This window comes from Ursus arctos, unplaced genomic scaffold, assembly GCF_023065955.2.
Source record: "Ursus arctos isolate Adak ecotype North America unplaced genomic scaffold, UrsArc2.0 scaffold_8, whole genome shotgun sequence".
Lineage (NCBI taxonomy): Eukaryota > Metazoa > Chordata > Mammalia > Carnivora > Ursidae > Ursus > Ursus arctos.
In genome coordinates, this window is record NW_026623100.1 from 63723923 (window position 1) to 64695588 (window position 971666).

Consider the following 971666-nt stretch of genomic DNA (forward strand, 5'->3'; position numbering starts at 1 on the left):
TCTCTCCCTCTTCCTCTGCCCCTCCTCCTGCTCTTTCTCTTACAATCTCTCAAATAAATAAATAAATAAATAAATCTTTAAAAAGAATAAAAAGACTGAAAATCTGTCCAGATGTTGTTAAGGCATTTACAGCTGCCCAAAGAGGCCTACGACCACCTCTTAAGTGCCTGGCAATCATCGAACTCTCTAATTGCCATGTGGACGAAGAGGTGGAAATTTAAACGAAGTAGATTTCGAAGTGTTAGTGGAAGATGAAAGGCGTTCTAGAAGTGCCTAGGCATGACAGGCATGCGGAGACACGTGAGCACAGGCTTGTCTCCAGGCAGCATAGTCCCCGAAGCCGACAGAAGCCCACGTGAACATTCCCAGAGATCTTTGACACTTACACAGCAACGGGACACACCCGCCCGCCAGGAAATCAGACATCTCTTTCTGTGGTGTCTGTTCAGGCAGAAAAGATTCCTAGGAGGCCCAGCGTGGAGATTTCTGAGTGCCCCATCCCCTAATGCCCCAGACCTTCTCAAAAGGGAAAGGAGGAGCTTCCCTAATCCTCCTGGTGTGGGCGCTCTCATTGTACCATCGTTACCCTCCCCTTTTCCAGAAGAGGAGAAAAGGAAGGCTCAGAGCAGTTAAATGGCTTTCTCCCGAGCTAAACAGCCACTAAGTAGTGGAGGCAGGCTGGGGATTTAGGGCCCTTCTGATTCACAGTCCAGTGCTCTTGGGTCCTCCAGAGAATGAGGCCTGCACACCGAGCTGGTAGGAAGCAGATTTGCAGCAACCAGTGCAATTTCAGGGGGTAATTCTCAGCCAGCTGCCAAGCATGAGAAGCAGGCACTCAGGATAGCTGTGCCCCCTACCATTTACGCTGCACGGGAAGAGCAGCCCAGAACAGATGTGCCCCCTTTACCCAGGGCAATGGGGTCTGGGCTGACACCTCCCAGTTCCACACCTAACAACCCGTGTCTTTTCAGAAAGAAAATGTGAAGATGTGATCGTCCACTTAGGTGCACGCCTTGGTTTTTTTGTTGGTCTTTCCTGCCCGTGATCTCATTTGCTCACCTGGACAATCTTAGTGATACACTTAATTGGTTCTTTGAAGATTCTTGGGTTTCCAGAGCCAACCTGTTCAAACAAAATAACCCCAGGGAGGGACAGGACCTTGAAATTTGATTGGCTCACACCTTGGCAGTAGTTGGCAGCTAGTCAGGCCCTGAGAAGAGGGAACAGGACTGGGAGGAGTTGAGAGAGGGTCAGGAGGACAAGCAGGAGAAAGGAGGGTCAGGAGGTGGGGCAGATTGACGCACCAGCGGCCCACCTCACCGTTTTGCAGAAAGAGGCTCCCACAGAGCCATTCCCCGCTTCACCCACCCACCAGAGAGACCAACTCCACCCCCAAGGCCAAAGGTAGAAAAGTCTAGAAGAAAAAGAGAAGCGACAGGAGAGATGGGAAAGAAAAGGATGGAATAAACCAACCATCAGAGCCTCTTCAATCTTAATTCATTTTATTCTACAAAAACTACTCAATTGAAAGTGGAAAAGCTAACCAAAAAAAAAAAAAAAAAGTTTTAATATGTTCTTTCTTCCATAGCAGCAAGCTTTTTCTAACAAGCTTTCTTTAGTGCAAATACTGTAGGCTTATATTACAGTAAAATAACAAAACAACAACAGAAAACACCACCAGAAATGCTTCAGGGCAGGGCTACTCCTCAATTTTCAAAGCTATACAAAGATTTTTGAGCTCGTGGTCCTGCCTGGAGAGGCCTATTTAGAAGCCTTTCCAATGGGACCATTTCACCAATACTTAAAAAAAGTGAGAGACAGATAGAGAGAGAGAAGAAGAAGATGCTCAGAAAGGTCATTCAATCCCCCTGTAGAGCTATAGGAGTCTTGTACAACTTCTTTGCCTCTAGGATCTGATAGCAGACTTTACGCCACATCATTGACATATCTCAAATACAGATGCACAAAGCTTATGCTTTTCCACGATATACCAAAATACCATATATACATCTCTCACTGCAGAAAAGACACCCTGATACCTATTCTTTATACAGAGGCGAATAGTTTCTTCCTTGACATCAAGTAACCACAAACTAAAATAAATGGAATAAACTTTTAATCATACAGAGAAAATTATTTTTGAGGAACAGGGCAGGATCTTTCGTTGTATTTTCTTACAATGTAAGAATTTCTTGGTGACCACTGTTCCCAGAGGAATGACAATCCATCTTTAAAAACAGAACCTTTTTTATACAGTTTATACAACACATGTCACAAATCATTTTAAAAACAAAAGAGCATCATTAGCCTAAATTTTTTTAAAAATGAGAAAAGAGAGGGAGAGAGGAACCGAGTATTTTAATGCTGTTTCTCATCAGGCTTGGTACAACACAAAGATGTAAACATTTTAAATAAATAATAAAATAAATGTCAATTTCTTCTCCCCCTCCCCTTCCCATCCCCTGCTCAAAATTTAACCCAGCCTTTCCTGAACACATCAGCATTGGAAAATGAAAGCCCTCTGTTGGTGTATGGCCAGAACACTTAGAAGCATGAGAAGATATCAAATTAGTAGTGGGACGACTGAGTTTTCTTTTTAAAAGCTGCAGGAGGCACACTTGGAAATGTACACACAGACACACGCACATACACACACACACACGCACATACACACACGCACACACACACACACACACACACACCCAACCTGTCAATAAATAGTGAGATGCTGGCTTTTAAGATGAATGCCAAGAAGACTCACAAGCAGAAAGTAGCAAGACCCCTTTACTTTAGTTTTAAAAAGAAAGTTACACACATCACATACCCTATTGGTCCACAAATTCTATAAGGACTCAGGTTACCCCTCCAACCATCTGAGGAGTGCAAAGGAGCACATCACGAGGGAGAGGGAAAAAAAGTTTGGAGGTGGGAAGATACTGTTGGGGATGGGTCTTTGAGAGCAAACCTCGGACTGAAGGCAATTTTGTCTCAGATCTTTGAAGAAAGACCTTCTCATCTCACCTCCAAGTGTTCTTGTTTACGCATTACGTGGGGGCCTTGAGTAAGGGATACCCTCATCCCTCCATCTCATCCGAAAGAGGGTATATTTATAAAAGTGCCTAACACAGTGCCTGGAGCACAGTAGGTGCTTATGCCTTTCCTGCTTCAAGGGGCCATGTGATATCTGATCAGGAAGGAGACCAACCGGAAAGGTAAATGGTAGGATTACAGAAGCACTGTTGGTCCATCAAGGGAAGGGGAGAAAGGTTTCAATGCTTATAGCATTGAGCCCTCCCTTAGACTCAGAGCCAAGCGGGAGCAGAGAAGAGACTCTTTTCCCCAAAGCCGGAGAAAAGGAAGCAGTAGCCTCGGATGGCTCTTGGCTGAGATGCTTGCGTGACTGGCCATAGTGGACACACCTGGCCTTTCTCACAGGGAGAACAATGATTTCTTTCTGAAAACTTCCCCCGTGAGTTTTCTGCTTACAGCTGGCTCCGGCAATGGCCTAAGCTTCACCTGGGATCTCCTCTCTTTTCCTGTGTCAGCAGCTGTCCCCGTCCACTCAGCCAGGAAGAGGACTGATCCCAGAGAGGCCAGCCAGGTGGCCAAGAGGACCGTGTGGTTCACACTAGCCTGTCAAGGAGTGCCTGCCCCGTGCCGTCCCAGAGCTGCCTGCAGCCCAACTGGAGTCCGCACCAGCTGCCTCACGGCTGGGGACACAGGGGAGGCACAGCAGTTCCCAGCCCAAGCACAAAGGCACCCCCACCGCAGCTGTTCCTGTAGCTGGAGCCATGGAGGAGAAAGCAGCAGGCCTGATGTCTGGTGATTCTGGAACAGTGGTGTGTGTGCCTGAACTCAGAGAACAAGCCAGAAGTAAAGCAGGACATGCTCACGAGTTAGGGGGTGAATATTCAGCCTTCCCCAAATAACCTCTGGCTTTGGGGAAACCAAACCTCCTCCTAGAACAAAGCCAGAGGGTCCTGAATGGGACAGCTTAGAGGGCTCTGAAGTCCTACGGGGAGGTGGGGTTTTTGCCTTCTGCTGATCCCAAAGCCAGCACAGCCTGCGATCTGAACGAAAGCCAAACTCTGTCTCAGGAATGTCCAGCCTGGCCCCAAGTCACGGACTGTGGCCTGCCTCGGGATCAGTGCTTGCAAAGTGGGGCACAGAGGGACTTTTAGAAATAAAACACCAAAGCAGCTTCATTTAAGAAATATATATATATATATATGCAAAAAGAAGCAAATAGCTCCCAATTGGCCACAAATACCACTTGAGATGATTAAGCCTTTCAGAGCTGAGCACACCACAGTTTTCTTTGCCCACCTCCTGCTGTTCCTGGCTGACTTCTATTTCTTCGATTAATCTGAAGCCAGAAACTCAATTGCCCAGTCTAATAAGGAGTGCCCCTCCCAGAACCTCTGGGAAACCGGGAGGGCAGCCTCATAGCCAAGGAATGTGGGAAATAACATTTTAAAAGTATTTTTGGACAAAATCCTTTTTCTTTTAATCTCCTCTCTCCGCATGGCCTAGCCGTTCACACGTCACTTCCAGTCAGAGCAGGCTGGGTATTTTAAGCATCTGGCTGCTCCATTCTGAACGCTCCCTTCTAGTGCACGGAGGGGGGATGGGCAGTAAATAAGGACCAGAGCTCAAGGCCTGGGTGTATGTGTGTGTGTGTTGGGGGGCAAGTGAGCTAACACATTACAGCTCACTCTCTCGCTCTCTCTCCCAAGTCTAACTTTAAAATTTAACCCCCACTGGGTTTGATTTAAATAATATCTATATAATTTTAAATTATCATACAATGATCTCTAGAGCTGAATCACAACAGCAGGGTCCCCGCCACAGCGCCAGCCCAGCAGAGGCCAATCCCAGAAGATGAGCCAGAGCAATGGCTTCGGGAGAAAAAGGCTCAGAGGGGTGGGCAGCAGGGAGCACGCTGAGCTGTGCTCTTGCAGGAGGCCAGGAGGACCCCCCCACCCCACTCCCCGCCCCATAGGAGGGGGCACCTCTCCTGCAGTGGGAAGCAACACATCTATTTCTGATTTCAGCAGCCTCCCAGGAATGGCAGGTAAGCCCCAAGCCTTAGCAACAGCTCCGGGCCAGAGGTTCACAGCTGGCGGGCTGGACCCTAGGAGCACTCTGGGGGAAGGAGTAAGAGAAAGCACTCCGTCAGGTAGCAGGTGACCAGAGAAGGTAGAAAAGGCCCAGCAGCTCACTCACTGAGAGGCAAATCCCACTCTGCCTCCCTCTTTCCTCCCTTACCTTTCCATCCACAGCAAAAGTGCCTTTGAGGCTTGGGGAGGGGCCACCTGGCAGTCATCTGGGGAGGGGCCAGGCCCACGCTCATTAAACCTCTGTGGGTGGCGTCACCCTGAGAGCCAGGCTGGGGGAGGGCAGAGCCAGTAGGGAGTTGGAGTGATGTGTGGTTCCTAGGGAGGGACGCCTCCCTGGTCTAGAGAGAAGGGTCCAAGGGCAGGATGGCGAGGCAGTAATTACAGATGTCCTGCTCAAGACACCAGCTAAAAGGAAGCTGGCTAGGACACCTGTGTGGCTCGTTGGCACTATTCCTGGCCTGATCATTAGGCATTTGGCAAACCCAACCTGTGCCCCGGCTGTCTCACTCACACCCTGTCTTCTGGCCAAGCCGCTCCTCCAAAGAGTTGTCTCCGAGGATGGGGAGGAAGTGTCCTCCGAGCCGCCCAGTGATGGCAGCATCTCCTTGAGAGCTCAGGGAGCCCTGCTGGTGGTCCTGGAGATGGCGGTGGACCGGGGAGTGTCAAGGGAGGGATTGTATTGCACATTGACTGTCCCCTTCCGGACAAGTCAGCCCCAGCAGAAGTCAGTCACCTGCTGCCCATCTCCAGAAATGAAGAGCTTTAATATTCAGACCACCCAGATGAAATGTCATGGCAAATTTGATAAAAACCAAGAGGAAGTGAAATTGACACTGGGGGGAGGAAGGGGCGAATAGAGGGAAGGTGAAACCAAAAGGCACTGAGCATGCTGGGTGGGGCGGGGAAGGACACCATCACTCCAGAGACGTAGCGTAACAAAGGGACAGGAACGGTCCACACCAGCTGCAGGGCTCTTCAGAAGCCAGAGAGATGCCCGAGTCCACCAAACCAAGTTCTCCAAGGCGTTTCAAGAAACAGGATTTGCTTTGCAAGATGAACGAGGAAGGAGGTCCCATGACTTCTATGAGATCGCTGAAGTCCTCCAGCGCCTCATGGCCAAATCCCACCTGGGTCTCCCCAGAGCCGGGAAGCTCTCTGGCAGGGTCCCCCTCTTGCCCTCACGGCCCTGGAGCACTTGAAGGTGCTGGTCCCTGGGAAGGAGGCAGTGACGAGGACCCCCCTGGGAGCTGGGTTACAGGGCCAGCAGAGTGGGGGAGTTCAAGGAGTCTGATGACTGGTCCCCACTGCTACTGCTTCTGCGATGAGCCTTGGAGCAGGACTCGGAGGGTGACGCAGGCGACTCCTGCTCCAGGACGCTGGGGTAGGTGAAGACGAGGTTCGACGTGCCCGGAGTGATGGCCGGCGTGGAGGTCACCACAATGGGGGTGTGCAGGGGCTCCTCCCCGTAGAAGCCCCCAGCAATGCTGATGGGCTTGATGACAGAGCGCTGGGCCTTGTCTAGCCCGGCCGATGAGGATGAGGGGCTGTCCTCTTCCAGAGGCTCCTGTTTCACCACCACAGCGCCCACTGCACCGCCCCCACCACGCAGGGGCTGCAGCCCAGAGGCAGGGGGCGATCGGCGCTCCTCGGGGCTGATCTTGCACACAGGCCCGTGGGCCACCAGCATGAACTCCAGCTTCTCCTTCTCCTTCTGCAGCTCGGCGATCTCTTTCTGCAGGCCTGACTTCTCCTCCTCCAGCTCCTCTGTCTCCTGCAGAGGGAAGAGAGGTGTGTGAGGAGCTGCTGGGGGCGGCAGGTTCCAATCCAGGTGAGAAAGGGAAACCCAGAGCTGTGAAAGCAGCCAGCTCATGCCCCTGGCCACAGACCCCACCACTTCTGAAACACCTGCGGGCTCAGATGCCTTTTATGTCCAAAGCTCCAGATTGAGAAAGGAGGAAAGTCGGCTTGGAGGAAGGATGAAACCAAAATTAGCCGGCATGGTGGAGGGCTTCCTTGGCGCCTGACAAGGCGAGCAATCCTCCAGAAGATTTCTAAAGCAGGTGTTCTCCATCAACTCATTTTGCAGATAAGGAAACGGAGGTTCAGAGAGGTTTAGTAATTTGCCCAATGTCACAGAGCAAGCAGGTAGGGTAGACCAGACTTGACCCCAATGTATCCAATTCCAGGGTCCCTATGCTACCATGCCCTGCGGCCTTAGTGCCAGGACTGCCCCCAGCTACCCCTGGGGGGGTTACAGTGAGGTCTGGAGGGGACGGGAGCACAGCGTGCAGTCCCCCCCTCCCCCCACCGCTTCAGCTCCATCCAGCCTGCCTGCGGCTGCACCAACACCAGCCTCGCAGCTGCACACACAAGCCGAGGACGGCGCTGGGCTGGCAGGAAGTCCTCCGGCAGTCCCGGCTACATCGGCACTGCCCCACTTCCCTTTTTTGCTCTAATTTCTGCAGCATGTGATTCAGGACTCACAGAACCCTTGGAGAACAGTCCATTCAGTCCCCGCGCTTTAACAGATGAGGAACCCGACAGCCCGAGCAGGCTGAGGACGGCAGGGTCCCCCGGCAGGGAGCTCGGGCCCCCTCCTCTGACACAAAGCCAGAGAGAAGCAGCAAAAGCATGCAGAGGGAGCTGGTGTGAAAGACGAGAAGGTGTGGGTCACGGGCCTCCTCCCCACTTTTCCCCTAACAGAGTCCTGTTTGAAAATGAGATGATACGGGCCAGAGCTTCGCGAAGCAGAGAACAGCATATTCCACAGTGAAAAAAAGTTTCCATCTGTCTCAAGGGTCTGACAAACGTCATGAGCTTATGAGAGGTTTCCTGTGGAGGATGTGGCTCAGGGGCCTGGGCGGTGGGGGCGGGGGCGCTGGGGGAGTAGGGTGTGAGGCTTCTGGGGGAGGGAGGGGAGGAAAGCAGGGGGCCAGAGAGGAGGGGCTCTTCTGGGGCTAGTGGTGGGGAGCACCCAGGGTAGACCCAGAGGACCTGGCCCCTTAGAAGGTTAGTGGTGGGGAGGACTCCACTGGGGGAGGCTACCCAGGGAGCACTGATCACTACGGGATCTCTTCACCTAGTGACGGCGAGCTCCCGCTTGTCCTCCCCATGCACACGCACACCTGCACCGGACGTTCCTGCAGCCTACAGGGAATTCACACGTACGCGTTCAGTCCCCAGGAGTGAGAGCTCCAGGACAGACAAAGGGAAGTTGGAGCAGGTGGGTGGTACCGGGAGCACTAAATAAAGTCATGGGATGAGCAAGGTACTTTGTGATTTCCAAAGCCGCCCCCTGGCCAGTCACGGTAAGGACCGCCGACAGTGTCCCTCGTCCGCTCACTTTGAAAACATTCCACCTGGGGGAGTCAGTCCTGGCTTTAGGCTTCCTCCACGAACCCTTCAGCCCATCCCGTGGGGCTAGGCTCTGGAGGGAGTTACGTGATGTTGGTCAGGTCAGGCTTTTGAGAGGAAGGGCAGGGCCACGGCCCCCAGGTGTGGGCAATTAGGCAGCAGGGGAGAGTGACTCACAAGGGCAGAGTGAGCTACCAAGGGGACAGCTTCAGGCTCACAGCAGAGGTGGGGAATCCTGCCCGTGAAGGATATGAGAAAACCCCAAGATAGTACAACTCAGCTGGCATGTGACCATCTCCACGCGACCCAGAGAGCTTCAAAACCCCTGCAGAGGGGAAAGAGCCCAGCCGGCAGGTCACCCCCTGCCCAAACTAGCTCACTTCAGCTAGCCCGGGCCACTCCTGCTGGGGGTAGGCACGGGGGCGGCCAGAACCTTGGGCAACAGCCCTGGAGGGGGCAGGTCCGGGCCTGGGCTGGCTCCCTCTGCCATCCCTCACTCAAGGGCCCCAGAAGGTTCAAGAGCAGGGATCGCTCAGGTGCGGAATGAGAAAGGGGGCTAGGCCCCAGCAGGCTGTTCGGGTTCCTCTCTGGGCCCAGGCTGGTGACAAAGGCCAGCTCCCTCCCTCCCTCTCTCTTCTTCAGTCAGGGTGATGCTAACCCTACGTGCTCAAAGGAAGGACTGATTTTTCTGTCTGCACTGACTCATCTATAGGCCACTAGCGGACAAGAAGAGGGTGGGAGGCCAGGAGCCCCGGGGCTCTTGCTCTTGCCCACCCGGAAGTGCTCCCACCCCACGCAGAGCTCCTCACCGCCTGCAGCTTCTCCGTCAGCTCCCGGCGGCGGTTTCGGCACTTGGCTGCGGCCAGCTTGTTCCTCTCCCTCCGGATTCGACGTTTCTCCTCCTCTTCAGGGGATAGCTAGAGACCAAGGTCAAGGATCATGATTAGGTCTGGGTACATGATTCACCAGCTTTGTTTCCTCACTGTATTTTAAGAAACGCTTCTGTGTGCCACGATGCTTCAGTGTCCAACTCTTGGTTTTGGCTCAGGTCATGATCTCGGGGTCATGAGACCGAGCCCCATATCAGGCTCCATGCTCAGCATGGAGTCCACTTGGGATTCTCTCTCCCTCTAGAGCCCTCTGCCCCTCCCACTCATGTTTGCTCGCTCGCTCTCTTTCTCTCTCTTAAATAAATCTTTAAAAAAAGAAAAGAAGGAAAGAAGAAAGGAAGGAAGGAAGGAAGGAAGGAAGGAAGGAAGGAAAGAAGGAAAGCAAGCCTTCTGGGACTGGGTGTGCAAGGAGGGAGAAAGGCGAGAGGAGCGTGGCTGGGCTTGGCAGTCCCAGAATCTGTGGCTCATTGCTGCGGCCACGAGGGAGGGCACGGAGAGCTGAACCCACCCTGGAAGGTGACATCCCATGTGTGAGGGGAGACCAGGGCAGCAATGTGTCAGGGACTCATCAGCCTAGGCAAGATGGTAGCATTTGTCATGTCAGCCCTGATTCCGTGCCAAGGCCAGAGAGAAGAGGCTGGGCCCACTTCCCCAGAGTCCCCTCATACCAGCCAGGCCTGGCCCCACCCACTTAAACAGCTTCTTCTGAACCCTGGCTAATTACTCCTCCCCACCACTCTGCCAGCTCTGCAAGCCTCATTATCCCCATTTGGTTAAGCAGCTCGGCCCAGAGTAAGAACCACCCTGGGGGGAATGTACTATTGCCAGGGGATAGGCCGAGGATGCCACCCCACTCCCAACTCCCTCTCCCAGCCCCAGAGGGTCAGCTGCTCACCATTCAATCTGGAGGACTCACTAGCATGCCTGGCACGATGCTAGGCCGGACAGGACAGGCAAAAGGAGAAGGAACCTTCAGGCACACTAAATCCTGCTGCCCACCACATCCATTCATTCAACTGAGAAACTTCTTCTAGGTGCCAGACATGGCTTGAGGAGTTCGAGATTTATCAGAGAACTGAATGAACAAAAATCCCCCCTCAGAGCTTACAATCTAGCTCCTTTCAATGAGGCTGGTTAGGGGCCCGTGACTCATGCGCCAGGGCAAGAACTCTACTCCGGGACACAGGGCTGACGCTCTGTGTACATGTAGCCCTTCCTGTGACCCCAGTGCCCCCTAGCAGCCAGAGGTGACACGAGGAGATGGCCATGGGCCAAGGCAGAAAGTAATTCCAAACGAAAGGCCATCCCATGCTGTTCTCAGACGATGGCATCCCTACTACCAAGCACAGTCCTGGGGGCTTAGAAGATTCTATGGGGAATAAGATCTGGATCCCACCTTTAAGGGACAACACGGGAAAAAAGCCAAAGCCACTTTTGGAGGAGGTGAGAAAAGCTGCCCCACTGCGAGATTCGGCCTCCACTGCCAGCCACCCCACGAGGGAGGGAGTCACATCCCCTGCTGGGCCCGGGTCAGAATCCCCGGGGCTCCCCACAGCCCTGCAGGTCTGTTGCTGTGACGTCCAAAACAGCAAAGCAGGGCACAGCCATCGGAGAGGACAATCCCATCCCTGTCTACACTGAGGAAACCCCGTGGCCCCAACCAAGGTGCCAGAGTCCCACCATCAAATTCTCCAAACGTTGGCATGGAAACATGCCCATCAACCGCTCAGATGTAAAGTCTCTTGGAGGCCTCAGGCCCCCTGAGCACAGAGAAGCTCATCACGCCTTTTCAACTTTCAAATCCACCCTGCACCCCTCAGTAGTCAAGGTGTGTGGCCCACAGGGAGGCAGGAAGCCTGGCAGGCTATAGGGAGACCTACCGGCCTCCTGGTACCTCCGGTCCCTGTCTCCCAGGGCTTCGGCGGAGCTGTGTTCCCACCGAGGCAGACGCAGGCCTCCTTCCCTCCCGGGACTTCCTCCCCATGCTCCTTCACTGCCTCTGAGACCCCACCTCACTGGGACTAAGAACCAGGCCCAGCTCCCCTCTCCCACCAGCTCCACCCTCACTGTGTCTCGTGCCCCCTGCAGCAGCCTCCAGGTGGGGCACACAGAGCCCGTCCAGCTGGTGACACCCCGGTCAGCCCCCACGCCCCCTGCCAAAGGCCTGCTCTTACACTTTGTCCTGGCTCCACCTCTGTCCTCCAGCCCCGTCTTCAGTCCCAGCCTCTGGAATCCTCCGCCTCCCCTGGAGAACTCCCCCTCCTGAGCGGTCTAAGGCAGACTGGGAGCAGCGCACAGATATGGCAACTGTGTGTGGCCTTGGACAAATCACTGAACCTTCTGAGCCTCGGATTTCCCATTTAGAGTATGGGATTATTAGGACCTCCCCTGCCTTCCAAAAAGTTTCTGTGATGATCAGATGAGATGCAGTGTGAGAGCGCTTTCTAACCTACAAAGTGCCAGAAGGAAGAAGATGTCGTTCAGAGGTCTCCTCGCTGATGCTTTTCCGGAGCCCTGCAAGCGTCCAGATGAACTGGAGGTCCAGAGTCCACAAACTTGGGCACCTTGCTCTGTGGGGATTGGCTGCCCAGCTGAGGTCACAAGGCCACTTGGCGGAGGCCCTGAATACGTGCTGCTCCTGAACCTGTCTCGACCTGAGCCCGACAGTTACCAAGAGAGCCTGCGGAGCCCGCTGCATTCAGGGTCCACTCGTCAAAGGGCTACCAGGGCTCCCTTTGAGGCCCAGACAAGCCCCTCATTCCTCATGGACGAGAGGCAGAAAAGACGCAGAGCCGGTGGCAGCCCATTTCAGCCTTCCCTCCCCTTTGGGGGCTTCCGGACAACGTCTGGCCTCCCGATTAGCCTAGAAGTCTCTCTCCCCTCTCTGTAAGACATGGGGCAGCTTGTGGGAGCTGTCGGCATCGGAAGTGTTCAGGGGTGGTGACACCAACACGGTTACAACTTGAGTGTGTCAGCACCACCGCGGACCCACCCACAAGCCACACACCCTCGGCTCCCCGCCTCCTCAGTCGCCACCACTGGCCTCAGAGGGAGCCTCTGGGCGGGCTCTGAGGAGGGCCGTGGGGCAGCATGCTGGCTCTGGGGAACAGGCTCCGCTCCCTGGGGGAGGTCTGGAAGGCGGAAGTAAGCTTCAGAGGAAGACCCTTGGGCTAGGAACGTGAAGAGCCAAGGTTCGAGGATGCTACTGCCCAGGCTTCCTCCAAGCTGCTGGATGATTGTCTGAATTCCTAACTGACGTGGGATAAAATGCTCCTGGCTCTCTCCCTCCCTCTCAGAAAAGGAAGGAAATTCTCCAGACAGATTGTCTTCAGGCACGCCTAGGTGGTGTGGTGGGAAAACCACAGGGCTGAAGGTCAGACGAGGTAGATTCCAGTCCCAGCTCTGCCACTAACTCACGGTGTCACCCGAGATGGGGCCCTTCTCCTTTCTGGACCTCTGTTTCCTCATCTGTGAAATGGGTACAGAGGGGAAACTGGAAAAGCTGGTGTCCAAAGTCCCTTTCAGATACAAGCTTCTAAATCTGGTGTGAACTGGGCCCAGAAAAGAACGGAGAGCGTTCAGCACGTCTTGCTTTTTGTCCTGCTAGCGCAAGAGTCCCTCACTTAGAGGTCACTTACATAAGGGCGGGGGGGAGCCAGCTCATCAGTGACTATAAAGCTTGACCCGTTGGGCTCCTGAAGGAAGCATATTTAATAAAGGACAGTATGGTCACTGTTACTGCAATGTTTACAACTACAGTTTTGGAAAGCAACAGCGAGGGGGTATCGGCCACTTGCCCCAGCAACAAAAGCCCAACAACTGCCAGCAGCAACTATTATGGTGTTCATTACTCTCCACGTCGCCCTGCGCTGAGTTCTGCCATTAATGGAACAAACCAGCGTGTAGGGGATACAAGGCCCAGCTGTATCCTCAGAGGAACAGAGATCTATGCATGCTCCCAGGTCCTCAGAGGAGGGACCCTTGTAATTCTGAGTATCCCGGGGACTGTCGGCACTGGATCCATGATTATCCACAGGGGACCCTGTGTGCCAGGTCCTTGTATCGGAACACTGTGGCCCAGGATCCCAGAGCACGAGTGGACGGTGCTGGAAATGGGAAGGAGTGACTTCCCAGGCTAATATTTCATTTGAAAAAGGGACCCCGCCGCTGAAGTATGACCCCTTCCTTGGACCCATGGTGGCATGCTTTGTAGAAAGAGTACTACACAGAGTCCAGGGAACTGGGTTCTAGTCCAGACTTCCCCACTCTCTTGCCAAGTGGCCCCAGATGGGTTTGTCTAGCCTTGGTTGTACCATCTGCAAAGGCGGACATATGGGGCTCTTTGAAGGCTCATCCCCTCTTTCTATGCGTGATTCCGATTTCTCTTTTGGGAATCAGGGGGCCCATGACTATCCTGGCTCACTACTGATAGAGAGGACACGCCTTTGAGTACTGGTAGAGGGTGTCTAGAGAGCAGCGGCCCACACTTGCTCGTGTCCCTCCCTGCCAGGCAGACTCCTTCTCAAAGCTGAGCCTGTGGAGGGCAAATAAAGCCGATGTCTGACCTGTCGCCCACCACACGCAGTCAGCAAAGGCAGCTGAGCAGACTCCAAAGACCCCAGAGTCACTATGCTTCTAGAACAGGCATTCCAGGTACTTGAAATGGGCTCCTGCTTCCAGCCGGAGGCCTGGGACACCGAGGACGAAAGGCAAGTACTGTGGGCCTGGAGGGTGACCCTTCAGGCCTGCTGAGCGTTTCCCCTGCACCAGATACCAGAAGACAATGAAGGGCTAATCCCAAAGAGCTCCGGCCAGGGTTTCGCTGGCTGCTTATCCGGCGGCCCCTCTGCCATGGATCAGGGAAGGACACCGCTGCAGGCGGGTCCTAACAGTCCTTCCCATCTGCTGACACCGAACCACACACAGTGTTTCCCACACGTGGTCTCATCTGCGCAGTAATAAGTCCTGTCTGGCAGGTACCATTATCCCCATTTTGCACAGAGGAAGCCGGGACTCAGGGATCCTGAGGGACATGAGCAAGATGACTGAGGCAGGCCCGACTCTCAGGCCTCCTGCTCTGCTTCCCATGAGGGGGGGGTCAGGTGCCCCTGGTCCCGAGCTCCCTCTTCTCCTCCATGCTCCCAGAACACCGACCCAGCTCCCCAGCAGACCACGGAAAAACGCTCGGTGTGACAAGGCCCTGAAAGGTAGCCACATGGCTCCTTTCCGCTGATCTGGGCCATACCTGCTCATCTCTCCTCCTGCGGCCCACGGTGGTACCAATGGTCTTGATCACGCCGGGTCTTGGGAGCGCCATGTGCCCAGGGACAGAGGCCAGGCCCGGCAGGGGGCTGTAGGGGTGCGAACGGGGGTAGGGATTGGACATGGAGGTGATCACCGTGGGCTGCACCATCCACTGTAGGTCCTGGCTGGTCGTGATGGCGTTGATGGTAGGGATGAAGGCGCTGCCTGAGCCAGGCATATCTACCCGAAATTTCTGAAATGAGGAGAAAAATCGTATTGAGCCAATAAGTAAGAGGACGAGCAGAGCCAGGAGGGAAAGCAGAGTCAGTGCTTGGCGCGGTGGTGGGCAAGGTCAGAGCACTGGGTGGGCTTCCCTGGACATCCAAGATCAGGGGATCTTAACTCTTCCTGAGGCCCCATGTCAGATCTATTCCCCTGAGGCTCGTGAGGATGTGCTCATACTGCAAGTGACTTTGAAGACAGATGTGGTCCCTAGGTGCTCACACTCAGCAGGCCCTCCCTGCGGTCTTCGGGGCTATGCCCACATCTGCAGGGCAGCCCTCCCCCCAGTCTCACGAGGCTCTGGGTCACCTGCCAATTAGAGCCCAGGGTATTGGGGCTCGGGGCCCCTTGAGGAGATTTGCAACATCTCTGGGGCAACAAAGACCACCAGGAAGCTTATCGTGCCTGCTTTGTTACTTTCCAAATAGGTCGCAGGATGGGGCTGTGACGCGATCCAGGGCGAGGCCAGGTCCATGAAAAGGTGCCCTCCAACTCATGAGACTGGAAAGTGGTAGCCAGACTTCCCTTGTCCTCCTCCTGGCCCTCAGCCGCCATCTTGCTTGGAGCAGACACACTGTATCTCTCTCTACCTACCTACATATCTATCTGTGTTCATAGATGTGTCTGTGGGACACTTTAGTACTGCTAGCTCAGAGTTTTCTCCCTGTCTCTTAATTATGCCCAGACCGTGTTGCAGAACTCTCCGGAACATACTGCAGGAAGCATTCTATTTAAAATATAAGATGATGACAGAGTACAAACACTAAAATGGGTCATGCTCCTCAGCAGTTGCTCTTGGCCTTTCTTCAGGGCCAGCTACTAGAAAGTGAGAGGAGAGAGAAGGCAGGGACCTCCCTGCCCCCACGCCCCCCTGGCTTCCAGCTTTTCAGGGGGAAATCTCATCCTCAGGTGATTCCTGTTTCCACACAAAGGTTCTGCAAATCCTTTCTTCCCTAACCTGGTGGGTGACATGATGAAAATAATAATGTCACTTGCTGAGCACTTACTAAATGACAGTCACCGTGGTAGCGTCTGACCTCAATTATCTGATTAATTCTTCCTCTGAGGTAAGAACTACCATTATCTCCATTTTAGAGGCAGAAATTTAGGTGTAGAGAGATTGAGTAACTAATCCAAGGCCACCCTGCTCCTAAGCAGGGGGCGGGAGGCTGGGGGCGGGTGGCTGGGGCCGGGGAGGCAGGAAGGGGGGGTGGTGTCAGGATTCAAATGCAGTTCGGCCTGACAAAGAGGACAGGGCTTTCAGACATGGTGCTACGCGAGCTTCTGTGTGTTGCTTTTTCCTTCCTGGAAATCCAGACCCAGATGCTGGTGCCCACCCCTACTGCCCTCAGAGCATCAGCTCATCCCTGCCAAGAGTCCCTACAGACCGTCCCTCTCCCCCAGGAGGCCCCATAGTTCTGACCCCAGATGAAATCCTGCTATCATTGGCATGGGGACTATAGCATCGCCCCTCTTTTGGCCTGGTCAGACCAACCAGGAGTAGAAGTATTAGCCGCAAACCAGCTGTCACCACCCTTGTCTCTGTTCCTGGTGAGGGACAACACCTGGGTTCCTGTTGTGTAAATAAAGTGGAGCTTAGAGCACCTAACTGTAACTGAGGGAGCTGGGGCCCCTTCCTTGCTCAATCCCCTGCCAGCTGCCTGACCCCAGCCTAGGTGGAGGGATGTCCCTGCCTCACTTCCCAGACTGCCCTGGGGCCCCAGGTCAAGGGCGTCCAGTGAAGAAAGCACAACCCAGCACAAGGGATTCTGGGATTCCACGAGGAGAGCTGCCAGTGTGAGGAATCCTGGGATTCTGTGAAGTTACCCGTGCAATGGATTCTGAAATTCTACGAGAAGAGCTGCCCAGTACAAAGGATTCTGAGTCATCTTGGAAGGCAAAGACAACTCGGTGTTTTATCAGGAGCTGACTGAGCTGGGTGTGTGTGTGTGTGTGTGTGTGTGTGTGTGTGTGTGTGTAGGAAGGATGCAGTGAACAAGGAAGAATCCAAGTGGGAAACGATCTTCAAAGAGGAAACGTGAACAACTGAGCTAGACCTTGAAGGGGCAGAGTACTGAAAGCACAGGAGTGTGGTTGAGTGTGCAGAAGCATGAAGGCCCAGACAGCCACGTTTCTCTTGGGCTGCTGGATGGGAGCGGGGGAGGAGCAGGAGGCCTGGATTTGAGGCCTTTGCAGAACCACGGAGGACTGTTTCCCATCTGTGAGGGAGAATCTGAACACCAAACTCATCGCACTGTCATGAGGATTAAAAAAGTAGCTACTTCTTTTTTTTTTTTTTTTTTTTTTTTTTTTAATTAATAATGATTTTTTATTATATTATGTTAGTCACCATACAGTACATCCCCGGTTTTCGATGTAAGAAAAGTAGCTACTTCTAATCACTGGCTATAAAAACACACCGGTGGTTCTCAACCGTGGCTGCCCATTAGAATATTCCGAGGAGCCTTTTCAAAACACCAACATTGGAGCCAGCCTCCATTAGAGTTCTAAAATAACATGTCTGGGGTGGGGTTCTGATAAGGTATTTAAAAAAAAAAAAAATGCCCGAGGAGATTCTAAGTGCAGCCAGGGTTGAGAAACACTGCGCCCAACAAATGGACGGCGGCACCGTCCTCACACCACCAACTGCCACAGCCGCCATGATGGTGCCTCCTCACTGCGTTTATGCACTCTGCTTGGGGCGGCTCCAGGAAACACCGCCAGCTTCCCACTCCTGGGAAGCACCCAACATTTTTATTCCATTTCTCTCCCCACGTCAGGTTCTGGGTCTGAAGAACAGCTGAGGCATCCAGCGTGAGGGCTGAACGTGACCCTTCACCTCTGTGAGGGAACTGTCAGCTTTTCTTTCAGGAAAGCCTCCAAGAAATTCACTCCTCATTTCAACAAACACAAGAGCTCTGAGCCTAGGGGAAGCAAGCAGGAAACCTGAAAGCACCGCTGGGAGGCTAAGATCCCTTGGGAATAAAGTAGCTGACTCACAGCCCCCCTGGGGGCCCTTGGGGCCCTCGCTCTGGGTCTCCAGGACGTGCTCCCCGGCCTTCGGCCAGATTCCTTGCAGCAATGGCTTGGTCTAGACAAAACAAGACAGCAGTAAAAACAAGGCACTAGGTAATGACTGCCTCTAAGTGCAAGTACAACTTGCTTCGGAAGGAGGTAAAGCCATCTGGATAACATGCTGACTCTAAATGGCATGGAAAACAATGTCCCATCCCCAGAGGGGACTGGGGCTGCTATCAAGAAGGCTTTTGTCTCCCCCAGGAGCCTGAGACGCTCACACAAGTGTCAAGGAGATCTGGCAGATGTGACTCCCCTCCAAAGGTATTCTTCAGAAAGCTACCCCGGAGTAGGAGAGAAGAGGTGAGGTGAGCATTTTGTGGTCCCAGGAGTCAGCCGGGCACTCTTCTGCGCCAACAGACCCAGGAGTCAGTCAAATATCATGCTGGGAGTAGTCATGGTTCTCTAGGGGAGGGTTAATACTAAACAGAAACCAAGATAGGGTTTCTGGGCTGCGGGCATGAGGGCCATGTGAGCCCTGCCACAGCACCGGGTGTGTGCTGAGAGGGGGGATAGAGGAGGCAAGCCTGGACCTCACTTGAGTCCCTGGGGCTCTCCAGTCCCTTTGGAAGCTCCTCCTCCGGGGACAGGATGGAAGATGCCCGATGACTGGGTGGCATGCCAGCCTGGCCAAGCCTCCAAATGCTTTATTTGACTGTGTCATCCTGTTGACTTCTGGGTGGGCAAGAATGCCTATAAAAGGACAAACTGGCCCCCACCGACCTCCTAGAGCACAGTGTGACAAACTTTGGCTGTAAAAGGCCAGATAGTAAATATTTTAGGCTTTGTGGGTCACGCGGTCTCTGTCGCAACGATTCAACTCGGCCGCGGACGGTGCGTAAACAAACAGGTGCGCCTCTGCTCCGTGAACCTTATTTACACAAATACCTGGGCTGTGCTTTGGTGACCCCCCCTTCTAGAGAACCATTCTCTCTCCTAATGCTCAGGGTGGGGAGAAAGAATAAAGAGAGGAAACATGAAAGAAAAAAAAAAGAGAGAGAGAACTCTTCCTGTAACTCAGGGAGTCTCACTCACCAGCTTGAATCTCCAGACCAAGAAGCTGAAGTTCAAGCCCTTACGAGCTTTGCTGTGGGTTTGTGGGCATCATAAAGACCCCTCTTTATCCTGAAGCACCCTTATTTAAGGGGCCGTGGGGCTGCTCAGTCCTGCTCCCATAGTCAATAAGGAAGACAGCTCAGAACACAGCTGCAAGTCACCCAGCTTCATCAGGTCAGAGGTCCCTTCAGTCTAGCATTTTATGATTTGGAAAAATGACCTTCCTGAACTTGACAGCTGGGCCTTGGATTCAGAAATGAGGGTCACAACCATAGTCTTTGCAGAAGGGTCTAGGAAGTAGGGTTTGTGTTCTCATTTTCTACAGACATGGATGGGGCAGGGCTTGGCCCAGAAATTCCTAAGCTGGGCAGAAATAGCATTTGAGCTGCACTGAGGGTCAGTGTTCTCGGCCCATCCACTCAGCCAGGCATTCCTGTATCACACTGATTGTCGACTGGGTCCCCAAGCACTCAAGCCATGAACCCCATGAATACCTGTGACCTGTCTCGCCAGGCAGGCAGGTATGACTATGCATGTCTGGAAAGGGACTGGCTTCTTTCTCTTAAGAACCCCCCCTTTAAATTAAAAAAAAAAAAAAAGATTTTATTTATTTAATTTGAGAGCAAGAGCAGACAAGCAGGGGGAGTGGTAGGCAGAGGGGGAGGGAGAAGCAGGCTCCCCAGTAAACAGAGAGCCTGATGTAGGGCTCAATCCCAGGACTCTGAGATCATGACCTGAGCTGAAGGCAGATGCTTAACTGACTGAGCCACCCAGGCACCCCAAGAACCCCTTTTTAAAAAAATCACAGCATGGGAAAAGAAAAGTTCCAAAATCTCTAGAGACTGACTCAGGGAAAGAGGCGAAAGGACAATTGCTGCTTCCAACACCCCAGAACACCCTGAATGATTGATTCCAATGTTCTCATTTCTATTAAACTGGGGATGTTCTCCAAAGCCTTCCATATGGAATTCAACCAGTCTTCACAGAGTCTGCACTGGATTATCACTTTGACCTTTCCTATCTGAAGAACGCCACTTGTGTCACAATGGAAATGGTTGCTAATAACTCATGATTCCGCCAGATTTTACAGTACATGAACACTCTCTCAGGTGACCGGCCTCCTGCCAGCTTCCTCTCTTTCCCAGTTTCGCTTGAAAGAACCACACTCTCCTCTTCGTCCTCACTGCCAAGGTGAAGCAAAGCAAGGAAGAAAAAAAGAACAAGGGACAGGAGAAAGTGGCCAGTATGGAGTTACCACCCAGCTTCCCCAGTCTCTTTCTTCCCAGGGCCCCTCCAGCCAGAAACCCCACTCCAAAGCATGGCGGGGGCAGGGGTGGAATTCCCACTATGCTGTGTACCCCTTTTGCACTCAGTGGAACGGCATGGCATCTGATCCTCCCTTTAACCACAGCATGGTGAGCACGGCCAAGTCACCGCCAGTGAGAGACGGTGCTGGGCAAGAGAACGCCTAGCTTCCCTCTCTGGCCCAGTGAGTTGGAGAGGGATAGAGTTACCAAGCGGGCTTTGGAACAGATCTATTCGCCTCAATCAAGGCAGCTGCCGTCATGTTGAAATGTTGTGGCCGTCAAAAGAGACCGCATGCAACATGCATGAGACATGTCCATAAAGTAATGATGCTATTTTTTTCTCCCTCTCTCAACAAATAGAGAACAAAGCTAGCTTCCTGAATTCTCAAAACCAGTACCTTGCTTTCTGTTTAAGAGAGGAAAAGAGAGGAAAAGAAAAATCTAAAGTATGGATGGTAACAGGGCCTACTTTGGGGTAGGTGCCTGGTCTTGGTGACTGCTCTCCTGGGCAGACTCTGGAGATGGGGACCAAGACGACTCGGGGGTCACACTGTACTTTGGACCCAGCTGTATCACCCATACCTTCTATGTCAGACTTGATTCCTTCTATGGCACATCCTTCGACAGCTTCCAAATATCAAAATCCAGCCTCAAAGGACACAGATGTGTGAGCAGGGAGGGTTTTTTGAAAGATTTTGCTGAAGGTGATTCCAAAAGAGGGGTGTTGCCAAACGTGTCTGACTAAGAGCAACGGCAGTCAAAGTAGTTGGTCTCCTCCGGGAATAATTAGGAAGGGCACCACAGCGACTTGGATGTGGAAGTTCGGGTGTGTTTGCATTAGGATAGAAACGAAGAGGGGCGCCTGGGGGGCTCAGTCGGTTAAGGGCTTAAGCGACTGCCTTCTGCACAGGTCAGGATCCCAGGGTCCTGGGATCCAGCCCCACAGGGCTCCGTGCCCAGTGGGGAGCCTGCTTCTCCCTGTCCCTCAGCCCTTCCCCCCACCGATCGTGTTCTCTCAAATAAATTTAAAAAAAAAAGAAACAAAATAAACAAAAAAGAGGCTCCTGACACTCACCTTGAACGATAAGGCAGGCAGAAATAAAGCAATGGAAATGCACTCGGGTTTCGAGAGGAAAATTCAGCCTCCGCTCAGACAATACATGACTGCTACTTCACCCTGTTCACTTTGATGCAAAAGTGACACTGACTTCCACCATCGAGAGTCAGGAGAACAGACAAATTCCTGGGATAACATGTCCTTTGATCCTAACCTACAACATCTACGAGATCAAAGACAAAAACCCGGGGGGGGGGGCACCAAACCCTTAATATACACCTCCCACCTTCCCACCAGTTCAGAAGCCCCCCTCCCCAAACAATCCTCAGTGTCCTAATACAAGCACAGCAAGAAAACAAGCCTTGGGAATTTGAAATCCTAGCACCGCAAGAACAGACAAACATCAAAATAGGGAAAGAAAAAAAGCACTCCTTTTTCAACCAGGTTTTATTTAGAACAAATTTTTTTTTTCCAAAACTGCATTTCAAAGTCAGGCAGTTCCTAGCGAACTGCTGTTACATATACGGCATTTATTTGTCCCGAATTAAAAAGAAAAAAATCCTAAGAATTCCGAAAACTCACCAAGTTAACACTGTCTGGGGCTGGAAAAATACCTTCCCCAGACAGTTCTTCTAAGAATGCCCCGTAGGGGGCACTAGAGAGGTGTGATTGGGACTGACTTGGGAATCACAGTCATTTCTGGTAAAAAGTTCTTTGATGTGAGGAATGTCCCAGCCTGGTACAGTTGGCAAAAGTTCACTCCGGGGAATTTTGTGTGTGTGTGTGTGTGTGTGTGTGTGTGTGTGTGCGCGCGCGCGCACGCGCGTGTGCGTGTCTGTCTGTCTGTCTCTTGGGAAAGGGCGGTTGCCGAAGAAGAGAGCTAGTCTGGTATTCCTTGATTCCAGAAAGGAACTGTCCCTCAGTTTATTTTCACAAGTTATCTGAGGAATAGACAAATGGCAGCCTTGGAAAAGTTCTGGGTCTTGTTTTTGTTTTGTTTTTTCATTAAAAGGGGGCCCAGCTGATGAAAACAAGTTATGAAATGACCTGTGTTTGTGTAACTGGCTGATTGCGTAAGGCTCAGGCCCTGAAACCGTAATAGTTGGGCAGCCAGGCAGGGCATATATCTGGGAGGTGTTTTCCTAGGAAAGTTAGAAGAGAGAGAAAACAACAACAATAAACAGAAAAGGCCAGGAGGGGGAGGTGTGTGCAAGGATTACTGACAAAACAAAATCACCAATGACCAACCTTTGAGATTATAACTATAACTGGAACAGGAAATATTTTTCATGCTTGGAGCTCCTGCCATATACGAGAAGAGTGGTTTTAACAAAGAGTTATCTGCCCCCCACCCCTCCAAAGCCCCTGGAACTCGTGGCCGTGTGTTAAAATCAAGCTTTATTAAGCTAGAGAGAATAAAGTTCTGGGTTGAGTGAACAGCAACAAGCTTATCAGGCATATCAGACCCCACAAACAAACAGATGGGGGGAGGGAATAATATTTACTGGCCCAAGGGAAAACCAGAGAACCTTCTTTTCTTATACCGACCGGTCCATGGAGACGCCACAAAGCTGGACAACCCAGCACTAAATGCCAGGAAAGCCTCCCCGTAAAGGAAGCTGAGAGAAATAAAGTGATTACAAGTTGTATCTGGTATGTAATAAAGTTACCTTGAGCCCAAGATCGGGTGGGGTCCTAGCGCAGACTTGTGAAATAACAAAAGCCTCTCAAGTCGGTCCCAAGGACCACAGAACAGCTTTGCTCCAAGCTGGATAGATGATGGAAAAATCCCCCCCTCCCCCCTCCCCCAGGAGTGGACAGTCTGAGAAACTTGTCCAAAGCCGCATTACATTGCCAATCCCTCTGGTTTGAAAGGCACCTCACTCAAGCTGCCGGGCCAAACAGGCGAATACGCGAGAAGCCCGAGCAGTAGTTCTTATTAATTGCAAAATCCTCATGTGTTACAGCATGCTAGGAATTAGCCCACAGCTGCTTTTTGCTTCGGTAATGAGGCCCCATTACACCCTGCTGGACTGAGTTCTCTTCCTTCTTCCTCGCACTGGTTTCCTGTCTGATTTTCTTCCAAAACAGGGAATTGCCTCCGCTCACATCCTGGGCTCAAAGCCCTAGTGACACAGATTATTCAATCGGGGCACTGATGTCCGGTCTGACTTCCCATTCAGGCCCCAGGGTCTGAGCAAAGCCAGGCGGCAAGATTGTCATATTACTGTGATCACTGCCATGAAAAAACGGCAGCAAAAGGGACAGACGAAATCTCAAAAGATCCCTTTTGGATTCAGGGAGGAGGAGGGGGACGTTTTGGCAGCTTGTTGAATTGGAGGGTAAGGGAATGGGTATAAATGACTCCGACCGGTTGCCTCATGATATTTGGATTCAATTAAATCCACCAACAGGACTGGAAAGCAAAAAAAAAATCACTTTTTGAACCAGATTTAAAACTCATCACCTTGGTGCTCATTATTAAGGGTACACTGAATGCACCCTTAATGCACCCATGAGGTTCTCTACAGTGGGTGCTTATGGGGGCACCAGGAGAGACACAGAAAAGCCATTTTGGGGACTCATCAAGGATGGGGAATCCCTTGAAACAAGGTATCCCTCTTCAGATCCCAAAGAGAGCCGTTTTTCCATTTTCTTTTCTGGCAGGATCCACCCCTCCTGGGGAAGCCCACCCCAGCCTCTCCTGGCTGGCTGGCTTCTAGAGGCCAAGGCCACTGCCTTACCGGGGCAACTCTTGCTGCAGCCAACTTGGCCAGAGACTCCGCAGATCCTGACCGAGATGGGCTTCAGGTTGTAATGGCCTTGTTTGTTAAGCCAGCTCCCTCTGAAGTCTGGGGGTTGGGGGGTGGCTGCTGCACAGGACAGACACCCCACCAGTACCTTTCTGGTATTTATAGACACAGATCGCATGCACAATCCTTCCAGTGCAAACCAGTCCGGCTGCTTTAGAAACAAGTTGTTTTTCCACTTCCAGAACCACCCAGGAACCTAAGCAAGGTCCCTTCCCCCCCAGCCCCCCACTTCTCTCTGCAGCCGTCCTTGCCCCAGGTACCCCTCCCCAGACCCTCAAGGGCCCCTTCTGGTGGCAGTACAAGCTCCTTCTCTAACAGGAGATGGATGGGCACAGGGCACAAAGGCGCAGGCCCCGAGCCCATCAAGGCTGACCTCCTCCTTCCTGACCTTCGCACCCTATTCCCAAAGCGACAACCCTCGCCCTCACTCTGGATTACTTGAAGGAGCCCAACCATGTTTCCGAATCCCTAACCTCTTTCAGAAATTACGACTGATGGAGAGCAGGGGAAGAGAGAGGGCTCTCTCACAGGAACAGAGTCCTTGGATGTCGGGAGGGGCCGGTGGGTGCAAAGATTTTTTTGCCCACCACGGAGAAGTGAGGGGGGGGAGGAGGGAGGGATTTCTGGGAGAGGAGTTAACAGGCTCCTGAGAAGGGAGGCTGCAATTCCAGGAGCTTGTCTGGGTAAGATGTAGTGTGAGGAAAAGGGTTTGACGGCTCTTCAAGCCCACTCCCCGCTCCAAGTTAAAAAAAAAAAAAAAGTGGTGGTGGTGGGGGAAAGAAGGATGGGCAGGACAACACGAAAATCCGAAACTTGCAGTGGTGACCCCGAAGGAATTTTCTCGCCAAGCCAAAAATGGGAAAAGAAAGCAAAAGAGGCAGTGGCGACGAGAGGAGGGCAGGGGTCCGCCCGCGCCGCCAGGTGCACCCGGGACCCGCACCTACCTGCTGGCCGCCGCCGCTGGTGTAGGACTCGGCGTGCGCAGGAGAGCCGCTGCTGCCCCGGGACGAGGTGTCAAAGTTCCCGGGATAATCCTGGTACATGATCCGCGGTGGGGGCCCGAGAGGAAACAGGGTGTTTTTCTTCCCCCGCCCTCGCCGCGGCCGCGCACCGGCTGCTGCGCGCTCGCTCCCTGCCGGCCGCGCCTCGGGCTCTAGTCTTCGCTCCCGGGCTTCTCCCCGACGGTGGCGGGTTCGGACGGGAGGCGGCGACAGCCCGGGAACCGTGCCTCCCGAGCGCCTCGCGCTGCACTTCTTCCCTGCTCTCCGAGCGCCGCGGGACCCGCGGGCCACCCAGTCCCTCCCTCTAAAAGTCCGCGCGTCCCTGGGTCCCTCCCCTGCGCGCGCCCTCCCGCTCCCGCGCGCAGCCGGAGCCCAGCCGGGACAGCCGGCCCGATCAAAAACTGTAAATTAAAAAAAGAACAAGAGCCTGGCGGATCACGCCTGCCAGGTCCGGGGGGGGCCCCCGATTTCAGACAGGGCAAAAAAAAAAAAAAAAAAAGCAAAGCGAAAAGAAAGGCTGCCCGCCGGGAGAAACTTCTATTTCCTCCTTTTAGAAAAGGAGCTGAGAATAAACTTCCTGTGGCCGACTCGCCGCCGGAGTTTCGGAGCGGCTCGGACACTTGCGGGGAGAAGGCAGCCTGCGCCCGGCCCGCGGGCTTCCAGCTGAGCCGGTGCTGGGAGGGACGCGGCCCCGCTGCCCGTGCCGCCGCTGCGGCGCCCGACTGCACCCCTTCCCCGGCGCCCGCTCCCGGACGGGCCGCCTCGCCCGGCCGCGCCTCTCTCCCTCTCTCCCCGGCCCGCCGAGCGCCGCTCACTTGCTCGTCGCTTCGCTCGGAGCCCCTGCGCTCTGCCCGAGATGAGTCACTACAATGGCACGAGTTCAACTCCACACTCTTTATTCTCCAGCCCCTGTACCATGTGGATTCACTCACGTCAACCCCAGACTCCACCTTGCAAGGGAGGAGCGCGCGGGGAGGCGGGGGGAGGAGGAGGAGGAGGAGGAAGAGGCGCCGGAGGAGGCGGGCGCAACGCTCCCCTCGGTGCCCCGGCTCCCGGCCTCGCTGACGCCAGCCGCACACCCCGCGCGGGGAAGAAAGGCGGTGGCTGGGCAGGAGCGGACGGCCGGTGCGGCTCGGGGGCGCCGAGGCGGCCCTGGCCCTGGCCCTTCCCCACCCCCGCGCACCCCCGAGCCCAGCGCCCTTGGTCTGTTCCATTGGCGCACGTTGCCAAAGATGGTCATTTGCGTTAGAGGACGCGAGTGCGGGTTCCCTCGCTTTCGGGTGACGTGGAGGGAGAGGGATTCCCTCGCCGGCTCCCGAGCGCGCCGCGGCCTCCCCCCTCCACCGCCCTGGGAAGGGGCGCGGGGCGGGGCCCCCGAGTGCGGCCGCGCGGGTCTCGGCGCCGGGTTTTACAAAATAATCACAGCCTGAAGAGCGAGACGGGCGGTTCAGTGCGGCGCCACCGCGAGGCCGGGAGCCGGGCGCGCAAAGCAGCTCTCAGGGAGGGTGCGGCCAAGCGCGGTCGTCGGCGCCCTCCGCGGCGCCGCACGGTGCAGCGGGCGCCCTGGGCGCGTAGGGTACCCGCGCCGCCCTGCGGCCGGCCCTTGGCGGGGCGCGGCGCCGCCGGGCGGGGCCGACCTGCCTATTTTTCCCTGCGTGGCTGGCTGCCCACTGCTCCCCCCCCCCCCCACACACACACCCCGAACACACACACACTTTTTTCCCGGCCCTACAATTAATTTGTTAGGAGTAGCCCTGAAGAAGAAATTAACCAGTCAAGACAGTCCGGCCTCCCTCTGTACGGGACAATTCGGACGCATCTAATAGTAACCGGGCGTTAGAAGCTAGCTCGACTGTTAAGAATTAAAAAAAAATAAAAGAGCGAGGGAGGGAGGGAGGCCCGAGGAGAGGGTGTGCCCCAACGTTGTCTTCAGCTGTTTTGGAGGGAAGTTCAGCGAGCAAAGAGTCTGGACTCCTGGGTCTTCCCGCCTCGCCTGGTGGGGCGGGGCGAGGTGCGGGTTAAAGAGCACAGACCTCGGAGTACGAACGCCAGGCTGTGCTATTTATGAGCTGTGAGATTTTGGGCGAGTCCCTTAACCATTCTGGGCTTCGGTTTCTTCCTATAAAATGAAGGGGTTGGGAAAGATGACCCTCTAGGGCCCTTGCCAGCTCTGGAACTTCAGTTCTTCTGCAGAGACAATCCGGAGGAGCACTGTACTAGGAGTCAAGGAACTTGGGTTCTGGTCCAGACATTGTTTTAGTCTCGGTTTACCCAGCCCTTAAGTGGCGCCGTCTGTACCCCCACAGGGTTCTTGTGAAGACTGTGAACACTGTGAAGCGCTGTGCTTTCTAACACGTCACAGATCCGGTCCTCAGTTTCCTTATCTGTAAAGTGGGGGAGTTGCTAGGAAAGAAAAATAGAGCCGGGAACTCAAAGCTTTCCCGGGGCTCTATATAAAGCGCTGGCGTTTCCGGGACGGCTGGCGGCATCTGGCCGCCCCAATGGCCCCAAGATACGGTAATCCCAAACAATACTCGGGGTCATTGTTTACAGCTATAAAACACATTCTGTCCCGAGCTCCATCCCCAAGGACGCGCGCAGCGAGGCGAGGCTGGCCAGACTCCTCGCACCTCCGCCCGCCGCCCTCCGGGCAGAGTCCCCAACTCCGCTGGCCCGGGAGAGGTATGCGGCCGGCGGATGTGCACACCGGTCGCGGGCACTGGGGGGGGGGGTTTGTTTTGTTTGTTGTTATTGTCGTTTCATCCCTGAGTCCTGCCTGCCTGCGTGTTTACGCGCCTCTGCCAGCAGGACTGAGTAAATGCAGTTCTTTGACGCAAAACCGATCAACCCTTTCCCCAGCGGCAGTGGCAAAACCAGAAAACTGGGGGTGGGGACGGTGTCGGGGAGAGCGCAGGAAAAGAAATCGTGACACTTTCTCACTCGCCTCTCTGTCCTCTTCTGCGCCACACGCCACCACCCCCCCCCCAAGTGCCTTAGCGAGATCTTGGGGGGGCTGCAAAGCGAGGAGCGGCCAGGACCCTCCCGGGGGCAGCCGCGTGCTGAAGCGGCGCGAACAGATGCACTTTTGGTTTTCCTTTGAGCACCAGCGGCTGCCCGGCCCTCCCCCACCTCGCGCTCAAAAATCCGGGTGCTTCTGGGTCTCTCCCACACAGTCCTTCCAGTAATGCGGGGGGAAAAGAGGAGGGGGAAAGGGAGCGGGAGCTTCCTCCGCGGCCTCCGCCGTCCCGGGCGCGCCCAGGCCCCGGCCGGCGCCGCCGGGAGCGCGCGGGCGGGCGAGCGCACCCTCGCGCCCTCGCCCGCCCCCGCCCTGCGTGCTCCCCGGCCCTTTCCTTTCTTGTGGGTTCCCGTAAAGCCCAGCAGCACCGAGACGTCTGCAGAGCATCACGGAATCTGTGCTGATGCAAGTCGCTAGCCTCCCTTTGGTGAGCCCGGCCTGCCTCGGAGCGCTTTGATCCCGGTCTTCCCCAGCTCCAGAACTTGGGCTGGCTCCCTCTGGCCGCCCGGAGGCCTGCGTTCTACGGCCTGCCCTCACCTTTCAGTCCCCGAAGCGCGAGACACCAGAGCTACGCCCCGGTGCTGCGGAGACGGGCCCTATGGTCCCGTTAGTGCCTCAGCCAAACTGTGGATGCCAAACCGAGAATTCAACCTCCAAGCCCAGTTTATTGCCTCCTTCCTGAGGAATCATTTCTGATCACCCGGTTAGAAAGGGTCCTCTGGCTCCCTGGAATAACACACTAAGAATAGAGGCCATCATCCTTCACGGAGCCCTTACCAAGAGTCAGGCACCAGGCCGATTACTTTAAGGGATTGTCTCATGCAGTGCTCCCAACAAATGTTTGGCGTGGGTATGATTCTTTGGTTGCAGATCAAGAAAGTGAGATTAAGTAACTTGTCCAGGAGATTTGGTTAGTGGGTTAGTGATCTGGTTGGAAATGCAGCTGGGCCTCTGCAACACCCGGTTCTTCCTCTTACCCAGGACACGGCATGACCTGCCTCCTACTGGCATGTCCGTTTCTCTCTTCCTGGTCTCCAGAAAGCATAGACTTCACTTGGTGCATGACTTTGTCCTACACTTAGCCATGCTCCTTAGTTCTTAGCTGAATAAATAAACAGCCTAGCATCATGGTTCAGCTTAGTGAAAGGTCATGTCGGGTGTGAGAAGCAGAGGAGAGAGAAAAGGGATAGGGAGAAGAGGATTGCTGGGGGCTCTCTTCTCACTGTCTCTCTGGGACCTCCCTGCTGGGTGGTGACCTTTCCATCTCCTCCTTTATCCCTCCAGCCCAACGTTTGGTCCCTGACTTGAATCCCAGAATGGCTGCCTTCTCTGGGCTGCACTGGCCCACACATTTGAGCACTGGACAGTTCATGAAACCTTTCACATACATGGCCTCACTTGTCCTCACACAACATCGCTGCCAGGGACGTGACAGCAATGGGGTTGACTCTGGATTGCCAAAGAGGAGGCCAAGGAACAGAATGGCAAGGCAGCCTACTCAAGATGTCCCAGGCTGTGGGTGTCAGAGCCTGAGCTCCGAGCCATCCCACCTGACTTTACACCCAGTGCTCTGCCCGTCACCTACGCTCCCAGCCTCGACGGGCCAGAAGCAAACTCCATGTCTTAATGATAAATGGTCCTCTATGCATCGTGCCTAAGCAAATCTGCCATCATTTCTCTGTAGTAAGCCATACATTTTGATGATCTTTGAACATTTCTGAAAGCTGGTGCGTCTTATATTCAATGACTATTTAATATGGAAGCATTTGAGTTCGTCCAAAGATCTCTGGATCAGTGAGGAGTCTATCAGGAAACAGACTTGGGCCCAGCTGGCTCAAAGGTAGAGGCTTTTATGGAGAATCTCCTCCGAATAGAGATGAGGGCAGGGCTAAGAGAACAAGGGACCTTGGCACCCAGAGCCTGGTAACAGCTGGAAACTGTGACCACCCCTAAGATTGAGAAGCGGAGGAAACAATGTTATTAGAGGCTGGTGTGCCCTGGTGCTGAGGAAGAGGGCCACCAAGGAGGACAGAGAGAAGCAGCCACCGCCAGAGAGTCCTGCAGGGGGTGGGGTTAGGGAGGGAGGCCAGACCCCTCTCTCTCATTCCCTTACCCCATCTCTAGCCAAAGGCAGTCCACTGAGGTCAGCCCCCCAGGACATACAGAAGGGCAAAGAAGGGTGAACAGTGGGTCGGGTGGGGGTGGGGAAGGGGGAGGCACACTCAGCAAAGTGGGGAGTAACCATATGAAGATGCTGTTAAGCCCAGGTGTATCTTCTCATGGGTGGCATTTCAGGATGGGGGCGGGACGCAAGGCCATCAATGGGTCCCACGCCTCCCCCTGAGTGGGGTTGAGCTTCAGAATAGGCTGCACAGTCTTTTCACACTGCACCTCCCCTCCCTTTAAACCTTACAGATACACTGAGCCACGAATCCTAGAATCCTAAGGGAATGTGTCCTCTCCCTCAGGTGTGGGGGCAGAAGACAAGTGGGGAACTACGGATTGAAAAGCGATCAGCATCTGGGGGAAAGAGCCGAGTGAAGAAGCGATGCTGGCTCCCTCCCCTGTGGCCTCTTTTAAATTCCAAGGAGGACCCTCCCAGCCTGAGTGTTCTGAGAGGTGGTGGCCGTACCTGTGCCCACCACGGTTCCCATCTCGTGTGCAAGGCATGCGCTAATGAGAAGAAATGAAAGGACGTCCAGACACCCTCAGTCTAGAGGCCGGCATAAATAGTAATATCGAAACTGCAGTGTGCTGCATCGGGCTGACCGTCCCACGTTAAAAATTCAAGCCCTACCCTAAGAGGAGGGCGCTGTATTCACTGTATTTTTACCGCAATAACACATAAAAGCAAACAGCAAAAGCTTTTTGTTGCTTTAGCCCACCTGTGGAGTTATACTGTAGTTTGTGCAAGACTTTTCAGAAAGCGTATGGAAAGGAGGCCTTTCTGGCCACCTGCTTATGGCCCCGGAAAACTCTGAGTAGTCAACGCCCCAGAAAGACTGCAGCAGGAGGAGGGTACCCCCCAGTTCGTATTTTGTTAAGCCGGGTCCATTCCAGAGGTAAAGCATGCGGTGCTATTATTCAGAAATTATCTTCAGGAGTTAGAACAGAAGCTACTGTTTGTGGGGTCCGCAGAGGAGGAACAGGAGAACTTCCCTCGCTGCTCGTTCTAGGTCTCAGAGCTGCGCAAGGAGAGGCAGCTTAGGGTTGGGATCCCAGCTGGGCAATGAGGCCCAAGCATGATGATGCTGTGGCCACCTGTGTGACCTGGAGTAAGTCTCTTGACATCCCCAGACTTCTGCTTCCTCATCTGCTACCCAGAAACTGGACGGAGCATAGGGTCTGTCTTAGGGCAAAGGGGAGGTAGAGAAGTCCTAAAGGGGGAACCTCTTTGCCTGCCACTCCTCTGTCCAGAATGAGTCTCCTGCCAGGCTGCTTCGAGGTCTGCTCGGGAACATATCTTTCCACCCTCCTGTTCTAAGGACCCAGAAGTCCAGGAGAAAGGGGCTATTTGGCGCCAGCGTGAGCTCTCCTCCATCCCCTGCACTGTGCCATTCCCAGGACAGAGAGGCTCCAGGGAAGTTCCACCCACTTCTAATCTGATCTGATCGGAGCCTAGGACCCTGCCAGGCTGTCGCAGCCATCCACTGGCATGCTGGGAAAAGGAGAGCATAAGACAAGCCTGAAGCCTGGATGGGCTCTGCCCTCAGGTGGCTCCCAATCTAGCGAGAAGAAACAGGAGACACACACACAGTAGTGGGGGCCTCAAGCAGTCACAATGGGGACAGCTATAAAAACCTTTTATAGGGCTTACCTTGCACCAGACAATGTTTTAATTGAGTCATGTATATTAACTCAGTTAATATTCACAGGTACTCTATGAGGTGGTTATAATTATTATTCCCAGTTGACAAACGAAGAAAATAGAAGTCAAGAGAGGTAAACTCACCCAAATTTCCAGAGCAACACAGAAACAGAGCTGGGATTTGAACGTGTGTATCCAGGCCCCAGACTCTTGGTACAGAAGATGTTAATGAATCTTCCTGATCGCATGGCACTGGGCCATTACAAACCATCTCTACACACACGGACACGTCACCCACTAGGGTTTTATCTGATCTTCTCAGCGGTCTATGCAGCAGACAGGGCCCCCATTACCGGTCCTCTCTTCCAGATAAAGAAACTGAGGTTGAGGTAAGGTAAGTCATGGGCTCAAGGTCACACCAAGCTTGCATGTGGAGCAGGGGGTACCCAGGTCTCCTGACTCCCATGGGTCAGGCTTCCTGCTTTACTCCTCCACGTACTGGGCCCACAGGGGATATAAGTGGAGCCCAGAGAAAAGCCAGAACCAGGAGACCTAGTTACTTGTTCCAGAGCACCTGAGTTGGCGATCTGTAACTTGTAACTGAGAGAGTTACCTCACCTACCTGTGAGCACAGAGAGCACCTACTGTGTGCACTTACTCTTTGCCAGACATTTCAAGAAAAAGAAAGACAGACAAGGAAGTGGCCGTCCTCCAGGAATTTGGAAAATGATGAGGGATGAGAAAGACTCTCAAACAGCTTTACTACAAGTCATAACGCAATAGGCCCCCAAGGGAGCTCCCGGGGTTCTCTAGTTAATGCAGAGGCTGAGACTGTTATCAGATGGAACACATCCAAAAAGGCCTCATGAAGGTGGTGGCCGAGACCCTGCCCACAGGTGTCTGATGGGATGCCGCCAAGGTGAAGGTCGGGGAGGGAGCAGAGCAGGAGCGTTAGAAGGGTCCGGGTTCAGGAAAGTATGTGTAGGCTGGAGCAAGAAAAAGTTGAGACCAGGGGAATGGCCTGGACTGTAGTCCGGGGGGGTGCTCCAATATCGGCAGGAATTCCCTGTGGAAAAAGAGCTGGGCTTACGGCTCTGCCCTATGGCCCCAAAGAGGAGGCTAGGGCTAAGGGCTGGTGTTGGGGGGGCAGCGTTGCCCCCAGCCTCAGGGGCAGCACTGCCTGTGATTACCACGGGAAGTCTGGGGGGATGTTCAGAAAGAGGCCGGGACCCAGTGGGTGTTGCAAAAGGGATTCAGAAACCAGATGGGAGTCTGAGTCAGCTGACCCTGATGATTCTGTGAGCTCCACGAGGACTTGGAAATGTCCCGAGGCTGGCCTTGGAGGGGTTTGGATTTCGTTCCAGAGGCAATGCTGATACACACCAGCCTGCAGAGTGAGGAAAGGAGGCAGGAGCAGGGCTGGGGTCAGAGCTTCACCTGCACCTGTGAATTTCTTTTATAAACACACAATTTAGTGTAGGAGATGGGTCGTAGAGGAGGCCTAGGATTCTTGTACAATTTTTTTAGGTTGGATAATGGCATGCATTGTGCTTCTCTAAGATAATATCCATATTTTTAAAAATCCCTATTAAAGAACATAGGGATGAATGACAATGTTTGGGTTTTGAATTAAAATATTTCAGCAAGACACTAGTGGTGAGTATATTGTAATGTATGGAGTTGTCGAATCACTCACTATGGTGTGTACCTGCAACTGGTGTAAGCTTGCACGTCACCTGTACTTCAGCTCAAAAGAATGTTCTCGGGGCACCTGGGTGGCTCAGTTGGTTGAGCGTCTGCCTCTGTCTCAGGCCATGATCTCAGGGTCTGGGATCGAGCCCCACATTATGCTCTCTGCTCGGGGGGGAGCCTGCTTCTCCATTTGCCTGTCACTCCTCCTGCTTGTGCTCTCTCCCTCTCTCTGTGTCAAATAAATAAATAAAATCATTTTAAAAAATGTTCTTAAATATTTCAGCAAGAAAAGGGGAATTATATATTTTTCACACACACGTATATATGTACACACACACACACACACAGAGTCAACAAGTATCATGTTGATCAAAAGAAACCAGAGACAAAATGATACCTACTGTATGGTCCCATTATATAAATCTTTTTAAGGCAGAATGAGTCTCTGATGTGAGAAGTGAAGACAGTGGTTGCCCTCACGGGGTCAGGCAGACGGGACGGGCATGAGTGCCCTGGCGCTGGCCGGCTCCGTCTATGGGCTGGAGCCCACTGACGAAGGTGTGCTCACTTTGCAAACACTCGGTGAGCTGTGTATACCGTGTGTGCGCTTGAATGGATGTAAGTTTTCTATTTCAATAAATTTACCCCAAAATACCACTCCCCCCCCACACGTATGAGAGGAAAAGAGATTGAATTGTGATATATACGAGACAGAGAACAATCGGGAGTGCGCATGAGTCCTGCGTGGGCAGTTCTTGGGAAGAGCGAAGATGTCCTCTAAGGTATGCCTTAAGCATGAGATTTCAAACAATTTTGAATGCTCCCCTCGGGGTAGCACTTTTCTCCCCCCACGAATCAAGGGAAACACACCATGGGCTGCAGCCCTGTGTTTGAAAAATCTAACGTAGCTCATCACCCCGGTGGCAGGGGAGAGGATGGAAGGGAGCAGGAAGGACCCAGGGTGGAGACACGGGGAGAGAGCTAGGGAGGGACCACACAGGCCAGGGGATGGGAAGATAGAGTCCAAGTTCAAGGCTTCCGGCTGAGGGGTGCCCACCACTCACTCCCGCTGTCCAGGGTGTGTTCCGACGCAGAGGGCAGACCTGCGGACTCAGCCGGACACCCCAAGGACAATACTCACAGAAGCCCTATTGAGCACTGGCCTGGGTGTCAGCACGCATGTGTCACCCGGCACCCCACGGATCAGCTGCTGTGGGTCACTGGGCACACAGGCTGCCTTGATGGACCGCGCCTCTAAAGACACACAGAGCCTGTGGAGTGGAGGCTCTGTTATCGGCACAAGTGAGCACATCATGCCATTTCCTGGGTGGGGGGGCATGAAAGCCCTTGAGAGGGCAGGGGATGTTCCTGGAAAGAAGGCTGCGAGGGAGTGGGGGGGGAGGAAGAGAGGGAGGGAGGAAGGGAGGGAGGAAGAAAGGGAAGGAAGGGAGAGAGGGAAGGAGGGTGGGACTCCAGTTTTTTGTTTTGAGGTTTTTGTTTCAAGGCAGCTGTGATGTTTCCAGAAACAGCCCTGGGTCTGTAGACAAAAGACAAGGTTTGATGCCGGGCTCTGCTACTCAGAGCTGCCAAACCTCGACAAAGTCACTTCATCTCCAGACACTGAGTTCATTCACCTGCAAAGTGGGGTGAAGGCGGCTGATTTGTGCATAGCTCAAGGTGACGGAAAGGGCCATGGGCTTAGATCAAAGAAACCTGGGTTCGAATCCTGCTTCTTCTGAGAGCCAAGGGACCCTGGCAGTTACTAAATCCCTCTTCCCTTGTGATGTGGTGACAGTAATAACCCCAGGGCCGTGGGGAGGGTTCTGCGTGTATGCCTTTATATAAATATCCATCCACCATCTATTTATTTACACTCTGCCTTACTCCCAAAAGGGTTTCTGAGGCTCTGGGGAAGATTCAGCAAACAACACGGGAAGGGCCCAGCACGTGGTTAATGCTGGAAGCATAGCATTCCTTTCTTCGCCAGTCTCACAGGGCTGCGGTGAAGCGCAAATGGGATAATATTTCTGAAAAGGTCTCACAAACTGGGAATTTCCATACGGGTGGGAGCTAGAGAACGTGGGAAAGAAGGGAAGGGTTTGGGGAAACTGAGGCAGGAATGGCCATCTAGCCACCACACAGAGGAAGAGCTTGAGCTCTTGGAGCCCAGAGGTCTTGTGCCCACCAGCTAGGGGCCCATACGCTTAACGCATAAAGCAATTCCATGGCTACGGGGTCCTGTACTGTCAGAGCTGGAAAGAACACGAGAGATCGGGTGTGCCCCCCACCCCTCCCCACCAGCCATTATACAGATGTAGACACTGAGGCTCAGAGAGGGAAACAGGCTTGCTTCAGGTCACCCAGGGCGGCGGCGGCAGAGCTGGGACCAGACTTGTTTTCTGATGCCAAGGGCAAGGCATCGTGCCCACTGCCCCATGAACTCTGGAGCCTGGTGCATTTCCCTCACTCTGGTCTGCTCCCCCCCCCCCCCAAAGGCCAGTCTGCAGGAGCCTCCCTTCCCAGGGTGAATTCTAGGAGCTTCAGACAGGAAGGCTTGCTCCCCTCCTCTGCTAAGTATGCCCGGGGCCCCGCCCAGGATGACGTGCCGGGGGCTCCTGAGAAGTGGCTCTAGCCAATGAATATGACCCACAGCCGAGAGCAAACACAGAGCCTTATTGTTAGGGACACTGATTACTGCACTGGGTTGGGCATTTATTTATTATCACATCTATTTCTTTTCATTAACAGAAGGCAAACATTCCCCACCCCAGTACCTGGAAGACTACTACCTGTACCAGAGGACGGATGATGTCTCTGCAGGCTAGGCTGGGAGCAGGTCCAACTCATTTCCGTGGTCCTTCCGTCAGATGAAACTCAGGCAAGGGTAGGAGAGACTCAGGTCAGACTAAAGGAAGAACTGCCCACACCATCAGGATCCAGAGGCTCTGTTACTAAATAACCACAAACGCTGTGGGGTGGGACTGGGAGCCAGACAGAGCTGGTCCTGGTCTTCACTTTGCCTCTTGACTTTCGGCAGCATACGAAACCTCCCTGGGCCTCAGTATTTACACCTGTAGACTTTTAGGGGCTGTGAGGACTAAGTGATAGACGTGTGAGAGCAGCTAGCATCGTGGCTAATTCACGGGCACTTAATAAATAGTCCCAAAGCCGTGTCTGAGAGCACAGTCCCCCTGTCAGCTGACGGGCTCTGTACAAGCTGGATCCCAGCCGGGTTGCTCCTTCTGGGGTTTTAAAAACAGGAGAGGATAGAGGCCCAGGTGTATCTCACCTGGAGGCAGGGGAATAAACCTGGTGGCCTTTCAGTCCACCCTATTCCCCTTCTTTACCTTTCTTTTTTTTTTTTTTTTTTTTTTTTTTTTAGGATTTTATTTATTTATTTGACAGAGAGAGACAGCCAGCGAGAGAGGGAACACAAGCAGGGGGAGTGGGAGAGGGAGAAGCAGGCTCCCAGCAGAGGAGCCTGACGTGGGGCTCGATCCCAGGACTCCAGGATCACGCCCTGAGCCAAAGGCAGACGCCCAACGACTGAGCCACCCAGGCGCCCCCCCTTCTTTACCTTTCATTTCAACGTTTCTGTCTTTCTCTTGGGCCTGGAGTTGGAGCTCCCCGCCCCCACCCCTCCCCTCCTCAGGCTCTCTCCTTGCCCTTGGGACGCCTCCTTCAGGCTCTTCTCTTCCCTGACCAGGAGCACCCTTCCCTGGGGAGGCCCAGATTGACTTTTTGCTCCCATTTCATAAGATCCAACCTCTTTGAGATTTTCACACCAACACCCTGCCCCCCCACCCCCCGCCCCCGCACCAAGCAAAGTTAGGAGGGATACAGTTGGGACCGTCAGCAGAAGCTGCCGTGGAAAAGTTAGGTTCAGAGGTAGCGTTACCTAAACAGGGAGGGAGGGCTGAGCAGGTGGGGTCTGAGGTCGAGGTGAGGTCTGGATCCTGGGGGTGAGCAGGTCCCACGGGGCAGAGCAACAGAGATGCTCCTTCCTCCCCTGGCTTCCTCCCGCAGGCCCGGGTCTTGGTGGTGCTAGGCAGGGACCAGAGAGGCCTGGAGCCCCTGGGAGGAAGCCATGACCCACAGCCTTGGCCAGCTGTCTGCGGCTTGAGGGAGGGGCCTCTCATGTTCCAGATTCTTGCCTCTCATCCTGTAATGGATCGTTCGTTACCTCCCACAAAGTTCTTAGCAACAATTCTGGGGATGGGAACCAAAGACCATGAACTTGAACTCAACGGTTTGGTTTACCTTCCTTTGTGAAAGCTGGAAAAGACCCCCAGGCATCACAGAGACCGCAAAGCAGCCTGGAAGTTCTGCAGGGTGATAAAAGATGGTAGTCGATAAAGGGACTCTATTTTCAAATTAGTTTGGAAAACACTGGCTTGAATGGGTACCTCTACTCAAGGCTTCTTAGAGCCTTTAATATGCCAGGGCAAGTTCTGAATAGCCAGGATGCTTTTCCCAAAGGTGTCCCATGGAAAGAGTGATACAGCCAGCTCTCTGGCGTTGTGGAGAGGAAACTGAGGCACAAGGTCCTAGGGACGGAGCCCCCAGTGAGTCCAGGTCTCCTGACCCCAGAGTCTGTACACTGTCCCTGACATCAGGACTAAGCTAGCTCATACTTTGTCTGTGTTTTTATATTGCGATCAGGGGCAGGGGGTGGTAGGAATAGCAAATTTAGTTGTTTTTTATGTGCTCAAAGGCCAGAACTAGGACCAATGAGTAGAGATTCCTGCTGAGTAGAATTTCAGCTCCACCCAGTAAGAACTTTAAAATAATTAGACCTGTCTGGACGTGAATTGAGCCAACTCATGAGGTAGTGAGCTTCCCACCACTGGAGGTATCCAAGCCCTCCCCCGCTGACTGAGCACTGCAGAGGGTTGAATGGTGCCCCCCAACCCCCGCGCCCAAAAGAAATGTCCACCGCTGAATCCCTGTAACCTGTGAATGTGGTCTTATTTGGAAAAAGTGTCTTTGCAGGAATAATGAAGCTTAGGACCGCAAGATAGGGAGGTCATCCTAGGGTATCGGGGGAACAAGTATCCTCATGAGAGCGAGGCAGGGGGCGATGATACACACAGGCGGAGAAGGCGATGACGTGAAGTCACCAAAGCTAAGGAATGCCAAGCCACCTGAAGCTGGAAATGTCCATGCTGACATTTTGATTTCGGACTTCAGATCTGTACAACTATGAGACAATAAATTGCTGTTGTTTAAGACCAGCACATGTGCCGTAATTCGGGACGGCAGCCACAAGAGAAGGGTGGAGACGAGGATGCTGTCAAGGGGAGATGAGCACAGGTGGCTAAGGGTCGCTGTGTGGAATGATCCTCAGGTTCTGTCCTGACCCTCTGCCCACCGGTCATCACCCCTCGGGACACCTGCGATTCCGTACTGGGAAGCCCGTGCCAGGCTTTCCCATCTGTCCCGGGCAGGGGGAGCCACTGGGGTGGAAGACCCAGATTAGGAACAGCACATGGAGGCGGCTTAGTGGCCACCTGTGGCTGGTTCTTCCCGTGGCCACCAGTGAAAACACCCGTGTTGGCCTCCAAAGCAGAGTGTCCCTTAATGTCAGGGAACCTGTGAGCTGCGTCCACGCCCTGGTGGGTCAGACCATCTCCACTGAGTGAGCAGATGGCCTCACAAGCAGGGCCATGTGTCCACCAAGCTGGGTGTGCCGTCCGTCCTCAGGGCCCCTGCCTCAGTGACAGATTCAGTCTATTGCGACCCCCACACACACATGCAGCCCCACGTACAGCCTGCCCCCTCGCTGGCTACACGCGTGCACTTCTCCATGCACGCAGGGCCTCTGTCGCAACGGCCGGTGCCCAGGGACAAGCGAGAACACGCCCGTCTGCCCGTCTCATCTTGCCTCGGTCCCTGGCAGAGCGAGGTCAAGCCCGAGTTGCAGGGCAGGGGAGGGGGCTGCGTTCGACGGTCTCAGCAGCAAGCTGGGGAGGCCTGAGGACAGGAGAGAGAGGGGCTGAGCCAGTGCCCCCCGCAAAGCTGCCGACTGCCCAAATGCCTGTGGTCCTTCATAAAGCCAGTCTCAGCTGCTTTGTCCTGAAAGCCAAGCCCCCAGCCAGTTGGGTGCATCGGAGCGGCTACCTTCCTCCAAAGCACAGTGAGCTTTGCCCACCCGGGCGAGCCAGGCCGGGTGCTGGGCCGGAGCCCCAACCCTGGCACACCTGTGTGTGTGGTCTGACTGGCTCACCCAGAGCCCAGCTGGCCCTCAGGGGCGGGAAGGGCTCCCAGCTGCCCAGCTCTGGTCACAGCAGAAGCCCTGCCAGCCCCCAACCCCCTGACGCCCCCACACACCCCAGCCCCGAGACCCTGGACAGTCTCGGCGGTGGCCCTACTTTACTTCCTGGTTCCTGTTCTCCACTCTCCAAATTCTCCAGACCCCCATATCCAAGTTCAGGGCGAAGGGAACATGGCGTTCTCCCCTTTCTAGGTCAGAAATGTTTTGTAACCAAGCCCTCAGGCTCTGTAAATGTTTGCTCGCAGGGTTGTTTTGCTCAGCTGGGGCAGGGTTGGGCTGAAGCCCCCCTGTCCTCGATTGCCTTTGCCCCCCCCTTCACCACCCTAATTTCAGGCTCAACTGTGCACATTTAGGGCTTAATTAAACTCTTGTCTTGCTTTCAGAAGAGACATTTTCTGCCCCAGGGAGTTGCTACCGTGCTTTGCGAGGAGGGCAGGTCTGAGCAGGCTCTTGGGTAAAGATCTGCCGGGAGGGAGAAAGAACATCGCCTCCTGGAAGCGGCAGAGCAGTGGCCAAAGGGGAACCAGCAGGGCAGGAGGCACGGAGGCCCCCAGCCTCGGTGAGGCCACCTGCAGGCACAGAGGGGCCTCCCTGCCGCCACCGCCACCGCCACCGCCACTGCCACGGCTTGCCGCTCAATTATCACAGGTCACACTGTCCAGGTCATGCTGTTCCCGGTGCCCGCCCTGCCCTGCCCAGCCAGCAGCAGCCTCCAGCACCTTCCGCCCACTGCTGGCCGCACCCTGGACTCGCCATCTGAGATTCCTCCCAGGAGGCCAGGCCCCCACCTCGAGGAGCCTCGGCGGGAGGAGGAGGTCCAACAAGTGGGCTCTGTGATCTGGGCCCTCAACCCCAAGGATGGGCCTGCCTTGCACTGATTCGAGGAGGGGCTCTGTGGTGCAGAACTTTCTAGAGAAGCATGTCTCAGAGAGATACATGGGTTGGAGGCCTGGGTCTGCCACTTCCTACCCAGCAGATGATTTCATCTTCCCTCGCCTCCGTCTCCTCATCTGTACCTTGGGAGTGCTGTATCCTCCCACAGGTGTGGAGGGGTTGAAAGAGGCCACGTGGGAGCGAAAGCTTTTCGCTACCTCAGGTAAAAGGTTACACACATCTTAGTGTTTCTGTCAAGGCTAAGCAGGCTGTGAGCAAAACCACTAATGGAGCTTTTGGCATTTTCCCCCAAAGATCGCTCCCCCCTCCTCTCCCCAAGCCCTGCACCCCAGCTGTTCTAGTCCATGAGTGTATCTCTCTGCATGCTCACCCCCTCACCGTGACAGAAGCTGAGCTTGCCGGTCCCTGCACCCCTTTCCTCAGGCTCCAAAAGCCCCCTCAGGTGTTACTCCATTGGCGTTTTTACCAACAGGGGAACTGAGGCCATTGCTCAGACCATCCAGCATGTTTGGGAGGGTCAGGGGCCAGAGCCAGGTCTCTCGACACCCTGCTGTTGTCCCAAAGGTCCTGCCACTGTCACTGGAATGAAACTGCTTTCTAACGAATTCTCCGAGCTCATGCAGGGGCAATCATTAAAAACAGAAAAGATTCTGGGGAGTGTGGTGCTGAGTCAGGGGGTTGGGGACTGTCGGAACTGGAAGGGACCTCAGAAGTCTTCAAGGTAATTCCCTCGGAGAACTGGGCCCAGGAGAGAAACAGTAGCTGCCCGGTCCCATGACCTGGCCTCAAACTCCCCCTCAGCTTCATGGGCGGGGAGGTTCACTGCTCAGCCTTCTGTCCCAGGAAGCATGGTTCTTTCCAGAGAGGCCCCCAGGCAGGACATGGGAGGCTGCCCCAGAGCGCAGAGGGAAGTCCATGGGGCCACTGTCCCCAGATGATACCCAGTCATCCCAGGTGACCCTGCTGTTGCCATGCTTCTGAGAACTTCCCTATGGGATGACATGGAGCCCAGGACAGGAGGCTTTTCATCTTCCCCTGGGCTGCTGCCTCGGGCACTTCAAAGCCCTTCCTGACATGATCTCATTCAACCTCGGCCTGCCCATGGGGGGTTGGGAGGGAGTCAGGGCTGCTGGATGACCTGGACTTGGGGGTGGGGGAAGGGAGAAGTTGCTGAAGAACGTGACTTGTCCAAGGTCACACCCCAAGGTCACACCCTTGAGCAAGTCAGTTTTCCTCTGTGTACCTCAGCTTCCTCGGCTCTGAAACCGTGGCCAATGATACCTAATGCTACCTGGATGGCTCGTGGCATAATTACGGGCAAAGAAGGCAAAAGCACGTCATTTGGTCCACGGTAGGTGAGAAGAAATGGTGGCTTTCTCAACCAGCCAGTTTGCTCACCTGTGAAATGGGAACAAGATGTCCTACGTCACAGGTAGGATGAGACTAAATGACAAAACTGCCTTGTACAGGGTCTCGGCCTACGCTGGGTGCCCTAGAAATGTTGCCTCTCTTCCCCCATCTCTAGGCCAAGCCAGCAAAAGTACGCCTATGGGCCTCCTTGTATTTTCCCAAGTCTCTGCAGAGCTCAGTGGCCCAGACTCCCCTCAGCAGACAGGCAGGCTCTGCCGCTGCCCCACCAGCTTCCCCGCCAGGCGGGGTGGAAGCCCGTGCTGTCTGAGCTGCTCCCAGGGGCCGGGGGCTGTGAGTTCCAGCCCTCGTGGGGCTGCCAACTTATTGTGTGGCCTCAAGCCAATCTCCCAGCTTCTCTCAGTTTCCCCACCAGTAAAATAGGGCTAATGACCATCAGCCTCCTGCACTGGGGTGTTGTGAGAATTAATTAAGGTTTGTAAAAGGCTTTGAGATCCAGGGATGAAAGGCACTGGAGAGGGACAGAGTGTTATTATCCATTATTAGTACTGTTATATTCCATCCAAAGATCTCAAAGTCTCTTACAGACAGTAATTAGTACCTTGCAGGGGTGTTTTGAGGGTGATTAGTCCCATTTCATATATGGGAAAACCAAGACACAGAAGTTAAGTCAGAGCAGGGCAGAAGGGGTAAGAATGACCTCACTATTCCTAGAATCTGTTGCCACCATGGCCCTTGTACCCCAGCCGTCTGGGGTACACTCGGGCATCTTCCTTGAAACCAGTCAGCCAGGGGCCACGGGGGTTGGGGGGCGTCAGAGCTGGTACCCCATCACCCGTTTCTCTGATCCTTCCCTCCCCATTGCGCTGTCCCCGGGGAGCATGCTGGGGCAGCCTGTCACCAGAAGCTGGCACTGGGGTTGGGGAGGGCTGGAAGGAGGGCAGCAGGAGGCAATGAAAGCAGAGGGCATGAAGGGACGGGGAAAGTCAAGAGCAGAGAGCAGCTCACTGCGGCAGGTCGCTAGGCACAGACTCTCCCTTCACTTCCCAAACTCCTCTTGTCACCTTGGGGGCAGGATCACATTCAGGCTTGGGTAACCGAGGCCAGCCCAGCCTTCCAAGCTATCCCTACAGGGACAGTTGAGAGGGGGAAGAAGCACAAGGCTCCAAGACTGACGAGGTGGCTGGTGCCAGATTGTCAGACCCACTGAGGGCTCCACGGACGAGAGAGCCCACAGTCCGCCTTTTCTAGAGGAGATCCATTATGCTCTCTGGGGACAATCAGGAGCCCCTGGTATGGTGGTTGGCTCCCTCCCGGGTGCTCTGCTATGTGGATACTGTGCTTATTCTTATTATTTTTTTAAAGTGCCCCAGAGCTAGTAATCTGAAGAGAGGTTGCAATTGTTTGCATCATAAGCCCTAGTTCCCAGTAAAATCAATTCATGAATGTGACGACCGCAGAGGTGTTCGATCGCAAACCCGGTCCCCCAGCCTGAATCCCCAGCAAGGCTGCCGGGCACTCGTCCTGCTTCACAGCCCACTCCCTAGGACCCGGAGCAGCAGACGAGGGACACAGGTACTCAGGGGTGTGCTGGTATCTTTAATAACAAGCTCTCAAAACGCAAGACAAAACCAAAAGAACCCGACAGGTAGTATTTGCCACCTTCCGTGCTGGAAATCCTTACCATGGCTGACTTCAAACTACCCATGTGGCATTGACCGGCTCACAAATTCTTAAAACTCTGACACGGCTGACTCCTTGAGCTGGTTCAAGCCAGCTCCTGCACATTGCTCTCCTCTGAGACCTGTTTCTCCAAGGAGAGAGGGGCATCTGCTACCACAGGGAGGGAGCGGGGAGGTCCCTCCATTGGTTTTTCTCAGGCACGAGAAATTCCCATGAAACCTTTGTGCGAAACAGAGCCCTGACATGGATGGAAGGAAGGAGGACCCAGGTCCCTGTTCCAAGAATTGGATTTGTAGGGGTTCTTTTCCTGGAGGTTTCCTTGAGAGGGGGTAGCAGGTTGCTAAGGAGATGGGCGTAAGCCAGGTAGGTTTTGATGAAGGGAAGGGAAAATAAGGGGTTCCGGGGAACTGCCAAAGCGAGAGGCCTTGGGACAGAGGCTCTGGCTTGAAGCCTCGCATTCTGAGCCTGCCCCTGGCTCAGACTAACAGGAGAAAACAAACAAACAACAACAACAACAACAAAAAACTAGGAAGGGAGCATGAGAAACGGCTGTCAAATGACCCATCATATTCAGAAAACTGACAAAAGTTTACTACACCCACGAAATAAGAACAAGATGATATCAAAAGATGGCATTGGAAAATAGAGAAGAGCTCTTTGAAATGAATTGTGCTGGAAAAGCTTTAAAAATCCAATAGAAAAATCAGAAGGTAAAGTTGAGAAACTTTCCCAGAAAACTGAATGGAAAGGCAAAAAGTTAGAAAAAAGGAAAAATCAGAAGATTAAAAAATTAGAGAGTGAATCCCAAAGTTCCAACATCCGCCTATAATTAACTCCAGAAGAAGACAGTGGAGAAATTGTAGGGGAGAGGTAATAGAAGAAATAAATAATACGAGAAAAACTTCCCAGGACTAATGACACGGGTGACCAGTATGAAGGGACCCTCCCCCCACAGCCACCCCTCTATCAAGTGCCTAGCCACCCGCACCAGAGTGCATGACTGCGAAATTTCCAAATGGAGACAAAGAGAGGAACCTAAAAACTTCCCGAGTGGAAAGAAAATAGGCCTGTGCCAAGGATCAGGAATTAGAATGGAATCCAACTTCTCCACAGGAATGTTGAAAGCAGCAGGACAATGGAGCTATGCTTTTAAAATTAAGAAGGAAAATGATCTCCAGCCTATACTCAGGCAAACTAACAATGAAGTGTGAGGGTAGAAAAATATATACAGAATCTCGGACATGCCAGATCTCAAAAGAGATGACCTCCAGTCAATCCTTTCACTGGGAGCTGTTATGTAATGTACTTCCCCCAAAACAAGGGGAAAGGAGGGATCTAGGAAACCAGGGAATTAAACAGGTGCATGGTAGGGGTGCCTGGGTGGCTCAATAGGTTAAGCATCTGCCTTCAGCTCAGGTTATGATCTCAAGGTCATGATCTCGAGGTCCTAGGATCGAGCCCCACATCCGGCTCCCTACTCAGTGGGGATCTGCTTCTCCCTCTCCCTCTGTTCCTGCCCCACGCTCTCCCCCTCTGTCTCAAATAAATGAATAAATAAATAAATAATCTTTAAAAAAACCACAAAGGAACAGGTGAGTGAAGAGAAGTGATAAGGGAATTGAAGAGACCCTTCGGGATGGCCTATGATCTCTCATCTGACAAAAGGGGAGGGGGAACAGACAGCCAGAGGCGCGAGCCAGTAGTGAAAGTTTGGCATTTCTGTCTCAGGAATGAAAGGGGCAGTTCACTAGAAGTCAAGAACACGTGAGCATCAGGCCTGCGAATTTGCAGGCCACCTGTTGGCAGATCTCCGTGAAAGCTATCTGACGGGTAACCAGGGGTTTTAGGTTTATTCACTGATAATTTATTTTGAAATAACTTCAAACTTATAGAAACAGTTCAAGAGCTGTTACAAAGAACTTCTATATCCCCTTCATCCAGATTCTCTGTTAATATTCTCGCATATTTACACATCTCTCTCTGTGTGTGTCACTCTCTCTATATATGTAGATACACCTTTTTCCCCCCTGAACCCTCTGAGAACAAGGTGTAGACCTAGGATGCCCCATGACCCTGAAATACCCGTTTGTATTCTCCCCAAACAATACCCTCTTGTCATTACTATCATTCAACCCTCCAAATTAGGAAATCAAAATTAGTGTAATGCCATCACTCAATCCATGGACCCCATCCACACTTCTCCAAAGGTCCCAACAATGCCTCATGTGCTTTTCTGGCCCAGGATCCAAGTCAAGATCCTGAATTGCATTAGTTGTCATGCGTCATTGGTTTCCTTCAGTCTGGAACAAGTCCTCAATCGTTCCCTGTCTTTCACGACCTTGACCGTCTTCAAGAGCACAGGCCATTCATTCTGCATGATGTCCCCCACCCTGGGTCTCTCCAGTGTTTCCTCGTGCCTGGGAAGAATGCACCAGAAATGACGCTGTCCTCTTCTCAGGGCAGCACATCCGGGCATGTGTTCCCGACACATCCTACGAATAGTGATGCCAACCCTGGTGACCAGGTCAGGTCGGTGCCTGTCAGGTTTCTACACCATGAACTCACCATCTTTTCCTTTGTCTTAGATAAGTCTGTGGTGGGGAGACACTCCAAGACCACACCAATATCCTGTTCCTCGTCGAATCTCCACCCACCAGCCTTAGCGTATCCTTTGATGACTCCAGCCCCATCCAGCCACAACCATGATGGCTGCCAAATGGTGAATATCTATTTCCATCACTCATCCTACATGTATTGGTTGGCATTCTACTGTAAAGAAGAGTTTTCCTTTTTCTGTCACTCATTCACTCATATCAGTATGGACTCATGGATTCCTATTTTAATCAAAGGGTTATGATCCGTTACCATAATTATTTGTTGTCATCCTCACGCTGTCTCAGATCCAGCCTTCAGGCAGACTCCTGTGTTGTTTCGATATGTCCCCATTATTCTCTGGGACAAAAAAGATGTTTCATTCTCATTTTATATTTTCCCTGTTCTAGCCCTGGGATCAGCCATTTCCCTGGTTCCTTTGGGTGGAGAATGGTATTTTAAAACTAAGATCTGGAAAAAAAAATAAAACTAAGATCTGCGCTTTTTTTTTTTTTTTTTTTTTTTTTAAAGATCTGGGGTTTTGATGCCTTATTGCTACTGGGGCACCGTTGCCTCGAGGTAATCGCCTCTAGCCCACAGCATTGATCGTCAGTTCCAGAGTAATGCTAAAAACAGTGGCGAACCTGGGCCCCCTCTTCCTGTGCCCACTTTGATAACAATATCACTAGGTTTCTGCACCACACGTGGTTCTGGCTGTGGATTTGACATAGATATTTTAAAACCATATTAAGGAAGGATTGTTCTATTTCAATTTTGCCAAGTTTATTTTTTAATAAGCAGGTATGGATATTGAATTTTATAAAAGACATTTTTTGGCATCCCTCTAAACAGCCAAGTTGTTTTTCCTCTTTTGATATATTGATATGACTTACGATATAAAATGTAACAGTATTAAACCATATCACTCTCCCTGAATAAACTCTGTTTGGCCAGGGTGTACTTTTTATCATATAGTGCTTGAATCAGTGTGCTAATATTTTATTTAGAAATTGTGTATCAATATTCATAAGGGGAAAGAGCCTGGCATTCCCCGTCTGTTACTATCTTGGTTGGATACTGGCGGTGTCAGTGGGCTGGAAACAGAATGCAAGGGAGTTTGTGTGTCAGAAATGTGGGGTCCTGGAGCTCCAGGGAAGAAAGGAAAAGAAGTGGGAGACAAGGAGGTGGGGGGGCCCCACGAGGCATATGGGAGAGGGAGATCGCAGTCTGTTGAATTTGAGGGGGGATCTTGAAGAATGGAGCCCTTCCAGGTAAGGTCAAGTCTCTGATTTTGGCCAGGGGGTGGCTTGCTGAAGAAAAGCTGAAGTCCCGGGGATTGGAGAGGTCAAGAAAGTGTGAGGCAAGGATCTGGATGGACCGCCCACCTGGGTGTTGAAATATCCCCAGGAGGAGGCTAAGAAGTGGGCAAAGAGTCAGTGCCAAGGCCACTGGGGTCATGGCCTGGAGGCTGGTGTGGCATGCTGGGGGATGGGTTGGCCAAAACCGCTGCCAGAGGGGCGAGAGGGACAGCTTTTCTAATCCTGACCTAGGACCGATTCAGTTGCATGAATTACTGGCCGAGCCTGGCACAAGGTAAGCCAAGAGAAGCACCGCTGTTATTATTTGCACCAAATAATTCGATGTTCTTCAAGTAATGCTAAAAGGCATTTGCAGTCACTGCCCAAGAGACGTGATTGACACATTTTCTGCTTACAGGCAGAACTGGGTATCTTTTCCCCCTTCCTCCCTCTCCCTTCCTCCTTTCCAGATCCTTCAGGCAGTGCCCAGGCATGGAGCCCGGAGCCCTCTGTCAAGCTGCAGGGACTTGGGCAAACTTGTCTGGAAAATGGGTAACCACACCTCCCGGAGTTGGAGAAGGGCATCCGTGCTGAAACCACAGGCCGTCGGAATCCTGCCAGCGTGATCGGCCCAGGACCGCCCAGCAGGACTGGTGGCTGCTCGAAGGCTCAGTAGATACCAGGGCAGAAAGGGGAAGAGCAAGGGGTCACCGGTCCAGGCCTGGATTCCTATAGCCCAGGCAGAGAAGCAGGAAGGAAAGGGGAGTGCAGAGCTGGATTTTCTGTCCATACGGCGGTAATCCGTCATCCAAGATCCAGAAGCACTATCCAGACACTGGGAACTTTGCGGCAGAAGAACACGGAAAGGCAGAGGCCCTTAGCCTGTGGTCAGGTGGGTGGTCTCTGCAGTTCCGCATTTAAGTTGGGAACCAGGCAACCAGCCACTACCACAGGCCTTCATCCGGCCCATTTCCGGCCATGGTCTTCCTCCCAAAGGCCCCTCCTGGAGGCTCGCGTGGTCACAGGTCCTTCCCAGGGTCCCTGCCAGGGCTGCCTCTCCCCTTGGGAAGGACCCTTACTCCTCAAGGGACAGGGCATTCAGGGAAAGCCAGGGTGAACTGGGAGCCTTGTTCCAAAAGCACCTTGTCACAGAGCTGGGGAGGGAAGGGATGGAGGACAGGAGAGGTGGGACTCCCCAGCATGAGCAGCTTCTCCTGGGGGAGGGCTTCCGTGGGGGGCTCTGGCGAGGGGCAGTGAGGACGTTATTCATACTCCTTCAGCATCAAGCATGTCCCTGCATCCAACCCGCACTTTACAGATGAGTAAACAAGCTCGGAGAGTTTGACTTACCGAAAGGGACAGAGTTGGTCCGTGTTGGAGCAGGATTTGAACCCAGATCCCTGGCGCAGCAGTGCTGGTGCCTCAGTCCCCTCCACATACAGGGCGGCTGTATCTAGTGAGCAGCTGAGGCGAGCCCAACGCTCGGCCAGGGGTGATGTCAGGCAGCTGAGCGCAGAGGCCGGGCTCCATCCCAGTTTGACCGCAAACTCTTGGGGGTCTGATGTGAGCTACTTAATGTCTCTGGGCCCCGGGAGCTTCTGGTGGTGAATGGGGATAATAGTAGTTCCCACAGGGAGATGTGAAAAAAAAAGAGCAAACCAGAAATTGTAGATGTGACCCAGAGTCAGCCGGGCCCTGCAGCATCCCCCATCCCAGGTCGATGCAGGACCGGTGTGAAAGCCCAGGCTCCGAGAAATGCAGGGCCCTCCCCAGGATTTCTGCAGACCCCCCAGAGTAGCGAGGTGAGACGGGGCCCTTCAGCCTCTGGCCCTGCCTGGCCTTTCTCTCTCCATGCCACCTAATAACCCAGGCCTGGCACCTGCCCCTTCCTCTCTCGCCATCCTAACTCCTCTCCCGTTCCCAGAGGTCTGGGGCAGCAGGTGGAGGTCCTTACTGCTGAGTGGACGGGAGCACACAGGAGCTAACAGCTGCCACCTGCGGGTAGCACCCTGGGTTCTTCAAATGCCCTTCCAGTCACTTCCCTGTGGGGAGTCTTGCACCTGCCCTTCCCTCTCCTGGCCCCCAAGTCCCAGGCCTCAGCTTCACAAGGCTCCTCCAGCCCCATCTCCCCTCTTCCCTTCCCTACCCGCTCCCTTCCCCTGAGCGCCCTCCCCTCTCCCCCTTCCCTGAGTGCCCTCCCTCCTCCCTCCCCCCTCCCTGGGTCTTCTCCCTTTCCACTCTTCTGTTAGGCAGTCCACTCAGCTTCCCCATCTCCTCCTGCCTGACTTCTCCTAGACCCTTCTCTGCACATCCAAGTCAGCCAGGTGCTCCCAGGACAAAATGCCCTTCTTCCAACGGAACCACCTTCTTCAACGGCAGTCTGGGTTCTTCTAAAAGGTGGAGGGCTGGGTCCAGGTGAAGTGATTTGCCTTTCCCAGAGCCAGCACGCTTCCTTGCTGGCACTCCGCCCTTAAGACGTTTATGGTCAAGCGGTGTAATAAAACCGATCCTTGTGTTGTTCTTTGTTAAGACCATTTGGAAATAAGATAAAATAAAATATAGTTAAAGGCTTAATGTAAACTCAGGGAGGGGAGCAATTTAGAGAACACAGGACAACCACTGGGCTCCACCCCCTCGGGCAACTCTCTCTGTGGCCTCCGCTTACCGCTTACCGCTCACCTTTGAGAGGGGAAGGGGCGGGGCCAGTTAAAGGGGCCTCAGAAGGGCCTTCTGGCTGCTCCTCGGCTCCCTGCAGAAGCCCCGGGAGGGGCGACTGCACCAGGCCCTGTGGCACCTGCTGCCCCTGCTCTCAGGACGCCGTGCGGAGGGGGCAACCGTGCGCAGAGGCGGCTAGAGGCCGAGGGCCTGCTCGCTCCTTAGACGAGTGCTGTGAGCTGCGGTTTACGCTGCACATGAGGAAGGCCGAGGAGAGAAGTGGGTCCCGCTTCCTGGCTCAACCACTGACTGTTACTTTGAACACGAGCTTCCTCTCTCTGAGTCTTGGTTTCTCATCCTCGAAGAGGGAGGGCCTGGCTTCTCAGGTGGGGCCGGGCTGGGGGCTGGTCCAGCCAGGGTTCCAGCCAGCATAGCTCGCTGGGCCCAGGAACCTGTCGGGGCTGGGACATGGGGGGCACCCCAGCTGTAGGAAGAGCTGCCTGGGGAGGCAGGAGAGAGGCAAGAAAGGAGGCTGTAAAGGCTAGGCCAGCCTCCAGACTCCACCCTACATACAAAGAAATCAACAGAAAAGTTTATGGCCTCAGGAGCTTAAAGTTCTTAGGACAAACTATTGAAACAGTGGCCCCCAGCACCCTAATCAGCCACTGATTATTCCACACTGTCTTGGACCTGCTCAGTGCCAGGCATTGGGCAAGGCCACCCCACCTACCCGATCGTACCCAACCTGACTACAGCCCCTCCAGCGCCATCGTGGTGTTTCTATCATGCTCTGATCCCACCCCCAACCACCACCAGGACCCTCCTCCTGAAGGACTCCATCAACTCAGACCACCAGGCCACCTGACTGCCCCACATCAACCTTGGGTTTTGAGTGAAGGAATGTTTTCAACAATGAATAGTATGGTGGGTGCCATGATGGCCGCCCAGGTCCCCTCTGGTGAAGGACTTGTTGCCCCAGCTGCTGGCAGTGTTGGTCAGCCATCTGCCCCTCCAGGGATGGTCTCGGCCATAGAGACCCACCTCTCCCCCGGGTTCACTCTTGCCCAGGGCAGTGCAGACTCAGTGACGGATGGATCCAAGAGCTGAAAGCCCAAGCGGATGACTCCTAGAGCCCATCTGGGTCCCGAACTCCCATGGTGCTGTCTGAGGCTGCTCTCGGGCCTCCCTATGCAGCTTCCCTCTGCCCAGTCCTGCTTCTTTGTCTCCTTGTCCACGGGCTTGATCCCAAGGCTACTTCCTAAGAAACACCTGAGTACTAGCTTCCGTCTCAGAGTCTGCTTCCAGGGAGCCCAGCCTGTGACCCAGACGAGAGAGTGGGCCTTGCGCTCAAGAGTGCTCGGTCCAGTTCGGGATAGAAACAACAGCAATAATCACTACACAGAGCTTCCTATCCATCAGGCGCCATACTGCGCATTCCACACTCCTTACCCCTACGTTGGCCAGGCCTCTCTCTGTTGAACCAGACAGACACTGAGCCAAAAGGGCCTAAGTAAAATTGAGAATATACCAACTCACGTAGACCTCTTGCTTCAGCCACCGCACGATCCAAGCGTTGTCACAGGGCCAGGAGCCTGAGTCCCTGGCCCTCCCATCCCCAGTGTGGGCTCCCATCTCAGGCACAGTCTCTCCATTTGGTGGCTGCATTCGTTTCCCGGGGCTGCTGTAAGAAATCACCACAAACTAGGGCAGCTTAACACACAGAAAGTTACACTCCACAGCTGTGGAGGCCAGAAGTCTGAAGTCACGGCATTGACAGGGTCGGTTCCTTGCAGAGGCTCTGAGGCAGAAACGGTCCCAGGCTTCTCTCCTGGCTTCCGGCGGCGACTGGCAATCCTTGGTTTGCTTGTCTTGTGGATACACCACTCTCACCTCTGCCTCTGTTGTCATATGGCCTTTGCCCTGTGCGTCTCTGTGTCCAAATTTCCCTCTTTTTATAAAGATACCAGTTGTTGGATTAGGACCACCCTGAGGAGGTATGACTTTGTCTTAACTTGCTTACATCTGCAAAGATCCTATTTCCAAATAAGATCCCATTCTAAGGGGCCCAGGACTCGAACATACCTTTTTGGAGGACATACGTGGCTAAAGGCTCTAGCTAGTAACTCTGAAGGAGAGAAAGTCTTAGTAACTGTAGCTGAAGTCCCAGTATGAGTCCCACTGGCCTGGTTTGAGGTACATGTCCATTCCTAGGAACCTGTTTCTGTGGCCAAGGCCATGGAATATTCTCAGTGGCCAGGCCTGGGTCATGTATTCACACTGGAACCAGAAAGTAAGGCCAGCCCTATCTGGACCACATACCCAACAGCAAATCCAAATACTATCACCCAAAGAAAGACGAATGGACGCTGAGAAGGCCAAAATAACAGATGGTCCTCCACCTCATATCCTCTGGGTGTCCTGCAGGCTAGACCTTATGACCGTTTACTGAGAGGAGGATGGAAGCTCAGAAAGTTACGCGACTTGCAGCTAGTTAATGGGATTAGTACTGAGCTGGCGCTCTAACCCAGGCCTTTACGGCTCCAAAAGTGAGCTCTTTACCCAACGAATGAATGTCAAGAGTCCTCCTCTACCACAGTGGGATGGTCAGGCAGAGCCTCAGGGAGGAGGTGGGACCTGGGCAGTGCCTTGAGGAGAAGGGCGGGAGCACTGTCCGGAGGAAGGTGAGGCCTGGCACCTGAAGAGCCATGGTTCTCTCTCTGGTTGAGGTACAAGGTTCTCTTAGGGCATGGTGAGAAGGGTGGCTGGGAAGTATGGCTGAGGTCGACCACAAGGTCTTCTGTTTTCCACAGACAATGGGCAGCCATTGAAGATTTATGAGCCAGGGAGAGACTTGGCCCTTGATGAGCTCACAAGGCATGTCTAAGGGTCCTCCAGGAAGCAGGGCAGCGAGGGTGGGAGGAGGGATTAGAGGTGTGAGGCTTGGGCAGGGAGGCCCAGAGGAGGCTATAGCTACAGTCCGGGTAAGAGGTGATGAGGACCAACTAGGGCTGGAGAGGAGGGATTGGTAATCCCACCCGCCACCCTAATTAGCCCCAAGCCCAAATCCAACCCTGTCCCAACCTGGACCCCATCCCTGCCCCATTACCACCCTGCCTGGTGATACCAGCTTTAAAAGATGGGTCCAAGGACCAGCTGGGACTTCCCTCACACTCATGTCTGGCCTCTGACTTCAAAAACCCCTCTGGGCAAACTGTTTCATGACTAGTGTATGGGCAGACCTCCTCGTGGGCGAATCATATGTCCTGGCTGGTTATGATTCTGTCGCCAAAGGCATTTCCACAACCAAGAGGGAGAGCTACCAGGCCAGTGCTGCCAGGTTCCCTGCTTCCTCCAGCTGATGTGGGGAACAGGGATGGGGGGGCTGGGGGCAGCTGCACCCCAGAGCTCCAGTGGATGGTGGTCCTGGGAGGGGTGCACTTTGCTGAGAGCTCCTCAGCCGGCTCTCTGCAGTGAGGAACGTAAGCAGGGAGATTCCTCCCACGGCACAAAGGCTCACAGCTAAGGATAGAAGCCCACAGGCTGCTGGGAAAACACCCCAGAGGCCTGGACTGGGAAGGGGTACATGGGTGTCCCTCAGGTGGAATCCTGGGGTGAAGGGGTGGGTGAGAGTTGGGGCTCCACAAGTCTTTTACCAGAGAGGCAGAGGCTGATGGGACAGGACAGGAAGGAGAGTCTCCCCGTTCCAGGAAGCAAGCAGTATGCCCTTGCAGGCACGCTGTGGGGGCTCGGGAGACAGGCGAGGGGGAGCCCTCAAGGCTCCCTTTTCTGGTGCTAAATCTGTGGAGATGGTCTCAGGCCACACCTGGAAATATGTTCCCCTCAGGGGTTCTGGAGAAGATGGAAGGAGACCTTTCTCCACCGGGTCCCCTCGTCTTCCCAGTGACTCAGTATGGGGTGAACCTTGCTCACCTTTCCCCTGGCCTGCGGGAGGAATCCTCCTGGCATTTGAGAGAAGGGGAAGTGTGTGGGCAGCCCTGGGATTTCTCAGTTACCATTCCCAGGCCCCCCTCCCCGGGGCACTTACTGCTCTGGCTGCTGGGAAGTGGCCCCTGGGAGGGGGCTCACTTGCATCAGAGGGAAGGCCCTTCGTGTCTCGGTGACCTGACTTTTTCCCAGAGTTCCCACTGGTGCCAGAAACTGCCACCTCCAGCCCCCTTTCTCCTGGGACCGCTGAGGGCTTAGCTTTGGTGCGGAGGCTCTGCTTCCCCTCTTCCCAGGCTCCTCAGGTTCTCGAGGTGGGAACGGAATCGATGAAGAGGAGATCCTGAGTTCCTCAGGGGTTCATTCAAGAACATGGACGGGGGAGGAAATGCGGCCAAAGCGTGTTTCACGTGCTTATAAAGTCTGAACCGGAAAAACCTATTCTCCTGAAAAGCTGATAGGCTCCCTTTGATCAGAAAAGGGGAGCTTGACCGCAATACCGTTACCTTGTGGACCAGCCTGCCAGGAAGTCACGTCCAGGTGTAACAGCCCCTCAGCGCAGGGTTCTGGGGCAACTCTCTCCTCCTCAAACCCTACTTTAAAGGCCTATTCTGTCTTTTCCATTGTGAGTCATCTCAAATCGTTCTCGAGACAGACAGGGTAAGTGAATGAATGATAGCATTTACTGAGTACTCACATGTCAGGCCCTGTTCCCAGCACTTTAGAGTATCGAAGACATAGTTAAGGCCCCAACATCCCTGGGAGAAGAGTTATTAGCATCCCCATTGTTATTGCCAGGGGACAAAAGCACAGCAAGAATAAGTCTTAGGCCCCCAGGGTCTCGCAGGCTGATGGCCTCCAGCATCTTCCCCACTGGCTGCCTCTGGGAACGAGTGAGTGAGAAAAGCCCACGAGCACCAAGGAAAAGGAGGAGTGCCAGCTGGTGGGTCAGAGCTGATGCTGGTGCCCGTGGGAGCGGGGGTGCCCGAGGGGGGGCGTTGAGGAGTCAGGCCTCCCTCACCTGACTGCTTCCAGCCCCCCTCCGAGAGGGTTCCTTCAGGCGCTAACGGAGGCAGCTGGTGCGAGAAGAAGGTCCTCATCCTTGGTTTGCTCGGGGCCTGGGATAAGTGCCTTGCCCTCACTTGGCCTCACTCTGCTCACTTGGGAACCAGTCAGCGGGATTCGGGGATTTGGGTGATTCTGCTGCTGATGGAGCACAAAACAACGAGAGTTCTGAAGGTCAGGCAGCCTGGCCCCAGCGAGCCTTGGAGGGCAGGACAAGTCGGGGGGGAGGGCTCCAAACCCTGGCAGTCCTTGGGGCTAGGAGTGGGGCACAGGCCCAGTCCAACCCACCTGTCCTTCCCAAGAACAGCCAAGGCCGAACCCAACTGGGAAGAAACTCAGGTCATCTGATCGGACTTTCCATCTTACGGACCAGGAAACCGACTGATGATGGGAAGGGGAGAGAAGCCCAGGGCCTATGCAGGGCTGGGCCCCGCTTGCCCGCCCTTCTCACTGCCTACGGCTCTCCCTCCTCAGAGTTCCAGCCACCAGGCAAGAGAGACCCCAGAGCAGCTGGTGGAGCCAGCAGGATCTCTAGCTGGTCCCTCAGGGCTTTGTGGCATCCCAGGCCATGAGTCAGAAAAGCTTCATTGTGATACCAACCCAGTGAACTACGACTTTTGGGGTCAAGCAATTGCTATGACTAATCCTCACGCAAAGGTGCCGAGTCGGCTCTGGAAGATGGTGAAAGAGGCCAAGTCTCTCTGGAAGCCTTCCCTGCCTCCCCGGGACACTCCCTGAGCTCCATACCCGCACACCAGGGCTCCTCGACCCCAAGCTTGCCCTTTGCTTGCAGCTGGTGGCAACTGGGAGAGCATGTGCTGGGAAATTCGTAGTAGGATGGTAAGAGCAGTGCCGGGGAGGGGAAGCCCCGTTGCAGAGCTAGGGTGGCCTGGCTCCTTGCTCCACACTGCCGTCCACTAGCTATGTGGCCATCAACAAATCCTATCCCCTCTCTGGTCTCCGTGTTCTGCTCTGTACAATGGGAGGCTTGTGCTCGGTGTCTCTAGGTGTCTCTGCACCCTGAGAAGATTAGGAGGTATGGCCTCTCCTATGGGGTACTTGCATCATAAAGAAAAGAACTAGAAAGGGCAAGCCTTAGCCCAAACAGTGGTGGCTCCAGGGAAGAAACGTCAGGGTCAGGCCTCGGGAGCCCTGTGGGGGCAGGAGTTGGGCCTCCTGCCTGAGATGCAGCCTCTGCAGGCCCTCTGAGCAGGTCCGAGCCCGAGCTGTGGCCCTGGGCTGAGGGGAGGGGCCGGGGCCTGGGCCAGGCCAGCGTGCATGGACAGTCTCGGCCGTAGGATCAAGGATCTCGCCCACCCTGGTGGGCATCAGGCCTACCCTTACACTCCCACCCAGACACACAGAGAACTTCCTTCAGGTGCCCCCACCCCAACCCAACTCACGTGGCCCTTGATTCCTGAGAGAAGCAAGGCTCCTCCTGGTCTCTCCAGACAGCTATTCAAGCTGTCCTCTGGCCCCTACTATATAGAGCCCCCCCCCTCCAGTCCCACCCACCAGCCCACCTGAACCAGGGCCTGGGCCTTCTCTGGAGCCAGTTTCCTCAGAGAAAACTGCTCAAACATTGACAAAATAATGAATAATGGCATGAGCCGGAGAATGGGCTTCACCTCAGGAAACCCCTTACCGCGAGTCACGGCCTTGGGTGGATGAGGAAATGGGGCTTGCAGAGGGAAGGGGCTGCCTCCAGGTCACGGAAGGTGGGGTTGGGGCTAAAATCGGGGCCTCGGGGCAAACACCCAGCCTCTTGGCAAATAAGCTTTGTAGTTTTGAGGTTGAAAGGCCAGAGCGGAGGCCCCCCAGCCCCCTCCCCCTCATCTGCAAATGGGGGTCACACCGTCCTCCCGGGGTCTCATCTCATGGGGTGCTGTCGAGGAGCTCCCAGGGTCACGGACCCACATAAATGGTACTTATCATCAGTACAGTTGTCATTGTTGTCACTTATTACGACAACCACAGTAAACAGCACCCTCAGAACCTCAGGTGCTCAGCCCGGGACCTCCTGAGAGGTGAGCAGAGCGGCCCCACCCAGCAGGTGACCTTCCCCAGTACCCAGGAAGCCGTCCTGCCTGGGCTCTGACGTTTGTCCTCTCTGGGAGCCCTCTGCTTTCTTGTGGTTCCGTGTTCGAAAATCTCCCTCTGTCTTCCCAGCCACCCTCTGACCAGAAAGGCCCAGGCTCTCTGCCCCTCTGTGCACAAGAGTGACTTTTGCTGAAAAGCAAACATCACTGGGGCACCCGGCCTCGTGGTTTCAGGCTGTGCGGTTTACCTCATGACGTCATCTTCCTTCCTCCTGATAAACCAGAAAAGACTTCACTGCTCCAAGTGTCGCTGGTCCGGGGGGAAATGAAGCCTGCCCGGACTCCTCGTCCGAAGGTTCAGAGAGCAGCTGGGCAGCGGCTCCACCACGGAAAGCAGCCATAGGCCTGGCCCACGGGCGGGGTGACCTCTGACGGCTGGAAGGGGTTTTCTAGCCCCTCTAGCAGGCCTTTGGTTAGCCTAGGCTCGGACATGGCTCTCTAAACGTGGGAATTGGGCACGGCTTAGGAGCTGGACTTCACGGGCCCCGCGTGACAGAGCACCCAACTTCAAGCCACCACCCACACAGGGCGGGGGGACAACAACAGCCCGAGCCTGGGGAGACGGCCCCCCTTCCTCAGATCAGGGCAACGCCCCCTCCCCGATCTCTTTTGCTGCCGACCAGACAAGGGGAGAGGTATGCCAGGGCTAGGGGATGGGGAAGGGGCAGCTTATGTCTGTTGAATACCCGCCTTGTCCCAGGCTCTGTGCTTTGATTATTTCATTTAATGTTCCAACAAGTCTTTGAAGTAGGTAACGCACAGAGTACTCAGCTGACCGATGACAGACCCAAGGCTCAGAGACATTTGGGATTTGCCTGAGGCCCCATTTAGCAATGGGTCTGGCATGCAGTTGGTGTTCAGGAATGTCTGCTCTGTAGAAAGGAGCCAAGATGCTACCTGTTCTCAGAAAAGCAGAGGTGTCTGGGGCACAGAGGACAAGACTGTTTCCCTTCCAAATGCATGGCACCCATGGGGAAGGGGCCCTGACGGAGCCAGGGCCTCCTCAGGAATTTGGCCGTCAGGCTGGGGCTGCGGATGGCCGGAGCCACCCAGAAGCATTGCCATCCAGACCCCTCCACTCCTGCCAAATGGATCCAGTGGGGCCCATGTCCTTCTGTTTGATCCAAATTCTTATTGGGCCTCTACTCTGCCCCAATCATGCTTACTATGCAGGGCTGTTTGGGGAACAGAGAGGCTGGCCAGAGGGGAGAGAAAACAGAGACAAAAAGACAGGGTTCCTGTCCTCAGGGAACTTACACTCTTTTCAGGAGTAATGACAGGAACAGTGGCCCCCCCTCATACCCCCCCCCAGTGTTCTTAATCCCTGTATTTGCCCTATGGTGCGTTCCTATGTACCAAGCCTGTCACACACATCTCATTTAATGCCTGTTCAAAACAACCTGTAAAGTAGCCATTATTCCCATTTTATAGATGAGGCAACTGAGCTTCGGTCTCTTGCCCAAGGTAACGAGGTAGGAAGTGGCAGAGCTGGGATTCGAATCTGGGACTGTCAGATGATAGGACCGTGGTCCTGACCCCAGAGCACCAATAACTCAGACCCGAAGCAGAAGGACCCACATTCCCAAACAGTGTGCTGAGTGGCTGAGTGTGCCGAGAAAGGGATGTAGGGGGGCCGGGGCCCTGTGAAAGCCAGGCGGGACTTAGACCGGCACGTACGAGACGAGGGCACGTTCAGCGTGGGGCTCGGGGTACATGTAGACTCATGAGGAGCAGCAAACCGTTCCTTTGGGACAGAGCCCAGGGCTTTGGGAAGGGGGTGCTTTTGGAGACAGAGATCAAGGCCAGAGAAGGGTGAATTGGGTGCCGGGTGATAACTGCTGTACCGTAGTTCAAGCTCGGGCTCCTCTCGGAAGGCTGTGTCCTTGAGGTCAAAGGTCACTGCAGGCGGCAGCCTTCTCTAGCCCTGTGCCACCCTCCTCTGCTCTCCATCCACCTCGCATCCCTCCTGGGGTCCAGATGCCTCCCTGGATCAGCTGTTGGGACCGAGCCTTCTAGAGAGGAAGGCCTTGAGTGGCTCAGAGACTGCGGGGTTTGTGGGCGGAGCCTGAGACCTGGAGAGGAGTCTGGTCTGATAGAGCCCGTGTGGGTGGTCTCCCTCAGAGTCCCGGAGGGGGCCAACAGGGCCCGCTCTGTCCCTGGCCTGGACTCCTGGAGCTCAGTCCCTACTAGCCTTGGTGTCCGTGTTGCAGGCGGGGCTGGCTGCAGAGCCTCCACAGCCCCCAGACGCTCTCCCCAAAGCCACTGCTGGTCACCACGAGGCATTCTGAGGTGGCCACAGCTGCTGGCCTGCCCATTCTGCCTGTGCTCCCTGTGGGGGTGGAGAGACCTTCCCTACAGCCCTGGGGTTCATTCCACAGCCAGAGCCCTGGCAGCTCCTCTCTGCCTCTGGCCTCCCCTCCCCTCTTCCCTCATCAACCCGTCTTCTGCTCCTCCACCATCAGGAGCTGGGCCTCAGCTAAGTGGCTCCCTGGGAGCCCAGAGTGGAGGCAGGCAGCCCCCTGAGCTGGACCGCCAGGCCCGAGGGTGGCTCAGAGGTGGAGAAGGGCCAGGCCAAGGGCAATGAGCCTTAAGCAAAGGCGCTGGGGACGGTGTCTGAGCCCAGCTCCCCCTTGCTCACGCTCCTGGCAGGAGGCCCAGGCTTAGAGCCGGCCTCACAGGCTGATTCGTGACTGAGAAGCTGCCTCCTGGGCCCTGCTCTGGGTGGGAGGGGCCTGGGAAAACCGAGCTGTCGAGCTGTCGAGCTGTCGGGCCTCGAGGCCCTGTGGGGCCGCCCAGGCTGTGTGTGGCGGCTCAGGAGGCACGGGAAAGCCATTTTCTTCATTAAGCAGCTGGGTGGAGACTGCAGGGATCAGCAGGAATGCTTTTCCAATTATCCAGACTCGGGCTGGTGGCCGGCCCCAAGGGAAGCAGGTTTGCCTCCCTCAGTCCTTGAGAATGCGCCCTGCTCTCCCTCCTGGCCTGGTCATTGACTGGGGCTGCTCAGGGAGGTGGGTGGCATTTTCCATCCTGCCCTGCCTTCCACCTGCCCAGCTGCTGCCCCTGGCTCTGAACCCTGGCATGAGCAAGATCCCCAGGACATCGTGGCCATCCCTGCTCTGGGCCAGCTCACAAGCCAAGCATGGCTCGCACAGGAGCCCGAGATGTGGGCAGCCTCGTGTGCCGTGGCCACTGTGGCTGCCACGACACCCCTAGGTGGCCAGGACGGTCACCAATGAGCAGGCCCTTGACTGCTCCGAAAGCCATCCATCCCAGCGTTCTGCGTCCCGGCTGGACTGCTGCCTGATGCCTGCTCTCAAAGAGCATGACGGCCACATGCAGTGCCCTCCGTGGGCACTGCTCCCGGCCTCACTGACCCAGCTCTCAGCCTGGGAGCCCTGGAGGCAGGGCCTTGTCTGTTCACCGCATCAGCCTCCGAAGTGCCGAGCCCGCAGCCCACCTAAGAGTCCCTGTGTTGTCTTTGCGAAGTGCGGGCCCGGGGTGGGTGAGGGCGGAGTGGGCAGTGCCAGGAGCTGCCGGGCCAGGCAGGGCCAGGAACGGGGGTGGCAGAGAGGATGGGGCCAGTAGGCAGATTTAGGAAGGGGAATAAATCGGACCAGGGACTGGTGGGGATGTGGGGATGAGAGACAGTGTGGGGCTGTCTCTCGGGCCGCTTAGGGGTGCCCTCAACCTGGGCCTGTGCTCTCACCTCGCAGCTGTGGACGCTCCCCGACCCCGTCCACTTCCAAGGAGAGAGGAGGGAGGTCCTGTCTGCGTGGTCCGATCGCTCTGCAGGGTTGGAGCTCTAGAAACTCACACTGCCTCTGCGTGGAATGAAAATCATGAAAAAATTCAGACACCCGAAGAAGTTAACGCAAGAGTACCACGACCCCCCATGAGCCCACCACTCGGCCTCAACACAGCAGCAAGTTCTAATCTTTCCTAATTCCCATCCCACTTTCTTTTTTTTTTTTTTTTGTATTTTAAAACAATACCAGACATCAGATCATTTTACCCATAAATACTTCAGTTTTTTATCTTCAACACATCGTGCTTGTTTGTGTTGCATAACCACGATGCCGGGGCTTAGCAATTAATGAGGATTTCTTCACATGACAAAAAACCCAGCTCAGGCTTAGATTTCTCTGGTGGTCTCGTCCTTCTAGGAGCAGTGCCCTGATTTCTAGGGCAGGAGAGATTGTCATAACGGGCCACATCATAGCCTTCAGGTCAGCTTGGCTCAATAGTCTCTTCCTAAAGCTCTCAGCCCTGTGCCAGGGGCCGGGCTACCTAGGTGACAGAGCCAGTCCCTGCCCCCGAGGAGCGTGACGTGGCCACTGCCAGGAGAGGAGTCTTCCCAGACCAGGCTGGCTCCAGGAAGACAAGAAAAGCCTCTCCTGCCTCCCAGCATCCTCAGGACCAACTCATGGGGCCCGGAGGCCCTTTAACAGGGCCCACGCCAACCCCTGGTCCCTTTCTCACCGCTTGCCCTCTCTAAGCGCCCTGGGCACCAGCCTGCTGGAGGGACCGAGCCTGTCCCTTGGCCCAGAATGCTCCTTATACTCCCTCCCTCCAGGCTTCTCCTGCTCATTGCCTCTTCTGTGACCAGCCCGTGGTCGCTCCTGTGTTCCCAGCATCAACCCCTGTTCCTGCTGAAATGACTGTTCAGTGTGTCTGGGGTTTCCCAAAGGGCAAGACTGTGACCCTAGTGTTTCATACACAGCCAGCCCTGCACGTTGGAAGTTCTGTATGCGTGCTGGATGACCTAGGGGTGCAAGGGAAGGAGCGAATTTGAAGGAGAACGAGTCAGGAGAAGAACAGAGGAACAACCAGGAACATGTGGCAAAGAGGGGTGCTCGCCCAGAGTGCTCCATCCATCTTCAGAAACTGGAAAACAGTTGGAGCCAGCGAGGGCTGGGGCCACCTCGCTCCCAGTAGAGACGAGATCTCCTGCCCCTTCCCATCAGCGAGGCCTGGACTGCCAATGGCTCTCTGAACCCCCGGGGCCATTTCCCTCCCTGGGGCAGGCCGGGAACAGGCCTGGGGAGCTCAGCGCATGCCCAGACCCTGCGCCTGCCGGTGGGGTCTGTTTGCACATGGTCATCTGGTTTCAATCCAGTGAAATCTTAAAACTTTCCACGGGAACGTCTTCTATTTTCAACTCCTCCCGGATGGGCTGGACAGACTAACCAGAGCAGGCGGTGAGCTTCTGAGCAGCTGCTGGGGGAGTCGCTGCCCGCAGCCGGCCCCATCAGCAGGGGCAGGCCCCACCCCACCTCACACTTGCGGGGGACCCTGAGCCAGTGCCTTTCTCCTTCTGGGCCTGAATCTCCACGTCTATGCAAAGCAGGATTAATATCAGGCAGCCAGACTGCCAGCCTGCAAATCCCAACACCCCCCTTGTGACTATGGGGCTTTGGCAACGCGACGGAACCTCCCAGTTTCGGTTTCTTCATCTGTAAGATGGAAATAAGTTGAGTGGTTGGGATGATGTAAGTCCATACCGGTGAGGTGCCTAGCGTCGTGCCTGGGATACTGCGAGGCCTCCACCAAGCACCAGTTAATACCCAGCCATGATCTCTTATCTGAAACCTTCGGCCATTTCTGTTTCAGAGATTATGTTTGATCTGAAACCTTTGGCCATTTCTGTTTCAGAGATTACGTTTGTATGTTTTTGAGTGCTTAGAAAGGTAATATCACGCATATTCCAGTATCACATCCAGGGGCGCCCGGGTGGCTCAGTCCTTAAGCGTCTGCCTTCAGCTCAGGGCGTGATCCCAGAGTCCTGGGATCGAGCCCCGCATCGGGTCCCCGGATCCGCTGGGAGCCTGCTTCTCCCTCTCCCACTCCCCCTGCTTGTGTTCCCTCTCTCGCTGGCTGTCTCTATCTCTGTCAAATAAATAAATAAAATCTTTAAAAAAAATATATCACATCTAATCCGGGGAGGTCTTGGCAGCACCCTGTGATCAAACACATGAGTATTTCCTCATGAACAACGATGAATGTTCCCAAGTGAGAAAAAGAAAGACTACAGGCAGCCTGATGTTTGCTGGGGCCACGTTTTGCTGCCAAGTTATTTAAAAAATAAGTTACTTAAAAAATTGGGGGTTTTTAGTACTTTGGGGAGTTTGGAATCATAGACAAGGAATTGGGGGACCTGTATCGTGACGACAAGGATTTGTCGAGGAGGAAGTGCAGAAATGTGTCCCATTGCTCTGGGGTGGCTCTGACGCCAGGGCAAGCCCGCTGGGGGGTGGGGGTGGGGAGCTGGGCATCTCTTCCTGCCCGGCTGGGCTGCTCACGGTAGCCTGTCCTGGAAAGTGTCCCAGGCAGACAGGGCCTCTGCTAGACACCTGGCACCTTTGCACGAACTCAAGTAAACCACGCCTCTTTGCAGGCTCAGCACCCAGAGATAAGGCTTGGCAAGGAGAGAGCAACTCTGTATGCAGAAAAGGGGTCTCTTCCTCTGGAAGGGAACACCGTACCAGCAAAGCGCCAGCCTCGCCGGGTGGCCCTGCTGCTGATGGGCCACAGTGGGTCCGATGTCCCCCTGACCTCATCTGCATGTGCTCTGAAGGTCTGCCTGGGTCTGAGAGCTCATGCGTGACATAAGGTGCCCATGGCACGGAGCAGAAGGAGCCCCTTCAGGTCAGGTTATCTATCTGGAGATACCGGAGGCTGATTTTTGGACCCATCTGCCCCTCTCCTCCCCCAATTTTGGCCACTTGGGCCAAGAGGCACAGGCTCAGGGCTGTGTGGGGAAGAGGAAATAAATTCCTTTCATCTCAGAATCCGAGTGAGAATCCCAGGCTGACATCCCCATGGGGTCACGCAGCCCCTGTCCTAGAGGTGGGAACCCCACCCTGGACATCTGCCCAGAGTTTCAGCATTTACAGATCCCCGCCACAGACCCCGATCTGACAGTCACGGGGGTCTCATTCCCCTGCCTCACGTCTCAATAAAACCAGGCTCAGAGGTGAAGTGACTGGTCCAAATTCACGTGGCAGCAGGGGGCAGAGCCCAGATTTCCTGCCTCTGTGTTTAGTGTTCTCCGTGCCACAACTCAGTCCCTCTGGGTCCCCACCTCACAGCTGTCAGTGGCCTTCCCGGGACACCTCCCCAGCAGGCCGTCGTGGGTGCTGGGGGCAAACTCCCGGCCAAAGGCAGGTGCTGGCAAAGAGGTGGGCCCCAGCCCAGGTGGGACCCGGCCCCCAGGTCCCAGCCACGCTGGCAGGGGAGGCCTTCTCTGTCTTTCCACCTCTGGCTGGGGAATTTCCCCTCCCTGGGTGCCCGAGGCTTAAACACAACACCTCAGCTAATAATAAAATATAAAGAGCAAACAAGACAACAGCCGGGGTGGATAAAGGAGGTTAATGCTTATAAAAGTGCTTTGAGCCCCTGGAAGAAAGGAGACACCAAACACAAAGCCTCATTCCCCAGCCTTCAGTCACTGGTCACTGTCAGGCGGCCAGGGCAGCTCTGAGACTCACGGTCAAGGAGGGAGGGGAAGGGCGAGAGCAGAAGCGAGAGAGAGGAAGAGATGGAGGGGGTGTCCAGGTATACGGGCTGAAGACAATCACCTGTCACACCCACAGCCCATGGCATCCTTCGAGGAAGAAGGTGGGCACCAGCACAAGTGAAAGGTCTTGCCCAAGGTCACACAGCTGGAAAGCAGAGGGAGGCCAGCAAGGCCCCACACGCTTGGGCCAGGGCTGGAACATGAGGTACGAACAGCAAGTGGGGAGGCTAGCAGGTCCATGGGGGCTCAGAGCCAGGCCAGAGCTCGGGGAGGTGAGCCCTGGCCCACTGCGGCTGAACAGGTGTGGCAATCCCAGGCACAGGGTAAGGGCAGCCCCCGTGGGGGGCTCTGTGTGGGCCACGGCCAAGGACCAGGTGGGAAGAGGCAGGAGCCCAAAGCTGGTGCCAAGGGCCCTTGCGGGAATGAGCAAACACGAGGGAACACTTCCGGGGGCCAGACCGGCCTCTGGAAACAAAAGCAAGAATCTCAGCTCCCAGGCCAGGCAGGAGGAAAGAGGACGTCAGGCCAGAGCAGGGCCAGCAGCCTGGGTGCCCCAGCCCCCTCCTGCCCTGCCCCAGGCAGAGGGGCTCTCTAGCAGTCTGAGTGCAGCCCCTACCCCAGCTGGCCAGTGATCCTTTCCAGAACTGGGGCGGGGGGTATGCATCCAGGTTGCAGGTGGTCCCTACAGGGCCTGTGAGCAAATTGTAAAAAGGTGCCCCCATCTGGGCAGCTGTAGCCCTGGGCACAGGCTTGCTGAGGAGATGCGAGCTGGGGGGATGCTTTAGCCCCCCCCCCCCCACTGTACAGGGTGATTCTGACCTAGATGGTCCCCTGTAGATCCAGGACCCTTCTGCTGTCATGGGGCCTCTGAGGTTTTCATTCCCGCCTCATCCCCACCCTGGGCCTGATGGTGATGGGCCCTCCCGCTTGGTCCCTTCCGCAGCTGAGTCAGAGGCCGATGACGAAAACACTGATTTGGGAATCAGATCAGGTTTTAGCCTCATCCTGGATCCCTGTACCTCTCTGGGCCTCAGTTTGCCCACTGTGTCAGCCTTGGACCACATGGCCTTGGTGGCCCTTAGAAGCCAGGACATTGGGTGACCCGTTGACAAGAGCCAGAGTAAAGGTTGCCCAGGGCCCGGGTAAGGCTCTCTACCACTGGCCTTTCCCATGGGGGGGCGGGAGCAGAGCACTGGCCAGGGGAGAGGCAGGAAGGGGGGATGAGGGTGTGGGGAGTGTGGGAAGGACTGGGCTGCAGGCCAGACCCGCTGCCTGTGTCTCCTGTGTCACAGGGAGGTACCTCAGAGAGGGCTCATGCTGGGGGGGACACTGTGACTCTTCCCAAAGTGGATGACAGCCCTGGATCTTGTGGGTGTGGCTCCTCTCCTCTTGCACTCAGGCACTGTCCCCCTCACACACCCCTAACCTGTGGCCTGGGCGAGGGAGCCTAGCATCCTACAGTTTGGGGGATGAGACCCGAGTTCTAGTCCCAGTAGTGCCTATTATGAGCCTGGGTGGGGGGTGTCACACTTTGGGGCTTCCATTTTCTTGTCTGTAAAATGGGGATAAAAACTTTTACCTCTTAGGGTCGTTGTGAGGGCAAGGATGGTGCGAGCAAGGGTCTGGCCCGGGGTAGAGCGCTCACCAGCCGGGAGTCAGCAGAGCATCCCGCCGCTGGGCCAGGCGCGGTCCTTAGCCGCTTCCCCTGCCACTGTCTCCCCCTGGGAGGCTCCTTCCTGGCTCCTGCCAGTCCACAGCCGTGGGGTGGACAAGGGACACCTCTCCCCAGTTACCTTTTCTGATGTCCTAGCTGGAATCTGTCTCAAGAGCCCCTTTTACCTCCACCATAGACGCTCTGTCTTTCAGAACATCCTTGGAACACAGCTGTCTCTCTGTGGGTGTCAGAGACAGGCGGGCTGTGAGGCCTCTTGGACGTGATGGATGTCTCAGTGCCCAGCACAGAGCCTGGCACATAGTAGGTGTCCTACAAGAGAGGGAATACCCCAACACTGAGGCCTGTGGCCGGGCCCTTCCCAGGGGAAGCTCCGGAATCCTGGCCAAGGGGCTGGGCCTGTGGCTGGTGCCCTGGCCCCGAGTGAGCTGGCCAGTGCCGAGGTCGTAAGTCGCCCCCTGCCACCTCCCACGCTGGCCAGGTGTGGCTGGGCTAGACATGGGGTGGGCCGAGGGCTCCTTGATGACAGTGCTAATAGCAGGAGCAACTCCCATCCGCGGCTGCTCGTTATATCACAGGCATGTTCCGTCCATTACTCGTCCAATCAGCACAGCCGGCCTGTTAAATAGGTGCTATTATCATCCCATTTTACAGACAAAGAAACCAAGGTTCACAGAGGTGAAGGTCAGGCAGCCAGAGTGTAGCTTAGTGAGGATTTTTATTTCTGGCTCCAGACGTGGGCCCATGACCCCAAATGGGGGTTCTGGACTGTGTTCAGGTCAGGTCCCCTGGGTCTCCTGTCAGCCCTGGCGGGTAGGAGGCTGGCAGAGGAGGGCATCGACCCCGTTCTCTGAGGCCCCGACGCCTTCCCTTTGGTCTCGGAGCTCCTCCTACCTCTGCGCCCACACGTCTGGACAGACGCAGGTTTCAGGGCTCTCTGTGGGTGCCCCCCACGCCCCGCCAGGCCTGCCCCAATGCCACCTGCCCAGGCTGCTTCCGTTCCTGGGGCTGGAAGGCAGGCAGTGAAGGCAGAAGGACTCTGGCTCCCCGCAGCTCCCCGCTGCGGCCTGGGCATCAGCAGCCCAGCTGCTCCTGCTCTGTGCCCGCTGGTGTCAGAGCTAGAGGGGCTGTCATCAAAGGTTTTCCCACTTGCCATCTCTATTCTAGTTCCCAACTTCCCAGAACCGCCTCCTGCTCCCGTGCCCTCCCCCGCTGCACCTGGAGGTAAGATTCCTTCACAGGTTCCAGCTTAGGCTGCCTCTGCCCTTTGACCTCCGAGCACCACACTGATGAACCTTCTTGAAATACTGTTTTGAACCTATCCCTCCCCCGGTCACAAGCCTGCAAGGTCTCCCTCTTCTTCCTGCAGCAGCTAGACACCTCGGCCTTCCTGAGCTGTTTCTATGACCCCCTCACATCTCCTTGCGTCCCATCTCAGCTCAGCCTGGAGGCCCATCACCCTCCTCGTTGTCTTACCAAAGGCACCTACCTCAGTGCTTCCTCCGCTCCTGCCAGATTATTCTAGAACATTCTCCCATTTTCCACTGCTCCGACGTTTGGGGCATGAACTGGCCCATCCCCACACTCATCCCCCCCCCCCCCCCCCCGCGTTGCTCGCTAACTGGCTGCCCTGCATTCGGTTTGCCCACGTGCCTTTCCTGGAGTAGGTTTGAGTAATTATTCACAGAATATATGTATAGGAGGGAAACTCATGAAATAGTTCAAATGGCCAAAAAGAAGGGAAGCGGTATGTGAACTACGGAGGAATAGGACATAGATATTCCCAAGATGGCAACTACTGAGGAAATCATATTTAAAAGCCAAACGGTACAAAATTGTTTTATATTGTTTTTGAACATGTTAAAAATGAATAGCTGGGATATCATTTCCCAGGTACAAACAGTAGGTACAAAATATTTGTTGCCCACTGTTAAATACACATTGAACATGGTAGAGTTAGGGGGGTGGGTTGTGGGTGATTTCTGCTCTTTGCTCCTTTCTTGGTGGGAAACAGCAATAGCCACAGTTTGATGGGAGTGACAGGGGGTCTGGAAGCCTGTCGCCGGCTCTGGCGCCCGTGCAGGTCACACCCACCTCGGGAGGATCCCGATCCGAAAGGCAGAGCGCTCGGGCAGGACTCACCAGGGGCTCTTCTCAGGCACCGCAGGGGACCCCGTTCACCGACCGTGCCCGCCGGGGGTCCTAGCGCTATGGCGGAGGAGAAGGTGGCCTGTGCCCTCCCCCTCGCAGGTCAGTGCCAGGGCGGCTCGGGGGCGGGCGGCCGGCGGGGAGCGCAAGCAGGACGGGCAGCGGCACCCATTTCCTGTGCAGTTTGTGGCATTTCACCGCTGTCATCGCCAGCCCGCAAGGGCTCATTACGGCACCGAGGAGCGAGAGTTCGCGGCCCGCGTGACCCGAGGGCTCAGCCCTGCCTCTTGCTTCGCGGCTCTTCGCCTGTCACGTCCGCAGGCTCTGGAGCCAGGGACCCACTCCACCGGGGGCCCACGGCCAGCCCTCGCTGGGGCCTGGGAACACAGCAGGTTCTGGGAGGGAAGGAGGACGACCGTGCCTTGCCCCTTTGACTCGCCTCCTTCAGCTCTTCCCCAGCCCCCCGGTGAGAGTGCACCCCCACCCCGCCTGCACACCCCACCGCGTGCCGTGTGTCTCGTTCGTGCTCTCTCCCCCGCTGGGAAGGAAGCTCCACGAAAGCAAACATCCCGGTGCTTTAGTCGCTGCTGTTATTTCCGGCGCCTAGAACAGTGCCTGGCAGCAAGTAGGTGCTCAGTAAACAGCTGCACGCATGTGGGCGCCGGGGCGGCTCAGTCGGTGAGGTGTCTGCCTTCGGCTCAGGCCCTGATCCCAGGGTCCCCACATCGGGCTCCCTGCTCAGCAGGCAGTCTGCTTCTCCCTCTCCCTTTACCCCTCCCCCTCGCTCGTGCTTTCTCTCTCTTTCAAATTTAAAAATATTTTTTAAAAAGAGTAACTGAAAGCCTGCAAATGAGGCACCACGTTCTCCTCGGCCCAGCTGGAGAGCCCACCAGGAGGCCCCACCACTGCCACCAGGCAAAGGGATAAAATCACTTTGGGAGCCAAGAAGCGCAATCTGAGCCCAGCTGATCCCTCCTCTAGGAAGCCCTCCCTGATTTACCTGGGCTGGAAGTAAGCAGTGCAGATCTGCTGCTCTCCCACACGGCTTATCACTGCCCCCCATCTGCCACGAGCAGTGGGAGTGTGTACTTGCCTTATCTTTCTGGCTCTTTGGGGGCAGGGTTGGTCTTATCGTGTGCGCAGTCCCAGGGCCAGGAACAGAGGCGGTACTCAACAGATGTCTGTTGAATGCATACATGAGATTCGATCCCTGCTGCTCCCTGGAAGCAGCTCCCACCTCCAGGCACACAGAAGGTGCTCAATAACATGCGGAAGGGCCGGAGGCCTGCCTGGCTCCGTACTGCTTTTCTGCTCTATTTTACACCTGTTCCATCTCTCCTAACTGGAGTCCCGTCTCGTGGGCTCACCTGTGTCCTGTTTGCTCTCGGCCCATCTTAGTCAAGGCCTTCTGGCTTGGGATGGCTCCGCTGTTTCCTCCTCTAGCCTCTGCAGGCCTGGCCACCTTTCCGCAGGCGTGGGACACTCGATGTTTCTGGATGACGCTACACTCTCCAGCCCTAGAAACCTGCTTCTCTCTCTCCGGGCTGCCTGTCAAGACCCGGTCCGCACCTGGGAGCACGTGGAAGGGAGGCATACCGGGGAGGGAGCTCCGCGTCTCCCGCAGCTGCGGAGGGTTAACGCTGGGTGTTCACCCTGCTCCCGGTAAACCGCGAACACTCCACGGCCCTCAGCCCAGGCTTTCCAGCCAGAGGCCTGCAAGGCACGAAAGGGGGTCCATGACTGACAGTCACGATTTTTAAGGAAGGCTAATGTTTATCATATGTTTCCCAGGGAGAAGGAACCCCTGGCTAATAAAATGTTCTAGTTTTGTCTGGAAACATGCCCATTCAGTGAGGTAATTTCCAGTCCCTAGCGCTCTTTGGAGTCCCTAGCAAGCAAGTATATGTCATTGGTTAAAAGGGGGGAAATGATTACTTAATAACTGTAGTTTAATAAACAAAACCTTTGGAAAGCAGGGGTCTTGACGGAAGTGAGGAGCTGGGGGGCAGCAGGCTGTGCTGCTTGGCGCAGGCTCACGGAGGGGCCTGGGGGGGAGGGGCGTGGGGCTGGAGGCACTGGGGGAGGTGCGACAGCTGGCAGCAGGGGTTTCGCAGACACAGAGGACGGAGTGGTGTCTACATGCCTGTCAGGCAGGGGCAGAAAAGGATTTTTTCTGTGGTCAATTGAAGCTTAAGAGTTCGGATCTGAAAGGGAAAGATGTGCTAACGAGGAGGTCAGGCTTAACCCGGGCAATATCTAAACAGTAAGACAGACAGACTTAAGACAGACTTCCTGGGCTTAACCCGGGCAATATCTAAACAGTAAGACAGACAGACTTAAGACAGACTTCCTGGGCACTCACTACATGCCGGTGCTGGTCTAAGCGTTTCATGTGTCCCAAATCACGGAGCGCTTCTGCCAGGCCCGGGACGTAGGCAGGAGCCCCATTTTGCAGAGAAAGAAACTGAGGTCAAGTGGCTTGCTCAAGTTCACGCCTCTAGTAAGTGGTGGAGGCAGCCTTTGACTCAGGCCGGCTGGCTCCAGAGCCCACGGGCCTCATCTCCCACAACAAGCCAATTAGCCAAGGGCTTGGTTTCACCGAAGCGGGCTCCAGTCTGGATAGTTCTGCGATTGCCGTGTGGCTGCCGGCACTTGGAGCAGGCAAGACTGGGGGGCTGCTGGCTCTGGGGGGGCTAGGGTGACAACAGGTGGGGGTGCCCCAGGGAGGCAGTGCGGGCAGGAAGGTGGGGGAGACAGGTGGAGGCAACTGTCTGGGTTGTGCAACCCGCCAGCCCACGTAGGCCGACAGCCTGGCTGTGGGGACGACTGCTCACCCCACCTGGGCCTGGGCTAGGGTGTCAGGAGTGGGCACTGAGGCAGGATAAGGGGCATCAGAGTCATCTGAAGCCTGGGCTGTGTGTGTGAGTGAAGGAATAAGCCCCTGAGGAGTCTTCCTCTGGATCCATCTGGCCACAGGAGGCCGACCCTTGCCCCAGACCTCGTGTCCCCAGGCACAACACCAGCCCCCAGCTGGGCTATGAAGTGAGCGCAAGGTAAAAATCCCTCCATAAACCTATTGGTACTTACGCACCCAAATGACTCCAAAGTTGTACCCTGGGAAGGCGGCCCTCTTATTCTGCGGGCACTGTTGTACTCAAAAGAGTTTTGGCCTACCCAGGAATGGCCCTCAGAGGCCTGCCGCCTGCCTTTGGCTCTCTGCAGTGGTGGCCTATCAGCTGTCTGAAAGGGCCAGGGGACCAAGACGGTGACGGGTGCACAGGACCCAGAGCAGGGCCTGGGATCTCATGCGTGGTGCTCAAGAGGGCTTCCGTCACTATTGACACCCACCCACCACCTTATTTCTGGGGCGCACCTGCTGCCTTCCTAGTTTTTACTCTATTGGCACCTGCCCAGACAGCCAAAGGTCATCGGGCGCTGGGGAGTCTCGTTTTGTGGCAAAAGTGTGATCATGGAGTAGAAGGGATGGATTTTCTTGGGTAGTCCCTAAATGGGCTCAAAGGGAACGTTCCAAAGAGAATCTTCAGAATGGAGAGACTTCTGTAGAGGGAGTGCTCCTTGGTGGCGTGAAGAATCGGGTGGTGGGCTCTGTTCTGGAGGAATGCGTATCTGTCACGCCTTCCACACGCCGTGGCCCAGAGCAGGGAGGCTCATTCCGGTCATTTCCGGGTTGCCTGTGGGGCTACTTTGATTACCATGATTAGTCATAATTCATCAGGAGCCCAAGCATGACCTCTCAGACTTGTAAAGTGTGGCTCTTCCAAAGGGGTCAGAGATGACTGGAGGAGAAACGTAGGTGCCCCGAAGAAGCAGCACATGAGTTATGTTAGGAAATAACCCTTGGAGTTCCTTCGTATTTGCTGTGGACTCAGTTCATGGATCCTGTGCCTTTGGAAATATCCTGGTGACCTTCCTTAATAATTGCCACGACCATTTGCATCCCGTTTTCCCCAGGTATTAGGCCATTATTCCAACCAAGTGTGTTTTGGACTTTCACCTGAGAATATGGCACAGAGTTTTTGCGACTGTGGGGTTGGCCCTGGCTCACTCATCTGAAAACCAGTGGGTATTTATGTATATTTATGTAGCCACATAGATATAGGCCTATCTGCCTATACAAAGACTGCTTCAAAGCATCCTTTAATTGAGCGCACACGGACATGCAGAGCCCTCTGTGGTGAAGTCTAGCCTTGGAACCGGCAGACCTAGGCCTGACTCCTGCTTCCATCTGATCTCGGCCCAGCCCAACTGCTCCAAGCCCCTCTCCTCCTGCAGAAAACGGCAAAAACCAGGATATGAATGTCTTGTATACAGCAGATGCTCAATAAATCTCCCTCCATTTGGAGAAGCTGGATGAGGGAAGTGGAGAGAAACAGAGAGCCCTGGGCTCATTGCCTTTGTGTCATAAGGAAAAGGGCAGGGAGAGGGAGGAAGGGAGGAAAGGAGGCAGGGAGGGAGAGAAAGTAGCCGGGATGGATGCGTAGGTAAATATACCAGCTTCCTGGCCTTCCATAAGTTATTTCACCTCTTTGAGGCTCAGTTTCTTTATCTATAGAATGGGGATAAGAAGCTACCTCATTTAGTTGTTTTGAGGATTGAAAAAGACAATGTCTAAAAATAGCTAGCATGGAATTGATGACCATAGCTTGATAAGGGGGGCTACCGCCACGCCCAGCCACCCAGCACCCTTTGCTGTTTGGCATCTGGTCTACTCTCCTTTTACTCTACTGACACTGCACGTAAGCATCCCAGGTGGAAAAGCAAAAAGGTGAGGTTTCTTCTCGTTTTCATCTTAAAGAGCCCCAATGAATTGATTAGGATGCCGTGAACAGCATTAGACGCCGTGTGAGCCCGAGATGATGTTTCAAACATTGGCGCTAAGGAGAACCGTGGGTTGGGCCAGTCCCCGCGAACTAGGGCAGGTTCTGGGGCTGGCACTATTTATAGGCCCAAGCAAGAGGCAAACCGAGTGTGGTTATTTCTCTACCAAGGCTTTGCCTCCAAAACAAGAGCCTGTGGTCGTCAGGAACTGAAACTGAGTCAGAAGCAAAAGTGACCTGAGCTGCTCTGATTTTCCTGTGAGGGAGCAGGTGCCGGGGTGAATAAGCAGGTCACTGGGGTGTTTGCTCCCCGGCGTCCCCAGAGCCTGAAGTGCCACAGCCGGCATGGGGGGTGGGGGTGGCGGGAACTCCCACTAAGATTTCTCCTCTCTAATTTGCTAAAATCCAGGTGACTCATCATTTTGTCTTCCTAGTCATTCAGACAGGGTCACTCTTCCAAAGGCCACATTCATTGGCAGGACTTCTTAACAGGGACATTCTGACTTTTCAGAAAAAGGCCAAAGTCAACATCGGAAAATAATTTTTCTGGTCTGCAATAAGAATAGCCCCTATTTATCCAACTTTCCCGCGCGCCAAGCACCCTACTTGGTGCTTTATGTACAATTCTGATTTTATTCTCCCAACCCTACCTAGGTGGCAGATCTTTACTCCCATTTTACAGATGAGGAAAACAAAACGGACCCAGATTAAGTGAAGGCCCTCCCCGGAGTTGGCTCACCCCAGCGGGGGCTCCCACAACCACCCTCCCTGCTCTTGCCAGGCTTGCACCCCGTGACCTCACGCTGGTCGCTGGAAATCGGTCACAGTGGGAGTCTTTACAGCGTGGAAACTGGCCAACAGTTCAAATCGGGCCCCTCCTGTTTTTCTTGTCCTTTTTTAAACCGCCGAGGAACTGCTTATTGAATATTCACCAGCCACTAAGTGGGCAGAGCCAGGATTCAAATATAAGTCTCTCTCCTCAAGTTCATGATCTTTCTAGTTCATTCCCAGGAGCAAAGCGGCTCTCTATCGAGGAGCCAGGTCCTCAGGGAGCCGAGCGGCTGGGAGAGGGCTCAATGCTGGCTGCCCAGGGCCCTTGTGCCTCCGCCCCGGGACCCCCAGGAGGTGCCCAGGTATCATTAGTCAACACATCGGAGTCCTTCTCCTTGTCTGTGCTGAGCTAAAGATTCACCTGAAATTACAAGGGCTGACGAAGCTGGCGACAGGATTTACGAGGTAATAATCATGTGCTCTCCCATAAGGCACTTTTCTTCTTCAAAGCATTTTTTTGTCATTTACTAATTAGTCCTGGGCTGCACTCTGTATGCAGGTACGATGCTCGATGATGGGCTGAACGAGCAAGGAGTGTTTGAAAACACACAGGTGACTGTCACCCATTTACAAGCACTACTCGCTTCTGTGGCTGGCGGTGGAGGCGGGGGGGGGGCAGCTCAAACTTACAAGGGCTGGTTTTGAATCCGTGGCATTGGAAACACGAGGCAGCCATTGTCCACCTTCTGTTGCTTGGTTTCCTTCTAAGAAAATCAGCCCCAACCCTCCTCCTGTGTGGTAAGGGGGATGAAGGTCTGTTTCAAATTCACATCGAGAAGAGTCAGTCTGTTTTAGGACAGAGATGGGGACATAGCTGAGCAGCAGCGCTGGGTCTAGAGCCAGGAGCCTGGGCTGAATCCGGACTCTGGCACCGAGTGGCTGGTGGCCGTGGGTAGCTCGCTTCACCTCTCTGATCTTGTTTCCTCGGCGGTGGAACAGGGGCCGCCCCAGCCGCTTGCTTACTTCCCAGGTCGGCTGGGAGATGCTCTGAGGCCAAGTGGGTGGCAGCACTTCCCGGCCACCGTGCCTGCTTTGCACCGTGCAGGGGTCTCCCCGCCGGCCCGGCCGGCCTGAGCATGTGCGCGCCGCTCGAGGTGGGCAGGGCAGGAGGGCCAGCCCCAGATCACACCGCCCGCTACTGGCTGCCGTCACGACGGCCTGACTATTCGAAATGCCGTGCAGGTCCAGGGTCCAGGCCGTGCAGACCTCACCCTGTCCCCACATCCGCCAACCACCCTCGGCTGGAACAGGCGCTGGACTCCCCTACTGGGTCTGAAACACACCCTGATGCCGTCAAGTCTCGGCTCTGTGGGCCGTGAGCCCCATCCATGCCCCTCCACGGGGGAGGTGGCCACAGCAGTCCTAAGTGACAGTGTCATGGGGCAGAGAGTGACACTTGGCACATGGCTGTGCCGAGGTAGAGCGGGCCGTCGGCTGGCCAGGGTGGTCAGCTGGCTTAGGGCTCAGAAGACTCACCTGGCGAGTGTTACCAACACCTGGATGTCCCAGCCCCGGCTGGTGAAAAACCGAGTCAGCAGAGCTGCAGGGGAGGCCCGGGCAGCAGTGCTTGAGACAGCTCCCCAGGGGAGCTGAGCCCTCGTATGACAGAGAAGGGACCCACTCGAGGTCACAGAGCCGGCTAAGGGCAGAGGTAGGGTGTGGACACAGGGCACTGGGCTTTTCTCTGTCATGGGAGTTCCCAAGCTTCCAGGGCAGGGGGCCAAGTACCCACACCGTGTAAGAACCCAGAGCTGGGCAGTCGTCCGGCTGGTAGCCAGCAGGGAGATCTGTCCGAGCTGTTCTCCTGCCTCCTGGAAATATTCCTGGGTGCTGGAGGATACAGGAAGGAGAGGTAGCCCTCCTTGGTCCCCACAACGGCCCTGAGCTCGTTCTCTTTCAGGCTCACGTGTAAAACCGGGTTCCAAGAACCACGAGGGGAACCAAGAGAATAGTGAGAGGCCCGTTAAACCCGACAGGTGGGCTGGGACGTCAGCTCTGCCTGGGAAGGCAGGTGGACTAAGGAAGCGCATGGGCCATGCAGGCCAGGTGCTTGTTTCTCTCACCTCTGCGCGTGCATCCTACTTCCCTACGTGGGAAGCCTCCAGGATGGGACAGTGCTAAATGGAACTGTAAACCTTGTCAAGGGGTCAGGCTGGCTGTCCTCAGCTTATAAGCTAAGGGAAGCCGTGTGATGGTAATGGAGAGGCCTGGCCCCCACCTCCAGGTTTACTCCCAATTTGCCTGGAGAGTTTCTGCAGCTCTTGGGCCTTACTTCTCTCGGTACTCGTCAGGGAGCGGCAGGGGAGAGGGCCGGGGGTGCAACAAGGGGAGTTCTGAGACCCCGTCTGGCTCTGATAATCCGTAAATACAGGACAAACGGAATTTCCTCAGGGTATCTGCCCCGGCTCTGTTCCTGGATGGCAGCAGAGAGGCCTGAGCCCGGATGTCACAGATGCGCCGGTGACGGCCCACAAGACCCAACCTTAGTCTTCCAGGTGTGGTGCGGACAGGGCTACAGAAGCCCGAACAGCTGGCCCATCAGCCTAGGGAGGGGTGAGTGACGTGAGAGAGGGAGGGACGGATTCACTGGCCCATTCCGCACACCTGAATGACTGCCTCTACGCACACGGCGCATGCATACACACAGGGAGCTGGAGGGGTGGGGTGGGCGGGCGATGCTGGACCCCCGGTCCTGAGCACCAGCCATGGGCCCGGCCGGCTGGGTGGGGGAACCACGCAGGGTGGTCAGATTCATTCAGGCAGTGCCTTTTCCAATGGAGAGCTGCCCCAAGTGGGAAACGTTGGGGAGACACACACACACACACACACACACACACACGGAAAAATAAATAGGGATTTTTCAGGGAAAAATAAAAGCAAAGGGGGGGGTTTCATTTGAAAACTTAAACGAGGTTTCAGAGACAAAGGCTTTCCTGGAATAAGGGTGTGTGCATTTGTGATGTCTTTCTTTCCCTGGAAAAGTACTGTGTCAGAATTTGCGATTTTATTTCTTCCAACTAAGAAAGATACTGAAGGAAACAAAGAGGGAGCGACCAGAGGTGGGGGCTCGAGGATCCAGGTTAGCGCCAGCCAGCTTCAGTGTGGGTTCCAGGCGGGCGTGCAAAGCTGCTGTGTGAGCAAAACACTGCCATGAAGGCATTCCAAGCAGCTTCCAGGAAGCGGCCATATGTGCTGACACGCATGTGGACAGAGCAGTCTGGCTGGCCACCTCTCAAGACTGGTGTTTCCTAGAGCTTTCCATTGGCAAACGCTGCCTCCTGGAACTGAGGGACAAAGGTTTTGAAATAAGCCCTGGTGGGAAAGAGGGGGAGAAAAAAAAAGTTGCGGTTAGCACAAACAACTTGAAAAAAAGTGCAACTCAGAGCTTTCAACCTAACTCAGAACAGTTGTTATTTATTGTTCATGCATCTTGGGTTGGATTTCCCTTCCCTGCTGATGCAAAACCCTCTGGATTTTTCCAAAGGAGGTACAAGCAGTTCACTTCTGTGTTACTGTGCACGGATCTTTCAAGGGCCTGTATGCAGACCTTCAAGGCTGCCAGGTCCTATTAGAACATCAGTACTGGGGCTCCCTCTGCCTCTCCCAGGCCAAAGACAAGGGCCCGACCCCCACGACAAGCCAGAGAGTGGCCAAGCCAGCCACCCCGTCGTTCCTGTGACCTGAAATATAAAGAGAGCTGTACTCTTCACTCAGTTCGATCTTTGGATTCATACAAAGAGGGTCTAATAAAAAGGATTTCCAAGGGTTCCATGTCTCCATTTATTTCCAAACATATGTGTTGTTTGGCCTACTGGAAAGAAAGCCAGGCTGGGTATCCAGAGAAGCTTCCTTGGCCGGTCACGGACGGGTGACACGATCTGGGGCGGACTGTAGAATGGGCTCCACATTCTACATGGGCCCGCCCTGCTGGCACGGTATGAGGGGCCAGGGCCTGCCAGTGGACCTGGATGGGGCCCCGCCAGGCAGGAGATCCCAGTTCAGAGGAGGAGAAAAACACATCAGTAACACCAATCGAGGCAGTGAGGGCACACATGGAGGTACCGCGAGGCGCTGGGCTGGCCCGACCAAGGAAGGCCGAGGTGGAGCAGACATTATGGGTGTTCCAGGCAAGAAACACAGCAGGAGGGGGGACTGGGGGCAGGGGCAGCCTGTTGTGAGCTGGGAACTCGAAGCTCTGTGGGACGACAGCAGGAGAGGTAGAAAGTAGAGGGGCGGTGGGGGGCACCCCTTGCCGCTGGTCACCCTGGCTTGCCACCTACTTCTCTCGGCCCTATGCCGGACTCACACAAGGCCAGAGTAGTCACACCTTACTTATCCACAGTGGCTCACTCAGAACGGTGACATGAAGCAGGAAGGGCCACCAAGAGGCCCGGTCACCACCAGTACCAGAAAGGCCCCCAACAGGGCTCCTTCGGTGCAGGGGTGAGTAGCCCCCGCACAACTCCACAGGCCCTGGGGGTCCCACAGTGTAGTTACATGACACCTGACTGCCTGCCCGCTGCCCCAACGCCAAGTCAACCGAAACCTCTTTCACACATCACCCCTTCCTCTGGCTTTCGCAGCCCTGGCCTCCGCCGGCTCTGGGCATTTACGTGCTGGCTCCTTTCTCAGGGAGCTGTCCTCCCGGGTGACATTCCACATCCTAGGTCTACCTTCCTTCTCCTTGCCATGCCTCCCGATGAGCTCTCTCTCTGGAACCCTCCTGTCTTGCCCCCCATGCCCCTCATGTGTGGCGCTCTTCTCAGGCTCAGCCCCCTTAGCACAGAACCGCCCCATCTGGCCTCCAGCCCTCCTTTCACCCCCGAACTTCCAGTCCCACATTCCAGCCACCGGTGGGACTCTGACCTGGATGTCTCTGTAGGTTAGACAAGTGTGCTCTAAATGACGGGGCTCCTCAATGTTATGTCTTTGAATGTGCTTTGGCCCAGTCGAATTTCTGTACCAGAACCCTGTTTCCACCTCTCCCTAAAGCCCTGTGGTGAATTCATCCTGAAGGTTCTTCCTCTTCCTCCACAATGTCTCTCTATCCTTTGTGACACCCCCTGGCTCCTGGCCTTGTCACCCTTCAACAAAACTGCTGCAGAAGGCCGTTTCTCCCCCGGGTAGAGGCCAACTTTGCCTTTCTGTTGCAACTAAATACACTACCTTTGAGCGTGGGTCTCTGTCACTACCCCAGCCAAGACCCTGCATGTTCCCCAGACTTGCAACCTGGCACTCAATGATTTTTCACTATCTGGCTCCAACATGTCAAAAAATTTGCTTTTGTCCTTCCATTACATTTTTAGGCTCCTGAACCCCTCCCTTGAAAAGCTAAGAAAGCTAAGAATCTTCTCCCAGAAAACCTGCACGTAAGTCCCCCCCCCACTGAAATTGGGGGGATGTCACAGACCCCCCGAAGCCCATGCATGGTCCAGGATGCAAGGCCCCCACTCCAATCTGGCCACCTCCTCTTTTTCACACATGCCACCACCTCATGCTCAGGCCAAATGCCCTGGCTCCTATCAAGTCTTCCCTGGTGACCAAGAGGTTCTCTCCCTGCCTCCAGACAATCTCTGCGCTTCTCCCAGAGTGTCTGTCATATACGCATGTGTGGTACTTGCCAGGCTGCATGGTGGGCTCTGGGAAGCAGGGACCCCACAGGCCAGCCCATGGACGGCACTCATCAAGACCTAAGTGGCTGTCATGGACGGACCTACCGATGGCCGCTGGTTTGTAAAAAAGAGTTAAGGCATGTCCATGACATGCTGCTTAAGGTGAGAGAAAGTAGCCTCACAGAGCAGACAAATGTGGTATTTAGGTACTGAAGATGAAAATGCAGTCCACTCGCAAACTTCAAATTAAACCAACGGTTAGAGAGAAAGAAAGAAAAAGCACCCTCTCCCATCCACATCCTGCTTGACACAGTCCGGAGCCGCTCAACGGTCGCCATCTCTGAGCTCAAAGCCCTTTCCTGCCGACTGCATGGCTACGCTCGTCCTCACGGCCAGGAGGCACCGCGACGAGGCCCAAAGAGCCACAGCCCTAGAGCGAGGCTGCCAGGGCAAGGGAAGCCCTGAGCTGTGTTTCCCCCGGTGAGCAGGGGTGATGAGCCCACCCTGACGTGACGCTGGCACGGGACCGTGTGGGAAGGGACCCTGCCAACCGTCTGCCACCCCTCAGAAGTGTGGGCCACGCACTCCTCACCCATGTTCCATCTGCTGCTGTTTGCCCAGTGACACGCGTGTGTTCGCTGGAGGGGAGCCTGGTGGCCCATCCTCGAGGGTCAGTGACAGGCCACTGCCAACGTCCACTGCATGTGCTCTGCTGCTTGAAGTATCCTGTGGAGGCGGTGTCCCCTCCCCAAGGTACAGGCTGGCCCCGAAACAGGCACCTGAGGAGGTGAGTGAGCGGGGCTGGCTGCTGCTGGGACAGGCCTGGGCCCTGGGCAGGCAGCTCTTCCCCTCCTCCTCTCTCGCTTCGGGCCCAGAGTCACATGGCTCCTGAAGCAAATCTGATCAGCTCAGTTTTTCCTTGGAAACTTCTGGGGTAGGGGCTGCAACAGTACCAGCTCCTTAGACCAAAAGGTCTTGGCAAGAGGGAGCCTGTTTTAGAGCAAGCTCTTTCCTTCTTCAGAAAGTTCTGAAGTTTCCTGTTCTGTCCTGGGCTTTCCCTGCCAGGGTGAGCTGTGTGACGCCAAGGGGAAGCAGTGTGGAGGAGGGCTGTTCAGAGGCATGAGGCCACCAGCTGCTGTCAGTGAGAGCTGCTCCACCGGGCTCTTCACGAAGTCGCTTCAGGGAGAGGGAGGAGGAGGAAGGGGAAAATGACAACAAGCTCCCACCCATTTATAGATTTTTTTTTGAGTGCTTTTTTCATTTATTTCACTCTTTATCAGAGAAAACAGAGACCTGCCCAGCGTATAGCTTGCCAAAGGCACTAGTTATCCGTCACCTTTTAAAAAACTCTTTGACCCAAAGACAAAATGGACGGCAAGCTTTAAAGTGTAAGTGGGCTGCGGGTGGGGTAGGGCCGGTCTCCTCACCTCCCGCTCACAGGCCAACAGGACTTGCAGGGAGAGAGGCCCTGAGTCAGTCAAACTCATCATTCTATCTATTCAGCTGGAAGGGAATTTATTTTTAGACCAAATTTGAGCTAAATATGCCTCAGGACAAAGTAAGGCTCTGACCCTCTTCACTGGCCTCAGTCCCTTTGCTCTAAAATCACAGCTCAGGCCACTCCCCGAGTCTCAGGTGAGAAGAATAAAACATCAAGAACTGACCCCAGGCCGAAGCGAAGCTGGGTAGGTTTTCCACGAACTCAGAGCAGGAGGGGCTCTTGGCCAGGCCTCGGCTCCCAGGCACGGCAGGGAGCGAGGCAGACAGACCCCTCCGACCAGGAGTCAGGGGACGGGGTGCTCAGCGGGGAATCTCTCCCCTGCTCCAGGCGTCGGATTCCTCGTGTACCAAGCAGGGCGCTGAGCCCGGTGGTCTCCAAGGCCCTGTCGGCTGTGGGCTGTGAAGGACAAGCTGGAGTGGGGTGTGCGCTCTGGAGCCTGCCACACCTGGGCTCCTGGCCCGGCACTGCTCCCGGCTGTATCGCCTGGGCAAGTGACTCACCTCTTTAGCTTTAATTTCTTCAACTATAAAACGGGAAAAATAACCTTCAATTGCCTTGAAGGGTAATCCTCACGAGGATTAAATGAGGTGGTCCAAGTCAGCCTTGGCCTGGTGCCTGGCTTAACAGATGATCAATAGATGTCAACTGTTTCCATGGGGACCAAGCCGGGGCTGAGGGCAGAGGCTCTGAGTCTGTGGGAACAGCCCGAGCATGTGCGGCTGCAGGAGAGGGGGCCCCTGTGTGGAAGAAGAGGGCTTTGGGTCCTGCCCTCAGTTCATCCTTTCCGCCGTGGCGTCTTGGAAACTCGTCAGGACGCCGAGCATCCCCTGAACTCCAGAGCAGAGCTGCTAGCGGCACCCCTGGGGTAGGTAAGGATGAGCCGTGCGCTGAGAGGCACCTGCAGGCTCTGCTGTCTTCCGCCCAAGCTGCCGGCTGTGCTCCTGCGCCAGGCTCCGGTCAGAGGCTTGGTCGGGGAGGAGGCGACAGCTGGGAACTAGAGGGATGTTTAAGAATCCCGGGGCTCTGGTTGCCCATGATGGGGGTATCAAAGTGGGCTGGGTCCCCCAACAGATCTTCTGTTCAGGGCAGTATGTATTGTAAGAAGAAGTCAGTCAGTGGGTCAAATGAAAAGAGTATTGAACCACAAAGCAGAAGACATGGGCTCTAGTCCAGGCCTTGGCTCGTTGTGTCCTCTGGAACTGACACTCAGTTTCCTCACCTGTAACAGGAAGATTTATACTTGACGATCTCTTAGTGTCACCCACTTATGATTTTGAGATATCCATGTGACCTTGAGCAAGCCACTTAACTTCTGGGTCTTGGTTCTTCATCTGTTAAGCGAGCGCCCTCGCCAAGCCCAGGGCCCAGCACGTCGCAGTGTGGTGAGGCGGCAGTGGTGGCTGTGACTATCCTCGATGCTCTTTCACCAACAAGACAGGGTCAGCGATGAACCCTGCAGGGCTCCGAGATGTCTGGTGGCACCACAGGCAGCTCACGAGAGGGACAGAAGGCTGGTTCCTCAGCCGTCCCTCTGTCCTCCCACCAAGGGGAGGTGCCATCACCAGTTGTTAATCATCAGTGTGTGCTGCAGAAGGGGCTCTGGAGACCCTGAGAGTTATGACAGGGACCATCAGGGAAATCCTCAGAGGACTTCAGGAGAAGGCAGTTAGGAACTCTGCCCAGCAAGGGCTCATCCACAGGGGTTTTCCCTCCTGGAACTGTAGTTCCGTATTTATTCAAGGGATCTTTGCAAAAGAACAGAAATCCACGAGATCAACATCTGAACATCTGAATTGATACAGCTGTAAGAAAATAAAAGCAGGGGCGCCTGGGTGGCACAGCGGTTAAGCGGCTGCCTTCAGCTCAGGGCGTGATCCCGGCGTTATGGGATCGAGCCCCACATCAGGCTCCTCCGCTGTGAGCCTGCTTCTTCCTCTCCCACTCCCCCTGCTTGTGTTCCCTCTCTCGCTGGCTGTCTCTATCTCTGTCAAATGAATAAAATCTTAAAAAAAAAAAAAAAAAGAAAAGAAAAGAAAAGCAAATATAGACACAAAGCCCGAAGAGGCTGGGGACTCTGGAGAAAGGGAATGAACGACATGAAGCCGGTTAAGCATGGCAAGCGCTCCCAGTGTGGCAGGAAGCCCTCTCTCCGTTTGCAGGCAAGAAAACAGAAGCTTCGTGAATTCAGGGAAGGCACCTGCCCAGGGGTACCTGGTCCCAGTGCCAGTGGAGTGGGTCTTCCCACCCCACGGCCACACAGGAGGCCACGCAGGAGCCCCTGTGGCTTTGCTGCCTTTAGCCTCCCTTACTTGGGACTTTTTATTTTACAAAAGCCTAAACAATCATCTTCTTCTGAAACAGAACACAGTAATCTCTTTCTGGAATTCAAAAATACTTTTCTCTGGGCACTTCGTGCTGTTTGCCGGAGTCAGACCAGCGCGGCGGTGGAGTGGGGGCGGGGCGGGGCAGGAGAAGCGGTTTGGGGACACGACCCTCATTGTCAGTAAATCAAGGAAATATAAATCAAGTCAGAATTCGTTTTTGCAAATAGAGGCAAGTTCCAAAACATCTAAGGCTCATTTCTTTTTCCACTTTTCCTCTGCAGCTGTGACTTCCACTGGCACGTGTTTTTAATCAGGCCTATGAAAACCGATTGTGGTCTGAAAATCAAAGCAGTCCTGTAAATAGTGTGAGGCAAGTCCTGCTAATCATTTCTTGGGGTCTTGCCTTGTCCTCGCTGTCCCGGGCGGCCGCTGTAAATACAGACTCATTGGGGGTTACTCGGGTCGCAGGGGTCATCCCTAAAATAGGATCTCTACAAAGAGACCTGGTTCTACTCCAATGCCCTTCACCCCAAATCCTGCAAAGGCCCCTGTGAAGACTGCCCAGCCCACTCTGGGTGCCTTGGTGGGCAAGTGACTGGCACGATGGAAGCTAATTTTGTGGCTGTGCCCCAGGTGACGTCAGCCCGGCTCTCTGGTGTGGGCTTTGGGAACAAACAGGCGGCTGTGACTGGTTCCCATGGTCGCCCTAAATGTGCCAACCCCTGAGCACGCCTGGTTCATTTTTAGGGGGTCCAAACTTGCCAAACAAGAAAATCAACACGCCTGAGATGCGAAGGCTTGCTAGCTGGCTGGGCACACTGCCTCGCACGCTCACAGCCTCACGCGGCGGCCCTCACCCTCAGCTGGGATCAGTCGCCCCTGCACTGGATTCCGTGGCACACTGGGCCTCCGGCCTCAGGCCCAGCCATGGTCTGCCTTGAGTCTGGGATGTTTAGATTGGTGTCTAGACGACACCTAGTACAGCTCGGGCTCCTCGCCTGCGGGACTGCCGACGGCTGGGACTACCGTCCCAGTATGTGTTGAATTAAATCGAAATGCTGTTTTAGGAGGACTGCAACAACCAACCAACCGGGAACCATTTCTAGACATCAAAGTATTGGGATGAAATCTGGCTCCTTCTAAATCACAGGGTATTTTTAAGTGCTTACTAAAATGATCAAAATTACCTAGTGGTTCTCTCTCCTTCTGAGGCTCTCCAAGGAGGCCCTCTGGAGCCTGGCCAGTTCCTCTGGGCTACAGCAGCTTGCAGCCGGCTGCTGCAACTGCAGGGGTGAGGCCTTGCTCCCAGGGGCTGCAGGTGTCTCTGCCCCCTTGACGTCCCTGAGGGCAGTGTAATGAGAAGGTGGGGGAGGACAGGAGAGGCCAGCTGGCCAAATGACAGGGAGGGACGGGTAGTCCTTGGGGCTCCTGAGCCTTCCCCATCTCTGCTCACATCTGTCATATCCCAACCATTCTCCCACACCCACCATGACGGCAGGCCCACGGTCACATTCATCCATCCTTCCGTCCCAGCTTTGCGTCTAGGGCTCAACACAAAGCACCTCAATAAATATTTCTCAAATCAATGTACACATTTGGCTTAAAGATGTACTTTAGAATTATAAAATTTTGGAACAAAAGGAAGTCCTAGAGGTCATATAGTTCAGTCATTACCGGGAAGGGAAAACTCAGGGCCAGAGAAGTTAGTGGTTCCTCTAACACAGCGTACGATAATTACAGCTGTTAGCACAGATCACCTCTGTAAGTCAAGGGCAGAATTTGGGGGTGGTTCATCCTTAGTGCCCAGTGGTGCTCACCTTCCTTCGGGCTTCACAGCAAGCGAATGCCAACTTGGTGCAGGAAGGAAGGAAGGAAGGAAGGAAGGAAGGAAGGAAGGAAGAAGGAAGGAAGGAAGGCCGGCCCCAAGGCTGACTAGAGGCCCTGGAGCCAGGGGCAGAGTCTGGAACAGTTCTCCCTATCTCATTCCTCTCAGCCTGATGCTGTCTCCATCCTGAACCTACTTGATGAGAGGCTGGGAGAGGGTGCCCGTGTGGCCACTGTGGCTGGGCACCCATGTGGGGGGGTAGGCTGAGATGAGGGGGTGTACCTGGCTAGGCAGAAGCCAGACAGTGGGTGTGGGGGGCTAAAGAATGTGGTGGTACCTGGGACCCCAGAGCAGAGCCACAGCCCTGGGCTCTTCTTGTCTCCTGATCTGTACTTGCCCACCGCCCCTCAGATGGCAGGTGCCTCGGCAGCGGGCACCAGTCTTCTGCTTGGTCTGCCCCAGCTGTACAAACAGGAGTTGAGCCCTGGCTTCTGCGGATGCCAAGAACCCTCCATGGGCCCGGTCAGGGCAAGGGCTACTCTTGCGCTCACCTGCGCTGGGGAGAAGCTGACAGCCTGTCTGATGGCCGTGAGTCACTGCCAAGGTCACAGATTACCCTCCCCTCTTAGTCAGCGAAGGGGGAAAAACCAAAGGATAGACCTCAAAGAGGAAGTGCTCAGGGTCCCAGCTGAGCTGGCCGTGCCGAGCGCAGGTCCCAGGCCCCAAGTCACACTCCAGCGGGCATTGCCCAAGGCTCCCGCTCAGCACTGCCAGGCATCAGCCTTCACAGAAGAGGGCCAGAGCCCCAAAGGACTGGAAAAACGCTTAGGAAATCAACTCTTTGGGGCATAAAACAATCCTGTCCTCCCCAGAGAATCTCCCTGGGGCTTTAAAGTGATGTCTGCCTAAATCTGGGTTCTCCCACTTATACTCTCAGCATTCAGAGGCTGCAGTTCCTGTCTTCCATGGCTGCCTGGGCCCCTGCCTGCTCTCTGGGTATTCGCCCCCCACAGCTGGGTATTCACAGACAGATCCCCCTTGCACACCTGGGGAGGGGCAGCAAAGATGGCCATGGGCCCTCTTCTTTCCATTCTCATCCCCCCTGCCTGGCAGCTGAAATACTATCCATAGACATCTGGCTCTTGGGGCTTACAGAAGGAGGTGCAGCAATTCCAAAAGAAGAAATTATTCAGTGGGAGAGGACGCCTGAGGCCTACCCTCCCTGCTGGGCTGCAGTGGCCTTCGCAGAAACTTCAGGTGGGCTATGCTGGTTCTCCAGAAGCTGGCGGGAGGCAGAACTCTAGCAGGCGGGGGGCATTATGGGTCCTCTCCGTCCTGCAGAGGTGCCGCAGAGGGCCGGGAGGAGCACAGGTGGAGGAGCTCACGTGCTCGGCAGGGCTCTTTCCCTCTGCACCAAGCCCAGGGCCCTGCCATGCTATCCCCAGCTAGCTCTAACCCCTGTGCCAGTTACAGACAGCAAGGACAGGAAGGAAGGACTGGAAGGAAAGAAGGACATACATACAATGTGGATAAATGAGACCCACACATGGTATGAAACAGGCTGGTTCCAATGACGGGTATAATGGTTGGAATGGGTTGTAAAATCCATTTAGTGGATCCCGACTGGCATTAAAATGAAACAAAATAAATTCAGAGTGTGTGGCAAGGGGAAATAGTTTTTCATGAAACTCCTGCTCGAGTTATAAAGACTGGATGAAGATATAAAATAAATGTGTTTCCGTGGACTGCGGGAACTCTGGAAGCTGCAAGTATACAGGAGGGGGTGCCTACTACCTGCTAGACAACGTGCTATTTGCTTCCATCTGTATTACTTTTCATTGACTCCTTCTCCTGGTCCTACTGCCAGGTAGGCCTTCTTATCTGTCCTTACCAATGAGAAATCTACGATTCAGAGACGCCAAGTAACTTTTCTAAGATCACACAGGTCATTGGTGGCAACGCTTATAAATCCAGAGCTGCTTGACTGTGATGTACACGTTCTTTCCCCACGCATGGTTTCCAGAGGCAAGGGAGCTGCTGATGTATGGGGGGGCCAGGGCTCCAGCTCGGGGCTGCTGCAAGGTGCTGAGTCTCTGGGACTCTTGTCTACGGTGAGGGGGTGTGCTTGGGGACTGCTCCATGCTTTGATGTGCTGACCCTCCCCTCCCAAACATCAGCTTGGCTATATTTCCATCTCCTCCATGAAAACTGGAATTGCCCACAGCCCAGTAATAAATTTAGAGAGCTACTAACTGCCAGCTCCCATTATACCTACATTTGTTCTTGCAAACCCCCCTACTTGGCCCTCCCTCTTACAGGTTTATGTGTCCAGGGGTGTTGACTGGTCACTTCAGTCCCCCTCTGGGGACCTGCCCTGGGTGGCTTTGCAGTAGAATTGTGACTGCAATAACAAGGGACAAAGGGATGAACTTGGCCTCCCTCTCGGTTGTCCCTCTGGTTCCTGGGAGTACTAAGGCTCCCTAATGAAGAATGAGGCCTACTCTGAACACCCACGAGAAGGCAAAGACAGAGCGGAGCAGGACACGTGCGATCTACCCAGGGGCACATGACAGGCATCATGAATGTTCTCTAAATAATGAGCCCCCGAAGATCAGAGGGCAGAAGGTCCTTTAAGATTAAGGTCGTCTGGCATCTTAAAACTCTTAAACATCTCCATCTTAAAACTTAAAACTTGAGAAGCACTACGTCTGTAAAGTGCTATAAAATGGGAGGTATTATTATCTTGACATGATTGAGCTGTAGACTAGGAATGGGGAGGCCTGAAGTGTGATCCTGGCTCTGCCTCTAACTTGCTAGAGGACTGGGGATGGGCCACCTCATCTCTCTGAGCCCCAGATGCCTTCTCTGTCAAGTGAAGGGATGGCTTCTCAGTTCACGTCCAGGTCTAACACACTATTATCCATTATTATTATTATTACTATTATTATTATTGCTCTGGTAGCAATCCAACCACTTTAGACAGAGACAGTGTCTTAAGTGGAAACAGTAATTAATAAATGAGCTCGCCCTCTGCTTTGCTAGAGGGGTTCTCTCAAAGCCTTAATAAGCATCATCGGAGACATCACACATATCTGAGGTTTCTAGATCTCTCCCTTGTGTCTCCAGATCTGACATATGACCCCGGGACTGGATGGCCGGCATCTATCCTGGCCGTCTTCCTTCCATCCTTCAGACCCACAGACAACCGAACATTCACTCCTTCGTGGCTAGCTCCTGCTCGGGTCTCGGCACTGGATCGTGCAGGGATCAAGGAATGAATCTGAGCATGGCCCCGGCCCTCGGACGCACACGGCCACTTGCCTCCTGGAGCAGAGAGCTGCATGCTAGTTCTGGTGGGGAGCCGGGTGGCTTCACTCTCAGAGTGGGGCCAAGCCCTCCCTGACCTGCTCTTTCTTACTGTGATTGCTCTGGAACAACCAGAGCAAACTTGCTGCCCGGAGTTGGCTCTCATTTCTGCTCAGAGATATAGCAGGGCATTATCCAGCAGGCCAGACGTCTAGCATCTTTAATGACAATAATAATAATTTGCATTTGTACAAGGTCTTTCATCGGGGAATCTTAAAGTGTATCACAAACAGTAATTAATTCCCCTTTGCAACTCTGGGAGCCAGTTAAGTAGGCGCTCGTCTGCTTTGCAGGTAAGGGGAACTTTCCGGGACCATGCAACATGTTGGGGGCCTCCCTTCCTACCCAAATCTACCCACCTTCCCAAGGCCGGGCATAAGCACCAGGCCCTCCGCAAAGCCTGCCACCGTCACCCCCAGTCACGGCCTCTGTCCTGCCAAGTGTGGAGACACTCATTTGGGACCAACCAGAGACACAGTGGAGGAGATCTCAGGATCCGGCCCAAGGCAGGACTTGCCCTAACAGTACTTCTGAGGGGTGACCATCTAGCCCTGGCGCGAATACCTTTCACGAGGGAGAGCTCATCATTTAAAGGCGTGTCTACTAGTTGTAATGTTTTGCCTTATTCTAAACTGAAATCTGTCCCCTGGGAACCCCCGCCCATGGGTCCTACTTGGGACCAATTGCTTGGGGTTGCAGGTTGATGTCTCTTTGTATACATGCGATCACCCTTGGGTGAAGCATGGTGGCTCACGTACAGCTGAGGTTTAGGGGGGCCTTGTGAATGCAACAGTCGGGGCGGCTGAGCCTCCACCATACGCTCTGGGCCCCGAGGCCAGGCTGCCTTCCCTGGTGCTGCCGACTCTGGAGCCCTGGGTCTGCCCAGCTTTGAACGCAGCTCTTCAGATTCCCTCCCACCTCTGGTGTAGCCACTGGAGACCTGTGTTCATGTCGGGGGACTGCACCTCAGCGACACGGAAATACTCTCATTTTCTGGCAAATGACTGACGAGCAATGAATGAATATCCTTTTCCCCGAAACCTAGTAAGTCTAGGCAGTAACTGCCAATTGCAGGGACTGGTGTTTGGAGACCAAGCCAGACGATAACCTTGTTCGTTCTTTTTCTAAGCCTTCTTTATCAGAATAAATACTTGGTGCTAAACTTCAGAAAAGGATGCAGCAGTCGCCGAGCAGGCAACCGACACAAGGACAGGAGTTCCATGATCCCCTGACCTCTCCAAGGAGTTAGAGGCAAGAGAGGCCTCAGGATGGGGGCAAATGAAATCCTTTGCTACATTAATTTCCAAAAGCTAGCTCTCCTGGGGAAATCAACAACTCCCTCGAGTGATTTCTGGGTCCTTGCTGGAGCTCTAGGCCTGAAAAGACACCCACCCTCCCTTTGCCAAGAGTATATTGCTTGGGTGAGATTCTTCTCACCGGGCCTCACCACGGAAGGAATTTCGAGCATGCGTCAAAGGCTGTTGTTTTCCTCAAACCTGCCCCTTGTGAACATGAAGTTTGGCTGGTGGTGATACCATCTCATCCCGCTTCGCTTTCACACGATTCCCACTTTCTGGCCTAGCATCAGGAGTGATCGTTGTTGGCTAGGATTTGGCCTGAGTCATTGATCTGGGGGATATTTGGAGAAGAAAAGTCCGAGAGAGCAGAGAGAGAACCTAACCTGCTAGTGTCGTTCTGTGGCAAGGGGAGCACCCGGCAACCATCCCTCCGTGTGGATTTTGGAGTCGGAGAGAACCGAATTCAAATACGGATCAGTCACTTAGCACCTGTGCGTCACTGGGGAAGCTGCTTAACCACCCTGAATCGCGGTGTATTTCCCGTAGGACTCAGCTCATGTGGTTGTGATGAGGAACCCGTGCCAGGCACGTGGTAAGGACTCAAACCACGCTGGTTTCCTTTCCTCCCGCCCTGCACTCCCACCACATGGCTGCAGAACACACTCTGAGCACATAACTCCTGCTTCACTTGAACTCAGCATACACGGACAGGCTCGCTTCCATCTACGAGAGGGTCTGGAACACCTGGGGGACCACCGGAATAGTGCCGGCCTCGAGGACGCGTTTAATATTTGCTGCATAAGGAAATGAGCTAACTTGCTACTTGGTATTTGATAGTTCATAACATGCTTTTAAAATACCCTCGTTTTAACCCAAGCAACAATCCAGTGTATGAAATAGACACGTTGCTCTACCCCTCCCTGGTCACTTCCTGAAGGGACCGGCGAGGAGAGAGCAGGGATCCCGCCCGAGGTCAGCTGTGCGGTGAAGGCAGAGAGCGGTCCGGGTATAGGCTAGTGCCTTGCGACAGCACAGCGCTTGCACGGGAAGGTCTCTGTGCCTTCTGCGGCCACAGGCTTGGCTTAGGAAGGGCATGACTCTGGGGCACATTCACGACCGGGCTTTCGGGACCTACCCACGGTCCACTGGAAGGGCCTTGCTCAGAGCTGCTCCCAGCCCACGTCTGCACATGGCATCTGCTGCTCTAAGTGAGGGGTGTTATCATGAGCCTGGGGATTTGAAGTCCTAAGTTTTAAAAATCAGAAACATTTGCTAAGTGTAAGCTTTCTTTCTCTCAGACCATGGACCTCTGGTCCCAAGCTAACTATAGGGTGATTCCCCCGTGCCAGCTTCCCTGGGCTGCCATTACCCGTCCCCCGCAGGGTGCGGTAGCGAGGATGCCCACGTCCCACCCTCTTCCTCCCAATGGCATCTTTCTAGGGCACAGAGAGAAGTGCTCTCGGACACGGGACTATTCCTCAGTGTAGTGCTCTGCACATTTTAAGGGGCTCAAAACAATAATAAACTACGTTTCCTCTTGTTCCCGGTAGCTTTTCAGATCCAAGAAAGGGGACAGGAAGTAGATATTAAGTCCTGGGCTACTGTGGGCTCCTGGCTTCTCCTTCTTCCCAATCGTCTGGCCTCGAGCTGCTGGGAACCACGCACGGCCAGATGCGAAATGAAAAGGGTAGGGTAGGAATCTTTCAAAATTTGCCCACACGGCTGGCCCAAACACAATTCCTAATGTGAGCTGAGAGCTGGAAATCATATCTGCCCACAAAGCCATCTCACCCACGGGGAGTTCAAAACCACCTCCTGAAAACCACTCTGACAACACGCCCTGCGGAGGAGGGGTGTCCCGCTGGAATGGCGTCACTGCACACACCGGGCGACGTGTAACCCAATGCCTCGGGAGTGAGGTCAGCTCCCACCACTGTGAGCTTGTCTGTCCTGGACCTCTTAACGTACTTCTTTGTGCTGCTCACATCTGACCTCTGAGACAGACCTCTGGAAAATCGTGTGCACTCCTGAAGCTGAGAGCCAGTTCCAGGTCAGAAGTGGGCAAAAAAGCGCCAGGACGTGGGCTCTCCATGGCAAGCACCTAAAGTAGGTCAAGGTCTATGGTGCCTGATGGGAGGGGACCAAGTCTTCGTGCTTCTGGCCGTGGGGCACCCCTCTTCCCACCCTGAGACGCTGGACCACCCCCGCCACGCAGCCCTGCTGGAGGGGACAGGTAAAAACGGGCTGCCGTGGTCTCAGAAACCAAGGCCAAGCAGTGTTAATGTGGGGCCCCTGTGAGAAGGCCCCACAGACTTCCAAGATACCAGGTGTCAGCATGGCTGATACAGTTGGGAACGTAGCTTCTATTCCGCACAAGGGCATCGGCCAAGGGAGCAAGTAGGGGCCCAAAGATCGCCCCCGCTCTACCCGCTAAGCTGGGTGCTCTCCCAGCCCTATGTGCCCCACAGAAACAGACAGGTTTCTTTTTTTCTTTTTCTTTTTTTTTTAATACCCAAAGCTATTAGTTGAACTCTGCTCTGCACCAACCCAAAGGGGGCACCTTTTCTAGTTAGCACAAAAGTTCTTTATAGACCAGAGTGGCCCTGAGTAGAGGGGACCATTCATCTGTACTTTGGATTCTCTATTATGCATCTGGAACATGCACAGGGGATCCATGTCACTAGGACACAAACTTTATAAATTAGAGTCTTGTTTGGATTGGGGGAAGAAGATGAAAGAGATTAGTTCTTTCCTAGTCTCTGAATTTTTAAAGGCATCTTAAGGACCTGCTTCTATTTTTCTGACTGCAGCGACCAACCAACCCCAGCACTCTGGGCTACTCCTGCCCCATCCCACTGCTCAGACTCAGGGACAAACACAGACAGAACAGGGGTGTGGTGGGTGTGGACAGCCACACAGGTTCATAAGGCAGCATCTGGCCCCCTTTAACTGCCACGGCGATCGAGCCAACAAATCGGTGTTCTCTTCCGTGGGGGTACAGATGGTGTCCCACCTTGAACCATGCCACTGAATGCAGTCAGACCCGCACAGCCGGGGTGTCTTTTTTCCAAAACTGGTGAACACCATGGATGCCAGAGCCAGCAGGCCAATAAACACAGACATGTAGCAAAATAAACCATAAAAACAGCAGAATAAGTCCCCATCCTCTGCAGATTTCAACCATCTCAAAGCATGCTTTGTGTCGTTACTGCTACAGGGAGGAGAGAGTTAAGCCCCTTATTAGTTACCTCGGGAACTCTTGCTATAAAAAAACTGCCTGCCACAAGTTCAAAAGTCAGAGAAAGTTGGATCTGAAAATCCTAAAGATCATCTAGTCCAGGGATCAGTGAACTCTTTCTGGAAAGGGCCAGATGATACTTAGTTTCTATCTCTACAGTTTGACTCTGCCGTTGAGTGATAGCAGCCCAGGACGATATGTGAATGAACAGGTGTGGCTGGGTTCCAATAAAACTTTATTTATAAAAACAGGCAGCTGACTGTGGTTTGCCCATTCTTATTCCAGTCCAACCCCGGTATTTTCAGAGGAGGAGTGAAGTGACTCCTTCACAGTCACGGGACCCATCCAAGACCATCCAAAACAGAGACCTGCATGGTGCGGGGGGACGAACAGAGATGCGGCAGCAGGCTATGGAAGGCCAAACCGGCCTCTGGGGTAACTGGAAATCTGACACTCATGTTTAACTTCAGAGAGGCCCAAAATGCAAGTGGAAAATCACAGGTTCGAGTCTAATAGGACTGGGAAAGACAATCCACATATCAAGCTCGGCTGGCCGAGACGTAACCACTGGTTATACCCTCCTAAGTGTATGTTGCTAAGGTTCACCAATGAGACTCCGGCCCAGTCTTAGGTCTCTGGTGAAGGGCTGGGAAGAAAACGGAAACAAGGTCCTGTGAAGCCACTGGCACTTGTCTGTGAACCATGCGAGAAGAAAACAGCAAATTCATTTTTTCCAGTCAGCAGCTAGTCCAACATCTAACAGTACATAAATGGTCAGAGAGGACAAACCCTCTCGTCCAGGGCTTGAGAACAGGTTGTTTTGGCTGTCAGGCATTTTCAAAACAAGTTTTCTTGGTCTCATGACAGGTTGTGGCAAGAAGAAGAAAATGAAAAGAGTGGAAGATCCCATGATCGCGGCTCCGGGTCTCCACGTGGGCCAGCCCCGCCTGCAGGGCCAGGTCTGCTTGCAGAGTGTGCAGATAAAGCCGGTCTTAGGGCTAATACCACCTCACCAGTGACACCATTTAATCAAGTGATTCCTCTAAGAACTCTCTGGCAGCTGGATAATCATTCTGGTCTGGGAGGAATAGGTCAAAGTCACTCCTAAGCCCTGGGGCGTTGTGCGGCTCAAACCTACGCCCTGCGTTGTCTTAATTTTCACCTCATGTTACGTGGACAAATTATGCCTCTGAAACCGAGGTTAAAAGCCATCTGCTCTAAGGTGGATTTTTCCATCTCAACTGCAGAGCACTTGGGTCGGGTGGGGCAGAGAGATCAGCAAGGAGGCACCAACGGGGAGGGCCAAGATCAAGCTGGTCTTAGAAAGTGCATTCACTCCCTACCAGTAGTGATCTCGCTCTTAGGGGCTTAACAAACTTGGCCTCAAGGAGGGGGTGAGTCAGGCGTAAAGCTGGCTATGGCGGCACCAAAGGCCGCACAGCCAGATGGAGGTCTGGAGACCACTGTTACCAGGTAACCCAGGGAAAACGTTCAGAATCAACTAGACAAATGTGCCGGGAGTTTTCAGACCCCCTAAATTAATATTGAAGAGCCTAGGGTCGTAGACCCAGACTTCAATTCAGACTCAAATTCTGAATGGTTGTGTGACCTTGGGCTTCTTTTCTTGGGTCTCCTTTGCCTCACTTCCAAAGCGACGCGGCTGGATTGGACTTCCAGCTCCAACGCTCTGGTCCTCAGACTCCCCAGAGCAGGGAGCATTCGGTCAGTTACCATCACGCCTGCTACGGCCATCTCAAGTCACACCACAAGGGACAGCTGAGGTTCCCACTTTCAGCACTGCTCCTGGAGGAAAAACTCTGTGGAAGGGGGCTTGCATTTATTCCATGAGACAAGTTATCAGAGGCTGTCTTCATTCTGCCAACTGTGCAGGAATGGGTTTCTTTTCTGAAGAAAGAGGGTGGGGATATGGGAAGACTGGTGCAAGACAACCCATATCACCCTGACTCCCACCCCCAAACACACCCAGGGACACCCCCCAGCATTTCACATCTCTGCCCAGGAGGTGACTTGAAGGCACTGCCTAAAGCCAGCTGCACAGAGCTTCTGTTGCCCAAGAGAGAAGCCTAGCAGAGCAGGGAGTTCCCTTTCCTCCAAAAGCTGATTCTTGGGCTGTCCCTCTGTACGGGATACCCAGTGAAATTTAAATGTCAGATAAACAACAAGTAACTTGTTAGTATAAGTGTGTCCTAAATATTGCATGGGATTTACCGAAACTAAATTATTTGGTCTCTGAAAGCCCTGGGCACTGAAGGGCAAAGAAGGGGTGAAAGGACCCAAGGCAAACATTCCTTTACAGTGTTCCGCCAAAGTGACCATAGAACTTAGTTTCTACTGCCTTTGCGACTGGTTCCCAGGCTATGAAAGATCTATTAGGATTTATACATCTACTCCCAGGCAGAACACTGTATCAATATGCAATTTATGAATTTAAGAAAACCCTCATTGCCCACAGAAGAAAAGGTCAAATGTCTTAGCGCGGCAGTTAAGAACCGCGGTTACCATTAGCCGAACACCAACAGTACACCAGCAGTTTCCCATCGAACATTCACAATCCTCTGTGAAAGAAGACTGCTACCGTCACATGCAGATGAGAACACCAACGTCTACAGGGGTAACAAACTACTCCTATACAGAGGCAGAACGAGGGTGTGAATTCCGGTTGGTCTGATTTCAGAGCACACGTCCCCTCCACCCCGCAGAACTGCTATCTGCCTCCTCTACCGCGGCCCTCTTCAGGGCGTCCTGGCCTTCCCAGAACCTCCTGCTTCCTGGCCTCTGGGCGCTCTCTTCCCTGTGGCAGGAACATCCTCCCTCGATCGCATCTGGCCCATACTCCAGTGTCAGCCTTCTCGATCTCGGGTAACAGATCTCATTTCTTCTCTGACTGCGTGTCCCCTGCACATGGCGCGTGCTGCTGCCTTGGAAGACAGCTATTCATGTAGCATTTCCACCCTACCCCTCGTTCACTGAAGGCAAGGGTGGGGTCCCACACATCACTTAATCATGGTGCCTGATATCTACTCTGAATGCAGTAAACATCTGCTGGCTGGACGGATGGATGGATGGAAGGGTGCCGGTGATCTGGGGAGAGCCTAATCAAAATATCTGCAAGGCGATCTTGGGGCACTCCGAACCTGGGTGTCAACCAAGGCCAAGAGCCTGGAGACTCTGCAGTTCTAAACAGAATGCTGAGCTCAGTTCCCTGGCCAAGTTGGGAGAACTCAGGCCATCAAGGGGGAAGAGAGGCGGGGCAGTATAAGAGCAGAATGCAGTCAAAGAGCCGGGAAACCCGAGGTATATTCTCCGTTCCCATGCTGCTACCCTGTGACCTTGGACCAGTCATTTTGCTTTGTAGGGCCTCAGCTTCATAATCTGTAAAACAGGTGTAATGGCAGTATTGATCTCAGAGAGTTGTTATGAGAATTACAGGAATTGAGAATCTACGAAGCATTTGGAGCTGTGCTGGTATGGTACAAGCACTCGGTACACATTTACCATCACCATCACCATCACCATCACCAATCAGATGATCAGGAAAGACTGGGGGATCCACTGTCATTTCTGTTGAGAAAACAACAGTCGTGCCTTTACAGATATGTTCCTGTAAATGTCACTTTTCTGGACAACTAGAATAATGACCATTTAAAGACTATCTGATCCCTAAAATGATCAATAATGAGAAATTTTGGTCTAAATTTTGATTCCGATTTTTAGAAGAGCGACAGAGCTCCCTACTTTGTAATTCTGACTCATACCCAGTGCACTAAGTAGTTAAACCACGGATGGCCCCATTGTCAGAATGGAATGTCGATCAGTGATGGACCGTCCCCAAATCCATCAGCAGGCTGTGTAGCTGGGGCTCTTCACTGGGTGGCTGTGGTCCTTAGTGCTTCGCGCATACTCTGTGTATCGTAGCAGGCTGTGTAGCTGGGGCTCTTCACTGGGTGGCTGTGGTCCCTAGTGCTTCGCGCATACTCTGTGTATCGTAGCAGGCTGTGTAGTTGGGGCTCTTCACTGGGTGGCTGTGGTCCCTAGTGCTTCGCGCATACTCTGTGTATCGTAGCAGGCTGTGTAGCTGGGGCTCTTCCCTGGGTGGCTGTGGTCCCTAGTGCTTCGCGCATACTCTGTGTATCGTAGCAGGCTGTGTAGCTGGGGCTCTTCCCTGGGTGGCTTGGTCCCTAGTGCTTCGCGCATACTCTGTGTATCGTAGCAGGCTGTGTAGCTGAGGCTCTTCACTGGGTGGCTGTGGTCCCTAGTGCTTCGCGCATACTCTGTGTATCGTATAGATCACCCTTAGATGTCTGCTGAATGAATTACCAGCAATAACTTAACTGCAGAAGCCACCGTTACACTTGATTCTTACCATCATGGCTGCCCTGAAGCCTGTTCTCCTGACAGCCACAGCATCTCTACCTGGCAACTTGGCCCCGACGGGCCAGGGTACACCAGGAGGCAAAGCACTTGTTCTCCTCAGAAGTGACTTTGGATCAAGGACGACCCTAGAGCACTCCAGACTCACTTCTGCTTTCTTGGCTTCCATTTTCCACTAGGCATGACTAAGTGCCAGGGGTTCTGTCTGTCTGGGAAGATAAGAGTCACTGGAATTTTTCATTCTCTTCTCCACGTGCAGCCTTCCTGCTCGTTTGGAGGCTGGGAAGCAGCGGCTATCCTTTGGCCCACTCCATCAAGACACCCCCTTCTTCTTTTGCTCACTGATTCTAGTGATAAGTTCGGCCTCAGGAACGTTTACTTTCCCTTCAAGGTACTCAGTGCCAGGTCTCTATACTCCCAGAAGAGCTATTTCTGCTCGAGAGTACCCTGGGCTTTCCCCCATGGCCACAGCAGCCCTCAGCCTCCCAGGTGAGCCACCAGGAAGACGGCCAGGCCACACACCGGGAAGGTGGATGGGTGTGTGCATGCAGACATTGATTTCCCTGTACCGCTCCTGCGAGCAAGGGAGCGGGAAACAGGCAGAGTAAAGGTGGGAGGTCAGAGGTGGCTTGGGTTGGACCCTGGACCAGTGAGCAGAAGGCATAGTGTTCTAATCATGGTACTGTATGGCCTTGAACATGTTTTTCCAGGAAATGAAAATGATGAATTGAATGTCAAGTCTATGCCAATTGCTGTGCTAAGGGTCTTATGCCAATTATTTCATTTAATCCCCAGCACAATGGTTAATGCTTACTATACTCGATCTTGACTGTACTAGATGGTTTCTAAGGCTCCTTCCAAGCTTCATGTCCCGAGACTGGTCCCCACTGTCACACCTACACTTCTGCTCGGCCACCCAACTTAGCTCTGCTATTGGCTATTTTGACGGTCTCCAAGCAGAGGTAACTGCCCCGATATCTGCTCCTTATTTCTGCTCACCTCTATAAAGCTACATTTCAACAAGTCATGAATTTTGTTCATTTTCACAGGTGCCCCCTATGCCAAACGATCTGACAACACACAAGACAGAATCCCATTTCTGAAGAAACAAGGCCTCTGCTTGTCATTAATGATGTGCACAGAACGGACGGGCCTGTTCTTCGCTGCTTCCCTTTTTCTAGAACTCATGCCTTAATGAGAAGTGATAGAGACAAGCAACTTGGCCCTCCTGCCTTGGCTGGACTCCACAGTACACGTGACAGCCCTGAGCAGCCCTGGCGGCACCTGTCAGAAACCAACACGTACATCGGAACAGTGAAGCCTAATTCCCAAGAAGCTGTTTTAACTTGACATCTGAAAATGTATTACATCTAGAAGTATTTTACTGGGTGTGTGTTCAGGGCATATGTGTGCACGTTCTGCAACTGAAGTGCTCTATAAATACCAGATATGGGTTGTACAGAAAAGCATCACGTACAGAGCGTACTTAACTCCATTTAGTAATGTTTTCAATTTGCGTCTGACCTCTGGCAACAGAGATGGAATTTTCTCAACATGAATAAAAAAGCATGCTGAGTTACCTTACACACAATTTTCACTTAAAATCTCCAAAATGTACAGGAACTTAGTGACCATCAGCTACTAGCCCAGTGCTTTTAGATGAGGGCACTAGGCCCGAGGTGAAGTTTCTTTCCCAAGATCACATGTGCATTAGTAGTCGTGCCTGGATGAGACCAAGGTCTCCTAACCCCCAGGCACTATTCTTTGCATTGTGTTCACTTACCGTTACGTTTCTTCTTCCAACAGCTCAAAGGCAACTCTGATTCCATTGATAAATGTATGTTTCTACTTTGGTGTGCTATAAAAATCCCAAACCAATTCCCCTAGCCTTTTGGCTCTATAAGACATCTGCCTATTTTTCCAAGAAAGAGAATAAATGACCCTAACTCACAAACGAGGAAGTAGCTGTATTTGGTTATCACATTTTCACAGTGGCTGGGAGGGATCATCAGAACCCTCCCCGGAGCGCTTGGTAGCTTTACAAGGGTACAACTCAGTTCATTTCCACAACAAAGATGTATTGATTTCCCAGCTACTCTTTTCATGTGTGGTTTCTTCTGGCTTACATGAGTAAAAGTAAACCCTCACCCTGTTTCCCGCTGAGAAAGCAGGAGGGCAGGTTGGATGGGGAAGGGGGCGTGAGGTTCAGTCCTTAAAGCAGACCTCGGAAAGGCCAAAGAGTGGAATCGAAAGAAGCCAGGGACACAGACGCAGCACCTATAAAGGAGGGTCTGGGGGGTCCTGCCCAAGGGGAGTGAGAAGGCTGAGTGGGGCTGTAAACGCTCTGTGCCTGGTACGGCCTGGTCGGTGTGGGCTGGAAGGATGGTAAGCAGCTCTCTCGGGATGAGGGCTGTATTAGCAGTAATGGATGGCCAGGCTTTTTAAGGGAGCTTATCGTTTCACAGCAACAGATGTCAGGTTCTAATAAATAACATGTTCTCTCTGACCTACGCAATTTGGAGAGGATGCCTGGACGGCAGCAAAGCTGGATTCCTCCCCATCTCAGTTGCTCTCTGTTCTGAAAGGAAAAACAAACCAAATCCCTTGAAGATACTTTTCAAAATGATTCTCTTGGAGAGTTCAAGGGCCCAATCGTTCCATGTTATTTATTTGCTTTACTTTTCTCTTCACAGCTTCTATAGTTCTAAACCCCGGGAGGGACAGGCGCACTTGCCCACGCAGGAACCCAGGGCATGGGGGTGAGGGGAAGGCTTGGGTGACCTTGGCCTTCCCCAGTTCCATCGTGGTTCTGTTCCCGTCCTCCTGGGGTACCCTGATCGCCCAAGTTGTGCTGGCTGGGCCAGAAAATTTCCTCTTCTCTCCAGAAGGGAGTACAGCTAATATGAGGTTGGGATTTTTTTTTTAAAGGGAATTCTTCCTAGGGAACTTAAGGTAAAATAAAATTATAAAGAAAACCCATGAATCATAGCAGCATTGGAACTGTTGGTTCTATCACTGGGGCACAGCTTCCTGGGAGCCCGAATCTGGTGGCTTTGCCTCCCTCAGTGCCTTCCCTTCTGCCAAGGACTCTTCTGGCCCAGAGTGGCTCAGTTCTGTAGCTGCCCCCTCTCGCAGAGGGGCTACCTGGGGGCGAGCAATCACAGCTGGCCACAATTCTTACCTTCCCGGACATCTCCCTAATGCTTGGGTGCAGAGGGTAGAGGGTTCCAGAAATATCACTATAAATGGGTGACTGGATGGGGGCCAGGGAGGTGGGGGGGAGAGGGGGAGGTAGTGGTCCAGAGAGAGAGAGAGAGGGTGGCAAAGTCCCTGTCAGGGCTTTCTGTAACACTGATAGGTTCACACATGTCAGGATGTCCCTCTAGCCAGCTGACCGAGCGCGGGGGCCGCAGAGGGAGGCCGGACTCTGCAAGGAAATCTCAACAGGAACAGGGCACAGTGTGAGCTGCCTGAAGGAGCTACCAACGAGGCAGCAAGGGAGTGAGTGACTGAGTTCCGGAGAGACAAACACATACACAGGCTCACATTATAACCACTTACGCTCCATAAACACCTCTTCCACAGCCCCCCCCAGTCCCAAAGAATCCTCGGCCCTCAGGGCTCCTGTGACCACACTGTGAACTACCCTTTTCGAAATGGGATTTCCACGCTGTGCTCCACAGTATCTGAGGGACCCAGAGGGGCCTCGGAGCCACAGTAAGGGTGGGGATGGGGAGCAAATCAGGGGGGGACATCTAACCCCCTTCTCTGGAATCTAGGAGAGGAGATCTGTTTTTATCTGTTTTCTTCAGAGGGCTAATACATAAGCCTGGATTGAAGCATTTGGCAGCTAATGACAAATTTGGAGAAAACAGTGTCTTTGGGATACCAAGGTATTAACAATGAAAGATAATTGAAATAGTCCAGAATGCAGATAATTTTTTAAAAAAAACTCTTGAAAGAGGAAATTATTCTCCAAAGACAACTGGATGACAAACAATAAAAGCGTGCGCGGCGAAGAACATACGGGGAATTACGGACTGCTCTGGGAGCGTCTGGATAGGTTCTAAATAAGAAAATAACATCTCTCTCTGACCTTGAGGCAAGAAGGGAAACAACAAATGGTTTTAGGAGGTTCATGAATTACTCCCATGTGTTGACTGAGAAGCTATTTTTTGAAATGTTCTTCAAGTGATTCCATTTATATAATGGATTGAATTTGTGACAAACCATTGCAGGGGTGGTTTGGGGTTAAATCCTATTCTAAGAAACTACTTAGGCCTCTAGGCTCAAGCTGATGTTTCACACAATGAAACTCATGGAAAACCCACTCCATCTATTCACAGATTTATCAGACTAGGAAGGATTACAAAAAAAAATCATCTGATCCATTCATCCAGACAGATCTCAAGCTATACAAGATGCCAAGGGAGGTAACTAGTAAGTTCAGATGTTTTTCAAAGTTGGTAGCTGGCTTATGTAGACGAAACAATGGAAGGATGGATTTTTCCAACTTTCTAAGCCGGCTGGGCTGGCACCAAGAAGACACAACTCCAGGTGACAGTGGCCACGGATGGGGCAGGCCAGAACCCAAGAATCTCTGGCCAGGTCACTGAAGTTAGGGGACTGTTTAGTTGGGTGCAATGCTGACTCTGCTATCCTTTAACTCAAACTCTTTTTCCCTCCAGGGATAGTGACGATGACGGTGAACAATGACTGACTGACTGCTTGCAACATGCCAGACCCCACACTGGACAAATGACTCTGTGTGGCAAGCACAATTCTAAGATGGCCCCTGAGATTCCTCACCCAAAACCCAGGCCTGTGAAAATGGTGGATTTCATTTCTATAATTGGGATTGTTATGTTACATGGAACAGATGACTTTAAGAAAGGGAGATTAACGGTAGGCCTGACCTAATCAAGTGAGCCCTTTAAATCTGAGTCTAGAAGTCAGTGACACCAAAGTCAGAGATTAGACACAGGAGGATTTGATGTGCCACTGCTGGCTTGATGCTGGAGGGGCCACGAGGCAGGAAACAGCCCCCCCCCCACCCCGACATCCAGGAAGGAAACCAGTACCTCAGTCCTACAGTCACAAGGAACCAAACTCTGCCAACAACCTGAATGAGCTTAAGCGGAAGAGGCCCCGGGCTGGGCCTCAGATGAGAGAGCAACCCCAGTCAACATCTTTAGTTGTTTGGGACCCTGCACGGAGACGCAGGAAAGTTGTCCTGGACTCCCAATCTGTGCTGTTTTAAGCTGTTAAGTGTGTGGTAGTCTGTTAATTAACAATAGAAAATAACAATAGAAAACCGGGGCACCTGGGTGGATCAGTAGGTTAAGCATCTGCCTTTGGCTCAGGTCATGATCCTGGGGTGTTGGGATCAAGTCCCACATTGGGCTCCCGACTCAGCAGGGCGTCTGGTTTTCCTTCTTCCTCTGCCCCTCCCCCCATCCGTGCACATGCCCGCGCGCGTGCTCTCTCTCTCTCTCTCAAAAAGTCTTTAAAAGTGACAATAGAAAGCCATACACACCATTTGATACTCATAATAACCCTCTAAAACTAGCTTCACTATTTAACAGAGAAGGGGACAGACTCAGGGAGATTATGAATTTGCCCAAAGTCACACAGCTAGTGAGTGGCAGAAACAGGTCTCAACTCAGCTGTCTTGACTTTAGGGTCAGTGCTCTTAACTACCACATGCATTTCCTCTCTGTATTTATGTTATCCAAGTGTCAGGCCTCTGAGGAGGGAGGTTCAGACAAGTGGTAAAGAGAATGGGGAACTGCATCTGCTTGCCTGCGGACAGATGTGCAGAAAGTCAGAGGCCCTGTGTTGTGCCCTGACTACTAGAAGTTATCTGTGTGCCCTTAGGAAAGTCACTTAATCACTCTGAGCCACAGTTTCTTTATCTGCATGGAGGGCAATGAGGATTTCTACACTGTACCCCACCCGGGGCTGCAGTGATGATCCCATGAAAGTGTGCGAGAGTGCACTGGAAATGGTGACGTGCACAGGGCAGACGACGATGCCTGGCTATCATGCAGGCAGAGCTTTCTTTTCTTGATGACTTCAAGTCTCAATGTCTTCTGCATATAGGGTGGATATGGTTTTCTGATGGCTTGTTCCAAGGAAGACATTTAAAAATTAGTGGGGCTTTTTGGGGAGGAAATGAGTCTCCTTGTCCTTTCTTTGGGAATTACAGAATAAAGTGGAATGTGATTTTTCTCTTCTTAATTCTTTAAAAGTCAGTTCACTATTAAAAGCCAAAGTAATAACAATGTATTATGGGATTCACAAAATAGGTAGAAGTGAAACATTTGCATCTAATAGCACAAAGGACAGTAGAAAGTATAAAGAGAATTAAGAGTGTTTTAGGTTTTTACACTGTATTTGCAGTATTAAGATATTAATACATGGTAGACAATGATAAATTAAGGATGTATTTTACCATATTAATAACTCAAATATGACACAAAGAGCTGTAGCTAAAAGGACAACAGGAGAAAGAACGTTACACTAAAAAATAAAAAGGAATATTTGGAAGGGAGGAACAAAGGAATACAAAAAACAAACATAAAAATGAAATTAAATAACAAACAGTAAGATGGTAGACTTAAACTCAATCAGTTCACTACTTACATAAAAATGTAAATAAACCAAATACTCTAATTAAAAGGCAGAGATTATCAGACTAGATTTAAAGAAAATCAACCTACAAAAGGTTTCCTTGAAATATAAAGACACAGGATGAAAGAAAAAGGATGAACAAAGATAAACCCTGCAAAAAATAAGTATAAGAAAGCTGGTACAACTATATTAATATCAGACAAAGCAAGACTTCAAGTCAAGGAGAGTTACCAGAAATAGAGATAATCATTTTATAATGATCAAAAGGCTAATTTACCAAGATACAATAATTCTGAATATGTATGTACCTAAGTAACAAAACTCCAAATCCGAAAAGCAAGAATGGACAGAACTAAAAGGAGAAATAAACAGATCCAAAACCACAGGTGGAAATTTTAACACTTCCTTTCAAAATCTGATATAATAAACACAAAAAAGTAACAGTAAGGATACAGAAGTTTTGCATAACAGTAAGAAATAATTTGACTTAATTAATATGTATATATAATACCACACCTTGAAAATGTAGGACACACATTCTTTTCAAGTTCACATGGACTATTTACCAAGATAGACCATACTGTGCCACAATACAAATCTCAATAGATTTCAAAGGCTTGAAATCTTACCGATTATGATCTCCAACCAAAACAGAAGTAAATTAGAAATCAGTAAAATATCTAGAAAAATCCCCAAACACTTGAAATTCAAGTAGCGTAATTATAAACAATGCATGGTTCAAAAAGAATTCACAAGAGAAATTAGAAAATATTTCTAACAAAGTAACAAAAAATGTATCAAAATTTGTGGGATGCAGCTAATGTAAACCTTAGAGAGAAATTTGTAGCTTTAAAGGCTTATATTAAACAAGAAGGGATTAAAATCAATAACCTAAGCTTCCATTCTAAGAGGCTTGAAAAAGAAGAACAAATTAAACTAAAAACAAAAAGAAGGAAGGAAATAATAAAGATAAAACCATAAACTAAAAACATAAATAACTTTCTTTGGAAAGATAAGTAAAACTGATAAACCCCTAGCTAGACTGTTTTAAGGGAAGGAGGGGACAAAAAAACAGAAACTTTCACTATAAGGAATGAAAGAAGTTATATCACTATAGCCCACAGATATTAAAAGGAAAACGAGGGTATATTATAAACAATCTTGCACCAGTCAACTCAACAACTTAGACGGGATAACTTGCTTAAAAAAACACAACTTGCTAAAACTAACACAAGAAAAAATGATGAGTATCCCTATATTTAGTAATGATTTCTTTGAATTTCTTTCCATAAATAAAACTCCACTGAACATAAAAAAAATACTGCTGAACCTACATAAACTCAGAAACAGAGGTGGAAGGAAAATTTTCCTGTATGAAGCCAGCATGGTGTGTTTATCAAAATCTGACAGGATAACACAAGAAATCTCAGACCAATATCACTCATTAAAATAAGTGTGAAAATACAAACATCTTAACACAACATCAGTAAATCAAATCTAATAATATAAAGGATACACATCATGACTGAAGAGGTTTATTTATTCCTGGAATGCAAGGTTGGTCCAATACTCAAAAACTAATTAACGTAATTCACCACTTTAATAGAATAAAGCAAAACCATAGGATCAGGCCAATAGATACAGAAAAAGCATTCTACAGAATTCGACACCCATTCATGACAGAAACTCTTAGCAAAGTGGGCATATAAGAGAACTTCTTCAATGTGATAGAGACATCTGTGTAAAACCTACTGCTAACCTCAACCTTAATGTGGACACATAAGGCAAGATGTCTGCTCTTACCACCGTGTACAACATTATACTGGAGGTCCAAGCCAGTGCAAGCAGGTAAGAAAAAGAAATTTAAAAACACAAAAATAATAAAGATGGAAATAAAAAAGCCGTTAACAGATGATATGACTGTTTATGGAAAAAACGCTAAGAAAACTACAAAAAAGCTACTAGAATGGAGTAGTAATCATGAACTTAGCAATGTCAAAGGGCACCAGATCAATACAGAAAAATCATTTGTATTCCCATATACCAGCAACAAGTTGAAAATAAAATCTAAAAAACTATCATTTATAATAAAAGCAAAACCACCTTAAAAATGCACGACTTGCACACTGAAATCTCAAAACACTTCTCAGAGAAATTAAAGAAGACCTAAATAAAACGCTGTTCATTGATTCGAAGATTCAATATTGTTAAAATGTCAATTTTCCCCCTTGTTGATCTATAGATTTAATGCCAACCAAAATCTCAGTGGGCTTTTTTTTTTTTTTTTTTGAGGGGAAGTTGGAGTTGGAATTGACAAACTAATTCTAAAATTTATATGGAAATGCAAAACACCCAGAATAGCCAAGACAATCTTCAAAAAGAACAAAGTTGAAGAATTTACATTTCCTGATTTTAAGAAATATTGGGCTTAGCATACCAACAGAAAAATAGACCAATGAAACAGAACAGAGTATCCAGAAATAGACCCACTCATATACAGTCAATTTATTCTGACAAAAGCATGAAGGTAATTCAACAGAGAAAGAAAAACTTTTTTCAACACATGTTGCTGGCATACCTGGATATATGTAAACAATTAACTTCAGCGGCCATCTCATACCGTACACAAAAATTAATTTGAGATGGATCAGAGACCTAAAACGTCAAACCAAAATGAAAGCTCGTAAAACAAACAAACAAACTTAGAAGACTCTCTTTATGACCTTGTGGTAGGCAAATAATTATAAGGCTACAAAAAGCATTAACATAAAAAGAAAACACTAATAAAATCAATTTCATTAAAAATAAAAATTTTTTGCTCATCAAAAGACACCGTTAAGAAAATGAAAAGGCAAGTCACAGATTCAGAGAAAATACTTGTAATGCATAAATCTGACAAGTATATAAATACTTAAATCTTAAAACTCAATGATAAAAAAATCAACAACCTAATTAAAAATAGGCAAAATTTGGACAAATACTTCTTAAAAGAAGATATACCAATAAGCACATGAAAAGATGATCAACATCATTAATCATCAAGAAATTAAGATTAAAAAACACAATGAGATCTCATTTCATCCCTTCTGGAACAGCTAAAATTAAAAGACTGACAATACCAGGTGTCAGAGAGGACATGGAACAAATGAGGCCCTGTATATGGCCAGTGGAAGTGTAAGCTGGTATAAAGACTTCAGAAAAAATTTGTCAGTTTCTTATAAAGTTAATCATACACATACTCCCCCCCTTCCCAGTTATTTACTTACAGAATTGAAACTGTATGTCTATAAAAAGGCTCATATAAGAACATACTCAGCAGCTCATTTCATAAAGTCCCCAAACTGGAAACAACCTAAATATATATAAGCGGATGAATGCATTAATAAATTATGGTATATTCCTGTAATGGAAATTCCTCAGCAGTAAAAAAGGAATACTAGAACAGATAAATCTAAAATAATTATGCTGACTACAAAAGACACAAAAGCGTACAATCTGTATTATTCCATTTATAGGAAGTATCTAGAAAATGAAAAGCTAAGATGTGACAGTGTCTGTCCTGGGGATAAGGAAACTAACCGGAAAGGGTAGAAGGTAACTTTGTCAAAACTCCATCAAAAGATATACTGAAATCTGTCCACTTCATCTTTGTAAATTACACTGCGACAAATACCTTTAAAAAGATAGATATGCAAAGCCCCTGCCTTCAAAGAACTCACAATCTGATTAAGGAAATGAAATAACATAAAGATGTGAAAAAGAACAATACAAGAGATTTCAAAGCAGCACACCCGGTCCTTGGCTTACAGCGCTTCCACTTAATTTGTTGACTTTACGAGGGTGCAAAAGCAACATGCATTCGGTAGAAACCGAACTTTCGAATTTTGAATTTTGATCTCTTCCCGGGCTAGTGATACGTGGCAGGATTCCCGAGATGCTGGGACTGCAGCTCCCAGTCCGCCGCGCAATCGCAAAGGTGAACAACTGGTATGCTTACAACCATTCTGTCCTCAACCATGCTTTCTTTCCCTTTCAGCACACTATTCAGTAAATTATGTGAGATATTCAACACTGTGTTACGAAATAAGCTTTATGTTAAGTGATTTTGCCCCACTGTGGCTAAAGTTAAGTGTCCTGTGCACATTTAAGGCAGTGCTATGCTAAGCTATGATGTTGGGGAGGTTAGGCGTAATAAATGCATTTTCAGATTACAATTGATATTTTCAATTTATGATGGGTTTCTAGGGACATAACCCTTTCATAAGCTGAGGAAGATCTGTACGTGACAACTGTCAACTGAGACGAGGAAGAGCGGAAGAAGCTGCCTGCACGTAGGCATGGATGGAGAAAATCGGACGGAAGAACGCTGAAGGATTTGAAGGGGCAGGAAGGGGGGGGGGGAGGCATGAGCAAAGGCACTGTGGGACAAAGCAGAAGGTCCATTCACCGACCCTTCATTTCAAGCCCATGCACTAGCGAAGAGTATAGTCTTGTTTTATAGGATCGAGTTCAGAAAGGTCAATAGCCCTGCCCAAGGCCACAGAGTTTATTGGATTAGAACTTGTGATAGGAGCTGGGCATGGGCTTGCGTGACCCCAAAGCCTGTGCTCACCCAGTAGAGGGCATTTCACTTGTGAGGACAGAATTTGCTGGACAACCATGAGCAAGAAGCACATGTCATAGGAAAAGCTCTGGTCAGTGCCAGAAAGTGTCCTTCCTGAGTTCACATGTTTAGAATTTTGCTCTAGAGGAGGGAATAAACAGCTGACTCCACTCAAAGGGCTCTACTGCTGTTCATAAACCGTGAGAGTGTTTATGTCATGGGCAGAGCTCTCCAAGTGAATTATAGCCTTTTACGCACTGTGCACATACAATATTTTCACAGGACAAAGAAACAGGGCGTGTAAGGAATGCTGCAGTTGACCTTTCTCTCTTTCTGTCCTTTCTCTCCAACCTTCTCCACCAATCTCAAGCCTGCCTGCAGGACAGTTCTGATTGTGTTTATCCATTACCTGGCTTTCTGACACAGCCCAGGGAAGTTAGTTGGTTCAATTTCAGAAGAGAGCTTTTAAACTATTTCTTCTTCCTAGCCCAAGCGGCTGGCTTTCTCTTTTATTACATTTAAAATGAATCCATCTTCACTACAGTAGAAAGCAGATTTTTTTAACTTTACTTCAGATGTTTTCTTTAGACTGGTGTTAACATAAAGCAAATGTCTCTTGCAACTCTGAACCAATCTGTTAAGATAAACAGGCTTCACTTACGATATTCCTATACTGAAATCACAGGCTTGTGGTCTGCAGCTCCTTAAAGACTCAATTCATACATGCTAAAATGTCTAGTTAAGAAACACACGCACACACACGCACGCACACACACAGTTTTGCCATGGAAACCACAAGGACATGTCTGGTTCAGACTCCACAGCACATACCACAAATAACAGCCCATCTTCTAAGGGCAGATCTTGTATATACACAGGGAAAGCCCAGAAAATTAAACAATTGCAATACCCCAAACATAAAACTTATTTTTTAATCCCTTTTTTTTCAAGTCTGTTTCAAGATATGTAAGTCTTAATCATTGTTATTAGGTACATTTGCAGATGTCTGTTGTTTTCCTTAAATAGAATTTCAGACTTGGAACTCATGGATAAAAAGGGGAAATGCAGGGAGAAAGGGCACACTGAAGTCTCAGATGCTACTTCCGGATTCTACAGATGAATGTGGAAAGGTCTGTGCTACTACAGAAGCAGCCGGTCATTACTGAACAGAGCCCCAATCCTGATTAAGTGAAGGTTTTGGACCTACAGAAAGTACAGGAGATGCCAGGAGGCCCCCTGGGAGCGAAAGAGGTCCCGGGGAGGGGGAGGCAAGAGCAAGAAATCCTACTAATCGAGAGCATTCTAGGTCTGGCAGGCCAGGTTTTGTTAGTACTTAAAACTGTCAGAAGTCTGGTATGATAAAGGCTTTGATCTCTCCTGCTGGGCTATAAATTCCAGGAAGACATGGACAACTTCCAACGTGTTTATCACTCTACCCCAGCACGGAGCTCATTGCCTGGACCATGGGAGATGCTCAATGCACACCGAATGACTGAATGAAGAGGATTTAATAAATACCCTTCGTATCTGTGATTCTGTGGATCTCGTCATCCTTCAGCTGGGATCACAGGCGTGACCGTGGGGCGGTTCAGACTGATAAAGTAATGACCACCTGCTACTCCAACCATAACTTATTTTGGGAAACTATGATTTTGATCCACTGTTGCTTCAATCTAGGAGGCCATGGTTCATGAAGACTGGTGTTCCAGACACTAAAGTCCTACCCCTAAAACACCAACATACTTGCACATTTACCTATCCCACAGGACTTGTGAACGCCTTCCACAGATAGGTTCACGGGCAGTACTAAGCTCCAAACTCTAGCGAACTACAACCTCTATCAAATTCCCAGCCTACTTCCGTACGGGTTCCAACAGTTCCAAGCTATTTGTGTAGCCATTTATTCAGACGAGGAAGACACAGGCCCTATTTTGGGCAATGGCTGTAGAGATGCAATGAGGTATATTAATCAGTTTGTTCCTTCACAGACGTTACAGCTCCACATGAAAAACTTGGTACTGGACCCATGTATTGACCACTAAGCAGAAATTCTATTTGTTTACTGTCAGCTGAAATTCTCCATTAAAAAATACATATACATGAAGTAGCTGCCAATGTTTTCACCATCAGCACCATTTATCCACAACTCTAATTCCTCTAGTACTTTTTCTCTAATCTAAATAGACTGGTAGATTTCAGGTAACTCCTATAACCTGTTAAAAACAACAATAACAACAACAATCTACCTGATGAGTCTAGATAAGGGCTTGGCAAACTTTTTCTGTAAAGGGCCAAACAGCAAATATTTTTAGCTCTGCAGGTCGTGTGTGATCTGTTGCAATTTCTCACTCTGCCACGGTAGCATGAAAGCAGCCATACAAAATAAGTAAAGAAATGGGCGTGGCTGTGTTTCAATAAAACTTTATTTACAAAAGCAGGCACAGGATAGGATTTAGCCTGCAGGCAGCAGCTTGCCAACCCCTGGCCTAGATAAACAAAATGCTCTTACTTGTAGGAAACAGCAGTGGATTCACTTACTTTGCTCTTTTGGCCATTTCATTTCCATCCCATCTGGGGCTGTATGGATAATTTTTTTGGGCCTGGGAATAAAGCTGTCCACTGTTGGTAAAATGATAGACGGACTGGAATGTGAGAGTCGGCTGGTCTCGAGGGAAAAACAGGGGCAGGTCGACTGCAAGACAAAAGAAAAGAAACAAGTTAGGGCTTAAATGTATGGGCTAAACCTGGATGCTGCGGACAGACTATCTGAACCACAAAAACTGTTTGAGGCTTAGGTAAAAGGTATGGAGAGGGGGAACAAGAAATACCAAGGTGCCTTCCCTGACTTCAAGTAGTTTACAATCTAGGCACAGAAATGAAAACCACACATAAATAAGTTTAACCAATATGAGGCATGATGCATGGGTGCTGACCGAACGCTATGAAGTGGTCACAAAAGCCAGGCACTCCCAGCCATGTGAACTCCTCCTACGGCACTGACCTTGTCCAGGATTCCATAGAGAAGTCAGTTGATTATCTGTTTTGAGTCTCTATTAAATCAGAAAGTCTTCAAAGGTTGGGCAGTACCTTCCTCATCTAGCATTTGATGGAGGGGGTGGGACGGAGGCTGTCCTTAAGGAACGGATTAGGAACGGGGAGCAAGAGAGCAGGTGATAATCTTTCTACTTTATAGGATACAGCCACTGGACCACCAGCAAAAATAAAGTTATCACTTCACTTCCAATCAAGCAATGAATTCTGATACTCAGCAGTTTGAAGCTTCTCCAGATGTGTTACCACATATAGTTCCTAAACCAGTGGGGGCTCCTTAATGGAACGCAACAGGGGCTCATCTGAACACTGTATTATGTCTGCTGCGGGAGTGCAGCCTGATTCCAATGTTTAATGCTAACCAGTATTATGGGCTTGTATCTATTCATTTTGGGGTCCTTTAACTCAATTTTTAAAAATAAAATGACTCCTTCTTTTTTAGTTTGAGGCAAACGGACATTACAAACACAGACTGTTTCAACAGCACACTCCTCAAGGCATATAATGTTTATTTGTGTGGGTGTTATCACTTCCAGGGCAAAGAACAGGCACATTAACTTAGGAAAATACAATAATGAGAAAAAAGTGTGTACAGAATTTCCTAGCTTTACAGAGTACTTTTAAATATTTTCTCTAATTTGAGACTTACAATTCCATGAAGCAGACATTCTTTTTACCATGCGCATTTAACAGACGAACAAACTTGACACTCCAAAGAGGTTGACTAACCAGCCCCTGCCCTAGCTAGGTGGAGGCAGGGCTCAAATCTAGACCCATGGTGTAAATTCTGAGCTCCTTCTATTGAGCCCCACTGTCTCCTGCTCTTCATGATACTGGCACAACCTGCTCACAACACATTCACTGTGTCATCACCACGGTCTAGGAAGCTAAAGTCTCTACGGTGAAGAATGTACAAGATTCATCTTTCTGGCTACATGAGGCAAATATATGAAAATACACACTAGCTAGCTGTGTATGTGTCACCATGCCAGTATAGGGTGACATTTGACTTGGGCTCGGCCCTCTAACCGTCCAAAATGATTTCATGAAGGAAAAGTCAGGTTCGTAGCAAACTTTTAAAAAACCCAAGCAACAAGAAACAGAAAAACTGTCCAGTGGCAAGACCTCTTAGGCCACAGAGCCTATCTGACTCTGACTCAGTCCTGCAGGGGGTTTCTGCATATGAATCACCACAACCCCCAAAAAGTAGCAAGACTGTGAATGTCCACTCGTAAGTCACATTTTCCACGTGCCTCAACGCAGTTTCAGCACATGCTTATTTGTGCCAAAGCAGAGATTTAGTAACATGCAGGAACAATACAAAATATGAAAAACAGACTGACTCAAATTAGAAATAATCCAATTCAGAAAACCCGCTTGAGTCCCTTTACATTACAAAGCATGATTTGTAACATCTTCAGTCATCTTGAATAAATATTGCTTTCTAAAATTAAGTTTCTATCTTTCCTTTTTTTTTTTTAAAGATTTTATTTATTTATTTTACAGAGATAGAGACAGTCAGCGAGAGAGGGAACACAAGCAGGGGGAGTGGGAGAGGAAGAAGCAGGCTCCTAGCGGAGGAGCCTGATGTGGGGCTCGATCCCATAACGCCAGGATCACGCCCTGAGCCGAAGGCAGACGCTTAACCGCTGTGCCACCCAGGTGCCCCAAGTTTCTACCTTTTCTGATTAGTCACTGCACCTCCTCTAATTTTAGAAAAAATGCCCATTCGCATACAGTTTAACTTGACTTCAACTGTTTATACTACATGTTAAGTTTCCAAATATAAAACAAGATTCACGTTAACCCCCAGAGCGGTCATGAACAGCGCTGGTGAAAAGTATTTAACACGTAAGCTTCCCTTCAAAAATGCAGTCATTTTGAACAATAGAATTCAATTCTAAAGTAAGTACAGTCACATTCAGTATTGAAGTAATACAGAGAATACCACAGTACTCGTGACTGTCAAGCTACCAGCTTTTTCTGGGCTTTGGAATACATGGTATTTTTTTGTTCCTGTTATTTTGTTTTGTAGAAAATGAGCCGCCGGTATTTTGACATGCTGAAAGATGATTTTCCCACCTAGTTCTGAACCATCCACTTTGACCCCCTAAATGCCCAATTCAGATCAGAAACGATTCAAAATGTGAATGTAAATTTATTTACCCAGGCAAGTGAATTGTTCTGATTAAAAGAAAAAAAAAATTGCCAGCCAGCTACATGCTGATATGTACCGTGATCCCAGAAAAACATTGATTGCATGATTATTTCTCCATGGAGCTTTTTCTAAAAAAGTAGAGTCGAAGCCAATATTAAAATTTGAGCATGGTAGCTAGAGGATCAGCAAAGCAGGAATGGTCAGAGTACCAGAGAAATAAAATCGGTAATCTGCATATGAGAAAATAAAATTAAAAAAATACAAATATCTTATTCAACTTAACTAAACTGGATCCTATCTCTCTCAGTCAGCAGTCAATAAAAGGATAGATTCTTCAAAAATGTTCTGTGTAAGAGAGAGTTAATAACTAGAATGTTTATGAGAAATACTTCGCATTTTTCTTGTAAGAATGATTTGAATGGTACAAATTAGTCAGAATTAAAACACACACACACACAAAGCCTGTTTTCCTTATCCCCAAATGTTTCTGCCACTTAACGTTTGCCTATAAAGCTAACTCGTGATTTTTTTTTTTAAGGTTTTATTTTTAAGTAATCTCCACACCCAACGTGGGGCTCAACCCAACCCTGAGATCAAGAGCCGCTTGCTCTGCTCAGCGAGCCAGCCTGGCGCCCCTCACTCATGATTTTCTGACACAAAGTAAAACAATGGCCGCAGGCCTTCAAACAGCTAACTTGCTCTGAGGTGCCCCCTGGGTTCTAAGCCGTTTGGCCTCATAGCGTCAGCTACATCAAAACGGAACATTTTAACCATTGGATTCCTTCGAATACAACCCACCTACCAGCTCCAGTTTGATTCCCAGGGGAAAATCATTCCATTTGGTTCACTCACTCATCGTCAGTACTATTTTGACAACTGCTTCCTATTTCCTTCTTCCTGTAGACAGAGACTGAATTTTGGTCAGCTCTCCATCCACGGAAGGGATGGTCCTCACTTGTTCGGTATAATTTCAATAACCACTGCCAAAGCATTACTTTCTTCAAGAACTTGTTGAAACAAGTCCTTGCCGAACACCTGCAATTCTGCATGACCTGGGCATCGCACAGGATCCGCTCACGGGGCCCTGCTGCCCTGGCGGAGGGCCGGGATCCTGAGCTCTGCACCAGCTTGCCCCGAGCTGGACAGTCGCTGCCGGGAGGAGTCCCGTGGGTCACAGTCCCAGACCTCGTGCTGGTTCTCCAGGCAACTGGCAGCCATGCAGCTTTGACAGGGAGCCGGATATGGACCAATACACTTTGCTGCCTCTCTCTACACCACGCTGGGATTCAGACAGACAGATGCAGGTTTGCTTTCTCTAGTAAACAAGCTTAACTGTCCCCAAATGCTCATCCTTTCACCATAAGATGACTTTATTAGAGTTGTATCTAAATTCGTAAGACTCTCTAGAAATCTGTCACTTCTTCAAAGACCTCGCGATGGAAAAATGGCCCTGAGCAGCCGAAAGCAAGGCCACATCACGTAGGGGATGCGCAGGACAGCTGTCGGATGCTCACTCAGAACATTTCAGGCACAGTTCTCGCAAGTTTGACCATAGGATCTTTCCAGAAAAAAAAAAAATCTAATTATGGCAAGATTGGGGCAAGGTACATGAACAGTAAGTAATGGTAACTAGCAGTCTGGCACAGAGGAAAAAGAGAATAATACATAAAAGTAGACTTAGGAAATCAAAAATAATCCCAGTCTGGGGCCGTTCAGCATAGAATGAAAAGCCCAATCATCCCTCAAGCTATCACCATACCGTAAGTGAGTTCACTCCCAATCCTGGTAACCTGGCAGACACTCTTGGTTCCCTGACAACAGCCATCCATTCTCCATCTTTTTTTTTTTTTTTTAAACAGAGAGAAGGGAGGAGGGACAGAGGGAGACGGAGAGAGGGAAAATCTTAAGCAGGCCCCACACCCAGTGCAGAGCTCAATCCAGGGCTTGATCTCATGACCCTGAGATCATGACTGGAGCCGAAATCCAGAGTTGGACACTTAACCAACTGAGCCACCCAGGTGCCCTTCCACCCTTCTTTTTTATGGGTAGAGCCCTCCCCCCACTTCAGAGTGCAAAAGTGCTGGGTATTCAATCTCTCAGCCTTCCATAAGACCAGGGGATGGAAATGTGACTCAGTCCTGCCAATGAGACCCAAGGGGAAGTTGGCTAGGGGTCTTCTGAGAAATATTTTCCTCTCTGAGTAAAGACAAGTATAAGGAGAAGCCCCCATTTCATTCTTGCCTAGGTCTTGTCATGTGAGATCTTGAGGCTTGGAGCTGTGTACCCACCTTGTGACCATGAGGGGAAAGTCAGCCTGACATTACTGAGCTATTGAATTCATCAGCCCTGGAATGCCCAGCTCTGGATTCCTTGTTATGTGAGATCACAGCGAGTACTAACTACTTCAACCTCTTTTAATCAGGGCTCCTCAGAGTTGCAGTCAAAGGCATCTAAAGAAATGTTATTTCTTGCAGCTTTTGTTCAATAAGGCAGGATAATTGAATACCCAATTTCAGAAGTATTTCCACCAAGCATGGTTGAAAACATTCAAGGCACATAAATAGGAAAGTCTGAGTTGTCAGGAAAATGCAGTTCTGTGGGACAGTTCAATACTTGAAAATGCCAAACAAATGAGGGGTTAACCATAATTGCTTCCCTGGGAGTCACATCATCGGATATTTTCATCCTTATTCACAAGTCAGCCGTTATTTCATTTCTCCAAACCTTCCAAGTGCTATATTGCCGTGTTCCTGGGTCAGCAGGGAAGATACTCATGCCTTCGCTTTGTGTGGTTACGGTGGTGTTTCCATTTTCAGTCCTCTGTAGACTCTCCAGTTCCTCGAAGCCTCATTAGCAGAGTTTTAACCCCATGTTGACTTGCTGTAAACGCCCCTCCAACGATGACTCCATCTGAGGTCAACTCTCCCTAAAAGCAGTTTGCTCACATCTCATCCCCAAGCTTCCCTCACAGTGGGCACACAACCACCCAGCGAAGTCTGCCGCTTATTAACTGACCACCCCTTACTGACACCATCTTAGTAACTGCACACAAAACCTTTGAGACACACGAGTCTAACCATGAGAAAGTGAAACACCACACACCCAAAGCACTCGCCTACAGGAAATATAAAAGGAAAGTTTTCCAATTCAGAAGTATCCTGACCCAAAGCATTAAAAATCAAATAGTGTCTCCTTTTACCATCTCTGTCTTACATTTAAGTGACAGGGGAGGCTAATCACCAGATTTTGTTGAGCAGGCATTCAAATTTTCATTATCTTTTGTGAGATTTGATCACATAGACAGGTTACCTGTGGGGTTTTAATATTACCAAACTAAAGCCTGGGCCTTGAATTCTGCTGTACGTTCTAAACATCTTAATATGGGAGGAGATCGTGTGGTATGGTGGGAAAAAGCACAGCCTTTGGAGTCAGATAAAAATGGGTTTAATTCCTAGCCCCACCATTTATTAGTGGTGAGGCCATAGGCAAAATATTTCATCTCTCTGAATCCTGATGTTCTCATCTACAAAATGAGGATAATTTCTTTCTCAGCATTGCTGACAAGACTGGACAAAAGCAGAGCAGGTCATAAATAAATATGCATTCCCTTCCTCTTCCCCCTCTTTCTTCTTTGTTTGGTTTTCAATCTGGCTTTATCCACTGTTCCACGTATGTGAAATTTCTAACTATGGCACAAACGCTCATAGCACGTAAGTTTTAACTATTTTGATGGCACTTTCTAAACTCTGGACAGACCTTCACATCTCAGCATATATGGTATACTGGAAATAGCTTAGCCTTTTCTTGATGACAGAAAACATGTGAAAAAAAATCATTTCTACATGATGGCCTCCAGTGTTAAGGAAGACTTAGCTTGCTCTTTCCCAATGCCTCCTACCTAAGGGCCAGACCTCTTAAACTGTGCATGGGTAAGAGGTGATGTGCCCTCAGAGTGGCACACTGAGGTCCCCAGGGCTTACCAGGGAGTGACATGCTGTCTGCCCCCTGATGACAAACTTTCCCTACTTCGTTTCCTTTTTCCAGCCAGCTCCTTTTTGTTTTACCGCTTCTCATCAATGCCAACTCTCAATGTCATCTCTCTTTCTTCCCTCTTCTCTTTTGTTTACTTCATTCCACACGTGTCTCAGCTTCTGAAGAGTCGGTGTCACCGACTGTCCTTCCCGAGACCAGAACACAGCGTGAAGCCGGTGCTGCATGGATAGGAGGTGAGGTGGTGTGAGCTCCGGGGTGCCTTCCTCCAGCCCTGCTCAGTGAGCGTCTCCTCCTCCTCCTCTCTTTTCTGTTTGTTTCCTTCCAGGTTTACAGCTGTCCCGGATAGCTGGAGTTACGGGAAATCTGGTCTCGGCTTCTATTTTGTTCAGCATTTGCTTTTGAGGTACTTTATAGATACAAATGAATCATCCCAACACCCCATGAGACATTCACATAAAACTGCAAGAAGAGCCTCAAGATAAAAGCGATGCCATAGTGCCGGCCAGTGAAGAGTGAGGCTCTCTCACCCTGCCCACAGAGACGAGCCCAGACTGAAGAGAGGAGCTTCTCCTCCCACGGGACCAGAGGTTCGCAGCTGGAACTAAGCATCGGCATCATCATGGAATCAACAGGGCGATAGCTTGGGCCCTACCTCAGACCTCTGATTTTTGAAAATGCACCTTAAGTGGTTCTGATATTTCTCCCCAGGTTGGAATCACTTAGACTGTGAGCTCCTAAGGGTGAGGGTCAGGGATTAGTTATTTTAGTATTTCTACTATTTAGAAGAGTACATGACACCAGAGAGACTCTTCATAAATGCTTGCTGAACTGGAGGAAAGGAGCACTGTAAGGGAACTGCAAAGTAAAACCTCAAGGCCATCCCATTTCATACCCATTAGACTGACAACAGTTTTAAAAGCCAATAATGCTCAAGTGCTGTCAAGGCAGTGGGAATTCTCGTTCACTCATGAGAATGCAAATTTCTATAACCTCTTGTACAATAAAAGTGAAGAGGTACGTACTTCATAACTCACCAATTCCACCCCTAAAATACTATCACATGTGCATAAGAAGACACATAGGAGAAAGTTTACTATAGCACTGTTTGTGATAACAGAAATGGGAAACATCTCAAGTGTCTAGCTACATGAGATGGGGTAAATGCACACTGTGGTACAGTCTCCAGCGGAACACCTTACGCTCTATATATCCAACTCAGAAAAGCATTTCCTTACGCCTGGCTCCTTGTTCAATCCCTCAACTGGCTCTTGCTTTTCTTACAGGAAGCCTTCCTTGCCTGCTCTGTTGCTCAGTGATTTCTCCATCCTCCACGGCCACACAATCCAGTTGTGGCTGGACTGCTAACAGTTCAGTGTACTTGATATTTTATATCCTGCACATGTGTAACACTGGGCTGGACGCACAGCAGCTGGTTGATATATAACCAGTGATTGACTGGCAGAGATCATAAAGTGAGGGAACGTTGATTGCACTAGACATGTAAAAAAGGAAACATGTTTTTATGAGATGCAGAAAGAAATCAAGCAACAGAGAACACCATAAATAGCATTTAATACTGTTTTAACTTCTATCTTTAAAAGAACTTAGTCACCAAAAAAAAAAACCACAAAAAACCAAAAAAAACAAAAACAAAACCCTTAGTCACAATAAATAAACTCCTGGCCTGGGAGGATTAAAAAAGAAATCTGGCTAAATTAGGGAAGAATGTGATAAAAAGAATCCTTAAATAAGTTAAAATACATTCAAATGCAAAGGCGTTGGCACTTAAAAACTAGGCAAAGTCTTTAAAGAGCCATAAGCTTTTAATTAAAAAGAAATTCATGGACAATGTACCAAATGTAGATGATTAGAAGGAAAAGGACACATTCAAAATAGTTAAAGGAGAGGGACTGACACTGGTCAGTTTCAATTCCAGTCTTGCAAACCTGCAACACACTGCCAGGTACAAATTTACAAATATTGTGACTACTCCAGAGTAAAGGATGACTAACAAAGCCTTAGGAAGAAAAAAAAAGCCTGAAACTAATCTTGTTTTATTAAAGGATCTAGTTATGAGCTTTATATTCTAGAGAAAACAGCCACAAGTATCCAATGTGATAAGCATTCCTGGAGCATTGACTATGAGCCGGCTCTAGGGAGGACGCATGACCAAAGCTGGGTCGTCCTCTCGACAGTGCCAGCACGCACTCGACTCTCACTGCCCTTGGGAAGGGAGACAGCAGTGAGGCTTATAGTAGAGGTAGTAACCACCATGGGGTATGGGGTAGAAAGAGAATCTGTCTAAAAGCTTCCGGAAGCCTTGGGGCGCCTGGGTGGCTCAGCTGGTTAAGTGTTCAATTCTGGATTTCAGCTCGGGTCATGATCTCAGGGTTAAGATTGAGCCTTGTGTCGGGCTCTGCACTGGAGGTGGTGCCTGCTTAAGATTCTCTCTCCCTCTCTCTTTCTAAAAAATTAAAAAACAAAAACAAAAAGAAGCCTTATTAGATGGGCAGAACCTTGAAAAACAAGGGGGATTTTGACAGGTGGGTGTAACAGAAGGATTCTGACTGGGAGGGGAGGGAGGAAGGGAGGGGATCCAGGCAGAGGGAACCGTATTGGACAGCCAGAACAGAGAAGAGTATGTCAAACTGTGCAAAGCAAAGGAATATGGACACTTTTCTATAAGCAGTGTTAGTCTGGAACATTCATAGAGGAAGTAGCCCATGCCACTCACTCCAGAGGAGAAGTTTTCCTATAACTTAAATACCCACAGCACAGTATAAATCCTCCAGAATGGAAAGGAGAATGCACAAATCAAAAATCACTTTATTATTAGAGGAGAGCAGCTGTGTACTCCTCAGTATGGGGATTGATTCCTCTTTATAAAACATCTCTTAAGACTTACTTGTGCGTCCCTTATAGTCATGGGAGGCTCTGAGGGAAAAGCCTGACGATAATGGGCTGTTGGCCATTTATGGGAGCCCTCCATTTTCTCTTAAATAACTCTGACTTCCTATGTGGACAATTCATACAGTAGGGCCTGAGATTTGGGACTGGATTTAAGATTGGGATGGGACATAGTTTAAGTCAAATATCTGGCAGTGCTTGGAAACCATGCCTCTCAAGAGCAACTCTGTTTCCTCATAAGACGGGGTTAGACTCCCGGGTCACCATGTCATTCTGCTCCACAGAAACCTCTACTAGCCTATTTTTTATTTGTGCGTTGCACTTTCCAAGCATTCTCCATTCTGGATTTATACTGTGCTGAGATGTTAAAATGACAGAAAAATGTCTGACCTGCTAGATTAGGGGGTATGGGGTATCTTCCCTAGAAATGTTCGAAGACGAGCCACCGCATTCTTTGGTGGCTCTAGGTGCAGTTCCCACTGGTGAGGTGGACAGGAAACAGCTGATTTAGGTGAACTCGAATGTTTTTTCAGGTGAAGAAGGCACGTGCTCTGTACGTGGCAAACTAGGCTCCACTTAGTAGCTGTACAACTTTGGCATATTAACTGGTCCCTCCGAGGCTCTCTCCTTATCCATCAAACGAGAAAACCTCTAACCTCTGGGTTGGAAATAAAGCATGTTGATATAGTATCTGGAGCCTAAACGGAATCAAGAACAGGACGGTATACTGGAAGGAATATGATCTTTGGAATTTGACAAATCTGGGCTTGATTCCTGCTCTCCCAGTTACTGCGTGGGTGACCTCAGGCAATTTACTAAACTCCCTGAGTCTAGGTTTTCTAATCTTTAAAATGGGATAATACCTACCTTGCAAGGCTGTTGAGTGCTTTACACGATATAATGAATATACAGAGACTACTTGGCACATAGCAGATATCCATAAATGAGACCTATGATTACTCACTTTCTCTCAGAAGCAATTAAAACAAACAAACAAACCTGAGTCTATATAATTTACTTTTCCAACCTGACTTCCAGCCGAGAAAATATAACCCATAGATTAAAAGTAGCCAAATTCTTTGAATTAAGCTTCCAACTTAGTTCTGCCCATATTTCTATTTGAGGCAAATTCAGGAGTCCTTTGGAACGCTTCACTTTGAATTCTACAATCTTCTTCCTTCAAATAAAAAAAAAAAAATCTGGAGAATCTCAGGTCAGATGGGGTTTTGTAGCAAAAGTTGACCACGGCCCAGAGAACAGCTGAAGACAGAGGAAGCCTGGTGAAAACGTGGCCAGACGGTTTCCTTTTGTGCTTGGATCCTGCATCTCTTCATTCGCATAGGTGCTTCCTGTAAGTTAGAGGCTTCTTTTTTTTCTTTTTTTGCTCAACTATTTATTCGTAAGCGGTTTTGCTCTTTGGAAAAAAAAAAAAAAGACCAGAAATATAATCAGTCTTCATGTATTTAAAGATTACTGTTTGGTCTGTGAATTTCCATGTTTTTGTTTAGTGGTTACCGTTTTGGGGCCAGCTCCTTGGTCATTATTTCTTCTGTGAGGATGGGTGGGGGGTGCAGTAGGGAACGGGAATTCATGTTCTTTCTTGATAGCAATTCTCATCAGAAATGTGGTTTGAGAGGAAGGTATGACTGCTGCGGAAAACGATGCTTCTAAACGGTCCTATTCTCCTATGTTACTAACTCAAGAACACCTGCGTCAGCTGAGGCGATCCCGTGCGGAGCAAGCCCTTGAGCTAACTGAGCAGCTGGCCTGTACGTTCAAACGTGACGGAGTAAGAGCATATTCACGCCAAGGCTGGACCCAAAGGCTGGATCCGTGTGACCTGAGAAAGGCATATTCATATTCAGTCACCGAGCCTTTATTCTTCAAAGCTCCAAAACTGTTCTCTTTTTTACTGATTTTGATAGACAGCCTTCTGAAGGAGACTTCACGTTTACTTCCCTCATATCCCTTTCTAAATGTCTCAAAGTGAAAATTGTAAATATTAGCTCTCAGAGTGGGCCCCACAGTTGCGACATCAGGCATGAGCAAGCCAGCCCTGATACTGACGTCTGACACCTGCTGTCTGTCGTCTCTCGGTTCCCTCCACCTCGCTCCCAGCTGCGGCTATTTGGTCTGTACACCTGTACGCTACGGACCATCTATGGGCACTTAAGCTGCTGGAGGCTTGGCACAAGCGCGCCAGCTTGTTAGAAGGGATAAGAGCCAGGCCTGGAGGGCTCCCTGTGAGTAAAATACACAGACTTTGTGACCCCTCTTTAGCCAACTCCGCTCCTCTCGGCTGTGTTTTGACAGGTGTGCTCGCAGGGTATCGCTGAGCTGCAGATAGGTGAGATATTTACTTTAAAATCTCCATGTCTTGTCAAACAGAGGACACACTCATTAAACAACAGTACAGAAAGGGGCCTTGGGAATCATCTGTGTATTTGGTAACTGAACAGCTTGCGGGATGGGGGGGTAAGCAGCCTGAGCAGCTGCCCCAGGGACTCCAGGGCTCCTGACCCCACGTCCAGGGAGCTACACTGGCCACTTGTACCCGGGGGCATCTCCCAGCAGGAGCCAAGTGGCTGCAGCTCCTTTTATAGTAAGATCCTGGGGTCTTCATTACCCCAACTCTGAAACATCTCTTGCCACAGACAACATTCAGGCGTAGGCAATTTTTTGTTTTTGTGGTAGTTTTTAGTTTTGTGTTTCATTCTAATAAATACATTTTTTTAATGCTAAGAACCAGGAAGGAAATCAACATTTATCAGACACCTACGATATGCTAGGTACTTTCTGCCACATGATTCTCTCTTGCCCCTTTGTCTCTAGGGAGCAGGCTTGTCCCTGGGGCAAGCCCGAGGACTTACTTGCAGCCATGAAGAAGACGGGCTACTCCCCACCCGCCTGGGTCTGAAGTCCATGTTCTTTCCACTGCAAGTGCTACCAATTATATTTACTGCTTGTTTCTGACATTCTGGAAGGAGTTTCTCCTCGGGGGCAATTCGGCTCCTCTGCCGTCTCAGCCAGGGGCTGCTGAGGGCAAGCAAGTTCTCTGGCCGTTGACGAAGAACGCGTACAGGAGAGGGAGCAGAGGGCTGGCGTGTACGGTCACAACAGATCCGGAGGAGGAAAAGGAGGAGGTGTTTGTCTTTCAGACCTTGTAAGTTATGCTCAAGGGTACAATGATCTCAGACTTTCAGGACTTTTTATTTTTGATGTTTCAATTTTCTTGTTTTCTTCCTTTTGACTGGGAAAGTCTTTTATGTTCATATCTATGGGGTTTTAATGGCATCTGACCCTGTTACTCATTTCTGTTCTTCTCCCATGGTTTCCATAACACTATCGATCTGCTACTTCCTTTCCTTTTAAAATGTTTACTGTCTTTTCTCCATCTGCTTAACAGCCCCTCATTCCCAAAGCTCAACTGAGGGACTTGTTAACCCTGAAGGCTTGGCCCTCAGCTTTCCTCTTTTAGAAAGTCCCAGAAAGTCCCAGCTATCGATACCGTCTGACGGCTTCAACATCTCCATATCCTTCCCTGACTGCCCGCCTGCACTTCAGTCTGATAATGCCAGGCGCCTGGTGAATGCCATGACATACGTTTTATGGCTTCAATATGCTTTCACATATACTATCTCATGTGTACTTTTCAAGCAGGGCATATTACTGCATTTACAGGTCAGAACGCGGACACTCAGAGACAGCAGTCTGTTTAGAACTACAGTTACGTAACAGCGCGGGACCTCAGATCCAGGCCTTGAGATTGTGAACCCGGCCCTTCTGGTGCCATTAGAATGTTCTGCTATTGACTGGGGAAGAATCCTACTGCATGTCTGAAATAAAACCACTGCTTGCTCCTCATTTGCTCACATCCAGGTTGGGTCTAATGTTCTGCCAGTATTCTGTCACCTGACACTCTTCCTTCTGTTTCCATCTCTGGACAGGGTCACTGGTGACAGCGCATCCTACAGGCACTGTCCTGTTAGGAGGGGACTGGCGGGGGCCGGGGGCCATGTCTGCTCCCACCATGGAGAAAGAGGAGTGCGGACGGATGTTTTTAAAAAACAGCACCCTACTCTACACAGCTGAATACACTCTGTATTAAGCCTCCCACGCCCGCCATTTTAGGTCTGCTGCAAATACTAATCATTCACACCTGAAGTAATTCAATATGCTCCCTCTGCCTCCAGGAATTGCTTTTCTCCCTGCCCTACACCCTGACGCCAGCTTAATGACCTTAATTGCACCCCCCCCCCCGTTCTAGCCCACACAGACTAACCAAGGTCTGCAGGATAAAGGAAAATTTTTTTTGAATGCTAGTGAGGGCAGCTCAGATGAGGCCTATCTAGCTTTTCCTTCTAAAGAAGGTGGGGCACGGCCATCAGGCTCCGGTTAAAAGACTAAGACTCGCACACAAAAGTTGAAGTTCATATGTGCAGAACACTTAGGGACAGAAGAAAAGAATCAGACAGGAATAAAAAAGAGAGGGAAGTTCCAAAGAGCTTTAATACGAAGTACCTTAAACTGGTCACACCTCAGTGGAGACTGATACGGACTCGACGGTTAACCTTCTCATTTAGCCTGCCTGCTGCCCTTATGATAGAACAGCTAGTCTTACCTGCTGCATCTCCTTCATGACCCCTTACCAATACTCTGTGTGATGGAAAACTCTGTTTCCAGAAGCCAAATGGTTCACTTGAGATATGTCATTAATTGGTTTCGTGGAAAAACAGGTTTGATTCTTTAAATGTTCAACTTACTAAGTCAGCACTCAAACTTAGCTTATGGAAAAATTAAACAGAAATCTGCAAAGGAGTGCATGAGCAGGCGCCAGTAAGTGGAAAGAGAATCGAGGAGGAGAGGTGTGGCAATCGCAGGTCTAGAGGAATGCTTTAACAGGTGGTACCATGTCTCATGTGTGCACGTGCACACACACACACGCACCCCTCTATCTAAATCTATACATGTGTGTATATGTGTATGTATTTGGTTTAAGCAGCAGGGCAGTTTAAGACTTGTAGAAAAAGAGAAGAGAGAGCTGCTTGTCTGAACCTCAAAGACGGTGACCATGAGCATTCCTGACCATGGGACTGGTCCTGGCCAGTGACAGATAAGGCATCTCTTACCATTAGTTTGACCTATGGCATTTTAATGACTTAAAAATCAGTTGCGACTTGGTATGAGAATAGGACCAAATGCATGATGATCAGTCAAATAAGAAAAGAGTTTGTGAGTTTGTACATCGATTTACCAAGACTCTGAGTTGCCCTGACTGACCCCTGTGCCAAGGGAAGGGGATTTCGAGATGAAGGAAAAATGAACTCTGCCCTAAAAAGTTCCTCACTGGGAAAGGTCAGCAAACCAAATATTCACGGTACAGTGTGAGAAGTCGGGAGTAGGAGGCTGCGTTACAGGGTCTGGGGTTCAGATGAAGAGAGACTGCCTACCTACTACTTCAGCTTTGTTTTCTAGTTGTCTCATAATGCGCCATTTTTCTTTAGCAGGTAATAAAAAGTAGATCGTGAGATCAACGGCCTTGTTTGCTGATGCGCATCCCTGCTGAACCACCCTGAGGTTTCTGACTAAGCCACAGGTCCAGGGACAACTCTGTTTTGTCTCCCAAGCGGCCCGTGCACCTGGCCGTGGCAGAGAAAGTCAAGGGCAAACCCCACAGTGGCTCCGAGGGGCCGCTTGCGCAGGACAGTTTAGGGCCACCGGCTGAGTGTTTTACTCTTGTCTATGTTTTGCTCACAAGGGGCCAAACTCTGTGGCCAAGAAATATTATGTTTAGACATGCTGTGCCGGTTACTGGCTCTGCAGGACCAGAGCAGGGCGACAGGCCCCTGGGCCTCATCTGAGAAGTGGGCAGTTTCTGCACCAGGGCTCAGGCTGAGGTAGGAATGCTGGAGAGCTGTGCTTCCTAAATTCGCTGAGGTGAAGGGCCAGTTTTGTTTTGTTTTAATTTCCAATCTGTCACGGATAAAACTGAGTAACTGAAAAAACAATTATGTGATTGGCAGTGGCAGCAAGGTCAAACTGCCATACGGGTTTCTAAGTGTTTCCCCTCCACGTCCGGGTCTCTTCAGTCAGCTCCTAAGCAGGTCTGCAGCCCACACTTGGAGCCTCCGGGGCAGGTCTCCTGACACACTCCCGCTTGTGCTACCGCCCAGCGGGCAATCTGGCCGTGGGGCTAACTGACTCCCTGAGGGTCTGTCCGAACAGTGACAGGTTGTCCACCACACCTTTCCGTGCAGCTGGGGCTGGGCCTGTGCAGACCCTGCGCACCTCTTTTCTCCTCTGCCTCCTCCCTAGCTGAGCAGTCCCTCACTTCCAGTGAGGCTCACTGCTGTTAAAAAAAAAAATTGCCCTTCTGACTCTTCCTAATGCCCTCTGTCACCTCTTAGGACACACACCCAGTCTGTACCACACCCTGGTTACCTCTGCTTCTGCTCCAGGAGTCCCCTTCTCACTTCCTCTCAGAACGTTCCTGCCACCTCCTGTTTCAAGTGAAACCTGGCTTTCTCTCGTGACCACCCCTGAGTAGAAGCTACCCGTTTTCCCAGACCTGCCTACACACTCAAGCCTCCCCTCCCATTGGAAGCTCCTACCATTTGGCCGCATCAGCTCTGTCCATCCTCTTTGCCGTCGTCTATGCGGGCTCCTGGGTATATGCTAACTATACCTCTACGCCTGCTTCAGGCCTGCTCGCCACTCTGATCTCTGTAATCATCCAGTGTCGCCTCATCATATACAAGGACAACCCACCAGCACCCACGTCCCTGGAGCCACACCCCGAACCTTCTCATCTATTCGTGCTCCAGTCCCAAAGTAATAACTTCTGGAATCCTTGTCTCTGGCCCAGTTTAACAATTCACTGATTCAGAGAATCAGAGCTGTGCACGCTGCTTACATTCCAGCACTGTCGGGGGCTAGTAATACGGAGATGCGTGAAACACCTCTTGGTTTGCTGTGCTGGCTCCGAGGACCATCCCAAAACTTCCCGTCTCCCTAAAAACCCTAATCTCACCCCTGACAGGAGACAGTCCTGCTTCCACCTACTTAGAGAAAATGGACACGCAGGGGCAAATATCTCCGTTTCTGGCCCTCCCTGCCCCCTCCCCCCACCTCTTACTGCGCCCTTTCCTCCCGTCTGAGGAGGTGAGCTCCTCTTTGTGCAAAGCTTATTCCCTGTGTCCCAGGTTCCACCCTCCTGAGCCACACCTAGGATTTCACTCTTTCAACTCTCTTCTCTCTCTCAATTTCAGCCTCCTCCACTCGTTCTTTCTCATCATGCTGAAGAATCCCTCATCCCCCCAAGCACCCCCTTGACCACCACCCCTGCCAGCAACTTCCCATTCACTCTTCTCTATTTTTCCAAACTCTGTAAGAGGACGGGCTCAACTTCTTCACTGTTAATTCACCCCCAATCCACTGACACCAGGCTTCTGCCTATGCTAACGCGTGCATGCTTCCTTTCCTACGCTAACTCTGTGCACCGGGACGTCGGTGACCAGAGCAAATGCTCTTCAGCCTCAGCTCACCTGCTGCCCTGCCTTCCCAGGGCCCCTCTCACCCGGTTCTCACCCTCTCTCCCTACTGCGTATCGGTCTCCACCGGGTCCTCTCCCATGACACACATGGCCAGCAGCAGCCCACCACTTCCAAGCCACGTGGCTCACATGCCTACATCTGCCAGGACAGCTCTCCAGCTTCTGGCTTTCGGCTCCTTACTGAATATCTCCATCTGCTTATCCCACAAACACCTCAAATGCAATATATTCAAACTCATTGTCCTTCCCCCATGGTCTGGTCCTCCTCTTAATTTTCTGCTCGCCACTCTGCTAGCCTCGCCAGGAATTCCATGGGCTTCTGCAATCCCTCCCTCTCCCTCCCTCCTGAAGCCTGTGTGTTCACTGAGGCCTGCTGATGCTACCTATGACGCAGTTCTCCCTCCCTTCCGCCTCGCACTGTCTCAGTACCTCACACATGACCTTGTCTGGACTAGTTACCCCAAAGGGTTTTCCTACCCCCGGCTTTCTCCCACTCGAATTCCTCCTCCCCTCTGCCAGCAGACCCACAGCCTCCCTGAGATGAGGCCGCATGCTTAAAATCCTTGAAAGGCTCTCCAGCAGTAACAGGATATACTCTGAACGCCTCACGTGCAGAGCTCTTCGTAACCAGGCACACTTTCCCCGCCTCATCTCCTGCTACTGCCTTAACTCATACACCCTAAAGATGCAATTTTATGAATCATTCCCTGTATCCTGAACGCACCCCGTCCGTCCAGGAGCACACTGTTCTCTCAGCCTGGGACATCCCTTCCTTGTTACCTCCAAAGCCAACTCCAGGTAGCACTTCAAGACCTAGCTCTGGGACATTTCTGTAGAACCCCGCAGAAGGGGGTGGCACACATCTGAGGTACAGCGTTTCCACACAGCAGCCGCATTCATGTATTTGCATACTTGTCTCCCGGACCTGACTGCCGACTCCGCACAGCACACCCACCCGTTATGCAACTGCAGGGCCCCACCCGGGAGCTGGTCCATCGGAGATGCTCTAGTGTTTGCTGAGTCGACCTGAGTGTACCAGGGCTTTTTCTCTTTGACAACAGAACCAGGTTTTCAGCTTCTGCGTGCCCCGGTGTTCTTAGTGACGGTGCTACATACACAGCAGGTGAGGGATGAAATTGTTATGGGGCTGAAGGCCCACTGACGGAAGTAGGTCGGAAGACCGCTGTGCAGCAGGCACGGGGCAGAGTACTTTTGCTTTTCATAGATGTCTTCCTGGAATATTTGCTTTTGCCACCATGTTCATGTTTCTTTGATAAAAACAATAAATATAAAATTCTTTGCTGGTTATGAATAATCTATTGCTATGTCTACGAACCGAAAACTGCACCTTCTATATATTTGAAAGGACAGCTCATGTTCGGAGGGCTTAACTCCAATCGGGCTGCATCATCAGCGTGTGCCAATGACCGGGGGCGAACTTGGTGTGAGGGGCCACCTGCAGGGTCACTGGTCCTCAGAGCCCACAGCAGCCCTGCAGAGAGAACACATTGGCTTCGACAAGTTTGCCTACTTATAGAGATCATTCTTATCAATGTATGTAAAAACTTTTTTTTAAACTAAGAATATACTTCAAGAAAATGTGATTTTATTTCTTCTAATTCCCTGACATGGGCACGGGAGCAAGCCTTTGAAAGCTCTTTCTGCCAGTTCATAAAATCCAGAATTTAAATACAGTAGGCTAAAGATTTTCACAAACATACATGAACGCGTGCTCACACACACACACACACACACACACACACACACATTCGGTTAAAGGAAGTGGACCTGAATGCCGGACATCCTAGTGCAGGAAGTGTGAAGCTGAGATTTCCACTGAGGACAGTCGTGTGCCAGAGTCGGAGACCCAAACATCAAGAGGGTGCCGCAGCAGTGCATGACAACAGACTGAAGGGGCATCTTAGCCAGCGTAGATCACAGAGAGATTCTTTCAGAGGCCTGAGATAAAGGTACATCAATCCTTGCTAGAAACATCCGATGGCTCTGTGGTACAAAGACATATTTTGCTGTGGTATGTAATTTCCTCGGTACTTAACTATAAAAGTGCACCAGAACTGAATTCTAGTGCTCTTTCTAAATGGGCGCTGAGTCACAGGTACCTCGATGCTGTGTCTGCAGTCTAACGTGGGTGACTCACGTCTGTAAAATTCTGAGAGAAAGTACCAACCGACCCGTTGCTTAGTCATCTTTGCATGGATGCTGGGTTCATGAGCTCTGTAAACTATAATGAGCGATCTAGCCTTTTACCATCTCTTTATTCTTTTCTAAACAGTACAAATTACATCTCTAAAAATAACTTCATCTATGCAAGTGAGTCACTTCGACCTGACAAGCTTCCACAAGTTACCCAGCTAAATTGTAATATTTACTTGTGAAGGGACAAATCTTACTGTCATATTAGCCCCATTTTTTTCTTTTTCTTTTTTTTTTTTTTTGAGATCAAAATTTGGTAGACTTAGGGAAGGGAGGAGAGTTTCATCAAATGTTTTAATGAAAATATGGTTTGCTCTTAACCTCTGACATGGGCAGGGGTTTGAGGTAGGGGCAGGAGGAATCCTTTGAAAGCCATTTCTAACAGCTTATATAAACAAAAATTTTTGGGGCGCCCAGGTGGCTCAGTCAGTTAAGCATCTAACTCTTGATTTTGGCTCAGGTCATGATCTCAGGGTTGAGATGGAGCCCTGGTCAATGCTATCCCTCTCCCTCTGCCCCTCCCCCCATCCCCACTCACACACTCTCAAATAATAATAAAAAATAAAAATGAAAAAAAAAAACCATGTTACTATTTCAGGTTAAAGATGAATCGAAAGTCTCTGCGCTCTTCTTTTCGTGAGGGGGTGCTTACAGACTATTGAAAGAGAAATATCAATAATCTTATTTACTTTAAAATCCTGAACTGTGAATTTATGATGTTTTTGACAAAGGAACCAGCCACGCTAGTAAATGCATAAGTATTCAACAGGAATCTTTACTGTCCCAGGGGCTGATTTCCCTCACCACGCCCTGGATTCTCTAGCTCTATAACTCAGCTTTGGTCTCCACCCACTCGCTAGGTAGCTGTCCAACCCTCGGGCCTGCCTGCTGGTCTTCGGCGAGCCTTTCTGGGCCTGGTGTTGCCAGCCTCACCAGCCCCACCCCAGGCCCGTCCCAGTTAGGCAATAAGCACAACGACTTCAACCAGTGGCAGGAGTGGGTTACCTGCATGGAGCTTATGCCTTCATAAACCAGGCAGCACTACTGAAATGTCAAAGCATTGTTGATTTGCACTCTGGCTGAAGCCAGAGAAGACTGGAAGGGTTTCTTTTCAGTGCTGGTCAGGAACGGAATTACTGCTACCTAGAAAGTTCCCGGTGCTGTTTCAGCTTCTCCTTTAAGAGATCAAACCACATGGCCTCAGTCCGAGGGCCCCATAAACAACAGCTCCCAGGGAACAGAGGTGCTTTAGAAGACAAAGATGAAATCACCGGTCCATTTGAAAATTCCCCAGGAAATGGCCTGCCAAGCCCACTGCCTGGCTCCGACCAGGGCAGAGGCTGAGTCACCTAAATCCTTCCTGACTCCCTGACTCCCGCTCACTTGCCTTGTCCCGAGAAGGCCAGCTGGAGTCGCCTGCACCCTGCTCTTCCCCCTGGTGAGCGGCCAGCCTGGTAGCAGCGCCCACCGCAGCCCGTCCGGCCTGCTCACTGCTGCTGGGTCTTCACTCATTCAGCCTCAGCCCCGGCCCGGCCAACACCACCAGGCCATGACCCACGGGAGCTTCCCTTTGCTTCCACACCCACCTGCGGGCTCTGCCACACACACCTGGCTCCCCTGGAGGGCACGGGGTCTCCTTGTCTCCCTTCCCCCCCAGCAAAACTGATGTTATTTCACCTAAGCCTCTCTTCTCTCATGTGAAATGGGGTGAATAACCACTGCCTTCCAGTGTAGTGATGATGAAAAGTGACCCAGGAAGTGAAAGTGTGTCATAGTCTGCAAGTGCCCTCTGACTGCCAGGCTCCCCCAGCCCAGGCCCAGCACGTGGCTGCGGAGCCCCCTGCCTCGTGCCTAACCCCATGCGGGGCACTGCACATGATCACGTCACAATGGAACGCATCGCTCGGATGTCGCCTTGGAGCTTGGCAAGCAAATGAACTAGAATAATGAAGCAAATACATATGACAATTAAAAATAATCCCAGAAAATGCGCGTTAAAGTCTCATAATTATGTGATTTGGATCAAGATGGGGTGATCAGGGGTGAGAGAAAACTGGGGAGAGGCTTTAAGAAATGGTATAAGAAAGATAGGGAGGTCAAGGAGAGACCGCAAAAACAGGACAACAAAGAGGCCAAGGCCGAGTGAGAGAGAAAGTCTGATGGTCAAGGCGAGCTTGTCTACTGAGAGAGGCCAGCGGGCGCTTCTGAGCAGAGAAGACAAAATGGAAGTGGTGTTTCAATACGATAATTTGGTGGCAGGGTGCGGGGGCAAGAGACAAACCAGCTGGCCGGTGAAATAGTCCTAGAGTGAAGTGCTCGGTCGTACCCTCTAGGGTGGGGGCATGGGAGTGACAAACACAGGGACAAATAACCCCTTACATTTTTACAGCAGTGATGGAGTCTAATTTGCGTCCATGTGATCTATTCCTCACAAAACCCCGGTGACATGGGCAGGAAAAGCACCGATCCCATTTCACAGATGCAGAGCAGTCTAGGGGCCAGTATGTGGTGAGTATGGAAACTCCAGCCACGTTTTCTGGGTGTGAGGCACATGCCCTCCACTGTCCGCGCAGTTGTCCAGCAAGACTAACCGTGCCTCACTTATCTAGGAAGCTGTTTTTAAAATAAAGTTCAGCAACCACCCCCCCCCACCCCCCAATTCTGACTCAGTAATGGAGAAAGTGATGGGAGAGGAGAAAGGCAGGGAGGTGTGGAGGCGGCAGGCCTTTCAAGGTTCTAGGGGTTTCTGACGTTGAGTCGGGGCTGGAACCATGTGCTAGACTGTGCTGCATCATGTGGGGCCCTGACGGACAAGGGGGGTAAAAGAGAAAGAGAAATCACATACCACACCATGGTTTGGAGGCTCAGATCATGGATTCTGGTCCTGTCATTAAAAGCTGGGTGAAGAGGATGTTCAATCCAGGGAATCGGGGAAAAACTATCTCCTACGCTGGGATGTTATATCAGCTCTTATCTTTTATCTTGGCCAGCCAGAGTAAAAGAAGTTCTACGGCATTCCAGAAGATGTGTTGAGAGCAGCGGCTGGGAAGATGACTTCCTGTGCTGGGGGCCATCGCTCTCCCAGCTCAGAGTGCGCATGGGTGCTGCTGGGCCCTCCTGGTCTCCCACCTCCAAAGCTCTCATTACTCCACGTGCTGCCTCAGCCATGCCAGCCCCCGCTTCGAGTGGCTTTGTGAAGCCTTCTCCAAGCTTCCTCAGAACTTTCTTCAATGTTCCACAGAACTTAGCAGTGTCTACCCCACTGTGGGCTTTCTTGGTCTCACAGACTTCAGTGCTAGACAGCGAGCAACTGGACGGCAAGCACCGTGGAGTATCATCTCAGATTTCTGACTCAGTGCCTGTTTATCCTGTGTGGTGGCCACTGAGTCTGAACCAAACTGAATAAACCTCAGTCCAGTTCTCAGCTTTTTGCTACACCCCCAACCGGCCTCTGGAATAAAAGTAAACGTCTATCAACCACACCTGCATTTGATTGGTCCTACTTACACTGAGGGCTGAATCCTTGGGTTGAGCCTAGTTAGCCTTCCACTTTTCTTTGAGCCTTTGCCTTCGCAGTAGGTTGCCCCTTTATTATATCGGTTCACCCTCTACTCTACTTCCTTCCCCAAAGCTACAAGTTTTAAAATAGTTTGCCGTAATGACCATTTTCCCAGGAGATACCCACATTACCAAACCAAGCTGACACAATTCTAAACCAAAGCAAAAAGCTTGCTATTTCATTTAGCTTGTACAACTTCATCAGGGATAAGTGTTTGATTTCTATTTTTCTATGTGCTTAATGAATGACAGCTCCAAACATAGTTTGGTCATGGACCTTCACCACTGCTTTTGTGAATAGTAAACGGGACTAATTACTAGAAAGGATCGCTTGCTCTCCTGTTCATCACACCATAATACCCTTCCTTCACTGTGAAATCTTAAAACCCCTTACACGTTTTCCCAAGAGAATTATCCCAATTCTCTAACTGGCTAACACAGTTAGCCTTTCTCCTCCCCTCTTAAAATGTATTTGTATCTATGGTTTCTGTACTCTCTCTACACACATGCCAACTGAAAGTTAATGCCCTTAACAGCAGGAATCACCTCTAACATCAACCAAGCTCTTAGAATGGGACAGGCGACCATCTAAAATTACTAAACGTTACTGATTAGCACAAATGTCATAAGCCCTGGCAATGACCAAGCTTGAGCACGCAACTGTGAAACTCGAAAAGCCATTTTAAAGCTGTCATTTTCAAACTGACACGCAGTCTTCCAATATTACATTGTATTGTTAACTTGCATGGCTGGCTGTTTCCCTTTTAACTAATGGCTCCAGAAAGGAAAGCTTTGGGGGTAACGTATGCTTTTTGTATTTATCTAGAATCTTTTCCAATACCATAGGGTTGCCTCCGTTTCAATATGTTCATGGAACTCCTGCCATAAAGAGCATGGACATTTATCATACAACCCAAGTGATGTATAAATTCAATGCAATTCCTACCAAAATCCCAATAGCATTCCTTACAGAAATTATTAAAAATCCTAAAATTTAGGGGCACCTGGGTGGCTCAGTTGGTTAAGCATCTGCCTTCAGCTCAGGTCATGATCCCAGGGTCCTGGGATCAAGCCCTGCATCGGGCTCCCTGCGCAGTGGGAAGCCTGCTTCTCCCTCTCCCTCTTCCCCTCCCCTGCTTGTGCTCTCTCTCTTTCAAATAAATAAATAAAATCTTTTAAAAAAAATCCTAAAATGTATATGAAATTACAAAAGACCCTGCATAGTCGATTGAGCAAGAGGAGAAAAGCTGGAGGCATCACACATTCTGATTTGAAAATAAATCACAAAGCTACAGTAATTAAAATAGTATGGTACTGGCACAAAAACAGACATGTGGACCAACAGAACAGAAGAGAGAGCCCAGAAGTAAACCCATGCATTTACAGTCAACTGGTCTCTGACAAGATCACCAACAACATACAAGGGGGGAAAGGACAGTCTCTTTAATAAATGGTGCTGGGAAAACTGGACAGCCACATGGAGAAGGAAACTGGACCTTTATCCAATCATATATAAAAAATCAACTCAAAATAGATTAAAGACCTGAATGTATGACCAGAAACTGTAAAATTGCTACAAGAAAACATGAGGAAAAATCTTCTTGACATTGGTCTGGGCAATTATTTTTTTTAGATATGACACCAAAAGCACAGGTAACTAAAGAAAAAACAGACAACTAAGATTGCATCAAACTAAAAATTTAAAATAGAACTACCATATGATCCAGCAATCCCACTTCTAGATATATACCCAAAGGAAAGGAAAGCAGTATCTTGAAGCGATGTTCACTGCAGCATTATTCACAATAGCCAAGATAGAGAAACAATCTAAATGTCTGTCAATAGATGAGTGGATGGAATATTATTCAGCCTTCAAGAAGGAAATCCTGCCATTTGTGACAAAACAAATAAACCCAGAGGACATTAGGCTACAGGAAGTAAGCCAGATACAGAAAGACAAATACTGCATGATCTTACTTATATGAGGAATCTGAAATAGTCAAACTCATAGAAGCAGGGAGTAGAGAATGGTGGTTGCCAGGGACTGGGTGGGGAGGGGAAAATGGGGAAATGCTGGTCAAAAAGCACAAAGTTTCAGTTATGCAAGATAAATAAGTTCCGGAGGTTTAATGTACGGCGTGGGGATTATAGTTAACAATAGTATATTATACACTCGTGATCCGCTAAGAGGGTGGATCGTGCACCCATACATGCATAGGAAGGAATGGTGATGGGCATGTGGCCAGTCAGCTTGCCTGGGGTCATTTCACAGTGCATACGTGTGTGTACTCATCAAGTCGTCCACCTTAACTACAGCTGACCCTTGAACAACGTGGGCTTGAACTGTGTGGATTCACTTGTATGCAGATTTTTTTCAATAAATACAGTACTGCAAATGCACTTTCTCCTTATGATTGTCTTAATAATATTTTCTTTTTCTAGCTTAACTTATTGTAAGAATATAGTGTATAATACATAAAACATACTATGCATGTTAACTGTTTGTATCAGTAAGGCTTCTGGTCAACAGTAGGCTATTCGAGTTTCGAAGGAGTCAAAAGTCATACGTGGATTTTTAACTGCGTGGGGGTCAGCTCCGCTAACTCTGCATTGTTCAAGGGTCAACTGAATATGCAACTTGAAATGTTCAATTACAGCTCAACCAAGCGGGATAGAGGGCACGGACATAGAAGAGGCCTGTTTCCTTCGCAGTGTATCAACAGGCTGAACTCTCAAAACTTCTTGGAAAAGAAAACCAGGAACTATTTGAAGACTGAGACCAAGTCACATCACTGCAGCTGGAAGCACAGCCATCCCCGTGGGGCCCATGTCGTGAGGAGAGGAGGTCATGTTGGGTCACTGCCTGGGTGGGTGAGCTCTTGAAGGAACAATCTCCCCGATGCACCAGGAAGTGGCCCTGGTGGCAGGTGGTGGCTCTGGTCCAGCTTGAGGCCCAACCAAATCAAACACACGCAACCACCCTGCACTTAGAAAAACCTCCCCCAGTTAGATGATGGGTGGAAACTCTGAGCCCTTCGGTCTGTGTTCTTCTGAAGAATGCCATACGTGTGAAGCAGCCTCTTTTATCTGGGCACTCCACGGATATCTAGCTGTAGATGGCCATCGTCTGTCCTTCCCATCTTTTAACTGGAAAAGCCAACAAAGATGCCCTATACCCTTTTCTGCACCCAAGGCTCCGGAACATTATATGTATATGTCAACTCTGTGTTCATGCACCCCCTGCATAACTGACTCCCAAACCCCAGGGAAACGGGGCAAGATCACATCACTGTAAGAATTAAGAGATAACAGCATTCTGTCTCTGTGAAAGATAAAGCAGGGCAGGGAAGAAAGGGCTCAGAGTTAGAACACTTGGGACCCGATTTAAATCATTCTGCATTTATCACCTGTGGGATCTTAGGCACGTTACTACACCTCTCCGCTTTCTACCTGTTCATTTGTAGAATGGCAATCACGATTTTTATCTGGCCAGGACTGTAAGGATGACATGAGATAATGCGCATGAACTATCTAGCGAAGTGACTGTCTCCTAGTGAGTGTTCCATATATGACAATGATCAGTGTGATCTGAATTGAGGGCCGAGAAACCTTCTCTTTCATAGAAACAGCAGAAGGTACCAACAAATTGAAGTGATAATGGAGCCATCTGGGTGAACAGCAGGATGACTCCTGGTTCAGGAGCAGAAGACAAAGGTGGCATCTGCTGTAGGAACAATTAAACACCTGACCAAGAGCAGCCGTGGCCCAAACCCCCTCCACAGCGGAAAGGCCGCAAAGGAGGTGCCAGACACCACCACTTAAGAACCTTGCTCCTCGATCTGGCCCTTTCTTAGAGAAAATTTCTGGAAGAGTAAGATGTATTGATGATTTTCTCATTTTAAGTTCCATGAGGGAGGGACTGTATCTTATTCACGTACCTGATACTGTGGCTGGCCTAACACAAGGGTTCAACAGTTTAACTGAATTAAAATAGGTTTAACTCAATAGTTTAATTGAATTAAAGTAGTAGGAAACCCCTGTTTTCTAGGGCAGAGTAATGGCAAATGCTATCAGTAACACCAAGGCAACATTCCTTCCAGCACTTTGTAATCTGTATGGTTAGCCAAGTACTGCTAAGTCCTGCTAGTCAAGGTTCTGTTGGAGCCTGTAACGTGCTCTTCGCTGTAACAAAGCGACAAGAACAAAACGCAAAATATCTCAAGATTACTTTTAGCGAAGAGCCTAGGTTTGTTTTTAATCTTTCCACAGCCTGTGTTCACATCTGTGGCCTCCCGTCTGGGGGCTCTGGAGCTATAAATCTAAAAGGAGACAGATAAGGTAGAAACCTTGTTCAACAAACTCCCCACCAAAACGACAAACATTCCAACAGGAGTGGCCCGCCTTTATCTCATCACCACCCAGCTTGGAGTCTGTTCGCCTTTGACAAAGGCTTTGCTGTCTGAGAAGTGAACATTTTGCTCAGGAGACCGAAGTCACTCCCCAGCCAGGTAGTTCCCAAAGGAGCTGGACTGTATGTTCCAGTGTTCGGCTCTCGGGATTGCTAGAAAATGCCTTGATTCTGATCTAGGGTTGGACAGATTGGGTTTTTTGATAACCTCGGTCCATTTCCCTGGAAATGTAGGTATGTGTCCATAAGCTGACTCATTCCAGGTGCAGGGAGCACAGGATCCCTTCCAGAAGAGGAGACGGCAAAGGCCAAATCTTGGGGAGAAGAGGAGAAGCGGGAGAGAAAACAACCCCCCAGAGAACTGTTCTGGATTGATTATTTACAGACAGTTTGACAGCAGCCAGATAAGGAACAGATCCTGGCTGGCAACTAGGACCGTAGTGCTTCCCTTAGGTCTTTCATTCGGAGATAAAGAAGAGGTGGCATGTTGATTAAGTAATTTGGTTGCTCTGGACGGGACTATGTACCTGTGGGGTAACTGGAGAGCCTGAGCCTCAGCTTTTGTTTCCTGAAACGCTGGATCGGGTTACATCTTTGTAGGTATGAGATACTTTTAAAGGAACAGTATTTAGTAAATTCAGATACATAAAACTTGCCTCTCATTGGGAAGGACCACACTGTAACTTTGCAGGATTTCTCTGCAGGGAATTACCTCCATGGCAGACACCATCTCACACTAACGGTATGAACACGACGGAGTCAGTGGATGAGGGTGGCTGATTTAACAGAAACTGTAGGGGAAATTCACAAAAACTGCGGGGGAACAGGAATGGACCAGGGCGCCAGGAATCCTCCTGGGGTTGGAGATGCCCTGCACCATGTAAGTGTCAGTGTGAATATCCCGGCTGTTGCCATTGTAATACAGTTGTTCAAGATGTAAGCACTGAAGGAAACTGGATAGCGGGTACACAGTACCCCTCTAGAGTCTGATTACTTCTTACACTTACGTGTGACTACACAGTTATCTCAAAATAAAAAAATTTTAAAAAACCACGAAAGACTATGCGGTAGATATGGAAAAGTATTAACAAAACTATGGAAGGCAGTTTCTTGTTTTTGGAAAACAGGAAAAGGAGCATTGGGTACAGAGAATGGCCCTTAGACCCAGATATGTGACCCAATGCACACCCTTTACCCTTTATTTCCTCACCTTAAAAACAAGGATAATACCTGCCCTACCAACTCCATGGGGTTTGTAAGAGATTCAAATTAAATGAGATGGTAAGTGGGAAAGCACTTTGAAATATTATAAAGTCTTATACCAAATATTGAAGAGACATTTCTAATACCCACTTGAGAGTGACAGAAGCATTATATAAATCCCACCTAAACTTACAAGAGCTGGAAGGCTGCAGGTTCTGAGCCTTTATGTTAACTCAGTAACCACGACTGAGGGGAGGTTAGGAATTGCACATCCGTGGTAACAAGACATCAAAAGTACTTGTTCCAGGCGCAGATTGGGTGTGTAATATTCTTCTTTTCATGAAAGAGAGAAGAAAATTAAGCCTATATTCTTATTTTTATCTGCTGAAGAAACTCTGCAAGGCTGAATTTTAAAAAAAACTAATAAAGTGCCATGAATATGTTCTGCACCTGAAACTACTATAGCACTGTATGTCAATTATACTTCCAAAAAAAGTGACAAGAAGAGAAACAGGATGGATGGAGCAGGGGCGAAGGAAGATTTTGTCATAGTGTGTATTTTTTTTTTAATTAGGTGACTATACTGCCTATTCCAACAACAAAATAAAAACTTTAAAAAGGAAAATTCTTAGGGAGGGTCCCTGTATTTTGTGTGTGGGGGAGGGACAGTTACTTTTTGTTTTTCTCAAAGTCGTAGCTCCAGGAGTGTTAAGTTAGCTAAGTATCATCACTGAGGTGTGTGTGTGTGTGTGTGTGTGTGTGTGTGCGAGCGTGTGCGGGCACAAAAACAAGCCCACACGTGCCTGAAGATTTTGGCCAAGCCCTACCTGCTTCCTACTCTCCAAAACTGGAAATACCCAGGAGTCGTGCAAGGTGAATCACCACAGTAGCTACCCCTGCTTTTCAATTTTCTGCTCCTTAGCTCACTTGAAGAACAACAACTGATTTAATTATATTATTACCTTACGGGGGGAGACTGCGCCGACCTAACTCACTTGACAGGACAAAACGGGATCAGAAGTAGACACTGAGGTCTTTACTCCCACTCAGCCCCGTAGCCACTCATCAGTACCTCCTCGGTTCATACGTGGCTTAAAAAAACGAACATTCTCAGGGTACCAAAGTGAAATCTGGGTTGTTTCAGAGGACCTTCTGGTTGTTAAAAGAATCAAATTTGGAAAGCCGACATCAAGAAACCATTCTTTTTGATTGTGTTGGGTTTCTGCAGCCCCCACAATCTCTGGAATAATGGAAACAATGGATGATGTTGGAGTAAACGGCCTTTGAACATTAGAGCAGACGGTCTCTTTTTGTTTACTCTCTGTGGAGTCCACTGAGTCTGCGATCTTGGGCTGTTCGTCTCCCAGAATAATGGGTCTTTTGAAGTATTCTGTCCTCTTGGTGAGAGGCCAACTGAGCATGTTTTCATCTTCTTGTAAATAGTGTTCAAGCACTGTCCCCTCAACCAGGTTCTACCTTCTCATTGACTAACTGCGGCGGGACAGTCTGAACTGAGGGTTTTGGCCCACTTCATTCTCCCGACAGAAAACAAAGGCTACGCACCATTTGGAGATGCTTTGTTCAGACCACAGTTGATTTCTGAGGTCTCAATCAAACAAGAGCTTAAGGATAAACTTTGCAAATTCTTTTTAATTTGTCTGACACTGGAGACAGTTTACAATACATATGAGGTTTCCAAACTACAGCCAAATGAAAAATAAGAAATTTTACCAAAGCCAAAGAGATCTTTCTCTTTCTTTCTTTTTCTTTCTTTCTTTCTTTCTTTCTTTCTTTCTTTCTTTCTTTCTTCCTTCCTTCCTTCCTTCCTTCCTTTCCCTTTCTTTTCTTTTCTTTTCTTTTCTTTTCTTTTCTTTTCTTTTCTTTTCTTTTTTGACAATCTTCATTGGGAAAAGCCTCACAGAATCTGAGTACATGAGACTGTGAGTTTCTTTAGAAAAGGAACATGTCCCATCTGGCCCTAGGTCTTTAGTATTCAGAATGGTGCCTGGCACAAAGAATATGCTTAAATGTTCATAGAGTTAAATGCACCTGTCACCTGGGAGTACATAAAAAGGCAAACCCCAGTCCAACAAATGTTCAGGACTATAAAGCTGGATAAGACTCTGTCTCTAACCTGAAAGACTAACTGGGAAAATGCAAGGAACTAAATTTGTCTCTGTACCGGGAAACAAACCCAGTGGGAACAATGGTCTAGGTCAGAGACTGCAGAGGTTTGTTTAAAACGTGAACGTTAATTCCCTGGCCTCAATCACACTCACGGATTCCTTTTTGCAATTATCTTCACTAGGCTCACCTGTATGTAAAGTTTGCTGATCACTGGCAGGCACTATGGTTTCCCAGGAGACAGAGAATCCTAATCCACCTTTTCAACACTCTGGGGAGCTCAAAAGACTCAGAGGACAAAGAGATTCACAGCTGGGCACATCAGAAGTAACACTGGAGAACCCTGTGGGACCTTGCTTGCACAGAGGAACTAGGAATTAGGATCTTTACCCACCACGTAGACTGGGATCGGGATTCTCCTCATTGTACACATACCTAGGGTCTTCTCCTTGTTTTAGAAAAGACAACATAGTGTTACACTGTGCTCCCCAGCTTCTTCCAAATCATGGCATCATCAGAAAAATGTGTGATTTATGGCACCTGGGAAAAATGTGTGAGGCTGGCAGAGGTTGCTGACAAGGGATCCAGCTCCCACAAGAACTAAAGCGATCAGTAGCCCATCTGTAGCCTCTTCCCAAATCAGTGGTACGCCCCAGCACGTGGACTAGGAAGCGCCAGTGAACTGTTAAGAATAAGAGTTATACAATGAAAATGTCCTAGTTCTAATGCTGTTTCCTTCAACTACTAGCTATGGGACATCCGGCAAGTTACTTTATTTCTAGGTGCTCTAGTTTCCTCTACTGTAAAATGGAGATAAGGAGCTGTCTTATAGAGCTGTTGAGCGAATTATATGGAATCATGAATGTAAAGTACTTAACACAGTACTTTGCACAGAGTGAGCACTCAGCAAATAATATCATTTATATATCACAATGGCATCATCATTATTATTGCCTATCATTAGAGGTCACTTCTTATCACCAGTAACCTCTGATTGACAATGAATTAGAGAAACACACCATGTTGGCTGAGACTGAAGAAAGTTTGCCAATAAGATGTCTGCCTACTAATGAATTGTGTCTTTTTATGTTTCCATTTTTTTATCATGGTAAAATATACATTAACATAAAAATTCCTATTTTAACCATTTTTGAGTGTGCAGTTTAGCGGCATGAAGTCGCACGTCCACTCTGCTGTGCAACTGTCACCACCATCCACCTCTGGAACTTGTTTCATCTTCCAAACGGAAACTTGTAAACACAGTGTTCCTTCCCCTCCGTCCCTTTTATGACTGTTCTCATTCAGGTCTAATCATCTTTTGCCTAAATCATCTTCTACATAATCTACCAAAACAGTCCCTTTTTTAAAAAAAGCAAATATATCTACCACTTCTCTACCGAGCATACTTCAGTAACTGCCTGCTCTCCTCGGGATACAGTCCATGCTCATGAGCCTGGTGGACAACACTCTGAGTTCTGGGCTCTGCCTGCCTCTAGCTCAATCTCTCACAACTCCCCAGGATCCAATACACATTTGAGAAATCCTCAACGACTCACAGTTTCTCACTCTTGTTTTCCCCCTCAGTGCCTGTTTATGCCAGCCCCTCTGCCTGAGATGCTCTTACAGCCCTCCTGTGCTATGGTTGGGCGCCCCTTCTCTGTGCTCCCAAAACATCTGGTGGATGCCTAACTTTGCATTTGAAATGATTCACTGTTGTTTTTATACATTCTTACTAGACGGAGCCATTTCAGAGCCAGTGGCATTCATCCTGGTATCCTTAGAGCCTTGACAGTGCCTGAACCAGGGCAGGTGCTCAGCACATGGTGCATGAAGGACTAAATCAACAAACAGTTAAACTATTGCACAGGTCAGGTCTGGAGGCCACAGGGAAGAAGAAAGGAAGAAAGGGAGGGAGGGAAGGAGGGAGGGAGGGAAGGAGGAAGGAGAGAAGGAAGGACAGAGGAAGGAAGGAAGGAAGGAAGGAAGGAAGGAAGGAAGGAAGGAAGGAAGGAAGGAGAGAAGGAAGGACAGAGGGAAGGAAGGAAGGAAGGGAAGGAGGAAGGAGAGAAGGAAGGACAGAAGGAAGGAGGGAAGGAAAGAAGGAAGGAAGGAAGGAAGGAAGGAAGGAAGGAAGGGAGGAAGGAAGGGAGGGGGGAAGGAAGGATATACATGTTGGAAAGGAAAAAGTAAACCTGCCTTTACTTGCAGATGACACGATCATGTACATAAAAATTCTAAGGAATCCACTAAAGGTCAATATACAAAAATCAACTGTACTTCTATATGTTAACAATAATAATCAGAAAATGAAAAAATTTAAAAAGAACTCCATTCACAATAGCTTAAAATATACTTAGGAATTTTAACAAGAGATGTACAAGACCTGTACACTGAAAACTATTAAACATTGTTATGGGAAACTAAAAAAAGATCTAAATAAATGGAAACATATAACATGTTCATGAATTGGAGGACTCAATATTTCTAAGATGGCAATTCCTCCCAAATTGAGCTACAGAGTCAGTGCAATCCCAACCAAACTTTTAGTGAAAAAAACTGACAAGCTAATTCTAAAAGGTATATGGAAAGGCAAAGGATCTTAACAGCCTAAACAATTCTGAAGAAAGACATATAAGATTAAAGGACTTGTACTCTCTGATTTCAAGACTTGCTATGAAGTGACAACACAGCATGCAGATCAGTGGGATTGAATATAGGGTTACAGAAACAGATCTACACTTTCATGTTCAACTGATTTTTGACAAAGGTGTCAAGGTAATTCAAAGGGGAAAGGATAGTCTTTTCAACAAATGGTGCAGAAACAAATGGATATTCGTATAGAAAAAATATATAAACCATGTCCCTTACCTCACACCATAAACAAAAATTAACTTGGAATGGAAATTGAGAGAGCTAAAACTATGAACTCTGCAGAAGAAAACAATGTAGAAATTCTTTTTGAACTAGATTAGGCAAGAGTATTTTCAGCAGGACACTAAAAGCACATCCCGTAAGAATGCAAACTGTGCAGCCACTGTGGAAAACAGTATGGAGTTTCCTCAGAAAATTAAAAACAGAATTGCCGGGGCGCCTGGGTGGCTCAGTTGTTAAGCGTCTGCCTTCGGCTCAGAGCGTGATCCTGGAGTCCTGGGATCGAGCCCCACATCAGGCTCCTTTGCTGGGAGCCTGCTTCTTCCTCTCCCACTCCCCCTGCCTGTGTTCCCTCTCTCGCTGGCTGTCTCTCTCTCTCTCTGTCAAATAAATAAATAAAATCTTTTAAATAAATAAATAAATAAATAAATAAAACCAGAATTGCCATATGATCCAGTAATTCCACTACTGGGTATTTACCCAAAGAATATGAAAACACTAATTCGAAAAGATATCTGTACCCCTATGTTTATTGCAGTATTATTTACAATGGGCAAATTTTAGAAGAAGCCCAAGTGTCCATCAATAGGTGGATAAGATGTGTACACACACACACACACACTGGAATACTACTTGGCCATAAAAAGAATGAAATCTTGCCATTTGCAATGACCTGGGTGGAGCTACAGGGTTCAATGCTAAGTGAAATAAGCCAGTCAGAGAAAGACAAAAACCAAATGATGTCATTCACATGTGGAATTAAGGAAACAAAACAAACGAACAAAGGAAAAAAGAGACAAACCAAAAAACAGACTCTTAACTACAGAGAACTGATGGTTACCAGACGGGAGGTGGGAGAGGGGAATGGGTGAACTAGGTGATGGGGATTAAGAGTACACTTATCCTGATGAGCACCGAGTAACGTGTGTGGAATTGCTGAATCACTATATTGTACACCTGCAACTAATGTAACACAGTATGTTAACTATACAGGAATTAAAATTTTTTTAAAAAGCATAGCTATAAAATGAAAACATGATAAAACGAACTGCATCAAAATTAAAATTCTTGCTCTTTCAAAGATACAGTTAAGAAAATGAAAAGGCGTGCCACCGACTGGGGAAAAATGTATAGAACATATAACTGACAAAGGGCCTGCACCTAATACGTATAAAGAATTCATGACTCAGAAATAGACAACGATCCAATTAAAATAGGAAAAAGATTTGAACAGACATTTCACAAAACAACTTACTTGGCAAAAAGCACATGAAAAGGTGTTCAACATCACTAGTCATTAGGGAATTGTACTTTAAAACCACAGTGAGATACTATTACATATCTTACAATGGTTGAAATGAAAGGGATTGGTAATAGCAAGTGCTGGAGAAGATATGGAAGAACTGGGACCCTCATACACTGTTAGTGAGAATGTAGCAGGTTACAGCCCTTTGGAAAATAATATAGCACTATACTACTGAGTTAAACACATATTTACTCTATGATTCAGTATTCTCACTCATAGAGTTTTACCCAAGAGAAACAAAACATTATGTCCACACAAAGACTTACGCTTAAATTATGTTCACAGGAGCACTACTCTTGATAGACAGAAACTGGAAACAAATAAAATGTCCATTAACCTAGTAAAGGGATAACCAGTGGAAGGGAAAAAGGGAATACTACTCAGCAGCAAACAGGAATGAAATATTGACACACAACATGGATGGATCTCAACAACACTGTGCTAAGTGACAACAGTCAAATGCAAAAGACCATATACTGTTTGATTCCGTCTTTATGAAATTCTATACACTCTATAACAGAATACACTAGTAACAGACAATGGTCAGTAACTGAACCCTGAAGGTCAAGAGAGGGGATCCACTGCAAAAGCACACGAGAAACCATGTAGGGTGATGAAAATGTCCCACGTCCTGACTGGTGCTAGTTCTGTGACTGTATGTGGTTGCCAACATTTATTAAAGTATTCACTTAGAATGGGTGAGTTTTACTATAAGTTACAGTAAAGTTAGAGTAAGTTATACCTCAAAAAAGATAGGGGAAAAATGCCCCATGGACTTATAAAAGCTGAACTTGTGCAATTAGGGAGCATATATTATGCAAAAGGAAGCTCATTAAACCTTAAATCTGAGCATTATTTTCTGGTATTTTCCTTATGTTGGACATTCTCAGTTCTTCAGCCTAGTGTTAAGATATCAGCAATACAATACTGACCACATACTGCTACAAAAGCATTTACCTTTCCTTTGCCTAGGAATCTCAGAATCCGGCCATTCAAACATAGGAAAAATGCATAATTGGATTGCAGGAACTTGGCTTCTGGTCCTATTCTCCCCAAATATTATGCATGGCATGGGGTTAGGTACTCAGCCACATCCTATCTCTAATCCAGGGAGTTTTCTGACATTCTCAATCTGAGATCCACACATCTCGCTTCACCTCCCACTCCTCAAGAGTCCTTGGATCAAATTTGGGCATCTGGGAACTTGCAGAGGAAAAATGTGTATCTTTATATTCACTACCTTTACCCGAAATTTACCATTGCCTCCAATTACGAACGTGGGCAACAATCTACAGCAGTATTAGCAGTACCTTGACTTTGTTATCAAAAGAAATTACAGATACTCCTGTATCACATTGGGGGTGCTGCTCATATCTTAAAATATTCTTTATGCTCATCTCTACTTCAAAGTTACAAGGGTTATTAGATCTGCCACTGGATATTGTTATTCAAGGTGTCATCAAAGAAGCCCATATCTCGTGTATCATATGTTTTTAATCATATGATTAAATCATTTTTAACGATTTGATAATAGTCTTTTAATAGAATTGGCTTCCATTGTAGTGCTATATATTTTACTTCATGCATTTTAAAATACCGTTCAAAGAATGGATCCACAGGCTTCCCAGAGGGGTCTTTGGCACAAGAACGTTAGAAGTCCCTGGGCTAGATAATCCCTAACCGTTCATTCTAGTGCTAAGAATTCTATTCAGAACTGACACAGAGACTCAATGACTCATATTTTAAATGTGGTAATTAAAAGCACTTTGAAACGAAAGTGATAAACAAATGTCAGACCTTGTCTTCTATAGGCTCATGGGTGAAGTGATGTTTTTAATAATTTCACTCTGTATTTTTCTTAACTAAATTATGGGGAAAGAAATTGGATAGTGACATCCATTATTTCGTTCCACATCTCTTCTTTTCTAAGGAAAGACTCTCAAGATTCATGGGTCCTGACTTATTTGGATTCTGATTTGAAAAAAAAAAAAAACCTGTTTGAGACAAATGGGGAGAGGTGAACAGAGACTGGTTACTAGATGATATTAAATAATATCATAATTTGTTATTGTATTATAATATTCTAATAGCATTGTTTTGGATACATCTTTAAAAAAAATCCTTATCTATTAGAGATACACATTGAGTATTTATAGGTGAAATGGTATTTCACATTTGCTTCAAAATATTCCAGAAGATCTTAAAAATTAATTTAAAAAGGAGGAAGGGGGGGTGCGCCTGGGTGGCTCAGCCTGTTAAGCATCTGCCTTTGGCTCAGGTCAGGATCCCAGGGTCCTGGGATCCAGCCCCACATCAGGCTCCCTGCCTGGTGGGGAGCCAGCTTCTCCATCTCCTTCCTGTTCATTCTCTCTCTCTCTCTCTCTAATAAATAAATTCTTAAAAAAATAAAATAAATAAAAAGGAGGGACTGATGAAACAAGGTAGACAAAGCTGCAACATGGGTGATGGGCACAGGATGGTTTATCATATTTTCCTCTCTACTTTTGTGTTAGTTTGACATCTTTATAATAAAAAGTGATTTTTTCCCTTTTTTCGTTTAAAAATTTTAAAAAATTTATTTAAATTTAATTAGCATATAGTATATTATTAGTTTCAGGGGTAGAATTTAGTGATTCATCAGTTGCGTATAACACCCAGTGCTCATTACATCAAGTGCCCTCCTTAATGCCCATCACCCAATCACCCCATCCCCCTCACCTTCCCTCCAGCAACCCTCAGTTTGTTCCCCGTAGTTAAGTGTCTCTGACGGTTTGCCTCCCTCTCTGTTTTTATCTTATTTTATTTCCTTCCCTTCCCCTATGTTCATCTGTTTAATTTTTAAATTCCACACGGAAGTGAAATCATATGGTATTTGTCTTTCTCTGACTGACTTCGTTTGCTTAGCGTAATACCCCCTAGTTCCTTCCATCCATGTTGCTGCAAATGGCAAGATTTCATTCTTTTTGATGGCTGAGTTTTATTCCATTGCATAGATATACTGCATCTTCTTTTTTAAAAAGATTTTATTTATTTATTTGACAGAGAGAGAGTGAGAGAGAGAGGGAACACGAGCGGGGAGGGGGGGAGAGGGAGAGGGAAAGGGAGAAACAGACTTCCTGCTGAGCAGGGAGCCCAACGTGGGCCTCAGTCCCAGGGCCCTGGGACCATGATCTGAGCTGAAGGCAGACGCTTAACTGACTGAGCCACCCAGGCACCCCTATACCTTATCTTCTTTATCCATTCATCTGTCGATGGACATCCGGGCTCTTTCCATAGTTTGACTACTGTGGACATTGCTGCTATAAACACTGGGGTACAGGTGCCCCTTCAAATCACTATGTTTGTATCCTTTGGATAAATACCCAGTAGTGCAACTGCTGGGTCATAGGGTAGTTCTATTTTTAACTTTTTGAGGAACCTCCATACTGTTAAAAAGTGTTTTTTAAAAAGAGATTCATAGGTCACCAGGATAAATCCAGGGCACAGAAATGTTTGGATTATATTCCGTTTTAGGGGGGAAAAATCAAAATCACGTAAAGGAGCATGCAGCTTGCCAAAGTTCTTACCACTCCTTCCTGTCTTAGAACCTGGGCAACTCTCACTGCTATTTGCCTCCAACTTCGTAGGTTTTGCGTTTGCAGGACTTTGTATATGACCCATTATAACTGGCCACATTCACTATGTCTAAACAGGTTAAATCTAGTTTTTGATCATCAATAGGTCGTGATGCTTTGGTGAATCCATTAGTTTCGTCTTTTTATAGCCACAGACTGAAACCCTACTCCAGCTGGTCTATTTGCGCTGCTGGGCAGGGGTTTACAGCTGGACAGCCGTCATCACTACTGAGGAGTGCCGCCAGCTTCACGCCTCACAGCCTTCAGATCAATGCCATCTTTGGTGAGATGTCCATTCATGTGCCCAAGAAAGGAGAGGGTCTACACATCTCCCAGACCTGGGTGAACACTTCCATTCCTAGAGCTTACGGCTTCCCTGGGAAGCTCCAAAGGCTTTCCAAATTCATCACATACTTGGGGATATTGCCAACCAATTATCTGAAACAGTACAGTAATGCAGTTTAGCACATGGGCTCTGGAATCAGTTCCTGGATTTTAAATCCTAGCTGTCACAGTTCTGTGTCACACTTTTATGATTTGTAAAAGGCAGTAATACTAGTAATTATCCTCAGAAGAATATTATGAGGCTTGTATAACACAATATCATATATGCAAAATACTGAGAGCCGTGTCCAGAGCACGGTATATAGTCAACAGCTGTTAACTACTGTTACTATAACTATTATCTCCAACAACAGCAGAAGTTTTGCACCAAAATAATGAAATAATGCTCCTGTTTCACCAATGTCAATACTACTTTAAAATTAATTCTAAGAAAAGGTTATACTGAACTGGATCAATACTATAAAAGTTATTCTTTGTAAACAGCTTCCTTTCTTTCATTGAGTTAGATGCCTTCTTGGGTTACAATGTGTTAATTTCAAAGCAGCTGCATACATTTTTAAGTCAAAATCACTGCATTTTAATGCCCCCCTTTTTTTTTTTTAAGATTTTTGTTTATTTATTCGACAGAGACAGAGACAGCCAGCGAGAGAGGGAACACAAGCAGGGGGAGTGGGAGAGGAAGAAGCAGGCTCGTAGCGGAGGAGCCTGATGTGGGGCTCGATCCCATAACGCCGGGACCATGCCCTGAGCTGAAGGCAGACGCTCAACCGCTGTGCCACCCAGGCGCCCCTTTAATGCCCTTTCTTTGATCAGATAAGCTCACTTTAGCAACTACTTTGATCCAATAATTACAACTGAAAGGAATCACACAATATATATGAGAGGGTGCAGGCAAAGAAATCACCACATGTTATCATGCATCAATTTACAACCTCCTTCCTTACAAGAAGTCCTTGAAGGTCATTAAAAAGGTGTCACATAAATCCAAGGTACTACAATGAAAAGAATATTCCCAAGAACATTACGAAGATTAATGAAATAAATTCTCAAACCAGTGTCAGAAGCTGCAGAAAAAGACTTTCTAGAAGTAGACTCTAAAGATGAAAGAGGAGTTTCAGTTTGAATCAAAACAGTGACAGTGGTCGCTCAAGTCCTAGAGCTGTTCGGGTTGTAAACCGTGAACAGGGCGCACTTGTGTGTGGGATCAAGAGATGAACACCGCTTCACCCAGCAGAGCTAACCACTTTCAAGGAAGTCCAGGATAAAGATTAACCAAAATGTTTAAAGTATCTAAAGGACCAACAGTTCTCATAATCAAAGCAAAAAGGCATTTTAGAAAGTAGATTTTCTTTTATCTTTTTTCCACACTCTTTTATCTCTTTGAACAATAAAGAGAACTGATTAGTTTCACTTTTTATTCACAATCGATTTTAGTTCCTGCTGCTTTGATAGCTATTATTCCTACTAGAAATGACAAAATTAAGCCACAAATTTTATATATGCCTCATCTGAGGTAATCATATGAATTCTTAAATAATATTACACTTTTTATAGATTTGCTTTGAAATGAATTCTAATATATAACATTGGGCTTCCTGATTTTAATCACCTTAATGATTCTGATTTGTTCTTCAAATCTATTTATTTATATAAAAATGTGATTTGTATCCAAAATTCAGCAAGTTTTGAAAAACCACATAATTTTGGTTTCACTGAATTATCTAGTAGCCATCTTGCCTGTTGCTGCTAAATAGTCTACAAGACGTTTCTGTGGCAAGATGAGCCCACTCCCCTCCGCTCAGGAACTAGTCTTCCCTGCGACCCAACACCACCTTCCCTCACTGACCCAACACCACCTCCCCTCAGTCTCTTTTGCAGCCCCCTGCTTTGTTCCGTTATGGTATCTGTCAGCACTTGAAATTTCTATATTTGATAGTTTACTTCTTTATTGTCTGTCTCTCTCATTAGATCCATTAGGGAGGGTCTCTCTCCTTTTCTACTTCGCTCTCTTACATATAAAACGCATGCAGTTCTCTCTGCCCTATGTCTCTTTGTGCCTGGCATATAGCAGGCAAGCTCAAAAACTGTTTTAAAAAAATGCATGCCAGGGGCGCCTGGGTGGCTCAGTCATTAAGCGTCTGCCTTCGGCTCAGGGCGTGATCCCGGCGTTCTGGAATCGAGTCCCGCATCAAGCTCCTCTGCTGAGAGCCTGCTTCTTCCTCTCCCACTCTCCCTGCTTGTGTTCCCTCTCTCACTGGCTGTCTCTCTGTCAAATAAATAAAAAATCTTAAAAAAATAAAAAAATAAATAAAACATGCCTGCCACTGTGATTCACCATTATCTGATCTCCATTCTCATCAACTAGACCTGGGCCTGCACACATTTTTGTCAGAGGGTCAGAGAGTCGGTATTTTAGGCTTTACCATCTCTGTTGCCTATTCTTCCTCCCGCCACTCCCAACAACCTTTTAAAAACACAGAAACCACCTTTAGCTGGAGGGCCAGCTGAAAACAGGCTGAGGGTGGGATTGGGCCCGCAGGGTGTAGTTCGCCAACTCTTAGTTAGACTCTAAGTGTCTTAAGGTCAAGCCTGAGTTATTTACTTTTATCCCCTGGGACCTTTCATAGTACTGAGCACATACAGGTTCTCAATAAACCCAGAACCCAGTTGAACTGGGTTAAAGTGACTGGGTTAGGGGTAGAGAGGATACAAAATTAAATGGAAGAGCCCCGAAGGTCAGATTTAGAATAACAGGCATTTTGCCACGGAGATACAGCCTCTGGTCCAGGCTGGATGACTCAAAGGGTCACTTACCAAGGATTTATGGGTGATGGGAAAAGACGGAATGTCATACAATGACACGCTCTCTCACTTGCCTTAGGAGTCACAGATCTCAACACCCTCCACTTTGAAGCAGCAATCCTGCTACTCAGGCGGCTGCCGCCTCTCATACCGACTTATGGTGCAACTGACCGGGACCGTGAAAGCTGATGTTTCTCCCAGTGGTTGCTTTTGTTCTGTGTTACTGTGCTTTGCTGTCTGGTTCTCTTATCACCCAGCATTCTGAAAAGGTGCTGGCTTAAAGATAACATCCCCTCCAGAGCTCGGCAAGTATGCCTCCATAGCCACTACAAACAGTTGTTCGGTGATGGCCAGGAAACCTTCCTGAAAACACTCCCTGATCCTTGCATGGTTCCAAAGTCTTGCAGTATGTTGATCACGGACGAAGGAAGGAAAGAAAGAAGGAATAAATGGATGAAAAAACTCCATGGCCACGATCCCCACTCCTGAAATCGTCAGAATGTTGGAGGTTGCAGTGTCTCATGAGAGATCCCAGAATACGTACCATGTTTTCCCCGAGGGCATTCTTGCTTCCGCACACTCTAGCAAAGTGTGAGGTCAGAGCCATCTGCCTCGAGAGAGGAGTGCCTCTTTCCTCTAGCATCCAAAATGCGCAGAATTATTACCAACACCTGCCCTAGTGACAGTCTTCCTCCCGTGCCTGGGAGAGGTGGGGGAAGGAAGGAGAGCAGGGATGTTATCTGGTGTCTGCTAGGTGTCCACTCTCCATGGAGCAGTGGAGCCAGCCCCAGAAGCCTGGCTCCATCTCTAGGCACTTCCTTCCTTCTTCACGTTCTTGACAACTCAGAATATTTCACTGCAATGTGCTATTGTTAAGTCTCTGTCAGCCCATATTTACTCACCCATCCTCATGGAAAGAAAAAAAGGAACAAGTGGTCCCTTGGGTGTTATAACCAAGCAAGCAGATACTTCCAAAGGAAAGTGTCAGATGCTTAACTAGTTGATAGAATAAGACATGTTATCCAACCAGGCTTCACTCTGATGCAGCAAGTCCTATATTTCAGATAGAAGAAGCAATAGGGTGGGAATAATTTATTTAAAGACAGTCTGTGTGTTAATGATGGAGCAGAAAGCAGCATCAAGCCCCCTGATTAACAGACAAGGTCATATCTGCCCAAGAGCCATGAGTGTAGACAGTGAGGCTAAGAGACAAGGGGCAAGCAGCCTGGGGAGGAAGGGACTAACAGCCTGAGGAAACATTGTGGAAGAAGTAAGTTAAACAAATCCCAAAGTCCTTGGAGTTGTTCTAAAGAGTGCCTGTGGGTTCTACATTTCTGGAGAAGGTAACCAAAACTAGGTGAAAATACGACTTTGGGTTCGCATGTTACATGTCTGACTTGGAAACGCTAGGACAGGAAGGTGGCGAAGGAGCTCTAAGAAATACTGGACACATGGCACCAGGGGAAATATTTTTTGGGGAAAAGACCTTCCAAAGAAACAAGAATTGCTGTAACGCCAAATGTACTGAGAAGGGAGGGCAGGGGCTGAGAGGGTGAGCGCTCCTTTATCCCCGTGCGTCGCTCTGGCTCGCCACCTCCAGGGAGTGACTCTGGACTTGCATGTGGAAAGCGCCGGTGAGAATGAGCGACGCCAAGAACATCTTTTTTCTCTTCTACCTGATGTGATCTGACATCAAGATTTCTGAAAACAGAATCATGGCTAGAAAACCAAAGTACTTTAGTTCCATTTAAAGAGCTGAGATTTCACGCGACTTTGGTCGAGCATTCCTCTAATTGAACGTTTGCAATTGTCCTTCTGTGTGTCCCACCTTCTGTGTCCTTCTCTCAGAGCCACGCCGGGAGGCTTCTGACTCTCACCACCACCATTCGAGGCAGGGCACAGGCCCCTCTTGCTGAGCTGGCCTGGGGGGTCACACCAACCAGATCACGCAGCCAACTGTCCAGGGTTGTGAGAGACAAAGCAAGGAAGCAATGGGGATCTGGGGACGCGTCACCGGGCTAGAGGCAGAGTCACTGGGACCAAGACGGCGTGCAAGGTGAATATGGCAAGCAGGAAATGAGATCTCATTAAGGAATTAAGAACGAAGAAACAGAGCAGCAACACATAAGGTGACAATCAAAAGTGGTGGCTGCAAGTACCAGTAGGGCCACATAAGACAGCAGGCAGAGAGGAGACCGGCAGGAGGCCGTGACCGTGACGCTCCTTCTTCCACCTGGCCCTGTGTTAAGGGTTAAGCTCCACATGTGAACATCTCCACAGGACTTAACCAGGTCCCCATGTACACAGGAGGAAATTCGAGTGGAGGGAAGCTTGTCCTAGTGATCTGGACAATGTCATGTAACTAGTTGGAGGAACACCCAAATTAAAATCTTCCCTCTCCAATTTTCTTTTTATCTGTGCACATCATTAATACACAGCAATATGCTTGCATTCTTCAGATGCACTTGAAGAGATGGTCCCAATGTCTGACTCGCTACAGAGCAGAAGCTCAACAGGAAGCTCTGTATGGCAAGGTGTTTCTTATTGGGAAACACCTTAAAAACACAGCCAACTCTCAGTTCTCTCTGTGCAGCTTATCCCATGGTATAGAGGCTTTCTTTCCTACTGTCTGGTGGTGTGAAACGGGGTAAGACAGATGAATTTCAGAACCATTTTTTAGCCTAAGCAAATCACAGACAAGAACGTCAGTCTGCTGGGGAAACAGAAACCCCCAAACCAATGCCTTTACACCGTCTGATGGTGTGGCTAAATAGGGCCAAAGCTCCTCTTCCAGCACTAGTTTATTAAAGGTCGAGGGTAGTTCTCTCCACTAAGTGAAGTCAGAACAGAAGGAAGGCCCACTGCTTTTCTGTAACCTGACTTGGGAGAGCTGAGACATCTGTGTCTTCGGCTTGAAGACCGGGCATTGTGCAGATCAAATTACTAAAGAATAAAGGTCTTGGTTGACTTGCAACTGGAACCTGGCACCATGGGTCAATGGTTCTTAAATAACAAAGAAATAAACAGAAGAGAAAGCTGGACCAGGGGCGCCTGGGTGGCGCAGTTGGTTAAGTGGCTGACTCTTGGTTTCAATTCAGGTCATGATCTTAGGGTCCTGAGATCGAGCCTCACATCGGGCTCCACGCTCAGTGCAGAGACTGCTTGGGACTCTCTCTCTTTGCCTCCCACCCCCTCCCTCTCTAAAATAAATAAATTAATTTAAAAAAGAGAGAGGGAACACTGGACCAAAGTTTACTGACTCACTGATTAATGTAACACAACAAGTATTTAAAAGATGCTTATCTATGGAATAAAACTGAAAAGTGATGCTGGGAATACATTTAAACTTGTCTCACCTTTTAAATATTTATTATATTATTATCAAAGTTGTAGTCTTTTTCCTTAATAAGGATGATGGCCACATGATCAAAGCAAATATGTTTTGAATAATCCTGACAGTTTTGGAACCTCATGCTGGAAAGACGCTGTGAAACAGGAATCTGGAAGCTGGGACACAGGGAGGGTTTCTTCAGCTCAGCACTACTGACATCTTGCACTCAATGATCTTGCTGTTGTTGGGGGGGGGGCGTCCTGCAACATCCCTGCCCTCTACCCACTAAATGCCAGAAGCAACAACCCCCACTTCCGCCCTGCTCAATCATGACCGTCAAAAACGTCTTCGGACACTAACAAACATCTGCCGAGGGGCTAATTATAGCTGGTTGAGAACCACTGGTCTAGAGGCATTTTCTCTCTAAGACCATGTGGTACATATACTAAAGTAAAAGGAACCCCATCGGGACACCACAGGTTTTCATAGTCATTACTCCATACGGTTGAGGACTTTGCAAATGCATGCTGCCAGGCTCACAGCACAAGTATACTCACTGTGCACAAGAAAACAGAAATCTTTCCACATCAGCAGCAGAGTGAGTTTTGTAAAGCCTTCTGCATCATACTCCACGACGCCTCTAGGTGACAAACACACACACACAAAGAAAAAACCCTCATCAAGATAAGGCATAAGAGAGATGGAACCCAGTAAAGAATATATTCATAAAACCACGGTGATTGAATCCAAGATGCGTTTACAGTTAAGTGAGTGTTACCATAGGAAGGACATGGCGTTTGGAATGACAGCATCTACATTTAAGTTACGGTTTTGCCATGTACTATAATGACCTCAAGCAAATCACTTAACCTCTGGAGCCTCAGTTTCCTCATCTGTATAACAAATATAATAATATTTTTGAGCTTCCTCACAGGATTGTGAAAAACAAATAAGATAAACCATAAAATGCTATGCAAATGCTGGTTACTAGTTATGAGTAAAAGGACAAATGAAGCCATCAGGTCAGCAATGACACTATTTTCTGTGTGGTTAAGACTCACTTTCACCTAGGCATTAAGCAGTCATGAGCAATGACAACGTTACTAAGTTTAGGAGTCTATATTATTTTCTTTCAAAGCACTTGGAATCCTTTCACTTGTGTCCCCTGTCCTCCCCACCACGCTCAAGACAAAGAAGCCACATTAGCTGGGTGAGTGCTGGTTCGGATGGGAGACACACAGGGCACGTGTCATGTGTCAAGGAGAACAGCCCTGGACCATTGAGGGGCCTGGGCAGAATTCTGATAGGCTTGCCTCCCCCATTTTCCAGAAGAGCTGAGTGCCTGGGAGACGTCACCGTAATATGACAATACTAACCACACACTGGGAACAGACATAATCATCTCTGTCATCCACCCAAGGAGGCGTCTGCAGTCTCTCTGGCTGAGTCAGGCCAATCAGACCGTCAATCCTGATGTCCTCCCAGTTTCAGTAGGAAGGGGGAACTCATTATAAAGGTAAAGGAACCAAGACACCAAAGGCTGAGTGATATGCTCAAAGACTGTTGGTGTATCATTCAGATCTTCTGACCTAGGGCAATAATTTTATTCACCAGTTTACATTTCTTTTCATGAATTTGAAATCAACTCAATACGCTACAACACCGCTATCTAAACTTTTCGGATCGTGCATGCTATCAGTAAAAACAAGCACAGAATCCTTTTTATTATGCATACGGTACAGCAATATAGTAGCATCTGTATATGATTTAGTAGTTGTATACAGATACTACGACATTACTGTATTACATGCATAGTAAAACATACACAAAATGTATATTAAAAAAGAATGAGGGTTTTTTTTTTTTTTAATTTTCTTTATTTATTTGAGAAAGAGAGAGAGAGGGAGAGCATGAGCTGGGGGGAGGAGCAGAGGGAGAGGGAGAAGCAGACTCCTCACTAGGCAGGGAGCCCAAGGGTGCAGAGCTTGATCCCAAGCCCTGAGATCATGATCTGAGCGGAAGGCAGACACTTATGCAACTGAGCCACCCAGGTGCCCAACAATGAGATTTTTAAAAAGATGTAAATGCAATTTTCCTATTTTTCTTGTGTGCCAATGGAATGGCGGGGGGGGGGGGGACACACACACCCCTCAGGTGTGTGCACCTTACTTGGGAGGTTACTGTGGTAGCGCCTTCATTTTTAATTATACATATTAAAGATAATCTTCCTCAAAAACCAGAAGACCAATGGTATCATTTATTAACCACTATTTGTATCCTAAGTACTTTCTCAAAATGTTCATAAATAAAACTGAAAAAACTGTATTAAGGACTCATGTGAGAGACAGTCACACTGTTTAGATATTGACAGTTCTATTTTGGAGGCATAAAAATTTCCACTATGGATAATGAGAAAATTTCTTAAAACTGTTTTTGAGGAGTCAGAAATTCTGTCCATAATTATGCCACAGTTTATAAAATTATATCCCAGGGAATGGCCTAACTTATTCTTTATTTCACCTACTCTTTCCTAGTCCCACTTTTTTTGTCCTAATTTATTCATTTCCTTATTTAAAATTTTAATTTTGTGTTACTATATATATCTTTTGATATTTATAAACCTTCTCCAGAATAAGGTGGGATATAAGCAGACCACTAACACCCTCAGTGCTCAGTCCCCCTGAATGGGTAGAACGTCCCACCTTTTGAAGAAGACCGTGGGGAAAACACGTTTCCTCTGACACTGGGCTAAGCCCTGAGCAAAGCTCAAAGAGGCCTCTGACATCATCTAAGGAAACAGAGCTGCAGAACAGCAGGGCCACTGGCAATCTGCAGGGAAGGGCCAAGGCGGGGAGGGGGAGTGGGGGAGTGGGGGAGTGGGCAGCAGCAGGAGGAGAGGCCCCCTATACCTCCAGTCACATGCCTCCCCTCCCCTCTCTGTGCCTTCTTCCAACTCCTAATCCCAAGTGGGAGTCACTGTTTTTGGGTCTAACACTGGATTTCGGCCCCAGATCTGGGTGGCAAGTTACGAATAGGAGTCCTGTCGGGACACCTGAGTCCTGAGAACCCAGGCTTCCCCAACCCCCTGGCTCTATCTCTGCCAGGCGGGTGACTTCCCTCAGGTTACTAGGCTTCTCAAAGTTTCACCACCTAGTCAGTGGTGCCAAGACTGCCCGCCTGGCTCACGCATGACTCCTAGGAGCAGATGGAGGTGAAAAGCGCCGTGCAAACTGTAAAGAGCTCAAGAACAAGCCGGCCGTGCTGCCCCTGTTGCTGCTCGGCCTGGGATTAGTCATGATGCTGCTCCAAGGAAGATAGTTGTTTCTGGGATTTAGCAAAGGATCCTAAAAACTATCTTCCTAGGAGCTTTAGTGTAAGCAACGTACCAAAAAGAATCAAAACAGCATCGAAAAGCTAGTCTGTCTGTAGAAGCACAAACTGCCATTTTCCTAATCAAGCTCTCACGTTAGGGTCCTCAGGACATGAGGGCGTTGCTGGCATACGGTTTAAACAAGGAGGAACTTACGTGCCGAAGTGACTGAGGAAAGCAGCAATATACTCCCTTCTTTTGTGGTACCCTTGAATCACATACTGCACCTAGAAGAGGAACCCGAAGAGGAGGAGAGGGAATTCTCAAATGCTTTCTTACAAACCATTTCCAAGACTCAGAGAAGTAGAGCGGTAAAATGAATACCCGTGTGCTCATCACCTACATGCAACGACTGTATTTTGTCCAGTTGCTTCCTCCAGCCACCCACCTCCCTATCAAGCTGTCAATCTTGCTGAAACACTTCAAAGGAAATTAGAGACCCCATGGCGATTTGCCCCTAGATACGTGAGCGTGTATCTCCAAAAACCAAGACATTTTCCTATAGAGCCACAATGTCATTATCATACCCAACAAATTGAGCAATCATTTTCTGACTTCATCTAAGTATCCTGTGCATTGTCACAATCTCCAACTGTCCCCAAATATTCGTTAAAAAGGCAGGGTATAATCAGGGGTATAATCAAGGATCAGGCATTTAATCCAGGAAGTCTTTTAATGTAGAAGAAGAGTACCTCTTGGGATGTGTACCCGTGTCCGTGTGTGTGCCTGCACACACATATATGAGATTGACTTTCAGAGAGACGGGGCTCGTTGTGCATTCTAGATTCTCTGGTTGTTTCCTTCCTTTTCCCTCTACTCCCTGTATTTCCTATAAATTGGAAGTTAGACTAAAGGTGCGATTAGATTCAGATTAAATATTTTTGGCAAGAAAACTTCACAGGTGGTAGTGAGCTTGAACACTGGTTAAGGTGATGACAGCAGGACCCCCCCCCCCCCAATTGTAAAGGGAGGTTTCCCCTTTGCCACCGGGAGGGACCCGTGGGCATACTTCACGAAGCATGAAGATCTAGTCCCCTCTCAACCTTTCACCTCATGGTTTTAGTATCTGCTGGAGATCCTTGTCTGAATCAATTATTTCATTAGGAGATGGAAAATGGTGACTTTTTGAATTCTCTCACCCCTTGTGCATTTATCAGCTGGAATGGTCTATAAAGAAGAGCTTCCTCTTGTCAAATGGGCGCTATTTTATTCTTAACTACAACTCTTATTGAAAAGGCAGGGCAATGCTTAACTCTTTCTTTTTAAATTCCTAATATTCAGGAAAGGAGTGTTACAATAGGGAATTTTATTTGGCCTTTTTACATTTCCTTGTTATCACCAAATGACAGTTTTTATACAAAAAAAAATTGTGAACTTATTAAGCTGGATATCTGAAAGTTAGTCACTTACCCATCAGCTACTAACACAAAAATACATTCCTTCTAATGTCCTCGTAATGGCTCAAAGAAACAGTGGAGAAAGAGCCCCCCAAATTGTTTATATTGGCTGTAGCCACAGTGAGTTTCCATGGCTAACAAAAGCTCGAGATAAAGTGCTTGAAATAACCTTGACACAATTGGTAGTGATAGCCACTTTGTACCCTTTAAAAGTAAAACAATTCTATTTATATAATAGGGGTTTATGTCAATTTATAAAAACAGTGCTTACTTTGCAGGCTTAATGCAGGATCAGAAATGTTATTTTGGGAAAAGAAAAACAGATGATAAGTTTGCTTAAGTGGCTTTGTTTAAAAAGGGGATGAAAACAGTTCTGTGTACTTGATTTTAAAAACAGAAAACCATTTTAACAGAAACCCACAACAAAACTGGCTATAAAGATAGATTCCAATGTAATTATGGAAATTCATTGGAAGAGATTGTTTCTAAAAGCAGCCCATACTGTCCTCGTGTGTAGCAAGCATAAGAACATCAATTTTATAAGACAAGTAAAATTAATGAAAGGGAACCAGATAAGAAAAACAGACTGATTCTTATATTTCTGGGAAAATGGTAAGAGAATCTTTTTTTTTTTTTTTTGAGGCAAATGTATGACTAGAAATTAATCTCAACTGGAGAGCTTTAAAAAAAGGCTTTTCTTCTCAGTTCTGGAAGACCAAATTTGCATGTTTCTCTATAATACTGGGACACAGATTTGAAGGCAGTGCAAAGTCCCACAATGTAAATAAGATTTCTATCCTCCGATCCGTTTTGAAGGAGGGCAGAGGCTGGAGGGAATTTGGTCCAATGAGAAGCAACCACTCCACGAGAGTTAGATGCCCTGGAATCCGTGCCAAGCCCACAGACTGCAGACTTGCCAGATTCTCGATTCTCTGACATTTAAAAAATAATACTGAAGCCTTTGAAATATTATTGTACTTTAAAAACATTTCCTGTATAGAGATGAGCTATCTTTTGAAAGAAGGAGACAAACAAAAGATTTCTTTTCCAAGCCATCTGAATAAGTCCATTGGAGCATAGAAAACAGTACTTTGGGAACTGAGCGAATAGAGTCAGTCAACGTGGGAGAAGAAAGTCAGTATTGCTTGTGGACGAACATCTCCACTTTTTGGCACACTACACTGGCTGGATATTAATAAGTATATACTTACACTTTTTAGAAAAATCTGACAATAGCCATTAATGTAAACTCAGCTACTCGCCAATGTAGTGACTCATTCATGCAGCTAAGAGAAAGCTTTAGATAACCTGATATGCCTGCCTACTGGACCAGCTGACCTGGAAATCTTGCCCCCTAGGAGCAGGACTCTGGCACGCTGCTCCTAGACAGGACACGGAGAATCAAGCACTGACCGGTGAAAAGTGAGGTACACAAAAGCAGGAAGAGGTGAAGGCAGCTCTAGTGAATTACCTTGATACTAGCTAGTGGCGCACACACACCCACCCACCCACCCAGGCATGCATGTACCAGATAACTGGGAAATGCAGAGTTCAAAAGTGTAAGATCTAGCAAAAACTTAGGACAGAAAGGAAATTTAAGAAGGAGGGGGTAGAACTTTAAAAGATGAAGATTAGACTGGAACAGGAGGTCAGAATCCTTAGGAAAGGAAGAAGGAGCGCAAAGATCTAGGGAGAGAAACGAAGTAGGAAAGGCCAGGGGCAGGTGGCAGCTGAAGCTAAGATGGGGTGCAGAGGACGCACCTGCAGGACAACAGGACAATGCGGACAATGCCAGGGCGGGGCTACGCTGGAGGGAGGAGCCTCACGAGGGGAGGGTCAGGAGACTTGCTTTTACCTTGTTGGTGAGTAGGTGGCATACTTGAGGCACATAATCAATGAGACATCCTCCTCCTGGAAAAGCTGGGATATGAAGAGCTGAGGAGCCTCCAAGTGCACTGAAAGGACAAGAGTACAACGGACACTTCTCTTAGGGCTCCAGCAATGTAGGAAGTGATACCCCCAAACAGACTCGCCTTTTCTTATCAATGTCTGCCCACCAACTGCTTGAATTAATGAGGATGGGAACATGGGCTTCACTTTATGATTACATTTCTCTATTTTTATCTGTTTTGTTACATCAGCATGTTCAGATCACCCATGACTACCAACTAATGATTCTATCACACCATAGGACAAATTAGCACATTTTGACGCCTTACCAACATTAATGGGTTGGACCTCTGATGGAGACGCATGTTTTCATACTCTCCATTACGTGCTGGGCAAAGAGAAGTCACTTCTTAAACCCCTATACTGAACTGAACTGAATTCCTTCAGCACCGCCACGGCACACTGGAGGGGCTAGCTCTGGCCCTTACCAGCTTTGTTGCCCGGGGCAGCCTCCTGGGGCTTTAGCCTCCTCGTGTTTAGTGGGGGGCCCGTGGTCTAGGACAGGGGCTGCAGACTCCAGGCTCCATGTGGCCCAGACAGCTGATAGAAACAAGCACAGAGAACTGGAGAGTTTCTGCCCAGTGGGAAGGGCTCTGAACTGCTCAACTCCAGCTGGTCTCTGCCATGTTGGAAACACAAGCCTGGTCTTTGCAGACCCTTATTTTTCACGTGAAGTCAAAAATCCAGGCGATTTAAGGTCTCAAGTTTTACATGGTGGCAACTAACTAAACATCTTCTGAAACACTGTGCTGCTCGGTCCTGTGTCTCTGGGTCAATATGGGTGAAGTCTGCAACGAGTCCAAGTCAATGCTGACATTCAATTCATCGAAACAAGAATCGATCCAAGCACTAAGACACAATGCTGATCCAGAAATAGTTTCCAAGACTTTTGTGGACATTCCCTTTCAGTTTAAATCAACCAGCATACGATTACTAAAGAAACCGTTCAGAACTTTACAGAATACATTTCGTATCCCATTCTTAATCTTCATTTCATCTTCTTCCTATTCTCACTTTCCTTGCGTCCTAATTTGTTTTTCTTATTTGAATTTTATTTTAATGTATAGGCTGCTTACTGTAAAAGCCCCTTAAACCACCTCTGTAATATGATGGGGTATAAAGAGACCCCTAAGCTCCGTTAATATGATTATTCATTAACCAAATCCCCAGTTACAAGGCTGTAAATGGAAGCAAACTGCCTCACAATAACAGTCTAGAAAATCATTCCTAAATAGTTTAGAGCAGACAGACTTGGCCTAGGGTTTGTGATACAGGGAACAATACAGAGAACAAGGAAGTACTGAAAGGGTCCCAGACCAGCCTGTCTCCCTATTGACCACAGATTTCTGAAATTAGTTTTTCCAGTAGAAATGGATATTATGTTTATTTATTTATGGAATGAAAAAGCCCTAACACATGAATAAAATGCCGGGTGATGTGAGGAAGTCAACATGGGGTAGAAATATTTGCTGTTGACTTTTTCTACTCAGATGAGGCCTAAAAAGCACAACAACTTTTGACAACTGAGAAAATTATGAGACAGCATTTGACTAACTATGACATTAATGAATCATCTACAGTCTGCAACTCACAGAATCAGCAGGAACATCACTTCCGTTTGCTACTCTCAGAGTAGATATTGGAGGAGATTTAGCCTAAACTCTGAAGGAAGCTAGGAAAATTCCTATGACTTCTTGTGAACTGGAAGGTGGCTTTTTGTCCCTACTTTTGTATGCAAAAGTACACAGAGGGCACACTTCTAACCAGAAGGTTCTAACAGTTCCATTAGGATGGAAACTGATCAAGAAGAAAATTCTGTAGTACAAGTGAAAGAAATCCAACACTCTATCTTGTCATTCCTGGGGGAAAATATCTGTATAACATAGAAGTACCAAGATCCAGGCTTCTCACAGCATACTTACAGGAACAATCTTTACCATCACAAAATTCCAAAAAATAAAATAATTTGGATAGTTTCCTGGAATTGATTATAATGAGCTCTGACCTGTATATAATATTACAGGATAAGTTCTTATTCATTAAATTGAATACAAAAACATGAAAACAGTCTGTGGGTAATCCTCTAAACCTGAGACTCCCTCTGCTTCTGAAATATAGCCATTAAACAAGAATTACCTAAAATGATGGAAAGCAGCAGAGGTGTGGAGAAGTCCAAAGATTGGCTGCTTGGCCACCAGGCCCATCTCTCTGCACTTTGCTTCTGTGATTATCGGGAACTAACACTTGTTGCTAACTGCTTTCTCATTACCTCCCCACAATTTAATCCTCCCCACAATTCAGTAAAGTGAGAATTAGCACTGTAATTTTACAGGCGAAGAAACTGAGGCTCAGAGAGCGGAAGAAATTTCCTTGCGTTCACACAACTAGGAGATGGTAAAGCCAAGATGTGAACTCAGGCCTGCCTGTTGCCAGAGTCCACGCTGTTACTGCTGAATTACGTGCCTCCCTGACAGCAGGGGGATTTTACTCTTGAAAGGGCTCCAGGAATGGGAAGAAACAGAGGGTGTGGCTACCGGTGAGCTGGGTCGGGACTGCAGTGATGCGAAAGGGCTTCCAGAAGCGTCTAGACCACCACTGAAGCAGGCACTGTGATGTACAGCTCGTCTCTCTTTACAGTTTTGCACACAGCAGCAGAGCCAGCATTCCTGTCCATTTTGTGCACACCTCAGTCTCTCCCACCCCAACCATCAGACAACAACATCAGCTGGATCTCGGATGTGACGGGCCAAGCCCTCTGCCCCGTCTAATTGTGAGTGAGAATCTGAGTCGGCTGCACAGCCTGAGCCTCGACATGTGAAGCACTTCAGACACACGAAGGATTGCTTTAAATGAGAGTTTATTTTTAAAAGGACACTTACTGCACCCCTTCTTGAACCAAGTAGTTCCTTAGCTCGTGAGGGTACTGAACCTGACTGCCAGCGTCATACACTGATAAGCGCTGCTGATTCATGTATAAATATCCGCCTCGTGGGTAAATATTTAACAGGCCTGCTATAGCCTGAATGCTGCCCTGATCGTGCTGAACAAACAAAGTCAAGTGCCATGAAATAAAAAAGCTATTATGTTTTTAAAGGGTGCAGGATGGCGCTCTGGCCTGGTGATCTCTGATTATTGAATATTCATGGATCAGAAACGACTGGGTGGAGCACATACAGCGCACAGTTCAGCATGTGCAGAGACTGCAGGGCTCCCTGAGCGCTTCCCGGGAATGCGGGGCTGGCTGCAGAGAAGGCAGGGCTGGACTGACCGGCTCCAGGGCAGCGGGGAGGGCAGGGAGGAGCAGGGAGGGGTGGGACGGGGGAGAACGGGGTGGAAGGGCCTACTGCTATGGATTCTTCTGATCTCCAGACCGGTGGGGGGGATGGGGCAGGGTAAAAAGGGAGGAGAAGTCAACTAGAGCAGCGGGGTCTCAGGCTAAGATTGGGAAGACAAAGGGGTGAAGAGGCTGTTTTGATGAGAAAGTACCTTCTGTCTCTTTATGGACTGAAATGAGACATGAAATTAGCTGCTAATTCTCAGACCTGAAACGGAATCTGTGGATATAAATTAGAAGGACAGGGCCAGAGTCTGAGAAACCTTCCCAACAATGGAGTTAAACAGACCAAATGGAAGCCAGAAACACACATCCAAGTCCCTCTCACTGGATCTAAAAGTCAAATACAAGGATTGTCTGCGTTCACTGTATTGATGCGACTGTTTTCCGTGCAACTACAGCTAACAGAGCCCTTTGGGAAACGGGCTCTGTCTGCAAATATTCAGAGCACTTCTAATATTGAAGACTTGACTTGGCTACGGTGCAACGGCACAAGGGAAATATTTTTGAGCATTTCGACATGGAGACACGCAGGGAGTCAGCCGGTCTGAAGGCCTCACTTGGGACAATGGGGTTTGATTTTAACCCATTATGGAATGATAACTCCCTCCTCTCCATGTGGGGTTTTACCTCACTGGCCAAATAAAATGAGCAAAACATGACTTGGCATTGGAGACAACCAGAAGGGCCCGTGATTTTCAATTATAATTCTTGCTTCCGCCAAGTTTGTTCTGTTTGGTTCTACTTGATTTTCTCATCCGTGCCGTTGGATAACACTACTCTCAGAAAGACTCATCTCTCTCAAGGGATAAAGCAACAATCAGAATTACAGTAATACGGGGGCGCCTGGGTAGCACAGTCGTTAAAGCGTCTGCCTTCGGCTCAGGGCGTGATCCCGGCGTGCCGGGATCGAGTCCCACATCGGGCTCCTCCGCTGGGAGCCTGCTTCTTCCTCTCTCACTCGCCTGCTGTGTTCCCTCTCTCGCTGGCTGTCTCTATGTCACATAAATAAATAAAATCTTTAAAAAAAAAAAAAAAAGAATTACAGTAATACGAAGAGAGCACCCAGCACTCTAAGAGAGACTTTAATCCAAAATGTCTCCTGCTTATGTACGCTACAGTCAAGGGTTATGCCAAGGCCCCGTCGGAGACACCTGGATCAGCGTTACCATCCTGCTTTGCCTCCGAATCGGGTTCCGAGGGAGAGGAACATGACCGGGCTGCCTCCTGCACAGGGTGATTCAGGCGAGTGTTGGGGGGTGAAGCACCGACAGGGGGCACTTCCAGGATGGTAGATGGACTCGGGCTGCCATGAGCCCCCAGGCTAAGAGCCATCCCAAGGAAAGGTGAACTCTCAGTGCAACTCAACAAACACTAACTGCATGCCCAACTCTGTGTAAGGACTTGGGTTTCCCGTTCTGGATCCGTCCTAGGGCACCCCTGCTAACTGCCTTCAAGGGAGAGGAATGCCAGGGCCCTCAGGAATCTGGGGCACTCTGTAACGCCGGAGTACGTTCCTGGGAGCCTGCCAGGGGAGCCATTACAGCAAAACACAAGTCACTGTTATATATTTATTGAGCGTCTGCTTTGGCCAGGCACTCTACTAGGCATTTCATTATCTCTAAACTCCATAAGAACCCGGCCAAGGAGACCTAAGTAGTCCAATTTACAGAAAGGGACACTGAGGTTCTAAGGATCTAAGTATCTTTCCAAGGTCACCCAGCAAATAAGCTGCAGAGATGGGCTCGAAACCCAGTCTTCTTGGTTCCAAGGTCTACGTCCCTTTTTGTCATAAATTCTTTCAATAGAAAGACAGTGTGAAAAATTTAAAATTATCCTCAAAAAAGCTTAGATCCATAAAGCTCAGCACTGTGTCATCTTATTTGTTCTTGGCTTTAGATATCATACGTCACAACAAGTTAACTTGCAGGAAAGAGAAAGAAAGTCCAATCTCGCCTCTGAAAACTCAGAAGTGAACAGACAGTAGTACATTAAGGAGAGACTCTGGTCTGTTTGTTTCCCCCAACTGGATTTTCGCTGTGCTCGTAAAGCATTTTCTAGAGCTGCTGTTAGCCCTCATCTCATTTCATAGATTCAACTCTGAGCCATCTCAAGAGCCTCTTGATACCTCAGTTAAACAAAACCAGGGTCTAATTTAAAATTGAAAAATCTCAATGAGTATAACAGGAGGAAAAAAAAATAAGAGATAACAGTGACAAGTTTACAAGTAGAAGAAAATCTGGGGAAGTCCAACTAGATGAGGGGTTCACTAAGAACCAATGGAGGCCTGGCCATATTGCATTTGTGACTAATCCAATATTCCCATTACACATGTTTCACAGTATATAGTAGGTCTCTATTAGAGTACTGTATCCCATTTCTTGTTTCCCATTTTTAGAGGGACATATGAAAATGGAAATGTTCTGAGGCCGTGATAAATATGATTAAACACTGGGGAAATGTTCCTCTGGAGCAAAGTCTAAAGAGAAGCTGAAATTGTTAAGTGAAATCACTTAGCCAGTTATGGAATTATTAAATAGAGTGACTTAAAAGTGTGAAGATATGCTCTTAAGGACCATTTGAATCAGCTGTTCCTTGCTTACGCACAGTATACATGAAGAGTTTAAAATACGATGGATTTCGTTGGTACAGTGAGTGAATCTTCCACAGGCTGGGACAGGAAAAATAGTTCCAGTTTAGAAGCACTAGGTCTCAGACACTATGCTAAGTGCCCTCCTGTATGACATCATCACTGCTTCATACGAACCTGGGACAGAGGTGTTATCCCATTTTACAGATGGGAAGGTTGGCGCTTAGAGAAGCTACAGAACCTCTCGAGGGTCACATAGGCAGTAAATGGCAGAGACGCACCTGAATCCGGGTGTCTCTGACCTAAACCTACCCCTCGCCTCAGGTCTTCAGGTACCACTTTTGTGATTTCTGATGCAAAAATCTATCTGCAGACCTGACATCTGGCTCCACATGCATCAGGTTCACAGGCTCCTTGTGGCTTGGGGAGTTCAGGCTGAGCCACGGAGGCTGTTTCCAGGAACACTTATGAAACTGATTCAGGTACCTGAACTGAAGCAATGAAGGCCTTTTTCACTCTAGGCAAATGAACCCCAGGAAACCCAGAAGAACTCTGAGGGCCAGAGGACCTGATGGGCAACCCCCAGCACACAGGAGGTGGCACGCAAGTAAGGAAACATGACATTTGAAAAAATACTAAAGATGGGAATATTGTAACTGCAAACAGAATATGTCTCAGGACATGAACACTAACCAAGTTTTTGTTCAGAAATGTGTTTTTTAAGTTGGTTAACATCTTTAAAAAGCCTTTAAGGGACAGTAATCTTAACAGATGTTCACCATCAGCATTCTGTTAGCATGTGGAAAAGCATTTAAAGTAAATCCCCCAAAACAACAATGGACTTAGCAGATGTTCTATTAAGGTTTGGGATGAACTACTTATGACGATGCCTTGGCCGCACAAGACATGAACAGGCGGAGCAAGAGGAAAGCTCTTCCCCTCTGGTTGCCTTTTGAATCCTGGCCTATTATCTGCCATTGATTCCACCACAATTTCTTTAAGAAATGGAACTATTTTCAAATATCAGGCATTGGGACTGAGTACGTTTAGTACGAGTTTGTTAGAAACGTACAACTCTGAGGCCCCGGTGAAAGGCTTTACTGCTCTATTATCCAGGTACAGGTTACTTTTCCTACGAAGCACTTTTATAACACATTTACTGGAAAAAAATCAATACAGACATATATCAAACTGTCACATTGTATGCTTTGAATATCTTACAACTTTGTCAGTTATACTCCAGTAAAGCCAGTAAAAAGTCAATGCGTACCATAGTTACCCTCAGCTAAATGCACGAGCATTTTTATAACTCCCTCCTCATTGCACATCGGTTTTAATGGTCAAAGGAAATGCAGAGAGTGAGGAAAAAAAATGCCTCTGCCTTTCTAGGGCAGAGAAGGGTATCCACCTGATTCCTGTTTACTGTTATTTACTAAAGCCTCAGGCACACAAACAGCATTAGGCAACTTCAGGGACACATTACTGGTCTCTGTGCTCCAAGAGCTGATTTGTAGGAAGCTGCAGTTGGGCTGGCACACACAGAAACAAGCAAAGATACCAGAAGATGAGATTAGCCAGGGTGCCGGTACATCACACTTTATGATTTGTTTCCAAAGTAGGTAGCAAGTCTTACTACGCCCATTGTAGAGACGAGAAGACTGAGGTCTGAGATGGATGACTTGCCCAAGGTCCCTCAGCTGGAAACAGTGAAACTGGGCTTATGATCTTTTCTCTGCACTAGTAGTTTTCATGACTGTGTGAGAATAACCCGGGGAACCTGTTAAAAACTCAAGATACCCAGGCACCACCCCAGAGAAGCTTATTTATTAGGTTTGAGATGGGACCTTGGAATCTGCATTTGAAGAGGTTCCCTAGTGGATGCAGGTGCAGATGGGCCTCACACCATTGCTCTGTGCCTCACGCTGAGGGTGCACACCTGGGACGGGAATGGGGAGCGGTGTGGTAAAAGCAAAGTCACCTCCCATCCCTGGGGCACTAGGTCACTGACAATTTCAAAGGCACTGTGGACCAGAAGGTGAAGAAAACAGATATGCTCTTATGGACTAAGGCCTAGTATGGGAGTATAAGATACTTATGGAAACATCTAGAAAAAAGGCGATTACCACTGAGTTTATTCACGGGCAAAAGGCAGTGTAGTTATATGCAGGTAACCAGAAGACAAGGTGAGGAAGTGGTCAAATCAAGACTGGGGACCGAAGTGAGGAGACCACAGATTCTACTTAAAAAAGCTAGGGACTCTGTGGGCAGCAGACCATGGATCCCGGACCACAGCGAGCAGCTTCTGCCCCCATGAGAAAAGCATCTTTCACACCTCAGCTTGCCCATTTGAGCTACCGGTAAAAGGGCATCTGCCTGGAGAGGGAGTAAGAAGATATAATGGGAGATCCTGATGCATGCCAGTGGTGACCTGGGCAGGAAAGAAAATCTGACGTTAGAAAAGAAGTTCTGGAGACACCTGGGTGGCTCAGTCGGTTAAGCATCTGCCTTCGGCTCGGGTCATGATCCTGGGGTTCTGGGATTGAGCCCCGCATCAGGCTCCCTGCTCAGTGGGGAGCCTGCTTCTCCCTCTCCCTCTGCCTGCCATTTCCCCTGCCTGTGCTCGCTCTAGCTGACAAATAAATAAAATCTCAAAAAAAAAAAAAAAGAAGCTCTGTTTAGTCAGAGTGAGAGATGTCCTGGAGACAAGGAAAAGTCTGAAGTTGGAGACTGAATCTCAGCCAATCTCAATGCTTCACATAGCTCTTTTACACTGACAACTTCCAAATTTATACTCTAGCTCAGACCTTCCCTTAACTTGGGACTCAGAGAGCCGACTGCCTGCTGGCTGCCTCCATGTCTAAAGTGAACGCCCACCTTAACCTGCTCACCAGCAAAGCTGGCCTGCAAAGCCTCGCGCTCCTGCCCTCACCCCGTGGCAGCCAACGGCAGTGCCAGCCCATTGGTTCCTCAGGCATCCCCGACTCTTCTCTCTCGCGTGCCACGTTCAGTCGGCCTTGCCCCGTCTCCTGCAACTTCTCATCTGGATTCCTGCCTTCAGGGACAGGCCGGGACTATCCCACCTCAGACGGCTGACCCAGTCCTTCTGTTCTTCTCTCGGCCTGGAACGCTCTTCCCAGCCACCCCCAGGGCTGGCAGCCCCACCTGCTTCAGGTCCCCCTCAAATATCACCATCTTAGTAAGACTTTCTGAACTAGCTATTTATAACAACCCACCTCCATCCCAGCTATCCCCTCGTCTTTGTTTTACCTTTTTTAGGGCATGTGTGTCCAGAAGACACTCGACGTGTGGTGTTTGTTTACTGTCTCCCCCCAGCACCCTTCACTAGAATGGGGACCTCTGTCTGTCTTGGTCACTGCTGTAACAACAGAAACAGGAATAACGCCAAGTTCATAGTAGGCGCTCAATAAATATTTGTGGTATTAAAGTCAAATGAATGTAGGGAAACTTACGGGAGTCAAATTTCCAAAATGGACACTGAAAGTCAGTAAATGTATACATCTTTTCTGAAACAGTCATTGTGAAAGGGCCTAGGACAGGGGTCAGCAAACTTCGTCAGTAAAGGGCCAGGCAGTAAATGGTGTCGGTTCTGTGGCCACAATGTCTCTGTCGCAACTGCTCAGCTCTGACGCTGTGGCATGAAAGCAGCCACAGACAATACGTAAACGGGTGATGCACCGGGTTCCAATGAAATTATTTATGGATGCTAAAATGTGGATTTCAAACAATTTTTACAAGTCACAAAATATTACTCTTTTAGTGTTTTTCTAGCCATTTAAGAAATGTGAAACATCACTCTTAGCTCACGAGCCAAACAAAGTGGGCTAAAGTTTGCTGGCTCCTGATCTAAGATCATAGGATCATCTGACAATTCTAGGGATGCTGAGGATAGGGATGTATCCAGGAAGAAACAGAGGCAAAGAGACCTGGAGTAGGTCAGCAAAAATGAAAAGTAGCCCCTTTGGTCAAACCACTTACAAACTATATTCGACCAGCAGGGCAATCGCAAGCAAGGGTGAGGTGGGCATTAGGTACCTCGAGGCACCTCGTGGACTGTGGGAGTTCTCATTATGATACTGGATTGGAGCTGTGCAAGAGAGCTATTTATATCATCTCAAATGAAGCTTGAGGCATATTCTGGTGCTTTCTACTTCTATGCTAGGTGAAAAAGCTGCCTACAAAAGCCTTCCTCCCACCCAAAATACTAGCTGTTAGTTGGTGACTGATCCTCAGAAATATTAAGATGAATCATATATGCTCTTTTCACAGTGCAAAAAGAGATAATTTTAAAACTCAGAAAATGTCACTTTGGGTAGTCACATACCATACAATTAGAAAAGCTGCCCAGCCTGAAGATTGTAAATAAATAAAATCCTGTTCTTGCATGGAAACCTTTTTCCTCATTTAGATTCCGATGCTTGTCTTAGGACTTGCCTCCAAGATTGGCTGGTGTTAAAACGTGTTCAGTCCCATAATCTGATGATGGAAGGCGGCCTTTGTTCTCCACCCCTCTTCCCTGGGGCCCTCCCTGGCTAACCCTGCTGTTCTTGGTGACCCTCGGCACTCAGCTCTGACTTTCTCAGGCTGCTGCAATCTTCTCACCTATAGGCAGCTTGTAGCCTCCTGGTCTCCTGCTCTGGGCTGCCCTGAAAGGCGCCAGCTGACAGCAGGCTCGGTCTGGACCCAAGCACCGGGAAAGGAATCCCGTGTTTCTTTTCTTTTTCCTGCTTTGAGAAACAGGTATTTTTGTCTTTGATCCCTAAGCTCTATTTTCTTTCTCGCGTTACTAAACAGTTCACTCCCTATCTCCTCCTGGCCCCTCCCTTGCCCTTTTCTGCAACTTCATCATTTTTCCGCACTGCACCGTCTGGCACAGGAGAAGGAGGGAACCACATCAAATAAAGGAACGCAACCACAAAAGCTGCCTTGAGAAGCAAGGCCCTGGATTTTTTTTTTTTTTTCTCAATTTACCGTTTTTGGACTTGTTCTCCCATAATCAAATCCTCCCTATCGTGTTAACAATGTGGTAGTGTGTCAATACATTGGAATTTTGCTTCAATCAGCAACCCAGAGCTTAATAGGAAAATGAAGCAACAAAATGCTGGTCTTACTGCTAACCTTAGGCCAGGCCTGTACTTAGGACGGGGATGTTGGCTTCTTGATGGTGCGCGGGCCAAACCTTCAACGTTTTGTGAGGAGCTCGGGGCTGTCAGCAGAAGCCTAAGGCAATGTCTTGGGCATTACTTAGGCATGCTTCTGCCATCAGGAGAGGGACAAGCATTCCAAGGACACTGACTGAAGCATGGAACAGCCCAAATTTTAGTAAGCCAGAGAAAGTTTAGACTGAATTCACCTGCAGAAATTTAAAAGACACATTCGGGGGAGGAACAGACTGGGTAAAGAAAATGGGCAATAACTCAGCAATAAAAAGTAACAAAATATTCAATATGAATGAATGAGTCAATGAATGAATGAGTGACACGTTCAGCTTAGTGGCAGCCATTCCTGGGTGTAACTCTGTGATACTCATGATGTCTACAGTTATCACAAAAGGGCTTATGTAAAGTTAAAGTGTTGTTTTGTTGCTGTTCTTAATTAAGGAGGGCACGTACTGCATGGTGCACTGGGTGTTATACGCAAGTAATGAATCATGGGACTTTACATCGGAAACCAGGGATGTACTGTATGGTGACTAACATAACATAATAAAAAATTATTAAAAAAAAGTGTCCAACACATAAACCATTTAGGTACAACAAGAAGGTGCTGCGATTCCAAAACTTTTGGAAGTCACTATTCCATTTCCTTGCGATGTACGTGTTGGAGTCAATGCTTCAACAGTGGTTAATAATATTCATCATAAATGAAAACATCAGTTAGAGGTTGAATACTTCTGATGTGGTGGTTTTACCTTTTGTGACTAAGTTGGTAAACTAAACTGTCCCTCCCATGAAGGTAAGTACTTTTGTTGTGATCTTGGTTTGGTTCACCCGGACCAGTCACATGCCACTGTGGTGAACGCTGGAAATGAGCCCATCTTGAACATCGTCTAGAGCATATGTGGGGAGTCAACAGACGGGCCACTGGGCAGTGATTCTCCACCTTTATCTGCCCCAGCACATGCACGTAACGTGGCATCCCTCTAGCGATTCTCCTGGGGAGAAGGGAAGGGGGAGAAAAAGAAGTATCTTCTCTCATCGCCATTTCAGGGTAGCACACTAGAATCTCAGGGTGAAGAGATGTGTGATCTGAGCCAAAACAAGACCCTGCAGCTGGTTCTGACACGGACTGATAGTACAGATTTTGCAACCACCCCCAACCCAGCATGAGAGTCACTGCCTCGAACACATAGAAGTTGGAGTCTTCTGTCCCCAGGAGCTGAAGCCCTTCACAGCTAACAGGTGACATGCTGGCCTTCCGATTTTGGCAGCGCTCAACCTGGCCCCCGCTCCACTTCAAGAGCCAAAGCGCCCACGTCATTTCCGATGCCCGTCGATCTTTTTGCGCCCTCTCCAGCTCCCCCCCCCCCCCAACACCACGGCTGCGCAAGATGACCGAGATGACCGAGAGCATGGTAAAGTGAAGGCGGTGGGTGATGCAGAGAAGCGCGGGCTGCGGGCGGGCCCTGGCTTAGAAGCAGCCCCGCTACTCTGCCTTCTGCCGCCAGCTCCCGCCCCAGGAAATGTCCTCAAACGTGCGGGCAGGATGTCACCGGTCTACTAAAGCAGGCCGCAGACAGTGGACAGAAGCACGCTACCGTCCCCAGAGCCATGCCCCAGCTGCAGGCGGTATGCTGCGAAGTCCCCGGCCCCGCAGAGGGAGCCACGTTCCGGAGCACGCTGGGGAGAGGGAGCTGAGGAAACGATGATGATAGGGGACATCTGGGAATCTGCAGAGATGAGGGACTGAGGAGGCTATGAGCACAGTCAGAATTCTAACAGAAATAACATGCGTTCAGTAGATGCCTGCCATTTAAAAAACATTTTATCTTACTAAATAAATTGTTTACTTACTAACGGAGAAAGTGGGAGTTCAGTTCTGTTAATATCCATCTGTGCAGAACCGGGAGGCTGTTTCTGAATATCACAATTTATTTACCTGTGTCTTTTACTTAAAAAAAAAATACATATCCACTGGTTTAAGCACTATTTTTTATCAATTTCTCTAAAATAGATGATTCAAAACAGCCACGACAGTAACCAAGGGCCTGCGCAGGCCCAGACAAGGCCTGTAGGGCCGGCCTGAGGAGAAGCAGCGGCAGGCCCGGGAAGCATGCGCCGCTCCAGGCCGCTCAGGGGCATCTGGGCTTGCGGGGAGCTGGATTGCCCCACAAGGCAGATGTGTTTGCTTCTTTAACCCAGTGGCACAGATGCAGCAGAAGGAGAGAGGCTGAGTCAGGAAGGGAATGGGTTCTGGTAAACGTGGACAAGGATGACGCCAATCTCACCGGCCAAATAGAATCGGGTTTGGCCTAATAACTCGTTCGAAACTCACTTTCTTGATTGCTTCAGAATTTGGATTTTTCTTAAGCTTTCCAAACTACAACCCTCAAAACTTAGTAACAGAGCAATAACAGCAGAGAGGGGAATGCAGACATGACTTATTTAACAGGCTGTATGGCTGAACCACAGCCACTCGATCCTGACTCTGTCTCAGAATTGCATTGGGACACCGATGGACCCGAAGTGATTTCACCCAGACCCACATGGAGGAAGGACACGCTGACCGGACCTCTTGGTGTAAGGACGCAGGTCCAGACACTCTTAACTCTAAGAAGCCCTGATACTCTCCCAAACTAACAACCCCACAGAAGTCCTGTGGACATTTACAGTCTTCAAGGAGAAAGGCAGGGAGGGGTCCACAATGCTTGGGCCACCGGGCAAACCCTGGGCATCAAAGTCTGCAGGGCTCAGCAGAGCCTCGAGTCACTCAGGGGATCAGCACCCCTCTTTCCCAGCCAGTCAGGGAATGCTTCTCAGTACGAGCTGCGTGAACTGAGGGCAACTCACTTTCGTGGGCGCTTTCTCATTTTGCTAGGAACTACCTGGGGCTCAGGGTCACTTTAGAGCAGGGGGAGCCCTGAAGCCCCCTCACATGCCATCCTCAAACCCACACGGCAGCCACGCTCATCACCTGAGCAGCAAACCCTCCAACTGTCCTCTAGACTCAACCCATGGATCAGGCGTATTTGTAGATGGGAGCCACCTCAGAAGGGTGAGGACCGAGCCAGCGCTCCGAGAGAATGTATGACAAGTTCACACGGGTAGAACCAAATCACAAATGGAAGCGAGTTTCAACATGAAACATCTGCCCATCGAGGAGAGGAACACTTGAGAGTGAACCTTCCAGCGGAGAACCGCATGGCCACCAGGGAAGAATGAGCGTGACCTACAGGTCACGGTTTAGAAAAATGACCACGATACATTGTTAAAGGAAAAAGCAAGTTGCAGAATAGTATGTATCATGCCATTTTTACAGCTAAATGAAAACAACAACAACAAACACCCAAAATGAGCTAAAAGGAACAACACTGTGAAAATATTACATCTACATGTTGTATGTTTTCCAGTAAGTCACATTTCCCCTCTGCCTTTTCACTGAGGTGCGGGCTCGAGGCTCACTGCACCGAGGAAGAGGGTGGCACCACGCAGGTCGGAGACACCCCCAGCATGGGGAAAGGGAGGCTATAGCACTGAGGAGCACAGCCCTCAGACAGGAATGCAAAGACACAGAGGTGGAAAGGGGACAGAGTCAGAGAGAACAGGGTCTGCCTGGGTATCTCAGAGACCTCCTTTGGGCATCACGGGGGAGAGCAAGAGAGTGAGAACAAGAACCAGTGGTGATGAAAGGATAGAAGTTCTAGATTAACTGAGGGAAATCCAAATGGAGAGGGGTTTTTAACTCCACTGCCCACTTGGAGACGAGGAGATCATGTTGTTAAGTAATCTCCAGGGTAAGAGAGAGTTGCTGGAAGGCAAAAAGGACATTTTACCTTACGTACTTTGTTCTTTGGTGGTATCGGAATTGGTATTGGTGGCTATAATTGGCACACATTACCTTGGTAGTAGAGAGAAAAAGAAAGAGAAAGAGAGAAAACCAAGGTATAAAATTAAGTGAACGCAAAGCATAGAAGGTCTTGAACTTGGTGAGCGAAGGTGTAATGGGAAGGGCAACGACCGACCAAATGGATGAAGTCCTGAGTGGTATGCAGAGTTCTCACACAGTTTGCTTCGGGGACTGGGACCCTAAAATTCCCAAGGGCTATGGGGATTCCACATTATTGATCTCAATTCTACTACCATATAGAAGAACAGCAGTGAGGGTTACCACACACTGAGCACTGAGCACTTCACATGAGCCAGGCACTGTACTGCAAGTCTCCATGTGTTAGTTTCATTCACTCCTTACCAGAGCCCTCTAAGGCTGCCGCGTTTTACAGATGGACAGTAAGGCCTGGTAGGTAAAGTAACTGACTCAGTTAACTCGTCCAGTAAATGACAGACACCAGATTGAATCCAGCCGTTCAATTCCTGAAGCCACATATCTCCCCACTGCTCCATACCTGCCTCAAACCACAGACCCTCTGGCTGTGGGGGCTTCAGTGACCACTTAGCTCTCCTGGTATTGTTTTCTTATATGCACGGTGAGGATGGGCCCAACTGACTCTCAAATCCTTTTTGGTTCTATCATTGTCCCCTGGTCTAATGCAGCAGTGTAGACAGGCAGGTAGCTTTTTGGATTCAGAAACCTAGGAGCCTATCTTATTAAAGAAAGCTTTAGAAATCCTGTAACGACAGAGATCCAATCGTAGTATATACACTTTCCTGATACAAAATTGAGAAAGAGTGAAAGCACGTGATTAAAACGCAGGAGCGCTGGGGGCTGTGAAAAGGGAGAGGCCACATTCAGGAAACAGCAGCACTGAGCCATGCCTGTCCAGCATATGTGATCTTTCTCCCCAGCCCTGCATGCGTGGGAGCTCCTGCAGTCAACAGTACCCCAGTTTCATTCTGCAACAGGGACACTTGGACACTAAGCCCCACATGCTTCCTTGGCGCCTCCGCAGCCTGCCCAACCGTTCAGGCACTGTTGTTGAGGCCCTGCGAATACTACAAAGTCTTCTCAGCCCCTACTCCAGACTACAAGCCTCTTCCTTTTAACCAAATATGAAACAATCTCTCACTGAATAGTTTCTTTGCTTATAATCCTCTGCCTGATGTTTTCTCTGATTACATAGAAGCAAGCCCCTGCCATAAGCCTGGAACAAGGGTAGGCATTGGCAATGCAGAATAATGGCTCCCGAAAGACGTCTGAGCCCCAATCTTCTGAACCTGTGAATATGTTGCCAAACACAGCAAAAAGGCCTTTGCAGAAGGTTAAGGCCCTTGACATAATTACCCTGGATTACCTGGGTGGGCTCAATCTAACCACATGAGTCCTTCAAAGTAGAAGAGGAAAACAGAAGAGTAAATAAGAGACGTGACAACAGAAGAGACAGAAAACACGGGAAGCAAGAGGGACCTGTTGCTGGCTCTGCAGACAGAGGAAGATGGTCACAAGCCAAGGGATGCAGGCAGCTTCCGGAAGCTGGGAGATGCCCTCAGCTGACCTTCAGCAAGGACATGGACCTCAGTCCTCTGACCGTAGGCAACCGGATTCTTCTAACAACCGGAGTGAACTAGGGAACAGATTCCCCACTAGAGCCTCCAGAAAGGAATAGAGCTCCCTAACACCTTCTTTCTAGCCCAGTGAAACCCGTACTGGACTTCTGACTTACAGAACTGTAAGACAACAGATCTGTGTTGTTTTAAGCTGCTGCATTTGTGGTGATCTCTTACAGAAGCCCTAGAACTTTAATACAGCACTCAAAATACAATTGTTTTTTGGAGGTGAGGTTACCTTTCTTTATACAACAAAATAATGATAGAAATGGTGTACGTCCCATTAAATACAACAGAATCAGTAAGTCTTTCTGATACAAATAGATAAATGGATAAGCAAGTAAATGAGGGAAGCTCTTCTTTATAACCAAAAGCCAACTAATAAATGTAGAAGGAAAGATGAAATCATCAGTGGATGTTAATGCTAGTGGGTCAAAGTCTGATGAGGATATTTACATAGTCTCAACATATCTCCCCATAAATTTCTTATTAATTACAAAGAGAAAATTAGTAACATTAAAAAAATCCTGGTGGACACCACCTTAACCGAGCGATCAAAGTTAACATCACCAAACCTGGGGCAAACTGGTGTCACCTGCCTCTTGGTATGAAGCACTCAGGACACACATCACGTGTGTGCGCTGCTGCCAAAGATTCATCACCTGAATCTAATCATCAGAAAGCATCAAATGGACCCAAATTGAGGAACAAAATAATTGGCCTGTACTCTTCAAAACTGTTCAAGGTCAAGAAAGATACAGACCGAGGAACTGTTCCAGACCAAAGAAAAATAAAGAGGCATAACAACTACAGGCAATGTGTGATCCTGGCTTGGGTCCTGGACCAGGGTAAAAAATAGCTAACAGGGATATTATTGGAACAATTGACAAAATTAGAATACAGATCATGGCTCAGATAATAGTACTGTGTCAATGGTACATTTCCTGATATGATAACTGCACCGTAGCTGTAAGAGAATGTCCATGTTCTTAGGAAATACTTTCCGAAGCAGGTAGGGTAAAGGGCGTGTGGGCCCAACTTATTCTCAACTGGCTGAGTTAAAAAATAACCATGATATATAAATATAAATACAGAGAATGACAAGGCAAATGAGGCAAAATGTAAATAACTGGTGAAGCTGGGGAAAAGACACAAAGTAGCTCACATTCTATTCTTGCAGCTTTTTTCTTCAGTTTAAATATCAACATAGAAAGTTACCCAAAAAACCCTATAAATTATCCTTTAAATTACTATGCTCATATCTGCTGTCCTATGACACACCAAGACAATTTTAGGGGAAGAAAACAGGAGTTCAATGAGTTTAATTTTCTCTAATCGAATGCAATATATAACTGGTTAGGTGATTTTTCAATTAATGTTGTTAATATGCTATATAATACCTTGTCTATAGTAGGCAAACAATGAGTACCTGTCGACTAAACACCAAGTAATTCAGTTTTAGAAAGAAAGTCAGCATCTCAAATAAAAGCATGGAGATATATAATATGATACAAAAGAAAAACTTAACAAAAATTAGCCTAAAGTGTGAATGAGCCAGAAAAATGAGGTGGTTAAGAGCTCTTGTCCTGGAATCAGACGGGCCATGAGGATCTGACATCCAATTTGGCTGCTCAGAAACTTCCCTAAGCCTCAGTTTGCTCATCTATGAAATGGGGATCATAACAAAACTCCCAGGGTTATTTAGTGAATTAAAGAATCATGTAAAGTATTTAGCAAGTGCTCACACATAGTTTCAATGCTACTTCTTACTACCACTGAGTGCTAATACTTAGGTGTTTCATTGTTTCTCTTCCAAGAAAGAGAATCAACACTCAGAGCAAACTACAAAATACATTCATTTAGTGGGTATCTACTATCAAATGCTTGAAAAGTCACACTTTTCATGAACTTAAAAAACCAATTTGCCCTGGAGGAAAGTGTAGCTAAAGGGCTCTTTTTAAACTTTCTAGGTCACTGGTCTCCAGGGCCCCTCCTTCTCCCCACCCACCACTCCCACCCCAAGACTCTACAACTTTAGACATGTTTCTTCAAATAGAGAATTGCTTCCGCATGGGAGACTTCCTGGTTTTTTGTCTACTTCAGGCCCACTGTTTATTTTCCTGAATGAAGGATGGCCCCATAGCTCTTGGGCCAAACTGAACTGCTGCCTTAGCATTCTGAATTCCATGTGCCCAGCTTCCTTCCACTTCCTCTCCCAGGGTGCCTTCACTCCAGGTCGGCTGGCCGGCCACTCAAAGATGCTCTTATTGATTATCTGAATGATTATAGACTTCCACCCAGCACTTCTCAATACAGGTAATGCCTCACACATAAAATGCCTTCTGGCCATTACTCCGGCCCAACCACGTCCGTCACCCAAAACACTTAAATGAGTGCCAGTCCACAAAGCCTTTCTTTTCTTTCTTCTTCCTTTTTAATCACTTTCTTATTTTTCTGTTTTTCAGTAATGCATTATTTGGCAGGGGGGCTTTTTAGAGAATTGTACAATAAGCAAGTGATTTGCTGTTGATCTATTAAAAATAGAGAAGGATAATTGGGGGGAAAAACTATGCTATTTCACCTGCTGAGCACCAAAGGCGATCTGGAGCCGTTCTTGACCACCATGATGTCCAATCACTCTCCTCTTCATTCACTCAACAAATATTAATAGATATGGCAGGGAACAAGACAAATACCACTCTTGCCCTCATAAATTTCTAATAAGAGTCATCCTAATAAGAGAGAAACAAAGCAATAATAGGGGTGTCTGGGTGGCTCAGTCGTTAAGCATCTGCCTTCGGCTCAGGTCATGATTCCAGGGTCCTGGGATCAAGCCGCACGTCAGGCTCCCTGCTCACTGGGGAGTCTGCTTCTCCCTCTCCCTCTGCTTGCCACTCTGCCTGCTTGTGCTCTCTCTCTCTCTCTCTCTCTCTCTCTCTCTAATAAATAAATAAAACAAAACACTGCAATGATAAAATGATAACAAAATAACTGAAAAGAACAGAAAGCATGAAGAAGGAAACAAAATACAATGTCAAAGAGCATGACTCGGGATGTGGGAAGGGAGTAGGAGGCAAATTTACTGCAATCACGAAAAGCCTCTCTGAGGAAATAAATTTAAATAGAGCCAAATGATGAAGTGGAGCCAAATAAGTAAACATTTGGTGGAAAAGAGACTTTGCGGTAGAGGGAACAGCATGTGCAAAGCCCAAAGGTGGCAATGAGCCTGGAGTGCTTGTAGTTCAGGAAGAGGTCGATGTGGCCCAAACAAAGGGCACGAGGGGCAGGTGGGAGGAGAGGGGCCAAATGTGTCGGCAGGCACTAGGTTATGAAGGTGATGGTGTCTGGATTTAATTCTATCTCCATGACAGAGTTTTATGCTGTTTCTTTCTTCTTATGTAGATATTTCATGGGTTTATATAAACTCTCCACACAATTGGTGCTTAATAAATGCTTGCTAGGGGCATAAATTAGAAAAGAAGCCAGGAGGGAAACGGAGCCAATATTCCAAGATCTTGGATGGTGGTTTCTGTCACCAACATGTACATGTGCTCCATCAACCTTAACTTCAGGTCAATAGGTCTGTTATACTGCAGGAAAACAGAGTTGTCATGGCAACTCTAATTAGATGGTTTTCTTTCCAAGGAGGATGAACCAAGTACTGCACTTACAGGCTAGTTTGGTTCTCTAAAATATCTCAAAGAACTGCAATCCTCTACAAGTTGGAACATTTAGTACAGGGAGTGCCCCATTTACCAACAGAGTGGGTTCCCAAAGTTGGCTTGTTTGTGAAGTCAGGGGATGCATTTTCCTTTAGAAGGAGGTTATACTCATAGACCAATCCACTAAAGCTTTTAAAAATCCACAGAGTAGCAGAAATCCTGTAAATTTGCAATGAGAAAATAATAGAAATGAGTTCTTTTGAAATGAAGCAATTAAACAAAAATTAAGTTGGAGCTTTTAATTTATCTTAGTGCTCTTATCTGAGGAAAAGGAGGTTTAATTAGAAGAAAATGAGGAGAGAAGTGGAAAATTTAGTGCAGATTCTATTAAGGAATTCTGGGCACCATCAAGGCTTTTAGAGGTTAATGTCACTAATTTTTAAATTATTATTACTTCGGATTCAGGTGTCTCTCAGAAAGTTTAGTCATAATCATGGTCATTTTGGGCTCAGAAATAAGAGAACAAACCATGAAGAGGAGCTGCCCTGAGGTTTTCAGGCTGTCCCAAGATTCTCTAAGGAAACAGAAGAGATTAAAGAGAAAGATGGCCCAGAATTAGGGAAACTATGAAAACCTGAAAAAGTAAAATGAAGGAGAAAGAGGAAATAATCCCCACAAGAGTTGGCAAGAGTTGGGGGTTGGAAACTGGTTCACCTAGGACAGCTTGATTGTTCCTAAAAACCAGGAAAGTGTGGAAGAGAGAGGAAAAGGGGGAGAGTGAGAAAGACAGGACAGGTGCAAAGGAGCAGGGATGAGAAGCTAAGGACCAAAGACTGACTGGTCTTAGATGGGTGGAACAGAAGAAAGTTCTCATTCATTTATTCGAACATATGGGATGTTTTAAGTCGAATGGCACATTCTCCTAAGATTGAATCAGCACTTCATATAACCCTGTCTCATCCAAAATACCCAGCACAATGCTTTGGATGTTAGAGAGTTTAATAAATTATTGTTAAATATATGGACGCTGCAACAACTAGGACAGCAGCAGCGACACTATTAAATGCCTATTATGTGCTGAGCATTTTATATGTATTATCTTGTTTAATCTTCACGACAACATGAGATAGTTATTAGCCCCATTTTACAGATGAGGAAGCTGAGGCTTAGGTAAGTGGTCTGCTTAAGGTCACACACAGTTAGTAAATGATGAAGGCCACACTAGAACAAAGTCGGATTCCAAAGTGCATACTCTTAACCTCTCTGCTCTATACCGGCCTCAACAACACAGCAATGCTAGAAAAGGAAAGGACTTCAAAGGCCAGATTCTCAACCAGTATCTCATCAATTCCTCTTGATATTCATCAATGCAGAATTAACAACAACATGAATTCATATCCCAGACTGCTTTCTCTGGAATCTTCCTCTTCTTTAGCTTACTTCATCTAACCACTGGCAATATGGGGCGTGCAATGAGTTGTTTGGGGAAGGCAGCAGTTCAAGACAGATTTCAATTGCCAAGCCAAATAAACATATCAATAGATGCAGAAAAAACATTTGACCAATTCCAACAAGCATTCATGATAAAAACTCTCAGCAAACTAGTATTAAAGGAGAATTTCCTCAACTTGATAAAGAACATCTAGAAAAATCCCACAGCCAACATCATACTTAATAGTAAAAGACCAAATGCTTTCCCACCTAGGATCAGGAACAAGGCAAGAATGCTGCCTCTCACCACCCTTACTCAACATAATACTGGAAGTCCTAGCCAAAGCAATAAGGTAAGAAAATAAAATAATAGGCATACATATCAGAAAAGAAAAATAAAACTGTCCTATTTGCAGATGTCATGGTTATCTACGTAGAAAATCCCAAGTAATCTACAAAAAGCCAGTAGAACCAATATACAAATTTAGCAAGATTATAGGATACAAGATCACCACACAAAAATTAATCATATTACTATTTACTAACAATGAGTATATGCAAACCAAAATAAAAAGCACAGTACCATTTAATCACTCCCTCAAAATAAATACCTACCTACCTTCCTAGGTATAATGCAAAAACAAAGAGCACAAACAAGCTCTTTTGCAGTGATACAACAGCCCTGGCTCATGACTGTGATGGTGGTTACATGAAACTACATAAGATAAAATTACACAGAGCTACACACACACATGCACAAAAACACGCAAATGAATGTAGGTTAAAAAGAAGCTGAAGAGAGGATAGATGGATGCGGGGTGTAACAAAATGTTGTTAAATATGAAGGATGACTATCTGGAGTCCATTATACTATGTTTTCTGGTTTTGTATATGCTTGAGTACCATATTTTTTTCTTTTTTCTTTTTTTAAAAGAAGGCTCTACACCCAGCATGGAGCCCAATGCAAGTCTTGAACTCACAACCCTGAGATAAGACCTGAGCTGAAATCAAGAGTGGGACACTCAACCAACTGAGCCATCCAGGCACCCCTTAAAAAAATATTTTTAAGTCCCAACCTAGCTCAACATAAAAACAGCAGTTTCCAAAACCAACCCAACTATTCTCCATTTTGATGACCAACAGGAAATTCAGGAGACATGAGAATGAATTTCTGTGGTACCCTCTGAAGGTTCTGTCTACTATTTGGTGAGGAGATGCTAACTCATTTTATTATTGATCCAAAAAAAGTACCATGTGGTAAACTTGGAGCTCCAAATTATATAGACTGTATTCTGAAAACAGATTTAAAATATTTGAATTGTCTTGTATCACTGTCCTACATTTGTATAAGAAATTAAGAGTTAACACTGGGATGAAATAACTTTATGTCTTTGTTCCAAAATTTCTGTTAAGTGTTCTGCTTAAATGTTTAAAATGTTTTGTTTAGAAGAAATATAATTATTTTAAGAAATCTGCTTTGAGGAAGTTTTTTTCCTTTCCTTTTGAAGACTCATTTCAAAGGGACTGGCCAAAATGATTTAATGACTAAGCTTTGCTACTGTACTTCAGTTTCACGGAACACCTAATCCAGGAGCTTCAACTGACACTATTATGAAGATGGAAGCTTGCTTGCCTTGCTTTTCCTTTCTCTTGCATTTTTTCTCTCTCTCTCTCAAGGGGAAAAAGCAAAAGAATTCCTTTTTTCATTGAAAAAAAAGTCACTGTAGTACATGCTTTTGGCATCTTTCTCTTTTCTTGAGCTATAAAGGTGAAATACTGTCTCCAGCCACCACCTTTGCCACCTGGCAAACTCCACGGCCTTCTTTAATATCTAGCTCAACCATCATCATACTTTGGTGAAACCCCTACGCCCTTTCAGGAAGTTACTAGCACTCTGTTCTATTCTTCCAGTGTACTTTGTTCATAACTCAAACACAGCACTTTCCACAGTATAATTTACCGTCTCATATGCTGTTCTCCCTCCCTAGAATGTGAGCAGCTCAAGGGTGGAAACACATCTTTCTTATTTATCTTTGTAGCTACAGGACTTGGCTCCATTCCAGGCACGTAATAGGTAGTGAATATCTTATAAATTAATAATAGACAGGAGAGCAGGAAGAACCAGAGAAAAGAGGCTTTCCCCTACCCTAGCTCCCCCTGCAGGCTTTTCTTTTTCAAGAGACTTCAGCGTTAAGGAGATGGAATGACATTATGGGAAGCTGCAGAGCCAATGAACCATGGATAAGCCCAGAGATCTCTATATTTAAGGAAGGAAGTACAAGAAAAGAACGGTGACACCATGGAAATGAAACCACAGGGTTAACAATTAGAACAGTTAAAGGTATGTGAATAAGGTACTTAAAATTATACCAAGACTTCTGCTTTCTTTTGGATTTCTCTATATCGTTTACTTTAAAATAGAGATCTCTCCCCTTAGAATTCAAGATTAATTATTTTATGAAGTACTTTAATTTCTGTAAAAGAAAATCATATTGGAATCTTTATCTCAAGTAAACCATGTTTATATCTCAATCCCTAGGAATGGATTATGTAGCATGATCAAAAAAAATCACTACCTTCTAAGGGCAGGAAACCCTAACTGTAGGCCAAATATCTAAGAAAAACAACAGTCCTCAGTAGCGGCCCTGAGGAATAAAGAACCCACAGTGGCTAGACGGGTATCTGACACATGGCTGTTCAGTGAACGCATGCTGAATGAATGAATGAGTAAGGTGACAACAATAACAATACAATTAGAGCACATACATCATCTTCTACTCATCTGGCGGGCCTTCCCTCCTGTCTCTCGGTTGGCAATGCTTATAATTCAGTGTCTAGAAACTTAAAATTTTTTACTATTCCTTATCAAGGTAATCCTTTTCCTCCAGGCCACACCTTCTGCAAGGAATCTGAAGATCGGGCTGAAGTCCAAAGTTTCTATTATTGGCAAAGTCCCCACCCCCAATTTGTGGGATGCCAATCTTAGCAGATTGCTAATAGGTAATCAGAACCTTCTCCACCCAAGGCAGCTACCACAGAAAGCAACACTGCCTTGCAGATAAACAGTCGCCATCGTACCAACTCCACCTCCGCTCTGAGGAAGAGCAAGGAGAGACATGCTAACTCCTGTTCTGGTGCCCACTGTGGGCCAGAAAAGGCTCCCGAGCTGTGGGACTGGGGTGTGACGGCAACTGTGACCAACTCAACTGGCTCTGACTATCAAAACTTACTATCGCAAAGAACTTATTAGGCACCCTCAGACCCACTTTAGCCTCACTGTACATTTCAGGAATCCAAGACCAGACACATTAAAAGACTTTCCTGAGAACACAGCCGGTGAAAGCAGTTATGACTAGACCCATCTACTCCATGTTTCTGGTCTCCCGGCAAAGAAAGGGGACCAAGAAACAAAGAAAAATAAGGGGTGAAACCTATCATCAGTTCATCGGAAACCGATGCAGCTAATACACGTGGCTGGAGGTTGCTAACCCATCACCCCACTTGTGGGCTCCAGAGCCCTGGCTCACCCCGGTAGGTCCGCCAAATCCTCTGCAAGGACTGACAGGATAAAACTGGCGGCCGGATATAAATGCTTAGGAATTTAAAAAATGGTCTGAAGACTAGAAGACAAGAGTAAGCACTCGAGGAAAAAAAATCGAAATTGTAGGAAAGATACAATAAAAGAAGAATTTGTCTAGAAGGCAGTGCCTCAGGGGCCCTTTCTGGACATCAGAAAGACTAAGTAAGTAAACAGAGGCCCACCAGGCTGGATTCTGATTCTAAGTTGTACAAACTGAGGTTGGAAAAGGGGCTATTTCTGCTAACTTAAAACATTTTAAAGGTCTCAAAACCATTGTCCTACAGTACTTCTAAACCAAACTCAACGAGTCCTTTTTTTTTAAAATAGCAACACCCAGTTAGGAAATGTTTCATAAATGTAAATGGCCCGCTAGGAACCCATCTTGAGCTGCGCTCCCTGTCCCACTGGGAGTCTGTCCTGATTATAGCCGGGCTCTCCCGGACTACCACAAACCCCAGGGAGCAGTATCTGGAGCTAACTCCCTGCCTACAAGTGTCTTCCTACCGTAGCTCAGTCAAGTCTGCCGCCGCTGCGCGATCCCATTCTCATAGGTATGTGTGTGCATGGCCTTTAACACCTTCCCTTCCCCTCTCACAACTGTTGATAAACTGTCTCAGGAAAAATGTGTTCTCTCTCTTTGCTCCATTTGTGAAGCAAAGAAACAAAGCCAAACAGAAATGTAAACAGTAGCAGCAGAAACCAGGGACCTCAATCACAGAGGAGAAGCCTACCAGTAATACAGGTGGTGAACTAGACATATATTCATGGTATAGAAAAGGAAGTGCAATTAGATCTGATTAGAAGTCAGCCTATCCCACCAAACTTAAGCTCTCTTGGGAGTGTTCAGAAACCACTATCAGAATTTTCACAACAATTTTTATCTACTTTTACAGCGTCCTCTAATTTAACCTCCCCCTCTGCTAAGTGCCAGCATTCAAGATGGCTGCATGTACAAACCGTGTGAAACATTTGCTGAGCACCCACCATGGCCGAGTACTGGACAAATGCTAGCCCCTGCTCGTTTGTTGCTTTAGCAATCTGCTGTTGTTGTTTTATTTGATTTCTAACAATGTAGCAATTTTGTTTTCTGAGTTACTTCGTCCTTAAGTATTCAGGGGAGAGCTAATACAGTGAGTAAGTCCTCGATTTGGAGTCATAAAGATGGGCTTCAATCCCCATTCTGCCACTTCGGGAGCTAGTATCAGTACCTGCCCCACAGGGACACGACGAAGATCAGATGATCACGTATGGACACCACCGAATACCATGCCTGGCACACAACAAGCTCTCAAGGAATGTCAGATGTGATTCATTTCCTCTCCTCCCTCAAGCTAGTAGTAGTCGGGATAATAGGGGTAGCTGTTGTAATCGTAGTAAACAGCGCAAAATCTCACCGGGTTAGTAGTCAGGCAAGACTGGAGTCAAATCCTAGTGCTGCTGCCTATCCCGGGCTTCTGCAAGCACCAAAGGAATCTTTGTGCAGATTATAAAAAGACATACCCCCTCTCCCTTGAAGATGAATGACAAACAGATGCCCCTTCCTCTAAATGGAGGGATGTGCCCAAGGGCACTAGCCTGGCAGGAAGAGCAGCTGGGCAAGTGGGGCACTGGTGGGGTTTCAGGTCCCAGTCACCACCTTATCGCCACCAGCAGCAGCATCACCATCACCATCACCATCAGGAACCCAGAAGAAAAATGGAGACTCAGAAGAGACATCAACAATTCTGGTGACTCTAGATCTTTCTCTCTAATATTCCTGAATTCCATCTGTCTAAGTGAGTCTTGGTCCACCGCTCTGATCAGGTCATCCTTCTAAGAGACTCTTGGCTCTCTACTTCTGGCTAAGTTACATACAGATTCCTTGGGCTGGAACTCAAGGTTCTCTACAGTTCCTATCTACCTCTGAGCTGCATTTCCTCTATCACCACCTGGAAACTTTGCAAATACTTCTTTCCTACCTTTGCTAGAATATAAGCACCACAAGGATACAGATTTTTATCTGTATTGCTCAGCTATGTATCCCAAGCACCTAGAAGAGTGGCTAGTATACAGTGAGAGCTCAATAAATACTGGAAAATGAATTCATTTGCTTACTGTAGACCCCTTCACCTGGAAACCCTTTCGGGCTTCATCATTTTTTCTTTCCCTCCATGTCTGTCCTATTTCCTGAGTCCTACCTTTTCCTTCTACGGAATAATCTGATCAAACTGCCCAATTTAAAAAGAAGTCACCAAGATAATTTTGTATCATTTTTGAAAACTGAAGTGTTGGCAAAAAAAATTTAGTCCTCTAGAAGTAGTCAAATTACTCTAGTGCACCTTGGGGGAATAAATGTGTATTTGTCCGTTATGGCTATCTATAAGTCAGGTATGTATACATGCCTCAGATGGTAATGTCTATTTAACTGAAACAAGCAAAGTTACTTAGCTTCACTCTGCATTCTCTACAAAAGGCTTGGGACCTAACCCAGCTTAAATTCGGGATCACATTAATTTCACAGGAAGAACTGAGCTGAAGCTAAGATGTTGAGCTTTGGAGTCAGACTTAGGACCTGAGAAATAGGGACAAGTTAATCTCTGTGCCTTCTTCACCTGTAACATGAGGGATAATATTAGTACCATACCGGATTAGTTGGGATAGGTTAGGCAGTGCTGCACATATAACAATCCCCCACGTTAGTGTCTTATCATGGCAAAAGCTCATGGAAAGTTGGCTCCACGCATGAGTGACTATCCTGGGTAGCCGTCTTCAATTCAATGCTCAATGATGCACATTGGCTGAAGAAGAGAGGGCCTGGACAATTTGTTCGAAAAAAGAGTTTTGTTTTTTTTTAAAGACAAACAAATGAGTTGGTTTTTATTTTTTTAACCAACACAACCCAAAGGAGGCACTGTCAACTCTGTTCATGTGCGACTGACAAGAAGTTGTTCCATGGTTCAGGTCCAACTAACACAAGATCTTTATACTCAAAAATCTCCTATAGAGTGAAAATCCAGTCTGAGTTAGAATTTAACATGACCTCTCTGCACTTAATGACTATTAAACTGAATTAAATGGGCATGTGAAATGACCCCGTTCCCAAGCACGCTGAGGAAAGATATTCCAAAGAGCTGGGATGATCCCCACAGACGATTCAAGTGCTGGTCCACACTGTCAGTGACTGCTGAGCTTCCCCACAACCCTGTGATCAGGCTTCCTGGAAAGTTCCTCGGGAATGCATTCTGCATACTGCTTCAGTCTCAAAGATCAGGCTGGTTCTTGTGTTCTCTAAACATTGGCCTAAACACTATAATTTTCATACCATCTACTGCCAATCTCTAGTGTAATGCAAACACAAAATTATTTTTTTCTGAAAAAGCTACAAAAATTAAGAGGAAAGATTTTTTTTTTTTTTTTTTTAAGTAGTGGGGCTTGAACTCATGACCCTGAGATCAAGACCTGAGCTGAGGTCAAGAGTCAGACACTTAACTGACTGAGCCACCCAGATGTCCCAGAGAGGAAAGACCTTAAACACAATAAAGCCTAGCGAACGTGAGAAACAGAATGAGAACCTTAGCATATCGCCTGTGTAAATGACAAACATCCCGGGAGGTAAAGTCCACGAAACAACACTACACATTTTTAAGGGCATACCCAGAACAATATTAAGGGTAATGGAAACAGAACCGAGATGGGAGGTGAAGAAATAAAAAAAGAAAGCAAAAGCAGGGCCTTGCCCCGACCGGTGGTGATGATAACGTGCTGTATTAGCTAACCCGTATGACGAATTCAAGACTCCCCCAGAGGTTCCACAGATAATCACACCCTCACAAAAAGGTAGAAAATCTTTGGCAGGAATTAGTTGTTACTCATCCACAAAATTCTTCCTAAAATTTCACAATGGACATATGTAGACAAATGTAAGAAAAGAGGCTCTGGAGTGACGGGGATCTAAACGGACTTTGAGGCAAATCAAAAATACTGCTGTTGTTACTTGCTCTTTAACTGCCAGAGTAGACCAAAACTGGTTCACAGGAGCCTTTAGAAGTGAGCCCTCTTTGTGTAGAATTAATTGATAAATGTTCTGGAGAAACCCAGATCCTAAAATATAAGGCAGCCCTAGCAGAACACAGTTGCAGAGACTTAGAAGAAGTAAAATTAAGTGAATTCATTATAAAGGTCAAAGTACTACCTGTCACCTTGCCTCATTCTGACACTTCATTCTGACTTTCCCAATTTTGGTACATGTTAATTTTGGCACATCCTTACCCTATACATGAGACAGGATGTGTCCCACAATGACTCATCAAACAGAATGTATTCCCTCTGCGGGGGTGTGTAAGGACACAGGTGAGATGAGGGTACAAACTGCATGCTGATACTCCGCCCCAAGCAGCTGCAATAAAAAATGGGAGTAGTTTTCTCCCATGTTTAAAGCACTAAAGGCATATATACTTGTGTTGTGTGTTTTATAGACTTTATCTTATATTACCCGTTGAAGACTTTTATTATAGTTGCTTTTTTTTCCTTTTCTTTTCTTCTCTCTTTCATCACATCTTAAGAAAGGATGGAAGTCCTGATTATTTGTACTCATACATTCAACTTTGGGGGGGATGTTGAAAGATAATGTTATGGACAAGGTAACTAACGCCATGTCCTACTCTTCCCCCAGCTGCATGTATTAAATTAACAAAAGCCCCCACTAAAATGTTCCTATCACATAAACTACAGCAATATTACCAAGTCCAGCTTTGACAAATTCAATTCACCCTGTCTTTTTGAAGTCACCAGATGCTGAAATTGAAGTAGAATTTTCTGTCCTCTGAGGAACTTCGTACTCAACCTTGTAAGAATATGAGCAGTCCTTGATAAATTTACTGGAGAGATAAGTTACTTCTTCAATCAGAGGAGAAGGGAGAGGGCACGGGGAGGGGGAAGAAAAGGGAAGGAGGGGGCACAAATGGGGATGGGAAGGAAGAAGGGAGAGGAGGCACCAGGAAGCAGGGGACAAGTGTGGAAGAGGAGGCGGGGGTGAACAGATGGGGGTCAAAGTCGAGGACGACTAATAGAGCAAGGCTAAAGTGATGAAATATTAGGAATATGGCAAGCACCCTGGTCACGAACCGTACTCCATAAAGTAGTACTTAACCAAATCTCTGTTATCTTCTCTAGGATTTATTCTCATCCTCTGACCCAGTAGTGCTTTTCCCGCTGGTCTACAATCCGTATCAGAGTGGAGGTGTGAACTGCATCCAGAGAGGGTTCTGAGACTTCTGAGTACTCTCAGTCCTAAAAGCTTTTAACATCCTCTGGCAAAGGATGTTTGGCCTTTGCCCTTGGCCTGCCGCTCCCAACGGCTCCTCTGGCCAACTGGGCATGGTGGCCCACCCTCCATGACTCCCCAAATGGCAGAACATCCCGTCTCTGCATGTGAACGGTGACCACAGTGATCTTTCATTGTTTGGGGCTTCGGCGGCTCCATTTTGCGGCCTGGCCTCTATCAAGCCTCCATGTCTTGCCAGAGGCTTTGTCTTCATTTTGCAACCTGTTCCTGCTGATGCACTGCAGTTGCTTGCCAGCATCTTCGCAAGTCTTAAGACTTAAGAAATCCCTGGCGAGAAACTGGGGAGGATTAGTCGAGGCTACAAAATGGAGATGAAACTCCTGATAGAGCCAAATCTTAAAAGTTTGGCCACATCTGTCCTTGATTTTTTTTTTTCCCTTCCCTTCATACTGAAAATCCACAAGAGTAGAGTTTTTAAGGAAAATCAGCAACGGTCTCTTGGTGACAACTACAGCCATAAATCAAAGGGTGTTCCTTCAGCACAGAGAGACTTAGAGTGCCAGCCAACACCTAGGCCAACATCACATCCACTGTGAGTGGGCACCGCTTGCTCAAACGTATCATCTCTCTTGGCATCTTACTCAAAGCTCCATACGTTAAAAAAAAAAGAAAGAAAGAAAAAAGAAACATAAATGAAAATGTGTGCATAAGGCAGCAAACACTTGTGGAGGAGATCGGGTCCACATTAGCCATATGGTATTTTTGGGTAAAAACAATCATTATGTGATATTAGAACCAAAGAATATGAAATTCAAATTCATCTCTGAAATCTGGCATCTTGTTTATTTCTGCTACCATGTTGTATCCTAGGATTTCTCTCCTTATAGTTAAATCCTTAAACACAAAACAAAACAACAAAAAAAAAGATGACACTTTAATACAGAATAGCATGCTGGTTGGTTTGTTTGTTTTAATGGAACATAAGACCTAACTCCTTGGTTATTCCTGAAATTTATTCCCCACCCCTTAAAAAACTCACAAAACTTAGTAAATATGTAAACAGCTTGGAGGTTTTAATCATGAAAGACAAACTATGTAGTCATAGTCTATTTTTGGAAAGGTCAATGATGCTGTCTATTGTTTGAATTTGATTGGCTGTTTCAGTCAAATGAGCAAGAAGAGGAAGTTATTTAAACTATTATTTATAGATGATGAGGCTGATTAATTGCTTTAGCAAACTCCCAGCTGCCTACTAATATGCACTTGGCCCTCTTACTGACTGAGTGTGTGCACAGTGTGGTCACAAACGGGGAGCTCATGGTGCTTTCTTCCATCTGAAATGACAGAGTGCTGTTATCAACAGGAGTGAAGAAGAGGGTTAATATCTATGGATAACATTGTACTTCATTCACTTCTCAAACAAATTAACCTTGTTAGCCTTCCATTAGTAGAGGGTAATAAGGTACAAACACCCTCAACAGAGACACTTAGACTTAGCGAGAGGCCAACAGCCAATGATGATCCACGAAAAAGGAATACAGACGACTCAGCAATTGCTAATGAGGGAAAGAAATTTAGTGCAAAGATCCAATCTTTGGTCCCGCCTTCCCCTCTTAGTATTGTTCACTGTCAACGGCATAGTAGCTAGGAAAGGTTTTCGGAAAGTGGATACTGATTCAACTAGGAAGATCAACAAGAGTGAGATGTGTACTGTATTTCCCTAAAAGGCACATTTCACACGTTTAGGAGCGAAGATACCAGTGCAAACTGTGATTAGCAGCTCACTTTTATTAACACATACAGAACAAACAGGAGTTCCCTAATATTTCCTTTGCAAATTAACAGGGTGTTAGGAACTGCCCAGCTCTACCCATACTCTGCACGCATGTCAATCCTAGATAAGGAGCACTTACTTGGGTCTTACCGTCCGTGGGATTTGGCTCCATACCTGCTGACAATGGCTCTCCAATCTTGGCCAGAAACTCACCTGTCCGCAGGCTCTTCAAACTTCAGCTGCTACACACTGCTACCTCTCTACAGCTCAATCTGCCAACTGACCCAACACGCTAGTTGGCTCTCTGCCCCTCCCCTGCTTCACTGCCAACTAAAGGGACAACACAACTCCGACTCTTCGTCAACCCTGCCTTACAACACCAGCTCTTTATCTCTTTGCTAATACCTACTCTCGGTTTTATCTTCTGGACATTAATTGCAATCTGTACAAAATAATTCGTTCAAAAAATTTACTGAGCATTTACTATTTGCCAAACAATTCTAGGAGTTGGGTGCAGGGTAGTGACAAGGTCATTTGTGAAATTTTTAAATTTAGACGTAAAGACTGTCATCAGCTAGAAGAACCCACAGCCAACCGAACAGCAAATACAGGCTTAGGGAAAGGAAGAGCTGGGTGGCACGTGCCTGCGCCAGCCTAGCCAAAAATGTGCATATAAAACAAGCAACTTGCGACAAGCACGCAATAAAAGAGCAGAGGTTGTGTCAGCCAAGAAGCCAATTCAGCATGTAATTTAACACACGCCACCTTGCTTCTGGGATTACACCAATTGGCACAATGATTCCAAAATCAATTGTTCGCCCTCGATGCTGACCCAGCAGAGGGATTAGCACTGCATTATATAAATGACTCCAAGAAGCACAAAAACAAGGCAGGCACTAAAAGATGTGCTGGGACAGAACCATGGAAACAGGTACACAAATTCAAGCCGACCAAACTCGCTGTTTACCTTTTCATGATCTTACCTAAGCAGTAGCATTCTTGAATCTGCATTCCCAGGGTACTTGGTGGGACAGGCCCTCGGGGGAACCCTAGGGCCCAGTTACCAACCTTCTCCTTCTTTGGCTGCCCTAGGGGTCTCACCCTGATCAGATGCTCCCTTCTCAGTCCTGCGGCCCAAATCACCACACTTTTAAACCACACCCCCTGACCTCCATCCCTAAAGCCCACAAAGGGCTTGCTTTAGGACTGCTTTTGGAGGGGAGGGTTGTTATGGTTAGGACTGATTTTTAACATAGTTAGGGCATAAAAAAGTTCTCTCTTCTCTTCCCCCCCCTTCCCACTTGTATGCCACAGGTCAAGACCAACGACTGTGGGTGCCATAGTGGGTCTCTGCTTGCCCAAAGGCCCGAGGTAAGGCTGATGTTAACGAAGAGTATTTCAGCCGACTATAAACTCTAGTAACTGAAGGTCAAAAGAAGACCCAGTCTTGGGCTTTCCTGGTATTTAGTCACTGGGACTAAAGGAAAGGAAGGTAAGGAGGGGACAGGTGCTTTGGATATGGAGCAAAAAGGCAGCATGGGTACCCACCATCCAAAACTACCTTAAAGAAGACTCTGGCTGAAGGTTTTCAGACCCTCGGACAGTGTGAATGCAGATGGTAAACTTGCTTGAAGGCTGCCTGTGGTTGTGAATTCTTAGGAGGGAACTTTGGCTCCCTTCTAGCTAACACCAAGGTCTAGGCAGGCATGTTTCTTTGCTGTCCCCTTCCGTAGTATAGATTCCTTTCCAATTTTTCCTTATATGGAGGGTACCACACTTAAGGGTCCCAATTTTATATGAATTCCTTCTACTGGACTCTCCTTGGGCAAAACCTTGGATTTGGCTCCTATTCTCAACATCAAGTTATGAGAAGCTAAGGCTAAACACATCACAGTTAAGCAGATGTCTTTGGGTCGAAAGCTGACTTTAGCCCTAACCTACTCCTGCCTACACATTATTTCTGGCCTTTGAGGCTGTGTTACTTTCTTTCAGCTTTAATTTTCACTTAGTGTATTTCCAGAGTTTTTTGAGAGTTTTTGTTCAGGTACTTAATCGTACACACTGGGAGAAACAGAAGTTGAAACATATATTTTTCATGAGCAAGTTCCTCAAATGATTCCGACGTAGAGTCGGGTTTGGTTACGGCGCTCTAAAACTAGGACTGCAGCAGACATAATTTCCTGATTCCTGCTAACAAAAACAGCAATCAGCTAATTAATCTCTTTCACCCCGTCTTCACATCCCATGTAGGTTCAAGGGTAGGGTATGCAGATAATTGTAAAGGAGAAGCGTTCTATGCCAATGCACCATGCCATTTTCCATCACAAGTGTTTTTGGTACTTATAAAAGGGAGAGAAGCACATTCTAAGCATTTGTAAAGCACAAAGTGCTCCGTTTTGTGATTTCCCACATACTATTTCTTCCACTTCTTTCAGCCTAGCAAACTATATATCACTAAGTTGTACTTTTATAGTAACGTTACAAGCTCAGAGAGGCTAAATAAATTGGTCAGGGACACATATGCATTGAAGTTTTGAATCAAAAGTCAGTGTGACTCAAAACAAATGTTTTCTCCTTCACCTATGATGTTGTTTCTCACAAGCATAGAATACAGTCTCATGTCCTCCTGGGGGGACATTTCCATTGGTAAACTGGTATGCCAATTCGGAGATGAAGAAAATGGGGTTAAAAAATAGTCAATGACAAGCTCACAAACACAGGTCAGGTTATGGTGGAGTAAGCAGAGTGTGCGTACTTAACCTTAAAAAAGTTAAAATTTGTGTGTGAAAAAGTCTTAATTTTGGATCACTCCCTACCGTGACAGCACAATGCCCACTATGGGCATGACACTCACCGATAAAGTATGCGAGCTCCCAGCGAACCACGTTCTAACTCATTAGGCGTTAGCGACTTATCTTTGGAATACAGCATGGGGTACTGTTTTTTGCTTGCTCAAACTAATATTTTATGTGTGCGTTCGACTTGTCCAAAGCTACCTCCATACTATCCAGACTTGAATTTTCAACTGTTTTGTGTAAAAAATGTGTTATGTTCAAGGTGGCACTCCCATTTCTGCTGCTAATTTGACTAGCGGCCTGTGTCAAATATGCTTGCTGAGACCTTATGTCCAATGACAGCCACTTTTACGCAACAGGCTGTTCACGTCTGAACTGTACTAAACAATATTTTATTCAGTAACAATCCACTAGTGTACCTGAAAACTCTGGCCTTCTTGACAGATGCCCCCTGCCCACAGGAGGGAAACGGCTCCCATGCTAATAGGGCCCTGGCCCCTTGCCCTTCGGAATTTTCATGTTTTAGAGATTTTTTTTTCAGACAGAATTCTGAATATAAAAACAAATAAACAACAAACCATCCTGGCACCTGGGGAAAATTCTGTAAAGATTATATGTTATTATTAGCTGTTAGAGACCAAGGAATCTGAAAAGTATAGTGTGAGATGTTGTCCAAAGAAACCTACAGCTATAAAATAGATAAAAGGACGTACGACGCAGGTACAAATAAGCAAAAACTGCAGACACGCTCTTAATAGTATCCCTGCGGCCTGCAAAAGCTAGCACACCTTCCCCAAGTTGTTTTAAAAATGCCATTGTGACATTTGAAGAAAAGGGAACAGAAATTAATTATCCTTCTGTTAAAAAAAAATCTTGTTGCATTTGACCTCAGAGAGTTTCCCCTGTATTCAAATCTTTCTGGTCTTTTCTGATCGAGCACAGTTTTCTCTCTGGTAGAGAATCCCCGTTTAAAATGTCTCTGTTTCAACCACACAGCAAACTGAGGGAAACACTGAAAAATATGTTTTATTAACCACTATAAGTAATAAGTCACTATTTACTTGGAAAGGTTTCTGTTTTCCTCCAAAAAACAATGTAAACAAAGTCAGTTTGGTTGCTTAAGTTCTATCCAAGAAAACCTCGCCATAAGCTTAAGTTCTATCCAAGAAAACCTCGCCTAGATGGAGGTCCATGGCCTCCCTCACCTTGAGGACCAGCAGCAGGACTTCTCGGGGAACGCGGGAGCTGGGAGCTGGGAGCAGGAAGCCTCCTGCGGAGTCAGGGAACCGGCTGATCAATCCTGCTTACCCCCCCCCCCCCCCCCACGGCTCCTGGCAGCCCTTCCCACGGCTTCCCAGGCTTCAACACAATCTCAGAGAGCCCCCGACTCCACCTCTTGCCTACTCTCCTTCCCTCTAATCTCCAGTCACACTAGGCTCTCTCTACAGCCCCGCACATGCTGTTCCTTTGGAGTGGAACACTCCTTCCATTCTTCACTTGGCTAAATCCTCACTTATTCTCAGGTCTCAATTTAGACGTCCTTTCCCGACTCCCCAAATCTGGGTAAGGAGTCCTTCCAGGTGCTCCAGACCTCCTGTTTTTCCTCTCATAGCACTTATCGAACCACACCACAGATCCTCACTGGAATGTCAGCTTCTCGAAGGCAGTGACTCATCTGTTTTCTTCCTTGTTTTATTTCTGTTGCCTATAAGACCTGACACCTGGTAGGTGCTTAGCAAATATCTGTTGACTAAATGAAGGAAGAAGCAGAGGAGGGAAGAGAAAAAAGGCACAAGAGAAAGAACTGCTTTTGAAGGAACAGGGTGGAGTGTCCATTGCAATAGTGTCATACGTTTGAGTGACGTCATCTGTTTCTACACAGAAGTAGTATTATGACATAGTGTTCTTTTCCTTCTTGTTAATTACAAAGATTATGTAATTTGGTTCTCTTGAGCAATGACTAAGCAGACAATGAGATCCCGGGCAAGACACCAACAGAGGGAACAATAACCCCTTGCATTTTTATGCCATTTTGCAGCTTTTCAAGAGTGGTCATGTAACTCATATCAATTCTGGAAGGCAGGCAGGTCAGGTATTATTATGACGCTCATTTTATGCATGAGGAAGCTGGGACTCTGCGACACACGACTTGCCAATGTCATGCGTTTAGTAAGTGGCAAAGACACAGCCAGAGACCAGGCCTTCAGACTCCTTGTTGAGGGCTGACTTGGGTCCACTTGGCACAGGGCATCAATCCAGCACCTTGCCTAACACCTGAGGGCCAAGGGCTCAAGAGAGCATAATTATGAGCTTCCATCTTGAACAAATTAAAATCTAATCAAAAGGTAATTTTATAATGCATCTAATTTATTCTCCAGAGGTGCCATAAACAGAACTATTGCTCTAGAGCAACTTCTTTGAAACAAAGGCAAACACAAACAAAAAACAGGAGCTAGAAACCCAGTCAAGTTAATGACGACCCACAAATTGTGATTGCTTTAGCTTTCTGCCTGGCTTAATGGATAATCTCCTGCCAACAACAATGGGACGCTGACTCCTACTGGAAATATCTCCTTGACTGATGTTATCAGTCAAATGAAAATGACCATATTAAGCAATCAATACTTTTGTGTTTTACAGCTTTGAGGAATAACTGACATACAATAAACACATCTTCAAAGTGAACAGTGTTAATGACTTTTGACATATGTATATACCTGAGAAATCATCACCAAAATCAAGATAATGAACGTATCCATCACTCCCAAAAGTTTCCTCTTACACTTTGTCATCTCTCCCTCCTGCAACGATACCAATGCTCTCCCCAGGCAACCATTGATCTGCTTTCTGCTGTTAGAGATTAGTTTGCATTCTCTAGACTTTAATATAAATGGGATCATATAGTATGTACTCTGTTTAGTTTCTTTCACTCAGCATGATTATTTTGAGATTCATCCACTGTTGTATGTATCAAAGATACTTTCATTTTTATTGCTGAGCGAGTAGTGTTCCATTGTCTAGGTATAACACCCTTGATTTATCCAGTCACCTGTTGATGGACATTTGGGTTGTTTCCACCTTTGACTATTATAAAGCTGCTATGAAAATTCATCTGCAAAAATTTGTGTGGACCTATCCTTTTATTTCTTTTAACTAAGTACCTGGGAAGAGAATGACTGGGTCATATGGCAGGTGTATGTTTAACTTTATAAGAAACTACCAAATTGCTTTCCAAAGTACATGTGCCATTTTATATCCTCATTAACATTCTAGTTCCTCTATATCCTTGTCAACACTTGGTTTGGTCAGTCTTTTTAATTTTAGTCATTATAGGGGGTGAGTAGTGTTATCTCACTGTGGTTCTAATTTGCATTTCACTAATGACTGCATATCCGTTCAAGTCTTTTTAGCCTATATTTTATTGAGTTGTTTGTCTTCTTATTCTTAAGTTGTAAGAGTTTATTGTATACTCTGGATAGAAGTTCTCTGTCATACACATTTTGAAAATGTTTTCTCGTGAGTCTGCTGGTTTACCATTTTGCTTTCATAACAGTGTCTTTGAAGAGCGAACATTCTTTTTTTTTTTAAGATTTATTTATTAGAGAGAGAGAGTGCAGGGGGAGGGGCAGAGGGAGAGGAAAAGAGAGAATCTTAAAGCAGGCTCCACCCTTAGCCCAGTGCCCGATGAGGGGCTTGATCTCACAACCCTGAGATCATGACCTGAGCAGAAACCAGGAGTCTGATGCTTAACCAGCTGAGCCACCCAGGTGCCCTGAGAGCAAATATTCTGATGTGGTCCAATTTATTGATTTTTTATTTTCTCTTTCATGTACTTTTGTGTATCATACTTAAGAAATTTTTGTCAAACCCAAAGTCACTAAGAGTTTTTCCCTGTTTTCTTCTAGATGTTCTATGGTTTTAGCTCTTTCATTTAGGTCTATAATCTAGTTTCAGTTAATTTTGTACATGGTATAGGGAAATGATAGAGGCTCATCTTTTTGCTTATGCTATCCAGCTGCTCCAGCATCATTTTCTGAAATGATTATCTTTTCTCTGTTGAGTCACCTTAGCACCTTTGTCAAAAATCAGTTGTCCATATTTATGTGGATCTATTTTTAGACTCAATATTCTATTCCACTGATCTATTTTTATCACTTTACATGAATGCTACCCTGCCTCAATTATAATATGACAGTAAGTCTTGAGATCAAGTAGTGTAAGTCCTTACCCCAACTATGCATTTCTTAGAAATTATTATGCTATTCTTGATCCTTTGCATTTATATACATATTTTTAGGACTAGCTTGTCAATTCCTACCAAAAAAAAAAATCTGCTGAGATTTTGACTGGGATTGCCTTCAATCAATAGACCAACTTGGGAAAAACTAACATCTTACTATTGAACCTTATAATCCATGGATAATATATTTCTCATTATTGAGGTCTTCTTTAATTACTCTTCTACAGTTTCTAGCAGACAGGTTCTATGCCTCTTTAGTCAAATATTCCTTGAATACTTCCTATTTTTGATGCTATTCATAAATGGCATTAATAAAAACAATCCTTTTTCAAAGGAAAGATATGAACTTTTCCTTCTATTCTGTCCATCTCTAATCTCCTAGACTTCTGTTCAACCAGAATTTTCTGTGTAACTGCTGCATGCCAGGATCTGAAGACTCTGGCCCATGATGCCCTCTCCCCCCTTTGCTCTCACTGACTGTCATACTTACACAGCACATTTACCTCTGACTGTTTATCCCACAACTTCAAGTTGTCACATATGCTGCTGTGTTCTTTTATTGTTTCTTGTACATGTCTTATCTGCCCAACTACATCAAGCCCCTTGGGAGTAAAAACTATAATTTATACTTATTTGTAAATCCACAAATGCTTAGAATATTGATAAACAAACAGGAAAGAAATCCTTTTTTAATGAAGGGACTCATAAAGTTCAGCTAACAAAACCCGTTTGAAACTCTAGTCTGTCTGCATTCAATACTAAGAATTAAGCAATTAAAAAACCAATATTACATATGTGTTTGTTGTGTTCAACTGTAGCCCAGGGACTCAGGAGTTCAAGGAATGGTGGATTTGCTTCTCTGTCCTTAGAGAGCTCACCAGGAAGGAAAGCACGGCAGAGACCATGCCCTCCATGTCTAGCTGGCCCCTCTCAAAGGGCCCCGGGCCTGTTGCTGGGGGAAAGCCTAGTTCCATCATGGCTTCTGTCCACTTTCCATTTCAGTCCCTGGTATGCACGATTCTGACAAATAGCTGTTAGCATTTGATCGAGTCTATTTACAAGATACAGGCAGCTATTTATAAGACACGGGCCAAATTCTACCTTTCCATATCCAAGAATTATTTTCAGTGATTTCAGGCCCATTACGGGATTCTGGATTCTGGCCCTAACCATTTTTTAGTATAGTTTAAGACCATAACCAACTTGTTTTCAAGCCCCTGAATGGTAGGGTTCCTCCTCCCCTCCAGAAAAAAAAAAAAAAAAAGAATCACTCTCAAGCTTATTCACCACAAAGAACACAAACTAGTTTAAGGAAGTTGTCAACAGTGTATTTTAAGTGGCAAGCCAGTTAGACGGCTGGGATGTTCTGCTGCTGTGACAGAGACGGATATGGAATGTGCAGGTAGAATGGAGAAAGGGATGCATGCCCAGAAATGGTCTCATGAGAAGCACGAGGAGCAGATACATGAGATGGGCACTGTGTTGTGGATCCTACATGGCGTATGTCTCAGAGTTCACAGAGTCCAGAGATTAAAACATCAAACTTGCAAATAAGGTACTTCGGATCTGGTCTATGTTTGCAATTTACCATCTTAAGCACGTTTCAACTTTTCTGAGCTTCTCCATGTCAACCATCTCAATCCACATCACAAGCTGCAGAGAACAGAGTGTATAAGTGAAGGGCTGTGGCGGTCAGACGGCTAGCTGCCCAACCTAAGCCCACTACAGAGTGCTGGGGGTATCCCATCCAGTATTCTCTGATAAGGGAAAACAGAAATATATAGTAATGACAGGTGTAAATGGGAGAAATAAACAGTGCCACCATAGCAAAGTTAATTAAGAAATATTAGTTCAACATCCACCAGGCCTCATTATAAAATCTGCTAATGTTTATGGACCCAATGACATGAACAATCAATGGTGGATTTGCATTTTATTTCTGTTACCAAGCAACCCTCAGGTTCAATCTGAAAGAATCCATACATATCTACTGCCTGGGCTAGGGGTGGGGTGAAAGGAGGCATGTCCTTTTAAATTACAAAGGTAGTAAGGAAGCACCTTTAAAAAATAATCCCAATGGTCCTGTTATGTAAGAATGGTTGTAACTACATTATGGACGCGTGTTTCAATTCTGTTGGTAAAAGCCAGAGGCCATTATCAAGAATCTTTTTAGATTTCAGATAGACAAATAGGATAGATAGAATTTTATACTAAAAGACTCAAAGCACAAAGAATCCCACAACCTGTTCCTGTGGGTCTGCTCTGTCTTTAAAGCACTCTGGAGGGGAACTGTATGTGGAAAGGGCTCTACAGACAGAATTCCCTCATTCAACAAATACCTGCCGGGCACTGTGGAAGTCACAATAGTGCCACGCAAATCAGACGTGGCTCCTGCCCCCAAGATGCTCAGGCTAGTGGCCATCCTCCACAGGGCGCCTAGGAGCCTCGCGTCTTGCCACCATCACTTTCCTAGGCAGGACTGGGGCTGTGACGCAGAGATACTCATGACAGAGAGGAAAACAGCCAACAATCAAGGCTCACGTACTGCAGAGCCAGCAACACGCACAAAACCTAGTTCTCCATTATGAAAATGATCAAGCGCTCATGATCCATGATGTTACCATAAATAGCAGAGAATAATGGGGCAGGCTACCACCTTTCCTCTCAACGGTTCCAATCTCACCTGCCTCTCTTCCCCTCTTCTTTCCACTCTTTCTCCTGTCTCACACCTCCCTTTTGCTCTCTCTGCGTGACAACAACGCCCTCTACAACGTCCCCCTAAAAGACACACATTCCTACCACACACTTTTGGATTTGCTTTGAAATAATCCAGTGGGGGACGGAAAGCTGGGACTGGGAAGGGAGGGGGAACAAGACTCCCACAAATAGAAGCAGCAGGGTGACGGGGGCCTTAGGTTCATTATACTATTCCACTTCTGTATATTTCTGAAGTTGCTCATAAAAACTGAAAATAAAATAAATCACTTTTCAAACGCTTACCACATCAACCTTTTGCCCTGAAAATATGGTGGTAGGCTATGGCAGGAATTAACCATGGATTTGCACACATGACAGAAATGCCTTAATGTGCATTCATGAGTCACTCTCTTTTAAAGAAAGGAGGCCCTGTCTTCAGCTCTCCTCCTTTCGCCCTCCTTACCATTTCCCACACTTAACCCTACCTTGGGTTATGCACCTTTAAAGACAGAAATCAGTGATATTCCACATAAGAGTGACTCATTTAGTGGGCACTTAAATTGTCCCATTTTAAACTAACTTTTATGAAAAAGATATGTTTAAAAGGGCAAAAGAATGCTTCAAGTATTCAAGATCAATACTGAAAATAAAAGAAATGTGGTGAGCCAGACAATCTGCTTTAGTTTCTGAGTAGCTTGCCTACTCTTACAATCACTGGAAAGACCTCACGCACTGACCCCCGCCCAGGGGATTACCTGGGTACCGAGATGCATTCAGACAAAAGCTTCGGGCATAGGGCTGGAAGGGGAGACCCAATAAACTTTCAAAGTAACAAGTTTAATATTATGGGAGTCCGAGTCAGTTGCAAAACTGTGCTTAACGATGTTTCTGGCAGACGTGCATTCTGGATCATCCATGAAGCTATTTAAAATTGCCTGACATGTAACCACGACAGATTTTAAGGATCAAAACACAGGTGTGTGTCCGGGTTGCACCATTCTGCGGTAAGAGCAGAACATGAGATCATTCCACCTAGAAACGGACCCAAACACAAACACCCACCTGGGGTTCAGGTGTATGGCTCTGTCTGCAGGCAGATGAAGCTCTCTCTGGAGTTTTGTTCTAATGTAAGCATGTTCTGGTAAGAAATGAGGTGTTGATACATTCACGTTAATTTCAACTGGGTGGGTCTTTTTAGCTGACAAGCACCTTATACACCTGCCTTTATGTTCTTTTTTTAACCTATTCAAAGACCCATTGCTCAACGTAAAGGAGTTACAGTCACCAATGAGCTAAATAGCCTTATTTATTCTTTGCGGCCTCAATAAACCTAAGAGAGTAGCACAAAAGCTTCAGGACAGTAGAGGCGTAAATCTCTCCCACCTCGTTATGAACCGTGAAAGAAAATTATCAAGATAAAGTCTCAAGAAAATAAGCGACTTAATCAAAGCCACCTCACAAAGTAGCGTGTGCAATACATCCAATGACTGATTTAATATTGAACATCTCTTGCATGGAAGACATTACACACTAATTGTTTCATGAATTTTGAAACTCCTTAGAATCGGGGTGGGGGGAACTGAATAGAAGTCTGGGTAATCCTCACGGGTCATGGCCCTGGATCTTTGGTTAAGGTTCCCAGGAACCCCGAGATTTATTTCATTTCTAAAAGAAGCCTAACAATAGAAAAGGAGTTACTGATCCAACAGAGCGAACGTACACTTACTTCCTGTGCCCAGATGCAAACCATTGCGCAACAGACGAGGAGTGAAGTTTTGTGCGAATAAGAACACAAAGGAAAGAGAGTTATGTGTGTGTCTTTGTGAGCAAAGAACTACATTGTGACTCTCTGAGATTAGGCTTTCCCAAGAAAAACAACTCCTCTCGTTAAAACACACACGCACCCACAGCCACGGGAGACACGGTTGGTACATACACCGTGTGGCTAACAGATGACGGCGTCTACCCTCAGCGCTCACAAACAAATCAACGCACTTGATTTTTGTGTAGCATCTTCTATCCAAAAGCAACATGAAAAGCCGTGTGGCTGGGTTGCCAGTGTGTCTGCAGAATCTGTGGAAGACTTAGAACGGAGCGAACACCTGTCAGGCTTGTTGAGATGCCGTCTGAGCCGGGGACGGGCTCCGTGGTTAGGCGGCGGCCGGGCTTCTCGACCGTAACGCCGGGCACCATCCTTTGCCATCATGTGTTGCTACTGCTTGCTTGCTTCATGCCTCATCCTACGACCTTCACTTATATTGACGGAAGAAGTGTATTTTAGGAATTTTCTTGATTCGTAGGAGTGTTTTGGATTAATGGGAACCATAAATGACGTTTTTTGTTTTTTTTTTAAAAACAACACCAAAACGATACTCCCTTTTGGATCCACAAGAACCAGGATCTAGTCCCTACTTCACTGCTGACAATCTCCTGATTTCAGTGTTCTAGCCCATAACGTAAGTTGGAGGGTTGGGCTAGATTTGCCTTTCCCAACCTTTTCAAGCACGAGGCACATTTTAACACCTCAAAACCTCTCTCAGACTCATCAAATGACAGCAGTTATATTTTAAGAATCTGTGCAATTAGAAAATACACAATGATAAAAAGATACTTTTGAGGCGGTGACAGCTGAAAACAAAATTCCAATTGATCAATCACAGTGGAGACTGCATTGGTTTTTAAGGTAATGGCCTACAGATGTGAGACATTTATTTAGTCTGCAAACAACAGTTGGTGTACATATGAGTTTGCAGTCTTTGTAATAACCCCATAGCAGATCCCCTTAGCCCAACCTGGTCCTCTGTGTAAAGGCTGGGAACCCTGAACTACGATACAGATGCCCCAAATCCTTTCTCACGCTGACCCTCCATAGTCCGAGTCCTACCGCCACCATTCAGTATGCCGTGTGACTCTGAACACAGGAAGGACGTCTCCGTTCCACAGGTTCCTCACCTGTGTGGGGCTGCAGGGGTGCCCTAGCGATGTCTCGACATAGCACCATGAACCATGACTCTATGTGTGTCATGTTTTAGAAACTTAGAGACACTCAGGAGAGAAGCCCTACTAAAGTGTAATGGAATCACCCCACTCTTTCAGTGCCCTGGAATGTGCTTCTACACAGACCCTGCAGTACCCTCTAGTAGAAGGAGAACCCCTCTCCCCAACTGGGAGGTCGTCAGCTCTGACACATTCCCAAACATCCCACCCTCGCCCAGAGCAAAGAGGACAACCTCTCTGAACCTGAGACAACATCTCGGGGCCTTCTCCAGACAACCTGAAACTGTGGGTGATACAAAAAAGGCTGAATGGAGGAGTGAAGAAGTTGTTATGCACCTCAAAGCAGGTTTACAATGGTTCTTTCTTCAACAGTTCACAAGAGGTTCTGAGGTTCCCAATATCACTGAACCATGTGAGGACCTAGAATAATGAGGCCAGAAGGAGAGTCCCAGATCAACCCAGATGGCCTTCATAGTCGTTGGGAACTATATTATTAGCATCAGTATATCTAGATACTATCAATAAATCCGTATTTCTTGTCTAGACAAGCAATACATAGTGACAAATTCAGTTATGTCACAGCCATCTTAATGGACTAATTTCTCAAAAATGACACAAGGCTGGATAAACAGACGCTGTTTTTGCCCTGAACAAACTTTTACAACTCAACACCTATTACTATTACTCAAAGTTCTTTAGATTGTTACAGGCTCTTTATAGGTCAAGGACAGCTCTTTGGAACTATACTCCTAATCCCACCCCCGTAACCAACCCACCAACCAAAACCCATCAACAGGTAATTATGCAAACAACCCAAATAAAAAAGTGGGCCAAAGACCTTAGCAGACAGATTAGAAGACCCCAAATCCAGAGCAGTGACAAGATGAAATGCAGGGGAGGATGTGGGGAAACAGGAACTCTCATTCATCGCTGGTGGGAATGCAAACAGTACAGCCACTCTGGAAAAGAGCTCGGCAGTTTCTTGCAAAGCTAAACACACTGCTACCACATTATCCAGCAATGCTCCTTGGTATTTACTTCAAAGAGTTGAAAACTTACGAACACACAAAAACCTGCACATGGCTGTCTAGACCAGCTTATTCATAACTGCCAAAACTTGGAAGCCACCAAGATGTTTTTCAGTAGGGGAAAAACTGGTATAAACTGGTATATCCAGACGATGGACTATTATTTAGCACTAAAAATAAATTATCTATTATGCCATGAAAAGACATGAAGGAACCTTTTTTTTCTTAAGATCTTATTTATTTATCTTGAGAGAGAGAGAGAGAGAAAAGAGCAAGAGCATGAGCGAGGGGAAAGGGCCGAGGGAGAAGGAGAAGCAGGCTCTCCACTGAGCAGGGAGCCCGATGCGGGGCTCGATCCCAGGACCCTGGGATCACGACCTGAGCCGAAGGCAGACGCTTAACTGACTGAGCCACCCAGGCGCCCCGTGAAGGAACCTTAAATGCATATTACTAAGTGAACAGATATTATCAAAGGTCAAAAAGAGACCTCAGTGCCATGTATTTAATGCCTTTGTCCTTGGATTATAAAATGCACACAAGATACCCCCAAATTATAGAAAGAACCTTTAAGAAAACCCACAAATTTAAAAGAAAACTAACATCTTTGAAGATAGTTATCCCATGAATATCCTGGGTAAAATATTTAACAACCGTGACCATCAAAACGTCATTATTTATATGCAAACCTAAATCTATCCTGCTGCAAATTGGCTTCTTTTTCTGAAGTCACCTCTGTTGATTACACGTCTTCTTATCTCCCGTAATTGTTATGTATTCTCCTCATATAACTGAGCTAAAATATAGTAAAGGACAGAACTAAAAGTAAAGTAAAATCTCGAAATTTAGGACTTCTCTGGCTGGATCAGGCCAGACCAATTTAACATATCAGGCTATATCCTGGCTCTATCACACACTATGGCCAGCTAATCAAAACAGACTGCTAGAATGAAAGACAGTCCTACAGACTAAGAAAGCAGGAAAAGTCTTGGCACAAAGATAAGATAATAAGGGTTGACAAATTAAGGCCTATGGGCCAAACCCAGCCTGCCTGTGTCTGTGAAGCTTCACCAAACACAGCCGTGTTTGCTCATGAACACCTTGTCTGCGGCTGCTTTTGCACTACACGGGCAGAGCTGAACAGCTGGCCCACAAAACATAAAGTAGTGACTATATGGTCCTTTATAGTGAAGTCTGCCGGCCCCCGACTTAGACATTCACCTTCGCCCCGAGCTGGCTGCCGTAGGAGCTCCAGGGTTCGGATCCGGTCCTGCCTTCTCCATCTCGCACTTGCTTGCTACAGAGCTCATCTAGGGTCGAGACTCTAAGTGGTACCCATCTACCAACAACTCTCAACGATGCGTATCTTCAGGCCAGACCTCTCCCTCGAGCTCCAGATTCACATATCCAACTGTCTAACTGGCATGGCCACTTGGAGTGCTGACAGACATCTCAAGCTTAATGCACCTAAAACCTAACCCCTGATCTTCCCCAGCCCCACCCGACACCCTAACCTGCTTTACTCATGGTGTTTCTGATTTCGGTAAAGGACAACTCCATTCTTCTGGTTAAACATAAAAACAGGGGCACCTGGGTAGCGCAGTCGTTAAGCGTCTGCCTTCGGCTCAGGGCGTGATCCTGGCGTTCCAGGATCGAGTCCCACATCGGGCTCCTGGGCTGGGAGCCTGCTTCTTCCTCTCCCTCTCCCCTGCTGTGTTCCCTCTCTCGCTGGCTGTCTGTCACATAAATAAATAAAATCTTTAAAAAAACAAAACAAAACAAAACAAAAAAAAACATAAAAACAAACCAACCAAATGAAAACTCTGGAATTAACCTTCGTTCTACTCTCACTCCACATCCAATCTATCAGCAAATCCTCAACTGCCTCAGTATATTCAGACACCCGCCATTCATCATCACTTCCACTGCTATCATTCTGCTTAAAGCTACCACCATCTTTCACCTGGATTTTGTAGAAGCCTCGTAATTGGTCTCCTGGCTTCTACCCTTGCCCCTTTCATCTATCCACATGATGGCAGTCAGAGTCATCTTGTTAAAATGACAGATCACATCCTTCATCTTCCCCACTGCCACTCCAGCTCCATCTTCCTACCCCCAACACATATTCTACTCCAGCCATACTGGGATCCTTGCTGATCCCTGATCACTTTTAGTAAACTCCTACCCCAGCCTCCATCCTTGCTGATTCTCCTCCCCTAGATATATGCATGGCTCACTTTTGTACTTCCTTCTGCTCAAATGTCACTTTCTCAGTGAAGCTTCTCCCTGACCACCCTGTCCAAACTAGCAACTTCATCTTGCGCCTCCACCCCCACCCACGCACCATGTCCCTCTTCCCTGCTTTCTGTGCACATTCTTGTTTATTTTATTGTCTGTCTCCCCAGCTAGAGTGTAATCTCCGTGAGGACAGGAATTTTTGTCCATTCTGTTCACTGCTGCATCCCCAGTGCCTAGAGTAGTGCCTGGTACAAAGTAAGTGCCCAGTAAATCCTTGTTTAATGAAGGACTAAATGGGTCAATAGGCCTTCCCAAAGATTTAGAATACAATCCTATGGAAAACCACATTTCTGACTTTATTGTGAAGATTAATGGGAAAATTAAAACTCGTTGGTGAAATATGCTTCACAGACAAACTGGCTGGAAGATATTAATCTACTCTAAAGCAAGGGATCCTGTCCCTCAATAATTTGTTTTCCCCTGAAAATACCTGTATATAAGGGGTTTATAGTTAATCTTTCTTTTCATCCTCCTAATTCTCTTAACCTTTATAAATCCTATTTCTCAATCCTGTCCTCATTTTTTGTTTCTTCTGGATTACATCCAAGACTTGCAAACCCAAAGGTCATGTACCAACCTGTACCACAGAATGCTTTCAGCTGCCAGAAATTTTCATTGGCAATACAGAGCTGTCATTGATTTCTTGGCAGCGCATCATCAAATGATGCACTTATAAATCAAACAGAAATGACAATATCACGTCAATCCAACAACCAGACCTGAGTCAAAAATCTAAAATCAGCCAGAAAAGATCAGGGACGCTGTGGTCCCAGCATGAAGTCATGCAGTCCCAGCTGCACACATTAAAGCCACACTCGCTCCCTGCCGCACTCAACAACCTGGGAGCCAGATCACCGGAGCTGTGCTGGGTCACTGTGGCTGCTTTTCATGACTCAAGTGCACCCTCCCACTGCTCTGAACCCTAGGACAGCTCAGCTAATTTTAAAAAGTCTCACTCCTTCCTGGGGCTGTCTGGATCTGGGGGATGTGGCATCCTACCTGGTTCTTCCCTTAAGTCTTGTGAGGCCTAGGGGCTTGTGAATTGTACACACCAAAGGGGGGTAAGAGTAAACAGAGTCACATATTTATATATCATTAGTTTTTGCTCAACTAGGGCCTTGTAATATGTAAATGATAACGTGTACCAGGGCAAGCCCCACAAGGCTAACTCAGACAGGAACCGAATGTCTGTGTCCCCCTCAAATTCATGTGTTGAAGCTCTAATTCTCAATATGCTGGTATTTGGAGATAGAGTCTTTGGGAGGTAATTAGATGAGATGAGGTCATAAGGGCAAGGCCCGGGTCCGAGGGAATTAGCGCCCTTAAAGAGAGATCTGGAGAGATTGCTCACTCTCTCTGCCATCTGAGGAAGACAGCAAGAAGGCAGCCATCTGCAAGCCAGGAGGAGTCTTACCAGAAACCAACCACACTGAACTTGTGGACTTCCCAGCCTCCAGAACTGTGAGAACTTAATTTCTGATGTTTAAGTCACCCATTCTTTGGCATTTTGTTACGGCGGCCCCAGCTAATACATGAGGTTTTAAGTTTTAAAAGTTGCTTTAAATTGTCAAGTCCCAGAAAACACACTTGGAATGCTCTGTTGATAACACTCGAAACTTGATTTCTTCTTCTACTTAATAAGAAAGTACAGGAACACTTGTCCATTGCCACACACACACACACACACACACACACACACACACAGAGTGATCTGAGAGCAGCCACACCTTGCTGAGACAAGGTTTTCTTTGCAAGGAAGTATAAGCTGATAGAAAGAACAGACCCAGGATGTCCTGGGGAAAAAAGACATGTCAAAGCAGAGCTCCACAGCCCCGGACTTCTGGCCCAGTTCTCTTCCAGTGTTCTTCCTGTCCAAAGGAGCCAATGAAGCAGAACAGGGAAGCAGACACACGTGGCGTAGGTGCGTTGGGGCTAAATGTGGGTAGAGACCACGGAATACCACTGCATCTTCCCTGGTCTGTAACCATTCAGAGGAGAGCCTCCAAATTCTTATAAAAACCTGTTCTGGTCTTTTTGATAAGAAAAACTGACACAATGAATTTCAAGCATTAGAAGTAGGGAGAACAGACCCATGCAGATTATCACAGATGTTGTTCTCCAAAGCCCTGAACAAATGTACTCACTTGATCATACTATGAGATGCCAGGAAAAAAAGAATGGTCAATTCCATTAAGGGTAGTATGCTGGACACTGTAAACACACAACTCAAAACAAAATAAACACAGAAGAGGTAGGTAATCTTTAGCAGTGTTTCATGCCCTGAGTTTCGGTGACTTTTCCATTCCCTTTTTGATCACATCCCTGAACTAAACTCTGAAGAGCATGTAACATGTTAAGAAAGTCCTTTGTTCTAAAATTACCCACACACAAAAAATCAAGTAGCCATTGTTTCTAAGTTAACTGAAGAGACGAAAATGAAATTAACTCTAAAATCTGAAGAAAACAAGGTCCCAATTTATAGTTTTCTCTGACATGCCTCTTAAAAACTCAGTGAACACTCTGGGTACTATACACAATACCCCACGAGAGCCAGCCGCGGTATTGATGACATAATTTATTAATAAATATGGAACTGAGAAGCGCCCCAAGCAAGAGGTAAATGAAATTCTCAACCAGAGCAGTCCAATTAAAACTGAGCACAGGGCACTAACATTAAAAAACAATTAGAATACAATGAGATTTCCCTCCTCTTTCCCCTGTCTTCAGTCAGTATTGGTAAGAAAACACCAACTGCCAAAACACATATGCCTTTATTATGGGAAGACCTATGGGACAGGAAAGCACGAATGGACTGTCTCTCCTCTCTGCAACCTGGCCAGAAGGCACCCTGACAATTCAGTGAGTGACCTGGTCTCTACGGCGACCTTGCAAATGCATCTGATGCTTGATCACCTCCAACAGTGGAGAACTAGCCATTTGTGAAGGCAAACAAGGGAGGAGAATAAGGTAATACAAAAGAAAAGCCTTGAAAACTATCAAGTACTATAGGAATCTGAGAGTCCCACCACCACCTCTGATTATCTGACAGATGTGACAATTTTAACAGGACTCCTCAGTGTAAGCACAAAGACATTCCTGTTCAGTGATAGTGGCAAAAGACTGAAAACAAAAACAAAAACTCGCATGTTCATCAACAAGCATGTGGTTAAATAAATTATGTTATAACCATCCAGTGGACCTACCTGGCTTAATATGAAACAATTCCATGACAGTATTTTTAAGTCAAAAAAAAAAAAAAAAAAGGCGGCTACGGTATACTGTGTCTATCTGATACCACACAAGTGACAGGATACATTAGTATACCCTTGTATATTCCTGAAGGACACACAGACTTGTCAACTGGCTGTTTTGGGGGACAGGGGCTACAAATCTAGGGAATCTGGGGTTGTATAAATGTACTTTGCATGGTATATTCTTTTATAACTTTTATTTCACTTAAATGTCTTTTTAATTTGTATATCCTTTAATGGATATACTGTTTGATTTTCAACAATATTTTAAAATTGTGAGGGAGAAATAAATTTCTTACAAAGATAAATTCTTTTCCTTTATTGCTTCTACTCATGAATCTTTGCTCAGTTGCTTAGAACAAAAAAGCTCTCTAATCTCCCTTTTACATTTATATAATTCTGTTGAAGTTCGTATGATTCTGTTGTAGTTCACAAACACCTAAAAATAACTTCTAGAAAATGTGAAACTATCAAATAGAAACATAACTTATAGCTATAGAGAGGAATATTTCTTATATTTTAATTGTTCTTTATTTTCAGCATTAATAGCTAAGTTAATTACTATAATGGCAACTGGGGGATGGAGTTAATGTTCCTAGCTTTTTATACACACTAGCTGTGATACTTTGGGAATCAGAGAAGTCAAGATAGTGGCTCTTCTTAAGTATTTAACGCTTTTCTGAATAGAAAGTAGTACAAGTTTGTTGTACAAAGCTTGAGAAATAGAGAAAAGCATAGAAGAAAATTAAAACAATTCATTATCCCACCACTCCAGAGAAAACCACTATTAATTCTGATGTATAGCCTTCCTTTTTTATTTCCAATGCATACAAGTATCTATTTTTTTACACAACTGGAATCAAGAAAGCTGCACATACTGTTTTAAAAATCTGCTTTAAGCATTGTCCACAATAGCTAAATCGTGGAAGGAGCCGAGATGCCCTTCAACAGATGACTGGATTAAGAAGTTGTGGTCCATATATACAATGGAATATTACTCAGCTATCAGAAAGAACAATTTCTCAACATTTGCTGCAACATGGACGGCACTGGAGGAGATAATGCTAAGTGAAATAAGTCAAGCAGAGAAAGACAATTATCATATGGTTTCTCTCATCTATGGAACATAAGAACTAGGATGATCGGTAGGGGAAGAAAGGGATAAAGAAAGAGGGGGTAATCAGAAGGGGGAATGAAACATGAGAGACTATGGATTATGAGAAACAAACTGAGGGCCTCAGAGGGGAGGGGGGTGGGGGAATGGGATAGACCGGTGATGGGTAGTAAGGAGGGCACGTATTGCATGGTGCACTGGGTGTTATACGCAACTAATGAATCATCGAACTTTACATCGGAAACCGGGGATGTACTGTATGGTGACTAACACAATATAATAAAAAATCACTAAAAAAATCTGCTTTAATAAATTATCACCCCTACTTATCATGTTTTATAATTTTTGTGCTTATGACTATAAAATATATATTACATATAAAATTTCAAATTTTGTTGCAGGCTCTCTGACAAATGTTAACTGAAACCAAAAAAATAAAAACCACCCTAAATTCACAAACTGAAATGTAAAAGAAATTTTAAGAATTAAGCTTTGAAGTGATTTTTTTTAAATTTGAAGCATTTTTACTTCTGAAGTTATTACAGCTTAACACTGCACCAAGACTTCTGAATGCCCTATATTAGAAATATATCTCCAGGCCATTTATTACTTAAATGGCTGACAGCATTCTGCTATACTGATATGTCATAACACACTTATCTAACCCCTTGTTATTGGACATTCAGACTCTTTCTTTGAAGAGATCATAAAGACAGGTGAATAAATGCCTTACACCAAGAAGGCCCCACCCAGGTTAGAACTGTATTAATTCTAGAGCAAGTAGTATGAATTTTTTCAAAGTTTTTAAACATATATTGTCAAGTTATCTTTCAGAATGGTAATAAGCAACAATATCATTGATATTGGGCACACTTAGAGTAAAATAAAAATGTCTTTAAAAATAGAAGTGATTTTTTTCCCCCTCAACCAAAGACATCCGCAATGATAATTAAAGTAACAGGTTTCAGGTTTACTTTGTTACCACAGTTTGAAAGAAAATCTCATTCAATATTAGGCTCCAATGGGCCCTTAAAAAATGACCCAAAATCCTTACTGGAGTTTAAAAAAAATAAAGTTTTAAATAAACCCATAATAAAATACAGTTAGGCCAATCTTCAATATAAGTAGTAAAATAATAAGAAGTCCACACATTGGAGTTAAGCTAAATCTTTACTCAATTTCCTCAGAATCTATACTATAGTGTCGCTATAAGGTTGGTTGAATCAACGATTTGGGGAGCAGAACTGAGATTAACTATCCTGGACCACAGGGGAAGTTACCAGATCTCAGCCAAGATAAGACATGAAGGAAAAAAAAATGTGAGGATACTAATATCTACCTGTCTCCATTTCAGGTCTGACTTGAAGCCATTCAACTTTTAAAGAGGTCTTTCAAATCCATTCAAGATACTAGCTTCAGAGATTAGAAACTTGCTCAGATTGTTTCTCATAGTCCACAAACTGAGGGCTTCAGAGGGGAGGGGGGTGGGGGAATGGGATAGACCGGTGATGGGTAGTAAGGAGGGCACGTATTGCATGGTGCACTGGGTGTTATACGCAACTAATGAATCATCGAACTTTACATCAGAAACCAGGGATGTACTGTATGGTGACTAACATAATATAATAAAAAAACACTAAAATAAAAAAAAAAAGAAACTTGCTCAGAACTACTCTTCTTGTCCTCTGAGAAACATAAATATACTGACAACTGTCAACAACGCACTGAACAAAAAGGAAATAAGAACCTTGGGCCATAAACCATTTCATTTCCGCATGCCCCCAAACCTTTCAAAACCTCCAAAGAGGAGAGAATTAGAAATGAATGAAAGGAAAAAATTTATAGCCACTAGGAGTGATCATTACCTGTTCAAAGCAGACCAGCAAACTCCCAAGATACCACACCAAGCCACGTGCAGACTTGCAGACGTAGTAGGCCACGGCTTATAAAAGTACTAAATGCACTCTGATCACGCTTACACAGGCTGGTGAGTGATGGCCTTCCAAGGAAATCAAATTCTGGCGAAATTATTTAATTCGATACAAAGGATACAACTTTTATACTAGCCAAAGACAGAAAGGATATAGTTTATCCGTCCTATACGGGCAATTCCGGCCCTTCCTAATAAAATGGTTTAACTCCGTGCAGGACCTTCCTTAAAGGTATCTTCTGAGTCCAGACCACAGAAGCACACCTTTTAGGTGTAAGCGTGCTGCACTGGGTTCCTTGAGTTCTTCTGTAACAAAAGCCCAGGAATGGGGTCCAAGAAAGTCTTCCCATGTATTAATGAAAACTCTCATTTATTCAGATAAATAGAAGCATTTGGCTCTGACATTCACTAGCTGTGTGGTCTTGGGAAAATCAGTAACTTCTCTAAGCTTCTGTTTCAACATTGGCAATGAGGAAGATATTAATGGTACCCACCTCATGGGGTAGAAACATGGATTAAATAAGACAGTGCAGGAAAAACAGCATCTGAACATTGTTATCTTCTTGATTTTATAGGTACGACCGTTTAACTACTTCGGAATATACAGAGTAACTGAATCTCAGCCAACAAAGAGTTGTCTACCAAAGGAACTTAGCAAACTGGGTAACAAATAGATAAAAATAGCCTGTCGTTAAATAACACGGACTACTTATAAATAAATGTATTTCTGAGATCCTTAAGGATACGGTACTTAAAAATGTACTTAAAAATTGGACAACCTGTTAAGCTACCTAAATATTCTCTTTAAAATTATTTCACTAATCACTGGCTTAATGAACAGAACTTCATTTTCTCACAGTTCTGGGGGACAGGCGTCCGAGATCAAGGTGCCCGCAGGGCTGGCTTTTCTCGAAGCCTCTCTTTTTGGCTGGTAGATGGCCTCCTTCTCCCTGTGCCTTCACTTGGTCTTCCCTCTGTGTGTGTCTGTGTCCTCATCTCCTTTTTTTTTTTTTTTATTAATATTATATTAGTCACCATACAGTACATCCCTGGTTTCTGATGTAAGGCTCGATGATTCATTAGTTGTGTATAACACCCAGTGCACCATGCAATATGTGCCCTCCTTACTACCCATCACCAGCCTATCCCATTCCCCCACCCCCTCCTCTCTGAAGCCCTCAGTTTGTTTCTCAGAGTCCATAGTCTTTCATACTTCATTCCCCCTTCTTACCCCCCCCCTTTCTTTATCCCTTTCTTCCCCTACCTATCTTCTCTTTTTTATAAGGACAACAGTGACACTGGATTGGCTTACCCTAATGACCTCTTTTTAACTGAATTAACTTCTTCAAAAACCCTATTTCCAAATACAGTCACATTCTGACATATTAGGGGTTAGTTCTTCAACATATGAATTCTGGGGAAGCATAATTCAGCCCATAACATTGTGTGTGTATTTTCTCTGCTTAAAAGCCCTTCACTGCCCCCCCACCCCGATTTTCTGTAAGACAAACTCTAGATTTCTAAATGTGGCATGCCACGTTACTCTCACTACCTGGCTGCCCATCTTATTTTTCCAGCTCCGTCTTCTCTTTGCACTCTAGATACTGAGCCCACTGAACCAACTCTCATTTTCCAAACACGCTTTCATACCTCCTTGTTTCTGAATGTGCTGCTCTCTCTGTCTGGAATACTCTCACATGTCAGGTACTCTGAGAAGTTATTTTTGATGCCTGAGGCAGGGCCAATTACACTCTTCCCACTCTTCAAAGAACCTTGAGCACCCTACTTTTATTGCATGTATCTCCCTGAACTGCAATTAATTCTTTACATGTCTCCCCCCACCCCCCTCACCACCATACTGGTTATTCCCTGGAGGCAAAGGACCATGTGTGTTCTGCTCATTGCTGATTCCTCTGCACCCAGTACAGGCCTGGCACACAGTAGGAACTAAAAAAAATATTTCTTGAATAAAGGAAAAATGGAAATGCAAACAACCAATGCATGAGAAAAGAATTCCATTTCTCTTTTCATACCTAGTACAGAGCCATGGTATTCAGGTATGTGCTTAATAAAGGACTGAATAAAATACTGACTGAGCCATAGGAGAAAACCTGCAACAAGGAAGGGATCTGGAGTTACTTATGCTCAGAAAAGTTATGGAAGCTGATCATCTTTGGGGTAGAAAGGAAATGGATTCTAAAAAGCCTATAAACTGCAGGAAAGAAGCGCCAAGATCCATGTGACAAGGCAATCTGAGCTCCACTCCGATCCAAGAACAAAGGGTTCCTGGTTTAAGCTATGGAATGGCCTGTTCCAGAAAGCAGCTGGGCAGAATTTCCTCACACGAATAGTCCTTAATGTATGGGAAAAAGAAAAGAGCAAAGCAAAACAAGCAAAGGCAGCAAAAGGGAATAATTAGTGTAAACAGTTTTTTTTTTTAATGCATTGGACAAACCCCAAGAAGAAAAATGTTGTGGGATAAACATCTGTTCGTTCGGAACATGACAGAGCCCTTGACAGGCTCCGCGGCCTGTGCGTGTCCTCATGTGCCCGAGGTTTATATCTGTGCTCCCAGAGCACAGGCAGCCCACAGGGCAGCCCGGAAAGAGGCCTGTTCCGGGCCAGATGTGCTACGTGAACTCCAGTCGGGGCTGTGAGAGGTAACTCTCCCTCCATTGTGTTTGCCACAACGAGAACCACAACGAAGAGAAGAGTGAATACCAACCGTCCGCCCGGGGCAGAACCGCCCTGCTCTATTTGCCACGTTTCCGCCAACACTGCATTTTCACTGCTTGCGTGAAGGTGGCTAGACATGTCACATGGAGAGGGATTTACATTGGTTTTCCATCCCTGTGATCCCTGGTATCAAGATATGAGGTCCAGTAAGTTGAAAGCGTCTGTTTCCTTGTGCCAGATGTGCCCTTGCAATCAGTCACTGAGTCTAGGCCTTTCTGTTAAGAGGAGATCTCCAGGGAAAATTCTGCTCCAATCTTGGGCCTCGCTGACGGAGGAGAGGTGAGCAGCTGTGGGCCTAGAGATGAAACTAGGGGGGAATGACCTAGCAATTTTTAGAGGGAAACACCCTCAAGGGGGTGGCTGGCCTTCATTCTCCTTCTCATGGCTCCAGATCACCTCAACTTAGAGCCTCGGGCCATGTGGGTCCACTTGGGAGCCCTCTGGCCAGCTCCATCAGCCCACCCCGTCCAACCCAAGTTGCACTCTGCTCGGAGTACACTGTGTCGGGTGGAGACGGACTCTGCCTCTCCCTTCATCTTTCTTTCTGGCTGCGGTCAAAAATCCTCTTGCTCTGCCCTCCGATTCACTTCCCTTTTCCCTTGCGAAGGCCCAGCAGTGTCAGTGTTTCACTCTTCTCACAACATTAACGTCTAAACATGGCACCTGGCTAACCACCAGGCCGGGGTGACTGCCTTACGCGCCTTTCCTAGACCTCTGCTCCTAGCTCTGCGTGATCTACGCAAGGACTGTAGGTTGACAGAAGGGATGCCTTGATCATCTAAGTCATAGGTGATTATTTTCCAGATGTGCATTTTTTGTGACCTGCCTCAAGTCCAAGAAAATGCTCTTTCTTTCCCAGGGGTGTATAAGCTCTTCACATCTCTAAAGCCCCCCAGATAGCTAGCCATTGACTTACCCTATACAACACAAAAGGCCACGTTTAACACAATTATTTTGAGAGTGGCCAGTTGGGGCCGTTAAGGAAACTAATTATAAAACTTACCCTGGTCCACCTACTGAGTTGGCTGGAACAAGAACCAGGGCTCAGAGCTTCACATTCAGATGAAGGTCACTGAGAAAGCAGAGCAGCTACGGGCTGAGAAGGCATGGGGTAAGAGCAAGGATTTCACCAGGGGAAAATGCCATCAGCTGGTCAAAAACCACAACTCTGACACCTTTTCTTTGGGGCATCCCACTCTATCCGTCCAAACACGCACAAGAACAAAAATGTACGTAAGTAAAGATATTTGGTACCCGTCCTGACTCTCTACAGCACTGTGACTGAAAATGCAATTTATTCTCATGGATTGAATGGTTGCCCCACAGTTTAATTTTATCTGAAGGAAAAAAAGAGCTGACATCTAGCAGCTAAATAAGTCTTTGTCACTAGAGGCCTGTGACACAAATCTCAATGATATTTGATGGGAACATGTATAGCTTTTCTTCATTTGTGGCTATAATTGCTGCTGGAGAAGCCCCAACATGTAAAGGTTGATGTTTCTGAAAGTGCTGAAAGATGCTGGAACCAAACCATGCAATGACAGCTATCAAAATGTCACCGATGCAGTGTCATATTCAGTCAAGATGCTTAAAAATCACATGTTTGACTAACGCTGTTCAAGCCGTGGAAGGAAGAGGATTACCTGGCTTCGTGGTGGGGAAAACGAGCCGAGGAACGTGCGTCACAGCCCCCCGGGAGGAGCCCGGCCCCGGGTAGGCCGGCCCAGGCTGAGCTCCCTTTCCCCCCGTGCTTCCTGCGTGGAGCTGAGTCCGCCAGCTGCGACTCATGGTGCCGCACTAGGTGTAACTCACGAGTCCTCACAACTGTCCTCGGGGGACAAAACGGACACACAGAGAGCTTAAGGAACTTGTCCAGTATTGCCCAGCTAGTAAGGATCGCAGGCAGGATTCAAACCCAGTTTTGGCAGCCTCTGGAGTCCACACTTTAACCATGACGTAAGCTGCAGTTTCTCACAGGTGCCCTTCTGCAGAAAGTGAGGGGACTCCAAGGGCCCTTTATGCGTGAGTCATGCACTCGGAGCCCAAAAATGGTACTTTCTTCATCTGGGCCTGAACACCTATTAGAGGGAGCAAGAAAACAGCCAAAAGTATGACGTTTCACATTTCTAAATAATTTCTACTTAAACAACTGCAACTCCTAGGCACTTGACCGTTAAGTTCAAAAGGCTTTGTTGGGGCCGGTACTCATTTTAGGAATTAGTAATTGGCCTGAAGAAATGGCTGCAGTGGCTAAAATTTAAATTTATGCTAACTAAGGGTACAGGAAACAGTATAATCTAGGGAACTATGTCTGAAATGGAAAGCAAAGAAAGGATGTCCACATGTTTGGTCCTGGTTCTAGCAGAGTCTATCTCTGGCTTCAAATGAAATAAAGGTCTCATCCCTCAGTTTACCCCAGTACCTCACTCAACAGATGACTGGTTAAATTAGCTGCAGCTGTGCCGCCTTGACATTGAGTAACTGCTATGCAAGATTCTCTGACCGCAAAAGAACAAACTGGAGGGGGACAAGTGCCAAAAAGGACACGCCCACTCGTGTTCCCTTTTATACTTTGAAGGCAGGGCTCAGCCCCGCTCACGGGGTTTCAGGATAGGGTCCTGGGCAGGTCTGGCATAGAGCTCTGGCTAACCCCTGCTTGAAAAGTAGGAGTGTCTGCGTTCTAAGCAGCTCCAGAATAAAAGGAAGAAGGCCCTTTGAAACACTTTGGGAGGCTGGGCCAAACCAGAGACTCCCTGAGAATGAGGAAAATAAATGGCTTAGCCTTATCTAATGTACATCTAATTTCTCTCCAACTCCCGGCCCAACTCTGGTCCGCATCCCCATGCCCAAGCTCTGGAGTCACGGCACTACGAACCTGCTCAGGCCCTGATAGGCTCGCTGGCTTCCTCCAGCACCAACCTAGATCCCGGGAGCACCACCCCCCAGCACCCGAGGAGTCACACAGAAGCCCTGGGGATCAGGCGATTTAAAACAAGAATGTGCCAACCAGTGTCCCTCCCCAAAAAAGGACAATGGTTGGACATGTGCTCTCTGCCCCACAATGGCATTTTTCAAATGCTTTATAAGCCACTTCAAAAGGAAACTGCCTACCCATAATTCCCTGACGATGTCTCGCTGGTTGAAACAATTCCTCGGTTATGAGCCTTTCCTCTAATGGGAATCTGTTGAAAAGCTGGCTCTTCACAGATGGAAAACTTGGGATCATCAGGATTATAAACCACCATTAACAAATTCAAAGAGAACCACACTAATACTTTTAACGTTGTAGTAATCTCCAAAAACTTGACTAAGTAACATTACATTTAAAGAAAAAAAAAACCATGGATGGTAGAAATCTTTCATGTGCCCGATTTGGACACGCTTAGACCACAAGTCTCTCCACTTTCCAGACTCCCCGACTCACCACTGTCACTTTCTAACACCCACCAAATCACAGCCTTTGCTCACTTGCCCACACTGTTGCATTAGGAGGTCCCACCTACCTACTTTTCTTTTATAAAGAAAGCAATTTATGGTGCCCCTTTCTATGTTCACTTAATTCAGTTCTCTGGATAAATGTGCTTGTAACATTTGCGTGTGCTAGATGCTAGTGCTTGTGCCCCAAAAAGCCATCAAATATTTAGAAAGTGCCTTGCAGGGGCTCGACTTTTTATTAGGAATAATGGAAGGAAAGACAAAAGAGCACATTTGCGTGACTGTGTGTGGGTGGTAATCACGCGTAGGTGCACGGGTGTGGGCTCCCTTAAATCACTGCGTCTGCAGCCCAGCACGGAGGCTGAGGGAGCAGGGAAATGCTCTCAACATCACGTGTGGAGAGAGCCGTGAACACAGCCGGCTTGGGGGGCGGGGGCGCGGAGGGACCCGGACGGGCACCCACTACAGCCTAAATACACCGTCAGCTCTGCACAGGATCCAGCCACAAAGAACATACTAAAAACCAATGCTTTTCTGTTTTGTCTCTCTGGATGATATGAAATCCTTCTGGATCATCACCTTTTACCTAACTAAATTCCAGCCCCTGATTGAGCGGCAGCCAGCAACGCTCACGAGTAAGCATCCACATTGCTCCACTCACCACGCTAGGCACACTCTTGCCTCTGGGCCTTGTTCTGCCTGGAATGCCTGTCCTCTCCTTCACCTCCTGGAAAAATCTCATTCTTCTTTCGATACCCCTTCTGTGAGCCCTTGGACCCTCGGTAGACAGAATTCATAGCGCTCTTGGGTGGCCCCTCTGGTTCTGTGTGCAGAGCTCCGGCACAGAAGTCATCCCTGGCCCAGCTAGTAACTTCTCTGCTTGTCTCTACCAGTAGACTGCATTCTTCTTGAGGGCTGGCCGTCCTCACCCTTATTCCACGGCTCCCTACCTCCACCCCAGCAGTGTTAGGAGAGTGCCAGCCTGTGACAGGCACTCCAACGATGTTGGCTGAATGAATAAAGAACTCTACTTGGCATTTTCTTCATCACAAACTCCTGCCATGCTTTGCCACAGATCAGTTCCCTTGGAATACAGTAATTTCAGATCAAATGCTTTCTCCTCCAGCCATTCAAATGAAAAGAGAATCTTCTTGAGGATTCCAAAGCTCCACAAATTGCTTTCCATACCTGTGTAATTTCCAGGCATGAACTAAAGCAGAACTAAGGCTGCCAGACAGCTTAAGGCACAGGTGATAACTTGAAACAGAGAAAGCAATGACAAAGGTAGTAACAGGGAATAAACAAAAATGTCCTGTTCTGCCAACTTTATTATTTTTTTTCCTATTTTAAAAAACCTCCCACAATCTCTGGGTAAAAATTCAAAGCGTAGTCATGCAATAATAGCAGTAATGCCGGCGCAGGGTGCGTGGGGCCAGTCAGGCCAGGAGGGGAGGTAGGAGTCTCCAGACATGCTACCCTGCCCTTCTCTAATGTTGAAAGAGTAAGATTTCGGCTTCCAAGTAATGGAGGCCGAGAACCAAAAGGTCCGAGAAATGGGGAATACAAATACAAAGTGAAGACTGCCGGTCCTGAGAGAGGACGACTCCTGGAAGCTCTTACGGGGGTCAGAGGAGCAACACAGAGATCCAGAATGGTGACGGGGGTCCCTTCCCAGAAACCACCTTTGCTCCAGATGGCGTTAGGGCCGCTGTGAGCCGTAAAGTGGGAGCCACCTTGTCAGGAGAACAGTGTGTATACCAGCATTTTTGAACTTTCCTGCTACGGTGAGCATTCCCACAAGCAGTCACTCTGTTTTTCCTTTGGATTTCTGTCTTTTCTCCCCAACTGAGCTTCTTCATTTAGAGCTTATTTGTGTAGTTTTACTGTCCTACTGATTTAAAGCTGACGCAAGTATTGTGTCGTTTCAGTTTTGAATTTGGGGATCATTAGGTGAGGGTGAATGTTCCATATTCATTAGTTGTCTTATTTCTGCTTTGGGAAACGAAATGGCATTATTCTTTATCCTTTTACAACAGGATAAAGTGTTCTTCCGATCAATTCTTACAGGGAAAAAAAATGTCAGCTTTTGTTACATTTGTGATAGATATCTTTCTGGTTTGTTTGTTAACTGTTTTCACGGTATTTTTGACACAGACGAAAAGCTCAGTTTGAATGGTGGGTAAATTGCTCATGATTGTGTCATCAGTAGGAGGTATATGAGTCTAGAACCCGGGCCTGTCTGGTGCCACAGCCCACCTCCTTAAATAATCTGCTTAACGGAATTAATGGATTTGGGCACAAACTCTACCGATGGTGTGGAGCCACCGCTGAAGAAGTCAGTTAGCATACTGTATTTTTGGTTTTTCCTGCTTTGTATGGCCGTCTTTTTGCTGCTTTCAAAGCACATCTATCCACAGCAGCCTGCCTACCTTCTAACCTGTTGTCCCATATATGCTATGGGTATAAAAATAGCCTAACCAAGTTTCCAGGTCAGTATAAAACAAAACAGCTGAGTGCATTTTTAAAATAGGTTTTGCGGCTCCTCAGCCTCCTTTTCTCTGACTGCCAGGATCAAAGCTCTTTTCCAGGGGGCTGCTGGGAGTCTCACCTTTGGATAAGTGGGGTTTTTCCAAGGAACTGGGAATATGACCTTCCCCTAGCAGGCACTTGATAAATGTTTGCTGAAGATGATGAAATACTTTTTTCTTTAGTTTTCTAAATCGCCCTGGAGAAACTTTTCCAGTCAAGATTAGAGAAATGGAAATTTTCCTTACACAGGGAAATAAATGGGATGTTATTTTTACAAGGAAAAGTCTTACAGTTTTCTTTAAGTTAAAGAGCTATTTTCATTCTCACAGAAGTCTAAAAATTTAGACAGATATGTTTGTTTTCTAAAGAGAAATACATAGTTCACTTTAAAGAAAAGTTGGCTGTAAAACAGATTTCTATCACTTGAATTGATTGGAGTGAATCACATTTTCCCATTAAGATCCTCTTAAAAATTTATAATATAGAATCAAATTTGGCCTACTACTCAAAGATGTCCCCAGACTGACTTAAACTCGTTTAAGGAAAAGACCTATTTTTTTTTCAATTAAAGTAATAAGAAAATGCATTCCAAATAAGCCACAAAATTAAAATTCCAAATAAGTCTTAAAATTCCATACATCTGCTGCACTAGGAGCAGACCTAAAGTAAGATAAGCCTTTCATATTGCATGGTCCTTGAAGCTAATCCTCTAACCCTTTCCCTCTTAAGATAAATGCTTCTTTCTAAAAGTTTTCTAAAATCAATTATTTTGTAAGCTGACTCCTGATAGCTTATTTATAATCCTGGGGAAGACTTCTCAGTAACTATTAATAACTTAATATTCAATAGACAGCCTATAAAAACTATAGTACCCAAATATTCAAAACTTGCTTATTCTGTGTCTAATACCTGCCAGGTTTTGCACTCAGTTTTGCACTTAGCAGCGGATATAGAAATAGAAATCATATATGGTCTCAAGAATCCCCTAATTAGTGGCGGAGATAATATCGTTAAAAAAAATAATTCAATGAAATAAGAACCATCATGGAGCATGAAGAGCCACGTAGGAGTACTAAAGAGGGCATTCTTCACTCTGTTTGGTAAAAGGGTGCCAAGAAAGATTTTGAAGAAGAGGGGACATTTGAGCCGAGTCTTAGAGTAATAGGAATTAACTAGAAAGTCAAGATTACAGGCAGAGAAAACAGGAAATAACTTTCCTCATACTCTCTCTTAACTCTGGATACATATGCTCAGAGAAATATATCTGTACTTGCCCCCAAACTAAATTTGTAAGTATCAGAAAAGAAAGAGCTAATAGTAAGTAGCACCATTTCATAAATCTAATCAGGTTACTCTAATTTTCTTCTCAGACAGAGGGGGTAAAAACAGTAAAGGGAATATTTTGCCTACCATACGGGTGCCTCATGTTGTGCATTACCCATATATTCAGCAATTCGTTTCACTCCTCCTCCCCCTACTATCCAACAGGAAGCCTACTGGAAGAGCAACTGAGCTGCCTATGGCTGACAGCCCCATCTGGTGGCTAGTATGGGGAACTACATGGTCAGTGTTTCCATCACCACTTTTCTTCCCCAGAGAAATGAATGAATATGCTACGTTCCCTACTGTTTCTACCTTTCTCTCTATAGCTCAGTATCTCCAGCACCTGGTCCTTAGTACACTAATACTTGTTTTCTAGATTCCCAGTATTATTTATAGAACTGAGCTGTTTTGAGTAAGAAATCACAAGGCTTTGCATGGCCCCTTCCACCTCTCCCAAGCATTTTCACATGTCCTGAGTACCTTTAGCTCAGTCATGTGACCACGAAGAGGAAGAACAGTACTGCATAAACCCCAGGCTTCTCATCAGTCTGCATTAAAATACAGTGTACTCTACAAGGAGATGATCCCTCTCTATCCGTCAAATGTTTGATGAATAAATGATTAAATTTCCTATCCTTTTCTCTTCAAATTCTTCATCCGTTATCTTAGAAACTGTTCTTCATTTTATTTGTAAGACAAATAAATCACCCATAAGAGCAGTATGGTTATGCATACACTTGTGCCTGAGCAGATGGAGGCCACTAAAGATTGTGATAATAAAGAATTCTAAGTTTCTACAGCTGTTGGAGTGCTTAAAAAAACAAACTCAAATATTCCAGAAGCCTCCCAGTACTTTCTCTTTTTTCTTTATCTTTCAATTAAGTCTGCCTTTTTCCAACGTGTTGGTCTTTAGGATTTTTAAAAACTTACTCAATTTTATTTTTCTGGGATATTTAATTGCTAAGTTGCAACGGGATTCATTCACAAAAGCAAAAGAAAGAGAAAAGAGGAAGCATACAGAAAAAAGCAAATGGAGGCAAAATGAAAAGGCAGCAATAGCAAAGAAATACCATAGGATCAAAAGCTGAGGTTATAAAAAGAATATAAAAGAAAAAGAAAGAAAAACGAGAAGACAAAATGGTGATAACTAAACAGGGTCTCTGAAAGACCTGCACTGAGTCTCAACTTTAAACTGTGTTCATTTAATATATATTCCAGCTCAGTTGAGAGAAGATCCACAAGTGAACACACAAATGTACGAACTCTGGAAGCAGGGCAGAAAAGTGGTTGCCAGGGGCTGGAAGGTGGGGGAAAGAGGGAGAGGTCAGTAAAAGGGCACAAACTTATGTTCTAAAATGAACAAGGTATGAGGATCTAATGAAAAACATGGTGACCATAGTTGTTAACACCACAGTGAATAACTGAAATTTGCTAAGAGAGTAGAACTTAAATGTTCCTCTCTCTCATACCCAAACTCTGGGCCGTTTCGGGGTGTCCTTTACTTCATCTTTTTCCAGTCTCAATTATCTTGCCCTGTAAGACAAAGGGGTCTGAGGATAAGATCTTTAATGTCCCTTCTAAAAGGTTGTTTGTTTGTTTAACATTCTCTGACTCTATAAATGATTAAAAAATAAAGAGGGTCGGGGAAAAAAGGGTGGATAAAGGGGCCAGAAAGAATATGGGACTTATAAAATGCACAGAAAAGCTAATAAGGAAAATGAGGGTGTTTTCTAGCTAAACACCTCTTGTTATTAATGGCATTAATTAAAGTAACCAAAAATGGGTTCTTTTCACCCAGGATATATCCTGGAATGCCAAAATAGCTACCACCCCACCACCACCACCACCTCACCTCCCACTAAAATCATAAATGCTTCCTTTGAAATATTCCCATTTCTGCAAGTTGAACATGCCATTATCCAAGAGAAGCGTCCAAGCAGAACTCCTGTATTCAGCTGTAGGCTGTATACTGTTTAATATGGCACTTTAAGGCCTTCAGCTTAAAGGCACTTGAGAAATACAAAGTGTCATTACTTTAATTACTATTATTATAAGGCTCCAGTGCTTAGATTAGCTATAGTCTAATGTCTAAGGTACCAAGTGGTCCTCTATGACCCAGGCAAGTGATCTTCAAGCACCATGTGCAGGGGCCATTGCTCCTGGACGCCTCCAAAGCACCACACACAGTAGATCTGCGAGAGTCCAGCTGCCTTGAACTTTGACAACAGTGTTGGAACCCAGTATTCTCTGCAGCTCTGCTGAATACCAGGGAGAGCAGGACCCTACTCCTTCCTAAGACTATTCTTCACAGAATTCAAATCAAAGAGAGGTTGTACAAAAACCAAAACTCAATCGTGTATGTCCTGGAGAAATTTAGGTAATAAATCCCAAATAAGTGAGTGCTGAGCCAACTTCAAGGCAGAAGTTCTCAAACTCTGTGTGCGTACAACCACCTATAAAGTTTATAAAAATGCGGGTTTCTCAGCCATCAAGATTCTGATTCAGTAGGTCTGGGGTGCGTTCAAGGAATCCACACGATTAACAAGTTCCAAGACTGGTGAGGGTGGTCAGCTGACCACACTGTTGAGAAGCACTGCTTTGGGTTCCAGAAAGCCACCTAATATAAGAACAAAATTCTGATTCGACACATTCAACGTAGATTTAGAGGTCTCAAAGATGACAACACAAAGTGGAACGTATCAATTACTTTTCAACACGGTTTCAATGAAACAGCAACCTAAGTGTCTTTAAGATCTGGACTGCTCATTCTGAAGTCTTGAATAAAAAGAAGCTGAATTGAGGAACTGTTCCAACAACGCAGTATCAATCCACATGTAAATGAACAGAAGAAAGCAGAAGGAAAGACTTTGAGGCAGCAAAGGTGTTGTTACACACTTTGTAGTTTCAAAACCACGAACTAGCAGCTCAGGGAACAGGTGTGACAATGGACCAATGTAATGCGCATTAAAAGAAAAACTACGAGAGAAAAAAAAAAAGCCATTTGTGAATAAGCCTCTGTAAGGAGGAGCACCCAAGAAACAGGATCCAAAATCCTAATGTGTCTTTACATTCTTAAATGCTAAAGTCATGGGGGAGAAAAAAAACAACTCCCAGTGAAATGTTATGAGGTGTTAATGTTTCAAAGTGTTACCCACTAAGAATAACATACAAAACTGCTCAAGTGATTCCTGGAAGCTTTTATTACAAAGACAAGTAGAGGTAGAAGAGACGTGGCTGAATGAAGCAAAGAATGGCTTTGCAGAACAACAGAACTACCTGTACACCCCACCCCCCTACTAAATTACAGACTGAACTGTCGGCAAAGATCGCATATAAACTTTACGTTCAACTCCTGGTATAGCCACCGGCCAAATCAACTGGATCTGTAATTAGAGCTCACTAACTAGTAGCTGGTGACTGGCCTTTAAGACTCAGCTCAAATCACACCTCTTCTGTGAAGCCTTCCCTTCCTTACCCTAGCAAGAGAAATCTGATTAGTAGTGATTACCATATTGGTTTTTGGTATCTGGTATCATACTATTTGCACAAAGCAACACACCGCTGTTTCTGTCGGTGCATGAACACGACCGCAGAGTGGGGGAGCAGCTTCATTCATCCTGGGTTCTCTGCAATTGTTGCTTCTCTCCAATCGTTGCCCCGCCCCTACTCTGCCTCCCCAACCACTCACCTCAGACACCTTCACTTCTCCTTACCACCCAGCTCCTGCAACTTCCCTGCCTCTGGTCCAAAACAAAAAGGTCCAGGCTAGACATGGGGAAGGGGAAAGATCCCCTAAAGCTGAGGGAGCTCTTCCCTGGGCAGAGAGAAGTGGAAGCTGGTATCAAGGCCAATGGCTGGAGCTGAGAAGCTGCCAGTGTACAGCGGGGTTCCTGATAGCTCCTCCACTCAGAAGCATTCAAAACATGACAACAAAGTTCCAAAGCCCGACTTGGCAGTTCCAGGATGCCAGGGCAGAGGGGCTGGGGTCAAACCCCCGGGGTCCGTGGATCTTCATTCTAAACTGTTTAAAGCAAGAGTTTAAACCCTTATGGGGAGGAGGAGAATTGCTAAATCTAAGTGTGGGTCTTCCGAGCACACGGAGCAGTGATGCTGTGTGTGGTACGTTACAGCCAAAATGCCTCGGGACGCGTACCTACTCGGAAAGCTCTTATATATTCTAGCATGAGAGATTCACCTGGATTTCTTCTTCTAAAATCATTTCTTTTTAAAATAAAAACAGCACCCGGAAGGATCCGGTTTATCACTTACTCACAGTGCCGTGTAAATAATCTGGTCATCACACCACACACACCGCACACTCTCTGCTGAGGTGTTCAGTGCTCATGAAAACTGAGGACAATCTGTGTGTGAAAACCACTGATATCTAAAACGCTCTGATGTCCAAGACATAGGACCTGGAAGCTCTTCTCCCCAAGAAAAGACCTGAACTGAATATTCCACTTAGGGAAACCCAGAGGTAGATTAAGTAGCAAAGGTTTAAAATTGTAGTTTATTAAGGAAGGGACCAACCTGTATCACAGTATTTTGAACTATCTTGCTCTAAATCACAGTTTTTTCTATATTTGTTATATAAATATAAGCCTAGTCATTAGTTTTACCTCACAATTTAGGAATTATTGTAGAAAAGAATTATTGTAGAAAAGAATTAATGGAAAAGTCTGCCATTGCCTCAAAAGCAGCCGCCCCGCCTGGAGGATGCAGGCATAAAGAAGGTGTCACAGGTCATCTGGAATCGGCCAAAATGCTGCAGACACAGTGTCCAAGAGAAATTTCAAAACCTACGTATGTTTATTCTAGAACCTACGAAGTAAAACCATAAATCACAGGTTCCCTTATATACCCTCAGCACTATTCACCAATCATTTAATAATCAATAACTGTCTTACAAATCTGATTACAACACTACCTTCTGAGGTAGCCCTTTCAAAAACTGTAACTGGCGAGGGCGTCGCGTCAACAGAAGTTTGCCATCATCATTCTCACGGTCTTGTTTTCTAAGGACTCTTTTCCTACTAACATGACAAGGAATCTTCCATGGATGATGCTAAAGCTACAGATGCGGGGAGGGACATCTGCTCAGTTCCCATGTTTTACAGGTGACGGAACTGGAACCCAGAGAGGTGACGTGACCTGCTGACATAAGGTCACACAGCTAGAGTTAGAGGCAGAACGCGGGGCCGGAACACAGACCCCCGACTTCCGGCTGCTCGTCCTTCCGGGCTCTCACCACCTCTCCGGGTGATTTTCTGGCTGCTCAGCATGGGTGAGGTCTACGAAGGGGCTCCCTCAACGGCCCCTAAAACACTGAAAGAATGCTCTCAGTCAGTTTACCTCAGTTCAACTGAGTTACCAGGTCACACTTACATCAGAGCGTTTGTCAACAGATCCGTGATGTTTAGACGAAAGAGAAAGGAGTGAGTTCGCTCCTTTCTGGTGGCAGTCAGGAAAAAGAAATGACTGTAACTCCAGCTTCTCCCTCCCCGCCCTGTGTCCAAGGTGGGCTTCTGTTCGTTACTATAAGGCCCAGAAATGGTGCTCTTTGCCCAAGAGAAGATGCGTGGTCCAGCAGCTCTGATGCAAGCCTTGGGATCAGAGAAGGCCAGGTTTTAATATTCCCTCTTCTTTTTACTTGCAGTGTAAGTGACTCAGCTCGTCTGGACTATTGTTTCTTCACCTGCAAAATGTAAAATGCTACCGACTTCATAGGGTTTTTGCAAGGATAAAATGAGATCATAAATTTAAAGCACTTCGTGCAGTGTCTAGTTCACATGAGCTCCTCAAAGAAATTCGTTTCCTTCTCCCCTTTTCTGTTACTGTTAAGATTTTAGATAAGCAGCAGCACCTAGGTGGCTGAGTTGGCTAAATGTCTGACTCTTGATTTTGGCTCAGGTCATGATCTCGGGGTTGTGAGATCAAGCCCCAAGTCGGGCTTCGCGTTGGGCATGGAGCCTGCTTAAGATTCTCTCTCCCTCTCCTTCTCTCTTAAGAAAAAAAAAATGATTTTAGACAAGCGATTTAATTAGTTAACTTCCCCTATATAATGGGAGATAATACATGCTTCTGAGGAAAAGACACTATATAAAACAAAATATGATTATTAAGCACCCAGGTGAATACCTGAAGGCATTAATTCACTTTATAAAATATGCAAAGGTACCAATTCACTAATAAATATGCTACAGCAAGAGCTTGTCCTAAGGTGCCAATTTGCTGAAGTAAGAGGTACACTAGGGCCAAAGTGCCAAGAACACTGACCAGACAGACAGAGCGGGGAGCTTCGTTCTCTGCTAGAGATGTTTCTTTCACACCGAGGGGGAAAAAAGACTCTGAAGAGAGCTACCAGCAAGGACTACGCAGAGCTAAAGGAGGCAGCCAGGGTGCGGGTGTCATGGAAGGGGCACGGGGCGAGGGCCCCCGGAGGCCTGTGTTCCAGCTGCTGACCCGTCGGGAGGGCTGCCAGAGCTGGGCAGGTCCTTTAAGGTACCTGAGTGTTGACTTTAACCCTGGAAAACAGGAATGACATTACCAGCCCTACCTAGCTTGCAAAGGGAAGAGTGGCGAGCGTACTTCTAATGTAGGCAACGCGATAGCAGCGTCAAGTTAAATGATTGCTACTAACCAGCACACAAAGATGGGCAAGAAAAGATGCAAATAAGGATACCCCGGAAGGGTGATGACCAGACAGGAGATGGCAGCCGGCACCCTGAGCAGGAGGCCCCAAGTGAAGATTCCAAAGAAGTCACACCGAAGGGCTGAGTACCACGTACCCAGTGCCTGGCAGGCCGACGGCAACCCACCACGCCAGAGGCCGGGGCAGGTGAGAAAGTCTCGATAAACACCGAGGTTACACTCAGCTTAATTTGAACAAAGACAATAAAAACACGGCAGCAATAATGCCGCTACCATTCCTGTGTTAAGAACAGTACAATGGGCCTACTGTTCTCTCAATTCCTATCTTTACTGTAATAAGTGACATATAACAGGGAAATGCTTTGCAATTAATACTCAAGGACCTATATCATAGGGTAATAAGCTATTGTGGAAAGGCCTCCTGCCCAGTTTAAGTTGGTTGGCCTTCCCTGGGTGACCACAGGGTCCACACAGGCGACTCACGGAGACAATCGTGTATTGCCAAGGCACTTGAAAACGTAAGGAAGAAAGGATAGTACGTCATCCACTCTGTGCTCACTCTGCTCCGGTTCTCGGGCTCTGGGATGTGGGGCGGGTTTCACAAGCCATGAGGGAAAGCTGCTCAGCACTGCTCAGATTAACAAGCTGGAACCGAGTGACAGCTCAGGTGTTGTTTGCTCTGTACTCATACTTTGTAGAAAGAAGATATGCCGGGGTTCTGGGGACCCCTGGGTAGATGGACTTCTTTTAGGTGAACCAAGCTTGCCCCAACTGACATGGCTGGATCACGGCTGGCTCCCTGCCATCCCCCAACAAGGCAAGTGATACAACCGCAGCCTCCTTAGAGAAAGAAAAAGGGTTGGGTTCTGTCCCTCCAAAGGTGAGGATATATGAGGCAGGCACTATGGCTTGAAGGACTCCTTCAGTACATCTAGTTTCCTTGGTAACCTAACTATGTACTGAATGGTTTCCATGGCAAAAACATGTCCCAGAGTCTAAATAATCAACATACACATACCGTTTGAAATGTAACCTATTAGTGGGGGCTGCCCACCCTTGAAAAAATTTATTAAGCTTAGAGAACAGCCCTGAAAACCTGACTGGTGCCAAAGCAGGTGTCTCTGTGCAGCCAGATTCCAAGGGCACTCTATCCGGGGAGGGCCAGGGGAGCCAAACCTACCGTGTGCCAGCTCAAGCCACATGACACTTCTTGCAGTAAACTACACTCTGAGGGATGAGACCCTGATCTGAAACCAAGAGGTCAGACAACTACAGAGTAAGAGTGAAGTACTTCTGGGATTCCTAGAAATCTCTTCGAAGAACAGGAGTAAGATTCTCACATAAACATATAGTAAGAAGTTCGGTTTGTAATCTGGCACTCAAAGGAAAAAGGGCAATTATTTTCTTTCTCAACTGGGGTGAAAGCGCCCCCTCAGGGGGCATATGGAAATGTATGGGGACATGTTAATGGCCCCCATTAGTGAGGGGTCATTCATGCAGCAGTTAGGGACCAAGGATGCTAAGTGTCCTGCACTGCACAGGACAGCACCACACAACAAAAGGAGTATAACATCCATGTTGGAGAAAGGGTCGTATCACCAAAAGGATTTCCTAAAGGGAAAATGATCAGTTTTTAATGCATTGCCACTTGTCCTTTCTTCTTTAAAAACAAAAGATAAAAAGGGAGGGGTAAACAAAAGCCAAGCTTTGTAAAGTTCTTAATCTGTTTAATGAGGTGTTCTATCCCAAAGATGTGAACTTAAGCATGTGATGTAAAAGAAAATTTTTCAATGATTTGTTAAAATGAAAAAGAAAGCAACTTTTATTTCTAAGAAAGGACGGTGCTCCAAAAAACAGGTGGGCGAAGAGGCTCCATGCTGGCTCGGTTCCATAGGGTAAATCTGCCTGGGGCTACTGTAATATTTGAGTACGGAACCCTCTGGTCCAAAGTTGGGGTCTAAAGAGGCCCTCTTCTCACTCTGCAGCCCACTAAGACTTCCTAGTTATCTTGCAAATGAGTATGAGTGACAACGTAAAGGACAGTCATTAAGTGCAAAATCACTCCTTTCAGATATCCAGAAAGGATCCAGATGTTTAGCTCTGGGATGAGCAGACCCTCCAGATGCTGCTGCAGGTCCAAGACAATCTGCTAAAATGAGAAGGCTTCCTTAGTCCCTGGACTCCGTGTGCGTGGGGGGGGGGGGGGCGGTTCTTGAACACCTTTAAAAATGAATTTAAAAGCCTATACTGGCTTAACATTCCTCCAAATGCTGGGAATTTAATCAATATACACATTCTAAAGATTAGGTTCCAAGCCAGGATCAGAATGGCTTTACTAGGGGGCTAAAGAATTTCCAAGGCTTTAGGTCTTATCAAAAGCCCAGTTCAGTCTTAAGGTCTCAAGGGCTGAGCAAAATCCACAGTCACTCAATAGTTCCAGCTACTCAACAGTCTACAGTGGCCCACTAATATTTGTTCATATTTTATTAGTCATCCATGCTTCCTTGTCTGTGAAGTGTCTGTTCGTGCTTTTTGCCCATTTTTCTATAAGATTTTTTTTTTTGGTGCCATTTTCTTATTAAGTTCCTTATTCTGGATATGAATCCTGTATTAGTTATTTTCGTTTTATAATTTGTATGTTTAAATGTTATAAAATGAAGAAATGGCGATTTGGATCTTCAGGGAGATAAATGATCAAATGTAGAAAAGGTTGAAAATACGCATGTGGGAAAACTATAAAATATGATTATAGTAGGAAGTAGATAAAAATACTAGCCAAAAGGAACTTTAACAAGTGGCTGACTTCAAATGATACCGACAAGAAAGTGAAAAAACAACCCACAGAATGGGAGAAAATATTTGTAAATCATATATCTGATAAAGGTCTAATATCCAGACTATATAAAGAACATTCACAATTCAATAATAAAAAGAAGAATAACCCAATTAAAAAATGGAGAAAAGATCTGCGTGAATGTTCTCAAGGGAACTGAAAACACTCATCCACACAAAAACTTGTAACATGAATGTTTGCAGCAGCATTATTTACAATAGAAAAAAAGGTGAAAACAATCCAAATGCCCATTAACTGATGGATGGATAAATAATTTGTGTCCACACAATGAGTGTTATTAATCAGTAAAAAGGGATGAAGTTCTGGTACATGATAAACACAGATGAACCTTGAAGACATGACGCTAAGTGAAGGAAATCGGTCACAAAAGACCACATATTATAGGACTCCGTTTGTATGAAATGTCCAGAACAGGCAAATGCACAGAGACAGAAAGATTAGTGGTTGCTGGGGGCTGGGGGAAAGTGGGGAGTAATTGCTAATGAGTATACAGTTTCTTTTAGGGTGATGAAGATGTTCTAAAATTGTGGTGATGGTTGCACAGCTCTGTAAATATACTCAAAAAACGCTGAATTGTCTACTTTAAATAGATGAACTGTATGGTGTATAAATTATATCTCAATAAAGCTGCTATTTTAAAAACAGCAAAGCAAAGTACAGGAAAAGAATAACAAAGCAAGGCAAGTAAGCCCAGACAGAGTAGAGGAAAAGAATGACAGAATGCCTGAAACTCAGGGTGACAATTTCAGGTTTCAGACATAGTGTATTTCTTGCGAGCCTTAGGAGGGGTAAGTATCATTAAAAAGTAGAGAGAAAACACAACTTTTAAGAAGTGATGAACGCCAGGAAGAGAAGGTAGTGTAGGAAGCCAAAACTGCAGCAAAAGAAAGGTTGGACTAAATTAATTGAAAACCACAAGGGTCCAGATTAAGACAGCCGGGATCGAGCTAAAACAAAAGCAGTATTTAAAGATAGGAGCACATGCAGGGCATACTCTTCGCTCTTTCTGTCTGCCCTTCAAATGAGTCCTTTTTTCAGTTCTGTCCAGTACTCTAAGCCACATGGTACTGGAATGACCAGGGCTCCCAAAATATTCAGTGGGCCTAAGAATCACCTGGTACTTGTTAAAAGCACAGGTTCCCGAACCCACCCCCAGACCTTAGAGTCAGAATGTGGGTGGCCTCAGGAATCCAATTTTAACCAACTCCCAAGCTCCCGTGGACGCAGCGATTCTTCGGACCACACTCGGAAGCACGGCACTCACTGCCCTCGTCTGTGGCCCTCAAGTGAAGCATTAGGTAGCAGGTAAGAGCAAAGGCTGTGGAAAATGACAGATCGGAGTGTGAGCCCTGTTGCTGCCACATACTCACTGTCGGCCTTTGACGGTTACTTAACGGTTCTGTGCCTCAAAATCCACACGAGCAATGAGAGCCAGCAACTCCGACCATGCAGATTGAATATAATACTGTTTGTAATGTGTGCGGCACAGTGTCTGTCACGGCCAGTGCTCAGAGGCTGCTGGATCGCTCTTGTCTGTGATTCCTGTCCTTAGCCAGCTTACCCACTGTGGTAGCCAGTGGCCATCTCGCTGGTTGGTATCTCAAGAAGAAACTTCAGAGAAAGGACGCTTAATTGAAGGTAGCAGATCCCTGAAGGGTCTGGGCTTGTACAGAAGGAAGTCGGCGGATCCTCTGAAGAATATGCAAAATCATCTGGAGTAGGAGGGGCTAGGGTGGTCCTCGCTGTCATGGGGTTCTCAAGTTTGGAGCTGCTCCCTTATAGAAATCCTGAGTTCATTTCTGTCTCTCATTTCAGATGTCTGTTCTCATGTTTTCTCCACTAGCTTACCCTAGATGAATCCAGGGGGAACGGTACCTTAAGGACCTAGTGCCTAGCACCTGGAATGAAATTCTCAAAAACTGGGGTCTCTGAACATTACAGGAGGAGGAGGAACATGAGGATGATGATGATGATGATGATGACGACGGCAGCTGTAATAAGAACAGCAGCTTACCGTGGATCGGGGGTTAATGGTGTGCCAGGCACTATACTGAGCACTTTATACACAAACCTTCTCTCATTCAATCCTGACAAGAACTCTGTGAGGATTACAGATGAAGAAACTGTTAGGGAGGTTAAGTAACTGACACTGGGTCACGTACCAGAGATTGGCAGGCAGACTTAATCCCAAACCTGTTTTATTGCAAAGCAGTGCTCTTGGCCAATGCCTGCCCTTGTGTGCCTCTGAATACTTCATCTTGGTGGGGGGGGGGGGGGGCGGTGGGCCAGGATGTTGCAGCTGTGGAGAACAGGGGTGAAGATTCTGCTTTTGGGTTCTCTGCATTTATCTCCCGAAGGTTGGGAACTGGGGCAAAAGGCAGAATTGGGCTTTGTGCCCTGTTGATCTTTGAGATATATTAGTTCTTTGGAACTAAAATGGTGAGGGACCCTTCCAGTTAGGTTATAAAAATCAGGCCAAGAGTGTAAACGTGCAAAACTGCTCCGATCACCGAAATCTGTGAGGAAAACTCAGAACTGACCGGGACACACTCATCTGTGGAATGGAAAGCAGGGAAAAAAAATCAAAGACACAAATGGAGAAACACACCTTAAATATGGTACCAGGTAGAGAGCTGTGGTCCTTCTTCCTGAGATTAAGGGAAGACAGGAGGTAGATGGTGACTTGGAGAGACCCTAAAAGCAAGTTGGCTGTACAGCACACATGACAGATGTAAATACTAGAGGCTTTGAGTTTAGGGGTAAGACAGGAATTGGGTAATAACTGAAGAGTACTGAAGGATCCATTATTTCAATTCCTAATTGTTCTGCATGGCCTTGGCATGACAACTGTTATATAAACTAAAGGAAAACAGTTTGATGGTGTGAAGGAAAGATATTTCTAAAGCTCAGCACAGGTACAGATAGACTCTTGAAGCTTCCTGCAATGATAGATGATAGATTGGTGGTTCTCAGCTGGGACTGATTTTGCCTCCCCCGCCACCTTTTGCCCAGAGGATACCATTGACATTGTTGACTGTGGTGACTGGGGGGTTGGCGGGTGCTACTGACATCTTGTGTGCAGAGATCGGGGACACTGCTAAACAACTGTGAACAGGACAGCCCCCTACAGAAAAGAACCAGCCAGCCCAAAATGTCAACAGGGCCAAGGCTGGGAGACCCTGTATTGGATGACAAGGATCACAGCATAGTACTTAAGACAGTTACGAAACGTTCAGAAGCCCACTAAGAATCACACTGATTATATGCAGAACACAAGTTCCACCAGAAAGTAAGTCATCAAATACCCAGTAAATTTCTTCCAATCAGACTTTTTTGATTTTTTCAGAATTTTACCTTCGTAATTAAAATGCCTAGATACACACTGAAAAAAAATCAAAACGTTACCAGTAAGCTAAAGTTCCCTTTGATCTCTACCCTCAGTCCTGTTAGAGTCAAACTGCCTACGTGTAAATGGTAGTGCCACGACTTGCTGGGGCTGTGACTCAGGCAAGTTTCTGGCCCTCTCTGAATTCCAGCCTCTTCATCTATAAAAGAGGGACAACAGTAGTAACCCACTACGATTATAGGGTTGTTGTGAGGACTGAATGAGTTAATGGGTAGAGCGTACTTGAAACATGTGACGTAAGCGCTCACCAAGTACCAGCTATTGCTAGCATCCGGGGTACACCCCCCCACACACACACACTCCCTTGCAGAAAATACGTATGATGGTTTTGAAGGCTAGCTTTCTTTTTTAACATAAAAATGTGTAATTCTGCTCATCTTTCTGATATTTGTTTTTTCTTCAACTCAGAAACCTGCCCATATGAGTACGTAGGAATCTACCTACTTCTTTCTCACTCCATTCTATGCCAAAGTATTTTAAGTCACGGCCCTACTGAGGACCAGTTCAGTTGTTTCTACCATTTGGACTCCTAATGTTAAATTCTCCAACAACTGAGACCAAACAGGCCCAGGTTTATCTGTGTTTTTAAGAAAGAGTATGCAAAGAATAAATGAAGAGTGAATAACCCTAACAGAGTGGAAATAATAAAGTTCAGCCACCAAAACAAATAATACCCACAAATATTTTGAAGGGTTTCCTTAGTGTATGAACAGAAAATTCTACAATTTTAGAATAATTACATGCTCCATAATCTGCTTTTTTCCAAAGAATCATATATGGTATTACAGTTATGAAAACTTGAGAGCTTTCAAAATAATTTTCTACGGCTTTAATACACATATTGGATTGGTCACGTCGAACTCCCAACAAAGTCAGGAAAAAAGTAGTAGGTCAGAGGAAGAAATGAAAACATGGAAGTGTTATCACCATTTGGTCATAAACTCCTCTTCCCAGAGAAACATGGCTATAAAAATCTGTTCCAGGATGAAAACTTGGCACAAAACAATCCAATGTTACATCATCCTTTTTAAAGGTTGGGGTGGAGTAGGGAGGGGAGGGATTAAAAAGTAGGAGGGGAAAGTTCTTCATATGTAGGAAAAAAAGAAGAAGAAAAAGCCTGTCAGTAAAATAAGTTTTCCACTGGTGCATAACTTCTTCAAATTAATGGTTTGGTTTAGCTGAAATCTGGCAAGGTAGCAGATTTTAGTCTTTTTCAAGAATGGTCTCTACTTTGGTGAAGCTGTCTATAAAAGATAATGTTCACAGACAGGATGTTCATTCCCTGTTATGCTCCTATTTACAATATTATGTTAACTCATCATTTGTTTTGTTTTAAACTAAAGGCTTCTCCATTCATTAAAGTCATTAGTGAAACACAGCGTGTCTGAATTTTAATAAGTACAGAAAAACTCCAAATAATTATGAGCCTTATATTATGGGAATCAAAATCAGACATACCAGGATCAAATTATATGCTCTTTAATAAAACTTCACATAGTAAAATCTGACAAAATCGCTGCTGTTAGACCTTTCCTCAAACAACAGTATAAGGGGTTCCACTTTATATATGAATTTTATACATTAAGAGCCTTAGTTAGTCATTACCTATTTACACCAAACACTTGTAATCAAGAACCATGCCAATACTTTTGGTACTAAATAATTACCCTTTGAAACCGTGTTGTGGACGTAACAAACTATATACTTTTTTAAAGACGAAAATGAGGCAAGATGACTTTTTTTTTTTATAATCCCACTGTCACATCCCCGACCCACATCCCCACTCCGCTCTGAAAATGAATCTGTTGTACGACTGTAATAGACCGATTCAGAGATCACTGTGTAGCTAGAAACGTACTGGTCTGAGAAAAGAGTGGAACATCTGAGAACTAGGAGCCCTAGAAAAAGAAGTGCTGTGAACCACAAGGGCTTCGTGCAGGTCAAGCCCAAGCACAAGAGGAGAGCTCCAAAGTCTTGGTTTCAATACCCTGGAGCCTTGCTCCTCCTGGAGTTCCTCTGTCCTCACCGTGAGCGACATGAAGAAACCCAGGTATTTGTGTTGGGCAGAGAGAAGCGAGAATGGCCGGGCTCTTGGTGAATCTGCCATTCCAGCAATAAGGTTAAAAACTGCTTCTGAACATAGTAATTATGTTAGCTATTTTGAGAGCAAGAAATAAGTTAAAATGTGCTTTTATTTAAACAAATATCAACACACAACAGAATTCGTGGCAAGTGGTCATTTATTAAACATGCCTTGTTACTAATGTTTCCAATCTCCTGGCTTCAGGACACTATGAGGCCTTATACTGATATAAAAGGTTTACTAATTTATTGGCTACCAAGCACCTGAAGACTGAAAAAATGTCATATGTGTAATATATCACACATACAAAAACAGACACATGAATGTGTGTATACATATGTGCATACACACACCTACAGCACATGCAAGCATATACATGTTTCCATTTCTCAAATATGTACACACGGAAGTGATTAATAAAATGCATGTTCATTTAAAAGGCATTTGGTTTATCATTTATTCACATGAAATACTAAGAAGTATTTTTTATCTGTACAGATCTGTGACACGTTTTTCAATTTATTTTTTAACCACAGTAAAATTTACTCTTTGCAGGGGCGCCTGGGTGGCACAGCGGTTGAGCGTCTGCCTTCAGCTCAGGGCGTGATCCCAGCGTTATGGGATCGAGCCCCACATCAGGCTCCTCCGCTATGAGCCTGTTTCTTCGTCTCCCACTCCCCCTGCTTGTGTTCCCTCTCTCACTGGCTGTCTCTATCTCTGTCAAATAAATAAATAAAATCTTTAAAAAAAAATTTACTCTTTGCAAATGCACAGAGTTGTATACCCACCACCACAATCATGATACAGAATGAACAATTCCATCAGCTAAAACAATCCTAAAAACCTCCTTGTGCCATCCAGTTAGTCAAGCCCTCCTTCTATCCTCATGGAAAAGGTGTTTTTGTTTTTTGTTGTTGTTGCTGTTTTGAGAGAGAGCACGCGTGCGTGGGGTGGGAGAGGGAGAATCCCAAGCAGACTCCATGCCCAGTGCAGAGCCCATCATGGGGACCGGAGCCAAAACCAAGAGTCAGAAGTTCAACCAACTGAGCAATCCAGGCACCCCCTCATGGAAGAGGTTTTGAGTAAAAACTAGTCCTCACACTTGCAAGGGATGGGACTAAATGCCACAAAGTATTGAGGACCATCTTTTTCATAATTTTATGTCCCCCTTTTTTTTTTACATATTAGTCTCTACTTCTACCCAGGGTTTGACAGAAAGGATTAAAGGGGAAGGAAACTGAATTAACAGGATAGGAAGAAATAAAGACTTGAAGGAATTCAGACTTCAAGACAGTATGAAGGAAAAAAACAGTAGAACTTGATGAAAGACTACAATAGGTAGTATTTATACACACACACACCCACAACACACACACACACACACACACACACACACACACGTGCGCGCACCTGGGAGATACAGGAGAAAACCTTCAGTGGGATAAAGCTGGTAAGTGATCATTTGTGAACAAAAGTAATGAACCTTTTTTTTTTTTTTTTTTTAAGAATGATGAGATCTGATTTGTTTAGGAAGCCCACTTTGCCTGCAGTCTGGCAACTAGTTAGGAGTGGGGAAAGAGCGGGCATGGAAGACCAGTGAGAAGAGTATTTCAACAGTCCAGCTAAGAGACGACAGTAGCTCAGATTAGTTATCTCAAAGGGAGCGATTTACTAAAAGCCACAAGAAGTAAAAAGAACAGGAAAGGGCAGCAGAATATTATGGAATGTCATTCAAAGAACATCTACAATCACAGTCAATTCTTGTGGAAAACTAGAACAACCAAGACACAATGCAGCGTATCTCACAATAGGGCCTGCGGTCCTCCCGCTACAAAATACTGAACTATGTCGGATAAAAAGTGTTAGACAAAGATAACCGTACTTCTAAAAAAAGTGAGGAGAATCCCCAGAAGCGCCTATCCCCGGTTCCGTCACCTAGGGTTCAGGAGTCTGGGATCCAGGGTATGCAGGCAGCTGTGCGTGTGCTGAGCCCTGAGGCTTCTCAGACAGGACGCCAACACGCAGTTTGCTCCGCCATCTTGAAGAGAGGCACTAAGAGTGTTTCAGCAAGGGAGTGACATGGACTGAGCTCTGCTTTCAAAGGACTGATGTGGCAAACAGTAAAATACACAGGCTTGAAACCAGGCTGGGGAAGGGTGAGCAGATGAACATGAGATACCATGGAGGCAAAATCAGCCAGCAGTCATGCAGATACAGGCAGCCATGGTCAAGGGAAGGTCAAAAATAGGGTGCCGAGGTTTCATGGCTGTGGGCACGAGGCTAGTCAAGCCATTAATGAAGATAAAGAACACAGGGGAAGTGCAGATTTTGGAGGAGGGGAAATGGGTAGTGTGGACCATAATCTACTCTTTAAATATTAAATCTGAAGCCTCGGTGATTATTCTAGCATGAGAGGGTATACAAGGCATTAAAAATGCAGAACTGAAATCTAGAACAAGGATCCTCAAATGAGGTTTGTGAATTGGCTTCAGGGGCAGGTGTGTTGCTCTCAAAACTGTATTTAAAACTTTCTGCGTCTGTACATTTTTCTGGGCTCCAGTCCATGAATTCTCATCAGATTTTCAGAGGGCTGTGTCAATCTGCAGTTCCTTTAAACACAGTGTGTCCACTTTGGATACTTTTTATCTTTGGTGTTCTGCAACTTCAGATGATGTGTCTAGGTGCCCATTTCTTTTTATTTCGCCTGTTTGAGATTCACTGTATTTCCTCTACCTGAGGATTGGTATCCTCCATCAGTTCTGGAACGTTCTAAGCCATTTTCTCTTCCACTTTCTAATTTCTCTGTTCCTTCCTATAACACAGCCTAATGTTTTTGTTAACTACCACTCTACATCTCAGACCTTCCATTGAGGAATATTTTCCTACTTGTGAATAAATACAAATGAACACTGCATAAAAGAGCACAGAGTTTTGCTGTTGAAATACAGTGTAAAATTGAAAATAATAAACTCATCTTTATTACAGAAAAAAAACACTGCACAAAATCCTTGAGATGTTTAGCAGAAAGGCACTAGGCTGATTTTTTAAACGAAGACAAGTTACATCTTATAGTTTAAAGCTAATCACTATGCTGTAGACCGGAGAATAGCACTTACGAGAAACAAGGCACAGAACTGCCCACAGACACAAAATAAATATAAGACAGAGCTTCAGGGGCAAACAAGTTTAAGAAACATGTACCCGTGAGATCTGAGTTATCACAGACTTATTGTATATATCTTCCTTCTAAATGTATATTTTTCTGCCTAAAAAGAAAGCTAGATAAAAACATTGATACACCACCAACTCAGGCAGCTGGGGAGGTGGGAGTTCTACACCAGAATGTTTCCAAAAATATGCTATTTGGGGGCTGATTGATTTTCTCCCCCAACTAAATTCCATTCTGGTTCTTTTTGGTAATGTTTCAAAGTGCAGGCTGAGCTCTTGATCTTTTGGGAGGCACAGGCAAGACAAAAGGCCAAACTCACTAATGAAAAGTTGCTGAACTTACTTTTCAAAATTCCATTCGAAGTCACGAAGAACCCTTTTGGCCCTTCTCCCAGACTAGTAAAACGAACATCTCAAATCCCTAGAGGCTAAGACAGCTCGTTCCACTAAAACCAAATACACATCTTCTCTTGACAGCTGGTTGTCTTAGCATACTCAGGACTATATATTTATCAAAGAAAAAAAAAAACTCTAGGAGCACAATATTTATTATAGGATTATCTCAGTGACTCAAGTAAACATGAGTATGGCTAAATTAAACCATGTTTACTATGACGTTCTATTACTTAAATCCTGACACAAAATCACCCCAAGAGATCTGGGGTCTTATTCCTTGAGACAACTGATGTAGGTCAATAAAAAGCGGGGGGGGGGGGGCAAGAACTATGTTTTCTTTAAAATCTGTGATTAGTTATATAATTTTTCCAATTTTTCTAAAAAAATCTTTTGAGCATCTAAAACAAAAATTTTCCTTCCCGTCAAGATGTTGAATTCAGTACTAAATTTAAATAAAATAACAAAATATTGAATTTGCTCACTGCTTTAAAAACTTACTTTATCTGATATATCCAAATTTAATATCCATAATTTCATTAAATTTCACCCATAATTCTGAGTAGTAGTATTTTAATTTTCAGCTCCTCCCAACCCTTTTCCTAGGCCCTTTAGACAAGTTTCAATTTATTCCAGCCTTTTTGGATTACAGGCTATCCAAACGTTCCAAGTGACCATGTCTGTGGCCAGGCACACTGTGGGGTAAAGGCAGGGAAAAGAGGGCTGGAGAGGCCAAAACAGGAGGAGATGACAGGTCACATAAGATCAAAAGCATATTTACCACCTTTGGGATTCAGCTGATAAGCCACTCCTAGGAAATAAAGCCACCTTAGGAAACATGACCAGGGGTCCATAATGGAAATAAGCCTGCTGGCTGGGCCACAAGACACATGCACTTTGGAGACCACTTGTCTCTGTAGCACAGGGATCCAACAGGCTCAAAGCCTTCTGATCCACCAGGGAGTCCAGTCAGTGGGAGCTGTGGCTGAGCCCAGGCAGGGCCCAAGGGCAGGGCCAACTTGGCTGAACATGGGCCATGGCTCACCAGCCCTCAACTGATGGAAACAGTGCCACCCTTAAGGAGTGTATAGTCCAGGGAAATAGTCTGACAACAGAGGCACAAACACAGGTGGGGAAAAGCGTAGTCTGGCTGGGGAGGCAGGTGGTGGTGGTCAGGAAAAGTTCCATAGCGGAGGTGGCGACTGAGAAGATCTATGAGGATAGACAGAACTTAGACAGATTCTACAAGAAAGGGAAATAAAATTCAACGTCCTCATAGAAGCAGCAGCCCAAGCAAAGGTATGGAAGTGAAAAAAGTACAAGGTGTGTTCACAGGAAATCCCAGAAAACCAGCTTTGGCTGAACAACAGGATACGCACGGAACCCAGATCGGGGTAGAAAGGTCAGCTGGGATGACAACAGATAAAGCTTTGGATGTCACACTGAGAGATGCATACTGAATTCAGCGGGTGACAGGGGGGCACTGATAGTGCTGAGCAGGGAAAGAACATTATATGACCCGAACTTCCTTCAGGAAGACAGTGACAGCTCCCTGCTGGATAAACTAACACAGGAAGAAAAGTTAAAAGGCCATCAGGAGACATAGCAACTGAAGGACTAAACTAGGAAATGGCAGTAGGAATGACCAGAAGGACAGATACAATGAAGAGAGGATTTCTAGTACAAAACGGGGGTTGGCTAATACCATTCGGATGCAGCAGCTGGACGCCTAAGAAACTGAGAGTGTCCTGAATAGAAACAGGGCCGTGAGGAAGAAACCTTGGTTTCCTGGAGGAATGAGGAGTTTGGCTACAGACACTTCCAATCTCAGGTGTCAACTGAACACAAGGACAGACATATCTACCAAGTGGCTAGAAAAGCAGATCTGCAAGCAGGGAGCAAAGCTGAGATTAGAAATGGGATTAAGGGGGGCATCTACAAAGAGGGAGGGCTCTGGGGATGAAATCATGGGAAACATAATTTAGCATAATTTAATGGGTTGAAAAAGGAAGAAGAGTCAGCAGAGGAGACCAGGAAGGGCCTAAGAACTCCCAGCTATAGAGGAAAAGAGACATATTCTAGAACATGTTAGGGATACGATCGTGAGGATCAGATGGGATGGTCAAGTGAAAGCAGTTTACACATTTGAAAGTACTAAACAAATACATTTTTATGATTTTCATAGCAGCGCGTTTAATCTCTAGAAAAGTCACATTGTGCTGGCAGAGCCAAGCTTCCCAAAATCTTCCACAAGGTCCCTTCTCCACTGAGCCAAATGGAAACGTGATCTCGTCCTGCCCTGAACTCGCACAGAGCTTAAGAAGTCTAATTTCGGTATTGTATAACTCAAGAAGTGCGACCTGAGCATCGTCCGAGTGCCAACGCTGCAGGAGTGCTTTCCTGTAAGTCCCCCTTGGAGGAGACGAAACAAAGTGAGGACTGACCCACCTTTGCAGAGGATGACATGAGCGAGGCTCCAACAGGCTCAGTATCTTGAGCTGAGACTGCCGGGTAGTAAGGGGAGGAACTGGGGGCCTCTGAGGCCAAGTCTTATCTAAGTGCCTTTTCTACTGAAACACGAGTTGGGACTTGCTGTGTCTGTTCTTATTTCCCTTACAATCAAGAAACTAATAGGGCACAGCCGTATCTCATTTATCTTGATACCCTCTGAAGCACCCAGCCAAGGGCCTGACACTTGGTCAACTCTTGCGCTTTTGTTGCCTGAAAGTATTTGCGGGCACACGGGCCTCCCTAATGGTGAGCGTTTGTGGGCTGGTAAGCTTTGAGGACTTATTTCTTAAGGCGGACTGTAACTTAACAACAAAAAGTTCTAAAAACAAATTCTGTACTTGTGAAAGATGCCACCTGGTCTGCCTCAGGGGCTGAAATCCTCTTTTTATGCACCGAGTGGGAACAGCACAGGGAGTGACAAGCTGGCTTTCTTCAAACCACTCCCACCAACGGGCTCAAGCCAAGAAATGGGCCCACACCTTTCAGGAAAGAGAACTGCCCGTTTCACCTCTGGTGTCACTGCTGGAACTGCCAACAGTCTGAGAAGGAGGGAAAGGTAGAGCAGGTTTGGTGCCAGCTCTGATGATGTAACCTTATATCCAGCTTGTCTGCCAGGAAAAAAAGGCAACTGGTTTAGAAACTAGGTTTTTTTTCCTCTCTTAATATTCAACCAAAGTCTATTTTACATAACTGACCACTAGCTGTTCTGTTTTGTTTAACGAACTGTACTTAGTGTCTCATTTACCTGGCTGGTTTGGTTCCTTGGGGAAAAATGTATGGAGAGCCTGCAATAAGTATAGTTCATAAATGTCCCATGTGGGAGAAGAACGCACAGTTCTCAGAAGCTCTATTTTGCAAGCCATCCGTGTGCACAGCGGGAAACCAGGAATACCATACATCTAAACACCATAAAGGCACACGGTCAGGCTCCAGTGTCACCAGAAACACCAGAAACTCTTCCAGGATCCTGGGCAAGGCAGACCTCTGAAGTGGGATTCTATTTTAGAGCTTCATTCATTATAATACACTTGGGACTTTTCAACCCCATGTCTCTGACAGATGCTCCCTTCTGTGGGGATTGTCTAATTTAGAGACATTTGGTAACCATGTCCCTAGAAATCTTTAGGGTACAGCAAATTGATCTCTCTTCCCACACGTGAAGACAAGACCCAAAGTAGCCTTTTCCTATTTCTAAGACTAGTTAGTGTAAGCATAATAGTCCTGCCCACTGCATGGACAAGCTGGGGCAGAGGGACATTAGCCAGACTGAAATGAGGTACCTTCCAGGCTCGAGATACCCTTCCATGTCCATGGAGAGCAGACAGAGAGAGTGCAAGTCTTTTCTTGCCCATTTTCACCTAATGTGGATCAAGCCATTGATCTACATTATCATTGACCCACATGGATCAGGCCTGGACCCCTGCCTGTCCAATGCACTTCATGGGGCTTGGAACTTCCTAGAAAGAGCCATTGCAAGAGCCAAAAAGAGTACAAGCCTCAGCTTAGGGCAAGCGTCTGGCACTGGCTTTGGGCGGGGCCACACGGGATGCTTTCGCCATGACTCCTGAGAGCACTCCCCCAGTCTGAGTCTATAATCAATGCTTGGATGGCTCAGAGTTGACAGGATAGTATGAAACACAGAAAACAAATGAGAGCTTAACACAGTGTCAAAGACCAGTACCAACCTCTCCTCATTCAGTTCTTAAAAGCTATCCTATAACCTTGGCCTTACTGAAATGACATTACCTCCGTTCCATAGGCTGAACTCTGCACGAGTTAACCAAAGATATTAATAACCTTAGTAACTATGTAAGCCCTTGGAAAGTCATACCACAATCTGACCACTTTCCATTTTAGCCTTTTTACTGAAACCTCATTTTTAAAACTTCTACTCAAGGATGTAAGAACTTTCGGCAGTTTTCATTGGTATTACAAAGGCAGTTCTACTAAGCGAATCTGTATCAATCAGGAAAAATGTAAGACCTCTCAGTGCAGTGTTTTCCAGTTTTCTTGTAACAATTATTTATTGACCCAGAATACTGCCAACCAGGCTCCTACTCCCCCTGCACTGCATTTCTGTAAGACATTAACATGCCCTTGAGTAGCCTACAATTTAGTAAAAGATGGGAAAACAATGCGTCACTAAATCTGTGATGAGCAGATTCTAATTGATACAAACTCAGTATTGTAAGAATTCACGGGATGGCTAGAGAAGGCAGCCCAACGGTGCTCAGGAGAAATGGGAGGGACAGGATTTGGAAAGGTCTATTTCAACAGGAAAAGGGTGTTAGAGAAGGCATTGCACACGGAAGTAACAGCTTTAGCAAAGGCACATGGGCAAGAGCGCACAGGTAAATTAAGAAATGTTCAAGTGATGGAGTCTGGCTGAACGACAGACTGCTGGAGGGAAAAGCATAAGAAACTGACCTGGAAAAGTAAGATGTGGCCGGTTCTTAACACACACAAAAAAGAGGGAGGACATGTAGAAAGCTAGATTTTAGAGGAAATAACTTTTCAAATATAACCTTCACTGATAATTTGTCACATCATATCTCAGATTTTAGAGGGAGAAATATTTTATTAGCAAGTTTATTTGCAAACGAGGTGCAGTAAGTTCCAAGAAAAACAATGTGGGTGCTGGGAAAATCATTTTTCCAAGCTAGCAAATTCCTGTCTGCAGCTTAACTAATAGATACGTATTACCTACATCTTGCGATGGTTTCATTGAGATCCCTCTTTTCTCATCACCCACATACCTTCTTAATTTATTGCGTATATACCGAGTGACTACTTAGAACTAGTATCTGCTCACTTATTTACCCATCCTCTCCTTTTCTGCCCCAACTTGTCCTAACCACTCACTCCCTCACGCATTCTTCCCCTATGAACACTATCAATAATGACAACATGAATAGCTCCTACTTGCTATAGTACCAGGCACTGCAATTAATGCTTTAAGAACTGTGTTTAAATATAATCCTCCAAATATCACTATAAAATAGGTATTACTAGCCCTATTTTGAAGCAAGTTGAAAGATGTTGACGATTTTACCAACTGGTAAGTGGCAGGACCTAGGTTTAAACCAGATATGCTCGACCTGAGAGCCCTGGCCTATTTATCATCAGTTCATCATACTGCCTCCAACACTCTTTGGCGTCTTACCAATATGGGTTAGTATTTTCAATTAAAAATGAAACATTCAGTGAACACCTGCTACTGTAAAATCCTGTCGTGGGTGCTCTCAGAGGCACACAGATAAATGAGAGAACTCCTACAGATTGCTGATGTCCCTAGTCATCCATATGTGACAATGAACACCTATGTCTTGTATCAGTGTGGAAGACCGTGTGCCCATGATTCATGAAGTTGAACAACTAGGGCCAAAGGGAGCAAAAATGATTCAGTATATGAATGCTGGATGGTGACCACATCTTACAGACAGAAATCAGCCAACCCTACCTGACTGACAGAGATTTTTAATCATACATTTCAGTCAGAATCTGTAAAAACTCTCTCTGCCAATGAAAAATCTGTCCTGTCCAGAAGTTCCCAACCAAATCTGCTTACAATCTATTTTCAACGAACCTCAGCTTCCTTTGAAGTACAATAAGCTTCTGAAGCATTTCAGCCAACAATAAGCACACTGTGAGGCCAGCCCTAGTAAAGTTCATTACCACGGGTAAAGTTACCTGGTTAAAACACAAATGTGGTATCAAACTATCTGGACCCGAGAGCCTGAAAGTCGTGTAAAATTATATAGCACTATTTAGACACGAAGAGAAATTCAAATGTGTCATCTTTTTAAGCTACCTGCTTTTAATATCACCATTACTAACTTCAGAATAAGTTTTGCTAATATTTTCAGGAGACAAGTTACATTTTTACAAATAACTATAATACTTAACAAAAATGTAAGAAATTGGATAGGACACTGTTGAGCAGTCCTCTTTAGGCTACAACCATATGTACCCAGGGAACATTTGGAAGGAGTCGCAATTTCGGATTCCGCCTGCCTACTCATCTCTCTCTACAAAGGTACAGTATTCATATCACAAGTTGCACAACTAAGACTCATCCAAAGATTGCAGTGGCAAATACTAACTGCATTTACTCTGCAATCTAAACTCCTGATACAACTCATTTTTAAGAAAACGAAAGTCTATAAGGAGAAATCACTTTAAGAGTTCAAGAGTGGCAAAAGAATTAGCAAGACATGTTTGGCTAACAAGGAGAAACACCAGGCTACGTAAAATTAATGACATTGATACTCACTGTTCAATTCGGGGTGACAAGTACAGCTTGGGATACACCTGAGTGGCTTCCGTGTCCTCAAAACTGACAGAAAGGAGGGCCACATCTTCTCCAGGGTCTTCATTTACATCCTTAAGCAGGGAGTGAAAAACACAACGTCATCAGTCCCTGCTCTCACACCATCTTCCTGGTGCTGAGCTCACAGCCCACCAGCACTGAGGCTAGAGCGTGTCAGGTACCTGGATTTGAATTGAGCAGCTCTGTGCGTCCTTTGCCACATGCCAATCACTCCGCTAGAGTGATGGCTTTCAAACGTTCCGACCAGAGCCGACCACAGTGAGGAGAAGACTCCCACCTATTTCAGTTATTCCCCTATTCCAAGAGGGGAAAAGTCAATCTGGCGACAACCAAGAGTTAGTCAAAAGCATAGTTAACAAATTGCAGTAAACACATTGTTAATGATATAGGTAATGTCTTATAATTTTTTAATATATATAAATGGCTTATAATTTTCTTTTTATAGGAAGACTAGGAGTTATCAATATGATTTATATCATAAGACAACAACAAAATCTTAAAATACCCAGTAATTTTATTACATACACCTTGATAGTATGTGGTTAAGTTACTTAACAAAAATTCCCAGGAAACATATCGTTATGAACGGTGTCACCATACAAGCAAATGGCAGGGGTTACGTACACACTGACTTTGCAAAACAGTTGCACCTGATTGATATATGAACCACAAGACATACATATCTTAAAAGCCTGGTTATAAGAATATTATAAGACAAAAACACTGTTGATCTGAATACGTTCCAAAAAAACATTGAAAGGTTAACGACACATAATACACTAACCTGGTAATGATAAAGCTAAACTTCCTGTAATTTATAATTTAAAAGTAAGAATAGTGATAATCGAATGTCATAACCAACGCAAGCCAACACTGATGAAGTGTCCTGAGTCAAAACTGGGATTTATAGGTTCACGATCATTGCCAAGCACTGAATGTTTGCCAGACTTCCAAATAAAATACTGAATTAGCATAAATTCTAGTAGCATGATGGTTTTACTTTGTGAATACCAGATTTTAGTAACCCTTAATCATTTTACTTTTGGCTGGTAGTGGCTCTAAGTCAAATATAAATTTTTTGAAAACTTAATAGGACCGCACATCTTTCACCCATAAGGACTGAGAGGTAAGAACTGGCCTATATTTCTGGATTGGTTCACAGGTCCTCTGGAGGGCCCACCTGCCATCCTAGGATGGTCCCAATCTAGACTTTAAGAATCACTGCCCATGAGCACTGAGAACCTCAGATATGAGGTCCTTGCTTCTGTCTAAAATTAACCTCACCCCTTCCTTTCCTGTATCGTGGGAAGCTGGTCATCACACTCATCCAGCTCAGCTCTGACGTCATCCGCACTCTGCCTTCTATTGTGCCAACAGGATGCACATGTGCAAGTACACAGACGTGCAAGAACCATAAGTCTCTCCCACCTTAAAAAAATAAAAACTTAAAAGGGGCGCCTGGGTGGCTCAGTCGGTTAAGCATGTCTGCCTTCGGCTCAGGTCCTGATCCCCGGGTCATGGGATCAAGTCCCATGTAAGGCTCCCTGCTGGGGGGGGGGGGGAAGTCTGCTTCTCCCTCTCCCTCTGCCTCTGCTGCTCCCCCTGCTGGTGTGCGCGCGCACACGCGCGTGCTCGCTCTCCTCTCTCAAATAAAATCTTTAAAACATAAAAAATAAAATAAAAATTCTAAAAAGAAAGAAAAGAATCATGCCGGTCTCTACACGGCATTCTCTCTCATCTCTCTCCTCACCTTCACAGACTGCTTGAAAAAGCTGTCTGCACTTCCAGTCTCTACTCCCTTCCCTCCCATTATCCCTTAGCACAAGAGAACGACCTTCTGACCCCACTAGGCCATCGGGATTGCCCTCACCAAGGCATCCACAAAACACAGCAAATGCCTCTCTGCTTATCTTACTTGATCTCTGAACAGTATTTGCATGGATGATCTCTTTCCTCTGGAAATACTCTGTTTCTTGCTCCTAGGAAATTATACTCTCCTGATCTTCTGTCTCTGGGACCACTTCCCCCCTCCCTCTTCATGCTTTGTGTTTTGTATCCTTTTACTTCTCAATTATTTTTTGTTTTTACATGGCAAAATTTCGGCTTGTTGTAACAAGTCAAAGCCATACAGAAATTTATAAGAAAAAGCTCTTCTACCCCCCACTTTTAAAGGTAACCAATATTAACTGCGTATGGAGCCTCAAACAGCTTTCTCTATGCTCACAAACACATACACACCCTTGCATATAAATAGCTCTTTAACCTTCTGTTTTGTTTTCCTTAATGGAATTGTATTATACATATAATTCTACCAACTGCTTCCTAGATAGCCACATCATATTCCATGGCATGGATTTATTATTATTTTTTCTTAACCATTCCCCCTAGCAACAGACATTCAGGTTGTTTGTAGTTCTTGGCCATTTGATAGTATTACACTAAATAGGCTCATAGAAAGGATATATATGCATCCTTTACTAGTGGGACTTACATTTCCGAATGGATAACTAAAACTGAGCTTGTTGGATCAAAGGTTATGAACATTTTACATTTTAATAGTTTACGATTATTTTCCTAAAAATTGTACAGCCATTCACGTTTGGACTCCTGAATTTGCATCAGCAGGACAGAGAGCCTGCTTTGTGCGCATCCCGAATAACCTGAGGACACCGGCTGTGGTCACTCTGCAGTTCAACATTGGCGGTCTGGCTGCCGAAAAGTGGTGTCTCAGCTGAGATTCAGTGACTAAAGCTGAGCAACTTTTCCCTTGGTTACTGGTCATCTCTTCTGTCACTTCTCTGATCAAATCCTTTGCCCTAAAGACTCTTGGACTTGTCTTGTTGTTTTTTGGGCTTATTAACCCTGGCTATCACATGTGTTATAGATATTTTCTCTTGGTCCAGTTTTTGGCTTTTTACTTTGTTTGGGGTCTCTTCTGACAGCACAGAAAATTTAGATTTCTACAGACTTAAATCTGATCAATCACTCTGAGGTTATTTACTTCCCTAGCATTTCATCTAACATTTTATTTTTACATGTAGACTTCTCATACCTCTGGAATGTGTTTTTAGGAAGTATGATTTAGGAAGTATAGTGCCTAGAACACAGAAACCACTCCATGTTTGCTGAATGAGTACAACAGTAAATAAATTAATGCTAATTTCTAACCCTTATTCTCCACACCTAGCACTTTTCAGGAACCTGCTTTACAAAAGTGGCTTCGGCAGTGGTACCTGGAAACTCCGTACTGACTTCATGCTCCTGTCCCCATAACACACCAAGGTCCCTAGAACTAGTGGTCTCAAAAGGAGAGTCAAGATTGGGAATCTGAGTTTATCGCTCATTTCTTGATCTTTGACAGATGATAAAGTATTCAACCTTGAATGTTCCTTTCTGCAAAATGAGGATGGAAATTGTAAAAAAATACTTAGGTCTCAACAAACAGAAACTATGTAATTCTATAACACAACTCTAAAACTCACAAAATATCTAAAACTAAGGTTGAAGCTGAGTTTGAAAATATTCACATTCAGAGAGACAATTCCATTTTCTAATCCAAGTATAGAAGTGGTCCTCTTTAGTGCTAGATTGGTCACCTTAAAGTAAGATAATAAAAAAAAGAACTAACATTGATTTTCAGATACCTTCCTCCAGTGACTGAGTTTCCTTGTTAAAGGTCAAGGCTCTGACCACAAGGCACAAAACCTGGTTAAAAACAAAACAAAAACAAAAACAAAAAACCCTGAAAAAAACAAGAGGCCACTGAAAACCTTTTTAATTAGTAGCTTCACTCCATATACCTATGGATAATGTATAATTATTTCCTTTTCCTACTTTTTAACTTATCATTTCACTGCCATTGAAGCAAAGAACAGAAATGCTCAGAGACAGTCCTCTAAACAAATGGAATGACCCTGGTTTATATAATCAACATTTATCATCTGGCATCCTGCAAAGAGTACAAGAAACATTAGTCTGAATAGGAAAATAGTTGTTTCCAGGAGTTCCTTTTATGAACTACTTTTAATATAATTTACTTGCCTTGGTGTGACACACGAGTTTCCCCTGAATTGATATTTGATTTCTAATGGATACCTAAGTTTGACTTTGAGTGCTTAAATAAGCCCAAAGAGTTCCAAAAATACAAATCCACACAGTACTGTTTCCAGTTTCTGCAATTCTAACAGGCTTGTACATGTGTTCCTTCCCATCTGGGGAATTATAAAAGAAGCTCTTGTACTGTGGTTCTTAGAAGCTAACATTACAGATGATTATTGTAACCACTAATGGCAACATTTGGAAAGCAGAGGGAGGTTATAGTGTAGTAGGGGACATTTAAAAATGCACAAGTATACATTTTCAAGGCTTTCTATCTGTACCATCTAAAACTGCAGCAGGCTAAAATGGGGGGAAAATGTCGAATCTGCTGAAGCAAAAGGGTACTGCCTCCCACTTTTACAAAAGTGTATCAGCGCTGACATACACATGGCAAGGCAACAATGGCCATGATATTTTGCTGAGGTTTAACAATGGATTTGGCTCAGCACTTGGCTGTAGAACAGAAAGAGGTTCCTATGGTTTATAGTGAATATTCACTAGGTGGTAAGTTCCTTGCAGGCTGGGAGCTTTTCCTGTTTGTTTTTGTATACCCAATGTCTGAAACAGCACATATATGGCAAACTGGTTGAAAAAAACAAACTGAATTCATGCTGGAAAGATTGTAAGAATGAGTAAATTATGGAGTTAAATAGAAAGTACTTTCAGTTAGAAAGATTCTCAGTATTTATCTCATTTTCCCTTTAATCTATGACTACTTACGATTTTGTTAAAGAAAACTCAAGTCTGAACCCACAAATAAGCCAAAAATGCACCTACGAATAAGAGTTAACATTCTGTGCAGGTCATAATGGCTTATTCATGTAACTATTCTCAACTGGGGCTCTTTACAAATATCAAAAGGGTGTAGGAAAAAACAACGATTAGCCTTGGAAACGAATGTAAACACAAGCACAATTTATCATTATGCTGTACCCCTTTGATATGCAAATTCCATGTGAGGCTGGCAGCCATTAAACAAGCCCCTCTATGTTGAATGTCAATATAGGTACAAACTACCAATTAACTATTGTTGATAGACATGAGCTGAACAATAAATATTACAAACTACAGGTCACATAAAAAGGCTGTAAAAAAGCCACTGTATTCCTCAATTCAAAAGGCTTAAAACAAAGCTATGACCATTACTAGCAAAACCAGTTTGTAGACATAAGGACTATAAAGAAGCCACTATACAGGATGACAAAAATCAAGTAAGAACCATTTTGAGTTACACTTACATGGCATTAAACTAGACCCAGGATTAATCATGATTCCCAGAGTGACTAAAAACTAGGTCTCAGTAAGCACCTCATTATACAAAAGCTATCAGTTTTTGAAAAATTGTAAGCAAATTAAAAATTTCCAAAACAGGGGCGCCGGGGTGGCACAGCGGTTAAGCGTCTGCCTTAGGCTCAGGGCGTGATCCCGGCGTTATGGGATCGAGCCCCACATCAGGCTCTTCCGCTGGGAGCCTGCTTCTTCCTCTCCCACTCCCCCTGCTTGTGTTCCCTCTCTCGCTGGCTGTCTCTATCTCTGTCAAATAAATAAAAAATCTTAAAAAAAAAAAAAATTCCAAAACAGCTTATCTTTAAAAATACTAAGTGAGAATCGTACTTTAGAGGCCCCAATATTTTGATACTACAGATTCAACATCAAATTACATAAATCTAGATTTTTCAAAGTCAAGTTTCTTCAAGTAAGAGAACAAGACTCTCACAGTGCTACCACTGATTCGTGCACTTAACAAAGTAAGACATATATGGAATGTTATAAATGTTATGGAGAAAAATTAAAGCGGGGAAGGGGGAAAGGAGTAAGGAGGGAATGGAAGATTAAAGAGAGTGGTGAAAGGGAGTTTATGGACTCAGCAGCGGACTGTCATTAAGACAGGAGACTCGGGATAGAAAGACCTCTTGATCTCTTGTGTTGTCTATCAGTAGAAAGCAACCTGACCAAAATTGGGATTTGGATTCTACTGGCATTAAGACATGACATTGAATATGCCAGAAATGGAATTAAATTTAAGCAAAAGAAAGACTGAAGAACAAGGAAGATGATTTATGTAAGACCTTAGTCTCTGCTAAGGGGTCTCTATCCAATAATGACACTGGTCATTTTAGAAATCAGGTCACTTCCTCTTCACCAAAGCGCTGGGAAATGTACAAGTGCCAGGGAAAGCAGTAGAGTCAGAAAGTCAAAAGAATCCAAGAGTAAGGAAGCTGAGCCAGACAGACGAGGAAGAGAAATAAGTGGGTACCATGTCTGCCTCTTTTGCCTTTGGCGTGGCTTCCAACCCTGAGCGCCCTCCATTCCATGCAGAACGGGGTGCAGCACAGAGGGAGGGGTTCCGAAAGCCTAGTTACAGTCAATCTCCACCAAATACTGAGTTCTGGGCTGAAAACTCCTTTGATATTTTGATATCTCTGATGAAGGCAGCATTCAAGAGAGTTACGTCTGATTTGGTTTCTCCAAATGGAAATGGGAGTAAAAAGAATCTCCCAGCGCAGCCTAGTCAAACTGGTCCATTCCCCATATATTTTATCAGATCTTGACTAACACTTTGACACCAGCCATCCCCTTATCAAAAAGCTCTTTCTCTCCTTTTCATTGACATGGTTTTAATTTCTTTAACTCTCATTGTAAGTTCACTTGCTCCATTAAGATTCCTTTCAACTGCAAGGTAATCTATGCCTGCCCTTGGCAGTTCTCATCATGTTCTTCATGAATTTCCCTGTTGTTTAAGCAGTATGTAGTTTATATTCCAAACAGATAGTGAATTTCTTGAAGGCAGGGCAGAGATCTCCTACTTCCTATTATGCCTAATAATAACAACTGATATTTATTCATTGTTTACTCAGTAGTCATTTTGCTTAGGGCTTTATATGCATTACCTCACATAATAATATAAGAACCTTAAAGGTAGGTACTATTATTATACATTGCAAATAAAGAAACTGAGGCTGAGAGAGACTAAATGTTGAAGATGAGTTCTGAAGCCATGTATCTTGACTTTGAACCTGGACTCTAAACCACAACTACCCCCTGTCGCATGCTGCTGGGCACAAGAATGGACTCAGTATCAATGCCCAGAGAAAGGTATACACAACTTGAAAACCCATATGCAGAAAAGATATACTCTACACTTACTTGGTTCTCCATTTAGTGTCCAAATCCTGTATGTTCCAAAACACCATGAGCATCCTAAGGAACCATTATTCCCTTTGTACCCAAGTAGACGAGCCGGCCTACACCAGGCACACAATGGGTATTCAAAACAAATTAAGAAGCATAGCTTTATGTGATTTAATGTTTACTTTTTATTTTTTATTATTTTTTAAAGATTTTATTTATTTGAGAGAGAGAGCACAAACAGAGGGAGCAGCAGGCAGAGGGATGAGCAGACTCCCCGCTGAGCAGGGAGCCCGATGCGGGGCTCGACCCCAGGACCCCGGGATCATGACCTGAGCCGAAGTCAGACGCTTAACCCACTGAGCCACCGAGGTGCCCCTAATGCTTTCTTTTTAAAACTATAGAACAAGAAATTAAAATCCTTAAGAGCACAAAAACTAAAAACTATAAAGGTCACTAGGCCAAATAAAACGTATTCATTTGATGTCTTTACACAGACCCAGTTAAGAAGGAAGAATGGCTTCTCCGAGAACACTGAGGAGGCCTGTGGAGTTTTAAGCCATAATATCAACCTTCCTTCAATTATGTATGGGTAGGCACGTTCTATGATTAACTAACTATACTCAGTGAAAATAGGCAGAGCTGATTGTCAGGTCAGGAAAGGGAAACTGCCATGTTCTTGAAATAGCCAGCTCTCAGAGGGTGAGTCTAGGACACCAGAAAAGAGCTGTTGTCACCTACCCATGTTTTCTAAAAGTGACATCTTGAGTTCATTACTACTAGATGTCATGACACAATATGGGGTTAGGGTTGGTTTTTTTTTTTTAATTTATATCTTGCTTATTATTTTCATAAACAAAGACCATTTCATTGCTCTCGTTTATGCAGGAATCTGCTTGCGAAGCTGTACTTACCCTTAACATGTTGGTTATAGCTTCTGTTTATAAAGCTAAATTGAAACACATGTTGTACAAATAAACTTTGGGAGAAAAAAATCCTGGCTCTTTTAAAATAATAATGATCAAGATTTCACTGGTCAAATCCTGTCCCCTCAGTTATCATACCTAACAGATGTAGCCTTGCAATCCACCAGCTTTCTTTGACTAGCCACAGCATCGTCACTCTAAAAGGTGTGTGAAATGGAGCCTTTTCTCCAGAAAATGGGGGGGGGGGGAAGCGGGGAAGAGCCTCTGCAGTAGAGCCAGGGTCCTCATTAGAAGCAAAGGATATCTCCTTGCTTCTACCTCCTTCTCTACTCACCAACATTTTTAGAGGAAGAATCTGGAATGTAGGATTTCCTCTGTTGTCCTAACAATTATGTTCTTAATGAGTCCAATAAGGAGCTGAGCTTATTTAAATAAAGATCCATTTTTGCAACTGTTTTACAAATCATACTGAACCACATCTTCAGACATCCTCTGTGTTGGGATTTTGCACACACCTACTGATACAAACCTTGTGCCAGACTTTGATCCAGGAGCCCAAGAAAACAAGAGAAAACAACAGTGAGTTTTACTGAAGCACGTATGGAACAAATATGAACACCACTGACCACATCCCCTGTATGTCTCCAAAATTTAAAGAAAAGGCAGATACAGCTTTTACATAAATAGTTTCCATAGCTCTTTATAAGCAATAGAAGTGCAGATGTAAAGTGGTAATGGATATAATGGACATCTGTGACAAGGCTTGCCTGGCACCTTCTCTTCTCCTGCGAAGCCCCTCTCTCCTCTAGACCCAACACTTAGTCCTCTTGACCAAGCTGCCTGTCCCTAGCCCCTGGAACAGCTGATGGGCCCAGGGAAGGGCCAGTCCTTTCCTCAAGATCTGTGAACCTGGGAGCCAAGTACAGGCCAGGCCCTGTGCAGAGGCAAAGGAAACTGTCAGTAGTCACATTCCCCATACATGGAAGAGGCGAGGTTGTAGGGTAAGAGAAGAAAACCAACACGTGGGGAGAAGTGGGGACCAAGGGAAGAGAGTCCGGGCACAGGAGTCACACCCTTGGTTCCCGGGCTCTCGGTCCGGCTGTGTCCTGCTCCTACTGTATTTTGGCTCCTCTACCTTCTCTGGGCTTTGGAAAGCTAATAAATTGCCCTATCTCCTTAAGCTGGTTTGAAGTGGTTTTCCTTTACTTGTAACTAACATTTTCTCTTGTAAATTATTAAACTAATACAGATGATAACCATGGCAAATCAAAATCTACAGAATTAAGTGCTGAGAAGAGACTTTCACCCCTGGGTTATGTGAATACTTTTTACATACTATGGAATACCAGGCCCTAATTGGAACCCAGGAAGGGCTTTTAGGACAAAGCTGAGTGGCATGCGTCCGCACATGCCAGAAGAAAGCTTTGCTAGAACAATCTGCTGCAGCACCGGGCTCTGGCTGCAGCCAGGCTACTTCTCTAGACTTAACTGCTTCTCATGCTGATGGACATTAGCCCATTCTGGGTTGCAGATGAAATACTTTGCACTCTGCTCTATACCCCCCAGACCTCACCGATGAACAGAAAGGCAACAGGGGTGCCAATTCTAGAGGCAGAAAATCCAGAGCAGTATGCCATTTGAATACATGAAGTGTTTTGCAACTTTGTCAGGCAACTTAAAAACTGCATAAAAAGTGGTGATTTTTTTTTTAGTGGTAGAAATAAAAATTTTTTGCAATGAGTTTACATGTTTTTGTTTTTTCCATATGATATGCTAAATGTAGATATTATGGAAAGCAACAGGTGTCCACGGCTTTGGCAAATGTATGTGAAAGTGCCGAGCACAGAAGCAGGCAGGAAGAAGGTGCTCAATAAATGTTACTTTCACTTTTCTTCCTCCTTCCACACTCTTGGCCTGATAGCATTTCCATTACCATGTTACTCTTCTACCATTAAAGCTACACCCTACCCCTTCCTCTCCAAGTTGCTTTGAGTTAACACAGTTTAGAGATTCTTCCCAGGTGGTTCTGCGTGTGGGGACAGAGGGAAAAGGCACCTAGAAGTGCATAACACCTTGCACCCACCCACCCAGCAAGTCACTTGGCTCAAACTGCCTGGTGCCCATGGCAACTAGGCAATCGGTTACTTCCAAGTTCTTTCAGCCACCTGGCACCACACCCTCATTAACTGAAGACAATCGCAAACCACAGGTGTTAAAACAGAGAATGGAGCCTACCAGCAACTCTCTCCTTGAAGTACCCACAGATCTTCTGATTTGCATATTGGTGTTACCTACAGAACCTAAAGGGCAGAGAGGAGCTCTGAGAAACACTTGGAAAAAGCTTGGGCCCTATCCCTCTGGAACTGGCCAGAGGAAAGGCTCAGTGGAGAAGATGAGCTTTGAGAAGCAGAGAAAATACTACACCTTTCTTCCGGCCTCCAAACCCACCTGCATCTACAGTGGCCTGGCATTCAAGCCCCTCCAAGCTGTCCTCCCCCTCCCCCTGCTGACACACACTGACTGCAGCAGGTGCCCATATTCCACGCCATCTCTACTCTGCCTCTCAATTCTGAATGCCTTCCTCCAACCCCCCCATCTCCCAATTCTACGTATTCCTTCCAGTCCCATTTGGATGCCATGTCCTGCTGTGAGACTTCCTTGACCCCACTCGCTGATGTAACAGTTTCTCCTCTGAAATCCTACAGGTCTTTAGCTACATCCTTTATATGGTAACATTTCATGGTTTCTTTTGCATTTTAATTCAAATCAAAACCACACTGAGATACTACCTTACGCCAGTTAGAATGGCAAAAATAGACAAGGCAAGAAACAACAATTGTTGGAGAGGATGTGGAGAAAGGGGATCCCTCCTACATTGTTGGTGGGAATGCAAGTTGGTACAGCCACTCTGGAAAACAGTGTGGAGGTCCCTTAAAAAGTTAAAAATTGAGCTACCCTATGACCCAGCCATTGTGCTACTGGGTATTTACCCCAAAGATACAGACGTAGTGAAGAGAAGGGCCATATGTACCCCAATGTTCGTAGCAGCATTGTCCACAATAGCTAAATCGTGGAAGGAGCCGAGATGCCCTTCAACAGATGACTGGATTAAGAAGTTGTGGTCCATATATACAATGGAATATTACTCAGCTATCAAAAAGAACGATTTCTCAACATTTGCTACAACATGGACGGCACTGGAGAAGATAATGCTAAGTGAAATAAGTCAAGCAGAGAAAGACAATTATCATATGGTTTCTCTCATCTATGGAACATAAGAACTAGGAAGATCGGTAGGAGAAGAAAGGGATAAAGAAAGGGGGGTAATCAGAAGGGGGAATGAAGCATGAGAGACTATGGACTCTGAGAAACAAACTGAGGGCTTCAGAGGGGAAGGGGGTGGGGAATGAGATAGGCTGGTGATGGGTAGTAAGGAGGGCACGTATTGCATGGTGCACTGGGTGTTATACGCAACTAATGAATCATCGAACTTTACATCAAAAACCAGGGATGTACTGTATGGTGACTAATATAATAAAAAAAATTATTATAAAAAGATTAAAAAAAAATAAAGTTATTTACATATGCACTCTTATTTATCTCATCGAGTTCCTTTAAGAACAATGACTGTGTCATTCCTTTTTTTTTTTTTTAAAGATTTTATTTATTTATTTGACAGAGATAGACAGCCAGCGAGAGAGGGAACACAAGCAGGGGGAGTGGGAGAGGAAGACGCAGGCTCACAGCAGAGGAGCCTGATGTGGGGCTCGATCCCATAATGCCGGGATCACGCCCTGAGCCGAAGGCAGACGTTCAACCGCTGTGCCACCCAGGCGCCCCTGCGTCATTCCTTTTTGTATTCCCAGTGCCTAGCATGGTGCCTACCACAAAAATAGGCACCCAATAAATATTTATGAACAAATGTATGAATATACATGTGAAAGAATAACTACATGTGCTTGCCAGTAAACTACTGATCCAAACATGGGTTCCCCAAGTCGATTTCCCTAGTAGAAAAAGCCTATGTAGATTATTAACTTGACTTTCTAATATTAATCAGTGGGAGTACATTTGGGTAGAATGAGCCATTAACCCTTGGGTTCAGATCACCCCAGGAATAAGAGGAAAATTCAAGTTCGAACACTTAACAGAGATCAAAACCTGCAGAACAGAAAAGCAAAAAAATCTTTTTTGGCCTTTTCTAATAAACTTCCCACAATATACCACGTGCTGTCACTAAGGCAATACTCATTTATGATGTACCTAGCATGTACAGACACTTTGAGAGACACAATAAGGAAAAAAAAAAGAATCTCAAGAATCAGTCCTGCAACTCAAAGAGGCAGACAGAGGTAAACACAGGAAGGTAAGAAAACATTTTTTCTTCTCCTTCAATAAGAGATCCTGTAAGGTGGTGCATGATCAATCGTCAAAAGCCCTGTAAGGAAAGGCTGAAAACTCATCAGTTGCTTCTGTGTATTGAGAATAAATCCATCGGACTCTTTCCTGACATTAGGCTTTTAAAAGAGAGGAGATACAGAAAGTAATGGGCAGGGGCGCCTGGGTAGCGCAGTCGTTAAAGCGTCTGCCTTAGGCTCAGGGCATGATCCCGGCGTACCGGGATCGAGTCCCACATCGGGCTCCTCCGCTATGAGCCTGCTTCTTCCTCTCCCACTCCCCCTGCTGTGTTCCCTCTCTCGCTGGATGTCTCTCTGTCACATAAATAAATAAAATCTTTAAAAAAAAAAAAAAAGAAAGTAATGGGCAAATCAAGAGGGAAAATGCAGACCTTATCAAAGTGATAAAGGCAGGGAAAGAGACTTCGGCCTCCCAGCCTGCAGCTCTGGATGCTTTCCAACGAAGACAGTTCACCCTCTTCGATATCTCAGACTATCTAGTTCAAAACGCATAGGGACAGAGGGCCAGGACCAGGCTGGCAATGCAGGTGTGGCTTCACAGGTGCGACCAGCAGGCAGCTGAAGCCTGGATGAATGGAACCTTGCTACTCAGACCAAGAGCGTCAGTTTCACCTGGGGGATACTAAAATTCCTAGGTTCTTTCTTTCTTTTTCTTCCTTTCTTTCTTTCTTTCTTTCTTTCTTTTTGAATTTAAATAAAAACTTTATTTTTAAAATTTAAATTCAATTAATTAACATACAGTGTATTCGTTTCAGAGGTGGAGGTCAGTGATTCATCAGTCTTATATAACACCCAGTGCTCATCACATCACGTGCCTTCCTTAATGCCCATCACCCAGTTACCCCATCCCCCACCCTCTCCCCTCTAGCAACCCTCTGTTTGTTTCCTGTGATTAAGAGTCTCTTATGGTTTGTCTCCCTCTCCGATTTTGTCTTGTTTTATTTTTCCCTCCCTTCCCCAATGATCCTAGGTGATTTCTATGAATGTTCAAGTTTGAGAAGCACTGGCTTCAAGAACTGGCACCTAAGGAAAAGAAAAGGGGTCAGAAGGTGAAGACAGAACTAAAAAGCAATGGAGAGAGAGCCATCCTGTGATTCAACAGGAGGAGAACACCAACTGTGATGTTTCCACTGGGTGAGGAGAGTAGAAGTTCTCTTAAACAAATAAAAATAAGTATCTAAGACATCTTCCAAAAACTCAGGGTTAAATGGAGGAGAGAATGGTGGTGGGAGCTGAAAAGTACAAATATTCTTCTAACCAACCACATCTGTATCTGTGGAGGAGCAGAGGACGGAGGACAGAGCCGGCACTGCTGGGACTGGCCCCTGGAGTCCCTCATGATGGGGAAAATGTGCCGTAGGTATAATGACATGAGTGAGGGGTAAACAAAATCGGAGTACGTTAAAGGTAAAAAGCCCCTTAGAGGTCCGATCCAGTGGTTGTTACCCTGTGTTCTAGGGAAAACTAGGGGTCATGTGTACCTTAAGAGTTTATGTCTTAAGAGCAGCTACTAATTCTGTTTTTGCATACTGGGCACTCGGAGAAAGACTGCATTTGTAAAACCGATGCCAGTATATCAAAAATAAAGCTTGTAACCATTGATTTCAACACCCACACTTCACAGATTTACAGATGGAGAAACTGAGATAAGGGAAGTGATTCGTCTAATGTGCAGAGCTAATTAGTCACAGGGCTGAAACCAAACCCCATGACTGCTGATTTCGGGCCTCAGTGCTTTTTTTTTTTTCACTCCATCATTCTGCTATATCCAAATTTGCTTTGAAAACTCTTTGTCACTTACTAAATGAAGCCTGTGTGAATTAAAAAGGAACTGTAAGATCCCAAAGAGGAGGGAATTATGAAGAGTGGAAAGATTCATATGAGGAAGAATATGTTATATTAAAAGTTCCCAAAATGTAAAACTATAAATGTTAGATTTAGCATAACTATTGAGTAGGTGGCTTTGTAAGAACTTTCTAATTATAGAAGTACTGATGACCAGATTTAGAAGAACTATAAACTGAGTTAGACTTCATCACCGACTTGAGTTAGTGAGGAATATTTCTTTAATTTCTAAACTAATAACAGGTTTACAATAGACCAATTAACGAACATTTACCGCTTTGTGCTTATGAACAGAAATTGTGACATTTCACGATGCATAAATGATGACGACGGTACTGAAGCATTCCAGCAAGTTGCAATTCTCCAGGGAAGCTATTAACAGCTTACCATTTCTAGTTCACATTGGAATGTGGATTCAACTTACTGAAAAAAGTTTATACTAAATAAGCATGCAAGAAGGCAATTAAGATAGCGGACCACACTGGGCTTCTTGGGTTTCCTGGGTCTATTACTTACTGAATTAAATGTTGGTAATGTATAAGAAAACGTGTGTAACAACCCAAAATAGGTTCCCTGAACTATGTTACAAAACAACACAAGAGCAGAAAAACTTCGCAAGTCTTCAACAAACTAAACCAGGCCTTTCCCCAAATAAACCACGGCTGGACTGCTGCTGCCCGCGCAGTGTGGACAATGTACGCAGATTTCTAAAAATGTTCTTCTGTCTTCAATTACTTCCATTCCCCTACTATACTGAGTATATCTTTGGGACTGACTGACCTTGGAACTCATTCATTCGTTCATTCTGCAAACTTGTATTAATGCCTCACTGTGTGTTAGGTACCACCTAGAAGGCACTAGGGAACACATGCCCTCAAAACTTTGACAGTCAAGTGGAAAAATAAGCAAATAAACCGACCATTACATTAAAACGGTTACAATAAAGGTGTATTATAAGAGAGGTGAGCACCTTTGGCAGGACGACAGGGGAACATAAAGAGAAGGCAGAACTGGTTGTTACATAAGACTTCTCAAGCAGGAGATGTTTTTTGTTGAAAGGAGTCCAAGTGATCGAAAGGAGAAAAGAATAAGAGCAGGTGGCACATTCAGGGCACTGTTCGGGGAGGGTGGAAGAGTGGAACTAGTGAGGAGAGGTCAAAGGTGAAGCTGGACAGGTCTGGAGGCCCGATCATCAACAATCCCGACGCATAGAAGGCAAAGAGCTTGTTTTAAGAGGAATGTGAAAAGGGCTTACAAACAGGGTGATGCCACAATCAGATTGCTTTAGAAAGAGTATTCTAATGGCCTGGGAAGGATGGATTGAAGGGGGCAAGGCTGAATGTGGGGTAGGGGGAGAGAGGTCTACAGTGGTCCAGAGTGGAGGGAGGAGGACAGTCCCACAGAAAGGCAACCTGGTGCAGGTGTCAGAGCCCAGGCAGAATGAGGAGGGTGCCCACACGGGGGAGTGGCAGCAGCAACAACAGGAGGTTGGTTACATACAGGGGGATGGATGTAATATATATAATGCGTTATGATACATGTAACATATATAATGTTTTAAGGGTTATTAAAAATGATGGGAGCTGGATCTATCACATTCAGAGAAGGAAGTTGTAAGTATGTAAAAAGAGAAAAATAATAGAATAAACCCAGTGTACTCAATTAGAATTGGAGGTACCAGTACGAACATGGTTGTGCATCAGACAGGCAGAGAAAGAATACTGAACATCAAAATAAATGATAGTAACTGACTATAATCCATTAAATAAAATGGGAAATCATGAGTCCATACTGCTATTAATACATAAATTTAAAGTTTGATGATAACGGGATATTTAAATAATTTCAAAGGACTACCCCACAAAATATGTACCAATACAAAGGGGAAAAAAGGAACTTCAGAGTGAACCTTACAGACACCACCTGAAACAAGCAGTCCACGTGAGCACATCATCAGTGATGAGTCAAACAGACAGGGTGAGAGCCATCTGAGAGTGCGCAACGAGACAGAGACAGCATCGCTCCTGTGACATTCCTGCCACAGACACATAGTCAAATCCAATCATGACGAAGGGGCACCTGGGTGGCTCAGTCGGTTAAGCATCTGCCTTGATCTCAGGGTCGTGAGATCAAGCCCCGCTTCGGACTCCGTGCTCAGTGGGGAGTCTGCTTGAGATTTTTCTCCCTCTGCTCCTCCCCCCTGCTCTCTCTCTCTAATGAATAAATAAATCGTTTTTAAAAAAATCCAATCATGATGGAACACCAGCCACACCCAAACTGGGAGCCATTTTATGAAGTAACTGGCCTATAATCTTCAAAAATGTTGTAAATGGCAAGGAAAAACTGAGGAACTCTCAGAGACTGAAGAGACATAATGACTGAACGTGACCCATGATTCCAAACGGAATTCTTCTGGATCAGGGAACCCCTGGAGCACTGGTGAAATGTCAGTGAGGTCTCAGAATTGGATGGTAGTTCTATAGCAATGTTATCTTCCTGTATTTAGGACTATAGTATAATCATGTCAAAGAATGTCCTTATAAGAAATACATGCTAAGTATTTGCAGGTGACAGGCATCACATCAACAGCTTACTCGGAAATGGTTAAGGAAAAAAAGTGTTTCGTACTGTTCTTATAGTTCTATTGTAAATTTGGTACTGTTTCAAAATTAAAAAAAAAAGAAAGAAAACAATTGGAAGATGATAAAATCCACATCTGACTATATAAAGAACCTGCTCTCTTTGGAATAAAAGGAAAGAGAGAAGCTGGAATCTGAAATCAGAAACCCATTAAACATACTTAGAAGTTCTACAGTACATATTTATACTTAATAGTATAATAAAATGTGTGTAATTCTCAAATCATAACATGAGTTTAATAATTCACCCAAAATTACTATTTTCCTCCAACATTGCTATTTTCCCCAAGTTTAAGAATCTTGCTAGGCTTGTCTATAGCTATCTACCTGGAATGGCTGGCCTCCACCTGATGCTGGTGTCAAGATCTGATGCCTAAAATAGTCAAACCTAGGTTAGCAGTGCTCCTTAACAGAAAATGGCTTACTAAGGCTTCTCTGTGCCCAGGTGCCTTATATCACAACGACACTGACATCACCCACAACCCTTTCGGGCAACCCTTTCTCCATTTTGCAGATTTAACATTTTCTAAAAGACACTAAGCAGAACGTCCACAGTCTTCAACTAGTAAACAGAGCATCAGCACACAAATTCAGTCTTTCTAGCTCAAAGCCCAGGCTCTTCCCACGGGGATCCAGCAGCTCCCTAGGCACGTGGCACCACGCCATTCACTGTGGGAGCGGCAAGAAGAAGGAGACCCGTTGTCAGAGAACGGACCATTCCTGCCCGGCCCCTTTATGCTGTAGTCGGCATCTTCTGCCCTTACCTCCTGCCATGACTCCCACACACCGGTTTTCATCACAACTGAATGTAACACATGATGAACTCAGGGGCACTATTTATTCTACCTTTTCCCTCAATGAAGAAACACCTTCAGCAATTCTGAAGATGTACAAATGTGTCTGCGAAAATAAAGGTAAAAAGATGCCCTCTTAATGGACTGTGCTAAATGAGCTTACTGAGTACATAATGACCCCTTCATGAGCTGAAATTGGAAAGGACAAATGACACAGAAGGATGATAAGGAGAATAGTATTGCTTCTGAATAGCGTGGTGTTGGATAGGAAAGCCAAAGACCAACTCAGGAAATGGCAGGAGTTCTAGCAAGTGAACTGCTTACTCCCAAACTTTAAATGTTTCAACTTGGTGGAATAGACGGCCTGAGAAGCTCTCCGAAACCAGAGCCAGGCCCCTGACTAGAAGCAAGGGAACTGCTGCCCTCTGAAGAAGCGATGGGACCTGAAGGCTTCGGTTATCTCTGTCAAGAGCTGCTTCACTGATGGTGAAAAAGAAACGGGCTCCCAGATGAAAGCAGAGGGAAGAGAGTAAGAGGGCAGTTTACTAAGTCAATAACAACTTCCCTCGACCATGATCGTAACACAAAATATGATCTATTTAATATTTCTGTGACTCTGATTTATCCATCTGGAACACTGGATAGAAGGTCTTGGTAGAATTTTGAGAAGCTTGTATGTACTGAGTAAATTTTCCCCACACAACAAATATTCTACAATTAAAGATGTCACATAAGGAACCATGTAATTACTTTCAAAGTTTATGGAAAAGGAAAAAGGAAACCCTTTCCATAAAAAAACAAACAAAAGTATAGGCTTGTTTACAGATTACTCAAATTAATGTAACCCAGAAATGATTTTAACACAAAAACTTATAAGAAAACTGAACGCAGTTATATGTTTCTTGTTGTTAATACTACGTCAGAAAGGGCAGTGGCTTTGGTTTACCTCCAGTGGTCTCTCTTAAAAACTGACTGAGCCTATTCCTGGAATTGCTCTAACCTCCCCTAGCATTTCATTCTTTCACACACAGTGATGCACGGGGAATAGTGGTAATAGCTGAGACAAGTTCAAAGATCCCGAAGTGGAAGACATTGTTTTCCTGCATCCTACCTACTGTAACTAAAAACTGGGAATTTACTGGAATTGAGGATTTATTATGAGTCAGATGGTTGATAGCCTTTCCAACCAAAACATCTGCTCTACAAAGGCACAACTGCTACAATCCATTTCCTCTTGGATCTGGAGAATGACCAAGTTGTAGCGTGGCCCTTTCCTTAAAGACACAGGGACATGAAATGAGCGATGAAATAAAAGTAGATCTCTACACCACCTTCCAACTTCCACTACTTTCTTTGATGGTATTAAAATACAATAAAAGAAGAGAATTAACATTATAATTTTTGAACATGAAACAACTGCAGTCAGTTCGGTGGACGGCCATGGACGTCATCAGAGTGTTCAAACTGACAGCCGCACAGCTGAAACTCATTCATTCTTTGGTAGTTGAGGAAAGAAGCGACATGTATAGCCCAAAAAACAGTGGGAAAAGGGTTTCACGATTCATTCATTCATTCGACAAATATTTCCTGAGCGCTCCTATGCGTCCAGCACTATTCTAGGAACAAGTGGTGAACTCCTCTTGGAGTTAACCTTTCAACAAGGGATAACAAACAATAAACAAGCCAATTCAAAGCACTTCAGATTTCCAAAAGTCTATTTATAACAACTGGCACTAAGATTTGTTCCAGCAACTACACGTATAGTTTTGAGGGACCATAATAGTGGTTCAAATTCTGGCATTTGTTAAAAATCACATTCCTGGACCCTACCCCTGGAGATTATGTTTCAGTAAGTGTGGGTGGGTCAAGGAAATCTGAGCTTTTTTTTTTTTTTAAACGTATCAGGAGACTGAGCTGCCCAGCCAGATTTGGGGTCTATTGCCCTTGAGTACTGACCTCCAAACATTTAAAATCACACCCCATCAGGGAACCGTGTTTGAGCTCCCATCAATATGTCTGCATGTATCCACCTATAAGCCACATACATGGACTGGGCGCTAATACATTGTGAACATCATGAAACATGCACCAACAGCAGAAATTCTAAGAGAGTGAGATAAAAATAAAAAATACTTTTCCCAATCTGGGTGGGCACCCGCACAGGCTATAGGATACTACATGGGGCATTCCAAGAGGCCTACAGGTTCCTTATACGGATGAGCGAGTACCCACAGGGGAGGCCCTGGGATTCACGGCCAGCCTGGAAAGGCAGACTTCGTCTCAGCCCGCACACTGCTCCATAAACTTCCAAAAATATCACTTCTAGCACAGGTGAAAGAATTAGGCAGAGAAGTAGAATTTAAATCTCAGGGACAGGAATCTGAGAGACCCTGCCTCACTCCACCTGCCAACACAGACCTGCCAGTTCTTGTCAACACGGACTGAAGAAAGTATGGAAAAACCAGACCTGGAAAACATACCACCTCCGTCCTAGGTGCAGCAGCTGTAACCCTGCTGTGTCAATCGTCTGAGTCACGTGTCAATGTGTCTGCAGGGTAGAGCCCAGGCAACGTGGTTCAGTAGAGAGATCACAGGCTTCGGAGTTAGACTAGTGAGAATCATGGCTCCACTGCTCACTTGCTATGTCAACCTGGCTGGGTAAATCATTTAAAACCTGGATGAGCTTCTGCTTCCTCAACTGTAAAATGGGAAAGGTTATAAAACTACTGGATCAGTACCAACATGCGTAAACGGCGGCTGCCACTATGGCCGCCTTCATGGTCATCGTAATCTCCGATCACCTTGGGATATCTGGCCCACCTCTCAATGCACACTGAGCCTGGCCCATCTCCCTGGAAATGCTACCTGTCTGTTGCCGTCTCTGTGCGTGAACTCTTTGCTGCCAAATCTTGACTTGCCTATGCAGAATCGGTTTCTCATTTGGTCCCTCTTGTGATAAACGAGTGGCACCACAACTGTCACCCCCCTTAGAACACACACCCGGCTTGGCCGGCCTACACGCAGCCCCTGGACTCTGAATTCAAAGTCACAGACCAAAAGACATCATCTGCCCTTTCATTTGGCAACTAACTTCCTGGCCGTTTTCCTGCTGGCACAAAAATCCCAACAGGTAACAGCTTTTCTCTTCCAGGCAGTCTCCTCTCCAGCCGTTCTTGGGCTTCCTATCATTACTATTCACATAGTTACATGGCATGAAATCATCGGAGTCTGAAGATCAGAAGGCAATACTGACATGATTACCCCTGACTTCACGAGTGGCCACCACACACATACCTCCAAAGGAAATGTTTTCGACTAATAGGACATTTTTTTTTTTAGATAATTCAGCAAGCATCTTTATTTGAATGATAACTAATAGGGTTTTTAAAAGTTAGGCAGCCATCTTAAGGAAATCAGGCCTTTTACAAAAGATTTTCCAACGGTCTAGATGACTGAGGAAAGTAAAAAAAACAACCAAGAATCTCTCTGAGGGGCACCCGGGTGGCTCAGTCGATTAAGCGTCCGACTCCTGATTTTGGTCCAGGTCTCGATCTCCAGGTCATGGAACTGAGCCCTGCTTCAGGCTCCGCCCCCAGTGGGGAGTCTGCTTGAGATTCTCGGTCTCTCTCCCTCTGCCCCCCTCCCTGCTCACTCTCTGTCTCTCTCAAAATAAATCTTAAAAAAAAAAATGAATCTCTCTGAAAGAATCTTTACAAAGAGCAAAGAAGCAATAGCAAACTAAAATTAGAAGAGGCAAAAAATAAAACTAAGAGCAAAAGAAACATAACAAACTAGCTAAGCACCTACGAACACCCAAAAGAGAGAAAAATCTATATTATTAAATCAGAACTATTAGTTAGAAAATAGGTTTTTCTTTTAATTAGGGCATTATAAATTTTAGTTACATGCTAATAAGCTTAGTAATTAAATGGAAACATAAAAATTCAAAATTATAAGAGAATAAAAGAGAAGTATCAGGATATAGCAAACTTAAATGAACAATTTCCAACAACAAAAAGAATTGTTATTTTATTAAGAATTACTGTTTTTAAAAAATGCCTATAGGGGCGCCTGGGTGGCACAGCGGTTAAGCGCCTGCCTTCGGCTTAGGGCGTGATCCCAGCGTTATGGGATCGAGCCCCACATCAGGCTCCTCTGCTATGAGCCTGCTTCTTCCTCTCCCACTCCCCCTGCTTGTGTTCCCTCTCTCTCTGGCTGTCTCTATCCTTGTCAAATAAATAAATAAAATCTTTAAAAAAATAAAAATAAAAAAAAAATTAAAAATGCCTATAGCCAGTGAGTTTGTTGCAGAACGTTTCTAAACTTTCCAAAAATAGGTAAGAATGTTCTGCTTTTCAAACTTTCATTAGGCAAATATAATTTAACACAAGACATTCACAATGGGTTTTTTTTTTTAAGATTGTTTATTTTTAAATCATCTCCACACCCAGTATGGGGCTCAAACCCACAACCCTGAGATCAGGAGTTGCAAGCTCCACTGACCAAGCCAGCCAGGTGCCCCCACAATGGTTTTTTACATAAGTTTGGCTCTAGTAACTAAATGAAAATCTTATTAAAATACAAGACCACACTGAAATAATTTTCCAATATGAACCAGCAGAATTTATACTTGGACTACATGACTGGCCACAGGGAAAAAAATGTAATTCATCACATAAAGAAGAGAAGTAGTAAGAATCATATTATTATTGCAATAAGTGCTCACAGAAAACTAAGATAACCATCGCATGCCCCTGGCAACACAAACAGTACCATCGGGTTGTCAGGCTCTCTCCAAGAGGCCTCAGGGGTGTAGTTTATGGTCTTTGTGAGCCTTCTGAGCTCAGAAACACTTCTGTTTGCACACCGACCGCAGAGCCACTGCCCAAGGGTAAGTGACATACAACCAGAAGGCTAACTCATTAGTTCACTATAGGAAATTGATTAGGTACTAAAATATTCTAAGTTCAAATGGTTAGTGCATTCTTTCCCACGATATCAGTCTATTACTTTGTAATTATAAATCACAGTCACAGGGAATGGAATATGCCAAGCCCCTAAGATCAGTGTGTTCATTCTCTTTCTATGCGGAAGATCTGTGTGAGCTGTTAGGTGAGCAAAGGCTCAGAAGAAGGGAAGTTAGAGGAACTGCATTTTAATAAAGCCTGATACACCAGTCTCACTCTTGGGATAACCTTGTAAGTGGGACCAATGAGGATACCAAGAGTACTTACATCTGAACTACATCCTCTTGCATCCACCTCCACTTTCAGATTATTCAAAATTACTGGTTAACCCATCCTTTATTCTGGGTAATGCTGGAATAGTTACTGCCAAACTTTAACTCTACAACATTCTTTCTTCCTATTCTTTCCCTTGCTTTGGTTTGATACACTCCTTCTTCAGACACACGAACACATTCAAACAGGCCTAGTCTTGCTCACCTGGGATCCATTTCATCTCCCAAAGAGAATATCACATGTTAATATCTTTATCCATTTATGTGCTGGCTGCAACTTTCACAGGGTAATCTGATTCCCTTTTTTCCTAGGTTTTAGCGAAGCAAGAGTAGTTCCTTCACTGAATGGGCAATCAAGTATTTGAGAAGAAAAGAACTAAAAGGTATAACCACAGAAAGGAAACAAAAAATATTTTATATATGAAATAGTTCTATGTCATTAAGTTATAAAGTTATACGCTTATATAACTCCGTAACATCAATTTTAAATAGTGTTAAATGACTTCAGCAAAGTTGCAGGGTAAAAATCCATTTCAAACTACTACAAGCCTATGTACCATGGGCCACAGCTAGAAAACACAGTGGAAGAGACCCCGCTTACAATGCTGACAAAAAAATTCAATAAGTGGATATTAATTTAAATCAGAAAATTAGAGGCTTATTCAAAGATGACATTAAAGTCTGATGGCAGAAAGATGGATAAATGGAGAAATATAATTTGCTCCATGCTGGGGAAACTAAATATAGTAAAGATGACAACATTCCCTAAATTATTATGTAGATTAAATAAAATACTGATTTTACAGAACTTGATGTTGGCTTCCTTTGAGAAACACAAATGATATACTTCCACATTTGAACACTGATCGGTGGATTCTGTCCAAAAGAAACCGTGAAAGAGCAATCACCACCACCACTACTACCACCACCACCATCATCATCATCACCATCAAAATAATCCTGACAACACTCTCAAAAGGTTCCTCTGAGAAGTGTGAAGGCAATGAAGAAAAACAGTAATTTCTAGTTGTCTTCAATTCTGTGCCATCAAACAATCAGCATGAAATAGAATCAATGCTGAGAATTTCAGAGCAACATTTCTAAACATGTGGGGCATTTCTAAACTGGGTGGCTCAGTAGGTTAAATGTCCAACTCTTGATTGGTCATGATCTCAGGGTCATGAGATCTAGCCCCGTGTTGGGCTCTGCACTGGGTGTGGAGCCTGCTTAAGATTCTCTCTCCCCCTCTGCCCCTCCCACCCCCTCTCTAGAAAAAAACCAAAAAACATTTCTAAGCGTGTGTGTGCAGCAATTAGGGTGCTCGAGTCAAATGGTAACTCACCCCTACCCCTTGTAATTTCCTGCTCTGATTGTGTGATAAGCAGCATTTATCCTGGTACAAGGAAATACGAAATTACTCAAACCTTTAAAAAAAAAAAAAGTACTTGAAAGGTAGAAAAAATACCCAAAAGACAATGAAGTTATGATACCGGTTTCATACTATCAAATTTTAAATTGTTACAAAAGAAAAATTACTTTTTAAAAAAGATACAATATTGGTTGAAATAAAATAAACTCAAAATAGAATTCATAAATAAATACAAAGTGTTAGTACAAGATAATCCAGAAGCAATCTTACTGCAGAAGAAAAAGTGCGAGTGAGAAACTGAAGAGTGAACAGCGATGCAGAGAAGTAAGTTCGAGCTTAAGCTCGTACCGTATGTGTGCGGCTAAAGAGTGAAGATATATGTACAAAAAAAAACAGGACGGCATATTTATCCCAACTACGGAAGAGCCAAAAAAAAGTAGAATATCATCATAGATATTTTCAAATATAAAAACATCTATCCCCCCAAATACATCAAACAGTAAATATCTACCAATATAATATAATACAAAATATCTAAAGGACAGAGAGAGCAGAGAGAATAGGTAAATGTAATATAATGCTCCTGTCCATGGAACATAAATAAAAAGAGTCAATAACCAGATTTTACTTGGAAAAGTGCTCCAAGAATATGAACCCTGGAAAAAAGCGCAACTTGACAAGGCAATAAAAAAATCATCTTAAGGCATTATTATCATATAACTATTAACTTAGCAAAAATAAGTAAAAATGACAGACATCCAATTAGGCCAGGGCTGGAGTACACAAAAACTCTGCCTCCTATTCCCAAACCCCCAGCCATCTCCCCAGCTAGTCCCAGATCTTCTGGTTATTTTTGTGGGTATGCCTGGTTACATATGGTGAACAACATACCTTCTAGTTGTTATATATAGTAAATATATCTGATTTTTATCTTCCTGACCCTAGGTGCTTTGCTGCCAGGCATCACAGAGCTTATACAACTCTGGCCCCACCTTCCTCTTGCCCATGCTCTTAGGGACTGAAATAAAATATCCATTATTGTCATTAGTCTCTCTTTCTGCCAGCTTGAATGCCTTGAAGTTACCTGGTACTGCTACCTTCCTGGATTACCATCCTACCCAATGGATCGGTTTAGTTTCCAAGGCCAGGACCAGACCCATCCCACAGAAAACCAAATCGTAATTAATCATGGAGATAATTTTCACACTGTTGGAAATATAGTTGAACAATGCAGCAGCTGGGTGCCAAACCCTCACATGGCTAAAAACTTATGTATAACTTTTGATTCCCCTCAAATTTAACTACTGATAACCTACTGTTGACCAGAAGTTTACTAATAATATGAATAGTCAATTAACACAAATTGTGTATGTTATATGAATTATATGCTGATTTCTTACAATGTAATAAGCTGGAGAAAAGATAATGTTACTAAGAAGATCATAAGGAAGAGAAAATACATTTAAAGCACTGTCCTGTATTTATCAGAAAAAAAAAATCTGCGTGTCAGTGGACCTGCATAGTTCAAATCCATGTTGTTCAAGGGTCAACTATACTATAAATTGGTATAATCTTTCTTGAATGCAACCTGGAAATATGTAACAAACTGTGCTTATCCTTCCTTTAACCCAATAACTTTACTTTGGGGAATTATTCCAAGGAAATAATTCAAAAGAAAATAACAAATTTAGTATAAGATGTTCAAGGCAGCACTGCTAGAAATAAGAAGAGAGAGAAAGGGACGCCTGGGTGGCTCAGTCAGTTAAGCGTCTGCCTTTGGCATAGGTCATGATCCCAAGATCCTGGGACTCAGTCCCACATTGGGCTCCCTGCTCAGCGGGGAGCCTGCTTCTCCCTCTGCCACTCTCCCTGGTTGTGCCCTCTCTCTGCCAAATAAATAAATAAATAAAATTTTTTAAAAAAGAAAAAGAAGAAGAAGAGAAAGCCAAGGAAGGAATGAAAGAAGGAAGGCTGAGTAAGACGGAGGGAGGGAGGAAGGGGAAGATGGGAAGAAGGAAAGAGAATTTAAGTATCTAATGGTATAAGAACTGCTGGTAAAACTATGAAATAGTAACATAACAGAATGTTCTAGAACTATTTTAAAATGGCAACTATGTAAACCATATATACATGGAAACAGTTGGAGGAATGGTTCAGTAATATCAGAAGTGAAAGGATTTGGAAACTAGTTGCCTGAACCCCCATACTCACCCCAAAGCCTAGACTACCTAGTATTCTTCTTATACCCTCCCCCAACCCCACCAAGGAGGAAAAGTTTTTCTTTTCTCCATCACAGTTTAATTTTTTTTTTAGATCAACGATACCTAAAAATTGTAACTTTCCTGCTTCTAAACGAGTGTCTTAACTTACGTCAATTGGGTTTCCAAGCTTTGTGTAGTTCAATTTTTAAAACAATGGCATTTTTGACAGATGTCAGACATTCAACCTCAGCTTTGCCTAAATACTTTCCTGTTAGGCCCCATTTACTCTGCTCCCCAAGCTGTGAGGACTACTACTAGGTTCAAACCCACCTAGGCCCTGAATCAATGGGAGACTGGCCTGGCATATTCGGAGGCCCTTTACTACTCAGTGAACAATGTACAGCAAGGCAATGAGTGCAGGGAGTAAGAACACAGATCTGGGTTTGAATCCAGACTCCACTATATGATACCTGACTCTAACAAGTTATTTAAGTTTCTTGATTTCACAGATTTCTTATCTATAAAAAGAGGACGCTAGTATCTACTTCTTTGGACTACCGGGAGCAAAATGCCTAGCACACAGTAAGTGGTCAGTAAGTGATATTCTTTCTTAATTACTCCTCTTATTATTTGCATCCAGTATTCAATACGGAGTTAGCCTCTGATATCCACATGGACATCAGACTACACTTAATCTGTGCAACCTTTCACATATGTGCCAAGGGCATGACTGGTTCTCATGCTAGTTACCTCCTGAAACTAAAACCTAGCTCTGAACCTCAGGTCATTGGACAGGGGTGCTGAATTCCTCATTTGGAGAACCTGACCCTATTTCCAACATCTCTTGCATTTTCTCAGAAACTCTTTTCTGACATTGCAACCCCTTGGAATGGACTTCAAAGAAATCAACACTGTGCTTCTAATAGTCTCTCCTTGGAAAAGAGATCTCTCTCTGGAGGGGTACAGTTTTTGTGTTAACTAAGCTGGTCCCCACTTTGCACAAGTTTTGACAAAGGCCAAAGCTTTTGTCACATTTCACAAGGCATTCACTTTTGGACTCAATCATATTGAGTTAAAATCTGCAAATCCATCATTTTGACTAAATAGCTCCAGTTCTCCCCTCTGAAACTACAGAGAAAAACCCTCTGTTCTTTATGAAGCCCTTCAAAATACCTAAAAACAGAACACCTTCCTTCAGCTGTCTCTTTTCTTACATGAATAGCCCTAATTCTTCAAACATACTTGGTAGAAATTCAGATCTCTCACTATCCTGTTGACCTTCCACTGTTAGTCAATTTTCCTCACCTATATACCCCCTAGAATGCAGCACCCAGAATTACGCTACTTAGCACCCCAGAGACAGCTTTTGGAACTACCACCTCCTTTGTTCTGGAAACTGCACTTCCATTAATGAAGTCTTGTATTACGTAAGGTTTTTGACAGCTGACTCCCAAGTTCTTTACATATGAATCCTAAATGCCCTAAATCTTTTTCACATGAACAGTTCTAAATATATCTCCCTTATATCCTACATCTATTTATATAGCTGGTATGTTTTTTCAAGTTGATTTTAAGAATGTGAAATGGAACATAATGATCACTGTACTATGAATCAGAACACCTAACTTGTTTCCATTCATTCAGTCAACAAATATTTATTAGGAACCCACTCTGTATCAGGCCCTGTGTTAGGTACTTGGGCTATACTGATAAACACGTAGCTAGGAAGACAGGTAAATAAACCAACAATTACAATGAAGGGGATAAAGGCTTTGTTGGGAGGACGTAAAGGGTATTACAGGAGCATGGAGGAAATGCATCTGATCCAAACCTGGTCTGGAAAGACCTCCTAGAGGCATGTCCTCACTTTGCCACTCATAATAAATGACTTAACAAAGCGTCAGTTTCCTCACCTACAAAATGAAAAGACTACTCTGGAGTAAACTTGGCAGTGCCCATCAAAATTACAAATGCATTTACCCTTTGACCTGGCAATTCTACTTCCGGGAATTTGTCCTACAAATATACCAGCAAACACAGAAAATAATGCATATACAAGGTTATTCAACCACAGCACTGTTTGTAACAGCCAGAGTCTGCAAACAACCCAGCGTCTATAGAGGATGATTAAACAAGCTATGGTATAATCACAAAATAGACAAGTAGGCACTGGAGGAAAAAAAATAGAAAAGAAAGAGGGAGCTACATAGTGGCATGAAAAGACTGTCAAGATACTTTTGTTAAGTAAAAAAGAAAAAAAAATCAGAGTAGTGAATACAGTATATGTATAAGAGGATATATATATATAATATATAATATTATATATGTATATAATATATAATAACTATATAATACATAAGAACATAATGATATATATGTTTATGTCTATATTATATAATAATATAGAATCCGTATATTATACAATAATATAAGCATATAGTATTTATATTATATATTTTTATTTATATAATATAAACACACATAAGAACATAACATACACACATTTGCATATAATTATATAATCATATAAACACATATATAATGCATAAAAACATAATATATGCACATTTGCGTAAAGAAATTCTGGAAGGACGGATATATAAGAAAATACTAAAAGTAATTACCTAGAGGTGACCAGAAGGGAAATGAAGTACATGGAAATGGAATGGGAATGAGTTTTTTCCAACGTATGCCTGTTTACATATTTCAATTTTTGAATCATGTAAATGTATTAACTACTTATTCACATTAATTTTAAGGTTGGACTAGATGATTTCTGAAGCTCTTCTACTCTCACTAGTCTATAATTAATGACTTAACCTACATTTAACTTGTAATAATATAGACAAATATTCATTGTTTTCTTTGCTTATTTGTAAGGATGTTTACATTTGTAATTTTTAAAAACTGAATACTCAGGTCAGACTAACATGCATATCTTAAACCCTCTATTCTGTGGCCAGCACAATCTTCTCTATCTATATTTAAGTGTTTCAAATGCCTCTAAATTTATTGAAATTCAATAAAGATTTATTGAGCACCTACTCTGAGCCAGGCACAGCCATGGACAAGAACCAAAAGGTCTCTGAATCAATAAAGCATTCATTGCATTTATTCATTGCATAGAATGATTATGCAATGAATCATAAATCATCCTTATACAGATGTTCATACTAAATTTAAATAAAACTTTATCATTTCTTTCTCAACATACAGATATTTGTGTTGTTTTAATCTTTTTATAGAAAATTTTCTCAAATCTAATTTAAAACTTTTAAATTAAATTTGAGGAGGGGCCAGACGATTGTTCTGATAATCCAACCTGGGCCTATCCTGAACAGGCTAGAAAATGCTATTGGCTATAACAATGTGTCCCTCAACATGGCTCAGGAGAGATAAGAATTTGGTTATTAATTCACAAATTAGCCCCCCCACCCCCTGACTTCCTATATATTCATACTACCCATCTCTCACAACAGTACTAGTGTTTGATTCTTATACTGGGTTCAAATATTTCACAAGATAGCACGTACTTTTGTCTTAATTTTCATAATAATTGATGTCTTATCTGTTTCTCCACTAACTATAAGCACTTTGAGAGCTCAGCCCCAGTCTTATTCAATGCCTAAAATACATACTAGATGGTCAATACACATTTGCTGGAGGGATAAAATAATGAATAAGTGAACAAAGAAATGATTAAATCACCACGAAACTAAAGGATAAATTAAAAACTGAAAAGGAACCAAGAAACCAAAAAGAAATTAACATTCTATATTTATTCCCATTGCAAGTACACATGGTAGCCAGCTCCAGGCATCAAAAGCAGGGTATGGCCACGCAGAGAACAGAGGGGGCAGAGTACCAACACTATGCTGATGACATGCTGTTTTCAAAAGAGAGGCAAATGTCTCAACCAAGAGGGCAGTGAGTGGTGTGGTGCAGTAAAGAAAACTGAGTTTGAAATAAAAAGACATGGGTTCAGGGACACCTGGGTGGCTAAACTGGTTAAGTGTCCCACTCTTGATTTCAGCTCAGGTCATGATCTCAGGGGTTGTGAGATCAAGCCCTGCAAAGGGTTCTGCACAGAGTCTGCTTGAGATTCTCTCTTCCTCTCCCTCCGCCCCTCCCTCTGCTCGCACTCTCTCCCTCTCTCAATAAATAAATAAGTAAAATCTTACCAAAAAAAAAAAAAAAAAGACATGGGTTCAGGCCCCACCTTTACTTACAAGCTATGAAACCCTGAGCAAGCTGTTCAATATTTCTGACACAGTTTCCTCCTCTAAAAATGGGAAAAACAAACAAAAATACATGTGTGTGTATATACACACACACACACACACACACACACACACACACACGCACTGTCTACCACAGACTCCTGTCTACCACATGGAATTGTTGGGATGACCACATAAAACATTCTTCATGAGAGTCTTAGGATGGTATACAAATTTAAAGGATAAGACTGATTATTCTTCAAATCTGAATCAAAAATTTGTTAATGATTAAAACTCAGTAAGATTAAATACAATAAGGAAAAATTACATCTTAACAAAAGTGTCAGTTCCTCAAAAGCTACCTTTTGATACTTTGATGGTAACCATAAAGAATGACCTGAAGATAATACCAGCAAAAAGGCAGTGATCCTATGTAGCCTACCCCAGGCCCACGTGCCAGAGACTATGCCAGATGTTGAGAATATGAACACAAAGACATGATCCTATGATCCTAACTCCTGTAAGGACTCACAGTCTAGTGAGGGTGGCAGAAATAAGTACAAGTGATAAGGTGTGTGTGTGTGTGTGTGTGTGTATGTAAAAGAAAAGGTAAGGGAAAGAGGAAGGGAGTGGGTAGGGGGAGACTGGATATCATTTGTTAGGTACAAAATACTATATGGGAGAATTAAAAACCCATTCTATCCTATTCTTTAACCAGGACCCTGTTTCAAACCATCCTGGGGGTATTTTGACAATTCCTGGGCCCTACCCCATAGTATTATTTATCCATTTACTATGTCTGTATTTTTCTTCAGTAATATATTATAGATTCCAGTGTAGAGATCTTCCACATCTTTTATTAAATGTATTCCTAAATATTTTATGTTTTTTGATGCTATTTCGAATGGTACTGTTTTTAATTATTTTCCAGGTTTTCTGTTAGTATATACAAATATAATAAATTATTCCTAATACTCACCTTGTATCCTGTGCCTATACTACATTTCCTCTTTGTTCTTATAGACTTTTTGTAGATTTCATTTGATTTTCTACATATACAATTATAATGTCTGCAAAGACATTTTTACTTCTTCCTTGCCAATCATTATGTCTTTTATTTATTTTTCTTGCCCTATTGCACTCGTTAGCACATACAATACAACCCTGAATACAAGTGGTAAGAGCAGACATCTTTGCCTTTGTCCTGATATTAGGGAAAAACATGGTCAACATTTCATTAGTAAATATGATGATCTTATGGGTTTACTGTAGATTCCCTTAATCGGACTGAAGACATTGACTTCTATTCATAGTTTGCTTAGAGTTTTTCTTTTCTTATACTATGAATGCGTATTGAATTTTGTCAAATGTTTTTCCTGTTTCTTCTAAGGTGGATCATATGATTTTTATTCTTTATTTTACTAATGTAGTTAATCATATTGACTTTTGAAAATTAAACCAACTTTGCATTCCAGAGTAAAACTCCACTTGATGTATTATTATTACCTTTTTAAATATAATATTCAATTTTATTTGCTAATATTTTATTAAAGTTTTCTACATCTATGTTCACACTTGAGGGATAATGGTTTATAAAATTTTCTATTCTTGCCGTATCCTAGATTGGTTATTTTGAGGTCAGAATGACTAATATCAAACCTGTCTATTGAACTACCCTGATGGGCTAAATTTGCAGCTGATTTTAGAAATGTGTAGACTGAAAATGCCAAATCCAGATAATGGTTGCTAAATTTTTTGAATAAAACAATTAGAGAAGTTATTATATAAGCAATCATATGCAAAGTATTGATTGACAAAATATTATTTTCCCAAGTTAGCATGAGAAAACTAAGCCATATTTCACTTTAACTCCATATTCCAGGGTGCTAGTCATTTACCTTTCAGAGACAAGGAGGTCATTTTTGGATGGTGCTAAAACATCAAACATTTATATTTTTCTTTTATATCCTTATACTTCCCTGATTCTGAGAAAGAATACTACCCCAAGTTTATTATTATTTTCAGTTTGGTTACAATTACCCCACCTTCCCTTGATACTCAGTCACAGACTCAATGAAGTCTAAAGCTGAAAGGAGCTTCGGAGATCACTAATTTTAACACCTTCAAATTTCAAAAGATGGATAAATAGGCCCCAAAGGGAGAAATGACTTTTCCTACATCATCCAGCCCATACACAAGTAGAGATGGAACCTAGATCTCTACTCCTTCCCATCCTTACAAACATCCAAACACTCTTTTCTGGCTGCCCCACACACCCCTACCAGGGTAGTCACCCTGACCTTCCTATGCAATGGAAAACTGTGAAACCCTGAGCGAGTAGCACATAAGCGTCACGTAACCATTTGGATAAAAGACCCCGTATTAAAGGAGCTAGTATTTTGTTTTCCTTTTTAATCAGAGCAAGGTCCTGATTGGCATAAGGCTCCATTTTAATTGTTTTAGGGTTGGAAAACAAGAGGTTCTGACGGATGTTAAAGGTAATGGGAAAATAAACTGACTTTATATAAAATCTCAAATTGGAAAATTAAATTTATAATAGTAGAAAAGAGGAAATATATTATTAAGGCTCAAGAATGAGGGGTGCCTGGGTGGTTCAGTCAGTTAAGCGTCCGACTCTTGATTTCAGCTCAGGTCTTGATATCAGGGTCAAGAGTTTGAGGCCCACACTGGGCTCCACACTGGGCATGAAGCCTACTTTAAAAAAAAAAAAAAAAGGCTCAAGAATGAGGAAAATAATATTATCATTATGGTTGATGAAAAAACAATGATATCTATTATTTATATAGCACTTGGCAGTTAAGAATATGTTTTACACATGTCTCATTTGAGTCTTCCAAAGCCCAGGAAAAGGGAAAGATAAAAAGTACTACCCTAATTTTCATGGTGAGAAAACACATTCAGAAAGCTAATGGCAAATGGCAAATCCGGACTTTATCCTTGTCCTCTACCTCCAGATAACAAAATCACTCTACTCTGCCACGGGCCCTTTGGTTGGCTATATATGTAATTTACACATGAATAAGTCCAGAGGTAAACCCGAAGATAAATCGATCCTAAAGAATAGACCTTAAAGAAGTATAACCCCCTTGCAGTGACCCTGAGCCGGAAGCATACCTACCTATTTCAAGCCCCAAATTAAATATTCTGATTGGTGATACCCACAGGAAAGACAATAAAGACATGAAAATAACAGCTGGAACAGAAATTACAAGAGGTAATTTACTTTTCTCAGGGACCTACGTTCTGAGTACAGGATATAAGCAACCTGTCATTTGGCCATCTCTTGATTACTATCTTGTACTCATGCATTAGTAGTTAAGAAGTTTTAAGTACAATTCTTGTTAACAAAGACAGGTGAAAATTTTCTAAGATTATCTGAAAACTGGGGACTGAAAAACCCAGCCTAATGTGTCATATCTGTGGCTCCGCCAACTAACTCATTGAGCACACCTTCAAGGCTCCGTATCTTTCTAGAAAACAATGCTAACTCATTACACACACACACACACACACATACACACACACACCCAAAACAAAACAAATTTTTTAAAAATCCAGTTTAACAATGATAACTGGCAGTAATTTTAAAACAAATATTAATGGCAATGAAATTACTTTATAGTGACTAAAGTTTTTAACAGCATTTAAGTTCACTGCATGAAGTACAAAATCAACCCGGTCTGCTATTACATAACAAGTGGAATATTAACCCTTCTCACTCATAAGATCTGAAGTCAGAGGACCCAGACCAAAGTCCCAGCTGCGCTACTACTGGTTTATGAGCCCGAGCAAGTCGCTCAAAGTGATTAAAAGTGTTTCCTTGTCTGTAAAATAAGCACAATAAAAATATCCATTTTTTTTCTCATCAGGTTGTTTACTGTAAACTTCAAATGTAATTGTAGATTACATCATCTGTTATAATACCTAGAAATCTATCATTTGGCCTCTGGCCAAAAATCTAACTGTGAAAAGAATGAAAATCAGGCCCTAAAGTTGTTCTTGAAAACTACTTAGCAATATCAGAGAATGTGTGGAACTCATCTCGGGGCTTCCCGCAGTAACAAGAGGGACTGGATGACAGAGATGGGAAAGACACATGTGCGGAACGGAAAAGTGAACAAGGTGGTTTTCACTTTTGTATTGAGACGTTTGTTATTTCTCTGTAGGTTTGGCTCTCCGAGCTTTATGTCTTTCTAGGCACAACGCCTGTGCAAACCATGGATAATCACTATACACACACTACAGGAATGAAGAAGAGGTCTTTCCTCATGGGGGTGGGAGAGTTCTTAAAAATCAAGGACTGCAGAATGAGGTTTTGACCATTCAATAGTCATTGCCCATTTCCAGTAAAAAGAGCTGAATTCATTCATTTCACAAGTATCTCTGGATAATCTACTAGAACACCAGGGACTGTTCTAGACACCTGGGATACAATGATAAACAGAAGAAAAAGACTGCCTTTCCTCTTAGTGCTTAAGATGTGTCACATGAAGGCAGACGCACACACAAACACACACACCCAAGTGTGCCCTGATAGTCACAGGGCACGAAGTGTCTACAGAATCCCACAAGGTACATATTTTGATTATAGTAAGCACAGAGATTATTTTTTCAGGTTAGCCCTGAACATCCAGATGGCTACATAGGAATGAAAACGTTCAATTTGTCCTTTAGAGCAGTGACTTGCCATGCTAGCTGTAATCACTGGAGAGTTTTACAAAACTCCCTTCCCCAGAGATTCTGATTTAATTGGTATGGAATGCAACCTAAGTACTGGGAATTTTTAAAGCTCCCCAGCTACCACCAAGGTTGAGAGCAGCTCAGAATTTCCTGGGAATTCAATAACCACCTTGTCCTACAAAAGTCTCCTCACCTGGGAGAACAGAGTAAGCGCACAAGCCCAAGGGCCATCTGCACTCACACCTGCAACTCCAGAGCAGTTCAACTTAGAGCCCTAGGATGAGGCAGGGGACCCCAACAGTGAGCCTGCAGGCAGTCCCGGGGGTCCTGCTATAAAGAACGACTGCAGTCACCATACTACACATTCAAATGGCAAGTTTCACTAGAATGCTAGATGTTCACTACCCTAGACACCTAGATGAAAGCTGGAAAAAAACAAACAAAAGAAAGCCTTTTAAGCAGTAGTGAATAATTGCAGGTACATATTCTGTTGGCTGCATTCTCTGACACATCTGTCTGTAGCATTAGAGAAACATTTGAAAATAGAAGAAACCCATCTCACACAGTCTATGATCTACGTGTGTGTAAGTCATGTATTTTTTAGAAAGAGAGATCTACTATATATTCTCCTTTGTCACGGGCCATTTTCAGGCAATAATATACCGCAGTGGAGACGTCCAGCTAAGACGACAGATGAAACTGCAGAGCTGATAGGGATAAGAAGTAAGTTCACATTCACTTTTTCACACAGAGAAAGCCCCCAAGGGCAAGACAGAGGTACTCAGTTCTGTGGAAGTTGAGGCCAGGGGAGGCTCTTTGTGTGTATAAGCTTCTAAAACAGTGAGAGAGTCCCCTTCTATGACTGTGGGCTCCAGAAACTTCATGTTCTCAAGAGCCCTGGCTTCCAGAAACTCACGAAAATTTCTAATTTAATTTTCTACAAACATCCAGCGATTTTGTCTCAGGTTGGCCGACGCTTATAGCGTGGGTCTCACTGAGGGCCTCTGTCTCTTTCCGGATTTGGGGACAGCCTTTTGTTCTGTGACTTCAGTTCTTTGAGAGTTCACAAAAATCTGTCTGTCCAACTGTTTTCTTGTGGTAAGGATGGGACTCATGTTGTTCCAGCTCTTTACATCACAGAGAGGAAACTGGAAATTCACTCCTAGAGTGTAAGCAGCCAGGCCTATATATCTTATACCCCACCCTCTATCCCCAGGCTAGAGACCAAAAACTTATTTTCTGGAGAATTTTAGAATCCACCCCCAGGAAAGACCTCCCGATACTGGCAGTTGAGGATCTTCCAGTGAAAAAGACAGCTCACTGCCTAATCTTCCCATAGTTAGGCCCCTAGTTGACAAGCACTCTCTACAACCCACAAACACACAATCTCGCTCCCTCTCTCTATCACACACACAAATACACACACACAGCTTCTATCCAGACTTTTAGTATCTCACTCCTAAATATAAAAGAACCACCAGACTTTTGGGGAAAGCCTCCAACACTAAAAAGAAGAAATTCCAAGAAAACAGAGAAATATTAAATTTTTAAAAATTAACATATTAAAAATGACAGCAAAATTTTAAAATTCAATGGAAAAATTGAAGATAAAGTCAAAGAAATCTTCCAGAGAGCAGAATCAAAAATGCAAAGAGGACCAGGGGAGGTAAAAAGAAAACAAAGGCAAGAATTCAAATCTAGAGTCTAATATCAAACAAAATGGAGTTCTAAAGAAAGAGAACAGGGGCGCCTGGGTGGCACAGCGGTTAAGCGTCTGCCTTCGTCTCAGGGCGTGGTCCCGGCGTTGTGGGATCGAGCCCCACATCAGGCTCTTCTGCTATGAGCCTGCTTCTTCCTCTCCCACTCCCCCTGCTTGTGTTCCCTCTCTCGCTGGCTGTCTCTATCTCTGTCAAATAAATAAATAAAATCTTTAAAAAAAAATAAAGAGAACAAAGAAAATGGAATGGAGCAAATTTTCAAAGGAAAAATATCATTTCCTAGAACTGAAAGACAAGAGTCTCCACCCAGAAAGGGTCCAAACCATCTATTGACAAAGTCACCTGCTGATCCACACTAAAGAAGAAAAAAGTTAATAGGCAGATAGACTATAATGAATTACATGAATAGCTGTTGTTTTTTCTTAACAGCAAGGCTGCTTCCCTGATAATTAAGATTTGCTTACATGGATATTAAAATTAACTTTGTATTCTTGAAACAAAAATGTATCAGGAGGCTGATGAAGTATGGTGGCAGAGCAGAGGAAAACCAAGTCAACATAAACATTTGTTTTATCCTAATTTAGAAGGTAGGTGATTAAGAGTTAACTCTCAGAGATATTTTGAAGACTTATGAAGCCATTAGAAACAATTCAGGAAACTACATTGGAATCAAGGAAGATGCATCTATTCGAGAGTTTCAGGAGCATGTTTGTGCTTAAGAACCTTTTTGAAATTATTAGTTTGAAGAGGGAAAAGTACACCTTCAGTAAGTTCTTATATTGCTATTTTTTTCTTTTTTTTCTTTTATTTTTTTTTATTATGGTATGTTAGTCACCACACAGTATTGCTATTTCTAAGTGAAGTTTTATAGTAGAGTAGTTAAATAACAGAATCATAGTACTAGAAAAATAGAGTAGGCCCTTGAAAACGTATTTAAACATTCTCCTTTCTTTAGGCTAAAGAATACCTAACTCAGCCACAAAAGTAACTATATATTATGCTAGACTCAAAAAAAAATTTTTAAACCTGGAAACAGGTGTCCACTTGCATGACATAAGTATTTATAGATAAACTTGTCAATCTGTAAAGTGAAAACTGTAAGCTCCTCTGAGACTGAGGCATGTTTCCTTCGGGGTCTAAATAAACTCACTGTGGTTAAGAAATAATAAAATAAATTAATTAGGGGGAAAAAAAAAAACCTGTTCTATGAACTCAGAAGGGTTTTTAAGCCGGAGTCCAGTTTTTCCCCGCACTTGGGGACTGTGTCAATGTATTGGGACACCGGTGGGTCACAGACCAACCAGCCTATTCTTGGACGTGAGCTTTACACAGATTCAAAATTCTTTCTTCTACTTGTCTAGGCTCTAAAGCTTTTTTTTTTTTTTCCCTCTGCACTTGGGCACATCCTATCCACAATTTACAGATGGACACGTTCATTTGAAAATTGACTAATTAAAATATATTGATCATAAAATATGTACTGTTATCTTTTTTCCTTAACACATCCTAAAGCTAATCTTAGTTGAAAATGTATATGTGCTTATCCTTGTACAGCACAAGACAAGAATATAATTCAATGAAACCTTTACAAAATGTCAGATTAATTACATTTTTTCAGTGCAGATGGATTTAAGGAAATCATCTCTGAAAACAGTACTTCATTTAAAGTAAAATAAAGACATAATCTTCCCTGATAAGTCAATGTGTAGGAGATGCCAAAATATTAAAACTGCCATATATTAAAGATGCTATGATATGAATTTTTAAAGCAAATACAAGTAGTTTGTGATGATGCCATGGTAATGTCCTAGAAACACTAAGGTTCTCTTTGCGAGCCCAAAAGGAAGGATTGATAACATGCTGCACAAGAAATCAAGTTTCAGTCACTGGGACTAAAAATCCCAAATTTTAGAGGAACCACTAATACATAACTCGAGTAATGTGTTAAATATTCATTTAAAAAACATTTACTGAGTATCTTCAATACCCAAGTTTTCAACTGTATCTACAACTCTTAAAGTCAAGTTGGAATGAAGTTGATCATATGGGCAAATTTTACCTCCCGCTCAGCACAGGTCAGCATGACATTTCTCTAAAATGATTTCTTCATGAGGTTTTGAAATTCAGTGCCATAAAAGTCAGATGCATAAATCTCTTCTGGAGAATACGCTTATAATGTACCATGCATTGTGCAATGATTCATGTTTTGGTGGACTTAAGAGATTTACTGTTGCTTGAGTTAAGCAGTAACAGAGACAAAATATTTATCTCTTTGCCCAATAAAGCTTAATATGCACCTTAAAACAATTTATATTTATGTATTTGTTGACACAACACAAATAATGTTCTATTCATCCCAAACTGAAATTTGGTATTTAAAACATTCCTCATGTTATGTCTGATTATAAGTGACATTTAAAAGCAGTATTCAAGTTAGGAAATGCATAAAGGAGAGGGACTGGAAAGTGTTATTCCTTGTAAAAATGCTTTCCTTTTATTGTTTCTACTACTATTATCCTTCATTCTGTAAGAGCAATCTTCTTTTTTTTTTTTTAAATAAAAATAAAGAAGGAATTAGTTTCATTTGCTTCTAACACTACACTACATGAAGTGACACGAGGGAGTGCCTGAATGCATATTTCGTCCTTTTAAATAAATTATATGGGACTGGTACAGCGTCAAAAATAGGAATGCTTAAGGTTCCCTTAAGTTTCTGTCTTTACCATGGTATCCTAAGGATACCTACCAGGAGAAGGAAGAAGGGCTCCTCAGGTCAAGTTTTCATGGACCATGGACCATGGACCCTATTGCCCCAGACCTGTCAGAGGCCACAACTTGGCCCCCTGGATTCCTCCAATGAATCAAATCTCTAGGATTACTCTCTCTGGCAGTACACTAAAATGCTGCCAGCACGTGTATAAGGCATCAACACTATCTCTTCAGGAAACTACGCACAATAGAGACATCCAAGAACCCTCTGCATGATAAAACTCTTTCCTTCCACATACCCATTGGCTCTTTCAAGGGCCATAACTACAGAAAGGAGGAAAGGAATCATGTGAGTCATAGATCCCATCCAAGTTCTACTTTGAAATACAACTGAACACAAAAATAAAATGACGGGCAAATTCTATGTATAAGCTTCTACGATCATTGATATTTACATTTTACTCTAGAGAAATGCCCTGGGCCCTCATCTCTTATCAAGGTCAAGGCCAGCTCCCAGGCTGTTCCAGCCAAGATCACCACTTATATCCCTGAGACGTTCTTTGCACACTACCTCTTCAAATGATACTTCTCCCCTCCAAGCCCAGCTTCGATTTCCCTCTTAACGCACCCCACTGAAAGGCCTTTCCAGGCCTAATACTCTAATCAATTTCATAACTGCTACTACTCTTCTGCCTTTAGACCCCTTCCAAATCTTTCTTTAGCACGAGTATAAAAATTCTGAATGGCTGCCAGTGTGTCTCTATCACTCCCATGGATAATACAGCTCTGGAATCAGAAGGAAAAGACAGCCATGCTACCCATCAGGCTGCACCCTGCTCTACCCTACACCACAAGAAAAGGTAGGACACCTTTAAGGTAACCAAATCTATGGTTAGAACCAAGTGCATAATGATTAAGTTTTACTTAAATTGGGCAGGTTTGTCTCCTTCATTATCAATTCGGAGAAAGGGAGGATGGGCTATGTGTGTTACTCTCTTTCTAACTTTCCTTACTATCTGGTAACGTAAAGACTTGATCAGACGTCAGGGACACAGTGCTGCTGTGCAACATTTTGTTCATCGACTTCCTAGGGACAATGCAAGTACATGCACAGCAGCAGCAAACATCAATGATCTCAGTAAAGTAAGAGGGAAGATCACCTCCCAAGAGGGAGGATGACCTAGTCAGGACTGGAAGTATAGGGAAAATAGAAAATATTTATTAGTTGGTAAGAAAATGTGCTAAGGAATTGATAAGAAATTACTGTTAAGCCGTACTAAGGGCCTAAAATGAAGTCAGAATCACAAATTTGTAGTGGACCAAATCAGTAGGGTTCTAGGACTTTCTTCTAAAATACTCTATCATCAGAGTGCAAAAAGAGAAAAAGCATGTTGTGACTATCACAGTGGACCAAGCACGTGGTTAGGAGGGCCCTGGAGGGGGCACCGAAGCAGCAGGTCTCTAGGACGAGCTAGGCAGGGCACCAGCAGTGTCTAGAAGTGGACGGTTCAAGGCAAAGATCCAGCTGCACAGACCTGAATGCAAGAGGCAGCAGCAGCTGAGGACTCTGCAAACCAAGGACAGTACTGAGGTCCTAGACGCAGAGCAGTGATGAGGAAGCACCAGGAACACAGAAAGGGGGAGGTGGAAAGAGCCTGGCGGGCTGCAGAACAAAGAATACATCCTCATCTCACACACCACAACCGGTAAGGAGGAGGGCAGAGGATGGAGAAAGAACATCCCAGGTACTGAGGTTGCCTGGTAAAGCAGGTATGAGTCCTAGGATGAGAGAGCAATGATTACTTGAAGACAACGATGCAAGTGGACAAATGACTAGTTCTAATACTTTCTCAGTGAATAGGAAGAAGTGGGGAAAGTGAGGCCTTCACAGAAGAGGGAGGAATCAATTTTCCCTAAGGACAAGAGAAGAAGCTTTATGAAGGAATAAAGATATGACTTAAGATTGAGGAGATATGTGGCCAGATGAAATCACAAAGAAAATAACCGACTCTGGGTTGTCTCCACAGTGTTACTATTAACCCAATACTAAAAAGCACAAAAAAAATTCTATATTATTACTTTAATTCTTATATATAGTATAGAATTGTTTAAAAATTAAACCATGCAAAAACGCTTTTCGAAGAGCATTTGATAAAACATATTCCTGTAATGTTGGCTGGATTAATCAAGCTTCGAGTCTATTAGTAAAATACTCTAAAAGCGTTTAAAGGTACCACAAAAATAGCAACTATCAAATGCCTCAGCCACTACTCTAGGAGGCCTTTATATGCACTAGGCACTAGGTGAAATGGTACACGCCTTATTTTATTTCATTCTTACAACTGGACCATGAGAAAGGTGCTGCACTCACTTTAGAGAAGAGGATTCTAAGGCATAAATGAGTTAAATACGTGGCCAAGGTCAGAGTCGGTGATAAAGCTGGGACTGGAACCTAGCCGTGATCCGACAGCCCTTGCTGCTCCTGACCACTCAGAGAATTCAGATGGTATAAACTCTTCCTGCTTCCCCTAGTCTGCTCTTCACTCCTTTATCTTTAAAACATTTCATTTCAAGCTCTGCCATACAAATCCTCAGCCACATCAGAGATCCAGTAGCATGTATTTATTTGCATTGTACTGAGAATGCAAATCTGTAGCATCTTCCCAGGGATGCAACACTTTTAACCTCAAATTGAAAGATCCATTAAGCTGCAGAACGACTGCTCCCCACTTTCACATCACGGGTATCACCGTGAATGGCTAGGGCCTTCCTTCCCTCCACAGCAATATGCCACAGCCACGTCGTGAGATTATATTATGTATTAGTACTTTAATGCTTCTACACAGTACAGAACCCTTTAAAAATGAACCTGCCATGTAAAAACATCTTTACAAGAGCATTTGATAAAAACATATTCCTGTGCTTTTTCGGTAGCAGTGTCATTTCCACACCCAGAGAATGAAACACGTATGGGGCACAAACTAAAGAAAGGATGGGTCCCTTTTAATTTGGCTTAAAAAGTTTCTGTTCAGCAACCTAAATTGTTCTAGGGATGAAATGAGGGAGATGCTAGGAAAAGGAATAGGGGTGGATAGTATTAAAAATGAGGGAGGGCCCAAGGGTGGGGAATGTGGGCTCTTCAGAGGTGTGAAGTGTGACAACCACTGTAGGCTGTTCTTGAATCCACGGTTCCGGCGCACCAACCTTATGTAGTGGTGATGCTCTACCATGTTCAAGTTACCACTGGAGACACTAAACGCCACATTTTCTGTACTGAGTAATTTGCCTCACAGAAAACATCTCAACACAATGGATACTTCTCCGGTCTTCGCCACAGACTGGCAATTAGGGAAGTTGGCTGTAGCCTGTCTTCACCAATTATCTGTACCACAGACTTTGACAAGTTTCTCTTTTAGAAGAGAGGCAGCTCCTCCTTGGCCTCTCCCCCCCTCAGCGGGCTGTGGGAAGGAGCACGGAACGGCACCGTGGCCAGGAGAAAGTGCCCATGGGCAGACAAGAATCTGGCTGGAATCCGGCGAGGCAGGGCCAGCCCTCCAGTCTGTGTGACTGCCCTGCGCTTCCCTGCTTTCCTCTCCCACCACTATATAAGATTGTTTTTGAGGCTCATTATTGCTTCACACACTGCTAGGAAGGAAATATTTCTATGCAATAAAAATTCTTTTGGTGTTTTTTACTCCCTTCTCATCCATGCAAAACAGGAAAGCATGACACATTGCCTTTTATGGTTACAAAAGATCCAGACGAAGGTTCTTAATGTTCTTAGACAATTGTAATCACAACATCACCACAATACTTCCCTAACTTAACGCTGAGGGGGAAAAGATGCATTATATGCTCCAGGCTTAACACATCTTCAGGGAAGACATATCCTGACAAATGTTTACTTAGGTCACTAATCAAATAAGGAGTTCAATGAAATAATAAAATTAATATGCTTATAGGGGGCTACCTAAAATGAGAATGTCAAGGTAATTTTACATGGTTTAAAAGTAATTTTTCTCTCTATTTGAATCATGCCTTGAACAATGTGGTCTATAAAGCACTGAGCACTGAAGGGTATGGGTTGCGCTCTCATACCATGATTACTTGTTCTGTTCACTATAATCAACAACTGTCACAAAAAGTGCTGAGGAAACTGGATAGTCACATGCAAGGAAATGAAGCTGGACCCTTACCTAACACTGTACACAAAAGTTAACTCAACATGGACCAAGAACCTAAACGTAAAGACCTAAAAGAATAAAACTCTTGGAAGAAAACACAGGACAAAAAGTTCACAACGCTGGATTTGGCAATGATTTCTTGGATATGATACCAAAGGCACAAGTAACAAAAGAAAAAATAGACAAATTGGGCTTCATAAAAATTTTTAAATTTTATGCACCAAAAGATAGTATCAACTGAGTAAAAAGGTAGCCCACAGAAGGAAAGGAAATATTTGCAAATCATATGTCTGTTCAGGAATTAATGTCTCGAATATATAAAGAACTCCCAAAATGCAACAACAACAAAATGAACAACCCAACTCAAAAAGTGCAAAGGACTTGAACAGGTACTTCTCCAAAGCAGATATATGAAAGGCCAAAAGCATTAATCATTAGTGAAATGCAAATCAAAGAGATACCATCTCATACCCATTAGAAACCCTTCTACACTGTTGGTGGGAATGCAAAATGGTATAGCCACTGAGCAAAACAGTATGACAGTTCCTCAAATTACCGTCTGATCCAGCAATTACACCACTTCTGCGTATATATCGAAAAGAACTGAAAAGAGGATATATGTAAGCCTACGTTTATAGCAGCATTATTCACAATAGCTGAAATATGGAAGCAACCTAAGTGTCCATCGATAGACGAATGGATAAGCAAAATAGGATATATTCATACAATGGAATAGTATCCAGCCTCAAAAAGGAAGGAAATCTGCAACATGCTACAATATGGACAAACCTGGATAAGAGCATGCTAAGTGAAATAAGCTAATCACAAACAGACAAATATATGACTGCATGTGTATGAGGTACTAGAATAGTCAAAATCATACAGACAGAAAGTAGAATGATGGTTTCCAGGTGCTGGAGGGGGGGGGATGGGAAGTTATTGTTTAATTGGTGTAGGGTTTCAGCTTAGGAAGATGAAAAGAGTTAGGAAGATGGATGGTGGTGATGGTTGCACAGCAATGTACCTGTATTTAAACCATGAAACTGTATATTTGATTAAGATGGTATATTTTATGTTATGTATTTTTTATTACAATGTTTTTAAAAAGCCATCAGCTGACAGCTCATCTAAAGCAGTGCTCTCTCCCCATTATTTCTGGAGATGTTTTTCCCCTTAGGTTGAGATAGGTGGTCTGTGGATTCCTCTGCCTTATCCAAGCAGTCTGCCCAATAGACAAATCTATGTTACTCTTTTTTCTTTTTTTAATTTTTCCCAATGTTCTAATAATACTGCTTTCATTAAAGGATACACAAGTCCTTAAGAACTTTTTTAAATGCTGTATGGTACAGTTATTTTTAAGATGAGCATTACAGAATCTCAAGGCCGAACCTCAGAGATTATCTAACCTAATTCTGGAATTAAAGATAAGAAGGCTGAAACTCAGAGAGGTTTCTTAACTTCCCTAGAGTCACATCATTAATCAAGGACAAATATGATAAAGGGTAGCCAATGTTAACTACTTTGAAAAATCTAATCTAAAAATCTGAGCTTACAAAAAGTTATTTGCTCTATAAAAGGGGTTGCCTAAACAGTTTCTTAAAAAAATGAGCTCCCATAATTTAAGAATTCACTATGCAAAATAAATGTATACTAAATCTATAGAAATATATCTATAGCGTTATGTTAACTATAAGCCTAAATTCATGATTGATTTTTAGGGAACATATTTGTAAAATAGCATGAAAAAACTTTTACTGTTTATGCCACTATCAGTAAAACAATAGAATAATTCTGCCTTCTTCAAAATGGGTCCATTTGAGAACAAAAAAGTAAACCGTTTACCTTCTAATGCCTTTGACACTGCTTCAATCAATAAAATAAAATCCGCCCACCTTTACTTCAAATTAAAGGTAATGCTTACATTTACAAAGAATTATATGGCTTAACAAGCACCGTAAATCCAAATAATATAATGAGACTCTGAGTTTCCCATGAAAAGAATCATGAAGGAAAAATACCTAACCAAGGGGATACAGCTCAAAAAAAATTTTTTTTAAGATTTTATTTATCTGAGAGAGAGAGAGTGAGCAAGAGACAGAGAACATTAGCAGGGGGAGGGGCAGAGGAAGGGAGATAAGCTGACTCCCTTCTGAGCAGCGAGCTCGATACAGGGCTCGATCCCAGAACTCTGGGATGATGACCTGAACCGAAGGCAGACATTTAACCGACTGAGCCACCCAGGCGCCCAAGAGCTCAAAATTTTATTTAAAAACATATACAATGCTCATATATTATCGACAGTAATATACTTATATACTATTTACCACATAGAATAAAGTTTACACAAATAATACTGTAATTCCATAATTAATCATAAAACCTTTCTGTAGTAAGCTACATTTCCTAGGAAAGGAAGCAAAGAGCTTTTATTTTTACCTCTTTCTAATTCCTGCCTTACTTGTACTATCACAAAAGGAAAATGAAGAAATATTGTGATTGGAGTTATCAAATTCTGATGACTTTCTCAAGAGATATGTGTGTTTTCTTTCATGAAATAGTCCAGACAGATATAATTAATACCAACCTATCCACAACACAGATAAAGAAAGACATTAAACACAAAGAAGTGCCTGTGGGTTCCCTACTGCATTACAACCCCTTCCCAATTATCCACCATCCTGAAATTTCTGTTCTGAGACTAATTTGGCACACTTGATGGCTTTTTGAGAAATGCTTTTTATTGTCATTTTTTTCTCTCTCCAAATGTCTCTTAGAGAAGTTGAAATCCAACTATTCCCCAAGTTATTTGAGAGTATATGTTAATCTGCACTTTCAATTGACATAAAAATGAGATGAGATATTGGTTCATGCTACCAATATGAATAACTATAAGATCTAAGTTGAGAACCACTTGTTAATGAATACTGATAAAGAACGAATGAATGAATGAAGAACAAGCAAGCTAGCCACCACACTTTCAACACTGTTTTCCTCAGTCAGTGCTCAGCAGCATTAGACACAGTTGACCATGCTCTCCTCTGGAATATCTCTCTTGGCTTCTGCAATCTACTCTCTCCGGTTTTAATACCATTTCAACAATCATCTTTGTCAGGCTCCTTTATTGACTGCTTCACCTCTATATGACCTATAAATATTCCTCAGGCCTTGGGGCTCTTCACTGTCTTTCTTCTCCTCACGTGACCTCAGGCATTCCAATGGCTATAAATAATGTCCTCATGCTACACACTTCCAAGTTTACATTTCTACCTCAATCCCCCTTCTGAACTCCAGACTTTCATATCCTATCTACTGGACATTTCCACCAAAATGTCTACTAGGCAGCTCCAAGTTAACAGGTCCAAGATGGAATTCTTGATCAACGCTTCAAACTGCTCACCCAGCCCACACTTGTAACTCTTTCCAGTTCCTATCCTTCCCATCTAAGTAAATGGCACCGCCATCTACCCAGATACTCAAGTCATCAACCTCTCTGTTTATATTTAATTTTCTTGATATAAAATGGATTTCTTGAAAACTACATTTAACATTGTCCTATCTTCCCAAGATTCTGGCACTCTAGAGAACTACAGAAAGGAAATCTGTTAACATGATATGATGCCTTTGTTGTATTTCCTGAGCCTTTGCCTTGGGGTACAGTTGAGGGAGTGAGAGGGAGGTTAAGAAAGGAATTGAAGTGATATGATCATATTGCTAGACATTCTGGGCGTTCACAACAAACCATGCTGAAAAATACTTGTTCTTCAAAACCAAAGACAGTTGTCCTTAAAACAAAAGAAAAAAGATATAAATTACCTAGAAAAGAACAGCCCTTATTTTTAGAAAGTAAGCTCTAGAATCTTATGTGAAATTTTTTTGTGAGATAAACAACTCTTCCATACACTACCTTTTCTGAAGCCTGTAATCAAGGATAATTATACTACAGAATAAAAGCTAAAAGTTACTATAATTTTAATAGCATCTTATACACTCTATAAAAATATTTTAAATTCATAAAACATACAGGAACAAAGAAAAGCAGTCTTCTCTTAAAACTTCAGTCCTTAAAGAGGAAAAACTTTACTTACACAGGCTGTAAGAAGACATTCAAATATAGAAGGTTGTGCTCTGTTGTTACAAACATTTATGTCCTTTTATAACTAACCAGTCTCTCCACCCCCCATTAATTCTATTGCCAGTAAGTAGGGAAAATGCTGGATAATTTTAGTGTTTGTCTCTAAAACCTAAAGGCTAAGAGGTCTGCTTAGGCTCTTTAAAATGAAGGATGATTGTCTCTGAAAGACTATAGATTTTCTAAGTCGTTTCTCCCACTACCAATTTCCAATTAATGAAAGACTATGTCAAGTTGATGAATATTGCTGATCACCTAAATTAGGTATTGATGATACAAAGATGAATAAGACACTGAATCTCATAGTATACAAAGTAAAAAACAAAAAAACCCCAAAAAACTAAGATGATAAAATTCTGTATTAAAAATGTTAAGTGGTCATCTAGAATTTAAATGACCTCAAACCTGAAATAAAATTCTGTATTAAAAAACGTTAAGCAGTCATCTAGGATTTAAATGACTTCAAACTATATGTTAAATTACTGAAGCAGGTTATTTTCACAAACATTTTTAATCTAAAATTTTACAAAAACAGGGATGAAATTTTCTACCTCAAATAAATTTAATTATATCTAATAATCTACATTATACAACTTGTACAATATAAAGTAAATATACATATAAATATAAAATTTATACAGTAAAGGAGGGAAAGTACATGAGACAATATAAAATAGTTTTATGCAAATGAAGTAAAAATAATTATTCTATTATAGGAATTATAAATGCTAAAGAACATTCTATTTGAGTTAGCTGCCTATTAGCGATCTCTGAAGTATAATTAGCAAACGCTGTACACTGCATTCAAATAATTAGCTAAAATGACTATCCGTACCTGCCAAAAACTTCAGAACACAAAGACTTGTACGGTAAACGAAAGCAGGGGATAGCCCCTAAACAGATACCCTGTGTATGCACGCGCACGCACACACATTGAGTACTCAGAGTCTTTGTTTGACAGTAGCTATAATCTGAAATGGCAATAGGAAGGTATAACGCTCTGTCAAATTTAACCTTACTTTTAACCTTTTTTAACTAAGTACAAATTTTCCCTGCCTAGAAGGGAATGCCATTATGAATTAGGGAGCCACCGTTCACTACAGGGTGGGGCCCCACAGTTGTACAGTTCCATCCCCAACTTGCTAGGAGCTTGAAGGCCAATTAATCTGCATTAAAAAAAAAAAAAAAAAAGCAGCCCTCTCAGCTTTCAAGCAGAGGTGTGGTCCAATCCAGACAACTCTGTGTCCCAGCAAACAGCTAGATCCAAACAGTTTCCGTTGTCATCAAGAAAAAAGCTTACTTGTTAGAACTTGTCTTCGCTGTACTGGGCGCACTTTATATTAGAAGTGGAGGCAAGCAAAGGCAACAGCTGGCTTCTTCACTCAGTGGTATGGAAAATCTTCAGGGTTCAATGCCGATGTGGTACCAACGGTCCATGAATTGAGAAGATTTGTGACGACTACCTTAGGGATTGCCTCTGGGGGCTTCTCCAAAAATTGCTGTTCTTTTTCCTGGTCTGTGTCAAACCTCCTATTCCCAAAAAATCTTGGAAGAAGCATGGTCTCAAATATCTGTTTAGTTAAATGTGCACTAGAAGTATAAATAAAGTTTACTATTCAAGAACAATTTACATCTCGAACAAGAGCTTGATGTTCCAAATTAATCCAAATCAATGGAGAGACTCTGGGTGGTGAACAGGTACCTTCCACCGTTCTAGATGTGACCGTGGCTTGGGTGACCATCCCCCTACTAATGTCATGGAGGGCAGTAAAGAAAACAGAGAGTGCAAAAGTCCACAGAAAGGGAAATCAGTCCACTGAAGACTTACAAATAGTATAATGGCACTGTTTCTTTGGAAGAGTTAGGGAAGTCAAAATCCTGTTCTATCCGTGAACATACGCATGAATCTACAAAGGGCTAACTTTGGATTTGCTCCAGAAGCCCTGGCCCTAGCCTTTGCTCTGAGAAGTAAGGCACTCTGTATCTGTTGAATGAAGAAATATAAATGTTACCAGTGGCATCTGATATTAGAATAGAGATTAGAGAGAACTCGGTGTGCGCCAAGAGATGTTAACCTGAGCAACAACAAGTTACTTGAGTTTATACATAACTCAATAAAGAGAAAAGCAGACTTCGAAGCACAGCTGACTATCAAGTTTCTGACGGTGGAACAAGGAAGAATCTGAAGGTCAAGGGGGCTTGATCATTTGGGAACACCACACGATCAAAGGCACAGCCTTTCACCTAGCTCAAGCACTTCCCGAAGTTGGTTAGTGGCTGTTCCTTAGAAAATGTATTTGCAATCCTAAATCCCAAGTATCAACTGAGCTGAAGCAAGGGCTAGGCTGCTGGAGAGGAAATCGGGGTCAGAGAAGGACTCTGCTGTCATGGCTCCTGTAGCAAAAGTACTGTTGTGTTAACAAATGATTCCTATTTCTTTACATACCATTTCAAACAGGTTTGAAAAGTACAACTGACAAAATGCAGTCTGCTCAATACAACATTTAAGATCTGGTCTCTATCAACTTCACCAGCTTGAACTCCAATGGAAACACCACATATGCAATTTTCCAAAAGCTAAAATAAAGTTTCAAGATTATGCATGTTGAATTCATTTGTGATTGGGAGGGGAGAAAAGGAGGGGGTTAAACTCTTCAGTGAAATCATGGCCAGATAAAGAACCAGCAAAGGGCCATCACAACTGGAGTAAAACGGGTCCTCAGTGCACTAAAGTGGACAAGGGGAGGACGGCAGACCCCACAGCCGGCTTCACAGAGGGGGCCACAGGCGTAACACAGCAGGGCAACGCAGCCCGGGTTAGAGAATACATTAGGTTGTCAGTGACCAAAATGGAACAAAAAAACACTGTGATTCATAAACAAGTTTTCAATATATGCTATTTCCCACAAATTGTCTTTACTGGTAAAGGAATAAGGCAAGAACACCCATAGTTTTACCAAAGGAACTGAACCCAGACTGATTTCCCCCCCTCAACCTACTGTAACAAGAAAGAGAAAATACTTCTTAACTACTTTACAGGAATTTAATTATTGGTATGCAGAGACTATGAATTAAATTTAACAAACAGATTTCCATTATAAAAACAAAATTAAGGGAAAAAATTCAGTGGTTTTTCAACCTGAAGCAATTTTGCCCTCCAGGGGACATCTGGCAATGTCTAGAGAAATTTTTGGTTGTCACAACTGGGGGGCAGGAGGAGAGTTCTACTGGCATCTAGTGGGTGGAGGTCAGGGAGGTTACTTCACACCCTACAATACGCAGGACAGCCCCTCACAAAAAAGAATGATCTGACAAAAATGTCAGTAGTGCTGGGGTTGAAGAACACTAAATGGCAATCTGTCTCCATAAATCCAGGTCTACTCTTTATGAATAATTCACCACCCAACTCCTAATGGTCCCAGCAATTTGCTCCCAAGTGTAACCAAGCCTTAGAGCACCAATTGTAAAATTAGAGGGAGAGTAAATTGATACAATCTTCTGGAAGAAAAAATGTATATAATATAAAATAGAAGTAAATACGAGTATTAAATATTAAAACTATGAATTATATATAGATTCTCTTTCTCTTCCTCGTATACTCCTTGAGCCAGCAATACCACTTTTAAGACTTTATCTGAAATTAGTAATTAGATAAATACATACGTGCTCAGAGATTTTCACTGGAGCACTAAGAGGCCCACCCTGAAAAAAATTAAAACAATCTTACTACCTAGCCCTGGGCCATTAGTTAAATTATGACTTTTTTTGAGAAGATGGAGGATTCGAGAGTCTAAGTGCCACCTGCTAAGTGGCAGAGCTAGGTTGGTAAAAGAGAGCTCAACTTCACAGAAGAGAAGGAAAGACAGAAGATGGCATAACAAACCAAACATGAACTAGAGTGTTTATAAGTAAAATTACATCAAGTATGGGATTTGCTTCCAAATAATCCAGCGTGGGGCACTGGAAAGGAGGAGAACAGAATTAAAACAGATCAGCTTTCTGTTTGTAATTACTGAAACTAGGTAATGGGTTACATGATGGTGCTATAAATACAGTGTCCTCTTACCCTTGTGTACATTTGAAATTTTTCACCACCGAAGTTTCTTAAGCATGTTGAATATCTACTTCCTAGCTCTGTACCACGAAGAGGACTAAAAACTATAGTCAACCCAGCAGCAATGAATCCCAAGAGCCTAACATGAGAGTGAAATATTTCCTGCTAAAAGAAATCAGAATTTCTTAGAAAAATGGTTGACTTCAGATGTGGGTCAGGAAATATTCAAGATGAGTCTCAAACATTTCATTCTATCAGACATCAAAGACTACTACTAAGGTCATGTCGAAGGGACTCGGGAACCAACCTGTAAAGGTTACTGCTAGCCAGAAATGGGACAATTTCAATTTCAATCCATCAAATACATTTAAAGTCATAAGTTCAAAATGAATTTGAATATAGAATGAATTAATGAGTCAACTTCTAAGAGTGACAGACCAATTCATTATCTTAAACTCTGGGCAGATAATAAGAAAGAATCAAGCATTTACCCTGCCTTTCTTGTATGAACTGTACCACTGGGATAACCAAATAGTAGATGAGAGAAATCATCTCCTTATAAAATTATTCCAGCTAATAAAAAAAAAACAGAATGATAAAATCATAGTATCACCATTTTGTAACCCTCTATGAGTTAAGGGATCTAAGCATGAAGCACCAATGCCTGCTAACATCATGGAAAGAGTGACAACCAGACATTCACCTCCCTCATGCTAAAAGAACACACCACCACCATAGTCTTGCCAAAGGCACCGAACCCAGATCTGATGAAGCCTTCCCGTTCCGCTGCCAGTTTGCAGGAAATACACAGGAACATCTGAACTGCACAGCAAGTGTGCCATCAGCAAAATCTAAGACTAGGGGAAACTCTTCAAGTAAAGGACCTGGGTTCCTCAACAACTAATTGTAAGGAAAAGAAAAGGAAGGAAAGGAGGAACCTTAAGATGGAAAGAGACTTCAAAGACACATCTAATTTTAGAACAATAGGTAAAACTCAGGTATAGTTAAGGGATGTACACTTGGATAATGAAACTACAAACAGAATCTCGGGTTTCTTTCTAACAGTCGGGGTAGTGGGAGAAAGGCAGCTGTGATTCGGATGGGGCATGCGGAGTCAAGACAGAACCCTAACACGGTGACATCTGGGACAGAGATGACGGTTCTCATTTTATAATTAAGGAAACTGAGGCTTGGAGGGGTTGAGCAATTTGCCAATGTTACATAATAAATGGTGGGTGTGTAGTTCTGACACAAGCAATCTGACTACGAGCTTAAACTCTTGCCCAGAATTTAACTGCGATTTAACACCTCTTTTTCCTTGAGGTATAAGTTAACAAAAAGTAAAGTGCACAGACCTTGAGTGTAAGTTTGAGGGTAAAGTTCAACGAACTTTACATTTGAAATACTGTTTTGCTCTGATGGTTTTAAATGTCCACATAAAGAGAGAAATGTATAATCTCCTTAAGATAACATCTTCGTCAGTGCCAAGCCAAGGAAGGTACTTCAAGGGCTGCAGTAGTGAGCTTTTCCTGGAACTGAGGATAGGAGAGTCAGGAATGATGCTTCCTATCGTGATCTAGTGCTTTGCTTTGCTTTTATTTACCGACCAAAATAAAAACTGCCCTGGGCATTTCTGAAGAGAGCCAAGGTATGGCCACGGGAGGTGGGAGATGACCAGCAGCCTCTCTCCAAAGAAAAAGAGACCACGCCTGGGGGATTAGAATAGGAGGCCTCTCAGTAGATAAAACCTGTCAGCATGGCTAACAAAGGGGAGAGCCTGCACAGCACCCCAGAACCTACAGGAAAAGACACTAAAAGTTTTGTGCCAACTGAAAAATTTTCTTAAAGCAATAAAGAAAACCAGATCGCAAAACTAATTTGACTGTAGTTAGGCTTAAGGAAGCTATTTGAACCTGGGCCTTAAAGTAGGTCTAACTCTTTTAAGTTTATTCCATGTAACATCTAGGCTTGGATTTATTGTGTAAATCATAATAATTAGTCATAGACATTAGTATTTGTCCTGTTATTTTAAGAATTAATTCTGACACAATCACAGTAACAGGAATGATAACAGATACCATTTCCAGAATGCTCTGTGGTAGTCACTGGACTAACCGGAGACATGCATTAACTCACTCAATCTTCACAGCCACTCTCAGAAGTAGGTAGTTAATATGCTTGGGGGTTTTTTTTGTTTTTTGTTTTTTTGTTTTCAGATGAAGAAACCAAGGCACACACTAGTAAGCAGCAGAGCTGAAATACTGACATTCTGTTTGCATTTATCCACTGCTTTGCAGTTAATCTTCCTGTTCAGCCAATCCTGCTCTAAATTAGCACCACAGTTCCCAAGGCGTCGGGACAATCTTAATGGAATTTAGGAGAAACGAAGAGCGCTCTAGAGGGAGTATCAGTTCCCCTTCAGGGAAGGAAATATCAGAGGTAGACTTGACCTGTAAACCTGACCTACAAACTTAACTCGCTGTAATTCTTTGACCCATTGTATACCAAAGACATCTGGAAATATACCAGACAGGATCCAGTCTGTAAACTCTTAACGTTCCTCTAGTATAGTGCTTGGCACATAGCCGGTACGCAATATTTATCAAATGAAAGTAAAAATGAACACATGAGATAACCTCACCGAGCATTCGGACATAGTATATAACCTACTTAACACCAAGGAAGCAAACCAGACGATCCCTAGTGGCCCCTTTCTAACTAGTACTTGAAACGTTTAACTAAAGAAAGGGACAAGAAGAGGGATTCCCTGGAGAGAACAGAGGGAACGAGATGAACAAATGCAGGGACCGTATAGCTGAGAGAACCAATAATGAGGATAATAGACAGTGATGGCAACGTTCTCACTAATGCATAAATTTACTTGGATATTTGTCTTTATTTGCAGTTTGCTAGGAGCCTCTATTAACCTGAAAGGTGAAAATACATAGGAGGTACCCCTTCATCACCCCTGTACACAGACACATACACACTTACTCCATTAAAGACATCCTCAGAAATAAAAAGTGAAAAAAAAAAAAATCAGAAGAATTTTTTAAATTCACGCTTTTTTTTTTTTTGGTTTTTATCAACCGAGTTATTTTGGGTTGCTATTCACTAAAAACTATAAAATATGTCAGTGTCGGGGCCATATGTTGAAAGTCAACGGGATTCTTCTTCTTCTAGCATTCTCTCTTTTATTGGCAGGTTTTCTTCGTAAGATCTGTCATCTGGAAGAGCTCATTCTGAACAGTTGATGATTCTCCATAGGTTATGTTTTCAGGCTGAATCATAATCTTTTGTAGCCATAATCTGCTGAAATTCTCGGCACATTCATATAATATTTAAAACATTTTGTTTTTCTCAAAATCGAATATGAGTTTTCCCCCACCTTCACAATTAAACCAATATCAAAATGTCTTGGAAGAATTCGTTATGGGGTGGGGGGATAATTAAATTTTAAAACTTAAAACTCCAAATCTACCACAGTTATAAACTTGGTATTTTATGCATTCTTAACAAAGGTTGTCTGTATCAGCCAAGCGAGCTCACAAATGTTACATTGCGTGACTTGATTCTGATTTACTGTTAAGATTGTTAGAACTTGTATTTTGTGCCCTTGCTACATATGTACATTGTAAATATTGCATAAGAACATTGGAATGCAATAACCATAAAAATAATTGCGGGCTATTACATAATCAGAAGTCTGTTTCTATTCTTTATTGGGCTAGTCTCATCATACCAAATAAAATATAGGTTCTGAATAAAAATAGATTCACTTCTAGAATTATATTTCCTTTTATGTTTTCTTCAGATTTAGGATTACTGTAATTGTGGATTATGTTTCTTTTTTAAAAATCAGCTGAAAAAGTAGGGTTCATCTGAATGATACAAGAACTCATCTATACTATCATTCAATCATTTTTTATGTCCTATACACACAGGCATGTATCAGTTTTTACAGTGAAATCTTACTGAGCACATACTATGTTCAGGGCACTGTGCTATACAACACACGGAGCTTCAGAGGTGACTCAGACTAATTCTGCCAGCAGGAGTTTAAACTTTTACAGACATCAGCTCTTCCTTCCTATTTGCACTGCTCCCGGTCTATCACTCATTTCCAAACTACCGCAGTCTCCTTCAACCCCTGCTCCCTGCCTCCCCTGCCAGGGCCAGTGAAACCTTCATTGTGTCTTGCCTCGGTTTTCAAACTGTACGTGACGCTTTAGCGTGTACTAAGGGAAGTGCAAGCCCTCTAATCTGCAATCCCTCCTCAACAATCTGGTTTTTCCTTGAACAGGATTCAAACTTGTCTACTCTAAGCCCTTCCTCAAACACTCACCCCTCCCAGACACGACAGCAGTATAAAGCCACATATGATGGGTAAGATTTTAACAGAAATTGTAATGTAAAGTATTCCGGATTGAGGGAGACACAAAACCAAGAAAGAGTAAGAAGAGTTCTGGCTAATTTTCTAGGAAGGCTGAAACGTAAGGTTAAGGTAAGTAAGTAGAGAGATACAAGGATAATGTAATGTTTGTGAGCTTTTAGACCCTAGTAGTTATCTTTCCATCTCTCGACCTATTTACCTACTTACCACCTGTGGTGGCTTTAAAGTGTGTCTACAAACTCTTTGATACTCCTGCTTTCAAAAGGAAAGCCTAATTTTCTTTCCCTTGAGCGTGGGAAGGACTTAAGCCACTTCTAATGAAGTGAACAAAAGGAAGTGGCCTTCAGACACTAGATCTTAAAAGGCACTGCAGCTCCCTTCTCACTCACGCTCCCTGACTGCTTGCTCTGGAGGAAGTCAGGTGCCATGTTGTGAGGATACTCAAGCAGCCGACAGAGAGGCCCATGTGATGAGGAATTAAGCCCTCCCGCCAAGAGCCAAGGCATAAGCCATCTTGGATCCTCTAGCCCCCGTTAAACCTTCAGATGACTATAGTCGCTGCCAAGACCCTGACTGCAGCCACATGAGAAACTCGGGAACCTCTCAACTAAGTTATTCCCAAATTCCTCACCCAGAGAAACTATGACATAATGAATATTTATTGTTTTAAGCCACTAAAAGCTTTTGTAGTAATTTACTATGGAGCAGCAGGTAACTACTATGCTACCTATCGATAAATGTCTACAGTAAGAATGTCAATGGCTTCAGATATAAACCGTTATGACAATATTCCCAAACAGTATAATAAAGAATAAATAGTCTTTCAATTTGTGGTATCCCTGACATAATTAAAAAACACAGTGAGGACACAGATCACATCATGTTTATCATATATAAATACATATGATATATTTACACACACACATACACACACACACCCCCCATACATATCCTCAGCATCAAGTACCGTACCTGACTCACAATAACAATTCAATAAATATGTCCTGAATGGGGTAATGGACTCCTTTCTAAGGGTGGCTCTGAAGGAGATCTTCTTACACTATTACAGCTCTCACAGCCTTGGGTTTCTTAGCAAAAGACAAGACTAAGGCAGAGCAAAGAGAAAATATAATTCCCTAAAACTCTCTACAATCAATACATTGTTTTTATTTATATTATTTTACCTTTTTAGTGAAAAATACAAATATACAGAAACCTTTGCAAAAAATATCTATAGCTTAGTGAATTACTAAAAGACAAACAGCCTGGAAAGAACCCGTATTTCCCTTCCTACACCTGACATCTAAGAAGGGAATGAACCAGACTACTTAGCCCTAGAAAACAGAGAGGAGATTCAAGGAGAAGTAGTTTTGAAGGGGATTCTTGTCATGGCAGGATCTCACGAGCAGGGTTCCTAGGACACCAAGAATTGGATGCCAGCTGTAGTAACTCTAGGTGAGAAGCAAGAGAGGTACAAAAGGACCATGAATGGGGAGATTCTCAATGTGAAGCTACCATCTTTTTTTTTTTCTTTTAGCAAATGGAATACAAGAGGTACAGATGGAATGTTTGAGTGAGAGGGGTGGTGGGGATGGTAGGTTCAGACATCAGTCTTGTAAACCAGACAGCACACTTGCTTTATAGATTTTAATGTGGGGGTAGCTTTCTGTTACACCGCCCAGGTAAGTTAAACTGCCTTGAACTGTTACTGTTTACTAATGAAACATCTGATAGTATGCTAATGAGGTAAATAAACCAACTTGAACTTTGAACTATGCACCATCAAGTACAAATTTTTTACTGCAATTACGGATTGCCTGGGTGTCCTAGCATAAAACCTCAAGCCTCATTCATGTTAATTCTAAGCATATGGGTTTATGACAATTTGCTAAAATGGATCAACTATCAACTCAACATCTGAGTATTGTAATAATTCAAAAGAATGATTCTGAAATACGGAAGAGCCTCTTGTTGATTTCCAGTTTTTTGCAACATCTTTTATAGCAACTAGAAAAGACTGAATTATTCTAAACTTATGAGAACTTGCTTAACTTTATTCAGGGTGGAAAACAGATCTTGGCCTTAACAGAGCTCATAAACCTGCTCTTTAATGATGTAATTGTTTAGAGGTGCTAATAAAGTTTCCTGGACAGGTTATAATGTATTTCAAATGAAACAAGGTTAGATTACTCCACCAATCTACAAGGTAGCATAGCACGGATGTGGCCACAAGATATGCAGGACTGAAGCTGGTTCCACTTACTGCCAAGTGACTTGCTGAAATCACTTTTTAGAAAGGGGTGGAGGTAGAATGTGTTGACAGGACTACTATGCATTCCCACCAAGAAGTTCCTGTCAAAAAAGAAGTATTTTTGTAATTCCATTATATCAGAAGCTAAAAAGAACTATGTTGGGCATTGCATGTGTAAGAGTAAAGTTCCATCCCCTTCCCCAGAGCAAAGGGCCTGCTCTATACCTCACTTCCACGGCAATCTCTTGTGGTAGAAAGTGCATGAACTTGTGAGTAAGACAAACCTGGTCTGAAACCCGTGCCCACCAGTCTACAATTAAGATAACCCTGGGTAACCCATTTAACTTCTCTCAGCTTGTTTCCGCACGCGCACACACACACACACACAGAGATAAAAATGCCTTCCTACTTACACATGACAAAAACCCAAATCATACTCACTTAAGCTAAAAAGCTTATTTCTTGGAAAACTATGGGAGAAGCTCAGACTCCAAAGGACAGCTGATAGTGGGAGTTAAAACCAAGACAGCTCCTCAAAATTCAAGGACTAAAACCAAAACCTCACCACTGACAGTACCCTTTCTGTCTAAATCTCTTCTCTCTCATCTTTACCTCTTTTTCTGTGCCGGCTTTCCTCACTCCCCTGTGTAGAGCTGCACTGTCCCATATGACAGCCATTAACCAAATGTGGTGTGGAGCATAGGAAAAGTCTAAATTGCGAGGTGGTACAGAGTAAAATATTCACCAGATTTCAAAAAACTTAGTACCAAAAAATCTACCTGTCTATATACACATACATATATCTAATATCTCATTAATAATTTTAATTTTGATTACATATTGAAATATTTTGAATAGCAGTTAAATAAAACACATTATTAAAACTAATTTCACCTGTTTCTTCTTAGTTCTTTTAATGTAACTAAGAAATCACGTGTCTCTCCTGAGCAGTGCTGATCTAGAAGCTTTCCCACATGGTTAGGAACATGGCTGCCTACAGTTACGGACTCAATTCATCCCAGCTTACAAACATCACAACACAGAAAAAGGTTTTCTCTTCCTACTTCAATTTTCAAATGTTTTAGGGAAGACTCTGACTGGGCCAGATTGGATAATGTTCCTAGCCCTTGGACTAATCCCTTCCAGGCAAAAGAGGAACTGTAATGCACAGCCCTACTGGAATCGCAGGGATGGCATGGGGAAAAGAAGATGATCGGGGAATATGATTACAAGAAGAAGGGGAAGAGAGATGCCAGGCAGCAACAACAGATATCCACTATGCCACCCTGTCTGGGAGCAGTGAGGATGAAATATAAACTTATGTAACATGCCCTATCAGTGGCAACATTCTGACCAAAACTCTTCTCTAAATGCTAGCTGTAACATTAAACCACATGCTCTTTGAATAAATAGGTGGCTCTGAGTCATAACAGAAAATGGCAAACATACAAAAGGGGGTAAGCTCTGGATCTCTACATTGGAGTATTCATCGAATGTACCTACACCAACCACAGTTTTTGCTAAACCTGTTTTTGCTGGCAGTCTATGAGCAGAATTGATTTTAAAGAGCAATTTGTAACAGTCTCGGGTTTACTCTACATTGGTATGAGCTGACAATACTTTTTTAGTACGATTATCATGACTGATAATGCAGAAGTTTTATGAACCATGTTTATATTATGCTATGAATCCAGTAAGAAATACAACAGGCTATAAAGCTGATATTAGCAGCAGTCCTCAAGTATTTTGGTCTCGGGACCCTCTTTTCACAAGTATCAAGAACTCCAAAGAGCTCTTGCTTATGTGGGTTATCTATTTTGATCCTTAGTATATCAGAAATTAAAACAGAGATAAAAAAAAAACAGCTTTATTGCAGTTTTATCATATTTTTTTCTAGAAATTTTGTAGTTTTAGGTTTTACATTTGAGTTGATCCATTTGGAGTTAAATGTTGTATGGTTCAAAGGTATGGATTGAAGTTCCTTTTTGGTATAGATGTTCAATTGCTCTAGCACCATTTGTTGGAAAGATCATTCTTTTTCTTCTGAATTGTCTTTCCACATTTGTCAAAAATCAGTTGTCTATGCATGTGTGAGTCTATTTCTGGATACTCTACTCTGTTACATTGATCTATACTGATCTATTTGTCTTTTTAAAACCATTACCACACTGTCTTAATTACTGCAGCTTTTGCATAAGTCGAAATCAAGCAGTGTAAGTCTTCCAATTTTGTTCTTCTTTTTCAAAATTGTTTTGGCTATTCTAGGCCCTTCCTATTTCTAAATAAATTTCAGAATCAGATTGTTAAAAAAAAAAAAAAAAAAAGCTGGCTAGGTTTTGACCTGCTAGGATTGGGTCAGATCTATATATTCATTTGGGAAGAACTGGTACCTTATAAGGTTTGAGCCTTCTAACGTATGAACGTGGCATATCTATTAGTTAAGGTCTTCTTTAGTTTCTCTCAGCAAGGCTTTATAGACTGGGTTTGTTTTTTTTTTTAAGATGGCACTTTTTTATTTCAAGTTTCTATTTAAATTCTAGTTAGTTAACATATGTGGTAAAACTGGTTTCAGGTGTAGAGTTTAGTGATACATCACTTACATACAACAACCAGTGCTCATCACAAGTGCCCTCCTTATACCCATCGCCCATTTAGCCCATCCCCCACCCACCTCCCTGCATCACCCCTCAGTTTGTTCTTTAGAGTTAAGAGTCTCTTACGGTTTGCTTCCCTTTTTCTTTTTTCCCCTTCCATTACATTCATCTGCTCTGTTTCTTAAATTCCACATATGAGTGAAATCACATGGTATTTGTCTTTCTCTAACTTATTAGCATACAGGTCTTTCATATCTTTTGTTGATTTGTCCCTAAGTATTTCCTATGTTGATGCTATTATAAATAATATTTTTTAAAATTCCAATTTCAAATTATTTGTTGTTAGCATATAAAAATACAACTGATTTTTTTATGTATCGATTTTGTATCCTGCAACATTAAAAATTCACTTATTGGGGGGCGCCTGGGTGGCACAGCGGTTAAGCGTCTGCCTTCGGCTCAGGGCGTGATCCCAGCGTTATGGGATCGAGCCCCGTGTCGGGCTCCTCTGCTGGGAGCCTGCTTCTTCCTCTCCCACTCCCCCTGCTTGTGTTCCCTCTCTCCCTGGCTGTCTCTATCTCTGTCAAATAAATAAATAAAATCTTTAAAAAAAAAAATTCACTTATTGGGACATCTGGGTGGCTCAACTGGTTAAGCGTCTGCCTTCGGCTCACATCATGATCCCAGGGCCCTGGAATTGAGCCCTGCATCGGGCTCCCTGCTCAGCGGGGAGCCTGCTTCTCCCTCTCCCTCTCTCCCTCCCCCTGTTGTGCTCTCTCCTGTGCTCGCACTCTCTCTAGAATAAATAAATATAATCTTTTTAAAAAATTCACTTATTATTCACTACAGCTTTTCTGTAGAGTCCTTGGGCTTTTCTATATAAATAATCACACCACCTGTGAATAAAAACATTTTTGCTTCTTCCTTTCTACTCTGAGTGCCTTTTCTTCCTTTTTCTTGCCTTACTGCACTGCCCAGAACCTCCAGTATTGAATAGAACTGATGAAAGTAAACATCTACTAACCTACCAGCTATTAACCTTAGGGAGAAAGCATCTGATCCCTCATCATTAAGTATGATACTGGCCATAGGATTTTTACAGATGCACTTAATCAGGCTGAGCAAGTCCCTTTCCAGGTCTAGTTTGCTAAGAGTTTTCATCAAGTGTCAAATGCCTTTCTGTGTCTATTAAGATGATCATGTGATCTTTCTTTTTAGTTTGTTAATACAGTGAATCATACTGATTTTTAATGTTCAGTCTACCTTCCATCCCTGGGATAAACCCCACTTCATCGTGATGTATCATCCTTTTAATACAATATTGTATTGAATTTGTTAAGATTTCATTTTGAATTTTACATCTATATTCATGAGAGAGAGTCATCTGTAGTATTCTTATAATTGTCTGGTTTTTGTTTAAGGCAATGCTGTCCTCATTGAATCAGTCAGAAAAGTATTCCCTCCTTTTTGATTTTCTAAAGGAATGTGTGTATAATTTGCATATTATTTCTTCCTTAAATGATTGGTAAAACTTACTAGTGAAGTCATCTGTGCCTGAAGTTTCCTTTACGGAAAGGTATTTAACTCTTTAACTATGATAGATACAAGACTATTCAAGTTATCCATTTCTTCTTGAACACACTTTGGTAAAACTGAGAAATTTCTAAAATATGAGGACGCACAAGCAAATATGCCATTGGCCATTAGAGTGATGATGACATACTAACATACCACGTAGCCTCTGCAAAACTCCACTATTCACTCTTGAAGTAAAAAATTCTCAATTTAATTTTGAAAATAGTTTTCACTTTATGGACCCTCTGAAAGGGTCTTGGAGATACCAGAGTGCCAAGACCACACTCTGTGAAGCTCTAGTCTATGGAACAGATCACCATCAGTATTCCAGGATTTTATGTGAAAGTGTATGAAGTACCCACATATTGAACAGACATTGGGGGCACTGTGGACTACTTTTAGAGTTAGCACAAAGCTTGAAAAACCTAAGTCATCATCTTATCCTGCTCCAAGAGAGCCAAAACCTTTTATAAGCAACCCTGGAACAGAGAATGACACCAACCTTATTTCTGGGTGTCACCCCTTCCAACAATATGGTCAGAATGTAAAAACAAGGCCACAGTAAATGGATTCAAGAAAGGAAATGGGTCCTCAAAAAACAGAAGAAGATGGGAATCATTGTGACATTATTTTATCACGAAACTACATCAAAATATAAGTATGCTGTTAAAATTTGTTTAAAATATATTACAAAAGAAAAAATCCCTGTCTTCCAGTTCTATGTTAAACAGCATTCTAATCAATGGCTGTAGGTTCCTTCTCCTACTCCAAATCCTGGGAATACATTTATAATGAGAAAAGGGGGAGAAGAACACCAGGTAACAGGGAATACAAAACCCAGCTCAGCAAAAAGAACAAAACTGAAAACCCCAAGGATACTTAAAAGACTGTTGTGTCTCAGGATAGGGGAGGCAATGCCAGCCAGGGGCCACAGAAGACAGGCTTCTAAAACTACCTACGGTGAAAGAGCAGTTACTATTTGTTGGCTTCATACAAAACAGTAAAAATGAGTTATTAGAAAAAGAAAAAATTTTAAAACATCAAAATGCAAACCCAATATTTTTATCATTCCAAGACAACACATATGATTATTCTGTCAAACTGCTTTAAATGTTTCTAAAGACTCTCAATTCTGTACTTATCTTATCATTAACCGAAAGAGTTACACTTCCGGTAGCACTGACTGGAAGGTTCCGTCTGCACCCTTTCGTCTCCCTCATTCTCCCAGGTTGATCGTTGAGCTAGGTGAGCAAGCACTTCAGCTACACAAGTGAGAACTTCAGCAAGTCTGAAACATGGGTCACCTGGAGCTTTAATATTCAGTTTCAAATCCTTTGAACCCTATCAGCCCCTTTTCCCAGGCATGTTATATATTGTTTCCTGGCAGATTTCTCTTCCTAAATACAATCCCAATCACAGTACTACTAAAAACAATCATTACATCAAAAACTAAGGATATACTGTATGGTGACTAACATAACATAATAAAAAATTATTATTAAAAAAAACAACTATTAAACTCCTTAGCTGAATATTTAAGGCGCTATCTGTATCACTGTAGCTTTAAAATGCCTTTCCTTCCTTATCTCCCATGACTCTGGACACATGTTCTATGACTTAGACAAACTGCAGCACTGCTCTGCTTTTCCCCAAATGTGCTACTGTTGTGAGCCGAAATCATGCTCATTCTTTGTCTCTAGCTTCTATCAATACTAACAATCTTTCAGGGCCCATCCCAAACGTCACCTCCTTCCTAATCAGATGTAATCTCTCACCAACCCACTGAAAGAACTTTGTACTTCTCTTGTAGGACTTAAATCATTATGAATCGCATTACAGTTGTCTGTGAAGTCATCTTATGCCCCCAACCAGATTTTACTTTTATTTTGAAGTATAAGGCTGATGATTGATGAAAACGGATTCACGAAAACAGGAGACAGCGATAAACTGAACTCTTTCAGATGCCAAGTGGTGCCTTTATGATGTGGGTAGAGAAAAAACCATCATAGAGAAAAACAACTCCAGATTTAAAAATGGTTACCTGTCATGATCACATCCCATAATCCCTGTGCTACCTGGTTCCAATTTATACCTCCCTTTGTGATTAAAGGTGGCAATACCTCCCCCATATACAGGCAAATTCAAAAACACATCATGGAATTAGTATCTACTTAGCCTTAAAAAAAACCAACTGCATAAAACAGGATTAACAAAACAAGGAGGTCTGGGTTTTTTACAAACTCAATAAATACTAACTAATGGTGAAGAGTTCTAATGGAACATTGACCTGATCAACCCTATCTGAAGTTTTGTGCTTATCTCTGGGCACCACAGTTCAAGAGAGATGCTGGCAATCTGGAACATTTCCTGAAGAGAAGCATGAGGATAGAGAAGGATTTAAAACCTATAATATATATATTGAGAGTGTAAAGGATTAAGAATGCCTCGCCTATAAAAGAAGAGAATCTCTAGTTGAAAATACAAGTGTTTCTGTTACAATGCGATATATTCATTCCTTTAAAAAAAAACCTGCATTCTAGCAAATTACATATTAAGAATAAGAAGTTGATGAGAACAATATGGTAAGACTAGACCTTACTTTACAGTTGCCTGTATAGCTTTGTAACCAGAACATTCACAAAAACCAAAGTAACTCCAGTTAAAAATACTGACATACTTAAAATGCCATGCCATATTCCTAATGAATAAGAAATTATTACGGGGGTGCCTCGGTGGCTAAGTCGTTAAGCGTCTGCCTTAGGCTCAGGGCGTGATCCCAGAGTTCTGGGATCGAGCCCCGCATAGGGCTCCCTGCTCTGCTCTACTGGGAGCCTGCTTCTTCCTCTCCCACTCCCCCTGCTTGTGTTCCCTCTCTCACCGGCTGTGTCTCTCTCTGTCAAATAAATAAAATCTTTAAAAAAAAAAAAAGAATTATTACAGTAAATAGAAGACTCCTGAAAATACAAAGATACCTTAATGAAAGGGACTACAAGGAAAGGCTGGACTGCTGAGTTATAGGAAAGAGTGGGGGGGACATCATCACAAGCTACAATGGAGAAGCAGGTTTGGGACAAAATGTAATCATGCCAGAGAGGGACAGCTGTGGCTCACTGTCTTGAGTTTGTTTCTTTTCACAAAGATCAGGGGAAACCATGCAATAAATACATAAATACAAGGTGTATGGCAAAACTGAGACAAGTGGAGGAATATGGCGTGAAGAGACCTTGTGTGCAACCCCACAGCCCTCCACAGCTTGCTGTGTTCATCTGCATTAGCATACTTGGGGTTCAGCTGCTGTTTTTAGTGGTCAAAATATTGATGTGATAGGAAAAATCAACTATGAACCATGGCAACTTCTGTATTATACTGACATGCTTCTACTACCAATCATGTAGGAACTGAGTCATGATACTAAAGCCCTGCAGCAGAATAGACTGTACTTGAAGGATTATCGCCACATATGGGGACAGGGTAGCAAAGCAGGTCAACTGATGATCATTTGAGATACGTCAATAGTCTAAAATTCTAATTTAGAAAACACAAGCACACCATAAAAAATACAGGCAAAATAAAACTATAAAAGAACACCCAGAAAGAAAAGGAGTTCACAGAAGCCACCTGTGATTGTTCTTCATTTTTAGGAGGAAAATACACTATTGTCAGAATTACCACAAATTATATCTGGAAATCTGGGGCAAGAGTAAATTTGGATTTTGAATTCTAGATAGGGAAAATCAGGAAAGAGGAAAAGAGAAGCAACAATTATAATTTATCATACTTTCAGTGGAATACTTTCTCCCTAGTCCACAATAAACTCAATACTTTGAAATACAAATTAAAGACTCAATAAAATCAAAACCATTTCTATTCTGCCTCTACTCCAAGCTCAGACATACATTAAGAACCATAATATTCATTGTCTCATTAATATCTCCCAAAATTTTGTGGATGTGCGTAGCCTGACCATGTTCTAGCAGGGACTCTAAGACTTGGAAGAGAGGATAGTAAATTATATGTTATGAACGGATTATTTGAAAATAAAAGAGAAGATAGAATAAAGAAGGAAGAAAACAAGGAAGGAAAGGAAACATGGAGGAAGGAAAAGAGGGAGGGAGTCTTCAATCACGTGGAGGATAATAGTAAAATACAAACTAGGAGACCACAGTATAAAAACCACTCATCCTCACTGAACCAAATCCCTTACCTTTCCAGGCTGTCCCCAGGGCTTTGTGAAGAAACATTCCCCTCCATAGTCTAGAAAAGAGATTGGCAAACAACTGCCAACAGGCCAAATCCAGCCCAATGCCTGTTTTTGAAAATAAAGTTTTATTGGAACCCAGCCACACGCGTTCATTCACATATTGTCTGTAGCTGCCTTCATGCTGTGACAGCAGAACTGAGTAGTTGTGAAAGAGACCATATGGCCTGCACGCCTAAAATTTTACTATCTTGCCCTTTAGAGAAGACGTTTGGGGCCCCTGATTTAGAGTGTATTTTTCCCTAAGCCCTGCTTCTCTCTTGAGAGGAGGGAGGTGCAACAAGGACAATGAACTAAAGCAGCTAGGGGTCCCCTACTTCAGGAAGGAAGAAAGGGAAGTTCCCTGCAGAGTACGTTTTCAGACCATCTCACTACTTCCTTTGTGATTAAGTCTCAAATGCTAAATTTGGCTCAAGGTTCACAATGACAAATCAGACTTCTTACAAGAATACACAGCACCCTACTTTCACAGCACTTTCTTCCAGGTACACACTCCCCCTTTTATGAAAGTATGCCCACTCCTATTTGACTAGACAGAAACTATTTCCTTTGAGATAAGATGAGGGTTCCCTGTGAATTCTTTATGGTCTTTCAAGCACCAGACAACTGTTTTGCTTTAAAACCAGATTTCACAAGAATGAGTTAAAGCAATCTTTATTGCTAAAAACGCGACTCTTTTGGATCCAAAAAATTCCCTAAACTAAAAGGTCTCAAAATCTGAGGCATCATTTAATCTGTGGTTTAGAGGAAAACCTTTGTGAGGTCAGTCTTTGAATTTACAGTCATCTATCAGGATCAGAAAGCTTTTTAATGTTTGCTATCTTATGCATGCTGAGGAACAACTATAATCAATATATATCACCCTAAATAGCTGGCTGGATGTCAAATAAAGAGAATATTTTGGGGAGACTATCAGTTTCCTTCCTAGCAAATATGTAAAACTAAATGGACTTTCAAACAATTCCAAAGGGTAAGGGACAATGCAAGAATTCATAAAAAAAAAAAAATCCCAGGGAAATTAATTAGCCTAATTCTCTTTTTCTGGGTGCACAGAATGCTAAATCTTCCCCTGTTCCTAAGGGAAGGTGAGAAGAATGAGAAATTTCAAAACTGCAAATTTACTAAAACTCGATCTTTGATGACAAGTCACAAAATGTGACTGTCTCACGCATTTTTGACACTCACGTCATTACCTATTTTCCATGACTATACGAAACAACCAGAGCACCACTTGAAATGGGTTTCCCCCGCAACATTCCCTTTAAACTTTTCAAAGACAGAACAGCAGTAAGATTATCACATATCAAGTCCATCATGAATTAAAGCTATTTCTTGAAAAGCCTTCTCTATGACTGTTTTGCCAGTATGCTATCATTTCCATTGTTCTTAACAATTTAACTTAATCATTTCAGTCCTTCAAGTTTCCATCCTATTTCCACAATTCTTTTTGTCAAATACCCACTGAGTATACTTCCTCCTCACCTACGTTTTCATGAACACCAACAATCTGGTCTCTCCCTGACCATAACACTGAAATGTTTCCTATTCTCACCATCTCTATGGCTCCAGCCAAATCAGATGTGCCCCCCCCCCGCCCCCAGGCCTATTCTTGTTCATTCAATGGCATTTGAGCATTGTCTTCTTCAATAACATTTTAAAATCTGTGGCTTACACAGATTCTGCACTCCTGAAGTCCTTCTACCTAGATGACAACTCTCTTCCATTGGGTCCTCCAAGTTCGGGCCTTTGTTCTCCCATAGTTGTATGTTACACTTACTTCCTCACTTTGGTTTCATGATGCCCTTCTTCTCCACTTTGATCACTTAGCTCCTCTCTGGTCCCAGCTGCCAATAATTAAGACTAGATATTCTGTCAACAGCTCCAAATAAATACTTAAGAGTCTTGGGCAAGTAACTGGAACTTCGTTGGGCCTCCCTATATTCTTATGTCAGTTAAGTAAATTCTCTGGGAAAAGATGAAAGAGTAGGGGTTTCAGAGCTGTGAGGGGGAACATAAGCAAACTGACAGCACTGGGAATTCTCACTGTACTGGCAGGACAGAGAAGAGAGCTGCCCATTTCAGATTACGAGCACTTGTTGGGGGACATTATAAAATAGCGGTGCATGGATGGGCAGGCTCTGGAAACAGGATCCAAGAAGAAACCATTATTTGTTTCAAGAGAAGATTAAAGGAGACTACTCTAGCAGTAATATTGCAGAGAAATTGGACAAGGGAGGGCATGAAGCCAAGGAAATGAAATAGGAAGCTATTACCACAATAATCCAGGTATAAAGAGATTAAGACTACCTGCTTAACCAAGTCTAAAATCATTCTTCAAGCACTCAAGATCTTTCTAACCCATCTTTCCAGCTTTCTCTCTCATTATTCTCTGCAAGAAATTTTTCTACCAGGGGAGCCTGAGTGGCTCAGTCATTAAGCATCTGCCTTCAGCTCAGGTCATGATCCCAGCGTTCTGGGATCAAGCCCCGAATCGGGCTCCCTGCTCAGTGGGAAGCCTGCTTCTCCCTCTCCCTCTCCCCCTGCTTGTGTTCCCTCTCTCACTGCCTCTCTCTCTGTCAAATAAATAAATAAAATCTTTAAAAAAAAAAAATTTCTCTTCCATTCTAGATTGCTCCCTGTGCCCTAAATCAAGTACACCCACAGTCCCACCATGAATAACTTGATCAGCCACACCTTAGCTGTCCCTCTTCCTTTTCCAATCTTTAAAAGCTATGCCTCTTTAGGGGTCTAGTTTATGCCTAAACTTGGTCACAAAGGCTTCTCTAACCATTCCAATCCATAACAACCTGTACAATTTGAAAGACCTACAATTATCCTTATATCCCTTTCTTTTTTTTCTTTTTTTTGGGGGGGGGGCTTGTCTAATCCTCAATAGATTCCATTATCACTTTAAATCAAAATCAATACTTCAAAATCAATATTTATCTATTTAATACTTCCACACAGTACTACTGCACTGAAGAACCAAGTCAAACCAATATGGTCAGGGTCGGGGTTGGGCTCAGGGTCAGGGTTACCGTATTGATGGATGGATGGATGGATGGATGGATGGATGGATAGTTAGATAGATAGATACGTACATACATAGACAGACAGGAAGGATGAAAGCAAGCCTGTTCTGTACACTCTGTAGCAGTTGTAAATAGCTAAGGATACTGGGGCAGGGGGCAGGTGGGCTCTGGAGCTACCTCAGTTCAAGGTTCTCCTTCGGTCACCCACTGGGTCACTGAGATCCCCCTTAACATCACTCTACAATGTGAGTCAAAAGGAGAGAGAAGAAGGGCCTGGATCCCGTCTCTGCCCCCTCACTAACTTCTGAGCCTCTAACCGCTCCAGCGTCATCCCCATTTCCAAGTCAGCCTGACCTCCTCACTTCAGTTAAAATGACTCCTGTATTAACACAATCAACTCTCCTACAGTGGCAGGGAGTTTCAGCATCCCTTCACATTTCCAGCCATCTTGACTGAGAATTACACACCACAAAAGGCTGTCTTCAGCTCCCCCACATTGCCTTCACCTCTTCGCCACTGTCACCACCTGACTCCTTTCTGACTACAGTCTCTCTCCTTTGTGCTGTCCCTGGAGTCCCTGTGCACTGCATCTCCCACTTTGATCCGATTCAGTGCCATCCACGTCACCCCCCTCCTTTGTCTGACCCATTTCAGGGCTTCACAGAGCACATCAACACGTCGCCTCTGAAAAACACTCCAGACAGATCTGCCTTGGAACACAGACCACTGCAGCTCTCGCTTGAGTGTCCTTTCTCAATCTCGTTTATTCTTTCGACTTCAGGACAGATCTAAGGAGCCCTAGCTTCCCATTCTAGCTTCTAATCTAGCAATACAGAGTGTTTCTTGCTGCAGTGTGGTGTGCCAGAAAGACCACTGGCTTTAGAGCCAGGAGTCTGCATCCAAATCCCACTTCCACAAATTGCTCCCCGGATCACTTACATAATGGTGCCTCCAGAGTGCTCATCTATTTAAAAACATGGAGGGAAAAAATTACCTTGCAGAGTTGTTGAGACTATTAAGGAGAGAGCGTATAGAAAGCACCTCGTCCAGTTCCTACAAACAGTGTATATTCAATATCTATAGTTCCCTTTCCTCACTCCCACCCTTCTAAGCTTCGCACTGCCAGGCCGCTAATAAATGAGGCTGGAAGTGCTACAGCGGGCTGCAGTCCTGCCATCACTATGCCAATAAATCCATTTACATCTGAGTTTATTGAGCCAAAGTAGAAATCCATAGCTTCTACTTAGAGCAGCAGTTCTTAACCCTGGGTGTACATTAAAATTACCTGGGGGACTTTTAAAATAAAAGAATATTTGGGCTTTACTGCCAAAGATTCCAGTTTCATTGACCCGAGGTAAGGCCAGGTTATCAGTGCAGCCCAGCATGAGAACCACTGATTAAAATTAACTGGCATCACCCAGAGTTAAATGGAACCCAAGGGCCCTTGGCACTTGTGGCCCACTGTTACAAGATCCCCCCAGACAAGACCATGCATAGATGCAATCTCCCCAAATTTACTTTGGTTGCATAGACTCTTAAAATAATCTCAGGGAACCAAGCCACTTCATATGGATCTCTATCACTTGATATGGCAGCAATCAAGGTGGAAAAGTATCCAATAAATATGTAAAAGAATTCAGGAGTCTCAGACATCCCAAAGGAAAACACAATACGCACCTCAGGAGATAATTTTAAAATATACTTCTATGCCCTAGAATACCTGAAAATCTAGGCCTAAGCTGCTTCCTGTATGAAACTGTACATTAGTTATCTTTCAGTTAGTGGCTCCAGTCATGAATTCACCAGCCTTATGAACAGAATGTGTATGTGATGGTTAACTTTGTTTCAACTTGTCAGGGCTAAGCAATGCCCAGAGAGCTGGTAAAACATGATTTCTGGTTGTTCCTTTGAGGGTATTTAAGGAAGAGATTAGTATTTGACTCAGTAGACTGAGTAAAGAAAATCCACCCTCACCAACAGGGGTGGGCATCATCCACTCCTTGAGGGCCCAGACAGAACAAAAGGTTGAGGATGAATATTCTCTCTCTCTCTTTCTCCTTCTCCACCCCCTCCTCCTCTCCCCTTTTCCTTCTCCTCCCTTGAGCCAGGAAGTCCATTTTCTCTGCCCTTGAACAGCCCTGGTTCTCTCGCCTTCCCGCTCCATGACTTACACCAGCGCCTCCTCTCCTCCCCTGGTTCTCAGGCCTGTCCCGGTTCTCCATCCTGCGAATGGCACGTGGGGGACTTCTCGGCCTCCATAACCTTAGGAACCAACTTTGTGAGGAATCTCCTCTTATACATGTTTGATTTTTTCTGTTTCTCTGGAGAACACTGACAAACACAGATTGGTTCCCTGGTTCAGAATCAGCGTCTGCACCTCTGAAGGCAAAATGCAGTGTCAGTCCATCCACTGCTCTCAGAGCCCAGCCATCAGGGACCGCCCTGTGCTCTGGGGAGCTGCACCGTATCTACCTGAGAAATTCTTCAGAACACCCTTCTGCAGCCCACCTGGCTACCAGACGGCCATGGCCAACACACACAGGCATTCTGTTTGGTCAGCAGTGTTTTAAAAAAATATGTATCCATTGCCATCACTTAAAAAGCAGCCATTTTTTCATATGCAAAACCCCCTGAGATTCCAGGCTCCCTTTAATAACATCTGCATACGTGGCACCATGAGGCCCCTCCCTTCACGTGGCAGCCACTGTGGAGCTGCCGAGCGGCTGCGCTCCAGCTCCAGCCCAGGCCCACTGGCTCCCCGCAGCCCTCACCAGCTCCTACGGTGGTTCATCCAGCCAGAGTCCCTCCTTCTCAGGACCCGCCTGGCCCCAGGAGCACCTGCGGTTGCTAACGTCCGTGTGACCGAGGAGGCAGCTCCTACGTGGGATAACCTCAGCTCGTAAGTCGTCTTAGAGGTTCTCCTCCGGGTTAATGACCTTCTTAGGGCACATGTGATTCCAATCTGGATATCTTCCTGACACTCTCCGCCTGTCCGGGCCCCTGAACCTATCCTGATAACCTGACCTTAATTCCTGCTTTCGGCCTCTGTTTGACACAGGGACCTGCATGCCACTACTGTGCCCTCGAGTGTGCCCTGCCTGATCAGTATAGCCACGGTGGCTTCTGAAGAAGGATGAGAAGGCTGAGAACCTCGTCTCCTGACACAGATGGCCCACTTCAGCTTTTCACCTTCAATTTTTCCATACTGTGTCATGATTCAGATACCACAGTGGGACTAAACTGCAGCAAGCAGTCCTTCAGACAGTGTGAAGTTAAACGATGCCAAGAAGATTCCTGTAGAAACTAGAGTCCAAGTACTTCAGTCATAGTAAACTGGTTACGGTCCCACCTCGGGACTGGGCTAGGGCACCATGGTACCAAGTAGACTACTGCTATAACATATAGCAGTATACAGACTATACAGTGTATAGACTATTGCTATAAAATGAATTTTTAGGGGTGCCTGGGTGGCTCAGTGGGTTAAGTGTCTACCTTCGCCTCAGGTCATGATCTCAGGGTCCTGGGATCGAGCCCCACATGGCGCTCCCTGATTGGCGGGGAGCCTGCGTCTCCCTCTGCCCCTTCCCCTGCCTGTGCTTGTGCTCTCTCTCTGAAATAAATAGATAAAAGCTTAAAAATAAAATAAAATAAAATAAAATAAAATGAATTTTTTGTGTCCCCCCAAGATGTATATGATGATGCTTAATCCCCAAGGTGACAGTATTTGGAGGAAGGGCCTTTGGGAGGTAATCAGGTCACGTGACTGGAGCCCTCAAGATGGGACTAGCAGAGACTTATAAGAAGAGCCTTGAGAGAGAAGCTCTCTCTCTTGGCCACATGAGGATACAGCGGGGAGATGGCTGTCTACAAGCTATGAAGCAGGCCCTCACCAGACAATGGATCTGCGGGTGACTTGATCTTGGACTTCCCAGTTTCCAGAAATATGGGGAATAAATATGTGTTGTTTAAGCCACACAGTCGACGGTGTTTCTGTAGAGCAGCCTGAATGGACTAAGACAACTATATGCACAATTATGGTTTTATCTAACAAAGAAAAGTTAGCACTGATATTTTTTAAAGGTTATGTTTGTCACATCTACTATCAGCAGGAAATGATTACGATTTAGCCCGCTAGTGCAGTGAGATTCTGCCATTTTGCTAGATATTTCCATACGATGCTGCCGAGGGGGGGTCCTAACTGTAAAATTTTAACTTGACTATATTCTGAATAAACTGGCTCATTAATTTAAGAGGCTGCTTCACATAAAACTTTGTTTACAAGTAAGCTTCTCCTCTCCCTAAAACACTGTATTCCGAGCTTCTAAGTACTTCTTGCTCCGGTGATAAAAAATTTTAGTAGACAACTAGAACTTTTCCTTAGTTATCTCACTACGGAGTATACTTTTCCTGAAGAAAAAAAAAATGGTTTCCCAGCATCATATACTCAGGTTTAATAATTCTCAGAATAAGAATAAAGAAAGAATATGTATAAGTCAATTTTCACCACATCCTGAAGAAAGTCAAGGGCAGCATCTTCTAATGACATATGATTCAGCCTCATGACCAGTTCTTCAAGAAAAAACGTAATAGGTATAAAACAATCTTTCTCTGGTTTAGTAACTGTAGTGACTCTTAGACTTTTGTCATTTCAGTAATCCCCCTTTATTCTGGGGACCACAGCTTCTCAACATAAACCTACCAGTTGGGAAGTTCATGGGTGCAGACCTGGCCCAAGTGGGACAGACCCGGGAAAGCTGATCTATGCCTGTCTGTAGATTATCCAACATGGGATCCGTTTCCCACTATATGGACTATGGAAGTGGAGGATTTGAGCTACATTTCCCATTTCATTTATAGTACTTCGTGCTGGATTTCCACCACCCGCAAATAAAGAATCCTAATTAATACAGAAGTTATTTTTTTTTTTTTACTGACTGAGTTCTTATGTAAATGATTTATCTAACCCACTGACTTACCTCATCCAAGAATAAAATTTAGACACTGAAGTCCACACTCATTTTCAGAATAAATTCACTCTATTCTACATAAGAACCATATATGCCTAAAGCATAATATTAAGTAAAATCATATTGCTGAATATTTAATGGTTTTTCATTCTAACATCAAAAAATTCTATTAGTGGATAAAAGACGTATGCTTGGGAATATAAGTGGATAATGGCTTCATGATGGAATAATGAAATCTCACTGTGGCAAATCAGGATGCAGTCAAACTCCATGCTGTTCCAATACTTAAAAGGTCTAGTTCACCTTTCATTTCTTTGGGATGGCCACGTAGAACTACACTGATGCTGGTGAACAATATCCTCATCCTAGGAATCTGAAGAGTTTATTTGGGGACTGAGACTATCAGTAGCAGCCTGATCATCAGATTAGGAGCATCCAAATGCTAATAATATGTAAATCAGTTCCTAATGCGAACTTAAGTTTTCAGAGTAGTATAGCCAAATGTCCCACGGTTATGATACAACAACTTCAGGAACTTAGATCTTAAAACTTTCAACAGGTATTGTGGATTCCTTCTGGGACACAGGTATTTTTTTCCTGGTTGTTTTGTGCTATACAAGAGTTTCTTTCTTTTCTTTCTTTCTTTCTTTTTCTTTTTTTCTTTTTTGTTTGTTTGCTTGCCTTGTTGCTTTACTCTCTTTGCACAAACTAAAGGTCCAGAAAGACATCAGTGCTTCAATGTAGGCATTTCATCTATAATAGAAATGTCATTTCATCGTACTTTGGGGGGTGTGGGGGGAACGCTTTCCATTTTCCCAAATAGGTTCCACTTTTTTCCTGTCTGACCAGCAAGGAAAGTAAGGACATAATAATATAAAGTTAGAACTCTTAGAACTACAGAAAATACGGAAATTTGATTTTGAAGAGAAAAAAAATTAGATTATAATTCCAGAAGGATTTTTTTCCTTTGACCTTCAAGAACATGAGCAGAGGCAATGTTAGGTTCAAATAAGACAACCACTCAAACCAATAAAGCCCAACGAATCAAAACAAAGATACCGTAACTGTAAATTTATGAATTAAAGAGATTATATAAATAATGTATTCTTATATACTTCTGAATTTGGTTTTAAATGAGCTGAAATCGAGTTTTAACTGGAATACATGGAGGTCAATGAGTCTGCGATCTAAGAGTTACCAAGGAGACAGCTTGCCACCCTAATAGAGCATAATAATTGCTAAAACCAAATTAATTATGCTTGGTAATCACAGATCTCATATGTATATTTTCCACAACAGGAGTGTGGAGAAACTAATATAAATTGCTGACTTCCATTCTCACTTGGACTTCATAACCCTTGGATACAGAGTGGAAAACTAGTCAACTAGAAGCTAAAAATAAAAGTTTAATGAGGCACAAAAATCCCATGTTTTACTTAGGGGAAAAGAAAATAATTTCCCCACCTTGAGCAGAATGTATTTTAAAAAGTGTTCCCTAATCTCTTCTATAGTCTATAGTGTATATTCCAGCAGACCATACTCTCTGAACAACATCAAATTAAGAAGGTAGGAATTTTTCTTATATTAGACTAAAGCTATATAACTACAGGTTGAAATATGGGGCTGAGGACAGCTAGCCATATCTTAAATCACAACCAAAATCCTCATTTGTGATGAACCTAGGCCTCGGGTTAAGGCTTTCTGTTCAGAACCTGCTCCCTGGTCCAGGTGGCTTCCCTCACACTAACCGTAGCCTAGTCACTTGGATTCTGCCTCTTCTGCGCAAAGCATGCGCGGACCCGGCCCCAAGATGGCTGCTTTCCCAGCCACACCCTGCTTGCACCATATTTAAAGGAATGCCATATACGCTGGTTTATATCGATTCTGGACACCCCAGCTGTGAAGGTGCCTGAGATCAACTGCTGACACAAATAAGGAAAATGAGATGCCCCTTAGCACAGCATAGTTAATATGTAATCCTACCTAAAGACAGAAGGCCTATTAGATAACTTCCATTAGAGTCTTTCCTCCCCATAAGACTAACAATGATTTTTCCCCCAAATTTAGTTTACTTATACTAATTGTATCTTATAAGGAAAATTCATTTTTCCTTTTAGGGCTACTATTTTAGTTTTTAGATAACAAATTCAGTGAATCTTCATATAATAAATAATTTAAATAAATCCGCTATCTGAAAAAGATGCTGGCAAGCCAATCCTACAAATATTCAGAGTTAAATAAATTACTTTAAAAACTCATTTACGTTTAAATAATTACATTTAAAAGCTCATATGTGGTATCACATATTTTTACCTTGAGAAGATATGTGGGAATATTGCTGAAATCCACTGGCAACTTCAAAAGGAAACGAGCTGAAAATTCACCAGTCTGTAGGACAAAAGATATAATAATAAAGATTAAAATAAGAAATTGATTGTGAAGTGACAATTATAGCCAAGGCCACAAGTTCAACCTGTTCAAACTGGAGGCATTTTCAATTTGGGTTTCCTAACATTAGCAAGAAAAGAAGGTTGGAAAAGCAGGGAAAGATCAAAAAGAATTCTTAAATTATTAGCTACTAAAAGCATAATTAGAATTTTTTAAATCTGCACTTTCAATGTGCAATAAAATTATAATGTCGCATTACCTTTTTGGGTTTTTTTAAGTGTAAAAAGAATACATGAATGTGTGATTCTTTTTTTTAGTCCAAGCAATAGAGACAGACCTCTCCCTTTGATTCATTTCCTTTTTATTCAAGCATTCAGACCACTAAGATTTATAACCCACAAGCGACTGACATACATCACTATCCTTTACAGTGTGTCTGGGAGTGCATACAAAGGTCAAACTTCTGCTGAGCGAAAGCAGTCTATCAGTAGGTACCCCAAATAAGATTCTAATTTCCTGAACAATGTATTAACACATTATCACCAACTAATATTTTTCAGTAATTCTATGAGCATAGTCTCCATAGGAAAGATGTACAGAGGTTTAGAGATTTAAAACACTTAACCAAGCCTAAATAATGACTTCTACTTTTTTTAAAGAAAAAAACAACTCGTGTAAAAGAAAAAGTTTTCCTCTCAATTTATGATGATGGGAAATCATAAAGTTGTTTTTATGATGGGCATGGCTAAGGCATCATATTTTTTTTAAAAAACTTTGTCATAGTGTGGAGAAGGGGCTTTCCAGCTGGGCTATCAGACACCTAGGGGTGCCAAGGAACCTCTGCAAAGGCCACAAGGAAGGGTGCTGAGCTGGTGGGGTCCTGGCTCTTCCAACCTCTCCCCCTGCAAGCCTGCAGTTCAGCTTGGGATTTTGACATATTGGGTTTCACTATGACATGCTGTTTGCACAAAGAACTCCAGGGATGATCTAGAACTAAAGAGTGGATCTCTCTCATCTTTTATTTTGGGAACACTGAAGAGCTCCCAATATCTCCACTGTCTTCCCCCCCTTAAACACACACACACACACACACACACACACACACACACACACACACAAAACAAGCACCTCCAACCCCTAAAACACATGCTTAAACACAGCAAGCATTTACAAATATTTTTTTATGGATCGGTGGATGAAGGCACATAAGCATACCTACACACCTCTTACAGAAGATTCCACATCAATCACCACGACTTTCTACAAATACTCTAACAACTGGCTGCCATTTTTAAACTCTGACCTAAAACCTTGAAAACACAAACAGAAATATAAACCTTGAGCTCAAAAGATAAAATTGGTAACTACCATCTGCATGGCGGATCGTCGTTTTACTGCTTACAACATCTTTTAACTCACATCGACCTCTGGTTAAGGACAGAACACTTCCTCATTGCCACAAGCCTAACCCCATGACACAAAAAGCAGAAACGAGAGAACTGAATGGACAGACTCAACGCTGAGGCAAGCCAGACAGACTCACAGAAGCCACTGTGCCACCAGAAATGCCAGTGGTGAGAAACAGGAGGCATCACGGGAGCTGAGCAGCTACAGTCACAGGGCACGCCCACCCATGCAGGCTACTTGAAAGGGTAGGTAAGAGCCGCCTAAGGATCTACAAACAGCTCACCACAGTGGGGTGGGAGGAAAAGGTCTGTGAAAGAGCCTCAAAAAATTCTTCCATTCTATTACAACCCAAGATTACTAGAAGGTATGGTTTTGGTGTTTTGTTAAGCTCCTAGAGGATTCTACAACTAACACCACCTTTGAGTGTGATTCTTTTGACCTAAGTACAGGGGCTCATATATTGAAAGAGGTGAGTATAGGGACAACATAAAGCACTACAGAATTATATGTGAGATTATAAGAGGGGCATATAGCCCAGTGGGAATTTGGGGGGTGTGGGAAGAACAGAAAAGTCTTCCTTGCGTGCTGGTACAGTTCTACAGAGGAAGGAACGCTCATCAAAGAAGACAAATTCCCACCACTGTCCCCATTCTTGCTCCTATATAATCAATTTTTCCCTCTTTACCCACTCACCAAAAAGTCTTCCTTAACTTTCATCAGGTCCCATCTCACTTCCCTGTTGTACTTTACAAAACAACCTCCTGTAAAGAACCAGTCTACATTTGTCCTTTCACTATTCTCTCTGAAGCCCTTTCCTGACAGCCTTCCCCCCCCTCACCCCGCACCAGTCAACCCCAACCGCTCATCAAGGTCACCAATGACCTCCCCACGGCCAAATCCAACAGTCATTTCTCAGTGCTCATTTTATTACTTGTTCTCTCAGCAGCATTTTGACATAGCTGATTACTACTCCTTTCCTGGAACATTCTCCCCTTGGTTTCCAGGATCCCACTCTCTCTTGGTTTGACTTTACTTCACTAGCCCTGCCTACAGCCTCCCCAGCCTCGGAACACTGCAACACAGCACCAGGGCTCAGCCTCAAGACCTCTCTCCTTTCCTAACACTTCCCAGGTGACCTCATCTAGGCTCCAGACTCTCTCAATACCATTTATGTGCTGATGATTCCCAAATGTTCTATCTCTGCCCAGACCTTTCCCTAACTTGTTTCATTTATCCAACTATCATGAATGAAACCAAACTCCTGATTTCCTTCCTTTGATATTAGTCTTCATTTTAGTAAATGGCAATTCCATTCTTTCAATCCCTCAGGCCAAAAACCTCAGGTTTTTGCTCATCCCACGTTCAAAGTGGCAGCAAATCCTGTTGATCCTACCCTCAAAATAGATCCTTAGTCCAACCACCTCTCACCACAGGACAACCACCTGATCTGAGCCACAGCTATCTCCAGCCTAGGTCACCGCAATCAGCCCCAAGTGCTTCAGCCACTGTTCATCTGGAATTCTGTTCCCGTCTCTGTAGGCACAGCAACCCTTTCAATATATTAGCCAGATTATGATCCTCCTTTGCTCAAACCTCTCAAATGGTAGGAGTTTAGCTCCTTTACAGAATAATCTGACAAGACAGCAACTGAGCAGAGATGTGAAAGAGGTGAGGAAGAAAATCATGTGGAATGTGAAGGAGAAACATCCCAGGCAAAGAGAACACAAAGTATAAAAAGGGTTGATGCAGGGGCAGGACTAGATGTTCAAGAAAGAGCAAGGACGTCAGTGTTACTGGAGCAAACAAGCACTAATACCGATCACTAATTCCGAGGTCACCCCAAAACTCTCTTTTCCTAACCGCTGTAGGATGTGCAACAATCACTCAGTAACATTAGTAAATACCAAAATGACGACTGCATCTACATGGAACATTTGTTAAGTAATTCCAGGGGATATTGAGAGAGGTTTTCTACAAGTACCAAAGGGTTAGGAGAGGTTGCAGAAGGGAGTTGGTTGGACAGACAATAATAAATCAAACTCAACTCATCTTCATTTTCAATTTAGAGACGCAAACCATCTACAATCAATGAACAGCCATTTCTACCCACTGGTATACAATGTCAATCGGTGAGTTAAAATGGCAATCTCAAAACACTCATGTTAGACTCAATGGCTCTTCTACATTTTTTTTTGGAAAACAATAAAAGGAATAAAATGTGGAATTTAAAAATTAAAACAAGCCTTGTACATATAAGGTAATGGGAAATATAATTACGTATTTAGCACTTGGACTCATGTGAACTGCTAGTTATTTTAGTCCATGTACTACATTTTAGCTCTTTTTGCCCTATTTTAGTTTGTACAATATATTTTTATTCTACCAGCTATTTTAGAAGAACATTCCTTTAAAAATGCTTAGACAATCCCTACTTTATCCCCTCTCAAAATGTTGATCCTAGAACTAATATAAATTTATGTTTATTGGCAAAAGAGTGATTTCCACAACTAAACTCATAATAAAAGGCAAGTTGATCCAAGGACTAAGGGGAGTTTGTGTTTATCAGCAAAGGACTGATTTACACAACTAAATTCATAATATGAGAAACTTTTAAGACTATAAAAGGAATTTGGTGCTCTGGAAACCATAGAAAGTACTTTCCAATAACCAAATTTCCAGCTGACTATACATTCTTTGTTTTGCCATGAGAGAATAAAGAAAACTTAGCACTTGTTTCTAACAGTGTTGGAAATGCTGGAAACCGACTCAAGAATTCAGTTTTCAGTTCTGCCACTGATTTTCCTTGTGACCTGGAAGTAATCTCCTTCTGTGTAAGTAAATGCTGACTTAAAACATGTCTTAATATAAAACTTAAGCTATAAATTACATAAGGAGCAAAACATAAGTGAAAAATCCATTCTGAGTTCTACCTCAGATGACTTTTTCTGTTTTTATATTCGAAGTTCCAACAGTTATTCAAGCAATTTACGGTCACTCTGTTGTAACGTCAAAGATTGCTTCCATAGCAATCTTTCCTGTAAGCTGAAAATGAGACATTTAGATGCAGCCAAGTGAACAGAATAATTTGATTTTTTTGTCAGTCCTTGGTCAAAGCTTCTCTTGGATAGATGTAGAAAATTATCTGACCTATGACTGTTAAAATGTCAGCCATTCTGCCAACTGCCTTAATGGCAATTTCCCCAGCTTAGCAATAAATATGTGCATCCTTTCTTTTTTCCAAGTTATAGTACACTGGCAAGTAACTTAAACTAACAAGACCCTGAGTTTTGGCAATTTATTAGGTCTGAGCTTTTCTCCTGGTAATAGCAGCTGTGTCATGTGACAGGTAGTGACAGGTAGACATCTTGTGCAGAATGGGCTCCAAACCCAGGTTGCTTGGTAAAGGGAAATTCCACTTTCTTTCTTAGAGGCTGTTCCCTTGTCAACAAACAAGCTGTCATCCAAAACTGACTGCTTCTACCGCTTGGATAGCTACAAGTGAAGAAACACTCAAGAATGACTACAAATGTAACAGGGTGACAATTGGGTAAGGGTGATTCTTCGAATGGATTCTAACAACGAACAGCCCAAGTCTGCAGACTGTTCCTTGGCAAATGCATAACTACCCATTACATATGAAAAGGAAAGCCAAAGTCAGTCTAACTAGGATTTCATAACATCTCACACTTCACAAAATGTTTTCTAAGCTACATTATTTAATTATCCCAAAACTCTGTTCAATAGATATAATTCCCTTACACCTATTTCAGAAATGAGAAAACTTGGGCTTAGAACAGTCAAGAAACTGCCCACAGCCACTGAGAGAGTAATAAAGACAGCTCAACTTCAAGACTCAAGATCCATCCATCCTATTCACTACTATGAATTAAGAGCCTCAAATGTGTCTGTCAGGCCCTAGATGAGGTATTGCAAGTATAATGAGTAAAGGAGACAGCCCCTGCCCTCTTGAGGCTTATCATCTAGTGGGTGAGTCAGACATTCACCAAAATAATGCTCCTATAAATTACACCCTGTGAAAAATCTATCCAAGAAAGAGCAGAGTGCTCTGATATTTCAGGAAGACCGGACCTGTCTAGGCTTTGGGGTTCATTACTTTGTGGGAACTCTTAGAAAGCCAAGTCATAAGACCATGTGGAAAAATAAACAATTAACACCAGCCAGGAAAACTTCAAAGAAGCATAGCAATGGGGGCGGGGGGGCTAGCTATACCAGAGAGTAAAGACAAAGAAATTACAGGAGGGTAATACTGGTACTAAATCAACAAACAGAAACCTAAGTCCAGAAATAAGGCCAACTACATTTAGTGTATGACTGATGATGTGGGACAACTGCATTGTCATCTAGGAATAAAGTTAGGTCCATATTTCACATCATATATGAAGATAAAGTCCAAGTGGATTATGCATTTCAGTGTATAAAATTGAAACCATAAGGAAGAAAACACTGATGAATGCCTTTATAACCTTGCAGCAGGGAATGCCTTTCAAATAGGACTCCAAATTCAGAAGCCATAAAGGGAATGAGGGGTAAATTTGATGGCCTGAATATAAAAATTTTGTGGATGGCAAAAACCACCATCGGCAAAGTCAAGAGACAACTGACAGAGGAAAATGTATCTGCAACCCTATCACAGTCTTACTGAAAAAAAGATTTTTAAAACCCAAGAGGAAAACAGGCAACAAATATACAGAAAAGAAATACAAATAACTCTTGGACATGAAAAAATGTTTAACCTCATTCATAACAAAAGGAATACAAATTGAAATTAAACTGAATATCATTGTTTACCAGACTGGCAGAAATCAGGACTTTAAAGATATCACTGCACTGTGTTCACCTCCACTGCTTCTGATGACAAGTCAATGTTGACTCAAATAACTGCTCACCTACAGATAAAGTGTCATTTTCCTGTGATCACTTAAGATTTTCTCTTTATGTTCAGTTTTCAGTATTCCGACATGCATTTTTCTTGGTTAGGGTTTGTTGAGATTCTTGAATCTGTAAATTTATGTCTTTCACCATATTTGGAAATATCGAGGCATTATTTCATCAAATATTTCCCTGCTCCCTCTTCTTCTCCTCTCCTCTCCTTCTAGGACTCTACTTTCACATATATTCAATGTTTTAATTTTGTCCTGTAAACTCTGCCTTCCCTTCTTTCAAGTATCAACTTCTATCCAGTACCTAATTGCTTTCAATCACTATCCAGCATCTTCAGGCACATGTCTTTATATTCTGTCCAAAGCTTAGAGTTGTTATGTATGGAAGGGTTAGTGCAGACGCTACCAGGCCATTATGCAAAGTGGAACTTGACAGAAATCTACAAATATGTCAATATACTGTTGCAACATTGTGGAGAAATAACCACTCTGATATATTGCTGCTGGGTTAATAAATTATTAGTATGAACTTTATGGAGGGCATTTTAGAGATAAAATTATAAACACACATAATCTTTGATCTAGCAATTCCTCTTCTAGTTATTTATCTTACTTGATAATAAGACGTACTTGAACACATGCAAAATGACAGGTACAAGAATGAAGGAGCTCTCTATATTTGGGGGAAAAAAATCCCTAAGCTATGTTAGGTCAAAAGCAAGATGCCAAACATGGTGTATAATATATGTTCATTTGCATTAAGAGAAAGGAATATATATATATATATATATATATATATATATGTATTTGTATTTCCCTATATGTGCATATTGAAACTCTGAAAAGCTACACTAGAAAAAAGCTATACCAGTGCTTACCTGGGGTGGAGGAGGAAAGAAAGGTGGCTCTGATTTGGGTGGACACAGGACAATGACGGGAGGGAGACTTTTCACTACATATATTTTAATAGATTTTGATTTTGGGGCACCTGGGTGGCACAGCACAGCGGTTAAGCGTCTGCCTTCGGCTCAGGGCGTGATCCCGGTGTTATGGGATCGAGCCCCACGTCAGGCTCCTCCGCTATGAGCCTGCTTCTTCCTCTCTCACTCCCCCTGCTTGTGTTCCCTCTCTCGCTGGCTGTCTCTATCTCTGTCAAATAAATAAATAAAATCTTTAAAAAAAAAATAGATTTTGATTTTTCAGCAATATGAATATATTACCCACTCAAAAACTTTTAAAAAGGAATTTGCAGGGGCGCCTGGGTGCCTGTCGGTTGAGTGTCCAACTCCTGATTTCGGCTCCGGTCATGACTTCAAGGTTGTGAGGCTGAGCCCTGCGTCAGGCTCCGTGTTGAGTGTGGGGTCTGCTTCAGATTCTCTCTCTCTCCCTCTCCCTCTGCGCCTCTCCCTGCTCACACTCATTCTCTCTCAAATAAAGAAATAAAATCTTTTTAAAAAGGAATCTGCAAATAAAAGTGTACATAATGAGATGCTCATAATTCATGCATTTGTTCATTCATTCATCCATTCATTCATTCATTCAACAAACATTTACTGAACACCTATTGTGCCAGGTGCCAGGTTAGGTGATGATGGAGATCTTAAGACAAACAAAATACAATCTCTGTTCGCGTGGAGCTTAAAGTCTACTCTAAGTAGACAAATAAAATATTATGATGTGATGCTCTGACAGGGATAATCAGTGGATGCTTCTGGAAGTAACTGAGCTAGGACTCTGCATTTTAGGTGACAGAATTCCATTTGAAATTCACCTGAGCAAATGAAAGATAATTTCTTAAAAGGATATGAGCTATCTCATGGAATCTAAGACTAAAAACACAGCCCAGCCTCAGTTCGAAAGACTTGAATACCCTCAGCAGTTTCTCCTTATCTCTGCTCACTTTGTGCTTCATCTTACTTTCTCTCTACCTACCATTTTTCTGATTCTTTTGACTAGATAATATGAGAAAAAATTTATGTATGACACACCAGTTACTCATAAGGAAACCAACCTCACTTTCTCAGTGCTAACTCCAAATTCTCAGGCAAGAATTCTGTTTGGCTTCCGCGCCTTCTGAACTAGTCAACACTACCTCCATGCTTCTTTACAGTAAAAGTGTTAGTGGTACCATAAATTCACTGAAAATAACTGAAAAACTAGGAAACATTTTTTAGGAAGGGGGGGAAATAAAGTTGTATGTACACTCTCCCAAAGCCATAAAAGAATCTGAGGGGTTTCCCGATAGAACGCTTCAAATACAGGATTCTTCACCTTTTTCCTCTTACTACACAGAAACAAAGCATCTGGTCCTTTGCAGACCCTTGTAGCTCCCTTTCACGCTGAGAAAACTGTGTAAAGGGTGCTCCCTAGATCTAAATGGCCACCTAGGAAATGGGGCAGGGCACCCAAGGTTTCAGAACACGTGGCCTCACAAACAGAGGGGCGGGGGCAGGATTCCAGTCCTTCCTCAGACCTGCTCTCTAAGGTGCAGCCAAAGGAAGCAGAAAGGATTTCCTTTGTGTTTCATATGCCTCCATAAAACCGGGTCTTTTCCACTTGATGCACCCTGCTGCTAAAAGAAACGTGACTTTCCTACTGGTATTTCTATTATTTGAAAAAATAATAAATTTCCCTTTAAAAGTCCGTAACACTGAAAAAGCTATCCTATTCACCTTTAAGGTCTTTAATTTAGGTGTACACACTTATGAATGGAGTCAAAATCTGAGATATAAACTACTGCTAGAAAGATCCTAAGTACTCCTACTGACATACGGGTCATGACATACGGGTCAAAATTCGATATTAACAAATCCATTACAAAAACAATAAAAATGTGAGCCCCTGTCGTGGGTTCATTTATTTTAAATCATGTTCAACTTATAATAGTTCCATGTGGTTAACAACAAAAACAAACAAATGTGTCCGTTCTAGAAGAGCATGTAACACAGCTGACTACCACACTACACCCTTTTCAAAGGAGCAAGCACAAGTTTATCCCTGTCCACAAGGCAAATGCCTTTAGGGCATAAGTCCCAAGCAGCGTAAATTCGACACGGATTATGAGAGAAGCCCCTCAGACTCCCTGCTACGTAAGGCTCACAGGCAATGCCAGAACACCTACTCCATCCTCACAGCGGGAGGTAAAAAGGCCACATGTGTCCAGACTCTCCAGGTATTTTGATCCCTCTCTTAGCACTCTGGCCCTCCTCTCCCACCATTCATTACAGACCAGTGCTAGACAAGAGAAAGATGATACAACACACAAATGGAAGCCACGCTTACACATGTAATTAAAGATTTTTTTAATATTTTCTAATAGCTGCATTTAAAAAGCTAAGAGAAACAAGTGAAATCACTTTTAATACTATATCCCAATATATCCAAAATACTCTCATCTCCACGTGTGATCAATATAAAAATTGTAAATGAGATCATTTTTTGTATGAATTCTTTGAATTCGGGTGTGTATTTTACATGTGCATATATCTCAATTCAGAGGAACCTTGCACGCGCTCGAGAGCCACCCGTGTGTGCCTAGCAGCTCTTGCACTGGACTGCACGGTTCCAGACATTGTTCCATTAATTCCAATCTCCACGTTCAGTTAGATACTCTCTGTCACAAATACCCCGAACCTTCCTTGAGCTACCAAACACCATGGACCTGGCACACTCCTCACAGAAGGCGGATACATGCCATCCGGTTAGTGGAGGGGTGATCATGGGACCCCACCGCTTCTTCCAGACAATACGGTTTTTCCTTCTTTCTCCCAAAACTGTCTAAACCTACTGTCTTTACTTCGTTTTCTCCACCTGCATTCCTGACACCCTGCAATCTGCTCTCCCCAGCTGAGAACTCCATCAGAACTGCTCCTGGAAAGACCAGCACCACTTTCTCCCTCTTAAAAAGTAACTTTCCCTTTCACCTTGCTTTCCATTCCTTATCTGCATTTTAGTGACATCAACTTCTACTAATCCACGTATGGTACCTTACAATTAACAGCACTTCCAGAGATAATACAGGAACAACCACTAACCTAGAATTTATGGAGCCCTTACTGTCATAATTCACTTCAACTATTTACAAGAGAAGGCTAATGATACTAATAATACTTTATATTACATAACTCCATGTTTGCTTAATTCTGTTTGCTTCCCACACACAGGATCTCATTTATCTTTGTGTCAAGGGTGGATGACAGGGGAGTTACCTCCAGGAAAGGGACACAGGGAAAACCTATAGCTACACATGCACAAAACTGATGACAGAATTGGCATCTGAAGCTCCCACTTCCCAGATCACTCTTCCTCCAATACATTTCCTATGTATCCAGGCCGCTGCTCCGAAGGACTTTACACTCTAACACAAACTACTATAAAAGTAACCAAACAAAGAGACCATCGGACTGAGGTGGCTCGCATGCCTTGGTAGCTGATATAAGCAAACTGAAATCTAAGCCAATCATTTCCTATAAATGCCTCAAAATTAGGAAGAACAATCAATCACAAACAGCCAACTGGGCTTTCCTAAATAATGCAACTACTTAGGCTACAGCCAGTAAGTCCCCTGCTTTGTTTCTGTGGCTTCTCTACAAAACCCTGCCCCCTAGCTTTTGTCAGTAGAATGCTCCTAACCACTTCGAATTGATTTTGCTCAAATTCTTAAAAATTTTAATATGCCTCAGTTGTTTTTTTTTTTTTTAACAAATCTCGTATACTTTCCCCTCAAATGTAACATCACAGCAGGATGAGATGACAGAAGGCTAGGTCATTAACTCAAACGAGGAGCTCCTCATGGAATGGCTGCTTTCTTTTCTGCACAATATTGTTAAATGCTGCCAGAGCTTAATTTATAAGCCATAGATTCCTAAAAGCTTACTGTGATTTGGGGTCAACTACAGTAACAAAAAAAGATAATTGCTTCACATTCTCCATTATATAAGTATATGTCATTATTAAGAAAATACCCACAAAAGGAAAAAATATGTTGCCAAAACACTGCTTTATCTCATAGATCACCCACTGGTATTCTTTAATATGTAAAAAATGTGAAAACATGTGGTTGTGGAACATCTCAATACATTCACTTCATAGCAGGAAAGAAAAATGTCTTTGATCAAAATCTTAGGTATGATAAACTAACTTTGAGTTCTGGGAATTAAAAGCCAAAGAGAAAAATCACAAGTTTCTTTACTGTGCTTTGTTACAATTCACACACACTGGTTCTTCAGATACAACAGACCCATGCAGGAAATGCTGGCAAGGCAGCTGATATATATAATATAAAATGAGACTTAGCCTTTACCCATTGAGAAAACTTTTAATGTACCCTTATTTTGATGTAGCGTATCAAAAGAGTATATATGATTTTAATACCTGTAGCTTATATTGTGGCATTCAACAAAATTAACATTCTCATCTTAAAACTAACTCTGCTCAAAAAGGTAGCAGGAGGGAGGATCTTTGTGGTGATGGAATAATTCTGTATCTCGATTGCAGTGGTAGTTACAGGAAATGATGCATGTGGTAAATGGCATACACATACATTGTGCCAAGGTCAATTTCTTAGTTTCCATACCGTACTACCATTATGTAAAATCAACCACTGGAGGAAATTGGGTGAAGGGTATGCATGACCTCTGTACTATTTTAAAACCTCTTTGGTGAATCTATAGTTATTACTAAATAAATAAATATACCTTAAAAAATAACTCTGACCATGCAGGTACATAAGAATTGTTCATTCTGAACATATAAGCTTACATTCCAATGTATCATCTGTTTTCTCCAGATTAAAAAAAAAAAGAACAGTGCTTACTAAAAATTACAAAACCACCACAGATCAAGAATATAATGTTCAAAACTAACATCTACTCATTCAAGGAGATGGGCAAAGCAATAAGACAAATGACTTCATAAAAAGATAAAGGCAAGGGGCGCCTGGGTGGCACAGCGGTTAAGCCTCTGCCTTCAGCTCAGGGCGTGATCCCGGCGTTACGGGATCGAGCCCCACATCAGGCTCCTCCACTAGGAGCCTGCTTCTTCCTCTCCCACTCCCCCTGCTTGTGTTCCCTAACTCGCTGGCTGTCTCTCTCTCTGTCGAATAAATAAATAAAATCTTTAAAAAAAAAAAAAGATAAAGGCAAAAAACAAAGGGTTTTTGCTGGTTTTCTTAAAAATGTTACTTTCAAGTGTGCATTTGCTAAAACCTTCTAGATGGGAGTTTGGGGGAAATAAGAAGAGTGTCTTTGAGGTGGTATGGAGAGAACACTGATTTTCAAATTAGCAGGCTTGTCAGAAGGCTGACAGGAGATCAGAACCCTCTTCCTCTTCTCCATGGCTACTAAAATTTTCCTTTTTTATTATTATTATGATATGTTAGTTATCATACAGTACATCATTAGCTTTTGATGTAGTGTTCCACAATTCATTGTTTGCGTACGACATCCAGTGCTCCGTGCAACACGTGCCCTCCTTAATACCCTTCAATGGGCTAGCCCATCCCCCTACCCCCCTCCCCTCTAAAGCCCTGTCTGTTTCCCGGAGTCCACAGTCTCTCATGGTTCGTCTCCCCCTCTGTTATCCCCCCCTTCATTTTTCCCTTCCTCCTCCTAATGATCTCCCTGCTATTCCTTATGTTCCACAAATAAATGAAACCATATGTAATTGTCTTTCTCTGCTTCACTTATTTCACTTAGCATAATCTCCCCCAGTTCCATCCATGCTGATACAAATGCTGGGTAATCATCTTTTCTGATGGCTGAGTAATATTCCATTGTATATATGGACCACGACTTCTTTATCCATTCATCTGTTGAAGGGCATCTCGGCTCCTTCCACAGTTTGGCTATTGTGGACAATGCTGCTATTAACATTGGGGTGCATATGGCCCTTCTCTTCACTACATCTGTATCTTTGGGGTAAATACCCAGTAGTGCAATTGCTGGGTCATAGGGTAGTTCTATTTTTAACTTTTTGAGGAACCTCCACATTATTTTCCAAAGTAGCTGTACCAACTTGCATTCCCACCAACAGCGTAAGACGGATCCCCTTTCTTCATATTCTCTCCAACATTTGTTTCTTGCCTTGTCAATTTTTGCCATTCTAAATGGTGAAAGGTGGTATCTCAATGTGGTTTTGATTTGAATTTCCCTGATAGCTAATGATGTTGAACATTTTTTCATGTGTCTATTAGCCATTCGTATGTCTTCATTGGAAAAGTGTCTGTTCATATCTTCTGCCCATTTTTTTTATTTGATTATATGTTTTTTGGGTGTTGAGTTTGAGAAGTTCTTTATAGATCTTGGATACCAGCCCTTTATCTGTAGTGTCATTTGCAAATATCTTCTCCCATTCCATGGGTTGCCTCTTTGTTTTGCTGACTGTTTCCTTTGCTGTGCAAAACCTTGTTATCTTATTAAGTCCCAAAAGTTCATTTTGGCTTTTGTTTCCCTTGCCTTTGGAGACATGTCATGAAAGAGGTTGCTGTGGCCGATGTCTAAGAGGTTACAGCCTATGTTCTCCTCTATGATTTTGATGGATTCCTGTCTCACATCAAGGTCTTTCTTTTTTTTTTTTTTTAAGATTTTATTTATTTATTTGACAGAGAGAGACAGCCAGCGAGAGACGGAACACAAGCAGGGGGAGTGGGAGAGGAAGAACCAGGCTCCTAGCGGAGAAGCCTGTTGTGGGGCTCAATCCCAGATCGCTGGGATCACGCCTGAGCCGAAGGCAGACGCCCAAAGACTGTGCCACCCAGGCGCCCCTCACATCAAGGTCTTTCATCCATTTAGAGTTTATCTTTGTGTATAGTGTGAGAGAATGGTCAAGTTTCATTCTTCTGTATATAGCTGTCCAATTTCCCAGCACCATTTATTGAAGAGACTGTCTTTTTTCCATTGGATGTTTTTCCTTGCTTTGTCGAAGATTAGTTAACCACAGAGTTGAGGATCCATTTCCGAAGTCTCTATTCTGTTCCATTGGTCTATGTGTCTGTTTTTGTGCCAGTACCATGCTGTCTTGATGATCACAGCTTTGTAGTATAGCTTGAAATCTGGCAACGTGATGCCTCCAGCTTTGTTTCTTTATTTTTTTTTTTTTTTCAACATTTCCTTGGCGATTCGGGGTCTTTTCTGGTTCCACACGAATTTTAGGAGTGTTTGTTCCAGCACTTTGAAAAATGGTATTGGTATTCTGATCTGGATGGCACTGAAAGTATAGACTGCTCTGGACAGCATAGACATTTTAACTATGTTTATTCTTCTGATCCATGAGCATGGAATGTTTTTCCATCTTTTTGTGTGTTCTTCAAAGTCTTTCATCAGTGTTCTGTAGTTTCTAGAGTATAGATCCTTTACCTCTTTGGTTAGGTTTATTCTGAGATATCTTATGGTTTTTTGTGCTATTATAAATGGAATCGATTCCCTAACGTCTTTTTCTTCAGTCTCATTGTTAAGTGTATAGAAATGCAACTGATTTCTGTGCATTGATGTTGTATCCTGCCACATTACTGAATTGCTGTATGAGTTCTAGTAATTCGGGGGTGGAGTCTTTTGGGTATTCCACATAAAGTATCATGTCATCTGCGAAGAAAGAGAGTTTGACTTCTTCTTTGCCAATCTGAATACCTTTTCTTTTTGTTGTCTGATTGCTGTTGCCAGGACTTCTAGTACTATGTTGAACAAAATGGCAAAAGTGGGCATCCTTGTCGTGTTCCTGATTTTAACAGAAAGGCTCTCAGCTTTTCCCCATTGAGAATGATATTTGCTGTGGGTTTTTCATAGGTGGTTTTTATGAAATTGAGGAAAGTACCCTCTATCCCTACACTCTGAAGAGTTTTAATCAGGAAAGGATGCTGAAACTATCATCAACAACTATACACCAGTAAATTAGGCAACCTGGAAGAAATGGATGCCTTCCTGGAAACCTATAAACAACCAAGACTGAAACAGGAAGAGACTGCCATCCTAAATAGGACAATACCCAGTAATGAGATTGAAGCAGTGATCAAAAACCTCCCAAAAAACAAGAGTCCAGGGCCTGATGGATTCCCTAGGGAATTCTACCAAATATTCAAAGAAGAAATAACACCTATTCTCCTGAAGCTGTTTCCAAAAGTAGAAACAGAAGGAAAACTTCCAAACTCATTCTATGAAGCCAGCATTACCTTGATCCCAAAACCAGGCAAAGACCCCATCAAAAAGGAGAATTACAGACCGATATCCCTGATGAATATGGACACCAAAATTCTCAACAAGATCCTAGCTAATAGGATCCAACAGTACATTAAAAGGATTATCCATCATGACCAAGTGGGATTTATTCCTGGGATGCAAGGTGGTTCAACATTCCCAAATCTATCAGTGTGACAGAACGTATTAATAAGAGAAGAGACAAGAATCATATGGTCCTCTCAATTGACGCAGAAAAGGCACCTAAAATTTTCCTTTTGTCAGCTGACAGTAACATAGAAGAGGCATCTCAGGTTTTTAAGAGCCTCACACTTTTAGAACAGAAATGGACAGTTAAGAATATAAATATATGTGGCAGAAAGAAATATTCAGTGAAGACAAGCAGTCGCCATCCTCTCAAAAGAATATGGGATTTTGTAATCCAAAGGTACTAAATAATTACGCACAGTCTTAGATTCATCGCAGAGAGTATTTCCCAGATGGACCAGTCGGATCGGGAGAACCAAAATAAATGGATTTACATTTAGGCCAGGAATAACATACGGATCGCACGGTGTTTTATTTGGAGAGCATATTAATGTCTTAATTCATAAAGATCAATTTATTTCATATAAAAAGTCTTCATGCTTCGATATTCCAATAAGAGATAACAGATGTGGGGCGCCTGGGTGGCTCAGTCAGTTAAGCGTCCAACTCTTGATTTTGGCTCAGATCGTGATCTCGGGGGGGCCCTGAGCCCCACATCTGGCTCCGAGCTCAGCGGGGAGTCTGCCTGAGGGTTTTCTCTCTCTCTTCCTCTGCCTCTGCCCCTCCCCCTGCTTGCACTGTGCACACTCGCTAAATAAACAAATAAATAAAATCTTTAAAAAGAGAGAGAGCGATAACAGATGTGACCTTACTGATAAGTAAACCAGTCATATATGTGTGCTTACAATTCTTGCTCCCCATGGATGCCATGCCCCTAAGTTATTCTCCAACTGCTACCCATGCCCTCCTCTACCTATCATGCTGTGTGCACCCTCCCTAAGGCCTCAGCGGTTCTGTTCATCAGGGGCAGCAGTCACTAAATTCTACTAGCTGTACTTGCACTTGAGACAATCTACCCGGCACTGCTATTTCATTGTTTTACAAATGTGTAGGGAGTCTCTGCAACTGGATTTTAACACCTTCAACAGCAAAAGCTGTGACTGGCCTACTTTTTACCCAAAACTTTTTTGGGTTACCCTTTTTGGGGGGGGGGTGGAGGTTTACCCTTTTTACCCAAGACTAGCAGAGTAGACTTTCCATAAATGGACATCAGTCCTGCACTGGCTTAACCCTATCAAACCACATCTTGGGGGTTTGCTGCAGCATTCCAGTGCATAAAAACATAAAAATAACTTTAAAGGGATTCTGTAGTCTTTCACAGTAACTACCTTTTCAAACTCCGTGTTATCAGAAAATTTGAAAAGCTTTTCGATGTCCTAATAAAAGAGTGAACAAAAACAATAGGGTCAAAAGAAAAGCCCTGTGACATTCCACAAGACACCTGATGGCTGACAAGAGTTACATCCAATCTGTTAGGTGTAGCTCTTCCACAGATTCCAACAACCAAGAAAGGAACATACAGTCAGGAGAATCCTAAGGGAGAATGACAGAATACTTTATCGAAAATGAGATAATCTAAGTCAATGACATCCACCTTCCTTACAAGGGTAAAATAAACTGCCTTGTCTGTTTCTGGGTTACCCAACTGTCCTTCCACCTGACTGCTGCATTCTTATTTAAATGTTTGCAAATCAAGGGACACCTGGGTAGCTCAGTTAAGCGTCTGCCTTCAACTCAGGTCGTGATTCCAGGGTCCTGGGATTGAGCCCCACATCCATTGGGCTCCCTGCTCAGCGGGGAGCCTGCTTCTCCCTCTCCCTCTCCCTCTGCCTGCCACTCCCCCTGCTTGTGAGCACACTCTCTCTCTCTCTCCCTGTCAAACAAATAAATATTTTTTTAAATGTTTGCAAATCATCCACATAAAGACCTGAGCATAATTTCTTTTAAAAATCTCCACATTTTTCCTTTCTACAGTCTTCTGGGATCTTTCTGCTTCTCTACAGTTTCTCAAAGATACCTCCGAGAGCACAACTGCCCGTTTCTTCAGTGCCTGACACAGTCTCCCCTGGAGCCTCCAGATGGAACACAGCCTTGCTGACACCTTGATTTTAGCCCAAGGAGACCCATTTCAGACTTCGGACCCCCAGAACTAGAACAATAAGAAATTTGTGTAGTTTTAAGCCACCAAGTTTGTGACATATTTTTACAGCAGCAAAAGGAAACTCATAGTCCCAGATTCAAAAAATCTTGGCTCACAACTCAAAATCAAGTTCCTTGCTTTCTGCCAGGGTCCTGTGTTTATTGTCCAGATTCTTGGTCTAGTGTTGGATTCCATTCGCAGACTGCCCTTTAATGCATTCCTGAAACAGTCTGCCAATATTGAATGTGTTTCATTCCTCAAGACACCTTTATATTCTGTTCCTTGACCAGTGACTAACTCATACACCTATCTTTTCACTTCTGTAGTCTCAGCTCCCATTTCTACTAGGCCCTCCCTAGCCCTACTCTGCTGGAAGCTTAACCTCTAACTGTCCACCTTGCCTTGTTACGGGACTCTCAGTTTCTTCACTTCCCCTGAATCCATACCCATTGCCCTAATCCTTACAGATTACTCAATAGTAAATCAAAATAAACTGGGTAAGTATAGCAGTAGTAGGCTTTTTAAGTAAAGAATGAAGAATCAGTTAACATAAAATACAAAGTTTTCAAAACACTATAAATTTTAACTATCTAGCTGCTTAAAATGAATTTGAACTTCAACATCTAGATGGTCTACAAGTCAAGAATTAGCTGAGCCAATGAATATAAGGTTGATCCTTGAACAACACAGGTTTGAACTGCATGGGTCCACTTATGTGGAGATTTTTTTCAATAAATACAGTTCAGGACTATAAATGTATTTTCTCTCCCTTAAGATTTTCTCAACAACATTTTCTTTTCTCTAACTCACTTTATTGTAAGAAAACAGTATATAATACATATAACATACAAAGTATGTGTTAATCGACATTTTATGTTAGCAGTGAGGGTTCCGGTCAGCAGTAGGCTATTAGTAGTTAAGTTCTGGGGAAGTCCAAAGTTATACATTGAGTTTTGACTGCATGATGGGGGTGTAAGGGGGGGAGATGGTGCCCCTAACCCTGTGTTGTTCAAGGGTCAAATGCAATTTAAAAACTTTTTAGATCAGAAAGGTGCCATAAAACTGGATATATTTAAATTCAGCCTTAATATTCAAAGGGTGAATTGGGTGGGAAGGAAAATCCTAAAAATTAAAGACCAATTAGTTTGACAGTGATTCCCATTTTCAAATGAGTCTATCAGCACTAAATGTCTAAAGCACTAAATGTCTAAAGACAACACAGGTTCACCAAGAAGTCATGCCAAATTAACCTAACAACTGTTTTTGAGAGGAGAACTAAGATGATTATTTAATAAGAAAAATGCTAGGATGAGAGGATAAACTAAGTTCAACAAAGTTTTCCTTATTATTCATATGAACAGTATCAAGATGCAAAATCATCAAGAGTTTAAAGCCTTAAGCTCTTCACTGTTGGTGGAAACTGAAAACGGTGCAGCCACTATAGAAAATAGGAAAGAGGTTTTTGAAAACTTAAAAATAGCACTGATGATATGATCCAGCGATCCCACTCTTGGGGATATAATCAAAAGAATTCAAAGCATGATCTTGCAGATGTATTAGCACACCCTTATACAGTGCAGCTTTATTCACAATAGCCAAGAGGCAGAAGCAACTCGAGTGTCCATCGACGGGTAAATGGATAAACAGAATGTGTACACACTTACAACGGAGTACTCTGCAATCTTAACAAGGAATGAACCTTGTTCATTCACATACACATACTACAACCTGCGTGAACCTCAAAGGCCCTATGCTAGATGAAATAAGCCAGTCACAAAAGGACAAACGTTGCATGATTCCACTTATTGGAAGACTCTAAAAGACTCAAAATGACAAACAGAAAATAGAAAGGTAGTTGCCAAGGGCTAGAAGGCAGGGGAACTGGTACTTAATGATACAGCGTTTCAAATCTGCAAGATGAAAAAGTTCTAGAGATATATTGCACAACAATGTGAAGATACTCAACACTATTGAACTGTATACTCGGAAATGGTGAAGGTGGTAAATTTAATTTGATGTGCCTTTTCCCACAATAAAATAAATAAAATAGTTTTTAAAAAATTTGAACTGAACAAATAAGATGATTTGTAACAATAAATTTTAGACCTACTGATTCAAATGCATTAATCATGTATAAGACCTTGGGAAACATGTCCTTTAAGAAAAGGCTGAAGAATAAAAGGAGAGGAGACATATTTAACTTCAGAGAAGGAAGACTAAGTGAAACCTAGAAGAGTTAAGACAGAAAAGGGAACCTAAAGTTATTCTATGGTTAACTAGGTTCATGTTTATTCATTCATTCATTCATTCATTCATTCAATATTTACAGAAAGTAAACGATGTGGCAGGCACTGTTCTAGGTGTTTCTGATACAACAGTGAACAGGGCACAGACACCTGCCGTCCCGAAATTTTACATTCCAGTGAGGAGACGCACACAAACAATAAACATAATAAATGAGTGTGGGAGGTTGCTTCTAAGTGGCTCCCAACGGTCCCTGGTATTCACCCTCTCACGTAATTCCTCCCCTGCATAGGGACTGGACTTAACAGAACAGAGCGAATGTGATGAAATGTCACTTCCAAGATTAGATCATAAAGACTGTGACGTCGGCCTTACTCACACTCTCTCTCCTGCTTGCTTGCTCTGGTGAAGCCAGCTGCCACCTTACGAGCTACCCTGTGGAGAGGCCCTGTGAAGAGGCAAGGAGGTGAAGGCAGCCCCAGCCAACAGCCAACAGCCAGCACTGAACTAAGACCCTCAATCCAAAGGCCCACAAGGAACTAAACGGTACCAACAGCCACATGAATTAACTTAGAATGGATCCATCTCTTTTGAGCCTCGAGGAGACTGCAGCCCTGGCCAACACCTTGAGTTCAGCTTATCAGAGGGTCTATACAGATTCCTGACAAACAAAAACTATGATAATAAATGTTGTTGTTTTAAGCCACTAAATTTTGGAATGGTATTTTGTGCAGCACTATATATTAATACAACATGCTAATTATATGTATGTAAAAACATATGCCAAAAAATATAGAGCAGAGTAAAGGTGGGGGTGTGAGAGATATGATTTTTAAAAAGGGTGTTACGCAGGGCTCCTGGGTGGCTCAGTCGGTTAAGCATCTGCCTTCAGCTCAGTTCATGATCTCAGGGTCCTGGGATCAAGTCCCCACATCGGACTCCCTGCTCAGCGGGGAGCCTACTTCTCCTTCTTCCTCTGTCCTTCCCACCTCACCCCCCACTGCTCATATTCTCTCTCTCTCTCAAATAAGTAAATAAAATCTTTTTTAAAAAAAGGGGGGGCTGTTACAAAGACTTGCATATGAGTGTTTGTAGTAGCATTATTCGTAATAGTTAAAAAGTGGAAACAACCCAAATGTCCATCAACAGGTAAATGGATAAACAAAATGCAGTCTGTCTATACAATGGAATCATTCAGCCACAAAAAGAAAGCAAGCAGTGACACGTGCTACACCATGGAGGAAGCTCAGACATCTTATGCTAAAAGACTACATAATCAAATGACACCATTGTATGAAGAAAATCTATAGAGAGAAAGCAGTTTAGTAGTTCCTAACTACTTTCTCTTGGGATAGAGACGGGAAGAGGATTAACCATAAATGGGCATGAGCAAGCTTATCAGGGTGACGGAACCATTCTCAAACTGGATTGTGGTGCTGGTTGCTCAACTTGGCAAATGTATTAAAAATCACTGAATCAGACACTTATAACAGATGAATTCATGGTATGTAAATTATACCTCAAAAAAGTTGTTTAAAAAAAATGGGGGGTGTCGGGGCACCTGGGTGGCACAGCGGTTAAGCGTCTGCCTTCGGCTCAGGGCGTGATCCCAGCAATCTGGGATCGAGCCCCACATCAGGCTCTTCCGCTATGAGCCTGCTTCTTCCTCTCCCACTCCCCCTGCTTGTGTTCCCTCTCTCGCTGGCTGTCTCTCTCTCTGTCGAATAAATAAAATCTTAAAAAAAAAAAAAAAAATGGGGGGTGTTGAGGCGCCTAGGTGGCTCATTCGGTTAAGCAACCGACTCTCGATCTCAGCTCAGGTCTTAATCTCAGGGTCGTGAGTTCCAGCCCCACCCTGGGAGCCCAGCATGGAGTCTACTTGAAAAAAAATATTGTGGGTGTTAACACAGGCATCACAGAGAATATAACACATGAGTAAAAACTAAAAAGGAAGGGTATCAGCCATGAGAATATCTAGGGGATCTATGCCGGACAAGGGAAAGCTACACAGAGCCCCGAGGGCAGGAGCAAGGGCGCTAGCAGGGTGAAGCTGGAAATTTTTAGGCAGGAAAGTAAGAGACGAAGTGAGAGAAGCAATGATGGGTGAAGGGTAGTGGTGATGGGAAGCACACAGGGCCTTTCTACGCCACTGGAGGGACTCTGGCTTTACCACGGGAGAAAAAGACAGTATCTGTAAGTTCTGGCAGAGGAGAGATGTGATCCGACCTGCGTTTTTAAGAGATCCTACAAAGTCGAGAAATTACAAAGAGATTATACAAGGCTCCATACGAGCCAGCTACCTCCAGAGTGACTGGCCTCTCTTATCTGACTGGGAGGCATTCTACACCGAAATAGACAGGGCGCTTGTCAGTGTCTCAAATATGTGACCTGTGTGACCTGCATCAGAACCTCCAAGGGACCTTGTTATACAGGCAGGTCCCGAGGTTTCACCCCTGACTTGTGAACATCTGGGGCTGAGGACAGGAGACTCCAAATTTCACAAACTTCCCCAGGTGATCGTTATGAGGAACAAACTGAACCAGATGAACATTCAAGGCCCTTCAAGCTCTAAATTATGAGAAAGTACACAGGCAACCAAAATCATATTTGTCTAAGGAAATGGCTTATAAATGAACATCTGAATTATTTTATTACAGACGAAGCGCCTTTTCTTCCCATTCTCAAAAAACCTTACCCAGTTGTTTTTCTTCCCCGCGTAAATTTCCATGTTCTCTCCATACTGTGGCTCTTCCAGTAACGTCTGGTACTCAAACATGAGGCGGGAGCTCTCCCGGAGACGGCTGCACTGGAACTGGTGATATTGCTGCACGAGTTCCTTCACCACAAGTAACAGACATTCAGGGTTTGAAGGATTCCAGGAGGCAAGGTTCTGTAGAAGTCAGAAACAAAAGGCCAGTTAAAAAGGAATTTTCCTACAAATCCAGGATCACGTTAGCCCATCAACATAGAGGAAAAGAGTTATAAAAATCTAAGAGGAACAGATTACTCTTAATTAACAACAAACTCAGAACTGCAGTTAGAAGGGCCTTTTGAGCTTGGTGACTTCTCCTGCCTTCTACAAATCCTTGCAGAAAATCAAGGTGGAATTTCATCATGAGGAGACAGAAAGAGTAAAGTGTAGAGCAGGGTAGGAATAAGACAAGAAACCCAGACATCCTAGAAGACCATCATTCTAGCCCTGGAAGACTTAATTTCCTTCTTATTCTTTTACAATTTTATTTTTTTTCAATCTGCACATAAATCCAGCATTATATGCTAACATCATTCAACCCAGAACCACAGACCATCTGCACCTGTAATAGCAGATATAAATAAATGCTCTGTAAACACTGGAGCCCCACAGAAATATAAGCACACCGGTGATGGTTTGGCCTGGAAATGACAGGAATGGAAGGAGTAGAGAAGAGGGGAAAATAAAGCATAAAATGCAAGGTTCAGAGAGAGGAAGGAAATGGCCATGACAGCTTATGAGCACGAAATGAGCTGGGAATGGGGCAAGATCTGGTCAATACCCAGTCATTGTGAAGCTCACATACGTTCGTTCATTCAACAATAGCTGTCAAATGCCCATTATTAAGCGTCAGCCACCGTTCTAGGCAGTCAACAAAACAAGCCAAGCCCGTGCTCTCCAGGAGCTTACATTTTAGTGGGCCAAAATAAACCACAAAAATGAAACAGATCAGTAGACGGTAATAAATGCTACCGAGCACCATGCAGCACGCATCCCTAGGGACGGGAGCGGTTCAAGGAGAAAGAGGTGACCAGCTGTGTGAAATGGTGTTAACGAGGTGCGTTAAGGAAGCCCGCGAGCTGACCACGGGGCCCAGTGACATGCCCGTGAAGAGCATCCTCGACAGGTGCTCTTTGGTAACGCAAGACGTGACTGTCAAGCGTTTCAGAAAGGATGCGCAGAAAGTGCACAGAGCTAGGACAAACAATTCAAACTGGTAACTAGTGGGGAGTGTGGGGTCAAGGGAAAGTTTTGCTCAGATGTTTGTGGTCTGGGGGACTGTGTCCATGTAGAGAAAGGGGGGGAAGTAAGGCGGGGGTGGGAGGCAGAATCGCAGGAGGAAAGAAAGCAAATAGGTAGATAGGGATGGGATCTCTAAGAGGGCTGGCCTTAGAATTGAGCACAGAGAGCCCATCCACTGGAACAGGAGGAAAAGCCAAATAAATGAGTGTTAAGTGCAGGCGGGTTGCTCCATGTGGTGACAGAAGCATGTGGCAGTTCTCTCCAGAGAGCTTCTATTTTCTCCTTGAAACAGGAAGGAAGGTCATCAAATGGGAGTCAGGAAGAAGGAAGGATATTGGAAGCTGGAGAAGAAGGTATGAAGTAGTCATTTAGAAGAGTCATTTAGTAGAATAAATGGACTGGAGAAATGTAGGAGGAATTCCAGATAGCACTAAAAGCCCCACTGAGGTTAGAGGGATGGTTTTTAAGTGAGACCAATTAGCATAAATTTCGTTGCCTGGGTGCAAATGTGAAGTGAGAGGAATTTGGATTTAACAAAGCTTGGGACTTTGCCAGGAAAGCACAACAGAAAGAAAGAGAGGCAAAGATCTTAGAGGGTTTGCAAAAGAATGATTATAATTATGGACAGTGGACGTTAAACCAGGAAAAAGCCAAGCAAGTTTGTGAGGGGGGGTGAGAATTTGTGAAAGGGTGGCAGGACCAAAGGTCCTGAGTTTGGGTCATTAGGTATTACTACATGGGGGAAAGGCTTACTAATAGGGAAAACACATAACCTTGAACTAGGGCTGCTGCAAATTCAAGGACAGTGAATAGAATAAGAATGACCAAGGTGATAAAAGCCTGGTGGGCTGATGCTCATTGGGGCGAGGTCTGCTCCTCCAATTAGGTCAACCAGTAGGTGTCCGGCAGTAACAGGGCAGTTAATTGTAAGGTCAGTGCTACTGGATGAATAAAAAGACTAATGGATTTGATAACTAGTAACAGATAACTACTAAGAAGAATAAAATGGAAAGACGGGAGGTGTGGTCAGAGAACAGGACGGTTACAACCGAAGGAACAGAGGTGGCCTGTAACAGGGACTGACAAGGTGTGGAATACCACCAAAAGCATGCCTGGCTTGGAAGAATCATTTATATGCATGTTAAATCATATACGTAGAGAATGTTGGGGAAAAGGGAACGGCAATTTCCTTGGTAGCAGCACTGAAGAGCAAGGAGAACACCTACATACCTCCAGGCACGATGGTATAAAGGGTGTAAGAGAGAAATCAGCTCCTATTTACTGGAGAACATGGAGGGAAAGGCAGAACCTCCAGGCAGAGGCTCAGACTTCAGAGTAGTGCTTACTAGTCTTTGCAATGGCATCACCTAGAGAGCTTTAAAAATACTAACGCTTGGGCCCTACGCCCCACCTCCTGATTCTGGTTCAATTGGGTTAATCTGAGGTGCATCTTTGAGGTCTTGGGTATTGGAGTGTTTGTTTTCAATTAAAGCTCCCCAGGTGATTCACATGCACAGCAAAGGTTGAGAACCACTGACTTGGAGGAAAAAGGATTATAGAAAAGGTTGTGGATACAGGACTCTACTGATAACAGCTGACCATGTTAATGCCTCCAAACACCCAATCTCTGGAAAGTTAGAAATTCAGCATCAATAAAACAGAACGCATGTTACACTACCAATGTTCAACAGGTGACAATTATATAGCTTGCCAAATGCTATATAAATTCTAAGAACTTTTCATATATTCAAGTTAATCCATATCACAACCTTATAAAGTATACTACTACACCACTTTATAGACGAGAAAAAGTAGTTCAATACCTTGTTCAGAGCTATTAAACAATCAAGCTGAGTTTCAAACTTCAGCAATTTGGCTCCAAGTCCCTGCTTAAGCACTACACCAAGGGTTCTTACACATTTTGGTCTTGGAAAACTTTTACACTCTTTAAAAAAAAAAGTATTGAGAACACCAAAGAGCTTCTGTGTAGATGAATTATAGGGATTAAATTTACTATATTAAAAATGAAAACCGAAAAATTTTTAAAATATTTATTAATTCATTTTAAAATAACAAACCTACTACGTATTAACATAGAAACATTTTTAACAGAATCACTAGGATTTCCAAAAGAAACAGAGCACGGCATTGTTTTACATTCTTGCAAATCTCTTTAATGTCTGGCTTAATAAAAGAGCTGAATTCTCATATCTGCTTTTACGTTCAATGTTGCAATATGTTGTTTTGGCTGAAGGATATGAAAAAAATCCAGCCTCAAATATGTACTTTAAAAAGAGAGGAGTGTTTTAATAGCCTTGTCAAATAATTCTAGATATATTCTTCTTGGATACTACACCAAAACTCAACAAGTGGAAGTTTCTTAAAGGTTAGCTGCAATGTGGAATCTGAAACTATATTAATAAACATTTCATATACTCTTACATTAAATTCTACTCATCTATCCTGCACTTTAAATGTATTTTCTACTTCATGTGTAGTTTTGTGCCATCATGCATTTGGTCATTTAGAAAATACTGATTCACGGAGTTATGCAGATCTTCCGAACGTTGACACGTTTCATTTATATAGTACCACGTAATCACATTCATTAATATCATAACTAATCTCACGAGAAAAGTCTTCTACCAAAAGAAAACAAACAAAAGGTAAAAAGAAAAAAAAATGCATCCTTTCAAAGGACAGCAATTACTCTGATCTACTAAGTGGGTTGATTTACAGGCACCAAATGACAATGGGGAAATCATGAAATGCTCTCTTATGTACAGGACAGACAAGTCTTAAGTGATGTTCAAATAAAGATTTGATGAACAGAGGAAAAAGTAAGTAATGAAACACAGCCCTAGCTATGAAATGATTTGATAAGAAGAGTACAAAAGTCCTCACTGGCAAACCTCTTGACCTCAAGATTCTGAAAATTCCTTTTGAGCTACTCAAGGCCACAAAGTATCAATAAGATATAACAACATAGGGTGCCTCGGTGGCTCAGTCTGTTGAGCGTCTGCCTTCAGCTCAGGTCATGATCCTGGAGTCCTGGGATCGAGCCCCACGTCAGGCTCCCTGCTCACGGGGGAGTCTGCTTCTCCCTCTCCCCCTGCTCACTCTCTCTTGATTTGTCTCTCTCAAATAAATAAATAAAATCTTCTAAAAAAAGGATATAGCAACACAGTACAGAACTCAAGATGGTCATTATGTAACTTGCTATGCATTTCCTTCAGAGATCATCATTAAACATTAATAGGAAAAATATACAATCTTCCATCTCTTGGTCAAGTAGTCGAGTCCCTGTTCTAGAACAAAAAGAAAAAAGTTTAGTTGCCTCAACTTGTACTTTTTTAATTCTATCATTTCTCTTTAGCTATTTGGCAAGTTACCAGCCTATATCCCACAATAAAATATATATATAAAAGCATATAAGCTGGCAAACATCTCTTACCAATCTGAATTCAAGTAATTCAACCTAGTTGTTAAGTGCATAAAGATATGCCACCAAGTCCCTTCCCATTAAAATACAATCCCCCAGTACATGGAAATACATCTGACCTCTTTGGCCATTCAGTGCACACTTCACCGGGAAATGACTTAGCCGAAAAGCATCTCCATCAGGGGAGGTACAGACAGGCTCCACAAAATAAAAATCCCCCCACTATTGCTACATACCACTTTCACTTACGTAATTTGTGGTCTGAGCCACTTTGTTTAGAAGGGGAGAACAGAGAAGATATTACAAGATTGTGATCGCTTCCTAAGACTAGGACATATTTTTAAAATAGTCTAACAAGGCAGATGTTGGAGCTTTCCACTCTCTTGGGTAGAGACAGAAAATGTTCAAAGTTTCTTCAGGGAAGTGTACAAGCGAAGATGGAGCAGGGGTGGAGAGGTGGGGGAGAACATAAATTAAGAGGCCTCTTTAGAAAAAAGAGAAAAATAAGTATTTCCCTCTATATTACTGTGTATATTACATAATATGTGTAATATTACAATGTATAATACATAATATGTAATAATATATTACACATGTATTATTCTATATATACTAAGTTCTATTCTACTTATTTTTTGGTCATGCAAGAAAGAAGAAATCTGAAATGAGGATGGCCACAAAGAGTAAGCACAGGACACATATTACCAAAGAAAAGAAAATAGAAAAAAGATTTTCACGGGACGTCTGGGTGGCTCAGTCAGTCAAGCGCCTCCCTTCAGCTCCGCTCATGATCCCCGGGTCCTGGAATCGAGCCCCACATCGGGCTCCTTGCTCAGCCGGAGGTTTGCTTCTCCCTCTGCCTGCTCCTCTCCCTGCTTGTGCATGCTCCCTCCCCCCCCCCAGACAAAAAAATAAATACAATCTTAAAAAAAAAAAGGGAGAGATTTCGAAAATGAGGAATGAAACACACATTAGAAGAAAGTGATAAAACCCAGTAAGAGGAAATAAACAAAAGCAGAAGATGAACAACTGCCATGAAACTTGACTCTCACTACACACTGATGAAGCAGTTCAGGGGTGTCACGTCGGTTCATTTTAAAGACTGGTTAACTAGAGCGGTTGAAGAACTCTGTTGATACGCAAATGTGGGTAAGTGACAGTATAGAATATAAATCTGCCAATCCTCTCTTCAGTTCACTGAAATGCCAGTTTCTAACCAAACAACGGGCACCCGCCTCTCTACAGCCACAACATATCTCACACCTAGCACTAATTCTGGATTCCCGACTTGGGCTCCCCTGCCAAGGCTGCCTGACTTAAGGGAAGCTCCTGCTTCTGGGACCCTCAACCCTCCCACATTTCTCTCTCATCAACACACTCCACCACACATGTGGACTCCGAAATCAACGGCCCCACAACCTTGAACATGCCCGACCAATCCTCAGTTCCTTGTCAGCTTCTTTATGTCAGAAACTTAGTGAGGGATACTGTTTTCAGAGGCCTCGCTCACCCCCAATTCACATCTCGCTTACTGCAAACATGGCTTCTGAGCCATACTGAGGCAAATGTAGACACACGCAAGGACATCGATCCAGGAAAAAAGCTGGGAAACAATGTACTAAATTCATATCTTTGGGGAGATTAAGGAGGAAAATAAGCAAATTAGCAAATGAGCCCAGGGACCCATCACTGCCTAATAATGAGGAGAAAAGTAATCTAAGGGGGATAATTTTAACAAAAACAAATCTTATAAGAAAAATTTTCCATTAATAAAAGGAATGATCTGACACTTCATACCACAAAATTTTACACTGTCTGGAATTCAGATAAAATAGAAATCAAAATGGATTAACAATATGTGAAAGGCATACAACTTTACTAATAATCAAGAAATGTAATTTCTTTGGTTTCTTCTTTTTCATAAACTAACTTTTCGTTGAAGAAATAATATATAAATGGTAAAAGAAACATCATTTTTCCAATAGCATAAAAGAGTATCAAGAGCAAAAGTAAGTCTCCCTCACAACTTATATGAGATACTCCGTTCCCCAAGAAGACTACTCTTATCCCCCAGAAAGAGCCACAATGGGACTGCGTAAGGTGCCAACGTCTGACTCATCTTGGGTATTTCTAGATCACCTCTAGCTTTGCTCACTCTGCACCTTCTCCCCCACTCTGAAGCTACATACTCTGGCTCCCATGGTTCGACTAGCCTCCCTTGAATCAGGTGTTAATTTGAACTCAGTAGCCTGACTTTTACTCCAAAATGGGGCCTTGGCCCCACAAATTGTCTCTTGCTCTCATGGGACTCATGATCTGGCCAGCTCCTCACTTTTTAAGGAAATTGCTAATGCTGGGGAAGATGCAGTTTCATGAACACTTTTACACATGAGAGTGAAAACTGATACAAGCAGTTTATGTATTCTTTTCAAGAATCACAAAAATGTTCATTCTCAAAACCCCTTAGAAGTCCTATTTCTGAGAATCTAAGAAAAAAGCAAAAAAGGAGGGGAAAAGCACCTTTGACAAAAAAATGTACAGTCATTTAAAATATCACGGAATTGCAAATAACCTAAATGCCTGATAATAAGAAATAGTTGAAAAACTGTTACAGTCACTCAACGGGATAATATGCAGCCAGTATGTTTACAAATACTGGGCAATAGCATAGAAAATACTATTAAATACTGACAAAATATTAAATGAAGACAGATATAAAACTGCATATACATTATGATCTTAACTTTGATTATTCTCATTCCTTCTAAGCTCATACACCAAAAACATCTATGCATAAAAAATTACTAGAAGAAATGTCAACAACTGATGTCTACAGTTGTCTGTTTACCAGAGTTCTCTTTTCCTTCTTCCTAATATTTTAGATTTTCCACATTTTCTAATTGTATTGTTATATATATGTATGTATATATGTGCACATACGTAATAACACATGCACATATTTTCATAATGGAAAACTATAAATTTTTAAAAATAGAATAGCATACTTCAAATATTTCATTCCAAACTGTGTTTCAATCTCAAAGTTTAAGAAACTCCACTTGCCATTTACATATTTTATAAGGTCAGACTTCAATTGTCTCTTTTTATCAACTCAAAGCTACCCAGTTCCATAGCCTTCTGGAGAACAAATCTTGCATCACTTAACCCTAAATAAATATGCTTTAAGTAACCTTGAACTGTTTCTTAAATTCCAAACCTCACAGAACATTTCCAGAAAGCTACTTGCAATATGCCATCATGTAATGGCAACAGTTGTAGGAATTTATTACACTTCTCTCAACCAAAACTCTTCTGTGTTACATTTCTCTGAATGGAAGTCTTAGGAAATGACCGATGACATTTTACATTTCTAACAGAACTGTAACTGGACAGCATGAAATTTTTAAATGCCACTTCATCTAGGAAATACAAAAGATAAAAATGAATTTGCTAACTGACCTATTTGTAAGAGGACCAAGCATTATCAAAAATGAGTAACCATGCTGTACGTTATAACCCCCTAATGCATCACCTAAAATAATTTCAACGAAATTATTTTAAACCTTTTTTATACTTTCTTAAAATACAGCAACTTCTTAAAGTAGAGTTAACATAACATAAAATGTAAGGGTAGGTGACAGGAAAGCTGAATTAAGAGAAGCTAACTTTGGGACTCCTCAGAGCAAGTCTACTCCCACTTCCATATAACTACCCTCCACACATTTATAGTCATGCCGCTAACAAAAAAGACAACACAGCACTCCCGAGCATGTCCCTTACAGTTAGCTTGTAGTTAATGTTTTGGGATTTTATTTTTGAGAAACTTCAAGTGTTAAGAACAAAATGGAGTGTGTGGAAGGGGAGAGTACACCACAGTTGCGTTCCGTTCCACTAATATGTGTAGGGTACTCACAGAAATAAATATTGGTAAGGCAAAAAATTAAATAGGGTCATTTTGTAATCCTCATTGGCTTTATTTTCAAATACTCTAATAATTATCTTCATCCTTATAAGCAGGGCCTAGTGAGTCTGAGATCTGAGATCGTTGCCATGATGTCTGAAGTTGTTGTTAATTACAGTCTTTGAAAGCTCAGTGGGTTCTGGGAAGCACAGAAGCTAATTGGAAAGATACAAATCTCTGACATCGAAATGAACAGGTAAGGAGACACCCAATATAAGGCCATTTCTGGAATCAATATGGGCTAATAAAGGTATTCCTAGAAGTAGTTAGATTAGATCTTCACACCTACTTGGGAACTCTGTCTGCCAAGTAAATTGAATGTGCTCTGCTGAAATGTGGTGATTTGCTGCCTGTGTTCGATGGCTACTGAGGGAGCCAGGTGTAATCTGAGTAGAAGGCATTCCAGACCTCTTAAATCCTGCTTTCACCAGAACACCTCCGCTATTCTGTTTTTTATTTGGTTTGGTTTGGCTTTGGCTTTGGTTTTATTGAAGTTTTACCTAAGATGTCATCGGAAAAAAAAAACAAATCCACTGGAACAATGGATCTCGTCTAATACATGATGAACACTTCAGTGGAATCTTATGCTCCTCTGCCCTTCTTGTTTGTGACCATCTTCATCTTGGTACCAGAAGCCTGGATAAGAGGAATCCAAACTCATAAAATGATCTAGAGGACCTACAAGATGTGCTGAAAAAATGCATTTTCTCTAGTTTAAGACATTAGCCCCAAGTCACCAATTAGTCCACAAATACACAGCTCATACTTAGAGTAAAAGGGATTTGTCACCTTAAATCATACATATCTTGACAATAAGCAAAATGGAATTGGCATCTTCTCAAAAATCTAGTCTATTTGGGCCAGCCATGGAAGCTTCTGGCTGTGATTTCTCCCCCAGCTTGCTCTTAGAGCTCTCCAAGGTTCTGACCTGCCTCCCAACCAAAAACCAACTTCCCTGATTTTTGTTGTTGTTGTTAACTTTTTGTGACCTAGGATCTTTCTAAAAGGACCCTGTGTTGCCCTGAGGATCAAATACAGCAGTCCATTCTGTGGCTTACAATCAAAATCTCCTGGTTACTAACGGTAAAGTGACCCTGACTGTATGTCAGTACAGAACATGACAATTACCTATCCTTGAGAAGGACAAAGGTAATGTCCGAACAAAATCCACAATTAACCTTAGTAGCCGAAAGACCACTTTCCCACGTGATTTTCCCAGTGATAGAATTGACAGACTCGTAATAGAAAAAAAGGCAAAACAAGGAATCTTAAATCCGAACTTTTTGAAATGCCATTCGGTAGGCAGCCTCACCCACAGTTGCTAGGTAAGCAAAACTTCCAATTAACAGAGAAGATCTGGGCAATTTTCAAATATCTACAGAGGGATGACCCACCACTGGCACATCACACGAGAATTTTTCTATCACCCCAATTTTGTGCTAGGGTGTCAGAATCATTGGAACCGGTTTACTTTGCTTATTGAGTTTCTTCCACAGGTAAACATGCTTTTAACTTAGAATATACAAAAATATCTAAATCTGTACCTTTGGTTCCATTTAGAAAATTCAAAAAATTGTAGTCTCCCTTCTGGGCCATCAGAAGTTACTGTAACATTACCTTTCAGTTCTTCTTAAAAGGTGACCAGCACGCAGCCCCATGTCATGTCAAATAGTTCTCTAGGGCCACCCAGCGCATTTCTAAGTTCTGTCTTTTTCTTTGGAATTGGGGGTAGATAGACGATAGGACACAACGGCTGGAGGGAGTAGGGAGGGGAGGAATCTTAAGCCCCATCCCTTTCTCCAGCCTTTCTTGTTTATTAAGAGGAAGAAAGCAGAAAGCAGATTCCTTTCTATCTTGCAACCCCCCTCAGATGCAATGGGGTTGAAAAGAAGGGAAAGAGTACCCTCCACAGAACCTTTACTAGCCTTTCTTCTCTCAATGGCATAACCACTTAAAGAACAGGAATGGTAGCTTTTCTATGACAGGGATAAAAGGACTAAGACTGGGAACACCAACATCATTGAACGGAAGCACTTTGGAGGATGCGGACTTGAATAACTAAATCCATTCTAGTTCCTCTATAAGATCATGTCTATATCCACACAACTTAAAGGTGTTATCTTTTGAATATAAAATCAAATCTATTTGGGGCCAAAATGCTCAGGTTTTATACCTCCTGTTCATCAAAAAAGTATGAATAAGTAATATCAAGTTCAATTTTACATAAAATGCCAGTGTAGACTAATATTTGATTAATAAGCCCAAAGCATTACAAATCCTTTTGTGTGGCCAACAAAGTGTTTGAAAGAACATAAATTTGAATTCCTTTAAGCTGAGTACGCATCCAGCTCACCAAGACCCCATCAATTACCACACACACACACACACACACACAAATCGTTTGAGGCCCAAATTAGTTGTGCCACTGAAATGAATGTTGCTATTTATCTGAGTCACTAATGCCACGCACCTTCTCAATCTTTGCTACTCAGATTCTAAGAATAAAAGGCAACACGGCAATAGCAGAAAGAAAATTGGCAGATATGATTTCTAACTTAATTCAAATTGTTTTTCCTGGGATGTATTTAAATTGTCCAGGTTGCTCGAATATCATCCAGGGATGTGATTTTGCAGGAGACAGCTTGCTACTGGTTTTCCTGGCTGTACTACAAGAAACAACAGTGTGAGCTTATTTTAACTTAATGTGTGCTTCTGTGTTTCTTTACAAGAAATTAACTGCAATCATTTAGTTAAAGCAAACACTTTGTTAGGGTTTCGTTTTTCATTAGAAAATGTCTTCAGGAGTCTTTTCAACTTGGAGGGTTACGAATCCCAACTTCTACCCACAGATTTTGAGCTTGGAGCCAATTATTTACATCACGGTGAAAGATCATTCAAGCCTAGTGATCCTTTGTGGCACTGAGTGGTTTTTAGCCATAGGTGAGTCACAACATCTTAGGAGTCCTACCCATTCGCCTGAATCGAATGGTAATTCGTTGCCTGCCTCAGCCAGGACCAGACCTCAGGGTAAATTCTCATTTCTTTCCAACCATGTAATCACAAGGAGACCCACAGGAATGGGCAGTATGGGACAAGACAGAACAAAGAGCTTCAACCAGGTTATTTTTAACTAGAGAAACACCTGCAGGCTCTGGCACCTGGCTTCTGACCACTGCCCCAGAGGATTTCCCTGGCTAGACTTGGCCTCTGGGTCACAGTGATTGCTATCATACAGCTGCTTCTCCTGACCTTAGCTGAGCTGCTTGGACTGAATTCCGGACTTGTGGACTTGCCACATCCTCCTCCTCTTAGTCAAAACCCCAGTCTTGGGCCTTCCTGGCCAGTGGTCTCACAGTCACCTGTGTCTTAGTAACACAGTTTGTGTGTAAATGAGGAGGGGAAGCATCAGCTAAAAAGGAGGCTACCCCACACTGTTTCTGTTAGTCCAGCCACAAGCAGCTGTAAGAGAGAAAAAAAAGCAATGCAAAGTAACACCAACTAAATGAAAAGATAGCCACAGAATACAATATATGGGGTATAGAAGCTTTCAGTGTCTTTACACTTCCCCCTAAAAACTCTACCTCCTAGCCTCAGATCCATATAACGTCATTGCTCTAAATCCACGTTTAGTAGACATCTATTGTTTGATGTCCAACAGCCATTTCCCTCCTTCTGGTAACACAGATTTCCTTTGGGAAACCACTCCTCCCCATTCTCAGGGGTGGGTTTTGAGTAAGAACCTCCACTCCAAGCCCCATGGGTCCTGACTGCCTAACCCTATCGACATTTCCTGCACACCTAGCACCTACCCAGTGAGATAAATGAAGACATCAGCTGAGACTTCTGTGAAATAAAAGCATTCTTCCTCTCCACGGGAGGAGAATATAAAGTCTGAACTGGAGTAACAACTCTGTGTTCACAAGAGAAGGGACTGAGCTGCTCGGTGGATATGAAGACTAAGAATAAAATCAACACAGTGAAAGGCAGAGCAGAAAAGAAAAGAAACAGAAAGAAACTAGGTTCTTAAATTACATTATTTCAGCCACTGGACCAAGCCTTATCTAAAGCCTACCTCTGGTCTTTTAAGTCCTATAAGCTGATGAATTCTCTTTACTGTTTAAGCCAGTTTCAATCAGACATTTGTGAAAGAGGAAGAAGAGTAGGAAGAGGGAGAGGGAGAAGAGGAAGAAGGAGGCAGAATCAAAGAGTGCTGATACACCACAACACCGGATCTCCATTTTGCCTCCTCCCGAAAGAACCACAGAGAGAGAGGCGCATGAATTCTTACTGGGCCATGTAACAATTCAAGAGACCTATAATCCAAAGTATAGATTCATTGTGGGTCCTGATGCTTTCTGCAAGAGAAAAAAATTAAGAAGTTCCTTAAATTACCTGCAGAAAAATCTACATAGAGGATTAATCTATTTCCACTAACCCAATAATGATTACAATCATTTCTCTTATGGGAAAAATAAATAACAAGGAAGAAAGAAGGGAAAGATGGAAGACTCTACCCTTGTCTATTACAATTCAATGAACTTAAGATAAAATGCATCTAAGATAGAGCTCTTCAAACACCAGTATGGTTTTGGATTGGGGAGGGCGGGTGGTAATAAAGCAAGACTTCTATAAAAGCCAACAGTCCTGCTGAAGGGTGTAGAAGAGAAACACGAACAACCATTCTAGACCAGATAAAGACACTGTGGTTCCGGACATGGGTTTGGGGGCTGTATTTGACAAGCCGCGGCACAGCACCTCATCCACACTGAGCTTGGAGAGGTCTTCTCTGGCTTTATGGTCCTGTAAACAGGAGACGTGTTTACCTTCGCTAGGGTTGACTGAAGCATCACGAGCACGTACCTGCTGTCGTGTTGTGGACGGTGTGGTGGCTCACGAATGCCGGCTCCATGCCAAGCTTGAAATGCGTACCTTTGGCTCGTAAGCCTTTATGTCTTTTGCACACGTTCTCTCTCTCTTTGAACCATTTGTAAACTTAGCAATACACGATTACTCAGTTTTATCAATTTTCACTGCCTTAAGCTCACCGTCCCTCTCCAGCCCCCAAAGCTGTTCCTCCTCAATTCTTTCAAAGCTGTGGGGCCCCTCACAGCCAACTAAAGAAAAGCATTTGTTTCAAATGTACCATCTAAACAGCCGTCCCTGGATCTCAGTTAGGGTAAATACTCATGTGTACTCCTCCAACGAAATGCCTCGAGAACCTTAACAAAGCTCTAATATACCAAGCTACCAATTTCTATTGCTGACAACTCACTATCATCCATCCAACAGAATAGAGTTCTTTTTATCACTAAACACCAATTTTTTAAAATGCCCTTAATAGAGGGCTGTTCAATATGCAATCTTCATTGACCAAGAAAACCTGATACCTTCCAGCAAGTATATGAAAGCTTCTCCACCTACAGCTTCAGTTCCCATCCTGGCTATCATCAGAGTAACTGCGGAAGTATCTTAAAAAGGCAGATTCCGGGGTCCTACCCGCTGAGACACTGATTCGGCAGACCTGGAGCGATACATTTTCCCTGGCCCTAGAGAATCTGTTTCGTGATTTTTGGAGTTGCATTTGGGCATTCTAATGCAAGGCAGAAACCCAGAAAATCTGATCATCTTTCTGATGAATTTTCTTGGTGAGATCAAAGAACCAAGTCACATAAATTCATTAGGCCTTCATATAAGATCCACTGTCTAAATGATGGTGAAAGGCTCTATCTAACTAAAGCTTCCCATTAAAGTTGCCTCACACATTTCCCAGGTATTAACAGAATGTGTCTCCAGACCTCTGACCTACCTCTAATAATTAACACCTGGAATTCAGGGTGCTCCATATCCAGGAAAAAAAAAAAAATCTTCAGCAATGGGGAGCCAACATCATTCTTCCTAATTTCTGTTTCTCCAACACTAATGATTCCCCTAACCTTGATCCCCTCCCCTGCCTAGATCAATAATATCTTCCGGGCTCCTCCTAGAATTCCATCATCCCTAATTTAATGTCACCTATGCCCCAGAAGAAGAGCACCAGATAGATTACTACAGGGTGTGATCATTCTTAAATTGGATGTATTTAACTTTAAACCACCATCTTTTCCCTCAAATGTTTTTGTGATGCTTCCATTAATATTAAGGAATTATAGAGGGGTTGCAAATTGGCAGCCTCAGACTGGAGACATGCTTTCTCTGAACCACACCAATTTTTTATTTTAACATCTTTAGACAAAGCATACACGCTTCAGTAGGTCACAATCCCCACCAGTTACAATGCCTTTATACCTATGTTTTTCACTCATTTTTATTACTTGGCTGGCTCCTTCAGGCATCTGAGTTTGCAACACCTGAATTAAGATTTTAGGGCATTTCCTAAAGATATTTTTAGTTCCCTCCATGGTTCCTTCATTTGTGGTAGATACATAAGGTGTTTATTGGTGTAAGCAAAATGCAACAGAATAAATGGCTAAAGTTTCTGAGGCACTGAAACTGAAGGATAAAAAGAAAGTTCGCCTGTTCAATGTGCCCCCTAATGTTTGTAAAATAAATGACTATCTGGGTGATACAGTTATTTCATTTTAGCCTCCCTCTATTAGACCATAAACGGTCTGAGAAGAGGGACAGTACCATTCATCTTTGTGCAAGGGCTGGGCTGGACACGGGCTATTCAACGTGGACACTTGTCAAGTGAATGATCACAACTATTCAATTCACTATAAATTAAGTTAAACGTATTAAAGGATACAAAATTTTTCCAGGGTCAAGAAAGATACTGGCTCCTGGGAGCTAAGCTGATTAGCGTTTTGAGCAGAAGCAGACAAGGGAGACTGAAGAGCAGCTCTGAAAATACAATATTGCAACGTGACTAATTATAGTCAGCAATCATGAAAAGTTTGAACAGTCTGAAAAATATTATCTTACAAGCATTTCAAGATATCATTTTGTTCCAAAGGTTAGCACACTTAAAATAAGCACGTAAAAAAAAAGAAAAGAAAAAAAACAGTTGTAAAAACAAATTATCATGGCTCAATAGACAAGGTCTAAGGGATACAAAATAGCACATTAAATCAGTTCCCAATTCAAAAAAACCTGCATGAGATGTTGATCTTCCTGTTTTTCATAAACCTTATGATTGTGTTCCAGAAAACTACCAAGCATCTGCCTCTATGTAGCTAATTCATTTAATCTTGGAGCTCTCACAAGGAAATAGAGAGTGTACGGTGCCAGGATCACTATCTTCTCTAGCCAAAATCATAATGCCTTGGAGCCAATTTCCTCTTGGTAAATTTTGATCAAATTCCTTCAATTTGCAGCTTCCTTAGTACTGGTAATGGCTGCACATGTCACAAGTTATTATATACGTGTGTGTGTGTGTGTGTGTTTAACAATATACATCATGAAGTTAACAGTAACATACAGACATGTGCACAGAGGTGAACATACCCGTGTATGCAGCCACGCATACGGGTTCCTATACGCCTCTTTATTTGACAGTCTGTGAACACCGCGGTCATGAAGCCCACTCGGACTTCCTTAATCCAGTAATAATTCTCTGGTAATTAACACCGCTTTGGGAATCTGCATTAGCCATCTTTACTATGTAGCTACAACATAATGATAATGAAGGCTAAGAATAATAATTCTGAGGGGATAAACAGTCCCTTAAAATCTTCTGAATCATCAAAGATCAGATTATGTTCTACTTTTAGTGGAAAGGGTATTTTATCAAAATACAATTATTTTAAAAGAATTGGTGATCCATTTACGACTTATCCAGTAAATTTTTAGAGTCTTTATATTTGATTCATCAGTATACCTTATTTCCCAGTTATTCCTGATAGAGCAGAATTTCTATAATTTTTACCATACGGCTCCTCTAGTTCATGCACACATATTACGCGCACTCACAGGGACTGCAGATTAACCACTACAGCACATTTTACAACTATGATCTATAATTCTTCAATCCTTGAAGGGCTGAACTGTTGACTCTCTAGTTGTGGTTTTTACTCTTTAAACCTAAGCCACATTAAATATAATTCACCTTTCCTAGTGAATCAAGGTCATTATTATGAGAATATATTATACTGCTGCCTTTTTTTAAGAGTGGTATCATTAGGGGCTTTTTAAGTAAATAGGGCTATCTTCCTTAAATAACTCTAGGATAATGCCCCTTGAGAATCTTTCTGTTATTTTTGATAGTTCTTTTCAAATTACTATCACACATTTGTCTCCTTTTGCTATATAACCCGTGTCATTGTAGATTTTAATCTTTAGTCACACATTATACACAATTATCTAAATGAAAACTAAAGATGCCTCTGTATCTCATGTATAAAATAAAGCACGTAGTCTCTGTGGTGGCAGTTACAAAATTAAGAATCTCTTTTTTTTGTGGGGGGGGTAATTTTTCATTTATGACTATGACCAGGTGGCTAAAGGTACATGAAATCTGAGACATGTATCTACCTACCAATTTATAGGAAATTCAGAGGAACAAAGGAGCACGTTAAGCTATGCCATGGGCATATAATCAACAAAATCCAGTCTGTGGTAATTTCATAAAACAAATGGCCCTGCTTCTTCAACCATAAACTGCAGAGGGAGAGAAAAGGAAGAAGGAGAAAGCTTATTCACTAAAAGAAACCTAAAAGACATAACAATTAATCATAATGTATAGAGTTTGGTTCAGACAAATTGAAATTGGAACACTGACTGGTTATTGGATAATACTGGGGAATTACTGGTAATTTTTTAGGCAAGATAATAGTATTTTGGTGATGTTTTTTAAAAGATTCCTTATCACCTCACACCTGTCAGAATGGCTAAAATCAACAACACAGGAAACAACATGTGTTGGCAAGGATGTGAAGAAAAAGGAACACTCGTGCACTGTTGGTGGGAATGCAAACTGGTATTTCCACTGTGGAAAATAGTATGGAGGTTCCTCAAGAAGTTAAAAATAGAACTACCCTATGATTCAGCAATCACACTGCTAGGTATTTACCCAAAGAATACAAAAACACTAATTCAAAGAGATAGCTGCACCCCTATATTTATAGCAGCATTATTTACAATAGCCAAATTATGGAAGCAGCCCAAGTGTCCACCAATTGATGAATGGATAAAGAAGATGTGGGGGAAATATATATATCATATATGTAAATATCATGATATATATATATAATATATGTATATAATGGAATATTATTCAGCCATAAAAAAGAATGCAATTTTGCCATTTGCAATGACATGGATGGAGCTAGACCGTATCATGCTAAGCAAAATAAGTCAGTCAGAGAAAGACAAATACCATATGCTTTCGCTCATATGTGGAATTTAAGAAACAACAAACAAGCAAAGGAAGAAAAGAGACAAATCAAGAAACAGACTCTTAATTATAGAGTCTAACCACAAACTGATGGTTATCAGGGGGGAGAGGTTGGGGGATGGGTTAAATAGGTGATGGGGATTAAGGAACGCACTTGTGATGAGCACAGGGTGTTGTGTGGAAGTGCTGAATCACTACACTGTGCACCTGAAACTAATAAAACACCGTATGTAATACTACTACTACTAATAATAATAATAATAAAAGATCCCTTATCTTTTTGAGTAAATACTGAAGTATTTACAGATGAAATGACATAACGTATGGGATTTGCTTCAAAATAATATGGTAAGGGCACCTGGGTGGCTCAGTGGGTTAAGCGTCTGACCTTGACTCAGGTCATGATCTCAGGGTCCTGGGATCGAGCCCCCACATCAAGCCACCAGTCCCTCGGGCTCCATGCTCAGCAGGGAATCTGCCTCTCCCTCTCTCTCTGCACCCCCCCACTTTTGCACACATGGCTCTCTCTCAAATAAATAAAATCTTAAAAAAATATATTATGGTAGGAGATAAGTGAATGTGGATACAGATGAAACAAAACTGTCTGGGGATTGATAATTCTTGAAACTAGGTGACAGACCCATGAGGACTCATTATACAAAACTGTCTGCTTTTGTATGTGTTTGAAATTCTTCATAACACAAAGTCTGAGGCAATTCTATAGTTATAAAGAACATTGTTTTTGCTCTGATTACTAAAAATTGCATCTAAGAATTATGCTTTCATTTCTAAAAATGGCTAGTTATAAATTTATAGACATGAAATGATGCTTTAAAGCTGTATCATTAAACTAATCTTAACTTTTTGATCTAGCTAAAAGAGTTTCTCAACTTTCAAATTTTTCATTAATCCTTTACCTTAAATTTTATTTAAGGCATTATTTTCTTAGAAAACAAAAATTCTCATGGGACATGTTGTAACATAACACAAAAGTTTAGATTACAACTTTAATGGCTATAAATAAAAAGGTCTAAAAAAGTACTAACAAAAGTAAGAAATGGTTCCTAGGCTCTCTTCAGGAAGTTGAAGTCATTAGGTTAATGGATAGTATTTCAACTGTTTATTTTTAGTCTTAAAAGTTTGAAAATTACCATTAGAGATTTTCTCATTCAAAAAATACTAAGGGTGGAGATGCCTAGGTGGCTCAGTCAGTTAAGCGTCTGCCTTTGGCTCAGGTCATGATCCCAGGGTCCTGGGATCAAATCCCACATGGGGCTCCGTGCTCAGGAGGGAGCCTGCTTCTCCCTCTGCCTGCCACTCCTCCTTTTTTTGTGCACACACACTCTCTCTCTGACAAATAAAAAATAAAATCTTTAAAAAATATTAAGGGAGCCATGATTTATTCACTATGAGTTAGAAAAGATACATGTACAACATAAATGTATAGCTAATATCTAAAACTTATTTCTATTCAATTCTACTCATGTATCAATATAAACATACAAACTCAAACATTTGAAATAGTTACTTCATCTTTTCCTGACTTTACGATACTTTTAATTAATGTGAGTGGATTTAGTGAATTTGGGCTCAGGAGTAGTACCTGGGTAGGGGCTGAAAGTAAAACAAATGATTAACTTACACTTTTAATAAATTAGTTTTTAAATTAAACTCAAACTTCCTTGGGGCAGATTTTGCATTTTTAAAATAATTCCTCCAGGGGCTGACTGAGCTAAAGTTCGTGTTAACCTTGCAAACAACTCCAAATCAACAAAATAAATAAACCTTCTAAAATGTACCTTTAAACACACAAATTACATACAACTGTTATATTAATCACTATTCTTACTAATTAATTTTTTCAAATCTCCTAAAGGACCCCTTTGATTTAAAATGAATGATGATCTCTGGTAGACTATTTTTTTAATATTTTTTTATTATATTATGTTAGTCACCATACCGTACATCCCTGGTTTCTGATATAAAGTTCGATGATTCATTAGTTGCGTATAACTATTTTAGATACTATAAGTAATTAGCTGCCTTTCTTTTAAAAAATCTATAATAGGGGCGCCTGGGTGGCACAGCGGTTAAGCGTCTGCCTTCGGCTCAGGGCCTGATCCCAGCGTTCTGGGATCGAGCCCCACATCAGGCTCTTCCGCTATGAGCCTGCTTCTTCCTCTCCCCCTCCCCCTGCTTGTGTTCCCTCTCTCGCTGGCTGTCTCTATCACTGTCGAATAAATAAATAAAATCTTTAAAAAAAAAAAATCTATAATAATCCAGAGTTTTTACTTTTCAATATGGCTGCTTCATAAATATTCCTGAAATACAGTCAAGAAACTGCATTAAATGTGTTGAATGTTTTGCTCATAATAATATTGTTCTTCTATGGTATTTTCACAATCCCAACAATTTAAAAACATTTTTTTAATGTATACAAGGTCTACTGAGTCATTGTCAGTTCAAGGCTACAAACTATTCTGTGGTTAAATGATTACATCAGACCAGCGTAAGGGTTGAGCTGGCACTTTGCAGGTTTAAATATCTTGGCTCTCCAAAGCTTGTGTGGGGGCTGCAGTTTGGCATAAAATTCTCAGCCGGATGCAGATAATTTCTCTGAAAAATGTTTTTAAATGGCTAAGAGGGTTTTTTTTTTTTAAGCATTTTGAAAATGTTGGAGAAAGCATACATTAGAACCAGGTTCAAATTTATAAGGCTCTTTTCCTTTTTAATGTTCCCATTCCCATAGATAACCCAAATACAGCAAAATAATCCCAAGCCTAAAGACTTTCAATAAGTACAAAACCTCACATTTATATGAGTTTAAAATGTAAACTCAAAAATCAGAATAAGCTGCTTCAAATTATATAGGGAAATTAGAAGACTTCTTCGAAAAATACAAATATTTGCTAAGCCCTCTGGAATTATAACTATATGTTGCCTGTGGTCATTTTGGTTTCCACACCTCCAGTTTTATTTCTATTTTTTCATTCAAATGTTACTTTCTTTATTCTGCCACAGCCTTATGAGATTGATACTAATATTAACAGTTTTATCAATAAATATATGCATAGATACTAAGTACCTTGGCCAGCATAATCCACCCAGTAATCAAAAGAGCTGACCAGTACTCCTCCAAACTGTCAAGGTCATCAAAATCAAGGAATGTCTGAGAAACTACCACAACCTACAAGAAGCCTAAGCAGACATGAGGATTAAATGTAACGTGGTACCTTGGATGGGATCCTGGACAGAAAAAGAACATTAGGGAAAAAAAACTAAGGGAATCAGAATGAAGTATGGGCTTTAGTTAATAATAATGTATCAATATTGGTTCATTAATGTTCACATACAAATCACAGAAAGGTAAGATGTTAACAACAGGGGAAACCAAATGTGTGTTATAAAGGAACACTCTGTATTATCTTTGCAATAATTCTGTAGATCTAAACCTAAAAATTTGAAAACTAAAAGTTCTAAAATTAGAGTGTATCAAAGCTTATTCACTCATCAGGCCCTGTGTACCAAAAGCCCACAGAGTAAGCTAGTTGTGGGACCAGCCTTTGAACCAATGGAGAATGTAAACTTACCCATTTGCAGATTGGGAAGGAATATAATCAACAATTAACTGAACATTTTCCTTTAAAAATATATAATAAAAATTTGACTCCTCTGAGAAACTAAGGTGCACACATGAAGTTCTTAACTATTTCCAGAAGTGTACCTAGCAGCAGGTGGCTAAAAAGTAAAGGTACCAAACATTTCTATAATCCTCAATACCATAGGGGAAAAAATATTATCTTCAGATCATGAACACCTCACAAAAGCTTCAGTGTCTTGGTAAACTGTACTTTAAAAAAAAAAGGAAAACAAAACCTAAGGCTGCAGCAGTTCTTAAAATCAGAGCCTAAACTAGTAATGAACAATCTTTAGCTCTGCACTCCAAGCCCCTTAACAATGTCACCTCAGTCTACTTCTGTAACTGTATTTTCTAATATTTGCCTGTGCAAACTCCCCTCCCACAAAACCGGTTTGCTCAGTGCTTCCAATATGCTACCCTCGGTCTGTGATGCTTCTCTGTAAGCTCTGCGCCCTACCTGCAGCGCCACCCCCCTTTCACCTTCTAAGGCCCACCCCCGCTTGAAGACCCAGCTAAAACCCTCCCTCCTCCGTGAAGCCTCAGACCACCACACGCTCAATAATCACTAGCTCATCACAACTCCTGGGAATTACTGTGGTACTTAGCACATTCATTCATTTCAAAGAAAGAACGCTAGCGTGTGCTTCCGAAGTACCTACACCACAAATAAGTGCTGGGGAACGGAGAGATGACTAAGATACGGGCTCGGCTTCAAGGCGCTCTGGGAGAAGACAAACGCTGGACCGCACCATTACTACTACACAAAATAAGAGTGGCTCCAGAGGCAGGAGAAGGTGCCATGACCACGTACTGCCATTTGCTACAATACTTCTCTTTTTTACATTTAAGTCCTGTTTCTCCAAATAAGCCAAGGTCCTTCTGAAAGGTAGAGTTCTTCATCTCCTACTCAACAGTGTACGGACGCCAGCCAAAAACAAGTTTGATGTTGTTCTACTAAAATTTCATGCCATCCTTGTTTTCTTAAGAGAACCATGGGTAGAATCTGTGCTCACAGACATCAGACCTACAATGATGAATTAAGACTGCTTCTAGTACGTTATTAACCATAACCAACTATTAGTTATTAAGAATTCACAAATTACCACCATTTCACTTAGTTAACAGCCTTAAATGGCACTCATGTTTGTTTGTTTGTTTTTTCATGAGAAACAAATTTAAAAATAAAGAAAAAAGGATTGGTTTGAGATACATCTTTTATTTGCCTGGGGAAGTATTAACCATCAGAGACAGGTCAAAAGTACAGAAGCCAATCTTAAAAGCTGCTTCCAGTGAATCCGTAATGTCATCAGAGACATGCTTATGATAATATAAAGTAAAAACAAATAGTGACAACTGTAGAGGACATATGTGCGTATGACACAGACACAGAACACTGGGAGTAAATACATTAACAGGGTAACCATACTCATCTCTAAACTGGGTGCGATTATTGATTTAATATTTTTGGCACTTGCCTATATTTTATGTGATTAGTAATAAAAATACATTATCATAATTTTTAAACCCAACTCTTTGAGGAGACTTCAAGAGAGGATAGGAGGTGATAAAGACAGGATGACAAAGAGAGACACCCAACCAAAGACAATGCACAATCCAAAAGCGGATCATTAACTCCTCTGGATAAGCAAATTCTTGAGCTGAAATGCTTCACATGCAACTCTGTACCTCATTTTCCCAAAAGCATTTTTACAAATTCAATCAAGTAAATCAAAACTGGTAACATCTGCTAAATGTTATATTTGCCATTGGATTTCAAAAAATAACTTGGTTTGCCTTTTTTTTCATTTGTCTTATGAGAGTGAACGTTTTAAATGTCCCTTGTTTGTACTTTCAAGATGTTCTGTTTTTTTACAACTGTGCTTTTAAAGCCTTGTTTATAACACATGCCTTCAAAATTCTATGTGTGTATACACACGTGTATATATTAATACTCCTCTCCTTAATCTACAACTGGTTATAATAGCAACACCTTTGGAAAAGTAGATGATACCATAAGTCATCGTCTTTAAACCAGGGCCCTCCACTGTCTCCCCTAGGAAGTACATTTTACAAAGAATAACAACATTGACACTCTTCCTACCTCATAAAATGGTTCCATGACTGATAAGTAAAAACAGATAATGGTAGAAGTACAAATAGAGTTTTTAGTTCATCAGCACATAAACCAATTTTGCATCAATTTCCAGTACTTGGATCATACATTGATGCATCCTCTGAATCCAAGCTGCATCCAACTCAAGAGAACTAGAGATGCCACCTGTAAATAATGTTTACCCTTATTTCTAACTTAGAAAAATCTACTGGAACTTAAAAATCTAGGTTTTCATAAAAAAGGAAGAAGTACACTGTTTTCAAACATTTTATTAATGCTATTGAATATTTTTATGAACATCCAACATTTTTATTAATTAATAATTTTTATTAATTCTGTATTCTTGCCAACAAAGCAAGTAGTATTTTTTTTAAAGGTTTTATTTATTTTTGCAAGAGAGACCGAGAGAGAGAGAGAGAGAGCCCATGAGCAGGTGCGGCGGGGCAGAGAGAGAAGCACACTCCCCGCTGAGCATGGGCCTGATGCAGGTCTCAATCCCACGACCCTGGGATTGTGACCTGAGTCAAAGGCAGACACTTACTCAACTGAGCCACCCCAGGCACCCAAAAGCAAGTCGTATTTTATGGTCCACTGAAGTTCTTTATGTTTTTGCTATGAAAGTAAAGGGCAAAATTGTATGTTCTCAAAAATGTAAGACAACTGACTTCTGCTTTTACCCTGGGGACATTTGCAAATTCCAGGCACAGGAGGGAGGCTGAGAATCCAGGCTTTGCACACTCACAAAGCAGCTGCTGGACTCAGAAAAATCATTAGAACTTTTGGCAGAGTCTCAAGAGACCTCAAACAAGTCGCCAGCTACCCTCAAGACAATCTGATGAATCCTGGGGCAGCCCATGGGCAAGAAACTAAAATTAAGCAAGTCCCTCTGAAAAGCAGAGCAGAGCTATCAGCAGTCTTACAATATAAAATTTATGATTTCGAATCTATCAGGGCAACGATCCACATTGTTTGGGCGTTTGAATATTTGGTAAGTGATGTGGAATTCTTTAGAATATTTTAGAGGTCAAGGCACTTAAACATGCTAGGAACACTGGCCACTCCAGACCTTCAGGGAAAAGCCCTGAAGAACTCTGCCTCGGAAATCATACTAAACCACAGGTAGATGACCCTTACCAAAGACATAAGCCAGCCTCAACCCAACAAAGCCCCCGTCTGCATTAAGGTGATCGATTAACACTCTCTGGCTATGACGGAGACAATGAACCCTCTCTCTAGAAGACGACTGCATCATCTGAAGCCTCTACAGTTTTTTTAACAGGAATATCTCACATTCACTCAAAACTATGAGAAACGCCAAATACAGAACCACGTGATTGATAACCAAAGAAAAAAGCAGGCAAAATAAATAGGCCCCGGGACATTCCAGGTATTAGAACTGGCTCACAAAGACTTGAAACTAAATATGATTAGCATGTGCAGTAAAATGGAGGAAACTACAGATGAAAAGACAAATTCACCAAAGAACTGTGGAATTAAAAAAACATAGGGCCTAAAGGTAAGAACTCACTAGAAAGATTTCAAAGCAGATAAGACACCACAGAAAACAATGACCTGGAAGATAAGCCCGGAGTTATCTAGTTGTGCTAGTTATTCACGGATTGCCGCTCATCTTCCAAATCTACTCTTCTGTGTCCTGTTTATGAAACCGGGACTGGACCCTGCAAACACTTGTCCTTTGCCAGCTGGTGCAACGTTTAGCTTGTCGACAGAAAGTGATGGAGGGGCAGCGGACTTTTCAAAGCTGCCCGTACAATGCAACCGCCTGCGGCGTGCAGGAGACCCAGGAGTGCTCCCCCTCCAGCCCCTTTGCTGGCACGCAGCCACACTGGCGCACGAGCACCCAGTAGGCCACACCAGTTCTGCCCTGCAGCGCCCCCAAATGCAGGTCTCCAACATCCAGTGGGCTGCAGCCATCCCCGCTCCAACAAGGAGGACCTAGTCTCAACTTGGGGCCTTCCGAGTTGCTTCCGTCTTGGGTTTTTTTCTCTCAGCCACAGAGTAGCTGCTCTCTACAACCGCTATGCTTACATTCTTTAGAGTTCTCTTCTATTCCTTTAAGTAGTTCATAACTCTCGATAGCCAATTGTCCCTATTCAAGTCACTGGTACGGTTTTCTGCCTCCTAACCAGACTCTAACTGATAACCTGGTGAAGTTTCGTTTTAAGCGTATCTGGTGCGTACTTCCAAGAGGTTCTGTTTTTCTACACCTGTGCTTTTAAAGCCTAGTTTATCCCACATACCTTCAAAATTGTACGTGTGTAGGCATACGTGCAGGTACCGACCCTCTCCTTAGCCCTCGACACCATGTGGCCCAGCAGGGCCGCCCTCCAGGATACGCCCCTCCGAAACGCACACACATATTCACTGAGACACACACGAGAACGCTCACGGTAGCACTGTTCACAACAGCAAGAACCTGAGGAGAATCCAAACGTCGGTCAGTACTAGAACGGTCAAGTAAACCGTGCTCTGCTCCTGCGATGGAATGAGCGAACAACAGCAACAAACCACGGGGGGAAAGCTCACAGTCCATGTGGAGCGAAAGAGTCCGTTTGTAGACAGATCAAAACGAGGCAAAATTAACCGTGGTGATGTAAGTCAGCACAGTTTACCCTTGGGCAAGGTGGTCACAGAGATGGAAGGGGGCGTGAGTGGGGCTTCTGGAGACTGGAAATGCTCTGTTCCTCATCTAAGCGCTGGTTACATGCCGTGTTTGCTTTACGGAAATTCTCCACGTACCACACTTGTGATTCGTCTGCTCTCCTGCAGATATGCCACTCATCCGTACGGATTATAAACAATCAGATGCTACGCTTCGAAGTCTCACACACTTACTCTCCATGGAGCTGGTAAAGCGCGCCCCCGTGTGCCCCCACAGCACCGCGGGCATCTTCCTCCGTCCCCGCACACAGCACCTCAGGCTGCAGCTCCGTCCGCTTCTCTGTCTTGAACATTAGGTTCAGCTTCAGAGCTGAAGATGAGTCTTAAAGGTCTCAAATGAGGCATTAAATAAATACTTGAAAAATGACAGAGAATTCTTCTTTAAAATGTACTGTAGGCCGAGGCACGGGGCAGTGTCTAGAACAGGAGCACCGCACACCTGACCAGCGTTATTCTGCAGCGGGCCGAGCAGTCAGTCCATCTCAGCGAAGTGCATTCTTCACATATACCTCATGTACGCAGGGAACGGGCACTGTTTTGCAAGGACACATTCCAAAGATGTCCTTCTGGAGGCAGCACAGTGGACAGCAGGGCAGGAGAAGTGACAAGGTGTCGGCGCGATACTTCTTCCTACACTAACATTCCATATAAGCAGAACAGAACCAGTGAAGGAACTGGTAGCATTAGACTCCTACCCTGAAGATGCTTGTCCCAAACCCAAAATCGCCCTCACCTTCTTCAAACTAGGAAGTCAGATATCAGTGGTTTCCAATTCTGCTATAATTGCAACATGTCCTTCTCATCTAAATTTATGAACCACCCTTCCTCCTTTATGCAATTTTATTTTAAATTAAAGTGAATTATCACTATTGCTTTTGGGGAAAAGAATTTCACAATGCCCTTTGAGGTAGCCAGACATACCACAGGGCATTGCAAAACCAAGGCTGAAAATCACTGCTTCGGAGATTCTGTTAACTGATTTTTATCTCCCAGTTTCTCTAAAACTGAATCTCTTCTCCTATTTTGAAATTTTCATCTAAAACATATTTTCTAGTCTTGGAAACCAGCAAGTCCCTTAAGAAATACACAACCTTAAAGGAAACCTGCTCACCTAACAAATACATATTGTGCAGCTCGACACACCAGGCACTCTTCTAGTTATTAGGACATACCGGTGAAGAAAACAAACTCACTCTCTCATGAGGCTTCCATTCCAGTGAAGAAACAAGGGTAAGCTTCCATCTCAATCTACCTGGGACTATCCAGTTTCAACACTGAAGGTACTACATCCCAGAAAACCCATCAGCCGCAGGCAAACCAGAGCCATTGGTCACCCTGGCAGAGAGATACCAAATAAGGAAGGAAAAATTTATCAAATAGTGGTAAATGTAATGAAGAAAACAACACATGATAAAAAATGAGCCAGTAATGGGGAGGGTGTTACCACTATTTTGTATAGGGACACCAGGAAAGGCCTCTCTGATACAATGCCATTTGAAGAGAAGAGGAGAGCAAGCCATTCAGATAAATGGGGGAAGAGAGTTTCAGGCAAAAGTGAATGAAAATGGTGAATAGCAAATCTCTAGCTGAAGCTACAGATTGAATGCAATTCCTATCAAATCCCAGATGGATTCTTGGCAGAAATTGACAAGCCGATCCTAGGGAATGCAAGGGACCCACAATAGTCAAAGCAATCTTGGAAAAGAACAAAGCTGGAAAACTCGTATTTCCCAATCTCAAAACTTATTACAAAGTCAGGGCAAACAAGACAGTGTGGTATTGGTATAAGGTTAAAAGATAGATAAAAGTGATAGAATTGACAGTCCAGAAATACACCTTCACATTTATAGTCAACTGAATTTCAATAAGAATGCCAAGACAACTCAAAAGGAAAAAATAGTCTTTCTAATAAATTATGTTTAGACATCTGGATCTCCACTTATAAAACAATGAAGTGAGAGGCACCTGGGTGGCTCAACTCCTGATTTTGGTTCAGGTAATGATCTCATGGGTCATGGGACCAAGCCCCGCACCAGGCTCCAAGCTCAGTGGGGAGTCTGCCTCTCTCTTTCTCCCTCTCCCTCTTCCCCTCCACACACTCTCTTTCTCTCTCTCTCTCTCTCCCCTCCCCTAAAATAAATAAATAAGTCTTTTAAAAAAAAAATGAAGTGGGGCTCCTACCTCACACCATATACAAAAATTAACCTAAAATAGACCAAATGCCTAACAGTAAGAGCAAAAATTATAGGAGTTTTTAAGGAAAGACAGTAGGTAAGACTTCATAACCTTGGACTAGGCAATGATTTCTTAGATATGAAATCAGAAGCATATGCAACAAAATGAAATATAGGTAAGTTAGATTTAAACTTTTATCCATCAAACAATACTATCCAGAAGTGAAAAGACAATCCACGGAATGGAAGAAAATTCTGGCATATACAGAGATACGATATACAAAGAACTCTTCTTATACCTCAACAATAAAAGGCAAACAACCCCATTTAAGAAAGAGCAAAGCCTTTGAATAAACATTTCTCCAAATAAGATATAAAAACGGCCAATAAGCACAAGAAAAGATGCAAAACATCATTAGCCATCAGGGAAACAGAAACCAAAAACCACAATGAGAAACCACTTCATAGGCTATAATCAAAAAGACAGATAATAACAAGTGTTGGTGAGGATGTGGAGAAAATGGAACACTTGTATGTCGTCAGGGATGTAAAACGGTATAGCCACTTTGGAAAACAGTCCGAGAGTTCCTCAAGAAGCTAAATATAGTTACCATTTGACCCTGCAATTCCATTCCCAGGGATATATCTAAGAAAAATTAAAACATGCCCACACAACAACAGTATTTATAATCGCCAAAACATGAAAACAATCCAAATATCCATCAACTGACAATGGATAAATAAAATGTGGTCTATGCATACAATGTAATATTATTTAGCAATAAAAAACGAAGTAGTGATATATGACACATTGAAAACTGTAGGCTAATGAAATTGGTCAGTCACAAAGGACCACATATGGTATGATTCCATTCATATGAAATGTCCAGAACAGGCAAACATACAGAGACAGATGTAGAATAGTTCCTGCTTAGAGTGGATATGGGTAGGAGTGGGGAGGAAGGGGAAGTGACTGCTAATGTTCTAATTTGACTCTGATGATGGTAGAGGTTAACTAGACACTGCAGTGACCATTTCACAATATATACAAATGCCAAATCATTATGTTGTACACTTAAAAGTAATATAATGCTAAAATGTCAATTATGCCCCAATTTAAAAAATTTAAATTTAACTGTGGTGATGGTTGCACAACTCTGTGAATATATTAAAAACCAGTGAATTATATACTTTAAAATGGGTGGATTATATGGCATATAAACTATGCCTCAACAGAGCTGTTAATTTAAAAAAAAAAAAAAATGGAGCTGTCCCCAAAATGGAAAATGATACTTCACTGGAAATAATGTCAAAGACAAGTGGGCCTTCTGTCGGAGATGTTACTATAAAAGATGGGTTCAATTCGTGATTCTCAATAGCAGTTCACAGACTAATACATAGAAATGGCCCGGGGCGCCTGGGTGGCTCCGTCATTAAGCATCTGCCTTCGGCTCAGGTCATGATCCCAGGGTCCTGAAATCAAGCCCCACATCACTCTCCCTGCTCAGCGGAGAGCCTGCTTCTCCCTCTCCCACTCCCCCTGCTGGTGTTCCCTCTCTCGCTGTGTCTCTGACTGTCCAATAAATAAATAATTTAAAAATTTAAAATATTAAAAATAAAATAAAATAAAAAAAGAAATGGCCCAGAGAATTTAATGACTCTTCAGCTCCCTAATGGGTCTAATTAAGATTCCAGTGGGATCCAAGAATCTGTTTGTTTGCTTTTTAAGTATTTTATTTATTTATTTGAGAGAGAGAGCACAGAGAGAGAGGGAGAGGGAGAAACAGACTCCCTGGTGAGTAGAGAGCCCAATGCAGGGCTCCACCCCAGGACCCCGAGATCATGACCTGAGCTGAAGGCGACGCTTAACCAACTGAGCCACGAAGGTGCCCCAAGAATCTATTTTTAACAGGCTTCCTAAATTATTCTGATGGTTAGTCAGAAGTGGGAACCACCAAACAACTACGATTATAACTCAGTGATTTTATGATTCTCCGGTATCTATGAGATACCCGTCTCTGGTATTTATCTCATATTTACCTGGATCTGGTATCTCCACCTAGTATTTTCCATTCATCTGAGGATTTTTAAAGTTCTTGATGAAACTCATCTCAGTGAATGAAGAGTATGAGTTGAGAAAGAGGTGGTTTCATCTGATGGATTAGAACACCTCACATATTTTTATTAAACTTACGTGTATCCTTTATTTAAGTTACTTCAAATCCTTTCATAGAAAGAAGCTGATTTAAATAAATTGAATAAATAAAAGATTACATATATTCTCAAAAATTGTATTTCTCAAACTGGGACACATTTTTTTTCTCAAATATGTATAACTTAATACACTTTTTATTAAAAAGCACAGGTATGTTATAGACTCAAATGCAAAATACTTTCTATTAATTTTTAAAATAAAACCCAGAAGATTCAAGGAAATTCCATATTTGCCATAGCAACTACTTTGGACTATGGACTACGCTTCCAGAATCTAAGGGGACATATTCATTCCCTCCTGCAGTTAGTACTACTTCAGGGGGAAAATCAAAAAAATCTAGACATTCTGCTCTCCACTACATGGGTGATGAAACATGGAATCCCCCCTTCATTCAGACCAAAATGGACTAATCAGGTTATTAGTGAATGTGCTCTGTGCATTTCAGGAAGGAAGGAAGGAAAAAAGGCCGAACTGAATTGAAGAACTAAACCACAGCCTGTTAATTGCTGAGTGAAAAGTCCTTTGGAGGCATGCTATCTCAGAGAAACATCGGCTGACATGTATCTTGTCCTAGTGTTTTAGCCAGATGACAATGAGCACCAAGGGCACCTCTAGGGCTGAGACGACCTCACCAGCTGATGGAGGGTGCACCCTGGTTGCTTTACTAGGCTTGCCCAAACCACTGGTCTTGGGTAGCCTGGCTGAGTGCTCAGACTGACTACAGCTAAAGAGAAAGTATTCCCCTAGACTGGTAATCTTTCTCTTAGATATAGTCCTTCGATTTTTTTTGGCTGTTCCTCTTCAGCTAATCTCAAAAACATCTGTGGAAACTTCACTCGGGGACTAAATATCAGAAGAATGGAGTTGTAATATCAAGTGTGGCACAATTATATAATTCTAGGTCAATTTTCTCAATACTAAAACAGAAAAGCAGAATACGCTGAGCCTCATGGTCCTTTTTTGGCTTTTACATTCTATGCTCTCAGAATACTCATCACCATTGAAGATGTGCCTTGCAAATTTGAAAGGCAATTCCAAAAAAAAAAAAAAAAGTTGTAAACACATTTCTTATCCTTTCCTTCATAGTACTCCCCTTTTATATCATCCTAGCCCAAATCCCTCTCTGGATTTTTGCAACAGTCTTCAATTCTGGTCCTCAATTTTTCTTTAATCCATGATGCTGACCACATTGCTGTAAGATGATTCTCCAATTATCATCTCCTTCTGTGGCTCTTCACCCAGAAGTCAATGTTCTTCAACATCTTAGTCCAATTTCCTTCTCTAACCTTTGCTAGACCTGCCTTGTATTAACTTACACTTCAGCAAACCTGTCAGTACCTTCTTCTATAATATATTACACAATTCATTTGTTTATGTCACTCCCCCTACTTGAAATTCTCTCTGCCGTATTTCCCACTTGGGCTCCATTCTTCAAGAATGAGTCCAAGTCTTACCTCTACTACAGAGCCTTTTCTGACAACCTTCTCTAAACTCCTGGAGCACTCAGCCTATAACACATCTTTGGCATCTAGCAAATGCTCCCCTCCACTGGCAGCTTTCACGCAGAAGAGGTCTGTAGAGATACCTTCCACCTCCTTTTCTCCAGGTAAGCCCCTCAGCTTCAATATGGGGTGAATATGTAACACACAGCGTCCAAAGGAACCATGCTTAAACTACAAATTTTTAAAAATCAACTAACAGTTTGAGTGTAATTATTAGAAATTTTGCAACGAACCCGTCCTACTCTTGCCAATTGCATTTTTACAGCTGTGTTCTAAAATTTAAGATCGTTCTTTAGGTTTGGGTTGATACTTCCTGTTTAACACTTCCCTTTTTAAAAAGGGAGGGGGGGCAAGATTTCACAGTCAGTCACCAAAATTTTTAATTACAAAACTTTGAGACAAAAAAAAAATGTCCAAAAAACAAAACAAAGAACATAGATTTGAACTACAGCATAGGCATCACAGCAAAACTAAACTTGAGAAGGGAAAGAAAGAGACATTTTGTCTGGTCAGACCTTTTAAACAAAATGGCACATGATTTTCTCCACCAGCAATGTGAAACACACAATTTTTTATGTAAACCACATGTGCTCTGACAAGTACCACCACTCCTTTCCCTGCTTTAACCCCAGAAACATGTTACTTTAACTACAAAGTTTTTGGTCTTGCTTAAATAAAGAACACTTAATCTGGTCTTTACCCTTGTGATAATAATACTGAGATAATACGGATACTAGTCCACATTTGCCACTTTCACTTCTATACAAAAATGGCCTCTTAGAGAGCCAAGAAACACTCCCCTAACAAGCTCTGTGATGAAGTGTTAGTAAACATTAAAAAATTGATCGCAGGCATGAAATATTAAATTAAAATAAAGAAATGTCTTCAACATGTCTCTTTAAGCTGGAGTAAAAATATTTTAACCAATATGCTAGCGATTTTAATTCAAAATAGTCTGAAAGTAAAATTGCAATGAAAAAAGAAATCTTTTCTTTAAACGATTTTGGCACATGAAGAGCTATACTGATTTCAGAGGACAGAGGAAAAAAGGAGGTGGAAAAAGCCCCACATGTTTGGCAAATTTATCTGTCAAGCAATTGTCAAAAACTAATTTTATTTTTCTTCAACAAATAAAGATCATCCGAAACGAGGCTGCAGTTACTCACATGCAGAGCCGAGGGATCTGGCAGGAATTCAGCATCTTCTCCAAAGATGAAATCAGGGGGCAGCTCTGGGTATTGGGCATTGAAAATGATATCCCCTGAAAGAAAAGAAAACATGAGGCCCTGATTATTTCCTTGATAATTTACGAATGTTCTGAGGCATGCATCAGAAACACTTCTAAAAGAAGTTTATATTAGTTTAACAAAAAAAAATTTGAACAGCGCTCCCTGAATGCTTAATTCCTCAAATGAAAGAACTATATCATCTTTTAAATTAATATCTACAGGGGAACCTGGGTGGCTCAGTTGGTTAAGCGTCCGACTCTTGGTTTCGACTCAGGTCACGATCTCAGGGTTGTGAGATCGAGCTCCGGCCCATAGGGCTCCACGCTCAGTATGGACTCTGCTTGGGATTCTTTGCCCCTCTCTCTCCCTCCACTTCTGCTCCTCCCCCTTCTCATATGCTCTCTCCCTCTCTCTAAAATGAATAAATAAAATCTTTAAAAATAAAATAAATATCCACAATACGCAATCAAAAAAGTTTTCTCTTCCTACCACACTATACATATAAATACCCACATAGAAATAAAGCAGCCACATCCAAAGTACGTGCAGATTTTTCTATAGGAAATGTGACTGTCCAATCACTGCCTGCTAATTAATAAACCTTTACTGGGAACTATTTCTCTAAAGATAAAGGACTTACCTTGATGAAATTAAACATACAAACCTTCGGTATAATGGAAAGAATATCTGGCTTGGAGCCAAAAATGTCGGGTTTATATCCACAATGTATCCTAATTATTTACTGGCTCAACTCATCTTGGGCAAATTTTAACTTCTTTAGACTTCAGTTTCTTTTATCAGTAAAAGGGGATCTAATAGTGCTGATATCACAGACTTGATGTGAGGATAAACAGAGCTAGCATGCCAATCACAGTGTCTGGCGCACAGTAAGCACTTAGTAAGTGATATGGGAGCACCACTAGTCATTACTACCACCATCTTGAAATACAAGACAAATTACAAAGTCTCCTTAGCAAATTTATGTTTTAAGTTCTTCTACCTCTGTTCCTTTCCTGTCTCCTTCTTTAGCTTTTTTTTTTTTCCCCTCCGCTCACCCCAAGAACCACTACTCATCATTCTAATACCAACCAGCAGATTAGTATACCAACAAACACACATCTTCGGTTCTAGCATATGAGTATGTACACGTGTGTACGTGCATACACAATTCTATCAGTCCAATCATTTTTCCTGCTCAAACAATATCTTCATAATATATCCAATAATTGATACACTCAGACTTCAGTTCTCATCTGAGCCTTTCTTCCCTCAACTACATACTACGTATTTCAATGTCAAACTCAGCAAGTCTAAAAACATGTTCATGACTATCCCTTTTCCCACTCCTCTCTTCCCCTAGCTGATTTCCCTATTTCTAGGGATTCCTTAACCTCCCATGCTGTGACTTTAGTGTCCTCTTCGACCTTACCCCCACCCTTTATACTCTTAGAAAACAAGTCATCTCAGTTCTTCCTCCAAAATGTTTCTCATAAGGGAACTTCCCACTGCTAACAGCTCCATCCAGGCCCAGATGACCTAGTTCATACATTCAGGCATTTGATGAAAAAAAAAACTGAACCCTGCTCTAGCCATGATGCTAACCACTGATGATCAAAGAAAAAATTCTGTTCTTTAAGAGTTGACAGACTAGAAGAATTCAATTATTATCGTACCCTCTTAAATGGTCTCCTGATACAAGCTTCCCTCCAGCCCATGATATATATTATCACCACATAAATGTTCTTAAAGTACAACTTTGCCCTAAAACTTTCTGGCTCAAAAAATGCCAATGATTCTCTAATGTCAAATGGAATAAGGGCAAACCTTTCAAACTGGCATTTAAGGCCTCTGAAATATGATGTTCCTATTTATTTGTTCACCTGTCTATGTACAAGCCAATACCAACCTTGTGTTCTAATCGGTATGATCCACTCACTGCCTCCAAACAATGACACCTACTTGAAATACTCTTTCCCCTGGCTCGGTTCTTACCTATCTTCTATAAGTCCACTTAATTACCTTGTCTTGCACGAAGACCTTCCTAATAAATCCAGTACACACTGATCATCATTACCTCTGACATTCAACAATACTGACTGGCTACGCCATTCACTTGAGTATTTCATTGTAGTATTATATTGTTTTTCCTACTCTATTAATTTCAAAAATCCATAACAAACACATGGTCTACATGAGGCACTGTGATACACACTGTGTCAGTACGAAGATGGTTCTCCTCAAGGACCTTACATTTAGTTAGGGAGACAGGAACATACGCACAGAACCACAAACGCAGAGCAGTACAAGATAAATACATATACTTGATCTTCCTAAATATCTTGCAAGCACGCAGAGAATAAACATGCTTATACTTATTTCATATTTCCAATGGGGAAAGTGTGACATACAGAATATATTCAAGAAATGGTCTAATATGTGAAAAAATTCTACTCTCTGAATTTTGGTTTTCTAAGTACTGACAAAAATCTACAATTAGGAATAAAGTTCAAAAGATTTACTTCTACCTCTTTCTGTAGAGAATAAATATGAGCAAGAAAATATACCCTTCATATTTACCCAAAGAAAACAAAAACACTACTTCAAAAAGATAATATGTACCCCTATTTTTACTGCAGCAGTATTTACAACAGCCAAGATATGGAAGCAACCCAAGTGCCCACGGATAGATGAATGGATAAAGAAGATGTGGTATATATATACTATGGATTATTACTTAGCCATAAAAAAGAATGAGATCTTGCCATTTGCAACAACATGGATGGACCTAGTGGGTATAATGCTAAGTGAAATAAGTCAGTAAGAGAAAGACAAATACCATATGATTTCACTCATGTGTGGAATTTAAGAAACAAAACAAACAAACAAACAAAAAGAGACCAAAAAACACTCTTAATTATAGAGAACAAACTGGCAGTTGCTGGAAAGGAAGGTAGGTGGGAAGATGGGGGAAACAGGTAAAGGAGATTACGAGTACCCTTATCTTGATGAGCACTAAGAAATGTAAAGAATTGTTAAATCATTATATTGTACACATGAACCTAATATAACACTGTATGTTAATTACACTTGAATTTAAAACAGGAAAAAATATATACCTTTCAGAGGTTGGATGTAGAAATAAATTATCAAAAGTAATAATAATCACTGCCTCTCCCTTATCTTACCCACTAGCATTATCTCCGGTTTCCACTTTATCTACTACAAATTATAAACTTACTTCAAATGTGCTAACTACAAAGCATTAACCCAAACTAAGAGTAGGAAGCACTAGTAGAGACAATATAAACATCCTGATTACTCATTCTTATTCAACTATACTCAGTACACACAATTCCTTGAGAGAACATTTACATTAGAGACAGGTTGGCTTACTTTCATGAAATTTAGAAAATAAACTCATAAAGCTAACAGAGGAAAGGCATCAAAGTTTTGGAAAAAGCCAAGCTAGAATTATTGCGCATATTAATGTTCAAAAAATAAACAGCATGCTAAATTCCAATGGAAGTTTGGTTACTTTTGTTACTACAAGAGGACATAAAACTGGATTTTCAAATTCTCAAAGGACCATTGTCAGTAATGCATATTTCCAAAACACTAAACATTAAAAATACGATCCAAGGAAATCCATTCTTGCCAATTCTACTCAACATTGGACTGGAGGTTCTAGCCAGAGCAATTAGGTAAGAAAAAGAAATGAATGGCATCCAGATTGGAAAGAAAAAGCAAAATTATGTCTGTACACAGATGACATGATCTTGCATATAGAAAATCCTAAGAAATCCACACACATACACACACACAAATCAAAATAAACAAGTTCAGCAAGGTTGCAAGATACAAGATAAATGTATAAAATCAACTACATTTCTATACACTACCAAGAATCCAGAAATGAATTTTTTTTAATTCCATTTATAATAGCATCAAAAAGAATAAAATACTTAGGAATAAATTTAGTGAAACGAGTGTAAAATTTGTACACTGAAAACTATAAAACATTGTTGAAAGACATGGAAGAAGGCCTACATAAATGGAAAAACATCTCATGTTCATAGACTAAAAGACTTAATATTGTCAAGATGGCAGTACTACCTAAATTAATCCACAGATTTCACGTATCCCTATCAAAATCCCTACTGGCTTTTTTTTTTTTTTTTTTTTTTTGCAGAAATTGACAAACTAATCCTAAATGTCATGCAGAAATGCAAGGGTTCCAGCATGGCCAAAAAGCAATCTTGGAAAAAAACAAATTGGAAGACACATATTCCAATTTCAAAACTTATTACAGAGCCACAGTAATCAAGACAGTGTGGCACTGACATAAGAACAATGGAATAAAATTCAGAGACTGGAAATACTTCCACATTTATAGTCAATTGAATTTTTTATTTTAATTGAAGTATTGTTGATATACAATATTAAATTAGTTTCAGGTGTACAACATGGTGATTCAACAATCACCATACATATTATATACATTACAAAATACTCACCATGATAAGTGTATTACACTATTATTGACTATATTCCCTGTTTTATGCTTTTTATCCCTGTGACTTATTTATTTTATTATAGTGAACTGATTTTTGACAAGGCTGCCAAGACAATTCAATGGGACAAAAAGAGTCTTCTCACCACCTCAAACTCATAAGTACTACTATTAAAAAAAGAGATGACTACTATTTAAAAGAGAGAGAGAGAGAGAATATAACAAATGTTTGTGAAGGTATGGAGAAATGGGAATCCCTGTGCACCACTGATACGAATGTAAAATGGTACAGCTGCTATAGAAAACAATATGGTAGTACCTCAAAATTTAAAAATCGAATTACCATACGATCGAGCAATTCCACTCTCTTGGGTATATATTTAAAAGAAGTGAAATCAGTGTTTCAAACAGATATTTGTACACCCATGTTCACAGCAGCATTATTTACAGTAGCCTAGTGGAAACAACCCTAGTGTTCACTGACAGATAAATAGATAAACAAAATGTGGTATATATACAAATGGAATTTCATTCAGCCTTTAAAAAAAACATTCTGACTCATGCTATAATACGGATGAAACTTGAGGATGCTATTGTTAGGTGAAAATAAGCCAGTCACAAAAAGACAAATACTTTATGAGTATTTGAGGTATATGAGATACCAAGAGTAGTCAAATTCATAGAGACAGAAAAAAAGAATGGTGGTTAGCAAGAGCTGGGGAGGTGGGGAGAACTGGTTGCTGTTTAACTGGTACCGAATTTCAGCTTTTATAGATGAAGAGTTATCGAGAGTAGTGGTACAACAATGTGAATGTTATTAACAGTACTGAAATATACACACAAAATTATTAAGATGGTGAATTTTATGTTATTTTTACCACAATTTTAAAAACTGTTAAATAAGATACACAAGCCAACTCTTATCCAGAATAAAGAGACATATAAATGAAAATACATTAATAGTAGGGGACCTCAACACTCCACTCTCAGAAATAGACAGAACACCCTGGCAAAAACTAAGCAAAGAATCAAAGGCTTTGAATGCCATACTCGACGAGTTGGACCTCATAGATATATATAGAACACTACACCCCAGAACCAAAGAATACTCATTCTATTCTAATGCCCATGGAACATTCTCAAGAATAGACCATGTTCTGGGACACAAAACAGGTCTCAACCGATACCAAAAGATTGAAATTATCCCCTGCATATTCTCAGACCACAACGCTCTGAAATTGGAACTCAACCACAAGGAAAAATTTGGAAGAAACTCAAACACTTGGAGACTAAGAGCCATATTGCTCAGGAATGACTCGATAAACCAGGAAATCAAAAATCAAATTAAACAATTTATGGAGACCAATGAGAATGAAAATACAACAGTCCAAAACCTATGGGATACTGCAAAGGCAGTCCTAAGGGGGAAATACATAGCCATCCAAGCCTCACTCAAAAGAATAGAAAAATCTAAAATGCAGTTTTTATATTCTCACCTCAAGAAGCTGGAACAGCAACAGAGGGACAGGCCTAATCCACGCACGAGGAAGCAGTTGACCAAAATTAGAGCTGAAATCAATCAAGCAGAAACCAGAAGTACAGTAGAGCAGATCAACAGGACTAGAAGCTGGTTCTTTGAGAGAATCAATAAAATTGACAGACCACTGGCAAGACTTATCCAAAAGAAAAGAGAAAGGACCCAGATTATTAAAATTATGAATGAAAAAGGAGAGGTCACGACGAGCACCATTGAAATTGGAAGGATTATTAGAAATTTTTATCAACAGCTATATGCCAATAAACTAAGCAATCTGGAAGAGATGGAATCCTTCCTGGAAACCTATAAACTACCAAGATTGAAACCGGAAGAAATTGATTCCTTAAACAGGCCAATTAATTATGAAGAAATTGAGTCAGTGATAAACAACCTTCCAAATAACAAAACTCCAGGCCCGGACGGTTTTCCTGGGGAATTCTACCAAACATTCAAAGAAGAAATAATACCTATTCTCCTAAAGCTATTTCAAAAAATAGAAACAGAAGGAAAGCTACCAAACTCATTCTATGAGGCCAATATTACCTTGATCCCCAAACCAGGCAAAGACCCCCTCAAAAAGGAGAATTACAGACCGATTTCCCTAATGAATATGGACGCCAAAATCCTCAACAAGATACTTGCTAATAGAATCCAACAGTACATTAAAAGGATTATCCATCACGATCAAGTGGGATTCATACCTGGGATGCAAGCGTGGTTCAATATTCGCAAATCAATCAGCGTGATACATCATATCAACAAGAAAAGACTCAGGAACCATATGATCCTCTCAATCGATGCCGAAAAAGCATTTGACAAAATACAGCATCCTTTCCTGATTAAAACCCTTCAGAGTGTAGGAATAGAAGGTACATTTCTCAATCTCATAAAAGCCATCTATGAAAAGCCTACTGCAAATATTATTCTCAATGGAGAAAAGCTGGAAGCCTTTCCCTTAAGATCAGGAACTCGACAAGGATGCCCACTCTCGCCACTATTTTTCAACATAGTACTAGAAGTCCTTGCAACAGCAATCAGACGACAAAAAGGGATCAAAGGTATTCAAATTGGCAAAGAAGAAGTCAAAATGTCTCTCTTTGCAGATGACATGATACTCTATATGGAAAACCCAAAAGAAACCACTCCCAAATTATTAGAAGTTATAGAGCAATTCAGTAACGTGGCAGGATACAAAATAAATGCTCAGAAATCAGTTGCATTTCTATACACGAATAACGAGACCGAAGAAAGAGAAATTAGGGAATCCATCCCATTTACAATAGCACCAAAAACCATACGTTACCTTGGAATTAACTTAACCAGAGACGTAAAGGACCTATATTCTAGAAACTATAAATCACTCTTGAAAGACATTAAGGAAGACATAAAAAGATGGAAAGATATTCCATGCTCATGGATCGGAAGAATTAACATAGTTAAAATGTCCATGCTACCCAGAGCAATCTACACTTTCAATGCTATCCCGATCAAAATACCAAGGACATTTTTCAAAGAACTGGAACAAACAGTCCTTAAATTTGTATGGAACCAGAAAAGGCCCCGAATCTCCAAGGAACTGTTGAAAAGGAAAAACAAAGCTGGGGGCATCACAATGCCGGATTTCGAGCTGTACTACAAAGCTGTGATCACAAAGACAGCATGGTACTGGCACAAAAACAGACACATAGACCAATGGAACAGAATAGAGAGCCCAGAAATGGACCCTCGGCTCTTTGGGCAACTAATATTTGATAAAGCAGGAAAAAACATCCGGTGGGAAAAAGACAGTCTCTTCAATAAATGGTGCTGGGAAAATTGGACAGCTACATGCAAAAGAATGAAACTTGACCACTATCTCATACCATACACAAAAATAAACTCCAAATGGATGAAAGACCTCAATGTGAGACAGGAATCCATCAAAATTCTAGAGGAGAACTTAGGCAACAACCTCTACGACATCGGCCAAAGCAACCTTTTTCATGACACATCCCCAAAGGCAAGAGAAACAAAAGATAAAATGAATTTATGGGACTTCATCAAGATTAAAAGTTTCTGCACAGCCAAGGAAACAGTCAGAAAAACTAAGAGGCAGCCCACGGAATGGGAGAATATATTTGCAAATGACGCTACAGATAAAGGACTGGTATCCAAGATCTACAAAGAACTTCTCAAACTCAATACACGAGAAACAAATAAACAAATCAAAAAATGGGCAGAAGATATGAACAGACACTTTTCCAATGAAGACATACAAATGGCTAACAGACACATGAAAAAATGTTCAAAATCATTAGCCATCAAGGAAATTCAAATCAAAACCACACTGAGATACCACCTTACGCCAGTTAGAATGGCAAAAATAGACAAGGCAAGAAACAACAATTGTTGGAGAGGATGTGGAGAAAGGAGATCCCTCCTACATTGTTGGTGGGAATGCAAGTTGGTACAGCCACTCTGGAAAACAGTGTGGAGGTCCCTTAAAAAGTTAAAAATTGAGCTACCCTATGATCCAGCCATTGCACTACTGGGTATTTACCCCAAAGATACAGACGTAGTGAAGAGAAGGGCCATATGCACCCCAATGTTCATAGCAGCAATGTCCACAATAGCTAAATCGTGGAAGGAGCCGAGATGCCCTTCAACAGATGACTGGATTAAGAAGTTGTGGTCCATATATACAATGGAATATTACTCAGCTATCAGAAAGAACGAGTTCTCAACATTTGCTACAACATGGACGGCACTGGAGGAGATAATGCTAAGTGAAATAAGTCAAGCAGAGAAAGACAACTATCATATGATTTCTCTCATCTATGGAACATAAGAACTAGGATGATCAGTAGGGGAAGAAAGGGATAAAGAAAGGGGGGGGTAATCAGAAGGGGGAATGAAACATGAGAGACTATGGACTATGAGAAACAAACTGAGGACTTCAGAGGGGAGGGGGTGGGGGAATGGGATAGACCGGTGATGGGTAGTAAGGAGGGCACGTATTGCATGGTGCACTGGGTGTTATACGCAACTAATGAATCATCGAGCCTTACATCGGAAACCGGGGATGTACTGTATGGTGACTAACATAATATAATAAAAAATCATAAAAAAAAAAAAATTAAAAAAAATTAAAAAAAATAAAAACTGTTAAATAAAAGAGTCTGCTATAGACTGAATGTATCCCTTCAAAATTCTTATGTTGAAACCTAAGCCCCAATGTGATGATATTTGGAGGTAAGGCCTTTGATAGGTGATTAGGTCATAAGGGCAGAACCCTTATGAATGGGATTAATGCCCTTATAAAAGAGACTCAAGAGAGCTCCCTTGCCGCCTTCTGCCATGTGAGGTTACAGTGAAAAAACAGACTGTCTATGAACCAGGAAGCAGACCTCACCAGACACTCAATTTGCCAGCACTTTGATCTCAGACTTCCCAGGCTCCAGAACTGTTGAGAAATAAACATTAGGTCACCCAGTGTATGGTAATTTGTTACAGCAGCCTGAACAGACTAAGACAGAGTCTTTTCAACAAATGGTGCTGGGCCAACTGGATGGCCACATGCAAAAGAATGAATCTCGGTCCCTAACTCATACCATATACAAAAAATAACTCAAAATGAATCAAAGACTAAGTGTAAGAATAAAAGCTATAAAACTCTTTGAGGAAAATATAAGAATAAATCTTCATAATTAAGCAATATTTACTTAGGTATGAAATCAAAAGCACAAACAACAAAAGAAAAACTAGGTAAACTGAATCTCAGAAAAAACTTTAAACCTTTGTCCTTCAAAGGACATTATCTAGAAAGTGAAAAGACAATCTGCAGAGAAAGAGGAAATACATGATTGGGCAAATCATGTATCTGACAAAGGACTTATATCCAGAATATATCAAGAACTCTATACCTCAGCAATAAAAAGACAAATAATCCAACTTAAAAATGGGCAAAAGCAGCATTATTTACAATAGCCAAACTATAGAAGCAACCCAAGTGCCCATCGATAGATAAGTGGATAAAGAAGATGTGGTGTATATATACAACGGGACACTATTCAGCCACAAAAAAAGAATGACATCTTGCCATTTGCAACAACATGAATAGAGCTAGAGAGTATTAGAGAGTATAATGCTAAGTGAAATAAGTCAGTCAGAGAAAGACAAATACCGTATGATTTCACTCATGTAGAATTTAAGAAACAAAACAAATGAACAAAGGGGGAAAAAAGGAAGACAAACAAAAAACAGACTCTGAACTACAGAGAACAATCAGATGGTTCCCAGAGGGAAGGTGGGCAGGGGGATGGGTGAAATAGGTGAAGGAGATTAAGGGTACACTTACATTGACAAGCACTGAGTAACGTATGGAAGTGATGAATCACTATATTGTACACCTAAAATTAATATAACGCTGTATGTTAACTATACTGGAATTAAATTTAAAAAAAAAGAAACACTAACTTTCATAAATTAATTAATTAAAAATTAAAATGGACAAAATATTTGATTAGACATTTCTCCAAAGAAGATACAGAAATGACCAATAACCACACAAATAGATGCTCAACATCATTAGTCATTAAGGAAACCAAAATCAAAACCACAATTTAAGGGGCGCCTGGGTGGCTCAGTAGGTTAAGCATCTGCCTTCAGCTCAGGTCATGATCCCAGGGTCCTGGGATCGAGCCCCTTGTCAGGCTCCCTGCTCGACAGGGAGTCTGCTTCTCCCTCTCCCTCTGCCCCTCCCCCTGCTCATGCGCACACTCTCTCTTTTTCTCTCTCTCAAATAAATAAAGTTTTTTTAAAAAACCACAATTTGATACTACTTCATACCAACTATGATTGCTACAATCCAAAAGACAATAATATGTGTTGGTGAGGATGTGGCAAAATTGGAACCCTCATATTCTGCTGCTGGGAATATAAAAGGGTGCCAACACTTTGGAAAATAGTTTGGCAGTTCCTCAAAATGTGAAATATAGAATCACCTTATGACCCACCAATTCCACAGCTAGGTACATACCTAAGAAAAATGAAAACATATGTCCACACAAAAGCTTGCATATGAATGTTTGCAGCAGCACTGTTCACCACAGCCAGAAAGTAGACCCCAAAGTCTATCAACTGATGAATGCAGAAATAAAACATCATATATACATGCGATGGAATATCACTCAGCTACAAAGAAAGAAGTATTAACACGTTACAATATGGATGACCTTGAAAACTTTATACTAAGTGAGAACAGACACAAAAGTCCACAAATAGTGTATGATTATTGTATAATTCCACTTAAATGCAATGTCCAGAATATGTAAATCCAAAGAGATAAAAAGGAGACTAACGGTTGCCAGAGGCCAGGACAGGGGGAGCCAGGAGGGACTGCTAATGATAATGAGTACAAAGTTTCTTCTGGTGGGGATGAAAATTAATGTTGGAATTAATACTGACAGTTGGACAACTTCGTGAATATACTAAAAACCACTGAACTGTAAATTGGATGGTATGAGAATTCTATCTCAATAAAGCTGTTTTGTTAATCTGATGCAAAAATCTGTTCCACTTTAATCTTAAACACAAATGAATTAGAAAGTGTTTACTCAATGGTTATGAGTAAATTTATTTTTTATAAATAAAATCATCTTGAAAATACAGCTGGAGAGTTTCTATTTAAAGAAACTCTACAATAAGTCCTTTTTAAAAGCAAAGAATATTTTTATAAGATGAATACTAATAAAGATCTTTATTCTTCAAGAAGGTACCTGGGAGAGGCTCAGTCAGTTAGGCATCTGACTCTTGATCGCAGGGTAGTGACTTCAAGCCCCGCCTTGGGCTCCATGCTGGGCATAAAGCCTACTTAAAAAAAAAAAATTCCTCCAAATGGTCCTTTTTTAAAGGAAAACATTGGAGAATGTTGATTTTTTTTTATTTTTGTTGATTTGTAAAAATTTTTAAAGTAGCCAAAAGTATTTGGATATACAATAATTTTTTAAAAAACAAACAATGTGTACCAGTTAGCACACCCTCAACTAAAAAGATCTCTTAGGCGAGAAAGAGGGAGATTACTATATTGCATATAGTAAAAACATTACAAGTATCTTTCAAAACAAGGAAGTAATTTAAGTATCTTTCAGAATCTCACACTCTTACATTTCAGAATTTCTCAAACACTTAACTTCAGACCTCAAAGAACTCCTGAAGCACTTTGCCTCAATACTCTATAGCCTCTTTGGAATAAAATGTGACATTGTTTTCTTGCTATGGTGAACAGTCAGTAAATCAGTCGAGAACATTTATTAAAAACCCACCATGCACAGATGCACATACTGGACACCTGGGGAGTTATACAGGAAGTAGGAAACATAGTACCTGACCTCAAGGCAGAGATGGTGGAGAAAAGACCAACACAAATCATAGAGAAGAGCAATAACATTGTACTTCCTTTATTTCACCCTGGAGAAGATGATACGAACACAGAGTACACACTACTTGGATACTGCTTACTTCAACTTTTCATAAAATGGAAGAGTAGGCAAGAGAACAAAGAAATAAAAATAGGATCAGAGGTAATATAAGGTGAGGTTAAAAAAGGAAGAAGGAAAAAGTAAAGAAACAATACACCTAGGATGGCTAGAAGTGTTATGACCGCCTGATAACAAAATGGTAGTTTCGGGTCTTATTTTTCATGACTCCCTAAAAATTGCCAGGCTACCATCATGGGACCAATGGGGCAGAAGCTCCTCCCTTTGAAAATATGTACCTACTGTGGCTCATGGTATTACATATACACAAAATCACAGAAATTCCAGGTGCAAGATAGCTTTTATTCACATGCTTATACCTTGGCAGCTGGCAATCTTTAGAAGCGATCAGCAGCATCCCCAAAAGGCCCAACCACCAGATCTACAGGGTGGACCAGATGTCCTGCCCCACAGTTACAGAAAGAACACAGCTGGTCCACAGGCTCATCTCCATATTCTTACACCAGTGAAATACTATCGTGTTAGTCTGTCGATCTTAAAGTTTAAATAAGTGCCATGAAAACAGAGTTTCAAAGAAACAACTCTAACGGTAAATAACTGGAATTTTCCCAATGATCAAAGAATTATTCCTACCAATTGCTGCATAAAATGATAATTTACTGGAACTCCAGGTATAGGAAGTAAGAGTCAGACATGCATGTTGTGGAAATGCCAGTGTGATGGAGATTGTCAATGGAAAGGTAGGTTCAAGCAGTAGTTTTACAAAAGACTTTGGAGAGGTGACTCATTTCCAAGAGTTAGCTCCAACTCTTGATAATGTTTCCTTACACTTAAATTTAATTCTCTTTCTCTCCAAAAATTCATCCACTGGATCTTAAAAATTTATGGAATGATTCTAGTTTCACTTTAATATCATAGCCCTTCAACTATTCGCAGGCAGTTTTTGTGACCTCTCTTTCAACCCCACCATGAGTCACCTCTTGACCAGGCTAAATATTCCAGTTTCTTTCACCGGTGTGGCCTCAATTTCCTTTATTGTCCTCTCCTCTCTCTTCTCTGCATGTGTACCAGTTTGTCTGTAGCCCTCTCCCAGGATAATAACCCAGACGGAGACATAAGATTCCAGATGTGCTCTAAAGAACACAGAATCAAGTAAACAAATCCATGCCTTCATTTTCGATGCTAAACTTCCATTAATAAATACCACTGCAAACTGAAATCGCTTTTTTTGGCAGCCACATCAGTGTTGATTTGTATTGTGCTTCCTATCAACTAAAAGCCCGAAGACTTTTATATACACACTATTGCTAAGCCACATATCTCTCCTTCTTAATTTGGAGAGCTGAATTTCGGAATCCATTTCAGGATTTTAAATTTATCCCTATTATATTTCAATCCTGTTACATTTATCTCCCTATTTACAGCCTGTTATAATATTCTTAGATTTTATTCCAATTTTGGGTTGGCACTCCCAGTTCTGAGTTACAAACAGATATAAGCATGCTTCTGGAAAACTCCCTCTCTGGCAGCCACAGTTCAATTAATCAGTACCTCTTGGGTACAATCATTTAAATAATATTTACCCAATAACACCACGAGACTAAACATTCATCACAAGGATATCATGAAGAAATTTATCAAGTGCCTCAAACATATACTCTCTTTGCCCTACAAATTCAGAGATAGTGCCAATGACTCCATTGTACAGCACACATTTTGTCTTGAGAGGTAGAATTTCTTTTCCTATATCAGGGAAAACAGACTATAAAGAATTATCACATCTGAGAGTTGGCATAATTTGCATGAAACATATCCTCAAAAACTACCTGTAGAAGAAAGGATAGAAGTGGGGGCAGATGAAACAGGTCATTTAAATTGGCCTCCTTTCTTTATGAGACTTCCTTCTGTCAGATCCCTATCTCTAGATTGAGACATCTAATCCTTCTTTGCATTCCTAAAGCTGTGCTATACAACAGAAATATAATACGAGTCATGTACCTAATTTTAAACTTATTAATAGCCACATGAAAAGAATAAAAGGGTGAAATTAAATTTTAAACTATTTTGTAAAATTTTATATATAGTACAATTCTCCTCTTTTGTGTACAAGCACATGAGTTTTATGACATGCACAGATTCTGCACATAGGTCTGTGTAAACCACCAAAACTAGAATACAGAACAATTTTATCACCCTCCCAAATTTCCTCATGCTATCCCTTTGTAGTTAAACTTTCCCACCATCCCACGGCCCCGGCAACCTCTGATCAGCTCTCTGTCCCTTCAGTTTCACATTGTCCAGAAAGTCATACAAATGGAATCATATAGTATGTAATCTTTGGAAACTGGCTTCTTTTCACTTAGCACAGGTATTTAAGAATCAGCCAAATATGCTAATATATTGAAGTGCATGTATCAACAGTTTGTTCCTTTTTATAGCTGACTAGTGTCTCATTCTATGGCCGTACAGTCTGTTTATCCGTTTACTCAATGGATGACATTTAGGTTAGTTCCAGTCATCGATGGTCATGAACGATGCTACTACAAATATCGACGTACAGGTTTTTGCGTAAACATAAAATTTCCATTTCTAGAGAAATGATTATCATTTCTGGATACCTAAGAGTGGAATCAGTAGGTCATATGAAAAAGTGTATTTTTAACCCTAACACAAACTACCAAACTGTTCTCCAGAATGGCTCTTTCATTGAACAGTCACACAAAGCATGAGAGTTTCAATTGCTACACATTCTCACCAACACTTGATGCAGTCAGTTTGTTATTGTCGCTGCCCTTGTCGTTTTTAGTCTTTCTACGAGGAGTGTCATGGCATCTCAATGGTTTTAACTCACATTTCCCTAACAAACGAAGTGGAGCATGTTTTCATGTCCTTACTTGTTATCTCTATATCTTCTTTGGTGAAATTTCTCTTCTGTCAGATACATGATTTGCAAATATTTTATCCCACTGTGTCTTATCGTTCAAAGCCTCAAAAGCATTTTCAGCAGGGGCGCCTGGGTGGCTCAGTTGGTTAAGTGACTGCCTTCGGCTCTGGTCATGATCCCAGGGTCCTGGGATTGAGCCCCACATCGGGCTCCCTGCTCTGCGGGGGAGTCTGATTCTCTCTCTCCCTCTGTCTGCTGCTCCCCCTGCTTGTGCTCTCTGTCAAATAAATAAAATCTTAAAAAAAAAAAAAGGCATTTTCAACAGAGCAAAAATTTTTAATTTTGATGAAATCTAATTTATCAACTTTTTTTGAGGACTGGGTTTTTGATGCTGTATCTAAGAAATGCATTGCCTACCTCAACTCATAAAGACTTCCTGCTATGTTTTCTTCTCAGAGTTGTATAGTTTGAAATTTGACATTTCAGGATGTGATTTGAGTTATATTTTGTACATGGTTTAAGATACAGGTCAAGATCCTTCTTTGGGGGCAGAGAGGGCATATGAATGCCTAATTGTCCAAGCAACATTTGTGAAGAAGACTAAACTTTTCCCATTGAAGTGCTATTGCATAACTGTGAAAAACCAATTGACCATATTTATGTGGTTCAATTACCAGACTTTCTTTTTTGTTTTATTGATCAGTATTTATTCTTTTGCCAATACCATACTGCCCCTGAGAATCCGTCTTAAAATTTAATAGTCTGACTCCTCCAACTTTGTTCTTCTTTTCAAAATTACTTTGGTTGTTCTAATTCCTTTGCCTTTCAAAATAAATTTTAAAATAATATTTATTTTTTTAATGATTTCATTTATTTAAGAAAGAGTGAGAGAGACAGAGACAGAGAGAGAGCACAAGCAGGGGGAGGGGCAGAGGGAGAGGGAGAAGCAGACTCCCCACTGAGCAGTGAGCCTGACATAGAACTCTATCCCAGGATTCTGGAATCATGACCTGAGCCAAAGGCAGGCACTTAACCAACTGAGCCACTCAAGCACCCATATTTTTTTATTTTTTATTTAAATCCAATTTAGTTAGCATATAGTGTATTATTAGTTTCAGCGGTAGAATTTAGTGATTCATCAGTTGCATGTAACACCCAGTGCTTATTACATCAAGTGCTCTCCTTAATGTCCATCACCCAGTTACCCCATCCCCCACCCACCTCCCCTCCAGCAACCCTGTTTGTTTCCTATAGTTAAAAGTCTCTTATGATTTGCCTCAGTCTCTGTTTTTATCTTATTCTATATTTCCTTCCCTTCCGCTATGTTCATCTGTTTTGTTTCTTAAATTCTACATATGAGTGAAATGATATGGTACTTATCTTTCTCTGACTGACTTATTTCGTTTAGCATAATACCCTCTAGTTCCATCCATCATTCTTTTTGATAGCTGAGTAATATTCCATTATATATATGGACAAAGAAGATGTGGTGTGTGTGTGTGTGTGTGTGTGTGTGTGTGTGTGTGTGTGTATGTGTTCATCTTTGATGGACATCTGGGCTCTTTCCATGTTTTGGCTCTTGTGGACATTGCTGCTATAAACATTGGGGTGCATGTGTACCTTCAAATCACTATGTTTGTATCCTCTGGATAAATACCTAGTAGTGCAATCGCTAGATCATAGGATAGTTCAATTTTTAACTTTTTAAGGAACTTCCATACTGTTTTCCAGAGTGGCTGTACCAGTTTGCATTCCCACAGTGTAAGAGGGTTCCCCTTTCTCCCTATCCTCGCTAACATCTGTTGTTTCCTGAGTTGTTAAACCCTGCTGGGATTTTCATGGGGATTGCACACAAAACTGTAGATCAATTCAGAGAAAATAACTTAAGTATACTGAGTCTTCCAATCCATTAATATGATATCTTTCCATTTACTGAGGTCTTCAATTCCTTTCACCTGCGTATAGATCCTGAACATACCTTATAACTAAGTATTTTTTCTTTTCTTTTCTTTTTTGTAGGGCTATTATAATGGTACTATTTTTAAATTTTTCTTTCTAACTGTTCTTGCTAGTATAAAGAAATGGGATTTTAAAAAAAGAAACAGGATTGACTTTCTTATGCTGATCTTGTATCCTACATCTCTGAAAAACTCACTTATTAGTTCTAGAAGTTTTTTAAAAATTCCTTCCGATTTTCTATGTAGACAAACATGTCATATGTGAATCACGGCAGTTTTATTCCTTCCTTTCCAATCTGTATGCCTTTTATTTCTTTTTCTTGCCATACTACACTGTCTACAACTTCTAGTATAATGTTACATAGAAATTGTAAAAGTGAACAGCCTTGCCTTGTTCTCAATCTTAGGAGGAAACCATTTAGTCTTTTACCATGTATGATGTTAGTTGTAGGTTCATTCCCAGAATAAAATCCACTTGGTCATAAATGTTATGCATTTCACATACAATTTTTTTTCTGCTAGATTCTACTTGTTAATGTTTTTTAAAGAGTTTTCCTCCTCTTCAAATGAGGGATATTGATCTACAGTTTGTTTCATTTTTCTTGTACTTTCTTTGACTGGTTTTGATATCAGAAGAATGCGGCGTTATAAAATGAATTTGGAAATTTTGTGTCCACTTCAATTTCTAAAGGGACTGTACAGAATTGGTGCTATGTCTCCCTTAAATGTTTGGCAGAATTCATCTGAGATAATCTGGGCTTGCACTTTTATTTGCGAAAGACTGTTTTTAACTAGGAACTCAATTGTTTTAACAGATATAAAACTATTCAGATTATCTATTTCTTCTTGAAAGAGTTCTGATGGAGGGGCACCTGAGTGGCTCAGTTGGTTAAGCATCTGACTTCAGCGCAAGTCAGGATCCTGGGGTCCTGGGATTGAGCCCCATGGCATGCTCCCTGCTCAGTAGGGAGTCTGCTCCTCCCTCTTCCTCTAACCCTCCCCCCTGCTCCTGCTCTCATTCACTCTCGCTCTCTCTCAAATGAATAAATTTTTAAAAACTTTAAAAAAAAGAAAGTTCTAATGGTTTGTGTCTCTCAAGGAATTTGTCTACTGCATTTAAGTTGCTGAACGAATTGGCATAAAGTTAGGTTCAAACTGAAAGTGCTAAGCCATCTTCTGCAGACTTGGTTCAAATGTCAGTGTAGTTTTCAAAGTCATTTAATGCCATTCTGGTTTTCCCCAAGTGTATGTTACCCAGAGACCACTCTGGGATCCAGGCACTGGTCTACACTACAGGTCAGTTCTCAAAGCCTTTGCTATATTGATTCTGTCCAGTTCCATTCTGTGCAGCTTGAGGATAAGCCTGAGACTTTATACTGTGTATGAAGGATTAAAGGATCCTTTTCTCCAGCTCCCTCCCCTCTAGGACTTCCCCCTACATAGTCTCTGGATCCCAGGGGTGTCTTCTCCTGATACTCTGGCTAGAAAGTGGGAGTTTCAACCTCTCCATGCTCTTGTGTACTTCCCATGACTGTGTCCACCTAGCGGTAAAGTAACAAAAGAAAAGTTTGAGAGGCTGCTGAAGGAGAAGTCCAGTTTCATCACTGGAACTTGCCTGAGTTAGGGCCAAGAGAGTTAAAAAAAAACAAAAACAAAAACAAAACTCCAGCCTGAAGGGCCCCTCCCCCTCTGGTCTTATGACCCAAGAGAAAGGGTGTTCACTGGAGCTTTTTCTGTCCGTGCCTACGAGTTCCAGGATCTAGGGTGCCCTACGGTCTAAAAGAGGAGATATGGGAGGGGGGGAAAGGGGCAGGACACAGAAAACTAACCTTTATATGGGTCATTCTTTGAGTTCTGATTTTTGCTCTTAGTATGTCTGCTATTATTTAATACTTTTAAGAGGACTCAGGTATTTGCTATAGGTATTCTTCAGGTACTCTAGGGGTTTTCATTGCAACCGCTGAGAGAGATAGGGTGTAGAGTGTTTACATCTTCTTATCTAGAACAGATCATTACTCTGAATAAATAAATATTTAAGACATAATCATATAGAAGAATAATTAAATAATTAATACATTTATTTAGTCAACAGATATAACACAGTACTGTTTCAACATGTAATCAATATCAAAGTAATTAGTGAGATATTTTACACTATTTTTAGAACTAGGAGTTCAGAACCTGATGTGTCATATAGCTCATCTCAATTCAGACTCACCATATTTCAAGTACTACATTGCCACGGGCGGCTAGCAGTGACCACGCGAGGCAGCACAGATCGAGAGGAACAAATGAAAAGAAAGAAGAGAACAAAAGGAATGAAGGAAAGGTCATGCAACCTTCCATGACTCCTTCCTGGTGAAATGTACTCACTACTGCATTAGGCAGCACTTTCTGTTGCTGGGCAATTATGAGTGGATGGAAAAAATTCTTTCATATGTTGAAAATATACATATGCCTACAAATCACTTTTACCTACTAAGAGTACTCCTACCCTAAGCATTATTCTATATGGCAGTCCCCAAATCCATCTGCAAATGATTGTTCTTTTAGTCTTCTCCAAGTTAAACATGCCCGGTTATTTCAGTGGTTTATAATAAAAGACAGTTCTCATGAAATTAAGCTACACGATTCTTAGGTATGTCAGAGGGAATTTTCTATGTTGCTGATTCTTAGAAACTTGGGCTAATTAGGAAAGGGTATAAAGCCCCATCTTCAGATGTTATGTTTTAAATGAACCTTTAACCTTGTATTTTTGTATACTCATTTCAGTCCATAAAATAACAATATTTTAAGCCAAATGCTATGAATTAGCATTACTTTATTGAATAATAAATATTCTACTGCAGAAAATTTAGTCCTAATAATTTTCTAATGCATATTCACAAACTGTTTCATTAATATAATTTATTACCAATTCCTTTTTAATGACTGTAATGCATTGACACCATAAAAAGAAAATACACTTTCTCAACCTTTCTTTTTTCTTTTTTGTAGTTTTAAAAGGTAGTTAGGAACTAAAGATACTTTTAAAACAAATCAGTAATGATGACTTGTCATGACATTGTGAGAAACTCGGAAAACAACAATAAAGGAAAACTTAGCTAATAATAATAAGCTTGATTTTCATATCTACATCATTAATTTAGGTGTAGTCTCTAGACGACCATGTATTTACATTTCACTTTCTCTGAACTGTCAGGGAGATGGACAAAAAGGCTGGCTTAAATGTACAGTGTAAGCAGTTTTGCATTTATAGAGAAGAAAAAGAGACATTGTCCTTTAGAGAACACTATGGAAAAACTCCTGAAGTGTGAAGCAATGCAAAGTCAATGCAAAATGGTAACGACTACTCCAGACTTGAGGAAGCTTAAGAAAAGGAGCACATGACTGTAAAGATTTGGGTTAAGCTGACAGGATAAAAGAAGACTTTTCTCATTTTCTAGAGAGATAATCTTCACTTACTAGTTCATTCACTACCTCAAAAAAAATATGCAAATATGCATATGCAATAATTCCACGCAGTGCCAATAACAGAGAAAGAATTAAGAGATTCTGCATCCAGTGAAGCTCGCAATCTAGAAGATATGATCTTAGAGGTAAGACATTTATAAAAATAACTATGAACACCAATAAATTATTGATTCAGGATAGGATCATCAATGGATACTAAAACGACTCAACAAAAGGTTACTGGGGAACAGAATACAGTCTCAAAGTATCACCCCACAGATTACTAATAAGTTACAATAGAAAAAAGTATCTTTACAATGGAGAAAGTTGGCAGATACCACCTTAATTTAACCACAGGGTCAAACTTGGCAACACCCATAATGAAACAAACGGACACCATGGAGCTTGTGATGACTGCACAGAAGACAGAACATCACTTATTTAGAAAGCCTGACCAAATGTTTCACGGAAATACAACCATGAAGAAATTAATCAGACCAACCAAGTTATGGGACATTCTACAAAACAGGCCTTGACTCTTCAAAATCATTGATACCATGAATGACCAAAAAAAAAAAAAAAAAAAAAAAATGGGTAAGAGAACTGTTCTAGATGTTTAAAAATTCGGTACATATGAACAGGAAATACAGTGTATGATCCTTCACTGGATCACAGACCAAGGGAAAAGAGCTAAAAGGACATTAACAGACAACTGTGGAAACATAAATATGGACCACTTACTAAATAATCTTATTCTAACACTGTTGAATTTCTTGAGTGTGATAATGGCATTGAGATTCTGCAGAAGAAAAATATCCTTTTCTTGGGAAATATATACAGAAGTATTCAGGGTGAAGTATAGAAATGTTTGCAACTTACTTTAAAATGGTTCAGCAAAAATATTTTTATATGTAGATAGAAATATCTATATCCGCATACATGTGCACATACACGTGTGAGTCCAGAGAGAGAGAAATAAACTGGCAAAATGTTAACAGCTGATAAACTAGATAAAGGGTTTACAGATACTCGTTGTGCATACAATTCTTCCAAAAAATTTTATCAGAGGAATGTTATTTTTAAAAATAACAATTTGAGAGAAAAAATAGTAGAGAGTAGAAATTGATTAGTGCCGCAAGAAATGTCACAAATGACATGCAATGGTAATTCTGAAAATGGGAGTGATTAGTAAAGAATGTAAGAGACCGCTTCATCAAAGAGTGGCACTTGAGCTGGATGTCAGGCAACACAAAGAATTCTAACAGAAACAAACGGTACTGATACTCTTTTATAAAAAGTGAAAGAATATAGAATATATACCCCAAACATTAAAAAGGATTTAGGAGTGAGGATATGAAGGGAAAGCCATGAGCAAAAGCAGAGTGGCAGGAGACCTAGAACAGATCCATGGAAGTAGAGCAGATGCTTTGGTGGCCCAGCCATTCTCCCTTGGTCCACCCAACCCAGTGGTCACCTGCAGCTCTGCGTTCCTATACGTCAGAGTTTCTCAAAATCAGTACCACTGACATCTGAGGCTGGATAATTCTTTGTCGCAAGCAGCTACCCTACCAACTGTAGACTGTTTAGCAGGATCCCTGGGCTCAACCCACTACATGCCAGCCAGTAACACTCTCTTCCCCCCTCGGTTGTGACAACCAAAGCTGTCTCCAGATATTGACAAATGATCTCTGGGGAACAACACCACCTCCTCACTCCGAACCCCACTCCCATTCCCCTACCTCTCCTCCTTATCCCACTACATCCTACCTCACCCCTATGCACTCTCACCCCTACCCTGGCCATAGCTATAGACCAGCAGCCACCTAGCTCAGACAACTTTATCTATCTGGCCTAAAAGGGCGCTTGGTCAGCAACAAGGGGGAAGAACAACAAAAAAGCCCCAGTGCCTGACTGTGAATGACACAAAGAACAAAAGATGAGCGTGAATATATAAACAATTTGTTTGCCTTCCTTAAGGCAATGCTGAGATGAGTTATACACAGTTGGAAAGTTGGAAATAGGATTTAACCCCTCTGACCCACTTTAATAACCCCATTAATAACCCGCTCATTTATGTACTCTTTTTTGGCTTTCTCCCTCCCTGTCTCTCTTCCCCACTCCCTCCTCATGCTTCCAGGGATCACCTCCCAAATAAGCTATTTATACCCAAATCCTTGTCTCAAGCTCTGTGTTTTAAGAATCCAAACTAAGGCAAAAATTTGGGTTCAGTAAAGAAATATATGCTGCTCCTGAAGAAATGACACATCTAATATCGAACAGTGGCTGTGTGTGATTTCCCAAAATCTCATCTCTGACAGTTCTGCTTGATCAGTGATGACCTCACAAGAAGGCAGCACTCCGTATGGGCCGCTCGAGTTCAGTGCCATGAGACAGAGCTGCCATACTTCCATTTCTATCCTACAGCCAATAAAGAAATGCAGCACCCAAAAGGCAAGAAAAGGATAAAAGATGGAACAAACAAAATTATTTCAAATAGAGAACAGTTCAAGCTATCAAAGCTGCCTGATATGCCAACTTAATCAAACCAAAGCATAGTTTGAGACCTGAGAGAAACTGGCTTAGAAACTCACTAGACAAAGGCACACAACTCTGCGAAACGCAGCAATTTCATACAAGAAATTGCTTCCCCACTTGTTCCCCAGAGGGCAAGGAAGAGTGATGAGGCTGGCCTGAGGCCCAGAATGAAAAAAGCACAAGATGAGCTTGGAACATCTGGTCATGCCAGAAAGCACAAAAGCTATCAAAGGCTTTTGGGGTCATATCAACAAGACTCAGGAACATCACGAAGAGGCTCTCACTAGCCAAAGATGGGTCACTTCAAACATCAATAACAATAATAAGTGTAATGGGGTAAAACACATCAAATTTTAAACCCATGAGTTAACAACAATACTTTAAAAAAAAACCATAGAGTTGTGTTTGGAAGATACACAGAAACATACTCAATATGTGGAAACCGAGGCGGGGGGAAGGAATCAAGCATTTATTCTCTCCTTCTAAAGAACTATACTCAGGATTACCAAACAGTTAATCAGGAAAAACTTCTCTTTATAGAATATTTCAGCTAATAAGTAAGGAAGAGATAACAGACTATCACATTTGACCACTCTTAACAAATGAATGGATCTAAGTCACGACCACTAAAGGCTATGCTACATCCAAGGACAACCAGACATTACAGGCCTCCTAGTGGAAGGACGTGTGACCCTATGAAATATTCTTGCCAAAAAATAATAAATAAAATTGAATCTGATTAAGCCTCTAGATCGAATTACCAATTCCTACAGGATATACAGAAGCAAAGGAACATATTACAATCACACCACGGGGCTAAAATCATCAAAATTCAAAGTGGGGGAAACTCTATAGGACAAACGGCCCAGTGTCTTCACAAATAAACTGAAAACAAAGAAAAAAAAGAAAAGAGGAAAAAAGAATGAAGGAGGAAGAGGAGAAAAGGAGGAAAAAGAATATAAGGAGGAAAAGGAAGAAGAGTAGGAGGAAAAGGAAGAACAAAAGGGAGCACAGCGGGTTGAGGCGACTATAAATAGGAGAACTAAATAATGTATCAACCTATTGCAATGTGCACACTCTGAGTATTGAAATTAACTGAAAAACGTGCGTGCACACATGCGCACACACATGTCCTACATGCATGTGTGCACAAGTGTCTGTGTGTATAAATCAACCAGGTGAATCTGAATACTGACCAGTAATGACAGATTTAAAAATTAGCACTGGCTTTTGAAGTGTGACAATGACATTAAAGTTACATTTTTAAAAAGTCATTATCTTGTAGTAATACATACTGAAATATTTATGGAGGATATGACGCTTTGGATTTGCTTCAAAATTATCTGGGAAATAGTTGACAGAGGACACATTAATCATGGTTGACCATGAGCTGATAATTGTGAAGCTGGGTGACAAGTACCTAGGAAGTCATTATACCATTCTCCCTACTTTTATGTTTGAAACTTTCCATTAAAAAAAAAATTTCAAGTGACTTTCTCAGAGACTCCACATACTGCCACCAGGACTTGATCTCAGTTGGCAAACTAAGATAATTCATGTTAAAATAATTCTCATTCAGCAGACATACAGAGTTGGAAGAAACCTTCATAATGAAGCCAATCATATAATTTATCATCCAAACTAGGGTGGGCACCCTAAAGTGGGCAGGGGAACATTATTAATAATTAACCAGGACAAGAGATGTGAAGAGGAACATGGCTGATGGCTTTACACAATGTTATCCAGTTCAGTTCCTGACAGCTCAGAATTATCCCCCTTTAGGCACAGTATCTCTAATAAAGAAGTTATAGGTATCTATTTCAATCCTTCCAATAACAAAGAACTCATTTCTCATAACACAACACCAATTTTTTAACTGTAGTTTTTTTTTAATTAAGTAATCTCTACACCCAACATGGGGCTCAAACTCATGACCTTGAGATCAAGAGTCGTACACTCCACCGACTGAGACAGCCAGGTGCCCCTGACCTAGACCAATTATTAAAAACTCTCGTAGACAGTCAAAAGCTGCTTCCTAGTAACTTCTCCCTGGTAATATTGGCTGTACTTTCTGGAAAAGCAAAGTGTGGTGAGTAGAAAGAACCCTGTACTAAGAGATGAAAACTAGATATGCCATTAGCTAATACCACCTTGGACAACTGACTTAACCTCTCTGAGACTCCATTTCCAGTCCTTTCTATCTTTAAAAACTAGTATGCCTAGTATCTTCAAGCACTGTTTATGCCCCAAGCACACAGTTTGATAACGTGTCTCCTGCACCGTGGTGCACGAATGTAACACAGCACTCATGTATGGCCTGCTATGCCACAGGCACAGGACAGGAACCTCCCTCCAAGCTATCGACAGGATGTTTCTGTTAACACAGAACAAGACTGCTAGCTTTTTCTATAGTCACATCACATGAGTGGTTCATACTGTATATCCCAGATCTTTCTTCATGTAACTGCTTTCCTCTACGTAAGCAGCTAATTTTTGAAATCTAAATAAGGGACTCTACACTCTCCCTGTTCAATTTCATCCTGTTGTTTCTGATCCAATATACTAGCCTAACAGGATAAATTTAAGTTTTGTCACATACCACAGTATCAACCTCTAAACGTGTGCTCTCCCACAAGTTGAACAAATATATTCATACCATTCATAAAAATGCTGAACAGAACATAGTAAAACATATGACCCTAAATACTTTCCAATGATTAACTAATTTATCATTTTTTGGTTCAAAAACATAAAATATCCAGCAAACAACATGGAGAAATGGTCAAGATTTTCTGCCGAAATGATTTGCTATGTCAGCTGATCAACCATCAAAAGAGAAATACGGTTAGTTTGATATTACTTGCTTTTTTTTTTTAGGATTTCATTTACTTATTTGTCAGAGAGAGAGAGCGCGCGAGAGAGAGCATGAGCAGTGGGGAGAGGGAGAAGCAGGCTCCCCGCTGAGCAGGGAGCCCAATGTGGGACTCGATATGAGGCTCGATCCCAGGACCCCGACATAACTTGCTTCTAAGCAAACCTATGTTGGCTACGAAAGACATAACACGTTAAAATGCTCTCAAACCATTTGTTTAATAATCAGCTCTTGAATCTTACCCAACACCAATATAAAAATTAGACCGTAACTTTAAGAAGGTATCTCTCCTTCATTTTCTCTAAATATTGGGACCATGTTTTTCTTCATCTGTAGTCTGCTCCCACTATCCACAATTTCTCCACCCCGATGGTTATTTGGCAATTCCAGTAATTCCATTTTTCAAAAAGATCGCCACAAAAAGAATATGGGTATGGCTAATTGATTCATATAGAATTCTACTGAGCTCTCCTTTCAGTACCATGAAACTATTACGCAGATGAAGAAATAAACTCGTGCTGTCCCCAGGACAAAAATATTTTTTGAATGAGCACTGTAATGTTGCCTCATGAATAATACAATTCGAATTAATGACAGTAGCTATAGATCTACTTACCAAGGACACTACCAAAGAAGCTGCTACAACAGGTAGTAAAGAAGACGGCATCAAAGGATCTTTAGCTCTAAAAATAGAGTTCTTTCGCTTCAGTTAATTATTAGGATGACATAAGTTCTGACAAATCCATGTCTCCTAAGAGGAAATGTAGCAAGACTAACAGGCTGAGGGGAGAATATTCTATTTTAATTACATTTGCCTTTGATCCTATCTAATTTCTTTCAGATCCCTTCTGTTTCATAAAATTAAACTAGGTACTTAATCAGCTAGTCACTTAGACTCTACCCTAAAGTACAGGCTAAGGTTAAAATCTTTTGATAATTTCATCTATAAATACATTTTAAGTATGTTTTAAAATGAAAACCCAATTTTTTCACACAAATGTCCCAAGAATTCAGCTATATAATCTGATCCACCTTATTATCTTGACCTTTAAGTTTTCCTCCCTCATCTTTTCCACATTAAAGAAAAATCACCCAAGTGATTTTACAAAGCGGTTGTCAAAATTGTTGTTTAATTTGGGATCTGACCGTAAATTAAACAACCGTCTTTTATTATATCAAAAAGATATAATTAGGACAATTAAAGATGTATCAGATGAGGTAACAGAACGGAATCGTAAAGTCCTGTTACTAGGTCAGGGCCTCCAAGATAACTTAAGATCACAGGCTAACTAGTCTAAAAGACACACACAGTAAAATACAGCATTTAAGACTACTCCCTACCTCTCAAAGCTGAAACTCAGCCTTTATCTCTCATAAACCTGATGAACTTCTCACCGTTTTCACAAACTTCTTATGAATTTTGCCCTCAGCAAGAAAACCAACCCCAAGTGGCTAAGAGATATCCACAGAGAAGTGAAAGTTTGTCAGTTAATTTCTGATCAGAAGTCAACGGACCACCACCTTTCCTAGTGATGTATGGCAGACACCACTGGCATCTGATGTTGTGTTTACTTCCTACTGAGCGATGCCATTGCTTGTTTTTACTTCCTGCAGAACTTTCTCTGCTGTGAGCCACTGATTATTCGTGTTGATTTGCTATTATCAAGCACATTGTTACCGTAAGATAATAAAACACAATATTTATTTCCCAGCATGTTATGGTGGGAAAAGCATTGAGCTTATCCTCGGAAGTCCTGGATTTGAGTTCTGGGTCCCTGACTTCCCAGTTATGTGACCTCAGGCTGCTAGTCACTTAGCCTCTACGAGCTCTCCCTTATATGGACGATTAGAATGAGATCATTTAAGTAAAAATACTTTGGAAAATACGGACTGCTATACAACTGCAAACGCTTCTTTCTAATTCCTCACTGGATCATACAAAGCAGAAATCTAAGGCTGATGTGGCACAGCTTGACACAAGACAAGCAACACTTGCCAAAAAATCAGGAGAAATAACCGCAGAATGCAAGATGGGGGGAGAGAAACCACACCAATCTTTCTTTCAGTTCTGAGATCACTGTTTAACAATGTGACTTCTGCTGACTGCATCCACAGGCACAAACCAGAGCTCCAGAAGCAGAATCAAACTAGTGCACAAAGAACGATCTCAGAGCAGACTTTGCACTCCAGCTCCCACAAGAACAGTGCTTGGAAGATGGCGCAAAAGCCCACTCATAAACTTTCAGAGACTTTGTGAAAACCAAGCTTTAGCCTGTGGAATTCATGGGGGGAAAAAAAACACTGAATAATACTTCCTACTGTCAAATAATTCTGAAATGCCCAGCAGCTGGCCCAAGAAAGATGTAAAGAAAAAAAAAACAGTATGAAGGATCCTTTGAGTTCACACACGACAGAGCTACACAAGTCTAACAATGGACAAAAGCAAGTTCCGTAATCCACGGGAGCTGAAGTGGGGGGAAATCTGTGGGAATGAATGAAAACTTAGGATGCTGAAAAATAAGGATAAATAAACTAAAATTCTTCAAAAGTAGATAAAAGAAAATGCTTTTCAGAAGCAATGAATGAAAAATTTTTTTTACAAATACAACTACTCCCAGAGTAAAAACAGTTAAAGGTGCACAAACTCAAGCCAACATTCACTGAAAAGAGGAAAAAATCAAAAAATCAAAAATCAAGCAACAGAAAATAAGCAGGTTTGTTTGTTTAACACGCAGGGCTCGAACTCATAACCCGGAGATCGAGACCTGAGCCGAGATCAAGAGTCAGACACTAAACCAACTCAGCCACCCAGAGGTCCCTAAGCAGTTTTTTTAAAAGCAATGGTATCACAATGACAACTTTTTCTGTTTGATCATTTAAATCTAAGTTGATGATAACAAAGGACAAAGACAGTCGTGCTCCTGCCAGGAAAATTACGCAAGTCAGAAAGAAACAAATCAAGCAGGGTCTGTAAGAGCAAGTTATCTACATGTACCGCAATTTTCAGGGAAGGGGTGGAGAAATACGCAAAACACAAGTCATAACAGCTCAGAAGTGCCAAGGTCACCCCAACACGGTAAAAGAAATTAATAAATAAAAATGAAACATGAAGAAATGGTGAAATAAAAGCATCTAACATAGACCAACTGAAATAAAGGAGAATCCCTTAGGGCACGAGGGCGAATTCTAGAATACCAGAGAATTCCACATATTCTGCTTATAATCCATGAAGTAAAGGTTTGACCCACCATGATTACCCTGTTGTGAAAGTAATGTTCTCTTATCCAGTAACAGCTGTTCAGTGAGGTTCTAGAGCAGCTCTCCTCAGTACGACATTAATTAAAACATTTCGACAACATGGGGCGCCTGGGTGGCGCAGCGGTTAAGCGTCTGCCTTCGGCTCAGGGCGTGATCCTAGCGTTATGGGATCGAGCCCCACGTCAGGCTCTTCCGCTATGAGCCTGCTTCTTCCTCTCCCACTCCCCCTGCTTGTGTTCCCTCTCTCACTGGCTATCTCTATCTCTGTCAAATAAATAAATAAAATCTTTAAAAAAAAAAAAAAAAAAACATTTCGACAACAAATCAGACAGTCCACGACATGGTTAAAACCTAAAACTTGCAGGATTCCCAGACTCTTAAGAGGACGTGGAGACGTGGAGCATGTAATCCTTCACAGAAACAAACTGACTTGCATGTGGCTGGTGGCCAGACCCCTGCATGCTCCAGAAAACAACTCTTTTATATAAGCCATTCCACCCGTCAATTAACAACACTTGCTGGGTCCTCAACGTGGACAGAAGCCCTCTGAAGCCCCATAACCAGAACTAGAGATTTGTTCCCCTCCCCTCTCAACAGAGCTTAAAATCCAACTCCCTAGTCTCAAAGGTAGGATCCCTTCCGTTTCCCCAAACCACAAGCAGCCTGGTGATCTGAAACCCTGAAGAGTCACGCTGAGGCTCAGAACTCATAAACACAGAGCCACAGCGTCTGAGGCACTCCTCTGAAAGAATGGCTTCTACTTCTTCTGAAGGGCTCCAGGGCTTCACACTGACGGTAGAGACTACGCACAAAGCTCTCTTGAGGAAGGCAGGCCATAATAAAATGCCATGCGTCTATCTTTCCTCACAACAGTATTTGCTAAAGGCGAGGAACTGAAGGCCAATAATCTATACTGTCTTCCATATTCTCCACTAGGCAGCCGGGCCCTCTCCAGACCTTCTTTCTGCCCTTTGGTAGGTGACCTCGATCCCAACTCCATACAAAATAAATATAAATATATTCAAAGATATGTTCCTATATATACAATTTAGTAATAAGAGACCATCAGGGTCATTTCCCACCGTTTTTTCTTAAAAATAATCCATTGCCTTTTTAATTCTTTGGTCTTTTCCTCCTCCCTCTGGAGCCTGAATCTCTGTATGTCTGCTCTTAGACCCAGCTCTTCCATCCTCCTACAGGCTCCTCTTCTGCTCCTGTTCTCCAGTGACGATGTTCTAATTCCTAATGCTACCTAACAAACGACCCCCAAACTGAGAGGTTTAAAACAACCACCATTCCGTGGGTTAGAAACACAGGCAGAGTACAGATGGGTGATTCTTTTGCCCCTTGTAGCACTGACTGAGATCACTAAGTGGTACCCAGCCGGTGGACAGGGTTCAATACAGTTTCCACTCACGTGTCCGGTACCTGGGTAACTCAAAGCCCAAAGCTGCCAACTGCATGCCTCCAACTGATGTGTCCACGCGGCGCAGCTACCTGGCAGCATGGCAACCTCACAGTAGTCAGACATAGTCTTTATTTTTTTCAGATTTTATTTATTTATTTGAGAGAGAGACAGCAAGCACAAGCAGGGGGAGGGTCAGAGGGAGAGGGAGAAGCAGACTCCCCACTGAGCAGGGAGCTGGACACGGGGCTCGATCCCAGGACCCTAGGATCAGGACCTGAGCCCAAGGCAGATGCTTAATTGACTGAGCCACCCAGGCGCCCCCAGCTCAGGGCTCCAAGCACAAGTATTCCTGCCGAGAAGTCAGAAGCTATCCAGCCTCAGGAGTCACACCACATGACCTGCATCACACTCCACTGGTCGAAACCATCACAAGCCCCCCCAGAATCGAGGGGAGGAAAACTATACTCCAATCCCTGAAGGAGGAGTGGCAAAGTCACACTCAGTACAGAAGAGCGTGTGGGACAGGAGATTGGGCTGTGGTCACCTCTGGTCAAGCCACCACAGTCTCCTACTTCACGGAATACTTCGTCTAAAATCATGCGCCGTCCAATCCTTTTTAAAAACGTCCACTCTCTGTGCTGCCCACAGCAGGCTGAGGTAAGGCAACATGAGAAGGTCATTACAGGCGAGGGTAAAGGAATTAGCAAAACTGAGGGAGCAGAAAATCACGTGCCCCAGGAATGATGAGTAGATGACACTGATAGGAACAAGATGTTCTGAAGAGAGAACGGCACACAGAGTTGAAAACAAAGGTTAGGGACAGACGGTCGAAAAGTAATCTGGTTTGGGAGAAGAGAGAACGCTGGAAGGGTTATGATGGTGCCAGACAGTGGAGGCCCTCCAATCCCGTGCTTCAGAATCCAGACTGGGCAGGTAGCGCTCCACGACTGGGCAGCTCGGGTGGAGAAGTGAAAGCTGTTTTGACGTTGGTGGACTCGTTCCTCTCCTTTCTACGGGAGATGACCAACTCTACAAAAGTAGGTTAAAAAAAACTCTGGTGTTTGAGCGCAATTGCCTGGAACTTGTCTTACCCAAGTACAGTGAGATTACAGGAAGGGAAAACAGGAGGATAAGAAAAATAAAAATAAATAAATAAAATAACCAGAGAAGAAACAATTGCTCCACAGAGGCTCTACGTTAAGATGATCAAATTCTCTGATTTCGACATTAAGTAGCATTCATTCTTTAGTTATGAGACTTCGGGCATACCGTCAAGCAACCCATTTTATGTCTAACTAATCATTTCATGATCTGCTTCCTGGACCCATCTCAAAGACAGAATCAAAAGCCCTGCTACTCTCAGGATAGATTCAACTTTATTCTTTTCTTCCCAAGTTAGTACTCTACTCATCATCCTATAATAAGACATTCATGTATTAAGAGTTGTTCTTTACAAAGTAAAATTGGTTAGTCCTATTCTAGCCCAAGTGTTGGTAAACTATGTGTGTGAGTCCTTTTCTGGGTTCTTTCTAAATATGGGTATCAACCTGGTTGATGTATATAAGCTTTCATAGTTCTCTTTCCCTTTCTTCAATAAGGAAACTATGCTGCTCTTTCTCAGCTCTTCAGATACCCCCTCGTCCCACTGAAAGGTCACAAAACTTAGTTTCTTCCCAATTAAGACCTTCCATACAAAACATAATCTTTTTGTGCCCTGGTTTCACTCATTTACTAAACAAATGTTTCCTGATCAACTACTCTGTGGGTCATACAGACTTTAGAGATCAAGGGGGCTCCCACCCCTAGAGTTTAACAACGTATTATCTCAGGAACCACAGATTTGATTTGATACAATTAATCTGGATTATCAAATTCTCCCATGTCTTGAATCCAAATTTCCTCCTGGCGTCATGCTCAGTACACTAGGGCTGCCTCTCTGAGATGCTGCCTGATGTCTGCAAATCTGACATCACATCCATCTTCACGGCGTTCACTTTTTTCCTGTAAAGCAGCACAATTTCTCTTTCCTTGCCGTCCATTCATCTGAAGATCCAGAACACAAAGGAAACCAAGAGCTACACTAATGATGTTGTTGAACCCCGCCGAAGATGGCATTTCTACAAAGATGAAAAAAGTATCAGAAGTAGAAATGATCTGTGCCACAACAGATTGTTAAGGGTACCATGTAAAATAGCTCACGAGTGAGTTTGCATTCTCTTTATAAAACGGGTTCTTCTCCCAGATGAACCGGGCTAAACGCAATTTTGTTCTACATAAATCAGATCAAATTGCGAGGGCACCTGGGTGGCTCAGTCGGTTAAGCTTCTGCCTTCGGCTCAGGTCATGATCCTAGGGTCCTGGGATCGAGCCCTGCATTGGGCTCCCTGCTCAGCAGGGAGCCTGCTTCTCCCTCTCTCTCTGCCTGCCGCTCCCCTGCTTGTGCTCTCACTCTCTCTCCGACAAATAAATAAATAAGATCTTTTTTTAAAAAACTGCCAAATTGTGACTGCTGAGTCATACGAAAGGAGGAAAATTGCTTACTTTCTAAATTCCACAACACAGTTCACCCTCTGGCATGGTAACTCGAAAACTCTAAACTGATACTTTTATCTTAATATTAAATAGTGAAGAAATGTGACTTAAATATCTGTGTTCCATACAGCTTGAAACTCCAACGCAAATACTCAAGTCACACCCAAAGTGATTGGTCTTAATGGATGCTGTTTACAGGAAGAGAAAAATCCCACTGTTCAGAGAAAGAAACCCAGAGAAGAAATAACTAAGCAATAGCATGGCCAAAGTAATTAGAACTACCCTTGAAAATCAAAACCCAAAACAAAACAAGACAAAACACCCTGCTGGGCCTCTGAGGACTTCAGCATGACTTCATTTGCAGTGGGGGGGCAGGGGGGGTGGAACTCGCACTCACACCCATATCTGTGTTATGGGAAAACCAGACAAGATTTACAAATGATGTCAAGGATCACTCAAGTTTTCGCCCTAGACCAATAAAATGGAAAGGGTAATTTCAAACTGCACCAAGCTCTTTCAGAATTTGCCCAAGTTTGAAGATTTTTGTTCTTTCAAAGGAAGAAAGCAGCGACGAATAACAATAGTGTACTTCCTGGCCTTAGGAAGAGGGAGACAGGACTCTCCAGCTGCACTTCCTAGAGAAATATGCCAGCTGCCTTCTGTAAACTGAGCTCAAATTGCCAAGAGTTTACAGGATAGCAGTTCTGATAAATGACCTAAAATACTGATCTGCTGCAAAGAGGATGTAGTGCAAACCACACAGGAACTGACAGGAAATCAGCCCCTGGGCTGGCACTTACACATTCGAGAAGGCTAGGAATCCTGGACCCCTGACAGCCACATTTCATCATCTTCCTTTGTAGGAAGAGTTGCCCTTCGGAGAGAACAGTCAGAAAAATCTTGGTCAAAGCTTTTCGGTGCCTCTCCCTATTTAAGAACACTGCCCCCTGCCTGAACCAGAGGTTTAACATGGCTAAAAGTCCAGCTGAGGTCCTACAGCACTACTTGACCAAAAATCACATGTTTGCTGGCACACCCCTTCACTCCCTCAGCCATGAGCCCACTGGATGCCATAAGTGATTCACAGCCTGGGATGATGGTAAGGAGAAAAACTAATATTTGGAGTTCACCAAATAATGAGTCATCCTCCTGGAAGAAAAGAAATCCTTGCAACTGGCAGCGCTATGGGATGAAATTTTAATAACCATTTTTAACATTAGTATTAATGCCATAAAAGTTGGCAAAAAGAAAACAATTTAGAAACATGTGATACTTGGTTTGCTTATGCCTTATAAAAGTCCAGTTCATGCTCCAAGAAAAAGAATGAGTAGGATATCTACTACCTATTCCTAGACTTGCCTTCTGGACTCACTGCTGCCAAGTTACTCATTCTCCCACACAACACTTTCCATATTAATTTTGACCCTTAAGAATCAAAAAGAAGTCCTGCCTTCTTTGCACCCAAATGCCAAAATGGAATCTTTTAGTATTTCACCTTTATAAAGGGAATGTTTGAAAACAGGCCCCTCTGGCTGTGACATCAGTGAGTTCCTGAGGCCTCCCAGGGCCGGAGGAAGCATTCCCAGCCCCTCGCAGCGCGGCTGTACTCCTACGGTACAATCTGGCAGTGGCCAGGGACCAAGTCTTTAAAGCTGTTTTATGGTATTTAACATATGGTCATAAATTGCTCAGTGCTCTAAAGAGGGGCTAAATTTGCCACCCCTATTGATGAGAAATGTTCTTATTTATTTAAATTTAGTGGCAAATTGGCACTTGTCCAGATGGAGAGGTTTAGGCATAAGTACAAAAGAAGAAGAAGTAACTGGAGATGAGTTGTGTGTAACTTTCCTATACCGAATACAACCACGACAACTTAGGCTCACAGAGCCACTCTCCACTGCAATGACAGCACAATGCAAAGATATTAATTTCTAAGGCCTCAGGAAGGGGGGAACATAAATTTTATTCAGACTGCATAGGAATTTTTTTTTTTAAGAATTTTCTCTCTCTCCTCAAGCTAACTCAATTACCTCCCTTAGTCCTTCATTCCCCCTCACAAATTAAATGTATCTGGTCTTCATCTGTAATCCCGAATCTACAAAACTCCCTGGAATGTCCTAAGCCTTCTAGCCACCACCTTCGTCTTTTGCCATATTTTTGGTTAAGTTGTTTGTGTTTTTTTAATGGCTCTAATTCCCCATCACTAAAGACATGATCTTACTAAAACATTTTGTTCCCTTCCTTTTACAACCTAGCCCTGTAGCCAAAGGCAGAAGAAAAACAAGGATTTTTGTTTTGTTTTGTTTTGTTTTGTTCTGGTGGGGTTGTTACCAATGGTATTAATGTGAATGGTATCAAAAGAGAAATGGGAAGGGTAAAGCCACTACCGGCTTGCTTGCTGTATTTTCTCAAATAAGCAATATAGAACTATATAGTCATCGTGCTATACATTACATCCCATGACTTATTTATTTTATAACTGGAAGTTTGTACCTTTTGATACTAAAGGACTACAAGAGAAGTACAGAAAGAACAGCATCGGATATAGGTATAAACGTCCTTAAAAGATATGAATGAACCAAATCCAGCAATGTAGAAGAAGGGATAATACATAACAACCAAGTGAGATTAATCCCAGGAATGCAACATGGCTCAACACCTGAAAATCAGTTTACTTATCATATTAATAGAACAAAAGAGAGAAACCATGTGGTCATCCTAATAAAGAAAAGGCATTTAGTACATTAACATTCATTTCATAATAAAAACTCTCAGCTTGTTAAATAAAAGAGATGGCAACTTTCTCAAACTGATAAAGGGAAACTACAGCTGACAATTGTGCTTAGTGATGAAATGCGAAACACCTTCCCCTTAAGGCGGGACATAAGGCAAGGATGTCTGACTTCATCACTTCGACTCAACACTATGCTGGAGAGCCCGTTCAGTGCAGTACTGTAAGAATAAGAAATATAAATCCTACAGATTGGAACGGAAGAAGCAAAACTGTCTTTTTCAAAAGTGATACGATCGTTTTTGAAGAAAATACGTAAGGAGCCTACAAAAAAGCTCTTAGAACTAGTAAGTGAAATATAAGGACACAGAAGCAATACAAGGTCAAGGCACTAAAATCCATGATATTTCGATAGATTAGCAACAAAGACTTAGATAAAGTTCAAAGAAACCTGGATGTGCTATAAATTAGCCTCAAAAATAGAAAATACTTTGAGGTAAATTTAAGAACATTTGTCAAGACCCATTCACGAAACTATAAGACACTGAAAAAAATTAAAGAAGACCTAATAATGAAGAAACTACCATTTTCACCTACTGAACACTTGATATTAAGATGTGAGTTCTTTACAAACTGATTTTCAGATTCAATGCAATTCCAGCAGGACTTCTACAGACATCTGACAAGCTCATTCTAAAATCTCTACGGATATACTAAGGACCTAGGATAGCCAAAACAGTTTTGAAAAAGAAATTGTAGGACGTACACTACCTAATTTAAAGACTTACTACTAAGCTATAGTAATTGAGGCAGCGTTACAGGCACATGAGGACAGATGACACATCAGTGTAATACAATGTAAAGTCCACAAACAGACTCACACTTAAGTAGTTAATTAACATATATGTGGTCAAAATTAACTCAAAATAGATCACAGACCAAAATGTCAAAGGTAAAAATATAAAACTCCTAGGAGAAAATCTTCAAGACCTTCAGATAGGCCAAGATTTCTTAAACAAAAAGCCAAAAGTATAAACTATAAAAGAAAAAGTTGTTAAACTGGACTTCATCACTATTAAAAACTTCTGCTCCTGGAAAGACATCATTAAGAAACTAAAATGGGAAGCCACAGACTGGAAGAAAATATTGACAAAATAACAAATAAGTTCTTTCTAGACTCTATAACGACTACCTATAACTCAACAAAAAGCCCAACAACCCAATCAAAGTGTTGAGCAAGAGATGTCAACAGGCATTTATTTCACAACAAATGATAGACGGATAGCCAATAGCACATAAAAATGCAAATTAAAACCACAATGAGATACCACTACACATCCACTAGAATGGATATAATTAAAAATAATAACAATACCCAATTTGGCAAAAATACAGAGTAACTAGACTGCTCATAAATTACTAGTAGGAATGTAAAACAATACAACCACTTTGGAAAACAGGTTAGCAATTACTTATAAACATACACTTAGCTTACGACACAGCAATACCACTCCTAGGAATGTACCCAAGGAAATTAAGACGTATCTCCACAAAAGACATGTACAAAAATATGACAGCAGCCTTATTCATAATAGCCAAAACCTGGAAACTCAAATGTCCTTCATTAGATGAATGAATACAAAAAACTGTGGCACATATATCCATACAATGTCGTACTACGTGGCAATAAAAGAAACAAAGTACTGATACAATGAATAATATGGACAAATCTCAAAAACATTACACTGAATAAAAGAAGACAGACACCAAAAACTTACATCGTATATGATTCATTTATATGAAGTTCTACAACAGGTAAAACTGTTCTATAGTTTCAGAGAGAAGGCTCAGGGATTGCAGGGATGGTGGTGGAGGAGACAGACTTGTAGAGGGAATGAAATGTTCTACATCTTCGGGGGATGTAAATGTTCTGTATCTTGACTATGGTTGAGTTACGCAGGTGTTTACAACTGACAAAGTGTATTGAACTGTATATATTTTAAATGAGTACGTTTTATTATATGCAAATTATGCCACAATAAAGTTAATATTTTAAAAAAGGAATATAAATTTCCACCTCAGAGGTACTGTATGATTAAATGAGATCATGTATATAAATAAGCCTCTCTACAAAATACATGCTCAATAAGTTATTTTAACAATTATATCAGCTATTTTTTAATAAACTACAATCAGAAGTTTTTCTAATATTCCATGAATTCCAAGAAAATAAAATGTTCTGAAATACCAGGACAAAGGAATCCTCACAATCTAAGAGAGAGAGAATGTCTAATCCACGAAATTAGCACTTCTTACTTGCCTCTCATGAGCATTTTTTAAAACATTCACTACATCAAAGGTGACCTGCCTCCCTAATTAGCCTCTAAAAATACCCTGAATGCTAGATAATAATAATCTTTAAGTAAATGAATCTTTTAAAAAGATAAAAATAAAAGTAAAATGAACTATGCTACCAAGGAAAATTATAATGCCTCTCAGCGTGATGCAAAATACTAAGTCCCTGGACACAGTGTCCAACTTTTTTACTTAGCTCAGCTGTTACAATCAGAGGGAAAACGGTTAACGCCTACTCTCCCCGCAGGTGATCTTGGAGACGAGAAGCACGCCAGCCAAAGAGCCTCCAGAGAGAGCGCATCCGTTAGAGCAGCAGCTTGGGGACTGCCCATCAAGAACCAAATACGCCGCAGAAACAGGCTACTTTATGACCTCCTTGGCCCAGCCTACTAATGCCAAAACGGTGTGAACAAGAGCTGCCACTGGAAAGGCGGGCTATTGAGAAGTACAACGAGCAACTCGGTTGTGGAGGCTTTTCACTTGGACTGTTGTCAGCTGAGCTCCAAGAGGGGGGCCGGGGAGGCGGGAACCGCAGGCTGGGACAGCCGTGACTACCAGGCTGAGGGATTCAGTCACTAAAATACGGAAAGGGAGGACAGGGTTAATGCAGAAAGATAACTCAGTTAACATTTTCCAAACAGACTATTTATTTACAACGTAAGAAAGAAATCACACTGCCATCCCGACAAAAGTGCCAACAGCTGTAGCCACCGCAGCCAGCATTCGGATCTTCTGATCAAAACTCAAAATATAAGATACAGTAACAAACCGAACAAAGTGCAAAACTCTTATAGATAAGATTAAATCAACAGGACCTTAATATCTTTCTCAGCTGGAGCGACATTCACCACACCACCGCTGGGTCCTTTGGGGGCTCCCATCCTGGTGTTCGGTTTCTGTGTCAGGACCCTGAGTGTCTCTACACAGTGCTGCAGAAGAAAGATCTTAGAGGACAAAGGCCAGGAAAGAAAAAAAAAGACGACAACATAAAAGAGCATTCCAAGTTGACAAATGCGGCTAAGACAAAGCAGCAGGTAGGTAGGTCTGAGGTGCGAGAGGCCCTGTGTGAAGGCACGGTCACGCACGGAGCAGTCAAGCCACTTCAGGAGACGCGATCAAACATAAAGCTGAGTTTCAAGATCCAGTAAAGCAGAAGTTCTGGAACACTATTTGCAACGTGTCTGTAAAAATCTTTGTACATGTTTAATAAAACATGCCACTTAAATAGCAGTTCTAAGGTTTATTTTATTGTAACCATTTTATTGTAATCGTTCCCCCAAACATACAAACTTAAATTCAGTGACGTAGTGTCAAAGCCTTGGAAATGAACAGTAACTTTACAATGTTCCTCTGAGGACATGGGAGGGAATGTATTATCCAAATCATAATCTATTTTTCTTTACTTTTTCTTCTGGGAAAAAAAAGGCTTTTCCTCTGGGAAAGTCTTTCCACTTCAAAACCTTTGGAGATAATTTTTTGGCATGACTTCTTCACTCTGTTGCAAATGGCTTTGAAATGTTCATCATTCCTCTCAAATGATAAACAACCATACTGCTTCTATTGCTAAAGACAAACAGAAAATGTCTATAGTTTCATTTGGAAGCTCTTTAGAAAGAATCCCTGTCACAGTGTAATTGATACCTCTCTGGGTACCTGCCCAACTCATGTTTACCTTGTGCTAAAACTGTCCCCCTGTAACCATAACCCAGAACTCTTGACCAAACCACTGGATCAAGAGTGGACACCCAGTCCAAGCTGCCAATCAGATCCTCTCACCCAGGAATTTAGACTCAAAGACCAGAGGCTGTCTCTGGTGGCCTTGAACTGAGTCACCACATAGGGGACTCAACCATTTCCACTCTATGTGAGGAGAAACAGAGAAATCGTGAGGGAGGGGGCAGGGGAGAGAATGAAGTGAATAAAATGACAATAGAATACATTGCAGGAGAAAGAGATAAACAAGGACACAGATGCTGACTGCTATGGGGTCTGCCATCCTGATAGTCCCAGGTTCCAGTCCCTCTGAGGCCTGGCTATACTTCCTGCCCTTGGGCACCATGGAATCCATTTAATTCCTCATGAAGACAAACAAACTCTTTATGTTTCTTTCAATGGGTTTCTTATAACCAAACAGTCCCTGATTAAGAAAAAAACTGTTAGTATGAAAAATACATATTTTAAACAAAAGATAATTTCAAATTGAAACTGAAACCAATGTTAGCAAACTGCTTGATTTACTGGCCACAAACTTGCTCAATATACTTAAAATATTTCAATAATCTCTGTATATAGTTATGTAAGTACTGCCATTCAAAGAACCTATAAAATTGAGAATACTTCAAAGTTCTGTCACTTCTCCATTAAACCTCATCATTGCCAGATCCAAAGAGTGAACACGGTTAATGCCTTCCACCAACATCTATTAAATGAGCCCCTCTAAATGCCAGGCAATACGCCAGAGATTGGAAATAAAATAGCAAAACAGTCTCACTCCCTGCCCTAGGATCTATAGGGTCCACAAAAACACACACACAATAATTTCTTCAAGAGTTAAGTGCTAGATGGAGTGACTAGCGTCGCCATATTTACAAATATGCGCTTTTATGAAGCTCACTGCTCTTTCTCTGAGTTTTGTTATAACTGGTAGATTTTCACTCATTTTAGTGGCACCATCTTAGACATTAACATGTATTTTACTTAAATCAGTCCTGATCACCGAATTTTCACTTTTCCAATCCTGTTCAAGTAAGTACCAGTTGTCTCTTATATAATCGTGAAATTCAAGGACTTCTCTTTAACTCAGACATTCTTCAATACCTTGCATGAGAATCTTACACAAACTGGCAACTCTTTCACTGCCCAACAGTTGCCTCGTCACACTGAAAGAGCTGAAGAAACAAGAACATCATTCCTAATGTACTGTATAATCTTCTGGTCTTTTTCATGTCAATGATTTAATTTTGAATGTGGGTAATTCTTGTAGGCATCAATTCACGAATTCATGGGAGAAATATGTCCTCTCCCCTGTCTTTCATTCTCATTATTATTAACTGCACAGTGTCCCTTATTCACAGAGGAAACATTTATAGTTGAACTGCTTTCTAATATATAAAATATGCTGAGATACAAATTTTAGTTACATGCTTTTTTCATTAATCTACTTTAAGGCAAAGTAAAATGTATAAAGACAAAATTGATACAGACTCCAAATCTACAATGTAGTCTATGTCCTTCCTTTTTTCTGAATTGTTAAGACCAGTGTTCCAATTACAAATTCCCTGTATAAAAAAATAACTTCTAAAGACTGAATTTCTGTTGGTGAAAGACTGATACAAGTAACAGAATTCCACATTCTTTATAACACAATACTTCAACCAACAAAAATCTGAACACTAAGCTTCATTAATTTATGCATGCATGCATTCAATACTCCATTCCTTCAACAAATATTGAATTGAGTATCTTTACTAGGCTAGGGCCTGGAGATATCATTTAACAAACAAAACGGTCTCCATCTCTAACCTCATTGAACTTAAAGTTATGAAATAAAATTACTATAAGAGTCAAATACTTTGGTTCAGCCTTGGTTAAAAGTATAGTTGAAATCACCCACCACAAGTTTTCAATAGGATTTAATGAGAAACTTAAGATAAAGAGTTGTTTATATAAATGGCTTTGAAACTGTAAAGCCCTGGGTTAGCCATTACCCTGTGCTTAGAAAGATAAAGGTAAAAGCTGGAAAATATTTATCTAGTAGTTGCCATAGAATATTATTTAAATCGATACTTATTCAGTTTCTTGTTACCATGAAATTAAGTCTCATTCTGGGTCTGTTTCCTAAATAAGGCAAAGAGCTTTTCTGTGTGCTGTGACAGTTATTTTCCAAGGACTATACCTTTCAATTACATATGTTTGTTTTAGAAAACTACATGTGTTAAAATATTTGTTATAGAGAATAATAGTTAATTATCTAAAGATGAACATTGTGTTGGTTGTAGGAGGTGGAATTCAATCACAAATCTTGTGATAATTAACCACTATGACCTTACTGATCTTGGATATAATATATTTGAAGTTATAAAAACTGATGGAGTAAAAATATATGTAAAAAGTGTTTCGCCTTGCCAGGTTTTTTAAAAGTAAAATGAAGGAGCTTAAAAAATATATATTAAAAAAAAAAAAAAAAAGGAATGAGTCTAACATTACTTTTAAAGCAAGATCTTAGTGTTCTCCAAGAGGGGAAGATGATTCTTTGCAAATTCACGATTTGCCCTGAATGATTTATTCGTTTACAATAAACTTGGTTGCTACAATAAATTATCTGTTTCCATGAACTTCAAACCACGCACAGAACAAACCTATACTAATTATTGAGGTTAATAAAATATCCAAGGGTTCTACGTTACCACTACTATCAACATAGGACTCAACCAACTCCTCACAGATACGTTTCTTTAAAAACCAGGAAGAGAATTATGTTGAAATAATTTTAAAATAAGTACAGCTGCAAAGAAAGAAGCCTGGAATAACTATAACCTTAGTATTACACAAGCTAAGGAAAGTAAAAGAACCTTGCTGTGTAATCACTGACGTGAACACACTGATGTGGGCAGATTCACAAAACACTAGTCCGGTAAAGATGGTTCTGCTGATCTTCACTTGAGTTTTAACTATATCAAAAGGTTTGTGTATTTGTTTTGATTTTCTTCGTGTAAATTTTTCCATTTTTATACAGTCAGAGAACAGTGACTTGTGTTCATAACTCATGTAGTTGATTTATTTTTGACAATTCTATCACATTTTCAATAGCTATTAAAAAACCATTTCCATCTGCAAATTTTGAAAGGCTGGTAGTTTGGCTTCCATCGTGAAGCACTGTGGTAACTCCAAGTATACCACTTTTAGAGTTTAACACATAATTTTTTTAAAGCAAGGGATTCTAACACTGAACTTAATGGTACGACCAATATCCTCCAGAGAGCCTTCCTAAATAATGTCAAGAATTTCAGAAGAAGAAAAAAAAATACTCCTTCCTCCAATTCAATGAACTTTCAATGTATAATAGTATATAATCAATTGTTTTTTCCTTTTATTTGGCGGTGGGCTGCTTAAGGCCAGAATGCTAGAATCTTGACTCACCTTAATGTGGAAGAACCTCAATATACAAAATGCCTTTTTTATTCCATTATTACGGAGCATTCTATGGCTTAAATTAAGCCCCTAGTACATAATGATTATATAGAGTAGTAGCTTAATAGGACATAATTAACTTATATGGTGAATGCCAGTCCAAATACCATAATCATCAATGTTATAAGAGGTTTCCTGTGAAAATTTTATAGCAATGAGAAGATACAGAATATCAGTAAATGCTTTCTAACATCAACTCATACAGCGAGTAAGATCTCTGTGAAGTTACATTATTTCTGGCTCAAGACCATGGACTAACCGCACACATTTATTTCTTCTCCCTTGTAAGACCCATCCTTCCATTAAATGATAATGAAACAGAGAAAATAAGAATCCAAAACAACATTAAGTGAAGAGAAAAGGAAGAGAGTAGCAATCAGTAGATGAGCAATTTCAACAAATTCCTAGAAGGCAGGAGGCAGAATGCAGATAGAGGAGTGGTAACTGACAAGCCAGGGCAGGGAAAGCTCTGGCCGCAATAATGTGGTAAGAGGCTACTGGATGAGCCATGTGTCCTGGTAAACCCATAAAAACGTGTAGCTATCCAGTGTACGGAAAGGGAAGAATGGAAAACAGGGCTAAGAGTGGGGAAATTAACAAAAAGCTCCACGGGGAAGAGTCTATGACACCCGCCCCCCAAAAATGGCATGGTGGCCAGATGTGTATGCCCCCCCAAAAAATGTAGGGGATCTTCTAAAGGAACAGAACGATTTCAGGGAGTGCCAGAACAGCTGAACTCCCTAATATGACACATAGGGGTTCCTCATACTAACAGCTAGCGCGCCATTAACCCACACACTCATTAAGCTTGGTTCACCCATACCGAAATCTTAATCAATCCTTTATTGTCTGTCGTAAATATAAATAAACAACCAAACCCATCTCTTTTTTTAAAAGATTTTATTTATTTGAGAGAGACAGCCAGGGTCTAGAGAGCACAAGCAGGGTAAGCAGCAGGCAGAGGGAGAGGGAGAAGCAGGCTCCCCACTGAGCAGGGAGCCCACCATGGAGCTCGATCCCAGGACCCTGGGATCATGACCTGAGCTGAAGGCAGATGCTTAACCGACTAAGCCACCCAAGCACCCCAACCCATCTTTTATTTAAGGAAAGACTATAGAATAACAGAGAAGGAAAAAGATGATAAACAAAAATACAATCCCTGGAGAAAATTAAAGTAATTAAGAAACCTTCTTTAAAAAAATCTACATTCTTTAAAAGCTTTCAAGACACTGTATTCATAAAATAAGAACAAGATGTTGTGAAAGAGGAACAGACAGCAATAGCAAAAAAGAGCTCACAGAAACTAAGATACCTAATTATGACTGTGGTAAATAAAAATTATCAGAAGCGCTCCAGGAAAGGGAAAAGAGTGGAGGGAGGAATGGAATCTAAGCAAGGTATCTGACTGTGTTCCAGCAATCATGCTTTAACCTACAAAACACAGAATTTCCAATACACAGACTCTACAAAACAAGACTGAACCCAAGAGAATAAAACAGGCAAACCCCACAGTGATAACGATATCAGAGCAGGCCTACAGATCATTCATTCAAGCAAGTTATAAACAAAGCACAGAAGATAACTAACTCTAGCTTTAGAACAGACTATAAGTTACTAGGAAAGGAAAATAACACAGGAGTTGGAAGGTGAAAGAAGAGGGATGGAGGGAAGGGCGGGAGCTAACATCTTTGTCTCACAAAGTAGGGAGCCAAAAGACACTCTCTCTGGTTCATGGGAAACTAAATAAAAATGTACTAACCCAGAGATTGTGCTTACGTAACAACAGTGCTAACTGTGTGCCAGGCACTTACTAAGAACATTCTAGGGCTTGTTCACTTAACTATACCATACAATGCTCAAAATGATCTTTTAAAAAAGGAAAAAATGTTAAAGCTCCAGGGGAACCAACACAGGAACCAACAGTGGTGATGATAACTACATTAAAGGGGAGGAAAGAGAAAGATAAAGAGCGTGGTGAAAACAGGCTGATGCCTCATGTATCAGAGCAGGAAGTCAAAAGATAACAATATCTAAAATTGGTAAGTCAAGAAACAGAGGCCTAAACATTATTTAGACATACAGCAATCATCCCCAGAAGAACTACGTACTGAAACAACAACAACAACAACAACAAAATTTAAGTGGTTCCCTTGGGAAACAGGACTAGACTTAGGAAGAAACGTAATAGAAGATTACTGTTTTCATGTGTAAAAAATTACTGAACTTTATATTTTTAACCATGTGAATGATTTACTTTGATCATTTCTTTTACACTTAGTTAATAATCTTTTCAAAAACAGTCACAATCTAGAATGTCCTACTACCTCAGGCAGGTAAAATTCTTATGTATTTTAACAGTTTCAAGAGAATGATCTAATAATGCCAGGTTCATAAGTTAGCACGTCCTACATTGTTTACGTAATGCTGCATTTGTGATTCTACGGAATACTAAGACGTGGCCCCTGGTAACCTATAATTGTAAAACACATAGTCCACAGTCTGAAAGGCACTATTTACTCATCTGCCCCACCTTTAACATTTAGTTCTTTATTCCTCTTTTTAAGAATGGAAAGACTTCATGGGGCGCCTGGGTGGCTCAGTCGTTAAGCATCTGCCTTCGGCTCAGGTCGTGATCCCAGGGTCCTGGGATCGAGCCCCGCATCAGGCTCCCTGCTCGGCAGGAAGCCTGCTTCTCCCTCTCCCACTTGCCCGTTTGTGTTCCCTCTCTCGCTGTCTCTCTCTCTGTCAAATAAATAAATAAAATCTTTAAAAAAAAAAAAAAAAAGAACGGAAAGACTTCAACACTCTGTTTACCACAAGAATAGGTTCAAGAGAGAAAATTCCTGGTGAGATCGATACTAACTGACCAAAGCCGCCATTACTTCCACACTGGGCTACAGCGTCAGCACTGGTCGTAACAGCGGAGAAGAGCTGATACCACCTAGGCAGGTGGTGTAGATGGTGGACTGAATCTGATGGTAGGTCTTGCCTGCTCTTCATCAAGGTCACAAACCAGTGGTCCAATAGCTCCAGCCACACCCCACACACATTTGGCTGGACCTGCATCATGTTGGCCCACACTGTGTTTTTAATTTTTGAAAAAGTAGCCAGCATCCAAAACTGATGTGGATTTCTACCTTTTCTCAATAAATCAACAGAGGCAGTCCCCTCGAGGAGGGGAGGTGTGCCCCAATTTGCCACACCTAGCCTGCTCCCCTCATTTCTGTTACCAGTCCAGCTGTGGTAGCCATTTGCATTTCTGACCCTCGCTATAAAAGAGGAAACCTGTTGACATTCCTAAACTACGCCGAGAGTCTCTGGGGTAGGACTCACGCTCAGGTGGGAATCACAAGTACATCAGCAACAACGGTTCTTGGCAACAATGGCTCCAGAAGGGAGTTAGCAGTAGGGGTGCACAACAGCCATTCCTACCTAAATGTTGTTTCTAAATAGCCAGGTATTTTAAAGCGGTGGACCCTCTCTGTTGGGGTATTACCTAAGATCTGCCAATAGAGAAAAAAAACACAAGAATTACCTCGTAGGCCTAAAAATTAAGAATTTCGGTGTATGCCTATTTGACCACGGCTAATTCCCTGCCAAGTGCCTTACTTTGAATAGAACTAGGAATGAAAGACAAACTTTTAAAAAAGTGGTAAATCTAGTGATAACACGTAATGGCCGGAAATAAAAACGGAAACACAGAGTCTGATAACTAGCACTGTAATCTACACTTTCAATAAAAGTCGTCGTTTACTTACATTTTAATGTCTCTCCAGCATATGGTATGTGCAGTTTAAATCGGTCACAGTTGGGTCCAGGAGTCAATGATGTGCAGCTTTAAAGAGAGAAAAGATTTTTTTTTAAAGCCCACATATTTATGACATTTAATAAAGTAAATAAAAAGTGATCTTTATAGATAAGAGATTAAAACACTGGCTTATAAAGAAGATAAAAGCCCTTGATGGTCACAGAAGCCAAGACAGTAAGACTTGCCCTAAAACAAATAATCCATTTATTTCACAATAAAACTTATCTGCTTTCTAAGGACAAACACCAACAAAGCTTCAACTACTTCTCTCCAGTAAGTGTATCTTGGCTTCTAATATAGGTGTATCGTCCAAAACAGGTCTGCAGTCTTTGATGTCAGGAACTATAAAAGAGGAGTAGTTTTATGGACAGATTTTAAATATAGACCCTGAACTTTCACTCATACTAAAAAGAGTCCACTTTTTTCTGATACCAGATCTTTTCTCTCTCCAAGGTAAGGTGTTTCCTCTGGATTTAGCACCCCATGACTTCCATCTACAGCAGAGCACAAGGCACGGCCCTCAGTTTCAGATAAAATGCAAATATAGAAGGAGAGTGAATTAGTCACTCGGGTCTGGGTTTGGTTTCTTTTCAATCTGCTACTTCACAAAGTTATACAATGTTCTTTGTTCTTCACGCAGATTTACTTTACAAGATCTCTTTCATGATCTCACAAGTCATAACTTCAACTGCATAACAGCAGTATTGGCTTCATAAATTAATATAATATTAATATGAAGTCAATAGAGGAAATTATAAGTCTTCATTTAGTTTTTAAAAATGAGATTTTTTTTGATTATAAAGTAAAGCAAAATGTGCTAAATTTCTTTCACAATTCCAATACTGACTATGAGGCATCTCTGAAAAGGGTATTTTAATGAATGGAAGCATTGTTAGAATAAATGTACCACTTCCCTAGGTGGCCACTTTGAAGGCAATAATCATTTGAAAATAAATTTAAGAAATGTTGAATCTAAGGGATGCCTTGGTGGGTCAGTTGGTTGAGTGTCTGACTCTCGATTTTGGCTCAGGTCTTGATCTCAGGGTTCTGAGATCCAGCTGGCATGGGGCTCCGTGCTCAGTGCAGGCTCTGCCTGCGATTACCTCTCTCCCCCTCCCTCTGCCTCTTCCCCTCTCCCCACTCACGCACCTGCACACACATGCGAGCACTCTCTCAGAAAAAAAATGTTGACTCTAAAATAATAACTGAGATCTCATATTAGATATGCCATTACTTTTCCCGAAACTATCTGAATGTGAAAGAGAAAAGAACCAGATGGAAAGTTTAACTCAGATGTATTTATTTAACAAAAATCACTAGGTTGATTACTCCTCTTATCTTTAGGGGACAATAAAAAAACACCAGTTTACAAACTAAACAACAAAGTTGCACTAGTAATCATATAGTAACCTATTTCAATTTCTCATAGGTTTTAAAAGAACACATTCATTCTCCTTTACTGTTCAATATAAAAAATTCTTTGGGGCACATTTTATTAAAGGTACTAAAGTATTTCCCTTATAGTATAATCTTTCCTAGACCACAGCATGGCAGTTATTTGAAAACACTTATGGAAAACACATAAATTAAAGCATTATAAAATATAAAGTATGATCTAATGACAGAAATGACCTACAAGCAATACTGAGAATTTTTTCTCATATATATTCAAAGAATAATGTTTTAAAATTTTTCCTAATAAAAAATAACACCATCCACAATCAAGCATCTCTTTTGGGCATGAAGATCAAATTATCTACCTATCTTATATAGCTTAGCAACTGACGTTATTAATATTACAGGAAATACTCAGGATTAATCTGATTCTAGTTTGTTTGAATTAACTTGTCCTTCTTCAATGTGCAATCAGTTGTCACATTCACTGCTTGGCCACATGCTGTATTATTTACTTTATGCTTTAACTAGGACTAAAAAGTGCTTTATGCTCTGCCCCTTCATCTTCCTCCCTTCGTACATGAACAGCTGGTTCCAGCCACCCTAGGGTGTTAAAAAAGTACATTTCTCCATCTAAGTAATTTGCTGGTTTTTTTTTTTCCACTTAGGTATAAAGATTTACTGAGCATCGTTCTGTTAGGAATACAGTGTGGACAAGACAGACAAGACCTACCGTCCCATGGAACTTAAATTCTGACAAGGGAAAAAGAAGCAATAAACAAGAGATGAAGACATAAAAATGGTTCGAGATTGCTAAATGTTGTGAAGAAAACAGAACAGTGTTACAGCAGAACAGGAGCGCATCGCCCAGGAAGACTGGGGCAGACCTCCCTGGAGGAGATGAAATCCGAAACTTGCCTAACTATCACCACGGGGCCTCCCAGGGCGAGTTCTGGGGCAGAGCACTCCAGGCAGAGGAACCAGCTGGTGCAAAGGCGTGAAGGCAGGAACAAGTCTGATGTATCTGGGGGAAGAAATCTTGGTGTGTCTGGGCGACACAGCTAGAGCAGAGTGAACGAGGGAGAGAACAGCAAAAGTCAGGACAAGGGGTAAGCAAGGGACAGATCTCGCAGAGCCTTGTAGGTGGTGGCAATTAATTCAGATTTTATTCCAAGTACAAAGGAGGGTTTTAAGAAGAGTAATATTATCTGATTCTATGCTTTTTACGAGCTCACCGTGTCTACTGTATGGGAAAAAGAGACTGTAAAGATGTCCAACAGGAACCAAAAGGAGTCCGTTTCAGAAAAGAAAGATGATGGATACTTGGACTAGGGGAGCAGCAGTGCCAATGGAGAGATGCGGGTTTACTCACTGGGGACGACTCGGCGCGGGGGGGAGCAAGTGTAGGAAGAAGAGCAATCAAGAGTATTCAGCGTGAGACAACAGCCAAATCGAACGCGGAAACAGAGCCAGAGTAACGGGTGGGCCAGCCAATCCATAAGGACCGTGAAAACATCACGGAAAAGACACAAGAAAAATTTGCCAAAACTCACCTTACGGCGAATGCTGTATACTGATGAAAAGACCACTTACTTGATCTGGGGACAAGGGCAGGAGTCATACTCCCCAAAGAGCATTCCCAAGTTAAAATGGCTAACCTCCAGTCAACTGCAGGTTTCTGTTTTGCTAAGGGGACAGGGGAAAGACGAAGCTGCCATTCGCAGGTCTCTCCCTCCTAAACAGCACTCAGCTTCTCTCATGAAATGTTGAATGAATATTTAAAATATCTATTATGCTCCATCTTCCATATTCCCCAGGATAAACAGCTTTATGGGAAATAAGCCAATGTCATGTTACCTAAAGGTTTTTTTAAGATTAAACTAAAAATGTTTCCCCTTCTTTAAAATTACCTCTAAGATTGGTTTTGGTCATGTATTTAATTTACTGTGAAATTTCAAATCACATTCAAGGACAGTATTGGTTTCTCTGCTACTCAAAAAAGGGCATGGGTCAAAAAAGATCGAAGAACGCACACAAATAGTATGATTTCCAGGTATGGAAAAGACAGATCTATGTGTGTGTCTGTCTATGCACATAAACAGATTTCAGAAGGAGAGTCACCAAAATGTGACAGGATTTTGGGTAATTTTTACAACTTCCTTTGATTACCTTTCTGCATTGTTTTGATTTTTATGATGATCATGGACTACTTAAAAATTACGTAAATATTTTAAAATTAAGTAGATCCTTTTTATATTTGACTAGATGGCTTGACTTATCCTTTCTCTTTTCCCTCTAAAGAGCTTCACTCTCTTTTGAGAAGGAAAAACTGCAAGGGTAATCTACTGATGAAGTCTTCAAGTAAAATACATAGGGAAGTCTTTATATTGTGACATCACAAAACTTCACACTGCTGAACTTCATCAACCCTCACGGTTCCATTGTGTCGGAGTTCGGGATAGCCTGACTGAGCAGTTCTGGTGGAGGGTGTCCCAGGATATGGCAATCAGACATCATTAACAGATAACTAATATAGTGGAGAAGTTCACTCATCTAGAAAACCATTTCCTTATATAAGTATGAAAAAGCTACTAAATAACAGGCCGCTGGCTTCATTAAAATTGTATTTGTATAATGGCAACTTGTCCTAACACAGCTAGATCTAAGATTTAAAATCCAATATTCCAAAATGAGTATCTTTGAATAAGAAGATAATTTTAAATGTTCAAAAACTGCTGACAATCAAAATGTAACCTCAAATTTGTCCCTCCACTAAATTTCCCAAGTGCTTACCACTTGTCAGGCACTGTGCTAGGTACACAGAATACAGCAGTGATGAACAAAAAAATCTCGGCATTATATTGGGGGGGGGTTAATAATAATTTTTTTATTATATTATGTTAGTCACCATACAGTACATTCCTAGTTTTTGATGTAAAGTTCCATGATTCATTACTTGCGTATAACACCCAGTGCACCATGCAATACGTGCCCTCCCTAATACCCATCACCAGCCTATCCCACTCCCCACCCCCCGCGAAGCCCTCAGTTTGTTTCCCAGAGTCCATAGTCTCTCATGGTTCATTCCCCCTTCCATTTACCCCCCCTTCATTCTTCCCTTTCTTCTCCTACCGATCTTCCTACTTCTTACGTTCCATAAATGAGTGAAACCATATGATAAATGTCTTTCTCTGCCTGACTTATTTCGCTTAGCATTATCTCCTCCAGTCCCATCTAGATTGCTGCAAATGTTGGGTAATCATTCTTTCTGATGGCTGAGTAATATTCCATTGTATATATGGACCACATCTTCTTAATCCAGTCATCTGTTGAAGGGCATCTCGGCTCCTTCCACGATTTAGCTATTGTGGACAATGCTGCTATGAACATTGGGGTGCATACGGCCCTTCTCTTCACTACGTCTGTATCTTTGGGGTAAATACCCAGTAGTGCAATTGCTGGATCACAGGGTAGCTCAATTTTTAACTTTTTAAGGGACCTCCACACTGTTTTCCAAAGTGGCTGTACCAACTTGCATTCCCACCAACAGTGTAAGAGGGATCCCCTTTCTCTACATCCTCTCCAACATTTGTTGTTTCCTGCCTTGTCAATTTTTACCATTCTAACTGGCGTTAAGGTGGTATCTCAATGTTGTTTTTGCATGAAGAACTATGCTCTAAAAATATATCTTTTACTGGGAATGCACCATTTTAAAGTTTAACACATACACTGGGAATGCACCATTTTAAAGTTTAACACATGAGAGAACAAAGGGGGTTAAACTACCACATTCTGCAGATTATGCAAGTGGGAATTATCAAGTGGGAATTCCTGATAACATCAGAACAGGCAGTTTACTGTGGTGCTTTATTACAGAAATTAGAGCCAGCCAACCACAGATACAATAAAATGCTAAGCGTAACAGTCGCCACATACTCTTGTCCCTACCATCTCTTATCTTCCATCTAATCATATGACTCCCAAGATTACTGTTTATCTATTTTCCAAATGTGATTTGTCTTCCCCACCGGGTCTTAAGATTCTTGGTGCTGGGCGCCTGGGTGGCTCAGTCAGTGAAGTGTCTGCCTTCAGCTCAGGTCACAATCTCAGGGTCCTGGGATCGAGTCCTGCACCAGGCTCCGTGCTCAGTGGGCAGTCTGTTTGTCCCTCTCCCTCTCCCTCTGCCCCTACACCCCACCCCATGCTCTGTCTCTCTCTCTCTCTCTCTCAAAAAACAAATAAAATCTTTTTTAAAAAAAGAAAGATTCTTGGTACCAAAACTGTTTTAGACTTTAATGTCCTAGTGTAGCATCCAGCACAGTACGAAGCATCCAGCACTGATGACATTAACATCATAAACTAAACTCAGACACTGTCATTTTACAGACGATGACAGTGAAGGCCAGGGGTCTCACAGGTGCTCAGTGAGAGCGCTGGGACTGGAAACCACTTGCAGGGCACTCCGGCCATATCTCAGTCTCCCTGACCTAGGCATCTTTCAGTTATCTGTAAATCTCCAGCACCTAGCCCTGGTGTTGGGGACGTGGGTACTCCAACGACGACGGAGATTAAAGTTTGCCAAACAAAGGCATAAACTTTGACTCCCAGTCTTACACTCTTTTCATGACAGAAACTGATGATTTAACTGGACCTGGAAAGACACTCTTATCCTCACCTCTGAGATAAAAGTGTGATTATTTGTAAGAGGTCCTCCCTATGAAGAGCTGTACTTGTGACCAAGAATTGATATTTACAGTCACTTCCTAAAATTACTCTATTTCCACGATAAATAATAACACACACTAACATGTTATGTTGAGCATTTGCTATGTGGCAGGTACCAGCCTAAATTCTTTAATTAGATTGAACTATTTAAACCGCCCAGCAACCTTCAGAGATAGATGCTATTACTACCCTCACTTTACAGATGAGGAAACTGAGGCACGGTATCTTACTAGTTAGTGACAGAGTTCGGATCCAAACCCAGGATGTCTGATCCAGGGCCCATTTTCTTAAACACCACTCTAAATCATCTCTCAATAATTAAAGGGGAAACCATCAGGATGAGTAAAAAAATGTGAATTATAAATTTGTCAATAAATGCCACTTTATTAAGTACCTAAAATAATTCAAAGTGAAAGCTGACAAAATATTGCCAAAAAGAGTGTCCTACCATGCGAGCTTTAGTGAAATGAAAATGATTTATCTAAGTTTTAGAACTATATACATGTAAATCAATGACGCAAAAGCAGAAACAAGGTGCTCCTAATTCGATTAAATAGGCTCTGCAATGTTAACACTACTGGTTTATTTAGCAAACCCTTTAAACAAACAGTGAAAGTAAGTGTGGATTTGAATCATCTTTAAATTATTACTGGTTCATAGTTCCTGAGATCTGACTCAAATTATTAAGGAATCGCTATAAACAGGAAAAGCTGACAATTTCACTACAGTTTATAAGGAGTTTAGTGACAGCCAAGAATTATTCTGAATTAACAAAGTTATTCAAAGGTATTCTGCAACCTTTAAGACATTAGCATTTTGAAGAGAATGCAAAATTAAAGCAAAATACATGCTTTCTAATGTAATAGTAAACCTATTATTGGATACGCTTTCTGGAAAAAAGAATGATGGAAACCATTTCTCCTCTCTGAGCCATCTGAAAAGAACAAAGCAGATGAGTCCAGGGTTCCTTCCCTGAGTCTACGTCAGTTTCCTTTACGCTATTAATTTACCATTTGGCCCGTTCTCCTACAGAGCTTCCTGTTTTCTTGACAATGACGTTTGTGCTTAACCAACAATATTCACCAGCAGCTGAGAAGGAAGTCCTCAGCTTTGGCAACCTAAAATCACAGGTAACTGTGAAACAAGATCGGCTCAAAGACCAGTAACTGGCTGCTACATGAATGTGAGGTCACAGACATTAGAGTGGATTCTTGTTAGCTCCTATTCACCACCATTTCATTTTAATAGAATTTCTTTCCTCTGATTCCACTCAGACCAAAGTAGTTTCAAAATTATCATAGCTTCTAGGCTGAAAGGCAGCAGCAAAGCAGCTCAGAGTGCCGCAGACTACCTCGACAGCTACCAAAGCATCTGCAAAATAGGCATTTGATCTGCAAAGACATCACCTTCTGATTCACAGGATCTTACACCCTCAGACTCAGAAGGGAATTATGGCCCATCGAAACCTGCCAGCTCAAGCTGAGCCTTTCTACAAGGGGAACCATGAATTAAAACAGGTAAAAGAAGGCCAAAAAAAAAAAAAAAAAAAAAAAACTGCACTGAGAGAGATTTTTTTACATCATTCAGAAGAACGGCACTCCTTGCTTGATGACATATGATGTTCCCGATACACCAAACACATCCTCTACATCTCTAAAGCCTGAAATCTATTTCTAGGCCCTACTAGAAAGTGATGGATTCAATTCTTAGCATAGGATTCCAAAATGCCATTACCAAAATATGTGAGTCAACTCAGAATGTTTTAAAAATTATAAAATTAAAATATTCCAAAAAAATGTGTTTGCCAGTTCATGTGGCATCAACTGTTATTCCCAGTTTATATGCTGTATCCCCATTTATAATGACAGACTTCAACTCTAAAGTAGGGAATACTTTTAAGTGTCAGTAGGTATTCCTATAACAAAAACGTGGTTTAAATTACAGCATGGTTCCAGTAGGAATGAGGGGCTCAAAAACTATTTTTAACAGTTAACTAGGAGGGGGAAATCTTAATATTTTGAGATGGATGCTTCGCTCATTAATATTCAACCTTTCTTCTTTTCTAATATGTGCACTTAATTCACTCTGCTAGCAGAATAAAGAGAAAATTAATAGGATTATCTCAATTAGTGCAGGATAAACGTTTGATAAAATTAAATATCCATTCATGATTTTAAAGACTCCTTGCAAATAAGGATCAAAAAGGAACTTCCTTAATATAATAAGAGCCATCTATAAGAAAACCTACAATAATATCACATCTAATAAAAAATGTTAAATTTTCCCTTTGAGACAGAGAACGAGATGTTACCCACTCTTACCATTTTTTTTCAACATTGTACAGAAGTCCTAGCAAGTGCAGAGCAGCATGGGAACATAAGGGTATCAATACTGGAGAAGAAGAAATAAAACTATACTTATGTGTAGGTAAGATGACTGTGCACATGAAAAACTTTCATCTTCACAGGCATTATTGGAAATATGTGAGCTTAGCAAAGTTGCTAGACAAAGGACATACACAAAAATCAACCGTCGACTGTATACGTGTATCTACACGCCATCAACAATCAGGTAAAAAATAAAAACTTTTAGAAAGATGCCATCAAAAATAACATCAAACTATCAAATATACAGGAATGTCACAAAGGATGTGCAAGCTCTCTATGTAGAAAGCTTCTACTAAAAGAAAAAGAAAACAAATAAACGAATACAGGTATGTTCGTAGATTAAAAGACACATAAGGAAAAGATGTCAGTTCCCCTTAATTGATCTGGAACCTGAGAGGCAGATTTTAAAATTTAAATAGAATGTCAAGAACCAAGAATAGACAGATTCTCTTGAAGAAGAAACACGTGACAGGATTATACACAATAGCCAAAAACTGGAAGCAACCCAAGTGTCCATCAAGACTAATGAATGGATAAACAAAATGTGACATATATGTGTAATAGAATATTCTTTAATAGACTTAAAAAGGAAAGAAATTTCGACACGTGCTACAACACGGAAAAACCTTGAAGATATTAGGCTAAGTGCAGTAAGCCAGTCACAAAAGGACAAATACTGTATGATTCTGTTCATATGAGGTACTTGGGAGTTATCAAATTCAAAGAGATAGAAAGTAGAATGGTAGTTGCCAAGAGCTGAGGGAGGGTGCAACAGACAGTATTTAATAGGTACACAGTTTCAATTTTATCAGAGGAAAAAGTTCTGGAAATAGATAGTGATGATGGTTGCACAAGAACGTGAATGTACTTAATGTTATGAACTGTACACTTAAAAATGTTTAAAATGATAAATTTTACACATATTTTACTGCAATAAGGAAAAAAACTAAATAGGAGAACTTGCTCTACTGGATATCAAAAATTATTATAAATCTTCATGACTAAAATATTGATACTGATACACAAAGATAGACAAAGACTGAATAGAGTCCAGAGACAGGTCCTCATATATCTGGACACTTAATTTATGATAAAGGCATCTCTGTACAGAAAGGAAAGGAAACTGTTTTCAATAAATGGTGCTGAGTCAGCCAGACATAGGGAAAAATATGAAACTTGATCCCTACCTCAGACCATTCACAAGAATCAAGTCCAAGTGAACTGAAGCTCTGAATGGGAAAAGCATTTTTAGAAGACAATGGGGGGAAGGTTAATTAGGTAAACGGAAGAACACCTTCAAGAACCTGGGGTGAACAAAAATTCCCAAGAAGTACTACTATGAAGGGAAAGATGAGTTAACTGGATTATACTATTATTAGATTTTCTATTCATAAAAAAAATTAGAGTGAAAAAACAAACCACAGAGAGAAGATATTTATAAAATTGATATTAAAATATCTAAAGAACTCCTATAAATTGATAAGAAAAAGACAAGTTAGTAGACCTGAAAGAATACTTCATAAAAAGGGATCCAAATGGCCAATATACATGAAAAAGTGCTTAACCTAATTAGTCACAAGAGAAATGCAATTTTAATCTACAATAAGGCACCATATCACACCATGAGGGTGGCTAAAATCAAACCAACACTACCAAGTCGGATTAACAACTGGTCTTATGGCATAGTGTATACAGCCAAGTTGCCTGTCTTTCATTAGTATCTATATATTTTTGCAGATTTCTTTTTCAGATATGACAGGTGAAAATACCATATTAAACATAATATAAATTATTTTCAATATTGCTTATTTCCTCTTATATCATTCTTTTTCATTTATATGTTATATATGTTTTATAATACATAAATATATTTCGTAATTAAATAAGTATGCATGCATTGACGGTTTATACACAAATTATTTGAGATGCATAATCAAAAAAGCTTAGAGATCATTCTACAAGAGTACAGAAAGGAGTGTCTATTCTCTAGAACCTTGAACTGTAAATCAGAAGACAAAAATCAAACCCGTGAAAGTAAGCACAATTTAAATAACAATTCAAGACAACAATAGATACAAGTCGCAAAGCAATTAACATGATTAATTGCCAAATTAGTGGTTAAAGAATATAAGCACAATTGAAGTTGCCAGAGCAGAGAAACCACTTTCAGCTGGGGTAATCAAGGAAGGTTCACTGGAACACAACTGGCCTCTAAGAATGCATCGGATCCGGTCAAGCTAGGTAGGGGAAGGAAAATATTTACTTACCATTGTCCTTAAATAAGGACAAAACCAAGGAGACAGAAACTCAACTAGATTGAAAGCTCTGTAATGAAACAGCCTATTAAAACTTGGGTCCCTTAGTGCCCAGCAGCCCACCTGCCGGCACAGAAGAGGCACCTGATACCTGCCACAGAAACAGTGCAGGTGAACGAGTGGAGCTGGAAATGACAAGCACACTCCAAGGTCATGTCAAAGTCAAAACAAATTACATAAATATCCTGGACTGATTCAACTGTGGGAATGCTGGTCATTCTTCTTTTAATAAATATTATAAGAAATCCCCAGGGGGGTGCCTGGGTGGCTCAGTCAGTTAAGCGGCTGCCTTTGGCTCAGGTCATAATCCCCGAGTCCTGGGATCGAGCCCCATCTGGGGCTCCCAGCTCAGCGGGGGTCTGGTTCTCCCTCTCCCTCTGCCCCTCCCTATGTTCATGTATGCTCATGCTCGCTCTCTTGCTCTCTCTCTAATAAATAAATAAATAAAATCTTAAAAAAAAAAAAAAAAAGAACGAAATCCCCAGGGAGAAAGCCAACTTAATACTATCTTTATACATTTAATGTGCAATATAATTTTATAAAAAGTAATTTTTATACTAAACTCTTTAATTTGTTCAGTAAAAATATTCCTGTAAATTTTTTAGGTCATCATTTTCTTTCCTTGACCCAAAACATGTCCTAAATGGATGTATTCCCAATTCTCTGAATTCTGGGGGATTTAGATTTTATACCATTTGTATATTATGTATCTAAATCCTAATCTCAATTCCTGCTCCTCACAGGAAGGACTGGAAAGCAGCTTGGCATGGAGCTCAGATTTTCAAGAGAAATAACTGGCAGACCTGTCATCGTTCCCTTACTGGCTTTCCTAATGTTTGCTTCCTTTATATTTGCATCTCCACAGTGCCTCACACTAAGTGCTCGGTATATGCTTTCCGTATGAAAAATATACTTGAGTGAATATGAACAGTACAGGGTAGGGCACAGAAAAGAACAGATGGAAAACTGGTAGAGGTGGGGGGAAGAACAGGGAGAAGAAGAAAAAAAAAAAACAGAAGAATGAGCGGTATGGAAACAGAGAAGGTGGAAGGGGAAATGGAAAAAGAGAGTGGAAGAATGGAAAAGAAGGAAAGAGGGGAATTAATAGATTCTGAAGTGCCATTACAGGATTCTCCTCCCTGTTGGTAAGAGGTGCCTTCTAAAGATGGAAGAAAAGGGTTTTTTCTTTATTTTGTTTAAAAGATTTTACCTATTAGAGAGAGAGAGAGCAGAGAGAGGACAATTGGGGGGTGGGGGTGCAGGTGAAGGAGAAGCAGACTCCCCGCTGAGCAGGGAACCTATCTCAGGGCTCGATCCCAGGACCCCGGGACCATGACCTGAGCTGAAGTCCGACTGAGCCACCCAGGTGCCCCAAGGAAAGTTTTTTAAATCCTTGATCTCTTCTACTTAAGTGATTACAAAAAGACCATCTGCTATGTGAGCATATCTGGAACTGCAGGGTAATGGGATAAATGTGCATCCATGTATTTGGGGGGTTTTGATGGCTTGGGAAGGATTTTTTTCTTAGATTGCTGCTTGACACACTATCATTACACACTATGAATTTTCCAGCCTTGTGCACGTTAAGTAATTTGTCTCTTCCTTGCTTTCCTCATCTGTGAAATGGGATGACAGCCCCACTCCATGGCGTTATGAGGATCCACTGACCTGGTACGTACAGAGTATTTAGAACAGTGCCTGGCACACAGTAGATACTCACTATTATGAAATGCACAGATACTTTTTGTTCAATTCAGTTTTATTTCATATTTTTTAAAATTCAAATCAAGACCCACTAAAATGCTTTCCTTTAAAATGATCCACACCAGCGGATCACAATCTAGTAATGGTTTGCAACACACAGCACTATCCAACACAACCTCAAGGAACGTAGCTTCCAGAAAAATGAAGATAACAGTACTCTACTCCACACTGGTCAAAACTATTTCTTGAACACTTCACTCAGCTGTAGGTGTTACACTTAAAAACAAAAACAAAAACAAAACACGGGGCGCCTGGCTGGCTCCATTGCTAGAACATGTGACCCTTGATCTAAGGGTCGTGAGTTCAAGCCCCACCCTGGGTACGGAGATTACTTAAAAATAAAATCTTTAGAAAAAGAAAAAAAATCAGAAAAGATAACTGTTGCATATATCTTGCTAGATTTAAGATCCATGTGTCTTCTGCCCGTAGCTGATACATAAACAAAATTTTCTTTAAACCCAGGGTGGGTTCCTGACCCATAAAAGGAAAATCACTATGTATACAGGTGTATATGCATATACACTGTACACAAATAAGAAATAGCTTTTCCTTTTTTATGTCTTTTTTACTGGTCAGGATTTTTTTTAATGTATTTGAATTTATGATTTTTTGTTTTATGGCTTGTGGGCTTGTGATACTCTCTCACTCTAATATTTTTTAAACTACCATATTTCCTTCTTATAACTAAATGAGCTTTTAAAATGTGGCAGGTCAGGTAAATAATGTAATTTAATCATGAAGACTTCTAAATAAATCTCATTCTTATACATGTAAATAACCACGGCCGTTGCCAAAAACCAAAAAACTATAGTTCAGGGATTCAAAATACATTTTAAAATACTGACATTTTATGAGAAAGTACCTAATAAGTTCTTTACAAATATTCTATATTTTAAAGTCACTAGGACAATTAAAAGAATATCTTCTTGACGAGATGTATATATATATATATATATATATATATATATATATATACACACACACACACACACACACACACACACACACACAATTCCTGACAGATTTCTGAGTTAATTCCTATGGAAGAAATAACATGCTGGTGCCATTGGCCTGGCCGGACACAAGTCATCTTTAGATATGAATCACATATTATTTCCTCTCTATTTAGCAGATCAATGTTTTGTGATAGTGAGTTGGCATAAAGCTTATTCTTTAAAATGATACTCTCAATTTAAATTGTTCTCAGGACCTTCTACAAAATATGTGGAATTCTAGATATTTTTTTTTTGTATGTAATGGGAAATGTTCTTTATTCTTTTTTTTCCAGAAACTTATGTATTAGCCTGCTCTCTGCTTTTCTGATTACTAACATTTCTCCAAGTAAACCATATAGATCCTCTCCTTTTTTATTTATTTATTCTTTCTTTTCACCTCATTCAGTTCTAGATGTTACACTTTAAGAAGGACAGAGACTAACTGGATCTTACTGGGAAGAAGCTAGCAAGGATGCTGAAAGGACACAAGTCACCTAGTTATAAGCAGAGACTCCATGTCAGACTGCAGAAGAGAAAAATACAACACATGATAGCTAGCTTCGTTTATCTGAAGTGTTGTCGCATGGAAGACTGATTAAGCTTGTTCTATATTGTGCCATGGGGTATAAGTGACACAAAAAAGGGTTTCAGTCAACATAGGAAAGCCCTTTCTAACAGCATTTGGAGCCCAGCAAGCAGCCTTGGGCCTCAGGGGGCTTCCCTGTGACAAGACGGTCACCTGGCAGGGAAGTCTAGAAGGGGCTCATTCAGCACATGGTGGTCATTAGAGTTTAAAACCTCTAATCCTGAAATCCTATAATTCTCAACTATATTAAGGCAATATTATGCTATAATATGACTTCTAAAGCCAACACCATTTCTTTACTAAGTTTTTTTTTTCTTTTAAGATTTTATTTATTTATCTGACAGAGAGAGAGAGACCACAAGCAGGCAGAGTGGCAGGCAGAGGGAGAGGGAGAAGCAGGCTCTCCACTGAGCAGAGAGCCCGACGCAGGGCTCCATCCCAGGACCCTGGGATCATGACCTGAGCCAAACAGATGCCCAACCGACCAAGCCACCCAGGCGCCCCTCTTTACTAAGTTTTTAAAAAGAAAGAAATTCTGGGACACCTGGGTGGCTCAGTCAGTTGAGCATCTGACTTTTGATTTTGGCTCAGGTCATGATCTCGGGGTCATGAGATCAAGCCCCAAGTCGGGCTCTACCTTCAGCAGGGAGTCTGTTTGAGATTCTCTCTCTCCTCTCCCGCTGCCCCTTCCCCCATGTTCTCTTTCACTCTCTCTCTCTCAAATAAATAAATCTTTAAAAATTAAAATAAATAAAAATTTTTAAAAAGAAATTAATTCTGCCATGAACTACATAAAACCAAGTTGAAAAGGCAAATGATAATATTTTAACAAAAACAATGTAATAAAAGTTGACTTAATATGCCTAGCACACTAAATCTTCCTCAGTTCCAATTAGAAGAAAACTGAAATGCCAACCAAGTCAGTGACCTGGAGTAGGATGTGCACCAACTTAGAAATATAAATCCATATACTGCTTTAACAAGCAAACAGCAAAACACTGTCTGAGCTTTAAAACATACAATGAATAAAGGAAGAATCTTACCCAGAAAAGACTGTACTGTAAACATTCTCCCTACTGGAGTCACGCTTCTTCGGCATACATGCAGATTACATAAACAAAGGAGTACTGCTCTCTCAGTTTTCACTGACCCAACTCACTGAAAATTGTAGTCATTTTAAGAGAAGTCTTCATTCTTACAACCCTCTATCATATTTGTTTAAAAAGGAAAAAAAAAAGCAGTATCTCAGATTATCCAATGTGTAGTTAGGAATTACTTATCCATAATGTACTAATGTACTCTCTCTATCTCAAACAGAATTCTACAAAGGCCAATTCCCGGATGTCTGAATGCAGAAACCTTTCTAGAACAGTGCTACTCCAAGTGGGCTCCATGGACCAGCGTGCTATAAACTGTTACTAGTCCGTAATAAGATAAGCAGAGAAAATGAGAGGAAGAAACTTTTACAGCAAGATGTAAGACTAGTTTTTAGTCTGATGAATCAAATATTAAAAAGCCCAGCCTTGTATCTCACATCTTTTTAATTCATTTTTCTAGTAATTCATTTCTACTATATTTTACAAAACTATCAGTTGATAACAGATCGGAAAAATTTTAAAACCATCTTTCACCAAAGACAGAGAAAACTTCTCAAAAGTTTCTTTAAATGCTGAAGGTCCCTTGGATAGGAAGATAAACTACTTTACTCTGATGTCCCCAATCTCCCTATTCACCGTGGTTTCCCCACCACAGTAACAAACCCTACTAATTTATTCAAGTGTTCTTTTGCTACCTCTGCTAAATTGTCAGTGATATCAACACACTTCACTGCTTAAAATGTATCGTCAGGTTATATCTGACTGCTCAGAATTTGCAACACTACTTCGTCTGCACCCAGATGTAGCTCCAACATATTCTTGGATTCGTTCCTTGTAAGAAGGTATTAACTAATTTGATGAGCTAGTCTGGAGGGTCACCCGATCTTGCAACATGACAGCTGGCACGAACCGTGGCCATCAGTGGTCATTTTTGAGAGAGTCTAGAGATAGCAGAGCACAGTTTTAAATGCCAGGCCTCCACTCATGCTTAAAGACTGCTTATCTTGGCAATTCTGCCAACACACCTGTACTTTCAATTCTCCATTTGAACTATTTCGGTCCCCAGAATCCTCTTCTGACTTACACGTTCTTTTATTTCTTACATAAACATGTATAAAGATGGATTTAATAAATATATTTATAAAAACCTGCCAACAAACAATTCCTAAAGATATTTTTATTACATTAAAATAGGATGAGTAATACTCTTAGGAAAAGTTAAATACACGGTGATGTGCTGTAAGAAATTATCCCACAGTGCCAATAATTGCATGCTTTTAGTTAAGATTCGCAACACCAACCAAGCTTTCAACTCTTCAGTGACTTAAATGATGTAAAAAAAAAAAAAAACACCTAGAGTCTGATTATTTAGGTCAAAGTTAATCAGCGACAGACCATAAAGTAAATACATGTGTTGAATTTCTGTCCTAGTACCAACTATGAAATTGTATTCCCTCCCCTCAATCTTTAATTCGCAGACATCTGTAAACTCTTTGTCAAATGATCTGGGATCTAGCCCATCTATAGCATAGAGAATACTGCTATTTTAGATACCTACCTTTTCTTTTTTTTTTTTTTTTAAAGATTTTATTTATTTATTCGACAGGATAGAGACAGCCAGCGAGAGAGGGAATACAAGCAGGGGGAGTGGGAGAGGAAGAAGCAGGCTCACAGCGGAGGAGCCTGACGTGGGGCTCGATTCCGCAACGCCAGGATCACGCCCTGAGCCGAAGGCAGACGCCCAACCGCTGTGCCACCCAGGCGCCCCCCAGGCGCCCCGATAGCTACCTTTTCTGAATGAGTTCTAAAACTGAACTATTCCTGATGTTTAAGTTTTAGTCTCAATCACCTAACCAATTTTTATCTGAATTCTAACCAGTAACTGGGGGGCTTTTTCATGTTCATCGCTAAAGATAAATACAGATAAATACAGATAGCTAGAAACCCATTCCATACAATACTATATCAACAAGTGACTCTTATCTTTTCTTGGCCAATGCTTTTTTTTTTTTCTTAGTTAAGAAGGCCCAGTGTCATTATACAGGACTTTGTATATTAAAAAATTTTAGGGTGTGCCTGATCAATCAGTACAGCGTGTGATTCTTGATCTCAGGGTCATGAGCTCAAGCCCCACATTGGGTGAGGAGCCTACTTAAAAAAAAAAAAAAAAAGTATAATAAAAAAATGTTTAACTCAAACAGATTTAATTCCCCCCAGAGGAGCTATGAGATAAGAACAGGACTGGTAAAATACAATATACTTTCTTTAAAAAGATTTGGGAGGAAAAAACCTCAACACAGAATAGCATATGGAGGGCTAAATATCAAATGGAAACCAGATTAGAGGCCTCATTTATTCCTGGTCTTTAGGCAGATCCAGAAAATAAGAAGTTGGACTAGGTAAACCTAATACCTAGGTACACACTATGAGGCATCTGTTCCTTAATCACATGATGGCCAATGCTTTCTTGAAAAAATACAGAACACCTGGTAAAGAAGACCTGGGATCCGGTCCTGGGATCTAGTCCTGGCCTCCACCACTTATCAGCAAAGTAACATTGAATGAGATGCTTTACCTCTCTGAGACTTGCATTGTCCACAAGTGTTTAAAAAAACTTGTAAGGGGATGTTATAAAAACATTCCTCACAGATGTACTGAGGGCAAAGATAACCCATGAAAAAAAGAGCTTTATACTATTTACAAAACTTAAGTTCATTTACTGCTCGTTCCTTCGTAGAAAAAAATATATACGACAGACATTGTCTGTTTGGAGGTCTGAATCCACTGCACAGATGGAGGTAAATGGGTAGACTGGAGGCCAGAGAGCCTCTGAGAGGTGCGGATGGGGTGTACAGAGAGGTGCATTTCAGGAAGTGATAATACCTGGAAGCCCATCCTCAAGATTGGGATAGGGCAGGGTTTTTAGGACACTGCATTAAGGAGCCCCTCGCAACGGCTGTACACGTGCCTTTGCTTCTCTTCACCCTTTCTTCATATTCTTGTCCTCTTCCTTGATTTTATCTCCCCCTCACACTGCCCTTCTGTCTCCCCTCTACCTCTCTTTACCCCTTCTCTCTTCCCTCCCTAGCCTTCTCCCTTACTTAATTACAATATAGAACTGAAATAATTTTTAAATATTTATTTATCCTGTTCTTCATTTAAAATCCAGAGGGTTCAGACACGTATATATGCAGTCACCAAAAGACACGTACTAGAATAGTCACAGCAGTGCTATTCATGAGACAAAAACGCAGAGCTACCTGAATGTTCTTCAGCAGCAGAACAGAGAAACTGGTCTGTTCACAAAACGGAACCTCCCTCCTCAGCCAGGAGAACGAACAGATCTGCAACAGCACAGAATCTCACCAACATGATGCCGAACAAGAGAAGCCAGACACAAAACGCCATTTTGTGGGATACAAATTCCACTTACATTAAGTTTTTGTAAGAAGGCAAGAGCAACCTCTGCTCTTAGAAGGCAGGATGGCAGTTAGTCTGTGCGTGTGATGGGAGGGGGAGAGCCCCAGGAGATGGGTGAGGTGCTGGTCATGTTCCGGTTTTCTTAGGTCCCAGTGACACACATGCGTTCAGTTTCTGGAAATCCTCGGAGTCGTACACATATGCTTAGGAGCACTTTTCTAAACGTATACCACACTTCAATAAAAAGGGGTTTTTTTCTCAAGGAGTGTCCACCTTGAATGCCCAGGGGAAGGGAGCAACAGCTAACCACTTCCTGGTTTCCCTGGTGCCCTCTAATTATTTTTTCTACCCCAAAAGACAACTGTGATCCAGCCCTGAACCTGGAACCACGAAATCTACTTTCAGTTTCCCAGCTCCACGCTGCTTGTGCTTCTCCTATGTACCTGCGTGAGGCACGGAGGATACAGCTGTGACGCCAGATGAGGCCCCTGCCTTCTTCGAGAAAACAGGTAAATACACACATACATAGATACATAAAAGCTTGAGACTGCCAAGAGGACAGAGCCTGGGATGGAGAAAAACACGGAAGACCTGCTTTTGATGGAATGGTCTAGCGAGGCAACCCTGAGCAAGTCACTAAACGCACTTGAGTCTCAGCTACCTCACCTGCCTAAGGGAATTATTATAAGGATTAAGCATGATAATATCTCTCAGAGCACTTATATTACAATAATAGCATTATGAATGATAATAGCTCTTATTATCGTCCTTACTGCTTAATGTAGAGTCGTTTGGGTTAACCAATGTCAGCATGATCCATGCACTAATACAGTAATAGTAACAATGAATAATATTTTATGGGTCACTAATTCTCAATTAAAAGGCTTCTACTCTGGGTAGAACAGGTCTATCAATTAATGGCTCTCGTCTCCTTCTAAAAGGGTGTTAATGATACAAAGGCTGGCTCAAATTCAGCACAGCCCTCTCTCACCTTTAAAGAAAATCAAGCCCAAAGAGATGGTGCTAAGAGAGGGGCTGGCCAGAGAAGTGATAATCAGCATCTGAGAGCTCAAATTAACCAACAAAAGAAACGTATATGAAGGACTGTACCTTAATTTATTATATGACCAGGACCTTCCTGGCGCTGGCCACAATGAGTCAAGGTCCATATTTAAAGGAGCTTAAGACACAGTTACAGAATTAAAATCAAACAAACAAAACAAAGACAACAAATGTAGGGGAAAGCTGCAGAGCTATGCAATCAGAGACTCGGTTTTAAACCCTGGCACTGCCACGTAACAGCTTCGGACCCTCACCTTGGGACCCTCACCTTGACTGATTCCTCCCATCACATGAGGATGCTAAAATCTATACCTCATACAGCATTGTGAGGTTTCAGCAGGTAATAGAACTAATATGGCAAGTACAGCATCTGGTCTAACAGCTATTCCTGCAACCAGTATTGTGATTATTTTCTAGGCAGAAGCCCACGAAAAGCCACTAGCACAGAGCCCAAACTGTCTACAGATGCTGGTTCCCTCTGTTCTTCCCAGCTGTTGTTCCCTCAGCGCAACACCAACCAGCATATATTCAGATACATCTACAGTGTAAGAGTGAAAATACAGTGTGGGGGCGCCTGGGTGGCACAGCGGTTAAGCGTCTGCCTTCGGCTCAGGGCGTGATCCCGGCGTTGTGGGATCAAGCCCCACATCAGGCTCCTCCACTATGGGCCTGCTTCTTCCTCTCCCACTCCCCCTGCTTGTGTTCCCTCTCTCGCCGGCTGTCTCTATCTCTGTCGAATAAATAAATAAATAAATCTTAAAAAAAAAAAAAAAGAAAGAAAGAAAATACAGTGTGAATGCAAACCTATGTCCTTACACAGACTGAAAAGGGGAAAAAAAGCCTCTTTGAGTTTTAAGACCCTCAGCTGTTTCTAAAACCAGGAGGGTGCTCCACCCATTTATTCTGGCTTAAATCTGGGGGCAGACTCCTTTACAGAAGCTATTTTCATTAAGAATTTATAGATCAAAAATAAGTTCACCGTTTCAGTACTATTTTAACTTTTCTCACGGTACTCAGTTTGCCTCCTCAGCCAAAGGCTTAAATCAAAGCATGAATTGGGGGGGAAAAAAATACCCCAAATGTGAAAGATTGCTAGCCTTTTCTCTAAGGTCAGGAATAAGACAAGGATGCTTGCTTTCACCACTTCTACTCAAAATAGTACTGGAACTCCTAACCAGAGCAATTAGGCAAGAAAATGAAATAAAAGGCATACAAAAGGTAGGGGGAAAATATGTTTGCAGAGGACATGATCTTACCTGTAGAAAACCCTGAAAAGTCCATACACACACACACACACACACACACACACACACACACACAATCAGAATAAACAAATTCAGCAAAGTTGCAGGATACACGACCATACAAAAGTCAGTTGCCTTTCTATATACACTAACAATGAACAATCTGGAAAGCAAATTATAAAAACATCCCATTTACAATAGTATTAGAAAGAATAAAATGCTTAGGAATAAACTTAACCAAGGGAGCAAGGGCCGTATATAGTAGAACCCACTTATCCACAGGAAATACATTCCAAGAGCCCCAGCAGATGCCTGAACCGCAGATAGTACCAAACCCTATGTATATTGTTTTTCCCTATATACCTACTAAAGTTGAATATATAAAGAAACCACTGTAAGAGATTAATAACAAAAACTAATGAGAAAATGGAACAACTGTAACAGTATACTGTAATAGAAGTTATGTGAATGTGGTCTCTCTCTCAAAAGATCTTACTATACCGTACTCAGGCTTCTTGTGATGATGTGAGATGATAAAATGCCTGCGTGATGACATGAAGTGAGATGAACGAGGTAGGCATCATGAGGTAGCATCAGGCTACTAGAAACCTTTTTTTTTTTTTAAGATAGACTGGTGATGGGTAGTAAGGAGGGCATGTATTGCACGGTGCACTGGGTGTTATACGCAACTAATGAATCATCGTGACTAACATAATAAAAAGACATTAAAAAAAAGAGATTTTTTATTTATTTATTTATCAGAGAAAGAGAGAGAGAGCACAAGCAGGGGGAGGGAGCAGCAGGCAGAGGGAGAGGGAAAAGCAGGCTTCCCATTGAACGAGGAGCCCAATGCGTGGCACGATCCCAGGACCTGGGATCATGACCTGAGCTGAAGGCAGACGCTTAACCGACTGAGCCACCCAGGCGCCCCTACTACTGACCTTCTGATGACGTGTCAGGAGGAGGATCACCTGCTTTTGGACCGTAGTTGACCGTGGGTAAATGAAGCCATGAAAAGCAAAACCACAGAAAAAGAGGGACTATCGTACTCAAAACTACAAAACATTGCTGAAAAAAATTAAAGAAGACACGGGTAAATGGGAAGACATCCTGTGTCCACTGATGACTTAATACTGTTCAAATGTCGATACCACCCACAGCAATCTATCAATTCACAGCAATTCCTATCAAAATCTCGACAACAATCTTTGCAGAAATAGAAAAAGCCATCCTAAAATTTACATGGAAGCTCAAGGGATCCTGAATAGCCAAAACAGTCTGGCAAAAGAAGAACAATGTTGAAGGTCCCATACTTTCCGACTTCAAAACTTACTACAGAGCTACAGTAATCAAAACACTGCAGTACTGGCATAAAGACAGACATATAGACCAACGAGGCCCTCAAGTATACGGTCAAATAATTTCAAAAAACAGTGCCAAAACCATTTAATGGAGGAAAAGACTGTCTTCTCAACAAATAGTATTGTGAAAACTAGATACCCACATGCAAAAAAAAAAAGGAAGTTGGACCCTTATACCATACACAAACTTTGAATTAACAATTCAAAGTGGATCAAAGACCTAACCATAAGAGCTAAAATGATAAAATTCTTAGAAGAAAACATAGGGGAAAAGCTTTAAAACACTGGATTTGCCAATAACTTCTTGGATAGAACACCAAAAGGATAGGCAACAAAAGCAAAATTAATAAGCCGGACTTTATCGAAAGTAAAAATGTTGTGCATCAAAAAATATTCTTATCAACAGAATAAAATGGCAACCCATGAGAAAGGGATATTTTCAAATTATATATCTGATAAGGAATTATCTAGAATACACAAAGAACTCCTACAACTCACTACCAACAACAACACAATTAAAAATGGGCAAAGGACTTGAACAGACATTTCTCCAAAGCAGATATGCAAATGGTCACTAAGCACTTGGAGACATGCTCAACGCCACTGATCATCAGGAAAATGCAAAACCACAATGATATACCACTTCACACCCACAAGGATGACTACAGTTTTTTAAAATTTAAAAAGAAAAAGTTTAAAAACCAACAAGTACTGGTGAGGATGTGGAAAATCCGGAACCCTTGTGCACTGCCGGTGGCAATATAAAATGATGCAGCCACTGCGGAAAATGATACGCGATTCCTCAAAAACTTAAACAGAGAATTACCATACGATCCGGCAATTCCCCTTCTGGGTATATCCCCCAAAGAACTAAAAACGGGCTCCAACAGATCTCAGGATGCCTATGTCTATAGCAGCATTATTCACAACAGTCAAACGGTGCGAGCAAGCCAAGGATGCACCGACGGGTGAATGGATAAACAAAACGTGGTCTATACATACAATGGAATAGTATCCAGCTAAGCCTAAAAAGGAAGGAAATGTTGACATATGCTATGACACGGAAAAACCCTGGAGACATTATGCTGAGTGACATAAGCCAGTCATAAAGGAACAAATACTGCATAATTCCACTTATACGAGGCACCTAAAGTCGTCAGATTCACAGACAGGAAATAAAACTGATTTCCAGGGGTGGGCGAAGGGCAGAATTGGGAGTTATCATTTAATGGGCACAGAGTTTCCATTTTGCAAGATTAAAAAGGTTCTAGAGCTGAATGGTGGTGATGGCTGCACACAATGTGCATGTATTCAGTGCCACTGAACTGAAATGCCACTGAACTCAGTGCCACCGAACTGGACACTCGAAAATGGTGCAAACGGTAAATGGTATGTACGTTTTAGCACATTACAAGGAAAGTATGTGCTAAGCCCCAAACTGCATCTCCATGTTAATAATTTACTGAACCACACAATTTTATGATGTTTTTAGATTAAAAAGTCTAAGGACTCCATAGATGGAAAAAACCATCATCATGAGGACACTACCCACTTCACAGTGGAACTTCAAAACATTCTCCAAAACTTCCACTTGACTCAAGAGCTCTTATTAATAAATTGGCAAGAGCAAAGGTTGAGATGAAAACTGTTTCAGAAAACAAAAAGGATATATTTTTTCAAAAAGTCAAGAGAAGCAAGGTCAACGGGAAAAACAACTTTCATCACATGCCATTAGAAAGATAACCGCACTGCTCAGGAAATACGGCCCTGAAAGGAAAATTACGAAATTACTTCTCAAGAATATGGCACCAGAAGGCAAGATTATTCAAGCATGATGGAAGTTAAAAAGGGGGCTGTGTCCATGGGCATAGGGGCCCTTTACCACAGAAGTGAGAGCACAGGACTAGTTAAGTTGCGGTCTTGAAACAAACTTATTAACATGTACCTATTAACACAAACTAAAAGAGCCCCGCTCATCTCCTAATCTTAAAGAACTTGACAAATTTGTCATTCTAACAGAAATCATCAAAAAATACCACCTTAAAATTGCACAGAAGAAAGGATACAAAAGATAACAACATTAAGAGTGTTTTCTTGTTCCCCTAAATAGTACGAAGTAGAGCTAGGAATAGATTAAATGAATCTTCTACCTCCTTTCGTTTACACATTAGACTGGCTACTTCCCTTCACCTCTGCCCCTACCCCAACTTCCATAACAAATGAAGTCATTCTGAAACGAAGTCACAGCAGGGCATGAAAAGCCCAAGATTCATAACCATCTAAAACTCCAGAGCCAGCGTTCTCCCAGCATTCACCACTTTAGTCCCTGTGGGAAGACTCTGGAATCCCAGCACAAGTTCCTAAGGTCACGATTGCAGAGTTTACTGGGCCAAGGCCAATACCATCCCTTTGATTTTTCCCCCAAAAAACCCTAAGTACAAAATAAGTGAAAGCCCTCTGAAATGTTAAAAGACCCATTAACTGTTTAATTAACATTATTTACATTACTATATTATACTATTATAATCAGAAGGTGGCTGGACAGGCAGCTACCCAAGTTAAAGATCTAAGAGAAGAAAACACTATAGGCTGGAGCCTGAGGAGCAGGGGAACTTGTGTTTCTGAGTTTAAAAAACTAACAAACAAGCAAACAAACCACCCCAAGAAATAATTCCTGGAGGATAACCTGGACACAGTAACACTGCTTAAAATACCAACACCACACTGTTCGCTGTGTTTCTAGACGCCCTGGTGCCAGAGAAGCACCCTGCGCCCTAGCCAAAATTCTGCCTTGTAACACCCGCCAGCCCACCCATCCACTGCCCACACTAGCTCCCCACCCTCCAACAGAGCTCCCCACTTTAGTCCCCATCTTAGGCGGTCTCGGCAGGCAGGCTTCTTCAAGCCTCTGCTGAGAACTGTGGCGTGTCTCTGCTCAAGAAAGCCAAGGTTCAATCTCTAATTTGAAAACAGGTTCTGTCTGTTAAAAAAAGAAGCTGGCATCTCCAAGCCTCATCAAATATTTCAAAGTAGACCCTCCTGGAGCGTCTCCGTTAGCCACACTGGTATTTTTCCTCCCACCACGGATCTACATAAAGCAAGGAACAAGGATAGAAAGTTACCCCAGAAACAGAAGTCTCTGGCTCTCCTGTCCTCTTCTGCTCTATGATTTCTGACTTTTGTCACACACGTGTGCCCTCTTCTATTGCTCTGCTTGCCTGAGTCTTATTTAGACAGCTCCTTTATACCGCCTGCATGGACACTCCTTAGAGTCCCTGACTCTGAAATGCCAACGTGATTCTACCACCTGCCTAACAACAATACAGTAAAATAATAATATATATAATAATGTGTGTAATATATACAACATTTCATATGATAATAGCACTGTTACTATTGTAGATAAAAATAGCTACCATTTATTGAGCAATGTGACCAAATATTCTAAGTGCTTTATATTGAGTATTTCATTTCATCCCCATAACTACTCAATAAGACAATTATTAATGCCATCCCCAATTAAGAGAAAACTGAGGCACAGAAAAGGTATGTAACTTCCCAAAGGTCATTAATAACACCACTTAATAAGGTGGCCAGATCAGGATTCAAACTCAGACCTCACTGACTAAAAAACCTACATGCTTACCACTGTATTATGCTGCCATCTGCACCTCTAAAGATGGCTCACTGGGTTCCATCCTTTGTCCAACCTGACTTCTGGCTTGTGCCAACCCCAGCCCTTCCCCCAGCATTGTGTTAGCTCTTCCGGTTCTGACGATTTTTCCTTTCTTTGAACTTTCTTTGAACTCTTCTTAAATATCCTTAGGGATTTGGACAAGAGATTACTGAACTATTAAATTTTCTAATACATCTTCTCCTTCTACTTCAATCTATCTCTTATATTACCTTTCATCTACGCCAGTAAACGACTAAAAAAAATTTTTTTTTAAAGATTTTATTTATTTATTTGACAGAGAGAGAGAGAGAGACAGCCAGTGAGAGAGGGAACACAAACAGGGGGAGTGGGAGAGGAAAAAGCAGGCTCCCATCAGAGGAGCCTGATGTGGGGCTCGATCCCAGAATGCCGGGATCACGCCCTGAGCCGAAGGCAGACACTTAACAACTGAGCCACCCAGGCGCCCCTAAACCACTAAAAATTTCTACACAAAAGCAGCCAAAGAATAAATCACTTAGGAAGAAAGTGAACAGTCAATGTGCAGGAACAAAATGAAGAAAACACAAACCTTTATTTACAGACATAAAAGTGGGCATAAATGGGACAGACTGACCATACTCCTGAAGAGGTATCAATATTATAAAGCAGGTATACTCAATATTGTAAAACTACGATCCAAGGGCCACTTGCTTCTTTTTATAAATCAAGTTTCACTGGAACATAGCCACACTTAACTCATTTGTGTATTGTCATAGATTTCATGCTACAAGAGCTGAATAGTTACAACACAGACCATAAGACTCACATGCCTAAAACACTATCTGATCCCACAGAGAGTCTGCTAACCCCTGTTGTAAAAGCAGTCTATTATTTCCAAACAAAAAGGTTTTATCCAATGCCAATCAAACTCCCAGCAGGTGAGATGATGAGTATTCAAACATACTACAAAGCTATAATAATGGAAAAGCTATATAATTGTATAAAGCAAATACAGATCATTGAAAATAAAGTCAGAAATAAGTATGATAATTCAGCATGTAAGATAGCATTTCAAAATCATGAATAAGGATTTATTTTATGAATAGTGCTAGGACAACCAGATGATTATTTAGAAAAATAATATCCCATACCATACACCAAAATAAATTTCAGATTAATTTCAATAACAATGAAACTACAGAAGAAAGCATAGGTATCTCAGAAGAAGACAGGTGTCTCAGTGGAAAAGGCATTAATTTTGCAAAATGTTAAAAGAATCCATGAAGGAAATCGATTTGATGACAACATAAAAAGTAAACATTTTGGCATATCAAAGATAAATGTAAAAGGAGATTGGTCACAACCACATGTTATAAGAAAAGACAAATACAAATGAGCATCTGTCAATGATAACTGATTAAATTACAGTGCATTCATACACTGGAATATTAGGCAGGCATTCAAAAGGAGGCAGCAGCTCTATCGTACTAATGTGGACAGTCTTCAAAATACACAAGTAACGTGAATATATAACATGTTACCATATCAATTATCTACTGCTGCATCACTAACTGCCCCAACATTAGTGGCTTAAGAAGACAATTTATTATTTCTCATCATTCTGCGTCAATGGGCTGGTCAGTTCTGCTGGCCTCTCAATGGCTCACAGTGCAGCTGCACTCAATGGCTAATAGACTGGTTGTGGGGCCGAACAGAGTTGGGGCAGCTGGAGCAGCTGGCTATGTGGGCCAGTCTCTCTCAAGGAGACCAGACCCAAGAAGAATACACCAAATACATCAGAAATCTTAAAATGTACGTACTCTGGCCCAATAGTTAGCATTTTGCTGACACATAGGAAAATGTGCATCCATGTAGACACTTCTATTTTGTATAGCCCCGGAGAGATCTCCAGGTAACGACTCTGGCAATCACCTAATAAAGAGGCCAAGCTGCCGTGTGATCGCACTACAGTGAAACTCAGTAGTTGAGAAGTCCACCTATGCACAAAAAGCTTCAAATTCACATTTTACATTCTCCCTCCTTAATAGACATGGACAGCCAAGAATCATCAGTTTGAGGAAAGCCACCAACATTAAAGACAGAGAGCAAAACAGAGATAATGCAAGCTAAAAAAAAAAAAAATGTTTTTTTAAAACTGGAGTCAGTTGTACCTCAATTTTAAAAACGAACAATAATTAATATCCTTACAGAGAAGGGAAGACACTGCACCCATGAAACTACAGCAGTATGTGTGTTGAGGGCCCCCAATATTACAGACCAAGGCCTTCCAACTCTGAGGGGAACATAATTTGCAACCTAGACTTTTATACCTGCCCAAATTATCAATCAAGTTTAAAGGCAGAATGAACACATTTCAGACTTTCAGGAACTCAAAGAATAAACCTCCTCTTCTCCTTCTCTTGGGATTCTACTAGAATGCATGCTCCAACAAAGCAAGAGGGAAAAACAAGAAGGTAAGACATGAGATTCCACACAGGAAAGAGGCAAAAGGAAAGCTACAATGATAACAGCATGGCAGACACAGACAACAATCCATCCAAATTAACGCCGCTCCTCCACCAATCTTCTCCATCTCAGCCAATGGCAAAACCATCTCACCCACGCGTTCAAGTTCAAAAGGAAGAAGTCATTCTTGATTCTCTCTCAAACCCCAAATTCAACATCCTCATGTTTTTACCTTCTAACTAGTTTATAATCTATTTACCACCTTCCATCTCCATCACCACCACCGTATTCTAAGACTCCATCATGTGTCACCTGGTCTAGTGTACAAATGGACAGCTAACTAGTCTACCTTATCCTGCACAAGCCTCTTTCTACATAACAACCAATGATTTTTTTTACATATAAACTAGATCATGTCAGTCTGCTTAAAATCCTTCAATAACTCCTCATTCTACCCAGAATAAAACCCAAGTTTCCTAATATAGCCCACCAAGCTCTGCGTATTCTGGCCCCTGACTATCTTTAGAATTTCCTATCATTTCCCTCTCATGCTCTCTCACTCACTACATTCCAACACTCAGTGGCCCTGCAGATCCTTGAACATGCGAAGCTTTCTTCTGCCTTTACACATCGTATTCCCTTTTTACAAACAACTTCCCCAGCTCTTCACATTGGATTATTCTCATCTTTCATGATTCAACTTAAATGTCATTTCCTCAGCTTTCCTGACCATGAATTCTCAATTAGTCCTTCACCAGGTCAGTTTCCCTTCATTTCCTTTTTCTCAGTGAGCTAAAAAGAAGAATTTTTGTTAAATGAATTTTGGGATGTCCTAAGAAAACGGTATGTGACTATTTAAATGAAGTTACCAAAAAGTATCTAAAATATACGGTTAAGCAAGACAATTTTTAAGAATTACAACAAGATAGATGAGAATTTTCCTACCAGATATTACAACATACTATAAAGTTGCAATAGTTAAGACAGTGTACAACTGGCAGAAAGACAATAAGGCTGACAGATGAGGACAGAAAGCCTAGAACCAGATCCATGTATGACATAAACTTGACATAATAAGAGAGGTAGCATTGCAGACCCACAGGCAAAGGATGACCTTTTCAATAAATGATGCTGGGATAACCAATGATCTGTATGAAGAAAAAAACTATATCCCTATCTCACAACATATCTTATAGAAAAAAACAAATTTCTATTTGAAGACCAAATAAGGAAAACTTTAAAATTCTTTTTTTTTTTTTAAGATTTTATTTATTTATGTGACAGAGAGATAGCCAGCGAGAGAGGGAACACAGCAGGGGAGTGGGAGAGGAAGAAGCAGGCTCCCAGCGGAGGAGCCCGATGTGGGACTCGATCCCAGAACGCCGGGATCACGCCCTGAGCCGAAGGCAGACGCTTAACGACTGCGCCACCCAGGCGCCCCAAACTTTAAAATTCTTAAAGGAAAATGTATGACTTCTGAGTATGACAGAATTTTTTGAAATGCTCCCCACCTCTCTCTCACAAACACACACACACACACACACACACACGCACGCATGGCACAAATATAAAAAGGAAAATACCGATGCATTTGACTTCATTAAAATTAAAACTTTTGGACATCAGTAGCATCAAATTAATAATATAAGCCACGGACTGATGCAGATATTTGTACTACATATAACTGCTAAATGATTAGTTTCCAAAATATGTAAAGAATGATTTAAAATCTATACAAAACTACAAACAACCCACTTAAAAGATGGGCAAAGGATATTCCTAAAAGAAGAAATCTCAATTGGCAATAAAGATTTGAAACGATTCTTCACTACACTAGTAATCAGGGAAATACAAATTAAAAACATAATGAGGGGCCCCTGGGTGGCTCAGTCGTTAAGCATCTGCCTTCGGCTCAGGGCGTGATCCCAGCGTTATGGGACCGAGCCCCGCATCAGGCTCCTCTGCTGGGAGCCTGCTTCTTCCTCTCCCACTCCCCCTGCTTGTGTTCCCTCTCTCACTGGGGGTTTCTCTCTCTCTCAAATAAATAAATAAAATCTTTAAAAAAAAATAAAAATAAAATAAAAATAAAAACATAATGAGATACCATTTCACACCCATCAACTTGGCAAAAATTGAAGTCTGACAACACAGAGTATTGTTAAGGCTAAAGAACAATGCGAACTCTCATTCATTTCTGGTGGAAGGAAATTGATATAACATGTATCTATCTATATAACAATAATAATGTAGTAATGTCTAACAAAATAGAAGATGCATGTACCTTAAGAGCCAGCAATTTTATTCCCAGGAATATATCCTAGAAGGATAGCTTTCGAACTTTTTTTTTTTTTGCTTTCAAACTTTTTTTATCGTGACACACGTATTTTACATCGTAACCCAGTACACACATACTTACTTAACTGAAAGCAAAATTCACAAAACAGTGCTTATTCTTACTATGTGTGACACATTCTGATAGTTTCCATTCTATTCTCATTCATTTTTTAAACGTTGGAGTGACTCACTCAATAGATTTTATAACCACTAATGGGTAAACACATCCAGTTCAAAAACTCATGCCCCAGAAAATATTCTCATATACGTATCTTCTTGCACAAAGGTGAGAGAATGTTCATTATGGCATTCTTTGTCAAAAGAAATTTAAAACAACATATAAGTCGATCAGTGGGAGAGTGAATAAAAAATTGGAGGCATATTCATACAATGGAATATGATACAGCAGTGCAAACCAAAGAACTTGAACCATAAGTATTAACATAAGTAAATCTCAAGAACTTCCTACAAAGCAAAAGAAGCAAGACGCAGAAGAATATATATATGTATATGTATATATATGTGTGTGTGTATATATATATATATATATATACACCATTATACCATTTGTATAAACTTTTTAAACATGTAATATAATACTACATATGGTTGAGGTATATATTTTTATATAATGAATACATAAAGTATAAAGATATGCACAAGAGAAAAGGAAAAAGATCACAAGAGAATACAGAAAAGAAAGTGAAATGGAAGAGCCCAGTGAACAACTGGATACTAAATGGTTAAAAGTTGCCCATCTTGAAAACTGAAGTACTGCCTCCTGGGCCAGCAGCTTCCTTCCAGGCACAGGGCTAATAAAGGCTCAGCCAGAGGGACCGATGCGGCAAACGGAGATTAATCTTCAAAGCTTACAGTGCTCATCTTTGAAAACTGTTCTGTTTAGTAACCAAGTACACTGAGTATCTATTTTTAATTAAGTAATGAAATTCAGAACATGAACAAAAAATGCAACAGGTAGTTGTGGGCGGCTGAGATGTCATAGCAGATGCCCCAAACACAGCCATGTGCCAGTAAGGGTGAGTCACTGTGATATGCTGAAAAAAGATAATAAGGCTTGGCTGCCACAGGTTGCAGTAAGCCCTCTGCTTTCCTCTCTTATATTTCCCAGGCACCATTCCAGAACACTGAACATGTAGACAGCTTCAAGATTAGTAAATCACTAAAAATGACAAAATATGGCATCTTACAAACAGCACATGCTTGTGATCAAATTAACACAGAGCAGAAAGCTAATAAACAGTCAGTAGCCTCATGGAATAATTTCCTAAAATAAAAATGTGGCCCCTCTACCTAGAAGAGTAAACCGAGTACTATAATACACTTCCCACTATAATTTCAAAAATGTCAATTCATTTGTCAAGGAATGACATTTTAAAGGATTATGGATAATAAAGTTTAATCAATAATCTATCAGACCAATAAACAGGTTTCCAAGCCAGAAGACCAAACCACGATGGTGCCCAAACCAGGCAACTTCTCAAGGAAAACATCTTACCTCTTCACTCACGCAACCCCAACTTGCTACACTACGTGGGAAAGGTACCATAGCAGACCTTCAGGAGGCCTAAAGATAAATAAGAAGCCTGTCCTTAAGATTGTGACAGTCTAGCAATGGAGCTTAAAAACACACATACAAATATACTAAGTGTACGTGAGGTATAAAGATTTAGGTGCCATTAGAGAAATAAATAAAGATGAGTTGCTATTTTTAAAAAAATCTTACTTTGAATAGATTCTTACCTATCTATTCCTCCTATGAGCCAGATCTAGAATATAGATACTCACACCTCATCTCTTCAAGGGCAAGTAGCCATATATAGAAACAAGCCTAGTTCTGCGTATGCTGTGCCCTATGGGGTATGCCCCTTGGAGTTCACAGAACTCATAAATGTGTCCCCCATTTCTTGTAACCCTGAGTGCCGCTAATCTAAAAGAAAGGGAAATGCCAATAAGTGACACACTAAAAAGAAGCCATTCTGTGCCCAAACCCCGTCACTGTTTTGCTATAGAAACTTGAGGAATGCACATTTGGCCCAATGGAAGGGTTGAACAAAGAATTGTTAATGAGATTCTGAGGAACTTTCATGAATTTTTCAGACAAGCACTACATAAAGGCATCACTAATGCTCTGGATCAATAAGGCTTTTCACGTCATTTCCGGCAGAGCAACTTTGTTAACGTAGGTAGAAGTATTTGCATTCCTTTTTTAAATCTAAAGTAAATTCCATAAATACTAAATGCCACTGATGCCATTTCAAGTATTTTTCTAGCAGAGCTAGTCCAGACCGGGCCAGGTCTAGTGCATTCATTTCAAATGTATCATCAGATGTACGATTTGCACTTAAATGCTCAACCAAACATTCAGGAATTGGGGAGCACTGGAGAAGGAGTCTACGGAAGAAAAGTAAAGTGACTTCATGCTGATGAACCCAACTGTTCTCTCAGGATACTGATACAAGGAGTAAGAAGTTCGGATGACATCATCTTACATAAGCCAATCCCAGGTCCTCTGGTCATCAGTCCCCTGTCATGTCCTCACCATCTCTTAAAAAAAAAAAAAGTTTGCGACAAACTGAAGAAGAAAGATCTATTTCCATGCCCTATCCATTTGGGACAGTAAACATCCCTGGTTCACGGGTTTGTCTTCTTTTGATGACAGCTTCCCTAAGCTATAATCTGCACCCCACAAAAACCACCCTTACAGGTGCACAGGTCAGTCATCTTTCATATACTTACAGAACTGTATAACCATCACCAGGATCTACTTTTAGGACATTTTTGCCCCAAAAGAAACCCCCCACCCACTAATTAAATTGAAGATAATGCCAGATCTTTTAAAAAGCATCCTACTTTCCAATGAATCCAACTGACTTAGTCTTCTTTATCTCACTACTGAAGAAAGTAAGTGTACATCCCCGTATCTAAGCCTTCAGCTTAGTCAAAAAACAGCAAGACTTATAGAAGGCAAGAGAAACTAAAAAGAAAAGCTAAAAGAGAATCAAGCATGCAACCTACTTCTAGTAAGAAAGTGCTCAAAAACTGATGGGGACATGTCAAAAAGACACAACGCCAACTCAGCGGAGCTCCGATGACAAAGCCAGAGCAACGGAGCAATCAAATAAATGAGCGCTGTGCTTGGATGATAAGCTAGAGACTAAAATAAACACCCCAAATGCCCACTCACATAAACAAGCGAATAAGTGACTGGAGGAGAAGGGATAACGCTTCTCTACGGCAGAATTCAAATTAATAAGTGGGGGGGATAGAAAATCACTTAGAACAGCACCACAGTAATGATGATTGTAGGCCAGAGCCGTCCATGGACAGTGAAATTAGTGGCCAAAAGTACGATGAGGAAGCGAACATCTGCACCGTCTCAAGGCATGGCTCCAGAAAATACTTACCAGGGACAAAGGAAAGCTCGAGCTCGCGCTATAGTGGAGAAATGTGGCGGCGAGTGGTCAAAGTTACCATACCAGTCACAGACACATAAGCATCACGTACTACCTGAACTAACACACTGAAAAGCACACGGTGTCAATTCTGTAGTATTCTTGGGGGTGGGGGGATTCTCACTGTAATAAAGGGAAAACAGTAGATGAACCCATACTGAGCAACACTTTACAAAATAACTAACCAGTGCTATTTTCAAAAGTGTCAAAATCGGGGCACCTGGGTGGCTCAGTTGGGTAAGCATCTGCCTTGAGCTCAGGTCATGATCCCAGGATCCTGGGATTGAGCCCCGCATCAGGCTCCTTGCTCAGCAGGGAGCCTGCTTCTCCCTCTGCCTGCTGCTCCCCCTGCTTGTGCACACTCACTCTCTCTCTCTGACAAATAAATAAGTAAATAAAATCTTTAAAAAAAAAAAAAAGGGTCAAAATCATGAAAGACAAAGAAAGACAGAAACAGCCACAGATTAAGAAGACCAAGAAGATGAGATGGCTAAATTCAGTTTGGATTCTGGATTGGATCCTGGACCCAAAAAAGGACATGCATGAGTGGGAAAACTGGCAAAATTCAAACAAGGCTTGTAGAACAATCAACAGCATTACAGCAACATTAACTTTCTGTAGGATTTTGTAAATTTTTGGTAAATCTACATTGATTTTGAAATAAAAAGTTGGGACTTTTTAATGCAACATTTCCAGGTGTGAGATTCTACTGTTCCAACCCCACTGTGAAAAATGACTCATTCTATTCTATCGCTATTATAATTCGCCTATTGGGAGAGATTACCAAATGATATCAGATTCAGAATCCCAAAACCCAACTCTTAGAGTACATGCTGGATTGTAGCAGACGTAACAAGAAAACAAGTCAATGAATGAAAAACACACTTGCTAAAAACCACATGGCACGTTGTTAACAAAGAGACATGCCAAAAAAAAAAAAGACACAAACATTGTGATCATAAAGCAATGGCCCACAACACAAATAAAACAACTTGAAACATAAAACGTCAAGATCTGGACCAAAACCAACTGTGTCAACATATGATAAGATCATGACTTGATGAATTTCTGTGGTGTTCAATCTTTATGAATCTGGTGAGAGAAGTTTATTAGTAGGTAAAGGCTGAATTGGGTCTGATACAGTAGTTGAAGCAGTTCTGGTACATACCCAGACTTCAAGTCAGTTATCCTCAAACAGTTCGTAGCATCCAGTCCCACTTTTCCATTGCGGACCACACTAGATATGAATGGGGAGAGCATTGGAGAAATTCGGTTCAAGGCCACTTCTGGGGACATTTTAGTTTGATTTGTAAATCACCACTGAAAGCAGAAGGAAAGATGGTGGTCAGAATATTCAGAGGAACTAGACAGAAGTTTCCTGAAAACTGCCACAGCACATGGACGTTTCTCTTGCATGAATAAATACTTCGTTTCCCGTCTTATGAGGGCCTCTTCCAATGACCCTCCAGAAGAAACCAACCCCCCGTTGCTCACCTCCTCAGGACAGAGGCTGCACCACTGCTTTTCAGGAACAGAAACAACCCTTCAAATCCAATTCCCCCCTCCTTTCCAAAGCTGACCGCTACACTGCCCCACACGACCTAAGGCTACCTTGCTCTATCTTACAACAGGCAGCTTCCTACTTTGAGGCCTCAAGAAGTCTTCGCTAACGATCCTCTCCCCCAACACACAAAATGTACACACCATTAAGTCAGGAACTGCGCCCTCTGTGTCCCCACAAGAAGGACTTGATTGGTAATACTGTATAACATTCAAGAATAAGTATAACCTGCTTACCGTTGTTACTTACGAGAAATTACTTACGTCTGATATACTGTGCCTCCACCGTGTGCTTTAACTACTCGCTTTGTTATCTCGCCCCTGCAGGGACTATGTCTTGAATCCCTGGTGTTTAACAAAAGTAACTGGCACACACTAAGCACCCAGTAAAAGTCTTTTAATAAACAAACGAATAAAGAGATAAAAACCAGAGAAGTATTGACTTATGGAGAGAAGATAGTATGCCCTCAAAAAATTTGGTCGAGGATAATGTATCTGAGGAACATACGTAGCAAAAAGCTATTTAACAATTAAATCATGAAAATATACACTTATCCGGATATTAAGCAACATAAACTAACATGGATCTAAAAGTCTTTGTCTTTCAGGCACTAAGAAGTTCTTACCCTTGAAAATACAGACGTAAAACCAACAAAGCATATCTAAATTATTTGGAAGCCCATGGGGCTGGGGAGGGAACGCATGAATTCCTCTAAATAGATTTCTCAATGAAAACCTCTACTTTCAGAGGTGAATAAGTCCATTTAAATAATCACTTTCTTCCTCAATCTGAAAGGATAACCCCGCATCAAAAGCAAATTAATTTCTTACAAGTTACGACTACAAGGAAATGATGTTCTGGTCCTAGTTTTCATAGTTTTACCATAAGAGGACTTACAAGTCTCTGCTAAAATAAATATTGAAAACCAGTACCTGTTTTAATCACTTCAGATAGTAATAGAGGGAAGGACTGCGATGATCTTTCAAAAAATAACTTGGTGACCTTATATAGTGATGACACCCAGAAGCACCTTCGAGGCAGTAAAAGCTTTATACTTCAGTACTCAAATCATCCTTTCTGCAAATATAAAACAAGCTCCTCTTCCAGCCACTTAACAGATGACCTCCCTCCACCATTCCAATGTCACTACAAAGTAAGAATAAACATCTAATGCCCTGTATTATCAATCATAAAAATCACGCTGTACATTTTTATAATACTACCACTTGTAAAGAGCTTCCAAATACATTCTTACAGCTGATCTGCACAATCCTGGGCAGTAGGCAGGTATCAGAATTCCCACTCCACAGGAGATAAGGATAACTTCTGTAATTTGTCTTGAACAGCGTACTAACCCATATTATTATTTTGAAGCTTATTTTTTTCCTATTCTGCGACATTTCCATTCTTATTTCTATCCACTGATGTCACAGTTCTTGAAAGGATGCTTATCTAGATCATATGCAAAACACAGAAACACTCATCTGGAAAAAAAGCGAAGGATCTCACCTACATTACAAAATTATTCTTCCATGCTTTTTCCCATAATATCTATCATTATTTTACCTCTCATTTCTATGAAAAATGGAAAAAGAATCAACACATTCTGAAAAACCAACTGAGTATCAGGCACTGTATTACCCACCTCTACCTGTAATTTCATTTACTTCCCCCCCCCAACAACCCTGTTCTCTATTATTGTTCCCATTTCACAGATAGGAAAACTAAAGCTCAGCAAGACTAAGTAACTTATTCAAATTCACAAACGCAGCAAGAATAAAGATCAGAATTCAAATCCAGATGTCCCTCCCAGTCCAGTATACCCATCCTCCTCTCACTTAAGCATGTATAATTGCAATCACCAAAGAGAAGGGCATCAAAGTCATCTGTTCAAGTATATACCTTATAAAATTGGAAGAGAAAAAAATTATGAATTTGAACTAATGGTTGCTCAACCACTAGAAACACATTTGACTGCAGCTGGTCTGCTGCCAAAGCTGGCCTGAGTGATCCACCAGTCAAATGCTACAGGGAAGAAACCTGTACCAAAAGTCAAACTGTACTTAAAGGTGACAACAACCCATCCCAATTCAGCAACTGTCAGGACCTTCGACTAACACCTGAAGGAATGAATTTCTTTGTTTCAGAACAGCTACAATACCATTTTTTGACAGTGCAAGACTTCCTGCAGCGTTAAAATCTGTTTCAACCGTAGGTGTAGTGACTTCTCTAAGACAGAGGGGAAATAAATGCTCCAAAACCAGAGGTCACGACATAGCCAAAGATGATGGTTCTTCGGTGTAAGCCTTTTGAGCCAGGGATATGGATAGGGGATTACCCCCAACAGTGGCTTTTACACGTCACAGTTCTATAAAGATCCCAGCTAGACACAAATTTACAGCGGCCAGCCTCCCCTGAATGCTAGCTGTGCAATTTGTATTTCCTGATTTTGACGTACTACAGAAGGAAAATGCAGAAATAAAATTTTTACGGGGTCTGCTGCTCGAAACAGGGTCACATAAGGTCCTCTGATGGGCAGCCTGGGGACTACAAAGACGTCTAAGGCATCGTCCAGTATCTCGCAATTAAGATGGGATGACAAACACGGAAACGTGTGCCCTGCTGACGTCATGGAACGGAAAGGGGTGGCGTCCTGCTGCGTCACCTCAACGTCATACAGCGCACGAGGGAAGTTAAGTGGGGAAGCAATTTCTCCAGGGGCAACATTCGAGAAAAACAAGTCGGCTCAGACCCAAAGAATGACCACCGCACTCTAGGGGCCATTTAAAAAGGGATACTCTCCCTTTTCTCAAACTGTATGGTCCCCTCATCAGGATGGCAGGAGAAAGGAGTCTGAGGTTACTGAGGGAGCAGGGGGCGAGCTAGATATGCAAAAAGAGCAGCCTCTGGCCTTGGGGGACTCGTTTTTGCGGAGACCAGCATGATGGGGATGAGCAGGGCATCTTTGGAACGGGGGCCTTCTCTATAGGAAGAGGCGGCGAGCCCTGGGCATACTTAAACCACGGTCCTGTGCACAGGCCACCTGTGCGACTCGGGATCCAACCTCCCCGCACCAGCCCCAGTCCAGGTACCTGGAACTTAGTCCGATCGGTAACCGGCGACTACGTGGGGTACAGGTTACCCGAGCGCGCCCCCGACTGACGCACCGACCTGCGCGCGCACCGCGAGCCGGATGCGTGCGCGCCCCCGGACGTCCCGCCCCGCCCCGCCCCCTCTGCGGCCCGGGAGCCGGGCGGCGTGCGCGCCCCCGGACGCACCGAGCCGGGCGCTCGGAAGGGCGTCCCCGCAGTGCCTGAAAGGTCCTTGCTCCGCGCCGGCCTCGTGGGTGGCGACCGGCGTGGAGCCTGGAACTATGAGAAGGGCTCTGTAACGAGAGGTGGTGCAGGGAGACCGTCCCGGGAAGAACAGAGGGCGGTTGGGGGCGGGGTTATTTCGGGCAGTCAGGTGGGCGACCCGCAGAGGCGTCTGGAAGGCCCGCGTCGTTAGGGAGCGTAGGAGCGGCCTTTCTGGTTACCAGGTCGGACAGAGGGCAAAGGTCAGCCTCCGGGTTGGAGAGCACCACCTTTGGGCCATGGCCGCATCTGGGGAACCCGGCCGGCAGTGGCAGGAGGAGGTGGCCGCGGTGGTAGTGGTGGGCTCCTGCATGACCGACCTGGTCAGGTTAGTCCGGCTCAGTACGCAGAGCCTGCGGTCGCGGGAGGGGGCGGACTGTGCTTGGCAGCGGGGCTTTGGCGATGGACAGTGCCCGCTTTCCGGGTGAGCTACAGGTTTCCCTAGCCAGCAGCCTGCCTCCCTGGCGTGGAGGAGGCAGAATTTGAGTTGGTAAGGTGACTGTCAGGTTAGGGAACGTAAGGGGCCAGGGTGTAGTGGAAGCTCTTAACTGTTACTAGAAGCACCTGCAAAGATCCTCTCCGGTTTTCTTGACGAGTCTCCTGAACCTGTCCCCTGACTAGCCTGAGTAACTTTGGTCAAGTCATTTTATCTCTTGAGAACGTGCCCAGCTCCCAGGGTTGTTATGAGGACTAAATGAAGGAAAGTGTTTTGTGAACAGTGACGTGAGCCAGGTTGGGTATTATTCGTCTTAACTTGAATGAGTGGAGCTGGGGTCAAAAAAGGCGATCAATCAATCACCTTTCATCATACTGACTGTTGGCATTCCTGCAATAGTTCATATTTACACCTTGTTTTCGGTATTAGTATCAGTATTTGGGCTATCTTATGGCAACCCGAGTGTGAGTCAAAATAACCCATAAACACAATGTTTACAACCATTAAAAAAAAGATCAAATAATGAAAATATGCTAAGTGATGGAGAGACTGCTCATTTGTCTTTTTTTTTAAATGAAAATGGCGGAGTGCTTAGCTGGCTCAGTACTAGAGCACGAAAGTCTTGATCTTGGAGTTGTGTGTTCATGCCGCACCTTGGGCTTAGAGCCTACTCAAAAAAAAGAAAGAAAATGGCTTTTCTGATTATAAAAATAATATATGTTCATTGTTTTAAAAAATCAGATATTGCAAGAAAATTCTACCATTCAGATTGCTTCCATTTAATATTTTTGTGAATGACTTTCCAAATATGCTGTTTTTACATTACAAAAATTAAAAATGATCAGGCATACTACAGTAAGACCTCATCTGTCCTGCAACCTTGCTTTTCCAAAGGATAGCAGAGAGCCTGGAAATAAGTAAAAGGGTCTTGGGAAAATCAAGTCACCAAATCTCTGCACCACCTGTGTTTTACTTAGAAAACAGTTCCAGGATCTGTATGTAACCAGTTTACTCTTTTATTGCTTAAAATATTTATAAGCTAGGTTATCAAATTTCCAGACCAAGAGTAGAAAGGGGGAGAGACTGCTAGTGCAGGTATAGTGATTGTCAAAAAAATTATAGGTACACTGGCAAAAGAAAGCTAAACAATTTTCCCATGCACCCTAACTGAATAAGTGTCAGGTTTAAAATTCAGAGCCACTTTCTTCTTAGTCTGAGCATTATGTGAAGATTGACCATCAACATTAAGGATAATTATACTTCATAAAATGAATACTTTTCATACTTGGGAGAGGGTGGAGTGTCAAAGGCTCATGTAGCATCTGTCGGGATTTTAAAATCTTATTTAAGAGCTAGAAGAATTTGGGGTCCCTGAATGGCTCCGTCAGTTAAGCGTCCAACTCTTGATTTCAGATCAGGTCATGATCTCAGGATCATGAGATTGAGCTCCACGTGGAGCTCCACGGAGCCTGTTAAGATTCTCTCTCTCCCTCTGCTCCCCACCCTTAAAAAATAAAAAAAGATATAGAGGAATTAAGAGATTATTTAACCCAGCCCTTCAGTTCATAAAGGAGTAAACTGAGGTCCAGAGAAATAAAAAACTCTCACGTTGTATATAACCTTTCTAATTTTTCTTCTCTCGCCATTTTCTTTCCTTTGTAAAATAACTAGGTTTCTACTTCTCATGAATCACTAGTAAAAATTTTACTCCCTTAGAGACTGTCTCATGGCTCTTCTGCAAACTTCTATGGTTGCTGATTACTCCTGCCTCTGACGATCTTTACAAAACACCTGAGTATAGAATTTTTATTTAAAACCCTGCATCTGTGATAAACTTGGGTCTAACTTTCCCAGTTGTGGTACGTACCATGATTGTGTTAGTTTCCTCTTGCTGCCAGAACAAATTGGCACAAACTTAGTGGCTTAAATAATATAAATTTAATATAGTTCTGGAGGTCAGCAGTCTGACACAGATCTCACTGAGCTAAACTCAAGGTGTCTGTAGGCTGTGTTCCTTCCTGGAGGCTCTAAGGGAAATCTGTTTTCTTGCCTTTTCCAGCTTCTAGAGGCTGCCCACATTCTTTGGCTCATGGCCCCTTCTTCCATCTTCAAAGCCAGCAGTGGTCAGTCAGGTCTTTCTCACCTGGCATCACTCTGATGCTCGCTTTTTCCCTCCCTCTTCTACATTATAAGAACCCTTGTGATTACATTGGACCCAAATGGATAATTCAGGATAATATCCTTATTTTAAGTTAGCTTATTAGCAACCTTAATTTCCCTTGCCATGTTACATAACATAAGTTCTGGGGGTTAGGAATGTAGACGTCCTTGGGGCAGGGTGGGGGAGGGGACATTATTTTGCCTACCACAGTGGTGAAGCTTATAGTCAAAAACTCTTACAATACTTAGAGCTTGGGGGATCACTGAAGCCCATCATCAGTTCAGTCTCCACATTTTACAGGTGAGATAACTAAGAGACTAGTTAGATGACTCACCCCAAATGACACAGCCAGTTAGTGGCACAGTGAAAGCTGGAAACCCATGTTTCCCAAGCTTTATCTTTGCATTATATCATTCTACCTCTGCCTCCGGCTGGTATTTATTGCCCTTTTCATCTGCAGTTCATTTGGAAGCTTACAGTGTGTGCATTCACTGTGTACTTCGTAAGCTGATAAAGAACAACTAAGGATTTATAATCTTCAGGTCTAAAGATGGTACCTTCGTGACAGTCCCTTACTTTATTTCTTGGTTGAACTGGAGCCAGCCTGGGCACCCGTGTCTATACGGGTGTATGTTAGAATGACTGCAGAAATAAAACTACTTCAGTGGCCAGGCCCTTGGATGCTCTTGGACAGCATCCAATCCAATTCACTTTCTGTATTACATTACTGTGTGCCAGACACTGCTAATTCAATCAATGAGCAACTTTTTTTTCATGTCTAATTTCAGTTTGCTATGAATAGTAAGCTCTGTGTACTAATAATTTTAAAACATCATTAGCTCATCCAACATGGCAAACAGTGAACATTATTTAATACCCACCTATGTTTATCATTACTCTCTTCTTAAACACTCATCTCTGAAGTTCCACAATGCAAACATAAGAGAAATCAAGCTTGTGGAAAATTAAGTCAGAGTTCTTCCAAAGACAGGATTCCATGAAAACTCAACAACAGATGAACTTCTTGAGAGATTAAGCTCACAGATCTTTGTTAATCATGCTTTCACTAATAATCTTTATTTCTTATGACATGTATCACCCATGTTTTATTCACTCGGCAAATATATATTGACTTTATATGTATATATGCCAGGTACTCCCCTAAGTGCAGATGATGCAGCTGTGAAAAACACAGCCAAAAATCTCTGCCTCGTGGAGCTTACATTCTAGTGGAAGAGACCATATCAGTAGAAATAAGTAAAATGTGTAGTATGTTAGATAAATGCTAAGGAGGAAAATAAGGCATGAAAGGAAGATGGGAGTAGTGATTTGCCCACAGAAAGCCTTGCTGAGAAGGTGATTTTGAGTAAAAACCTAGAGGAGGAAAGGAAGCAAGCCATACAGATACCTGGGTAAGAGCATATGCAAAGGCCCTGAGGTGGAATCATGCCTATTGTGATGGGTGAACAATAAGGAGTCCAGTGTGGCTGAAGAAGAAAAAAAGGGAGGGGGAGGGCAATTAATGATTAAAGGATGTTAGGTCATACCCTGAATAAGATGAAAAGCCATTGGAGGGCTTGAGTAGAGGGGTGACCTAATCTGATTTACATATTAATATCATCACTATGGGGGCTGTGTGAGAACAGACTGAAGGAAGGCAAAGGCAAAAAAGGGGAGACCAGAGTCATTACAATAATCCAGGCAAGAAATGATGGTAGCTTGAAAGCAGTCCAAGTGAGGAGAAGTGGGCATGTTTTTATTATATTTTGAAGGCAAAGCTGACAGGATTTGCTGAGGACTACAGATGGGTCAGGGATTACTCCCAAGTTCTGTGGCCTCTGCACATGGAAGGGGAAGCTGACCTTTGCCGAGAAACAGAAGACTGGGAGCAGAGCAATCTGGCTTAGCGGGGGGGCAGTATCAGGAGCTCAGTGTGGACATGTGAGATTTGAGGTGCTTGTTAGACATCCAGCTGAGGCCGTCAAGAAGACAGATAAAGGAGTTTGGAGTTCAGAGGGTAGGACCAGCTGGAGATACAAATTTGAGAGTCATCAGTGTATCGAGGATATTTGAGGCCATGAGACAGGATGAGATCACTGAAGGTCTGAACTCCTAGGGCACTCCAACATCTACAGCATCCTTTCTTTACATAATTTATCTCCCATCTCCCAGTCTCTCTTACCCCTAAAACTTGCTTTGAGACAAGCTCAATACAAACCCATGTTTACATTTCCATGGCGATAGACTATGATGTCAGCTAAAACCCTGTGTTATCCCTTTACATGCTCCAATTAAAAGTGATGGCTTGAGAGATAAGGCTCATGTTCAACCAAGCATCTAAATTTAATCCTTGGCAAGTCAGGAAATGATTGCTTAATTCTCAAAAGATTTTAATTGGATGGCGGAATAAGTGAATTTAGAAGCTTTTCGATCCAAAGTGGATGAAACATAGGACCTAGATTACTTTTTTTAAAAAGCCAAAAATGTATACCATACCTAGAAAAGGTTACATGTGTCTAACGTATTACAGTAACCTTTAACCTGCATTCCGCTGGAAGCCTCTTGACTTGTCATATTTGGAACAGAAAAATCTCTTCTGCTTCGCATTTTCAGTAAAGTAAAAGCCAGAGGAATGTTGACCTGAGGAGTAACACGCATTCCCAGTGTTAGAGGAATATCCTTTATTATCCTTTCTGCTCCTAAAGTTGGTCTTGAAAGTTGCCTATCAGTTACCAACTCTTAATACTTTGTCAAATATGTTTCTGTCAACCAAATTCCCTAACATCAAAAGAGATCATTCATGGGAAATTTGCTAATTTTGGTCCCTTTGAGGAAAACACATTAAAAAGTAAACTGCAAAACAAAACTAAAAAGTAAACTGCACACGACAAAGCAAGCACACCTACCGTGCGGTGCTGCGAACAAGTTCCTTTAGGGATCCGTTCCCTTGCCAGCTCTTCACACCCTAGCGTCTGCCCTGTTGGGAGAGGAAGGTTGGGTGGGCTTCGTGACGGATGTCTCTTCAGTATTTTGGTTGCTCGCGTACACTGTTGAAAGACGGGGACTGTGCTCAGTGCTAGGGATACTGCGATGAGCAAAACATGGCCCTTGCTCCCGAGGAACTTCTAGTCCGAGGGAGAAGGCAGACACGAAGAGGGGTCATCGCAGTGTGATGCGGTAAGTGCCTGCAGGTTCTGTGGGAGTCCAGGGAAAAGCGCCTGGATGGGGTGCCTCCTGAGCCAAGCTTTAGAAAATAAGCAGGTGCTAACCCAGCAAAAAAGAGGAGGGAGCGCATTCCGGCCAGCTGGGATAACCCACAGGGGCAAAGTCACGGCTGCGGGTATGCGCGGAGCGTGCTGGGACAGCCGCTACTGGGTCCGTAGAGTCAGAGGTAAGATGTTGCGGAGAGGCCTGGTCAGCCACGCTGAGGCGCTTGGGTTTTATTCCGTAGACCCTGGGAACCAATAAAGGGTTCAAAGGACAGGAATGACATTTCCCATAGCTCCCTGGCTGCCAAAGTGAGGATAATGCCCTCTCTAACCCATCCGACAAACGTATCGTGAAGCTCCAATATGACCCGTTTGTGATTATTCGTGATGATGGGAATGTGAAAGAGGCATGAGCACCGAAAACCAAAAACTGTAGATAAGTGAAAATTTTTAATAATTGATTCCAGAATACATTATTTTTTGTACACTGATTTATCTCATTATATTTGCTTAGGATAAAATTAATTCCATTTGTATTTCTTTAACCTACACCAGCAGATGGCAGGAAGAAGTAGCCTAGATAATTACAATGTGATGACAGAAGTCACTTTGAAATTTAAAGTTTACTATAATTAATTGGCAAAATAGAAAATAAAATACCGGTTTTGTAGTTATTTGTCACTGTTCATACTTGCCTTCTTCAGTGAATTAAAATGTTTTTCATCAGGAACTTCAGTGAATGCTTCAGTCTCACTAGTTCCCCTTCTGCTCTATTTCTCTGCATCCTGATTTTCCCACATACCTTATTGGTTGTCCAGTCCCCTCTCACTAGTCCCCCATACACATGTATTTCTCCTGCCCTCTCCTCCTGCACGTTCTAGCTCCGGGATTAGCTCCTTCTCAGCCTCTCTATCCAGGCTTCTCTTCCTTGTCCAGAACTTTGCTCAGCTGGGAGGCAGGAGGTCTGTGTATAATTATTCAAAAAGATTTAGTTGCCATCTGATGGCATTTTAATTTTTAAATATGTTCTAACTACTTGACCTCTGTGCCTCTCCCAGTGCCCTCTGTACCATCAGTCTTCAGTCCTGTGTCAGAGGGATGAAGGAGGATGCAGCCCCTTTTTGTTTCCTTTATTCCGACCATATTGCCTTTTGATAACTGGTTTACTTCTCTCCTTGGGCCACGCTTGTACACAGCACTTCTGCACTGCTCTCACCTCACTCTGACTTCTTGCATACACAGGCATCTGTCATCCCAACTATCTCCATAAATGTCTTTTAAGGTGCAGACCATTCATTCAAAAATATTTACTTCTGGGGGCGCCTGGGTGGCTCAGTTAAGTGGCTGGCTCTTGATTTCCACTCAGGTCATGATCTCAGGGATCGAGCCATGTGTCGAGCTCCGCGATCAGTGGGGAGTCAGCTTGAGGATTCTCTCTCCCTCTCCCCCTCCGCACCATGTGCATGCTCTCCCCCTCTCTAAAATAAACAAATATTTACTTCTGACCATGATGGAGTGACTAGTACCAGACTTACCTTCCCACCAGAAACAACAAGAAAATGGGGTATATAAGGGACAAAATATATGAAGCAGCTATTTCAGATGTTAGACAATAGGCATGTTATCCAGACGAGAAAGGAAACAAACAGGTGGGTCCTAGAGGCACATTACTGACCATGGCACAGCGAGAAGAAACTCAAGGAAGTATGGCAGTATCAGTGAGTCGAGAAAACTGAGTTCATAGCTTAGGGAGACTAAGGTGGCTAGAATGTGTGGGAACATGTACTGGAGAGGAAAGAGCTAATCAGCGAAAGGTCTAGAAGTCTGCATGGGAGTCCCCTTGAGTCTGTTGCTAAATAATACATGGACATACATAGAGACTCCACAAAGCTGGGCCGCTACTAGAGAGCTCTAAGCTGAACATTTCCCAGAAATTATACAGGAATGGGAGGTATTGCAATCTATTTGGCCAGAGACATTATTGAACCGTTGGAGCATTCAGTAGAGATCCCAGAAGGACCACAACTTAGTAAAAGGGGTAAACTTGCCCTAAGTAAAGGCTACTCTGAACTCTCCCTAATAAATCTCAAAAGCAATCCTCAAAAGTATCAAACAGATAAACTATTTAGCTGCCCAAAAAACCAAAGTTCAACCCTTTGGAAAAACACAACAAAATTAAGACACCCGATTGTAACATTTGCAATATTCAGCATTCACTCAAAAATCAATAGTCATGCAAAGAATCAAGAAAATATAATCCATAACCAAGGGGGAAAGCCAATCAAAATTGATACAGAGAAATAGCCAGGATGGTGGAATTAGCAGAAATGGATTTTAAAAGAGCCATTATAAAATGCTCAGTGATTTAAAGAAAAACATGAATGTCGTGAGGAGAAAAGTGGGAGATACATAAAAGAACCAGATAGAAGTTCAAGAAATGAAAAATGCAGTTTTTGAAATGAAAAATCACTTGATGGGCTTATCAGCAGAGTAGACATTACAAAAGAAAGGATCAGTGTACTTGAAGACAGATTATCTAAATTGAAGCATAGAGGAAAAAATGACCAAAATACACAGAGTCTTTGTGATGTGAGACAAAGAGTCTGTCGTTTGTGTAATTGGAGTCTCAAAAGAGTGGGTGAGGCGTGAGGCACAAAAAATATTTGAAGAAATAATGGCTGAAAAATTTTCAGATTTTATGAAAATTACAAACGTGTAGACCTAAGAATTCCAGTGAACCTCAAGCAGGATAGGCATACTGTAAACCACAAAGCACGTTGTAATCAAATTCCTGCAAACCAATTATAAACAGAAACTCTTAAAAGCATCCAGAGGGGGTGATAAACAGACATTACATATAAGGGAACAAAGATTCATTGCAGACTTGCAAGCCAGGAAAAAAAAAAAAAGAAATGAAATCTTTAAAGTGCTTAAAAAATAAACTGTCAACATAGAATTTTATATCCTTCAAATAAGAAGGGGAAATGAAGACAGAAAAACAATATCTGAGAGAATTTATCACCAGAAACTCGCACAATAAATGTTGAAGGAAGTTCTTTAGGCAGAACCGAAATGGTACTAGATGGAAGCTGAGATCTACCCAAAGGAATGAAGTGCCCCAGAAATGCTTAATGTATGGACAAATACGAAGACTTCTTTCCTCCATTTCTTAATTTCTTTAAAAGGCAACTGATGGCTTAAATAAAAAATAACAGCACAGTGTTGTAAGGTTTATATCATATAGAAGTAAAATATGTAACAATACTAGCACAAAGATTAGGAAGGGAAATAGAAGAATAAATTACACTTACAAGTAAAGTGGCTTAGTAATGTTTGAAAATAAGCTGTGATAAGTTCAAAGATGCTCGTTGTACACCTTAGATCAATCACTTTTTAAAATAGAAAAAAGGGAGGGGTACCTAGCTGGCTCACTCAGTGAAACACACACGATTCTTGATCTCAGGGATCTAAGTTCGAGCCCCATGTTGTGTATAGAGATTACTTAAAAATAAAATCTTCTTTTTTAAAAGATAGGAAAAAAGGAGTTAATCACATCAGTAGTGAAGATGAAATGGAATACAGTTAATCCAAAAGAAGATCGGGAGAGAGGAGAGAGATAAATGAGCATTAGAATGTCAGACAGTGATATGGATCTGAAGAAAATCGCTAGGAAGCAATGAGTGTTCTTCCCATGAACACTCTCACATTTCTGCATGATCAGGACTTTCTGAGCAAAGATCACCAGCACCAGGATTAAAGAATATTTGAATGGCAAACAAACCTTGCAAGTCAAAGACTTCTGGAGAGATTTAGGGACTTCTTCCTTGGACACATTTATTTACATTCTAGGGGTTGTAAACTTAGAGACCTCCCACTCCTTCGCTCCCTTGAGAGGATTCGTTTATATTACAAAGCAAAGGTCACCGGGCTGTCTTTTCTCCCTCTCCTTCTTCCCCACCCCAGAGAGGAGGAGAAGCAACAGCTGTGTCAGCGACTATATAAACTCCCAAGAATTCATTATTTGGAAGTTCCTCTCATGTCACCCTGGGGGAGAGTGGGACACAGAGAACTAACACAATTATGAGTAATTAAAAAGCTGTCTCTGATCCAGAAACATAGTATTCCTAGTCAGAATGAATGAACACTTAACAAAAATTAGGAATAGGGACATCTGTAAGGTGGTCTGGGAAGGCCTCTCCTAGGAGGGAACATCTGAGCAGAGATGGGAAGGAAGGCAGCCATGTTAGACCATAACATACTCCTCTTTATTGCTTCCCGTGCCTAGCACACTTTTTCACACAAGCAAAATTTAAATAAATAAGATTCAAGGATAGGACACTCTGAAAGGCTGGCCACTTGTGACCAATATTCTTCATATCTATTCTACAAATTCAAGAATAGCTACCTCTTCAGGCAAAACTACTTTTTAGCCCCAGACTGATTAGCTAGGAAAAAATAGGAGTTAATAATCAAAATCAGTTTAAAAAAAAAACGGTTTAAAGTATAATTCAGCTTTCATTCCCTTAAATCCTATGTCTGCAGGTTTAGGGTTAGGAACCACAGAATGAAGATTCGAAGCTAAGTTTTGTTGTTTTTTGTTTTTTTGTTTTTCGTTTTTTTTGCTTTTTTTACAGAGCTAGAAAGAGAGATGACTAGGTTGGTTTGGAAATGATACTCGTTCCCGTAAATGGGACATACACAAATGCTGAGAACAGATACGGTTGAAGAGTACAGGCAGCAGGAATAGTAAATGAGTGTGATGAATTTTAATTGGGCAATAATAGTACAATCCCCTATTACAGAGGCATACAGGCTTGCAGCCAGAAGAAGAAAGGGTGGGATGCAAAAAGCCAAAAAGCAACATATTCCTCGACTTTGGGCTGGAGCCGGGATCGTGTGACCTCTTTGGTCGAAAGACTTCTCATCCCTCTTTCACCAGGTCATTCCTTCCTTTGGTATGAATCATCTCTGAGAGTCTGTAACAAGCACATCATTGTCAAGAAGCTAAAAGCAATTGATTAGTTGTTCTGATAACACCTGTCAGTGAAATAAGTCAGAGCACAAAACCCAGGCATTTAAGGAGTTGACAAGTATTATTAAACCTGTTTTGCAAGAGAAGAAGCTGGTTCAAAGAGGGGAAAGCTGTCAAAGGGAATACAATCAGTAAGTGGCTCAGGCCTGCTGCCTTGCGCAACGAGGCTCTAGCCACGTGACCTCTCAGGGCACAGAAGACTGCGGGGCCATTTATGAACATGTAGCAGTGTTTCCCCCTGCGCAAATTTAAAATGTGACATTTTTAAAGCTACGAAGTTGTTTTAAATTCAGTTATATTTCTTATGATTGGTTTTCTCTGTCTGGGTTTTCTCCCTCATTCAGAAACTTCACTCTCTGTTTAATTTTTAAATGGTAGCAACAGTGTATTACTACCAGTATACTGCTCCCTTTTTATTTTCCTTGGAGCACTTTGTCCTTGGCGCCCTGCATAATGTCATGTTTGAATTGGGGCAAATCAGAGCAATGCTTTCATCCAAGGGATGGTGCTTTGTGCAGGTCCTTTCTTGAGCCAGACCTTAATTTCAAGATTTTAAGAAGGAAAGAGATAGGAAAGCCTAGGTCAAGGTAATTTAGGATTTATAATTCCCAAATGCTTCTGCCTGTCTGTAACTAACTTTCTAGTTGCTCTCAACTCTGCTTTCCACTCCAATTCATTTACTTTTAAAAAAAGAAAAATCAATAAGCAGTAAACTCTCTTAGTCTCGGTTCAATAGAAAGGTCCAGGACAAAGGTTTAAGAGCATATAATCTGTGCAGGACTATAATCCAGGGAGCAAGAAAAGCCTTTACAAGTACACTTGACGTGTTTAACTAACTGGTTCCTCGATGCTGTGGACAGCCGGGGAACCATGACAAAGGAACAGAAACCCTGGAATGGAAAACGAGTGGCACTGGGCAAGGCTGTGTTAGGTTGAGCCTACAAGGAGCCAGCTACCAGCCCAGGTAGCTGGAAAAAGATGCTGAGAAGCCAGATGAGCCTGAAGTAGTAACAAGTGGCTTCCCATAATGCACAAATATATTCTTGTTGCATATACCTCTGTGTATAAAGTAAAACATGAACTTCTGCTCCCTCTCTCCACCCTTTTCATGGATACCTGTCATTAACGTTTCATTTTCTGTGCATTTACATATTATGAGGACATATACGTATCTTTTTATTTTTAAAAAACATGAGTTGGGGCGCTCCCCTCTACTTGTTAGATGCTGCCTAATTCACGAATCGCTTAATAAAGCCAATTTGATCTTTAAAAGAGAAAAAAAACATGAATCAGATCATAATAATCTCATGCTCTGACATGTTTTCTTTTTTTTTTTTCCACTCATATGTTGCTTGCATCAGGGTTAGGATTTATTATGTTGTCAGCAAGTAGCTTTTGTCCCAGAGAGGTATACTAGAAAACACCGATTTAACATTTGTTGAATTAATACGTGAATGAAGAGTGATAGTCTGATTTCTAGTTACAGTTCTACTTACACGAGAGGAGTGCTGCTAACACCAGGAACGCAGTGGGCAAGGTCTGGTAAACCGTGGAACTGTCATTGCCAGATAATTGAACATCCCCGCCAGTCTCCTCCTTCCCATTCATCAACACCTCCAAACCTGCAGTTCAGAAGTAGGAGTGGAAGCTACACAGGGGAGACACAGAGAAGAAAGGTGTGGGGGGATAATCTTCCCTCTTCCCTTCTCAGTGCTTGGCTGAGACCCTGGTACACATGGGAGATGCCCAGGGGAAAAGGAGTAACTCCCCAAGGTGATTAAGAATTCAGGGATCCTACCAGGGAAGGGAGAAGGGGGAGGCCTCTTAGGGGAGAGTAAATGACTTAGGAAAGATGAACTGGCCCTCGGTAGAATGAAGAGGAGGTATGACGATGTTTGTGACAACGTTTGTCCGGGTGTGGTGTTGACTTCTAGTCTGTGACAGGAGTCCGTCCTTGCCGGTTGATGAAACTCCCAGGGAGGGGATTCATGGCTGTTGAGTCCTTTGGGGGGACTGGTCTTTAGGCAGGAAAGGGGCAGTTCAGAGAAAGCCTCTCCCTCCATTTGCTACTTTTCACGTGCCTACAGTTCAATATAAGCAGTATACCAAAGGCATATTTGGCCAGCATGTCCTGAGCTCCTCCAGTCATATTCTGCTACCCTTCAGGGAGACAAGGGAAGTGTCTTTAAAAAATTCACTCAGTCAAAAAAATATGTTAAGCCCATGCTAAGTGTCAGGCACTCTGGATAAAATGGAGAACATGACAGACTTGGTCCTTGTCCCCATACAGGGAGAGTCTACAATTGAAGGAAGAAAGAAAGAGTAGGGCAGAGATACAGAAAGAAAAGAGTGGAATTCCAAAGGAGGGAGATGTCTGTTTCAGTGATGGCTAAATGAGTACGGTGCTTGTGTTAATATAAGTTGTTTAGAAAGGAGTTTAAATCCCAGCCATCTGCTCCCACAACAAACACATAACACTGTACCCCCGATTTCACTCCTCCGTCCCATATATACACATCCCAATAATCATCTGCTGATATAGTTTTCATGATTTCCCACAGCCAATAATAAAGATATACTGGATTCAAACCAGAGTACTGTGACCCAGATCTAAGCATAAATATAGTGAAGTCATAAGTTTCTATACCGACAGTCTTACTAATTAAGTTATTTGGCCTGTTTTGAGCCACAGTGGATATTTTTTCTTTTGAAGGTTGTTATGGATGTTGTCTGTAGCAGCGTCAATAAGCCAAGAATTCACATAGTTACCCAGTCGCACAGATTACTCATCATTGCCTGTTCATAACAGAATCCTAAAATGTTTAAGATTTCTGATGCAAATCAAAATCTCATCATCACTTGTCATTGCTAAATTAAATGACAGGATAATAACATTACATTAAAACCATTTTTCTCTTGATTGAGTACCTTTTTCAGAAGTGAACCTTGTAGATGGATATTTTTTTCATCAGTACTATAAATGCATTTAGAATAGGAGGTAAAAATAGCATGAAAAGGGGAGGAGTGGAATAGAATGTTTTCAAATTATTGATGAGTCTCTTTTGAATCTCAAATAACCATATTTGACACTGCGGTGCTAGGGAATGGAGTGGTTGAGCCCAATTTACTGAGACACTTCGAACTACATAAAGGAGGTGCACGGGTTGAACTTGGTCACGATCGACACCATCGTGTGTTCTTGGCATCAGTCATAGGTTATTCCATTGCAAACAGGCGGTTAGTGATCTGTAGGCATTGGCATTGTCCTGATACTCTGATATTAGGCATAAGGTACTGGTTTCAGATACGTTACAGCCTAGGTGGGAAATGATTATAATTTCAGATCTGCCAAAACAGAGTAGGTTCTCAGTGGACTTACTGTCGTGAACTTCCCCCTTGGCCTTTCTTGCCCATCTAAAGCTAATTAAGATTTTTGGTCACACCTGCCATCGCTCCATCTGGCCCCCCTCACCCCCTTCTTTGTGGCCATCCAGTCCTCATGCTACTCAGGGCCATCTTCCTCACTCACCCTTACACCCAGGACTCTCTCTGTCTTCACATCTTCTGTCCTTTAAAGATGTTGTTTCTTCACATCTTCCACTTTAATGTTACGAAAATCATACCATGGAGAAAACCTTTTACTCTGACTTTTTGTCTCGTTTACTACTACCCTCGCCAAGCAGTTAACAGGTGAGTAAAAATCCTTAGCTCTTGGAGAAGTCCATGAAGGTAAAGACTGAAACAGGGTTGGCTAGGAGTCAACAATAGTTGAATCTGGGTGATGAGTGCACAGGGGTAGAGAAGTGAATATATTGTTTTCTCCAATTTTATAGGTTTGAAATTTTCTATAGTAAAAATTTTAAACTAAACTTAGCTCTCTAGACTTTTTTTTTTTTAATAGATGCTCTTTTTGAGTCAGTACCTGTAATGGGTGGTGTACAGGATGGTCTGGGACTAACACCTGATCCTGCCATCAAAACACCCCACCTGCCAGGAAACAAATGGGATTCCTTAGTGCCTAGAATTGCAGCTTCCCTCTTCTTAGGTCCTGAGCGTGGTTACCAGAATCCTGGTACACTTCCTACTTCTTATTAAAGTGACCGGATTAACCTGTACAGAAACACACATTGATTAACTTGGTCCCATTCATCAAGTCCCACTGTGAATAAAGGTCTGTGCTGGGCACTGGGAGTCAGAAGTGACTTCCCTCCAAGAGCTCCCCGTGATGGGAAACAGAGGCACTCGTGGGCACTGCGACACAGTAGACTCTAGAAACTGTCACCTGAAGTGGATCTCCAGTAGCGTGGCTGTGGGACTGTGGGAGGGAGTGGGGACGGGAAGGCTTCCTGTCAGCAGGTGCATTCTGGATAGTGAGGCCAACCACTGAACGTTATCTTAAAGGAATAGGTGATCTTCTCTGCTTCTGCTTGCATTCTGATTGCTCAGACTAGACTCTATCCAAGAACCCTGTCTCTCTCTCTTCTGAAGAACTTCAATTGATTGCAGTTACCAATGTGCCTTTTCTTCCCTTCTCTTTTTAAATTATGGCAGTCTTACTTCTCGTTTGCCAAAAACCGGAGAAACCATCCATGGACATAAGTTTTTTATTGGCTTTGGAGGGAAAGGTGCCAACCAGTGTGTCCAAGCTGCCAGGCTTGGAGCAAAGACATCCATGGTATGCAAGGTGAGTGTAAAGTACAGTAGACAGGATTCTAGAGGCAAGGGTCTGGTTTTAAGACTTGAGTTGATTGTTTTTATTTTTTAACTATTTTAAAGGGAACAATTCTGTGCCATTTAGTACAGTCACAATGTTGGACAACCACCATTCTCTTGGTTCCAGAACATTTCTGTCATTCCAAAGTAAAACTCCTTACCATGAAGCATTCCCCCCCCCCATCTCCCGCCCCCACCACCTGCCCCTGGCATCCACCAATCTGCATTCCGTCTCTGTGGATTGATCTATTCTGGAGATTTCCTCTAAATGGAATCATAGGATATGTGACATTTTGTGTCTGGCTTCTTTCACTTAGCATAATACTCTCAAGGTTCATCTACCTTATAGCATGTATCTGTTTTATTCCTTTTGTGGCTGAACAATATCCCGTTGTATAGACCATAATTTGTCTATCCACTTGTCTGTTGATGGACACTTGAGCTGTTTCCGCCTTTCGGCTGTTGTGAACGGTGCTACTGTGACCATGCTTGTGCACACACTTGCTTGAGTACCTGTTTTGTATTGTTGTTAAAGACTGGAAGAGGAGCGAGTCCTTTTCCTTATCCTTCATATTCGTTTCTGCCTCACCGAGTGCTCTGGGAAGTAGCTTAATGCTACATTCCTTTAACTTCCTGAGCTGCTAAGTGAAGGCTGAGAAGTGAGACGAACTGGCCTACTCCACTGGCTTTCTCTGGTCCAGCCTCTAAGCAGCAGAAGTCATCCTGTTTTTAGCAGTTTTTGCTACAACACAGCTTTTGGAAACTTGGTCTAATAACTGGTGATTCACTTATCTCTAAGTTATTTCTTCTAATGCTAGCTCTCGGATCAGAAAGGAATCTGGGCTTTTATGAACTACCCATAACTAATCCTTAGGCATAGTTCTGTTTTCAGGTATATAAGGAGATGACATGTAAAATACAGTAGTCCCTGTTTCTAGCCATCCGACTGAAATCCTTTGAAAATCAAATTGGCTACCAAAGGTTCAACGTTTGTGTGTTTAATGGAATTTTAAGATGCTAGCTAGCATTACTGGGATAACACGAAAGATAGTTTATTTTAGGAAAGTTAGACTCGGTCTACACAGGAAAGGATAAGAAAAAACGGAGAAATTTAAAAGAATGAGCTCGCTCCTGTGAGCTGGGTCAGTTTTACCAAAATTTCTCTGCAGTGTCATTTCCTGTCGCATACAGCACTCTTCTCTCCACAGGAGTCTTTCAATGATGTACAAACGATATAATTATCATTTCATCTGCTAATGAACTGTAGTTTTCTTTCTAATTTATGAGAAACCTGATGAAATTCTCATCTAGCTGTTTGTTTGGTCAAAAAACATTCACATGAAGCACAAGATTCAAAGTAAGAAACACACATCTTCCAAAGGTTGACTCTTGATTTTAAGTGTCAGTTAATCAGCCATTAATTACTGATGACCTAATACGTGCTAGGAATTGTGGGGCTTGGAGAAGGAGCCGTAGGCCTGATCGATCCTATGCTTGATTAGAAATGAAGGGGCTGGGGAGTCATCAGATGGTGCTGACTTAACATGTCTTGGGAGCTGGAAAAAGGAGGATATTTCCTGGCTGGGAAAACGTGGACAGAGAATTGGTATTGGAAGCAAAGTACCAAAAATGGCTGCTCTGGGAAGAGAGGAGTTCCCTCGAGCTGGAGCCGTAAAAGGAGAGATTAGAGAACCCCTCTTGGAAGCTTCATAAATGCTATTCATGTAGCCATGAAAGTCAAAATTGGATGTCCCCTGGGATCTCATCCAACTCGAAGATTGAGATTGGTGTTATTTTAGGTCTGTTGAATTTGAGGCAAAGAGAAACGCAAAATAGAAAATATTTGAGTTGTGGAACTGAACTTGGGAAGTGAATCATACAACCATGAGGAGTGGATGTGAGAGGAATAGACAGCAGAGGGCTGTATACGGGGAAATGTTCCAGTCAGGAGTCTGATAAAGCCCCGGTGCTGCTGTTTTATCCTGGTCTGCGTGTGACAGCTCACGGTAGCGCCCGAGCAGCTGGACAACCTGCTCCTCACCGCGGTGTCCCGGTGCAGCCGTCGGCCGCTCAGCCCCGCGGTCGGCTTTAGCCTGGGTGTCGCTACAGACCGGAGAAGAAAGCATGGCTGCAGCCAAAACCCACACGGGGTGACTTTGCTTACACAGCCTGGAATCTTTAGACACCGGTTTCGCTAAGCTTAAACAGACTGCATCATATTCTTAGACTTCTTCAAAAGAAAATATCCTTTTTCTAATAGAAGCTATTGTTACCCATTCATCGTGGTATTTTTCCATGGTGAAGTATATTCTTATTAAGCAAAGTAGCCAACCTGCTGTGTAGCAGTTTTTTTAAGATGACAAATTCCAAGTAGAAACCAAAATCACGAAATGACTCAAGGTAAAAATGAACAGATGGAGCAAAAGAAAAACAGGTAGAAAATATCCTTCGGTTTTCTTAGCAACATTAACTTACCTACAACCGCCCTGCAACCAACTAAAATCCAAGCTCTGGTGAAGTAAGACTGTTTGATGGTACACGCAAAACAGCTCGTACTGAGCTCAGGGGAATTATTTGCCAAGATATTGTCACAAGGACTATTAAGCAAGAGCCCATCAATATGCATCCAGTGAAACATGTAATCATGAAACGCTGCAGATCGTTAAAGAGTTGTATGGTCAGTACTCACCTGAGTGGTGGGCCAGAGGCCACAGTCCAAGGGGAATTGGAAGTGATATTTTCAGATTACAAATCCAGGCAGATACCATAGAAAATGAAAGTCTTCTTGGCAGGGCAAAGAGTCTGTGAGAATACCTTTCATAGGACTTCACCTGATTTTCTTAAGTGCCTCCTCCTCCGTCATTCTATTGAAGCTAAATGTTATTTCTTGATATCCAAAACTGGCTGCTCAGGAGGGCCAGCGGAGAATAAAGAAGAGTTCAAGATGCACTGGCCCAGTCTGAACCCAAAGACCCTGCTTCTTTTGCGGTGGGAAGAAACCCTGAGCAGGCATGGACCCAAAGGACCCAGCTCTGAAATCAGCCAAGTGAGAAGACCTTCAAGAAATTACCTGGTCCTCCTTTCCTCGAACATAACACTCTCGAAACTCTCTAGGGGTGCCTGGCTGGCTCAGTCGGTAGAGCACGTGACTCCTGATCTTAGGGTCCTGAGTTCAAGCCCCACACTGGGCACAGAGCTTCCTTTAAAAAGAAAAAAAAAAGAAACCCACCTGTGTCATACAAGCAGCTGTGTGTTTTCTTTGTGGAATGGGCAGATATTAAGCTCTGTGACAGAGGCAATATGTTAGAGCCATGCTACTCAAAGTCTGATCCCCAGGCCAGGCTGCAAACTGTCTAACTAGACAGTACAGAAATTAGGAGGAAGCAATTAGCAACAGTTATAGCATTTGGCAGAATAATCTTATAGCTGATGAATATAACAGTAATAATAAATTAAGCCTGGTATTTTGTAGGACTCTTTTCTGGTTTTATTTCATTATTGTTATATTTTACAGAATTATTAGTCCACAGTGGATTGAAAATGAAAAAAAAAAAAAAAAAAAACAGCCTTCACTACAGATGGCTTGAAAAGCAGCATATTAGAGTACTCATCATTGTAACCGAAAAAGGTTAGATTGTCTGTTTTCTTTACTGTGGGACAGTCAACTGATCGTGCATTAAGATTTAGTTTTCAAAGATCAAAAAGTAGTCACCAGCGCTTTCCAGGTTATATATAATGAAGTGAAATTTGTCCTTTCCTGAACTCTGATGAAGGATGACTGGCTAAAACTAATGTCTATATTGATTGGAATGCCTGGCCACATATCCAAATACAGGGTACCCTAGGACTCTAAGCAAAAAATATGCATCTCATACCAGAAGAATGGAAGAAAATTGGATTATCACCAACCACCTCTTACCCTCTATCCACCTCCACTCTCAGATAAGCGGGACTCAAAAATGGTGACTGTAACATTAATTTTGTATGTTAGAGGCCATTATCCCCATTTAGATAGGATTTAAACAACCAGCTAGCTGGAACAACTGGAATTTTATGTGTTCTTCTGTCCTCTTTTATGACAAAGCCACAAGTGACAAGTTAAAAGGTTAATATGAGGGACTTAATTCAGAAAAGCAACGGCTGGGTTTTGTTATAGGACAACAGATGCATGTTAGGCTCCAAACCTGCTGTTCGTCATGACCCTCAGGCACTGGGCAGTCACAGAATGTCTCGAGTCACAAAGATTAAATTGCATTCAACTTGGTTTTAGTGTTATATTTCTGTGCATTCTAACTTTGAGAACTGGTAACCTGTTTTTAATATAAGTGATAACTCTTTTAGCAGAAGTATTCAACTTCATGAGCCTTGAGTATGATATCTTGGTCCTCTAGGTTTTAACTTCAACTATATGTTGATAGATGGAATTACTAGATGCTTTCTACCATTCAAGGATGCCAAGCAGCCCATTCCTCAACCATTTTGAAACATGGACATTATATGGTAGTGCTAACTGAAGTCCCTTCCTCGGCACTAGATCACAGTTCTGGACTGTGGAAGCCACTGACTGGCTCTCCCTCAACGCAGAGAGCCTTCTCAATGGTAAAAGTGAGGGAAATACCTCAGGACCCTTAGCCAGAGGAAATGCTTTTGCTCCTGATACACCCAGCCCTGCTGTTTTGCATGATTCTAATTTACATCTTTCCATAGCTGCATTATCCAAGATGGCAGCCACTAGCCATGTGTGGCTGGCTTTAAATGTAATTAAAATAAAGTTTTAAATTAAGTTGCTCTATCATACTGGCTACATTTCAAGTGCCTGTCTGGGGTAGCACAGAGAGCATTTCATCACTACAGAAAGTTCTATTCAACTGCATGACTCTACAAGCTTCAGGGAAGAGCTGAGCCTGGGATTTCCTGAAGAACATCTGGGGTTCTAGGAGTTGTGTTGGCTTAAGTGCAAGTAGTTGTCCACAATTGCTGATGACCTGGCTTCCTTCACCCGGAACAGGCTTACACAGGCTACCTCAGACAATGTGCTTTTCCCAGAATCCTTCAGCCCAAAAGTATGTCACTGCTGCTACTGAAAGAGTATAGGAGTGCCTTCCGTGGGGCTATCAGGAGCAAAACCTTGTATAGGACCTTTTGGCAGCCACAGTTAGGACAGTCTGCATGCCTGTAGTCGCGATGTCCCTTTAAGAATGATAAGATAGGCCAAGGAAAATGAACAGACAGGCAACTAAGACCAAAGACTTAAAGAACACATTTCATGCACAGGGCTTAAGGAGGGATAAATACATGCTAAGCTAGAGTCTCCGATAAGCTTTTAGGAAGGCTAGACTTTTAGGAAGATTGTGTAGGCAAACAACAGAAGGTGGTATTCTTTATTTAATGGCATCTTTTAGGACTGCTCTAGGAGTTGAGGGAATGAGCATTAAGAAGGGCTAGGATAGGGGAGGTAGGCCTCAAGCTGCACTTGAAAAACAGGTGGGGTGTGATTAGGTGGAGAGAGGAAAGGACTTCTAAGTTCTCAGAAGGCAAGAAAATAGACACAAATATATTGCACTCACGTTGTGTTTTTAACCCAGTCAAATGATAACATCACGTTAATAGTCCCTTTCTGCTGACCACTCTGTAGAACAGAGAAATCCAACGATTTTTGCCAAATACGAGTGTTAGAGAAGCCCACAGAGCAAGGGGAGGCAAGCCTCGTGACATCGAAATGAGACCAGAGTCCTCAAACACAGTCGTGGCGATGCTTGTAGCTTTACAATACCTTGATCCCCTTGTTGGACCCTGATGGGCCCCCCGCCCCAGGCAGACTCCGCAGGCCACACCCCATGGTCCCACTTAGCTGACTTCCCAACGTGGCACCAGGCAGAACTGTTCTCCCTCCTCGTTGCTTCCACACAAAGCTCCACGCATACTCTCCCCGCATTCATCCTGCAGTCCAGTGGGCCTCAGCTGGGGGCACACATGGTAACCACCTGGGGCGTAGGCCACGGTCCCACCTGCCCAGGGGCCGATTTCGTTGATCTGTGGTGTAACCTGGGCACCAGGATGTCTGTAAGCTCCTCGGGAGCTACCAGTGCTCAGCGAAGGCCGAGAACTACTGGTTTCCTACCTGCCGGAGAGAACTCACCCCAGTCCCACCCTACCTGACTCAGGTGGAACAGTTTTCAGCAAAAGGTAAAGAATTTTAAGTAGCTTGATAATGGCAGAACTGAAATTCGATTCCAAGTTTGCAGACTCCCATTCACACTATTTTGCTTTGTGGTCAAGATACCTTAAACTTGAAATTCTCTTATCAATTTGATAGGCAAAATGTAACCGGGAAAACAGAGAAACCTCCAAAAATACCTTTGAAGGTTCCCCTATGATATTATTATGTCAAGTCCTTTTTATTTCAAGGACCGTTTGAAATCATTCACTGTGATTTTTTTTCTTTTTTTGTTTAAATTCAATTAGCCAACATCATTAGTTTCAGACGTAGTGTTCAAGAATTCTTCACTGTGGGGGCGCCTGGGTGGCTCAGTCCTTAAGCATCTGCCTTCAGCTCAGGTCATGATCCTAGGGTCCTGGGATCGAGTCCCGCATCGGGCTCCCTGCTCCACTGGGAGCCTGCTTCTTCCTCTCCTACTCCCCCTGCTTGTGTTCCCTCTCTCACTGGCCGTCTCTCTCTCTGTCAAATAAATAAATAAAATCTTTAAAAAAAAAACAATTCTTCACTGTGATTTTCATTCGCAGTCATTACAAATCATTCCATTTGGATCATTCACTGTGATTTTCAAGATACTTTCAGCTCGCAATGGCAGGCAACACATGACACCTTTCTTTGCCTGGGTTCTGCTCTGATTTCTGGTTATGAATTTCCAGTTCCTGGAGAAGAGGCTTACGTTTGAGTCAGAAGTAGGCAAAGGGCACTGGAAGGTGTTCGCTTCTCTCGACCTTTTTTAAAGTCAACCCAGAAGAATAAATGATTGTGTAAGAGGTTTGAGGATGGCGAAACAGGGAAAATAGCGTTCTTTTAGTATGACATTGCCCAAAGCATCTGTACTCCTCTGTAATGCAGAAAGAAAAAAGAGGCCTCAGATCTTTGCTGCTTTTTGCCCACATTTCGATATAATAAATACGTATGTCTGAGACACAGACGTGCTCGCCGTTGGCTCGGTTATTCTTACGGAAGTAACAGGATACATGGTTACATTAAACAGCATTAGTTTCACCATTAATGCAGATGTTATGCTTTTATTACAATAATAGTAACAGTCTTATTTTTAAAATAATTCAGTGCACCCACTGGCTTGCTTCCATGACCAGGTGCTCCTCTGTTTGAAAATAGAGAGCTACAGGAAGAACTGGAAGCATCAGGGAGAACCAGACGGGCAGGAACGTAATTTGTAAGATTGAATCCAAGCAGGAGGAGCTGTGCCCCTCTCCCCAAGGGAAGCGCCCATCGGGGCAGCAGTACTGCGCCGGTGATGATGAGGACGGGGACGATGACGGCGATAGCACCAAGCCGTTACTGAATCCTTCACAGTTGTCAACGCACTTCACGCGTGTTATTTCATCCTCGCAGCAAACTTGCTGTGACTTTCCAGATGAGGAGACTGAGGCCGAGAGGCAGTTACAGCAGCTTGCCCCAAACCACAGGGGTGGTGCGAAGGGGCTTCTGACTTCCATAACACAAATGTGAATATCGCCTTCCCATTCGTTCTCTTCAGTTCTTTTACTTTGTAATGTGTCACCACGACCCCGAGGCAAAGTTAATGGAGCTAAGGTTGACTTAGAAGTATTTTTGTTCCACGTCTCACATAGAGGTTAGAACGCCAGCTGACAGGTTTGCCAGGAAACCACTATTGGAATAAATCTGGAACCATCACCATCCCCAAGGGATGTAGCCCCATCGGGTGATTCCTGGAGCAGGAAGAAGACAGGCAGCTACTGCTCTCTCTAAAATACCCCTGCAGCATGGGGCGCCTGGGGGCTCAGGTTAAGTGTCTGATTCTTGATCTCAGCTCAGGGGTCATGAGTTCAAGCCTCATGTTGGGCTCCATGCTAGGCATAGAGCCTACTTAAAAAAAAATTAAAATAAAATACCGCAGTTATCATGAGCATGCAGTCCCTTCCTAATTATGCCTCGGATATGCGCGATATTCCACTCGGTGTGACAGGTGTCTCTGTAGGTCTGATTTTCCCTCCAGCCGTTTCTGGAGGGCAAAGCCACATGCTTTTTGGTTTTCTCTTCCCTTCCAACGATTCTTCCTAATCCCTGCACTTCTTAATGTTCATATCATCACACCATTGATCAAACATGCCTTTGAAATTCGCCTTAAACAGGTTTGCCCCCCCCCTGGGGGGGGAACAGATTTTGCCTCTATTAAACTGATAGGAAAGGGGAGAGAAGTTTCTTTGTTCTACAATCTGTACCAGGCCCCACATGCCTAGGAATGGCCTTCCTCTAATCCCTACAATATTCTTATAATGATGCTTTCCCAACTCTACAGCATCTTGATTGCCCATGGGAGAGAGCGAAATAATGTTTAAAAAAAAAAAAAAAAAGATGAGAAAAACAATTTGTTTCTGGTATGAATCACCGACCTAAGAAATGGGATGCATTGGTAGATAAATGGCCAGCCTTCCGTGAAAAAAACCTTTGATAGATGACCTCCTTCCACCGGGGAGCTCTTCACCACAGCAGTGCTTTCTAGTGGCTGCTCTTCATCGTAGAGATAGAAATTCTGCTAATAAGAAATTGTGACATATTGTTTGAGATTATTGCCTAATTGGCATTTCTGCCAGAAAAGGAGCACAGGGAAAAATGTCATTTGAGGAAGAAGTTCTCAGAGGTGGCATTTAAATCAGGGGTCAGCACACTACCACCCGTGGGGCAAACCTTGCCTACCATGTATTTTTATAAAGTTTTATTGGAACACAGCCACATCCATTTGTCTACAGATTTTCTTTGGCTGCCTTCACACTGTAACAGCAGAGTTGAATAGTTGCAAAAGAGACCATTTGGCCCACAGTGTCTAAACTATTACCTCTCTGGCCCTTTATAGAAAAAAATTTTCCACCCCCCGATCTAGACAATCCAAAATCTCACCAGGAAGTCTTCTCTTCACTCTTGACTCAAGTAAATCTCTAGGTTTCTTTCTATTGATCTATCCAGAGGGGAGCGATTTTCCCTGGAGAAGCAGATCACACCAGGAGTGGCCGAGACCTGGATAGATACACGATCCGCTGAAGTAGTACTAACCTGCAGGACAGAGAAATAGGAGTTCAGGTGCAGCCAGCCTAAAAGCCTACAGGTGCCAAGCAGGTAACATGAATTGCAGTAGGCCAGGTGGGGGCTGTGGTCTGGAGAGCACGCACTCACCTTTGGGGCAGTTCCAACTAGGTGGCCTTGCAGGAATGTGGGCCCAGTGTCACCAGAACCTCTGGATTTTCAGGACCTCCTGGAAATTTGTTTTTGTGAAGTCCCCTAATACTTAAATGGTGACCGCAGGTTAAAATTTAAAATAAAATTGGAGGAAACCAATATAACACTGTACGTTAACGACACTGAAATTAAAACAAAATAGCGCATCCGCACAAAAACCTGCACATTAATTTATCTTTACCAAAATTTAGAAGCAACTCAAGATGTCCTTCAGCGGGCGAATGGATTAACCTGGTACGTCCATACCACGGAACATTTTTCAACACTAAAAAGAAATGAGTGATTAAGCTACAAAAAGACACGGAGGAAACTTAGATGTATTTTCTAAGTGAAAGAAGCCAGTCTGAAAAGGTTACATAATGTATGATTCCAACGATATGGCATTCTGAAAAAGACAAAACTATGGTGACAGTAGAAAGATCAGTGGCTGCCAGGGGCTTGGACAGAAAGAGCGTTGAACAGGCAGAGCACAGACGTTTTTACGGCAGGGAATCCATTCTGGATAATACCGTAATGGAGGATACGTGTCTATACATGTGTCAAAACACATAGAATGTACAACCCCAGAGTGAACCCTAATGTAAACTATGGAGTTTGGGGGGTACCAATGTGTCAACATAGGATCAATGATTGTAACAAATGTGCCACCTTAACCATGTTGCCTATGAATGGAAGAGGAATGGGTATCCAAGGGAAAAACTGAAATATCATTACCAGAATGCTTGCTAGGATCCAAAAGCAACAGACTTCCACGATACCGAGTTACCCAAGTTAGCAAGGGCTTTTTAAATGCCCTCTTCTCTCCTCCCATCCTGTGTCGGAGAAGAAGATTCTAAACCACCAGGCAAGTCATTACAAAGATGCCCACTTATACAGTGAAGTACAAACAACTGAGATTCTTCATAAATATTGAGGACTGTTGATGGTAGACAGCTCTGTCTCAGTGGGAGTTTCCACACGAACAGATCAAAATGAGAGCAAAGTTCTAGAACTCATGACGGTCATTAAATGCTTTACGTTTTAGATAGGATGTAAGCGGAACAATTCTTTGGGCTGAAATCAAGTCTAGCATCTTACATTAAGAAGATTAATTAGCTAATGTTTATAAAGTTCTGTGCAGATATGCCCTTTTAAAATGCTAAGTATTCTAAAAACTACATTGTAGCATTTTACTAAATGTAAAAGATCTAACATTCTTTTTTTTTTTTTTTGGTACAGGTTGGCAAAGATTCTTTTGGCAATGATTATATAGAAAACTTAAAACAGAATGATATTTCTACAGGTAAAATTGCATCTTTTTTAAAGTTAGTTTTTATGACTTTCCTCTGGGATCTGATTACAAGAACAGTTGAGTATAGAATAGAATTCTTAGATCCTCCTCTGGTGGCCAGAGAATTTTTATGCAAAGCCTCATCTCGTCTTACTTAAATGTCGTTTGGTTAATTCTTTCATGTACATTCCTCCAGATGGGAATAAAATGATAAGAGGTTACAAACCTTCATCTCGTAGGAATGTTTCAAAAGCAGGTGACAAGAGGAAACAGGTGCTGCGTTCACAAAAGATATTTTAAGAAAAGTCATTGAATGTCATGGCTGGAAATGATCTTCGAAACCACTGAAGCTGATGCCATCGTTGCACAAAAGAGAAACCGAAGGCCAGATTGGTTCTCAATGTGTCCAAGAGCACACAGCTAGTTGGAGCCAGAGCCAGGAGTGGAATGCAGGTCTCTGGCTCCATTTCAAGGCTTTTAGCTGCTGCCAAAGGCCGCCTGATCAACATTTCCATTTACGCTCCAACCCATGATGCTTGATGAGATGCAAAGCTTATGAAGAAACGCAACCAAGTTCATTGTATAGGTTTGACCTTTACTCTCTCCAATCTGTCATTTCTTTCACTGAAGAAAAGAAATGTGATGGTCTAGAAAAATGCAGATGTACACGCTATGAATAATGGGGGCAGATCGGGGGGCAGGGGGGTGGTTTGCTGGGTTGTTAACGTAGAGCAAAGATACAACTAAGCGTAAAGGCTTCTGTCTTCCTCGTTGTATAGGTGATGGGTATAAATTAGCGCTAATTGCTTATTTCTTTTATCATTCCAGATGGTTAAAGGTTAAAAGGTTTTCCAAAGCTGAGTGGTGCACTGAAATTGCTAAAAGAGATTATCCGTGCCAGGCTGCGCGTACATGATTGTAATTTCTTTTTTCTTCTAGAATTTACATATCAGACTCAAGATGCTGCTACAGGAACTGCTTCTATAATTGTCAATAACGAAGGTACGTGTTTCGCATACTGAAGTGTCATTTCACGAAGCAGTTCATGTCCAGAACTAGAGCAGAAGCACCGATTTTGACCGTAACCCTACGGATCCCTTACCATACCCACCCCTCCAAGGCCTCGGATGTGGTCTTTCCAATCGAACTATGCATGTTTCCCTTTATTTATACTTCCCAACTTGATCATTTAAATATAAAACTGTCCACCCAATACATAGGAAGTGTTACAGTTGCCTCAGAATAATATTTATATCCTGAAACATCCCGTTACCCTTCACGTGAACTCAAAAGCAGTTCTCTAAAAGCAGTTAAGTATTCACCTGTCATTTCAGTTATACTAGGTAAATAAATGTAAATAGATAGGTGCACAAGGAAGTTAATGAATCATATTTATAGAATATTTACTGAGCAAATGGCAGAAACTAATTACTTCTAACTTATCATTAGTGTTCAATTTTGTCTGCTCTTTAAACGGCAATCAAATCTCTCAAGTCTATGTATACAACTATGTCTGTCTGTCATAGAGCCCTTGCGACAGCTGAAACACTTGTCTTTAAAAACAGTAACTTCCCTTTACCCTCAAGTAAAGTCTTCATAATTTCTGCCAACTATTTTAAATATTTTTTTAAAAACCTACATAAAATTCTTTAATTCAGAATTCATATTCAGAAGGACCGAGCATCCCATGGGGCCACCTCACACAGAACCTGGTGCATTGTGGGCAGTCGGCGTGCACTTCGTGAAATTAGGATTTGTCATAATATGTCTTTGATTTGTAATATAGTTTCATAAATTGTTTCTCACAGAAGATATGGTATTTTTAGATCTACTCTGGTGATTCCAAAGTCGCAATAACAACAATGAAAAAATGTATTCCACTTAAAGAAGATACAATTTTTCACTCTAACAACAGACAGTCTGTGTTCATTCCTTTAAGCTACATTTTAAGTAATTATTGCTGCCAACAGCAGTTCATTCCCTGTCTGGGTGAAACCTCTTTTTTGTGTTCTGTGGATATCTTTGAGTTCCATTTCTTCCTTATGATGTAGCAAGAAACTACACTTTCCATGCAAAGATATAGTTTAATATTATGTATTGAGTGCCTGTTATGCTAGAACTTGTCTGATTTATATATCATATATGGTAACACCCTTGAGAATATAGTTTGTTATAGAAGAGGTAACACAAATACCCAGAGAGGGGACCATCAGCTCCCTTCAGTGAAGGAATCTGAGTAGCAAGCTAAAGGAAGGAGTCAGCTCTGACGAGTTAAATTGGAGCCATGAATGATCTGGCCATATGGCCATGTCTACCAGACAGCTGTAGTCTTGGTCTTGTTGCTCCTCAGCGAAGGCCAGGCCAGAACCGTAGGTCCAGGAGTCAGAAACACAGATGCAGAGAGAATGAGGTCACCGAAGGAGAAAAGGAAGGAGATATGCTGTCTTTCAGTGTGTGGGTACTTTGAATTTTTCCAGTGCCAAGGTTGGGTTTATGCTGAACCGTCCCCACCTTATTAAGTCCTCCTTGGGGCCAACAGACACATCTGTGGTAAGATGATAGGCTAGCATGTGTTCTGTGTTCAGAGGTAATTTTAGGTCATGTCTACACAAGATCAGCACAGGCGGCCCGGAGCACAGAAAAGAAATGACTGCTACAACTCGTCCCTCTAGATCAGTGCCGTCCAAAAGAAATACAATGCAAGCCACAGACATAATTTGACATTTTCCATGAGCCACATTTTAAAAAGTCAAAAGAAATAGGTAAAATTAATCTTAATATACTCACCGAAGCCGATACATCTAAAATATTTTCGACACGTGATCAAAATGTTCTGAAAAACTAATGAGATGTTTTAGCTTCTTCTTTTTTTTTTTTTTTTTTACTCAGTCTTTAAAATCTGCTATGCGGTGTACAATGGAGGCACATCTCAATTTAGACCAGACACATTTCAAGTGCTCAGTGGCCACATGTGGCTTGAGCTCATGACTCTCATATGGGACAGCACGGCTCTTGAGAGCTCACCTCGCAGACAAAACGGCCCCCACTTCTTCCCCACTTCGGTGGGAGTGTAGAGAGTGGGTCTAAGTCATGAGCATGTAAGGTTCTGGCTTCCGTTCGGTCTGGCACTGCATAGGTCAGATATCCCTCTCTTGACCTTAGGTTATCTGGCACAGTTTCCCATCTGTTAGATGTTATAAAATACGTTTTGATGACCAGAACACCCTAAGGTGCACACATGAACTGACTGCATACTACAGAGCCTTCGTTTCTACTGTTGGGCAAGTTTACTCCTGTTCATACACATCATTATGACATCTGTCGTTTCGGATTTGGAATCTTTACCACATACTTTGTACCGGTCATTTTTAACTATGTTATATAACACCTTACAGCTAGTGTTCTTTGTATATGAGAATACTGACAGGGGAATTCTTTTTTAGAATTTACTCAAATAATGTTAATCTAACAGAGCAGGGATATTGTAAACGAAGATACAGTGGGAATATAGAATTTCACCTGAATCACCTAGAAACGTCAAAATTAATACTTACAGCACATTTAACATAATGATTTTGTAAGGGTGTTTGTAACATTGCAGAATATCATCGCTTGGCCTTGCTTGGTTTTTAATATAAATATGCGGAAATTCTTTATAGGCCAGAATATCATCGTTATAGTGGCTGGAGCAAATTTACTTTTGAATACTGAAGACCTGAGGGAAGCAGCCAGGACCATTAGCAGAGCCAAAGTCATGATCTGCCAGTTAGAAATAACTCCAGAAACGTCTTTGGAAGCCCTGACGATGGCCCACAGCAATGGAGGTGATTTTACATATTTGTTATTCTTCCTAGAAAAGCTTTTATCACTGTTTTAGTGAAAGGTAGCCTTTCAAGTTGAGCAAAGCAGTCCTTTCCCTGAAGTAAAATATGCTTTCTCCCACCTGTGAGATTCATGGTCTTGTAGTTCTTGATAATGTTAGACAAGCTTAAAATAGGGCAAAAAAAATAATCTGAGTAGCACTACTGGTATCCCGCAATATAAATCCTCAATCTAGTTAGCAGAAATAATAAAGTAGCGACTAGGACCTCAGCAGCAGCCCGTGGCCCAACAGTAGAATGATGGCTTTTCCAAGAAGCAGAGGCCAAGCAGCCCGTCATGTATCATGACGGCCCAGGTGGGTCTATTTTGATAAATGTCTCTAGGAATTGAAGATTAGCTCTTTCTCCTTTTTGTAAAACTCCAACTCTGCTCTATAAACCACAAAAGATTATTTATATATAGTATTTTCTATGTTGTCAATGTCCTTTAAGCAGTGAGTTGGTTTTGTCTGACCTTCTATTTTGGAAATTCTCCAACATACAAAGGCAGGCGGAATAGCATAGTGAAACCCTTCAGCCAGCATCAGCAATCACCAGCGCGTGGCTAAGGTTGATTCATCTGTCCTCCCACTCACTCCCCCCTTCCACCCCCAGCAAATCACAAACTCTTTACAAATCCAAATAGTTTCTTTGTGTTTGTTTCTTGCTCACCATTGACTCGTGGGCAAAGCATCTTCTGAGTTAGAATCCCATTTCCGTTCCTTTTTAGCTTTGTGGTCTCTCCAGAATTACCCGACGTTTCTGAGCCTTGTTTGTTAAATGTGTGTGGAAATACTCCCCTGCAGAATTCGTCTTCTAAGAATGAAACAAAATAAAATATGCAGAGCATGATGTAATAAATCTCAATAAATCCCAAATTTCTTCTCCTTTTCACTTCTCTCTTTAAATTTAAATTAGGGTAATATCTAGATCACAGTACGCATCAAAAAAAAAATCAAAATAGAAAATCGCCACTCTAAAACAATGGCTTCCTTTTGATATTGCGACCGTAGTTCTATGACTTAAGAGAGAAAATCTCTTTGACTTTTCCACATAAAACTTTCTTGTCAAGACACAAAACTAAAAAGAAAGAAGAAAAAGAACAGTGTGTGTGTGTGTGTGTGTAAGTGATTTCTCCCAAAGTCTACAGCATTCTACACAGCAATGAAACTAAGTTACTTGAAATGATTTTGCAGAGAATTTTTAAATGTATATCCAGATTTAACAAATTTTCCTCTTGGCAAAACAACGTGCCGTGGCAAATTCTCACGGACATTTAATGTATTTTTAATGGACTCGAAGCTGTCAGAAAGAATTCAAAGCCAAAACCCTTTTGGTTACATTTTCTCAGGGTGTCACCGATAGAGTCTAATGCTTCTGGGAAGCGTTGCCTGCCCTGCGCTCATGTGAATTGAGCGATGCGAACACAACACGCCACTTCATTCATGCTCCTGTCTTGCCTTATATAGGCCGAGGCATATTCTCGTCTAACTACTTTTCCTACTCTCCCTTGCTTCTCAGAGATCACTGTTCCCTCTGTCCTAGTCTAGTTACATGGTCACTACCCAGCCTGTGGACGAGAGAAAGGTACAGCCACCACCGTTGAGGATCTAACCTTTCACAGGCGAGGCTAGAGTTCTCCAGATGGGCAGACAGCCTGACCTCGGGCTGTCACTTGGGTGTGTCCAAAAATGCTTCCTGTGTCACCTGCCGGGCAGCTCTGCCAGTTGAAGAGCTGGAGGACCTGGAACATCAGGAGTTGGCAGGGGTATGGGGCGCCTGGGGGGCTCAGTCAGGGAAGCATTTGACTCTTGATCTCAGCTCAGGTCTTGATCTCAGGGTCGTGAGTTCAAGCCCTGCATTAAAAAAATGGGGGTACAGGGAAGGAATGGGCAGGGGTAGTGATGATAGCCAAAGAGCACTAGCCGAATTCACGTTTTTACTAAGAGCCAGCATGTCTAAGTATGAATTCCATGCACTCTCATATATATTTGACCCTCAGAAAACCTTATGACAAAGATATGGCAGGCATTATTCCCCCAAATTGAAGGTGAGAAGACAGACTTGGAGTTTAAGTAATTAGCTCAACCAAGGTCAGTGTAGAAACCCAGATTTCAGATGCCAAGACCCAAGCTGTGTTCTAGAACACACTTTATTTTTTTATTTTTTTTTAAAGATTTTATTTATTTATTCAACAGAGATAGAGACAGGCAGCGAGAGAGGGAACACAAGCAGGGGGAGTGGGAGAGGAAGAAGCAGGCTCATAGCGGAGGAGCCTGATGTGGGGCTCGATCCCATAACGCCGGGATCACGCCCTGAGCCGAAGGCAGACGCTTAACCGCTGTGCCACCCAGGCGCCCCTAGAACACACTTTAAATAAAGAAACTGCCACATCCCATTGACTCCAGGGAACTGAGCCTTTATGGAGAAAAGTAAAGTACATGAACTGTAACATTTTTCAATATGTAGCCTCAGCTTGAGTGCTTTCTGCGACGTCCCTTCCCTACTCCTGTAAAGCACACACACACATGCACACACGTGCACACGGACTCTGCTGACCAGAACTCAGCTGGTCCTCACTTGGTAGTAACCAGCCAGAGCAGCTTAGATTCTATACCATGAGTGTGTGTGTGTGTGTGTGTGTGCGTGCATGTGTGTGCATGTGTGTGAATTTACCGTGTTTTCATTCTGATGTCAGAGAAGAGTGACCCAGTGAAGGAGCACTGGTGGGAGAGTCATGAAGTCTGGTGTTGAATTCATCCCTTAGTAAATGGGGGACCACACGCACGTCGGTCCGTTCTTCGCTCTGGTTCTCTGTGAAACAAGAGAACTGGTCTGAGAGCTCTGCGAGCAGCTTCATGTCAGGACGTATGCATGGACTGATGGCAGAGCAGAGCAGGCAACGCTTAGAGATGTGTTGACCACCGCGTGTCCTGTCCATTGCCCCGCGAGACTGCCTATGTGCTACAGCAGTATTCCATCTACAAGAGGAGTGGTAAAATCCCCCTCCTTCTCCTTCTCCTCCCCCTCTGTGCATTTATTATCATAGCTCCCTTATTTGTCCTTCTTACAAGTAGTGAATTCATGGTATGACTGGATTATATACAGTTGTTAAAATCCAGAGGAAAAAGACCCCCCCCTCCATCTTGAACGTATGGTTTCAGAGCTCTCCCTTGTCTTCACCTAAAGGAAAGCATTGGTTTTAAGCGGACAGCACCTGCAACATCAGAAACGAACCAGTGGCCCTAGACGGCCCCCTCCTCTCTAGGTCATGATGCTGTGAGGCAGGCCCACGGCAGGGCTGGTGCTGCAGCTGCTCGTGATGAAATTATGCATGTCGGGTCTGGTCTTTATATCCATTTCAAAGCAAATGGAACATTACAGGAACAATTATAAATAATTGAGATCGTAAGATCGCCAAGATTAAATTCTAGGTAGGACACAAAATATCTTTTAATGACACTTTAGTCCTTTTCCATTTGGCAAACCAAACTTCTTGGCTGGCCACCTTGACTTTCACGGTGACGTTGTCCAGCACGTAGCCCAAGTTCAGAGTGTTTCTGCGGCTCCCTCAACTCACAGAAGACAACCCTTCGAGGGAGACCACCAAGCTGGCATTTTGGTTACCCCAACCTTCCCATGGTTTCTTTACTTAGGGTGACTTTCTTCCTGTTTCTCTGAACTTGTCATTAGGGCCTTCTGAACTGTCCGGCTCCCGCCCTCCGTGGTGACACCATTAAGAGCTTCCACCTCATTTTCCTGGCTCTGCACCGACACAGCTGTCCTCATAGGCCTCCCCAGTCCCTCACTGACACTCTTGCGCGGCCACTGGCGTGCTGTTAAGACAACCAGGAGCTGAGCCCGTCTGACGTTGCCATGAATAATAATTACGTTGGGTGCTATCAGTCACTCTGCAGCTCCAAGTTACTCCATAGTACAGCTTGTGTCTATTTTTACCTGGTTCCAGGATGACATCATTTTTTCCCACCGTATCTATCACAAATGTGCATTCTTTGATTGTCGACGTGTACTCATTCTTCACATTTTTTTCCCCAGGGTAAAGTGTTTATGCTTATTTATGGTGGCATGAACTGAAGAAGAGTTCTTTCTTTATGATATTTTCATTTTTCCCCTAAATTTAGTTACTAGTCAGACTCTAGACGTATTACCATCCGGCATTGGTCAGAATGCTTTCCTGTGATAAATTACAAGCAAATAAGATTTGATTGATTTTTATACAGTGTTTATGGTCAAATTAAACTGTAGGATCTCTCATTCCAGCAACTCTTTTTATTGCCTAAAATTCAGTGTAACTGTTTCTTTAAAATTTGTTTTTATTATGGAAAATGTCAAATATATATGGACATACAGAGAATAGTGGGGTAAACCCATATATACTATCGTTTAGCCTCAATAATTCTCAACACGGAGCCAATCCTGTTGCATTTACACCCCAACTCACTCCTCTCCACCCCCTCCCACTGCAGCCTTGGGTGATATTCGGAAGCACCAGCCAGACATTATATCACACGTGTTTTAAGAATGCTGTCTGCCTGGTGTACGGCAGGATCTGTGGTCAGATTTAGTCCCATCACCTTTTGAAACTAATCTCATATTAGTTTAGTGAGTAACCTCGCACACTTGTTTCTCTTCAATGCGAGTGTATAAATGTAAATACACATATAATTATGCTTTGTTTTATTTTTAAAAAAAGAGGGGTCTTACTGTAGATTTTATTACATAACTTCCTTTTTTCGCTTATAAATTATAGAAATCTTTCTGTGACAAAACAGAGATCTGCTTCATTCTTTCTAACAGCAGCAGAGTATTCCATTAGAGGTTTTTTTTTTTTCCCTAACCAATGCTATCTGTTAAAGCTTAGGTTTCTTTTTGTTTTTTTTCCTGTTAAAAACAGAGCTGAATATCACTGGATCTCATTTTTGCATGCCTGTGTATTTCTGTAGGATAGGTTTAGAAAAGGAATTGCTAGATCAGGGATCTTTTGAGATAAAATGGAACTTTTATAAGAATGGCTCAACGCTGGGGCGCCTGGGTGGCTCAGTTGGTTAAGTGGATGCCTTTGGCTCAGGTCATGATCCCAGGGTCCTGAGATCGAGTCCCACATCTGGCTCCTTGCTCAGCGGGGAGTCAGCTTTTCCTTCCCTCTGCGCCCCACATCCCTCCTTGTGCTCTCTCTTTCTCTCTCTCAAATAAATAAATAAAATCTTAAAAAAAAAACAAAAACAAAAAAAGAATGGCTCAATGCTGTTGTTCCATATTGCTAGCTTTCTTGCCCTGTGCTCAAATGCTTTCGCGTGCAGCTTTGGAGATCCCAATACATGAGCCATGCTTTTTCAGTTCACCATTTGAGGAAAATAGAGAGCAATACGTTTGTCCTAGAACTGTAAAAAGTAAATGGGTGTGTTGCAGTGCTGGGCATTGAGGGCCTTTATGCATAATTGACATCTCTAAGACCTTGCAGAAGCGGGAACACCAATGAGAGAGACTGTTGCCAGGCTACGAATTCCAACAGAAGGCTAAAGAGATGGGTGGACAGGCGGGGGTGTCGGGCTGTGCATGAAGGACAATATAATAACAGTAATAACCCCTTACATTTGTACAACACTCTACAGTTTACACAGGGCTTTTACACCCATTTTCTAATTTAAGCTGCACAGTAACCTATACAAAAATGTGAGCAGCCAAAAATATACCATAGAATTTCTGTGGGTGGACATTGTGGATTCTAAAATAATGAAACTGTGGGAATCGCGTTCTCCTGTAAACCACTGGACAAGATCCACTGACCAAACCAAAATGTGAAGACTGAGGAAGGTGTAGTGGCAAACTAGCTAGCCTCACCAGGCAGAAGTAGTGGACAGTTGCCATCAGCCCCGTGCTGATGGGCATCTCCCCAAGAACGTGGAATGGCTCAGTGCCACGAGAGCTGTGGAAGAGCCACTTGGGGAACTCACCCATGCACGCGGTCCCCCAAGAGATTCTGATCACTGGGTTTGAGGTGGAGCCCAAAAGTCATGCACTTTATCGAGCTCTCCTAGTGCTGCTGATGTGCAGCTAAGCTTGGGAACCACTGTTCTAGAAGGGTCTCTGAGAACTGCAGCTAGAAGATTTAACTTTATGGGTCTATAGTAGATTGGGGTCACTAAACACATAAGTCAGTGGACCTGGGTAGAGGAAAAGAAGACCAGCCAGTCTAGTTGGGTCCTCTGGTGGACAGGTAAGTGTTTTGACAAAGGGGGAGCTTCCTGTGAATGGAATCTCTAAAGACTTTCAAAAAATGCATATTTACAAAGTTCCACCCCAAAGTCTGTTTTAAAAATATTATAAATCGGGATGGAGGCTTGTGCTGCCATAAACAGAGTCCTGGCCAAGAGATGACCGACCAAACACTGGACTTAAAGCTGGAGGAACCCAGATGAGGACCCAGCTTAACCATGTCCCAGCATATGACCTTAGACATCATCTCTCTGAAATTCACTTACCTCCCCTGAAAAAATGTAAAAATTCTTCTGACACTGTAATGCTGTGACATTCTCATTTTCCCTCTCTCTGCTATCCCCATCCATCCTTCTCTCGTAGGCTCCTAGTCTATACTAGCTCTCGGCCTCGGACTGAATTTCTCCTCCGTTCTCTAGCTTTCCTTTATGTTCCCAGATTGCCAAGAACATAAGCTTCTGTGAAAAGTGTATGTTTGGGGCGCCTGGCTGGTTCAGTTGGTGGAGCATGTGACTCTTGATCTCAGGATTGTGGGTTCGGGTCCCACCTTCAGTGTAGAGATTACTTAAAAATCTTTTTAAAAGTCTATGTTTGCATCAGTAATCGTGATACATTTGAAGTCATGCACAGGTGTTCAAAACCTACCTATGTACATGAATTTTCTATGTCCTGTTCTTACCAGGAAATTTTTTACTTCTTCCTTATTTCTTTCCTAACAGGTCTTTTTTTCTTTCCTGGAAAATGGCTTTATGAACAAAAATGTTCACCAGCCTGAATGTTCACATTCATACATGTCCTTTCATGCCACAGCATTTAAAACTTTCTTTAATGTTGTTGCCCTTTGCCATAACTTCGTAATCACCTTGGTTGTAATACTGTTGCTTGCCCTTGAAGTTGAAATGTTGTAAAGTAAAAAATGGAGCAAATAGAAATAAGAAGGGGCTGGTACTAGGTCTCCATGGAGATTGAGATTTCAGACTTTTCTAAGTTGATTTTTCATCTAATGGGGAAAACGGCTTCACAAGGGGATGTCCCTTACTGACTGTAAGCGCACCATGTTAAAAATAATGAGCACTGAAGCCCCTTTCCATTCCTTTCCAGTGAAGACATTGTTCAATCCAGCTCCCGCAGTTGCTGACCTGGACCCTCGCTTCTACACACTCTCAGATGTGTTCTGCTGCAATGAAACTGAGGTAAGCGTGGAACGTTTTGCTCATTCCATGAGAAGCCAAAGACTTTCATGCCAGTGGATAAAACAAAGAGGCAGGACCAACCATATCGGTTTGATTGCATGTAAATTCTTGGCCCCAGTGAAAACAATTTTCACTCACTGGGGTGTGGATAAAAGGAAATTAGTGAGTCCCAGGGGTGGGGGGGGGGGGGAAGAAAAAAGGATTCTCTGAGGCATCTCCATAATCTGGCACTTCTCAAACCTCAGCTCATTTTAGTCCCCTCCCTGCCATCACACTATTGGTGGTTTGTTTTCTTTTGTAATTCTACATTCTATGGGCTAATTAATATTAGAGTTGCTAGATCTGGCAAATAAAAATATAGGATGCCCAGTTAAATTTGAATTTCAGATAAACAGCAAATAATATATTAAATGTACTTATACTATGAAATGATTTGTTATTTATCTGAAATTCAAATTCAGCTGGTCCAACAACCCTCAGTAATATACAACCCCTGGAGCACTTGCTGCCCCCTCTTGTGAAGACCCTGGACCGCAGGGGTGGACAGACATAGGCGCTCCATTGATGGCACGGGAAGGCCCTCGGGGGGCCCTCTATTAGGAATGGGCCCTCTCAGTCCATCTGAGGGTCATAATGGATAGAGCTGCATAAAACATCTACCAACACATTCGGAGCGTGCCATTCATTCTGAAGCATGTTAGGAAGAAAATTTCAGTATTTCTCCCTTTCTTGGCCAGACCGTTTTAGCCCAGCATTCTCTCTCAACATTGGGAGGCAGGACACATGATACAATGCAACAGGCAGAGAGAGAAAGTTAGTAATTAAAGAACTATCATAGTGATTGTCCGTGTGGTTCAAAGGCTGAATGAATGTTTCCAGGATTTCCTGACCTGCCTTTTTGCTAATTTGATCTCTCAGAACATGAAGTAAACAGAAAAGAAGACTGCCACAAGGAAACTAATTTTAACAACTCACAGTAGGTCATGCAATACTTCAGAGCGACCACCATGGCCAGGCCTTGTGCTAGGAGAAAGGGATTGTGGGAAATAGTAACCGTTTCCCAGTAAGAAGCTTGCTCACCCTCCACTGCCAGCTGGCTTAGATTTGCCTGCTACGTACTTGCAGAGCCCTATATTTATTCCTCAAACACTCATTACAGCTCAAATTACTTACTACTTCAAAGTCCCACAGCATCCCTTCTGGCCCATTCTATTGACTGAGGCAGGAAAGTCTGCCCTCCTGCCCCACCCCTCGATAGAAGATTGCCCTTGTCACAGTGTGAAAAGAGCATATACGATGTCATATATATTGATAGAGTTATCTTTGGAAATTACCATCTGTTATATTGTACCTGGCATATAGTTGACACCTAGTAAATGCTCTTTGAATGAATGAACAAATGAACAAATTTTGGTCTTTAAGAAAATTGATCTCAAACACTCAATGGAGAAAAAAAAAAAACTTTAAAAGCTTAGTGTTCTTATGGATAACTTCTAATTATGATAATAATGTAAATTCATGCCTTAAGATACCCTCTCTGGGGGCACCTGGGTGGCTTAGCTGGTTAGGTATCCAAATCTTGATTTTGGCTCAGGTCATGATCTCAGGGTCATGAGAGCAAGCCCTGCATCGGGCTCCATGCTGGGTGCGGAGCCTACTTAAGATTCTCTCTCTCCCTCTCCCTGGCCCCACCTCACTGCTCTCTCTCTGAGAAAAGGAAGGGAAGGGAAGGGGGAGAGGGGAGGGGAGGGGAGGGAAGGGAAGGGAAAAGGAGAAAGAGAAGATAGGAAAAAGAAAAACAACTCTCTCTGCTCCACATACAAACCATTAATATATAAATATACAAGAGACAATGAAAAGACACTCACAAGCTCAGAAACAAGATAACTCCACAGATCAGAAAGGGAACAGAGTCCTAGAGTGTTCAGGCCTGAGTGTGCTAGAAGCAGACATAGGTGCAAGGGACCTCCAGTGGGTCACGGGCACTAAAAATGGGGCCCCCAGGGGCGCCTGGGTGGCACAGCGGTTAAGCGTCTGCCTTCGGCTCAGGGCGTGATCCCGGCGTTGTGGGATCGAGCCCCACATCAGGCTCCTCCGCTATGAGCCTGCTTCTTCCTCTCCCACTCCCCCTGCTTGTGTTCCCTCTCTCACTGGCTGTCTCTATATCTGTCGAATGAATAAATAAATAAAACCTTTAAAAAAAATGGGGCCCCCAGGGGAGACTGGAGCAGTGCCCACTGCTGGAACCCAGAGATACCAGGCTGAGGCTCACCTGCTAACCAAAAACGGTAGAGGAAGTTTCTAGGCCTGCTACTGAGGCTACAGCATTATGTAAAGCTACCAAGCTGAGGAGACAGGAGGACAGAGGTACTGCCTGTGGTCAGAAAGGAATCAAGGCCACTGCTAACTTGGTGACCGGGAGTGTGACTGGATTGGCAATATCACTGATAACAGCAGAACAGGAACTCCATAGTGCCGACATAACACCTGGCTCTGGTTTAGAGACTCTCGGGCCTGATGGATGCAGCTATGAAACCACTGGAAAGGCAGGGTAAGCGTAGTAGGAGCTGGAGTATGGGATTCCCCAACTCACAGAGAGCAACGTGAGCCTGCAAATGAAGAAACATAATGCTCGAATTATCCAACAGGATGCCTGGGTGGCTCAGTCGGTTGGGTGTCTGCCTTCAGCTCAGGCCATGATCCCAGGGTCCTGAGATCAAGCCCCGCGTCAGGTTCCCTGCTCAGCAGGGAGCCTGCTTCTCCCTCTGCCTCTCCCCCCACTCATGCTCTCTCTCTCTCTCTCAAATAAATAAAATCTTTAAAAAAAAAAGAGAGTTATCCAACAAAATCAACAGTCTAAGATGAATGAAATTCAAATAATGAAGCAATGCAAAAAAGACTTTAAATATGACTGAGATTCTCATTCATTAAAAAAGGAGAAAGTTAAGTGTGAAAGACAAACAGAATCAAAGCAACGATATGTGAATCTAAAAACCATTCAATTGGAAATCTTGAAAATGAAAAAACACCTTTGAAATTTTTCTATAAAACACTCATTAAGAAGATAAACATTAGACTGGAATGAAGAATTGGTGAATTGAAAGAGAATTCATCAATTCACAAACAAGTGAAAAACTCAATTCACCTAGAAAGTATAACAGAAAGAATTTTTTTAAATATTAAGGAGGAATCTAGAGAAATTAAATATAGCTCAAGTGGCTCTAACATACGTCTAATTGGAGCGAAAGAAGAAGAGAAAGGAGGGAACTGGAGAGAAGCAATATTAGAGGAAAAACCGGAAGGTGTTGTCTAGAACTGAAGAAGGGCATGAGTCCTCAGATCAAAAGTGTATTAAAAGTACCACCCCAGGTGCCTGGGTGGCTCAGTCAGTTGGGCATCCGACTCTTGATCTCTGCTCAGGTCATGATCTCGGGCTCCACACTCAGCACAGAATCTGCTTCTCCCTCTCCCTCTGCTCCTCCCCCTGCTCACGCTCTCTCTCACTTCCTCTCGCTCTCCCTCTCTCTCTCAAACAAATAAAATCTTTTTTTTTTAAAGTATCACCTGAGATAAATGGATATAACTCTCTACTAACAGAATTTTAATGGAACTTCATAAAATGAGATGTAAAGACAGAAATATTTTTAGGGGCGCCTGGGTGGCACAGCGGTTAAGCGTCTGCCTTTGGCTCAGGGCGTGATCCCAGCGTTCTGGGATCGAGCCCCACATCAGGCTCCTCCGCTGGGAGCCTGCTTCTTCCTCTCCCACTCCCCCTGTTTGTGTTCCCTCTCTCGCTGGCTGTCTCTATCTCTGTCAAATAAATAAATAAAATCTTTAGAAAAGAAAAATATTTTTAAATGGCCAGAGGGAAAAAAGATAGATAACCTATAAGTGATAAGAATATCCAATACTTTGTTGCTTGTAAAAGGGGAAAATGGAAAAATTGATGTCCATGAAAAGGAGAATAGATTTTTTTTAACCTATAGTATATTTGCAATATATTTGTAGTGAATGGAATACAGTACATTTCAACAGAAATAGAGCTACACATATTAACACAAATGAAATTATATTAAGAAAAAAAGCACATTGCTAAATAATATCTATGAAAAACATGATTTACCTTCTTTAAAGAGAAATATCTGAAGCAAATAAAGTTAACACATTAAGATTGATTAAAAGCAGGTGGTAGGTACATGGGTGTTTATTGCATTATTTGTCATGTTCAGGATCTTTTCATCAAAGAATAGTTTTTTAACAGGTTTTTAGAAACCATAAGAACTCAGTGTTTCTGAAAATAGACCATCTAACCCCACAGACATAAGTGGTCTCAGCGATGACGATCAGTGAAAAACTTACGAAAAGGAAACAGAAGGTGGCCTCAAGGCAAAGCCAACTTAGACAGAAAGGGTTTGTGGAAAAGATGGTTCAGGAAGGACACATGGTCAAGTTAATGAAACCTTTGCTGCTGGGGAAGACCAAAGCCCAGAAGGAGCAGGCACTGTGGGCGGGGTGACTTATAGGCCCCAAGAAGGGTTAATCTGGGTGTGTTCAGAGCAGGCACAGGAAGAGACAGGCCCTTTCTTAGGAAGAAGTAGGTTACAGAAAAGACAGAATTTGGTTATAAACGTTTTGAGTCCAAAAGTATCCTATAATGCATCTAGTCCAGTAATTTTGCAGCCACTAATTTCAGAACCAGAGAGGGTCCCCAGAGATGCCGGAGGGGTGCCTAGGGGATGAGGAAGCAGGGCTACAGTCCTTCACCCCTACTTCAGCCAGAGCCCTTTTTACACTCGGGGAGAGACCTGTGCTCCTGTGCAGGCCCTGACTTTACAGGTTGTACGGGACTTGGGGAAGGTCCCCGAGTCAGTCAGTAGCGGACATGTCCTGAACGTCAGCACGTTGCTCTCTCTGCCACGTATCAGCGCCCCTCCCACCCTGCTTCCATCTTCTTGAGCAAAAACAAACACAAGAAATGGGTGTTGTGCAAACGTGGAAAGCTGTAACTAGCAATAAGAGAAAGGCCTTATGGCCCAAGAGGGGCCTAGAAGAATTACGGCCTTAGGTGTGACATTTACAGCCATGATTTATATCAGAATCATTGGCAGCGGCCTCTCCCTTTCTCCTGTCTTCCCTCCCCTCTTCCTTTCTTCTGTAGAATTCTTTGTTCCCCGTAACTCTTTTTGATGAAAATTATAAAAGCTGGAAGAACGATACAATGAATAGTCCTATTCTGTCCGCCCAGACGGTTGGTAACATTTGCTATTTTGCTTCCTCTCTCCCCTGTGTGCGTTTCTTTTTGTGTTGAATCATTTCAGAGTAAGTTGCAGATAACATGATACCCAACTCCTAAAGACATCAGCGCTCCTAGGAGGGGTCACAAAACCGTGATCGCACTTAAGAAAAATATTAATAATTCTGTACTGTCATCTAACATCCGGGCCACATTCAAATTCCCCCAGTTGTCCCAAGAATGTCCTTGAGAGCTCATTTTTGTTGTCACTGTTACTGGGTTTTTTATTCCTTTCCCTGAGCCAGTATGCATCAGAGTTCCCCACGGCATTGGTGGTTATGCAAAAGGAGACAGACATTTTCTAGAAAAACAAATCTAATCTGGAAGTGGACCCAGGTTACTTTTCTCACTGCCATTTCCTCTCACTTGTCTGTATCGCAGGCTGAGATCCTAACTGGCCTGGCGGTCGGCAGCCCTGCGGACGCCGGGCAGGCGGCACTCGTGCTCATGGAAAGGGGCTGCCACGTGGTCATTGTCACCTTAGGTGCTGAAGGATGCGTGATGCTGTCACAGACAGAACCCGTGCCAAAGCACATTCCCACCGAGAAAGTCAAGGCTGTGGATACCACGGTAGGTTTTTAAATTTCGGAATCATTTCTGCCCCCTTGAAAATCATCATTTAGTAACAAAGATCCTGCACCTGAATTTTTGGGTCATGAGGTAAGGGCCCGAGATGGTGATGTGGTAGAAGAGAAGAAAAACCAGGCAGGAGGACTAGATCTTAATCCTTCCCTAACCAGCTGGGGGACTTTATCCAAGTCACTTAATCTCTCTGAGCCTCAGTTTCTTCATCCATAAAATCAGAATATTAGGAGCATTATACCTGTATCACCTATATTGGTACCATTATGCCTGTATTACCTATAGTCATTCATTGATTCAATAAATACGTACTGAATCCCTGTTATATGCCAGTCATCTGTTAGGTGCTGGGGCTATAGTGGTGAGCAAAACAAGTCTCTGTCTCATGGGGCTTAGATTTTGGATGCTGTAGCAATCTCTGGTTCTTACAAGCCTCTCGTGTGGAACGAAAGAGCAAGGAGCACTGGCTGGCAGAACTCACTCTTTTAGCCAACAAATAATAACATTAACATTTACTATATGCTTACTGTGTCTCTTTTGGATACATCTCATATAATCTTTACGACAGTTACAAGAGGCAGGTTACTGTCCTCCTTTTACAGATTTAGAAACTTGCTTAGGACCATAATGCTAGGATGTAACAGAGCTGGGGGTTCAAAACCCAGCCCATGGACGCCAGACATTTCTTGTATAAGGTGCTGCATTAAGGACGAGCAGGTTAAGTGGACAAGTCACAGCCCAGAATGGGGTGGAAGGGAAACAAGTTAGAAAAAAAAGCTTAGGGTTCCTCTAAAACTGGGAAAATAAAAATTATTTGTTTATGGCCTAGAATTTAAAAGAGCTGGGGGCACGCCTTGGTGGCTCAGTTGGTAAAGCAGCCAACTCTTAACCTCAGCTCAGGTATCGATCTCAGGGTCATGAGTTCAAGCCCCATATTGGGCTCCGCACTGGGTGCGGAGCCTACTTAAAAAATTTTTTTAAAAAGAGAGAAGAGCTGCTTAGCAAAGTAAATAAATGTCAGGAACCCAAAACTAGAGTTGAAGAGGAATAAACATTTTAGGATTCTTATTTGTAAAAAATTACTATGTAATTATTTATAAAATATAATTTGGTTTTTATGCTTAAAAAAGACTTTGAAATATGGATCATTTATTAAAAAGGAGCATAGGCGAATCTGATGAAGTTATGGGTGCAAATACGCTTTGAAAAATAGATACGTACAAGGAATGCTTTTCTAACATGAAATTACACCCCGATTGCCTTTCACAGGGTGCTTGATCGGGTATTTGATAAATTATACTCGGTGTTGTCATCCTCTTCATACTGAGTCACTTTGGAAACCATTTTCTATTCTGTCAAGCAGTCACCTGGATGTAAGAGGTTCCTTCTTAGTTCTGAAATCGACCCTGCATTAGACTAAAGCTTGTCCAGGTCCTGAACTAGAGCAGAACAGTTTACTCCTCCTTTGCTGAAAATGAAGGGTCCTGGGGGCGGGGGGGGCCTGGCCAGCTCAGTCAGTACAGCATGTGACTCTTGATTTCAGGGTCATGAGTTCAAGGCCCACATTGGACACAAAGCTTACTTAAAATAAAATGCATATGATGGGCAAAAACTATGCCTTAAAAATGAACGTCCTCGTGAAGATGTTGGGCCTACATGGCTCCCCCAAAGAGACTCAGCCTCTGCTTCCAGTGTCTGGGTGGGTCACAGCTACCAAAGCACAACTCAGACGGGTCTACACAGAACCAGGGGTTTATTTGGTGCACCTGACTGGGACGTGTGAAGGTGCGGCCAAGTGCAGAGGAGAAGCCCTGTCGTTGGGCCTTGCTCTCACTCTCCCTGTTGGCTCTGTCTGCCTTGTGCTGGCCTCTGAGCTCAGGCAGGCCCCTCCTGGGAGGGGTCCCCGGCAGCTGCCTGCCCACACGGCGCCCCATGTCCCGTCCCCATCCCTGGTGTCAACTAAGAAATCAAAGAACTCTTACCAGAGGACGGGAAGTGGCTGCTGGTCAGACGGACACAAGCCCTGCCCAGCCCAGAACACCTGTGGGGCGATGCACCGCCAGGGCCGGGACCGAGTGACGAGGAAACCAGCCGTGGACGTGCTCCGACACGAATCGATAGTCATTATCCTCAGAGCCATCTTGTGTCGGCGGACTGGACGTCATAGATGATGACGGACGGCGTCTTGAGCATCTGAGATACAGCAAGGTGCACAAGGAGGGCTCACGCTTGTGGTTACTGTCTTGCGCCCCTTCATTTGCTTCCTCGGCACGTGCAGTTAATGCTTCGGTTTCAGGGAAGGTGAAACCCAGTGGGAGCTCAGAGGAGAAACGATTACTTAATGCTTGGAGGCAGGAGGCCGAGAACGGGATCACGAAGATCAGAGCACTGGATCGAGATCAGCGAGTGTTTTCTATCAAGGGCCAGAGAGTGAAGTTTCAGTGGCCTTACGTATACACGGTCTGTCACAACTACTCACCTGCCCCATGGTAGCGTGAAAGCAGCCATAAACAACTTCGTGCGCTATCGACATGAAGCCGGTATTAGTCTAAACTAGATTGTTCTAAGTTAAGGTGTTACCAGGAGTCACCAGTACAATTACTATGAAAAGAACTCAAAAAAAAAAAAAACCCAAAAAACAAAACCCTGAAAGAAACAAGGGAATTACAGTGGTACCCTTAAAAACATCTATTTAACACAAAACAGGCAGGAATGGAGGAATAAAGAAGCTACTGGAAGATATGCTGTTATAAACTGAAGAACAAAACTAAGACCAAGGGAGACACAGGATTCAGGAAGCAGGCGAGGCCACCAAGGAGAGAAGTCGGGACGATGAAGGGGAGTCCCAGGGCCGCCGTGACGCAGCCAGCCCCTAACCAGGCCGTCCCAGTGAGAGCAGGAGAGTGGAGAGCCCTGGAGGAATGTCTCCCCGAAACAAAAAAGAAAAGCCAGAAAGGACCAAGAAAGAAACAGTGGAATATCCTTGGGTTTGAATATGCCCAGAGATTTTTAGCTTTCTTGCAGAATTTGAGGGTGAAGTAGAAATTAATATGCAGAAAACTGTGGCAATGAAGAAAAGAGGCAAATTCTTGCTCTACGTCGTCTGCAGTCCAAGGGTTAAAGTCTGATGAAGTAAATACAATCTTCACACACCGCACGGCTGTGAGTACGTACTCCTAACAGTGTAAGTGCCAATTATCGATTTATCCCAACATGGAGATTATAATCCTGTCTTGAAGATGGACCGATTCAGTGTGTGTGTGTGTGTGTGTGTGCGTGCACAAGGGGGAAGAGAAGAGAGCTGAATTCCCATCCTTCAGAGGCGGAAGTCAAGAGAGAATATGGGAAACTGATTTTAAGAATCAGCAGTAGAAGCTTATTACCAGGAATTGAAGATAAATACGAGAAGAAACCGCTGAAGGAATTTCAAGTATTTGCCTCATGGAAATGGTTCTGGCATTTACTCTTTAAGCCTTGTCTTTTTACACTATATACATGGATGGCTTTGATCTTTTTCTGGAACGACAAAACACAGTGAGATACCACCTGACACCAACTAGAATGGCTGGAATCAAAAAGAGATGATAACAAGGCATCAGGAGGACATGCAGACATCAGAACCCTCAAACAATGCCAGTAGGAAGGTAAAATGGAAATGGAAATGCTTTGGGAAACAGTCTGGAAGTGCTTCAGAAAGTTAAATTTAGAGTTACGATACAACCCAGCAATTCTACTTCTAGGTGTAGAGAAGTGGCCAAGAGGAATGGAAACGCCCATTCTTCCGCCCAAGAGAAATGGAAACGTGGCCACACAAAACTTTATACACAAATGTTTATAGCAGCATTATTCCTCACGGCCCCAAATTGGAAACAACCTCACTTGCAACAACAGATGATTGGATAAACAAATTGCGGTGCATACGGTGCATACATAGAATATTATTCAGCCATAAAACAGAATAGTGATGCAGGCTGTGGCACAGATGAGCACCCAAAACATTACACTGAGTGAAAGAAGACAGACACGGGGGCACCTGGGCAGCGCAGTCGGTGAAGTGTCCCACTCTTGGTTTCAGCTCAGATCATGAGCTCTGGGTCCTGGGATCGAGCCCCATGTCACACTCCACACTCAGCATGGAGCCTGCTTGAGATTCTCTCTCTCCCTTTCCCTCTGCCCCTCCCACTCATGCTGTCTCTCTAAATAAATAAATAAATAAACAAATAAATAAATAAATAAATTTTAAAAATCTTGAAAAAAGGACAAATATAAAAGGCCACATATTATATGCTTCCGTATAGATGACATGTCCAGAATAGGTAAATCTCTAGAAACAAGGTGGAGTGATGGCTGCCAGCAGCTGGGAAGGGGGCACAGGGAGCGTGACTGCTAATGGGTACAGGATTCCTTGCTGGGGCAAGGAAAATGTTCTGGAATTAGATGGTGGTGATGGGTGCACAACCTTGTGGATATACTGAAAACCACTGAACTACACACTTTTGAAGGGTGAGTTTTATGGTATGTGAATTATATCAATTTAGAAAACAAAGGTGAAACGACAACAAAAAGATCCATCTAGGCACTTCACCGACGAGCGGATACTCTTGTGATAAAGAACCTTCCAGTTCATTGCTCCACTGAGTCTACTGAATGGGCCCTCAGCATCCCCCCAGCGGAGCGGAGGTGACACAGGAAACAAGGGTGGTTATTTTCTGGGTGTAGAATCTCCCTCAGCCTTTTTATGCTGTCTTTGTCCTCTCGTCCTGCACTGTCATTATGAAAACCCTTGCCTGTTCTGCACACCGCTGTTCAGCCTCTTCATAAGTCTAATAAAGAGGAGATAATTCACACGGTGAGGCGAGGAGCTCCCAGGGAGGCATTTTCTCCTGAACAAATGGGCGCCTTCACTCTTCTGTCAGGAGGACATTACTCACTCTCAGGCGGTTTATGACCTCACTTTTCTCCTCCTCCTAATCCCTCACGATGCACACCTTTAAAAAAAAAAAAAAAATCACGTCGTGCGACCTAAATGTACATCATTTTCCTCAGTCACACCTCAACAGAGCCGGCCAAACTGAGACAGAGAAATCGGGGATGGCATGGCCGGCGGAAACCCCTTCAGTTGGTTCATCTTGTCCACCCACGACAGGCAGCCTGCTCTAGAAGGAGCCATTTCCCGCTGGACGTCGGTGCTCCTGCCGACTGCTCTATTCAGCTCACCTCTGCGTCAGTCGTTGGCTGTATCACGTCTGTTTTTACCTCTGTGTTTCCTGTTGTACTACAGTGAGATGGTGACGGGAGTGCAGATGTCCTCCGCTCAGTTTGGGAGACATGACCGATGTGTCTCTTTTCCCATCTCTCTCTCTCTCTCTTATCTGAATCTCAGCCTCAAAATGCCCCGGCCTTCCTGTCCTCTGTGCTGTCTTGCACCCCGAACGTTAGGGGGCTAGGCCTTCTTGTGCCGACTGCACTAACTAACCACTCCCTAGTCAAGAGTCGCACACATTTAAGCATGGTACTATTTTAGGTTATCGTGCTAGTGTGATACAACGTTAGTTATCCTTGGCCTACAGATTGATTTAGAAATTGCTTTTCTACATGTAAACGGTTACGTCCTAGAATCTACATTCAGACTCTTATTTTTTAAGAACTCAGCCTATAGGCTAAATCCGTCTTCCCAAGAATTGCTCACCTTATAATAAAGCATCATAATGCAGGGTATATAAGTAAGCTGACAGTAATCCAAAGACAGGGGCATGGGGATTCTCTTACCTCTTCTTTATTCCTTTTTCCTGCCTGTTATGTTTGAGTCCTGTAGTATTCACAGTTGCTGGGTGAGGCACGAGGCAGTACTGGATGCCCCCAGCAGATAACTCAGGGCTGGGAGAGTCAGCTCTGAACTAGAAATTGCACCAGCCGGAAGTGGGGGTGGTTTGTTTTCAAGTTTGCACAGAAGCACTCATGAAGATACAGTGATTGCTGCGACTGATAGGTCACCCCCAGTTTTCCTAGGTATTTCTCTGTAGTGTATTCCCCACATCCCAGGATCCGGCCTTCAGCCATCCAGGCTGTTCTTAAGGATTGGCTCCCATTAATCTACCTCTGAGGCACCATTCAGAATGACAGCTCAGCCTTTGAAAACCCAGATTTGAAGGGCCATTGTCCCATCTTCATATGACTTTTCCCCCCAGACTTCATATTCTTCCCATTCCCACCCCCTAGCCAGTAGAAGACCAAGCTAATATTACCAGACGTCATTAGAACCAATGACTTTAGAGCTCTTAAGAGCTCTTCCTCAACTCAGGCAAACCGAGGTGTTTCCTACTTAGCCATAGTCTTGCTGAGAGGACTGAACACTCACCAGTTCTTACACGGGCACTGCCAGTGTTAGTCTTTGTGACATTCCTTAAAATGTGTTTCCCTAGCAAGGCACTCTTTCTCCTCCCACCTCTTTCTTTCTGAGGAACACACACATTCTTTGCGTTTGTCAATAATTAGTAGGGTTTCTGAGGGGTCTTTGTAGCTCCTACTCCATTTTGTCCTTGAAAAGAGCCTTTGCACAGTTCTGTCCAGAAACTTACATTATAGCCAAGATAGAGTTTGAGCTCCCCTACTGTTGATTGCCAGGACTTGGAAAAGGGGTTGGGAGAGGAAAACACTGTGGGTAAAGAGCAATCGAATCTTGGTGCTGAAGAGGTAACTATAAAACAAGAAAGCTAACTTTAACCGCCATTATCAATTTATTATCCAAGAAGTCACTGTCATTTCCTCCACATTTTGACCTCAGGAAAATTAAGTATCTACTGATATTGCCACTGCTCAAAGTATCTTGGAAAATTGTCTTTTAGAAGGGCCTTGAGAGCACCTTGACCCTACTTATCAGTCTCCTGGGGTTTTTTCTTTCTATTCATAAAATTAATACATACTTAGTTCTCAAGAGGAGAAAAAAGCAGACAACATAGAAAAGTATAAAGAAGAAAGTCAAATACCTGTGAGTCTACCACTTAGATGTAACCACGGTTATCCTTTTAAAGATTTTATTTTAAGTAGTCTCTGCCCCCAACATGGGGCTTGAAACTACAACCTCTGAGATCAAGAGTTGCACACTCCACCGGCCCAGCCAGCCAGGCACCCCGTCCACCATTATCCTCTTAGTATAAATCCTTCCATATTTTTTTCAGACCCATTCATGCACTTTTGAATATCTGTTCATGGAAAATTTGAATATTTGCCCCAGCAGAGATTAATATGTGTAATTAGGGGAAGCCTCCACAACTCAAAAAGATCAACCATTTCTCTAGAACAATGTAAAGGGCAATTCACTGAAAAAGAAATACAGAAAATAAATGTTAATGTTCAACCTCACAAGAAATCAGGATTATACAAATGAAAATCACAGTGAGATCCCCCCCTTCATGCCCATCAGTTTGGCAAAAAATAAAGACTGATAATGTCAAAGTCCAAATAAATCGAAAGCACAATGTTTCCAGAGGGCAGTTTGACAGTTTACCAATTTTTTAAATGTGCTTTCCCTTTGACCCAGTAAACCTTCTAAGAATCTATCCTGCAGAAATGTTCATATATACAAATATTTCTACAAGAATATGTATTCCAGCTTTGTTTATAATAATCAAAAATTGATCGGACATAGCTACATAATCATCAAGGAGAAAATCAAATTATAATAGTAATAGTGCAATTTACCTAAAAATAACTCTGTCAGTAAATAAAAGCAAATTTTTAAAATCTGGGGGGGGGGGAACCCCACCAAACTACTATGACCATTGCTCATGGGAAGGGGACAGGAGGCAGGTGTCATAAAGGAGGACTTCTACATCCCACTCCGTATTCTAATGAATTGTTTTAGGATTTCCATGACCTTTTATTTGTCATGCATTACTTCAAAATTTGGAGGATATATGATTTGGGGACACAGCAAAAAACTGTTTGGAGCCATATCTAGCAAATAGGAGAGGGGATATCATTTCTCAAAGAGTATGCTGAGCAGTTTCCTCACAAAGAAGCCTGTAATTGGCCAGATTCGCCCTTGGTCTCAAGTATTCCAAAATATCTATGTAAGTAGGCTGAGTAGCCCTTTGTCTTAAGATGACTTCTCAATGGATAGACACCTGATGCCAAAAAAATAGCTCTTCATTGCCTTCAGATCCAGGCACTGGGGCCTCTTTTTAAGTCTAGATATTTCACTACACGCTTTTGACAGGATATTTTTCCTTTAATCTTTCCAAAGAAACAATTTCCCTCAAAAATATGTTATTCTATACAGTTTGCCTTGGAAATAACAGAATAAATGTCAGAGCTGCACTGTTTCTGTTCCTCACTCAAATGCATGGCAGATCTTCAGAGAAGCTTTACCCATGGTCACATTTTCTTTCTGAATGGGTCTGCCTACATGTCTTAAACTCTTCAACCCTCATTGCCACAATTAATATTATATTGAATTTGGCTTTGCCACATTTCTCGGTCTCTGTTAGTTGATGATCTGAAGGAACTGTCAAAAGGGCCAGACCATAGGCAATACCTCATGTTTAAGAACTTAACAGTTCACATACTTCATCGTCCACGTACCTCCCGTTTGAAACAGACCTGAATGGAATGGCTCATGAGGGATGGAGGAACATATGTAACACCATCCTTTGGACTGAAATGTGTCCCCTACAAAATTCGTATCTTGAAGTTAGGAGGTAATTAAGGTTCAGTGAGGTCATAAGGATGGAGCCATAGGACTAATGTTCTTACAGGAAGAGACACCAGAGAGCTCACTCTCTGTGTAGGCTCAAGGAGATCAGAGCACACAGCAAGATGGCGGCCCCCTGCCAGCCAGGAGAAGAGGCCTTAGAATGAAGCCCACCTTGTGAGCACCCTGATCTTGGACTTCCAGCCTCCAGAACTGTGAGAAATAAATTTCTGTTGTTTAAGCCACCCAGCCGGTGATTTTTTATATGGCAGCGCAAGCAGACTAACACTTAAGAAAGCAAATGAGCATACTTCAGAAGCGACCTAAAGCAAATACTGAAAAGTCTGCTGTTTTGTGAGGAGAAAATAATCTGAAGCAAACTAACAGGATCAGCCTAAATCACCTTTCTGGTGAACTATCTTAAGAGTATTGCTTATGGTTTACCTGCAATCCTCGGTCCCAGTAGGTAAGGCCAGATGATGTCCTAAGCTCAAACCCCGATTTAGCCATTAACCTGCAGGCTTCTTTGGACAAAGGACTCATTACATTTGGGCTTGGGTTGTGCTCCAAACATGACGTGTCTGGAGTGGGTGATCTCTGAGGCATCTTCGACCTCCGTGATTCTCACAGATTCTTGGGAACATGGGGCTAATGCCCAAAAGCCAGGCATTAGGCTGTGCTAGGCTTTGTGTGCTCCGAACAACCCTGCCAGACGGGGTTAATGCCCTTTTTAGAAAGGAGGAAAGTAATGCTCCTAAAGGCAAACAGTCTGCCCAGTCAGACAGCTGGCAAGTTGGCAGAGCCAGGAATTGATTCCAGGTCTGTCTGTCCAACTCCTAAGTCCAGGTACTCTCTACCACACCCCTCTGTCTCTTGATGTTATAGCAGTCCGCCCACCCTTCAGTCCCTCCTATATGGCATTTCAGCACTGACTTTCCCTGTTACTTGTCATGATACAGGCTTCTGTAATCACTCCATTTCTCTAGATTTTCAGAAGCTTCCAGATCTTGCAAAGGCACTGCCTGCTTTGTGCCATAGATTGCAGCCTCACTTGAAGGCAGGAACCCATATAAGAACAGTGCCTGGCATGTGTAAGCACCCAGTACCTCTTAGTGCTCATTAGTAGGTCCCTGTGTGTCTTTTACGGTACCTGGATCCTGCGAAGTACCCGGAAGCATGTACCAGGAGCTCGCATCACTCTCCAGTACACGGAGTGGGCATGACCTTAGCTCTGTACATTACTGGAAAGAAACCCAGGTCCCACTGCCGTTCGATTCCAGCATCTTCCTGTACAGGACAAGGAGGTGGACTGCATGGATAGTAGTGGCAGGATCGTTCCAGTCCAGATATCAAAGTTTTGGGCACAGACCACTTCCATTCATTCTTGTCATTGAATGACCAAACCTAAAGGAGAGGTGCACCACTCCTAGAGAATATGACCAGATCATCTTTCCATGAAACTTCTTTAAATAGGGGCCTGGACTGCTAACTAGAGAGGCTAAGGAAAATATATTTCCTCTTTTTTAACATTCCCAAACTAGCTCTCCAGTTTAAGGAAAGACAAAAACGCTCCCCCTTCCCTGCCTAGTAAACTCCTGTCCATCCTCAAGTCCATCTCAGAGAGTTCCTTTTTGGGCAATCCCACTGCTTACTATATGCTTGGCATATAGTGAAATCACGTGAAATTTCGTGAAATCATGAAAGAGTTCTACTTCCTTCTGGGAAAGTGACTAGTGTATGTATTAGGGTCACTTAGGCTCACTGAGTCCCCGTGTTCTCAGGGCACTGAAAGATCTATAGGATTCCTTATATTCCTTAAATTCTACCTTGAATATGCCAAGGGAAAGAATAAATCTCAGATACAAATGCGCTTTTTTTAATGTTATGAAAACAAAACACCCAGTTTCCCATTTTAAAACATATCCTTAGATTATTTTACCTGCATGATAGAAAGGCCAGGCCAAAATTAAGCTACAGAGGGTAAATGGCATCTCTGAAATCGGCATCACAGAATACAGATAACCCAGCTGAGGCTCTGAAATATCCATCTTAACCTTAGGAATGATATCAATAAATGGACAGGCTATCTGAGCAAACTCTGCCAACTCTGACTGCCAGAAAAGATGAAGATGACAAAAAGAAGTTCACTGAATATGAAGAAAGGACAGAGGACAAGGTGATTGCTGAAGAGACTGATGGACAAGGCACAAGACATCTGTCATGCCCGGGGGTCCGTGTTAGCTTTATTACATTACTTCCATATCAGCAGATCACCTCATTTGCTGGCTAATCAGGCAGAATTAAATATTTTACATTATCTTTCTTAATCCTGCATGTGATCAGTTGAAAACCCAGGGCTCTAAAAATCTAATTGTAACTGCTTACCAGAAATGTCATCTTCACTTTGAAGGACTGGACCAGAGCCACATACAAGGCTGTGTTTTCCGTTTTCCTAAAGTACATGTACGGCCAGACCTGGACACACACGTACATGTGCCTGGTGCCGAACGTCTCCAGGGCTCGTGAGCCGGAAGCTTGGATCCCTGACCCTGCTTCAGAACTCAAATCCAGCCAGAGATTAAAAAGAGCCATGGTAGTGGAGAAGAGGGGCATGGAGGTGGTGGTAGGATGTAGAGAAGAAAAAGAAACAACTGTCAAAACCTTAGCAAAAGTCAAGAAAGCAAAATCTAAATCTAGATTTAGAGTGTGCTGTGGGCCTCGACGCCACCTAATTGAAAGGACAGGAAATAGTCCCTGTCCCAGTAAGAGGCGATGGTTTAAGGTTCTAGGAGCTTGCTTATCCTTTCCCAGTGAAGACTTGGAGCTCCCTACCGCTACCGTCCACCTCTCCTGGCTCCCAGAGAGCAGTGTGATCACATGGCAGTGACAGCAGTCCGCTCCTTCCCCACTTCCCAGGATGCTACCCTCGTGTTCTCTGTGGTTTCCAGTGTGTGAAGATGTTTCTTGGGCAGACCCAAAATTAAGAGGCGAAAAACCTTCTGGAGCCAAATTGTAGAGTCCAGTGAGCTGGAGCCCAGCCCACTACCCTCTGTGCCTGTCGTTGCTGACAGAGGTGAACAAGGCAATGAAAAAAGAGGTGTGTGGTTCATGGCTTGCCGAACTTCTGTCTGCCTTGGTGTGTTGTAGGTTAGTGGTGTGAATACTCTGTGTACGTCTGCACTGTGGGAATAATCTGTTGGTGGCATAAGTGTCGTGCGTGCATGTGTGTGTGAGTAAAACGTACTGCGGTGGAACAGGGTGTAAAGGGGCGGCTGGTCACTCACACTTTCCTCTTCCTCCTTCCATTCCTTTAAACACGATTGGAGGGCTCTGTACTGTGGTACAACCCTGGAAAAGCGATCTGACTTGGGGGTTGAGGGGGTCCAGAGGTTAGGTGAATTACAACTCCCCTGAAAGGGTCTCAAAAAACAAAAGTTTTATATCCTTTTCCTTCCTTTGGTCAAAACAAATGAAAACTAGGAAAAGAAAGATCGTGGTTACATTTGCTAAGTGACTTCCCGTGACTATCCTGTTCTCAGTTAAGAAAACCATCTTCCAGGGCCCCTGGGTGGCTCAGTCGGTTAAGTGTCTGCCTTTGACTGAGGTCATGATCCCAGAGTCCTGGGATCAAGCCCCATGTCGGGTTCCCTGCTCAGCGGGGAACCTGCTTCAGGATTCTCCCCTCCCTCGGTCCCTCCCCACCCCCACTCGTGCTCACGTGCTCTCGCTTTCTCTCAAATAAATAAATAAAATCTTTTAAAAAATTAAAAAAGGAAAAGAAAACCATCTCCTCTACTTAGTCTGCTCTTCTAGTTTTAGCATGTGGGAATCTAATTGTGTAGATTCAGTTGTACATGAAATATAATTTGCATCAAATACTTATATTGACTCCTTCCCTCAGCCAATCAGATTGCCTGCCGTTCTCCCTTCCTTCCTTCTTTATAAATTGTGAAATAGTTCAATGACACTGAAAAGTGTAGAGAACAAGATCATGACCACCCATGGACCCACCACCCAGCTTTGTTATTTCTTCATGTTTTGCTATTTTTGCTTCAGGTAGTTTTTAAGAAATAAAATGTCACACAAACACAATGTGACCTCTTGGCTTAGGACGCTTAGTGCTGTGAAGATGCAGCCTATGTCAGAAGCTAGCTTTTAGAAATGCATTTCGGGGCGCCTGGCTGGCACAGCGGTTAAGCGTCTGCCTTCGGCTCAGGGCGTGATCCCGGCGTTCTGGGATCGAGCCCCATATCAGGCTCCTCCGCTATGAGCCTGCTTCTTCCTCTCCCACTCCCCCTGCTTGTGTTCCCTCTCTCGCTGGCTGTCTCTATCTCTGTCGAATAAATAAATAAAATTTAAAAAAAAAAAAAAGAAAGAAATGCATTTGAACAGAAGAACAGTAGGATTTTGTAAGAATTTCTTTTTTTTAATATTTTCTTATTATATTATGTTAGTCACCATACAGTACATCCCCAGTTTCCGATGTAAAGTTCGATGATTCATTAGTTGCGTATAACACCCAGTGCACCATGCAATACGTGCCCTCCTTACTACCCATCACCAATCTATGTAAGAATTTCTCTTGATCTTTGCCATTCTGCAGTTTTACCACAATGAGCCCACATCTGAATTTATTTTCATTTATATCGCTCATGATGCTGTTCTTCCTGAATCTCAGTATTTGTGTTTCTCCTCGATTCTGAACAATTCTTACACATTCTATGTTTTATTATTGCCTCCCCTACTTCCTCAATCGTCTCCTTCTGGAACCCCTAGAAGGTATACATTAGACTTTCTCTTTTCTCTTCTTCGTGTCTTTTAAAACTGCTAGACAGAGGAGTGCCTGGGTGCCTCAGTTCGTTGAGCATCCAACTCGGTTTTGGTTCAGGTCATGATGTCAAGGTCATGAGACTGAGCCCTGGGTCGGGCTTCGTGCTCAGTGGGGAGTCTGCTTGAGATTCTCTCTCCGCCTCCCTCTGCCTCTCTCCCACAACTCACGTGCTCTCTCCCTTTCTCTCTTCTCTGTCTCTCTATCTGTCTCGCTCTCTCAAATAATAAAATCTTTTAAAAAATTTTTAAAAACCACTAGAGAGAGAAGCCTGGGGTGCTGAGGCTGCGTGTCACCTTATTCTTGTTCCAGGGTCGATGAAACAGAAGTAACCTCGAGAACTGAAAACACCGTCCTTTAAACACAGAAAGTCACAGTCCTTTAAGAAACAGAAAAGACCGTTGTGGGAAGTCATGGCAAAATGGGGTGAGGAGCACCCCACTGTGCACACATTTACTCAGCACACTGTATTTTAATTTTCTGCATTGCAAACAGCAGGTGTGCACCAGTATAATAGGGCCACTGGTGTAATAAGACAGTCCCTGGCCCCGAAGAGCTTGAGTCTGGAAGAGTCTGTAGCCCACAGCTGAATGAGAAGTGCCGTGGTGGGGATACACCTGAAGTGCTATGGGGTGCGGCTGGGGAGCCCACCTGGCCTGAGGAGCCCGCTTCCCTGCTTTGAGGGGGCAAGGGAAGGTGAGCTAAAGGACGAGTCAGCTTGGGGAAGGGTAACCCAGGCAGAGGCAGCAGCTCATGAAAGGTCCAGAGCCAAGAGAATATGTCAGTGTTGGTGCCTTTTCAAGCAGTTGTGTGTGGAAAGAGCTTGCAGTACAAGGAAGGATGGAAAAGGATGAGGTGTAGCTCTTACAGGGACGGGTTGTGAGGGGCTTTGTGGGCCAGAACCAGAAATTTGCACATTCTCCGGAGGGCAGTGGGGAGCCATTGAAGAGTTTAAGCAGGGATAGGTTTTATCAGATTTGTACTCTATTAATAAAGAGTAACATGGCTGAGTATAAAGAATAAGTTGGAGGGGCACCTGGGTGACTCAGTCGATTAATCCGACTCGTGATCTCAGCTCAGGTCTCAATCTCAGGGTTGTGAGTTCAAGTCCCGCATTCACATCACGCATTGGGCTCCAATTTATTCTTTTTTTTTTTTTTAAGTAATTGGAGATTACAATACTGGAGGCGGGGAGAACCACCCAGACTGTTGCATTGATCTGTCTAGTAACAGATTATGGCAGCCTGGACTAGGGAGGTGGCAATTGGGATGTTGAGAAGTGAGTTTGAGGGGGCGCCTGGGTGGCTCAGTCGTTAAGTGTCTGCCTTTGGCTCAGGGCGTGATCCCAGAGTCCTGGAATCAAGCCCCGCATCAGGTTTCTCTGCTGGGAGCCTGCTTCTTCCTCTCCCACTACCCCTGCCTGTGTTCCCTCTCTCGCTGGCTGTCTCTCTCTCTCTCTGTCAAATAAATAAATAAAATCTTTTTTTAAAAAAAAAGTGAGTTTGAGAAGTCTTAAGAATTCAGAGAACATAACGGTAGGTCATTTCCTTTAAAATAAAAGGGTAGGGGACCAAGTAAGGTGCTTGTTTCATGGTCAAAACCAATAGATCCTTCTACCAGTGTCAGTGGTTGTCAGCACGTTTTGAGCCTTGACTCACCTAAGGACCAAGACCTACTCCCAACAGAAACAAGTCCATATCATTGGTGATTCTCTGCAGGTGGCCCCGGAAGATGGCAGTGCAGTTTACAGAAAATAAAATGAAATGCCCAGGTGATCTCTGCATGCCCTTCCATTGGGCATGTCTGGCTGCCTGCCACCCCCATTTTGGTGAATCACTGATCTGTGCAACAGAGAAGCATTTGGAGCAGAAAGTTATCCTTCACTTAAAGTAAACAGCATGTGAAGGGAACTCGTTTGCAACACGGTGCTGGTTGAGATTATCTCCCCTACCACCTGTGCCTGAGACACTAGCTTTCTCCAGATACAAACACAACCTTCACGTAACTACACGTTCTCCCCCTGATGAAGTAACAGATCAGCAAGTATGTGACGAATTGGGGTTGTGTAGACAAAACACCAGCTATTCCAGCCAAGGCACCTGCAGTTGGTTGTGAATCATCCACACCAACTTTCAGCAGTGAGATTCTCAGAACAATTGTTCACTTCCATCCTTCGTTTCCACCATGTACAATTAGCCCAAGACCCGAGAGTGAACCAGCAACTGTAAGGAACCAGAAACATTATAAATAACCCAGAGAATCCTTTTATAACAGCAACTGCCTACTGATTTTGTGGCCTAACAGCTCAAGCAAAAAAGGATATAAATACGATATTGTGCAATGACTAATTACTCAAAATTTTGTGCATCAGCAGAAGTGGAACCTGTGGTTGGTGCTAATATTATCAGATGTCTTTACCGTTTAATAATCTGGTAGCTCTATATTATGTAGCACGCAGTTTTCACAGAGAACAATGATTTTATTTCAAGTACCTCTCACTGACATAAAAAAGCAGCTGTTGGAAGATGAACATTTGGCAGAAAATGTTTTAGCAGAATCTTTTGTGAGATACTAAATCATATTGGATTAACTGTTGTCTGTCTAGAATAGTGGAGTCCCAAAGAAAAAAAGATGGCTGACCACAGAAGGCAAGGGACGTCTTTAGAACTCAGTGAATCACTCACAGACATTTTAGCTGTAAGTGCCATTTACTCACCAATATATCAAGTTATTTATATACAAAGCTTCCATTAATGTTGCCTGAAGAATGGGCCTTTTTTTATTCCAGTTTAGCTCACACTCAGGATTCTACTTCTCTCAGTAATTCCATTCCAATAATGGGATTCTTTAAATTATAGAATAAATTAATCCACCACAGACATTTTTGGCCAGAATGGGGTTTTTAAACTAGTTTCAAGTCTCCACAGGCCATTGTCTGTGGCCAGCCAGACCGAAGAGCAGCGAGGGCTGTGACTCAGAGCAGCACCTGCTGAGCCCATGGCAGCCTGCCCCAGAACCTGAGGAGTTCCCTGGCCTCATGGCCCACCACTCCCAGGTTGACAACAGACCCTTACATGTTCTTCAGGCTGGTCAAGCACTGGTCGCTGTTCTAGCAAGGAAGTGACGTCATGCCACGGCTGCTGGGCACAGCCAATTTTAGCAAAACAATATTATGATCGAGCTGCTTTCATGTGGCCATACTGATTCAAGAACGTTTTTCACAGTAAACATGATAACTAAAACATAAAATTCTCCTCTTTCCTAAACTATCAAGCAATGTACAAAGCAAAGACTTTTACCTTATCCCCAATTCCCACTCCTGGGGTGGAGTGTGTGATCGGTAAAGATTAAAAATGACTTCATCAAGATAAAAAGCTTCTGCACAGCCAAGGAAACAGTCAAAAAAACTAAGAGGCAGCCCATGGAATGGGAGAATATATTTGCAAATGACACTACAGATAAAAGACTGGTATCCAAGATCTACAAAGAACTTCTCAAACTCAATACACAAGAAACAAACAAATCATAAAACGGGCAGAAGATATGAACAGACACTTTTCCAATGAAGACATACAAATGGCTAACAGACACATGAAAAAATGTTCAAAATCAGTAGCCATCAGGGAAATTCAAATCAAAACCACACTAAGATACCACCTTATGCCAGTTAGAATGGCGAAAATTGACAAGGCAGGAAACAACAATTGTTGGAGAGGATGTGGAGAAAGGGGATCCCTCCTACTTTGTTGGTGGGAATGCAAGTTGGTACAGCCACTCTGGAAAACAGTGTGGAGGTCCCTTAAAAAGTTAAAAATTGAGCTACCCTATGATCCAGCCATTGCGCTACTGGGTATTTACCCCAAAGATACAGACGTAGTGAAGAGAAGGGCCATATGCACCCCAATGTTCGTAGCAGCATTGTCCACAATAGCTAAATCGTGGAAGGAGCCGAGATGCCCTTCAACAGATGACTGGATTAAGAAGATGTGGTCCATATATACAATGGAATGTTACTCAGCTATCAAAAAAAACGAATTCTCAACATTTGCTGCAACATGGACGGCACTGGAGGAGATAATGCTAAGTGAAATAAGTCAAGCAGAGAAAGACAATTATCATATGGTTTCTCTCATCTATGGAACATAAGAACTAGGAAGATCGGTAGGAGAAGAAAGGGATAAAGAAAGGGGTGGTAATCAGAAGGGGGAATGAAGCATGAGAGACTATGGACTCTGAGAAACAAACTGAGGGCTTCAGAGGGGAGGGGTGGGGGCATGGGATAGGCTGGTGATGGGCAGTAAGGAGTCCCGTATTGCATGGTGCACTGGGTGTTATACGCAACTAATGAATCATCGAACTTTACATCAAAATCCAGGGACGTACTGTATGGTGACTAACATAATATAATTTAAAAATATATGATTATAAAAAAATAAAAATAAAAAATAAAAATGGGGGGTTTTCTGAGATGGCTGAGGATTGCTTTTAGGGCAGAGCCCAGGATTGGGCCAAGAGTGGCATGAGGTGCAGAAAAGTATATGGGGATAGGGATGTCTGTTCTGTATGTTATTTGGTAATATGAGACAGCATGTCTGCATTTTCGTATGGTCATTTTGACGCAAGTGCTAACTCCAAATAGCTTCATCAGAATGCCCCATTTCGGGGCACCTGGGTGGCTCAGCTGGTTAAGCCTCTAACTCTTGGTTTTGGCTCAGGTCATGATCTCAGGGTTGTGGGATCGAGCCCCACATCAGGCTTTGCGCTCAGCGTGGAGTCTGCCTGAGATTCCTTTCCCCTCCTTTTCCCTCCCCCTCTGCTCCTCCCCTGCCCCCACTCATTTGCAAGCTCTCTCTCTCTCTCTCTCTCAAATAAATAAATAATCTTTTTTTTTTTAATGCCCCATTTCATTACTGGCATGACTGGCCAGCCCAGAAACCTCAAAAACCAGAAACTGAGAGTGGACACTGAATCAGGCCCCATATGGAGCCAGCAAATGACCTCTGTCAATATGGGCCACTGGTTGACTTGGACCAGGAGCCATATATCACCAAAAATGGAGCCAGATCAGTCCGTGGTGCTGACCTCTGACAGTGAACACCACAACCAATGTACAGTGGAGATCAAACAGAATTGATGCAATTCTTATGATCATCTGTACTCTTACAAATGGTTACCAAATACTTGTAGGGTACCAGTAAATGAAGAATCTGGAAGTTGTGGGATGAAGGCTGACAGAGTTTTTCTTATTCTCTAGTAGTTGAATTTTAATCAATGTGTTGAAAACTGAAAGACCGTTGTCATTTTTTAATACCATTTATAGTCTTTTGGGGCAGTGAGATGCTTGGACGTATATCAGCCCCACGTTGCTTTGGTTTTGCACTCAACCCCCGATTGATCCCTCTCTGTTTCATTCATCTAAAATAAAGACGGCTTTAGCCCCCAAACCTCATTCCAGATGGAAATGCATAATTCAAGAGAAATACTGATGTCAAAGAAGAGAAGGCACACCAATTTGTGTCAGCAGTTGCTGTAAATTAAAGAGTACAAGGAGAGTTTAATGTAATGTAGAATTGAAAATAAAATTAGAACGAATATTTAGGCAGTCCTCCGCCTCTTTTTTTCCCTTCTGTGACACGAAGGATTGACTCCCAGCCTAAGTACCTAAGACAGTTCATTTTTCTTGCCTGCTGGAATTTTCTTTCCCCATAAAATGTTGCATGTTTGTCTTTGGCATCCAAAATTAGATCTTTTCACCTTTTCCATTCTAATCTCAACAGAACAGTCAGGGTAGGAAGAGTCCACGATCCCCCCCCAACCCGTCTTCCATACCCGTCATGCTTACAGCCCAGAAAGGACCCCTGCTCCACCAGTCTGACTAGTCAACTGCTGGAAATGGCGATTAGTTCTTCCCTGATACTGATTCGCCCTAATGTGGGCGTCACCTCCATGGTTTCTTTTCTCTTCCTAAAGCTGAGAAATGAAAGAGTCGATAACACACATCTCACACGTGAACTACTGCGCCAAAGAAAGATTCTTCAGCACACATCTGAAAGAGGGAAATCCCCTCTAAAGTAGTGGTACTGGGAAGATTCACATTTAGTTCAACCGAACTGCCATTATTTAGAAACTTCTTGGAGTTCCTTCTTCGAATTTCCCTCGGAACTGGTGGTGCTCTTTATAGCTGCCTACTGTCTAGGCCAATAGTGAGTTCCCTAGCTTGATCTCCCACTGTCATCACCGGACTTGGTTTTCAATGATTCCCTCTTTCCAGAAACAAATTCCTTAGAACAGTGGTTCTCAAAATGCAGTGCTGGACCAGCTACGTCAGCATCATCTGGGAACATCATCTGGGCCCCACCTCAGATTTAATGGATCAGAAACTTGGGGGTGAGCCCAGCAGTCCACATTGTAACAAGCCCTCCAGGTAATTCTGATGCTCACTCTAGTTTGAGAACCGCGGACTTAGAAGATGAGATATTGCCTCCATTGAGGATATTCAGAGATGTGCTACAGATTTGGAAAGTATTCCAAAGAAAGATTTCTAAATCTTTTGGAGAGAAGTTGGAGTCCACGTGTGGCCTCTCCAGAGGACGGCTTCCACAGAGACCTCTCTCCACTAAGCCATCCACTTCCGCCACCTTGCCGTTTGACCTTGAGCAAGTTCTCACACTTGGTTTCTCATCTGGAACATGAAAGACCCATCCTGCCTATGTCACAGGATTGTTATGAGACTCAAAGTGAATCACATCAGGAAACATGCTCTATAAAGCATGTCGGTATGCTATCAGTCCTGCGAGAAAGTGAAAGTCATTGGTACTCCGAAGACAGGATTCTGGTAATCTGAGCATTACATCAGGGCAAAGACTTGGAAAAAGTTATAATTTCCTTGGCCAGATCCACCTTTTTGTCTGTATAATGCCTGCTTCATCGTCTTAGTGGACGTGCCTTGGAGTCCACCTGTTTACCTGGTGCTAAGAGAGGGACACCACTGCCTGATAAATGGCTACCAGGTCTAGATAAATATATCCATTTTCGGACGTGCTGTTTTCTATGAAAAGCTCTGCGGTGACTGTAAGGACAGACTGTGTGTGTATGCACCGAAGCTCTCACGAGCAGAGCCCATCATGTGCTAACAGCGGAAGGGTCAGTACTGAAACCACCCATTGCAGCACTATGCAAGGGAGTCATGACCTTCAAGAGGGACGCTAAGTGTCCACTGCCACACAGTAATAATTGCAGAGGGGACCAAAAAGAAAATCATTCAAGCAAACCAAATCTATAGAAACCTAGAGTTCAAGACCAGACCAGTCAACTTGTCTGTGCTGGAGAGAATGTGGGTGGATTTTACCCTAGAGATTAGCCGTCTTGTTTTTTGCTTTTTTGGGTTTTTTAAGATTTTATTTATTTATTTGAGAGAGTGAGTGAGAGAGAGAGAACACAAGCTGGGGGAGGGACAGAGGGAGAAGCAGACTCGTCGCTGAGCAGGCAGCCTGACGTGGGGCTCAATCCCAGGACCCTGAGATCATGACCTGAGCCAAAGGCAGAGCCACCCAGGTGCCCTTAGAGATTAGCCTTTACTAACACCTTCACCGTAGGAATTCTTCAACAGCGAGATCCTGGTGCATTTATGATTTCACTTAAAAATGTTACCGACTGTTCAGTGAACATATCTGGTCAGGAAGTTAAACATGTTGCTTTAGTGCTTATTACGAATGCAGTTTTCGTAACACAGAGTAGTTCCCACTAGACCCACATCAACTTCACTTTTCACACAAAGTGCCAGCTAAAATCAAGAGATTAGGTATGAATCTAGTTGGTTAAATGTGATTAAGTTATTGGCTGATTATGCAATAATAAGCTATTGGTTAATTATGGAGTCGGAATATGAAAAGATTTTGTTCAAAAATGTGTGCCTACTTAACAAGTCTACAGAGACAGAAAGTAGATTAGTGGTTCCTAGGCATGGGGGGGATCAGGGAGGAAGGAGGTGTGATTGTTAGTTGGGACAAGGTTTCTTTTAGGGGGAACGAAAATTTCTAACATTAGACTGCAGTGATGGTTGTTCAACCCTGTGAATATATTTAAAAACATTGAATTATATACTTAAAGTGGGCAGCTTATATGGTATATTAATTATATCACAATAAAGCTGTTTTTTGGGGGGTGCCTGGCTGGCCTAGTTGGTAGAGCATGTGACTCTTGATCCCAGGGTTGTGAGTTGGAGCCCCACACTGGGCCTAGAGCTGATATTTAAAGAAATAAAAAAGTGGTGTTTTTTTTTTTTAAGATGTATGTATTTGAGAGAGAGAAGAAGAGAGAGTGCAGGGGAGGGGGAGGGGAAGAGCAGGAGGAGAGGGAGAGAGAGACCCAAGCAGACTCTGCATTGAGCGTGGAGCCCCATGTGGCTCATGACCCTGAGATCATGACCTGAGCCAAAACCAAGAGTTGGACACTTAACCAACCATGCCACCCAGGCACCCCAAAAGGTGTTTGTTTTTTTTTTACTCAAATAGCTAATAAATTGTAGAGCTGAGAAAACACTGTGCCTATTTAAAAGACAGGAATAAAAATCATCAATACTTTGCTGCATGCAGTTTCATACTTGATTAATATGAAATAATAATCACTTGAAATATATTAAGGCAGGAAATATTTGCTCTCTCTTTTAATCACACAGTGTTTTAAAAGCTGACTATCTCAGTCTAATAGTTGAAATGTAAGTGTAATAAACAATGGTGGCTAGTAGTTGAAGCCACAGTCATGGACATTTATGACACAATGATTTGTCCATGTTCCCTACAGGTTTATTTAGAATAAAAATCAGTAGCTCTTACACAATAGTGATAAGGAAGCTGGATTCTCACTGTCCATCTTGATGCTTCTAAACCGATCTGGTTAGGGGGGCCACAAGGTTGAGGTTGGGAAGGATGTGATCTCATCCTTATGATGTCAGTATGTGCTGATAAGAGAAAATAGAGATACTCGGATCTGAGCTGTGAAACGGGGCTCTTGGGTAAGCATCATCCTATCTCATGGTATGTTCGTCAGACTCACTGTTGTCTGCCTAGGAGAGAACCTTTACACTTTCCTACCTTGGGAAGATGGGCCAGGCTCCACTAGTTCTCATCCCCTTGGGAAGTCCTCACTGCAGGGCGTGGGGCCTCACTGGTGGCCATGGAGACCTGACAAGGCAAACAGGAGACGAACTGGCTGGGAGAGGTAGGGATTTCTGACCCAGTAGAAAGCTACCAACACCTGCCTAGTGTGCCTTGCAATTTGGAGATTGCTGGTTAGGGCTTCTTTTTTTTTTTTTAAGATTTATTTATTTATTTATTTATTTATTTATTTATTTTAGAGAAAGAGGGTGGGGGGAGGGGCAGAGGGAGAAGGAGAGAGAAACTCAAGCCAGCTCCGCGCTGAGTGTGGAGCGTGACACGGGGCTCGATCTCCTGACCCTGAGATCATGACCTGAGCTGAAATCAAGAGTCAGACGCTTAACTGACCGTGCCACGCAGGCACCCCTGGTTAGGGTTTCTTGTGCCCCAGCAGATCCTAACCGGGCCACTGGCAGGTTCTCGCGGACGTGAGGCCCTACTGCAGGGCTACTCAACCTCTCTTGCACTAATCACCACCCACCCAAAGTGAGCCTTTTAAGATTTTTCTTTTCCTATTTGTCATCTTCCCCCATGAAATTTGAGTACCACGACTCTCTCTTTCTAGGTAGATAGATAGATTTACCTACTGTGCCTTCGGAGAGCCACAGATCATTGTAATATCTAAAAAAATGTTCTACCACAACCCGCTCCCAGCACGCAAGCGTGAGTTTCCAGCCCCGGTTGAGAATGCGTGCCCTGGATGGAATGAAGGGTCTAGGCAGGGCCTCGCTCTCTCTGCTCACACCCGGAGTGAGTGGTGAGGTCCGTCCCATGGAGAAGACGGGTCAGGTGGCCCAGTGTCCATCCCTAACCAGGACGGGCCCCGACTTCAGATCCCAGCACAGCTAGAGGAGCGTCCTCCGAATCACGCGTCCCTGCGCCATCTGTTCAGCTGCCTGCCGGCCTCCAGGCTCGGCCACCACCTCCTCCCCCGGGAAGCAGCCCTCTGCCCGGCGGCGGCCTCGCTGGGCCGGAAAGCGGGGTCCTCAGTCATAAGCGGCCATGCTGGTGGAGGGGCGCAGCTCTCCCTGCCAGCGACTCACCCTCCTCCCGTGCTGTCCTCCAGCCCCTCCCCGCTGTACGCCTCTCCCAGAAGCCTCCCTCATTGCTCTCCCTGTGTTCCTTCACCCTAAATGAAAGCATAACATTCACCAGCTTTCCCCAGTCTGGCACTGACGAGAGGGACCTTTATACTCTTCACTTTACAGTGCTTTAGTGTCCTCTTCACAGCCTCCTAAAGTATCTCCCTGCCCCCACAGAGGAATGGATGTCCCAGGTCCCAATACCTACAGGCGGCCACTACTAGAACTCTCTGGAGCCTGGCCTTCCTCGTAATTAAGAGCCACAGGACACTGGCACACACAGGACAGTGTGTGCTCCTCACCTGATCACTCAGCACCCGTCCTCCTGACAGTCTCACTGGCTGTGAGAACATCCTGCAGCATTAAGCCACGCACAGCATACACTCCTTCCCTGGGACCCTTGGGTCAGGCCCTAGGATCACGACCTTCTTGGTCCCTTAGAACCCTTGTCTGGTCCCTTCTGACGTAGGTCATGGGCTTTCATTTCGAAAAATGTTAACAAACGAAGAGGTCCTCCGAGATGGTGCCGTCTAAGCCCATCTCACTTTTGGTTTGTGGGGCACCCGCGCTGCTCCGGGCACTGTGCTAGGCCTTTCCTAGACATTATCTACTTCAGTATTTACAGCAGTCCTGTGCGGTAGGTGCCCATTTTACAGACAGTCACAGAGGAGGTTGAGTAACTTGCCAGGGTGGTGAAATCGGGACATAAACTCAGGTCCATCTGATTCCAAACCATCTACTGCATTGTCCCAGCTGAGAAAACATGTTCCCAGTTGAGAAAACCGTTTTCCCCAGCTACTTCCAGCGGGGCTCCACTGTGGGTATAAAAATACTGAATTTGCCATTCTTAAAAGATGACGCATGGCTAATAAAAAGGCAGGATTTGAAACCATGTTTGCTCGTTCCCTCTGTGCTGCATTCTTGAGGGTCATGACACAAGGGCTCCCGCCAGTCCTTGATTAGTCCTTTAAGGATAAAGAACGACTTGTACATCCCCAGGCCTGCCAGATGTTCATGCCTCAACCTCCTGCAGACAGGAGCGACGTGGGAGCCCATTCTCAGAATGTGGAAGCAGGAGCACAGCAGGACTGCCCCCCACGCTAGCCCGAGGGCGAGCCATCTCAGGGTTGGTGCAGCCCTGCTGGCGTGGGGGTGGAAGGTGGCAGGGATCCTGGCAGGCTGACATGGTTCTCTCTCTCTTTCCTGAACCCCTTGCGATATTCTTTCTTGAGAAGAAACAGTGCATTGATTTGGGATTTAGTCATGTTTCATCCCATCTGCCTTTTCCCTGGCCTCTAAAACCACAAGCCTGGCTGAGGAATTCGGGTCCACAGTGTGGGCTTTGAATAGCTTTGTGTAGGGAGAGGTTTCGAAAAGAAAGGAAAGTGGTTATCTACTCCTCAGCTGGAATGTGTTAAGCCATCGAGGAAGAATGTGAGGGTTTTAGCTGTTAGGGTCCGTCAGCAGTTCGGGTGATGAGTCATCCAGTGTGGGGACGGATTCCTGAGAAATGAAGCCTCGTGATGACATCATTCTTGCAAGATTGTCTGGGGTCTGTTGTAGCCGCCTGACATGTTCTTACCTTGCGGATTTTCATCACATGGGTTTTTTCCCAACCACACTTAATACCCACCATGCCTTCTTAACTCATCCACTTTTCTATCAACTAGAATTTGGCAACCTGGGACTTTCACAGGTCTGTCTCCTTGTCATCCTTGCTCCAGGGCATTCTTGGGACAGTGTGTGCTCCTCACCTGATCACTCAGCACCCGTCCTCCTGACAGTCCTCAAATCCGTCAGCACGTTTCAGCGGTGAGCCTGGCGCCGTGCTAGTCTGAGGGGCTGAAGGCCCAAAAGGAGGGCCGGAGCATGCTGGAGGGTGCCTACCCAGACTCATGGGATCGGGGAAGACCGCACTTTAAATGTGGTGCCAGTCAGTAAATACGTGATGACTAAGTGAATACCTCAGTGGAGTCTTAGAAGATGAGTAGAAGTTAGTCCAGGGAAGAGTCCAAGCGAGGTATTTCCGTGAAGGAAGACCCAGGCTTCCATAGATGAACAGGAAGAAGTAAGAGATGAAACCGGGCAAGTGTGCTAGAGAGCCTCGTGTCCCATGCTGAAGAGCCAAAATTATATCCTAAGGAAGCTGAGAAACGTTCAAAGGGCTTTAGGCATGGAGGTGAGGTGGCCAGATTTACAGCAGTGTGGAGGCTGGCTTGGAAGGGGCCAGACTGGAGGCAGGGAGACCAGTCAGGGAGTTAACGCAGTCCTCTAGAGGTGACGTGAGCATGAAGCAGGGTGACGGGAGGAGGGATGGAGATGAGAGAACAGATCTGAGCAATATTTAGGATTTAAACTTGGCAGCTGGTGACAAATTAGTTCTATGGGAGGGTGTTCTCCAGAAGACCCCAGACTTTCCGTGTGGGAAAGATAAGGGGCCCCGTGTTCAGGCAGAGGTGCGAGTTCGGTTGGGGCATGCCGAGTTGGAGTTGCCTGCAGGGGACATGAGACTGGTCGAGCAGACTCATGGGTACTTGGATACACAAATCCGAAGACAGAAGAGAGCGTGGGCTGAAGAGACTGACTTAGGACTCATGGTGTTCACAGCAGTTGAAACCATAACTGCACAGCAGTGGAAGCACCTGGAAATTATAGGCAATGAGAAAGACACTGGGCCAAGGACAGAAGCCAAGGGAATGGCAATACTGTTAGTGCAGGAGAAGGAAAAGGGCCCCATGATAGAGACAAAGGAGAATCAGAGAGACGCGGGACCCCGGAGAGTCCCTTGCTGCTCTGTGCTTCTCTCCCTCCTGAACCTTCCCCAGAGCCCGTTCACTGCAGCTGCAGCTGCCCCTCATCCACCCTCCTGTAGAGATTCCTGCAGCTTCAAGGCTCGTTCACTTACAATGCTTGACCTCCTTTCCTCACCGTTCTGTGTATCTACATCACCATTCTTCTCTCCACCCCACTGCTGCCATCCTGTCAGACGACTAAAGTGCCACGAGGGTGAACCATCGCCAAGTCTCATAGTTTCCAGACGCCCTCACTTCCAGTGACTCTTCACCTCCCCTCCAGCCTGGACTCCCAGGAATGGTTCGTGCCGCATGGCTTCCGTTATATGCGAGTTCACCTTGCATCCTGCTCCCTGGGCACCGCCAGCTCTCTCACCTCCAGTCACACGTACCTCACTGCCCTGAGTTCCGTCTGTTTCCTTCTGACCTGTTGACTCCCTCCTGACCTCCCCTCCTTCCTTAACTGGGTTAGACTATCTGGCTGTTCATCGGAGTGCTGTTTCCTGAAACCTTAGCTTTCTTTGCACTCCCACTCTCCCCCACACCTGACGAGGGCAATGCAAGGTCACCGCCTCTTCTTGGCTCCTGCCCCAAGCACACCGAGGAAAATGGGACCCCGTACAGAGGGACATCATTAGACATTCACCGTCTCCACTCTGTCATCCCTGTCATTCTTCAGTGCTATAGAAAACCCAAGCCTTCCCGTGGGGAAATAGGAAAATTCAAGCCGTGGCCAAAAGCCCAATCTCCATCTCCCAAAATAGCTTCTCCACCCGCTCTGTTGCTGGATTTCCACACAGATGACCTTGGGACAACTCCTGGCTGCCCTTCACCACCTGTATTCTTCCCTCGGGCAAGTGACTTAACTTCCTCGAATCCTAGTTTCCTCAGCTTTAAAATCAGGACCCTCCAGTGTTGCTGCCACCCTCTGGGGCACTTTGTGCAAATGAGAAGAAGGTGCCCCTTGGGCCAGGCACACAGCGTGATGAGCTAAGCATGGCCTGCAGACCACAGTCCCCCCCACCCCGGCAACCTGGGCCCCCTGGCGCACTGCCACCTTGAATGACCATACACGGGGCCCCAACCACACCCACCTCTCCACGGGGTCTTGTGAAATAAAGGCCACAATATGCACAGCACCCAGCCAAGAGCCTGACTGCGCAGACCCTCAGGCGAAAGGGTCAACACAGCCCGCTGGCACCTGGGTCCACCTGCCGGCGGGCTCCGCTGGGACAGCGCTGGCTGCCACCTTCGGGCATATTTACTGCCAGCTCCATGAGGTCCATCCGTGTGCGCCCATTTCTCGGCAAGAGAGCGGAGCCCTGAGAGACTGGAAGTGAGCTGCTAAGTGAGGGAGCAGACCCGCGGTCCTAGGCAAGGGCTCCAGGCTGGCAAGGGGCAGTGGGCGGGAGTAGGGAGTGGGACAGTTGGGCAGAGAGGGCCGTCTGAAGGGAGAAGGGAAATGAGTAACACCCTCCCAAGGGCGACAATGCCTCAGGCACTAGGGACAGAGGCTGCCCGCCCCAACCCCACACCCCAACTCTAGGGTGCTGCCCTCGGGAGCTCCCACCTCTCAGATGCTCCCCTGGGGGCCCCCTCACTAGCTGCTCATCAGTGCCATGCTCCCTCCCCCACCCGGCCGGCAGAGTGCCTGGGGCCCTGCACCTGCCCGCCCCCCGGAGACGTCTTGCTGTCCTTTCACTCCACTGATAGTCCACCTGCCTCCATGGGTGCCACAGACCAGGACGTCTCCACACCCAGAGTGTGAGGGCCCAGTCCATCCTGTAAGAGCGACTCTTCCTTAAGAGGAAATCACGGTGCAAAGGCAGCGAATAGTAGCCACCTGGGTATTTTTATGGAAGAAAGATGAATTATGCCATCACCCCTCCTGGCACAGAAATAATTTCAGTAAAAGGTTAAAACCATCATGTTGTATCAATGAGAACTGTTCCATTATTCCAAGAATGATTGATTGGAAAGTACTTTACTTACAGGAAAATCAAAGTGATACAATGCAGCTTCCACTTTTAAAGCACTTTCCATTAAAAAAAATCATACCAATGTATAAAAATAGTTATACCGAAGATGTGAATCAACAGCCGAGGAATTTATTGGCACTTGAAAGCCTTGTGATATAAATAGATTCAACAATGAGAATGAATCTCAAGTAACTCCGGGCTGTAGCAACCTAACCTCCATTTTCACTGACACAAAAGAAAATCACATGTAGTTCGGCGAGTCCTCTGGCCACCTTGGAAAAGAACAGAATGGAACTAGGTCCAACAGGGCAGGTCAACTCAAAGCACTGGGTGAGGCAGTGGGAGAGACGGAGGGGACAGAGATAGGGCCTCTGCCCTCACAGAGTTTTCAGACTGTGCCAGACTGTAGGCCTGTATACAACTCGGCCGCCAGTATCATGTCCTGAGGGCAGGGCGAAGGAACAGGAGATAGAAGGAGTGAGCTTCTGTTTAACTTGGGGATGTCCTTCCTTCTCCCCTCTCTCCCACCCTCCCACAAACAGTCGCTCTGTGGTGTAATGTGAACAGAACATGGAAATCAGCAGGGTCTGGATGCAAAGTGCCACTTACCAGCCGTGTGACCCTGGACAAATTACTTCATGTCTCTAGGATTCAGTCCCCGCGAGTTTTGGAGGGGACAGGGGGCTGTGGTTGTAAAGATGAAATGTCTCGTGTGTGTATGTAAGCACCGAGCTTTGCTGCTTCCTGATACAGAGCAAACAATAAACGTTCTCTCCCTTCCTTACCCTTCCACTCCTCTGTGAAGGTTAAGTAGTACTTACTTTTCCACCCCTTTCATGCTTACATTTCAAAGAGCTTTTCCATCATGGGATATAATGTGATTTTCAAGGTAGTATTTGCTGGTCTTTTTGGTTTTGAATCGATAACCCCTGTCCTCCAAGGGCTTTCCGACTTCCCTGTGTTTTGGAACTCAGAGGCCCAAAGGCGGCCCTGTTTGTGAAGAAGAACATGCAACACCCACCACCGCCACCCCACCTGAGACCGGGGCAGCTGAGAAGTGGCCCCTCGGCAGTCATTAACTGAGCATATATCGTAAATGAGCACATATTGTATAAGGGTTGTATAACTCTGAGGAGTCAAGGAAAGAACTAGACAGGATTGCTGACCTCTCCTAAGGCTTCAACATATGGGTGTCACCTCAGTCGAAGTTCTTGGTTGAAAACAACAGCCCAGTTGCGGTCCTGGCACGAGGCGCTGGATGCTTTCACCACGGTGCTGCCACTACCATCTCGGACCTGTTTTTCTGCAGTCACTGTCCTGGCCAGAAAGTTCCTCCCAGTCCCCTTGACTTTCAGGTGGATGGCACTGCCTAGTCCTTCATTGCAAGGGAAACCGCCCGGATGAGACGGGGATTCTTAATGCAGGAAGGGGTGTCTCTCATTCATTGCACCCCGACTTGGAGTAGACGCCCACTTAATTGAATTAAGAGAAAGGAAAATTATTCACAGGCTGAAATTGGCTCATTTGTAAATTCACAAAGAGTGACCAATGTTGATTTTTAAAACTTCTTTAGTAAAATTTCTTTTATTAAAACTTTAAAATGCTTGCTTCCCTAAGTCAAACTGACAGACAAGTTGTCGTAGGCCTGTACACCCTGAAGAGGTTCACCAGGAAGGAGCAGTTTGTCACATCTGTTTTATTGCTGCCTCTCAAAGTGCATAAATATACTTTTTTTGGATGAGCCATTCGAGAGTAAGTTGCAGACATCATGACTCTTCACCTCTTACGACTTGGGGAGAGACCTTCTGAGAACAATGACATGAACAAAACTACAATATAATTATCAAATGCAGGACACTTAACACTGAAATAATCTTATATGCAGAGTCCGGTAATGTTTCAGACGTGTTTTTTATAGTTTTTTTGGTCCAGGAGGCAATCTAAGAGTATGTGTGGCATTTAATTGTCATGCTCTTTTAGGCTCCTTTAACAGGAAGCAGATCCTCAACCTTGTCTTTCATGATACTGATATTTTTTTGAAAAGCACAAGTTCATTGTTTCGTCAAATTTTTCTCCATTTAGGTTTGTCCAGTGCCTCCCCGTGATCCGAGTTAGGTAACACGTTTTAGGCAGGAATACTACACAAGTGACATTATGTCCTTGTCAGGACCCCATGTAGGGGATCGTGCGATGGCAGTTTGTCTCATTATTGGTATGTTGCTCACTTGGTCAAGGTGGTGTCCCCTATGTTTCTCCACTAGACCATTATCTGTGACGAATAGGCCATCTGTATGGAGATACTTTCAAACTTGTAAATACTGTGTCCATATCAAACCTTTATCCAGCAGTTTCAAAAGCATCCATTGATGATTCTTGCCTGAATCAGTTATTACTGTGACGGTTGCAAAGTGGTGATTTTTCCAACTTCTGTATTTATTAATTGGCATTTTACTTTAAGGAAGAGCTGTCCCTTCTACATTATTTTCTCATTTATCTATTTAAAATCAGTGTAGACTCGAGGATTCTTTTTTCTTTTTTTTTAAGATTGATTTATGTATTCAGGGGAGGGGCGGAGGGTGAAGGAGTCCCAAGTGGACTTCACACTGAGCTCAGAGCCTGACTCAGGGCTTGATCCCATGACCCCAAGATCACAACCTGTGCCAAAACCAAGAGTCGGATCCTTAACCACCTGTGCCACCCAGCTACCCCAGACTCGTGGATTCTTAATATATTTGCAAGTGATTGTTAACAATTTATCTATTATCCATCCCTTCTATAAATCACTTCTGCATTTGTGGATGGGTCAACCTCACTGCAAGCAGATTTCTTTTTTGATGTGGGCTTGAACATTTAACGTACTCCCCCACTATTTACAAAGGCAAACAGGAAACAGAAAACTGAACTTTTTATGGGGATTTTTGGTTGAACACAGGTTATCAAAGTGTTAAGTAGCTGTGGCAAAATGGGATACCCTGAGAAGACATAAGGGAGCAGGCCCTTCTAAAGAGAGAAAGGAAGGGGGTTTTGCAGGAAGACATGGGAAGGTAAAGAAGAGTGGCATGATCATACTTCATGACTGGACACAGAAAGGGGGCCATGGGGTGGGGGAAGGGCAGGGCGATGGGAATGAATAGGGGAGTAAGGTGGGAAGGTTAAGTTAAAGTAGCAACATGAGTTCTATGAACTGAATTTGTTAAGAAAACTGAGAAGCAAGGAATGACAGATTCACAAAATCCCTTTGAGATATTAATCGTTCCATTATTTATGAGAAAACTAAGTCACAGAGAATTTACGTTAGTTTTCCCAATGTCACAGTGCTAGTAAGTGGCAAGCCAAGATTCAAATACAAATCTATTCAACTTCAAAGCCACATTGCTAGAAGACAAACACCTATAGAAGAACAGAGGTGGAGTTAGGGCTCACAGTATAAGGCCTGATAGGTTCCTATAGGCCAGTCATAACACTTAATTAACCTTGGCCCAAAGTAAGTCTCAAAAATTATCCAAACCATACACTTTAATCAGCAATAAGCCGAGGGCACTTAGATACTGCCAAAGTTTCCAAACCTTACATTACACTCCTGCATGACTCAGTGCCCCCATCCCCCAACCCTACCTATATAAAAATCAGCTTTATCAAATATCATTTTCATACACAATTTCACCCATTTTAAGTGTATGATTCAATGAGTTTTGACAAATGTAGAATCATTTAATCACCAATCATAATTACAGAACTTTCTGTCACTCCCGAAAGTTCCCTGTGCAGCCCCTGTGGAGTTGATATTCTCCAGCCCCTGGTCTGCTTTTTGTTGATATACTTTTGCCTTTTATAGAATTTCATATAAATGAAATCATGCAATATAGTCTATAGTCTTTTGTGTCTGGCTTCTTTCACTTAAGGTAATGCTTTTGAGATTCACCCACGTTACATACGCAATTTGTTCCTTTCTATTGCAAAGTAGTGTTCCACTCTATGGATGTACCACAGTTTACCCATTCATCCATTCAAGGATATCTGGATTGTTTCCAGTTTGGAGCAATTATAAAGCTCCTATAAACATTCACATATAAATCTTTATGTGCATTTGTTTCCATTCCTCTTACATAAATACCTAAGAGGAGAACTGCTAGGCTATATGATAAGTGTTTGCTGAATAATGTAAGAAACTGCCAAAACTATTTTCCAAAGTGTCTGTATCATTTTGCATTCCCACAACAGATAAGAATTCCAGTTGTTCCACTGGAACAAAAGTCATTATTTTCAATCTTTTTAATTTAGCCTTTCTAGGGGCGCCTGGGTGGCACAGCGGTTAAGCGCCTGCCTTCGGCTCAGGGCGTGATCCCGGCGTTATGGGATCGAGCCCCACATCGGGCTCCTCTGCTGGGAGCCTGCTTCTTCCTCTCCCACTCCCCCTGCTTGTGTTCCCTCTCTCGCTGGCTGTCTCTATCTCTGTCGAATAAATAAATAAAATCTTAAAAAAAAAAAAAAATTTAGCCTTTCTAATGGGTACGTAGTATTACCTCATTGTGTTTTTAATCTGCACTTTCCTAATGTTTAATGATGTTGAGCATCTTTCTGTATACTTATTTGCCATCGTATATCTTCTTTGATGAAGTCTCTGTTCAAATCTTTTGCACATTTTTATTGGGGTTTTTATCTTTTGGGGTTGCACTACTGAAATATAACAATGCTTTATCAGATATATGGGTTTAAGATTTTATCTATTTATGAGAGAGAGAGAGAGAGAGAGAGAGAGAGGGAACGAGCAGGGGCCAGGCAGAGGGCGAGGGCGAGGGACAAGCAGACTCCCTGCTGAGCATGGAGCCTGACACGGGACTCAATCCCAGAACTCTGAGATCATGACCTGAACCAAAATCAGACACTTAACCAACTGAGCAACCCAGGCACCCCATCAGATATATGTTTTACAACTATTTTCTCCCAGTTCACAGTTTGTCTTTTGGTATTCTTTTAAAGGACAAAAGTTTTAAATTTTGATAAAGTCAGATTTATCAGTTTTTTAAGTGCTTTGTGCTTTTGATATCCTAAGAAATCTGCCTAACACAGGGTTACAAAGATTTTCTCCTCTATTTTCTTCTAGATGTTTTGTTGTTTTAACCCTTATATGTGGGTCTATGGACCATTTGCAGTTAATTTTTGTGTATGGTGTGAAGGTTCACGTTTTTCCATATAGAGTCCATTTCTTCTAGCATCATTTGTTGAAAAAGCTATCCTTCCCTCCACTGAATTACCTGGTTAAAAATAAGCTGCTGGTCTTATTTACAGACTTTCTGTTCACGTGATCGACAGTGTCTGTCTTTACATCAATATCTCACTGATTACTATATCTTATGCTAAGTCTTGAAATCGGTTTACATCCTCCAACTTTGTTCTTTTTCAAAATTGTTTTATCTATCCTAGGACCTTTGTATTTCCATATAAATTTTAGAAATCAACTTACCAATTTCTAAAAATGTCTAACTGGGAATTTTTTATTGGAATTACACTGAACCTACATGTCCGTTTAGGAAGAATTGACATGTTAACAATATTGAGTTTTCCAGTTCATGAACATGGTTTATCTCTCCTTTTTTTTTTTCATTAATCTCTTTTACTTTCCATAGTAAGAGTGTATCAATCTTGCACATATTCATTCATATTGCACAGACTCACTTAACCCGAAACACTTCATATTTTTGATGCTAAGGTAGTGGTATGTTTTGAAAATTTAAATTTTTTCCTGTTCATTGCTACTCTATACAGATACAATTGATTTTTTTATGTTGACTTTGTATCCTGACCTTGCTAAATCTACTATTTCTAGTAGCTTTCTTGCTGGATTTCTTGGGATTTTTTATGCCATCTGCTAGGAAAGTTTTACTTCTTCCTTTCAAATCTGCTTGCCTTTTTTTTTTTTTTTCTTATTGTACTGGCTGCCAATCCAGTATGATGTCAAATAGAAGTAGTGAGTACGGACATCCTTGATTTGTTTCCAATATCAGGGAAAAATCATTCAATCTTCTCATTAAGTATGAGAAGTTAACTGTGGATTTTTTATAAATGCCCTTAATCAAGATCAAGTTATACCTTCTATTTCAAATTTGCTGAATTTTTGTTATAAATGGATGTAGAATTTACTAAATTTTTTTTAAGGTTTTTGCATCTAAGTTCATGAGAAACACTGGTGAGTTTTTTTTTTTTTCCTTGAATTGTCATTTTCTGGTTTTGGTATCACACTAACGATAGCACTACAAAATGATCTGGAAAGTGTTTCCTTGACTACTTTCAGAAAGAACTTGGGTAGAATTAGTATTATTTCTTACTTAAACATTTGCTAGAATTCTCAATGAAGCTATCAAGCTTAGAGTCTTCTTTGTGGGGGAAACTATTTTTAATACAGGAATAGTTAACCTTTGCAGTCTCTACCAACACAGGGTGTAGCACTAGGAATGAAAGGAAATCAAGTTGTGAAAATCACTGTTGCCTAAATAATGCTTCCGACACACACAGTTCTACCAAACACTGTGTTTCCCTGGCTTTGGCTATAATGGGAAGCAACTTAAATTATTTCATTAGTCTTTTCAGATGTAAGTACAATGCCTTACATACTTTCTTACAGATCTTGTGTGCGGCTAAATACCACCCCCCCCCCCCCCAGCCAACAGGAGTATATAAAACTCATTTCTGGCAGTGATGCTAGAATGTTTCCCCTCAGCCCTGTGCCTTTTGCACTGGTCAGGCTACAAGTTAAAGGTGAGAGAGGTACAGAAACATGACTTACCTATTCATGAAATATTTTTATTCTCTTAAGGTGTTTTTGGAAAAATATAAGCTTATAACAATAAGCTTAAGCAATAATATAAAAGATGCATAAAGGAAAAAATACGGCCCCTCTTCCTTGTAAACAATAAAACCAAATATTAATACTGTTGCATTGCTCTGCCATAAACTAATGGAGAGCAAGAGCCATGTCTCTTTTGTCCGTTGTTTCCGTCAGGAAAGACTGATACAAACAATGGCAAAGCATCTAGTATGGCACCTGACACATTTGGGGCACTCAGAAAACATTTATGGGAGGAAGGAAAGTGTTGAATTCACACCTGTGTTACTATGACTCCTTGGCAAGTTTAATACTGACTGCTTTATCTGTGTAAACAAGGGGAAATGTCATTCTCCTTAAAGCCATTGACTGTCTCATGAGCTCACTCTGTTCCTTCCTCCTCCTGTGTCTTTGTTCCTTGAGGCCTTTCTTCTCTATAAAACTGTCTCATCCATAAGAACTCCCTTATTCAGGGAGGCAGTCTTCAGACTCTTTCTTAGGATCCAGCAGCATTTATAAACTCTGCCACACTGCTTAGCATTTAATCCACAATGGATTCTACCCCTTTCCTAGCACCCATCACTGTCCTGGGCATATAGCTCGCCAAATACTCCAGCAGCAACTGGAACAATCTTGCATGCGAAGGCTCTTCATGAAGCCTGAAGTACAGCCTCAGGATTTGTTATGAAAACCGCTAGGTGTAAGGAACGACAAACTGGGAAAAACTGGGAAATGACCCTGAACGCTATTAAATACCAGAATGATTTTTGTTAGGTGAACATATGACTAGGTATTACCCTGCCTGAGGCGGAAGTCAACAGACTTTCTTTGGTATTTTCTATTTCTATGGGTCCATATATGTGCTCTACCAATTCAGACCTTTGGAGCTTCAGAGAAAAAGGAAACTGTTTTGTCCCTATATTTAGTTTGAAAATAATATCATCTGAATAGCTCTCACCACGTTCTGCATCCATTTTAATGGAGAAATGGCTAATTCTAGGACTAAAGCAGAGAATATACAAGATGAACCTGGAGCATCTTACTATCAGAAAGTAAAGCACTCAAAAAAACAAAACAATGGGGGTCTGTCAAAGGGACGCAGGAGCCAACTGAAAGGGCTCCCTCTGGCCAAAGCTGGAACGATTTGAGCAATGAAATAACGTAGTACTGGATTATAGCCCAAAGAATAAATTTTTTTAAAAGACCCATGAGTTCATTCAGATATAATTAGGTGACTGAAGAAGTTGGGGGGGGGGACAAATTTCCCATAGAGAATTCCAAATAATACTCTGTCCTACCCCTTAATTGTGGACTACACTTAGTGACTTGCTTCCAAAGAGTACTGTATGAAAAGAGGGAGGAAAGTAACTTTACAGTGGAGAAACCTGGCAAAGACTGCCTTAGCCGAGTAATCGAGATTAACATTATCAGTGACAAGTCCTGTTGACAGTATGTACCCTTGATATATGTGATGAGAGAATGACACTTCACCTCTGTGGTCTTCCTCCCAAAAACCATAACCACAGCCTGACTATGAGGAACACAGACAGATCCCAACTGAGGCACATTCTACGAAATATCTGACCAGTCCTTAAAACTATCAAGGTCACTGAAAACAAAGAATGTCCAAGAAACTGTCACAGCCCACAGGAATCTAAGGAGACATGACAACTAAATGTAATAGGGTATCCTGGAGGAGATCCCGGGACAGAAAAAGGACATTAAGCAAAACTGGAGAAATCCAAATAAAGTACGGAGTTCAGCTAGTATCAATACCATATCATTCATTATGACAAATGTACGGCCTTACCAGAGGTTACCAGATGTTACGAGAACTGGATGTAGGGTATATGGAAACCCGTGTACTATCCTTTTACCTTTTATGTAAATCTGAAGCTCTTCTAAAATAAAAGTGTACTTAAATATTTCGAAAATACAGTCTGGGCACCAGGTGACTACATGCTTATCTCCACAACTGTGCTTTTAATTACAGGGCGCTGGTGACAGTTTTGTGGGGGCTTTGGCCTTCTACCTGGCTTACTACCCAAATCTGTCCTTGGAAGAAATGCTCAAGAGATCCAATTTCATCGCGGCGGTCAGTGTTCAGGCTGCAGGAACACAGTCATCGTATCCATACAAAAAAGACCTGCCACTTGATCTGTTTTGATTGCTACTAGCCCTAAAATAAATGTACCTGGAAATAAAATGTACTGGGGGGAGGGAGGTGACCTCTCTTAGCTAGCAGCTTACTATAAAATATCCTCTTCTCCTTTCTTTGCAAATATGTTCATTTATGAAGTCATCCTCAGGCTTTCATTTACTCTTTTATAATGGTGGTTTCTTCGCTTTTCATGTATTTCCAAGAGCCAACCAAAATTAAGGATTCCACGACCAGGACCTGTACAAACATTACCACGATCAGGAATCAGCAAACTCACTTGCCAACAGATCGTGAACGCTGTATGTCCACCATAGAGCAGGGCTTGTGGACAACAATGTCTAGAGTCCGAGTGGAGAATGTTAAGGGAAGGGGGCCCATGACTGTTCAGTTCCTGAGAGACAGTTGATATTCAGCGTTAGTGTGTCAAAGCCTCTGTTTTGCAAGAGAAGCCAGAAGTTTGGATGTTTATTGAAATTTTTTCAATGGTTAAGTATCAGCAATTCATTTTTTTTAAATGTAAACACCACCTGTGGGCCACACTCAGCTCATGTGCTGAACAGACAAGTCATTTGTTAAGCCAGATTTTTTGTTGTTGTTTTGCTTTTTTTAATGGCGATTCATGTATGTCACAGACCCTTTATAGCAGGCTTGACTATAGGTGAAGGATTCTCCTTGTGACCCAAAATCACTATGTATAGTTTCAACCGAAAAATAGCCAAGATCTCATGTTACTGCTTTGAACCAGAGTTCTAACAAAAGAGGCCAGAAAACAGCTGACTGACTCGAATGCCCCAAGCCCCCGAGACTCAACAAGTGTCTACATCTGATTCCAGTTTCAGAAAGCTACTCTTGCATATCCTCCATAGACAGACTGGGCCACGGAGAGGAAACACCTGTTACTTTGGAATGCTGGTTTTGTCCTGCTTGAGCCCATGGTAGGCATGCCATCACTCTTCTACATAAGTGCTTTAAATGGTGTTGGATGTGAACCGGCAGAACTCAGAATAAAAGCTGATCCTTCTTACATTCAGAAATGTGCTAAGGACAAAACGGAGTATTTCTGAAAATCTGTAGGAAACAATAGCTTGAGTGAGAAAGTAGCGGATCTGGGTAGGGCTGTCTTACCTTACCTGAACATTAGGGATTATCAGTGGAATTTCCAAGTTGGTTGGCTGTGTGATACCATGCCCCAGAACCCCTAGCCATGGTTCTATGGAAATACACTATAGCTCTTCTTTAAATAAAAAATTTAAAAAAAAAAGGAACTCTAAAAGATAAAGGGAGTCCAAAGCATTCCTAGAAACTCCTAGATACTGCTTCAGTGTCCAGAGTTTGAGAATATGGACCAATACCATTTTTCCTAATTATATAAGCACAAAAGTTCTCACGGTTTCTTTTGTATTACAAGGCTGGCCCCTTTATTCCTGTTCACCGTTACCCTCTCTGTTACTACATGGGAGTTTTTTCAAGATCACTCTGGAGAGTGACTCTGCCTTTCCTATGAAGTACAAAGAGGAGCAGACTGGAAAGTCTTGCACAAGTTTCATTATGGAAACTTTCTTTTATACGAACAATGGTTATTCTTTATTAATGTAGCTGTTTTTTATTTCAAAGAGTGGGGGAAAACATCACTAAGAGACAATAGCACAGGCTATTTTAATATTTTTTATTAAGGGCTATAAAAATATCCAGAAAGATAAATAAATGTGATGCAATGATACATGTCCTAATATGAAGAACTTTCTTTCAGTACATTGTTTTTCTTCACAATGGCCTTCAAATCACAGGAGGCAGTGATTCCGTGCCATTTCCTCTTCTTTTATTACATGCTGCAGAATTTCTGAATCAGTATCCCGCCCTCAGTCTTCTCATTTATAAATCATATTCGTTTTCGATCCATTGTTTAGAGGGAGCGTATTTTCTTCTGTTCCACAAAGAGGACTTTTGTTTTCACTGTAAGAGAAAAATGGGTTGTAGCGAAGATGGAAAGTTTCATCACCATTTTCAAATAAAAATACCTATCAGACCACAAGCACTCTCCTTTCTCTTATTTTACTATTCCTCTGACATGGGGATGGAACAGATTTGCAAACTCAGTTCCTCGGTCCCAGAGGCCACAGAAACCTAGAGAAAATGGGAAGGAAATCAAGGGAAGGCTCCCCAGCTGATCGGTGGTGTCTTTGGTACCCCACCAGGTGATTTCTCACCCAATGTGAAACAGCCAAATCAAAAAACAAAACTAGGAACAAAACATGGAAAACAATGTCTTCACCCAGTTAATGAACACTCTTGCAGATGAGCAAGACCAGACTGAGAGCTGGACTCCAGAGAAAAAAGCAACAAGAACTGAGTAGACCACGGAAGAAAAGGCAGTCTGGCTAGAGGAGTAAATACACATCAAACCATGTACTTTCCAGAGACGGTGTAACACCCAAATATGGATTTTCTAGTATGGTAATAGAATGAAAATTATAACCAAAATCTCATGATTGAAAATATCATAACAGAGGATAGCTCTCTAAAACAAAACCAAAACAAAAGTACTAATTGCCTGGGGCGCCTAGATGGCTCAGTCAGTTGAGCATTCAACTCTTGGTTTCAGCTCAGGTCACGATCTCAGGGTCAGAGATCGAGCCCCGCGTCAGGCTCTGTGCTCAGCCCAGAGTCTGCTCAAGACTCTCTCTTCCTCTCCCTTCCCCTCTACCCTCCCCCCAATACTATGTATGTGTGTGTGCATGCGTGTGTATGCACGCACACACACATGCTCTAAAATAAATAAATAAAAATAAAATCTTTAGGGGCGCCTGGGTGGCACAGCGGTTAAGCGTCTGCCTTCGGCTCAGGGCGTGATCCCGGCGTTCTGGGATCGAGCCCCACATCAGGCTCCTCTGCTATGAGCCTGCTTCTTCCTCTCCCACTCCCCTGGCTTGTGTTCCCTCTCTCGCTGGCTGTCTCTATCTCTGTCAAATAAATAAATAAATAAAATAAAATAAAATCTTTAAAGAAGTACTAATTGCCTGGATAAAAGATCAGAGACTGGATGCTGGGCAGTAAGGTTTTCACTGTTCCTATAATGCTGTACAGCACTCCCCAATTTAAAAAATAGTAACAGGAAGATGAATTTGGCTCCGTGTCATAGAAAAAATAGGGAGCATGGAGTTGAAACGATTGGGTTTAAACCCTGGCTCTACCATTTATACCTGCTGTGAGTCCTTGGGCAAATTTCTCAAAATGTTCTGCCTTCAGTTTGCTTCCCTAGGGTGTGGATAACTCCATCTCCCGCACAGGGTTGTTGCGAGATATACAGTTGAATTGAAATGACACACTGCTATCCATAATCATAAACATAAATTTTCTGTCAAAATATTTGCTGCCTAATTCATAGAAGAATGAATCTGTCAAGTTCTTTCCTTACATCTAACCTAAATCTATTCTACTTCAATTAAAGTCTATATTGTCTTGTTTAGTCATCCAAGGAATCAAAACTGACAAGTTTTCATTTTCTTCATGATAAGCCTTCATATATTTAGCAAAGTTTAATAAGCTTACGCCTCAGCCTTTAATCCTTCCTCCTTGGAAATTAGCATCTAAGTTTTATATGAGGAAAAGGAGTTTGAAAAGGCAGAGGCTGGTTCTAGCCAGAGTATACTATGAAATGCTCAAATAATTGGGAACTTTTCTGATTTCCTTTATAAAGCAGACTAACAAAACATTACCCTTAAACTAACCATTTGCTGGGAGGACTGCCAAGCTATTTGGTACCTTGGGCAAGGGGGCAGGCCCCAAGGCAAACATCATCATGCTAGCCTGCAAGGCATTCAGTAGGTGGGCAGAAAGCCAGGCAGTCCACTATCCCAGAACATTCTCTTCTTCAGAAAAGGCAAAGTTGTGCTGTCAAGGCTTAGACCATTCCTTATCAGAAAAGTTCTAACAGTCTGTTTGAAATTTACATATGAATCTTCTCTCCCACTTTCAACTTATGATCAGAACTGTTCATGGTTGTGTTCTTTCCCAGTCTCAAAACTTAAAATCAATCTGACAAATAACAAGTTCCTAACACCTCTACACTAAGGATGAAAATCCTGATACATCTTCATACTGAAGATATAAAAGGTTATTCAAGTAACATTAATGTTGTACAAGTTCCTAAAAATAAACTCTAAGGGAGCTAAATGCTAGAAAAACAATTACTGTAAAGTGCATCACTTTGAGTTTTCACCAGCTGATACAAAGAAATCAGAGGGAGAAAAGTATCACACCAACTCAGTATCGTATTGCTATGGTCTGAATATTTGGGCCCCCCTACCCCAAATTCATATGTTGAAATCCTAAACCCCAAACACACTGGTATTAGGAAGTGGGGCCTCTGGGAGGGGCTCTGGTCACGAGGGTGTATTCATGAATGGGATTAATGCATTATAAGAGACCCCACGATGCTTGCCCGCCCTTCCACTGTGTGAGGACACAACAAGGCACAGGCTGCAAACCAGGAAGAGGGCCCTCACCAGAAAGCAACCAGGCTGGCACCTTGATCTTAGGACTTCCCAGGCCCCAAAACTCTGAGAAATACATCTCTGTTGTTGATAAGCCACCTAGTCTGTGGTATTTGTTACAGCAGCCCAAAAGGACTAAGACACATACCCTATCATTCTAATAATTTTTCTACCATATGAGGTATCATCCTGAAACTCGGACTCCCAATCATCAGGTACAAACCTAGAATTCCTTCTGTATTATGATAAACAATGACGAGAAATTTTAACACCATGAAAACGGCAGGGAATTTTATTCGTGTTTAAGAATGGAAATCATCCAATTTTACAACTGGGCTTCTCAGAGCCCTTTTTTATATGCCTCCTCACACTGGCAGAGACCTTTTTTTTTTTTTTTGAAGGTGTTATTTTTATTTTTCTTAGACATTGATGAATGCAGCATAATGAATGGTCCAGCAGTGGTTGTGAGACCTTCCGTACCAACACTGAAGGCAGCTATGAATGCAGCTGTTAGCCAGGATTTGCACTAAGAGCCTGCCCAGAAGTCAGGCACTGGTAGGTAGGTTTCAGCCTCCTGTGAAACCTCTCATGAGTACACAGAGTAGTTTAGGGCCCGGGCTTTGGAGTCCAACAGTCTTGAGTTCAAATCTTTGTAACATAGTTTAGCTGTGTGTCCTTGATTAAGATCCTTGGCATCAGATTCCTCATCTATAAAACAGAGATGCCTGGAGAGTACAGGTGCTTGTGTTCATGACATCTGAAGATACGAGGCTTGTGTAGGTAAGCAAACAAGACAGAATTTTCCATTTTGTCTGATTATTTACAAACACTCGTTTGTCTCCTTTCTTTCAGGGATCACTGTCTTTTACTGCCTATACTGTCCTTTTGTTGTTGTTTCCAGGGAGAAGGGAGATTCGGTTCCTATTATTCCATCTTGGCCAGAAGTGCGTCTATGAGTGCTTATCCTTAGTTAATAAAAAAGCTGCTTATGAGGTTAAGTATCTGTCTTTCATCATATAATGGATTAATTTTGGGAAATAAAATTCTGGTACCAATTCAATTCTGATCACCAGTTGGGTATCTTACAATGCAGCTCAATTCTGCTCTCTTTTCGTGCCTAGCATAGCCATGGCTGGTGGTCCCAAGAAGCATCTAAAGTGTGTGGTGGCTCCAAAGCATGGGATGATGATAAACTGACCGCTGTGTTTGCTCTTCATCCATCTACTGGTCCCCATAAACGGAGAGAATGTCTCCCTCTCATCATTTCCCTAAGGAACAGACTGAAGTATGCCCTACCAGGAGAGGAAGGAAAGAAGATCTGTACGCAGGGTTTTATTAAGACTGATGGCAAGGTCTGAACTGATATAATCTACCCTGTTGATTTTATGGAAGTCATCAGCATTGATAAGACTGGCGAGAATTTCCGTCTGACGCAGGACACCAAGGGTCGCTTTGCTGTACATCATATTACAGCTGAGGAGGCCAAGTAGAAGTTGTGCAAAGTGAGGAAGATCTTTGTGGGGATGAAGGGAATCCCTCACCTGGAGACCCATGATGCTCGCACCATCTGCTATCCTGATCCCCTCATCAAGGTGAAGGACACCATTCAGACTGATTTGGAGACTGGAAAGATGACTGATGTCATCAGGTTTGACAATGGTAATCTATGTATGGTGACCAGAGGTGCTAACCTGGGAAGAAGTGTGATCACAGAGATAGACACCCCGGTTCTTTTGATGTAGTTCACATCAAAGATGCCAATACAAGAGCTTTGCCACCGGCTCTCCAACATTTTTGCTTTTGGCAAAGGCAACAAACTATCATTTCTCTTCCCCATGGAAAGGGTATCTGCCTCACCACTGCTTAGGGGAGAGACAAGAGACTGGCAGCCAGAGCAGTGGGTAACATGGTCTGTAGGTGGTGTGACTGAAGTCTTTATACTTAAAGATAACACAGCATGATTTAAAAAGAAGAAGAAAAACCTTGATACCAGCTACCAGTGATTAACAACTCAGGAGCAGCCAGATGGAAGTGACGCATAGGGCAGATATGGGGAAGGGGCACACAGCCTCTACGCCCTCTCCCAGCAGGTCTCTCCCATAGTCACCACACGGTCACCAACCCAGAAGCTCCAGTACAGTTCTTATTAAGAAGCAATTATCGAGAGGCTGTTCAGAACCAAGGGCACAAAGATGAAACAAATGGCCTGGAATTTTAAAATAAATAATCTGTTTGCTAGTTTACTTTATATAAATCTGCTCACGAAATCCAAAAACAAAATTGGGCTTCTACCAATAGCAATCAGCTGCTGTCTTTTGTTTGTAAGCAGGCAATCTGGCCTTGGGAGCACTTGCCTCTTTTGGACAAATACTTCCATCTACTTTTTTTTTTTTGAAGATTTTTATTTATTTATTTGACACAGAGAGAGAGCTATTGAGAGAGAGAACACAAGCAGGGGGAGTGGCAGGAAGAAGCAGAGGGAGAAGCAGGCTTCCCGCTGAGCAGGGAGCCCGATGTGGGACTCGATCCCAGGACCCTGGGATCATGACCTGAGCTGAAGGCAGCCGCTTAACCGACTGAGCCACCCAGGCGCCCCTCTACTGAGACCATTTAAAGTTACCATTTATTATGGCATTTTCGCAGATGGTACAAAATGGAAAATGACATTTCTTACCTTCCTGCACTAATAATATAGATACCACACTCCTTTAATTCAAATCTGGACCTAACCGCTTGCCACTGTTAGACGATCTCAGGAGAATATTCCCTCCTCATCTGAAGACAAGACTCTTTTCTTTCTGTTTCCAGAACAGTAACACCTATTCTCTTTATATGGCTGGTTTCTTTCCAGATCTATCCTATCTAAAGGATAGGATAAAGGTGGACTCTGCCTCTCCCCACCTTTATGGTATCTCAGCATCCTGCTTGTGTCTCTCAAAGCACTGAGCAGAACATTATTTATTCTTTCTTTCTCTCCCTTCCAAACCAGATTGTAAGTACCAAGAATACAGAGACTGAGCCTGAATGTGTCCTCGTGTATCCCGGCACCTGGGACAGTAACTGGCACTACAGTAAACATTCAATACTCACTCACTGAATGCTACAGAGCTAAAGGGACCACAAAACTGCCAAGACATGTTAAGCATCAGTCTGGAAAGGGCAGCAGGCCTTGAAAGCATTTGAATTCATTGTGGAGTAATTTCTCTGAATCTTACCAATTGGATCATAATGCAAGAGAGTCAGTTTCTCCCGTAGTCGGCTTCTCTTAGTGTTGAAGGAGTAACCTGTCCCAGCTTGGCTCAGCATTTTCACCAGAATGGTTCTAAGATTTAAAAATAAGCTATTACAAGCTGAGGAAATAGACTAAAATCTGTCATGGGAGGACGGCACATTTTGAGAACTCTGTACAGTAGTATTAGTGGTGGGATATCACTTAGCCCTAAGAAGGTTCAGTTCCAAGCCTACATTTTCCATAAACCACAATTTCAATGGCTCTGATTCCCAACGTCTGTTTCATTGTAGAGTGCCTTAGTAATCAACTAACCAATCAACAAAATCAAACCACATTGTGGGAACAGACTCAGACGCCCACCACTTAGAAGGACCAGAAGTCAGGAAGGGGGAAAATACAAAAGTATTGGTAACCCCAGCCGGCCAGTTGGGAAATCATAAAGATGGCTATCTCAAAAGAGCCCTATCTTCCAGGATGTGCAATAGGAGTACAATCAGAAGGGACAAAATAGAAAGATTGGAACTTTTACACTGCTGACATGTAAAACCTTGCTCCCCTTCATATTTCGTTTAACTTACAGTCATCCAAAACATAGAGCTCATGTTTTGCCTCATTAGACCCTTTAATACCTTGTACTGTTACTTTTTCATGTGTCTGGCTTCCCCTATGTAGACCATGCTATTTTATTTCTCATCTAATTCCAAAAAGAATTTATAGCATCTACAAATACATTACACATCTTTGCCTCCCTTTCAATGTCCAGCACAGTGCCTCATACATAAGAGGCACACAATATTTGTTAATTAAGACAACATTCATTCATTCAAAAAAATTTAACAAACGCCTATTAAGTGCTTACTCTGTGGAATGCACTACAGGAAATGCAAAGCCCTGTAAGGCTGCCCCTCCCCACTGCAGGAACCAACAGTATAGTATGGAAGGTGAGTTGTGTATACAAGGGTATAAGGCAAGACATATTTGACAGATGTCACAAGAAGGATACAAAGAACATGAGAGGCAGGGAGTACCTCTAAAGAAACCAAAGGCATGGGAGAGTCCTATAGAACCTGGAGGTGCGGAATTCTAACATAAATAACTGGACTGTGGGAAAAGCAATATGAATAAAAGCTATCTGGGAGAAAACACTAACTTACATTTTTCATTAACTTTAATCCAAAAAACCTAGTTTTATGATCTGGGATGTGTCTTGGTTGTAAGCAAAGGCTGCTTTAGAATGTTCCTTTTTTTTTTCTGGAGAAGAATTTTCCTATTTTTAACACAAAATCTTCAGTTATTGTCTACAAAATTTATTTTGAGATGCCAGTTTGGTATTTATAGTCTCTCTGGTGCAGCATAGAATCTTTAATCTTTGCTATTTTTGCTTATTCCATGAATGCAAAGGATTACAAAACTCATTAAAACTGACTGTAGTTCAATCAAATCACAGCTTGTTCAGCCAAATTCCTGTAGCGGGCTCCAGACAAATGGCCCTCAGTCCTTCCTCTGAGGAAACAGAAATATGGTAGTAGTCCAAAAAGAGCATGGGAACCCTGATGGTTTGTTTAGGAACAAGACAGCAAGGGTTCTTTCAATTATTTGAACATCACTTAAGTAAGTCAGTTGGGCAGGAGGGAAAATATTTTTTGAAAGAGTTCACAGAGCCAGAACAATTCACCAAGTAATCAATCCTCAAACCAACTTTCAGAAAATAGAGACCAAATGCTTAGTTTAACATAAGGATGTGTTGGCAGCCACTGGAAAAACAAAACAAAGTTTTAAAAAAAGAAAAACCTTACTTACTTTGACTTGCTCTTGGCAACTTTCTCGCAGAGAGGAAGGTTGAAAGAGAAAAGAAAATAGCAACTTATTATCTTTCTTATGCAAAGTTCATATGTCTGTAATAAATATGTAAATGTCGAAGTATGCCATAGGTTGTCACTCAAGTAACTACTCCCTAGCTTGTGGAGATCCCGCTAGAATTCTAGAAAGACAAAGATTCAACCAACACAATTCTGGATGTAATGCTTTGCACAATCTCTTTTCAGTTGGACCGGTTACTTTTCAAATCTCTCTAAGATCTGCTACACATGTTCCTCTTCTAAGGTGCAAAATATCTGCACTGGAACAAGCCACTGGTCTGACAAGTTAACCTATGCAAACTGCAACGACCATCACACCAGGTGGAGGAGGGAAACTAAGCTAGAGGTTGGCCTGGTGCAGGGAAGAGCGCGGCCTCGGGGAGCCAGAAACTTCTTTCCCAGCCCAGCTGTATTGACTTAGAGTAAGTCACTGCCCTTCTCAAGCCATTTCCTCACCTTCAGAGTTCGAAACCAGTGGACTAAAAATTCTAAGGTTTTTCTTCCCACTTCGGACGTGCAGGGATTGTGCTACCACATCCGTACGGAGGACGGGGGAAAGCGCCCCACTCCTGCTGACCAGACTCGACTGCCCCCGTCCCGGACCGCAACGAGACCAAGAACTAGCGCCGCAGACCCCCAAGGACCACTCGCCCCGCAAGGCGGTGCGCCGCAGGGCATGCCGGACGCTGTAGTCCTGAAGGCCTGGAGAGTCGCGGCGGCCGCTTCCCGGCCGGCGCGCGCCCCTGGCCCCGCACCGTCCCGGCGCCTTCCTTCCGCCCTCGCCGCAAGCCCTGCCGCCTCCTCCAGCCCCACTTACAGGTGACCGCGGACAGGAACATGGTGACAACACTACCACAGTCTCCTAAATGGACCCAAAGTCGCTGAACAAACAACTGCTTCCGGGGCACAGCCCTGTTCCGGAAGAGGACGTCGAGAGCAGCCTGAAGCCACGCCCCCCATATAAGCCTCTGGTCCTGACGCCGCTGGTGTGTTGTGTTCACCACAGGCCGGGAGTTTTACTTTTGTGGTACTGGAGGTTGGAGTCCCCTTCCCTAGCAGAGAGAGAGTTTCAAGCGCTGAGGTTCACGCCCCAAGCCCTGCCTCTTACTTCTGGGTCAGAGTTAGGTCGTTCCATACTTTCACTGAATAATCGCCACCACCTGCATTAAAGCTGCAGGAACTGTATGGTTCTCAGCTGCTCCAGGTTACCAGGCTCCCCCATATTTCCTTAAAATGTTGCCTTCTTTTGCGTCTCCCGATCCAACTTCATCTCTGCCTGGTTAAAAGCTGCTCTCAGTCCCTTCGGAGTTAGAACCCCCACCTGAATATCCCCCACCCCTTAATTATCTGTTGGATTTCTAGGAGGGCACCCACCACCTTGTGCATCTTGTTAACTGCAGTATCCGAGCACCTAGTGCCAGCAAGAGGAGCTGAATAACAGATTTGGGAAGCTCACATAACTTGCCTAATGTCACAAAACTAGTCAATGGCAGAGTCAGAATTTCAACCCAGGTCTTGTCTGACTGCCAAAACTCAATGCCTTTCCCACTAGACATTGGGACCTACTACTAATCTGCATCTTTAATTCTTAATGTCTCTCTGCAAGGAACCTGGGCTCTTTCAACACCAAGAACTTCATCTGTAACCTTGTTTCCCAACTAATAATCAGGACTTTCCAATTTTTTCCTAATCTATGAATTTGTCTATATATTAAATCTTACAAATGTGAAATAAAATTCAATCTCATGATTATCTTCACAAAAAGTCTTAAAAGAAAATTTAGCTCTTCAATACAATTCTTTTTTTTTTTTTTTTTTTTTTTTTTTTTTTTTAATTAGGACTGTCCTTGCCCTTAGTACCTTACAGTTTTTTAACCCTCTAATGATTTTCGGTCCTCTGATAACCTGACTCTAACAAATGAGCACCCCCTAAGTGCCCAAATCCTTCTTCACCTTGTGCAATTCATCTGACAAAGAGTTTTAGGTGTTCAAGAAGGTCAGGTTTCTTATCTAGGAAATTCCTTTAGAGGATATACAAGAAAAGTACAAGGGACTGGAAGCCAAGAAACATGAATTTTAGCCTTTGTTCTGTCCTTTGGAAAGTCAACTATTCACACCTCAGTTTCATGTTGAGGGAGGAATTGGATCAGTGGTTCTCATCCCTGATGGTATATCAGGGTCACCTGTGGTCTTCTAAAACTCCATTTGCCACCAGTGAGGCCCACGGTCTGTATTTTCTCCAAGTTTTCTATAAAGAAGCATTTCAAACATATCAAAAAGCTGAAAGGATAGTGTAATGAACACACCGTATACCCAATTCAACAAACGTTAACATTCTGCTATATATTCTGAATAAATAAGATATTTTTTAGATATGGCTCTTTGCTAAGCTATGTGAAATTAAATTGCAGATATCACAACCCTTCACCCCTCACATTTAAGTAGGTATCTGCCAAGACTAAGATTATACCTATAATACTATTTTCACTCCTAAAAAATTAACAATAGTTTCCTAATATCTAGTCCATATTCAAATTGTCTTCTATACCTGGTTTCTTCAAAAACAGTATCCAGTCAATGAACTAAGACAACATCTCTCCCTCTCTCTCTCTCTCTCTCTATCTCTCTCCCTCTCTCTCAGAATCTGGCATCAAACTTTGCTTCCTTCCTTCCTCCTCTCCATAGAAGCCACTCTGGTGAGGACCCCAGTGACCCCCTACAGTACCAAGGCCCATGGTCAATTCTCGAGCCTTCTGTTACTCAGCATTGATCAGCATTATTTTACACAGTGTCTCACTCTTCCCTGAAAAACTTTCTTCACCTGGTGTCCAGGTCTCCACTCTCTTGGTTCTTCTCCTTCCTCATCAGCAATTCTTTCTCCGTTTTCACCTCTTTCACCCTTCAATAGAGGCGTGCCCAGGGCTCAGTCCTTGGATCTCTTCTCTGTCCACACTCATTCCCTTGATGGTCACAGCCAGTTTGGGTTTTGAAAAATCTAGAGGCTGAAGATTTCTAAATTTATATTTCCAGCCTCAACCTTTCCTCTGGATTCCAGATTGGCATATTTAACTGCCTACTTGACATCACGTGTCCAAAATCAAATCCCCAAACTTGCTCTGTATCCCTAAGGCTTCCCCCATATCAGTGTGTGACAATTCCATTTTTCCAGTTGCTCAAGTAAAAAGCCCAGGAGCCGACTTGACACCTCTTTCTCTCATGCCCTATATGCAATCAATCAGTAAATTCTAGCATTCAAATGTCACCTCATCAGTGAAGCCTGGCCACAGAAGGAAAGCAATACACACACACTCCCTATTCTCCTTACTTCACATCATATTTTCCTACACCACTTTTCACCATTTAACATTTTGTGTGTGTATTTGTTGATTTCCTTATTATCTGTCTTTGCCCACCACAATGTAAACTTCCTAATTGAGAACTTTGTCTTATTGACTCGCTGCTGTATCCTGGTGCCTAGAACAATGCCTTCCACATATATTGACTAGCTGCTGAATGAATAAATGAATTTGAGATGAGAGGCACCATACAAATGTTAAATTATTAAGAAATATGTTTAAATGGGAAACAATGATGAGCGTGTACTAGTCGTTCCAGGGTTCAGGAGCACTTGTAAGCTTGTGGGGAGCTTTGGGGGTCTTTTTAGAGAGTGTGTGTGTACATTGAGCAGGGAGGGACAGAGGATGAGAGAGAATCTTAAGTAGGCTCCATGCCCAGTGTGGAGCCTGATGCAGGGCTCAATCTCACCACCCTGAAATCAGGGCCCTGAGATCATGACCTGAGCTGAAATCAAGAGTCGGACACTTAACTAAGTCACCCAGGCTCCTCTATAAGCTTGTTTTTAAAAAGAGGTAGCAGGGGGGCACTTGGCTGACTCAGTCGGAAAAGCATTCAACTCTTGATCTCGGGGTCATGAGTTCAAGCCCCACATTGGGTGCAGAGATTACTGAAATAAATTTTTAAAAAGTTAAAAAGAGCTATCAGTGCCCGGGTGGCTCAGGTGGTTGAGCATCCGACTCTTGATCTCTGCTCAGGTCTAGATCTCACAGTCACGAGTTTGAGCCCCACACTGGGCCTTGCACTAGGTGTGGATCCTACTGAAAAAAAAAAGATAAAAAATAAATAAAAAGAGACAGCATGTGAACTATTTCCTGAAATTCCTGGATGGAGTAGAAAGGAAGCAGTGGCTTTCTAGTCTCACTACTTCAACCTGCATCCACCTGTTATTTACATCTAACACGTTGTTGGCAGTTGGTAAGTGTTAATTAAAATGTTTATTAATACGGATGCAATTCATGATTTGGGTTTTGGGGTGGGTTTTTTTCCCTGAATTTACATAATGAGCCCTCTGTGCCTTATTAAAGTGTAGAATAATTAGAGAATCCTTGCAGCCGTAGTGGAAGGGATGAAGGCCTTAGGGAAGAGGCACACAACTCTTTTGAGGGGGAGGTGCTGAGTGGGGGAAAGGTACAGCTGTTTCACCTGGATTCTCAGCCCAGGAAAGCAGATGGAGGAGGACATTTATTGAATATCTACTCTCAAAGAGCTTTAGACACAGTGTCCATGTTACATCGGTTAATACTGCATTCCCAACCTCTAGCAGTGAGATTCAAACCCAACATCCAGAAGCTATTCCCCTCCTCCTCTCCTGTTCTGAGGGGTCCCTGACTGTCCATTGTCCATCCCACTGTCATACCTATGTGTCACCTGACTTGTGGTTGGGAAGTACAGCCACTATTCTTATCTACAGGGTCAGTGACTTGTTCCAGGGGCCTGGGAACACGGGCAGGGTGGGGAGGGGGACTCTACAGGAGAAGGTGGGGGCTCCCTGCAAAAAGCTGGCACTTTCCCAAACTTAGACACCTCCAGGCAGTTGAGACAGCTTTACAATTAGGTCCTATGCCTCAAAAGCTTGGTATTACAGCAAAGACTTCCTGAGGGAGCAAGACTAAAAGCTGGCAGGACCAGCTGGGTTTGATCTGTGTGGTGGGTGTCCTCAGGTTGGCATTCAGTGCCCTCCATAATCTAGCCTCAGCCTCCTAAATCAGTTCCATCTCTCTTCACTGGGGCCTGCTGGGTCTCAGTCCCTTTCTGGATGAAGTCCACTCCCCCTCCCACCCGACATGTCCACATATTCCTCTCAGAGTGCCTACTATGCTTCCCTGTGCTCCTCACTGGTCTGCCTCCCCACACTGGTGTCTAAGTCCCTTGAAGGCCAGAGCTTCTGAATCTCTGCACATCATCCCTCTAACCCCCCAAGCAGGAGCTCCTAAGGTGGCTGCCCTACTCACTTTGACAAATATGAACTAAGCACCCTCAGGGAACATTCTCCAGCCATTCTCTGTCTCGTTAATCTTCCTTCCCCCACGGTCCACCCCAAGACAGGCAGAGTGGGAGGAACCTGGGAAAGAATAGAGGCAAAGGCACAGTGTCTAAAAACTGGACAGCGAGCATCCTGTCCGAGTGTGAAGAAGTGACGGAGAGGAGCCAGAAGGGATGGCTGAAGGAACCAGGATGTTGTGGTTGGGAGTCAGGGTTTGGTTCTGTGGAGGGTGGGGAGTTAAGGGATATGACCAGACCCCTAGAGAGGCAGCATCTGAAATCACATGGTTTTCCTGGCTAATTGGGAGAGGTAGGGACTCTCCCATCCCACCAACCAGAACACTCCCGAGGTCCTCTTCACTTATGAAGCAACAATAGGCACTTTCTCTGCTCTGCTCTGCATATTAATGCCTATTTATTTAGTTTACACATGGATTTGGTGTTTCCTTAATAATTGGTAAGTTCTTCCTGCTTATTTATTATCTTAGACCAGTCCTTGAGCCTTTTCTCGGGGGGAGGGGAAGGAGAGAAAGGGGAAGGCGCCATAGACACCTTTGAGCAGCTGCTAAAACCTATGGCTTAGCTTTTCCAGGAAATGCACATATACTTACCTAGAAACAATGTCCCTGGACTTTCAGTGGCCCTCAACCTTGGTTGCACATTGGAATCAGCTGGGGAGCTTCATAAACTACTGATGTCTACTTTCCACCCTGAGTTTTTAATTTAATCGATCTAAGTGCAGTCCAGACATCAGGTTTTTTAAGCTCCCTAAGAGATTCTAATGTACACTCAAGACTGAAAAGGACTGGGCTAGGGTATGTGGACGCCGGGCTAAGACCCCTGTCTTAGACTCTAAGCTCCAAGTGCGTCCATTTAACTTCCATGGTGAACAGCACCTCCCTGAGGAGGGTGGGGAGGGGAGAAAATGGCCAATCTGAAAGAATGAGGAAGTCCTGAAGCTGTAAGAGAGGAGGTGCTCACATACATTCCAGAAGGCTGCAGAACACTTATCAGAGACGCTGAAACGGAAGACGATGAGTAGAAAGTTTAACTACCTTCTTAAAAGATGGATGGAAATCCAGAGGACAACAAACACCCTTGCCACCCACATACTTCACCTGCCCCCAAGAAGAGCCGCAAACATTATGAAAAGGCTGACAGAAACAGTCTTTGAGGAAAGTCAATCAATTAAATGTGTGGTTTGCTCGGTGGGTGATACGGGTGGGGAGAGGATGGAAATAAAGCGCTGGTGAGGGTGTGGAGGTTTAGAGGTAATGGGCTGAAACCAGTCGCTGGAGTAGGGAAAGATCTGGATCTGAGTCAAGGAGAGGCATTCCCGCGGTGGGTAGGGGGCAGGGCTGTGGTGGAAGGAGAATTCCGCGTGTGCTGGAGGCCAGACTCTACCATTCTAACCAGGGACCCTGGGCAAGAACCTGGCCTCAGTTTCTTATCTGCGACTTGTGTGAGGGTAACTCCAGAGGAGCCCACGATTTCAGATGATTATCATCAGGTGATCTCTAAGGCTTTTTCCAGTCCCATGAAACTCAGACATTGTCCTCCGAAAATGCTTTGGAAGTTTTCAAACCTGGTATCCATCAGAATCACCTGGGGGTGCTCACTGCCAGGTGATACAACTCAGTGGGGTGGGTCGGGGGGACGAGACCCACAGGGATTTTATAACTGTCACCTGTAGCTTCTGATGTTGTACATGCTTCGGGAATCACTGCTCTACATTGCTGTTTCTCAACTCCTGGGATCTTGTTAAAGGACAGATTCTGAGCCAGTAGGTCTGAAGCAAGGCCCGAAGATCTGCATTTCTGACAAATTCGTAGATGGTGCTGATACTGCTGGCTGTATATCCTTGCCACTCAAAGCGTAAGCCAAGCAGCATCCTAGCAGTATCATTTGGGAGCTTGTTAAACGTGAAGAATCTCAGGCCCCACCCCAGACCTATTGAATCAGAAGCTGCATTTTGACAAGGTCCCCCAAGTGATTTGCATGCACATTACAGTTTGAGAGATATTGTTCTAGAAGTGGCTTACTGACCAGAGAACCACCGTTGAAATTTGGGACAAAATGGCAGGACAAGACTCAGTTTCTTAAAATGAAACAGAAGTCAGAAAGGGGCAGGGATTTCCATCTGTTTTGGTTACTGCCATATTTGTGGGCCTGGCACAGAGAAGGTGCTCAATCAATATTTATGAAGTGAATGGACAAAGGAACTATCCAGTTTCTGAAGCCAGGCAAGAGGCCAGAGTGGAGCCAGGAACCACCATGACCTGGTGCTAACTACTAGGGCCAACCTCTGCCTAGCCCTCTGCCCAGGACAAGAGTGGTCCTGATGCCATCACAGAGCACATCTCTGGCCACATGAGACACAGCATGTTAAACCGTCTCATCTGTGGAGATTAAAAAGCTACAGAACAATGCAACCAGGAAAATACACCGGCCTTCTTAAGTAGTTCTGCTATAGGACTTGGGGACTGAACCAACCTGTGGCGGGGTAGGTGACCAGAGAGGCCCCAGGTCCAGCAATAACTCATCTGGGCTATAGGAGTAATTCCACGAAGCTGCCTGACACATGTTTGTCATGAGTAGAATTTAGTGCACTCAGCATCAATTCTATTACCCTCCTATTTCCTCTGCTCAAAACAGATGTCAGTAAGATACATGCTTGGGGTCAAAGGCAACCAGTGTGGCTCTGTGGGTTACAGCCAATTCCATGTGCCATATGTAGGTTGGGCAAATGTTAAGTCCTACAAAGAACAAACAGTATTTGTTATCAACTACCCTTAGAGGAATGGATCAATAACTCCTACTTGAAGTGACTATTATTCCTAGTCTTCAGGGGTGCCAGTCTAGAAAAGAAAACATTTCTGTTTGTTTTTCCTATGTGTAGCATTATCCAGACTTTCTGGATCACCTTGACAGTAGCAGTTAGGATTTCAGTAAGGTAAATTCATTCTCACTCTGCCCTAGTAACAAATTGGACTGAAGATTTCTGATAGATTCCTCAAAACCCCCCAGACCTTTTTTCCTAATGATTATTGTAAAATACTGTGAACACAAGAGAATACTTTTTAAAGCGGTGTTGTCTATCTCAGGCCACTTCGTTTGCTTGATTTCACAAGTAAACTGGGTGACTAGTCATTGTGAACCTAAGGGTTCATCTCCTTCCTCCTTGGACTGTATCTCACATTTAAGGCAAAATGAAATGACCGCATTAATGGCCATACCAGTCATGGCAAAGTTCCCATGAGTAACTGTTTTCAGAAGAAGAAGAACTTTCCATCACTGCTTCCTCCCCACTAACCTGATCCTCAACCTAATTTCTAACTGCCCTCAATGAACCCGGTTCCACAGAGGGACAGCCCTGTGAGTGTCCCTGCAACTTCTCCAAGGGCTTTGAAAGATGGTTCCCGGGTGCCTAGGTGGCTCAGTCGGTTAAGCATCTGCCTTCAGCTCAGGTCATGATGCCGGGGTCCTGGGATGGAGTCCCATATCAGTCTCCCTGCTCAGTGGGGAGTCTGCTTCTCCCTCTACCCCTCCTCCCCCTTGCTCATGCTTGCTCTCTCTCTCTCAAATAAATAAATAAAATCTTTTTTAAAAAAGAAAAAGAAAGGGGCGCCTGGGTGGCTCAGTCGTTAAGTGTCTGCCTTCGGCTCAGGGCGTGATCCCAGCGTCCCGGGATTGAGCCCCACATTGGGCTCCCTGCTCTGCTGGGAGCCTGCTTCTTCCTCTCCCACTCCCCCTGCTTGTGTTCCCTCTCTTGCTGGCTGTCTCTCTCTCTCTCTCAAATAAATAAATAAAATCAAGAAAGAAAGAAAGAAAGAAAGAAAGAAAGAAAGAAAGAAAGAAAGAAAGAAAGAAAGAAAGAAAGGAAGGAAGAAAGAAAGAAGAAAGAAAGAAAGAAAGAAAGAAAGAAAGAAAGAAAGAAAGAAAGAAAGAAAGAAAGAAAGAAAGAAAGATGGTTCCTGCTCAGCACACAGTCCCCCACGTTGCCAGGTGCATGTGAGGAGGGAACAAGAAATCAGACATTGTACTCATTGGCCACCAGAAAAGCAATTTAAACTCGTGTACTCAACGGTCCTGCAGTAAACTGGTGTGAGTGTACCATTGCACGTTTCTTGGCTTGTGAAAAGGACTAATTAATTCTCCTTTGCTTTGGAATAGCGCTCAATGGCAAGTCACCAAAGTCACGCAAATTCCGTCTTCTCAAGTCATTTTTGAATGGGTCTATGTTTCTTTTTGTTGACTAAGACAGCGAGTTGTCATGTTCACAAAGATGACCTAACTTGAGCTTCTGTGGTTTGGGATCCTGCCTGCCTGTGTTTCACCCTGTTTTGCCTCCAAGGCAGGAGCCTACAGTCTCATAGCCAGGAGATTGTGGTTAGTTTCCTGGCCTCCGACCGAGGTGGGGACACACCTGCACCCCTGAGGGAGGGAGAGCCTGTGGAGGGTCCATGAGGCCAGGGCTGAGTCATTCACCCAAGAGACATGTCAAACGGCATTAGAACATCAGTCATTTAAGGAGCAAGAACCCACAGAAAAATTCTTCTGTATATTAACAATCTAGTCCATTTTTAAATTAAGCCAAGAAGAGAAATTGAAGTTTGGTGTCACTCCAGTACTGAGGTTTACTCTTCAAGTGAAATCACCCTCAAAAGAAACCTCAGCTTCACCCACAAATCTAAGGGAGGTAAAGGGCCTCCACCTGATAATATACCCTCCCATGGCCCCCTCTCTATGACTCCCCACACTTCACAGTTCTGTTCTAAGCCTGTGCAAATTCAGAAACCCCCACTGTAGTCCATTGTCTTAGATTTTTCTACCCAAACCAGTTTCCTCTCTCAGAAAATTACTTGAAATGTAACTTGAATAAACCTGAGCCTTCTTCCTCCCTTATGGTGGTCCATGTTCATGTGGCATTCTATTCAAAAGAAACATAAGTTGGGGCACCGGGGTGGCTCAGCCGGTTAAGTGGCCGACTCTTGATTTCAGCTCAGGTCTTGATCTCAGGGTCATGAGGTCAAGCCCCGGAGCATGGCATCTGCTTGAGATTCTCTCTCTCTCTCTCTCCCCCTCTCTCTCTCCCCATCCCCCCACTCATGCTCTCCTTCTCTCTTTCTCTCTCCCTCCCCCTCTTTCTAAAATAAATATTTAAAAAAAAAACAAAAGTTGAACGCCAAATGCATTAAAAAAATGTAAATCTCTGCTAAGCTTCTTGAAGAAGTGGCCATTTTTCTCACTCAAGAGCTACACCCAGCCCATTCTCTCTCCAGAGAGTAGCTTCACACTTTTTCCTATGTAAATCAATATAGCCTATGTGATTCTCATCGTCCTTCCATCCTAGCCACCACCTTCATCCAGCCATAAGAATGGGAAGCCATGCAGCTCAGAAACCTCCCGCAGAAGGCTGGAAGGGAAGAAAGTCTGTAAGTACCTGTAAGAATGGGGAACAGGAGCAAAAGGACGCCAAGAGCACCATGAGAACCTGAGGGACCTTCTCCATCTTCAAGACGGCAGCCCTCCAAATGGGGCTGGGTTCTGTGCAACTGCCCTGATGCTCACCAGCACGTGGAAGGCCAGCAGTGCAATCCTCAGGACCCTCCATGGAGTCCTGGGAAAACTTTACCCAAATGGGGAGAGTCAGAGCAATCTGCATGTGTTTGCCTCTCTGCGAAGCGCTTTTGAAGGATTCAGAAGGTTTTGATGTAAAATGGTACGCAGCCAAAAGAGAAAAACAGGGTTCACATCAAGTTCGAGTTTCATTCCAGTAAGCCAGTTGAAATGAAGGAGGCAACGTCTTTCCAAAGGTGTCTTCTATGATTCAGAATAATTGGGTCCAGTTTAATTTGCACGATGGAGTTAAAGAGGAACATGGCTGCTTCGAGTGTGTTTTGCAGTTCCCAGCATCACTAATTCGCTCCATGACATACAGGTTAATGAGATAAAACATCTATAAATCAAGTTGATGGCTGATTGAAGAAGAAAGCCCCCAGCTCCTGCTACACCGTGATAACACTATAATTTCACTCTTTCAGGCTATTTATTTGATTAAATTTGATTATGTGTGAAGATATACAAATGAATAATTATAAAATTCCTACTTAAATTATAAACTACCTTGCCCAAAGGTCCTTTCTAAATTTAGTTATTCAATACCCATAAGAAAATAAGTCAATCATTAACTATTATCAGCATTAATCATACTGGAATTAACTAATTTGATGAGAGGGTTAATAGTGACCTTCCCCAAAGAGCAAAATCTGTTATATTCAAAAACTATGTTCCTTAAAATATGGAAATAAAACAAAGTCCAGAAAATAAAATTGTGGACTTTATTGACTAAAGTTACAGGGGAATTTGGGATTTAGAGAACATTCTGGTGAATCCTTTTGTAATTTGAAGGATTCTATCCCACTTAAATCCTCTATTTGTATAGGTGAGTTTTTCAGATGCTTATGAGAAGAAAAAAAAGCTCAGAGTCAGAGGAACAAGGTTAACATCTCAACTCTACACTTACTAGCTCTGTGTCCTTAAGCAAGTTACTAAAACATCTGTGCCTCAGTTTCTGCATCTGTAAAAGGGGATAATGATAGACTCTATCTCATAGGGTTTGAGGACAAAATGTGATAATTCATGTATATCACTTAGCACGGGGCCTGGCACATAGTAAATGCGAAGTAAATTATGATGATTATGAGTCATGTAGGGCCTAACTGTACTTACAGTTTATTTCTTGAGCCTAGTGCAAAGAATGTGCAGTCTTGAAGCATGGATTTAGTAAGACAAACTTCTTTGCCATTTATCGTGCAGGTATAGTTACTCGTTAATTGAGCTAGTTTGAGTGCAATATTTAGCAATTTTTCCTTTTGTTGAGGACTTAACAAAGGACTTGAGGCACCTTGTTTTTTTTTCCCCTTGCAGACTTTGTTTTAACTTTAAAGATTAAAAGAGTTATATTGTGTCCAAGGCATGCAGATCCCCAGGAGATGGGCAAGCAGCCCAGAGTCTCATTAATATTTGATACAAGGGGTCTTGAATAGAAATGGCATTCCCTAGGCCATAGTTTGAGACTTTGGCTACACAGGAAATTTCCAGATCTTCTGACACTCTGTGATCCTCCTGACTGAACCCACTTCCTCAGAAGAGCACTGGGAGCACATTCTTGGAACAGCAATCTCATTTCTGGATGCCCCCACTGGGTGTGTGTGTACATACACGTATGTGCACATTCCTAGCAGGCGACGACGTTCTCTGCAGGTTAGAGCACCACAAGTGAATGGACGTGAGGAGACTCTAACACAATAGTGTTAGAGTATTGGCTCTGACAACCCGAGAATAAACTCCATTCCAGGAGAAAGAGTCAAGGAAGAAGAGAAAGCTAAAACTGCAGAGAGCCGAGCCTTGCAGCTGCAGCCCAGGTGGGCCCGGCCCAGCTGACCTTTGCTCCGTCTTCGAAGAACCACACAGGCTTGCGTCTGTCCCTCCGCCTATTGCATCAGCTGCTGCCCATCTGCCCTTCCCCTCCCCACCCTGGGAAGTGGTGAGGAGAGTGAAGTAACAGCCTGTGAGGCAAGCACTCAGGCAGGGGGAAATCTGGGGGAGGCTGGCTCATTCCTTCCAGCCGGGCCCCACCCAACAGGCGCTCCTTAAACCTAAGTCCATGAAGGACCAGTGCTCAACTGGCCCAGAGCCCTCCCCACCATCCTGACCCTGCGTGTGCTCCCTTCTAGCCCCACTTGGGCATGGGTGGGGTCCTGGGCAGGACCTCGGAGCCTTCTGTTTTACCCAGGGTGGGTTCCAGGATCCCAGAATGTTAGAGCTGGAGAACCTCAGAAGGCATCTGAATCTGAATTTTCCTTTTACAGATGATAAAAGAGAAGCCCAGGGAAGTAACGTGATTTGCCTGGGTGGGTGGGGCGCACAGCTAGATTGCATCAGCTTATTCTGACTACGGCCCACACCTCCTCTCTACTGCACGACCTCAGGAACAGCTAAAGAAGCCCAGTGTTCAGACTTTAGACTTGGCCAATCTTCGGATGGAAGATAGCACCAGAATGAATGTTCAGAAGTCACATAAGCTGGCAAGTAGGATACTTAGAAGATTCTAAGGAGTGAGATTGACATACATTCTGAACATATGCAGAAGAGGAGGAGAGGGAGATCTCACAGGAGAACAGGCCAACATCAGGCTGAGCTGGGGCAGGAGCAGATTGTGAGGGAGAAAGAGGGACCCACTGGAGCAGTCCCAGTGAGACGACCCTATGCCTGGGTCTGCCCCAGCCCTCAAGCCCCCTGGATCCAGGGAAGCGCCAGGCCCACTGAGGCAGGCTGGCAGTTTCCAGGTTGCACTTCAACTACCAGGACCACTTTGGCGGAGTCAGAACAGGGGGAAAAAGAGCAGCCATCCACGGAAGCTGCTAACGTGGGACTCCAGGGTCCTGGGTGGAAATCAGGAACTACTGACAATGTGCTGATGTAAACAGTACATTAGAAGCTATAACTGCACACAAATTCACACACATATTCTTTAAAAAAAAACACTTCATGTAGTATGATTGATATATAAAAAGCTGAAAATACTTCATGTATACTTGATGAGTTTGGAGAACATACCTATTCTTTATTAACCTGTAATTCCACTGATGCCCAATCCAGGAGGTAGCCAGCGTCCCTGAGCTACGCAGCCAAGGAGTACAGCCTGTCCTTCCTGTTTAATAACCACCTTCTTTGGCTTTTAACCTAAGGACTGGGGCAACACCTGACATCCTGCATTTTAAGCTTTTACTGGACTCTGGAAAACTCACACTTGAGTCTGTGAGCATGATACTGATTTGAGAGACGCTCGGCCTGTTTATCTGGCACATGTGATTGTGCTGAAGGTGACATAGTATTTGACCGACTTTTAAAACTGCCCACCTTCTGATAGCCCCTCCGGACTCGAGAATTCAGCCATGTTCTCTTGCTGACTACCCACCTTTCTGATTCAGGGGATCTCCTTTTACGACGCAATTACTTGTCTCAAATTTTCATAATCATCTCAAAGGGGCAAGAAACAATCTTCCTTCTTTTCAGCGTGATGTAGAAACGTCTTCCAGCTGCCAGTAAATGCTGAGCACAGTCCCGCCCCCTGTGGGGGGGCTCAGGGAGGGCCCTCAGGACCACTGGAAACCAGGAGGATAGGGCTTCCGTGTGACCGCAGCACTCCCCCATTAGGCCATCAAGCCCCTGGCACACCTAGTAAGTCACCCTGACACATCACAGCTCAACCTTCCTCAAAAAAGTGTCGGGTGAGAGCCTCTGAGTTGGAACCCCGTGGAGAGGAGCAGGAGAAGTACCCAGGCTCACCTGGGGGACAGGGAGATGGTCCTGTGAGCCAGAGGGTCTGGCAGTCACAGTGCGGAAGCAGGTAACAGGAGGGGGGGAGGAGCCCCAGACAGTGGAGGGGGTCCAAACCAATACCATCAGACAGGTTTCTACTTTTTCACCTTAACGAAGTTTCATGAGTCGACTCAGTGTTTGCTCTGACTTTCTGCCCCTAAGGAGGAAGAAGGTAGCTAGTCCAAGGATTTGGAATTTGGGGCTGCTGACCTCCAAGTATGGGAAAAATCCACTAAAAATGAGCACTCTTATTCTGTCCTCATTCCATTCCTAGCATAGACAACATATTATTCCAAAGAAGGAGAGCTGAAGAACAGAGCATAGAGGGAAATTTGAGATGAGTTAGTCAACATCTTCATTTTACAGATGAGAAAACTGAGACCCAGAGAAGTCCTCAGAATCACTCAGCCAATAATTGCAGAACTGGTGGGACTAAACTCTGCGTCCTGAGTCCATGCCTTTTCTTCCCTTCTACCTGGCCCATCCCAGCTGCCGCGACTGCTTAGGGGTGAAAGTTAGCCTTGGAGCGCCCTCCTCTGGCTCTGGCTCTGGCTCTGGCTCTGGCTCTGGCTCTGGCTCTGGGCTGCGGGCACAGTTATGGTGTAGGCCAGGGCTCTCGAACTTGAAAGGAACCGTGCAACGGAATCACCGGGGGGGCTGTTGAAAACAATTGCTGGGCCCATCCTAGGAGCTTCGGATTCAGTAGGCCTGGGGCAGGGCCCAATAATTTGCATTTCCATGAAGATCCCAGGTGATGCTATCTGCTGATTCAAAGCCCACTTACTGAGAATCTCCGGTGTAGGCGGAGATCCTGTGGCTCTTGCGGTGAGAATACCTGGGTTTATGTCCCAGCTTTGCTCTGTACGTACTGTAACCTTGAACACAATGTTACTCCATCTGCTGGCATCTCAGTCTCTTCATCTTATGATGGTAACTATAACCACCCGGAGAGTTCATGTATAAAATAAATAAGTCTGATGTAAAACCTCTTGAGGATTGCTGTACTGACGCTGTGTGAATGCACAGACTCAGAGATAAATGGCCTTTCTCCGGAGAGATGGCACTGTGGGCCAGGGGAGGCCCGTGGTGACAAAAGCGTTCTCTTAATGCCACTCAAAAATGCCACAAATCCAGCAGAAACGGTGTCCATTCTTACACAAATACTGCCTGAGGAATTATTAGGGCCCTGCACTGGATTTACAGAGGCAAAGGACATAGTCCCTGCCCTGGAGGAGCAACTAAGAGGAAGATAAACATGCAAATCCTACTAATTACCTACCGGGTGATGAGCCAGGGAAGGAACCCTATGCCTTGGAGCACAGAGCATCCAATCCTGTCTGGGGAGTCAAACAAGATTCGAAGAGGCATCTGACTTTTGAAATGGGTCTCGAAGGATGAATAGGAGTTCTTTGAGAAGTGGGAGAGGGCACTCCAGGCAGAGGAAATAGCATATGCAAAGTGGTCTCAGAGGCGTGAAAATGCATAACATCCTCCGGGGAATAACAGTAGTTCTATGTAGCTAGAGCCCAGCAGGTCTGGGTAGAGATAGCAGAAGACAGGATTGGCAAGGAAGGCTGAGGCAAGATTCTGCAGAGTCCTGGATGCCACGCTAAGAAGTTTGGATCTGATCATAGGTCTGGTGCGAAGCCACTAGAAGACACCCACCTTCTCCTTGGAGGATTCCTTGGAAAAAAATCCCTAATGTATCCCCAAGATGGAAATTTATGAGCCAAGGTACTTCACCACCCTCTGCAGCCCCAGTGCCTCTGAGCTTGCCCTGCCAGGAAGCCAAGCCCAGAAACGCCTCCCGAACTGGGTGGGGGCCCTTGGGAACGAGCTCCCCTGGAAGGCACAGGAGCAGAGGAGCAGCCTCTTACCTCTTACCTTCATCAGATAGGTGGCACTTTCCCAAGATTTCCTCATTCCCTCTCCCCTTGGGTGTGGACTCACTGGGAGAACAAAAGACTGTTATCTTAAGCTAAGAAGCGTGGGGAGGGGAGGAGGGCTTTGTAGGTGCTCTGTGGGGTGGGAGGACGGCACTCTGGCAGCACTGAAGCAATCCAGGAAGAGCCCGGTGAAAACCTACACCTGGGGAGCAAGCCCCTTGCCTCCCTGACTTCACTGAGCTATGGAGACTTTTGGAGCCGGAAGAGCCTGGAGAGGTGATCTGTGCCAGGTGCCTCCTTTACACTCAGAGGGGGCTAGAGATCCGAGCTCCCTCCCCACATGTGACTACAAGATTTAAAGCCCCCGAAACTGGTGGTTTCTGTGGCCACTGGCCTGCTGCCCCTCTCCCGAGGCTCTCGCACGGTCCCCAGCCAGCCAAATCCTTGCCCGTCTTTCAGAGTCAGTCTTGTTTCCAAACAGACAGACAGAGGAGCGCGGAAAGTGGGCGCTGCTGTTTCTGGAACCAGCAATGGCAAGGAAAGGGGCCAATCTGCTAGTGGGAACTGCATGGGCTGGGGTTTTTATTATCGGCTCCTCTATCTCCTGTGAGGGGGAAGCAGATTGCTCTGGTGGGAATAATCCCTTTTGTTTTCAGGAAAATATTTTAATAGGTCTTTGGGTTCTGCAAGGATAAAATTTCAACCTATTCTGGAAAAGAGACAAAGCAACTCGGTACAATGTGAAGCTACAGGCCCTGCATTATAATTGTGGAGGGTAATTTTCCTTTGGAATGAATGGCATCTCTTCTGGGTTTAGGGGAGTTTTGTTAAACGCGGCAGCCTGGCCTTAGCTGTGCTTTGGCGAGCTGTGGGAGGGGCCCCATGGGCTGAGGAAGAGAGAATGGAGCTCCTGGCCGGCAGGGAGGGCCTCCCAGTCAGTGTGGGATTCCCAGGAGGCCTCACAAACCCTGGAGGAGGAAAGCCAGGAAAGGGCTGAGCCAGGACCTGGGCTGTTCCTCTTCCGCTGGGGGTTGTGATCTGTTCCTCTCTCTCTGGCAGGGCTACTGAGACCATCAAAGCCGGTCCAAAACCCACTGAGCTGTTTCTGAAAAGACCACAAAGTCATGTAAAACTGGCACATCCACCCCCAGACCCCTGCCGCAGCCCACCCAGAGTGGAGTCAGAGCCCCTCTATGGGAGCAGAGCCTCCCCATCCTTCAGCTTTGTTCTGTTGGCAGGCCCAAGGTCTGGTGGGATATGGACAAAACCAGTAGAAACTTTTAGTTGCTAAATGTTTTACTTTTAAAATTTTCTTTTTCCTCAATACTTTAGTTTGATAAGGTAAAATACTCTATTTTGAAAAAGTTGTTCTAGGAAACTGGATCATTGTGGGATTATGGATGCATGTTCTGCCAGGCATAGGGAACAGGGTTTAAGGCAGTAACCAAAGGAAGGAATAAATGGGCATTTGGGGGTTAAAGCACTTCTGTCTTACATTAGTGTGAAAATTACATTAATCTATTATTTATACGATAATATATTGTAAAGATGAAAAATATATTACTATATATTTATATTCTTTTATAACATAAATATATTATAAATAATTTAAAACAGTAATTTATAACAGAAAAATCCATGTTGATATAAATGTAATACACTACTTTATAGGATATATAAATAATACGTAAGTTGTAAAAGCCATAAATATCACCAGTTATCTCACCACTGAAAATTAATTGACATTAACATTTTGGACTCCTTTAGAGCTTCCTCTATGCATAAAAACAAACAAATTACTAGATATACTGAACATTCACCCACACTTATTTTACAATCCCAATAAAAAGAGAACATGCTTCTTTTTCAATACTTCTAGTAATAATCCTAGGGCCAATCTCATTGGTCCAGCTCGAGTCATATGCCTATCCCTGAATCTAGAACCCACAAAAGCCAACTTAATGTATAAGATAGTTTAAGTGAACATATACTTTTTTGAGTTGTCATAATTAATGGATAAATGAGACCATGTATGTGGAAGTTCTTTGCACATGTGAGTAATTATGAAGGTCATCGATTATAAGCATTATTAATATCACCACCCTTTCCCCATCATCCTTCTTCCTCCCTTCTCCTTGCTTTATCTGTTTTTCTGCTTTCTCCTCATCCCACCAAGTCCCCATCACATCTGGATTAACTAGGCTGTGGTGGATTGGTGAGGAGACCAAGTACAATTTACAGCAGTGTTTCCTTGGGCAATGTGGTGTGTGGGAACACACCATTAAAAGGATACTTCAATCTCTCATTGCGGCCAAAATGGCTTCTGAGAACTTGGTCTAGAGTGAGGGAAAATGTGGAGAAGAGACCCCCTCTCTCCCAACAAATGCAAGCCCTGCCTTTTACACTATCTACTCAACCATTTAGGGGACAGATTTGGATGGAATAAGAGTTTGTCACTTAGGGAGTACCTGAGATGGATACATTTTTTGTCAGTGGACTTCCAGAAGGACATTTCAACCAGAGAGAAGCCAGAGAAAAACAACCACGATGACTCAAAGCCTGGAGAGGATATCAATGTGAGAACCGGCATTTTAGTTTGACAAATTAAAGCCTGGGAACAGATCAGGGACTATAAGAACAGAGTGACATAAAGTCCTTTATGGAGTTTTAGGCACTTGAAGTAAGCCGTTTGGGAACAATTAAAATGAATTCCCACTTTAAAAAATGGGTAGTTGAAAATACATGTATACTGGAATTGAATAAGTAAATGGCTGGCAGATAGTGGGAGCCAGATTTCTTATTTTTGGAGTTTATGTTTACAGATAAACATGGGGAGAAGGCTAAAATGATCCATGTGTTAATGAATTAGAGTTGAAGACATCAGTGGGAACCCATGCTTAACTTAATATAGATATAGTTATATATGGAACTATTTATAGATATGTATACACACATCTATGTCCTTGCTATGTCATCTGAGAAGACCTAGGGGGAATGACTTCTTAGTGTGCTGAGAAATAAGCACATCTAGCACCAGATCTTGGTTTCTAATACCATTCTCTAATAAAAGGACTAGGTCACCTTGGAGAAATGGTTGATTCTAGAACTGGGGCAGGAAACACGCAGGATGATCCAGAAGCATCTAATGGTGCCAGGAAGTAAGGAAGTGCCCCAAAAGTCCACAATGATGGAAAAGGTGGAAAGAGACACAAAGGGACACAGGAGCCAGTTGAAAGAGCTCCCAATGGCCAAAGCTGGAATAATTTGAGCAAGAAAATAAAGTAGCATTGTATTATAATCCAAAGTATAAAATAAATATCCATGCATCCATACTGATATGAATAAGTAAGTAAATGAGGAAGAATAGATAATATCTCACAGGCAGAAGAATTCCAAATAATTTCCATTATTACATAGCATAACTCCCCACCCCTTAATTGTGGGCTGCCCATAGTGACTTCCTTAAAAAGAGGACAATTTGGAAAGGAGTGATGGAGGAAGTAACTCTACAGTGCAGAGACCCGTTAAATACTAGATTAGCCAGGTGATCGAGGTCAACATCAATAGTAATAAGTCATGTTGATAAGTATGTACTCTTGATATGATGTGACAAGAACGGCACTTCACCTCAGTGGTCTTCCTCCCAAAAAAATCCATATCTCAAGTCTAATTATGAGAAAAGCATCAGACGAATCCCAGTTAAGGTGCATTCTACAAAATGTCTGACCAATACTCCACGAAACTGTTAAAGTCATCAACAACAAGGAAAGTCTGAGAAACTGTCACAGTCCTGAGGAGCCTAGGAGACATGATAACTAAATAATGTAGTATCCTGGATGTGATCCCGCAATAGAAAAAAAGGACATTAAGGAAAAACTTAAAAAATCTGAAGTGTGCACTTAGTTAATAATGAGGTATCAATATTGGTTCATTTATTGTGACAAATGTATCATAATAATGCAAGATGATAGTAATAGGAGAAAGTGAGTGTGGAGTATATGAGAATTCTGTGCCATCATGGTAATTTTTCTACAAATCTAAAACTATTCTAAAATAAAGGGTTTTTTTTTTAAGTACCTGATTGTATCATGCACCAAAATGTTCATATTGATTATTTTTGGGTGGTAGGATCATGAATGCTGCTTTATTTTTTTTTTAAGATTTTATTTATTTGAGAGAGAGAGAAACACAAGTGAGGGGAGGGGCAGAGGAATAAGCAGACTCCCCACCGAGTGGGCTCCAACCCAAGACCCCGACATCATGACCTAAGCCAAAGTCAGACACTTAACCTACTGAGCCACCCACGCATCTCCATGAATGCTTGATTTAATGTGCTGCTCCAATTTTCTACAATGTACTTTTTATAAAATCTGTAAACGTTTTTTTAAGTAGGTATGAACTTCTAGTTAGACAACAAATTAGTCATATGCCTTTATCTCGTCTCCCTCCACACACCCCCACTTTTTTTTTTTAAGTCTAGACCTATGAGAATACAGAGAATAGAAGTGAGGACATTAGTGGACAAGAGAGTTAGTTCAGCGATTTGGAGATGATTGAAAGTGGCTGGAGGAGAGGTAACTGAATTAGCAGAGTAAGTGAAACTAAGACTCAGAAGGGCCTGGAGAGGGAACTGATGGTAATGAGGAAGCACAATCTATCCACAGAGCCCAGAGAGATGGGGAACTCAGAAGCAGCAGGTTTTGCAAGACGTGGGTTTGAAGCATGAGCTAAACACTAGGGAATTGGTTGAAAAAGATATGTGGAGAAATAACAACTCTAGATCCCCTCTTAATCCCATACAGTCAGGGAACTGTGTCCCTACAAGAGACTAAAGGGTTCTTTTCTGTAGAGAAATTGAAACAGAGCACTTCCAAGTTCAGTGACTGCAGCAACAGTAGAGGGGCAGCTGCCTGGCTGAAAATAGGGAAATCAAGTGTAAGTTTACATGTTAATATTGGGGCCCTCTGCCAGACTCCTTCCATTACCCCATTCCCAGAAAGGGACTGTCAGGTATATGTCCCCTGGGTAGAAGACTGGAGGATTCTTCACTGGAAAACATTTACTAGCTCATCCTCTAAGTAATGACTTTTCATGATCTCCCAATGAAATGGCCTTAGAGTGAAGTCTGCCAGTCGAATCCCTCTCGTGTCCCCACACTGCACACACAGTTGCCAACCACACTGATGCCTCTCTCTTTTATAGGACTATAGCCCAGGATCACCAGAAATTTGCAGGAAGCATCCCACATGAAAGAGAGAGACCAAAGCAAACAAACATTAAAAACAGAAAATGAATTTAGAGGAAACAGAGATGAAGAAAAGAAAATATTTTGTATATATCCATTTAATTAATTGCCTCAGATCTAAAAGAAGATGCACTTCCATGAGAAAGAGCAGGATGGTTTGAAAAAGGAATAATCAGAGGATGAGCAAGAGCAATTTGAAATTTAAAATGTGATAGCTAAAATAAAACATTCAACAAAGGGATGGAAAAATAAAGTTGAAAAAATCTCCCACAAACTAGAATAGAAACATCAATGAAAATTAGTTTTAGACAAAAGAGTTTTCGAGGATTATTCAAGGTGTTCTGACATCTGCATTCAGTTTCAGAAAACAAAATATAGGAAATTATTATTTTTTAATAATAATAATGTAAGAAAATTTCCCGGAAAGGACATAAATCTCCAAATTAAAGTTACCCTCTAAATGTCCAGGAGAATGGAGGGAAAATACCAAGGCAATAGTTTTAAATTTCAGAATGCCAGGATAAAAGACACAACTTAATACCTTCTACAGAGAAAAATCATGTTGTGTGTAAGGGGGTAAGAAGCTGTGGAATCGGACATCTCAACAACAGTACAGGATGCTGGAGGACAATAGTGTTGGGCACCCTAAGTTCTGAGTGAAAATTATTTTTATTCTATAATTCTATACTTATCCAAATAAAGGACAAGTGTGAAATAAAGATATTTTCAGATACGTAAGAACTCAAAATTTGTACCTCCCACACACCTTTTCTTAGGAAGATAGTGAAGGATATGATTCAGTGAAATGAAATACTAAGCCAAGAACTAGGAACAAGGGGATGCCAGAAAACAGAGAAACAATCCAAAGGATAAGACTGATAAAAGGAAGTCCTAAGATGACACCTGAGCCCCAGGTATAAAGAGCAACCCATCCAAACTGAAGCAAGATGAGAGAGGGCATAAAAAGGAGACTCCAGGGGTGGAGGGCAGGAAAGATAGTGATAATTATTTGATACATTTGAACATTTGGAAAGAAACATCACTAGATGTTTAACAGATACATAGATAACATTTTTTAAATATTAGCAATAGTTATTAAAAAGAAACTAAGCAAAAGAAAAACTATGGCAACTGTTAACTGCAAGAAAAACACAAAGTTGGATGGAATATAGTTTGTAATATTGTTCAGCAGTGAATAAAATTTAGAGTCATAATAAAATAGACATTGACTATTGATTTAATTTTTAAAAATCATACTTACACAGGAACACAAGAGAAAAGAAAACGTAAGAAAACCAAAACTTCAGTCACCATGAAGGAAATCGACAGATAGTATCTGTCAAGCTCATGCATGGGAGACAAGGCAAGACCAAGGCCTGATGGATACAACCAGTAAAAATATAATGGGCCACTTTTAGATTTCGACAACTTATTACTCACATAGACAACAAAAAGAAGTAGCCAAAGATGTCAGCTCCCTGTGATCCTGGTCCCGGACACCAAAAAGGATGACACTGAAGCATAAGGGGCCAAATGACTGAAACATGAGTTGTAGGATACCTGTTGTTGAGGGGCCAATTCTAGACTTTGGCTAAGCAGCTTCATGTTCTGCAATTCTAGTCTGAAGTATACTTTCGTGCTTTGAACTATAGAAGTGAGGAGTTCTCCTAGATCATAGCTAGAAAGATAAAAGACATGGGATTTAAAAAAAAGTGGTAAGATTCCTATAATGAGAATTCTGGAATAGAAATTTTTAAAAAATGGCAGGAAAAGAAAAGCCCAAGTATACCATCAATCTCAATAAATATAGATTTAATATATTAAGTACAAATTAATACTTCCAATTAATCTCTTAATCAAAATCCAGCTAGATACTGTATAAAAGAGCAACAAGCCTTGAAACAACGATATAAAACAGATTAAAAAAAGGGATAGAAAAAGAGACACCAAGCAAGTATTAACCAATAAAAAGCTGGTTTTAATTCAATGTTATTGTCAAATAAAATACAATTTTTAGCTTTCTTTTCTTTAGTCTTTTTCTTATGTGTGGTATGTTTATTACTCCAGGAAAGCAGATACAGAAATTGCTACATAGAATTGAGATGCTGCCATACCAAAGGAAAAAGGGAAAGGAAAAAGAAAACACTACAATGTGTGGTATTGGCTTTGGAGCTGGGCAGAGGGTAGTGAGGAAAGTTTTACTGGAAGCTGAAAAAAATGGTGCCCTATGTGTCGCAGTGATGGAACATTTGAAAAACTGTCATCTGTGATCATTTGGAAGGCTTAGGTCCCTAATGAACTTGTAGATTCAGGTGAAGAGGCTGTGAAACAGGATGTTTGGTAGTGTATCCTGGTTATTCCTACCTGCATTTGACAATATTCTACAAGACAGAAAAAGGTTTAAAAATAATTGGCTGGTTTTCAAGAAGGGATGAAAGATTAACAGGGAATCCAGAATTCAGGGACTTGCAGGGTTGAAAGATCAGTAGAAAATAAAGCAGAGAAATGCTACATGCAACAAGGTCAATTAAGACACAGCTTTTGAGGGGCGCCTGGGTGGCACAGCGGTTAAGCGTCTGCCTTCAGCTCAGGGCGTGATCCCAGCGTTCTGGGATCGAGCCCCACATCAGGCTCCTCTGCTATGAGCCTGCTTCTTCCTCTCCCACTCCCCCTGCTTGTGTTCCCTCTCTCACTGGCTGTCTCTATCTCTGTCAAATAAATAAATAAAATCTTTAAAAAAAAAAAAAAAAAAAAAAAAAAAAAAGACACAGCTTTTGGGCAAAGATTTTTGTTAAAACTGCTAAATAGAAGAAGACCAAGAGCCCACCCTACCAATGAGAACATGCAGTGGACCCGGCTCCTGTCCCATGCATGCTCCCCCATGAGAGGCCGCTTCCTCAAGGGAGGCCCAGAAGATCTCCAGTTGTCACAGGAGTCACCTACAGAAAGGATGCCACTGCTCCAGGAGTTTGTGTTTGGACCTATCCTCCTGCCTTCCGAGGCTCCCCATGATTTCATCCTAAGCTCAAGGCCACATCTGGGCCTGACAGGCCAAGACAGATGATGAGGAAGGTGGAGACCCCACCATACCAGTTGATGGTCTGCTCTGCCTGGTTTGCTTCCTGTTCCACAGGAAGGCATGGCCTTGCATCAGAACTGGAAGCAATGCTGGAAATTGATGCAGACCTGTAGAGAGGGCATGCATGAACACAGGCAAGGCAGTAGGAGAAGCTGCAGAGACCCAAACCACCTATCCACATAGGAAGTGTCTGCATAAACCAGCACCCAGAGAGACAAGTGGGTGGATGAAATCCTAACATGGAAGGAGGGCCAGGAGGTATCAAACTTGGAGATAGTCTTTGGGCCTGGGCGTAGGAGCCAACAGCCATGGGTTTGGATGTGACCATCATGAAGAGCTGCATGTTTTCACCTTCACTCCCTGCCATCCCCACCCATCGTATTCCACCAATTGCCACGCAAAACAAAGACTTGGGTTAAGGCTATTGCTCCCCCACCTCACTGAGTACTGAGCTAACTATAAGGGCATTTTAATTTTAAAAGTAAATTCAAAATCTAAGGGTAAAATTGGTTACCTGAGCAGGTTTTCATTTATCCGGTCATTAGTTCACCAGCATGTTTTTCCTGAGACCCTCCCATGGGCCACCACAGCACGCTGAAACAAGCGATAAATACCACGACCTCCGCCCCTGAGTCATTTTGAGTTAGAAAGGGAAAAACAACACTAAAGCAACTAACTTATTTGAAAGAAAAGGTAAAAAAAAAAAAAAAATCTACAAACCAAAAACCGATTCTAAAGAGAATAAGGTAGCCCCCAGTAAATCCTTTCAGCTGGACAAAGAACAGAGTATAAACAGGATTGCACAGAATCTGGTTAATCAAAATACTTGCAATGAAGTCTAGAAAGAGGCGATTCTCCAAAAGAATTATGGGAACAGCTATGGACATACACAGCTCCCTAAAATCAAATAGTTAAAAAAAGAAAAAAAAAAAAAGACAACGTTTTGGAGATAATGGCATTGTCAAAAGAGCCACCAACCTGTACTGAAAGAAACTGTGACAGTTTGAGATGTGAAATGAACTTCGAGCCACCGCCCAGCCCCTGAGAGTAAGTACCTCCCTAAATGTTAGTAACAAGATTTGGAGAATTGTCCACACAGAAAAGCTGACTACCACCTTATAGAAATTTTCTAACATAGCAAAATAGAGAAAATAGTATAATGAAACTCCATATACCCATTATTCTACCTCAATAATTAGGGAATGTTCTTTCAACTATATCCCCACCCACTCCCCCATCTTTGTCTTGGATTATTTCGAGACAAGTCCAAGATCTCTTATCATTTAAACTGTGAATATTTCAGTATGTGTCTCTAACAGCTAAGAGACTCTCTTTAAAAATAACCACAATGTCATTATCACACTTAAATTTTTTTTGCCTTGAACCTATTTTTTTAAATTGTGGTAAAAAATACATAACAAAATTTACCATCTTAACCATTTTTAAGCACACAGTTGAGTAGTGTTATGTATATTCACATTGTTATGAAACAGATCTCCAAAACTTTTTCATCTTGCAAAACTGAAACTCTATACTCATTAAACACCTCTGCTTCCTGCCCCACCCCCATCCCAGTCCCTGGTAACCATCAGTCCACTTCTGTTTCTATGAATTTGACTACTTTACATACTTCATATAAGTGGAATCATGCAGTATTTGTCTTTTTGAGACTGACATATTTGACTTAAAATAATGTCCTCAAGATTCATCTATGTAGCATGTGACAGGATTTCCTTCCTTTTTAAGGCTGAATAGTTCCATTGTATGTGTATATGGGATTTTGTTCATCCATTCGTCCAACGATGGTCATTTGTGTTGCTTCTACATCTTGGCTATGGTATCACACTTAAAAGTTCTTAACATTACTTTTTTAATAACAAATTGCATTTACTTGATATAGCCTGTCTCATTTAATTTGCAGAGTCCCTCCCTTTTTATTCTTCATATATACTTATATACTTTGTATATATTAAATATTATGCTTATATATTATTAAATATATATCTTAAAATATATTTTTATATTATATGTACATACAAAACTGTGTCATCTTTTTTTGTAGAATTTCCCATGGTCTGGATTTTGCTGATTGACTCTTTATAGTGTTAAAAGAAAACCACAGGTCCAAGGTGGAGTAACTCACCCCCAGGACAGCAAACCAAGACTTAATTGCAGTTTCAACCTCTCCAGCAGTGGATTTTTTTTTTTAAGATTTTATTTATTTATTTATTTATTTATTTATTTATTTATTTGAGAGAGAGAGAGCAAGGGCAGAGGGGAGAGACAGAGGCAGATTCCTTGCAGAGCGGGGAGCCCCATGCAGGGCTCAATCCCAGGACCCTGGGACCGTGGCCAGAGTTGAAGGCAGACAACTGACTGAGCCACCCAAGCACCCTCCAGCAGTGGAATTTTAAACCAATCAATCTGGAACTTTTCTGGTCAGCACCAAAGAGGTAAACTGTCACATGGGCCCTCTCCATCCTCCAAAGCAAGATGAGGTAATCTTCAAGATAAGACCCCAGCGCTTCCCTCTAAAGGAAGGTGACCTTGCGTGCAACAATCTTTTCTTTTCTTTTGCTAATAACTGCTTGCCCTATGCTCCTTCCTATAAAAACCTTCCATTTTGTACAACTCCTGGGAACGCTCCTCTGTTCGTTAAGTGGGGTACTTCCCAACTCATGAATCACTTAGTAAAGCTAATTGGATCTTCAAACTTAGGTGAATTTTTGTTGTTTAACAGTAGTGTTGCTTATACCTTTCTTTGTACTCTGCATGTCCGGTGAATTGGTAAGTACGTGGCATTTTTATCTGATTCAGGTTCAGCTTTTGGCAAGAATACTTCTAGATTGTGCTGTATACTCCCATCAGGACTCACATTATATCTGCATGTATGCTGTGATTTTATTAGGCATTGATAATGGCCATTGCTAAATCTATCATTAGTGCTTTACAAAATGATATTCTCAATCTGTTACTCCTTTTTTATTTATTGGCTGGAATACTTCTTCAGCCTTTTGGTCACCCTGAGATACCATTCATATAGGAAGGAGGTTAAATGTTTAATCTTTTCCTTTAACCAGTTTTCAGAATTATAAGCTGTTTTCCTAGCATCCTCCACAGGTAACTAATTATTTTTTTTATAATATACTAACTCAGGCTTTAAAATATTTTCTGTGTTTTAATCCAGTGAAGTTATCATTGTTACTGACACTTAAACTATCCCATCTTTGGGCAGTGGGAACCTCTTCAAGTTGATGCTGCAGTTTTTTTGACAAGACCCTACTAGTAGTATCCGACAGCTTCCTTCTATCTGGTTTGAATTTCTATACTGTACATTATCCTATCCTGTAACCAGCCATTTCCCCCATGGAGCCCTGGTCTTAGTAAAATGTGGTATTTAGAAATCACAGTCTGGGAGTTAGAGATACTCATTGTTACTGGGTTGGTTATTGTTTGAAAGGACTTCTCAGTTGACCCCACTGGGAGATATTTTAAATGACTGTAAGTCCAGGGATACCTGGCTGGCTCAGCTGGTAGAGCGTATGACTCTTCATCATGGGGTTGTGAGTTTGAGCCCCACAGTGGTGTAGAGATTACTTAAAAAATAAAATATTTTTCAAAATAAATAAATAAATAAATAAATTGTAAGTCCATACTTATATTTCCAGTTCAAATTTTGAATTTTTGCTTAATTTATTTGATTTTTATATTTGTGTCTATTTTTTCTCTTACCAGAAATCTTGGATGCAAATGATGTTAACATAATTGTTTATTTGCTTCATCTTACCTACATACAGTAGTTCAGAACAATATTAATAATATTACTAACAATGGTTACCAAAATCTGTAGTCTATAGTCACATCCTCGAATTATCGTGTTTTAAAGTCTCTTGAAACAATTCCCTGAGTTTTGCCACCAATTTGATACACGTTATCATTTCCTTTTTTAAAAATTGCTTTCTTCTGGGGCACCTGGGTGGCTCAGACGGTTAAGCGTCTGCCTTCGGCTCAGGTCATGATTCTCGGGGTCTTGGGATCAAGCCCCACATCAGGCTCCCTGCTCAGTGGGGAGCCTGCTTCTCCTCTCTCCCTCTGCCTCTCCCCTTCTCCTGCTCTCTCTCTCTGTATCTGTCTATCTCAAATACATAAATAAAATCCTTTAAAAAAATTGTTAAAAATTGCTTTCTTCTATTTTAATTGTTTTATAATTATATAAATATTTACATGGCTCCAAAGTCAAGTCCATAACATCATCTATTCAAAGAAGTCTAGCTTCAGGCACCTGGCTGGCTGTCACTAGAGCATGCAACTCTTCATCTCCAGATTGTGAGTTCAAGTCCCATGTTGGGTATAGAGATTACTTAAAAATAAAAAAATAAAAAAACTTTAAAAAACAAAACAAACAAGCAAAAAACCCCAAAGAAGTCTATATTCTATCAATGACCCCTGTGCTCAGTCTCTTCCCCCAGAGAGAACCTCATTATATTTTATTTTTTTATGTTTATGGTTTATTCTGCTTTTTAATATATAGACAAACACACAGACAAGTAATTTTTTTAGATAAACAATAGCATACAATATATATTTCCTCTACTCTACTGTTCCATCTTAACAATATAAGCTAGAAATCACTCTAGAAGCATATGGAGATGTCACTCATTCTTTTTCACAACTGCATAGTTCTCCATTATGTAGATACACCACAAATGATTCAACTAGTCCTTTATTGATGGGCAAAATAAAACAGAATTTAAGATTAAAAAGTACTGTAAGGGTCAAAGTGACACATTTCGCACTGACAAAAGGAACATGGGAATTTGAATGTATTTAATGCAGTCTTGAAATAGATAAAGCAAAATCCAAAAGTTACAGAGAGAAGTTTACAAATCCATAAAGATATTTTGTTCATTTGTTTCATAAAAAGAGGCTGGCAATCTCTCACCCAGAGTCTTGGAATACTTTTTAGATGCAGCCATTGGATACCTGACCTTCCTACTTCTGTCTTACCTCATCCAATCAATTCTCCATACTGAAGCCAGAGTGATTTCTCTAAAATATGCATGGGACCATGCTTAAAACCCAGCAATGATTCCATAAGGTGCTAAAAGGTCTTGCTGCTCTGGCCCCACATTTGTCACCAGCCACCTTCCCCACACTTCCATTCTTACAGCCAGTCATACCAAACTGGTTTATAGATCCTTAGTGTAGACCATGGTTTCCCTTGCCTTGGGGCTTTTGCATATCCTCTACCTAGAACACTGCTCATCTTTTCCTTTCCTTCTCCTCCTCCTCTTTCTTCTTCAAGATTATTCCTTCTAATCATTTAGAATTTGGCTCCTAAATGGCTCAGGCATCACCTCCTCCAGGGAGCCTGGCTCCACCAGCCTGGGTGCTTCCTTAGAAGCCTGACATTCCCTAACACAGGGTCTATTCACCTACTGGCCTCAGGCCTTCCTTTCTCCACTTAAATTGTGAGCTGAGTTCCTGAAAGGCCAAGATTATGATGCTTTTAACCACTATACAACCCCTAGCACATGCCTAATATATTGAAAGTCTCAGTGTTTATTAAATAAATGAATAGCGGGGGCTCACTTGGTGGCTCAGTTGGTTAAGTGTCCGACTACTGATTTCGGCTCAGGTCATGAACTCATGGTTGTGGGATCCAGGCCTGCATCAGGCTCTGTGCTCAGTGGGGAGCTTACTTGAGATTCTCTCTCTCCTTTCCCTCTCCCCGCCCAAAATAAATAAATCTAAGGGAAAAAAGTTTTAATAAAATTAATGAATAGTGGGCAGAGGTAGGAATTATATTACCTTTATGTTACTGGAGAAGAACCAAGGCCCAAAGATGGTCAGGAAACAAGTCAGAATCAGAGGAGGTGAACACTTAAACTTCCAGTCTCTTAACCAAGGCTCTGGCCTCAAGGTCTCACAGACACATAATGAGCTGATTAAAATAAACATGTCTCTCACATGTAGGAAACAGATGATGTCTGGGAGTTTTATAAGCAAAGCAGTGCAAATGGGAGCTTCTTGGAGTTCCCGATCCTGGAGTGTCAGTCATACCTGGGCTGGGTGGCCAAAAGCATGTAAGATGGTGAGAGAAGTACCCCTCACATCAGCCCTTCCCTCCTGGGCTTCTACCCAAAAACTCCACACTCGGAATTTGCTCAGGTGACCCTGGAAAGTGTTCTGTGCTCCCCAGCCCTTTCTACTATACCCTACTGAGTGAAAGTCAGCTTTCTGGAGCAGAAAGCTCCATCCTGGGGTGAAAGAGGGTGTTGGGAGGAGGGGACAGTGCAGAAGGGCAGGGGGATAACAGATGAGGCTAAATTAATTTTGGAAACCATTAAATCTTTGAAAAGAGAGCATGTTTTCAGCAGGGACAGTGAATCACTGTGATTTGCAGAAACAGGCACAAAGCAATTAGCCATCTGGATGCTGTGGCTTCCAGCCCCCCAACGGAAACTTCAAGTGAGCGGAAGGCTGGTCATTACCCGGCCCAGGCCCAGCTCTCCAGGCCCCATAGATAAGTCTGTGCCTCCAGCCGGCTGGGAGCCCAGAGGCCTGGGACAAAGGGCAGCTTGGCAAGAGTCACAGAAAAATGGGCAGGAAATGCAGCACCAGCCACAGGGAGCCAGGACTACTTCCTTCTTCCTGTGAGCGCCTCTCAAACGCCATCATGACGGAGTGAGCAGTTCATGCACTTGACAAGCATTTGTTAATCACCTACTATCTCCCAGGCCCTGTGCTGCTAGTACATAAATCATGTCACTTAATCTTCACAACATGCATATGAGGAGTTCCACACCGTGAACAACTGCCAGGGAACCCATCGCTTGGTACTCAATGTGAACAGCACTCCCTAGAGTTACAAAGCAGAGTAGCCTTGTCTGGGAGAGATTATCTCTTTTAAGCAATGAGGAAATAAAAGCTAAAAAAGATGACGTGAACTTGCCCAAGATAAGTAGCAGGATTGAGAAGGTAACTCAATATTCTGTGCCTTTTCCTTAGATGATCATATTTGCCATTTCTGCTCTGTCTGGCTCATAAAATTATGAGAACGAAAACATACACATGGACGTGAAAGGGTTTTTTATAAACTGCAGAGTGCCATACACAGCTGAACTACTCTTATTAGCAGTTACCCTGCCTCCTCTGACACCCTGTGACCCAAAGGTGCTACCTCTCCATTCATTCTTAGAAACTGCTAGGGAGTACTGGCCAAGCCCATCTAAGAAAAGAGCCAGCCAGCCTTTCCAGGAGGAGAATGTACAATGCACCAGAAAGAGTGCTTTGCTTGAGGAAGCCTGACTGGACTGGACTGGGCTGTGATTTACAGACTACAGTGGCTCTGGCACTGTTGAGCCATCAGGATGCACCATGTGTGGCCGAAACGCCAAATGCAGCAAAATGCTGCCAAAGGGAGTCTGCTTCTAGAAAAGAGAAGGCAGGAAGGGCACCACTTAGACTGACCAGAGAGAGGTCAGTGCCCCCATGCCAAGGTGCCTGGGGCCTCTCGCCTGTCCATGTTTGCTGTGGGGACCATTGACCAACCACTTCCCGCTCCATGCTTTGGTAAAGCATTACTCTCCAGAGCCTCAGCCAAGAGCTATTTTGCCAAGCTCAGGACTCTGCAGTGGTCTAGGAGGCCCCAGAGCTGGGTGGCCAGATTTTCATTTGCCATCTACATCTGCAGTCCAACTGCTGCTGGGGGTACCAGCTCCCTGACCAGGAAAAAACTGGGTGAGACTCCCAGTTCTGTCTCTCCCTGGCTATGACCTTGAGCCATAGGCTATCGACCTCTCCCCTTGCTTTTTTCATGTACAAAATGGGGTTAATGTTCTTCACAGGGGCTCGGGGAGGTCTGAATGAGATCACAGGTGCTCTTAGGGAACAGGCAGGTAACGGAACTAGTGGTGAGAACTTCCACAAAAAGCTTTCCTGACTCAGCCATGGCTGCCACGTGGAACATAGGCTCAGGGCTGCCAGATCTTTTTCTCAGAAAAATCAGAAATCTGGATTTTCATGTGAACTTTTCCAATTTTCAAAAGCCTATGAGGAAAGAATGGAGCATGTCTGCAGGCTGAGTGTCAACTCAAATGACAAGGACGTTCCTACAGGTCTCCTGACACACTACCTGCTCAAAGTATGGGTTTCCTTCCTCCTCTCCCTGTTTTACTCCTTTCTTCCTGGCTCCCTAAGGCTCTGCCTTTCCCCTAGTCTGTCACCCACATTGTAAACTGAGCTGGAGTTAGTTCAGCTCTGGCGTGGCCTGAACCCAAGGCCATAGGTGGGGCCAAGGGACAACAGATGTTCTCAAAAGAAGCAGGCCCGCCACCCGAAAGCCCCACCAAGACTCCTTCCCAAGAGGGAGAGGGAAGGGTGAGGAACAGGGATCTTCAACCGTAAATGAATGAATGAGTGAATGAATGAATGAACTAAGAACAAATGAAAGAGCCAGGGCTGCCTCACGTAGAATTTTGCTCGGCGGCTGTGGGGCAAGACTGAAGAATATGCTCTTCTCAGTAACGCTGACAGAGCTCTGAGAAGGCCTTTTGCAAAGGTTGGTGGAGCCTTTGGCTGGGAGTCCTTGTGGAGCAAGTAGGCTCAGAGCCAAGTGAAGCAAACTGCCTTCCAGCTCCCAATCTCTATCTCGTGCTCTGATTAGAATCAGGCCGCAATCTCCTCCCCCAGAGACTTCCAAAGAATCAAGCTGGGACTGCCGGAAGCAGGAGTGCAGGGCGAGGCTGAGGGGGTAGGGGAGGGGGTGGGTACTTGCATCAGGGTCCTTCCCAGAAGGGGCAGGTCCTTCCTAGCACTGGGCCTGTTGGTCTCCCCCCTCTGCCCTTTCCCGGACATGCCGGTGTCCCTCACTGCAGTCTTTCCCAGGCTGGGCTCCGGCTGGTCAGCCCTCAGGAGCCCTCGGTGAAGCCATGAGGAAGCACATGGTCCAGAGACACATACCTCACTCTCTCAGCTGCTCTGGGGAAGGCTGAGGAAGAACCCCCCACAAAGCCTCTTTTCTTTCCCGTGGCACTTCCCAGCAGATCCCCCAGGGGAGGAATTTTCCATAGGGTTCCCCCTCCCTGCATCCGGGTCTGACTGGAAGGGGCAGATGTGTGCCCAGCCACATCTCCTCCCTTCTGCCGCTACACAATTTGACCTCAGTGCCTACCAAACAGATGGTGGAAACTCGTCCACCCAAACATCAGATACAACTAAACCGAGCGCTCTTTACAGTGCAACAGAAAGGTAACAGGGCCAAGGGACTGTTTGGGACTAAAGGAGACTAAAGAGAGTGACCACTAAATGCAATGGGTGACCCTGGACTGCATCCAGATGGGGGGAAACTACCAGAAAGGACATCATCGGCAAAATGTAAATCGGGACTATATCATAGATGGTAACATTATATTGGTGTTAAATTTCCTGAATTTGATTATTGAAATTTATGGGGAAAAAATGGGGGGGAAACGTCTTTGGTTTGTTTTCTCTGAAGTATTTAGGGATGAAGGGGCACATCTGGAACTTATTCTCATAAGATTCAGCAATAGTAATTATAGGGGCACCTGGGTGGTGCAGTTGGTTAAGTGTTGGACTCCAGGTTTTGACTCAGGTTGTGATCTCATGGGTCGTGGGATCGAGCCCTGCGTGGGGTTCTCGCTCAGCACGGAACTCAGCTTGAGTTCCTCTCTCTCTCCCTCTGCTCCTCCCCACCCCACCCCGCCCTCTCTTTCTGTGTCTCTCAAATAAGTAAATAAATCTTAAAAAAAAAAAAAGAACAATTACATTATTATTCCTCAAACAGTTAAGCATACAGTTAGCATATGACCCAGCAATTCCATTCCTAGGTATAAGCCCAAGAAATGAAAACATGTGTTCACACAAAAACTTGTACACCAATGTTCACAACAGTATTATTCCTAATAGCCATAATGTAGACACTGAAATGCCCATCAACTGGGAAATGGATAAATAAAATGTAGTATATATCTATATACTGGAATGTTATTTGGCTATAAAAAGAAATGAAGTACTGATGCGTGCTATAATATGGGTGAGTCTTGAAGAGATCATGCTGAGTGAAAGAAACAAGTCACAATAATGACATATATGATTCCATTTATATGCAATGTCCAGAATAGGAAAATAAATCTATAGAGACAGAGAGGAGAGTCATGATTTCTTAGGGCTGGGGTGAGTGGGGGGAGATAGATAGCTAAAGGGTACAGAGCTTCTTTTTTGAGGTGATGAAAATGTTCTAAAATTGTGGTGATGGCTGCATGTATCTGTGAATACACTAAAAGCCATTGAATTGTACAACTTAAATGGGTGAGTTGTATAGGATGTGAATTATACCTCAATAAAACTGTTACAAAAATAATAATATATAGTGGCTGGCTCAGTTAGGGCAGTGTGCAACTCTTGATCCTGGGGTTGTGAGTTCGAGCCCCAGGTTGGGTGTGGAAATTACTTAAAAATCAAATCTTAAAAAGAATAATAATAATATTATGTATATATGTAAAGAGAAAGAAAGTGAGTCAGGGCAAATGTGGCAAAACATTAACGGCTGCTGAATCTGGGAGAAGGAGATTCAGAAGTTCATGGTATTGCATCTGCTCTGACTTTGAAATTATTTCAAAATAAAGTGTTGATATTTTAAAGAGAGAAGCTTACCCATCCACCCATCTTCCATCTAGAGGCTGGGTAAAAAGAGGTTGCAGGCCAGGTTCTGGAATCCAACAAGCTGGGCTCCAAGTTCAACTTCACTGTTCAGTAATTGTGTCACTGTGACTGAGTTACTTGACCTTTCTGGATCTGTTTTATGATCTGTAAAATGGTAATCATGCCAATAGTACTTATCAAAGAGAACTGTTGTGAGGACTTGAATCAGGACACATACAGCTCTTAATCTTTGTGTATAGCTCTTAGATTATGTGGTAAGTGCTCAATAAATATTAGCAACTATCCATTCAAAAACAATTTTCAAATAATTTATTTTTCCTTTTATATTACAAAAGTAATACATGAGCATTATGGAAATTTTGGGAAATGCAGACAGGCAAAGAAATAAAAATCACCGGGGCGCCTGAGTGGCACTGCGGTTAAGCGTCTGCCTTCGGCTCAGGGCGTGATCCTGGCGTTATGGGATCGAGCCCCACATCAGGCTCCTCCGCTATGAGCCTGCTTCTTCCTCTCCCACTCCCCCTGCTTGTGTTCCCTCTCTCGCTGGCTGTCTCTATCTCTGTCGAATAAATAAATAAAATCTTAAAAAAAAAAAAAATCACCTGTAAGCCCCAAATTCTGTGAAAATCGTTGTTAACATTTTGGATTGATCTAGGTGGTGATATATTTAGAGTAAACATAATACAATATTTAGCATACTGTGCACATTGTTTTGTAACATACTTTGTTCACTGTATATAACAGATGTCTGCTGAGTATTTACCACATATAAGGTGCAGGGTTTAGTGCTGAGGATTCTGAAATGAGTAAGACAGACATCCAGCCCTTAGGAGAAATCTAGGAGCAAAAGAGACTTATTGGTAAATAATCAGAAGGCAAATTGATGGAGCCACAATAAAAAATAAATCAACAAAAAGAAAAAATAAAAAAGGAGACAGGCCCACCTAACCCAGTCTACAGATGTTGGAAGGATTTTTCAGAGGTTCTCTGTATAAAAAGAAACATTTCAGATAGAGAAATGGGAAAGTGCTGGGGCGCCTGGGTGGCTCAGTCGTTAAGCATCTGCCTTCAGCTCAGGACGTGATCCTGGCATTCTGGGATCGAGCCCCGCATCAGGCTCCTCTGCTGGGAGCCTGCTTCTTCCCCTCCCACTCCCCCTGCTTGTGTTCCCTCTCTCGCTGGCTGTCTCTCTCTCTCTCTCAAATAAATAAATAAAATCTTTAGGAAAAAAAGAAATGGGAAAGTGCTGTCTGGGTAGAGAACACACTACGTGTGGAGCAGCTGGGGCATGCTCGTGGACTATTTAGGCAGTAGATGGTAGTAGAAAGCAGGGAGGGATGGCCATGGGGCCGAGAAGAGATCATAAGGGAACTTGAACTCCATGCCAGTACTTTCAGACTACAGCACAGCCTTCAAGGGTTAGAACAGACCTCCCACTGTCTAATTCTCCCTCTTATAACACAGTACTTAAAGTCCCAACTTAGGAGGCAGATTGGCTATTGTTCAAATTCTGGCTGTGTTGCTTACGCTTTGTGACCTTGGGCAAGTTACTTAACCTCTATGAACCTTGATTTCTCATGTGGACCACGGAAAACATAATAGAACCAAGCTCCCTGGGTTACTGTGAGGATCCCATGAATTTACACTAAGTTGCTTAAAGCAGTGTCTGGCACATAATAAGCACTAAGTATTTGTTACTATATTTCACCTAACATCACCTCAAGCCTCCCTTCTAGCAGCTGAATTTTCAGTAATTTATCTCCAAGAAAGTGTTATAAGAGCAAGGTAGATGCCCAGGGCCCTGGGGATCACAGGAGCAGGCCATTTGCCAAAGCTGGAGCCAAGATGTGCGAAGGAGGAGAAGGCAAGAAAGGAGGCCCCTTACTTCCGGGAGCCCTCACTAATGTCTGATTCCCTCCCATCAGGAAGTTGTCCCCTGGGGCTGGGCCTGGGCTTGTCCTTTGAGGGGAAAGCTGTGATGGGAACACTTCTCTCTAGGGAGGAAATGGGCAGGGAATGACATTTGTGTCCCTACCAGTATGCAAATCATCTTATGAGACAAATGATTTTGCAGGAAAACACATCCTGTTCTCTGCAGAACATTTCCCCTGACGTCTGGGAGGAACCAGTCGGGTGGTCAGAGCCAGAGCAACTGTTCAGGGAACTCCTGACCACTGGCCTACATCCCTGAGGGGGACAGTGGGGTGGTGGAGGAGGAGGCCTGTAGGTGGGGCAGCCCCAGACTTGACAGCCGAAAAGGGAAGTGGCCCAGGACCCCTCTCCAGCCAGGTTCTCCCAGCCAGCAGGGAAGGCAGCTGAAGCCTGGTGGAGCAGTGCCTGGCATCAAGAGCTGACTCGGTCCCTAACCCACTGTGTGACCATGGACAAGTAATTTCTCTCTCTAGGTTTGAGTTTCCCGATCTAGAGAATGAGAGGGTTAAATTAGATAAAGCATTTGTGACTTGGGGAACACAGATGCTTAAATCATAAATGGGCTTCCAGGGAATTCGTGCCACTTTCAACTGTATGCAAATTTCCACGCATGTTGTGTTTCTCTGGGGAGGTATACAAAGCTGTCTTCAGTTCACAGAGGGGTCTTTACCCAGACAAAAGTCTGGTGATCTCTGTGGTCCCCTGAGCTAGAGGCTGGTTAGATGGAAGTCTCTAAGGGACAAGGATATGTCTTGTAACATCAGCATAGCGCATAGTATTCAGCACACAGTAGATGCTCAATAAATATTTGTTGACTGAATGAATGCTACTCATCAAATGCGGTAATGACCGCAGCAAAGGGTGGTGCTTGTTGATGCAGAATCTCAGCTGTGAGAGGCAAGGTGGCCAGTGATGACAGGGCTGACGAGGGGACAGAGGACTGGGGACTGAAGGAAAGATGTCTGAAAATGTGTCCTGGAATCTGCTCAGGTCGTGAAATGTCTGGCTTGGGTTTCTAGTCTCCACCAGATATGCACATCTCCAGCCCCCCTTGGTTTCTTATGGAAGACTCAGCCAAGCCAAACTCCACTCAAGGTTCAAAGGTTCAGCAACTAGATCTGTTTAGTGGCAACAATTTAAATTCTCATGTTTCTCCAACCAGAAAATCCACTGAACCTGAAAAATGTGGACTCACTGCCTGGTCTCTGGGGGGTCACTGGAGCTAGTACCGGAGTGAGAGTGAAAGGAGGCACCCAGGACACCTCCAGCCCTAACTGCCCCAGTGCCCTCCCTCCTGGCCCTGGCCCTGGCCCCAACTTGGGCTCCTGGCTGACCTCTGTCACCCTGCATCTTTGAGCCTCTCTCTCCACTCACACCTCTTCCTTTTCCTTACAAATATACACTGATTTCCATGCTAGTCTCTCCTGGCCTTAATTAAAATGCCTTCACACGTTTTCTATGACCTGGAAAATGCTTCTGATTTGGTGCTATGTGAAAAAAACGGGAGGGCATACAAAATTGTATCTCTACGGTAAAGTCTCACCTCCAAATATAAAACATATAGACATATGTATTTTATGATACCATTTATAAATTATAGATTTATGTAGATGTTCGTACAATAATGTTTTCTCTGTCTTCAGACCATCCTATTTCTCCACTCAGGAAAAGCGCTCAGGTGAGAGGCATTCTGGGAACTCTGCAGCAGACGAGGCACAGGGCTTGGGGGGTACCCGCTTGGCAGGGGAGACTCAAAGAGGATAACCACATGGTCCAATACACAGAGGTCCTGGAGCAGACACATTCTGGACCTACCTAAAGCAAGCTCATCTGCCACTGGGCCCAAGGAGGCCGGGCCTGGGAAGAAAGGTTCCATCTGGTCAGCCCCTTCCAGGCAGGATTTCAGCCCATTGGGAATAGGGGTGAGTGCAGGACCAGCAGGATCCAGTTCCCTTGCAGAGGGGGTGACAATGGCTGGGTTAGGCCTGAGGCTTGGGGCTGAGCCTTCCATGCCTGCAGACCTGGGGCAGACCAGCTCCTTCCAGGCAGAGGCCAGCACGCAGGAGGAGGATGGGAAGGGGGAAGGATTACCCAGTCTTCTTGGGAAGTGGGGAGAAGAGAACTGGAAGCCATTTTCTTCTTTCCCCTCTGCAGGTTGGCTTCCAGCCACACCCGTTTTCTGGAACCATTCTCTTGTCAGAGTCCCGTAGGACTCCTTCCAATGGCACCAGTGTTAACACCCCCCTTCCTGGAACCCTCTGCATCATTAGCTTTCCTGATCTTAAGCTCCTAGTTGTTCTTCCCCTGAGACCACCTATTCTTCCTTCACCGTGCCCTTTACAAGCCCTTCCTTCCCTGCTGGAGGCACCTCCCCGAGGCTCAATCCTTGGGACTCTGACTTCTTTCTCCATGGTGGGCTCCCTCAGAAAAATGAGCCCTCTCAGGGTTTCAGTTGATGCCTCTATGTTTACCAATGGATAATGGAGGGACATGTTCACCACTGGCTAAGGGAGAGATTCTTTAAGATATCATTCTCACTTTGCAGATAAGGAAAGAATTCAGATGACTTAAGGATTCCCCCGAGGTCACCCAACCTGGGTAACCCAGTCCAATCTGCCACCTTCTTTTCCACTGTGGCCCCATCTTCCACAGCGGAGAGGCTGTAACACAGGCTAACGGAGCATTTGCAGAGCAAATAGCCTGGAAAGGAAGCACCACCTAGTCGTGAGAAGTATGAGTGCCTGGGCTGCAGACACTCTCCCTGCCCAGCCCATTCCTCCAGCAGGCCCTGGCCAAACTGTCCCAGGTGTGTGTCCTGGTGACTCCCTGGCTTTGGGAAGAGTCCGGAGCTGGCGATTTGACTTCCTCTTCCTTTTTCCCTCTGCCCCTACTGAGACCATCTGGGAGGATTTGCCTCTGTCAGCGGGTCCATTTGTAGATTACTATTAAAATAATCATAGACGATAATAGGGGTATCTCCATTCAACTAGTATCTGCTAAGCCAAGCAACTACTACAGACCCTGAACTTTCACAGGCTCTGGAAATTCAGCAGTGAGCAGTACAAATCCTTATCCCGTACTGTAATAGAAATATACTGAACAAAGCATTTCAGCCCTCAGTGACACATACATAAACCCATACAGATGATGCTGGCCCAAATGCTTTCACTACACAGATTTACCATTTCATCTGCCCAGAACAGCACCTCCCTTCTTTGAGGGAATGTGTAATTATGGAAGGAGCTGCCAAACATGAATATTGTTCCAGTGTTCACAGGGGTGAATGTGTAACCCAGGAGGGGCCAGTTATAGAACCCTTGGCCACTGATTGTCACATGGAATAGTCACATGGCCCTAACTGAACCAATCAGAATGCTTCCATCATTTTTTCCTCTTCGCTTTTAATTCTAAATAAATTATACACAAAAGTTATTGAAAAACGTCAAACCTGACAGTCTCCTTCAACTCCCACCCCTGATCTTAGTTTCTCATCACTTTTTTGTAAGCATTTGGATACTGTGTGAAATACATATGAAAAACATACACATAGACATATCTGTTATTATTTCGAGGTTTTGTTTTCATTTTTGTTTATGCTTGAGTGATAACCATATTGTATGCATCATCCTGCAAATTACTTTTTTCATTTACCAAGATGTCTTAGGGGTTTATGTTAGTACATATTTCATTCTTTTTTAACAGTTTCCATATTTTCAGAGTATAAAATATACCATGGTTAAATGATGGTATTCCTAATTTTGTTCTACAAATAACATGTCAAATAACATCCTTGCATTTCCTAATTTATTTAAGTTATTCCTAATTTTGTTCTACAAATAACATTTCAAATAACATCCTTGCATTTATTTCTTTATGCACATGTGTGAGATTCACTAATCTGGGTTTTGAGAAATGGCACCATCAGATCAATAGTACCCACATTTAAAATCATTAATACACAGTGCCACATTTCCCTCCAAAGGGGATGGGACAACTTACGCCCCCTTCAGCAGTATCAGAGCATTAGTAAGTCCCCATTTTCCCACCCCTTCACCAATAGTTGAGATTATCGAAGTTTAACATTTTTGAACTCTGATGACTGAAAAATGGTATGTTGCTGTTTGCTGGGGCTTTCTATCTGAAGCTGGTGGGAAGATCTCTCTTCTCTCTGGCACAGCCCTGAGAGCTGTGGATGAACCAACACCCAAGAGGGGAAGGCAAGTCCCAAGGGTGTCCACTCCCGGAACCCAGTTGTTCCCTCTCTGCTCCACCATCAGCTTATGTAAGCCAACACCTTTCCCTTGGGGGCTCACGCTAATTAGAATGGTTCCTGTTACTTTCAACCAATAGACCGAATTTTTATTTTATTTTATTTTTTAGTAATCTCTACACCCAACGTGGGGCTCAAACTCACAACCCCAAGATCACACACTCTTCTGACTGAGCCAGCCAAGGCACCCTTTAACTTCTGATTAAAATGTATAAGTGACCACTGGGTCTGTCATCCTTGTCCCTAAGCTCACAAGGCAACTGGTAAGTCTCTCGTTGCTCCTTGTCTTTTCTCTTCTTTCCTTTTCTCTTTCCTTGCTCTCCTTACTCGCACATCGCTCACCAGAGGCACCACATTCAGCCGTCCAGATCACACCGCAGACCTCTCAGGGGAGGGCAGGGCGGAGCAGTGGACTAAAACTCCCAGCAACAGCAGAAGGAAGGAGAGCATTTGCCGGGCTCCCCAGCTGGGGTCTTCACAGAGTGAACACGGCACTCTTAGAACCCAGTTTATTTGCCTTGGCCTTGTCAGAGATGGCCAAGGTCAATGTTCACAAAGGGGTCAACACCCCTGTTCTAAGGGAGAAAGAAAGAAAAGAAGAAGAAAAGGAAGAGAAAGCAGGATTGAAAAAATGCAGAAGAATCTGCCCTCCTTTTTGTTCTTAATTATCTTACTCCCCAGCAGTGAGGGAAAACTCGTTTTGTTACAAATCTACACTGCAGCGGCAGCTTTAGTGACAGACACAACACAAACACGTAAACACAGACTGTCAATGTTCTTTTGATGGAAGTGTGTGTTGTTTTATTTTATTAACAAGAGTGAGAACAAGGGGCTAAACCACATCCAATCTAAAATAAAAGGGAACCTTTACTCCCATAGGGACGTCATCTCCTGAGTTTATAAAACATGAGGGCCTGGTCTTCCCCTGGCTGATCTAAGCAAGATGCCATCAAGTGTGTCTCTAGTTGACATGACCCACAGTGCTAGAGATCTGAGGAAAAGTCTTTTCAGATATGAGCTCATTTCACCCTGGAATAATTCTGAGAAGTGGAATGGAAATGGATAGAGACAACATCCCCACGTCAGAAAGCAGGGGCCTTGCAGATCGAGGCCATGTTCTTCAAGGCCAAACAGTGAGACAGAAACGAGACAAAAGCCTTCCCTCCCAAGACTGGTGTCTGTGCGAAACTGTGGGAGAAAGGCTGGCCAAGATTGTGAGCTTGGGTTGGGAAGTGGAGGGAGGGAGGTATGCCCCTAGGACAGCTGCAGGGCCAAAGGGAGCCGTGGGACAAGGATTCACACAATGAGGGGCAATGAGAAGAGCCATATTGCCTCTCGCCCTGTCCCTGGAAATCTTCAGTGAAATGAGCCCCCCACCCTATGTTTGGTAGAAAAGGATTTTTTTCTGGAAGCTGGTAAGGGGGCTAAATTTTGCATTACACTTGCTGGGGTCAAAACAGTCAATGCACGAGCAAGAGAGAACAATCTGTGAGGCACCAGTGTGTGCACATCTATTCTACTCTTTAGTATCCCCAGGATCTAGAATGGTGTCTGGCATGTAGTGGATGCTCGGCAGATATTTCTGGAATAAATACATACAACTCCTCACATGCACAATTTCAGCCACACACACCACTGTGTCCTCCTCCTTCAAAGTCTGGTCCAACATTCACTGAGACTCTACTGTGACTGACCCACATCCTCACTTACTCAGCACCCATCCTGCTGCCCCAGGGAGGTCCTCTCTGCTGCCCACTTCGTGCCCAGGAAGGGGTACAGATAAGATGTGCCCTAAGGAAGCTCTCCAAGCTCCTTCAGTGAGAGCTGCCAGCCTGCCTTTTTTGCCTATGGCCAGGGTAGGGCTGTGGCCTTGTCCATCTAGTTCTTAAAGCATGGCCTCAGGTCTGCCCCCTACTGTGAAAATGGAGAGACTTCACCCAGAGTGCCAACTCCCATACTTTCTTGGAGCAGCAGCCTGGCTGATCACTTCGCCCTGTGCTAGTGGGGAGCCACAGCTCTTTGGGCAGACTTAACCTCTCAGCCCCAGTTTGCTCATCTATAGAGAAGGTGGCTGCAAATGCCCTCCTTGCTCACTTGACAACGACATGGTAAGGGTCAAATGAGGTCAGACATGTGACAGCCCCTGAACCTGGTAAAGCCCAGGCCAGGTGTGGTGTTGCCATTTTCTATCAATAGGCCTCTGAAACACACACCCCGCCAACCTGACCCCACTACCTACAACCCCTAGACTCAGAGCATAGCTTACCTGTCCCTTTTCCTCCAGTCCTCTAGTCCCAGGACTGCTGGGCCACCTCCTGGCCCTGGATGTAACACCCTGGCAGATGCTGCTGACCAGAGGACAGCCCTAGTACCTCATTTGTTAGGTCCCCTGATCAGAAGCAGCAGACTGTCCATCCAGGCAGGGAGCCGCTAGCACAGGGAAGGCCACAGCAGCTTGTGTTAGATGCCTCCTGGGCTGAGCCAGAAGCTGGCGGCTATCAGAGACACAGCTTGTCTCCCCAGGTGACCTGAGCCCCAGGGCAGGCTGAGGGACACTGAGGTTGTTCTTAACGTGGTCTCAGACAGAGGAAAATTCCCAAGGCCTCGGTATGCAGTGGCAGTGAGGCACCCCAAGGGTTGCCAAATTTAGCAAATAAAAAAATAGGACAGACATTCAGTTAGACTTGAATTTCAGATAAGAATCAAATACTTTTAAAATATAAGTGTATCCCATGGAATTTTTTTAAAAGATCTTATTTATTTACTTTGAGAGAGAGACAGAGCAGGGGGAGGGGCAGAGGGAAAGACAATATCTTGAGCAGACTCCATGCTGAGCACAGAGCCCCATGTAGGGCTTGATCTCACGACCCTGAGTTGGTGACCTGAGCCGAAATCAAGAGTCAGCGCTTAACCGACTGAGCCACCCAGGCGCCCCTCCCATGGAATGTTTGACATATACTTACCCTAAAAATTATTTGTTATTTATCTGAAATTCAAATTCAATTGGGCATCCCATATTTTATCTGGAAACCTTACCCTCTCCAACATCCCCAGGGGTAAAAGGGCTCAGGGAATCTAGCCCCTTCCCAGAGCCTGCAGCTACAGCCCACTGGCTGTTCTGGAAAACTCTTCTGAGAGGCCACTTCCTGGCTGCCTGCGAAGGCTGTGTCCTCACCTCCTGGGTGGTGACCTGAGCAGCCCAGCATTGGGTGGCAGGAGAAGGAGCACGACAGAGGAAAGAACCAGATCATTTTACCTGTGAACCTCTATGAGACGAGAGTAACCTGTCTCCTTCACAGGGTCTTGTTCACAGGGATGGAGGTCACCAGTGGACAGGTGCCCTAACATTATACCATGTGCTCCTCCTGAGAGTACTGTCGCAGGGGCTGCACCTGCCTTTGTCAGCTCTTAGGTGTTGGGGTCCCTAGTATTCCTCCCTCTCCCCTGAGCCACCTCGTCTACTGCCCTGCTCCAGTCACCATCTATCAAGAGATCTGGGCTTTTACCGTCGAACCAGCATATACGATGGATTCAGGGGTGACACCATCCCAGGAGCTGCTGTCCACAGGCAGACCATCAGCTCTCAGCTGAACTGCAGATAGCCTCCTGGCCTGCCCTGCTCTGAGTCACTGCCACACCACACCCAGGGCCCCCTGCTTAAAAACTCTCAAGGCTTTCCCACTGATCTCAGGATAAAGTCAAAACACCTTGTCTGTCTTCTGCCCCTGTGCAGCCATATTTCTTGTTGTGTCACAAACCAGCCAGCACCGTCCCTCCTTCCCAGCCCACTGTCCACGCAAATGCCTTGCAGTTCCCTTGCCAGCTCTGCCCCTTCCTCAGCATGTCTCTGTCCGCCCCAGCTCTCAATGCCCTTCACTAATCCTTTTACTATGTCCTTCGCTTCTTTAACTTTCCACGTCCTTCCCTGCACAGTGGTGATATTCGCCACTCTGCCAGGCTTCATCTCAGAGAGAATCAACTGAGAAAAGGGATGTAAAACTATCTTGTAAACTGGAAAGTTTTGTGAGAGGTAAAGAACAGAATGGCAATTGGGTGGTGTGGAGGAGCCTTCGAGCCTCCTTACAAGCTGACTTCAGATGAAATTATGGCAGTTTAAGCAGGGAGGTGTGGGTAGGTGGGTAGGCAGTGACTGGGTGGGGGCCTCAGTGAAACAGCCATATAACCTGTGCATGAGATCTGGGCTGCATGGGAACCCCTGGAGAGGCAGGGTGGTGATGGGCGTGCAGGACAGTGGGGCTTGGGCCCCTTCCTTCCAGCTCAGCAGGATGAGTCATCCGGAGGTGCCGGCCCAAATCTCGCCCTCCTCCACTCAAGGCTGGGCTGAAATGGTCCAGAGGATGTGCCCAGAGCATGGAGACGGCAATGCAGAGAGTGAGTCAGAGCTGAGTCAGAGCCCACTCAGCCCTTTTCAGGGCTCTGACGAAGGCTGTGCCAGCAGAGAGGTATTCTTCCAGCCTTGCCCCTTTCCAAACACACCACACACACACACACACACACACACACACACACACACACTCTCAATACGCCAGATCCATGAACTCACAACATGCTTCCTCTGACTGCTGGCCTCACTTATTTCAAAGGTTCAGTGAAATCCTGGGTCTCCCATATAATGGGTCTTCTTCACTCTATTTCCTTCTCATTCATTCGTTCGTTCATTCATTCATTCATTCATTCATCATTCATTTATAGTTCAGATACCAGGGATAAAAACCTAGTTCTCCTAGGATGATCGGTAGGGGAAGAAAGGGATAAAGAAAGGGGGGATAATCAGAAGGGCGAATGAAACATGAGAGACTATGGACTATGAGAAACAAACTGAGGGCCTCAGAGGGGAGGGGGGTGGGGGAATGGGATAGACCGGTAATGGATAGTAAGGAGGGCACATATTGCATGGTGCACTGGGTGTTATACGCAACTAATGAATCATCGAGCCTTACATCGGAAACCGGGGATGTACTGTATGGTGACTAACATAATATAATAAAAAATCATTAAAAAAAAAAAAAAAACCTAGTTCTTGTCTAAAAGGAGCTCCCTACCAGGCAGGAGAAACGGTTTCCATTCAGGCCCTGCACTGCAGAGGAGTGGGCCAGTATGGCCCTGGGAGAGCCATGCACACCACTGGCATCCTGGGTCATAGGAGGGGGAATGAGGGAGCTGGTCCCAGACACAGCCCCTCAGTGTTGGGATGGGCCAGGAAGTGACTGCTCAACATCCAGTCCCAGGACTGCCACGTCCAGGGCCCTCTACCTCCCCATGAAAACACTGAGTCTTAAGGATGCACCTACACAGCTTTACACAACATTCTTTTTCTTGCAATGAACACGGAGACTGACATATGCAAGCACAGCCTAAGCTAACGGTTACAAAACAGGTCCTTGTCTGATCTCTCCATTTTCAGTGTGAAGACTGACTTTTGGCTTCGAACCTGTAACAAAAAAGCCACCTGCTTCTATCAGAGAATATACAATATCAGAACTGGGATGACTTAGCAGTCCTCTCCTTCTAGTCTAACTGCTTCTTACAGAAACTGAAACTCAAATCCAGAGAGGAGAAAGGAAGCAGAGTTCTTTGACAATTTCCATCCATTTTCCAGACTTTAAACAAATACAATTTTTGCTACAAAAATAAACCACATTACAGAAAGAATGAAAAAGAAAAACCACATTAATCCCAACACTGCAATATAACCATTGATATCATTCTGCTACTATCTCTTTATGGTTTCTTTTTACACAATTATAATCATATGTGCATGTAACTGTGTGAACTTTTTTTCATTAGACTTTACATTCTAAACATTTCCACCATGTTACTAGAGCCTTCATAACCATCATTTTTCACAAACATATAGTATTCCCACAAAAAGACAACTGTCATTTTTTTTCCTATTTATTATTTAACCATTCCCTTGTTGAAAGACATTTAAGTTATGCCCAAAGTTTGGCTCTCATAATGCTAAAGAGTACTTTTTCATTTATTTATTTGCGTTGGTTAGACAGATTCCCACAGGTGGAATCATTCTGAGGCAGAAAGTGCGAACATTTTTAAGTCTCCCGATACATGTTAACAAATTGCCTTCTCTAAGATTATACTCATTAAACTGCCATCGGCAATGCGAGAGCCTATTTACGCTGCATCCTCACCTTTCACAGCATACCACGGCTTAAAATAAAACCACAGGGGCGCCTGGGTGGCACAGCGGTTAAGCGTCTGTCTTCGGCTCAGGGCGTGATCCCAGTATTACGGGATCGAGCCCCACATCAGGCTCTTCCGCTATGAGCCTGCTTCTTCCTCTCCCACTCCCCCTGCTTGTGTTCCCTCTCTCACTGGCTGTCTCTATCTCTGTCGAATAAATAAATAAAATCTTTAAAAAAAATAAAATAAAAAAATAATAAAATAATAAAATAAAATAAAACCACAACTTGTACATTTCAATGAGTGACCAAAATATAAGTGTTCATAACTTCTGGCGCACCAATTCCCCGCTGGAACTTTGAAATGATAATCAAGTGTGGACTGCCCCCACACAAAGACGTCCGCGGAAGAGCATGATAGTGTGATACCGAGCATCTTAAAATGTAGAAGTGTGTCAAAGTCTATGCAGAGGCACACTGTGGGGAAGGACTTCTATATTTTACTTTGTACACTTCTGTTGTTTTAATTCTTCACAGTGAGCATATTACTTGTAAAATTAGCATGATGACAAAGCTATTTCCGGATATTTTTGGAGTGAAAAGCTTGCAAAAACCAGCACCTCCTTTTAATCTGCAGAGTGCTGGTTCAGTGCACGAGCCCCTCAAGCCCTAAGCCTTCCCCAACCTCGAGTTTTCTGTCAAATACTGGCGATACTACTAATGCCATAGGGTGATACTTCTAATAACATAGGCTATTGTGTCACTTCAGCGAGATCATTACTGTAAAATGCTTAGCACAACGACCTGCATTTAGTAAGCATTAATAAATGTGAACTACATCATTATTTTATTCTGACATTTCTTTTAGTCCCTTCCCACAACCTTAGCCACTATTTCTTACCACTTATTCCAATAATTCCCAGTCTCCAGGGAACAAAGCCCATGTGAAGCCACATTGGCCACATAATGTTTCCTGAGAATTCTGTTCGGCAAATCATCAGCCATTAACCCCAGAGCGACACAAAGACAGAATGCGGGAGGGAACCAGTGGCGCGTGTATGTGTGGGCAGCGCACTTGAGCGCGGATGATGCCCATTCCATTCCAGATGGTGATGAGGATGTACAGCATTTGAAAATGGCAAAAATGAGAGCACTTATTTTCAGTAGAGGAACAGCTGGGGGGAAAAACACCCAGAGAAGTAAAAATAAGAATATCGGATTTTTTTAAGAACTGAAATCTCCAAGCATCCATAACGCTTAGAATCTCAAATACCTTATACTTATTTTCAGGGGAAAAAAATTAACAAAACAAAGAGCATTTTTAGAAAGAAAAGCTGCATAGAAGGGCACTAAGCTAAGAGGCAATAGCATGTGAAATTTGGCAGAAGGGACCATGCAGTCAGACCCCTGGGGCCCAAATCCTGGCTCTTCCACCTGACTATTTCTGTGAACATGGCCAAGGTAATTCATCTTTTTGATGCCAGTTTCCTCATCTGGAAAATGGGGATAATAAAAGTACCTGCTTTTCTAGTGGGAGGTTGTTGTGAGGATGAAGTGAGTTAGTAAGTGCTGGCTGGGTACTGCTTTTGTATGTGGCTGCTGGTCACAAGCAGTACCGTAGCAATATGCCCCTTGCTTGGCAAACCTCATAGCCAGTCAGGGAACCTTTGTGAGGGTCCCCTCTGTGGACGTATCCATGGAAGGAGGGCCAGTCCTGATCTGCAGGCAGAGTTTTTGCTACTGCTCAACCCCTCTGGAGACAGTGGTCCAGGTGAAGCGACACCTGCCCTGCCAGCCTTTCTGCAGGCACCGGGCTTTGACAGTCTCGCAGAGGTGGGGAGGGTGCCTGGGTCAGGGGTGGTGGAGGGGTCATGTAGTCAGGCAGACGGAGGCTGACCTTGAAGGTTGTTGCTCCTAGAATGACCTCTGATTGGATTGCCTACGACGACAGCAAGGCCTCCAGGCAGCTTGCTGGGTAAGAGGGCAAGGTGCTTGCAACCCAGAGACCAGGAGCAAAGTACGCAGGCTCTTGGGGGAGAGGGCAGAAATGGAGGGGTGGTGTGGGAAAAACAGAGGGGAAGGGGAGGGAGAAAAGAAGGGGGGGTTAAGGGAAAGGCAGTGAGTGGAGGAGGAGACTGGAGGCAGTGGGGAAAGTGGGAGACCAAAGTCAGGGAGGGGAGACTGTGGGGGAGAGGGAAGGAAGAGGCCGATGAGAAGGAACCAGTGGGGAGACAAGCGGGGCCCCAGGCCTAAAGGGGCAGCCCCGCCTTCCCATCCCAAGAGTTACTGTTTACTGAGCAGTCCTCCTTCCTCAGCAGAAACGCAGCCTCGGCCTTTCTGGCCTTTTCTGGCCTTTTCTGGCCTGACTGCATCCACACACGCCTCCGACCGCACTAGTCAGGCAGCCGCTGGGGAGGACTCGGCAGGAGCCTCAAATGCCACCTACTCCCCGGCCTCTCTCCCAGTTGATGCTTCTATTTTAGGCACCACATTATTTCCTGCTGTGATTTTTTCAGCCTTCTAATTCAGGCTCTGAGGTAAGCCGTGACATCCGCTCCGGCTCCCGCAGCCTCCCCCTCCCGCCCCCTGGAAGCAGCAAGGCGACCCTTCCCCGGGTGGCCACCCCTGCGCCCCACACTGTGCAGTACCCCGGAGACTTCGGAGTCACTCCACCACAAGGGCCCCAAAGGAGGCTTTAGGAGGAGGGCTTTACACCCCTCCTCTCCGCCCCGTGCCCGATGAAAGACTAGCTAGAATATATTTCTGGGCAAGGATTTAGAAAAAAATGACAGGGACCAGGTATAAATTATACCACTGTGTCCCTGTAGATGCTTCAGAATAGTGGTTTTCAACTCTTTTTTGGACAAAGGCCCCTTTGAAAATCTGATGAAAGCTATGCACCCTTTCCCCAGAAAGTGTCCATATGCAAACCTCCACACACAAACAGACCCCGCAATTGTGCTTATAATGTTAGGGTTGTGCCTGCAACCCTAGGAGTCCGAGGACCCCAGGTCAAAACCCCAACTCAGAGGCCCCGAGTATCCCATAGATCAGCTCCTCTTGCCAGTTTCCTCCCAAACAGACTCACTGTTCCCCTTCTTCCTTTCCTCGTCTCCCCTGTGATCTGCCTCTTTATAGTCAATGTGTATTTTTAAAAGTGGCTTTGTATGTGCAAGGATTTCACCCCCAAATGGCCATGGGGGTCAGTCTGTAAAGTGCTTACTTGGGATAATGGGCATCCCTCTGATCTCCAGTCTAGTTCATGCCCTGGGTCCTGCCTAACTACTGGTGGAAAGGACATCGCACTTAGACTTAAGACTTGGTTTGGAATTCAACACTTAGTAGCTTTGGTGCCTTGACCTCTGAGCCTCCACTTCATTTGCGCAATGGGAACTCTATTAATAAAGCTTCCCTCACAGGACTACTGTGCAAAGGGAGGCAGCTCTCAAAGGGACTTCTCTGTCAAGGGAGGAGCCAGTTTACTTCTCACTCACTCAGACCTCGTCTACTACCCCTCAGAGTAGGCAGCGGCCAATAAAGTTTTTGTTTTCTTTTTTAATGCCGATAGGAAAAATGAGTCCAAAATAAGGAAATGATGTGAGATGAGATATCTCCAGAATGAGTGAGAAGTCAAGAGCCCATCCCCAAGCAAACAGAGCAGCTACCATGGAAATCAACCTTTGAAATCTGGCTGCTTTTGATTCAGGATCTCCCCTCTTCCCACAGCTGTTAAAAGGGATCCTCAATCTATTCCTCTCCATTGAAGCCTTCCCTAACACCTACAGACACGCCTCCCTACCCCCTTCCCTGTTCCCTAAGGTGCCCTCTGCTTATGGTCTTACTTCTTCCTCCCAGCCTTGTGAGAGGTCTCTAGAGTGCCAGAGTCACCTCTACTTCCTAAACATGCATTCTCAGCGTGACACCCTCCTCATTGTCCAGTTCAGGGACCTTTTCTCAGTCCCTGCTCTCCCGACTTCTGGACATGTTTTCTGACATCTTACAGGGCTCTTCTCAAGCTTTCTTGAGCCCCTACAGCGATACCCCAACTTGGCTCTCTTCTCGCCTCTCTGCTCCTCTTTGTTGGCTCTCTTCCTCCTCTGCCCCTTTTAAAGGGTGGCTATGCCCAGGGTTCCTCAGTTGCCATCAGTTCCCCACCCTGTGCCCTCTGCCCTTTGGTGACACCGATCCTGGTGGTTTCAGCTATCTCCTCTAGGCTACCAGCTCTGACCTCTCTTTGAGTTCCAGTCCCAGTTTCATCTGCCTTTTGGGACAGTAAATGTAAGCCCTGTTGTCATCTAGAAATGAATTCTTCATCTTCCCCCAAGTTAGCTTTCCCTCCTGGCTTCCCTTTTCTGTTTGAGGCATGACATTCCCCTGGTCACCCAGGCACAAAGGTGCCATCAACTTTGACTCTTCTGCCCTCTCCACCCACCTCCGTGACAGCACCAAATCCTGTCCATCCCCTCTTGGGATCTCCCTGGCATTCACGCTTCCTTCCCTTTCTCACGTCCATTCACCTAAACCTAGCTCTCAGCTCTGATGGCTATAGTAGCTTCCTGGCTAGTTTTTCTACCCATAGTCTCTCTGTTCTTTAAACTAGTTAACTTGGGAGTCGAGACCCATCTCCATTATACCTTTCTCAACCACCTGAACTGCTTTAGCTCATCTTGCCTGTTCCAGTCACTTTGCCAGTACATCTTATCTTGCCAGGTAATATCTCTCCTATTGTTATTTGGTGTTCCACATTTTTCACCTGAACAGGAAGATCCTAGAGCTCTTTCTCAGCCCCGGATCTGAGCTTGCCCAGAACCAGCCAGGACACTTGGTGTTGCACCCTGGCATTTAACACAAGTGCTTCTGACTCCTCATTGTCTCCCTATTTGGTCTTGCTCACTTCAGCCCTCTTCTTTATTGAACAAGGAAGGCCCTTCACCATAAAGCAGAGAACCCAAATTCCAATGCCTAGAGGGGCCAGCAGGTCATGAAATGGGTAAGGTTGCCCAAGTATACAATAACAGGGTGACGGGAGATGGCATCTAGATCCCATGTTCCCAGTTAGAGGGGTTGCTGCTACTCGGTCCTCCTTCATTGCCACTGGGCCAGGTATAACTAGATTTTCCAGCTTTTCAAAAGAAACAAATTTGGATTTTTACGGAAAATTTCCCAACTTTTAAAACACTGTGCAAACCAAACAAAACACGACCGCAGGCTAAATTCAGCCTGTAGGTAACCCCGGACATAAAGGTTTCCTGCTTTGTAATTATTCTTGACATGGCAGAAACACTTTGGACTAGGGTTTCTAGTTACAGTTGTGTCAGTAACAAGCTGTGTAACCTTGGGCCTCAGTTTCTCCACATGTACATGAAGGATCCTATTAAATGATCCCCAAAGCTTTTTCAACTTGGTAAATCTGTGGTTCCTCAGTTTTTCCTAAATGGTGAGGGAAATGCTGTTTAACTGAATCATCTGGTTAACGAAATTTACTATACAATAAAAAAAATGAGATTTACCATAAAAACACACTGAACATAGATTACCAGATTTCAAAGAACTAGAATACAATAAGGCATTGGTTAACTGAAATTCTCCAGGGTTAACTGGAAAATCCCCTTTTCATCATGTTTATTGTTGAAAGACTTTCTGAAGTACCGGAGTTTAGTTTCCTGCCTTTCTAAGCACAGGAGATGCGGCAATGCTGGGTGAGAGGAACTGATGAGTCAATGTCTGGGGATGGCTCTGCCACCTGGGCTAACGGGGGTGGCCACAGAGCAGGCCAACAGGTCCTCTTAGGCCACTTCCAGCCAAGGAGCTGCTCATGGTCTGGGACCCCAGGCTGAGACCAGAAGATAACTACACTGGGGCCTCACCAGCCTCTTTGCAAGACTCAGACCCTTGGGTTTAACATCCACGTTGGGAGCCTAACCTCACCCATAAGCTGGGAATTAGTTGAAAACTGGCCCTGCCCAGAATGTGTATTGAGGGTGAATGTCATGATACCACCCAGAGCTCCTTCCCACCAAAAAGAGTTGAGCTTTGCAGCCCAACACATCTTCGTTGGAATCTACACTCTTCCACTTTTTAGCTGTGTGACTTTAGACCAATACCCTAACCTTTCTGAGCCTTAGTTTCCTCATCCATAAATTGGAGGTAACAATGTTCTCTCTCATAGACTTGTTACAAAGACTGGTGAAACAGTGCCTGTTAAGTGGTTCTCGTGGTGTTTGGAGTTTAGTAAGCGCTCCATAAATGGAAATCATTATTCTATTAGGAAGTAACATCTTTTATCATTTAAAATCCAGTCTGATTCTTTAGTTTTTTTCTTAGTGTTAGAAAGTAAATACCAGTCATCTTCTACTTTCCACAATACAACTTGACAAACCAACTGTTTACAAAATTAGATGTCTCCAGCTCCCCTGTCCCTTCCATCCTACCTTATCATTCTGAAATAGAGACACCAGCCTTACAATCAAAACCAACATCTCCATTTTGCAACTGCCATACTAATCATTGACTCAGTCAAGAATCATCAATGGATGGAAAAGTTTGATGAGGGCAGAGTATTCACAGGCTTAAAATACTCCCCTTAAATTACTTATTAATTATAATAAGAGATTCAAAGAGTTGGGACAAATAATCCTAAAATTTGTATGAAACCAGAAAAGACCCCAAATAGCCAAAGGAATTATGAAAAAGAAAACCAAAGCTGGTGGCACCACAATTCTGGACTTTAAGCTATATTGCAAAGCTGCAATCATCAAGACAGTGTGGTACTACTGGCACAAAAACAGACATATAGAACGATGGAACAGAATAGAGAACTCAGAAATGGACCCTCAACTCTACGGTCAACTAATCTTCGACAAAGCAGGAAAGAATATCCAATAGAAAAAAGACAGTCTCTTCAACAAATGGTGTTGGGAAAATTGGACAGCCACATGCAGGAGAATGAAACTGGACCATTTTCTTACACCATACACAAAAATAAACTCAAAATGGATGAAAGACCTAAATGTGAGACAGGAATCCATCAAAATCCTAGAAGAGAACACAGGCAGCAACCTCTGTGACCTCAGCTGCAGCAACTTCTTGCTGGACACGCCTCCAAAGGCAAGAGAAACAAAGGCAAAAATGAACTATTGGGACTTCATCAAGATAAAAAGCTTTGGCACAGCAAAGAAAACAGTCAACAAAACCAAAAGACAACTGATAGAATGGGAGAAGATATTTACAAATGACATTATCAAATAAAAGGCTAGTATCCAAAATCTATAAAGAACTTATCAGGGGCGCCTGGGTGGCACAGCGGTTAAGCGCCTGCCTTTGGCTCTGGGCGTGATCCTGGCGTTATGGGATCGAGCCCCACATCAGGCTCTTCCGCTATGAGCCTGCTTCTTCCTCTCCCACTCCCCCTGCCTGTGTTCCCTCTCTCACTGGCTGTCTCTATCTCTGTCGAATAAATAAATAAAATCTTTAAAAAAAAAAAAAAAAAAAAAAAAAAGAACTTATCAAACTTGGGGCGCCTGGGTGGCACGGCGGTTAAGCGTCTGCCTTCGGCTCAGGGCGTGATCCCGGCGTTATGGGATCGAGCCCCACATCAGGCTCCTCCGCTGGGAGCCTGCTTCTTCCTCTCCCACTCCCCCGCTTGTGTTCCCTTTCTCGCTGGCTGTCTCTATCTCTGTCGAATAAATAAATAAAATCTTTAAAAAAAAAAAAAGAACTTATCAAACTTAACACTCAAAGAACAAATAATCCAATCAAGAAATGGGCAGAAGACATGAACAGACATTTCTCCAAAGAAGACATAGAGATGGACAAAAGACACATGAAAAAATGCTCAACATCCCTTGGCATCAGGGAAATACAAATCAAAACCACAACGAGATACCACCTCACATCTGTCAGAATGGCCAAAATAACAAGTCAGGAAATGCCAGATGTTGGTAAGGATGCAGAGAAAGGGGAACCCTCCTACACTGTTGGTGGGAATGCAAGCTGGTGCAGCCACTCTGGAAAACAGTACGGAGGTTCCTAAAAAGTTGAAAGAAGAGCTACCCTATGACCCAGCAATTGCACTACTAGGGATTTACCCCAAAGATATAAATGTAGTGATCCAAAGGGTCACCTGCACCCCAGTGTTTATAGCAGCAATGTCCACAATAACCACACTATGGAAAGAGCCCAGATGTCCATCAACAGATGAATGGATAAAGAAGATGTGGTATATATATACAATGGCATATTACTCAGCCATCAAAAAAAAAAAAAACATGAAATCTTGCCATTTGCAACTACATGGATGGAACTAGAGGGTATTATGCTAAGTGAAATAAGTCAATCAGAGAAAGTTACCATGATTTCACTCATGCGGAATTTAGGAAACAAAACAGAGGAGCATAGGTGAAGAGGAGGGAAAAATAAAGCAAGATGAAATCAGAGAGGGAGACAAACCATAAGAGACCTTAATCATAGGAAACAAACTGAGGGATGCTGGAGGGGAGGGGGTGGGTGGATAGGGTGACTGGGTGATGGACATTAAGGAGGGTACATGATGTAATGAGCACTGGGTGTTATATAAGACTGATGCATCACTGAACTTAACCTCTGAAACTAGTAATACACTATATGTTAATTAATTTTAATTTAAATGAATTTAAATTAAAAAATAGAAAAAAACTATAAAGGGTGAAAAACAGTAACTTTACAGTGGAGAAACCTGGAAGACACTTCCTTAGCCAAGTGTTTGAAGTTAATGTCACCAATACTGGAACAAGCAGACATCATGTGGTTCCTGATAAGATGCGCTAAGAAGGACACAGCATCACTTCTGTGAGACTCCTGTCCAGAAATGCCCAACCTGAATCTAATCATGAGCAGACATCAGACCAGACCAAGCTGAGAGACATTCTACAAAATGACTGGCTTATACTCGGGAAAAATATCAATGTCGAGAGAGAGAGAGAGAGAGAGAGAGAGAGAGAGAGAGAGAGGGAAAGAAAGAAAGAAAGAAAGAAAGAAAGAAAGAAAGAAAGAAAGGAGAACGGTTCTGAATTAAAAACAAAAGGGATATGATAGTTAAAAGGAATGTGTGATCCTGGGTTGGATCCTGGACTAAAAAGGTATCGTTGTAAAGAACATTATTGGAACAACTGGATAAATTTAATATGGATTGTATATTAAGTAGTGGTATCATACTGATGTAAATTCCCTGATTTTGATTTCGTATAAAAGAATATTCTTGTTCTTGAGAAATTCACACAGAAGTATTTAAGGGTAAAGATGTATAATGTCTGCAACTCAATCTAAAATCATTCAATAAAAGAAAAGCAGCATAAACATGGAAAAACACAAGCCAGGAGAAAGAGAGAATATTAAAACAAGTATAGCAAAATGCTCACATCTGGTGAACTTGAGTAAAGTGTACACAGGAGTTCTTTGTACTAGTCTTGAAGTTTTTTGGTCAGTTGAAATTATTTCAAAATGAAAAGAAAAGAAAAATAAGTCAGAGTCGGGGTGCCAGGCACAGAGGCTCATGTGGTGAAGTAGAAAGAGCCCTGACTTGGAGACGAGGTTCAAACTCAGCCCTGTGAACTGCAAGATCTTAACATCCCTAGACTCTGTCCCTTCACTCCAAAATGTACATAATCATAACACATTTCTCTTAGGGTTGTCAAGAGGACTAAATGAGGTAGTCGATGACAAAAATTTGGCACATGCCAACATATTATTCTCATATTCTACAAGTATATGCTGCTAAGGGTCCAGACATGATCAATACAAACGGATTTCTTGTCCTCGCACAGCTTATACTGTTGTCAAAAAGGTGGCAACTAACTAACTAAATGAACCGGCAGACGCAGAACTACAAACTGCCATAAATCCTGAGAGTCATGGAGTGTGGCAGGAGAGCTGGGGAACCCTAGCACATACACGGTGGTCAGGGAAAGCCTTACTGAGGAAATGACATTTAAGCTGAGACTGAAGACCAAGGAGGGAGGGGTTGGCAGTCTAGGTGGTGGGAGCAGCAGGAGCAAAGGTCCTGAGACAGGCAAGAACTCAGTGCATGCAAGGAACTGTGACACTCTCTCCTCTGCTAGAGCATTTAGAACTCCTTGAATGCTCCTTGAGGGAAGGGGCAGCAGAGCACCTAGCAAAGACTGGACACTCTGTTAAGTGTTTGCTGAATGAACAAGAGAATGGGTATCCCTTGGTTTCAGTATTGTCATGGGGAGATCTCCCCTCTCCCAGCCCTTAGCTGTACCGTGTAGCAGAAAGGAAGGTTTCTTTTGAACTTGTAGCTCGGACATTTACCCCTCTGTGGGCAATTTGCTTAGATCACAGAGCTGGAAGGGACCCCAAAAATCTCATGCTCCCACCTCTCATGTTGGAAGGAAGAGGAAGAGGCCCAGGCACAGGACAGACTTACCAGAACTCACAGACCCGGTTGGGGACCCATGTCTGGTGCCTTCCCCAGCCCTGCAGCCTGCCTTGTTTATTTGTTCAACAAGTTTGTTTCAGCCATGGCACAGCCTGTTCTGACTCTGGAACATTCATGAGATGAGCCAAAAAATCACAGAAAAATGGTCTGCTACTGGAGCTAAAGGGTGGGGCAGCCAGGGTGGGAGACAGGTTTCAGGCCAGCTCTGGGGCAGAGTTTTGGCTTGTCCTTTGCTGTCTTTTTCCCTTCTGCCCTTGGGAACCAAAGGGACTCTAGTGGGATTTCCTGCCTCAGTTTCTTCAGGACCATGATGTGCACAGACTAGAACATTTGACCATAAATTTTCCAATTCTCATCTCCACCCTCATTAGCTCCATTCCAAAGCCCAGTTTCCACCCACTAAGTTCATGCCACAGCCTGATCATTCGCTCAGCCCAAGGGTGGAGGAGGTGCCGCAGCAGTGTGGGACTGTTGTGCCCCTCTGCCTGCAGCGCCCTCTTTCTCTCTGCTTATGAACTCTTGCTTATCCTGCAAAACCCAGCAGTTATGGTCACCATCTCCAAAACGGACTCCCCAGGTAGTCGGCCAGCCACTTTTCAAATTTTAAAAAGCTCAACCAGGACAAACATGATATCTAAAATGCTGATTACTTTGCTTTTGTCTAACTGGATACTTACTCGGTGTAGTAATGTTAGTTATTATCTTGTGTTGATCAAAAATTTATTTGCAGTTACATAAATCATTAATTACCAAAATCTTAGAAGTAAATAATTAATAAATGCAGTTTTTTGGGGTGACAACATAATTTATTTAACCTTAATTAAGGCTAGGGTGGGAGAAGGGATGAGGTAAGGATGACAAAAGGATTTCTGTGGTAAAAATGTGACTAAGTTCTATGCAGCCCTTTGATACACATGGCTGCCTCGTTTCCCCAAAGGCCTGGTACATAGTAGGTGCTCAGACAGTATTCACTGAATGCATGAGTGTGTGAAGATGATGATCCTCCCTGGCCCCTGGGGTCATTCCTCTTCTGCCCTTCTACTCCAAGCAGCTCCCCAAGAAGCAGAGTCTAGCCAGCTATGGGAGGTGCTGTTCTCCTTCACTTCCAAGATTAGCTCAGACATTAAAAATCACAGCCCGGCGCCTGCTCCTTTCATGCCAAAGAAAACAGTAGATGTCAGAAGCCTCCTTAGGTATCTGGAAGAGAACAGCTCCTTCTGCCCCCTCCCTTCCTTGCATGAGGTCACTGAATCAGGATGACAAAGCAAACAGTGACATGTGTTGGGACTTGTTCCTGCCCTGATTCCAGGCTTCTCCAGCCCCTCCCTCCTCCCAATCTTCAGAATGGCCGACCTAGGTGTGGACAACTAACTGAACTGAACTCAGTCCTTGGGATCCTAGGAAATGGATGCTAATTAGGAGGCATCCTCTACAGCAGTAAAGATAAAGTCCTGGGGGCACCTGGGTGGCTCATTCAGTTAAGCATCTGACTCTTGATTTCGGCTCTGGTCATGATCTAGGGGTCGTGGGATTGAGCCCAAGTGGCGGGGCTCCACACTCAGCGGGGAGTCTGCTTGAGATTCTTTCCTTCTGCTCCTCCCCCCACTCTCTCAAATAAATAAGTAAATATTTTAAAAAGAGACAGACAGAAGGTCCTGGATAAGCCTCAGTAAAAGAGGGAACTGGGATATGAGCACCACTGGACATTTGCACAGGGGTTTCCCAGGCTTCAATGTGCTCTCATTTGTTCTCATTTAAGGAGGGCAAGAATTCTTTTCCAATTTTGCGTATGAGAAAACGGAAGCTCATTTAAGGTCAGCAACTTAACCAGGGTTACGTGGCTTGAGCGTCACAGAGCCAGACTTGAAATGAATTTTGTGACTCTAGTTACATCTTCCCAACTCACAACAATTCCTTGAACTTGAGTCACTGGTACACCTGCTTCATGCTTTTTGGCTATTGCATACCACCATACTATTATTTACTTAACACTTTCTTTAAATAAAGTCACTTAAAAAATTGACTTCATTCTAAGCAACAATACATATGTATCTTCTTGCTAGACACGTCTCCACGTGTAAGTAATATGTGTGTATATTTATATGTGTAACTGCTAAAATTAAACATTTTCATCCTCACCCCTTAAAGTCAACTCTCACAATACCAGGGATGCCAGTGCACTCTTTGAGAAACTGTCCAACTGTCCTACATCAAGTCTGCATTACGAAGGATGGATCTTCACAGACTGGCAGCCAAATGGCTGCCCTTGTTGAAATGGGCATTCCCTGGCCAGCTCAGGGATACCACTGCTGATAAGAGAGAGATCATGGAAGCCAACTCCCACAGAGCAGGGCCTTATACAACACACACAGTCACAGTCCTAAAAATTAAAGGGGACACCATTCAGAGACACAGAGACAAATCAGATGCAGTCCTTGCTCTTAAAAACTCAGAGATGACAAACATAAGCAACTGAAAACTACAAATAAGCAAAGGATCTGGAATCAGAGAAACTCTAGACTTGGTTCCACCATGAACTTGGCATGATAACATCTCTTCTTGTTACCTTTTAAGTCTAACAGGAGATTCAGATTTTAAAAATGGGCATAATATATCGAAACATCAAGTTGTGTATCTTAATTATATACAATTTTTGTCAATTATACCTCAATAAAGATGGGTGGAAACGGGTGTGAAAAAATTGTCTGTAAAAAACCATAAAGCTGTAATATAGTGTGTAAGTACAAAATAGGCAATTCCCAAACTCCTCCACGGAATATTTGCATTACTACTAGAGAATGACTTTCTCAAGGTGAAACGAAGCACCAGCAACAACAGGTTGGGAAGAGATTTAAGGAGCATGATTTGGGTCTTACCAGCATCCCTGACTAACTTGCTGCTCTGGGGTCTTGGGCCCAGGAAGACACTGGTGAACCAAACCAGCCTGCTGCCTATAACTCTTTCAGAATCTTTATTTTCTTCTCTGATTTGTACTCTTTCTTCTGCTTTGAAACATTTTCTTCTTGCTTTCAGCGGAGCGTGGAAATTGACTGCATAGTAATGGGTCTCTACTGCCCTCTCGTGGCCATTCAGACACCACTGCATTGACTTTTGAAGGGGTGTGCGTGACAGCCTGAGGAAACCAGAGCCAACCCTCAAGATCAAGATTTTCCAGGGCCAGCAGAGGACTTATAGCCCAAATTAAAGCCAGCTGCTGGAATCCAGAGATCTTTGATGGGAAGGGGCAGTTCTGCCTGGTTTTGCCCCAAGTAGGACAGGAATCCAGGCCCTCTGCATTAACCCTACTCAAATGGTCAGTTCCTGGATTGTCCAGTCTGTCAGGAGCAAGATCTTGGAAATGAAGGCAAATCTGAGGTATCTCTTCTCTGCCCGGAAGACCCAAGAGTAGAAAGGGCCAGGACCAGAACTTCCAACCCCCACTCACTTAAAGCAACAATAAAACTGAGTCCTCATTTTGTGAACTGGTAGGTGCCATGGGCTAAGGGTGAGGTACAAAATAAGATATATAATTCTTATTCTCAAAAACTCATAAAGCTTACAAATGTAAATAACCCAAGCATACATATAATTAACGGACATAGGGCCATAGGAGTAAGGGCCATCACAGAGGTAAAAAACAAAATGCCACAAGACTGGTGGGGAAGGAGAGATTCATGACGACCGTGGGGATCAGGGTTTTCTGAAGGTAGTGAGATTCAAGCTGGACTTTAAAAAAATGACAGGCATAAGCATACATGAACAAGGAAGACCACAATGATACTAATAATAGCTACACTTGGGGGAGCTGATTATGCATCAAGCATAGCTAAGGGTTTTGTAGGTATCTGTTATTTAATCTCCATAATACTATGAGGCATTATTTTCTCTATTTGATAGACCAGGAAACCGAGGCTTAAGGCCATGTACAGCAAGGCTTGATAGAAAATACAGGAAGAAGTAAAAGCAAAAAGTGTGTTTGGGGCAATAATCTATTATTACTAGAGTATCAGGTACACCTGGTGAGGTGGCAGAAACGAAGGGACAAGGACACATGGGGTATATCATGATCAGAAAGTACAGGAACCCTATAATGAAGGATTTTAAAGCCTCAAATGAATTTAGACCTCACCCTTTGGATACTGAAGAACCTTTGAGATTTCAGAGCACAGGATCATGCTCAGAGATAACTCAGATGTATGGAGGAGAGCATGATGAGGCAGGGACAAGAAGGGAACCCTGTGAAGAGTCATAGGGTGAGGGGAGCTTGGGTCAGGGCAGTGGGCAAGGAAAGAGACGAATCTTAAAACCTTTACATGCAGAAATTGTTAAGACTGACTTGAGGGATGAAGAGAATGAAGCTACCTTTGGTGGAAACCACTGTCCCCTCCCATGCTGAACCCTCTAACCCACCTCATCTTACTGGGGGAAGGGAAACTTCTGGTCTCCCACAGAATGGAAGCCTCAGTCCTACCCTGGACTATGGTTGTGCCAAACCTCTAAGACCAAACAAAGCAGGGCAAAGACTGCTCTAAGACCAGAGAAGAAATCTTGAAAATTGTTCTCAATGCCCACATCAAGTGAGGAATCTCAGGATCAAAGAGCAGCCTGTCACAGAAGAGACCACACCAGTTTAATGCTGTGACCCACTTCCCAAAGGTCAGGGAGAGTTTTATGTCATTTCCCAGCAGTCTGTCAAACCTGGTTGGTCCAAACAGGGTTGGATCAAACCCTGTATGGGAACGCCGCTCCCCTGCCAAGGGCCTGGATTCCTGCTTTTGACTACCTCAGGACTGGGCTGGCTGGCTTCCCTCTGGTTCCCACTTTCAGGAAGCCGGCCACAGCTGCTGGCTACTTGTCACGCCCTATTCGGAAGGTGGCAGCATTTCAATGGTAAAGCAACAGATGCCCAGGCAGTGGCTAACAGCCTCAAAGTTTGTTGGGAATTGTGTCATATTTCCCAAAAGAGCTAACTCCATCTAGTTTCAATGAAGTAGTAACCGGTAAAGGCTTGGGCTACAACGAGACAGTGAGGCTTCGTAATTCCTATCCTAGATTGGGGCAACTCCAGGGAAAATATTTCAGGCAGGCACTCAACAAACATTTAAATGTACCAGGCACTGTGCAAACTCCTTAGAAATTTCCTGAAGCAGACAAAGAGACTTGTTTTAATGTTATATATCCTTGACTTTTTTTCTCCAGAATGCTGCTCGCTGTGACACTTACTTTACCTTTTTCCTCCAATAAATGAGTCCCCATACCAAGAAAAAGTGCTCCTAATACCAAAGAAAGGGCAATCAGCTGTCCAAGACTGGGGTCAGCCTGCAAACTTTCTGCCTGCCTCCTGGTCTTTAAACCTAGGAGGTTTAAAGGGGGGCTGGTGCCCCCTTACTCCTAGGCTCACCTGGTAGAAGACAGCCAACTGTTCGCCAGCCCTCTCTCCCTAGATCCAGACTGCCATATCCAACTGCTTTCCTGACGTCTTTACTTAGATGTCTCAATGGGACACCAAGCTCAACTTGTCCAAAACTGAACTTTTATTCTCCCCTGACTCCACCCCCTCCTCCCACCAATCCATCACTCAGTTTCAGCCATTTCACTTTTCAAGATATTGCTAGGACCCACGTCCCTCTTTGCATTTCGATCTCTACTTAGTGCAAGCTGCCACAATCTCTCACCCAGACTTCTCTGTAGCAGACTTCTAACCTGTCTTCCTGCATCCTCTTGTCCTCTTCCCTCCTTCCTCCACACTGTAATTTTGAGTGTTCTTTTAAAAACCCAAATCTGATCATTCACCATCACTGACACCTCAATGGCTTCCCACTGCTCTTTAAATATAAAGGCAGGGGTGATACAGAACTCCTGGGGAGACCAGGACAGCTGACCAGGGACACCTTGCTTTTAGTTAATTGTTCTTGCTGCAACAGTATTTTTCGTAATGACTAATAACCTTACTTTTCTTTCTGTGAAAAGGAGACTGGATTACCTTGATTTCTGGTAACCATCGAACTGCAACCTCCCAGTTTAGGAGGGGATTATTAGCCCTTTGAACAGAGAATTTCAAACACCCGTGAACTGGGGCACATATTACTTCTTAAAGTTCTTGTAAACACCTTGAGCCAGATGGGACCTTGAAGATGAATTAGCCTAGAGCAGGGGTTGGCCAATGATACCCTGCAAGCCAAATCAAGCCTGCCACCTGTTTTTATAAATATTTACTGGAACACAGCCACGCTCATCCATTTGTGTACTGCCTATGCTGTTTGACCTGCAATGGCAGAGTCAGGTGGCTGTGACAGGGACTGCATGGCTTGCAAAGCCTGAAGTACCCGGCCATTAACGGAAAAGTTTTGCTGACCATGCTGTGGAGGTTGGGCTGCACATTAAAATCACCTGGAGTGCTTTTTAAAAGGGATCACATCAGAGATTCTGATTAAACTGATTTAAGGTAGGATACAAGCATTAAATTGAAAAACTTAACAAATTTCCATAGGTGATTCTAATATGCAGCCACAGTTGAGAATCACTGGTTTCATCCACTCTCCTGTCTAACCAATGAGGAGCAGGCTACAGGTCAGTATTTGTCTCCTGTTTGTAGTGAGTGACACCCACTAATGCCTACAAAGCCCTATCCAGCACATCCCTCTACATTATCTCATTTGATCCTTAGAACAAATCTGAGGTTCAAAGAGCAGGAAGCATTACTGTCCCTGCTTCACACATGACAGAATTGAGGCTCAGGGGATTTAAGTCATGTCCCCAAAGTCTACTATTTGATAAAGAGAGCTAAGACTCCTGCACACATCTTTTCAATCAAGTCCACTGACCACTGAAGTTCATTGTACAAGTGACATATTTATGTTTTATTTTGGCATATGAAGTCCTATTTGCTTTCCGGGTCTCCAAAACACTTAGAAGTCTCCCTAAATAGACGCTGCTCTGTGAGCCCCGAGGATTCCTTAGGAACACCGTGAGGGGAGATGGAGAGCATGCATGTGGGGTGTACCTGTTGATCCCATTTCTGTGCCCACACTTAAGCCAGAGTAGATATATTTGTACCTGTTTAAACCTAAGGATCCCACATACAATTTTGTTTGAATTAAGAGTTCCACCTTTGAGGACCACTGACATGGCTTGGACCTTTGCTGTTTCAATCCAAGATGGCATGGTCACTCTACCCCCAAATTCCTGTCACTTCTTACATCAAGTTCTTCCCTGTTGGTCTAAATCAAGTCCAAAATATTAGTTTCTCATAATACCAATATTGATATTGTTTTTTTGAGAAATGAAGGGCATCACTTTCAGCAGACCAGACTGCCCACATCTGTCTGGGAAACTCAAGTTTCTCATTACCGCTCCCCACCTACTTCATGCATACAATATAATGAAGAAAAATACAAACATATACCGTATAAAAAAAGAAAACATCACCCTCATCCACACTCTTGCTGGGCCACAACACTTCTCCTGCCTGCTCATTGGGTCTGCCTCCAGCCTAATCCACAAGCTCTCCACCTTGCTTCCACTCTTAGGCTTTCATTCCCTGTGGAAGTGAGGCATCCGTTAATGTTTGGGGGGGAAGAGGGTGCAATGGGGGAGATGAGACATCTTCTCAAATTTCTTTGTGTTTCCAGAAAGGAAAAACTTTTATTCTCCTCTCCACAGAAGTGAGAAGCTCTACCCTGGGCAGAACACATCCAGCTTTTCATTCTATGACCCTATTTGCACCTTTCCACAGGAGGAGTGACTGATCTGACTGGTCAGAGTCTAGGACATTCAAAAGACTGAGTTTTTATCAGGACTGGTGTCTGAGTGCACAAGGTGTACTATGGTCCTGAACTTTGTCCTGATAAATCAGGGTCCGTTCTCAAACCTGGCAGGAGGATTATACTGGGAAGGAGCAGGAAGGCCCCACTCTGTATCTACTTTTAGTTCCAGGAATGACAGGGACACCCAGGGTCACCCTATGGCATGACCTCATATTCCAACACTTATTTGAGGAGGCCGTATCAGTGAAGCCTACAGTCTAACTACCAGAAGCACCCTATTCCTCAGGAGAAGCAGAGTCCCTAAAGCTTCATGAAAGACATTGTGGCCTTAAGCAAACATGAGACATCTTCACCTCTTTTAATAGAGTCATGTCTATCATTTTACCAATTCTCAAAATATATGGTTTCTTTTTACATACATTCACAAATACTTTTAAACATAAATGCCAAATTCAAGAGAATCAAATGAGTAGATAAATTTAGGGAGCCATAAGAATGGAAGAAAAGGCCAGTCACCAGATTTTACAAAAGATCACCTGAACTCCTTCTCTGGACATTCAACTTGATATAGGACCCTACATATCCCATGTCACATGGTCCACAAGGTCTTCCTTTAGGATTCTGAAGCAGTCAATAGCCATACTTGTCATTCAGATGGGTCCTGCCATCTCCACTTTGGCCTAGATCAGAGTATAAAGAAAGAAACACATTCACTTTTCCAAAGTCAAGAGGGAAAAGATACCCAGACATTAGTAGGCTAAAAAGTAAAAAGAACAGACAAAAGAGGTTTCTACTATTCTAGAACGCCACCTTTTTGTATACAATATCTACCCTTATATTTCCTAGCCAATAAAAAGCAAACATTTCCAGTAACAAAATTTCTATTAACTACTAGTATATTAGAAACCTGATCCATAGAAAAAGCAACCTGTGATGAGCATATGGGGAACAAGCATCTCATACATTGCCTTAAGAATGTATGTATGAACATAGGGGCGCCTGGGTGGCGCAGTCGTTAAAAGCGTCTGCCTTCAGCTCAGGGCGTGATCCCGGCGTACCGGGATCGAGTCCCGCATCGGGCTCCTCCGCTATGAGCCTGCTTCTTCCTCTCCCACTCCCCTTGCTGTGTTCCCTCTCTCGCTGGCTGTCTCTCTGTCACATAAATAAATAAAATCTTTAAAAAAAAAAAAAAAAAAAAAAAAAAAGAATGTATGTATGAACATAAGCTGTACCCTCCCTATAGAATACAATTTATAATGTCTTAAAAATGTGGGGCGCCTGGGTGGCGCAGTCGTTAAAGCGTCTGCCTTCGGCTCAGGGCGTGATCCCGGCGTTCCGGGATCGAGTCCCACATCGGGCTCCTCCGCTGGGAGCCTGCTTCTTCCTCTCTCACTCCCCTGCTGTGTTCCCTCTCTCACTGGCTGTCTCTCTGTCACATAAATAAATAAAATCTTTAAAAAAAAAAAAAAAAAAAAAAAAAAAATGTTTATAGCCTTTGATCCAGCGTGTTAACTTTTATGATTTTTTCTACATATGCACCTCTACACTTGCAAAAGTATGTATGTGAGAGGTTACTTACTACAGAGGTTTTTTTTTAATTCAATTAATTAACATATGATGTATTATTAGTTTCAGAAGTAGAGGTCAGTGATTCATCAATCTTATGTAACACCCAGTGCTCATTACAACACATGTTCTCCTTAATGTCTATCACCCAGTTACCCCAGCTCCCAAACCCTCCCCTCCATGCAGAGTTGTTTGAAATGGCAAAACTGGAAACACAGCAAATATTCACTGAGGGAACTGAATAAATAAGTAAAGGTATTATCTAGACCATAAAAAAGAACTATGCTACAAAGGAAGAGAAGAAGGGAGGAAGGGAGGAATCTATGAATAGCTATGGAAGGATAGCCATATAGTGTTAAGTGAAAAACAGCAAGGTATAGAATATGCTTCTATTTGTGTAAAAACAGTGGTGAAATATTATGTATTTAACTGCTCACACAAGCATTTTATGTGACATACATAAGAAGTCACAAGAAAGTGATATTTGGCTGGCTTTAGAGGAAAACACCAAAGTAGCTGAGGCAGAGCCAGTAGGTGTGTTTATATAACTTTAAAGAAAATTTAAGAGACATGCAGAAGAAAAAAATATAATGAATCTCCATGTACCCATCACCCAGCTAAAACAATTATCAATATGTGACAAGTCCTGCTTTATCTATTACCCCCTCCACGCTCCCTCATCCTCAACCTCTACAGGATTATCTTAAGGTACATCCCAGATATTCCATCTGTGAACACTTCTGTACACAGTTCTAGAAGATAAGAACTTTTTCTAAAGAACATAACATCATCTACACTTTAAAATAATTAATAATTTCCTAGTAACACTGCATATCTGGCTAGTGTTCAAAATTATCTGACTGGTATATAATTTTTTTAATAGTTGTTTGTTCAAAAAGGAGTCAAGCAGAATCCACAAATTATATTTGGTCGATATGTCTCTTTAGATCTTTCACTCTACCTGTTCCCCTAAAAGGGAGAACTTTCCCACTACTTACTTTTTTTTCTTTAAAGAATTTTTTTAAAAATAGATTATTTATTTATTTGAGAGAGAAAGAGAGCACGAGCAGGGGAAGCAGTAGAGGGAGAGGGAGAAGCAGACTCCCCACTGAGCAGGGAGCCAGACGTGGGGCTCGATCCCAGGACCCTGAGATCATGACCTGAGCCAAAGTTAGATGCTTAGCCAACTAAGCCACCCAGGCGACCCTAATTATTTTAGAGAGAAAGAGATCGCATGAGCGAATGGGAGGGAGGGGCAAAGGGAAAGAGAATCCCAAGCAGACTCTGCACTGACCAAGGAGCCCAACATGGGCCTGGATTTCATGACCCTGAGATCACAACCTGAGCCAAAATCAAGTGTTGGACACTTAACCGACTGTACTACCCAGGTGTCCCATCCCACTATATACTCTTATAAAAACTTTCTTATTTTGAACCTTAAACATACATTACCTATTCAGAAATATAAATAAATAAGTCTTAGAAGAGAAGAAAAGTAATAAAAACAATCTACCTTCAGGGGGGACCCATACACAGTAGTCTGGGTCATCTTCTGGATATTTGGAAGAAAGTGCTGCTGGAAGCTGCAAAGAAAAGATAGGTTATTTTACCCAAAAGAATTTTAACTCTAAGAATTATTGTCCCTATGCCCGTCAACAAATAAAAACTAAGAGAGAAAAGCTTCCATTAATTACCTTGACATAAGTAACCAAAAAATGGGGGAATACTCTCTTTCTGAACCTTGACTTTTTCCCGTAAAGCCTCAACAAGCTGATTTTCAGCCAGTGAGACAGAAGTGATGTTTTCTAAAAGGGATTGTTAACAGAGGTATGAGTTCTAATGGTATAAACCCCAGAGAGGGAAATTTGGCATTTGTCTTTTGATCTAGGTGCAGAAAAGAGTTAACAGGGCAAGCCTGACTGCTATCTTTTGAAAGGCCTGTTTACAAGGTTGGCCCTCACCTGGTATCTGGGGACTTGGATTTCAGGAGGGTTCCTACTACCCTGATAAAAGTGCCTCGCTGTGCCTAAACTGTCTATAAAAACAATATGGTTCATGCTGAACATCTACTTTCCTTCTGGGAGAATGGATTTGAGTGCATACCAGGCAGGAGGTGGCTGTGTGAACAGTCCCCAATAAAAATCCTGGGCACTGAGTCTATAGTGAGCCTCCCTGGTTAGCAACATTTCATAAGATGTGACAACTCATTGCGAGGGGAATTAAACACATCCTGTGTGACTCCAATGAAAAAGGACTCTTGGAAGCTTATGCCTGGTTTTCTTAGACTTTGCCCCATGTGCCTTTTCCCTTTGCAGACTGTACTTGGCATTCTTTTATTCCAGTACATCATAGCTGTGAATACAACCACATGCTGAGTCCTGTGAGGCCTCCTATGAATTACCTAGCCTGAGGGTCTTAAGGACCTCCTGACATAACCTAGCAATCCCACTTTTGGGAATTACTGTATCCACAAAAAATTATGTATACACGAGATTATTCATTATAACACTGTTATAATAAAAGACTAGAAACAACCCAAGTGTCCACTTATAGGGAACTGGTTAAGTAGAGTACGTCCATACAGTAGGAAGCTCTTGGTATACTGATACACAGTCATTTCCACAATAGGTTAAAAAAATAAATCCTGACATAGAGTGCATTACATTCTACCTTCTGTGTAATAAAAATAGTCAAATAAGAATGTATTATTCAAATGTCTTTGTATGGCATAAAAGGATATGAACAAAGATTCAGAAATTAATCAAAGAAGTATATGCAGAGTTATAGGGAATGGTGTGGATGGAGACAAGAATAGAGAATTCAAAACATAAAAATTCAAAAATAAGAAAGCCCAGACTTCTAGAAGAGGGAGTATTAGGTCGCTGGGAACTCTGCTAAAGACAATCCCTAAAAATTCATTCTTCTGAATGTGGTCCATGACAAGGGGATTCACTTTTACTTCTAGAGAGGTGAAGATTATGGCTAAAGTACTTACTTTGCCTAGACCAGGAGCTTTCTTTTTCTTCAATTCATCTCTGTTTTTCTCATATTCAGTCTTTGATGCTAATTTGAGAAAAAGAAAAACAAGAGGCAATAGCTATTTCAGAATAAGTAAAATAGAAAAAAAATTCCTCTTAGACCCCATCAAAAAGGAGAATTACAGACCGATTTCCCTAATGAATATGGACGCCAAAATCCTCAACAAGATCCTTGCTAATAGAATCCAACAGTACATTAAAAGGATTATCCATCATGACCAAGTGGGATTCATACCTGGGATGCGTGGTTCAACATTCGCAAATCGATCAGCGTGATACATCATATCAACAAGAAAAGACTCAGGAACCATATGATCCTCTCAATTGATGCAGAAAAAGCATTTGACAAAATACAGCATCTTTTCCTGATTAAAACCCTTCAGAGTGTAGGAATAGAGGGTACATTTCTCAATCTCATAAAAGCCATCTATGAAAAGCCTACAGCAAATATTATTCTCAATGGGGAAAAGCTGGAAGCCTTTCCCTTAAGATCAGGAACACGACAAGGATGCCCACTCTCGCCACTATTATTCAACATAGTACTAGAAGTCCTTGCAACAGCAATCAGCAAAAAAGGGATCAAAGGTATCCAAATCGGCAGAGAAGAAGTCAAAATGTCTCTCTTCGCAGATGACATGATACTCTATATGGAAAACCCAAAAGAATCCACTCCCAAACTATTAGAAGTTATAGAGCAATTCAGTAATGTGGCGGGATACAAAATCAATACTCAGAAATCAGTTGCATTTCTATACACGAATAACGAGACTGAAGAAAGAGAAATTAGGGAATCCATCCCATTTACAATAGCACCAAAAACCATACGTTACCTTGGAATTAACTTAACCAGAGACGTAAAGGACCTATATTCTAGAAACTATAAATCACTCTTGAAAGACATTGAGGAAGACATAAAAAGATGGAAAAATATTCCATGCTCATGGATCGGAAGAATTAACATAGTTAAAATGTCCATGCTACCCAGAGCAATCTACACTTTCAATGCTATCCCGATCAAAATACCGAGGACATTTTTCAAAGAACTGGAACAAATAGTCCTTAAATTTGTATGGAAACAGAAAAGGCCCCGAATCTCCAAGGAACTGTTGAAAAGGAAAAACAAAGCTGGGGACATCACAATGCCGGATTTCGAGCTGTACTACAAAGCTGGGATCACAAAGACAGCATGGTACTGGCACAAAAACAGACACATAGCCAATGGAACAGAATAGAGAACCCAGAAATGGACCCTCGGCTCTTTGGGCAACTAATATTTGATAAAGCAGGAAAAAACATCTGGTGGGAAAAAGACAGTCTCTTCAATAAATGGTGCTGGGAAAATTGGACAGCTACATGCAAAAGAATGAAACTTGACCACTCTCTCACACCATACACAAAAATAAACTCCGAATGGATGAAAGACCTCGATGTGATACAGGAATCCATCAAAATTCTAGAGGAGAACATAGGCAGCAACCTCTATGACATCGGCCAAAGCAACCTTTTTCATGACACATCCCCAAAGGCAAGAGAAACAAAAGATAAAATGAACTTATGGGACTTCATCAAGATAAAAAGCTTCTGCACAGCCAAGGAAACAGTCAAAAAAACTAAGAGGAAGCCCACGGAATGGGAGAATATATTTGCAAATGACACTACAGATAAAGGACTGGTATCCAAGATCTACAAAGAACTTCTCAAACTCAATACACGAGAAACAAATAAACAAATCAAAAAATGGGCAGAAGATATGAACAGACACTTTTCCAATGAAGACATACAAATGGCTAACAGACACATGAAAAAATGTTCAAAATCATTAGCCATCAGGGAAATTCAAATCAAAACCACACTAAGATACCACCTTACGCCAGTTAGAATGGCAAAAATAGACAAGGCAAGAAACAACAATTGTTAGAGAGGATGTAGAGAAAGGGGATCCCTCCTACATTGTTGGTGGGAATGCAAGTTGGTACAGCCACTCTGGAAAACAGTGTGGAGGTCCCTTAAAAAGTTAAAAATTGAGCTACCCTATGACCCAGCCATTGCACTACTGGGTGTTTACCCCAAAGATACAGACGTAGTGAAGAGAAGGGCCATATGCAGCAATGTCCACAATAGCTAAATTGTGGAAGGAGCCGAGATGCTCTTCAACAGATGACTGGATTAAGAAGTTGTGGTCCACATATACAATGGAATATTACTCAGCTATCAGAAAGAACGAGTTCTCAACATTTGCTGCAACATGGACGGCACTGGAGGAGATAATGCTAAGTGAAATAAGTCAAGCAGAGAAAGACAACTATCATATGATTTCTCTCATCTATGGAACATAAGAACTAGGATGATCGGTAGGGGAAGAAAGGGATAAAGAAAGAGGGGGTAATCAGAAGGGGGAATGAAACATGAGAGACTATGGACTATGAGAAACAAACTGAGGGCCTCAGAGGGGAGGGGGGTGGGGGAATGGGATAGACCGGTGATGGGTAGTAAGGAGGGCACGTATTGCATGGTGCACTGGGTGTTATACACAACTAATGAATCATCGGGCCTTACATCGGAAACCGGGGATGTACTGTATGGTGACTAACATAATATAATAAAAAATCATTAATTAAATTAAAAAAAAAAAAGAAAAAAATTCCTCTTAAGAGATCATTATAAAAACTGAAAACACATAACAATCAAATTCTCAAAAATTCTTTCTACTATAAAGACGATTTTAAGAGAATTTTCTCTCTGCTATAACGCAGTTTTCAAATTGTAAGGCTGTTGTACAAGCTTGAATATAATCACACCATTTAAAAAGGGAAAGGAAAATGGGGCTGATTTTACTATTCTACGGTTCAACTATTACAGTTAAAACTGTAGCAAACCAGTCCTTTTTTTCTTTCCCCAAGATTATTTATTTGAGAGACAGAGAGAGAGAATCTCCAACAGACTCTGTGCTGAACGTGGAGCCCAACAGGGGGCTTGATCCCTCAACCCATGAGATCATGACCTGAGTTGAAACCAAGAGTCATTCACTCAACCAACTAAGCCACCCAGGTGCCCCAAAACCAGTCCTTTCAATAGGTCAACCTTTCAACCAATTTATTTTAATAGTTTTGGAATTACTCCCATGATAGGCAGACTCATCTCTGGGAGATGAAAAGTTGTGGAGGGCTTTGCATGGAAGCGCAAAGGCAGCAGGAATTTTGTAGGTCAGGGAGACGGAACACCAGGAGGCAGAAAAGGAATAAAGAAAGGCAAATGGGGTGGCACCAAACATAACCTCTCAGGTATTCCAGTTCCGTCCAGGGCCCTGGCAGGAGCATCTCCCCAGTGTCTGAAAGGCCATGCTCTGTGCTGCTTCAGCTCAGCTGCCAGCCCCTCCTCTCTGACACCAGCTGGCTGCTTGTGTGCAGGGCAGCAATGGAGTCGGCGCCACTACTTGCCTGAGGGCTCCTCACGTGATGCGGCTGTTTCACTAATCTCTTGATAATCTTTACTCTGCTCCACTTGGCTGAGTTGAGACATGTTTTCTATAAAATGCAGAACCAGAACATATTGTTATTATTTAATTCATAGTGGGGAACCAAGAAAACAAAAACAAAAGCAAGAAAAGCTAAGTAAATACATAATCATCCACCTTTACTATCATTAGCTTCAATAACCTTAGATTCTCAAAAAAATGTGCCTCCATATGTTTAACAGAGAAATCAATTTTCCACTTTAAAAACTGGCCATCTCTGAGGTAAAACTTTTCAGCACTACTTGCCAAAAGCCTTAAAAATGTACATAATCCTTGGCCTAGATATTCTATTTCCAGGAACATATTCAAAGAAAATAATCAGAGATGAGTACCAAGATTTATTATATATACAGTATGTTTAGAACAGCAAAAATTAAAAATTAAGTACAGATCTAACAATAGGGAGTTGTTTAAATTATGGCAGAAGCATGTGATGGATCACTATGCTCCTTTTTTTTTTTTTTTTTTTAAAGATTTTATTTATTTATTTGACAGAGAGAGAGACAGCCAGCGAGAGAGGGAACACAAGCAGTGGGAGAGGAAGAAGCAGGCTCATAGTGGAGGAGCCTGATGTGGGGCTCGATCCCATAACGCTGGGATCACGCCCTGAGCCGAAGGCAGACGCTTAACCGCTGTGCCACCCAGGCGCCCCCACTATGCTCCTTTCTGACTCCACATTTCAAAAGAATATTTTAAGATCCAGAAAAAATAGGTTATAAAATAGCATGTACAATACTTTCCTAACATTGAAAAAAAAAAAGAGGCCTAGAGTAATCCCTAATCAGCTGCAGATTTACCCATTAATGTATCTTTAACAAATTTTAAAATCTATTTTTACACACACACATTTATCCTTTGGTCCCTTACACAAAAAAATATAATACTTATTGCTCGCCCTCCTACTAACCTGTTTATATGCCACCTTCACAATGTATGGATCAAAGATTGGACTCATTAAAAAAAAGTATGTGTAAGTCCTTGTTTGAAAAGGCTAAGCATATTGCCAATAACTAAACAAAGGAGAATGCAAAACCAAAAGATCTCTCGCAGATGAAAAAACAGAAACTTTTCTTTTCTCCAACAACTGAGGATGATTCAAGAGAAGGCCTCCATATCAGGCCTGGCGCTTTTTGCAGACAAGACAGGTTTGTTTTGGAAGTAGACATGCATGCATTCCCATGCATATTTAACGTCGGTTTTTGTTTTGTTTTTCCTCATGCTCCCTATTTTCTGTGAAGTCTTGACAATGCCAGATGGTTTGGTCATGCTGCAGGAAAATAACTCCTGCAGCTGACAAGGGACAAGAGGATGCTGAAAAGATAACAATGATCTCAGGGGTGAGACTGCAGGAGATTTCTCTTTTCTTCTTTGGACTTTTATGTATGATCTAAAGTTTCTAAAATGAATACATCTTCCTCTTACAGTCAGAAGAAAACATATTTAAAAACCAATCAATTCCCTCTTTTGTCATTTGTCATCGAACCTTGGCTGAGGTGTGAGAGTACTGTGTGCTGGGTTCTCTGCTAGGTACCATGGACAAAAAAATGAATAAGGCACCATGCTTCCTAAGAAGTGTGTACCGTGGGCACAATTATGCTTAGCCTCTGTTTTAGGGATGGGGAAAATAACGACTAAGGGGAGGTTTATCCTGAGACTACCTGATCAGGCCCCATCATGCACCCTCTTTTACTGCCCTCCAATCACACAATGGCAGCAGCTCAGGGCTGTTCCACAGCAGCTGTGGTTTCAGATTCCACAGCTCTCAATGTTCCATAATTCTGGAATAGACTGGAAATGCCTGCCCTTATTTTGCAATGAGGATAAATAATGACTGATGGTCAAAGAAAGACCAGGAAAGTATGTTTCCAGAGTCAGCTGTATCACATATCATAAAGTGCCACAGAGTCAAAATGCACAAACAAAGACTGGCTAAACACAATCGATGCAAATGCCCCACTGAGCAGCATGGAAAGGAGAAGAAATTACCATGGGTTTTTGTCTCTATAGAACACGTGAGGTCAGTGGGAGGCCTCGCTTCCTGCATGGCGTCTTCCAGCTCTGTCTCCCGCTGCAGCCTACTGCTTCCAGCCTCCATTTTCCCCCTTTCATCCTCCTCCTTTTCCCTCTCCTCTTCCTCGTCCTCTTCCTCCTCCTCTTCTACTTCAGGCTCATCCTTCATTCTCATTAGAGCTGGAGGGAGTTCTGGGCGCTTAGGGGGTAACTTCTACAAACGAAACAAAACAATGAACAAATAGTTCCACATAACGAAAGAGACAAATCTCTTCAAGGAGTTGAAGCTAAATGTGTAGAATGTCTCAAGTCTCTAGGCTGATGCACCCTGCAGAAGTCTGCTGGAAGTAGGACTTGCATGTGAAATTCTATCCATCTATGGACCCTTAACACATATCTTTATTAATTTCTAGGGTCAAAAGAATATTAAGTACAAAACACCTGAAACGGCTTGTAGGGAACTAGAACATTTCTTGCAGGTGCCCGAGGCAAGTACCTGCAAGCACAGCTGCAGGATTCCTGTCCTGCTACCCCTCATGGTGTTAAAGGATCTTAATTCATTACAAAATCTTCCAGGGGTCAATCAGACACACATTTCTAAGAAACAGATCATTTGTGCAGCTTTTGCATTTTAGATTTAACACAATTTCAAAGAATTGAGACATGTAAATCAGTAAAACAGATCATGAAGACTTTTTTTAAGATTTATTTATTTTAGAGAGAGAGAAAGAGAGGGGGGAGGGGCAGAGAGGGAGAGAATCTCAGGCAGACTCTGTGCTGAGCACAGAGCCAGACCCGGGGCTCAATCTCATAACCCTGAGATCACAACCTAAGCTGAAACCAAGAGTTGGACACTCAACTGACTGCACCACCCAGGCGCCCCCTGAAGACATTTCTTGAAGAATAAAGCCAAATATTCTAATCAAGACCTTTTAATAAAATTATTAGAAAAAGCTGATTATGGAGCACCTGGGTGGCTCAGATGGTTAAGCATCTGCCTTCAGCTCGGGTCATGATCTCAGGGTCCTGGGATCGAGCCCCACATCGGGGTCCCTGCTTAGCGGGGAGCCTGCTTCTCCCTCTACTGTTCTCCCTGTTCCCCCTGCTTGTGCTCTCTCGTTCTGTCAAATAAATAAATAAATAAAATCTTTAAAAGAAAAAAGAAAAAGTTGATTAAAGCTTAAGGAATAGAGAGAAAGTACTAAAGTATATGTTGGGCATATCATTTTTTAAATATAAGACTGAATTCAGTAAACCTCTAAAGAGAGCTTTTTAGTAAAGTGTTTTTCCTCTAATTAAAACACAAGTTTCCCCCCATCCACACAGAAAAGCCTGCATCTCAGGTCAACCTGAGACTTCAGGCTTTTGCCACCAGAGGGCAGTCTGCCCTAATTCAAGGTGCGAGGGGCTGAATTCTGTCCCTACAAAATTCCTGTGTTGAAGCCCCAACCTCCAGTACCTCAGAACGTAACCATATTTAGAGATAAAATTTTTAAAGAGGTAAGTTAAAAGAAAGCAGTTAGGGTGGGGCCCTAATCCAAGATGACTGGAGTTCTTACAAGAGGAGTGGGAGACACGACAGGTGCAAGTGCACCAAGGGATGACCACAGGAAGACGCAGGAAGAGGGCAGCCATCTCCAAGCCAGGGAAAGGAACCTCAGGGGAAACTAATCCTGCTGGTATGCTGATCTCGGACTCCCAGCCTCCGGAATTGTGAGAAAATAAATTTCTGTCACTTAAGCCGCCCAGTCTGTGGTGTTTGGTCAGGGGAGCCCTCACACACAACTACACAAGGTTCATCTCTTTAGGTGATGAAGACCTTTTAAAAGCTGAATCTGTAAAAAGGGATGTACGCAAAGCAAAAACATTCACCAGCGAAGTGTTAGAGGACAGTAGAAAGATCACAAAACTCAAGAAACAGAGGACTTGGATTTGATTGCCAGTCTAGTCACTTAACGATGATGTGATCATATTTAATCTTTCTGACCCTGTTTCCTCACCTATGAGAGGTAGTAATTCCCACACGTCACCAAGTGTTAGAGGGATTAAATGAAGTAGGGAACACCATATGGCAGGGCCAGGTGCAGGGACTATATGACTAACAAATGTTAGCTGAGTCCAAATGTTACAATATCCACCCACCAGGAAAAGAGACACTTCTTAAATGCAACATTCATCACAAATTAATATATTGATGTTCCATGTACAAATCAGTTACATGCAAATTGACTTGAGAGCTAAAAGTTTCACACCATGACCCACAACTTACCCCTACTGTTCCCGTTTTTAATTTGAATTTGCTTCCTCCTTTCATGGCACCAAAGAGAGGCAACATAAACTTTTTAGCTTTGTTTTCCACATCTGTAGCCTCACTTTCAGTCCTAAGAAGAAAGAACAATTATACATATCTCTTCCTGTAACCAAGATTTTATCTAAAAACACCCTGGACAATGAAAAGAAACTTTCGGCAAAACAAAAATTTCCACAAAATGAGTATCTAAGCACATACCAATGGGAAAAGGCCAAGAGAATCTGAAAGGACAATGACGCTGTGCTGACTCTCACACACAGGGCTATGAAGGGTAAGAAAGGCTCCGACTTTAGTAAGTTTCAACATGCTACATGACTTCACCTCCATAAAATGATGCTGACAGTACAAAGGTCACTGGCAAATGGGGCAAGACCCCACTCCCACCGAGTGGCAGGAGATAGACCCATGGGGTAAAGCCCTATTTTCCACCAACCTCTCAAGAGGACTCACAGTGTCTTACTTACCTGGAGTCCACACTTACATCACAACCACACACAAAGGCTCTGATCACAAAAATTTCTAAAAAGTGCGTGTGTAGGGGCTACACTGCATGGTGAGTAATGACAAAGACATAACGACAGACCTTATAACTAATGAGCCTGTCACCATTCACAGCTAGGCCCACTAGGGTAAAGCTGAGGAAGAGCAAAAAGAAGAGACTGTAGAAATTAGGAAAGAGCAGGTGAAAAAAAGAAATGAGCAAAACCAAAAAGGATGACAGATGAGTTGACCAGACACTCGGAGAGTAGGCAGAAGTGACGATGACAAGACAGCATGAGGAGACAGAGGGAAAGACAGGCCTGCATTCTGGAATACAGGGATAGCACTGGCACTCCTGACGCACAGTGACCCATATGATAAACTGACCTTGCTGCTCTATGCTAAAGCCCTATTTGCCACTGCTGCCTTCTTCGACCGAAGTCTTACCCTTGGCAGTGCTCTTGGGCCTAGTCTCAGACCCTTGCTCTCTACCACAGACAGACTATTGCCTTGCGAAGGCCACCAGAAGAATCCTTCCTGCCTGGCCTTAAAGACTCTTTGCCAAATACTATTCTTCACAGCCCCTCCCCAAAGGCCTCAGGAAGATTCTGGCATACAAAGTCAAGAGCAACACAGATATTCTTCAGCTCCATTAAATAGCTTCGCTGGTCTGGAGGACGAGAAGTCACTCCAAGGAGATGAAAAGGCAGAAGATGGGATCACAATGAAGAGCTGCTTGGGTCAGGGGGAAAGGTGTTAGGTAGAAAGTTGGGAAGTTCAACCTTCAAGTGAGAAGAGGAGGGAGAGGGTAAACACATCTAAAGGCCAGGATCTAAAGTAGGAAAGGGAGGAGAAACCATACAGACACACAGACAGCAAGAAGAGAGGCTCTGGAGGAAGCTGACATACCCTCTCTCGCAGGGATGACTTACCAAGGGAAAGGATTTTGGAGTTAGAATTAAAACTCACTGTTAATTTGCTTACCCTGAACTATGCCTCAGGAGTTTTTATCCTTTCTCTACAAATACAACGTTAAGAATAGCTGCTAGGTATACAGAATAGGACAATGATGATAACAATAATACATACACGCCAGCACTGTGTCAAGTGCTATTCATGCCATCTCTTCCTTTTTAAAGATTTTCTTTTATTAGAGAAAGAGAGAGCACATAAGCAGGGGGCGGGGCAGAAGGAGAGAGAGAATCCCAAGCCGACTCCCTGCCGAGTGCAGAGCCCAACGTGGGTCTCAATCCCACAACCCCAAACCATGACCCAAGCCAAAACCAAGAGTCAGATGCCCAACCGACTAAGCCACCCAGGTACCCCTATCCGTGTCCTCTTTCAACATCACTAATACTTCTAATTTACAGATGAGGAAAGTTAAGATCAAAGAAATTACATAACTTGCCTCAAAATGCCCAAAAAGTAATTCATAGGGCTGAGAATGAAAGCCAGGGAGTCTAACTTGAGTGCTAACCCCCCTCCTCACTATCAGTAAATGAAATATCACTTGGGTCATAGCTTTTGTGGACTGACCTATGAATCACTGTATGAAATATCCAAACTACACATAAATCTTTAAACAAACCTACTAGTAATTTGGGGATTAATTTTCTGTACAGATGATCAAGGGCTACAGAAACATTTTATGTTTAAATCCCTATAAAAAAAAAAAAGATGCCTCCCAATATCTATTCATCTATGCAATGCCCCCAGCATCAAATTACAGGTTTTGTACACAGTGGTACGGGGCCACATAAATGCTTACTGGCAATCTAAAGCAGCACTGTCCTTGGGGCACCTGGTGGCTCAGTTGTTTAAGCGGCCAACTCTTGATCTCAGCTCTGGTCTTGCTCTCAGGGCTGTGAGTTCAAGCCCCGCGTTGGGCTCCACACTGAGCCTACTTAAAACAGCACCATCCAAACAGAACATTCTGCAAAATGGAAATGTTCTACATCTGTACTGTCCAATATAGAAGCCATTAGCCACATGTGGCTATTGAGGACCTGAAATGTGACTACTTGACTGAAGAACTGAGTTTTTAATTTCATTTAATTTTAATATCACAGGAGACTATTGCGTGCTGTATAGAACAGCACAGATAAAAAGAAAATAAGAAACTTTCCAGAGTTAATACCTTCATAAGTGAGTGATCCCACCTAGGCAATACCACTTTTTGAGATGCCTACCCAAATTGTGCTCACTGGGAGTTGCTCATTTCCACCACAACCTACTCAACATTTTCAAAATTTGTTGAGACCACATAGAACAAAATTTGAAAATATTGTCAAATTGAAAGATTGCATCTTATTCTCTCTCTCACACACACATACACATACACACACACACCACATATACATTCACACACAAATACTAGCCAAATCTGGGAAAAACTATTTCTAAAATCTTGTTTACAAATTACTAAAAAAAGGATTTAGGTTAATTTCTTCCAATAATTTTCACAAAATCAAAGTTAACCAATAAAATCAACTTTAAGGGATTATGCCTTCCCCTATTTTTAAAGGAAGAAATTCCACTTTTAAAGTATTTAAATATAGGGGTCCCTGGGTGGCTCAGTCAGTTGGGCATCTGGTTCTTGATTTCAGCTCAGCTCATGATCTCAGGGTTGTGGGATCAAACCAACATCGGGCTCTGTGCTCAGCTTGGAATCTGCTTGTCCCTCTCCCTCTGCTTCTCCCCATGCTTGTGTTCTCTCTCTCAAATAAATAAATAAATAAAATCTTTTTTAAAAAGTATTTATCAAAGTTGTCAACTGATTCTTAGGAATGACAAATCAGGTGCTAAAATGACAATCTGAACTCATATCTTTTCATCTGTGGTTTTAAAATCATAGATTAAAAAGTGGTATTACATTATTATATTCATATTTCTCTTACGAGCAAGACTGCGGATTTTTTTTCATATAGTTAAGAGCTATTTGTATTTCTTTTTCGGTGGCCTATCAGTTGATATCCTTTTCCCATTTTTCTCTTTGGTAGATGGTTGTCTACTTATTCAAAGGTCTTTATATTAGGGAAATTAGCCTTTTGGCATGTTGCTCTTTAAAGAAGTTTATTCTGCATTAAAAGACGAAGTAAAAAATTCAATAAATGAAATATTTAAAAAACAAAGGGGGGCCACCTGGGTGGCTCAGTCGGTTGAGCATCTGCCTTCAACTCAGGTCATGATCCCAGGGTCCTGGGATCAAGTCCTGCATCGGGCTCCTTGCTCAGCAGGAAACCTGCTTCTCCCTCTCCCTCTGCCTCTCTCCCTCTCTCTGTCTCTCTCTCTGTGTCTTTCATGAATAAATAAATAAAATCTTTAAAAAAAAAAAAAAGATTAAGTAAAAAATTCAGAGCCTTGGGCACCTGGGTGGCTCAGTCAGTTAAGCGTCTGCTTTCAGCTCAGGTCATGATCTCAGAGTCCTGGGAAGGATCCCAGGGTCCTCAGCAGGAAGCCTGCTTCTCCCCCTCCCTCTGCCGCTCCCCCTGCTTGTGTACTCTCGCTCTCTGTTACATAAATAAAATCTTTAAAAAAAAAAAATTCAGGGGCGCCTGGGTGGCGCAGTCGTTGAGCATCTGCCTTCAGCTCAGGGCGTGATCCCGGCGTTCTGGGATCGAGCCCCACATCAGGCTCCTCTGCTAGGAGCCTGCTTCTTCCTCTCCCACTCCCCCTGCTTGTGTTCCCTCTCTCATTGGCTGTCTCTCTCTGTCAAATAAATAAATAAAATCTTTAAAAAAAATAAAAATAAAAATAAAAAAAAAATTCAGAACCTTCCAATGAAACAGGAATCAACATAGTTTTCTCTAAAAATCCTACAGCAGTCTGTATTTCACAAATGAAATGAGCCGTGTTTCCATAGTGTAGTGGTTATCACATTCGCCTCACACAAATGAAATGGTTTTGACTCTATGAAATCACTGCCTCCTGTGCTTTAAAGGGTTTCTTACATTCTATTTCTATTCTGTAAAGATTAAAAAAACAACGATATAATCCAAAATGTTATCTATGCAAACATGCTTATTTAAAATTTCAAGTATAACTAAGACTTACTTTTTCAGCTCTGGAATCTCTGCTGGCTTTACAATTTTTATCAACCCTTTAAGTCTCTGTTGTTCTTTCCTCAGTTCAAAAGTTCTCAGGTGAAGTTTTTTCCGGGACACACCATCCAATGCACTCCCTGATTTCATTTCTGACATAAATGCATCTAAAGAATCCTGAGATGGTGACTCTGACAGAGCTGTCCAAGAAAGGGATAATATATGTTCAGAAAAATGGCCTCAAATATTTTAAAATTCAGCCAAAGTTTCCACAGAAAAGTCACTAATAGGAGCACCTGGGTGGCTCAGTCAGTTGAGCCTCCAACTCTTGATTTCGACTCAGGTCATGATCTCAGGGCCGTGAGATCAAGCCCCGTGTCAGGCTCTACACTCAGCAGGGAGTCCGCTTGGGATTCTCTCTCTCTCCCTCTGCCCCTTTCTCCCGCTACACACTCTCTCCTTCTCAAATAAATAAATAAATCTTTTTTTTTTTAAGTCACTAACATAAAGTCACTAACAAGAGGACATTACTCATGTTAGGAATAAGAGAACAGGTTATAGCTTGAAGACCTTAGGACATCATTTTGCCTCACTGAGCTTCATTTTCCTCATCTATTACACAAAGAGTTTAAACCAAATAATTTATAATGTTCTTTCTAGTTCTAAGATGCTATGTTCCTTCTTAGAAATGCTCCATGCTCTGTATATCTTGTTAACTAGCCTCAGTGCTGGCAGAGTGCACTACGTACAGTAAATGCCCAATACGTACTTGTTCAGTGGGTCATTGACTTACCTTTGCTTGAGGCTTTCAGTTTCTCAGAAATTTCAGAGAGTTCCTTTTCAGCATCATTTAACTTTGCAACCTGTAACACCCAAATTAACAGGGTTAGCAAATGTTTTTCTTCTTTCAAAATATGGTAGCTTTTCTGTCTTCCTCCTCTTATTTTCACTATTGTTACAAGGTTTAAGAGGATTCATTCAGAATTCCAATTAAATCTGCATCTTACGGAGTTAACAATTTTCATGTGTTTATTAATTTGAATTAAGTTCTGAATTAACTCAGAATTAAACAAAATGAATGTACAGAACATAGACTGGACATTACTCAAAAGAAAGAACTCAAGGCATTTGTTTTCATTGATGAATCAAAAAAACAGATGTTGGGTAATATTGTAAAGCTCTGAATACTACTTAATATAGTGAAAACACATGCTATCTTATGATGATTTCATGAAGGATATACAGTTTAAGACTATTACCAAACTATACTCCTCAAAATTCCTTTCACAATTCTTGACTGCCAGAAGTCTAAAGTCGATTTCACTTCAGAACGGCCGAATTTGGGACTTTTTCCTTTCTTTTTGTAGGATTAACACCATATCCAAAGAACGCTCTTTCATGGATCAATATCCACCCGGAGGTAGACAGAGTCTCTAGCAGCAAGCCAAACGTTTTCCAAGTTGGGTAAGACTGGTTGTTACTATCAAATTTACAGATCAAGAAAGTTATACTTCAGTACCAGATTTCAATGCTACTGCTTTAAAAATTATAATTATAAAACAAATTTGAATAATACATTATCTTATTTAAAAATTAAACTACCACCACTACTTCTATAAATAAAACTTGCCAATGATTCAAAGGTCTCTGGCTTCTCATCAATCTTCCCAGCTTTCTTCATTCGGTTCAGACGCTTCTTTTCAACCAGGCCAGTCCGATCAAGAAACGTGTCATCATCACTATCATAAAAGTCTTCATCCTCCCAGTTCTTGGCTTTCCTTTTCCGAGATACTAGGAGATAAAACAAATGGTAATGAAATGAGTTAAAAAAAAAAAAAAAGAAAAAGGAAAAGAAGACAAGTAGGTAAGCAGCTTAAAATATCACCATCGATTACTGCAAGACTCAACAAGCTGTCAAACCAAATATAAAAACAAAGAGTTAAACCTGGAAGACATTATGCTAAGTGAAATAATTAGAGTAGCCCGATTCAAGAGACAGAAGGTAGAATGGTAATTACCAGGGGCTGAGGGAAGGAAGAATGAAAAGTTAGCATTCAGTGGGTACAAAGTTACATATATGGGAAGATAAGAAACTTCTGAGAGAGATAGTAGTGATGGTTGCACAACAATGTGAATGTATTTAACACACTTAATGCTTACAACGGTAAATTTTATGTTATGTATATTTTACCACCATAAAATAATTAAAACAAAGGGCTAATTTATTTAATGAGCAAGAAGTTCCCAAAAATCAATGAGTAAAAAAAGGAAAAAGATAAACAAGGAAAAGGCTAATAATCCAAAAATTTTAAAAAGGATAATGAAAGCAGTTCACAGAAAAAGAAACATAAGTGGCCAAAAAAATTTTAAAAGATGTTAAACACTTTTTAATAATTAAAAAATACAAATTAAAATAATGAGATACCACTTCTTACCTATAGACTAGAAAAAAACAATGAAAAGATTAATAATGCCCAATTTGGCAAGGGTATGGGGAAATGGACTCTCAAACAGCTGGTGGGAATGTACATTGATACAATCTTCTTGATCACAACATCTGTCAATAATAAAAATAAATCCAATTGACCCAGCAATTCCACTTATAGGAATTTATCCTACAGATATCAACGCAACATTGTTTGTAACAGTGAAAAATCTGGAAAGCTCATCAAGAGGGGACTATGGTAGCTATTACATTTTTTGTCTACCCTATACCATCTTACTCCCCTTGTTCTGGTAAAAGTACCCCTTTCCTTCTAGAAAACTCCTCCCCCATTCCATCTGGATCAGGAGTAGTCAAGTGACCAAAGCCAATCAGTAAGAATCCTCATATTTAGATATAAGGAAAAAAGGGCTCTTTTTCCAATGAGGTTATGAAAGAGGGAAGATATAAATTCTGTAAGAAGCCAGCTCTTCCGCACGGGGTTAAGAATCTATCTGCAATAGATTCTGCATGAGATTCATGCTCTCATAAAACAGATCACACAGATACACACATACAGCTTTTATGGTGTCCTGGTGATACTGAGAGTTCTGGTTTGACAGGACCAGAACTTAACGTTCTGGTGCTGGTTCATGCAGTTCTTCCTTCAATCCTGTAAGCTCCTCTTCCCAGGTTCTGGAGTCAATAACTTTTCTTCCTAAGCTAGTTTGAAGTGGGTTTCTATTATTTACAACCAAAACAGTCCTTATTAATATAAACTTCATAATTTCCAAGTTAAGATGGTACATTGAACATACATATCTAATTTCACTCTTTCCCCATATCCCACTAAAGCTACAGTAAAAAGATTTTTTTAAAAACACTAATCTAAAAATAAATGAATAAAATAATAAGTAAAACAATAAACCAAACAATAAAACAATAAATAAATAAATAAAAATACTAATCTACTGGGGCAGCTGGCTGGCTCAGCTGGTAGAGCATGCAACTCTTGATCTCAGGGTTGTGAGTTTGAGTACCATGTTGGGTATAGAGCTTACTTAAAAAATAAATAAAAATTCTAAATCTACAAAGACAGGGAGAATGGGAGAAGGGATAGCAACACCAAGTTTTTGGAAATTAGAAAGTAGACAGACAAGTAGAAACTAAATTAGCAGAACTAAAAAAGATGAATCCTAAACCAACAGTAAGGAAAGCTGAGAATCAATCTGATGATACTGCAAAATCTACAAAAGGATCTGGAACTGGGGACGGATAGTAGTGCTAAAATAAGCAGAAGTGAGTAAAAAAGCTGGTTGACAAACAGATCCTCCCCCCTGCCTACTTACCTCCTTCCCATCCCCAGAAGTTAATCTCTAGAAAGGGTAAGACAGAAGTGTTTGCATTGTGGACTGACCAGTTGAGTTGAGGGCATGGGTACTATATTCTAAAAAATTGTACTGTCCTGAAAATAGGTGAATATTGAGAATCTGCTCAGCCATCTTCCAGCACTTAGCTCTAGAAATTTCATGCAAGAGACTGGAAGATTATTCTCTGAGGAATCCTGCCAGCAGAAGAGGAAAAACCCGAGAATATTTACATGAGAAGTTCCCCAACAAAAGACCTGTCAACATCATTCTACATTGTTGCTCAAAGTTAATAAGTCCCACGTATATAATCCAAGTTGTCAAACACCTTTTTGGTCCCCAAATAAGAATCTACAACCAAGGATTACACAACTGAGAAACACCTCTAACATGCAGGATAGAGACCACACAAACAAAAAGAAAAGGCAACCTGGAGAGCACAGATTAGCACAGATACTTACAATCCACGAAACAACAATAGTGTATTATGTTTTAAAAATGAATATTCAGGGGCACCTGGGTGGCTCAGTTGGTTAAGCATGTGACTCTTGATTTCAGCTCAGGTCATGATCTCAGGGTCGTGAGATCAAGTCCTGTGCTGGGCTCTGCCTCCCCCTCATGGAGTCTGCTTGAGATTCTCTCTCTCTCCCTCTGTCCCTCCCCCAACTTGCACTCCCACATGCACATGCTCTAATAAATAAATTAAATCTTTAAAAAATTAAATATTCGAGGACAAAAATGAGCCTTGGAAATTAAAATCTTTTTTTTATAATCATATTTTTTTATTATATTATGTTAGTCACCATACAGTACATCCCTGGGAAATTAAAATCTTGATAGCAAAATAGAGAAAGATAAAGCTGCAGAGATCTCCCAGAAAAAACAAAAGACACAGAGATAAAAAAGCAAAGAAAAAAAAAAAGACGAGAAACTTCAGATGGTCAGTCTAAGATGTTCAATATCTAGAAAAATTCCAGAGAGAAAGAGAAAACAAAGGGATGAAATGATTAATGGCATAATTCCAGAAATGTTCCTGACCTGTCAAAGATTTCCAGAGCAGGAGTTCGTGGGTGGCTCAGTCCATTGAGCCTCTGGCTCTTCATTTGGCTCAGGTCATGATCTCATGAGTCATGGGATTGAGCCCTGAGTGGGGCTCTGGGCTCAGCACAGAGTCTGCTTTGTATTCTCTCCCTCTGCTCCTCCCCTGCCCTACTCACTCTCTGTAAAATGGATAAATAAAACCTTAAAAAAAAAACAAAAAAAAACCCTCCAGACCAAAGGACCCAATAAGTACCTAGAAAAATAGATGAAAATAGACCAACAGAAGGTACATCATAGTTAAGTTTCAGAACCTTGAGAACAAAGGGAAACTGACAAACTTCTAGTGGAGGGGGGGAATGACATATAATTGATCAGGATTCTGAACAGTTTTGGACTGCGAGAGCAACACTGGATATAGATAATAATAGTAATGCCTTCAAAGTTGTGAAGGAAATTATTTTCAATTTAGAGTTCAACTCCCAGCCAAACTAATAACCAAGAGTAAAGCTAGCATAATTATATTTTCAGAATGGAGACTTTTAATAAAGTTTACTTGCTATACATCCTTTCTCAGGAATCCACTGGAGTATGTCCACCAAAACAAGAGAGTAGACCAAGAAAAATGAAAGATGTGAAATCCACTGAAGACTATCATCATCCATACCCTCTACTATTGTATCAGCTTTTTTTTTTTAAGATTTTATTTATTTATTTTCCAGAGAAAGAGACAGTGAGCAAGCAGGAGGAGCAGCAGGCAGAAAGAGAAGCAGGCTCCCCAAGGAACAAGGAGCCCGATGTGAGACTTGATCTCAGGACCCTGGAATCATGACCTGAGCGGAAGGCAGATGCTTCACTGACTGAACCACCCAGGTGTCAGTCCTGCTGCAGGTCTAGAGAGCAGTAAGCCCTAAAAGAATAGGGCTCTTCAGGAGAAAGGTTTCCAAAAGGGTCAGAACTGATCAATTACTGGGGCGTCTGAGTGGCGCAGTCGTTAAGCGTCTGCCTTCGGCTCAGGGCGTGATCCCGGGGTCCTGGGATCGAGCCCCACATCAAGCTCCTCCGCTATGAGCCTGCTTCTTCCTCTCCCACTCCCCCTGCTTGTGTTCCCTCTCTTGCTGGCTGTCTCTCTCTGTCAAATACATAAATAAAATCTTTAAAAAAAAAAAAAAAAGAACTGATCAATTACTGAATGCGATTGACCATGTGGAAAAATATACTGAAAGGCTATTGAAAGGTGAGAGAAGAGTGACCAAGAGCTATATAATCCAAACACATGAAAAACACGCACAACTATTAACTTTAGGAAAAACAAAAAGAAAAAAACTCGGTTGTGACTAATATTTGCATAAACAGAATCATGTAAATACAAAATACAAAAGACAGAGGGAATCAGATTGGATAAAAAGCAAGACCCATCGATATGCTGTCTGCAAGAGACCTATTTTAGACCCAAACGCACCTCCAGATTTAAAGTGAGGGGGTGGAGGGATGCTTAGGTGGCTCAGTTGATTAAGCATCTGCCTTCAGCTCAGGTCATGATCCCAGGTTCCTGGGATCAAGTCCCACATCAGGCTCCCTGCTCAGCGGAGAGCCTGCTTCTCCCTCTCCCTCTGCCTGCCGCTCCCCCTGCTCTCACTCTGACAAATAAGTAAATAAATAAAATCTTCAAGATAAATAAATAAAATGAGGGGGTGGAAAAGAATTTACCAACCTAATGGACATCAAAAGAAAGCTGGGGTGGCAATCCTTATATCAGACAAATTAGATTTTAAACCAAAAACTGTAATAGGAGATGAGGAAGGACACTATATCATAATTAAAGGATCCATTCAACAAAAAGATCTAACAACTGTAAATATTTATGCCCCTAACATGGGAGCAGCCAATTATATAAACCGATTAATAATAAAATTAAAGAAACACATCAATAGGGATACAATAATACCAGGGGGCTTTAACCCCTCCTCACTGCAATGGACAGATCATCTAAGCAGAAGATCAACAAGGAAACAAGGGCTTTGAATGACACACTGGACCAGATGAACTTTACAGATATATTCAGAACATTCTATCCTAAAGTAACAGACTACACATTCTTCCCAAGTGCACATGGAACTTTCTCCAGAATAGATCCACACAGGGTCACAAATCAGGTCTCAACTGATACCAAAGGACTGGGATCAACCCCTGCATATTTTCAGACCACAATGCTTTGAAACTAGAACTCAATCACAAGAGGAAATCTGAACTTAAACACATGGAGGCTAAAGAGCATCCTACTAAAGAATGAATGGGTCAACCAGGAAATTAAAGAAGAATTTTAAAAATTCATGGAAACAAATGAAAATGAAAACACAACTCTTCAAGACCTTTGGGATGTAGCAAAGGCAGTCCTGAGAGGAAGTATATAGCAATACAAGCCTTTCTCAAGAAACAAGAAATACAACCTAACCGTACACCTAACGGAGCTGGAGAAAGAACAGCAAATAAAACCTAAACCCAGCAGGAGAAGAGAATTAATAAAGATGAGAGCAGAAATTAATGAAATAGAAACCAAAAGAAGAGTAGAACAGATTAACAGATCAACCAAACTAGGAACTGGTTCTTTGAAAGAATTAATAAGATCAATAAAACCCTGGCCAGACTTACCAAAAAGAAAAGAGAAAGGACCCAAATAAATAAAACCATGAATGAAAGAAGAGAGATCATAACCAACACCAAAGAAATGCATACAATTGTAAGAACATATCATGAGCAACTATATGCCAACAAACTAGGTAATCTGGAAGAAGTGGATGCATTCCTGGAGACATATAAACTACCAAAACGGAAACAGGAAGAAATAAAAACCTGAAAAGACAAATAACCAGCAAGGAAACTGAAGCCATAATCAAAAATCTCCCAACAAACAAGAGTCCAGGACCAGAGGGCTTCCCAGAGGAATTCTACCAAACATTTAAAGAATTAATACCTATTCTTCTGAAGTGATTTCAAAAAATTGAAATGAAAGGAAAATTTCCAGACTCCTTCTATGAGGCCAGTATTACCTTGATCCCAAAACCAGACAAAGATTCCACCAAAAAAGAGAACTACAGACCAATATCCCTAATGAACATGTATGCAAAAATTCTCACCAAGATACTAGCCAATAGCATCCAACAGTACATTAAAAGGATTATTCACCACGACCAAGTGGGATTTATTCCTGGGCTGCAAAGGTGGTTCAACATCCGCAAATCAATCAATGTGATACACTACATTAATAAAAGAAAGGACAAGAACCACATGATCCTCTCAATAGATGCAGAAAAAGCATTTGACAAAGTACAGCATACTTTCCTGATTAAAACTCTTCACAGTGTAGGGATAGAGGGAACATACCTCAATATCATAATAGCCATCTACAAAAAGCCCACAGCGAATATCATTCTCAATGGGGAAAAACTGAGCGCTTTTCCCCTAGGGTGAGGAACAAGACAGCAATGTCCACTATCACCACTGTTGTTCAATATAGTACTAGAAGTCATAGCCTCAGCAAACAGAAAACAATAAGAAATAAAAGGCATCCGAATCGGCAAAGAAGTCAAACTCTCACTCTTCGCAGATGACATGATACTCTGTCATGTGGAAAACCCAAAAGACTGCACCCCTAAATTGCAAGAACTCATACAGGAATTCAGCAATGTCACAGTATATAAAATCAATGCACAGAAATCAGTTGCAGTTCTATGGAAATCAGTTGCATTTCTATACACCAACGAGACAGAAGAAAGAGAAATTAGGGAGTTGATCCCACTTACAATTGCACCCAAAACCTAAGATACCTAGGAATAAACCTAATCAAAGAAGCAAAGGATCTGTACTCAGAAAAATATAGAATACTCATGAAAGAAATTGAGGAAGACACAAAGAAATGGAAAAGCGTTCCATGCTCATGGATTAGAAGAACAAATATTGTTAAAATGTCTATGCTACCTTGAGCAATCAATATATTCAATGCAAACCCTATCAAAATATCATCAACTTTTTTCACAGGGCTGGAATAAATAATTCTAAAATTTGTATGGGACCAGAAAAGACCCTGAATAGCCAAAGGAATGTTGAAAAAGAAAACCAATGCTGGTGGCATCATAATTCCGGACTTCAACCTCTATTACAAAGCTGTAGTCATCAAGACAGTATGGTATTGGCACAAAAACAGACACATAGAACAATGGAACAGCATAGGGAATCCAGAAATGGACCCTCAACTCTATCGTCAACTAATCTTCGGCAAAGAAGGAAACAATATCCAGTGGAAAAAAGTCTCTTCAACAAATGGTGTTGGATAAATTGGACAGCCACATGCAGGAGAATGAAACTGGACCATTTTCTTATACCATACACAAAAATAAACTCAAAATAGATGAAAGACCTAAATGTGAGACAGGAATCCATCAAAATCCTAGAGAGCACAGGCAGCAACCTTTGTGATCTCGGCTACAGCAACTTCTTGCTAGACACATCTCCAAAGGCAAGGGAAACAAAGGCAAAAATGAACTATTGGGACTTCATCAAGATAAAAAGCTTTTGTACAGCAAAGGAAACAGTTGACAAAACCAAAAGACAACCGACAGAATGGGAAAAGATATTTGCAAATGAGTATCAGATAAACGGCTAGTATCCAAAACCTATAAAGAACTTCTCAAACGCAACACCCAAAGAACAAATAATCCAATCAAGAAATGGGCAGGAGACGTGAACAGACATTTCTCTAAAGAACTGAAATGCCTGGGTGGCTCTGTCGTTAATTGTCTGCCTTCGGCTCAGGTCATGATCCCAGGGTCCTGGGATCGAGTCCTGCATCAGGCTCCTTGCTCAGTGGGCAGCCTGCTTCTCCTTCTGCCTCCGCCCCTTCCCCTCCTTGTGTGTGCTCTCTCTCTCTGTCAAATAAATAAAATCTTAAAAAAAAAGAAGACACACAAATGGCCAACAGACACATGAAAAAATGCTCAACATCACTCGGCATCAGGGAAATACAAATAAAAAAACCACAATGAGATACCACCTCACATCTGTCAGAATGGCCAAAATAATAAGTAAGGGAATGCCAGATGTTGGTGAGGATGCAGAGAAAGGGGAACCCTCTTACACTGTTGGTGGGAATGCAAACTGGTGCAGCCACTCTGGAAAACAGTATGGAGGTTCCTCAAAAGTTGAAAATAGAACTACCCTATGATCCAGCAATTGCACTACTAGGGATTTACCCCAAACAATCACATACAAACATAGTGATCTGAAGGGGCACCGCTCCCCAGTGTTTATAGCAGCAATGTCTACAATGGCCAAACTATGGAAAGAGCCCAGATGTCCATCAACAGATGAATGGATAAAGAAGATGTGGTGTATATATATATATAATGGCATATTACTCAGCCATCAAAAAAATGAAATTTTGCTATTTGAAACTACATGGATGGAACTAGAGGGTATTATGCTAAGCGAAATAAGTCAATCAGAGTAAGACAATTATATGATCTCACTCATATGTGGAACTTAAGAAACAAAACGGAGGAGCATAGGGAAAGAGAGGAAAAAATAAAATGACAAAATCAGAGAGGGAGACTAGCCATAAGAGACTCTTAATCATAGGAAACAAACTGAGGGTTGCTAGAGGGGAGGGGATGGGGGATAAGGTAACTGGGTGGACATTAAGGAGGGCACGTAATGTAATGAGCACTGGGGATAAGACTGATGGATCACTGACTACCTCTGAAACTAATAATACATTATATGTTAATTAATTGAATTTAAATAAAAATAAACAAAAAATAAAATAAATGACTCAAAATAAAGTAGCACACTCTTCCTTTTGGGAAATATGGATATTTTTATAAATGTCAAAAGAAATAATTGAAAGAGTTTAAAAGACTTCCTTCTAAGGTTGAAGACTGAGGAGAGGCAGGGCAAGGAACAGGTATATTTTGTTATAAGCCTTTGGTAGTTTTAAACTATACCTAAGTTACTTTGCAATAATAAAAACTACTTTTAGAATAAACAAAAATATAGCATAAGCCTTTATTAATAAATGATGATATAACCAGACAGGTTTTTAAAATGAGATAAATTTAATGCAATCACATAGGTAATATCCATGATACATTCTTACGTGAAAAATATAAGTATGAAAGAGTATAAGTAATATAAATGTATTTTTGTATGAGTATTTGCTTTTTATTAAAGGATCTAGTTCTGAACACATGAAACTGTCTAGGAGAATATAAACAATGGCTTTCTGTGGGTACTGAGATATGGAATCTTTTGTTTTCACTTCATAGAATTCTAGACAATTTACACTTTCCCCCTAGAAGATAGTTAATCGCCTTCTGTGTTAAATTTTCCTTTCTTCTTTCTTTTTCTTTCTGTCTCTGTCAGAAGAGACATCTCTTTGTATCTCTCTTCCTACCTCCCTCCCTCCCTCTCTTTCATTCTTTCAAGGAAAAGAAGCATTCCCACATACCTGCCTCCTGCCGCAGCAATCCCAAAGTATCAAGGATTCGACAAGCTTCCAGTGAACACTGGATCATTGCTTCTTTTTTCTTTCCTGAATGAATGGCCTCAGCTACCAGCTGTTTTCCAGTTGAATCATCCACAGGTAATCTGTATTGGTTTGGAGGGAATCATAGTACAGTACTAAACTCCAATTCTCATGGGAAAAAAAAAAAACCTAATATGCTGTGATAATAGTAATTTTTTGACATGCCTTTTTAATCTCTCCATTCATCTTGCTCTATCTTGCCAAGGTCGGACTTCAAATCTTTTCCTTATACCTCTGACCCACCCCACCCCACTGGCCAAATTATCAAGGCCCAAATTCAAGAACAGCCTAAAAATAAGGCTGAAGTTACTCTTTGGGTTTGTTGTCTATAACGTGAAATTGACCACTTTTCAGAAATGGACATTAATGAGAACAGAACATACCTCACCCTACAGAGCCAAGTGCTATGTCCCTGTTCATCAAATTCATATTCTAATTCTTCTCCTGTGGGAGGAAGAAAGACAAAACAATTTTAATAATATCTGAAAACTACTAGTTGAGAAAAATGGAAAAGAGAGGAAAGGTTAAATAAGAATATCAAGTTCCCATACCACACTGAACACTAAATTTCAAAATGTTTCACTGCTTATTCCTAGGGATTATCATCTGATAATAAAACTAGGATGAGCCTAGGGAGCATGGGTGGCTGGCTTAGTCAGTTAAGTGGCCGACTCTTGATTTTAGGTCAGGTGGTGATCTCAAGGTCCTGGGATAAAGCCCCGTGTTGGGATCTGCACTCAGCAGGGAGTCTGCTTCAGGAAATGTCTCTCTCCCTCTGACCCTCCCCCTGCTTGCTCTCTCACTTTCTAAAATATATAAATAAACCCTTTAAAAAAAATTAGGATGAACTTGAGGCATAGAAAAGCAAACTCAGATCAAAACAATCAACTCTCCAAAAATAGCTCTGTCCACTATATAGCACCTTTCACACTTATTTAAGTTGTAAATGTAAGCTGTTAACTTGTCACAATTGCCTGGTTTTTAAAAGCATAAATATTAAGTGCAGAATGCAACCAGTTCATATATATATTCATACACACACACACAGATGTTCTCTCAAAGCAGCTCTACTGAAACAATCCTCTGTGGAAACATTCATTAAATCATATAACGTGGACATCTATGTTAAGATTTACAAAAGATCAGATGAATTGGAAACAAAAAAATTTAAGAAGTTAGGTCAATCTCCCCACCACCCAAGTCTAGGATCTTTTCAGAAGACTGAGACGAGTCAAAAAAAAAAAAAAAAAAAAAAAAAAAGCAGTCCCTTTTTTCCAAGATAAGACTAACAGGACTTTTACTAGTTTTCAAAATAAACCTGAAGCAATCGACCACAAGGGCAAGAACTGATTAAGGAGAACAGCAGATAAAATACAGCATTTCTAAGTACCCTGAAGATCTACAAAACAACACTGCTATGGATACCTTTTACTGGCAGGGTCAGAATCTGTTTACATACCTTCTCGGTCAAAAAAACCTTGGAGAGCCTTTTTTGGATCCTTTATATAAAAGGCCTCCCTTTCCTGCTGAAACTCTAAGACAATGGGGTTCTCTTCAGCCTCATCTTCTACAGCATCTTCTCCTACAGGGAAAGAAAGAAAAGATAGACATAGGAAGAGACTGTCTTAATGATACCCACTTTCCACTCAGCCTGCATAAAGATATAGTTATCAATGAAAAGAAAGGTGGGGGATGGGGGGAAGGGGGCAAACACAAAATCACCAGTATAAATATCCTTAGTTTTTCTAAATTGTGTGACAAATTAAAACTTGTTTTCATGGCACCTTGTTGTTGTTTTTTTTTCTCCATCACTATATTTTAAAAACAAAATTACCTACCACATTGTCCATGGAAAAAAAAATCTAAGCTTCTTGGCCTGGCATTCCTGCTCTCTATCACCGGGGTCTAATACTCTGTCTCCAATATAACTTCTTAATATTTACAGTATCTGTCAAGTAGACTAATCTACTCATTATTCCCTTAAAATCATCAATCCTTCCCTGAAAACCATTCTCAACACTCAGCTTCCTGGGGCCTAATTTTCCTTTCCTTCAAGTTCCAGCTCAAGACCGGTCTGTTTGTAAACTTAAAAACTTTTCCAAATTTTAAGTCAGGGTTGCCCAACAGAAATATAATAAAAGCCATACATGAAGTGTTTCATTTTCGGGGTGCCTGGGTGGCTCAGTCAGACTCCTGTCTCTCCCTCTCCTTCTGCCCCTCCCCCTGCTCACGCTCATTCTCTCTCTCAAAAAATAAATAAAATCTTTTAAAAAAGAAGTTTTTCATTTTCTAGTAGCCACATTAAAAAGGAGAAACGGGTAAAATTACTATCATGTAATCAGTATAAAAATATTATGAATATTTTACATTATTTTTTTACACTAAGTCTTTGAAATCTAGAGTGTAGTTTGGACTAGCCATTCTGTAAGTGCCCAATACCTACATGTGGGTAATGGCCACCATACTCGACAGTGCAGGTCTAAATTCTCAGTGATTACTCCCTTCTCTGAACCCTCACTCTGGCGTACTTATGGTTTCTAGCTTTTGTTTGGCACTTACAAAAGTAATTTCACAATATTTATCCAGTCTTCCCAATGACATATTAAGGCCCTCTTCTTTTTATATTCCTAGTTCCTGAATACCCATCCTCCAAAATGCCTGACATTATGGAAAATTCAATTTATTCCTCTGGCTAAGGGACAAGCTTTCTCTGATTAGCTATTTCACATTTCAGGGAATTTACATAAAGTACAAAAAATTAGAGGGACTATCCTATACTGAACATTCCATGTTATTTGATTGAATATAGTTCCATCCCCCCAGTGATGATAATCAAGGTACTATATATATCTATAGATATAGATATATAGATATATATATGCATAATATATATATGGTAAAAATAATAAATTAGTTGTGCGCTGAGGAAGAGTTTTGAACAAGGAAGTGCGCTGTAAAACGCATTAAAAGAAATTCATAGTGCCCATAATTCAATTTTTGGACATCAGACAAGCTAACAAATCTCTGTGGGTTTTGGTAATCTCGTGTCCAAATTGTATTTGTCTCACCTATCTCAAAAAGTCATGAAAAGCTGTATGACCACTAGTCATGAATTTAAAATATTAACCTCCGCAGCAATTTTAATTTCTTACCCATTCCCCAGGTGCAGCCCATTTCATCATCTTGACTACTAGTATTTCTCTTCCTTTCAGTGGTATCCTCTTCTTCCTCATCCGAGTCTTCTCCTAACATCTTCTTCTCCAACATCATTTGCTGCTGCTTGCGCAATTCCTTCAGTTGCGTTACCGTCAACTCGGATTCTGCCTCTCGGTCTTCCTCTGGTCCCTGATGAACCAAGCGAAAGAATGATTCTTTCGGAGTTCTGGATTGTTGGAGTCACTTTCAGAAACACGGCAATGCGCAGAGAGGTCTGGAGAGGGGCCAGACTCCTCCACTTTTGTCATCGCTGACCGGGAGAATCTCCTTCCTCAGTGAAAGTTTAAGGAGCTCTGGAAGCCAGCCCGGTGCACTCCAGAGATTGCAATCCTCGATTTTTCTACTTACCTGAAGAAGAAAGAGCCGGGTGCTGCCTCCAAAGCGAAGAACATGCCCGACGTGGACGCGACAATAGGTGCGGGGTGGGATGCGGGTTTTGTTAAGAAAAGTGCCGTGGGTGCTTCCCAGATCGTAAAGATAGAAGCCCGGCCCGTGGCCGTCGCTTTCTTCTTCGAGGCCCGACGCCCTGTGCTGCAGCACGGCGTGGTACCGGGACACCGAAGGGTGCTCCAGGCACACGTCGCAGCTAGACAGCCTCCCGAAAAGGCAGCAACTCGTCCCTTTCAAGCTGCGGGTGCCAAGGATGGTGCCGCCCTTGAGTGTCTCTAGGCTGTAGGGGGCCGTCGCGGGGCCACCCCACGGCGGCTCTTGGTAAGGGGGAGCCCGGACCGGGCCGCCAAGGGAAGGAGCCGCTGTGGGGGGCCGCGGCTGCTCCTTCGGTGGACTTCTGTTGCCCCCGCTGTCCGGCCGGGCTGGCGGGGCGTCAGGCTCCCCGGAATCGGGCTCTAGCGACGCCGCGGGCCTTTCCTTCTTCACCTCCTCAGGGTTTGGAGGATTGGTGGCCGGGGCCTTGCCGCGCACCACCGGGGGCACCGGCAGGGTTGGTTTCTTGAAGTCGTCACTGAGCTCTTGCAAAGCCAGAGGCTCGGACTGAGATGGACTATCAGCCATCCTCAGTCAGATGCAGTCTCGAAATCCGTTCCGGGAAACCTCCCCCTTCGGTCTCTAAGTTCCTCTCCACGTCTTTGTTTCTCCCTCTCCTTCTCTCTTTCTCTCTGCTCCCAGAGACTTCTCTGGGCAACGATAGCGGAGTTACTCCTTCGCCACCCACAGCGTTACGAAGAAGTGAATATCACGGGAAGGAAAAACAAAAAAAACGGTCGAGGTGCTGTGAGAACGGGGACATCTTTAGAGGTTGCAACCGGATTGTAATAACTTCCTGTGGCAAACCCTGATTAAGAAGAAGCGCTTCCGGCAGCCTAGGACCACTAATCAACAAGTCAGCCTTCCGGGCCTGGTGCGACCCTCGCGTTAGGCCTTTCAGAGTCGGTCGTATGGGAGTCCAGCCCAGCTCCTGCGACGCGGCAGTGAACAGTCGTGCTTCCTTGCCTCGGTCCAGATCCAGACCTCCTCGTCTCCCGGCCGCCTCCGGCATCGTGTGACTACGGGACCCTGCGCCTGCTGTCCGTGACCAAGGAGGCCCCGAAGGATCTGAGTATTCTTTGAACTTGCTGCTTATTCTTCGTGCTCTTTTCGGTGAAATTAAGGAAATTAAATTAAATTAAATTAAATTAAATTAAATTAAATTAAATTAAATTAAAATTTGGGGGGAGTCCCTTCGTTGATCCGTTTTTTTGTTCATTGTTTTGATTGTTTTGTTTTTCCGAAACCAATTATTGAGACTGCATACTGTAGTGGTTAAGAGCACAGACTCTGGAGCCTGTCTTGATTTTCTCCCTCCGTCATTTGTGACATTGGGCAAGACAGTGGGCCTCAGCTTCCACATCTAAAAAATGGGATAGTTGGGGAAATTGAATTAAACAATAAAGTCAAAGCCTGGCGCACAGTATGTACTTGATAAATGCCAGTTACACTGTGTGCCAAACACGGTACAAATATCATGGTTGTGGGGGGTTGATGGGAGGATAAACTCGATTGAGGTAAGTCCTAGTTTAAGTCCAGGTAGAAACGCTGTGGTGGAGACATGGGAAGTGCTGTGAGAATATAATGAAGGGAGATTTACTGGGGAGGTAATGGAGACTGGTGACTTATACTATACTTAAGAGTGAATACAAGTCTGCCAGGGATGTGGTGGGTGACAGGGCATTTCTGGCAGAGATCACAACTTAAAGGGTCAACTGGAAATACATGACATTCTCAAGAAACTGAGTAGCATGATATTGTTAGAACTAGGTTGGTGATTTCCTCCAGGAAGCTCCCTCTTTGTGCTTCCACTGCACCATGTCTGTGTCTCTGGGACAGCCCTTACTGCACACTTTCATACTGAACTGTTGTTTATATTTCTCTCCCTCACATCAGGTCAGGGATCTTGCAGTGGTCTTTGTCTCCTTCCGTAATGCCTGGCATTTGATAAACATTTGTTGAACTTGAAGAGACATATGGGCAATGAATCTGGAAAGGTGGGTTGAAGCCAGATTGCAGATTTTGATGAATAGTAGGCCCAAGAATTCTGGCTGACTTTTTCCAATAGGCAACGAGAAGCCATTTGATCTGAGTTTTTAAAAGATTCAGTCTAGCGGCACTGCAGAATAGATTAGCTACAAGGAGAGACTGGAGTAAGGGATATGAATTAGGAAGCAGCAGAAATCACTCAGATTCTTCCCTATATGTGTCAGAAGTTGAATGCATAAGACTGTTTAGATTACTGGTCAATAAATCTTTCCATCAGGACCAGGGAAAAGGTTGCCTATGTTTGACACACACAAAGTAAGAACCACCACCTCTTCCTATCTTTAACTCTACTCCCCTTTCTCCTACTGATTCGGAACAGAGGTGTCAAGATACTCTGAAAAATATTCCAGGTCTCATTTAAGTATCTTGCCTTGCAAATTGTTCAGGACTGAGCATGATGACAGTTCTAGTAATGAGTTAGTGGGGTGAGATGGAAAGCATGGACACTAGTGCTCCCAATACTACTGGAGCAATTAGTCTACTAATGATCCAAATTCCAGTCAGTCCAGTAGGAATGTCATTGTATGTGACTGTGATGACTGGCATCTAACAGTTGTATTTCTCTTAATTTCTTCAGGGAGAACATCTTTGGTCCTCCAATGTTGCTGACACTGACATTTTCTGAGTGGTCTTGAACAGCCTACTTTTTATGTAAATAACTGGCTAGACTTCATATTTTTCACTACAGAAGCCTATAACCTAGAGATTTAAAAGCACTGCTTTTAGGTTACTACTACATTTAGCTTGAAATTTCTGCCTTTCTTATTCCAAAATGTTGAGATACTGGGGAGAGATACCAATCTCATCAAGCCAGACCAACAGAAGTTCCTTTGATTTGCTCCCACGGGAGTTCCGTCTCGTGGAAGTGCATGACCCACCCCTGCACCAACCCTCAGCCAACAAGCCCAAGCCCCCCACAATGTTGGACATCCCCTCAGAGCCGTGCAGCCTCACCATCCATACTATCCAACTGATCCAGCACAACCGACGTCTGCGCAATCTCATTGCCACAGCTCAGGCCCAGAGTCAGCAACAGACGGAAGGTGTAAAGACTGAAGAGAGTGAACCTCTTCCCTCTTGCCCTGGGTCACCTCCTCTTCCTGATGACCTTCTGCCTTTAGACTGTAAGAATCCCAATGCACCATTCCAGATCCGGCACAGTGACCCAGAGAGTGACTTTTATCGGTAAGACAAGGCTTTGCTAGATCTTCCTTTTCTCAAAAAATCTTCACAACAGCACTGTTAAGCATGTAATAATATTTCCATGAAGAAACTGAGGATAAGGGTAATTGATATGGCCGAAGTTGCTCAGGTAATTAGTAAGAAGTCTAAGACTCGAATCCTGATCTTCCAAATCCAGAGTCTGTATCTTTTATTTTTGATGTAGCAAATATTTATTGAGTGCCTACCACATGCCAAACACTTCCCTAGGAACAGGGTACTACACTAGTATGTAAAATAAACCATGGCCTCAGTCCTCAGAGCGTAGTCTTTCTGTTTAATTTGAAATGTATATTATGGGTTTAGCTCAGTGTCCTCAAATTGAGATTCATGGACTTATTCTCATATTATTAGGAATCCATAAGTTCTATATAAGAAATTTTAAATTGTGTACAGTTGACCCTTGAATACCATGAGTTTAAATTGTGTGGGTCCACTTACATGTGGATGTTTTCACAGTACAGTGCTATAAATGTATTTTCCTTATGATTTTCTTAATAACATTTTTCCTCTAGCTTTACTGTAAGAATATAGTATATAGAACATATAACATACAAAATAAGTGTTAATTGACTGTGTATGTTATCACTAAGGCTTCCAGTCAATAGTAGGCTATTAGTCATTGGGGTGCCTGGCTGGGTTAGGCAGAAGAGCATGTGACTCTTGATCTCGGGGTTGGGAGTTCAAGCTCTATATTGGGTATGGAGATTACTAAAAAAATAAAATACACTTTTTAAAAAAAATTTTTATTTGAGTGAAAAAGAGAGAGCACGAGAAGGAGAAGGGTCAGAGGGAGAAGCAGACTCCCCACTAAGCGGAGAGGCTGACAAGGGGCTTGATCCCGGGACTCTGGGCTCATGACCTGAAGGCAGAAGCTCAACCTACTGAGCCACCCAGGCGCCCCTAAAATAAAGTGAAATTTAAAAAAAGATTAAAAAGTAGGCTATTAGTCATTAAGTTTGGGGGAGTCAAAGCTGTTTGTGGATTTTCAACTGCACAGGGGGTTGGTACCCCTAACTCCCACATTGTTCAAGGGTCCACCTATATTTTCATTTTGATAACATCACTTAAGAAATAATATAAAAATGTTCTTGATCCTTGCTACACAAAATCTGGTCTGAGACTAGCAGCATCAACATCACCTGGGAACTTACTAGGAATTCAGAGTCTCAGGCTCTACCCAGCCTGCTGAATCAGAATCTTTATTTTAACAAGATCTCCAGAAGATTCGTATGTCTGTTTAAGTTTGAGAAGCCCTGTTCCATATCTTCTGAATGGCTCCCTTATAACCTAATGCTACTATTGGGTTTCAGTATGTAAGTTTGCATTTGGTGCCAAAGAATTACTTTTTTCTTTTCATTTTGAAATTTGTCAGACCAAAGAAAAATTTAAATAAGTACAAGAAATGCCCAAATACTCTTTACCAGGATTCACCAATTGTTAACAGTTTGCCACATTTATTTTCTCTCACATATGTATAAGCATGTATACACATATACACACATAAATATATGTGTAACATAAACACATACACACTTTTTTTACCAAATATTTTAAAGTTGCACATATCCCAGTATTTCATCCCTTAATTCTCAAGCATTCCTTCACCCCTAAATTCTTCACCTTATTCTAAGAATAAGGAAAATTTCCTACATAATCCTAATACCATTATCACACCAACGTCAATGAACACTAATTAAGTAATATCATTTAATAAGTCCCCATATTCAGATTTCTCCAGTTGTCTCCAAAATATCTTTTGTAGATATATTTTTCCCTAACCCAGAACCCAACAAAGATTCATGAATTGCATTTGGTTGTTTAATATCTTTTCTTTTTTAAATTAATTTATTTGAGAGAGCGAGAGAGAGTGTGTGTGAGCAGGGGGCCAGGGCAGAGGGAGTGGGAGAGAGAGAATCCCAGAGCAGACTCCCCGTTGAGCAAGGAGCCTGACTTGGGGCTCAGTCCAGTGATCCTGAGATCATGACCGGAGCCGAAACTGAGAGTCAGATGCTCAACCGAGACACACAGGCGCCTCTGTTTAGTGTATTTTAAGCCAAAATTCTCCTTCCTCCTTTTTTAAAAAACCTGATAATTAATCTTTTTTTTTTTTTTTAAGATTTTATTTATTTATTTGACAGAGATAGAGACAGCCAGTGAGAGAGGGAACACAAGCAGGGGGAGTGGGAGAGGAAGAAGCAGGCTCACAGCGGAGGAGCCCGATGTGGGGCTCGATCCCACAACGCCGGGATCACGCCCTGAGCCGAAGGCAGACGCTTAACCGCTGTGCCACCCAGGCGCCCCAGATAATTAATCTTTTTTAAGAGTTCAGGTCATTTAGAATGTAGAATGTCCCACTCACTGGATTTGCTGATTATTTCCTCAAGATCAGATTCAGGTTAAACATGTTTGGGGGAAAAAAATCAATATTGTATAACACTTATTGCATCTGCTATTGATGAAAATAGTTACTATTTTAATTTTCCCAAATTAATGAGAAAAGAACAGAAATGGACTTAATCTGTAAGGGTTGCAGTTGGGCCAAATGAAGACCAGATGATATCCTGGTGCACTGTATAATTGAAGGTTCTGAAGTCCTTGGAATAGTGAAAAAGGCAGGGACAGCTATCATTACATGCATGGCATATGTTCGTATAGACATGGCCAGCTTCAAAAAACTTGCTCCGTACTGATCAGTACCATATTTACATTTTGAAGACAATTTAGTTTTAACAAAATAATATTGTCCATCATATTAAAATGATACTTTTGTTTAGAATTTTATAGTTTTGCATCAAACTTCTAATTTTATCCATTTACGTCCTTTGTCAGAGGGAGGCAGAAGATAGGAATTTTCAGGAGACAGGTAAATACTTAGAAGTTTGTTATTTTTAGGAGATCAGACAGCTTTTTGAAATTTTTTCTTAGATTAAGATTTCTACAGCAGTGATTAGGAACAAAATGGTGTATTATGAAGAACATGGGATCTGAAGTCAGAAGCTCCACCTTCTGGGGTGCCTGGGTGGCTTAGATGATTAAGTGTCTGCCTTCGGCTCAGGTCATGCTCTCCAAGTCCTGGGATCGAGCCCCAGGTAGGGCACCCAGCTCAGCAGGGAGTCTGCTTCTGCCTCTCCCCTGCTCATGCTCTCTCTGTCTCAAATGAATAAATAAAATCTTTAAAAAAAAAAAAAGAAAAGAAAAGCTCTACCTTCTGATAATACCAAAACAACTTCTGGTAGTTCCACGCCTCTGAACCTCAGTTTCTCAAACCCGCCAAATGGGAATCATTAAATGGACCTACTACCCATTTCTTTGCATAGGATAGGATAAAAATGCCTTGTAAACTGTATATATTTTAAATTGCTTTCTTAAAATTGAGTTGTTTTCCCAGTTTTACAAATGGTTTTTTGTAGTTGTGTAAGAATCTCCTGATTGGGACTTTGAATTTCTGAACGCCAAGTGTCGTCCAGCATATGAGGAAACTATGTTGTGGTGAAATAGAGCTGTTACCTGAGCTACGCTGTTACATTTTATTATATCCTAAAAGTGATCAAAATTGAGCAGTTGGTAAAAGGAAACCTCCTATTGACCTGATATTTTTTTATATTGTTCACTGTCGATGTGTATTGCCTATTAAGAGTTTATGTAATTGGAGGAGCTTAGAGATGACTGACTTGCTGAGACATGCCTTGGCAGCAGCAAGATGAAACTGGGCTCTGTAACCGCAGAGAATTCCCCTAGAAAGCTGAGCCGGTGGTTCAACTGAAATTATAAAACGCGTAGGGAGACAGGACAGGTCACCCCTTGGCATGAGCACTAATAACACTGCCGTGTCTCCCCTTTCAGCGGGAAGGGGGAGCCTGTGACTGAACTTAGCTGGCACTCCTGCCGGCAGCTCCTCTACCAGGCAGTGGCCACAATCCTGGCCCACGCAGGCTTCGAGTGTGCTAATGAAAGTGTCCTGGAGACCCTCACCGATGTGGCACATGAGTATTGCCTTAAATTCACCAAGTTGCTGCGCTTTGCTGTGGATCGAGAAGCCCGGTTGGGGCAGACTCCTTTCCCTGACGTTATGGAGCAAGTATTCCACGAAGTGGGCATTGGCAGCGTGCTGTCCCTCCAGAAGTTCTGGCAGCACCGCATCAAGGACTATCACAGTTACATGCTACAGGTGAGGTCACCCTGTGAGAACTGGGTAAAGATGTGTAATCCAGGGGTGTTCAGCTGCATCCCACACTTGCCCTAGAGAGCAGAGCATGGGGTCTTGGAACAGAGTGGATTTGACCTGCTCTCCTCATGGCCCTGGTTGTGTTCCACTGGCTTCCTCACTGACCTGGCCAGCCCCTGGGGCCTCTTTTAGTCAACGAGTGGCCCCATTTATTGATAACACTTCTGCTGAAAGAAATTATAGACAGGAATATGGAGTCTGAGAGAATGTGGTTAGCATGCTTTAGTCAACAAATACTTACTGAGTGTCTACTGTGAGTCAGGCACTGTGGGAGACAGGAGTTAGTAAGACAAGTTCCTGGAGCTTGCATTCTTGAGCAGGAAACAAAAACAAATAAATAATGATCAAAACAATTTTGGATGGCGTCAGGTGCTATGAAAAGCAAAACCAAACAGAATGAGGTGATAACTGCCCAAGGGTAGAGTAAGGGGTAGAGATACCATTTTTGGTTACAGCCAGAAATATCTAATCTCTTCAACCCTTGTGGCCTTATGCAAATCATTTGTTCATTGCTTGGTTTCCCCAAATCTAAAATATGATAAGGAATTTTTAACACCCCACAAAAAAAGTCTTGACTAAATGATCCAAATTTTCTACACCATTCATTATCTACGTTATCTACATAGGGTACCTTTGTCAACTGTTAGTTTTTACAGCCATTTAAAAATGTGATCTTTTGTCCCCATTCTGATTTATCTTTAACAAAGTCTCTTTTACCTTTATGTAACTTTTAATTAATGATACACAGACTCTCTGCTAAACAACTTTTCTTTACATGTCTCTGTCATTTACAAATGCAAACTCAACACCTTAAACAATTCCTTCTGTGTGTCTACTATGCTCAAAAAAAAAAAAAAGTAAAAAAACTTTTCATTGGCAGTGGGTGCTTTATGCATATCCATATTATGTTGGCTTTTCCATGGGATGCCACAAGCTGACCATCCACCTTGCTTTTAACATTCCTTTGAAAAATTGACTCTTGCTTGCCAACAGATTAGTAAGCAACTGTCTGAGGAGTATGAAAGGATTGTCAATCCTGAGAAGGCCACAGAGGACACAAAACCTGTAAAGATCAAGGAAGAACCTGTGAGCGACATCACCTTCCCTGTCAGTGAGGAACTGGAGGCTGACCTTGCTTCTGGAGACCAGTCACTGCCCATGGGGGTCCTCGGGGCTCAGAGTGAGCGCTTCCCATCTAACCTGGAGGTCGAGGCTTCGCCACAGGCGTCAAGTAAGAGAAATCAACTTACTCTGATTTTGGAAGATTTGCCAATCTCAGCACCTTTTGCATTGTGGAATCAAACTCTAGAGATGAGAGAAAAAAGTGGGGGTGGGCAAGAGAATAGAAAGTCTAAAAACAAATACAGCCTCACTGATCTAGATATATCAACATTCTTCTCTTTGAAATTAGTGAAGGGAGGACTAGCACAACTTTAGAGGCATTCTTTAAAATAATTCCTAGTTCGGGTCTAGATGCAATATGTATGCTCCTATTGAGTACTGAGCTAATGTAGCTGACCCAGCTGGGTGAGCAGATGTCCCCTTTGTCCCTTAGCATGCTGTATTTGTCTTTCCTGATGCTTGTAAGACAACTTCCAGATAGATGGAGGAAGGCTAATTGCTCAAGGCTGTTTGAATAGTTGGGCTTCCTTGCTAGAGTGCCCCCAACAGATTGGAGCTGAAAGGGACTAAAAGAGGGCTATCCAGTCAGAGGCAGCTGGCCTCTTCTTCCAGACAGACTCTCTGATCACCTTAGGAACCAGGATGACTCGATCCTTAAGTCAGTTAGATTGCAAATTAGTCTAGATACTTAGTTCTACTCAAATATAAATTGTCATTCCATCAATGCACAAATGATCCAAGTAACAAATCCTAAACAGAATTAGGCCACACGTTTTAAAATGTTGGGCAGAGACTCTCACCATGGAAGGAGTAACAACCACAGAGCAGCGTTGCCGGAACACAGAGACAGGAGCACCAGAGAGAAATTGTTGCAGATTTACGAGCCATGTCTCTTTCCAGCAGTCTGGGACTGCTGCCAGCATTTTGTAGTGATCATTAACTTCCTAACGTGAGAGAGGACCAGGGACCCAAACAAAAGGCAGGAAAACAGGACCTTATAGAAGGAAGGAAAGAAACTTAACACCTGAACAAGAGCCTGTGGTTGTGCCTGCCTTTGGGCCATGAGACTGTGAATCTTTCCACCTACGTAGTTGTACCGCCCTGGTTTAGGGGAAGGTGGGTGAGAGGGGGGTAAAGGAGGGTGGAGGACGTGGAAAGGAAAATATTCAGAGTTGGTAGTTTTTGGAACAGAGAATACCAACCATGTTCTCCAGCCAAGTAGAGTCAAAGTGAAGTCTGAGCTCAAAGGCTAGGAATCTGCCCTTGGTGAAATATTGGTTCTGCTGTGTTCCAGCCTTGGCTTACCACTAGTTGTATTCTCTTCCATTGCTAGGCACAGAGGTAAATGCTTCCCCTCTCTGGAATCTGGCCCATGTGAAAATGGAACCTCAAGAGAGTGAAGAAGGCAATGTCTCTGGGCATGGTGTGCTGGGCAGCGATGTCTTCGAGGAGCCCATGTCTGGGATGAGTGAAGCTGGGATCCCCCAGAGCCCGGATGACTCAGACAGCAGCTATGGTTCCCACTCCACAGACAGCCTCATGGGGTCCTCCCCTGTTTTCAACCAGTGCTGCAAAAAGAGGATGAGGAAAATATAAAAGGAAAAGAGACATTCTCTCCAGACCTACAAGACCCAACAGAAAACCTTGATGTATTCAGATTTGTTTCCATAAAAGATGATTTGACTCAGTAAACACAGTGGATTTTCCTGATTTCATTGGAGCTGGATTTAACCAGACAAGTCTGCATTTTACTTTTACAGCTAGTTTTTATACTTTTCCACAACCAAGCCACCTTTCACAGACAGTTCACAATACTTGGATGGTAATTGGGAGACCAAAGCACTGTCCCTGACTGGTGTCTTTACCTTTGCACAACAGAGAAGAATCATACTGCTTGGCTCTATATCGCAGGGATGTTGTACAGATTGATTCTTATCAAACCTTAAAGCTGTGCTTGAAAAGACTCACAAGTGAATATAAGCCAATATTAGATGCCAGTTATTTCATTGAACTTGCTTCAGTTTGGGGTCAAATCATTGGGAACCTGGTACTAAAACCTAACAGGAAATAGCTAATCCCCTTATCCATCAGTAGTCTTTTTCAGTTTTTTGCTGCTCATGTCTCACAAAACCAGGGGTCTGTGGTCCTCCTTCAGACAGTCCTCCTCATTTTGTCCACATCGTGTCTTCTTTTTTATTCAGTAAGCACTATCCCTCAAGCTCACGACGCCAACATCAAGAGTCACATACTCTACCAACTGAGCAGCCAGCCACGTCCCTCTTCTTCGTTAGACTTACTCCATCGACCCTCATCCTTTTTGTCATTTTCTTATTTCCGTTCAGATTTTTTTTTAAGATTTTATTTATTAATTTGACAGTGAGCGTGCACAAGCAGGGGGAGTGGCAGGCAGAGGGAGAAGCAGGCTCCCCCCTGAGCAAGAATCCCCATGTGGGACTCAACCTCAGGACCCCGGGATCATGACCTGAGCTGAAGGCAGATGCCCAACCAACTGAACCACCCAGTCACCTCCTCCATTCAGATTTTTAAGAATATTTCACCATGTACCTGGTTTTCTTCATTTTCTCCAGTGGAAATGAGCAAACGGGACCTGTCCAAGGACAGACTTGTGCTGATTGCTTTTGTTGCATCTACTGGGCCAGAAGAGGACAGCAGTCCATTCCTGTGCCAGAATCCAGCATCTGCACTGTGCTGCTGGCTGGGCAACCTCTGAAAGGCTAACAGTATACATCTTTCTCCTTCACATCATGTCCTCAACTTTACATTGTTACCCATCACATGACAGTATCTGCCCTGCTTGGCATCTGATAGTCACAGTCAGTATTTATTAAGTGAATGATTAGCACTGGAATTATTAGGAGTAATTAGCAAATGTGTGTTCAGTGCCTTGGTAGTGGGGGTCAGCATGTTAAATACTGCTGAAGTTTGGTTTTTGGGTGCAGAATACAGTCTTTTGAAAATTTACAGCATTCTTTTAAAGAGAGCAAAATCAAGGCACCACTTTAATTAGTACATTATTGCATGCCTTAGTGTCCCAGGCACTGAGAATAAAGGTGAAAGCAGGGGTGCCTGGGAGGCTTAGGTGGTTAAGCATCTCACTTCAGCTCAGGTCATTATCTCAAGGTCCTGAGTTCAAGCCCCGCGTCTCTGTTTCTCCCTCTGCCCCAACCCCCTCTCAAGCATGTATGCTCTATCTCTAATAATAAATAAAATCTTTTTTAAAAAATGCAATAGCAGTAATATGAGATTACAACGTAAACTCTCAGATAATTTATAAATTTGCTAATTGCCAAATCCTTAGCACACTTCTCTAAACTCCCATTCCATGCTTAGCTTCATTTTGCCCTATTTGTTTATGAAAGCAGACATCAAGCAGTCAGTTTCCATAAAGTAGTCATCTAGTATTTAATTCGTTCAGTTTGCAAACATTTATCGAGCACCTATTACGTACTGGTTCTTGTGCAAGGGATACAAAGATGAGGAAGACTTAGTTCCTGTCCTTATGGAGTGGAGCTTAAGGCATAGGCCAGACAAGGGTTTTTTTTGTTGTTGTTGTTTTAAAGTAGGCTCCATGCCCAGCATGGAGCCCAATGTGGGGCTTGAACTCATGACCCTTAGGCCTTCTAAGCTGAAATCAAGAGTCAGATGCTTAACTGACTGAGCCACCCAGGCGCCCCCAGATTAAAGAAGTATTCAGAGGCACTAAGAGGGGGTGGGGGGAAGAAAAAAAAAAAAGTCATGCTTTGTAAATGGTTTCCTCTTGGAGCAGGTTCAAATTTTTAAGACTAGTGGTTTCTAGGTATAGAATATTGAACTTAGTATCTATAGGTATATAATCCACAGGTACACAACACTGAAATTAACACTTAAAGACAAAACAAAATACTTTTTTAGAATATTTACATTGGAGAATAGGCACCAGATGGTCAAGGTTAGGTACTCTGATAAAGCAGGTCATTTGAAGATACCTGAGATTCTCCTGGCCTGGAACGGTCACAGCCTATTTTAGCTAAAGCAGTTCTCAAACTTAATGTACATGGGAAATCCCTGAAGGACTATTTAAAACAGATTTCTAGGTCCCACCCCCACAGTTTCTGATTCAGGTCTTAAGTGTTGTGTTTCTAACAATTTCCCAGCTCATGCTGATGCTTCTGGTCCAGTGACCACACTTCAGAACCACTGAATTGGGGTACAGATTAGGCAGGGATAAAATTCCTTAAGAGAAATGCACTTTGTTTTAAGATACTGTGAAGAATGTGGAAGGTCTGCCTTACCAAGGCTATTGTATATGGAATGTGCACCTGACCCAAATCCATGGCCTTTGAGTAAATCACAAAGGATACTTTGCCTTAAAGTATAATACAAACAGTGCCTAGCTCTGTACCTGGTTACTTGGTATGTGTACATGGGAGACTTTAGTAATATCCCCTCTTTACTGAGACAGGTTTGGACATGTGGCTTTAAACCTCTGTGTTCAATAGAAGGAACCTATTTGTAATTACATAATTTTCTTATTTGAAATTATAACAGGTAGACTTACAACAAAGTTAAAATTAAAAATACTTTATCCAAGTTATCATCCAAAGCAGGATTCTTATTCGGTAATCATATGTTTTGCTCACTTTCTTCAATGAACCTGTTGTCCTGTAATGAGTTAACCCTGTGTGAGGCACGTTTCGTACCCAACATTGATTGGTTGCCAAGGAGACTCCACTGCCACCCTGGGCAAGCTTATGTTTCCTCTCCCTTTCTGATAAAAGGAGGGGAACTCATGGTTTAGGGTCATGGGCAAGATGTTGGGAAAGTAGAGTACAGATCCAGCCTGATAGAGATTTGAAGTGAATAGTAAGTTCTCACTGTTCCATCCACCAGCAGCAAAAGTACTTGAGTTCAAATGATAAAACTTGAAGCTTTAGGCTTGAAGGGATATCAGCATCCAAGAACAGAATATCCTTCCTTGCATAAATCCAAGGGAAAGGCCAAGGGAATTGGCATTTACCTGCCAGATCTGATGATTTTCTATCCCTGGCTGCATCTGAGTCAAATTTCCATTTAAGAGAAACTCTGCTACTCTGAACAAAAATGTCCTTTATAGTAGCCCCCAATCAGAGGTTAGGATAGTTCATTCCTTCACAGAGTTCCAAAATTCTGGACTTTTAGAAACTACTTGTTGTTTCTCTTCCAATACTGTGCCATTGATTCTTGCATAAAATTCTGGAATGATGGCTCTTCACGGCTTTCCTCCGTAACTACAAGGAAAAAAAGGTTATTTTTAACTTTCCCATTAGACAGGTAGATTAGAGCTGCTGTCACCAATCCATCAGAAACAGTACTCTGCTTCTAAAAAACTAAGTTTAGTTCACTTCTTGCAATGAGGCAGTATCTCCCAGAAGCATGCTCTATTTATCATGTTGCCCAAAACAATGTTTCATCTTAAGTGGGGCAAATACCTCCCTCATAAAAACTAAACTAAATGAGTGGGGCAAATACCTCCCCCATAAAAACTAAAATGAGGTCCCACTCCTAGGTATTTTTAGCCAAGAGAAATATATACAGCAATTTATTCATAATAGCTAAAATCTGGAAACAACCCAAATGGTGATCAGCTGATGAATGACTAAACAACTTGTGGTGAAAGCCACATCATGGACTATTATTCATCAATAAAAAGAACATACTTCTGATACATGGATGGATTACAAAAACATTACACTGACTGAAAAGAGTCAAATCGAAAAAGCTAAATACTGTGATTCCAATTACACAACATTCTGGAAAAAGCAAAATTATAGGAACAGGAATTAGATTAGTGATCGCCAAAAACAAAGTGCGGGCAGGGGACCAAGTAAAAACAAGCATGAGGCACTTCTGGAGGGAGTACTCTGTATCTTGACTATGATGGCTGTTACAAGTGCACATATATTTGTTAAAACTCATCAAACTATACACTCAAAAAGGGTGGGCTTTACAGTTTGTAAATTACACCTCAATAAATCTGAGTCAATGAGGCAGTTTGGATGTTAGCATCCAGCACACTGGATGGTAAAGAGAGGTTTGCTCTTGGTCGTAGCAAGAACCAAAAAGGGTTGTTTCAAGAAACAGATTCTGTTCACAGTCCATAAAACTATGCCAGGTGGAACCCTTTTGGGTTTCCAGAGCCATACTATCCTCAGTGTTACAGTCCCTTCTAACCAGTTTCGGTCTGCTGAGGCCTCCTTATGCATTCTCTCCCCTCCCCCACCCCCGCCCCGCCTCATGTATTCTTAAAACAGTAATTACACCAAACAAAAATCCTGGATTTCTCAAACTGAGTTAGGACCTAAAGATGAGAAGACAAGAGACTAATAAAAAGCCTGTAATGAGCTCAGTATGAACCATTCAGTAGAAAGGCCAGGAACTCAATACATGGAACTCTTCCCCGCCGCTGTATCCGGTGCCATCTCTGCTGCACGTGTAAGGTTTCTCTCAACAAGAAGCTCCTGAGCAAACAACGTGGGGATAAGCAGCTACTCTCTTCTCATGAGCCACCTCAGCCACCTCTCACCTCTGTGATCAATATCATCAGTGTCACTGTCCGCTTCCTCATCTTCTTCATCCAAAGTTCCCCGAGTCAGGATCAAGTCAGAAGGGTCAAGCGCAGGAGAGAAACTGTCTACAGAGAAAACACCTGTCAGCAGCAAGTCACGAACCTCTGCCTCCTCAAAACGGTGACTTTGATTCAGTAACTATGATTATAAATTGGCAGGATGAAAGTGCTTGTGATAAATGTAAGTGCAGAATCTTACCTCTTCTAAATGTATTATTGTTAATACCACTTAACATTTTTACAGTAGTGTAGTTCACAAAATGCTTTCAGGATCCCAGTAACCCAAAAGGTGCTATTTTTAAGCTGAGGAAAATAATTCTCAAGTAGCTTGTCTTGGTAGGAACGTCATTCGTTCTTAGTAGCTCACAGCTTAGAAGACGCTATAGTTTTTCCCATGAAGACTAAAGACATCTGAGCAGATGCAGCGTGCTGGTGAGTCAGCGTGAAAGTGCGGAACATGAAGGAAGATTCCTGGTGGAAATTTAAGTTCTGAGGGTCTGAAGAGAATAGTTGAAATGACAGACAGTAAAGCAGCCAGGATATTATTCAAGAAAAAGAGGGAGAGAAGAAAATGGGAAATTGAATATACTAATAGAGGCAAATTCCCTACTCGGGGAAGTGAACAAGGGCTAAGTGCCAATCAAAGTCAAAGCACCTCATTTCTGTGCAGGGGATTCAGCCTGAGAGGGTTGGACTCTAGGAGAACCTAAAAAGATGCCAAATACCGTGGAGCCACAGGAGGACATGACCACTCTCTTCAGGAGCCTAGTTGGAGAGAAGTCAGCTGGGAGGAAGGAGGCCAACAGCAGCAACACCAAGAGACACAAATCTCAAGGGGCCTGTGGTGACATGGCGTGCTAACAGTGCTTCAGTCCGTGCCCTGCTATACTTGTGATTTTCCCCAAATAATTTACTGCAAGTCCCCAGCCTTTAACAGGTTATCTGAGTATGGAAGACCTTTTGCAGCAGATTTAACATCTGCTACTTCACATAATCTTGAGTGATAAGGAGCACAGAAATTGATGTCGCTGAGGCGCACAAGGACAGCCAGGCGAGTTCACATAACTGGTAAACCCAGACAGTTTCTAGCGTCTCCCCCTCCAAGTGGCTTTGCCGTTGTCTAGTAAAGATATAGCAACAGCTTTTGTGAACACAACTTCATTCCTTTAAAGGCCAATCCATCCATAAGTGCCAGTGGGTGGGGGTGCAGAGATACTGAGTATGAGCACCAACCTAGAAACCCCTAAGAATCAATGACAAAATTAATTCAAACAATAAGAAAATTCAGGGGCACCTGGTGGCTCAGTCGGTTGAGCAACTGATTCTTAGGTTTCGGCTCAGGTCATGATCTCATGGGTCATGGGATCGAGCCCCACATTGGGCTCCTTGCTCAGCACAGAGTCTGCTTCTAATTCTTTCTCTCTTCCTCACCCTCCCCTAGTGCCACTCCCATTCCATGCATGTATTCTCTCTCTCTCAAATAAATCTTCAAAAAATATTAAAAACCAAAAAAATTCAGTAAACTAGCAAAATATAAAGACTAATATATGGAAATGAAAAGCCTTCATATAGGGGCGCCTGGGTGGCTCATTCGTTAAGCATCTGCCTTCGGCTCAGGGCGTGATCCTGGCGTTCTGGGATCGAGCCCCACATCAGGCTCCTCCGCTGGGAGCCTGCTTCTTCCTCTCCCACTCCCCCTGCTTGTGTTCCCTCTCTCGCTGGCTGTCTCTCTCTGTGTCAAATAAATAAATAAATAAAATCTTAAAAAAAAAAAAAGCTTTCATATACACAAACATAACCAGTTTGAAGATATAATGGTTCAAAAAATTCCATTTTCAACACTAACAAAGAAGATAAAATACTTGGAAAATTTTAACAAGAACTATGCAAAAACCACATGAGGAAAACTCCTGAAAAATACAAAAGTACACTCGAAAATATAAACATATTCCTTGTTCTTGGATAGGGAGACTCAACATGAGTTTGCAGTTGACCCTATATTAACGTACATCATGCAATGCCAATAAAAATACCAAAGAGTTTTTTTAGCAAACAAAATAAGCTGATGCTAAAGTTCATGTGCAAAAACAAACATGCAACATGCAAGAATAGCCAGGGAAACACCAAAAAAGAAAAATATGAAAAGGGACTAGCCATGGCAGACATTAAAACATTCTATAAAGGCCCTACGTAATTGTAACAGTGTGGTACAGACACATAAATGACAGTCCAGAAGAATAAAATGGGAAGTCCAAAAATACACCCAAGTACACACGGAACGTTAGTATACCATACAGGTAGCATCTCAGATCGCTGCGGCAAAGGCAGACTTTTTGAGAAACAGGGCAGGTACAACTGCTTATGGAAAAGGTAACACAGAACTATGCTTTACACCATACCCAGGAATAAACTCTAAATGGATCAGGGATCTAAATGCAGAAAATGAGAGGCACCTGGGTGGCTCAGTCGGTTAAGCCTCTGACTCTTGGTTCCAGCTCAGGTCATGATCTCAGGGTCATGAGATCAAGGCCCACTTGGCTTCCGTGCTCAGTGCAGAGCCTGCTGGAGATTCTTTCTCCTCCCTCTCCTTCCCCCTCTGCTCCTTCCCCCTGCTCACACGGGTCGTTTTCTCTCTCTCTCTCTCTCTCTCTCTCTCATAAATAAAAATCTTTAAGTATAGATAATGGGGCACCTGGGTGGCTCAGTGGGTTAAGAGTCTGCCTTCAGCTCAGGTCATAATCCCACGGTCCTGGGATCGAGTCCCGCATCGGGCTCCCTCCTCGATGGGAAGTCTGCTTCTCCTTCTCCCTTTGCCCCTTCCCCCACTCGAGCTCTCTCTCGCTCACTCGTTCTCTCTCAAATAAATATTTAAAAAATAAATACAATGAAACCATATAAGTACTACAATAAAACATTAGTGAATTCCTCTTTCACACAGTATAGGTATGGGATTCCCAATTATGACTCAAAATCCAGATGCAGTAAAAGAGAAGGCAAGTAAATCTGACTACATCAAAACAAAACAAAAACTTTCACCTGGCAAAATAACACCATGGACAAAGTCAAAAAACAAGTGACAAACAGAAAATACTTCTAACAGGCATCACAGAAAAATGGATACTATCTCTATTACATTAATGGATACTGAAATGAGTGGGTAAACATGTGAAAATTAAAAGGATATTCGTATTGTCTCAAAGCACCACCCAACAAAATACTTATTATATTATAAAGGGAAAAATAACTTTACAATGAAAACCTGGCAGACACCACTTTAAGCGAGTAATCAAAATTAACACCACCAATGATGGGACAAATCTACATCGTGGGCCTCCAGATGTCGTGCATGGAACAATCACAACTTCACTTCTGTCAAGCACAGCCAACAATGAGCCACCTGAATTGAGCCCTGAGGGAATATCAGACAAACCCAAACTGAGGAACACTCTATAAAATATCTGTCCCATACACTTCAAAATTGTCATTGCCATGAAATACAAAGAAAAACAAAGAAGGAGAACAAGAGTCAAGACAACTAAATGCAATACAGATCCAGGATTTTCTCCTGCTACCTAGGGCAAATGGCTACATATAAATAAGGAACATATCAGACAACAGTATCAGAGTTAATTTCCTAATTTTTAGTAATGAGTTTGTACAAAATATCCTTGTTTTTAGGAAATACACGCTCAAGTATTCAAAAATCATATTCAAAAGTAAATCTATTACTTAAATGATTTCAAAAAAGAATATATATATAACATATATTGTTTAAAAATACATTTATATGCTTATATATAAAGCCATACATGAGAAAAATAAAGAGAATGAAGTAAATGTGGTAGAATGTTAACAATTTGCAAAGCTGGTTGAATGTATACAGTAATTCCTATACTAGCGACACAATTTTTCTGTTAATCTGAAAGTAGGTAAAAATAAACAAACAAAAAGTATTTAAGAAAACTGTGGGTGGGAGGATGGAGTAATTGGGTGATAGATGTTAAGGAGGGCACTTAATGTAATGACCACTGGGTGTTATATGCAACTAATGAATCATTAAACTCTACCCTGCACCTAACAATGCACTGTATGTTAACAACTTTAAATTTTTTTTTTTAGTGTTTAAGAAAATAGAGAAGATATTGAGTATCTTGCCAAAGTAAAGCAGAAACTACCCAAAGAGGAAGAACTCAAAGTGGTATAGTTATATACAACTTTCAGGAGTTTACCTTTCCAAATCACACACAAAGTAAATGTGATATAATAAATACATTGATCAATCTCAAACACCACATTATCTTTATCCTTTCCCTCTCTTAGAAGTGGAAGTAAGCATATCCTCCTTTTAGTTCTGAACACCAGGAGATCTTCCAATACCTGTAGCAGTCCCTGCATCCAAGGCTACAGAGCCCATATCTTTCCGAAGGCGTTCCAGTTGTTCCTTCTGCTGCTGGCTCTGCGCACTGGCCTGTACACACAGAGAAAATTATCTTCATATTAAAGAAGGAGTCCTAGGGGCTCCTGGGTGGCTCAGTCAGTTAAGTATCCAACTCTTGATTTTGGCTCAGGTCATGATCTCAGGTTCGCTGAGTGTGGAGCCTGCCTAAGATTCTCTCTCTCCCTCAACCCCTCCCCCTAACTAACGTACTCACTCACTCTCTCTCCAAAATAAATAAAATAAAATCTTAAAAAAAAAAAAAGCCCCGAGTTAGATGCCAGACTTCTAACAGGAGATGACTAAATATACAAATACTAGAGGCTATTTAGACACTGAGGCAGGTGAGACATGCCAGATACAGAAACACCAAGCAGTGTGGGCCCAGAGAAGCACAAGTTCAGACGGGAGGACTCTGCAGACAGAATTAGAGGTTTCAGAAATTGGACATAAGAACACATCAAAAGATCCCTCAAGCAGACACAGCAGTGGTAAGGGACCCAATGCAGCTGAAGAGGACAGGCCAAGTGATCATTTGGAATAAGCACTGTGAACCACTTCTTTTTTCTTAAAAATTTATAACCAGTCCTTAAATGAGCCTCGGGAGTAGGAGTGGGGTGGGACCTAAGAAGTGCTTAACAAATGTAACAAGAAAAATCAAATTTTAAAAAATTCAAATAAAGAGAAGAAAAACAATCAGGGGGTCCTTCTGCATCTAGACAGCACACACACAAATTTACCAATTTAAATAACAAACATCTAAAAGATACACTGATAGCCAAAACAAAAGCATTTATGGCAGGAGGATTAGTGCATGGTTTGAAGTTATTTTTTAGTGGCCCAAAATACACAAATAGCCTCCTCTCTTACCAGTGACTTCTTCAGACGTTCATATTCAGGACGATATTCCCTGGAAAGAGAAAACACTTTCTAAATTCCTTTGTTTAATAATCCGTCCTGCCCGCCCCCACATCACTTCTATTTTCCTAGGTCCTTGCCAGTAACAGAAGACCTTACTTCACCGAACATTATATGTAACAAGTCCTAGTCACTGAGATTCTGTCCCTATGGAATTAAAAGTCAAGATGCTTGCCCCCACACTGAAACTAGCAAAGAGACAAAAGACTGCTGGCCAGGAATGATTAAGTCCGGAGTCCATGACTCATGAGCTCATCACTTGTTTGGATAAAACTGAGATGAATGAAAGAAAGGAGGCCTGGGGCACCTGGGTGGTTCAGTCGGTTAAGCGTCTGCCTTCGGCTCAAGTCATGATCTCAGGATCCTGGGATCGAGCCCCACATTGCGCTCCCTGTTCAGTGGGGAGCCTGCTTCTCCCTCTCCCTCGGCCCTCCCCCTGCTTGTGCGTGTGTGTGTGCGCATGCGTGCACTCTCTCTCTCTCTGTCAAATAAATTAAGAAAAAAAAAAAAAAAAGGAGGCCTGTTGGGCTCAGGAAGCCCAGTATGTAATTGTGTGGCTTATCTGGGCAATAACAAAAGGATACAGAAGGGTCTATCCTGAGACTTTGGGAACACAGAAAGACACCTTGTCTGATGAATCAAAATCAAAAGAATGTGTCTAAAAACCATGTGGTTGTTAGAATCTTGCTAAGTATGAAGCCAAAGGAACATGCTAGTAAGCAGCCAATTATCATGCCACCAGCCCGAGGAAAGTACTCTGATTACACTTTCCTGTAAGTAAACAGAATTCCAGTATTAACCATGATAATAGTAATAACCATTTATCATGAAGTGTGCTTGCTATGTGTCAGCAATCATGCTTGGTGCTTGGATATATTTTCTCAAATAATGCTCACAACAACCTTAACAATAAATGTTATTATCCGTGACCTACAAATGATGAAAACTTGCTAAGGCCACTCATTTATTCAGTGGAGAAAATAGAAATCCAACCTATGTTTGTCGGACTCCAAAGTCTCTGTTCTTAATCCAGGGTCAGCCCATGTGGCAAACAGACCAAATCATGCCTATTTTTGTAAATAAAGTTTTACTGGAACACATCCGTGCCCAATCATTTGCAAATTGTTTATGGATGCTTTTGCCCTAAAATGACTGTTGAGCAACTGCAACAAAGATCGTATGGCCCACAAAAGCCTAAAATATTTACTATCTGGCTTTTTACAAAAGAAGTCTGAAGACTCCTGCTCTTAATCATTCAATACAGCGAAGGTTTTATACTACTATTTTTTAAAAAGGTTAATGGGGACTTGTTACCCTTTAGTGTACACATACAGATCCAGTACACATACACGTGGCAAATATAATACCTACACTATGAAAACCAAAATGCTTTGCTGGCAAAACAGCTATCATATCAGATTGTAGGTTACTAGAAATGTCATCAACAGGATTTTCCTTTATCCTTACCTTTCATATTCTTCTGCAGCACTGGTCACTTGCACGAAGAGTTCATCTAAGCCTGTACCCAGAACAGCAGACACACCCACCACCTGCCAAAAGCATCATTGCCACTGAGGAAACCATGTATTTTTAAATGGTGTACATTACTTTGTTTAAAAATCATAAGATCTTCATAAAAGTTGTTAAGATACTTCAAGAAGTCTCTGGCAAAGAGTGAAGCCAACACAAAACAAAACAGCACACATACTCAAAAGCCATGGAAAAAAGTCTATGGAAAAGAGAGGACTAGAAAAAAAAGAATTAGGAGAAACACAGAGCAAGACTTCTCATCTATTCCCTGTCAAATCCAACTACTGTTCTCTATAAAAATCAGTATCGCAATGCCTTTGCTTGGGCAATTACCATCCTCCTGCCACCCCGACGCACTTTTGCTTATAAAATCCGTACCTTTCCTGGGTGCCTGGGTGGCTCAGTCGGTTAAGCGTCTGCCTTCAGCTCGGGTTGTGATCCCAGGGTCCTGGGATTGGGTCCTACATTGGGCTCCCTGCTCAGCAGGGAGTCTGCTTCTCCCTCTGCCTGCCGCTCCCCGGCTCGTGCTCACGCTCTCACGCGCATGCACACACGCACACGCACACACACAAACACACACAAATAAATAAAATCTTAAAAAAAATTAAAAAATAAATCGTACCCTTCCTTCAAAGCATACCTCTAATACTATATCCTCCAAAATTCCTCATTTCAAGAGTGATCTGCCCCTCACGAGCATCAGGCCCAACCTCCAAGGTCCTTACCACAATATATCAAGTTTCAATTCCGTATGTAGCCTTCTCTTCAAACTAAACCATAAACTCAAAAGGGAGGGCCTTTACCTTATCTTTTCTTTTTCTTTTTAAGGAATCTCAGCGCCCAACGTGGGGCTCAAACTCACGACCCCAAGATTAAGAGCCAGCCATATGCTCTATTGACTGAGCCAGCCAGGTGCCCCTACCTTATTTATCTTTTAAACCTCCAGGTTTAAAACTGGACAGCAACATGCAAAAGAATGAAAAAAACCCCACAAAACACCAATTTTTAATAAGTAATGTTTAAATGCTTTTTTTATTAAGGTAACGAACTTCTTTTCTAAGATAGGTTCAAAGCCAGCCCTACAGGTAAAGAGGTTGTCTGAAGGGACTGTCAGTATAAGCAGAGGAGAAAGTTTACCCTAAGTGAGCTGTAAAACTCATCTAACACCAGGCTCATTGAACGAGTCAGGTTACTGACGTATGTAGTCTCTTGATTCAAGGCATCTTGGAAAGCCTCAAAATCTTGCATCCATTCCACTGCAAAGCTGTGATCAATGATGTCAGTCTGTACCAGAGAGAAGTCAACTATCAGCAACCAGAGACGTGCTTAGATATCAAACATCAAAAAAATTTTAATTAAGAGGCGACAACAAAGCAATTATTCAGATATTTTTTTCTCTGCTTCCCCCATTTCCTCCTCCACTACAACAAACTATAAAGGGCCAAGACTACTATAAATAATGAAATGAAGATATGTGTTCTCTTGGTTGAAGCAGACCCTTCACTATCCACTGCCAAGTGACCACAGCGAGAGTAGATGCCAGCACATTCTAGGCTCTGAAGTCATGTAGTCTCATGAATCCTACCTCTCAACCCAACAACAGTGAAGTTTCCTGTTTTGTGACAGCCGATAAGCTAGCAGTCCCTCCCCCATATACACAGTTGCAATTCTGAGGGATAACCTATACGCTCTGGTTGAGGGGCTACTCTCTCTAGTTTAAAATTACTTTGATGAGAGCCAGTGATAAATATTCATCCAATCTGACTGAATCTTTTTCATACAAGTGCTCATGACTTTCAGATAAGTTTGAATCTGTTCTCCGACATGTGAAAATCCTCACCTACCCAAACCTTCCAATAACACAAGGTTCTGATGAAAAAGAAATACTGACCCACAACAGGAAGGATCCACTTACTTTATTCATAACCACAATGAAAGGCAGCTTGGTTTTGTACAAGATGCTAAAAATCAAACATTAAGACATTATTAGTAAAAAAACACTTAAGCTCTTGCTTGCCCAGTGTCAGTGAGTTGGAACTGAGTAAAGAGAAGTGGAATGGGTTCACACTCTACACAAAGGTATCCATTCTCACACAGCCCTCACACTCTCCTCTCCCAAGAGGAAAAACCACCACTACTATCAAGCAAAAAACACACACACATTCTCTCTCCTTCTTGGAATAATAATGCTTTGATACTGACCTTGTTTTTTGTGTATGGGTTTTTGGTCTGGTTGTTGTTTTTTACCAAGTAATTGTCTTTTAAACATTTAACAAATATGGAAACAAAAAAACGCTATCAGTCATCAGATTTCTATTTAGACTAGGATTTCTTGCATCTAAAAAGAAGGGAAATCTCTAGTCATATTAGAAGGCACAAATGCTAGTAATGGCCTCTGTGTACCCCCCAAATAAATTCTCTCAGATTTAATAATAGTTCGCCTTGCTCCTATGTCTACTGCACTCACATACCTTGGTGAGGCATGTCCTTTTGTCCCTAATGACACCAAGTTGGGGCAAACTTGTGCTTTGTGGAATTATTGATAAATCTCTTTATTCATAATCTCTCATATCACAACACAGAAAGGGAGCATTTAGACCAGAGGGCACTATTCTTTTTAGACTTGTTTCATTCAACCAGGAGCAACTACCAAAAGGTTCATATTCACACACCGCCTGTTTCTGCAACAAGCAAGGCAGGAAGCTGAGAAGCTGCTCACAGAGTACGCCAACACACGTGCCTCTTTTCTCTTCTAACCTCTCCCCAGCTCACAACTACTAAACCGAGGGGCACATCTGAATGAGCACAAATCCAGGTTGGCAAGCACTCAGGACTCAAATACAGAAGAGGAAAGAGGTCGCCTCCCACCTTGATGTCATAGCGTGCCCACCAGCAATCAATTACCTGCAGGCATACAGCATATTGGACATGAAGGTCACTGGGTTGGTACTCCTTGATGTGTCCATTACATAAATGACAACTGTTGGAAATGAGGATGCCTGAAGCCACAAAATAATCACAGCCTTAGTCCAAGGGCTCATGATCTACCCCCAGTCTCTTTTCCCACCTTCCTTAGCAAGGGAGAACCACCTGAGGCAGGGTATACAGAGCTTCCACAACTCCCTCCCACATACGGTCCCATGCAATAAAAAGATGCTTACTTAACCAGTCCAGCTCTCTAGTTACTCTCAGTAACCAGTCCTACAATACTCACCAGGGCCTCAGTGATGATTGTCCCAGAAGCTGACCATGTGAACACCTCAATCTGTCCGGGTGTGTCAATCAAGACATACCTGTGTCAAGAATGACCATTAAAGAAGTATTACACCTGTGCAATGCTGAAAGATATTCTGCACACAGAACACCGAACACCTGGTTACCCGAGACTGGAATAACCTCTTCACACTGTCAAGTCTAACTTCCTCCCACTGCCCTTAAAACGTATACCACGTTCCCCCAGGCTCTGTTCAATGTCCAATATTCATGCTACCAGGCAGGAGCAGCAGTCCACATACTGCTGCGAATGCTCACACAGGGAACTGTGATAGTTTTAGAAACACACTGCATTAAAAATGAGAGATAAACAAAACCAGAAGGCAAATCTCTTGGGAAACCATCTGGTTTCTTGGGGTGGGGGTGGGAGGGAAGGTAGGTGGAGGAAAAGGAGGAATAGAAGGATAGGGGAGTTAAGAGCTAAATAAAGGGTTTCTTCTTGAGGTGATGGAAATATTGCAAAAGTGACTACAGTTATGGTTGCACAATTCTGTGAATATACTAAAAGCGTACACTGACTGTACGCTTTAAATGGTATATAAATTACATCTAAATAAAGCTGTTTTTAAAAATGAGCAAAAATTTTTGAAGACATTTCTCCAAATACGTATCAATGGCCAGAAAGTACATAAAATGATGTTTAACATCTTTAATCACTGAGGAAATATAAATCAAATCTGATAACACAATGAGACATTTCACACTCACTGACATGGGTATAACCAAAAACAAGGACAATAACAAGTGTTGGTGAGGGTGTGGACCAGGAACCCTCACACAATGCTGGTGAGAATGTAAAATTGTGCAGCCACCAGAGCTGGGGTGGGAAGGGAGAATAACAGGAACTGCTAATGAGTATAGAGTTTCTTTTGAGGAGAAAAGAGAGTTCTGGAAATTAGATAGTGGTAATCAGTATATAACTTTATGAATATACTAAAAACCACTACACTGTATACTCAAAAATTAGAATGGACCTTTGGTATGTGAATTTATATCTCAATAAAGCTATTATTTTTTTTTAAACTACCTCTAGTAGTTTTTTATAAAAACGTTTTTGTGAAACACCTTATCCATCCATCCTTCTACGTATATATGCATGGACATATGTGGAATAATGGTCACTGATAGTAATAATGACAATAATACATATAATAATACTATTTGTTATACATTATAAAATAATATCACACAATATAATAGTAATAGTGATGACAGTTATTTCTACTGGGAATTACGGTGAAATAGTTTCATCTTTTAAATATTATGCATGGTTTTAATTCTCTATAATGAGCATATGGTCTTTTTTTCTTTTTAAGATTTATTTTTAAACAAGGGTTAGAAAGGTGTTTCAGAGATTTTAATGCCAACAAATGGAGTTTTCCCAAGAGAAGGCAGGTAGACAACTGAATTTGGACAAAGTTTCAAAAAATACCTCCTAGGAAGCCATGGGCATATATAACAGTGATTGGGGGCAGGATACTATTAAATCTAGCTCTTCACTGTATATCACCTTAATGTGGATTTTTTGTTTGTTTGGTTGGTTTTTTTGCCCACTTTTTTTTTTTTCACTTCTAATGGTTTCATCTCAATCTACACCCTTTCAGAGTTTGATGGTATCCTGAAATCCTCAAGACATGTCAACTACAGAGTAATAAATTGGTGTTAAACTGAAATGACTTACTTAGACACGTTCTGGGCCTTCTCGATAAATTTCATCACCTAAAAGAAAAAGATGCCAGATACAACAGGATCCATTTTCAACACAAAAATCACCCTTTCCAGGGTAGCCTGCCTTACAGGCACTATCAACTATTCAATCTCTGTTTTCTCAATCTCAGGGCACCACCTAATAAACTCAATGAACTAAAGAAACACAGCCACACCGGTAGCACTGCAACACCCCAGAGTATACTGCAAGGTCCTGAGAAGGTAAAGACGATCTGTCACTGTCGGGATGTATCTCTTGGTGCTTCAGTAAAATGTTAACAGCCTGTCCCACGGAGTGACATCAGGGTAAAAAATTAGTGATTACAAAACACTCTTATGGAAGTAGGTGATAGAGAAAAACTTAAACAGTGACAATTATTTGTCACATGTAAAAAGCCCCATTATCTTTCCATTCTATGCCTCCTAGCCCGTCCCACTCCCCAACCCTCCACTCCATCCTCAAGGTGACACTACAAGCCAAGATCAAGAAAAGAACCTGGATTTTTGTTTTATTGGCCGTCACAAATGCTAAATGTGAAGTGTCTCACAACATTGATCATCCTATCATAACCTACTTCTCTACCAAAATGCGTACTTATTTTCTATGTATATCCAAGTTTATTGCTCTTCTCTCTCAATGTGAGCAAGCTAAGGCATTTAAAAGTCACAGGTTTTTACACAGCCATGCCTATAAAGTAAGGACAGACATACCTGATCAAATCTGGTAGCAAAGAGATTAAGTGATGTCACTATACCACCATTGGGCCCAAGCCCATACCTGGATACTAAGTTGAGGATTTAAATTACTTACAGATCAATTTAGATGATGAAATTCACACTTAGGATATCATTCACACAAACAGCATTGTAACATTAGTGTTCCATGAACGGATACTGGCAGCTAATCCTTGACATATCACATAATCTTAACCTCACAAGGAATTTTCATTATCAACATCTTCCTCATTCCTTTATCATTTTGGGGATGCCAAGGCAAAATGAAGAAATTAAGGTGACCAAAATGTAAAAGATAGATGGATCTGACAGTGACAGCTTAATAGCATTAGCCATTAAGATCATCTTAAAATATCATTAAGATCTCACACTCCTTGCTCTGATCCTCACTGATCAAGCAACCTGCTAATTAGAATTAGTCTATCCACTAGACCCATCTACACGGAAAGTGCACATTTCATACAGCAATGTACTAAGAGTTGATCCTCCTAAATAAACCTACTCATTTCTGAGTCTCCCAGTCAGAGGAGGCACTGGCCTCCAAGGCGATACTACTTTGTGGAACCAGGCACAGCACCAGCTAGCCTCTCACTCTCCATGCTCTCTATTCACAACAGCCTGGTAGTCCGGGAAGATGGTAAGAGAACTGAAACCACAAGCTGAAACAGTATTTCTAATCACCTAAAAATACCTCTCCTCCCATTCATCTTTCCATCCTCCTAATTAAATTACTTTAAAGCAATTAAATGCTTTTGCTAGTATATTTCACAAAGAAATGCAAAAACACTCTCAAAGCCACAAAAAACAGACAGTAACCAGTCAGGGATGAGTCAGCACCGAAGCAGATGCTGAAAAGGATACTGTTTCATGACTTCTTTATACTTCACAGTGTCACGAATATCTGGGGGGAGAAAAAGAATTCACTGGAATTTAACACATAGAAACAATGTAGTTTGAGACCCTCCACCTACAGTATCCTCAGACAATGGGCCTCTCAAATCATCTCTGCTTCCTCTGAGGAAAAGAAATAAGTTTCTCTCTTGGTATATCTCAGTTACTTTTCAAATGTGTTTTCTAAATTTTTAAGCTAAGGTCATCTAACTGTGATAGGGAAAAAAAAACAAGATCATGAAGAGAAGAACAGAAAGGCAGAAGTACCTACTCTCCCAGCAAGAAGCTGAAACCAGCCTTTCAGGCTTCCCTTGTCTGAATTCTCTTCTACTAATTCCCCCCAGCTTCACAAAGGTTTCCTTCCTTACAAAAGATAACCGGGAAGTAACCCATGAAAAATGTTAGCTAAGAGCTCAGAAGTTATGGTAGAAATGGTCTGAGACAAGGAGAAAAGTTTTGTTTGTTTGTTTTTTAAGTAATGTGGCCAAGCTGGGGGTTTTGGGGGGGGGGGGGTTGATTTTGAGATTTTTTTTTTTCCTTAACTTATTTGAGAGAGAGAGCACGCAAGAGCAGGGGAAGGAGCAGAGAGGGAGGGTGATGGAAAGGGAAAGAATCTCAAGCAGACTTCCCACTGAGACTTCCCACTGAGCCCCAATGAGGGGCTCGATCCCATGATCCTGAGATCATGAACTGAACTGAAACCAAGAATTGGATGCTTAACCAACTAAGCTACCCAGGCGCCCCAGGAGAAGTTTTGTACAACTTAAATACCTTATCAGTGACCATACGCACAGAAAAACGGAGCTAAAAAAAAAAATTCGGAATTGTTGAAACACTATAATGTACACTGAAACTAATATAATATTGAATGCTAACTATACTGGAATTAAAATAAAAGTAAAAATAAAAATTAAGAAAAGAAAAAGGGAGCTAAAATCAAGAAAAAAGTTTATTTACTAACTGCCTACTGGTAACGAAGGTAATGCAGACATGATTTTTCAAAGGGAATTAATGCATCTGGTAATATCTAACTAAACCTGTCTACCAGCCTGTAGACCCCACCAACTATTAGAATTCCATCTTTTTTTAAAACTTTAGGTATAGTTGACACATAGTATCTTACTAGTTTCAGGTTTACATCATAATGATTCAATATTTTTATATATTTCAAAATGATCTCCACAATAAGTCTGGTTACCATCTGTCACCATACAAAGTTATTATATTATTGACTATATTCCCTATGCTGTATGTCATATCCCCATGACTTACAGCATACCTGGATGTTTGTATCTCTTAATCCCCTTTACCTATTTCCCTCACCTCCCAACTCCTCCCTGCTCTGGTAACCAACAGTTTGTTTCCTGTATCTATGAGTCTGTTTCTGCTTTGTTTTGTTTTTTAGATTCTACATATAAGTGAAATCATAAGGTATTTGTCTTTCTCTGTCTTGGTTTATTTCACTTAACATAACACCCTCTAGGTCCATCTATGTTATCCCGAATGGTAAGATTTCATTCTTTTTTATGTCTGAGTAATTTTCCATGGTATATATATATATACCACATCTTCTTTATCCAGTCATCTATCAACAGATAGAAGTCCATCCTTTAAATGAAAAGATATCAACTTTTCCCCAAACTCTTCCCAAAATGATCTCTGCTTAACAAGATTTTCCTTTATTAGTATGATTGGGGTACAAGCAGCTTAAAGGATTAAGAAGAGACAAAGAGGGAGAGGATTAGCACAGTGACACCTTGGAAATCAGGAGGCCCCTAGATCCTAACAAGAATCGTAACACTGGGGGCGCCTGAGTGACTCAGTCGTTAAGCGCCTGCCTTCGGCTCAGGGCGTGATCCCGGCGTTATGGGATCGAGCCCTACATCAGGCTCCTCCGCTACATCAGGCTCCTCCGCTATGAGCCTGCTTCTTCCTCTCCCACTCCCCCTGCTTGTGTACCCTATCTGGCTGTCTGTCTCTATCTCTGTCAAATAAATAAATAAAATCTTAAAAAAAAAAAAAAAAAGAATCGTAACACTGAATCATATCCACTCTTAATTTTTTTCACAGTCACAAATTCTCTGAAAGTTTGATGATAACTAGAAACCTCTCCCCAAAACAATGCATATATGCATATATATACACATTTTCCCATGTAACTTTGGGAGTGGAAGAAAGGTTCCTATAGATCAGTAAGTGAACTACCACACAAAAATCCTTTCTCTAAACTTTTGAGAAAAGAAACTAAAAAAACAGGTTTATGTATCAGAGCCTGCTGAAGGTTTTATGACCTTGAGGTGAGAGGACTGTTATTATCCCAAATAACGATAGCCTGACACCAACTGGTCAGAAAGAAGGGAGAGATAACAGTGAGAGGTAAGGAAATAAACTTAGGGAAAGGAGTAAACAAAGGAAAATGTGAATAAGGGAGAAGGCTTATTTAGAGATTCTAGGAAATTCAAGGAAAATGAAAGTAGTTTAGAAGAAATGAAAATGAGGGGCACCTGGGTGGCTCAGTCAATTAAGTGTCTGACTTCGGTTGAGGGCATGATCCCAGGGTCCTGGGATGGAGGGAGCCTTCTCTCTCTCCCTCTGCCCCTCCCCCTGCTCTCTCTCTCTTTCTCTCTCAATAAATAAAATCTTTAAAAAAAAATGAAAATGAAAGCATTAAAGACTGGTGGGCTGGAGGCTTTCCATTTTCTGAGGGACTTCGCACAGTTCTGTTACAATTTACTCACCAATATTGGCAGGAAAGGGTACTTCATGTACAGCTGGGTCCAGATTAATCACATAAGGTGGAGAGCCTTGGCTATGCAGATGTCCAGTAAGCCTCTGCAGAGTTATGAGAAGAGGAAGGGAGTGACACAAAGAGGTAATGATAAGGGGCCAAGATTCCTTTATCAATCACACCTAAAGACTTCTGCCACTTACATTTCCCTCTACCTGAAATATTCGTCCCCAATATTCACCTCCAACATTCAACTCTCATAAATGCTATCTTTTCTTTATCACCCATCTAACAGAGTCTGCCCTATTCTCGATCACTTATTTACTTGATTTGTGTGAGGTTTTTTTTCTATCACTCCCATTAAAATATTAGCTCCAAAAAGCGGGAACCTCGTCAAATTCAATAGCTGTATCTCCAGTGCTTGAAACATAAGAACTGCGCAGGAAATAATTCTTCAGTAATCCACACCAAAAGCCTGTGTGCTAGCACTGTATTAATTGCCAGTGATATGTAAGCCTCTGCCTTCGAGGAGTTGGCAATTTTACCGGTAAGATAATTCCAGAACAACGTGGTAAGGTGTACCAAATATGAACTGCGGGTGCGAAGAAGAGTCCAAAAAGGCCAGCTTAGGAAGGAACCGGAGTTGCTGGCAAGTTCCTTAAAGCCACACGCGGGTCCCCTCCAACTCCCCTGAGAGACCTCGCTCCCGTTCTCCCTGGCCTTCCGCCCACCACTTGACAACCTCTCGCGCGCACCTACTACGCCCGCGCCGTGTACGTCACCTGCACAAAGGTGGTTTTCCCAGATCCCGCCATTCCCAACACCAACAGACAAACTGGGGGCCGAGGACCCCCCGAAGCCTGCAACTCAGCTGCCTCCGCGGGGGCCGCCATCTTTCTCCTGGCTCCGCCCACTCTACCATAGAGACGCCTCGTGCCTAGAGAGGCTTCGATGACGCTGGAGGCGGCGAGAGAGGCTAGAACCCAACTAGCGCTAAAGGGGAAGGGGAAGGCGAAGGGGCGGGCCGAGCGCCAGAGCATCCTAGCCTCCCGGCCAACTAGCGACGGTGGCGGGGAAATGGAGGGCTAGAGAGGACTAGGAAAAGGGGCACTCACCGTGGTAGGGGAGGGGCAAAGCGCTGGTCCCCAGAAGGGCGAGACGAGATGGGGTCCCCGACGCAGGGCCCCCACGGGTCGAAAATGAGGAGAGTTCGTTTCTCTTTCGGCCCCCAAGGAGCGGGAGAACCGGCTGCTGGGGCTTATTCGGCAGCCGACGAGCTTCAGCAGCTCAGGGCTAGACCGGCTGGGACTGGGGCGGAGTGCGACCCCGGGGGTTGCTGGGCAGCGTCGGGACCCGTGGAGCACGGGACGGAGAAATTACGAAAACTTTCCGCAAGGGGACGCTATTCCCAAGTGTCGCAGGCCCCTGACACCGGCGCTCCCTCCTTGGCAGTGACCGTCAGTGAACCACGCCGTGACCTTGGAGATAAACGCTTGGATTCCTGGAGCAAGTAGGTACTCAAGGGGCGCTTCCCTCCACGGAAGTGTCCTCGGATACCGGAAAGGTCGTGGAAAAGCCGGGAAATTTATGGCTACTCTCGACCACCCCGGCTGTTCCTGTGGCCCTTTGTAGCTACTGTAGTGTTCAGTAAATCTTAAAATCTAGGTTTTACACTCACACTCTACCACCTGCTGGCAGTGTAACTCGTGGCCAAGTCATTTAAATTCTCCGAACCTGTTTTCTCCTCTTTAAAATAGAGGTAATACCTCACAGGGTTGTAGTGAATGCGTACTGTAAATTGTAAACTACACTTTCATCTTTACCCCTAGCTGTATTCCCTGGTGCCTTGCATAGTGGCAGAACAGTAATAGGTTCTCAAAAATAGTTTCTCGTATGAATTAAAGTACAATTATGCATTTTGTATTTACTAAATTTTCACTAAGAATTGATGGGGGAATGTCTCACTTGTTCTTCCCTCAGGTTTGCTAAGGACTCTAGGAGTTCCCCTCCACCGTATCTTAGTTTAATAAATGATTTTTTCAAGCCAGAGAAGCTAAGAAACTCAGAGATGAGGTTTAAAGAAAAGTCAATGATGGAAATGACCAAGCTGACCAACCAAATAAAACAAGCTCAAATCCAGCAAGAATTGCTAATGGAGGAGACCAGGCAGCTATACAATGAAAAGTTCCTTGTCCAGACTGAAAACAAATTCTTCCTGGAATACCTAACCAACAAAACTGAGGAGTATGGAAGGCAGACTGAAAAGCTGTGGAACAACTATTTACAAAAAAACGAGGAGATTGAACGAAGGAGGCAAAAATCAGCCTCCAAATACGCGAAACAAACTTCAGAGTTTAAACGGGAGCTCCTGCAGAAGGAAAAGATCCAATTCAATTTAAAGCAGCAGTTGCAGGCACTGAGGAATGTTTCACTATTAAAGGAGAAACAGGAGAGAGAAATGCAGATATTACAGGAGAAGAAAAAGAAAACCCAAGCTGAGACAGATGTAAAGAAACAGGAAGTCAGGGTCCAGTTACTCCAGGAAAAGGCATTCCTGGAGAAACAACTGAGTGAGCCAGACATGAGGCAGCTGGGAAAGAGAAAAAGAAAGGAGCTTGACAGGAAGGCCCAGGCCTTGGAGCTGGAAGCAAAGCAGTATACTTTTGAGTTCTACCGCAGCATCAGGAGAGAGAACCGGGAGTTACAGAAGAAATTACTGCAGCAAACTCAGCAATGCCAGGAGTTGCAGGCTATTAAAAGCCAGTTAAAAAATCAGAAGCGGCAGCTGCAGCAGGAACAGTGGTATGTGCAGTGCTTAATCCAGGGGAGGCAACGATTGCAAAGAAGGCATAATTGGTGCCCAAGACAGGATGCTCCAAGGACCACAATAACACCTCTTCTGAGTACCAAACCAAGGATTAATCCAAAGCAATTCCTGAAATAACACTGATTAAATAAGGACTGGAACCAGTATTCTCACGTGCTATATACCCCCGGTTAGGAAGGCTTTGGGATCTCAGACTGCTATGGTAAAACATCCATCATGATGTGTTAGGGTGAAAGATTAGGTGCGTTTTTCCAGCAGTACTGCTAGATACTTGTGCCACCAGCTTCCCTTAATTAGGTTTTCCCTTAATTAGATCTTGTTAATAAATGGGATGTTACTCAAATCTCCAGATAACCTAATACCATTTCCCAAACACCGGTACATTAAACTAGCTCAAGAAAACCACCTTGAGGTAGTGAAAGGAAAACAGTTCTGTGATTTATTTCATCTAGCTAAGTTAGATTTCTAAGAATAGCATTTCAGATTGACTTGATATAGTACCTTCTGTTCTGTAAACAACCAGTTATCCTTATGCCTCTTGGCCAGTGCACAGAAAGAAGGCAAAGTGCTTTTTAACTCTTTTCCAAGTCTGCACCAGTGACCAGGCGGCTCCTTCTATAGTTTTGTCAAGAGTGAAAAAGTAATCTAAACAGCACGTTCAATAAGAGCTAGGCTGGAGGAGGGGGGCAGAGCACTGCGTAGAAGGACCTTTTGTCTGAAGCTCAGCCCCTACCGTTTTAGCTTTGAGTAGGTTGAGATAAAGGGAATGTCTATTAGGTCAACTCTTACTTTTGAAAATCTTGTCTGTGAAGAAATACTTCTAGCATTAATGAGGTCACTGCTTATTTCAGGAAAATATATGAAAAAAACATTTTAAATATTGGGACTTGAAAGAGTCTTGTGCCATCTATTTCCCTAACAGCATTCTAAATTCTAAGACAACAAGATTAATGTTAGATATAATAAGTACTTCAGTTTTAGGTCACTTTCTACATTTCCTTACTATGTGCTCACTTGACAGTACATGAAATGCCTTTTGTAATTAATATGTGCCTTATATTTACGTCTATTTTAAAGAACTGGAAATAATATTTTTAATTAGTATAGACTTTTAGGGTAGTTTTTAAAAATTTTTTTGCACTTAATGATATACTGATGGTTGGACTAGTTATTTATTTGCACGCTGAATCCTAGTACAGGAATATAATACCATATTTTAACATCACTCCTCTATGGGAAAATAAAATCAACTTTATGCTTTCCAGAAATTGTCAGTGATGAAAAACTTCAAAATAATTTTCCTGAATTTTCAGCTTTATTCCTGTGTAAATGAATTCCTTTAAAACTGTGGAGTAAAAATTTTTTTCTCCCTCAATGCCTTTAACTTCTAGCTTTAACAATGTTTTTGTTTAATGTGTAGTTTGTTATTAAAAATAAAACCTTAGATTATAATGTATCTGTTGGTTTTTATCATCACTCTTCTTACTGCTGCTTCTGCATGTCTTATTCATACTAGTGTGCACATAATAAAACTGCAACTTCAATACAGAAAGTAGAATTTTAGATATTATGTAGATACCTTAACCTGAATACTTCAGTTCTTGAGCTGAAAATACAGAAAGACTGAACTTGAAAAACATGGTAACCAAGACATATTTGAAGCCCTATTCTCTGTGGATGGAAAAATGCAAAAAAGCATAGGAAAATACATGCTAAGTCTGATAAGGAGTTGGAAAGTAGGAGGGATTTAAATTCTTATTACTCTGCTGTTAATTTCCCTCCTGCCTTCGCTGTCCCAATTATCTAATTGGGGAATGGATAACTTCCGTCCCATACATTTATTTTTAATTCCTATCATCCCAGATAATGAATCTGGTGTATTGCTTTATGTCTGTCCCTTTCAGTGTGAGGACTCAAAGGGCTTGAAGACTTTAGAGGGTGAATCATCTGATAAAGGTACTTTGAAATCCATACCTGCAAGTGAGCAGTAGATTGCCCAACGAGTATCTCAACCTACTTTTAGTCTGCTTTGCTACAAAGAAAAATTAAACAGGGTGATGTTATAGAGAGTGCATTTAAATGGAAAAGACCTCCAAGGTAAAATTTAGGTTAAGACCTAAATGATACAATGAAGTCTACCTTGCAAAAGCCAGGGAAGAAGCAATTCCGGGCAATGGGAATAATGAAGGTAAAGGTCCTAAGATGGGAATGAGGCTTAGTAGGTTCCAGGAACTAAAAGGTCAATGTAGCTAAAGTGTAGATGGGGAATGGTCAGAGAACAGAGGTGGAATAGAGGGAGAAGAAGCTAAATGGGATAGCAGTGGGAGCAGAAGGCCTTATGGGACAAAGAGGAAGCGAGTTTAAGTGCACTGGGAAACCAGCAGGCTTTTAGCAGGTGAATGAGGTCTGATTTACAATTTTAAAAACTCAATACAGCTGTTACGTGGCGTGTATCCAAGCCAGTAAAAATCAGAAGGAAACAATCAGGAAAGGATTATGGTCTAGCCAAGAGGTGATGATGGTTCTGACTGGAGTGGCTGAAATAGAAGTGAATAGAAAGAACAGCAGACTAAAGGGTTATGGGAAAATGAAAGGTTAAGAATGAAACACAAGTAAAATTTCTAAAGTACTCCCTTTTAAGAAGGAGGTGAGCAGAATAATTTGTGAGAACTGATTTTTAAAAAGAAGTATTTCAGACAAACAATATAGAAGACCAGAACAAACTCACTATCCACCTTAAGAAATAACTTACAAATTCACTTGTAGTCCCTCTGAACCCCAGAAGCACTGTCCTAAATTTGGTGTTTATCATTCCTGCATATGCATAACAATCAAGCATGATTAAATTAAACTATAAATATATACTAAATACAAATTCTTGTATGTAATATATAGCATAGAAATATATATTTTTACATATCCATAAACAATACAGAGCATTGTTTTTGCTTCTTTTTAAACCTTGAATGGCACACTTCATGTATACTGTAACTTGCTTTTCCCAGACATTATATTTGGGATGTCTCCATGACACAAGAAGCCCTAGTTAATTTTATAGCTGTATAGTATTCCACTGTAGGACTCTATCACAACTTACTCCCTTCTCCTAATGGATAGTTAGATTAGTATTAGAGTAGGCTAACAAAGAAATCCAAGAATGTATAATGCCTCAAATCACAGGTATTTAGTTCTCTTCAGTAGTCTCAGACAGATGTTCCTGGTTGGCAGTTAGTCCTTCGTGGCGTGATTCAGGGCATCAACTATTTTCCATTTTGTGCTCTGCCACCTCCGTAAGTCACTCTATTATCTGCATCTGGCCCGAGGAAGGAGAAAACAAGCACAGAGCTACACTCACTTGCTTAAAAGTTCTAGCCTGGATGTGACACATATCACTTCCACTCACATTCTACTGCAGAGAAGTTACTTGGCTACCCCTTCACTCTAGGGGCAGGGGTTAGATGGTGGATGTTTAACATAGTCTAACCATTCATCCTATAATCCTGTAACTCTGCAAGGTGAGAGCAGATTTTGGTGGACAGCTAGTAGTCTCTGCTACGTGTTGTAAACCATACCACAATATCATCCTTTGTCTCCTGGTACACCTGGGCAAGAGGATTTTTCTCTGTATGTACCCAGGAGTAAAACTGCTAAGTCTTAGGGCATATTTTCAGCTTGACTAGATACTGCCGAATCATTTCCAAAGTGACTGTACCAATTTACATTCCACACCATGCATGCATGCATTCCACAACCTGCCTTTATTCAATATTGTCAAATTTATATTATTCTAATGAATTTGGTTTAAAAATTTAAAAACTCAGTAGTATGATTATGATACTCTCTACTGAGTCCTCCTGAGACCTGGCCTCAGGAAGGAAAAAAAAAATTCTTAAGATTTTATTTATTACTTGAGAGAGAGAAAGAGAGCCCGAGCAGGGGGAGGGGCAGAGGGACAAGCAGACTCCCCACTGAGCAAGGAGCCAGATGTGGGGCTCAATCCCAGGACCCTGAGATCACGACCTGAGCCGAAGTCAGATGCTTAACCGATTGAGACACCCAGGTGCCCCAGAAAGGAAAAATTAATTAAAGTGCCTGCAAGGGCCCTGGATGAGACTGGACAAGTTTCCTATACTAATTCACTTTAATCTGAAACAAGTTACTCATTTTAACCAGAAGATTTCAGGGGCCAAAAAACTACCAAGACCCTGCATTTGGTACTTATTTCAAACCCACTCCCATGTCTAGCCATTTTCTTACCCCCATACACTGTGGCAGCAAGGAGTCAAGCAGCAGATCGGAGTCAATGAACAACTGGAAACATCATTCTAACCGACAGTCATTTATTTCTTTTGTCATTGCCCAGCATTCCCCGAGTCTTACTCACCAGAAATTAATATAGCTTCTTCATTTCTCCTCCCTGACAATCCTCATCTACCGAAAGGGTTTTAAGGGTGCAAATGCCAATGAAAACGTAGAGTGGACACACCACGTCCTTGACTTGTTTCAAAACTGTCTATTCGGGCAATATCCAAATCTCATTTCAATGCTCCCTTGTTGGAAAGTGGTCTTCACAAAAGCCCACATTTTAAAGCTCTGTGGAGCAGCACAGAATACAGAGTTCAAGAGTAGTAACAGCCTCTCAGAATTTGAAAAGGTAGTATTTATCCATATCGGGGTTCAGGGTCCTTGCTTTTTATGTGGCATATGCCATGAAAAATGGCAAGAATATATAAGACCAGTATTTGTGGCAAAGGGGAAGAGAATCTAGAAACACAACAACAGAGCTGCCAGAGAAAGCCAGCCTCGAAGAAAAGTAGCCCACTAGACATTTTTTTATCAGGTAGGCAGGAGGTACAGAAAAGGAATTTGTCTTTCCAACACCAGATAAGTATCTACATCTGGTGTCAAAGTCTCAAGATATAAAGAGGATAGAACTCCACATATAAAAGAGGACAGAGGACAATATTCTCAGAAAACTCCAAGAGACAAAGAGGTTGGCTAGAGGGAGGAATAAAGACTTAGCACAGTGTAGACTAACAAGTGAGGTCAAGTCCAGGGGAGAAGGAATGTGTACCTTGGCTACCAATCTTAGTGGCATTACCAGGAACACTAGGATTCTGTGTCAAAACATCAAGTGCAATGTGGTATTTCTCAATTCTTAAAACCGGGGGAGAAAACAAGCTTCCGGAGGGCACTGATCATAGCAACTGATGAGGCCTCAAGCCCCAAGAAAGTCGAGGCAGTATTTATTGCTTCTTCTACTTCCTTCTTTCCAATCATTTTCATGTTTGGGACATGTTAATATTTGGGCTGCTTTTCATGCTTGTGGGTCTAGTCAGTCAGTCACTGTTACTTGGGACAAACAAAACATTTCCCAGTAAAACCAGTGTAGAGAGGTTCTGGCTTTTTCATCCTAAATCCATTTTCTTACTTTCAATCCTAAAACCATATTGAGAGAACAAACAGCCTCCATAAAATCTGTTTCCCAAGGAGACAGGATACGCTTAGTACATGAGTGACAACAGTTCTAGCTTCTAGGATTGTTTTATCACAAATACAAAATGATAAGTCAGTATGATTTTAAAAATTAATTTGGGATTGTTTTATAAGCGAGATGATGGAATGACTACTTAATCAGTGGAGAGTCCAAGAACATTCTATAGCCCAGGAAGGACAAGGACAACCAAACGGGTTTCTCAGTTTTGTACAGGGCAAGAGGGGCCCATAGTTGGCCTTTAAAGGGAGCTCTTTGGGCAAGATAAGAGAAAAACAAGAGGACTCCAATGAGGAACAGCAGGAAAACCTACCCAAAAGGGGACTGGGGTGGGCTGGGTGGGTCGAAGTGAATAAATAGGGAGAACAGTAAAATTTACACAGGAGGAAGGAGCTGAGAAAGTCACAGCCTGACACAAACAGCTGCAAGAGTACATTTCCCCTCACTCAGCCCCTGTGACTCAGTCCTCCCAGCACAGGTCCCCGTGACAACAGCATCACGTGTGCTCTCCTAGGAGCTTTCACACTGCCTGCCTACTTCCTTCCTCGTTTATGATTCGTCTTTGGGGACTTTACTTTCTGGAACTGTGCTGGCACCGGCTCCTGCTCCGGTTCCTTACAGGAGGTCGACACTAGCAACTCCTCGGTACTCCTCCTCTGATCCTTCCCTACTCTAAGACTCAGCTCTGCCTCCGGAAGCTCGATGCCAGGCTGCTGCAGCCTTCGCAGAGACCTTCTGCTCCTGTGCTGCTGCCTCCGCTTTTCTTCTTCTTGCTGCCGCTGCTTTATCTTCATTAGCTTTTCAAAGCTTTTGGTTGTTGTTGGGTTTACAACGAACCAATCCTACAGAGGCAAAATGGAAAAATCATCCAGTCAATACACAGCAGAGAGCACAAAGAATGGGTGTGGGAAGAAATTCTTTTCTTTTTTGAAAGATTTATGTATTTATTTGAGAGAGAAAGAGAGAGAGAGAAAGAGAGCACAAGGAGGGGGCAGGGCAGAGGGCAAGAGAGAATCCCAAGCAGACCCCCTGCCAAGCGTGGAGCCCAACACGGGGCTCGATCCCATGACCCCAAGATCATGACCTGAGCTGAAATCAAGAGTCCGACGCTCAACCGACTGAGGCACCCAGGCGCCCCAGGTGTGGGAAGAATTTCTAAAAGGCATGGTTAGGGCAGAACGCAGGAAGAAGGAACCATAGCTTATAACTCTGTACTTTAAACTGGAGAAATTCAATGCAGAGTAGTCACTACAAGCATTTACTGTTTAAGACATGATTTGGGATACTTCAGTAACGGATCTACGAAGTCTGTTCACTTACCATCATCCCACTCATTGATCTCCTTTATAAAAATCTCATGACCTTTAAAGCATTGGGCCATAGGAGACTTTTATTTCATGACAGTATAGTGGTTAAGGGCATGAACTTTGCAGCCAGACCATCTAGGTGCAAATCCCCACTGTTTCTAGCTCTGTGACCATGGGGAAATTACTTAACCTTTCTGAGACTCAGTTTAAAAAATTAAGAGTTGAAGAACATGGAATCCAATTGTGAAACATTCTTGCGAAAGGAAGGAAGGAAGGAAGGAAGGAAGGAAGGAAGGAAGGAAGGAAGGAAGGGAGGAAGGAGAAACAAAGAGAGAGAGAGAAAGAAAGAAAGAAAGAAAGAAAGAAAGAAAGAAAGAAAGAAAGAAAGAAAGAAAGAAAAAGAAAGAAAGAAAGACAGGAAGGAAAGAAATGAATTTCAATTGAAATCAAGTGATCTGATCAGTCTTCTAGGTCTAACTACCAATTTATAGGAAACACCCTGAGACAGGACCACCATCACAGAAATGCAATCAGCAAAATTCAAAATGTGTGTAAACATATATGACAAATGACTGCTTCTTCAGAGGAAAGGGAAACTTCTAGACATGAAGTGTTCAATGAGATAGTCACTAGCCACATGTGGCTAATAAGCTCTTGAAAAATGGCTAATCCAAATTGAGATATGTTTTTAATATAAAAAATTCACATAAAAAATACACATTAAATTGCAAAGACAGTATGAAAAAATGTAAACTCATTAATAATTTTGTATTGACTACATGTTCAAAAGATTTTAGGTATACTGGATTAAATAAGATATATTATCAACATTAATTTCACCTGTTTTCTTTATATTTTTAAAATGTGGTTAACTGAAAAATCTTAAATTACATACATGACTCACATAACATTTCTATCGGACAGCACTCTAGATTAAAACATACAGTATACGGACCTTTTTTTTTTCTTGCTCCTGATTTGAACAAGCCAACACTGAAAAAAATTATGAGGCAATCAGGGAAATTTAAATAGTTTAAATAATGACTGGGTATATGACGATATTCAGGAACCATTGCTAATTTTTTAGATGTAATGATGGTTGTGGTTATACATTTTTAAAAGTCTTTATATTTTAGACACACATATCAAAAGAAGCAGTGACAGTTAACATGGTATGTGAAATTTGCTTTAAAATAAGCCTTTAAGGGACAAGAAAAGAGGGTACGATTATAAAGGAAAACAAGACTGGCCATATACTGATGTCTGTTAAGGCTATTCATTATACTATTCTGTCCACTTTCATGTATTTGAAAATGTCTGTTAAAAAAAAAAGTAGTATAAGAAAATGTGAGGCTGAGAGGGAAGAACAGAGTAAAAATGTTTTACGACCACATATAATTCGTAAATACAGGCACAAATCATTGAACTAATGCTTGAGGAACAAGCCCCAAACCAAGTGAAATTTGTTGGCTCCAAATTTTTAAGAAGAAACTGGAGAAATAGGTGAACTACATAAAGGCCAGATTTTGTCAGATTAGTTATCTTTTAAATAATTCCTGAGGTATAAAAAGGTATGCTATTATTATAAAAAAGATACGACTGCCTTCCAGAAGAAATCTCAGATATGGAAAGGGATTCCCAGGCTGAAACCTGTTAAACAACAGGGACCATATCTGATGACACTAAGGACAGCCCACATTGTTAAGAATGGGAGGGCACAGAACAGCTAAAGGCACTTGCTCTCTTTCCTTATCAGGCAACAACAGTTTCTGCAGTAAGATATTCCAAGAGAATGCACACTCTACTCCTTTAGCTTTTGCAATACAGGTATTTAATTATACAGGAAACAATTTCTCTGTTCGCTGGTATTACTAAAAACTTGTCCTATGAGAAAACTCTTGACTTTCCTTAAAGCACTTTCATACAGAATTCTTTAATTCTGAAAATTTACAAACCTTAAGAAAAGTGACAAGAGTTTAATGAACCCTAGATTTACTATGGTCAACTTCTCTTCCCTGTCTTCCTTCTTTTCGTCCTTTTGCTGAACCATCCGCAAGTTATCTGCGGACTTATTTCATCCCTAAAAACTTCGGCACAGATCTGCCTAAGAACAGGGGCATGAACATTGACTCATTACTATTACTTAACAGAGTCAGTATACCAATTTCTCCAGTTGTCTTGCTAATGTCCTTTATAGTTGCTTCTTTGCAGTATTTGAAACATTAAAAACAGGTTGCTCAAAGACATTAGAATAGGAGAAAAGAGAAGGATAGAGATGGCTATACAAGAATTCCAAAGGTGTACACTCAGCCTGGTGCCCAAGTGCCTGATTTAACTGGATTTTTAAAAGAATCAGAAGGGCTCAGGGATGTTCACACTTACAGTGAGCTCAAATGCTTTCACAGAAAAATATAATTATGCATCTAATTTTACAAAGTATTTTAACTCCATCTCTGGTAACCACTTCCAAGTTACTTTCCTTGACAGTCCTAGCCCATAAAAACGCACAAAATCCACCTGTCTTAGGGCATATGTATGCGTTCCAGAGGATTACAAAAACATGGTGGGAAAGTAGGGACCTCACCTCAGCATGGACAGAGTTGATATGATACTTGACACCACTCTCTGACACAAATTCTTTTTGACACAGAAGACACTTGTATTTTCCAGCCACAAAGTTTCCCTGTTTTCAAGAGAGAAAGAAAAGGGAATTATTGGTAAATTCAGGAATACATACCTGGGTCATGTGTGGGGATCGTTAGAGATGAAAAAAGGGGATTTTACTTCAGCAAAGGTAAGAAGGAAGAAAATCCAAAACAGCAATATATTTAGGAAAACCAGATCAGGCAGGCTATCACCCCTATAAATCTATCCTAATATAATTCTATACATAATACCCCCACTCGCTTAACACAACCTGAAGTTCTCCTTATATTATAGAACACGTCACACTGTTCTATCTTCCCTTGTTTCTGTCACTTCACTTCCAGGTTCTCTTGGTTCCTCTTCCCAAATGATCAAACTCCTGAAGTTCACCAGAGGCACCAATGTAGATAATTCTTCCCACTATAATCCGCTGCTCCAAAGAGTGCCTTCGATATCCAAAATTAGAGAAGTATTATCCATAATACCTAGTTGAAGGACTCAGACACTAAGATCATGACGACAAACTCCCTAGCATTCCTGGACAGGTCTGGTTTGGATGCCTACACTCCCATGCTGCCTTGAACTGAGACTTCTCTCCCCTCCTGAAGCTCTGAGTATCCGTGGTGCTCATTTTGTGTGAAAGATATTTCTGAATGGAATTGAAAAGTGGCAGCAGTCCCCATAGCTGTGGGTTGTAGGGCACCTGGGTCAACACAGAAAAGATTCAGTGAGGTGAACAGCTGTCTGCCTGACACCCACGGATAGAGCCTACTTCTCATCCCGAGGCCAGTATAATTCACATGGGATTAGAGGGTCTTCATCAATCCAGATAAGCACATGTAAATTGATTCTAGAAAGTTTAAGGCCCAATAAGACAGGGCAGGCCCAAGGCAGGAGAGGTTCAGGTGAAAGAAGTTAAATCCTTGGTAGAGACTCAGAATTAATAAAATTGTTCTCCAAATTCTTTAATTGATAGGATTTAAGGCTATGTTGGCTTTTTCTGTATCTTGGACATAACCTGGCATCACATCCAGTAACAGACCAAGAATCCTTAGGACATAAAAAACTAAACCAGCCTCTGAAGGTAACAGCAAACAGGACAACTAGCTGTTCACCTAAACTGAATTCTCTTCCATCAGACTGTTTTAGAGGTCATGTTAAGATAAATTGTTCGGAAAGTTACAAACCAAGGTACAAGAGCCCAGGTGAGCTTTAAGGCCTGATACACTACTGTAGACAGCCTCACAACCCTGAAAAAGAGAAGAAGAAATAACGTGAAGACTGTACCAAACCGCATCCTTCTCTTAGCCATCTGGCCGTTTACCAGCCCTACAGTTGAAGGAAGCAGCCCAATAAACCGCATTGCACACCAAACAGCAAAAGATTTCACACACAAGCCATAAAAGCAAAAAAAGAAAACCAAGGAAAGGTTTAAAAAAAAAAAAAAAAGGTGAACAAGCTGTTTAGAAAAGCTTAAGATATTCTCTTCCCTGGTACTTTTTCTCTGGCACTTAGAGAAACAGCAAATTGCAGAGTTAGATTTTTTTTTTTTAATCTGCCTTTTCCAGTACAAATGTGTCTCCTATTTCTTATGTATCATCTGCTCCTTCCCCAAGTACTGCATATACAGCTGTGGTAGATTAAAGATGGCTTCCCGGTGAGAAGTGGAGTCCGCTTACCCTCCCTTTGAAACTGAGTGAACCCTGTGATTCCTTTGACCAATAGAATGCCATGGAAATGATGCTGAACAAATTCTGAAGCTAGGCCTTAAGAGATCTGCAGCTTACATCTTCATGTTCTTGGGACACTCAGAAGTCGGTTGCCACGGACCCTGCTGGTAACTCACTACACCCTGATGGAGAGAGGCCGTGTGGACGGCTGAGCTCCCAGCTGAATCAGCTGCACAGAAGCCAGGCTGGACATTCAGGTCCCATCTGAGCCTGCAGCTAAATAAAACCCACGAGTGATCCTAGCTGAGGCCACGTACAACAGGAGAATGTTCTCTGACCCCTGGCAGAATTACTGATTTACAGAATTCTGAACAAATAAAATCATTGATGTTTTAAGCCACTGAGGTTCAGGTACTTTGTCATGACGGAATAAATAACTGAAACAGCAGTTTGATAAACATTTACTGAATAAATGAATGAGAAAGAACCACCTGGTTAGGGCACTGAATGCGATGATATTTCTTGATATCTGACTTCCATTTGTGTAGGACTTCCTGGCTGAAGGTAGGTAGCCCAGGGCGAGTATATTTTAACTACAAGACAAGAAACACTTTATTGGAGGAATCCAACTTCCAACCAAAATTCCCCAAAAGTTTCACACCCAACTATTCAGGTTATGTAATTCTGGAGTTCGACAAGCATACTTGGCAAAAATTGTAGTATGTAAGACCTTTAAATACAAATTTACCTGAAACTGGTAAGTGTAATTGTCTATTGTTTAATCTTAGGATCGTTTGATTTTTAACAGAGGGCAGGAGACTTTCAGATATAGCACTTCATTTATAGTTTGAAAAAGCTAGTGACAGAGCATGTATACAGTTAAGACATTTTTTCCAAAAAAGACAGGGCTACGAATATGTACTATATATAAAATATACTTAATATACATATACTTACAGGGTACACATATACACACACATATATAATACATTCAACAGAAACATATGTAGATGGGGAAAAGACTAGAAGGCTATAAATGAATATGTTAACAGCAGTCATTTCTGGGTGGTGGAATTTGGAGTAGTTTTAATGTTTTTCCCTGCTCCTCTGCATTTCTCCTTTTTCTTCAAAGGTGTCATGTTAATTTTTGTTTTGTTTTTACGATTTTACTTATTCATTTGAGAGGGAGACAGAGAGAGCGACAGAGAAAGCAAGAGAGAGCACAAGCAGGGGGAGAGAAAGAGGGAGAGGGAGAAGCAGGCTCCCTGGGATCACGACGTTAGCAGAAGGCAGATGCTTAACGACTGAGCCACCCAGGTGCCCCGGCCCCAATTTTTGGTATTTTAAAAATTCAAACAAAAACACTGAGGTTCAACCTGAAACAAAGATGTGAGAGAACTCTGGGGATGGAACACATGATCTTTCCTTCTACCGCCCAAGCAGAATTAACTATCCCTCACACTTGCCTTCATGTGCTTTGACACTAGTCTCTTCTTACAACCGCAACCGTAGTTTCCAGAAAAGAGACAGCTAGCACCTGGAGAGACAGTTCTTACAAAGTCCACCACCGGTAAAACCTATATTTCCAGTGAGTAAACAATCCTCCTGCTTGAAAAATGTAAGTATCTGAAACAGATACTGAGACAGAAAAACAGAACCAAAACCCATAGAGGTAAGGGGAAGTAAGGAAGGCACTCCAAAGAAATTCTGGCAAATCTATAAAAGGAACCAGAGCACAGAGCTGGCTTTATTTATAAGCACCTCCTCTCCTCCGCAGCTCGTGTATATGGGTCCATTTAAAATCCTTTTATAGTGAGAGCACAATATTACACAAACTATTCATCTGATAAACTATCATATTTATGTAGCTATAAAAAAAGAAGTGAAAATAATCTCAATGAACACATATGGAATGATTTGCAGGATATACTTTTAAATGAAATAAAGCAAATGACAAAAAATTACCTATGTAAAAAAGAAAAGAATATAAGAAAATATGCATTATCTGGTCATCCTTCCCATAAAACTATAGGAAGGATAAACCAGAAACTGAGTGTGGTTATCTTTGCAGGGAGCAGGGTGGGAATAGGATGGAAATAAAAGGGTACTAGGAACAGGACAGCTGAGAAGAGGGCAGTGGCCCTTCTCTAAGAAGACCTTTTATACAGGTCTGACTTTTAGAACTATGGTAATGTTTTACATACCCCAAAGATAAAGGACTAGTTTCAATGAAATAGGATGTAGGGGGAACCTAAAATGTATTAAGAGTAACATATGAACCTAATGATTACAAATGAGAAACCTAACGAAGGGGGGATAATATAAGTAACTGTAAAACAGTACTTTGATTATATAGTATAAAGCCAAAGATGAAAAGAACTATAACAAATGCTGTTCTCCAGGTAGTAAATCTGTTTTTACAGGGGTAGGGGTTAACAACTGTCCAACTATGCTATACTAGGACTAAGCAAATAAATATATTGTACACAATGAGAATCAGGTCCCTCACTGTTGGAGAAAGGAGTTACGAATATGCACATAGGAAGGCAAGAATGAAACTTGTAGTGTTGGATTGGAATTGAGGGTATCATGGCCTTAAAAATGTATACAGATAGACAGAGAAATGAACACACGCGAGAGGGAGCCTGGGTGGCGCAGTCAGTTACGCGTCCGACTCTTTTTTTTTTTTTTTTAAGATTTTACTTATTCATTTGACAGAGAGAGAGACAGCAAGAGAGCGAACACAAGCAGGGGGAGTGGGAGAGGGAGAAGCAGGCTTCCTGCTGAGCAGGGAGCCCAATGTGCGGCTCGATCCCAGCACGCTGGGATCATGTCCTAAGCCAAAGGCTGACACTTAATGACTGAGCCACCCAGGCTCCCCTAAACATCTGACTCTTTTCAGCTCAGGTCATGATCTCAGGGTCCTGGGATCAAAGCCCACGTTGGGCTCTCCACTCAGCACAGTCTGCTTGTCCCTTTCCCTCTGCTCCTCCCCTCACCCCCCCTCCACAAGCTCACTTTCTGTCTCGAATGGATAAATGAAATCTTTAAAAAAAAAAAAAAAGAAAAAGAAATGAACACAGAGTATCTGTATGCACCCATGAATATACATATATGTATATATCTGTATGCACCCATGAATATACATATATATGTATATGCATATACATATGCACCCATGGATGTGTGTGTGTGTGTATACACACACACACACACACACACATACATATACGTATATACGTACACATATACATATACATACATATATCCTAGCTCTATCCACCAAGAGGGTCCAGAAGCAATGACACCCCAGCAGGAATGAGTACACTGGGCATTCAAATCTTGGTTTTTAAATATATTCTCCAATAAAAGAAATCAGGATTCCTTGGAGAAATGGTTGATTCCAGGACTAGGGCAGGGAATATATGAGATGACCCTATAGCACCTCATGGTGTCAAAAAGTAAAAAAGTACTCAAAAAAAAAAGACAGAGGCATGTCAAAAAGACACGGGTCCACTTGGAAGAGCTCTCGATGGCCAATTCTGGGACAATTTGAGCCGTAAAATGAACAACAATTATAGCATTGTACTATAATGCTACAATAAAATATCCATGAGTCCATACTGATATAAACAGATTAACAGAAGAAAAGGACGTATCTTTCTCACAGAAGAATTGCAATTAATAGCTGTGGAAGAAATAATGGAAACACGAACCATCATTAGGCAAACGACCATAATCATAATTGTCGCAGTGATGGATGCTACGTTAAGTGGGCAGAAGTATGATGAGATAAAGATAGTTGCACAGCGTCAATTCCCCCACAAGATATTCACTAATTACAAGGGGGAAAACCGTAATTTTGCCTTGGAGAAAATTGGACAACACACCCTCATCAAGAGATCAAAGTTGTCATCAGTAAAAAGACACATCAATATCATGTACTTCCTGATATGGTGCACCGAGAAGGGCCAGCACTGCGTCAGTGGTATTCGTGACAAAAACATAGAACCCTCAATTGAATCTCGAGAAAAGACTAGACAAATCCTTATTAGGGATATTCTACAAAATTACCAGCCCATCCTCTTCAAAAGTGTCAAGAGCACAAAGGACAAAAAAAAAAAAGGGGGGGGGGCGCCTGGGTGGCTCAGTCGTTAAGCGTCTGCCTTCGGCTCAGGGCATGATCCCGGCGTTATGGGATTGAGCCCCACATCAGGCTTCTCCACTGGGAGCCTGCGTCTTCCTCTCCCACTCCCCCTGCTTGTGTTCCCTCTCTCGCTGCCTATCTCTCGCTCTCTGTCAAATAAATAAATAAAATCTTAAAAAAAAAAAAAAAAAAAGCCAGGAGAATTTTAACAGCTGAGAGGAGACTAAGGAGACACAGTAAAGAGAATTAAATGTGAGATCCTGATGGTGTCTTATGATGGAATACTATGTTATTGGTTATGTAAGATATTGGCATCAGAGGAAGCCAGGTAAAGAGTATTTGGGAACTCTGTACTAATTTTGCAATGGCTCTGCAGTCTAAAATTATTTCCAAATAAAAAGGTTTTTCAAAAAAGAATATACATTTGTGAAATAATAAAAAATATACATTGGTCTCTGCCCTCAGTTCCCGTTAGTACTTAGTCTTTGACCTTGGTTCCTGAAAGAGAGCTTCTAAAAATCCTAAGTTCCTGAGTAATACCAGTATTTGACACAGAGCTCATAATTCATTGGAACTTCCTGGGTGAGAGGAATATCTTTTGTTCAAATGAGGCAATTCTTGGTGGGCTCTTGGGTCGGGGCTAGGCACCAAAAGACCAAGCTGTGATTTGAAGCTTGGAACTTTCAGATCCATTCCCCATTCTCTGGAGAGGAAAAGGAGCTAGAAACGGAGTTAATCTATCATCCCTATGTGATGAAGCCTCCCTAAAAATCCCAAAATTATGGGGTTCAGAGAGCTTCTGGATTGATAAGCCTATATATGTGCCAAGGGGGTGATGTACCCCCAACTCAGCAGGGACAGGAGCTCCGATGCTTGGGACTCTTCCAGACCTCACTCTGTGCATTTCTTCATCTGATTGTTCATCTGTAGGTTTTATTAAATCCTTTATAACAAACCAGTAAACATGCTTTCCTGAGTTCTGTGAGCCATTCTAGCAAATTATCGAAACCAAGGACGGGGTTATGGGAACCCCGATTTAGAGCCAAATCAGTCAGAAGTACAGGTGACAACCTGAGACTTGTAACTGGCATCTGAAATCGGAGCAGTCCTGTGGGACTGAGCCCTTAACTTACAGGATCTGACACCAACTCCACGTAGATAGTGTCAGAACTGAATTATTTGTAGGACACCCAGGTAGTGTTAGAAAATTGGTCTGTGTGGGGAAAAACTCACATACCTGGTGTCAGACGTTTGTTAAGTGTGTAGTAGTGTGAGAGGAAAGGAAAACACAGGAGTTTTTCCTAGACAATATTGTTTGTATTTGCATCAATAAACACTGGAAGGGGGTGCCTGGGTGGCTCAGTCGGTTAAGCATCTGCCTTCAGCTCAGGTCATGATTCCAGGGTCCTGGGATGGAGCTCCACATTGGGCTCCCTGCTGAGAAGCCTGTTTCTCCCTCTCCTTCTGCAGCTCTCTCTGCTGTTCCCCTGCTTATGCACTCACTCTCTCGGTCTCTCTCTCTCTCTGTCAAATAAATAAATAAAATCTTAAAAAAAAAAAAAAAAGAAAAGAAAAAGAAACACCGGAAGGACACACAAGAAACCAGTAAGAATGGTTAACCACAGAGACAGGATAAAACAAGGATAGGAAGAGAGTGAGACATCTCAATGTTTATCAGCATTTTGACTTTTGAATGACAAGAATGTATAATCTACTCAAATTAAATTTTTATTTTAAGGAGGGGCACAAGGAGAGGGAGAGACTCTTAAGCAGGCTCCATGCCCAGTAAGGACACAAAGCAGGGCTCGATCTCACAACCCTGAGATCATGATCTGAGCTAAAATCAAGAGTCAGACATTTAACCGAGTCACCCAGGCGCCCCTAAATTTTTTTTTAAGATTTTTATTTATTTATTTGAGAGAGAGAGAGAGAGAAAACCAGCAGTGGAGAGGGGCAGAGGGGGAGAGAGAGAGAGAGAAGCAGACTCCCTGCTGAACAGGGAGCCCAATGTGGGGCTCAATCCCGGGACCCGGAGATCATAACCTGAGCCGAAGGCAGATGCTTAACCAACTGAGCCACCCAGGCGCCCCACCCTTAAATTTTGAGTTTTAAAAACAAAATAATAAGTCCCTTAGCCTACACAATGTCAAAATACAAAGAGATGATTTGGGGAAAGTATCTGCTAGAGAGTCTATCAGAACTTATCAATGAGCTAACAAATATTTATGTCAAATTCCCTACCATAGACCATGCACAGTGAAATCAGCTGGACTACAATATTACAATATATACTTATCACTGTACAAAATTCACATTTAAACCGAATTTAGATAACCATATACTTTAGCCTGTGGCAGGAAGAAAACAGCAAGGACTGATTTTTAGGCCAAATAAGAGGTATCAACTTCTAGATTTGACCCATTTTCTTATAACATACGACATTCCTCTCACATGAGTCAAAGCCCTAAGCCAAATCTAACCTATTCTTGTCCATACCATGGACAGTAATAGGTCCTTAGCTGTAAACTTAATCCTTACTGTATATCCTCCCAAACCCTTCCCATGACTACTCCCATAAGTCATATACCCTTTGTCTCCTCTTGGCCAAATAATGTTCCTCTGGTTTATGATCTATTCTAAACCAAAGGCTTCCAAGCTGGGTTCTGTACCCCGCAGAAGTACACTTGGGACCATGGAGGGAATGATAAAAGTATCAAGGAGAAGGCCAAGTAGACAAGGCTTTGGGCTCACTACTTCTAGTTATTCAGAGCGACTCCATTTTCAGTTATTTTACATACTGGTGTTTTATACAAGCTTTCGTTTGGAAAACAGAAGGGGTAGGGAGGAGTTCTGTGGCTAGAAAAACAAACTGAAAACATTTATCTAAACTAAATATAAATTACTACATATGAACTATCAAAGTGGAAACAGACTGGGCAACGACTAGGCAAAAAACTAATCTGGGAATTCCGGTTCTCTCTGGAAGTAGTCCAAAATTAACAGGGTTCCTTAAGGAAATTCTGAAACAGACTGTCTCTCTAGGACCCACATGAATCCAAACACTGAAGCTGGATCAGACATGTTTTATCTCTAAGAATAAAGAAGCAAAATATCATTTATCATGTATTCAAGTGCGTTTACTTTTCCATATGTAGTAAGCACAGTATCAGACATGGTTCTAAATGAATACTTTAGGTTTCTACTTTACCTTCCGATCATCAGGTACCAAATCCTGAAGCACCTTCCTCTTGGGCCATTCCTTGGCCAGCTCAGCAGAAGCCAGCTCTTGCAGGTGGTATACAGCTATCTTGGCAGAACGCCTCTGAACTCGACCCCCACTCTTTGGCTCCAGGCTCATCTCCTTTAAGCACTCTGGCTGTCCTGACTCTGGAAAGAATGAGATCTGCAAGAATGAGACATAGCAAAACATAGGCCTGAGAAGTGGCTTCCATCAGAGCCAATGATTAAAGGCGATCCCTCCTGCTCTAAGTATCAAAAGCTATTTACTAGCTTGCTAACCATTAGTGTAAAGCTCCACCACCTTAATGCATATTTTGTTGGTTAAAAAAAAAAAAACAACTTCTTAGGATAAAATCTGTTGTTTTAATAAGTGAAAATGGTTAAAGGTCAAGACACAGCCATGTGCAAAGACATGAACCTCCACGGATATCTCATACCTCATACTACATACAAAAATTAACTGAAGGTGAATCAAATATAAACCATGTAAGTATAAAACTTCTAGAAGAAACCAAGGGACGAAATTTCTGTAATCCTGGGTATGATGGTTTTCTGATGTGCCACCCTGGCTAGGCTATAGTCATCAGCTATTCAACCAAACACAATCTACATGCTGATGTGAAGGTACTTTGTAGATCTAATTTTTAAAGTCCAAAATCAGTTGACTTTAAGTAAGAGAGGTGTGCCAGAAGGAAAGGGAGGAGAGATTCAGCATGAGAAAGACTCAATACATCTGCTGACTTGAAGATGAAGGGAACCATGAGTCAGGGAATGCAGATGGCCTTCAGAAGCTGAGAACAATTCCTGGCCTACAGCAAGCAAGGAAATGAGGTCCTACAACTGCATGGAACTCAATTCTTAATTTTAATGAGCCTCAAAACAGATTCTCCCCTTGAGCCTCCAGAAAGGAAGAGCCCTATTGACACTCTGATGCCTGGTGAGTTTCTACGCAGGGGAGCCAGCTGAGCCATGCTACACCTGGACTTCCGGCCTAATACACTGAGAGAATACAGTTGTGTTGTTTAGGCCACTAATTTTTATGGCAGGAACAGAAAATTGTACCTTGGGTTGGGTAAACGTATCTTAGACACAACAAAAGCATTATCCATAGAAGGAAAAAAAGATAAATTGAACTTTATCAAAGTTAAGAACTCTACTCTTTGAAAAACACTACCCAAAAATGAAAAGACTAGCTAAGGCTGGGAGAAAATATTTACAAAACATGTATTTGATAAAGGACTTTTGTCCAAAATACATAAAAAGCTGAGAATATTTTCAAAACCTAATAGTAAGACAGTGAAACCCCAATAATAAAATAAAGGATTTCAATGGCCACTTCACTAAAGAGGACACTTCACTGAAGACCCACATTGCCAATAAGCACATGAAAGGATGGTTACTGTCATTAGTCATTAGGGAAATGCAAATTTAAACTGCAGGGCAATACCTCTGCATACCTAATAGAATGGATTAAGAAAAAATGACAATGACAATAGCAAGTCCTAACAATGACACAAAAAAACTGGAATTCTCATTTTGCCAGTGACAATGCAAAATGGCACAGCCACTTTGAAAAACAGTTCTTATAAAGTTAAAACTTCTTATAAAAACTTTCTTATATAAAGAAAAACTTCTTATAAAGTTAAACATACATTCATCATATGACCTAGCAATCCCACTGCTAAGTATTTACCCAAGAGAAATCAAAATTTATTTTCACACAAAAGCCTTTTATGTGAATGTTTATAGAAGCTTTATTCATAATTGCCAAAAAATGGAAACAACCCAAATGTTCTTCAACTGGTGAATGGATAAAGAAACTGTGAAACATCCATACAATGGAAGCCTAGACAGAAATAAAAAGAAATAAATTAATGATACATGCAACACATGGATGAATCTCAAATGTATTACGCTGTGAAAGAAGCCAGACTCAAAACGCTACATACTGTATGACTCCATTTATATGATATTCTGAAAAAAGCAAAACTATAGGGACAGAAAACAGATAGATCAGTGGTCAAATCCTTTGTATCTTGAATGTGGTGGTGACTACACGACTGTATGTATTTGTCAAAACACTTATAACTTTACACTAAAAAGGGTGAATATTAATTACCATATGTAAATTATACCTTGAAACTTAACTCTAAAAAAAAAACATGAGGTGGGGCAAGCCTAGAAATCAGGGGAAAAAACGTCAAGACAAAAAAACTGGGATGGAAGAACCAGCTGGACAGAGATTTCCACAAAATTCCTAGCTACGGGGGAATGCCTTAAGCTTTAAAAATATAATAATGAGTTTACTTCTGCACAGATTATACGTTGAACTTTGATTTCTCTAACCTAATTATGTTCAAAAGGCAGAAAAAAGAGAACCAAGGAAAAACAAGAGAAAACAAAAGCATTCAAAGATTAAAAGGGGATACAAATGAGGAACCAAGGATGTATGGGAAGATGTAAGGGTAAGTAGTCACCACAAAAGAAATCCCCAACAGGGTCTGGAAAGTAATCAGTACTCACAGGCCCATGCTCTGACCTCAGGTGATACGCAAGTCCAGCCTTCGATTTATATGGCTTTCCACAGTGGTGACATTTCAGGGTCATCTCCTCCAGCTCTGCAGCCCCTTTGCCACATTTTCTGACATGGTACAGATATCCCATGATGCTGGTGAAGCTACTAGAGCAACTCTGAACACAGGAGAGAGGCCTGAACTATAATCTTACATCTTTTGACATGATCTCTCAATTTCTAAACAGCCACAAAAGACTCAACCACCACATCATAGAAATAGATCCTCTGACATCGCCAGACCCTCTCCAACACTTCCCATTAGCATGACCCTTCCTTGTCCCTTCTTCCCTGCCCTAACGGCTGTCCTGTCTACCACCAAGAGTGATATTCAGTCAGTTTAGTCAGCATTCGGCAAACTAGCACTGGGCGTCTCCTCGGTCGCAAATCTACCTCTCTGGTCTGGGACTCCACTCCGCCCCGGTAGCAAACACCCAGCAATGCCAGAGCTCCTCACAGGGCGATTGCTAGGAGCCTTGTCATCACTAAAGAAGGGTGGTAAAGGAACCCCTTGGAACAAAGGAAAAGGGGAGAAAAATAAGTCTGCAGAGATGAGAAAGAAAAATAAGGAACTATTAATGAATTCAAAACACCTGGAAAAGCAGGAGCCACTCTTATGCTGCAAGGTGACACAGAACCAGGTCTACAAGAAAGGAGGAGGAGAAATGGAAGAAAGTAACAGAAAGACAGTGACTCAAGACTCCAGGCCGAAGGAGATGCTGTCCCTGGGTTCTTACCTCACGCATGCACCTGAGCTTTCCCAGTCTCTTTAGCACTGTTCGGAGCCGTTCTCTCTCACTTGGCTCGTCTATTTCATCTCCAGCCTTCAAAATGGGCTAGAAAGCAAGAGAAGCAGACAAGCAGATGATTCATGGAAAAGACAGATACAGAAAAAAAATTATATCATAGGAGAATCAAGGACTGGACTAGCACCTAAGCCGATGCCCATGAAGCTTAGTTATCTGACTCCTGACTTTCTCCGTCTCCTCCTAGACAGACAAGGAAGCAAATGCGACGCAAATAAGAGTTCAGAGCCTCTATCTTCCAGGAGATGAACCTTTGGGGCTAACCTAAACACACAAATACCCACCACAAAGGTTTCATTGTGCAGAACTTTTCTATCCAAAGGGTGTTGTTGCACACCTATCAAGCCCCAGAGCCTTAACCACCTCCACTGGGTTATTCCACACTCATCTATGTAAGACACGCAAACACCACGCAGGCTTGCACAGGAAGAAGACACTCTTACCAAGCTGTTATGATTTGCCATGACGTGATACTTCATCCCTGCCAGTGAACGGAGCTGTTTCCCACAATGATGACAAGTAAACATTTCCTACGAGGAAGAAACATTGCTCAATGCCAGGCTGTTCAACAGAGAAATTGAATGTTAAAAAGTCCTACTCAGATGCTCTCGACTGTATCTCCTTTATTTCCCAAACTCAACAGTCAATCAGTCTCAAAATCCCACACCTCAGTGTCATGTCCTCAAGAACAAAGAAGTAAAAGCAACTCATTTTTAAAGTAGTAAGAATTACTATGCCCATGAAGCTTAGTTATCTGACTCCTGACTTTCTCGGTCTCCTCCTAGACAGACAAGGAAGAGGTGCCAATTTACTAAGTGCCAATTATTTGCCAAGTAATGGAATGGGCACTTAGCATGTATTATTTCTTTCTTATCCTCGCAGGGAATACACAAAATTATTTTCTCTCTCTTATAAGTGAGAAAACCGAGGTCTACACGTAAAAAGCCACAACCAGTAAGTGGCTGAGTGAAGGTTCAAACCCAAGACTGTCAGGCTCAAAAGCCTCTGTTTTCCTTACAACACGACGGTCATCAACACACCCGACACAGCAATAGATGTCTAAGGTATGGGAAAAGACCATAACTGTCACAAAATGCCACAAAACCTCTAACCTGTTTGCAGGTCTCCATGTGTTTCTTTAAGCCCTCTATGGTCTTTCTTCCCACTGCCTGGCAGGTAGGACAGGAAACACTGCCTTTATCCACGATTTCTAAGTACCACTGTTCCTCCAAACTGCCTACAAAGGAGAAAAAGGAACATCTCATAATCTGCAGAATTCTCTAGAAACAAAAAGAACAATCCTGAAACTCACTAAAAGTATCATAAAAATAGGTTGTTCCCTTCCTGGGGAAAAGACTCTTGCTGCATATAATTTCTAGAAATTATTTCTAGGAATAATTTTTTTCAGTCAGTGAGGAATTTCTGAAACACCTACTCAATTTCCCATGATAAAAACCCAAGTGGCTTACAGAACTGGGCAACATTTTTTTGCTAGCTTTACTGAGGTATAAGTGACAATGGCCAACAATTTCATAGCAGCATATAACAATGGGATACTAAGATATATAAAAGCCAGTTTGCTGAGTGTTTCCTGTGTGCCTGAGACTTTGTGAAATGTTTTTATCCCATTTAATCTCCATGAAAATTCTGACTTATCCCTACTTAGAGACAAGGAAACCAAAGCTTGCAGAAGTTAACTGGATGGCAGCAGGCCAGAAAACCAATTAAGAGCCAAAACTTCAACAAGGGTCTGACTGGCCTCCAAACCCATGCCCTTATTAATAGCCTCCTTAAAGAAACTCTTTGCTATATCACTCCTTAACCGCCAACAACAACAACGAAAAACTGGGTGTGAGAAATAGATACCCCAAAGTTTCCAACAGAAAACATACCTGCTGCATAAGCTGGTGGGTCCTTCCGAATACGACGAGCCTGGGATTTGGGATTAGGTTGAGTTTTAGGCCGTTGCTTCCTCCCTGACGCAAGACAGAAACTTGAAGCCCAACATGTCAACTTTGCTATCCCCTCTCTACTACCAAAATCTCTTCCCTCCTCTTCTCAGCACCCTGTGCCCCACTCCCTCAACCGACTCCCTTAAGTTGTAACAGAAAAAATGGGTAAAAGTCAGGCAGGATGGAAGCCACTCCATGCCAAAAATGAAAGGGCTCAACAGTGCTTCAAGGGCCAAAACCTAAGGGCTCTCTTGTACCTCCAAAGAATAAAGCCCAGGCGCCCAAGGAAAGAGAATGAGCAAAGTTACTCCCTTACCATAAAGCTTATGCTTCTTCTGAGGAAATTCTCGATAGTCTTCATCTTCTTCCTGCCTGGGTTTCCTTTTTCCTTTGGTTGATAGTCCACCTGACCCTGAAACACCATACAAAAACAAACCAACAAAACCCTCAGTACAGCTTACAGGTGAACATCTCCGCCTGCCTTCAAAACATCATTCACAACACCATCACAGAGAAAAACCATCAGTGAGCAAGGGCCGCACAGAAGTGCTCTGACATTTTTAGGGAAGTTGGTAAAACTTCACTAACTCACTCAACCTCCCCTTTTCCCTCTTTACTGTTCTCCACCCAAGTGATCAATTGTTCCCTATGAGTAATAAGAGCCTTCAGGCAATGTGCTTTCTTTGATCTTGATTCAAGGCTAACACTGAAGTAGAAGAATTGTCCCAGATAAAGGGCTACTAAGGACCCTTGAGACGATGCCCACCAAGACAATTACACCCAGAATCACCCTTCCACCAGCCCCTAAACTTCAACAGAGGATCAAACTGGAACAATGGGAAAGAAGTTCAAATCATGTGAAGAGAGAAGTCTGACACCAGTCTAACCTAGAGGAGTGAGATCCGCAGAATTTCACTCTAAAATAGAAGAGCAGTTCACCAAGTTGAATAATATGTGGTGGGCCTAACACAAATGTGAGATTCACATATGTGAGACTTAATACTTAAGAGTCATTTTCAACAGCTACCTAGAAAGTGCTCTGCCTTTGAAATAAGACAGAGATACCGATACCTTCAACACGGGAAGCAGCCGCTGGCTTGACCCTTCTCATCTTCATCCAGTATGTAGATTTTCGGAAGGACGGTGGAAAATCACTCACTGGCTCACATGAAGAGGCAGACGATGAGCCGCTTAAGGAGTCATCGTGAGGGATAGTGTACTGGAAACTATTATCCTTTATGGAGCACTGGGTCCTGCTATTAATACGACACAAATATATATACCACAAAGGAGGATATATACCACAATGGAGCACTGGGTCCTGCTATTAATATGACACAAATATATATACCACAAAGGAGGATACCATAAGGGAGTTCCCATTAATCATTTTATATCATAAGAAGACAAGTTGCTTACCTATATGAAAACTAAGAAGCCTGATAATAAAAACAGAATTGAGACTGTAACCTAACAACTGCAATGGCTGATCAAATGCAACATATAAAATTATCATTATACTTCATTGTAGTAAGAGAAAGCAGTCCACATTAACGATCACTCTGCAGCCCAAGTAGGCATTCTTTCCTCGACTGATCAAAGAAAAGAAAGTAGTCAAAGTAACAGAGTGTTCTATGATCCTTTAGAAGATCCCCTGGATCAGTAACCAGGTATGACCAGGCCTCCCTATTTCTCTGACAGAGGGACAGTAACTAAATAGTATCCCTGAGAACAAAGAAGGGAAAGAACAGTTTGTATGGCTCTCGTCTGATCCATCTTCCCTCTCCCTTAGCCTCCTCCCTAAACCTGGTGTCAGGGCTGTCCTGTCTTACTTAGGCAACATGATTCTTAGCTTCCATAGTTAAAGGAAGGGTGCTACCTTGTCTGAGGTAAGCTGCCCAGAGAAGTCTGGTATACAGCTGGATCCAAATTCCCCAATCTAAGACCAGTCAGTATGCAGTTAACAACATGACTCAGTAACTACAAAATATCTTCTAGGTCGTTCAGAATGCGCAGAGGAGGAGCAGTTCTCAAAGCGTGGCCCGAGGACCTCGAGACATCCCTTTTCCATCTGAAGATCTGTGCGAGGCCTGTGTTAGGTTTTTGGTTATATATATATATCTGCTATATAGAAGATGACCCATGGAGGAAGAGTGAATAAAGGGAGAAGGCTTAGCAGCTTATTGTAACAGTATGGATAAGAGATGATAAGGACTTAAACTAAGGTTTTGTAGTAGAGATAAGTTGGCAGATTTAAGATAACACTTTAGCGGTAGAGCTGATAAGAATCATACAGAGGTTTGTGGTAAAAAGGAGATGGAAGTAACACAGGTGACCATTCTTAAGAAAATATATAAGTAAAATATGATATAGGCCTACTATGGAATACTGTGTATTTACTGGAAGCGATAAATCATTTTTACACATAGAGACATGAACATAACCAAAAAATATACTGCTGAATGAAAAAAGAAACAGGGGTGCCTGGGTTTGGCGCTCAGGTCATGATCTCAGGGCTGTGAGATCAAGCCCTGCATCAGGCTATGTGCTCAGTGCTGTGTCTGCTTGAGATTCTCTCTCCCTCTGCCCCTCCTCTGAGTGCACATGCACACTCGTGCGTGCACTCTCTCTCTCCCCAAAAATAAATAAATACATCTTTAAAAGAAAAAAGAAACAGAGCAAGACTTAATGTCAATTTGGTAAATTAAAAACAAATATACATGTAAACAACACTAGCTATTTTACAAGGATTCATAAATATTTAAAGACAAATATCAAACTTGCTAACATGGTTGTCTCTGGAAAGGAAAGGAAATGGAAACAGGGAAAACAAAAAACAACAGGGACTGATGATGTCAGTATGCTATGAACAGGGAAGAATGATTTTCCATTTTCTGCACATGAGATCCAAAATTACAAATTTAGTACAGCAAAGTCCTGATCCTGCCGTGGTGCATAAGGCCACTACAGCCCATCCCTCCTGCTGATCATAATTAAAAATCCTGGACTCTAAAAAGTAAACAAAGCAGGTGGATTGTGGAGGAGTCAAAACTAGGAGAAGTGACTCACATGGGGTGTGTTTCCCCATTTTGTTTGTTTTCCCTCACATGTGGCAATGCAGTAAGGGTGGACCCCATTTGCAGAGTAGCATGGGCAGCCTAAATTCCAAAAGAAACTCTTTCTGGCCAGAGAAGCCAGGAAAAGGGTCTCTACAGACTAAACTGTGTGAGGAAACCATGAAGAGGAGACAGGCAAAGAATGTGATCTCATAATTCTGTGAATGAATCCACACAAATCGCAGCTTAATCTGAACTACATATGTGTAGAGCATACCCAAACTAGCTCAGCAAGGGCTTCCAGATATAAAATAAGATTTGAACACACTGCAGAAGTCTCAGACTAACCCCTGAGCTGTCGTAAAAGACAGATCCAAACCAATGTATCAAAAGCTTGGAGAAATGAAACAAGACTTGAAACACCTGGGGCACCTGGGTGACTTAGTTGTTAGGCGTCTGCCTTCGGCCCAGGGCATGATCCTGGCATTCTAGGATCGAGCCCCGCATCAGGCTCCTCTGCTGGCAGCCTGCTTCTTCCTCTCCCACTCCCCCTGCTTGTGTTCCCTCTCTTGATGGCTCTCTCCCTCTCTGTCAAATAAATAAATAAAATCTTAAAAAAAAAAAAAAAGAAAGAAAGACCTGAAAAAGTCCCTGACAAACCCCTGAACTATTCAAGACAGACCTAAACCATCATAACAAAGACTCAAAGAATGGAACTAAGATTGAACCAATGCCCTCAGAAGGCAAGACAGAACTTATGGTCTGAACAGTAAACAGGTTACTTGCTAAAATAAAAACAGCAATGATCCCCCAGAAGATTCTAAAAAGACCCAAGGTCTATACAAATAACATTTATAATCTTGGGAATAAATTCCAAAGTTATGCAATGCACAAAGAACCAGGAAAATGCACATTATCCCAAAAGGAACAGATAATGAGCAAATGTCAACCCCAAGATGATCCAGATGTTAGAACTATCAAAGATTTAAAGCAGTTATTATAGGGACACCTGGGTGGCTCAGTTGGTTAAGTGTCTGCGTTTGGCTCAGCTCTGATCCCAGGGTCCTAGTATTGAGTTCCACATCGGGCTCCTTGCTCAGCAGGGAGCTTGCTTCTCCCTCTGCCTGCCTCCCCCCACCCCCCGCTTGTGCTCTCTCTGTCTCTGACAAATAAATAAATAAAATCTTTTTTAAAAAGCAGCTATTATAACTATGCTCCATGAAATAAAGGAAAACACACTTGAAGTGAAGGAAAAGGTAGGAATTCTCAGCAGAAAAAAAGAAACCATAAAAAAGAACTGAAATTTTAGAACTGAAAAATACAATATCTGAAATAATAACAGAATCAGCTCAATAATAGAATGGAGATGACAAAGAAAAAGAGTCTGTGAACTGGAAGACAGAAATTATCCAATCTGAAGAACAAAGAAAAAAGACTGAAAAACAGTCAACAGAGCACCAACAATTTGTGGGTCAATATCAAAAGGTCTCACTTAAGTGTAGACTTAATGCCAGAAGGAAAGGAAAAAGAGACTGTGACACAAAAAATACATTTGAAAAAAGTAATGAAAATCGCCCAAATTTAATGAGACATAAATCTACAGATTCTAGGAGCTCAACAAATACTCTATAGGATAAACTCAAAGAAAAACATACCTAGACACATCTTACTGAAAACACTCAAAACCGAATATTAAAAGAGAAAAATCTAGAAAGCAGCTAGAAAAAAAAGACATGTTACATATAGAGAGCAACAGTTTGAATGATCACAGAATTCTCAACAGAACCCAAGGAGAACAGAAGACAGTGTAAGAAGTGTAACATCTTTAAAATCCTGAGACAAAAGATTTGTCAATCTAAAATTCTATACTCAGTGAAAATATCCTTTAAACATACTGCTTCAGATAAAAAAATTAAAAAAAAAAAAACTTGTTGACAGCAGACCTGCTCTATGAAAAACACTAATGGAAATTATTCCAGATATGATACCAGAGAGAAATCTGGGTTTTTAGGAATGAAGAAAGAGCAAAAGAAAGGGTAAATAGCCGGGTAAATATATTAACAAAGATGACAACAACAACAAAACCCTCTTTAAAGCAAAATTTTAACATTATCTGGTAAGGTTTTCAATATATGTAGTGTAACACATATGACAGCTATACCTTAACGGTCAGCAGGCAGGGGGTTAAGGACTCTACAGGGTTGTGAAGCTTCTACATTTAAGCAAAGTAGTAGGAAATTAACTCTAAGTAACCTACGGAACAATAAGTATGCATATTGTACTTTCTAGAGCAACCACTACACAAAAAAGAAAGAAGAGAAAAATAAGAAAAAAGAGGAAGAAAGAGAGAGAGATTCAAAAATCAATAAACTAAAATAGGACACCAAATATTCAAATAATCCAAAATAAGATATAAAGCAACAAAAAATAAGGTACGAGAACCCAAAATAAAATGGCAGACCTAAATCCAACCATATCAATAATTAATTTAAATGTTTATGGTCTCAACACTACAGTTAAAAAATCTGAGACTGTTTAAGGGTGAATAAAAAAGCAATACTCTAGTACAGTTGACCCTTGAACAACACAGGTCTGAACTATATGGGTCCACTTATACATGGATTTTTTTCGATAAATACAGTACAGTATTATAAATGTCTTTTCCTGGCAATTTTAATATTTTCTTTCCTGTAGCTTACTTTATTGTAAGAACACTGTAGTATATAATATATGTAACAAACAAAATATGTGTTCCAGCCAACAGTAGGCTATTAGTAGCTAAGTTTTGGGGAAGTCGGAAGTTATATGTGGATTTTCAACTGTGTTGGGGTCAGCATCTCTAACCCGTGTTGTTCAAGGGTGAACTAACTGTATGTTGTGCCTACAAGAGGGACACTTTCTTTTCTTTTCTTTTTTTTTAAGTTTTATTTATTTAAGTAATCTCTATTACCTAATGTGGGGCTTGAACTCAAGATCAAGAGTCAAATGCTCTTCTGACTGAGCCATCAGGTGCCCCCAAACTTTCAATATAAAGACATACATTGATTGGAAATAAATGGATGAAAAAATTATACCATGCAATCAGCAAACACAAGTAGGCTGGAGTGGCTATTCTAATACCAGATAAAACAGACTTCAAGACAAGAGTGTCACCAGAGATATAAAGGGACACTTCATAATGATAAAATTAACAAATCATCACAAAGACCTAATTACTCATTGTAGGTGTCACCCTTAATTAAAGCAAAGAAACAGACAATTCTACAGCCTCAGTAGAAAATTTTAAGACCTCCTCCTTTCAGGAATTGGTAGAACTAGACAAAAATTCAGTAAAGACACAAGAGGTGTGAACAACACTATTAGCTAAAGTACTCTAGATTCACTTTATAGAACACTACATCCAACAACTACCAGATCTAGTCTTTTCAAGTAGACATTGTGCATTCAACAAGATAGAGTATATGCTGGGCCATAAACTTTACACTTAAAAAGATGAAAATCATACATGTATTCTCTGACCACATCAGAATTAAATTAGAAATCAAAAACAGTAGAACTAAAATAAAAAGTAAATCTAGAAATGAAACAATCAACTTGTAAATAATTCATGGGTCAAAAAGAAATCACAAGAGAAATTCAAAAATATTCTGAAATGAATAACAACAAAAATACACACATCAAAATTTGTGGATTGCAACCAAAGCAGTACCTAGAAGGAAACTCACAGCTCTAAATACTCCTATTAGAAAATCAGATCTATAATCAATGACAAGATTTCATCTTAAGATACCTTGAAAAGGCCAAAGTAAACCCAAAGTAAACAGAAGGAAAAACACAATGAAGAGGAGAAATTCATGAATTAGAATAGACAACACAGAAAATCTGGTTCTTCAAAAAGACCAACAAAATTGACAACCCTGTGGCTAGACTAAGATAATAGCAACAAGCAACTAGAAATGAACTTATAAAAATAGTATCGTTTACAATAATATAAAGAAACACCTAAGAACAAATCTAACAAAAGATAACCAAGAATTTTATAATGAAAACTAACATCCCTAGAAGTTAGGGATCTAAATAAATGGAAAAATATAGCATGCTTGTAAGTCAGAAAACTCGGTATTGTTAAAATGGCAATTTTCCCCAAACTGATTGACTAATTCAATACATTCAGTTCAAATAATTCCTGACAAAGGTGCCAATGTAACTGAATAGGGAAAGTCTTAACAACAGGATATACAAAATGAAAAGAAATTAACATTGACTCTTATAACACACCATGCACAAAAAATTAACTCTAAATGAGTCATAGACCTAAATGTAAAACCTAGAAAACTTCTAGAAAAAAACAAAGGAGAAAATCTTTGCAATTAGGAATGGCAAAGTTTTCTCAAATAGAATACAAAAAGCATGAAACATTAAAGGAAAAAAAATAACATTTTAATCATTTTTAATGATAAATTTAAAACTGTTGGTCTCCAAGGCACCCAGGTGGCTCTGTCAGTTGAGTGGCTTCCGTTCAGGTCATGATCTCAGGGCCCTGGGATTGAGCCCCAAGCCGGGCTTGATGCTTAGCAGGGAGTCTGCTTCAGGATCTCTCACTCCCTCTGCCCTTCCCCACCCCCTAAACTAAATAAATAAATCTTAAAAAATAAATAAATAAATAAAAATAAATAAAATCGGTCTTCAAAACACACCACCAAGAAAAATGAAATGCATATCACAGATTGGAAGAAAATATTCAAGACACATCTATCAGACAAAGGAACTGTATTCAGAATACAATTTTTAAAAATACTACAATTCCATAGTAAGATAAACAACTCAATTTTTTTAAATGGGCAAAAGATATGAACAGGCACTTCCCAGAAGAAGAAACACGAATGGCTAATAAGCACATGAACAGATATTCTACATCATTATTCATCAGAAAAATGCAAATTAAAATCACAATGAAACACCATCATACACCCATAAAATTGGCTAAAATTAAAGACTTATTCCCATACACTACTGGTAGGAATATAAAAAAATACCACCAATTTGGGAAACAGGCAATTTCTTAAAAAGGTAAACATACTACTGACATAAGACCCAATCAACCTAAGATGGTAAATCTTAGTAAATAAATACCATCTTAGGTATTTATCAAGACAAAAAAAACAAACAAACAAAACATTTTTCTGCACAGAGACTTGTACATGGATGTTCACAGCTGCTTTATTTTAATTCTGTTCAGCAATAAAAACTAATTTTCACTCAAAACCATTGAGTGGAAAAAAATCATGAAAAAGAGAACATACTACATGATTTCATTTATAAAAAATCCTAGAACATGCCAACCCACTATATGGTGAAAGAAAAAAGGTCAGTGGTATCTGGGAACAGGAGTAGAGGAAGGAATGGATTGCAAAGGAACCCAAAAAATTTTTTCAGAGGGATGGAAATGTTATCTTGATTGTGGTGACACTGTTATGGTTATTTACATATATCAAAGCTGATCATGCTATATACTTTAAATATGTATACTATAAATATGCAGTCTATTGTACTTCAATTATACCTCAATAAAAGTATTTAAAATTTTTTAACAGGAACTGGCAGGCCTCTAGGGCCAAAACCCACCATCCAAAACAATGGGAACAATCTCTACTAGAAAGAGTTAATAGTATCAAGAGGTCATTAAGAGTCAAGTCCCATGTGACTCCTCTTGGTAAACTGTCCTCATAGGAGTTTCTTCACTGTCAGTGTAGGACTCAGATATACCCATATTTCCTCTCATGAATAAGTACAAGCACAGAAATAAATAAATAAATATCGATAGTTCATATAATTAGTATGATTAACATCTTGGAAATTAAATCAATGTTGTTAGGGAATCCCTCCCTATGGGTCTCTTTTATTTTCAAAGGACTCAACAAAAACAATTATCTAGTATTTTACAATACTTGTCAAATGAGGGTAATTGATTGCCTGTAAAAACCCAGATTAATCTCAAACTTCCCTTTCCATAAATATGGCAAGAAAAAGACTTTGGTTTAAACAATATGATCATAATTGTAGTGACTTTATAATGTTGTGGGCAGCACACCTTTTGGTCTCAGCTTCTAACCACAAGAGTGAAAAGTTTCATCGACTTTCAACTCCTTTCTGATCTACCAAGAATTTTTCAGAGACCCTAGTTCATTCTCTAGGTGCAACTACTTAGACTTCATTAGAAAATTATTTCAGTTCATTTCAGTTTCCTTTGCAGCCTCCGTTCATTCTACCCAATCCTTAAATGCTGATGTTCTCTAGGGTTTCATTCTCTAGTCTCTTCTAGTCTCACTTCTCACCAGTGGTTCTCAAACTTCACAATCTCTTACAAAGTCACTTAAAAAGAAGGATTCTTATGCCCTAACTCCAATGATTCTGATTCCGATTAATAGATGAGGACCTGTTAATCTTTATATTTTTTAACAATTAACCACTTGCTATTCCATTAAATGCTTTTACCTGTTCACATTCTGTTCTCTATGAAAAAAAAAATACCTTTTCCTTCTGGCTAACTGCATTATTCCTTGACTTTCAAGTCTGTTTAGGAGTGACTTGATCTGGCAACTCTTCCCTTTTTTTTTTTTTTTTTTTTTTTGGAAATATTTTTTTTTTTAATGATTTTTTATTATATTATGTTAGTCACCATACAGTACATCCCCAGTTTCCGATGTAAGGCTCGATGATTCATTAGTTGTGTATAACACCCAGTGCACCATGCAATACGTGCCCTCCTTACTACCCATCACCGGTCTATCCCATTCCCCCACCCCCCTCCCCTCTGAAGTCCTCAGTTTGTTTCTCATAGTCCATGCAACTCTTCCCTTCTGAACTATCACTCACCTTCCTCCAAATGCTACATTAAATTCCTGTTTAAAAATATTTACTTACACCTTATCATGAAACAAATAATACATTATATGTTAATAAAAAATTAAAAATTAAAAAGAAATAAAAATAAAAATATTTACTTATACCTTATCATGTTGATGTACTTGTCTATCTCCCCTTCTAGACTATTCTGTGTTTTTCTTGTCTGTGTATCTAACCTACTACACAGCTGGCACATAACAGATATTCAGCAAATGTTATCTGAAAGAATTAATTCCTTTCAATGAATATTTACTTAATAAGAATCTTTCGTACTAACAAATATGGAAATGGTTAGCACATTCAGTCTACGAAATAATAAACAAGTCTTAAAGCCAAATACTGTGAAAATACAAGGATTTCTTACAGCCATTTTTATCAGTCCCTCCCATGAATACATCAATGTATTCATGAGTATATACTTGACATCGGAAGACATGCAGGGCTACATTAAGTCATACATTCCATTTTTAATATAATTCGTACTTTTCTTTGCAAGTTAGGCTCTTCTTCCCTATATTAGATTTAGACCTGCACTGTCCAATCAGGTAGGCACTAGCTACAGGTGGCTATTTAAATTTAAGATTAAACACAATTGAAAATTCAGTTCCTCAATCACACTGGCCACATTTCAAGTGCTCAAAAGCCATATGTGGCTACGCTCTTGGACAGTGCGGATACAGAACATTTTCTCATCATCACAGGAAGTTCTACTGGACAGCGCTGGCGACACAATTATAAATGGATCCCAGAAAACCTCACTTACTTCTTAGCTCCCACGATCTTCGTGCTCCTCTGCTGCTTAAAGGATGTGGGTTCCGGAGTCTAGCAAATCGCAAGCACATGAGTGAATGCTAGGGACCTCTGAACCCTGACCACAAAAAGACGAATCCCCCTGTGCCCAGAAGAAATGAAGCTCTCCCCGGGCAACTACCTCAAATGGAAAAAGGCAATACTTTTTAAGAAAAGTGTATCGTCCTGTGTTCCTACAGAGTTAAGGCAGCTGACAACACCACAGTCTTCATCTCCACCATTCCCAAAGCTCTGTCCCAGATAAAGGTTCTAAAGGGAGGCGAAAACAGAGGACAACGGATATGGGAGGTACTGGGAATATAAAAGGAATAGAAACTAATGGCAATCTGGCGAGTAACTGCGTCCAAGGAGGTGGCAACAGTCAGCGGCAAGTGAGGAGGAAAAAAGGGAGACAGGTAGATCTGACCTAGAAGGGTGGGGCCTACGATGGGCTCTGATAAAACCAACTCTGAGCATGGGACAAAAGCGAGGGACCGCGTGTTGCGGGCTCCACAGCGCTACCCCTAAAGCATAACGGTCAAACCGAGAAACTCACGGCGGGTACTGCACCGAGTCTGGAAGACATCACTCCCTCTCCACGCCTAACAAATCCACCCAAGGGCTCCGGCCAGACCAACGCCACTTCCGCTCTCCTCTCCGCTCCCGGATGTGGAGTCGGCGCCGCGGATCCCAGGTCTGAACGTCTACTTCCGCCTGGCAGCTTCCGAGGGGGCTGCGGCCGGAGTGAGTCACGTGACACGCCTCCCTCCCCTGAGACCCCGCCCCGGGAAAGCTGTAGGTGGGGTTTGGAGCCCCCAACCTGGCTTCAGAACCCCTTCTTCGCGTTCCATCCGTTTGCACACCAAAAGTCCCTCTACCCTCCATTCCCGACCCAGCACGACGAGTGGTCTTTCTAGATGGAGATCAATTATTGCCCCTTTATTTATCTTAGAGAAATTACAGACCCATTCCCGCCCTCCCTCCCCCCAGGTAGAGAGGCATAGAGGCTCTTTGATGGCTGAGGGTGCAGGTATTGGAGACAGTGGCTGAGCAGGAAAGAAGCCAGGAAAGGGGCAGCTCGGTGAAGATTTGAGCCAGTCAATGAACAATGGGGGCGAATCTCTTCTCATCTATTAGCTTCAGGCCTCTAAACTTGCCCTGCTTTGGAGTATTTTGTGTGAGGTCCCTAGGAGATGTGTTTGAGTAACTCTTGCAATCTTTAGACAGACTACGTCTGAGCCTCTCCCTAGGAGAGCTGTGCTTGAGTCTCTCCTTAGCGGGACTGTGACAGGTTCTCTCAGAGGGACTGAGACGGTTTTTCTCAGACCAACTGTGTTGGCCCCTTTCAGAGTGGCTGTGTTGGCTGTGCTCAGAATGACTGTGTCTGCTCCTCTCAGAGTGACTGTGTCCACTTCTTTCAGAGGGACTAGGATGAGTTCGCTCTGAGGAACTGCGACCCCTCCTCTCAGAGGGCCTGTGCTGTCTTCTCACAAAAGGGCTGTGTCCTCTCCCCTCTAAGGGACTGTGATGAGTTTTCTGAAAGAGACTGCAATTGTTCCTCTCAGAGGGCCTGTGACATCTTCTCTCAGAGGGACTGCGACATCTCTTCTCAGAGGGACTCTGATGGCTCCTTTTGGAGAGACTGTGATGGCTCCTCTGAGAAGGACTTCGATGGCTCCTCTCAGAGGGACTGCGACACCTCCTCTCAGAGGGACTGCGACATCTCCTCTCAGAGGGACTCTGATGGCTCCTTTCAGAGAGACTGTGATGGCTCCTCTGAGAGGGACTTCGATGGCTCCTCTCAGAGGGACTGCGATGGCTCTTCTGAGAAGGACTTCTATGGCTCCTCTCAGAGGGACTGCAATGGCTCTTTAGAGAAGCACTAAGATGGCTCCTCTCAGAGGGACTGCGATGGCTCTTTAGAGAAGCACTTCGATGGCTCCTCTCAGAGGGACTGCAATGGCTCTTTAGAGAAGCACTAAGATGGCTCCTCTCAGAGGGACTGCGATGGCTCTTTAGAGAAGCACTTCGATGGCTCCTCTCAGAGGGACTGCGATGGCTCTTTAGAGAAGCACTTCGATGGCTCCTCTCAGAGGGACTGCGATGGCTCTTTAGAGAAGCACTTCGATGGCTCCTCTCAGAGGGACTGCGATGGCTCTTCTGAGAAGGACTCCGATGGCTCCTCTCAGAAGGACTGCGATGGCTCTTTAGAGAAGCACTTCGATGGCTCCTCTCAGAAGGACTATGATGGCTCTTTAGAGAAGCACTTCGATGGCTCCTCTCAGAGGGACTACGACATCTCCTCTCAGAAGGACTGCGACATCTCCTCTCAGAAGGACTGCGACATCTCCTCTCAGAGGGACTGCGATGGCTCCTTTCAGAGGAATTATGTGGGGTTTTCTCCCTTAAGAAGCTATGGTGGTTTCGCTTCTTGGGTGTGAGTTTCTCTCTAAGGTGACTGTGTGAGGTTCTCTTAAGTGAACCATGTAGATTTCTCCCTTGGGCTTGAACTCTGGATCCTGTTTTGGAGTTCTTAGATTCTTGGCTAGAGATTTCACTTCTGCAGAAGTTTTTCTTAGCTTTGCTGCTACTGTCATTTTGAACAATACCCATAGGCTGTCCGACTGAAGTGGTTTTGAAAATGGCACTTCTTTGGGAAACTATGGGCTTGGGCAGTTGGGTACATCTGCGTTGGAAAGAACTATCCCTTTTTGGTTGTTGAGCTGATCCGAATTGCTCTATTTCTTCCCATAACATCTTCTCCTGCTTAGTGGTTATGTCTGTTGGCTTTAGCTTAACAACTGGCATCCTGTCTCTTTTGATATCTCTTGATAGGGAATAATCTCTGGCTTTTTGTTTTGGATGGTGGTTTTTGCTTGAGCGCAAATGGTCTGGCCTTGACCTGTCCTCAGGCTTCTGCCCAGCAAAAGCCATAATTCTGTGTGCTATCTGGAATGCTTGCTTTAAGCCTTGAAAAAGCAGTTGAATGAATTTGGGTTGGGAGGATTTCTTAGATTGTCTTTTTGAAGAGGCAGTAATTGTCTGAGATGCTCCATTCCTCTTCCTTCTTAACTGGTCTGTTAATTCCCTAGAAGGACTCCGAATTGTGGTTCTACCATTTGTGTAGAACCTTGTGTTTTGTGTTCTGCCTCCCTTAGTGATTCTTTTCATTGGGTATTTTGAACTATGGGTCTTTTTGGTTCTCCTTTTAGCCCATTTTGCAACCTGATTGCTTTCAGAGTCACTCTCTGGTAGAGAATGAACTTGAGTAAAGTCATAGTACCCCAGCTCTCCAATTCCTGTCTTTCCTACTAGGTCAGGGCTGCTATACTGCCTTCGCCTGATGTGGACTTGTACAGGAGCAGGAGATTGGGAAGATCCAGACTGGAATTCTATTGTAGAAGTAGGACTCTTGGAAGCTCGAGTATAGCCTTTAGCTTTCCTTAGTGATGGTGATATAGGACTCCTCGGTGTGATGGGTCTGTCTCTTCTGTGGTACTTTGGCACTTGGGGTCTTTTCCCAGTTCGCAACCTAAAGCCAAGATGCAACCTAATCTCTCCGTGGCCTTCAGGAGTGCTTACAAGGTGGAGCTGTGGATAGATAAGAAGATAAGGCCCAAAGGTGCCCTGTAATTTATGAGAGCAATTAAATCCTGCACATCGGCCACACTGTAGGCAGATAGGGTATTTTAAAACCAGACCTGAAGTTAGAGGTGGAGGTACATTTGGGGGTATTTGACTCCTTAACAGTTTTGCTGCTATTTTTAGCTGCAGATCTTGTAGCAACTGGAACTGTTCTGAGAAGTCAGTCTTGGCCTGGGGAAGATAACTTGGCTTGAGACGGTGTTGGGACTCAAAAATCCTTGTCTGTGAATTACTCTGTGAGTTCTCACTCTCTTCCACTGGAACAGAATCTTTCCTAGTGAAAACTATATTGAAGGAAGACTCTAAATTTACTGGGGCAGGAGGGTGGCCCCCTGTACATGAAACAGGCATATGCTGAATGACTTCCTGGGATATATCACTGAGCTTCGAACTTTTCTTTATTCTCGCTCTAGTCCCAGAGTATTGCTGTATTATGGAGGACATGGAGCTACGTGTCCACATCCTTAAGGCTATTCTTTGCTCAACACCATGGCATGAAGTGTGCCTCTGAATGTAGTTTTTGGACACTGAAGTCTGAGAAATAATACTTCGACTCTTCTCTAGAAGACTCTGGGAAAATTCCATCAGTTCAGCTGGAACCCCAAATAAATTCTGAATGGATTGACAGATATCTGCAGTGGCTCTTTCCATTAAAGATGTTTGAGAACAAAGCTTTCTTTCCATAGTGGTTCCCAAGACATTCCCCAGCATTAGCATACTGGAGAGATATTTTCTAGGTAGTCGCTGTCTCCAGGAGTGATTCTCCCAAACATTGTGTTGTCTGCCGAGGACAGACCAGGTAAGGCCTCTTTGAGTTCCTGATCCTGACTGGAAGGTCCTAGATAGTGATCTCCAGCTTTGCGGAGGATGTTGGGATAGGCGCTGGAGTGAATTCTCTAGCTTTTCCACCTGCTTCTTATCAGTCCTCTTATATAGGACACCCACTTTGGGGATCTCAAAATGTGGGCTTTCTACAATGTTAACTGTCTTATCAGAGGATTGATTGTTAAGGGACAAGGGAAGGGTTGAAGCTTGTATCATAGTAGGGTCTATAAAGGACTCTTCAGGCTGCAAAATATCTGTCCCAAGGTTTTTTATACCCAAGGCCCTTGATACTTCTGGCATCTCCAAATCGCAAAAGCTTCCTAATTCAGATGTTTCGACAGAGCTTAAGATGAGCGAGTTTGAAGAGTTCTGTAGAAATCTAGAGAAATAATTCCCTATTTGTAACTCCTCTCTTGGTGTAAAATCCTCAGATTCCCTATTCTGATATACCTGTGCTAGATTCAAATCCTTGCATTTCATTATTTGAGGAGGCCCTATTTTTATCCCTATTGCTTTCACAGCTTGAAGCCGTTGTTCATGAGTGAACACTGTAGGTTCGTCAAATGGAGATGCTGGCTGTGAGAGTAATTCTGCAGATTTCATTTCAGTATTTGGCCTTGGAGTTAACTCGACAGGTTCTACCATTTCTTGAAGATGATTTTTTGGGAATAAATCCAAACAATCCATTACTTCAATCGCTGATCCTAAGGCTATTCCTATTGGTTCTACAACCTGGGGAATTGGTCCTGGTGCTAATTCCTCAGATTTTACAATCTGAAGTGGTGGCCCTGGGATTAACACAGTCTTCACAATTTGAAACCCTGTCAACTTCATTATTTCCAAAATTTGGTGTGTTGGCTCTGTGGTTAATTCCTTTGATTTTACGCTTTGTAAGCATAGCCCTGAGGTAAACGCAGAAGGTCTCACATCTTGCAGTTTTGGAGTCAACTCAACACAGTCTACCATTTGAGAGGTTGGCCCTGGGGTTAATGCTACAGACTTCACAACCTGAAGTGGTGGCCCAGGAGTCACTTTCACATATTCAATAACTTTTTGGGGAGCTACTGGGGTTATTCCTATTGGTTGATCAGCTTGAAGCTGTGTCTTTGTAGATCCTGTGACTTGATCTAGTGGCTTTGGACTAATCCTCATAAATTCTGTAATTTGGCCCCGTAGTCCTGGAGCTATCTGTGAATATTTCATGCTTTGATTCTGTGACTGTGTTAGTCCCATTGATCCATCCCCTTGCTGCCATGTCTCAGAGGTGAGCTCTACAGATTCTGCGTGTCCTGCAACTTGACCTGTTTGCTTTGGGGGCAAATCTAAAGATTTCTCCCTTTGAAGCCATTGCTTAGAGGTGGAACTCAAAGATTCAGGAACTTGATATCCTAGCCCTGGTGTCATCTCTGGAGATTCTGGGACATGATGTAATGACTTTGTAGTCAGTGCTTCCGATTCTTCCCTTTGCAGTCTCTTCTCAGAGATCACCTCCACAAATTCTAGTGCTTGAGAATAGGGCCTTGGAGCTCTCTCTGCATATCCAGTGGTTTTACTTATTGGCTTTGAGGTCATTCCAAGGAATTCCTTCCCTTTTGGCCTTCCCTGAGAGGTCAGCCCCATAGTTTCTGTAGCGTGATGCTTGGGCTCTGGTGTCCTCTCTTCAGATTCTACAACTTGCTTCAGTGGCCTTGTAGGTGACTCCCCCAAATCCTTAACTTGAGGCCATGACTGAGAGAGCAACTCTAGGGTTTCTGGGATTTTCTTTAGGGTTAATTCTAAGGATGTAGAGCCTTGATTCCTTAGCTCAGGAGCCAGACCGACAGATTCTGGTACTTGAAGATCTAGCCTTAGAGGCACTCCTGAAGATTCCATGGCTTTACTTGTTGGCTTTGGGGTCAACCCCACAGATTTTTCTACAGTTTCTTTGCCTTGGTGTGCCAATCTTTCTGTGATATGATAAATTGGTATTGAAATCAAATTCGCAGATTTAGAGACTTGATGCTTTGGTGGTGGGATCATCTCTGCACATTCTACAAACTGATGCCCTGGCCTAGGGATTATCTCAGAGGAGTCTGTGATTTGATAACTTCTTTTTGGAGTTAGCTCCTCAGATTTTGTTCTTTGAAGCAGTGACCCAGGTGGCAACTGTACAGATTTTATATCTTGTTGCAGAGATACTGAAGACAATTTCACATGTTTTGTACTTTGCAACTTTGGTTCCGGAGTAAACTCCAAAGGTTTCTCACCTTGTTGCTGTGATTCTGGAGACAAACTTGAAAATTTAACGGTACTCAACATTGGTCCTGGTATGAACTTCTTAGTTGGCTCTGGTACCAACACCACTGATTTCATACCTTGCCTTCCTGAAGTCAACTCCCGGCAATTCATACCTTGCTGTTGGGACCCTGGTGTGAACTCTGCAGATTTCACATCTTGAAAACATGGCTCTGGTGCAAAGACCTCAGAATTAACACTTGGTGACCTTAGGCAGGACGACAACCCTAAAGAATTAGCGCTTTGAGGCTGTGGCAATAGGTTTGACTTCAGAGATTTCACATCTTGAGAACGTGGCTCTGATTCAAACACCACAGATTTCTGCCTGAGGCAAGAAACCAAATCCTTAGAATTCACATCTTGAGGTTGTGGCCCTGGTTTCAACTCTAGAGATTTCACATCTTGAAAACACAGCTTTGGTGCAAACACCACAGATCTCACCCTTTGCTGCCTGAGGTGTGAGGACAACTCCCCAGAATTCATACCTTGAGGATGTGGCCCTGGATTTAACTCCATAGATTTCATTTTTTTAAAACATGGCTCTAGTGCAAACATCTCATATTTCAAGTCCTGCAGCTCAGAGCCTGAAATCAGTTTCACAGAATTTGCACCACAAAGCAATGGCTCTTTGTTCATCTTCACGGACTTTACATCTTCAAGCAGTGGCTCTGGTAAAAATAACATAGATTTCACACCATTTAATGGAGAGCCTAAAGTGAACACTGACTGCACAACTTGTTGCTGTGACCGACAGTGATTCTCCAAAAACTGGATTTCTGGAAACTTTGCCCCTGGAATTAACTCAGAAGATTTTACACCTTGCAAATGTGGTCCAGGATTGAACAGAATAGATTTTGTACCTTGATATTCTGGCAGAGGGTTCAATTCAGAGGGTTTCATGCCTTGCATCTGTGGCCCTGGATTAATCTTTGTAGAATTAATGCATTGAAGTTCTGACCCTAAATTCAAATCAGAAGGATTCACACCTTGCAGCTGTGGGCCACAGTTGAAGTCCCGTGATATTATACCTGGAAACTTAGTCCCCGGAGTCAATTCACATTTCAAATTTTGTAAATGTTGCACAGGGTTGAACATAACAGATTTTATACCTAGAACTTCTGGCCCCAGATTCAAATCAAAAGATCCCATACCTTGACATTTAACCCCTGAAGTCAACTCAGAAGATTGTATACCTTGCAAAGGTGGCCCAAGTTTGCACCCCATAGAATTTACACATTGTAATTTTGGCTCTGGATTCAACTCAGAAGAATTTACACACTTCATCTGTGGCCCAGGGCTGCATTCCACAGGTGCCACACAAAGAAATTTTGACCCTGGAATCAATTCAGATTTCAAATCTTGCAAATGTGCTTCAGGGTTGAACACCATAGATGTCTCATTTGGAATCTCTGTCCCCGAACTCAACTCAGAAGACTTCATACCTTGAAGTTTTGAAACTGAAGTTAATTCAGAAGGGTTTATACCTTGCAAGGGTGGCTCAGAGTTGCATCCAAGAGAATTTACACACTGAAGTTTTGGTTTTGAAATAAATGCAGAAGAATTCACATCTTGTAAAGGTGGCCCAAGGCAGAACACCTGGGATTTTATACCTTGAAGCTCTGACCCAGGATTCAGCTCAGGTTTTACACCTTTCAACTGTGGCCCAGTGCTGAATGCCCTAACATTTATACACTGAAGCTGTGGCCCTGGGTTCAATTCAGAGGATTTCCCACCTTGTAATTTAGGCTGATGCTTGAATTCCAGAAATTGCTCATATGGAAGCTTCATGTCTGTGCACAATTCAGATTTTATTTCTTGTAACTGTGGCCTGGGATTGAACTTGAAAGACTGCATACCTTGAAGCCTTGATCCCTGGCATAACTCAGAAGATTTCACATCTTGCAACTGTTGCTCAGGATTGAATTCCCTAGATTTCACATCTTGAAGCTTTGTCTTTTTGCATAATTCTGAAGATTTTATATGTTGCAAATGTGGTCCAGGATTGTATACCATACATTTCACACTTTGAAGCTCTGGCCATGGTTTCAACTTAAAAGATTTCTCTTCTTGCCACTGCTTCCCAGCACTGAACTCAGAAGATATCGCACTGCAGATCTTTGATTCCAAGGCTAACTCAGAGGGGTCTGCAACCTGGAATTCTAGGTCATGGTTGGCCTCTGTGGTTTTCATTATTTGAAGCTTTATGGACTCAGGAGATTTTGTACCTTGCAACTTTGCCCCAGGGTTGAGTTTCATAGATTTCATACCTTGAAGGTGTGCCCCTGGTGTCAACATAGGCAATTTCCTATTTTGTAACTGTGCGGCTGACTCAAACCCCAAAGATTTCACATCTTGGGCCTTTCCATCTAGAGTCAATTCAAGAGATTTCATATCTTGCCACATGGGTCTGGTAAGGAATTCCACAGATTCTCCACTTTGAAGCTTTGTTTTTGGTGTTAACTCAGAAGATGTTACACCTTGTAACTGCGGAACAGGTTTTAACTCAACAGATTTCAAATCTTGAAGCCTGCACTCTAGCATCAAATCAGATTTCTCACCTTGTCTCCATGGTCCAGGGTTGAACTCCACAGATTTTACACCTTGAAGCTTCCTCTTCTGAGTTAAATCAGATTTCCCACCTTGTAGCTTTGGACCATGGTTGAACTCAGAGGATTTCGCTTCTTGAAGCTTTGATCCTGGGATCACTTCAGAAGATTTCGCACCTTGAAAGTGTGATCTAGAACTGAACCCTGCAGATTTTTTATCTTGAAGCTTTATACCCATGATCAACTCAGAACATTTCACGTCTTGTAACTGTGGGCCTGATTGTACACCTGGAAACTTCCCCCCCGGGATCAAATCAGAGGATTTCTCACCTTGTAACTTTGGACTAGGTTTCAGTTCTACAGATTTCACACCTTGAAGCTTTTCCCTTGGGATCACTTGTGAAGATTTCACATCCTGCAAGTGTGGTCCAGACTTGAAATTCATAGATTTTACATCTTGAAGCTTTATACCCATGATCAACCTAGAAGACTTCATATCTTGCAACTGTGGGCCTGACTTGAAATCCACGGATTTCACTTTTTGAAGCTTTGTCCCTAGTATCAATTCAGAAGATTTCACACCTCCCAACTGTGGCCCAGGTTTGAACTTCGCAGATTCCACATCTTGAAACTTTGTTTCTGAGATTAACTTAGAACATTTCCCTTCTTGAAATTGTGGCTGTGGGTTGAACACCAATTTCACATTTTGAAACTTTGATCCCAGGATCAGGTCAGAAGATTTCACAACTTGCTCCTGGGAACTGGGGCAGCTTTCTTTATGTTTTATATTTTGAAGCTTTGTCTTTGGGGTCCTTTCAGAAGAATTCACACCTTGTAATGATGGCCCGAGGTTGAAATCTGTACATTTGGTACCTTGAATCTTTGTCCCTGTGGTCACTTTAGAAAATGTCATACCTTCCAACAGTGAACTTGGATTTAACTCAGTAAATGTCATATCTTGGGACCTTATCTCAGGCGACAACTTAGAAGATTTTAGATCTTGCCACTGTGACCCAGAGTTGAAATTCTCAGATTTCACACCTTGTACCTTTGCCTGAAGAGTCAATTCAGATGACTTCATGCTTTTCAAGTGTAGTGGGGAGTTCAACTCTATAGCGATATTACTTCGTAATTGTGACCCTTGGCTTGTTACCCCAGATTTCATGTTAGGAAGCTGTGGCTCTTCTGTAAGCACTAGAGACTTCACACCTTGAAGCTGTGCTCCTGGGGATGACTGTAAGGGTTTCACTTCTTGAAGCTTTGGTCCTGCAGTCAATTTAGTAGATTTCCTATCAGGCACACAAAGCCTAGATTTGAATGGCATAGATTTTATATCACAGAGCTTTGACCTTGAAGTCAGGTCACATGATTTCACACTTCTAACCTGTAGACAAGGTTTCAAATCGCAGTCTTGAAGCTGATGTTCCTGGAGGGATGCCAAAGATGGTGTATCTTGGAGCTTTGGCCTTGGAGTCAATGCAGATGACTTTCTATCTCTTAACTGTGTTAAAGATTTCAACCCTACAGATCTGACACCTTGAGACTGTAACCCTATGGACTTAGCACCTTGGAAATCAGGTCCTGGTATCCACTGAATACATCTCATACTTTCCAGCTGTGTCTCTTTTTTGAACTCAATAGTTTTCACATCTTGAAGCTGTGGCTCTGAGGTTGATGCCAAAGCCTTCCCTTTTTGCAGCTGTGGTCCTGGGAACACCTCAGGGGTTTTCACATTCCGCACCTTTGGCCCAAGGTTGAACTCCGTATATGTTGCACCTTGAGGTCTTGGCCCAAGAGTCAATTCCGATGACTTCACATCTCTTAACTGTATCGAAGATTTCAACCCTGCAGATTTAACACCTTGAGACTGTGACCCAAGATTTAACTCTACAGACTTCACAGCCTGGAACTTAGGTCCTGGTATCCACTGAATACATCTCATACTTTCAAGCAGTGGCTCTTGTTTTAACTCAACAGTTTTTACACAAAGTTGTGGCTCTGAAGCTGACTCTGAGGGTTTTATTTGGTGCAACTGTGGCCCTGGGGTCAACTTAGGAGACTTTATGCTTTGCAACTGTGGTTCAAGTGGTCCAAGTTTGAATTCTTTAGGTTTTAAACCTTGAATATTTGATTCTGGAGTCAATTCAAATGATTTCATACTTTCAAACTGTAACTCAAAATCGAGGTCTACTAATTTTTTATCTTCAAATTTTATCTCTGGAATTAACTCCAAAGACACCCCACCATCTGACTTAGCCCCCCTCTTCAGTTGCTCTGAATTCACACATTGCTGCTTTGGTGAGATTACAGATATCTTGCCATCCTGTTCTGGCCCAGAAGTTACAGTCACAGGTGCTGTCCCTTGAAACTGTTGCATTGGGGTTAAATCCACAGCTTTTACTCCTTGAAACTTTGGTCTTCTGGTCACTTTCACAGATTTCACTTCCTGTTTCTTTAACGTTGGGGTCAACTTCGCAGATTTCACACATTGCCGCTCTGAATCTGGAGTTTCCTCTACAGATTTTAAACTTTGATGCTTTAAACATGGGGTACTGTCGACAAATTTTGTATCTTGTGTTTGTGGCTCTAAAGTCAGTTCCTCGGTTTTCCCACCTTGCAGTTCAGACCCTTGGAGCAAAGGCCCTGGTGCAAAAGGCACCAGTTTCTCACCTTGCATCTTTGGCCCAAATTTCAATTCCACAGTTTTCACATCCTGCAGTTGTGTTCTTGGGACCAACTCCACAGCTTTGGATACCTGAATTTTGGCCTGCAGAGTCAAGTCAGATTTTGCATCCTGAAGCTTGATATCTTCAGTGTTTTTCACAGGTTTGACATGTTCTATCCATGGCACTGCAGTTATCTCCACGGATTTCTCACCTTCCATTTGTGGACTGGGGGTTAGCAACATAGATTTCATACCTTTTAGACACTGTCCTGTAGTTAAGGCCACAGATTTCACATCTTTCAGCTCAGAGATCAACAATTCAGATTTTAAACCTTGAAGTTTTGAGCCTGGAGTCAGCTCCATTGGTTCCACACCTCCCACCTGTGGCCCTTGGATCAATTCAGAAGATTTTATCCCTTGTAAATGTGGTCTTCTAGTCAACTCAGAATAGTTAACACTTGGCAACTGTGACTCAGGAGTCAACTCCATAGATTTTGCATCTGGTTTCTGTGGCTGTGAGACAATTTTATAAAAAATGTTACCTTCCAAGTTTGACATTTGGTCCATCACTAAATTTTTTACACCTTGAAACAATGTCTCTGGTACTAACATTGCAGGCTTGACCACTTGCTTTTGAGGTCCTGGGGACAACCCCATAGATCTTACTCCTTGCATCTTTGGCATTGGGGTCAACTCAAAAAATTTCACATATTGCAGTTGTGGCCCTGAGTTTAACTCTGAAGACTTCACACCGTGAGGTTGAGTTCCTGATGTCAGATCACAAAATTTAACATCTTGTAGCCATGGCCCTGGGTTAAGCCCCACCTGCTTTATATCTTGAAGTCCTGGAGACATCTTTGCTAATTTAGAATCTTGAAGCCCTAACTCTGGAGTCATCTCCACAGAATTCACACCATGAAACATTGATCCTGGGGTTTGCTCCCCAAATTTGACACCTTGAAGCTTTGGCCCTGAAGTCAATCCAGAAAACTTGACATCTTGCTCCCTTGGCCCTAGGTTCAGTTCTTGAGACTTCACACCTTGAAACTGTAGTTCTGAGGTCAATTTCATAGATTCCATGCTGTGAAACTGTGATCCCTCAACAGACAGAAGAGATTTCATATTTTCACTCAACAGCCCTTGGCTTGATTCCAAAGATGATTCTGTTACAAATCCTAAGGACTGTATGTCTTGAAGCTGTGTTCCTGGTATACATTGCACATGTTTGAAACCTTGATGCTTTGGTTCTGAGGTCAAATCAGAAAATCTTACATCTTGCAACCATGGTCCTGAGTTTTGTTCCACAAATTTCATACCTTGAGTTTGTGGTTCTGGAGACAATTGTACGGACATAACACTTTGATGCTTTGGCCCTGGGATAAAATCGGACAATTTGATCTCTTGCATTGGGGAATCTGGGGTCAGTTCATCAGATTTCACACTATGATGTGGGGACCTTGAGATTAAATCTACAGGTTTTTCTCCTTGAAGAAGTGACCCTAGGGATAACTTTGAAAATCTGACACTTTGCAAATGTGGCCCCGGGGTCAATTTCACACCTTGAAGCTGTGCCCCCTTAGTCAATTCCTCTGATATTATACTTTGTAGTACTGGTTCTTGTACCAGCTTCTCAGATTGCACCATTCCAGTAGTAGCTGGCTGTTGGATTAAATTAACATATTCCACATCTTGTAGTTGTGGCTCTGGATCCAGCTGCATAGACTTTACTCCCTCCAACTGTGGCTCTGGGGTCAACTCCATAACATGTCGTTTTGGTCGTGTGATAAATTGTTTAGATCCTACCACTAATGGGGATGACTCAGGGGTTAACTTCACAGATTTCAAATTTTGCATCAGTGGCTCTGATTTCTCATATTGCATCCCTGGTCCTAAAGTCAGTTCTGGAGATCCTTTTACTGAATATGGTGATACTGGCATTGTCTCCTGGGTATTTTCAACTTGAAACAATGCCAATCCAAAAGGTTCTGTGTTTTCATATTCTGACCTTAGGGGTATCTCTGAAGGCTCAATAACTTGAAGGTGTGGCTTTAGAGTCATTCCTGTAGATTCTATAACTTGACCTATTGGTTTTTGTGTTAATGCCACTTGGAGCAAAGCCTCAGAAACCAGCCTCGCAGTTTCTGTGTCTTGACAGCCTGGCCCTGGAGTTACCTCTGAAAAATTTTGAAAACATGGCCTGGGTATCATCCCAGTAGTCTCCACTACTTGCTGTGGGATTAATTTCACAGATTCCTCCTCTTGTGGCCAGGTCTGAGAAGCTAACTCTGCAAATGCTGTATCTTGATGCCTTGGTCTAGAAGTTGGACCCACAGATTTCATTGCTTGTAAATGTGGTTCCATGGTTAGTTTCCTTGATTCAACATATAAATGTGTTTCAGGAATTAACCTCCTAGATTCTTCCAGTGGTACAGTTAAAGCCACAAATGTATTACCATGCATTAATGGACCTAGAGTCAACTCCTCAAGTTTTGCACTTTGGGGCTGCTGTTCTGGGGCCAATAGCACAGATTTCACACCTTGAAATTGTGGTTCTGAGGCCAACTCCTTATAATTCATAAATTCTGAATATGGTCCTAGATTCAGATGAACAAACTTCATACCTTGGGACTCTGGGTTCAACACTTCTGGGTTCATTCCTTGCACCTCTGATCCTGGTACCAACTCTGGAGATTCTGGAATTATGTGTTGAGACACTCGGGTCTCCAAGGCCTTTACGCCTTGGAGCATTGTCTCAAGAGCACCTTGGAAAGGCATTGAGTTCACCTGCATAGATTCTGAAGTCTGGCTCAATGGCCCTGGAGTACTTCTTAAAGATGATTGTTTCAACTCCACAGATGATTTCCTGGGGTGACAAGTGTCAGAGGTCAACTCTGCTTCTGTTCCTTGATATCCTGGCTCTGTGATCGTTCCTGAAGATTCTAAAGCTTGATGCCATGGGGTCAATCCTTCAGGTTCTGTGGCTTGATGATTTGGCTTGAGGTTCAGCTTTACAGATTTTACTGCCTGAATGTGTGTCCCTGAGATTGGCTCCTCATATTTCAAACCTTCTACCTGTGTTTCGGGAATCAACTTTCTACATTCTACCATTTGAGAAATTTTCACATCTTTAAGCAATAGTACTGGGGGTGTCTCCTTAGATCTTTCATCTTGTAACCATGGCTTTGGGGCCAACTCCACGGATTTCATATCTTCCTGTAGTGGTCTTAGGGTCAACTCCACAGCTTTTATATCTGGAAACTCTGGTGGAAGGGTCAAATGAACATATTCCAGACCTTGCAGCTGTGAACTGGAGGTCAAATCTATCGATTTCCTATTTTGCAACTGCGGTGCTGGAGCTAACTCAGCAGATTTTCCACTTTGTTGTTGTGTTCCTAGGGTTAAATGAATAGATTTTACACCTTGAAGCTGAGACCCTGGGGCTAACTGCACAGACTTCCCACGTTCCAGCTGTGGAATAGGGGTTAGCTCATTAGATTTTACAATGTGCAGTTGAAGTTCTGGGGCCAATTCTATAGGGTTCACAGTTGGGATCAGCTGTCCATATTTTACCATTTGTGGGACTGAACCTGGGGTTATGTCTATAGATTTTACATTTTGCAATCCTGGGGATAACTTCATAGAATCCACAGCCTTAAGTTGTGGCATTGGCTTACCCCCCAAATATTCTACAACTGGAAGTAGTGATGTAGTGCTCATTACTGCAGATTCTGTGACTTGATGTAGTGGCTTTTGGCTCATTCCCTTAGATGCTGTACTTTGACCTAGTGACCTTGGACCTGTCCCTAAAGGTTCCATTATTTGATGATGTGACTGTGTCGACTCAGTCAGATTTCTGATCATGGGGTCAGAGGCCAACCCCATAGTTTCTATAATTTGATGGCTTTGCCGTGGACTCATCTCTGAAGATTCTAAGATTTGATGCCATGGGGTCAACCTTGGAGATTCCATGTCTTGATGAGGTAGCCCTTGGGGTAATGCCGTAGTTTCTGAGCCTTGATGATATGGTTGTGGAGTTATCTCCACGGAGTCTAGCACTTGAATCCATGACCCAGGAGTCAACTCCAGAGGTTCCTTTACTTGAGATACTGGCCTTGAAATCAAATCCTGAGTTTCCACAACTTGTGATTGTGGTGCTATGATCATTCCCATGGGTGACCCCAGTGCTACTGGAGTTACCTTTAAAGAATGTATGGATTGATGTGATGGCGCTGGAATCATCCCTACTGATTCTGTGACTTTAAGTGGTGGCTTTGGAGGTAAACCCACAGATTCTACAACTCCAGGTGGACAAATAGTAGTAGGAAAGCTAGAAGAAGTCAAACCATCTCGCTGAGTTGCTCCTGGGGCCAAATTTGCAATTTTAGACTGTGAATCTCCAGATTCTATAACATGTGGCTGTGCTGGTGGAATTATCCCCATGAAATCCATAGCTTGTAATAGTGCCACTGGAGTTACTTTTGCATAATCCATAACTTGATGCAATGGACTGGAGATCATTTCTAATGATCTTGTGTTTTGACATATTGGCTCTGAAGGAATCTTCAGTGGTTCTATGATTTGACTTTGTGGCTTTGAGGTTATGTGCACTGATTCAGTAACTTCAGGCTGTGGCCCTACAGTAATTTCCACAGTTTCCACAACTGCATGTTGTGCCTTTGGACTCATCTTTCCTGGTGGTATGACTTCATGGTCCAACAATGTGTTTATTTCCCCTGACTCCATGGCTTGAGATTGTGTTCTTGGAGTGATTCCCACTGATTCTATGATATATGGATGTGATTTATTAATCATCCCCATAGAATCCATGACTTGAAGCAATGCTACAGGAGTTACCTTCACATTATCTGTGACTTGATGCAATGGTCTTGAGGTCATCTTTGATTCCGTAACTTGATGCTGAGGACTTGGTGTTACCTCCACTGATTCAGTGACTTGATATGATGGTTTTGTGCTTACCCTCACTTTTTTCATGGTTCCCATTGGTTTCCCAACTTCATCTGCTGGCTGTGGGAACAAACCCACAGATTCTATCACTTCTGAATGTGATTCTGGGATCATCCCCATTGAATCCATGACTTGAAGTAATGCCAAGGGAGTTACCTTTATGCTATCTGTAACTTGATATGGTAGCCTTGGGGTCAACTCCACATTAGACACGTGAGTCTTAGGCTGCTGTATCCTTTCTTCCGGAAGACCTATGACTTTCTGCTTCTGTATATTAACTTCTAGGACATGTTTTGGCTCCTTCTGCAGTAAAGTGGTTTCCTCTTGAATTATGTCAGCTCCTAAACTTTTGGTAAGTGGAGTGCCCAATGATGGAACTAAGGGCCTGGATTCAAGGATTTGGGGGCCATCCCCAGGTTGTGACTGCTTACCTGGGATAAGTGACGGTGAAATTTTTGTTTCTGTTCTATTTAATCCAGATTCCACTCCAATATTCACATGGAGCTGAAATGATGGACAGTTTAGGGATTTATTGTTGATACTTTGTTCAGTACTTTGATGAATGGGCATAGATACCTGGATTTGAGGTTTCTCTGGTTCAGGAACTCCTCCTTGTGCCTCAATTAAATAATTCAGCATTGCCCATGATTCCCTCACAGGCAGAGGCACTGTTTGTTCCCTCAAAGTATAAACCTTCCAAGCCATATGTCCCTCTAACTCCCACCTAGCCAAAGGAGAGAGCCGGATTGGAGCCCACCCCGAGAATCGTGGTCTTGCCTTGAAAATAAAATCTGGCCCATGATCCAATGTCAAATGACTCTTGCTCTCTCTCCCATTCTTTGTTTCTTCTTGTTGGCAAAGATCTGGGGATTCGAACACAGAGTTGATAAAAGAGCTTTGAGATCTTAAGGGTGAAAGAGCCGTCAAATTCTGAAAAAGTTTTGATTTCCCAAACTCTGAGAGCTGAAAAGGGGGCAGGGATGTGCCTTGGTTCCTGAACACAGAAGACTGGTTTTTGGGTAAAATAGGTAAACTATGGCTCCGGAGTTGCCAGGTTGTTCCTTCAGAAAAGACAGGAAGTTGTGAGAGGCTGGAGTTGTTGCATAATGAGCCAGAGGAGATGCTGTGGTCAGTAGAATGTTTTGCCTTCTTACAGCCACAACAGGGTAGAGCAGGCTCTTGAGCCACAAGCACAGAGGAGGTGGAGGAAGAAATCATATCCTGTGGTTCAGGCAAACACAATTCCATAAGACTTGATCTAAGAAATAAAGAAAAGTTTCCATTTGCTTTGAAGCAGGAAAAGGGAGGAAAAGGGAAAGATAATGGCTATTTCGGATATGAAATATTTTAGCCTGAGGGAGCACAACAACAAAAGAGGTTGCTTTCCCCAGTAGCAATTACTTATGGAAAGAGTTCCCCTACCAGGAGGAAAGGGAGGCATTTGTCTCCATTCCAATAGAAATGATCCATAAAGCAGTTGTTCTTAAACCTTTGGGCCCAGAATTTACCCCACTGCCAAAACTAAGTAACCAACCAACCAACAATCTCTCTTTTCCCTCTCTCTTTCCCTCCCTCCTTCTCTCTCTACTACCTCCCTTATTCTGTCTCTTCCTCCCTCCCTCTTAAAAGTTGTACCACCTTTGGGGCACCTGGCTGGCTTAGTTGGTAGAGCATACAATTCTTGATCTCAGGGGTGTGAGTTCGAACCCCACATTGGGGGTAGAGTTTACTTAAAACAAAAACAAAAAATTCCACCACCTTCAACCTCCTCCCAGAAACTACCTTCCCTGACCTTGCACATTCCAGATGTTGGAAGATCTGTTGAAGACTTCTGTCCATTGACCAGAGTATATATTCCTGGGCCCATCCCACAGGGAGTCCTGAAAAGCTGGATACAACAGAGTGTGTCAATGTAATTGAAGTGATATTAAACACTAGTAAGGAAAGCAATAAGAAGAGTCACTTAACTTAGAAAGGAAACAACTATCATCGTGAGGGAAGTAAAACAGTACTAGGTACCTTTCCCCTAACTTTTATAGAGTTTATCAGTAGGGTAGGCTGAAGACAGAAAGAATAGGTAGTGACGATCAACTTTACTCACTGTGTCAGGTTAGCTTCAGCGCAACCCATCCTGAGATTTTCTTCCCACTGGGAAGCTGGGAGCAGAGGTGAAGAATCTTTTAGCATCGTAATTGTTGACACCACCTTGTTCAACCCCCTTGGCTTACAAATAAGAAAACAAAGGTGAAATCATGCCCAGGATCATAAAGTTAATTAGTGGTAGAGCTCAGACTTAACAAAGGTCTCAAGTTTTTATATTTCAAACTATACTCTGCTGCCCTCACCATGTAGTAGAATAAGCCATTGGAAAGAGCAGGAACAACTGCGATAGTAGGGATTTGGAGTAGGGGAAACAACGTTCATAATACATATTTTTTCCTGCAAAGGAGTCTATCCAGTGCCTATGACAGGGAAAAAAGGTATCGAAACTTCCTGCACCAAACGCCAATCACGCCAAATTTCCTTCCTGATACTTTGAGTTTTGCATGAAAGGAAAGTAGGAAAGAAAGCATGAGGAAAAGAAGCATAGAAAGAATTGTAAATCTGTTTATATCTCTTTGAAAGTTGCTAGAAGGAATCTAGCATCTTTGGAAATGCAAGAATAAATAAGCACATTTTTTTCACTTACATAATCTTTTTCAACCTCCCTCCCTCCATCTGTTATTAAAGCCTGGAGTCTTAAAGCAGACCCACAGTTCATTTGGCACTAGCCTTGAGCTGAAGAATAAAGGATAGGATCTTTCTGACCTGTGAATTTCTGGATCTTTTTCACTTTATGCTGCTTTGAAGTCTAGAGAGGCACAAAAAGAAAAAATAAATCAGAAAATGTTCTAGGTTAGAGAATCAACAGCACATTTCCTGTTACAGACACGAATATTGATACAGTTGGTGTTCATAACCACAGCAACAACTGCCTCCCCATTCACTTATTCATAAATCATTTAATGAGTGCTTACTATTTTTCCATATTCACCTTTTACCTAAAAATCTTGCTAAATTTGCTTATCGATCATAAAAGTTTATCTGTAGATACTTTTCCAAAAGCATATTGTGATATTCTACACAATCATATTGTCTGCATATGATAACTTTATTTCTTCCTTTCTAATCCTATGACTTGTATCTCCGTTCGTTGCTCTAGTGCATGGACTAGGGTTCCCGATACAATGTTCGATAGATAGTAGGGATTTTTATCTTCTTTTTTTTTATGTAGAAGAAAGTTTTCTTTAATTCACCATTTATGTGTAATGTTTGCTGTGTGGTTTTTGTAAATATTGTCTAGCAGATGAAGAAATTCCCTTTTACTTCTGGTTTGCTAAGAATTTTAGCATGAGGGGCGCCTGGGTGGCACAGTGGTTAAGCGTCTGCCTTCAGCTCAGGGCGTGATCCCGGCGTTATGGGATCGAGCCCCACCTCAGGCTCCTCTGCTATGAGCCTGCTTCTTCCTCTCCCACTCCCCCTGCTTGTGTTCCTCTCTCGCTGGCTGTCTCTATCTCTGTCAAATAAATAAATAAAATCTTTAAAAAAAAAAAGAATTTTAGCATGAAGTTGAAGTTTTTCAAGTGCTCTTTCTGCCTCCATTAAGATGTTCACATGGTTTTTCTTGTTTATTCTATTAAAGTGCTGAATTATAATGGATTTTTAAAATATTAAACCAACTGTGAATTCCTGAAATAAACATGACATGTTTGTGATATTGTTCATGATCCTTTTCATATACTGTTGGATCAAGTTTGCTGATATTAAGTTTAGGAATTTTGAATCTGTGTTCATGAAAGAGACTGACCTGTAATTTTCCTTTCTAATAATGTCTTTATCCAATTTTAGAAGCAAGGTTAATTCAGCCTCCTAAAGTAGAGGGAGAAGTAATGGGTTTTTTCTACCTCATTAGTATAACAAGGCATTCCTATCACTCAGGAAATTCCAAGGGTTTTTGAAGCTCTGTGTAGGAATCTGGGACAAACACCACATATGCTCTTTATTATAACACCACACAGACACACACACACACACACACACACACACACACACACGAAGGGGAGAAGATTTTGAAAATTGGCTGATGTTAATATACTCGTGGGGGCTGACAAATCCAAAGTTCTTGAGTCAGGCTGGAAACTTAGAAAGCGTTTCTATGTTTCAATCTTTTTTAAAAAATTAAATTAAATATTATTTTTTAATTGAAGTATAGTTGACACACAATGTTAGTTTCAGGTGTACAACATAGTGATTCAACATATGTTTCAATTTTGAGGCAGAATTCTTCCCTTTTCAGAAAACCTCACTCTGCTCTAAGGCCAGCAACTGATTGGATGATGCCTGGTTACATAATGGAGGCTGATCTGCCTTGTTTAAAGTCTACTGATTTTTTTAAATATTTTTTTCTGATGGGCAACAAATTTATTATTTTTTTAATATTTAATTTATTTGTCAGAGAGAAGGAGAGAGAGAGAGGCAGGCAGAGGGAGAAGTAGGCTCCCTACTGAACAGGAAGCCCAATGCAGGACTTGATCCCAGGACCCTGGGATCATGACCTGAGCTGAAGGCAGACCCTAAGCCATTTAACCAACTGAGCCACCCAGGTGTCCCTAACGTCTACTGATTTTCAATGTTAATAAATGGGGAATTATTTAAAAATGAAATCTTTAGGGGCAACTGGGTGGCTGAGTCAGTTAAGCAACCAACTCCTGATTTCAGCTCAGGTAGTGATCTCAGGAATCATGCATTGGCCTGTGTCAGGCTCCGCACTGAGTGTACAACTTGCTTGGGATTTCCTCTTGGGTTGTGATCTCAGGGTCTTAGGATTGAGCCCTGCATTGGGCTCTGCACTCAGCAGGGAGTCTACTTGAGATTCTCTCTCTCCCTCTCCCTCTGCCCCTCTCCCAGATCACATGTGCAAGCTCTCTCTCTAAAATAAAATAAATCTTAAAAAAAGAAAGAAAGAAAGAAAGAAATGCCAATGACCTAAAGTAGTTAAGACAGTTTTGAAGAAGATCAAAGTTACACTGGAATAGTGAGGCCCTGAGCCTGGTGGGATTTAGGTCCTCCTGGTGCTAGGAGCTCAGAGATAATAGACTAGGAGCCTTAACAAAGTTCTTTGTGACCAAGCTTGGTCCATAGGAGCTGAGCCACAGTTTTTGCCTTCAGATGGCAAAGATGAAAAGCAACAGTTATTCCCATGGCTTAAGGACCTGACCCTCAGGGCACCTGGGTGGCTCAGTTGGTTGAGCGTCTGACTCCTGATCTGGGCGCATGTCCTGATCTCAGGGTCATGGGATCGAGCTCTGCGTTAGGCTCCATGTTCAGTGGGGAACCTGCTTGAGGTTTCTCTCTCTCTCCCCCTCGCTGCCCCTCCCCCCTGCTTGCACACACACTCTCTGAATAAATAAAATCTTTTTTTTTTTTTAAAGCACCTGACCTTCTGCCATTTGGGATAAATGGCAAAAACTCCAGAATTCTCATACAATACAAAGGTTGGGGAGGAAAAACTGATTCTGGACTTTTTAGCCAACCTAGGTGATAGGAGTCTTAAACTAGATTATACTTGATGTAGAAAGGAAATATATTTGCCCTTTCTTTCTTTTTTTTTTTTTTAAGATTTTATTTATTTATTTAACACAGATAGAGACAGCCAGCAAGAGAGGGAACACAAGCAGGGGGAGTGGGAGAGGAAGAAGCAGGCTCATAGCGGAGGAGCCTGATGTGGGGCTCGATCCCATAACGCTGGGATCACGCCCTGAGCCGAAGGCAGACGCTTAACCGCTGTGCCACCCAGGAGCCCCTATTTGCCCTTTCTTATACCTAAGTGTTGTGGAACAATTCACACCTGTTAAAGTCAATTAAATATCATGCATCACTTGTTACATGGGGAAAAGTGGACATTTGTCTTTTCTCTTTCTCTTAAAGATATTAAAATGAACTTCGTGATTTTAAAAAAAACATGCTGTTTTAAAATGAAAATATTATATACCTAAAATATTACCTGAAATATTACATACCTATCATACATTATAAAAAAGAGATAAAATGATGTTTGAATTCTGAAGGGGTTGACAAATTCTGACAAGAAAAGAAGTTTGAAGGTCAAAACAGGCCGGGAAACACTGCTGCCGGCAGTGGGATGCTGAGAGAGTTTGTTTAGTCACTTCAGGCAGAGTGACAGAGCCAGCTATGGGAAGTTCTGTGTATGTTGTTTTGTTCGTAGAGCAGGGTCTATGCTCCATGCTCTAGACTGGAAAAAGTTTATGGGAGACCAGCTAGCATACTGTAAATAGATGAAGTCCTAGTTAAGACAGTAATACTCAATCGAGATTGCTGTGTTTGAGAGATGTTTCTGAGAAAAAAAAATTGAAAGGTCTTTGTGGACAAATATATTGATAATTAGCTCTACCTCCAAGATGTAGAGTGTAGGCTAATGCTGTCCAGTAGAACTTTCTATGATGATGGAAATATTCTAGATCTGCTCTGTCCAATATGCTAGCCTCTAGCCACAGGTGGTACTTGGAATGTCCATAATGCGACTATGGAACTGAATTTTAAATTTTATGTAATTTTGATTAATTTAAAGTTGAATGGCCACATGTAGCCAGTGGATACCAGACTGGATAGCAGGGGTCTAGACCATTAATTTGAGCTGCTAGGTGAATATCTCCACATAAATTTTACAAGCACTTCAAATGTAATAGTTCCTTTTCTGCCTCCTACCACACAACTTCTGTCTAATGTTTCCTATGTTGTTCAAAATGCCATCATCTTGTCAGTCATTCAGGGTTAAAATTGAAAAGTCATTTATTCATTTCACAAACATGCAGGGAACACTTACTAAATGCCAGGCAATATACTAGGAACAGGGGATACAAAGATGAATATAATCCTTGCAGGAAAACAATGATAATATTTATAATTAATTCTTATATTTGAGGTCCAATCAGGAAAAAAAAAAGACTCAGTCCCTTCCCCCTCATTCTGCTTTACTTTTCATATCCAAACTTTTATCACAATAGCCCCCTCAGGACAAAGATTTCTGTCCCTTCCATTTACCGCTGTTTCCATAATGCTGTGCCTTGTACACAATGCTGGTGGTGGTGGATGGTAAACATGTGAGGAATGAATCCATGCCTCTCTTCTACCATCCTGCTCTAATTCTTTAATTTCCTTTTCCCTCCTTCCCACTACATCATTAACAGAGCCTCCAATTGGCTTAGCTACCCAGACAACTGCCATAGACGCTCACTGGAGTTATTTTAAAGTTTCACTTTCAAAGTGTGGTCCTGGGTCAGTAAGGTTACAGGATATAAAATCAATATACAGAAATTCATTGCATTTCTATACACTAATAATGAAGTGGCAGAAAGAAAAATTAAGAAAACAATCCCATTTACAACTGCACCAAAAACAATAAAAGACCTAGGAATAAACTTAACCAAAGAGGTGAAAGACCTGTACTCAGAAAACTATAAAAGATTGATGAAAAAAACTGAAGATGGCACAGATGGAAAGTCATTCCACGCTCCTGACTTGGAAGAACAAACATTGTTAAAATGCCCATACTACCCAAAGCAATCTACAGATTTAATGTGATCCCTTTCAAAAAATCATCAGCATTTTTCACAGAACTAGAAAAATCATAAAATTTGTATGGAATCACAAAAGACCCTGAATAGCCAAAGCAATCTTGGGAAAGAAACAACAACAACAACAACACACATCTGGAGGTATCACCATTCCAGATTTCAAGGTATACTACAAAGCTGTAGTAATCAAAACAGTATGGTACTGGCACAAAAATAGACACATAGATCAATGGAACAGAATAGAAAGTTCAAAAATAAACCCACGATTATATGGTCGATTAATCTTTGACAAAGGAGGAGAGAATATGCAATGGGAAAAAGACAGTCTCTTCAACAAATGGTGTTGGGAAAACTGGATAGCTACATGCAAAAGAATGAAATTGGACCATTTTCTTACACCATACACAAAAATAAACTCAAAATGAGTAAAGGACCTATATGTGAGACCTGAAACCATAAAATCCTAGAAAAGAGCACAGGCAGTAATTTCTCTGACTTTGGCTGCAGAAACATGTTTCTAGATATGGCTCCTGAGGCAAGGGAAATAAAAGCAAAAATGAACTATTGGGACTACATCAAAACAAAAAGCTTCTGCACAGCACAGGAAGCAACCAACAAAACCAAACAACAGCCTAGTGAATGGGCGAAGATATTTGCAAGTGACATACCTGATAAAGGGTTAGTATCCAAAGTATATAGAGAACTTACACAACTGAACACACCAAAAACCAAATAATCCAATTAAAAATGGGCAGAAGAGAGTCACCTGGGTGGCTCAGTCAGTTAAGCATCCAACTCTTCATCTCAGTTCAGGTCTTGATCTCAGGGTCGTGAGTTCAAGCCCCATGTTGGGCTCCACACCCAGTATGGAGCCCACTTAAAAAAAAATGGGCAACAGACATGAACAGACATTTCTCCAAAGAAGACATACAAATGGCCAACAGACACATGAAAAGATGCTCAACATCACTCATCATCAGAGAAATGCAAATCAAAACCACAATGAGCTACCACCTCATATTTTCAGAATGGCTAAAATCAAAAACAGAAGAAACAACAAATGTTGACAAGGATGTGGAGAAAAGGAACCCTCATGCACTGGTGGTGGGAATGCAAACTGGTGCAGCCACTGTGGAAAACAATATGAAGGTCTCTCAAAAAATTAAAAATAGAGGAGCTTCTGGGTGGCTCAGTCAGTTAAGTGTCCAACTCTTGATTTCTGCTCAGGTCATGATCTCAGGGTCATGAGATTGAGCCCAGCATTGGGCTCCGCACTCAGGGCCAAGTTTGCTTGAGATACTCTCCCTCTCCATCTGCCTCTCCGCCCACTCACGCTCTCTCTAAAATAAATAAGTAAAATCTTTTAAAAAATTGAAAATAGAATTATATTATCCAGTAATTGCATTATTGGGTATTTACCCAAAAACTATGAAAACACGAATTTGAAAGGATATATGCACCACTGTTTATAGCAGCATTATCTTTTTAAAGATTTTATTTATTCATTTGAGAGAAAGAGTGTGTACAAGTGGGGAGGAGGGGCAGAGGGAGAGGGAGAAGCAGGCTCCCCCTGAGGAGGGAGCCTGACATGGGGCTTGATCCCAGGACCTCAGATTCATGACCTGAGCTGAAGGCAGACGCTTAACCAACTGAGCCACCCAGGTGTCCCTATAGCAGCATTATTTACAATAGCCAAATTACAGAAGCAGTCCAAGTGTCCATCGATAGATGAATAAATAAAGAATATGTGGTCTGTGTGCATACATATACATATATATATATATATATATATATATATATATATATATATATATGATGGAATATTATTTAGCCATAAAAATAAATGAAATCTTGTCATTTGCAACAACATGGATGGACCTAGAGAATATAATGCTAGGCGAAATAAGCCAGTCAGAGAAAGACAAATTCCATGTGATTTCACTCATATGTGGAATTTAAAAAACAAAACAAATAAACAAAGGAAAAATAAAGAGACAAACCAAAAAACAGACTCTTAACTGCAGAGAACAAACTGATGGTTACCAGAGGGGAGGTGGGTGAGGGATGGGTGAAACAGGTGAAGGGGATTAAGAGTACACTTATCTTGACAAGCACTGAGTAATGTATAGAATTGTTGAATTACTATTTGTACACCTGAAACTAATATAACCCTGTATGTTAACTATATTGGAATTAAAATGTTAAAATAATAAAATAACACAAAAATTTCCTTTCTTAAAAAAAAATGTGAAAGTGGCACCTGGGTGGCTCAGTCAGTTAAGCATCTGCCTTCAGCTCAGGTCATGATCTCAGGGTCCTGGATCAAGCACCGCATTGGGCTCCCTGTTCACTGGGGAGCCTGCTTCTCCCTCTCCCTCTGCTGCTCCTTCTGCTTGTGCTCTCTCTATCGAATGAATAAATAAAATCTTTTTTAAAAGATTTTTTATTTATTTATTTGACAGAGATAGACAGCCAGTGAGAGAGGGAACACAAGCAGGGGGAGTGGGAGAGGAAGAAGCAGGCTCCCAGTGGAGGAGCCTGATGTGGGACTCGATCGCGGAACACCGGGACCACACCCTGAGCCAAGGCAGACGCCTAACGACTGTGCTACCTGAATAAATAAAATCTTAAAAAAAAAAATAACAACAAAAAAAGTGAAGTCCTTGGTCCAACAGCAGCAGCATCACCTGGAAGCTTGTTAGGAAGGAGGAATCTCAATCCCTACCCCACACCTACTGAATCAGAATATACTTTTTAACAAGACCTCCAGCTGATTGATTCGTTCATATGGGTGTAACAGTTCGAGAAGCATTGCTCTGAAGCACAGATCTAAGCACATTTTCACCTGGCTTTAAGACTTTTGACTTTTTTCTTTTTAAAGATTTATTTATTTATTTTAGAGAGAAAGAGAGTAGGAGCAGGGGAAGGGGGAGGGAGAGAGGGAAAGAGAGGAGAGGGAGAGAAGCAGACTCCCTGCTGAGCGTGGGGCCTGACGCAGGGCTTGATCTCACAACCCTGAGCCAAAATCAAGAGTCACAGGGTTAACCGACTGAGCCACCCAGGCACCCTTGACATCTTTCAATTGCATATAGAATTAGTATTTATATGAACTATTCAGCCTGGCATTGAAAGCCCTCTACAATGTCACCTCTGTCAATTTTCCAAATTTTTCTCTCACTGAGCTCCCTATGCTTCTACACTCCATCCACATAGGTGTCCTCTCTTCAAACACATCCAACACTCTTCAGTTTCCCATGTTTTTCCCCACCCATTCCCTCGATCTGGAAAGTCTTCCCTACTCTCTTCCATCCACACTATCCACCTTCAAAGTCCTACCCTTCTTCTGAAGCATAATTCAAACCTGAGCTCCCCCAGAGGCATTTTATAGATCCCCCTGCTTCAAAAGACTCTTTACCTCCAACCTCTTCAGAAGTATTTATACTTCTATTAACTCATCATTTTCTCTTTCCTTGTGCTATGTATATATCCATCTAACTGTCTCCCCCGCTTCACCTTGAGCTCCTAGAATGTGAGGATGGGGTTTTATTTTTCCTCAATGTCTAGTATGCCACCATATATAATGGGTGCTCAAGGTTTGTTGAAATAAACTAAAAGGAACAGGATTGAGCATGACTTATAGGATGGCATCCATAGGCATTATCTCAACTCCCGTCTTCCCCCACCCAGTTCCTCCCCTGGCCCAAGATGTAGGAGCTTCCATGGCTTCAGAGGCAGTGACAGGGAGCAGTGAATTTCAAGGGAGGGTTGCATCACATACCTCTGAGTCTGTCTTGGCTGCCACCTGCTCCCTGCTCTCTCTCCCAGAAAAGAGCAGCCAAAACCCCCAAACAAGGAAACCAAATAATAGTAGAAGGCTGACATATGATGGAGGCGGGATGGCCAGCCCCCAAATTGGTGCCATTACTCAACCCCATGCCCCTCTCAGCCAAACAATGTTCTCCCTCAAGGTTGTGACTCCATATGACATCACAATGGACATTCCAAGGTAAACCTGACAGGGCCCAGGGAATGTGCGAGCTGCTTGAGTCTCTTCTCTGACACATGCTCATCTGCTGCCCCTTCCTGCAGCTGCTCACGGGCTCTGCCCTGACAGCCAATGCTCAGGGAAGACCTCCTGGACAACTTGGCATAGAGAGTATGGAGGCAAGATTTCAAAAGAGCAGGCCTTCTAAGTGGCCTGTCTTGCCCTATAAGCATCTTCTCTGAAACCAGTCATTCCCTAGAGGTCCAGGTATGGTGCCATATGTTCCCAATCACAAATTAGAATACAGAGTCAAGTACATTTAAGAAAGCTAGGATATCTTAAGTAGGTACTGTCAGAGAATGTGATATATATGGTTTCCTAACTCCAAAGTTTGACACATTTCTTATTTGCTATAGCATTGAAACAGAGAAGAGATGTCACATAGGGAAATTAAATGATCTTAGAGGATCACTCAAGTCCAAAATCCATGGTCTCATTTTCTAGAACATTTGTTATGTCCTTACACCCAGAGTTAACTAGATTCTCTATAGTTAATTCACTGTAAACAAAATTTACAAGGAATCAACTCATGCTAAAATAAAGATAAATAAAATTGGCCAGGGTATTTTTTTTCTTGTAGGAATGTTAATTTGGAAAATCAATTCAATTAAATAACTATTGAATAGCAGGCACTGTTTTTGAAAAAGACAATCATGGTTTCTCACCTTACAGAATTTCAGTCTTTTGGGGCAGCCAAAATAATATTCTCAGAAAGTCCATCATCAAGGAAGTGGTTAAATAACATATGGTACGTCCATATTACGAAAGACTTTGCAGTCACTATAAAGATCATAATTATAAAGAATAATTGTCAGGCTGAGCACACATTATGTGGCAGTATTAGTATATGCCCACCTGGAGTTCTAAGGTTAGGGCTAGAGATACAGCTTTGGTTCTTAGAACATGTTTGTACAGTTTGACAAGCACTTTTTTTTTTAAGGATTTTATTTATTTATTTGAGAGAGAGCGAGCACGAGCGGGGGGAGGGGCAGATGCAGAGGGAGAAGCAGGCTCCCCGCTGAGCAGGGAGCCTGATGTGGAGCTCAATCCCAGGACCCCAGGATCATGACCTGAGCCAAAGGTAAAGCAACTGAGCCACCCAGGCCCCCCACTTTCTTCTATATGTATACAAAAATGTATTCTTTATGTCTTGAATATTTACTCACCATTACGTTTGAGTCATCCATGCTATTTCGTACAGCTGGGATTTGTCTTTATTATTTTATTGCATTGTATAACCATTGCATAACTTTTTTTTTTCTTTTTTAATTTAAATTCAATTAGTCAACATATAATACACATCATTAGTTTCAGAGGTAGAGTTCAATGATTCATCAGTTGTGTTATAACACCCAGTGCTCATCACATCCTGTGCCCTCCTTAATGCACCTCGCCCAGTTACCCTATCCCCCCTACCCACCGTTTTTTCTTTTTTTAACTTAAATTCAATTAGCCAACATATATTACATCATTAGTTTCAGATGTAGTGTTCAATGATTCATCAGTCATTGCATAACTCATTTATCCATGATGATATTGATGGATATTTGGCTTGTTTTCCACGTTTGGCTATTATCAACGATGCTGTTAAAAACATCCTTGTCCATGTATCTTGGTGCATATATATTCCCATGTCTCTATGGCAGTGGTTTGTAAGCTTCCACATACATCAAATCACCTGGAGGGCTTGTTAAAACACAGACTGCTGGGGCCTACCCCTAGAGTTCCTGATTAAGTTTGGAGCAGAGCTCATGAATTTGGCATATCTAAGAAGTTTCCAGGTATTGCTGATACTGTTGGACCGAGGACCACGCTTCAAGGATCCCTGCTCCATGGTATCTACCAAGGAGTAGAACTGCTAGGTTCTAGAGTATGTGTAACTTCAACTTTAGTAGACAGTGCCAAACTGTTTTCACCTGAGCGGTTGTGTCAAGATCTCCACCAGTGGTGAATGGCTGTTCTTCCTGCTTCGTTTTCACGCCAACATGGAATTGTCAGGCTGTTTCATTTTAGCCGATCCTGTATGTGTGGTAGTGGTATTCCAGCGCTTCACTTAAATTTCTCTGCTTACTAATAATTACTAACTTGTGAACACATTTTCATAAGTTAATTGGGCATTTTGTTTTTAAACATAATGCTGCATTCCAGCTGCTAATATTTTGTTTAGGATTTTTTCTTCCCGATTTTCATGAGTGAGGCCATTCTGTAATTTTTCTCTCTTGTTCTGTCTTTGTCAGGCTTTTGGTATCAAGGTCACGCTAGACTCCTGAGTTGGGGAATGTTTCCTCTTTTTTTTTTTAATGCCTGAAAAAGTTTGCATAAGATTGAAACTATTTGATCCTTCAACATGTGGTACAACTCGTCAGCAAAGCCATTCAAGCCTGGAGTTTTGTGTGAAGATTTTGGACTAAAGATTTCATTTATTTGACGGTTATAATACTATCGAGAATTTATAAAATTTTTTGAGTCATCTTTGATGAGTTATATCTTCTAGTGATTTTTTTACTTAATCTACATTTTCAAATATATTGACATAAAGTTATTCAAATGCAGTACTGTCTCCTTGTTTTTATGATATTGGTCATTTGTGTCTTCTCTCTCTCCTTTTTTTTCTATCCTTGATCTATCTTGCTAAACATTTGTCAATTTTATTTTTTAAAGATTGCATTTAGTTATTTGAGAGAGAGCACAACCACAAGCAGGGTGGAGGGGCAGAGGGAGTGTGAGAAGCAGGCTTCCCGTTGATCAGGGAACCGGATGTGGGACTCAATCTCAGGACCCCAGGATCATGACCTGAGCCTAAGGCAGTCGCTTAACCAACCGAATCACGCAGGCGCCCTGAGATTTGTCGATTTTAGTGAATGATTTCAAAGAGCCAACTTTCTGTATGTTTGCTTTCAATTTCAGTAACTTCTTCCTTTGTCTTTATTATTTCCTTACTTCTACTTCCTTTTTTGCCCCAGTCTTCTTGAGATATAATTGACAATTCTACTTTCTTTGGATTTATTTTGTTGTTTTTTTCTAATTTCTTGAGATAAATTGCCTAGATCATTCACTTTTAACCTTTTTTCCCTAATACATGCATTCGAGAGTATAAATTTTCTCTTAAGTACTACTTTAGTTTCATTCCACACATTATGACATGTAGAATTTTTATCATTCTGTTCCAACTATTTTCTAATTTCTACGATGATTTCTTCTTTGATCCATGGGTTATTCGGTAGTTCATTTAGAGTTTCTAGACATTTGGGGATTTTCTAGTTATCTAACAAAGTTGCACTGTGGCCAGGATATATAATTTCATTCCTTTGAAATGTTCTAAGACTTTATTCCCAGTTTATGATCAGTTAAAAAGAATTATTTGTGTGCTTAAAAATAAGATGTATTCTGCCGGTGGAGTTAAAAATAGTCTCTTCAAGGGGCACCTGGGTGGCTCAGTCAGTTAAGCGCTGGACTTTTGATTTTGGCTCAGGTCAGGATTTCAGGGTCCTGGGATGGAGCCCAGCATTGTGCTCTGTCCTCCGTGGGAAGTCAGCTTGAGACTCCCTCTCCCTCTGCCTCTGCCCCTCCCCCTGTGCATGTGCACTCTCTCTCTCTCTCAAATAAATAAATCTTTAAAAAAAAAAGTTTCTTCAGAGTTTACCCTCCTGCCTGGAGGCAGGGGGTGTCTCTATAACCATTTGATCAACTCAGCTCATCTCGATGTTCAAATCTATATTATTCCTAAACTTTTGTCTGCTTTTTTCCACCAGTTATTAAGGCAAGTATGCAAAATTTATCATAATGATTGTGGATTTGTTTATTTCTCCTTTGAATACTGAGGATTTTTGTTTTATGTATTTTTAAGTGTTATTTAAAATCATTATTCCTGGTGAATTAAGTTTTCTATCACTATGAAGACCCTCTTTATCTTTAACAAAACTTTTGGCCTTTAGTTCTTTTGTCTGATACTAATATTGCTATAGCAATTTTCTTTTGGTTGGTACTTGCATAGTGTATCTTTTCCCATTCTTTGAACCTTTCTATATCTTTTTAATATTGGATAAATAAACAAAATCTAAATATATGCTATTGGCAAGAGACACCTCTAAAACAAAGAGATTTTAACTGGAGCACTGAGAAGAGTAGGCAGTTAGTTGGTGATAAATAGGTTACACATTAGCAGCCTGGGGGCAGAATATCTTGACTTTGTGGCTTCCAAGTCCCCTGGGCTAACAGACTAAGAGCCACAGGTGCAGAACTGGCCACTCTCCTCTTCCACCTCTGCCCCAGGGTAAGCCCCAGACTCATTTTAATGCATTTGCTTTGTGGTTTTAGCTCCCCCTCAGCCCCCCATGGGGGAAGGCTGCCCTGATGGTTCAGGACAAACCTTGTAGGGTCAAAAACTAACCTCTCCCAACCTGTGGGAGGAGTCCCTCTAAAGGATTGGAAGCAGCCTCCATTAGAGACCATCCCCATCCATGACCCAAGACACCCCCCAACCCCCAACCCCACACACACAAGAAGAAAAGACTCCTGTAGCCTCAGGGCAGTTGCCACCTCTGGGCCTTCCCTGCTCTCCCACTTTGAGAGTGTACAGTCCTCAAGAAACTGCTTTGTGCTTGCTACTTTCTTCCGTCTTTATCTTTTTTTTTTTAATTTAAATTCAATTTAGTTAACATATAGTGTATTATTAGTTTCAGGGTAGAGTTTAGCGATTCATCATAACACCCAGTGCTCATTATATCATGTGCCCTCCTTAATGCCCATTCCCCAGTTACCCCATCCCCCCACCCCGACTGTCTTTATAAGAGCACAGATCCTCACGGAAATCTTTCGTGGGGAATCCAAGAACCGAGACCTCCATTCACACACCGACTCTCCTACCCCAAACAGCATGTGTTCTATTTCCAGTTCCACTATGCATGCCATTATATTTAATGTAGTTACTAAAGCATTAGGATCAGAATTACCCTTTTGGGGGCGCCTGGGTGGCACAGCGGTTAAGAGTCTGCCTTCGGCTCAGGGCGTGATCCCGGCGTTCTGGGATCGAGCCCCACATCGGGCTCCTCCGCTATGAGCCTGCTTCTTCCTCTCCCACTCCCCCTGCTTGTGTTCCCTCTCTCGCTGGCTGTCTCTATCCTGTCGAATAAATAAATAAAATCTTTAAAAAAAAAAAAAAAGAATTACCCTTTTGCTTGGCACTTTCTCTTTCATCCTGTTTTATATTTCTTTTTCTCTCACTTCTTGCCTTTTAGTTAGATAACTATTTTTAATTAATTATCCATTTTTCCCTTTACTAATTGGAAGTTAAATTCTGTTTTTGTTCTTTTAGTGCAAGGGTTGACAAACTATGGCCTGTGGGTCAAAGCTAGCCTGATGCCTGTTTTTGTAAATAGAGATGTATTGGAACACAGCCACGCTCATTTTACTTACTGTCTCTGTCCGCTTTCAGGCTACGACAGTAGGTAGTTACAATGAAAACCATAGGGGGTTTGCAATGACTAAAATATTTACTATCTAGCCAACCCCATTTTTAGTGCAACCCCTTTAAAATGCAATATACACATTCAACCTATCAAATTCTTAAACAAAACCTCTGTCCTCTTTATGGATGATAAATCAAGGCCCTCAGAATATTTTAATTATATTTACCCCTTCCCACATGTAGGTTACTATAGTCAGGAATTTTATTTTCTTAATAAACTCTATTTTGAAATAATTTTAGATTTACAGAAACGTTGCCAAGATAGCACGGTGAGTTCCCATATGCCCTTCACCCAGTTTCACCCAGTGTTAACACCTTATATAACTTTGGTGCCTGTGTCAAATTTATGTGATTAACATTGGTACACTACTTTTAACTGAATGCCAAACGTCATTCGGATTTCACCAGTTTTTCCACTCAAGTCCTTTTACTGTCCAGGATCCAACCTAGGGCCCATGTTGGATTTAGTTGTCATGCTTCTTTAGTCCCCTCTGGTCTGTGACAGTTTCTCTGACCCTGACAGTTTCTAGGAGTACTGGTAGGTTCTCAAGTTTGGGTTTCTCTGTTCTCCATATGCCTAGACTGAGGCTATGTGTTTTGGGGAAAACACCACAGAGGCGACGTGCCCTTCTCATGACATCATCTCAGGCAGTACAATGTAGCAGCTGGTGTTGCATCGTCATTACCTGGCTAAGGTAGTGAGTGCCTGCCAGGTTTCTCCACAGAAGCTATCATTTTTCTCTTCCCCTACTCTATTCTTAGGACGCAAGCCCCTAAGTGGAGCCTACACTGCGGATGCAAGGAGTGAGGGGTTGTTACGCTCCATCTCTTGGAGTGGGGTATACTTACACCTATTATTTGGAAATCTTGTGTAGGGAAGATTTGTCTCCTCCTCTTATTTATTTATGCAATTATTTTGCTATATCAGTATGAACTCACACATACTTATCTTGTTCTCTGTGTTATAGTCCAACACAACATTATTTATTTTGTTGCTTAAATTGTTCCAACTGTGCCCATTGGGAGCTCTCTCAGGTTGGCTCCTGTGTCCCTTTGATATGACCCGATCCTTTTGTTTTTATGGGTGCTTCTTTACTTTCTGACATTACAAGATGTTCCTGCCTCCCCCCTCCCATGCCGGAGCACTCCAGCCACTAGTTTATAGGTAAGCCCAAATCTTCTCTCTTCCACCTAGATTCAGGGCCTAGGATTTGACCCACCGGTCCAAACCATAGCTGAATTTGGATTGGATCTTAGACATTTTGCTACACTTTAGGGGCCCATCCCTGGAGCCAGATTGGGGCCCTTTGATGTCCTACCTGGTCCCAACATCTTCCTTCCCATGTGCCTGGCCCCAGCCTGTCTAATATTCAAGACCACCTAAGTTATGAAAAGAACAGCTGATTTGGAAGAGAGATCCTGGGCTCCAGTTTTTAATATATTAAGTTTGAAGTATACGCAATATCCGAATATCTTCCACCCTCCACCTCTTACGTTTGATTGAGCAAATGAGTGTAGCAGGAAATTGTTTCCTTCACCTTCCACAACCCAACCCAATCTTCTGGGATAGATCCCTCCGTCATCACAGCAGGATTACTGCCTTGTGTTGATAATAAGTTACTCCACAGCTTTCTTACCCTCAGAAGTTTGCTTTCTCCAAAGTAATGGTAAATGTTGTCACCCTACCATTTGTCTTGGGATAATTCTGGATCAAAATCTTTGAAACTCTTTAGCTCTGCCTAGAGGTCAAGTTCCACTGACAATGACCTCATTCTCGGATATTGGAACCACACACCAGTACAAGTGTCCAAACATTCCCAGGTTTTCTTTGGATGTTCCCTCACCCCACCCCAACCTCCTTTCCTCCAAAATTTTCCTTGATTCTTGGCCTATCCTGTAATCTCCCCCAAATAATTCTGGCAGCTCTCTGTACCTAGCCTGCTGTTCTAATCCACTTCAACTCTCTCTGTTTTGTACTGGAATTGTTCATATGTGCTTGTGAATTCTGGGGGTTAGGGGGGGATCAGACCTCAGCCATCTTTATCTCCTCCATAATGCCAGACTGTATCCAGCTGTTACTCTATCTAGTTCATTACACCTGAACATCAGACACAACTGAACAAGAGTTGAATTGACTTGATATCATTGTACCATCCAAGCACTTGGCAACAAAACAAAATACCCTCTGGACTTTTAGAGCCCTCCTGCATCTAGCCTTGGGGAAATCTGATCCTGCACCATACCCATTCCACATGTGGGAGTGGGGCTACTGCTCACGCTGGCATCATCAACAGGATCAAGGGGGTACTTTGCCCTCTCCAGTGCCAGAAAGCTGGGTATCTTCTCTGACTTGACCCTGCTCATGATGCCAAGAAGAGAGAGGAATTTACCCAATGAAAATACAAGTGGGAGAGTTCCAAGTAAAGAGAAGCAGAGAGCTTTTGCACGACCCTTTCCTCACTTTACCCATCTTGAGCTGTAGAGGTGGGAAGAAGCATTTGTGGAGGATGAAAACCAACGGGGTGACACTGAGAAGTCAGGCAAGTGGTGGTTGAGGAAAGTGGCCCCGGTTAAGGATCTCAGGTCCAATGTAAATGCCAATGTACAACAGGGAAAGAGTGCTCTGATAGAGGCTGGAGGCCCACAGACATTTCGAGGGCACTTGTGGCTGCCTTTACAAGGCTGGAGACTCTATCCTCATAAAACCAAAATCTGTTTGGCTCCTCAGCGGTCACGCTACTGCCTGAAGGCTCCAGTGAGCTTCAGAGGTTTTACCTGCGTACTTCTCGGGCACAAGGGGGAGCCAGCTCTCTATTATCAGAGGCCTACGTCCTAGGCACTGAAGAGCTGGTATGGGTCTGGGATGGGCAAGGTTTGCCTTGATATGTCAACACAGTCGAAGCGGAGGTCTAAAATGGACAGACTGGGGTTTATAGTGTTTGTCACATCCCCCCACCAAAGGCCGCTCAGCACCCCCAAAGTTCCTTATGTTCCACTTACAAACTTGGCAGGGGAAGCAACTCTCACTTTAGGGTCTAATCTGTGGATGTAGCTTTCAATTCCAGTGATAAGGAACCTACTGTCCTGCCTAATTGGGATCCTTTTTCTGGGTGTGCTGTGTTGGGGCCACAACTTTTCCCCTCTTCCTCTGGAATTATCTAGGTTCCCATCTCTCCTTGCTTGTGTGATTCCGTGCAGGAGTGACCTATGTGCAGGTGTGCACACACACGAACCCACATGTTGGAGATGAGGGATACAGAGATGCTAGAAGAAGGTCTGGATCAGTGGCCAATGAAATGGGTTTGGGGGGCAGGGGGGCAAGCAAAGAAACAAACCTGTTGTCGGGACCAACCTATGCCACCCATCTTGTCCCACCTCTAATGTATTGACTCTGATCTACTGAGTTTGGAAGGGTAACTTTCCGAAACAAGACATTTTGTTTTATTTCTGAATCAGAACATGCCAGTGAAAGTGAAGACCACTGGGTCAAGAGCAAGAACTCCAAAGTAGAGAGACTCTTTTTCCCCCACTCTGGGCTATGGGTGGCCCCGGGGACTGGGCCTCTCCTCCCACGCGTGTGTTGCTAGCCCACCGTGACTCCACGGGCTTCACGCGCCCAGAAACAGCAGTTCACAGCACGGCGGGCTCTAAGGTTTCCAGCGGGTCCGCGACGCGCTTCCGACCCGGCCCAGTGAGGGCGCTCCTGACAGCGTCACAGACAGAGGGCGCTGCAGCCAGTTGCGCCTGTGCCTCGGGGATGGAGCACCGGGATAGGAGGCTCAGCAAGGCTATGGGGATCACCTGTGGGGAAGAGGCGGGGACAGCTGAAGCCTGAGAGAGTGAGGCCATCTGGGGAAGAGCATTCGGTGTTGGGAGTCAGAAGCCACTAGGTTGGAGGCAAGACTAGAAGACAGTTGTCAAGACCAGAAATTGTGGTGCGGTGGGTTAAGAACAGAAAGAAGCCTTCACCCCGACCCGGAAAACTCCTATTCATCCTTTACAACCCAGTTCAGAGGCCCTCTTCCCCCCTCTTTCCTGACTCACCTTCTAAACAGAACTGAAGACCCCATTTCTGCACCCCTGCAGCACCTTTTCCACACCTCTGTTCCTCCTTGTCACAATCACAATTCCCCAAGAAACAGGGAGCTCCTTGGCAGAACGTCACTAACTTTGTAAACCCAGTACCAAGCAAAATTCCTGATACACTGAAAGGACTCAGTAAATGTTTGCTGAATGACTAGCGGCCGGCAGGATACCTGTTCCTTCTCATGTGCAACCTGGACGTGGAGGGAGATGGGAGCAGCCCGAATACCATCCGACAGTGGCTGGGGGAAGTGGATCACCTGGAGGAGGGTCTCGATGCATCGAGCCTTGGGCTGTCCAGAGAACCGCTGTGGAAGAAGTGCTAAGGTCAGTGTCGGGCTAGAAGGCCAGGGGAGTGGAGAAAGGAGTCCAGGAGGAAATAGAAGTGGGAGAGTGGGAGGCAGGCGCCTGGGATCCTGAAGACTGGCCATAGACGCTGTAGAGAAGTGGTCCCTATAGGCGATCCCCAACTCACAATTCCCAGGTGTGAAGAGAAAGGGTTAGTGGTGCGCTTTGATTGGCTGGGTTAAACTGGAGGATTAATGGCAAACTGGTCACACTTTCAGCCATATGCCACCAACCCACAGGTTGGTACTCTTAAACTGAATTCACTCCTTCCGGTTTCTTCCTTAACCCTATCCATCCTTTACACTCTGCCAAGACTACTTATCTGCAAAAGCTTCTCCTTTTTGCCACCACCCTTCCCTCTGCTAGCTCAGCACTGCCCAACAGAAATATAATGTGAGCCACCCATGTAATTTAAGATTTTCTAGTACTGCATTAAAAAAGAAACAGGTGGAATGAAAAAGAAACAGATAAGAAAATAAATTTTAATCATGTTTTATCTAACCCAATATAGCTAAAATATTATTTCAACATGTAAACAATATTAAAAATTATTAGGAGGATAGTCTACGAATATTTTTGTATCATGTCTTCGAAATTCAGTGTCTAGTTTATAATCCCAGAACATCTCAGTTCAGGTACTAAATTTTGATATAAAAGTAAAATGTAGTTCTACCGAAACAAAGTTGCATTTAATGAAAAAAATTACATGGCTTCGGTTTTTAAACAAAACTTAAAAAGTACAGCTCCTCAGACACACTAGCCACACTTTAAGTGCTCAGTAGCCACATGTCGATGGCCACTGCCATTTTGGACGGCCCAGGTCTAGCTGTATTTGGCAAGCCCGAATTCTGGTCTGGCTTTCCATCTTCCACGGTCTCTCCCTCTCCTGCTCCCCCATGATCCCTCACCATGTAAAACAGTTCTCCACTGTAGTCTCAGCTGTGCCCCCACATATCATGCCTGCTCCCCCTTCTGGGCCTTGGCTAATATTCTTTCTAACAAGAATGGCCGCCTGTCCTTCACCTATCCAAGCCATAACCACCAGGCCTCCCTTGAGTATCACCTCTTCCATGAAGCCTTCTATTTTGCTCTAGTTCATTTGGACCCTGCCTTCCTTGAAGTTCTGTTGGACTTCAGTAAGGATCATGCTGTCTGACACTTCATCGGTCTGTTTCAAGTGTAGGTTTTGTCTCTCCTCCATTAGACGGGCCACTCTGGGATGGCAAGGCCTGGATCAGACATATCTCTGATTTCCCCCTACCCACAACCCCAGGAACTAAAAGAGCATAAAGCACTTTTCTTTTCAGAAAAGTGGTTGGTTGGTTCTACTCATTTGAGAAGGTAGTTTTAGGGACCTGGCGTGTGCTCACTAAATGCTCATTGATTGATTCCCTTTACGTAGGGTTGTCAGATTTAGCAAATAAAAATACAGGATACCCAGGAATAGGAATTTCAAATGAATAATGAAAAAAAATTGTATAAGTATGCCTCAAATATTGCATGGCACATACTTATACTAAAAAAAAATCCTTTATTTATCTGACATTCAAATTTGTCCTGTATTTTTATTTGCTAAACCTAGCAACCCTCCTTTCATGACCAGCTGTTGTTGCTCTCTGCTCAGCAGCCATTCCTCCTCCTTCCAGTACCAGCATCTTGAACTTCCTCCAGGGAACTCTTGTTCCTCCACTCTAGGCCAGGCTGTTTGATCGAGGCTCACTTCCCACCCTTCCCTCCAGTGCCATCCCCCAGGGAGAGCACATGAGCCAGGCCTGGGCAGAGGGCTGCTTTCCCCTGGAGAACGGTGACTGGCTCAGGGATGGCATGTGGCCTAAGATAAGCCAGCGAGAGCCCTTCCTCCCAGGCATGCGTGGGAATCACAGGCACAGAGAAACTCTCCTTCCACTCAGGTTGCTAAACTGGTAGGAAGCGAGGCTGGCACTGCTGGTGGCCAATTTGCCGCCTAGGGCTGAAAAGCTGCCTGAGAAGGAGAGCGACACAGAGGAAAGTTAAGGGCACATTGTTTTGAGTGTCTGGATCTAGCTACCCTGGGACTCCAGTTACATGAGCCAGTCATTCACCCTGTTTAGCTTAAGCCCGTGTGAGTTAGATGTCACGTACTCGTAACGGAAAGATGCCTGTCCGATCATTATAATCTCACAGTCACGCACCCAAGCATGCACAGACATCCCCTAGAGTGGAGGATGAGCCTGATAGGAGGAGGCGCAGGAGAAAAGTCAGCCCTTAGCCCCACACGTGTCCAGATCTCTGTGGCAGCCTAGGCAGGAGGCCAGGCCCACCCAGCCACGTCCCATCACGGCCTACCTGCAGCATGGCCAGCGCCCGCCAGAAAAGCTTGGAGTTTCGGATGCGGAGGTCCAACATGTAGTTTTGGAGGATCTTCCCAAGAAGCACATGGGCACCTGTACTCACGGTATTCAGCACCCACTTGGTGCTTAGCTCGTGCTGGAACTTCTAAACAGGGCACACACACGGGGGTAGGGGAAATTAGAGGACGGTAGAGCAACCGGGTGAAGAGGGCCCTAATGTCAGACAGAAATCCAGGGATCGAAAACCAGGGACCTAAATATAGACGTAATTTGTTTGACCCGCCCAGAGTTTCGATGTTCGGACAGCCGTTGGAAACCAGGACTGTCCCAGGCAAACCTGGAGGTGTCACACATTTGTGGTTTTGACCCCTAATACACAAATATCTTCTCTGAGTTCTTGCACAGAGGGGTTTTGCACTTATCAGAACTTTCCTCTTGCTCCCCGGGTACCTGACAGGGGAGGAGTGAAAGTCCTGGGATTCCTCCCACTAAACCAAAGGCTCCTTGAGAGCAGAGATGGGGTCTTATTCTGCTCCAGAGTCCCAATTTTTTTGATAATGGTTCATACATGGTTACTGATCAATACACGTTTGTTGAAAATTAATTCAATTTAACTCTTATAACAACCCAATGAAATAGGATTTTCTATCCCCATTTCTACATATGTGGAAACTAGAGATCAAAAGTAAAGAAACTTGAGGGGCGCCTGGGTGGCTCAGTCGATTAAGCATCTGACTCTTGATTTTGGCTCAGGTCATGATCTTAGGGTCGTAAGATGGAGCCCTGCATTGGGAATCTGCTGGAGATTCTTCCTCTCCCTCTCCCTTTGCCCCTCCCACCGCTTGTACTCTCTCTCTCTCTCAAATAAATAAATAAATCTTAAAAAATAAAAAGAAGTAACTTGAATAAGCTTATACAATAGTGACACGTGGAATCAGGACCTAAATCCAGGTCTTCTGATTTGTGATGAAAGCATTTCCTACTTGGCCACAATCATCCCCTGGGCGAATAAGATAACGTATGTGAAAGCATACTGAAAACTAAAACACTGTACAAACACATAGTACTGTGACTATAAACACCACTTTTCCTTAGCCCTCATCTCTTGCACTTATAACCTCTATTACTGCACTTTGCATCTGTTAGCGTAACAGGAGTCCAGGAAAGGGATGGAGGGGATTCATTAATGGGTCCTTGCCAGGCTAGGGAACTAGCTACCACTACTTCTACCTCGTTATTCTGGCATTCTAGAAATAGCAGGTAACACACACCCCTTGCAGAGGGTATACTGAAAATACTTAAGTGATTGACAAGGACATGAGTGTTGTCTAAGAACATTTGCAATGTGGGGTGCCTGGGTGGCTCAGTCGTTAAGCATCTGCCTTCGGCTCAGGTCGTGATCCCAGGGTCCTGGGATCAAGCCCTGCATCGGGCTCCCTGCTCGGCGGGAAGCCTGCTTCTCCCTCTGCCACTCTCCCTGCTTGTGTTCCCTCTCTTGCTGCCTCTCTCTCTGTCAAATAAATAAATAAAATCTTAAAAAAAAAAAAAAAGGAACATTAGCAATGATGTGGATGGAGCTAGAGACTATTATGCTAGGTGAAAGTCAGAGAAAGACAAATACCATATGATTTCACTCATACGTGCAATTTAAGAAACAAAACAAACAAAGGGAAAAGAGAGAGAGGGGCAAGCCAAGAAACAGACTTCAGCTATAGAGAACAATGGTTACCAGAGGGAAGGTAGGTGGGGGGGGGGGGCGGTGAAACAGGTGATGGGGATTCTGGAGTGCACTTGTGATGAGCACCGGGTGTTGTATGGAAATGTTGAATCGCTATATTGTACAACTGAAACTAACATTACGCTATATGTTAACTAACGGAAATTTAAATAAAAACTGGAAAAAAAAAGATACTGTGGCTCATTTGGCAAAAAAAAAAAAAAAAAGAAAAAAGGAGCGAGAGCGCACGCAGAAATCTGACCAATCAGAATGGAGCTAGTATACGGTACACAGACTGCCATGAGGGAAAGAGATCAGTCAAATCTGGGTTATATCATTTATGTCACTGACCATTATATAACCATTTATACCATGCATTATCATTAACACAGAAATATTTTAAAGTGTACATAATTTGAATCCAGACACATTCATTTTAAAGTACACATAGAGGGGCGCCTGGGTGGCTCAGTCGTTAAGCGTCTGCCTTTGGCTCAGGGCTTGATCCCAGAGTCCTGGGATCGAGCCTGGCATCGGGTTCCTTGCTCCACTGGGAGCCTGCTTCTCCCTCTCCCACTCCCCCTGCTTGTGTTCCCTCTCTCGCTGGCTGTGTCTCTCTCTGTCAAATAAATAAATAAAATCTTAAAAAAAAAAATAAAGTACACATAGAAAAAAAGGCACCAACTGTACCTAGAAAAATCCTTAAAAAGAAGAGTGCGAGAAGCACTAACCTTTCAGCTATTAAGCCCACAATAAGCCTCTATATTTAAACTGTATGGCATCATCACATCAATAGACAGACTGGTAGAACAGAACACAAAGTCCAGAAATAAACCAGTGCACATGGGAACTAAGTATCTGATCGAGAGAGCACTTAAATCACTCAGGAAAAGATGAATTTAAAAAATATGTTGAGATGGGGCGTCTGGGTGGTTGAGTCGGTGAACGTCTGCCTTTGGCTCAGGTCATGATCTCGGGGTCCAGGGATGAATCGCCGTGTGGGGCTCCCTGCTCAATGGGGAGCCTGCTTCTTCCTCTCCCCCTGCTCCTTTTCTCTCTCTTGCTCACTCTCTCTCAAAGAAATAAATAAAATCTTTAAATATATATATAAATATATATTTATACATAATAAATATATATTTATATATAGAGAGAGACAGTCAAGTAGTCACTTAGAAAAATATAAAATTGGGTTCATACCTTAACCCACACACAAGAATAAACTAATGACTTGCAGATCTAAGCGTTTTTAAAAAAAGAAAGAAAAAAGAAACCATTTTACTAGAAGAGACATATACTAGAAGAAAACACAGGTGGAGTTCCTTTACAGCCTGGTGGTAGCAGAGAGCTTTCTGTGCCTCAAGGTCCAGATTCAACAAAAAAAATGGATTAATAAGTTCTCCCCCAGAAAAATTAAAACAAAGACATTTGCATGGTTAAAACCCAAATGAAATATTTACAATATATATCAGAAAGAAAGGACTAATGCCTCTGATTTATAAAGTACTAAAAATCAGGGGCACCTGGATGGCTCAGTCAGTTAAGCGTCGCCTTCGGCTCAGGTCCTGATCCCAGGGTCCTGGCATCAAGGCCAGCGTCGTCGGGCTCCTTGCTTAGTGGGGAGCCTGCCTCTCCCTCTTCCTCTGCATGTCGCTCCCCCTGCTTGTGCTCTCCCTCTCTCTCAAATAAATAAATAATATCTTTAAATAAAAAGGAAGTACTAAAAACCAAGGGATCCTACAGATCCCAATACCATTAGAAAATGAGTATATTTCATGTGTTTACAGGAACACACAGTCCACAAAGGAAAAGATTTACTGAAGACCCTTAAGCATGTGAAAAGATGCTCAGCTAAACCCATAATAGTAAAATACGAATGAAAACCACACAGAAATAGAATTTCTCATCTATCGGATTGGCACAAATGCAAAAGCTTGAGAATGCTCTTAAAGAAGCTATAGGGAAGGGGTGCCTTGGTTTCGGCTCAGGTCCTGATCTCAGCATCATGGCATTGAGCCCCATGTTGGGCGACACACTCAGTGAAGAGTTGCTTAAGGCTCTCTCTCCCTCTGCCCCTCCCCTCCCTCAAACTAATAAATAAATAAATCTTTTTTTCAAAAAAGGAAGCTATAGGGAAGCAGGCATTTTCATATATTACTGGTATAAGAAGCAAAATGGGACAACCCCTATGACGGGGAATACTGCAGTAGCTAGCTTTTTCTTATGTATGTATTTCTCCTTTGACCCAGCTCTTCTTCTTCTAGAAATTTATCCCAAAGATACACTTCTACATTACAAAAATACATGCATATTCATTGCATCATTATTGGTAAATAGCAAAATATTAGAAACAACCAAATGTCCTACATGAGAGACTGGCCAAATAATTCTTGCACACGTACAATCACACGAATGTAAAAAATAATGAGGAAGGGTTTTATAAACCCAAGTGGAGTTATTTTCAGGATCTCTCATTAAAGCACAAAAGAATATACACAGCACACTGCGTCTTGTATACGCAAAAATTGCAAAGCACATACAAATACACACTTTTTTTTTTTGTAAAAAGAAACACAGGAATGCAAGTCAGTGACTAATAAAATTGTTTACCCACAGGGATGAGTGGAAACAGGAGGAAGGAAGAGTGAAGGGGATGGGACATCTCCTTTTTATACAGTTTGACTTTAAACCACGTTGTGTTTTACATATTCAAAGATAAAATGAGATCAAAACTGAAAAACTCTAAAATTGAAAACAAATCAAAATAAAGGAAATGAAACTATATATCATATTGATAACATAACTACGAGAGAGGGAAAAAATCTAATCCAAGTAACTTTGAACACTTTATGTATCTTTAGTGGGGTATGGTCAGGACACAAAAAGAACTGCAAAAAAATCTTGACCATTTCTTGGTAAGTTTGTTGATGATAGTGATTTCAAAACTGGTATTTACTGCAGCACTAAGCAAATGGATAAATATATTGATGATGTTGGAAATCGACATTCTCATTAAGGGAAAACAGGAAGGAGAACATATATACATTCATAAATATGTATATATATATGTACTTATGTGAAAAAAACATATACGGTTGACCCTTGAACAACAAGGGTTTGAACTGCAAATGTCCACTTATATGCGATTTTTTTCAATAAATACAGTGTGGTACTATAAATGAATTTTCTGTATGATTTTCTTAACATTTTGTTTTCTCTAGCTTATTTTATTGTAAAAATACAGCATATAATACATATAACTTTAAAAATACATGTTAATTGTGTATGTTATCAGGAAGGCTTCTGGTCAACAGTAAGCTATTAGTTAAGTTTGGGGGAGTCAAAAGTTATACGGGGATTTTCAACTGTGTGGGGTGCCAGTGCCTCTAACCCCGGTGTTGTTCAAGAGTTAACTGTATTTCCTTGTTTCTTTTTTTTTCTTTTCTTTTTTTGTTTTGAGACAGAGAGAGAGTGCACGCACAAGCAGGGAGGGGAGCAGAGGGAGAGAGAGAATCTCAAGCAGATGCCACGCTGAGCATGGAGTCGGATGGGGGGCTCAATTTCATGACCCTGAGGTCATGACCTGAACTGAAATTAAGAGTCCGACATTTAACCGACTGAGCCACCCAGGTGCCCCTGTCTTTCTACCAAAGAACTTTGCTTAGAGGCAAAGTCACTAGTAGCAGGGAGCGTACCTAGCGCCTAGGTTTCTAAATACAGCAGCCCCCACTTACCCACGGGGATAAGTTCCAGACCCCCAGTGGATGCCTGACACTGCAGATAGTATGAAGCCATAACATAGCATTTTCTTCTATACATACATACCTATGATAGAGATTAGTTCATGCATTAGGCACAGTAAGAGATTAACAACAATAAAATAGAACAATTATAACAATATATTATAATAAAAGTTATGTGAATGTGGTGTCTCAAAATATCTTATTGTACTGTATTCACCCTTCCCCTTCTTGTCATGATGCGAGATGACAAAATGGCTGCTAGATGAGATGGAGGGACGGGAATGATGTAGGCATTGTGACATAGCATTAGGCTACTACTGACCTTCTGGTGATCCGTCAGGGGGATCATCTGCTTCTGGACTACCAGTTGATTGGGGTTAATGAAACCATGGAAAGCAAAACCGTGGAGAAGGTGTGACTGCTGTACCAACCCCCAATGACAACCACCAGGGCTCCTTGAAAATTACTGATTCCAGCCAGGACTGGACCAGGGAAAGTAGAAGGTGAACCTGGGACAACATTTCTGTACTCCTACATAAATGGCTGCGGACACTATTGTACAGACACACACACACACACACACACACACACACAGACATGTAAACAATAATTAAGAGATTAAGAAACTGAAGTGGAGTGATTTTCAAGATATCTTGTTACGAAAAAACGCAAGACACAAAAGACTATAATATGCTACCCTTTTGCATAAGAGAAATGGTGATTTTTTTTCCCCAAAAGAAACACAGCAAAGAGTGTTCAAACACTAATGTGGATATGTCACAAGGACAAAGGGGCCAGGCTGAGTAAGTGCTTGTTTTGAGTATTAAAATAAATAATGACAGGAATGGATTAAAACACATTTAACAACAAAAAATTCATGAGTTTAAACAAATGTAGATGGGGTGGGGAGAGAAGGGAGAGATTTTCTTTACAGAAGAATAGCAACTAATAAATGGAGACAGATAAAAATAGAAAATCACCATTTACAAACCACCATACTAATACACTGATTGGGCCAAGAATCACCTGTGAATGCCAAAACCACTGGGTGAAAGATCACCAAGGAATAGGACGCGAAGAAATCAGACACTACCAGGGAGCCTGGGTGGCTCAGTGGTTTAAGCTTCTGCCTTCAGCTCTGCTCATGATCTCGGGCTCCTGAGATGGAGCCCCAGCTCTGGCTCCCTGCTCAGTGGGGAGTCTGCTTGTCCCTCTCCCTCCACCCCTCCCCCATCACTCATGTTCACTCTTTGTCTCTCTTCCAAATAAACAAATAAAATCTTAAAAAAAAAAAAAAAAGAAAGAAAGAAAGGGGGGCGCCTGGGTGGCGCAGTCGTTAAGCGTCTGCCTTCAGCCCAGGGCGTGATCCCAGCGTTCTGGGATCGAGCCCCACATCGGGCTCCTCTGCTATGAGCCTGCTTCTTCCTCTCCCACTCCCCCTGCTTGTGTTCCCTCTCTCGCTGGCTGTCTCTCTGTCACATAAATAAATAGAAAGAAAGAAAGAAAGAAAGAAAGAAAGAAAGAAAGAAAGAAAGAAAGAAAGAAAGAGAGAAGGAAGGCAGGAAGGCAGAAAGAAAGAAAGAAAGAAAGAAAGAAAGAAAGAAAGAAAGAAAGAAAGAAAGAAAGAAAGAAAGAAAGAAGAAAGAAAGAAAGAAATCTGACCCTACATTGGGTAAGTGATCAAACACCGATAAAGGAAGGAACTGACATCAGGCACCTCCCAATGTGACACACGGACAAAGGCACAGCCTCTATGCAGTGTACCTGCCAAAAACTTCACCTGCATATAATGAAGAAACAATCAGGCAAATCCCAGGTGAAGCACATTCTGGAAAACAATGGGTCCAGACTCCTGTACTACCAATGTCATAAAAGACACAAACTACAGCTAAAGAATGCATCTAGATTAAAGGAAACTAAAGAGACCTGATAATTAAGTACAACACATTATCTCTGATTGGATCCTGGACCTGGAAATAAAAATAATACAGGGATAATTGGGGAAATTTGAATATGGTCTGCATATTCAATAATCGTATTCACTGTCATTTTCCCTGAGTGTGATAATTATATTGTGGTTACGTGGGCAAATGTCCTTGTTCATAGGGGACACAGTAATTTGTGTCAAGTGTCATCGTATCTTCAAGTATCTTTCAAATAATTCAGAGGAAAAGAGGGATGAAGCAGGCGTGGCAAAATGTGAAAGACTGAATCTAGGGAAAAGTGTATGGGTGTTCACTGTTCTATTCTTGCAATTTTTCTGCAGGGTGGAAAATTTTTCAAAATAAAAGTGTGGGAGGAGTTTACATCAACAATATTTCTGCAACTAAAGATTTACTAATGAAAGCCTCTTTATTTCAAACAATTGCAATGTATTTAGAAAGATACAAACCAGAATCAAGCAAAAGGCAGAAGTACACACACACACACACACACACACACACAAAGATCAATAGATGTGACTATGTAAAAATGCAAATAAAATATCTCTACATCAAAAATGTAGAAATAAGAAATAGTAATAAACTGGAGAAAAATATAGAACAGGGGGGAAAAAGGCTACTGTCCTTGCTATATACACTCCCTCTTATAAATTAGTAAGTAAAAAATAAATACTCCCAAAAGAATGGGTGAATATGCCCACAAGGTATGAAGAAGTAACACAATAAAGAAAAAAATGCAATGGCCAGTCTATATCTTTAAGTGGTCAATCTCCATAGTCAAAGGAATTTGAATTGGGGGCATCTGGGTGGCTCAGTCAGTTAAGTGTCTGACTTCGGCTCAGGTCCTGATCTCAGAGTCAAGCACCTACATTGGGCTCTGCACTCAGCAGGGAGTCTGCTTCTCCCTCTCCCTCTGCCCCTCCTCCCACAAATGCACCCGCACGCGTGCTCTCTCTCTCTCAAACAAATAAAATCTTTAAAAAAAAGAATAGGAATTAAAACAACACTGAAGTGCTTTTTGTTTAGTTTTGCTTCTTTTGCTTTGCTGATTAGTAAGATCAAAAAGAACAATGCTACCCAGTATTTGAAGGATTTGGGGGTACAGCAATTTTATACTTTGTTTATAAACCTTTTAAGGTCACTTTGACAATCTGCATCAAAATGCCTTAAAATTTTACACCTTTGACCCAGTGATTCCACTTTTGGAGGTTTATCCCAGGGTTTATCCTCACAGAAGAGTCAAATACATGTAGAAGGGTGTTCAGTGCAGTATTTTGATAAAAGCCATAATTTTGAAACGATCTACAATGTCTAACAATTGAGGTGAGAGTAAACAAATTATGGTACAGCCATACAGGGGAATACTACATCAACATTAAAAATGGTGCGGCTCAGTCTTTTAAGCTCTGCCTTCAGCTCAGGTCATGATGGGGGGGGGAGCCTGCTTCTCCCTCACCTTCTACCCTTCCCCCTCCCCCTATTCACGCTCTCTCTCAAATACATAAATAAAAATATTTTTTAAAAATGATGATGTGGATATATTTGTACAAAAAGGTGTTTGTAATTTTCAATGAAGAGAAGCAAGTTAAAAACAGCATGTCAGGGATCCTGGGTGGCTCAGACAGTTGGGCATCTGCCTTCAGCTCGAGTCGTGATCCTGGGGTCCTGGGATCGAGCCCCATGTCAGGCTCCCTGCTCGGAGAATCTGCTTCTCCCTCTTCCTCTGCCCCTCCCCACCACACGTGCTCTCTCTCTCTCTCTCTCAAATAAATTAAAAAAATTTTAAAAACCCAGCATGTCAAATATAGTCCTATTTTTGTATAAATATATTTACATACGCATAAAAAAGCCTAGAGGGACATTCTCCAAAATTTGTCTAAGTGGTTTTTTTTGGAAGAAGGTTGTTATGGATACTTTTCTCCTTCTTTTGATTTCCGTATTTTCTAAAGTGTTTACAATAAAAATATAGCTATTAAAATTACAATTTTCTTTAAAAACACAGATCTTTTTCAAAAGATCACAGGTTAACATTCCCTGTTATATCCCTTATCCCTGACATGTGGTAGGTGCATAAAAAATATTTGTTGAATGAATGAATAGAAGAATCTGGCTCAACTCATGGATATGGTTGAAATTTATATTGTGCAGTGAAATAAACCATGGATGTAGAATCATAAGGCCAGGGTTCAAGTCCTGATCCCTGCTTTAGCCACGTGGCTGTGGTTACAATCCCTTAATCTCTTAGTTTCAGCTTCCTTATCTGAGATGGGGGACAAAACCTACATCCCTTAGGAGCTTGTTATGAGAAATGATATTATACATGAAATAGTTTGTAAAGTGCAGAGGCCTATGTGTATGAGGTATGATGACTATACAGTGGGACCTGGAAGTGTGAGGAGGTATCTCACACCCAGGAGGGGTCTAGACAATGTGGGTTTCATCGGAGAAGACTTCTTAGATGTGAGATGTCAAAGGAGACAACAAATGTTGAAAGTACGCCAAAAAGTAGAGATGTGACCAGTGAACACCATTTGGAAGGGAAGACAAAGATACGCATTGCAAGGAGTATGGATCCCCTGGATCGGGGGAGGGGCTTCCACTGAGTTCTGAGTGCAGGTAAGAAATCATGGCAGCTGTTGTCTGGTCGAGTCAGGAAGCTTCCTGGAGGAGGTGATCTGAATAATGGCTGAGACCACATCTCTCCAGGGCAACCCTTCAGGGCCCTGGTTGTGCCCTGTGGATGGTGGACAGGTGTCAGGTGAGAAAACGGAGGACCACAGACGTAAAATTGCTTTCTTTCTTGGGCCACAAAGCACAGCTGAACTGACACTCAGATGTCCCAATGCCCACTCCAAACTCTATAAACTGCAAAGTGCACCCAAATTGATTATTACTTCTATGATTGTTATCAGTACTTGTACTGATAATGCTTTGTCCAAGCATTACCTTCACTAGTAAATTATAATTAGTGAAAATTATAATTATAATAAATATTACAATAAATTATAATTAATGAAAACTAGTGAAATTATAATTTCATTTTATTACAGACAATATCAGTGTAGTATTGTCTGCAGTGAATTCAGCTTGGGGAACTTGCAAACATATGCTTTAAAGACTTTCGTATAGTGAGGATGACTGTAATATCGACAATGAACCTGTAACAAAGGACAAATCTGTCAGGTGATTGGTGGCCTGGCCTGTCTTTTTTGCATATTCCTGGAGAGATCTGAGCCATTGCCTTGGAAACTCTCACCAGTGACCTGGTAACACAAGAACTTGACCAGCTGGCTTTCTGGAAGTCCAACAAAGCTTTCTACCCTCCAGCCTTGAGTTTTCTAATTTCTAGAAGCCCTCCTCCTCTGAGTCCCTCAGCACAGATAATACCTTCTCATTCCCCATACCTGGATGAAGTTCCCTTCATATTCAAAGAAAAGCAGGGGCCACATGATGCTGATGATGGAGGGGAAGAGCTTCTTCAGAGGGGTCTGGAGAAAGAGAGACAGAGGGGAGTAAGGGCAGCATCTCCAGGAAGGCCTTGCTGTAACTGCCACCCCAGGTTCCCTCCTCAAGGCTGGACCCTCACCGGCAGGATCTGGCCCACGGTGCTATGTGCCAAGGCCTGGATGTTGGCAGTCTTCTCTTTCACCTGCTCCACCAGCGTCTGCACCTCCATGAGGTTGTCTAGGAGAGGGGGAGGGCACCAGAGATGAAAGGCTGGCTGTTCAGCTCTTCCTCCTATTGCCCTGGGGTCCAGTCAGGACACGTGCCCCCAGCCCTCCCTCACAGCAGGTGCCTTAAGACCCAGAAGAATGACAGTTCCCTTGAGTCACTCCACTGCCTCCGTCCGCTCACCCCACCGCTCCCGTCTTCCCTCTCACCATCCAGGGTAAAAATGAAGACCACAGTGTCAATTTCCGTGAGGGATGGCAAGATGGAAGTCAGGAAGTCCTCCTGGGAGAAGGAGCACTGGGGACCCTGGGCACAAGAAGATGGGAGTCCCCCCCATGAAGACTGGGGACTGCAGAGGGCCTCACAGGACCTCTCATACAGCGTGTTTTTATACAGATGCAAGAACTGAGGTTCAAGAGGTAAAGTGTTTTGCCCAAGATGATGCAGCAAGTTGAGGGAAGAGCACTGGACTAGAGCCAGCTTTAGAGGGTGAATCAGAGCCTTCCACCCTCCCTGTGCTGCCCCAAAGCCTCCCAACCTCGAACTCATATTCCCTTCTCTGGACTGTCTACCCTGTTATACTCCCCCACCTGTCTCCACCTCCCCTGAAGTCCCACTCTCTGCACACCAGTCACCTTCACAACCTCCCCCATGTCCCGTCATCCTCCCACCTGGTTGATGAGCTCAGCCTTCTGGCTAAACATATCACTGTGATCACCAATGAGAAAGCCACGGACGTCTCGGAAGTCTGGAAGGTTTAAGGACAGGGAGAAAGGAGTGATGGGCTTTACAGGAAAGAAAGATTCTAGGCTTGGGGGGATGTGAATGGGGCTTGGAGGAAAGTGGCAAGTGGGGTGTGGGATGAGGTGTCACACACATGGGAAGCCACAGCTAAGCAGGACTGGGAATTGAGGGATCAAGAAGGCTTGAATAGGGGTTCAAAGGAAGGAGCGCTTGACTGAAATGCCTATTCCGATAGGACAGGATGGCCACTGAATGAAGAACCCCTATGGGTTGGGAGTAGGAAATCGGTTTGGATCAGGAGGAACCAGGAAGAAAGTCTGGACCGGGGTCCCACCAGCACCGAAGGTGTGGATGCACTCTACTCCATCCATGATGGCAATGATGCCAAGGGTCTGCCAGCCAACCAGGTACACTCGGCCTTTTTTCTCCAGGCTGAGAACGGGCCAGAGGTCAGGACACGAGAGGAGAGATCACAACGAAAAAAGACCAGGGATCAGAGAAAGATGCATACGGCAGAGCACAGGTGTAAACCAACAGGAAGGAAGCCCCTCCACCATGCAGACCTGCTCCCCTCACTCTGTTACGTGACTTGTAGAGTCTTTGCTACTCTCGGGACATTCCTCGTCCACACCACCTCCCCCCGCCAAACACCTCCCCCCTCCCCCCTTTCCACACACCTGGTGCTGGCTTGTTTCATCAGGGCAGCAATCTTAGGGCTTTGACTATAGGTCACCTTGTGAGCCCGCTCAAACGTCCGCAGGATTTCCAGAAGGCACCTGGGAGAAAGGCCACGGGCTCCCGGGGTGGGCCCAGTGCCCCCTCAGAAAGCATGGCTACCCACCCCTGCCCAGGGGAAGGCACAATTCCCTTAAAATTAAGTTCTGCTGGTCCTTAGTGGAGGTGCAGTGAGTATTATTAGAATGCATTTCAGAGGATAGAAAGGTCTTCAGTGAGCAGAACACAAAGAGCAGACAGAGGGATAAGGACATTAAGAGAGCAGTGGGAAGAGGATGGCATCAGAGTGGATGATGAGGTAAGTGGGGATTCTGGGAGCAAGGCCAGAGACCCCGGTAAGGGAAGCAGGCCCCCAGCAGAAGGAGCTCCTCCTGCATGACCTGGACCATCCCCAAAATCAAAGACTCTCCGAAACTAGGTTAGCTTTGGATGGCCCAGCTGGGCTCAGGATTAGGTGGCCCAGGTGGACACGGAGATTAGCGGGACCCGAGGAATCCAGGGGCCACTGGAAACAATCAAGACTCTGCGTGGTAGGAACCCCAGGCTAGCTCTTTGCCCAAGGGGACGTGGTGGGGCCTCCATCTTGCTGCCATTAACCTGTCTCTGTGTCTGGACTTGCCATCCCCCAACCTGTAGCAACCCCCTCCCTGCCTGACTCTGATCTCTCTCTTGTCCAGATCCTCCCTACCTCTGAGACGCGGCGATGCCCCGGTCCACAGTCTTATGGGCTGCCAGTAGCAGGGTTTCCAGCAGGATCTTGGTCGCGCTTCCACCTTTCATCCGGGATGAGCCACTGAGGCCCTCGGGCTGAGGAGGTGATGACACCGAGGAGGAATTGGGAGAGGAAGGAGGATCCTGGAGTTCACTAAAATTAGTGGCTGCTGGGCACGCACTCTGGTTGGTGGCCCCTGGCACGGAGTCCGGTTAGTGACTCCTGGCATGGAGTCTGGTTAGAGGCCACTGGGCTTGCATTCGGCAGGACTGGTGGTGCCCAGGGCGCTATGAGCAGTGCTGGGTTGAGGGCTTCACTGAGACAAGAAGAGAGAGGGTAAGGGCCACCTCTGGTCATTTCTATGGTACATTCAGGACTCTAAGGAGGAAGCCACAGCGATTGGGTGTCCTGTTAGCAAGAGATAAGTGTTTTTTGGAGAGGGTTTTTTGTTTTGTTTTCCAAGAAGTTTCTCCCCACCCAACCCCCCATTTTTTTAATAGCAGTTTGTCAATCTGAACACCCCATTTCATGTCCTTTGGACAGACCAATGAAGCAGCCGTTGTAATGGATAGGGATGTAACACGACACACTGAGCATAAAGAGATTCCTGCACAAAGAATGATCAAAGCAGTGTCTGAGAAAAGGAGATTAAACGTAAACAACTGCAGACAGGACAGATGAGCGCCTAAGAGCTGAAAAACACGGACCTCACACGGGGTGGCTGGCTTCCTACCTCACAGAGGGAAGAGCAAGGAGAGTGTCACAGACGTGCCCCCCACTGGCACAGAGGGCCAGGGGCAGGCTCTGGGCTCAGGCCCTTGGCAAGTCAAAATGAGGGTAGACCATGCTCGTGCCCCAGTGCCGCGCGTCCTCACTCCAGAGAAAAAGGCGCAGGAGCACCAGAGGCTTGGGAGACCCACCCAGGTTTGGAGAGGATTGAAAGGCAGAAGAAGAAACCGCATCCCATTGTTTAAAGCCCGCCTTTGAAAGTAAAACATAAGAGAAACAGAAAGCAATTCTGTTTCCATTCAATACTCTACTCACAGATACAAAAGAGGTTCTTCAAACAGGAAACCTACCCTAGACGAGTTAGGTGTTTAATGATTGCAGATTTAGGAGACAGGGTCAGGATGGAAATAGGACATCTTAAGGAGAACGAGGAAATGGGAAAATAGGGTTTGCTTTAGGACTTTTTAGTTGACACACAATGCCAGGAATTCAGACAAGATGTAACAAAATCAGAGGCATCTGGGAGGTGGCAAGCGTTCCCCAGGTGGGGGTGGGGAGGCTCCTACCCCAATCGCAGGATTGAGCACAAAAGCTTCCTGTTTCTCTTGCAGTTTCTGCATCCGCTCTGCTATTTGTCGGAATGTGGAACTCCAGTCTTCAATGGGGTCATTTCTGGGGCCCACAGACAGAGAGGTGGGGAGATGGTGAGGATCTAAAGGAAGGGCCTCAGATGGGGGTCCGGATCAAAGACCACATTGGGATTGGGGTCTAACGTCAACGATCTTCTAGAGCTGTGCTTTGGGGCTCACAGAGACAGCGTGTCCCTAAACCCCAAGGACAAGGGTTAGTAAAAATTTCAGCAATTGAATCCCAGAGCAAAGCCAACACTCAAGTTTAAAGCTCCAGCCTGAGACCAGAACTTTCTGGTATCCTGGTCCTTGCCCATGTCCCACTGCCATGGCCATACTACCCACAAGTCTCTGTAGACCCCTGGAGGAGTACCTATCATCAGAATGTTAAAACTGCCACTTTATTTTCAGTCTTAAGGTCCATCAGAAGCCCTTCGCATTCCTGGAAATATATTCTGGCCAGCTCCCCAAATAGTGAACCCCTCCCTACCCGAGGGAGGGACAACAGTTCCTACTGAAGGAATACAACCACAAGGTATGAAGCATAGCTCCTAATAGCTGGCAAACAGCTCCTGGATACATTAATCATGAACAAAACAATGTGCTAAGGGGACAAGAGAACAACAGTCCTGTGACCTGCTTGGGTGCAACCAAGGAATCTCAAAGAGTGGGGATCTTCTGTAGTTGACCTCCCCTGGTCAACTCTGCTGGGGGACACTTAGCGAATCACCCACTGTGGCAGGAGCTCAAAGACTTACCTCTGTATAAGGCCTCCCTAACCTCCCCTTATCATCCCATCCCTGCAAAATCTCTCCCCCTTCTTGAACTATTTTTATATTTTGTAATCTGCATTTCCTCGAGGGCAAACAAGTTTCACATATTACATGCCCATCGTGTAAAGTGTTTCCTGTCATTTGTCCTCAAACTACTTCTGAAAGTCCCTAGAGACCTAAGCAGAGCGAGGAGCCAGTGTTCATTGTGTGGTTTAAAACTGAGGTTCCCAAACTTGGCTAGTCATCAAAATCACCTGGGGAGTTTTGTGTTTTTTTTTAAACTACCCATTTCTGGGTACCACGCCCACCCTGAGAGTCGGCTTCAGGAGTTCTGGATTGGAGCCCAAGAATCTGTATTTTTAAAATGCTTCCCAGACGACTCTGAAGATCAGCCAAGTTGGGGAGCCACTGATTTAAGAACAACTGGAAGATCTCCACGCCCACATTGTTTGAAATCCTTCATTTCACTTAGTCACAGTGCCCGAAATTAGCATCCCCTGCCGCAGAGACATTTTTGGTGAAGGAGAGTCCTCCATTAAAAGGAGCAGGGTTAAAAGTATCTCAGACCCATTTATATCCTCGCATGAATTACACTACAAGCCTGGAATCTGGGAGTTGAGAAAAGGAGCTCAGAAAGCACCCGGCTGCCCCTCCCCTCCAAGACCACCACTGACTGTGCAAAGCTGCTCTTGAGGAACCAGCAAGCCTTCACTGGGATACTCCAGCGACAGGAAGCCTTCAGCTTCGTCAGGAGGCCCACTCCAATGGGAAGTTAGCAGAGTGCCCCAAACCTGGCTATGGACCAGCATCTCCAGGGATGTTTTCAAAAAATAGATATTTCAGGGCCTTACCCCAAAGCGACAACATCAGAGCTCTCACGCAAGGGGCTAAGAATCTAGTTTCTTATTGCTTTAACACTCCCAAGGCCACACAGCCACAGAACCACCCCTGAGCACCACTGATTTCATATGCTGACCTTCTCTGAGGTCAAAGTGGCCATCTACACAGACAATTAGGCGGAGGACATTGGGTGGCACAGAGTTTTCAGGAAAGGGGTGTTAACAGGGTGGGGGTTTGAGTAGCCAGAACGGACCAAAGGGGTGCCTGGAATGACAAAGGAGAATGGGTGCTAAAATAAGGGTGCTGGGCAAAGGGAGTCAGAGGTCAGTTATCACCTACTGCTCCTTTGAAAAGACGCTCATCTTTGTGGCATGCATTTTCCTGACCCTATTCTATCTACTGGCCCTTGTTTTCCTTGTCTCTTCACTTCCTGTTTTAAATGTATGGTTTCTGGTATTTTACGTGGCCTTTGTAAGCTGCTTTTAATCCCTTCCGAAATAAGAGAATAAATCGACCAACCGAACAAACAAAAAAACAAAACAAAAAAACCCAAAACGAAAACTTCATAAGCTTAGGGACAATCAATATTTAATATTCTGAGATGTGGTGAATAAGACCATCTCCAGCGTGCCCTCCCCTTTGTGGTCGTACTGTAGATTTTGACAGGTTTCCTCTCCGCCTCCCCCAGGGCTGGGGCCGCTCACTGCCTTTTATTAGAGCCGGCTCACCTGGCCATGTTCACGGGGTTGAAACCAACCAGGACCGGCAAGAAGATGGCGGGGTTGTCCATGCAGTAGTCCATCTGGCCTGCCACAAAGGGAGCCTGATGGTAGGGGGAGAAGAGGGACATGATGAGAGGGGTTACTCTAGTGTGGCCCGAGGCCCAGGAGCATCAGAATCCCCCAGAATGCTTGGTAGAAATGCATATTCCCAGGCCCAGGTAAGATCCACTGGATCTGCATCTGAAGGGGAAAGCCCCAGGCCTGTATTTTTAACAAGTTCCCCCAAGGAAATCCTCCGCATGGTAAAAAACTACTGAACTAAATTGTACGATCCTTAAGGTCAGCGTCCTGCCCTCCTCGTGTGCCTCCTTCCACATCTAGCGCTGCTGGACTTGTTTCCGCTTAGTGAATTGTTAGAATCAGTGGTGAGAGAAAATTGGGGTCAGCAAGTCTGGTGCTTCTCAAACCGACGACTGGGAATCTTGTTAAAATGCAGATTCAGACTCAGTAGGTCTGGTGGGGAGCCTGAGATTCTGCATTTCTAGCAAATCTTGGGAAATACTGATGTTGCTACGTAAGGACCATGCTTAAGTAGCAAAGGACTGGTCCAGGGGTCAGCTTTTTCTGTAAAGAGCTAGAAAATAAATGTTTTAGGCTTTGGGGGCCCTATGAACTCTGTGTAATACTCAACCCTACCGTTGTAGCATGAAGTGGCCATAGCTATTATGTAAACACAAATGTCTGTGTCTCAATAAAACTTTATTTACAACAACAGGCAGTGGCAGGATTGACCTGTCAGTGTAGTTTGCTGACCCTGGGACTAGTCCATCTACCTTGGTTGCTGAATGGATTGATACCCAGGTATTCTGAAATAGGATCCTTTTCCTGCTGTTCCACATTCATACAACTAGATCTCAATTAGTGAGAGTAAAATCAAAATTTCTTGTGCTAACCCTTTTTGTCTTCTAGCACCCACTTCATCAATCTATTTTCCATGCTATTCTGTTCCCACCCACTTCCTCCCTGCAAAATGGATCCACCCAGCCTGTCTTCACACTCACAGAGAGTCCCACCGAAATGCCAATGACAATCACCCTCTTCTTCCCAGCAGCCACCTAGGAGAGGAGGGTGGGTGAGACCGTGCCACCAGGAGGATTCTAGGTTACAAACCTATTGCGTGGGGATGTTAGGATCAGGACTGGGGGAGGGAACGGGCTTTGGCTGGATGGGGACTTTTGTGTCCTCGTGAGAAGGAACAGACAGAGGTGTCTGGTTGACTATCTGTGGAAAACACAGACCTTCTTCAGTTCCTCAATCCCGTGCAGGGCACTGTCTTCTGTCCCCTCCCTAGATGCCACCACAGACCTGAGAGGACAGACTCAAGGTTAGTGGCACTGATTTGGAAGCAGAAGCCTACGGCATACTAGGGCAGAGAAGGGGATACCTTGAGAGAAGGGAATGAAGGGAAAGCTATCACTGATTGAACACCTAGTATTTGCTAGACACCATGATAGACGCTCTATAGGGCTGAAAAACTCCAATACCTACAAGGGCCAATCAGGTAACAGGAGTGAAGTGGGCCAAGTGTAAGACAATAAGAAATGACGCGGACCAAAGCAAGCGGAACACAGTCTGCGCCTGAAAGCCTTAAAATTACATTTCCAAAAAAACACTATCCAGGCCAAACAAAATGTTCATAGGCCAACTTGGCTTACCAGTCACCCCCTGCAATGAGGTAGGTGTAAAGAGGTTTCTGTCCTAGACCTTTCATCAGCTGGTTGAAGGAGACCTGTCAGGGGGGAAGGATATGAAGTAGTGATGATAATGAAGGGAGCGATTCTCTTGGATTTTTGACACCTCGAGGGTAGAGGCTGTATAAGGGTACGTGGGCAGTGCTTAAGCCAGTACTGCTTGGAATTTGGCACTTAAAGTGCTACTTGCAGGTGACGAATCGGGGGTATATGGGATGTAGAGACACGGGCAATAGGCTGAGGCGAGCTCTGAGGGGCTCAGTGGGTTCCGAAGATACAGGGGCTCCATGGTGAGATCTAGCTTTGGGAGGAGAGGGAGGCAGGGCTAGAGGGGCCACCTAGGAGCTTAGCTATGATGAGCTTTCTGGTCCTGAGGGTCACCCTGAGAAGGCAGAGGGGGGAAATCAGGGATCAGGGTACTCACCGACATGAGAAATGCCATCCTGCCAGAGTTGCCCCCTCCACTCAGCACCACCAGCCCCCCCTCAGGCTCCTGAGAAAGAAAAACTGCCTCTGTCGCCAGGGCCTGGCTCAGGTTGGGAGAAGCATATTCTTTCTTTGTCAGTAGCAGAAGAGCAACTGGGGAGACTTCTTAACCCTCTTCTTATGACAGAAGGGAACAGAACATAGGCGGTCTGGTGTTGCAGAAAGAGCCCTGGATCTGAGAATGAAACTACCGTCTGACTCCTAACTCTGGCTTAGCTGCTTACTCAAACCCTGACTTATTCCAGAAAGGACTGAGAGCAGCTTTGTCATCAACCAATGAATCAATAAAAAATGGCGCTACCCAGCAATTATTAGCTGGATATATTTGGGCAAGCTGCTGTGATTAGCCTTTGTTTTCCTATCTGACAAAAAAAACCCAAACAAACAGACAATCACACCAATTTCACAGGTTTTTGCAAAGGTAATGAGTGTGAAAGCACAATGTCAATTATAGAGTATTATGCAGATAATAGTTATTATAATTACTGTTGATTAATAAGATGACAATAAAGATCCCAGAGGGAGGACTGGGAGAAGGGAGAATGGAGATGGAGCAAAATGAGAAGTAGAGGCCAAGAAAAGAGAAAGGTGGAAGGAAGAGAAGTTCGGGAGGGGAGCAGATGGAGAGTCCGTACCTTCAGCACCTCCTGAACTTTGCCAGCCACCTGTACCATGGTGGTCAGAACAGATTCACTATATAGTCGCTGTAGGGAATAGGAAGGAATCAGAAGCCAAGAAAAGGACAGTAGATCTGGGGCGGGCGTGGGCAGGGAGGAAAGAATGGTGGGGTGGAGGGACTCTCAGATCTCAAACGTTAAGGACCATGGTCTGAGAGAGCAGAGCTTAAGGTGTGGTTGGAGTTGGCATCTTTATTTTCAGTGTCCAGGGGATGGGTCTGGGTCACCTGGTATGTGGGCATGACTTGCCCCTCCTCCTGGAAGATCTCAGCATCACACTGCCCCAGCAATCGAACAATTTGCTCAGCATCCGCTTTGTCCAGGTCCTGGGTCAGTGGGTTTGACTTCTCTGTGATAGGCAGGGCTGCCTCATACCCAGACAACTAGAGGGAAGGGGGCACAAGGATACAGGCAGGAAGCCAAAGCCTCATTCATGCCTGCTGATCTGGAGGTGGGAGTGGCAGCAGGCACAAGGTTTGGACACACACACACACACACACACCCCAAGGATTTAGCCTGCACTTGGTACTCTGGGCCTCATAGGGGGAAAAGATCAGGAAGGAAGATAGGAAGGAGGGGAGGGAGAGTACAAACCCAGGGGGGAGGGAAGTACAGATGAGAAATGATTCTAGGAATCAGTGCAGAAGACCAAAATGGAGAAGGGGGTCTCACCTCCCACTTGCCAGGCTCTGGGGTCTCAATCACATGTTGAAACCGTTTTGTGCCCGGCATGGTCGCACACTGTGGACACCCTGTCGTGTCTGCCTCTTCAGCCACACAAACCCTTCTGTTGCGCTAACTCTACTTCCAGCTGGCAGGGCCTTATCTGAGCCACAGTGATGATTAACCCAAGTACCCCGGCCTGAGCACCACCCCCTCTAAGCACCTCTTCCTGCACCCTTTCCTGGTCAGTAGGTCCCCAGCCCTCTGGTCACCCCAGGGGAGCTCCTGGGGTCCCTCTGTCCTTCTTTGCACGTATGCAGACTGCCCAGCCTCTGCTTTGCCCCCAAAGGGGAAAATCTGAGGTTCATTACTCTTAACTTTTGGACACAATGACCTCTTCTCTGGAGGGCCTGGAGCCTGGAAGTGCAGAATAATACCAGGCCCAGGACAGTGAGAATCCCTGAGCAAGAGTGCTCTGGGACCAGGATGCATCAGGAGGCCAGAGATCAGGGTCCTCAGGGACAGCAGAGGTCAGAGGACCTGGGCCATGGCTTGATCACATGCCCAGAGCACACAGTCCTCCCTGCTCCTCTTGCTCCATTTCACTCTTTCATCTCAGAAGGAAGGCAACAGAAGCTTTGGAGCCCCAGGGGGGCACATGCTGAACCGAATATTACAGGAAAAAGTGCCACAGAAATAGAAATGCTGCAATGAGAATTAGAAACCAAAGTATCTGCCCTAAATACAACATGAGCCAACATTTACTTACACCGAACAATGCACTTTTCACATACAGTATCTCATTGAGTACATCAACACTAAGAAGATGATACTGACACCCTCATTTTTCAGATGGTGAAACTAAGGCTCAGAGAAGTTAGGTCATTGCTGAAAATCACACAGTTGACAGAATGGGGACTCACACCCAGGTTGTTACTCCAGATATCATGAAAATAACTTAAGGATTTATATGTTTGTTAAATGAGTGAAGTAACTAACTAACAGACTGGTGCAAATTAATGATAATCCCTCACTCACACAGCGTCATAAGATTTATAAAGACATTCCCCAACATTGTCTCATTGGATCCTGCCAGCAGCCCTATGAGGTTCCGGACGCTCTGATTTTAGGAAACCCAACACTGAGATGACCAATTTCTCCACGGCAGGCAGTAACCGGTTGGCAGAGCTAAGACAAGAACCATAGGTCGCTGCTCTTTAGATTTTCCCCTTATAAACCCAGCAGTCTTAATCGCTCTATCTCCAGCTTTTCACATCCCCAAGCACATAGGTGACGCTCAATAAATATTTGTTTAATAAATTAAAGAATGAATGAGAGCGAAGAGAATCAATATCAGATTATGAATGGGGAAGAGATTTAAAAGCTGACGCAGTCTACAAGTAGAAGATTGTTAAAACAATGATCTCCGCCACTCTGTCCCCTCCCGCAGGAAAGGTGGAATTCCTCCTCCCAACTTGGCTAATTCCACCCGGGGAGGGAGGGGCCCTCCTGGGTGCCCGAGACCCTCACACCTGCGCCTCTCCCCCACACCCCCGCAGGCTCCTCGGACAGAGCCTGGATCAGAAGCTAGGGGACCCGGGAGGCCGCCAATGGGAGGGTCGTGGGAGGAGCCCCGGGAGAACGGGGTCGGAGGGGGGGGGATGAGGGGGATGACGGCGGCGAGAACCCCAGCGGGGCGGGGCGGGCCGGCACGTCCCGGTCGGGCTGCGGCGGAGCGAGCGGGGCCAGCTCTGCAGAAGGCGGCGGCTGGCCGGGACGGTCACATCCCGCTGCAGGGGCCGGCGGAGCAGCCGCACTGCCTCCCGCGCCGGGACTCAGGCCAGCGGCCAGGCCGCGCCGGCACCGCCCCCTGCTCGGGGACAGACTACGCGGCCGGTCCGAGCTCTGGGGGCCCCCGCAGCCCCGCGGCCCGCTCCCGCTACGCCTCCGCCTGCCCTCTGCCCGCAGCTCGGTCCCGCGCTGCCCGCCGCGCCGGGATGGGGTAGGGGCAGCGCCACGGAGTCGGGCGATGGGCCGCCCTCTGGGTACCGAGCAGCCCCCGGAGGCCTGACCGACCGCGAGGACCGGCGGAGGTGGGTGTGGGCCGGGCACAGCCGCACACTGGGGACGCCCGGGTGATGCGGGGGCGGGGAAGGCGTGGGGGAGAAGGGGGGCTCCGGGGCTGCTGTGGGCGGTGGGGAGCCCGCGAGAGCTGCTGCCACCCGTGCGTTCTGGGCAGTCCTTGAAACCCCCCCCACACACAACTCCTGCCACCTCCAGGAGCCCCGCCTGGATGTCAAGCGGATGCCCCAGTGCCTCCCAGCGGACTCGGTGGGGACCATGGCTTCGCTGATGCCCCTTTCCCCATATTTAAGCCCCACGGTCCTCCTGCTGGTCAGTTGTGACCTGGGCTTTGTGCGAGCGGGTGAGTAAAGGGGTAGTGGGGTTGACCAGAGCTAGTCCGTGGATGGAACCTGTTAACCAGTTAACTCTGGCACCCACAGACCGGCCTCCCTCTCCTGTGAATGTGACAGTCACTCACCTCAGAGCTAACTCGGCCACTGTGTCCTGGGACGTCCCAGAAGGCAACATCGTCATTGGCTACTCCATCTCCCAGCAAGTATGAATCACCCTTCTGCTCCCTCAACCTGTGTCCTTGGATCTCTGAACACTGCTTCAGTTACCCCCACCGCAGCCCTAAGCTCCCCTCCCAGTGGTGGGGGAATCTGGGAGCAGGTGTTCCCCGGCTCAAGCTGCCCTTTTCATCCTACTCCGTGGAGTGCTTGGATGTTCAAGAGTCCTGGGACTGGTGTGAGACCGCCCTCCTGTCCCATCATCTCCCTGCAGCGACAGAATGGCCCTGGGCAGCGTGTGATCCGGGAGGTGAACACCACCACACGGGCCTGTGCCCTCTGGGGCCTGGCTGAAGACAGCGACTACACAGTGCAGGTCAGGAGCATCGGCCTTCGGGGAGAGAGCCCCCCAGGGCCTCGGGTGCACTTCCGGACTCTCAAGGGTTCTGACCGGCTACCCTCAAACAGCTCAAGCCCAGGTGAGGGTCTCAGCTGCTCTCCACTCCCAAAAGCTTTGGATTCTCTGGCTTTCTACCTGGCCTTCAGCATCTTGTTTACTTCCCCCAAACAAGCCACAGTCTAGCTTAGATGAATAAAAGGATGATTTAATTCATCATACTGCCAAGAAACGAAGGAAAAAGGTTGGCGGGGGACTGGGTATAAACAGGCTGATAATGAATCGTTTGGGAGAAGGGCTTTTAAAGCCTCCTTTTACCTACCCTCAGTTCCCAGCCACCGCAGCCTGCGGAAGTACTCGCCCACAGCCTTCCTGCTTTTTGGTCTCTAACTACCTGTCCACCAGCAGCTTCCTAGAGAGGGGTGACCAGGGGCAACCCTGGTCCCTGACTCTCCATCCTTACCTGTACCTGTCTGCATGGAAGAGCTCTGGTGGCCGCTCCCCGTAACCTGGAGTCTATCTCCTCCTTCTCAGGTGACATCACAGTGGAGGGTCTGGATGGGGAGCGGCCACTGCAGACGGGGGAAGTGGTCATCATTGTGGTGGTGTTGCTCATGTGGGCCGGTGAGTGAGCAGCTGGGCGGGAGACCGAGGATTGGGGGAGTGGGGCTCAGTGAAGGTGGGAGGTAGTGAAGGTTGTCGGGAGAAAAGGCAGGGAGAGAAATGGAGCAGGGAGATGCTTAGTTGAGGAGGGTGAGCAGAAGTTTGAGGAGAGGAAGGTTAAGAGGGTGGTGCTCGTACATGAGCACCAGGAATTCAAGGGTTTTCTTCTCAGATTTTCTAGAAACTGTGTGGGTATCTCACTGCCCTTCAAGGCTGTGAGTGGGGAGGTCAAGATCAAGGTGCAGATTGTATTGTTGTGTTTCAGCTGTAATTGGGCTATTCTGCCGTCAGTATGATATCATCAAGGACAACGACTCCAACAACAACCCCAAGGAGAAGGGGAAGGGGCCGGAACAGAGTCCTCAGGGAAGGCCAGTGGGGACAAGACAGGTGATGTGGGGCCAGTGAGGGAGGGAATGGTGATTTTGCTTCTAGGAGCAGCCAGGGAAAGGGAGAAGGCCAAAGAGGGGCAGGAAAAGAGGGGAAATGCATATTTGGGTTGGAGGAGGCTATTCCCTTCCTAAAATTAGAGACTCAAGCCATTTTCTTTTACAGAAAAAGTCACCATCCATCAATACCATCGATGTATGATGAGTGAAGAAACAGAACCAGACAACAGATGCACTAACAACCTGGGGATGGGGATAGGGTCAGGGAGAGCCTCAGATGGTGATCTGCCCAAGACTGAAGGATCCCACAGTCTCCTAGAGGATAATGACACTCCCACAATCTCAGGCCTGGTACCCGTCCTCTTTCCACTGTGAGCAGGGCCAGAAGGTAGGTCTCTTAGGGTCTGTGCCCCTGGACCTGGGGAATGGCTATCAGATGGGGTATGTCCTTTCATCCCCCAGGTCCAGGGGAGAGTCACTTGTTCAACTGTATCCCACTAGGTCCCAAATGGGGCCCCCATTTCACCTGCATCAGGACTCTTGGCATCCCCAGCTGCCCCCACATCTTGCCTCTGGGTCTCAGAGAGGGGTGTTGCTTTGGGTACTCCCCCTCCCCCGGCAATTAAAAGGAATTGTCTGGCTCTAGAGGCAGATGCCGCACTGCACTACTCCAATGTCTTCCATGGAGCCTCAGGTGCTCCCCCTCTCACCTGGCAGCCCCTCCAGCTGCTGGTGATCGCACCCCTTGGACATTTTTCCAATAAAGGTTCTTGGACAAACTGGAGCTGACTGTATGGTATACTGTATAGTATGCTGAAGACATTTCCCCACTGTCTCTCCCCTGACTACAAGGGCCTCTCACACCACCACCAACTGGACAGGAGCACTCTCGTTATTTTAAGGTGTTTGTTTTGATTCTCTAGCCTGGAATGGGTGGGGAGAGGCCAGAACTGGGTGTACAAAACTGGAGCCCTAGTTTCTTTTGTTTTGCTCAGTGAAAAGGGAGAGAAGGAAAAGAAGGGGGGCTGTAAGTTCTCCTGCAGCAGTGGAAACAAAGGTTATACCACATGAGAGGGGCCAGTAACCTTCTTATGTTCACCACCCACATTGACACCCAAGCTCTTCACCATTTATTCCTCCGACCCCTCCATCAACCTTGAGTTAATTTCCAGAAAAGGACTGAACAGTGTCTTGGGACAAATGAAAGAGCAGCTACACTAATGGATCCTTCGGTGCCATGTGCTCCTCCTATCCTGTGCATTCCCGTACCTATTCTTCCTTGCCCTCGCTTTTCCTTTTGTCTCTGTCTGTCTCTGTCTCTGTTCATTCGGTCGAAGTCAATAATAATTGTAAAGTGTGAATGAGTTGATATCCACTCTCTGCCACTATATCCAGAGGAGGATTATGGAAATAAAACTGAGGGGTTGGAACTCCCCTGTTGAAAGACTTATACTTTGGGCTCTGGGGCTACTTGTTTCCTGTGATAATAGAAGCTTTCCTCTACTCCTTCTTAAATTCCAAGGGGTGGGGGGGGGGGGTAGCACGGTGCCAGTGAGAGAAATACCTATTGACATTTGCAACCACTATGGGGAAAAGGCTTCGGAACCCAGAATCTGTCTGGACAGCATATGCTACACTTTCTGGAGAATTATAGGTCTTCTCAACTTCGAATCTTTCCAAAGGAGGTGTATGAATAACTCTTTCCTGCATCTCAGTCTCTCTGGTAGGTTATAAGAATTTAGACCAATAATTCTGAAAGGGACCCCAATCCAAGAAGTCAATATCCTTTCTGTTTAACCAAGCCTCAAGCCCAGGTATCACAAGACTTAACCTTACCCTATCAGGTGAGCCAAAGTCCTGTTTGCCCTCTGCCTTGAACCACAAAAGCATCCCAATCTGGGCAGCAGTCTTTAATCCACTGCTCCCCAATTCTGAAGTAGTACCTCTCACTGGCCACTGGTTCAGAAACACTCATCTCTCAGACTCTGGACACCTCATTTCTTGAGATGGAAGTGGCACGGGGTATAGAAGCATGGCATGGAGACAGGGAGCTAGGAATTCAGAAGCAATGTAAAGGCTGTTTAAATGCATCAGCTCTGAGTTGAATCCCAGTTACATCCTTTACTGACTGTTAGTTTGGGTAGTGACCCCTCTAATCCTGAGCCTCCCGGTATGTAAAATGGGACTAATAAATGCCATCCCCTTCAAAAGGTGGCTTTGAGAGTAAATGAGATAATGCAATACGACCCTTTGCACAGTACCTGGCAGACGCATACTGAATATTCCGTTAGCCATCATTATTAGCTTTGTGGTCCCGTGCAAATCACATAACCTATTTGGGTTCAATTCCGTCCGCTGCCAAACGTATGAAAGCAACTGCGCTGCTTTCCTCCAGGGTTGTGAGGATTCAAAGAACGCATTCAGTCACACTTACTCACATCAGGGCGCGAGAAGGACCGCGATTACGTAGGACCTCGAGTTTGCTGAGGGCTTGTGGGCGTGGCTTGAGCTTGGGTTTGCAGGCAACGAGAGGATTGGTTGAGGAGAGGATTCGAGTCCTCTCGGGGCCCCGCCCTAGACCTCACTGCGCCTGCGCACGTTCTGTTTGTTTCGCCGCGAAGCTACGTGGTGACCTTGCGAAGTCTGTTGCGCAGCGGTCGCATCTGCGTCAGCAGCAGTCGCTGCGGCTGCGTGGCGGGTTGTCCAGGTAACCACGGGAGTTGTCGCTGACTGGTGGCATCTGAGAGACAGGTGTTCGTCATGCAGTTGAAGCACCTGAGGACCCTGCTGAGCCCTCAGGTGAGGAGTTGCGTGCCTCTTCCCTCCCCCGCCCGTCTTAACGTTCCAAGAAAAGTGGGGGAACTGAAATTTCATGATGTTGAGCGCCTACTGTATGCGGAAGACTGAAGGCTCTAGCGATGATGGGACTCTGCTCGGTGGATAGTGTGCAGTAGAGACGTACAGCTAACCTCGGTAGCTTTCATTCGGTTTCATTTAACATCAGTTGTGTACGAGGCCCCGTGCTCAGCGCACTTGTAAACAATGAGCATAAGTCTGCACCCAAGTAAACAAGCGCTTTAGGTGCAAGCCCCAAAGAGCGAGTGCAGAAGACCTCACGTTCGTTCTGATGATGAAGATATCAGATTCAGAGGAGGCTGGGCACTCGGGGAGGAACCATGCTAAAGAAAGGCTGGGTTTTGGAGCTAGGAGACCAGCATTCAAGTCCTAATGCCAGCTCTATTTTAAATAAATGACCCAGTACCGCCGACTTTAGCCCTCGACACACAGTCTCTCTGAGCGCTCACCCCACTCCTCCATTTGGAAAACGAGAGTAACAATAATAGCAACCTGAGGGGGTTTGGAGGAAGAGTTAAAGGAAGTAATGTACACAAAGGCCATTGCAAACTGAAAAGCAGTGTAAAAACTGATCGACAAGAGAGGAGAACATTCAAAATTCAAAGGACAAACTCCTGCAAAGCTAATGATAGTATCTAATGATAAGTGAATGTTTCATATGTAGCAAGGCAGCGTAAGTTAAATAGTTAGGATTTGGTTTGCGGAGTCAAACATACATGGATTTAAATCTTGGTTTTACCACTTATAAACCGTGTATGTAAACTTGAGCAAATTACTTAACTTTTCGAACCTCAGGTTCCCCATTTGTAAAATATGCATAATAATGGCACCTGTCTCAGCGTTATGAGGTAAAAGGAGAATGCATACCAAGCCCTTATCAAAATGCCTAGTCTATGGCAACGTCTTGTTAAAGGTTAGCTTTTATTATTCTCTTCCCTACTTCATTTTATCCTCACGACAGTGCTGTGAGGAATCAGGAAGGCTTCACAGAGGATGTGGCATTAGGAGAATAGAGGGAAGTTAGAAAAAAGTTTACTCACTGCTCAGTAAACTGCCCCGGAAACTGTAATTGAAAAATTATATTATCCTAATGGAATAATTAGGAATGAAAACCTCCTTCAGTCTTTCAGAGTAAGATATCATGATGCAGGGAAGGGCGAACGCCCAGGGTTGGCAAAATGATGAAGGAAGATGATGAGCAAATGTTATTGAGGAGCTCTCAGCCCTTCGAATCTAATTTAATCAAGAGTTGGAGGGTGGTAAAGGTGGTGATGTGGCTATTTTTTGACTGAGAATTTTGATGAAAAAAAAGCCCCCCCCCCTTTTTAACCTCTGACTTTGGAGGTAGGTGGGTTAGGAGTGAAAAGTAACAAAGTTTGAAACCAGGGCTCTAGAGCCCAAGTAATTAATCACAGAATTGGAGCAGAAGCTAAATATTTTATTTTGAGGAGGGACGTCATCCTTAGTGCAGAACCGTTGAGGACCAGGGCTCGTGGCAGACAGACGTGGAAAGAATAATTCACTGGGAGATGATCACTTCTAAATTGGGCATCTGTTCAGTGCGTAGTTTTTTTGAGGGGGGAAACCCAAAAAACTAGGTGGCATTTTCATCCTAAGTCTCAACTCTGATTGTCTTACTCCCCATTCTGGAACTTTCACTGTCTCTCGCTTTCCTACCAAATAAGCCCAAACTCCTTGGCCAAATTTCAGAGATCTTTCTTGAGCTGGCCTCACTGTTTTTCCTGCCTTACTTCCTCTGTTCTATTTGCAAGATAGTGTCAGCTAAATTAAATTACTGTTTCTTGACCAGACTTGCCTTTGCTCATGTCATTCCTTCTGCCTCAGATAATTCTCCCCATTTAACTGCATCCATTTTTCAAAGCTTGAAGTTGATCATTTAAACATAAAATTATGTCAGACTTCTCCAGACTATTGTTGTGCTTTGTACGTGCCTCTCTAATGGGATTTTTCCTGGTTTTGCACCATCTTAATAGCCTGAGGCAGGGACCATATTTTGCTCTTTGTCTCCCTCTCAGCTCCTGGCCACGTGCCTTTCTCAGTAAGGTATTCAAAAAATATTGACTGAATGGCTAAAAACAAAAGCCTATTTTAAAAAAATCTTATCAGACCACTTGAATTTATTTCAGCTGCAGTCCTGGGATACGAGGGAGCAAGGCTATTGCAGGGGCACATTGGGACAGTTGATTCAGCATGTCACCTCTTAGTGTATTTGCATTATGGGTTTCAAAGCACCTTGTTCTCCTGGTCCGGGATTTTATAGCCCTGGAGACCAGGATGCATCACAAGCATCTCTTTGTTTTAAGGACTATGATGAGGAAAATTGACCAAAGTCACACTAGAAGTAAAGGAACTAGAAATGCTTTTGTCATTCTAGACGAACACCTGGGTTTATTTTTGCCTCCGCTGCCTCTGCAGGATGGAGCTGCAAAGGTGACCTGCATGGCTTGGTCCCAGAACAATGCCAAATTTGCCGTCTGCACAGTGGACCGAGTGGTGTTGCTCTATGATGAGCACGGGGAGCGGAGAGATAAATTCTCCACCAAACCAGCTGACATGAAGGTGAAGAGAGTACTCTGTGTATACTTAACCTGTTGATGGGGCCTTACGAATCTGGGAAACTTCCTAAAACTTCCCCAGCCATTGGCATAGGAAATGGCCTGCCCTTTCTTTTCTCAGGATAAATCCCTCAAGCTCATTACAGTCACACATACACCTCTTCTTCTCCTTTCTTTTTCATGTGTACTCACTACTTCTTTTTCTTTTCTTTTTTTTAACTCTTAGTATGGTCGGAAGAGCTATATGGTGAAGGGCATGGCTTTTTCTCCCGATTCCACTAAAATTGCCATAGGACAGACCGACAACATCATCTATGTGTACAAGATTGGAGAAGATTGGTGAGGACAGAGACTGGCAGATGGGGTGACCTGGAAAAGAAGGGGAAGGCAGGAAGAAATGCCTCACTGGGGAAGGGGGAGTAGAGAAGATGATGGTCCGGGCTGGAGCGTGGCAGGCAAAGGCCTTCCAGAGTATGTTGCTGCTTCCCTACCTTTGCCTGCCCCATGTGTTCTGAGATCCCGTCCCTAGTGGAATCAGCCTAAGGTCAACATGAGGCCCTTTAAGGTTCTGGGGAGCCTTTGATACAGCATCTTTTTTACTATTCCAAAGCTGTTTAGGCTCCATTTTATGCCTCCTTTCAGGGCTCCTGTGGAATGGTAGGAAACGCTAAGGGGGCAGGGAAGGTATCTGCTCTTTCTTCCCGTTCCCCAGCATCATGTGTGGCAATTTATTTATGAAAGTGTTTTTAATATGCTTTCCCTCCTTTTATTTGGCAGGGGTGACAAGAAAGTCATCTGTAACAAATTCATCCAGACGGTAAACTTCAGACCTGTCTCTGGGAGATTAGGATGAACCAACATGTATCAATATATCTACTTATAAATGTAACCAGGAGTTGCGGTTTTTTTTAACATGTGAATCTGAGCTTTCCAGCTGCAGAGGATGGTGCCGCCTGGCTGCTCATCCTCGTCTGCTGTCCGCCTTGAGCCCAGATGTGTCCTCTCCTCCGCTATAGGCGACCGGGGTGGTGGCGTGTGGCGGGGGCTTCAGTTTGTTACAAATGTGCTAAGCTACAGGACAGGGTTATCCTTTTCATGATTTCCCTCTTCCAGAGTGCCATCACTTGTCTGCAGTGGCCAGCAGAGCACATCATTGTCTTTGGCCTGGCTGAAGGGAAGGTAAAGGAGGAAGAGAAACAGAGGAGAGGTGGTGGGTGGGGATAATGGTTCTGGAGAGAGAAATATGGCTAAACGTCTCCCTTAGGGTCAAGTTGTATGTTGGCGGAAAAAACAGAAGGACCGGTTTTTTGTTATTTCATTTGTTTCCCTTGGATCTGGGTGGGATTGAAAGTAGCCTAACCAGACTTGTATCCACCTTCCCATTTTCAGGTTCGTTTAGCAAACACTAAAACTAATAAATCATCTACCATCTATGGGACAGATTCTTACGTGGTATCACTGACGACAAAGTGAGTAAGGAAGAGCAGTATCCCAAGAGCTTGGAAATGTAGCAAGAAGCGATGGCGATGTCGGGACTGGGAGACTGTAATATGGAAGATGGGGAGGACTGGTGGCAGGGAGCCCAGGTAGGGTAATGTGTGACAGAGAAGGGGGATTTCTTGGTGAGACAGAATAATCTGTTTCCTCCTCTTCCCCTTTTTTAGTTGCTCTGGGAAAGGAATTCTGTCTGGTCATGCAGATGGCACCATCGTTAGGTATTTCTTTGATGATGAAGGCTCCGGAGAGTCACAGGTATGACTGAAGGATGCTGTGGGGTGGGGGTAGGGAAACCCAAGATCTCTCCTAGAGGAGGTTGAACATGAAGATTGAGGTGCTGGGGGAAGCGGCTGGAGGAGAGAGAGAGAGGCATTCGGATGCAGCCACAGGGAGAATTGATGTTCAGGAGAACAGAGCTTAATATTTATGGGAAAGGGAGAGTCAAATGGAAAGGATTCTGAGAGTGAGGGAAAGTGAAAATTATTCTCATCTATGTAAGTAAATTTATATGTATAAATTCACAGGGGAAAAGTCATTTACTCACAAGAGGGAAAAGGGAAAAGATGGGGGATAAAGGGAATGTTCATGTTTTACTCTATATAAATCTCTATTGTTTGAATAACTTACATTAAGAATTACTTCTGTAGGGGCACGTGGCTGGCTCAGTCGGTGGAGCATGTGACTCGATCTCAGGGTGTGAGTTCGAGCCCCACGTTGGCTGTAGAGATTACTTAAATAACTAAAACTTAAACAAAATAATTACTCATGTAATAATTAAATTTATTTCCCCTAAAAAGAAAGAGTCGTATGCTCCCTGTGCGTCTACCCAGTTTTGGTTAATGTGTAGGATATCTCCCTTTGGGAGGGCCTTATAGGTGTTTATTAAAGAACTCCGGCATACAAGTATTTTGAGGTTTTCTCTTGAGCACAACATCAGTAAGTGTGTCCGTATTTCATACATATGTGTATGAGAGTATAAAACAGAAAGACAATTTGTGATGTCCTCCGGTTTAGGATGTGTTGGGGTGGGAAAATATTGGGAGGAAGATTTATACAGAGTAGGATGGTCAGAGTGACTGTGGCAGGTGCTAGGAAGGAGAAATTCCCGGCTGGAGCTTTTAGTCGGAGTGATTGAAACCCTCTACTTCTGTCTTAGGGGAAGTTGGTTAGCCACCCGTGTCCACCCTATGCCTTGGCGTGGGCAACCAACAGCATCGTGGCTGCAGGCTGTGATCGGAGAATTGTAGCCTATGGAAAGGAAGGCCATGTGCTACAAACTTTTGATTACAGCCGTGACCCTCAGGAGCGGGAGTTCACCACGGCTGCCGCAAGTCCTGGGGGCCAGTCTGTTGTGTTGGGAAGTTATGACAGGTGGGTCCCTTTCCACGGGCATCTTCGGCCCACTTTCCCTGTGTACGCTCTGCTCTAGCCCAGTTATTCTCCACCAGAGTGGGAGACTGGATAAGCATCAAGTGTATGTTGAAAGAGATCCTCGGGTTTTAATTCACACACTGCCCTTTCCCTGCTGCCACCATCCGTTGGCACTCTGGCAGTTCCAGAGTGCACCAGGATTTTGTGTCTCTGTGCCTCTCTTTGGGACTCCACAGTGCAATTCATCTCCACTCTCTCTGTATTACCATTGCCTCTTTTCAGACCACTGGCTTAGTGTTTATCACATTATATTACACTTTGGTGTTTATAGCTATCTGGCTAAATGGAAATGCCCTTGAGAAAAGGGCCTATTCATTTTTTTTTTTTAGATCTCCAGTGCCTAAATTAGCGTCTAGTACACAATATATGCTTAAACGTTTGGCTAACGAGTGAATGGAGGGAAGGATGAATGATGGCACAGTAAATAAACAGCTAGGGCCTGGGTCCCCACACGTCCGCTTTGTCAGCCCTGTCCTTCAGTCTCATGTGGGTCTCTTCCTTCCTTTTTCTCTGTTTCCTACCATTTCTCTTTTCTTTTTCCTTATTTCTCTATGGCTAACAGCTCACTTTTCTTACCAGCCGTGATCTCATTTTGTTTTCTCCACTTCTAACCCTCTCACCCCATTTTACTTTTGGCTTAATTTTCCCAAGTTTCTTCCTTTGAACCTTTTTGTCCTCTCCTATGAGATTCCCTAGCTCATGTGTTCTCTTTGACTTCCTTTCATCTCTAATACAGCAAGACTCATTGCCTTCAGTTACCCACCCATTTCCACTCTTTTGCTCAGCCTCCATCTCTTCTAAAAGCCGTCTACTTAATTTCAGACTTCGGGTGCTCAATTGGAGCCCTCGAAGAGGCATCTGGGAAGAGGCAAAGCCCAAGGAGATTGCCAACTTATACACCGTCACTGCCTTGGCCTGGAAACGGGATGGCTCACGACTCTGTGCGGTGTGTTTCACTAGTAATCCCTTTCTGCATGGGTGACTTTCGCCAAACTAGGACAAATCTGGCCTTATCCTAAAGCACTCTCTCCTGAAACTAGAGAATCTCCTCTTCCCTTTTGACTCCAACCTAAAAGTATGACATTAAAGGCAGGAAAGAGAAATTCGCACTTTATTGGAAGCCAAAAGAGACAAAGAATTCTGTAGGCAGGACTGATTTCTCCCTTTCATCCCATCACTATCCATGAGTCCTGTGATCGCCACCTCTTTCCATCTGGTACTTTCAAAAACTGCCAGCCCTTTTACTGCCAACTCTTCTCTAGATTCTAGAACCTAGGTTTTGAGGGTGTCTCTAGATATCCTCCCCATGCCTGTTATCTTTTATGTCGTCACTTCCCCTTCTAGGGCACACTCTGTGGTGGAGTGGAACAGTTTGACTGCTGCCTCCGGAGGAGCATTTATAAGAACAAGTTTGAGCTGACGTATGTGGGACCTAGCCAGGTAAGCAGCTGACAGCCTGCTGCACCGAGATCTTCTCAGTGCTCGTTCATCCTTGTGTTGCTTTCCTGCCTTCTGGACCCAGCCACAGTGTCAAATTTAACCCCTGGCAGAGCTGTTCTGGAGAACAGAATGTGTTGGGCAACTCTTTGGCAACTTTCCTGCTCTGGCACTTCCAGCTTATTGTAAGAAAAGATTGAAACACCAGACTTAAGGGGTACAGAGATTGCCACTTATATCTTTCTGGTTTAAAGCTTTACTACCTGGGGTGCCTGGGTGGCTCAGTCAGTTAAGCATTGGACTCTTGATGTCAGCTCAGGTCATGACCTCAGGCTTGTGAGATCAAGCCCACATCGGGCTCCACGCTGGGCATGGAGTCTGCTTAAGATTCTTTCTCTCCCTTTCCCTCTGCCCCAACCCATACCCCCATCCCTCTATTCAAAACAAAACAAAACAAAAACGGAAAATACTTACTACCTCTATGCTGTCATCTGGGGAGTTTAGGATTACGCGAGTGAACGACGCTGCCTTAGGGCCGCTGAATTCACGTGTATGACATTGCAAGGTAATTTCTTAGTTCATGAGCCCACTTTTTCCTCTACCTCTGTCCTCTTTTCCTTCCGTTTATTATTCATCGGTCCCTTCGTTCTTTTTTAAAGATTTTGTTTACTTATTTGAGAGAGAGAGTGTGTACAGGAGTGGGGGAAGGGGCAAAGGCAGAGGGAGCAGCAGGCTCTCCGCTGAGCAGGGAGCCCGATGGACTCAGACGTGGGGCTCAATGGGGCTCGATCCCAAGACCTCAAGATCATGACCTGAACCGAAGGCAGATGCTTAACCAACTGAGCCACCTGGGGAGGGGTCCCCTCTTTTTTTTTTTTTTTTAAGATTTTACTTTTAAGTAATCTCTACACCCAACATGGGGTTCAAACCCACAACTGAGATCAAGAGTTGCACGTTCCTCTGACCGAGCCAGCCAGGGGCTCCCATTCTTTCATTTTCTATCCATTCTTTATGTGTGAGCACTGTTAAGTATTGAGAATACAAAATTGTTATCTTTATTGTATTGTCCCTTAATCAAGAAGATCATTCTAGCAAAGGAGACAGGTATATGAAATAACAGTATGGTACACCATGGTTAAAGTCATCACAAAGATTTTCACAAGAGGTACAGGAATGTAGAGAGAGTGAACTATGTATTGTGAGCATCGAAAGAGATAATCTTTGAAAGCACTTCATAAGTAGTAAAGCGCTACGTGAATGTGAGGTGTCATTTTTACCAACAATAGCCTAGGCTAGGTGAGGAAACCAGATATTAGTTTTGTTTAACAGTGTGGAGGTGGGCAGGGGTCACAGCATGCTCACCCCTCTTTGGGGTTGGGGGAACCCTAAGGGAGCTCAGACTTGTACCTTCCGAGGTGATTGTGAAGAACCTGTCATCGGGGACCCGAGTGGTACTCAAGTCACACTATGGCTATGAGGTGGAAGAGGTGAAAATCCTGGGAAAGGAACGCTACCTGGTGGCGCACACGTCAGACACGCTGCTTCTGGGGGACCTCAACACTAATCGCCTTAGCGAGGTAGGAACCACAGATGGAAGGGCGGGAATGGAGCATCTTGGGTTGCTACTTCAGGGGAGCCAGGGTCCCTAAGGGGAAGATCTCTGAAGAAAGCTCTAACATGCTGGTGTTGGGGACCCAGTGGACCTGGGAGTGAGACCCAGGAGGTTTTAGAGTCCTGGAATGGGAACAGTCCACTGTTGGACTGTTTTTATACCATCTCTCAGAAATCTAGAAACCTAGGGCAGAATCTGACGCAGCACCTCTTTTGTGCAACATCAAGACCTTCCTAAACTCGATCTCTCCTCCTACCTGTCCTTCTTTCAGTGTTGCCTTGGATACTTGTCCTACATTGTTCTTTATGTCTCCTCCGTCCGTTACAGGTAGCTTGGCAGGGATCTGGTGGCAATGAGAAGTATTTCTTCGAAAATGAAAATGTGAGTAGAGCTCGATTAACCGTCACCATCTCAGTAAACCTCCTCTAGCTCCTATGTCGGAAGGATGGCAAGTGGCAAGGGGTTGAGGAGACAGCAGATAAAGACAGGAGGGTGAGGTAGGCAGAGGAACAGAATAATGAGAAAAGTGGGGGTCACTTTGAACTGACAGGACACTTCCTTCTACTACCATTGGTCTCTTTCTTCATGCAAACTTCCCACCACGTGACAGTTCCACTCATCCCCAGGTGTGCATGATCTTCAACGCCGGAGAGCTAACCCTGGTGGAATATGGGAGTAATGATACCCTGGGTTCTGTACGTACTGAATTCATGAACCCCCACCTCATCAGGTAACCCCACAAGGTTCTAAATTTTTGAAACCCAAAAGAATTCCTTTTTAACTTCTAACTCCTATATCCTCAAGATTAATCTGAAAACTTCATCCCGTGTGGTACTTCGGGGCCCTTGATAAACTTCCCGATGGCCCGAGCCCATTCTGCCTAACCTCCCCCTTCGTGTTTCAGTGTCCGTATTAATGAGAGACGTCAACGAGGAATGGAAGACAATAAGAAATTGGCTTATCTTGTTGATATTAAGACTATTGCTATAGGTGAGTAAGACTCTCTCATAATTCTGATAACAAAACAGATGTTTATAGTACGCTTCCATATCACAGGATTGTGTCCAGTGGAGAATCCAGGAATCTGAGAGGGACCAGGTAAATGTGTGACCCTGCTCTTACAGAGGGTATGTGGTGTTCAAATCCTTGTTTGCAAGTCTGTATCTAGCTGTACAGATCCAGATACACAGTTACATGTATCGGCCTGTCCATAATTATTCATGTTCTCTGGGCATGTATCTTAGGGCTGGAAATTGTGAATTGTAGAGAGGAACCGTTAGTAAACTCATGAATTTTCTTGTTTAGACTTCATTAGGATAATAGACTATTTGAACCAGAAGGGGACTTATTTTCTGTAGAGTTTGTCATTAGTAGCCAGTGATGACAAACTTTATTTGAATTTCGCAAGTGTTCACATAAATAAATAAATCTTATTTTATATATTAATAGTTAACTCTCTATCATGAAATGTTTCAAGCATAGAAACATGTAGATAGAATAGCATAGCATTCCCTACGAAGTATAGAGAATAGCATATCCGTAAAGTGTTGTTAAGAGCAAGGGTCTGGAGTCAAACCTCCCCACTTCTGTAATTATACCTGTGGGATCTTAGGTAAGTTTCTTAACCTTTCTATATCTCAATTTCCTTGTCCACAAAATGGGGATAGAAATAGTACCTACCTTATATGAAAAGCACTTAGACTAACGTCTGGCACATAATAAGCACTTAATAAATGTCAGGTATTAATAATATTATTATTACTTGCGTACCCGTACCCAGTTCTGTCATGTCCTGACCTTTCATTATATTTACTTTGGATCTTTTATCTCTTTTCTTACTGAGGGACATTTAAGTTGTTGGTTTTTCACCATTTCCAGTGTTTCGGGTCTCTAAGGTTTATACCTAGAGTGGAACTGCTGAATCATAGAGGTACATCTGCAGGTTCACTAAATATTTCCAGATTGCTCTCCAAACAGATTGTACCGGTTTACATTCCCACCAGCAGTTAGAGGTCCCAGTGTTCTGCATCCTCTCCAATACTTGAAATTGCCCAATTTCATAATTTGGCTCAATCTGACGTATGTGAAGTAATATCTCATCATATTAATTTTTGTTGTCCACTTGTTTATTGGCCATTTGGATTTCTTCTGCGTGTTGCCAGTTCTTATCCCTTGCCTATTTTTAAAAATCAGGCCGTCTTTTCCTTACCGACTTGAAGGAGTTCTGTGTGTGTCTAGCCTTTGATGGGCATTTGTATCACGGAATTTTGTCTCAGCCTCTTTTAGTGTTCAGACATTTTTAATTTTAATGTAGTTCATTGAATCACTTTTTAAGAAGTAGTTTGTGATTTTTGAGGCCTCATTTAAGAAGTTTCCCTGGGGCGCCTGACTGGCTCAGTCAGAGGAGCATGCAAATCTTGTTCTCAGGGTCGTGAGTTCAAGCCCCAAGTTGGGTGTAGCGATTACTTAAATAAATAAAACTTTAAAAAAGAAAAAGTTTCCAGGGGCGCCTGGGTGGCACAGCGGTTAAGCGTCTGCCTTCGGCTCAGGGCGTGATCCCGGCGTTATGGGATCGAGCCCCACATCAGGCTCCTCTGCTGGGAGCCTGCTTCTTCCTCTCCCACTCCCCCTGCTTGTGTTCCCTCTCTCGCTGGCTGTCTCTATCTCTGTCGAATAAATAAATAAAATCTTTAAAAAAAAAAAAGAAAAACAAAAACAAAAAGTTTCCTACTCCCTCCTATATTTTAATATTTTGTGTTTTGCTTTCCACCTGGAGTTAATTTTTGTGCATAATGTAGATATGGATCATACTTTATTTTTTCCATATTTAACCATTTATTGGAAATCCATTCTGTACTCACTTATTTGTAATGTTACCTCTTATAAATCAAGTTTCCAAATACATATGGGTCTGTTCTTAAGATACTTTTACAGTCATGAATTCTATGTTTCATATCAGATTGTTGAGCTCAGAAAGTATCTAATGGAAATAATATAGTCTGGTGCCCCGTGTTCCAGTGGCAATAATGAGCTGTGAGACTTTGGACAAGTCACTGAACTCCATAGGGCTCATCTTCAATAGTATATAAAATGACAGAGTTCTTCTCTTAACCTTTTTGGTTACCAACCCCTTTGAGTATCTAATTAAAATCATAGATCTTTTCCCAGAAGAATATACATAAATATATAATTTTGTATATAATTTCAGGGTGTTCACAGAAATAGGGTCCCCACAGCTCTAGTATTCCATGATTCTACTTATAAATTGGGACATTAAAACATGGCTTTATTTATTTATTTATTTTTTTTTTTAAAGATTTTATTTATTTGACAGAGATAGACAGCCAGCGAGAGAGGGAACACAAGCAGGGGGAGCGGGAGAGGAAGAAGCAGGCTCATAGCAGAGGAGCCTGATGTGGGGCTCGATCCCGTAACGCCGGGATCACGCCCTGAGCCGAAGGCAGGCGCTTAACCGCTGTGCCACCCAGGCGCCCCCTAAAACATGGCTTTATCATTTTGCTTTTTAATTAAAGGAGATTTCATTTTTACGTTGGTCTTCCCAGGCATAGACATTAGCTGGCATTTGGTCTTTCGCTTCAGCACATATAACAAGGGCAGGACATTGCACATTGGTAACGTATACAAATGAGAGTTTGAATGGGCTGTGTTCAGGAGACTCCCTGAAAGCATCCTAGCCAGTCCTGAGTGGTCTGCTCTAAGTGTGATCATTTCTTACGATGTCTACAAAATTCACACCAAACTGAAATACTCATGCTCAGCACACTCAGCCTAACTTTACTCAGAGGTTTCCCCTGTTGTATCTGTGTGTCTTCTCCACCATTTGCCCCTCAGTGCTCTTACATCACAGGCACTCAAAGTGCCGGTAACTCCTGGGAGCAAATATATATGTTCATCAAGGTCATTTCATCCATCAGCTTTCTCTGACTGATGTGCTGGAATTGGGGATCTTCCTTAATGTGCTCAGTGCTGCCTTCCAGAGGATTTCGTGAGTAACAGAAGCCAGTTGCTCTGATTTGTTCTGATCTGCTGTGAGACAACTCCCAAGAATGCCAGAGAGGAGTTACATTTCTTGATGGATCTCGACCTTTTGAGTTAACTACAGAGCTAAACAAAACCTGTACAATTTTTTTTAAGATTTATCTATTTATTTTTAAGAGAGAGAGCGAGCATGAACGGTGGGGGCGGGGGGGTTGCAGAGGGAAAAACAGACTCCCTGCTGAGCAGGGAGCCCAATGTGGGACTTGATCTCAGGACCCTGGGATCATGACCTGAGCCGAAGGCAGATGCTTAACCGACTGAGCCACCCAGGCACCCCAAAACCTTAGAATTTTAGTAGAAATCTAGTATTGGAAGCATTTTAGCAAAATTATGTTGTATTGGCCGTTTGCATTCCTCAGACTCTAGACTGATGCAACATTCTTAAAGCCCAGTGTACGAGTGAAGGCAAGACTTTTTCAGGGTGCCTTGTGCCCTGTATATGATTATGTGGAACCTGTCTTCTTAACCCTGTCTCCTTTACTTTGTAGTGGATCTGGTTGGTGGCTACAACATTGGCACCATCAGCCACGAGAGCCGTGTGGATTGGCTGGAACTTAATGAAACTGGGCACAAGCTTCTCTTCAGGGACCGGAAACTTCGTGTAAGGAGGGTTACTAAGGCCTTAGCCACGGAGTAGTCCGTAGAGGATGTGGTACTACCTACCAGCAGGGACTGGGGGGGGCAGGATGGGACACAATTTCTTGGTGCGCTATGCCATTAACATAGCAAAAGTCACACAAGAATCAACATTGTGTCTGCTATCGTAGCCTGTCTTATATTTAAGGAGATGGTCTCATGATGGCACCAAAGTCAAGAGGGGAATTTGGGAGCTGGTTTGTCTTTTACTCGTCACAAGTCTATGCCTTCGTGGAACTGCCTCACCCCCGCATGCCCACCTGACCTTTCCCCACACCTGTTGCACTGTTCCTCAGCTACGCTTACCTGACAGCATTAAAGCTGGATCCAGGACGGTCTCCCTTGAGCCCCTTATTGACTCTGATCTCAATATGGTATCACCAAAGAGCTCAGCCTCAAGGGCAAAAAAACTATCTGGTGATTTTTCGTTTCATTTTCGTTGTGATATGAAAGCCCCATCACAAATTTCTAGACCATTTATTGCGCTCGGAGGCCTTTTGTAATCCAGTCTGGCAACTCTGGCCCAGAGTTACCCTAAGAACAAAAGTCTGACCTTCACCTAACGTAAATTTCTGGGTGTAGCCCTTTGCTCACGTGGTCAGCTCTTACTGGCCAGAGTCGGGATATACCAAGTCAACGTAAACTTCAAGCGTTGCAGGTCAGTAAGCTTTGAAATTCAGCGTCTGCCTGACTGGTGGGTCAGTTTGCCACATTTCACCGTTAGAGAAATGGGCAAGATCAGAAGACACCCCGTAGCCCCTTGTAACTGTGCTGTCTTCCTCTTCCTTCATCAGTTACATCTATACGATATTGAAAGCTGCTCTAAGACAATGATCCTCAACTTCTGCTCCTACGTGCAGTGGGTCCCAGGAAGTGACGTGCTGGTAGCTCAGAACCGAAACAGCTTGTGCGTGTGGTACAACATTGAGGCACCTGAGAGGGTCACCATGTCCTCTATTAGGGTATGTCGGCACCAGGGCACATTAGACGTAGTGTCAGACTGAGGAAGCTCCAAAGGTTATTGGGTTTCCTCCGGCCCACCACTCATAATCTGCGATAGAGTCGGCAAGTAAAGCTTAGATCCTTCCGCACAGTGGGCTAGGTCCCGGAACCATCCTTGTTCAGATTCCTGACATTATATTAGGTCCTTGGAACGTGCCTGTCTATTACAGTGGCCTGGGAATTCACCAGGTCATCATGAGTTCTCTTAAGCTGGAAGAGCCTTCATGGGAGGGCAGTTCTGTGTCAGTTCCTATGTGCGGGCCGTCTGTTGTAAGCTGTTCAGAGCTCCTCTTTTATTAGACTGAAGATCAGACACTCTCCTATCCCGCCAGCATCACATACATTCCAGTGATCTTCCAGAATCGGGGAGGCAGCTGTGAAAACAAGAGAGGCTCCTGTGCTAGGCTAGGATGACTGGTGTGGGTATAGAGAGAGCGTGTGAGAGGCTCTTTTTGTCTTTTTTCTATATCTTCTTTTCCTCCTTTCTCGCCTCATTTTAGACTAGTTAAGTTTGGGGTTTGGGGGTTGTTTTGTCCTTTTTTAAACACCATTTTTCACGTTTTTTGCTTTGGAGGTTATACAGTTGGTCCCTATAGTGGTTACCCTCAGAAGTTTACCATATCCTTAAATTAACAGTCTCACATTTTAGCATCTGACCCCCCGGCAAATGATACAAGGACCTTAACTTTGATTACCTCCCCTTTGCATTATTGTCCAGTATTTTGTGACCCCCAAAGTTAGTATTCTTTTACACAGCCAGAATTTGGTTACGTTTACCATCATGGTGCCAGTTTCTCGGTTCACTTTTTCTTTTTGCATTGGTGATCTTCCCTCTGGAGTTCTTTTTCTTCTTGAGAGAAAGTGTTTTGAAGATAAATACTCAGTTTCTGAAAATTACTGAAATGGAATTATCTGAAAATGTTTTTATTTGGCCTGTTCTTGAAAGATATTCAGACTCCGTACCCAATTCTACACTGACAGTTTTTTCTTTGCCTTTTGCAAATACTGTCCCATTGACTGACTTCCTTAGTTCTGCAAAGTTTATTAACAGCCCCTCCTGTTGTCTTGTTGCTTTTTTTTAAAGATTAAATTATTTAAATAAATAATTTGAGAGAGAGGGAGAGAGAGAGAGCGCGCGCAAGCGAGCATCTGAGTAGGGGGAGGGGCAGAGGGAGAGGGAGATGCAGACTCCTTGCTGAGCAGGGAGCCTGATGGGGGGCTCGATGCGGGACTCGATCCAGGGCTCAATCCCAGGACTCTGAGATCATGACCTGAACCAAAGGCAGACGCTTAACCAACTGAGCCACCCAGGCGCCCCTGTCTTGTTGCTTCTCAGCATTCTGAAGCTTCACTACAATATATCTGCATATAAATGTCCTTTTACTTATCATGCTTGGTGTGTGGAGGGGGGGCACACATCTGCGAGGACGCCTCATTCCTCAGTCATGAGCTCTTCAAACCTTGCTTCTCTCAAGTTCTCTAGTCTCACCCTCAGAACTCTCATTAGGCACGTGTTCCGTGTCTTGTCCCGTCTTTGTGCCTCTACAACCGCTTACTCTTCCTTTGTCCTTCTCACTTCGTGCTACATTCGGGGTAATCCCTTACAAAACATCTTGCAGGTCAGGGGTTCGCTTTCACCATCATCTCATCTGCTGTTGAAACCACCCATTGAGTTTTTTTACTTCAAATATTGAATTTTTCATACGGTTTTATTTGGTTCTTTCTCCAGTCGGCCTGGTCGTTTTTTCTAGTATGTGTGCTGCCGAAGTGAGCACAACTTGGCCATTTTTGATAGTCTCTTGTCTCTTGCTTAATTTTTCACTCCATCTTTTAGGTCTTTAAACATTTTATACTTACTTTATATTCCATAACTGTTTTTTTCATAACTGTTATTTTTAATATTGGAAATCCTCGGAGGTCCAAAAATGCTGTAGTAATTGTTTACTTCTTTGTGGTGGTTAACTTACATTTTGGTACCTTTTTTTTCTTTTATTGGGAGCTCATGTTACATCAAATATAATCTTTTAGAACCGCAAGCGCCTCACATGGGCATGTTTTCCTCCAGAGATGATTAGTGTTTGCTTCTGCAGGAATCAGGCATATTAATGACTTTTGTTCCCTTTCCTAGAGAGAGGATCTCAGATTTCATGACTGACAGATTCTCAGATTTGGCCCCTCACCCTGCTGGAGGAGCCCTGGTTTATTCTCCCACTACTGTGTTTGCCATCAGGGCAACTGTACTCTTTCCACTTGCTCTCCTGTTTTTTCCTGTTCAGGTTTTAGCTTACTGACCTCTTTCTTTCTTTCTTTCTTTTCTTCCTTTTCTTCCCTTCCTTCCTTTTCTTCCCTTCCCTTCCTTCCCTCCTTTCCTTCCTTCCAGTGGGAGACTAGGAATCATGACTAGTGATTTCTTCAGGTGAACTCAGCAACGAATGCATTAAAAAATCTGTCCCAGGTTGAAGTTATATTTTAACAGGAGGACTCGAGCTAGTAGCAGAAGTGGAAGCACACTTTGTGAGTTTACCTCCAGGCTTTAGTGCGGGCACAGCTCTGAGTGTGCTCTAACCCGAGGGCATTAGCATAGATAAGGAATTCTTACCTGCTTGAAAGAAACTAAATGTTAGCAAACAAGGGCCACTATAATTCCCCCAGTGTGTAAACGTTAGGGTTGGGTAAGGGTGGGTCCATTCTGCAATGGAGTCCATGGAAACACTAACCTGGAATTCGGGTGGGGTCTGGGGATTGAAATTTTACAGGGCGATGTGGTAGGTCTGGAGCGGGGCGGGGGGAAGACTGAGGTGATGGTGACGGAAGGTGTGACTACAGTTGCCTACACGCTGGATGAGGGCCTGATCGAGTTTGGAACCGCCATTGATGACGGCAACTACACCCGGTGAGGGGCTGCCCTGATACCCGGTGAGGTGGTCGGAGAGTCTGGTTCTGAGGCGGGAGGACCTGGGATGGGCCGGACAGCTGGCCACATCACCCCCTGCCCCATCACCAGTATTCCTCTGCATCCTGCCGACCCTGGACTCCTGCTTCCCTTCCTTCTCTCTTCAGGGCCACAGCCTTCTTGGAGACTCTGGAAATGACCCCAGAAACAGAGGCAATGTGGAAGACCTTGAGCAAACTGGCGCTTGAGGCGCGGCAGCTGCACATCGCCGAGAGGTGAGGCAGACCAGAACTGAGGTGCCAGGCAGCTAGGAAGGATGGCCAGGGGGTATTGTGCCCGGGGGAGGGGCGCTCCTCCCAGTGCTAAGGTACCGCTCCCCTGCCCCTCATGCCAACAAATGTCTTAGAACACTTCCAGGTAGTTATTCCAAACATTCTTCCATCCCAGGTTATAGGAGTATGTCTTGTCTTTGGTTCCCCTTCTTGTAAGTAGGTGCCCCTTCAGAGTTTTAACACCCATACCCTCCAATCCATGTGTTGATGCGTATTTCCCAGTGTGGTAGTGTAGGTAGTAGGACAAACTTGGGACTCCAGACTCTGAGTTATCTTGGCTCCATTTACCAGCTTGTATAAACTTAGGTTAAGGGAACCTTTCCAAGCCTTGGTTTCTCAATGTCCTCTCTGTAAAATGGGGGTAATAATAGAATTTACCTGCTAGGGCGGTAATGAAGAACCATGTGGGGCAGTGAGGAAAGTGAGAATCTGTGCAAAGAGCAGATTCTAAGTGCTCAGTAAACATCACTGCTGCTCTTTTGTCCAGGCGTCAGTCCTCTTGGATCCCTTCTTTCCCATGTCCCCACAGCTAGACCCCCAGCCCGTCCTAGGGCCCTGACCCAGCATCTTCAGAATACATCCTGAAGCTCTTAATGTCCAGCTCTACTGTGTCCAGCCTAGAACAGACCACACCTCTCCCTGCACTGTCACAAGCCTCTTAGTCTCCTAAGTCTCCTGCTGTTCTTACACACCTAACATCCGTTCATCCCATAATAGCTGAGATCATTTTTTAAACTGTAAATTAGATTATGTCATATTTCTGCTCAGAACCTTCCAGTAGCTTACTGTTCTACTTAGTGTAAGATCCATAGTCCTTGCCATGTCCTAAGGCCCTACAGTATTTGGCGTCTGCTTCCTTCGGGTACCAAGTGACTACCTGCTATTAGTCTCCAGCCACGCTGGTGTCCTTTGGGCCCTTTGAGCATCTCAAACTCACTCCTGCCTTGGCACCTTACTCGCTGTATCCCCTCTGCGTGCAATAATTTTCCCCCATCTTGTGGGACTGACTTTTTCTCGTATTTAGGCCTTGGCTCAAATGTCAGCTCCTCAGACAAGCCTTCTCTGACGACCAGCTTCACTAACCCCTCCGTTACTGTCCCCATGTACGATCACACTATTTTATTTTACCTTTCATTCTCTGAAATGTCTTTTTACTTACTAATTATTCATTTCCACTAGAAAGTAAGTTCCCCTGAAAGCAAGGCCCTCACCTGTCTTATCCCCTTGTGTCTCTAGTGGCAAAAACGGTGCCTGGCACATAACCAGTGCTCAGGGTATATCTGCTGAGTCAGTGGATTCGGGATGGTTCTGTAGTAACACTGCTGTTACTGTGATTGCTTCCACACTATAGGTGCTTTTCTGCTTTGGGCCATGTAGCAAAAGCTCGATTCCTGCATGAGACCAATGAGATTGCAGATCAAGTGTCTCGGGAATATGCAAGTATTATCCTCCTGAATTATTCAGTCTCTCAAGCTGAGATTTCTCTTCACACTCAGCGCCATGATCCTGGCTTTCCAGCCATGGCTGGCACGCTCCATTCTGCCCACCCTGCCTCAACCCTCAAGTCGGACCACTCTGGAATTGTTTGCCAGACCTCCTCCTCTAAGCCCCATGAAGTCTTCCAGCGTTCCAATCTTTGAGCTTCCTCGTCTCTGTGGCCTTCCTGTCTAAGCTCACATAGATTCACTGAATGGCTCTTGCAGCACCGACAGAATAACAAGAACCTTCTTCCTCCCCACAGGGTGGAGAAGGAACAGACTTTTACCAGGTCCGAGCACGCCTAGCCATGCTGGAGAAGAACTACAAGCTGGCTGAAGTGATCTTCTTGGAACAGGTGATGGGAGCAGAGGGACCAGATAGAAGGAGGGGAACAGGGGGTGGGGAGGGGGAGTGAGGCCGACTGAGGGGAAGAGAGCACTGGGGGAGAGCTTTTAGAAAGGTTTATGCAGTTAACTTCCCCCTTACTTCCTCCTCTGCGTTAGTCCTGACAGTCCCATCTTTCATAAACTGTCTGCTGTCTCCCCCTGTACTCCAGAGCCTGACTTGGCGGCTCTTGCTCACACAGGCAGACCCAGGTTTGTGGGGCCAGACGCTTACACAATTTGAGGAGCCCTCTTTAAGAAAAAAAATGCCTTGGAAGGGGCCTACCCAAATAGAGTGCCCTGAGGCTTAAGCTTCTTTTACTTTCATCAGAAATCCACCACTGCTTGTGCATAAGTAAAGGGTGAGACTTTCAGTCCACTGAGGACAGCCTGCTGATGCCTGATCCTCCTCTGTCTTGGTGTCCCTCTTTCCTCCGCCTGGGTTCCCCTAGAATGCTGTCGAGGAGGCCATGGACATGTACCAGGAGCTGCACCGCTGGGACGAGTGTATCGCAGTGGCTCAGGCTAAGGTACCACCAGTTCTGTCTTCTCCACGGTGCTCACAGCTCCGTTCCACCGATGTCAGAAACCTCCTCTTACCGAGGGGGCTATAGAAACTGGAACAGGGTTGGGGCTGGGAGTTAGGACGCTGGTGCCCGGGAGGATTTCCATTGTTAGGGTGGGATTGGAGAAGCTTGGAAGCAGCAGGGCAGGAAGAAGGGATGTGATTTCTGTTGCCTCTGTTGTGTGTCCAGGGGCACCCAGCCCTGGAGAAGCTGCGCCGGGATTACTACCAGTGGCTGATGGACACACAGCAAGAGGAGCGAGCCGGTGAGCTACAGGAAAGCCAGGGGGATGGACTAGCGGCCATCAGCCTCTACCTCAAAGCTGGGCTCCCTGCCAAAGCTGCTCGACTGGTGCTGGCCCGGGAGGAACTGCTAGCCAACACGGAGCTGGTAGAACACATCACCGCAGCACTTATCAAGGGGGAGCTCTATGAAAGGGTATGGCTGGCTTCCCATTCCTGTCTCTCATCTCCAGGACTCAGCGCCCCCTCCTACCCCGACGAGTCCTGGAGTGTACAGCCCCCCCGGGACTGGTGGCTGAGTCTCCTCCTTTGGGGGCTGATACTTGATTCTTTGTGTAGTAGGGCTATCGTTGTAGTCATGTGGTATGTGTCAACAGGCAGGTGATCTCTTCGAGAAGATTCGAAACCCACAGCGGGCCCTGGAGTGCTACTGTAAAGGCAACGCGTTCATGAAAGGTACTACCACTGACAGCCCAGCCTCCCCGGGTAGAGTCTTGCCCGAATAGTCCCCCCCCCCGCACCTATTTTGTGCATCTGTTCAGGTTGACCAGCCCAGTTCCCCATTCCCCCACTTCTCACCTATTTTCTACACCCCATTTCCCTGTCTTACTTTTCCTGAGTCCCATCCCTGGAAGTCTTAGTGGAGTGCCCTCTCGGTCTCTGGCAGCGGTGGAGCTGGCTCGATTGGCATTCCCAGTGGAAGTGGTGAAACTGGAAGAGGCGTGGGGGGATCATCTGGTGCAGCAGAGGCAGCTTGATGCAGCCATTAATCACTACATCGAAGCCAGGTAGAGGAGTGCAGAGGGGATCGGGCATGAGGTCCAAGGTGATGGGGCAAGTAAGGGCACCAAGGCCTACGAGAGAGATGGCAAGATGTAGATTGGAGTAGGCTCGAGGTGTCTCCATCCCTCCGTCTGTCTGCCTCCTGCCTCATACATACGGATGTCCTTCCGCACCCTGCCAGGTGCTCCATCAAGGCAATTGAAGCTGCCCTGGGCGCCCGCCAGTGGAAGAAGGCAATTTATATATTAGATCTCCAGGACCAAAACACCGCGTCCAAATACTATCCCCTCGTGGCCCAGCACTATGCCTCTCTGCAGGAGTATGAGGTGAGGAAAGTCCCTTCTGGAGCCAGAGGCACTGCAGTACAGGGTACCAAGAAGACAACCCAGGACAGGAAGTGAGGGCCACCTCACCAAACCCTTCTTTCTGGGTCCCGGCAGCACCAGCCACCCTGAGTGAGAAGAAAGCAGTTTATTTCCCTTATTTCATTCCAGCGTGACACAGACCCCTCTCCCAGATCTATAAAGCGAGTCTCCAGCTCTCTTCCCACGTAACTCCAGCAGAGCTCCAATATAGCATTGCCTTGTGTTGCGGAAATGCAACGTCCTTTTAAACTGCCGTTGTGTTGTCCCCATTCTGGTTTGGGCTGGTGGGTTTTTTTTCTTTTGTTTTTTTCCCAAAACAGTGGAAGATGTGAGACACCATAGCCCTCTTTTCTTCTCCGTTGCAGACTAATGGTCTCCCCTGCTCTCCTCCACCCCCACTGAGGTTTGTTCTTCCCCCTGCAGGCTGCTTTAACTCTTGCTCTCGGCCCTTTGTATCTACCTCTGTCAACCACAGATTGCTGAGACGCTGTACATGAAGGGGGAGCGGACAAAGGACGCCATAGACATGTACACTCAGGCTGGCCGCTGGGAGCAAGCCCACAAGGTAGAGAGCGGGGTGGAGTTCCTCAGAGAATTCCTCCTCTCTGGGGGCGTTGCCACTTTCCTTGGGCTTCTGATCTCCCCCCTTCACCGGGTTCCTTGAAAGCCGAGAAAGAGTACCAAGATAAAAAAGTCTGGAGAACTTTGATCCCTAGCCACAGGGCAAGGCAAGGATGAAGAGGCCCTTGTTCCTAAATCTCTAATTCTGAAGCAAGCTGAGGGCTTGGGAGCTGGGGAGTCCTAACTACCCCTCCCCAAGCTGTAGTCACAGTGGTGCCTCCGTTCCCTGCCTGCGCCCGGAACGGTGGGTACGGTGCGAGCATGGGAGGGGGAACGGATGCCGCAGCACAGGGCATCTCTGGCCTTTCTGCCTGAGCACAATATAAGTCTGATTTTGCTCCTTACGGACTTGGAATTCCCTGGACTGACCAGGAAAGCAGCAGCACGCAAACTCCTGTGGTTGTTGGGAAGGTTCAGAGTTGCTGAGAAAACAGGTCTCCCCCGAGTCCCGCTTCCGGGCCCCCGTGCATGTCCCCCTGCTTCCCTCGGAAACTGCCTCGGGAGGCTACCCTGGCTGTGTGTGTCTGCGCAGCTGGCGATGAAGTGCATGAGACCGGAAGACGTGTCGGTGGTGTACCTCACCCAGGCTCAGGAGATGGAGAAGCAGGGCAAGTACCGTGAGGCGGAAAGGTGAGCCATGGCCCCAGAGGAGGAGTGGAGGGAGATGAGGCATCAGGGCTGCCGGGAGGGATGGATCTGAGGATATGTGTGGTCTGTCTAGAAGGCAGTGACGGCATCTCTCAGGAATGACTCTGGTGGCGGGAATCTGGGTCTAGGAGGCCCCGGATGTATCTCCCATCCCCAGGCTCTATGTGACGGTGGAAGAGCCTGATCTTGCCATCACCATGTTCAAAAAGCACAAGCTGTATGATGATATGATCCGCCTGGTAGGGAAGCACCACCCAGATCTCCTCAGTGACACACACCTACACCTGGGCAAGGTGAGCCCCTCTCCTGTCTCGGCCATCTCTTCCCCAAACAGGCTCCGTGTCCCCCTCTCTCCATCCTGACCCACCCTTCCCCAGGAGCTGGAGGCTGAAGGCCGACTGCAGGAGGCTGAGTATCACTACCTCGAGGCTCAGGAGTGGAAGGCGACAGTGAACATGTACCGGTCCAATGGGCTTTGGGAGGAGGCCTACCGGGTAAGGAGTCCAGGTCACACTGGGGGTACGTCCGTCCCTCTTTCCCACTCTCAAGTGACTCATTCTGGACTGGCTGTGGGTATCTTTGAAAAATGTCCACACCGATGGGCAAAATTTCACATACAGTATGAAGGGTTTCTGAACTACCTGAGGTCCGTCTTTGGACCCTAAGCTGGTTAACAGACCCCAACACTTAGCCCTCTCCCTGTTCTAGTAGAAGGATCTGACCCTTGTCAAAGCCGAAGTCAGGTCAGACGGGAGAAGGGAGCAGCCATGTGCCCCTTCGTGAGAGGATTGCCAAATGGCTTTGCTTCACAGGTGGCCAAGGCTCACGGGGGAGCCAACGCCCACAAACACGTGGCCTATCTGTGGGCGAAGAGCCTGGGAGGAGAGTCTGCAGTTAGACTGCTTAATAAGCTGGGACTCCTGGAAGCTGCCATTGACCACGCCGCTGACAACTGGTGAGGCCCTAAGGCTTCTCTCCACTGGCCCTGTGCCAGACAGAGCCTCTATATAGACAAGGAAAATTGCTGTATAGCTGAGAAGTGTTTCTAAAAACTGAGGCAAGAGTGAAGAAATCCTTGGAAGAACTTGATGGAGAGGCAAGAATGAATCAGTAGCTCTGCCCCTATTCCCCGGGGGCTCAGAACAGTGTTTAATGTTTAGCTGTTCTAAGGAAAAGATGGAGAGAGATCAGCTTTTTTTCTTCTTTTTTTAAAAGACCTTCTTTTTAAGTCATCTCTATACCCAGCATGGGGCTTGAACTCACAACCCTGAGATCAAGAGTCACTCACTCTACCTACTGAGCCAGCCAGGTGCCCCAGAGAGAACAGCTTTTAAAGCTAAGGTGCACTAAGCCCGCAACTTCTGAGTAATGGAAGTGTGATGCTGTTAAATGCAAGACGAGCTTTTCTTCAGCAAATGTTACAAACACCAGTAATAACCCTGCATCGAGTCAGATTGCTGAGGGTAGTCTTACTGGTTTTGAGAGACCGTTTATCTGCTAGTGTAGATGGGGCTCAGGAGGAGGTGGTGGAGAACCAGGAGCCCTTGCTCCCCAGGCCGAGTAGTGCTGTGAGGCTCAGTGCGGACCCCGGCCTCGTGCCCATCCCACTCCTTCATGTCCACTGGTCGCAGGAAGCACAGGCTTTCCCAAGTGTCCCCAATCCCCGTCTTCCTTTACATGTCTGTGTGCTTCTGTGTCACTTCATATGGATTGTCTTCTTAATTTGTCCTTTTTCCTCCCCGTCTTTGCCCTTTCTGTTTTCTCTTTTTTTTTAATTTTTATTTTTTATTTATTTTTTTTAATTTTTTTTATTATATTATGTTAGTCACCATACAGTACATCCCCGGTTTCCGATGTAAGGCTCGATGATTCATTAGTTGCGTATAACACCCAGTGCACCATGCAGTACGTGCCCTCCTTACTACCCATCACCGGTCTATCCCATTCCCCCACCCCCTCCCCTCTGCAGCCCTCAGTTTGTTTCTCAGAGTCCATAGTCTCTCATGCTTCATTCCCCCTTCTGATTACCCCCCTTCCCTTCTGTTTTCTCTTGCCCTGTTTCTCCTCGTCTTATAAGACGAAAGCACGGAGTAGGCAGACCTTATCTACACCTTCCATTTCAGCTCATTTGAATTTGCTTTTGAACTCTCTCGGCTGGCCCTCAAGCACAAAACCCCTGAGATTCATCTCCGATACGCTATGTACCTGGAGGATGAGGTACGGATGTGATCCTTCTCCATTGCTTTTGACCTTGACCTCCTCCAGGCTCATGGCTGTCATGACGGCAGTCTGACGCTTATTGTGTGCGGCCGCCCTTCTGTCCCCATAGGGTAAATTTGAAGAGGCTGAAGCTGAATTCATCAGGGCTGGGAAGCCCAAGGAAGCAGTCCTCATGTGAGTTACCGTAAACTCCTTACCCCCGCCCTCCCGAGCACAGCCCCAGCACGTGGCATGGTCACCTGCACCTGCGCCTAGTACCAATCAATCTACCTCCTCTGACATGGCTGTTTGCCCCCCACTGTTGAGGCCTCGGTCTTGTACTTAGCATCTCCTGTGTCCTCATCTGGGAGCAGGTTTGTCCATAACCAGGATTGGGAGGCAGCTCAGCGTGTGGCCGAGGCCCACGATCCTGACAGCGTTGCTGAGGTCCTCGTGGGGCAGGCCCGGGGGGCCTTGGAGGAGAAGGACTTTCAGAAAGCAGAAGGGCTGCTGCTTCGGGCCCAGAGACCGGGCCTGGCCCTCAATTATTATAAGGTAGGGCACCGGATTCAGGGCCATGAGGGGAGGGTGAGAGGGTATGAGAACCCACAGAGCACTACACTAACCCCTGCTCCTGGAAAAGATCCAGGGAGTTAGCACAGGGGAGGAGGAAGGAGGCAAGAAGCAGAAGGGAGGTCCAAGTACCTAGGGATCAGTGGCCCATAGTACATAGCACCTGCGTGGCAGTGGGAAGCTGTCATGCCTGCCTCTGCCTTCCTGATACCTGGAAATCTGAGCAGGAGGCTGGATTATGGAGTGATGCCCTGCGGATCTGCAAGGACTATATGCCGGGCCAGCTGGAGGCTCTGCAGGAAGAGTACGAGCGGGAGGCTACCAAGAAGGGGGCCAGGTACGAAGCCAGGAGGCAGCGAGTGTCGGCAGGGCTGGAGGATGGGTCACAAGTATGCACAGGATAGGCCACGCTGCCCATCCTGTTCCTGGTCACGTGTACGCTCATCTCCAGGGGCATGGAGGGGCTAGTGGACCAAGCTCGACAGTGGGAGCAGGCTGGAGAGTACAGCCGTGCAGTCGACTGCTACCTCAAGGTGCGGGACTCAGGCAGCAGCAGCCTGGTGGAAAAGTGCTGGATGAAGGTGAGGCCTGCTACACCCTTCCTGGCCCCCCACTTCCCGGACAGCCCTCACACCCAGCATTCCTCCTCAGACGTTCCTTTTTCCTCCTGTGCCTCTCGTTTTCACTCAGGCAGCAGGTATCTGCTGAGTGCTTGCTAGATGCTAGAGCCAGAATCTCTGAAGGCGATAAAAGGGCATCTAAGGCAGAACCCTAACAGCCAGAAATTGGAAGTTAGGCCAATGGGGCTCAACTAATTGTGTATCTCAGTGAAAACTAAAGGATGTGATCTGAGGTGGAGTTCAGAGAAGGGTGAGATCTCTGCGGGCTGGAGGGGTCAGGGAGGCTTTGTGAAGGAGGAGGTAGACTTGGGACCAGAGCTGGATGGACAAATCCAGAGCCCAGAGCTGGGGCCACATGGAGCCCATGAAGAAAGCAGAGGCTCCTCCTCTACGCAGGAGCTCCTAAAAAGAACCATCTAGCAGATTAAGCCAAGCCAGTGTTTCATCAATTCCTTAACATATATATAATCATATTTTAGTATCTTAGAAATTGGATTGCATGTGAAGTTTTAAATGATGTATCTGGGGCACCTGGGTGATGACTCAGTCGGTTAAGCGTCTGACTCTTGATTTCGGCTCGGGTCCTGATCTCAGAGTCGTGAGATCAAGTTCCGCGTTAGGCTCGGCGCTCGGCATGGAATCTGCTTGAGATTCTCTCCCCTTCTCCCTCTGCCCCTCCCAACTCGTGCTCTCTCTCTCTCTTTGAAAAAACAAATAATAAATAAATATGGCATCTTTGATTCAAAAAATACGGTATTAGGAGTTGTGAGGGGGAGGGAGATTGATCAGCTCCCTAAATAAAATGTTGGTGCAGTGATGCCCCTGCAGAATTCCCCTCGGGTTTCAGAGGCCTTGTAATTCAATAGAGCCCCTAGAAAGAAGGACTGATGGTTATGCAAATTTAATCAGCAAGTGTTTATGACGCACCTGCTGTGTTTTACTCTGGAGCATGGTTTATTGGCGTCTGTACAGGACTATACCTTCTTCAGATTAGTCAACTTCCCAGATGGGGCACTTTAAGCTGTGAAGGGTTTGACAGGTAAAGAAAGTGAGGCAAGAATAGGTGGGGGAGAGACCAAGAGGATTTAGCATAGACTGTAGCTAAAATGGACCATGTATGTGGAAATTAAAATCCAATGAGGATGTCAACATCACAGTGGAAAGAGTAAATTTATAGAATGCTCAGGTTTGTAGAATTACTGAGTTTTAGGGTTGGAAGGTGTCTCCAAGGTCATCTAGACCAGCACTGTACAATAGAAATAGACTGCAGGTCACAAAGTTAAGTCATACATGTTAAGTTTAAAAATTTCCTGGTAACTGCGTTCAAATAAGTAAAAAGAAACACAAGAAAATAATTATATTTTACCTAATCAATCAAAACTCATTTCAACATGTAATCAATATTTTATTGGTTGATTTTTTAAAAGATTTTATTTGAGCAAGAGAGAGAGCACGCACATGCACTCACAAGTGGAGGGAGGGGAAGCACAGAGGGAGAGGGAGGAACAGACTCCCCACTGAGCACTGACTGGGGGAGGGGGGGCCTCAGGGCTGGATCCCAGGATCCTAGGATCAGGACCTGAGCCGAAGGCAGATGCTTAACTGAGCCACCCAGGTGCCTCTTATTGATAGGTTGTTATTGATACTACTTATTTCTCAATTTATTGAGATATTTTACATTCCTTCTTTTGTACTAAGTCTGTGAAACCCAGTGTGTATTTAAGCTGAGAGCCCATCTCAGTTGGGACTAGCTGCATGTGATTGGTGGCTTCTGCTCTGGATGGTACAAATCTAGACCAAACGTCACTCTTACAGGTGAAGAAACAGGTGCAGAAACGCCCAACACAAATAGCTGCAGAATGCCTTCTCTCTCTACATCACACTACCAAGATTCTGTCTGTGACAAAGAACTTGAGTAACCAGTTTGTCCGAGGGGGGCAGGACCAAACACAGTGATCTCAGACAGCAGAGTGAGTGTCTGAAAGAAGAGCTGCGAGGAACGGACAGGTCCACCAATGGTCATTTCAAGGCTCTGAGGGACTACGAGGCAGGCCTTGCCCAGGAGGGTAGAAAGTGAAGGAGAGTGCAAGAGAGAAAGTTGGCAACTGAAGGGAAAAAACAGACCAGGCTGAGGATGTGCAGTGGTATGTGTGTCTCCTACCCATTGTCATCTTCTGTTCCGCCACTCAGGCAGCTGAACTCGCCATGAAGTTTCTGCCTCCCCAACGCAGTCTGGAAGTAGTTCGGGCTGTGGGACCCCAGCTGATTGGAATTGGAAAGCACAATGCAGTAAGTAGAGTGCTGGGACTGAAAAGAAATAGATTCCACGGAGAGGGGTGGAACAGTGCCATCCACACCCAGGAGGGCATGTGAGGTGGGCTTCCTGGCAGGTGTGACCTGGAGTTAGTTCTGTGGAAATAGGGGAGAGATGGTCTCCAGGCTCTGATTTCCCACTGTGCAGGCTGCAGAGCTCTATCTGAACCTGGATCTAGTCAAGGAAGCCATCGATGCTTTCATTGAGGGTGAGGAGTGGAACAAGGCTAAGCGTGTGGCCAAGGAATTAGATCCCCGGTAAGCTCCTGACCCCTTCTCTCCAGGAAATTCTCTTAGTTCCTTCTATAAAGAGAAGGAGGAAGTTCTCATGGGAAAGGTGTGCATCCCGGGACAGTGCAGTGCTGAATCTCTGCACATCTTCACAGGTACGAAGACTACGTGGACCAGCATTATAAAGAGTTCCTCAAGAACCAGGGCAAAGTGGACTCGGTGAGACTTGCAGAGTTAGCAAGAGGCAGAACGCATGGAGCCTCAAGGGATTCTCCCTCCTCTCCCCGCTCATATCATCTCTGTCCTAACTCTGTCTTTTCCATTGACCCATAGCTAGTGGGTGTGGATGTGGTGGCTGCTTTGGACCTGTATGTGGAGCAGGGTCAGTGGGACAAGTGCATTGAAACGGCTACCAAGCAGGTACTGACTGCTCTCTTCCTCCCATCCTAGCCCCTTTGGACATTTTCCCTTGGCTCCCCTTTGCCCCAGAGCTGTATCTCTCTTACTTCCTCCAAAGCCCAACCCCAGAGATCCCTAACCAGCATAAGAGAGCAGTCTTCCACCCTTTTGAAACTGGAGTCAGAGACCTAGCTGGGCCTGACTTGCATTGGCCTTTGCCTCCTAAACAAATCCATGGCCTTAAGTTACCACCCCACCCTCACTGCCTGGTCTTACTGATCCCAACCTCCCCATGCTTTTCCTCCATCCCTGGGACAGAACTACAAGATTCTGCACAAGTATGTGGCTTTGTATGCGACTCACCTGATCCGAGAGGGTGGCTACGGCCAAGCACTAGCCCTGTATGTGCAGCACGGAGCCCCTGCTAACCCACAGGTACCAGCCTGCTCCTCGGGGTGAATGTTTCCCAAGGAAATTCTTACCTTCTACTCAAGAACCACCCATCCCCTCAGCAGCTGTCTTCTCAGAAGATCCTTTTAGAGAGCATCATGCCCAGAGACCCCCACCAGCCTCTTCTGAAATGTACAGCCTCTCAAGATTTACCGTTTGAGGAAACATTCAGCAACCTCCCCATGCTCTTAGCTAACACAGGGAACGGTCTTTCAGAGATGACTCCTGCTCACACTTCTAGGGCCTTACTTTCTTCAGAGACTAAACACAATCTGAGCACCCCAGCTCCCTGGAGATCACCCATTAATGCTGTGACTGCGTTTGCATTCGCACAGCTGTCCACACGCAGACCACCAACTATAAGAAAGTTATTTTCTTCCTCTTCTTTCTCTTACTGAAAATGATCAACACTTTCTCCATCATTGTCCCCTAGCTCCTCCACACGCACGCTTACAGCCTGTTTCCTCTTTGGCCCCACATACACTCTCTCTTCTAGTCACCCCTTCTCACTCAGCTCTCCTTCCCCACTACCCCTAGAACTTCAACATCTACAAAAGGATCTTCATGGACATGGTGAGCTCACCCGGGACCAACAGCGCTGAGGCCTATCACAACTGGGCTGATCTTCGGGACGTGCTCTTTAACTTGGTGAGGAAGTCGGGTCCGTGACAGAGTGACAGGGCTACCCCACCTGTCCCTGTCCTCCTCTCTTCGGGCACATAAACATTTACCTTCAGACGGGTTGCACCTTTGTGCAGATGGCCATGAGCTCTCGGGCACTCCTCCAATCCCTGACCCAGGCTGTGCTCTTTTCCTGCTCTAGTGTGAAAACCTGGTGAGGTCCAGTGAAGCAAACTCTCCAGCCCATGAGGAGTTTGAGACGATGCTGCTGATTGCTCATTACTATGCCACTCGCTCGGCCGCCCAGAGTGTCAAACAGCTGGTGAGATGTGGGGGAGGAGCATTCAGCCTTAGGACACGCCTGCCAGTGTATGAAGTTGAATGAATTCAAGTTCGATTCTCAAGCTTGATCCACTTCTCTCCTAGCCTCTCTTCTATTAGACAAATCTTTAACCCTCCCTGAGGTTGTTTTCTTCCTGGACTCCTCCACTGACCTTCTTAGGGCCCTCTGCCCACATAGCTCCAGCCTCATTATACTTAAACATTCAAATCCCACAACTTCTGTATTTATCTCTTACAATATACACACCCCTTTGGCTTATTTGTGATTGCATATTGTAACTTTATTGTGTATACTTGAATGATAGAAATAATCTAGGCCTAGTTCTCTTGTGCAGATGAAAAAGATGAACTAAGGGGTGCCTGGGTGGCACAGCAGTTAAGCGTCTGCCTTCGGCTCAGGGCGTGATCCCGGCGTTGTGGGATCGAGCCCCACATCGGGCTCCTCTGCTATGAGCCTGCTTCTTCCTCTCCCACTCCCCCTGTTGTGTTCCCTCTCTCGCTGGCTGTCTCTATCTCTGTCAAATAAATAAATAAAATCTTTAAAAAAAAAAAAAAGATTAGCTAAGACCTACAGCTGCTTGAGACCCAGAGCGACGTAATATGGATTACTGGTTTTCTGGTTCTGTGGCTGCCTGAGTTATAAGATCACTGGTCTGGTAGCTCAGTCGCTACTGCCAGGATCATAATGCTTTGACTTTAATCTATAGGAAACTGTGGCTGCCAGGCTTTCTGTTTCGCTCTTACGCCACACCCAGCTCCTGCCTGCAGACAAGGCCTTCTATGAAGCAGGCATTGCTGCCAAGGTGAGCTGGGACAAGGAAGGGTGTGGCCAAGGAGATAGGGAAATCAAAAGTTGGAAGGTAGAATATCCTGTCTGCTCAGGTGGAGCAAAGCCGAGTGGGGCTGATGTTATAGATACCGTTTCCACTGTCTTCCGGGGCTGATATTATGGAGGACACCATTTTCATGTGTCTTCCTGGATTCTTCCCCCTGCAACCTGGAAAAGCAGCATCCAAGCCCAGCTGCTCACTCCCACTTGCAACTTTTCTCTGTTGCAGGCAGTTGGCTGGGAGAACATGGCATTCATCTTCCTCAACCGCTTTTTGGATCTGACTGATGTAAGTAGAGAAGTTGTGCCCAGAGGGTGGGAGTTTTGCCTGTCACGAGCCGTGTCTATCTCATGGCTGCCCACTCTGCCACAGGCAATTGAAGAAGGGACTCTGGATGCCCTTGACCACTCTGACTTTCAGGATACAGACATTCCCTTTGAGGTGCCACTCCCAGCCAAGCAGCACGTACCGGTAAGAGCACAAGATTGGAGAAGGGGGAAGGCCATACCAGTGTGAGGGCGTTGTGAATGGAGAACACTTTATCACGGTCCTCCTAACCTTTGTAATGGGCATCAGCTGGCAACATCTTTGGAAGGGCCTCAGCCCTCACTATTCCTTCAGTGAAAGTAGAAGCAGAGAAAAAAGAAAACTAAGGTGGTGACCATGAACCCCATCCAAGGAAGATCACGTATGGGTAAAAGACGATGCACAGGATGGCAGTTTAGTAAGCCTCCCAACTCACCACCTTCCACTCGCCCTGCCCTGCGTGAAGCTGCTGCTCCTTCTGTCCTTCCCAGGAGGCTCAGAGGGAAGAGGTTCGAGACTGGGTACTCACAGTCTCAATGGACCAGCGGCTGGAGCAGGTTCTGCCTCGGGATGAGCGCGGTGCCTACGAAGCTTCCCTGGTGGCAGCGAGCACTGGAGTTCGGGCACTGCCCTGCCTCATTACAGGTGCAGAACCCTACAGCAGCCCCCGTTCTGTGGTGGGCGGAAAGGAAGGGAAAACAGCAGGATCAAGGGAGTATTTTACTCTGAAATTGCTCTTGGTTTTCCCCCTCAAATGTTCATCTTTTTTTCTTCCCCCACAGGATACCCCATTCTGAGGAACAAAATTGAATTTAAGCGGCCAGGGAAAGCAGCTAATAAGGACAACTGGAATAAGTTCCTTATGGCTATCAAGGTTAGAGAGGGAGACTTGGAGGGTGGGGGCAGGGAGAGCAGCACTGAAGAGAAATAAGAAACCACTAGAAGGGTGGGTGGGGATGTCAAGAAGGCAGGTTCAGGCCCTGAACTCTGCTCTCCCTACTAGGATGGGGTTGATTTTCTTTAGAGAAGGAATGCTTTTCCTTAGCACTGAGTTCCTCTCTTGTTCTTCTGTTTGTCCACAGACTTCCCACAGTCCAGTGTGCCAGGATGTGCTGAAATTCATTAGTCAGTGGTGTGGAGGGCTACCTAGCACCAGCTTTTCCTTTCAGTAACTGGCAGGGCTCAGGAAAGAGTTATTGGATCCCCCCCCCCCCATTAAAGTCTTATAGGTAATGGAGACCAGTGTTCTTTTGATCAAAGTCATCCCCAACATCAGCCTAGTGCCCTTTTCCCCCCAAAAGGAATCCTCATCAAGAAGAAAGGAATTCTTTTATTACAACTGTTTATGTCATCTTGGGTTTATGTCACCGCTGTGGACTGAGGCTCTGGATCAGCACCTGCTCCACAGAAGGGAGAACGTGGGTCAGAGGGCAAGCAGCACAGCAAACGACTTGACCCAGTCCTAAGAGTGGTTCCCTGCCTCCACCCTTTCCCAGGTCCCAGTCCTCACGGATTACCTGTCCTCAGCCCAGCTTTTCTGTGATGCGTGCATTTCTTGATTCTGATCCAGCAGCTGCTCATTTTCCTGTCTTTTACACTTAGGAAGCTCAACCTCTGTCAGTTCCTCTAGCTGTAGGGGAGGATGGAGTTAGTACTCCTGCCCTGAATTATACAGTTCAGCCCCTCTTCAACACAGCCAGACCGTGCTGAATGAGCCCTTCCTGTTCATCTTCCTTACCTGCTCCTGAAGCCCTTCCTTCCTGCAGGGCCCAACCCCACGCAGGCTGAGTGCAGCCACACAGCAGTAAGCAGACAGAGCAGCCTCCGCTGCAGACATGAGCAAGGAAGGGATCCAGAGCGCCAAGGCTGTATCCTAAAAGGTGAAGAGGGAAGGTGGGGGGATGAGAGGGAGCAGGACAGGAGTGGCAAGTAGGGGTGGTTGAAAGGGCAGGGCCAAGGCCCTGTAGACTGCAAAAAGGCCCAGAAGTGCGCGCACTCACATAGATTCTCGTGGGGTCAAACGGGCAGTCAGCCCGTCCAGGCCCTTGGTCCAGTGGTAGCAAAGGATCTAGCAGTCCTGGATGGCAGTCAGCAATAAGACGGCGGCCACCGTTGGCCACAGTGAGTGACACAGCAAGCAGGAGGCCCAGGGAGCAGGCGGCAGACAAGAGCAAGTTCACCGAAGCTACTGCCAGCAGGGCCCAGTGCTGGCGGGGACAGAAGGTCAGGGTGAGCAGCTGCGCACGGCTGTCTCTCCCACTGATGAGACACCTTGGTTTCTCTAGTTGAGGCTCCTCCTCCCACTTAAAGATGAAGCTGAGTCAGGTCCTCATTTCCCTGACTCCAGGCCTCAGTTAAAGCTCCAGAAATCCCCTCTCACCAGTCGTGGACGCAGAAGGTTCCTGGATGCCAAGAGGGCCACAAGTCCCACGGAAACACTCTGGAAGACACAAAGCCTGAAACCCGCGCCGCTTCACGTCCCACCTCCCCTCCCCCACGCCCGCGGCCCCGCCCCCCGCCGCGCGCTCACCAGCAGCCCCGAGCCCACGGAGATGACGTTGGCCGTGGTGTACTCCGGGGTGACGGCGCCGCGGGGATTGGCCACGTGTCGCAGGACTGTGCCGTGCAGCACGGCCCCCAGGAGCAGGTTCACGTGGCCCACCAGGATCAGCGCGAGGCCCACGCGCATAAGCCGCCGGGGGCCGCGGGCCGCGTCTGCAAAGCACGGGGGGAGGGGCAGGCCTGAGCCGGAAAGGAAGCCCAGGGCCCCTCGCGGCCGCCCCTGGTGAACCAGGGGCCGTGGGGCGGGTCGCCGGCGGACGCAGGGGAAGGAGCCCGGGGCCGGAAATTACCGAATCTGTAGAGGCGGCAGCACCTCATCGCGGCCGTCCGCGCCCCGCCGCAGGGCAGCTCTACCTGGCCCCGGCCCCGCCCGCGCTCTCCCTGCCGGTTCCGCCCGCCCACCCGCCACCTGAAGGCCCAGCCCCGCGCGCGTCCCGGGCGGGGCTCCGAGCCCGCGCCCCCTAGCGGGGAAGGCGCACACACACACGACGCTTTTAGCAAAAAGTAGACTTTTATTACAGCAGCAACTGAGGCGAATCGAATGGCCCCCCAGGGCCACCACTGCAGCACCACCCTTCTCTCCCGCCCCGTCCGCCCCAGCGGGATTGTAGAATTCAGCTCCCCCAGTGCCCGTGGGCCTCCTTTCCACACAGGCTGGGCGGGAGCCGGCAGATCAGCTACTAGCCCCCAACTAGAAGGCGGCTGCTGAGAAGGCCCAGGCCCACGTCTGTGCAAAACAAGTAAACAAAGTGCAGAGGGGAGGAAGAGAAGGGGAAGGGGGAGGGTGATGCTCAGAACCAGGGAGCCCCAAAGCCCTCCTGAATAATAAAGGAGAGAAGGGGCTTCACAGGGTAATACTGACTGGGGGGAGAGGGCAGGAAGGCTGTCGCGCGTCTAGTGACGGCCACAGCTCTGATTAGGGGCCTGGCCCGAGTGAGCTCTAAGAGGAAACGGTGACAGCGGCTGAGTTGAGGGTGCTGTTCCTGGCAAAATTGAACTTGTTCAGGGTCTCCTCTAGCAGAGAAGTCAGTCGGCTCTGGTCAGCCTGGGGGAGAAGAGCTGGGTGAGACAGGGCCAGAGCAGAACGGAGCGGCCAGGGCGGCTGAAGGCAGAAAGCTCACCTCGCTAATGAAGCCCAGCTGCACCAGCTCGGCTGCCAACTCGGGGATGTTCTCATCTGACAGAGAAAAGGGAGACGGTGAGCACGGTGTGGGAGGAAGGGGCCCAGAGCCCTTCCAACAGCCCCAGTCCAGTCGGCCCAGTTGGCCAAGAATGATACAAGCAAAACTGTCAGGTCTACCCTCCAGTTTTAGGAACTAAGACATTTGTTCTGTGTGTGTCAATGTGTTGACGCCTTGTAACCTTCTTCCCCGCCCCTAAGAATGTCCCTCACAGATAAGACTCAGACTCTCCTCCTCTGAGGGGAAGGAGAGACTCACTTGGCATCAGGTCACAGCTCAGGTGCCGGTTGAGTTTGTCCTCCAGCTTCAGAAGAAGCGTCAGCTGGAGAAGAGGACAGTCAGAAAATGAGGCGCCTCTTCTCCACCCCGACCACCCAGCCCTGTGCAGTCCTGGCCCCAAGCCTTACATGGTGTTTGACTCCCTCCTCCACTGACTCGATGTTGCACTGCATCAGCACCACCTAGGGAGAGGGCACGCAGAGGGTCACCACAGAGGGTCACAACAGTAGTACTGCCAGGCAACAAAAAGCCCCCGACGGCTGGAAGACTTTCCAGCCCACAGGACAAGCTTGTAGAAAGCAGAAACACATTCTTCTCTCTAAAGGACAAAGCCTTATTTGACGTGTCCTCTCCCTTCCACCATGACCACAGAGACCTCCACACGCACATAGCCCCACCTTGCGGGTCTCCACCTCAGCTGGTTCAGGTGTTGGAGTCTTGACAGAGGGGGGCACAACAGGTGACGTCACCTCCTCCTGCTGAGGCTGCTGGGGCCGAGGTAGCCCAAAGGCTGTCAAGGGGTAGATCCCATTCCTAGAGCAAGATCAAACCGGTCACATGGGCTCTGTGAATGCCTCAGGACACCCACCCCACTTCCTCAAGCAAGCCTTTCCTCTCACCCTTCTCTCACCTGACATCTTCAAGGAATTTATCCAATTCGAGAGCTGGTGACTGAGAGTACCTGCAAGAGAAAAGAAAGCAAGCAAGTGAAAGGAAGGAAATAAGCAAAACAACAGATTCAACAATTCCCAAAGAATGGACAGTTGACAGAACCCTCAGTGGTAGTGACAAATCTGTCCTTTTCAGACCCTCTCAGTTACTCACAAAGTCTGAACTGGTTCCCTTCCTGGTCCTGCAGGGATTTCAGCCAGGACAGCACTGGTATCCATGTTTTTGGTGATCTCCTCCAGAGCATTCTCTGGGATCATGTCTGGAGGACATGGTGAAATGGGAAGTTACGGAGGGATAGTCAGATTAATGTCATGGAAGGCCCAGGGGTTCTGGGGGGTAAAGAATTCCTTTGGAAGTGGAAAAGGAAAGAGAGCATTGTTAGTGACGCTCCAGAGAGGAAGATAATTCCTAGCAGGGCCAAGGGGACTCACGTTGGTGTCCCACAATGCAGTGGGCAGCAAGGAGTTTGAGCGAGGGCACTTCAAACAGTGCTGGATGGAACAGAAGTTCTCTGGCTGTTGGTCTGCGAGCAGGCTCAGAATGCAGGCACTTTTGAATGAACTCCTAGAAAAGGGAATGAGGAAGAAGAGCGGGCATCTGGCAACCAGGCTACTGTGTTCATCATGATACTTCATCACTCATTATACGTAGCACAGGCTTCGTAAATACCAGGCGGTCAGCACTGGTTGACAGAGTAAACTCTTACATGTATTTGAAAGGGCTCTCAAGACTCTCAGGTATAGAGAGAAGACTCTGAAGTATATGAAAGGTATACTTCACTGTTTTTCCGGTTTTAATTGTTTTTCTACTCACTCTTCAACCACAAGCTTTTTTTTTTTTTACTATTCAAACTTCTGAAAATTTTTTCCCAATTTTCTACTTCTGTGCTTTAATACCCCACCTTCACTGCCTACCTTCCTCTCTGACCCTCATCAAAGTTACTTTCTCTGTTCCCAAACCTATCTGTTGTGGTCAACAGTATAAGCCATCTTTTTATTTCCCAAGCCTACTACCACAATCTCCTTTGTCTCCTACCATCATTTATGAAGTTCACTGGCTTTCCCCAAGCTTCCTCCACATACACCCCTGCCCTTTCCCACCTCCCCTAGGTCCCATGACAATTAACCTGCTTTTCTTTTAAAGATTTTATTTATTTATTTGACAGAGAGAGACAGCCAGCGAGAGAGGGAACACAAGCAGGGGGAGTGGGAGAGGAAGAAGCAGGCTCATAGCGGAGGAGCCTGATGTGGGGCTCGATCCCACAACGCCGGGATCACGCCCTGAGCCGAAGGCAGACGCTTAACGACTGCGCCACCCAGGCGCCCCTAACCTGCTTTTCTTTTCCTCCTTACAAACTTGAAGGCCAAGAAGGTGATAAACCTAATCTGTCAGTTGAATGCCCCAACCTAATGGTGAACTAGAAATTTACTCCACACTAGCCTCAGGACATTGTCTAATGAGTTACAACCTATCCTTGTTGGACCTTCCTATAGTCTATTTACTATAGTCTATCTACTGATTCATAACCTTATACCCTTTAAATCCTAGCTCGTTATTTCAGGGCACTTTCCCTACTTAAAACTATATAAATATAAAACCCCAAATGACGGATTTAATTCAAACTGATCAATTTGTTAAAAATAGCAAGATGGTTGTCTGACAGCATATACCAGTTACCTGAGGTAACCATTAAATTAGTTTACCTCCAGGTAGACACACCTAAATTAACACATAACCTTTACTCCCAACCTGTGTGTGTGTATACAAAAAACAAAGTAGATGCCACCTAGGGAAATATTCAGATATTCACTGCTTTTGCCTGTCCTTTCTGTTTTCTTGCTCTTAGAAGAGAGCATATTCCAAGTAAAAAGGAAGAAAAACCCAAAAACATTTCAAAGTCTGTTGAGGGAGTGATCCAGAAGATTCTTACCCTCTGTAATGGGTCTTCTAGAAGCTGGATGGCACTGCTGATAGCTTCCTGTGGCACATATGAGGACTCTCCATTGCCCTGAATCTCCAGCACTGCCATCTGCAGGGGACCAGAAAAGACCAATAGAAACTTCAGAACTCAGTGCTCCAGAATCAACCCCTCAAGACCTTACTTGTCCTTCCTCCATTTCCCCCTTCCATCTTCTAACTTGACCCCTTTCCATCACCACAGTTTGTGGTTTCCTCACCTCCAGTGCACACATGCCAAAGGAGTAGATGTCCACTGCTGTTGTCACATTAGTGACTTCTAGGGAAAACAGAGGAGGCTTTGGTGAATCAGAGGATGGGGGCAGGGAGTGGCAGAAATGCCTTTTAAAAACTTTTTGTATGCCAGCAGAGAACTAGAAGTTTCAGTTCTATTATCTCTGGGCGTCAGGTTATAAGGTGGAAACCCGGGAACACGGAGAGGGCAGAGAAACTGGTGCCTCACCTCCATACTCTGGTGCAAAGAAGTGTAGATTCTTCTGCTCTTCCCGACAAGTCTTCACATGATTGTTGATAGTGTCAGGAGCCACTGGGAGTAGGGGAGATACCCACAATCTGACCACCATCAACAAAGCACAGTCTCACTCCAGAGAGGTCCCCAAAAGCCAAATTCTCTCCTGAAGACTCTAACCCTCAAGGCGCAAACCCGTCCTTTTCCCATCTTGAACCACAACTAAACACACCACCTACTTCTCCTTTCTTGGGTCTACTGCTTCTCATTTAAGGTCCCTAATTCAGTAGCAACAAAAACTCCACACTCAACTAATAGCTATATAAGGGTCCTTGAGCTGGCCAAGAAGCAGTGGAGGCTAAGGAAAAACTTTTGCTTGTGATCTGCTCACCTTCCCCAGAGCTCAGGAATATCTAAATGTTTGGTCTAGTTCTTTCAGCCACCCTGCAAATAGCATAAAAACTTAGGCAGCCCTTCCTAATCTGGGACAATTAAAGATCTCAGAAACTTGGATAAAAAAAGGGTAAGAAGGATTAACAGTACAACCAACTAGATAGCCTCCTTCTTACCCACCTTTGCCGACTGAAACTGAAAAACAACTCAAAGTTGAACCAATACCCTTGAATCAGTCTCACATTTAATCCATCAAAATTTTAGACTCCTGCTCTACTCCCTTATTCCTCACCATTGCTGCCACAAGCCTGAACGAGGAACCAGGGCCTGGCCCAGTTTGGACTCACTCAGATCATAAACAATGACTACAAATCACAGAGAGTCTGGGAGCACAGTATGATTTAAGGAACCAGCCTGATGATGAAGGGAAATAAGAATCCAGGACATAAATGGCCAGCCAGGCAGAATCCACAGGAAACAAGCAAGTTATGGAAGGGCAAGCAGGTGGGGCTGTTAGGGAGAAGCCAAGCAGGGATAAGTAGGCAGGGGAGGTAGGGTAACAGGGCTCGCTCCCACGACTGCATGCACTGGGCAGCCGCAAAGGGGAGCAGAGGGAGCACAAACAGAGCCCCAAGTGGGGCAACAGGGAGCTCTCACCATTAGCAAAAATCCTATGAAAGACTGTTGGGAACAGAGCAGCCCGTAAGCGGGAGGGAGGAAAACAGAGAAAAGTTGTGAGCGATGGAGCAGCCAAGCCCCAGACAAATGGACACACAAACCACACACAGACACGGCACACAGAAATGTTATACACTGCACACAGATACACGGCAAATGAAAGCACTCACAGCAGGCACAGCCTGGAACCTCCTTTGATAGGGTCTGGCCCCAGGGGCTCAAGTCAGACCTTAGACCCATCTCTTGCCCTTTCCCAACCTCCTATCAAGATCTCTGGATTAACCTGCTTCCCTCCAAAAAAGGTATAATATTAGACCCTACCCTTAGTTGACTGGCCTCTCCCTATGAATGACCGCTAGCAAAGTCCTATCTCTTACCACCAGCCCACGCCTCAGAATTTTGCTCTATTCTCCCCACTCCTTTCATCTTACCCCCATGGTTCCCAAATTCCCGAGGCTCCCCTGCCCAGAACCTCTCCCTCCCCTCACCAGAGCCAATCTTGATGAGTCCGTTGTGCTGGATGAAGATGGTGTCACAGGTCAGGTTCCCATGGATGATGGGGGGGTCACAGGAGTGCAGGTAGCTGTGGGGGCACTGGGCTGTTAGAGGGGCCACTGGGAAATTAAGGGCAGGGGGAACCCAAGGGTTAAGAGGAGCAAGGGCCTGGTCTCCTGCTGGTCACCACAAAGATAATCCCCACACTCTGAATCTCCATTATGCCTGATGAGTTAAATAGCTGGATAAGCACTAGGAGAAAGAGGTCGGAGATAGTATCGTGGTTAGGGATTAGGATAGACTCTTTAAAAGACCAAAATTAGGGGCCTAATTTTGACAGTATAGGACTCAAAAAAAGTGGGCAGTGGCAGAAAAGAACAGCAGAGAAATGCTCTAAAAACCGTTTGGGGAAAAACACTAACCAGATCCTACTTACCTAAGGGCAGAGAGGATTTGTGTGCACCAGCGCTTCCAAGCCTGGAAAAGTTTGATTAAAGGGTCAGCAATAATCCCCTCTCTTAACCCTCTAACTAGTTCCCCTCCATCCCTTCCTGATTAGCTTCATGATTAATATAATCTTTTTAAAACCCCCAAACCAGCCTAAAGCCTCGTCTGTTCTCCCTCCATACCTTTTCATTCATAGTCTTGTGGTTCTTTTTGGTCTTCTTCAGAAATTGCTTAAGACTCCCAGATGACATGTATTCTGTGATAAAAATGACCTAGAGAGGCAAAGCACTCAAATAAGGCCTTAGAGTAGAAATGATCCCCTACCTGATGACATGCACACCAAATATATATTATATTTGGAAGGCTGGTGGTGATGGTTAAGTTTCCCTCCTTTTGTTGTTAAGCACCACTTCCTCAGATTTAAGAGGATGAAAAAAAAACTACCGAAGAATAAGAGCTATGGGAAGGAAACAGAAGTTTGCTCATTTCTGCCCTGTCCATCACCAGACAAAAGGCATAGGTCATGGGCAAAGCCCTACTCTCTTCTCTCCACAACAGTTGATTCCAGTTTTGTTTCAAAACTACCTTATTTTCATCTCTGAATGGAAAAAGAACAATAAATGTAGCTAGTCTGTCTGGGGTAAGCTCAAGAAAAACTTCTTACCCTGGCCTTGTTCTCTTTAATGTCAGCCCAATACTTGTGAAACTTAACAATGTTGAGATGTTCCAACTGAATCAGATTATCAAACACAGCACGGACTTTTTCCTGAGAGAGGGGAGAGAGTGGGATAACAGGGTTCAGAAATCACTGTAATCCTGAAAAGCCATTCCTTATCCCTCCCCAGAAATGATCTAATCCCAACACACTCTCCTCCTAATCAGCTTCTCAACACCAATTCCTCTTTAACACCTGCATGCTTTTATTTAATTTACATTCAATTAGTTAACATACAACGTATTATTTGTTTCAGGGGAATAGGTCTGTGATTCATCAATCTTACATAACACCCAGCGCTCACAACATATATCCTCCCCAATGTCCATCACCCAACCACCACATCCCCCAACCCCCCTCCCCTCCAGCAACCCTGTTTGTTTCCTAAGACTAAGAGTCTCTTATGGTCTGTCTCCTCTGGTTTCACCTTGTTTCATAACACCTGCAGTCTAACACCCCACAGCCTATATCCTTTCACCATTACCTACCTCCTGCAGCTTGTAGTTCTTGCGCTCAGAGAACTGGACCTCATTCCACACAACCTCTACGCCCTCCTCTGTATCCATGGCCAGGTATGCACTGTCAATACCTGGTACATTCCGTTGATTCACCTAAGAAGAAATTCAAATGGAAAGGAATTATTAAAGCTACCTTATAAACCCTCCATTTTAATACTCCATATGATCATTCTTTCCTAGGCTCTGATCTATCTGTTAAAGTTTGGTCTGCCCCTTTGAGACCTTCCCCTTCCACTCTGCACTTAGAATTCACTCCCCCAAGAGTGACATTACCACCACCTTACCTCTTCTCGCCTCTTCTGCCACCGCCCACATGGTGACTCTTCCAAGATCTCAGACTCATCTTCACTTTCTTCCTCTTCCTCTGGGGAAGCAGCTGAGGTCGTGGAGGTCACAGGAGGTGACACTGATGTCAGGCCAGGAGCTGAGGACGAGGATTCTACCTTTGGGTCTGAGCCACTGCTGACTACTGTCTGGGACTCCCCCTCCGACATGCTGGAACGAACACTCAGGCCTGCATTGGTGGGGGAAGGATGGAGGGAGAAGGCAGAGAGGGTCAGGACAGACCTTTAAAGATTTAATTCTGGGGCACCTGGGTGGCTCGTCAGTTAAACATCCAGCTCTTGATCTCAACTCAGGTCTTGATCTCAGGGTCGTAAGTTCAAGCCCCACACTGGGCTTCACCATTAATCCTAATAACCTCATCTGGGGGCACCTGGGTGGCTCAGTCGTTAAGCGTCTGCCTTCGGCTCAGGGTGTGATCCTGGCATGCTGGGATCAAGCCCCACATCAGGCTCCTCCGCTGGGAGCCTGCGTATTTCTCTCCCACTCCCCCTGATTGTGTTCCCTCTCTCGCTGGCACTCTCTCTCTCCCCGTCAAATAAATAAATAAATAATCTTAAAAAAAAAAAAAAGGAAAGCAAGAAGATATTTGATTTTAAAAAAAATTAACCTCATCTGCAGTTAAAAAGGAAAAAAAATACACCTCCCTTAATTCCTTTAAATTCAAAATCAAATTAGTCCTGTCTGAAAACTGAAACATTAACTACTTAGTCTACAGAAGGGAATTTATCTTGGTTGAAGATAACCCACCAGGAGTGGCAAGCCTCCTAAGATTTATGACAATACAACCCCCATTAGTAAGGTCCAAATGAACAGCCAAATCAGGGACAGATATCACTCCTTCTCAGCAATACTCACTCAATAGTCTTCCCTTTGAATCCTCGCCTGCCTCTGTTTTCACTGTGCTCAAGAACTAAGCTACATGGGCCCTGTTCAGAACAGATGACTCCAGACCCCAAAATGTTCCACTGATTCAGCCCTAAGGCTGGACCTGTAGCACTCTCAGCAAATTTATCCGGCTGAAACCCTCAGCTAATTTATTCCACTAGAATTCTGGCATTCCCTAGCCAGCCCTCCTATACAGAGATCAAGTCTGTCAGCCCATGCTGAGGCTACCCTTGGGCCAGGTGACTGGCAGTGGTTAGTGACTTCATCCCTGATGACCTCACCTTCCCTGTGATGTGAGTGTGCAAGGGTATTGGTTAGCAACATTTTTTTTCATTCACTCATTCAACAAATGTTTATTAAGCACTTACTGTAGGCCAAGCACTGAGCTAGGTACTTGAGATACAATAGTGAATAAAATAAATGAGATGCCCGCATCATGGAGCCACAAATTTAAACAGATCTAGGACTTTCAGCTTCCAGCTCTCATTTCATTCACATAGCTCAAAGCTCCACCCGCTGGGATACTAGATCTGACAGAGATATTCCCTTAAGAACAAATAACTCAAGGGGCACCTGGGTGGCTCAGTCAGTTAAGCGTCTGTCTTGGATCAGGTCATGATCTTGGGGTCCTGGGATGAACCTGGAATCAGCTTCTCCCTCTGCCCCTCCTCCCCCTCATGCACACAAGCTTGCTCTCCCTCTCTCAAATAAATGGATAAAATCTTAAAAAGAAAAAATTTTTTAAAAAAGAACAAATAACTCAAGACATAGCAGTTACAGGAAATAGTATAATATTTTTTTCAAGGCACATGGCTACTTGGAAGAAAAAATTCTCAAAAGCTAAATGTCGCTAACTTGTCCAGTCTCAGGACAACCGCTGAATGGTATTCTAAATCTCTAAGAACAAAGGCTGTGAAGGAGTTAAAACCTGTTGTGTGCTGGGCTTGAAGGAGTGCTCCAGTATGAAACTGACATTCTGGAAAGTAGATTTCCTCCTCTAAGTTCAGAATATAGAAGCCTCTGATCAACACCAATCTTTCCAAAAGCCCTCATTTTAGAACTCTTGGATACCCCTTTCTGCCCATCTCCATCCTCAGCCCACACTGTGTTTAACCCAAATCAGGAGATTCTTACTAGATGACATTCTAGTAAATACCAGAGAACCACAACGCACTACAGAGAAAATCTGGCAAGATATTCTTCCCCTGTTTATTCAACCAGCCAAGAAAGCTACTACCTATCTTAGTAATCTACCAGAAAACGAGTTAGAGATCATTTTCCTTTTTTCTTCCCCTGAAAAGTAACTAAGAAAATGGTAAGAAAGTTCAAATGATTACTTCCTAGAACAGCTATATTTATAGAATGCATCTTGAATCTGAACAGCTAAGTAAAATTTCCAGCGAGATTACAATAGGAAATACCAGTGGAGTTCTAATACAGGAAGGCTATAACCAACCAATGGGCTCTAAGGAAACCTCTGGACTCAGGGCACAGACAATTAACCCACAAAACACTACAAAAGCAGCCAGGCCTTTTCCAGTCGCAGACACATCCTTGGAATGTGCTCGTCTTCTCCCTCCCCAACCTTTCCCCTGCAGGCAAATGAAGGTACCGCCCAAGATCCCCCAGCACTTCCCCTCCTGATGAAGAAAGCTTTGTAACGCTGGGATTTTCATCTCAGGGTCGTTCAGAGGTTTAAAAGATCACATACGGAAAAGGTCATTTACGCCCCTACAAGGGATTCTCCTCGCCGCCTCCAGCAACCCCGAGAAAACTGTGTTCACTTCTGAGCACTGTAGGTAGATCGTCGCGCAAAGCTTTTCTCGGAGACTTTTATTTTTTGGGCTGCAGCCCCTCTGCATTTCAACTCCTCGGCAACAGCTCGCAGGCCCCGGGCCTCTGAGCTACCCTCACCCCGACCAGACCAAAGGGCCTCCGGGACCGACAGGACTGTCCGGTCAGACGTCAAGCAAGCGCAGGGGACCAATTCACGCTCCAACAGGTCGCCCTGCCCGCAGTCTGCAAGGGAGCGCCAGCAACCCCGCAGGCCCGAGAGCCACCGGCCGCCACCTCATCAAAGGCCGGCCCCGCGGCGCCGTCAGGGGCGCAGGCCACGCCCCCGCGCAGTCGGCGCGCTGGCCTCCGCCAGCAGGCGCGGCCCCGACGCTGCGCTTCCGCAGGCCGCGGGGCCCGCCACCACCGCCCCCGCCGCCGGCCCCGCCTCTCGTCAGCCCCAGTTCTACACGAACGCCAGGGCCTCGCGCCCCGCACCGGCAGAATTCCGGGTCGCCGCCACTCAGGGCAGGCCGGGCGGGCCCGGCAGAGACTGTGGGGCCGGGGCGGCCCCTCGGCTCCGGCGGGCCGGGCCGGGCCTGAGCCGCCGAGCGAGCAGAGCTGCCACCAGACACCCGCCTGCCCGGGTCCCAGCGCCCCGGGCAGCGGAGACCGACCCTTACGTCCTCTCGCCGAACCCCTTCCTCCCGCTCATTCCCCTCGGCGCTCACCTCCCGACTCCGCTCCCCGCAGCCTGCGCTTCAACTCCAGCTCGGGTTCGGGGTCGCGGACCAGAGAGACTCCCTCACAGCTGCGCTTCGCAGCGCAACCGAACTGCGGGCCCCGCCCTCGCGGCGTCCCGACCAACAGATGGGCGGTGCCGCACTGCCGTTGGGTTTCCATTGGATAAGGCGGCCAAGATGGGCGGTGCCCCGGGAAGACGGTAGCTCGCTGGCATAGTCTTCAACCCTGTCTCCTCCCCTTGAGCCTGTCCGGCCGAGACCTCTCGGAGGCTTCGGTGTCTTCGATCTCAACTGCGGCTGGTCTCTCTGTCCACCCCTCCGTCCAGCCCAGGTGCTCCCGATGATTCTGCTGGGTGAAAGGAAGGCCTTCCCTCTCTCTTGAAGGCGCCATGACAGTTCTGGTCTGACTAAAAGACAAAAGGAGCGAAAGACGTAGCCTCAGTCCGGGAGGAGCGCCCACCCACTTTCATTATTGGCGGGGCGAGGGGTGAGACTGCGCAGGACACCAATTCTTCAGAAAGCTTAAAAATTTTCCTGAATATTTTCTGAAAATTCCTGAAAATTGCATAGCACCGATAGTTGCCAAAACTTTGCAAGAGGTTTTCACAGATAACTCGTTTGATTCTCATGAGACATTGAAATTATCCTTCAATGCTAATTGGCAAATGCAAAAAACTGAATCAGAGGCGTTAAGCTATTCACCAAAAGTTGATAGGAGCCAGATCTGACATCCAAACAGTAAGATTTATCAAAGTCTTCCTTGAGAAGATGTTTGGAAAGAATTTGGATTGACTTCGAAGAAGTGGAAAGAAAGGATTCTGGGTGAGCCCATTGATCTGTGAAAACTAAACGCTGAGCCCCAGCGATATAAATTCGTTCTGCCATTAGACGTATATTATGGAGGGAGGAAGATGAATCAACTGTCACAACTTGGGAATGTCATAATCACTAAATTTCACTGTCCTTAAAGGAAATCTCTAATCCTTCTTAACTAATACAAAGAAGGATACAGTATCTGGCAAAAGCCCTCTCATTTTCTCATCTCTTCGCCTCAAAATAGTTATTTTTTGCAACCCATCTTTCATCCTTTGATTCTTGACCTTTGAAAGAGAGGGCTTACACTTTTAGAAATCTGCTGGAAGTTATGGATCTTGTTTTGAATATTTAAAAAATGGATTTGTCCACCAAATTTAGCATATAATTTCAGAAGAGTTGAGGTTAAAATTCTTTGTTCTAATCTTCAAAAAAAGGTTGTACCTCCTCCTCTCCAGGTTAACTTTTTTTCCTTGGGGGCTCCAAAGCAATTGGAGCACCAGGTCCACTATAAACATTCATTAAATATCAGTTGATATTATCATCATAGTTTCTCATTCTCTTCTGTCAGGTCCTTATCATTATCAACCTTTCCTTTTCAATTAGCTCCTTCTTTCAAATATGCATAGAGAACCCATTGGCATCCTCCAGCTCTCATTTTATTTTTAACTTTTCATGTTTAAAAATATCAAACACTGCATTTTTGCCACCTCATTATTTTTCCTGCTTTAAAAAATAATAGGGGCACCTGGGTGGCACAGTCATTCAGCTTCTGCCTTCAGCTCAGGGCGTGATCCCGGCATTCTGGGATCGAGCCCCACGTCAGGCTCCTCTGCTGGGAGCCTGCTTCTTCCTCTCCCACTCCCCCTGCTTGTGTTCCCTGTCTCACAGGCTCTCTCTCTCTGTCAAATAAATAAATAAAATCTTTAAAAAAATAAAAAATAATACATATCTGTTGTAAAAAAAATCAAAGTATTTTTAAAATATTTAACATAGTGTGACAATATTTATATAATAGCTTCCATGTGCTGTGGTCCACTGTTTTGCCTTATGACATATTAATTTATTTAATACAAGAATCCTATGGAATATTGTGAATTAACAATTGCTATTAGAATGTGAAAATCTCTTGTAATCCTACTTAACCAAAATAAGACTGATGTATGTATCTCCATTTTTTCTGTGTATATTAATATATGTGTATATAATTTAAAATGAAAGCAAGCTGATACTACATAATCTCTTTCAGTTTACTCTTTACTTTTTTCCATGGCAGCTCATATAGCATTACTTTAATTTTTAACCACTGTAGAGTATTCCGTTGTCCGTTTAATTAGTAACTACTGGGGGGCATCAGGGTTATTTCCAACATTTATTATTATAAACAAAGCTGTAATAAAATCCTGCTGCACACATCTTTGTTTGTGAAAATTATTTTTATACATTCTTAAAAATGGAATTGCTAAGTCAAGAACTAAGAGCACTTTAACTTGAATGTATATTGCCAAGTTACTCTTTAAAAGGATATCAAGGGGCGCCTGGGTGGCATAGCGGTTAAGCGGCTGCCTTCAGCTCAGGGCATGATCCCGGTGTTATGGGATCGAGCCCAACATCAGGCTCCTCTGATGTGAGCCTGCTTCTTCCTCTCCCACTCCCCCTGCTTGTGTTCGCTCTCTCGCTGGCTGTCTCTATCTCATAAATAAATTTAAAAAATCTTTTAAAAAAAATTAAAAAAATAAAAGGATATCAATATAAAGAGTATATGCTAGGGTTTAGAGGTGCTCAGGGGGCTCAGTCGGTTAAGCATCCAACTCTTGGTTCAGTTCATGATCTCAGGGTCATGGGATTGAGCTCTGTGTCAGGTTCCTTGCTAAGGACAGTATGTGCTTGAGAGTCTCTCCCTCTCCCTCTGCCCCTGCCCCCACCACTCCCCGCGCATGCACTCTCTTTCTCTCTGTCTCTCAAAAAAATAAAATCATTTAAAAAAAAAAGATTAGTTTTAGGTTTACATCAAAATTAAGAAGATTCAGAGATTTCCCATGTATTTACCCCAAATGCATAGCTTCTCCCCCATTATCAGCATTGCTCACCAAAATGGTATACATTTTACTGAGGATGAATTTACATTGACCTATCATAATCACCCAAAATCCATAGTTTACCCTAAGGTTCACTCTTGGTATTGTACATTCCATAGGTTTGGACAAACATATAGTGGCATATATCCATCATTATATTGTACAGAGCATTGTTACTGCCCTAAAAATCCTCTTGTGCTCTGCCTTCCCATCCCCAGCAACCACTAATATCTCCACAGTTTTGTCTTTTCCAGAACATTATGTAGTTGGAATCCTATAGTATGCAGCCTTTTCAAATTGGCGTCTTTTGCTTAATGATATGCATTTAAGGATCCTTCATGTGTTTTCATGGCTTGATAGCTCATTTCTTTTTAGCACTGAGTAATATGCAATGGTCTAGATGTACGACAGTTTATCCATTCACCTACTAAAGTACATCTTGGTTGCTTTTACCTTTTGGCAATTATGAATAAAGCTCCCATAAATATCTGTGTGTGGGTTTTTGTGCGAATATAAGTTCTCAATTCCTTTGGGTAAATACCAAGGAGTGAGATTTCTTTTTTTTTTAATAGGTAATTTATGAAGTTTATTTTTATTTAAATTCAATTAATTAAGTATAGTGTATAATTAGTTTCAGAGGTAGAGTTCAGTGATTCATCAGTTGTATATAACACCCAGTGCTTATTACATCATGTGCCCTCGTCAGTGCTCATCACCCAGTTAACCCATCCCCCCCCAGCAACCCTCAGTTTGTTTCCTATGATTAAGAGTCTCTTATAGTTTGTCTCCCTCTCTGATTTCATCTTATTTTCCCCTCCCTTCTCCTATGCTCCTCTGTTTTGTTTCTTAAATCCCACATATGAGTGAAATCATCTGATAATTGTCTTTCTCTGATTGAGTTATTTCACTTAGCATAATACCCTCTAGTTCCATCCACGTTGTTGTAAATGGCAGGATTTCATTTTTGATTGGTGAGTGATATTCCGTTGTATATATACCACATCATATATATATATATAAAATCTTATATATATTAAATATACATTTACATTCTTATAATTCTTATAATTTTATATATATATGTATACATATATATGTGTGTGTGTGTATATATGTGTATATATATATATATATAAAATCTTGAAAAAAAAACCCAAACCACCCGGCTGTCTTTGAAATTGGTTGTACCATTTTGCGTTACCACCAGCAATGTATGAGAGTTAGTGTCGCTCCACATCCTCACCAGTATTTGGTGTTAGTGTTCTGGATTTGGGCCATTCTCATAGATGTATTATGGTATCTCTCTTTTTTTTTAAGATTTTATTTATTTATTTGAGAGAGAGTGAGAGAGCACACAAGCAAGGAGAGGGGCAGAGGGAGAAGCAAGTTCCCTGCCAAGCAGAGAACCGATGTGGGGCTGGATCCCAGGACCCTGGGATCATGACCTGAACTGAAAGCGGACGCCTAATTGATTGAGCCACCCAGGTGCCCCGGTATCTCATTTTTTAAGTTTTCTTTTCCATGATGACAAATGATGTGGAGCACCTTTTCATATGCTTATTTACCACCTGTATATGTTCTTTGGTGGTGTCTGTTGGGGTCTTTGGCCCATTTTTTAATAGGGTTGTTTTCTTCTTGCTGAGTTTTAAGTGTTCTTTGTATATTCTGGATAACAGTCTTTTACCATGTGTCTTTTGCAAGTATTTTCTCTCAGTTTGTGGCTTGTCTTCTAATTCTCTCGACATCATCTTTAGAGCATAAGTTTTTAATTTTATTCAAGTCCAGCTTATCAGTTATTTCCTTCATGGATCGTGTCTTTGGTGTTTTATCTAAAAAGGCATCAGCATACCCAAGATCATCGCAGTTTTTTCCTGTGTTCTCTTCTAGGAGTAGTAGAGGTTTGCATTTCATATTTAGGTCTATGATCCATATTGGGTTAATTTTTGTGAGGTATGTAAGGTCTATGTCTAGATTCATTTTTTTTCCAGTTGTTTCAGTACCATCGTTTTCATATGTTTATTGCTTGATTATATTTCCTCCTCAGTTTTTTGCCTGCTCATGTTCTTTGTGAATTTTTTTACTGGGTCAGTCATCTTTTTCTTATTGGCTTCTAAGAGCTCTTTGTATGTTAGAAAAAAACCATTGTCTTCCTAATCTCTTCATGTGAATCCCATCCTATCTCTTTTCTCTGCTGAAGATTTCTCTCAGTTTATTATAAACTTCCACTCCCAAAGCCCTTTCTCATTCTTCGTTCTTCATGACCTCTTCAGTATTTGGGATCACTGAACAGCTCTCTTACTTTTTTATAATACTGATTTATTTCATTTTTCTTTTAACTTCTTTTTTTTTTTTAAAGATTTTATTTATTCGACAGAGATAGAGACAGCCAGTGAGAGAGGGAACACAAGCAGGGGGAGTGGGAGAGGAAGAAGCAGGCTCCCAGCAGAGGAGCCTGATGTGGGGCTCGATCCCAGAACGCCGGGATCACGCCCTGAGCCGAAGGCAGACGCTTAACCGCTGTGCCACCCAGGCGCCCCAATATTCATTTTTCTTTTAACTTCTTATCCTAATTTTTCTCTTACCTTTTTCTATCCTTCCGTCCTAACTATTAAGGTGCTTGTTAATGTGCTCAAAGTTATATTCTTTGTTCTCTCTATACCATACTTTAGAAAATATATCCATTGAGTGTATCACCTGAATAATATTTATATTTATCTCTAGGACTCTTTCTTCCCAAACTCCAACACACTATTGGGTACTCTGTCACTTGAATGTAATTTACCTAAATATTCCCACTGAAGGTCAGTAATCCACATCAAGAATCAATTTATTGGGAATAGAAACCAGATGACTGGGTGACAGGGTGGGAGGGAAACTTCTTAAATACCCGTTTATGCCTTTTGAACTTTGTGCCTTACATAAGTAGCACATGCTTTTTCTTCAAAAAAGAAATAATATTTAACAAAGAAACAATTTATTAAATAATTATAGAATAAAGAAAAGCAGGGGCTCCTGGGTGGCTTAGTCGATTCAGCGTCTGACTCTTGATTTTGACTCAGGACATGATCTCGGGGTCACGGGAACTAGTCCTGCATTGGGCTCTGCACTGGGCGTGGTGCCTGCTTGGGATTCTTTCTCTCCTCTCTCTCTGCCTTTCCCCACATCTCATGTGTGCTCTCTATCTAAAAATAAAAAAAATAAATTCAAAAAAAAGAATAAAGAAAGGCAATGCTTTGAGACTGCCCACATCTATTTGTCTAATTCTGAACTTGCCAAGTGACCTGCTGACCTCATCTTCCAGGTGCACTACAGCTTGCATTTTGACATGCTGGTTGCCCAACTCTATAAATTTACTAAAAATCTTTGAATTCACAGTGAGTGAATCTTATGATACGAAAATCATACCTCAATAAAACGGTCCAGACTCTTTCAAGATCTTGGTTTCCATAGATCAGGGCAATTGGAAAATCTACTGGATTTCTGCTCCAAGCTTTTCTTCTTCAGTGTGAGACTCACTAGTCATGCCTCCAATCTCATCATTCCTCTAGGCACAAAATGTGGATCCTTTTTTCCAAAAGAGCCTCTTTTGAACTGAAGACAATCAAAAGAACAAAAATGTTCCTTTGCCTCAAACTTGGCATTTACATTTCTTTAGGTCCTCAAATTAAGATAAGCCTAGACTTCTTAAGAATTATTAATTACCTGAGGCACTTTAAAACACACACATTTCCAGGACTTCCCAGGATCGGCGGGATCCAAATGGGGGGGGAGGACTTGGGTATCTGTATGTCTACTAATCTACCCGGGCAATACTGATGCAAGTAGCCTGGCCTGTTATTAGGCTGAAGGGTACAAACTATCACCCTAGCACACACCTTATCCCTGTCTAGGAATGATTCCTTGGGTCATTGACTCATAACTAAGGCCTCTGAGCTTCACCGTTTAATAGGAACATTTAATTCTATACCTCTATGTCATGTCATAAGAAATTGAATCACTCTAAGATAAACATAATGGATAAAAAATAGGGGCACCGGGGAATAAAAAACCAGACACCCCATGTAAATTAATAATTCACCTGAGATTATTTGATTTCCACAACTATATTCAATTATGCTTAAGTCAAATTCATCTATAATTTATTTTGCTCTATGTTTTACAGGCATAAAGTTTATTTCTGTCTTATCTCCCAGGAATGTTGTGAGTTTAAAATAATTACCAGGTCATTCCATAGCTTTTTCTGGGCCAAAACCGTGTATGTAAAGCTTTTCTGTTTGTCTTCACCTTTGTTGTAATAATAAAGACAAATTTCCTAAATCTAAAATTATGTCCTGATAAAACATAGATTCAGACTATAAGGAAAGGCCTTTGGAGATTCCTTTAGCATGGGTAGTCTAAGACTCCATTATTTTACAGCTTACAGTTGTACTTCCAGGCTTGAATCAGAGAGCAAAATTCAATTTAATTAAACAAATATTTATTTAGTGGTTACTATGTGCCAGGCACCACACTAGGCAGTAGGGTAACAAATGAATAAGACAAAGTTTCTGTCTTCAAAGAGCTCCTATTTATTTGAGAAGATAGCAGTGTAAACAAAAAAATTACAATACTTGGGGTGCCTGGATGATTCAGTCGGTTAGGCGTCTGACTATTTCAGCTTGGGACATGATCTTGGGGTCCTGGAATCAACACTCAGAGGGGAATCGGCTTAAGGATTCTCTCTCTCTCTCCCTCTGCCCCTCTCCCCCACCCCCACCCCCCACTTGTGCACACACTCTTTCTAATGGATAAATATTTTTTAAAATTTATTTATTTGACAGAGTGAGAGAGCGCACAAGTCTGGGCAGCAGGAGAGGGAGAAGCAGGCTTCCTGCTGATCAGGGAGCCCAGTGCAGGGCTCCATCCCAGGACCCTGGGATGATGACCTGACCTGAAGGGGGACACCTAATCGACTGAGCCACCCATGCGCCCAATAGATAAATAAATCTTAAGAAGAAGAAGAAGAAGAAGAAGAAGAAGAAGAAGAAGAAGAGGAGGAGGAGGAGGAGGAGGAGGAGGAGGAGGAGGAGGAGGGAGAAGAAGAAGAGGAGGAAGGAGAAGAAGAAGTTGCAACACTTAACAGGAGCAACAACAGAAGTATGTATATAGTTCCATAGGCTGAATAAAGAAGGACATGACTGACTTCATGGAAGAAAGATACCTGGGAAGATGTGGCAGGCTGAATAATGGCCCCCAAAGGTATCCACATTCTAATCCTTGGAATTTGCGAATGTTACCTCGTAGAACAAAAGGGACTTTGCAGATATGATTATGGATTTTGAGATGGGGAGATTATCCTGGATTACCAGGATAGGCACTATCATGAGTGCTCATAAAAGAGGGAGGCAGAGGGAGTTGACTATGGAACTGAAAGAAATGAAACCACAGAAGCAAAAGGTTGGAATGATATCAAGGAATTCAGGCAGCCTCCTGAAGCTAGAAAAGGCAAGGAAATGGATTCTTCCCTAGAGTTCTCAGAAGGAACCAGGATTCCTTAACTTTATATCAGTGAAATTGATTTCAGATATCTGGTCTCCAGAACTGTAAGAAAATTAATTTGTGGTGTTTTAAGTCACCAAGTTTGCAGTAATTTGTTACAGCAGACATAGGAAACTAATACATAACATTTCCCAGAGAATAAGACTGACACCTGTCTAGCCTGGGTTTAAAAGAATGAATAGGAGTTCAACTAGCAGTTAAAGGAGGGAAGAACAGTCCAGAAAAGACTAAACTCTCCTTTTTTTTTTTTTTTAAGATTTTATTTATTTGAAAGAGAGAGAGTGAGTGAGAGAGAGAGCATGAGCAGGGGGAAGGGGAGAGGCAGACTCCCTTGCTGAGCAGGGAGCCTGATGCGGGGCTCGATCCCGGGACCCTGGGATCATGACCTGAGCCAAAGGCAGTCCCTTAACCAACTGAGCCACCCAGGCGCCCCTGAACTCTCCCTTTCTCTGAGTCTCCAGACTCAGAAGATACGAATTAGACCATAAAACATATGATTGTCGACTCCAACTTTTGGGACATATGCCTCAATTTCTAGCAGTAAGAGTTGAAGATTTCAAACGTAGGCATTATTTTTTTTCCCCGTTTGCCTCACCTCTGGCTTTTCACCTTGAAATTTATCCTTTGTTGTTACAAAGTTTCTTACATCTGGGAAAGAAGAAAAACTCTCCAGGGAGAACATTCTTAAGAAAGTAAATGAGAAAACTACAGAGAGAATCTGATAAGGACACTTGTTTATTATTGGATCAAGCTTGGAACAGAGGGTGACAAAGCCCTCTCCAAAAGCAAGTAAAGGAACTCCTTGTTTTGGGGGACTGAGAGAAATAAAATAGTGAAAATAAAAAGTAAGAGCTCTAAACTAGATATAATTGAAGAGAGAATAAGTTAATTCACTCAGAACGCCATACAGACACACACACACACACACACACAGACACACACACACACACACACACACACAGAGGGAGGCTGTATTGAAAGCCCTAACATGTATAATGAGAATTCTAGAAAAATATAGAAAGATATAAAGACAGTGATAGTGAAAGTGTCTGACAACATTAAGAATTTTAAAGACACATGCCGAGGCATATCATACGGATGTTTACAAAATATAGAGGATAAAGAAAAAATTGTAAAAGCTACCAGAGATGTGAGAAAGAAACGGATTACCTATGGAATGACAGTAAGACTGATAAAACACTTCCCTGTAAAAGTAGAATTTTATCTCCAGCCAAATTGTCATTAAAGAGTGAAGGCAAAATACATTTTGATATGCCAGAAACAATGAAGGGCTTAAAAAAACAAAAACACCCACACCCAATCTCACTGAAAGACCTATTTAAAACAAGAATTGATAAAACTGCTTGGGAAAAACTGCCACTTCTGGCCATGATTGTCTAACAGGATCCAAATTTACCCTCCTGCCTTCGCCATGTAGAACACTGGGTAAAATACATAAAGCAACAGTTTTCAGTTATTGGATAATAGGCAGCACACACAGGATAGTGGCCCCTGAGAGAAGGGAAACATGAAGTAAATCCTCTGAGCACTCCAGCTTACTGCCTTGAGTTTTCAGGCCACTTTGTGGAGAGAGGAAACCCAAACAGAGCCTGAGAATGTCACTGCATTGAGAATACAGAGTTAAGAGTTCAGGGAGACCAAAGTGGCTAACATTTCCGGGGCAGCGAGCCAGAAAGGATGGAGTGACACCAGAGAAAGAATTATGGAACTTTGTAGAAGGATCTTCTCAAGGTTTTGTCTGTGAACTGAGCTAAACATACACATGAGGAAATTATCAAGGTTGAGGAAAGAACCATTTGAGAGGAGTAGACAGAACAGTGGAAAGAAAACCATTTGGGTGGACAGCAGGATTCCAGCTGGCAGGTTTCCTACTACGGCTGTTTGTCCCTAGCAAACTGTAGGGTCAAGAGATTACAAATGTGAGGTCATTCATTGCCTTGTTTTATGGTTGTTGTTTTTTTTTTAAGATTTTTAAAATTTTATGTTATTTGACAGAGAGAAAGAGGACAAGCTGGGGGAGCAGCAGGCAGACACGGGGCTGGATACCAGGACTCTGGGGTCTTAACCTGAGCCGAGGGCAGACGCTTCACTGACTGAGCCACCCAGGAGCCCAGTCACTTATTACTTTGAATGTGCGCCTCAGTTAAGAACGTTTGTCCTCATGGCGACCACAAGAAGCAGCAGGGTTTTTCTAAGTAACCCTGTGGTTTTCATGGGTCAATCTGTCAGACTCAACTTGTGTGTCCTCAATCCTCAACAGCCAATAGAGCAAAGGAGTTCTCTTACTAAAGGATTTTGAGGAATCCCTAAGGAATGGGTAAGTATGCCACAGATCCTCCCTAGAAATGACCGTTGCTTTTGCCAGCGGCCCCTGCTCCCAAACACTGCTGCTCTTGAACTTTGCCATCACCTCCTTTGAGCTCTCCACAGGGTCCCACCCACTGGACCTAAATCTCTTTACTTTATTCCCCAAAGCTTTAACTATTTAACAAGACACCGAGGCACAGACATTAAAACGAAGAGGAGCCCACAGCTGCCACTAGAAGTGACTGTTCTTCGAATTCCTGATAAGGCAGAGCCGGCTCAGCGGGCCCACTTCTGCCCGTAGGAGCTCCAGGCTGGGCCACTTCTTGGTATCCTAATGCCAGCATTAGGCACGGGGCCAGAGAGCATCTTCCTTTTCCAGCTCAAGGCCTGTTTATTCCTACTCTAGAATATTTGACTGAGGAACTATCCTTTTCCTTAGGGGGAAAAACTCACCTCCACATTGGCCTGCTTATTCACACAATCCCGGGAGTCACCGACGTTTTCCAGACTTTGGACAACTTGGCTGTGTGTAGCTGGTCTGTTCTCTCATATGAGATGCGGAGGTAAGATTCACACACTCTTCAGCGGGGCTCCAGTTTTGAGATCACCTGTGAGCAAACACTCCAATAAAAACATGCATAGGTCTCCTAAGAACAAGTAAGGATTTTTTTGAGACATTCCAGTCTATATTCTTATTTAGGGGGGGGAAATCTCTTTTTCTCTGCAAGGGCACAGTCCTGCAAAACATTTTATGTTACTAATAAATAAATAAACTCCAGAGGTGTCTGGGTGGCTCAGTCGATTAAGCGGCTGCCTTCGGCTCAGGTCATGATCCCAGGGTTCTGCAGATTAAACCTGTGTCGGGCTCCCCGCTGAGCAGGGAGTCCGCTTCTCCCTCTGGCTCTCCTGCTCATGCCTGCTTACTCTCTCTCGCTCCCTCTCTCTCTCAATACATAAAATCTTAAAAAAAAAAAAGCTCCAGCATCTCAGTGTGAAACATCTGAATTTTGGTTAATGTCATTTCAAAATTTTCTTTAGGATAAAGGTGGGATAGTTCCTTTATGTATGTATAGAGGGCTCATTCTGGTGCTTTCCAGGAGTGAAGATGGATGGCTGTAAGATGAATGTATATCTGGCCTTCTAGAAATAGAAGACTGCAACTTTAATATTTTTTCAAAGATTTATTTATTTTAGAGAAAGAGAGAGAGCACAGGGAGGGAGAGAGGGAAAGAATCCTCGAGCCAACTCTCTGCCTGAGCACAGAGCCAACCAGGGGCTTGATCGCACAACCCTGAGATCATCACCTGAGCCGAAACCAAGAATCGGACACTCACCAACTGAGACACCCAGGTGCCCCAGAAGACTGCAACTTGAAAAAATAATACTTCTTCAACATTAAAAAAAAAAGTTGCTTTTATTGGGGACCTTTTAAAACTTAGGAGTACAAAGAGGAGTATGGGTTGGCCCAGAACCTCAGAAATGGACTCTTTCCTCTCTTTTTCCTAATAATGTCAAAATATCAGCTTTCTTTCTTTCCTAGCTCTAAATCTTACCCAAGGTTTTTTTCCCTTCTCTGGATCAATCTTTCACCTTTCATCACACACAGGAAAGAATATAGTATCAAAACTACTGAGCTTCTGGGGTGCCTGACTGGCTGTCGGTACAGCGTGCAACTCCTGATCTCAGGGTTTCGAGTCTCACATTGGGTGTAGAGATTACTTAAAAACAAAATCTTAAAAACACATACACAACTGCTGAGGTCCCAAAGACAATATCTTATGAATAGTATAATATCATCAGAAACAGGAAGTGAAGGAAGTCCATGAAGAGTCAAAATAGAGTTAGGAGCTCTAGGGAAAGCCTGAGGAGGGCAGGGAAGCCTGGGAGGACCGACTTCCCAACTTCTCACCCTCCTCTCATTCTCTCCTTACTTAACGTCTTTCGTAAGCAGGTTGAGTTTCTCAATCCTGGCTGGCCACCCTCTGGGGGTCTTGTATTTTCAAGGCACTATGAATTTTCTATGAGCATTTTAAAACTTTGTGCTTTAAGTTTTATAAGTATGTTAGCTGGTTTTGGATCATCTATGTTAACACTTTATATTTTGAGTGATCTTGAATTGAACTGGTGTCACATTATACTCTGAAGTTAACCTTTTAATTTCAAGGCAATGTTGCCTGGCTTGGGGGGTGGTCCCTTGAATCCCTTGGGACCTGCATGTCTCAGAGGTTCACAATTTCTCATGTTTGAAAAACACTTGCTTGAACTATCTTCTGCTGTTTTCTCCTTTCTCTCATGAGTGGTAACTGGAAAAGAGGCTTGTGAGAGACTAAGAGAAACAAAACTGTTTTAAAAATGACTAGCATTTGGGGCACCTGGGTGGCTCAGTCAGTTAAGCGTCTGCCTTCTGCTCAGGTCGTGATCCAAGGTCCTGCTGGGATCAAGCCCCTCGTTGGGCTCCCTGCTGAGCAGGGAGTCTGCTTCCCCCTCTCCTTCTGCCTGACGCTCCCCTTGTTTGTGCTCTCCCTCTATCAAATAAATAAATAAATAAATATTTTTAAAAAATGACTACTATTTGTTTATCTTCAATGCTTGACAATTTGGGAGCTAAGAAAGTTCAAGCAATCTAGTGATTTTTTTAAAATAAAGCGAAGGTGATACTGGGATACAGAATTGTGAATATATGTAGGGATTGCCAAATGCTTAGAGTCATTTTCTATGTACAACAAACCAATCCCATGCCTTTACCTCTTGTTGTTGAATAAGCTTGGTACATATTTTTAAGATTCTATCTATCTATCTATCTATCTATCTATCTATCTATCTATCTATCTAGAGAGTAGGGCAAGCGCATCTGTGTGAGCAGGGGAGAGGGGCCAAGGGAGAGAGAGAATTTCAAGCAAACTTCCCACTGAGCAAGGAGCCTCACTGAGGCTCTCACGACCCTGAAATAATGACCCTGAGATCATGACCTGAGCCAAAGTCAAGAGTCAGACGCTTAACCTACTGAGCCACCCAGGCACCCCAGCTTACAACATATTTTAGAGACCTTTTTATCATTGGGCCAGCCCTTAAAGCACATCTTCAGGAGCTTCTTCTGTGACTGTTTGATTAGTCACATTTTTGAAGCTCGTAGCTTAAAGACTCAGGAAAATCAGTGTACTAATATAATGTTTTGGTTTTTTTTTTTTTTTTTTTTAGTTAAAAAAAATTTTTTTTTGCTTCCTATCAAAGCATGAAGTCTTTGTGTCCTTGGAAGCATATTTTATTGGTTTGGGGGAAATGGGAATGGATAAGGAGAGGATAATCTTAATATTCTTTGTCTCTTTTCCCATGTTTTTCCATGAGCCCCCTTACAATCTCCATCTCCCCTCTCTGAGACATCACCACCTTCCCTGTACCTTGCTTTTTCTTTTTCTTTCTTTCTTTCTTTTTTTTTTAAGATTTTAAGTATTTATTTAACTGCGAGAGAGCACACACAGGGGAGCAGTAGAGTGAGAGGCAGAAGAAGGAGGCTCCTTGATCCCAGGACCTCATTATCTGAGCCGAAGGCAGATGCTTAATTGACTGAGCCACCCAGGTGCCCCAACCTTGTTTTCTCTTGAGTCATATTTTTTCCACTTTTTTCCTTGTCTATTATTCATTTTATTCCAGATCATCTATTTTTTGTAAAAATAATTTCAAAGAATTTAATGTCATTTGCATCCCATACTTAGCATGTGTACATAGACACTTAATAAATGGTAGTATATTGTTGAATAATACAGCATTTATGCAAACTCAGCACTTTGTATTGAGCTCCTTTTATCCTTAAAGCAATTGGAAAAAGTAGATATTGTATGTCTATTTTCCATGAGGAACTGAGCCTGAGAGAGAATAACAACTTGTGAAAGAACACATTGGTTAATATATGTCAAAACTCATGTTTTTTCCACAATGTCACATTCCATTGTTAGGGGGAAATAAAAGAGGCTGAGTTATTTCATGTTCCTGTTATTTCATGTTCCTGTTACACTGCCCTAGAGATTTCATCTAGATTCATTAAGACGTATATCTCCTACAGCCTAACATCTTCTACCATCATAGCCTAACTTCAATCCAATGTTTTCAATGTTTAGATATCTGTCACCTTAAATGGAACCCACCATTTTCTGCCCAAACTAGCAAATACACACCCACCCACGCCACACCATTTTCTGTTAATTGCTCCACCAATTTTTGTCATTCAGGGTCAAAACCTTGGTGTTATTTATTCATTAAATGAAGATATTGAGCGCATACAAGGATTGTGCTAGGGATGCTGGGGTATACAATAGTTCAGTTTGATAGAGTTTTTGCTTTGTAAAGGCTTTGGGAAAGACAAACAAATAGGGAAACCAAACTAGTATATGGATATTAGAGGAGACTTCTTGGAGGATGACAAAGGTGGGCGGGTGTGGAGGTGTGTTTCATAGGTAAAAGGCATAGGAGGAGAGACCATGGCTTTGGAGGAAACAAAGATGTACTGTTGAAGCATTGAGTTGTAGTGGAAATGGAGAAAAAGTGGGAGAGGTATGTTAGAATTAGTTCAAGCATGAAGGGTCTGGTAAACTACTAAGGAATTTGGATTATCTGAATAGCAGGAGGAAGCATAATTAGTTTTGACTTTTAAAAGAATCAATCTGCTCATAGTTTGATTTCTCTTTTCCATTCCCTGAATCCAATCTGTTACTAAATCCTGTTGATTTCTTATTGTCTCATTTGTTCATCTCTATTCCCACTGCCAGCACTTAGTTCCAGCCCTTCCCATCTCATGCTTAGATTAAAAGCCCTTTAACCAGTTAGTCTCCACTTTCTTCCTCCAATATACAGTGCACACAAAGACTAGACCAACAGTTCTAAAATGCTACGCCAGGATAACAGTGAAGTCCAAGTCACCCACCTAGGCGCTTATGACCATCTCAACCCTATCTAATATTACTACTTAAAATCACTTTCCAACGATGCCAGCCAGCTTCCTCAAAAATCTTCCCAAATGCAGTTTACATTCTTTTCTCACCCCTGCAACCTCGTAACATTATTCTCCTCTCCCAGGCATAATGCACTTCTAGGGCATACTGAGGACGTCCAGCAACAGCTTGTCCTTCTCTCCTTTGATTTCTTCTCACCCAGCAGAGACTGTGCCAAACATATCTGCATTGTATTAACTCGAATGATGTTACAGATTGAGGTTTTCATTTTCTTTTGTCAGAAAAGACTCTCTCATAAGGCCAGGCCAGGGACTTCGAGCGCTCCGAACAAATGCTTGTTAACTTTAATTAAGCCGAATCGGGCGGGTTTGCGGAGCCTGAGCGCGCAGTGGGGAGAGGGGGCTGATACACTGGAGGATGGATCGGGAGCGCCGGGTCCCACACAAAAGAGCTTCGACAAACACGTGAGAGGCCGGGGAGAAGACCGAAGGCAGGGCGGGGTAGCCAGGGACAGCCGGGAGACAGATACGGGAGGCTAGCCTCTCGCGGGGCCGCGGGAGGCAAGCTGCGGCCGTTGGTAGGCGTGACCGCGCCAGTCTCGCGGGAGCGGCGGTTGGGCGGGCCGTTGTCCCCGCGGGCGGGGCGAGTTGCTAAGGAAATGACTGCCCGCAGCGCCGCGCCGTGCCGCGCCGCGCCGGCCGGGCGGGGTCTGGAGCGGCGCCGTTTCCGCTTCCGCTCCCTCTCTGCTCCTGTCCCGTTACCGCCTCCTGGCCGGCCTCGCGCCTTTCACCGGCACCTTGTGTCGGCCGTGCAGCCGGGCCCGCTCCTGCCACGCGCGCGCCCCCGGGGCTCCGGCTCCGGCACGGGTCGCGCCCCGCTCGCCTACCCCTGAGGCCGCCGGCCAGCCGCCGCCATGGGTGCCTACCTCTCCCAGCCCAACACGGTGAAGTGCTCCGGGGACGGGGTCGGCGCCTCGCGCCTGCCGCTGCCGTACGGCTTCTCCGCCATGCAGGGCTGGCGCGTCTCCATGGAGGTGAGGCGGGAGAGGCCCAGAGGCGGGCCGCTGCAGGGCGGGAACCTGACGGAGAAAGGGAGCGGGGGGATGGGGTCATCCCCGGGGAAGGGTCCGTATCAGGAGCCTGCAGCTGCAGCTGCGGCGGCAGTTTGACGGGCGGCAGCGAGAGTGGGCCGGGACCCGAGAGGGAACTGCTGGTGGTTGGGGACCGTGTGCCGGTGGCCAGTTTGGCGGCGAGAGCTCGGCCATGTGGGGAGAGGCACCTTCCGCCCACTGACCGCCCTCTCCCCGTGCCTTCGCGCCATCCTCTCCTGCCAGCCCAGCCCTCCAGGCTCATAAACGGTGTGAGGTGTAGTGTGGGAGTGAAGATGAAAAGAGGGACTATTTATTCATTTACTTTTGCGAGGACGAGGAGAATAGATGGGCATGACTACTTTTTTTTCCCCTTAAATATGTGCTGTGAGAGGCCTCTTTTTGGACGAGGAGTTTGACAGTGAAAGGAAGCCTGGGCAAGTAGTCTGTTCAAATACTTAAACACCTAGTTGCTTGGCTCTGGGCACCGAATGTGAATTTCAGAGGCTCGACCTGACCTCCAGGAATTGTCAGTCGTTTGTATTCTCTTCAGGGCCTTTTACGACCTTTGGAAAACTTCAGTTGTGTCGATCGGTATCATTCCTTTTTTATTATGCTTGATATTTTTTCCTCGGGATTTTTCTAAAACTTAATCCCTAATTGTCATTTGCCTGTGCTTGTTGTGGTTTATGGTTTCCTTGATTTGTAGTCTATTCCATCATAACCTATAAAGAACCGATGTTTCTAGAAAATTTCTTCTGGATAAAAGGGAAAGGTGGACAATTTCTGGATAAAAAGAAGTAGAATTGGCCAAAATGGATGTTAAACTACAAGGGAGAACGGGAAAAACCATGCAGGAAGGAAAGGGAGAAAGACGTGTGTAAGACATGTCTTTGTGAAGAGTGTTGTGAGATCTAGGCAGAAGGGCCAAGGAAGTGCTCTAATTATTTATGGGATTAAGGGTTTATCTACTTACTAGGTGGGCTTCAGGTAACATCCTAATACTGTCTCCCTTGGGAATTTCTTCAAATCCCTCACTCCTCCCTGTGGTTAGCTCTGGAATGACAGTATAAACTTAAATGGTTTGTTCTCAGACTCAAATTTTATCCCCACAGCTGATTTTAAACAGTTCTGTCATTAGGTATAACATTTCAAGAATGAGGGGAATCCTATAATTCATCTCATCTAGTTTGGTTCCTGCATTTTATAGCTGGAAAATTGAGGCCCAGAAAGGTTAGGACACTTGTGCCTAGGTGGAAAGAATCTGTGGGATGAAGTTGTTCGAGACACTTACTGAACACTATTATCATAGTGTGTCAACCTGAAGTATAGCATTCATATTTCAGTGGGGTGCTCAGTACTGAGCTTACTGGGTGCTTGGTAAATGTAATTGTCTGAGTGTTAGAAATATCTGGATTTAGCTTCAAAAGAAAAACCTTAATGTAAGGCTGGGGTTTGGGTTAGTTGCTAGTTTGGAGAGTCCATTTCTGTGGCATTTCCATTAATATTGTAAGATTTTGAGGTGACTCTTTCATCTCACAGTAAGGCTTTTCCTTCAGGTTTCTCATTCCTTATTTTCTATTTTCTTCTTGCTGTGGTTTTTCCTAGGGCGTTTTTTTGTTTTTGTTTTTGGGTTTTGTTTGTTTGTTTGTACTCTTCTTTCTAGTTTTCTTTACTAACTGAGTTGCTTGGATATTTAGTTTTCCAAGTTGTTTGCCCAGTGATTCTGTTCTGTTTGTTTCTCTGCAGGGTATTTCCCTTTATTTTTGGTTTCTCCTTTGGTAATTAGAAAATGACTTTTTTTCATCAGCAGCTGTTTAGTTTGTAGAGATCTTGTTAGACTATTCCTTAGATCCTAATCTTCCTCCTGAGAGAGTTTGGGTTTTAAAATCTTCCTGTTATGCTGTTTCTCAATTTATCTTTGTTTGAATGGTTATCTTTAATCCTCTTGAAGTCCTTCTTGGGATCCTTTTCTGCTGCATCAGTACTTTTCCTTCTGGCTTTGTTTCTTTTCTCTCCGAAGTATAACAGAGTGTCTTTGCTATGGCAAGAAAATAACTGTGACCTGTAGGCTCTTGAGTGAATCTTACCTTTTCCGAAAGTGTACTCATCTGTTCCTCTTAACCTTTAGGGCTCAATCCCATGTATTTATTAATTCTGTTGACCTTATTTGCTTGGTCCTAATGGTTCCTCTGAGGTAAGTTTATGCAAATACACATTACAGAGGTTGCTAAAATCCTAATTGATGCATTCATTGATTCAGCCTTAGAGAGTACTATTTTACCCCTTCTCTTGAGGCAAGGATGGCAACTGTCAATAGCTGGCATTTTATACTTTCTGCCTCTCTCCAGCCCCTCTTGCTGTGGAACCAGGGTGTTTTGAGGAGGGGTAAACAAAATACCACAGTTGATGTTCCCTTCCCTTCTTCCTTCTCCATGGTTTGGAGGGACCCTCAAGCTGGTTGAGGTATGTATTTTGTGGGTTAACAGGTAGGTTGTTGGAAGGGTGCCTGAGAAATATATATGGAAAGGCTCTGAGTTTTTGGTGGCTAATGAGAAGTCCAATCTGAAAGTGGTTTTTGATGTAGTCTTAAAGGGACACGGGTACTTTTAGTTTTGGGTTATGAGGTTCTCTGGAAGTGACAAAACTGCTTTCTTTGGGGAGTTAGGTTTTTTTTTTTTTTTTAATTCTATGAATTATATTTGCCTTCTTTAAAAGGCAATATCAATACCAAGAGTATACTTTTGAGTAGGCTAGCTGTGTACTGCCGTATAGAAGCTGGCTTATTAGTGGTCACAGAGGGTCATCTAGAATTGAATGTAGATAATGTTAAGCACAAAATTCTTAAGCTACCTACATGACAGTTTTAATCATTATATTAATGGAGCAAAATATAAAATGGGATACTACAAGCATTGTGTGGGGTTCCACTTAAGAGAGGGTATCTGAAGGCTGAAGAGCATTTATTGTCCGATCCTCAGATTAATGCCTCATCTCTACATCTTAAAGCACTTTTTACTTACTGAACCAGATCAGAATTCCTTTGTCTAGGATGCAGTTAAGCAACTTCTATAAAAGGGCATTCTTCTCATTTGATTAGCATGCAGTACCTATTCACAATTCAAAGATAGTATGAAATGATATCAAATGTATATCCATGAATATGGAGAAGTTGTTTTCTATTATACTATTCCTTTACAAGTTCCTAAGCAACTGGAAGTTAAAATCAAAATTTATTCCTTAAGATTTCAAGACTGTTTTACATAAATTATTTCTGTTGCCCAATCCTATAGCAGATGTTACTACTACTTCTCCACCCCGACCCTCTATTGGGTTATTATCTTCGAATTGTACTTTGAGTGGTAAGGTAAGGAACTGTACTTTGAATTTGAGTATAGAAGTTGAACAGATCTTATTAGTAATTCTTGCCATTGTAAGCTGTTTTTTAAAATTATGCTGTCTGAAAGCATAAATCTTTAGAACTGATCTTAGAGAGTCACTGATAAGTAATGACATGCTTTAAACTGAGTACTAATTTCAGTGGAACTGTTTTCTGTTTCCCTCAAAGATGGAGTCTGTCAACTTCTAATCATATATAGTACCTAAAAATGTATATACAGATTTCTTATTAAACAATTTTATTGAGATATAGTTCATATACTGTATCCATTTAAAGCATACATTTCAGTGGTTAATATATTGACAGAATTGTACAACAATCACCACTATCAATTTTAGAACAGTTTTATCACTCAAGAAGAAAACTTGTAACCATTACCGGTCACTTCCTATCTCCCTTCCCCAAACCCTCTGCAACCACTAATTTATATTATATCTCTATGGATTTACCTATTTTTAACATTTCATAAAAATGGAATTATAAAAATGTCACCTTTTATGTCTGTCTTCTTTTTTTTTTTTTCTAAAGATTTTATTTATTTATTTGACAGAGATAGAGACAGCCAGCGAGAGAGGGAACACAAGCAGGGGGAGTGGGAGAGGAAGAAGCAGGCTCACAGCAGAGGAGCCTGATGTGGGGTTCAATCGTACAACACCGGGACCACGCCCTGAGCCAAAGGCAGACGCTTAACTGCTGTGCCACCCAGGCGCCCCTGCCTTCTTTTACTAAACAATATTTCTTTTTTTTTTTTTTTAAGATTTTATTTATTTATTTGAGAGAGAGAGCAAGCATGACGAGGGGGAGGGTAGGAGGAGGAGGAGAAGCAGATTCCCTGCTGAGCAGGGAGCCTGACATGGGGTTCAATCCCAGGACCCCAAGATCATGACCTGTGCCAAAGGCAGAGGCTTAACTGACTGAGCCACCCAGGTGCCCCTCTAAACAATATTTCTAAGAGTCATTCATGTTGTATCATGAATTCTTTTTTATGGCTGAATAATATTCCGTTTTATGGATATTTTGTTTATCCAAATGGATATTTAGGTTTCCACATTTTGGCCATGATGAATAATGATGCTAAAAACATAACATTTATAAATTTTTAAGTGGAAATAAGTTTTTATTTCTCTTGACTATATCATGGGAGTGGAATTGCTGGGTCATATAGTAACTCCATGTTTAACATTTTGAGGAGCTGCCTGTTTTCCAAAGTGGTCACACCATTTTGCATTCTTACCAGCAGTATATGAGGGTGTCAGTTTCTCTACAGCCTCCCTACACTTGTTATCTTTTTATTATAGCCATTTTAGTGGGTGTGAAATGGTATCTAATTGTGGTTTGGATTGTATTTCCCTGGTAGCTTATGATGTTTGAGCATCTTTTCTTGTGTTAGTTGCCTCTTACAGATCTTTGGGGAAATGTCTGTTTAGATCTTTTGTCTGTTAGTATTGGGTTGTCTTTTTTCTTGTCTTTTTATTGAGATGTAAGAGTTCTTTATATATTTTGGCTACAAGTCCTTTATCAGATATGATTTGCAAAATTCCCCTATTCTGTGGGGTGCCTTTTTGCTTTCTTGTTAGTGTCCTTTGAAGCATAAAAAAAAAATTTTTTTTTTTAAGATTTTATTTATTTATTCGACAGAGATAGAGACAGCCAGCGAGAGAGGGAACACAAGCAGGGGGAGTGGGAGAGGAAGAAGCAGGCTCATAGTGGAGGAGCCTGATGTGGGGCTCGATCCCAGAATGCCGGGATCACGCCCTGAGCCTAAGGCAGACACTTAACCGCTATGCCACCCAGGCGCCCCGAAGCACAAAAATTTTTAATTTTGATGAAGTCCAGTTTCTCTATTAAAGAGTTTTATAGTTTTAGCTCTTATATCCATTGTGGGTTAATTTTTGTGAATGGTGTAAGGAAGAGATCCAATTTCATACTTTTGCATGTGGATATCTACTAGTCCCAGCACCACTTGTTAAAAAGCCTATTCTTTTCCCTCACTGAATTATCTTGGCATCGTTGTTAAGATCATTTGACTATAAATAATGAGGGTTTATTTCTGGACTCATTCCATTCCATTGATCTATATACTTATGGCTATGCCAGTACCGCAGTGTCTTGGTTACCATTAACTTTGTGGTGAGTTTTGAAGTTAGGAAGTGTGAGTTTAACAACTTTGTTCTTTTTCTTATTTCTTCTTTTCTGGGTCCCTTGCATTTTCATATGAATTTAGGATCAGCTTGTCAATTTCTGTGCAAAGGGCACTTGGAATTTTGATAGGGATTGTGCTGAATCTGTAGATCCAGTTGAGTGTTGTGTTGCTATCTTTAACAACATTGAATCTGTAGTTTTCTTGTGATGTCTGTGGTTTTGGTATCAGGGTAATATTGGCCTCAGAATCAGTTGGGAAGTGTTGCTTCCTCTTCTATACATTGGAAAGATTTGTGAAGAATTGGTATTATTCTTTTAAAAATATTTGATAGAATTTACTAGTGAAACCATCTGAGGCTAGGCTTTCTTTGTGGGAGGTTTTGTGTGTGTGTGTGTGTGTGTGTGTGTGTGTGTATGTTTTAATTATTTTATGTTAAGTTATGGTAAAATATATATAACATAATGTACAGTTCAGTACTGTTAAGTACATTCACACTGTTGGGCGACCAATTGCCAGAACTATTTTCATCTTGCAAAACTGAAACTCTATACCAGTTAAAAAGCTCCGCATTCCGCCTGCCCCCTGCCCCCTGCCCCCGGCCCCTGGCAACCATTCTACTTCCTGTTTCTATGAATTTGTCTACCCTAGGTACCTCATAGAAAGACACATTTGTCATTTTGTGACTGGCTTCTTTCACTTAGCATAATATCTTCAAGGTTCATCCATGTTGTAGCATGTGTCAGAATTTCTTTCCTTTTTAAGGCTGAATAGTATCCATTGTATGAATATACCACATTTTGTTTACGCATTCATCTGTTGATGGACACTTAGGTTGTTCTTTTTGTGTATTGTAGATAAAGTTGCTGTGAAACTTGGCAACTATGCAACATGCATATAAAAATATATCTTCAAGACTCTACTGCTAAGGCCGAGACTAAGGTGTCTGCTGAGGTCCCACTTTCTGGTTCATAGATGTCTGCTTTCTAGCTCTATCTTCAAGGCAAGGGAGCTCTTTGGGGTCTCTTTTATAAGGGCCTAATCTCATTCACGAGGGCTCCTCCTTCATGACCTAATTACCTCCCAAACACCCACATCCAAATAATATCATGTTGGGGATTACATTTCAACATACGAATTTTGGGAGACACAAAATATTCTGTAGCATTGAAATAATATATGCATATAATTTTAGAAGTCAGATAGTAATACACGACTCTTTAAAACCAAAAATATAGTTCCTTTCCCAACCACCTTTGAACTTTTTGTCTTGGTTTGTAAAAATTTGGATAAATTTATGTATGTAAATGTAAATGGTTGATCATCCGGTAACACAGGAACATTTGTGGATGTATTTATAACCCTAGGAGATGGAGATCAGGCAGGATAACCAGGATTTTGTTAATACAGATCTACTGGTTGCCTAGAAGATCAGAAGGTTCTGTATGATACGTGATTTTATGATACATAAGGCAAGGCCTTAGGGAGGGCCCTGACTCAGGTGACTTGTGTATTCTGAGTCATCTCCTTCAGACTGTCAGCTGTTATTATGTTATGATACATCTCTAGGTTTAGGGTAGGAAATGAAGGAGGTGGCATCCATAAGGTATTTGTCCTGAGGCAGCTGGGAACTCACCATCATGAACAAACATGGAAGTCCTACTATGTTGCAGAACATAGTTGTAGGCCCCAAAGCTGTAAAGAAATTTAAGACAGTCTTGGCTTTTGAGCTGGTTTACAATGTAGTTTTGGACCTAAGACTCTATTCCCCCATGGAATGCTGGATAGCAATACAAGATAGTATATGCTGAGTAAAGTATATGCTGAGTAACCATATTGAGAGACAGTAAATATTAAAAGAGTTTAGAGAGAGGAATGGTCATAGAGTATTTGTGTGATTGAGAAAGATCTCTTGGAGGTGGTGAGACTAACTGGACGTTAAGGAGAGAGTATAAATGGGGACAAAAGGAGAGGAAGAAAGTGGAAGGAGAAGAACGAGAAGGAAAAGAAGAAGAATATTGGAGGGAGGGATAGGAGGAAAGACTCTGAGGCATGCTTACTACTTTGGGGTGGTCACTGTCAAGAGTGGAGTTGTTTCTTTTGGGGAATGATATGAAAATTAAGAGATTAGGTTATAGAGATGGGTAGGAATGACGATTGAGTGCCTGTAAGTTGTGCAGAATTAATCTTATATCCAGTAGAATCCACTGAAGCTTTCAGCAATAAAGTGTTATATTGGGAAGGATAATCTGGCATCTGAATGTATGTAGACTGGATTACAGGGGCACAGAGTAGAAGCAGGAAGGAGATAAAATGCTGTTAAGAGTAAGGTAATCCAGGAACAAAGTTATCAAGGAAAATTTAGTAGGACTTGGTGATTGGATGGTGGAAGAGAGCCAGGAAGTCAAGGTGGAGTGGTATTAAGTGTTGCCTGGGAAAGTTAAGATTCCATGAACAGAAATAAGACCTACAGGGGAAGTTCTGATTTTTTTGAAGACTGCTGAGTTTCTAGTTACATATTTTAAGTTTGAAGTGAAGGGACATCCTATAGAAACAGGCAATTGGAACTTCACAGAACCCAAGAGAACTTTCAAGAAAGCTGACATGGTTTTCACTATTTAATTATGTATAGTATTTGGGAAAAAAGAAGCCTGCAGAAATGGCTATTTGGGTTGCCATTTGCTTATTGCCTGCTCTGTGAAGTAAGATCTTGAAGGAAAAGGTTTTGAGATTAAAAGTTTAAGAGGAAATATAAATCTAAAAAGAGAGGAGATAATTTTAACCAGTTTCCAATAAATGGTTTAATACAGACTTTGTTGAATGAAAAGAAGAAAGGAGAAACAGTGCTTTGGAGGCAGAAGTGAAGGAGAGGTTAGGTAAAGCTGTAGAGAAATTTTGAGGTAGAATAGAGATGATGAGGTAGTTCTTGAAATCTGACCTTGATCTAAGTAAAGCAAGAGGTTAGCTCATCTGCTAAGAGTGAAAGAAGAGCATTGAGAACTTGAACAGTATGGGAAAGGTTTGTGACTGACTGTGGTTAATATATTTAAGCATCAGTGCAGAACACGTGAAAAAAATGCTGAATGGAATTAGGGTGTACAGTCAACACGATTTCATGACATTTTATGACTAGCAGTGCTTATTGGCTCTGATTCAGGGGTAAAGAAAGCAGTTGGTCGGGTTATACAAGGTTGGATGAGTTTTTCTAGATTGCTAAGAGACAGTGTTGAAATACTTGGCTCTGGCTCAGAAAGGTCAGAGAGAAAGAAAAGCAAGGGTAAAGGTAGGGAGGCTCTGAACGAAGATGCAAAGGGGGAAACTAAAGTGCTTAGAGAAGGTAGAACAGTTCCAAGTGATAAAATAGATCCAGAGCCTTACCAGGAAGTGGAAGAGAAGGTATGTGGAGTAGTTCTAGGAACTGAGGCCTCGAGATGTAAGATGAATCTTTATGGTAGGCATTCCTCTTTGAGAATAAGGATAGAGAAGGAAAGTGTGAGGTAGGTGCTGAATTTCAGAACAGAATATATATTGTTAAATTCCAGCTTAAAAGGAATTTTACATTTTTTGCAACTATTGTATCACAATAGTTCTGTGATGATAAGGGTAAGTAAGGTAGCTATTCTTATTCCATGTTATAGGAGAGAAAATGGAGGCACACCAAGAGATAGCTGGCCAGAAATCCTGCAGGATATCATAGCATGGCCACTTGAGGACAGTTCATAGATTTGTTTTGTCATCATTATCGTTCAAACTGGAACAGTATGGCATATTGTACAAAAATTTTTAAAGTAAAAAAATAGAAAATAATTGTTACCCAAGTCTTAACTCTCCACCCAGTTTGATATGTGTTGTGGTCTTCCAGACTTCTAGCATATACATACAGGTGCATTTTATTTTTTTCTCCTTTTATCACTTAGTATATTGTGAACCCATTTCCAAACGAACACATTCATTTAAAAAAAAAATTTTTTTTTAAAGATTTTATTTATTTGACAGAGACAGCCAGCGAGAGAGGGAACACAAGCAGGGGGAGTGGGAGAGGAAGAAGCAGGCTCCTAGCACAGGAGCCTGATGTGGGGCTCGATCCTAGAACGCTGGGATCACGCCCTGAGCCAAAGGCAGACGCTTAATGACTGCGCCACCCAGGCACCCCTAAAAATATTTTTTAAAAGATTTTATTTATTTATTTGAGGGGGTGGAGTATGAACTAGGGGGAGAGGGAGAAACAAATTCCCCACTGAGCAGGGAGCCTCGATCCCAGGACCCTGAGATCATGACCTGAGCTGAAGGCAGATGCTTAACTGACTGAGCCATCCAGGCACCCCCCACATATTCATTTCTGATAGCTACATTCTATTGGAGGGATGTACCACTTGTAATCTAATTTCTTCATGGAAATGTGGATGTTCATAATTGTTTTTTATTATAAATAATGGTATAGTAAACATTCTTATACGTATCCTTGTACCCTTGTCTTATTACTTCCATAAAATAAACTTTTGAAAGTCTAATACTAGATCAGAGGGCATGCACATTTGAAATTTTGATACATATTATCAAATTGTGCTCCAGGAAGGCTATACTAATTTATATTCTTGTTGGTCAGGATATGAGAATGTGTTTTTACTTCACTCTTATTACCATTGGTTACTGTTCATCCTTTTCATTATTCTAATTTGCACAAAAGCGTATTTCCTTGTTTTTAATGTTCGTTCCTTTAATTGCTATTTTTTCATATGTTCGTATGAAGCTAGATCTGCTTCAGCTTCACATGCTTTTTGTGAGGACAGATGAGGAAGTCAAAAAAGATGATTTGAATAGAGGTATGGGTTCAAAAGAGCTGGTACAGCTGTGATTTAGAGTGGCATTGCAGGACAGAGAATGATGGTCTTGTTCCACTGGGAAGGAGCGGACAAGAAGACTGCTCTTCCCTCCCCTATCAAAAAGTGGAATTAGTTAGACCGATTTCTCAAATTTTAGTGATACATTGAGTCTTTTAAAAATATTTAATTTACTTTTGAAATAGCTAAACATTCCCATGGCTCATCTCTCTCCCATCCGTCTGAACCCTCCTGCTCCCCACACAGTTAACTGCTTTTCTTTAGTTTTCTGTGTATCCATGTAGTATTTCAGTATGAAAAGACAAATATCTATTCCTATGCTCCCTCTTCTTACACAAAAGCAGCTTACTAAATATATCATTCTGTACTTTGCTTTCCTTCTGCACTTTGCTTTCCTTATTTAACAGAATATCTTGGAGCTCTTCCATGGATTTTTTTTTTTCTTTTTAAGGAAAACAGTACTTGTGGAGCTCCAGAATTCACTAAAACAATTTTAATTTAATGTTACTTAAATGAGTACAAACATAGAATTGGGCATAAATTCCATGCCAACAAACCACACTACAAAATCAACAGAATTAAAGTCAACATTAATATGACACAACTGTTTTGCTGATACTAATTAGATACAGCAAGACTTAGGTAGTGACTGCTGAGGTATAGTTTCTTATGGCTTTAGCAAGCTTGTACCACACTGTATCCCAGGCCGACTCAGTTCTCCCACCACTTTTCTGTAATCCAGTTGAGTCCTCTGTTCTACCTTTCCTTTATTCCATAGCACTATCATCTTTCTATAGGAGTTATATCATCATGCTATATGATTTAACTATTTACTGTGTTTATTGTGTATATCCCTCATGAGGATGTAAGTTTTTTATGAAGCGCAGGTCTTCATTTTATTCACTGATACATCCCAAACACCCAGAACTGATCCTGGAACATAATGGATACTCAGATATTTGTTGAAGGAATAACAAATGAAATCTTAGGCACATTAAAGTCTGAGAACCACTGGTGGAGGATGCTGAGGGAATAGATAGTCATAAAGGCAGGCATTTTGGTGCAGAGAGAGGAGAGGTAGGTCCGGTAGGGTCTAACTGACCCTGGCTTAGAGGGAAAGGAGGCCAGTGTGGCTGGTGGTGGAGTGATTGGAAGAGGAAGAAGATGACCTCTGGTCTGTGGTGGTGCTCTCCAGGTCCTGGGGATGAGGCTCAGAGGCGATCGTTGACAACTTTATTACGTAGGCCATTGAGGGCTCTCCATGACAGCCCATTAGATTCTGGGACACTTTCTCCTGGAATCAACCAGAGGGAAATACAAAATAGTTATTTTTCCATTCTCTCATTTACTACCTTAAGATAGCTTTTATTTTCTAGATTGTATAATGAAGGCATAGTCTTACTACAGGGACAACAGAAGGACCCCTGCACTGATTTCCTAAGTATTGATACAGCTAGAAAAGTTTAAATGCCTGAAAGAGGAAGGAGAACCATTAATTTACACAAGGATAATCTATCAGCGTAAATAGCTGATCATATTCTTTTTGTTTGTAGAAAGTATCTGAAAGGGAGGTGGGGTTGTGTTCCAAGGTAGGGCAGAGTAAGCTGTAGCACACTCTCACCTAGCTTCAGCACCAGAATAATGGCATAGCCTGGAATATTTGTTTGGGGTGGCAAAGTTTTATTATTAGAAGAATTGGATCAAGCCTAGCCTTCCAACCACAATGTTGCTGCAGCAGGACCATTGCAGACTTCTCTTCATGTGTGCTGATGCCATGATCGATGAATGATATCTTATTTCCAGCTGGGGGTAGGAGGTGGGAAGGCTGATTACATGGGGCATTGTAAATTCCAGTTAACAAATACTAAACACAGTGTAACTTAATAACATTATTTGTTGGGAAGATTCTTTTGTAAATATATCCTCTCCCTACCTGAGGGTAACTTATTGAGTGAATTAAACTTTGAGAGAAGAGGGGAATAATTTGTTTAGATGGTGCTTTGGGGAAGTGGCGGTATAAGGGTATATAGTTCTGCAAATTTTAGTGCTTTCACTTAGGCTGTTTTAGGATTCTCCTAGAAACTTGTCAGGTTGGTAATGCCCTCAGGTCTCTTTTTGCTATCTTCCCTAACATTTTCTTCCTTGAAGTTCACTGATTTATAGAATGGGTCTGGAAGTGACTTTAAAGATCCTTTATTCTGGTTCTTCCCATAGTTGCCACAAATCCAAAAGGTCAGGTCTAGAGTTCCAACAGCCAAACATTCTGCCATCTGGACTGAGATCTCCTAGGCTGAGGCTGCTAGACTGCAGAGGTAGTGACCTGATTCATCTCTCTCCCTTCCACCCTCCCCCCCTTCCTTTCCGCCCCTACTTCCCTCCCTTGGCCCCTTTCCTTTCTCCCTCCCCTGTACTTCTTTTCTTATTTTATCATCCCATTTTCCTTTCTTATTTCTAGGCCATGTAGGTCAGCCAGGGAAGGGTTAGTGAGTTTAAGGCGTGAAGGCGGTCCTCACGACCTGAGGTGCACAAGGAAGAACATCCTTTGACGTTGAGAAATGCTAATTATGCTCTCTTTTTCCTAGGATGCTCACAACTGTATTCCTGAGTTGGACAGTGAGACAGCCATGTTTTCTGTCTATGATGGACATGGAGGTAACTTTAGCAGATCATATTGGTGACATTCTTGAACTCCAGTTCCAGACTTTAGGGGGCAAGAACAGGTCCTTTGTTCTTTTCCTTTCCAAGGTTCTGGTCCTAAGATATCATTTCCTTCCCGCTGCTGTTTTTCTCTATTCTGCCATTCTACTTCCTAACAGGATATTGTATTGGTTTATAATCTCACCAGGCCTTGTTTTAATCCAAAAAGCCTCTTCCTATATTAGAATTTATTTTTTTTCCACTGAGAACTATGTATAAGGTGAGAAAAGACAAAAGGTATATTAATATAGCCCTGAGAGAGTTGATGGTGAAATCCATTTTCTGGATCAGAACTTCCTAAACAATTATCTTTCAGATAGGTTTCGGTTGTATAAGATAGTCATTTCCTCGACCCTTGGGGTTCACTCCAGTATGGCATGTAAATGTTATATCGCTTTATATGTGGGAAGCAGTGCTCTGGATGACCTTACCTTTCTTCTAGGGGAGGAAGTTGCCTTGTACTGTGCCAAATATCTTCCTGATATCATCAAAGATCAGAAGGCTTACAAAGAAGGCAAGCTACAAAAGGTCTGTCTTTTCGTAGTGCTCCTCCTCTACTTCTGTAGGCTTTCCCTTGTTTTCCAGTCCTTGGCTTTTCCTTTCTTGTTGCCAGTAAGCTGCGGCTTATCGCATTTCTTAGAGAACTCTGTTCCCACTTGGACCTTTTGAGAGCTGCTTCATTGTTCTCAGGTCTCTGAACTGTTTTTTATTTATATGTGAGCATCTCCTTGTATGGTGGGTCGCACTGTAATTTGCATGCCATCTTTGTACCCAGGTTGCATGTAGTCAATTCACTTTGTACCCACTGTACTTTTTCCTACACTTGCCTCATACTATTTGGCTTATATACAGGCATTAGAAGATGCCTTCTTGGCTATCGATGCCAAACTGACCACTGAGGAAGTCATCAAGGAGCTGGCACAGATTGCAGGGCGACCCACTGAGGATGAGGATGAAAAAGAAAAAGTAGCTGATGAAGATGATGGTGAGCGTGGCATCCCTTGTTTGAGAGGAAATCAGCATTTTAAAGAATTCTTCTTTAATATTGTGTCAATTCTTAGAGAGGATGACTTTTTAGGGACTTGGGGAGTCCTCACATTAAAGAACCCTATGTCCTCCTATACTACATTTGAGGTTATGAAAGGAGAAAGCATTAACCTTTTTACCTAATGTCCATAGTTGTAAGCATTTTTATATACATTATCTTTTGTCATTGTGATGGGGTCTCTCTGGTTCCTGTTAATGTTTATGTGACCTTTTTTTAAAGACTTGGAACTGTCATTAGCGTCAGCAGCCAGACATTAAGCCTGGGCTATAGGCCTAAAACTAGTACTGTGGGCTTCTGCAGTCCTCAGCCATAATGAGGTTTCCAACTTATCAATCAAAAATGAGAGGTGATAAAAGAACTACAGTAACTAGTGTTTCTTTGACTAAGAATAGGGTGAAAGACAAAGACCAAAGGAAGTCTATGCAGGCAAATGTTTCTTGAGAAGGAAGCAAAGGGGTGTTCTGAGACTTGATAGGAAACTTGATAGGAGCCTTCGGAGTGGGCGGTGGTGGGGAAGTTGAAACTCAGCCTGCAAGCATTGTGGAAGTGGGAATGGGGGCTGATCCCATGAAGAGTCTGGGGTTGGGGTGCTGATTCAGCCTCTTCCCCGCAGTGGACAATGAGGAGGCTGCACTGCTGCACGAAGAGGCCACCATGACTATTGAAGAGCTGCTGACACGCTACGGGCAGAACTGTCACAAGGGTGCTCCCCACAGCAAATCTGGAGCTGGGACAGGCGAGGAACCAGGGTCCCAGGGCCTCAACGGGGAGGCAGGATCTGAGGACCCATCTAGGGAAACTTCTTCAGAGGAAAATGGCCCCACAGCCAAGGCCCACACAGGCCTTTCCTCCAACTCAGAACGTGGGACTGAGGCAGGCCAAGGTGGTGAGCCTGGCACTCCCACTGGTGAGGCTGGGCCTTCCTGCTCTTCAGCCTCTGACAAGCTGCCTCGAGTTGCTAAGTCCAAGTTCTTTGAGGACAGTGAGGATGAGTCAGATGAGGCAGAGGAGGAAGAGGAAGACAGTGAGGTAAGGGCCTGTGGGAGCAGACAGCTGCTGAATCTACAGAGGGCTTGTTTGGTCATCACGCATAGCTGTTGGCTCTTTTCCTTCTATTTTTTTTTATTTTGAATTTTAAGTAATTTCTACACCCAACGTGGAGCTTAAACTCATGACTCTGAGATCAAGAGTCGCATGCTGTCCCGACTGAGCTGGCCAGCTACCCCACCTTCTCCTATTCTTAGATCAGCCTCCAAGACTACTACATTCCAAGATTTTCTTGAATTCATTGTTTCCACCAACATAGGAACCATTACCTTTGAACCTCTTCCTTTGTTGGTACTATAACAAATAGATCTAGTTCTGGCCTTTCAGAGTTTGTCTCCCAGAGAGAGGACAAGAAGGTGGTGGTTGTTATTTTGGATATTTGGGTATTTCCTTCCCTGGCCCACTTATTTTCTGGCTATGTTACCTGGAGGGTGCTTTTGGCTGAGAGCCCTGGCCTTTTGTAGGACTTTCTACTCATGTCTGCTGACCCCAACTCAGGATATTAGTTACACCCATCTAGCCCTCTTCCCTCTCTAGATTTTTCTATCATGATCATATAGTTGTATCTTTCATTGCTCTCAGAATCTGTGTTCAGTCAGGGCCTCTTGGTTCTGAGTATGAGTTGGGGGGAGGGGGGCAGGGGGTCATCCCAGTCTCAGCAGCCTGGGATCATCCCTCTGGCAGGAATGCAGTGAGGAAGAGGATGGCTACAGCAGCGAAGAGGCAGAGAATGAGGAAGATGAGGATGACACTGAGGAGGCTGAAGAGGATGAGGAAGAAGAAGAGATGATGGTGCCAGGCATGGAAGGCAAGGAGGAGGTATGTAGGGAAGGGGAGCAGCAAGTCTGGAAAAGCCAAGAGGCAGATGGGATTCCCTGATTGTGATTTGGGGATGGGGAATCTCCTTGCTGCCTTAGTACTAAAGTCCTGGTTATGGGGGCATTTATGCTACAAGGGGAACTAGGTCTTTAGGGTACAGTTAGCTCAGAATAGAGAGCATGCTCTAGTCTTTTGAAAGATTAAATCTATGCCCCTCTTGTTTGTTAAAGCTCTCTTGGTGGTCCCAGTGAGAGGAGAAAGCATAAGCAAATGGTCAGGGGAGCACCAGTGAGGAGCTTGTGTCCAGAAGCTCCCATGATGCTCCCTTTCTTCCTCTTAAGCCTGGCTCTGACAGTGGTACAACTGCGGTGGTGGCTCTGATACGAGGGAAGCAGTTGATTGTAGCCAATGCAGGAGACTCTCGTTGTGTGGTGTCCGAGGCTGGCAAAGCTTTGGACATGTCCTATGACCACAAACCGGAGGATGAAGTGGAGCTAGCACGCATCAAGAATGCTGGTGGCAAGGTCACCATGGATGGGCGAGTCAACGGGGGCCTCAACCTCTCCAGAGCCATTGGTAAGAGCCAGGAAAATGTGGGAAGACTTCTGGGGTCTTATCCTCTCTTCCAGACTACCTGGTAGCAGACTTTAATCTTAGTAGGGCCTTGTACCTTTTTCCAAGTCCTTTGGTATCTATGACCTTTGTTTGTAAAATGTCTCCATGAGATAGGTAAGATAGCTTTCATTTTTGGGTGATTAAAAAAGACAGGTTAGCGACCTACCTAAGGTTTAGCAACCTGAAGATAGGGCTGAAACAAGAAAAACTAGAACTCAGTTTTCCATTCACTTAGACTATGGAACTTTGTAAGGAAGGGAAATGAATGGCAAGGCTTGACCAGCCTCGAGCACAAGTCTTGGGGGAGTGCTTAAACTACTCATCAACGAACCATTCCTTTACTTCAGGAGACCACTTCTACAAGAGAAATAAGAACTTGCCACCTGAGGAACAGATGATTTCAGCCCTTCCTGACATCAAGGTGCTGACTCTCACTGACGACCACGAATTCATGGTTATTGCCTGTGATGGCATATGGTGAGCACCAGCGGAATCCCCTAAAATTCCCTCTTTTATGCAGCATTACTTTTCTTGTAGGGCTCTGAGCTGGTTTGACTGTTGCATCCCTCTAATGGCTGCATTTAGCACTTTCCTCAAACTGCTCTAGGATTAGAGCCTAGGCAGACATCTTGGAGTCAAAACCCCCAAGCCTAAGGCAGAGTGAAGGACAGTCTCCGTAGGTGTTTACGTTGGCCCTGGGGGCTATCACCTCTCTCTGCACTCCTCTGTTCTGCCTTGGTGGGACTAAAGAAGAGTGTATTGTTTTTGATCCCAGGAATGTTATGAGCAGCCAGGAAGTTATAGACTTTATTCAATCAAAAATCAGCCAGCGTGATGAAAATGGGGAGCTTCGGTTATTGTCATCCATCGTGGAAGAGGTGAGTGCCTGGGTAGAGGAGAGAGGGAGTCTGGTTTGCATAGCCAAGGTTTTGTCTTTTGACCTGAGCTAAGACCAGAGCTGGGAAGTATCATTAATTACTGACAGATGCCAAACCTGACTAGAAAGTTCCATTTTCCTTCATTTCCCTGACTTACTCTCATGCCTTATGCGTTAGCAAGTGGCCTGTTCTGTGACGTCTGTTGCCTGTTTCCCTTCTACCACCCTGGCTCAGCAGGGTCAGCCCTCTGCCGGGAGTTTAGGTTCCTAAGGAGGTGTTCAAACCCTGATGCTGAGCTACCTGCCTTGTCCCTTTTGTAGCTGCTGGATCAGTGCCTGGCACCAGACACTTCTGGGGACGGTACAGGGTGTGACAACATGACCTGCATCATCATTTGCTTCAAGCCCCGAAACACAGCAGAGCTTCAGCCAGAGAGTGGCAAGCGGAAACTGGAGGAGGTGCTCTCTTCTGAAGGGGCTGAAGAAAATGGCAACAGTGACAATAAGAAGAAGGCCAAGCGGGACTAATGGTTGTCCAGACCCCTGCTCACCTAGACTGTTTTCTGAGCCCTCTGGACCTGAGACTGAGTTTTGTCTTTTTCCTTTAGCCTTAGCAGTGGTTATGAGGTGTGCAGGGGGAGCTGGGTGGCTTTACTCAGCCCATTCCAAAGAGGGCTCTCCCTCCACACAGCAGCCTGGGAGCCTCTGCTGTCTTCCCCAGCCTCCTTGCTCCTTGGGGCTCATCACCGGTTCTGTGCCTGTGCTCTGTTGTGTTGGAGGGAAGACTGGCGGTTCTGGTTTTTACTCTGTGAACTTTATTTAAGGACATTCTTTTTTATTGGCGGCTCCATGGCCCCCGGCCGCTTGCACCCGCTCTCTGTTGTACACTTTCAATCAACACTTTTTCAGACTAAAGGCCAAAACCTAATTGTGCCAATGGTGTCCTTTTTTCAATAATGCTGTCCTGTCCAGCCCACCCAGAATTCCCCAGCCCCAGACTCCACCTCCTTGGTGGCGTCGGCCAAGCCCCTCAGCGCGCTTGAGTGCCTGTGGGGGGGGGGGGCAGTCAGAGGGGGCAGAGGTATTGCAGTTCTCTGAGCTGCTGGGCAGGCTGGCCTAGCGTCGTGGCTCATCCTCACCCCCTTCTGGAATCAGGAATAGTTTCCTAGTTCTCCAGGTAGGGTAAGGACCAGCTGGGCGGCTCTTAAGACTGAAAGTGGGGCCAGGGCTTCTCTGCCCTCTTCACCCGCCTGGTTTCTGTCTGATCTGTGATTGGCTCGCCCGCTTCCTTTCGTCATAATCACTTCCTGGTCACGCTGTGGACGTTTTCGCCGCTCTGCTTTCCACGGACTACGCGTCCCGTGTGGCTCTGCGGCAGCGGAAGCGGAAGCGAGGACGGAGGTACCAGCTGGTCTCCGTAGGGGGGGGTAGGGGGCTCCATGAATGGACGCGGCGGCGGCGGCGGGAGCGGCCTGAGCTGGGCGCCGGGGCCAGGGCCGGGGGCTGCCCGGGGCCCGCGCCGCTGCATGGAGGCGGCCCGCGGGCCCTGAGAGGAAGGGCGGGCGGGCAGGCGGGATTGGGAGGGGCGGGGCCGGGCGGCCGCAGGCCGGAGGCGCGTCGGGCTGGAGCCGGTCACGATGCCCCGAAGGAAGCAGAGCCACCCGCAGCCCGTGAAATGCGAGGGGGTCAAAGGTCAGGGGTCAGGGGCCGCGAGGGGGGAGGAGCGGGGGTGGGGTCAGAGGAGTGGGTTCAGGTCGGGGTGGAGGGGGACTCCTGAGTGATGGGGTGGGCGATCTGGACTCCTAGCTTCCTACCGAGGTACTAAGGGAACTCGAGAGGGTCTGTGAGTTCGGGAAGTACGGGCTGCGACGGCTAGCTCCCGGGGTGCGGATGATGGGTACGGTTCCTGAGGGAGAATCTACAAGCCCCCTCCCCTCTTCAGTGGATACCGAAGACTCCCTCGACGAAGGACCCGGGGCCCTGGTATTGGAGAGTGATTTGCTACTAGGCCAGGATCTGGAGTTTGAGGAGGAAGAGGAAGAGGAGGAGGAGGAAGGTGACGGCAACAGCGACCAGCTCATGGGCTTCGAGAGAGACTCTGAAGGTGGGTTTGAGGGACTTGACCTGATCAAGGATTAGTGGCCGCTGGAACCTCACCACTTCAGGAGGCGGGTTAGGATTTAGTGCCAGTGAGCAAAACACGAAACAGTGCCACAACCTGGGGATGATTAATTTAGATTTGAGCTAGATTTTTTCACTTGCCTAATGGTTCAATGAGCTCCATCACTTTGTTGAGATGAAGTTCTGGGTCCTGGTCCAGAGGTGGTATGAATAGGACAGTGGATGAATCACATGGAGCAACCGGTTAAAAGTTAATGCCCTTTCAGTAACCTTGTCCTCCTGCCTAGCATATTCCTTATGTGAAGTTTTAGGTTTGGGGAAACAACTTCTTATTCAAATTAAGTTATGCCTAATCTAACTCCCTTTAACCTGCAGGATAAACCCTTTCCTTTTGAGGTTTTGGTCTCTACCCCCAGGTATTCTTGCACATTCCCTTTCCCCTGTCAATCTTAACATCATCACCCCATTCTAATTTGCTGCACCACCTACCCACTTATGCCACCTATGTGAAGGATGCTTTTGAAAATCATTGAGGGAATTCATGTAAAAGAAAATCCATCTTTTAGGCACATTGCTTTCACTTTAGTCCAGATTTTGCCTCTCTTGACATAGTTTTTATTTTATAATCAGCTCTGTACAAAAAAGGACCTTACTAATGTAGAGCTTAGAATAAGGTCTCAGGCCTTTGCCTTGTGTATTTTTACTTTACTTTCTTATCCCAAGAATCAGCAAATTACATTATTGATTCATTTCAGCCTGTGGTCCAAAGTGAGCCTTTGATCTTTTTCTGTGCAGTGGAATTAGGTACAGCTGTCATCACTAGGTTAGTACAGTCTCAGAAGCAGGTAATTCATAATGAATTTTTTAGGATCACTGAAGTGAAGGGTGGGGCCAAACAAGGGGCGGGGAGTTTGGAGCCTGGTCCTACCCCATGCTGATGTCTCTTCTCATGTCTGTCTTACCAGGAGACTCTCTGGGGGCCAGGCCTGGGCTTCCCTACGGGCTGAGTGATGACGAGTCTGGGGGCGGCCGGCCACTAAGTGCCGAGAGTGAAGTTGAGGAACCAGCCAGGGGTCCAGGGGAGGCCAGGGGTGAGAGGCCAGGCCCAGCCTGCCAGCTGTGTGGGGGGCCGACAGGTGAGGGGCCGTGTTGTGGGGCAGGAGGGCCGGGTGGGGGGCCCCCGCTGCCCCCACGGCTACTATACTCATGCCGCCTCTGCGCCTTCGTGTCCCACTACTCGAGCCACCTGAAGCGGCACATGCAGACACACAGCGGGGAGAAGCCGTTCCGCTGTGGCCGCTGCCCCTACGCCTCAGCCCAGCTCGTCAACCTGACACGACATACCCGCACCCACACTGGCGAGAAGCCCTACCGCTGTCCCCACTGCCCCTTTGCCTGCAGCAGCCTGGGCAACCTGAGGCGGCATCAGCGCACCCACACGGGGCCCCCCACTCCTCCCTGCCCGACCTGTGGCTTCCGCTGCTGTGCTCCACGTCCCACCCGGCCTCCCAGTCCCACAGAGCAGGAGGGGGCAGTGCCCCGGCGACCCGAAGGTAAAAAGCCAGAAACCAAAAGAACCTGGGACATGGGTGGGTGGCCCTAGGGATACTTGGATTCATAGCTCAGGTCTCATTGTCCCCACAGATGCTCTGCTGCTTCCAGATTTGAGCCTCCATGTGCCACCAGGTGGTGCCAGTTTCCTGCCAGACTGTGGGCAGCTTCGGGGTGAAGGGGAGGGCCTCTGTGGGACTGGATCAGAACCACTGCCAGAGCTGCTGTTCCCTTGGACCTGCCGGAACTGTGGACAAGAGCTGGAGGAGGGGGAGGGTAGTCGGCTGGGAGCTGCCATGTGTGGGCGCTGCATGCGAGGAGAGGCTGGAGGGGGTGCCAGTGGGGGGCCGCAGGGCCCCAGTGACAAAGGCTTTGCCTGTAGCCTCTGCCCCTTCGCCACTCACTATCCCAACCACCTGGCCCGGCATATGAAGACGCACAGTGGCGAGAAGCCCTTTCGTTGTGCCCGCTGTCCCTATGCCTCTGCTCATCTGGATAACCTGAAACGGCACCAGCGCGTCCACACAGGAGAGAAGCCCTACAAGTGCCCCCTCTGCCCCTATGCCTGTGGCAACCTGGCCAACCTCAAGCGTCACGGTCGCATCCACTCTGGGGACAAACCTTTTCGGTGTAGCCTTTGCAACTACAGCTGCAATCAGAGCATGAACCTCAAACGCCACATGCTGCGGCACACAGGCGAGAAGCCCTTCCGCTGTGCCACCTGCGCCTACACCACAGGCCACTGGGACAACTACAAACGCCACCAGAAGGTGCATGGCCATGGTGGGGCAGGAGGGCCTGGCCTCTCTGCCTCTGAGGGCTGGGCCCCGCCTCACAGCCCCTCCTCTGTGTTGAGCTCTCGGGGTCCGACAGCTTTGAGTGCCGCTGGCAGCCGGGCTCTCCATACGGACTCGCCCTGAACTAGGTCCTCCTCCCTCAGGGCCCTATGGATTAGCCCTGCCTCTCCTGTACGTTTTATACAGATGGACCAGAAGCCACCTTCTACTTTCTCCCCCGCTGGCCAGGGGCTCCACAGACTAACCTAGGCACTATATGGACCAGCCCAAACCCCATGGGCGAGGGGCCCATATGGACCAGGGGGCCTTGCCTTGACTGATGCACTTCATGAGCTCAGTGAGAAGGGCCCTGTATTCACCTCCACTGCTCCCGGGGGCAGTAGAGAAACCGGCTGGGGGACTGCCCAGCCTCCCACCTGTTTATTTAACTTATTTCAGTGCTTTATAATAAAGGAAACACTAACAAAGCCATGTCTGTGCTGAGTTGGCAGTGGCAAGCCCAGCTCCACCTCACCCTTAGCACAGCAGGCTGTGCCATGATGGGGGGGGGGGGGCAGCGGCAGTGAAAGGGAACCAGAGGTAGGCAGCAATCAGGCTGAGTTTAATGACGGGGAGCTGGGCCAGACCATACACAGACCTCTGCCCATCCCCTTGGCCCTGGCCCCGAAGAAGCCAGAAGCAGCCCCAGGGGAAGCTGTGGTTCCTCCCCAAGGCAGGTAGCCATGGTCCCTTGGACTTTGTGCAAAATACTAAATGCTAATTTGGCATTGAGGGCCAGCTCTGAAAAGAGAAAACAATCCTTTGTGCAGCCAGCCCAAGGGGTGGAAGGGAAGGTGGGTTAGGAAGCCCCTGGCCAAGAGAAGAAAAGGGAAGGAAGGAAAGAAAAGACCCCCCTGGCTTGGGGGATAACAGGCACAGGGCAAGTTTCTGAACATTCCTCCAGGGTAGAGGGCAGACATCTGAGCACTGGAGATCACAGATCCTCATCTCCAATGCCCTCGAAGGCAAAATTGCCGTGGACATCACTGGCACTGGCATCTGTGCTGGGACTGCCAATCCCCCGCAAGCTCACGGCACTCAGCTTGCTCTGTAACAAAGGCAGGGTTGGGGTCAGAGAGCTCGAGCCTCCCTGAGATCCCCTACCAACACCAACCTCACCAACCCTCATCGGAAACTCACTGAGAGTTTGACCATGGACTCCCGGCTGGCATCGGGTGACTCCTGGGGCAGAGGAGGCAGAGGTGTCAGCTCACTGGGGGAGATAAGGCAAGGCTGGCGGGTGGGGTACTGATCAGAAAGTGATACTTACAAGCAGGGGTGGGGACTTCACTGCTTGCTGGCTGTCTGAGCGTCTCAGGGTGCCCCCCACTCGCCGGCGCAGCATCTAGGGATGGAGACATGAGGTGCTGATACGGGCAGAATCTCTCTGGAGTCCCCATCACTTCTCCCTCTTGGGAGAAGCCTCACACCTAGGACAAGAGGCACGGAGAGCACAACCACTCAGCTGCTTGGTCCAGACCTGTCACTTACCTTCCTGATGCTGCCACCAGATTTCTTCACCATCAGTTCATCTACCATGGACTGCAAGCAGATACTCATCATGATAGCCTGAGGGCAAGAAGAGAGCTCAGCCTGACTAGAGTGGTCATCCTGAGCCCAGCACCCCTAAGACAAGGGCTCCCACTCACATGGAGTCCTGGAAGCCCTAGACTTGGGTATCTAAGAGACGGTGCAATGGGCTCCAGAGGAGGCCTGAGGGTGGGCTCACACCTGAGGGCTGGTGATGGTGACCCACTGTAGCCGGTCCTTGCTCATGAGGTATTCAAAAGCCAGTTCCAGGCGCACCTCACCCCGGCCCCGGCCTGGGCCTGGGCTGCTTGTGCCTCCACTGGGCAGTGGCACCTGGGAGAGAAAGGAGAGTTAGGCTGAGATCGTTCCAGCCAATCTGCCTCCCTCCTTGGATCCACTGCAGCCCATTCCCGGAGCTCAAGGCTTGCCAGGCCACCATCCCAAAGGCCTACCCCAACTCACAGAAGAGGTGACCCGCCAGCACCGCATGCGGGTGACCCGGAAGGAGCCTTCGCGGAGTTGCTGGCCAGGCAGGCGGAGCTGGAGGCTGAGCTCACTGTTGCCTGCGCTCACCACCACGGGACAGTCCTTCTCTGGGAAGTCAGCCACACAGGCATCAAAGCGCAAGTAGCCATAGTGCCGCAGTGTCTGCGCCAGCCGCAGGAACTGAAACCCAGTCACCATGCAGGGCGGGTCAGGAGGGGAAGTGGGGTGAGTCAGAAAACAACCCTTGGAAGGAGACAGGAAAGCAGGCTCACCTCCTTCTTGGAGACCTTCTCTTGCAGAGATTTGAGCTGCCGGTGCTGCTCCTTGGTGACCAGAATCCACCCACGCTCAATGTCTGATACCGTCTACAGTAGAGACAAGGGGTGGTGGGGGGGGGTTTGGGGCTTCCAATCAGAGGTCCAAGGAAAGTGTCCAGTTATCTCTGTCCAGCCTGACCCTTAGCCCCACACTTGAGCGACCTCTTTGCAGTGAGTCCTTGACTATATCAGCTTACAAAGTAGGGAGAACAGACTGTGCCAGGTGCCCTGATAATATTCTAGGAACTTCATGTAAAGACATGAAGAATTCCCTTGCCAGAGTGGGACACCAGTATCTATTTCAGGGGAAGGTTCTGAGGCAGCTCCAAGCTCACCTGAGCATAAAGCAGGTTCAGGCCAACCCGGTTCTCCATGACATCGTCATCATAGGCAGAGTCCCAATAACTGTGAGGCCAAGGGGTGGAAAGGGGTAATGGGGCTAAGCTGGGGTAAGGCAAGAGAGGTGGAATAGAAAATAGGAGCAATCTGGAACTACTGGACAAATATGATGGTATAGTGGGAGGAAGCTTGGGAGGCCTGGTAGAAACACCCAGCGCTACCCCCTTGTCCAGGTTATTCTGTCTCAGTACACGGCCCAGTAATCCAATCCAGCACCCTCCCCCTCCTCCAAGCCCAGCCCTGACCTCTTCCTTAGCACAATCTTATACTCTTGACTCCGAAGACTGGTAACAGACACATAAGGCAGCTCAAACTCTTGCAACTTCCGTACGACTATGGGTTAAAAAAAAAAAAAAAAAAGGAAATGTCATGAAACTCAAGGGAAGAAACGTCAAGAGAGGAGCCCTGAGGAAATGTCAGATTTGGGGTTTCACTACTAGAAGCACAGGGAAGCAGTTAACCATAGAAACTCACAAGAAAAGGTTCCATCATCTTTCTCTCGAACCAGAAAGAGACTAAAGTATCCGATCAAGTCATCTGGAAGATCCAGCTTTGCAGCCACAGCCTGGGGATAGGGAAGCAAGTACGGCTCATCATACTGGCTGTTCCAATCACTCCCAAACCTGGGACCCTGGGGTGCAGGGGAGGTACAAGTGCCTCACCTCTAGAACATCTTCGGTCTGATCTGAAGTTAGCACATTGACCAGAACCTTCTGCCCATTGCTGAGCAGCACTTCCAAGGAAACCTCCTCAGTGGGGACCTGCTGTGTCTCCTGGTGTGAAAATACACGAGAATGGAGGCACCGCCTTGTTAACACCTGCCCAATGTCTAGCTCTAACCCATCCCCAACTCTCTTATTTCTAGGTCCTTCTAGCGTCTTTATTCTCAGTTGCTTAATCACAGACTGGGTTTCCTTGATTTCGCTGGTACAGCAGAAGGCCCCTCCCATAAAAAAGGTACCAGGATGACTCTTCTGTAGCCACTGCCTTAAAAATGACATGGCCCTACAGGAATGTCCTTCCCTTAAATCTCATTCCCACTCAGAGCCTTACCTGTTGTGCCCGACGCAGGAAGCTATTGAAGGTCTCACTGCTCCCAAGCAGCGGGTCTTGCCGAACTGTGGGGACAAGAGAACACTATTCCAGTAACTTAGGACTCCCTCTTGACGTCCCCCGCCCCTCCGTTATTTTCTTGGTAGGTTCCCCCCCATCCCATTTCCTGGGCTGATGATGTCCTGTCATATCACCCAGCTGGCCTCACCTCACTCACTATTTGCATATATTCTTCACCTGCCCCACCCCTGGCTGCCATCTAGTTGAGTCCAGTCTATAGAACTAGGGAAATAACACTGATGTTAATCTAAAGAACGTCAGATGCAAATTAAGTTCTCCCCACCAATCTAAACTGCTTTAAGACTATATAGTGGTACCTTGGTATTTCCAAACTGTTATTAGTATATTAACCAAATTGCTTTGCTAATACCTAAAGCATCCTTGCATGCTATTTACTTTTCCTAATTAAATAATAGATCAAACAAGAGGCTCCAAAGATGTAGAAATTAATTCAGGCCAGTCTATAAAACCAGCTGTTTTGAGTCTCATCCCATAGCTCTCAACACAGTTAGCCTAAAGTTCCCTCCAACCACTCACCAGCTTGCATGTACTTCTCTAACTGCTCTCTCCTCTGTTCTACCTCAGCAGGTGTCAGAGAGAAAAGCTTCTTTGGGGGAAATGCAGGAAGAACATTGGCCCCATACTCCTTCCGAAGCTGTTTGGGAGAAAGAGATACAACTCTTCACACAAAACATAGCTAATGAGAAGAGGCAATCCACACTCACAATGTTCTCTTGGGTTCCCCTTCCTTTCCCTCAGCCCACCCCCTCCACCCCCATCTACCCTGGTCATCCAAGGAATCATTCCTTTGGCAGAGGTAGCATCCCAGGGGAGCAGGTCCTCTGTCCTAAACATACATTCTTTCCTATCTTACTATGTACAAGTCAGCCCCTTCACAGTGTGGGTAGGGTTTGTATAGGGCCAGGGCCTAGGGAACCCTTTGATTATTTAGCAAGACTGTGTTCATCGAACCCTCACCAGAGGCAAAGAACTTTATAAGGAAAATGTATGTTCCCAGTTAAGTACAGCTAAATACATCCACAAAATGTGTTAAGACTTACAGGGACTTTGCAGATCAACAAATACATTTTTTTGGTCTTAGAAACTAAGGCCCAAATAAATTAGGCAACTGCTCAGGGTTGCACAGCTAGTTGTCAGTAGAACCAGGACTCTGTACTGAGTTGGATAGAGCTTGCAATCTGCTGAGAACTTAGAAACATTGCATCGGAGATACATAAGGATAACTGAACAGGTAGGCCCACTGAAATGAGCTAAAGAGCACAGAAGGATTGGTGAATGATTTCTATGAGAAGGGAAAAGAATTTCAAGTTGCAGCTCAGAGGACAGAGAAATGTGTTTGGTAGCAGAGGGGGTGGTCGGTTTTTCCATGCACAGGCAAAGGCTGAAATTAAGACTGGGGACAGGGAAGCAGAAAGGCGGATGTGAGTATAAAGAGGCGCAGTTAGAGCAGCAAGACAGTAAGCTTCTTAGGGAGTTCCCCGGAAATGTCAATCTTTAAGATAAAGCGCCAGATCCTCCCCAGTGGCAGTGATTAAAGGGAAACTACACAATCTACGAGGGAGCCAAGAGGGGGAAAATGGAGACACTAATGCCCAGGTGTAGAAAGGGCTTGAAAGCTGCCTCAAGGCAGGGGTGCTGGTCCCACCTGCTCGTGCAGCCCCAGGAGCTGGCTGTAGCGCACCCGGCAATGCAGGACTCCATTCACGTGAATGTTATAGGCCTGAAGACACAAAAGCAGGCAAGCATTTTAGGGTCGCGGTCTGGGCGACCCCCTTGAAAACCCTGGCCAGAAGTCGTCTGGCACAAGCTCCGCCTGAGTAACGCACCGAGATCGTCCGAGGGTTTATTACTCTGTTTTCCCCAGGGCCAGCTCCTAAAGCAGAAGGACCAGCCTGGGGGCAACTCGGGTGCTCTTGCCGCAGTCTCCCTCCCCAAGAGGCCAGTGACGCCCACCAGAGCGGCCGCGGCCCAGCCAGAGGGAGACAACGCGGGCGAACAAAGGACCTGCGGGAGCTTGGGCGACCTTTGGACGAATCTGAGACGGGATATAAGCTCCCAGCGAGGCCGTCGGGAGTCAGCGGCCTGGGACCAGGCCCCAAGAGTGGCGGCCAGGCCTCGGAGGCCGCTCGGAGAGGGCTCCGGCCCGTTATCCCCGCCCCTGCCCGGCCCGGCTCCGGCCGCTCCTCACCACGTAGGCGGAGCCGCCGCTGTCCCCGCTGCGGGACTCGGTTTCAGGAATGGAAAAGTGCATGTTCCCTGCGGCAGGGCCCAGCTGGGCTCCGGACTGACAGGGCCACAGCGGCTTTACACGCTCGCCTCCGCCGCTCAGCGCGTCCCCGCTGCCTCACTCGCCATTTTGGGGGGGCCTGGGATCGGAGGTGGGAAGGGTGGTGGGACGTCCGCTCTGGGCGCAGCTCCCCGGGCATGCTGGGAACTGTAGTCTAAAGGGCAAGAGCCGACTGCCACGCCTGGGAGCTCAAAGCTGAGCGGGCCCTCCTCGGTGCCCGTAGCCCGGGGCGGAGCCCCAGTGCACGTCGGAGATTGTAGTCCGCGGAGGGCTGCGCGCTGCGGGTGTCGTCCCAGGTGGCGCCGTAGGCCCAGGGACTGCGGCGGGCGGAGCTTAGGACCGAGGGTGATGGCTGCCGTGGCTGTGGCTGTTCGCGAGGGTGAGTGAAGGGCGGGGGCGCACTAACAGGTACGCGGGGCGCCAAACGGCTGTGGCCGAGCCCTGAGTCCCTCTGGGTCCTGTCGTTCCGTTCTGCCACCTCTCCGGACTCTGGGGTGCACTGCCTGGGACGCAACCCCGCGCCGCGTACCGGCTGGCTCGGGCCAGAAGGGTGGGGGCCCTGCCCGGCTGCCTCCCCCGCCTTCCTTTTGATCCTGCCGCGCATTGCGTCCCCACGCGGATCCCTGGCTTGCGCCTGGCGGCGGAGCTGTGGTCATGCCGACCCAGCAGCCAGCCGCGCCGGGTACGAGCCCCTCCAAACCCTCCCGGAGCCTCTCTGGCTCACTTTGTGACCTGTTTTCTGGTGCAGACTCGGGGTCTGGAATGAAGGCGGAGCTTTCTACTCGGCCTGGGGTAAGTGAGGGTACCCTCCCAAAACGCCTGTCAAGCTCTACGCAGGAGGTTGTGTCAGCTTCGTTCCGCCCCAGCCGCCGTCCCCGTTTCACTTTATTTCTCAGGAAAGCCAGATTTTACAGAATTCTTTCAGTCCTAACAGTATGTGACTCTGATCCTGGAGGAGAAGCTTCGATCCCTATGGGATGTAAGCTTGTAACAGCTAGCTGGTTAGTTAGAGAGCATTAGAGGCTTTACCTTATAGGAATCTTGGAAGGCACCAGTAGTGTTTTTTTCCTCTGTGGAATTGTTGGGGAAGAGCAGTATTCTATGTCTGTGTCTCAGGCAGCAGGGAGGGAGATGACCCAAGAAGAGAAGCTGCAGCTTCGGAAGGAAAAGAAACAGCAGAAGAAGAAACGGAAGGAGGAAAAGGGAGCAGAACCAGAAACTGGCTCTATTGTACCTGCAGCCCAGTGTCAAGGTGTGGAGGCTTTTTTAAAGGGTTGGGGTGTGGATCTGGTAGAGGGATGTGTGGGAGAGAAGAGGAGGAGACAGGACAAACAGAGTTGGTTTGAGCAAGTGAAAAGCGAAAAAGTTTGTTTATTTTAAGATTTTATGTATTTATTTGTCAGAGAGAGAGCGTGCACAAGCAGGGAGAGCTGCAGGCAGAGGGAGAAGCAGGCTCCCTGCTGAGCAAGGAACCAGATGCGGCTCTCAATCCCAGAACCCTAGATCATGACCTGAGACGAAGTCAGGCGCTTAAGGGACTGAGCCACCTAGGCGTCCTGTGAGGAAATTTAGAAAAGCAGAGAAGCTTTGGCTGGGGCAGAGGTAGATATTACCTGCCTGGGACTTGGGCGCCTCTTCCTTCTACCTTTAGTTGGCCCAGCCAAAGAACTGCCAGGACCAGGCAGTCAGCTGGCTACTGCTGGGGAGAAAGCTCCAACTGGTCGAAGTAAGGCTGAACTTCGTGCTGAACGGCGAGCTAAGCAGGAGGCAGAGCGGGCCCTGAAACAGGCAAGGAAAGGGGAACAAGGAGGGCCACCTCCTCGGCCCTGCCCCAGCACAGCTGGAGAAACCCCTACAGGTACCTTCCCTTCATTTCAAGACCTCTCTTTTGATTTTAGTTCTTGTGTTAGCTCAGGCTCCCCATAGTAAAACAGCTCTCCCTTCCCGTTCTTTGTCTTGGGACCAAGAGCTCAAAATTCTCCCCTCAGTCTCATCCTGTCTCTATTTCTTCTACTCTTTTCTCCCCTGTTTTTCCCCTCCACCTGTCCAGTTTTTCTTGATACCCCTTATGCCTTAAAAGCAGATTTCTCATTAGTATCCACAGTGTCTTGAAAACACGGTCATTATCTTTTAGGAGTGAAGCGTCTTCCTGAGCACACTCAGGTTGATGACCTCACAGTTTTGAGAAGGCTTGCTAAAAAACCGGAGCAACAACAGGTAGGAAGTGGTTTCAGTGTGTGGCCAGAAATTGCCTAAGGGAGATGGGATAGATGTGGTAGGAGTTGGGGGGAGGTGATCGAGGCAAAGTGAGATCCTGGAGTAGATTGGGTATTTGAGGCAAAGTAGCCTCACTGTTTACTTGCTTTCCATTGCTCCTCTTCCCCTGTTTTGTCAAGGTTCCTACACGAAACGATTATGGATCCAAAGTTAGTCTTTTCTCCCACCTGCCCCAGTACAGCAGACAAAACTCTCTGACTCAGTATATGAGGTAGGATCTTATGAAACTGTCATGACTTTTAATTTAAGTTCTAGGAGTTTCGGTGACTCAGTATTGAAAGTGACTGGAAATCTGAGATGGGGTCTGTAGGAAGAAGCCTGCACATAAGGCAAAACTCTAGAGGAAATGGGGGTGTCTGTGCTAGTGAAGGAAGTTCCTTTTCATCAGGGGCAGGTGGGCAGTAGGTGCTCAAGCTCCCTTGCAAAGTGTGTGACACCGCCATCCCATCAGCATCCCATCCTCTGTGATCCACCCAGCCATGGTGCGACTCGGCCTGCAGTACTCCCAGGGCCTGGTCAGTGGCTCCAACGCCCGGTGTATTGCCCTGCTTCGTGCCTTGCAGCAGGTATTCCCTGTCCTGTTCTCTCTGTGACCCAGTCCCATCTTCCCCAACACTACCCCAGCTTCCTCTCACCCAGAGTAATCTCTGGGGGACAAAGGGAATGACTACCCTCAGAACACTTTGCTCAGTAAAACTTGCCCTACCCTCCACCCCCCACCTTTCAGAGGCCTTTATTAGAGACCGTTTTGCTGATCACTGTGTGTACCCTGTAGGTGATTCAGGATTACACAACACCTCCCAATGAAGAACTTTCAAGGGACCTAGTGAATAAACTAAAGCCCTACTTCAGGTAAGGACAACCAGTGCAAAGTCCGCTCCCACCTCCCCTCGTTCTCTTCTTACACTCTTTCTCTTCCTTTTTTACCTTTTGTTTCATTTTTCTGTTCTCTATCTTCTTTTCAAAGAAACCATTTTTAAGCACGAACGCGAGTCGTAGAGTCGCACAAACGCGAGGTATTGTCTTTGCAGCTTCCTGGCTCAGTGCCGTCCCCTGTCAGCAAGCATGTACAACGCCATCAAGTTCCTCAACAAGGAGATCACGGGTGTGAGCAGCTCCAAGCGGGAAGAGGAGGTGATGAATTTGAGGAATGAGCAAGGCATGCACCTGAGGGTACAGCCGAGAAGCACATCCAGGACTCCCAGAAGAGACTGTGAGGCCGTTCTGACCTGGTCCAGGGTTAAGGAAGTGGTTGGGCTGTCTTGACTTGTGCCACCTTTGGGCCCCCATTAGGCCCCCTTTGAGCCTATCATTGTATACATACTCAAGCATCTGGCACGATAATCAGAGGAATCTTGTTCCCTAAGCATTTTAATCCATTTAGGCCAAGTCAGAACTTGGAGCAGCCATTGATCGGTATGTGCAAGAGAAGATTGTGCTCGCAGCTCAGGCAATTTCCTGCTTTGCTTGTAAGAAGATCAATGATGGCGATGTGATCCTAGTATATGGATGGTATGGTCCAGACCCTATGACTGAGAAAATGGGGGGGAGGTGAAACAATGTGAAGAAGGGACTGCCCCTTTGCCCTTTAGTAATGAGCTGCCTGGCTATCAGTGACATCTATAACTGAATCCTCCTCTCCATTCACTCCAGCTCATCTCTGGTATCACGAATTCTTCAGGAGGCTTGGGCTGAGGATCGGCGGTTTCGGGTGGTAGTGGTAGACAGCCGGCCACGGCTGGAGGGAAGGCACACACTGCGTTCTCTGGTCCGTGCTGGGGTCCCTGCCTCCTACCTGCTGATTCCTGCAGCCTCCTATGTGCTCCCAGAGGTGAGGGCAGAGGAAGGGGACTCCAGAGTTGGAGGTAAAAGGGTGTAGTGGTATAGACATAATCTCATCTTTCCAAGGGTATGATTATTTAAAAATACTAGAATTTTATAGCCTTGTTTGTATTAAATAGGAAAAAAACATCTATAGTATGTTCTAGCAGTGTCATTATTGTAAGGACAGTAAACTAGCGGCCACCAAGAGGAGACAGGACAAAAGTAACTTTGGAGTTTTATTTGTGGGAGGTGCAGCGGGTCAACAGGTGTTTTCCGAGAAGAACCATCATGAAGCTCTGTTATTGTCTTAATACTGCTGTCTTGGGCAGGAGTGGGGAACCTTTTTGTGCATTAATCACATGCCACATTTTCTCCCCCTCTCCACTGTTCAAAACAAATAGGTTTCTAAGGTGCTATTGGGAGCCCATGCACTCCTGGCCAATGGGTCCGTGATGTCACGGGTAGGGACAGCACAGCTGGCCCTGGTGGCACGAGCCCATAATGTGCCGGTGCTGGTCTGCTGTGAAACATACAAGTTCTGTGAGCGTGTGCAGACTGATGCCTTTGTCTCTAATGAGCTAGGTAAGGAGTCTAGGAGGGCAGAAGAGAAGTTTCCAAAGATCTGAGATTTGGGAGGGAGTGGGGAAGTTGAACTACAACTTGTTTTCTCAAAGGACGTAAGTGGGTACATCTCCCGTCGCAGGTGACCCTGATGATCTGCTGTGTGAGCGAGGAGAACATGTGGCCCTGGCTAATTGGCAGAACCACCTGTCCCTACGGTTGTTGAATCTAGTCTATGACGTGACCCCCCCGGAACTGGTGGATCTGGTGATCACGGAGCTGGGGATGATTCCTTGCAGTTCTGTACCTGTTGTTCTACGAGTCAAGAGTAGCGACCAGTGAGTGGGGGAACACAGGGTCAATAAATGACATACTCCCTGCATTCAGCAACTCTGCTGCCTTTGTATCTCTTTCAGTATCGCCATCACGTAGGTTGCAAACACCGAGCTAGATATGAGGAGGAATTTAGGGACAAATCAGATCTCTTAAATATTTTAGGATCGTTAACCTAAATATTTATATTGATACATTAAATTATTCCATATTAATAAGTAATATTTTTAGTGTTGAATACTTATTGTGTGTCCAAAACTGCTATAATTCCTTTCTGATCTGTTTAGGAAGGTTAAGATAGCTTTATAAAAGGAAATTTTACAAATAAGAAAACAGACACTGAGGTTAAGTCACTTGCCAAAGCAACACAGCTAAGGCACAGAGAGCTGAGTTACTTGTCCAGGGTAGTACAGTAACAAAAGCAGCTTGTGATCTCAGGCATTCTGGATTGAGAGACTGTGCCCCTGACTTTTATGCCGTCTGCCATTGAGGAACACTCATCATAGTGGAAGTAGACAGTATCTGCAGTATGAGAGCAGTTCCACTAGTTGTATGAACAGAGTTCTAGGAGGCAACCACAGATGATGCCGGGAAACCTAATAAGGTCGGAGAAGACTTCATAGGCAGCATGTGGCCTGGGAGGCTAGGGAGTTTCCCATTTGGAAAAGAATTGGAAGATAGATCAACAGTGGGAACAGCTTAAATGCAAAAACAGAATGGCCAGTCCAAAGTGTCGAATGGTGTGGTGAGGCTAGACCCGAGACTTATGTGGAGAGTGAGTGATAAAGAGGCAAAAGTAGGTTGGGCTGGAGCCAGATCGTGAGTCTTAACCATGTGGTTAGCCTAAAAAAATGGGGGACTCATCTGTTCTGTGTGTATATGTGTGTGTGTGTTTTATTGAAAAATTTCATGGGGCGCTTGGGTGGCTCAGTTGTTAAGTGTCTGCTTTCTGCTCAGGTCATGATCCCTGTGTCCTGGGATCGAGCCCTGCATGGGGCTCCCCGCTCGGCAGGAAGCCTGCTTCTCCCTCTCCCACTCTCCCTGCTTGTCTTCCCTCTCTCGCTGTCTCTCTCTCTGTCAAATAAATAAGTAAAATCTTAAAAAAAAAAAAAAAGATTTTATTTATTTATTTGACAGAGAGAGAGACAGCGAGAGAGGGAACACAAGCAGGGGGAGTGGGAGAGGAAGAAGCAGGCTCACAGCGGAGGAGCCTGATGTGGGGCTCGATCCCATAACGCCGGGATCACGCCCTGAGCCGAAGGCAGACGCTTAACCGCTGTGCCACCCAGGCGCCCCAAATAAATAAAATCTTAAAGAAAACTTTCAAACAGAAGTAGAGTGAACTATGCTAAGAATCCCCATCCCAGATAGAATAATTATCAAGATTGGCCACGTTTGCTTCCTTTTTATTTCCTTTTTTTTCCTTGCTGAAGTTACTTTAGATCAAATCCCAGGTATTGTATCATTTCACTTCTACAAACCTCAGTATGTGTCTCCAAAAAATACAGAAGTTTACTGTGTTGTTACACCTATTAAATTCTTAGTATTGTCCAACCCATAATCCAATTTCCTTGATTATCTCAAAAACTGGCTTTCTTGCAGTTGGTATGTTTGAATCAGGACCCAGACAAATCTGTGCATTACATTTGGTTGGTAGGTCTTCAGTTTATCAGAAGCAGTCTCCTCAACCTCCCTTCTTTTCTCAGGACACTGACTTGTTCTGGAAGTCAGGTGATCTTATAAAATGTTCCCCACTCTGGATTTGACTATGGCTTCCATGTGGTGCCATTTAACTCATTCCTCTAACCCCTCTGTTTCCATTCAACTTTTTGGGCAAGAATGCTTAGTAAGTAGTGCAGCGTTTCATATCGCCTCACATCAGGAGGCAAATAATAGCTGGTTGTCCCATGTTCAGTGATGAATGCCTCCAGTTTTAAAGTTTGAAATTTTAAAGTTTCTCAACAAGTTTTCATTTAGTGGTTTCATAACCACTGGTGGTTATTGCCTGAATTATTTCATTAGGGAATGCAAAATGATTTTTCCCCCTAATTCTGTGATTCTCTCCATATTTACTACCTGGCAATCTAAAAAGAATTCCTTCTCATTGTATATTCTGAATTAGAGTTCATACCGGAAAGACAGGATAAATGTTTCTTTCCTTTTATGTGCTAGTTTCCAGGAATTGATCACTACTTACTTCCAGTGGCATACAATGAGTAGTTATGGATTAGTAGGCTTTTTCTTTTTTTTTTTTAAAGGATTATCAACTCATGGGTTTTTTTATGTATTGAGCATATTACTCAATTATTAAAATTAAGCAGAGGATCCACAGGGTCAGCTCTATGTTTTAGAAAGGTAACTGGTAGAGATTAGAGGCAGGGAAACAGAGCAGTTGAAAGATTGCCTGTCAATCAAAATTACAAATGCACCAAAACTTGGTCCAGCAATTCTGCCTCTAGGAATTTATGCTACCTACTCATATAGTTGCACATGTTTCAAGTAACAAGGTTATTTATAGCAGCATTGTTTATAATTGCAAAAGACTGGAAACCACCTAAATATCCGTTAAAAACAAGGGACTAATTCAAATTACAGTTGACCCTTGAACAACATGGGTTTTAACTGTGTGGGTCCATTTATATATGGATTTTTTTTGTTACAATATAGTACTGTAAATGTATTTTCTCATGATTTTCTTAGCATTTTCCTTTCTCTAGCTTACTTTATTGTAAGAATATAGTATGTAATACATATTGACATACAAATTATATGTTGACAGTTTATACACTTCCAGTCAACAGCAGGCTACTTAGTACTAAGTTTTTGGGGACAAAAGTTAACATGCAGATTTTCCACTGCACAGGGGTCGGCACCTCTAACCCTTGTGTTCAAGGGTCAACTATATCCTACATTTATGTTATTACTAAGCAGTCATAATAATGAGGAAGGTTTTTATGTACCAAAATGGAATGATCTAAAGGGGAAAGATATATATGCATTTGCTTATGTGTATAAATATATAAAATATCTTGGATTTGTAACAAGGAACTGATTGTGTGGATGTGGAGACAGGTGGAAGGGAGTCTTCAATTTACACCCTATATATATCCTTTGAATTTTGAGCCATGTGAATATCTTATTCCAAAAATGAGTGCAATTAATATAAAAAATTTTTGCAATTAAGTCAAAGATAGCCTAATCTGAGGCAACAGGAGTGGGAAGACATGTCCTCCCTACACAAGTGTTGAAGCTGAGAGCTGTCCATCACACAAGCATTTAAGATAGTACTGTTAGAGCAACTGCAGCCTGAGCTGCACCCAATTCTGCGTTCTCACAAAGTTAGTCCTAAGCTACAGCACAGCCTTACTTTTGACTTCAGGCCTCTGAGAGAGTTGGGGACAGAGTCCCTTTACTCCCGCTTTTAAGTCTTAGCTAGCTCCTCCCGCGTTTTTCTCAAATGTTTTGTGTAAACAAGGGAATTTAATAGGTGAAATTCTTTGGGCAAAGACTGGTTTACTCCACCCTTTCCTGTCCCTATTTATATACCCTGAACTCTCCCAGTTAAAATGCGGAGACCTGTAAAGTTTATATGGCTTTAAATGTCTCAGGAAAGGGCAGAAATTTGTTACGTTCTTTCTTTGTCCACCCGCATCCCATCTCCCAGGGAGGGAAGCAAGGCCTATGCCCACCAAGGCCGGGGCCAACCCTGAGGCTCATTACAGTGTAGTGTCCCCACGCCAGGCTTTTCTACTGGTTTCTCTTCCGTGTCCTTTTCCCAACCCCCTTTGTGTTTTTGTAGCGCCCATCTCTGGGCTCATGAGTGGCTGCCCGTGGCGGAGGCCCGAGCCATCCTCTGGCAGCCGGCGGCAAGGCTTCCTCAGTCTCTCAGTCCGTTTCCTCAGCTCAGACCGCCGGAGTGCTTACTCCCACTCCAGCCTGGCCCTGCCCGCCACACGGCCGGTAGTCTTCACGGTTAGGCAGGCTCCAGGGCTCCGGAGCGGCGGCGAGGCTTGGGCGCGCCGTACACTCGAGGATCGCTTACAGGCCCCGTGGGAACCCGCGGGGCGCGACGACCGTCACCGCGCAGGCGTCAATCTTCCTTTCTTGACACTGCAATTCCCAGAAGGCCACGCAGCGTCCCTGGCGCTGCTAAAGCCCTGGAGCCCCGCCGGCTCCGAAAGGGCGCGGGGCTCTCGCCGCACTGCATTATGGAATACATAGTCTGAGAAAACGTCCTCGGGCACAAAGTCCCCACCAAGCTCACGTGTTTACCTTGTGCATTGGCGGCCGGGCGTGGGGTGGGGGGAGGGGATCAATAAAGAGTAGCTACCAGATTTCGTCATAAAACCGCGACCAGACAGGCGGCGCCATCTTCGAACTTGGACTTCCGGAAGGACTTGGTGAGGGTAAGTGTACCGCAGCGGGGTGTGCGGGGGCCCCACGATTACTACTCCTCCTCCTTTTCCCATAGCACTAAGGTATTGGGAACCAACTCCCGACTCGGCTGTTCCCTCTCTGCATAGCATCGCGACCTCCAGCCCCCGCGCTGCTACAGAAAATATCACACTCCCCACCTCCTTCCCCGTAGTACAACCGGACATCCCTCATCCCTGCTAATCACGGCTCTTGCCTTCTTCCCCGACGCGGTGCGGTAACACGACATCCTGTGTCCCGGCCGCGGCAATGCTTACATTGCATCCCGCGGACTCAGCAAACCTACAGTAGTTCTGAGCCTCAGAAAACTCAAGGCTCGCTCCCAGCGCAGGCTAGTGGTGGAAGCTGCCCCCACACCCATGACTGAGGAAGGGCAGGCGATCACTCCTCGAGTGGTCGCGGGTTAGTCTCATTTCAGCTATGTCTCAGCCTCTGCCTTCGCTAGGCTCTTCTAACCCCGGGGTTGTGCCCGGCGCGCTCCAACCCCATTGGCGCAGCCAAGGGCCAGTTATGTTTCCCCTCTGGTGCTTTTATCCCGCGGCAAATAGGTTGTCTGCTGGGGAAGGCGGAGGAGGCGACTTCAGCCCCACCCGGTAACTCACTTGGTTAGAGAGGTGTAGTGTGTATGGCGAAGCCTCTTCGGCCTAGCGGCATATTGTTAAACAAACTTCAGCCATTCCTGTTCTTTGGTTACTTTTTGGCATCCCTTATCTAATGTACTATTATTTTCTTAATAGTTTTCTTTAAATTGGTTTGTTTTTCAGGTTTAAGTGCTTTCGTGTCAGTCTAAGCAAGACAGATGAAACCATGGGTTTCTTGGGCTAGAGTTTTTTTGTTTTTGTTTTTGAGAGAGAGCGCGCGGGCGGGGGGGGAGGGGCAGAGAGAGCAAGGAATCTTAAGCTGGCTGCAAGCCCAGCGGGGAGCTGGATTCCAGAGCTAGGTCTCACGACCCTGAGATCAGGACCTGAGCAGAAATCAAGAGTACGAGGCTTAACCGACTGAGCCACCCAGGCGCCCCCGCGGGCCGGAGTTTTTCATACAAGTTAAAATAAATATAGTTAAATAAAGTTCATTTTTGTGTGACTAAAATCATCTTGCATACCACCAGCTGCACCATAGGAACACTTTGGGAACAGTGTATTAGACTAGTGTGTTTACAGTAATTCCATACTTGAGGAACTGTGTTAACTAATTATTTTCCTTGGCTGGGAAAATCCTGGCAGCCTTGAAGCAGTATTCCAAACAAGTTGAGGTGCAAATGTAAACTTCTATAAACTCTAGCACAAATTTATTAAACATCCCTTCCTTTGCTTGTGTCTAGAAAATTTATTGTGAAATCATAAATGGAAATTAACCACCATACCCTGCTGCTGCCTTTTACAGGAGCCAATCCTTAAAGGGATTTTTTTGCAGCTTGACAAGTTAGTCATTAAATCAACAAAGTTTAATTATTGCACTTACCATGTACCAGGTTCTGGATTCAGTAGTGAGTCAGGCAAGATCCTAATGAAACTTTCAAGGGAGATAGATCTGAAGTAAATACCCATTTCCCTAATAAGAGAATTCTACATGGACTAAAGAGCTACATTTAAGGGCACCTGAGTGGCTGAGTCAGTTAAGCGTCTGTCTTGGGTTCAAGTTATGATCCCGGGATCCTGGGATCGAGTCCCACGTCGGGCTCCCTGCTCAACAGGGAGCCTGCTGCTCCCCCTGCCTGTGCTTGCTTGCTGTCTCTCAAATGAATAAAATCTTTTTTAAAAAGCTACATTTAAGATTCAAACTAGAAAAAGCATTAGAAGAAAATAAAATAGGATATGTTTATATTACCAGGGTAGGAAATGGCCTTTTTAAGACACAAAACAACTCATAAAGGAAAAGATTGAGAAATTTAACTCAGAAAATAGAACTTCAGTTTAGAAGAAATATTATAAACAGAGTTTTTTAAAAAGTAGAAAGAGTGGGGCACCTGGCTGGCTCAGTCAGTTAAGCATCTGACTCTTGATTTCAGCTCAGGTGATGCTCTCAGGGTATGGGATGGAGCCCCAGGTATGGCTCCAAGCTCAGTGAAGAATCAGCTTGAGATTCTTTCTCTCCCCACCCCTTTTTCTGCCCCTCTAAAATAATAAATAAATCTTTTTTAAAAAGTAGAAAGTATTTGCAACATAAATAACTCCACAGATCAATAAAAGATTGATTTGTTCTGTAGAGGTATGGGCAAATTATATGTACAGGCAATTCATTAAAAAATATAGATGTCCCCCCCCCCCCGATAAATAAATAAATAAATAAATAAAATATTTTTAAAAATGGGGGTCTCTGGTGGCTCAGTCGGTTAAACGTTTGCCTTCAACTCAGGTTATGATCCCAGAGTCCTGGGATCTAGTCCCACATGGGCTCCTTGCTCAGCGGGGAGCCTGCTTCTCCCTCTGCCGCTTGAGCTCTCTCTCTCTCTCTGACAAATAAAATCTTTTAAAAATATATATATAGATAGATGTTCCGGGTGCCTGGGTGGCACAGTCAGTTAAGTGACTGATGTTTGGTTTCAGCTCAGGTCCTGATCTCAGTGTTGTGAGATCGAGCCCTGTGTGGGGCTCCATCTCAGTGCTGTGAGCTTGAGTGCCATGTGGGGCTCCGCACTGATCGAGGAGTCTGCTTGAGATTCTCTCTCCCTCTCCCCCTCACGATTGTGTGCTTGCTTACACGTGCTCTCTTTCTCTTTCAAATAAACCAATCTTTAAAAAAAATGCATCTATATATAGATGTCCAGCAGATAAAAAGAAGTTGCTAACCTCAATCATTATCATTATCAGGACAACACAAATAAATACAATAGGGCAGAATTCCTTCATGCATCAGATTGGCAAAAATTAAAGATTGGCAAGGGCATGCTAAAATGGGTACAACTATAATTCTATGGAACACTGGATAGTAACTAAGAAGAATGAGATATATGCATGTGTGTACTGATGTGGAAAATCTTCAAGACATACATAGAAGTTCTCTTAACTGGTACCTAGATAACTAGCTCCCTGTGTTAACTGACATCCCCCGTTTCCTCTGTAAAGTACAGATGCTCATGGCACACTGAATGCTTGAAGCCTATCAGCTTTTCTCCTATAGGCCTGGTCATTCTACTTATTTGAGAGAGAAAGAGAGAGCAAGCACAAGGGGGAGTGTAGGGGCAGAGGGAGAGGGAGAAGCAGATAGCAGGGAGCCCAACATGGGGCTTGATCCTAGGACCATGGGATCAAGACCTGAATGGAAGGCAGATGCTTAGCCAGCTGAGCCACCCAGGTGCCCCAGGCCTGGTCATTCTATTCCCACTGATTGAGTTGAATGCTTGTCAAGAGTCATTGTGATGGTTCTCAACATTTTTTATGTCAGTTAATTTGTCGTTATATTTATATAATTGTGAGATATGTTTAAATTTTAAAGAAATTTGCATATAAAAGTTATTGTTGCTATTAAAACTAAGTTGAAATGTGGCAGATAAATAGGTGCTTTATTGTTATTCTTTACATTCTGCACGTATTTACCAATATTTTGTGTCAACTAAAAGTTTCATAAAAATGATTCTAAATAAGAAAAGAGAGGCGCCTGGGTGGCGCAGTCGTTAAGCGTCTGCCTTCGGCTCAGGGCGTGATCCCGGCATTATGGGATCGGGCCCCACGTCAGGCTCCTCCACTGGGAGCCTGCTTCTTCCTCTCCCACTCCCCCTGCTTGTGTTCCCTCTCTCGCTGGCTGTCTCTATCTCTGTCAAATAAATAAAATCTTTAAAAAAAAAAGTAAACTAAGTTGAATGCTTTAGAAAGAAAAAGAGGTACATTTGTAAAGAAACAAAAGAGGCTGCCAGATAGGTGTGAGTGAGGCAGCTGTAAAAGATTGAGGAAAATTTGTAAAAATCTGAAACTTTATTGTGCTTGAATTGCTTCTCAAGAAAAGAGAATGTTTCAAGAAAGGTGTGGTCAGTAGCATCAGTGCTGCTGAGAGATCAAGTTAAACGAGACTGAGAAGTGTCCATTGCATTAGTTGACACAGCAGTTAATGATGACTTTAGCTTCAGTGATGAGTTGGAGGGCAATATCCTAGTCAGAATGAAGCAGGGTAATTAAAACATCAAGGGCAGACAACTTCAAAGTTTGACTGTGAGGGGCACCTGGGTGGCTCGTTGCTAAGTGTCTGCCTTTGGCTCAAGGCCTGGTCCCAGGGTCCTGGGATCGAGCCCCGCATCGGGCTCCCTGCTCTGCTGGGAGCCTGCTTCTTCCTCTCCCACTCCCCCTGCTTGTGTTCCCTCTCACTGGCTGTCTCTCTCTCTGTCAAATAAATAAATAAAATCTTAAAAAAAAAAAAAGTTTGTGAGAGGGAGGAGGAATATGGGTTGAAGGATTGTTATATGTGTGTGAAGATGAAAATTAGAGACACTTAAATGCAGTTGGGAAAACAGCCAGCGTAAAGGAAAAGGCTCAACCATTCCAGTGTCCTTAGGAGGTGGGGGAATAGAGCTAGAACACGAGTGGAAGTTGGGTAGATGGGTAGATGAGGGATACAGATTCAGGGAATGTTAGGCTACTTGACCAGACATTGAAATATGTCCCACATAATGGCTTTGGGTTTTGTTTTGGAAATCAGAGGCAAAATCACCTGCTGAGAACCAGGGGATCAGGTCTTGGGGGAGAGGGAATGGGGGGGCTGAGTAGAGAGAAAGTGTGATTGCTAGCACCCTGGCAGCTTAGATGTGCACGTAGAGAAAAAGGATGGTTGGTTCATCCAGGGTTTAAATTTGCCAGTCCTGTGGAAGAAAAAGACAAGAAACGAACTTTATACTATCAGCAAAAGTCTGATTAAAATAAAGGAATCTAAGCTAGATAGGATGTGGCCAGCACAGGGAGGAATTGGAGAGATCAATGATGGGGACTTGATACGGTTGAAGAATAGATACAGTGATAGTAGTTGAGCAATCTAGCTATAATGATGGGAGGTTGTGATCAGAGAGTGGGATGTCTTTGTGATTTTGGAGGTTAAAAGGTTTTGTGAGATGACAAGGTTCAGTGTATTACAGCAAGTAAGTAGCAATGGTTTAGCTGAATGTTATGAGCTTCAAAGGAACAGTTTTTACAAGACAGGGAGGACTGTTGGTCTACAAGTGGCATCAGAGAGGAACTGACAAGACACTGATCCCATTTTCTACCGTGGGGTCAGTGGGATGTGAGAGAAGGAAAAACCTCCACTTGAGAGCCTAGAAAGCTAGAAATTTCAGTTCCTGGAATTTTTTTCTATCCAAGATTCTGAATATGATTTAGGTCTTGCCAATCAAATGTGCTCTTGAAGAACTAAAATTTGGACCCGAGTTTAGAGAGAGGAGAGAGGCAGGCCGGGAGGACATACATTTTGCTGGTTCAGAGTGTGGCAGGGGTATGATTCTGGACCTGGGAGCCGAAGGAGGGTCTTCCCTGTTGAGTCAGGTCACTTTCTGATTAGTGCAGAGGCAGTTCATGGGCATCAGCTGTGGCAGGGGCTTCTTGGTTGCAGGTGCCTCCTCATTGTGGTGTAGGAGAGGTCCTGTGGTTCTTGAACCAGCAGCTGCCAGACAACTTCCCATTTTGACAAGCACTTGTCCCCCGCCCCCACCCCTCCCAATGATCCTGCATGCAGGTGGTTCTCAAGCTTGCATGTGCATCCAAATAATCTGAAGGGCTTTATGGAGACACAAAGTGCTGGCCCCATCCCAGAGTTTCTGATGCAGGAGGTCTGGGATGGGACTGGAAATTTGCATTTTAACAAATTTCCAAGTGATGCTGATGCTGCCACCACCACACTTTAGGAGCCACTGATGTGAACCCTGTAATACCCTGTAACAAATCCCTTTTAGCTGAACTGGCTGGAGAGGATTCTGTTCTATGCAGCTGAACCTTGACCAATAGAGAGGTTAAATAATCATTTTATTCATGTCTTCTCTGTCCTTATCTACTTGATCTGTCAGTGGTTAAAAGAAGTAGTTCTTGTGGGGTGCCTGGGTGGCTCAGTTGTTAAGTGTCTGCCTGCCTTCAGTAAGTGTCTGCCTTCGGCTCAGGTCATGATTCCAGAATCCTGGGATGGAGCCCCACATTGGGCTCCCTGCTCAGAGGGAAGCCTGCTTCTCCCTCTCCCACTCCTCCTGCTGGTGTTCTCTCTCTCACTGTGTCTCTCTCTGTCCAATAAATAAATAAAATCTTAAAAAAAAAAAAAAAGTTCTTGCATTTCCTGAAGATTGTGCTTTGTTTTGTATTTATTATAAAGTATTCCCTTTTTGTCCCATTTAATACTTTCTCTCCTGAATTCAACTTTGCTATTACCAACAAAACTCCTGTTTTCTTTGTGCCTACATTTGCCCTATATATTTTTATATCTTTTGACTTCTAGCTCTTTGGGTTCCTTTGTTTTTAGACATCTCTTTCAAAGCATATAGTTTGGCTTTTAAATGAATCCAAATCTTTATTCTTTTTTTTTTTTTTTTTTTTTAGTGGGTGAATTGATCTTTGGTTATTGTTATACAGCTTTATCTTATGTCATCTTGTAGGTTTTTTCCTTTTCTTTGTGTTTATTTCCAGTCTCTTACTCTGTAGCCCTTAAAACAATTCCTTCTGGTTCCTGTGGCCTGCTAGGCATTTTGGAAGCAATATAGTATACTGCCTTGGGTTCTATTAAACATCCTTAAGGCATATGCAGACCTATGGGAGATTCCCTCCTGGGATGTGAGCTATTTCTCCTTCTTTGTCATAGATAGGCTGGTTATTTTGGCCAAAAACTGAGCCCTTGCAGAGTTCTGAGTTGCTCAGCTTTTTGGTTTGGTGGTCAGTGTTTTGTTTATGTCTGTCAGTTTACTTTTGCCCATGGTTCCCCAATTGATATTCTGGGTTTGGAAAAAAATTGAAGAGGGGCGCTTGGGTGACTCATTCGATTAAGCAACTGACTCATGGTTTTGGCTCAGGTCATGATCTCAGGGTCATGGGATCGGGCCCTGCATCGGGCTGTGCTCTGGGCTCTGGGCTCTGCGCTCAGTGGGAGTCTGCTTGACTCTCCCTCTCCTTCTGCCCCTCCCCTGCTCTTGGGCATGTGTGAGTCCATTCTCTCTCTTTTTCTCAAAAAAAAAAAAAAAAAAAAAAAGATTCATGACAGTTTTTTAGTTCATTCTCCATGTGGGAAAGGTCTCTTAATGTAGTAGGATGTCCCTTTATCTCATAGCCATCTACCTCCCCTATTCAGGTAAAAGATTAGTGGCAGGGCACTAGAGAACTCTTACTTATTATTAAATAAATCTCTTCTTTGACTAGTACTCACAAAGATGAATGTTAGCTCTAGGCATCCTCCTTCAATTTGGTCTAAATTTTATGTATCTGGCGGCTGTTCTTTGTAGCCTATTCCTGAAGGTTTAGGAAGTTTGGGAAGATTTTTTCACTTTCTGTCTTTTTATTTTTTGAGAGGAAGGGGGTGATTCATTTCACTGGGTTTTAGGGAAAGAAGTTGAATAATTGTTCATTCACTGCATTATCCTTATGAGAAAACTTAAGAGCTTTAAACTGGCTGAAGAATATAATGCTTGGCACAAATTAAGCATTTAATAAATAAATGGTAGCTTTCTTATTACCTGTTTATTGCTAGCTCTGCTACTGCCTAAGTTCCATGAGGGCAGGGACCTTGTCTGTTTTGGTTATTGTCATATTACCAGTTCCTAGAACAGTGCCTGACATAGAAAATGCTTAGTAATTATTATTAAATGAATGCGTGATCAGGGAGCTTGGGTTTCTGGCTGGGGGGTGGGCAGTGGGTGGGATGGGAGGAGAAAAGACAGGCAAAGAGAAAACTCTGAGCCAGTGCAAATAGCTTTTGCCTTCTACTCATGTGTATGTCTCTGTGCAGGGGCAGCCATTTTAGGGGGTGCTGATGGATACCTGCGGGGTCGGCTGTGTTGCCCTGGGGGAGGCCGGCCCCGTGGGGAACATGACTGTGGTAGACTCTCCTGGACAAGAGGTGCTAAATCAGCTTGATGTCAAGGCCTCTTCAGAAACAACTAGTGCTGAGGCTTCCATAGAGATGTCTTTACCTACACCTTTGCCTGGATTTGAGGATTCTCTTGATGAGAGGAGGCTCCCTGCAGAACAAGAAAGCCTCTCCAGACTTGAACAGCAAGGTATGTACCTTGTCCTTTCCTTTTTTTTTTTTTTTTTTTAATCTCCCTGTGCTTAGCTTAAGATGAAAGAGAGCAGGGTGAGCTCACAGGATCTTATCAAGCCAGGTATGGTATAATCTATTCCAAAGAGGTTTGACCTCCAAAGAGGTCCCGTCTCACAGACCCATATTCTTCTCTACAGATCTTTCTTCAGAGATGTCAAAGGTCTCAAAGCCTAGGGCCTCAAAGCCTGGCCGGAAGAGAGGTGGTAGCACACGGAAAGGCCCCAGAAAGCCCCAGCAACCTAATCCTCCATCAGCCCCTCTGGTTCCCGGTCTCTTAGATCAGTCCAACCCTCTATCCACCCCCATGCCTAAGAAACGAGGTCGAAGGTCCAAGGCAGAGCTGCTACTGCTGAAGTTGTCCAAAGACCTGGATCAGCCGGAGTCTCCACCTCCAAAGAGGCCCCCTGAGGACTTTGAGACCCCTCCTGGGGAACGACCCCGCCGAAGGGCTGCCCAAGTGTAAGGACTGTGGGGTGCAGTTTGGTGGAGGGGGATCGGGGTGAAGGGTTGGTGGGGGCAGACGTTGGAGAGCTGAGAGGCTGTGACAAGGTGTCAGGTAAGCGGGGGTAGCTTCTGGGTTCTGGGGGCTTGATCCATCTTCTAGCTCTTACGACAGCAGCTTTTTTTTTTTTTTTTTTTTTTTAATCTGTTGCTGAGTTTGTCTAGGAGGTTGCTTTTTGTGCCTTGTATCCTGTCACATTTTTCAGTTTCCTCCAGGTCTTTGTTGCAATTTTCCCACCCAGTATATATCGGTCTCTGTGTGCCCTTCCATTCTTCTCTGGGCTCTTACTGATCTCTGACTGCGGTAGAGTGAAAGTGCCTTGGACTTGGAGTTGGCAGACCTGGGTTCAGATTCCACATACGTGATCTGAGTCCTCTCTTGGCCAAGTCCCTTAACTTCCCTAGATTTCTGGTTCTTTATCAAAGGGGGAAGGGAAATTAATAGCTGCTTCCCAGGGTCACTGGGCGGATCCAGTGAGATGAGAATCGGCCGAGTGTCTGGAAAAGCGGGCTGTCTGTGAAGTGTGTGTGAGGGTGGCCGTGACTCTGCCCTGTCCCGCAGGGCACTTCTGTACCTTCAGGAACTGGCTGAAGAGCTCTCGACGGCCCTGCCTGCTCCGGTGTCCTGTCCCGAGAGCCCCAAGGTCAGCAGCCCCGCCAAACCGAAGAAAAGCCGGCAGCAGGCAGCCTGTCAAGGTGGAGAAGAAGAGGATGACACTGCACGGGATGAAGACTTTGTGCTCCAGGTTGAGGCGGAAGATGGAGATGAAAGCGAGGCCCCAAGCGAGAGCTCATCTGACCCCGAGCCTGTGGTGCCTCAAAGCACCCCACGAGGGTCTGCCGCAGGGGTAACCTGAATGCACAAGAAAGTGAATGTGGAGCTGGGATTGTTAGCGAGGTCTGCAGGGCGCCCCAGTGGAAAGCTTTGGCCTAGTAACTGATGGCCAAAATAAGTCATCGAAGAAAGGGACACCGTCCAAAAACAGTTGAGCAGGCGGGGGCTGGGGGTGTGAGCGCATGAGGGTACTCACTCAGATATCAAGCATCTGCTCTGCACTAGGAAACACGTGACTAGGAGAGCCGCCGGCCTCAGAGTCCATAGTGTGATAAGGGCGGGAGGGAACCAAATGCTTTTGGCGTGTTGAGGAGGGCAGTGAACTGCTGGGGCTTCACAGAGAAGCGATGGTTGGGCTAGGTCTTGAAAGGTGAATAGGAGTTTGCCAGAGAGATTGGTTTTCCCAGGAATTCCCCCGACAGGACAGCAAGCAGGCAGAGCTGTTGAGCGCTGTCAGCAGGTTCCCAAAGGTGCCCTGTGGGATCAGCAAAAGGCCGGGGGGCGGGGGGAGGGGGGAAGCAGTGGGGGGATTGAACTCGAGAGGATGGAAGGACAAAGACTGGTAGGAGCCAACACAGGTGTTTGTATGTTTATTGAATTGTGGTAAAATATACATAACATAAAATTTGCCATTTAAAAATGTAAATTATTTTGGGGGTGCCTGGGTGGCTCAGTCAGTTAACCGTCCAGCTCTTGATTTTGCCTCAGGTCGTGATCTCAGTCAAGGTTGTGAGATTGAGCACCCTGTCAGGCTCCATGCTGGGCGTGGGAGCCTGCTTGAGATTCTCCCTCCCCTCTCGCTCTGCTCCTCCATCCCCCACCCCAAAAAAGTACAACTGAGTGGCATTAGCACATTCTAGTGTTGTGCAGCCATCGCTGCTACCCATTTCCAGAACGTTTTCATCATCCCAGAAAGTCTGTGCAACAGAGATTTTTAAGTAGAAAAATAACATGATCAGTTAGGACTATAGGTCAGTCTGCCGTGGACAGTGAGGAGACAGCTGCAGTGATCCAGGTAGTGATAGGGAGGGCCTGGGTCAGGCTGTGAAGCAAGTGAAAGGGGGGGCAGGTGCAAGAGACATTTAAGAGAATTAACAGCACTTAGCAGTTGCTGGAAAGGAAGGAGTAGGAGTTTCTAGCTGAGATGGTGCTCTTAAGTGTCGGACTTCAGGACAGGAACGGTGGGAGCAGGGGAGGGGTGGGTGAGCAGGGGAGGCGATGGGCTCATTTTCCGACCTGCTGAGTTGGAGGGGCCCGTGTGCCAGGAGCCATCCTACTGGAGATGTCTGGTTGCCAGTCACGTGCATGGGACCAGACTTCCTTGTCTTAAGCACAACATTTAAGGGAGCACCAAACTCCTCAGTAATCAAGATAAATATCTTGATGCAACATTTTAACAAATAAAAGTAATGCAAGGCACCTGGGTGGCTCAGTCAGTGAAGCATCTGCCTTCGGCTCAGGTCATGATCCCAGGATTTTGGGATCGAGCCCTATGTCGGGCTCCCTGCTCAGTGAGGAGCCTGCTTCTCCCTTTCCCTCTGCTCCTCCCTCCACTCTGCTGTCTTGCACACTTTATTTTTATAGTATATTTATATTTTAAGGTAAATAAAATCTTAAAAATAATGCAACAAATTTATGATGAACAAAATATCAGAGTTTTAAACAACGACAGGAACTGCATTACTGATTTTCCTTTTGCCTTAGGCTCTATAATATGGGTTGGCACCACACTGTAAAGGTCTAGAATTTGTAGAAAAGCTGAAACTGGGTAAAGTTTACATTTACTAAGATGTCAACGATGGTAGTCAAAGCCGTGGACATGGGATGAGAGGACCCGGACTACATGTATAGAGGGTCGATGAAAAGACAGAGGAACTTTGGGAAATACTGTTATCACCCAAACCTGTCAGAGGAGGGAGCGCCTGTGGGGAAATATCAGAGAGGCAGGAAGAGTAAGGAGACGCTGTCCCATGGGGACGGAGTTTCAGGAAGCAAATGTGAGTCCTCTGAACCAAATGCCATGGAGACGCCGAGGAAGGTGAACAGAAAATACATCACAGGTTTTCAGTTTTGATGGAGGAGTGGGAGCAGAAGGTGAAGAAGTCATTGTGATGGCGGAAACATCAGTCTTTTAAGATGCTGTTAAATCAGGCTAGAGAGGAAGCAGTGCCAAGAAAAGTAAAAGCTGGGAAAGATGCCGTCTGGAGACTTCTCTAATCTGTAAAATTCTCTCCCTTTTTTTCATTTGCTCCTCAGAAGCAGAAGCCACACTGCCGGGGGATGGCTCCCAATGGCTTACCAAATCACATCATGGCTCCTGTTTGGAAGTGCCTCCATCTCACCAAGGACCTGTGAGACTTGAGGAAGGGGGCTGGGGATGAGTGGGTGGTGGCGGCATGCAAAGGACCATCGAGAAGTAGGGCCGTGGGAAAGAGGGAAGGCACTCACAGGGCAGGACGCTGAAGACATCCATAACTAAAAGGCACTGCTGCAAAGGCAAGAGCTCCAGAGCTGTGCCGTCCAGCACAGTAGCCACTAGCTGTGTGGCCATTTAAATGTAATGTAAAATTAATTAAAATGAAAAGTCTGCTTTCTCAGTTACACTAGCCACATTTCAAGTGCCCAGTAGCTACTTGCAGCTAGTGGCTAGTGTATCTGTCAGACAGCGTAGATGATAGATCACTTCCGTCATTGTAAAGGTTTACCAGACAGCACTGCTCTAGAATTTCTCTTCTCCTTCATTAATGCTTCTTGTGTTCCTCCAGCCGAGAAAAGAAGCATTCATACTGGGAGTTTGCAGAATGGATTCCGTTGGCCTGGAAGTGGCACTTGTTATCTGAACTGTAAGTGAAAGAGACATTCTGAAGCTGGGAGGGGGTGACACCCCTGGAGATAGGAGGGTGACAGGGAATCCTGGGATGGGTGAAACTTCCAAATTCACTCTGTTCCCTCCCCCGCCCCCAGTGAAGCAGCTCCCTACCTGCCCCAGGAGGAGAAGTCTCCACTGTTCTCTGTCCAACGTGAAGGACTTCCTGAGGACGGCACACTCTACCGAATAAACAGGTGAAGATTGCATATCTGTTTCTGATTCTAGGAGATAGAAATAGGAAAAATGAGTATTGAGAGGGATGGCAGATTGGCCCTGTTCTTCCCCTGATGCTGTTCCAGGGGTCCCAAGGTAGGAGTCTTGCTGGATCCGGCCAGCCCGCTCTAATTTTGCAGTGCTCATTGCTGCTGGGCAGACTAAGGGAAGCAAGGAAGATGGCAGGCCAGTTTACCAGGTCACATCTACTCAGATAGACCCGACAGGCTGGCCCTGGAGAGAACACTGTAGTAGACCACAGTGCATAGCCTATCATCTTTGAAGGTGAACTGGAGCTAGACAGGCTTTGGAAGGAAAGGAGGACGGTACAGGCGGTGGCTAAGGACTGTTTTCACCTGTAGACTCCTCTTGCTCTTCTGGCCCCTGCTTAAGCCAGTTCATACCGGCGCCAGCTGGAGCTCCCATTCTGTCCGCATTACCTTTTCTTTTTTTTAAAGACTTAATTTTTTTTGGAGCAGTTTTAGGTTCACAGCAGAACTGAGAGGAAGGTGCAGAGATCCCCCGTATACCCCCTGTCCCCCTTCCACATGCACAGCTCGCCCACTGTCAACATCCCCCACCAGAGGGCAGATGCGTTACAGTTGATGGACCTACACTGACACATCATCACTCGAAGTCCGTATGTTACATTAGGGTTCACTCTTGGTGTTGTGCGTTCTGTAGATTTGGACAAATGTATAAGGACCTGTCTCCATCATTACGGCATCATACCGAGTAGCTTCGCTGCCCTAAAAGTTCTGTGCACCAACCACTCCTCCTGCCCGCCCCGCTAACCCATCGCTATCATGGATCTTTTGATTGTCTTTATAGTTTTGCCTTATCCAAAATGTCCCATAGTTGGGATTATACAGTGTGTAGGCTTTTCAGGTGGGCTGCTTTCATTTAGTGATATGCCTTTTCATGGTTTGATAGCTCATTTCTTTTTAGTGCCAAATAATATTCCATTGTTTGGATGTTACTTTATCCATTCACCTCTGAAAGCCTTATTACCTTTTGTTAATTCCTTTCTTCATCCCATCTTTGACTTTTCTCTAGATTTAGCTCGATCACAGCACACCCAGAGCGCTGGGATGTGTCCTTCTTCACGGGGGGACCCCTCTGGGCTCTGGACTGGTGTCCAGTGCCAGAGGGGGCGGCAGCTTCGCAGTATGTGGCCCTTTTCTCCAGCCCTGACATGAATGAGACACACCCACTGAGCCAGCTTCATTCAGGTCCTGGGCTGCTCCAAGTCTGGGGCCTTGGGACCTTGCAGCAAGAAAGCTGGTGAGGTGGGGCTGGGACGCTGCCGTGGGAGGGTGGTTGAGGAGGAGAGAACCTGGGCAGGGGAGCTGGCGGGGAGCTGGGGAGGAGAGCTGGGAGGCCTGGATTGGGGCTGGGCCAGGGAGCAGGGGGCCTGGAATGGGTTGAGATGGGCTCTGGCCACCCTAGGCCGTTCTCCCTGCCCATTCTCCCCATATGCTTTCTCTCCTCAGTCCTGGCAACAGGGCTCACTTTGTCTATGGGATTGCTTGCGACCACGGCTGCATCTGGGACCTCAAGTTCTGCCCCAGTGGAGCATGGGAACTTCCAGGCACCCCACGGAAGGTACCTCCCTGTTGGTTGTGGGATGCCCTGGGACTCACAGAAAGAACAGAGAGGCCCTATGAATTCCCAGAGTTGACAGAGCGGAGGATGGAGTTCTCCAGCAAATCCATGTCATTTCCAGGGACCAAAACCTCAGAAGTTTTCTAAGAGGCCCTGAAAGCAGCAAGCCTCAGCACAGATCTGGTCTCCCCCTCTAGGCTCCTCTCCTGCCCAGGTTGGGCCTCTTGGCTCTTGCCTGCTCCGACGGGAAGGTGCTGCTGTTCAGTCTGCCCCATCCAGAGGCCCTGCTGGCTCAGCAGCCCCCAGGTGAGGAGCACAGGAGGCAGGGGGCATGGGGCTGCTGTAGTGGGCCCCGTCCAGCTCTCCTGAAAGTCCTCCTAGCCTGGCCTCTGGGACAGAGCCTCACTCAGCACCGCAGCCACTCTGACTTCTCACCTTTGTCCTCCCCCTCTCTCTGTAGCAGCCTGCAAGGGGTGCTCTCTCCTGCAGTCTTCTCACCGGGATCTTTCAGCCCACTCCCCTTTCCCCCCTTTCCCTGCTGTGTGCTCTCAGGCCCTCCCCTCCTGCTGCCTCAGCTAACTGGGTGTGTAAAGAGCTGCTAAGGCTGATCTGTCCTGCCACGCTCTTCTCCTTCCCCCAGTCCCGTACTTGACCTGTCCTGTTCTCACTGCCATGTACACATAAACACAGTCTCTTTGCTGGGAAGAGAGGGAGAGAACGGAGAGCTGAAGGTGAGCCAGAAGAGGAAGGGGTTAGTGAAAGGCATCTCCTGTTTGTCAAATTTGTTTTTCAACTGTACTGAGTATTTAAAGAAGAGGGCACCCAGGTTTGAGCCCCAAGAAATCCCATATTTGGTGGTCTGGCTGAGGAGCGAATAGGTGTGAGGAAGTGAAGACAAATGTGTGGACAGTTCTTTCCAGTAGACTGGCTGTGAAGGGGAACGCGAAGATGAGGGTGGTGCTGGAGGGGAATAAGGGCTAAAGGAGGGGTTTGTTTGTGTATTTGTTCCATTTAGTTAGAAGACTACAGTGCATGTTTACATCTGACTATGAGAATGACCCAGTAGGGAGAGAGAGGAAGTGGGTCATTCAGGAGAAAGAAAGATAACCAAATGCGCAAAGTTCTGAAAAAGGTGAGAGAGGGTCGAGAGAGAGCAGAGTGGAGCAGTTAGCCATTATGATAGAACGAAGGACACACTCAAGTACAACGGGGGGGAAAGAAGATGGGGGCAGGTAGAGGTAGAGGCATCGGTGTGCTGGAGGAGAGATGGCTGTCCGGGAAGGTCATTCTCAGGTCAGCGGTGCTGATCTAAGAGCAAGGCAGGCCAGGACATCAGTCCTCTGTTCCCAGAGCATCAGTTACCGCTCTTCTTCCTTCACAGATGCGATGAAGCCTGCCATCTATAAGGTGAGTGAGGGACCTGCTACCTTAGCCAAGGCTCCATCTTCTCGAGCCTCCCTTTCTAATTCCACAGTGAGTCTCCTGCCTCTCCCCCACCTCCACCCCGCGGGGTTAAACACTAATTTGAGCCTTTGTTGCAAATGGTAAGTATCCCTAACCCTAGTCCCGGCTCTTCTGTCCCTGCAGGTACAGTGTGTGGCAACCCTTCAGGTGGGGTCTATGCAAGCTTCAGACCCCTCTGAGTGCGGTCAGTGCCTTAGCCTGGCCTGGATGCCCACCCGGCCTCACCACCACCTGGCTGCTGGCTACTATAATGGTAAAAAACCAAAACAGCATAAGGGGCTATTGCTCTTTAAACTTCATATATGCTTGTATTTTTGGTGGTGGTTTCCTTTTTGGTTCAGTGGTGGGCATTATGTTTAAGCAATATTAAAAAATACAAAGAAATAAAAGTCACTAGAATTTTTCTACTCAGAAAAACATAATTAAGAACAAATGATCAGGGGCGACTGGGTGACTAAGTAGGTTAAGCATCTGCCTTTGGCTCAGGTCATGATATTGGGGTCCTAGGATCAAGCCCTGCGTCGGGCTCCCTACTCAATGAGGAGTCTGCTCCCTCTCCCTCTGCCCGTCTCCAGCTCAGCTCTCGCTTGCTCTCTCAAATAAGTGAAATCTTTAAAAAAAAAAAGAAGAAGAAGAAGAAGGGTGCCTGGGTGGCTCAGTTGGTTAAGCGTCTGCCTTCAGCTCAGGTCATGATCCCAGAGTCCTGGAATTGAGCCCCGTGTTGGGCTCCCTGCTCAGCGGGGAGCCTGCTTCTCCCTCTCCCTCTGCCTGCCACACCCCGCTTGCTCTCACTCTTGCTGTCTCTCTTTCTCTCTGTCTCTGTCAAATAGATAAATAAAATCTTAAAAAAAAAAATAGATAAACATCATTTCCTGAGTTCTCTATGCATACATAAAGATAAAAAGATCAGATGGCAAGAGAGAGACTTCTATAGCGATGGGATCATACTATGTAAGCTATTTTAAAGATTTTATTTTTAAGTAATTATACCCACTGTGGGCCTTGAACTCAACCCCAGGGTCAAGAGTCGCAATGCTCCACGGACTGAGCCAGCCAGGCGCCCCTACATAAGCTATTTTAAATGAAAATGTAGGAAATTTAATTATCCTTTAATTTTATAAAAGTAAAAGACTGAATTGAAACTGAGAGCTGGGCTAAGCTCCCCATAAATGTTCCTTCACCACAGAGACGTTAGTTCCTTCAAGATACTCTTAAGGTTTAAAAGGGGACAGAAGAGGATCATAGATAAAGAGCCATTCCCGTAGTTGGAGTCCACAGGCGACAGTTTCACGGTTCGACCTCATAAGTGGTCTCGCCTCAGGAGGTCGGGACATTAGCACTTTCACACCTCTCTTCCTGTCCCTCTCTGTCTTTTAAGCGTCTTTCTTTTGGTGCGGCGATTCTTACATCGTCAGGGCACATCATTCTTGATGCTGTTTTGCTCTTAATTCCCCGAGTTATAATTCCGCATTGAAATGATCACGCGTGTCCCCCGGTCCGTCCCTCTCAGTCTGCCCTTGTTGCTGCATGACATGCAGCTCAGCTGGAGTTTGCTGCCAATAAGCTTTTCCAAGATAAGCTCATAGGTGCTACATTTCCTGCATTCTTAGCTACAAATAGTTTCCCCAGCTATTGTTTATTAAATTCTTACTGTTAGGACACCTGGGTGGCTCAGTCGGTTAAGCATCTGCCTTTGGCTCGGGTCATGGTCCTAGGGTCCTGGGATCGAGCCCTATGTAGGGCTGCCTGCATCTCCCTCTCCCCCTCCCCCACTCATGCTCTTTCTCTCTCTCTTTCTCAAATAAATAAAATCTTTTTAAAAAATTCTTACTGTTCTTTAATTTGTCTTCTTTTTTATCAAAGTTATGCTTTTGATTCCGTCCTCCTCTGCCCGCCTGGTCAGGGGGCAGCTGGTTTTGGGTCATCAGAGTTAGTTTCTATTTGTTCATTTGTTTTCTGTTTCTGTGCATCTTGTTGCTTTTGGCTCCTTGCCTGTCCTCTTTGTCTTAGAGCAGAGTTGGCAGACCTTTCTCTAAAGGTCCAGATAGTGAATATTTTATGCCTTGTGGGCTGTTTGACCATTGTTGGAACTACTCAGCTCTGCCATTGAGAAATGAAGGCAGCCTTACATTAGGTAAACGAATGGGTGTGACTGTTCTAGTCAGATTTTATTTACCAAAGCAGGCAGCAGGCTGTATTTGGCCCACGGGCTGTAGTTCGCCAACCCTTGTCCTAGAGGGTTTATGCTTTTTAAAAAATCCCTTCTATTTAGTAGGGAATAGAGGCTATTGGGTATTTTCAGTCTGTCTGTCAACCACAAGTCCCAGACCAAGCTATTTTTTGTTGATGAGAGTTGGAGCTAAAATATCACAGAGGGAATGTTGGCGAGCTAATCATGATCTCTATATCCTTTCATAAGGGGGTCACATCTGAGGGTAAAAGGCAAAGGTCCTTGGAGCCCAGAGAAAGGCATTAGAGCAAAGAAGAGAGAACTTGCCTTTAATACCTACACATTCTATCCCTATCTCAGGCATGGTGGTTTTCTGGAACCTTCCCACTAACTCACCCCTGCAGCGGATACGGCTCTCCGATGGCTCCTTGAAGCTCTATCCCTTCCAGTGTTTCCTGGCCCATGACCAGGCTGTGCGTACCCTTCAGTGGTGCAAAGCTAACAGGTACAGGACAGGATTGCTGTGGGCTGGGAGATGAAGCCGGGGAAGGCTGGTACTCCCAGACTCGCTCAGATTTGATCTTCTCCCTCTTCTCCCCTCTTTCCACAGTCATTTCCTCGTCTCTGCGGGGAGTGACCGCAAAATCAAATTCTGGGACCTTCGACGACCTTATGAACCCATAAACTCTATCAAGCGCTTCTTGAGTACAGAGCTGGCTTGGCTGCTCCCCTACAATGGTGTCACTGTGGCTCAGGACAACTGCTATGCCTCGTACGGCAGGACGCAGATAGGAGGAGCTCTAGGGACAGGCCCTAAGGGTTGGGGTGCAAAGTGTGCCAGATTGTTGTGGGGAGAGGAGGGTTGAAAGTTGTTTCACTGAGGTAATTTGAATTCTGGAAGGAATTGGGGAAGGGAAATGAATACAATCTTGGAAAAAGGAAAGTTTTATTTTGTGTTCCTCTTACAGTTATGGACTCTGTGGAATTCATTATATTGATGCTGGTTACCTTGGTTTCAAGGCCTATTTCACTGCTCCTCGCAAAGGCACTGTCTGGGTGAGCCCCTCTCTTCATTGCACAGAGAAACGATTCCTTTACTCACCTACCGGTGGTCAGGAAGAGGCAGTTTTGCATAGAAGAAGATAGATGTATGGTAACTGTATCATCAGGGATAAAGGTTATGATAAACTTCTTTTAAAATTTAAATTCGATTAATTAACATATAGTGTATTAGTTTCAGAGGTAGGGTTCAGTGATTCGTCAGTCTTACATAACACCCAGTGCTCATTACACCATGTGCTCTTCTTAATGTCATCCTGCACTTACCCCATCCCCCCACCCGATAAACTCATTTTTGTTTCTGTGTGTGTGTGTCTTCCAGTTCAGACTGTGCGGTTGTTTCCAGTTCACAGAACTGAAACAATATGAGTGAGTGAATGAATGAAAGAAATCTGTCTCTTCTTATTAGAGTCTTTCAGGGTCCGACTGGCTTGGGACAATAGCCGCGGGAGATATATCCGGGGAGCTCATTGCAGCTATACTGCCTGATATGGCACTGAACCCGATAAATGTCAAGCGACCTGTGGAGCGAAGATTCGTACGTATATGGATATTTAATGGTAGCACCATCCGTTGGGTCCTAATCCCCAAGACCTCCTAAATTAGAACTGTAAAGTAGTAGGGTACAAATTTGGATGCGGTCTCCCAGACCTGATATTGTCCCTGGAAGTCTTAGCACAGAGCTGTACCTAATATTCCTACCCTAGTGCATCTGTGCTTGTGTTTAAACATACTACCTTCTTCCATCTTTACCTCTTCTCTGCCCCAAAACCAATTTTCTTTCTCTCTCTCTCTCTCTTATTTTTTTAAGTAGGCTCCACGCCCAGCGTGGTGTCCAGTGCAGGGCTTGAACTCACGACCCTAAGATCAAGACCTGAGCTGAGATCAAGAGTCAGATGCTTAACTGACTGAGCCGCCCAGGCGCCCCATCAGTTTTCTCTTTTATTCTGTCTCCAGTATTATAGGATCTAATCTCATGGTCTCCTTTCTAGCCTATATATAAAGCAGATCTGATGCCGTATCAGGACAGCCCTGAAGGTCGAGACCATTCTTCTGCTTCATCTGAGGCCCCCAACCCTCCCAAAGCACGAACTTACGCTGAAACTGTTAACCATCACTACTTGCTCTTTCAAGACACGGATTTGGTAAATGGAGGCCGGGAGAATGGGCGTGGCGTTTTAAAAAGTAGAACACTTAGCTCTGGTACAGTGGGGCATTGTGAGGAGTGGCAGTGCAAAGGTGCAAGACTAAGAAGCTGCTGGCTCTCTCTCTCCTCTTCTCGCCTCCCCAGGGTTCCTTCCACGATCTGCTCCACAGGGAGCCAATGCTGCGCATGCAGGAAGGAGAGGGGCATTCGCAGCTCTGCCTGGACAGGCTGCAGCTAGAGGCTATTCACAAGGTACAAACCTTGTCTCTCATCTTCTCCACCCTTCTTCACTCTCATTACCTGCCGCCTCTGGCCCTACGGTCAGTGAAATGGGGGATGAAAAGGTAGCAGAGGGAAGGAAGGAAGACAGCTCTGGGAACCTCATCCCCTAGAGTGTGACAGACATACCTCCTTCCTACCTCTCTCACCCCATGACGGTCCTGTCCTTCCAGATTATCACCCTTTATTTCCCCCTCTTCAGCTCGGACTCACACTAAAGCACCAGCTGTGAACATCTCTTGTTTTCTATTCTCTTCACAGGTCCGCTTCAGCCCAAACCTGGATTCCTATGGATGGCTGGTGTCTGGGGGACAGTCCGGGCTGGTTCGGATCCATTTTGTCCGTGGACTCACCTCACCACTGGGCCACCGTATGCAGCTTGAAAGTCGAGCCCACTTCAGTGCTATGTTCCAGCCATCCTCCCCGATTAAAGGGCCTGGCTTCCCTCCCACCAGCCATCGCCTTCTGCCCGGTCCCTAGTCGTGGTCCACACAGGACCTTTGGAATGAAGTCTGCCAGGAACAAATGGCCCCCCCATGCACAGAGCCATAGGAACGGGGGTCTTCATGGATAGTGATGCTGCCAGACCTGGACCTTTAGACCTGCCTTGCCAGGACTCCTTAGATACCTCTCCTTCCACAGACTTCTGTCATCACAGCCCCCTGCGGGCAGGGGGGCTAGCCCTCCACAAACTCTCCAGGCTCCTCAGCCTAAAACTATGGCTCCTGAGTAACACTCAGGCCTGGCCTAGGCTTGGAAGTCAATTGCTCATATTGAGCTTATTGCGAAGTGGGTAAAGCTAAGTAAAGGTACTGGGTGTTTTTGAGACCACACGTGAGTGGGTGTTTGGAGAACCGGAAAGGGTATCCGCATGAAGGCTCCTGTGTGACTATATTCCAGGATCCAGTATTACTGCCTTCTCAACTTCCTCTTTAGAGTAACCAACACACAGGCCCAGGAGGGTGACAGTAATTTATTGGACTGAAGCTGCAGATAGTACTTCTTTAACCGAGGAACACCACAGACACCCTACCAGTAGAACAGTGGCTCAGATCTTACTTGCTCCTGCTTACGAAATATTCCCGATCACTGGTCATCTGACCCTACTTGAACACTCCTAGGCAGTCATGTTTTTAAAAATCTTCCTTTATATCAAGTCAAAGAGTATACTTCTATAAATTTCACCATGGGTATTAGGAAATCTAGTCATTTTGCCCTGTGATTGCCTTTTTAAGTATATTTAAAAATAGCTATCATGTGTTTCCCAAGTCTTTTCTTCTCTAGATTAAATATCTTCAGTTACTTTAACCATTCTTTACACGTCATGATTTTTGGTCCTTCATGATACTGTCACATTGTTGACTTATTAAACATGTCTAGCTACTGTATTTCAAATCTCTATACAGGAGGTGTTTAAAACCCAAGTACAGTAATGTATTGTTATATCTCCTCTTGTTAAGAGTCCCCTTGTGGGGTGTTGCAGACTCACAGGGACTCCAATACTGCCTCCTAACCAAAGACAGACCCCAGCAATGAGAAATAGACAAACGATAGTCTTGGAGTGTATGGGAGTACAATCAAGTTTGGGGGAAGTAGTCAGATGACCTCAGAAAAGGGAGAAAAATCTCTCCACTCCAACTGAGGAGTGGAGATTAATTTAGTGCCTACCTGGAACAAAACCCTTTGGCACTGTAGACTGGTTGGCCAGATATCTGGGAACAGTTTTCTGCCTCTTGGGTGTAGGGAATTTATCCTATGTCAAGAAGAAAGGTATCAAGCAGTTCAGTTTCCTTCCCGTACAGAAGAGGAAACAGAACCTGGAGGCAACCAGACTATTAGCAGCAGAGGGATCACAACCCAAAGGAGGCAAGTATTGTACCACCCTATTGTGATCAACCTCAGGTTATGCCAGTTTCGTTTTTGAGCTAACTGATAGGGAAGTGCCTTCCATTGCAGAGAAGCTTTGCTCCTCCACGGCAGCCCCCTGACATTGCATCATGGAATTCCACTTTCAGTGGCAGAAAAGATGGGACCTGGGGACCCATGCTGTTGAGGCTGTAGGTTGGTGCTAGCAGCCCTGCTCCTGCTGCTGACTCTTAGCCTTGGTCTCTACCTCCAAAACAAAATCAGGAGAATGCTTTCAGCCCTTGCTCTCTTTCTCTACCATAAACCCTTTTCTCTGAAGGCCATTCTACTTCAACCTTCCCTCCCAATATAGCCACTTTATACCATAATCTATGGATTCCTGTACTTTTCTTCCTGTGCCTTTGCTCCCACTATTCCCTCCATCATCTCCACATAAGCCCCATTCATCCTTCAAGGTCCCAGCTCAAATTTCACCTTTTACCAAGGCACTTCCCAGATTTCTCTAGTAAAAATTCTTCCTCCCATGTATTCTCAAGAGGGAAGGAGGAAAAGAGGATAAATGAGTGTTTATTTAAACACTTGATCTATTTCAGGTATTTTGTATATGTTACTTAATCATATGAGGTAGTTAATTGCCACCAATTTGCTTGTAAATATAAGATTGAGAGTTTGAGCAGTCTATAAGGTCACTTTACTAAGTGGTGGTGCTGAGATTTGAACGTAGACAGTCTGACTTCAGAGAACAACTTTCCAACCTACCAGATTTGGACTTCTATTAAATTTACTAGTGTAAATTCACTCCTGGCACAGTGTTTTGCGTATTGGAGCCTTAAGTGTTTGTGACATTGAATTACCTTGCTTCCTCATTGTGTTTCTCCAGTACCTGTGACAGGATTCTCCCTGTCTTAATCATAGAGGAATTGAGTAAATGGGGGCTAGAACTAGCCAGGTGAGAACCTGAAAGAGTCCGGTATGGCTGCTTCCTGAAGTGTGAGTTCCCTGGATATAGTTAAGCAAAGACTGCCAGCCTGACGGATCAGCCAGGGATCTTGTAATACTATGTTTCCACCACCCTTGAAAGAATATTGCACTATGTTCACAAAATTTTAGAATGTTAAAGCTGAAAAGAAAGAAATCACCTAATCTAGTGATTTACAAACACTCTTAGTTGTGGACCCCTTTGTTTAAAAGTGGGCTTTTCTAGGAATATTTTTTAAGCTGAGGTAAAGAAAAACCTGTAGTGAGTGATACCTCCCAAAAACCTCTTGTAAACCCCTAACATTGAGGAGCCATTTTGAAAAACATAGCCCAACAGATGAGGAACCTTAAGTACAGGTTTAGTGATGACCAAAGCTGCAGAACCCACTAGTTACAAAGCCAGTACCAGGACTCTGAGGTTCTGGAATCCTGTGCTTTCCATGGAGGAGTCCTTTTTACCAACATTTCTAAAGGCCATTGTGGACAAAGACTGAACTAGGTGCCAAGGGGATGACAAATACGAACAAGACCCAGTTTCACCCATTCGGGAGCTCACAATCCAGGCTAGTGAAGAACCCAGGGACACTGAAGAAAACACACTTAACTATGGCTTATGGTTTCCAGATTTCCGGGACTGAGAAGGGCGTCAGCACCTTGGCCAGTTCCGGGGTGCGGGAGTAGTGAGGGTCTATCCAGGTTGAGAAGCCCGGGCTTCGGGGAGAGAAGGGGCATGAGGGGGCAGAGGTCGGACCCAGGTGGGAACTGTGGCAGGCGGGGTCCTCACCAAGACCTGGTGCGGTCCACCTGGGAAAGGGGTTGCTCGCTGTCCGTCTGGACAGCTGAGCGGTTCTCCACGAGTATCACGCTCAGTCCACTTGCACTCCACCCTCGGCTTGCTGGTGGCAGAAAGCTTTGTCGGGGAGCCGGACGGAAGGGGCGGGGCTTGCGGCGGAAGTCCTTTCCCGGTCACGTGGGAGGGGCTGGATGCGAGCGCAGGTGAGTGCAGGGCGATCCTCCTTTCCCGGCTCAAATCGTCGCGTTCCTGGAGCGCCCAAAGCGCAAGTGACCGGTCCAGGCCCGGGGAATGACAGGCCCTATTTCCGGTGTGGAGTTGGACTCAGGAAGGATGAGGGCTGGTTCCAGCTAAGAGTGAATCTGGGGCCGACGAGGCTGTGGGTGAAAGCCAGAGCAGACCTGCCCTTATGAGTGTCTCAGTACGGAAGGAGGCCCCCCAGGTGGCTCTGCTTCAGAGATGGGGTGGCGGGTGGCTGCCACCGAGATTCCGCAGCCGCCTACAGCCTTCCTCTATTACCTGATTGTCTAAGGCGATCCCTGTGGCAGGAAGCTGTCCAGGAAGCATCCCTCCTGAGGCCTCCACCCCTCTAGGACATATTGGAAGCGGGACAGGGAGAGGGGATGGGCACGAGGGAAAATCAAGCGTCTCTTTAATTGCGGGGAGGGGCAGTGGGGGTGACCCCCCTCTCCTCTTGGCTTGACAGGAATCATGGCACTCTGGCGGGCATACCAGCGAGCCCTGACGATTCACCCGTGGAAAGTACAGGTCCTGACAGCTGGTGAGTGAATAGACCTGAGTGGGACCAGAGCAGACTGATTGGGGAGGCAGAAGCTCACCCCACCCCATCTCCCTCATTTTTGCTTCTATTGAGCCCCCTTGAAAAGTTGGCTGTCTCTCATCCGAAGTTGTCCCCAGTCTTTTGGAGGGTGGGTCCCCTTTGGAAGGGGTATACCCAGATGTAAAGTAGGATCTGAAAGTCCTCAGAAAGCTGAGCAGTCATCCCTTCAGGTTAAAGGCATTGCCCCAGGAGGCCTTAACTTAGAAAGCTAACAATACCAAACGCTCCTCTAACATCTTACAGTGTGCAAAACACTTTCAACACATCTCATAGGGTCCCCACAAAGATCTGTGAGCTAGGATCCCTTGAGTTCTCGTTAGATCACACACCTGATAAGTGCTGGGATCAGGACTCTTACCCCAGTTTATTTTTCTTCGTTTTTTTTATCATGAAATAATACCTTAACATAAAAAAGAATGGTTAAGACATGTATATACGGGTTAAATAGTATTAAAACTGATTACTCTTGTATTAGTACCCAGTTTGAGAACCCTTGAGCACCTATCCCTAACTCACAAACCAAGAAATAACTACTTTCCTGAGTTTTGTTTATACCGCTCTTTTGCTTTTCTTACAGTTTTAGTACCCATGTATGTATCCCCAAACGATATACTAATCAAGGATTTATGTTTACTCCAAATCCAGTGATTGGGTAGCAACGTCACAAAGGTAACCCAGTGACTTACCTGCATTTGTTACCTTTATTTTGCACATTAGCTAAGAAGTGCAGGGATGGCACAGAGATATGTAAGTTTTATAGAGGGGAGGACTAGAAGGTCTGTGACTCTTGGGGCAGTGCAAGAGTGATTGGGTTAAGATGGGATCTTGCCTACGTTTAGAGGAAGGGAAGAGGATTCTAGGGAGGACCATGGGCCTCTGAGAAGAGGACTGTTGGAAGAGTGGCAGGCTATGGAAGCCAGGGAGGCACAGCAGGCCTCTTACTGGAACAGCCCCACTTCAGCACTAGAAACTTCACTGGGTGACCGGCCAAGGGATGGACAATTTTGCCCCTCTCTGGGCCCCTCTCCAACCTCCGTGCCGAACCACCCCATGTCCTGTCCTCAGAGTGTCCGTCAGCCTGCATGACTCACCTGGTTGCGTGTGTGGTGACTCATGCTGGACTGTGTGGCTCTGATGGGGACCGACACGGTGGGCCCTTTGCCAGCCTCAGATTCCCTCAGGGCCCTTCACTGCCGGAAGGAAGGTTCCCCCTGGTGGTCATCAAGAACAGAGAGGGGGGGTAGTCCTCGTGTTTCCCTACCCAAGGGGTGTGCAGTCGACAGGGGGAGGAGCTGGCCTGCAGAGGGGCCCTTGCGCAGATGTGTGGCCGAGCTGGGGTGCTGGTCTGTCGGTGCCAGAGCCCACATCATCTCCGTGCAGCCCTGAAGCACTTTCTAGGTAGCACTTTTCTCAGACCTCTTCCCTGCTGCTAGTGTATTTGGATCAAACTACAAGGAAGGGGAGGAGGTGGGTTTGGCTCACCAAGCTGTTTTTAGGTCCTAGCACCTAAAGGCCCCCGGGATAGCTGCTCACGCTGGAAGGCAGAACAGAGATTTCAGACTTGGAGTTCGAAGAGCAGGATTTGAATTTCAGAGTCGTAGCCCTCAGTAGCTGCCCGAACAGAGACAAGTAAGTCAGGAAACCTCTTGGAGCCTCAGTTTCCTCGTTCAGGAGTTGAGTTTAGTTAGCTGACCTCACAGAGTCAGTGTAAGGGTTATCTCTGTGAAGAGGCTTTAGAAATAAAAAAATGCCTAATAGACATAAAGGCTCCTGGGCTTGGCCCTTTCCATGAGTGTTGTCAACCCACATAAAACAAGCTGTTCTTTTTTTTTTAGATTTATTTATTTATTTTTTAGAGAGAGAGAGAGCGCAAAAGCGGGAGGGCCAGAGGGAGGAGAGAGAGTCTGAGAGTCTTAAGCAGACTCCACGCTCAGTGCAGAGTCTGATGCAGAGCTCGATCTCACGACCCTGAGATGAGGACCTGAGCAGAAACCGAGAGTTGGACGCTTAACCGACTGGGTCACCCAGGCGCCCCCAAGCGGTTCTTTTTCTAGTGGTGTTTTGGCTGAGTTCATTCCATTTGCCTTAAACTTGAACATGGGTGACTATCTCAGCCTTGGTTCTCCAAGCGGCAGAGCCTGGGGCTTTGGTGCAGGCACTTTGTGAGGGAGTGGGAAGGAATCCCGTGGGGGAGGCGGGGGAGCCAATGTAAGGAAGATAAATTGCACGCGCAGGGCACGTGGCTGCTCCATCCCTTAAAACTGAGAAGCTCTTTGAAATGCCTCTTACGACTGTAGGGGAGAATAGCCATTTCTGGAGAAAAGAAGCCTTTACCCACCAGCTCTCATCCCACATTGGTCAAAGATTCGCCACATGGGATGTCAACACCTGTGTGCAGTCCCCGGGTAAGCCATCAACGGCGCAGCCCCGAGTATGACCGACGCCTGAGGCAGGATCCGTCAGGTTGAGCTGCAATAGTGGCCGGAGGAGGGATAAGTGAGTCAAGATCTGAAATGGTTCAAAAGAAGCGTCTGATATGCCTAGTGTTGACCTAGCTAAAGTCAGGAACAGAGCAGCCTGGGAAGAGGTCCACTGTGTGTTCTGCAGAGCCTGAGTCAGCCTTTTCCCGTCCTTTCTGGAGGGCCCTTCCAGTCTCCAGTGGGCCCCGGGCCCAGCTCCATCCATTTTTGGCCCCTTTAGTCCTGCTGCGGGGGCAGGTGAGCTTCTGCAGACACTGGTTTCCTCGGAGTCCGAATTCTGCCCGGATGGGAGAGCTCAGCAGGCCCGGGAGTGTCCAGTCCAGGCCCCGGTACCATAGAGCAGGAGACTACGGCAGGGGTGGGGGTGACGTGCGATGAGTCCCCGTGGTCGGTGGTAGAGCCGGCCTTAGAACGGAGTGCACTTCCCAGTGCCCTGCCCTGCACTCGAGACTACTGGGCCTCGGAAAGCTGAGTGTAGCCCCCGTTGGTCTGGGCTTACATACCTGACAAGCTGCAGAACTCTCCATTTTTGTCTCATTTTCTAGCAGTAGGACAGCTTTGGTCCAGGAATGGGGAGAGCATTCAGACCAGTCCCGGAGGATGCACCCTCCCCTCTCGCTGCTAGGCTTCAGTTGCCTCGGGGGTCCATCAGGGCCAGCTCCCAGCCCAGGCAGCTGCCGGGGAGGAGTGAGTCAGTCGGCAGCCCCGCTGGCCCCACGCCAGGAGCTGTACCTGTCGCCCCAGGCCTCTGATACTCAAGGACACGCTTCCTGCTCCCCATTCCACCTTTCTGCCCCTCAACCTTCTCATCTTCCATTAGCACTTGATTTTCGGCAACTAGGACCCCATACACAAAAGCCAGGAGAGGAATAAAATAGGGGAAGTAGGGAACTAGGAAGATGGTGTGGAAGTGGGGCTTCTCCACTAGTGGGCAGGGGTGGTCCCAGATAGATCGGTGCTCAGAGGCAGCCTGCCCCCCACCCCCTCACTCCGCTGAATCCGGTGGCGAGTGACGGCATGAGAACTGGCACCAACCCAAGGGCATGATGTCACACCTGCGCCAGCGTCTGCCTGCTGGGCTCCACGCCCAGCCTGGCATTGGGCATCACTGCCCGGCAGCCCCTCGCGCTGCCCCATCAGGGCTCGGGCATTACGTCTCCACGGGTCTCCGGCTCCAACCCCCTGGAAACAAGTCCGAGGCAAGGGGAGCCAGAGCACTGAAAGATCTAGACCAATCAAATATGTCGGGAGGACTCCCAGAACCTAGTTGGGGCTTGTTTGGGCTCTGGCAGTGGGGAAGGTGGAATGAGGAATGTGAATGTCAGCTCTGCTTGCTCAGACTCACTTGGGCCAGAGATGCAGGCCTGCTCTGCGCTCAGACCGAAACCTTCACCCGCCCTGGAGTTGCTGCAGGCCCAGGGCCCTGCCGATCTATGGGCAGAGGAGGAATGGCTGGGTGGTTCTGTCTGAAATGGACGGGGCTGCAGGGGCTGCAGGGCTACAAGCCTGCTCCCTCTCACTGCTGCCCTTCCACTTGGCGAGCATGCTCTGGGGTCCTGGGATCCATCTTTCTCAAAGGCTGTTGGGTGACCGCTGGCAAGCCACAGAGTGAGAACACATACCTCCCTCTCTTTGTGACTGCTGTGACCTAGGAATATTGTTGCTTGTCCTCCCCGCAAGGTGACAAGGAACAGAGAGGGTCACCTCCTGGGGAGTAAAAGACAGGAAGTGCATTAGTCCAAGAAGTGTCTTTGATGTGTGGCCTTTGGGGCCCTGTTTGGGCAGGAGCCTCCTGCGAGTAGAAGCCACAGAGGCCTCTTGGCGCCACTGACCCCTGAGCCCAAGTCTCCACCCCTGCTATGATTCCCTAGCTTCCGGTTCCTCCTTGAGAGAAGGCCTGGGTTCAGCCCCAACCCTATTCCTTACCAGATAACCTCATCTCTCAAAGACATTAAATGGAGGTGTGACCTTACCTCCCAGACCTTTTGTGAAGATTAAATGTGTGAGAGCCGTTTGTAAACTGTAAACATTTTGCCAGAGTAGAACATCAAATGGTTAGGTCTCTTTATTTCAGAAGTGACTGCCTTCTGTTCCACCTTCCCCAGGTACCCTTGCCTTTATGCATGGCCACAGCAGCAAGCCCTCCCTGGGGAAGTTGAGGCAGGGGGTGGGGAGATGAGTAGTAACTGCGTGGAGCAGGGAGCAAGCCTCCACTTCCACGGATCCCCACAACTTGAGCCAGACCCGTGGGCCTGTGGGCTACTCATGCCCTTCCCAGAGTGGGCCTGTTGTTTGGGGCAGTACGTCTGACATCTTTCCTTGGTTTGTTTTCTGAGCACCTCCAGGCACTTGGTTAGGTGTGGCGGGGGATAAGAGAACAAAGATGTCTAGGATTCTCTCCTCGCCCTCTGGGAGGTCGCGGCTAGCACGTTCTGGGAAGAGCCCCCAGCACTTTGAGAGCTTCAGGGAGAGGAGAGGCAGGACTGCCTTGATGGGCGTGCGGGGGTCCTAGCAGCTGAGGCCAGCAGCCTAGCTCACCCGTGGGGGTCGCAGCCCCAGCCCTCAGCTTTCCCAGCTGCCTTGGAGGCTGCTCAGGGGCAGGGCTTTGTGGAGGGTGCGGGGAAGAGCAGTGAGTGTGCGGCCGCCATGGACGTCAGAGCCAGCTGTGTACCAAGGACTAGGGTTAAAGGATGTGTTTGCCCAGTGCTAATTGAGGGCACAGGGACAGTGGTGGCTGTGGGACTAGAGAGGGGCTCTCATTACTCAGTGAGATGGACAGGCGAGCCGGAGATCATATGGTCACTCCCGAGTGACCCTGTGTGTGTTTGCTGGAAACCATCACGCCGCCATAACTGACGGGGGGCTCTGTAAATAGTGACAGTTTCTATCTTGGTTTCTGGGTGTGGGTGTCTGACTAGGGTTGCTTGGGATGGGGTGTCTGTGTGAGCGAGGGAAGGGGAAGCAGGTACGAAGGCCTGGGGCGGCGGACGGGAAGTGACTATAATATCTGTTGTCCACTCAATCTGACGTTGTGAATGGAGGGAGTCTGGGTTTACCTGATTGTGCTAGGAGGTGACCAGGACTCTTCTTACCAGTTCAACCAGTCATCTTCCTGCTTGGGACCATGTTAGCACTCGTGTTTTAGAAAAAGAATTATTCTTGCTGTCCTCCACAAAGAGAGACCCCAAGACCAAGGTGAAGGACACTTTCCAGGGTCTTGCCTGGGACTGGGGGAAAAACCCCAGGGTTCCTTACCATTCTACACATGATCTATTCACGGTACGGGTCCTGGAAAAATCACTGTGTAGGAAATCAAGCCACCTGGCTCTTGCCTTGGTTCTGCCACTTACTGGTTATGTGAGGTCCCAGACCTTCATTTCTATACCTCGAAGATAAGGAGTTTGGATGGAATTATCTGTAAGGCTTTTCCACTTCTGACAGTCCATGGTTCTCAGCCCCAAGCACCTTAGATTCGCCTTCATCTGCAGTCTCTGTGACTTCCGTCTGTGACTCCGTGCAGAGTCTGCGGGCCCCGGCCTGATCAAGCCTGCTCATCCCAGTTTCCAACAGGACACTTCGAAGCAGCAGTAAAGGACTGGCCATTTGCCCCAGAACTAATCTCGTAGGCTCCGAGTGTCAGAGCCTCATTCAGGGACTTCCTTCCCTACCTGAAACGGCAGCCCATCTCCAGGAGGTGTCCTGACAACACCCGTGTACCCTGCACAGGGTCCCTGATGGGCCTGGGTGACATTATCTCACAGCAGCTGGTGGAGAAGCGAGGTCTGCGGGGACACCAGACTGGCCGGACCCTGACCATGGTCTCCCTGGGCTGTGGCTTTGTGGTAAGTTCCGTCCACAGCTGGGCTTCTGGAGGACTGGACGGTGGTCTTAGTTCCTGTCACTCTTTAGTTTCCCCTGGCCTCTCTCATATCTAAGCCAAGTGTCTGCTTCCACGAGGATTTGGTTTCTAATCCTCCAGAGCGGGGCTTTGTGATGCAAACGCCAAGCGCTCCCCTCACTGCACACCCTCTGTCCCCCCATCCCCCCACCCCGGGCTTTACTTTCAGGGCCCTGTAGTAGGAGGCTGGTACAGGGTTCTGGACCGCCTCCTCCCCCGCACCACCAAGGCAGACGCGCTAAAGAAGATGCTGTTGGACCAGGTGAGCAGAAGGAAAAGGCACTCGGGAAGCAGGAGCCGTGCTGGGGGAGGTGCGGGGTTTACATGCTCACAGAACTTGCATTTCTCTCCCCTAGGGGTGCTTCGCCCCATGTTTTCTAGGCTGTTTCCTCCCACTGGTAGGAGCACTCAATGGACTGTCCGCTCAGGACAACTGGGCCAAGCTACGGCGGGTGAGCCGGGCGGGTGGGCGACGGGCTTCAGGGCTGCGTGGGGCCGAGCCCGGTGGGATGCGGGCGGAGTCCCAGGCTCTGGAAAAGAGGAGCTGGGCCGTGTGGTCGGAGTGTGGTCTTTGAACAGAAGTCTGCGTGGGGTGCGCTCTGCAGACCGGGAGGCGGGGGCTGCGTGGAAGTAAGTGCACGAGTCAGTCTGTTCCTTTTGTCTCCTCAGGACTACCCCGATGCCCTCGTCACCAACTACTACGTAAGCGCTGCCGCCACAGCCGCCTGTTCCGCTTTCTTGAGTCCAGAAGTGCCCAGGGCCAGGGGTCGTCCTGCCATAGACATCCCTCAGTTGGCATGACTCTCTCACCCCCAGTGTGGGCACCAGACTCAGGGAAGCGCTCACCCAGTCGTTCACCTTGTTGTTGTCTGCAGAAGCTGGAGTAAGACCAGGCAGTGCGTCTGGGGGCCGGGCGATGGAGGCAGCCCCCCAACCTGCACCTTCTTTCTCTCGTAGCTCTGGCCTGCTGTGCAGTTAGCCAACTTCTACCTGGTCCCCCTTCATTACAGGTAAGACACATCCTCCCCCACCCTCCAAGGAAGACACACAGCACAAACAGCTGGACACGAAGTGATGCTCCTTTCACCCTTGAATCACTCTAGACCCTCCCAGAACACTGCCCTGATCAGAGCTCCTCAGACTCTCAAGTGTTCTATTCAGAACTTCTTATCCTTCAGAGAACCTGCCCCAGAACCTGCCCACTGACCTTCTTTCATCTTCCTGAAGAGGCTCCTGCTCACAGCCCCGTCTCCACCCACCTGAGCTCTCACCTTTGACGGCAGAGCTGCAGGGATGGTGCCTGGGGGGCAACAGCCTAGGTTAGACCGGAAGGCAGACCGGAGAGCCAAGGAGGAGCCTGGGCCCGTTAGTCCGCTGCAGAGTACTAGTCTGCCTTAACCAAGGTAGTTGCTGAAACCACAGTAAAAAATGTAGTGGAACTCCAGAGGAGTAGTTAAAATTGTTGGGGGTGAAGGGGCATTGGGAACAGGGAAAAATATGGAAGTCTTCAGAGGGAACGGTCAACATTCACGTGACCAGCATAGCTTAACGGAAGATCCTCACACTAGGGTTGAAACTAGAGAAAGGTAAATTGACAATAAAGAGAAGGAGGTGCACTTTTCATGGGAGGCAGTATGTTTTCGGAAGATAAAATCTCTTCAGCTGGGACAAAATGGACAGAGACGCGTATCCGGAAGGAGCCCGGCCAGGAGTGAAAGAGGCCCACTCGGCGAGATGAGGGTGTTCCTCTCTGAGGCGCTTGTCCTGTGGTCTGAGCCACACGTCCCTTTCCTTGGCGCTGAAGGAAGGAGACCTCGTGTGGACGTTCTCAGAGACAAGCCCTCCTTTCCTGGAGCACTTTTACAGCTCTCCCCCCATGCTTGCTCCTCATTCTCCATCGTCCTCACGACGACGTCACCCCTGTTCCGTAGGTTGGCCGTTGTCCAGTGTGTCGCAGTCCTCTGGAACTCCTACCTGTCCTGGAAGGCACACCGGCTCTAGGCCGGCCTCACCCCGGTGCCTGCGCGGGCGGTGCTGCAGCTCGACCCCAGAGCGGTCAGACGGCCTCCTCGACATGGGCACATCGCTTTTCCTGGGGTTCTGTGGCCACTCAGAACTTAATGGGCTTCGCACCTGACTCCTTTTGAAATCATTACAACCTTTATAACGGTCTTATCCCCACCACATGGTAGACACTCCATAAATACGTATGGTCTCGTCAGCTGTCGCTTACACCTGTGGCCCCCCCCGCCCCTCCCCCCCCCATGCCATCATCCCCACTCTTCACAGACACATCTGTGCTCTAACCTTCCCAGCTCAACGGGAGCTCTGGCTCTTTGGGGACCCCAAGATGGTGCCTCTGCAGATCGGTTATTAAATATGTAGTCTGAAAGCTGCAGAAGCGATGCAGAGGACACAGCAGAAACCTATGGGGCAGTCAGAATTTCTAGAGCTGGAAAGAAGTCTAGAGACAACCAGTCCCGATCTCCTACGGATGAGCACACCGAGGTCCACGGAAGTGAGGTGACCTGTCCAGACCGCCAACCAGTGGCAGAGTGGAAACGTGAACTCACATGCGATAGATGAATGTGTCCCCTCCAGAATTCATCTGTTGAAAACCCAGTGCCCACGGTGATGGCATTAGGCAGTGGGGCCTTTGGGAGGTGATGAGGTCATGAGGGATTCATGCCCTTTTGAAGCAGTCCCAGACAGATCCCCCACGCCTCCCAGCATGTGGGGACACAGCGAGAAGGTGCTCTCTATGAAAGTTAGCAGGCGGCTTCTCCCCAATACCACATCTACCAGCGCCATGGGCTTGGACCTCCCAGCCTCTAGAACTGTGAATAATAAATGTTTGCTGTTTATAAGATACTGAGTTGATAGTATTTTTGGTATAGCAGTGTGAAGAGACTAAGACTTCTTCCTACCAAATGATCTTAACTGAAGGCCAAAGGTACAGTAATACTGTTGCTGTGATTCCCAGAAGAAAAACTAACTTGGCGAAAATACCACTTTGGGGCAAACTCGGCAGCAGACGGACCCACCTTTTGTAGTCTGAAAGCACCCAGAGGCCTCAGTCAGACCGGCCTAGAATTTAGACCATGGGGCTGGAATAAGACCAAGCATCCAGGCAGTGGGGAGCTGCCTCTGGGGTTGTACCAGAGTGGGAGCTGGGAGCCAGCTGTGCCCTTGAGTGCCTTAGTTTGCCCAACTGATAGCCGGGACTAGGGACTAGGTCTGAGCAGCACAACTTTCTCCCAATGCCTCTGGCCTCTTCCAGAGGCCAACAGCAGGTGGGTGCCACCGACAGCCATGAGGTCCAGCCTCTCTTCTGTGTGCCACAGAAGACCGGCCACCTGACTGGTCTGATCTGGGGACCGGCCCTAGTCCCTGCTGGCTGTTGTAAGCACATAAGGGACTCTCTTGGTCCCAGAGCAATGGTTATGCCCCAGTGGCTTCTCTCTCTCTTAAGGCGGGGGCCACTTGCAGCGCTGGCCCCAGGACCCAGAGTCTAGGGTTCTGAGGTTGCCCCCTCCGGGTCTCGCAAGCGGCCAGGCTCAAGGCTGTGGCTGTCATTGCTTCTACAATCAGTGCATGTTCCTTGCTGACGTCAGTTGGAGCTGTCCTGGAGCTATATAAGGCTGGCGGCAGTCCCGGGACAGACCCCGTGTTCCCCGCGGCGCCAGCAGCCCGCCCGAGGGACAGAGACTGGAGCCCCATCCTGCAGCGTGCAGACACTCTCCCGCAACCTGTGAGTGGCTCCCAGCTCCTGCCCGGACTCCCTCAGCACCAGGACTTGGCGCTCAGCTCACCCACCACGACTGGCCCAAAGGGAGAGAGGGAGGACGGGGTGGCACCGGGCTGGGCAGCGGCAGGGGCTGGAGGGAAGGCTGCGGGTACCAGGCGACAGCCGCAGGGGCCGGGCAGGGGAGCTGCATGCGCGCGGGAAGGGGAGTGCTGCCACCTGCGACTGCCCCGAGCGCACCTCACCCTGCGCTGCCCCTGTGTGTCCAGGGCCGGCGGCACCATGAAGCAGGGGGGACGCGCGGCGCTGCTGGTGGCGTTGCTGCTCCTGGCACAGCTGCACCTGGGCAGCAGCCAGTGGAGCCCGGAGACTGCGGCGGCCCGGGTCCGGGACCCGAGTCTGCGCTGGAGCCCCGGCGCGCGGAACCAGGACGGCGGGGCCCGCGCGCTGCTCTTGCTGCTGGCCGAGCGCTTCCCACGCCGCGCGGGGCCCGGCCGGTGGGGTTCCCGGACCGCGGGCGAGCGGCCGAGACGGGACGACCCTCCGCTCTCCATTGATCTCACCTTCCACCTGCTGCGGACCCTGCTGGAGCTGGCGCGGACACAGAGCCAGCGGGAGCGCGCCGAGCAGAACCGCATCATATTCGAGTCGGTGGGCAAGTAATCGGCGGGATCTGCAGCCACGAGAACCTCGACCCCCGTCCCCCAACCCCGGGCCGGGACGTGCGCGACTGGAACTGACCCAGTCCCGCCGGGCTAGAGCGGCCCAGGGATGCCCTGAGCACTCTGTGCGTCACCAATTTTTAATAAAAGTGCTTAAGAGCCTTTGGCCTCGGTTGTGGGGCGCGGGGAACCACAGCAGGGTGGGAGCCCGTGGAGAAGTGCGGCCTCCCAGGCCGGCGGGAGGGAACCAGACGCTGCACGAGGGCTCCGGCAGAACGGCTTTCAGCCGGGGTCCTGTGTCCCCATCGAACCCCAGGACCTCAGAGTCCTGGTGCCGCCCCACCTCCCCGACCCTCTTCCCTTGGCACTGGGCTCGCGAACCCGTGCTTGGTATCATCAAGAAGCCCCACAGGGGTCATTCTACTTCCGCCCCTCAAATGGTCCCAGATCCGGAGAAGGGCAGGATGGTGATGGGGTCGCCTCCGAAGCCGAGGCTGACAGTGAGCAGTGAAAGGAGCTGCGGGTCTGGACGCATTAGCCCTTTATTGAGCCCCACCCCGCGGCGAGGCGCCGAGCTGGGTGGCGCGGCGGTCTCTGCGCAGGTCCTCCGCGACCCCAGCGCCAGGCCCAGGTGCGCGGGCTCCCCAACAGGGGGCGGGTCAGTGCCCCCCTGTGCCTGGGAAAGAAAGCTCGGTGGGCGGGCGCTCCAGAGGAACAAGGCGGCTCCACCCCAACTCACCCCTTTCCCCCAGCCACTTGGCTTTCTCCGCTACCTCCCGACCCAACCCGGTCTCCCAGAGCCCCAGAGGAAAGGCTGGTGGGAGAGAGAATGTACTTCTGCACGAGCGCTAGGGGGCGCGCCCCTCCTGCTGACGGCGGGGAGGCACTTCAAGAGCGGAGGCCACCGGCGATCCCTGGGGCCGCGGGAAGGCATCACCGAAGAGGGAACCGGAGCGTAGGGCCAGCCCCGCGAGGCCCCGCGGGCCGCACTCACCTTCCGGCCCATCCGGCCGCTCTTCCTCTGGCCCCGCGCTGCCCTCTTCCCCGTCCTCATCCTCTTCCTCCCCGGAAGCGCCTAGCCCCAAGGAAGGCCCCGTGAGGTGGGGTGCCTGCTTCTCTGGCCTTGACGCCCGCCCCCCGGCGCCCCCTCCGGACGCCCCGTCCCCGCGGCCCGCCGCCACCTCCCTTCCTCACTCCCTCACCCGGCTGGAAGTCGATGGTCCTCAGCATTTCGGCCACGTGCTCCACGCGCACGGTGAACTGCTCCATGCTTTCGTAGCCCGGCTCTGGCCGGCCGGCCAGCTCCACTTTTGACATTGCCCCGACCCTGCGGCGCGGCAGCCGCTCAGCGGGAAGGGCCCCGGCACCCTCAACCCCCTCCGCGCGGCGGCGGACCCGGGCAGCCCTTCCCGGCCCTTCCCGGCCCGCCTACTCACTTATTGATCAGCTCCTTGGCCTGCTGCAGGGAAGAAAGGAGGGGGAGCGTAAGCACCGTGCCAAGCGCTGGCAAAGTCCCATTTCTGGTGCCCACGGTCCCGCGGGGTTGGCTCGTTGAGGAGAAAACGGTCTCTGGCGGGGTGACTCGCGCAAGGCCGTGGGGCAAGTGGGTGCCAGAGAGGAGACCGGAGCCCAGCCCTCCCGGTGCCGAGGGCCCACCTGGAGGTACAGCGCCATCTGTGGCTCCTCCATGGACTGGATGGCCGACTCCACGAGCTTGGACGAGGCTTCCAGGTGGTCTCCATACTGGCGGATGAGGCCCCGGACGCGCTGCAGCTTCTCCTCCTGCTCGCGGGCCAGCGCCTGCAGCAGCTCAGCCTTGCGCTCCTCCAGCACCGAGCACAGGGCCTCGAACCTCTGGTTAAGCAGCTGCTTCTGCCTCCGGCTGTTGTCCTGAACGAGGGAAGCCAGGATGAGACCTCTAGCTGGGAGAGCACTCACCCGCTTGTCCCACCCCCCACTAAATGGAAGCCACAGCCAGCCAAGAAGGGAAGTACCCAGCACACAGTGGCCCAGCCACAGCTGCAGTCGAGGGCTGCTGGGTCCCAGGTCTTTTCAGTAACAACAATTCCAAGATTTTTAAAAACTGAGCTATAATTGACTTTTAACATTGCATCAGGTTCAGGTGTACAATGTAGTGATGCCATATTTGTAGATACTGTGGAATGATCACAAGTCTAGTTCCCATCTGTCCGTACATATAGTTACAAGTTTTTCTTGTGAAAACTCTTAAGATTTTCTCTCTTTAGCAAATACAATATTTTAAAGTACTTCAGGGGCATCTCTGGTCCTAGTTTTTACTTGTATTATCTGATTTAATTCTCAAAAATATCCAGTGATGTAGTCACCACATCATTCTCATTATCACCAAAGCACAGAGAAGTGAAGTAACCGGACCCAAGTCACAGAGCTAGCCGTGGGGCACAGCTGGGACTCGAACCTAGCAGCTTGGCTAAACATATCCCGCTACTTGTGATTCACCCCAGGAACCCAGAAATTTCCCCTCCCTCCCATCCCAGGCTCACCTCGATGGTCTGGCACACTTCCTCCATCTGCGTGATCACTGCTTGCACACGGTCGTTGCCCGCCACCAGCATTGCGATGCCATCACTGAGCTCGCTCTGCCACACACACAGGCCAGCCCTTAGAGCTGGAGGACCCCATCTAGAGCTGTACCCCTCCCACCCCAGCCGGGGCCGCCTAGGAGAGGACTGCCGCTCCAGCTCCCCACCAGAGCAGCCATTCCAGAGATCTAGATGGACTGGAAACATCCGAGAAGTGTGGAAGCACACTTATGGATTCTGGAAGGATGTGGAAAGAGGAGGGTCTTCACCACCAAATGAGAAGGGAACAGACATCTGTCAAATATCCACCAAATGCCAGGCCCTGGGCTAAATGCTTCATCTGCAGATTCATGCCTTCCATTGATTCGGGAACATTCTTCATAATTATGTTAGGATGCTATGGCCTCTTCTCCATTCTCTGGGTTCTCATTCCGGGACCCTGAGGAGACGTATGTGCTCATCCTTCTCTTCTCCTGCCTCCTAGGCTGCTTTTGCAGGCCCGCCTTCCTGCTCCCTCATTCTCTTTTCAGAGGAATCTGTCGTTTAATTCATCCTTTCAATGTTTTGTCTCAACAACCACATTTTCATTTTTAAAAGCTCTATTTGGTTCTTTGTTAAATCTGCATGTTTGGTAATCTATTATGGCTGGGGTTTTATTCCATCTTTTTAAGAAAGCATTTTATACACAGTGACTCAATTCCTTAATAATTCCAATATCTGAATTCCTCAGGGGTTTAATCTGTAATTTTTGTTTCCACCGACTTCACTCATGGGGTACACTTCTCTATCTTCACTTTTTTTTGTTTTTTTTTAAGATTTTATTTATTTATTCGACAGAGATAGAGACAGCCAGCGAGAGAGGGAACACAAGCAGGGGGAGTGGGAGAGGAAGAAGCAGGCTCATAGCGGAGGAGCCTGAAGTGGGGCTCGATCCCATAACGCCGGGATCACGCCCTGAGCCGAAGGCAGATGCCCAACCGCTGTGCCACCCAGGCGCCCCCCCCCATCTTCACTTTTGAATGGATATTTTGTTGCTCTCAGTCTAAGGAAAACCCAAGGGCCTAAACCGAGGTGGTTTTCCTTAGGCAGATTATGCATTCGCTTTTGTCAAAAGCCAGGCAGCGAGCCTGACCGCCTTAGTTCCTGAGATTCCAGCCTAACCTGGGATTTGTGGGGGTCTTCAGGTCGGGTGTCCACCTTTCAGGGGCTGGAGGCATAGTCTCATCTCCCTAGCTTAGGGATACTGCCAACATTTGCCCTCCGATATAATTTTTATTTTATTTTTTAAAAACATTTATTTTCTTTGTGAGAGAAAGAGTGTGAGCGGGGGGCGGGGTGGCAGAGGGAGAGGATCTCAAGCAGACTCAGTGCTGACCGTGGACCCCACATGCGTCTCACTCTCACAACTCTGAGATCATGACCTGAGCCAAAATCAAGAGTCAGACGCTCAACCAACTGAGCCACCCAGGTGCCCCCCTGATATAATTTTTAAATTATGTTTTATGTCAAATGTAGGTGCGTAGTAGTGAGAGGGCCTGGAGAGTATCTAGGCCACCAAACTGAAGTTGCTGGTATTCATTATCTAATCGTATCCTTAAAACAACTTTGGAAGTTGGCATTTTCATCCCCATTTTACAAGTGAGGAAAGTCAGGGCCAGAGAGATCAAGTGACTTACCTAAGGTCACACTGAGTCATGCACAGAGCTGGGACTGTAGCCCTGATCTGCCAGCCTTTAAAACCAAGTGGAGTGAGAGGCTGAAGTTGGAGACCCTGTCCACTGTCCCCAGCCCCACCACGCCTGCTCCCTCTGCTGCTTGATACCTTCTGGCGTTTGTAAATGGTGGGCAGTGGGGCCACCTCACAGTCCTTGTGGGCACCGAAGACCTTACAGAGAGAGCAGGTGGGCACTTCACAACTCAGACAGTAGATATTGATCTTCTCCTCTTCATGCTCCTCGCACATGAGGTGCTGCTCAGCCTTGGAGTGCAGTGGCCTGGAGGGGAGCGGGCATGGTGGCAGAAGGGTCAGGGGCCAGGCTGAAGGGAAGTGTGGGGCCTCCCAGGGTCCAGTCCTCTAATCTCTAAACTGAAGAGGCAGGCTGATCCTTTTAGCCCTTCCCTTTCGGCTGATGGGTTCCCCGCTGTGTCCCAGGCCCTGCTCCTTACAGACAAGAGGTCCTGACAGCTCACCGGGAAGACTCCTGCTTGTAAATGTCGATGATGTTCTCCACTAGCAGGTTTCGCTGCAGGCCATAGACACCATGTCTGTCCAGGACAACCTCATGCCTGCAAGATGGGCAGCGGAAACGGCCTCCCGAAGACACCGTGGTGGAGCCCCGGGATTGCCACAGAGGGTTCGAGGCCTGTAGGGACAAGTAATGTGAGAGAACAGGCACAGTGAGAAATGAGGGACCAGGGAGGAGGCAGGGGGAAAGGTCATGAGGGCCAAGATGTAGGAGAATGGCAGAAGGGGAGATAACAGCTCTTTCCCATGGTGGGCCCTCCTCCTCAGAGCAGCCAGGTGGGGGGCCATGAAGATCTTCTTTCCCACTTTTGCCTCATTACCCCTTAAGCATCCCTGCATCCAGAGCCTAAGTTTGGTCAAGGCCCAGTCGGGATGGGATTTCCCCAGAGGGGCCCAGCTTGCAGGTGTGGGGAGACACTGGTGTTGACAGGAAGGCTAAGGTTGGAAATGGACACTGTGTGGTGCGCCAATGTCCTCCTGGGGCTCTCATGGGTCACATCTCAGGGGAGATTCTCTGGAGCCCTTGGCAGGGAAACTGAGACAAGTGCTGAACAAGGGGGCACACCAGCCACGTCATGCTGGGTCACTCTAGGAAACCATGCTAGAGACTGGGAGTCGCAGACCTGTGTTATTGTGCTGCCCCTAACATTGTCATTATGTAAATCTGAGCGAGTGTTCAATCCCTGTAAAATTAAGGACGAGATTGGATTATTCTTTCTACAACAAATATTGAGTGTGCCAGGTAATTGCAAGGCTCTGGGGATAAGATATGAATAAATGCATCCCTGCCCTACGGACAAGCAAACCGAGCAAAGCGACGACTACATCCCACAGGCTGGGGGTTATAAGAGGAAGCTCAGAAGGCGGGTTTACAAGAGATGTTCAGCACTACACCTCTTAGAGAACTTGCTCCACCCCATCCTAAAAGGGAGAGCCCTGCCACGCCCAGGCCACAGATGACTGGCTCAGAGTCGAGGGGGTGATCACCTGACCCAAGCAGAACCAAATTTTCTCTCCAGGAATTTGGAATTGAGACACAGAGGTGGAGGTGGCTAGACAGTGTGCAGCTTTAAACCTGAAAAAACCTGTGGAGTTGGGCCAAGAGCTGACACTGGGGCCACCCTTAGTCTTGTGCAAGTGGGGGTGGAAAGCGGGAGGGGTCAGAAAGTGTGAACAGGAAGGCTGGTCTTCAGAGAAGACCGAAGAGTCAACTTGTGGACAGCAGGAGAGATAAGAGACTGGCAGAGATCACTTGTTATTCTTTGATATTCACCTTGTCTTCTTCAATAATACAGCCTCTGAATTTTTAGCAAGACACATGGAATAAAGGTTGTGTGTCCGAGCCTCCCTTCCAGTGGGGTATGACCAGGCAACTGCATTCTGGCCACTGGGGTAGACAGCAATGTTTTGTGCCATTTCTAGGAAGTATCTTTAATGGGAGAGGCATGCCCTCCTCTCTTCTCCTTCCTGCTCGCTGGAACGAAGATGGAGTGGCTCAAGTCGAAGCAGCCGTGTTGAGCCATGAGGTAGTTACATGAAGAGAATAAGCAAGATGAAAGGAGTGAGTCTCTGATGAGGCAGTCCTGGACTGCCTACCTATACTTCCACTTGAGACAAAAACCACATTTTTACCTTCCTTAAGCCATTGCTATTTTGGGTTTTCTGTCACTTACGGCAGAACTTAGTCCTAACTGGCTGGAAGACTACGGACTCGTAGTCCGTAGTAACGGGGAGAACAGTTACCTGTGACTTTGCAAATTTAGATATATTTCCTGCAGTGGAGTTCGATGGAACTGGACATCAGCTGGAGGGCCTCTTATGTGTGCAACATACAAGAGTCCAAGCCCACAGTCTTGTTTGAACCTTTAAAAGCAAGAGGTGTAGGCAAGGCAGGAAACATGGCCCTGTGAAGTGGGCAAGCCTACCTTAGTGAGAGTGACTGGCATGTCACAAATGTCACATTTTGGGGGCATTTCTTGTGAATCATAAGAAGTTAACACTGCAGGCCATCATAAAGCTGAACGGATTAGTTTGAGATTATCCAAGACTGTGTTTGTGCCTTTGTCCTTCTCAGTAGCTGGAATTGTATAAATACTGCTGAGTTTACTTTAGAGAATGGGTTAAAGCGTAACATCACTGGGCTTTTGCTTACTTAATACAATTACCTTTCATTATTTAGAATCCAAGTGAGTAAGAAGCTTTTGCGAGAACTCTAAGCCTGCAAGTTCCTGGAGGGATCTTACTTCTCTCTGATTTGCTGGTGGCCAGCATCTGAAGGTGCTCAGTGAATGTCTGAATGAGTGGAAAGGGGGCGATTTCCTAAAGTCTTAGCCCAGAGCCAAATTTCTGAAGAGCCTCTCTCCCCCTTCCTCTGCACGCCCCCCGCCTTCCTCTATACTCATTATTTAACATTCAACACATGTTTTGAGGGCCTATTCTGTGTCAAGCACCATGCTATGGGCTTCCCGGACATTACTGAATTTAACCCTCAAGAATTTCTTGTAAATATGGGGAGGGGGATGAATATTACCCCCCGCCCACTTAGACTACAGGAAATACAGGGACAGTGACTCACTGGGCACATACTTCATGCCAGGTTTTGCTCTAAGTCCTTTTATTTGTATTAACTCATAAACCTCTTACCAACCTTATGAAATAGGTACTACTATTAGCCCCATTTCAAAGATAGGAAATTGTAGCCCAGAGATGTTAAATAAATTGTTCACGGTCATCAGATAATAGGTGGCAGAACCAATATTTGAACTCAGGCACTCTGACCCCGGAGTCCATCCTAAAATCAATATACTACACATTGTCAGATGCAATAAAATTGAGGCCACCTGAAGAATGATGCCCAGAGCTAATACTCGCCTCTCTGAGTCTCAGGTAAAACACGTTTTAATAAGGCCCAGCATCAATCCTTCACAAAGGCAAGAGAAAACAATGTAAAAGTCAGCAGTGCAACTGCGGATTGCTATTTGAGCGGAGATAAACAAAATATGACCCATCAAAACCAAAACCCCATGAAGCAATGTAAGGCCCCAGCTTGCAACCAGAATGATGTGTTTGTGAAAAGGAAAGAAAGTAGCTCAAATCTTAGGGAGACTTCCTCCCATGGATCTCCACGAGCCTCCAGGAAAGATAATTCCTCAGATTCTGTGTGAAAAATATTCTGAGGCAACATAACCAAATTGAGACACTCAGTGGCCTACTAATACAGGTCATACCCCTCTAATTCACCAAAGAAGCCAAAGGACCAAACAGAGGTTACAAACCAGTGATAACATCCAGCTAGCCAGTTTACATGCAGGTGGACAGTGGAAGAAAGCCAAGGTAAACAGAGGGTTGAGTAAAGAATTCACCCTCAGCCTCAGATAGAACTACCCCTATTCAAAGAGGAGTGGTAAGCAGAAAGGATCCAACAGGAGATACAAGCCAAGGTAATTAAAAAAAGAAAAAGAAAGCATGACAAGCAAAGGACAGATGAAGAAGACGCGTTGGAAGAAGTCTTGCTCTAAGAAACCATATTTCAATCTAACCTTTTTAAAGAAATAAAGAACACATAGTCTCTTTGATTAAAGAAGAGATATAAGTAAAGGGGCACCTCAGTGGCTCAGTCGGTTAAGTGACCGACTCTTGATTTCGGCTCAGGTCATGAGCCAACCCGGGCGCCCCCCAAAAAAAGTTTTAAAAAAAGCAATCAGGGGCGCCTGGGTGGCACAGCGGTTAAGCGTCTGCCTTCGGCTCAGGGCGTGATCCTGGAGTCCTGGGATCGAGCCCCACATCAGGCTCCTCTGCTGTGAGCCTGCTTCTTCCTCTCCCACTCCCCCTGCTTGTGTTCCCTCTCTCGCTGGCTGTCTCTATCTCTGTCAAATAAATAAATAAAATCTTTAGAAAAAAATAATAAAAAATAAAAATAAATAAAAATAAAAAAAGCAATCAGGACTTGTTGGGATGTCTGGGCCAAGGGAGGTGGACCAGGAAGCACGCTACTTCTTCACCACTCCCCCCCGCCCCTGGAAAAACATTTTAGCAGCTCATGCCATTGGCTAACCACTGCCATTCTGTTGGAACCCATGGGTCCAAGAGGCAATCGGTATCAGGCAGTCCAACCTAAATCCTTTGTTTGAAGGGCACCTTTCTGGGGAGCTGGGGAGCTGGAGAGCTCACTGGCAGGTGGTAGGAGGGGTCTCGCCTCTGCCGTTTTTTTTTTTTTTTTTTGCAGTTTGGCTACAGGCCCAGGGCTGCTCCCTGGAGCAGGTACCACAGCCCAGCACAGAATTCCCACCCAACCACTGGTTCCAGAGTCTCCTCCCTCTTCCAAGCTCAGTTCCTCCTGCCGTATCCTACCTGGGGTGGGCTGGCTGGCTCTCCTCTTACCCTCCAGGGCATTCGGTCCTTTCTGTGATTGCCTTGGCAATGTTTCCCCCGCCCAACCCCACACCCCACATCCTTTGCTCGTCAGTCCCAGGCATGCACATATATGTATGCGCCCTTTTGCACTAGGGCTAAACGTGACTAATAATGAAACGGTTAAGTTTATCTTTTGAATTTTCCAGGCTCTTTAACTCTTGGCACACTCCTGTTGCTTAGAGGTCCTCTCTGTGTTACCCTTGAGCTAGCTCAGTGTTTCCCCAAGCATGGTCTACTTACTGATGACAGGCATGAAGATTTTAGGTCATAGGAGAATGAACACTGAAAAATTTTATGTGTCTATTTTGTGGATATTAGAAAAAAATAACCAGCCTATATAGCTAGTGATTTTTCAAGGATTTTGTCATTTAGAATGAAAATAGGATAAACATTTAAGCTTTAAAAGTGAGTTTTTTTTTTAAATATGTTATTTTTTATTTATTTGATGAGACAGAGAGAGCACAAGCAGAGGGGAGGAGCAGAGGCAGAGGGAGAAGCAGGCTCCCTGTTGAGTAAGGCTCCTGATGCAGGACTCTATCCCAGGACCCTGGGATCATGACCTGAGTCGAAGGCAGGTGCTTAACCGACTGAGCCACCCAGGGGCCCCTAAAAGTGAGTCCTTTTAAATAGAAAAAATCAACCAGGGGCGCCTGGGTGGCACAGCGGTTAAGCGTCTGCCTTCGGCTCAGGGCGTGATCCCGGCGTTACGGGATCGAGCCTCACATCAGGCTCCTCCACTATGAGCCTGCTTCTTCCTCTCCCACTCCCCCTGCTTGTGTTCCCTCTCTCGCTGGCTGTCTCTCTCTGTCGAATAAATAAATAAAATCTTTAAAAAAAAAAAAAGAAAGAAAGAAAGAAAGAATCAACCATAGCACAGGTGGTACATAGCTATGGCAAAAATCAGGAAGGTGAAATGAGAATGAAGTCTGGGGAGTCGCTCTAACCCTTTCCTGACTCCCTCCTCAATTGAAACTTGTCTGTCTCATGTCCCAAATTTTTTGCAAACGCTGGGTGGTTATTTTGAGAAAGTCATCTGTACTGGATATGTGGATAAAATTGTTACCCCTTCTTGGTACCATTTCTATATTTTAACAGAAGGCATTGAAGGTGGCACGATATAGGGAAAGTAGCAATGATCTGAAGATCTGGTTTTGTATTTGCCATTTATGACCTTAGGAAAACAATTTCTCTCAGGGTCTCAGTGTCCTCAGATCTGAAAACAGGGATCTGTACTTAGCACTTGCTCCTGATGTTCTGTGAGCAATGAGCCTTGACGGATAAGGTAAGGATTTCAGATACCCTGACCAGTGTTTATTGGCCTTTGAGATGGGGAAGGGAGCTGGTGGTTTTTATAATAACCTCCCCCTCTCACCCCACAGAGACCACCATCTCCCTCTCTTTAACTCCACCATCCAGGGTCTCACTTGTTTGTGTCTCCCCCAGCTGTCCCTGGAGCGCCCTCTTCCGGTCTCATAGAAGTAGTTCCTGACATCTCATCTCTGAAAGAGTCCTAGTGCGTTTAGATGGATTTATACGTTCTATCACTTGTATTATCTATGAGGTTTGAATTCTATATAATACACCTGTATTATTTTGGTAGTCATAATAAACAATATTTTTTTCATATAGGAAAACAGTCTGGTTATTTGACAGTAGGGGAGCAATTAAATGAGTTACAACAGAATTATTATGCAATTATCTTTAACAGAGTTCTTTGTAACACGGGAAGATACTCATGTTATGATTTAGATGAAAAAAGCAGGATGTAAATATATATAGATTTACATCCTATATCCTATATAGTAGGATCCCAATTTAGAAATGGGTGATGGGATTCGCAGGTGATTTAAAAACTTTCTTCTTTTATTCATCTACATTTCCCAAATTTCCTTCTATAGACCCTGAATTACTTTTAAAATGCATCTTTAAAAAAGTTAAATATTTTTGCAATAATTGTCATCAAGTGATAGAATTGTGGGTTATCCCTTTTTTTCTTTTTTTCTAATTTCCAAATTTTGAACAAAGACTTTGGGGGTTGAAAAAAACTTTTACTTTTTAAAAATGTGGGGCACCTGCTGGCTCAGTTGGTGGAGGATGCGACTCTTGATCTTGGGGTTGTGAGTCTGAGCCCCATGTCAGGTGTGGAGCCTACTTAAGAAAAAATAAAATACTCGGGGCGCCTGGGTGGCTCAGTCGTTGAGCGTCTGCCTTTGGCTCAGGGCGTGATCCCGGCGTTATGGGATTGAGCCCCACATCAGGCTCCTCCGCTGGGAGCCTGCTTCTTCCTCTCCCACTCCCCCTGCTTGTCTCTCTCTCACTGGCTGTCTCTGTGTCAAATAAATAAATAAAATCTTTTAAAAAAAGAAAAAAGAAAATACTTAAAATTGCAATGCTCAGGGGTGCCTGGCTCAGGGTCTTGAGATTGAGCTCCCCACCCCCACACCGCATTGGCTTGGGATTCTCTCTCACCCTCCCCCTCTCTGCTCCTCCCTCTGCTTGCACTCTCTCTCTCCCTCTCAAATAAATAAATAAAATCTTTAAAAAAAAATGCAATGGTCAGTCCTGACATGAATGGAAAGGGAGTGCTGGAGTGCCATAAAACCAAGAAGATAAACCACTAGAAGAACTGTAAACAACTATGATGGTTCAAGGGAGGGGATGTTTAAGAAGATACCATTTGAAGACAGGGTAGACAGGTGGCAGATGGTTAGGTAGGAAAAAGTTTTAGGAGACCAGAGAGACTATAGGATTTTAAGTTACAAACAGGGAGGGGAGGAGCTAGAAAGGTGGGTTTCTAAATGAAGGGCTTTTGAATTTTACTAATTAATTAATTAATTATAGAAGATTTATGTATTTATTTTAGAGAGAGAGACTGGGGCGAAGGGCAGAGGGAAAGTTTCCTCAAGCAGACTCCCCACTGAGCCCAGAGCCCAATGCAGGGCTCAATCTCATGACTCATGAGATCATGACTGGAGCTGAAAGCACAAGTTGGACGCTTAACCGACTGAGCCACCCAGGCACCCCTTTTAAATTTTATTTTATTTTTTTAATTGTGGCAAAGTCACAAAGGGCTTTGAATTCAAGGGTAAGGAACTGATCTTAATTTTGTAGACATGTTTTCTGAACTAGGAGAGAAAATAAGAGTGAATGCTAATCTAAGAGAGGTAATTTGGATAGATGGGGAGGGGAGAGAGAGGTTAAAGACACAGATAACCGTGAAGCAAATGCCATAGTCAAAGCGAGTCGCGGGCCCACTCTCAGGTAGTGGCAGCAATCTTGGAAAGACTTGAGATGCCAGGGGCATCTGCCTTCAGCTTGGGTCACGATCCCAGAGTCCTGGGATGGAGCCCTGGGTCGAGCTCTCTGCTCAGTGGGGAATCTGCTTCTCCCTCCGACCCTCCCCCGGCTTGTGGTGCGAGTGCGCTCACGCGCGCACTCTCTCTCTCTCAAATAAATAAAATTAAAAAAAAAAAAAAAAGACTAGGGAGGCCAGAGGCAGAATCAGCAGGACTGACCATTCACTTGGACATGGTGGGTTGTGGGCAGAGGAGAAAGTCAAGCCTGGATACTTGGGAAGATGCTGGTGCCTGTCACGCAGGAGAATTTAACCTGGGGACCGCAGCCCCGAAAGATCCTTCACTAAAATTCTGTGAACCCAGATGAGGAAAAAAAAAATCATACCTTGATTTTCACTAACCTCTAGCAGAAATTGGGCATTTCCTTCAGTTATAAATGTAGGCAACAAACCACAATAGTTTTAGTGGTACTTTGTCCCCCACAGAAATCACAGGCATTTTCACATTACGTTGCTGTTGTTGCTCAAATATCCAAACTTAATGTATGCTTATCACTACTTCTAAACTACTTCAAGCCCACTGCTTGAGCTCGTGATTTACTGTCTTAATCCAGAAGCGCACGCATTACTCTACCCAACACGTTCTAATTACTCTGCTAATTGTATACCAGTGCTTCTCAAGGTTTTTTTCATTACCACTCCTTCAGGGAAACTTTTAAGACATTTCCCCTCCTAATATCGACCTCTCCCCCATTACTTTAGTACCAAAAATCTACAAAAGTGAAACTCCTAGCAGCAGAGAGTAGAAAGGTGGTTCCCAGGGGATGGGGGTGGGGGGAGTGAGGAGATACTGGTCAAAGGGCACGAGTCTTCCATTATGAGATGAATTAGTTCTGGGGACCTGATGGACAGCATGGGGACTGGAGTTAGTCATCCTGTGTTGTATACTGACCACACACACACACACACGGGTAACCATGTGAGGTGAGGGATGTGTTAACTCATTTGGTTGTGGTGATCATTTTGCCATCTCAAATCATCATGTTGCACGCCTTAAATATGTATAATTTTTGTCAATTATATCTCAATACAGCTGGGTGGGGGGGAGTTTTACCTGAAAGGAACAACTACATAAAAATTTAAAAATAAAATCACAATAAAAAATTCTAATACGGCAGACACACTTGGGGCCATATCAGCCTCGTCGAGAATGTATGAGAATGCATGCTGTGTTCTAATGGGATCCAGTTGCTTCGTAATCATATGTATTATATTTTATGCATTTAAAAACATTTTTCTTACGTAAACCACAGACATCGCCCTTAGGGTCCACAGGCTTTACAAACTGACAAAGGGGGTCCATGGTCCAAAAAGAAATTACTTCCTGCCCTGATTGTAAGTCCTACATAGTCTCACCACAGACAGGAGTTTCACACTAAGGTGTAGACGGCCACCTGCTTTCTGTATCTCAGAGCTGACCGTCTCCACATTGGACTAAAGATCTCTCAGCTGGCTAATATCCAGTTAGCAAAATCCCATCTTCTGCTTCTGTTTATCTTTCTATTTCAAGACTAAGAGGGGCGCCTGGGTGGCACAGCGGTTAAGCGTCTGCCTTCAGCTCAGGGCGTGATCCCGGCGTTATGGGATCGATCCCCACATCAGGCTCTTCTGCTGTGAGCCTGCTTCTTCCTCTCCCACTCCCCCTGCTTGTGTTCCCTCTCTCACTGGCTGTCTCTATCTCTGTCGAATGAATAAATAAAATAAAAAAAAAAAGAAATAACACTGTATGTTAACTAAGTGGAATTAAAATAAAAACCGAAAATAAAAAACACTAAAAAAAAAAATGCAAGTGTTTGTGGACGATTGTGGAGAAGGCACAAGGAACAGACCTGCTCTTAACTCGACGAACCCACACTTATATAATGCATCTTTGGATTAGTATCTTCTTTAAGGTATAAGTTTTTATAAACAATTGTGTAGAGGCATATGGCAACAGACCTGTACTTAAAAAAAAACTAATTAAAAAATAACTGATGGGCTCTACTGTATACAGAAATATCTTTGTTCTTTCCTGAGATCTTACATTTTCACAAGGAAGCCAGCCCCATAGAACAAAATTTCATGTGCCAATGAGGTGATGCATAAAGGACATTCCAGCACTCTAGGAAACAGAAGACCTAGATTTATGTCCCTGCTCTGTCCCTTTGTGTGTATGTCTATAGCCCGTGTCCTGTTCTCCCTGTAAAATAGAAATCACACCCATCCTATCTAACTCAAATGGAATCATGCATGTGAAGGTACTCTGTAAATGAGAAAGCACTGCACGAAGGGTTGTTAACAATCCTAAGGGGCGCCTGGGTGGCTCAGTCAGTTAAGCATCTGCCTTTGGCTCAGGCCACAATCCCAGGGTCCTGGGATTAAGTCCCGCCTTGGGCTCCCTGCTCAGTGGGGAGCCCGCTTCTCCCTCTCCCGCTCCCCCTGCTTGTGCTCTCTCTCTGTCAAAAAACAAACAAACAGACAAACAAACAAACAAAACCAATCCTAAAAGTATATACGACCACACAGAACCACAGAACATGAAATAACTGATCTTTGTTCCTTGTGGAGGATAAAATGGAATGGAGTAAATAAATGGAATTTAACTCTAAGCTATGTTCAAGGCTTTTGTGTGGCTTACATGCCATGAGCGGTCTTTTAGGTTGTATGGTGCTTCCTTTTTTTTTTTTTTTTTCTTTTTTCGGTAATGTTCCATAGCATCTAATAGAAATGTTCCATCTAGAAAGATGCTCTATGAGTTCAACGGGGAGATTTTGGAGGCTATCTCCCCCAAAATGATGACCTGGCCAATGATGTATAGTGGACCATGTAGGTCTTCTGAGCCAGACCTTCAGAATATACTGGAGAAACCATGGGAAAATGGTAGCAGAAGACCAGACATTTGGAGAAATGTTGAAGAGCCCTGGAAGAATTCAGATGTTGGCAAAAGCTGAATTGTGGGTGGAAGAGGGATTCTGAGTGGAGGGCTGGCTCTGCCTGACAGAATGGAGCAAAGAGCCTGGCACAAGGGGTCTGTGAGAGGAGACTGGCTGGAAGGAAGATCAAAAAGCAGAATGAGTCAAGTCAGGACACTGGTAACAGAATAGAAAATGCTTAAAAAATGGAAATCCAGGGGCACCTGGCTGGCTCAGTCGGAAGAGCATGCAACTCTTGATCTCAGGGTTGTGAGTTCGAGCCCCACATTGGGAGTAGAGATTATGAAAAAAATAACTAACTTTTTTAAGAAAAGGAAATCCATAGTAAGGTTTCTTGAATTTGTGAAATCAGATCATTAGAATTACAAGGATATTAAAGGTCAGTTTAAAGCATCCTTTTAAACTATATATGCGTAAACAGGCTTGAAGAGGTGAAACAGCCTAACTGACGTCACATGGCAAGAAAGGAAAAAGCCGGTGGGACTAGAACCCAGGAGCTAGACTCGGTCTAGGTTTTTTGTTCTCCACTAACCAAGTTTCTTCCGTCAAGTAAGCAAGATCCCTAGCCCTGCTACAAGGTAAATGTCATTCACAAACTTGCAGTGAACCAATTTCTCATAAAGGAGACCTCCATGGTTGGGCTGGGGAGGTCCGGGTGCCCTCAGGAGCAGCGGAAGTAGTGAAGGAGGCCTCTCCTGATGACTGCAGGCCCTCACAACGAACCCATGAGGAACTGGATTTCAGGAGGGACTGAAACAGAGTTCATCTCTTTCCCAGGCCACCCTTTATTAGAGAAGGTGGCCCCTTTCTTCATAATTCCGTATCTGCAAATCTCTCCCTAGATGGACACCTTCCAGAAAAGCTCTTCCTCAACAACCTTCTTCCAAGGCCTTCTGGTTGTCTGTTAAATTACAACACGTTGCAGCTCATAAGCAAGTGCCCACAGTAAAGTGGGGGCAGGTATAAAAATAAACTGAAGGCTTGCTTAAGGGAGTTTAGGACTGAATAGAGTTTACAAATACAGAAATGCAGGGGAAGATGTTTGTATCAAATTCCCACACCAACAGCTTTCCTCTAGTCAAAGTGCTTGGTTGCTGAGTGGGTGCAAGTGTGGAGAAAGACGGAGGGAGAAATTAGAGGGGGTTAATGTGGTATTTCAGTGTCTTTTCTCTTTAAATTCAGAGTGAGAGAGAGGGATTACAGTTCTAAAGAAAACTAGTTAAATTGTGATGGCAACTATGTAAAGATATGTGTGGCCACTGGGACTTGAAAATAATTTACAAAGGTGAAAATCACTGTGTTGGGGGAGGTAGGATTCTGGATGACATTCTCCCAAACCCTTAATACTGTTAAATATTTTCAATTAAATGTTCAGTTAAACATTTTCAAATTTGCTTTCTGCCTCTCTCATTAACCTGATGTTATAAAATCACAATTCTCTAAAATTCTTTTATTCGAAACAATTTTTAAAAAAAATTTTCAGTAATCTCTACACCCAACGTGGAGCTTGAACTCAACACTGAGATCAAGAGTCACATTCTCTACTGATTGAGCCAGCCAGGTGCCCCACAATTCCCTAAAATTCTTCCTTGTTGTCCATCACAGCAGTTTTTAGGACAGCAAAACACTGGACACCATCTAAATGTTTCAGAGGACTGATTTAAATAGACTGCGGTCAGGTCATAACAATGGAACACTATGCAGCCATTTTATTTATTTATTTAGAGCGAGGGTGGGGGAGGGGTGGGGAGAGGCAGAGGGAGAGGGAGAGGGAGAATCTCAAGCAGGCTCCAGGCTCAGCCCCACATGGGGTTTTGATCTCACGACCCTGAGATCATGACCGGAGCCGAAATCAAGAGTCGGACACTTCACAGACTGAGTCACCCAGGCGCCCCTATGCAGCCATTTTAAAACGAAGACGCAGATCTGAATGTGTGGAGATGGGACAACTGCCAAGAGAGAGTAAGTGAACAAAGGCAAATGTAGGACAATGAGTGTAGTTTACACACACACACACACACACACACACACACACACACACACGTACCTATCCATGGAAAATCTCTAGAAGGATACCCAAGAAAGCTGGAAATGGCTACCTCCATTTGGAGAAGCGAAATGAGGGCCTGAGGTGGTCACTTTTCATGATATAAACTCCTATACTATTTTTTAAAAAGTGTGTGTGTGTGTATGTGTGTGTGTGTGAGAGAGAGAGACACGGGTATAAGTTTTATAAGTTCTATTAACTTTCTAGGCAATGTTCTCAGGGTATTCTTCCTAAGTGGTTTTAAGATAGACTTACCAAAAGTCCTATTCTTGTTCCCATACTTAGAAAACAGACAATCTGATTATGCCTACAGTTGTCAAAATGTGGAGGCAATGTGTGAAAAAACTAAATATGCTCATCTTTCAGAGGGAGATCTACTGAGATGTATATACATAAGTGCCGCCAAAGAACTGGGTCAGCCTCCCACCAGGCTGCCCCAAATAAAGCAGAGCAAGGAAATGAGCTGTTCACTCTTCTCCTTGGGGGGGCCCAGGGGTGCTCTGCACTTTAAAAGAGACACATCAGTCCAGATCCACAGAACCATCCCAAAGCTCTGGGAATCATGTTGTTTCCTAAACATTATGCACAGGGTTCGACCCAGTCCTGGCTCTCTCTGGGTGCAATCAGTATTTCAGAGCTTCAAGGAACCAAGATGGTGTTCCTGGATACAGAGCATTGACTTGAACAAGGGAGGCCACTTAAACATCCTCTAGCTTACATACAGAAAGCCTGTCCCTGGGACCCTCTCTGCCTGAAGAGACTATGTGCCTTGTACTTTAATATCCTGGCCACATTTTTTTTTTATAGGACAGATTACCTTCGCTTTCAAAACTTCTCTTTGCTTTCATGTATTTCAAGATCTAATGGAAGGATGCTTTGCTACAAATTCATCAGAAGGGATGGCAAAATCTTGTTGTCATTCCCTCCTGGGCCTCTCAGCCGGAAGGATGTTCAGAAAGATACTTAGTCCAAGGGGAAACTAAGATGGTGGGCAAGGTGGAGCCTCTGGCACATGACTTGTCCAGGATGCGCAGACAGGGCGGTCAGCCTTTCCCAGAAAGGGAAAATCACTGGCTCTGAGATATTCTGGAGCCAAACAATGTAATGGCCGGTTTAGACACACAGAAGAAGGGGAGATAGAGGGGCGCTTGGGTGGCTCAGTCGGTTAAGCATCTGGCTTTGGCTCAAGTCATGATCCCAGGATCTTGGGATTGAGTCCCAGGTGGGGCTTCCTGCTCAGCAGGGAGTCTGCTTCTTCCTCTCCCTCTGTTGCCCCCCCCCCGTTTGTGCTCTCTCACTTGCACTCTCACTCTCTCAAATAAATACATAAAATCTTTTTTAAAAATGTTTTAAAAAATAGGAGATAGGAATGGGCCTTAACAGGAAGATGGCAGACAGCAAAGGGAGGTCACAGAGCACAGCTATGGGATGGCCTGACTTAGCCAGTGCATTGATTTTTTCCCAAACATGCTGCCCCAAAGAACAAAAAAAAAAAAAAAAGAGCATTTTCTTGGTTAAGTTAAAAATCATTTGTGTTGAACACATGTCCTCCGGAATTCTGATACAGTTGAAGAGTATGTGTTCATGATGTTCCCTATCACTGCCATGCCTACTAAGCCAGCCAGCTTCGGTCTATTCAGAGGTTTTACTTCATTTGCAAGGTGTGTATGCTCCCGCACACACACAGGAACATGCTCTTTCCCCCTTACTCTCTCTGATCTTCGTTCCAGTGGCACAAGACAAGAAAGAAAACCCATTTCTAAACCATTCTCTTATATGCTGCATTTCTTTCTGAAACCAGCAGCTAAAATGGCATCTGTGAATTTGATCAGCTATGCTTTGCCCCCGACCTCAAATAAACCAAAGCTGGTTGCATTTCTGTGCATTCTCTTTACTTAAGTGACCACAATCCTTTTTAACCAGCAGGCCCCTCAATTGACCAATGTGGAGTGGGCACAGGAGCGAACTTCAGTTGGGGAGAATTTCCAATCTCCCGCCCGTCTAACTCTGCCCCCGAAGATGGACGCGCTGAGCTTTGCCTCAAATACAAATCGTTTCATCATGGACTTTTCTTATAGGGCTTATTTTGTAATGTTTATCTTATTGCTATTTTCTCCAAATCTTCCATATCATCCTCAAAATCTGAAACCCCAAACTGGAATGCCAAGTCCGGCACAGACTGCCGCACAGCCCGGTACAGCATCACCTCCCTCCCAGGTTCTAGTTTCCCTGGGGGTCTGCTTCCCTGTGCGGACACCAGCATTCCAGCTGCTATCCATGCACACATCACTGTCCTTGCCAGCCTGCAGAGCAGCTGCTGACTCATGCTGACTGTGGGATCTCCTGGGACCCCAGATCTTCTGCTCTTCCACCAGGACAGCCACCGCCCACCTCACAGAGCACTCTGCCCATGGCCTGGAGTCTCGGCCCAGACCCGAGGGGCTGGCTCCCACAAAGGTGCGGGCTCTCCCTGGCCCCGCCCCCCCCGTGCCCCCACCGCCCCAGCCCACCTGGAAGACGTCGTTGGCGCACTTGCGGCACAGGTTGTGCTGGCAGGGCAGGATCACCACCGGTTTGGAGAACATCTCCAGGCAGATGGGGCAGATGAGCTGCTTCTCCAGGTTGTCCATGCTGTGTGCATCCCCTAGCAGCGGCTTGAAACCCACTGTGAAGTTCATCCCCTCAGCGATCTTGCCTGCCCTGGCCTTGGCCCTGGTCCTGGCCTTCCCTTACTGCCTCTGGACCCTTCCTCGCTTACTTTAGACAGTCCGTGGATTCTTAGGTTCCCTTCTACCGCTCACTCTTGAAATAGCTCTGCTATCTCTCCTGTCCCTTCCTCCAACAATTCACCTCGTCCTCCGATAGCTGCTTTCCAACACTTCTCTGTATTGTTTGCTCTGTACCCCAGCCAGGCACATGTAGCTAGCTTTATCTGTCCCTCCCTCCCTGAATGACTCTGTCCCTGAAAATTTTCTCCTTTTGTTCTCCAAATGACTCTTGTTCACTCTATGGGCAGCACTGTTTGTCCCTTGCTTCCCAGAGAGGAGATTAATTTTAACATGGGGGTGGGGAACAAGGGGCATCTGCATGACATTCCAAATCCCAATTTAGCTCATGTAAGGCGAGCCACAGCTGTCACCGAGTGAGTGACCCTGACTCACTTGGGAATAGCAGGGGTGAGCTTCATTGCTTATGGTGAAAGGTGGGTCTGTGAAGGTGTCAAGCTCTCAGGCTCAGAAGGCTCCTGAGAGCCCCTGACCCCCATAAGCATGCTCTGGCTTGGGCTCTTCTTCCAGGGCAGTGATGCAGAATCTAAACTGGCCAGGATGGGGGGCACCATGCATGGCTCAGGGTGGCAGGAAAGATCTCACCAGACCCAGTGCCTCCAAGGCTTAGCCATGACCCTCACCCTCTTCCACTGAACTCTGTGATTCAGAACAGGGGCACCAGAGATTAGAGGGAAAGGCTCTGGTCCAACACTTCTGGCCCATTTTTGTTCTTGCCCAGAACTTTCTTGTATCACCCTAGGAAAAGAAGCTAAGGACGCTAGAGCTGGCAGTTGCACCAGGGCCTGGAACGACCTCGTGAGCATGCCTCTGAGAAAGTGTGGGAATTTGGTCCATGAACACATCACTGGAGCCACTCCAAGGACTTTAAATTTGTTAGGAAATCGAGAGAAGTTGAGCTGAGCAGAAAGGACCCGAGTGCCAGGAACCTATTTTGGGCACCAGGGGAATTGGTCTCCGGGGAAATTTTAGAGCGCTGACAAAGTCATCATCACAAGGCTCCGGGAAGCCTCTGCCTCAACTCCACAGTTGTCCTACACTCCTCCTCTCCAAGGCAGGCTGGTCTCACATGTGAGCACCAGCCCTCCGTCTTTTTCTCCCATGGGCCTTCTCCTCTATCTCAGGCACAATTCGTCTTTTTGGGGCCCAACAGATGCATTGGGTTGGACAAAAGCTCTTTTATTTACTGACATTCCTTAGCCCTTCTCCGAGTTAGGAGAGAGAAGTCTGAGGAGTTATTTGGCTCTGACCTTGGGTGGATGGGAAATAAATGGTGTGGAGAAGATGAAACAGGCAGTGTGAAGAGGCACGAATGGGGAAAGGGTCTGTAAAGTATTGTCTTTTCACGCCCCTGTTTTAAGAACAAAATATATGGTGATCAGCCTGCATGAGATGTGGTAAAAAAGGAAGGAGGCAAGCAGGCATTGATATATGAACTTCAGTCAGCCCACAGGACGCATGCTAAGGGAAGCTGTGCTACGGTGCAGTCCAGAGAGAATCCAGAGGTGGGATAACTACCCCTACCCCTCCAATGCATTCATACTATGCCTGAGTTGACTCACGGTGGCATGGAATGAGGCTGACAATGTCAAGTGCATGGGCACCAGAAGAAGGTGAGACCAGCCCCAGAAAGGTATGCCGGTGTAGGAATGAAGCTGGCACTAAGTTCTTGGTGCAGCGTTGCAACAAAGGAGGGTCAGCTGGTATAGCAGTTCTGGGATAGGATCCACCCTGCTCAGTTATCAGGATCTTGGTGGAGATTATGCAAGTAGCTCAGGGCCCCTACCAGCTGAAATTGGCCCAAATCCCAAGGCACAGGAAAAAGAATGCTCGGGGGGAAAAGTCTGTCACCACTGCCTGAGACCTCATAAGGGTAGAGATGGGAGGGCTGCTGTCTAAACAGATTAAAATTGGGACTGGAGCTAAAAAGAAGAGTAGCTGGTGACCCTGTATTGCCAGGGTCAGTGATACCATCAAGGACAGAGGTGGCATCCTCACTGGGATAGATGCCATCAATGCTTCTGAAGTTGGGATTCTTATAAGAAGAGGGGCAAATCAGGGTCAATGTCAGGACAGGCTACTTGCTCCCCTCTTCAACGTGTCCAGTGTGTTGGGCAGCAGAAGGCACCCTCTCTGGGTGAGCACCTGGGGGCAAAAGAGGTTGGCATCTTATTAAGCAGAAAGAATGATGATCCAGAACGCAAAGCAAGCCCCCTGCAGGTAAGAATATAAACACCTGAAATCCATAGTATAAGATATAAACTTTCTACTAATGACTCATCGGAAGTTAGTGTATGTTCTTTTCTTATCCTTTGATTATTGGGGCATTTTAGCTTCCATATATACTCACTCCTCTTCGTCTTTTAGAAATCGTCTTCACTATCATCTTGATCTCGTCTAAAATTTCTTTTGTTTCCTATGATGGAATTTGAAAAACACATATATGAATATTTAGTAACAATTTTTAGTCTAGCAGTGAGAAAACCGTTACCTTGCAGTTACATATCAGTATCACTAGGTGGCACTATAGTGAACTTCAGTCAAGCCACACTTCTAACTGCTCGGGGTGGGGATGATCTCATCAGACACTTACCTTCTTTTCCAGTAAAGGCAGTAAACTTCATCCTCTAGCTTGTCTTCAACGACTGCCTTTTCAAGGGACTCTCCCACCCATTCTTCACCTGAACTCCCACCCCATTCCTTAGCTTAACAATCATGAGAGGCCAATATTACATTCAAACTGTCAGCTGGTGGCATAAGCCCCTCAGAAACCAACCGTATCCTCTTCTCTTTCTCTTTCTTTTCTTACTCTTTCCCTTTCTTCACTTTGCCTCAATACTGACTTGAGACTCCCATATTAAGGGTTCAGAGTTTCACCCCCAACTAGCTCTTACCTCAGGCGCTGTCTATGGCTCTCACCTGCCCTCGGAGGCTGATTCTGGACATTCTGCTGATATCTTCTGGCAACATCCTCAGACGGTGGCTTAAGTGTTCCACAGCAAAAGCAGCAGCAGCAGCAGCAACAGCAACAGGTGAGCAGAGCGCACAGGAGGACCAGTGTCTGAAAGGTAGGAAAGAATGGCCTCAACCCAGCATTTCTTCTATAGTTCTATTCCAGCTCCCCTCTCTCAATCCTCCTGGCACCCAGAAAATGAGACAACAGAAGCATCTATCCTGGCAGAGATGGGTCAGCGATCCGAGATCCCTCCTTCCTTATTTTTTTAAAGATTTATTTATTTATTTATTTGAGAGACAGCACAGAGGGAGAGGCAGTAGACTCCCCACTGAGCAGGGAGCCTGACACAGGCCTGGATCCCAGGGGCCTAAGATCAAGACCTGAGCCAAAGGCAGACGTTTAACCAACTGAGCCACCCAGGCACCCCCCTCCTTCCTTATTTTAAGGGACCAGGAAGAATCGTATACCTTGAACCAACAACTATTCATCGTAAAATAGTATGTGACACCTTCTTCGCCAAAGTGATCATATATATATATTCCCAATGAGCCATGCCGGTCGTAGATTTTCCGCTTCTTAGGGTCGCTCAGTATGGAGTGGGCTGTGTTGATCTCTTTGAATATTTCTGCTGCTTGAGCGTCCCCTGGATTCTTGTCTGGATGATACTTTAAGGCCAGTTTCCTGCCCAGGCAATACCCGAAAGGAGGGTGGGGAGAGGATGATTGGGAAATGGCTGGGTAAGGAGGGCAGGATGAATGACAGGGATAGGTCTCTAGATGTGAGGAAGGAATGCATAAGTGCGAAGAATGGAGGCAAACAGCCCAAGTCTAAATTCCTTGCCGTCCACAATGAAAAGGATGATGGCCCCATCTAACCCAAAGTGAAGGCCTGAGGATTTAAAAATGGGTCTGAAAGCAAGGTAGAAAGAGAAGGGCTTAAGGGGGGCGAATTCCAGGTTTAATAAGAGGCTGGGTCTGAACCTGTAAGCCTTTTTGATGTCTTCAGGTGAGGCACCTTTCTTAAGCTCCAGCACGGCATAGAGGGTTGTCCCAGTTTTGGACAGCTGGCGGGCTGCTTCATCCAAATGAGCCATGATCTGGGTTAGAGGAGAAGAACCATTTTTGAGAATTTCCACAGGCAAGGCCATGGAGAAGAGAACTTCCAGTGAGGAAACTCATTGTGTTCAGGGGCTAGGCAGGTAAAACGCGTACAAAGGGACAAGTATAAGACAACAGTAAGTGGGCTCTGTGACTAGCAGGAGAATGCAGGTGACCAGAAATGATATCCAAATTTTAAAGTGGAAACACCTCCTCACATTTCCCAGCATCCTTCGGCTACACAGCCCTCCAGACACCCCACCCACATCGTGGGGAGGTGTAAGCAAGGGGAGTTCTAAACCATGGGAAGAGAATGATTTTGTCTGGAACTACTAGTATTTTAGGCAAACAGCGCTGGGCCTGTCCAAGCTCACTGCTGGGTTGGAAAGCCCACGGCAGCCCAGGGCTTGATCAGGTTGGGTCAGGAACCGGGGAGATGAACCGTTCCCAAGGGAGAAACAATTCAGACCAAAGCCTGAGCCACCCAAGAGAAGCCAAGTGTCCCAAAGCGAGGCCGGAGAGCGGTGATGCAGCTAGGCCAGAGGCGTTCTTCTCCTCCTTAGCCTCCTCTCTCAAACCTCGGAGACGGGGCAGCGAGGAGAACATCAAGGAATGACGACCAAAGCGAAAGGGGTAGCTTTGGGGGCCGACCGGCCAGGGACCACGCAGCAGGTCCCCAGACAGCAAGAGAGACCTTGCGAGGCTGTGGCCCATGAGAGCCGAGGCAACATGGTCAGAAGGAAATGCTCTGGTTCCCAGATGCCCTTTGGCTCCGTGTGGACTCCCCGCCCGGCCTGGTGCTCTACCTCTAGCTCATAGACGTCTCCTCACCTGGGGAGGCCTCACATAACCTCCATCCGGGTGTGAAATTTCACACCGCTGGGGTCCAGCGGCCAACTGCGCTTGCGTGCTGCGCCAACTCTCCGGGTCGCTTTTTGGCGCCACCGGAAAATCTGTGCGGTGAGACTACGTGGACCCTGGGATTTATTTCGCTCCTGAGCGTAGAGATCAGCCCTGCGCCAGCGGCTGTGCTACGCGCTACTACGCGGCCAGCTCTTCCGGTGGGCGTGGCCTGGGACGGGGGGCGGGGTGGGGGGTAGGTAATCCCTTCTACTGTGGGGGAGGACCGCTGGTCTTGGTGACCCGCAGGTCTCGTCCACTCACCTAAGGAAACATATTGGGCTTGCACGCCGCGGTTTTATGAGAGGTATGGCTCCTGCAAGCCTTTCTCAAGAGGTGTATTACCTTCCCTGTCTCTTTTCGCAGAGTTTAGGGGTCTCCGCTTTGTCCTTTTCCCCCCTTCCACCTGGAAACTCCTACACATCCTTAAAGACCCACCTCGAATGTCCTGGGAATCCTTCCTTCTTTCCCCCACTTGTTCCCATCTTGCTCTGTCAAAGCATTTATCCTATTATATTGTAATTGTTAGTTTGCACGTTCCCTTAAATGATAAACAATATCTCGAATTTTCCAAAAGTCACTAGTGTTTTTCAAAAACTTCATTTAGATACTATTATATTATAAGGTTGTACAGTAATGTATTTATGTAATCCAGATTAGATACTTAAGTTGTTTCTAGCCATTTGATAGTGTAATAACCTTATAATGAAAATTCTTATCTATAAATCTTCAAATAAATCTCTTCCCTGCCCCCTTGAGGTGGATTCCTGGAAGTGGAATTACTGGGTCAAAGCGAATTTTTTAGAGGCTCTTGATCCATGTTGCTAACTTTCTTCCCAGAAAGATACCAAAAGTACCAATTTACATCCCTACTTGCCAGGCTTGCGAGCACCTATCTCCACCTGGCCTGTCTTCCTGTGATCTCCTGCAGGAGGCAGTGTTTGCACCACTTACAATTTACCACTTTGTAATGGTTTCCTTTTTCTTTCTTTTTTTTTTTTTAAGATTTTTTTTTTATTTATTTATTTGACAGAGATAGAGACAGCCAGAGAGAGAGGGAACACAAGCTGGGGGAGTGGGAGAGGAAGAAGCAGGCTCCCATTGGAGGAGCCTGATGTGGGGCTCGATCCCAGAACGCTGGGATCAGTGAGCCCTGAGCCGAAGGCTGACGCTTAAGGGCTGAGCCACCCAGGCGCCCCTGTAATGGTTTTCTTTACAGAGGAGCACTCAGTAGTTGTGATAGCATGTAATTGAAAGAGCTTTAATATTTCAACAATATTTCTCTGTTATACCTTATGTGGCTTTTATCACTCTCTTTCCTTTATTACAGTTATGTGTGCACATTTACATCCCCCTCTGGGTGTTAAGTGGTGAATCCATCCTCCATCCCAAGAGATGTGAGCCATCTGAGTAAACTAAGGAGTCCATGCGCAATAGGCACAATGACCAGTGAATTAACTAACTTATTTCTGTAGATCTGTGATCAGTGGTGGGGTGGGGATGAAAAGCTTTGGCATCCACCTCCCAGTTCATAAGTTCTGGGTCAGAGGAGTTTATTGGTTAGTCACCTAAAGCAGAGGAGCTGAAGCTGGTATTTTTTTCTGTGGTGGTTTGTACTATGATAAATTTCCCAGCTAACTCCCAACTCTTTCTCACCATCATGGGATGGCAAAACGAGCAGAGCAACCGAGGTTGTTTCTTTGCTGGCACTGGGAAGACAGCAGAAGGCACTAGAAGTGCAGAGCACTTACAATGAATTCCTTACCTCAGTCTACAGGCCTAGCATGGTCTGGCCTCTGCCTCTCGCTCTAGCTCTGCCAAGCACCACTGTTTTCCTTGCTCTGGTCTCCGCTGCACTGGTTTTCTGTCAGTTCTTTGAAGATACCATGTTCCCTCCCATGTCAAGGGCCTTAGGCCATGCTAATTCCTCTGCCTGGAGGACTCCTCCTCAGGCTGTCTGTAGGCTGACTTCTCATCCTTCTAGGATCTCAGCTTCATGTCTTCACAGATAGGCCCTCTAAACTGAGTTCTACTTCTCTCTCTTCACCTCGTAACACCCACCACGATTTGCGAATATGTGTTTATTTGTGTGTTGATTTGTTTAAGGTCTGCCTTCTCCTGTACAAGGTGAACTCTCTGAGGGCAGGGACCTTGTAGGTTTGTTCCCCATCTTTCACCTGGGAGCACCTAGAACCATGCCTGGTTCACAGCAGGTGAACTAACGATTTGTTGAATGAGCTACAGCAGAGGGAGCTCTCTGCTGGTCCAATGGAGGCCTAGAGGTTGGGCCCTAGCAAGAATTCCCTAGAGCAGCTCTTAGCTGGGAAGTTGGAAGACTAGAGACCATTTTCCCTCCTATGGCCCCAAACAAGAAGAGACAGAAGGGGTTAAGAAAAGGCGGTAGGGGAGATAGTAATGGTGATTCGGAGCTCCTTGGTTCTTGTTTGTCTTCATCTTCCTCCAGTTCCTAACACAGTTCCTGGGATATTGTAGGTGCTCAATGAATGTTGGCCAGTTGAATGAATAAGCAAACATTGTGTGTCTTTTCAGAGGCACTGTAATCTAATAATCTCCTTTGATTCTCACAGCAGCCATGAGAGGTTGTGTGATCACATCTCTGCTTCATAGAAGTGAGGCCAGAGAAAGAGAGCAAATTAGGTTCTTCTCTGAGAAGAGTTAGTAAACATCTTCCATATCTTGCCAGAGGCTCCAGAATGTTATTACTTCTTATCATTGCCCTCTGACATTCTAATTAATTCTAATCATAGTTTGTGGCTCTTGAAATAGCCATTATCTTTAAGTCTTCTGAGCCTCTAGTCTGAATGAAAGGACACTGCAGCTGGTAGGCTGTGGACATGGAAAGAGGGCAGGCAAATCAGCCTGGCATCCTTTAGCTAGAGGCTCTCCACTTTGCCTTCACCTAGAAACAGACCCCATCTGGCTCTGTTTCTATGCACACAGTCTCTTCTGACACTCAGCACAGTACTAGGAAGAACACACAAGCCCAGAATCAGAAGCCCTAGACCCTGGTTTGGGCTCTGGCTCGAATGAGCGTGTGATCCTGAACAAGCCGCTTAATCTCTGAGGCTCTTTTTCCTTTTCTGTAAAAACCCGTGCCATTCCACAGGGTTAATGTCAAAACTAAATTGGATTTGGTTGTAAGAAAAAAAAAAAAAGAAAAAATAACTATGCTAAAGAATGATTTCAGGCCAAAACCTTTTCTAGAATCATTTGCCCTCAGGTCACTGATCTTTATAGTTTACTCTCCACAGTTTGGTCTCTCCTGGAGAAAACCAAGAAGCATCCCTTATTTACCCACAAACAACTAAAGTTTTAGTCATATAGCCAGAACACACATATACAGACAGCAGACATTGGCATATTTATACCCAAAATATCATGCTCTTGAGCATATGTAGTGGGAGAGAGAGATCATAATTTGTCATACCCAACCACTAGGTTCTAGAATTGCATAGTTTTCGAGCTGGAAAGGAACTCAGAGGTTTAACTCTCATCTAATTCCTTCGTTGTGTAATTGAGGAAAGTGTGGCCCAGAGAGAAGGAATGACCTGCTCAAAGTCAACCAGTGAGGTCCAGACCTAAGTCTTCTAAGTTAAGAGTCTATGCCGTGTCTGCTCCCTATACACACCAGCTCCCTTCTCACTTTAAAGTTGAGGTCTAGGGGTGCCTGGGTGGCTCAGTCAGTTGGGCATCTGACTCTTGGTTTTGGCTCAGGTCATGATCTCAGGGTCATGGGATCAAGCCCTGCGTCGAGCTCTGTGTTAAGTGGGGAGTCTGCTTGAAGATTCTCTCCCTCTGCCCCTCCCCCCTCATTCAAATGAATAAACAAATCTTAAAAGAAAAAAAAAAAAAGTTGAGGTCTAGAGACAGACCAAAGCTGTAGTTGATATCCACCTCCTTTCATGATGTCAGGTAATGTCCCTGTTTCCCTCCCTCCGCTGAACGCATGCTCACTACCTGTGACCAAACATCACTGGCCCGGTTTGTTTGCCTGTCCTCCCCTGGGCAGACATCTCGGGGTGGGAGGTGGAGGGCTTCCAGCCAGAGAGGCTGCCACATACCCCTGTCCTCTCTGACCTGCAACCCCAGACTGCAGAGCTACGGGCAGGCTGACAGGGCACAGCTGTCTTACCTGTAAAATGGAAATAGTAGTGTGTACCTCTTAGGGTTGTTAGGAGGACTAAATACTTAATTTGAACAGTGCTTGGCACATGGTAAGTGCTATGTTATTGTCGTCATCATCATCATCATCCTTTCCATGTGGTCACCTCTCAATTTTGTAAAGAGAGAAGTTGCTTTTCATTTTGTCTCTGGGAAGAAGGGAAAACTCAGGATCCTTCCTCTAGGAAGATTTGCAAATTGTCATCGGAGTTGTTCCGCCCGCTTTCTACATCCTTCTCTCAGCCTCTTAGAACCCCATTTCCTTGTTCCCCTACCCAGCAACCTCCTGCTGCTCTCTTACTATCCAGAATATCCCCGCCCATCCTCCCTAAGCAGTTAGAACTCCAGAATTACCTCTCCCACTTCTTCTCCTTTCAGTACTTTTTTTTTTTTAAGAGAGAGACCGAGCACATGCACGCTTGTGCGCGCACACAAGTGGGGGGGGGGGTGAGGCAGGAGCAGAGGGAAAGGGAGAGAAAGACTCTCAAGCAGGTTCCATGCTCTGCGCAGAGCCCAAGCAGGGCTCGATCCCACAATCCTGAGATTATGACCTGAGCCAAAATCAAGAGTTGGATGCTTAACTGACTGAGCCACCCAGGTGTCCATCCTTTCAATATTTCTAATAAAAACCATTACCTCCATAAAATGAGCTCATCCCTAAGGATTAGGTGGAAAGCAGTCTGATTAAAACACAATAATTCAGGGGCGCCTGGCTGGCTCGGTGGGTGGAGCATGCGACTCTTGATATTGGGGTTGGAGGTTCGAGCCCCATGTTGGCTATAGACATTATTTAAAAATAAAATCTTTTGGGGCACCTGGGTGGCTCAGTCCGTTGAGCATCTGCCTTCGGCTCGAGTCATGGTCCCAGGGTCCTGGGATCGAGCCCTGCATCAGGCTCCCTGCTCGGCAGGAGAGCCTACTTCTCCCTCTCCCTCTGCTGCTCCCCCTGCTTGTGCTCTCTCTCTGTCTGTCTCTCTGTCAAATAAATAAATTTTTTAAAAAATAAAATCTTTGAAAAACAAAAAAAACCACTATAATTCAGCTTGTAGTGAGAATGACTATTAATACCTCACTCTCTCCATTCTTACTAACACAAAAGAAATAACTGGCAGAATTTCAGGCAGCATGACTGAATGAAGTAAAAAAGACCAAGCTGTGTTTTGGGGAAGACTTTGGGCCTTAAATCACTTTTCTCTTTTTCTGTTTAATTTCACGTCTTTTCATTTCTGTGGCTCTGCATTATTCTGGTTCTCCTCCTACATCTCCAGTAAGGTTTCTGCCTCCCCCTTCTGGCTCCTCTTCCTTCTTTCACCTCCTGATTGTGCATATTCCGTATGGTTTGGTCCTGAAGCTTCCGCTTGGGCTCTTTCCTCTCCACTTCAGAGATCTGGTCTACACCCACGGCTTCCAATGTCATGCGTAGGCTTGAGAGTCAGTTTAGGGTTATCCATGTGCCAGTCTACCACCACCTCCAAACCATATTCCCCGTACCGGTTGTTCCTCTTAGTCTCTCTCTTGATGTGAATGTGATGGCTATTTCCAAGCTAATGATGCTCAAAACCCAAACGTCCCTTGTCTGGGGATTCATTATTTTCCCCCAATTCAGCCCGAAAAGTCTTACTAATTTTTTTTAAAAATTGCTCTTTCATGTGTCCCTTCTTTTCAGCTCCCATCATCTCGAAGCCTCCCAGTCTTGATTTCCATATCACACTGACGATTTTAGCCTCCTAACTGTTCTCCCTACCGCCAGGCTCATGCTGGGTTGGCTACCGGATCAGTGTTCGTAAAGCAATGCTTCTATCATTACCACTCCTTTGCTCATGGCCTAGAGGATGCAAAACAACCTTTTAAATCTGGCAGTAAATTCCAGCTGCATACCAACTTAGCCCTCCAAGTGCATTGTCTACTGTTGTCCTAAGGTAACCCTTCCATGGCAGACTGGTCTGCCCCCGCCCCAAATATTCCTGTTCTTTCTCACCTCTGTGCCATTGCTCTTGCACCATTTCCCCTTGTGAACTGTGCTTTTCGTTAATCAATTCACTTACTCAACAAATATCTGTTAAACATTGCCATATGCCTAGGACCTTGGATACAATGATAATCAGTCAAACTCTTCTTTGTGCTCATAGATTATAGCCTAGTGTGGAGGACAGACATTCGTTAATGTCTTTAACGAATGTTTAGTAGGTTTTATCAGGTGTCAGACACTATTCCAGATGCTGGGGATACAGCAGCTTATAAAACAGACAAAAATGTCTGCCATCATGGAGCTTACATTCTGGCGAGAGGAGATAGATAGTAAACAAAATAAGTAAAATATATAGTATTTTGGGTGGTAATAATGGCTATGGAGAAACATAAAGCAGGAGATGCAGATAGGGAATCTTTGAGGTAAGATTGCAGCTTTTAAAAGGATAGGCAGAGAGGGCTGGTGAAGGTGATATTTGAGTCAGGACCTAGAGCAGGTCCTCAGGTGAGTCATGAAGACATCTGACAGAGTGCATTGCATGTAGATGAGTAAATGCAAAGGTCCTGGGGTGGAAGCATGCCTGGTGTGTTGTAGGACCTGTACAAAGGCAAAGTGGCTGGGGATGGAGGTGGGAGTGGTATGAAGGGAGATCAGAGGGGCCTGTAGGACTTTGCAGGCCATTGGAAAACTTTTCGCTGGTACTGAGCCACATGGGGAGGTGATGGGATCTGGCCTAGTTGCCTAGTCACTGGATTGAGAATAGAATATTGCTTTAGGGCAATAAAGGCAGAAGAAGGAAGATAACCAAAGAAGCTACTGCAGTAATCAAGAAGACAGATGATGGTGGTTGGGACCAAGGTGAGAGCAGGATTTGCTGCCAGATCAGATGTGGGGTGAAAACAGAGGCATCAGGAGTGACTCCAAGGTTTCTGGCTTTAGCAAATGAAAGGATAGAGTCACCATGTTCAGCCATGGGAGGACAGCAGAAAGAAAAGTTTTGGGATGGGGTGACAATCCGGAGCTCAGTTTTAGACCAGTGAAGCTTGAGATGCCTTGTAGATGTTAAGGAGGTGAGGTCAAGCTGACATTTCGGTGTTTGAGTCTGGAGTTCAAGTGAGAGATCTGGGGATCATTGTATAGATGCCATTTATTTTTTTTTAAGTTTTTTTTTTTTTTTAAGTAGAAAATGTCAAACACAAAGATAGAATAGCGCAGTGATCTCCCGTCTACCCACCATTAAGTTTCAACAACCATTGCTTTCTGCAGTTTCTAGATAGTATTTTAAGCCTTGAGACTGGACAATATTTCCATGGGAGTGATTGTAGAAAGGTAAGCGAAGAGGGTGACCAAGTGCTGGACCATTCCACTATTAAAGGGTCAAGGAGATGAGGAGGAACATGCAAAGGAGACTGAGAACAAGCAGTCAGTGAAGTAGGAGGAAAACCAGATTATGGCACCCTGGAAGCCAAGTGAAGAAACAAGTAATTCCCAAATAATGATGTAATTACAGTATGATAAATGCTGAGGAAGAAAAAGAAGTGTGCATTGAGAATGTATAACATGAGAACTAACCTAGTCTGGGGATCAGGGAAGGCCGCCTGGAGGAGGTGATATTTCAGCTCCGGCCCTCACTCATCCTCTCTATCTCCAACTAAAATCCTGCTGTCTCCATCTTGCTTCCACTCTGACAACCAGCCCCTTTTTTCTGGGGTGGCTTTAACAAGGACTGTGTGTCAGCCACTAGGGGGCCTTAGGGACACCGTGATGACAAAGGTAATTCCTGCCTCCAAAGAGCTTGTATTCTAGTGAGGAGACAGAAGCAAACCATTTTGTTTCAGTGTGCTGAGTGCCACCATCACAGAAGCACAGTGGGCCTTGAGAGCATGGGAAAAGGGCACATAACTCCACCTGGTGGGGGAGTCAGGAAGGCTTCCTGGAGGAACACCTTAGCAGAGAATGGAGTGGGAATTGGACCCCCTTGTTACCTCTGCCCGTACCCTTCAGCCTGGCTTGGACCTTTCCAGTGTTAACCCGTTGCCCGCGTGCTTGGCTTCCAAATCTTGTCTGAGATCCCTAGCCCAGCCTAAATCCTGACTTCAGGGCTGGACTTGGCTCTCCCTTTCTCTCCCAGTATGAACTGGTCCAGCCTGGGTTCCCTGAAGCCCCCTTCTGACCTGCTCTGCCATCCTCTGTTCTGTCACTGACCTATCCTCCTGAGAACTTCCAGGGATTCCTGCTTCCTTCTCCCCGTTGGGACTCAAAGTAGCCTAAGGACTCTCCTTAGGGAAAATTGATACCTGAGGCAGGAAAGGACAGACATTAAGAGCATGTGGGTAAATCGGTAACCAAAGACTGCAGAATAGAAATCTCTTGCAATCAAATTAAAGCCAGGAGGGGGAGGAAATGCATCTTTCTTGTTCACCAGGAATTCCCAGTTACCCTAGCAAAGTGCGTGGCAGGAAATAAGTGTTCAGAAAATGTTGAATGAATAGTTCTTACAAGATTTCAGCTCCCTACAGCCAGCTCTAAGCTGCCCTTCTAACTCCTGCCTAATTTTCCTAGCTCCTAACCAGGTGCAGAATGCCTTCCTCAGACCCAGCATTCAAGAGGACCCTTTGCAAAGATTTTCATAGGGCCACTTGATGGCTCTTTGAGAAACAGGTGCAAGCAGTCTGTTTTCGCTGCCAGGCTTTTCTTGCATAAATTTCCAAGCACGGGCAACTGTTGGTATTCTCCCCGCTGGTGCCCTCGGCTTCTGGAGGCAGCACGTTCCAAGGGCCGACAGGGAGGTTCCGAGGGTTCCGAGCGAGCCGCGGCAGAGGACAGCCCTATAATCCATCTGTTCCCACACTTTCCCCTCCCGCCTGCTCGCTCCCCGCCCTGTGGCGGGCGGGCGTGTGCCGGCGTCTGCGCCCCCTCCCGGGAACCCGGGGCTGCTGTCTGCGCACTGTGGACTGACTGCCCAGGAAGGGAAATCCCGGAGGAAGCCATTGTTGCTAAGTCCCCTGCTGTCGTCATCGGCTAAGGCGTGCCTAGAAGCCCCTTCCCCGCACAGGGCTCCGCGGTTTCTCCCCATTCTTGAGCTCGCCTGCCCCGGCCGCTTCGGGCGAGGCTACGGCATCCCAGCCCTGGAGTGCGCGGTGGCCCCTCCGCATCTTGGCTCCAGGGCTCTCAGAATTGGGGAAGCCCCAGGCCCGGTGCGGAGCTTCGAAAACCGACGGCGCCTAGCGGGGACTTGCCGGGGCCCTGACCTAGGCGGACGGGGCATGAGTTCGACCCCTCTCTAACAAGGACCTACAAGGTGACCTTGGCCGGTGGCTTCCCCTCTTGCCAACTCAGTTTGCACCCCAGCAACCCGAGGAAGGAGCTGAGGCCCCACTCCTCTAGGGGAGGTTGGAGGGAGGGAGGACCCCCACCCTCACTCCCTCGCCCTTCGCCTTGCGTGGGCTTTGGGCTGAGCCTTCTGCGGGAAGTAGGGGGGAGGGTGCCGAATAAAGGCTGGCGCTGGCCCTGGGCGCGGCGTGGGTGGAGACGCGGCGCGGGGGGCTCGCTCAGACCCTTTGGTTCTTCCGTTCCGCACCGTTCCCCAGCGCAGTACGCTCCCTTCGTGCACGCCGCCCGCAAACCTTGGCAAGGGCCTCACTCTCCCCCGCCTGAGCAGCCAGCCCGCCGCCCAGCTTGCCTAATCCGTTCAAGCCTCACCTCCTCCGCGAAGCTCTCCCGGGTTAACCCCATCTCTTCCAACCACTCTATCTGGCACGGGCTCCTAGTGTGTGTTTGTTCGGGGTTTTGGGGGGGAAGTGTACACGCAGTCGCTATGTTTGGGGTAATAACGTTGGGGCAAGGTGTCTATACCCAGAACCCTATATGAAGGACGCCCAGTGCTTTCTTCAGGAAGGGTGCCCATGGATGGGTTTCTCTGCTAGACTCACCAGCCGCTCCCACCCTCCACGCTTCCCCATCCAAGCTCACTTTTCACCCTCCTCCTCCAGACCCCTCCTCCTCACAGAGTGTCACAGCTTGGAGGGCACAATGCAATCCCCACCCCCATTTCATTCTACAGTGGCGGCAGGTGTGAGGGCCAGAGAGCATTGAGCATTTGAAGGTGTGACTCTGGGCTCAGCCACCCACTTTGCTGTAGGTCACTCCTTCCCCTGGGCTTTAGTTAAAATGAGGCAAAATGAGGTAATGCCCAGCCAAGTGCTAGAGGTTCGGAGGTAAAGAATCAACTGCTGACAAGCTGTAGCCTCCTTCCAAGAACAGTGGGCTTGTGACCAGAGATGTGGCATCGCTCCGTCCTCCTCCGGTTGCCCCAGCCCGTGAGTGGCAAGATTGCGGGGCGCGCTGTCTTCAGTCGCCAGTGCGGTGCCCTGAACTGGAGAGGGAAAGAGGATGGGGTTCCAGTCCTAGCGTTTTATTCACCGGCTGCATGACCCTAGATGCT

General features: G+C 44.1%; 24 protein-coding genes, 2 long non-coding RNA genes and 1 pseudogene across 64 annotated transcripts; 12 read left to right on the forward strand and 15 right to left on the reverse strand.

Annotated features, from left to right (window-relative positions):
• Window positions 1-1485: 1485 nt before the first annotated feature.
• Window positions 1486-25693, reverse strand: FOSL2 (FOS like 2, AP-1 transcription factor subunit). The gene is made up of 4 exons (XM_026478169.4): window positions 25143-25693; window positions 14610-14861; window positions 9284-9391; window positions 1486-6891 (listed from the first exon to the last, which is right to left on the reverse strand). The coding sequence occupies exons 1-4, from the start codon at window positions 25239-25241 to the stop codon at window positions 6373-6375; spliced, it is 978 nt and encodes a 325-aa protein (XP_026333954.1). The 5' UTR covers window positions 25242-25693; the 3' UTR covers window positions 1486-6372.
• Window positions 25694-77579: 51886 nt separating this feature from the next.
• On the reverse strand, window positions 77580-474275 carry BABAM2 (BRISC and BRCA1 A complex member 2). The gene is made up of 12 exons (XM_026521231.4): window positions 474136-474275; window positions 470651-470802; window positions 435154-435230; window positions 387634-387728; window positions 354109-354303; window positions 331372-331446; window positions 253559-253668; window positions 163442-163541; window positions 160346-160416; window positions 157377-157459; window positions 111921-112074; window positions 77580-77902 (listed from the first exon to the last, which is right to left on the reverse strand). The coding sequence occupies exons 2-12, from the start codon at window positions 470776-470778 to the stop codon at window positions 77839-77841; spliced, it is 1152 nt and encodes a 383-aa protein (XP_026377016.1). The 5' UTR covers window positions 470779-470802; window positions 474136-474275; the 3' UTR covers window positions 77580-77838.
• A 244-nt stretch (window positions 474276-474519) lies between these two features.
• On the forward strand, window positions 474520-562067 carry RBKS (ribokinase). Of its 7 annotated transcripts, none has more exons than XM_026478099.4 (9): window positions 474523-474724; window positions 489786-489918; window positions 500605-500668; window positions 501596-501658; window positions 504316-504480; window positions 511855-511946; window positions 517621-517809; window positions 560728-560819; window positions 560948-562067. In XM_026478099.4, the coding sequence occupies exons 1-8, from the start codon at window positions 474636-474638 to the stop codon at window positions 560794-560796; spliced, it is 864 nt and encodes a 287-aa protein (XP_026333884.1). In that variant the 5' UTR covers window positions 474523-474635; the 3' UTR covers window positions 560797-560819; window positions 560948-562067. The 7 variants fall into 7 exon arrangements, with proteins under 7 accessions (XP_044246836.1, XP_026333884.1, XP_048078714.1 ...); XM_048222757.2 differs by having other exon boundaries at window positions 560953-562067; XM_044390901.3 differs by lacking the exons at window positions 560728-560819; window positions 560948-562067 and adding an exon at window positions 522868-525190 and having other exon boundaries at window positions 474520-474724.
• Window positions 484657-504332, reverse strand: LOC123002058 (uncharacterized). Its single transcript, XR_008958207.1, has 5 exons — window positions 499051-504332; window positions 498546-498688; window positions 493018-493147; window positions 486731-486882; window positions 484657-485178 (listed from the first exon to the last, which is right to left on the reverse strand). It is a non-coding gene; the product is annotated as an uncharacterized LOC123002058 (long non-coding RNA).
• Window positions 556986-565840, reverse strand: MRPL33 (mitochondrial ribosomal protein L33). The gene is made up of 4 exons (XM_026478143.4): window positions 565735-565840; window positions 564859-564877; window positions 563042-563148; window positions 556986-557286 (listed from the first exon to the last, which is right to left on the reverse strand). Exons 1-4 carry the CDS (start codon window positions 565754-565756, stop codon window positions 557237-557239), a joined length of 198 nt encoding a protein of 65 aa, XP_026333928.1. The 5' UTR covers window positions 565757-565840; the 3' UTR covers window positions 556986-557236.
• LOC113240725 (40S ribosomal protein S4-like) lies at window positions 560955-562067 on the forward strand (annotated as a pseudogene).
• A 34475-nt stretch (window positions 565841-600315) lies between the features above and the next one.
• SLC4A1AP (solute carrier family 4 member 1 adaptor protein) lies at window positions 600316-663953 on the reverse strand. Of its 2 annotated transcripts, none has more exons than XM_057309108.1 (14): window positions 663034-663953; window positions 662622-662814; window positions 660929-661051; window positions 659853-659913; window positions 659392-659531; window positions 649693-649853; window positions 648856-648925; window positions 648076-648262; window positions 643501-643612; window positions 641208-641445; window positions 639145-639231; window positions 635665-635732; window positions 634183-634252; window positions 600316-600683 (listed from the first exon to the last, which is right to left on the reverse strand). In XM_057309108.1, exons 1-14 carry the CDS (start codon window positions 663694-663696, stop codon window positions 600550-600552), a joined length of 2307 nt encoding a protein of 768 aa, XP_057165091.1. In that variant the 5' UTR covers window positions 663697-663953; the 3' UTR covers window positions 600316-600549. The 2 variants fall into 2 exon arrangements, with proteins under 2 accessions (XP_057165091.1, XP_026376990.2); XM_026521205.4 differs by lacking the exon at window positions 600316-600683 and adding an exon at window positions 631443-631783.
• On the forward strand, window positions 663799-676382 carry SUPT7L (SPT7 like, STAGA complex subunit gamma). Of its 4 annotated transcripts, none has more exons than XM_026521214.4 (6): window positions 663799-664281; window positions 665065-665165; window positions 665795-666402; window positions 670285-670609; window positions 671660-671897; window positions 673122-676382. In XM_026521214.4, exons 3-6 carry the CDS (start codon window positions 665990-665992, stop codon window positions 673382-673384), a joined length of 1239 nt encoding a protein of 412 aa, XP_026376999.1. In that variant the 5' UTR covers window positions 663799-664281; window positions 665065-665165; window positions 665795-665989; the 3' UTR covers window positions 673385-676382. The 4 variants fall into 4 exon arrangements, with proteins under 4 accessions (XP_026376999.1, XP_026377006.1, XP_048078715.1 ...); XM_026521221.4 differs by having other exon boundaries at window positions 663799-664240; XM_048222758.2 differs by having other exon boundaries at window positions 663799-665165.
• LOC130543128 (uncharacterized) lies at window positions 667868-673356 on the reverse strand. The gene is made up of 2 exons (XR_008958208.1): window positions 673094-673356; window positions 667868-671971 (listed from the first exon to the last, which is right to left on the reverse strand). It is a non-coding gene; the product is annotated as an uncharacterized LOC130543128 (long non-coding RNA).
• GPN1 (GPN-loop GTPase 1) lies at window positions 676354-695530 on the reverse strand. 2 transcript variants are annotated; one of them, XM_026521186.4, is made up of 14 exons: window positions 695392-695530; window positions 694620-694713; window positions 691852-691891; window positions 690967-691033; window positions 690230-690267; window positions 688490-688568; window positions 688180-688274; window positions 687191-687236; window positions 686413-686559; window positions 685213-685295; window positions 683698-683737; window positions 682770-682860; window positions 678351-678458; window positions 676354-677055 (listed from the first exon to the last, which is right to left on the reverse strand). In XM_026521186.4, exons 1-14 carry the CDS (start codon window positions 695500-695502, stop codon window positions 676970-676972), a joined length of 1125 nt encoding a protein of 374 aa, XP_026376971.1. In that variant the 5' UTR covers window positions 695503-695530; the 3' UTR covers window positions 676354-676969. The 2 variants fall into 2 exon arrangements, with proteins under 2 accessions (XP_026376971.1, XP_026376981.1); XM_026521196.4 differs by having other exon boundaries at window positions 695365-695474.
• A 39-nt stretch (window positions 695531-695569) lies between these two features.
• Window positions 695570-698890, forward strand: CCDC121 (coiled-coil domain containing 121). The gene is made up of 2 exons (XM_026521175.4): window positions 695570-696119; window positions 696590-698890. The coding sequence occupies exons 1-2, from the start codon at window positions 695773-695775 to the stop codon at window positions 697551-697553; spliced, it is 1311 nt and encodes a 436-aa protein (XP_026376960.2). The 5' UTR covers window positions 695570-695772; the 3' UTR covers window positions 697554-698890.
• A 2869-nt stretch (window positions 698891-701759) lies between these two features.
• Window positions 701760-732718, reverse strand: ZNF512 (zinc finger protein 512). 8 transcript variants are annotated; one of them, XM_026521128.4, is made up of 14 exons: window positions 732578-732718; window positions 731996-732054; window positions 722342-722526; window positions 721587-721682; window positions 721211-721294; window positions 720431-720555; window positions 719762-719848; window positions 719250-719348; window positions 718464-718631; window positions 715909-716103; window positions 709045-709146; window positions 708071-708133; window positions 706822-706920; window positions 701760-703772 (listed from the first exon to the last, which is right to left on the reverse strand). In XM_026521128.4, the coding sequence occupies exons 1-14, from the start codon at window positions 732605-732607 to the stop codon at window positions 703464-703466; spliced, it is 1701 nt and encodes a 566-aa protein (XP_026376913.1). In that variant the 5' UTR covers window positions 732608-732718; the 3' UTR covers window positions 701760-703463. The 8 variants fall into 8 exon arrangements, with proteins under 8 accessions (XP_026376913.1, XP_026376920.1, XP_044246817.1 ...); XM_026521135.4 differs by having other exon boundaries at window positions 722342-722523; window positions 732578-732704; XM_044390882.3 differs by lacking the exon at window positions 718464-718631 and having other exon boundaries at window positions 732578-732705.
• A 296-nt stretch (window positions 732719-733014) lies between these two features.
• CUNH2orf16 (chromosome unknown C2orf16 homolog) lies at window positions 733015-769413 on the reverse strand. Of its 3 annotated transcripts, XM_057309107.1 has the most exons (5): window positions 765573-769413; window positions 751750-751792; window positions 751043-751097; window positions 750734-750829; window positions 733015-750199 (listed from the first exon to the last, which is right to left on the reverse strand). In XM_057309107.1, exons 3-5 carry the CDS (start codon window positions 751069-751071, stop codon window positions 733120-733122), a joined length of 17205 nt encoding a protein of 5734 aa, XP_057165090.1. In that variant the 5' UTR covers window positions 751072-751097; window positions 751750-751792; window positions 765573-769413; the 3' UTR covers window positions 733015-733119. The 3 variants fall into 3 exon arrangements, with proteins under 3 accessions (XP_057165090.1, XP_044246805.2, XP_044246802.2); XM_044390870.3 differs by lacking the exon at window positions 765573-769413 and having other exon boundaries at window positions 751750-752238; XM_044390867.3 differs by lacking the exons at window positions 751750-751792; window positions 765573-769413 and having other exon boundaries at window positions 751043-751612.
• A 92-nt stretch (window positions 769414-769505) lies between these two features.
• Window positions 769506-793545, reverse strand: GCKR (glucokinase regulator). Of its 4 annotated transcripts, none has more exons than XM_026521049.4 (19): window positions 793394-793545; window positions 792949-793104; window positions 792680-792748; window positions 791983-792051; window positions 791523-791596; window positions 791106-791172; window positions 790869-790922; window positions 789814-789908; window positions 787410-787515; window positions 786091-786209; window positions 785345-785443; window positions 785002-785099; window positions 784595-784671; window positions 784133-784229; window positions 783838-783935; window positions 783656-783739; window positions 772844-772993; window positions 770344-770478; window positions 769506-769888 (listed from the first exon to the last, which is right to left on the reverse strand). In XM_026521049.4, exons 1-19 carry the CDS (start codon window positions 793451-793453, stop codon window positions 769718-769720), a joined length of 1878 nt encoding a protein of 625 aa, XP_026376834.1. In that variant the 5' UTR covers window positions 793454-793545; the 3' UTR covers window positions 769506-769717. The 4 variants fall into 4 exon arrangements, with proteins under 4 accessions (XP_026376834.1, XP_026376841.1, XP_048078720.2 ...); XM_026521056.4 differs by having other exon boundaries at window positions 785008-785099; window positions 793394-793540; XM_048222763.2 differs by adding an exon at window positions 778300-778390 and having other exon boundaries at window positions 769506-770478; window positions 793394-793540.
• Window positions 793546-795091: 1546 nt separating this feature from the next.
• On the forward strand, window positions 795092-798187 carry FNDC4 (fibronectin type III domain containing 4). 2 transcript variants are annotated; one of them, XM_026521101.4, is made up of 7 exons: window positions 795094-795477; window positions 795665-795809; window positions 795889-796004; window positions 796232-796436; window positions 796889-796978; window positions 797283-797407; window positions 797573-798187. In XM_026521101.4, the coding sequence occupies exons 2-7, from the start codon at window positions 795689-795691 to the stop codon at window positions 797606-797608; spliced, it is 693 nt and encodes a 230-aa protein (XP_026376886.1). In that variant the 5' UTR covers window positions 795094-795477; window positions 795665-795688; the 3' UTR covers window positions 797609-798187. The 2 variants fall into 2 exon arrangements, with proteins under 2 accessions (XP_026376879.1, XP_026376886.1); XM_026521094.4 differs by lacking the exon at window positions 797283-797407 and having other exon boundaries at window positions 795092-795477.
• Window positions 798188-800004: 1817 nt separating this feature from the next.
• On the forward strand, window positions 800005-832945 carry IFT172 (intraflagellar transport 172). 2 transcript variants are annotated; one of them, XM_026521001.4, is made up of 48 exons: window positions 800005-800205; window positions 802699-802842; window positions 803065-803177; window positions 803616-803655; window positions 803952-804017; window positions 804228-804307; window positions 804503-804590; window positions 805492-805706; window positions 806589-806712; window positions 807111-807206; window positions 808619-808780; window positions 809143-809196; window positions 809442-809545; window positions 809720-809805; window positions 813363-813475; window positions 814305-814472; window positions 817269-817405; window positions 817573-817680; window positions 819089-819173; window positions 819479-819571; window positions 820052-820129; window positions 820355-820603; window positions 820785-820863; window positions 821075-821195; window positions 821372-821516; window positions 822031-822120; window positions 822709-822806; window positions 822982-823117; window positions 823202-823318; window positions 823637-823779; window positions 824948-825041; window positions 825154-825218; window positions 825398-825578; window positions 825824-825933; window positions 826048-826177; window positions 828407-828505; window positions 828678-828787; window positions 828916-828979; window positions 829094-829180; window positions 829478-829594; window positions 830147-830257; window positions 830433-830552; window positions 831280-831375; window positions 831631-831690; window positions 831775-831873; window positions 832200-832353; window positions 832491-832582; window positions 832791-832945. In XM_026521001.4, the coding sequence occupies exons 1-48, from the start codon at window positions 800167-800169 to the stop codon at window positions 832878-832880; spliced, it is 5250 nt and encodes a 1749-aa protein (XP_026376786.1). In that variant the 5' UTR covers window positions 800005-800166; the 3' UTR covers window positions 832881-832945. The 2 variants fall into 2 exon arrangements, with proteins under 2 accessions (XP_026376786.1, XP_044246778.1); XM_044390843.3 differs by lacking the exons at window positions 800005-800205; window positions 802699-802842; window positions 803065-803177; ... (3 more) ...; window positions 804503-804590; window positions 805492-805706 and having other exon boundaries at window positions 806604-806712; window positions 808594-808780.
• A 78-nt stretch (window positions 832946-833023) lies between these two features.
• On the reverse strand, window positions 833024-834643 carry KRTCAP3 (keratinocyte associated protein 3). The gene is made up of 7 exons (XM_026521037.4): window positions 834561-834643; window positions 834239-834423; window positions 834089-834148; window positions 833709-833915; window positions 833447-833581; window positions 833226-833338; window positions 833024-833105 (listed from the first exon to the last, which is right to left on the reverse strand). Exons 1-7 carry the CDS (start codon window positions 834586-834588, stop codon window positions 833099-833101), a joined length of 735 nt encoding a protein of 244 aa, XP_026376822.1. The 5' UTR covers window positions 834589-834643; the 3' UTR covers window positions 833024-833098.
• Window positions 834644-834762: 119 nt separating this feature from the next.
• NRBP1 (nuclear receptor binding protein 1) lies at window positions 834763-845936 on the reverse strand. The gene is made up of 18 exons (XM_026521021.4): window positions 845808-845936; window positions 842358-842587; window positions 842044-842166; window positions 841505-841606; window positions 841023-841112; window positions 840830-840870; window positions 840387-840481; window positions 838822-838905; window positions 838580-838638; window positions 838333-838431; window positions 836834-836966; window positions 836556-836661; window positions 836362-836412; window positions 836129-836264; window positions 835859-835912; window positions 835710-835773; window positions 835392-835447; window positions 834763-835315 (listed from the first exon to the last, which is right to left on the reverse strand). Exons 2-18 carry the CDS (start codon window positions 842565-842567, stop codon window positions 835211-835213), a joined length of 1608 nt encoding a protein of 535 aa, XP_026376806.1. The 5' UTR covers window positions 842568-842587; window positions 845808-845936; the 3' UTR covers window positions 834763-835210.
• A 16242-nt stretch (window positions 845937-862178) lies between these two features.
• PPM1G (protein phosphatase, Mg2+/Mn2+ dependent 1G) lies at window positions 862179-881021 on the forward strand. Its single transcript, XM_026520978.4, has 10 exons — window positions 862179-862555; window positions 875573-875642; window positions 876130-876215; window positions 876540-876672; window positions 877349-877764; window positions 878467-878601; window positions 878943-879177; window positions 879564-879693; window positions 879992-880094; window positions 880415-881021. Exons 1-10 carry the CDS (start codon window positions 862436-862438, stop codon window positions 880619-880621), a joined length of 1635 nt encoding a protein of 544 aa, XP_026376763.1. The 5' UTR covers window positions 862179-862435; the 3' UTR covers window positions 880622-881021.
• Window positions 881022-881680: 659 nt separating this feature from the next.
• On the forward strand, window positions 881681-885054 carry ZNF513 (zinc finger protein 513). The gene is made up of 4 exons (XM_026520938.4): window positions 881681-881785; window positions 882036-882197; window positions 883180-883767; window positions 883859-885054. The coding sequence occupies exons 1-4, from the start codon at window positions 881731-881733 to the stop codon at window positions 884683-884685; spliced, it is 1632 nt and encodes a 543-aa protein (XP_026376723.1). The 5' UTR covers window positions 881681-881730; the 3' UTR covers window positions 884686-885054.
• An 88-nt stretch (window positions 885055-885142) lies between these two features.
• Window positions 885143-890888, reverse strand: SNX17 (sorting nexin 17). 2 transcript variants are annotated; one of them, XM_026520958.4, is made up of 15 exons: window positions 890656-890888; window positions 890113-890187; window positions 888984-889101; window positions 888387-888451; window positions 887996-888106; window positions 887808-887898; window positions 887579-887666; window positions 887270-887339; window positions 886890-886982; window positions 886594-886797; window positions 886333-886464; window positions 886093-886170; window positions 885872-885946; window positions 885742-885783; window positions 885143-885649 (listed from the first exon to the last, which is right to left on the reverse strand). In XM_026520958.4, exons 1-15 carry the CDS (start codon window positions 890716-890718, stop codon window positions 885536-885538), a joined length of 1419 nt encoding a protein of 472 aa, XP_026376743.1. In that variant the 5' UTR covers window positions 890719-890888; the 3' UTR covers window positions 885143-885535. The 2 variants fall into 2 exon arrangements, with proteins under 2 accessions (XP_026376743.1, XP_026376751.1); XM_026520966.4 differs by lacking the exon at window positions 890113-890187.
• A 111-nt stretch (window positions 890889-890999) lies between these two features.
• Window positions 891000-895806, forward strand: EIF2B4 (eukaryotic translation initiation factor 2B subunit delta). Of its 4 annotated transcripts, none has more exons than XM_026520910.4 (13): window positions 891000-891133; window positions 891503-891546; window positions 891871-892006; window positions 892406-892612; window positions 892889-892971; window positions 893151-893242; window positions 893483-893597; window positions 893807-893883; window positions 894063-894165; window positions 894416-894543; window positions 894685-894862; window positions 895257-895437; window positions 895559-895806. In XM_026520910.4, exons 1-13 carry the CDS (start codon window positions 891103-891105, stop codon window positions 895756-895758), a joined length of 1575 nt encoding a protein of 524 aa, XP_026376695.1. In that variant the 5' UTR covers window positions 891000-891102; the 3' UTR covers window positions 895759-895806. The 4 variants fall into 4 exon arrangements, with proteins under 4 accessions (XP_026376695.1, XP_026376703.1, XP_026376687.1 ...); XM_026520918.4 differs by having other exon boundaries at window positions 891074-891133; window positions 891875-892006; XM_026520902.3 differs by lacking the exon at window positions 891000-891133 and having other exon boundaries at window positions 891394-891546.
• A 4051-nt stretch (window positions 895807-899857) lies between these two features.
• Window positions 899858-921844, forward strand: GTF3C2 (general transcription factor IIIC subunit 2). The gene is made up of 19 exons (XM_026520890.4): window positions 899858-900155; window positions 908080-908350; window positions 908532-908853; window positions 909458-909743; window positions 911987-912081; window positions 912496-912573; window positions 912695-912793; window positions 913869-914096; window positions 914306-914417; window positions 914615-914723; window positions 915799-915824; window positions 916005-916134; window positions 918412-918556; window positions 918662-918823; window positions 919020-919107; window positions 919520-919648; window positions 920103-920255; window positions 920402-920509; window positions 920798-921844. Exons 2-19 carry the CDS (start codon window positions 908104-908106, stop codon window positions 921014-921016), a joined length of 2736 nt encoding a protein of 911 aa, XP_026376675.2. The 5' UTR covers window positions 899858-900155; window positions 908080-908103; the 3' UTR covers window positions 921017-921844.
• A 2491-nt stretch (window positions 921845-924335) lies between these two features.
• MPV17 (mitochondrial inner membrane protein MPV17) lies at window positions 924336-934261 on the forward strand. 8 transcript variants are annotated; one of them, XM_048222764.2, is made up of 8 exons: window positions 924336-924376; window positions 924880-924954; window positions 931221-931336; window positions 931562-931654; window positions 931749-931844; window positions 932062-932094; window positions 932350-932402; window positions 933324-934261. In XM_048222764.2, exons 2-8 carry the CDS (start codon window positions 924885-924887, stop codon window positions 933391-933393), a joined length of 531 nt encoding a protein of 176 aa, XP_048078721.2. In that variant the 5' UTR covers window positions 924336-924376; window positions 924880-924884; the 3' UTR covers window positions 933394-934261. The 8 variants fall into 8 exon arrangements, with proteins under 8 accessions (XP_048078721.2, XP_026376644.3, XP_048078722.1 ...); XM_026520859.4 differs by lacking the exon at window positions 933324-934261 and adding an exon at window positions 932496-932598; XM_026520848.4 differs by having other exon boundaries at window positions 924375-924483; window positions 932496-934261.
• On the reverse strand, window positions 926838-956383 carry TRIM54 (tripartite motif containing 54). 3 transcript variants are annotated; one of them, XM_026520835.4, is made up of 10 exons: window positions 955843-956383; window positions 940551-940723; window positions 940183-940354; window positions 938322-938417; window positions 937456-937689; window positions 937236-937258; window positions 937002-937126; window positions 936794-936874; window positions 929117-936475; window positions 926838-928168 (listed from the first exon to the last, which is right to left on the reverse strand). In XM_026520835.4, the coding sequence occupies exons 1-9, from the start codon at window positions 956008-956010 to the stop codon at window positions 936459-936461; spliced, it is 1089 nt and encodes a 362-aa protein (XP_026376620.2). In that variant the 5' UTR covers window positions 956011-956383; the 3' UTR covers window positions 926838-928168; window positions 929117-936458. The 3 variants fall into 3 exon arrangements, with proteins under 3 accessions (XP_026376620.2, XP_044246740.1, XP_057165094.1); XM_044390805.3 differs by lacking the exon at window positions 936794-936874; XM_057309111.1 differs by having other exon boundaries at window positions 929117-936874.
• On the forward strand, window positions 935420-935925 carry UCN (urocortin). Its single transcript, XM_026517219.2, has one exon. It carries the CDS (start codon window positions 935420-935422, stop codon window positions 935798-935800), a length of 381 nt encoding a protein of 126 aa, XP_026373004.1. The 3' UTR covers window positions 935801-935925.
• Window positions 956384-958481: 2098 nt separating the features above from the next.
• On the reverse strand, window positions 958482-960167 carry DNAJC5G (DnaJ heat shock protein family (Hsp40) member C5 gamma). The gene is given in 5 exon segments (XM_026517217.3): window positions 958482-958534; window positions 959038-959179; window positions 959542-959787; window positions 959789-959807; window positions 960055-960167. Coding segments are annotated over 5 exon segments (573 nt in total).
• Between the last annotated feature and the right edge of the window lie 11499 nt (window positions 960168-971666).

Excerpts from the sequence above, each read along its gene's own strand:
- FOSL2 (XM_026478169.4), bottom strand. The coding sequence starts at position 25,241 with ATGTACCAGGATTATCCCGGGAACTTTGACACCTCGTCCCGGGGCAGC. Across the intron at positions 14,862-25,142 it reads CCAGCGGCGGCGGCCAGCAG|AAATTTCGGGTAGATATGCC; the intron begins GTAGGTGCGGGT and ends TCCTCATTTCAG. Across the intron at positions 9,392-14,609 it reads GCAGGAGGAGAGATGAGCAG|CTATCCCCTGAAGAGGAGGA; the intron begins GTATGGCCCAGA and ends CTTGGTCTCTAG.
- BABAM2 (XM_026521231.4), bottom strand. The coding sequence starts at position 470,778 with ATGTCCCCAGAAGTGGCCTTGAACCGAATTTCTCCAATGCTCTCCCCA. Across the intron at positions 331,447-354,108 it reads CGGGGAAGAAAAACAACTGG|ACTGGTGAATTTTCAGCTCG; the intron begins GTAAGGTTTTTT and ends TTTGTCCTACAG. Across the intron at positions 77,903-111,920 it reads GAAATGGCCAAAAGAGCAAA|GGCTTATTTCAAAACCTTTG; the intron begins GTAAGTGAATCC and ends CTTTCCCACCAG.
- RBKS (XM_026478089.4), top strand. The coding sequence starts at position 474,636 with ATGGCCGCATCTGGGGAACCCGGCCGGCAGTGGCAGGAGGAGGTGGCC. Across the intron at positions 474,725-489,785 it reads TGCATGACCGACCTGGTCAG|TCTTACTTCTCGTTTGCCAA; the intron begins GTTAGTCCGGCT and ends AAATTATGGCAG. Across the intron at positions 489,919-500,604 it reads AGACATCCATGGTATGCAAG|GTTGGCAAAGATTCTTTTGG; the intron begins GTGAGTGTAAAG and ends TTTTTGGTACAG.
- MRPL33 (XM_026478143.4), bottom strand. The coding sequence starts at position 565,756 with ATGTTCCTGTCCGCGGTCACCT. Across the intron at positions 557,287-563,041 it reads CTTGCATTATGATCCAATTG|TGAAAACAAAAGTCCTCTTT; the intron begins GTAAGATTCAGA and ends TTTCTCTTACAG.
- SLC4A1AP (XM_057309108.1), bottom strand. The coding sequence starts at position 663,696 with ATGGCTGATAGTCCATCTCAGTCCGAGCCTCTGGCTTTGCAAGAGCTC. Across the intron at positions 661,052-662,621 it reads GGGCTGCACCTGGGGAATGG|GAGAAGATGCTGTAGAAGAT; the intron begins GTAAGAAATTAA and ends CTTTCCCTGTAG. Across the intron at positions 600,684-634,182 it reads TGTATGGGTCCCCCCTGAAG|ATCATAAAACAGATCCAGAA; the intron begins GTAGATTGTTTT and ends ACCATTTTACAG.
- SUPT7L (XM_048222758.2), top strand. The coding sequence starts at position 665,990 with ATGTTGAGATACTGGGGAGAGATACCAATCTCATCAAGCCAGACCAAC. Across the intron at positions 670,610-671,659 it reads ATCACAGTTACATGCTACAG|ATTAGTAAGCAACTGTCTGA; the intron begins GTGAGGTCACCC and ends GCTTGCCAACAG. Across the intron at positions 671,898-673,121 it reads GGCTTCGCCACAGGCGTCAA|GCACAGAGGTAAATGCTTCC; the intron begins GTAAGAGAAATC and ends TTCCATTGCTAG.
- GPN1 (XM_026521186.4), bottom strand. The coding sequence starts at position 695,502 with ATGGCGGCCCCCGCGGAGGCAGCTGAGTTGCAGGCTTCGGGGGGTCCT. Across the intron at positions 691,892-694,619 it reads ACCCTTTCCTGCCAATATTG|ATATTCGTGACACTGTGAAG; the intron begins GTGAGTAAATTG and ends TTCTCCCCCCAG. Across the intron at positions 677,056-678,350 it reads TGATGATATTGATCACAGAG|TTACGGAGGAAAGCCGTGAA; the intron begins GTGAGAGGTGGC and ends TTTTCCTTGTAG.
- CCDC121 (XM_026521175.4), top strand. The coding sequence starts at position 695,773 with ATGGGGTCCCCGACGCAGGGCCCCCACGGGTCGAAAATGAGGAGAGTT. Across the intron at positions 696,120-696,589 it reads CGCTTGGATTCCTGGAGCAA|GTTTGCTAAGGACTCTAGGA; the intron begins GTAGGTACTCAA and ends TTCTTCCCTCAG.
- ZNF512 (XM_026521128.4), bottom strand. The coding sequence starts at position 732,607 with ATGTCTTCCAGACTCGGTGCAGTACCCGCC. Across the intron at positions 719,849-720,430 it reads ACATGGAGACCTGCAAACAG|GAAATGTTTACTTGTCATCA; the intron begins GTTAGAGGTTTT and ends TCTTCCTCGTAG. Across the intron at positions 716,104-718,463 it reads TGAGGTCAGAGCATGGGCCT|ATCTCATTCTTTCCAGAGTC; the intron begins GTGAGTACTGAT and ends TCATTCTTGCAG.
- CUNH2orf16 (XM_044390867.3), bottom strand. The coding sequence starts at position 751,128 with ATGCTAAAAGATTCTTCACCTCTGCTCCCAGCTTCCCAGTGGGAAGAA. Across the intron at positions 750,830-751,042 it reads GCTGAAGCTAACCTGACACA|CTTTTCAGGACTCCCTGTGG; the intron begins GTGAGTAAAGTT and ends TGTTGTATCCAG. Across the intron at positions 750,200-750,733 it reads CAACATCTGGAATGTGCAAG|ATCAAGTCTTATGGAATTGT; the intron begins GTCAGGGAAGGT and ends TTTATTTCTTAG.
- GCKR (XM_026521049.4), bottom strand. The coding sequence starts at position 793,453 with ATGCCGGGCACAAAACGGTTTCAACATGTGATTGAGACCCCAGAGCCT. Across the intron at positions 785,100-785,344 it reads ATGAAACAAGCCAGCACCAG|CCTGGAGAAAAAAGGCCGAG; the intron begins GTGTGTGGAAAG and ends GCCCGTTCTCAG. Across the intron at positions 770,479-772,843 it reads GGGCGCTGGCCATGCTGCAG|CGGTTCTCTGGACAGCCCAA; the intron begins GTAGGCCGTGAT and ends CTTCTTCCACAG.
- FNDC4 (XM_026521094.4), top strand. The coding sequence starts at position 795,689 with ATGCCCCAGTGCCTCCCAGCGGACTCGGTGGGGACCATGGCTTCGCTG. Across the intron at positions 795,810-795,888 it reads CCTGGGCTTTGTGCGAGCGG|ACCGGCCTCCCTCTCCTGTG; the intron begins GTGAGTAAAGGG and ends TGGCACCCACAG. Across the intron at positions 796,979-797,572 it reads GGTGTTGCTCATGTGGGCCG|AAAAAGTCACCATCCATCAA; the intron begins GTGAGTGAGCAG and ends TTTCTTTTACAG.
- IFT172 (XM_026521001.4), top strand. The coding sequence starts at position 800,167 with ATGCAGTTGAAGCACCTGAGGACCCTGCTGAGCCCTCAG. Across the intron at positions 829,595-830,146 it reads GAGCCCCTGCTAACCCACAG|AACTTCAACATCTACAAAAG; the intron begins GTACCAGCCTGC and ends CACTACCCCTAG. Across the intron at positions 831,376-831,630 it reads AAGCAGGCATTGCTGCCAAG|GCAGTTGGCTGGGAGAACAT; the intron begins GTGAGCTGGGAC and ends TCTCTGTTGCAG.
- KRTCAP3 (XM_026521037.4), bottom strand. The coding sequence starts at position 834,588 with ATGAGGTGCTGCCGCCTCTACAGATTCG. Across the intron at positions 833,582-833,708 it reads TTGACCCCACGAGAATCTAT|GATACAGCCTTGGCGCTCTG; the intron begins GTGAGTGCGCGC and ends TTCACCTTTTAG. Across the intron at positions 833,339-833,446 it reads AGGAAGGGCTTCAGGAGCAG|CTAGAGGAACTGACAGAGGT; the intron begins GTAAGGAAGATG and ends CCTCCCCTACAG.
- NRBP1 (XM_026521021.4), bottom strand. The coding sequence starts at position 842,567 with ATGTCGGAGGGGGAGTCCCAGACAGTAGTCAGCAGTGGCTCAGACCCA. Across the intron at positions 836,967-838,332 it reads TAGAAGACCCATTACAGAGG|GAGTTCATTCAAAAGTGCCT; the intron begins GTAAGAATCTTC and ends TCCCTTTTCTAG. Across the intron at positions 835,448-835,709 it reads GAGCTGTGACCTGATGCCAA|ATGAGAACATCCCCGAGTTG; the intron begins GTGAGTCTCTCC and ends TTTCTCTGTCAG.
- PPM1G (XM_026520978.4), top strand. The coding sequence starts at position 862,436 with ATGGGTGCCTACCTCTCCCAGCCCAACACGGTGAAGTGCTCCGGGGAC. Across the intron at positions 875,643-876,129 it reads TGTCTATGATGGACATGGAG|GGGAGGAAGTTGCCTTGTAC; the intron begins GTAACTTTAGCA and ends CCTTTCTTCTAG. Across the intron at positions 877,765-878,466 it reads AGGAAGAGGAAGACAGTGAG|GAATGCAGTGAGGAAGAGGA; the intron begins GTAAGGGCCTGT and ends TCCCTCTGGCAG.
- ZNF513 (XM_026520938.4), top strand. The coding sequence starts at position 881,731 with ATGCCCCGAAGGAAGCAGAGCCACCCGCAGCCCGTGAAATGCGAGGGG. Across the intron at positions 881,786-882,035 it reads GAAATGCGAGGGGGTCAAAG|TGGATACCGAAGACTCCCTC; the intron begins GTCAGGGGTCAG and ends TCCCCTCTTCAG. Across the intron at positions 883,768-883,858 it reads AGTGCCCCGGCGACCCGAAG|ATGCTCTGCTGCTTCCAGAT; the intron begins GTAAAAAGCCAG and ends TTGTCCCCACAG.
- SNX17 (XM_026520958.4), bottom strand. The coding sequence starts at position 890,718 with ATGCACTTTTCCATTCCTGAAACCGAGTCCCGCAGCGGGGACAGCGGC. Across the intron at positions 887,667-887,807 it reads AGATGATGGAACCTTTTCTT|TCGTACGGAAGTTGCAAGAG; the intron begins GTGAGTTTCTAT and ends TTTAACCCATAG. Across the intron at positions 886,798-886,889 it reads AGAAGGTCTCCAAGAAGGAG|TTCCTGCGGCTGGCGCAGAC; the intron begins GTGAGCCTGCTT and ends ACTGGGTTTCAG.
- EIF2B4 (XM_026520902.3), top strand. The coding sequence starts at position 891,409 with ATGCCGACCCAGCAGCCAGCCGCGCCGGGTACGAGCCCCTCCAAACCC. Across the intron at positions 892,613-892,888 it reads AGCTGGAGAAACCCCTACAG|GAGTGAAGCGTCTTCCTGAG; the intron begins GTACCTTCCCTT and ends ATTATCTTTTAG. Across the intron at positions 895,438-895,558 it reads CTTTGTCTCTAATGAGCTAG|GTGACCCTGATGATCTGCTG; the intron begins GTAAGGAGTCTA and ends CTCCCGTCGCAG.
- GTF3C2 (XM_026520890.4), top strand. The coding sequence starts at position 908,104 with ATGGATACCTGCGGGGTCGGCTGTGTTGCCCTGGGGGAGGCCGGCCCC. Across the intron at positions 912,794-913,868 it reads ACACTCTACCGAATAAACAG|ATTTAGCTCGATCACAGCAC; the intron begins GTGAAGATTGCA and ends ACTTTTCTCTAG. Across the intron at positions 918,557-918,661 it reads CAGTGGTGCAAAGCTAACAG|TCATTTCCTCGTCTCTGCGG; the intron begins GTACAGGACAGG and ends CTCTTTCCACAG.
- MPV17 (XM_026520848.4), top strand. Across the intron at positions 932,095-932,349 it reads CCCTCGTCACCAACTACTAC|CTCTGGCCTGCTGTGCAGTT; the intron begins GTAAGCGCTGCC and ends TTTCTCTCGTAG. Across the intron at positions 932,403-932,495 it reads CTGGTCCCCCTTCATTACAG|ACCCTCCCAGAACACTGCCC; the intron begins GTAAGACACATC and ends GAATCACTCTAG.
- UCN (XM_026517219.2), top strand. The coding sequence starts at position 935,420 with ATGAAGCAGGGGGGACGCGCGGCGCTGCTGGTGGCGTTGCTGCTCCTG.
- TRIM54 (XM_057309111.1), bottom strand. The coding sequence starts at position 956,010 with ATGAACTTCACAGTGGGTTTCAAGCCGCTGCTAGGGGATGCACACAGC. Across the intron at positions 938,418-940,182 it reads CCATTTACAAACGCCAGAAG|AGCGAGCTCAGTGATGGCAT; the intron begins GTATCAAGCAGC and ends TGTGTGTGGCAG. Across the intron at positions 937,127-937,235 it reads GCCAAGGAGCTGATCAATAA|GGTCGGGGCAATGTCAAAAG; the intron begins GTGAGTAGGCGG and ends GCCGCGCCGCAG.